This window comes from Acartia tonsa, chromosome 12 (assembly GCF_053477335.1).
Source record: "Acartia tonsa isolate MP-2025a chromosome 12, ASM5347733v1, whole genome shotgun sequence".
Lineage (NCBI taxonomy): Eukaryota > Metazoa > Arthropoda > Copepoda > Calanoida > Acartiidae > Acartia > Acartia tonsa.
Genome location: NC_137271.1, coordinates 2,192,560 through 3,120,059, shown reverse-complemented (window position 1 = coordinate 3,120,059; position 927,500 = coordinate 2,192,560). Strand labels below are relative to the sequence as shown.

General features: G+C 32.8%; 31 protein-coding genes and 4 long non-coding RNA genes across 49 annotated transcripts in view; 21 read left to right on the top strand and 14 right to left on the bottom strand.

The window, feature by feature from the left end:
- Positions 1-6,119: 6,119 nt before the first annotated feature.
- On the top strand, positions 6,120-15,316 carry LOC145334458 (uncharacterized). Its single transcript, XM_080179922.1, has 9 exons — positions 6,120-6,182; positions 6,651-6,739; positions 7,554-7,646; positions 8,331-8,411; positions 8,811-8,863; positions 9,265-9,303; positions 14,153-14,191; positions 14,754-14,823; positions 15,203-15,316. Exons 2-9 carry the CDS (start codon positions 6,671-6,673, stop codon positions 15,314-15,316), a joined length of 558 nt encoding a protein of 185 aa, XP_080036048.1. The 5' UTR covers positions 6,120-6,182; positions 6,651-6,670.
- Positions 15,317-17,004: 1,688 nt separating this feature from the next.
- Positions 17,005-51,953, top strand: LOC145333162 (A disintegrin and metalloproteinase with thrombospondin motifs adt-1-like). The gene is made up of 28 exons (XM_080178313.1): positions 17,005-17,091; positions 17,498-17,568; positions 17,742-17,803; positions 18,305-18,398; positions 19,276-19,341; positions 19,592-19,661; positions 21,299-21,361; positions 21,683-21,763; positions 22,157-22,204; positions 23,438-23,512; positions 24,091-24,161; positions 24,906-24,983; positions 41,649-41,722; positions 42,443-42,481; positions 42,913-42,993; positions 43,835-43,896; positions 45,266-45,332; positions 45,609-45,666; positions 45,980-46,033; positions 46,544-46,572; positions 47,163-47,228; positions 47,900-47,955; positions 48,325-48,391; positions 48,951-48,971; positions 49,522-49,559; positions 50,170-50,216; positions 50,478-50,543; positions 51,398-51,953. Exons 3-28 carry the CDS (start codon positions 17,796-17,798, stop codon positions 51,455-51,457), a joined length of 1,539 nt encoding a protein of 512 aa, XP_080034439.1. The 5' UTR covers positions 17,005-17,091; positions 17,498-17,568; positions 17,742-17,795; the 3' UTR covers positions 51,458-51,953.
- On the bottom strand, positions 26,144-32,739 carry LOC145334115 (myosin-4-like). Its single transcript, XM_080179404.1, has 4 exons — positions 30,006-32,739; positions 27,830-29,803; positions 27,644-27,732; positions 26,144-27,429 (listed from the first exon to the last, which is right to left on the bottom strand). Exons 1-4 carry the CDS (start codon positions 32,691-32,693, stop codon positions 26,424-26,426), a joined length of 5,757 nt encoding a protein of 1,918 aa, XP_080035530.1. The 5' UTR covers positions 32,694-32,739; the 3' UTR covers positions 26,144-26,423.
- Positions 51,954-55,784: 3,831 nt separating the features above from the next.
- Positions 55,785-166,915, bottom strand: LOC145334088 (cdc42-interacting protein 4-like). Of its 3 annotated transcripts, XM_080179371.1 has the most exons (22): positions 166,876-166,915; positions 108,544-108,639; positions 107,218-107,280; positions 106,361-106,402; positions 103,276-103,342; positions 96,423-96,483; positions 91,804-91,897; positions 89,116-89,129; positions 88,599-88,660; positions 87,979-88,091; positions 87,388-87,445; positions 86,649-86,754; positions 85,928-85,995; positions 85,284-85,359; positions 78,659-78,757; positions 77,973-78,083; positions 77,365-77,458; positions 71,668-71,750; positions 70,986-71,091; positions 61,244-61,293; positions 59,015-59,123; positions 55,785-58,480 (listed from the first exon to the last, which is right to left on the bottom strand). In XM_080179371.1, the coding sequence occupies exons 3-22, from the start codon at positions 107,278-107,280 to the stop codon at positions 58,334-58,336; spliced, it is 1,623 nt and encodes a 540-aa protein (XP_080035497.1). In that variant the 5' UTR covers positions 108,544-108,639; positions 166,876-166,915; the 3' UTR covers positions 55,785-58,333. The 3 variants fall into 3 exon arrangements, with proteins under 3 accessions (XP_080035497.1, XP_080035495.1, XP_080035496.1); XM_080179369.1 differs by lacking the exon at positions 88,599-88,660 and having other exon boundaries at positions 89,054-89,129; XM_080179370.1 differs by lacking the exons at positions 88,599-88,660; positions 166,876-166,915 and adding an exon at positions 138,617-138,669 and having other exon boundaries at positions 89,054-89,129.
- On the top strand, positions 80,226-421,311 carry LOC145334086 (isocitrate dehydrogenase [NADP]-like). Its single transcript, XM_080179368.1, has 22 exons — positions 80,226-80,245; positions 405,825-405,938; positions 406,213-406,286; positions 407,202-407,295; positions 407,954-408,045; positions 408,429-408,522; positions 409,728-409,775; positions 410,181-410,286; positions 410,968-411,101; positions 411,250-411,336; positions 411,693-411,848; positions 412,146-412,268; positions 412,683-412,808; positions 413,548-413,614; positions 414,677-414,806; positions 415,418-415,477; positions 415,944-416,096; positions 417,638-417,724; positions 418,152-418,269; positions 419,176-419,280; positions 419,648-419,816; positions 420,372-421,311. Exons 2-22 carry the CDS (start codon positions 405,834-405,836, stop codon positions 420,455-420,457), a joined length of 2,214 nt encoding a protein of 737 aa, XP_080035494.1. The 5' UTR covers positions 80,226-80,245; positions 405,825-405,833; the 3' UTR covers positions 420,458-421,311.
- ctrip (E3 ubiquitin-protein ligase ctrip) lies at positions 281,159-321,533 on the bottom strand. Of its 8 annotated transcripts, none has more exons than XR_013884715.1 (53): positions 321,454-321,533; positions 321,023-321,084; positions 320,604-320,655; positions 320,141-320,291; positions 319,358-319,496; positions 314,738-314,894; positions 314,158-314,269; positions 313,277-313,408; positions 312,740-312,858; positions 312,109-312,210; positions 311,497-311,661; positions 311,045-311,129; positions 310,258-310,395; positions 309,941-310,022; positions 309,466-309,552; positions 308,697-308,940; positions 308,282-308,383; positions 308,012-308,094; positions 307,596-307,697; positions 306,576-306,968; positions 305,860-306,033; positions 305,145-305,204; positions 304,754-304,832; positions 303,613-303,630; positions 303,078-303,164; positions 302,517-302,609; positions 301,552-301,656; positions 300,925-300,992; positions 300,473-300,578; positions 299,872-299,958; positions 299,177-299,309; positions 297,291-297,381; positions 296,787-296,865; positions 295,445-295,548; positions 295,083-295,164; positions 294,574-294,705; positions 293,998-294,086; positions 293,245-293,439; positions 291,783-291,884; positions 291,301-291,365; positions 290,913-291,043; positions 290,530-290,590; positions 289,748-289,818; positions 288,931-289,020; positions 288,098-288,172; positions 287,472-287,619; positions 286,432-286,602; positions 285,039-285,172; positions 284,226-284,290; positions 283,468-283,614; positions 282,744-283,199; positions 281,828-281,892; positions 281,159-281,467 (listed from the first exon to the last, which is right to left on the bottom strand). XR_013884715.1 is itself a non-coding variant. In XM_080179407.1 (52 exons), the coding sequence occupies exons 4-52, from the start codon at positions 320,283-320,285 to the stop codon at positions 283,133-283,135; spliced, it is 5,496 nt and encodes a 1,831-aa protein (XP_080035533.1). In that variant the 5' UTR covers positions 320,286-320,291; positions 320,604-320,655; positions 321,023-321,084; positions 321,454-321,533; the 3' UTR covers positions 282,705-283,132. The 8 variants fall into 8 exon arrangements, 5 of the variants coding, with proteins under 5 accessions (XP_080035533.1, XP_080035535.1, XP_080035536.1 ...); XR_013884716.1 differs by having other exon boundaries at positions 282,762-283,199; XR_013884714.1 differs by having other exon boundaries at positions 281,828-283,199.
- LOC145334121 (uncharacterized) lies at positions 321,578-329,610 on the bottom strand. Of its 2 annotated transcripts, none has more exons than XM_080179417.1 (9): positions 329,493-329,610; positions 328,959-329,039; positions 328,365-328,460; positions 327,761-327,827; positions 325,229-325,334; positions 324,627-324,757; positions 323,977-324,049; positions 323,358-323,434; positions 321,578-322,485 (listed from the first exon to the last, which is right to left on the bottom strand). In XM_080179417.1, the coding sequence occupies exons 1-9, from the start codon at positions 329,547-329,549 to the stop codon at positions 322,271-322,273; spliced, it is 903 nt and encodes a 300-aa protein (XP_080035543.1). In that variant the 5' UTR covers positions 329,550-329,610; the 3' UTR covers positions 321,578-322,270. The 2 variants fall into 2 exon arrangements, with proteins under 2 accessions (XP_080035543.1, XP_080035542.1); XM_080179416.1 differs by having other exon boundaries at positions 328,365-328,463; positions 328,962-329,039.
- LOC145334120 (transmembrane protein 87A) lies at positions 329,576-347,985 on the bottom strand. Of its 4 annotated transcripts, XR_013884718.1 has the most exons (18): positions 347,106-347,985; positions 346,559-346,647; positions 346,056-346,134; positions 341,728-341,809; positions 341,210-341,368; positions 340,665-340,755; positions 339,010-339,155; positions 338,287-338,393; positions 337,297-337,431; positions 336,686-336,787; positions 335,246-335,310; positions 334,746-334,881; positions 334,146-334,227; positions 332,668-332,789; positions 332,175-332,234; positions 331,411-331,588; positions 331,005-331,093; positions 329,576-330,146 (listed from the first exon to the last, which is right to left on the bottom strand). XR_013884718.1 is itself a non-coding variant. In XM_080179414.1 (17 exons), exons 1-16 carry the CDS (start codon positions 347,236-347,238, stop codon positions 331,482-331,484), a joined length of 1,695 nt encoding a protein of 564 aa, XP_080035540.1. In that variant the 5' UTR covers positions 347,239-347,985; the 3' UTR covers positions 329,576-331,093; positions 331,434-331,481. The 4 variants fall into 4 exon arrangements, 2 of the variants coding, with proteins under 2 accessions (XP_080035540.1, XP_080035541.1); XR_013884717.1 differs by having other exon boundaries at positions 329,576-331,093; XM_080179414.1 differs by having other exon boundaries at positions 329,576-331,093; positions 331,434-331,588.
- LOC145333587 (uncharacterized) lies at positions 349,602-356,635 on the top strand. Its single transcript, XM_080178751.1, has 8 exons — positions 349,602-349,742; positions 350,406-350,469; positions 352,342-352,475; positions 352,949-353,012; positions 353,755-353,843; positions 355,122-355,187; positions 356,049-356,155; positions 356,524-356,635. The coding sequence occupies exons 1-8, from the start codon at positions 349,678-349,680 to the stop codon at positions 356,565-356,567; spliced, it is 633 nt and encodes a 210-aa protein (XP_080034877.1). The 5' UTR covers positions 349,602-349,677; the 3' UTR covers positions 356,568-356,635.
- LOC145333586 (uncharacterized) lies at positions 357,712-362,376 on the top strand. The gene is made up of 6 exons (XM_080178750.1): positions 357,712-357,775; positions 358,281-358,369; positions 359,241-359,367; positions 359,808-359,873; positions 360,836-360,988; positions 361,516-362,376. Exons 2-6 carry the CDS (start codon positions 358,302-358,304, stop codon positions 361,564-361,566), a joined length of 465 nt encoding a protein of 154 aa, XP_080034876.1. The 5' UTR covers positions 357,712-357,775; positions 358,281-358,301; the 3' UTR covers positions 361,567-362,376.
- LOC145334089 (uncharacterized) lies at positions 364,434-380,087 on the top strand. Its single transcript, XM_080179372.1, has 13 exons — positions 364,434-365,312; positions 371,254-371,324; positions 371,773-372,061; positions 372,511-372,772; positions 373,490-373,583; positions 374,096-374,147; positions 374,460-374,532; positions 375,115-375,205; positions 375,887-375,979; positions 377,186-377,258; positions 377,660-377,784; positions 378,441-378,507; positions 378,872-380,087. The coding sequence occupies exons 2-13, from the start codon at positions 371,255-371,257 to the stop codon at positions 378,945-378,947; spliced, it is 1,365 nt and encodes a 454-aa protein (XP_080035498.1). The 5' UTR covers positions 364,434-365,312; position 371,254; the 3' UTR covers positions 378,948-380,087.
- Positions 380,328-381,730, bottom strand: LOC145333747 (uncharacterized). Its single transcript, XR_013884592.1, has 4 exons — positions 381,609-381,730; positions 381,195-381,357; positions 380,776-380,996; positions 380,328-380,489 (listed from the first exon to the last, which is right to left on the bottom strand). It is a non-coding gene; the product is annotated as an uncharacterized LOC145333747 (long non-coding RNA).
- On the top strand, positions 384,615-396,056 carry LOC145334457 (NEDD4-binding protein 2-like 1). The gene is made up of 9 exons (XM_080179921.1): positions 384,615-384,694; positions 385,425-385,525; positions 385,994-386,099; positions 386,620-386,716; positions 387,477-387,542; positions 394,309-394,381; positions 394,731-394,835; positions 395,619-395,713; positions 395,951-396,056. The coding sequence occupies exons 2-9, from the start codon at positions 385,454-385,456 to the stop codon at positions 396,054-396,056; spliced, it is 720 nt and encodes a 239-aa protein (XP_080036047.1). The 5' UTR covers positions 384,615-384,694; positions 385,425-385,453.
- Positions 396,534-404,412, top strand: LOC145334090 (uncharacterized). The gene is made up of 13 exons (XM_080179374.1): positions 396,534-396,706; positions 397,066-397,187; positions 397,544-397,759; positions 398,321-398,461; positions 398,709-398,774; positions 399,152-399,297; positions 399,818-399,963; positions 400,387-400,470; positions 400,760-400,806; positions 401,324-401,401; positions 401,899-401,992; positions 402,448-402,552; positions 403,146-404,412. Exons 3-13 carry the CDS (start codon positions 397,715-397,717, stop codon positions 403,274-403,276), a joined length of 1,083 nt encoding a protein of 360 aa, XP_080035500.1. The 5' UTR covers positions 396,534-396,706; positions 397,066-397,187; positions 397,544-397,714; the 3' UTR covers positions 403,277-404,412.
- A 2,213-nt stretch (positions 421,312-423,524) lies between the features above and the next one.
- On the top strand, positions 423,525-429,382 carry LOC145334084 (uncharacterized). The gene is made up of 3 exons (XM_080179366.1): positions 423,525-423,888; positions 426,059-426,121; positions 427,002-429,382. Exons 1-3 carry the CDS (start codon positions 423,770-423,772, stop codon positions 428,407-428,409), a joined length of 1,590 nt encoding a protein of 529 aa, XP_080035492.1. The 5' UTR covers positions 423,525-423,769; the 3' UTR covers positions 428,410-429,382.
- A 769-nt stretch (positions 429,383-430,151) lies between these two features.
- On the top strand, positions 430,152-450,266 carry LOC145334085 (uncharacterized). Its single transcript, XM_080179367.1, has 10 exons — positions 430,152-430,218; positions 434,050-434,133; positions 435,147-435,264; positions 435,752-435,853; positions 436,805-436,897; positions 437,686-437,739; positions 438,451-438,520; positions 449,052-449,169; positions 449,435-449,510; positions 450,121-450,266. The coding sequence occupies exons 1-10, from the start codon at positions 430,191-430,193 to the stop codon at positions 450,164-450,166; spliced, it is 789 nt and encodes a 262-aa protein (XP_080035493.1). The 5' UTR covers positions 430,152-430,190; the 3' UTR covers positions 450,167-450,266.
- On the bottom strand, positions 439,394-444,745 carry LOC145334367 (carbonic anhydrase 1-like). Its single transcript, XM_080179821.1, has 13 exons — positions 444,667-444,745; positions 444,304-444,414; positions 443,197-443,335; positions 442,047-442,263; positions 441,852-441,905; positions 441,398-441,441; positions 441,120-441,275; positions 440,818-440,901; positions 440,649-440,716; positions 440,349-440,414; positions 440,173-440,229; positions 439,944-440,012; positions 439,394-439,443 (listed from the first exon to the last, which is right to left on the bottom strand). Exons 1-13 carry the CDS (start codon positions 444,743-444,745, stop codon positions 439,394-439,396), a joined length of 1,194 nt encoding a protein of 397 aa, XP_080035947.1.
- Positions 450,267-453,329: 3,063 nt separating the features above from the next.
- LOC145334456 (uncharacterized) lies at positions 453,330-520,677 on the top strand. Its single transcript, XM_080179920.1, has 10 exons — positions 453,330-453,406; positions 516,133-516,192; positions 516,509-516,589; positions 517,196-517,266; positions 517,592-517,637; positions 518,295-518,338; positions 518,680-518,716; positions 519,419-519,534; positions 519,843-519,877; positions 520,542-520,677. The coding sequence occupies exons 1-10, from the start codon at positions 453,340-453,342 to the stop codon at positions 520,675-520,677; spliced, it is 693 nt and encodes a 230-aa protein (XP_080036046.1). The 5' UTR covers positions 453,330-453,339.
- Positions 481,595-484,340, bottom strand: LOC145334366 (uncharacterized). The gene is made up of 5 exons (XM_080179820.1): positions 483,696-484,340; positions 483,430-483,569; positions 483,084-483,312; positions 482,314-482,865; positions 481,595-482,217 (listed from the first exon to the last, which is right to left on the bottom strand). Exons 1-5 carry the CDS (start codon positions 483,994-483,996, stop codon positions 481,595-481,597), a joined length of 1,845 nt encoding a protein of 614 aa, XP_080035946.1. The 5' UTR covers positions 483,997-484,340.
- A 2,577-nt stretch (positions 520,678-523,254) lies between the features above and the next one.
- On the top strand, positions 523,255-526,142 carry LOC145334620 (nose resistant to fluoxetine protein 6-like). Of its 2 annotated transcripts, none has more exons than XM_080180149.1 (6): positions 523,255-523,335; positions 523,929-524,010; positions 524,331-524,385; positions 525,060-525,127; positions 525,512-525,558; positions 526,010-526,142. In XM_080180149.1, exons 1-6 carry the CDS (start codon positions 523,293-523,295, stop codon positions 526,120-526,122), a joined length of 408 nt encoding a protein of 135 aa, XP_080036275.1. In that variant the 5' UTR covers positions 523,255-523,292; the 3' UTR covers positions 526,123-526,142. The 2 variants fall into 2 exon arrangements, with proteins under 2 accessions (XP_080036275.1, XP_080036276.1); XM_080180150.1 differs by lacking the exon at positions 523,255-523,335 and adding an exon at positions 523,414-523,451.
- Positions 526,143-527,234: 1,092 nt separating this feature from the next.
- LOC145333042 (uncharacterized) lies at positions 527,235-533,429 on the top strand. Its single transcript, XR_013884424.1, has 3 exons — positions 527,235-527,351; positions 528,128-528,228; positions 533,109-533,429. It is a non-coding gene; the product is annotated as an uncharacterized LOC145333042 (long non-coding RNA).
- Positions 533,430-534,702: 1,273 nt separating this feature from the next.
- On the bottom strand, positions 534,703-535,830 carry LOC145333715 (uncharacterized). Its single transcript, XR_013884585.1, has 2 exons — positions 535,250-535,830; positions 534,703-534,876 (listed from the first exon to the last, which is right to left on the bottom strand). It is a non-coding gene; the product is annotated as an uncharacterized LOC145333715 (long non-coding RNA).
- A 10,202-nt stretch (positions 535,831-546,032) lies between these two features.
- LOC145334455 (uncharacterized) lies at positions 546,033-547,478 on the bottom strand. Its single transcript, XR_013884828.1, has 4 exons — positions 547,302-547,478; positions 546,601-546,685; positions 546,401-546,429; positions 546,033-546,069 (listed from the first exon to the last, which is right to left on the bottom strand). It is a non-coding gene; the product is annotated as an uncharacterized LOC145334455 (long non-coding RNA).
- A 1,749-nt stretch (positions 547,479-549,227) lies between these two features.
- Positions 549,228-553,968, top strand: LOC145334040 (O-acyltransferase like protein-like). The gene is made up of 5 exons (XM_080179318.1): positions 549,228-549,703; positions 550,600-550,703; positions 551,292-551,419; positions 551,808-551,916; positions 553,334-553,968. Exons 1-5 carry the CDS (start codon positions 549,631-549,633, stop codon positions 553,403-553,405), a joined length of 486 nt encoding a protein of 161 aa, XP_080035444.1. The 5' UTR covers positions 549,228-549,630; the 3' UTR covers positions 553,406-553,968.
- Positions 553,969-556,878: 2,910 nt separating this feature from the next.
- LOC145334226 (cytochrome P450 2J6-like) lies at positions 556,879-571,682 on the bottom strand. Its single transcript, XM_080179602.1, has 19 exons — positions 571,543-571,682; positions 570,889-570,957; positions 570,370-570,430; positions 569,430-569,500; positions 568,763-568,802; positions 568,467-568,575; positions 566,500-566,616; positions 565,821-565,854; positions 565,328-565,423; positions 563,970-564,042; positions 563,034-563,094; positions 562,469-562,535; positions 561,930-562,048; positions 559,854-559,958; positions 559,597-559,678; positions 558,878-559,001; positions 558,359-558,424; positions 557,696-557,774; positions 556,879-557,366 (listed from the first exon to the last, which is right to left on the bottom strand). Exons 1-19 carry the CDS (start codon positions 571,589-571,591, stop codon positions 557,280-557,282), a joined length of 1,509 nt encoding a protein of 502 aa, XP_080035728.1. The 5' UTR covers positions 571,592-571,682; the 3' UTR covers positions 556,879-557,279.
- Positions 571,683-585,485: 13,803 nt separating this feature from the next.
- LOC145334454 (uncharacterized) lies at positions 585,486-592,869 on the bottom strand. Its single transcript, XM_080179918.1, has 22 exons — positions 592,864-592,869; positions 592,429-592,495; positions 591,929-592,093; positions 591,153-591,860; positions 590,996-591,022; positions 590,776-590,895; positions 590,600-590,704; positions 590,462-590,523; positions 590,314-590,395; positions 590,155-590,181; positions 589,939-590,058; positions 589,759-589,863; positions 588,930-588,971; positions 588,714-588,839; positions 588,235-588,333; positions 587,418-587,482; positions 587,256-587,331; positions 586,755-586,860; positions 586,523-586,566; positions 586,349-586,417; positions 586,147-586,209; positions 585,486-585,666 (listed from the first exon to the last, which is right to left on the bottom strand). Exons 1-22 carry the CDS (start codon positions 592,867-592,869, stop codon positions 585,644-585,646), a joined length of 2,307 nt encoding a protein of 768 aa, XP_080036044.1. The 3' UTR covers positions 585,486-585,643.
- A 31,514-nt stretch (positions 592,870-624,383) lies between these two features.
- LOC145334225 (C-signal-like) lies at positions 624,384-644,608 on the top strand. The gene is made up of 7 exons (XM_080179600.1): positions 624,384-624,562; positions 626,787-626,870; positions 636,699-636,807; positions 637,480-637,604; positions 638,318-638,438; positions 639,031-639,120; positions 643,281-644,608. Exons 1-7 carry the CDS (start codon positions 624,422-624,424, stop codon positions 643,361-643,363), a joined length of 753 nt encoding a protein of 250 aa, XP_080035726.1. The 5' UTR covers positions 624,384-624,421; the 3' UTR covers positions 643,364-644,608.
- Positions 644,609-652,050: 7,442 nt separating this feature from the next.
- On the top strand, positions 652,051-658,920 carry LOC145334453 (uncharacterized). Its single transcript, XM_080179917.1, has 12 exons — positions 652,051-652,065; positions 653,143-653,259; positions 653,334-653,593; positions 653,668-653,888; positions 653,954-654,338; positions 654,506-654,576; positions 656,208-656,294; positions 656,631-656,729; positions 657,257-657,355; positions 657,944-658,042; positions 658,326-658,424; positions 658,775-658,920. The coding sequence occupies exons 1-12, from the start codon at positions 652,051-652,053 to the stop codon at positions 658,861-658,863; spliced, it is 1,641 nt and encodes a 546-aa protein (XP_080036043.1). The 3' UTR covers positions 658,864-658,920.
- Positions 658,921-665,899: 6,979 nt separating this feature from the next.
- Positions 665,900-669,949, top strand: LOC145334224 (uncharacterized). The gene is made up of 3 exons (XM_080179599.1): positions 665,900-666,040; positions 666,950-667,036; positions 668,982-669,949. The coding sequence occupies exons 1-3, from the start codon at positions 665,937-665,939 to the stop codon at positions 669,100-669,102; spliced, it is 312 nt and encodes a 103-aa protein (XP_080035725.1). The 5' UTR covers positions 665,900-665,936; the 3' UTR covers positions 669,103-669,949.
- Positions 669,950-773,826: 103,877 nt separating this feature from the next.
- On the top strand, positions 773,827-787,471 carry LOC145334452 (uncharacterized). The gene is made up of 13 exons (XM_080179916.1): positions 773,827-774,131; positions 774,485-774,550; positions 774,934-775,011; positions 775,657-775,737; positions 777,208-777,295; positions 778,043-778,120; positions 781,744-781,830; positions 782,360-782,494; positions 783,397-783,611; positions 784,386-785,024; positions 785,864-785,900; positions 786,487-786,552; positions 787,416-787,471. Exons 1-10 carry the CDS (start codon positions 774,063-774,065, stop codon positions 784,533-784,535), a joined length of 1,047 nt encoding a protein of 348 aa, XP_080036042.1. The 5' UTR covers positions 773,827-774,062; the 3' UTR covers positions 784,536-785,024; positions 785,864-785,900; positions 786,487-786,552; positions 787,416-787,471.
- Positions 787,472-793,626: 6,155 nt separating this feature from the next.
- Positions 793,627-814,184, top strand: LOC145333802 (uncharacterized). Its single transcript, XM_080179040.1, has 12 exons — positions 793,627-793,705; positions 794,175-794,296; positions 794,799-794,846; positions 795,483-795,572; positions 798,442-798,520; positions 804,122-804,167; positions 805,700-805,749; positions 806,363-806,393; positions 807,293-807,356; positions 811,244-811,330; positions 812,037-812,076; positions 812,830-814,184. The coding sequence occupies exons 1-12, from the start codon at positions 793,689-793,691 to the stop codon at positions 813,026-813,028; spliced, it is 873 nt and encodes a 290-aa protein (XP_080035166.1). The 5' UTR covers positions 793,627-793,688; the 3' UTR covers positions 813,029-814,184.
- A 9,607-nt stretch (positions 814,185-823,791) lies between these two features.
- On the bottom strand, positions 823,792-879,595 carry LOC145334223 (F-actin-monooxygenase mical1-like). Its single transcript, XM_080179598.1, has 25 exons — positions 879,525-879,595; positions 872,808-872,879; positions 872,300-872,349; positions 871,551-871,599; positions 870,986-871,059; positions 870,069-870,134; positions 869,556-869,602; positions 869,117-869,154; positions 868,671-868,740; positions 868,176-868,266; positions 867,636-867,696; positions 867,044-867,101; positions 864,295-864,340; positions 863,476-863,571; positions 862,869-862,950; positions 861,925-862,019; positions 860,844-860,895; positions 859,438-859,510; positions 829,737-829,813; positions 829,054-829,123; positions 828,597-828,711; positions 828,204-828,278; positions 826,081-826,180; positions 825,195-825,272; positions 823,792-824,362 (listed from the first exon to the last, which is right to left on the bottom strand). The coding sequence occupies exons 1-25, from the start codon at positions 879,564-879,566 to the stop codon at positions 824,282-824,284; spliced, it is 1,758 nt and encodes a 585-aa protein (XP_080035724.1). The 5' UTR covers positions 879,567-879,595; the 3' UTR covers positions 823,792-824,281.
- On the bottom strand, positions 845,555-847,155 carry LOC145334241 (uncharacterized). Its single transcript, XM_080179618.1, has 2 exons — positions 846,495-847,155; positions 845,555-846,230 (listed from the first exon to the last, which is right to left on the bottom strand). Exons 1-2 carry the CDS (start codon positions 846,615-846,617, stop codon positions 845,934-845,936), a joined length of 420 nt encoding a protein of 139 aa, XP_080035744.1. The 5' UTR covers positions 846,618-847,155; the 3' UTR covers positions 845,555-845,933.
- Positions 879,596-898,230: 18,635 nt separating the features above from the next.
- On the top strand, positions 898,231-919,031 carry LOC145334451 (uncharacterized). The gene is made up of 8 exons (XM_080179915.1): positions 898,231-898,320; positions 901,034-901,091; positions 901,752-902,651; positions 904,619-904,713; positions 905,483-905,494; positions 908,893-908,943; positions 909,278-909,327; positions 918,875-919,031. Exons 1-8 carry the CDS (start codon positions 898,237-898,239, stop codon positions 919,029-919,031), a joined length of 1,407 nt encoding a protein of 468 aa, XP_080036041.1. The 5' UTR covers positions 898,231-898,236.
- Positions 919,032-926,518: 7,487 nt separating this feature from the next.
- LOC145334450 (uncharacterized) overlaps positions 926,519-927,500 on the top strand; it is a 4,876-nt gene continuing 3,894 nt past the window's right edge. The window contains exons 1-2 of the mRNA XM_080179914.1: positions 926,519-926,631; positions 927,292-927,340. Of these exons, the coding sequence (XP_080036040.1) occupies positions 926,544-926,631; positions 927,292-927,340 (137 nt within the window). The 5' untranslated portion in view covers positions 926,519-926,543. The remainder of the gene's footprint in view (positions 926,632-927,291; positions 927,341-927,500) is intronic.

Here is a 927,500-nt window from a genome sequence, read left to right as displayed (position 1 = left end):
ATAAACTTACTCCTTATGTAGATTATAATTAGTTGTGGACACTCAACTTAATGAACTAACCAATCAAAATTCAATAAAAAGTTGTTAAGCTATCGAATAAGAAGACGTTATTAAAAAACTTTGGGGACTAGTGTCCCCTCCCCCCCCTGATGTAGAATACTTCTGTATATAAGCTAATTACGTTCTTTAGATGAAGTAAATGTTTCAACTCTCCTTCCCCCTAAAATAAAACAAGTACATAATAGCAATTTTGTCCATAAGTAGCGAGGCAAAACAACGTAATAACATTTTTAAACTGAATTTAATCTTAACCTCATGACAGTAACTTCTATAATACAAAGTAGAACGATGTCTGGCTGTCTGTTTTCTGTTGGTTTAGCGAAGGTTCTCGCTAACCGCTGAACCGATCGGGTTCTCCTTTACAGGGTAGCTTCTCATAGGTCACGGAAAGGTTTATAACTATTTTCTTGGGACACCTACAACCCACCCCCCCAAAAAAATGAAAAATAACTCTTCCCCCCCTCAAAAAAAACTGTTTTTAAACTAAAATTAAAATAATGGGGTCGACTAACCCCCCCCCCCGCAAAAAAGGAAGAAATTTTATTTTAAATCTAGAATACAAAACATTAGTTTGATCAAACATCTTGGGGAGTATATTTTTGCGTTTGCCCATCTAAAAATATCAGTTCTGGCGTTTAAGAGATCTTAGCAGACATTCAGACAGGTAGAAAGACAGACAAATAGACAGAAAGACAGAAAGTATAATAATTTCTTAACTAATGGTCATCTGTGTAGCTTTTATAGGACACTTTTCTCTCTCTCTCTCTCTCTCTCTCTCTCTCTCTCTCTCTCTCTCTCTCTCTCTCTCTCTCTCTCTCTCTCTCTCTCTCTCTCTCTCTCTCTCTCTCTCTCTCTCTCTCTCTCTCTCTCTCTCTCTCTCTCTCTCTCTCTCTCTCTCTCTCTCTCTCTCTCTCTCTCTCTTTCTTTACTTTAGCAAATTTCATGGTATACAACCCTCCGGGCTAATCCGGGGACATTGCACTGTAAATAACTCTTGTACCCAAAGTTTTATAATCGAGTATCTTGTTTGCTGACTCTCAAACTTTGGGTACTATTAAAGAATTTTGATTGGTTAGGTCCAAACTTTTCAACCCAAAACTTTAATCTTCCAAAGGGTTTATATGTTTATTATCATTTTATCTTTTATTGTCATATTCCCTAAGATATAGATAACATTTTAAGCTTCCACTATATTTCTTGGTATATCCTATAATAAAAAGAAAAAAAGGTCTTTTTATTACAGCGAGGGATCCCATAACTGCTGAATCAATATGGTTCTTCTTTACAATATAGGTTTAGGGAAGGTTCTCAAATATTTATGGAGATGTCAATCTTCCAAGAAAAATCACCCTAAGAAGAAATTAATTGTTTCCTATGCTTATAGGGGCCTAGTCGCTATCACTATATATACATTACAAGCGGCTACGCCCCTAGAGGCCTCTAGTGGCACTTTAAATGTTTTTGTTTGTTAAAGTCTCTACGATAATTCTTTATGCTACGGATACCTCTTTATGTTACGTTGAAGTCTCCCAGATATTAATTTTTTTTCAATTTTTTGTCATTTCTCTTTGGAGGGTGTTGGTACCCTCCCCCAAAATAGTTATAAATCTTCCCAGGACCTATGAGAATCAACCCTGTTAAGGAGAACCCAATCGGTTCAGCGGTTAGCGAGATCCTTCGGTACAGACACACAGATACACAGACACACAGACAAACAAACATCCTGTTACTTTAGTATAAGGATACATAGCAGTCCCTAAAAAGTTGTTTTATGAGTCTGTAGCATTTATTTAGAAATTTAATCTAAATTAATTTCGTTAAATTAATTAATTAAGAAGAAGAACTAAAAGTTTTTATACATACATTTCCACATAATAAAGAATAAAAATGATTAAAAATTAAAACTAAAATTTTAGAAAAAATAACTGAGCTTTTTTTTTGCAGACCATATTTTTTATACAATCTTTAATTCTAAACAATAAAAAAGACAAACCTAAATTTGGGTATAGTACCTTTCGTGGCAACGCACCTTAAGGGGCGATTCTTCATATTTTTCACAGTAGCTTTTATCCTAATTGTAGCCACTGCGGGGCCAATTGCCTATAACCTAACCTAACCTAAAATAACCCATAAAAAGCAATTTTAAAAATACGACGAATCGCCCCTTAAAAAGCGTTGACACGAAAGGGACTATTTCCCTAAATTTAACTAAACAACTTTTCATCATTGGAAATAAGTTAGACTTGTATGACAGGGGAAAATGTTTTCAATTTAGCGTGCAAACATAGAACTAATTTATTTGTCAGTTCGTTCATCCAATAGGAGGGGAGGGAATTGGTTAAAGGTGGTGAAAGGGGGGAGTTTTAGCCCGCTGCCTGTTCCACTTGATTAGAGAACATAAAAATCTGGTGTAAGATCCAAGTGATAATTTATCCATTCCTGTCAATTAATAATTGTCTAACCTCAATCCTTTTCAACTTTTTTTATGATTTTTTTATCAGAGCAAAAATGATTTCGTATGACAGCCCGCATGGGTTAGGGTGTTTCAAAATATCATATAAAATTTGGATAAAAAGTAACAAAAACACTAAAAAAATGATGAATATCAATTGATTAAAAAACATTTAGTAAAGTTATAATTATAAAAAATTAATTTTAACAAATAAATATGCAATAGTATGAAGTACTGTATAAGAATATTTCAAAGAGTAATTAGATATTTTAATTAAATTATGTACAAAAAATCTTCCAAAATTTTTTTTTTTAAATCCATTAAAATTGATTTTATTTTAAACTTAAGTTTTAAATTGGCTCCTGAAGAGAGTAAACATGCTTAAAAAATGTCTGAATAAATATGTAAAATTCATATTTTGTTTGTGAGTTAACCTTTTATAATAAATATTTAAACCTTTTTAAAAGCAATGCCATTTTCTATAAAAAAAAAGAGTTTAATAAATTTAGTAATATGCAATTATGTTAAGACTTAAAATTGATATTCTGCTTGTTAAGTTCTGATAAGTGTTTATGTTCGTTTTTATGGATGTTGTCATTCTTTTTGGATTCTTATTAAAAAGCATATAAGTAATTTTAACAACATTACAATAAAAAATAAACAACTGTCTATCACAAATACCAGCCAAGAAAATCACATTTTCACTATAGTGTTACAGACTGACCTATAAATCAAGACAGACAAGTGAATTATAGCAACAAATAACACAGATTAGTTGTATAACTTTACTATAAAAATACTCTATTTTATAATTAATCTATGGCTATGGTATGTACAATAGATTTAAAACATTTGTTGGACTGTCCAAAATCCGTCCATTGGTAAAAAGAAATGTTTAGCAGACGTTCATACTGTTTTAGTAATTCCATCAATGCGAGCGCCGGAATTCCTTTACATTTTGTATTACTTACTATTTTCCTGACTATTATTCAAATGGCATAGATGAAAAAAAATAAGTTATATTTCATACTATAATGTGTAAACGCTTTAACCAATAATATGGCCTGCTTGTTCATTTAATGTATTCTCATTGAAATGATTGAATAGTATATACTTAATCAGTATATCTTAATTTTGCTGATTTTTTTTTCAAAACTTTAGCTCTAAAAATCTCTGGTGTTATTGGAGGTAAAATTTATTTTTTTATATATGCTTGTGTGGAAATGTACAGAGAACACGGATATATGCTATTTTTGATGATACATTGAGAAATAAGGGCTGTAAACCCTAAAAGATACTTTTTCGTGGGTCATACTGTACCTATTATTGATCTAGAGTACTATATTTATTGTCTGTACCAGCATAACTTGACATAAAGGGCGGACACGCAGTGACCAATAATATGGCCAGCTCGAACAATTAATGTGTTCGCACTGATCAATATACTAAGTAGGTATCTAGATGTACTATATCTATTGCCGATACCAGCATAACTTGAGATAAAGAGTAGACTGTATACGCTGTAACCAATAATATGGCCTGCTTGTTCACTAAATGTATTCCCATTGATCAATTTATTGAGAAACTATCTAGATATACTACATCTATTGTCTATACCAGCATAACTTGACATAAAGGGCGGACATCAAACCCCAGGATTTAGTTTTAATCTCATACTTTTTACGTTCATGTCTTTTTATATTATCATAAAAAATATTTATTTATCGATAGATTGGAGTATTGAAACATTAATATTGTATATATTTATACAAAAAAATGCAATTTAAAAATGATTTCATGTTTATGTGTTATATCATTCTTACACTCAAAAATAAGTCTGTAACATCTGATTTATTGTCCTATGAATCACCATTAAAAAATCACCATTAGCTTAATTACTAACCAAAAGTAAAAAACAATTTATATGTATTAATACAAATTTCGACTTCTATATTAATTATGAACAATTTATAATTTCTATGAGCTTTCCGTTCAAGCAATTATAAATTGGAGATGCTTCAAAATATATAAAATTCAAAAAAAAATTAAATTTCAGAGGCAGAATGATTCTGTTTCTTTTGCTCCTAGGGCCATTGCCTTTTTTGGTTTCTGCAGAGGTGTAAAATAAATATTTTTAAAAAGCAAAGCTTATCTATAAATAGGGTGGGTCCTTGTCTACGTCCGTAACGGTTAGCTCTTTTCGTTAATTTAGAAATATTACTAACGATTAAGGACAACATGGTACAATAAAGTATCATTTTTTAATGATTTTGCAACATATTTAATTACATTTTTGTTTCGACTTATATATTTTTATTCTACTTATTCAGTTTTGACAAGTCTTAATTTTCGTTTGTCCTACCGTTTGCTTTAACAAATGTTTTAAAGCAAAGCTTATCTATAATTAAAGCCGTGTCCGTCCGTAACGTTAATTAATCTAATTTAAAGACTTTGATATAGAATGAAATAGCTTAAAACAATCCACGTACATTTTAAAAGCTTCCATAAATTGGAGAATTCATTGAATCATTCGGGTCAGAATCGAATTTTTTTTTGAGGGGGATGTACAAATTTTTATTGCGTGATTTCTCTTGGGAGGATAGTGGTACTCTCCCCCACAATATTTATAAACCTTCCCAGGACCTGTAATAAGAACACAGTAAAGATATATCACGCAAAAACCTTATAAAAATCGTTATAGCAAAAAACATCACAGAAAACAATTCTAAAATTTAATTCATTTTTAGGAGAGCATCAAAGAAGAAGTGGATATAAGTTATGAAACTTCAGGGAAATATTAACATTATTACACCTTTTTAAATTCATATCATTCTACTCTTAACCAAGATATTTAATTTTGCACCTGACATAGCAGCAGTAGCTAAACTTTATATAAAACCCAACAATATATGGAAATTGTCAGTCTGTAGCAATGGATATATTGACAGGAGAAAATTGTCGTCAATTTAGCTTGCTAATATTGGCCTTATTTATTGGCTTGTTCTCATCCAGTAGGAGGGAAAGGGGAATTCCTTATTTTATCCAGGTGCTAAATTTCAATTTATCAGACTACATGAAAATCTGGTGTAACATCCAAGTAACAATATATCGAGTATTTCCGTCTAAAAAAGTTAATTTTAATACAGCTTGACTTTAGAACGACATTTGATATTCTCGTCTTTTCTAAAATCCTAGTATCGACTAAAATTATCTGATGTTGTAACAGATTTTCATGTACTCTGATAAAGTGACACTCACAGTTGTCTAAAATAACGATACCCCCTATACATCCCCTTACCCCTCCCCTCCTAAAGGATGAACGAACTGACCAATAAATCCATACCTAAATTGACAACAAATTTTCCCCTTAATATATCCAAGTACATTATCCTTACAAAGAAAATAATCTTTGTTTTAGTGGACGTACGGTCTTTCTGATAACGATTATTGAGTTACCTAATCATACAAAGTTTGAAATCGATATGACAATTCTAACAAGACTAAAATAACAAAAAAAGCTAACCGTAACATACGGACGGACGTACAGACCCTAATTATAGAAAAGCTTTACTTTTAAAAATTTCATAATGTTGATTTTTACCAGATGGTATTCGTCTTGATGTATCTATCAACGGTCAATCCCCACCACAACAACCTTCTCAAGTGGAGGGTAAGTTTATAAGTAGCGCAAATACTCTATAAGTATGTAATGTACGTACGTTAATCTGTCTTTACAAGGTTTCGTGTTTTTTTATTTAGTCTTTCTATTTACAATTTTTTTCTAATTTTAACATAGCTAGACAAAGTGTCTCAAAAATGAGCCTTGTGACGTCATAAAATTAAGGGATTATCCATCTCTTTTTTAAGGGTTTTCTTTCCCACTTCTTCTCTCATCTCCATCATTTTTATGACGTTACGTGGCTGATTTTTGAGACACTTTGTCCAGCTACAAACTAACAATTTAATGGTTTTTTAAAATAACAGTTTACTTTTCTTTTTTCTAAAGGCTTTTGCTCCCTATGGGCAAAATTTAAATCTACTAAAGAGATAATTCTGTGTATTGTAATTAGGAGTGAATATCAATATAAAGTTTGTTGTCTTACTCCTGAATATCCTGAAAATTTTTATTTGCTTTTAGAAGAACAGCTTCATTTCTCCATGACAGAGCCAGAACTATTCCATTACTTTGGAGTTACGGATCCGAATCATGTACAACATCAATATGAGGTAGATAGATAGATAGATAGATAGATAGATAGATAGATAGATAGATAGATAGATAGATAGATAGATAGATAGATAGATAGATAGATAGATAGATAGATAGATAGATAGATAGATAGATAGATAGATAGATAGATAGATAGATAGATAGATAGATAGATAGATAGATAGATAGATAGATAGATAGATAGATAGATAGATAGATAGATAGATAGATAGATAGATAGATAGATAGATAGATAGATAGATAGATAGATAGATAGATAGATAGATAAATAGATAGATATATAGATAGATAGATAGATAGATAGATAGATAGATAGATAGATAGATAGATAGATAGATAGATAGATAGATGGTTGAGATTCAGTTAGAACCAACCCTTAAAACCCAACAACAACTTTAATTCAACTATTTAGACCCAACCATTAGAACTCGAAAATACCTTCAATCCAATTATGGAAAACTAATCCTTTGATTGTAAAGAATTTGTGTAAAAGTCTCTACCTTCAATAATCTTCACCTTCAAAATTCTACAAAACTATCTGGTTATATTTGGCAATTAAAAAATGACGAGTTACAATATAACATCAAGTGGAGTATCCTTTCTATGCAGCCACCCTTTGATCCTGGTTCTAATAAATGTCAACTGTGAAAAATGTTGAAAAATCTCCTAAAATTTTAGGAAAAAATGATCTAATTATGTTATAAAAATCAGCGTTTTTTGAAGATTGCGAAAGCAAGAAACTTTAAGTTAAAGATAAATAAAATTGAAGTAATAAAATAAATAGATAGTTAGATATTTATTACTTTTTAGATTGCTAACATCTATCCAACAAAAAGAATGTGGAGAGGGAACAAGAGGCACAAACGAACAGGAGAAGAAAATAGAAAAGAAGCTGGTTTTAAGGTAAAAAAAAAGTTTATTTGAGAATAAAAATATTAAGTAATGTTCTTTTTCCATCCGCCATTGTCTGTTTGGATTGGGTTTACCATCAAGTATTTCCGCCAATAAAGTTTTAAAATGCATTAAATTCAAAAGATACTTGTATTTTTCTATATAAAAATTGGATAGGATAGTTTTAGAATAGCTTTATCTTAAACGTTATATCCTATATCTATTGATTCTCGTTGGTTGTGGCAACGAATAATCATACTACAATTTTTAAGTTTTTTATTAGTCTTAATGAGGTTTTTAGCTATTTTCTGGAGACTGTGCATCATGCGAATAGCCTATTCAAACCACAACTCACCCCCCCCCCCCCCCTCTTGTCATATATATTTTTTTTTAAAATCAGGAGGGGGTGGAGGAAGACGTCATATTATAAGAGCTATCAGCTCATCCTATATTAATTCTGCGAGCGGCTACGCCCCGAACTTTTGGGGACTTATTATTCAAAAAGACAACAAAATAACTTAAAATGAAAAATGAAAAAATGTATGGCCTAAAACCATCACAGGAGTAATGTGATGCTGACCTAAAAAAGAAAAATAAATTTGTACAGTAGTTTTTTAGATCTTATGTTTCTGAGAAAAAAATCTAAAAAATCTTTCTACTTTTTTAATAGGATATCAATACCGTTGTTATTTTTAGATGGATGCTTTTGGCAACAGTTATGACCTAAAAGTTAGGAAAAACGAACATCTGATTTCCAAGAATTTAGTTTATACTGAGGTAAAATCATACGTTGTTAGTAGCGAAGCTACTCTATAATTCACTTTGTATGTCTGTCCTCCGGTCAGTCAGTAACGCCATGTAATATTTTCTCCGATGCTATTAAAGATCAAAAGGTGAAATTTTGGGTATAGTCCCTTTCGTGGCAACGCCCCTAAGGGGCGATTCGTCGTATTTTTAAAATGAATTTTAATATGTTATATTAGGTTAGGTTAGGTTGTTTGTTCATTCCATGTTTTTTGTGCTTCGCTACTTATGGATGTAGTCATCCTTGTTTTCAAAAACATCATACGTTCTAACCTGATTTAATGATGCATTTAAACCAAACTTTTTTTTATCAAACTAATTTCTTAGCAAAAATTTCAGTTATTTATAAAATGATATATGATTCTATTTTAGGTTGATGGTCCGAATGTTAAAAATTATCTCATTAACAATGCTAGTAGACTTAGGTAAAGACAAATCTTAATACAAACACTAACTTTTATAACTTTCTACTTAAACATATCAAATTTAAAATCTAAGCTAAGAAAGAACGATATTGTATAGTAGACTTAGATAAAAAATCATTTAAGGTTAATACATTTCGTAACTTTCTATTTAAAGACCTAGTCCAAAAAAGATAATTAAGGTCTTTTGTAGGTTTAGGTCTTTTGTAAATAGGCCTTTTGTCGGATTAGTCTTTTGTAGCAATGCAATTTAAATATACCGAATAATTTAAAAATATAAGTTTGTATGAAAGGAGAAAAACTCTTAAAACTGTTATACAAAAAACCAGCAACATTATACTTTTTTGTGTGAATTAGGAGGTTTAATGATTTTTTATGTTATAAATAATGTTATACTTTTCCAGTATATTAGAAGATGATGGGGATGATTGGTTTGGCTTCAGGTTGATTTTAGTAGCACAGCTACTGTTAAATTAGTATATGTCTGTACTTACAATGGTAACTTTACAAAGTGTCTCAAAAATCAGACATGTCACAAAAATTACGGATTATCCATCTCTTTTTTAGGGTATCTTGAATCTTGAATCTTGAATCTTGAAAAGGCTTTCAGCTTCTTGAAGCTCCGCCTCCCCCTGCTTATTGACAATTCTTCTGGTGTCTCGCCATATTTGTTAGTGAAAGTATTCTACCGCATAAACTGCAAGGTCCGTTTTTGGCCACATATACCCTTGCTTGTCTTCGTTCTTGTTCTATCTCCCTTCCCTCCCTCCTCCTACATGTTTTCTTGTGTCTGGCTAAATTTCCTTTGTTGATATATTTATCACAGAAGTCACATTTTCTTTGGTTTTCTCTGTCTGGTTCAATACCATTGCAGCTTTTTCTATGGTTCCATAGATTAGCCTCTTGTTGAAAGCTCTGGTTGCATTTATCACATTTAAAAAGCACTTTCTGACTAGAAATGTTGTGTAGGCGCTTTATATGTACTGCTAGGCCCGCCTTGCTCAAGCAGATCTTACCACATCCCTCCCATTCACATACAAAGGCCTCCTCCTCTGTCCTTGTGGTATTCCTGGGTATCCTCTCCTCCTGGTTCTTGTTTCCCTGCTGTTTTTCCCAGGTATTCAGATGTTTTACTCGCGCTTTCACCATCCTCTTCCACTCCTTCCTGTCTCTGGTGAGCGCGCCAATCTGTGTGTAGTCCCAACCTGCCTCCTTGACCAATTTCTTGTAAAAAAGGACAGTTTTCCTCTTTTTACCTGGAACCTTGGGGATCTCCTCCAGCTGTTCCATCCAGCCCAAGGTTACTGCCTTGACTAACCTGTCATCCTCCATTCTCATAAGGTGACCCAACCTCTCCAAACACCGTTTCTCAATCTTTAATCTGATGGACTTTATACCTAGCTCTGACCTGACATCCTGCATATTTACCCCAGCCTCTTGCATCTGGATCAGAGGGGGTTTGTTCTTCTTACTCCAGATGTAACGGTACATACGATCAACGCAGCTTTGAAGTTTTTTGATGTCTCTTATCTGCCATGTGCGTACCTGACAGTCAAAGAGCATCGCACTTTCAACACAGGCCTGCGTGATTTGAGCCTGGCATCTCTTTGACAGCTTGGAGCCTTTTAGCTGTCCCTTGACTTTGTACCACGCTGCCCCTGCCTTCTTCTTACGTTGTTTGATGTCGTTATCAGGTCCTAGCCAAGTACCCAACATCCTTATCTTGCCACCATCCTCTGTTCCAAACAACACCTCCTCCTCCTTGTCATCGTTGTTCCTCTCCTCGTACCAACTCATCACCTCCTTCACTGCTGGAACACCAATCTCCATCTCCTTCTTCTGGCCTATAAGAGAGGTATCGTCAAATAATTCTTTGTCGACTCTTCTCGGCTTAGCCTCTGAATTTGGCCTCTCCCACACCTTATCTGATGGTAAATTGTAAACCTGGAACCCACTTGTAGGCTATTCCTACCTCCAGTCCTGCTTCATCTGCCTTTCTCTTTCTGTTTACTGCTGCCACTCTCATTACCACCTGGTGATAGATGTTGAAAAGGACTGGTGATGATGGGTCACCCTCCCGGAGTCCTCTAGCTGGTACCCATGGATCACTCATTCCTTCCCTACTTCTCACCTTGTACTCTGTGCACTCATGTAAGCCTTTGAGTACCCTGAGCGCCTTGACTCCCATCCCATACTTAGTTAGGATTCCCCACAGGGCAGGTTTATTCACCCTGGGGTAAGCCTTCCTTAGGTCAAGTAATCTAGCCACTGGTGTCATGTCCTCATTCTGGTCCTGTCCCTGGGCCTCTAGTCTCCGTTTCAAATCTGTAGCATCCTCCTGTATCCTGATCATTACCTGGGTAGCATCAGCAGTTGACCTACCCTTCCTGAAACCTGACTGGTCATCGTCGAACAGGTCAAGTTTTTCTGCCCAAATCCTAATCCTGTTTGCCATTATCCGTGCCAGGATCCTGCTACCCATTGCAAGCAAAACGACGCCTCTGTAGTTGTCCCGTAGGTTTCTGTCTCCTTTCTTGTGAAGGGGGACCACAATACCGACCTTTAACTCTCCTTCCCATTTATCTGCATCATTGTTGAACATAAATTGGACTAGCTTGATGATTCTCTCTGTCACTTCCTCTCCTCCTTTTAGCAACATGATGAGTCTTACCCCATCTTCTCCAGGAGCCGAATCTCTCATTTTTCTCATCTCTGTCAGGATCTCTTCTCTCTCTGGAGTGCTTTCGAGCATTTCACTCCATTCTCGGGCTTTGTCTGTTCCACTAATGTCAGTAACTTTGTCTACTGCTCTCTCTATCTCATCAGGTGTGTTTTCAAAACGTTGTTCAGAGACTTTCTTGAAATGTTCTCTGAAATCTTCTTTTGTCAGTGTAGTAGAGTCTGTCTGGCCTTTCCATTCTCTCTTACCCAGGTCTTTAAGGACTTGATACATTTTGCCTGAGTCTCCTCTGCCTTCAGCTTCTTGGCACTCTCTTATTTTTTCCTCCCACCATTCTCTCTCCCACCTCCTTGTCTCTCGTTTCATTTCTCTCCTTGCTTCTCTCAATGTTTGTCTGGCATCTTCAACCAGGTCATTATGTCTGGCAACTTCAGCCGCAACATTGTGTCTGGCAACTCCAGCCGCAACATTATGTCTGGCAACTCCAGCCGCAACATTTTGTCTGGCAACTCCAGCCTCGACATTTAGTCCGGCAACTTCAGCCTCGACATTTTGTTCGGCAACTTCAGCCTCGACATCTTGTCTGGCCACTTCAGCCCAATTGTTCTGTCTGGCAACTTCAGCCAGGTTATTCCTTGCGGTTACAGCGCCAGCTATTCTGCTTTTCATGCGTTGTAACTCCTCCTCCTTTCCAATCATCCAAGGGTTTTCAATCCGCTTTTCCGATTCTCCGCAAGTCTCCTTTGCTGCTTTCAGAACAATGTCTACAATTTCTCTGTACTCTGTTGTTTCTGACTGTTCATTTCTCTCCAGCTCCTCTGTCAGCTCATTTATTCTCTGTCTGTACAATCTTGCTGTCTCAGTCTCTTTCAGTTTTTCCCAACGGATTTTGGGTGTCCTTTTTCTTTTCTGTGTGTTCCAATGCCATTTCTTAATCTCTATCACCAACTTAACTGGTTTATGATCCGACAACGTTAACTCTCCAACAGTATTCAGCTTCCTTGCATATCTGTGTCTTTCCTCACGTTTCATGACAAAACCGTCCAACTCATACCAGCGTCCCAACATTCTGTTAAACCATGTGCCACGTTTCCTCTGGTTAAAAAAACTGTTCAAATATGCTAGACCGTTCTCTTCACACCATCTTATCAGTTCTCGTCCTCGTTCATTTGATGTTCTCAAACCAAACTTGCCTTTGACTCCATCTACCATTTCACCTGCTCCTACATGAGCATTGAAATCTCCACCACCAATAAAGATGTTTCTTCTTGCCCATCTCTTATGCTCCGCCACTATGTCTCTCTCTATTTCTATCTCTGCTTCATTATTACCCATGAAAACAGGTAGATACACTGCTGTTAACGACAAACCTCTTGTTATGACTGACACTGTTCTTCTGTTTAATTTCTTCGGCTGTCCATTCTCACACCATCCTTCTAACAGGTCTCCTCTCAGTAACACACCTGCCTTCTCCGAAAACACTATAGCTGTTAGATTGCTTCCTTCACCAAGCCATGCTACACCTTCCCTCTCTGCTCGAACTTCACTCAGCAACACTGCATCCCAATTCTCTTTTCTCGCCTTCTCCACCACCTTCCTTGCCTTCTCCTTGTTCATCGTCCCCAACGACATCCTTTGTACATTCCACGTAGTAATATTGTATTTCACTGTTTTGTCTGTGTTCTTTCTTTTCTCCTGTCTCCTTGCCTTCCTCCTTTCCCTTCTTGCACATTTCCCCTCTTCAGTTTTGTTCCTCCCCGGTCCCGGATTGGGATGAATTGTTTGTAATCTTATTCTTATCACGGTAGTTAAATGTCTTTCACTAAATACACCAATTGAATTGTCGCCCACAGGGGGCCTTCGCCACGAAATTTTTATAGAGAGGGGCGGAGTGGCTGGGTACGCCCCCCTCTGATGCCAAAAAAAGCACCGGCGATATCCTCCCTTGTCGGGTCTCTCTCGCGGCTCGCTTCTCCGGCCTCCTGGATTCTTTGCCGTCGAACTTGTTTCCAATTCCGCCGTTCCCGCTGGTCCTGCGGGGAAGGGATCCATTTGCACTTTTTCCCACTTCTCCTCTCGTCTCCCTCATTTTTATGATGTCACATGGCTGATTTTGAGACACTTTGTAAAGTTACTCCACAATATCAAAGCATTAATACAAAAGAGAAAGTTAGGCAATGACAAGAAAAAACTTTCTTATTTATTTATAAATCAATTATAGTAAAATACCCAAATAAATATACCTACAATTTTCAATTCTATAATAAAAAGAGTTTTAATTAATTTTAGTTAAAACCTCACTGTATTACACCCACCCCCCTCCATGCCCCTCTCTATTTTGGTTTTTGGGTGGCTTTGAAAATCGTAATGGGGTGCGCGTAACCCAAGGCATGAGTGTGCATGGTTCCAAAGGTTATTTAGATATGAAATGGGAATTAAGTTTAAGGAACATACGGATGGGGGTTGTTAACACCCTTCTTAATGTTAAAATTGTTTAGACCTCCCTTCCTTTCTTTAACCCCACGCAGTTAACAACCCCCTGACATAACCCTGTGCACGCTACTGCTTAGGACCATTGGTTGCTTTAAATAATTAGATTATTTTTGTTTTAGTGAATGTGATCATTATATTGGTGCTATTGCTGCTCTTAGGTAAGCACTAAATAAGTCTATTCATTTACTTTATATCTATTTATCTACTATCTATCTATCTATTTATCTAGTGATTGTGGAGATGGTGTGAGAGGATATATCTTTGATAACAAAACCTATGAAGTATCTATCTATCTATCTATTTATCCATCTATCCCTCTATCTATCCATCTATCTATCTATCTACTATCTATCTAGTAATTGTGGAGATGGAGTAAGAGGGTATATCTTTGATAACAACACCTATGAAGTTTCTATCTATCTATCTATTTATCTATTTATCTATCTATCTATCTATTTATCTATCTATCTATCTATTTATCTTCTATCTATCTATTTATCTATCTATCTATCTATCTATCTACATATCTACTATTTATCTATCTATCTACATATTTATCTAGTGATTGTGGAGATGGTGTGAGAGGATATATCTTTGATAACAACACCTATGAGGTTTCTAACTATCTATCTATCTATATATTTATCTTCTATCTATCTATCTATCTATCTATCTATCTATCTATCTACATATCTGCTATCTATCTATCTTTTTATCTAGTGATTGTGGAGATGGAGTGAGAGGATATATCTTTGATAACAACACCTATGAAGTTTTTCCATTAACACCAGTAAGACATATTCTATTATGAAATTACACAAACTGTATAATATCTGTATGTCAGAATTACAGAGAAATTGTGATTTCTAGACTGCTGTGATAGAAGTTCATAAAATACATAATAATAAAAATCTTATTGATCAATGAGCCTCTGGTTTTCAAATTGATTTATTGTGATGTGCTTTATAGGGGTTGTTCTTATATTATGTACACGACAATTGGGTATCCAAATCACCTAATAATCTCCCTTCTTAGACAACCAAGGGAAGTTGCGTGATTGTGTAGCAACTGTGAAATTTCCACCGTCTGTCTATCTATTTGGCTTCATATTCCTAAGCTCAGCTATTTTTAAAATTGTCCTCCTTTTTTTAAAATTATTTCTTTTTTAGAATCTAAAAGATAAACTGAAGACTCAGACTATGGAGAAATCTAAAAGAATGATTCAACTAAACAAAAGGAAATTGTATATTTTAAATCTTGTTATTCCTAAAATTATTAGATAAAATAATGTAACTTTTAAGCGTAACATCTTTTATCTTGAAGGGTAAGTAGGTCGTACTATAGGTTACTTTCTAGAGGCACTTAATGTGGAAAGGATGGGGGGGGGGAAGGGATTCGACCCACAAAAATAAATGTATAAGTATAGATGTATAATCCAGACAACTACTTGCCCCAAGTGTATGAGACCCTTTTTCGTTAACTAGAAAATTGGTTTTTGTTTTTTTAACATTTAGTCGGCAGTGTTCATATTTCCGACGCTAATAGCTGATTTAAAGACACAATACAAAATCGAGACAGAGCAGAGTTACTTAAAGATCAAGCCCCCTCTATTCTTTTACTTTAATGACACAAACACACAACCTGTTAATTTAATACAGGGGTTAAATGATATTACATCCATTTTTAAATAATAAATGTACTTCTTATGAAAACAGTGGAATTCCTCACCTTGTCAAGATAGCAGCTTTCCCTCAAGACCAGGCTTTGTTATAATATTTATTTGTTAAGCACTGTATTAGTTACTAGGGGCTACGCCCCCTAGAGGCCTCTAGGGGTACTTGAGGAGGGGGGAGTTGAATCTCAAAACCTATTTTTTAATTTAGATTTTTTTAAAGTAAAACAAATTTTTTTTGGGGGGGGGGATTTTTTTCTAGGGGCGATTTCTCTTGGGAGGGTGGTGGTACCTTCCCCCAAATAGTTATAAACCTTCCCGGGATCTATGAGAAGCTACCCTGTAAAGGAGAACCCTATCGGTTCAGCGGTTAGCGAGATCTTTTGGTACACAAAGACAGACAGACACATAGACAAACATACATCCTGACCCTGTTACTTTATTGTATGGATTTATCCCATCGCATCATAGACAGATATCCACGGATATTAAAATAAAAAAATATTAAAACCTGTTTGTTTAGCCTTGATTTTTGTTTTAATATTCGTGGAAAATAGTTTTGAAGCCATACTGGAAAATTTTTAAAAATATTTCTAGTATCAAAGTTTAAAATTGCAGTTAAATAATCCATTTTAAGTTTCCTGGAGACCTGGAGAATCAGGACCTGCAGAATCTATTCATGGAACCTAGAATTGTCTTGAAAACTCGAGTTTCATACTTTTTGTTCATTTCAGTATGTATGCTAAAGTCTAAAAAGGTCGACAAATATAATTTATTATACCTGGATGACACAATATGCTTTGCTTGCGTCTTGTGTAATTTAATATTTTTTCTCGTATACATTCGAATCCGGTGGATTGGAACCGGTTCTCATCCATACAAAAAAAAACTATGTATAGCATCGTATTATATCCAGCTTTCTACGAATATAAAAATGTACAATCATAAGATTAAAATCAGTTTTTTTAGCCCTTGCCTTCGGCATCTCGGGGTTAAAAAAAATGATTTTAATCTTATAATTGTACATTTCATATCCGCGGAAAGCTGTTTATAATACAATGCGAAGAATAACTATTCCAGTATTGCTTCGAAACCAATCAATATCCGCAGAATTAGAACCAGTTCTCAGCCATAGTGAACAATTATGTATATTATCGTATTTCAGACAATATTATAATAAAAATAACAAAACTGGTGTTTTAATATTATATTTTTTTATTTTAATATTCGAGGAAAACTGTCATTAATACAATGCGACTAATAACCTGTCTATTTATGTGTTAAAAGTTTATAACAAATATGAAATTGAGGCATTTTCTGATAACTCGGGGGAAAGGCTCAATGTGGGCCATCTACATCATCAGATTAATAAGAGAAATGGTAAAGGTAATCTGTCTATCCATTTATCTATCACTACAACGATTTATCTACCTATCCTGTCTATCCATTAATTTATCAATCCATCTATTTATCTCTCTGCCTTTCTATCTATCCCTTAGTTGTACAATCTATCTGCCTGTCTGTCTATTTATTAATTTATCAATCCATCAATTTATCTCTCTGTCTATCCATCTTTCTTTTAATCTATATACCAATCTACGTAAGGCTAAGGAAACCATAACCAGAGGGACGTCCAAGCTTTTAATTTTGGGGGGGGTAAAATGAGGAGTTCAAAGGTTTGAGGTGGGTAATCCAATGTATTTCTTTAAAACACTGAGGGGTGTATACACCCCTATACCCCCACCCTAACGTCTACTCTAGCCAAGAAAATAAATGTCTTATTATATTATAGGTAGATCAAGTAACAAACTGTTCATAGAAACTGCTTTATTCTTGGATGCAGCCGCTTACAAATCCTACCAGGAAGATTATTAAAGTCCCTCCACAGATTATGACGTCATACGATAGAATAACCAATGAGAGACCAGCATAAATTTTTCCATTGGTCAATTACAGTGTATACTGGCCTCTCATTGGCTATTCTATAGTATGATGTCATAATCTGTGGATGGACTTTAATAATCTTCTCCTACTAGTATTATTTCTCTGTAACCGGATTTTCAAATCCTGATGTTAGAATTAGAGACCTTATGCTAAGGTAAAAAGTACTTTGAAATAATGGATTTATTATTACTTAGATGTTGCACCAGATTTACATGTACTATAATAAAGTGGTTCTTGCAGCTGGCAAAATTCACAATCCCCCCCCCCCTAAAAAATCCACCTCATTTACCCCATTTCAAAACCCTCCTACTTGATTATTGAACTAACCAATAAATGAGGTCCATATTAGCAACCTAAATTAACGACATATTTTCCCCTTTTTGTATAAAACATGTATTGGTATTTTAGACCGACAGACCGACGTTATTATATAATGGATATATTATTGTTATAGGGAATCTTCACATAGGTTTTTCAGCCGTCTATCTTGAATAGCTACCAAGAAATTCATGTTTACCCCGTACCGTTGTTTACAGAAATACGGACAGACAAACGAAATAACAAATAACAAGATGGAGTGACATTTGGGATTATAGAGTTGCTTTGCTATTGATTTTTAGTATGTCACAAATTTGATTACATCTATTTTTTTCAGTTATATGAACTCAATTCAAGCCATCTACCATTTTCCCTCCCTGGGTAAACAGGTTGACTTTTCACTCGTCAAAATGGAAATTCAAAAAACTCAGGTATAGATAGATAGATGTGTACTTTAAGCTATTTAGTACATTATGAGAAGAAAATGGGTAGGATAAAAATCCAAGGATCTAAAGGGAGGAGACAATGGCTGTTAAATTGATTTACATGTCCAATTTTATGAACAAAATTCTGTGGAATAAGATTACAATTAGTGATTGAAACATTTTGACACTCAAATAAATAAATAAACTTATCAAAATGCAATAAAAGTCCCCAAAGTTGTTAGCAAACGAATAAGAAACGTTATTTTAAAACTTTGGAGGCTAGTGTAATAAAAATTCCGATGTCCCCTCCCAATCAATGTTGAAAATATGTTTAATGGGTTAGATACTAATCATATTATACATATCCTTATATAAAAGTAACAGGAGAATGTTTGTCTGTCTGTCAGTTTGTTTGTCCTAAAGGATCTCGCTGACCGCTGGAACGATATAGTTACAATGAAGATTCTCATTTGTCCAAGGAAGGTTTATAACTATTTTGGAGAGGGGTACCTATCCCCTCCTCCCATATCCCCCCACCCAAATCTAAAGTACCCCATGAGGCGGAACTTGGACAAAGTAGCCTCGGACAAAGTAGCATCGGACAAAGTAGCATTGTACAAAGTAGCATCGAACAAAGTAGCCTACCTAAGGAAAATAGGAAAATTTCTACACAGAAAGAGAGACATAAAGACAGGCAAAAATATACACAGAATGACAGACAGACAGAAAGACAGACATACAGTAAGGCGGACAGAAATTGTAAAAAAAAATGAAAAAGTTGTAAAATATTCGAAATTATGATTATAAACAATTAGTCATCTGTACACTTTTAAAATGAAGGGAAGTTAATGTACATTAAACATAAAAATGGTTTATTTTGTAGCCATCTGGATTACCAACCTATGACGGAGAAAGGGGACAGCTTCTCACTTCTTTCTGTAATTATCAGGTATTAAAAGTATTATGTAAAAGTATATTTACGCGGATAGTAAAATGAAAACTTTTAGAATTAATTCCAATTTTGTTGGCTCCTAGGGACTGAAGATACTGACCAACAAAATAAGAATTAAGTTAGTGATTTTATTAATATTCGTACACAATTGTGTTATATAGATCTACAATACACGATAGAACCATTTGTAATCAAACGGATTTAAATCAGTTTCGAAGCCATACTGGAATAACTATTATATTTTCAGGGAAGCTTAAACCCATCTGGAGATGAGAATCCATTACATTGGGATATTGGCCTTTACATTTCTGGGCTAGGTAATAAATTTATGAGTAAATATGTATAATCTAGACAACTATCTGGCCCAAGGGGTGAAGACCCTTTAGGCCTTCTAACAAATTGATTTCTTTTCTTTTGTAGGGACTTTGCTGTATATAAATTCCTTACCTATTAGCTTATTTCAATGACCCAATACAAAATCAGGACTGGGTCCACGCCTTCTGAGCAGAGTTACACATTAAGAGATATAAGTTTTCCGGAATTGTAATGTAGGGAGTAGATTTGAAATCTGCATCAAATTTTAAGGATTTTTTATAAAATTCGTTTTTTGTATAATTCTTTATCTAAAAGCGGAAATACAAATTAAGTTAATTAATTTTGGCATCTGTGATTGGTGGATTTAAAAAATCTGCGCTCTGATTGGATGTCGTACATCATTCAACCAATTAGAGCGCAGGTAGTTTAAAATCCACCTATCCTATTGGTCAAAATTAATTAACTTAAAATGTATTTTCGCTTTTAGATAAAGAATTTTACAAAAAAAGAATTTTATAGAAAATCCTTAAAATTTGATGCAGATTTCAAATCTACTCCCTACATTAAAATTCCGGAAAACTTATATCTCTTATTACACATGCTCATACCCCCTCAATACTTTTACCTTAATGGCTAAATACTTTTCAATCTTGGTCATCTAAGTAAAGTTTTGATGATAATTATACAAAAGTAACCAAATGTCTTTCTGTCTGACCTGTCTGCAACAAGGGATCTCGCCCACTGCTGGACTGATATGGTTTCTTTTTAGGGAAGGTTTATTTCATAATGGTGGGAGGACAACTCCACCCTCCTGAAAAATCGTTTCTTGAAAAAATTACCAGCCCATTTTTTAGTGGGTCGATTTGCACCACCCCTCCCCTTGCTCATTAATATTTACACAGTTAATGAATATATATTACATATCAAGCGAAGCACCACAGGGAGTAAGGGAGGGGACAATGGGCAATTAATTCAATATAAGAGTTATCAAAGAAAGGCCATGAAATCCAGATTAATCCAATAAATTTGGAGGAAATTATAAAGGGATTGGTAATTAAATAATAGATTTCCATAGCGTCATGTAAAGTTAAAACACAACTTGTTTTTGATGAAATATATTGAGGTTTTATGGTGTGATTTTTATATTACAAGATTATTGGACCCGGCCAGCTGCTAGCTGGCTGGGCAAGAATATGACTGCCCCTTTTTATTCTGTTTATTTCCCTTGCCCCACCTCCCTTTTCCCTTCTCCCGTCTTCTACATTCAAAACTAACACAACTAGTAAGTATTTCTCTTGCCCCTACTTCCCTTCTCCCTGTCTGCTACATTCAAAACAAACACAACGAGTAGCGGCATTTCATGCGCTAGTACCCAAACTCAGTCAGAAACTGCTAAATTCTTGCACATTTCCTTTAAGCCAGTACCCAAAGTCTGAGACTCTTAAAAATTGAATATTCGATCCATTGTCCCCTCCCTTACTCCCTGGAAGCACCAAATCGCGTAATTTAGGAAGAAATCTTCACACAAAAAACAGAAGCCTATTTCATAAGACATCATATCAAATAAACTTTGAACATAGGAATTGTATTTCCCTCTTCTTTTTCATCTCTAACTTATTACATTGAGGTTTTTATTTAGATTTTTGGGCGTATGAAGGATCTCAAAGAAGTTATCTAACTATGGGACTTGCTACTGTAACAGGTTAAAACAAAATTTAATAAATTTTGAAGAAGAAAAATATGTAAGCTCTTTAAGGTGTTTATAAAAAATTACGCCATACAATACAAATGACCAATGATAGGGTAATATTCATTTTCATTGAAAAATGGTATGCAAGTATGAGGTCATATTTTACAGCATAAGTTCGAAAAAGAAACACAATTTTATAATATGCATCTGAAAAGCAAAGAATATTAATTTTCCACCAGCTACCTTCAATATTTAAAACTAAATTGATACTGATATTAATTTTTTAGATTTTCTTTATTATCTTATCAGATATATTTTATTTTTTAAATTAAGGTATCTGTACCAATAGTTATGGATGTGTTATTGGAGAATTTGGTGTTAAAAGTCAGCAGGGAAAACCTTATCCTTCTACAGGTTGTTTCTTTTTGCTAATGCCTACTCCCCTAGAGGCCTCTAGGGTCACTGGAGGTAGGAGAGGAGTCTACTCCCCCCCCCCCCTTTTATTCTTAGTTTTATAAAGAAAAAGTAAAAAATTAAGGGGGTCTTTTTTCTAGGAAGGATTTCTTCACAAAAATAATTTTTTAAAACTCTCTGGATCTATATAAATCTTCACTGTAAACGAAAACCACATCGGTTCAGAGGTTAAGAAGAAACTTTACTACAGACATCCAAGATGTTTCATAAAAAAATTACCTAAAGAATGAATAAGTGGGGGAAATTAAATTAAACTTGTAAGATAAACGGATAAAAAAGCCAGCTTAGTTGAAGCGAAGGTTTATTTTGTATTCAAAATTTTTATCTTTTTAGGTTTTACTTCAGTATATGTAATGGCGCATGAGATTGGACATAACTTAGGTAATTATAATTCTAAATAAGTTTTTAAACAGCTATCTAATAAACAGTACCCCACCCGAAGGCTTGTTAGGTTAGAAAAAAAAACATGGAAAACCGTTTACACAGGATGTACTGGGACCTTATGGTGAGTTTAGAAAATGCTTTCTCTAAATTGAGTCAGTACCTTCCAATTGTAGAAAATTTTAGAATTACTTTTGGTACCTAACCTCCTTTATTGTCTTATTTTTCTTTCGTGTTCATCATGCAAATTCGCTCACATTACAGTTGAATTGACAGATATTGGAGCTTTCTAAAAAGGTCTCTATCATTTTTCTAGCTCTAATACTTTTTGAGATATCTTATGTATATTTCTTATATAAATCTCTCTAATAAATCAATTGACCAAATTGGACAGTTAAGGTGCCTAAAACTATCTACATTCAATGGACAAACCAAATAAGTACTTTTAAGTCTACTAGCGGCTTCGCCCCTAGCCCTTAGGGGCTTTGCCACAAGAGGTATAATTACATCTTTTATTACCTGAGAAGCCCCCACTCCACCACTATTTTAAATAATTTTTTTTTTTAAATGGGGGGATTTTTTGTTTTTGGAGGGGTCAGGGGTGTCCTACCCCCCCCCCCCCCCCAAGAAAATAGCCAAAAACCACCACAGGACCAGTAGGTAGGTTACCGAGATCTTAAGAGACAGACGGACAGACAGACGGGTAGACATCATTCTACTTTGTATTATAGATATAAATAAGTGTGCCGTGTGATAAATGTAGGATAAAATAAGGAGGTTTCGTGGCTTTCAAATTAAAAAAAGTAGAAATTTTCTCCCTGAATTAGTATTTTTGATTATTAAAAAAACTATAACATTTATAAAAGAAAGCTATGGTCGTAAATTTAGGCATGCTATTTTTGTCTTATCGTTTTCAACATTGTCTGATGAATGATGATTCATGTAATAGTTAGGTATAATAAAAGAAGTGTAGCAAATCTAAGATAGAATCCAGAAAGTCACGAATGTCAATTTAAACATGCTAATATTTTAACCATTTGATATTATTATTCTTTTCTCAGGGAATTTGAAATATTGATTTCTAGAATGATTAGACACAATGTTATAAGCATCACTGTAATAAAATCTTGTTACAGATTTGATCAATAGCAATCACACTCTATATTTGCTAACGTTCGTTTGTAACGTCTGACCCCCTGATTTGTTAATCTTTGATTTTCTTGATTTTTCTAGGTATGAGTCATGATTCGAGTGGAAATAATTGTGATTCTAATGGATATATAATGTCTCCATCAAGGGGTACTAAAGGTAATTTTTTTATTTTGTATTGATTTTTGAATTTTTTACAAGTTATTTTACTTTCACACAATTGGCCAGTTGAACATTAATAAGCCGCCTCCCAATTTTTAACTAAGGGAGGAGTATAGTTTTTCACAATGCCTAACCCTGCGGGGCTACCAAATAAAGTGAATTTTGAAATTGCATACAATAATAGGTTGATTTTTTATCGCCCCACACTCTCCCACTAAAAAAAAGTTTAGAATTCACCCCTCGCATTTTATTTTTACCACCCTCGGATCATCTGTTTGGTCATGATGTGATTTAGAGAAAACTGCATAATTAATTAAGGAAATAAATATTTTTCATAAGCTTCTAAGTGTCTAAGATCAGATTTTACTATTTTTACTATTGCTAAGCTAAATTACTATGGGCCAAGATTAAAGTGACACTTCCAGCTGGCAAAAATAACCCCCTTTACTCCATTCTCAGTCTTCCTACTGGATGAACAAACTGAACAAATTGAGGTCCATATTAGCAACCCAAATTGGCGACAAACTTTCCCCTGTCAATATATCCACGTATACTATATCCATTGATATATTAAGGTGAAACAGAATGGTCGTCTTGTTCAAACCAACATGTCAATAATTTAGCTCTACAATGTCTTCAAGACCAGGTACAATATTTTCAGGGAGTGGATGATGGAAGATTAATTATTTTATTTAACATAATCCTATTATATAAAGTGTTCAATATTACATGTGAGGGAAAGGATATAAACAAGATTCATTGGGTTAAAAACTTTTGGTACTAGTATACTTTTAATAAATATTAACTGCTTGGTTTAAACTAACCATTTTAAACGAAAACTTAATCTACCAAAGGATTATATTTGTTTATTCTCAATTGGGTTGCACATCTAATTATCGTCCATTGTCCTATCCCTTAAGAATATTGCTTAAGCAAAGTATTTTATGATTTATGTAAAATATATTGCAACACCTTGACATAAACAACATATTTTGTAAACAACTTTTTAATAAAACTAAAAAGCAAAGCTTTTCAATAATTAGGTCCAGAATCTAACAACGTAATAAATTTGCGGATTCATGCGCTTTGCCTTAAAGAAAACCTGCAGAAAATGTTAGAAATTTATTTTAGGGGGTTAAAAACTTTCACATCTCTAGGGTTACCAAAATTTTCAAATTTCTAAAATGCCATTTTGAAAGCTTTAATTCTTTTGTTATGCAAGTTGGAGGCTTAAAATAAAGAAAATTAAGTCTACTTGTGGCAGTCTTTCAAAGGTTAAAGCGTTTTTTTTTCTGCAAGCTTCCTTTATTCATTATTTGTTCTCAATAAGTTATAATCATACAGACTTTGATATTTGGATTAAAACATTTTGATTCTTTTTTTGTTATAGCCTGATGGTATGTCTGTTGATAATGATCACAACAAATATTATGATTATCCTGGACAGACTTGGCATGCAGATACACAGGTATATAGTTAGTTAGATAGAATAGATAGATAGATAGATAGATAGATAGATAGATAGATAGATAGATAGATAGATAGATAGATAGATAGATAGATAGATAGATAGATAGATAGATAGATAGATAGATAGAGAGATAGATAGATAGATAGATAGATAGATAGATAGATAGATAGATAGATAAATAAATAGATAGATGTTTTGTCTGTAGATAATGATCACAACAAATATAATGATATTTGAAGACATTTGAATCAAAACTCTGTTAGATGAAATTTAATATTTCAATATTATATTGTTATATATTTATTTTATCAATAAATTATATTTTGCCAATATTTTATTTTCAAATAGTTCAGAATATTGGAGAAAAATACTTTAAAACATCCCTGGAACTAAAAAGCTTCTCTAAAAAGGATCTAACTTAATTCGTTCACCAGTAATAAAAATCTTAAGCTTGAGGCAAAAAAACATACTACTTTATATAATAGGATATACATACGAGCAGCTAATCTTTAATTGCAGCAGAAAGAAAATATTAAATTCTTAAATTTTGTTTGCTTTGTTTTTTATGGATTTGGTCATCCTTGTTTATAATGATTCTTAATGGTAATACACATATTAAAGTTGTTAAATCATTTTAAACTTGCATGCTTTTTTGAATATAATATGTTCTTGATTTTATTAGAGTCTGTACGTCCATTCGTCCGCAGGCATGTAAGAATTGTCCTATCAGTTTAATGATTAATGAAACAATATAAAAAGCATAGTTACTCTATAATTGTTACCAGAAAGTCAGTAGGCCCGTTTAAAACTTTTATATTCTTTTTCAATTTTTTTGTGTGAAATAATTATCTTTTAGCTCATTTTTGGAACATTGATTCTTAGGTCAACAAGGTACAATATTGTAAGCAAAGCATCTTTATATTAAGTTCTAGAAATTTAAATATATCCTTTACAGAATCCTTTGTATTTTAGATGAAGAATATTTACAATTTTGTATATACCTATAAATTAATATCATTAATGTTGACACTCTAATATTAATTGTTCACGCTCGTTTCTTCTATTTTTCGTTTTTAGAGGTTTGCTTTTTTGGATATTGTCATCCTTGTTACTTGATATTAAAACACATACAATAAAAAAGAAAGAAACAGAAATAATTTTTGAATGCAGGGTGATTTATTGAAATAAAAGTAACATCAAACAATAATATCTATAATCAACTATAGGCCAACTAAACAGTTTTTTTTTTATCAAGAAATAAAAGATTTTCATCATTTCAGAATATATGAATGTAAAATTTACAAGATTTCTACCCAGTTAAGGGAAATATGAAAGGAAATGGTGCAAATATTACAGTTTTATACATTCTGTAAGATTAGTTATCTTTTACATCTGGCTCGGTTGTGTCCATGGGAAATTAGTAATCATTGTGGGAAATTAGTAAACATTGCGGATCTGAACCTCAGCAAGTCTGGTGCGCTCATCAGCCTCCTCCAGCTCCTGCTGGGACTTGCGGTACTTGGCAAGGTTGAGGGCAGCAATCTCCTCGGCCTCCTCAATCTGCTTCTTGTAGGTCTTGATCTTCTGCTGCAGCTTGCTGGCAAGCTCAGACATCTGGTCCTGGTTCTTGCGGTCTTCATCATTGGCAAAGGCAAGCTCCTTGATCTTGCGCTCAGCCTTCTGGTGGGCCTTGGCAGATTCAGAAGTACGAGACTGGACAGCTCCAAGCTCAAGCTCAAGAGCACGGACGCGAGACTCAAGCTTGGCCATGGCCTGGCGACCACCACGCATAGCATGCTCATTGGCATCATTCAGGCGAGACTCCATATCGGCAAGCTGGCTGTCAAGGGCCTTCTTGGCATTAGACTGCTGGGTAACATGGTCCTGTTCAGCACGAAGTTCATCAGCAAGACGAGCAGCATCAACCATAGCCTTCTTGGCCTTCTCCTCACTGTTCTTAGCAGAGTGGAGCATATCATCAATCTCAGCCTGCATGGTGTGCACACTGCCTTCAAGACCACGCTTCTCAGCATTGGCTCTGGAGTTGATGGAAGTCATCTCATTGACAGCACCTCTGGACTCAACAAGTTCAGCCTCAGTCTGTCTCTTGCCACGCTCAGCAGAGTCAAGGAGAGCTCTAGCCTCCTCCATCTCACCAGCAAGAGCCTGAGCTCTGCGGTCAGCAAGGTTGGCCTTTTCAGCCATATCCTGGCGGACTCTGGAAGCCTCCTCATAACCACATTCAGCCTCACGCAGCTGTCCCTGGTAGCGCTTGATTGACTTCTGGGCCTCATTGTTGGCCTTGTTGGAATGGTCAAGGGCAATCTCGAGCTCATTGATCTGGCCCTCCAGCTTCTTCTTCAGTCTGAGGGTCTCAGCCTTGCCCTTCTGCTCAGCTTCAAGGGAAGCCTGCATGCTGTCCATGGCTCTAGCATGGTTCTTTCTAAAATTTGAAAAAAAATATTAATATACTTGAAAACAATGTTAATTTAAATTGTCTCTAATTAATAATTTTTGCAAAGAATTATTTCATTGTTGGAATAGTCCATTTAACAAAGCTATTATTCCCCAAAATATAGTATTTCCTTTTACTATAATTTGTTGTATTAATATGTTTATGATACAGCTGTTCTTTTAACAAGAAAAAATTAAACTACCTGGTGTTGTTGAACTCATCCTCCTTCTCAGCCATTCTGCGGTCAATCTCCTGTCTGACTTGTCCAAGCTCAAGCTGGGCTCTGAGGACCTAGGAAACAATTATAAATTAGCATTTATAATCTAATATAATATCTGGAATTTTTTATTAAGTTATATAATTCAAGTTTTCTTAAAAGCAAATTTACCTTATTCTCTTCAGCCTCAAGAGCACCCTCAGCTTCTTCAAGAGCAGCCTGCAGCTCCTCCTTCTCAACCTCCAGGCGTCTGCGCTGTTTGTCAAGCTCATGGATGGAGCGACCACCATCTCCAAGCTGGTCAAGCAGATCCTTGATTTCATCAGCAAGATTCTTGTTTTCACGTCTGACAATATCCAGCTGCTCATTGGCCTCATCCAAACCAGCCTTAAGTCTAAAGCCTTCAGCATTCAAGTTGCGGCATTCAGAGTGGCTAGCCTCAAGTTCACACTGCATATCATCAGCCTTGGCCTTCCATTCACCAACAACCTTCTCAAAGTTCATGCCTCTCTTCTCAGTGATGACAGCAGCAGCATGAGTTCTCTCATACTCCAGGGACATCTCCTCAAGCTCAGCCTGCAGGCGGTGCTTGGACTTCTCAGTGGAAGCAATTTTGGTGTTCAAGGCACTGATCTGCTCTTCAGCCTCAGCAACTCTTGAAGCAATCTTAGCCTTGGTACCCTCAAGCTCATCAATTCTGCCAAGACCCTCAGTTTCAAACTTGGATTTCCACAGCTGGATCTCAGCCTGTGCCTTGGAAAGAGCCTTAAGCACATCATTCTTCTTGTCAGCCTCCTCATCAATCTTCATCTTAAGGTTCTCAGATTCAGTGTGGAGGTTCTTGTACTTGGTCAGCAGAGTAGCACGGTCTCTAGCCTCACCATCAGCAAGTCTCTTGGTGTCTTCAAGCTGGGTGGTCAGAGAAATTTTGTTCTTCTGGAGAGCAGCAATTCCATTCTCAGTCTCTTCAATCTGTCTGCTCAGATCCTGGTTCTCAACACTCAGCTTCTTCTTGGTGGAGTCAGCCTCATTAAGAGCTCTAGCCAGCTCATCAAGCTTCTGGTTGCTCTCAACAATGGTAGCCTGGGTCATCTTGCAGTTCTTCTCCATGTTAGCTCTACCTCTCATGGCCTCTTCCAGACCAGCTCTGACCTCCTGCAGGTCTCTCTCCATACCAGCCTTGTCCTTCTCAGACTTGCCCTTGTTCTTGTTGATGGTATCAATCTGCTCACCAAGATCAGCCATGCTGTTGTTGTGCTTCTGGCGCAGAGCAGCAAGAGTACCCTCATGAGCAATGTTGGCTTCCTCAAGATCAGACTTAAGCTTGACAAGCTCATTCTCACGCTTCTTGTTCAGCTCAATCTGAGTAGCAGTGTTGGAGCCAGCCTCAGCAAGTCTGTTTCCAAGATCCTCCAGTTCTCTGGACAGAGTAGTGCGGTTCTTCTCAGCCTTAGCACGGTTGTTACGCTCAACAATAATCTCCTCATCAAGTTCATCAACACGGCACTGCAGTTCCTTAACCTGCTTAGAGTACTTGTTTCCAAGAGTCTGTTCATCCTCAATCTTGGCACCAAGAGAGGAAAGTTCCTTCTCCTTCCTCTGGACAGCCTGTCCAAGCTCAGAGTTGATTCTCTCAAGGTCAGAGATAGCCTCCTGGGTCAGCTTGAGGTCACCCTCAACCTTGCGCTTCATCTTCTCAACATCTCCCTTGGCCTTCTTCTCACGCTCAAGAGTATCCTCACACTCATCAAGAGCCTGCTCAAGCTTGCCCTTGACCTTGCTCAGATGGTTGCATCTGTCCTCCATGGACTGGATGTCCTCCTCACACTTCTGGCGACCCTCAGCAGTTGCCTTCTTGTCCTTTCCAAGCTTAGCAATAAGCTCCTCCTGGTGGGCAATCTCCTCCCTCAGAGTTCTGATCTGGCTGTCCTTGGTGTTCTTATCATCCTCACACTTCTCAATGATATTTTCCAAGTTCTTCATCTCAGATCTAAGGTTGTTAGCATCAGAAGTAACCTTCTGGCCAGCCTGAGCCAGACCAGCAATAGTCTCATCTTCAGCCTTGATTCTGGCATTGCACTGATCAACCTCCTTCTGCAGGTCATTCTTTTGAGCCTCCAGGCGGTTGGTTTTGTCAATGATGTCCTAAAAAATCAATTTATTAGTTAAATGTAAGATTATAAAGACTTTTAAAAAATCTTTGTTTGATTAGTTACATTCATGAAAAATTTTTTATTAAATTTGAATTTCAAAAAGAAAGTAATCATTTGTAGAATGTAAGAATAAAAAAAATAATTATTATATGTAAATTTTGAACTTTTAATTTATTTATATAAATATCTTTTACCTGGACAGCAGATCCACCAGAGTTAAGAGCAAGGTTGAGCTCATTCTTCTCATTCAAAATCTTGTCATGCTCAGCAACAACAGCATTGCACTCAGCAATAGCTTTGTCAATGTTGGCCTCAGCAATGGCAATCTTGTTTTCATATTCAGCCTTGTACTTGCCAAACTGTGTGCACTTAAGGTTGGGCTTGATAGACAGCCACAGAGACCACCACAACCAGGTCTTACCAATGTAGTAGTTTCTGATAGTTCTCTGGCAGCAGTACAGGGACAGCTTCTGATCTTGCAACTTCTTGAACTGCATTCTGGAGGCCTTACCTCTGGCACCAGACTGCAACCAAGAAAGGACAAAGCCAATTCTGTCCTCACGGACCTCCTCCATGAAACCTAAGATACCAGCTCTGAAGAAGACCTTGGTGTGACCAAGACGGAACTTCTCCTTCTCCAGGGCAATAACATCCATGACAGCACCAGCAGCAGCCTTGTCATTCTTGGCCTTAGCAACAGCCTTGGCAGCAAGGATGTTGTATCTAGCCTTGAACTCAGGGTACAACATCTTGTTGGGGAAGCCCTTTCTGCAGATGGCAATACCAGCAAGCACACCATTACACTGGTACTGGTGCATGATAAGTCCAGGTTCAACACCACCGGGAATCTTGTGGGTGTTGGGGACAACACAACGGATGAAGTGAGGCTCAGTCTTGTACAGAGTGGTCATCAGATCATCAAGCTGGCCCTTGAAGTAGGAAGACACAGTTTTGCCACCTCCCTTCTTCTTTCTACCCTCATCCTTGGGGGGTTCCAGGGGCTGTCCAGGGTGGTCAGCAAAGCACTGGATCATCAGAGCATTGCTACCATTCTTGATCATCTCAACAATGGTGTCATTGAGGGGATCCTTGTTCTTCTCCAGCCATCCAGTCAAGTTATAAGAGACAGTGGCAGCATAATGGATGATGGCAAAATGTGCGTCAGGGTCAGGTCTGGGGTTGGGCTTGGCAAAGTTGGGGTGTTTGCCAAGCAGATTGTCATGAAGCTTGTTCTTGAAGGTCTCATCAGTGGCCTTGGGGAAGAGAGATTCCTCCTCAAAGATGGCAAGGAAGGCCATGGGCTTCTCAAACATGTCAATACATTTCTGCAAATCCATGCCAAAGTCAACATTGGCCCAGTCAAGACCCTCTCTAACATATTCCTCCTGTTCAAGGGTGAACATGTGCTGGTTGAAGAACTGCTGCAGCTTCTCATTGACGTAGTTGATACAGATCTGTTCAAAACCATTGTAGTCAAAGATCTCAAAACCAGCAATATCCAGGACACCAATGTACTGGACCTTCTTCATGGTAGGATCAATAAGTGTCTCATTACACTTCTCAACCACAAGCCTGAAGGTACGCTCATAGATGGCACGAGCAATACCAGCAACAGAGTTGGCAGCATTAGTACAGGTGGAACCCTTCTGCACCCACTCAGTACCGACCTTCAACTTGGGCTTACAGAAATAGGTGATCATCCACTCGCAGTCAATACCAGCAAGAGTGGCAACCTTCAGGGCATTGGCATCATCCTTGATCTCAGCCTGCTCTTCCTTGCCCACGGGGACAAAGTCCTTGGTCATGTTACCCATGTGCATCATGCAAGCAGTGTTCTTGAACACATCATACTTCTGCTCCTGGGAGAAACCAAGAACATCAAAGGCCTCATCAGCAAACTGCATGTCCTCCTTGTCATCAATGGAGGGGACAGTCAGCTTACCCTGGGAGACATACCAGTAGTCAAGGATGTTGTCAGTCAGCAGACACTTTTCCTTGAGGTCAGGGACCTGGTCAGACATAAGATTGTAGAAAGCATGGTAACATCTTTCCAGGGGCTGCTGGTAGGTAAGACGAGACTTCTCCAACAGGTAGACAACCATGTCAGCACCAGACAGCTTACCAGAAGCATTGAAATGGATACGGATGAACTTACCAAATCTGGAGGAGTTGTCATTCCTCACAGTCTTGGCATTACCCCAGGCCTCAAGCACAGGGTTGGTCTGGACAATCTTGTCCTCAAGGGAGGCCTCTCCCTCCTTCCTCTTACCAGAGGAGCAGATGGTGGCAAAGTAAGAGATAACCTTCTTGGTGTTCTCAGTCTTACCAGCACCAGACTCACCAGTAATCAGGATAGACTGGTTCATGCCGGAGGACATCATGCCCTGGTAGGCTCCCTCAGCAATGGCAAAGATATGGGGAGGGCATTCAGTTCTCCTCTTGCCAACATAGATCTCCATGGTCCTCAGGGTGTAGATGGGGAATCTCTTGTAGGGATTGATGGCAATACAGAAGAGACCAGAGTAGGTGTAGATCAACTCATTGACATACCTGATCTGGGAATTCCACAGAACACAGGCATCACCCAGGTAGGTGAGACCAGCCATGTCATCAGAGCAGTCAAACTTGGGAGGGTTGACCTGGGCCAACACATCCTCCTTGAACACCTTCATCTCACCATTAACATTGACGGTGACCTTGGCACCATCCTTGGACTCGATGAGACCCTCCAGGTAACCACCATCAGCCTTGTTGGGCACCCACACAGACTTCTTGGGGTCATAGGCCTTCTGGAGATTCTTCTTCTTAAGTTCAGGGGACACCAGCAGCCATGGGGATGGGTCTGGGTCAGGTCCAGAAGTCTTCTTAATATGACCAGGCATGGTAAGATTAGTTAGTTGCTTGAGAAACTACAGGCTTCTGATTCAATTATGCATTTGACTCAGCTTTTATAGGCGTTGTTCCTTTCTTTTTCCATATTTGTGGAATCCTGTAATATACCCACTGCCCCCCGCCCTATGTAACAATTAGTTATATTTGCATATAGAAACCCTGCTCTATTGTTGCACCACACCTCCTTGTTGTAACAATATATAATATTACATGAGACTTGACCATACCTGGAATATATATTTCAATACTGTAAACAGAGTCAAAACTTTACAACACAATAAAATATTAAATTTTAAAAATCTGTCAAAAAATTCTTTAAACATTATGTTTTAGAAATATTTAGTATTTTTCCTGCCCTTTAAAAAATTATTTTTTACGTTATGCTGTTTTTTTGATAAAATTTGTAAAAACATATTTCTGCTGGTCCTTGCCCACGGGAAAGGAAGTATTTTTGACCCCTACGGGCACGGGATTCTTGAAAGGCTTAATGCCCTAAAAGGGTAAGGGGTAGGTAAAGAGAGCCCGTGGGTGTATTAAGACAATAAAGAGAGATAGAAAGAGAGAAAGAGAGAGAGAGAGAAAGATGGAGAGTGAGAGAGACATAGAAAAAGAAAGAAAGAGAGAGAACAAGAAACAATTAGAGCAAGAACACTAATGTGCATAAAAAGCACAGCTATAACATAATAAATAAAAAGACAGTGAAGTATATGAATGCTATATAATATGATAATGAACAATTTTAAAACTTACTATCTACTAATTAATCCAGCAGATTGGGGATATAAATTCGAAGGGGAAGGAAGAAAACAGCTTAAAACCATCACAGACATAAAGTTAACATTTGAATTAGCCTAAAAACATCTTTGGTCTTATTAAAAGCTTTTATTAATTATAAATCTCAATCATTCAGTTGTAAAAGACAAATAAATGACAAATAAAATATACTTTATAAACTTTATATCGAGACAGACGGACGTACGTACAGTCATTGAATATAGAGTAGTTGTGTTACAGGAAAAGATAGAGAGAAGGAGATAATTGAAATTTTGAGAAAGGAAAAGATACAATAATAGACGTATTAGAACCTGACCAATCAAAAGCTGTCATTTTAAGTTTATTGCCTATAATTTTTATGCAAGTTCGAACTAACAGGTCTTCAAATAACATAAAAACAATTTAAATTGTTACAAAATTGATTATAATTCAGGATATTGTCTAAGGATATTTTTTAGCCTTGAATTTAAAGATGCTTCGCTCATAATATTGTACATAGTTGTTCTAGGAATCAACTATAAGATAAATAGGACAAGTTGTTGTAAAAAAGGTTAAAAAATCAGCATGTTTAAACTAGTTGTAGGGACTTTTTGAAAACTATTAGAGACTTTCTACGTGTTTTAACTATTACAGCAATTATCATGTAAAGTTTGAAATCGATAGGACAATACTGACATGTCTAATTTTACGATAAGAGCTAACTGTTACGATCCTAATTATAGAGAAGATTCGCTAGTAAAAAAAGAGACTCAAAACTCTAATGTTCTGTACATAACACATATAGGCAAATAGGTGTGGAGAAATGGGGCACAAAAAATGGGGAAATGCATCACAGGAAAGAAAGATATAGAATATACGTGGATATATTGACAGGGGAAAAATTGTTGTCACTTTTGCTTGCTAATATGAACCTCATTTGTTGGTCAGTTTGTTTATCCAGTAGGAGAGGGGGGGATTTTGTAAAGGTGGTGGATGGGGGGCATCGTTTTTTACTTAATCAGAGTATATGAAAATCTGGGGCAACATCCAATTCATAATATATCCATTAAAGAAAGTAGGCCTGAAGTAAAGAAAGAGGAGATAGTGAGAAAAGGAGGAAAAGGGGAGCTAAAGGGCGTGTCTCAAGGGTCATGTCCTCATTGCAACAGGGAAGGAGATATAGAAAATAAGGGAGAAAGCAAGGAAAGGAGGAAAGAAGTAAGAGAATAAAGGGTGCGCCTCAAGGGTCATGTCACTTTACTAGTGGGAGAGAGATAGTGGAAGAGAGAGAGAGAGAGAGAGAGAGAGAGAGAGAGAGAGAGAGAGAGAGAGAGAGAGAGAGAGAGAGAGAGAAAGAGAGAAGGAGAGAGAGTACCCAAGGGACATATCTCTTTACAAGAAAGAGAACAAAGACAGAGGGAGAAGAGAGAGAGAAGGATGTAGTAGAGAGAGAGAGAGACAGAAATATAGAGAGAGAGCAAGGTAAAGCAAAAATGAGAGAGCCCAAGGGTCATGTCAATTTACATGTCTTATGGGCACACCCGGACAATACAATGGTGTCCACATAAATCTCTTTAAATTTATCCAATAGCAAACAAAAAATATTTATAATGAAATTTTATGTTAAGTTTTGTAGAAATCTTTTTTCATAATAGAAAGCTTACTGATGGTCTAATATACAGGAATTAAAAGGGATAAGACAATGGCAAATATATTGATGTACATTGTACTTCCCCAGTTATGATTACAATTAGTGGTTAAAATGTTTAGACACTCAACTTAATGAACCAACTAATAAGAATTCAATAAAGTCCCCAAAGTTTATAAGCCAACGATTAAGAAAACGTTGGGAACTAGTGTAATAAACAGTCCATAGTCCCCTCCCTCCTTTCTAAGACAGCTATTTTTTTCATATTTTTGGTTGGAATTTAAGAACTCCAACTTCACAAGAGGGAATAAGCTGAAATACAATAAGATAATTCTTAAAACTTAAAACTTACTCAAATCTGGAAAATCTTGGGTCAAGAGCGCAAGGATTTTAAAAGAACATATGTAGGTATCGCCAGAGTTATTAATATAAAAACATAAAAAAATATTTCTGGTTAATGAAATTATTTAAATTGAAATCTTTACAAAATTTTTTTTTTTTTTTTTTTTTAATTTTAAAACTTAAAAACTCTGTATATTAGTAGGGTTTCGCTTATTTATTATAAGAAATGAAGTCTCTGTTATTCCTCATTTATATAATCTTTTGATTATAAACCAAATACAACAAAATTAGTTAAAAAATCAATTTTCAAAAAAAATAAACTTATTTTGAGCAATTTTACAATTTTTTACAACTTTTTATTACAAAATAGGCTTAAAATATATATATTAGGATGATTAACTATAGTAATAATTTCAGAAATATATTTTTTTTTAATTTTCAAGTAATTTTTATTATGAAATGTTGTGACCTCCTGTATTTTCCCTAATTTTAAAGTTTTAAAAATGAAGCTACTCAAAAATTATTTGTTTTATTTTATGGAAAAATAATGTTTAACTTAATTTGTGTTTTTAGCTACTTTCCAATGCTTTCGTCAATATTACTTCAGTTTTAAATTAAAAATCTCTTTGAAAAAAAGTGTAAAAGTTATGAAAATGATTTTTTAAAAGTACAAACATAGCAAGAACAATCAAATGCATAAGTAGCGCAAATTGAAAAGTATGATAAATTTAACTTAAAAGACATTTTTATCCATAAGAAGAGTAACAAAACTAAAGTGTTAAGCTATTTTTTTCATCTTATTTTTTGAAAAGCCAACACTAAACAAAATATTTTGTTGTTTCCCCCCTAGCCTCTGGGTTAGGGCGGGGATGGTCAGGAATAAAAGCTTAAAAAAACTTACTACTTGATATTATAAAACTATCGCTTCGCCCCTAAAGGCCTCTTTAAATTCTAGTTTTAAAAGAATCTTTCACTTGGGTAGTTAGGTACCCCCCCCAAATGGCTACAAACTTTCCCAGGACATAGGAGACCTATCAATCCAGAGGTTAGCAAGATCCTTCGGTACAGACACTCAGATAGATATCCTGTTACTTTTATATAAGGATACAGACAAATCATATCTTCTATACAAAGAACAACGATGTCTGTATATTTGTCCGTCTGTCTGTCTGAATCTTAAGATCTCGGTAATCGTTGAACCGATCGGGTTCTACTCTTCAGGGAATATACCTACGAGTCCTTTGGTGGTTTTAGGCTATTTTCTTGGGGGATGGGACACCTGTAACCCCCCCAAAAAAATAAAAATAATCCCAAGAGGCTTGGGGCGAAGCCGCTAGTATTTTATAGAGTAGTAAGATGTATTTGTGTGCTTGTGTTTGCATGCTCTAAAAAGCTTCGTAAACAGCTGAATTAAACGTTTTACAATTTACAAGGAAGTTTAGTAATGGCCTAGGAATGGTTTAAGGCTATTTGATGGGGAAAAAATACAACCCTTAAAAAATAAATAAAGGAAGGGGGTAGTCCTTAGGTGATAGGTAAGAAGGTACAAGTATTGTAAAAAGTATGTAAGAAGTTTGTTCATGTATATCTCAAAAGATATCAAAAACGGTTTCGTAAATGTAAAAGTAGCTTCGCTCCAAGAAAAAAGATAACTGTTTCAACGTCTCCATAATTTACGCTTGAAAGACTAATATGCTAATATTCCTAATGCGAAAAATAACAAAATCTTCAGGGATCTAAAGGGATAAGATAATGCTTGAAAATTAAAGTTTATCCCGAATGATACACAAAATTATCCCATCTGTAGATTACAATTGAAATTTAATAAAAGTCTCCGAAGTTGTTAAGCCAACGAATAAGAAAATGTTATTATGAAACTTTTGGAACTAGTGTAATAAACAGCCCATTGTCCCCATCCTCCATGCAAAAAATGGGCGAAAGAAATCGAATATTTGTTAATGTTCTTTTGAAAGGGTGTAAAATTTCACAATTTCTATGCATTTTACACCAGGAAGGAAGGGAACAATGGGCTGTTTATTAAACTAGTCCTTAAAGTTTTATAATAACGTGTTCCTATTTGTTGGCTTGATATCTGATTTTACCTTCATAAATAAAGATGTAAGAAGTAAAACTTTAAAAATGTATCATTTCATAAAAGTTATATAAATATGACAGGATGTTTGTGTGTAGTTTAAGATCTCGCTAACCGCTGAACCGTTAGAGTGAAGCTTCGTATAGGTCTAGGGTTTGCAACTATTTCGGGGAGGGTACCAAATAGAAACTGCCTCTGGAAAAAATAACACAACCAATTTTTTATATATTTTTTTAACTGCAACTAAAAGTAGAGAATCTACTTATCTTATTTTTTAAAAGTCTTCTTGGCAGTTTCCTTCAAAGTGGCTTGTCAAGCACAGAAATCTTTACCTTTTTGGGGGGATAGTTCTTCGTTTGTTTGTTTATTACTTTATTGGGTATTTGGACACCTGGCAGGTAACTGGACAAAGTGTCTCAAAAATCAGCCATGTGACGTAATAAAAATGAAGGGGATGAGAGGAGAAGTGGGAAAGAAAACCCATAAAAAAAGATGGATAATCACTCATGTTTATGACGGCACATGGATGATTTTTGAGACACTATGACCAGTTACAATCCATTTTTTTAAAGGAAATTTTAGGAAAAGTACCGTCCTTATAATTTTTGACTAATTGACAATCCCTTTTTCTGCTAAAGATGCAGAAAAAATAACATCTTAATAAAATGAATAATTAGAATAAACATATATAACCTAAAGATTTTAAATAAATTGGATATTTATGTCAAAAAGCTTTTTCCAATCAGTTTTGCATAGATTATTAAGAAAATTGGCGATTTCCCTCATTTTGGAGCTGGACCATATACAAATTTTGGATCATGGAAAGAAAACGAAGTAACCGGTTTTATCGTATTTTCACGTAGCCTTTCTCGTATTTCTAGCCTCTGCGGGGGGCTCTAATCCTGCGGGCCAATCATTAATATTTATTTAACCTAAAATAACCTATAAAAAGCTAGTGTGAAAATACGACGAAACTTGCTTCTTCGTTTTCTTACTATCCCAATATTTTTACAAAACTTACTTTAGCTTAGGTTAAGTAAAGGTTAGAAAATCCCCACAAAGATAGTACCACGTAGGAATAAAGCCCCCCTTAGGGGCTTGAAATATCTTTTTCTCCCATAATTAATATTAACTGGGGGAGGGAAGGGGGTGTTCAAGAAAAATGTTTGAATAAAAAATTAATCCTGGGTAGGCATAGGTCAACGGATGATAAAATTATTTTTCTCTCCAATATCCTTGAATGTAACTAACTCTGCCTTTAGAAGATTTAAATATGGAGGGAGAAAGGGTTGCAAATTGATTTAAAAGTCTCATCCTTGCCTCAAGGACGCCCAAGCTTTTTCATTACGGGGTTAAAATAAGGGGTTTCGAAGGTTTGAGGAGTGTAATATAATGGAAGCTTTACAAATGTCTCAAAAGATCAGCCGTGTGACGTCATAAAAATGAGGGGTTCTAGGAGCAGTAGAAACGGAAACCCCTAAAAAAGAGATTAATTTTATGGCTGATTTTTTAAAAAACTTTGTAAAGCTTTAATGTTATGTACCTTTTAAAAATTTTGAGGGTGGTAAAATCAGGGTTTTGAATGTTTGAGGGGGTTAAACACCCCTTATATTATGCTTTGCCTTGAAATGGGCCATTAATTCTACTTCGAAGCTTTATTTTAAAGAAAAATTTAGAAAATTTTAAAGATAAAAAAGAATTAGATAGTATTTCTAAATTTGGACCTATTTTTTGTTAAAGTCACTAAGTGTAAACTTGTAAATTGATATTATGTTTAATTTTGGGGCGGAGCTAATCTTGGCAGGCACCGCCCATTATTAGCAAATATATAGCCAACTACCTTTTTAACCCATTTCCTAGGTATATTTATTGTTTTGGGCGGTACTTTACTTCAGGGCTAGGCAGCCGTGCGTCAAACCCATTTGGAAGCTTGAAAAAAGAGGGATTTCCATATTTGGGTCATTTTTAGACTTCAAGCTGATTTTTGAAATTGTAAAAGGTTGATTTCCCTGAGGTTTACACGCGGCTGACTGTCGGAACTGCCCTTTTATGCTTTTAAGGAAGCCACGTATACTATTAGGAAATCTGTAGCCAACTGCCTGGGGGGAGGGGGTGGGGGTACATATAAAAAAACATTCTATGTGAAGATTCCCTTAAATAGATAACTCAATCGGTTTAGCAGCTATAGACCTCTTAAACAACAAACCAAAGTTTTAAAATGAAAAATACTTTGCAGTATTCGTTAAGACCTTATTTTCGAAGCAGCTTATAGGGCCCAATAAAGAATGACGTCTACAATACAAATGACCAATTATAATTCAAATGATAATTACAATTTATACTGGCCTATCATTGGTCATTTGCATTGTATGACGTCATTTTTATTAGTCGATATTAGCTGCTTCCTTATTTTTAATTTCTTTATATTTACTTTTGAATTGTTAAAGCAAAAGTTTAAATTTTAAGGCAACGCCCTTTCTCGCAATTTGATTCTTGTCTGTTTGCTCTAATGAACATTCCTAGCTTAAATTTTAAATAATGAAAAACTGACCGGTCAGCTACAAGGATGTTTCCTTTAACCAAAGCTTAAATTAATCACAATACGATATTAGCTTGTTTTACGATGTACATGTACTGTGATTATAATACTAGAAAGTATTTTTAAAATCCGCCAAACTGGCCGGCCCTGGAAATTAAACAGAAATTCCATACCTGGGTTTTTAGGATTGCGCAGAAAAATGGATTCATATTTTAGCCTTTTTTAAATAATCATTTTTTTTCATAAATAGCCTGTGTCGGCTTTCAATTGGGTCTCTGAATATTAGGCAATAGTGTCTGAAATATAAACACAGCCGAAAAGCAACAAAAGAACAGAAAACAATTTATGAATATACGAAAAAGGTCTCCACCACTTGGGTCAGGTAGTTTTCTGGATTATACATCTATACTTATACAGTTATTATCCTATCCTATTCGTAGAGTAGTAAATTGTCCTTTAATTAGAAAAATTAGCTGTTTTCAGAAACATTTTTTAAAAACTTTTGTAATCACACTTATTCCACATACACAAGCAATACAAAGTCAAATTTAACATATTTCCCTTTTCTTAATTTTAGGACAAGCTTACAATTTTCTTTTGTCCTTAATTTTTATATTTTTCCCAAACAATAGAATTTACACATTTTAAACTTATGACTCATATTTTTTGTTGTTAAAAACGAAGCATTTCATAAGTATAGGCGTTATGTTAGCTAATGCTAATAAAAGACAAGTAGGTGCTTTTATCTGTTTGAAATAACCACCCCCCCCCCCCCATTATTTACGATTATAAAGAAGAATGAAAAGACAAATTTGTGGCCATTCAGGGCTTTTATTACCTTTCTCAACCTTACCTATTAAAAAGTAATTTTTCTTTGTATTACATGATAGGATTATCTACAGCAATACTGTGCAGGAATAACCCAACCACATTATTGGTTAGACAGAGGATACATTGTAGTAGGATAGTGAAAATTTTCTATGTTTTATATAAATCACTTTGTAAGTTGTATGTATTATTATATTATGTACTAGCGGATACCCCCCTAGAGGCCTCTAGGGGAAGTCTACCATTCACTTTCAATTCTATTACTATAAAGTGAAAGAAAATTTTTTTGGTAGAGGGGGAAATTTTTCTAGGGGCGATTTCTCTTGGGATGGTGGACACCAAAATAGTTTTAAAAAACCTTCGTTGGGTATATAAGAAGCTTCTCTGTAAAGGAGACCCATTTCGGTTCAGCGGTTAGCGAGATCCTTCGCTACAGACAAAAAAGCTTACTACTTTATATAATAGGATTTATCTATCTAGTGTCAGACCCTGTTGTTTGATCCTGACGCAAGAATGGACCATGGAGACCATGGAGGAATTATGTTACATCTATCTATTTATATATCTATATATCTATCTATCTATATTTCTATCTATCTATCTATCTATCTATATATCTATCTATCTATTTATCTATCTATCTATCTATCTATACTATCTATCTATCTAGTGTATCTATCTATCTATCTATCTATCTATCTATCTATCTATCTATCTATCTATCTATATATCTATCTATCTAGTGTCAGACCCTGTTGTTTGATCCTGACGCAAGAATGGACCATGATAGAGAGACCATGGAGGAAATATGTTACAGGTTTGTTACGTCTAAACTTTTCCACCAATAATTTTAATCTACACATTTTGTTTATCAAAAATAGTCTATTGTCTTTCCATTGAGATTTCTGAGTTAGATGGATTAAATAAATTTGGTGTATGAGCTGTGGCAATGGATATAGAATACGTGGATATTGTGTCAGTGGAATGTATAGGTTGCTAATATAGTCCTAGGATATTGATCAATGCGTTACTTCATGGTCAGGGGAGGGTATGGGGTAGATTCATAAAAGAGGGGGATATGGAATCGTTATATAAGTCAACTGGAAGAAAGATTTATATCAGGGTATGCGAGAATTTCTCACAATATCCATGTATTATATATCCTTTGCTACATCTCATAGATTTATTAAACTCATCTAACTCAGAGATGGATAAGACATTAGCGAAAAATTTATGTACATTATGATTAACAAAATTAACCCCTGTTTAAATTGGAATTATAGGAGGAAAAGTTTGGAAGCTGATACTTTTTACCTACTAGGTATACAAAGGGATAAGACATTCAACGATTAATTGATGTACATTCCCAATTATGGCAAACAATATTACTCCTTGCAAGTGTAAATTAAAAATAAAATTATTGATAAAAGAATGCTGGACGCTACTTGTTTTTTACCAAAAAACTCAAGATTGAAGGAATTTACATAAACTTTTTTAAACCAACGAATGACAAAACGCTAAATAATTTAATTTTTAGTTTGAGATGTAGAAGTCCAACAAAAATTGGCTATTACAGGTAAAAACAATTTATTCAGTATTTGTGATTTATTGAAATTACTTTTACTTTCTTTTTTCCTCTATCTTTCTATCTAAACCCGCGGCATTAGCGTAGATGATAGCATTTCTGCTTGCTGTCAGTGAGGTTTTGGGTTAAAGTCTTGTCCACACTACGACATACTAGAAGCGCAACTCATTTCGGACTTCCAGACAAAGGTCGTGCAATTGAATGGCTGGTTGTCTGTTGGATATTACTTAACCTAATGTACGTTGGTGTTAGAATATTGCATCTCATTATACGCAGATGATGCTCAGGCTTCTGCAGATGATTACTTTAAAAATGAAGGAAAATCCCACTTTAATCATCTCTCTAAATGAGGGCCTATCTATCTATCTAACTATCCATCTAACTATCTATCTATCTAGATCAGGGCTTATCTATCTATCTAGATCAGGACCTGCTCTGGAAGGAACGGATTGTGGAAATGGAAGGATTTGCTACCAAGGCACATGTCAATACAAAACTATAAGGTTTTTATGCTATAATAATCCTTATAATAAAGTAACAGGATGTTTGTCTGTGTGTTTGTATGTTTTTACCAAAGGATCTCGCTAACCACTGAGCCGATCAGGTTCTCCTTTACAGGGTAGCTTCTTATAGGTCCTGCGAAGATTTATTACTATTTTAGGGAAGGACACCATCCCCCCCACCCAAAAAAAATCCCCCCCTCCAAAAATTTTTTTTTTGCTTTTTAAATCTAAAATAAAAAATTGGGTTATCAAATTTAACTCCCCCCTCCTCAAGTGCCCCAAGAGGACTCTAGGGGCGTAGCCGCTGGTTCTATATAAAGTAGTAAGTTTTTTTGTATGTAGCAAAAGATCTTGAAAATTGGTGGTCCGGTCGAATTGATTGTATTTTTCTGGAAAGATTTATAAATACCTTTTTTGGATCTAATTTCTTATATCCTCCCCTACAGGCTAAGGGCGATGGAATTAGTGCTTAATAGTGTAGCTACTCTTTAACTAGGATATGTCTGTACGTCTGTCTGCATGTTCCTATGTCACTTCGTCACAAGGTTTAAGTGATTTTGCTCACAAGGTTTCGTGATTTTTTAATTTAAAATTCTAGTTTATTTCATATTTCTTATAAGATTCTTAAGATTTCTGCTTTTAAGAATAGAAATGTCAGGCCATGAAATTTTAGACATTAAATGGAAAGTCCTGTAACGATGAAACATAACCTAGGAAGTGATATCTTTATATATTTCTTCTAATTAGAATTATGAAAATATGCTAAAATTACTGTAAATACTGTACTGTTCTTTTAGCATCTAGTTTAAGAACATTAATTCAATAATAATCAATTTTTCAGCACAACCTCCAAGCCACAAGAGGCCACTTGGTCTAGCTGGTCTTTTAGCAAGTGTCAATCAGGTATATTTCTATCTATCTATCTATACATTTAACTGTCTATCTATCCGTCTCTTTGTATATCTATCTGTCTGTCTATCTACACTGTTAAAAATAATTTTTTTTTAGCATCAGATAATACTATATATTCTTTACATTAATGTATAGTATCAATTTGTATGTTCTAGGAAAAAAACCCCATTACGATACAAGGAAGTTTCCAATACTGTATTGAGTATTAGTTATTGTTCTGTGGAGTAACATGTAGTACTAAATAATGTATTTGTCTGTAGAGTATTATCCAATATGCTCTTTGGAATAAAATTCAATACGGTAGAAGTAAGTTTTTAATACTCTCCTTTGCAATTTTTGATACCCTCTATCATAATTTTTGATACCCTGTAGGGTATGAAACTGTTTTACTTTGGATGAAAGATCAGTTTATAATATATGATTATTATATGTACATATACATTTTATTATATCAACAAACATGCCAAGCAGAGCCATAAAACATTAATTTAAATGTAAATTTAGTAAAAAATGACTTTAAAGATGTTTAGGGCTAAACATGATCCTTAAAAATAAAAACTATGGTCAGCCATAATTATAAAAATCAAAACTATAAATCTGAGCATAAATAGTAACTTTTCATCTTTGTCTAAAACGACCAAGCATTGAAATACTTCCATGAGAGGTGTGCACGATTGGTGTCTGTTTCAATTATTCTTTACAGTACAGATTCGTACCCTAGAAGGTATGAATAGTTACTATTTTAATAAACTATTCTCTTGCGTATTGTCTGATACTCTACAGTGTATCAAATATTACTATTTTAATAAACTATTCTACAGCGTATTTTCCAGTACCCTAGAGCGTATCAATCAATACTAAAAAATGTATGGGTTCTGTATAGTAATAATTATTGTGTTATATAGTATTACATAGTGTTATATATTAATTATATAGTTGTAGCGTACTTATGGGTCCAACACTCTCCAGAGTATCAATTGATACTAAATAAAAAAATTATTTTTAACAGTGTATCTTTATATATATAAACATATAATATCTTCCAAGCTACAAGAGGCTACTTGGTCCTTTAGTAAATGTCAATCAGGTATCTTTCTATCTTTCTATCTTTCTAAACATTTATCTGTCTATCTCTCTGTCTGTCCATTAAGCTATATAAGTTGGAAAGAATTTTAATGCATATAATAAATTTGAAATCTGCATCAAATTTTAAAATCATAAAATTAATAAAAGTATTGTTAGTCCGGGTCTTCGGCCCCTTGGTGATAACAAAACTGGTCTTGTTCTTATAATTTATTATGTTAATATCAGCGGAAATATGTCTATAATACTATAATAATGAGTTAAATAACTATTATAGGATGCATCGTAAGAAGCAAAGGTTTTGTGACTAAAACAAGAACTTGTGTAAAGCCTGAACTTTCTAGGTAATTTTTATTGAAATCAAAAAATACAAAAAGTACTTTGATATAATCCTTTGATCTAAAGTAGTAAAGTTTTTTGCCTGAAGCTAAATATCTCAGAAATCTCAAAATGGGAATTGTACTTTTCATTGAAGCCTATTAGATATCCTGAGTTGGTTTTAGGCTATTTTTCTGAATCTTCCCACTCTCCCCCAAAGGCTAGACTAAAAGCAACTTGTAACTCTAAATACATTGAAGTTTTACTAACTAGTTCAGAGATTTTATAAACTTTATTTTAAGTGGATCATGTTCTGGAAGCTCTTTGGAATCTGTCCTATGTGATAACCCTGACTGTCAGGTAGATAGATGGAGAGATAGATAGATAGAAAAGTAAAAAGGTAGATGTATGGATAAGGATACTTAATTAGAAAAATATAAAGATAGATAGATAGACAAAGAGATAGATAGATCTTATGAGAAAAGATAATACATAAATAACAAAGTTTGGATAAATAGACATATACATAAATAAAAAGATAGATTATAATATAACATTGTAGTAGGTATAGTGATATGATATGTTTATGGATCAGGGATCTTAGGGGATAAGACAATGGTCAATAGATAAAATATAGTGGATAGATTGGATGGAAATAATTTTACTTTTTTAGGGGTATGAGGTACCCTTCAACTATGCAAACAGACAATGTGCTAGCTTTCAACAGGTATACATGGTTCAGCATACTTGCAAATATCTTCAGTTAAAACTTTACTTTATAATCTTAATTGGACCAAGACAAAAATGAAAACAATAGAATAGAGCTTGGACATTTTTTGGCCTAGTTTAAGGGTAATGAGATATCTTTTTCTGTCGAAAGAACCTAAGCATTGAATAAAGTTACACCCTTCAGACAACTCATTGACTCACGACTTTTTTCTGTAAGTCATAATTTTGCATGTTTAAGTGTCAAGGCATTATTCTACTTTTATAACTGAATAAGGGATTTATCCTTTAATTTTCATTCCTTTTTTTGGAGAATATTCTCTATAATACGATACTGACATGATTCTTCAGTACAGCTCAGAATATCTTTTAAATGAAATAAAAATAAAATGGCTTTTTAGCGATACTGGAAAAAGATGTTCTACAAATACAATACCTAATACTAAAGGTTTTGTGATTATTTTTCGAAAAAATGTCATCAGCTAAATATCTTATTCTTATTTTCTTCTAGGCAAATGATAGACTGTCTAAACTAATAAGGTACGATTTTTTTCTGTTTATTTTAAGCACAGCTGCTCTTTATCTAAAGTTTAGCACAACCGTCTGGTATATTTATTTGTTGCTGAACTTTTAATTAGATGTGAAATCTGTTGAATATTACCGAAATAAATTAAAATTGCCTTCCTTAAATTCACCTCATGAATTACTTAAAACAAATTTTTTGATATTCTAAACTTAATATGAAGAAACATTTATTCTATGGCCACTATGTCCAAAAATATGACTTACCTCTTCAACTGCCCCAACAATCCAACAACAATTACACCACAGAGACTTTTGGAATAAGCCTAAAGAAGTGGCTTCATTCCTGCAACTTAATAACAAGACTTGATGACAACCTGATAATAAGAGAACGTGGCTACTAATCATAAACTCAAATTTCAACCCGTTGGGATACTTTGACATAAAAGTTTATACGAAATTGCCATATTTTGGTCAGGTTGAGACTTCCAGCTGATTTTAAGTATTGTAATTGATCGTAATTGATTTCCTTGAGACTTAATGCCGGCTGACAAACGGCTGCCGATCCCTCCAGTACAGGAGTCATGATAAATTTTGTTTTTTCCTAGGGCACTTGGAAAGCAACCCAAGTACAATCCTGAAAGAGTGGACCTAGCCTGCATTGTACACTGCAGGTAATACTTTTCCATTGGGGCTTCGAAACTGATTAATATCCGCTGGATTTGAACAGGTTCTCAGCCATACTGAAAAAACCATGTATAGCATCGTATTATAGACAATTTTCCACGAAAATTAAATAAAATCGTAAAATTTTCCCTCTAACCCTTAAGGCTAACAAAACTGATGTAATCTTATAATGATTTATTTTTAATATCCGCAGAAAGATGTCTATAATACGATGCGATAAATAACTACTTAATCATATTTTGTAATATGAATCCTCACACGATATTTGAGCAGTTTATTTTGAAGAAACATAATATCTATACTAGCAGCCGAGCAAATTCAATATTATCTACTGACTGACCAAGTTATATACTTTTTGGTACATGAAATCTTGAACAGCAACCAAAAAAAATCAAGTTCCCCCCTAAATGTAGCCGACAGACGGACAAACGAGCATTTCAAATCATAGAGTAGCTTCGCAACTTATCTAAAACGAAAAAAAAATTTTAAAAAAACTTAGAAAGAGTTTTATATTGAACTCACTCATTTAACAAACAAAAATATAATATAAAATCGGTCGGACTGCTTAATTTTAAGAAGCTTTTTACCCACTTTTATTTTTTACAACTGATTTTCGCTACTTGTGGATGTTGTCATCCTTGTTTTAATTATTGTTTAGAATGACTAAAACTGGAGCCTGGTATGCGCCTGTCCTGGAACTTAATGATCTTCCAGGTAAACTATATCTATCTATCTAGCTAGCTATCAATCAATCAATCAAGCAATCAATTAATCTATCTATCTATCTGTCTAACTAGCTATCAATCAATCAATTAATCTATCTATCTATCTATCTATCTATCCATCTATCTATCTATCTATCTATCTATCTATCTATCTATCTATCTATCTATCTATCTATCTATCTATCTATCTATCTATCTATCTATCTATCTATCTATCTATCTATCTATTTATCTATCTATTTATATATCTATCTATCTATCTATCTATCTATCTATTTATCTATCTATTTATCTATCTATTTATCTATCTATCTATCTATCTATCTATCTATCTATCTATCTATCTATCTATGTCTAGAATATAATGTATATTTCCCTGATGGAACCTGGTGCCATAACAACGGAGATGTCGACTATTACTGCAAGTAAGAGTATATTTTTGTCACTGCATAATTTTTTCAGCATAGCTGACATAAAAAAATTCAGAGCTGGATCTTTAAATCATTTAAATGGTGCGCCAAATCGGGGTGAGCCAACTTTCCACCAATGAGAGCACAGCATTTTAAGAAATGCCGCGCTGTGATTGGCTGAAATTCGGTGCACCCCGATTTGGCGCACCATTGAAATGATTTAAAGATCCAGCTCAGGTTTCCTAGTGTACAGGGAGGGAGGGGATAGAAGAATTGAATTTAGATATATCTAGACTTATGTAAAGCTTCCCTAGAAAAACAGTTAATAGAGTATAGATAAAACAAATCAGCTTAAAATCATCTTGGAATCAATGTGAAGCTTCCCTAAAATGATTAGTAAGATTTCCACTTCTAAATCGAATTTCTATTCTTATTTACAAGATTATAAAAGGTTTCGTGAATAAAATGTAAAAATAAGATTTAAGCAATCTAATATAAATTCTTCAAGTTTAATTTAAATTTTTCATCGAAATAAATGTAAAATTGTCAATTATATTACTGTTTATTTTTTTAGGAACAGAAAATGTATCTCAAGGAATCATAAAATATCATCAAGTTTTATTTTAAAGACATTAAAGCTAGAGAGGGAGGGAAGAGTCCCCAAAGTTATATTATAACGCTTTCTTATTTGTTGGCTTAACAACTTTGGGGACTTTTATTGAATATTGATTTGATAGTTCCTTAAGTTGAGTTTCCAAAAGTTTCAACATCTAATTGTAGTCCACAGAAGGGTAATTTTAAATATTGGGTTTTTACAAAAATTTTAGATCCCTGCATTAGCTAGAGCATAGATAAATTTGCTTAAAACATATTTTTTAAACATGTAAAATTTTAAAATCGAAGCTACCTTTCTTTCTTGCTCTCTCTTCCTCTCTCATTCTGTTATTGCTTTTTTTAAACGAAGCTTTTCCTTATAATTAGGGTCAGTCCGTCCGTAATGGTTAATTAAAAATTTTTGTTTGTCCTACCGATTTAGAGCTTCGCTTTTATGGATGTTGTCATCCTTGTTGTTCATTATTTCTTAGAACAAACAATTTAAAATAGAAACTAAACGGTAAATGATATTTTTGTATTATTAAAACTAGTCATAGAGGAGCTAGAGCAGACTCAGTGCCAGATTTAGGTAAGCAAAATTTTAAAAGTTTATAAATGGATATTAAATCCGTGTGGATATTGTGAAATATTCTCGCATACCCTGTTAAAATATTTCTCCCAGCTGGCTAAAATAACAATACTTACCAACCCCCCTTACAATTAGCAACCTGATTGACGAAAGAAAGACACCAGAAAGAATTTTTAGGGCTCGGCAGCTGCGCTTTAGCCACAATCTTGCCACAAATCTAAACACGTTTAAGTTTAAGTTTAAGTTTAAGTTGATTGAAAATATTTAGGTCAGGTTTAGAATTACAGCTAATTTTTAAAATTGTTTAAGCTTGATAATCTTGAGGCTTTTAGGCGGCTGGTGCGTGGCTGCCGAGCCTTGGAAATTTTAGTTCTGAACCTTAAGAAAACTTATGTTTATAACTAATTTGGGGGAAGTAAACATCAACCTTCCATGAGTATCGTCCCTAAAAAAATTATCCCCCCCCCCAAAAAAAAATTTTATTTTTATTTTTAAACTACATTTGAATGTGGGGGGGGGGATAGACTCACCCCACCCTAAAGGTCTCCTAGAGGTCTCTAGGGGCGTAGCCGCTAGTAATGAATAATGTAACAAAGAAATTCTATTTCAGGAGTATCTAACAATGCACACCCAGAAGGAGAATACAAGATTCCTAAGGTAAAACAATTCTTCTTTAGATTACAATTAGTGGTTGAAACATTTAGACACTCAACTTAATGAACCAACCAATCAAAATTCAATAAACTTCCCCAAAGTTGTTTAGCCAACGAATAAGAAATCGTTAATAAAAACTTTGGGGACTAATGTAACAAATAGACCAATTTCCCCAATGTTTTTGGTAGGTGGAAAAGCAAAGTACCCAAACTATCCTTCATATATAAACTACATTAATGATGATATTTATTATTTCTTTTCTAGGAAGTAGAGAAGTACTTCACTTTGAATGATGATGACCACCCTCTAAGTGATGATAACCAACCAAAGGTAAATTTTCAGCATTTTAGTTTAATTTCTACACATTAGGGTTCTCTATTTTATTTTCAAAATTATTTTATAACATTATTTAAAGAAAGATTGCTACTCTGTAACTTAACATACTTGTACTGTTCTTTTTTAAAGTTTATATCCACGTAGATACTTCATTTATTTCATCCTCTCAGTGATGATAACCAACCAAAGGTAAATTTTCAGCATTTTAGTTCAAATTCTTCACACTAGGGTTCTCTAATCTTTTTGAAAATTAAATTACAATATTATTTTAATAAAGAGAAGTTGCTACTCTGTAACTAAAATATTTGTAATGTTCTTTAGTGAAGTGTATCTCCACGTAGATCTTTATTAATTTCACTAGGTAGCCTTTAACTTCATCTCATACCAATAACGAAATTAATTCGGAAGAAAATCACCAAACCTCTACGTGTTTTTCAGCTGTCGTTGGGGGGCAACACATCGTAAAATTGACGACCTCTCCATTTGCCCCCCAAATATTATTTTAGATTTATTTTGCTTGTTGGTTATACCTTATTCCTGCTTTAACTTAACCAAATACAGGCCTCCAAGACAACTAGTATGAATTATAGTTTTGAAGCAATTTATCTAGGGGGGGTTTTGGTTCCATTCTTCAAAATAGTTAAACTCTTCCCAGGACCTATGACAATCTTTACTGTAAAGGTGAATTATATCAGTTCAGCAGTTACAGAGATCCTTCTACTTTCATATAAGAAAAAGATTTTGTATATATTTCTGTATGACAATCGATGATGAGAAATTTGGTCATCAGATGTTTCATATTATTAACATTTTAGTTTGAAATTTTGTCACCAGATATCTAATATTAGGATAACAACGAAGCAGCAGAAGACGAATGGGATGTTATGGACTATATTCATCTTCCATAGAAAGAAAAAAAAAGGGGGAAAAATAGTTCAAAAGAATGATCAGTAACTGAACAAAGTGTCTCAAAAATCAGCCATGTGACGTCATAAACATAAGTGATTATCAATCTCTTTTTTAGGTGTGTTCTTACCCACTTCTCCTCACATCTCCCTCATTTTTATGACGTCACATGGGTGATTTTTGAGACACTTTGTCCGGTTACAACTCAAAACAGTTACTATTTGTTTTTTTGTAGATTTTTATCAAAAATTATAAACTTCTGTTTCTTTCTGGCTTATACCAACAACGAAATCAATTTGAAAAAAAACCCACGAAATCTATACGTGATTTTTAGATATCGTTGTGGTGCAACACATAGTACAATTGACTACCTTTTTATGTGCCCCCAAATATTATTTTAGATTTATTTCGCTCGTTTGCTATTCCTTATTCTTGGTTTTTTCTTAAATCATCTTTCTTTAAAGTTATAAATTTAAATTCTTTGCTTTCATTGAAATAAAGTTTCAAAAACAGTTGTTTTTAAAATATAAGTGAACAAGGATGACAACTTTCATATCAAAAGGTAAAACAATAAAGTATGAAGAGTTGTAGAGTTTCTAATGAAGAGCAGAATACAATGTAATTTAAAAGTAATTAAAATTGTAAATAAATTTGTTGCAAAATTGCGTAAATACTCACATTTTTAGGATTTGATTATAGAGGTGCAAACTATAATGGTCACCAAAGTTTTAAACACACCGTCTATAAATCGTTGGCTTAAAATTTTTGGGAACATTTTATTAAATCTTGATTTGGGTTTAAAATCTTTCAGTGTTCAAACTTTTCTATCAATAATTTTAATTTACAGATGTGTTAATTTGTTTAATATAATTGGGCTTGTTCTCCAATTTATTGTCCATTGTCTTATTCCTGCTTTTTTATAGAGAATGAGTTTAAATTGAGACATATTTTAGAAACAACAAAATATCTAATAGTAGCGCAACAATAAAAAATATAATGCTTTACAATTAGGCCGTTAGTCCATGTTGAAAACATTGAACACTGTTAGTTTAAACCAACCAATCTTGTCCTACATTCTATCCAAGTGCCAAAAGTTTTAAGCAAACGAATGACTTTCATCACTTTGGGTACCAGTATAATTTAAAGTTTGAAATACCCCTCTCTTCGATATTAATTTATTTAAGAAAAATATGTAGTCTAAAATAGTTTTTTGTTTAATTATCATGTTAGTTTGTTATAGCTGTGTCTCTTTTTCTACAATTGAATTTGAGAATCAACTTCCCCTTCCCCCCTTCCATCAAGTGCAGCCACTAACAAATTATGATAAATATATATTATGTACAAAAGACGTTGAGTTAAGTTTATAGTATTCTTGATATTTCAAAAATGTAATATTCTAGCAATGGATAGAGAATACGTGGATATATTGACAGGGGAAAATCTGTCGTTAAGTTAGGTAGTTTGTTTATCTAGCAGGAGGGGATGGGATAAGATAAAGAGGGTTGATCGTTGTTTTAACCAGCTGCAAGAACCAATTTATTAGAGTACAAAAAACTCTGGTGCAACATCCAGATAATAATATATCCAATATTATATCTCAAGGACACACAAGCACAATTTGGCAAAATCTAGAATACAGGGACCATGGAAAAGAAATCATTCATTCCTCCAATATTTACATGTAATTATATGATTCTGGTGGTTAATACCTATTGGAATAAAAAAAGTATTGAAAATTAATTTAACAATCATTGCCATATCCCTTCCTCCCTGCAAAATATAGCTTAAAACCACGAGATATTTTAGTGCATAGTTTTTGCTGGAATTTTCGCCGAATTTAGGTCCACAAAAAGGGACTATATTATACACTGCTTAATGTTTTTACACTACATAATATTTTGTTTAATTAGCAAAATCTTTATTAAAGAATTCAATATAAAATAATTTTTTTTGTCTGAAGCTTAAGATCTCGTTAACCGCTGAACCGATATGGTTCTTCTTTTATAGTGAATCTTCTTTATGGAGTAAAGTCCTGAGATGGTTTTAGGCAATTTTATTTCATAAATAAGTCTGGGTATGGTTTTAAGCTATTTTTCTGCTTTTCCATTTTCCTTCGAATATAGAGCACATAGATGCTATAAAGATCTCGGAAAGTGCTGATCTGAATGGTTTGTATTTTTCATAAAAGCTTTTATTTATAAAATATATTAGGGTGGTATTAGGCTATATTACTGAACTCCCCTGTCCTTCCATGAAGGCAAGTCAATGTACAATGTACATCCTCAAAATCACCATTTCTGTTAGTTAATCCCAGGTTAAATCCTTCTAATCCAGAGCCCCTAGATGCTAGGGGCCAAGCTGCAAGTGATATGTTTTAATGGATATAGTATACATGGAATTATTGACGTCAATTTGTCGCCAATTTAGATTGCTTATATGAACCTTAATTATTGATCAGTTTGTTCATCTGGTCGGAGGGGAGGGGATGGGGTAAAGGGGCTGGAGGTGGTGGTATCGTTATTTTAGCCAGCTACAAGTATCACTTGACTAGATTACATCAAAATGTTTTTTTTTTGGTTTTGCAGAAACGTCAATTTTTATAATGATTATGTACCGGCCTTAGCATCAAAATTAGTTATATTTATATGGATATAACTATGGATATAGTATACATGGATATATTGACAGGGGAAAGATTGTCATCAATTTTTATAATGACTATGTACCGGCCTTAGCATCAAAATTAGTTATATTTACAAGGATATAACTATGGATATAGTATATATGGATATATTGACAGGAGAAAGATTGTCATCAATTTTTATAATGATTATGTACTGGCCTTAGCATCAAAATTAGTTATATTTACAGGGATATAACTATGGATATAGTATACATGGATATATTGACAGGGGAAAGTTTGTCATCAATTTTTATAATGATTATGTACTGGCCTTAGCATCAAAATTAGTTATATTTACAGGGATATAACTATGGATATAGTATACATGGATATATTGACAGGGGAAAGTTTGTCATCAATTTTTATAATGATTATGTACTGGCCTTAGCATCAAAATTAGTTATATTTACAGGGATATAACTATGGATATAGTATACATGGATATATTGACAGGGGATTGTTTGTTGTCAATTTTCATAATGATTATGTACCGGCATCAAAATTAGTTATATTTTCAGGGATATAACTATGAGATAGAATTTTCAGTATGGCTTCAAAGCCGATTAATATCCGATAAATTAAAATCCGTTCTCAGTAAAACTGAAAAATCATGTTTACTATCAAATCATATGCTATTTTCTACGAATAATAAAATAAAAATCATAAAATTGAATAATACCTGTTTTGTTAGATTAGGCCTTCGATCTCCCGGGGCTAAATCAAAACTGGTTTTAATCTTGTAATTCCGTGAAATTCTGTCTATAATACGATGCGATAATTAACTATTATCTTTATCAACAAAAGTATGTAGTCATAATGTCCTGTCATTAAAATAACATCTGTCGATAACATATAAGTCCTAACCTCCAACTTTCTTGTCAAAATCGATATATTATTATTTGGATGTTGCATCAGATTTTCATGTACTCTGATAAAGTGATACTCGTAGCTGGCTAATATCCACACACTGTACCCAATTCCCTTCCTTTCTACTTGATATGGAACAGACCAATAAAAGAGTTCCAATTGACGACAAGTTCCCCTCTGTCATAAAATTCTCGTTAATTCTACATCATTTGTTTATAAAGATGACATGCCTATATCATTTCAGCCACGATCACTTTTTATTACTGCCATAAAGTCGACATAAACCATTAAAATTGCTTAATTAAAAGTGATAATAATGTGAAGACACTGGTACCCAAAGTTTAATGAACAAACACTCTTATTCGTTTTTTATATTTAATTTGAATTGTTAATTCAAAACCAGAAGTGTCAAAATCTTGCAACCAATAATTCTAGCCAATAGAGACGGTTATTTTGTTAATCATCATTGGAAATGCAAATATGTTTATCGTCCATTACCTTATCCCTTAAGATCACAGGGTTTTGAAATTTAGATTCTGTTAAAAATTATATTCAATAGAAGTCAACCTTTAAAAAAGTAACAAAATGTTTACCTGTCTATGTGTTTGTACCGAACTAAATCGTACCTAACTGTTATAGGAATTATCATGAAAAGTTTAAAATCGATAGGACAACATGTCTAAATTAACGAGGAAAGCTAATCATTAGGGACGAATATGCGGACAAACAGATCGACCCAAATAACAGAAAAGCTTCGCTTTAAAAAAATTAAACATATGAAATAATTAATAAATTTATTCCTTGTATAATGTATACAAAGTTCACAAAAATAATTTTAATTTGAGTAACATTACATTTAATAAACATTAAAGGTTATTTATTGCATCTTATTATAGACAGCTTTCCGCTGATATTAAAATGAAACTTTATAAGATTTAAACCAGTTTTGTTAGCCCTAAGGTGCTTAAGACTCGGTCTTATTAAACTGGTAATAATCTTATGATTCTCATTTAAATATTCATGGAAAATTGTCTGTAATGCAATGATTTGTCAGTATGGCTGAGATCCGGTTCTAATCCAGCGGATATCGATCGGGTTCAAAGCCATACTGGAAAAAGTAATACAATTAAACTTAAAATATAATAGCACTTTACTTTAAATAAAACCTTGAAATTTAAAAAATCAATGACTTTTTTAAAAAGATTGAAATTAACAAAAATTAAGAAAATATAAATAAAATTGTTTATCACATAGAATTTAGGTCAATTGAATTTGAGTATCCGATTGTGTACATAGCACCCTCATCCTATCTCAATATTTACTACAAGCTAAAAAAGCTTGGAACTTTTAAAAAATTGAAAAATTAAAATTATACATTAAACATTCAAAATGTAATTTTTTTAAATTTTGATATTTTTTTGAGTTTGAAACTTTTTTAGCTAGTAGTAAATTTTGAGATAGGATGAGGGTGATATGTACACAATCGGAAACTCAAGTTCAGTTGACCAGAATTTAGGTACTTTACATACACCAGTTTTAGTCAGGGATCTTAAGGGATAAGACATTGGCCGATAAATTAATGTAAAACCCAATAATTATGAAAAATTGCTCCTTCTAGGAATTAGAGTTGCAAGTTTGAAATGATCAATTAGGATTTAAGAAAAGTACCCAAAGTTTGATTAGCCACCGAATAAGGAGGTATTTAAAAACTTTGGGTACTAGTTAAATATATAGTCCAATGTTACCTTTCTCCCTGACTTCTTATATTCTTTCCATTTAAAACTTTGCTTCTAGCTTTCTTTGTCCGTATGTCCATTTGAAGGAACCAAAATAGCAAAATGGCTCCAAATCCGATAAATTTCAAATTGATTAAAACCGTAGCAATACTGAAAAATCATGTATGGCATCGTATTACAGACAATTTTCCACGAATATTAAAAACATAAATCATACGAATAAAAGTTTTGTTAGCCTAGGCCCTCGGCCCCTCGGTGCTAACAAAAATGGTTTTAATCCTATATCATTTTTGAATCCGTGGAAAGCTGTCTATAATACGAAGCAATAAATAACTATTCCAGTATGGCTCTGAATAATTTCCATTAGATTTAAACCGGTTCTGATCTATGCTGAAACATGATTAGTTTCCATGAATAATGGAAAGAGTTTTAATTAATTTTGATATAATTCATCATATATTTAGGAAAAAATCTAAATTTGATTTATCAGGTTAAATATCTATGAGGTAAAAATTTATTTTAAAAATTGCATTTTTTGAAAAATAATACATTTATTTTATGATTATTAATGAGTGTTAAGTATTATTTTTTAGTAAATTAAAAAAGGTAAAATATAAAGGCACTTTTTAAAAGTAATATTGGTCCAGTGGTTTTACTTTACTTAAGGTTAATATAAATATGATAATTATATATGTAGTAAGCTAATTAATATGAGTTTTGGAGTTTAGTTTGAGATAATACATAATACATAAACATTAGTTAGATATACCTATTTGTGTTTGGTAGGTTACTAAACTCTTACCAAAATAGGTATACCTACTTTTTTACATAATTTTTATACATATGGATAACTTTTAAATTTCATTAAAACATAAAATAATAAAACTGACTACAATTATTTAAGCTTTTTAATTAATAATGAGCTTTTAAGGTCATAAATATAAATATCTGTACATAATAAAGATAAACTTAAAATTGCATTTTTTGATAAAGTAATTATTTATGCTTAAATTCATGATTTTTAATGCCAAAAAGGTATTTTTAATAATAACTTCACTATAAAGCTTTTTCATATTAAAATAACATTACGAGTTTATATAACCAATAACATTAATTCAAAACATAATTAACCAATCACAACTAAGCAGTGTTGTTGTACTGCTACAACTGTCGAAATCACTTTCTGACCAATAGGAAGGCTTAATACACTGATGGCTTATCCAATACGAAATGTTACTTTATATGGCCAATGACCAATAGGAAGGCTGCATAACTGGTGGTGGCTAATGTTGTTTAAATTTGGACCAATGAGAAGAGTTGGCTGCAAAATAAACATCTAATGAGGAAGCTTTTCAGATATATTTGGCCACTGAGAAACATTCTCCATTTGTATGGACTAATCAGGGTGTTCCTGTTAGCTTAACCAATAATAATTGTTACTGTATATGGCCGATGACCAATAGGAAGGCTGCATAACTGGTAAACCAATGAGAAGAGTTGGCTGCAAAATAAACATCCAATGAGGAAGCTTCTTTGTGTATATTTGGCCAATGAGAAACATTCTCTATTTGCATGGACCAATCAGGATGCTTTCAATGGAGAAACTCCAAGAATGAAGTAGGGACATAACCTTCCTGGGCCATATCCATTCTGAGAACCTTGGTCCAGCCGTCAACATCCAGTTCTGTCACGTGGAACTCCTCACCGGATCTCATACTTATGTTGCTCTCCTCCTCACCCTAGATAGAACAAAAACTATTGGTTGAAAAGTTTGGACATAGCTACTAAAAATAATAATTTTTAATCCAATGAGCCAAAGAGTGATTATAATACTTTGGGTACCATAACAATTCGAAATTCCTTCACAATCTAATATCAATGGCAGAAATAATATTTTTATAAAAATTTAGCTTGAGGATTTATTTAAAGTTCAATATGCCCTTCTTTAATCGTTAGATAACCTAACTAACATCCAAGTAACCTGAAGATAGCTTTGTTACCCATGGAGGGAGGGGACATTGGGCTGTCAATTACTCTAGTCTCCAAAATTTCATGATAGTGTTTTTTCAATTATTGGCTTAACAACTTTGAGGACCTCAGTGAATTATGATTGGTTGGATCATTAAGTTGAATGTCAAAACGTTACAACCATTAATTGAAATCTGCGGAAGGGATAGTTTTATGTATCATCATTTCATTGGAATGTACATTAATTTATCGGTCATTGTCTTATCCCTTTAGATCCCTGGTTGTTACCATAAGAAAATACTTACCATAAAGTCATAAAGCGCGCGTGCCACGCCAAAATTTTCTGGTGGTGGCGGGAAAGAACTTCCATCGCTGTTGCTGCTCCCACCATCTGAGTGAATGTCGTCGTCCCATCTAAATTATTATTATTGATTAATAAATTATTGAATGTCGTCGTTTTTTTAATTTAAGCGTAAATGCCGCGAAATCTTTTTTGTTGTCACTTATTAATGTTACTGATTGATTGAATGAAGACGACAGAAATTTTATAAAGCCTCAACTCAGATACAATAATTCATTAATGGATGTAAGGTATACGTGGATATTATGTCAGGGGAAAATTTGTCGTCAATTTAAGTTGCTACAATGGTCCTCATTTATTGTTTGTCAGTTCATTTATCCAGTAGGAAGGGAGAGGATTGGGTAAAGGAAAGTATGGAGGGTATCGTTATTTTAGCCAACTGCAAGCATTACTTTATCAGAGTACATGAAAATCTGGTGCAACATCCAATTAATAATGTATCGATTTCAGACACAAAAAAAATCTAAATGATTTTCTTGCAAACAAAAATTATTTAATACTTATATTTGCGATTACTTTTATTTAATGAAATCTTCCAATTTTTAACATTTACAAAACAGCCTGCTGTATTGCATCAAGATCCATGACAGATCTATATAGGAAATAAATGTCTATAAATGAGCTCAAGTTTTCCAAAGGTCAGATGTTAAAAACTCATACTGGTTCAATAATCAATAATAAACTCTCAATGACCAGAATGATAAGACCCATTATTTTACTCTATGAAGAATAAATTAATTTTTTTATTTCATGTTGCTATTCAAATTATATTGAAGTATTAAATTTCTATTCATAAAATAGAAAATTTAAGTTTATAATAAAGTAAATCAAGGAAAACTAAGTTTTAATGTAATATGATACTAGCGACGCGCCCGAATGTGTTCAGATATTAAACTAAAATTTAGCATTTAGCTAAATAGTTTAACCCTTTCAGGACAAAAATTTTAAACAAAAAACATTAGGATCCTAAAATATTTTAAAGAAAGACAGACAAAATTATAAATACGGTTTTGAATAAAAATAATGAAATTAGAATAAATACGGAAGAAAAGGAAAGTGAGAGAGAGGGACATTAAATCTTTAAAAAATGATGAATAAACGAAACTGTAAAAGTCGTAGTAATCTTTATGGGTAACTTGATTTGTAGTACGGTTTGGAGAGAGAGAGAGATTGAGGGATAGGTCAATGGAAGAAATAAGATTAATAGTCGGGGATAGGTCAATGGAAGAAAAAAAGTTAAAAGTCGGGGATAGGTCAATGGATGAAAAAAAGTTAATATTCGGGGATATGTCAATGGAAGAAAAAAAGTTAGTAGTCAGGGATAGGTCAATGGAAGAAAAATTATTAATAGTCGGGGATAGGTCAATGGAAGAAAAAAGTTTAATAGTTGGGGATAGGTCAATAGAAGAAAAAAAAGGTTAATATTCAGGGATAGCTCAATGGAAGAAAAAAAGGTTAATAGTCGGGGATAGGTCAATGGAAGAAAAAAGGTTAATAGTCGGGGATTGGTCAATGGAAGAAAAAAGGTTAATAGTCGGGGATTGTTTAATGGAAGAAAAAAGGTTATTAGTCGGGGATAGCTCAATGGAAGAAAAAAAGGTTAATAGTCGGGGATAGGTCAATGGAAGAAAAAAAGGTTAATAGTTGGGGATAGGTCAATGGAAGAAAAAAAGGTTAATAGTCGGGGATAGGTCAATGGAAGAAAAAAAGGTTAAAAGTCGGGGATAGGTCAATGGAAGAATAGGTTTAATATTCAGAAGTGAGATAACGTAGAATATAGATTTTTAGGTGGTGCCTGCACCACCGATTCACTAGTATTTTATATTTAGTCCCTCCCAACTAAATCAAATTTAATTTTTGATGCTATTAGCAGATTCAGAGACCCAATTCAAAATCGGGAAATGGTCCCCACCCCGTGAGTAGAGTTATATATAGCTCGTGCTCCTATATTCTTATACTTTAATGATAGAAGCTGATAAAAAGCAAAATAAATGATTTTGAAACAGCTAAAAATGAGCAGTCTGTTATTAATTTATCAAACATGTCTTATAGTCAGGGGAATCTACACTGAAAAATTAAACCTTTAATTTGCATAACCTTTTAGTGGTCTAGGACGGACGTATGGACCGACCTTAGTTATGGAGTAGTTTGCGCTAATAAAATAAATTTATACCTGGAACCAACGGGAGCGGCGCCTCTCTTACCACCCAAACTGTCGGTGTCCTAAAACAGAAAAAAAAATAGATAAGTAAACAGTAGAAAAGCAAGGGAGGTAAGGTATCGTATATTACACCTGTCCCCAAAGTTTAAAAACCATTCTTTTTCATTCATTGGCTTAAGATCTTTGGTTTATAAATTAAGGGATAGACAAATATTTAAAATAAATAAATAGATAAATTAAAAGCCACATTGATAGATAGATATCTGTATATATTCATAGGGCTTTAAATAAAGATATATCAACCAGGTATTTTAAGAGATAAATTAATCATATATCACTAAATTATGATAAACAAAATTACCCCTTCAGTAGATTAAAATCATTACTGTAACTGTTTTGAGGCTGCTAATCTGTACAAAACACTCAAGATTTAGGATTATAATATGTTGGGTACCGCTATAATTTACAGTCCAATGTCCCCTCCCTCCCTGATATGAACGCTCACATTATTCAACCATCACACATGATATCCTATTTCCCCCGTTATACTCAGGGAGGGAGGGGAAAAAGTCCCCAAAGTTTTATAATAACGTTTACTTTGGGGACTATTATTGAATTGATAGTTTGGTTAATTAAGTTGAGTGTCCAAAAATTTTAACCACTAGTTGTAATCTACAGAAGAGATAATTTTGTGTATCATTTTTGGAGATGTCCATAAATGTATTGGCCATTGTCTTATCCCTTTAGATTCCTGGTTGTACCATCGGCTACGCAAAAATGAATAATTATGCAAACATCGCTTAATTATCTCTAATGATAATACAGAAAATTAACCTTACTGTAGATTTGGACACTCAACTTAATAAATTAATGATATATTCAATAAAAGTCCCCAGTTGTTAGGCCAACGAATAAGAAAATGTTATATTAAAACTTTGGGGACTAGTGCAATAAACAGCCTAATGCCCCCTCCCTCCCTGAAAGGATACACAACATTTTTTTCTCGAACAACATCTCGCTTATGACAATGGATATATTATTGCTTGGATCTTACACCAGAGATTATTATGTACTCTATTAAAGTAAAACTTGCAGCTGGCAACTTCTTTACCCAACCCATTCCCTCCTACTAGATGAAAGAACTGACCAATAAGTGATATCTATGTTAGCAACCTAAATTGACGACAATTTTTTCCCCCATAATATCCATGTATATTTTATATCAATTCTTGAGATGTGAGCAATTTTGCAACTTACAGGAAAGCGTCAGCGACATAGGGATAAGGCAATGAAATATAAATTTATCTAAACAATCTCGGCTGATTGGCAATGAAAATGAATAAAATATCACTGCTTTTACTGTACAATGCACTACTGTTCTTTCTTCATCAATAATAATTATTTTTTATCCATAACGTAGCGCAGCAATAACAATGTAGATATTTTCTATAAATCCCTTGGTATTTCAAGTATATTGAAATGAATGGAAATTTTCTCTAATGTTTTGCAATGAACGTGTTATTTGTAACTTATAATTTTATATTTTTACCTTGTTTTTATCTAAAATTCATCTTTTTATCAATTTTAATCTTATTATATTTTCAGATTTTTAAATTTTATTTAAAATTTTTTCAACCAAGAGAGGCCGGCGGCGGCGGGTTTCGGCCCAAAGAACTGAAACGATGGTACCGAATCCAAATAAGTAAGTAGTTTTTATTAATTATAATAATGTATTAAAACGTAGAAAGAAAAGTAAGTTTTTATTTAAATTGAGGATTTTTTATTTTTCTCATATTTTGAAATCTGTTTTTGAAGTTTTAAATTCGTACTTAATATTTGCACATAAAATTTTATTGATTAACATGTTTAGGTATGTAATCTGACTGTTTACAGTCAGAATTTATTTTTAAATTTTAATGGTTAATATGAAATTTTACTCTTTATAGTAGAATTCATTATTAGTTTTATTTTTATTTAAAACTATTTAGTGTATGACTTGTTTTATTTTAAGGTTGGTCCAAACTGCTGATAAATTTGGTTCATATTATCCAACAATTACACCTGAACTGTTGAAACAAGGCATAAATTCTATTTTATCTGTTTGTGCCGTAAGTGATGGAAAGTCCTTGTCTGGAAAGTTTAGAGTTGCTCTGGGTTCAAAGACACCTCTAAGAATACCGTTGGATCTTGAACTTGTTTTAGGGTGTAACCCAATACCTGAGGTTCAGTTTTTTAATCCGGTGCAAGCTAATAATCTATTGTTCATGAACAACAGATGGCACACAGAATGGTATTCGTTTCAAGACCTGCTGGCTGCTGGACTTCTTGCTTGTGATAAAGCAAAAACATCCAAAGAATCTTACGCAAAGTTGGTGGATAGGTGTAAATTGAGTCTTATTAAAGAAGAATACCAATGTGCATTTAGAATAGAGGTGGGTTGTCCTTCCGATGGAGATGTGTTGGACTTGAATATCAGATGGCTTCCTTGTTCAGCCCACTATTTGAAGAATCATTCTAGATTAAACAGCGGTGATGTAGCTACAATCAATGGTGGAAGTGTAAATGTTTACTGTCCATTATTTCCAGAATCATTGAGAGATATTATGCATCATTTCCCAGTTCCGCCAACTTTATTTATTGATTCAGATATTACATTAGATGATTATTCTACAGCTGTATTGGATGGATTTCCTGCCATCTTAAGTTTCATTCAAGGTCACGTTGATTTGACTATTGAGAATGCTAGAGAATACATTAAATCTCCAACAGCACACTCTGGCAATGTTAAGAGGTTTAAACCGAAGAGAAAGAATCCACCAACATCAACATCTGAGTTAGCAGCTCAATCTCATTCTACAGGTACATTCACATTGTCAAAATTTGGGACAAAGAAAAATATATGGCAATATATCGCCTGCGTTCCCTATGCACAGAGGAAAAAGATTTCACTGTCTAAATCTGGGTCAACTTGGGATAGTTACATGACTGCATGGCGTACTTTTACTAATTTTTGTATTATAAAACGAAGAAAACCTTACATTCCTGCTGAGCCTGATATCTTAATTGATTATGTATGTTTTTTGGATGAGGATAGAGGTTTACAATATCCAACAGTTAGGTCTTATTTGTCTGCTTTGAAGAAACTTCATCATTTGAATAATGTTTCTGACAAATCTTTTGATTGTCCGAGGTTGAGTGATGTGTTGAAGGGTATATACAATGAGTCAACTTTGATGAAGTCTGTTTCTACTAAGAAATATAGAGCGGTCATGACGTGGACAGTTATGAAGATTCTGGGCATGAAGATTTGGGGATCAGCTGGTATGACCGATTTCAATAAACAAGTTTTTTGGACCATTAGTTTGTTCTGTTTTTTTGGGGCGTTTAGAGGGGGAGAGATGATGTCCTTGGATGCAAATTCATTTGATCCTTTTAGATGTATCACCTGGGCGAAGATCAAGAGACTGAATCAGAATCAACTCTTAATTGATCTTGTAGTTCCAAAATCTTCTGAAGTCCTGAAGGTACTGTAGTTGATATTTTTCGATACCCTGGTGATAAATCAATGTGTCCTATAGAAAACATTGATTTTTTGATCAAGATGGTGTTGAAACTTAGAGGTCTGGATTTGAACAAGCCTGTGTTTCAATTTGATAATGGCAGCATGATGACACCAAAGTTTATGAATGAAAAGTTAAATGAATATTTAAAGCCATTATTTCCAAATGTACAATTTTCTTCACATAGTTTTCGTGCTGGAATACCTAGTCATATGGCTGCAAACCCTGAGTTATTCTCTGTTGAAGATTCCATGATTGGTGGTAGATGGACTTCAAATACTGTTAAGAGATATCAAAGACTTCATGGTGTCGCTCAAAGAAACATATTTTCCAAGTTTAATAATTTTTTGCAGGTGCAAATTTAATTTCTATTTTTATTAAAAGGAATGTAAAAGGTTTTCTTCGCTTTATATATTAATAATATATTGAATTTTATCATTTAAATGTTATTATCTAGACTCTTTATTAGTTTAGAAATTTTATAAGATATATCTAAATTTTTTATTATTTAGAATATTAACTGAAAATAATATTTGTTTAATTTAGAATTTAAAAACAAATATATCTAGACTCTTTATTAGGTTAGAATATTGATTTGCTTTTATGTTGAATAATTTTAGAATGAGGAATTACTTTAAAAATATCTAAATTTTTTATTGATTTAGAATTTTGACATACATATATATATCTAAACTCTTTATAGTTTAGAATATTGACTTGTAATTTAAAAGATAACTCTTAATGTAGGTATATTTATAAGATATCTAATAGGTTTTATATTACTTTTTATAGTAGTGTAAAGTTTTTAAAAAAAGTTTCTTTTTTTATTAAGTAACTTTTAATTTTAGAATTACCACCCAGCTACAGCCTAGTCAATCCAGATCAATTATCTACAGATCAATTTAATAATCTTGTAAATACAGCAGAATTAGAAATAAGTGATCAATTGGGTCATCAAATTACTGGAAACTCAGCTATTTCAAGTGTTCCATCAGTAATCTCGCTACATTTACAGAGCACTAATCCACCATTGCCAACTAAAAGTCAGGAATCTTGTCCACCTCCTCCATCAACACAAACAGTTACTGATAACTATTCTTTTGATGGGTTTTATCAAAGTAGTAATGGAGGTTTAAGTAACAGTAATGGAACAAGTCAATTGAGAAGACAAGGTCGTGTTTATCATACTCTAAATTCACAGGATAGATTAATAATAATGTTATTTTGTTCTGTAAAATTAAATTTTATGGTTTGATTAATGATTTCTATTTTCTTTTAAATATTTAAAAATGAGATAATTTTTATTTTAATTTCTTTAAATAAGTCATACATAAATTAAATAGGTATTAATCAAAAAGAAAGGAGTTTATATTTTATGTAACTAAGTATTTTATTTACATTTTCATAACATTATTATAAATTTTCGACTAGTCTACTGAAAAGGCTCCTGTTTATTTACCTTCCGGTCCAACCTATCAAAGTTATGCTTGTTCAAGCAGCAATCTTCAATCACAATCAAACAATAGTCATTTCTTAAATTTGCCGTCAAACTCTGTTATTCAAAATACTTCAAATTTTGTTAATAACAGAATGAACTATAAAAGATCTGATGTTCTTATGGATACAACAATGTCAGCATCAGAATTCCAAACCATTTTTCCTGATTTAGCTCCAGGTGAAGGTCCAATCCCTGAGTGCTATTTTTACTTAACAATAGGTGAATTAGCTATTGAAAACTGTAAGGCAAAGAGTAAAGTGATTAAGAAACCTTCTACACTAGAAACCAAGTTAAAGGATAATGCTATTAAAATACACACTGTCAAGTCATGGGATAATAATACTATGGATAATCTTAAAGATAAACTTCATCCATTGAGATATGATCGCTGTCCAACTATAAGCTCTGAAGAAATGTTTGTTAAAGCGGCTCATTTTTATGATGACAAAGAGTTACTTCCCATTAATACCTATGATCTATCTAGGCTGGATTTGACAAATAAGATATCAATGAAGGGTTTTGAAGAGCTTCATAAACCGGATTCCACAATTCTCTCTGTAAAAATGTTTTCCCCTGAAAATGTAAAGAAAACAAATGGTGGATTATCAAGTTTAAATGTGGTGCGAGATGAGAGTGGAAATCAAACTGTTTTAACTTCTCTTTACTTAGAAGACATTGAAAATATTAGAAATTTCAAGGCTGCATTTTTTGGTTTATATGTTGCGAAGGACAGAGTTGTTCCTTGGGACAAATCTCTCCAACCTCTGTGGAAATTTTTTCTAGTACATGATTGGTTAAAAGATATTCCTAACTCTTTTGGATACAATACAAATGAAGACCAAGGGAGTTTTTGTACTTCGTTCACTGATAGCGTATTGCAAACAAATGCAATCAGATTTTCTCAGAAACAACCGCATATGTCATTTTCAGAGTTAGATGCTCATTTCTGAAGTTTTTGTACTTTCAATCAAAAATGTTCTTTTGTTCAGCTGGTTCCCGTGGTTAATAAAAATGTTGATGGGAAAATGAAACAGGTCATCAAAGAAACTTGGACACCTTCAGAACCTGGTTCTTCCTACATTGCAGTAAGAACTATTTGTAGTGTGTTCAATTCTGACAAAACTGCAAAAACTCTTTTGATTCTAAGTCTAGAAAGTGCCACGACACAAATGGAGGGAATAAATACCTTCACATTTGTAATGTTAAAATGCCAAATGGTAGACCTTGCGGCCAGGGCCATAAAAACAGCAGTCATCCGAAAAATTTATTTTATTTATTGTTTGTTTATTTTAGCTTATAAATAAGAGTTTAAGTTTTTCTTTCATTATTAGCTATGGTAGTTTTCATTTGTTTATGTAATATCGAGCTTAAAATTAATACATTTATACAGATTTTATTTTTGTATTTTATGATATCTATTTTTGATAGATTTTGAAAACATGTTTATCTTTTTATAGATTAAGCATTTTATTATTCCATTTTAATCTGTTTTTATTTATTTAACTATTTTATAGTTAAAGAGTTTTATGTTTTATTGATTTTAATAGTCGTCTTTTACCCCAGTAATATATATACATATATATATATATTTATAAATCCATAGATTTATTTTATAATATTTATCATTATTTTGAAATTGTCAATAATAATTGTGTTTATTTTCAGAAAAAAATTTGGAATATTAATTTTATTGGGGGGCTGGTTTTAAAATGACAATGTGAATGTTTAAGGAAATGTTGAATTCAGTCATTTGGGTTTACCTGGAAATGCTGATTTTTGGGTTAAATTTCCTTCTAGACCGTTACCTGGCAGATATAGTCCAAATACTCCGATTTGTGCTAATTCTTATGAAAGTGAGTTTTTACAAATTAAAGAAAAATTGTCTTTACCTCAATGTGAATCAGTTTTACAAACTATTAATGATTTAAGATATGGCGTAAATTCACTAGTTGATTTTGACCGTATAGAGCCTCTTTTTGATTCAAATGCACAGAATATGGGTTTACAAAAAGTTGGTTGTCAATTCACTGATCAGTTGGTAACCATGATAAAAAAAGGTTATGTTTCTGGGCCTTTGATCAGCCACCAATAGTGAATCTTAGAATAAATAGTTTGTTTGTTGTTGAACAAACAGACAAATTTAGACCCATCTTAAATTTAAGTGCACCAGAAGGAAAAAGTTTCAATGATGCAATAGTAGACAATTTAATGACAAAAGTAGTGATGTCTAGTCCGTCTTTGGTGGCAAAAAAGTTGTATTCTATTGGAAAAGGGGCTTATTTGTCAAAAATTGATCACCAGAGTGCATATAAACTTGTTCCAACCCATTTTGATCATTTATTCTTGCAAGGTTTTTTTTGGTTAAATAAATATTTTTTTGAAACTTCACAAGTATTTGGTGCAAGATCAGCTGTACCAAATTATGACAGGTTACATAAAGGTTTTTCTGACATTGTTAAAGTTAAAAGTGAAACAATAGAATTGTATTTAGAACGTCAATTAGATGATCAGATTGTCATGACCAAAACATTAGCTGAGAATAAAAAGTTTGTTGAAGTTTATTTGGATTTAGCTGAAAAAATCAAGTTACCATTAGCTCCGTTAGACAAACCAGACAAAGCTTTTTTATACCAACAGGAAGGAGTGATTTTAGGTATTTATTTTAATACTATAAATATGTCATGGTCACTTCCTGAAGAGAAAAGAATCAAGTATAGTAATTATATATCAGATATTCTTACTGGTGGAAAAGTTTCACAAAATGAACTTCAGAAACTTTTGGGTATGATAAATTTTATTGTTCAAATGTGTCCAGTTTTAAAGTTTTTTAGAACTCCTGTAATAGATGATTTAAAAAATTCCTATGAAATGGAACCTCTGTTCTTGGACGCTGATACAATTGATCTTTTACATCAATGGTTGTATATTCTAGAGGAGTTGAAAGATGGTTTCCCTATATCTGATATGAATAAGTGCCCTCCAGCAAAATCCATTGTGTTTGTAACAGATGCCGCAGGTTGTGCTTCTCAAACAAGTAACCATGAATTAGGCATAGGCGCAGTTGGTTATGTTATGCCTCATAGTGAAATGTCTGATTTTTTCTACATTGGACAATGTATGTGGCCAGAGAAGTGTATTTTACAGTTATTCGATGAAGATGGAAAAAAGTTTGGAAACAAGACAACTTTTTTAGAAGCAGTTGGTGTCCTTATTTCAATTTATCATAACTACAAGATGATACATAATAAACATGTCGTATGTATGGTGGATAATGTTGCTGTTGTTTGGGCCTTTATCAATGGCAGATCTCGTCAGGATCCTTTTACCAGTCTCATAGTGTTAGTAATAAATCATATCGCTGGTTCAACACCCTTTAAATTATATGTGGAACATCTTCCAAGAGTGTCAACTTTGCCAGCTTTAATAGCGGATACATTATCAAGAACAGATCCTAAAGGCAAATATCTTATTGACAATATTGGCAAGCCTGTTAAAACTGATTGGCCACCTGCTTTGAAATCATGGTTACTAAATCCTGTTATAGATTGGGATCTACCATCAAAAATTTTAGCTGATTTTGGTGCTTCTCTTTGGGTTTGACTTCTTTTGGATATTTTTCTTACTGTTTTTGGTATTTTTATGTTTTAATGAACCAGTACTTAAGCAATAAATATTAGGTAAATTAGATAAGTAAGGGGTTTGTTAGTTAAATATATTTGTTAAGAAAAAGTAGTATCTTAAATTGTTTAAGTACTGGTTTCTATGAATCTTTTCTTTAAAATAAAATAAAATAAATTCCAAAAGAAGTTCAACAGATTTAGGTCGAGAGCTGTATTCCTTAATGAAATCAAGAGTTAGTAATTCATAAAATAAAGGTGAGAAAATTTCCTATAAATGACATTTTGATTTATAACTCTTTTAATTTTAGGTAAAAGAAAAACTTGGCCTTTCATCTGTATTAATGAGGGAGGGGGAAGGGGGTCTGTTATAATTTCAATATTGAAAAAATGCTTGTTTGAAATGAACACTCACATATATGATATGCATTAAAAAAATACGAGCACTATTTGATATGATGTTTTGTATATGTACAGATAGCTGTAAAAACTAAGCGCTTAAATCATAAATATATTAGAGTTACTCAATTCTCGAGAGACATATTATCTAACTCCGCCAATAGCAGAAGGGTAAAGGAACTATAACACTCGTCATTGGTTGTGGAAAATTGATATTTTCAACTTTCCATTTGTACTTGGATCAAGTCCGTCACATGAAGTAGTTCCTTCATATTGTTGTTTAATATTTATGTTTTATCTGTGCATTAATAATATCTATCTATCTATCTACCTACCAATCTATATATCTATCTGTCTATCTTTCTATATATGTATACCTGTTCAGAAGAATTGCTGGAATTGCTGATAGTCCCATACCCAACACTGCCACTATCTATCTACTGTCTATCTATCTATCTATATCTGTATATCTATCTATCTATCCATCTATACCTGTTCTGAAGAATTGCTGGAATTGCTGATAGTCCTATACCCGACACTATATCTATCTATCTATCTATCTATATCTATCTATATATCTATGTATACCTGTTCAGAAGAATTGCTGGAGTTGCTGATAGTCCCATACCCGACACTATATCTATCTATCTAACTATCTATCTATATCTATCTATCTTTACCTGTTCAGAAGAATTGCTTGAGTTGCTGATAGTCCCATACCCGACACTGCCCCTATCACTTAAACTTGCCGATCGTCGTCCACTCTTCGGGGTATCTGCATTGCTTCTAAATAATGGATATAGGATATACGTGGACATATGTATTGACAGGGAAAAATTTGTCGTCAATTTAGCTTGCTTTTATGGATCTCATTTATTGTTATATTCATCCTGTAGGAGGGAAGGGAATGGGGTAAAGGGGGTATATTTAGGGTATCGTTAATTTGGCCAGCTGCAAGCATCACTTTATCAGAGAACATAAAAATCTAGTGCAACATCCGAGTGATAATATATCGATTTTTCTTGAAAATAACAAATATGACAACTTCCACGAGTAGCAAAGCTCAAAAATAACATGGAATAGACAAACGGAGTTATATAGCAAATGATCAGTTTTCATAACAAAGAAATGAAAGAGAGAATGTAAAAAAAACTTATATATGTCACTAACCCTAAACGAAAAATTAGGTATACGACTTTTTAAGCATGACTTATAGAGAGACGGACAAAACAATGTACAGACTAGATGCGAATATGTCTTAGGAATCTTCACTGAAAATTATTAGCTGTCTACCTAAAATAGCAGCACTAAATATCCCTCAATATTTATATATATAGTGATCAAAAGTAAATAATTGCATACCTGTTTCTCATTGCATCCAGTTTGTTTTCAATTGATATGAGATCTGTCTTCAGTGTGTGCAGTTCACTCTCCATATTTTGTACCTGGATACAGAGATAGATAGATAGATAGATAGATAGATATAAAGATAGATAGATAGATAGTTAGATAGATAGAAAGATAGATAAATAGATAGATATATAGACAGATAGATAGATAGATAGATAGATAGATAGATAGATAGATAGACAGATAGACAGATAGATAGATAGATAGATAGATAGATAGATAGATAGATAGATAGATAGATAGATAGATAGATAGATAGATAGATAGATAGATAGATAGATAGATAGATAGATAGATAGATAGATAGATAGATAGATAGATAGATAGATAGATAGATAGATAGATAGATATATAGATAGATAGATAGATAGATAGATAGATAGATAGATAGATAGATAGATAGATAGATAGATAGATAGATAGATAGATAGATAGATAGATAGATAGATAGATAGATAGATAGATAGATAGATAGATAGATAGATAGATAGATAGATAGATAGATAGATAGATAGATAGATAGATAGATAGATAGATAGATAGATAGATAGATAGATAGATAGATAGATAGATAGATAGATAGATAGATAGATAGATAGATAGATAGATAGATAGATAGATAGATAGATAGATAGATAGATAGATAGATAGATAGATAGATAGATAGATAGATAGATAGATAGATAGATAGATAGATAGATAGATAGATAGATAGATAGATAGATAGATAGATAGATAGATAGATAGATAGATAGATAGATAGATAGATAGATAGATAGATAGATAGATAGATAGATAGATAGATAGATAGATAGATAGATAGATAGATAGATAGATAGAAAGATAGATAGATAGAAAGATAGATAGATAGATAGATAGATAGATAGATAGATAAATAGATATATAGAATGTTAGATAGATTAATTTAGACCCAAGCACAACACAACCCAGCCCTTAATTCAACTATTGAATAAAATATACCAAGGTCTTGATTCTCAAACACCAGAATACACACTGGGATGCTTCATTGACTTAAAAAAGGCATTTGATACTTGCAATGCAATGTCCAAATCCTTTTAAACAAACTAAATTATTATGGTTTTAAAGGTTTATCAAATAAATGGTTCCATTCTTATTTAAATAATCGTTCTCAATATGTAGAAATTAATGGTATCAAATCATCTATTCAAAACATAACCCATGGAGTCCCACAGGGAAGTGTTCTTGGTCCTATACTGTTTTTATTATATATAAATGACTTGCCTAATGCAATTGATATATTTTCCTCACTTTTTGCAGATGACACAATTTTTGCACATAGTGATAGCAATTTAAAAAGATTAGAGGAGAGGGTAAACATTGAACTAGAAAAAGCTAAACTTTGGTTTCAAGCAAATAAACTTTCACTTAATGTTGCCAAAACTAAGTTTATGGTTTTTAGAACCAAACAAATGCAGTGTGTTAAAGATTCATTAGACATAAAAATTGGTGGTGAAAAAATTGAAAGAATCGGGAATGATTGTAATATTAAATCTTTTAAATTTGTAGGTGTTCATTTAGATGAGTTTATAACATGGGAACACCATATAAACTCAGTTATTAACAAAGTATCTAGTGCTAATTTTGTATTAAATCAATTGAAAAAGTTTGTACCCACTAAAATTCGTAAATCTATATATAATTCCCTTGTAAAATCGCACTTGGAATTTTCTATTATATCATGGGGTAATGCTAAATGTGAGGGAATGAATAGATTATTATTAAAACAAAAGCAAGCTGTGAGATATGTCGCTAATGCAAAGTACAATGCTCATGTAGATCCATTACTTGAAACGCTTGAGTTACTTAAACTTGAAGATATTAAGATAGTTAATATAGGTAGCTTTGTAAAAAGTTTCCTTGCAGGACAAATGCCAGACTCATTCAATTATATTTTTGAACCAATGTTATCAAACAGAGTAATGAAATTAAAAGTACCTTTACCTAAACATAAAGCCTTAGAAACTTTTCCCAATGTCTGCTTTGTTAAAACATGGAACAATCTAGACGGGGTGAAATTTGAATATGAGTGTAACGAAATATGTAATATTTTACCAAGTTAGCCGCATGAAGTTCAAGGAAAAAAAAAAATTTTGTAAGGGGGGTCAAAATGGGGGGTCCGCAGTCTCACCACCCCCCGCAGGGGGGCGGCCGGAGGCCGATTTTGAAAAGGAAAATTGCTATGGATTCTTGAATGCCGTCCGGAGGTGAGGCAATTGGAATTTTGAAAATCGGAGCAAAAACGCGCGCGCAGCGCGCGCGCAAAGTTGAAAATTGCGGAAAAAAAGGTCAAAATGTCCATTTTACACAAAATATCCTCTCGTTTTTTGATCGTTAATAACGCGCAGGGTTTTTGATTTACAGAAAAATCTTTTTCAACCATGAAAATCTGGCAAAATGGCATCGCAAAAAATCATGACCCAACATTTTCCCCCAAGTGGCGGAAAAGTTAGAGCACTTCAAAAAATTTTTTACAAGGCCTGGTGTATTGGCCCCTGTGGGCCTCCCAGAGGGGCTACAAAAAATCTGAAGGTACCTACAGAACCACAATGGCCGGCTCTTACTATCATTTAGTGTTGCCGGAGGCAATTGCCAGCCTCCTTCCGGCCTTTAATTGGCGGCAAAGTTAGCGCACCCAAAAAATGGCCATTTTTTGACGTGTTTTTCGCGCGTAGCGCGGCGTGTGTTTGTGGCGCAGCCACGTGTATTCCAACTTTTTTGTAGTCCATCCCAAGCCGGTTCAGCAGATGTGCGGCCGGAGGCGGTCGGCCCAGCCGTTTGGCCGGCAGCGGCCGTCAAAGTTCGCGAAAATCGTCAAAAAACGCTGTTTTTGCGGATTTTCGGCGGGCTGGTGCGGCCAGACCGTGCGGCCGACCGGCTTGGGACACATATCCCTGGATTCTATGGGCCATTGGCCTTCATTGCTATTTTGCACAATTTTTTTCCCCCAATTACCCTGGCCGGGACGGCCGTCCAAAGTGGCCTGGGTCAAAATCGGCAAAAACCCGTCAAAAAACACCGTTTTTGCCGTACTTTTGGCGGCCGACCACGGCCGAACCAGCTGGCCGAAAGGCCTGACCGGGATATCTCTGAAACCGGCTGGCTATGCCGGTTTTGGGGTTGTAAAAAAAATGCTCCCCTCTGATGTGATTTTTTTCGGCAACAGCCCCTTAAAGTGGGGTGGGGTTCTAAGAAATTATAATTTTTTTCTGTAAATTATAACAACTACTATTATTACACCACCCCCTGAAATGTATTTACCCCCCGCAAGAAACAAGTTTGGATGAAATAATTTTTTAAGCCGAAGGCTCCAAAAAAATTATTTCATCCAAACTTGTTTCTTGCAGGGGGGTATTTAGGATCAGAGGTAACTTCAGTTTTAGTACACTCTCTACCTTTCCATCTCTGGTAACAGGTATAATAACTACAGTTATCAAATATATTATCTAACCAATTAGTAATCCACCAACTACAACTCAAAATCAATTGCTAATTATTACCATTATCTGTTTTTTAATTTAATTAAATAACCAAATACTTATTATTACCTAATTATCATTATATAGTCATCACTATCATTTGTAATTTACAATATTAAAATTATCCATCATTTTATCTTACCTGTTACAAATCAATTACTAAATATTATTACATTTTAATTATTATTATAATACCTAACTTTTATAGTTTGATTATAATTATCTTATTTTTTTGCAATACAATAGATATCAATGATACATTTCAATCATAATGCTATAATCAACAATCACATTATATTACCCTTTACAAATCAATCAATTATCTTATAAGTTTCTATAATTAGCAATTATAATATTATTATAGTTATCTATGATATTATTTTGATTATTTTATTATTTAATAATTATATTATTAATATATTTAGCAATTTTATATCATAATTATGATACTATACTATAATTTTCAATTATAATATATAATAAATAATTATAATTATTTTAATATGATATTTTAATAATTTTATATTTTATTGATTACATTAATTATATAATTAGCACTTATAATATTATTATAATTATTCTATAATCTAATTATCATACAATATTATAATAAATATTTATAATGGTATTTCAATTATTCCAATTATTTTATAACTTAATATTCATATAAATAATAATATTTATATTATAAATTATCATATCATTTACAATATTAGGTTACAAAAATAATTATCTTATTACTTTCAATATCATAATTAGCAATTGTTATGTTAATAGTAATGTTTGTAATATAATTATCATACAATAACATAATTTTCATAATAATATTATAATTGTAATTACATTTCATTCAATTAAAGGTAAGTTCTTTTTAAACTATTTTCCTCTGATATACCTGTTATTATATTTAACTTTAATTAGCAATTATAATATTATTAAAATTATTAATAATGTTATTTTAATTATTTTCTATTTTAATATTCATAAAAATAATATTATTAATTTTTTGAATTACCATATCATTTACAATGTTAATATGAGATTACAAAAATAATTATCTTTTCACTTTCAATATTATAAATAGCAATTTTAATATTATTATAATTATTTATAATGTTGTTTCATTTATTTTATGATTATATTAATAATATAATTAGCAATTATAATGTTACATTAATTATTTTATAATATAAATATTATACAATATTATGATTTGCAATCATATTATTATAATAATTATTTAATAATATAAATATCATACAATATTATAATTACCTTATTATATTCAATATTAGAATTAGCAAACATATTATTATAATTGTTTTGTAATATAATTAGTACTCAATAACTTTAATATTATAATAATTATTAAACAATAACATATTTATTAAAATGATATTATATTTATTATTTTAATTATTTGATCAATTACCTTATTATTATTAGATTGAAATAATCATTATCTTATTATATTTAATATTATTATTATGGTATAATAAAATTATTATCTTAATTATAATAATAATTTGTTAATGCTTTCTATACTCATATATTTTTACAATTCGCTGACGCTTGCTTCACGCGGTCCCATACCAAATTTCACCGTGGGGGTCCCAATCGAAAGGGACCGCGTCAGCCTGTTCTAGACACTGCTATAAGGTGTGCTAAAACTAAAAATACCACTAAAAATCTCATTAAAAAGAAATCATTAGATAAGCACAAGAGTTTTAACTGTAATAAGCAAAAATGTTTTGTCTGTAAAAATAATTAAAATCTGCCTAAATTTGTTGTAAAATTTTGAACAACTCTCTAACCCCATTGTATCATAGTGTAAATACCATTGCTAATACCATACTATCTATTTATTTATTTGTTCTGTTTAAACCTATTTATATGTTATATGTATATATCCAATATGACTATCTTATTAAAATTCGATGTAGCTAGAAACCTTATAAAATCTTTTTGAATATGTTTGTCATGAACTGGTATTTTCAGCTTATGCAACGGCCAACCCAGGTTATGAAAGTACCAAACTATGCATAAAAATATGTGAATATGTGTAATAATTTTATTATTATTATTTTGTATGCTTATGTTGAAATACATATCTATCTATCTATCTAATCACCTTAAGCGTAGCAGCCTCCAACTCTCCAGCAATTTTAATTTCTGCCTTCTTGTCTCCAAAAGATGGATTCTGGTGATAGGTCTCCAATACTTTCCTGAATAGATGATATATAATGGACGTAGAATATCGTGAATATTATGACAGGAGAAATATTGTCGTCAATTTATGTTGCAATATTCCCTCGCATTTATAGGTCGTGCCGTTTATCCAGAAGGAGGGAAGGGGATGGTAAAGAAGAGGGGTGGGGGAGTCCGTTGTTTTAGCCCGCTACAGAGTTCATTTTCTTATGGAATATGAAAAGATGATGTAAGCTCCAAGTAATAATAAAATTGAAACATAGATTTTAGAATAAAAAATTCAGGGATAAGACAATGGGCGATAAATTATTGACCACAACCACCCCGTGGACCTTGTGACGACTTTCAATTGGGTCTTTGAAAATAAACCAATTGCGTCAAAAACGGGTGCAAATATCTATAATTTACAGATAGGTCCTCCAAACAAAAAAAGGATGGGTTGTTTGATGGGTGTTAATTTATCTATCTTATGTGGATATAGATAGATAGACTGATTTGTAGATATATATAAAGATAGATAAAGATAGATACCTCAAGCCAACAATCTCTCTTTGTCCTTTGTTGATTTCCTCCTCTTTCACAGAAATTTTCTTTTCCAATTCTCGTTTGCGCGGGTACAGGTGTTCTTGAGGTGCTCCACTCCTAAAATATACATACAATAGATAGATAGATAGATTCTCGTTTGCGCGGGTACAGGTGTTCTTGAGGTGCTCCGCTCCTAAAATATACATTATTATTATTTAAAGTAACAGGGTGTCAATATTTGCATCTGTCTGTCTGTTTGTATGTAGCAAAGTACTTCGTTAATTGCTAAACTAATATTGTTTACCTTTACAGTAAAGTTTCTTATAGGTACAGGAAAGATAAATAACTATTTTGGGGGAGGGTATCTTTCTATTAAAACTTGAATTGAAAGTAAAGGGTATGCATTCAATTCCCCCCCCCCCCTTTCTCTCAAGTGCCACAAGAGGCATCTTGGGGGTAGCCGCTTGTTCTATTATGTAAAGTAGTAAGAATGTTTAGTTTTTTTTTCAATTAAGATCTCGTGAACTGATTGAGTAATCGATTTTAGAAAATGTTCATTGTTTGTTTGATCATGAAGATCCCTAGATTGTTATAGGATATTGTATATCTTAAATTAAGCCTTACCATTGTTTTAAATCATATTTAAATGGTTTTATTAACAAAATTAATGAAAATAAAATTGAAAATCTTACTTTGATTTCTTATTGATGGTTTTGTATTTGTCCCCAGTATCTCCGGGCATCAGCTCTTCAAACTGGATATCTCCGGGAGGCATGTTCCCAGTTTTATACCTGGATAGAAAGATAGTTATTTGGATAGATAGATAGTAAGATGTCATACATTTGCTAATAATGGATTGATAAATAGGTAGCTCTTCAAACTGGATGTCTCCGGGAGGCATGTTGCCGGTTTTATACCTGGATAGAAAGTCAGATAGGTAGATAGTCAGTTCATTAAATAGATATATAGATAGATATAAAGAGTTAGAAATAGAATTAGCTCTTCAAACTGGATGTCTCCGGGAGGCATGTTTCCAGTTTTATACCTGGATAGAAAGTCAGATAGATAGATATTCAGTTTATTAAATAGATATATAGATAGATATAAAGAGTTAGAAATAGAATTAGCTCTTCAAACTAGATGTCTCCGGGAGGCATGTTCCTAGTTTTATACCTGGATAGATAGATAGTTAGTTAGATAGATAGATATAGCATTAGTTCTTTAAACAGGATGTCTCCAGCATATTCCCAGTTTTATACCTGGATAGGTAGATAGTTAGCTAGTTAGATAGGTAGATAGTTAGCTAGTTGAATAGATAGATAGTTAGATATTAAGATATCATACATTTGCTAATAATAAGATAAATAAACAGATAGCTCTTCAAACTGGATGTCTCCGGGAGGCATGTTCCCTGTTTTATACCTGGATAGGTAGATAGTTAGCTAGTTGGATAGATAGATAGTAGGATTTCATACATTTGCTAATAATAAAATAGATAGCTCTTTAAACTGGATGTCTCCGGGAGGCATGTTCCCAGTTTTATACCTGGATAGATAGATAGATAGTTAGTTAGATAGATAGACAGAAGAAAAAGTTATATATAGCATTAGCTCTTCAAACTGGATGTCTCCGGGAGGCATGTTTCCAGTTTTATACCTGGATAGATAGATAGTTAATTAGATAGATAGATAGATAGATATAGCATTAGCTCTTCAAACTGGATGTCTCTGGGAGGCATGTTTCCAGTTTTATACCTGGATAGATAGATAGTTAATTAGATAGATAGATAGATATAGCATTAGCTATTCAAACTGGATGTCTCCGGGAAGCATGTTCCCGGTTTTATACCTGGATAGATAGATAGTTAATTAGATAGATAGATAGATATAGCATTAGCTCTTCAAACTGGATGTCTCTGGGAGGCATGTTTCCAGTTTTATACCTGGATAGATAGATAGATAGATATATATCCAGTTAGATAGATAGATAGAAAAGTTCGATATAAAATTAGCTCTTCAAACTGGATGTCCCCGGGAGGCATGATACCAGTTTTATACCTGGATAGAAACTCAGATAGTTAGTTAGGTATATATATAGCCAGTTAGATAGATAGATAGCTATATATAAAGAGTTAGATATAGAAATAGCTATTCATACTTGATTCTCCCGAAGGCATCTTACCGGTATTATACCTAGATAGATAGAAAGTTAGATAGATAGTTTGAAAGACTTAACTAAAATGACCCAAGCGTATATTGCTTGATTCACTTCTACAAGAGACAAAATGAATTGAAAATGATTGCTAAAATCGAAATATATCTTTATGTCTTAGAATGGTGTATTTTTTTAAAAATAGGTTGAAAAACATTCTAACTTTAAAATAACAAAATAGTTTGAAAGATAAAAGTTCGTAATATAGAAAATTAGTTAGATAGATAGACAGTTAATTATATAGAATTATATAGAAAGAGTTATAAATAGCATCCTTTAACAATTGTTGTCTGTTTTATAGCTGGATAGAAAGCAATAATGTAGATAGATACATTTGTTTGATAAGCAAATCAAAATCAGTAAAAGTACCCAAAGTTTTTGAGCCAACGAATAAGATATCGTGGTTATAAAACTTTGGGTACCAGACCAGTGTAATTTACAGTCCAATGTCCCCTCCCTCCCTATAATATACTATAATACTATAAGCCTGGGAAAGTATTTACCCTTTCGTTGTGGTCTAAATATCTATTTAAAAGTCCCCAAAATCATATTTTTACACAAAACGGTGTTATTTAAAAGACCCAAAAAATTTGGGAGAGAGAGGACATTGTACTGAAAATTGTATAGTCTCTAAAGTTTCATAAGCACGTTCACTAAGAGGTAGGGCTAAAAACTTTGGGTTATTTATTAAATTTTTATTGGATTGTCTAATTGCTAAATGCAAAAATCTACAGAAGGGATAATTTTAGATAAATTTTTGGTTAGATTAAACATGGTTTTAATAGAAGAACAAAAATTGTATTTATTATTTTTGTTGTTGGTATATAAAATAATCATTGTCTATTTTCTCCGGAGAGGGAGGGGACATTGGCTGTTTATTACACAAGTCTCCAAAGTTTGATAATTAAGTTTTCTAATTCGCTGGCTTAAAAAGTATGAGGACTTTTGATTGGTTGGTTCATTAAGTGTCAAAACGTTTCAACCACTAATTGTAATCTACAGAAGGGGAAGCTTTGTGGATGTATATCAATTTATCGGCCATTGTCTTATCCCTTTAGAAATCTGATATTTTCTCCCTAAACCGTGCTACGCACAATTAAACTATTAAAAAAGGGTCAAATATGGCACGAAATCATTTTTAGACCGAGGTGAAGTGTCCAAACAAAATAGGACGAAAACAAGTTTGGTTGGCGATTTCTTGGACGATTTCCCATAAAAAAGTTCTGTTGAATTCTTTTTTGAAGGCTATTTGTTTATAATTTTTATTAACATGTTATGTGAGGGATAAGACAATGAACGATAAATTGATGGACATCCCAAACCCCACATAAATAATAATATTTCTTTAGATTAATCAATACTCAATAAAAAGTCCCCAAAGTTATTATGTCAGTGACTGAGATAACTTTTTATAATATTATGGGAACCAATATAGTTTATAGTCTAATATCCACTTTTTCCTGGTGTTCTAACAAGTTCAAAACTTAGATCATTTTTTTTTACATTGAATTCATACTTTTGGATGTGTTGTTTTTAAAGCGCTATGAAATAACATCACCCCATTTTCTGTCTCCAATAAGGATAATGGTTTATAATCTTAATCCATACAAGGGATAATTTTGTTACTATAATTGGAGATGTTCATCAATTTATCGTCTATTTTACTAATGTATATCTTTAGTTACTTTTCCAGAATGGCATCAAAACAGGTTCTCAGCCGGAAATGAAAAATCATGTATAGTATCATATTACAGACAATCTTTAAATATTAAATTAAAAATCATTATGCTAATACCAGTTTTGTTAGCCTGTACTAAAAAACTGGATTTGAAATAATTTGTATAAAATTGAATTTGAAATATACATACATACATACAATTTTTCTCTTTAATATCAGCGGAAAGCTGTATATAATACGATGCGATAAATAACTATTATATAGACATTAACCCTTTAAATTTAAAATTTCTCCCCCTACCCATAGCTAATATGATATAATAGCTTTTCTCGTATTCATTCGAATCCGGTGGATAGGAACCGGTTCTCATCCATACGAAAAAACTATGTCTAGCATCGTATTATATCCAGCTTTCTACGAATATAAAAGTGTACAATCATAAGATTTAAACCAGTTTTTTTAGCTGGTGCCTCCGGCACCTCAAGGCTAAAAAAACTAGTTTTAATCTTATAATTGTACATTCTATATCCGCGGAAAGCCGTTTATAATACGATGCGAGAAATAACTATTAATTTTAGTGTGCAATAACTTCTGCACATGTATGATATTATAAAAACCGCATACTCTCCATCCGTAACGGATAGCTTTTAACGATAATTTAGGCATGTTAGAATTATCCTGTAGATATCAAACTTTTTATGATGATTCCTAAAACAGTAAGGTACGAGTAAGAACGCTTAGCAACTTTATACCATTATATCATTATATATCATTTATATATCATTATATATCATTTATATCATTACCAGAATGTCTGTGCGTCCAATTTAATGATTTATTTTCTATAATTATTGAATTTCATCATAATAAATTACTTGAATAAAATTTAGCATGCTGATTTCTAGGAAGATTGGGCATAATGTTATAAAGGAAGCAACTCTATAAGGAAGAATTTTGGTATTTTTAAATAATAACAAATACAAAATTCTATGTAATATTTGTTAATGTTCGTTTGTTTGACCATCTTAATTGTGACCTTCACTTTTTGTCATCCTTGTTGTTATTGCGATTATTAAACACAATACGAATGTAATAATATGGGGAAGTGGGGGAATACCTTTTAATTTAGTATAATTTGGTATATTACATGCATAGGGGAAAAAGTATCCTACATGGTAATTATTATTATAGATAGATAGACAGACAGATAGATAGATACCTTTAATTTAGTATAATTTGGTATATTACATGCATAGGGGAAAAAGTATCCTACATGGTAATTATTATTATAGATAGATAGACAGATAGATAGATAGATACCTTTAATTTAGTATAATTTGGTATATTACATTCATAGGGGAAAAAGTATCCTACATGGTAATTATTATTATAGATAGATAGACAGACAGATAGATAGATACCTTTAATTTAGTATAATTTGGTATATTACATGCATAGGGGAAAAACTATCCTACAGGTTAATTATTGAGATAGATAGATAGACAGACAGATAGATAGATACCTTTAATTTAGTATAATTTGGTATATTACATTCATAGTGGAAAAAGTATCCTACATGGTAATTATTATTATAGATAGATAGACAGACAGATAGATAGATACCTTTAATTTAGTATAATTTGGTATATTACATGCATAGGGGAAAAAGTATCCTACATGGTAATTATTATTATAGATAGATAGACAGACAGATAGATAGATACCTTTAATTTAGTATAATTTGGTATATTACATTCATAGGGGAAAAAGTATCCTACATGGTAATTATTATTATAGATAGATAGACAGACAGATAGATAGATACCTTTAATTTAGTATAATTTGGTATATTACATTCATAGTGGAAAAAGTATCCTACATGGTAATTATTATTATAGATAGATAGACAGACAGATAGATAGATACCTTTAATTTAGTATAATTTGGTATATTACATGCATAGGGGAAAAAGTATCCTACATGGTAATTATTATTATAGATAGATAGACAGACAGATAGATAGATACCTTTAATTTAGTATAATTTGGTATATTACATTCATAGGGGAAAAAGTATCCTACATGGTAATTATTATTATAGATAGATAGACAGACAGATAGATAGATACCTTTAATTTAGTATAATTTGGTATATTACATGCATAGGGGAAAAACTATCCTACAGGTTAATTATTGAGATAGATAGATAGACAGACAGATAGATAGATACCTTTAATTTAGTATAATTTGGTATATTACATTCATAGTGGAAAAAGTATCCTACATGGTAATTATTATTATAGATAGATAGACAGACAGATAGATAGATACCTTTAATTTAGTATAATTTGGTATATTACATGCATAGGGGAAAAAGTATCCTACATGGTAATTATTATTATAGATAGATAGACAGACAGATAGATAGATACCTTTAATTTAGTATAATTTGGTATATTACATTCATAGGGGAAAAAGTATCCTACATGGTAATTATTATTATAGATAGATAGACAGACAGATAGATAGATACCTTTAATTTAGTATAATTTGGTATATTACATGCATAGGGGAAAAACTATCCTACAGGTTAATTATTGAGATAGATAGATAGACAGACAGATAGATAGATACCTTTAATTTAATATAATTTGGTATATTACATTCATAGTGGAAAAACTATTCTACATGGTAATTATTATTATAGATAGATAGATAGATAGATGGATAGATACCTTTAATTTAGTATAATTTGGTATATTACATGCATAGGGGAAAAACTATACTACATGGTAATTATTGAGATACATAGATAGATAAATAGATAGACAGATAGACAGATAGATAGATAGATAGAAAGACAGATAGATACATACCTTTAATTTAGTATAATTTGGTATATTACATATGCATAGGGGAAAAACTATACTACATGGTAATTATTATAGATAGATAGATATTAGATAGCCAGATAGATAGATAGATAGATAGTTAGATAGATAGAAGATAGATATATAGATGCATAAATGGATAGATAGATAGATATATAGACGCATAGATGGATAGATAGATAGATACATAAATAAAATATATATATCAAATATAGGTATGAAGATAGACAGATATACCCATGAATTACTTGGGTCTATTTAATGGACAGATAAATATATAGACAGACAGATAGATGGACAGAAAGAAAGAAAGACAGAAAAATTATAGACAAATAAAAAAGATAGATAGATAGATATACCTCTAGATATTCAGATAGATAGATAGATAGATAGATAGATAGGTAGGTAGATAGAAATACATCTGAAAGACTAGCTAAGTATTTTGACTTGGATCTATTTGATTGACTGATAGATAGATAGAAAGACAGATAGACAGATAGATAGATAGATAGATAGATAGATAGAAAGATAGATATACCTCTGAATGACTAGCTGAGTATCTTGACTTGGATCTATTTCATTGACACATCTCTCCATTTCTTCCAAACATTTCACTAGAAAAAAAAACAAATTTATTGACAATACCTTTCCATTTCTATTTCATTTAGAAGTAAGATAATGTATATATTATTACTGGGATGTTACGCCAGATTTTCATGTTCTTTAATAAAGTGAAACTCGCCGCCGGCTAAAATAATTATATCCCCATCCACCTCTTCTAATCCATAACCTCCTATCCTACTGGATGAACAAACTGACCAATAAATGAGTACCAGAAGTCCTAATCTAATGGAGAGGAAATGTTGTTTATTATCATTGGGGACGTATATCAATTCATAGTCTATTGTCTTATCTTTTAAGATCCCTGATAAATTTATAGTTATTTATTGCATCGTATTAAAGATAGCTTACCGGTGAAATGAAAATAAAATATTATAAGATTAAAATCAGGTTTGTTAGACCAGAGGGACCTTAAGCCCGGACTAACAAATCTAGTATTAATTTTATAATTTTTTTTTAATATTAGTGGAAAATTGTCTTTCAATCGATGATTTTTAAGTGTCGCTGAGAACCGGTTCTAATCCAACGGATATTGAACGGATTGGAAGTGCATGTACTTACCTACTATAGGCACAACTTGTTTCTCAGCCTGGATTCCTCGCATAAAAGTTTCTTTCACAAAATTACCCCTAAATAGATAGATAAATAGATAGATTGATGGATAGATAAATTGATTTTGATGTAACATTTTATAGATAGATGGATGGATAGATAAATATATCAATAAATAGATAATTTATATTGGTTCCTCTTGAAGTTTATTCCACAAAATTTCCCCTAAATAGTTGAATGGGTTGATGGATGTAAAATGAATGTATAAATACAAAATTTAGAGATAGATAGATCCAGTGTGTTTTTTTTATGCGAACTTTTTTAAAAGCAATTTTACCGCACTTATAGTTATCAGAATTTAATGATTAATGGCTTATTTTCTTCGTTTTTTTAAGGCAATTTATAAATTAACAAAAAATATTTAAAAAGTAAAATCTAAAATTGAAGATGTCAATTTCAACATCTAAAAATGGTTTTAGCGCATTTTTCTTATGCTCAAATCTTCTACTTTTTGCAAGAATGGCTGCAAAACGCTTCAAAGTTAGACAGATAGATAGATAAACCTGGTAACAGTAAGTGCTTGAAAATTATCAAATACAGTTGGTAAGTACTGATAATGATATTATAGATGGATAGATAGATATATTGTTAAATAGATAGATATATAGATAGATAGATAGATAAATAGCTAGATAGATAGATAGGTAAATAGCTAGATATATAGATATACCTGGTAACAGTTAGTGCTTGTAGATTATCAAATACAGTTGGTAGGTATTGATAATAATATTGCTTCTGGGTTTCATTTGCTTTCATCAACTCATGTGCATAGTCACCTTAAATAATGATAATTATAGAGTTGCTGTGCTCTTAGAAATTTGCAAAAGGATAGCTGCATGAAGTGCATTTCAGAAAAAAAACATTTCAAGCCCAAGTTACAAGTATACCATAAAACATATACCTAAATATAATTTTGTATTACAATAAATAGCATTCAATAAGGCACCACCAAAATAGTCATCATGCTGTTTTTGTGAAAACAGGACAGCCATTTATGTTGCATATATCAAAAATATGATTTTTAAGACTACCTTAAATTGATAGATATCTTTAAAACTACCTGGTAGAAAATTGAAATTCTTTCAAATATATGTCCTATTGATGTAGTTTAAAATATTGAACAGAAAAAAATATGCAGTTCACTAATTTCAAGTTTAAATTAGATTTAGATTTTTTTATCGAATGGATTTATTATTACTTGGATCATACACCATTTTATCATGTACATGAAAAGCTAGTGCAAAATCCAAGTAATAATAAATTGATTGTTGTTTGAGATGTAATAAAGTTAAAGAATAAACACAGAAATTTCTGTTTACATATTTAGTGCGACACATAAATAAGGCTAATAATCTAGGGGCCCAGTGGCTTGCATTAAAAAGAATGATTCCTAGAATAATAATCTTTACCTTTCATTTGTTCACAATAGTTCTTTCTGGAGTCACTTGTTTTGGCCAATTTCTGTATCTGAAATGAGTTTGAAAATAAAAATTTCAATTGGGCAATTTAAAATCAACCAATGGTGTGGGTTATATTAACACAGCCAAGTAGCAGAAAACAATTTGGTAGCAGACGAATCAGGTCATTGAAAAAGAAAGGGAGGAAGTTAACTGTATTATATACATCTATACTTAGATCTGTTGTATGTATATTTATTTGGCAGTCTGTCTTTTGTTCTTTGTTGGTCTGTTTGTTTGTATGATACAGTATGTATGTCTGTTTAACTTTTTTATTTACCAGTGGTGAATCTGTCTATCTTTACGTCTGTCAATCTATCTATCTATCTATCTATTATTATACCTGGTTTCTGGAGACATTATTGCTGGCGTCTGCCTTGTTGTAATCTATCTATACATATGTCTATCTATTTAACCATCAATCTATCTATCTATTAATATACCTGGTTTCTGGAGACATCATTGCTGGCGTCTGCCTTGTTATAATCCATTTGTTTATCTGTCTATCTATGTATTTACCTATCTATCTATCTATTAATATACCTGGTTTCTGGAGACATCATTGCTGGCGTCTGCTTTGTTATAGTCCATTTGTGCCTGCTCCCAGTCGAAAAAACTGCGCTGATACTTCACTTTTACCCTCTCCAAATGTTGATCTAAAATAGAAATAGAAATCTCAAGAGATAAGACAATTGACAAACCGAATTTTTTTGTACAAAATGTAAAGGGTGTTTGCTTCTAGTTCATTGGATCGATTGTTCGAATCTACCCTCAGTTTTAGAAAGATTAGATAACTTGAAATCTTTCTATGCCTTTCTTTAGGTTAGGAGACATTATAATCACGCTTAGGTTAGGTTATGATGTTGAATACTCAATAGTACTCCAATACATAAGTTAATTTTAAATTGATAAATAATAGGATTAGCCAGGAAAGGTATTAGATAGATATATGAATAATTATTGTTTAAAATCACGAAACCTTACCAGTGAAAATGTGAATTGAAAAAGTATTAAATCGTGTTTTGAAAAATCAAGTAGCACACTTAATACTTATTACATGAGCATAAGGACTTATTGAAACTCGCATACATTATCAACCTAAGGGTATCTGTCATATAACAAAGACATATATTTGAATCAAAAAAGAGGTAAGAAGTGCATACCTGATTTCGCTTTCTCTGCATCATATTTCTTCTTCTCTTTTGAACATTCTTTAGCAGCTTTCTATCTATCTATCTATCTATCTATCTATCTATCTATCTATCTATCTATCTATCTATCTATCTATCTATCTATCTATCTTTCTATCTATCTATCATCTATCTATCTATCATCTATCTATCTATCTATCTATCTATCTATCATCTAGCTATCTATCTATCTATCATCTATCATCTATCTATCTATCTATCTATCTATCTATCTCTCTATCTATCTATCATCTATCTATATATATATTTCATCTATCTATATATCTATCTATCTACATATTTATATATCTATCTATCTACATATCTATATATCTATCATCTATCTATATATATATCATCTATCTATATATCTATCTATCATCTACCTATATATCTATCATCTTTCTATAATCTATCTATCTATCTACCTGATTTCGCTTTCTCTGCATCGTATTTCTTCTTCTCTTTTGAACATTCTTTAGCAGCTTTAGTGTAATCTTCACACTAAAATATAAAATACTAAGTCATTAAAGCTAGGGACGTCTAAGCTTTTTTATTCAAGGGGGTAAAATGAGAGTTTTTTTTTAAAGATTTTAGGGGGGGTTATCAATATCTAATGTATTTTTTAAAAAGTTTTGAGTGGGGTACAATGAGGGGTTTGAAAATTTGAGATAAACATCCTCGGACGTATATGTAAACCAATGCAATGCAAGAAGGGAAGGGCCATTGGAAAATAAATCATTCTGGTATCCAAAGCATAATAATGGATCAAAATAATTAGCGATGAAAAAAGATTGACAACATCCATAAGTATTGAAGAAAAAATCACTAAACCTGCTAAAAGCAGTCTGACCGCAATGAGTTATTTAATCAAACAAAATTTCTAAATCCCAAGGTAATAAATGAACGAGCGATAGTTCATGATTTTATACCGTAATTATGCTCCTCCTTGACAAGTTTCAACCTTCTATCTTTTATAGGAGCCAAGAAAATCAAATTTCCCCAAAATAATTGAGACAGTAATTTTAAAATATAGAGTAACTTCGTTACTAAAAAGTCAATTTATGTAATAACTAAATTTCTAAAATATTGCTAAATACTAAAAGTACACACCAAAAATAATAACAATTAAAAAATGTAAATGTTTCATAGTTTAACTAGGCAAATAAAAAATTCAGCAAAAATTAAAAATTGCTGAAGTATTAATGATTTTATGTTAGCTATAAATCAATTTAAAAGTATGTATGTAAGCAGATTTTTATCAATCTCGCATAGGGATATGTTCGTCCGTATGTCCGTCATTTATTACGTTATTGTATTGGGGATGAACATTTAAAACAATCAACTCATTCTTACCCCATTCAGGGATCTAAAGGGATAAGACAAATGCTGATAAATTTGATGTACATTCCATATAATAATACACAAATATATCCATTCTGTAAATTACAATTAGTGGTTTGGACACTAAACTAAATGAACCAAACATTCAAAATTTAATAAAAGTTCCCAAAGTTGTTTAGTCAACAAATAAGAAACCGTTATTATAAAACTTTGGGAACTAGCGTAATAAATAGTCCAATGTCCCCTCCCTGTGTAGTAATTGTATGTAGAAATTAATTTAAAGAGTTGGCACACTTAGATATTTTAATTCGGTAGTTTACCTATAATTAATAAGTAGATCCTAATTCCATACCCCCTTTTAAGAGTATGAAGAGTATCTTGACCAATAAACAGGTTCAAGTCTAATGCCTTACACAGTTCAGGCCTCAGACAAATGTCATGCAATCAAAAGGTTGGCTGTTTAAAGTCTTTTGGTTATAACATAATGGTACACCAACATAATACCTTGTGGTGTACCTGTCCTCTAGAGGTTATCCAGTTTCAGATACACCAAAATAAGACCTTGTGGTGTACCTGTCCTCTAGGGGTTATCCAAGTTCAGGTACACCAAAATAAGACCTTGTGGTGTACCTGTCCTCTAGAGATTATCCAGGTTCAGGTACACCAAAATAATACCTTGTGGTGTACCTGTCCTCTAGAGGTTATCCAGGTTCAGGTACACCAAAATAAGACCTTGTGGTGTACCTGTCCTCTAGAGGTTATCCAGGTTCAGGTACACCAAAATAAGACCTTGTGGTGTACCTGTCCTCTAGAGGTTATCCAGATTCAGATCCACAAAAATAATACCTTGAGGTTCAGATACACCAAAATAGGACCTGGTGGTTTACCTGTCCTCTAGAGGTTATCCAGGTTCAGGTACACCAAAATAAGACCTTGTGGTGTACCTTTTCTCTAGAGGTTATCCAGGTTCAGATACACCAAAATAAGACCTTGTGGTGTACCTGTCCTCTAGAGGTTATCCAGGTTCAGGTACACCAAAATAAGACCTTGTGGTGTACCTGTCCTCTAGAGGTTATCCAGGTTTAGGTATACCAAAATAAGACCTTGTGGTGTATTCAGGTTACTTTTCCAGCACTTTTAAGAGGGGAGGGGGGTTGTTTGATTGTTCCATTGACAAAAAATGCGCCAATTCCGCGTTAATTCTTTATCAAACAGGAAATAGAAATGGCATTAGGAAAGATTAGGATTTAAATGCAATTAATGTTGTTGAATGTAGCGAAGCTGATCTATAACTTAATTTGGACGTATGACAATTAGGACTTAATCTTAGTAACAATGGATCTCCAGGGATAAGACAAAAGACAAGTTTGAATCAATAAAAATTTAATAAAAGTCCCCAAAGTTGTAAACCCAACGAATAAGAAAATTTTAATATAAAACTTTGGGGACTAGTTAAAAACTCCATGGATAATAACAAAATCGTTTTCAAGTTATTTTTATCCCATTTACTTATCCCCCTATCTACCTTCCCTAATATAAAAAGCTGTTTTTGGAGGTCAGACGACCATTAGTATATGCATTTTTTTAATGCTATTATAAAGTAGCGACATTTAATTACCTAGTTATTTGATAATTTGTATCTATCTATCTATTTGTCATGCAATTCAAGGACCCTAACTCAAATTAACGAACCAACCAATCAAAATCTAATAAAACTCCCTAAAGTTGTAAAGGCAACTAGTAAGAAATCGTTATTAAAAAACTTTGGGGACTAGTGTAATAAACAGCCCAATGTATCCTCTATCTATTTTATTTTATTCAAAATTTTGCATACCTTTTTAACTAAAGAATTGTAAATTTCTTTTGCAAAAATATCTGCCAAGTGTTCGTGTTGGTTTGCCTGGTATATTGTTTCTTGAAGGATTAATCTGAAAAAGAATTAGTTATTAGATTTTTAAAAAAATTTAGTGCTTTCCCTTAAAGTGCCTGTCAAGCACTGAACCGCTCCCCTTAAAAAGAAAGGAAAATTTTGGGGGTATTTTTGATTTCACTAGGAAGGGTGGTGGTACCCCTTAAAATAGTTGTAAACCTTCCCTGGACCTATAAGAGGCTTCACTGTGAAGAAGAACCATATTTGTTTAGCAGTTAGCGAATCCTCCGGTACAAACAGACAGACAGACATCCAGTTACTTTTATATAAGCATGCTTTGATTTAGAATGTTTTAATCCTTGACAAAGCTCTTTCTTTGATCATTGATCCTTATCATTTTTTTATAACCAGCCAATATTCATGTCTATCTATCTACATGTAGTTATGTTTATATCTATTTATCTATTTATAATGTATATCTATGTATATCTATCTATCTAGGTATAATACTTGACAAAGCCTTTTCTTTGATCATAGATTCTTATCTTTATTTATAACCATTCAATTTTCATATCTATCTATATATGTCTATATATTTCTATCTATGTATATCTATGTGTTTACCAAAGCATTATTCAATCTATCTATCAATTTATTTATCTATTAATCTATCTATAAATATATCAATCCATCAAAATAACCATCTAAATATTTATCCATCTATCAAACTTTTTCTTATAACTTTTATGCTGTATCTGTCTTAAGTTTTCATCTGTCATTGACTTTATCTAGCGACTGAACCCATAGCATCTAGAGGCTCTGTATTCGCCTGGTATGGGGCAGAAAAATAGCCTAAAACCACCAATAAGAATATGATAAAAATACATCTCTAATGATTTTTATAATGGAGAACTTAATCGGTTCAGTGGTTAAGATCTTAACTAACAAACAAAAAACCTTAATAATTCATACAAAAGGATAAACAACTAAGTCATAAATTTCTATTTATCTATCTATCCTTTATCTTTCTATCAATCTATCTATCTATTATCTATCTATCCATTATCTATCAATCCTTTATCTATCTGTCCATTATCTATCTATCCTTTATCTATCTATCTATTATCTTTCTATCCATTATCTATCTATCCATTATCTATCTATCCTTTATCTATATGTCCACTATCTATCTATCCTTTATCTATCTATCCATCATATATCTATCCTTTATCTATCTATCTATCCTTTATCAATCTATCTATCTATTCATTATCTATCTAGCTATCTATCTTTGTATCAAAGTTTCTAGACGTCAATATGAATGATTTGCTGAATTGCAAAGAAAAATTTGCAAAAGTGTTCCAACAAAATCTCAAAATTTTTTTGCTGTAAATTTATTAATTCATTATGCAATTTTTGTATAAATTTGGCATTGCTTTCATAAGTTTCATATGTCCTTAAAGAATTAACCTGTCTAACTGTCAAGGCATTTTCCATATTGTGCAGTTTTACAAAAAAAAATGCTATTGTTTATTGTACACTTTTGTCTGTTTTGTAGAAACTTAAGTATGCAAAAAATCTTTTTATCCCTTTACTCCTTTCTTTCTCTCTTTAGTATATATTATTAGGGAATTTTCAGGGATCTACAGGGATAAGACAATGGAATAATAAATTTATGTACACGCTCTATAAAATTTATAACTAAATGAATTATCATTATTAGTATTTATTTACTAAAGTTAACTGTTCTTTTTTACTTGAAATAATCATAGCTGATTGTTGCTACGGTACTTACTAACAACAATGTTCTTGTTCTATCAATTTTAAATTATCCCCTTCATGATAAAAGACATTTTTTTGCAGAAAAATATTCACATACTAGCTAAATTTATTGATAGCTAAAAAATTATTGTCAACAAATCACAAATTGTTACTTTATGATAAATAACTAGATCCTATAACGCAAAATATTTGAATTTGACATTTTAAGCCATTTTAGCTTCTGCAAATGGTTAAAATCAGTGATCTAAAGGGATAAGACAATGGCTAATTGATTGATGTATATCCCCAATGATGATGCACAAAATTACACCTTCTATAGATTGTATTTAGTGGTTGAAACGTTTGGACACTCAACAATCAAAATTCATAAAAGATTCTCAAAGTTGTTCAGCAAAAAAAAATGAAAATTGTTAATATAAAACTTTGGGGACTAGTGTAATAAACAGCCCAATGTCCCCTCCCTCCCAGAGTTAAAATAGCTTCAAACCTCAAAACGAAGACAAAAAATAATATTTGCAGCTTTCAACGGTAACCAATATATGTGTATATAAAAAGCTATTCGCGAAATTCAAGATAAAGATCTCAGCCTTGACGGCTGAAGCACATTTTTGCCAATTAAAATCCCTGTCTTTCAGTTTTGCATGTCCGCTGATAGATAGATAGATATGTCCATAGATAGATAGATAGATAGATAGATAGATAGATAGATAGATAGATAGATAGATAGATAGATAGATAGATAGATAGATAGATATGTAGATAGATAGATAGATTGATATGTAGATAGATTGATATGTAGATAGATAGATAGATAGATGGATAGCACTTTTTTGCCAATTAAAATCCCAGTCTTTCTGTTTTGCATGTCCGCTGATAGATAATAGTTATTTCTCGTATCGTATTATAAACGGCTTTCCGCGGATATAGAATGTACAATTATAAGATTAAAACTAGTTTTTTTAGCCCCGAGGTGCCGGAGGCACCGGCTAAAAAAAACTGGTTTTAATCTTATGATTGTACATTTCTATATTCGTAGAAAGCTGGATATAATACGATGCTAGACATAGTTTTTTCGTATGGATGAGAACCGGTTCCTATCCACCGGATTCGAATGAATACGAGAAATTGATTTAACAGCATTTTAGCATAAGGATAAATAGAAAATAAATTAAATTAAATACAATTAGTTTGTACTGCCTGTAAATCTCTTAATTAAAGGAATCTTAATGGATAAGAAAATGGACGATAAATTGATGTAGAAATTATTAATATAAAAGTTAGGACACTTCTGAGCTGGATCTTTAAATCATTTCAATGGTGCGCTAAATCGGGGTGCGCAGAAATTCAGCCAATCACAGCGGTGCATTTTACGAAATTAAATTCTGCGCACCCCGATTTAGCGCACTTACTAAACATTTAAAGTATCCAAAGTATGACAACGAATGAAAGAACGTGTTTATAAAACTTTTAGTATCACTATAATTTATACAGTTAAATATCCCCTTCCGCCTTGCCTTAATCTATCAACTGAAGTGGTAATTTTGTTTATCATCACTGGGGAGGTATATCATTTTTTAAACGTCCATTGTCTTATCCCTTAAGATCCCTGACTAACTGATTTAAATTTAATTTAAGATTCTGTAAATAAGAGTTTAATTGATAATAGTATAAACAAGGACGAAAATAAATAAGATTGGGTTCAAATTTTTCAACCAATAATTTCAATGTACAGGGGGGTGATTTTTAGTTTTCGAAATAATTGAGGGTGTTTAATCGAAATATCAATATATCGTCCATTGTCTTACGCCTTGAGGTACCTGGCTTTACTTATCTTCCATTGGACTATCACTGTATCCCTACTAAATACCAGGGCTCAGCAACCGAGCTTCAACCGCGTGTAAGCCTCAGTGAAATCTTCATACTATAGCTTGAAATTCAGCTGGATGTCTAAACCTGTTCCCAAACATACAATTCATCTTTCAACAATTTTTTTTGCATACATAGCTTATATCTAGGGATTAAGTGCAGCTGCCGAGCCTTGCTAAATACTATAGTAGATAGCAGTAAATAGCTCATAAAAGTAAAATTAGTATTTAAGATACTTATAATGCAAAATGCCGATTTTTGTATTCTTTCAAAACTGATAGATTTTTATAAATAGCAAAATACGAGACCTGTCTACCTAACACCGTGGCATACTGTAGACAGTAAAGAGAGTAGGAGGAATGCCTTTGCCTTTAAATAACTGTAAACATTACTAAAGGGCTCAGAATGATACATTTATTGATGCTCAAATAGATAATTTGTAACAATCAGCCATGTGATGTCAAAAAATGAAAGATTATCCATCTCTTTTTTAGGGTTTTTTTCTTCCCATTTTTCTTCTCATCTTCCTCATTTTTATGACGTAACATGGCTGATTTTTGGGACACTTTGTCCATTTCCACTAATTTTCAATTTTTGCTGGTTTCAAAAAACCTTAAAAATGTAATTTATATGTTTTGCATTGTAGAATAATAAAATAAAACTGGTATGATGAGTTGACCTTAAAATATATCACTTATATATGTACAAGGTTTTGTGTTAATAGGACAGTTTTATCAATTAATTGTATCCAATAATCTAGCAAATAATCAATCTAGCTGTATTTATTTACTCAACTACATATCTATCTATTTATCTATTTATCTATTTATCTATTTATCTATTGATCTATTTATCTATTTATCTATTTATCTATTTATCTATTTATCTATCTATCTATATATCTATATATCTATCTATCTATCTATCTAAGTTACCTGAAAGATCTGTTTTGAGTAGTCTCATCGTCTTTTTTGTCCTTCTCCTTTTTACTCTCCTGATAATTTTATCAAATCACAATCATTTAATTATAAGCATAGTTTTTTTCAGTTTGAAGCTAAATCGAATGGGTTGTACTTTTTTATAAATGATTGGGTGTGGTGTTAGGCTATTTTCTAACATCCCCTGGTCTTTCCTAGAGGCAAGGGGTATGTATAAACAAACCAGTAAATTTTGCTAGTTATAATGTATTAAATAAACAAAAGCTTCATTTTTGATTGTTTAGATTTCCTACTCGTGAAAAAATTGTATTTATTGTGATCCTATAATATGAAATAGTTTTATTATTAACCGATTGAGTTCTCCAAATTTAGGAAAACTTCACGTAGGTCCCAGAGTGGTTTAAGGCTATTATATTTTTTATTTAAGTCTTAGCATGGTTTTATCTACTTTTCTAGCACCTGCGTGATATTTATAAATGTTTTTAGTTATTCTTTTTAAAGGTGGTTTTATGCTATTTATGACAGTGCTTTTTAGCGGCTAGTATTAAGAAATTAGAAAAATATTTGAATCTAAACCTTTTTAATTACATTGTTTCTTTGTCAAAAATTCTGATTAAAAATATTATTTTTATTTGAGGTGACAGGGATGGGATAATGGTTGATAAATTAAACTTTGTTGATTTTTCTTATTTGTAGATTTTATTTAATCGAAATATTTAAGGGTTAATATTGAACAGGGAGGGAGAGGACATTGGGCTGTTTATTACTCTAGTCCCCAAAGTTAATTAATAAAGTTTTCTTATTCATTGGATGAATCACTTTGGGACTGAAATTATATTTTGATTGGTTAGTTCATATAGTTGAGTGTCTAAACATTTCAACCATTAATAGTAATTTACAGAAGGAGAAATTTTGTGCATCATCAGTGGGAATGTACATCGATTATCGGCTATTGTCTTATCCCTTTAGATCCCTTATATTGAATGTTCTTTTCCTTTCTTCCCTGATTTGATTAGATCATAAAGTTAGTTATGTTTGTTTTTAAATTCTTTGAAATTGTTATCATGAATTAGGGATATGTCTATTTAATCTGAATAGCATTAAACCTTCCTAAAAAATATCTAATACCAAAATTTACATACTTTAGCTGTCTGTCTGTTGGAGGATCTATCTAACTGCTGAACCGATATGGTTCACCTTTAAATAAAATAGGTCCAGAAAGTGTACTTAAAGTTATCAAGAATAGTTTTTATATTTTTATAGACAGCTTTCTACGGATATTAAAATAAAAAATGTAAGATTTAATTCCCTTGAAGCACCTAAGGAACAGGCTAACAAAGCTAATATTATTTTATGACTTTTGTTTAAATATTCGTGGAAAATTGTCTGTAACACGATGCTGAAAATACTTTTATCCCTTATCCTTGCTGTAAAACAAAAAGAGTTTGTTTAATGTTTATTCAATCAATATTTTGAAAATATTTTTATTACCAGAATTTATTACTTCATGGACAAATACTTTGTTTTCAGTACAATGTTAGGTAATCAAAATGAATGGTGGTTTACCTTAAATTGTAGAGCATTGAACCCCTCTCTCCCTTGTAATAAATAGAAAATAAAATGGTATTTTTTAGGGAGGGAGGGGACATTGGTATGTTTATTACACTAGTCCCCAAAGTTTTATAAAAACGTTTTCTTATTCATTGGCTTAACAACTTTGAGGACTTGACTTATTGAATTTTGATTAGTTAGTTCGTTAAGTGGAGTGTCTTAACGTTGCAGCCAATAATTGTAATCCAACGGATGGGGTAATTTTGTGTAACATCAATTAGGATGTACATTAATTTATCAGCCATATTGGCTTAAACCCTTTTTATCCTTGGGTAGTTTTTGTGTTTGTTTATATCGACACAGGACAGCCCTTTATTAGCAGCAAAGTGGCGACGACTACAACTACGACTACGACCACGGCAACGGCCACAGTCACAGCTACGGCTACGGCAACGGCAACGGCAACGGCAACGAAAACGACAACGGCTACACATTTAAAGATCCAGCTGTAGTGTTAAGCCCAGCAGAAATTATGCATAAAGAAAAAGCCTTCTAGAAAATTGATTGCCCTTTCCTACAAAAATGTGTACACACTCTAACCAATAATGTGGTCCGATTATTCCTATACTGTGTTGCTATTAAACAAAATAAGTGATTGGAGATCTAGACTATCTACATTTATTCAGGGATCTAAAGGGATAAGACAATGACCGATAAATTGGTTTACATTCTTAATGTTAATACACAAAATTACCCCTTTTGTAGATTACAATTAATGATTGCAAGTTTTGAACACTTAACTAAAAAAACCAACCAAAATTTATTAAAAGTCCTCTAAGTTGGTATGCCACCGGATAAGAAAACGTTATAATAAAACTTTGAGGACTTGTGTGATAAACAGCCTATTGTCCCCTATCTCTCTGAGATTTATTATTGCAGGCTTAGTGAAATTGAAATTATTCTAAGCAACAAGGGCAATCATGACCTATAACAGAAAGGGTAATTTTAGTTTATTATCATTTATTATCATATCCCTTAAAATCCCTGGTATATTATATTGGTACCCAAAGATTTATAAATTGAATCTTTCATTCTTGGATATAAAAAACTTTGGGTACTTTTATTAAATTCTGATTGGTTGGTAGAAATCTTCTGAGTATCCAAACTTTTCCTCCGAGATGGGGAAATTTGTTTACCATCAACAATTAAGTGTATGTGTGTTTCATTATACGGAATTATCTTAGCAATTTATAGAGTAGCTACGCTTTAAAAAAAATGTAAGTAGATGAAAAGAAATAAGTGCATTCAGAATTAACTAGAAGGATAAATGAAAAAAATGTTCTAAAAAAACTGCAAAACAATGAAAATACTTTTTAGCGAATAAGAGATTTCATCCACTAATTTTGTTCTACAGAAGGGCAAATTGTGTGTATTAACATTGGGGATTTACAACAATTTAACAGTCATTGTCTTATCCCTTTAGATCCCTGAAATTAACTAGAAGGATAAATAGAAAAGTGTTTTTATAAAAATGCAGAACGATAAAAATATTTTTTAGCGAATCAGAGGTTTGAAGGAGGTTTAGTTGCTATGACAGAAGCAAATTATTCTCGTCATAACAAAGATCTTAAGATGTGCATGGTAATTAGTTGCGCATATTCTAGGTCAAGTCATTCTCTCTACTCTAGCTATTTATGGCGCGTACCTGACATATCATCAAAAGGAACCATTGTTAACGTCTTTAGTTATGATGTAATGTCGGGCCAAGATTCAAACCTATCACCTTCCAGCCAACGAGCGGATGCGCTAGTCGCGGGTTTTAATACTTGCCCTATAAGTTGCATACAAATATTTAGGCTTCTTCATTAATTTTAAATCAATTACTATCCGCTTGATTAGAACCGGTTCTCAGCCATACTGTATAGCTTCGTATTACAGACACATTTATTTTTCAGGATGGCTTTAAAACGGTTCTAATCCAGCGGTTATCAGTCGGGTTCGAAGCCATACTGGAAAAGTTTTACCTTAGACTGCAAATTACAAAAATGAAATTCCTAAGATTTAAAAAAAAATATCATTTGATTAAAGAGTAATTCAAAAATACTTCTTTCAATAAATTTCAACATTGATTTTGCTTTAGGCGATTTTTGTAGCATATTGAAGTTTTGAATCTACTGCAGTTCACGGTGGACATTTATTTCCTAAAATCTATGAACTTTATAGGAATAGAAGAAATATAAACAATATAGAATAGCCAAGATCTCATGAATCACAGGGAAAGCTTCACTGAAGAAAAAACACGTAAAATGCATTTATGTTCGATGCGAAGTAACAATGCATTAATGAGTAGTGATTCAGTGAGTATAAAGGATTATTTGAAGGCCTGTTTATGTCTGTTAAACTTGTGTGCGAGCATAATCTGTACGTCACCGTTAGTAGTTTTCAAAGTTCAAAGATTTTTGGGGATAAACGTTACCAGGAATATTTCACCGTGAACTGCACTAGATCCGAAGTTTTTATCTATCTATCGCGTTTTCAGATTGTTCATCTTTTTTCATCCTTTTTTTGTAATTCTATCTATACTTTGATTCGTCTATCAATCTAATTTTTGATCTATCATTTGTAAAATATCTATTGGAAAAATTATTTGATCTATCTATTCAACCTTAAAATATAATAAATTATCTTTTTTTTCTTGCTCTAAAGAAAACTTCCCCCTGTTGCATTCAGGGAATGAGAGGACATTGGGCTGTTTATTACACTAGTCCCCAAAGTTTTATATTACGACTTTTTTTTTATTTGTTGGCTTAACAACTTTGGGGACTTTTATTAAATTTTACTAAACTACTTTCAATCTTCTGAAGGGGTACCTTGTGTATAATGATTGGGGATGTATATCAATTTATCGGCCATTGTCTTATCCCTTTAGATCCCTGGTTGCATTACAACTGTTGGAATTTAAATAATTAGCCCGCAGCGTAGTATATGGATAGCTACACCTATTAATAACTTCATATATTTTAGATCAGAGATCTAAAGGGATAAGACAATGGCTGGTAAATTGATGTTCATCCCGAATGATGATACACAAAGTTAATCCTTAGATAGATTACAATTAGTTGTTGAAACGTTTGGACACCCAACTTAATGAACCAATTAATCAAAATACAATAAAAGTCCCTCTAGTTCTTATGCCAACGAATAGAAAAACCTTATTATAAAACTTTGGGAACTAGTGTATGTACCTCCCTGGATTTAATTTATTTTGCAACAACCTATCTCTGTGTCCCTGTTTAAATAACTTCTAGGAATTTATTTCAAGTAAATTTTAAAATTGAGAAATTACATAACTCTAAATATTTTTCAAGTAAATTGTAAATTATTTATTTTTATTTTGTCATTGCATAACATTAAAATTGTTTATAGTGTTATATTAATTAATTTGAATTTAGTGGCTTCTCCCCTAGCTTCTTAGAGCTTTGTCCTTTGAGGGGTCCCCCTAATATTTATTTATGTTTTGTTAAAAAGAAAAAAAATTATTTGTTTAGGGGGGGGAGGGGTTGAGGCACCTTCTTACTAAACAGCCTAAAACCTGTTTTGAACCAAAATAATTTTTCTTAAAATAACTATTTGTATAATGAATCTAATCCATTTTTTTTTCATATTTCTATCTTATTATCTATCCAGAGATCTAAAGGGATAAGACAAACGCCGATAAATTGATATACATCCCCAATAGTGATATACAAAATTACCCCTTCTGTAGATTAAAATTAGTGGTTAAAACGTTTGAACACTCAAACTGTATCAATCAATCAAAATTCACTGAAATCTCCAAAGTTGTTCAGCCAACGAAAAAGTAAACATTATTATAAAATTTAGGGCTAGCAAAATAAACAGCCCATTGTCTCATCTCTCTCTGCAATCTCTCCATTCTAAGACATCAAGTAATTGTTATTTATTTTCTAGGTAGATAGTATCTATCTAACTATCTATCTATCTATCTAACTATCTATCCTTTCCAAGATATCAAATAATTGTAATTTAATTCCTTGGGTAGATAACTACTGACAAGAACTTTAAGTTTCTTACTAAATTCTTTCTATTTCATTATCTATTTATCTATCTATCTATCTGTCTATCTATATGACAATCTATCCATTCTAAGATAACAAATAATTGTGATTTAATTCCTTAGGTAAATAACTACTGACAAGCACTTTCAGTTTTTTACTATATTCTTCCTATTTCATTATCTATCTATCTATCTATCAATCTATCTGACTATCTATCCAACAAAGATATCAAATAATTGTGATTTATATCCTTGGGTAGATAACTGCTGACAAGCACTTTTAGTTTCTTACTATATTCTTTCTATTTCATTATCTATCTATCTATCATCTATCTATTTGACAATCTATCCATTCTAAGATATCAAATAATTGTGATTTAATTCCTTGGGTAGATAACTACTGACAAGCACTTTCAGTTTTTTACTATATTCTTTCTATTTCATTATCTATCTATCTATCTATCTTACTATCTATCTATCTATCTATCTGTCTATCTATCCATAGAATAATTGTGATTTATTTTCTTAGGTAGATATTATCTATCTATCTGACTATCTTTTCATTATAAGACATAAAATAATTGTAATTTCCTTAGGTACATATTATCTATCCAACTTTCTATCTATCTATCTGACTATCCATCCATTCTAAGATATCGAATAATTGTGATTTAATTCCTTGGGTAAATAACTGCTGACAAGCACTTTTAGTTTCTTACTATATTCTTTCTATTTAATTATCTATTTATCTATCTATCAATCTATCTATCTATATGACAATCTATCCATTCTAAGATAACAAATAATTGTGATTTAATTCCTTAGGTAAATAACTACTGACAAGCACTTTTAGTTTCTTACTATATTCTTTCTATTTCATTATCTATTTATCTATCTATCTATCTATCTGACAATCTATCCATTCTAAGATATCAAATAATTGTGATTTATTTCCTTGGGTAGATAACTACTGACAAGCACTTTCAGTTTCTTACTATATTCTTTCTATTTCATTATCTATTTATCTATCTATCTATCTATCTGACAATCTATCCATTCTAAGATATCAAATAATTGTGATTTATTTCCTTGGGTAGATAACTACTGACAAGCACTTTCAGTTTCTTACTATATTCTTTCTATTTCATTATCTATTTATCTATCTATCTATCTATCTGACAATCTATCCATTCTAAGATATCAAATAATTGTGATTTATTTCCTTGGGTAGATAACTACTGACAAGCACTTTCAGTTTCTTACTATATTCTTTCTCGATTTCTCCTCTTTCCTGAAAAAATATTAAAATTTAAACTATTAGTTATTAAGATATCTTAAGCTTCAGACGAAGGACAAGAAGAAAAAATGTAGACATAAAGAACGACGGAAGGACTCAAGGACAACCAAGCTTTTTTTGAGGGGGCTGAAATGAGATGATTCAAATGTTTCTGGGGGGTAATCTGATGTATTTTTTAAAATTTTAAGGGGAATTTCAAAGTTAAAGACTGACAGACAGCGTTCTTCTTTGTAGTATAGGTTTAAGTGGTATAGATTTAAAAGTAAGTTTATTAAAGTGTTCCTAAAATTGTATTTCTAAGTTTTACAATGATAAGATTATTTTAACTACCATTCGTTGATCTGTTTCAGCGAAGCTTTTCTACAATTAGGTTCAATCCATTAAGTTTAAAAGCGAAGCTTTTCTACAACTAAGGTACGTCCATCCGTAAAGACTTTTAACTTCAATTAAGACATGTTAGAACTGTCCTGTCAATTTCAAACTTAATATGATGAATCATGTATGTAATAAGTTGTTACAATCTAGAAAGCGAAGCAACCCTATAATCTATTTGTTTGTAGTTGTCATTATTTGAAACGTTGATTCCTAGGACAATCATTCACCAATAGATTGATCCACTTGCCAATTCAAGGATTTTTCAATGTGCATGGTTAGAAAGTTTTACCAAAAAAAGTATGTGCATCAAAATTTCAAGAATACCTTTTCTAAATATTTCAAAGCCCATAAAATGCAAATTATTCAGAGTTCTCATACATTAATGCAAAAATGAAGTGATAAATTGTTTGCAATAGTTTTTTTTATCGCCTAGTATTATAGATAGCTTTCCACGGATAGTAAAATGAAAAATTATAAGATTTTAACAAGTTTTGTTAGGCCCGAGGGGCCAAAGGCTCGAGCCAACAAAACTAGTTTTAATTTTATGATTGCGATGCTATAAATGATTTTTCAGTATTATAATTCAGCGGATATTAATCGGTTTCGAAGCCATAATGGAAAATAAGTTATAAGCTTTATAAAAATTTCAAATTTTTTTCCAGTATTTCTCCGAAACCGATTAATATCCGCAGGATTAGAACTGGTTCTCAACTATGCTGTAAATCATGTATTGCATCGTATAAAAGACAATTTTCCACGAATATTAAAACAAAAATCATATAAATAATACCAAATTTGTTAGCCCGGGCCTTCGATCCCTTAGTGTTATTAAAACTGGTATAGATGTTACAATTTTCCATTTTAATATCCGCGGATAGCTGTTTATAATATGATACGATAAATCTATTCTCCATCATATTTTGTTAACTCTTTTCTTGACAAGAACTTTTTTTGACCGATGCTATTTATTTCGCATTTTATTTCGACACGATTTTCCTATATATTTCTCACAGGGATCTTAAGGGATAAAACAATTTATGGTAAATTTATTTACATCCTATATCCTTTAAAACTATTGGTTGAAAAGTATGGATACTGCTAGTTTGAACCAACAAATCAAGATTTATTTAAAGTATCCAAAGTTTTTAGCAAATGAATGGGAGAACATGGTTATAAACTTTGGGTACAAGTATAACTTACAGTTCAAGGTCCCCTCCCTCCCTAAAAATTTCGTTAGGCTAAAATAAAGGATATGACAATAGAAGAAAAGTTAACCTGGATACAATGAGATTAATTTAGTATTAAAAAAACTTGAAAAATCATGTATAGCATCATATCAGGAATATGAAAGTAAAATCATAAAATTATATCTAGTTTTGTTAGCTTGGGCCTTAGTCCCTTCGCACACAATTTTTCATTTTAAAATCCGCGGAAAGCTGTCTATAATACAATCCGATATATAATTATATTTAATTGAAACAAGTAGAGTATGCTATTTTACAGGCAGAAAAATAGTTTTTTCTTTAGATTCCTTATTCCTCTTTTATAGATTACACAGTCTTCATGGCAATAAAAGTCCATCTAGAAACTAACTTTTTCTGCATTTATTTCAAAAGCGAAATATTTCTACAATTAGGGCTGGTAAAAAAAAGTCTCTAGATCGTTATTTAAGACCTGTTATTCTTGATGATTCCTGAATCAGTTATATACAATTTAGCTCAACTTAGTAGCAACTCTATAAGCATTATACTAGTAAGTTTGTTTGTCCAATTTCAATAGAAGAAACGTTGCCCTACTACCATAATTTTCTAAATGATGATTCATAAGACGATTAGGCTACAATTTCTTTTAGATCTTATTTTAGTTATTTTGTTAAGGCTCGATTATGTTATTTTTTGAGGTTTTCTTTCATAGATGTTGAAATCCTTGTTTTAAATGCACTTAAACAACTTTTTAGTTGGATATAATAAATATATTAACCCTGTAAATAGGCGTTCTAGGTTCTTTTTTTGTAGATTTTCTCTATTACAGATAGTGCATTAAGCCAGGGATTTAAAGGGATAAGACAATGGCCGATAAATGTTCTAGTTTCCAATGATTATAAACAAAATTACCCCTTCTATAGATTTAGATTACAATTAGTGGTTGAAATTTGACTTCATGAAGCAACCAATAAATATTAAATAACAGGCCTCAAAGTTGTTAAGCCAATGAATGAGAAAAGTTTATTTTAAAACTTTGGGGATTAGTGGTTTAACCAGCCCAATGTCGCTTACTGGCATAGTGCAATTAAAGCAATGGATATATATAAGAATAGATATATTACACTAAAAGGTCAATCTGACAAAAAATCTATTAAATTAATAAGGAATTCTAGTAGACGAAGATTTGTTTACAAAAAAAGAGGATAACGCCAATTTTGATTAATTAGTTCCAAATAAGAAATGTCCAAACCTATCAAAAACAATCTTAAAATGTATTATTACTTGGGATGCATAATAATTTCTGATTATTGTCTCAAAAATGTTTAAAGTTAGGACAAATGCATAGCACAATTAAACATTGATATATTTATTGAAGAACAGACACAAACTCTTATAGAGTAGCTGTGCTACTTAAAACAAAATTAGAAATTACCTTCATAAATTTTCCATAAACTGATTCTAGACATGCTGTGTCCTAAAATGAGAGAAGATTAAGACTTTTGCAGACAACCAATTTAGAGGCGGACAGAACAGAAGGGGGGTGGGGTGTATCCACGCCCTGACAAAATAAAGGGGAGTGGATACACCCCCTAGGTGTCCAACCCCCCCCCACATGCCTCTACAAAAAAAATCACGAAACCTTTCTAATGCATTTTTTTATCAGTATATTTTGTAGCATGACTGGGAGACCAAAGGCCAAAGTAAATTGCAAACAAAAAGCTCATTGGTAGTGAGAATCTTCACAAAAATAAGCCATGTATCTTGAATAGCAGCTGAGTTAATTATATATCCTCCATATCATTAGGACTGATTGACAGAACAAGTGAATTTTAGAGTAGATTCGCTACCAATAAAAGTAAAAAATCTGACTTTAAAAACTGTTATGTTAGGCAAGTCATTAAAAAATATAAGAATAGTTATTTCTCGTATCGTATTATAAACGGCTTTCCGCGGATATAGAATGTACAATTATAAGATTAAAACTAGTTTTTTTAGCCCCGTGGTGCCGAAGGCACCGGCTAAAAAAACTAGTTTTAATCTTATGATTGTACATTTCTATATTCGTAGAAAACTGGATATAATACGATGCTAGACATAGTTTTTTCGTATTCATTAGAACCGGTTCCTATCCACCGGATTCAAATGAATACGAGAAACAAAGTTAGACCTCTTTAAGCGCCAGAATCACAGATCTTTAAAGTTAAATTTACCCCTGATACTTACTGACGGACAAAACAAGTGAATTATAGAGTAGCCTCGCTACTAAAAATATAAAAAAAACTGACTTACCTTTCTGTTAAGCGCCAGGATAGGCTCAAATTGATCCCAAAGCTCCACGCCCCACTGTTGCATCTAGATAGATAGAATATAGATAGAACTGAGATGGTTTTAGGCTATTTTACTTTTATTATAAATACGTCTGGGCATGGTTTTAGACTATTTTTCTTCCCTTACATATACTTTCGAATATAGAGCTCCTAGATGCTAGGGGCGCAGCATCTAGTATTAATACAAAATTTGTTCAGTGTCTTTTGTGCATGACCGACAGACTGACGGACAAATTAAATCATAAACCTAATGCTCACTGATACAGGGAATTTCCACCAAAATGTAATTTTCTCGGCTGTTATTTAAGACAGGCAGCTGAAATTTAGGTAAAGCATACTGAAAAGTATCTAGTATATTTTTTTTTTTGGACCGTTGGTTTGTCGTTAATGCTCCAAAAGTCAAATATCTTTATTGTGTTTTACTTTAGGTTAGGTTATATTGATTACAGGGTATACCAGCAAGAGGCCCCAAAGGGATAGGTCCTCTCGCACGATTACGCATACAAAAAAAAACTACCTATCCCCCTAATTTCTAATCTATTTAAAAAATAAATGTATAAATTTGATTACGGATTTGATGCAATTTAAGTCAAGATAATTTATTTATCAAATAATCAAAGTCAGATCATGTTTTAAATTTTACATTTTAATTAAACGAATAACTTATATTTTTTTCGTCAAATAATTTGTAGGTCTTTTTAAACACAAAACAGGATACAATTAATGGATATAGAATACGTGGACATTATGACAGGGGATATTTTGTCGTCAATTTAGGTTGCTACTATAGTCCTCATTTATTGGTCAGTACGTTCCTCCAGTAAGAAGTGGAAGAGGGGGAGGGGGGGTAAAGGTGGTGGATGACGGGTATCGTTATATTAGCCATGGGTGGAAGAAACATTTTATGAAAGTAGCCGAGAATCTTTCACAATATCCATGTATTCTATATCCATTATACGATTAGGCGTGGTCGGGGGTTGAGAAGGGAGGGCAGTGGAGAAAAAAAAGAGACAAATTTTAAAACACGTCATTTTTAGTCACTTTCAATTTATATGACATTGTCGACATAAAACCTTGACAACTACCTGGCCCAAGTGGTTGAAATCGTTTACGTCTACTAGCAAATTGCTTTCTGTTCTTTTGCAAGTACTTGTCTGTGTTCATATTTCTAACGCTATTAGCTGTTTTCAAAGACCCAATACAAAATCGGTACAGGGACCCCGCCCCGTGGGTAGAGTTACCTATAGCTCATGCCCCCTCAATTCTTTTACTTTAATGTATAACCTACCTTTGAGTTTAATGGTTAACTTTTTTGGTGGAGAAACAAATCGGTTGTTCAATCACATTTGATCCGACAATCTTTTTCTTTCACTCACAAAAATACCTGAAATTTAATTGATTTATTTTAATAACTTTTTGCAAGTGTCGGCAGCTGGCAATTTGCGGCTGCAGCTTATTTATAAGATTTTGGCCAGGGGTATCTATTCAACCAACAACTCAACCAAAAAATTCACGAAACCTTATAAAATATCTGGTGGTATATTTTGTTTTTGTCATGTAACCGAAGAAGTGTGGGAAAGAAAGGGAGGAAAAGGGGAAGGGGGTTGAGGGGTAATTGTTTGTCAGAATATAATTCCCTTGTTCCTGCATTTTGGTTGTCGACAGAGGGAAAGACATGAAAATAATGCATGACAGACAGACCGACGGACCAAGTAAGTTGTATTATATATGCTCCCCTTTGGTAGGGGATATCTTCACTAAAAAAATAGCAGTATCATTCTGTTATATAGAGTAACAAGGTTTTTTCTGTCTGAAGCTAAAAAATGTCAAAAATGCATGGTTCGAATTTATTATACTTTTTCATACATTTTTTATAAATATCTTAAAGTGGTTTTGAGCTATTTTCTGACCTCCGCCATTCCCTAGAGGCTAGGGACGTAGCAACTAGTATTAAATAAAGTAGTAAGCTTTTTTTCTGTAGCGAAGAATCTCGCTAACCGCTAAACCGATATGGTTCTCCTTCGGTTTTATGCTATTTTTCTGCCCTTCCATATCCCTTCGAATAGATGCTAGGGACGCAAATAGTATCTTAAATAGGTAACAAGAAAATCTCATTTCTCCCACAGCGTTACGGACTGACAGATGGACGGACAAAGTAACTTATAGAATAGCTTTGCTACAAGCAGCGGGCAAATTTACGGTTTAAAAAGTACACCGCTCAATTTTGATTATTATGAATGAATTTCTATATTAATTTATAACACCCACTCAATTGTATCGAAATATCCAGGGAGGGAGGGGACATGGGGCTGTTTATTATACTAGTCCCAAAAGTCTAATAATAACGTTTTCTTATTCGTTGGCTTAATAATCTTGAGGACTTAATTAAATTGTGATTGGTTGGTTCATTTAGTTGAGGGTCCAAACGATTAAACCACTAATTATAATCTACAGAAGGTGTAATTTTGTGTATCATCATTGGGGATGTACATTAATATAAGTCTTATCCCTTTAGATCCATTGCAAAATATGCTCATAGATTTTTATTTCATCAGTAATCTGAATTCCTAACCCTAATATTTTAAAAGTAACAGGATGTCTGTCTGTAGCGAAGGATCTCTCTTACCGATTTGGTTCTCTGTTACAGTGGAACTTCTCATAATAGGTTCAGAAAAGGTTTATAACTTTCGGGGGGGGGGGGGGGGAGAGTATCTCCACCCTCCCAAGTTAAATAACCTATAGAAATAAATATATTATTGAATAACTAAAAGAATAAAATTGTAATAAAAAATCTGTAAAACAATTCAATATATCAAATCCTTAAAACTCTCTTAAAATCATTTATCGCTGACTGCTTTGACGCCCTTTTTATAGTTTATAAAGATTTATATAAAAATTTCGTTATGTGCATACATTTCCGCGTATTATTTTATAGACAAACCTTTTAATACTCGCAACAAGGATGAAAACATCCATTAGTAGGGATGGACCAATGGAAAAAGTTATAGTTATAGAGCATTTATTCAGTGTATAAATAATAAACATAAACATCACAAAACCTTTTTATATAAAATATATACTTTGTAGCATGACCGACAGACCTACGGACCAATTTAATTATTTACTGGATGCTCAGTGTTATAGGGAATCTTCACAGAAAAAATTGTCTTTCTTGAATAGCAGCCGAGAAATTAACGTTTTCTACTAAGTGGTTTATTTCAAACGGACAGCCGGACGGATGGACATTACGAATTATAAAGTAGCTTTTTGCTAAAAAAAAGTCATATTATTAGATTAAATAAAAGGGTAGTTTTATAATGAGAAGCTTATTATAGTGCCTAATGAAATATGACGTCATAAAATACAAATGACCAATGATAGGCAAAATATACATTTTACTATTGGTCATTTATTTTGTTTGACGCAATTTTTATTAGAAACTATAAGCTGCGTCATGTGGAAGTAAAAACACACTAAGTTTCGTAGGTGGAATTGAGAAATAGCATAATTTGTTAATTCAAATGGTATTTTCACCAAACAGCTAAAAGCAAACATATCCTATTATATAAAGTAGTAAGAATTTTTGTCTGTAGCGAAGGATTTCGTTAACGACTGTACCGATATGGTTCTCCTTTAAGGTGAAGCTTCTTATAGATCCACGAAAGGATTTAAACTATTTAGGGGAAGGGTATCTCCACCCTCTCAATAAAAATGACCCTCCCATTTTTTTTCTTATTTTCTCCTAAAACTTTAATTGAAAACGGGCGGGGGGGGGGAGTCGCCTTTTCCTACTCTCACCTTAATTAGTTCTATCATATAAAGAAGTATAGTTTTTCTCCCTTTTAAAAAAGTTAATAAACAAATCATAGGGTGGTTTTAGGCTATTTTTCTGCCTACTACTTATTTCTTTGAATACAGACCCGTTTTTGAATCATTTGCTGTTTTTAGATTTTAGAGTCTTTTTTTAACAAAATTAATTCAAAGTTACACAAAGAAAAAGTCAGGGAGGGAGGGGACAATGGGCTGTTTATTGCATTAGTCCCCAAAGTTTTATAATCAAGCTTTCTTATTAGTTGACTTAACACCTTTGGGGACTCTCATTGAATTTTGATTGGTTTATTAAGTTGAGTGTAAAACGTTCTAGCCACTAATTCTAATCTACAGAAGGAATAATTTTGTGTATAAACGTTGGGGATGTACACCAATTTATTGGCCATTGTCTTATCCCTTTAGATCCCTGAAAAGAAGTAATCTTTCTATTTGAAAATCTTACTAACAAAGCCAATTTTCTGTTTTAATGGATTTATCTTTTTTTCAATTTTGATTAGAATCTTTACATTAACAATCTGTTATGCTAATATTTTTATGTGATTTAATTCAGGGAGGGAGGGGCATTGGACTGTAAATTACACTGGTACTCAACGTTTTATAGCCAGCATATTCAAAAACTTTGGGTACTTATATAAAGTTATGATTGGTTAGTTAAAAAAACTAACAATGTGACAAAATTGTTGTTAAATAATTATTTTCTTCATAAGGGATAAATATGTTTATCATTATTGGGGATACAAATTAATTAATTATCCATTGGCTTATCCCTTAAGATCCCTGGATTGAATTTGAAAAAAGGCTTTTTACGGTTCTTTTGATAACTAATTAATATTTAACTACATAAAATTGAATTTAATGAAAAATGGATAGTTGGATAGATAGATGAATAGGTATATAGATAGATGGACAGGTAAATAGATAAATAAATGGATAGATTTGTGATTAGAAAGATACATAGGTACAGGGGCGTCCAAGCTTTTTATTTTGGGGGGGGGTAAAAAATTTTTAGGGGGGGGGGGTAAAATGGCGCGCGAAGCGCGCCGCAAATTTTTTTTACCCCCCCCCAAAAAATTTTTACCCCGGGGGTGATGCTGTGAGTATTGGTGCAAAAAATATGACGTAACAAAAAAAAATAGCCAATGAGAGGCCGTTATTGACCAATGGTAAAATTTATAGTGGACTCTCATTGGCTAATTTTTTTTGTTACGTCATATTTTTTGCACCAATACTCACAGCATCCCCGGGGGTAAAATTTGCCTGGGGGAGAGGGGGGTAATTACCCCCCTTGAAATCTGTTGGCAGGGGTAAATTTAGTTTACCCCCCCCCCAAAAAAAAATTTGCCCCCGGGGTAAAATTTTTGGGGAGGTAATTTAAGTTTTATTAAATATATAGTATTAAAAATGCGCAAAAATTATTTTTATCAAATATTTTTTATTTTGGGGGGGGATTTACCCCCCCAAAATTGTTTAGGGGGAGGTAAATACCCCCTCCTAAATGGTTAGGGGTGCCTACGGCACCCCCAGGGTAGGGGTAAATTTTAAATGGGGGGGGGGGGGTAAAATGAAAAAAAAATTGGGAGTGCCTACGGCACCCCCAAAATCGTTTGGGGGGAGGTAATCGCCCCATTACCCCCCCCCCTTGGACGTCTATGCATAGGTAGATAAAAGATGGTTGGATAGATGGATGGATAGACAGATGGATGGATGGATGGATAAATGGATGGATGGATGGATGGATGGATGGATGGGTGGATAGATAGATAGATAGATAGATAGATAGATAAATAGATAGATAGATAGATAGATAGATAAATAGATAGATAGATAGATAAATAGATAGATGGAAAATGTCATGTAATTCAATGCTATACAAAATTTTTCTGTATGACCGAAAACTGATTCTAATCCAGCGGAGATTTATTGGTTTTAAAGCCATACTTAAAAACCAACTCTAGCCTTATTACTTGCTGTAATAAAGTACAACAAAAAGACTAAAGTACTGGCATATAATTAAAAGCGGGCATTAAAAAACAACAGGCAATAGTTTTTAATTTTATTTAAACAATGTATTAGACTTATTAATCATAGAATAATCAGTATTATTCTATTATCTTTTATATGTATTATTTAAGTTAATAACATATGACTTTGAAACCGATGAATTAGAACTGGTTCTTAGCAATACTGAAAAATCAATTTTTCACGAATATTAAAAAAATCTTAAAATGTGGATAACATAACTGTTTTAGTTCTTATTCTTTAACATTTTAATCTGTCTATAATACGATGTTTAAAACAGATATTATACCGACAATTTGGTTAATTTTAAAATCGTATTTAAATTAAATGAAAAACAAAATTATTATTGATAATTTCTCTAATGAAACCCCATTATTTCTAAAAGCATTCATTTTAAAGATCTACACCACACATCTGTTTTTAGTACTTTCCCGCAAAGTGCCTGTCAAGCATTAAATCCCGTATTTTAAAAATAAATTGAAGTTAAATGATGGGGAGTCTTTTTTTCTTGCAGTGCCCTAACCCTGCGATGCTACCGAGAACCAAAAATAACATAACATAGCCTAATTTAAAGTAATAAACAAACAAACGAAAACTAGTATACCCCCCTCCTTTTTATAATTTTGATTGAAAATAAGATTGTAGAGTGGGGGGGGGGGGATTTTTTGCTCAAATAGACACTTTTGGGGTTATTTCCTTCAAATTCTGATTCATTGCAATAATTTAAAAAGCACTGCAATTCTTAGTTAGTACGTATGTTTGTCCGTTCATACATCTGTATTGAGATGCTGTGAGTATTGGTGCAAAAAATATGACGTAACAAAAAAAAATTGCCAATGAGAGGCCACTATAACTTTTACCATTGGTCAATAACGGCCTCTCATTGGCTAATTTTTTTTGTTACGTCATATTTTTTGCACCAATACTCACAGCATCCTGTATTGATAATGTCTAATCTAGGAAGCATAGCAACACTGCAATCAATCACAGTAGCTTTAAGAGTGCATATAAAAAAATGACGTCATACTGGCCTACCATTGGTCAATTAAAATATATACTGGTCTGTCATTGGTAATTTAGTCTGTGTATTAACATTGTTCATATATTGCATGACGTCATTTTTTATAGGCGCATGGGAACCTCGTAAAAGTGTCTGACTATGAAGTCAGAAAAAAATTATCAATTAACCAATGAGAAGCCAGTATTCACTGTAATTGACTAATGGTAAAATATATAGCGGTCTCTCATTGGTTAATTGTTAATTTTTTCTGACGTCATAGTCAGACACTTTTACGAGGTTCGGCGCATGGGAAGGGATATTGGACTTAAAATTATATTGGTGGCAAAAGTTTTAAAAAACAATTTCAATATAAAGAAGTGGTAATCATAATTATGGATGAACTTGCTAAATTATCGTCCATTATCTTATCCCTTATGATTCCTGCCTTTTCGCTTTTACTATGTTAATTCCTTCCATTCCCCCCCCTAACCCTCCCTCCCCCCTTGTAAAAATCCACCCACGACTTTTCTTCTTTTATAGAACAAACATAAATTATATTTAAGACAGATAGATAGATAGATAAATAGATAGATAGATAAATAGATAGATAGATAGATAGATAGATAGATAGATAGATAGATAGATAGATAGATAGATAGATAGATAGATAGATAGATAGATAGATAGATAGATAGATAGATAGATAGATAGATAGATAGATAGATAGATAGATAGATAGATAGATAGATAGATAGATAGATAGATAAATAGATAGATAGATAGATAGATAGATAGATAGATAGATAGATAGATAGATAGATAGATAGATAGATAGATAGATAGATAGATAGATAGATAGATAGATAGATAGATAGATAGATAGATAGATAGATAGATAGATAGATAGATAGATAGATGGATAGATGGATAGATGGATAGATGGATAGATGGATAGATAGATAGATAGATAGATAGATAGATAGATAGCTAATTAAGAGTAAACTCCTAAAATGTAAATACCATGTAACAAGAATATCCATATCCAAAAATGGCATGATTATAATTAAAGAGACCTTATAATTTTGTGCTTAACAACTTTGTATAACAATTAAATATGCTTGTTAACTGTTTATGTCAGTCTGTCTGTTTGGCAGTACATCTTCATGAATATATTAATGCAGGGATCTTAAGGGATAAGACAATGAATGATAAATTAATGTTCGACCCCCGATTATTGATGAAAACTAGTTCGTGTTTATGTCTCTAAAGTTTTTAAGACTACAAATGAGAGAACATTTTTATAAAACTTTGGGGACCAGTATAATTTACAATTCATTGTCCCCTCCCTCCCAGATTATAATTACTTATTCCAAAAAGATTTTAAAACATCTATCCACAGTGCCTTCGAAGGTGCTTTGACTTTAGTGTCAGAACCTAAATTGGGACATAGTGCATTTCATTTCCCTAGGTTAGGTAACTTCATTTCACTTTTCAATAAAATCTAAAATGCAGCGGTTTTTGAGAAAATTAAATTTGAAAATTTCAAGTTCACTTTTCACCCACTAGGAGTTACCGCATAATCATGACAAGAAAAACAAAGATTATTTATTTAAAATTTTGAACAAGTTTGCTTTCATAAAGTTCTTCATAAAACCACTCCTGAAGTGAGTTAATTAATGGCCATTTTTATCAATTGCTTTGCTAAGGTCACGGAAATTCAGCCTTAAATAAATCATATATAGAGAGGTTTTATGACTGACTTTATAAAAGCAAAGATGTTCAAAATTTTAAATAAATAATCTTTGCTTTTCTTGTCATGATTATGCGGTAACTCCTAGTGGGTGAAAATTGAACTTGAAATTTTTAAATCTAATTTTCTCAAAAACCGCTGCATTTTAGATTTTATTGAAAAGTGAAATGAAGTTACCTAACCTAGGGTAATAAAATGCACTATGTCCCAATTTAGGTTCTGACACTAAAGTCAAAGCACCTTCGAAGGCACTGTGTATCAGATTAAATAAATCTTTTTCAAACTGTCTATTGCACAATGCGATAAATAATATACACGAAATGCGTAATGAATAAAAAAAGATCTATCCGTTTAGAAAATAAAGACGTAAGATCTTAAAACCTGACTCTGCTGAGCCTGGTAGTTTTTTTCTATGCCTAACCCATAACTACGGGTCCCAAACCCCGCGAATCTACCTAGTTCTCAATATTACCTAACTTTACATGACAAACAGTAAGAATACAAACAATTAAAAAACTTACCTTCCATAGGCGTCCAAGGGGGGGGGTAATGGGGCGATTATCCCCCCCAAACGAATTTGGGGGTGCCGTAGGCACCCCCAAAATTTTTTTCATTTTACCCCCCCCATTTAAAATTTACCCCTACCCTGGGGGTGCCGTAGGCACCCCCAACCATTTAGGAGGGGGTATTTACCCCCCCCAAACAATTTTGGGGGGGTAAATACCCCCCCCAAAATAGAAAATCTCTAACAAAAAAAATTTTTGCGCGCTTCGCTTAAATAAAATTTAAATTACCCCCCCCAAAAATTTTACCCCGGGGGTAAATTTTGGGGGGGGTAAACAAATTTTACCCCTGCCAACAGATTTCAGGGGGGGTAATTACCCACCCCAAGCAAATTTTACCCCCGGGGTAAAAATTTTGGGGGGGGTAAAAAAAATTTGCGGCGCGCTTCGCGCGCCATTTTACCCCCCCTTAAAACCGAATTACCCCCCCCTTAAAAAAATTTTACCCCCCCCCAAAATAAAAAGCTTGGACGCCCCTGTTACCTTCCTCCCCTTTATTCAAATTGAAAATAGGGTTCGCTGCTTGACAAGGCTCTTTAAGGAAAATCGCCAAAAGATCTGTTTTTCTTTTTTATTTTGACTTTCTACCTTGTTTAATTATTTAAGATGAGTAATGTCAACAAAGTAGGAATGAACATAATAATTTGTGATATTTGTACAGCATTTATAAGATGTACTTTATAGCAGAGAGAGAGGGGACAATAGGCTGTTTATTACACTAGTCCCCAAAGTCCTATAACAACGTTTTCTTATTCGTTGACACGCCAACTTTGGGGACTTAAGTGATTTTTGATTGGTTGGTTAAGTAAGTGAAGTGTTTGAACTTTTCAACCACAAATTTATAATCTACAGAAGAATTTATCGGCCATTGTCTTATCCCTTTAGATCCCTAACTTTATAGAGATTACTTTTGAAAGCGAAACTTTCCTATAATTAGTATATGTAAGTCCGTCTGTGTGTAACGGTTAGCTCTGTTCGTTGATTTTTGGCCGTCAGAATAGTACTATAGATTTCAAACTTTGAATAATGATTCCGTTAACAATAATGTATGACATGTATTTTTTTTAAAACGACATATCAAAAGATTTTTAATTAGGAAAGATTAACTAATATATCTTTTATTCAATCTTAAACAATAGTATTTAATTTTTAACATAGTATATGCTGTATAAATCTAGGAAAATATTAAGTATATCATTGCACAATGTTGTGCAGCACCTGCTTAAATCAGGGATCTTATGGGATAGGACAATGATGATAAACAAATTTACCCCCTTCATAAATCTAAATTATCTATTTTTTGAGTATACAATAGAGTTAATATGTTTACCCCCTTTTACAAATAAAAATTATCTATTATTTGAGTATACAATATAGTTGATATGTCAATATAGCCTTAAACCATCTATGAACCCAAGTAAAGCTTTCCTCAAAAGTATATATGTATAAAAAAAATTCAGTGATTAATGAAATCTTAACGTAAAAATAAAAACCTTTCAACACTAAAAAATTTACACGGCTAAAATGCTATTTTCATGTTAAAATAAATAAACGTCTACATTGATTAATGAGGAATAACATGTAGTCAGTTACAGGGATCTTAAGGGATAAGACAATGGACAATAACGTTATGTTCTACATCCTTAATAATGATAAACAAAATTTATCCATCTGAAGATAGAATTATTGTTTTGGACTTTGCAATATTAAAACAAAGTGCATAACAAATGAGAGATTGTGTTTTTATAACTTTGGGTACAAGTATAATTTCCAGTCCACTGTCCCCTCCCTCCCTGACTGGGTTCTCATATTACACATACATAATTGGGATGTTCCTTCACTTCCGTATATCATGGCATCCGCAGTGATTCATTATTGCAAAAAATAGCCTCAAACCATACTGAGACTTAAATCTAAAACTAAAATAGCCTATAACCATCCTAGGACCTATTTGAAGGATCACTATAATAGTGAACTCAATCGGTTTAGTAGTAATCAATAGATAAAAACAACCTTACTACTTTATATAATAGGACTAGCGGCTACGCCCCCTAGAGGCCTCTAGGGGCACTTTAGGTGTGAATAGGGTGGGTAGATTCATTTTCTAGGTGCGATTTTTCATGTAAGGGAGGTGGTAACCTCCCCCATAAATAGTTATAAACCTTCAGAGGACCTATATGAAGGAGAAACATATTAGTTTGGCGGTTAATGAGATCTTTCGGTACAAACAAACAAACATCCGATTACTTTTATATACAGATATGTATTTCTAATCAAGGAGAGAGGGGACAATCGGCTGTTTATTCACTAGTCCCCAAAGTTTTATAGTAAGGTTTTCTTATTCGTTGGCTTACGACTTTGAGGACTCTGGTGAATTTTGATTGTGCCGTTTATCAAGTTAAGTGTTTAAACATTTCAACCACTAATTTTGATCTACAGAAGAGGTAATTTTGTCATTTGGGATTTATATCAATTTAACGGCCATTGTCTTATCCCTTTAGATCCCTAATTTCTAATATGAACGGAGGTGAGAGTTCACCCTAAAAAGTAACCTTTATCAAAGGCCAACAGACTTAAAACAAACAAACAGATGGACAATAGATATAGTCTACATAGATACATACTCTCTAAATCAGACATTTGGAAAACTATGGAGGTGAGAGCTCAGCATATAAAGTAACCTTTATCAAAGGCCAACAGACTTAAAACAAACAAACAGATGGACAATAGATATAATATACATAGATACACACTCTCTAAATCAGACAATTGGAAAACTATGGAAGTGAGAGCTCAGCACATAAAGTAACCTTTATCAAAGGCCAACAGACTTAAAACAAGCAAATAGATGGATAATAGATATAATCTACATAGACACATACTCAATAAATCAGCCAATAGGAAAACTGTGGTATTGTAAGTTTCGTGACATCGCCTCTTAAGGGGCCTTTCGACGTATTTTCACAGTATTTTTTTCTTTTCACTAGCCCATGCATGGAGCTCTAACATTTATCTAACCTAACCTAACCTAAAATAACTTATCAAAAGCTACTGTGAAAATACGACAAAACACCCCTTAATAGGCGACGTTACGAAACAAACACTACAGGAATAATCCAGCCAGAAATTGTACAGATTTTTGTACGAAAGGGCAATTTTCTAGGGGTTTGCTGCTTGGAATCCCTTTTTGAGTTTGACAGATTGCCCATCTAGATCTAATATATCTATTAGATGGACAAATAGATGGATATGTTTGTAAATAGATAGATAATGAAATATACACCCATGCAAAGCAGGGATCTAAAGAGATAAGACAATACAATGGCCGATAAATATATTCCAACTCCTATGATGATACACAAAATTACCCCTTTTATAGATTACAATTAGTGGTTGAATTGTTCGGACACTCAGCTTAAGGAACCAATCAAAATGCATTTAAAGTCCCTAAAGTTGTTAGGCCAACGAATAGAAAAACGTCATTCTAAAACTTTGGAGACTAGTGTAATAAACAGCCCAATGTTCCCTTCCTCCCTGCATGAAAAGGCCATCAGGCATATAAACAAACAAAATTTTGTCTTGTTTTTGGGTTGTTTTCTAAATTAGAAAAAACACACTAATTTAGCTAAAATAATATCTTAATATCAACAAGTTTTCTTATTTGTAGGCTTAAAAACTTTGGGTACTTTGAGTGTTACAAAATAAAAGTGTCCAAACTTTTTAACAAATAATATTAATCTACAAAAAGGGTTATTTTGTTTATCAATAATGGGGATGTACATCAATTTATCATCCATTATTATATCCCTCTAGATCCATGTTCCAAAGCCCATAATTTAAACGGAAACAAAACTAATATATTAAATGGAAGTGTATAACAAACATTGTTCCCTTTAAATAAATCAAAATGTACAATAATGAACAGAAATATGAATTCTTGAAAATTAAGTATTTTAATCTGTATTGTAATATTTTTAGGTATTCGAAACCGAGTAATATATGCTGGATTAGAACCGGTTCTCATACTGAAAAATCATGTAAAACACCGTTTTACAGTCAGATTTGTTTGTCCCGATGAGCTTATATTTTTTTATTTTAATATCCACGGAAAGCTGTCTATAACAAGATGCGATAAATAACTATTCTTGCTTTAAAAGTCAATCTCTTTCTATTTTTTGTCTCATTACTGAAATAATGTTTTATCAATGAGAGGGGGTTGGGGGGTTCATTATTTTAGCCAGCTGCAATTATCACCTTATTAGAGACTAGTATTTACATTAAACCTGGTGCAACATCCAAGTAATGATGTATGGATTACAATGCCACGTCTCCTCAAGTAATTTCCTAGATCCTATTATTGTATTAAAACAAATAGATAAATCGTGTTTAATGACTGCTGCCTACTTATTGGAATTATTATTACTTGGATGTTGCACCATATTTTTATGTACTCTGATAAAGTGATACTCCTAACTCCACCCCTTTGACCTCTACTGGATAAACCAATAAATGAATTTCCATATCAGCTAAATTGGAGACAAACTTTCCCTTGTCAATTTATCCTATATTCTTTATCCATTGCCTACTTGCTCAAGAACCAATGATTATTCCATTCCATTTTTCTTTCCCTTCCTGGTTTAAGAAACGATTCAAATAAAAGTAATAAAGCTAAATAATTCTAATATCAAATATTTTCATTTTGAATTGATTTAAAAACTCATTTTGACCATATTTGAGTGAATTGTAATAGTAAGATGATTGTTGTTCTATAATAATTTAACAAACCCTATATGAATTAGAGACAGTTTTATCAGTGATCTAAAGGGATAAGACAATGGCCGATACATTGATGTACATCCCCATTGATGATACACAAAATTATCCCTTCTATAGATTACAATAAATGGTTGAAACATTTGAACATTCAACTTAATAAACCAACCAATCACAAATCACTAAAGTCCCCAAAAGCTGTTGAGCCAAAAAAAAAGAAAACGTTATTATGAGACCATGGGGACTAGTGTAATAAACAGCCCATTGTTCCCTCCCTCCCTGCATTAATATCCATAAGTAGCGCAGCAATAACAAGCTAATCACTTGAAGAAAAAAAAATCAATAAAATCAGTTTTGGCAGGTATTATAAAAAAATCGCTGATTTTTGGACATTATCAGTTTATCCTTCTTTAAAGAAATTTAGAAAGTTAAGTGAAATTTAATGAGTTAATTTTCATTAAAATAAATTAATGTTAGACCTTTGGTTGAGAGGTTAAGGATTTAAACAAATAGGAAGAGTGGAAAATACCAGGCAGGAAGAGGACAACGGGCTGTTTATTACAATAGTCCCCAAAGTTGTATAATAACGTTTTCTCATTCGTTGGCCTAACATCTTTGGGGACTTGTATTGAATTATGATTGGTTTATTAAGTTAAGTGTCCAAACGTTTCAATTTGTAATCCCTAGAAGGGGTAATTTTATATATTATCACTGTGAATGTGCATTAGTTTATCGGCCACTGTCCCTATTGTAGTCCATTTAAGCTTTGAAAATGTGTACTCAAAAATCAAAAAGGGGATGCGACAATTGTCTATAAATTGATTTACATCCCCGATGATAATTTACAAAATTACCCCTTCTGTTGATTACAAAAATGAGTTGAAACAATTGGACATTTAATGCACCAACCAATCAAAATTTTAAAAAAGTCCCTACAGTTGTTGAGCCAACGAATAAAAAAATTTAAAAACCTTGTTATAAAACTTTGGGGACTAATGTAATAAACAGCCAGTGTCCTCTCCCTCTCTAATACTTAAAGTACAAATGCATCACTCTATGATATGAAAAGAAAAGAGGTTGGAATAAAAACATATTATGCATAGCAAAAAGATGAATATTTGTTTAAATAGATAGATTGATTGATAGATAGATAAAAAGATAGATAGAAAGTTAGAAAGATAGATACATAGAAAGATATTAGATAGATAGATACCAGCGACAAAACAGTAAAATTGTTCCTACTGATATGTCAGGTGCACGATATTAATAGTTAGAGTACGGGGGGAATGCCTTACCCCAAAATAGGCGCTACTCATTATCATGCTTAGTTATGACTTCCAGACAAAAAGAAGAGATTTTCTAGAAAGATAGATAGATAAATAGACAGACAGATAGATAAATAGATAGATAGATAAATAGACAGATAGATAGATATATGAATAGCAATAGTTTGTAATGAAAAGAGATCACGTAATTCAAAAAGAGCTAGACGTATACATAGATAAATAGATATATATATAGATAGATATATGAATAGCAATAGTTTGTAATAAAAAGAGATCACGTAAAGCAAAAAAGAAGCTAGATGTATAGATAGATAGATAGAGCAACAAGGAGCTTGATGTATAGATAGATAGATAGTAGATTGATGATATAGCAAAAAGATATTAGAATTCTTGTAAAAAGCCTGGAATGGTAAAAAGCCGTGATTATCCCCCCTTCTTCTAAAATGTACTAGCGTAGCATATTGACGTTTATGCAAAATTGTGAATATGTTGATTTTTTTAATAGCAAGGGTTTATTTCGTTTTAAGCAACAAATTAAACATAAATTAATAATTTACTTATATCATTTCAAATTTGTATATACCATTAAGGACGTCCAAGCTTTTTTGATACGTTTAAAATGAGATGGTTCAAAGGGTTGAGAGGGTTATTCTTAAGTATTTTAAAACCCCCCTTACCCCCCAACCCCTCCTCCTTTTGGAAGTCTATTCTACTAAGTAAGGTTTTAGGCTATTATCGTATTTTAATGACAGTGACAGGGATCCCAAGGGATAAGACAATCAACAATAAATTAATATACATTGCCAATGATTATATACAAAATAACCCTTTCCATTGATTAAAATTATTGTTGTTTTTAATGAAAATCCTTTCTTGTAGTTACTCGCACTCAATTAAATTCAAAAAGATTTGAACACGGCATAGCATGTTGAAATGTTGGGCTTTTTTAGCTGCGTAGCTTCTATATATACCCCCAATAAAGGCCTCTAGGAGCATTTGATGCTCGGAGGGAAAAATTTGGCGGTAGTGTATTTTTTAGGACCATTTTCTTAAGAGAGTAGTGGTACCCTCTCCGTTGGAACTATGGGTAGCTAAACTATAAATGAGAACCATATCGGTTCAGCGGTTAGCGAGATCCTTCGGTACTGACAGACACACACTCATATCCTAATTTAATTTTAAATAAGGATTTATGTTGTTTCCTTTCCTATATCTAGGGTATGTTCGTCAGCTTTATATCATTAAACATATCTTTTATTAAAGCAAAACATTCGCTTCTTTGGACATAAACATCCTTATTTTTTGAGCAATTAAACCATAAAGCAAGCATTTTAATAAGATGTACTAAGACGTATTTCTTTTATGGCCAGAAAAGTATATAAATTCTTACAATCTTATGATTTAAGCTTTCACTGAGATAATATTTCGTTGCGCTTCACGCAATTAATTAGCTATTTGCTGACCGTTTTCTATAAAAATCATCCTTACCTAAAAGATAAAAAAATCAATGTGGGAAGCATAAAAAGTATACTAAAAAACTATTTACTAAAAGAACTGGTATTCAATGATTTTTATTTCAATATTCGTGAAAAGCTGCCTATAATACTATGCGATAAATATCTATTATTATTACATTTCATAAAAAAAATTTCTGTTTCTCAATGCTATACATGTTTTTTCAGTATGGCTTATGATAATCAAACTAGTATAGTTTTCAGTCTAAGGTCATCTCCCTCCCTAAGAATTATTACTTATGGAAATGTTAAAAATTATATATTTAAGTAAATAACAATAGTTTTTAAGCATATAATTATTTGTTAAAGTTATATTGTTAATTTATTCGATGATGATTTTAAAGACATTTTTGTTAAAAATTTACAACATATTAAGGTCTTAACAAATTAAAACTACTTTTGTGATAATACTAAATTTTATTGTTATAGGAATCATAATTTTAACAATAACCTAGTTATTGTTAAAAAAAAAATAAATAAAGGAGTGTGTCTTAGAAAAAGGTTGAGCATTTTACAATGGCCTCTAGAATCCAGAGGCGAAGCCAAGCCTAATATGTAAAGTAGTAAGGTTTTTGTTTGTTCGTTAAGATTTCAGTTACCACTGAATCGATTGGCTTCTCCATTTTAGGGGAAATTTGCATAGTTCCCGGGATGGTTTGATGCTATTTTACTGATCTCCTTCACTAAATAGTAGTGGCGCAGCTGATAGTATTGGACTTTGAATCATAATGGTACCCAAAGTTTATTAAAACACTTTTCTCATTGGTTGGCTTAAAAACTTTGGTTACTACATTTCCAAACTTTCAAAACAATAATTTTTATCTACTGTAGGGGTAATTTTGTGTTTTCATCATTGGAGCTGTAAATCTTTTTCTTTCATAGTCTTATCCCTTAAGATCCCTATCAATAATACATTAAATATTGAAACAATAACAAATTGAATGCTATTAGTTATTATTTGTTATTGTAATTAATAATGATAACTGTAGAATATATGTAATTTATTCACATTATTGCTTTTCCAGTATGGCTTCGAAACCGATTAGTATCCTCAGTTGCATACTGTAAAATCATGTATAGCATAGTATTACAGACAAGTTTCCACAAATATTGAAATAAAAATCATAAAATTAATACAAGTTTAGTTAGTTCGGCCCATAGGCCCCTCGGGGCTAACAAAACTGGATTTTCAATTTCAATTTTATATCTGCGAAAGCTGTCAATAATACGATGCGATAAATAAATATTCCATATTAATATAAATCATCACTCTAAACTTTAACCAAATAGCTTAAGACCAGGCTTGAACCAAAAACTTTCCCCAAAAAAATGAAGAAACGATGGGTTTAGCCGTAAACGGTATCTTATTAGACAAACTAACGCATTGAGAACTTATATAGAAGCTTTGAGTTTTTTTATATATTTCCTTTTTTATTAGAATTCCCAAACAAAACGTAAGGTCATAAAAAAAATTTTTGAGTCATCATATATACAAAGAAATTCTTTATATATATAACGGTAGGGAGGGTAGAATAGTATTATAGACAGCTTTCCGCGGATATTCAAATGAAAAATCATATGAACCATTTTTGTAAGCCTCCAGGGGCCGAAGGCCCGGCTAACAAAACTGGTAGTAATATTATGACTTTTATTTTGATATTCTTGGAAAAAGTCTATAATACGGTGTTATAAAGGAATTTTCGGGTATAGTCCATTTCGTGGCTACGCGTTTCTTTGTATTTTCACAGAAGCTTTTCTTATTTTTCTTATTTCTAGGGGCACTAACCCTGCGGGGCAATCACCTAACCCAATATAACCTAACCTAACCTAAACCTATTTCGAAAATATGACGAATCGCCCCTTAAGTGGCGTTGCCACGAAAGGAACTATACCCAAATTTTCAGTATAGCTGAGAACTGGTTCGAATCCAGCGGATTTTAGTCGGTTTCAAAGCCATACTGGAAAATGTATTTTTTTTCAAGAAAAAATGTAAAGATTAATAGGCCTACAAAAAAGGCCTTCTTGTTGTGTTTAATTAAAGCCATACAATAAAAGCAAGGATCTTAAGGGATAAGACAATGGTGGATGAATTGATGTACACCCCCAATGATGATAAATTCAATAAAACTATTGGTTAAAAAGTGTAGACACAGATAATTAACAACTCAATCAAGATTTTTTTAAAGTCTCACGAAGTTTTTAAAGTCCGTGTCAAAACTTTGGGTACCAGTATAATTTACAGTCCAAGGTCCTTTCCCTCCCTGAAATAAAAGACAATTACTCAAAACTTCGCATGTTGTTTTATTTTTGTTGTTGACAAGGATCTAAAGGGATAAGACAATGGCCGAATAATTTCTGTACAACCCCAAAGATTATACACAAAATTAAACCTTATGTAGATTATAATTAGTGGTTGAAGCTTTAGAACCAACCAATCAAAATTCAATAAAAGTTTTCAAAGTTGTTAAGCAAACGAATAAAAAAAACATTATTATAAAACTTTAGGGATTAGTGTAATAAACAGCCCAATGTCCCCTCCCTCCCTGGATTTTTCGTTGTTGGTCTTTTCATGTAAATCAAAATAAAAGTGTTTTTACGATAAAATGATTCTAATTTAGAGCTATTAGCAAGCCTATAGTCAAGAGTTCGAATCTCTGTTAAAATCACGTCATATCTAAAGACGTTAAGTTAATCCTAAAACCAAACTTAGTTCAAAAGAGGCGCAAATTACTGCCAAGGCTTTCAGACAAAGGTTGTGCAATCAAATAGTTGGATTTTTACAAATGTAGTAAATATGGGTTATAATTTTATGTGTAGTAGATATAGAAGGGTCAGAACATTGGACAATGAATTATACTGGTACCTAAAGTTATTAAATCTTGATTGTTTTTTACAAACTAGCAGTGTTCAAACATATCAACTAAACAATCTTAATCTATCCCTTTATATTTTTAAGGCACCCAAAATGTTAGAACGTAAAAGCACCAAAAATGCTTAGAAAAATAACTTGTTTCTTTTTTTTATTATTTTCAACTTCCGTCCTAGAGTTAGGGAAGGGGCGTTGTTTTCTCATAAATAAAAATAGTTATTTATCGCATCGTATTATAGACAGCTTTCCGCGGATAATAACATTGAAAATTAAAATAAAAGATTAAAACCAGTTTTATTAGTTCCTAGGGGTCAATTGCCCGGGCTAACAAAACTGGTATTTATTTTGTGACTTTTATTTCAATTATCGTGGAAAATTGTCTGTAATACGATGCTGTACAAGATTTATTTAGTATGGCTTATTAGCCAGATATCATGAAATCTGGTGCAACATCCAAGTAATAATAATTAACTTTTTTTTCAGAAAACCTATTCTTAAAAATGCCCAAATAAAAAAAGAAAAAATGTAAAATATAGTTTTGTCACGAAATGCCTGTTAATTTAAACAATTTGCGTTCTTTCTGCCATATTTGCATATGTTGCTTACCAGGCATCTAAAGGGATAGGACAATGGCTGGTAAATCGATGTACATCCCCAATGATGATGCACAAAATTATCCACAATCAATTAATGGTTGAAACGTTTGGACTCAACTAAATGAACCAACCAATAAAAGTTGTTAAGCTTACAAAAAAAAACGTTATAATAAGACTTTAGGGACAAGTGTAATAAACAGCCCAATGTCCCCTCCCTCCCTTCAGTCTTACATACAGGGAAAGGATAAGTTAATGGAAAATAAATTACTTCGAAAAAAAAAATATTTATTGTAAGCTTGATAAACAATTAATACAATAGTCATAATGCAAGGAGAGAGGGGACAATTGGCTGTTTATTACACTAGTCCCCAAAGTTTTATAATAGCGTTTTATTCTTTGTTTACGTAGCAACTTTGGAGATTTTTATTGAATCTTAATTGGTCGGTTCATTTAGTTAAGTGTCCAAAAATTTCAACCAATAATTGTAATCTACAGAATGGGTAATTTTGAGTATCATCATTGGAGTTGTACATTAATTTATCAGCTACTGTCTTATTATTGCTCATAGGGTTAAAAACATGGATCCTAAGAGATAAGACAATGGACGATGAACTGTTATACATCCCCAATAATGATAAACATAATTCTCCCTTCTGTGAGATAAAATAATTGGTTAAAATGATTGAAGTTTACTAGTTTGAAAAGAAATTCAAAAAAGTACCCAACAAAAAAATTGTTATAAAACTTTGGGTACCTTTCTCCCTGGTTCAGGGCCAGACCTATAACTGCTGAAGGGGGTAAAACTAAGATTACTAATTATTTCTTTGTTTAACATGCTAATTAATATTTTAAGCCATTGAACTAAAGGGATTAAGACAATTGTCGATAAATTGATGTACATCTCCAATGATGATACACAAAATTTCCCCTATAAATTAAAACTTAATGAACTTGTTGAACAAACCAATAAAAAATTCCCAAAGTTGTTGATTCAACGAATAAGAAAACGCTGCTTTAAAACTTTGAGGATTAGAGCAATAAACAGCCAAATGCCCTCTACCCCCCCCCCCCCTGCTATTTACTGTTTTACGCAGGAATATATGGATAGACAGACAGACAAAAAGACATCCTGATACTTTCATATGCTATAATGATTTTTGAAAAAAAGTATATAAAATTTGAAAAAACATCAAAAGTTTGGGGTCTTCTTTTAAATTTTAATTGGTTGGTACCAAACTAAAAGTGTACAAACTTTTAGATTCTTCCTGAAACTAATGCAAAGCTTACTTTAAAAGCATACTTGTATGGCCGTTATAAGGATGTAAAGAAACATTGCATGGCCTTTAAATGTTATGGATTTTAATATAAAAACAATTATATAAAATAAAAATTAAATTATTAAACTTACTAAATTTTCAGTGAAGAAATTTCGGACAGTGCATATTATGTTCATAAATCTTACCTAAAAAGTAAAATTAAATTAGATAAGATAGATAAATAGATAAATATATGAGTAGATAGTTAGATAGATAAATACATATGTAGATAGATAGATAAATAGATGTATAAATAGATAGACAGGTAGATCATAGATCAATATATAGATAGATATATAAATAAATGAGTAGATAGATGGATAAATAGATTAGTAGATAAGTAGATAGATAGATAAATAAATAGGTGAAAAGATAGTAATATGAATAGATGAGTAAATAGGTAAGTAAATAGTTGAGTACATAATAGAAAAGTAGATAGATAAATAAATGAGTAGATAGATGGATAAATAGATAGATAAATAAATGAGTAGGTAGATAGGTAGATAGATAGATAAATAGATAAGTAGATAGATAGATAAGTAGATGAATAGATAGATAGATAAATGGTTAGAGAAACAGTAGATAGATAGATAGATGAGCATATAGACAGAGATGAGTAGATAGTTAGATATATTGGTAGATAGATAGATAAATAGAGATGAGTAGATAGATAGATAGAAAAATAGGTAAATAAATAGAGAACATAGATAGATAGATAGATAGATGGATGGATAGATAGATAGATAAATAGACAGATAGATAGTTAATTATCAAGTGTTAGTAACACGATTTAAATCTAATCTGAACATTAATCTTAGAAGTAAAATCGTGTAATGGGGGGAATTAAATATTAAAAGGTTATCCTTAAAAACTACACAAATAAAACTGGATAATTCAACTAAATAATTTTCTTTATTTTAATGTATAATATGTTGATATATTTCATTTTAGCTCTTTGTAGCAATAGTAGCGCAGTTACCCTATAACTAGGGTATTCCATACGTCTGTCCTTCCATTCGTTTGGCAGTATATTTATATTATCCTCATAAGTAGCGCGACTACCCTATAACTAGATTTTTCCATGCGTCTGTCCGTTCATATGGCCGAAAAAATCCTTATAGGTAGCGCAAATACTCTATAGCTAGGTTATCTTGAACGTCCGTCCGTTCAAAGGTGCGTATGTAATCGTTAGTTAAAGCGCAGCTACTCTATAATTAAGTTATTCTGTACGTCCGTACATCCATACATAAATATAGAAGTATGTAATCCTTAAAAGTAGCGCAACTACTCTATTACTAGATTATTCCATACGTCCTCATGTCCTTATCTTAAGCATTCATCTGTCCATTGTTGGAGCTTTTTTGGGGGTTGGAATATTTTTGTTTCTTTGGACAAATTTGTTTTACTTTTAATTCTGTGTTTTTGTAAGAACAGTTAATTAGATTAAATCCAAATCTAATAAACACACATACACAACAGTGAGGGAGGGGACAATGGGCTGTTTATTACACTAGTCCCCAAAGTTCTATAATAACTGTATCTTATTTGTAGTGTTAACAACTTTAGAGACTTTTTTTAATTGGTTGGTTCATTAAGTTAAGTGTCCAAAAGTTTCAACCACTGATTGTAATCTACAGAAGGGGAAATTTTCTGTATTATCATCGGGATGTACGTTAATTTATCGGCCATTTTCTTATCCCTTTAGATCCCTGCATACATAAACACAAACACAAAAACATTAATAGAATGTAATAATTAGAGGGCTAAGAAAATATTTTTCTAGTACTGAGAAAACTTTCAACCATACATTTAAATCTACAGTAATGGTAATTTTGTTGATTATCATTAGGAATGTATGTGTATCGCCCAATGTTTTGTCCCTTAAGATCCCTGATGATCAAAATTTACTATGCCTGTCTGAAAAAAAAACTGATATCGTTCTAAGTAACAGTTTTCTAGTATTTAACAACTCAAATGGAGTAGGGCTGATTTCAATGATTTTAATAGGATGATTTTAACTAGGGAGGGTGGGAACATTGGGCTGTTTATTACACTAGTCCCCAAAGTTTTATAATAACGTTTACTTATTAGATGACTCAACAACTTTGGAGACTTTTATTGAATTTTGACTAGTTTGTTCATTAAGTTGTGTGTCCAAACGCTTCCACCACTTGTTATAATTTACAGAATGAGTAATTGTGTCATTATTGGGGATATAGATCAATTTATCGGCCATTGTCTTATCCCTTTAGATCCCTGGACGTCGGTCTGTTAAATCATACAGTAGGATTAAATCTAATTTAAAGTAGTAGTTCAGGGTAAGGTAAATGGATTTTAAAAACAATATAGGATGTATAACGATACTCCCACCCATCCATTTGCCCATACCCTCCCTTCATATTAGATGAACGAACTAGCCACTATTATATTATATTATATTATATTCATATTAGCAACCTAAATAATATCATAATATCCACGAATATTCTACATCCAATGTCCTATCCCCGATTATTAATCAACAACCCAACCCCTTAAATACACAACACCAAGACAACAACAACAAACGTATCACCACCACCCTTCCTTTAGGCGTTATCAGACAGGGCGGGAGGGGATATTGGACTATTTATTACACTAGTCCCAAAAGTTTATTATAACGTTTCTTATTCGATTGCTTTGCTTTGCAACAACTTTGGGGCTTTCCCTAATTTTAGATTTGCTGGTTTATTTGGAGTGTCCAAACGTTTTAACAACTAATTGTAATCTATAGAAGGGATAATTTTATTTATCAACATTGGGATGAACATTAATTTATCGGCAATTGTCTTCTCCCTTTAGATCCTTAATAACCAGGGATATTAAGGGATAAGACTTTTGGGGAATAGTCCCTTGCGTGGTAACGCCCCTTAAGGAGCGATTCGTCGTATTTTTTAAATGGCTTTTTTATAGGTTATATTCGGTTAGGTGATTGCCCTGCGTGGTTAGGCAATTGGCTCCGCAGGGTTAGTGAATAGGAGAAAAGCTACTGTGAAAAATACGAAGAATCGCCCCTTAATGTGCGTTGCCACGAATGGGACTATACCCGACTTTTAGGCGAAAAATTGATGTACATCCCTAATGATAATAATCAAAATTACCCCTTCTTTAGATCGCTAATATTGGTTGAAAAGTTTGGACACTGGAAAATTGAAACAAAAAATTAAGATTAAAGTAATACTGGTACCCAAAGTTTATAACCCCTTTTTCTTAAATCTATTTGCTTCAAACTTTGGGTACTTATATAAGTTTTGGTATAGTAAATCCTTAATTTGATATCTAAAGAAAGGGTAAATTTGTCTATCATCATTTTTGGGTCGAAAATTTATTTATCATTTATTGTCTTATCCCTTAAGATCCCTGATATTTAATAATGTATACTAACCATTAGACAAGCAAATCAACTAACACTTACTCTTAATCGCACTTAAATCTTAGATTAAATTTACATTATATGGGCTTTCATCAAACTATTGGATGCGCCCCTAGCATCTAGGGGCTTTGTATTTAAAAGGCAGAAAGAGACTTCTAGAAAAATAGCTAGAAAAGACTTGAAAGTAAAAATTTAATAGCCTAAAACCATCAAGGAACCTATGTGAAGTCTACCTAAAGTAAAGTTTACCTTACTATAGCCAATTTTCCACTAATTTTAAAATAAAATATAATTGTTACCAGTTTTGTTGGAAAGTCCCTTCGGCCATCGGGTCTAAAAAATGGTTTAAACTCTTATAATTCTACATTTTAATATCCACGGAAAGCTGACTATAATACGATACGATAAATAATTAGTCTAACATTTTTCTATATCTATATATATTATTTATCAATTTTCTATCTTCTGTATCAATTTTCTATCTCATTTTCTATCTATCCTTGCGTTTTTTCTTGTTATTATATGTCTTATTTAGAACTGGTGGTGGGTATCGAAGCATAAACAACCAATATAAACGCGGGTGTCAAAATATTGCCGAAAATTCGTTCAAATCATATGATATTTCAAATTCTTATGAATAGAAAATGGACGTCGGAGTGGAGCCTTAACCTAACCTAACCTATTTTAAACTATGTTACTATAGTTTTTTTCAATGCCTAACCCCTTCGGGGGGCTCATTTGTATTCATGTTTTAACCTAACCTAACCTGTACAGAAATATTTAATTAACTTAATATTTGAGACACTGCGGCGTTTGTCACTCCTGCGAATGTCCTGAAACCATAAACTAATAATAAATAAAATACGGAAAACCAAAACATATTTTTGACACCCGTTATGTAAATAACGGCTTTGATATTATCCGAAATTAGATTTTTAAAATAAAAATATATAAATTTCTCTATTGAAATAAACAGGTGATCATAATTTTATATCTTTCTATCAATCATCTATATATCTAAAGGGATAAGACAATGGCCGATGAATTGATGTACCAATGATGATACACAAAATTAACCTTTCTGTATATTACAATTAGTGGTTGAGACGTGCTAAACTAAACTAAATGAACCAACCAATCAAAATTCAATAAAAGTCCCTAAGGTAGTTAAGCCAACGAATAAGAAAACGACATCATAAAACTTTTGTTGACTAGTGTAATAAACAGCACAATGTCCCCTCCCTCCCTGAATATATAAATATATATTTTCAGCATTTATAGCTGCACTTATTATCAAGCTTGTGAGACAGATAAATTTATTTGAATTTTGAAAAAAAAATTTCGGATCTACTGCAGTTCACAGTAAAATATTGCTGGTAACAAATATTGCTAAAAATCTATGAATTTTAAAGGCTGCTAGCTGCCAAACTGCTAAACGTAAAGACCATACCCGCACACCATTTTAAGCGGTATAAGAAGGCCTACAAATAATATGGAATAGCCAAGATACAATGATGCACAGGGAAAGCTTCACTGAAGAAAAAACGCGTAAAATAGGCCTTTTTCGTGCATTTCTCTGCACTGCGAGATAATTATGCATTATTGGTTCGTGGCTATTTCAGATTATTTGTAGGCCTTCTTATGCTGCTTAAAATAGTGTGCGGGCATGATCTGCACGTTCAGCTGTATGGCAGCTAGCAGCCTTTTAAATTAATAGATTTTTAGCAATATTCGTTACCAGCAATATTTTACCGTGAACTGCAGTAGATCCAAAATTTCTAATATGATAATACTTTGGCGAAAAAAATATTGAATTATATGTTAATAAAAAAAAAATAAGAAAGCTTTTTAAAATTTTCCATTTCGATGATTTTAATCTTTGAACTTTGTTTTATTTTTAATCAGGAATGTTAAAAGATATTTAATTGTTTTTTTAGTCCTTATATAAAAGTAACAGGGTCTGTGTGTGTTTGTCTGTACAGAAGGATCTCGATAACCGCTGATGGTTCTTCTTTACAGGGAAGATTCTCATAGATCCTCGGAAGATTTCTAATTGTTTGGAGGTTGGTACCCTCCCATAGAAAAATTTCCTCCTCCAAGATTTTACTAAAACCAAAATTTTACTATGGACATACTTATAATTCTTTTTTAACGACAGATCCTTTATTCATAATTCTAATTTGGTTGTGTGTGTGTGTGTGTGTGTGTGTGTGTGTGTGTGTGTGTGTGAGTGCTAGGAATTTCTAAACAGGTGTAAACATATACTAGAATCATGGGACAAGTGTTCTAAAAAATAAATAATTAGGGAGGTTGGGGCCATTGGACTGTAAACTATACTGGTACCCAAACTGTTACAACTACGTTGACTAAAAAAACTTTGGGTACTTTGATTGAATTCTGATACTAGTAGTGTCCAAACTTTTCAACCAATAATTTTAATCTTAAGGGATATATATCATTTTATTGCCCATTGGCTTATTCCTTAAGATCTCTGCAAAAAAGAAGCACATAAACAAATAACTAAAAATAAAATAGCCTTAAACCATTCAAAGGCCAATATGAAGCTGTCCTAAAATGGAGAAATCGATCGGTTCAGCGGTTAACGGACAAACGAACATTAGAATAACTGTTCCTATCCGACTAAAACAGACCACAACACGCTCTAAACAAATATACAAATAAAATAATAACATCATTCTTTGCCAAAAAAAATCTTTTCATTAATTATTTTGACACACAGAAAACTGTCCCGAATTTTTATTAATTTTGAGGAACAAGACTCCAGTTACGTCATATTTTTCTTTCCCGAAAAAGGGAAGGGGGGAAGAAAAAAGAGATGGGAGAAAAGGGGGTTTACCCCATCTCTTTTGAAGAGATTTTCTTCCCCCCTTCCCTTTTTCGGGAAAGAAAAATATGACGTCACTGGAGTCTTGTTCCTCAAAATTAATACAAATTCGGGACAGTTTTCTGTGTGTCATTATTTTATTAAAATTTATAATTTTAGTATGACTATTCGAATATTATTTATTGTAATGTTTTTGTAGCTTTCTAATAATACAAAGCTACGTTTAATTCCAAGGTTGGAGGGAATGCTTAACCTTAAGAAAATAGCTCAAAACCACCCAGGGATCTATGTGAAGCTTCCCTTAAAGAGCGAAATTATTCAGTTCTATAGTTGTTGAGCTTTAAATCAAAAAAAAAACTAATCGGATGGACAGACAGACATGCTATTATAAATATAAATGAATGAAAAATCCTAAACTATGTACGTAATTACTAATTAACAGTAAATTTTTAATTATTAGAGGAGGCGAAGCAACTCTTTATCTAGTACGATTGAATCTGTTTGAAACATATATTAATAAAATGTATAATCCTTATAATGAACCGATCGGATTCTCCTTGTATGTCCCGGAGAGTTATAATTATTTTAGGGGAGGGTTCCACCGCCCTCCCCAGAGAAATCGACAAACATAAATTACATAAAAAAACGCCGGTCTGCGGACATTTTTGTAATTAGCTAAAAACATAAAAGTTGATTTTAAAATAGATTGAAAAGAAACAGTTTTACGTGTCTCTAGAGGCCTCTAGGGGGCGAATCCGCTAATATAAAATATAATAATAAACTAGCCAAGATTTAGTAGAATCCAAATGAGCTATTTGAAGCTTCTCTAAAATGTAAATTTTGAATCAGTTCAACGATTAAAGAGATGCAACAGAAAAACCTTTTTTATTTAAATCATAGAATTTCTTTAATGATATTTAACTGCACTACTTAACAGCTTATTTGTTCTTGTTGCTAATTTAAACTTGCTTATTAATTAGTTTTTGTTTGGTAAATTGTGCGAATTTTTAAATTAAGTGGTTTATAAATTAATAATTTAATAATTAACAATTTTAAGAAATATTTTTTAATTTACGAATTTGAAATATAAGAATATTAATTTATCGCATCGTATTATAGACAGCTTTCCGCGGATACTAAAATGAAAAATCTTAAGATAAAAACTATTAATATTCTTGGAAAATTGTCTGAAATACGATTTCATCAATGATTTTTCAATATTGCCAGTAACTTTCCGAATCCAGCGGATATTAATCGGTTTTAAAAACATACTGGAAAAGATTTTTACTGTTTCGGACGTATGGCCAGACCGATGAACATAAATTTGGAAGCTCGACAAAGTGTCCAAACAAATGAGTCGTGTGACGTCATAAAAGGGAGAGATGATAAGAAGTGGGATAGAAAAACAGATGGATCTATTGACGTCACACGGCTCATTTTTTCGGACACTGTCGAGCTTCAAAAAATTTGGAATTATATAGTAGCTTCGCTACTAAAAACATTAATACGTATGACATTGAAAACCATAAAATTTATCCAATTGTTCTTATATTTATTGCTTGAAAAAGCTTCATTTAAAACAATTCTAATAAATATTTATCAAATTTCCTTCTACTCACGAAGTTAGCGTTTTCAAAATGTAGCAAAAAATATTTTTATAAGTTACCTGTACTTTGAGATGCAGATCATATTTTATAAATTGGAGTTTTTCATTTCAGTCTTAAATGATGAGACAATCCGTATATTAAAGCAAAAGGATCTGTATGTGTCTGTTTGTAATGATCTCCCTAACCTCTAATCCGATATGGTTCTCCTTTACAATTAAGCTTCTTATAGGTCCTGGGATGTTATTTTGGGAGGGTACCACACCCTCTTTACAGTATTTGACCCTAAAATGAAAAAGAAAATATTGTAGAGGACCGCTAAGATAAGTTTATAAAACTTTGGGGTCCAGTAAATTAGCCACTCTTTAACACAAATCTAACATCCAATAATTTTGGGGATGAATTGAATACGTCATACATTAAATCTCTGCAAGTAAAAAATAACCATAATTAGGACAAATTTCATTATTTTTGAAATGATATGCTATAATTGTTATCATCAAAGAAAATCATACAACATTAAAAAGGAACAGACATTTTTTGTCTAAAAATCAACATTTTTGAAGAAATATTTTAAGCCAAAACCTTTTGAACTTTTGTGGTCGACCTTAGAATATTGAATTTGGTTTAGAAAAATTAGAAAATATGTTCATTTTAATCTATTAGAATGGTGGCTAATTTGATTTGCGCCAATGGATTTAAAATATACGTGGATATTATGACAGGGGAAAAATTGACCCGAATCTCATTTATTGGTCAGTTTATTCATCCAGTAGGAAAGAAGGGGAAGGATTAAAGAGGCTGGATGGTGGATATTGTTATTATAGCCAGCTGTGACTTTCACTTTATTAGAGAACATCAACATCTGGTGTAAATCCCTTACAGTTTGCGGATTTCAATTGGTTGAAACGTTTGGGCACCCAACTTACTGAGCCAACCAATCATTAAAAGCCCCCAAAGTAATTTAGTCACCGAATAAGTAAACATTATTGTAAAACTTTGGGGACTACTGTAATAAACAGCCCAATGTCCCCACCCTCTCAGATTCAATATACATATACAAAAATTTATATGCCATCACCAATGTATGCTTGAAATTTGGTCCTGAAAGCATTTTTACAAATTAACCAAAAATTCTTTAATTATACATATATGATGATTGCTTTTAACTTTTAGATACAATTAATACGTTGATTTTTGTATTGGTTATTTTGTTGGTCCAAAAGCTATGAACACCACTTACCGAATAATATGAAACTTTGAAAATTAGATTTTCTTGCAACTTGATTTTACAGCAAATTAGCTGAATTGCAAAAACACTCTTATTGAGTGGCTATGGCTAGGAAGGGAGGTGACTTTGGACTGTAAATTATACTGGTACCCAAAGTATGATAAACACCTTCTCTCAGTGCGTGGCTTAAAATCTTTGGGTACTTTTGAAAAATCTTAATTAGTTTGTTTAAGCTTTTTCACCAATGAGACATTTTCTTTATTATCATTGGGAATGTACATCAATTTATCGGCCATTGTCTTATCCCTTAAGCTTCCTGAAGGCTATGGCACATAATTTAGCCAAAAAAAAATGCGTGGTATACAAAATGCATTGCGATACTTTTTGTTCGACTAGAAATTTTCGGCCATTTCTAAGGACTGAAAAAAAAGGAAATGTCTCAATACAAAAACAGGCTTATAGGGCTAAATTTTTAGTGTGACATTAATGAGCAAAGCTTCTCTAGAAGCTGCACTATGCCTATTGTCTGTCTTTCTGTCAACCCATTGTTCTCTGCAGCTATTGGTGCTGTTTAAGTCTTATTATCTAACTAGATATTATTATTTTAAAGGAACTTTACAATAGGTCCCGGGAATGTTTTAGGCTATTTGATTTTTAAATTTATATGGTTTTAGGCTATTTATCTGCTCTCCCTACCCCTTATACAGAACTCCTAGATGGTAGGGGCTCAACCGCTAATTAAAGTTAAATACCTTTAGCATTGAATTTTGAAGTTTTGAAATTCACTTTTTGAATCTGTCACAAACGTACCTAAAACAACAATTTTTAAATTATTAATTATAAACAAAATAATTATATTTAGTTTAATTAACATGTTCATAGGGTAGTAAAAAAAGCTAACAATAATTTCACTTGTGGATCTAAGACAATGTCCGATAAATTTATATTTATCCCCTATGGTAAAACAAAAAAAATACTCCTTCTGTAGATTACAATTAGCAGTTTGAAACGTTTGGACACTCAACATGATAAACCAACCAACAAAATTCCATAAAAGTCCCGTAAGTTCAACGCTTGGATGCTCTTTAATATATTTATAAATATTTGAATAAATAGCCGATCAAATTGATAGGCGGAAATTTTAGATCAAAAACTAAACCAGCACACACAAAAAAATAAACAAATTTCTAAAGGCCTTAACGTCTAAAGAATGACTTAGACAAATACTTGATAGAGACACTTGGAAATCCTATATCTATCTATGCATATTCTATATTAATATTTATATATTACACATTTCTTACTAGCGGAAAGGCCCCTAGAGACCTCTAGTGGCACTTTAAATGTTTTTTTTTCAAATATATTTATTTCGAATATATCTATGTTGTGTTGATGTATATGTTGCATTGAACTCTCTACGTAAAATAAGTTTAGCGGTGAGCGAGATCCTTCGGTACAAACAAACAAGCAGACAAAAAGAAAAATAGACAAACACACATCCTGTTACTTTATCATAAGGATTTATGATCAAAATCTTGTTTTAAATAGACAAACACGAATTCCTAAATATTCAAAAATCTAAACAAATATATGGGTGTTTTTTATTTAAACATATTTCAGTCAGACAGACGTACAGACATAATACGCTTATGGTAATACTAAAAATACCCTCAATAACTTTTATATCAGCTATAATAAAAAAATACAGTCAGACAGACAGACATAGAAAAATAATAGAGCAGCTTCGCTAAAGAAACCTGACTACCTGTTTTATCAGCTATAATATAACAAGGATGACAACATCCATAAGTAGCGAAGCAAAAAAAATTGTAGATGGGAAAAGGGTATTTATTAAAATCAAGAATAGATTTATTGGTTAAAATAAACACAAAACCTTGTTTTATTTTGTTTGATGACGATGGTCAAAGTAAATTACATAAAAGATGCTCATAATAATGAGAAAAATTATTTTGATACTGATATTCAAAAAAAGTTTGAAAATTGGATAAAAAAAAAAAAAAAATATGGGGAAATATGTAAAACATATAAAATAGCCAAAACCCTGGCCGCCATGGTTGGTTTCTTAAAACGAAAGAAAATTTAATTTAAGAAAATCGGACCATATACACTGAAAATATGGAGAAAGATGTGAAAGATGTAAAAATAGCCTAAAACCTGCTAAAAGGCAGTCTGGTCGTCATGGTTGTTTTCTTTAAAAGACGGGAAATTTCATTTTGATATCAATAACTGAAAACATTTTGAAAATCGGACTATAAACACTGAAGACATGGAGAAAAATGTAAAAAATATAAAAATAGCCTAAAACCTGCTAAAAGGCAGTCTGGCCGTCATGGTTGGTTTCTTTAAAAGACGGGAAATTCAATTTTGATATCTATAATTGAAAAAATTTTGAAAATCGGACCATAAACACTGAAGATATGGAGAAAAAATAGACAAATATAAAAATAGCCTAAAACCTGCTTAAAGGCAGTCTGGCTTTATGGCTGTTTTCTTTAAACGACAGGAAATTTAATTTTGATATCTATAGCTGAAAAAATTTTGAAATTCGGACCATAAATACTGAAGATATGGAGAAAAATGTGAAAAATATAAAAATAGCCTAAAACCTGCTAAAAAGCGGTCCAACCGCCAATGACGTTTTATAGTCAATTGTGCTCCTTAATGATGGGAATGTTGTCAAAAAATTTCAGCATCCTATCTTTTATAGGAGCTGAGTAAATCCCATTTCCCCCATAGCGTTACGGACGGACTGACGGACTGACGGACGGACGGACAAAGTGAATTATAGAGTAGCTTCGCTACTAAAAATACAGTAAGGGTAGATGTACAGACATACACTAATATAATGAGTAGCTTCGCTTATAAATCTAAAAATACCTGTTATATCAGCTACAAAATAAAAATACAGTCAGACAGACGTACAGACATACAATAATAATAGAGTAGCTTCGCTAAAAATAACCACACTACCTTTTATACCAGGTACAATAAAAAAATACAGACATACAATAATTATAGAGTAGCATCGATTCCAAAAATAGACTCACTACCTGTTATATCAGCTATAATATCAAAAGCCCGCTTAAAACTACTTAATACTATATAGCATTGATAGCGGAAGATGGAAACTTTGATAACAATTTTTGGTCAGTTGAATTTGAGTTGCCGATTGTGTACACAGTTTCCTCGGTGTTTCCTCATCCTATCTCAGTATTTACTACAAGCAAAAAAAAAGCTTCAAACTTTAACAAAAAAATTTAAGCCTTTTTAGCTAATTGTATATATTGAGATAGGTTGAGGATTCAGGAAACACCGAGGAAACTGTGTACACAATCGATAACACAAATTCAGCTGACCCAATTTTTGCTTTAACTCAGGGAGGGTGGGGTTACTGGGGGTTAAATTATTCTACACACCTTTCTTCCCCCCAATAATTAAAGGTTACTAATTATATAAATTTAAAATTTGGTGATGATTATTTAATTGTTCATTGACCTATGCCTGTATACTTACATATTCGATATATTATTACTTGGATGTTGCAACAAATTTTCATGTACTCTAATAAAGTGAAACTTGCAGTTGGCTAAAATAATGATACCCCTATGTACTCACATTACCCCCTCCCCTTCTACTGGATGAACGATTTGACAAACAAATAAGGACAATATTAGCAACCTAAGTTGACGATAAATTTTCCCCTGTCAATATATCCACGTATTTTATATCCATTTCTTACATAACAGTATATATGAAATTAAAGCTTTATAAAGAGTTAATATCAACGCTTTCTTATATTACGTCACAATCAAATAATTTTAGATTTTAAATATGAAAGAATTATCATATAAATATGAAACTTTGATGGGTTTTAAATATTTTCCTCAATTTGATGAATATATTAATTATGGGAAATCTACATACCAAAAATCAAACACTTATCTCAAATAATCAGAAAGGACAAACGGTAGTTATCATGAAACTGAAGGGATAAGACAATGGACGATAAATTTATATTCATCCCCATTAATGAAACAAAATTATGTCTTTGGTAGATTAAAATTATTAATTTATACACTATTAATTTGGAACCAATCAAAATTCAATAAAAGTATTCAAAGTTTATAACGATTTAGATAAGGTGGTTTTAAAACTTTGGGTTCCAGAGTAATTTTAAGAGCCCATTGTCCACTCCCTCCCTATGTAGTATTTTGTTAATAAAAAAATAAAAAAAAGGGGTGTTAGGTTAATGGTTAGGAGGGGGGGGGGGTTGGTTACAGACTTAAATAAAGGGAAGGAAAGGGGTTAGTTTTAAAGGTATTTTGAGGGCGGGGTAGGGTTATTATTATGAGGTATTTTTTAATGGGGGGGGGGGGGGGGCGGGGGTGTTCATTCATTTCCCCAAAAGCATCTCTTTATTAAATAATCAGAACCGCATTTTATTACGTAAAATCAAAATGCTTCAATTTCAATAATTAAAAACAAATCTTACTATTTTGCCATTATAATGGATATATATATACGTGGATATATTGACTGAAGAGAATTTGTCGTCAATTCAGGTTCAAAATATGGACCGCTTTTATTGGTCAGTTTGTTCATCCAATAGGATGGAAGGGGGTAGATGGAGGGATAATTTTATCATAGTAAACGAAAATCTGGTGCAACATCCAAGTAATAACATATCGATTGCTATTTAGCGAATATTATACAGTTGTGATAATAAGCGGATGTGAAGACACACCGTTCGTTTGTTTGATTGTTTACTGATTTTAATATTGATATGATGATATATTTATAATCAGGGAGGGAGGGGACATTAGACTGAAAATAACACTCGTTATCATAAGTTTTATAATGTTTTTTTTTATTTGTGGAAAGTAAACGAACTATTTAACTATTTAATTAATCTACAGAAGGAGGGACTTTTGTTCATCATCATTTGGGATGTACAATATCTTATCCCTTAAGACCCATGTGTATTTAATGCCTTTAAAATTTTGGGTAAATTAAAAAAAATACTTATATTTTAAACTAAAGAAAAGATTCTCTTTAAAACAAGGATGACAACATCCATTAAAGCGAAGCTCTGAAACGGTAGAGTTTCAGAACTGAATAATCACAGTATAAATCAATAAAAGTTGAAGATTGTAAGTAAATTTGTTGAAAAACTGCTTAAATACAAGATAAAGGACATGCTTGAATATTGTTTAAGAATATGCTTACATTTTTAGAACTTGATTAAAGAGATGCTTCGCTTATTATATTGTATTTTGTTGTAATAGGAATCAGTATTCCATAAATCAGAACAATCGGATAATTTTATCATATAAAAATTAGTTTTTAAAAGATTAATAATCAACATGTTAAAAATGGACGTAAGGACATTCTAGTATCCATTATAGAGTTGCTACGCTTTTAAATTGTACCTAAATACTACAGGAATCATCATGCAAAGTTTGAAATCGATATGACAATTCCAGCCTGTTTAAATTAACGAAAAGAGCTAACTGTCTGTGACGGACGGACGGACTGATCGACCTTAATTATAGAAAAGCTTCGCTTTTAAAAATATTGTATGACATATAAGGGTTTGGAAATTTATAAAAGAATTTATATAATATTATTGTTTTTTTTAAAGGTGAAAATTTATCTGGGATAGAGATAAAAATTCTATAATATGATAAACAAAATTACCCCTTTTAATAATTAAGATAATTGGTGAAAAAATTTGGACACTGTTGATTTGTGCTAATAAAAGATTATGAAAAGTCCCCAAAGATTAAAATTAGTTTATAAAACTTTGGGGACCCGTATAATTTACAATTGTAATGTCCAATCCTTGAAAAATAGTCATAAATAAATACCTTAGATAACTTTTACAATAAAATTTTTATTATAGGCTTTAGTAAAATACATCTACAATAAAATGTAAAACAATGATTGTCCGTCTGTCTGTCTGAAGCTTAAGTTCTCGGTAACTGCTGAACTGATTAGGGTCTACTCTTCAGAGAATATAGCTATTAGTCCTACGATGGTTTTTAGCTATTTTATAGGTGAATAAGACACCCCCATCCTAAATAAATCTACGGCATGTAAGAATTGTCATATCTGTTCAAAACATTTGTCTGGTAGAATTAAGTTATCAATTTAAAACTTACAATTCTAAAGGTATGTTTGAAAACACGTCAATTTAGGTATTTGTAGCTTTTAAACATTAAAGTAAATCAATAGAGGGCACTATGTTCCTGACAGTGACAAAAAAATCGATTTTTACATTTTGGAAAATACACTTTTAAACAATTGTTGAGTAATATATACAAGCTTTTGAAAATAAAGCCGAAAGAATTAGCTCTTTACTATGAAAAATAAGAATTTGATGTGTAATTACACCAGAGGTTTGGAATTAAGTTCCTTTTCATCATAAACCCCGAACCACTTCATTATGCAATCTACATTTTCCTGGATATTTTGTCTACGGTAGACCATAAGTGTACAGCTTTACAGTACATTGTTTCTATTTGTTAAAGCAACATGTATGATAATTAAGAAAAAGATTCTGTTTAAAGTAAAATGCTTATATTTCAATCAAAATCTATATTTTTGTATTTTTTACCGATCCACTTCATTATGCAAATCAAAAGAAAATCAATGAGAAAACGTTTGTTTTGCCCTTTTCTCCACTTTTAAAAAATAATTCTGATAAAATAACAATTTTTTAAGGGATTTATGCATTAATTATAATGAAAAACAGTTTAAGGTAGATTTTATTGATTTTTCTAAATAAGAAATAATTGAAAAAAAGAAATTCTATCCCTATCACTTTAGAGGACAGCTGCCGACCCCCAGTCTTATGGATGAAGCTAAATACATGTAAAAAATATAAATTTGCCTGAAAAGTATACAAAAATGTTTTTTGATGTGTTAAAAAAATCCATTTTAAAATCTTGATTTTGAGGATGATGGCCTTTAAGATGCTCTTACTGGTTGTGATGGTGAGCTAAATGTTATCAAAGTGCATGCCCTTGAAGAAAACTTATATATTGAACTATGGTCCAATTTTTGTAGTCATAGCAGCCTCCAGCCAAGCAATATTAAAAAAGAAAAAAATTGCAATTTTAATTACTAATATTCATAAAGTAAATAATGTAGTTTTTAGATAATGGTTATATTTCATGTCGAGAGGCTCCACTGGAGGCTGCTATGACTACAAAAAATGGCACATAGGTTAATAGACAAGTTGTTGTAATGGTCATGTACTTTGATAACATTTAGCTCACCATCACCACCAGTAAGAGCATCTTAAAGGCCATCATCCTCAAAATTAAGATTTTAAAATGGATTTTTTTTAACACATCAAAAAACATTTTTGTATACTTTTCAGGGTAATTTTTATCTTTAACATGTATTTAGCTTCATCCATAAGACTGGGGGTCAGCAGCTGTCCTCTAAAGTGATAAGGATAGAATTTCTTTTTTTCAATTATTTCTTATTTAGAAAAATCATTAAAATCTACCTTAAACTGTTTTTCATTATAATTAATGTATAAATCCCTTAAAATATTGCTATTTTATCAGAATCATTTTTTAAACTTGGAGAAAAGTGCAAAACAAACGTTTTCTCATTGATTTTCTTTTGATTTGCATAATGACGTGGATCGGTAAAAAATAAAAAAATATAGATTTTGATTGAAATATAAGCATTTTACTTTAAAAAGAATCTTTTTCTTTTATCATACGTGTTGCTTTAACGAATAGAAACAATGTACTGTAAAGCTGTACACTTATGGTCTACCGTAGACAAAATATCCAGGAAAATGTAGATTGCATAATGAAGTGGTTCGGGGTTTAGTAAACAACTATTTTTTCGGTCAACTAAACTACATTTCAAATCAGTGTGGACCCTTTATTTTTAAAGCTATTTTTGAGTATTATATATTTTTGGAATCAGTATATAATAATTTATACGTTTAGCTTTTAAAAGAAGTCAAATCTCCATTTTTTGTTGTAATTGTAGGTACTTTTCTAGACATACCCGTTTCTTGTAAGATAAACAATTTTCTTGAAATGAAAATTTTACGTTTGGGTCCAGAACTAAAAATGGCAAAGGATGGCAATAAAATCCTCTCGTATGAGCAAATTAGAACTATGTATAATATCATAGAACCTTAGCCTAATCTTCCGAAATCTTGCGAAGTTTGCTTTTTTAAGCTCTTAAGTAACTAGGGTCTACCAAAAAAATAACAATTTTTAATACAAAAGTAATTTATATTTCTTATTATTTCAAACACCTATTCAATTAAACTTAAAGTACATACATGATTTATAATTAAATTAAAGATTATCTATTAATGTCTAAGCTATTATCTGAACTATCATACCTTTTTATTGGGGGGGGGGGGGTTCTGCTCGATATATACTAATCTTGGATCCCATTAAAGCTAGAAGTCTAAAAATTTGTATGTGTTTTCCTTGATCAAGAATAGTTATTTCTCGCATCGTATTATAAACGGCTTTCCGCGGATATAGAAAGTACAGTTATGAGATTGAAACTAGTTTTTTTAGCCCCGAGGTGCCGGAGGCACCGGCTAAAAAAACTGGTTTTAATCTTATGATTGTACATTTCTATATTCGTAGAAAACTGGATATAATACGATGCTAGACATAGTTTTTTCGTATGGATGAGAACCGGTTCCTATCCACCGGATTCGAATGAATACGAGAAAAAATATTCTGATTTTATATTTTTAACATTATATACTCCCTTTACCCTTTTATTGAGCAACATTTCACAAAAGGTTCTTTCATACTTATTAACAAAGAAGAGTAGAATTTATATTGATTAAGATAGAAACTGTTTCATTTAAAGTAAAATGAAAATAAAATTAAAGTCTTACATATCTATGATCTAAAGGGATATTACAATGGCCGATAAATTAATGTATATCCCCAATGCTAATACACAAAATTGCCCCTCCTATAAATTACAATTAGTTGTTGAAATGTTTGGACACTCAACTAATAAACTAACCAATCAAATTAATAAAGTCTAAAAGTTGTTATGCCTACAAATGAGAAAACACTATTATAAAACATTGTGGACTAGAAAAATAAACAGCCCATTGTTCCATCCCTCCCTGCTTAAAAATACACACAGAAAATGAGTAAGAAAATGACTGATCTGTATGTAAACTTTGTATTAAAAATCTCAAAATATAAATTCCAGGGGCGGCGGTCGGCGGGAAAACGGCTGCAGATTTTCATGAAATTTTAGTTGGTCGTGTAATGTTGTTAGAATAGCTTAAGTTAAAAATTTGAAGTCTCTAAGTCAAAAATTGAGGTAACAGGAGCTAATTAAAGATTTCAGGAGACCTGCAGGATCAGGACCTCCAGGATAATACCTGGAACCGGAATTTACTTGAACAACTATATTTCATATTGGGATGTAGTATTATAGGATATTTTAGTATTTGTTAAGATGAAAGTTAAAGTCATAAAAAAATATTTTTGCTCTTTACCTGTATGATCCTGCCAGGTATCCTGGCATCCTGTGCCCGACAGGATGGAGATATTCAACTTTCAGTTATGTGTCGTGCCCATTTTAAACAAGTCACTCAGTTACAGCTCTATATCTTTCACACACAGAAAATGAGATAGAAAATACCAGAAAGGGGGGGGGGGTTGCCCACCCCCCCCCCCTCCCCGACTGTTAAGGGTTACCAAACATTGTTTATTGGGTTGTGCAATATCTTTTGATATAATTCCCGTCAATGTAGCTCAAAAACAAAGGAAGTTGCAGCTTCTGATATGTGCTTATTAGACTATCTTTACACCCCCCCTTGACGCCCCTTGTGTAAAACCCTTATTATAAGTATTTTTCACCATTATTTTAAAAGATATATGTATACTTATTGCTTTTTAAATAAAATTTCATCAAAATGTTCAAATATACACTCTCTATGATTTTTTGTCATTTTTCGGGATTTCTGGAACACAGTGGAGGGGTAAGGGGTTAAATAACTATATGTCTCCACCCAGTAGTACCTTTTCCGACTTTCAATTGGGTCTTTGAATATCAGCCAATAACGTCACAAATATTAACACAGTCAAGTCGCTACAAAAGAGCAAAAAGTAACTTGATAGCAGACGAAAAAAGTCCCCAACACTGAATTCAGGTAGTTGTCTGGATTATACATCTATACTTATAGATTTATTTTTTGAACTTCGCTTTTATGGATGTTGTCATTTTTGTTATAATAGGCTTTACAAGACAATGCACTATAGATTTCTCTATAATGCGTTTTGACCATTTTTTACTTGGCCAATAATACAGGGTTAGGACAAAAGATAATTTTGGCGTTAACCTCTTTGAGTATTTGAAAATCATTACCAGAATGTCCGTACGTCCATTTTAAACATGTTGATTTTTCTACTTTTTTATAACAAATTTTTATGTGATCTAACCCTTAACGGTCCGGGGGGGGGGCGTTGAACGCCCCCCCATCCGGTTTTTTCTTTCTCATTTTCTGTGTGTGAAAGATAAAGAGCCCAAACTGCTTGACTTTTTAAGTATGGGTATGACACATAACTGAGAGTTGGAATTTTTGAATATCTCCATCCTGGCGGGCACAGGATGCCAGCAAACCTGGCAGGGTCATCCAGGTAAAGAGCAAAAATATTTTTTTGACTTAAACAAAGCATTTTATCTCATTAAAATACTAAAATATCCTCTAGTAGTACATTCTCATATGAAATACAGGTGTTAAAGTCAATTTCAAGTTCCAGGTATGACCCTGCAGGTCCTGATCCTCCAGGTCTCCAGAAATCTTTAAAAAGGCTCCTGTGACCGCAATTTTTGACTTAGAGACTTCAAATTTTAAACTTAAGCTTTCCTTACATGTCTACATAACGTATTAAAATTTCATAAAGATCCGCCGCCGTTTTCCCGCCGACCGCCGACTGCGGCAACTGGCAGCTGCCAAGTACAGCTGCGGCCGCTGAAATTTATGTTTTGATATTTCTAATATAAAATTTACATAAAGATAAACATTTTCTGTAAAAAAATTGTTCTTCTAACTTCAAAAATAAGAAAATTACAGCCGTTTGAAATTTTTCAGTAAAAAAGGACCTAAAAACAAAGGTTGTTAAATAAAGGGGTGAAGGAAGCGAAAATTGACTTTGACTTACTTAAGGTCGGAAATTCATTATCAAACAGGGGACTTGCACAAAAATTTTTAGCCCTCTAGCTCTAATAGGAACTGAGATAATAAAGGGGGGCGTTGAACGCTCCCCCCCCCCCGACTGCTTAAGGTGCGGCAAGGGGCCCGACTGTAAGGGGCTTATTATCCGTTTGATCTGATTTTTGGTATATTGATTCCTGGGACAACTAAGTACAATATTATAAGCGAATCAACTCTATAATCAAGTCCTAAAAATGTAAGTATGTCCATAAACATTATCCTGTATCAAGCAGTTTTTCAACAAATTTACTTACAATTTTGCTTCGACATTTATATTCTGATTATTTAGTTCTGACACTATACAAGTGTTAATGTCCGTTTGTCCTTCCGTTTCAGTGCTTCGCTTTTATGGATGTTGTCATCCTTGTTTACTTGAATTTCCACGCAACTATTGAATAATTTAGTCACTGGAAAAGAATGCGCATCTAATACAACTCCTACTTAAAATAATTAGTTATGCGAAATAAAACAGAGAATAATATTAGCAAAAATAATCATAAGGGGTCTTAAGGGATAAGACAATGGACAATCATTGGGTGTACTAAACAATCAAGATTGATAAAAGTATCCTAAGTTTTTGAGCCAACAAATAAGAGAACGTGAAAAAGTGTCAAAAGTTCTATACCAAATGATCTCGCTAACCGCTGAACATATATGGTTCTTCTTTACAATGTAGCTCTTCATAGGTCCTGGTAAGGTTTTCAACCATTTTGGGGAAGGATCCACCACCCCTTAGAGACATCGCCCGAGAAAAAAAAATTATTTAAAATAAAGGGGTGCTCGATTACCCAGCACACCCACCCCTCTCCCTCCTACTTAAGTGCCCTTAGAGGCCTCTAGTGGCATATCTGCTAGTTTATACTTTTGTATATAATTGTCCTTGTTTTAAATGAATTGGTATGGGGGTGGTCAAATAGGACACGCCATGTTATATGCAAATAATAAATTTATTATGCTGTTTAAACATATATACATGCTAATTTATATAATGCAGTAGGAGAAAGAATTACATCACTATATATATTACTAGCAGCTGAGACCCTAGCCTCTAGGGGCTTTTCCACAAGAGGTAATTTTAAAAAATAATTATTTTTGGTGCTGCCATTTTATGTGAAGTAACTGCCTAAAAACAATTTTTTTTGGGGTGGAGGGGGAATTTTTATTTTTTTGGGGGGTGGGGGATGGGGGGTCCCAACCCCTCCCCCCTAAAAAAAATAGCTTAAAATCACCACAGGACAAGTATATTCCCTGAAGAGTAGAGCCCAATCGGTTCAAGGGTTACTGAAATCTTTAGCTTCAGACAGACAGACAGACATCGTTCTACTTTGTATTATAGATACTAGTGTCTACGCCCCTTGCTTAAAGGGGCACTGTATTTGAAGATTCAAAAATACCAAACCCATCCTTAAATCTACAATAAAAATAGCATAAAACCATCTCGGGACATATGTGAAGCTACCCTTAAAAACAGAACTCAATCGGTTCAGTAGCTTTTAAAATCTTAAGCTTCTGACAAAAAACTGTATATAATAGGACTAGTGGATTCGTCCCTAGTATCTATGACCTCTGCATAAGAAGGGTTAGAGCGAACAAAAAATAGTCTTAAACCATCTCAAGACTTAAATATTAAAAAAAGACAGTATAGGAAGCTTACAGAGAATGTAGAACTCAACTCGGTTCAGTGGTTGTCGAAATCCGAAGCTACAGACAAAAAATTGTGCATTTTGTATCAATTATCGTCCATTGTCCTACACCTAAATCTTTGGACTTTCAGAGTAGCAATAAATTGTCAATTTTATGTTTTAACTTTGCCCAAATCAATGGATTTATAGAATACATGGATATATTGACAGGAGAAAATTTGTAGTCAATGTAGGTTGCTAATATGGACCTCATTTATTGGTCAGTTCGTTTATTAGGTAATAGGGGATGGGGTAATGGGATCTTTTTTTTTATACAGCTACTAGTATCACTTTATTAGAGTATATTAAATCTGGTGCAACATCCAAGTAATTATATATTGGATTCCCCCATCTATGTCTAGACCCTTTTATATTGTCCATTTTTATGACAACGTTTTTACAAATCCCCTCATTTTAAAACTTAGCATAGCAAAATATCTAGAAAAAATCCGATCCTAGTATTATTTTTGTCTGTTCATTAAGATCTTGCTAACAATATGATATTTGTTTTTTTTATTTTAAGTTTGAGTCTTGGGATGGTTTTAAGCTTTTTTTCCTACGAAATTTAATTTTACATAGCAATAGATATATTATTACTTGGATGTTGCACTATATTTCCATTTACTCCAATGAAGTGATACTCGTAGATGGCTAAATTAAATATACCCACTTCCACCCCCTTTACCCCATCCCCTACCCTTCTGATGACTTAATGAACGAACTGATCAATAATTGAGGTTCATTTAAGCAACCTCAATCAACGACAAATATACCCTGTCAATATACCCACGTATTCTATATATATCCTTTTCTATTGCTGACTTATTATATAAATGAAAATAATAATAATAAATGTAAGTTTCTTACAAATCACAATGTAGGAATTAGAGTAAAACACTAGAAGGAGAAAGGATTAAATAAATGTATCTCCCCATCGCAACCACCTTGTGCAACCTTTTTATTTGATCATTGAAAATCAACTAATTGTGTTGATTATATTAACACAGCCAAGTATCAGAAGATAATTTAGAAGCAGATGAAAGAGGTCTTTGAAAAAGGAAGGGAGGTAGATATCTGTATATACATCTATACTTTAGATCTGTTATGTAGGACTATTTCTCTATTGTATAAATTTAGCAATATTGTATAAACACTTTGATGGTTGATATTTACGACACTCTAAAGATGGTATTAAGGCGACATATATCCAGTAGTCTGAGAATTTATGCAAGTTCATAAAGTACAAATACAAATACTTCTTTTACTATATAAACTGACTAGCGGCTACGTCCCCATTATTTAGGAGCCTTTGTTTCCAAATAGACATAAGAGTGACTAGTAAAAAAGCATAAAACCAATCAAAGACTTAAATATAAAAATTAAATTGAATTAAACCATCACAGGACCTTATGTTAAGCTTACTTAATAAATAAAAAAGAACCTAATTAATTCTGTAGATATTAAGATCTTAATCTTTAATAGGATATTTGGTTTTGAGAATCACTAGGGATGTTTTGTATATTTTAGAAAATGAAAAATCTGTAAAAACTTGAGCAATTAGTACAGTATATGTACTGTACAAAATCCGACCTAGAATTCGCCTGTCATAAGTATTAATGTAAGGTATGAATAGGTAGGTGGCTTTAAATAGTAGCGAAGCTACTCTATAGTTAGGATCTGTATGACAATACGTCTCTACATAGTTACACAGATACACACACGCAAACATTTAGTTGTTCTAATGTTAATATATTTCGATTTTATATGTTTTAAGAATTATCTATCTACTAGAGGCTACGCTTTAGCCTAAGCGTCTCTATATTGGAAAAGGCAGAAAGGGGCTAGAAAAAAAGCTGTAAACCATGCAAAGTCTTAAATCTAAAAATAGAATGGCCTAAAACCATTACATGAGCTAAGTGAAGCCTACCTAAAAAGAGAACTCAAGACAAAATTAACCTCACTACTTTATATAACACTAGCGGCTTCGCCCCTAGCCTCTAGGGGCTTTGCCCCAAGAGGTTTGATCAACCTAATTTTTCGTATTTTAGATTTAAAAAGAAAAAGTAAAAAAAAAATTTTTTTTTTTTGGGGGGGGTATTTTTCATTTTTGGGGGGGTTGGGGGTGTCCCACCCCCCAAGAAAATAGCTTAAAACCATCACAGGACCAGTAGGTATATTCCCTGAAGAGTAGAGCCCAATCGGTTCAGTGGTTACTGAGATCTTAAGCTTCAGACGGACAGACGGACAGACGGACAGACAGACGGACAGACATCGTTCTACTTTGTATTATAGAAGACAACAGTTTAAAGAATTATCTATCTACTAAGAATCTAAAGCCAATTTATGTGTTCTTAGAATCTATAACAAATCTATTAAAGAAAAGCTTCATAGATAAAATAAATGTAGATAAATAGACAGGTAGAGAATTTTTTTTATAAGCGCTTCTACTCTAAAAGGCTAGGGATCTAAAGGGATAAGACAATGGCCGATAAATTAATGTAAATCATCAATGATGATGCACAAAATTACCCCTATTGTAGACTGCAATCAGAAGTTGAAACGGACAATTGATTTGATGAACCCACCAATCAATAAAAGTCCCCAAAGTTGTTAAGCCAACGAATAAGAAAAATAATATCATAATACTTTGGAGACTACTGTAATAAACAGCCCAATGTCCCCTTTCTCCCTTCTAAAAGGTTGCTTCGAACGACAATCCATATCTTAATCGGTTAAAATTTTTAAAATTTGCATTTCAAAAATAAATTAACTTAGTTATAAACGTTCCATGGACTTATTGGTTCAGTAGTTCTTTTAGCACAGACAAATATCCTGTTTTAATTTAAAGATAATTATAATTTAATCGATTTACAAATAGACATATGGTAATTATAGTGTTCCTCTAGTAGATTTCAAAGCAAGTAACTGTAAAATCAATAGTATATAGTTGATATTTTTTCCGCAAGTCGGCTCTTATACAAAATTAAAAATCAGTTAAATAAGAAAACGTAAACATAAATTTGCAAAAATTATAACATTTCTTTAACATGATTTTATTGTTTTTTTCATTTTCAACGTAATATAATGTTTTCAGTGTTAAAAAAATAAGAACACAATAGTATTTATAAGATAGAATTTTTATATAAATGTGATAAAATTTACTGTCATTAATTTCATTAAAGTATCAACTGGCTGTATCCAAATTCTGACATTTCTGTAGCTTACATGTGAGTTATTAATTATCTCACACAATTATATTTTACTTACTGCAAATTTAAGATCAGGGGGTAGACCGTAGAACAGACATCCTGCTATTTATATATAAGGTTTCTTTCTTGGTCTACCTTAATAGGAAATCACCTTGTTATTGCTGCTCTACTTATGGACATAATTATACTTGTTTTGTTGACTACACATAGAAAATTGTTCAATTGAAATACGCCTTCCAGTATGGCTTCGAAACCGATTAATATCCGCTGGATTAGAACCTCAGAGTTTGTTCTGATGGCCCTCAGGGCTAACAAAACTGGTTTATATCTTATGACTTTTCATTTTAATATCCGCGGAAAACGGTCTATAGTACGATGCTATAAAAAAATGTTCTAGGTCTTATTTTTATTCTATCCTATTCCATGAAAGTTTTAGATAGGTGTTCAAATTTTATTGTACGCGAAACTAATTAAGAATTTATTTGAGTTTTTTAACATTTAAATCATTTTTTTCTCACACTTTAAACAGAAACAAATAACTTAAATATTTCAAAGCGCAAAGGTTTTCTAAAATTAGGATATGTCCAAGTCCATACGCCCGTCTTTAATGAATAAATCTGTTAAAATCGTCCAAAGAAGTTAAAACCTTCTATCAAAATTCAAATAGACACTTTTACAGCATGGCTTCGAAACCGAATAATTTCCGCTCAATTAGAACCGGTTCTCAGAAAAATCATGTATAACATCGTATTACAGACAATTCCTAGAACTGTGAAGCACAATTTTAGGCGTAGCAACTCAATATAATACACATCTTTAGGTATGTACGTCAATCTTTTATTTTAGCAGGGATCTTAAAGGATAAGACAATGGATGATAAATTGGTGTACATCCCTTTCTGTAGATTAAAAGAATTGGTTGAAAAGTTTGGACACTGCTAGTTTAAACCAACCAATAAAGTTTTAACAAAGGTTCCCAAAGTTTTTTAGCAAAAAAAGAAAAAGCTCTTATAGAACTTTGGTTACCAGTGTAATTTACAGTAAAATCCCCCCCCCCCTCTGTACTTTTCTTCCTTGTTAGTTGGTTTAATGAAAACATCATGTAGATAGATAGATAGATGAATGAACATGAACAAAATTAGAGAGACAGATGGACAGACAGACATATAAATGGATAGACAAGACCTTGGTCAATTACTACAAACCTCAAATCATTCCACAAAAATCTGAGGTGGATTCTTAAAAAAAACTTCTTGGCTCACTGCCTCAATAAAATTAGTGAGGCTTGTTCAAAAAAATTTGTGAAAAATCCTCCAAAATCGCATAAAAAAAATCTACAAAAATTAAATAAAATCATAAAAGGGTTATTAATATAAGATTTTGTTTATTTTTTGTAGATTTTAAATGCGATTTTGGAGGATTTTTCACAAAAATTTTTAGCTAGCCTCACTAATTTTAGTGAGGCAGTGAGCAAAAAATTTTTTTAAGAATCCACCTCTGGTTGTCTAATAAAACAACTACAAAAACTTATTGAATATTCATCATATCAATCTAAACAATTGACCCTTTATTTTGCATGATCTTTCTCTAAAAGTCTTAACTGAGTGTAGTTATAAGAACAGCCTGTTTTTTGGAACAAAACATTACAACTTACAAAGTAATAACTATTATTCAACTCCTTTTACAATCAACATAATTACCCCTAATGTGGATTAAAAATATGCTTTAAAAGTTTGAATATTACTAAAGTTTTGTTTTTGAGTATTTTTACTTTAAAACCTTGGTTAGAGTAATGACTTCGTTTTTAAACCATTCAAAGTTTTTTAATTAAGTTTTGATTAAAAATCTTTGATGCAATAAGTAAATACTTTTTAAATGTTTAAAATTCCATAAACCTTTTCAAGAAAGGAACAGAGTTATGCTATATCGGAAGTTTGATATTAAAGATGGTGATTCATAGGACAATAAGCCACAATCAAAGATGGGGGAAATATCGATATGTCTCAGAAAATTTGCATCTATGTAATTATAGGGGGTGGGGGTAAAGGGGTGTTTAAGCAAACTTTAAACCCCCTCAAAAAGGGCGAAGACTTCCCTTCTCAATTTAAATTTCAAAGGGGGTTTTACACCCCCCTTCCGAACGCTACCAAATCTAAATATCTCCAGCTGTTTGATGAAACGAATTTAATAAAGCCCGCAATTTACGCAAAAAAATGCGTACAATATTATTTTAAATTAATAGATAGATAGATTTGTAAATAGTTAGATAGATAGATAAATAAATAGATAGAAAGATTGATAGATAGATAAAGAACAAACAAACAAATATATATACTATAAGACGGATAAAACGACAGAAAAGCAGACAGACAAATAAATAGATAGAATTATATTCATAGTTAGATAGAAAAAGATAGATACAGATAAAGATAGACAAACAGGAAAAAAAGATAAATAGATAGATAGAGAACTAACAGACAGATGGATAGATAGATAGACAGAAAGTTTGATATACAGACAGACAGACAAATAAATAAATAAATAGGAAGTGAACTAACTGACAGATGGCTAAACAGACAAACAAACTGACAGATAAATAAATAGATAGATAGACTAACAAACACATAAATAAATTGATAGATAGATTGACAAAGAACCAAAAAAAACGTACAGTTGCATAAGATTAAGCAGACAGACAGACAGACAAATAGATAGATAGATAGATAGATATTAAAATTTGATCTTCTAATGACAACAATATTAATATGCGTTGTTTTAAATTATTGAGAAGGTGGTACAAAAAAATATAAAAAAAAACAATTTGCGGCATAAGATATCTTTAATGTCGGTTCAAGTGTTCATGTATATACATACTAGCGGCTATGCTTCTAGAGGCCTGTAATTTAAATGTTTTTTTTTTAAATACGAAACCTTGCTATTTTGCGTTGGAGTCTCTATAGGAAAAAAATTCGATTTTTTTGTGGTTTCTCTTGGAAGGGTGGTGGTACCCTCCCCCAAAAAGTATAAACCTTCCCGGGACCTATGAGAATCTACCCTGTTAAGGAGAGCCCGATCGGTTCAGCGGTTTGTGAGATTCTTTTACTTTATTATAATGATACTTCTAGGGAACAATTTGAAGTATATTTTTTAAAACTAAGGCTTCTAGAAAAAAAAGTTTTGAAATAGTAGAAAGAAACTAAATTAATTTGCTAGTGAAAATTTCTTTTAGTTAACTTTATCTGTCATACAGACAGACGGACAGACTAACCATAGATATAGAGTAGCTGCAGTACTAAAATACATTTGAAATGTAGTTTTAAATTGAAATACTTCTTTGCTTTCATCATCTAGTTTTAGAGCTCTTTAACATACCTAAAATTTAAAAAATTTCATTAGAATATTAAATAGTTTAATTATTTTTGTTTTACTAGAAGCTAGAATAATACAAAGGCAGTTAAATTGATATACATCCTGAATGATGAAAAACAAAATTACCATAACCGTCCTTGTTAAAATTTTAGTAGTTTATTTTCTGAATGGATATAGAATATACATGGATATTACGATTGGGAAAAATTGTCACTTTAGGTTGCTAATATGGAACTCATCTATTGATCAGTTCGTTCATTCAGAAGAAGGGGAGAGGAAGGGGTAAAGTGGAAAGATTATTATCGACATTTTAGCCCACTGCGAGTTTCAATTTATTAGAGAACATGAAAATCTGGTGCAACATCCAAGTAATAATTTATCAATTTTGTAAATATTTTTGTAGTTCATTTTTTGTTTTGTTTTGACGCGCATGACAATCAAGGCACGCGCCTTCATTGTCTGTGCACACTTCAGGGATATAGGGATAAGATAATAATCTACAATCCTATCTCCTCCCATTATTCAAGAGAATTGTTGCAAAGATTAATTTATCACTACTGTCCTTTCATTCCCTTGATTTTTTGTTTTAATGATTGAGTAAGCGATCATTGTTTTTTTTTTAAATTATATATGAATAACATTACGATTAAAATTGGGGATTAAAATCAATTTATCGTTCATTGTCTTATCCCTTTAGGTCCCTTGTTATCATTAACATTTTTGATTGGTGCTTTGATATCTAGTCAAAAAGTTTTAAATAATAGCAAAAAAAAGTTAATTGATAGATAAATAGAGAGATAGATTGATAGATTGATAGATAGATTGATAGATTGATAGATTGATAGATTGATAGATTGATAGATTGATAGATTGATAGATTGATAGATTGATAGATTGATAGATTGATAGATTGATAGATTGATAGATTGATAGATTGATAGATTGATAGATTGATAGATTGATAGATTGATAGATTGATAGATTGATAGATTGATAGATTGATAGATTGATAGATTGATAGATTGATAGATTGATAGATTGATAGATTGATAGATTGATAGATTGATAGATTGATAGATTGATAGATTGATAGATTGATAGATTGATAGATTGATAGATTGATAGATTGATAGATTGATAGATTGATAGATTGATAGATTGATAGATTGATAGATTGATAGATTGATAGATTGATAGATTGATAGATTGATAGATTGATAGATTGATAGATTGATAGATTGATAGATTGATAGATTGATAGATTGATAGATTGATAGATTGATAGATTGATAGATTGATAGATTGATAGATTGATAGATTGATAGATTGATAGATTGATAGATTGATAGATTGATAGATTGATAGATAGATAGATAGATTGATAGATAGATTGATAGATAGATTAATAGATAGATTAATAGGTGGATTGGTAGATTGATAGATTGATTGATATATAGATTGATAGATAGATTGATAGATAGATTGATAGATAGATTGAGAGATAGATTGATAGATAGATTGAGAGATAGATTGATAGATAGATTGAGAGATAGATTGAGAGATAGATTGATAGATAGATTGATAGATAGATTGATAGATAGATTGATAGATAGATTGATAGATAGATTGATAGATAGATTGATAGATAGATTGATAGATAGATTGATAGATAGATTGAGAGATAGATTGATAGATAGATTGATAGATAGATTGATAGATAGATAGACAAATAGATTGATAGATAGATAAATAGATAGATAGAGTGACAGATAAATAGATTGATAGACAAATAGATTGATAGACAAATAGATTGATAGATAGATAAATAGATAGATAGATTGACAGATAAATAGATTGATAGATAGATAGATTATTAGATAGATAGATTAATAGATAAATAGATCGATAGATAAATAGATAAATAGATAGATTGACAGATAAATAGATTGATAGATAAATAAATTATTAGATAGATTAATTTAAGAGATAGGTTATATAGCAAAAAAATGTATTTTTCTCAATCATTGTAAAAACACTATTAAATATACAAAATATGATGACATTAATTTTTATGAATATCAAAAACTTCCGTCTTTTTAATCAGATTTGCGAGAAGCGCAGCAACTCTATGTATGTCTGTATGTCCGTCTGTCCGACCGTACGTCAATAAGAGACAATAATAGTTATTTATTGCTCATATTATAGACAGCTTTTCGCGGATATTAAAATGAAAAATTATAAGATTATTATTAGTGTTAACCCCGAGGGATACCAATTGATTTTTATTTTATTTTAATATTCGAGGTAAATTGTCTGTAATACGATGCTAAACATGATTTTTCTGTATGGCGGAGAACCAGTTTTAATCCAGCGGATATTAATCGGTTTCGAGGCCATACTGGAAAGGAAATTACTAAATTGGATTATAAAAAGATTTTTTTGAGAAGATTCTTCTTTTCCATGAGCCTCATATATATATATTAAAGAATTTGTTTTTGTTTCTTTGCTTCACAAGTTATCATCCTTGTTATTTTAAAATCAAATTTTAATAGTGAACATGAAATAATTTAGCGAGGCCTTTTAAAAGAATATTTACACTTTATTTATATCGTAATATGTCTTAATAAAATTATCATTCTTCTTTAGTAACAGATCTTAAAAATCTGAACACTTGAAAAATGCTTTTAATTGAAAATATTAGTAAAATTATCATTCTTTTAGGTGTAAAACAGAATTATATCGTCAGTAAGGTATATTTAAATTACATTCTAGAGTTGGTTTTGGCCTATTTTTCTGCCCCCTCCCTTTAAATTTGATTACAGACCCTTTAGGTAAATGCTAGGGGCGCTTCCGATAGTTGTAAATTTAAAATATCAATATCTTATATTTTTCTTAGTATTTTTTTTCGTGTTTTAATATTTAATATAAAACTCATTTTTCACGATTTTTGGAATGAAGCTACTCTATAATTGATTATCGTCTGTTGGTATATGGTTAAGTTACCTTTTTCATGAATCTTAAGGGATAAGATAATGAACAATAATTTATGTTTCCAATGATTAATAGATTATAAACAAAAACTACCCCATTTGGAGATTAATATTATTGGTTTAAATCAGGATTTAATAAGTACCCAAAGTTTATTGCTCAACAAATGGTAAAACGTGATTCTACAACTTTGGGTACCAGTGTAATTTACAGCCCAATATCCCCTCCCTTCCTCCCTTTTAAAAAACGGATATCAGAATGATTTTTATCCAAAAGCTTCGCCTCTATTTGCAGTTATCGTTCTTGTTCTAACACGTTTGAATCATTAAGACATAGGCGTTTTCACTTTATATGCGTGCTCGCTTTAATTTACGAGTTTAAAATACATTTTTAGGCTTATATATTGTTTTATATTAATGGATATAGAATACGTGGATATATTGACAGAAGAAAATTTGTCAACAGTTTGGCTTGCTAATATGGATCTCATTTATTGTTCACCCATTAGTAGAGGAGGGGATGTGGTAAAAGGGGATTGATAAGGGGGTATCGTTTTTTTCCAGCTGCGAGTATGACTTTGTTAGAGCTCATGAAAATCTGGTGCAACATCCAAGAAATTATGTATCGATTATTATCGTACTAGGAATCAACATTCAAGAATCAAGTAAAGGATAATTGGAGCATGTAAAATTATTGTTGAAAATATCTAAAATGGACATTAGATCATAATGTAACAAAGATTAACTTTAAGAAAAGCATAGACAGAAAAATAAACTAAAAGTTATAAATCACTAGCACAAATTGAGCAAAGAATTCCTATATGCTATACATGATTTATTAGTATGGCTGAGGACCGGTTCTTATCTAGCAGATATTAATCAAGCTATACTTGAAAATTGTATTTATATTTTAGTGAATGTTGTCATCTTTGTATATTAAAAGGTTACTTAATTTATTAATATATTTATTAAGTTAAACATAATAAATGATCAATTATAAATTTTCTCATTATTTAACAAAATTATAACTTTATAATCTTCGGAAATTAAACATTATGATAGTTATGTCCTTGAGTGGCGAAACAATAAATAATACAAAGTAGCTTGATGTTCGTCTGTCTGTCTGTCCGTCCGTCTGAAGCTTAAGATCTCGGTAACTACTAAACCGATTGGATTATACTCTGCAGGGAATATATCTAATGGTCCTGTGGTGGTTTTAAGCTATTTTCTTGGGGGTGGGACAACCCAAACCCTCCCCCCAAAAAAGACAAAAAAAAACTGACCCTATTATTGGTTAAAACGTTTACATAATAAATGTATTAAGTAGAGTATAACCAAGACAACTACCTGGCCCCTGACTTGGGGACCTTTTTCTATCCTAGAAAATTGCTTTCTGCTCTTTTGTAGGGACTTGGCTGTGTTAATATTGACGACACTATTGGCTGATATTCAAAGACCCAATTAAAAGTCTGCACAGGATCCACGGGGTGGGGACCTACAATTACTTAACCTCTTCCCCTTCTATTATTTTACTCTAATGTTTACATATTTTCTTTTACTTTTTTTCTACTGATAATTTCTAAAGGAGGGATAATTTTGTTTCTCATAATCGATTGGTGTAAATCAATTTATTATCCATTGTCTTATCCCTAAAGATCCCTACAATTTGACGTACAGACCTAAAATAATCATAGCGTAGCTTCGCTACTGTAAAGAAGGCATTTTTTCAAGGATTTTATGACACCTTAATTTATTATCAAATGTCAATTCATCCATTAATATTTTATCCATCTATAAGTCTAATTTCTAGATATCCATCTATCTAACCGTCCATCAAATCATATATCTTTTTTTTCTATCAATCTATTCTATTTTCTTCTTGTCGCTATACTTATCTTGTTTTAGGAGGGACCTTAAAGGATAAGACAATGGACGATAAATTAATGTTTATTTTCAACGATGATAGACAAAATTACCCCATTTGTTGATTAAAATTATTGGGTGAACAATTTAAACAAACCAATCAAGATAGATTACAAATTTCTTACTAATTTTAACACAACGAATAAGAGAGTACGTGTTATTATCCATCTCTTTTTTAGAGGTTTTCTTTCCCACTTCTCCTCTCATCTCCGTCATTTTTATGACGTCACATGGCTGATTTTAGAGACACTTTGTCCCCCTAAGCGTGTTAACAAAACTTTTTTCACCAGTAAAATTTCCAGTCCAATGTCCCCTCCCTCCCTGTAATAAAATTCAAGGAAAGGGTGGGCATTGGGCTGTTTATTACAGTTGTCCTCAAAGTTTCATATTAACTTTTTCTTATTTGTTGGCCAAACTACTTTGGGGACCTAATTGAATTTTGATTGGCTGGTTCATTAAGTTGAGTGTCTAAACGTTTTAACCACTAATTGTAATCTACAGAAGGGGAAATTTAGAGTTTTATCATTGGGGATGTACATTGATTTATCGGTCATTGTCTTATCCCTTTAGACCCCTGAATTTATTAACACCTGACCTCTAAAATTATCTTAATGTAATAGACCACCTATCAAAATAATGGAGTCAATTACACAGATAATACAACATAATACCGAATGGGGTTGAAATGTCTATATACACAAAGCTTTAGTAGGGACTCCAAAGGACAGAGAGGGGCTAGAGAAATAGCCAAAAACTATCTAAAAACTAAAACTAAAACTTATAAATAGAATAGCCTAAAACCATCACAGGAGAATCTAATCGGTTCATTAGTTATTGAGATCATAAGCTTCAGACAAAAATAACCTTACTACTATATTCAAAATTCAATGTTTCTAAACTAACGAATGACAAAATGAGTTTATATTTTTGGGCGGGGGGTATATTTTCCAGTTAACTGTCCCCTCCCTTTCTGCTTTTTATTAAAAGTTATGAGAACTCTATTTATTATAATCTATTAATTAAATAGTAGATATTAACCCTTGGACAATACAAGAATAGTTATTTATCACATAGTATTATAGACAGCTTTCCGCGGAGAGAAAAATGCAAGATTAAATTCAGTTTTGTTGGTCTCGAGTGGGCAAAGGCCCAGGCCACCAAAGAAGTAACTTAATGGTTTTTATTTGATCATTCTTGGAGGATTGTCCATAGTACGATACCAAGACCAGTTTAAATCCATCGGATGTCACCCGGTTTCAAAGCTATAACGGAATAGGAAGTTTGAAAGACATGGACATTAAAATAAATGTCTTTTTATTGAAATAAACAAGGGTAATAATGTTCATAAGCAACGCAACATAAATATATATTATTACTTGGATGTTACACCAGATTTTTATGTACTTTAATAAAGTGATACTCGTAGCTGGCTAATATCACGATATTCCCAATCTACACTTTTAAGCCATTCCCTCCCCTCGTAATGGATTAATGAACTGCCCAATAAATTAGGTTCATAATAGCAACCTAAATTGACGACAAAGTTCCCCCTGTCAATATATCCACGTGTTTTAAATCCATTGTAACATATAACATGCTATTTTTTTATATAAGTAAATTTTAAGTTATAAATGAAAATTAATAAGATTATGATATCTTAACACATTCTTAATTGAATAGTCTAACTAATTTAAAACATTCAATAGCAAAAGAGGTTCTAAATTTTCTAGAGTTGCTACTCATTTGAAAATAATTAACATTTTTTTGCCTAATTTTTTTTTGTATACATATAAAATAGAAACCATGGAATGACTCACAGAAAAAGTATATAGCAGCGAAGCTTCGCTGCTCAACTAACGTCTAAAAAAAGTCCACCTTAGGTCCAGACAAACGACGTGATAAAAAATCAATTTTTAACACCCTTTTTCCGCCCATTTTTTACATAAGTGTTTTCTTAGAAAGAAGCATTTTAGTATAGCATCTAGTTCTTTTAAGATTCTTTCGCTCAAACCTATTTCATGAGCACATGGGGTCCTAAACTACAATGCAGTGGTCCATGTGGGGCTCTTCTAACTCTTACTTAACCTAACCTAAATTATGTATTGAAATTGCGCCTGTCCTTTCCTATATAATTTTATTTATACTATACTTTTAATCTCGAACCTTTAGAAGTAACTACAGTTTATTTGCAATAAAAGTACTCACAGTACTCCATCCCTAATTGTTAATGGTTTCAAGAATTTTAAAATTTCAAATGTGTGAATGTAAGTAAGACCTAAAAGGTGTCCTTTGAACATAGCATAAAAAATGTTTTTTTTATAGGAATCAAAAGGGATAAGACAATGGACTATAAATTAATGTAAATCCCCATTAATAATAAAAACAACACCCCTAATATTAAATTATTGGTTAAAAAGTAAAGGAACTACTAGATTTTAAATGACAAATCATAATTCAATAAGAGTACCCAATGCAACAAAGATGATTAAGAGTCAAAAACTTCAGAAGCCAAATAACCCCTTTCCCACCGAATTTTTTTTAGAATATCTGCGGCAACGAAAAAACGTGACTGTGGTATGGAAGGAAGTCCCCATGGGTGCGAGCAAGGAATGTCAAACTTGGCGGTTTCCTAAACCCAATTATTTATCAATATTACACTATAATATGACCCTGTCAGAGCATAAAATCTTACTGTTACATTATAAAGGCCTTAGGACTTAAAACCCAATGCCATATTATTTCAGGGTCAAGTCACTATGGGTCAATTGCAATAAAGTGGTAAAGCTCAGAGAGAGAGGGGACAACGGGGTGTTTATTACACTAGCCCCCAAAGTTTTAAAATAAAGTTTTCTTATTCGTTGGCTTAAGGCCTTCATTGAATTTTGATTGGTTTGTTTATTAGGTTGAGTGTTTAATCGTTTTAACCACTAATTATAATCAAAGGGTTAATTCGAAGGAGAAAATATCTGAGCATCGTCTAACTAATATCAGAATACAAAACCCTTAGTTGCTAGTTTAAAAATATGATGCTTTTTTGTCTGAAGCGTAAGATCTCGGAAATTTCTTGTCAGATTAAATTGTACTTTCTAACTTTGTTAATGTCTTAGAGCGGATTTAGGCTATTTTCCAGACATCCTTCGCCCTCACCCTAGAGGCTAGGGGCGAAGTAACTTACATTTATTCCAATATGGCTTCAAAACCTATTAATATATCAAGAGCCGGTCCTTGATCATACTGAAATATCATCATATTATAGACAATTTTTTGCGAATAATAAAAAAAAAATCAGGGCAAACAAAACTGGTTTTAATCTAATAATTTTTTCATTGTAACAACCGCGGATAGCTGTCTATAATACGATACGATAAATGACTATTAAAGAAAATATTTAGATTATCAAGGGCGATTTTTTTATAGAATTCCTTATATAGATTATTTCTAGTTATCGTTTTGGCATACACTTTTTTAAAGCGGAGCTTTCTTATAATTAAAGTCGGTCCATCCATCCTTAACGGTTAGACAAGTTAGAATTGTACTATCGATTTCAAACTTAAAATTGTGATTCCTGTAGTAGTTAATTAAAATTTAGAAATCGTACCAACTTTATACTCATTAACATAAAGTCCATACGTCCATTTAAAACAATGCTGATTTTTAACCTTATTGACAATGAATTAGTATGATGTAATTATACTATTTATCTCATTTTTGTTGTAATGATTCCTAGGACAACAAGGTACAATGTTGTCATTCTTGTTTGGTAGCGCAGCTACTCTTTGTAAGTACGTCTGTACGTCAATAAAAAAAACGTCTAGATAAGTCATTTCTATATTAACTAGAGAGGGAGTAGGGGTTTTAAATATTATTACCATTTTGATAATATTATGTCATTTTGTTATTATAAGGGGTGTATATAAATTTAAATTACATTGTCTTATCCCATAATAACCCATTTAATAACTATCAATTTATTTAAGAAGAATATTTATAGCTGCTCTACGTATGGATAAAATTATCCTTGGCAGTTTTAGCATGGAGTTTTTTATGTATTGAAATCAGTAGGAAATCAGATTAATTTGTTATCAACGTAGCATAATTGCATTTTTTAGTAGCGTAGCTACTTTATGTACGTTTGGTCCGTACGTCCGTAATGGATAGCTTTAAATGTTATTTGAAGCATGTTAGAAAAGTCCTATAGCTTTCAAACTTTGCATGATGATTCCTATAAGAGTTAGGTACGATTTAGAAAACGCAGCAATAGTTATATGCTGATTTTAAAAAACTTTTTGACATTTTTTTGTATGATTCCTAGGACAATAAGGTACCATATTATATGAAAAACATATCTATAATCAAGTCCTAAAAATGAGGACATGTCCTTAAAGGGTATGCTGAATTTAGGCAATTTTCTTAGGCATCAAAAAAAGGTTTTACTGTCGACAATAAATAAGAATAGTGTATGTCAAGTCAACAGTAGAACTTTTGGGTTTAGCTAGTCGAAGAAACAAAATCAAATTTAAGGATTATAATTAATTTCTGAAGCATCTTTCGAAATATTTTGATAAAATATAAAATCTTTTACCTTGTGTATTGATATTTTCACATATAATTAGTCAATACCTAAAACAAAATTAAATTTATTATTATAATTTTATTTAAATTTTGACATGTTAGATTTGTGATATCCATTTAAAATATTACTTTGACAGTTAGGTATATATCTATGCAGAGAGCGAGGGGATATTGGGTTGTTTATTACACTAGTCCCCAAAGTTTATATGCTGTTTACTTATTCGTTAACTTAAAAACTTTGGAAAATTTTATTGAATTTTAAATGGTTAATTCATGAAGGTAAATGTACAACCGTTTCAACCATTAATTATTTCTGATTAACTAATGATTGAAATATGTATTTCATTTTAAATTTAAGACTGGTATTTTTTATTTGAATTATTTATACATTACAAAAAGGCTAAATCTTGAAAATAGAAAAAAAGTGAAGTAATTTATTTGACAGTGTCTAACAGTTAAAATCTCGCTAACCACTGCACTTCCATTTTAGGGAAGCATTAAATAGGACGGTTTTGGGCTATTTTTCTGCAATGACTTTTTATCTCTCTTCATACAGACGTTTTTTGATAAAATATTTTAGAACATTGAAGAGACATTTTTTCAAAAACTTGTAAAGAAAATTTATCCAAATCATCTTAAATTGCGTGTTCTTTTATAGTACTGGATATAATTTACGTGGATATATTGACAGGAGAAAATTTATCGCCATTTTAGGTTGCTAATATATGGACCTCATTTATTGGTCAGTTCGTTCATTAAGTTGGAGGGGAGGGTAAAGAATAAAAAAAGGTGGTTGTGGGGTATCGTTAATTTAGCCAGCTCTGAGTATTACTTTATTAGAGTACATGAAAACCTGGTGTAACATCTAATTAATTATATATCGATTTATATAGTACAGGGAAAGGTGTAACGAAGATAATTTGTCTCTGGCAAAACTGGACTTGAGCTCCATACTTTATGTCGACTTTTTAGCTTTAATAGATAAGTGATTGTGGCTGACAAAATATCGACATACCATTTTTTTACAATTAGATGACTAAACTTTTCCGCCAATGATGTAATCTACAGGAGGGGTACTTTTATTTATCAGAATTTGGGCTGTACATAAATTTATCGTCCATTGTCGTATCCCTGAAAATTTGAGTGTAACTAAAATAGTAATTTCAATATTTGTTTCAAAAATATTGGGCTAAAATTAAAAATTTTGATAATGGTCTAATTTTAGGTTGGCTTGAAAAGGGGTCAGTTTATCTATCTATCTACTTGTCTATCTATCTATTTACTTGTCTATCTATCTATCTATCTATCTATCTATCTATCTATCTATCTATCTATCTATCTATCTATCTATCTATCTATCTATCTATCTATCTATCTATCTATCTATCTATCTATCTATCTATCTATCTATCTATCTATCTATCTATCTATCTATCTATCTATCTATCTATCTATCTATCTATCTATCTATCTATCTATCTATCTATCTATCTATCTATCTATCTATCTATCTATCTATCTTTCTTTCTATCTATCTATCTATCTAGATGTCCAACTGGTTATTCTATACCCCCCCTAGGAGTTGGCGCAACTAATCAAATTAGGATCAGCTCCAAATGGATTTCCTATTCGAGCCCTAGTTTCCTAAAGTGTACAGCAGATAACCCAATTATTGCAGACCCTATTTTCAGCTACTTAAATATTTGTGAAAACAAAGCGATTTGTACATTATACATTGAAAAATTTTAATGTTTAAAATTTTGATTTGTTTTTTGGAGGTTTGAAGCTTTTTTAGCTAGTAGCAAATTTCGAGATAGGACGCGGACGCTAGGTACACTTTCGGAAACTAAATTGGAGTTCATCCAAATTAGATTTGCAAGTCTGATTATAGAGTTCACATTAGAGGGTTTACTGCGAGCATATTGTCGATATTTAATCCAAAAAAATAGCTTAAAACCATCCCAGGACCTACTTGAAGTTTCCTTAAAAGGAGACCTCAATCAGTTTAGTTTAAATCTTAAGCCTTAGACAACAAATATTACTACTTTATGTAATACTATGTGCTTTGCTCCAAGGCTCGGAAAATAGCTTTAACCCACCACAAGACATTTATAAAGTTTCTTTGAAAAGAACAACTTATTCTGTCCATAATTCTCGGAGATCTATAGCTTCAGACAAAAAAAAGATCTTGATACTTAATATTATAAGAATGTAGTTATAAAAGTAGTAGTTGTTAACTTATTATAAAAGTTATTTAATTATAAGGCAAATTTATTAATAAACCATTTTTTTTTTAAATAAATGTGTTAAGTCAATATAATGGATATAGAATTTATATGGATATATTGACAGGGAAAAATTGTCTTCTTTTTAGCTTGATAATATGGACCTCATTTACTGGTCATGAGGGGATAGGATAAAGGGGGTGAATAGGGGGTATTTTGAGCATCACTTTATCAGATTACATGTAAATCTGATGCAACATCCAAGTAATGATATATCGATTGTCGATTTAGTATAATTTTTAACACTAGTATTTTAAATATGATTATGAAATCTGATGCAACACCCAAGTAATAATAAATCGACTGTCACTATAGTATAATTTATAACACTCTAGTAATTTAAATCTAATGTCTAATAAAAGAAAGAGAGAAAGAAAAATAACTCAATGATTTAGTTTTAAATATAACCAAGTAATTATAAATAGCTAAAAGAATATTTTTTCTCGTATTCATTCGAATCCGGTGGATAGGAACCGGTTCTCATCCATACGAAAAAACTATGTCTAGCATCGTTTTATATCCAGCGTTCTACGAATATAAAAATGTACAATCATAAGATTAAAACCAGTTTTTTAGCCCGTGCCTTCGGCACCTCGGGGCTAAAAAGACTGGTTTTAATCTTATAATTGTACATTCTATATCCGCGGAAAGCTGTTTATAATACGATGCGAGAAATAACTCAATGGCTTAGTTTTTAATATAACCAACAGTTTATTAATAGCTAAAAGAATATTTTTTTTGAGCATGGCTTCCAAACCGATTAATATCCGCTGGATTTGAACCGGTACTCAGACATACTGAAAAATCATCTATAGCGACGTGCTATTTTTTGAGAAATGTAATTAACAATTTCGTATGATAACCAATGAAAACGCTAAATAACCTATAAATAAAAAGCAGTTTTTTTTCTTTTTATAGTAAGTCTGTTTTTTCTTTGTTTCTTTTATAACAGCATGTGATGGGGGATAGATATAAGGGTTATACAAATTATTCGGCTGTTAATAGAATACTGAAACTTTTTGAGAAGATTCTCCTGGCCTATTCTTTTTTTTTGACACTAATAGTTTGTACAACCCAATCAAGTCCCCAAAGTTTATAAAGCAAAGTTTCTGAATAAGAAAACGTGTTTGTAAAACTTTGGGGACCAGCATAATTAACAGCAACTCCCTGATTCTCTCTGACTTTTATCAGGGAGGGATAGGACATTGGACTGTAAATTTCACTGGTACGTCTTATAACCACTTTATCATATTAGATGGCTAAAAACTTCGGAATGGTTGGATGGATCGATCCAAACTAACAGTGTCCAAACATTTTGAACAATAATCTTCATCTACAAAGGGGGTAATTTTGTTTATCATTATTTGAGATTAATCTAAACTTATTATTGTCCATTGTCTTATCCCTTAATAAGTTTATAATCCTGACTTTTTACATAAAGTTCTAAATGACTAATAATTTGATTCACAAAGATGGTATTTTTGTTTATCATCAATGGATATTTATATCAATCTATCGTCCATTGTCTTATCACTTAAGATCCCTGACTTTTTATATAAAATTCTAAATGACTCATAATTTTGATTTACAAAGGGGGTAATTTTGTTTATCATCATTGTAGAATGTAGATTTATATTAACCCATTAGTGCCGAACCGGGCATCAAAACCCGGTTCCGAAAAATGGAAAAAAAACCGGTTTCCGGCTTCATAATTGCATCATTCTCAGAATGAATCCCCCCTCTACTACCCTGACTTTCATTTCCCCCTGGAGCAGGCAGTTTAGCTTACTTCCGTTTGCTGGTATAGCTCAACAAAATTTGAAAATCATGAAAATTCAAAATACCCCTTCTAACTTTTTTGTTTTTATAGTAAAGTCGCTGATTTTTTGTGTGAAATCTAATGTTTATTGACAAGTACATCTATTTGTGAATTCGTTTTATTCAAATTATAATTTTTTATATGATTTTTTTATCGTTTTTTTACGCCCTATTATGACCCGGTTCGGCTTGGCCATAAATACCCGAAAATTTTAAAACCCGGCTCGGTTTCGGTTTTTATTACCCGGTTTTAACTTTTCAACCAATAAAAATAACAGTTTACGTCATTAGTAAGGGTTTGAGCCACCCTAATAACCCTAGTAATCTCTATAGGTGTCACCCAATAGTTTTATGCTCGTTTTCTGATATGTAACACCCAAATTTTATATGTTCTTTTTTTGTAGTGTGTGTCTTTTAAAACTTCGAGCAACGGTTTTTTTTACCCGAAACGGCGGCACCTATAGCCGAAACACTAAATTTGAAATAAATCGCTTCGTATTATACTTGTAGCTCTTTAGATTACATGAAGTTGTGTAGTTTTCAATTACGGATCGTATCAAAGTTCTAAAAAGTGTTCATCTCACTTTTGGCGTTCAAAAATTACATTTTTCGATTTTTGGTCAAAATAACCGGGTTTATACAGGTCAACCGGGTTTTAAAACTGGGGGAAAGCACCAAAAACGGGTGTTAATGCCTGGTTGGTATTTATGGCCAAGCCGAACCGGGTTTTTTTGCAACTTTCCTGTGCACGCCACTAGAGCAAAACAAAAAAATACGAATTCCGTTTTGACCATTATAAAGCTTCCCTGAAACTTACAGCTCGATCGGCCCATAAAAGTGGCGCTCGGCACTAATGGGTTAATTTATCGTCTATTGTCTTATCCCTAAAGATCCCTGACTGTTTAAATAAAGTTTGTATTTAAAATGACTAGCTAACCCGGGATCTAAAGGGATAAAACAATGGCCAATAAATTGATGTACACTCTCAAAAATGATACAAATAATTACCCTTTTTTATAGATTACAATTAGTGGTTGAAACATTTGAACTCTTAACTTAATGAACCAACTAATCAAAATTCAATAAAAAGTCCCCAAAGTTGTTAAGCCAATGAATAAAGAACTCTATAATAAAACTTTGGGGACTAGTTTAATAAACAGTCCAATGTCCCCTCCCTCCCTGACAGCTAACGGATTTGTATTACAACATCAATCAATATAAAAAGAGCCTTTGTGTATTTTTGGTTAAATGAGTCAAATTAATGCAGAAAAAGTTCAAATTCTTTCTTTACTGAACACTAGCGGCTGCACCCCTGCCTTTAAAAAAGTCTCTGTAGTGTTTGGGTTAAGAAAGAGCAGAAAAATTAGCCTAAAACCCCCCAAACATTTAAATCTACAAATAATTAGAACTCAATAGGTACAGCAGTTATTGAAATCTTAAGTTTCAGGCAAAAATTCTTACTTCTTCATATTATAGGACGATATAGGATAATTGAATTAATTCTATATAGTACGCTAGCGGCTGCTACTACTCTTCATGGAGATATATTTTGAGTCCTAAATCAGGGGGTGGGGCCAAATAATCAATTTTAGTTTAAAGGAAAAATAATGTTTAGCATTTACCGAGATCTTACGAAACAGACAGATAATTTGTCACATCAATCTCCCTCCCCCCTCGAAAAATATGTTTTTATTTATGCTATTACTTTGCACTTTAAAAAAAAAATTAATATATTTATTGCAAATAAAAGGATTTATTATTATATTTAGATTTAATATTTAGAACGTGAACTTTTATATGGCTTCGAATACGCATTTTTATCACAAGCACAGCAACTTTATATCTATGTGCAGGGTCTGTTAGTCTGTCAATATATTAATGATGATTTTTAGTTATTTACCGCATCGTATTATAGACAGCTTTCCGCGGTTAGTAAAGTGAAAAATTATAAGATTAAAACTAGCTTTGTTAGCTCTAAGAGGAAAATTTGTCTGTAAAATGATACTCTAAATGATTTCATATGGCTGAGAACTATGTTCTAATCCATTTTTCTGTATAATGCTCTAATATTCTTTTTTTTCCTGCTACTTTAGGCGTTTTATTCATTGTTGAATATTTTAATCTGAGCGCGGCATTTCTTAAAATGCTGTGCTCTCATTGGTGGAATGTTGGCTCACTCCGATTTGGCGCACCATTGAAATGATTTAAAGATCCAGCTCTGTATAAATTCCCCTATATTTATAATATCTTTGCAAAAATACATAAACTAATATTTTTCCTTCAACTTTTCTGCTTGTCAAAAATGATAATCTTGATTAGTAATAATTACAGCATGCTATATTGCATTAAGAGAAAAATATGAAAATGATATTACCAGAAATAAAGCTTAAAACCACCACAAGACTTGAAAACAAAATAGCCTAACCCCATCCCAGGACATATGTGAAGCTTTCTTAAAATGGAGAACTCAATCGGTTCAGTGGTTAGAGATATCTAAACAGTTAAACAATAAGCTATCAAATCAATTTATATTAAAACATATATATTGCGTAAAAATTGTAAACAAAATAATAAATAATAAAAACAGAAATTTCCTTAAGGGGAAAAATCTGTTATTTTTACTATTTATATCAAGGTGTTATTTCAATGTATCATATTATAAAATCAGCTGAATAAACAGAAAGGAAGGGGACAATGGGCTGTTTATTGCACTAGTTCCCAGAGTTTTATAATGACTTTTTCTTATTCAATGGCTTAACGACTTTTGGGACTTTAGAGGATTTTGATTGGTTGGTTCATTAAGTTGAGTGTTTAAACGTTTCGACTACTAATTTTAATCTAGTAATTTGTGTATCGTGATTGGGGATGTACATCAATTTATCGGCCATTGTCTTATCCTTTTTGATCCATCAGGATAACAAAGAAGACAACATCTATAAGTAGCGAAGCACAAAAAAATCCTAAAATGGACAAACGGACAAAGTGAGTTATACAGAAGATATATAACAAAGAAAATAAGAGAAATAATATGCAAAAATTTTAAGAATAAGGTTTATGTCTTTTGAGGCATTACCGTTAAGACAGACGGACAAAACAATGTATAGATTAAAAGCGCATATGTCATACGAATCTTCACCAAAAGTTTTTAATGTCTATTTTCAATAGCAGCCGAGAAATTCACATTAACCCCATATTGATACCGACTGACTGATTGACTAATAGAGTAGCTTTGCTGCTAAAATTATTGTATCTCACAACTTCTCATTCTCCGATGCTTTAAAAACTGACGCAAATTTGCTTGCTATCTTATAATTTGGCTAAATTGCATGATAACTTTTTTATTATATATCTGTTATAAATAATGAAATTTAATTATCTTTATAAAGCTTACAGTTGTTTTACTTACAATCCTACATACTAAAGTAACAGGATGTTTGTTTGTTTGATTTAGAAAACAGAAAAAAAAGTTTCATATTTTTTTGCTATTTGGAGGCTACAAAGAAAAAATACCTCCTTAGTACAAATTAGTGTATTTAGTGCTCTAAAGGGATAACACAATCTCCGATTAATCAATGTACTGTAATACATCATACCCAATAATGATACACAAAAATACCCCTTCTGTAGGTTACAAATAGTAGTTGAACTTAATGCAAAAAAAACAATCAAAATTCAACAAAAGATCCAAAGATGTTGAGCCAACGAATAAGAAGACCTTAAAACAGTTTCCTTTCTCCGAAATCATAGGACGAATCGGTCTACAATCTACAAAAAAGCTTTGTATAAGCCATGACAGGTTTTAAGCTATTTTCTAACTTTAATGTATTTAATTAAAGTTCACAGTAAATAATAAAGACATTATTCTTTTTTTCATTTCAATGTTCCTTCCTTTTAGCCAAGTTTTTTGTTGTTTAAAAAAAACTATTTTACAACATCATGTTATAAAACAGAAAATAAGACGATCATGCTAAACAAAATTATCCCTTTTGAAGATTAGATTATTGGAGGGAGAGCTTGAACACTGTTTGTTTGTACTACCCAATCAAGAATTAATAAAGTACCCAAAGTAGCTATTTTAAAACTTTGGGGACCAGCATAATTTTAAGTCCTATGATCTAATTTCAATACCACTTAAATTTGCTATGACTAACCTACTCAGAATTTGCTGGTTTATATGAAACCATCTCTTATAATTTTTACAATAGTGTTGATTTAAAATTTCATAAAAAATGTAATATACATTATACATTGTTGTTTAGAATTAGATTCTTGAAGATTTTTAAAGATTTGGAGAAACATTGGGCTGTTTATTACACTAGTCCCCAAAGTTATATAAGAACATTTTCTCATTCGTTGGCTTAACAACTTTGGGGGCTTTTATTGAATTTTGATTGGTTGGTTCATTAAGTTTAGTATCCAAAAGTTTCACTAATTGTAATCTACAGAAGGGGTAATTTTGTGAATCATCATTGGGGATGTACATAAATTTTTCGGCTATTGTCTTATGCCTTTAGATCCCTTGTTTGGACGTGCATTCAAGAATCTAGGCCCCTTGTTACACAAATCAACACGAAAAAGTTCAATTACCCTTGGGCCAACAAATAAGTACACATTAACACGGAATAATTAATTGACAATAAACGTATCAGGATGTATGTCTGGAGCGAAGGATCTCGCTAACCACTGAGCCGATATGGTTCTCCTTTAAAGTGAAAATTTTTCCAGTATAGCTTTGAAACCGATTGATATCCACTGGATTAGAACTGGTTCTCAGCCATACTGAAAAATCGTATAAAGCATCGTATTACAGGCAATTTTCCACGAATAGTGAAATAAAAATCATAAATTTCAAGCCAGTTTTGTTCGACCGGACTTTCAGCACCTTGAGTCTAACAAAACTTTAAATACAATGATTTTTTTTAATATCCACGGAAAGCTGTTTATAATACAATAGTTAAGTAACTATTCTGACTATATACATTATACAAAGTATAATACTTATAATGTAAAATCACATTTATTTTCAGATAACCTTTCCCTTAATCCCTGATAGCTGTGCGTACATAATGAAACTACAGCTAGAGGGCAAAAATGACGCAAAAATTTCGTAATTTCCTTTTTTGGTCACACAACACGACAAGAGAGAAAAATATGGCAAAGAACACATGTACGCAATTGTACGCATTTAATTATTTATTAAAATAACAAATAACTAGCGGTTACGCTTCTAGAGGCCTCTAGGGGCACTTAAGATGTGGTGGGGGGGGGGGGGGAGGAGACCCCCAACTACTTTTAATTTTAGTTTTAAAAACAATTTTTTGAGACGATTTCTCTTGGAAGGGTGGAAGTACCATCTCCAAAAAAAACCTTCCCAGAACCTATGATAAGCTATATTGTAAAGGAGAACCATATCAGTTCAGCGGTTAGCAAGATCTTTAGGTACAGACAGACATATAAAGACTCATAAAGTTACTCCATATTAAAGAACAAAGAGGTTTTCTATCAAAGTTCCTTGCGATCATAGAAACCACATTATCCAAAAGTATCAGGATTAGAGCGTGTGTGTGTGTGTGTGTGTGTGAACCGACAAATGGACTTTCTGGTAACGATTAGAGAGTTGTTGCGCTTTCCAAATCCAACCTAACTGTACGAAAAGAGCTAACCGTTACGGACGTAAGGACGTACGGACTGACCCTAATTATAGAAAAGCTTCGCTTTTAAAAAAGGATATAAAAAGCAAATAAAGAACTTTTTTGGTTGTAATTGGGTAAAAAAATATTGGTTTTAGAAATTCTTTCAAATATCATCAGGAATCTAAAGGGATAAGACAATGGACGATAAATTGAAAATACCTTCTGTAGATAAAGCTTTTATCAGAAAAGTTTAAATACTGCTAGTTTGTAGCAACCAATCAAGATTTTGAAAAGTTCCCAAAGTTTAAGTCATCGAAAGAGATATTTAGATAATAAAACTTTATAATGATTAAAATTTCCAGTCCAATGTCCCCTCCCTCCCGGAATATTATGTAATCCGTACTTCGATTTCCATGAATTAAAAGTATTTTTTTTTGTAGTGAAGCTACTCTATAATTCACTTTGAATGTCTGTCGGTCAGTTGGTCTGTAACGCTAGGAGGGAAATTATATTTACCCAGCTGATATTAAAGCTAGACCTCTAACTTTTCTTGTCAATATTACCATTTTTATGGAGCATATTTTATTATATATAATATCCATAGCAATCTGACTGCTTTGAAGCAGCTTTTTAGCCCCTTTAAATAAAGAATAATAAAGAAATACATAAAAACAAAACTAAATCCCTTACATAAACATAAACTACTCAAACTTAAAAACACCTTAAAAATTAAAAATTATACATTAGATCCGCCTTAAAAAAGTAAGGAAAAAAAACAACATTATAAATTTGCGTTGTAATATCTGGGTATAATCATTATAAAGAATCAGTTATATTCATTACTGCAAAATAAATAAATCTTAACTGATTGTCTAATACATAATAATACTATGAATGAGCAGAATAAATAAAAATGCGCCTTTGATGCTCAAATAAAACAGCCAAAGTTTTAAAATGACAAAATACCTAATCACTTAAGACTAAATCACAAAAGAAATAATCCTACAAAAGAACAAAGACAAAAGACTTAATCCTACAAAAGATCTAATCTGACATAGGACCTAGTCAGACATAGGACCTATTCCGACATAGGACCTAATCCGACTTAGGACCTAATCCGACATAGGACCTAATCTGACATAGGACCTAATCCGACTTAGGACCTAATCCGACATAGGACCTAATCCGACATAGGACCTAATCCGGCATAGGACCTAAACCGACATAGGACCTAATCCGGCATAGGACCTAATCCGATTTATGACCAAATCCGACATAGGACCTAATCCGACACAGTACCTAATCCGACATAGAACCTAATCCGACATAGTACCTAATACGACTTAGGACCTAATCCGACATAGGACCTAATCAGACAAGAGACCTAATCCTACAAAAGACCTAATCCGATTTTTAAAAAAAATAAATGACAAAAGACCCAATGGGACAAAATGCCAAATGTGTACAGACAAAAAAGGTAAGTATGTCCTCAATTATAAAACTGTATTTACGCAATTTTACAGCAAGTCTATGTACAATTATGTGTAATCCTTTCAACGAAAATTCTGCCTATTAAGTTTTGTCACTCTACAAGAGTTCATATTTGTTTGTTCTAATTTTTATCCTTGTATTATATTCTAATTGGGCATTTATAAGGCAAAGCTTAATCTAACTTGATCGTATGGACACTTGTTAAACAAATTCTGTTTAACTGCAAGAGAAAGGCACTCCTTATATGCAGATTGCACAGGTATAAATGGATAGGGCCAGTTGCGTGCAGAATGCAATAAAAGTCACCTAAGTAGTCAAGCCATTAAGAAAATATTATTATAAAACTTTGAGGACTAGTGTAATAAACAGCCAAGTGTCCCCTCCCTACATGCAACGTAATATATCCTTTTACTAAAGTAACAGGATGTCTGTCTGTCTGTTTGTCTGTGTGTTTATATGTTTGTATCAAAGTATCTCGCTAACTGCTGAACCGATATTATTCTCCTTTACAGGGTAGCTTCTCATAGGTCCTGGAAAGGTTTTTAACACCACCCTCCCAAGAGAAATCACAAAAAATCGATTTTTAGTATTTTTCATTCGTTCGTTTAAATCTCTGTAAACACTGAAACCACAAAGAAATTCTGGCACTGTCAAGTTTTTTGAATATATAAATTTATTCTGCAGAAGGGTTAATTTTGGTCATAATAATTGGGAATGTACATCAATTTATTGTATATTGACTTATTTCTTTATATTCCTAGTATATAATCATTAGGACTAACGGACTGGCTGAATTTTAAAGTATTTTTACACCTTTTCTTTAATTTACATAACCAAAGAAACCGTTGATTTCTTCATTTGAATCCAAAAATAAACACAATTCGTTGAAATTAATCTTTTTTGGTAAGAAAAAGGGAATGAATAATGGTTACAGAATAAGTGGCTACATTGACAGGGGAAAATAAGTCGTCAATTTAGGCTGCTAATATGGACCTCATTCATTGGATAGTAGATTACATAGATAGATAAAGTAATGGATATAGAATATATGTGGATATTATGACAGGGGAAAAATTGTCTTTAATTTAGGTTGCTAACATGTAACTTATTTATTAGTCATTCCGTTCATCCAGTAGGAAGGGAGGGGTATAGGGAAAAGGAGGTGTAAAGGGTATCGATAATTTAGCCAGTTACAAGTTTCACATTATTAGAGTACATGATATTCTGGTGTAATATCCAACTTATAATAAATCCATTGATGTATAAAATGCTGATTAATAATTGTTATTTGATACTATGAAAGCAGCACATATTAGTATACCTAGGCATTCAATATTTTAGATATTCATCACATAAACAATTTTTCAATAAAATTAATAGTACTTGTAGCAATCTCGCTAACCGCAAAGCCGATATGGTTCTTCTTTAGAGTAAAAATTCGCATATTTCCAAATAAAAAGCTTTTCCAAATAAAAGTATCGACAAAAACACAGATTTTATTATGAAATACAATAGTCATAATAAATTTCTTTAGTCAAAATAAGTTTTTAATTTTTATTGCATTAAGAGGATAACGTCACGTAGCTGGCTTAAATAACAATACCAACCTACCACCACCTTGCCCCGTCCTCTTCCCTCCTACTGGATGAACGAACTGACCAATAAATGATATCCATATTAGCAACCAATTTGACGAAAAATACTACCCTGTCAATATATTCACGTATATTATTCTATATCTATTCTTGAGAAAAATGTCAAATGCATTCATCAAAAAAAGACATTCCTACAATCCAAATTTATTTTAAACAGTTGTAAGTCCATTTTTCTGGGGGGGGGGGGTTCTTTACCCCCATCCTAGTACGTTTATTTCCTTAGGATATAAAAAATGTTGAATTCTTGAATTAAAGTTCCGTTTTTTAAACATCGCTAAAAATCTTTTGTTTATTATTGGTCAGTATGAAAAAAACAATATTAAGAAAAGTGGATGAACTGAAATTAGTTTCCGAATGTGAACACATTTTCCTAGGTGTTTCCCAATCCTATCTTAATATTTGCTAAAAAACCTTCAAACTTTGAAGTTTGAAGGTTTTTTAGCTAGTAGCAAATATTGAGATAGGATTGGGAAACACCTAGGAAAATGTGTTCACATTCGGAAACTAATTTCAGTTCACCGAATAGTGACTATTTTAGTATTTTTAGCTGTATTATTGCCTTAGGGCTATGTTTTTACTTAAAAACTAAAAAACATTTACATTTATTATTAAAAAAAAATCTTCCAAAATATTAGTAAAAATCCTTTGATTTGATTTTGATTCAAACTTTAATTTTTCATTGACATCTGAAGAGAGCAAACATGCTTGAAACAAATTGTAATGTCTGAATAAATATGTAAAATTCATATTTTGTTTGTGAGTTAACCTCTTATACATACACTAACGGCTGCGCCCCTAGCATCTAGGGACTCTGGCTTCAAAGTTGTAAGAAGGGGGTAGAAAAATAGCCTAAAACCGACCCAAGGCTTAAATCTAATAACAAAATAAGCTTTAACCATCCCGAAATCTATGTAAAGCCTTCTTAAAAAAGAAAACTTAATCGGTTCAGTGGTTATTGAAATCTTAAGCTTCAGACTTAACAGCCTTACTACTTTTTTTATTACTAGCGGCTTCGCCCCTAGCCTCTAGGGGCTTTGCCCCAAGAGGTTTGATCAAACCAATTTTTCGTATTTTAGATTTAAAAAAAAAAAAAAAAAATTGGGGGGGGGGAGGGTATTTTCATTTTTTTGGGGTTGGGGGTGTCCCACCCCCCCAAAAAATAGTTATAAACCTTCCCGGGACCTATGAGAAGCTACCCTGTAAAGGAGAACCCGATCGGTTCAGCGGTTAGCGAGATCCTTCGCTACAAACAAACAAACAGACAGACAAACAGACAGACATCGTTCTACTTTGTATTATAGATAGGAAATATCTACCTATAATCTAAACGGCCAAAAGTAAAACGCAAACTTGCTAAAATGAAATATTTGCTTAGCTACAAGATAACCAATGCAAGCTTCTAGCTATTCATTCATCTTGTATTTAATTTTCTCGAATCCGGTGGATAGGAACCGGTTCTCATCCATACGAAAAAACTATGTCTAGCATCGTATTATATCCAGCTTTCTACGAATATAAAAATGTACAATCATAAGATTAAAACCAGTTTTTTTAGCCCGTGCCTACGGCACCTAGGGGCTAAAAAACTGGTTTTAATCTTATAATTGTACATTCTATATCCGCGGAAAGCCGTTTATAATACGATGCGAGAAATAACTATTACATCACTTAAATCAGAATTATACAGGAGAAAATTTTGGACATTTTATATAGCAATAACAGGATGTCTGTCTATCTTCTGTCTTTGTCTGTGCGTGTGTGTGTTTTTTGCATAAGATATCGCTGGATAAATTTTGTTCTTATTTAAATGAAGTCTCTTATAGGTCCACGTACCTAAAGTAAAAAATGATACTATATATTAAACATAAGAAGGGAGGGGGAGAGACATTGGTCAGTTAATTTACTAGCCCCCAAAGTTTAAGAAAACACACTACCAGCATTTATAGAATTAAATACTTTTAGAGCTTTTATCAAATATTGATTGATTGAACTATATGCAGTATTCAAACTCTTCCACCAATAAGTCTAATCTACAGAAGGGGTTATTTAGTTTACCAGAAAATGGTGTTTTTGCATAAATTTATCGCCCATTGTCTTTAAGTATAATTGTATATTAGGATCATTAAATTGGATCCTTACAATATGAAAAAAGAACCTATAGTGATAAAAAAAGGACTTTCGAAAACGGTAACATTGACAAGATGGACAGAATAATTGTTTGATTTATTTATACGGCTTCTCCAATCAGAGCGCAGATAGTTTTCAATCCACCAATCACAGATGTCAAATTTAATTAACTTAAATCGTATTTGCGCCTTTAAATAAAGAATTATATAAAAAACGAATTTTATAAAAAAAACCTTAAAATTTTATGCAGATTTCAAATCTATTATATTAATTAAAATTCCTTCAAACTTATATAGTCTAATGTATATTGCTAATCAATCCAACAAAAATAAAGTCCCCAAAGTTTTTTGCAACCAAAGGGAGGAAGTGTTTAAAGAACTTTGGGGGCCATTACAATTTACAAACCAATGTCCCCTCCATCCCTTTACATAGTCAACATATAAATCAGAATTTTATATACTGTTTATTAGTTTTCAATTCTGATACATTTTTCAGCTACAAGGTAAAAATACTGTAAAAAAAGCAACAAAAGCACATTTGAAAAATTACCGACTCGTAAACTAATTATATTAATGATCTATTTTAAACAAAAAAAAAATTTTCTTCATGTAATGTACTGATTTTATGCATTTTTTTCTTAAAATTGCTAGATTTTTTTAGAATTATTTTATGCTATAGCAATGTTTATTTGCATGGAGGGAGGGGACATTTGGCTATTTATTACACTAGTCCCCAAGTTTTTTAAAAACGTTTTCTTGTTCGTTGGCTTAACAACTTTGGGGACTGAAATGAGTTTTAATTGATTGGTTTTATGTTAAAACGTTTCAACCGCTAATTGTAATCTACAGAAGGGGAAATTTTGTGTATCATTATTGGTGATGTACATCAATTTATCGGTCATTGTCTTATCCCTTTAGATCCCTTGATTATTTCTTTGTAAGAAAAAGATCTATATGGAATTTTATAAAATTCGAGTGTAGTGGTGTTAGAGGGGTTAATTTATTATCATCATTTGGGGATGTACATAAATTTATTGACCATTGTCTTATCCCTTAAGATCCCATTAAGTAAATACAATGCGATAATGTTTAATTTATGTATTTAAATCATCTCATATATGGGTAATCTATTAAACAATTCTCTGAGATTCTTAGGGATAAGACAATGGACGATAAATTAATTAACCCAAAAATTTATGATGACTAAAATCATGGCATTATAATCTATGTATGTATAATAAGGTTTCTTTGTCTGAGGCTTAAGATCTTAGAAATTGCTAAAGCGATTGTTTCTCTGTTTTAGGCAAGATTCATTAGGTCCTGTGAACGTTTTATGCTGTTTTCTTTTCAGATTTAAGATCTTAGAAATTACTGAACCGATTGATTCTCTTCAAATAGGTCCAGTGATGGTTTTAAGCTATTTTTCGAGATCTTAGATGCTAGGTGCATAGCCGCTAGTGGCTAATATACTATTTACTTTACTATTAACAAGGATGAAAACATCCATAAAAGCGAAGCTCTGAAACAAGACAAACGAACATTAATACTTATAGTGTGTCAGAACTGAAAAATCAGAACATAAATGTAAATGTCGAATAAAAATTTTAATTAAATTTGTTAAAAAAACTTCTTAAATACAGGATAATGTTTAAGGCCATACTCACGTTTTTAGGACTTGATTATAGAGATGCTTCGCTTATAACATTGTACTTTGTTGTCCTAGGAATCAGTATTCCAAAAATTAAATCAATCGGATAATTTTATCACATAAAAATTTGTTGTTAAAAAAGTTAAAAAATCAACATGTTTAAAATGGACGTACAGACCCTAATTATAGAAAAGCTTCGCTTTTAACAAGGATATAATTATGTCCATAAGTAGCAAAGCAATTACACAACAAATAATGTTTATATTATGTATTAAAGTCACCACAAATATAGAAGATTAATTTAACAATCCAATAATGTCTAATCCTTAATTATACAACAGTAATAGGATGTCTGTTTGTCTGTCTGTATGTAGCGAATATCTCGCAAACTGATAAACCGATATGGATCTCCTTTAATTCAAAGCTTTAATAGGTCCTGGTAGGGTTTTTAACTATTTGGGATAGAAGCATCTAACATTTATGAGCAAAAGAATACAGGGATCTAAAGGGAAAAAACAATGACCGATAATTAATGTACATCCTAAATGATGATATACAAAATTACCCCTTCTGTAGATTACAAATAGTGGTTGAAACGTTTGGACATTCAACTTAATGAACAAACCAATCAAAATTCAAATAAAGTCCCCTAAGTAATTAGGCTAGCCAATAAGAAAACATTATCATAAAACTTTGGGGACTAGTGTAATAAACAGCCCATTGGCCCCTCCTTCTCTGAAAAGAATACCTAAAGACTTAGGACCTATACAAAGCTTTCCTAAAATGTAGCATTCATCGATTTTTGTTGTTCATTTAAAATGTCTCAAACTACTTCATATTATACTTCGGCTACGACCCTAGAGGCATCTAGGAGCACTAGAGGGGGGGGGTGTCCTAGGATGGTACTCCCCAAAAATAGCTATAAACATTTCCAGGACCTATAAGAAGCTACACTATAAAGGAGAATCATATCTGTTCAGCTATTAGCGAGATCTTTTGGTACAGACAGACAAGATACATAGATAGACATCCTGTTACTTTTATATAAGGATGATATCGACAAAGCGTCGGGTCGAATCGACATAAAAGAAGCATTAAAATTGTATGTCACCAAAATTAATTTTAAAAATACGTGGATATTATGACAGGGGGGAAATTGTGGTCACTTTATGTTGCTTTTTCCACTGTCATTTATTGATCAGTTCAATTATCCAGTTGGAGGTGAGGGGAGATCGTTATTTTAGCCCGCTCCAGGTTTCACTTTATTAGAGTACATGATAATCTGGTGTAAGATTCAAAAAAAATAATAAATCCAAATAACTAACAGTTTAACAATAAAGATATATTGGGGAAAATCTACAAAAATGTCATTTTTTGATAAATACATAATTATGCTATCTATCATTTCTGAAAATTTTGCTATTGTCATTTTTCGTTTTCTATTTCCAACGATAATAACGGAATAAGTGGTGTTTTTAAAAACTAAAAATGTTTAATTGATTTTTTAAAAAGCAAGCGACACATCTAATTTTGCTTCCTTGATAGGTTGGTTCATTAAGTTTAGTCTCCAATTGTTTCAACTACTAATTATAATCTACAGTAGGGGTAATGTATCACCATTAGGGATGTACATCTATTTATCGGCCATTGTCTTATCCCTTTAGATCCCTAATTTTGCTCCTTGTGGCTAAAGTCGTGTTTTCTACATTTCCTTCAAGCTACCAGGAATTAAAAACAATTTCTTTTCTCTTCAAATAGACCACTTTGAATTTAGATCTCTTTTGGGATAAGATAATAGACATTAATACAGACTTTAATCTAAAATGTCTGTCCGTCTGTCCGTCTAAAACGTTTTGGCTGAAATGAAATTTTAATTTAAAGTGAGATTTACTCAGCTGCTTTATGTGATTAGCTTCTAAAATTAATTGAGAAGATTTCCCTGACGTAAAATCAAAATATTTGTATCCATCTATCTTTCTTGATAAAAAAAATGTTATAAACCATCCCAAGACCTATGAGAAACTTCATTGTAAAGGATAACCATATCGATTCAGCGGCTAACGAGATCCTTCGGTACATCGACAGACAAACACACACAGATCCTGTTACTTTAACTTAAAGATATCTCACTGAATAAATTTAAAATTTTAAAGAGGGGGAAATGAGGGGTCAAAATACACTACAATAGAATTTAGATTTATAGGAAGTAATATTTTATAATGAAAAGAAAGAAGAATTATAAACAAGGACATATCAATTCAAAGCATAATTACCCAATAAATATTATCTTTATAATGGAGATTTATTATTACTTTATCAGGGAATATACCTACTGATCCTGGGGTGGTTTTAGGCTACTTTCTTGGGGGGTGGGACACCTCCAACCCCCCCCCCCCACAAAAAAAATAGTATGGGCACCTCCAATTTTTTATTTATTTTTTTAAAATTACCTCTTGGGGCATAGCCCCTAGAGGCTAGGGGCGAAGCCGCTAGTATTTTATAATGGAAAGAAGAATTATAAACAAGGACAAATTAATTCAAAACATAATTACACAAAAATAATATTCTTATAATGGATTTACTATTACTTGGATCTTACACCAGATTATCATGTACTCTTATAAAATGAAACTTGCATCTGGCTAAAATAACGTTAACCCCACCCACTCCCTCTCCCTCTATATACTTTATGCTTATTTTAAAGTTACAGGATCTCTGTGTGTCTGTACGAAGGATCTCGCTAATCATTATATACTTATATGGTTCTCCTTTAAAATAACGATACCCCCACCCACTCCCTCTATATCCATTATCCTTATATTAAAGTTACAGGATCTCTGTGTGTCTGTACAAACCACTGAACCTATAAGGTTTTCCTTTACAATGTATCTTCTCAAAGGTCCTTGGAAGGTTTAAAACTATTCTCTCAAATGTTATCTCATAGGTCGGTCTACAGATGTTAGGGACTTATTAAACATTGAATGGGTTGTACAAACATGTAGTTTCTAACTTTTCAACCAATGATTTTATCTACAATAATTTTTATCAGAAGATCTATCCCTTATGATTATAATTTGTGTCCCTGACAGTATTGGATATATTATTACTTGGATGTTGCACCAGATTTTCGTGTAGTCTGATAAATTGATGCTCGCATCTGGCTTAGATAACGATACCCACATCTACCCCCTTTATTCCATTTCCTCCCCTCCTACTGGATGAACGAACTGACCAATAAATAAGGTCCATGTTAGCAACATAAATTGACGAAAAATTTTCCAATATCAATATATCCACGTAAATTCTATATCCATATACATATACCTTTGATTTAAATTTCATTTTAGCCAGCGTCGAGTAATCTGGTGCAATATCCAAGTAATAATATATCCATTCTGACAGGGGATCATTAAATTCTCATCAAAACGTATCAAAAATTGTTAACAAGTTAGGGAGAGAAATAAAGGGAAATGTAAGATCTCAGGAACGCTGGGAGGGATGGGACAATTGACATGTAATTTATTCTGAGCTGGATCTTTGAATCATTTCAATCGTGCGCCAAATCGGGGTGCGCCGAATTTCAGCCAATCACAGCGCGGCATTTCGTAAAATGCTGTGCTCTCATTGGCTGAAATTCGGTGCACCCCGATTTGGCGCACCATTGAAATGATTTAAAGATCCAGCTCTGGTCCCCAAAGTTTTATAAACATGATTAAGAAGGATGTTCAAACTAGCAGTGTCCAAACTTTTTCACCAATAATTATAATCTACAAAAAGTGTAATAATAATTCCAGTATGACTTCGAAACCGATTAATATCCGCTGGATAATAACCAGAACTCTCTCGATCCATACTGATAAATCATGCATCTTTTTACAGACAATTTTCCACGAATATCAAATTAAAAATCATAAAATTAATACCTAACAGTTTGTTAACTAAACTAGCTTTAATCTTACTTTTTTATTTCAATATCCGCGGAAACTTGTCTATAATATGATTCGATAAATAACTATTAACGGTTCAGAACCTGTTTATGTGCGGTGAAAACGAATTCTACGTTATACAAGAAACATTTTCCTATCTTTTTATCCCTGAAAAAAATCCCGCCAAAAAAATATGATCCGTAGAATTACTGCTGAAAGCGAAAAAAAACTGGTCATTTTTCATTTTATTAAATTTTATTTCCTTATTTTTTGTACTTTTTTGTTTTAGACATTTTACTTAAATACTTTCTTACTTAATTACGGATTACAAATATTTATAAAAAATTTCCAGTATCGCTTCGAAATCGATTAATATTGAATGGATTAGAATTGTTTCTCAGCCACACTGAAAAACAATGTATAGCATCGAATTACAGACAATTTTACTCGAATATAAAAATGAAAACATAAAATTAATATCAATTTTGTCAGCCCGGGCCTTCGGTTGCTCGGTTCTAACAAAACTGGAATTAATCCTAGAATTTTTCACTTTACTTTCCGCGGAAAGCTGTCTATAAAATGATTTGATAATTGACTTAAATCTAAGTAAAACCACTCTTACAGTTTAATGGTTTACTGTTATCTTATCGTTATTTAAAATTAACAGGACAAAAGGCAAGGAGGAAAAGTGCTCAGTAAGGCAAAGACTTAACCCCCCCCTTAATATTGAAGAAAATCAAAAATAAGGGGGGGGTAGTTTTTTCACTGTACAACACGCCAGAAAGTTGAGTGAGGTAAATCAAGAAAATCCAGTATACCAGAGGGGAAACCTTATTACAGGGATATTCATGTTTTGGGGCATAATTTCCTTATTTATTGACTTTGGCCAGTAAAAGGTTTTAATTTTGCGCAAATTAAAACCCTTTTCTTGTTGGAAATATACGTGGATATTATGACAGGGGATAAATTGTCGCCAATTTAGCTTACATAGAACTCAATTACTGGTGAGTTCGTTCAACCAGTAAGAGGGGAGGGGAAATGATTAATTTAGCCTGCTGCGTGTTTCACTTTATTAGAGTACATGAAAATCTGGTGTAAGATCCAAGTAATAATATATCCATTGTAAAAACCCTTTTCTTGTTGCTTAGTATAAGCCAGGTTAAGAACACGCAAGTATTTGGGGTGTGCATTCAACTCCCCCCCAGAAAGAGTATCTTAATTTTTGTGCGAATACTGTTTTAAAAGCTTATATCCTGCACATGATGTCATTCTAATAAAGATTTCCATGAATATTAAAATACAAAATTAGAAGATTAAAAACAGTTTTGTAAAACAGGGTTATAATATTATGATTTTTGTTTAAAAACTGTAAAACTGGTTTTAATATTATGATTTTTGTTTTAAAACTGTAAAACTGGTTTTGATAATATAATTTTTGTTTTAAAATTCGTAGAAAATTGTCTGTAATACAATGCTATCCATGATTTTCAGTATGGCTGATAACAGGTTCTAATCCAGCGGATATTAATCGGTTTCAAAGCCACACATTGGAATTACGTAATTTTTTTATGCTAATATTATTGTTATTCTATTTTAAATATTTGCTGTTTAACAAAAACATAACATTTGGTTTTTCTGTATAAGTGTCAGAATTTAAGCTATTCATGAGTATATATTTTTTAAGTAACTTTTTGAAGCTTTTATACTCTAGAAATACAATAATAACGGAGAATAAAATACGTTTCATTATCCTATCCCTGTAGCAAATCAACCCTAATATCATGGATCCCGATGATGTTGTACAAAATAACCCATTCTATACATTAAAATTATTGGTAGAAAAGTTTGGGCACTGCAAGATTAAACCAAAGTGCAACATTTGCTATAAGTATCTAAAGTTGCCAATTAATAAGAAATCTTGTTTATAAAACTTTGAGTACCAGTAAAATTTACAGTCCAATGTCCCCTCCCTCACTGCCTCCTTATATGCTAAATTAATTCAAATTTATAGCTACCTAAATTGACTTTCCAAATCCCACCCTCCCCACATATTAATCCAGGGAGGGAGGGGATTATTACGCTAGTCCCCAAGGTTAAATAATAACGTTTTCTTATTCGTTGGCTCAATAACTTTGGGGACTTAATAATTTTTTTATTGGTTGGTTAATTTAGTTAATTGTTCAAACCGTGTCAAACACTAATTATAATATAAAGAAGGGGTATTGCTGTGTATTATCATTTGGTAGGTACATCAATTTATCGGCCATTGTCTTATCCCTTTAGATACCTGACACTAATGACACTTTTTGTCACATAAAAAAGCTACCCCGAAAAGTCACCCTTTCGGTGTTCCCCAAAAAATGTAAAATTAGCACCAAAAGAGCAAATATTAATCCTTATATAAAAGTAACATGATCTGTGTGTGTCTGTCTGAACCGAAGGATATCCCTAACGATTGACGGATATGGTTCTCCTTTACAATGTAGCACCAAAAAAAATATTTTAAAGTACAGCTAGGAGGCGCCACTGTATGACTTACTGGACTTTCCTTCGTACGAGGGTGTCGAAATTTATCATATAAAGTGTGGAAGGTCGATTTCCCTCCCCCGATCTCAAGGGTCCCTAGAGGCCTCTAGGGGCGTAGCCACTAATAAAAAATTTTTGTGTACTTTTACCGTAAAATTTCAAAATTTTCGGTAATTTTATTGAGTTATGTGCTTTTAATTATTTGTTTGCTACTTTGCAGAAACATACTTAGATAAAACCAAAAGTCTACCTTAAATGTAAGGCAAAAACAGATTGACTTATAAGAAGCTTTTAAATTAAGATAAATAAACGTAATTGTAAACTTTAATTACATAAACACCAGGGATATAAAGGGATAAGACAATGGCTGATAAATTGATGTACATTCCCAATGATGATACATACAATTAAACTTTTGTAGATGACAAAAGTTGAAACGTTTTGACACTCACCTAAATGAACCAAACAATCAAAATTCAATTAAAGTCTCCAAGGTTAATAAGCAGACAAATAAGAAAACGTTATTATAAGACTTTGAGGACTAGTGTAATAAACAGCCCAATATCCCCTTCCTCCCTGCATAAACACCCAGGGAGAGAGGGGATAATTGGACTGTAAATTATACTGGTACCCAAAGTTTTATGGACATATTCACTTGTTCGTTGGTTTACAAACTTTGGTCATTTTTATTAAATCTTGATTAAATAGTCCCAACGCAGTGTCAAAACGTTTAAACCAATTATTTTACATAGTCTAAAGAAAGAGTAATTTTTAAATATCAATTGAGATGCACATTAATCTATCATCCATTGTCTTGTCCCTTAAGATCCCTGAGGTGGATTCTTTAAAAAAATTTGCCCCACTAATCGCTTATTGGGGCAAAATTGTTTTCGTGAAAAATCCTCCAAAATCACATAAAAAATCTACAAAAATTAAATAAAATCTTATGTTAATAACCCTTAGCTGGATCTTTAAATCATTTCAATGGTGCGCCAAATCGGGGTGAGCCAACTTTCCACCAATGATTTAAAGATCCAGCTCTTCTATGATTTTGTAGATTTTTAATGTGATTTTGGTGGATTTTTCACGAAAACAATTTTGCCCCACTAAGCGATCAGTGGGGCAAGTTTTTTTAAGAATCCACCTCTGATAAATTCAGCATTAGCAACAAGTATTCCAAAAAAATTGCAGTTAAAAAAAAGCAAAGCATAGCATCTAGGGGCTCTATTCGAAGAGGAAAAGAGGGGCTAATAAAACAGTTTAAAACTTTCCCAAGATCAAAATCTCAAACAGCCAAAAATCATCACATGACCTATGTAGAGCTTAGAAAAATAGAAAACTTAATCGGTTCAGAAGATATAGCTATTCAGAAAAGACCTTGCTACTTTATATAAAAGGAAGGATATAATCTACAAAGTCTTGAATAATATAAAGCTATTATGAAGTATTTTCTGTTATGATATAACACCTTAATGAACAAATAAAAATGAGATAAAGAAATGAACATTAATTTACACCTGGTCTAAGTTTATTTCTTACGAGCGGCTACGCCCCTAGAGGCCTCTAAGGTGGAAAGGTGGACCTTTGGGGGGACATTTTTTCTAAGGGCGAATTTTTGTCTGTAGCTTAAAATTTCGATAACTATTTAACCGATTGAGTTCTCCATTTTATGGAAGCTTCTTATAGGTCCCTGGACGGGTTTAGGCTACCTAATTTTATATTTAAGTTTGGTTTTAGGCTATGTAAATACTATACTTACTCCTTCGAATAAAAAGCTCCTAGTAGTTGATATTAACTTATTGAATATTTATTGGTTCGAAAAAAATCACTTGAATTACACTGTGTGCTTTAAGATAGGTTAGGTCCCCCATGGGACTAAAACTATCTTAAACCCTTAATTTAACATATACCTAAAGAATTAGAAGATTTCTCATTCGGTTTTTGAATCCGTTTTAAAGCCTTCCCAAAAAAAACTTTGACATATTTGACTACTTAATTAAACATAAGCTTAAAGATGTATATTTTTAACAATAGCAGGAATGTAGTAATAGGTAATTGAAGACAATTTAGGTTGCTACTATGGACCTCATTTATTAGTCAGCTCGTTCTTCCATTAGGAGGGGAGGGAATGAGGTAAAGGGTTGGAATAGGGATTATCGTTATTTTAGCCCGCTGCGAGTTTCAATTTATTAGAGAACATGAAAATCTGGTGTAAGGTCCTAGTATTATACTATAACATGAAGTAGTTAGGTTTTTTGTTTGTCTGTTAGGATCTCGCACACAACTAAACCGATTGAGTTCTCCAATAAGCTTAGCTTCATACAGATCATGGGATGGTTTTAGGCTAAAAGAGTAAATTTAGAATTATTGTTGGTTTTAGGCTATTTTTCGGCGCCTAGTGGGCAAAGAAACAAATACCGTGGAGGTATGTGGTTCGAATTCTATATTCAATTGTACCTTCCGCCATTATATTTAATGGTTTAATAATATTTAAAAAGTGTCCTGAAACATGCAAATAGGTAAAAGTGCCATCAAATAGTTGGGTGTCTGTAAAGTTATAGATATGTTTCAAATAAATTAATTCGTGTTTTAAATAAATAGAGCAATTCTATCAAGCCTGATTTACCATATCTTTACCCCTGAACAACCACAAAGCATTATGTACATTTTATTCAAATATGCAAAGTCTCAGCCAAAAAGTTTCCCCTTGAAATTCATACGCGAAAAAATCAGGGATCTAAAGGGATAAGACAATGGCTGATAAGTTGATGTGTATCCTCATATATGATGACACACAAAAATTATCCCTTCTGCAGATTAAAAATAGTGGTTGAAACATTTGAACACTCAGTAAAAGTCCCCAAAGATGTTAAGCCAACGAATAAGAAAACGTTATCATAAAACTTTGGGGACTAGTGTAATAAACAGCCCATTGTCCCCTCTATCTCTGAAAAAAAATACTCATGAAAGAAAGAAGTAATTTTTGCATATCTATAATACAAAGTAGAACGATGTCTGTCTGTCCGTCTGTCCGTCTGACCGTCTGTCCGTCTGTCTGTCTGTCCCTTAAGATCTCTGTAACCACTGAACCGATCGGATTCTACTCTTCAGGGTATCTACCTATTGGTCCTGTGGTGGTTTTAAGCTATTTTCTCGGGGGGTGGGACACCCCCAACCCCCCCAAAAACCAAAACCCCCCCCCCCCAATTTTTTTTTTTTTTTTTTTTTTTTTTAAGGAGATTTCCTTGGTCCTTTACGATTTTCGCAATATTTTTTTTTATCACCTCTTGAAGCAAAGCCCCTAGAGGCTAGGGGCGAAGCCGCTAGTCCTATAATATAAAGTAGGAAGGTTTTTTGTCTGAAGCTTAAGATCCCAATAATTACTGAACCGATTGGATTCTCTATTTTAGGATTTAACTACGTCCTGTGATAATTTTAGGATATTTTATTTTCAGACTTAGGTCTTTGGATATTTTAATGCTATTTTCTATCCTCTCTTTGCCTCTAGTTGCAAGGGGTGTAACCGCTAGTACTACATATAGTAGTTGGTTGTTTGTCAACATAAGGGTGTACATAAGGATCTCTTTAAAATGGAGAGCAACTTATCTAAAATAGACATAAAGATAGATAGATAAATTGGTCGCTAGATTAATATAATAGCTTTTCTCGTATTCATTCGTATCCGGTAGATAGGAACCGGTTCTAATCCATACGAAAAAACTATGTCTAGCATCGTATTATATCCAGCTTTCTACGAATATAAAATATACAATCATAAGATTACAACCAGTTTTTTTAGCCCGTGCCTTCGGCACATCGGGGATAAAAAAAACTGGTTGTAATCTTATAATTGTACATTCTATATCCGCGGAAAGCGGTTTATAATACGATGAAAGAAATAACTATTACCAACAACGAAATTAATTCGAGAAAAAAAATCTCGAAACCTATACGTGATTTTTAGCTGTCGTTGGGGGGGGGGGGCAACTGACGACCTTTTATCTGCCCCCCAATTATTATTTTTAAATTATTTCCCTTTTTCATGGAATAGATTTTTAGATAGATAGATATATGGCTGCCATTTATCATTACCATATTTGGTAAACAAAATTTAAGCAAGGAAATTGCTTAAAAATAAACTTTAATGTTTAATAGGTGTTTTTGTAAAATTAGTAAAGAAAAATTATTTTTTTTCTTTTTTTGATAACAATTATCACTTGAAAATGAAGTCGAAGTTTCTTTCAAATTGTTATAGGTCGATATTAAGCTAACTATACCCACTTTTATTTTAACTAGCGGCTACGCCCATAGTAGGCCACTAGGGGCACTTGAGGTAGGCGGAGGGAAGGGGGATGTTGTTTTAAGAAGAAACGTTTTGTCACCATTTTACTTTTTAAAGATTTGTAGAAGCTTTATTAAAAAGTTTTTCTGCAGTTTAGTAAAAGTTCCTCTAAAAATACTAGGTGGTCCTAAAAATGCCTTTTCATCGAGCATAAAACTTGCAGAATCTGTTATTTATCACAGCGCATTATAGACAGCTTTCTGCGGACAGTAAAGCTTAGAACCGGCTCTAATCCAGCAGATATTAATCGGTTTCAAAGTCATACTGGAAAAAACTGTTGACATTTTAAACCATTCAATTTTGTAGGTCTGTACGGAAGCAGTGTTATAAAAATGACGTCATAAAATACAAATGAGTAATGATTACATTAATACATTGTAATTGACCAATGGTAAAATGTATACTGTCCTATCATTGGTCATTTGTATTATGGCGTCATTTGGTTAGGCACTATAAGCTGGACGGCTTTAAGTAGAAACAAAACCCCCAAACAAATTTAGAATATATGTTGAGGGAAAAAATAAGATATTTACACCCCGCCCCCCCCCCCTCCCACAACACACTTATGTTAAAAGATTTTATCCCCCCCCCCCCAAAAAAAAAAACATAAAGATAAAGCTCATTAGACAATTAAATTGGGGGTTTTAGTCCCTAAACTTTACCCCAGAGCGGTTAGCGAAATCTTAAGCTTCATCCTAACATACAGACAGACTTTGTGTTAAGAATAGACAAAAAAATATTCAGTCTGTCAGTCAAAAAAACGAATTTAAAATCCAAAGATTTTTATCTTTAAAAGCATTTAATTTTTAAAATAAAGAGCTTTGTTTCTTTCAACCCAAAAGGTTTCTTAAAAACAACAAGAAAATAAAAGGGGTAATTTAGTTTATCATCATTGAGGATATACATTGTATTATCCCTGTAAAACAATACAATTTATTTTAAAATGATCATTATGAACGTTTTAATTGGTTGAAAAATGCAAGCACCCAAAAAATCTAAAATAATTCATTGTAGCAATATAAAGAATGAATTTAACAAGGGATGTTTCATCAAAATTACACAGGAATAATGAATATAGAATACATGGATATTATGACAGGGGACAATTTGTCAGCAATTTAAGTTGCTAATATGAACCTCATTTATTGGTCAGCTCAATCATCTAGTTAGACGGGAGGGGATGGGGTAAAGGAGGTGGATGGGGTTTATTTTAGCCAGCTTTGACGATAACTTTTTTAGAGTACATGCAAATCTGGTTCAACATCCAAATAATAAAATATCGATTCACAGAAAGAATTAGTTCGTTTAGGTAAAAAACATTTCGATGGATTTAGATAGATATATAGACATAAATATATATATTTAGATAGATAGATAGCTAGTAAGATGGTAACAAAGATAGATAAACTAAACAAACAAGCTAATTCATACGGAAAGCTAGATCGATAGATATTAAGAAAAAGACAGATAGACAGAAAGACATTTATGTTTTTAGAAAGATAGATAGATAGACATAAGATACTTAAAGATAGATACTAGATAGATAGATATATAAATGAACATCCTACTTATTTTCCTACGACTTCAATAAACTCTTTTTGCCATTGATTGCTAGTTTCAAATTTCACTTGCTGTTTTACAAAAACACTGTCCATAAAAAATGAATGTTTCAAGTCGGAAAAATTCCCTAAGGATAAAATATTTCAATGCAGGGTCTATAGTTTTTATTTTGGGGAATATTACAGTAGAGTTTGAGCCTGGGTTACCCTGTTATTGTGTTGTTATACTGGTTTTAATTATGGCTATAATAACCAGACAAGGTCAATATGAGTTGTTGTTTTAGCTCTTGAGCTTACTAATACATAGATAGATAGATAGATAGATAGATAGATAGATAGACAGACAGACAGACAGACAGACAGACAGACAGACAGACAGACAGACAGACAGACAGACAGACAGACAGACAGACAGATAGATAGATAGATAGATAGATAGATAGATAGATAGATAGATAGATAGATAGATAGATAGATAGATAGATAGATAGATAGATAGATAGATAGATAGATAGATAGATAGAAAGATAGATAGATAGATAGATAGATAGACAGACAGACAGACAGACAGACAGACAGACAGAGAGACAGACAGACAGACAGACAGACAGACAGACAGACAGACAGACAGATAGATAGATAGATAGATAGATAGATAGATAGATAGATAGATAGATAGATAGATAGATAGATAGATAGATAGATAGATAGATAGATAGATAGATAGATAGATAGATAGATAGATAGATAGATAGATAGATAGATAGATAGATAGATAGATAGATAGATAGACAGACAGACAGACAGACAGACTGATAGATAGATAGATAGATAGATAGATAGATAGATAGATAGATAGACAGACAGACTGATAGATAGGTCTAATAAATTATTAAAATTATTATCTAAAGGTATTTTGTTTAACAAATTGTTATATAAATATGCAAATTAAAACCTATAAAATTAACACCCTTACATCTAGGACAAGTATTTCCAAAGTAGCGCAGAAAAACATCTAGAATTTACAAAAACCAGCGACTTTGTCCCTATATAATCTAAAGGAGGGAGTAAAATAGCCTAAAACCATCCCTAGACCTACGTAAATCTTCCCTAGTTTGGAGAACTCAATCAGTTTAATGGTTAGCAATATCCTAACATACAAAAAAACATTACTACTTTACATTATACTAGTGGCTACGCCCCTACACTACAATTGGAAAGAGAATAGCCTTAAACCATCCTAAGAAATATATTAGGCTGCTCTCTAACAAGTATAACCAAATCGAAGCAGACATTTCCGAGATATTAAGATTAAGAAGAAAAAAAATCTTACTACTTTGATGATTAAAAAGCTTTCATTGATACATAAAGCTAACCGTTAGGACAGAAATACAGACAGACAGACAGACAATTCCTAAGTATATAACAACTTTGCTCTTTAATTAAAGTAGGCCCATAAACAAACATATACAAAACTTTAAACAATCTATTCATTAGATTAGATTTATAGGTATTTTAAGCACTTTAATGAGACTTAAAGTTGGTTATAAGACCGTGTTATATTAATAGATGTTAAAAAGGGAAAACAGGGGTCACACGGACACCTAAGCTTTTTATTTTGAGGGGGTAAAATGAAGGGTTTAAAAGGTTTGAGGTGGGTAATCTAATGCATTTTCTAAATTATGAGGGGGTTTCAAAGTTTAAGAGGGGTAAACACCCCTTCCTCCACCACCCCACCTTGGACGTCTATTAATTAATTTAAGCACAAATGGCATCTCCCTCCATATTATAAAATTCTAAGGGAGGAAGGGGACATTGGGCTGTTATTACACTAGTCCCCAAAGTTATAAAATGACATTTTCTTATTCGGTGGCCTGACAACATTGAGGTCTTTTATTGAATTATTATTAGTCAGTTCATTAAGTTAAAACCACTAATCTAGAGTAGGGGTAATTTGTATATAAACATTGAAATATGGTCATTAATTTATCGACCATTGTCTTATCCCTTTAGATCCCTGAATAAAATTTTAATAAAAGAAAAACCCTTAAGGAATTTTTATTATGTCCCATTCTTATAAATGGACATCTATTAATTGGTATCCATATAGTTTAGCTTAAAGATAGCTAATAGGATAGCAAATCATGAAAAGGGAGGGAAGGTACATGCGACTGTAAATAATAGTACCCAAAGTTTTATAATATCTTTAAAACTTTGGGGATTTTCATTGAACAATTTGTTGGTATCCGATAACTTTAATCTAAATAATGGGATATTATGTTTATTATAATTGGAGGTGTAAATCAATTTAATCTAAAACCAGAAGGATTCGAACCTAACGTCTATTATTTGCATTATCAGAACTCTCATTAAAATGAAAAGGAAGTATTTTAATCAGGAATTCTGAGGGATAAGACAATGGACAATAAATTGATGTATATACCCAATGATGATAAATACAGTTACCCCCTCTGTAGATAAAAAAAACTATTGGTTGAAATTATTAGACACTCAAAATTTAACCAAAGGTTTAAAGCTAAAACATGGTTATTAAACTTTGGATACAAGCGTACTTAACAGTCCAATGTCCCCTCCCTCCCCGATTTTAATAGGGGCATAGAATAATCTATTTAATAGGGATCAAAATAATGGATCCTATAAATAACACATTGATTAAAAGTAGCATAGGTTCTCTTTAACTTTTTTGTCCAATAATATTAAAATCCAAGTGTAGAGGGGGGGGGAGAGGGGGAGAAGTCGACCCCAAATGTCAATTAAAGTTTCATAAAGAAAAAGTTCTTAAAAAATTAGTTTGAGGCGATTTCTCTTGGGAGGATTGTGGTACCCTTGTCCAAAATAGTTATAAACCTTCCCGGGACCTATGGGGACCTATGGGGATTGTAAAGGAGAACCATAACTGTTTAGCGGTTAACAAAATCCTTAGATACAGACAGAAGCCGTGCTACTTCTATATAAAATCATCCTTGTTTAAATTATATTCATTAACTACATGGACAATGGATCTAGAAAGTACGTGGATATTATGACAGGAAAAAATTTAGCTTGCTAACATGGAACTAGTTTATGTATCAGTTCATAGGAGGGGAGGGGATGGGGATGGGGTAGAGGGAGTTAAAGGGAGGAATCGTTATTTTAGCCTGATAAAAGTTTTAGTTTATCAAAGAACATGAAAATCTGGTGTAAGATCCAAGTGATAATATATCCATTAGATTGATGGACCTTGTTAAAATACTTCTTTAATAAGGTCATAGAAATAACTACAAATTGGTAAATTTGATTTACTCAGCTGCCATTTGATATAAACTTTTTAAAATTCTTCTTGTAAAGATCTATTTCAGCATGGCTTCGAAACCGATTAATATCCGCTGGATTAGAACCTGTTCTCGGCCATACTGAAAATTCATGTATAGCGTCATATATTTTTATTTTAATATCCGTGGAAAGCTGTCTATAATACGATGTGATAAGTAACTATTCTAAACTACTTTATGCTTAAATAATAAAATATAATAATATGGAATTCTCACTCCATTTTATTATTAACCACCCCCCCCCCCCCCCCGAGGTATAAGTTTTAAGCACATGAACAACATACGGACAGACATACATTTTGAATTATAGTTTAGCTTTGCTACTATCTAGGGTTGGGCCGGATACTTTTTTTGTCGGATACCGGATATCTGGCATTAGGTATTAGCATGATATCTGGTGTCCGGATAGTTTCAATATTCGGTATCCGGCCGGATATTGAAAATGGCCGGATATCCGGTCCAACCCTACTACTATCATTGTACACAGTTGTGTTTTTAATTTTTGTCGGAATTTTGATTATTATTAATTTAATTATCTTAATTAAACCCAGGGAGGGAGGGGACATTGGAATGTTTTTTTTACCAGGTTCCAAACTTTTATAATAACGTTTCTTAATCGTTGGCCTAACAAACTTTGATCGAATTTTGATTAGTTAATTTTTGTTAAGTTGAGTGTCCAAACGTTTCAACCACTAATTGTAATCTACAGAAATAGAAATGTTGTGAAAAATCATTGGGGATGTGCGTCAATTTATCGGCCATTGTCTTATCCCTTTAGATCCCTAGTTAAACATGTGGTATCATTTTAATTTATTAAAACATCAAGGATAGTTATTTTCATACGTGGCGCGAAATTAAGGGGGAGTTATGCAGGTGGCCAAAATTAACGGATTCGCCCTCTAGAGGCCTCAAGGGGCACTTGTGGAGGGGGGAGTTCAATCCCAAAACACACTTTTTAAATTTAGATTCAAAAAAGAAAATCGGGGGGGGGGGTGTAATTTTTTCTAGGGGGCGATTTCTCTTGGGAGGGTGGTGGCAAATTACCCCAAAATAGTTATAAACCTTCCCGGGAGAATATGCGTTATGAGAAAATATCCTGTAGAGGAGAACCCGATCGGTTCAGCAGTTAGCGAGATCCTTCGGTACAGACAAACAGTTTATCTTGTTACCTTATTACAAGGACGCGGATGCTAAGTACACATTCGGAAACTAAAATTCAGTACATCTGCTATTCAGAGGGGAATTCTGAAAATAAAAACTTTAGCCTCACTAAAATTTTAGTTAGGCAAAATTATCCCCTCTAAAGTATTAGCGAACATCACTAATTTTAGTGAGGCAAAGTTTTTATAGAATTCACCTGAAAAGTGTTAATAGCCATATCGGCTTACAAATAACTGAGTATAATAAAACGATTGTGTGTTACTAGCTTTTGAATATATACTCAAATATGTATAATGATTATTCATGTAAAATTGTACTTACTTTTTAAAAAATTAATTAAAAAAAGTCTTAATAGCTTTACTTAAAGTAATTTATCTTTATACTAGGAATTTAAATATTTTTTTTTAATCTATATTTTTCTTCTCTTATAATATTTAAAAGAATTACAAAATATAGACACCTAGCGGCACTTTAATTATTAAACATAAATTTAATTAATACAAGCGGTTCTATAAATTAAATCTGGATGTATTGGAGGATCTCGCTAACCGCTGAACCGATATGTTTCTCCTTTACAGGGTATCTTCTCATAGGTTTTGGGAAGGTTTATATCTATTTTGGGGAGAGTACCACCACCCTGCAAGAGAAATCCCCTTTGGAAGAAAATAAATTTTCACAAAATTTTTTTTTTCTTTTTAAGACTAAAATTGAGAGTGGATGGTGGTTAACTCCCCCTCCCTCCCCCTAGCGGCCTCTAGGAGCGTATCCGCTGGTTTGTATTACAGTTTTTTAAAAGCGAAGCTTTTCTATAATTAGGGTCGGTCCGTCCGTCCGTCCGAGATAGAAAGCTTTTATTCGTTAATTTAGGCATATTGGAATTGTCCTATCGATTTCAAACTTTGCATGGTGATTCCTGTAGTAGTTAGGTATGATTTAGAAAGCGTAACAACTCTATTATCATTACCAGAATGTCCGTACGTCCATTTTAAACATGTTGATTTTTCTACTTTTTTTAAAACAAATTTTATGTGATCTAATTATCTATTTTGCATCGACTCTTATACTTATATATTCTGATTATTTAGTTCAGACACTATACAAGTGTTTATGTCCGTTTGTCCTACCGTTTCAGTGCTTCGCTTTTATGGTGTTGTCATCCTTGTTTATATTGATTCCTGGGACAACAAAATACATTATTTAAGCGAAGCAACTCTGTAATCAAGTCTTAAAAATGTAAGTATGTCCATAAACATTATCCTGTATCAAGCAGTTTTTCAACAAATTTACTTACAATTTTGCTTCGACTCTTATACTTTTATATTCTGATTATTCAGTTCAGACTCTATACAAGTGTCAATTTCCGTTTGTCCCACCGTTTCAGTGCTTCGCTTTTATGGATGTTGTTATCCTTGTTTATAGACAAGAAGCATAAAATAAACAAGAAGTAAAAATGTTCTAAAAATTAAAACAATTCTTAGCATGGGAGATAAAAAATTTAACTAAAAGATTAAGGAATAAGACAATGAACAATAAATTAATGTACATTCCCAATGGTTATAAACAAAATAATCCTTTTGTAGTTTACAATTAGTGGTTGAAACGTTCGGACACTCCACTTAATGAACCAACCAATCAAAATTCAATAAAAGTCCCCAAAGTTGGTAAACCAACGAATAAGAAAACGTTATTATATAACTTTGGGGACCAGTATAATTTCCAGTCCAATGTCCCCTCCCTTCCTCCCTGATAGTTTACTGAATGAATCATCGAAGACAAACAATAAAAAATGAGGAAGATTAAGTGACTAAAGGTGTTTCTGCTTTGCAACTAATATTATCCCTATATTTAAAGTAACAGGATGTTAGTTTGTCTCTTTATCTTTCTGTTTTTCTGTACCGAAGGATCTCCCTAACCGCTGAACCGATCGGGTTCTCCTTAACAGGAAGGTTTAACAAAACTGGTATTTATTTCAGGATTTTTATTTTAATATTTATAAAAATTGTGTGTAATACGATGCTATACATGATTTTACAGTATGTCTGAGAACCGGTTCTAATCCAACGGGTATCATTCGGTTTCGAAGCCATACTGGAAATTTTTTCAAGGGTAATTTCCTTTGGGAGGGTATAGACAAATATTTATAAACCAATCAAAGCTTCACGGTAAAGGAGAACCATATCGGTGGAGCAGTTAGCGATATCTTAGTGGATAAGCGGCTTAATCGGCGGACGGACGGACATTCGGCTAACAATAAAATATTTCAATTTTAATTATATTTTTTTTATTTTTAATGATTTGCTGTATTTGTTTAAAATTAAGTTTTACGGAAACACTTCAATTTAAATAATATGAGTCATGAAGTAAAAAATCAAAAATGCATATAAATTTAAAATTTCTTACATTTTAAATGAAACTTTGTAGTGATAAATATTTTTTTATATTTTTTTTAATGCGAAGCGAAGATATCTTACATTTAGGAATGGTCCGTACGTAAGTTCATCTATACATGTTAGAATGTTCCTATCGATTTCAAACTTGGCAAGATTATTCATTTAACAGTAACAGGATGTTTGTTTGTCTGTCTTATTGTCTGTTTATACCAAAGGATCTCGCTAACCGCTGAACCGAAATGGTTCTACTTTACAGGGTAGCTTCTTATAGGTCCTGGGAAGGTTTATAACTATTTGGGGGAGGGTACCACCACCCTCCCGAGAGAAATCGACAAATTAAAACCATTTCATCCTTATCAGCATAAAATAAACATGCATTGTCTGTCGTTTAAAAAAAGGGAATCATAATCTAATCCCTTTAAATTCTAAAGGATTTATATAAAACTAATCAAAAATTTAATTATGCTTCAATAATTTGACAAAAAACAGTCCCTTATTTTTAATTTTAGTTATTAGAGTGAAAATGCAAGGATCTAAAGGGATAAGACAATGGCCGATAAATTGATGTACATTCCCGATGATGATTCACAAATTACCCCGTTGAAACGTTTAGACACTCAACTAAATGAACTAACCAATCAAAGTTCATTAAAAATCCCCTAGTCCTTAAAGAATAAGAAAACGTTGATATAAGACTTTGGGGACTAGTGTAGAAAACAGTCCAATGTTCCCTCCCCCCTGCCATAAATCACTTAACCCTTACAGATCGGGCCCCTATTCCCACCTGAATAGATCGGGGGGGGGGGGTCATATTGACCCCCCCCCTCTATCTCGGCTCCTGTTACAGTTAGAGACATACAATTTTTTTCTGGTGGTTCATGTGTATTTTTAGAGAAAATTACTTTTTCTAGTCATAGCGGTCAGACCGCTCCTTAGCCGCTTTTTATCGGCCAGCCGCTAAATATTAAAACAGCTGTAGAGCGGCCAATTTTGCAGCTAGGATGACCAAATTTTAGGACGAACTTTTATTTTTCATAACAAAAAAAATACTTTTTCAGATCATCGCCGAAAAACGGCAAATAACGGAAACCGCCATTTTCGGCGGTTACGGCGGTAAAACGGCGGTTGGCGGCGCCAAATAATATTTTTATCTGTTTAATGTTGCTCAAGGATTTACCAAAAAAAAATTTAGGCCTCTAGCTGTAATAGAAGCCACGATATTCATGATATATGTCTGTAGTAAAAGCCGGACAAAAATCGGTCATAAAGTCGGTCAGGGAGCGGTCAAACGGTCATAACACCACTTTTCTCAGAAGGTCATTGATATCTAAGTATTCACCAAAAAAATTTTAGGTTTCTACCTTATAAACAAAAGTCATAATGTAGAAATTAAGATTTATTTAGTATTTTTTCTAAATTTGGTTCCACCTAACCGACTTTGACCGGACGCCACGACCGACACAGACCAGATATCCTTATAAGATCAACTCTTGCCGACGTATAATTACTAAACTTAAAAAGTCATGAAGTCACAACTCTCTATCTTACCTACAAAAAAAATGACATTGAAAAAACAGAGGGGGGGGGGTCAATATGACCCCCCCCCCCCCCCCCCCGATCTGTAAGGGTTAAATTAAAATAAGTCTAAAACGTCGAACTCTAATAAGTTTAATCAGATAACTATTACATTATTTAAAATCTCATATATGGATTTATTCTACTTCATTTAATTCTAATAGATTTTAAAATAATTTTTACTGTTAATCCGTATATATATAAAAGTATCAGGGTGTTTGTCTGGCTTTATGTGTGTCTGTGTGAGGCAAATGATCTCGCTAACGGCTAGAACGAGATAGTTGTCCTTTACTGTGAAGCTTCTTATAGGTCCAGCCAGGGGTAGTTTATAACTATTTTGGGAGAAACTTAAATGTAAAGTGAAGGGTGTACTTACCCCTGAAGTGCGCCTAGAGACCAGTGATCTTAAGGGATATGATAATAGACAATAGGTTTGATATACATCTCCAATGATGGTAAAGAAAATCACCCCTGTTGTAGATTAGAATTATTAATTTAAAAATATGACCAATACTAGTTTAGAACCAACAAATTAAATATAATAAAAGTACCCAAAGTTTATTAGCCAACGAATAAGATTAAGTGGTTAAAAAAACTTTTGGTACCAGTGTAATTTACAGTATAATATCCATTCCCCCCCCTCATTTCCGTTTTCCCTGTAGAAAATCTGCATTATTTTTAAGACATAAACTATCTTTAACAAGAATGATTTAAATTTTTGCAAGTATGACTCATTTATTGACATAGTCATTTATTGAAAGCGAAGCTTTCTTACATTTAGGGTCAGTCAGTCCGTAACGGATAAATCTTAACGTTAATTTGTGCATGATAGAATTGTCTAGCAGTCCAATGTCCCCCTTCCTTTCTACAGATATTGTCAAAAAAACTTGATGTCTTTGAAACGATTGTTTTTCTATTCAAGTAATCTAACACAATAAACTTAAATTTTAAAAAGTTACCACTATCCCTTTTCTTAAGTGCCCCTAGAGACCAGTGATCTTAAGGGATAAGACAATGAAAGATAAATTGAGACATGTCCCCAATGATGATAAACAAAATTACTAAAGTGTAGGGTCTACTTGCCACTACCCCTTCCCTAAAGTGCCCCTAGAGACCAGTGATCTTAAGGGATAAGACAATGGACAATAGGTTGATATAAATCCCCAATGATGATAAACAAAATTGCCCCTAGATTAGAATTAATAATTAAAAATATGACCAATGCTAGAACCAACCAATTACAAATAATAAAAGTACCCAAAGTTTTTAAGCAAACAAATAAGTTAAAGTGGTTATAAAAAAAATGGGTACCAGTGTAATTTACAGTCCAATATCCCCTCCTTTCCTAAATATATTGTCAAAAATGTGACGTCTTTGAGAAAATTTACAATCTTTTCAAGTAATCTAGCTAATACAATAAATCTAAGAAAGATAGAAATCTTAATGGTAAAACGTTTAAAATGTGTGAAACATATCATTAGCCATTTGAATGAATAGAAAGATTGATAGATAATTAAATGGATAAATAGATAGACAAATAGGTAAATATAGGTGCGTGCATATAAATTTTGCCAGGGGGTGTTAAAAGCCCCCCCCCCTGATGAGATTTTACACATCCATGAAGAAGTGGGGATGACTTATTGGGCTGTTTATTACACTAGTCCCCAAAGATTTATAATAGCGATTTCTTATTCGTTGGCTTAACAACTTTGGGGACTTTAATGGATTTTGATTGGTTGGTTTATTAAAATAAGTGTTCAAAGTTTCAAACACAAATTGTAATCTACGAAGGGGTAATTTTGTTTATTTACATTGGGGTCGTACAATTACATCCATTTATCAGCCATTGTCTTATCCCTTTAGATTGATGTAATACACGGGGGCAGGTGCACGTCCCTTAATGAATTAAAGTATATAATTATCCTGTCGGCCTCTATTATGCTAGTTTAGTGGAGGGGGGTGGGGCACATAAAGTCGGCCCCTATTGATTCTTTCTTTTTTGACCTCCATACTTTAATGTTAATGTTTTTAAACGAACAAGTAAAATTTTCTCCTTAAGTAGCGCAGCAATATTAAGCGATAAGAAAATGTATTCCAATAAACAGTTACTGAAGGTATAAGACAATGGTTGATTAATTGATGAACGTCCCTAATGATGCCACACAAAATTACCCATTCAATAGATTACAATTGGTGGTTGAAATGTTTGGACACTGAACTTAATGAACCAACCAATCAAAAGTCAATAAAACTCATCAAAGTTACTAAGTCAACGAATAAGAAAGCTTTATGATAAAACTTAGGGGTCTAGCGTAATAACAGCCTAATGTTTCTGGGAAAAAATCACCCAAAAAAATTGTTTTAGCTTTTTTCTTTTGAAAATAAAAATAGAAAATAGTCAGTCGAAATACCCTCCACTAAAATGCCCATAGAGGCCTGTAGAATAGCCGCTGGTATGAAATAAAATCCAGAAGTATATGACGAACGTACATTCATTAAGGTCCTTGTCATTAAGCAGCTGCATTGTGAATAATTAACAATCTTCTGAATAGGCTTTCTTTGAATAACGAAAGTAAAATGCTTAAAGAAACCGATAATACATTAATAGTATACAGCTTTTGTCATGGAGGGAGGGGACATTGGACTGTAACTTATACTTGTGCCCAACGTTTTATGAACACATTCTTCCATTTATTGGCTAAAAACATTGGGATCTTTCATTATATCTTGATTAGTTGGTTTAAACTTACAAAATCAACCAACGTAATATGCACACAAATGAGGATGTACATTAATCTATCATCCAATGTCTTATTCTAAGCCCTGGCTTTTGTAAAGTTTCTAGTAATATTTATATTTGAGGAAAAAGTCATATCTAATGATTAATTAACATTACCTGTCCAAAATCACTATTTTTTCTTTACACTGTTTTTTTTAGATCAAAATGCTTTTAATTTTATGGACGTAACTTTACTTGTTTAAGTAGCAAAGCTATTCTAAATGCGTTGCTTGTTGGTTTGTCTGTATTACACTTGAATGTTACTTACCTAAAAAAAAGAAATTAATATTACTTTTATAATTACTAAATTACTGAGATTAAAACTGAAATTTAACTGCGCTCGCAATTTGCTTTTAAACAAGGATGACATTATCCATAACAATGAAGCTCTGAAAAGGTAGGACAAACGAACATTACCACTTGTAGAGTGTCATAACTTTAAAAAGCAATTTCAAATTCTAAACGAAATTGTACATAAATTTGTTGCTAAACGTTACGGACGGAAGGACGGACCAACTCAATTATAAAAAAGCTTTAAAGACGGAAAGTATCTTACTAAGGAAAACTAGCTTTTAGGTTTACACAAAAGGAAATAATAAATTTTTTAAATATTTATATAAATGAATTAAATTAAGTTTTTTCATTGGTAATTTATTTGTTTATTGTTTTGTTTTTTAATTAATGGGTAAAGAAACATTAAAAATAAATTGACTTTTTTTATCATGAGAAAACTTTAAGTACTTCTTTTTTTAAAACATGTATTTTAGAGAAAGGTTTTTTTAACATTAAATTGATTAGATATAAAATTGCTAGGTATAATTTTTTTAAAAATAAGTTTGACAAAAGTCTCTAAGAGCTATAAAATTAAGAATAATTTCACATACGAACGAATAAAGTAAGTTTAAATTAGATGCTAATTACTGCTTTCCGCAGAAAAGAAAATGAAAAAAATTATAAGAATTAGGCCTGTTTTGTTAGCCCCGAGGTGCCAGAGGCCCAGGCAAACAAAACTGGTATCAATTTATTATTTTATTTTTATATTTGTGGAAAATTATCTGTAATACGATACATGATTTTTCAGTATTGGTGAGAATAGGTTCTAATCCAGCGGATATTAATCGGTTTCGAAGCCATACTGGAAATGTATTTAGACAACTTTTTTCTTGATTTACTTTGTTTAAACTAAGAAACAAAAGATAATTTAAAATATACAGAATAGCTAGTAATTAATTTTAGATCCAAAACTGATTAAAATAAAATACTCTTCCCATAATTTTATTGATTAACTTATAATAATCGATATATTATTACTTAGATGTTGCACCAGATTTTCATGTACTCTAATAAAATAATACTCACAGCTGGCTAAAAAAATGATACCCCTAACTCCCCTTTTACCCCATCCCCTCCCCTCCTACTAGATAAACGAACTGACCTATAAATGAGGTCCATATTAGCAACCTAAATTGACAAAAACTTTTCTCTGTCAATATATCCACGTATATTTTATATCCATTCTTAAAATCACAAAAAAGTGTTAAAATATCAACAAAAATATTTTCACACCATTTAGTATTTTTTAATTTTTAGTAGCGAAGCTACTCTATGATTAGAGTATGTCTGTACATCCGTCCTTTTCAATATACATAAATTTAAATAAAAAAAAGCTTAAACACAACACCTAGGGAGGGAGGGGAAATTGGACTGTTTATTACACTGGTCCCCAAAGTTTTATAATAGCGTTTTTTTATTCCTTGGCTTAATAACTTTGTGGAATTTTATTGAATTTTGATTAGAAGTTTCTTTAAAATGAGTGTCGAAACGTTTCAATCACTAATTGTAATCTACATAACGGGAAATTTTGTGTATCATAATTGGGGAGGGAGATAAATTTGTCGGTCATTGTCTTATCCCTTTAGATCCTTGCAAAACAACACCTTGCTATGTGATTAAATACATTATTTTTCAGACAAAACATGCATTAGAAGGGCAATAAAAAAATGGTACAATTAAGAAAACCAGTAACATCCCCTAAAGTGACAAGTGAACCATGTTTAAACCCCCCTCCCGCTTCTTGAACAGAAAGTATTGTTCTAAATGAACCTCGTAAAAGTGTCGAACTATGACGTAAGAAAAAAATAACAATTAACCAATGAGAAGCCAGTATTCACTGTAATTGACCAATGGTAAAATATATAGCGGTCTCTCATTGGTTAATTGTTAATTTTTTTCTGACGTCATAGTCAGACACTTTTACTGGGTTCGTTCTAAATCAGATAGAGAGGGCACATTGACCTTTGTTCCCAAAGTTCTATGAAAATGCTCATTAGTTGACTTAAAAACGTTGGGTACTTTTTTAAAATCTTGTCAGTCGACAGGATCCTTCCATTTTTTTAGAAAGATTTAGACAATGGCCGATAAATTGATTTACATCCCCAATGATGATATACAAAATTACCTCTGCTTTAGACTTATTCAATAAGTAGCTGAAACATATGGACACTCAACTTAATGAACCAACCTTTCAAAATTCATTAAAAGTCCCTAAAGTTGTTTAGCAAACGAATAAGAAAACATTAATATAAAACTTTGGAGACTAGTGTAATAAACAGCGCAATGTCCCCTCCCTCCCTGCAATGCAATGGTCCAAGGCAAATTCTAAGGATATTGTCTATAAAACAATTAAGAAAACCTTGAATATTGCGATTATAACAAATTATTTTTATCTTTGTTTTCACAAAATTTAAGAAGAAACTCTTTGTTTCCAGCATGGCTTTGAAACCGATTAATATCCGCTGGATTAAAACAGGTTTTTAGCCATACTGAAAAACCATGCCTATCATCGTATTACAGACAAAATAATAATATATGATAAAATAAATACCATAAAACAGTCTTTTAGAATGAACAATGAACATAGAATATACGTGGATATTATGACAGGGAAAAATTATCGTAAATTTAGGTTGCTAAAATGAACATCATTTATTGGTCAGTTTGTTCTTACATTACAGTAGGAGTGGAGGGGATCGGTTAAAGAGGATGTAGGGGGGTCGTTAATTTAGCCAGCTACAAGTTTCATATTATTACAGTACTTGATAATCTGGTGTAAGATCCAGGTAATAATATATCCATTAACATAAGAGTGTCCTTTTAATTAGACAACATTGTTTTATCCACATATTTCTTACATATGTGTTTCTCTTGTAATTAACAAATAGGGATAATTGATCTACAACTCTTTCTCCTCCTCCCCCCTCAATATCTATTAGATAACACTTAAGGGAAGGGGGGGGGGGTTGAATAGACCCTCAACTGTGCATTATAGTTTTAAAAAAAAAAAAAAAAATTTAAGGAAGGAGGGGTTATTTTTTCTAGGGGCGATTTCTCTTTAAAAAGGTGGAGGACACTCCCCTAGAATAGTTATAAACCTTCCTAGCACCCATCTCTAAACTAAATCTTGCTTATTTTGCGGCCAAAAGTCATACAGACAACCAACTCTTTTATTACAAGACCTTTGCCCGATAGTCCTAACTGTGGATGAAAATGAGTTACGCCTGCTTAAGGGACAGAACATTCCTCCTATAAGGAAGAAATCGAATTTTTACCCAGTTGTATTAACTTTAGTTTCTAGATTATTTGAATAAGTATACTTTGGACAAAAATATTACACATTACAGGGATCAAAAGGGATAAGACAATGGCCAATAAATTGATATACATCCCCAATGATTATAAACAAAGGCACACTTCTGTAAATTAGTGGTTAAAACGTTTGGACACTCAACTTAATAAACAAATTGATCAAATTAAATAAAAGTCCCCAAAGTTGTTTAGCAAACTAATATGAAAATAGTAATATAAAACTTTGGGGACTAGCGTAATAAACAGCCCATTTCCCCTTTTTCCCTGGTAGGATTTAATGAATTTAAGTGTGATAAATCTCCTTTATGCCTCCGCAATTTCAGGGACTTAGTGGATAGGACAATTATTAAAGTAAATGAATAGAGGGGGCATGGATTATATGTAAACTCTGTCCACATGACGGGGACCCTATCCCAATTTGGTATTGGCTCTTTGAATTCAGTTCATAACACAGCCGAGTACCTACAAAAGAACAGAAAGCAATTTGCTAGCAGACGAAAAGGGTCTCCAACACTTGAGGAAAGTTATCTGTCTGAATTATATATCTATACTTATACATTTATTGGAAAATTAATCACATTATTTTCAAAAACACAGAATGTTTTACTTTTGAAATTGGTAAAAGTATATTTTTTTCTTGCATTTTCCTATCTATGTAGTATGTACATTATAAGGATCTTAAGGGATAAGACAATGGACGCCAAATTGGTGTACATCCCCAATCATGAATAACAAAATTACCCCTTCTGTAGATTAACATTATTGGTGAAAAAAAGTTTGGACACAATAAAAAAGTATCCAAAGCTTTTAAGCCAACAAATGATAAAGCGTGTTAATAAAACTTTGGGGACCATTTCAATTTTCAGTCCACTGTCCCTTCCCTCCCTGACCCGTTATTAAGAAGGCCTTGTTAGGTGTTTTTACGTTTATGTTCAAAATTAGTGAAGCCAATAAATAGCAAATGTAAGTAATAAATGTATAAGTATAGATGTATTACCAAGATAACTACCTGGATCAAGTGGCGGAGACCTTTTTCGCCTACTATCAAATTACTTTCTATTCTTGTGTAGCGACTTGGCTGTGTTAATATTTGCGACGCTATTGGCTGATATTCAAAGACCTAATTGAAAGTCGGCACAGGGTCCCCACCCCGTGGGTAGAGTAACATACAGATTGTGCCCCCTCTATTTTTTTACTTCAATATGTTAATAGGTAATCATCCAGTATTACTACTTAAAACCTATGGATACCACTATGATACAAAAACCATAGGATAAAAAACAACAGGTTTTATGCTGTTTTATAAGAACACCAGGGCCTGGGAATTTCCATTATTCATAATGTCTTCCTGTTCTTATTTTGGACTTAATTAAAGAAGATTCCCAAGGCATAGACGTCCAAGGGTGGTTGGGGGGTAAAAGAGTGTCTCCCCCCAAAGAACTTTTAAACCCCTCATCATTTTACCCCACTCAAATATTTGAAACCCTCTCAAAATTAAAGCTTGGACGTCCCTAAAAGAGGGATATATAAATGAAAGATAAATTAATACTTTCCACAAATTTTTTAAACTTTTATTTCTTCCTGTTCTTATTTTAGACTTAATTAAAGAAGATTCCCAAGGTATAGACGTCCAAGGGTTTGGGGTAAAAGGGTGTTTCCCCACCGTCTCACCCCCAAGAACTTTTGAAACCCCAAGACGTACAAGGGTGGGGGTACTAAGGTCCTCATTTTACCCCCCTCAAAATTTTGCAAAATACACGAGATTACCCCACTCAAACCTATGAAAACCTTTATTTTACCCCCCTGAAAATAAAAAGCTTGGACGTCCCTGGAAGAAGGGATTTAACAATGGAAGATCAATTAATCTTCTCATAGTATTTTTAAGCTATAATTTCTTCCTGTTCTTATTTTAGACTTAATCAAAGAAGATTCCCAAGGCATAGAAGTTCACAACAGTGGGTTTACAATTGTGTTTACTCTCTGAAAACTTTGAACCCCCTAATATTGCCCCCCTCAAAATAAAAAGCTTGGACGTCCCTGGAAGGAGGGATTTAACAATGACAGATAAATTAATATTTCTCACAAAATTTTTATGATTTCATTTCTTTCTGTTCATATTTTTAATTTAATTGTTTGAACCTCCTTTTTTTATTTTATATTTGTATGCTAAATTATTTAGAAATCGTCAACCGCAACTAAACCCACTTGAAGACTTTGATTTTTTTTAAAAAGAGGTATTGCCTTATTTGGGTCAGGTTTGGATTTCCATCTGATTTTTAAAATTATAAAAGGTTAATTTCCCTGAGGCTTACAAGCAGTTGACGCGCGGTTAAAAGCATATTTTTCATTAGGAAACAATTTATGTAAATGATAATCTTTTTTTTCAATGACAATTGTATCATTGTACATTTTTCTCTCATTTTCTTTGGCTAATGAAGCATTGTATTTGTTTTTGGTGGTTAAAAAATGATTTTAAACACATTTTAGTTGCATGTTTGAATTGATTTTTTATTACTTGGATCTTACACCAGATTATCATGTACTCTAATGAAGTGAAATTTAGAGTGGTCTAAACTAACGATCTTCACCTTACCCCCCCCCCCTTCCTACTGGATGAACGAGCTGACCAATAAATGACAGGGGACGACAATTTTTCCCCTGTCAAAATATCCAGGTATATTCTACATCAATCCATGTAAGTAAATAAAATGTAATTAAAATTGTTCAATGACATGCTGTTATTGTAATCAATGAAGAAAATAATATTTGTTTTCTAAAAAATCTGGCATTTAGTTTTCTACCCAAATTAGTATCCAGTCATACGCTTTACTAATTATTAAAAAGCTTCGCTTTAAAAATAACACAATAAGAAAAATTTTATTTTGTAGTTCCTATGGTCGAATCCCTAAAATATATCATCATATATCATCATGTCTTAGAATAGTCTATTTTTTAATAAAATTAGGTTGAAAAACAATTTAACTTAAAAATAATTGATTTAACATTTAAAAAGCTGAGTGGCAACATTAAGGCTTAATTAATTGTCTTAAAAATGCAGAATCTGTCTAAATAAATTCTTGCGGTACATTTAAACAGTGCAGTAAATGTATAATATACATGGATATTATGACAAGGGGAAACTTTTCGTCAATTTATCTTGCTAATATAGACCTCATTTATTGGTCACTTCTTTCATCCAGTATTAGGGGAGGGGTTGGATGTGAGGTATCGTTTTTTAAACCAGCTGCAAGCATTACTTTATCAGAGTACATGCAAAAGGGGTGCAACATCCAAGTAATAATATATCTATTGGTACATTTAAACATTAATTAATATTAAATTTTGTCTATTTCTTTCTTAAAAACTGTAAATTTTTTTAGTAGCGAACCTACTCTATTCATTATTGTCTGTTAATACGTTTCTCATAAAAAGTAAAATAGTAATTTATCGCATCATATTGTAGATAGCTTTCCGTGGATATTAAAATGAAAAATAACAGAAATAAAAACAGTTTTGTCAGATCCTAGGGGCCGAAATACTCACATAAACACGGTACATACAAACTACTTATAGAATAAAATTACAATCGTGATTTCCTTAAGAAAGAATAAACTTTACTTTTGTCTAAAAAAATGATAATTTAAACAGCCAAAAGTAACTCCATTTATGTATTCATTTGGATGATGTCATCCTTGTTTTTTTTAATGCATTAACTGAATTCATTAATGTAGAAAAAATGTCATTTCAAGTACATTTCTTTTAATGGATAAATGAAATATTAGGATAAGATATTAACAAGGATGACAACATCCATAAGTAGCTAAGCACTAAAAATCATGGAATGGACAAACGGTAAAAGTGAGTTATAGAGCAGATTTTTAGTTCTCAAAAGAAAGAAAAAAAACTCAAAGAAAAAAAAGTTATGTCTTTAGAAATATTACTAAAAGACAGAGGGCCAAAACAATGTATATATGTCATGAGAATCTTCACTAAAAATTCAGCTAGCTCTAAGATAAGAAGGAAGGGCAAACGAACAATAACTCTTGTAGAGTGTCATAGCTTATTAGAACTTAATAAGCAGAACATAAATTTGTGGGTCTTAATAAAATTGAACATAAATTTGTTGCAAATTGCATAAAAACCGGATACTGTATAATAAGAACATACTTTCATTTTTAGGATATAATAATAGAGATGCTTCGCTTATAATATTGGACCTTGTTATCATAGGAATCATCATTACAAAAAATCATAGGATAATCATATCATAGAAAAATTTGTTGTAAAAAATCTGACTATTTTAAATTGGAATTTCTGGTAATGATTATAGATTTGCTACGCTTTCTAAATCCTGTACAGGAATCATCATGCAAAGTTTGAAAACAATAGCACAATTCTAACATGTATAAATCAACGAAAAGAGCTAACCGTTACGGTCGGACCCTAAATATAGAAAAGATTCGTTTTAAAAACTATATCAGTTTCAGTTATAATAATGTCTTTTTTTATTACAAAAATTTCAGGGATCTAAAGGGATAAGACAATGGCCTATAAATTAATAATTTAATTGTAGAATACAATTAGTAGTTGGAACGTTTGGACACTCAACTTGCTGAAACAACCAATCAAAGTCCCCAACGAATAAGAATACGTTGTTACAAAACATTGGGGACTAGTGGAATAAACAGCGCAATGTCCCCTCCCTCCCTGCAAAGTGCATTAGTCATGGTGTTTTAATTTTACTGTACCAGTCAAAATAGACTTTAAAATGTTAATGTCTTTAAGGTCTATTGGACTAAAATGTAGTTGAACAAGGATGACAACATCCATAAAAGCGAAGCTCTGAAATGGAAGGACAAATGGACATTAACACTTGTATAATGTCAGAACTGAATAATCAGAATGCGAATGTATAAGAGTCAAAGCAAAATTGTAAGTAAATTTGTTGAAAAACTGCTTGATACAGGATAATGATTATGGACATACTTACATTTTTAGGACTTAATTATAGAGTTGCTTCGCTTATAATATTGTACTTTGTTGTCCTAGGAATCAGTATACCAAAAATCAGACCAATCGGATAATTAGGTCACATACAAATTTGTTGTTAAAAATGTAAAAAAATCAACATGTTTAAAATGGACGTTCGGACATTCTGGTAATGATTATAGAGTTGCTACGCTTTCTAACTCGTACCTAACTATTACAGGAATCACCATGCAAAATTTGAAATCGATAGGACAATTCTAACATGCCTAAATTAACGAAAAAAGCTATTTAAAAAAGTAAAAAAAATCAACATGTTTAAAATGGACGTACGGACATTTTGGTAATGATTATAGAGTTGCTACGCTTTCTAAATCGTACCTAACTACTAAAGAAATCACCATGCAAAATTTGAAATCGATTGGACAATTCTAACATGTCTAAATTAACGAAAAAAGCTATCCGTTACGGACGGACAGACGGACGGACGGACGGACCGACCGACCCTAATTATAGAAAAGCTTCGCTTTTAATAAACTGTTTTTATTGGCAAAGCTTTTCTATAATTAGAGCCGTCCCTACGTCAGTGAGACATCGCAAAATGGCACAAAAAAATGACGTCATACTATAAAGTTGTCCAATGAGAGGCCAGCATACATTGTAATTGTCCAATGCAATGGTAAAATATATACTCGCCTCTCATTGGTTAAATTATATCGTATGACGTCATTTTAATTTGGTGCCATTTTACGCTGTATCTACGTCAGTCAGTTCGTCCGTCCATCTGTCTGCACTGTTAAGCTTTTTTCGCTTATTTAGGCATGTTATAATTGTCCTATCGATTTCAAACTTTGCATGAAACATGTTCTAAATCATACTTTTCTGAAAGAGTAGAGTACGATTTAGAAAGCATAACAACTCTATATTCGTTACCAGAAAGTCCGTACGCCCATTTAAAAAATGTAGATTTTTTACTTCTTTAACAACATTATTTTGTATGATACAATTATCCTATTCATCTGAGTTTAAGAAATAATGATTCATAGTACAACATGGTACAATATTTAACGAATTATCTCTATAATCAAGTCCTAAAAGTGTAAGCATGTCCTTAAACAGTATTCTGTACTTCAGCATTTTTACAACAAATTTTCATATAATTTTGTTTAGACTTAATATTCTTCTTAATCAAATTTGACACTCTACAAGTTTTAAATGTTCGTTTGTTCTACTGTCTTGCTTTTATGGATGCTGTCATCCTTGTTTTATTAAAAATTGCCTAATATTTACTATCTTAATTTAAAAACTGTTTGTTTTACCTATAAAACTACGTAAATAAATCTATAAATATTTTAATACTGTCAGTTAAAAAAAAGATAACATTTAGGTTTTTTGTGATGACAAAAAAAAAATAGAAATTTAAGTAAACAGAGGGAGTGGAAATTGGACTGGTACCCAAATTTTTATAGATACGACTTAAAAACTTTGGGTACTTTTATTAAATCTTTATTGGTGGGTACAAACCAGTAGTGGACAGACAGACTGATAAAGTAAGTTAAATTGCAGATTTTCAGTGATCATAAAAAAATAAATACAAATAGAAATCAGAAACTTTCAAAACCTTATCGCATCGTATTTTAGACAGCGTTCCGTATATATTAAAATGATTCATTATTGGTATTAATATTAGTTTATAATTGTAGAAAACTGTCTATAATACGATACATGTTTCTTTGAGTATGGCTTAGAACAGGTTCTAATCCAGCGGATATTAATACTTAATAGGTTTCGATGCCATACTGGAATGGAATTTTATTGTTTAAAAAATTCACCGGTTTATATAAAAAATTTCAAGTCATTCTTTTCCTAAAGTAATGAACACACCTAGTTTTCATGGAGGGAGGGGACATTGGGCTGTTTATCACACTAGTCCCCAAAGTTTTGTATTCGCGTTTTCTTGTTCGTTGGCTTAACAACTTTGGGGATTTTTGATTAATTTTGATTGGTTGGTTAATTAAATTGAGTGTCAATATGTCTCAACCATTAATTGTAATCTACAGAAGGGGTAAATTTGTGTATCGTCATTAGGGGTGTACATCAACTTATCGGCCATTGTCTTATCCCTTTAGATCTCTGCCTATTTTTAATTCCGATTCTACTCTATAATTCACTTTGTCTGTCTGTCAGTCAGTCAGTCCGTAATACTAGGGGGATAATTAAATTTTCTTGGCTGCTATAAAATATAGACAGCTGATTTTTTAGTGAAGAATCATATGACATGTGCACATCTATTTTATAAATGTTTTGTCCGTCTGTCTGTCGGTCATGCTTACAAAGATTTAACACTATTCTTATCAGGTTTCGTGATTTTCTTTTTGTTTGCATATTTTCTTTCTTTGTTATGAGAACTGAACATCTGCTCTATAACTCACTTTGTCCGTTTGTCCATTCCATGATTTTTTTGTGCTTCGCTACTTATGGATATTGTCATCCTTGTTATCAAAAGTACCAAGCTTTTTTGTTTGTAGCGAAGGATCTCGCTAACAACTAAACCGATATGGTTCTCCTTTAGAGAGAAGCTTAGTATAAGCCCTGAGATGGTTTTAGTATATTTTATTTTTATAAATAAGTCTGGGTATGGTTTTAAGCTGTTTTCTGCCCTTCAAATATAGAACCCCTAGATGCTAGGGGCGCAGCCGCTAGTATATATAAAGGGATAGCTTCAATTTAGGGATCTTAAGGGATAAGATAATCTTATTACATAAAATAGTAAGGTTTTTTTGTCTGAAGCTTAAGATATAAATAACCTCTGAACTGATTGGGTTCTCTTTTTTAATTAAGCTTAAAGCTTTACATAGGTCCTGTGATGGTTTTGGGCTATTTTATTATCAGATGTAAGTCTTGGGATGGTTTCAGGCTATATTTGTAGCCCTTTATGCCCCTTTAAATACAGACACTTTAGATGCTTATGGCGCATCTGCTAGTAGAAAAAAATGAGGTACATCCCTAATGATAATACAAAATTGTTCAAATGTTTTTAATCCTTTAAAATGGCTTTAAAAATCAATGACAAAAAATTATAACCTACCGGTTTCTTTTTTAAAATTCACAACACCAAAAAAATCACTTAAAATTAACTTTTTTTTGTTTAAGTTATTATAATTTTTGTGTATAATAATGTAAAATTTATAAGCTTTCACTCTGTAACTTTATAATATATATTTATTATATTAAATCACTGTACCATAAAAATAACAAAACATAAAGTAATATGTCCACTTTTAACTTTAGTAAGTTGGCTTTGCAAAGCAAAACATGAAACTGAGTAAATTGAGAGATAGAGAAAGAGGAACGGAGAAAGAAGGAGAGAGAGAAAGAGAGAGAGAGAGAGAGAGAGAGAGAGAGAGAGAGAGAGAGAGAGAGAGAGAGACGGACTTGTACATGAGAGAGGTAGATAGATACTTTACACACCTTAACCCCCCCCCCCCTAATTTCTCCCCTTATGCGTATTTTACCACCCCATTTCAACACCCCCGCCCTCCACCCTAAGGCAGCCGTAGTAGTGTTGAACGAACGAACGTAGTGGTTGCCTTATAGAGAACGTTGCAACAAAAACGCAAATTTAAACATTAGCAAAAATTAGTCTATTTGTTTCACTAGCGGTTGCGCCTCTAGTAACTAGGGTCTTTGTACTCCGAAGGGAGCGAGAGGGGCAAAGACACCACCAAATAAAATATCCTAAAACCAACAATAAACCTATGAGAAGCTTTTTCTATAGTTAGCTAGATCTTAATAGCAAAAAAATTACTAACATATAATTATGAATTTTCAAGTTACATACTTTTGTATATGTGTATTTGTGTATTATGTATGTCCAATAATATCTTGTAAACGACTGGAGAAAATAGGAATTTTTAGTATAAATTTTTACATATTTTCTTTCTGAATATGTTATTTTCACATTTTATATCAAACTTTAACAGTAAATTGTTATACAGTAGGAAACAAAGATCTCTAACACATTATAAAATTGAAAATAATTTTTTTAGCTGCTTTTTTGAAGAATTGTATAAACACTTTCTGCCTTAGTCGCCCACTTCCGAAGATTTTTAGACATCCCCCTTCCCTTTCCTCTCGCTTTTCCATTTTTCTTCCCTTCCCCCATGATCATGCTTATCTCTCACCTGTTATACCCCTTTCCCTTTCATTGTCATAACCCCACTTCCCTTTTTATTCCTCTTCTCTCTCCTGACCACTCCCCCCCCCCCTAGCAGGTGAGGGTATAAATAGTAAGTGAGTCACTATAAAAAGTGGATAGAGAGATAGATAGATAGTGGGATAGAAAATACACATTGAGCTTGCGAAGCGGACAACTCAACGTGTGTAGTAAATACGAATGAAACACTTTTGGACGTCTGAAAAAGGGGAAATAATAGTAAAGGGGACTGGAAATTACACTGGTACCCAAAGTTTTAAGAACGAAATCTCAGCTCATTAGTTGACTTTAACACTTTGGGTACTTTTTACGAAATCTTGAGTTGAAAGGTCAAACTAGCAATGTCCAAACTTTTGACGAAGCCCAATCTGTCCTACTTTTGATTCCTGTGACGTCATAAAAGTAAGGGAGATGAGAGGAGAAGTGGGAAAGAAAGCCCCTAAAATATGACATCACAGGAATCAAAAGTAGGACAGATTTGGCTTCGTCCAAACTCTTCGACTGATAATTAATCTACTACAGGGGTAATTTTGTTCATTATAATTATAAGTGTATATCAATTTATTTATCGTCCATTGTTCTTTCCCTGAAGATGAGAAAAAACAAGGATGACAACATTCATTTGTAGTAAAGCTTGTATTTTAAACTTTATTTTTAAAAGCAAAGCTTTTCTATAATTAGGGTTGGTCAGTCCGTCCGTCCGTTACGGATAGCTGTTTTTGTTAATTTAGGCATGTTAGAATTGCCCTATTGGTTTAAAACTGTGCATAGTGATTCCTGTATTAGTTAGGTACGATTTATAAAGCGTAGCGTTCACAGTCCAATGTCCCCTTTTAGTATTTGGGGAAGGAGGTGACATTGGACTAATTATAACACTAGTCCCCAAAGTTTTATAATAACCTTTTCCTTATGCGTTGACTTAAAAACTTTGGAGATTTTTATTGAAATTGGATTGGTTGAGTCATAGTGTTGAGTGTCCAAACGTTTCAACCTCTAATTATAATCTACAGAAGGGTTAATTTTGTGAATCATCATTGTTGATGTACATCAATTTATTGGCCATTGTCTTATCCCTTTAGATCCCTGAGAATTTATATAAATCTCTCCTGTCAAATTAAAATCTTAAGGCCTATAGTATATCGCAAAATCTCGATGTTAGATAAAATGTCTGTACCTTCTAGCGTTTATACATTATATCAAAAATATTTTTTCATATAAGATCTTTGAACAACAATCCTATTATATAAAGTAGTAAGGTTTTTGTCTGAAGCTTAAGATCTCAATCACTACTGAACCATTTGGGTTCTCTATTTTAGGTTAGGTCCTGTGATAGTTTGAGGCTATTTCAATTTCAGATTTAAGTCTTGGGATGGTTTTAATCTATTTTTCAGGCACCTCTTTGCCCCATCAATCTAGTATCTCATTGTAATTGGGATCTTTAGATATAGGACAATAGACAATAAATTGTTGTACACCCTATGATCCAAAGTTTTAAACACAATAAATGAGAGCGTGCGTTTATAAAAACTTTGGGGCCAGCATAATATACAATTTAAGGTCTCCTCCCTTCTATTTTTCAATTAAAACATTGGTGTTATCCCTTTAGGATTTTTTGATCAATTTTGAAAATTTCCTTTTAAAAGCGATATAACTGTCCGATTGATCTAATTTTTGGAATACTGATTCCATGGACAACAAAGTACAATGTCATAAGCGAAGCATCTATATAATCAGGTCCTAAAAATAAAAGTATGTCCTTAAGCGAAATTATCCTGTACATCCGCAGTTTTTCAACAAATTTACTTACAATTTTATTTTGACTTTTATACATTTATATTCTGATTATTCAGTTCTGACTATCAAAATGTGTTAATGTTCGATTATTTCAGAGCTTCGCTTTTATGGATGAATCCTTGTTCATTAGGAATTACAAAGTTTTCGAGAACGAAAAAAAAATTTCGTAATTCTGAAGTGACACCGCTATAAGGCACGAAAAGGGCTTGATGTATAGTGGTCAAATAGATAAGAGAATTTTTGAGCATGTCAGTTCCTTAAATTATCATTACAGCACATTTTAGATGGTTGTGTTGGCTTAGATACAATTGTGATGATGTGAAAATTAAGATCTCGGAAACTGCACACAGACAAAGAAAGTAGGAAGTGAGAATTGCTATGCGCACTCCCACTCAAAATTCTTCAATTCAATTGACCATACATTTTTCTTATGTTGTTTGCTGGTTTTAAACTGGTTTTACAAGGGTCTGAAGGGATAGGACAATGGATGATAAATTAATGCATTATATTCCTAATGATGATTTTTGAAAATACCCATTATGAACAAAAAATTATTTGTCAAAAAGTTTGGATACTGTTGTTTGGAACCAAACAATCACAGTTCAATAAAAAGTATCTAATGATAAATAATAGTTGGTAACAGCGTAATTTCTGGTTTCTGTACTCCAATAGGTTCCAATTCCGTGGACCCTCTGAAATGTTTTGCTTAGAAAATTTCAGTTAAAGAAAATAAAAGTTAAGGAAATACACTTATAACTTAATAATTGTCTTTGTTTCTATTGAATTATGTTATAAAATAAGTGGCTACGCCTTTTTAGAAGCCTCTAGGGGCAATTGAGGAAAGGGAAGTCAACCCCCCACCGACACTATCAATTTTAGTTTAGAAAGAAAAAGTTATAGAAAATTTAAGGGGTGGGGTTATTTTTTCTAGGGGTAATTTCAATAGGGAGGGTATAAGAAGCTAAATAGTAAAGAAGAACCATATTGGTTAGCGGTTAGCGAGATATTTCGGTAAAGACACACACACACACACCTTCACACACAAAAACACTCTAAGAAAACAAATATAATGACTTTAAAATCGGTTACATAATAATAAGATAATAATAGCCGTTAAACTCACAATTTTCTCACAAATTATTATCAGTTATTGTTGCATTCAATGGATATAGAATACATGGATATATTGACAAGAGAACATTTATTGTCAATTTAGGTTGCTAATATGGACCTCATTTATTGGTCTGTTCGTTCATACAGCAAAGGAGGGGGGGGGGGGTATGAATTGGAAGAATTTTTGTAATAGCCAGCTGCTAGGATCACTTTATCAGAGTACATGAAAATCTGGTGCAACATCCAAGTATTAATATATCCATTATTTGTAGCCTATTTAATAATAATGTGCGTACACTTGTAAGTAGCGAAGCTACTCTATATTTAGGGTCTGCATGTATCTATATACGTATGGATGAAGATTAAGATCTTACTAACCGCTGGACTAATTGGGTCTTGTCTACTGTTCGTCTATACCATGGTTTTAAGCTATGTTCTTGAGCCAAGCCACTATAATAATCTATAAGTATATATGGTCAGGGATCTAATGGGATACGACAATGGCCAATAAATTGATGTACATCCCCAATGATAATAAACAAAATCAACCCTACTGTAGATTAAAACTTTTAAACCAACCAATCACAATTCCCTGAAAGTCCCCAAAGTTCTTAAGGCAACAAATAAGAAACTATAAAACTTTTGGGACTAGTGTAAAAAACAGTTCAATGTCCCCTCCCTCCCTGATATATAGTTCTCTTATAGATGAATATTAGTATGGAAAACAGATCTATAATACAGACACTACCTCCCTTCATTTTTCAAAGTCGCATTTCGTCTGCTTCTAAATTATGTTCTGCTACTTGGCTGTGTAATATAAGCGATACCATTGGTTGATTTTCAATGAACCAATAGAAAGGTTGCACAAGACGGTTGCGATGGGGAGATACAGTTATTTAACCCTTTCTCCCTCTAGTGTTTTGCTTTAATGTATGGAATAATCTTTGATACATAACAGCTAATTATGGACAAATTTCTCCTTGTTCTATGTTCTATTTAATTTTAATGTGCGTACATTTAGCGTAACAGCTAAAGTGAGAATGGTTGCAGAGGAGAAAATTACGGGAAAGAAAATGCCGATTGTCAAATACGCAATCATACGCAATATTTAAATGTTGACGCAAATTTCATGTCTAAATTTTCGCCGTAAAATATTGTTTAAGTTACATATTTTCTCTATAAGATAAAGCGATGCTTGCAAACCGCGAAAACTGAGATCTAAAAATTGCGTCACCCTTCCAAATATTGCGTATGTTCACGTACGACTTTAAGAAACGGCATTTCATAACTCTCCATCAATGTTAGGATGGTTGCATAAAAAATGTAGGATCTCGCGGTCATACGCAATACGTGAGGGGTGACGCAATTTTCAGATCTCAATTTTCGCGTTTTATTAAGGGGGTGTTTATTTCAAAGGGAGAAGGAACAATGGGCTGTTTATTAAACTACTCCCCAAAGTTTTATAATAGAGTTTGCTTATTTGTTGGCTTAACAACTTTGGGGACTTTGTGTGAATTCTGATTTGTTGAATTATTAAATGTTTCAACCATTAATAATAATCTACAGAATGGATAAAGTTATGTATCATCAATAGGGATGTACATAAATTTATCGGCCATAAGCTGTCTCTTCCCTTTGAATCCCTGGTTTATTTTCATATTGTAACCAAGCCGTTGACAAAGTAGGTAAATATTTGCCTTTCAAGCCTATATACTAGTTCTTAAGTATTACTTCAACATCCGTTTAGAAAAAATAGTTAAAATAATATATCAATACAATCATATCAATATCAATATCCAGTAAATAGATTTCTTAATTTTTATTCTTTTTTTTCAAAATTAAAATAGGGGGAATCTCCCCATTACCTGTTTACCTGTGAGTTTAGGACCGAAGCAACTCAAAGAAGGAGTTGACTTTATTACACAAGTCCCCAAAGTTTTATAATAACGTTTTCTTATTTGTTGTCTTAACAACTTTGGGGACTTTTATTAAATTTTGATTCATTGGATCAGTAATTTAGTTTCCAAACATTTCAATTACTTATTGTAATCTACAGAAGAGGCAATTTTGTGTATCTATATTGGGGATATACATCAATTTATCGCACTTTGTCCTTGTCCTATCCCTTTAGATCCCTGGAAGCAACGGGTACTAATAAACAAGCATTTTATATACATACATAGATTATATTTAACATAATTAAAAACCTAAAAGGTTAATGAAATAAAACTAAATGATAAAGGGATATGAAATTGGAATTTTATTGCATCGTATCATAGACAGCTTTCCGCGGATGTTAAAATGAAAATTATGATTATAAAACCAGTTTTGTTAGCCCCGAGGGGTCAAAGGCCTGTGCTAACAAAACTGGTATTCTATTTTAGTTTAGTTTTAATATTTGTGGAAAATTGTCTGTTATATAATGCTTTACATGATTTTTAAGTATGGTTAATAATTGCATCTAATCTACCGGATAATAGTCGGTTTCGACGCAACGTAGTTAAAATAATCGATATATCAATACTGGATGTTACACAAGATTTTTATTTACTATGATTATTGATAAAGGGAGGCTAACAGCTGACTAAAATATCGACAACAACCCCATTACCCTATTACCCCTCCTATTGGATGAAGGAACTGACTAATAAATGAGCTTAAATGACGTCAAATTCTCCTGTCAATATATCCACGTATGTATTTGTATATTCTATATCCATTCTTAAAATATATATTGTAGACCTGTAAGATTAATTTATCTTCCATCTTCCTATCACTGTTATTCTTGGAAAAAGCTGACATTATATGAAACTCATGGATCTTAAGGGATAAGACAATGGACGATAAATTAATGTACATCCCCAATGATGATGAATAAATGATGGAATCGTTTGGGCACCGTTTTAACCAACTTTAATAAAGGTACCCAAAGTTAATAAAGGTTATAAAATTTTGGGGACCAGGATTAATTTCTATCCTATATCCCCTCCCTCCCTGATAAAACTAATTTATATTATTATCAGTTGTAATTTCTTGTATTTGGGTTTTTAATGGTTGTGGGGTCCGTTATTTATATCATTTACATAAAAGCAGTGGCGTGCAGAGGATTGTTACAGAGGGGTGCATGAAGCGCACCCGAAAATTTTAACACCTCCTTTACGATTTTTGACAACTCCATTAAACTAAAATCGAGGGGGGGGGGTGACTTTTTTAGCTTGACACCACCCTTGGCTGTATTAAAGGGGTTAATCAGGGGGTGCTTTGGATAGTTTTATTAAATCTTGATTGGTAGGTACAAACGTACTGTATTACAATTTACTATTTTTATGAAAAAATTGCCTTTGTATTTTTTATACAATGTTAGAACAGTAAAATCTCTTTTTAAAAACGAAGCTTTTCTATAATAAGGGTAAGTGCATCCGTTCGTAACGGTTAGCCCTTTGCGGTAATTTAGACATGTTAGAATAGTCCTATCGATTTCATGATGATTCCTATAAATTAATAAATTTACTTAACATTTTTTTAAATCTTACTTATTATATTCTCCTTTTTCAGTTCTGATACCATGATAATGTTCGTTTGTATTTTCATCCTTGTTTTAATTTAAAATTTGCATGATTTACACAGAATAAAATTTTATAGAAAAACCTTCTTATAATAATAATTTAAAAAAAAATAAACAAAAACTACAGGGAAACAGAAATAAGTCAATGAAAACAAAAACTAATCTAAATGGATAAGACAATGGCTGATAAATTGATGTACATTAATTGTACATGCCCAATGATGATTCAAAAATTACCATTTCTTTAGATTAGTTTGGACACTTCAAACCAATAAAAGTTTAAATAAAAATCCCCAAGGTTTTCGAGCCAACGAATAATAAAACATTCTCATAAAACTTTCGGGACTAGCGTATAACACATCCCAATGACCCCTCCCTCCCTGAAAATAAATGCTCCCTCGAACTATGCAAATGCAGGCCGTATCATTTTCCTGGGGGGATAAGGATAAATTATCTCTAATTTTACTATCCTGGTCTCCTTGTAGAAACATAGAATCAAGTAAATGCATTTGACATGCACAGGGAGGGAGAGAACATTGGACTGTAATTTTTACTGGTACCCAAAGTTTTGAAAACAAAGTCTCTCATTAGTAAGTTTAATTAAAACTTTGGACACTTCTACTTTTGCCAATATTAATTTTAATCGACAGAAAGGGTATTTTTGTTTGTCATAATTTGGTATTACGTCAATTTAGAATTTAACGTTTGTTACTCTTTCAGAATTATAGAGTTGCGTCGCTATCAAATTGCGTAAGTTGCGTAAGTATAAACGTCATACGCATAGAAACTAGTTTATGACTATAAAAATGCGTCATATAATTGGTTTTGTTAAAATATGGAATTTGGAACAACTTTGATTCATAGTAAATCAAGTTTTTGTGAGAAGACAATGGCGGATAAATTGATGTACATCCAAAATGATAATATATTTATTAGTGGTTGAAACGTTTGAACACTCAACTAAATAAACCAACCAATCAAAATTCAATTAAGTCAACAAAGTTGTTAATACACAAAATTACCCCATTTGTAGATTACAATTATTGGTTAAAACGTTTGAACACTGAACTTAATGAACCAACCAATCAAAAGTCACCAAAGTTAGTTAGTCAACGAATAGGAAAACTATGGTGACCAGTGTAATAAATGTCCCCTCCCTTTCTAGTAAGGTATATGTTTGTATCCACTGCTATTTTGTACCAGCCAATCAAGATTTGATAGAAAGTGTTTATAGGTACCCAAAGTTTTTATTACAGTTTGGGTACCAATTAAAAAATGATATATCATCTTGTCCCCAGAAGGTTTACTTTGATGCTGTACGTATTGGTGCAAAAAATGGGGACAATTTTTAAATTGATTTGACGGGGCTGTTTATTTACGTCACAAGTGAGGGGAAAGAAAAGGGAAGGAGGAAAGAAATCCCCTAGAAAAGAGATGGGGGTATGACGTCACACGCCAAAACAATTTGAAATTTGTCCCCATTGTTTGCACCAATACGTACAGCATCGTTTACTTTTGTTCATCATACTAGAGGTATATACATCAATTTATCGCCCATTGTCTTATCTCTAGAAAAAGGAGATAAAAAGCACTTATAGAAATAAACAAAACTGTAATAGAACTAAATTTTAAAAATCCAAAAGCACACCCTACCTAATGGCTTTTTAATCTATTGAAAACTAGTCGAAACAAGGATGACAACATTCACAAAAGCGAAGCTCTAAAATCAGAAGGAAGAAAACGAAAAATAACTCTTGTAGAGTGTCAGAAATTAATAAAAAGAACATTAATTTGTAAGTCTAAACAAAAATTTTACATAATTGCTTAAATGCAGGATACAGTATTAGGACATACTTTCGCTTTTTAGGATTTGAGTATAGATATGCCTCGCTTATAATATTTTTCCTAGAAATCGTAGTTCCAAAAATCAAATGAATAGGATAATTATATCATACAAAAAGGGTTGTCAGAAAGGTTTTTAAATTAACATGATTTAAATGGATGTAAGGACTTTCTGGTAACGATAATTGAGTATGCTACACTTTTTAAATCGTACCTAACTATTACAGTAATCACCATGCAAAGTTTAAAATCGTTAGAGTAATTTAAACATGCCTTATTTAACGAAAAAAGCTAACCGTACGAACGTACAAACGTTCAGACTCTAATTATAGATATGCTTCGCTTTAAAAAAAAATGAAATTAAAAGGGGAGCAACTCTATATAATAGTTGGCCTACATTTACGCATATTATCACATTTTTATAGTGTTTCATAATTGCAAGACGCAAAGACGTTAAAAGTGGTTTCTACTGCTGCTATGTCAGGTGCACGACATAAATAGTTAGAGTAGGGGGTATGCCCCGTCCAAAACAGGCGCAACTCATTATCAAGCTTAGTTAAGACTTCCAGAAAAGGGTTGTGCAACCAAATTGATCATTGAATATTGAAGAAAATGTGGTAAGGGGGGTTGTGCTGCTGTTCTGATGATTTGATAAGGTCGTAATGACGTTTCCACAAAAGACCTTAATTTTAAAATTCATAATCCTTTAAGACCTAAATTACAGAAAATTAGGTCTTTGTAGCAACGCCAAAGTGATACATGTGCTGAATTGAATGCACACGCATGGTCCCTTATACATATACAGGAAGGAAGTGAAAGCTAGATTAGCAAATTTAGTCTTTTTAGGTGTGGGTATAATATAACATGTTAAAAAAATGGAAAATAGTTTTCCAAATGAGTAATCTTGTTGTGGGTTTACCTTAATTTTAGGTTAGGTTATATTTGTTACAGGGTAGCCACGTAAGGTTAGATAACAGACAATGTAATTGCTTCATATTAGAATTTTTAAATTTTAACCATCTATCTGTAAAAACAGCTAGTAATACATTTTTCCAATTGTATTTTTACTAACAAACAGACAGACAAAGTATCTTCGCTATTACAACATCATGATGAAAGAACATATTCTTTACATTTCAAGGATTTTTAATTTGCCTAAACTACTTTTGCTGTGTTAAACCCAAACTCTTTGTTTTTTAGAAAAAAGTAACATATAAGTCACTTTTAGATTACGTTTCAAGTAAAAATATCTGTAATATTTAAATATCGCATCGTATTATAGACATGTTTCCGCGAATATTAAAATGAAAAAATCAGTTTTGTTAGACCCTAGAGGCTTAAGGCCCTGGCAAACAAAACTGGTTTTTATTTTATGATTTTAGTTTTGATATTCGTAGAAATTGTCCATAATTTATGATTTTTCAGTATGGCTGCGAGCCGGTTCTTATCCAGCGGACATTAATCGGTTTGGAAGCCTTACTGTAAAATAAGGGTTAGAAAATGAATCATATGGTTTTTTGTGGTATTTAAAGTCAAGATATACGAAAAGGGGGATTTTAGGACTTAAGCTAAAATTAGTGTTCATACAAAAACGAGGATGACAAGACCCATAATAGCGAAGCTCTAAAATCAGAAGGAAGGACAAACGAACAATTTCCTGAACAAACTAAATAAGAAGAACATTAATTTGTAGATATAAACAAAATTGTACATAAAAATTGTGTAAACACAGAATGCAGTAAAAGGACATACTTTCATACTTAGGATTTGATTATTGAGATGCCTGACTCATAATATAATACCTTGTTGTTCTAGGCATCATTACTCAAAAAATCAGATCAATAGATTATAGATAATGACATCATACAAAATTTGGTGGAAAAAAAGTTTTTAAAAATCAGCATGTTTTAAATGGACGTACTTGCTTCGCTTCCTAAGACCTGGACAAACTAAAATAAAGATCAAAAAAGGATAAAACACATTATACAAAAATAAATTTGTAACATTTTAAAAACACCCATCCTAGCTAGAAAGAAGATAAGTAAAAGGTTGATTAGTGACTTTTAAAGCTCTATAAATTATAATTTAAGTTAAGCTTTACACTGCTGTATGAATTTTTTAAGCTTTTCTAAAATTATGGTAGGTCCGTACGTCCCTAAAGATTATCTCTTTTCGTTGGAATTTATAGATGTTGGAATTGTCCTACCGATTTCAAACTTTGCATGACAATTTAGAAAGCGTAGCAGATCTTTATACGTTACAAGAAAGTCCGTACGTCCATTTAAAACATGCTGACTTTTTACTTTTTTACCAACAATATTTCATGTAATTAAGATTAATATTCTGCTTATTCAGTTCTGACACTCTACAAGTGTTAATGTTCGTTTGTCCAACCATTTCAGAGCGTAGCTCTTGTGGAAGTTGTCATCCTTGTAAAAGTTAAAATTCTCTTAGTTAAAATGAATGAAATTCTTCAGAAGATAACGTTTAGAAACATGAATAAAAAGAGAAATTATTGTTAAAGCAAATATAGGAAAGAAAAAAAACAAGGATAACAACATTCATAAATGCAAAGCTCTGAAACGGTATGATAACCGAACATTAACACTTGTAGAGTGTCAGAATAGAATAAGAAGAATATTAAATTTGTTGCAGGATACTATTTAAGGACATTTTAGGACTTCATTATAGAGATGCTAAGCTTATAACATTGTACCTTGTTGTAATAGGAATCGGTTTTCCAAAAATCAAATAAATAGGATAATTATATCACATAAAAAATTAAAAAGAGTAGACTCGATGTCCTATTTTATAAAGTAGTAAGTGTTTTTGTCTGAAGGTTAAGATCTGAAGAATTACTAAACTGATTGGGTTCTTTATTTTGGGTAAGATTCACATACGCCCCCGTGAGGGTTTTAGGCTATTTCATTTTCAGATTAAACTATTTTGATAGCCCTTTGAAAGCAAAGCCTCTAGATGCTAATGGCGCAGTCGCTAATATTTAAATATAGAAATCGCAATTACTTAAATATAAAAATGTAACAAGGTCCTTAAAACTGTTTTTTTAATCCCACAGAAATTTTAAAAGCCAGGAAGGGGTGAGAAAGTTTTTGAATTATGATTTAATTAAAATTGTACAAGGACAATTTGTTCCATCAAGCATAGGCGTCCAAGGGGGGGGGGGTAATGGGGCGATTACCCCCCCCAAACGATTTTGGGGGTGCCGTAGGCACCCCCAAACTTTTTTTCATTTTACTCCCCCCCATTTAAAATTTACCCCTATCCTGGGGGTGCCGTAGGCACCCCCAACCATTTAAGAGGGGGTATTTACCCCCCCAAATAATTTTGGGGGGGTAAATACCCCCCCAAAATAAAAAATCTCTAATAAAAAAAATTTTTGCGCGCTTCGCGCGCATTTTTAATACTATATATTTAATAAAATTTAAATTACCCCCCCCAAAAATTTTACCCCGGGGGTAAATTTTGGGGGTACCCCCCCCAAGCAAATTTTACCCCCGGGGTAAAAATTTTGGGGGGGGTAAAAAAAATTTGCGGCGCGCTTCGCGCGCCATTTTACCCCCCCCAAAAACGAATTACCCCCCCTAAAATTTTTTTACCCCCCCCAAAATAAAAAGCTTGGACGCCCCTGCCATCAAGGTCGTGTATCAACAAGTTATACTAGAACAAAAGTGGATATTATGACAGGGGGAAAATTGTCGTCAATTTAGTGCTAATATGGATCTCATTTATTGGTAAGTTCGTTCATCCAGTAGCAATGGAGGGGATAGTGTATATGAGAAGGGTGGGGGGTATCGTTTTTTAAGGCAGCTGGGAGTATCATTTTATTAGAGTACACTAGCGGCTACACCCCTAGCATCTAGTGGCTTTGTATTCAAAGATGAGAGAAAAAAAGCCTAAAACCTTCCCAGGACTGAAAATAGAATAACCTAAAACCGTCCCATGACTTAAAATAAAATAGCCTAAAACCATCACAAGACAAATATGAAGCTTACCTGAAATAGAAAGCCCAATCTTTTCAGTAGTAATTAAGATCTTAAACTTCAGAACATAAAGCCTTGGATAGAAATCTGGTACAACATCCAAGTAATTATAAATATTAATTCAAGTAATACTAGTAAAAATGGGCAATTTTCATATCATCTTCATAACAGATCTTCAGAATTATTTTAATAAAATTTTAAAAATGAGTTGACTACAAATCTAATTAATATTATTAAAAAGTAAAGTATTATACAGTAAGAATGAATATTCTGATGATTGGACGGACAGTCACACCATAATTATAGAGTAGCTTCGCTACACAAAGAGAATAAAAAGATAAATAGACAAACAGGAAGGGTTGGTAGCAGGGAGGGAGGGAGGGAGGGAGGGGAAATAGGATTATAAATTATACTAAACCCAAAATGTTTGTTATTATTCAGAGAGAGAGAGGGGACAATTGGCTATTTATAACACTAGTCCCCAAAGTTTTATAATATTGGGTACTTTAGTGAATTTTAAATGGTTGGTTCATTAAGTAGAGTGTTCAAAATTTTTAACCACTAATTTTACTCTGCAAAAGGGGTAATTTTGTGTATCATCATTGGGGATGTATATCAATTTATCAGCCATTGTCTTATCCCTTTAGATCCCTGATTATTGTGTATACAGTTTTTTTATTCGTTGGCTAAAATATTTTTGATTGGTTGGTTCAAACTTATCAGCCAATAAATTCAACCTTCGGATTTATGTTTCTCATATATTTGCACTTCAATTTATCCTATTTTGTCTTATCCCTTAAGATCCCTGAATTTAGTGTTTTTGATCTAAATATATGATATAATTAACTATTAAAAAAAGAGGGAAGTAAAAGTGAAATCTACAATGATGAAAGTTAAACCAATTATATCTTTTTTCGCTTTATTATTAAAAATCTGATATAATTGTTCTTTTGATCTTTCTTTATACTAGTTATAAACCTTCCCAAGGAACCATAAATTGTAAAGGAGAACCATATCGGTTCAGTGTTTAGCAAGATCCCTCGCTACAGACAAAAAAAAGCTTACTTCTTTACATAATAGGATGACATTAATATATTTTGCGTGATAGCGGCGGCACCTTTAGCATCTAGGAACCCTGTATTAGAAAGAGGATTATTTGAGGAGGGGTCAGAAAAATGTACTAAAACCATCCCGGGGATAATTGATAGCTCAATGAATGGGGGTGCTTTGTGAGATCTTAAAGACAAACAGAAAAACCTTACTACTTTATATTATAGGATAGCAGATATCTATAAAAATAAGGTCAGTCACAACCTTTACTTAACCTAACCTAAAATAAGCATTAAAATACGTCGTTTTCAATTTTGGTCCAGATTCAGAATGAGAAAACCCGACATTTAAAGGGCAAAAATAAGAGGCGTCACTATTTTTATTCAGATAAAAATCCCTTCCTACGTAAGAAAGGGTTAATTTCTTTTTGAGAAAATGAGGATCGCTCGAAGATATTTAAACATGAACAAATATAATAATTAATTTTTGACAGGGCTCGGCAGCTGCGCGTCAGCCGCTTGCAAGCCTCAGTGAAATCAACTTTTTCAGTTTTAAAAATCAGACGGAAGTCTAACAGATCAATAGTATAGAGGGTGTCCCATAGAGTAGTGGTTAGCGCACTACGCTGTGGTTGGGAAAATCCGAGTTCAAGTCCCCTCATAGATATTGCACTTGGATGACTAAAGCTGTTGCAATTTGTCAGAATATAATCACGCAACCTTCTCTGAGATGCCCTTAGGTTGTAAGGAGGGAGGTTTGTAGGAAGTTAGGATCCTACCTATCAAGCAACTGTAATCGTGCTTTCCCTCGTTCATGCTCCTCATTCATATGAGAGTGCCATTAATTAGGGTGGCTTAATATGGAGAATCAAGGCTACATACATACATACATCAATAGTATAGATGTATATACAGACAACTACCTCCCTTTATTTATCAAAGACCTCTTTCGTCTGCTTCTAAATCATTTTCTGCTACTTAGCTGTGTTAATATAATCGGCACCATTTGGTTGATTTTCAATGACCCAATAGAAAGGTTGAACAAGACGGTTGCGATGGGGAGATACAGTTATTTAATCCTGTCTCCCTCTAGTGTTTTACTTTAATGGAAGTCTAAACCTGACTCAAATATGACAAACCCGTTTTTCAAAAGCATTTCCAAAGCTTTCAAACGGGTTTTGATTTGAGGCTTAGTCGCGGCTGATGCGTGGCTGCCGAGCCCTTATATCTAACTTGATTGATGGAGAGTTTTTATTGAAATTGAAATAGGTTTTCAAGAAAAAGGTTTAGGCAATTTGAGAGGAAAGTAGACTACGGCCCCCACAATTTTGTTAGAATGGTCTAAAACCATCCTGGAACCAATATACAGCTTCCCTTGGATTCATTGGTTAGCAAATACTTAACGGTAATACTTCTTTATGTAAATGGACGACACAAAAGTGTACATCTCTAATAATGATAAATAAAATGACCCCTTCTAAAAGATCAAATTATTGGTTTCAAAGTTTGCATTCTACTAGTTCAGAAACTAACCAATTAAATTTCAATAAAGGTGACCAAAGTTTTTATAGGTCAACAAATAAGATTACGTGGTTATAAAACTTTGGGTACCAGTGTAATTTACAGTCCAATGTCCCCTCCCTCAATGGCATAAAAATATCTAAATTAAACCGTGAGAAAAGGAAAGTAATCCAAGTTTTTATGCAAGTTAACAATCTTAATTATAACAAGTATGACAACATCCATTATTATTTCTCCCTTACTTTTTATTTTTTAATATTTAACGTTAGCTCTTTTCATTAATTTAAACAGGTTCGAATTGTCCTATCGATTTTAAATTTTGTATGATTATTCCTGTAACAGTTCGGTACAACTTAGAAAGCGCAGCAACCTTATAATCGTTACCAGAATGTCCGTAAGTCCAATTAAAAACATGTTGATTTTTAACTTTTTTAACAAAAATTAAGTATGTAAAAATTATCCGATTCATCTGATTTTTAAATACTGATTTCTATTACAACAAGATACAATGTTATAAGCGAAGCATCTCTATAATCAATTTCTAAAAATGTAAGTTTGTCTTTAAACATTATCCTGTATTTAAATAGTTTTGCAACAAATTTACTTACAATTTTTAATAGACTTATGCATTAATACATATTCCACTTATTAAGTTCTGACAGTGTTAATGTTAGTTTGTCCTACCGTTTTTTGATCTTCGCTCTAATGGATTTTGTCATCCTTATTAACAATATATTTTATAAATTCTATTAAATTAATAATAAAGCTATTTCAGTCTCGTCCATAGAAATATATATTTCTTTTTATATTGCGATCTAGGTGCGTGGGACTGTGTGTATATCTTATAACTTATTTAGAACTAAAACATCGTAATTTTTGGCATTTTTAAACAGTTTGTGCGTCAAATCCTATTAGTTGTAAAATATCTATTTTGAAAATTCATTTTTAGAAAAGACACAGTCAAAAGATTTTCAAATAAGCATTAAATTTGCTGAAATTATAATAATGGCCTTTTTCATTGGCCTTGTTTGTCAAGTTTGAAGTATGACTTACAGACTGGCGGTCAAAGTAAAAGACGTTCTAGATGCACAATTAGATAGGGAATCTTCACACAAAAAAATCAGCCATTTATCTTTAATAGCAGTTGAGAAAATCACATTTCCCTCTCACCGTTACGGACTGACAGACAAAGTGAATTATAGAGTAGCTTCGCTACTAATAACGAGCCCAATAAGAAACATAATTTTCATGGAGGGAGGGGAAATTGGACTGCAAATCTTACTGGTCCCAAAAGTTTTATAAGTACATCCTATCATTGCAAACTTTAGGTAATTTGCTATATCTTGATTGGTTGATTTAAACTCGCATTGTCAAAACATTTCAACTATTAATTTTAATCTATAGAATAGGTGATTTCGTCTATCCTAGCTTAGTTTTAGTAAAAAGAAATATTTTCATTTTACTAACTTAATCATGAATATTAATCCTATATAATAGAATCAATATTTGTCTCTTAAGATCTCACTAACGACAGAATCAGAGTTCTTCATTTCAGGGAAGCTTTATGTAGGTCCTGGGACTGTTTTAAGCTATTCTTATCCTAAAAAGTATTTTCTTTAATCTAATTAGGATACTACTTTTGAAAAAGATCATGTTAGAACACCAAACTATTAATAAATACAACTAAATTTAATTCTACTTTGTCATTCACCTGACAATGCAGCAAAAAATATGTCCGCCTTTTTTTAAATTTCCAAGGGTTAAACAAATTTTGTTATCTTCCATTACTAAAACAAACATTGTCGTTCTAAAATAAATAAATCATGTACCCTCCTAATTATAATAAAGATATTAGAATAGAGTGTATTAACATTGTTGTTCTAAACTAAATAAATCCTGTACCCTCCTAATTATAATAAAGTTATAAGAATAAGGTGTGGAAACATTGTCATTCTAAAAAAAATACTTCGGGGGAGGGCACCACCACCCTCCAAAGAGAAATCGCCCCCTAATAAAAAAAGAAATACCAAAAATATCATATCTTAGATTAAATAAAGCAAAGAAAGCGTTACAAACATACAGACAGATATAAAGATTGAGGAAAGCTAAAGTTTTAAACCTCTAAATCTTTTAGCTTAATTATTACCCTGCTTCTTAGTCTCTATGCTAAAATTTTTACTAAGCCTGAACTATTTTTCTGATCAGCTTTTTTAAAATCGCAGCTTAGCAATAATTAGGGTAGCTTTTCTTGTTAATTTAGGCAGGTTAGAATTGTCCTATCCATTTCAAACTTTGCGTGGTGATTTATGTAATTAGGTAAGATTTAGAAAACGCATCAACTCTATAATCGTCACCAGAATGTCCATAAGTCCATTTTAAACATGTGATATAATTATTCGATTAATCTGATTTTTGGAATACTGATTCCTGGACAACAAAATACAATGTTATAAGAGAAGCATCTCTATAATCTAGTCCTAAAAATGTAAGTATGTCCTTAAACATTATCCTGTATTTAAACAGTTTTTCAAGAATTTCACTTACATAATGAGTGGACTTTTATACATTCATATAGGATAATTCAGTTCTGACACTATACAAGTGTTTCGCTTTTATGGATGTTGTCATTTCTCATACATTATCAAAATTTATGTAAATATAAGGACTAATTTTTTATATGTATAATTATGATTAATTGTTTCTCTAAAAAAACAATGAATAATCTTATACCCTGTCATAATAATGGATATAGGGTATACGCGGATATACTGGCAGGGGAGAATTTGTCGTCATTATAGCTTACCAATATGGATCTAATTTATTGATCAGTTCGTTGGTGGATGGGGGTATTGTTATTTTATCCAGCTGTGAGTACTACTTTATCAGAGTACATGAAAATATGATGCAACATCCAAGTAATAATATATCGATTGTCAAAAAATTGTAATATCATCACTAGTATTTGGTCATAATGATTTAATTACATAATTATTTTTAAGTATAGCTTCGAAGAAACCGATTAATATCCTAGTGATTAGAACCGGTTCTCAGTCTTACTGAAAAAATCATATATAACATCATATTATAGACGAAGGCCCGGGTTATCAAAACTGGAATTGATTTTATGATTTTCATTTTGATTTCTGCGGAAAGCTGTCTATAATACGATGTGATAAATAACTAAAATGGATATTATGTCAGCCATGGCCATAAATGTTAATGAGGTAGTTACCAGGTAGGGAGGGGACATTGGGCTTTTTATAGATCTAGTTCCCAAAGTTTTATAATAACGTTTTCTTATTTATTGTATTAACAACTTTCGGGACTTTTTAAAATTTTTATTGGTTGCTTCAATTAAGTTTACTGTCCAAACGTTTCAACCACTGATTGTAATCTACAGAGGGATATATAAATTTTATATATAAGTCTTGGGTTGGTTTAATGCCATTTTACGGGTCTACTTCTTCTAGAGGCTTGGAGCGCACCGTCAGTTTTAAAACATTTATTGTGAGAAAATCAACTAAATGAACCAATCAATCAGAATTCATTAAAGTCCACAAAGTTGTTAAGCCAACAAATAAGAAAACGTTATTATATAACTTAGCGTATTAGTGCAATAAACAGCCCATTGTCCCCTCCTTCCATGGTTTTAAAGACCATATTCTTTTGAGTTGAGGATTAATAATCCATAAAGAACCCGATTATTTAAGATTTATACAGAACTCCACCCCTTTTTAAAAGCTCCTCCCACTAATTGACAGATATTAGTTGTATAATTATCCACTAGAGGTTGTAGACTTATTTGCAAATTATTTGTATAATATAATAATATATATTAAAACCTAACTAGAAGAGTAATTTGTAGTAAATTTTGCAAAATATTTTTTGTTAAACATGAATTTTTAAAAAATATTATTTTAATAAAATTGGTTTGTGATTATTTTTAAAAATATCCTATAATATATCTAAACTTTCCCATTATGGTTAATTACTTTATAATACAATACAATACAAGCAGTATTGCATTTATGAAGGCATATTTTTGCCCCTTATTCTTGAATTTAACTATATTATTTAGCAGTTATCTGCGGATAGGAAAATCAAGTAAATTATGATTGATTCCTGTTTTGTTGTACAAAAGGGGCTTGAAGATTTCTGGAAAGCATACGATTACTGTGTTTTCAGTATGGTGAAAATCAATTTTAAGCATATCAAATTATTGTTTTTTTCAAGACCAATTAGAATTTTGCTGTCATAAGAAGAAAAAGGCGTGCTGTAGGAACGGGTAGAGGAGTGTCAACGTACCCCTTAAAATTAAAATTGGTAATGCCCGCCCTCCTCTTTTTTCATCTCTTGTATAAGTAGCAATGGATAGATACCAAAATCATATATAATCCTTTTAATGAAGTAACAGAATGTCTGTTTGTACCGAAGGATCTCGCTGAACCGAGCGGGTTCTCCTTAACAGGGTAGCTTCTCATAGATTCCGGGAAGGTTTATCACTATTTGGGGCAGGGTACTATCACCCTCCCAAGAGAAATTTTTAAAAAATATTCTCGCTTTTGCGTAAAGAACACATAGACAAATTATTTCTGAAATTAGAAATAAAAACAAACATCTAAAGTGCCACCAGAGGCCTCTGGGGGCGTAGCCGCTAGTGTAATATAAAGTAGTAAGATTTTTCTTGTCTGAAACTTATGATTTTATTTACTATTAAACTAATTGAGTTCTCCATTCTATGGAAGCTTTACATTGTTCCCGGGATGGTTTTAGGCTATTTCATTTACAAATTAAGTATTGAAATTATGAATTATCTTTTTTTTGCACACATTAGTGTTGTTTTGAATTCTTACTTTCTGAAGGCAGCCTTGCCACTTAACGTTAAGCCATACAAGATGCTTAACCCCTAGCTTCTTACGAAGGTAGGAGTGGTCAAGAAATTATCTGAAAATCACCCTAATACATTTACTAATCTTCCCTGAAAAGTACAACCCGTGTATACGGACCTGTAATTTTCGAAATCTTAAGTTTCAGACAAAAAATCCTTACTCTTTGTATATTACTAGCGGTTTCGCCCCTAGCCTCTGGGGGCTTTGGCTCAAGAGGTAATTTAAAAAAAAAGATTAAGTATTTCTGGTGCTGCCAATTCTGTGAAGTAGTTTCCCCAGAAAACATTTTTTTTTTGGTGGGGGGGATTTTCATTTTTTGGGGGGTTTGGGTAGCTTAAAACCACCACAGGACCAATAGGTATATACCCTGAAGAGTAGAATCCGATCGCCTCAGTGGTTACCAAGATCTTAAGGGACGGACGGACAGGCATCAAGCTACTTTGTATTATAGATAAACTACTATTTTGGAATATGAAATAACTAACAGTTAACCCCTAGAGGCCTCTCATAGCACTTTAAAATGTCTTTAATGAAAATTATATAATTCTATGGGAACTTTTTTAAATGTCTATGAATTTTTCAAAGCTAAAGAGTTTTTTATATTTTCAAACATAAAATTTAAGGGGGTGTGAAAACTCTTCTCGATTTGGTATAAAGAAGATGTTTAAATGTTTTAAATCATAAAGGGTTTGTCAAAATTTTCGTATATGCTTTGCGCACGCTACTGGTTGGAAAGTTTGGACACTGCTAGTATGAACCAACCAATCAATTAAGCTTATATAAATTTTCCTAAATTAGTCAAACCTTCGAATGAGATAATCTTTTTATAAAAATTTATATAACCCCTCCCAACCTTTTTTTTTTAAATACCAGATTATTAAACCTATATCAGTAACTATAAAACTCCACCCCTTATATTAAAGACAAAGGCTCAAATAAATTCTAAACATCATTGAAAACTCCACCCCCTAATTGACAATGTTAGTTTAAAAATATTCGCTAGGAGAAGTCTATAAAAAAAATCATTTCAAAATATATTGTAAAATATGATATGTTCAATTAAATCATACAAACTAATGGTATAAATCAAATTTTCTATTAATTTGATTATTTGAAATATGATATTTAAAATGAATATTTTCAAATCTAAAATTATAATTATAAATTGTATATATATTATTTTTGGACTTGCAAAATAGTATCTGGATTTCACATTCTATAAACCGTACTAGTTTCTGATGGCAAATTTGCCCATTATTAATAGAATTACTCATAATTCACAAATATTTAAATATAGATGTTTATTTAACAGAAATTATTAAAGCCATAAAAGCAAAGTTAAACAAATTAGACAGACAAAAAAAAGTACAAAAATACAGAGTGTCCATAATACGATGCGATAAGTAACTACAGTATTTTGAAATTAGAACAATACCGACGTACTTTCCTTGCTAGACTTAAATATTGAAAAATTAAAAATATTAAAAAATTTCTGTAAAGAATGTGTCCTAACTTTTGTGATTTTTTTAAAAAATAGCTAGTTGGTGCTTTTTGTGAGTAGTAGATGTAAAATGATCCATAGAATTTAGATATAATGACCCAACCAATCAAAATTTAATAAAAGTCTCCGAAGTTGTTAAACCAACGAATAAGAAAACGTTATAAAACTTTTGAGACTAGTGTAATAAACACCCCAATGTCTCCTCTCTCCCCGAATACCCCTCTTAATAAACTCCTTCTCTTTAACATATGGAAATATAGTTAAAGGATTAAAAATTTAATAACCCTTTCAGAAGTCCCCTGCCCCCTTTGTATAGGAATGAGGGTTCATTTAAATCTCCGCCCTCTAATTGACAAATATTAGTTGTATATTTATCCGCTAGGGGATGTATACAATTAGATTTTAATTAAAATTTGACTCTAAATTTAACATTTCAATAACAAAAAGCAAATATCAAAATAATTGATTTAATATTTGTTTAATTTGGATAAAAATCTATAATAATTATCTTTTTTAAATAAAATTATTTACAATCCTAGGTTTCTTATTATGTAATACAAAATTTTGGGAACCATTTTACCGAATTCACTTAGGAAATATCCCCCATTTTATTTAGGCATGCATGCCACTCAACCCTAGCAATATATTTATTACTTGAGTAGGAGAGAGTCAAGTTTAATAACCCAATTTCTTATTTTAGATTTTAAAAGAAAAATATATAAAAATTTTGGGGGGGCAAATTTTTTTTTGGGTAGGGATGCCCCCCCCCCTTATTTTAATTTTAGTTTAAAAAATTTTTTTAAAATCCGGGGGGGGGGGATTTTCAGAAAGTAATTAAAGCAGGGATTAATAAAATAGACATAATATATTGAGAATAGAAAGACACCTAGCAAAAATGAAGATAGTTATTAAGGTAGAAGATAGATAAAGATACATATCAAATACTGACTAACTAAGTAGATAAATAAGGATAGCTAGTAAAGGGAGAGATAGATAAATAGTTAAAAAGCTAGGGACGGACATATAGAAAGTAGATGAATGCATTGCAAGGACAAACATAGATAGATAGATAACAAGGACAGTTAGAAAGTAGATGCACGTTACAAAAAAGGTAGGTAGCAAGAACAGATATAGTTAGTTAAAAACAAATATTTGAAACTTTTTCTTTTATTGATTCAATTTAAAGAGAGGGGGAGGCCTGTTCAAATGCCCCTAGAGGCCTTTAGTGGCGTAGCTGCTAGCATAGACATAAACCTAAGACTAGAGATAGATAGAAAGCTATCTATTAAGAATAAATATACATTAATAGATATATACAAACCAGTGACGAAAAATTTATACATATCTCTAATGATAATAAACAGTTTACCCCTTTGGTAGATTAAAATTAACGGTTGAAAAGTTTGTGCACTACTAGATTGGAAACCAACCAATCAAAATTCAATAAAAGTACCCAAAGTTATTATTCCTATTTTTGAGGCAGCCTTGCCCCGTATCATTAAGACATGAAATAAGAAAAAATAATTTTAGGATAACTTTTTAACCCCTAGCAGCTAGCAGTATGACCACCCTCCCAAGATAAATCGCCTCTAGGAAAAAATGCCCCCCCCCCCCCCCCAGGGGGGTAAAAATTTGAAAATAAAATTTTTTTATATCATAGAGGTAATTTTTTGAACCTAGTAATAGTGTCTAACTTTTTATCTTTGTGACGTAACAAAAATCGAAGGATGAGAGGGGAGGTGGGAAAGGAAACCCATAAAAAAAGAGATGGATTTTTGTTACGTCACAAAGATAAAAAGTTAGACACTATTACTAGGTTTAATTTTTTTATTTGGGGGGGGGGTAAAAATTGAAAATCCAGATTTTTTTTTGGGGGGGGGGGTAATCACCCCTTTGCCCCCCCCTTGGACGTCTTTGCTCCTTCTCCCTCCTGTTCAAAGCCACTATATCTCCAATGATGATAAACAATTTACCCCTTTAGTAGATTGAAATTAACGGTTTAAAATTTTTAAAATTAAATAACAGTATCCAAAGTTTTTGAGTTAATGAATAAAATAATGTGGTTAATAAAACTTTGGGAACCAGTGTAATTTACAGTCCAATGTCCCCTCCCTCCCTGTATATACAACCAGAATAAAACTCCACCCCTTTATCTTGACATTTGCTCCATTTGAAACATCATTTCAACTCCGCCTACTAGATGACAAAAATTAGTTAAATATTTATCCGCTAGGGGTGGTAAATTAATTTTAATAGATTGTATTTTTCGAAGATTCTTAATAAAAATAATATCTATGAACATTTAATTTTAATGATAATTTTTAAGTATCATATTAAAAATAGATGTTTTATATTTATATAATGATATTTACTATTGAAAGCATTCTAGATTAATATAAATTTCTTATAGGTTTTAAAAATAGACTTTCTTTAATTGAACGTTTCCTCCTATAATCAACATTGAAAAAACAACTTTCTGAAGGCAGCATTGCCCCTTTACTTTAAGCCATACATATAGGTGCCTTACCCATAGCACCTTAAGAAGACAGAAGTGGTAAAGAAAAATAACTGAAACCACCCTAATTAATACATTTACTAATCTTTTCAGAAAAGTACAACCCGTGCATATGGAACGGACGTGTAATTTCCGAAATCTGAAGCTTCAGACAAAAAAAATCTTTTATTTTATAGAATAAACTTCTATTTAGGAATATAAAATAACTAACAGTTAACCCCTAGAGGCCTCTAATGGCACTTTCAAATGAAAATGTTTGTGCATTTCTTCGAACTTTTTTATTTGACTTATGATTTGTAAGCTATAAAGTCTTTTTATATGTTCAAACATTAAATTTAAGGGGGTGTGAAAACCCCTCTCGATTTGTTATAAAGATGGTTTTAAAAACTATTAGGGATCTGTCAAAACTTTTGTGTATGCATAGCGCATGCTACTGGTTGGTAAGTTTGGACACTACTAGTTTAAACCAACCAATTAAGCTATAAAAATTCTCCAAAATTATTCAAGCCTTCAAATAAGATAATCTTTTTATAAAACTATTGGATTATGGAAAGAAAACGAAGTTGCCGGTTTCGTCGAATTTTCACAGTAGATTTTCTCCTATTTCTAGCCACTACGGTGGGACTAGACCTGCGGGCATTTTCTAACCCTGCGGGGCAATAATTAACATTTACTTAACCTAACCTAAAACAAGCTTTAAAAAACTACTGTAAAAATACGATGAAATCCGCAACTTTGTTTTCTTTCATGACCCAAACTTTTGATACCAGTGTAATGTCCACACCAATGACCCATCCCTCCTTTTTTTGGAAAATGTACCAGAATAACAAACGGGGTGCTGCCACTTTTACCACTAGCAAAAATAAATATAAATTTAATAGATGTATTTTTGTCAATATGTAGGTGTATAATTAACAGCAAAACTGTGAATATGACAGTGCATTAACTGTATTTTTGCCATACCCCTTGAAAATTCAGGTGTGAATTTGACAGTAAAACTGTGTTTATGACAGTGCAGTAACTGTATTTTTGTCATACCCCCTGAAAATGCAGGTGTGAATTTGATAGTAAAACTGTGTTTATGACATCAAATCTCTGTGTTTATGACAGTATTATCACTGAATTTTTGCTAGTGGTAAATCTGCCATGTACCCTAATAAAACTATATCAGTACCCATAAAACTCCACCCCTTATTTCAGACAAAGGCTCAAATTTGAAACCTCTATGAAAACTCGGCCCCCTAATTGATAATGGTAGTTTAATATACATCCGATAGGGGAAGTCTAAAAGAAAACTAAATTGCAATATTTTGTAAATAATGATATGATCAGTTAAAACATTCAAAAAAATGAATAATATACAATTTTCTATTATTTTATTTATTGAAAATATAATATTCTATTTTGATTTTTTATGACTAGAAACGTTTATAAACATCAATTCTTTACGTATAATTCTTACATGTAATTTAGTATCAATGTTGTATGTGAGCATAACTTCACACCTCTAATATTTGAAGGCAAATTAAAATTTGCCCCTTAATTGGCAGTTTACCAAAATATACATCAGTCTTTCTTGAAGAGCACCCAAGATTCAAGTTATTGCCCCACTATTTTTTACAGACATTCACCCAAAAAATTTTTGAATGGACAAAATTAACTATAAAGCAGATATTTTTGTTTCATGACCAGCGGACAAAGAAAGTTGGTAGATATAATTAAAAGTAAAGCTTTATTATAATTAGGGTCGGTCCGTCCGAGATAGATAGCTTTTTTGGTTAATTTAGGCATGTTAGAATTGTCCTATTGATTTCAAACTTTGAATTGTGATTACTGTAGTAGTTAGGTACGATTTAGAAAGCGTAGCAACTCTATAATCATTACAAGAATGTCCATACGTCCATTTTAAACATGTTGATTTTTCTACTTTTTTAACAACAAATTTGTATGTGATCTAATTATCCGATTGATCTGATTTTTGGTATATTGATTCCTGGAACAACAAAGTACAATATTATTAGCAATGCAACTCTATAATCAAGTCCTAAAAATGTAAGTATGTCCATAAACATATCCTGTATCAAGCAGTTTTTCAACAAATTTACTTACAATTTTGCTTGGACTCTTCTACATTTATATTCTGATTATTCAGTTCTGACACTAAACAAGTGTTCATTTCCGTTTGTCCTACCGTTTTAGTGCTTTGCTTTTATTGATGTTGTCATCCTTGTTTAATATATAAACACATAATACATTTTCAAATATTGCTGTTTATATATCAGGAATGATAACAGCCATAAAAACAAATTTAAACTAATCAGACAGACAAACAAACATTAAAAAACATACAGAGTAACTTTACTTGTAATACTTAAGAAAATATTTTGACATTAAAAATGAAATAATAATTTTGTATAAGGATAAAATTGGGTTGAGAAAGATTGCTAACTAAATATTTTCTTAAAGGATAAAAGGTATTCATTACGCACGGAAGAACCTGCCATAGAGATAGAAAAGCTTTGCTTTAACTTTAACTTTGTATTTCAAAAGGATTAGAAATATATTAACCATTATTTTAGACCCCTCCCCTTTAACAAACCCGATAACAAAGAAAGTATTGTTAGAAAGGATTAAAATTTTATTACCCATTTCAGAAGTCTCCCCCACCCCCCTTTGTATAGGATCAAAAGTTGAATACCCCTTTTGTATAGGAATTAGGGTTAATCCGCCTTCTAATTAACAAATATTAGTTGTGTATTTATCCGCTAGGGGATGTATACAATTAGGTTTTAATTGTATCCTAACTGTAAATTTTAACATCTTTTTTAAAAAAGCAAAAAATAAACTAATTGATTTAACATTTGTTTGATATTGATAAAAAATAAACATATTCTTATGTTTTGAATATAAGCAGTTCCAATCGTAAATTTAAGATTAACAATTTAAAATTTTGTAGTTTATTAATCATGGTTGCACATACTTTCTTTGTTATATGCGGTTCATTTTTGAAGGCAGTAATGCCACTTAAATCTTAAAAGCTACAATAAAGAAAGAAACTCTTTACAGCTAGGGTCTTCCATATTATTAAAACGTAATCAAGGGGGGGGGTCGCGTGGAAAAATATCTACCATAGCAGAATTAGGTAGATATATTAATTATTATTTATTATTTACTAAGTATATTTGCGATTACTTTTATTTAATGAAATCTTCTAATTTTTAACATGTACAAAACGGCCTGCTGTATTGCATCAAGATCCATGACAGATCTATATAGGAAATAAACGTCTATAATCGAGCTCGAATTCTCCAAGTAAAGAATGTTAAAAACTCATAGTGCTCCAATAATCCCTATTAAATTCTCATTGACCAGAACGATAAGACCCATTATTCTACTTTTAGCATCATTAATTCAGTTTTTAAATTCATGTTGCTATTTGAATAACATTGAAGTATTTGATCTCTATTCATAACACAGAAAATTTAAATTTATAATATAGTAAATCTAAGAAAACTTAGTTTTAATATAAATTGATTCGTGCGACACTCCCGTAATGTGGTCTGATATTAAACTAAACATTTTAACCCTTTCAGGACGAAAATTTGAAATGAAAAATATTAGGTTATATTCTTTAAAAAATGTTAAAAAAATGAGGCAAAACGTTATATCGTGTATTGTTACATTAAATATAGATAAAACAAAAAATTACTGAATAAATCAGTTAAACAGATATTATAAAATAAGACGTTAAAGTCGTAATCTTTATGTGCAACTTAATATTTTTTAAAGAAAGAGAGAGAACAAAGGGGATAGAGAAAAGAGAGAGAGAGAGAACGGGAGGATATATATAGAGAGAGAATAGGGGGATAGAGGGAGAGAGAGAGAGAGAGAGAGAGAGAGAGAGAGAGAGAGAGAGAGAGAGAGAGAGAGAGAGAGAGAGAGAGAGAGCGAGAGAGAGAGAGAGAGAGAGAGAGAGAGAGAGAGAGAGAGAAAGAAAGAGAGAGAACGAGAGAGAATTAGGGGATATATATATAGAGAGAGAGAGAACGGGGGGATAGAGAGAGAGAAAAAAAGAGAGAGAACGAGAGAGAATTAGGGGAGAGGACATAACAGTTTCAAAAATTTTATTGTCGAGTTTGAATTCAATAGGACAATTCTAATATGCCTAAATTAACAATCAGAACTATCTGTTAGGGATATTCGGATGGACAGACCAACCCCCACTGTAGAAAAGTTTTGCTTTTAACAAGAAATAGATCATTAACATTATACAATCCCTTTTCAAACTGACCAATAAATGAGGTCCATACTGGCAAGCTATGTTGGGAATATTTACACAATTTTTCAGCCATTGATTAGTAAATAAGAAAATCACATTTTCCCCTAATCCTAGCCAACAGCAGACGAACGGACAGACATTTTGAATTATAAATGAAATTCGCTACTAAATAACAGCGGAAAATGAATTTTGCAAATGTTCCATTATAATCTTGATAAAAAATGTAATCCAAAAAAATATTTTAGCTATAGGTGTACAGAAGTGCATTGCTTTCCAAAAAATTAAACCTTCTATATTAAATAGCAGAAGGGAAAATAAACATTTCTCCTACAGTAATTTTATTTATTTCAGAGCACTTAAGACAGAAAGTAAAACTTGAAGCTCTTGAATTAAAAATATAAAAGGCAAAGCAAATGAAAGCAAAAAGGGTGCACATAAGACAGACATACTGAGTAATGATACTTAGTGGTATTTGAATCTTTACACAAAAAATATCTTCGATAAAAGCTGGGAAAATTATTTAAGAGCATTACCGATAGACCGACAGACAATATTATTCTTAGAGTATACATGCATTGGTCAGCAAACATAAAATAAGCCTTCTGTCTTAACCCAGAATTCTTAATACATCGGATTTTATACCTTAATATTTGCATCAGCCTTCTACCTTTCCAGTACGGATATTTAATATTCTCAAGAACATTACAGACCAGTGAACAACGTGAGCTGTAGGCTAGTAAGATACATATATAGAATGTAAAAGGATAGATAAAGATGATATAGGAAATACACGTTGAAACAAGATAGACAGATAGCTGAAAATAGATAGAGTGCTAGCAATGACATATAACAAAGAGATAGATAAATAGCAAGGACAAAGAGAGATAGCTAGGACAGATATAGATAGATAGATAGCAAGGAAAACATAAATAGACAGCAAGAGCAAAAATATATACATATATAGAAAGGATATATATAGACTGATAGATAGATAGAAATAGATAGAAAGTAAAGAAGAAGATAGATAGATAGTAGGGACAAAAAATAGATAGATAGAAAGTACAGATATAGATAGATAGTTAGCAGGGATAGATATGGACTGATAGCTAGCAAGGACAAAGATAAATAGATAGATAGCATCGTCAAAGGTGAATAGATAGATAGCAAGAACAGATATAATTAGATAGATAGAGAGCAAAGAACAGATATAAATACATAAATAGCAAGAACAAAGATAGATAGATAGATAAAAAGTACAAAGATAGATAGCAAGGACAATAATAGATAGATAACAAGAAAAAAAGAGAGATAGATAGCAAGTATAAAGTTAGATAGATAGATAGATAACAAGGACAGACAAAGATAGATAGATAGATAGCAAGGACAAAGATAGATAGATGGATAGCAAGGACAGACATAGATAGATAGCAAAGACTAATGATAGATTGATGGCAAGAATAGATGTAGACTGATATATAGCAAGGACAAAGATAAATAGATAGATAGCAAGGACAAAGATAGATAGAAAGATAGCAAGGACAAATATAGATAGATGAATAGCAAGGACATACAAGAAGCCAAGAATTTTTCCTGGGGGTAAAGGATAAAGAATAAATTGAAAGAACAACAAATTTGTCAGTGTTCATATAGAACAGTAGAACAAAAAGTTAATACATTTATACAGACTGCTTCATAGCTCCTGTTAGTAGTGAGGAATGCCTTGCCCAAAAACAGGAACAACTGTTTCTAGGGGCGATTTTTCCTTGGAAGGTGGTGGTTCCCTCTCCCAAAAGTAGTTATAAAACTTCCCAGGACCTATGAAAAGCTACATTGTAAAGAAAACCTTATTAGTTCTGGGGTTAGCAAGATCCTTTGGTACAGACAAACATCCTGTTATTTTTTAAAAAGTATGTAGCTAGTTAATTTTAATGCTATTTGCTATGTTTCCTAAAAAAAATTGCGTAATTGGTTGAATACCTAAACTTGTGTTGAGCTTGAAAAGGACTGACTGGTGTATTTTTGTGGTTATGCCGGCATGATTATGGGTTAGACTTAATTTTAGCGCAATTTTTATGAGCAGCAATATTGATTTCGCGGCGTTATCCTCTTAAAAATATTTTTTTCAATTTTGTTTGTCATTTATGTGAGCCTAAATTTGATTCACTACATTTGATTGTGACCAAATAGACACTGAGCTACTATTTATTTGGCGCCATTTGTAAGGTAAGCATAATTTGAGTGTAATCTAAATTGATACTTTTCACAGCTCATAACAATCATGTTTATTTTCTGGTGAACTGAAATTAGTTTCCGAATGTGAACACATTTTCCTAGGTGTTTCCCAATCCTATCTCAATATTTGCTACTAGCTAAAAAACCTTCAAACTTCCAAAAAAAAAATCAAAATTTGAAAAATTAAAACTTTGAATGTATAATGTATAAATCGTTAATACATTCAAATTTTGATTTTTTTTAAAGTTTGAAGGTTTTTTAGCTAGTAGCAAATATTGAGATAGGATTGGGAAACACCTAGGAAAATGTGTTCACATTCGGAAACTAATTTCAGTTCATCTATTTGGTCAGTTGAATTTGAATTGCCGAATGTGTACACAATTTCATCGGTGTTTCCTCATCCTATCTCAATATTTACTACTAGCTAAAAAAGCTATAAACTTCCAAAAAAATCTAAATTTGAAAAATTAAAATTTTGAATGTATGATGTATAAATCGTTTATACATTCAAATTTTGATTTTTTTTTGAAAGTTTAAAGTTTTTTAGCTAGTAGTAAATATTGAGAAAGGATATGGAAACACCGAGGAAACTGTGTACAAATTCAACTGACCTTGGGGAAAGCAACGAAATAAAATACTCTTTAAAATATGGACAAAAGACAGAGATAAATTAATCTATTTAATAAAAAATATATATTTGGGACAACTTTAAAGCAGCTTATGTGCCTAATAAAAATGACGCCATACAATGCAAATGACCAATGATGGGCCAGTATATCTTTTACCATTGTTCAATGGCAATGTATACTGGCCTTTTATTGGTCATTTGTATTGTATGACGTCATTTTTAATTAGGCACTATAAGCTGTTTCACAACTTTTTTCATTTCTACATTGCTTTAATGCTTCAAGATCCATGGCAGATCTATATAGGAAATAATAAACGTCTTTGATTAAACACGAGTTTTTCCATAAAATTGTATTTAAAACTCATACTTTTATAAAAATGGGTTCAACCTCCTGACTGTTTTAATCAGTTCACATTTACAGAAAAAAAAACATACCTGAAATAAATTAATTCATTGATTCAAAGTATTGGTAAAGAAAATTAAGTGTTTACCCTCAAAATACCTGTCGAGCTCTGACACTCATTATTGCAATAAATTGAAAATAAGGAAGTAATTTAATATCCTAGATAACAGTGCATGGTAATGAGTTGCCCTTGTTCTGGGGCAAGGCATTCCCCCTCCTCTGTCTATTAATCTTGTGCATCTTACACAGCAGCAGTAGGGACCATTTTTGATGTCTTTTTGTTATGACGTGGTGCCGGACCGAGATTCGAACCGGCGACAGTAAATGCGCTACATGTTAAGCAAAAATAGTTGTTTTTAAGATTTGCTGAACTGATTTAGTTTTCCATTTCGGGTAAGCTTTACATAGGTCACGGGTTGATTTAACTGTAGGTCTGAGTCTTGAAATAGTTTTAAGCCTTTCCTGTGATCTTCTATACTCATATCTTGATAAAGAGCCCTTTGATTTTAGAGACGAAACGTAAGTCTACCATTTTTTTATTTCTTAAAATAAATACCTAAAAGTTTTTTTTATGATTTTTCGGGTAGTTTCTTTTTTATATTCACAATCCTGTAATATATAGAAGTAAATATTATTATTGTCTGAAGTTTAAGATCTCAAAAATTGCTAGTCTAAATCAGGGGCGTCCAAGCTTTTTTATTTGGGGGGTGGGGGGGGTAAAATGTTTTAAGAAGAGGATGATTTGGTTTTTTTTTTTTTGGGGGGGGGGGGGGGAAATGGCCGCAAATTTTTTTACCTCCCCTTAAAAAAATTTTACCCAGGGAGTAAAATTTGCTTTTGAGGGGGTAAATTCCCCCCCTGAAATCTGTTGGCAGGGGTAAATTTTTTTTGTTTGGGGGGGGGGGGTAATTTAATAATTAAAAAAGGTACCTACTTCATTAAGAAATATTTGGTGGTAAAAATGCGTGCGAAGCGCGCCAAAATTTTTTTTGTACTTTTTTGGGATTACTTATTTTGGGGGGGTATTTCACCCCCCAAAATTGCTTGGGTGGGGTAAGTACCCCTCCTATATGGTAAGGGGTGCCTACGGCACCCCAAATGAAGGGGTAAATTTTAAATAGGGGGGGTAAAATGGAAAAAATTCGTTTGGGGGAGGGGTAATCACCACTTTACTCCCCCCCCCCCTTGGAAGTCCTTGGTCTGAATTAGTTGTGCTTTTAAGATAAGCTTCATGAATATCTGAGGGTGGTTTAGAGCTATTTTCTTTACCTCCCTTGCCACCCCCTAGAGGCTAGGGGCGATGCTAGTAAATATATAAGCCATCATAAATAATTTGCCAATGGTTGAGCTAGCTTCGCTCATACTCATGTTGTCATCCTTATTTAATATATAAATGAAAAAAAACAAATTTCTACAGAAAATTACAGGGATTAGACAATTGGAGAAAAATTTATTAAAATTTTCTCTTCTGTAGGATTATTAGATAAAAAGTTTGAAACTTATAAAACTTTAGGAACTAGTGTAATTAATGTCTGATGACTTTTCCCTCCCAGGAAAAAAATATGTTAAAGCCATTCCTAATAAAAAGTTCATAAAAAACAATTATTTATTCAAAAAAGTTTAATATAAAAATATAAATGTTTTAATATAAAATATTGTATATTTGTTAATAAGATTTTCTCTCAATATCTTGCCCGGAAAAAAGATCAATTATTGTGCTCTATCTTTTCTAAAAGATTCCACAGTTTAATTTCAACATTAGTGGTTGGTTGACAGGTTACAGATTTAAACTAAAATAGTTTATCACTGTAGTTGAAAACAAATATCAAAATAGTTAATAGTTATTTCTCACATCATATTATAAACTGCTTTCCGTGGATATAAAATGTACAATTATAAGATTAAAACTAGTTTTTTAGCCCCAAGGTGCCAAAGGCACGGCTAAAAAAACTGCTTTTGATCTTATGATTGTACATTTTTATATTTGTAGAAAGCTGGATATAATACAATGCTAGACATAGTTTTTTTGTATTGATGAGAACCGGTTCCTACCCACTGGATTTGAATGAATACGAGAAATATAATTATAAGAAAACGAAGTTGTGGATTTCATCGTATTTTTAAAGTAGCTTTTGGAAGGCTATTTAAGGTTAGGTTAGGTTAAGTAAATGTTAATGATTGCCCGCAGGGTTAGAAAATATGGAGAAAAGCTACTGTGAAAATATAATGAAACCCACAACCTTTTTTTCTTTCCATGATTCTAACTTCTTTTAATTTTCAATTTTTTAAATTTTCAGACAATGAAATCTGTAAAAAATTCATTTTTAGTGAAGATGATGACTCAGGAGAAATTACAGATGTTATTCAACAAATTGCCATACATATTTGCTGTTCTTTTCTTTTTCAGGTAATTATTTCATAATTCTACTGAGTTTTTTGTTGATATCTCTCTATGAAAAGGATCTCTGTCTGTTCTAAATGAAGGATCTTGCTATTTGCTGAACCGATATAGTTTTCCTTTACAGTGTAGCTTCTCATAGGTCCTGGGAAGGTTTATATCTATTTTGGTGGAGGGTAACACCATCCTCCCAAGAGATATGGCAAAAAAATACTAAAAAATATTTCTTAAGTCACAATAGATGGCGCCACTGTATTACTTACCAGTTTTCTCTTCCTACAATGGTGCTTAATCTTTTTCTTTTTAATACTACAATCATTTGGATGGGAGGTGACTCTTCCCCTCCCCCACCTAAAGGTTACCTAGAGCCTCTTGGGACCTAGCTGCTAGTTAAAAATAAAATGAAAATAATATCTTAATTTTCCTTAGTTTTGTTTAATTTGTCAATAAAAAGAAAAATGTAAATTACAATAAACTATGTTAGGATACCAGTTTTTCATTGGTCAATTGTTGCATTTGCTGACACAACCAACAGTCTAATATTTCTTGGGCTTACTTTCTTGATTTGGAAATATTACTCGTCGCTACCAACAACACGCATGACAGTGATGACATATCTGTTGAAAGATTTTCTCATCTGTATTGGTCTCACTAAGTTCATTCACTTTGTGAAAACTTGGGCTGTTACAGTTTTTGCATCATCAATCACTACTGCAATAAAGGAAATTAGTTAACCATACACTTTATTATAAGTCACCATATCAGATTACAAAGTAAAGAATTACGGGACTATACATATTTAGGTAATAAAATTAATGCTAATTCTTTTATCTTAAGTTGGATCTATCCCCTAAAATTGGTTAGGATTAAGAAAAAACTGGGTTTATGTTGGTGGGTATTTGAAAATGAGTTGAGCAAAAAAAACTATATCAAATCTTTTATTTATATTAGGGAATAGATAAGCATTTGATCTATTATACCAATATGATTTACAAATTTGTAATGAAGCACTGTACAGTAATGTAATACATTAATCACAAGTGTTGACTCTTTAAACACAGGCTTATCCTACACTGATCTGCTCTCTCCTTGGTGACAACCCTTATCCAATATTTAATCTTAACATCATGACAACCATCAACTTGTTCCAACTATTTTCTAAATTCCAACCAAGTACTTATCTAAGTTTAAATCATGAGAAAGCAAGACGCATATCATTGCTGATTAATTTTGTGATAACATTTACAGAATTATCTATTCTTTTCTATATGCATGGGACATTGTGTGGAAAAGCTGACTTGACAATATTAGAGGACCAGCTTGATGCAAAGTTCGATATACCTGCCATGAGTTTCTTCTTTCTTTCATTTATATCAATAACATTAGCTGTTGTACCTAAACTAGCACATTTGTTATCTAATTTGCTAAGAAAAAAGCCTGTGTCACAACAAACTATAAAAATATCACTAAAGCCCCGAATATTTACAATACGTTTCATGCCAAAGTCTAATATCATGAGCTTGAATGATATTCAAATTGATAACTTAGACAATGTAGATAAGGCTGACTTTCACCAACATGATAATCCGGCTTTCATGGAAACTGATGAATCCTCAAATGTCAGAATAAATTCCTCTTTACAAGTAACAAATGAACTTCCACTTCTTGAATTTCGGAATACACCAGATTCCACAGAAGTATCAAATGATTGTCAAGAAATGCTAGAAATTCATAGTGTCCTAGCACAGCTTGAGAGTCATAGACAACCCATCCATAATCAAAGGTAATCTCTACAGTGCTTTATCAACATTAACTTAACCTTTCTGCTTATAAGAAAATTGTTAGATTAAATATTTAAGGTTTTTATTACAGATTCATTTCTGCAGATAGTAAAAGGGAAAATAATTCCTGTTTTGTTGACACCAAGTTGCAGAAAGCATGGCCAAAAAAACAGAAATTAATTTCTTATTTTTACTTTATTACTTGTGAATAATTTTCAAGTATATGAAACAATACTTGATTTTCCAATATGCCTAAATTACAATTTTAATGCAGAGGAAATTAATCAGATTTGAAAATAAGTTTCACATTATTTCTTGAAATTATAGACTAATGTAGAGTTTAATTATAAAACAGGAAAGATGATGAGCTGATATCAAATTCAAAGTATCAAAGACCTTATATTCTTGAAACTAATAGGTTTTTTTGTGTAATCCTCATAATTATGATCATCCTCCTCATTTTAAGAAATGTTTTTGCAACCTATCGGTGGATCAATTTTAACATCAAAGACTTCATCATAGGTAATGCTGTTGTGTATTGGGTGTATAATTGCAAACAGATTTATACATACAGTGTTAGAAAAATAATCCAGTGGTTTGGACTGAGTTATACATAACCATGTTTTTATGAACATTAAATTTCTTTAACATTCAATGAAAAACAAATTCAAACTAGGCCAATCACTTCAAATAAAAAAAATAAGAAACCGAATAAATCTCCTGAAAATTGGTATTAAAAAACATAATGTCTTCTTTCTTGGATATATGTGTTAAATTTTTTCAGATAACTATTATATTTCTATTATTATTCAAATATTCTTTTTGTCAATTCAGATTATTTTTTAATTAAATCATAGTCGTATAACTCAAAATTTTTTACAATTTAAATGTAAATATACATATCCAACTAAATAGAAACTAGACTTCTAAATTCAGTTTATTTATTTTAATGTTGTCCTTGAATTTAAAAGTTAAATATTATTTAGGCATTTAGGAATTATTTGTTATTTGATTATATGATTACATAATTTCACATATTGCTTTAATAAAAAATAAAAGCTTTACCAGTTAAAAATTAAATAATGCCTCAGCTGCGCATATGCCTCAAAGGGATAGTTGCATGAAGTGCATTTCAGAAAAATGATTTCAGGTATAAGTTACAAATATACCATCAAACATAGATAATTTTGTATTACAATAAATATAAAAAACAAATAGACACAACTAAATAATTGTCTTGTTGTTTTTGTAAAAATAAGCTAGCCATATGAATTGCATATATCACAAGAATACGATTTTCAAGTCTTGATATTTTTAAAACTATGTGGTAGAAAATTGAAATTCTTTCAAGTAGATGCCATATAGATGTAGTTTAAACCATGGACCAGGAAAAAAATGCAGTTCACTAAATTCAAGTTCAAATGCATTTATCACAAGAATACGATTTTCAAGTCTTGATATTTTTAAAACCATGTGGTAGAAAATTGAAATTCTTTCAAATAGATGCCCTATAGATGTAGTTTAAACCATAAACCAGGAAAAAAAATGCAGTTCACTAAATTCAAGTTCAAATGCATTTCATGCAAATACCCCTCTAAACATTCTCATGTGACAAAAATTTTTTTTTGATAAGATTGTCCCTAAAGGAACAGGTTTAGATATCTAGCTGAATCTTTGTTGTTGTAAAGCTTCACTTTATTGTGTCAGATACCCAACTAAGTATACAATTTTGTGCCAATATTAAAGTAAGCCTGCAGCAAATAATTTTCTTTTTTCTTATTGCAGGCTTCCTTTAAATTGAAAAGTTGTTAGCAATCTTCATTAAAATATCCTTAGATCATAAATTTATACACTAAAGAATCGTCATATCGTTTTTAAACTATGAATTTTGATTATTAAAACAATAGTGAAAAACAATTTGGACTTTTCTGGTGATTCCCATGACATTTGTGCATAATGCAATAATCAATAAAACTATTTTATGTCTAATGTCTGTTTGAATAATTTTGAGCTTCACTTTTGTGGATGTAATCATCTCTTACTTTTTAATATTTCTATTCCTAATAGAAATAAAAATAGTCTGAACAATCTATAGTTTAAACAGCAAAAATAATTATTAAATAAATTTGAATGTTAAATTGAATAAAGGTAAAAAATTTTTGCTCATAATAATGATTATTTTGTAAATGATAAAAAAAACAATTATTATTTATAACAATGTTAAATGTCAATTTTTCCTATTATAATACTAAACCTAATTTTAAAATATTAATTTACAATGTAATGCACATAGTTAGTTTATTAATTAATAGTTATTTATCGCATCATATCATAGACAGCTATCCACGGATATCAATACCAGTTTTTTAAGTACTGACCTTCGACCCCCTGGGCTAACAAACTAGTTTTATTTAAAAATTTTGATGTTAATATTTGTGAAAATTATCTGTAATACGATACTATACAGGGTGGGGCAAATAAGACCGGACAAACTTTAAATGGCCATAGCGCCAAAACTACTTGACCAATCTGGACGTTTGACCACACTATAAAAAGCTTAGGTAATGACCTCTTAGCACAAAAAAATCTTTGGACAAAGATGGACGTGTACAACGAGCTGGCCGCACATATGTTCAACAAGGCAGATTCCAAATGGGCCGGTGGTTTAATCTTTATTCTCGACTAGGGCCCACTAAATCTGACCTCAGCCCATCTGTAGGTGAGGTAGAGTTATGAAACTTGCTGGGGATACTGTTAGATACATAAGTAAGACACTAGAAAAGACTAGAGCTCTCTATCTGAAATGGCTTGGCCGTAGTACTCCAGCAAAGTGAAACGGGGCAGATTTTGAGATGTAAAAAACGTCACAAAACCGTGAAAATTCGTGAAAATTTATCAGTTCTTGACTTCAGGGACCCATATTGAACTTTAAAACACATTGTAGTCTATGGATTGCGCTGACAACCCTAGCTGAAACTTCATGCCATTTCCAAATTGGTATAGAACGTCGATCTAGCTCAACTGTGGTCCAAATAAGAGCCTCCGTGTATAAGGATAGCTTGAAAATTGGCCAAATTTTGATCCTTCGGTTACTCACGTTCCTAAGGAAATGTGGCCTCCCAGCAGCCCGATCTAAATTCAATGGACTTTTGGGCCTGTGGCTACTTTGAAGCATGCACCAATAGACGTGCCCATACCACAAAGACCTCCCACACCCCTCCTTAACCAAACTTTAGATTAAAAAAATTTCCCAAACATTCGGTCAATTGGGCGTTCAAATAGGACCTAGTGGTAGTTAGAATCAGTTGAGAACAAAATCCTAGCCGTTCCTTCTTGCCAGATATTGCCATTTTAAGATTTTAAGTAAAATTACACTAAATATCCAAATAAAAACTTAAATCTTCTTTAAATTTTTTAGTATAATTTTAGTGAGACAGCCCCAAAACAGAGTATCTTTGCTCCTGTGGCCAAACTGACTGCCTGGAGTCCCTAACAGAGAGTGCGTTTATGTGTTAACACAAGTAGGGATTCGAACCCATTCCCAAAACTAACCAATGTGGAATAGCTGTGTATTACAGCATGAGGTCAGTATTTTCACCACTGACAAATGAAAGGCAAAGCCAATCCTAACCAGAAATCCGATCATTCACCCACAGGCCCCAGTGGAGCACCTTGGAGGTCTGCACCACATGTTTTCTGGGATGTTGTTCACCTGCACCCAAGGATTGGGCAGGTTGAGACCCAATGGTGCCCTGAGGCTCCCATTAACCCTGCCATTTGGGCCAAGCTCAGAGTGATGTCACACCCCTGGCGTGACCCTGTCCATAAGATGCTCCCCCTGCCAATCACAGATCAGCACAGTTGCCATGGAAGGATAGCTGCAGGTGGTGGGCCGCATACTTTTGATCAAGATGCAAGTTAGCACTACCCTGAACTTTATCCTCCAGGAGATCATGGTAGTGTGCATCTTGTACTATGCCCTGATCCTGGGAGGGTTCTTTCTGAGGGAGTTGGGGACACCATTACTGTTTGACAAACCCAAGCTGATGGTATGGATCAATAGGGAGAGTAGCCATGGTCGCCCCCACTTACATTAAGCAAGTGGTCAAGGAGAGAGATGGTGGTCAAGACCAGGCCTAACTTCCTGACTATGGGGACCCCAGGTAGAACTTTAACAAGGAGCTGAACCTGCTGATCACCAACAACAGCTAGAGGGTATCCAGAGGGGCAAGCATTGCCTGAGCCCAATAATGTAATATACAGCTATTCCACCATGGATAGTTTCAAACAGTAACTGTGTCCCCAACTCCCTTAAAAAGAACCCTCCCAGGTTCAGGGCATAGTTCAAGATGCACACCACCATGATCTCCTGGAGGATCAAGATCAGGGTAGTGCTAACTTGCATCTTGATCGAAGGTATGCGGCCCACCACCTGCAGCTATCCTTCCATGTGCTGTGCTGTGCTGATCTGTAATTGGCAGGAGAGCATCTTGGTCAGCTCTAAAATGACCTCATGAAATTTGATGGGGACAAGAGCTGTGGCTGGCAGTGGCTTCATGAAAGCTGCCCTGACCAGACAGTTGATTGTACGACTAGAGTGCTTCATGCCTTCAGCCGCTGGTTGTGGGAGGGGTCCTTGGCCTTCCCCAGAGTTGGCAGGGCTGGGACCACTTGATTAATGTGAGTGGGGGCGACCGTGGCTACTCTCCCTATGATCCTTACCATCAGCTTGGGTTTGTCAAACAGTAATGGTGTCCCCAACTTCCTCAGAAAGAACCCTCACAGGATCAGGGCATAGTTCAAGATGCACACTACCATGATCTCCTGGAGGATAAAGTTCAGGGTAGTGCTAACTTGCATCTTGATCAAAAGTATGCGGCCCACCACCTGCAGCTATCCTTCCATGGCAGCTGTGCTGATCTGTGATTGGCATGGGAGCATCTCATGGACAGGGCACACGCCAGGTGTGTGACATTACTCTGAGCTTGGCCCAAATGGCAGGGTTAATGGGAGCCTCAGGGCACCATTGGGTCTCAACCTGCCCAATCCATGGGTGCGGGTGAACAACATCCCAGAAAACATGTGGTGCAGACCTCCAAGGTGCTCCACTGGTGCCTGTGGGTGAATGATCGGGTTTTTCATTAGGATAGGCCTTGCCTTACATCTGTCAGTGGTGAAAATACTGACCTCATGCTGTAATACACAGCTATTCCACCTTGGTTAGTTTTGGGAATGGGTTCGAATCCCTGCTTGTGTTAACACATAAACGCACTCTCTGTTAGGGACTCCAGGCAGTCAGTTTGGCCACAGGTGCAAAGATACTCTATTTTGGGGCTGTCTCACTAAAATTATACTAAAAAATATAAAGAAGATTTAAGTTTTTATTTGGATATTTAGTGTAATTTTACTTAAAATCTTAAAATGGCAAGAAGGAACGGCTAGGATTTTGTTCTCAACTGATTCTAACTACCACTAGGTCCTATTTGAACGCCCAATTGTCCGAATGTTTGGGAAATTTTTTTAATCTAAAGTTCGGTTAAGGAGGGGTGTGCTCCCTCATTGCCACTATTAAGGAGAACTACGCCAGCTTGGACAGGTACATTTTGACCTAGATCTGCCGGCGGTTGAGAAGGCGGGTAGAGGCGGTGATTAAGGCTGGCGGCGATTTTATTGAATATTCTAATAGTCATATACCTATTTTGCTTGCCAGGTTTTAAAATTCAATAAAATCTTTAAAATTGACGATTTTATGTTCATTTGTTTAGAAGTTAGAATTTGTCCGGCCTTATTTGTCCCACCCTGTACATGATTTTTCAGGATGGCTTAGAACCGATTCTAATCCAACGGATACCAATCAGTTTCCAAGCAATAGGTTGGAAATTAAATTACTGTTATACAGTATTATTTTTATGTATATTCATAATGAATTTAAATAATATCCTTTTTTATAATTTAGTAATTTTTTTATTAGTAGTGAAGCTACTCTATAATTCCCTTAGTCAGTTCCGTCCGTAACGCTATGGGAAAAATTAGATTTACTCAGCTGCTATTAAAGCTACACCTCTGATTTTCTGAGAGGATTTATATATTTTGGGGAAGGGTACCACCACACCCCAAAAGATTTTACTTTTTCTTTTTGAATCTAAAATAAAAAATATAACCTATCCTAAAATAAACTATCAAAAGCCATTTAGGATATACTTTTCATTAACTATTAGGAGACCAAACAAGGAACATAAAATATATTACACATCAAGGCTCGAGTCACACTATGACTTTTTTTAGGGGGGGGGGCGGGGATTACTCCCTCCCCCCCCCAAAAAAAAAATTACCCCTACCTTGGGGGTGCCGTAGGCACCCCCAACGATTTTGGGAGGGGTATTTACCCCCCCCAAACCATTTTGGAGGGGGTAATTACCCCCCCCAAAATAAATGTTCTTTAAAAAAAATTTTACCGAAAATTTTTTTTTGGGGGGGGGAGGGAGTAATCCCCGCCCCCCCCCCTAAAAAAAGTCATAGTGTGACTCGAGCCTTGAGGTGTAATATATTTTATGTTCCTCGTTTGGTCTCCTAATAGTTAATGAAAAGTATATCCTAAATGGCTTTTGATAGTTTATTTTAGGATAGGTTATATTGGTTTAGGTGATTGCCCCACATGGTTAAGCAATTGGCCCCCCGCAGGGGCTAGAAATAGGAGAGAAGCCAATAGTCCAACCAGTTAAAACAGTTCTTAACCATGATAATAAAAAATTTAATAGTTTGATCATGTTTTATTAGCTTGGACCTTTATAAGGGCTAAAACCATCCCGGGGATCTATGATGTAATTGTAAAGCACTGAAGATTCCATAAAATAGATACCTAACTAAATTAAATATTTCATTAAATAATGAAAAAGAATTTCTATAGGCGATTTCTTTTGGGAGGATGTCAGGGTGTCTCAAAACTAGTTATAAAACTTACCAGGACCTATAAGACGCTTCACTTTAAAGTATAATCATATTAGTTCATTGGTTAGTGAGTTAATTATTGTATTTTTATGTTCTAAAGAATGAGATACTACTATATATTTGAATAGTAGTGGCGCCCTTAGCATCTAAGAACTCGTGTTTTCTAAAGGGTAAAAAGGGAGGAGAAAAATAGCCTAAAACCACTCAAAGGATTGACCTATAATAGTGTGAAACCATCATGGGATCTATGTGAAGCTTTCCTAAAAAGGAGAACTCAGTATCAAAAGTAATGAAATCTGAAGCTATAGTCAAATAAACCTTACTTACTACTTTATGTTATAGGATAGTACTTATTAACTTAATAGATTAGGTAGGTGCTTTTTTTACATAATTAAATTACCCCCCCCAAAAATTTTACCCCCGGGGTAAATTAGTTTGGGAGGGGTAATTACCCCCCCCAACAGATTTGGGGGGAGTATTTACCCCCCCCCCAACAGACTTTAGGGGGGGTAGTTACCCCCCCCAATCAAATTTTACCCCCGGGGTAAAAATTTTGGGGGGGTAAAAAAAAATTTCGGCGCGCTTTGCGCGCCATTTTAACCCCCCCAAACACGAATTACCCCCCCCCAAAAAAAAAGCTTGGACGCCCCTGTCTTAATGGATGTGCTACTAAGCATCTGGAAACATTGGAACAAAAAATCGATTAAATTTTGCACCAGATTTTCATGTACTCTAAATAAAGTGATACTCGCAGCTAGCTGGCTAAAATAGCAATATCTTAACCCCATCAACTCCCCTCCTACTGGATGGACGAATTGACCAATAAATTAGGTCCATATTGGCCACCTAAATTGACAACAAATTATTACAATATAATTTAATCTGTTTTGCACGAACAATCTCGTAATTGGCATTGAATAGTAATCATTTAAATTTTTGCAAATTTGCAGCATTTATGCGACAAAACACCGTTGCCAATATCATAAACGTATGCTTAATATTTGATCAGGAATCTAAAGTGATAAGACAATGGCCGATAAATATATATGCATCCTCAAAGTTGATACACAAAACTACCCCTTTTGTAGAATACAATTAATGGTTGAAACGTTCGGACACTTACTCTGATGAACCAAGTAATCAAAATTCAATGAAAAGCCCCAAGTATTTAAAATCAGCTAATAGCGTCGAGAATATAAGTACAGCCCTACAGAAGATTAGAAAGCAATTTGCTAGCTGACGAAAAGGGTCTCCACCATTTGGGCCAGGTAGTAGTCTTGATTATACATCTATACTTATACATTTATTCCCTGGACTTCTGATTCAGATTCAGTTATTTATCACATCGTATTATAAACAGCTTTCCGCAGATACAAAAATGTAGAACAGGTTATAATCCACCGGTTACTAATCGGTTTCGAAGCCGTACTGAAAAAGCATTGAAAACAATTTTGTTGACGGCATCGCTGTTTTGTAAAAACCCGGAACCGGAATCTTTGATACATTTTTTATGAATTTCAAGATCAATATCAATGTTTAAGAGTATTAAGATATTAAGTATTCTAATCTTAATTTTATTTACTAGTCCCCAAAGTTTTATAATAAAGTTTTCTTAGTTTTTGGCTTAATTACTTTGTGGTCTTTAATTGAATTTTAAATGGTTGGTTCATTAAGTTGAACGTCCAAACGTTTTAACAACTAAATGTAATCTACAGTAGAGATAATTTTGTGTATCATCATTGGGAATGTACATTCATTTATCGGCTATTGTCTTATCCCTAAGATCCCTGGACCCTGGTATAAATAAATTGCCTTATTACTTCTTTTTTAGAAAACTTGTGTAGGGGTCTAATATAAACGTAGTCAACTTTTTATAAGAAATTCTATCATTATTATTATACTATCAGAGCTATCCGTTAAAAATATACCAACATACCCTTTATGCAGTAAAGCTTCGTAAGCTAGTAAGATATTTTCTGGGAGGGAGGGGACATTGGACTGTAAATTATAATGGTACCCGAAGTTTTTTGAGCATACACTCTCATTCCCCAGTTTTAAACTTTGGGTAATTTTATTAAAGCTTGATCGGTTGGTTAAATACTTTTGATCATTTTGTTCATAATCATTCGGAATGTACAATGTACATCAGTTTATCTACCATTATTTTATCCCTGGATTTCAAGCAAGTAAAAAACGGGACCAATTATTAAAATGCAATGAAAATTATCATATTTAAAAATGGCATAAAACATTATTTTGCACATCCTCCATGGAAAGGTGAATGGATGATAATAGTTATTTTTCGCATCGTATTATAAACAGCTATCCGCGGATATAGAATGTACAATAATTATAAGATTAAAACCAGTTTTTTTAGCCCCGAGGTGCCGAAGTGATAAAGTGGTTTTCTCGTATTCATCTGTATCCAGTGGATAGGAACCGGTTCTCATCAATACGAAAAAACTATGTCTAGCATCGTATTATATCCAGTTTTCTACGAATATAGAAATGTACAATCATAAGATTAAAACCAGTTTTTTTAGCCCGTGCCTTCTGCACCTCGGGGCTAAAAAAATTGGTTTAATCTTATAATTGTACTTTCTATATCCGCGGAAAGCTGTTTATAATACGATGCGAGAAATAACTAATAAAACTTTGGGTACTAGGTTAAATTTTAGGCCAATTTCCTTTTTCTTCCTGCTTGTAAAAAAAGTTAATAATAGTTATTTCTCGCATCGTATTATAAACGGCTTTCCGCGGATATAGAATGTACAATTATAAGATTAAAACTAGTTTGGATGAGAACCGGTTCCTATCCACCGGATTCGAATGAATACGAGAAAACATAAATCTGTATTTCCTACAGGGAACAGTAACATGAACATTATTATTATTATCGAATCGTATTATAGACAGCTTTCCGCGGATATAAAAATGAGAAGCTATAAGATTTAAACCAGTTTTGTTAGACCCGATACTAATCGGTTTCGCAGCCATAATGGAAAAACTAATCTTTCTATTTTTAACATACAGAACTTGGTTTTTATACTAACTATGAATATATCTTTCATTAAGCTTTCCCTGTATTTTTCTTTAAATTTTCATTGATTTTTTTCTTTATTTTCCTAATTGAAGATGATTTACATGAAGGAAGGGACTGGACTATAAATTACACTGGTACCCAAAGTTTTATGACCGATTGTTTGGCTCAAATACTTTGGGTACTTTTATTGAATTTTGATTGGATTGTTCTAAACTGTAAGTGTCCAAACTTTTCAACCAACTATTTTAACCTTTATAAGTGGTAATTTTGTTTATCAAAATTGGAAATGTATTTCAATTTATCCTTCATTGTCTTATCCCTTAAGATCCCTGAAAAGAAAACAAAAATAATTTGTATGCAATTGCCAAAACAGAAAAACTCTTGTCTTAGCCATTAAGATATTAAAATGAACATTTTACCAATGGATATATTATCACTTGGATCTAACACATGATTTTTAATGTTTTCTAATAAATTAAAACTTGCAGCGGGTTAAAATAACAATTCCCCACTTCTATCCCCTTTAAATCCATCCCCTCCCCTCCTACTGGATGAATGAACTGACCAATAAACGAGTTCCATGTTAGCAAGCTAAAATGACGATAATATTTCCCCTGTCATAATATCCACGTATTTTCTACATCCATTATTTAACCAGGAAGGGAGTGGACAATGGCTATTGAATTAATCATTTCTCCCCCATCCCCAAAAATCAAATTTTGACATGTATGAATTTAGAGGAAAGTTAATTTAACTCTAACGTTTTCCTATTAGGTGGCTTTAAAACTTTGGGGACTTTTATTCAATATTGATTGGTTGGTTCATTAAGTTGAGCGTCCAAACCTTTCAACCACTAACTGTTCTCTACAGAAGGGGTATTTTTGTGTATCATCATTGGGGATGCACATCATTTGTCGGGACCATTGTCTTATCCCTTTAGATCCCTGGCGTGTGAAGGACATATTACCCAGGGGGTCAGTGAATATGTTAACAGTTTTTTCTTCGGCTCATATTTGTTTTTCATTTGTTTTATCTTTCTATCTTTCTTCTTAATTATGTAAAAAACGAGGATTTTTTGTCTGTTAGGTTCTCACTAACTAATGTACCTATTGAGTTCTCCTTTTTAGGAACGTCTAATATACATAAGGGTCGTTAAGGCTGTCTTATTTTAAAGGCAGTCGGTTTGTCCGTCCGTAATGGTTAGCTCTTTTTGGTAATTTAGACATGTTAGAATTGTCCTATCGATTTCAAACTTTGCATGGTGATTTCCCTAGACGTCCAAGGGGGGGGGGGTAATGGGGTAATTACCCCCCCCCCCCTTACCGTAGTGAAACTAATGTGATCCTTAAACATTCAATACTAAATAATTTTGCGTTTGGGTCAATATAATGGATATAGAATATGTTTGCTAATATAGACCCATTTATTGGTCAGTTCAGGAGGGAATGGGTGGAGGGTACCGTAATTTTAGCCAGCTGTGAGTATCACAATAGTATAGTACATGAAAATCTAGTGAAACATCCAAGTAATAATATATCGATTGTCGATAGGTTATTATTTATAGTAATGAAACCCTTTATTTATTTATCTATAAAATTGTTTGTTGTGTGTTTTGCGTATCTTTACAGTCATTGCGTCATTTTATCATAAAATTGAAAGGTGTGTCTTTAAACTAACAAATTAGCATTAGATATTTGATAGAGATAGATGGGCGATTAGAAAGAAATATGGATTGATAGATAGATAGATGGGTGGATAGACAATAGATGGATGGATGGATAAATGGATGGATAGATGGATGGATAGATGGATGGATGGATAGATGGATGGATAGATGGATGGGTAGATAGATGGATGGATGGATAAATAGATTGATAATTAGATAAATAGGTGGATAAATTTATAGATGGATGGATAGATAGATGGATAGATAGATAGATATATAGATGGATGGATGGATAGATAAATGGATGGATGGATAGATACATATATGGATGGATGGATGGATGGATGGATGGATGGATAGATGGATGGATGGATGGATGGATGGATGGATGGATGGATGGATAAATGGATGGATAGATAGAAATGTAAATTTATAGATGGACGGACAAATAAATGGATGGATGTATAGACGGATAGATTGATGGATAGATAGACAGATAAATGGATGGATAGATGAATGGATAGATGGACAAATAAATGGATAAACTGATGTTCTAATTGATGAATAAATGGATGGATGGAAAGATATGTGAAAAGATAGTTTGATAGATGTTTTTTTTCGGGGTGGGGGGGGTGTCCCACCCCCCAAAAAATAGCTTAAAACCATCACAGGATCTAAAGGTATATTCCCTGAAGAGTAGAGCCCAATTGTTTCAGTGGTAAATGAGATCCTAAGCTTCACAAAGACGGACAGATAGACATCGTTCTACTTTGTATTATAAAATGGTGGATAAATGATTCAGAACTATTGATAATAAAATATTTTTTTTGCATCATTGTGAAAACATCCTAAAATTTGCAATGTTACGCCAACACACAAAATTGACAAAATACAACATAACATAGAATAAATCCGTAGGTAGAGTGGACAATCATTTTCCCTCCAAAAAACACCTTAAACATGTTCTGTCATTAGTTAGCTTATATCGGAATTTAATATTGGATCAGAATATGATTAAACAAAATAATGATGTGAAAACTTTTCCAGTATGGCTTTGAAACCAATTAATATCCGCTGGATTAGAACCGGTTCTCAGCAATACTGTTTCATTTTAATATCCACAGAAAGCTGTCTATAATACGATGCGATAAATAACTATTGCTCCTTTAATTTTAACATACCCTAGAGTAAATTATTTGTAATTAGTCTATGTTTAACTGCTAATGATAGCTCCCCGTTAAAACAATTTAAAGCCAAAAGTAGTTTGTCAAATCTTTGTAACCGAGGATAGAGATAAACTTTTAAGTAAAAGAAATGTATTTTATTTCCCAAGAAAGAAGAACTTTTGATTATTTAGCCAATGCAAGTAAGTCATATTCGTGCCTGTTTAGTGTTTAAGGGTTGAGGCATTTACCCTTGTAAAACGTGAATATTATGACAGGGGAAAAATTGTCCTCAATTTAGGTTACTATTTGCATTTGCCACATCCCCTGTCAGTTATTGGTAAATTAGTTCATATAGTATAGTAGATGAGGGGATGTAGTAAAGGAGGTGGCAGTGGAAAATCGTTATTTTAGCCTGCTGCGTATTTCGCTTTATTAGAAAACATGAAAATCTGGAGTAAGCTCCAAGTAATAATATATCCTTTTATTTCTTATTATTTATCAATGTTTTAAAGTTCTCATTCTGTGCAAAAATTGATCATTTTATGTTAAGGCGTTGGTTACATTTCTCCAGGGAGGGAGGGGACATTGGGCTGTTTATTACTCTAGTTCCCAAAGTCTTACTATAATGTTTTTTTATTCGTTGGCTTTGGAACCTTGGGGACTTTTATTGAGTATTGATTGGTTGGTCCATTTAGTTGAGTGTACAAACGTTTCAACCACATATTGCTATCTACAAAAGAGGTAATTTTGTGTATAATAATTTGGGAAGTATATCAATTTATCAGCCATTGTCTTATTCTTTTATATCCTTGCAATTATCTAAGAATGGTTGTTTTAAACCTATCCTTGTAAAAAAGTAACAGGATGTTTGGGAGTCTTTCTGTGTGTACCTTAGTATCTCGCTAACCGCTGGCAAGATATGGTTCTCCTCAGGGGGGAGGGGGGTTGTAATTACCCTAAGGTAGGGGTAAATTTTACATGGGGGGGGGGTAAAATGAAAGATATTTTTCAAATTCGTTTGGGGGGGGGGGGTTAATCTCCCCTTTACCCCCCCCCCTTTGCGAGAGGGAAGGGGGCTTAGCCGCTTGTTGGACTGTAAGTAAATAGAACTTTTATCAAATCATGATTGGTTGGTTTAAACTAGCAGTGTATGCACATAAATAAAAACAAGGATGACAACATCCATAAAAGCGAAGCTCTGAAACGGTAGGACAAACGAACATTAACACTTGTAGAGTGTACGAACTGAATAATCAAAATCATAAGTAAATTTGTTAAGCAACTGATTAAATACAGGATATTGTTTAAGGACATACTTACATGTTTAGTACTTGATTATAGAGAAGCTTCGCTTATAAAATTGTACTTTGTAGTCCTAGGAATCAGTATTTAAAAAAATAAGATCAATCGGAAAATTATATCATGTAGAAGCTTGTTGTTAAAAAAATTAAAAATTTTAATGTTTAAAATGGGCGAACGAACATTCTGGTAAAATTTATAAATCGTACCTAACTACTACAAGAATCATCATGCAAAGTTTGAAATCGATAGGACAATTCTAACATGCCCAAATTAACGAAAAAAGCTATACGTTCCGGACGGACGGACCGACCCTAATTATAGAAAAGCTTCGCTTTTAAAAATGTTTAAGTATAGGTGTATAATCCAGTCAACTACCAAGCCCAAGTGTTGAGGTCCTTTTTTGTCTGCTAGCAAATTGCTGTCTTCTTTTTTTTCTTAGCGACTTGGCTATGTTTATATGTTTATGACGCTATTGGCTGATATTCAGAGACCCAATTGAAAGTCGACATATAGCTTGTGTCCCCTATATTAATATGGAAACACGCATATCAATACAAATCTAAATTAATATAAAATTTAAACTATAAAGTGTCAGATTTTACCAAATAAGAAAAAGATAAATTATTTAAAAACGAAGCTTTTGTAAATTTGGGGATTGATTGTCTGTAAAGGAAAGACCTCACCTTTTGGGATTGATTTAAATACTTTAATGAGGATTCCTATAACAATAAAGTATTATTATGAAAGCGTATCGATCAATTACCAAAAAAATCAGTTCATCAATTTAAACATTTCAAGGAAATGATTTCCTATTAAATTTACTAGCGGCTTCGCCCCCTAGGGGCCTCTAGTGGCACTTGAGGGGGCTGCCCCCACCCCCCACCAAACAACATTTTTTATTTTATTTTTTTTAAATGAAAATTTTTTTTAAGGGGGGGATAATTTTTTCTATGGTCGATTTCTCTTGGGAGGGTGGTGGTACCCTCCCCCAAAATGGTTACAAACCTTCCCGGGATCTATGAGAAGCTACCCTGTTAAGGAGAACCCAATAGGTTCTGCGGTTAGCGAGATCCTTCAGTACAGACAAACAGACAGACATACATCATGTTACTTTATTATTATAAGGATATACTAGGACCCTAGCATCTAGGGAATCTGTGATGTGCTAAATCCAGGGACTGCTAAAACAATCCCAAGGCTTAAATCTAAATTTAACAAGGATGACAACATAAAAGCAAAGCTCTGAAACGGTAGGACAAACGAACATTAATACTTGTATAGTGTAAGAACTGAATATTCAGAATATAAATGTATAACAGTCCAAGCAAAATTAAAAGTAAATTTGTTTAACAACTGCTTAAATACAGGATATTGTTTCAGGACATATTTACATGTTTAGTACTTGATTATATAGAAGCTTCGCTTATAAAATTGTACTTTGTTGTCCTAGGAATCATTTTTTTAAGAATTCAGATGAATCGGATAATTTTAACATTCAAAAAAGTAAAAAATCAACATAATTAAAATGAACATACGGACATTTTGGTAATGACTATAGAGTTGCTACGCTTTCTAAATAGTAACTAACTACTACAGGAATCACCAGGTAAAGTTTGAAATTGGATAGGATAATTCTAACATGCCGAAATTAACGAAAAGAGCTAACCGTGACGGACTGACCCTAATTATAGAAAGTTTCGCTTTTAAAACTGCTTAAATCCATCCCGGTATTGATGTTTAAAGTTATCCTGTAATGGAGAACTGTCTAGCCTCAGATTGGTGAGACTAAATAACCTTACTCAATCACATAGTTTTTATAGCCAGTTTGACTTCAAATATAGTTCAGAATTGTTAACACACCAACACATAACAGTTTAAATATTAACTGTTTAAAGTAAATATTTTATACAATATATATTTTTAAAGTTTCCTATCCTGTATGTAATAAAATATTGTTTATTTTTCATCATTTTTCATTATTTTTAATAAAACAATTGTACTCATTTTTTGGCATTATATTTTTTATTCTCTAGTTAAATTAAATGACATACACTAAAAAAAAAACAATCTTTATATCACCTAGCGGTAATTTTCAAAACTAATATTTTACTAATTGAAAAGTTTGTTATAATCTAATTTAATCCTCTTCGGACGAGATAATTAAATATTAAATTAATAAATATTTTTAAAATAAAAAATTAAATTAAAACTAATTCTGTTATATGCGTTAAAACTTCTTGCTATTATTTATGTTATAGTTTAAATATTTACGATGAGATGGTTATTTTTTTATAGAAGCACATCTACTATAAATTGATATAAGTTCGCACGCTTGTAATAGAAATTTTGAGAATATTAATTTTCCGGTTATATGGCCTCAAACCTGATTAATTTCCCTGAATTAGAACTGGTATTCAGCCATACTGAAAAATCATGTATAGCATTGTATTACAGACAATTTTCTACGAATAGTAAAATGAAAAAAAATAATATTAATAGCAATTTTGTAAGCCCATGCCTTCGGCCCTTTGGGTCTAACAAAACTGAAATTAATCCTATAAATTATCGTTCTACTGTCCGCGGAAATTTTTCATTTAAATAGCCGCAGATAGCTGTCTATAATGCGATGCTTCGCTTTTTAAAATAGGGAAGAAAAAAATCCAAAAACCTTAAAACCAAAACATAAACAAAGCGTCCCTGAAATATAGTGATGAATTAACAAAGCTTAACAAAAAAGCTTACTACTTTATATAATAACTAGCGGCTTCGCCCCTAGCCTCTAGGGGCTTTGCCCCAAGAGGTGATAAAAAAATTAATATTTATTGTTTTTAGTGAGAGAATGTTGCTATTCTTTCATTCAAAATAAATGCTGGAATAAAAAATAATAAAGGGCAGCCTGCGGCAGCCTATACCAGAGCAAAATAAAAAATAAGGGGGGGATTTTTTTGTTTTTGGGGGGGTTAGGGGTGTCCCACCCCCCCAAGAAAATAACTTAAAACCATCACAGGACCAGTAGGTATATTCCCTGATGAGTAGAGCCCAATCGGTTCAGTGGTTACTGAGATCTTAAGCTTCAGACGGACAGACAGACGGACAGACGGACAGACAGACAGACAGACGGACAGACATCGTTCTACTTTGTATTATAGATTATTATATGTATAAACACATTTAATTTTTTAACTATTTATTGGTGGAATACATATATTTCTCTATAAAAATAGATCATCAGTTCCAATTAAGATGTATAAAATAAGAGTTAAAAAGATATATGTCCATGCATTTTGAATCCTTTTTAAAGACTTTATATAATAGGATATTAGTTTAGAATTGTCTGTAATACGATGATATACATGATTTTTTAGTATGACTTTAATGGATGTTGTCATCCTTGTTTTATGAAATACATTTGCAATTTTAAAAAGAAGAGAATGAGAGCAATTTTAAAATGATTTATTTATACAATTTTGCCAGGAATCTAAAGGGATGAGACAATGGCCGATAAATTGTGTACATTCCTAAAAATGATAAACAAATTACAGGGGTTGAAACATTTGGACACTCAACCGATCATAATTCAATAACAGTCCCCAAAGTTGTTAGGCCAACGAATAAGAAAACGTTATTTTAAAAATTTGGGGACTAGTGTAATAAAAAGCCCATTGTCCCCTTCCACCCTGCAATTTTGCACAAATTTCTGTTACAGAAGTGTTTATACAAAATTGACAATTTATTTGTAAGAACATATACGTGTTCCGAAGTAGCGCAGAAATAGCAGGCTTAAATCAACCATTTTTTAAAAATCAGCTGGAAGTCAAAATCTGACCTAAAAATGGCATCGCTCTTTTCGGTATGATTTTTTTCATATTTAAGTCTTGGTTTTAAGCCATTTTTCTAACTCTTTCTGCTTTTTTTTAAATACAGATCCTCTAGATGCTAGGGACCAATTCGCTAGTTGTATATATTTTGTAAGAGCACTATAGAAAAGATAATTTGTTACATGTTTAAATTCAGGGAGGGAGGGGATATTGGGCTGTTTATTACACTAGTCCCCAAAGTTTAATAATTGGCTATACAACTTTGGAAACTTTTATTGAATGTTGAATGTCAAAATGGTTCAGTTACTAATTAAAATCTACAAAAGGGGTATTTTTGTGTATTACCATTGGAAATGTACATCAGTTTATCTGCTATTGTCTTATCATTGGCTTATAAAAATGTATTTAGCTGGATCTTGATTGGATTGTACAAACGTTTCCACCAAATTTTCTCCCATTTCCACATCCCTTTATCAATGCTGAAATTGTAAATCATGTTATTCGATCTCAGGAATATTGAGATTAAAAATAATATTCTTGTAAATGAATTATGCTTTGGATCTTTATTTGGTGTGTAGATTTTCCTATGTAAATTTTATCTATTAGGTAAATATTTCGCCAATTAAAATCATGTATCGTATTGGGCTATGTAATTTTTGTCATAAATACATTTGTCATAAAAACGCATGTCATAAAAGTACACTTGTCATAAAAACATTTGTCATAAAGGTACGTTTGTCATGAAAAAAATTGTCATAAAGATACAATCGTCATAAGATCCGTTTGTCATAAAAGTACCTTTATGACAAATGTATTTATGACAAATGCATTTGTGACAAATATATTTATGACAAAAATTACTAAGCCGGCAATTGATACAAGATTTGTTTACCCTTATAAATTTCCTTCTGGAGATTTGAGAAATACTTCTTATCAATCCTTTTACATTTAAATAAACAAACAAATGTACTATGGGAAAAATAGAATCTACTTAATAAACGCCATGAAATTTTCTCTTAATGTATCCACAGAAAATAACATCTTCTAAAGAAACTAAAGCAGATCAAAATTAGCATTTTAATGGAAAAATTAAATATTTTGGAAAAAATCTACTAAAACGTTTTGAAAAAATCATCCAATTTGTTTTGCATGAATCATTAGTATCTTTCTGAAGATTGCAAAAATTGAATTAAAAAGGAATTGTTTTTCTGTAGAAAATGACATGTAAGATTATGTAATAAATCACATATTTTCTTATCAACAATTTTACATTAACTAAAATAAACATTTAAACAGATATTTTATTGGGGGAGGGGGGGGGGTGAACTGTGCTCAACTTGGCACTTTAAGGAAAACAGCTGAATCAAAAATCTGTATTTGGACAAAGTGTCTCAAAAATCAGCCATGTGACGTCCTAAAAATGAGGGAGATGAAAAGAGATTTTATGACGTCACATGGCTGACATTTTAGACACTTTTTCCCGCTACATTCTCTTATCAATCCTTTTACATAGTAAAATAAATAAACATTCGAAACAAAATCATCTTGATTTATACATTTGATTATGTCTTTCGGTCTGTAGTTTCTTTAAAATTAAAGATTGTCCGTCCGTAGCAGATAGCTTAGACGGATTGTTAAAGGCGAAGCTTTCTATAATTATGGTATGTCCGTCCGTCTATAACGATTACCTTTTTCCGTTCATTTAGACATTCTAATGACAGTTAGGTACAATTTAGGAAGCATAGAAACTTTACAATCGTTACCAGAAAGTTTGTATGTCCATTTTTAACATGTTGATTTATAATCTTTTTGACAACATTTTTTATGTGATGTGATTATCCTAGTAATTTGATTTTTGAAATATGATTCCTATTATGACAAGGTACAAATTTATACGCGAAGCATCTCTATAATCAAGTCCTAAAATGCAAGTATGTCCTTAAACAAATTTAATGACAATTTTGTTTTGACTAACACATTTATATTCTGCTTATTTTGTTATGACATTTATTCATGTAAATTTCGTTTATCCTACAATCTCAGAGCTTCGCTTTTATTGATGATGTCATCCTAACCTAAGGAATTATCATAAAAAGTTTGAAATCTATAGGACAATTCTAACAAGTCTAAATTAAGAGATAACCCTTACAAATGGACGGACCGACCCTAATTATAGAAAAGCTTTGCTTTTAAAAATGTCCTACATAACATGAACATTGATTAAATGTTTTTTGACAATAGTTTAGAATTAAGATGAATTGCAATTGCAATTCATGTTTACATCAAAATATATGTTTTCTTCAAGGTTATAAAAGGATAAGACAATTGCCGATAAATTGATTTACATGCCCAATGATAATACAATAAATAACCCATTCTGTAGATTACAATTAGTAGTTGAAACGTTTGGGCATTTAATTTTTTAACCAACCAATGAAAACTAAATAAAGTCCCCAAAGTTATTAAGTCAACGAATAAGAAAGCGTTATCACCAATGATGATACACAAAATTACCCTTACAGAAGATTACAATTAGTGGTTGAAACGTTTGGGCATTCATAGAACGGATAGATCTTTTTATAAATTTATACATGTTAGACTTGTCATATTGATTTCAAACTTTGCATAATGATTCTAGGTACTATTTAGGAAGCGTAGCTACACTATAATCGTTACGTTTATTTAAAACATGCTGTTTTTTGTCTTTTGACAATTACTTTTTGTATGATATAGTCATCCTATTTATCTGATTTTTGGAATAATTGAACCTAGCACAACAAGGTTCAATAATATAGGCGAGGCATCTCTATAAACAAATGTAAAAATTAATGTATGTCCATGTCCTTTTTCTGTATTTAAGGACATGCTTACTATTAAATTATAGAGTTGAAACGCTTCCCAAAATAGGAATAACCATTCAAAGTTTGGAATAGATAGGACAATTCTAATATTGTCTTAATTAACTAAAAGAGCTAGCGGACGGACATACCAGCCTTAATCATAGAAAAGCTTTGCTTTTAAAAACCAATTTGATGAAAACATTACCTATAAATTTCTCATTCTAATTATTCTATTCTGTCTGTCTGTCTGTCTGTCTGTTTGTTTGTCTGTCTGTTTGTCTGTTTGTTTGTAGCGAAGGATCTCGCTAACCGCTGAAACGATCGGGGTCTTCTTTACAGGGTAGCTTCTCATAGGTCCCGGGAAGGTTTATAACTATTTTCTTGGGGGGTGGGACACCCCCAATCCCCCCCCCAAAAATATTTTTTCTTTTCTTTTTAAAACTAAAATTTAAATAGTGGGGTCGACAACCCGCCCCCCCCCCCAAATTTTTTTTTTTAATTTTTCTTTTAAATCTAAAATACAAAAAATTGGTTTTATTAAACCTCTTGGGGCAAAGCCCCTAGAGGCTAGGGGCGAAGCCGCTAGTCTATAATACAAAGTAGAACGATGTCTGTCTGTATGTTTGTCTGTTTGTTTGTCTGTTTGTTTGTCTGTTTGTTTGTCTGTTTGTTTGTCTGTTTGTTTGTATGTTTGTTTGTTTGTAGCGAAGGATCTTGCTAACCGCCGAACCGATCGGGTTCTCCTTTACAGGGTAGCTTCTCATAGGTCCTGGGAAGGTTTATAACTATTTCCTTGGGGGGTGGGACACCCCAAACCCCCCCAAAAAATGAAAAATACCCCCCCAGAAAAAAAAAATTTTCTTTTTAAAACAAAAATTGAAATATTGGGGTCGACTACACCACCCCCCCCACCAAAAAAAAAATCTAAAATCCGAAAAATTGGTTTGATCAAACCTCTTGGGGCAAAGCCCCTAGAGGCTAGGGGCGAAGCCGCTAGTTTTTTTTTAAAAAGTAGTAAGATTTTTTTGTCTGTAGCTTAGGTTTGCGATGACTACTGAACCGATTGAGTTATCCATTTTATGGAAGTTTCATATAGGTTGCAAGATGGTTTTTGGCTATTTATTTGCTTTCCCTACCTTTTTTTGCAGAGCTCCTAGATGATCATTGCTCGCTTATGATAAAACAACGTTTTTTCTGCACTTTTATTATCTTTAACTAAAGTATTATGCTTTCGCAATTTTCAGATAAATACTCTGTACACTTATGTATAAATAAAACATATACATTTAATGTTAATCACTAGCTTTATGCTTAAATCACCAAAAAAATACACTTTTTATGATTATAACTAATACACACTTTTGAAGCACTATTCCTTTTTCCTCAAAGAGGTTTATATTACTGAGAGCTTTTCTGTTTACAAAATATAGACATACATACATATATACATTAAATATACATGAATTCTATGAGTCACTTTTTTGCAAAAATTTTCTTATAATAAATGATTTTTCCCTTTTCTTTATATGACCAATGCCAAAAATCATTTAAAATATTTTTCATATATGTTTTTTTTTATATAAAAAGTATTTTAAGGCAAAACCACACCCTTTTGTAATAGGAAGGGAATTCCCTTTATAAGAAAAAGAAAAGGCAATAATGGTGTTTTACAAAATTGTTAAAATTGGGTTTAGCTAAATTAGAAGTTTTAAATAATTTTTCGGCAATTTCATTTCAACAAAAAGTTATCCTAGATTTTTTAAAAATGTTCCATGTTTCATTGTCTTAACAACTTTGAGCCTAGAGACCTCTAGGGGCCCTTGCGGAGTTGAGTAGGGACGATTTCTCTTGGGAGGGTGGTGGTACCCTCCCCCCAAAAAATAGTTATAAACCTTCCAAGTTCCTATGAGAAGCTACCCTGCAAAGGAGAACCATATCGGTTCAGCGTTGAGTGAGATCCTTCGGTACTAACAAACATTCAGACATCCTGTTACTTTATCATATGGATTGTTGTCGAAAAATAAAATTGATATATAAAAAAGTGTTATTTTGTTTAACATAATGGGAGTGTACATAAATTTATCGTCCATTGTCTTGTCCTTTAATATACCTCTAGTAATATTAGCTTTTTTATATATATTAGTAGTTTCAATATTAGAGTAAAACACTAGAGGGGGAAGGGGTTAAATAACTGCATCTCTTCCATCGCAACGCCCTTGTGCCGACTCTCAATTGGGTCTTTGAAAAATCAACCAATGGTGTGGGGAATATAAACACAGCAAAGTAGCAGAAAACAATTTGATAGCAGACGAAAAAGGTCATTTAAAAAGGGAGGGAGGTAGTTATCTGTATATACATCTGTACTATAAATCTGTTGTTTCAATTGAACACCAAAAATGTCCGTCCGTCGGTCTAGTCCGAAGGGAGGGTTTTGTAAAGGGGGGAACTATTACGTATACCACGGTGTTTTCACGTTGCCAAGCAAAATTTTAGTAACAAATAGCAAATTATGTATTTTTGAGATATATATACTAGCCGTCTGCTTAAAAACTTAAATCTACAAAATAAATAGCCTAAAACTTTCCTAGTAGATAAGTAAAGCATTCATAGAATGGAGAGCTCAATCGGTTCAGTAATCATCTTAAGATATAGACAAAAAAAACTACTTTTTATAATAGGATAATTTAATCTATTTACCGTATAGTTAAATCTATCTACATTAACCTCTTATTTAACCAAAATTATTAAAAACACTAAAATTAATTTAAGTCAATTTGACTTAATACTTGCGTTTGATATATTTATTCGTATTATATAAACAATTTTAATTTTTTACTTACATATTAGTTCTAAAAAAATACATTTAATAAAAATTGGTCGATAATTTTTTAGGGGGAGAAAGGATCGTAGACTAATCTAAGTTTTGTGTTAATTTTGGTTAACAAAACGTTATTTGTCGCATCGTATTATAGACAGCTTTCCACGGATATTAAAATGAAAAATTATAAGATTAAAACCAAAGGCACCCAAGGTAACAAAACTGGTGATAATTTTATGATTTTATTTTATAATTCACGGAAAATTGTCTGTTATACGATGCAATACATGATTTTTCAGCATGGTTAGGAACCGATTCGAAGCCATATTGGAAAAGATATAAATATTCCCTTTTTTCGATTTATTTATTTTTGTTTCAAAACGAGAATACCATTTTATCATATACCACACATGGTAAGATGGGGGTAGGTAGGGGGGGGGGGGGGAGAAAGTTAGATTTTGATAAGGATCGATATTTTTCCCCCAAGTAAAGTGTAATAATCCCCCCCACCCACCCTCCTGTTGAATCATGGATCTTAGGGGATAAGACAATGGACGATAATTTTTTCTTTATGATGACAAACAAAATTACCCTGTCTTTAGGTTAAAATAATTGGTGGAAAAGTTAGGACACTGCATTTTTAAACTAATCATTAAGGATTTTATGCATGTACCCAAAGTTTTTAAAGCTAACAAATGAAGGAACGTGTTTATAAAACTTTGTGTACTAGTGTAATTTACAGTCCAATGTCCCCTCCCTCCCTGTGCTTAATAGTATTGCATTGATTGGTTTGAAAGTGAGGGGGAAGGGGCTGAAATTTTCGAAGGAAAACTGGATATAAAACTACGTGAATATTAAGACAGGAGAAATATTGTCGTCAAGTTAGGTTGATAACATGGACATTATTTATTGAACAGATCTATAGTATAGATGTATATACAGACAACTACCTCCCTGCCTTTTTCAAAGACCTCTTTCGTCTGCTTCTAAAATACTTTCTGCTGCTTGGGTGTGTTAATATAAGCGACACCATTGCAATTGGTTGATTTTTAATGACCCAATAGAAAGGTTGCACAAAAGCATTGTGATGGGGAGATACAGTTATTTAACCCTTTCTCCCTCTAGTGTTTTACTCTGATATTTATTGGTCAGTTCGTTCTTAAAGTAGGAGGGAAAGAGTAAAAGGTGTCTAGCTAGCTGCAAGTTTCACTTATTAGAGTATATGATAATCTGGTGTAATATCCAGGTAATAATAAATCCAATAAAGGACAATACAATGTTTCATTTGCATTCTATTGTATATTGCCGGCCGGTATTTTGGGTTGCAATCAATTAGGGGATCTTAATTTTTTGAAGCGAAGCTATACTATAATTCACTTTGTTAGTCCGTCCGAAACGGTATGGGGGAAACGTGGATTTCTCTACTCGTATTTTAGATAGACGGCCCTAATTTTTAGGGCTATTCTACATATTTCCACTAAGTTTCATTGAGATTTGATGATTGATTACTATATTTTCACGTTGTTATATATTTTTTAAAGTTTTCGTGATTTATTTAAAGTTTATTATTTGTGACACTGCTCTGTAGTTCTTTTCTATCCATTACTTTTGCGCTCGCTACTTATGGATGTTGTTGTTATTATCAGTCACTCTATAGGTAATAGAGTACTTCTTTAAGACTGCTTTATTTCAACCTAACTACTCGCACTGTCTATCTCTAATATAAAGTAGAATATCTTTCAGAAGCTTAACTGCTAAACAACTACGTCGTGCTTTTTAGGGACTATAAATATTCGACCTGTCAAGCTTTTTTTCCTCTGAAGGGTGAGACCCAGACCCCCCTTTACTTCTCTTTTTTATGCAAAGCACCTAGAGGCTAGATGCAAAGGAATTTCTAAAAGACGGTTTTATTAAAATAATAACTGGACTATCGTATTAAAAGTAGTACACATTCTTGCCAATAAATAGGTTGTATTGTTCTGAATGTTCATCTTATATTTATTGTCTTCCCCTTTGTTTTCTTCTACAGACGCACTTGAAAAAAAATTATAAAAAAGCTTTGCTAAAAAAAAGTAAAAACAACTATAATACGCTGAAAAATTTATTGAAGAGTAGAATATTAGTTTAGTAAATAGACAAAGATACTAATATCATAATTATTATCATCATATATGTACATAAAAAATACATACATACACACATCCACTTTAGTATTACATATTTTTACCTATCTAATGCCTAGAATACTAAAAAAATCACATTCTCTCAATTCAAAACAAAATAAAAAAAATGCTTTACAAACCGAAAAAAATGATAAACAATAATAAAAACAGAATTCACAGAGATATTCAACAAGTATATTAGTTATTATGTAGGCGCGCCAACATACAAAGAGTACTAATATTACAAAGAAAATAAATATTACAATGAGCTTAAGTTTCATTACAATGAAATTACCATATTAGTTAAAATTATTAGTTTTAACAAGTTTATAATCAACCAATCAAAATTTATTAGTACCCAAAGTTTTTGAGACAACGAATAAGACAAACGTAGCTGTAAAACTTTGGGTACCGTTGTATTTTTCAGTCCAATGTCCACTCCAACCCTACATAAACAGACAAATAAAATCCTATGCTGCATTTTATGATTAGCATCCTCTTCATTATCGTTTTTATACCAGAGAAATATCAAAATAATTGATGCTCATTGTATTATTCTTGTAACTGAACTATACTCTTTGTAATATTTTTATACCTTAATTAGACTCTTTGCATGCTGTGCCAAATACAAAATATTACAATACATACTTGATAACATAACTTTGATTGAAAAAAAATGAATTGAATAATGATAATACGTATATTTGGCATGAAAAAAAAGAACTACTTAGTCTTTCAGACTTTTTGATGTTGATTATAAAAAAAAGGGAAAAGGCTTATTTAATCTATTAGCTAAAATATACAAAAAAATTCACAAAATATCATTTTATACTAGTAGACATAAACCTTAATCTAGAATACCTAAAATTAACCTAATGTTCATTCATTCCGTCAATAAAACAAAGTTCTGAAAATAATCATTAAAATCTCTGAAACAGCTGGGCTTTTCAAGAAATACCATTCAAAGAACCTCATTTTAAAGATAATTTTTCCTAACTATTTATCCCCTAATTGAGAGAGAAAAAATCGTTTATACACATTTTAATAAAAATATTATTATGCTATAGAAAAACATCAAAAAGTAATCAAATAGATAGATATACTTGGACTATCAAGTATCTGAATGTTTTTTCTTAATTTATTTTTTTTGTCTACAAATTTTTATGGTTTTTGTGTTTTGTATTTATTTACAAAGATTATTTCACTATTCTACACAAAATATACTGAAGATTATTACAAAATTAATTGTCAGAAAATAATAAAAAAAAATAATTTTCAAAATTTAGAGATTAGTACGAAAATTCGGGCCTTTGATATGGCTTTTTATGTATTAAACTTTTTAGTACAAAAATTATCCGAGAGAGGTCTCTTTTGTGACCAATTTTTAAGTGTTAAGTGCCCGAGAAATAAGTGAAAGACAAAATTCGACAAGAAAAACAAGAGTATGTAAAAAAAGACAAATTTAAAAGCCAAAAAACTGAAGAAACTTGCTAAAAGATTATCATTATTACTATAGGTATTATAATTACATTATTACACAAAATTTCATTTCTTAAATTTACATAAAAAAGGCCAAAAAGTATCTCACATGTTTATAAAAATTTTCCGATTAATAGTATCAAAAAGGCTAATTCCGAAACACGATATTGATTAAACCTTGATTAAATTTTGTTCAACAAGCCAGCACAAAGATTTTTGGCGGGTAATCAACAGCTGATTTACGCAACAAACTTAGTAATAATCAGCTGTTTCCCGCGCAAATTGAAAATATCAGCTGATTTTGTGTAGTGCACAAAAAAAATTCCACAGATGTTGACAAGTTTCCCGCGTAAATTGAAGATATCAGCTGTTTCGCTACTGTCACGTGACTGCTGTGCTTGTGTGTGTTGAGAACCGGTTTTTAAGAAAGGTGGAAGCAGTACTGACCCTCCATGGCGGCCACGTGCAGCTTCTCTTTCATTATTTCCCTGAAAAAGGAAAAATAATATTTTCAAATCTGAAAAAAAACCTAAGAAGATAACTTATTCGTTGACTTAACAGCATTGGGAACATTTATTTTATTTTAATTGGAAAGTTTATTAAGTTAAGTATCCAAACGTTTCAACCACTAATTGTAATTTACAGAATGTGTAATTTTGTATATTTTTATTGGGGATATAAATTAATTTATCGGCCATTGTCTTATCCCTTTAGATCCCTGAAAAATAATAGATAGCAAGACATCTCTAGTGGTACCTGGATGAATAATCTGGTAGTTTGAGATAGTTTGCGCAAGTCATAACACTGGGTAGATAATCATCTGGATTTACTTCTGGGGTGTCGAATGTCTTCTTCACGATGGTCAGGGGCGGGGACAGTGCCTTGAAGCTTCCCACTGGCAACCTAGGTACATACATAATGGATATAAAATAAGTGGATACTTTATCATCAATTTAGTCGTAAAGGGGTAGTTTCACGAAATGCATTTGAACTTGATTTAGAGAACCGCATATTTTTTCCTGGTTAATTAATTAAACTACATTTATATAGCATATATTTGAAAGAATTTCAATTATCTACCACGTAGTTTTCAAAATATCAAGACTTGAAAATCGTATTTTTAATTTGCATATATCACAAAAAGACAAAACTACGTGGTAGAAAATTAAAATTCTTTCAAATATATGCCATATCAATATAGTTTAACCCATTAACTAGCAAAAAATATGCGGATTACTAAATTAAGTTTAAATGTATATCGTGAAACTACCCCTTTAGGTTGCTTTAGGTTGTTAATTCATCGAGTAGGAGGGGAATAAAAAGGGCTGTTAGTGTTAAATCAATCTAAATCCTTTCTTTTCCTCCAATGTTTAAGTTACTAAAAACAGAGTTTCAAGCCCAAAATTTGAAGTTGAAGAAATTCAGGCATTTTCTTCAAACACCATATTGAAAAAAGAAACTTTAATACAGGAAGACACCCTGTTAGAAACTAAACAAATAAAGCTAAAAATTACCTTGGACACCCTGTAACAAACTGGAGGAATGCTCTTTGTTCATCTTGGTTATACTCGGACAGAATCTGAACACAAAATAATAATTAGGTTGTATTCTTTCTATCTGTATATATATCTATCTGTCTGCTGTCCATTTATATGTATATCTATCTATCTTTGTTCATCTTGGTTATACTCGGACAGAATCTGAACACAAAATAATAAGTTTAAAAATATTAATTAGGTACCTACCTACAAGTAAATAGAAATATAATAGGTATACGACATACGTGGTGCATTATTAGACAAGTGGGCCAGTTTCCTACACTACCTCTCCGATTTTTGTAATACTTTACATTTGGTCCGTTGGTTGATTCAAGGATCCTAGATGGCAGAAAAAAGTTTCAGAGTCCCTGGATGTCTAGATATCTAGCTATCCAGTATCCATGAAGGTAGGTACCAAAAAACCATATAAGACCATGTATATATATGCACTCAGACGTCCAAAGGTGGAGGTAAAGGGTTGTTTACCTCCACTCCTTAAACTTTGAAACCCCTTACTTTACCCCCTTTCAAAATACAAAAAAAAATTGGACGACCCTGTGTATGTATGTGTCTATCCCAGGTATAAGGTATAACCAACAAGTGAAATAAATCTAAAATAATATATGGGCGGCAAATAGAAGTTGTCAATTTTACTATGTGTTGCCCCACCCATCCCCCCCGCCCCCCTACGACAGCTGAAAAACACGTATGTTTCGTGATTTTTTCGAATAAATTTCGTTATTGGTGTAAGCTGTGTATATCTATCAATCTAACAATGAAAAATTTTACCTGGAAAAGATTGATAATAGCTGGAGACTCAAAGTTGTATCCATGGTCAGGCTTGCAAGAGTCCATCAGGGTTCTGAATGCCCAGGGCTGGAACCCGCCACCCTCAGAGCCACAGAAGATCTGGTCAAGCTCGTCTACAAATAAAGAAGGATTAATATATTTAAATGGATGTTGCACCATGTACTCTAATAAAGTAACACTATCAGGTGGCTAAAATAAAGATGCCCCCCTTCCCTCTTACTGGATAAACAAATAGACCAATAAATAAGGTCAATATTAGCAACCTAAATTGACGACAAATTGTACCCTGTTAATATATCAACGTATTGTATATCCATTAGATTAATATTTGATTATTTGCTAGCTAACAGATTTTGAAAATATTTATTTGGTGCTTTCACTAAAGCCAATTTCTTGACAATCATACCCCCTTTCTTCTCCTATTTCTTGGGCCTATTCCTAAAGTTAAACTTTCCCTACAGGGCGCTCCTAATCTTTACTTAACCTAAAACAATACGACAGTTTCCATCTTAAGTGCCTAATCGAGCGCAAAACCCCCACCCTAATTTTAAAAAGATTAACTTTTCCGCTATCATAGACTTTATGTTTGTCAATCTACAGTGTGTTTTTTTTTATGAGAACTTTTTTGAAAGCAATTTTATCCCACTTATAGTTATCAGAATTTAATGATTAATGGCTTATTTTCTTCATTTTTTAATGCAATTAATAGAACACCAAAAAAATATTTCAGTTTTTATTTAAAAAGTACAGTAAAATCTAAAATTCAAAACTTAGGTGTCAACGTCTAAAAATGGTTTTAGCGCATTTTCTTATGCTCAAATATTCAACCTTTTGCAAGAATGGCTGCTAAACACTTCAAAGCTGAGATAAAGAGCTAAAAATGTATACAGATATTATTAGGGACATGTACTAAAACATACTAAAGTTTGAAGGTCATATCTCAACCAGGGAGGGAGCACTGGCCCCCCAAAGTCGACTACAGAAAATCCAATTTTTTTCTTGCAAAGGGTAGAAGATTTAGGCATAAGAAAAATGCGCTAAAACCATTTTTAGATTTTACTGTACTTTTTAAATAAAAACTGAAATATTTTTTTGTTGTTCTATTAATTGCATTAAAAAACGAAGAAAATAAGCCATCAATCATTAAATTCTGATAACTATAAGTGGGGTAAAATTGCTTTCAAAAAAGTTCTCATAAAAAAAACACACTGTATCTATCCATCCTTCAATCTATCTAGCCATCTATTTACCTGGGAAGAACATCTGTAGACTGACAATGGGGGAACACAGAGTTTAACCCCTCCCTCAGTGACTCCATCTGTTTATCTATCTATCTATCCATATATATGAATCTATCTATCTATCTATTTACCTGGGAAGAACATCTGTAGACTGACAATGGGGAACACAGAGTTGAACCCCTCCCTGAGTGACTCCATCTGAGTGCTGACCCCCTCGATGAGCATCCAGTGGCTGACAAGGTTGATGTAGTCAGACAAGTTGTCCAGCGTCACGCTCATGTCCTTCCCACCTTTGCGCAACTCTGAAAGTGGATTGTTCTTGTTAAAAAACGGTCGTGTTTGCTTCAATCTATTTAAGTTACTTTATTAGTTTGAAATTAAGGGACATTAGACTGTAAGTAAATAAACCTATTAACTGAAGTCTTTTTAATGCGATCTAATTTAGCTTAAAAACTTTGGGTACTTTTCACCGAATTTTAATAGGATAATTCTAAATTAGTGTTCAACCGTTTAAACCAATAATTTTTAATCTTCAGAAGTGGTAATCTTGTTCATCATCATTGGATATTTATAGATGTGTATCGTCTATTGTCTTATCCCTTAAAATCTCTGTCTATAGGTGCCAAAATTAAAAAAAATAGAATAGAGGGGGCAGGGGTTAAATAACTGTATGTTACGTGGTGGGGACCATGTGCTAATTTTCAATTGGGCCTTTCAATATTATCCAATAGCGCAGAAATATTAACCCAACCAAGTCGCTACAAAGAGCAGAAAGCAATTTGCTACCAGACGAAAAAGGCCCTTCATCACTTGAACCAGGTAGTTGTCTGGGTTATACATTTATACTTGTACTGTACATGTATTAACGCAACAACATTTCACTGTAAAAAAAAATACCTATATTTGGATAACCAGGGAGGGGAACTCCAAGCAGAGATCCCCTATGGGACATCCGTCTATGGTTAGACAGCTGAAAACCCCCAAAATAGTTATAAAACCTTCACGAGACCTATTAGAAGCTAACCTGTAAAGTAGAAACATATTGGTTCAGTAGTTAACGAGATTCTTAGGTACAAACAAACATCCAGTTACTTTATTATAAAGGATAAGTGCCAAAACACAAAACCAAAATTACAATTGTCTTATCCCTTTAGATCCCTGAACTTATTACCTATATTGGGATAGCCAGGGAGGGTGAAATCCAGGCCGAGATCCTCTATGGGGCAACCATCCATGGTGAGACAGCTGATTCTCTCGTGCCGCTCTATAGCGCTCAGCTTCTCGTTGCTCTCCAGCTTAGCCTTCTTACGCACAATGCCCTGCAAATAGGTAGATACTTAGAAACCTAGTTGAATATAGATAATAAGACAGCTTTCCGCGGATATCAAAATAAAGATTTATAAGAATATAAACATTTTTGTTAACCCCGAGGGCCCGAAGTCTGGGTTAACAAAACTGGTATTAATTTTATGATATTTAATTTTAATATTCGTGAAAAATTGTCCAAAATACGATGCTATACATGATTTTACACTGACAGCCGGCTCTAATACAGCGGATATTTATCGGTTTGGAAGCCATACTGAAAAACATATGAAAGATACTTTGAAGATTATATACCTACCTACTTAAACTAAAAACTATTTTTTAAAAATTCCCCCTCAAAACCTCACGAAGTTTTAAATATAAAGATATATTCAATATTACAGGAGTAATTTTGTTTATTATCATTGTGGATATGCATCAATTTATTGGCCATTGTCTTATCCATTAATATCCCTGAAGTGTTTTCTCTACCTGTAAATGATTGACAGTATTGGCAATTTCTGGATCAATTCCAGAGAGATCTTGAGTGTCCAAAACATGCTCCTCCTAAAAAATAGAAATAAGATTAAAAACTTTGGGTACATTTAGTTTATCATCATTTGGGAGGATGTAGATTTTATCATCCATTGTCTTATCAATTAATATCCGTGATGAAATTGTAATATTTGTGTCTGGAGTGGAATGGATTTAGGATATACATGGATATATTGACAGGAGGAAATTTGTCGTTAATTAAGGTTGATGATATGGACATCATTTATTGGTCAGTACGTTTATCCAGTAGTAAAAGGAGTGGAGTGGGGTATCGTTTTTTTAGCCAATTGCGAGTATCACTTTATCAGAGTACATGAAAATCTGGTGCAACATCCAAGTAAAAATATATCGATTGTTCTTAAATAAATGTTTAAAACAGTGGTGTGCACAGGGCATTAGCGTTCAGAAGTTGGGGGAGAGGTCTTTTTTAAGCCTGCCTTCTCTACGTCTATCTATCTGTCTGTCTGTCTGTTTGTCTGTCTGTCTGTCTGTCTATCTATCTATCTATATACCTGAAGCATCCATTTAAAGAAAGGTTTGGATATAGTAAGTCAATCATCCTATTATCAAGCACAGATTTTGTCCATCTATATGTCTGTCTAACCATCTGTCTATCTAACTATCTATCTATCTATATACCTGAAGCATCCATTTAAAGAAAGGTTTGGATATGGTAAGTCAATCATCCTATTATTAAGCACAGATTTTGTCCATCTATATGTCTGTCTAACCATCTGTCCATCTGTCTATCTAACTATCTATCTATATACCTGAAGCATCCATTTGAAGAAGGGTTGGGAGAATGGTAAGTCAATCATCCTATTATCAAGCACAGCCTTTGCCATAAACTTTCCAAGGAACTGAAAAAAACAAGGATGACAACATCCATAAATATTTGAAAATTTCATTGCTAATTAAAATTCAAAATAAATAAATTAATATGCACTTGGGTAACATTCTATCAAGTTCTTTGGATACTATTATGTAGTGATAGATTTGTACTGTGTTGTATTGTACATATATTAGGGTTAAGGTGTTGTATCAATTCCGTATTAAATTTTTAAAATTCAAAATACAACATCTAATTCATAAACTACCAAATGAAAATTCGTAGCTACCTTCTTTCCAAAAAATAACCCGTTATTTTTGTTTTTTCTATATTGCCCTTTTTTAATGTTTAACTCTAAGCAGATTTAATAATTAAGCTAATGTGATCTAACACCATTTATATTTATTTTTTAGTAGCAGACGAAATCATTATTTTTTCTAGAATTGTATGCTTCTAAAATTTCCGCCAATTGGTGATTGGTTGTTAAAAACAGGCCGATTCTTATTGGTTTAGAGCGATAGCTACTTGGGAGCGTCCGCCAGTTTGATAGGAATTTGTAATAGTTGCAATATCCCTTTAGAATCTAGGCCGGGACCTAATTAATGGCCAGGTTTCCTATCCCTTATCCCTGGTCCAAAATAATCAAAAGAGCTATAAGTTACGGACATACGGACCCTAAATATAAAAAATATTCGCTTTTAAAACCAAAACTAGGTAATTTATAGAACTTAAAACACAAAAAAGCTTAGGTATCATACCTGGAATTTGTTTTTAATCTTTGTCTTGTGGCTAGTCTTTGTGTTTCTGGCCAGGGGCAGAGGGAATAATCCTACAAATAAATAAGGTTAGGTTAGGTTAGATAGGGTACTGGGCAGTCTCGCAGGGTTAGGTATTTTTTAATCTTTGTCTTGTGGCTAGTCTTTGTGTTTCTGGCCAGGGGCAGAGGGAATAATCCTACAAATTAATTAGGTTAGGTTACATTGGGTACAGGGCAGCCCCGCAGGGTTAGGAAGTTTTAATCTTTGTCTTGTGGCTAGTCTTTGTATTTCTGGCCAGGGGCAGAGGGAATAATCCTACAAAAAATAAGGTTAGGTTAGGTTACATTGGGTACTGGGTAGCCCCGCAGGGTTAGGAAGTTTTTATCTTTGTCTTGTGGCTAGTCTTTGAGTTTCTGGCCCGGGGGGAGAGGGAATAATCCTACAATTAAATAAGGTTAGGTAAGATTGGGTACTGGGTAGCCCCGCAGGTTTAGGAAGGAAGAGGATATTAGGCTGTAAATTATACTGGTACCAAAAGTTATGTATATGCGCTTTCTCATTTGATGGCTTAAAAACTTTGGGGACTTTAATTTTATTTTGATTTGTTAGTTGTATACTGCCAGGATCCAAACTTTTTAACCAATAATTTTAATACATAGAAAGGGTAATTTTGCTTATTATGATTGTAAAGTTCTTTCTGTCTTTCTATCTATCTATCTAGCTAAAGATCGATCGATCAATCATTCAATCTATAATCAATCAATCAATCAATCTATGTATACCTGTATCACTATGTACATATTCAACGCAAGGATCCTCAGTTTTATCTTCGTCCATTGCCTCCTAAAATAAACATTTCAGTTTACTTTTCCGCATATCTAAAAATACATTTTCTGCGAGTGAGGGAACATTGTCTGTTTATTACACTAGTCCCCAAAATTTTATAATAAAGTTTTTTATTTGCCGGACTAAAAACTTTGGAGACTTTAATTGAATTTTTATTGGTTGGTTCATAAACTTGAGTGTCCAAATGTTTCAACCTCTAGTTGTAATCTACAGAAGGGGTAGGTAATTTTTTATATTATCATTGGGCTGTATGTTAATTTATCGGTCATTATACCTTTAGATCCCTAAGAGAAGCCGCACTTCAAAAAAGCTAAAATACCTCGCTTCCAATCTTAACCGTGGCTCCCTTCCATAGCTGGAGGTCTGACCGCTGCAGTTCTTTGGAGACCAGGGAGTAAAACTCAAGAGTCGGGCCCAAACCTGTTCCAACTTCACCCTCGTATTGGATTTCTGTAGAATAGAATATTATTTAAGTAAAAGAATAGAGGGGGCATAAGCTATATATAACCACAGAGCGGGGACTTTGTCTTGATTTTGTGTTGAGTCTTTAAAATCAGCTAATAATGTCGAAAATAGAAACAAACAAACTACAAAAGAGCAAAAAGCAATTTGCTAGCATACGAAAAGGGTCTCCACCTCTTGGGGTATGTAGATGTCTGGATTATCATCTATATTAATTAATCTATCTATTTATTTAATCAACTTACCAATTAAAGATCTTGAAGAAGCAAGTTCAGCCATCAACTGTTCCCCTTGTTTCAAGATTGTCTCTCTATAAATAATTTACTTGATGTTTTTTTCAGATTTATTTTTGAAAGCCAAATTTTTATACATATAATAAAACACTAATCATAATACAATAAATAACTGGCGGCTACGTGCACTTAATTTTAAATTTTAAAATTAAAAATTTTGTGGGAGGATCTTTTTTTTAAGGGTAATTTGTGTTAACAGTTTGCTGGAATCCCCCACTAAAATAGTGATAAACCTTCCTATGAACTAAATGAAGCTTAACTTTAAAAGGAGAATTATATCAATTCAGCGGTTAGCGAGATCCTTCGGTACATACAGATACAGACCACAGGTAGAGGGTGAAGTACATTATATTATAAAATCTTACATGACAACGGAAATCTTCACACAAGAAAATTCAGACGTATATCTTAACTAAAAGTAGAGCTTAATTTACCTTGAAATAACCCGTTTCTTTCTATCCAGCTCTGGATTAACTCGTTCCTGTGTATCTGTGACTGCTAGGTCAGGCGCAGCTTCCAGCAGACGTGACAAAGCCCTAAAAAATTAGGTAGAACATTATCTGGACGTTTGTTCGCTTGTCTGTCTTTCTATCATCTACCTATATGTCTGTTTATCTGTCTATTCTATACACCCATCTATCTATCTATCTATAAATTTTTAATATATCTATCTTAGATATATTTGTTTTAATCTGGCTGTATGCAGGGAGGGAGGGGACATTGATCTGTTTATTACACTAGTCCCCAATGTTTTATAATAACGTTTGCTTATTCGTCGGGGATTTAGTGAATTTTTATTAGTTGCTTCAGTTGAGTGTCCAAACGTTTTAATCCCTAATTGTAATCTACAGAAAAGGTAAATTTGTGTTTCATCATTGGGGATGAACATCAATTTATCAGCCATTGTCTTATCCCTTTATGTCCACTTGTCCGTTCTGTCTATCTGATTATCTGTCTGTCTGTCTAATCCATATATTTCCGTCAATATGTTCTTTCTTTATAATGGTACCCAAAGTTTTATAACCACGTTATCCAATTCGTTTGCTCAAAAACTTTTGGTATCTGTCTATCTATCTATCTACATGTCTATTATTCCATCTGTCTGTCTGTCCGTCTATCAATCTAATAAGGGGGGGGGGGGGGTTTGACACATTTGCGTAAACAGTGAGTATAGGCTTTATCTTTGGACTGAGAGGATAGGTTATTAGGGATAAAATCATTCTTATATGATGAATTTTCCCAAGTTTTAAGATTTTTTGGATAGGCCTCCAAGTTAAGGAGCTGCAGGCCTCCATGTCCTCTCTGTACAGGTAAAAATTAAATTTTTTTTTTTTTAAGAGTTAGAAGTCAACCTATGAAACAAAATATGCATATTTTTAAATGTTATTCACATATTTGAAGAAAAAAAATGCATATTTTGTTTCATAAGTTGACTTCAAACTCTTCAAATTTTTTTTTTTTTTATAATTTTTACCTGTACAGAAAATCTTGAAACTTGGGAAAATTCATCATATAGGAATGATTTTATCCCTAATAACCTATCCTCTCAGTCCAAAGATAAAGCCTATACTCACTGTTTACGCAAATGTGTCAAAACCCCCCCCCCCTTTAATCAATCAATGTACCAATCTATATTTTTATATCTGTCTATCAATCTATCTTTATATCAATCTACTTATCTATCTTTGATATTTATGTTTTACTAGCTATCTAGGTATATATCTATCCTGTCCATCTATCTATCTACCAACCTGTCTCTATCGAATGAAGTAACATAGAATAACAATTGTCTTGTCTCGAAGGGGAACAGGAAGGGACAGTTCATTTCTATTTCCTGTCTGTCTATCTATATATCAATTAATCTATTTATACATATCTATCTATCTATCTACCAACCTGTCTCTATCGAATGAAGTAACATAGAATAACAATTGTCTAGTCTCGAAGGGGAAGAGGAAGGGACAGTTCATTCCAATTTCCTTGAGCCACTGAGGTAGGTTGCTGGTCATAATTATGATTGGGTCCTGCAGCTGGCGGTTCATCTTGGCCGTCAGCTTGCTGTTGATAAATTCATTCACTGATAGAATATTCCTAAACAATTCAAACATAAATTATAATATATTACAGGGACTAGGAAATGTGATTCTGCCAAACAATTCAAAGTGAAAATTTCCCCTCAACCCCACACCCCTTATTTCTCCCCTTCTTACCCACTTCCCGTCAGCTAAATCAAAAACAAGTTTTACAAAATCTCTACGCCAACAATATATCTTATTTTTGGCAATTTCTAATGGAATTAATTGGCTGAATCACAGCCCCTGTATACAAATGTACAATTAATGTTTAACTGATGAAATATTAATAATCATCTATATTTAAAACTATATTAGGTAAATAGATATCTATTTCTCAAACTATATTATTTAGTTATCTATATACTAGCGGCTGTGCCCCTAGAGGCCTCTGGGGGCATTTGAGGAGGGGGGAGTTGAATTTATAAGACAATTTTTATTATAGATTTAAAAAGAATTTTTTTTTGGGGGGGAGGGGTGTAGAGGGTATACCAGAATCTGTTCAAAGCCCTCAGATTATCAATCTATATTCTATATATCTATCTATCTATATAATCTATAATCTATCTATCTATACCTTGATCTAGTCCCCGGGTAGAGGGTATACCAGAATCTGTTCAAAGCCCAGAGAATCTTCAATAGGCTCAACACATCTGAACTTGGATCCTAAAATGAAAAAAATATTTAAAATATAGTTCTCACAATATTTTCAAGATAGATGACTTTTTTTCATCTTTGAGAACTTAGGCGAAGATTAATTCAACTTACATTGACGTTTCTCTGAATATATCCTATAGTCTGAAAACATTCCTTATTGCAATGGATATATTATTACTTGGATGTTGCGCTAGATTTTTATGTACTCTAATAAAGTGATAATCACAGCTGGCTAAAATAACAATACCCCCATCCAAACCCTTTGCTTCATCTACTACTGAACGAATAAACTGACCTATAAATAAGGTCCATGTTGGCAGCCTAAATTGACGAAATTTTTTTTCCTGTCAATATATCCATGCATATCCTAAGAAATCTTACTATTTAGGGCTGCCTTATACGTACGAAATGACCTTTTATAACAAAATATGTACATTACTTAACCAATAACGTGGTCAGATTGTGTTATTATTGGTCCAATAAAAGGATTATGTACCTGCTGTAAGAATTCTCTGGGTAGTTTATCATCCAGGAAGTGGATGAGCGGGTTTTGTCTCTCTGGGACAGTTCCATCAGTCCACAGTTCATCTGGTGCCTTTCTCTTCGTCTGTCCTTTCCCTCCTTTACCCTGAGAAAAGAAATGATGCGTTAAAAAATAGTTATATATTGTATCGTGTTATAGAAAGTTTTTCCGCCGACAGTGATATGAAAAATTATAACATTAAGTTTTGCTGACCCAAATAGGGTTAAAGACACGGGACAGTAAAAACTATATTCCTTTATTTCAAAAGGCAAAAAAATTGGGGATCTAAAGTAATAAGATAATGGCCCCTTTTGTAGACTTAAATTAGTGGTTAAAACGTTTAGACTTAATGAACTAACTAATCTATAAACAATCAAAATTCAATAGTCGCCAAAGTTGTTAGGCCAACGAATAAGAAAGTGTTGTCATAGAACTGATGTATTAAGCAACTCAAGACTCAACCCTCCCTGAAAAACAAATACCTTTTTGCTGGCTGAATCAGACTTGTGTTTTCCTGACTGGCTGCCGGAGGATTTACCAGGAGTACTGGAATCTGTTGCTGGCCTAGATATACAGATATTTAGATAGATAGATAGACAGACAGGCAGACTAGCTACCGGAGGATTTACCAGAAGTACTCGAATCTGTTGCTGACCTAGATACATAGATAGACGACAAAGAGAGCTATACTAACATAATATTCAGAGGGGCTTGAAAAATAATCTATAAATTGATTAGTTGGTTTCTATAATGTTTTTAGAAAGTTGATAAGATAACATTGTTAAAAAACTTTGGGTGCCAGTGTAATTTACTGTCCCCATTACCCTCCCTCCCTGGAATTTACCTGTAGTAGATAGTATGAATTCTAGCCCATACCCCTGGGCTACCCAGCATACTACTGGCGCCGCCTCTCGTGTCTGAATCACTGTCGTCTGTTTGTCCAGTATTCTGAAAATAAATTAATGATTTAAAAAAACCATAAGCTTAACATAACTATACTTATATTAAAGTAACAGGATACCTGTCAGTAAGATCTAAATGACCAATATGGTTCTCCTTTACAGTGAAGCTTCTAATAGGTTCAGGAAATGTTTAAAACTATTTTGGGGGAGGGTGCCTCGAAACTCCCCAAAAAATACCCCATCATATTTATTTAAGATGTCCTCACGAGTGTCCAAATAAAGGTTCTTTTTAAATATCTTACTATTATGTTTCCATATTATAAAAATACAATAATTTTTGGTCCATAAATCACTAAATATGACATTTAATTTTATGCAATTAAAAAAATCCAGATTTATGTAAACAAGGATGACAACATCCATAAGTAGCGAAGCATAAACAATTAAATAAGAATTTAGATATTAGTTTACAAAAGCATGTATATTAGGAAAAAATCACGAAACCTTTTCAACATTTGTTTTTAATTTCTTAATATTTATTTATATTTCAGTACTATGACTAACAGACTGACGGTTAAAATAAATTACATACTGGATGCTCAGAACAACGGAAAATTTAATTTTGATATTTTAAACTACAAAAATTTTAAAAAAGGACCATAAACACCAAAGATATGAAGAAAAATGTGAAAAATATAAAAATAGCCAAAAACCTGCAAGAAGGCAGTCTGACCGCCATTGATGTATTCTTGAAGCGAAAGGAAATTTAATTTTGATATCTATAACTGAAAAACTTTGGAAATTGGGCCATAAACACCAAAGGTATGGAGAAAAATGTAAAAAATACAAAAATAGCCTAAAACCTGCTTAAAGGCAGTCTGACCGTCATAGTTGTTTTCTTAAAACGAAAGGAAATTTAATTTTGATTCTATAACTGAAAAAATTTTGGAAATCGGACCATAAACACCAAAGATATGGAGAAAAATGTGAAAAATACAAAAATAGCCTAAAACCTGCTTAAAAATGGTCCTATCGCCATTGATGTTTTTAATTGTGCTCCTTGATAATGGGAATGTTGTAAAAAAATTTCAGCCTTTTATCTTTTATAGGAGCCGAGAAAATCACGTTTCCCCTAAACTAAGACGGACATTTTAAATTATAGAGTAGCTTCGCTACTAATAAAAATGCCCAAAAAGTATTGTTTCTTTCAGTGGGAAAGAGACATTAATATGAAGTAGTTTCGCATAAAAAAAAACTATATTAGAAGAGCCTAAAACTACTTACTGGTCCTCCAAACTGTTGAACAGCCTGGTAAACTGTCATATCACGGGGCAATCTGTTTTCACCGATCAAAAACTCCAACCTAAATCAATAGAAAAATTTTAGGCTATATCTAAATAATTGATAAATAGAGGTTGGGAGAGCGGTATAGAATCGTACTATTCTTGTTAAACCTTGCAAGAGGATTTTAATACAAATAAAATTTTAGTTTATACATTTCTTTCTTCAATATAACAGGCATATTTGTCTGTATTTAAATGTTTTTAATAGAGAGCTTTTCGTGGATATTAAAATGAAAAAATACAAGATCAAAGCAACTTTAGTTTGCCTCTAGGCGAAGACGACCCAGGCTAACAAAACTGGAATTTACTTCATGTTTTTATTTTAACATTCGTGAAAAATTGTCTGTAATAGGATGCTATACATAATTTTTCAGAACAACTGAGATCCAGTTCTAATCCATCGGATCTTAATCGGATTCAAATCCATACTGGAAAGATGTCATACCTTTGTGATGTCTCATTATTTCTTTCTCTGTTTGTATTATTCAATGTATCCTCTGAGCCACCTTCGTCTGACATATCATCATCATCTGAACCTAGAATAAGTAAGAGGATGTGTGTCTGTCTGTATAGTACTAGGATGGGTATCTGTCTGTCTGTATTATTTAATGTATCCTCTGAGCCTCCTTCGTCAGACATATCATCATCATCTGATCCTAGAATAAGTAACAGGATGTGTGTCTATCTGTCTGTATTATTCAATGTATCCTCTGATCCACCTTCGTCTGACATATCATCATCATCTGATCCTAGAATAAGTAACAGGATGTGTGTCTGTCTATTTGTATTATTAAATGTATCCTCTGATCTACCTTCGTCAGACATATCATCATCATCTGAACCTAGAATAAGTAACAGGATGTGTGTCTGTCTATTTGTATTATTAAATGTATCCTCTGATCCACCTTCGTCTGACATACCATCATCATCTGAACCTAGAATAAGTAACAGGATGTGTGTCTGTCTATTTGTATTATTAAATGTATCCTCTGATCTACCTTCGTCAGACATATCATCATCATCTGATCCTAGAATAAGTAACAGGATGTGTGTCTGTCTGTATAGTACTAGGATGTGTGTCTGTCTGTTTGTATTATTCAATGTATTCTCTGAACCTCCTTCGTCTGACATATCATCATCATCTGAACCTAGAATAAGTAACAGGATGTCTGTTTGTCTGTCTGTCTAAAGCTTAAGATCTCGCTGACTGCAGAACCAATATAGTTCTTCTTCACAACAGAGTTGGTAAAAAACCATTTAAAAAAAAGAATAAACCACTTTGGTTTTTTAACAATATCCAAATTATAGTATTCTAATTTAGTATAAAGTTAATTATCAGTATATTTTATATATCTGTATGTCTCTATTTCACTGTGTCTACTGTTGTATGCTATTAGATATAATTACCAAAGTACAAGATTTAAACTATTAAAAGAATTTTATATCAGGTATTTAGGTTTTTGACACTTATTTACCGTATTATTTACATTTAAAAAGATATAACTGGAAAGATAGGCCTTTGTATAAATATTTTTTTAAAAACCATCCCCAACTTTTTTTTTTTTTTTTTTTTTTTAAGCTTGTTTTTTTTGGTTTAAACCATGTGTTTTTTTTAATGCCAACCATGCTTCACAATGACGGTTCTTATTTTAAGTCCAGGGAAGGTTTAGAGCTATTTAGGGTGAAGGTAGCTCATTCCACCCTAGAAAAATCGCCCAAAAGCTTCAGGGTGATTTACCACTATGGACTTAGTATTATATAAAGTAACCCTTTAAATTTACCATTATACTGATGAATACCCTTAATAAAAGTACCCCCAATAAACTATCTATCTATGTATACCTGAATCTTTATCACTAGGTTTACCATAGCCTCTAGTGACCAGATATCTTTCAATGGCCTGTACAAGGGCTAGAGGGTCAATACCCTTCATAAAAGTACCCCCTAATACTCTATCTATCTATCTATATATACCCTTCATAAAAGTACCCCCTAATACTCTACCTATCTATCTATGTATACCTGAATCTTTATCACTAGGTTTACCATAGCCTCTAGTGACCAGATATCTTTCAATGGCCTGTACAAGAGCTAGTTGGTCAATACCCTTCATAAAAGTACCCCCTAATACTCTATCTATCTATATATACCCTTCATAAAAGTACCCCCTAATAGTCAACCTATCTATTTATGTATACCTGAATCTTTATCACTAGGTTTACCATAACCTCGTGTGACCAGATATCTTTCAATGGCCTGTACAAGGGCTAGAGTCCCCATACCCTTCATAAAATACCCCCTAATGCTCTATCTATCTATCTATCTCTATACCTGAATCTTTATCACTGGGTTTACCATAGCCCCTAGTGACCAGATATCTTTCAATGGCCTGTACAAGGGCCAAGGGGTCAATTTTGACGAGGCCCCCCTTCCACGACTTCAGACTGGTGCACTCTGGGTGTCTCTGAAAATAAATTTATTCGTCAGTGTTGGATCTAGCATATAAATAATAATTATGCATTTTTGGGCATTTTGAAAATTAAAACAAAAATGAAAGCATCCTACCTAAATCAAATAAGAATAAAATGACAACAGTACATAAATGACATATTACCCATAAGTTAATGTTTTTATAACACGATAACAAATAATGGACTTGATTTAATAGATGCTGTGCTTATAACATTGTGATTTGTTGTCATAGTAACCATTATTCCAAAAATCAGATGAATAGTATACCTCATGAGGTATATCATGACAAAATTGCTGTAAAAAGTTAAAAATTAACATGTTCAAATTGGACGTACAAACATTTTGGTAACGATTATAGAGCTGCTAAGCTTTATAAATCGTACCTAACTACTACAGGAATCACCATGCCAAGTTTGAAATCGATAGAACAATTATAACATGCCTAAACTAACGACAACAGCTTTCCGCTACAGACGGACTGACTGACCCTAATTATAGAAAAGCGTCGATTTTTAAAATGTCTGAGATTTTATTGCTATGAATATAAATTGTACCTGAAGAGAACACTTGAGATGATGTGTCTTGAAAAATTTGAGTGTAGAACCCGCACTACGTAGGCCTGGGGGTCCAATATCATACATCTAAATAGATAGACGATAATACAAAAAAAAGATGGGAAAAGTTCATCGCATTCCTATTTACTTTTGTGACAGATAGAAGGCAGGTATTTAGACTGCAAAAAGATTAAAAATTCGGTACCTTGAAGGGGAATTTTTCTAATTGATTGAACTAGCAATCATATTTGTGAGTATAATTTTAGAAGATAGTAAGGCAGATAGCTAGAGAGCAAGAAGATAAATACCTTTATTTGAAATTGTTTCAAATGATAGTTTAATGCATTTATTTTAGTAATAGACATTATTTAGGAAGATAGATAGATAATTAGGTACCTTCATGATGGAAATATATGAAGATAGAAAATTGGAAATAATGAACACAAGCTAAGCTTTTTGATAGATAGAAGGAAGATAGCTAGATAGCAAGAAGGTAGAAAATTGGGTTCTTTGATACAGAATTGCTTCGAATAATAAGCTTAAACATAGTGGTAGAAAGAAGGAAGATAGCTAGATAGCAAGAAGATAGAAAATTGTGTACCTTGATGGGGAATTGTTCCAAATGATTGACACAGGCATTCAACTTTGTGATGAGCAGAGAAAATTTGGCCACGAGATCAGGATCCAAGTTCACCTCGGCATCCACGCTGCAAAATAAAAGATAGAAAATTAGATGTCTTGGTAGAAAATGTTAAGTAAGAGATATTAAATTAATACTAAAAAATTAAGATTATATATTGAAAAGGGAGGGCGCGGGTGTGACACTTTTGGAACTAAAACTAAAAGTCAACTTAAAAAATGATTTCCAGCACTTAAATTTGGCATGGTAGTTGCTTTAAAGAGGTATAATGTGGAACTGTGAGGAAACGGCGCCGAAACCGCCGTTCTCGTCGAAAACCACAGTTTCCCGGGAATATTTTTTTTTGCCTTTTCTCGACAATTTACCTATACAATTCAAATCATTTTATATCATTAAAAAATATTTAATTTTACCTTTTTGGAGATCCAACAAAAACATGGAGGAATGTCCTCACACGAGTCATCCTTCCCACATCATGATCCTAGATAGATAGATAGATAACTAGGTATCTAGATAGTTAATAGCTATTTAGACAGATAGACCCTAAATTAAAAAACAAGGAATGTATACCTAACTATTTATATTCTCAGAGAATTGTGTTTAATTAAAGTAAAGATTTTAAAACAGAATAAAAGGATATGTAAATGGAAGATAATTAATTGAAAATAATCCAGACAAGATATATAATTAGCAGGGTTGGCAATCCGCCCAATTTTTGGGGCCGGATTCTGATTTATACAAAAATCCGCCAAAAAAAAAGTTGCTTGCGGATTCTAGCAATATTTTTAAGGATGTCTTTATAAATAAAAAAAATTCTTGCCCCTATAGCGGCCATTTTTGGACCCTTACTTAACTTAACATAACCTAAAATAAGCATTAAAAGCTTTTTTGAAATTAAATACAAAAAAATTCTATGCTACCCATCATTTTACTTGTAGTTAGGAAACAATGAAATCCTTTTTTGGTCGGATTAGAATTGTCAACCCTCATAATTAGACACTATAGTTGGATATCAAGTAGATATAAAATGTGTACCATACCTGACCAGAGGTCTGGGTCGTGTTATGGGAAGGATGAGTGAGAGTTGCATTGTCTGGCCGAGATAAGTAGGTCAACAGGCTAGCTACCAGTCCACTCTGACATACCTAGATATAGATATAACATAGATAGATAGATAGGTAGGTCAACAGGCTAGCTACCAGTCCACTCTGACATACCTAGATATAGATATAATATAGATAGATAGATAGGTAGGTCAACAGGCTAGCTACTAGTCCACTCTGACATACCTAGATATAGATATAATATAGATAGATAGATAGGTCAACAGGCTAGTTACTAGTCCACTCTGACATACCTAGATATAGATATAATATAGATAGATAGATAGGTAGGTCAACAGGCTAGCTACCAGTCCACTCTGACATACCTAGATATAGATATAATATAGATAGATTATTCAACAATCATGCGTTGCTACCAGTCCAAAATATTCCTAGATAATAAGAGGTTAACTCACAAACAAAATATGAATTTTACATATTTATTCAAAAATTACAAATTGTTTGCTCTCTCCAGATGCCAATATAAAACAAACATCAAAAATAATGGATTTCTAAAAATAATTTGGAAGATTTTTTTGTTCATATTATTTCCAAAATAAATAGGTACCTATTAAATATCAAGAGATAGCAGGACTAGAATTTAATAATTACAATATAAATAGATAAGTCAAAAGGCTACCACTATTTAATTCACTTTCTTCTTTTTAGAAGTACATGTAATTTTATGAATCGACTCATTAAAAATTATCATAAAAAGCTGACTATCACTTGAAGTTTAAAACTTTGGTTTTTCCATTAATACACAAAATTACACCTTCTGTAAACCTTTGGACATTCGACTTAATGAACCAACTAATCCAAATTCAAAAATTATTATAAATCTAAAAACTAGTATAATTAACAGCCCATTGTCCCCTTCCTCCCTGAATTGTGGTACTAACCTCAAATGGTGAAATATCATTTTCCACAAGGATGGACTGAATTTCCTTCAAACATCTTTCTCCGTTCTGAGGCTTCTTGGTCAGGTGATCAACCTGAATATTTTTGGTTGGATCAGAATAATTGGTGAAAAATTTAGGACATAAGAATTTTCAATACCTGATTACATTTGGGGACTGTTGATAACAACAAGGGGCCGGTTCTTTATGGCACTTATGACAAAGCAGCAAGGATACAACTTTTAACGTCTTTAGTTCTTGCCAAGATTTGAACCCACCACCTGTCCAACGATGAGCGGATACGATACGTGTGACGCTAAAGGGATCTAACTAAAGGGATAAGACAATGGCCGATAAATTGATGTACATCCCCAATGATGATACACAAATGAAATTGACTCTCTGTAAATTAAAATTAGTGGTTGAAATTTTTGCACACTCAACTAAATAAACTAACAAATCAAAATTTAATTAAAGTCCCCACGGTTTGTAAGCCAACTAATAAGAAAACGTTATTATAAAACTTTGGGGACTGGTGTAATATAATAAAGAAGGATATGGCACCTGTGCTGAAAGTCTGCGTAGTATTGTGAGGGCTGGGTGCCGGGAGCCAAGCGACTCTTTGAAATTTTCTTCCAGTAACTTCTGGGCCTCGTTTCTTACCCATACCTAGAGTTATTTAGATTTTGTTGTCATGATTACATAATAGTTATTTATCGATTAGTACTTATAGACAACTTTCCGCGGCTATTGAAATAAACAATTATTTATAGTAAAACTAGTTTTGTTAACTCCCAATTGGTATTAATTCTATGAATTTTATTTTAATATTAGTGGAAAATTGACTGTAATACGATGCCATACATGCTTTTTCTGTTTGGTTGAGAAGTGAGAATCAGTTCTAATCCAGCGGATATTAATCGGTTTCGAAGCCATATTGAAATAAAACATTCTTAAACTTAGGAATGAGAAACAAACATAGGAATATTTTTGATATAAGTCCAATTTTAAGTTTCAGATAGATAAATAATAGATATTCAGATACAGATAGATAGATAAATAGATACTTAGATAAGGATGGATAGATAGATACATTAACTTCGTTTCTTACCCATACCTAAAGTAATTTAGGATAAACAAATTAAATAGATAGATAAAAAGTAGGGTTAGGCCGGAAATCCGGTTTGGCCTGATATCCGACCATTTTCAATATCCGGCCGGATACCGTATATCCGGTTGATCTATAATGCCGGATATCCGGTCTGATATCTGATAGTTTGCCGGATATCGGGCCATTTTCAACATCCGGCCCAACCCTAATAAAAAGCAGGGGCTGCTTTTCAGCCAATTAATTCCATTTGAAATTGCCGAAAATTAAATATTTTGTTGACGTAGAGTTGGCGTAAAACTTGTTTTTGTTTTGTTTAACTTAAGGAAAGTGGTCAAGGAGGGGTTGAGAAAAAAGGGAAGGGGGTTGTGGGGGAAATTTTTACTTAAAATTGTTTGTCAGAATCACATTCCCTTTTCCCTGGCTAAATAGATAGAACAAGATATTTAATAGAATGATAGGTATATGATGTTGCTATGTCCTGGGAAGGTTAATAACTATTTTGAGGGAGGGTACAACCTCCCTTCTAAGAGAAATCACCCCCAGAAACGAAATATCAAAAACAAATATTAAAGGGCCGCTGGAAAAATGAATAAAAACAGCTGATCTTAACATAGACAAATTATTACACAACTTAGTTATTTCATAAGGAAATATTTTATGTGCCTCTAGAGGCTTTTAGGGGCGTAGCCGCTAGTAGAAAGTTAAATATTTGCATACCTAAACTTTTTCACTAGTTTGAGAGTGTGTAGGCATAGTTATAGACTTAATACAGATAGATAGATATATAGATACATATAAGTAGATAGATAGATAGACATACCTTAACTTTTTCTCTAGTTTGAGAATGTGTAGGCATAGTTATAGACTTACTACAGATAGATAGATATATAGATACATAAAAGTAGATAGATAGATAGACATACCTTAACTTTTTCTCTAGTTTGAGAATGTGTAGGCATAGTTATAGACTTACTACAGATAGATAGATATATAGATACATATAAGTAGATAGATAGATAGATATACCTTAACTTTTTCTCTAGTTTGAGAATGTGTAGGCATAGTTATAGACTTACTACAGATAGATAGATATATAGATACATATAAGTAGATAGATAGATAGATATACCTTAACTTTTTCTCTAGTTTGAGAATGTGTAGGCATAGTTATTGAACTAGTTGGGGTTGTCTCCTGATGACTTGTAGATCTGAAAACAGTAAGTATTCAATTAATGGAGTAATTTTGTCTGTGCGACTGCGTACGTTAGTCTGCCAAAGTACATACCGATAGTACAACGACTGAAATTTTATCATTATTATAATGTTAAAACAAGGATTATAACACCAATTAAAGCGAAGGCCTGGGCTTGCAAAAGTGTTACTAATTTTATGATAATTTATTCTTAAAAAGTTTTCAAAAATTCAATGCGAGACACGATTTTTTAGTACGACTGAGAACCGGTTCCAATCCAGCGGATATTAATCAGTTTAAAAGGCATACTGAAAAAAACAGTTATTACCTTCCCCATTTCACAGGGTTCAGGGAGGAGAACAGAGATGAAGCTGAACTCAAACGGGATCTAAACAAGAAAAAGAATTGAAAATGTCCCTTAAGATCTCGGTAATTACTGAACTGATCGGATTCTACTCTTCAGGGTATATACCTATTGGTCCTGTGGTGGTTTTAAGCTATTTTCTTGGGGGATGGGAAACCCGGCCCCAACCCCCCAAAAACAATTTACGAATATTTGCGATCCATTCGCATTTTCAGCTGAGTAGGTAATAGAAGATGTAATTATACCTCTTGGGGCAAAGCCTCTAGAGGCTAGGGGCGAAGCCGCTAGTATAGAATATAAAGGAGTAAGGTATTTCTGTCCAAGATTTCGATTTCTACTTTCATTTTATAGGCCCTTGGAATGTAAAAGTATTAAGAAACATGTTTTTATTGTTGAAATCCTTGAATAAAAGATTTCTATACCGCCAAAAGCTGAAAGAAATCGAACATTCCCCAACTAACAATGACAATTTCCCTTTCTGTACATTAAAATTATTGGTTGAAACGTTTGAACACTGCTAGTTTGAACAATCAAGATTTAATTAGTCTTCGAAACGTAAGCCAGCGAATGAGAGATTGTGTTTTGTGGCCTGTAAAATATACAATTCAATGCCCTTTTCCTTTTAATTTTGTATTTAATATTAGGATAGGTTAAATAGAAGAGAACTAAGTTTGCTTACCTTCTACCCGCAGGTGTACTTGAACTAGACTTTGACATAGCTCCGCTGCCACCGGCCGCGGACGCGTTGGCCGCGCCAGAACCGCTTCCCGACGCGGACAATAGGATAGGGGTGAGACCGGGTGTGTTCCGCAACTCCTCGCGTGAGAGTCCACCGCTGGATTTTCTAGAAAATCTAGGATTGAAATATTATAGTATCATGGGTTACATTAAATTCAAAGAGTAAACGGGGCATGAGCTATAAGTAACAAAGACCCGATTTTGTGTTGGTTATTTGAAATCAGCTAATAGCGTCGGAAATATAAACACAGAAAGCAATTTGGTAGCAGAAGTAAAGGGTCTCCATCATCACTTGAGCAAGGTGATTGTCTGGATTAAACAAACATCTTTACATTTATTTGGTTTATAATCAGGGATGGCAATCCATGGAATTTTTCGCAAAATTGTCAAAATATTGGCGGATTAATCCGATTAGGATTCGTATTGGTATTGCCTGCCCATTAAAGCTAAACGAAGAGATTTATTATTACTTAGACCTTACACCAGGTTATCATAGTGAATCTTTTACATATCTAAAATGACGATCCCCCAAATATCCCTTTCACCCTATTCCCTCCCCTCCAACTGAATGGACGAACTGACCCATAAGCCAGTATAATTAACAGTCAAATAACCTTCTTTTCCGAGTCAAACATTTGTTAAAATAATCCTCGTTACCTGGATGATTTCCTACTGTTATTTCTCTTTCTCTTCAGCATATCCGACAATCTCATGGGCGTAGAACTTGACTGCTGTACCGTCGAGCCAGCTGCGGGACTCGCATCCGGCGAATCACGGCTGCTGCCCACGGAGTCAGTGAGATCATGGCCGGCCAGATCGATAGCCGCATCAACCGCGGCAGAATCTGTGGATGGACTGGCGGTGTTACCCGCGCTGCGGCGAGTGCGCAGGTGCTCGGGGAATATGTTGGCGAAACTGGAGCCTGGAATGGTCCAAGACCTGCCCGGATGGGGAGGGGGTGGAGTAACACCTCCCGCACCCCCTGGGGTACTACCACTAGTAGAATGGTGGTGCAATGCCGCGTGCTGGCTATGGGCATGACTATGACTGAGGAATAAAAGATACTTTAACATTTTAGATTATGTAGAGAAGAGTTATTTTACTTTTTTTCGTAGATTTAAAAAATACATATTTTTAGTTTATTAGGCATGAAAATTTAAGCTAGTGTAAGAATTAAAAGTGAAATTATAATAACCTTCCCCCTTTTCCAAGGAACTTTTTCGTCTGCTAGCAAATTGTTTTTTTGCTTCTTCATTGCTGTTTTAATATTTACGACACTATTGGTTGATTTTCAAAGACCCAAATGAGAGTCGTCACAAGGCCCTTAGGATGGTGAATACTTTCATTTAACCCCTTCATCCTCTTATGTTTTACTCTAGGTAATATTTTAACATCAACTCTGCTAACCAAAATGTGATTAAATGTCATCTTTAACGTCTTTAGTATGACGCAATATTATAACAGAATGCTCAAACTAAAAAGGATCATGGAAAGAAAACGAAGTAGCGGGTTTCGTCGTAATTATAAGTAGCTTTTCACTTATATATAGGGCAATCATTAACATTTACCAGAGCTCACCTAATTTTAAGTGACCTAAAAGCTACTGTGAAAATACGACGAAACCCGCTACTTCGTTTCCTTTCTATGATCCACTAAAACGTTTAAGTAAATTTCCTGGTGCTCCAAGATAGATTATATTCAGAGGAAAGGTCTGTAGTGCCCAGTAGAGTGTAGTCAGGGTCTGTCAGCTTTTGGATTTGATGCAGTACTCCTTCACGTCTAGATAGATAGATAGTTAGATAGATAGATAGAAAGATAGCTAGATAGATAGTTTTCAGAGGAAAGGTCTGTAGGGCCCAGCAGAGTGTAGTCAGGGTCTGTTAGCTTTTGGATTTGATGCAACACTCCTTCCCGTCTAGATAGATAGAGTGGTAGAAACGTTTGGACACCCAACTTTATTAAAATTTTTTAAAAAGTCCTCAATATGTTTAGCCAACGAATAAGAATACGTTATTATAAGCTTTGTGGACTAGTGTAATAAACAGCCCAATGTTACCTCCCTCCCTGTAAAAATATACAATAAAATTGTTTACCTAAAATGAACACTGAATTCACTGGGTAACTTCTCTAGAAGAACTTTTGATAGCTGCAGAGCTGATACTGTTATCTTTAAATCCTAAAAATAATATTTTTTGAAATACACATTATCTACCTTTCAATCTGTCTGTCTGTCAATGAATAAATCAATCTATCAATAAAAAAGATAAATCAATCTGGCAATCAATCAATCAATAAATAAATCAATAAATAAATAAATCAATAAAATCAATCAATCATTCAATCAATCAAATAATTTAATATACCTGAGAACTCAACATGGCAGCCACTTGACTGCTGACAAAAGTTGGATTGAGGACAGAGGTTAAGAGTTCTCCCTCGGTGTGAACCACCATTCTCAGCATCGCCTATATAAATTAAAATTTTATAAGCGAAGCTACTCTATGAACAGGGTACGTCCGTCCGATAAAATTAGTTTATTGTCAGGAATCTACCTAAAGGGTTAAGACAATGACCGATAAATTGATGTACATTCCCAATGATAATACACAAGTTTACACCTTGTGTAGATTACAATTAGCGGTTGAAACGTTTGGACAATGAACTTAATATACGAACCAGTCAAAACTAAATTAGAGTCCACAAAGTTGTTAAGCCAACGATTTAGAAAACGTTATTATAAAACTTTGGGGACTAGTGTAATGGTGTATAATCACGCACCTGTAGAGCAGCATGTTTAACGCCTGGCCCCGCACTGGCCGAATATATCTCAATCAACACCGGAAACAGGGTAGCCGTCAGATTGGCCGTCAACGTAGTCCTGTCCACAGCTCCCTCCTTAGCCTCTACAGCGGTTTCGTCGTCGCTAGAAGCGGCTGAAGAGGCGGTGGCTGCAGCGGTCAGTTGGGAGGTTAGGACGCGTTTCAGCGGCTTGGCGGTTCCGCAATCCTCTCTGATTTCATGCCTGAAAAATAAATATTTAGATTTTTGTGAAATTATGATTTTATATTGAATACTAGCGTCTTCGCTCATGGTTCTGTTACAATAGGAATAAAAAAAGCATAAAAACCAAAGATATGTATGGAGCTTCTCTGAAATGCATAACTAATTTAAATAAAATCTTACAAATTACTAATGTAGAAAAAATGCAATTTTCATAATTGAGATATCCAAAGAGTTCCTTCACCTTCTAGGCATATAAAATTATTACAATCGATATATTGTTATTTGGATTTTGCAATAGATTTCTATGTACTCTAATAAAGTGAAACTCGCAGCTAGCTAAAATAACTATACCCCCCATCCACTTCCTTTACCCATACCCTACCCTCCTACTGAATGAACGAACTGACAAATAAATGTCGACAAATTTTTCCCTGTCAATATAATAACCACATATTCCACATCCATTATCATTAAAAATATAAAAGTCAAGATGACAGACATAAATTCTTAAAGAATAACTTGGCCGTAACTTATTAAAACTTACATATTAACAAGATTTAGGTTGAGATATCTCGCAGCTGAGTTCAATACAACTTCGGTCTCACCCGCCAGAAAAGCTGCTTCGATTGTTCTGAAATATTATTTATAAATTTTAAATAACAAAGACAATAATATCCACAAGTAACGCAGCTATATGAATATAGATAATTAAAAGGGAGTAAGAAAGGGGACAATTGATCGAATAATCAATATTTTGAGGATCTCAAACCTTGGGGACATACCCAAAGTATTCGTGCGACTGAATTTGTTATGATCCTAGCAGACACAAATCCATAAAAATAAGTGTTTTTTTTTCACTAAAAGGCATAGGTAATAAATGCAACTGCACTACCTACCTACTTAAATTTCTATAAAAAAAGTCGGGGGGGGGGGGAAATCTCCTTCAGTACATACCTACAGTTCTTCTGTGGGAGTTAAAATATTTGAATAGAAAGATGAGAGATAAACAAGACAAAGACCTGCAATCATTGTATCCGTAGGTATGCCAGGCTCCTCTGTCATCCTGCCACTGCCAGACAACCGGATCCAACAGGACTGTACCTGGAAATAAAACAATCATCCTATTATATAAAATTGTGAGCTTTTCTGTCTCGCTATGTTGCTCATTTAGAGTGTAGCTTCTTATAGGTTCAAGGAAGGGTTATAACTTAGCTATAACCTTTATATTATGATCTTATAGTGACAGACAGGCAGGCATATCTTTAAGGTATACTTCTATTTTCTGCGTTTCCTTGAAAATATGTGAAAAGTTGTATATTTGGATAAAAGATTATACCTGGAGGGGCAAGAAGAGCGTCAACAGCAAAGACCCCATCCCCAGGAAGGGGTGGGAGTAGCTCCCCGATCAGGGAAACCATCTCGTACAGTTCTTGGTGGGACCGAGGCACCAACACTAACATATCTCCCTCAAGACCTAGTAAAATATCACAATTAATAAAAAAGGGAAAAGACAATGGAAGACAAATTGATGAACATCCCCAATGATGATAAGCAAAATAACCTACCTACTGTGTAAAAGAAATTATTGGTTGACAAGTTTAGACACTGATAGTTTGTACCAACCAATAAATTCTTTAAAAACGTATATTTTTACAAAAACTATTGGTTGAAAAGAATAGACACTGAAATTTGCACCAACCAATAAAATCTTTTATTTTTTTCTCAAAAACTATCCAAAAATATCTATAAAAAGGATGACAACATCAATATGTAGCCAACCACAAAAATATCATGTATGGACAAACGAACAAACAAGATTCAAAAAGCAGATTTTCAGTGTTTTGGTAGACACAGACGGAAATTTAGGATACTAGAGAAGCTTTGCTATTAAAAATTAATAGTTATTTATCGCAACGTAATGTAGACAGCTTTCCGTGGAATTTTTAAAATGAAATATAAGATTAAAACCGAAGGCCCGGGCTAACAATACTAGTTTTAATTTTAATATTCGTGGAAAACTGTCTGTAATACGATGCTATACATAATTTTCCAGTGTTGCTAAGAACCGGTTCTAATCCTGCGTATAATGATCGGTTTCGAAGCCATACTGGAATAGTACTTACTTTGATTGATTGATTTGCTGCTGGAAGGAGTAGTTTCACTGAGGGCTGGCACCACCAACAGTTTCTTTAAACTGTCTCCCATATTCTAAATGAATATAATTTTCATGGCTAGTAATAAAAGGAACAAACACAAATAAATAGTCACATCTACAGGAGACAAATTTATTGCATTTTACTTAGGGTCTTAATGGATAAGACAATGGACCATTAATTGATGTACAATTGTATATTCCCTAAATTACTCCTTCTGTAGATTAAGATTAAGGAATAAAGTTTGGTCTCTAATGATTTGAACAAACCAATAAAGATTTAATTTTACAATTTGGTAAAAGTTGATTCTGAGGATAGATATTGTTTTACTGTTGGTGGATTTTGTCCTCAAATTTTGGAAGATTTTTTATATTTCATAATTTTTGAAAAAACGTAGGACGTTTGTCAGTCTACCGTATTACCTGTTGTAGTAAATGTAGACTAGTAGTTGGATTATTAGTTGTCAGCACGACCAGAATATGAAGACACGTGGTAAAAGTTGACGCACTAACTGTTGGTTTCTGCAACAGTTCCTGTAGGTTGGCCAACACCTCGGGTTTACCTATCTCGGCCAATCTTTCCTTGTCCTAAAAATAATCATTTTTATGTATTAAACTAGCGGATATGCCCCCTAGAGGCCTCTAAGGGGGCATATAAAGTCCCCCTTTAAATTAAAAGATTTTTTTTTTTTTTTTGGGGGGGGGGGCGGGGGTAATTTTTTCTAGGGTGATTGGTGGTACCCTTCCCCAAAAAGTTTTTAACTACCAGGACCTATAAGAAGCTACAATGTAAAGGAGAATCGAGTCGTTTCAGAGGTTAGCTATCAATGTATCTATAATTCTATAACGTAAATCTGTCTATGTATCTTCCAATTCCATTAATCTGACTATTCATTTATACCTCTTTATAGCTATCAGCGAGTCTGTTCAATGCCTGGAAAGAAAGATCATCACTTTTCTTATAATTTCAAATATATCTATCCATATATATATAAATCTATCTATCTATCTATCTTTCAATCTATGTATTTATACCTGTTTATAGCTATCAGCCAGCCTGCTCAAAGCTTGACAAGCAAGATCAACACTTTTCTTATCATCGTTTCTTAGTCTTGAAGATATGATTGGGATAGCTTCCTAAATTAATATAGTAATGGTTAGTTTAGATTACTCATTTCACCCAGGGATCTTAAGGGATAAGACAATGAACGATAAGTCAATTTATATCCCAAATCATAAAAAATACCTCTTCTGTAGATGATTTTTTTGGTTTAAAAATTTGGACAATGCTAGCTTTGACTCTCCAATAAGATTTCATGAAAGTACCCAAAGTACACGATTTAAAGAGACTTTGGTAACAATATAATTTACAGTTAAATGTCCCTCTTCTTCTCGAATATACCAAAATTTTTCACTTATGACCTATTATCATTTCAATTCAAATCAAACAGTGTTAAATAATACTAAGGGTTTTTTTTATTTCGTATCTTCTTTGTGTTTTTGTGTGTGTGTGTGTGTCTGTATATCTATCTAAGTATCTCACCTGAACTAAGACAAACTCTTCACTCTGAAGACCCTGACAACTGTTGGCTGTAACGGTCAGAGCCTTCACCTGGGCAGAGCTGGAGTCTGTCTGTCTATTTATCTATCTATCTTTGTAGCTCACCTGAACTAAGACAAACTCTTCACTCTGGAGGCCCTGGCAACTGTTGGCTGTAACAGTCAGGGCCTTCACCTGGGCGGAGATGGAGAAGAAATCCAGGTACATCAGGCAAGCTGGTACACCTACATAATAAGATTAATGTTAATAAGAACAGCTAGCTGATAATTTTATTTATAAAAGATACCTAAGTGGTTTATTCGAAGATTTGATAAAAAAATCTCCTTGGTATTTACATTTTAAAAAAACAAGCAAATAGACATATTGTGAACTTTAACCCTGTGGGGCTTATCTAACCCTTACCTAACCTAACCCAAACAAAAAATCATAAACACATTTAATAATTTTTGTGCTACATTTGTAATTTCATTGATATTGACCAAAACTGTAAGTCTAGAAAAAATTATTGCAAAATCAGTAAATGTAATATTAACAAACAAACCTTAAGCATGAAGAATAGACTTGTAGTGCTTCTTAGAAAGCATCTCTAGGGCAGTGAGTGACTTATTACATGTTCAGTAAATGTAATGTTAACAAACAAACCTTTGGCATGAAGAATAGACTTGTAGTGCTTCTTAGAGAGCATCTCTAGGGCAGTGAGTGACTGCTCGGCTACGTCCATGCACTGGATTACTTGAAGCTTCTCCAGGAAGGTGGGGATGGCCTCCACAATTACTAAAATATAATGGATATAGGATATTTGTTGTCAATATATATTGCTAATATGGACCTCATTCATTGGTTTGTTCGATCATAAATTTGCAGGGGAGGAGATGGAGTAAGGAATGCGTATTAGGGGTATCGTTATTTTAGCCAGTTGCGAGCATCACTTTATCAGAGTATATGGAAATCTGGTGCAATTTCCAAGTAATAATATATCGATTACTAAAATATAATGTTAATTAATAATTACGATTTTTAAAACTTTTAAATCTGAATTTATCGAATGTCTGTCATTCTATTAATTTCTATCTATTAATAACAAGGATCTTACTGGTAAGACAATGACCAATAAATTGATTCACGTACATGCTCAAAGAGCTTTAGATTAAAATCATCAATTAAAAAATTTTGACAATTAAGCTTGATTAAACTAATCAAAATTAATTAACGTCCATAAAGTTATTAAACTAACGAATAAGAAAACTTATTAAAAAAAAAATTAAGGACTAATGTAATAAACAGCCCATTGTCTCCTTTCCTCTCTGTGTATGTTCCCGTATGTCTAACAACTAGAACAAGGGGGGAAGCGGTTCTGGCACTTCTGCGTAAACAGTGATTATAGGCTTTGTCTTTGGAGTGAGAGGATAGGTTATTTCACAAAAAAGTTTCCTTTAGGATGTTTTTTTCCTATTTTTAAAAACTTTGGATTTGGCCTCTATAATCACTGTTTACGTAAGTGTCAAAACCGCGGCCTCCCTTACCTGCAGATGAGCGAGGCAACGCGTCCATCATGTAAGTCAAAGCTCTGCAGCTGTTGTTCATCAAATCAAAATTGTGCTCCATTTTCAGTAAAGTAATCAGAGCCGGTACAACCTTAATAATAGAGTTAATTTTCAGTAGAGTAATCAGAGCCGGCGCAACCTAAATAAAAGAGTAAGTAAGATTCATAAACTCTTCAGTTTAAGTGTCAAAAATTTACATATTTGGTTTAATGTATTCTTTAAAAAGATATACATTTTCCAAATGGCCTAATTACGGCATTAGAAAAATGTAAAATTCCCTGAAAATTAAGGAACGAACGGGCCAGCTATTTTATTACAATATCTTGGCAGGCATACAGATAGACTTTCATCCTATTACTTTGGTTCATAGGATAACAAAAAGAAGTTAGGTTTTAGTTTTACTGAAAAAAAAATTTAGGGCTAAAGTACATAGTTTTTTACACTGACAATTCAACCCTTTATTCAAAATATTTGCAAACTTCCAAAGTCATTTTATCATAATTTTTTTTTTGGGGGGAGGTTCTGATAGGAGAAGGGAAGATTACTTTATCTTATATACCTGTCTAATCGGAAAACCCGCCAGAGTATCTTCATTGCCCATGACCAGTAGCTGCGAGATTTCAATGACCGCCTGCAGCTGCCTGCTTTCGTCGCCGGTGGCCTGCAGTCCGGTCAATAGCTGCTGCGCCTTGGACATCGTGCTGGGTGCCATACCCCTAGATAAATACATAAAAATTAAGGTCTTAGTTTTTTGATTTTAAAGATTTTGGGATCAAAGATTTAAAGGGATAGGTCAATGGTCGATAAATTGATTTAGATCCCCAATGATGGTACACAAAATTACCCCTTCTATAGATTATAATTTGTAGTTGAAAGTTGAAACGTTTGGACACTCAACTTTATGAATAAATCAATCAAAATTAAATAAAAGTCTCCAAAGTTGTTAAGCAAACCTATGAAAAACCGTTATTATAAAACTTCGGGGACTAGTGTAATAAACAGCCCAATATTCCCTTCCTCCCTGTTTAAGGGATACACATGATAAGACAAAGAAGGATAAATTCATTATTTTGATAAAACAAAATAAACAAGAATATCTTTTATATAAAAACAGGATGAAAACATCCATAAGCAGCGACGAAAAAATCACATTTCCCCTATACCGTTACGGACTGAGGGACAGACAAAGTGAATTATAGAGTAGCTTCGCTATTAAAATCAATATTAGGTACGTAAGTTTAATCTTAACTCTATGACATTGAGTACACTGTACATAGGAATTTATCTTTAAATTTTTCTCAAGAAAATAAAATAAAGTGTAAAATGCTTTTATTAGGTAATCTTTTTGCATTTCTTCTTCGCAATAAACTATAAAAATATCCTCCACGTATAATAAGGGGAAGATGATTATTTTATCAACTATTGCCCTTTCCCTTCATTCATGAAGTAGAGGTTAACAAACTTAAGTAGGGTAATTTTCATTAATATTTAATTTTATAAATATTTTCCACTTTAGCACAGGGATCTTAAGTGATAAGACAATGGACGATAAAATGATGGAGGAACCCAATGATGATAAACAAAGTTTCCCCTTCTGCAGATTAAAACTATTGATAGAAACGTTGGGATACTCTACTAAATGAACCAACCAATGAAAATTAACAGAATTTTAACCAATGAATAATTAGATTATAAAACTTTGGGTACTAGAGTCTACAGTCAAATATCTCCGCCCTCCCTGACTTTTGAGGGATAATAAATGACCTAATTTCGACCAATAACTTTTAATAACAAAAGTGGTAATTTTGTTTAAAATAATTAGGAATGTAAAACAAATTTCGTCAATTGTCCTATTCCTTGAGATCCATGGATTTAGGCATTACAATAAAAGCAATAATATTTAGGCTCTAACATTTCCACCGATAAAAGTATGTGTGTTTACTTTCAATTTAGTGGATTATTGATATTTGATATTATATCAAAAAAATTTCTATCTTACTTATCTACCTATATACCTATAATTTACTGTTGCGCTATTTATGGAAAAATTATTGTTTAATTATGATTATATAATAATTTTTAATTTGTACTGAAAAAAATGCATTTTATGGAATATTTGACATCTCTCTTAAACAAAGCATTATCAGGCTAAATGTTTATTAAAAACTGCTGATTAATTTTTGCAAAACTATAAAAAAAGGAAAATCTAGTGTGTTACTCCGAACCAACACAAATGGAACAGATAAATAACCCTTCTTGAACAACTAATTAAACAGAATCTGATCAACCCAAAAATATTTCTTCAAAATAATATTTACTACCTATCTCAAAATCATTTAATAATATCCACTTAAACTTCGAGAAAAATTTTAATGGTATATCCTAGTTTAACCAGCTCTATGTAGGCGTGTGTCGTCCATTAAGATCTTGACAACTGCTAGACCATGGAGTCTTAATAATATGATATTCGAGAAAGCTTAGAATTGGTCTGGGGCAGGTTTCAAGCTAGGGTTAACCCCACATTTATAATAATAATTTCCTACTATTTTATTTTTTTACCTTTCAACTTGCCTTGACATTTCACAAATATTTGCTATTCGTTCATTTTTTAAAACTGTTTTGTATGATAACTTATGATCACATGTGCGGAAAAAGCAAACAAACAAACTCTCCAAGAATGTATCTTTCTATCACTCAGTCACTACTTGGGCTAGCAAAATATATCCATCTATCTATCACTCAAAGTGAATATATCAGCTGATTGTTAAAAACTAAACATTACTCTAGCGAAAGAAAACTAAACATACCCAGGGATCAAAGGGATAAGACAATGGCCTATAAATTGTTGCACATACCCAATGATGATACACAAAATTACCCCAACTGTAGATTAAAATTAGTAGTTGATACGTTTGGACACTCAACTTAATGAACCAACCAATCAAAAAATGTATCTATCTATCTATTACTCAAAGTGAATATATCAGCTGATTGTTAAAAACTAAACATTACTCCTAGCGAAAGAAAACTATACATACCCAACCCAGGGATCAAAGGGATAAGACAATGGCCTGTAAATTCATGCACATCCCCATTAATGATAAGACAAAATTACTCCTTCTGTTAGTAATTAGTAATTGAAACGTTTGGACACTCAACTTAATGAACTAAAACCAATAAAAATTATTAATAAGTCTCCAAGTTTTGAAGCCAACGAAAATGTAAACGTTATTAAAATACTTTGGGGACTAGAGTAATTAACAGCCCATTGTCCTCTTCCTTCCTTATACTCACCCAATAGGAATAGAACAATTTATCAAAAACATAATTGACTTGTAAACGAAGATATTTAAATCTATTTAAGAAAAAAATCTTACCCTGCGAAATTAAATATAAAATTCTAATTGTATAAAGTTGATTCAAAACAATACATGTTGTCAAAATATTTAAAATGCTAATTATTTTCATCCCAATTTTACTATCTTTTTTTACATTTATGTCTATGTTACTAAAAATATTTTGCATAGTAACACAAACAACTTTTTATGGGTCAATTTTTAACATGAAACAACACAATATTAACTTTAATCAAAATGCTTCATTTAGTTAGGTATTGGTTATTTTTTATTCGCATTGTATTATGGGCAGTTTTCCGTGGATTGTAAAATGAAAAATTATATGCTCCAGTTTTTTTTGCCTCGAAGCCAAATTGCCTATAATACGATAGGATACATAACTTTCTAGTATAGCTCAGAACCGGTTCTAATCCAGTCGATATTATTCTGTTTCGTCGCTATACTGCATACTCGAAAAGTATTAACCTTGAATTTGAATTCTGTTCAATATGCAATTTTAAACCTTTTATTCTTCAATTTTTTATATTATGTAAAAACGCAAGAACATATGCGTTAAATTGTATAGGTATAAAAGTCAATTTTATAATCCTACCTAACAAATCAGAATTGGCCAATAAACGAAGAGAAATACAGAATTCACGTTATAAATAAATAATGAATGACCGACAGAAAAACAAATGACTTAAAGAGTAGGTAGCTACGCTTCTAAAAAATTTGAAGAATGTAGAAATAAACACTTGAAAACAAGTAAAATATGTGACCAGTAGAATCATGGCCTTAGATAAAGAAAAAACATATTGCAGTTTTTTACTCAAGTAAAAAATTAATAGTTCTTTACACATATTGTACAGTTTTACGATTAATAACAACAAAATTACCATGAATAATGTTTATTTTGACTCACCAAAAGTTTAAATAAAAATTTTCAGTGAAAAGTATATTTGCAAGATTTTTGACAAGTAGTGCGCTAAAATAAAAAGAAAATACGCACTTTAATACATACGTCAATATATTTTCGTGTTGCTACTTATGAATTTGTATTCATTTAGAAAAGTATCATTCTATGTCTGAAACAGCTGCTACCTATGTAATGTGCTTTACAAAAAGGTAGGAAAAATAGGTTTAGAAATGCTTAGATATGATCAAAAGAACGTCCTGTTTATTGGATTTGATATAGAATACGTGGATGTTGGGACAGAGGAATTTTTGTCGTCAATTTAGGTTGCTAATATAGTTCTCAGATATTGGTCAATACGTTCTCCCATGGTCAGGGGAGGGGGTATAACTATAAACAGCCAGTTAGGAGAAACATTTTGTCAGGGTGAACGAATATTTCTCACAATATCCACGTATTCTATATCCATTTTTATTTGTCATCTTGATTTGCCACATCTATTCATGCCATTAAATACAGGGATCTAAAGAGATAAGACAATGGCCGATATATTGATACACATTCCCAATGATATTACACAAAATTACCCTTTCTGTAGATTAGAATTAGTAGTAGAAACGTTTCAACACTCAACTTAATAAACTTACCACCATAAATCACCAAACGAATAAGAAACGTTGTTAAAAAACTTTGGGTGTAATAAAAATCCCATTGTCCCCTCTCTTTCAAAGTCCCCAAAGTTGTTAAGCCAACGAATAAGAAAAAGTTGTTACAAAACTTTGGGGACTTGTGTAATAAACAGCCTATTGTCCCCTCTCTCTCTGAACTGAATATCTATTTATCTATCAACCTAAGTACCTAATATCTATCTATCTAGGTACCTATTATCAATCTATCTATTCCTTATCTATCCAACATATTAACTGACCTGTTAACAATGAGATTATGCATCCTTGGCCCGAGCACCCCGGCCAGGTGGGGGGGAAATCCCCTAGCCTCCAACATATTCTGCAGCCTCGACATATCAGCCTCATCGTCCAGCCCGCCCTCTGAAGTATTAAAGAATCCTGTATTATATTAATACAGGACATTATGTTATTAGTGCTGGAATTTGGAGGATTTTTTTTGTCTCCTTTCTTGAGGAATTATTTACAGGGGTGTATATTCTGCATTGGAAACCCCTCTAAAGGGGGGGGGGGTGAAGAAATAACAGTCTATAAATTATTTTCCCCATCCTGGGGAAAAGGCTCGGGGGGGGGGGGGGGGGCTGGGAATATTTTCTTGTTGGAGAAAAAAATAAATCTTGTGCAGAATATACACCCCTGTGATTTATTTACTTGCAGTTTTTGCTTAAAGGGGTAATTCCACGAATGGCGCATTTAATTTGCTTTGCAATAAGAATAATAACTTCTGCAAAGTAGTTGTTATAGCAGGGAGGAGTTTACTAAAGAAAGTTTTCTTTGGAAAAGTGAGTATTAACTTTTTTATTTAAATGCATTTCATGGAACTATCCATTACACTATTCTATTACACTATAACATTGCAATGGTGAAAAATGACAATTTGAAATTACTTACCAAAAATTCAAGAAAAGCTCAAAAAAGGAATCAATTAGATATTATAAGTAAGCTAAAACATTCTTATTAGTTTAATCAATTAAAAAATACTTTTCAAATCAAAATTAATATACTAAAATTGAAACTTTACTTGCCTAAAGCTGCGGCTAAACTGCCGGACGCTAGCAGAGATCCAGATGGAGCCGCGGCGGCTGAAGTTGGCGGTTGCGGAGCCGCATTTGAGGGAGCGGGAGCCGCGCTGGGCGGCGGGCTATCCTCCCCTTCCTGGTCGCTTGACATTCTTCCCTAGATAGAATTAGTCATAATAGAGACATGAAAAAAATGGGAAAAAGACAAAAAAAATACATAAAAAAGTATCATAATAAGGTAGATACCCAAGTGGTGGAGGGTGTCTATATTTTGGTTAACTGCTCTACTGGAAGAACTATACATGTACTATAATAAGGTAGATACCTGAGTGTTGTCTATATTTTGGTAAGCTCCTTTAATGTACTAACTATACATGTACTATAATAAGGTAGATACCTGAATGGTGTCTATATTTTGGTCAGCTCCTCTACTGTACTAACTATACATGTACTATAATAAGGTAGATACCTGAGTGGTGTCTATATTTTGGTCAGCTCCTCCACTGGACCCACCGCTAGAACTAAAAAACAAAATAAATCTTAAATAACTGTCAAATCAAAAATTAACTAGGTAGATATCTTTTTTAAAAAAGGCAGAAAATTGTCACTTATTCTTATTCTTTAACTTAGTCAAAGTAACGATTTGTTCCAGAGAGAAAAAGAAAATACAAAATTCAGCAAGAAACGGTTTCTTTACAATTCTGCATTTTACCTTATTAAAGCAACTACCATGCCAAAACCGCAAACTCTAACTTTTTTTTGGTGGATTTTCTTTGTGTTTCAGTTTTGGTTACAAGAAGTGTCCAAGTCACCCTCTCACTTACAAATAAATATTAATAATTTTCAAGGTTCTGAACTGGTTTGAACAGAGCGGAAATAAATATTCACCTTTTGCTAGCACAGGACCCCGTGGTTGACGAATTAATTGACTCACGGAGTGTGTCAAAAAACTAAACAACATTCAATTTTATACAATATCATAACTAATACAGTACCTATCAGAATATTAAAGGATCAATATACATGCATTATATAGGGAGCTAAAGGGACAATGGTCATGGAATGATGCACATTCTCATTCATCATGCACAAAATTACCCCTTCTGTAGATTACAATAAGTGGTTGAAAGTCGTTTGGACACTCAACTAAATAAACCAACCAATCAATAATTCAATAAAAGTCCCTAAAGTTAATAAGCCAACGAATAAGAAATCACCGGCAATAAAAAATTCTAAAAACAAAAAAATAGATAGGTATAGGGAGAATACCCCCGCCCCCCTCCTCCCCAAACAGATTTTTATGAATATTATATAAAAACCTAAAAGACAACCGTGAACTCTCTTCTCCTCTCACTGACTCAAGATTCAATTAATCTTGTTTATTACTTGACATTTTGTTCATTTTGGTGTGTTACATAATTTTAGGTTTCAAGCAAACTAAGATTCTGAAATATAATATTTACATATTATTAGTTATTTAATTTATCGCATCGCAGCTTTCCACGGATATTAAAAAAAATATATAAAAGATTAAAAACAGTTTCGTTAGACCCGAGGGTCCGTAGGCCGGGGCTAACAAAGCTTGTATTTTTAATATTTTCTTACTTTAATTTTAATATTCGTTGAAAATTATCTGCAATACTATGCTATACATGTTTTATTTTTAGTATGGCTGAAAACCGGTTCTAATCCAGTGGATATAAATCGATTTTGAAGCAAGATTATTGGTTAGATTTTAAATATTTTAGTACAAAATACGTGAATTTGTTATAGAAAAATATTTTTTTAAGTCCTTAAGCGTATAAGTTTAAAATCAGGTACAAGTCTGTATAAAAATAAGCGTATTTGTTACAATTTGATAAAGTTTATATAAATGGTGGTTAAAAATATTTCTAAAGTCCTATACAGAATGACTAAATAATTTAAAGATGCTTTGGCCCAAAGGCGTGTATCAATTTTACTTGTTTAGTTAGATTCGCGGCATTCGTGCGCAAGAATTTCGAAGATTTTTTCCCCAAACATAGTGCAAAGCGGCATTATTGCGCAAGAATTTCGAAGATTTTTCCCCAAACATAGTGCAACGCGGCATTAATGCGCAAGAGCGTCGCGGATTTTTTTTCTCAGTAATTTAATCAATTATTCTGAATCAGTAGAAGAGGCAGCGCGCATCTCCAATAGCTTGTTGATGCCCTGACTAATGATTGACAGCTTCTCGTAATGGGCCTCCTCCAGCTCGAACCCGGCAATATCTATGTCAGCCGCCACTGGTAGCTGCAGGCTGAACTGAGTGCCGCCAATGTGTATGCCGTCGGTGGGCATAGCGGGCTCCGCATTTTTACCCCTTCCACGACCTGACCATGAAATATTATTAAAAACATAATTTTATAGTTATTTATCGCAACGTATTATAAAAACTCGCTCACCGAAGATAAAACAAACTGGTTTTAATTTTATGATTGTACATTTTTATATTCGTAGAAAACTAGATATAATACGATGCTATACATAATTATCAGTATAGCTGAAAACCAGTTATAATTCAACGGATATTAACTCTGTTAGGAAGCGATACTGGAAAATATTTTCCCCTATGTTTTGTTGACCCTGGACACAATTAACAATTTTTATTTTACTATCAGAGGAAAACTGTCATTAGTACGATGCCACATATAAATTGTGATAAACGAAGAAAACATTATTATTAACAGAACTTATAAAAAAACTCAGCAGGGTTTCGGATCCGGATCTGGATCCGGATCCGGATCCGCAAGGATCCGCATATTTTTGAGTCCAAGGATCCGGATCCGGATCCGCAAAAAAATGCGGATCCGGATCCGGATCCTTAGACTCCTAACAATGCGGAAAAAATGGAAAAATCTACCTAAATTTATATAAAATCTCAGACATTCTCTTGATGAGAGCCAATCTTTAAGGTTTAGGTTCAGACTTGAAAATTAAAAGTATTTTTGACTTCGAATTAAAGAATAAAATTTTTTTGAAAAATTTGGTGATTTTATTTTTATTGTCAAAGATCCGGATCCGGATCCAGTAGGATCCGGATCCGCATCCGGATCCGGATCCGCACTGACCAAATTTTGAGGATCCGGATCCGGATCCGCATAAAATCAATGCGGATCCGAAACCCAGAAAAAAAGTTTTGAAAAAAATAATTTCCTTTCATTTTGATTCACAAAATATGATTTTTTAAATGTTAAAATTTTACCTCCTGGGGCCTTCATAACAGTTCTGACAGGGCTGCCGTTCAAAGATACAGTGATTTCATTCTGTTTAGGATCCCTGCAGGGTTGCAACACATATTTACACAATACGTCTTATGAAATTATTTTCAGAAATATTTTGGTAATGATGAAAAACAAAACTACCCCTTTGAAAATTACAATTAGTGGTTGTAACGTTTAGACACTCAATTTAATGAACATACCAATCAAAATTCAATAAAAGCCCATTACGTTGTTAATCTAACGAATAAGAAAATGTTAATAAAAAACTTTAGGGACTAGTGTAACAGCCCTATGTAACCCTACCTACCTCCATTAACTTTCATACTGATAACCGACTGCGCCCCAAGCATCTAATGGGTTTGTAGTTGCAGGGTAAAGAAAAAGGTAGTAAAATAGCCTTGAACCATCCCAGACTTAAATTTTAAATAGTCTAGAACCATCCCAGTTCCCTTTAAAAAAAGGGTTTAGCGATATCTTAACGGACAAACAAAAAGCACAATCCTACACAGTCTAATTTTGAATCTCTCATCCCCATACATGTAAGAACAACATAGTGATCACAAGTAGAACAACATATTACGTATTGTATAAATATTCCTGGCTGCCATGCGAGGTAGAGGTGTAGACATGTTAAACTTGGTGTAAATCGGTGTCATACCAACTCCCAGAGGTCCTGAATTAAAACATTGAAGAAAAAAAAAATTTTCTGTCCTGCAATAATTCATTTGTCTGTCTGTCAGTAAATATGTATGTGATTCCAGGGAGGGGGGGGGGGACATTAGGCTGTTTATTACACTAGTACCCAAAGTTTAGTTTTTTAACAACGTTTTCATAATCAGTTCAAAAAATTTTGCGACTTAATTGAATTTTGATTGTTTGGTTAATTAAGTTGAGTGTCCAAATATTTTACCTCTCATAGTAGGTAATCATTTAGTATAACCAAATCATAGAGGATGTTCATAAATCTATCGGCTGTTGTCTTATACCTTTATATCCCTGCTGTGATTTCCCTGTTTAAAATGTATTTGTCTATTTCGTTGAAGAAGAGGTTTAATCAAATTATCTAATTGGTCGAATTATCTTTTTTCTTCTTCTTTAATTTGTTATTTCTATTCATGTCCTTTTTATTTCAATGTTTCTTAATCCAGGGAGGAAGGGGACATTGGACTGGAATTTTTACGGGTTTCCAAAGTTTAATGAACAAATTCTCTCATTTGTTGACAAAAACTTTGGGTACTTTATGGTCTAACCTGCTCCTACTGGATTAATGGGGGTACAGGGAACACTGAGAAGGTTGGTGGCCGCTCCTTTCTTCACTGTACTTGTTAGATCCCCGTCAGTACTGCTGTTGGACGCTGTACGTCCTTGTTTACGGCTGGATCTAGAATAGGTCAAGGATAAACAAGGATGACAACATGAATAATAAGATGCGAAGCATAAAAAATAAGGGATGGACAAACAGATTAAGTGAGTTAGAGGTCAGATGTTCAGTGGTCAAAAAAAAAGGTGGGGTTGAGCTTCTACCAAAAACATTCCTTACCCACTATGACTGTAATTCATCCAGGGAGGAATGGGACTTTGGGCTGTTTATTACACTAGTCTCTAAAGTCTTATAATGACATTTTTATTCGTAGGCTTAACAACCTAAGGGGCATTTATTGAATTTAATTGGCTGGTAGAGTTGAGTGTCCAAACGTTCCAACCACTAATTGTTATCTACAGAAGGGGTAATTTTGTGTATCACCGTTTGGGATATATATTAATTTGTCGGCCTTTGTCTTATCACTTTAGATCCCTGATTTCATCCCTATACATGAGAATATTATAGTCATAAGGACAATAAATAACTTACTGTCTAACAGTTGCCGGAGTTTCTCTCTGCATTCTCGCAGCTGGCTTGCGGCTGCTTTTCTTCACAGTTGTCTTTACCTTGCTGCTGCCAAGCACTTGACCATTACCTAAATATAACAAAATTAGTTTTTATGAAAACTGATGTATTATTAAAGAAAAAAAATTGCTTCCCTTTTGTGTACAGACATACAAACCCAATAGAAAAAGTTTCAACGCAATTAAAATAAAAATCATAAAACTGGTTTTAATCTTATAACTTTAAATCTTATAATTAAAGATAATAGCTATCAATTTCAGATGGACAGATCCTAAGGGGGGGGGGGGGTTAATGCAACCCTCTCGTAATCAGTGAGCAAATGGCACTTACAATTCGAATTTTGATCTGAAATTTTGCATGAGTAGCCCTTGGTAGGTCTTTTTTCCCTAAATCGAACAAAAAGTTGAAAAAGTAACGGCTAACGGCTCAGCCGTTTAGCCGTTTTTTTGTGGCTTTTTAGGGCAAATATGGCATAAATTATGTAGGAATCAACTTTTTGAAACATATTTTTGCTTTAAATCTTATTAAATGATACCAAAAAAAAACATTTTTAGATTTCTAGTACCAGCAACTAGTGGCTAGAACCGTTTGAAAACGTTTTGGAGCAGCATAGAGTATTATGTGGAGATAGGTTTCGTGATGATTTCCCTTGAAATTCGAATTCTAAGTGCCATTTGCTCACTGATTACGAGATGGTTGCATTAAAAACCCCCCTTATAGAAAAGCTTCGCTTTAAAAATGGCCAACACGCCTTAATTTTTTTTGTAAAAGGCCTATTTTTATGCTTTTTAAAGTCAGGTGGTTGAAACGTTTGGACACTCAACTTAAAGAAAAAACCAGTCAAAATTCAATACAAGAATCCAAAGTGGTTAAGCTAGTATGAAACTTTGGGGACTATACAGCATGACCCTCAAAAAAGTATTTTTAAGCATCTGCAGCCCTTATTTCTCAATGAATTAAAAAAAAATGCATATGTCCTTGTTCTCCATAGTATTCCACATAAGTAGATATACAAATATTTTTTTTACCTCCATTAACACCGGAGATTTTTAGAGCTAAAGTTTTGAAAAAGTGACTGAGAAAAAGAATTTTTTTTTGTTTCTCTTATTTTTTGGATGGTTATATTATGTTTTTCTGGCAACTGAATAATGAGACACAAAGAAAAACAAGTTAACTAATTATTTCTTTTTTATTCCACCAAAAAATATAAAGGGAGAGGTCATTTTCTAGTAAATCCCGTAAAGGTGTGTGTTATAAGGCCTAAAAATAGTAGTAGAACGATAAGGTGCTCTATATATTTGTATTTCCTATTGAATAGAACAATAGGGAAGAAATTTTTTTTTTTTTTTTTTGATAACCGTACCTGGAATATCTGAAATTTCTATCAAACGCTTTGTTTGGCTCAAACTGACACAAATAAAAAAAATATAATTATAATAAATCAACCTGTAAAGAATGACTTCTTCCTTTGTTTAATGGTATAGATTGTTCTTAACCTTTACCTTGTACCTATAGAAAACATTATTATTATAATTATATTTTTTTTTAATTTTTGTTAGTTTGAGCCAAACAAAGCGTTTGATAGAAATTTCGTATTTTTTTTAGATAATCCAGGTACGGTTATCAAAAAAAAAAAAAAAATTTCCCTATTGTTCTATTCAATAGGGAATACATATATCTAGAGCACCTTATCGTTCTACTACTATTTTTAGGCCTTATAACACACACCTTTACGGGATTTACTAGAAAATGACCTCTCCCTTTTTAATGGCAAAAAATACTACTGAATGAATTGATAATTTGCAAATTTTAGGTTATTTATTAACCCTTATTTGAGAAAAGGATTAATTATGACAGTTGCTCCGCCTACTTTTCTGACATCTCAATAATTTAATAGGGGTTAATTAAGCTTTTTAGACAAAAAAATCATTATGTTTTAATTTTATTTTCTTCATGACTTTTTTGTTATTAAAGTTAGGATTGTGAAACAAAAACAATTTTCCTGCTATATTCATAAAGATTTATTTGCTTTTTTAATCTTAAAAATTTTTGCCTAATAAGTAAGTTTTTCAAAATATCATTAAACTAAAAAGACTCAAAAAATATGTGTAAAAAAATGCTTTTTACTCAAAAACTAAATTTTTTATTTCATTTTTGTATAAAGTTTCTGCTAATAACAAAAGTAAAAGGATTTCTACCTTAATTTTGCTAAAAAAGTCGTTTCATGTTAAAAGTTACTTTTTCCTCAGTCACTTTTTCAAAACTTTAGCTCTAAAAATCTCCGGTGTTAATGGAGGTAAAAAAAATATTTTTATATCTACTTATGTGGAATACTATGGAGAACAAGGACAAATGCATTTTTTTTATAATTCATTGAGAAATAAGGGCTGCAGATGCTTAAAAATACTTTTTTGAGGGTCATGCTGTAGTAACAAACAGCCCAATGTCCCCTCCCTCCATGAAAAGTTGCTAGAAAAGTAATAATGATTATCTTACCTCTAAGGTTTTGGAATTTACCAAAGACACTGTCATCAAAGATATTGGATCCATCTTTCTCGTCAACCTAAAAAGACACATCAATAAATAGAACATTCATTAATAGCGAAGCACAAAAAAATCATGGATTCGAATCTGTTCCAACAGTAAAAGTCGTACAATCAAGAGGTTACGTGTCAATAAATAGAAACGTAACAGAATGACAACATCCATTGGAAGTGAGGCACAAAAATCATTTTGAATTTTAGAAGTTACTGCGTCAAACTAGAGATGTTAAAAAAATGTACTTTCAGCAAAGAGTTAAGTAACAGTATCATGTTCTAGACAACAGACTCACCATAGTAACACAATAAATGTATAATTATAGATATATAACAGAAAACTACCTGGACCCTTTTTCGTCTACGATCAAATAACATTCTGCTCTTTTTTTAGCGACTTTGCTGTGTTAATATTTCCGACGTTATTGTCTGATATTAATAGACCCAATCGAAAGTCGGCACAGAGTCCACGGGGTGGGGACTTGCAGTTATCTAACATCTCCCCCCTGTATTGATTTACTTAAATGATAATACCTTAAGATCCCTGACAAAAACCAACTCACCGGTTCTTCCATTTGTGCTTGTTTCTGAGCCGCCATTAGCTCACCAATTGTGGTGTTCTTGAATTTATCATCCATTTTAGAAAGCTCAACAGCAATTCTAATTTTTCATATGTCAATAATATCAGCTTCATTAATAGATCTATATTATAGATGTATTTACACACAATACAGACAACTACCCTCCTTCCTTTTTCCAAAGACCTCTTTTGTCTGCTTCTAAATCATTTTCTGCTAATTGGCTGTGTTAATATAAGCGACACCATTTGTTGATTTTCAATGACCCAATAGAAAGGTGTCACTAGGTGGTTGCAATGGGGAGAAATAGTTATTTAACCCTTTCTCCCTCTAGTGTTTTACTCTAATGCTTAATTAGTAGCGCAACTACTATAAAATCACGGAATTTATGTTTATATTTCTAGATATTGCTGAAGCTTTTTTCATTGAGTGGATACGTGTACTTAAGAACTGAAATGCAGAGCGGCAATTATTTTACGACCTCAAATTTAATCAATTTAACAAACATTTTTTAATTTACTATCCGCGGAAATCTGTCTATAATACGATTAAAGTCTAATTATGATTATTGTTAACATTCCTGGTATCCACCATCCGGTCAAATTCATTTCCCCTCTCCAGAAATTCCTTCCACATGTTCTCTGCCCGCCTGTTATAATCCTAGAAAGTTGAACATTTACCATAAAATAGATCATTTTTTATTAGATATAGATTATTAGTAGACATTTGACAGGTGAAACTATGTCATCAATTTAGGTTGCTTACATGGACCTCATTTATTGGACAGCTCGTTCATCCAGTAGGAGGGAAGGATGGGGTAAAGTGGGTGGTTTACACATTTTGACAAAAAAAATTTTGCAGCTCTATTTCTGCTGGTTGTAAAATTGGCAGTGTCTCAAAGTAATAGCATCATTATTCAATCTTTCCCATGCAATCAATTTTTTGTGTGTAATATTGAAAATTTGTGTGCCTTAAAAATTGTTTATGAGTACCTAGCTTCTTTCCACCCTCCAGTTTAAACAACATAAATTCATACCCCTTTTTATGATTGTCTAAAGTAACAAACGAACATTATAATATCCTACTAATTAAAACAAAAGACATTATTGTAACCTGTATAAGCAGAGGAATTTCATCGTCAGCTAGAGATTTCTTTTTTTCAGTCACCATTATGATGGAGGAATCTTCACTACAAATCTGAAATAAACACAATAATATTTTAATAACAAAATTCAACACGAATAATAAAAAAGTTACAAATATCACAATATGGGATTTTTTAAGTTTATGAATTAATGGTGGTTTCACTCAAAGAGCATATTCGAGCATAAACCCCCCCATCCCCTATTTTAAAATAAATTAAACCTAAGGGGGAAGAGGGAAAGTTACTTTTTTTGGGGTTTGTTTATTGGCTAACATTAGATATTGGATAGACCCAATGGGGATAGGTACAAGAAGAAAAAAACATTTCAATATATTTCTAAATAAGGGGGGGGGGGGGTCAATGCTCGTTAGGTACTTAAAAGGAAATCACCAAATATTTATATTTTACTTTAAAAAATCTAACATAAGCATTACCTAATTGAGAAAATAATGTTAAAAATATAAAAAAATAGGGAAAAAACAAACTTACACTGAAAACTAAAACGAGTTTTTTTACACACTAAATTTCTGATGCAAAAAATCTACCAACAAAAATTTAATTGAACTTAATAAATATATGACAATCACAGTAAAAATAGAGCATAAGCTTTTGTTTAAAAGCTCCTAAGGAAAAATAACAACAAAACAAGTTTTTTTCTTTCTTAAAATATTTAACTTATAAATATAAAGAAAAAAATACAAAAATAGATGACCTTAGTATTAAATCTAGGTACTTAACTTTTAAGTCTTAAAGGTAACTTTAAACTTAAGATCATAATAATACCTATAACTGTAATATTAATAGATCATTACTGAATATAGGTTTTTCCAGTATGGCTTCGAAACTGGTTAATATCCGCTGGATTAGAACTGGTTCTTAGCCTTACTGAAAAATTATGTATAGCATCGTATTAAAGATAATTTTCCACGAACATTCAAATAAAAATTGAAAGCCAGGCTTTTGGCCCCTCAGAGCTTACAAATCTTAAATTTTCATTTTAATATCCGCGGAAAACTGTTTATAATACGATGCGATAATTAACTATTCTGACATATAATGTACCATTTAAACATCAAAGGGGTCATTTAAGGGCACATAATTTTTTTTAGAAGGAAAAGAAATCATAAAAACATAGAAATACAATGAAAATTGATATTCGAATCCAGGAATCCAAAGGGGATAAGAAAATGACCGATAAATTGATGAACATCCCCAATGTTAATACACATAATTACCCCTTCTGTAGATTACAATTAGTGGTAAAATTGTTTGAAGACCTAATTTAATTAGCCAACCAACCAAAATTCATTACAAGTCCCCAAAGTTGTTAAGGCAACGAATAAGAAAACGTATTGTAAAACTTTGAGAACTGGTGTATTAAACAGACCATTATCCCCACCCTTCCGGTTCAAATCCAAAGTTTAAAAATAAAAACTGAAGTTATGTGATGTTTTTCTTAAGTAAAATGATAAAATTCTTACTATTTCATTGCCATGATACATAATACTAAAGGATTGCATAAAAAATTAAAATTTATTTCTAAAAGGAAGGTTCCATCTATAAAGATCAGCTAAAAATAATTAATTACAAAGGGATAGTTCCTTGAAGTGCATTTAATGAGATATGGTACTTAGATAGAGCAGTGATCCTTCTAATGTCAAAGTAGATCCTTTTAGTTTTAGATAATTATGAAGAAATTAACTTTTTTCCACATGGTTTTAAAGTTCAGAAAAAATGTAGATTTAAAAAAAATATTAAATTGTTGAAATTAGTATTAAAAATTACATAATAGAAATTATATACTTTTATAATTGTACATTGTACAATAAATAGAAAACAACACTATTAAAATCAATATTTCAATCTAAATGCTCTTTAATGAACTACCCCTATTTGTTACAATTATTAACCCTATTCATAGAACGTTCCTTTTCAATCTAAAAAGATCCACACAACATCTACATAAGTTTTGATATTTCAAGTTTTGAGGCTTCTAATTCTTCCTCGCTGTCGAGGGAGGGTAGGGGCGCCATGTCCACCCCAGGGATATTCTCCTCAATCCACTACACAGGGGTAATATTCCATTTCAAAATAACTGCAAAGTGGATTTTTATAATTATTTTTTGGTTTTAACGCATCTTTTTTTCTTGGGATTACTAAGAGATGTTAAGGGAGAAGACAATGGACGAAAATAGTACCCAAAGTTATTGCGCCTACGAATAATAACATGATTGGGTACAGGTGTGATTTACAGTCCAATGTTCCCTTATCTTTAACCTGAACGCTAATGTGACTAAAACTGCCTTGGACTAATACAAAAATTCACTGAAAATTGTTGAACGATTATTCTGCCGTTTACGAGATCTTATTGGACTTGATCCATTCTGTGTCTTTGGTAAATAAAATTATAGCTAGGCTGCGTTCCTAGCATCTAGAAGTTCTGTATTCGAAGGAGTAGGTAAGAAAAGTAGGAAAATAGCCTAAAAACTAACTAAGATATAAAATTTAAATAGCCTTAAAACCTACAATGACCTACTACTTTATATAATAGGATTAAGTTTTTTAAGGCAATCTTTTTAGATTTTTTATGTAGGTACTTTCAATGAGATTTTATTCTAATTTTTGAGTAGGTATTTTAAAATGGAATTCCTTGAGAGGATCTTCTTCTGGGTTTGTTTCTGATGTGGGTGAGTCTGGTCTACTACTTCCTCCTAGGTTAATATTCAATAGTTATTTATCGCCTGGGTTATGAACAGCTTTCCTCGGATATAAAGATAAAAATAATAAGATTAAAACCAGTTTGATTAGCCTCGAGGGGTTGAATGCACGGGCTAACAAAACTTGTATTACTTTAATGATTTTTTAAAATATTATTGGAAAATTATATGTAATACATGATTTTTCAGTATGGCTGAGTACCGATTCTAATCCAGCGGATATAATTTTATCACATTTTGTACATTTCAGTGAATAAAACTTTTCAAATATTTGTGGCTCGTGCCCCCTCTTTCACTTTATTTTTCGATTTATATGTATGTACAGGTATGAGAAACAACAGACTTGCTTTTCAAACGAATCATTTGTAACATTATGTTGACTAAATATGGCAGATGTCCCTATTCTATAATTTTGCTAGCTGCTTACCTCTGCCGCGAAGCTTCATTCCTTCCCATGAGTCATTGTAGAGGATATCCTCATCAGAACTATACCCGTCATCTCCATCTAGCAGCTGCGTGAAAGCATATCTCTGGTTGTTTTGACTTGGCCTAAGATTAGTTATTTTAGACAGCTTTCCGCAGATATTAAAATTTTATTAATATTATAACATTCAGCTCCATCTAGTAGCTGTGTGAAAGCATATCTCTGGTTGTTTTGACTTGGCCTAAGATTAATTATTTATAGGAAGCTTTCCGCAGATAATAAAAGTGTATTGATATTATAACCATCAGCTCCATCTAGTAGCTGCGTGAAAGCATATCTCTGGTTGTTTTGACTTGGCCTAAGATTAGTTATTTATCGCATCGTATTATAGACAGCTTTCCGTGGATATTAAAATGGTATTAAAATTAATATTTTTTAATATTCGCGGGAAATTATTATATGCATTGTTTTTCAGTATGGCTGAAAACCGGTTTTATCCATACGGGAAAGAAAATTAACCCAATTCGAGCAAGATAGTGTCCAAAACTGCGTATTACATCAGGGGAAAAGGTAGGTCAAAAAGTCAACAATTTGCTACGCTCTTTATATTGTTACAAAAATAATCATGCAAAGTATGAAAAACTTCAATCATAATAGTTTTTTTTTAACAGTTTTATATCAGCTTTCTGCGGATATAAAGATATAAAAGTGGGCTTCGTCTTCAAAACTGGTATTAATTCTTTTTTCATTTTATTATTGGTGAAACATTGTCTAAAATACAAAACGATGCATGATTTTTCAGTATAGCTAACCAGTTCTAATCCAGCGGATATAAATCTGTAATTGAAGCCAAAGGTTTGTTACCTCCATAGAATCATAATGACTAGAAGAATAACTTAGAAAAGGAGATGTTACCTCCATAGAATCATAATTACTAGAAGAATAACTGAGAAAAGGAGATGTTACCTCCATAGAATCATAATGACTAGAAGAATAACTAAGAACAGGAGATGTTACCTCCATAGAATCATAATGACTAGAAGAATAACTTAGAAAAGGAGATGTTACCTCCATAGAATCATAATGACTAGAAGAATAACTGAGAAGAGGAGATGTTACCTCCATAGAATCATAATGACTAGAAGAATAACTGAGAACAAGAGACTTTACCTCCATAGAATCATAATGACTAGAAGAATAACTGAAAAAAGGAGACTTTACCTCCATAGAATCATAATGACTAGAAGAATAACTGAGAAAAGGAGATGTTACCTCCATAGAATCATAATGACTAGAAGAATAACTGAAAATATGAGACTTTACCTCCTTAGAATCATAATGACTCGACTAGAAGAATAACTGAGAAAAGGAGATGTTACCTCCATAGAATCATAATGACTAGAAGAATAACTGAGAAAAGGAGACTTTACCTCCATAGAATCATAATGACTAGAAGAATAACTGAGAAAAGGAGATGTTACCTCCATAGAATCATAATGACTAGAAGAATAACTGAGAAAAGGAGATGCCAGAAAGCTTCATCCATCCATAGGTCTTTCCAATCTAAAAAAAAATGAGCAATAGTTATTTCTCGCATTGTATTATAAACAGCTTTCCGCGGATAAAAAATGTACAATTATGAGATTAAAACCAGTTTTTATATAGTAGAAACTGGATATACTAATATGGTGCTGGACATCAATATTCAGAATGGCTGAGAAACGGTTCTAATCTACCGGATAATAATCGGTTTCCAAGCGATTCAGGAAAATATATTAACTAAATCCCTTAATTAAATGGGCATGTTAAAAGAAAACAAAAAACAATAATAGTCTTAACACTTCCACCCTCCATCCCCCCCCCCCCACCTCCTCCAAAATGTTCAACACCTTTTAAACTGCCCTACAAAACTAACACGGAAGGAGGGGACATTGGGTTGTTTATTACGAGTCCACAAAGTCTTTACAGAAACGTTTTCTTACTCGTTGGCTTAAACAACCTTCGGGACTTCAATTGGATTTTGATTGGTTGGTTCAATTTGTGTTCAAAAGTTTCAACCACTAGTTATAATATAAACTAACCTGTCATACATTCAGTAGTCCACTTGTGATTATAAATACTCCACATCATGAAGATGATGCTAGAAATGACTGCAAAGGCCAGCGTGTTGGTAAAGTGTTTGTACACAGATAGCTTCACCAAGTTACGACGCAATCTGAGGTGCAATCATTTTTAAAATGCTGTTTTTGTGCTTTTTCTGAAGAAAAAAAAACATTTGAAAAGAGCAACTAGACTTTCTATTAGATAGATAGGCAGGGAGGAAGGGAACATTTGAACTGTAGATCATATTGGCAACAAATATTTTACAAAAGTTTCTTTTATTCGTTGGCTTAAAGAACTATTGGTACTTACTTCTATAAAATATTAATATGTTTGTTTAAAACAAGCTTTTAAACAAACGATAATCTACAGAAGGGAAAATTTAGTGTAATATAATTGCATATGTATATTTTGTTCTTCATTGTCTTATCCCTTCATATCCCTGCTAGATTAGATAACGCGTATTCTAATAATGATTCCTTAAAGATCTTGTGGTTTGAATGAGAGATGAGAACACCCACCAACATAGAGAAGCATCCAGAACTGAAGGTATCAAATAACTTGGATTTATCTATCAAGAAAATTATTTATAATATTCATTTAGAATCAAGGATGACAACATGAAGTAGCAAAGAACAAAATAATGTGGATAGACATAGTGAGTCACAGAGTAGATGTTCAAAGATACCAAAGAAAATAAATAAGGGGGGAGGGGGGTAAGGGGATTATAGATAATAAGTAAGGTCAATGTAATGAAAATGGATTATATTTACAGGGAGGAAGTGGGAATCAGACTTTAAATACTAGTACCCAAGCCTAAGGTTTTATTATAACTTGATTAGGTTGAAAAGGAACTAATATCGTAATCGTGGGAAAGTTATGTAATAATATATCGTTTATTGTCTATTCCCTCTAGATCCCAGGGTAAATCCTTATACTAAAGTAACAGGATGTTTGTCTGTGTGTCTGTACCGAAGGATCTCGCTAACCCCTAGAATTTTTTTTTACGTTCTCGATTTTAGAATATCAATTTAGAATATCTTAAATATAAAAATAAACATTTAAAGTGCCACTGGAGGCCTCTAGGGGCGTAGCAGAAGATTAAAGTAATATTATAGAAAGGGGGCTATATGTAATTCTGCCCGCTGCACAGGGCGGGGACCCTGTCCCGATTTTGAATTGGGTCTTTGATATCAGCTAATTGCGTCGGAAATATGTACACAGAAATTTGATAGCAGAGAAAAAAAGTCCCCACCACTAGGACCAGGTAGTTGTCTGTTATATACTTCTATATTTATACACTAGCAGCTTCGCCCCTAGCCTCTAGGGGCTTTGCCCAAAGAGGTATAATTACATCTTCTATTACTTAACCAGCAGAACGGATCGCAAATTTTCGCACCTACCCAGCAGGAAAACATTTTCTCGTTTAAATAACGAATTCGAAAAATTCGTAAAAAATAGTCTAATGTGTTCTCAAGAAAATTACTACTGGTGCTGCTCATAGTCTAATGTGTTCTCAAGAAAATTATTTTTTTGGGGGGGGTAAATTTTCATTTTTGGAGGAGTTTGGGGTGTTCCACCCCCCCAAGAAAATAGCTTAAAACCACCACAGGACCGATAGGTATATACCCTGAAGAGTAGAATCCAATCGGTTCAGTGGTTACCGAGATCTTAAGCTTCAGACGGACGGACAGACGGGCGGACAGACATCAAGCTACTTTGTATTATAGATTTATTAATACAAGTTATTTTTCCTGCTAGTGGTACATCAGCAATGAGAGCAATATTGCTGGGATCATATTTAGGAGACAAAATTTTCCACTAAAGATTTTAATCTACAGAAGGGGTAATTTTGAAAAGCGAAATCGGGGTTATACATCAAGTAGTTCCCATGGTATAAGTATACAAGTTATTTTTCCTGCTAATGGCACATCAGCAATGAGAGCAATATTGCTGGGATCATATTTAGGATTTAGATTTCTCGTCACTGACTCTACTGACGCCAATACAAAGTATACTAAACCTAAAACAAACAATAGAATAGTTATTTATCTCATCGTATTAAAGACAGCTTTCCGCGGATAGCAAAATGAAAAATTTTCTAAGCAATACTGGAAAAGTCATTCGACGGAAATAAACAACTCAAAAAGAATATTCAATATTTCATGAAAAACATCAAAATTTCTTACCTACAAAATATAATATGATATCAGGGGTGTATATTCTGCATGGGATCCCCGGCTCAGGGGGGGGGAAAAAAAATAAAAAATAAGTGGTTGGGGGGAAAAAAATGTAAAAATTAAGAAAACTGAAAAAAAAATTTCCATTTCGCCCCCCTCCTTGGTTAAAAAAAATTAAAAAATTTGTGTGAGGAGGGATAAAATAAATAAAATATAGAGTTCTTTAAATATTTTTCTATTTCCCCCCCTACTTTTTAAGAAAAATCTAGGGGGGAAAAAAAATAAAAAATTTTGTAGCAGGGGAAAAAAAATAAATCTTGTGCAGAATATACACCCCTGTATGATATCCTACCTATGAAAACAATATGATTCAGTGTCTGTCCTAACCGTGGCTTGACAATTCCATAGCCCAAACTAACAATCAGGACCAGCATTCGAGCCAAGGTCCTCTTTGCACAGGAGATTATCTCAGCACAGATTATCAAGGCTGAATTTGTTGATAGGTTTTAGTTTATTTGGCTTGGCGGATTTTGTCATTTAATTTTCGAGGATTTTTATGTGTTATTTTAGTTGAAAAGTAAGATCTTAGTAACCCTAAATGATAGTTTAGTACAGGGAGGAAGGAGACATAGGAATGTAATTTTAACTGGTACCCAAAGTTTTATAAACACGTCTTTTTATTCGCTGGATAGTTTAAACTAGCACAAAGCAGTGTCCAAATTTTTCAACCAATGATTTCACCAACAGAAGGAGTAAGTTTAAGAAATGAAATGACTACTAGATTAGGCATTGATCAAAGGGATAAGACAATGGTCGATAAATTGATGTACATCCCTACTGATGCTTCTGTAGATTACAATTATTGGTTGAAACGTTTGGACACTCAACTTAATGAACCAACACTTCAAAATTCAATGAAAGTCCCCAAAGTTGTTCAGCCAACGAATAAGAAAACGTTAATATAAAACGTTGAGGACTAGTTTAATAAACAACCAATGTCTCCTCCCTCTCAGAGATTAGGGGAAAGGGGGCAAAACACTTCACTAAAAAGTAAAGATTATACCAAATAAAATAAATGACCATATTTACAAACAAGTGTTATTTAATATAAGTTGCAATAAATGTGTTAATTTGAAATATTAACAAGTTGTACTTTTTATTAAAAATAAACTAGTAATCATTATTCTTTTTTATCACGACCTTAGTGCCCTCAAAGGGAGGGCTTAGTCTACCCTCCCCGTAGATGAATCTAAAGCAGAAAATTTAAATCTGTTAGGAATTTGGGGGATTAAGTAAGGGTTATCAATTCTTTCTCCAAGTTACAAATGGACTAAAACCGTGCCTTGAGTGGCTCTGTTGCCATTATTGTTAATATTTTCATATTCAACAGTAAAGATAGCTTTCTCAACCATGCCAAGAAAGATGACTCCTCCAATCCAGAATTGTAATCTGAAACCGAATAATAGTTTTATATCGCATTATAAACAGCTTTTCGCGGATATTAAAATGAAAAAATGTAAGATTAAAAAAAGTTTCGAAACCATAAGGGGCCGAAGCCCGCGCTAATAATACTGGTATTAATTGTATGTTTTGAATTTTAATATTCATTGAAAACTGTCTGAAATACGATGCTATAAATGATTTTTCAGTATTGCTGAGAACTGGTTAAAATCCAACGGATGTCAATAGCTTTCAAAGCAATACTGGAAAAAAATCTTTTGGGGGGGGGCGAAATTTTTTTTTTGGGGGGAGGGTGCCCCCCCCTCATTTTTAATTTTAGTTTTAAAAAAAATTTAAATTTTGTTTTTTGGGGGGGGGGGATTTTTCATTTTTTGGGGGGGTTGGGGGTGTCCCACCCCCCAAGAAAATAGTTATAAACCTTCCCAGGACCTATGAGAAGCTACCCTGTTAAGGAGAACCCGATCGGTTCAGTGGTTAGCGAGATCCTTCGGTACAAACACACAGACAGACACACAGACAGATACACAGACAGACAGACAAACATCCTGTTACTTTAGTATAAGGATAGACAATTGAACGGTATTATATATGCAATGCATATTACCTAAGTAAATCTCTCCAATGAACAGCACAGAAAATAAGCCAGAGCAGACCCAGAACAACATACAACCCACACATGAGTCCATAGAATGGGAGCAGCGGCCAGTCAGTCATTGACAAGTAGCCACCAGTTGGGGACTTAAATTCTACCTGAAATGAATAAAAATAAATAGAATTTGAACAAGTACAATGCTTTACAAAGCTCTTTGGTAAGCTAAATATTTTAACATACAGAAAGAGAGAGTGAGGAGAAAGAGAGAGACAGAGAGAGAGAAAAAGAGAGAAAATAAGATAGAGTAAGAGATGGAAAGAGAAAAAGAGAGAGAAAGAGAATGAAAGAGAAAGATATAATAAGAAAAAACAACTTTTTCATATACATATAAAAATAAGCTAAAGGATAGATATATATTCAAAACCTTTCCAGTGTAATCCACCATTTTTTTTGACCAAAAGTTAGAATCCTAATATCACAAAAATCCGTTTTTTTAGCACTTATTTATTTTTACTCTGACTTAAAGACCTAAGGCTGCATTTAAAAAAAATGCATTGCGATGAATAATAGTTCAATGATATTGAATAGCAAGGATGACAACATCCATAAGTTGCGAAAAAAAATCATGGATGGGAATACGGATAAGTCGCATTACTGACGGACCAAAGGACAAAAGAATGCTTATTGGTAGAGGAAATCTTCACAAACAAATTCAGTCCTCTATCTTAAATAGCAGCCGAGAAAATCGCATATCGTTACGGACGGACGGACAAAGTAATTCATAGAGTAGCTTCGCTACTAATAAAAATCTAATTAAACTATTTCCGCTTGTCTGCTAAGTTATAGACAGAATTGCATAACGATTTAACTATTCTTCAAAACTTTGATACAGTAATGACAAATAATGATATTTTAATCTTCCTTTAACTAATTCAGCCTTCAGTAACTTTAATTCTTAATTTAGGAAAAGGAAAAGACTGGAGAATTGTCTTTTCCCTCCCTAGATACATAACAAACTCTCTGGATATCTTTCTATCTTCCTAGGTATCTTGCTAACAGACCAACTATTTATCCATATACCTTGACATCTTACTATCTATCTATTTAAATAACTAATATATCTTTCTGACTAACTTTCTATCCTATCTTTTGACTATCCGAGAATCCTCTATAGTGCTAGATATCTTACAATTTAGCCGAGTATCTATGTATCTACCTAAAATCTTACTGACTAACCGATTATCTATCTAAAAATCTTACTGACTAACTGTCAAATCTGCATATCTTTTTAACTAACCAACTTTCTCTCTACCTACATAGATTTCGAACCACGACGTCATTAGGAATGTCTTTTTGGCTTTTGCATGAATAGACTCTAAGTAACTATCAAAATACATTTTAGCATAACATTAGCAGAGAATAGTGCAGTGTGACTTTATTGTCTTTTAGCATAAAAAAATATAGGTACCTAACTATCCAACTAACTATCTTAATACCTATGTACTAAACTAATAAACTAACTATCTACCTATATATCTTACCATAACATAGCACTGAATGGTGGGACATTGTCGACATCTTTTTGCATACAGTAGCTTTAGGTACCTAAATATCCAACTAGCTATCTTAATATATATCCTTACTATCTACTTAGGTATCTATCTTACCATAACATCAGCACTGAATGGTGGAACATTGTCGACATCTTTTTGGCTCTTAGCAGAAATGTACAATACTAACAGGTACAACCCCTCCCGCCTGAAAAGAACCACAGAATATGTCAAGTTTACAGAGAGGGAGAGGACAATGTGCTGTTTATTCACTAGTCTCCAAAATTTTATAATAACGTTTTCTTATTCGTTGGCTTTACGACTTTGGGGACTTAGTGTATTAGGATTGGTTGATTCATTAAGTTGTAATTGTACATCCCGCCTGGAAAGTACCACATAATATGTAAGATTTCATTATTTGAAACCAGGGATCTAAAGGGATAAGACAACAGCTGATAAATTGATGTACATCCACAATAGTGAAATACAAAATAACCCCTTTTGTAGTTTACAATTGGTGGTTGAAACGTTTGAGTTCTCCATTGCTGGGAAGGTTCACATAAGTCCAGGAATGGTTTAAGGCCAATTAATTTTCATATTTAAACCATGGGATGGTTTCAGGCTAGTTTTCTGCGTTTGATAAAACACCATATTCTGTTAACCTAATGATATACTGCGGCTTCTCCTGGCCTAGAATGGCGGCCACGCTCACAGAATCATCCCGCTTCTTCCGCCGTCGTTTTCCCGCCAAATTTAGCGGCTTTGCCTCGCCAACCGCCACGGGCATTGGGTCCTCGTCTTTGTACGGTGGAATTATTACTGTTCAGATAACAACATTCACTTGATTTTTTTTCTATTTTCTTTTTAGTATTAGCCCCTTGGGACTAGCAAAACTAATTAAAGCGTAAGTCATAACGTCCTGCCAATTAGTAAGACTTTTAAAATGGCTCTAGTCCATAAAATACTTTTTGTAACAATTAACTATTTAGCAGCTAATACTATTCCGTCTTGGTTTACTGTCCTATGTACTATTTTAACAAGTAAATTGAGAATTTTCATCAGGGTCGTCTTAGCTTTTAGTTTTGAGGGGGTAAAGACCCATTTATTCCCCCCCCCCCCAATAAGACGTTTATGATTTTCATAAAACTTTAGGTAAAAAATTTAAGTGAATGTTTTTCCTCTTTCTCCACATTTGAAAGTCTGCACGGCAGATTTTACGAAATGAACTTTATAATTGTCTCCCAGCCCCTCGTAGTTCAATCCTTAAATACAACAAAATATTTCAATTAACAAGGAAGACAACATACATAAGTAGCAAAGCACAAAAATATTAAAGATGTCTAGAAAATAATCAGGAAATCAAAGTAACAAATAATTTTGATACTAAGAGCTACAAATATTTTTAAAATCGAACCATAAACACCAAACATATGGGAAAATATGTGGAAAATATAAAAACAAATAAAAATAAGCCTTAGACGTTTTAAAATTAATTTTTCTCTATAGCTAATGATGGAAATGTTGATAAGAACTTTCATCGTCTATGTTCACAGAGAAAATCACTTTTCCCTATTCACTTTCTTACGGACGGACAGACGAATTATAAAAGAGTAGCTTCGCTACTAAAAACATACTTACCAAATGTTATTTTACTAAATATAATAAGTACCTACCTATATTACGTAGGTTGTGTTTATGATTAAGAGTATTACTAATAAGTTTAATTGATATTTACAAAGTCTACGTAGAGTAAAGCAATTACGCATTTTATTTCTCTTAGTAATAATTCAAATAGGTATTTTATATAAAAGGTTAAAAGTATTTTTGTAAAATTAATATTGCCCAATAAACGAAAAATGTTAATATGAATTCGTGGAAAATTGTCTGTAACACGATGCTATACATAATTTTTTCAGTATGACAAAGAACAAGTTCTAATCCAGCGGATATTACTCGGTTTCGAAGCCATACTGGAATAAATGTTAGGTACTTACCTTTTTATCAAAATACGATGCTATACATGATTTTTCAGTATGACAAAGAACAAGTTTTAATCCAGCGCACATAGGGGCAACAAGGGGCAACAATTCACCACCCCCAAATCAAGTTTTAAACATTCTATGAGTATTATCATACCCAATGTACATCAGATTTTAAAGGAATCATAAAAATACGCTTTTTAAGTAAGTATTCTAATGCATGGAAGTCAAGAAATGCAAAAATTTTCTTACAGAAAAAGGCATACTTTTTGTGTTTCACCAACAATTTTAAAAGTATTATAAAATCTCTTAGAATTAACGTAATTAGACAAAATAACTTCTGATGAGTCATGCATTACATATATTTTGAAAGTATAAAAGAAAAAAACACAAATTGAAGAAATTAGTCCTAAATAATTATAGTTGAAGTCAAGATTTTAGTTTATTTTTGTTTGTTTTTTAATCAACATTTAAGTAGACAGTAAGAGAAAACATGTTTTCGCCGGGTGTCGCCGGCTAAAAAAACGATATTTGATTACCCAAAGACATATTTTAATCGCCAGTACTGGTTTCATTTACCCCCCCGCGCCCCCGTAGGGGTTTTTAGCGCGTTTTCAGAGGCTGGGTGCACGAAAACTTTGTTAGGAAAATCTTTTAAATGCGCTTTTAAAGTCAAAATGAAAGATGTAATACATATAGATAAAAGACGCAAAAACATAGTTATAAGAAATATTTATTTGATTAGACTTTGAATTAAAGTTGATAATGAATATTTTCAAGTTCTATTGCACTAAATGATGGAGACGGGAGGAAGGGGGGGGGGGAGCTAAACCTAAATCTAAACCTTTTTATGTTTGATGTTTTAATGTAACTGAATAATCGTTTCTATAGATTATTACAAATATCAGGGATCTAAAGGGATAAGACAAAGGTCAATAAATTGTTGTACATCCCCAATGACAATACACAAAATTACCCCTTGTGTAGATTAAAGTTAGTAGTTAAAACGTTTGAACACACAACTGTAAAACTTTGGGGACTAGTAATATAAACAGCCCAATGTCCCCTACCTCACTGCGGAAAGGTAGTTAATATGCAAATAACGTGAGGTTCTTATAATCATTCTAAATTAGAATTAGCTAGTAGTCTATCTGTCTGTATATTGGTAATGCTTTGATTTTAAATTATGTAGTTACATGGTATTCATGTTTAACCTCAGCAGTTTTATTTAGAAAGGGAGGGGACTGTTAATTACACTAGTCCCCAAACTTCAAAGTTTTATAATAACGTTTTTATATTCGTTAGCATAAGAACTTCAGGAAATTTAATTGATTTTTTATTGGTTGGTTCATTAAGATGAGTGTCAAAACTTTTCAACCACTAATTGTCATCTACAGACAAATAATTTTGTAATATAATTAATTAAATATGTATTTATTAAATATGTATCAATATTGGGGATGTACATGTTAATCGGTTATTGTTTTGTTCCTTAGATCCCTAGGTGTTAATATATAATACAAAGTAGCTTGATTTCTGTTTGTCTATCCGCCCATCCCTTAAGATCTCGCTAATCACTGAATTGATTGAATTCTACTCTTCAGGGAATATATCTACTGGTCCTGTGGTTGTTTAAAGCCCTTTTTCAAAAATAAAACCCCCAAATTTTTTTTTCATATTTCTATAATTAGGGTCGGTCCGTCCGTACGTCTGGTACAGTTAGCTCTTTTACTTAACTTAAACAGGCTAGAATTGTCCTATCGATCTCAAACTTTTCATGCTGATTTCTACAACAGTTAGGTACAACTTAGAAAGCACAGCAACTCTATAATCGTTACCAGAAAGTCCGTACATCCATTTATAACAAGCTGATTTTTACTTTTTTGACAACAAATAATTGTTTTGAATGTTAAAAATATCCTATTCATCTGATTTTTTGAATACTGATTCTTATTTCAATAAGGTGTAATGTTATAAGCGAAGCATCTCTATAATCAAGTCCTAAAAACGTCAGTATGTCCTCAAACAGTAACATGTATTTAATCAGTTTTAATTACAATTTTGTATAGACATGCATTAATATTCAGTTCTGACACTTCACAAGTGTTAATGTTCGTTTGTCCTTCCATTTCAGAGCTTTGCTTCTTTCATTGATGTTGTCATCCTTGTTTAATTACCTCTTGGGGCAAATCCCCTAGAGGCTAGGGGCGAAGCCGCTAGTATACATATAAACAGTAAACAAGAATCATAATATCATTATAAATATAGATATTAGTTAATAAAAATTTATGTTAATCATGCCCACATTTATAATGGATTTATTAAAAATAAAAATAAAGTGAAACTTGTAGCTTGCTAAAATAAGGATCCCCATCCACCCCCATTTACACCATACCCTCCCCTCCTACTGAAATGAATTCCATGACCCCAAATTTGACACTTTGAACACTAAAATCGGACTACAATTGACATAGTTATACTTTAAAGGACCCAAAAAGCTAGTGATAGGGTAGCTGCGCTACTAAAAAATTCTCATATTGCTCTGATAACCAAAACCTCTAATTAGACATTTTAAACACGAAATTCAAGATAGTTGATGGATAGATAGATGGATAGATAGATGAATAGATAGATGAATAGATATATGGATAGATAGATGGATAAGTAAATGGATAATCAGATGGATAGATGGATAGATAGATAGAGGGATAGATTGATGGATGGATAAATTGATAGTTAATGGATAAAGAGATGAATAGTTGATGGATAGATAGATGGATCGATATATAGATGGATAGACAGATGGATAGATAGATGGATAAATAGATGGATAGATAGATGGATAGATAGATGGATAGATAGATGGATAGATAGATGGATAGATAGATGGATAGATAGATGGATAGATAGATGGATAGATAGATGGATAGATAGATGGATAGATAGATGGATAGATAGATTGATAGATAGATGGATAGATAGATGGATAGATAGATGGATAGATAGATGGATAGATAGATGGATAGATAGATGGATAGATAGATGGATAGATAGATGGATTGATAGATGGATAGATAGATGGATAGATATATGGATAGATAGATGTATAGATTGATGGATAGATAGATAGGGTAAGGGGGGACTATTTTCGGGAGGGGTTAATCTGGTAATTTTCTATCTACCTTCATAAAATGACCTTTATCTCCATGTTCCTTTCAAATGACAGAAAAAAACATAAAAGCAAATTTGTTTGTTGTTAAATTACCTACAAAAAAAGTATAAAATGAAATTTTTGTGAGATGAACTTTAAGGGTACTAAATAATTAAATCCCCTTTTTGGTTGATTTGCCCCAATGTGCAGCGGATATTAATTGGTTACGAAGCCACACTAGAATAAATGTTAGGTACTTACCTTTTTCATCAAAATACGATGCTATACATGATTTTACAGAATAGCTGAAAACCAGTTCTAATCCAGCGTATATTAATCGGTTTCAAAGCCATACTGGAATAAATGTTAGGTACTGACCTTTTGATTCCGGATGTTCAAAATAGCTTTGGTAAGGTCGACTATAAATATTGTATTCTTCCCAACACGGAGATTTTCTGGAGGTAGAAAACTTTTCAAATATTGTAGCTAAATAGTAGATCAATGCAGGGATACTTAACTTAACTCCTAAGTAGCACAGAGACGTCCAATCACCACTGATAAAACAAAACGATAAGTATAATAGTCCTAATTCATTTTTTTGTCCGTTCGTTAAGATTTTGCTAACTAATGAACCGATTGAATTAAGTAGTTAAAGAAAGCTTCATATTGGTCACAGGTTTGTTGTAGGCCATTTTATTTCTAATTTAAGTATGGTTTCAGGCTTTTATTCAGCATTATCCTTTCCAATTTGAATGATCACAAATCTTAGATGCTAGTGGAACAGAACTAAGAAACCAATCAAAAGAATAAAATAGACAAGATGAATAGAAAGTTATTAAGAAATCACGCTATAAAATAAATATTTAAAAGTTTTCTTTCCTTAAAACCCAACCGAACTCAACTTGATAATCTTCATGGCATTTTAAATTTATGCTTATTGTTGTGTTTGCATATACTGTGTTTACCATACCTACAAAATAATGAATTTTATTTCATAAAGTGACACGATGTCTATCCGTCTGTTTTTTGTGTGCCTAGTAAAGATCTCGCTGACCGCTGGACTGATATGGTTCTCCTTTACAGTGAAACTATTCATAGGTCCAGGGAAGGCTTTCTAACTATCTAAAGGAGAGGGTAATTTCAACCTCCTCCCCCCCCATCAACAATTTTTACTTACTTACATTTAAAATTATAATATTGCAGACATGAGACAGCTAACCCATCGACTGGGCGACCTTTGTCTGAGAAGTCCTAACTGCGCATGGTAATAATTGCGTCTGTTTATGGGCCAAGGATTCCCCCTTATCTAAAATTAATTTTCGCACGTTTCAAATAAGACTAGCAGATAAAACATTAACCATCTTTAGTTTTGACGCGGTTGAGTTTTCTGTAGATTAAACTTAAAGGTAGAAAAGTTTAAACACTAACCTATATATTGTTCAGTCATAGTAATATTTTTGTAAACCCATTTCCCCGAGTCAGGGAAAGAGGAAACTAAATTTACGGCACTTAGAAGCGTTAAAGCTATCACTGGCTTATACATTATTGTTCTTTTCAACATTTTGTTTATTTCATTTAAATATATAACAATTAGATTAATAGGTATCTAATTTTATAATTCTTTTTCTGATATCTTCAACATTTTTAGAAAACTTACATATCTGAAATTAAATGAAGTAGGTATATATAAGTGGTAAGAAGAATAGCATAAAACCATCCACAAGGTTAAAATCTGAAAGAAAAATATCCCCAAACCATCCGGAAAATAAGGGGGAAGCTTTCCTTAAAAGGAGAACTCTATCAATTCAGTAGTTATTAAAATCTTAAGCTCCAAACGAAAACATTACTACTTTATATACAAAAAGGAAATACACAAAGAAAAAAATATTCAAATATTCATTAATATTTAAGTTATTACCTAGTAAAAATAAACATTAAAACAACTTTATAAATCTAAAATAACAAAAATAGTCTAAATAAACACATTTTAAAACTGCAAAGGTTGCAACGATTTCACTATTTTAAATTGCGATCAATTATAAAAAAGAAAACAAAGATTTTTGTTAACATATTTTTCAAAATAAATACATTTAACTGTAATATTTCTTGAAAACTATAATTTCTAGCATTTAAACTAAACATATATCACTAAAAAATGTTTAATTTGTGAGAAAAAATGCTTTTCTACGACTTTTTCTGGTTGGGAAGGCTGTTGAAAAATTTTTCCTCTTCTTTGCTTGCAATCTATCTATCAATCTTTTCTTTCAGCTGTTTTCTTTCGATGCTGCTGTGGCAAGGCACACAAACACACACAAGCAAGCACGCCACACATACACACCCACACAAAAAACAGCTGTTTTAGCACTATTTAGGCGCTCTCTACACAATAAACTATTTTGGGAGATTTTTTTTATAAATATTTCAAAGATTTAAAAAAAATAATTGATTTATAATCAAAAATGCGGCAAATTCCACTTCTTTCAAATGAATAATATAAATTAATATTTTGTCCCTAAAAGTGTGATTTGATGCTGCTGTTAGCTGCCGTGGGATCTAGTACAAGACTGTGTTGCCAACAACTAAGTTTATATAAATATTGGTATAATTTTTGTTTCTTTCTTTTTTGATCAAAACTCCATTAATATTCAATAGTAATAATAAGAAGTATTATTAAAACTCTAAAAAATTGTATCTGCCCATTTCGAAAGCTTTACCCCTGCAGGGAGCTTATACTTAACTTAACTAAGCAAAATAAACAAACATTAAAGACATATTTTTCAAAAATATTTAATATTAGAGCATCTACATTTACATAAGAGAAAAAGATGAATTTAATTTTATGAATTGGCACAGCCAATTATTTAAGGTTGGCAAGTTATAACCCAGTTCAAACGTATAACAGCTGATTCAATTTTTAGCTGTCGCAGGTTTTTAAACAAATAGTTTTTTACTTCCTCTCTTTAACAATAATTTTATCAATTATGTTTTTATGAAACCAATCCGTTTGATCATTAAAATCCTATTTTCAGTCAAACAATCTTTGAAATAAAGGGAAAATAAAATAGGAAAAGGGTCTAAAATATTCTTTAATACTGTTTTCATTTGTAAGTTTTTTATGGGCCCTGAATTTTCACTAAATTTTAAAAAGCAGTTAACCAAAATATTTAAGTTTTTCATATATTATATATTTTTTTTGGAGTATATATGAATAATACTAGGACAAAAATACAATTTAAGAAACATTGAATCTCGAAAATGTCTATAAATAGCCCAAAAAGTAAGAAAATATGAGAAGAATCAAAATGAAATTCCCGGGTTCAATGAACTTTGTGTTGTCAATGTATCAGCTGATCACTGTGTTTTCTTTATTTTGTTTACTACGTGCTTCACATGTAAATATTATTTTATTTAAATAAGAATTTTCTTTATAACAAGATGTTTTTTTATTATTCTACCTTATGAAATACTAATGACTGCACCTTTAGCATTCAAAATTTTTTTAAATAAGGGTTATTTGGAAAGTAGCAGAAAAGTCTAAAACCATCTCAGGACCTGTGTCAATCTTACCCAAAAATGTAAACTTAATAGGGGTTCAGTAATGAATGAAATCTTAAGCCACAGACCTTAAAAAAATCTTACTACTTTATATAAAAGTAATAATAGCTGACAATAAAAGAATAAGGCAAGAAATAAAAACTCAGAATTGCCAGAATTAAATAATATTTTTATTTCATCATAAACAGTATATGAACTATACAAAATATTTAAAAAGTTTGGAAATAAAATCTAAAATTAACATTCTCTAGCTCTTACCCCAAACGGCTGCGCCTAAATTATCGATCTATGAGAGGTAGGTACGTCTGTAAAATAGCCTGAAACCTTCCTAACACCTAAATATCTGGGACCTATGTGAAGCTTCCATATTATAGAGAACTTAATTTTTATCTAAAAATTCTAAATTTTTTCAGAAAAAGTTGCTTCTCTGTTGCTATAAATCAAAATGCCTTTGTCTTTTATAAGAAAAGGGGAAGAAGTGGTGAGTGCTCCCGGAATAGTGGAGTTACGGTAAGGTTTATTTTATCGTATTATAGACAGCTTTCCGTGGATATAAAAATAAAAAATGATAAGATTTAGACCATTTTTATTTAGTGCGCCCCAATAAACTGGTTTTAATCTTATTTTTGTTATTTGTGGAAAATTTTCTGTAATACGATGCTATGCATGATTTTTAAGTATGGTTGAGATCTGTTCTAATCCAGCGGATATTAGTCCGTTTCTAAGCTATACTGAAAAGGTTTTATGACTAAAAACTTAACAAGAATGACAACATCTATAAATAGCACACAACGAAAAAAATCATGGAATGGACAAACAAACAAAGTGAGTTACAGAGAAGATGTTCAGTTCTGATAACAATAAAAGAGAGAGAGAGAGACAATGCAAAAACAAGAAAATCACGAAACCTCAAAATGTATAGTTTACCAACTTCTTTATAAGCATGACCGACAGACTGACGGACAAATCAATATATTGATTGGAAGTGATATGTCATAGAAATCTTCACTAAAAATTTTAGTTGTCTATTTTTAATAGCCGCATAGAGAGTCACATTTCTCCCATTGCGTTACAGACTGACTGACTGGCAGACGGAGAGTCAAGGTGAATTATAGAGTAGCTTCGCTAAAGGTTAGAATTATGACAAATTAACTAAATCTTTATTATTTTCAGTTGGAAGGGAGATGATCCCATGTTCCACAGAGATTCAGTGGATATGTTTGAAAAACAAAAAGAAGTAAGTTAATCTTTATTAAAATACTGTAATGTAACAGGATGTCCGTCTGTTAGAATATGTCGCCAAACGCTGTCCTGGTGTGGTTATCCCTTGGACCTTTACACTAAAGCTTTTTATGGGTCGAGGGAGGGTTTATAACTATTTTCTTTCAAGTGCCCATAGAGGCCTCTAGTGGCGTAGCCGCTGGTATCAAATATCGCACATAAAAGAAAAACAAATTCTTCAAAGACCACACATTAAATATCCATTTTTTATTAATTGGCCACAAGTATTAGGTATAAACTTATATAACTTTTCATTTTCTGAAATAATTCTTGATATTCATTATTTTATTTATACTTCAAACAGGTTTTAAAAGTGCGCACAAGATTGACGTAAATTGCAGGGATCTAAAGGGATAAGAGACACTGGCCGATAAATTGATGTACATCTCCAATGATCATACACAAAATTATCCCATCTGTAGATTACAATAATGGTTTAAACGTTTAGACAATCAACGGTATGAACTAACCAATCAAATTTCAAGAAAAGTTTCCATAGTTGTGAAGCCAACAAAAAAGAAAATGTTACGTTATTATAAAACTTTGGGAACTAGTGTAATAAACAGCCCAAGGTCTCCTCCTACCCTGACACCACCCCTAAACCCACCTTAAAGTTTTAAACCACCAATAATCATGTCCAATAATTAAGGATGCAATACGAAAGGGAACACACATTTAAGATCTCAACTTTTACATTTTATGATATTTATCCAACTCCCATTTAAAATTCAGGGAAGGGTTCTACACCAGCCCCCTATAAAATTCAGTCCCTACACACCTTTTAAAACGCGATAATTGTTGAGATCTGAAAATTGTGTCATCCCCTTTTGTAATGCGTATGACCGCGAGATCCTAAATTATGACTGCAACAACAGATCTATAGTATAGAATGATAGATGTATACCTATACAAAAAAAAACTACCTCCCTTCCTTTTTCAAAGACCTCAATGTCTGCTTCTAAATTATTTTCTCCTACTTTGCTGTGTTAATATAATGATTTTCAATGACCCAATAGAAAGGTTGCACAAGACCTTTGCTTGGGGGGGGATAAGGGGGGGGGGGGGAAGTTCTGACACATTTGCGTAAACCTGGTGTATAGGCTTCATCTTTAGACTGAGAGGATAGGTTATTAGGGATAAAATCATTCTTATATGATGAATTTCCCCCAGATTTAAGATTTTTTGGATAGGCCTCCAGGTTCCGGAGCTCCAGGCCTCCAGGTGGTCTCTCTACAGGTAAAAATGAAAAAAAAAATTTTTTTTTAAGAGTTAGATGTCAGCTTATGAGACAAAATATGTATGTTTTTTCTTCAAATATGTGAATAACAATCAAAAAGAAGCATATTTTGTTTTATAAGTTAACCTCTAACTCTTCAAAAAAAAAATCTTATTTTTAATTTTTACCTGTACAGAGACCACCTGGAGGCCTGGAGCTCCGGAACCTGGAGGCCTATCCAAAAAAGCTTAAATCTGGGGGAAATTTATCATATAAGAATGATTTTATCCCTAATAGCCTATCCTCTCAGTCCAAAGATAAAGCTTATACACCAGGTTTACGCAAATGTGTCAGAACTTCCCCCCCCCCCTTATCCCCCCTGAAATCTGTTGGCAGGGGTAAATGTCTTTTACCCCCCAAAATTTAACCCCGGGGTAAAATTTTTGGGAGGGTAATTTAAATTGTATTAAATATTTGTATTAAAAACGCGCGCGTAGCGCGCCAAAAAATCTTTTGTTAGGGATTTTTTATTTTGGGGGGGAAGGGGTAATCTGCACTTTATCCCCCCCTCCCCTTGGACGTCTTCTTTGACTGCAACTATCCTTTTTCTAGGGTCTGGATGAAAGTCACGGAAAGAAGGACAAGAAGACTGGGATTCAATCCTATTTCAGATGCCTCCTGTGTGAATGTGATCTCACGAGTATCATCAACCTGCGCTCTCATTGTGATGGGGGTCCACATCAACTGTAAGTGTATTTACATGGATAGATAGATGGATAGATAGATGAATAGACAGATGTGATGGGGCTCCACATCAACTGTAAGTTGTATTTACAGTATGGTTTCGAAACCGATTAATATCTGCTGGATTAGAACTGGTTCTCAGCCATACTGAAAAATCACATATAGCATCTTATAGCCTGTCGGCCCCTCGGGTCTAGAAAAATTGGTTTTAGTCTTATCGTAGATGAAATGATCAAATAATTTTTACACGTTTGTACATTTGAGTTAAGCGCTTCCATTGAAAATGTGTAGAATAGAATATCCCCCTTTACATTTAAATTCTTAGGGGTGGAGTCCTGTTCCAGCCCCCCAGGCCCTATAGCTTTTATAAACATTTATCAAAAGTTCAGTCGTTTATAATATCTTACTGGACATAATAAATACAAACATACAGAAATCCTACCACTTTATTATATAGTAATTTTTTTTTATTTAGGAAGTCATGTTCTGTAGTGGTAAAATATAAACAAGAATTGAAAAATGATCCTTCACTTAATATGGTAAGCATTACATTCTTACAAAACAGATTGATAAGTAATGACAGGAACAAGTGTCAGGGAAGTAGGGGACAGTATTCCCTAAGTTTTTATTGTGTTAATTTATTCGTTGGCTTAAGAACTTTGTAGACATTTATTAAATTTTGATTGGTTGGTTCATTAAGTTGAGTTTTTAAACGTTTCAACCATTAATTGTAATTTCCAGAATGAGTAATTTTTGTATCAATGCAACGTTGGGGATGTACATTAATTTATCTTCCATTGTCTTATTCCTTAAGATCCCATGGCAAGTGTAATGAATATGATTTAGAAGAACAACTTTTTAAAATGTTTTAATGTTTTAGTTTCTTTTAGTAGGGTTGGGTTCTCCTTCGAATAAAAGATATCATTAAGAGAAAAAAATTGCATCATCTAAAATCCTATCATTGCACGACCTTTGTCTGGAAGTCCTAACAGTGGCTTTTAATTAGTTGTGCCTGTTATTTGGCCAAGTTATTACCCTCATTCTCTTTATAATTGTCCCCTACCAGACATGATATCAGTTGGTGCCATTTTTAGGGTAAGACTCGAACCCGACATCTCCACGTCAGCAAGCAGGCACGCTATCATTTTTTGCAAATGCCTTAGGTTAACTACAACTACTCTATAGCTATTATTATTACAGAAACCTGACCCTGAAAGCGAGGATAATGACCCTTAGTATGATCTTTGTTCTGTCCTGGAATTATGAATATTATTATTATAGAAACCTGACCCTGAAAGTGAGGATAATGACCCTCAGTATGACCTCTATTCTGTCCTGGAGAAACAAAGTAAAGAAATATGCGGACTCAGGTATTAATTACGGATGTAAGGATAAATCAAGGGGGGGGGGGAGTTCAGACACATTTGCGTAAACGGTGAGTATAGGCTTTATCTTTGGACTGAGAGGATAGGTTATTAGGGATAAAATCATTCTTATATGATGAATTTCCCCCAGATTTAAGATTTTTTGGATAGGCCTCCAGGTTCCGGAGCTCCAGGCCTCCAGGTGGTCTCTGTACAGGTAAAAATGAAAAAAAAAATTTTTTTTTTTAAGTTAAAAATCAACTTATAAAACAAAATATGCATATTTTTTCTTCAAATATGTGAATAATATTAAAAAAGATGCATATTTTGTTTTATAAGTTAACCTGTAACTTAAAAAAAAAAAATTTTTTTTTCAATTTTACCTGTACAGAGACCACCTGGAGGCCTGGAGCTCCGGAACCTGGAGGCCTATCCAAAAAATCTTAAATCTGGGGGAAATTAATCATATAAGAATGATTTTATCCCTAATAACCTATCCTTTCAGTCCAAAGATAAAGCCTATACTCACCGTTTACGCAAATGTGTCAGAACTTCCCCCCCCCCTTGTCAATCAATTTGCAATTTTTATTACTAAAAAATACTTTTCAATATCCATATAAGCAAAGGGAAGCTTTGAATATAATATTCAAGAATAGTTATTTCTCGCACCGTATTATAAACGGCTTTACGCGGATATAGAATGTACAATTATAAGATTAAAACTAGTTTTTTTTAGCCGCGAGGTGCCGAAGGCACCAGCTAAAAAAACCTGGTTTTAATCTTATGATTGTACATTTTTATATTCGTAGAAAGCTGGATATAATACGATGCTAGACATAGTTTTTTCGTATGGATGAGAACCTGTTCCTATCCACCGGATTCGAATGAATACGAGAAAAACGTTTATTTAAATAAAATGCCTTCAAATGATTCCAAATTGTATAGTTAGGCGGTAAATTATGAAAAAACGGCGCTCTCGTTGGTCCCGTCGTTGGTAATGAAAGAACCGTCAAGTTGGGGTTATAAAACCAGAGAGAGAGGGGACAATGGGCTGTAAATTACACTAGTCCCCAAAGTAGTATAATAACTTTTTCTTATTCGTTGGCTTAACAACTTTGGGGACTTAAGTGAATTTTACTTGGTTGGTTAATTTAGTTGAATGTTCAAACTTTTCAACCAATCTACAGAAGGGTAATTTTGTGTATCATCATTGGGGATGTACATCAATTTATCAGCAATTGTCTTATCCCTTTAAATCCCTGAGTTATACATATATATTTTAAGGTATATAACAGAATTCATAAAGAACAATGGAAAGCCCTTGTATCACTGCAGGCTGCAAAATTGCAAGTGAGTTTTTCTTCATCTATTCATCTATCTATCTCTTCATCAATCTATCCATCTATCTTTCAATTTATCTACCTATCTATCCATCCAATGATCTAACTATCAAAGGAAAGCCCTTGTATCATTGTAGGCTACAAAATTGCAAGTGAGTTTTCCTTTCAGTCTTTTTCTAATTCCTTTTCCTTTCCTATAATATAAAGTAGTAAGATTTTTTGTCAGATGCTTAAGATCTCGGAATATTGTTGGGCCGAAGGGGTAGTGCTTTTATAAAAGACTTATGATTGTCTTGGGATGGTTTTGGGCTATTTCTGACTGACAGCCTTCCCCTTTCCTTGAGGCTAGGAGCGGGGCAACTAGTTTCTTATAAAATATATCTATTTTGTTTTATCTATCTATCTAATATATACATTTATCATATCATTATTTTTTATCCGTCTATCTATCCGTCTATCTATTCATCTATCTATCTTAACAGCTATATATAATATGTATCAATCCATTTATTTATCCATCTATCTATCTTTACTACTATCAATTTATCTATCTATCTATCCATGCATCTATTTATTCATCTAACTATCTATCCATCTATTCATTTATCGATCTATCCATTCACCTATCCACCTATTTTTCTATTTAAACATCTATTTAAATATATACATCTATCTATCTTATCTATCTATCTAGAAATGAGAAAGGATATGCTGGGTATATGAGCAGACACATATTAATCCATCTATCCATTGAACTATCAATCTATCCATCTATCTATCCATCTATATATCCATCTATCTATCCATCTATCTATCCATCTATCTATCTATCCATCTATCTATCTATCTATCTATCTATCTATCTATCTAGAAATGAGCAAGGGGATGCTGGGTATATGAGCAGACACATATTCTGCCTACAGCACCGAGCAGCTTGGATTCAGGAAGACCAGAATGTGTCTCACTGTGTCAATATAGGTAAACAAGCATTCAGGGAGGGAAGGGTTAATGAGCTTGAGCTTTTTATTGCACTAGTCCCCAAAGTTTTATAATAACCTTTTCTTATTCGTTGGCTTAATAACTTTGGGGACTAGTGTAATAAACAGTGAATCCTGGTAATTTCATTAAGTTAAGTGTCCAAAACGTTTCAGCAACTTATTGCAATTTACAGAATGTTCAATTTTGTGTATCATCATTGGGGATGTACATCAATTTATTGGCCATTGTCTTATCCCTTTACAACATCCTTGATGTTTGTTACTAATCACCTGTCCGACTGTCGGATTTGTTCATGAATATTGTCATCCTTTTTGAATTATTAAACTTGATTTTTTGTTTTGTTTTAGACACTGTTATCAGTTATGTCAACGAACATAAAGAGGTAATTTAGATCATTTTTAAAACTTAAAAGTGAAGCTTTTCTATCATTAGAGTTTGTAAGTTTGTCAGTCAGTCATTTAAGATAGCCAGCTGAAATTTTTAATGAAGATTCCTATGATATATGCACTTGCACATCTCAGCTATACTTTGTTTTGTCCACCTGTCTTGTCGTCCTTGCTTCAAAAAAAAATTATTTTGAAGGTTTGTGCTTATCATTGGAGTTTTTGCATATTCAATCTCTTTTTTTTCTTTGTCATGACAACTGATAGTGCTCTAAAATTCACTTTGTATGGTTGTCCATTCCATGATTTATTTGCGCTTCGCTACTTATGGATGTTGTCATCCTTGTTCATTATTAAGTTAGTTTGAGTTCATAAAAGTTACTTTTTAAAACTAACACAGCTTATATACATAAATCAAGTATGATTTGATAGCTAGGGGAGGTCATGAATTTTGACAAATTCTATAAAAACAAGGATGACAACATCCATAAAAGCGAAGCACTGAAACGGTAGGACAAACGAACATTTACACTTGTAGATTGTCAGAACTGAATTAGCAGAATATTAATTATTAATGCTTCAGTACAAAAAATATTTTAAGAAAATTTGTTGCAAAACTGCATAAATAGATGATACTGTTTAAGGACATACTTACATTTTTGGGACTTTTTTATAGAGATGCTTTGCTTATAACATTGTACCTTGTTGTAATAGGAATCAGTTTTTAGAAAATCAGAAGAATCGGATAATTTTAACATACAAAAATTTGTGGTCAAAAAATTTAAAAATCGACATGTTTAAAATGGACGTACGGACATTCTGGTATTGTTTGTAGAGTTGCTACGCTTTCTAAATTGTACCTAACTACTATAGGAATCATCATGCAAAGTTTGGAATCGATAGGACAATTCTAACCTGTTTAAATTAACGAAAAGAGCTAACTCTCTGTGACGGACGGTCGGACGGACGTACGGACGGACCGACCCTAATTATAGACAAGCTTCGCTTTTAAAAATAGCTGCTTTGTCTTTAGACTCAAGAAACATTTAGGGTATCAAATGAATATTCATTAACTCTAAAAATAGAGAAAAGATATATTAAAATTAGATCTTAGATTTATTTTTAATTATTTTCCTAGGACCTGAGAGACTATGGTAACATCTGCCAAGTTCACGATGAAAGTCTGTATGAAAAAGTTAAAAATAAGGAACTAAGGGTAAGGCTTTATTATATTCTAGCGGCTGCGCTCTCAACATTTAAGATATTTGTATTTTTGGGCTAAGAGTCCTTAAATTTTTTAATATTACCTTTAATATTGTCTTTTAAAATTATTTTCTTAATTTAATGAACTCAATACTTTTACTTTTTCTACGGTTCCAAGACAAACGCAGGAGTGACAAACGTCGGAGTGGACAAACGCTGGATAAAAAATTACGTTAATAATTAAGTATTTTTATACAGGTTAGGTTAAGATATAAATATACAAATAACCACCCCGCATTGGTTAGGTATTTGAAAGACCTAGGTATTTGATGGTTTAAAATAGGTTAGTTAAGGTTAAGTGTCCCCTCCAACGTTTGTCTGTCCCTCCCACTTTTATTAGAAAACAGCTTTCAAACGTTCTGTGGTTGTTCTATGTCTACCAAGAAGGAAGGACATTTTTCTTATTTTCATTTCAAAAAGGCCTCAGATTTCATGAAAACTTATCTTGTTTATTATAGAGTTCCAGAGAGTTGCCTGAAATGAAAGCTAAACCCAAGCTGGAGAATGATTACATTATCCCGAACAAGAAAATGAAATATGACCATAGGTAAAATGTTTTTTTTATATTATCTATTTTTATTTCATTTATAATACCTAATCAAAGTATAACTACATTGAATTAAAGTAAAGGAGAGAAATGTGATTTTTTTAGATTTGATCACTCTGCTATACCATGTTTAACTTCATGCCGCATCTTTGCAGGTGCCCTAACCCTGCGAGGACTAAACCTGTGGTATTTAACTAACCCTGCGGTGCCAACCAGTACCCAATCTAACATAACCTAACTAGGAGTAAAACCCAAATATAAAAATTTTCAATAAAAAAAAATAAAAAGGGAGGGTTGGCCTTGGGCTGTGTGGCACTTAGGGGGGAATCGCTGAAGGATGATGTTTGAAGGAATATTGTGCAGAGAGAGAGGGGACAATGGGCTGTTTATTACACTAGTCTCCATTTTTTTATAATAATATTTTATTATTCATTGTCTTAATAATTTTAGAGAATTTTAATGGGTTTTGATGGGTAAGTGTTTAAACGTTTCTCTTACTAATTTTAATCTACTGAAGGGGTAAATATGTGTACCAACATTGGGGATGAACAGTACATCAAATTATCGGCCATTGTCTTATCTCTTTAGATCCCTGTATATTGTGTCTGATTGACCATTTAGGATTAATAAACGGGGAACTAAAGGGATAAGACAATGGCTGATAAATTGATGTACATTCCCAATGATGATTAGCCCTTTAGATTACAATAAGTTGATGAAACGTTTTACACTGAACCTAATAAACCAACCAATTCAAGTCCCCAATGTTGTTAAGCCAACAAATAAGAAAACGTTATTATAAGACTTTGAGGACTAGTGTAATAAATAGCCCAATTTCCCCTCCCTCCCTTGTTAATAAATGTCTATTTAGTGACATAGCAGCTCCCGATGTGGATATTGTAGAGCCTGAACCAGAAAAAGGGTCGGCACAACCCCAACTGCACAATGTTGAAGTGCAGCCACAGCTTTCTGATGATCAAATCAAAAAACAATTCAAGGTAGGTATTTAACCTTACATTTTATATCAATCGATATCAAATTTTTAGATTTAATCATCTTCCCATCTTCATTTTTTGTGGTGGTTGGGGCGTGTCCCACCCCCCAATAAAATAATTATAAACCTTCCCGGGACCTATAAGAAGCTACCCTGTTAAGGAGAACCCGATCGGTTCAGCAGTTAGCGAGATCCTTCGTTACAAACAAACAGACAGACAAACAGACATCTTTCTACTTTGTATTATGAATATGAAAAATGCATATAACCTTTCTTATCTTTATCTTAAGGACCTGTGAAAAGTTTGTCACTATGCTCTTTTCGTTAATTTATAAATTTATACATGTTAGGATTGTCCTACCGTTTCGAAGCTTCACTTTTAAGAATGTTGTCTTCGTTCTTTAACTTTCAAAGACATGAGTTTTCATGAATATATTTAACTAGAGAAATGTGGCTGAGGTTGTAAAATCCTGTTTGAACACACATTATCCTACTGCCACAGAGTATAAGGTATACTTTTTAAATCGAAGCTTTTCTATGATTAGGGTCGGTCCGTCCTTCCGTCCGTGATGCACGATTAGCTCTTTTCATTAATTTAAAGGGTTAGAATTGTCCTATTGATTTCAAACTTTGCATGATGATGACTACAACAAATAGAAAGTGCAGCTACTCTGTAATCTTTACCAGAAAGTCCATATGTCCATTTAAAACATGCTGATTATTTACTTTTTGACAGCATATTTTTTATGTTAAAATTATGCGATTCATCTGATTTTTGGTATACTGATTCCTATTACAACATGGTACAATATTAAAAGCGAAGCATCTCTCTAATCAAGTCCTTGAAATGCAAGTATGTCCTTAAACATTGTCACTTATTTAAGCAGTTTTGCAACAGATTTACAAACATTTTGTTTAGACTTAAGCATTATTATACTGCTTATTAAGTTCTAACACTCTACAAGTGTTAATTTTCGTTTGTCCTTTCACTTCGCTTTTATGGATGTTGTCATCCTTGTTTTGTCTATTCATATTTTTTATCTAATACTAGCGGGTACGCCCCAAGAGTAGACCCTCAACACTTTCAATTTTATTAATATTAAGAAAAAGTACCCAAACAAACAAAAATCATTTTTGGGAGGGGGTTGGTTAATTTGATTTTAATTTTTTATTAAAATTTGGTTGGTAAAATTAATGTAATTCTTACTAAATTAAGCTATGAGTCCTTTGACAATTCGACACAACTGTATAAGTGAAGCGTGGTCAAGTCTTAAAATGTAAAGAATCCTATTTGTAACCCAAGCATTCTTTAGACAATTCATATTTCGTTTTTTAATCTGTTTTGGAATATTATAAGCGCTATCACTTTATATGTATTTCTGTTTGTTATTTGACTTGCTGTGTATAGCTTCACTTTTAGAGATATTTTCATTTTTGGTCTATCTATCTATATTTTGCCTTACTAATTTCAGGAGGGAAACAAAGTCCTAACAAGAGAAGAATATATGAGACTGGCTGTGAAATTCACAAGATCAATGGTGGCTGAACTTCGGAATGATTATATTCAGACAAATACCTCATTCAGAAACCTTGCATTCACTGCAGATTATGAACAAAGAATCAAGGTAGGGATAAAGGGAGCGGACAATGGGCAATTAATTCAATTTAAGAGTTTTCGTTGAAAAGCCATGAAATCCAGATTTATCCAGAAAAGCTGAAAGAAATTGTAAAGGGTGTGTTTATAAAATTTAGAAAATTATAAAATAAGAAAAAAGTTCCAAGAAAAAAAGCAGAAAATTAGATTACCAGTATATCAGACTGATTTAATCATTCTGTAATTAATTACTAGAAAAATCTTCCTGGAACTCGTCCAACCTATATTCCAAGAATTTAAATGCCACTATAGACAAGAATTAAATTTAGGTTGATAGATTAGGGTTCTTAGATTGTTTATTACACAAATATCACAATAATTTTTTTATCTATGAAATGATATTTTTTGGAGAATTTTTTTTTAAACCAGCCATATCATAACGCGGCATTTGATGCGCTGGTACCCAAACTCAGTCAGAAACTGCTAAATTCAAAGTCTGAGACCCCTAGAAATTGAAAATTCGATCCATTGTCCCCTCCCTTACTCCCTGGAATCAAGGCCTATGTGTTCAAATACTTGGAGAAATTCAACAAGGAACAACAGGCATAAAAACAGATGATTATATACAAATAGCATAATGATAATAAGCAGGGATGTAAAGGGATAAGACAATGGCTGATAAATTAATGCACATCCCCAATGATGATACACAAAATCACAGTTTATAGATTAAAACATTTGGACACACAATTTAATGAACCAACCAATAAAAATCTAATAGAAGTTCCTAAAATTGTTAACTAAAGAATAAGTAAACTTTGGGGACTAGTGTAATAAACAGTCCAATGTCCCCACCCTCCCAGTTTATACTCCTACTTCCCTGTTCTCTTATTTGTAACATTAAAGGGAAGGGACATTAGACTGTAAATTATACTGGTACCCAAAATGTTATAAACACATTCTCTAATTCGTTGCAGGGACATAGGGATGGGACAATGGGTGGGCATTTAATTCAATTTTGAGTTTTAACTCAATATCTTCAAAACTAGATTTATCTAGAAAAATTCCAACAATTTAGAAATTGGAATTTTTATAGATTTGGATAATTAGAAATAAGGGGGGGGGGGGAGTTTGAACACTTAGAGGAAATGAAAATTCAGTATCAAATTTTGCCCTGGTCGTTTGGGCTTGTTTTTACAGTTATCAACCTTATTATTTTCGTAAACCTTCTTATATGATTGGATCTACCTGTAAAACTTTGAAAATTTAATTTGGGACTTTCCTTCTAGGGGCTAGTGGGGCAAAGACCCCCCCAAACACTTAAATTTTAAGTTATGAGCTTATTTTTTTAGGATATCGAGCTGATTTTTTAAATGGAACCTTTTATTACATAATTAAGATGATGTAAAGTTTGATTGTAAGCTCAAAACATATAAATTTTGTATTTGGGAGGGTAGTTTTAGTTGGTACTAGTTATTTCAGTAATGTGAAAATAGTTTCCAATAAAAAAATCAGCTCCATATCTATAAAAATAAGTTCAGTACAGTACAGGTAGATCCAATCATATAAGAGAGTTTACATAAAGAATTAGGTTGATAACTATAAAAACAAGCCCAAACGGCCAGGCCAAAATTTGAATTTTCATTTCCTATAAGTGTACAAATTCCCCCCCCCCCCCCTCTTAGACAATAAAAGAAAAATATCTACCTAACATTCTTTGTGATTGTCACCAAAGCCTTAAAATTAGTTTCTAGTACCCAAAGTCCATGACAGTCAGAAATTTAATCTTTTAAATCTTCATAACTGGTGATTTTGACCATCATAATTGGGATGTGAAATATATTTTAATAGAGATTATCTAGAGCGCTAAATCATCCAAAAGGAAAATAGTTAAGGAACAACCCAGCCATGGCATCGGTTGAAATTGTGTACAGATTTTGTTGGCAAAGGGCATATTTCTTTTATTTCCTGTGTTTAATGAGTCAGCTATAAATAGTCGAATTTCTTCAACTAAAGTTTTCTGGTGTAAATTATATCGTATAAAAACTTATTTCTTAGTGTATTGTGAAGCACATGACAAAACCTATACCTAATAAGTTAGCTATGAATAGTTAAATTCCTTTGGATAAAGTTAGCTTTTTAGTAATTATATCCTTAAAATTTTGATGCCCTATTACTTGAATGCAAAAAATAAAACAAAGGTGTTTGTCTGCTAGAGGATCCCTTTTTAAGATTGACGAATTTTATTTATAAATGCTTTATATATTTGAAAATCTTGTTCTAGCAAGTTTATGTCTCAAATATTTAAAATGATTATTTCAACAAATTATGCCGTAAAAACCGGTTTTACCAATAGCCTTATTTTTAAAGATATAGCTATAATTTTAAGGAAGTGCAAAAAGACATACATTTTTAAAATTAAAATTGCGCGGCTTGTGTTGATAGTAGAAAAATGTTATGTATACTGTTAGAATAGTCATAAGCTCTAGTTTTTAGATATACCTTTTCAAACTTTTTCTCAACTTTTTCAACGTAGCTCCTTAACTAGGTACACATAGCACAAAAATTATAATGGAATAATACACGGCAGCGATGTTGAAAAGAGACTATCCAAGGAAAAACACACAGCTCAATTTGTAGGAATATATTTCGATTAAATCACATCTAATCCTTGTCAACCTGCACAAAATTAACCATATTTCAAATATTTATAGTAAAATCAGATATATATTTAAAAAAAAAAATAGGTTATTTAAAAGTAAAGAAACAACAAAATAATGAAAAAGTGCTCAAAAATACAAAGAAAAAGTTAAATGTATTATAATGAATATGGTTATCCCTTCTATTATTCTTTACTGTACAAAGGTTTGTTTGAAACTGAGCAATTTAACCGCTGGTTTTGGTGTAAAGGGAAGGGGTAGAAGGGATGGGGGTTTAAAAGAATCAAAGTTCAAAAGAATGAAAGTTTTGTACTGTATAACTTTTGTTTTTTAAAAAAATATTGCAATTAGCAAAACAGAAATACGTGAATGTGTTGAAAAGATTTTAATTTTACATGAAAGTGTATGAAAAAATGTCATAAATTAAACAATAAAGTATTAAAAAAATTTTTTAGTAATGATTAACAACAAAGCAACAAATGTAAATTTATATTTAGATAAAAAAACAAGTAAAATTACAATTTTTTATTTAATCCATTTCTTAGTGTGTCAAAAATTATACTTATATTAAAAAAAACTAGAGTTTATTAAGATTCTAATGGTATGAATAACACTTTTCTACTATTAACACAAGCCGCGCAATTTGAATTTTAAAAATGTGGGCATTTTTTGCATAACCTTTAAAGCCATAAATCTTCAAAAAAAGAAAAACTGGTTTTAAGGCATAATTTGTTGTAATATTATTTTTTAAATAGGTATTTGAAACATAAATGTGCCAGAACAGGTTTTTGAAATATATAGGTATAAAGCATTTTATGTAATTGTTTTTTTTCTATGCGTAATTAAGTCTTTTAAAAAGACATTTTTCTTGAAACACCCTGTAGATATATTATGTCTATTTGTATATCAATCCATAAGATCACTGCTTAAAACATCAATTTAATACCAAGAAAATCCACCAATAGTAGCTATGCAATGGCACATCCTCACTGTAGAGTAACTACCTGATCTTGGTTAACCTCCTCGCCGGGTAAGTTAACTCCTCGCCGGTTAAGTATGAATATACATGCCTGAAAATTATTAGTCGATATATCTATTTGTAAAAAAGCAAAACTTTTTGTATTTAAAGCAGTAAAAGCAAAGAAAAGAATTATTTTTGTTTTATTTGGCTTGTTGGCTTAACCTAAATTCCTAATTTTGACCTCAAAGTAATTACATTGAGGATGGCGGAATTGCCACTTTAAAACCAACACTTAAAAAATAGTTAAAGTAGTTCGATTTCTCTTAGCAGTAGCTTTGATGTTTTAAAATGTAAACCTTTATTGATACGGTAGTGTAACAGCCGAAAAACTTAATTTCCCAGCGAAATGTTACGGAGGGGTTGGCGACATTAATGATTAAATCACTTCACCACATACATTGTACTGCATTAAAGTAACTGCTATACATTATTTCTATTTTTATGATTATTTTCCATTTCATTGGTATTGGTTTTAAATGTTGGAAGTTTTGTCATCTTTATTTCATACGCAAATTCATGTGATTTATGTAACACAAAATATCTTTGAAAATTGAATGTTGTATGTTCTTTTGATTAGATTTTGATATTTTTGTATTTTTTACTGACTAAAAATACCCATTTCAGAAAGTAAAAATGACTTGACTCTGCTACTAGAGATGAAAGACAATTGTAAAGTAAGTTATTTTTTAGAAGCAAAGCTATTCAAAAATTCACTTTGTCCGTTCATATGTTAGTCCGTAACGCTATGGGGAAAATGCGATTTTCTAGTTTGTTATTCAAGATATATTGCTGTTTTTTTTTGTTAAGATACCTCTTTGTTTCCTTTCTGCAGCTTGTCACCTGAACATTTGCTCTATGTTTAAAGTTATCCATTTGTGAATCCATAACATTGTTTAGCTTCGCTACTTTCCTAATCCTTATTGATGTTGTCATCCTTGTTTTATTGTGAAACATTAGCTTGACACATGGTAATGATATAATCATTGATCTAGTTTTTTTTTAAACAAAGCTTTTCTATAATTAGGGTAGGTCTGTCAATCTGTATTGGTTAGCTCTTTTTGTTAAATTAGAAATGTTGATATTGTCCTATCGTTTTCAAACTTTGTATGAGAATTCCTGTAGCAGTTAGCAATCGTTACAAGAAAGTTCATAAGTGAGTCCATTTAAATTTGCTGTTTTTTTTTTTAACTTTTTGACAATAAATTTTTGTAAAATATAATTTATTTATCCTATTCATCTGATTTTCGTAATGATGATTCCTAGGGATCAGTAATATTTGACATAAAATCACTTCACATAAATTCATTTCACATAAAACGTTTCACATAAAGTATCATTTGACATAAACTCATTTGACATAAAGGTACATTTGACATAAAAACGTTTTACATAAAATCATTTCACATAAAGGTACATTTGGCATAAAGGTACATTTCACATAAAGGTACACTTGACATAAAGGTACATTTCACATAAAGGTACATTTCACTTAAAGGTACATTTCACATAAAGGTACACTTGAAATAAAGGTACACTTGACATAAAGGTACATTTGACATAAAGGTACATTGCATGGCAACCGGTGAACAGAATCTCAGTTCTGCACCACAAGCCTCGCACGACTGAAGTCCCCATGTCTATAAAGTCATATTTATATGAAAATATTTTTAGAAGATTTTTAAATTTTTTTTGAAGATTTTCAAATTTTTTTGGAAGATTTTAGAAACTTTTATTTATTATTAAAAGAAAGCAAAATTACCTTGGGGAAAATCTTCAAAAAAAAATTTAAAAATCTTCTAAAAATATTTTCATATAAATATGACTGTATAGACATGGGAACTTCAGTCGTGCGAGGCTTGTGGTGCAGAACTGAGATTCTGTTCACCGGTTGTCATGCTCGGGGAAAAAAATGACAACCTCAGGTACACTTTTAAATGTATCTTTATGTGAAACGTTTTATGCCAAGTGTACCTTTATGTCAAATGTACCTTTATGCCAAGTGTACCTTTATGTCAAACGTACCTTTATGTCAAATGTACCTTTATGTCAAATGTACCTTTATATCATATGTACCTTTATGTGAAACGTTTTTATGTGAAGTGTACCTTTATGGCAAATGTACCTTTATGGTAAATGTTTTTATGTCAAATGTACCTTTATGTGAAGTGATTTTATGCCAAATGTTTTATGTGAAATGAATTTATGTCAAATGATATTATGTCAAATATTACTGATCCGATTCCTAGGACAACAAAGTAAAATATTATAAGCGAGGCATCTATGAAAAATGCTAAAAAAGAGAGCATGTCCTTTTATTGTACCCTATATTTACGCAATTTTTCAACAAATTTCTGTACAATTTTCTTTAGACTTACAAATTAATATTCTGCTTGTTAAGATCAGACACTCTACAATAGTTATTTGTTCATCCTTTCTTCTGATTTTAGAGCTTCGCTTCTAAGGATGTTGTTTTCCTTGTTTTTATTTAATTTTATTCAAAGATTTTTACTAAAATAATAGGTCAATGTTCTGAAACAAGGACATAATTGGACATAAATACGTGATAAATAGAATACTTGGATATATTGACAGGTGAAAAGGGATAGTTCTACGAAATGTATTTAAAGGGTTAAGATACTTAGAGTAGTGAACTTTTATATGTCTTAGTAGAATATACTAAGCATTGGATAGATATGATTATATGCTAAAGAATTTTTAACATTGACCAGACCAAACTTTTTTTATTTGACGATATCTAAAAAAGTTAAAGTGATTTGCCACATAAATTACATGAGAATGGTCTATTTTTTTCCCAATATGTATAGCCAAAACACCAATATCAGAGAATCTTTTTCCACATATTTCACAAGAGTTATAAAAAAATTGAACAGGGGTTCCCCTTGGGACAAGTTAATTAAAAAACATAAAAAATGACATCCGGTTCATTGTAGGACAGGTTTTCTATAGATTCTTTTTAAAAAAATAAAGAAAACCGTCCGGTTTACTTACAATATACACATTATCTCCCGCGGAAATACCAACTAACCATACACAGGGAGTAAGGGAGGGGACAATGGGCAATTAATTCAATATAAGAGTTATCAAAGAAAGGGCATGAAATCCAGTTTAATCCAATAAATTGGTAGGAAATTATAAAGGGATTATTAATTGAATGATAGATTTCCATAGCGTCATGTAAAGTAGAATCACAACTTGTTTTTGATGAAATATATTGAGGTTTTTTGGTGTGATTTTTATATTAAAAGATTATTGGACCCGGCCAGCTGCTAGCAAGAATATGCCTGCCCCTTTTTATTCTGTTTATTTCCCTTGCCCCTTGCCCCCCCTCCATTCTCCCTTCTCCCCGTCTGCTACATTCCAAACTAACACAACGAGTTTTTATTTCCCTTCCCCCCACTTCCCTTATCCCTTCTCCCCGTCTGCAATATTCAAAACATACATAATGAGTAGCGGCATTCTATGCGCAAGTCCCCAAACTCAGTCAGAAACTGCTAAATTCTTGCACATTCCCTTTAAGCCAGTCCCCAAAGTCTGAGACTCATAAAAATTGAATATTCGATCCATTGTCCCCTCCCTTACTCCCTGAACCATACAACATATAAAGACCATTCTCATGTAATTTTTGTTGCAAATCACTAACTTTTTTAGATATTGTCAAATAAAAAAAGTTCGGTCAGGTCAATGTTAAAATTCTTTATCACAATCATATCTATCCAATGCCTAATATATTCTACTAAGACATATAAAAAGATCACTACTCTAAGTACTATATTAAATATGTTATTGGTCATTCTTTGTTGTTATGTGTATTTTGTTGTTTAAAAAGTTTAAAGTTCTTTTAACTAGTAGATGCTATCTAAAGTTGTATTTATGACAAAAAAGTTTTTGCCATATATAACATGCAACGAAGTTGAAAATAAAAATGAAAAACTCATTTTTTAAGGAAAATCCCTGGTCAAATCTTTTAATTTTAATCAATAACTTTATATTATGCACTACTACGTTATTTAAAATAGAAAAAACTTACAGTTCACTATTTTTTTTAAATGCACTTCGCGAAACTATCCCTTTGTTGTCAATTTACGTTACTAATATTAACCTTAATTATTGGTCAGTTCGTTCATCTAGTAGGGGTTAAGGGGATGGAGTAAAGGGATTGGGTCGTACCCAATTGCTACAGGAATCTCATAATGGAAAGTTTGAATAAATCTAACATGCCTGAATTAACTACTGGTCCTAATTTGAAATTTAAGTACTGAACATAGGTCTTGTAAAGGTTTTAGGCTATTTTTTTCTACTACCTTCTTGCCCCTTTGAATAAAGAGCTACTAGATGCAAGGGGCGCAGTCGCAAGTGTTATATACAAAACAATTTTGTCTCAAAAAGGCCTTTTATCTTTTTAAAAAATTGTTTGTCATTTCTTCGCCTTTTAAAAAGTCTTACATAACGTGAAATTTTGGTTAAATTGCTTATTTTGCAAGTATACAAACAATCAAACTCCCCCTCCCCCGCTCAATATCATATCCTATTATAGAAAGTTTTTTTTTATAGTTGACAACTAAGATCTCGCTCAAGATTGAATTGTATAAGTTCTTCATTTTAGGGAAGCTTCACATAGGTCCAGGGATGGTTTTAGGCTATTTTTCTTCTATATTTCAAGCTAGCGGTTATGCTCCTAGAGGCCTCTAGTGGTGGGACACACTACTCCACTAATATTTTAGCTTAAAAAGTTTTATTAGGTTCATTTTTTTCAAGGGGCGATGGTGCTAGCTACCCTGTAAAGGAAAACCATATCGGTTCAGCGGTTAGCGAGATCCTTAAGTACACACACAGACAGAGATCCCTTTAATTTATTACAAGGATTGATAGCTAGTTTTTAAGCACCTAAAATTAACCATAAGGAGGGGGGGGGGGTATAGAGAACAGTTGCGAAAATTTGGATTTTGCGAACTTTTTTTTCCTTATCACTTCAAAGTTATCAACCTACTTCTCTACCCGTAGCGTTAGTCAATAAGCAACAGTTCTTTACACATTTTGTGTTTTCTTAATTTTCACATTATGTTAGTAGTTTTTAAAAAGCAAAGATTTTTTTAAGTTTAGATAATATGTCCGTACACAAAAGGGTATTTTGTTAATAATATAAAAGCTTTAGTTATACCCTTTTTATATATAGATTGTAAGTCTATTTACAGTAAACTCTTGTAAGCTTTCAAAGCTAGAATTTTACACATTAACATTATTTTTTATGTCTATTGTTCTTTGTAATAATTTTCATTTAAATTTGGAAGATTTTTCATATGTATGTATGTTTGGAATTTTCCCCATTAAAAAAAAACAAGTTTTATATAATAGTAGTTTGTGCTTATTGCACTTAGTTGACTCTGTACTTTCATTCAGTGTGAATCTATTTAATACAAATTATCATTATTTTATATATGAATTAAGGACAAATAAGTTCATAAGGAGCGCAGCAATAACAAGCTACAAATAGTTTAAATGAAAATAACAGTAAAGTGCAGTTTATCAGTAAAGTTGTAATATTTTAGTAGTCAATAAAGTTATGGTTAATTTTGATTACATATCCTATTTGAGTGATTTCGGACAGAAACTAATTATAGAGTAGCTACGCTTCTAATAAATTTTATAACTTACGCTTTTAAAACACCAACAAACTGTATTAAGTCTCTAAAAGTTATATAATTGTCAAGTTTATAAATTACATTTGTTATGTAATGATATGTCAATTAACATAAAAACATTTATTTGATTTTATGATTTAAAAATTGCTAATTTTAACAAAATAATAAAGATAATAGTGTAATGATAAGTATTATGTAAATAAAAAAGATATTTTTGTTAAGGTGAAGCTACTCTCAATTACGTATTTTTTAGAATATTTAAAATTAACATTTTATATACTTACATTATTATGCACTTTTATTTAACTTATGGATTTTACATGCATTACCAAAGCTACTCTATAATTCATTTCACTTAAAATGTCCGTCCGTAACGATATGAGGGAAATGTGATTTTCTCGTCTGCTATTTCAAATGAATGCTGATTTTTTTTGAAGATTTCCCTGTCCCTGTCAAAAAAAATTATTTTTGGAATGGTTTTGTAATTTTATGACCACTAAACATTTACTCTATAACTCCTTTTGTCCATCTAAATATTACTTTTCTATGCTTCGATACCTATTGATGTTGTCATCCTTGTCCTTTATCTAGCAGATTTATTTTATTTTAAACCCACTTTTACTAGTAGAACCACGGAGGGAGTAGGCATTGGACGGTAAATTATGCTGGTCCCCAAAGTTATGAATACTGTTTCTCAATAAATAATTTATAGAATACTAGCGGTTGCGCCCCTACCATCTAGAGTCTCTATATTCAAAGAAATATGGAAGGGGAGAAAAATAGCCTAAAACCATCTTGACACCTATAAGAAGCTTTCATATAATGGAGGACCATATCGGTTCTGCGGTTAGCGAGATCATTCAATACAGACATAAAAGCTTACTACTTTATTATAGAAAATTAACACTGATTTTTTCTTTTGTAATTTTGTGGATAGAAATGATGCAACTTTTAGTATGTATGACTCCGAGACAAATGGGGAGAAGTTGGCAGAGGGTTCCAACACAGAAATGGAAAATAATTCAGGTGAATATTAATAGATGGCCAATCAGACACAATAATACCCAGAGATCTAAAGGGATAAGACAGTGGCTGATAAATTGATATACACCCGCAATGATGACAATCAAAATTACCCCTTCTGTAGATTACAATTGCTTAGTGGTTGAAACGTGTTTTGAAAAGTGTTTTTGGCAATTTTTACTGATAAGTTCCGTTAGTTTTTTTTATATGTTCGATCATTGATTTGTCTATAATTCTGTCAAAAATGCACACAAAACACACCCTTCTCAACCTAAGATACTGTAAGGGTTTATTAATTAATTTTCCTTGAAATAGATAACTGGGCTTGTAAAGAAACTCTTTCAGTATCTTAGGTCGAAAAAGAGTCTGTTTTGTAAGCATTTTGGACAGAGTTATGGTCAAATAAATGATCGAAAACATATGAAAAACTAACAAACTTTTTTCTATTAAGATAACCCAGAAAACGAAGTCCATGACAGAAACTCCACTTCTAAAGATAATATTACATACAATGATAACTTAAACAGTGATAATAATATTGAAATTAGTGAAAATACTGAAGAAAGAACTACTAATGATACCATAGAAATTATTGATTCTAGTAATGTATCAAATTCTATAGATTATGTTATTAGTGAAACATCAATAGATTCAATAGACTTTGAACCACCAATTACAGATCTGCCATCTACTAGTCAATCTATTTGCCAAATTTCAAAACAAGAAAACAATTCTTTCAGGTCTTAATGTTTATTTAACAAGGGAAAAAGAAATTTAAGATACTTTTAACAAAATTAGATACCTAACTCAACTTTTTAATGAGAATTAATCGCACATCCTTTGTCTGAATGTTCAAACTATGAATAGTATCTAACTAGCTTCTTAGTTGTTATGCAGCTTTTATTTTCAGAACTAATGTTCCCTAAATTAACTGTATCAATACTAGTCTATTACACTAGTCTCCAAAGTTTTATATTAACATTTTTATTCGTTTGCTCAACCACTTTGAGGACTTTTGATTGGTTGGTTTATAAAGTTGAGTGTCCAAACATTTCAACAACTAATTGCAATCTATAGATGGGGTAATTTTGTGTATTATAATTGGGAATGTACTTCAATGTATCGGTCATTGTCTTATCCCTTTAAATACCTTACATTCAACCGGAATAAACATAAATATTTTCAACAGAAAATCCACGAATTCAAATGATGAATCAGCCAGCTGTTCAAATAAATCTTCCAAACAGATTGATGAGGGCAATAAGTCATTGATTGAAGTAGTGAACCTTGATAACTCTGATTCTACAGTAGAACTCTCTGACGATGATGATTCTATTGCTGAAGTCAGCCAAGAGAATGATGATGCTCTTGAAATGGATGATTGTGAAAGTAATCCTGCAGTTCAGCTTAGTTCTGATGCTTTTATATCAGAGATTGCACAAAACGAAGAGGTTAGTATCTATTCACTAGCGGCTACGCCCCTAGAGGCCTTTATTGACACTTTACATGTTTTTATGCCTGTTTGAAAGTGTTAACTTCTTACACCAATTTTTAAAAAGTCAATGCTTTTTCGTTATTTCTATGGCCTTGGGGACTTGTTCTATATAGGTTAGGTACCCAAAAAGATTGTCGGAGTATGTATGTGTATTTTTGTTCTGTACGCCAATAGATACACCAAATTATACTAAAAATAATCTAGAGATACGCTCTTTAAATCAACCAATAAGAATTTAATTCCCTTTTTAAATTTGATGAATTTTTGTGAAATATTTAACATATATTCATATAACACCTATTTTGAGAGATGGGACCTATTAGGAGCTATCTTGTAAAGGAGAACCATATCAAGATCCTTCGCTACACACAGACAAATGAATATCCTGTTACTTTTAGATAACTAATAGCGGATACTCCCCTAGAGGCCTCTAGGAATGTTTTCTTTTAGTATATCTATTCTTAGAATTAAATGTCTATGTTAAAATAAGATATTATTATTCATGCTTCTACATCATTTTTATAACCTCCCGATAAATAGTTAAAAACCTTCCCAGTACCTATGAAAAGCTAACCTGTATAGGAAAACTCCTTTGGTTCAGCGGTTAGATAGATCCTTTAGTACAGACAGACAGACAAGCACATGAATATCCTGTTACTTTTATATAATTCAGGTATGTTGGTCCACAGATTCGTGGAGCGGAAGTGGAATATGGGAGAGAACAGAAAACAGACGCTGGATAGCTGTGCATAAACATATTATACCAGGCACATTTAACTAGAGATAAAATGCGAAGTTTTTGACACCCTTTATTAGTATTTTTAATGTATCAAAATTTTAAAATGGCCATGACTTCTTTGTTATTGAAGCTGGAGGCTTCAAATTTTTGGTATTGGGTCTTCTTGTGGCAGTCTTTCAGCAGTTAGATTGGTGTATTTCTTGCAGGCTTCCATTAAGGTTTTAAATCGTACAAAATGTAAATTTAGGTAATTTTTATACATATTTTTTATGTATACTTGGGGTGCCGGGGGGAGATTGAAATCCCCCCTCCCCCTCCAAAAAAAGATATTTGTGAGTTCTCTTCTAGTTTGAGAGTTTTTATCACCAAATAGTCCCCCTGCTCCCATCCCCTTGTGGAAATTTCATACTTGATTGTTGGTAATAAAATTTACAGATTTGTCGAATAGTTTATCCGCCATGTTCCCCTCCCTCCTTGCTTACAGCAAAACTTTATAGTATTTAGTCACCTGCAACTTTATCTATAGTTATATGTAAACAGGCAGAAAACGGAGTGTATCAGAGTCAAGTTTAATTAGAGATTTGGGCACAGGAAAGAATTTTTCATAACAAATTTTTAAGCGTAGAATAACAGACAACCGACCCTTTAATAGTTAGATATTTATTGCATCGTATTACAGACAGCTTTCCGCGGATATTAAAATGAAAATAAAGTTTAAACCAGTGTTCTTAGCCCCAAGTGGCAGATACCGTTTTATCCATATATAAATTTAAATTTAAGAATTTATTGTTCAGTAGGTATGTTTTAAAACGATTAATATCCACTGGTTCTCAGCCATACTGAAAAACATTTTTTGAATCTGTAAATTAATGTTTATGAAATAATTTTGACATACCTCCACAGGCCAATTTGTGGACAGGTTCGAATCCTCGGATCAATCTGAATCTAGTGAACAGTTTAGAATAGTAACTTCAAGGGTGAGTTTTTTATTTATGTAGTTTAGGTATCTGTCTATCTATCTATCTGTATTTTCTGAACATCCTAGGATAGGTATCTTTCTATTTATCTAAACTTTTATATCTGTAAGTGGATATTATTATTGTATCTATCTATATATTTACGAACTAACAAGTTACACATTTAATTTAAAGCCTATATTATTATTTAAATTGGAAAGTTAAACACAAACTATCTATCCATCCTTCCATTTATCTATCTATTGTTCTAGCTATCTATCTCTATCCATCTATCTATCTATATAGGATAGAATGATAAGACTGAGTACCTGGCTCTAGTACCTGTAGGCCAAAAGTGCCAGGAACCAAGACTATCTATCTATCTGTCTATCTATCTATCTATCTATAATCTATCTGTCTATCTATCTGTCTATCTATCTATCTATCTATATAGGAGAGTATGATACTAACAGCTCTAGTACCTGGAGGCCAAAAGTGCCAGAAACCAAGACTATCTATCTATAGGAGAGTATGATAAGGCTGAGAGCTCTAGTACCTGGAGGCTAAAAGGGCCAGGAACCAAGACTATATCTATCTATATAGGAGAGTATGATAAGACTGAGAGCTCTAGTACCTGGAGGCCAAAAGTGCCAGGAGCCAAGACCCTCAACCTCCAGGCAATTTGATGATCCAGGTAAATAATTTTTCAATATTTCTTTTTCTTTGTTGATAATATGTTTTTCAGTATGGTGTCAAAATCGATTAATATCCGCTAGATTATCAACGGTTTTCAGTCATACAGTAAAATCGTGTATTGTATCGTTTTATACTACTAATAACTAATACAGAGCATCAGTTATTTTGCGAAAAAATTAAGTAGGTACCTAAAATTTTGTATTCCTGAAATATGTAGGTATTTTGTGCTAAATAGATTTACAATAATTACAGCAAGCTTTCTACAAAAAATATCGTTATGCATTTTGTCTCAATGAAAATAACTTTTGGATTAGAGATAGAAAATAAGTAAAGGCAATTAATTCTTCTTTTAATTTGCTATATGAAAGTCTACATTAAGAAAGGGAATTTTAAAGGGGTAGTTGCACTTAGGGCATACAAACTTGAATTTAGTGATCTCTATATTTTTTATTAATACAAGGACATGTATTTGAAAGAATTTCAATTTTCTTAAATGGCTGTCCTGTTTCACAAAAAATACATTATGATGACTATTTTGGTGGTGCCTAATTGATTGCCATTTATTGTAATACAAAATTATATAGGTATGTTAAATGGTATTTTTCTATGCTTGCAATCAAATGTATTGAATGCACTTCGTGCAACTATCCCTTTAATTTATCTGAATTATTGTTTTTAGTGCCTGGCCCGAGTTCGGCACCGCAGAGTCAGGGAGAAACGGGTGACGAGGAAAATCGTAGTTCACCCCCACCTATCATTGATATTATTCAGGGTGAGTATTTAAGAATGTTATTTCCAGTATGGCTTCGAAACCGATTAATATCCGCTGGATTAGAACCGGTTCTCAGCCATACTATAATCGTAGTTCACCCCCACCTATCTATGATATTATTCAGGGTGAGTCATTTAGTAATAAATCTTTCATTGGTATTCAGGGAACTAAGGAGATAAGACAATGGACGATGAAGTGATGTACCATTGTACATACCCAATTTTGATACACAGAATTACCCCTTCTGAAGATCACAATTAGTGATGAATCGTTTGGACACTCAACTTAATGGACCAACCAATCAAAATTCAATAAAGGTCGCCAAAATTATTAAGTCAACGATTGAGAAAATGTTATTATAAATTTTTGGGTAGTGTAATAAACTATGTCCCCTCCCTCCCAGATTTATTTTGTTCCTTATTTGTAATGTCAACATCCCCCCTAAAATTGAAATTGGGAAGTAATTTAGAATTTTACTTCTAGTATGGCTTCGAAATGGATTACCTAATATCCGCTGGATTAGAACTGGTTCTCAGCCATACTAAAAAAACATCGTATTATAGACAATTTCCCACGAATATTAAAATAGAAATCATGAATTTAAAACCAGTTTTGTTATCCTGGGTCTTCGGCACCTCGGGGCTAACAAAATTTTTCATTTAAATATCCGACGAAAGCTGTCTATAATATGGCGATAAATAACTATTTTCATTGATAATTCTCTGTATTTCATTGTATTATCAACACCCCTCAAAAATTAAAATGGGGAAGTCCTGCCTTCCCACAAGAAATATACTTCCCTGGAGGAAAAAACCTGTGCACGCCATTGCTATGTAGTATTATCCCTACGGGGCTTTTCTTGCCTTTACTTAACCTAATCTATTCTTAACTAATAATGCCTTTTTTAAAAATCGAAACTGCTAAGCTGCTTTAACATAAGGGATGGAGGAAGCATTGGGCTGTTTATTGATTTAGTCCCCAAAAGTTTTATAATGATGTTTTTTTATTCGTTAGCCTAATAACTTTGGGGACTTATGTTGAATTTGATTGGTTGGTTTATTAGGTTGAGTGTTTAAACGTTTCAACCACCAATAGTATTTTACAGAATCTAATTTTGTGTATCATCATCAAGAATGTACATCAATTTATTGGCCATTGTCTTATCCCTTTAGATCCCTGCCTTAATACACTAGCTATTATTTTTAGTTGAAGAAGGAGAAAATGTTGTTGAAGCAAGAAACAACCAGAGAATCAGAAATAGACTACTTACACCTGCAAGGAATAATAAACTCAAAGCTTTTTGCAAAACCTTATCTGCTTTATAATTAAACCTAAATATGCAACAACAAAAAAAAGATTTTTCTGACATTTATTCTTTAATTGTTTTCTTGTGTCCGTCCGTTACTAAGGACAAGTTTCGGATTTACTAGACAATAGACACCTGAAACTTGAAATTATTCATGAAGATTCCTTAAACCAAGAAATTGTCTGACTGTTTATTATTTAGTAAATTGTTTAATCAATATAATATTCGTTGTTTTATAAGGGGTTGAAAAATGTGTAGCTTCCATTCAATCTGTATAGTGGTTGGCGTGATCATTACGATAAGACAAACAAGCTACTTATAATAGGACTATAGGTATTAAAATACTGTGAGTTTATTATATAAAAAAATACTAGACGACGGCGAAATCAGCGAAAAAGTCGGCTGGCCAAAAAACGCCAAAGACGGCGTTACAACATGTGGCGAAACTTTGGCCACGCCCAACGGTCACCCCGCCAATCTTCTACCCCACAGAAAAGGAATAGAAATAACTTTTAGATTATTAGACAAAACAACAAAATAATGATTAATAATACCTTGTAGTTCGAAAAATTAAACAATCATTTTTATAAATAACAATAACAAAAATATTCACATTTTTCAAAGTAAAAGTTTTAAAATGTGCCAACAAACAGATTCTATTGCATGCTGACAGACCGTTAAACTGGACGTACGTACATGACATAGTTATTAGAGATGCTTCGCTTATACTAAAAAAACAAAACATGGGAGATTATTTGATATTATCACGGCTCGGAACGGCAGTGGATCATGAGCCACATATTAAAGCCTGTTTGGGTGCTTTACATCAATTGTTTAATAGATAAATTGTTATATTAGAGGTTTTGACATCCAGCTGATTTTTAAAGCGTTAATGACACTGTCCATGCGACTTATATGTTCCTTATCAGGAATAAGGTACAGCCAACAATCGAAATGAATCTAAAATAACATTTGTGGGGCAGATAAATAGGTCGTCAATTCTACCATGTGTTGCAACTCAACAACAGCAGAAAATCACGTATAGGTTTCGTAATTTTTTTCCGAATTAATTTCGTAGTTGGTATAAGCTGGTTTCTTATGGCCTCTTGCTGTTATTATTAAATTAAAAGTTAACTTTAATGGTACTCTACAGGATAACATTGACGCAGAGCGCTGACTCGAGTCCTGGCAGGGATAGTCCCAGTCCTAATTCTTTAGCCAGGAATACAATACAACCTTATTTCATTATTTTAGCTCTATAATCGTTACCAGAAAGTCAGTACGTCCATTAAAAACATGTTGCTTTTTAACCTTTTCAACAACAATTTTTTTGTGATATAAGTATCCTATAATTTACCAGATTTTGGAATATTGATTCCTATTACTAATTAATTAACTTTGGGGACTTTAGTGAATATTAATTGTGCGATCCATTAAGTTTAGTTGAGTGTCCAAACGTTTCAACCACTAATTTTAGTCTATATAAGGAATAATTTTGTGAATCACAATTGGGAATGTACATCAATTTATCGGCCATTGTTTTATCCCTTTAGATTCCTGAAAAATAATGCTGTATTTTGTATCAGAATTTGTTTGTACTGGGAGAAAAGACTTGCATCGCCAGAATATGTCATTCATTCGGATCCAGAGTCGGAACCTTAAAAATGCCAACATTCATTCTGCTTCAGAGTCTGAGCCTTAAATATGCCAGCCTTCATTTCATTTGGATCCAGAGTCGGAACCTGAAAAATAACAACATTCATTCGGATCCAGAGTCGGAACCTTAAAAATAATAACATTGATTCAGATCCAGAGTCAGAACCTTAAAAAAAACATTTTTTCATTCTGACCCAGAGTCGGAACCTTAAAAGTAATAACATTCATTCGGATCCAGAGTCTGAACCTTAAAAATGCCAACCAATCAATCAATTAAAAAAATGATAATTTCTTAGTAATCATACCTAAACTTTAAGTGAAGGAAGAAATTTTGGTGCTTTCCCTCGGAGTGCCTATCGAGCACTGAACCCAGTTGCCTTATTTTTGAAATAAATTAAAATAAGGGGATGATATTTCTTGCCCTAACCCTTGCCCTACTTTTTTAGTTCTCAATATAACCTAACAATAACCAGGTCTAAAGTAATAAACAATCAAACAAACGACTACCCTCATCCCATTTAGTTTATTTCAAAATAAGGTGGACGGGAAGTTGTGTCTCAACAAGGGAGTTTGAGGGAAATGACTATCTTCTTTTCTATTTTTTTTTTCTTGTAAAAAATAACACTAAAAATTAAAATGAAAAGAATTGAGACAGCTACCTATGTCTTAAAATTGTAATTGGTTTTGCTCAAATCTTGTTGGAAATTATTTTTTAAAATCATCTATCATAAAATTAATTCATTCAGAAAAAATTATAAATTTTAAAAATAAAGATGTAAAATGTGTATTATAGTTAACTTAACTTTCACCACAAAACTTTCTTATTGTATAAAGATCTCAAAAAATATTTTTGTAAAAAATTTGACTTTAGCTACTTTTAGAGTTACTTTATTCATAATAGGTACATATACGTCGAAGAGTTGTTTAGTTCACCCCCCTCAAACTTTGAAACCCCCTCTATTTTTCCTTCAAAACTTTTGAAAAGTACATAAGATTACCCTCCTTCCCCTCCATTATAATCCCCTCAAAAAAAGCTTGGACGTTCTGTAAATGTTTTTGTTCTAAAATTTAGATTATGTAAAACTATGTGTTTTTTCTTATTATTTTTGTAAAGAAAATTTATGTTATTTCGTAAATTGTATTTGTTTATATATTCTAGCTTAAAAATGCCGCGGGATCCCGAGTTAGAAAAATTGATGGAAATGTTTCCAAAAATTGAGGTAAATAGCCAGGGAGGGATTGGACATTGGATTGTTTATTAAACTAGACCCCAAAGTTTTGTAATCAAGTTTTCTTATTCGTTAGCTTTCAACTTTAGGGACTTTTATTGAATTTTGATTGGTTGGTTCATTAAGTTGAGTGTCACTGTCCAAACGTTTCACCGTTTGTGGCGGATGGCAAGTACCTTATGCTTCAGCCAATCCAACCCTCAGGTGCCGTCTGTTCCTAGTCTGACAGCGTCTTCATTTCATTTTCAGTCTTAAAGCATATGCATTCATTACTCATAATTCAAATTCTCTCTTAGGTTCTTTTACGGTAAAAAATTACCTAAAATAAAAAAGGAGAATTATTTTTGGTATTGTGAATTAAAGATTTGATTCAAATGAAGTTAAGTTAAAGTTTAGGTAAAATTTTTAAAAGACCAACATTTATTACAACAGTATATTTATATACAATAGACGAAGGCTTTAACAGTAACTATTATTGTAGAAATAAAATAAAGATAAAAGAAGGTTAATAAAATATAAAATGTATATAAGCTTATTAAAAGTCCTATTTTCACTGTAAGAAGTTCGGCAAATGGGCTTAGTTTCAAGGATGAATAAAAACTTACATTGCAGGTATGCTGTTTCTGTTTTCAGGAACACCCGGATTATGACTAGTACTGTTCAATATCCCACATTGGCGTTGTTGTGGTTGGTGAAACTTCCACTTTGATCTTCTTAATTTATTAGTTTTGATATCTGTTGGTTAAGGCTCTTGATTTTGCTTAATTATTATCAATTGTCCTATCTCTGGGCCTGCTACAAAGGCTTTGAACTCCTGATCCGAGTCCTGAACAAAAAGAAACCATTAGTGGGTTCATATAGGTGGCCACAGGACATAGTCAACACTATTATGAGGCGGCTATGGAAGGTCTTATTTATAATTGTGGTGGCCACAGGACTCATTCACATTTCCAATTACATTTAGAACATTGAGGAATCATTGATGGACTCTTATTGGTTCAAATAAATTGTAAGGAAATTATACCTTTGGCAGCTATAGTGTAGGCTTAAGCTCCACAGTAGCTCTCACACTATTTGGATCAGACAGGCTCCACAGATCTGTAGTAGTTAGTTTTCCACTATTTATTCAGCAACTGGATGAACTCTCAGCTGGCAATGGACTTTAAGGTTTGGCCGATCTCATCAACCTAAAAAGGTTGCTGTTAGATGTTGAAGTTACTCAGTTAAGAGCTGAAGAAAGTAAGATTAATGTATGTTGAAATATTTACTTCTTAAAAGACTATAATTTTGTAGATTATTATGCAGGTTTCTTTTTATCACTTTATGCAGAATTCTCATATAACTAAGCCCAATAAAAAGTTGCCATTTATTTTAACTCCTTTAACTAAATATACCTCATAGACGTCCATATAAATAATTAATAAATAAGCTTATATACCTGTTAAAGCCACCTTATTTATGTATGAATTATTAACATTATTACTGGTTAAAATAGTCTGAAAGATAAAACTTTTTTTAAAACTCTGCTAATTGCCTTTCAGACATGGAATTACATTTGAATTTATTTATCTCATTAGTTCCTCTGGCAAGGTGGGAACAGATTATTTGTACAATTAATTCTTATTAGACATAAGAAAACATTTTAATATCTCATCAGTTCCTCTGGCAAGGTGGGAACAGTTTATTTATCATTATTATTAATGCTAGTTTGACATTAGAAAAACATTTGATATAAAATTGTATTTTGTACTTTTTTTGATATTTATACTATTTTTTGCTGTTTATGTAGGTTTGAATTTAGCAAAGCATTTGACGAATTTAATAATAGGAATAAAATCAATAAATTGGAAGTTAAAGACTTGAATAAGGAGAAAGATATAATGATTCAAAACACAAAGGGTGGCATGATGGATTATTGAAGAATGTAGACATCTTGCAAGTTCTGTAGATTCCTTCAACATTCCATGACTTATATTTTGGTTGCTTTGACTTAATGAACATCTCATATCCATCGGTTTACATCAATCTCTATCAACATCCACATATATTCTTCAATTACTTAATGCTGGGCTGGTTGGTCCTCGTCAATTTGATAGCTTTGAAATTTCCACTTGTTCTGTCCAGACAACTGTGGTGCATCTAAAAGAGTTCAGATTAGAATCTTACACCGTTGTAATCTTCATAAAGGGTAATATTGTGCATCATCATTTGGGATGTACATCAATTTATCGGTGATTGTCTTCTCCCTTTAGATCCCTTAGTAATAGTGCGGCTTCTCTACAATTACTTTTTATTATTACATTCAGGGATATCAAGGGATAAGACAATGGACGATAGATTTATGAACATCCCAAATTGTGATACACAATATTATAGACCAAAAGTGTTTTTATAAGGCCTAAAAATTCTCACGTATGTCTGTAAAAATATCTTTAATTTTCATTGAATCTATCTGTTTTTTTTATTAGACTAGCCTAAGATTAATAGATTTTGCTTCTTGAAAGATAAAGTACACTTGAATCATCAGCTGATGCTATTATCCAGAAAATTTTTTTAAATCGGACCCAAAAGATGTGTGGAAATATTTGATAGTTAGCAAAAAGCTACTTATCCTTTCATCTACAGACACGAAAATCCCTTAGAATGATTGGAAATTTAGATTTTAACAAATTGGGGGTAAATATTTTATGCAGAATATACACCTGTGCATTATAGGTAGTAGCTTTGTTACTCAAATTAATCTTGAAATAATTTTTTTTTAATCTTAGAGAGAAGTTATAATGATGATCTTGGAAGAAACACATAGAGATTTTAATTCAGCTGGTAAGAAACATATGTTTGTTTGTAATTTTTTTTATTTAAAAGAGATAAGATGTCTGTCTGTCCGTCTCCAAAGTAAACTGATCGCCATCCCCTGCCAAAATTTTCCTCAATTTAATGTGATCTATATCTTTAATTACCTAGTAATCGTTATTTATTGCATCGTATTATAGACAGCTTTCCTTAGATAATATATATGAATAATTATAATATTAATTCTAGTTTTGTAGGCCCAGCAGGGCCGAAGGCTCGAACCAACAATACTAATTTCAATTTTAGGATTTTCATTGATTGATTGATTAGCCATAGTCTCTTAGGGTTTGGACCTAAGTAGTCATGGAGTAGGCTGAGACACTTTTGTATAGCCCACTAGTGCTATCAAGCTCCACGTTCAAGCACATTATGACTTGACCCGCTATCACATGAGAGCTACTCATTATTACCTCACCCTCGCCGAGTGAGGCAGGTGTCCCAAATTAAGTCACCGTAATGAATGACACTCTCCGCAGAGGAGCTTGGGATAAGGGTAGTACTGATATTATGTACGTGACTATTAAGTATCCAAACTTACTCAATAATACCCTTCTTACACAACCAGGAGAAGTTGCGTGAATGTATTCAACTGAGAAATTCGAGTTGCCACATGGGGATTAGAACTCGAACTCTCATCACCGTAACTCAGTGCGTTACCACTGAGCTACGACGCCCCTTAGAATTTTCATGTATATTATGGCTTGATAGGTCTTAAAATATTTTCAATGAAAAAAATCTGACAATAATCTAGTAATACATTTCCGATAAATAATTGCTGGATTAGAATCGGTTTTCAGCCATACTAAAAAGTCATGTTTAGCATTGTATTACAATTTTCCATGAATATTAAAATAAAAATTATATATTGAGATTAATATCTGCGGAAAGCTGTCAATGATACGATGCGACAAATAACTATTAAATGATTGTTATTTAAAATTGCTTCTTACCTCAAATGCACAAAAAAAATCCCTTTAAAAAGACATTTTTTTGTTTAGCTGATATTTTGTTGTGTATGGTAGCTGAGGAAATTCTGGATCAGGAAGAAACTCTACCTATTAACAATTCAGGGACATTGACAATGATTTTGAAAACAAACTATTTGGTGCTTACACACAAAGAACCTTATTGAGCACTGATAACGCCCCCAACCACATATTTTTTAAATAAAATAAAATAAGGGGCGGGGGGAGAGTAGCTCTTCGTTTATTACTTTGGGTAAGGTAAATTTTGTGGGTGCAGGGTTTTAGGAATGGAAAAAAAGGTCATGTTTATTGTTCAGCATCTTTTGATAACTGCCAATTTTCTTCCCAAGACCTGAATACATACAACAAATCCTATGAACAAAAGTGGCTTTAAACTGATAAAGAATCTTTGTCTACCTTGTACTTTGTCATTGTTACTCCTTTTTGAAAAGTATGCATATAGTTTTAGTGCTTTCTCGTTTTTTGTATGTATGTCCCTTGGGACATCTAATAATGATCTCATAAAAGTTTGTATGTCCGGTTTCCGTCCGCAAAACCTTGCTTTAATTTGGAGTGTCTCAGGAATGTTTATTTGGATTTTGCTAATTTTTTTAAAGTTATTGTCATTGTCTTTGATTAGAATATAGTTATAATGCTGAACCAACGTCTTCTAGTCATATCCAAGCTAATCAAACTCAAAAACAAGGAAACAAGTCAATTATTAAATTTTATAAACAAAAACTATCTGCTAATCGTTATTGGAATAAGGATGACAACGTCCATAAATGCGAAGCAAGAAAATATTTAGTATAATTTCAGACAGGTAAAAGAGGGACATTTTTTAACTTATTTTCCGAAAAGTTGGGTGTAACCTTTTAGACAAAAGCCCTTTTTAAGTCAAACTGTTCTGAATAAGGTTAAGCGGAAAATACGCTAAATGAAATAGACCTTGGACTGTAAATTTCTCAGGTACCCAAAGTTTTAAAACCATGTTATCTTTGTTGTTTTGCTCAAAAAGTTTGGGTAGGTACTTTGATTGAGGTTTGATTCGTTGTTTCATAACTAGCAGTCCACACTTTTCATCTCATAATTTTAGTCTATAGAATTTTATTTTAAATTGGTGCCAATTTCGACCATTTCCTAAAAGAGCTGAACATTGTATACACTATACATCCTACCCGGGAAGGACGGGGATATGTATCTGTTTATTACAAGGGGACTTTTATTGAATTTTGATTGGTTGGATCATTAAGTTGAGTGTCCAAACGTTTCCGTCACTGATTGTACTTTACAGAAGGGGTTATTTTGGTGTATCATCATTGTGGATGTACATCAATTTATCGTCCATTGTCTTGACCCTTTAGATTCCCGCACCCTACCCCAATTATTGAAAAGTTTGGGGGGGAAAAATGCAAATAATTTATATTGTTAACCAGATGAGCAGTATATAAATTTTACCGGTGAAATGGAAAAGCTTAATATACAAGAGATAGAAAAAGATGCTCTCAATTCTGATCAGGGTTCTTCTTGGAATATGGTAAGAATTTTATAATTTATTTTTCGATTTTCATATATTCTTCTTTTTATCTTCTCTGCTACCGTTGAAGATAGATTGCTGATTTATTTGTGAAGGTTTTTCAAAGAGCATTTGATTGATTGATTGATGATACAAAAGTGTCTCGTACTACTCCAGGAGACTTGGAGAAACCATGGATAATCAATCAATTCCAAAGAGCATCCAGTATACAACTTACTTTGTCAGTCAACCCATGGGTCATGCAATAAAAGACACATAAATATTTTTTATGACAGGTTTCGTAATTTTTTATCATTCCTAATATCTTCTTTCCTTTCTAATATATTTTTATAACTACTGAAAATTTCCTTGATTCACTTTGTACGCTTGTTTTTTTGTAGTTTGTTACTTATGGATGTTGTCATCCTTGTTATTTTACTTTTCACATTTTACCTATGTAATGAGAAATATAGTAGTCTAATATGTTAGGTAGCCAAAAAGCCGCCAGTATCTCCCAAAGTGAAGAAACCAATGGTAGTTGAAACTGCAACTTATGAGCTTGATATTAATGTGGTTGAAGATTTGAAGAAAATAGGTATTCTGTTTATTTTTATACTTAATACTAATTGAATAGTAAATTTCAGTCTGTTTATTTCTTGTTGTTTATTTTACAGTAATATTTTTGTTGATATCATATAAAAATAGCCTAAAACCAGCACAGGAACTATGTAAAGCTTTCCTAAATGGAGCGAGATCTTAAGAAACAAATAAACCTTACTACTTTATATAATAGAATAAATCCTTAATATAGGTATATATCTTATCATACTTTTAGTATATTCTAAATATACTAGTGCTTTGCCACTAGCCCTTAGGAAGGACGAAGGAGTTCAGGAAAATATAATAAAACCATCCCTAGACATATAACTAGATTCCTTGAAAAGTACAACCATTTCGGATTAGTATTCTCTGAGATCTTAAGCTTGAGACAAAAACTTTTACTACTTCATATTATAGGATTGAACTTTTCAATTAATTGGAGAACTCAACAGAGAAAAAAACCTACAACTTCATATCATATGTAACAAGAAATCAAATCTATCTATCTATTTTAGGTAATGCCGAAGTCATAACTGAGTTTGAAGCTGGTAGAAATATTCTTATTTTAATGCGGGGCCCACCAGGCTGTGGAAAATCTTTTCTGGCAAATAGGTAGGTTTTACAGTGATCTAAATGGATAAGACAATGGCCGATAAATTGATGCACATGCCCTGCCCAATGATAAAAATACCCCTTCTTAAGGTTAAAATTAGTGGTTTAAACGTTTGGACCATCAACTTAATGAACCAAATATTCTCTAAATCTCCAAAGTTGTTAAGCCAACGAATAAGAAAACTCTATTCTAAAATAAGGGAATCGATATATTGTTACTTGGATGTTGCACTAGATTTTCATGTACTTTAGGTAATAAATTGATAATCATAGCTGGCTAAAATAACGATACTCCCCATCTTCACCCCATCTCCTCTCCTTCTACTGGATGAACGAACTGACCAAATAATGAGATCCATTTCCATATTAGTAGCCTAAATTGATGAGAATTTTTCCCCTGTCAATATATCCACGTATTCTATACGATATCCATTAATAAGGGTCCGCACGTCCGTCCGTCCGTAACGGATAGCTGTTATCGTTAATTTAGGCACGTTAGAATTGTCTTATTGATTTTAAATCTGGTATGATATTGATGAATCCTATAACGCTTCAGCAAGAAAACTTAGAAAAAAAATAGAACTAATACAAATTTTGTTAGCCCAGGCCTTCGGGGCTTGATGCTAGCAAAACTGGTTCTAATCTTATAATTTTTCATTTAAATATCCGCTAAAAGCTGTCTATAATACGATGCGATGAATGACTATTATAAAAACTTAATTATTTTCCTAATTTATGATCGTCTAATAGTTCTATTTAGGTACATTCAAGCTTTCAAGACTGGCAAAGTTTTCAGCACAGATGATTATTTCATGGTTAAAGACAAGTAAGTTATCTATTCATCTATTCTTAATCTATTAGTAATCTATTCATCTACTCTCCATCTATTCACAATCAATTCACCTATTTATGTGTATTTTTTGGCAATTTTTCAGTATGTGGATGATTATTTTATGGTTAAACACAATTGCAGACTGGCCAGAGTGTACGTTTTGTACGTAACGTATCGAATCTGAGTACGTTCTGGACGTTATATTGAGATGTGTATTGTGTACGTTACGTATTTTGTCTTTTTGCACGTTTTACGTTTTTTTTAAGAATAAGAATCAAATATTAGTAGAAAATTAATTTGTATGTTTTGTACGAAAATTTTTACAAAAACAATAACAGGTGTATTATATTAAATAAATTCAATAATATCTTAAATTTTCATAGAACAAAAATATGTAGGTAAATTATGCATATATGTTATTATAACTTATAGTTAAAATTTATGGATTTTACATTATTTTTTTTTCAAATTTTTTTATATTCTTAGGTAAATATTTCGAGATATCAGGTGTTCAGTTTAGAATTAAGAAGTCTCTTCTTGGTATCTTCAGTTTTTAAAGAATAAGAATCAAATATAAGTATAAAAGTATTTGTATTTGTACAAAAAGCATTACAAAAATAGTATATTATCTATAATACAAAGTAGAATGATATCTGTCTGTCTATTTGTCCGTCTGTCTATCAGAAGCTTAAGATCTCAGTAACCACTGAACCTATTGGGCTCTACTCTTCAGTGAATATACCTATTAGTCCTGTGATGGTTTTAAGCTATTTTCTTGGGGGGGGGGGGGGGTTGACACTTAAAGCTTTTTACTTACAACTAGGATTAGCAGCTTCGTCCCTAGCGTCTAGAGTCTTCGTCCCCTCCAAACTCCAAGAAAATAGCCTAAAACCACCACAGGACCAGAAAATATATTCCCTGAAGAGTAGAATCTAATCTTTTCAGTGGTTACCAAGATCTTAAGCTTTAGACAGACAGAAATTGTTTTACTTTGTATTAAAGACAAGTATTTTCTGAGATCTTTAGCATTAGACAAAATAACCCTATATCCTATTATATGTATATCCTATAAATCCTTTTCTTCTGTAGCGAAGAATCTCGCTAACTGCTGAACCGACATGATCTGGGTGAGGTTGTAGGCTATTTTCTTTCGTCCTTCTATATTACTTCAAGAACCTGCATTAAAAATGGTAGAAAAATAGCATAAAACCATCTCGGTAACTGTGTAAAGTTTCCCTGAATTAAGTAATCAATCGGTTCAGTAGTTAGGAAAATCTTAAGCATCAGACAAAAAACTACTTTTTATACCAGGATATACTTAGTACGCAATAACAGGATGTATGTCTGTCTGTTGGTACCGAAGGTTCTCGCTAACAGCTAAACCGATATGGTTCTCCTTTACAGGGTAGCTTTTCATAGGTCCTGGGAGAGGGTACAACCACTCTCCCAAGAGAAATCACTCTTAGAAAAAAATCACCACCGTTCCCCTATTTTCTTTTTAAAACTGAAATCAGAAATAGGAGTGTTCGACTACCCCCCCCCCTCACTAAAAAAAATTATTAGCGAAGCTACTTTATAATCACTTTGTCAGTCCGTTACGCTATCGGGAAACGTGATTTTCTCGGCTCCTGTTTTTGATTAAATAAGTTCACATTCTACATATTTTCATTGAGATTTGCCATTTGGTTTGGTTCGAGATCTATTCCTAGATTTTCAAATTTTCATGGTTTTCTCGACTCCTGTTCAAGATAGACGGCTTAAATTTTCAGTGAATAAATAAAATCACATTCTACACATTTTCAAAAAGTTTCTTTAAGGTTTGTCTATCTGTTGCAGTGCTAGATCGATTCCTAGATGTATAGGTTTTTTGTTATTTTCTCTACTGATATTCTTGATAGAGGGTTGTAATTTTCAGGGATTGTATAAGTTTTCATTCTTAATACTTTCACTAAGTTTCATTGAGATTTGCTTATTGGTTGGGGGGCTGAATTTATTCCTAGATTTTCACGTTTTTATAATTTTTTTAAAAGGTTTTGTAATTTAAATAAGTTAAATGCTTATTTTGTATGACACTACTCTATAGTTTATTTTTTTCCCCCGATTTCCATCCATTACTTTTAAGTTTCGCTACCCATGGATGTTGTCATCCTTGTTTATTACTATTTATTTTTAAATAAAAAATAAAAAAATGGGTTTTTGTATTCAACTCCCCCCTAATCAAGTTCCTCTAGAGGCCTCTAAGGGCCGCGTAGTCGCTGGTCCTTATAATAGGATATACTTTGTATGTAATAACAGTGGCCTTTAGGAGCGTAGACACTAGATCTTTTAAATAAAGTAATAGGATATCTGTCAGTCCGCTTTGGTTCTCCTTTGCAGGTAGTCGCTAGTAGTCTTAAATGTATTGATTATAGGTAGTTAGGATAACATATTCATTATTTTTCTTAGGAATGTACGTTTTTTTTTTTTTTTAAGTACGTAACGTACTTTTTTTGTGTACGTTATATACGTTTTTTATTTTCAAAATTGGCTGGCCAGTCTGCAATTGAGTCTCTATCTAATCTATTCTCCATCTATTTATAATCTATCCATCTATCTATCTGTCAATATTGGCAAGTTTTTCAGAACGGATTATTATTTTATGTTTAAAGACAAGACTATTTATAATCTAATCATCTATCCATCTATCTTATTGGTTGATTATTTTGTACGGATTACTATTTTATGGTCAAAAACAAGTAAGTAATCTATCCATCTATTTGTAATGTATTCATCTATTTTACTATTCTTCATCTATTTCTATTCTTCATCTATTTCTAGTCTATCTATCTATTCTGCATATATTTATAATCTATCCATCTATCTATCTGTAATTAATGGCAGTTTTATAATACCTGAAGATTATTATTTTATTGCTTAAGACAAGTAAACAATCTATCTATCTATTCTCAATCTATTTGTAATTTTTGCATCTATCTATCTATCAATTCTTGTTTTACATAGACATCTTAAAAGATTAAGAATACTCAAAACAATTTGTAATGTCGGAATAAATATGTAAAATTATTATTTTGTTTGTGAGTTAATCTCTTATATTCTTATTTTAGCTATATATACTGTCTATTTATTTATCTCTGTTGGCAAAGATTTTAGTATAGATGATTATTTGGGTATAGTCCCTTTCGTGACAACGCCTCTTAAGGGGCGTTTCGTCTTATGCTAGGTAGGGTTATTGCCCCATAGGGTCAGACAACTGGCCCCCCAGGGTTAGAGCCCCTCGCAGGGGCTAGAAATAGGAGAAACTCCCCAAAAAATTTTTGTCAAATAAAGAAAACTTGTATAATATATAGTTTATTTCTTTGACGCTAGGAGTCTCATTTGTTTACATTTTTAAAATAGTTTATAGTAATACATAGATATTAAACAATTAAGATTAAGTTTTAGATCTAGTTTAATTATGTTATTTTAATTTATGTTTTAAAATAGTGTTTTGAATAAATATATTTTTTATCATAAGTAACTCTAAATAATAATTCATTTTATTACATAATCTACCAATCTGAAGTACTCATTGGTTTTAGTGTTAATACACTTTTATATTTATATAGGTGGTGTTTTACACCATCAATTATTCAGAGAGATAGAATAGAATGGGCTGTTAATAATACTAGTCCCTACAATCCTTAAATAGCGTTTTCTTATTCTTTGGTTATCTATCTATCTATATTCTATTTATCTATCTACCTATCTATCTAGGTATGTGTTTAACCCAGCTGATCTACAAGACGCACATGGATATAGCCAAGCTGTTATCTTTCTATCTATCTATTATCATATCTATCTATCTAGGTATGTGTTTAACCCAGCTGACCTACCAGACGCGCATGGATATAACCAAGCTGTTGTCTATCTATCTATCTATCTATCTTATCTATATGTCTATCTATCTATTTATCTATTTTTTTATATATTGTAATACAATTTTTTTTTAAAATCCTCTAAAACATTTGTAAAAAATCCACGTATTTATTTTTAATGAAAAAAATAGTCTCTTTCTGATGATTGCAGAAGCATGAAACTCTGAGTAAAAGAAAATAAAAATTTAAGATAAAATGTTGTTTTACTTTTAAGTAATGGGCTCCATAGAATACTCTATGTAGAGCACTCTTGTCTACCTTGGTAACCAACATTTGTCCTAGCTCCTGGCTACAGTTGAGCACTCTGTTCACCGAGGTAACTTCTGAACAACAATGAAACGTTTCGATATTCCATATTCATTGAAGAACATACCAATACCTTCAAGACTACAGTACAAAAAGCAGCTAATCAGTAAAGTAGAAAAATTTGTCAACACTCTAAGATGGGCCTGGTATTTTATTTGTTACCCTTCTGATACTGAAAGTAAGGAAACCTATGGATTCAAATCAAACAGAAGTGTCCCACAGTTTGATGAGCTTAAACAGCTACGAGGTTTTGAAGATGATTTGATCAAATTGATTGAAAATATTAAATTTAAACCTGTAACAAGCCAATTTCAACAAAAGCTTCGAGATGATTGTAAAAAAGTAAAAGACAGCAAAGATGTCATAGTGAGTGCAGATAAAACTTCAAACCTGTATGAAATTCCTGTGGCCAAGTACAATCAACTACTTAAAAATAACATTACCAACAATTATAAGAAGTGTGATGCCAACAACATTGATGAAGTTAACATGGAAGCAGCCGAGATAGCAACTGAACTTGGGATTGCTGATAGAATCGAAGTTCTAGCCAAACCTTCCAGCTATGTAACCGTTAAAGATCATAAAAATAGCTTTCCTGGACGTGTAGAATGCAGATTAATCAATCCAGCTAAAACAAAAATTGGTATGATTTCAAAACAAATCTTAGACAATATAAATAAATGCATAAGATCAAGTACTAACTCTAACCAGTGGAGAAGCACAAAAGACACTCTTGATTGGTTCAACAATTTACAGAATAAGAATACCCTCAAATTCTTCCAGTTCGATATTGAAAGTTTTTATCCAAGCATCACGGAAAGCCTTCTTAACAGAGCTATTGTTTTTGGGTCCCAATTTGTTAACATTTCGGATCAAGATAAACAAATAATTTTTCACTCCAGAAAAACATTCCTGTTCTCAGATAATGAACCTTGGGTGAAGAAGACTGGCGACAACTTTGATGTTCCTATGGGTGGATATGACTCAGCCGAAGTGTCAGATTTAGTTGGGCTGTACCTTCTTAACAAGCTAGAAGCAGTGTTCCCTCAAGAAAATGTAGGTTTGTACAGAGATGATGGGTTGGCAGTCTTATCGGTATCTGGGCCACAAATAGACAGAATCAGAAAACAAGTTATCAACACTTTTGGACAAGAAGGCTTAAAAATCACAGTAACTACAAACATTAAAACCACAAATTTTCTAGATGTCAACCTGGATCTGGAATCGGGCAACTTTAAACCATACAGAAAACCGAACGACAAACCTAACTACATTAACATCAAGTCTTGCCATCCACCATCCACCAAGAAAGACCTGCCTACGATGGTTGAAAAACGGTTGTTTGATCTTTCCAGCAATGAAGAGCTTTTCAATTCTGAAAAACATCAGTATGAAGACGCACTCAAGGCATCAGGCTACAATAAAAACCTCAACTATCAAAAAAATAATGGTCAACAAGGAAATCAAAATAGACGGCAAAGGAGCAGAAAAGTTCATTGGTTTTGTCCTCCCTACAATTCAGCATTGGCTACAAACATTGGTAAAGAATTTTTGAAGCTCGTAGATAAACACTTTTCAAACAATAGAGATATGAAAAAATACTTTAATAGAAATACCATAAAGATATCTTACAGCTGTATGGCTAACATGTCCAGTGTGATCTCCAGCCACAACAAAAAGATCCTGGGTCAATCCAAAAACCTGACTGAAGCTGGATGTAATTGCAGGAGGGGAACAGTGTGTCCGCTAGATGGTAAATGTCTTACTGAATCCTTAATCTACAAAGCTACTGTAGAATCAGACCAGACATCATCAACCTATATTGGTCAAGCATCTACAACATTCAAAACGAGATACAATAATCACAAATCTTCATTCAACCTTCTCCATCTTCAAAAAAGTACACGGCTCTCTGGTTTTATTTGGAATTTGAAAGAAGAACAAAAACCTTACAATATTAAATGGGATATTGTTTCTTTGCAACCTACTTTTGATCCTGGATCTAACAAGTGTCAGCTTTGCTTAATGGAGAAAGTTTCAATTCTCAATTCTGACAAAAACTCATCTATCAACAAGCGGCATGAAATTTTCTCTAAATGTATGCATAGAAGAAATCATCTTTTGGCCAGACTGTAGCTGTTTAACATAGTTCTTTTTTATATATTGTAATACAATTTTTTTTTAAAATCCTCTAAAACATTTGTAAAAAATCCACGTATTTATTTTTAATGAAAAAAATAGTCTCTTTCTGATGATTGCAGAAGCATGAAACTCTGAGTAAAAGAAAATAAAAATTTAAGATAAAATGTTGTTTTACTTTTAAGTATTTATCTATTTAGGTATGTGTTTAACCCAGGTGACCTACCAGACGCGCATGTATATAACCAAGCTGTTATCTATCTATCTATCTATCTAGGTATGTGTTTAACCCAGCTGACCTACCAGACGCGCAGGGATATAACCATGCTGTTGTCTATCTATCTATCTATCTATCTTATCTATCTTATCTATATGTCTATCCTATCTATCTATCTATCTAGGTATGTGTTTAACCCAGCTGACCTACCAGACGCGCATGGATATAACCAAGCTGTTGTTAAAAATGCCCTCCAGGTAAAAGTTATTTTGAACTGGTTCTGAAGCATTTTTGAAAGTGTTATCTACAGAGGGGAAATTTTGTTTATAATAATTGGTAAAGCAAGTACCTAAAGGGATGAGACGATGGCCGATAAATTGATTTACATCCCCAATGATGATACACAAAAGTACTTCATCTGTAGCGTAAAATAAATGGCTGAAACGCTTGAACACTCAACTTAATAAACCAACTAATCAAAATTCGTGTGAAGACCCTAAATTTGTTGTGTTAACGTTATTTTAAAACAAAAGACTAGTGTAATAAATATCCCATTGTCCCATATCTCTCTCTGCAAAATATACTAATGATATTATCTTTTTTCAGGCTGGGGAGAGATTGGTTATAGTTGACAATACAAACACTATGTCCTGGGAGATGCGTCCATACCTGGCTATGGGGGCACAATATAGATACAGAATATTTATACAGGTATATAGATAGATAGATAGTGGACAATACAAACACTATGTCTTGGGAGATGCGTCCATACTTGGCAATGGGGGCTCAATATAGATACAGAATATTTATACAGGTAGATAGATAGATAGATAGTTAGATAGATAGATAGATATACAGAATATTTATACAGGTAGATAGATAGATAGATAGATAGATAGATAGATAGATAGATAGATAGATAGATAGATAGATAGATAGATAGATAGATAGATAGATAGATAGATAGATAGATAGATAGATAGATAGATAGATAGATAGATAGATAGATAGATAGATAGATAGACAGACAGACAGACAGACAGACAGACAGACAGACAGACAGACAGACAGACAGACAGACAGACAGACAGACAGACAGACAGACAGACAGACAGACAGACAGACAGACAGACAGACAGACAGACAGACAGACAGACAGACAGACAGACAGACAGACAGACAGACAGACAGACAGACAGACAGACAGACAGACAGACAGACACAGATAATCAAGATTATAATGCTGCTGATTTATTGATAGTTTGGTTACCAGGAATTCCAAGGAATAAGACAATGAATGATAAATTGAAATAACTAATCATTAATATTTATCAAAGTACCCAAAGTTTTTAAATAATGAATGAGATAGGTAACTTTTTCATAAAACTATGGGCATCAGTATAATTTATAATCTAATATCCCTTCCCTCCTTTTTGTCACAGAAAGATGAATAAATAAATGAAATAAAACTAAAGGAAACGTATTAATTTTTAGGAACCTACAAGCGAATGGGCCTTTGATGCCAAAACCCTGGCCAAAAACAACGTCCATAATGTGCCTAAAGACAAGATAGAACTCATGATTGCAAGGTAAAAAGTATTTTGTTGCAGGGATATAAAGAGATAAGACAATGACCAATAAATTGATGTAAATCTCAAATGATGTTAAATAAAATTACCCTTTCTGTAGATTACAATTAGTAGTTGAAACGTTTGGATACTCAACTTTATATCATTCTTTCCACTAATTTTTATATTATACGGGGGAAGATTAATTAATCTTTCATTATCTTATCCCTTTACATCTAAATAGCTTTATAATTTTAGATATGAAAAGAATTTATCATTGGAGATGTTAGCAGAGAGATATAATATTAATCTACCTACTTTTGACCCAGTTGAACTGAAAAAACCTGAAGGAATGTTGAAATAAAAAAAGCAAAAATATAAAACTTATTAATAGTAAATCACAGTATGAATTCCAGAGTATATTCATGTTAGTTTATGGGGAATATTCACAATAAATATTATACGCAAAGCACTTATTTTGATAGAGTAAATGTTTTAATATTTCAAATGCATTCATTATAGCAGCAGAAATCTTATTTAGATGCTTTCCTTAAAATGACTAACAAGCAATGAAATCCCCCCCTTCACAATATTTTTAAAAATAAATTAAAATTATTAACCCCTAACCCAGCGGACCTATACCTGTGATATCTGAAACCTGCGGGGATTTCCAGTACCCAATACAACCTAACCTAACATAAAGTATTAAATAAATAGTATTAAACCTAATTTTCAATTCATTTCAAAATAAAGAGAGGGGTTTCTGTGCTTAACTTTGAGGGAATCATTAATTTGGGTAAAATTGCTGGTTTATATTTCAACAATTCATCAAAAAAGGAATTGGAGATAAAGAAACAAACAACAACACTGATAAAGTAAATGAAAAAGAAATTAAACAGTTAGTTAGTAATAGTGACGATATTAAAGTTAATGAGAATAGTGAAGATATTTTTCAATCTGATGAAGAAAATTTTGATTCTATTGAAGATAGTGGTGATAATGTTGATATTAAAGGAAAGATGCTCTATCTATCTATTCATTAATCCAATGTTAAAGTGGCTGCGGTAAATAAAAAGTAAGGTTTATACGTCACACACTAATATGAAGCGGTTTAACTCATTGAGGGAGGGGATATTGGGCTGTTTATTACACTAGTTCCCCAAGTTTTTTAATAACTTTGGTGACTTTTATTAAATTTTGATTGGTTAGTTCATTAAGTTCAATTTCCAAAGATTTCTACTACTAAATGTAGTCTACAAAAGGTATAATTTTGTGTAACATCATTGGGGATATACATCAATTTATCGGCCATTGTCTTATCCCTTAAGATCCATGACTACCTAATAACATATAGCATCTGTGTAACTATTTAGTACCCGCATGTGATATTGATAATACCGGTAATGCTTCCAATAAGTCTGATATTCTTGCACTTGATTCAAATTTATTACTAAGTCCTCACACAACTAAAAATCTGCAAACTTTCAACGAGCAGGTAGATTCTTACATCAAAGTAACAGGAATTGTGTCGGTCTGTGTTTTTGTACCGAAAGATCTCGCTAACTATAGATTTTTACAGCAAGTGAATGAGAGAATGATTTATATACCTTTGACAACAAATATTATTTACAGTTCAATGACTCGTTCCCTTCTTGCTTAATAAATGTATAAGTATAGAAGTATATTCCAGACAACTATCTGGTTTCAGTTTTGGGGTACCCTAGCTGTGTTAATATTTCCGACGCCATTGTATGATATTCAATGACCTAATTAAAAGTCGGCACAGGGTCCACAGGGTTGGGACATATAGTTATTTAACCCTTCCCCCCTCTATTATTTTACATTACTTAGTGGATAAACGCTCCTGAATACACCCCAGCAGCAACAACCACTGCTCCAAGCTGGCAACAAGCACCACCCCAAACAAATGAGCTAGAACACTATTGGGCTAATAACCAGACAGCTGTAGAACAATCCTGGAACGAGGAATCTCCAAGAACTGAAGATCAAAAGACTGATAAAATGAAAGATCCCAAACCGCAAAGGAAATCGAGAGCACAAAAGAAGGTAAGAATTTTTTAAAGTATAAATCTTATTAATGTCGGATGGATTAGAACTGGTTCTCAGCCATATTGAAAAATCAAGTATACTTTAGGCACCCCCAAATGAATTTGGGGATAATCACCCTTTTAACACCCCCCCCCCCCCCTCTTGGACGTCCCTGTCAGCTTATACTAAAAACGAAATTAATTCGGAATAAAATCCCGAAACCTATACGTGTTTGTCAGCTGTCGTTGGGGGGCAACACATCGTAAAATTGACGACTTCTCCATTTGCCCCCCAATTTTTTTTATAGATTTATTTCGCTTTTTCTTGCGTCCCTGCTCGTGCCCCCTATATTTTTTTTCTTTAATATGTGCAGTGCATCCAAAACAACCAGAAAAATGGTAACTGGACAAAGTGTCTCAAAAATCAGCCATGTGACGTCATAAAAAATGATGGATTATCCATCTCTTTTTTAGGGGTTTTCTTTACCGCTTCTCCTCTCATCTCCCTTATTTTTATGACGTCACATGACTGATTTTTGAGACACTTTAGAGCAGTTACGAAAAATGAATTTTAATTAAGGCTAAAAGAATGGATATAACGAGAGAAGTGTACCAGGACGTGCATCAGAAACAGCAAGAAATGAGACTAGATAAATTTCTTAATGAAATCACTGCAGATTCAGAAAGTCCAGCAAAAACTGTCACTAATAATTCTACAGGAATGGAACACTTTATAATTTTACTAGCGGCTATGCCCCTAGAATACTCTAAAGGCACTTCTGGTAGGGGGAAAGTTAAATTCGACGCTCCCTTTTTTATTTTAGGTTTTAAACACCTTAAAAACGCCCCCCCCCCCAAAAAAAAAAAAAAAAAATATTTTTTTTTATCATTAACATAATTACTTTTTGTTATTCCTTTTCGCAAATAATTTCTAAAATTATTGTAAAGTTTATATTGATGTAACAGGATATAATGATACTAACGATGATACAATTCCATTTGTTCTGGATCCTATGTCAGCTGTTAAGTTACAGGTTAGCTATGGGTCTTAATAATATTTCCAGTATGGCTTTAAAACCGGTTAATAACCGAAGTATTGGAACCGTTATACTGAAAAATAAAGTATAGCATTGTATTAGAGACAATTTTCCACGAATACCAAAATGAATAACAGTTTTGTTAAACCGGGCCCTTGGTTTTAATGCTAAAATTTTTTTTAATATCCGCGGAAAGCTGTATAAAATACGATAATGTGTCCACTAAGATAATATGGATGTATCGCTTTCTTAAACTGTTTAAGCTGAGTAGCTTTCAAAAAACTCTTTTTTTTCTATATGTCCTTTTTTTAGTTTCCCTTAAAGATAGAAGGCTGTTTTTTCTTAAATATTCTGTAATAATAAATCTCTAATAGGAAAGTTTTGGAACACCTCTAGACGAATCTATTCTACAAATGTTAACAACTGAAGAAATCTTATCCAACGTGAAGCTTCCTAAGGAATTGGCCTCCCAACTATTCCAATGTTGGCAGAGCTCTCTCATTGATTATATTTCAAACAGGTGAACATTAATATTTTTTTTCCAGGATGGAATAAATTACTTTTCCTAATTGAAATTGAATTGTGGTACTTGGGGTAATTGAAGGGCGAGGGTGAGTCGATCACGACAATTATTATTGTAGTTTTATAAAGAAAGATTTTTTTTTAATTTTGAGTGGTGATTTTTTCTAGGGCGAATTCTCTTCGGAGGGTTTTGGTACCCTACAACAAAATAGTTATAAACCTTCCTAAGACCTTCTCAAAGCTACACTGTAGTTGATTTAGCGGTTAGCGAGATCCCTTGGTACAAAAGACACAGATTGTTACTTTAATATAACAAGATACATTTTTATACAATAATACTCAGATGAATACAATTCTTTTAACCAGTCTTTCAACAGTTATAAATCCATCTCGGCCATAACTACTGCTGCTTCATATTTCAAAGAAAAAAATCTTCTGTATCAATCGCATCTCTTGTAGAATTGAATCAAGCAATATTAGTTCGGTCGTTTTAGTCTTTAAATTGATTTGTACTTTAGAGAAGAAGAGCTAGACGCAAGGCTTGACATCAAAAGTGAGGAACAGTTTCCCAAAGTTGTTATGGCGCCCAATGCCGCGGAATATTTTGAAAAACTGGAGATGGAGAAGGCCATTGCTGAGAGTCAACGAACAGCTAGTCTTGTAGGTTAGTTCTTAATTTTGGCGCGAAAGCTGTTAATGCGTAAAATACTAGGGAGGGAGAGTACAATGGGAGGGAACAATGAGCTGCTAATTACACTAATCCTACTAAGTTTTATAATAACGTTTTCTTATTCGTTAGCTCAACAACTTTGGTGACTTTTATTGTTTTATTGGTGACTATTGCATGAAGTAGTAAGGATTTTTTGTCTGAAGCCTAAAATCTCAATTACTTCAGAAAGGATTGGGTTCTCTACCTTAGGTTAGCTTTACATAGGGCCTGTGATGCGTTTAGGTTATTTTATTTTCAGATTAAGACTTGAGATGGTTTATAGCTTTTTTATAGGCCCTTTGAATACAGAGCCCTTAGTTACTAGGGGTGTAGCCGTCAGTTATTCATAATTGTTTTTAATGACCTATTTATATCTAGAAAAGAGACGGCCAATACTGGTGGTTAAATCCCGAAGTGCTGACAGAATTTCTTCTAGCTCCCATGAAATAGATGATTCTACAGGAAAATATTTCAACTTAGTTTTTTGTTCACCATAAGTATGGTTTTCTAACCAATTAATATCCGCTGGATCAGAACTGGTTTTCAGCTATACTAAAAAATCATATATAGCATCAAATTACAGACAATTATCCATGAATATTAAAAAATCATAAAATCGGTTAACAAAACTGGTTTTAATTTTTAATTCCAATATCTGCAAAAAAAACTGTATAATTCTATAAAGCTTTGCGATAAATAACTATTCCTTATTTTACTTGAATGGAAATTGAAATATTGTTATGATAAACAGAGGTTTACAGAAAGAAGAGAGATGAATTATATCGACAAGCCATGCAGGAAATTTTGTTAACTTATATAATATACCACAAAATTCTTCTTTTCTAAATTATTTTTAAAATTATTAGACATGTCTTAAACTGGCATTTCCAATGCAGAAATGCTTTTTACACATGGTTTTCATACAGTCCACAATCTGTCTTCTTAGTTGACATTTCCAATCAGTTGTAACCCATAACTGAATTTATAAAAATTTATTTTCTAAACTGGCATTTCCAATGAAGCAATGATTTTTTTGCGTAAAGGACATAGTAAAACTAGCATTTTCAGTGCAGTAATGCCTATTTACACAATGTTTGCATTCAGGCATCATTTAAATATCTGTCTTTTAAATGGAACCTCTAAGGCATTTATGCTTATTTACACATTGTTTGCATACAGGTTATAATTGAAATCTAAATTGGAACCCACAATGCTTATCAACACTTTCTTTGCATAAAAATTTGAATATCTAATGCAGTATAGCATATTTACAGATTGTTTGCATACAGGTCTTAGTTAACTAATATTACCACAGAATGCCAAATCCAGCAGGGTGCGAGGTGCAGCTGCTTACTATGCTGCTGAGGCCAGGGAACAGAACAGGATTTTTAAGGTAAGCATTTTTGGTGCTTACATTCAAATTGCCTACTGAGCACAGACAACCTGCAGGGACTATACCTGTGGTGCTCTTACCTTACTGTCCAGTACCCAATATACCATAACCTAACCTGACCTAAAGTAAAATTAAACAAACGGAAGACTAACCCTTCTCCTTGTTAACATATAACATTAACAACCCTTTCCCTTATTTTTAAGTTGTTTAAAAATATAGGGGGTGAGCCTTATAATCTGAATTTTGCAAGGAAGGTATTACTTTTTGGGGAAGGGGACATAGTTTTACAAACATTATCCCTCATTAAATAAATTAATACTTTCGGGTACTTATTTTTTATTAAGGTTTGATTGGTTGGTACAAACATTAAGTTTCAAAACTTTAAAATCAATTAATTTAATCTACAAAAGGGATAATTTTGTTATCATAATTTGGGGTTTATGTCAGTTTATCTTTGAATGTCTTATACAACTTAAATTATATACTTTTCTATTTAGGAGAAAATGGGAGATAAACAGTTGCAGATGTTTAGAAATGCGAATGATTTTACCAAGAACAGAAATCAAATTGATCTGCATTATTTAAACACAGGTAAAATTACTTTATCCCTAAATATCACCTGGATGTCCATTGGATGCTGGGGGGGGGGGGAAGTAGAAAGTAATATCCCCTTCCAATTTATTTTATCTGAAAACAAAAATCCTCCCTTAAAATAATTCGGAGAGGGTAAATGATACTCCACCCACCCATAGCGTTACAGATAGACATTTAAGTTAGTGAGAAGCATCGCTTATTTGAATTATTCATTTAGGAGAATGGATTTATTAATACTTGGATCTTACACGAGATTATCTCATACTCTAATAAAGTTAAACTTCTAGCTGTCTAAAAAATAGCGATCCTCCCAACCCTCTTTACCCCATCTCCTTTCCTCCTACTGGATGAACAAAGTGACCAGTTAGTGATGTCCACGTTAATAGCAACCTAAATTGACGACAATTTTGCTTCTGTCATAATATCCACGTATATTGTATATCCATTTTTAGGAGCCGCCATAAAACAGCTGCAATCATTTCTACGAGACAGAGAACAGATGCTGACGAATGACTACAATGGATCTAAGAATACTGTCAAAGTGGATGTAATAACAGGTATTAACTAATGCATAATTCTACATTCATTACCTAACTCATCTAATATGAAAGGAAATGTTTTGATTTCTGTCAAAGAGAAAATATAGACCCATAATTGAATTATTATTACTTGGATGTTGCACCAGATTTTAACAAAGTTATACTCACAGCTGGCTAAGTGAAAGATACCCCTAATCCACCCTTTTTACCCAGTCCATCTCTCCTACTGGATCAACGAACTGGCCAATAAAGGAGGTCCTAATAGCAATTTAAATTGACGACAAATTTTCCCCTGTCATAATATCCACGTATATTTTAACCATTAGACCTACTGAAAATAAAATATATTCTCGTATTCATTCGAAACCGATTAATATCCGGTGGATTAGAACCGGTTCTCATCCATACGAAAAAACGATGTCTAGCATCATATTACATCCAGTTTTCTACGAATATAAAAATGTATTATCATAAGATTAAAACCAGTTTTTTTTACCCAGTGCCTTCTGCATTTCGGAGCTAAAAAAACTGGTTTTAATCATATAATTGTACATTTTATTTTCGCGGAAAACTATTTATAATACGATGCGAGAAATAACTATTCTTTACAGGCCGTGGGTTGAACAGTGAAAACGGAAAATCCAAGATCAGACCCGCAGTGATTGGTTGGCTTAATCAGAAAGGATACATGTTTTCTGAACTCAATTCTGGTGCCTTATCCGTATATCTTCCAAGAAAATAGATGCCTACTGGATTTTCAATTCAATAAAGTCCCCAAAGTTGTTAGTTATAAAACTTTTGGGACTAGTGTAATAAACAACCTGATAGCCAATTTATTTTTGTTTTGAATATTACTGCAGTTTTAAAAAAGTGCCTTAATTTTTAAATTACAATACATTTACCTATATACATTATTTTCATATGTTTATTATTGAGATATTTTTATGAAGTATAAAGAAATAACTAATTTTAATTAGATTGACTGACTAAGCTTTGTATAATTAAGACTGGAAAAAATGTAACAATGCTTATTAAAATAAAAAGCTGTGTACCTACTATTTGTATGTTATGATATTTGTAGACATTAATATTTTGAAATGTTGCACTAACATAAAAGTTATATTTATACAAAAGAATTATATTTTGTAGGTAATTTAAATTAAATAAAATTTTTAGTTAGATTTAAAGTGTACAAATCAATTTCTCCCACATTTTTATTTCACATCTAAAAAAAATTTTATATTTTTTTTGTGGGGGGGGATGTTGTGGAACCCTCCCCTAAAATAGCTATAAACCTTCCCAGGACCTTTTAGCCTTCCCTAATAAAAATATAAACCTTTCCATGACCTATGAGAGCTAGACTGTAATGAGAACCATATCGGTTCAGCGGTTAGCGAGATCCTTCGGTACACACAGACATACATCCTGTTACTTTTAAATAATGATGATCTTTTTTCTTTTTGGTATGAATGATAATTATAGAACTGCGATTTATTACAACAGCACAAATGTCTTTTGCTATTTTGAAACACTATGCATGAATTGAATAAACACAGCACATTAGAGCAGGGATCTAAAGGGATAAGACAATGATCGATAAACTAATTTACATCTCTAATAATGATACACCAAATTACCCCTTCTGTAGTTTACAATTAATAGTTAAAACTCCTTGACACTCAACTTAATGAACCAACCATGAATTAAAATTCAAAAAAGTCCCCAAAGCCAACGAACAAGAAAACATTATTATAAAACTGTGGGACTAGTGTAATAAATTGACCATTGTCCCCTCCCTCCCTGATAGCATCATATTACACATTTTTTTTTCATGAATATTAAAATAATTATTATTATTAAAAAACTTTATTATAAAATGTAATAAAAAGCGAAAAGTATGGAATCACATGTTAATAATATAGCAAATAATTGTTAGCCTGGGCCATCTGACCCTCAGGGTTAATAAAACTAGTTATATTCTTACAATTTTTCATTTTTATATCCACGGAAAGCTGTCTAAAATACGATGCGATAAATAACTATACCCATATATTTATATATAAAAAAAGCTGTATGTCAAGTAAATTATATTTTTTTAAATTTTTACAGAAAATGTTACAATACATTGCTCAAATATGAATTGAAGTGTAATATTAAATGTTTTATTTTTATACTATACAAGTAATATAATACCTCATGAGATAGTGCTTTACATATTTGGATAAAAATTATAGCTAGGCATTAATGTTTTTTTTTGTTATATTATTGGATTGATATTTTTATATACATTGATTTAATACATTGTGTAAAAAAGAAAAAAAAAACAAGGGGGGGGGAAGTTCTGACACATTTGCGTAAACCTGGTGTATAGGCTTTATCTTTGGACTGAGAGGATAGGCTATTAGGGATAAAATCATTCTTATATGATAAATTTCCCCCAGATTTAAGCTTTTTTGGATAGGCCTCCAGGTTCTGGAGCTCCAGGCCTCCAGGTGGTCTCTGTACAGGTAAAAATTAAAAATAAGATTTTTTTTTTTTAAGAGTTAGAGGTTAACTTATAAAACAAAATATGCTTCTTTTTGATTGTTATTCACATATTTGAAGAAAAAACATACATATTTTGTCTCATAAGCTGACATCTAACTCTTAAAAAAAAATTTTTTTTTCATTTTTACCTGTAGAGAGACCACCTGGAGGCCTGGAGCTCCGGAACCTGGAGGCCTATCCAAAAAATCTTAAATCTGGGGGAAATTCATCATATAAGAATGATTTTATCACTAATAACCTATCCTCTCAGTCTAAAGATGAAGCCTATACACCAGGTTTACGCAAATGTGTCAGAACTTCCCCCCCCCTTATTTCGTTCATCTCTTGTGATTTTAAGACTATGATTTACAATTAGACAAATCTTTTTCATTTTTAAATATAGAAAACTTACCATTACAAATTTAAGTATTTTCATAACATTACTGAATGTAAAAGATGAATAAAATGATTTTACGGCAAATTCCCTCAAATTGACTTGTCGAGTACTGAACCCCCCCCCCCCCCCCCCCCAATAAATTTCAAAATAAATTGATAATGATTGCTTGTAACTTTTGGGTAAATCAGGTTAGTTTAGGTTCTATTGGGTAAAATGGTTGGGGCATAAGACCCCCCTCCCCCTCCCTTTTTACTGATTTATTTAAAAAACAAAGTTGGGGGGGGGGGAACAGTACTCGAAAGGCAATTTGAGGAAAACCACTTATTCTAAATTTAAGCATATCCTAAAAAACACATATTTTTTTCAGTCCCCTACAATGGCTGCCAAGATAATTTACACTTATACTGACGAGGCGCCTATGCTGGCGACCTACGCGCTGCTGCCAATTATACAGAGATTTTCTAAGCCTATGGGGATTCAGGTTAGGTTAGATTGATAGTAAGATAGATAGACATGGTAGTTAGATAGATTTATGATAGAGATATAGATAGAAAGGTAGTATTTAAAATGAAGTTTTTTTTTGCATTACAAAATGTTTTATGCATTGTACATTCTTTAGGTGCTAATTATATGTAAAATAGATAGATTGATAGATTTACAGAAATATTAGGTAATAACATATATATATAAGATTTTTATCAATAAATATACGAATCAGAATATAGATTCAGATCATTAACTGTTTTTTTTTCTAGATTGAGAGAAGGGACATATCAGTAGCTGGTCGTATCTTGTCTCAATTTCCTGACTATTTGTCTCAAGAACAAAGGTATATAGATAGATGTATAGAAAGACAGATGGACAGACAGACAGACATATATACACAGTTGTCTCAGTAGCTGGTCGTATCTTGTCTCAATTTCCTGACTATTTGTCTCAGGATCAAAGGTATATAGATAGATATATAGAAAGACAGATGGACAGACAAACAGATATACACAGATGTCTCAGTAGCTGGTCGTATCTTGTCTCAATTTCCTGACTATTTGTCTCAGGATCAAAGGTATATAGATAGATATATAGAAAGACAGATGGACAGACAAACAGATATACACAGATGTCTCAGTAGCTGGTCGTATCTTGTCTCAATTTCCTGACTTTTTGTCTCAAGAACAAAGGTATATAGATAGATAGATAGAAAGACAGATGGACAGACAGACAGACATATACATAGATATCTCAGTAGCTGGTCTTATCTTGTCTCAATTTCCTGACTATTTGTCTCAGGAACAAAGGTATATAGATAGATAGATAGAAAGACAGATGGACAGACAGACAGACAGATATACATAGATGTCTCAGTAGCTGGTCGTATCTTGTCTCAATTTCCTGACTATTTTACTCAGGAACAAAGGTTTATAGATAGATAGACAGACAGATAGATGGGTATATAGACAGACATACAAACATACAGACAGACACATTTAGATGTAGCTGGACGTTCAAAGGGGTGGGGGGGGGGGAATAAATCTAATTTAATAAGAACATAAAGCCTTTTTTAAAATGATAGAATTCCTTGCTTTTCAAAATTGTTCAGGAATCACCACTCAAAGTTTGAAATTGGTTGAACAATTCTAACATGGCTGAATTAAATGTAGAAACTCTTTTTTTAAGATGAGAAGATATCAATATATAGGCTGAAACCGTCATGAAGAATATTTAATTAAACAATGCTATAATTTAGGCAATCTGATGATCTTGCATGGCTTGGAGAACTTGCCAAAACCCCGGAGGGGAATATCATCAAGCTTCCTAATATCAGTGCTTCCGTTCCTCAGGTTACTAGATAGATAGATAGATGGATAGATAGACAGATAGATAGACACAAACTTGCATGGCTTGGAGAACTTGCCAAAACCCCGGAGGGGAATATCATCAAGCTTCCTAATATCAGTGCTTCCGTTCCTCAGGTTGCTAGATAGATAGAAAGATGGACAGATAAATAGATAGATAGACAGATAGATAGACAGATAGATAGACAGATAGATAGACAGTTAGACAGACAGATAGACAGACTTGCGAGGCTTGGAGAACTTGCCTGCATTACCAGACAGACAAGAACAATTAATATGAAGTATTGCTACTTTTCCTCCAAATTAATATTTCAGACTCATTTGGAATTTAAAATGTTGTGATATGTGATTTGTTTTCTTTTATTAATTATTGCCAAAGCAAAACAAAAACCAATTCCGGCTGCAAGATAAATAATAGTTATTTATCGCATCTTATTATAGACAGCTTTCTGCGGATATTAAAATCGGAAAATTATAAGATTTAAACCAGTTTTTAAGGTCCGAAGGCCAATTTTAACAAAACTAGTATTAATCTTATGATTTTTCTTATAATATTTGTGGAAAATTGTCTTTAATACGATGCTATGCATGATTATTCAGTATAGCAGAGAACCGGTTCTAATCCAGCGGATATTATTTTTAGTTATTGGAGGCTATTGCTGAGCTGCAAGCTAAGGGGTACAAGGTTCCAAACTACAACCAAACTCCTACCACTCCCGAAGAAGTTGAAATCAAGTAAGTTGGCTAAAAGTATCTCTCTCAATCCCAGGGATCTGTAGGGATAAGACAATGGCCGATTGATGTACAATCTGTTAGTGCTTGAAACGTTTGGACACTTAACTTAATGAACCAACCAATTAATATTCAAGAAAAGTTCCCAAAGTTGGTAGGGCCACCCTTTGAGGACTAGTGTAATTAATAGCCCAATGTCACCTGCCTCCCTGGTTAGTATGATAATTTTCATTCAGTATTTCTCTTGGGAGGGTTTAGGTACAAAATTTAATATTAGCGTGGCTCCCTTAATTAAACTGAATTTATGAGATTTATGATAGGTTGTAACAGTAAATGTATATTACCTAATCCAAAAAAGTAATTTCGCAAATTCTTAACTATTTTAGGAAGCGTTATGGAGCTGTCTTGGGAAGCGCCGTCAATCCTGTTCTCAGGGAAGGCAACTCTGATAGACGTTGTGCCCCACCAGTAAAAGAACAGGTAACATTTAGGGGATAAAGGGATAGATATTTGTGGATATATTGGGTAGCTCAGTCAACCCTGTTCTCAGGGAAGGCAACTCAGACAGACGTTGTGCCCCACCAGTTGAGGAACAGGTAACATTTAGGGGATACGAGGAATTAACTTTTGGGGATATATTGGTTAGCTTTATCTTGTCAATCCTGTTCTCAGGGAAGGCAACTCAGACAGGCGTTGAGCCCCACAAGTTAAGGAACAGGTAAAAATCAGGGGATATGGGGATTTGACTTTTGGGGAAATATTTGGTAGCGCTGTCGACTCTGTTCTCAGGGAAGGCAACTCTGACAGACGTTGTGCATCTCAAGTTAAGGAACAGGTAACATTTAGGGGATAAAGGGATAGATATTTGGGGATATATTGGGTAGCTCAGTCTACCCTGTCCTCAGGGAGGGCAACTCTGATAGACGTTGTGCCCCACCAGTTAAAGAACAGGTAACATTTAGGGGATATGGGGAATTAACTTTTGGGGATATATTGGTTAGCTTTATCTTGTCATCCCTGTTCTCAGGTAGGGCAACTCAGACAGGCGTTGAGCCCCACAAGTTAAGGAACAGGTAACAATCAGGGGATATGGGGATTTGACTTTTGGGGAAATATTTGGTAGCGCTGTCGACCCTGTTCTCAGGGAATGCAACTCAGACAGACATTATGCCCCACCAGTTAAGGAACCCGAACAGGTGACATTTAGAGGATTTGGTTAATTGACATTTTGGGATATTCGTAAGCTTTAGAAATATTTTCAGATGAACAATCAAATACTTTGTTAAAGTCAAATTGCCTATATTTACACAAAATAAAGTTTTAATTAAAACAACCAAGCAGTTCTAATTCAGCGGATATTAATCGGTTTCGAAGTCATACGGGAAAAAATGTATTACATTGGTGGTGTATGAAAGCTTTTTTTAAAATATACTAAAGGGATATATCAAATGTATAATCAAGACATACCTGGTGTGGAAACTATATTCGTCTGCTAACATCTGCTTTCTATTCTTTTTAGGGACCCGACCATGTTAATATTTCGACGCTATAAGCTGAAATTTCAAGGAACCAATACAAAATCAGAAAGGTTCCCCGCTCTGTCTACATTTTCAAATATAGCTCATGCCCCCTCTATTCTTTTACTTCAATAATTTGACTGACAATTGAGCAACTTCTTTGTTTAGGCTAAGAAACAAACCAAGAGAAGCCCTGGAATGAAGCCATGGAGTAAGGTAAACATTATTTATTGAATAAATTCTTGTATAAATTGCAGGGGTGTATATTCTGCATGAGATCCCCTGCTAATGTGGGTAAGAGGAAGAATGAAAGAATAAAGTGTATGGAAAACATCAGCTGATATTAACCCGAAAAATTTTGAAAACCAGAACAAAAACAAAAGATATGGAGAAATATTTGAAAAATCAGCAAAAAGCTACTTGTGCTCTCATATAATTCTACACTAAATCCCTTAGAATGAACGAAAATTTCATTTTTATTAGGGGGGGGGGGGAGTTTTAACTCTGCAGGGCAATCATTTACATTTACCTAACCTAAAATAACCTATCAAAAGCTACTGTGAAAATACAAGAAAACCTGATACTTCGTTTTCTTTCCATGATCCAAATGTTTTTTCCAAGGAAAACAATACCTGTGTTGCCCATATGACCGAGGGAGATTTCTATGGATCTGAACAATCCTATATCATGCAGAATAATGGTGCTGTTCAAATTGTACTAAAAACAGGTAGATTCCTTCTAGTTTTGTCTAAGAAAGGGTAGATTTCTGAACTGAGAAATATTTTTACATGAATAAGTAGACCCATAAACAAATTTTGCTAAAAACAGGTAGATTACTTCTTGCTTTGTAAAAAGTAGTAGATTTCTGAACTGTAAAACATAAAACATAAAAGAAGTTATTGGTTCTACTTGTCTTAATATAGGAGATGGTACTACTAGAGTATTAAAAGAAGAAGTAAAGCTGGAGGCTGGTGAGGTTATTGATGATACTTGTATTAATTTAGGAGATGGTACTACTAGAGTATTAAAAGAAGAAGTAAAGCTTGAATCTAGTGAAGTTATTGATGATACTTGTCTTAACTTAGGAGATGGTACTACTAGAATATTAAAAGAAGAAGTAAAGCTTGAATCTGGTGAAGTTATTGATGCTACTTGTCTTAATTTAGGAGATGGTTCTACTAGAGTATTAAAAGAAGATGTAAAGCTTGAAACTGGTGAAGTTAATGATGCTACTTGTCTTAACTTGGAGATGGTACTACTAGAATATTAAAAGAAGAAGTAAAGCTTGAATCTGGTGAAGTTATTGATGCTACTTATCTTAATTTAGGAGATGGTACTACTAGAGTATTAAAAGAAGAAGTAAAGCTTGAAGCTAGTGAATTTATTGATAATACTTGTCTTAATTTAGGAGATGGTTCTACTAGAGTATTAAAAGAAGAGGTTAAGCTGGAGGCTGGTGAAGTTATTGACGCCACGTGTCTCAGCAAGGCCAAGCTCTGCGAGTTCTTTGAGAAAGAGATCGAGGACTGCAAACAAAGGAATCTTGACAATTCGAATCCGATTGATATCCGCTGGATTAGAACTGGTTATAAAATAGGTACTGAAAATTATTTTTTTAAGAATCAAGTATTGAACTAACTTTATTTTTAAAACATGGAAAAAATTGTCAAGAGAATTTCAACCCAGGAACCTAATGATGAGCTTACACATGAAGGCAACTATGATGAAAGTTTCAGATCCTATCATTTTTGGTCACTGTGTCAAGGTTTACTTTAAGGTGAATATAGATCAATAGATAGATAGATAGATAGATAGAAAAATATATTTTTATTATGATGAGCTATCGCTCGCTTATTTAATACCTTGGTATTTAAATATTAATTTATTCTAAACGGATAGTTGCATGAAGTGCAATTTAAAAAAAATTGCATGCAGAAGTTACAAGAACATCGTCTAACATATAAAATTTTGTATTACACGTCATGCACTTTTCGTGAAAATAAGCCAGCCACATATCATTAAAATATGATTTTCAAATCTTGATATTTTTAAAACTACGTGGTAGAAAATTGAATTTTTAAATTTTGTTATGAGAACTGAACATCTGCTCTATAACTGACTCTGTCTGTTAAGGATGTGTTCAGTAAGCACGCCGCCGCCCTGGCAGAGATGGGAGTGAACCCCAACAACGGGCTGGGTGATGTCTATGATAAACTGAAGAACAGGAGCTGCACCACTAGCAGTGAAATTGTGGCTGATATTGAGGCTACTTACAAGACTCGCCCAGGAATATTATTGCATTGTATTTGGACACTAAGGACTGCTTGGGATCTAAAGGGAAAAGACAATGGCCGATAATAGATGTACATCCCCAATGATGATACACAAAATTACCCCTCTGTAGATTAAAATTAGTGGTTAAAAAGGTTTAAACAATCAACTTAATGAAGCAACCAGTTAAAATCCAAAGTTGTTGAGCCAAGGAATAAGAAAAAGTTATTATAAAACTTTGGGGACTAGTGTATTAAACAGCACATTGTCCCCTCCTTCCCTGGGCAGAAATATAATGTTATGATAATAAAAGGACTGGCCATGGTTGACTCAAGCAAGGGAATCACCAACCTCCACGTGCCCAGTGACGTCATCATTGATGCCTCTATGCCCTGTGTCGTTAGGGATGGAGGTGCCATGTGGAACAAGGATGATAAGGTAAGTTTCTCAGCTGCTATTAAAGATATATTGCTGTATTTTTGTGTGAATATACCTCTAAGCAATCTGCTTTATAACTTAACCTAAGTTTGTCAGACTTATCAAAGCGGTTAAGGATGTGAAATTAGGATGATACGATAATTTTCTCGGCTTTTGTAGAAGATTAATAATAGTCGATTTCTTGTTTTGACAAATCCGCGTCAAACCAGAAATGTTAAAAATCATACCTAATGTTTTTTCAAGTCAAAGAAGCTCTACCTAACCCTTGAAGGTAATAGATTATTTCAGTATGGCTTCAAACCTAATTATTATCCGCTGCAGCTGGTTTAGAACCGGTTCTTAGTAAGTTTTGTTTCAAAATCCGCGGAAAGCTGTCTATAATACGATGCGATAGAAAACAATTATTTATTTTAGTTGGAGGGGGTGAAGTGTATAATTCCAGACCGCAGCTACTCTACAATGTATCAGGCCGTACTTGATGACTGCAGGCAGAACGGTCAGTTTGATTGGACCACTATGGGACACACCAGCAATATAGGAATAATAACAATGTGGAATTTTTTTAGGGGGGGGTATCTTTATGATAAAGTAACTGGATGTTTGTTTGTACCGAAGGATCTCGCCAACCGCTGAACTGATATGTTTCCCCTTTACAGGGTAGCTTCTCATAGGTCATGGGAAGGTTTATAGCTATTTTTTGGGGATGTGTGACCCCTCCCATCCCACCAAAAAAAATAGGGAGTCGAATGGGATCGTAATTTTATTTTTGACACTTAAAACTAGGATGGAAGGAGTCAAATTCCATTTACCAACACCTAAAGTGCCCCTAGATAACTATTTAATTTAGAGGGGTTGGTATTTTTAGAGAGAGTGTGGAAATTGGTCTGTTTATTACACTAGTCCCCAAAGGTTTATAATAACAATTTTGGCTTAACAACTTTGGGACTTTGGTTCATGAAGTTCAGAGTACAAACGTTTCAACCATTAATTGTAATCTACAGAAGGGGTAATTTTGTGCATTAATATTGGTGATATACATCAATTTATTGGCCATTGTCTTATCCATTTTATACATAAAAGATATTTTTAGGAAATAAACCTCTATGGTTGAGCTTGAGTTTTCCTACCATAGTTTGTCTGTTTAAACTCATAATACTCTAATAATCCCGAATAAACTCTTATTGGCCAAAATGATAAGACCCATCATTCTATTTTTTATTGTGGAATGAACTCCCTGAGTTTAATTAAATCGCATTGTTAACATTCCATGACCCCAGGACTTATGGCCAAGAAAGCTGAGGAGTATGGCAGTCATGACAAGACTTTTGAACTAGACACTGCAGGAATTTACATCTTTCAATTTTAAACCTACCATAGTAAAGATCAAAACTCAACTATTATAAAAGCTGGTATTGAAAGCATTAACATATTAACATAATATATATCAGTATATAAATGTAATAATCAAATAAGAGAATTAATTGACATCCTAATACATAGGTTTTGTGAACCTTTAATTTTATATTTGTATAGTTTTTGTGACTTTACATTACATTGATTTGTCCATTTATTGTTATTTTGACTTTCACAAGACCTTTGATATTCAATTTATGTTTTGTTTCTTTATTTTTGAATTTAATAGACAACACTAAGAAATTAGTTGCTCATTCCAAAAAAGAGTTATGCCTATCTGTTCAAAAAATCTACAGATATACCTATTTATAAAAAGCTGATAAGTAGGTACAAAGTGCCTTAATGCATTGTTAGTCATATTGAACTATAATAAGAGGGGGAGAAGTTCTGACACATTTGCGTAAACCTGGTGTATAGGCTTTATCTTTGGACTGAGAGGATAGGTCATTAGGGATAAAATCATTCTTATATGATGAATTTCCCCCAGATTTCAGATTTTTTGGATAGGCCTCCTGGTTCCGGAGCTCCAGGCCTCCAGGTGGTCTCTCTACAGGTAAAAATGAAGAAATTTTTTTTTTTAATTGTTAGATGTCAGCTTATGAGACAAAATATGTATGTTTTTTCTTCAAATATGTGAATAACAATCATAAAGAAGCATATTTTGTTTTATAAGTTAACCTCTAACTCTTCAAAAAAATCTTATTTTGAATTTTTACCTGCAGAGAGACCACCTGGAGGCCTGGAGCTCCGGAACCTGGAGGCCTATCCAAAAAATCTTAAATCTGGGGGAAATTCATCATGTAAGAATGATTTTATCCCTAATAACCTATCCTTTAATTCCAAAGATAAAGCCTATACACCAGGTTTACGCAAATGTGTCAGAACTTCCCCCCCCCCCTCATTTATTGTAACTTTGACTTTTTCAAAGCATTTGGTATATAATATGAAAATCAGTCAAAAATCTGTTTATGAAAAGATGTAAATGTTGGCAGGAACCGTGGAGGTTATCTGCAAGGCCACTGGCAAGGTGATCTTCAGCCATCCTGTGGAGGCTGGAGATATCTGGAGGATGTGCCAGACCAAGGACGCTCCCATCCGTGACTGGGTTGGCCTCGCGGTTGACAGGAATTTAGATGAAATTTATTAGTTGCTCCCATAATATTTAGATGCTATGTTTTACGAAGGGAATAGGACGGAGTTTAAACAAATCTAAAAACGGCTTAAAACTGAAAACTAGAAACAAATTATTTAGCATGAAACCATTCCATAGAAGGAGATCTCATTCGGTCAAAAATTTTCCTTTAGATTTATAAGATTGAATGTAAATGTATTAACGACTTTGTGTTCTTGATATAAACATAGAAAGTAAATTCTAAAGTATTTGTTCAATAAAAGTTCAAAGGCTCTTAAAATTCTGTACCTGAACCATTATTGAACCCAAATTTTTACAAACATGCTTTCTAATTCGCCATCTTAAAACTAAGGGTACTTTTATTAGTTCAAACTAGCAGTGTACTGTCCAAACTTATTAAACCATAATTTTAATCTACAGAATGAAGGGCTAATTTTGTTTATTGTCATTTGGGATGTACTTTGATTTATCGTCCTCTGTCTTATCCCTGGTACTTTCTGAAAACATTCTTTTTTTTTTTAAATTATGTTAATAATATCCATAAGAAGGTATCTAGATTTTTTTATTTAATTTTCCATTAATTTACACCTAAATAATATTGCAGAGCAAGAGCATCTGGATCCCCCGCCATTTTCTGGCTGGATCCTGCCAGGGCTCATGACAGGTATATAGTAATAACTTACCTATGAATAAACAAATAAGAGACCATAAAGGGAAAGGTAGGTTGTGCTGTTCTTCTGTAAAATTGTGAGTAAGCTTCCAATCAAAAGCGATTATTAAGTCTAAGTGTTACTAAATATGCGTTTAATTATACTATGCGTTTTGTTATTAAGAACAGTTAGACCTAATAATCGCTTTTGACTGGAAGCTTACTCACACCTTTACAAAATTTTAGCACAACCTACCTCCCCCTTTCATTATTAAGAAATGTTTTATAAGTTAACATTAATTGAACTTATGATTGAAAGTGAGATGACAATTGACAATACAAAAAAGTAAACAACAATCAGCTGATTGTAAAACTCGGTACTGGTATGCTATTGCTGCGCACAATTATGAAAAGTAAAATTTCGTTTTTTGTGTTTAATTAATATTAAGAATTTTAAACAAATATAATTTTGTTACAACAGGAATATTGTGGACCTGGCCACCAAATATCTGATGGACCATGACACCACTGGGCTGGACATCAAGTTCATGACCCCCACTGAGGCTATGAAGGAGACGTGCAGGAGGGCCAGGGCTGGCCAGGATACCATTTCTGTTACTGGAAATGTTCTAAGGTACATAAAAAGATAGACAGTAAAGGTAGTTTCTTTTAGATGGATAAATGAAAAGTTATTCTTAAGTTATCAATCAGATTTCAATTGTGAATTCTTATTTCTAATACCTGTTTATTGGAAGCTTTATTTGATCTCTTAGTGCTGCTTTTAAGTGTTCTTTGTATTTGAACTAGAAATCTCTACAAATATTTCTACTTTTTGTCCTACTCCCTTAGAGGGTACACCGACAAACGTCCTACCGCGACAAACGTCCTACTACGACAAACGTCCTACGCGACAAACGTCCTAAGCGACAAACGTCCTACTGCGACATCTCTTAAGTAAAACGTCCTAAAAATTTAAAGGTCGAATTTTGTAATGCAAGGATGTATCGGGTTCGAAACCATACCATTTGATAGCCAACACAGACTTTGGGAAAACTGTCGGACAGATTTTTAAAATTTAGCCTATGGTTAAAGTTATTCAAAAAATAAATTTCAGTTAAAGATTATTTTCCTGTGTTTTATCGCCATTTTGAATTTTATATTGATAAGTATTCTTACAATTAGAGGATTTTGTCCTTAAATTTGGAAGATTTTTTTTTATTTCATAATTTTTGAAAATTTTCAGGACGTTTTACTAAAGAGATGTCGCAGTAGGACGTTTGTCGCAGTAGGACGTTTGTCGCTTAGGAGGTTTGTCGTTTAAGATGTTTGTCGCATTAGGACGTTTGTCGCGGTAGGACGTTTGTCGGTGTACCCCTTAGAGCACTCTATCAGCATTTTAGAATATTTTTTAGGGGTGATAAAGGAGAACCATATCAGCAGTTAGCGATATCTTTTGGTACAAACTTACAGAAAGACAGACATCCTATTACTATTTAAGGACTAGCGTCTACGCCTCTAGAGGCCTCTAGCGGAATGTAAAATGTTTTCTTTTTAATCTATGTTAAGATCAGCTGTTTACCAAAAATTTTCAAAAAAGAAAGCTAAGCGGCCTTATTATTGTAGCACGTGATTTTTTATTGATTTCTCCTAGGTAGTAGGAGGGTTGTGGTACCATCCCACAAAGTAGTTCTAAACCTTCTATGGACCTTAAAGAGGATTGATTGATTGATTAGCCATAGTCTCTTAGGGTTTGGACCTAAGTAGTCATGGAGTAGGCTGAGACACTTTTGTATAGCCACTAGGGCTTTCAAGCTCCACGTTCAAGCACATTATGACTTGACCCGCTATCTCATGAGAGCTACTCATTATTACCTCACCCTCGCCGAGTATGGCAGGTGTCCCAAATTAAGTCAACGTAATGAATGACGCTCTCCGCAGAGGAGCTTGGGATAAGGGTAGTACTGATATTATGTACTTGACTATTAAGTATCCAAACTTACTCAATAATCCCCTTCTTACACAACCAGGGGAAGTTGCATGAATGTATTCAACTGAGAAATTCGAGTTGCCACATGGGGACTAGAACTCGAACTCTCATCACCGTAACTCAGTGCGTTACCACTAGATACTCTGATTAAAAACATAGACATCCATTCATAATTCTTAATTGTTTAGAGATTATCTGACTGACCTGTTCCCTATCCTGGAACTTGGAACCTCTGCCAAGATGTTGAGTATTGTCCCACTGTTGGCTGGGGGAAGGTGGGTCAACTTTTCCAGTATGGCTTCAAAACTGATTAATATCCACTGGATTAGAACCGGTTTTAAGCCATACTGAAAAATCATGTATAGTATTGAATTATATTCAGTTTTATAAGAATATAAAAATATACAATTATAATATTAAAACCAGTTTTGTACATTTTTGTATCCGCGGAAAGCTGTTAATGATACAATACGATAAATATCTATTAATCATTTGATAATAAATTAATATATTATTACTTGGATCTTACACCAGATTTTCTTATTTTCTAATAAAGTGAAACTTGTAGCTGGATTTCTCTTTGGATTTCTCGAAATAACCTTTCCTGAACCTATAAGCTTACTGTATAAGAGAAACATATCTTTGTACAATATAGACACACAAACATTCTGTTACTTATATATATTCAAATATTTTGTTTAGACTTTTAGAGACTGGAGCTGGTGGCTCCGCCCCCAAACACGTGGAACAATTCTTGCAGGAAAATCATTTGAGATGGGACTCACTTGGAGAATATCTGGCTACTGCCATTGCCTTCCAGGTACACAAATAGATAGATAGAAAATTTTGATTGAAAAGTATGACTTTCCCGGTTGCTATTAAAGATCGGAATTTTTTTTTGTTAGGTTCCTATTTTTCTTTGTCTGTTGCTCACGCATTCGATAACTACTAAACTGACTGAGTTTTCAATTTTATTAAAGCTTTTTATAGGTCCTGGGATGTTTTTTTGGCAAATTGATTTTTATATTCAAGTCATAAGAATGTTTTAGGCTATTTTTTGCTTTGCCTATCCCTTTATGCAGAGCTCAGTTCATAAATGCTAGGAGCGCAAAAAATATAAGGGGGGGGGGGGGGTTAAATGCAACCATCTCGTAATCAATGTATAAATGGCACTTAGAATTCGAATTTCGATCTGAAAGGTATATTTTCCCGAAATCGAACAAAAAGTTGAAAAAGTAACGGCTAACGGCTCGGCCGATTAGCCGTTTTTTGGCTATTTTTAGGGCAAATCTGTCATAAATTACGTAGGAATCAACTTTTTGAAACATATTTTTGCTTTAAATCATGTGAAATGATACAAAAAAAAACATTTTTAGATTTCTAGTACCAACAACTTCCGGCTAGAACCGTTTAAAAACGTTTTGGAGCAGCAAAGAATATTATGTTCCGCCGCCGTTTCTTCACAGTTCCATATTGTTCTCCACAAAAGCAACTGCTGTGCCGAATTTTAGATTTTTAACTCTTTTATGGGCTGAGATCATGCACTTTTTTTTTGGTTTCCGCCTCCTCCCTTTAGTACAAATTGGATTATGGAATATGGATGTTTTATCCCCCTCAAAATTTAAAAAATATACATTAGATACCCCCACAAAACATTTGAAACTCTTCATTTTACCCCCCTCAGAACAATAAGCTTTGATTCCCTTATTTTTGTATATATTTTTAGGAGCTGGGAACAAAGACTGGCAATGCAAAAGCAAGCCTCTTAGGAGATTGCCTTATGGAGGCCGTGGGAGTTTGGTTGGAGAGCAATAAATCACCTGGCAGAAAGGTAAAGATAGACAGATAGATAATCAAGATAGGTAGATAGATACTTAGTACTTACAGCAAATTAGAGATAGATAGATAGTTATAATAGTAGTAAGATTGGCCTTAAGGGGAATTGTGACAGAGAAAAAATTGTCGTTAATTTAGGTTGCTTTTTCTCCCTGTCATTTGTTGTTCAGTTTGTTCATCCAGTATGAGGGAAGTGGATAGGGTAAAGGAAGTGACTGTTATTTTAGCCCGCTACAAGTTTCACTTTATTAGAGTACATGATAATCTGGTGCAAGATTCAAGTAATATTTAATCAGTTCTATCCACCAAAAATCTGCATTTTTATTTCTAGAACTCTTTTAACCAGATCTGTATGTTTTCAGGTCAAGGAGTTGGACAACCGTGGAGCTCACTACTACCTGTGCCTGTACTGGGCCGAGGCTCTGGCCGCCAAGGATCCAAGCTGGCAGCAGCTGGCGGCCGACCTCAGAGACGCCGAACAAACTGTTGTCAAGGATTTTGTCAACTGCCAAGGCGTGGCTGTTGATATTGGTATGTATTTTTATGCCAGCGTTGCTGATAAGTATCTATTCAACAGTTTTTTTTGTAGGTTTGGAAATAAATAACATAAAAAAAACTTTGACAGTAAATTTTGTCCCAATTATTTGGTTATGACAAATTCAAATTCAATGGTAGCTCAATATTACTCACTAGGTTTTTCACGTCTAGCATATAGAGTTATAGAGTGGGGCGATAGTTGCAAGAAAAATAGACTAAACACATCCCAAGACATTATTAAGCTTCCCTGAAAATTACAACCCTTAAGGGCCGGCAATTTTCAAGATTTTTAGCTTCTGACAAAGAACCTTCTTACTTTAAATTGTAGGCATCCTGGCTCTATTATTGACCCTATTAAAACAAGAATAATTAAATCCACTGACATTCCTTAAAAAATTTTAACCAATACCTAAAGCTGTCTTGAGGCTTAAAGATTAATATTTTATCATTCATTTTTAAAATTACCATATTAGGAGGTTACTACTATTGCTGTCAAAGGGCTTATAGTAAATTAATATTTCATTATTTAATAATTTATTACTATTTCAGGAGGTTACTACAAGCCTGATGATGCTCTTGCTGAGGCTGCTATGCGTCCTTCCGCAACCTTCAACAAAATCATTGATTCTATGTGACTCACAAATAAGAAGGTTAAGCTTTAGACTCAAGTTTAGCCCTTGCAGGGAGGGATAGGACAAGGATTCATAATTTAATACAACTTTAACTTCTCCAATAATTATAAAATTTCGCTCAAAATTATTTAGGGAGCATAAATTTTGCGTCCATTGTCCTATGTTATAAACTGTTATCTTAGAAAACGCCTGCCTTTGAAAACGCATACTACATTTTTTTTAGAAATGCTCTGCTTTTTTTTGCCAGCAATCAATAAATAATAAAAAAAATCAATATTTTCAAAGATAGGCTTTTTTTAAATGAACCTTTATTTGGTCCACACTGTAAAAAAAGTGCCTTGAATTAAGCAATAAAAACCGTCCAGCTTTTTTTACAGTATGGCTTCGAACCCAATTGATATCCGCTGGATTAGAACCGGTTCAAAGCCATACTGAAAAATCATATATAGCATTGTATTACAGACAATTTTCCAAACTGGTTTTAGTCTTACAATTTAATATCCGCGGAAACCTGTCTATAATACGATGCAATAAATAACTATAAAAATATTGAATTTACAAAAACAATCTTAACTTCACTGCGATGTATTTTCATTTTTATCTTTTTGTGAAACTTATTGAATGCTTTAACTGAAATGATAAAATAATGCATTTAAAAATCTTTTAGAAAAATTATTTACCTTTAGAAAGGTATTAAATTGTCTAAAATTGATATCTTTCGAGTCTTAGGGTTTTGATTGTTATGTTTTTGTTTTAAAAATTGTGATCTAATTTTTATTGCATTTATAGTCTTAAACGTTTAAAGTTTTTTATTTTATTTTTTATTAGGTAGTGAATAAATTAAGATAAACTTTTAATGCGATTTTTATTTTCTTTGATTGTAACAGAATTCTTTACACAAAATGTTAATCTTTAAAACGAAATTTTATTTTTCAGATATAAAAACGAAATAAAATGTTTTCCCCTCAAGGCCCCGTTTAGAATGGTTTTACACCCTATAATACAGCCATGAGGAGCCATGAGGGGTAATGGGGAAAACCCGCGATCGTGGCTCAAGCTCGGGCCGACACCGCGTCATAACTAAAGACGTTAAAAATGGATCCTACTGCTGATATGTCAGGTGCGCGGCATAAATAGTAAGAATAGGGGGATACCTTAACTCATAAACAGGCGCAACTCATTACCATGCACAGTTAGAACTTTTAGACATACGTCGTGCAATCAAAGGGTTGGTTGTCTGATGGATGTTACTTAACCTAATATCCTTGGGTGTTAGAGTTGTTCTATTAGAATTATGTGATGATATGATATTAGAGGCTGCGTGATTTTCTTAAAATCTCCAATTAAAATGTAATGATTTTTTAATAAAATTTTATCAAATATATTTCACTAACGGCTACGCCCCTAAAGGCCTCTCTGGGAACTTGAGGGGGGGATAGTCGAATTTGATAACCCAATCTATTAATTTAGATTTTAAAAGAAAAAGTAAAAAAAAATTCCCTCCCCCTATTTTAATTTTAGTTAAAAAAAATTGGAGGGGGATTTATTTTCTAGGGGCGATTTCTCTTGGGAGGGTTAAATAGTTATAAACCTTCCCAGTACCTATGAGAAGCTACCCTGTCAAGGAGAACCCGATTTCTTTAGTTCTTCTAATTTTTTTTTGAATTTTTTTGTTGTCATCTCTAGAGGCTAGGGGCGAAGCCGCTAGTAAAAATAAATAGGAGTAAGACGACATTGTTTGAGGGAGACTCGCGCGGACGGAGGGAATGCCGCGCAACTCCGAGAGGCAACAAAAAGGCGCGATTTAGTTTGTTGACGGTCGGTTGTTTGTTTGCTTTATTTGTGCAACTAGAGGCTACGCCCCTAGAGGCCTCTAGAGACATGTAAAATTGGTTTTGTCAATCTATGTTAAAATGAGCTATCTACCAAAAATATTTTTTTCTCCGCTAGTACCAAAAATCTCCGCACAGGGCGACGTTGTTTATATTTTTGTTTTTATTTTTTTGCGATTTCTCTTGGTAGGGTGGTGGTACCCTCCCTCCAAATAGTTATAAACCATCATGGGACCTATGAAAAGCTACCCTGTTAAGGAGAACCCGATCGGTTTAGCGGTTTGCGAGATCATTTGGTACAAACACACAGAAAACAGACATCCTGTTACTTTATTATAAGGACTAGCGGCTTCGCCCCTACCCTCTAGGGGCTTTGCCCCAAGAGGTGATAAAAAAAAATTATTGCGAAAATCGTAAAGGACCATGGAAATCTCCTTAAAAAAAAAAAAAAAAAAAAAAAATGGGGGGGGATTTTTTGGTTTTTGGGGGGGTTGGGGGTGTCCCACCCCCCGAGAAAATAGCTTAAAACCACCACAGGACCAATAGGTAGATACCCTGAAGAGTAGAATCCGATCGGTTCAGTGGTTACCGAGATCTTAAGGGACAGACAGACATGCAGACGGACAGACGGACAGACAGACATCGTTCTACTTTGTATTATAGATTGTTAATTTTTTAATTAAACATTGAATATGTAATCTATAATACAAAGTAGCTTGATGTCTGTCCGTCTGTCCGTCTGTCTGTCTGTCTGTCCCTTAAGATCTCGGTAACCGCTGAACCGATTGGATTCTACTCTTCAGGGTATATACCTATTGGTCCTGTGGTGGTTTTAAGCTATTTTCTTGGGGGGTGGGACACCCCCAACCCCCCCAAAAACAAAAAAAATCCCCCCCCCATTTTTTTTTTTTTTTTTTTTTTTTTTTTTTTTTTTTTTGTAGAATTCTTTTGTAGAAATATTCTTTTGTAGAAGAATTCTTTTGTAGAAGATTTCTTTAATTCTTCTTATTTTTTTTTAAATTTTTTTTGTTGTCATCTCTTGGGGCAAAGCCCCTAGAGGCTAGGGGCGAAGCCGCTAGTTTTTTTTAAAGAAACAAGTTGAATTTGATTTTAGTATAAAATTTTCTGAAACATTAATAATCTGTAAGTTTTTTAAAGCTCAATGATCCATGAAAATTAATGGGCAAGGAAGAATATAAAATAGGTATATTAACAGATCAATAGTATAGATGTATAATTGTATACAACTACCTCCCTTCCTTTTTTTATAGACCTCTTTCGCCTGCTTCTAAATTATTTTCTGCCACTTGGCTGTGTTAATATAAGCAACACCATTGGTTGATTTTCAATGACCCAATAAAAAGGTTACACAAGGCGGTTGCGAAGCATGGAGAGAAACAGTTATTTAACAGTTTCTCCCTCTAGTGTTTTACTCTTATCTGGAAATCAATCTTAGTTTTAACAATTTTTTTTCAGAATAAAAATGGAGTTAGGAGAAGGAGGTGGAGGATTGTTTATGAAACTTCCCCCGGAAATACTGCTGGAGATTCTCAAATACTTGTACCTCCATGATATTGAAAGACTTCGAAGTGTCTCAAGATGGTAAGTTATTTCTATATTTACCTTTATTTTTAAAGGCGAAGCTTTTTTATAATAAGGGTCGGTCCGTCCGTCCGTACGTAACGGTTAGCTCTTTTCGTTAATTTAGGCATGTTAGAATTGTCGGGTCGTGGTAAGAAAACAAAGTTGCGGGTTTCGTCCCATTTTCACAGTAGCTTTTGAAAGGTTATTTTAGGTAAGGTTAAAGATTGACCCGCATGGTTAGAAAATAGGCCCCATAGGGTTAGAGCCCTCTGCAGGGGCTAGAAATAGGAGAAAAGCTACTAGCTACTGTGAAAATAGGACAAAACACGAACCTATGTTTTCTTTACATATTGTCTTACTAATTTCAAACTTTGCATGATGATTCCTATAAAAGTTAGGTACAATTTAGATTACAATGTTGTAAGCGAAGCAGCTCTGTAATCAAGTCCTAAGAATACAAGTATATCCAATTGAAATTTATCCTGTGTTTAAACAGTTTTCTACAAATTTACTTACAAATTTTCGACTTTTATACATTTATATTCTGATTAGGTATTTAGATATGACACTCTACAAGTGTTAATGTTGGTTTGTCCTACCGTTTCAGAGCTTTGCTGTTGTCATCCTTTTTGTAATTCATTCTTTACGAGTCATACTTTTGATACCTACCCACAAATGTTTTTTTATTGTTTTTGCATAAGGGGGGGGTTTAGTTATGACAATACCTACTTAACTAAGGGGGGAGGGGGGGGTTTAATGCAACCATCTCGTAATCAGTGAGCAAATGGCACTTAGAATTCGAATTTTGATCAGAAATTTTGCATAAGTAATCCTTGGTAGGTCTATTTTACCTAAATCGAACAAAAAGTTGAAAAAGTAACGGCTAACGGCTCAGCCGTTTAGCCGTTTTTTTGGCTCTTTTTAGGGCAAATCTGCCATAAATTATGTAGGAATCAACTTTTTGAAACATATTTTTGCTTTAAATCATGTGAAATGATACAAAAAAAACATTTTTAGATTTCTAGTATCAGCAACTAGCGGCTAGAACCGTTTGAAAACGTTTTGGAGCAGCATAGAGTATTATGTGGAGATAGGTTTCGTGATGATTTCCCTTGAAAATAGTTTTAAAAATGGCTAAACTGCTGAGCCGCCAGCAGTTAGCCATTACTTTTCCAACTTTTTGATCAATTTAGGGAAAATAGACCTACCAAAGATTACTAATGCAAAATTCCAGATAAAAATTCGAATTCTAAGTGCCATTTGCTCACTGATTACAAGATGGTTGCATTAAACCCCCCCCCCCCCCCCTTAGTTAAGTAGGTATTGTCATAACTAAAATGTTTTCTCTGTCTGTGGAAATATTTGATTTTTTTATTTCCCTAGGAGGCCTAAAAATAGGTGTAAAGGGAGGGGGCGGAAGTGACACTTTTTGAACAAAAATTAAAAGTCAAAAAAAATTTGGAACTGTAAAGAAATTGCGGCGGAACCGTCACTTTCGCCGAAAACTTCCATTTCCCGCCAAATTTTTTTAGCCTTCTTCGCCAAATTAGACAATTTTCAATTATCTGATATACCTAAACTTTTTTTTCCCATAAAAATCTCCCTTATATTTACACTTGACACCTACCTATTTAAAAAAATGACATGTTTGGAACATTCAGACTCTACAAAGAAAAAAGTGTCAAGTAAAAATATAAGGTAAATTTTTATGATATAAATTTTTCATCTCAGTTTTGGTTTCAAAAAGTGTCACTTCCGCCCCCTCCCTTATTCAAAGAAAGGGAGGGAGAGGGGGGGATTTATGGAGGTTTGTAAAATTGTTACCTAGTATGTCATTACGAAACGCGATCCATAAATCTCCCCCTTTTATAATGAAATTTAAATTAGGTCTGTCTAAAGTGAGTGTAAAGATTAAAAAATATTACCAAGCTAAATCCCAGTATTGAACCTGTTTTTTGGCAGAGATATCTCTAGACTAGGTTTGGTCTGGATACTTATTGGCCGGATACCGGATATCCGGCTGATTTCTAATTCCGGTATCTGGTCGGATTTCTGGCCAAGGTTTGGTATCCGGCAAATCACAGGATATCCAACATTAGAAACCAGCTGGATATCCTGTATCCGGAAAGTTTCAATATCCAGTATCTGGGGGATATCTGGCCTAACCCTACTCTAGACTTTATTTTAGGTTTGATGACAGGATTTGTTCACTTTTAAGAAGAATTAAGATAACACTTGATGCTAATATTGAGTAAGTTTAAGATGTTTCTTAGTGTTACTCTTTAATCACTTTTCAGTTCATCTTGTCAGTAACTCTATGAGAAAAATGTAATTTTTACGGCTACTTTGTAGGATAGATATCCCGTAGATTATACAATTTATTTTTATTGATACAGGGGTGTATAATGTATATTGTGCACAACTTTCAATTTTTTTCCAAACTTCAAAATATTTTATTTATTTCTCCCTAGTCTCCAAGGATTATTCATGCCAAGTTTCAGATTGAAATTTAGATTCTAGGTGCCATTTGCACTTTGATTACGAGATGGTTGCATTAAACCCCCTCCCACTCCCCTTACATGTGCACTTCTCTATACATTACTTTGTCCGTCTCTCTGTCTGTAACGCTATGGAGGAAATATTTTGTTTCTTGGCTGTTATTGAAATAGACAGCTTAAATTTATAGAGAAGATTCCTACTATAATGGTGCTTCTACTCTATACATTATTTTGTCCGTCTGTCTGTTGGTAATGCTTAAAAAGACAAAAACCATTCTTGTTTGTTTCATTATCTGAATCAACTACAGACAACTTATTTTCCTTATATTTTCACTTGACACTTGTAATTTTTATGAAAAGAAATAAGTTTGTCTTACATGATTAAAAATTGTTTAATTTTGCAAGAATAGACAATAAAAATTTAGGCGTGAGTTGGTAGTTTTCGGCAATAGCGGCAGTTCCGACGCCTTTTCTTCACAGTTCCATATTACATATCTTTTAAATCAATTGCTAATGCCAAAATTCAATGTTGTAACTCTTTTTGTTAGTTGAGTTTCCTTGCCTTTTAGTTTTGGTTTCAAAAAGTGTCACACCCGCCTCCCCAGCCTCCATTTCAAAGTTATTCATTTTTAGGAAGAACTATGAATCTATATCAAGAGCCATGAATAATGTGAACCATCTGAACTTTGTGGATTTGACTATTGGCAGAAATTGCAACAATTTCAAGTTTATAAAGAAGATACTGGATGAGAACAAGAACAACATCTCTGCATTATGCCTTGAATTAGACCCTGATGACGAAGACTATTCAGACTCTGATGATGTTGAGACAAAAGAGAATTTTGTTACAGATCTAGTTCCGTTTTTGCGACACAAAAATACAGTATTCAGATCTCTGGAAAAATTATCAATTCTTTCAAGAAACTTTCTTTTAAAGGATCTATTGAAGAAGCATGAACAATTAAGTTACCTAGATTACAGATGGTTAGGGAGTGATAATGATATTACCTTATCAGATTTACCTGAACTCCATAAATTGGAGACTCTGATTGTTCAAGATTCAAGTATTGATGATTTGGTGCCACTGATTTCTTCATGTTCTAACTCCTTGTCTAAATTGAAACTATATGATATAAATCAAGAAGAAGAAAATCTTCACAGGCAAAATACCCGAACTACCAAAAGCAAATCCCACAAGCAAATACCAGAACTACCAAAACTAGAAACCTATGTATCTTATTTTAATAACTTTGACTGTGATGGAGATACTGATATTATTGAAGAATTTGGATCAACTCTGCTTTCACAGTGTAGGCAATCTTTAACCCGAATAAGCTTTCATGTGACTACTTTTGATATGGAGGACACATATTTTCCAAATGTCAAGTATCTTCAATTTTATCAGGTACCAGGTGAATGTGTGAATGATTTTATTTCTGGCCATGCTTGTCAATTGGAAACACTGATGATAGATGAAATACACAATTTGAATATTGGGAACCCTTTGCCAAAAATAAAAAATGTATGGGTCAACAACTGCAAGAATGTGCCTGATCTCTTAAAATGTGCTTCATCTCTGCAGTGCCTAGTGCTAGGCTATTGTCCTGATTTGAAGGGTTCAATGAAAATGCCAAATCTAACAGATCTTTACCTGATTGACTATGAATATCATGGAAAGTCATTTGTTGAAGAATCCATTTCAAACTTGCTGGTCAACAATGCTGATACCTTGCAATTTTTGGTATTAAGAAAACCTTACACAACCGAAAGCAAGATTAAAAGATTGAAGATTGAAAGAACTTCAGTAGAGCTGAAGAATGTTCACACCTTGATTGTTCTCAAAGACGATCAGTTGGAAATTGACAGGGATTTTTTACAATCATTATGTCCAAATGCTAAGATTATGATCACAGGGAATGAAAAAGGGGATAAAAGAGAACATATAATTGAGACTCTCAATTCAAGACTAAAGTACCTCAAAGCTGACGACGAACTATTTAGAAATGCCTTACATTCTAAGCTCCTTCTGCCAATCCTATAAAGTTACCATACAGTAAAGTGACTCTGAAAAACAATCTAACTTCACTGTGATGTATTTTTAATTTTTATGGAACTTTTTGAATGTTTTGATTTAAATACCTAAGCAATGTATAATAATGCATTTAAACTACTATTAGAAAAATTATTTGCCTTTAGAAAAGTGTTAAATTTTCTAAAAATTACCTATATAGGTAGTTTAAGTCTTTAGGTTTAAAATGTTAATTTTCTTATTATGTTTTTGTGAAAACAAATTGTGATTTCATTTTTATTGCATTTATAGTCTTAAACTTTTCTATACTACAGTTTTTAGTAGCGAAGCTACTCTATAATTCACTTTGTCCGTCAGTCCGTCCGTCCGTAACGCTATTGGGGAAATAGGATGTACTCAGCTCCTACAAGAGATAGAATGCTGAAACTTTTTGTTAACATTCCCATCATTAAGGAGCACAATTAACTATAAAACATCAATAGCGGTCAGACTGCTTTTTAGCAGGATTTAGGCTATTTTTATATTTTTCACATTTTTCTGCATATCTTGGTGGTTATGGTCCGATTTTCAAACTTTTTGGGATATTAGTATCAAAATGATTTTTCCCTTTGTTATGAGCATCTTTTATTTAATTTACTTTGACCGTCCTCATCATACAAAATAAAACAAGGTTTCGTGATAAATTTTCTCAGATAAATATATTCTTGATTTTAAAAAAACACTTTAAATCTACTTGTACACATTCCCATCCACATTTTTTGTGCTTCGCTACTTATGGATGTTGTCATCCTTGTTTTATGTCTGTTTGCTAAAGACATTGACATCATGAGAGCACTAAAGTCTTCCTGTAAAAAGGGGCAATTTGAGATTTTTCAAATTAATATACAAGAATTAGGCTATAAATACAACATATTTATGTAGCTTATTTAAATTATGATATCCTTTTGAGAATTAGTTTAGCAGTTATCGAAATCTTAAGCTCCACGTACTTTTTTTGCTCCTGTTACTAAGAGCTTAAAGTGTAGCTTTCTTTTTAATCAGGAGCAGACAGAATGATTTCTCCAGTATAGCTTGGAAACCGATTAATATCCGCTGGATTAGAACCGGTTCTCAGCCCTCATATCCGCGAAAAGCTATCTATAATACGATGCAAATAAAAACTATTAGTGTTTCAAAACATACAAGTTTCTATTCATATGTGCGTACACTCGGTATTTCCATAATAAATTGATACAAAAAATCTGCAAATTATTTAGGTGAAAAATCTTCGAAATTAGTTTTCTTTTTGCATATTTTAATAGTTAATTTAATGTTATTGAAGCATTTAAGATGTCTAAAAACACAGACGAATGTTTTTGGCGTAATGTCTATATGTCTGTCTGTTTGTCTAGCCATGCAAATGTTTTTTTTGTTACATAAAATTGTTGCAAAAGTTAAAAAGAACTAGTTTGTAATAGATCTTTACATGGGGGAAAAGGACATTGCCGTGAATAATCTACAACCCTTCTGCATCCCCAATATACTAGAGGCAGTTTTACATAATTTGCTTTAGATTATATTTTTATTTAACAAAAGTTTTTAAAAAGATAAATTTTTATTGAAACAGTTATTTATCGCATCGTATTAGACAGCTTTCCGCGGATATTAAAATGAAAAATTAAAAGTTTAAAACTTATAGGTATTAATTTTATGATTTTTGTTGTAATATTCTTGGAATGCTACCTATACATCATTTTTTTTAAAATATTTTTTTTCAGAAAAAATGCTTTGAAAACGCGATTGTTGATTGAAGGATGGGGACTTTCTGCTTGAACACTTTTGGTATGTATCTATTTATAAAAGTAACAGGATCTCTGTCTGTTTGTGTGTCTCTCTGTATCAAAGGATCTCTGTAACTGCTGAATCGAAATGGTTCTCCTTTACAGTGAAGCTTCTTATACACGGTGTTTCAGAAAAAAACTGCGTTTTCCGTTTTTCTGACACAACCAGAAGGAATACAGAAAAAACGATTATATGTCCTTATTCTCTGTAAAAAAAAGTACATCAAATTTATTACAGATGTTTTTCATTATCTCTAAAAATACGGCCTCTATGATAGGTACATAGTTTCCATAAATGCTTTATGCGAAAAATGTTGTGCAAGAAAAAATAAAATAACTCTTCTATTATGTATAAAAAAAAATCGTAGAATTTCAATATTAATTTAGAAAAAGGTATAAGAAAAGTACCTTAATGAGTTTTATCACATTTAATGTGAGAATGTTGATATTATCATATTCAAAATAAATGCTGTAATAAGCTTTAAAATATTTAAACACTAGTCTCTCATTGGACACAAAATGACGTCCAATAAGAAAAAGGAATAAAAATATTGGAAAGAAAATTATTTTATTTCAAAATTAATTCTTGGCATTTTGGAATACAAAATATAGGGGAAAGAAAATTATCTATTTCAAATTTATTTCTGGTCTTGAAATAATATTCATTATTTTATTTTAATTCGAGTGTCAACCAATAAGAAATAGGCATGCTGTTTTAAAAGTTTGGAATAAAAATTATTATTTTTTGTCAATTCCTTTTTTCAGAGTATAAAATGAGAATAAATTTTCCAACATCATTATTGATTTCTAATTTAACATTTCATACAGTGGGTAATATTTATTTCAACATTTTTTGTCATTCAAAATCAAGTGTCACAAAAATAATAATATTTAACATAAAAAAGAAATTTTTAAAATAATTTTGTTTTCTTTATTTGTTGAAGATTTAAGCCCAAGCTTTTTCTGAGGGGGGAGACCCCCCTCAACCCCCCCTCTCCTGAGGGGGGAAACCCCCCTCGACCCCCCCCCTGACGCTCTCTTCTTTAAATCTTTCATTATTTCTGTAATTTATTCTAACTATCTTATAAATTTCAAAACATGAGATAAAAAGGAAATAATTTGCTGTACATTATTAAAAAACTTAAAAATTGTAAAATAAATTCCAACATGATTTTTAATTTTAAATACAAGAATATTTTTTCCTATATGATATGTTAAATTTAAATACAGGAATAATTTTGTACTGTGGAATTGAAGAAATAAATGCTGTACATTAGAGTGGCTTGATTTTCAATGATTTTCTAATTTTAAATGTGCTACATACACTTTCTGTCTGAACATCATATAAGAGACCAAAAAATGAAAAGAAAATATTTTGAATAATGGGGAGGCTCGCTGATGCATGTAAACTTTGAGAAAGACACTTGTGGGGAGAATTTTTTTTTTTTTTTTTGGGGGGGGGGGCAATTATTTTTCTTTCAAAGTATAGCTTTATGCACCTTCCCAATTTTGTCTTGAAGAGTAGAATAAGAATAAAAAATCTGTTTTTAAAACTATTGATCCTAGCAAGAAAAATCCATAAATAAATTTAAAAACCAAGAGATTTTACATTTAATTTAAGATTTTTCATGCTTGGATGAATATTTTTTAAAACCAATTTGATATTCTTATATTAATCAACAAGACAAATTCAAAAAGATGCATAAAGCAATACTTTGAAAGAAAAAAGTTGCACCTCCAGAATAAACTTCTAAAATTTTTAATGCATGGAAACACCTTCCCCCCATTTCCCCTCAAGGACAAAATCAATTTTTTACATTTAGGTTTCTTATATGACGTTTAAACTGTAGATGTTGATTACAAATTCAATGTCCAAAATTGATCCACTCTACTGTACATTGTTATAATTTAATATTTGATGTGGGTATAAACATTAGACATAGATGGTCAATCTGACCCCATTTTTTTCTTAAAAAGAAACCTTTGTTCACTTTTTGTTGTATATGAAATACAGCCCTATAGGCAACATTATTTGCAACTAAATTTTGCAATGATATAATTTTTAGAAAGATAACTTTATTATAAGAAATTAAATCATTTATAACTAACTTATTATATGTTGTGTCATACGCTTCACATTATATGATGGAAGAAATATTTTCTTCAAATATTTCACCCAAGGAAAGCTTTAACCTAACATATTCAACAATTTATAGCTGATACATAATGTAAACAAAATTCCCTTGTGCTGTCTCTAGGTTATCTCTATTGTATAAATGAACGTACAAAAGAGGAGGAGAGAGAGAAGGAAATAGACAGAAAAGTGAGGGAGGGGGGAGGGGGAAGAAATATAGAGAAAAATAGACAGAGATATTTATTGTTCACCCTTAGATGATGTAAATTTTTTGATAGACTTTTTTGAATTTAAGAAAAAGATTGAGAATGAGACAAAACCAAGTATCGTATTTTATTAATATTGCTTATACAAGAAAGGTCATTCAAAATTATTTCACCAATATTAAGGTCAAGTGACAAAAATTTTAATTTCCACCTACTTCGCCCCCAGAGGGGGCAATAGTAGAAGGAAAATTCAAATTTTGATCACATGACCAAAATTGTTGAAATAATTTTAATATCCTTTCTAGCATTCACAATATTACGAAAATATGATAAATAACTATTAAAGGTGAAATGCTTTTCAGCTCCTCACAAAAGCATTTTTAAGAAACTGCAATTTGTCATTTTTTTCACATTTCTTGATTGTGATGCATTTGCAGGAAAAGAATCTTCTTTAATAACGTAGGTTATAGTAAAAAGAGAAAAAACTCCTTTTTATTTGACAAAAAAATCTCTAAAGACAAAAAAGTTATTGAAGTTTGATTTTTTTTTATTAAAGCATTTAATTACAAATCATGGATAAATTATGAGTTTATATCTTAACCTGTCAATCAAATTAAAGGATTATAGGAATATTATAGGATTTACGAACATGAGCAATTTTTAAGGTCATGTTTCTTAAGTATACAAAAAGAAAAACTGAATATTTGTTTTCAGTGAGGGAATTTTAAATGAAATTTTTAGTGTAATTGGTAGAAAATTGTATTGCCCGTATTAAGATGTTGTTTTCAAGTGAATAAATTTTTGAAAACCAACCTTAAGGCACAAAATTCTACCAGAAAAAAGCATCATACGCATCTTTTAAAATATTTATGCTTTAAAATGCGCCGTTATTTTCAGAGATATTAAAAAACACCTGTAACAATTTCAATGCATATTTTTATAGAGAATATTGACATATAATTATTTTTTTTTTACTCCTAATGGTTGTTTCACGAATTTGGAAAACGCAGTTTTTTTTGAAACGCCCTGTATGTCCGAGTAATGTATATAACTATTTTTATTTAGAGGGGTGGGTTAAATTTTTTAACCTGAAATAAAAACACCCACCATTTTAAGTATCCCTAAGAGGCGCTATTCCTTTCAAAAAGTAACAGGATGTTTGTCTATCTGTGCCTGAAATTACGTCCTACCGCTAAAACAATAAGGATCTCATTTAGAATCTTCTTATAGCCGCCGCAAATGTTTATAGTTTTTTAGGGGGATGGTACATCCTTCCTACCATGACAAATCGCCCCTGGACAAAATATTAACCCTTTAAACAAGTAAATTTCAAAGCAATCCAATGAAAACCTTGTGCAGTATATTTCTGTATATATTTCTATCTGTCTGTCTGTATATGTCTGTCTGCTTTTCTGACTGTTTGTCTGTGTGTCTGTCTGTATGTCTGTATATCTCTCTGTCTATCCATCTTTATACTATATTAAAATTTAAGGGTCTGTACATAAAAGTTATCAGCGGTCGCACAGAATAATTTACCATCATCACTCTACCTCAGTCAATCTTAAATCTACTAAAGGTAAAATTATCTTTTGTTGCGGGACAACTGTCATATATTTTTTTAGTTTGAAAAAGGTTGAAAAGGTTAGAGTATCTGGATTATTATCAATAAAGGGAAGAGTAGAGTAGTAAAATCCGTAAAGGTGTGAGTTTTAAGACTTAAAAATAGTAGGTAGTAGAACGATAATATTCTCAAAATATGTGTATTTCTTACCTATTGAAAAGAACTATAGGCAAACTTTTTTTTCAAGTGAACTTAAATTTTTATCGTTCTACTACTGCTTTTTTAAACTCACAACCTTTACAGATTTTTAGCGCAACTTACTCTTCCATTGATACAGAATAGTTTCAAAATTAATATAGAAAGCATAGATGGACAGTCTTACCACTTTATTGGTGTACAATTGACATATAATCAACTATAAACAGTTGACTTTTTTTATATTATTGTCTAAAAATTTCGTCTCTTGAATTGTTTAGTTATAAGATCTTGAAACGCCTTTTTAGATATTAAATCTATTCTTTAAACTAAGTATTTATAGTTATTTATCGCACCGCATTACAGACAGCATTCTGATGATAGTATAATATAAAAAAATTGCAGGGGTGTATATTTTTAAAATCGACCCTGCTCAGGGGGGGGGGGGGGGGAATAAAAATAAGTGGTTGGAGAGAAAAAAAAATGTAAAAATTAAGAAAACTGAAAACATTTTTTCATCCCCCCCCCCCTCCTTGGTGAAAAAAAACTAAAAAAATGTGTGGTAGGAGGGATAAAATAATGAGTTCTTTAAATATTATTTCATTTCCCCCCTACTTGGTGAGAAAAAAACTAGGGGGGGGGGAGAAATAAAAAAATTTGTAGCAATTTTGTGCAGAATATTCACCCCTGAAAAATTGTAATATTAATACTAGTTTTGTTAGCGTCGAGGGGCCTAAGGCCCAGGCTAACAAAAATGGTAATAATATTATGTTTTTAATTTAATATTCGCGGAAAATTGTCTGTAATACGATGCTAATCCAGATTTAATTTAGGTTACCATTCGGAATGTTATAAATGCACAAGAAGAGTTCCCCTCCTTCAAATAAATAAAACTACACAACAAATTAATAAAAATATCATTCTAACAAATTCAAATAATTTTTACTACAGGAATATATTGCAATTTATAATCACTTGCGGTTGTAGCAAATGGAGGAAAAATAGCCTAATGCAAACGGAATTCTTAAATCTATAAAAACTTGCCCACGACCTATATAAAGCTTTATAAAGATTATAGAACTTAATCAAATAAGAACCTCACTTTTAATTTTACTAGCGGATGTGCTCCTAGCAACTAGAAGCTATATTTTTAAAAAGAAATAATGAAAGAATAAAAATAGCTTAAAACCAAACTTTGATATTAAAATGAAGTAGCCTAAAACCACCCAGTAAGCCATAAAAGTTTCTATGAAATGAAGAACTCGATTGGTTCAGGAGTTATCGAAATCTTAAGCTACAGACAACAAAAAAAACTTTAGGTACTTGAATTACTTACAATTTACTATTTTTTGTTGATAAATAACAAAAGAATAGTTAAGTTCTCAAAGAATAATGTCTTTAGAAAAATTAAAATTGAAATATATATTTGATAAACCAGAATACCGCACAGATGTATAAGCTGTAGCCAAGTATTTAATTACAAAGAAGATTTTACCCTCCTGGGAATTCCTGAAAATTCGGATGCTGACCAAATCAAAAGGAATGTTTCTAAATTATTAATGGTTGCTGAAAATTAAATTTCAATATTCAAAAAGTTAGATCACAAGGACAATTTGGATACCTTTTTGAAGCTAATCGACACATTGAATAAAAAAACATACAAGGAGGGGGTTTAAATCTATGACAGTTATTGCAACAAAATTTCTGAAAATGTTTATTTAATTTTAGTTAGGTAAATTTTTTGTTTACCTGTTGTTCCAAGGGATTGTAGAGTGCAAAGATGAAGTTTTTTTTTTACATATTTCCCCATATCTTTGGTGTTTTTTGTACAGTTTTCAAAGTTCTTGTAGTTAATAGTATCAAAACTAAAATTCTCATTGTGAGCATTCAGAATGTAATTTACTTTGACTTTCAGTCTGTCAGTTATACCTACAAAATATAAATAATACCAAAATATATATAAAAAAATACTTCTACAATAGCTATTCTTGTCCATAATATTATCCATAATATTTTTGTGCTTTTCTATATATTTTGTATGTTGTCATTTTTGTTATATTTTCATGAGGTCCCATTCTTCAAATGGTTTACCCTTTCTTACAATTATTCAATGATGATATTTAAACAAGGATGACAACATCCATAAAGGCGAATGATTATAGAAATGTTTCGCTCACTACATTGTACTTTATTGTACTAGTCATAAGTATTTAAAAATCAGATAAATCGGATTATTTAATTTATCACATAAAAATTAGTTGTTAAAAAGTTAAAAATCAACTTGTTTAAAATGGACGTGCGGACAGTCTGGTAACGATTATAGAGTTGTTACGCTTTCTAAATCGAATTACAGGAATAAGTTTAAAATCGATAAGACAATTTAAACATGCCTAAATCCGTTAGTACGGACGGACGCATGGACGTACGGAAGACCCTAATTATAGTAAAGCTTTGCTTTAAAAATAGGTATTAAGAAACATTTATTTATCAGAGCATATTTTCAAAAAGCCAAAGAGGTTCACCCAGACTCGAGTGATCAAAAAGATGACTCCAAATTCATTGAATTAACTAATGCATATGAGAGGTAGGAATTTAAACAGCTTTATTAAATTTTTCAAAAGATTTTAGAAATGCACAGGGAGGAGATCTAGAGGGAAAAGACAATGGACAATAATTTGATATGGTAAACAAAATTACCCTTTCTTGAAACTAAAATTATTGGATGAAAAGTTTTTACACTTCTAGTGAGGATCAAACCAATCAAAATTCAACGGAAGTACACATAGTTTTTTCTTTAAATAACGTCGTTATATCACTTTGGGGACTAGAGTGATTTTCAGTCCAATGTCCCCTCCCTCCCTGGATAATAATCAACGACAAAGTGTAATACAGATTTATCCCCTTATATTTTTTCAGGGCCATTCCTCTTAATTTCCAAAAATTAGATAAATCTTGCTGAGTACCTACATAAAGCTTTCCCGTATAGCCCTCAATTAGTCCAGTGGTTAATGGGATCTTGGCAGACAGACACCAGACGTATAATATATATGAATTCTAGCTTTTAAAAAATAATATATTCAATACCTACAATATATTAAAATCTAATATATATTATTTTTCAGTATGGCTTCGAAACCGATTAATTTCCCATGGATTAGAACAGGTTCTCAGCCATACTGAAAAATCATGTATAGCATCGTATTACAGACAATTTTCCCAATATAATATCATAAAATTAATACAAGTTTTATTAGCCTGGGCCTTCGCCCCCACAGGCCAGGGTTAACGAAATTGGTTTTAATTTTTTAATTTTTCATTTTTATATCTGCGGAAAGCTGTCTATACTACGACGCATTAAATTAACTATTTTAGGTTAATTCATGAGTCAAAATACGGTAGCGATAGCTATAAAAGCACGGATCCCAGGTAGTGTTATAAATAATTTATCATTTATTGGTCAGTTCGTTCCTCCAGTAGGAGGGAAGAAGATGGGGTAAAGCTGATGGGTAGGAGGGGACCGATATTTAAGCTAGTTAGGCTGCGAGTATCACAAAATGAAACTTGTAGCTGGATAAAAAGCAACCCACCCCGATTCACCCCCTTTACCCTATCCCTTCCCCTCCTACTGGACGAACGAACTGCACGACCTTCTTCTCGAACAATTGTAAATATGTTACAATCACGTCTGCTTCTAAAATTGTAAGTATGTCCTTAAACAGTTTATATACAAGCCTGTGTATACCTTTAGATTAAAATTCTGATTATTAAGCTTGTACACTCAGCAAGTGATTATGTTCGTTTGTTCTACATGTGATATCAGAGCTTCGCTTTTATGGATGTTGTCATCCTTGTTTTCTCAATAATAATGAAATATATTTTATGATTACCTAGGTATAGTAAGACACTAGATTGAGAAAGAGTTAAATAACTTGCAAATAATTTCTCAATTGCAATGACATTGTGCCAACTCCATTCAATTGGGTCTTTGAAAATCAACCATTGGTAACGGGAATATTAACACAGCTAAGTAGCAGAAAATAATTTGGTAGCAGATTAAAAATATCCTTGCAAAAAGGATGGAGGTTGTTATCTGTCTATGCATCTATCTATACTATAGTTCTGTTATTTTATTTATAGAAATGACCCTAGATGTAAAGAGTATTGGGACCTGCGAAAACGACCCCCCAAAACAGAAGAACAAACTAGGGTAATTCATATTTTGTATCGAAGCTACTCTATTACTTATTTTGTTCGTCCGTCCGTCCGTAGCATTGAATTTACGCGGATTTTATTTATAAGATAAATGTTTTTATGTGAAGAATCTTTAAATCAATGAGCCTCAAGTAAAGACCTTACTAAGTCTTGTTAGTTTGTCCGTTGTGCTATAAACCTTCCCAGGACCTATGCGAAGCTATACTGTAACGGCCGGAGAACCATTTCGGTTCAGTGGTTAGCAGAATTCTTCGATACAGATAGACTTCCTATTACTTTTATATAGGGATTGTTTTTATTTACAAGAGTTTATAAAATTTGTACATAAATATATTTATGAATATAATAGGTTAACTCACAAACAAAATATCAATTTTACATATTTATTCAGACATTACAAATTGTTTCGTGCATGTTTGCACTCTTCAGATGTCAATGTAAAACTAAAGACTTTAAAAATAAGGATCTTTATGAATATTTTGGAAGATTTTTTAATAAAAATTTATTAATAATAATAATAAGTTAACAATTTGTTGGACATGTAAGTCTTCTTCCCCTCCTTACTCTTCTACAACACTTTGTTCCACCATCAACAACTATCTGTAATTCAAATATGTTTAAATCCAGGGATCTTAAGAGATAAGATAATGGCTTCATGAAGTAATGTACAACCCCAAGGATGATACACAAATTTACCCTTCTGTAAATTGAAATTAGTGTTTGAAACGTTTTAACACTCAACTTAATTAACCAACCAATCAAAATTCACAATGGTCCCCAAAGTTGTTAAACAAACAAATAATAAAACGTTATTATTGAACTTCGGGGACTAGTGTAATAAACAGCCCATTGTCTCCTCTCTCTGGTTTTAATCTCTGTGCAGCATCATAGACATGGCGAATCTCAGAGTAATAGATGCTAAATAATCACAGAAATCTTTAACAAATTATCTTAAATAGAAGCCGAAAAAAAGTATGAATTGGCATTTCAAATATACATGCAAAACAAAATAATTACCTAGGCAAATCCGAAATATTATTATTATCCGAAGTCGCTAATTTGAAAATTCGGATTTTCATATTTACTACTTTCTCAGTGTAGAGTAGATAAGGCACAATTTTAAGACTTGAAATAAATAGAATTAAAAATTACTAACTTTAACAACTGTAGAGACCTCTAGGGGCACTTGAAATTGGAGGGGGGGGGGGGGGGTTGAATTCGACATCACATTTTTCATCAAAAAAGAGAAAGTAAAGAAAGAATTTTTTAGGGGTGTTCATATTTTTTAGGTGGGAATAGACCACCCCCCCCCCCCTAAATTTTTAGATATAAGTCACATTGTAAAAGAGAATCAGATCAGTTCAGTGGATAGCTAGTTCCCTTTGTAAAGACAGACAGACACTTATAGATCCTGTTACTTTTATATAAGGAAATCTTTACCCTGCACTGTGAGGGAGGGCATCCATCTGTTAGAAAGTTACTGGAACCTTAATGGACAATATTTGTATATTTTATTATGTATGTATATAAATATTGAATGTATTTTATTTAGGTAATAATTGAGCAACTTTACAGTTGAAGGAATGTGCCAAATATATTGTTATGTTTTAAAATATAATTCATGGATAAAGAATATAAAATATTCACCTGAAAATGGGGAAGTCAATGAATTACCAGCAATAGCATTACCAAAATTAAGAAATCCTGACATAAAAAAAATTAAATTTTTGGTGTGTCAAAGAGAGAGAAAACTCCCCTTTCAATTAAAATTTACAAATAAAATTCAATGTCCTTGCAAAAAAATATTTAAAAACAAAACTTACCACTACCCAAACTGTTTCCTAATAATGTGAAAAAGTTTGCAGCTGCATTGGAAACAAGAATGATGCCTGAATTAAAAGATATTTGTGTCCTATAAAAGTATTTCTGGCAAGTTTGGAATTAGGTAGTTCATGTTCAAAAGTTTTGTACTTTTACAGGAAAAATTGTATGGAACTCTTTGTCCTTAACAGATGGATAAATTACTTTTCTTTGTATAAAAAAATCTGCTATAATACAAGATCTTAATAGGATAAAAAAAAGATTTTGCTGAAAACTTGTCATATATTTAAAATGTAAAATACCTGTACTTAAAGAAGCTATTCCTACCGCATTTCCAATTATTTCAACAATAGTAGGTGGATTCACAACACTAAATGATAAAAAATACAATTATTTATTATAATTGTAAACAATCATAGTTTAATTACAGGAATAAGGTTCAGCCAACATGCAAAAAAATCTAACTCTTACTTGTAGCTTATAGTTCTACCATTTGAAGGCTGAGTAGGTCTGTTGTTATTTCTTAAGCTCTTACTTAAACCATTATTGGTTTGCCTAAAATAATTACACAATGTACACATCATGTGCTTCTGATGTTCGATGATTTAATCACTCCATGTTAGACAAAATAAATTTTTTACTTATAAAATATATATTCAGAAAAAAATAATTTGAATTCATTTTTGAGACAAATTAAACAGTGGAAAAGAATGTGATTTGCATTGAAAGTGTAAACAAATATGTTTAACTAAATATTCTATTTCAAACCTTACCTTAAAATGTTTAGTTGATTTTCAGAGATTGCCAAAGAATCCTCAAAAATTATCCATTTAGCCCCCTCATAGCATGGTTCTCTTGTCAAAGATCCAGAGTAATGATAGTAATTTTTAAATAGGTTTCCAGTTGGAATTAAAGAATCCAAAAATATCCTATTAAGAAATAGATTATTCACAATTAAAGTTTTGAAATATGTAAAGTAATCATTATCATTTCTTAATTTTAATTTGATTCAATATCAATGAGAAGACATAATGATTGTTTATTTGCTTACCTTGCTTGTTGAGTATAAGATGTGCTGTTTGTCATTGTAGTGAACTAAAAATAGCACAAAAATAATTCTCAGTGACAACCCAAGAATAAGGTATAACCAACAATTGAAATAAATCTAAAGTAATACTTGGGGGGCAGATGTAAAGGTTATCAAGTCTACTATGTGTTGCCCCTAAATGACAGCTGAAAATCACAAATAGGCTTCATGATATTTTTTTCCAATTATTTCATTGTTGGTATAAGCTGGTGACAACCTGAAGCATCTTGGTGCTAATTAGGCATTTTACTGAGTTTTTAAACCAGATTTTTTTGATTAAAATCAGAAGATTTGAAAAAGTCCCAAAAGATTTTGGTAAAATTCCTAATTTTTTTGAAAATTAAAGTTACTTAATCTTTTTGCATTGTGTTGGATTAAAATAGAAACTTTGCTTTTATGAAAAAAATATTGTACTTACCTCCTTTACTTGATCTAAAAATTGATTGAGATTTTGATTATCAGTAGAACTAACCTAAATTTTATTTCATTTTAAGTCATAAAGTAAATTACAAATATTATCAGTAAGGAATTGGCAAACCAAATAGAATAAACTTATTTAAAGATTATATTTTGTAACTGTCTTTAAAATGAAATTTAAGATTGTTTAACTTACTTTAAAAAGGAAAGCCAAGAAAGTCACACAGTCCTTTGTAGAAACACAATCATTCACAATTTCTTGACATTCTACATCAGTAGTACAGTCAAACTGATGTTTTTTATTAAACAAGTAAATATGGAGTTCAGCAGCATATTTGATTCCATTAATAGTATGTTCTGAACCCATGGTGCTTACGCTGCCCCAGTGCCAGTCAAATCCAAAAAACTCATACCTAAGCAAAAAAATAGTACTAAAGGGTTAAAAAAAAATCCCTTCACTTTTTTCAATGTAAACCTTACAGTTTTGGTCAAAAAATGACTCACCTCTTCTGAGAACCACAGCTCAAGTCCTAGCCCTTGTGGAGAATTTTTCCTTGCATGTAGATTAAAAATCAACATATTGTCTTAAATACTAGATATCTTGTAGTTAAACCCCATAATTTTCAGAGTTTTTGATGGGGCATGTAAAGACCTTTCTATAGACACCTTAATTTGGTTTCTAACTCAATCCAATCAATTTAGCATAAAAAAAGACACCCATCAAACATTGAGACATTATGGGTCTCTCTAGTTCTCGAGGTGAGTAGATTCAAAATTCATTATTGTTTTCTCATTGTTGTTTCTTGGACATGAATTGGGGACATTGTTTGTTAGATTTTGACCAAAACTGTTGGGTTTATATTGAAAAGAGTGAAGCGATTGGTTTTTTTAACACCCTTTATCTAGAGTTCTAGATTTTAATTTTCAAAATTATTCCTAAGTATTACTAGGACTTATTTGCATAAATTCTAAATTGGAATGTGTGAATAGAACCACATATCAGCAATACAAACAGACTAAAAATCAGACAAAAGTGACATTTTATGTACACTAGTCACCAGAAGATGAAAGCAGTTTTTTGAACAGGCTATTTGGGATTATTTGTGATTACATATATAGGGTACTGCTAAATGCTGAAAACGAAATCTTTACCATTCCTTCTTGGAACAAAGACTAAATTACATTTTCCTGCATTTTCTCTTAAGAAGGAATGGTCTGGATTTCATATTTTGACATTTGGAACTATATACGTAAGATTCATAAATGAAATAAACACCAGAAGCCTGTTTCAAAAGACTCCTTTCACATTCTTGCGACCAGTGTGAGGTTTACTTTTAATCACTTACGTATCTGAACCCAAACTGCCACCAGTAATTGTTGGTGCTGTAGATGGAATGGCGGCAAATGTGTGATTTATTGTATCAAATATAAACTGCAAATTGTTTTCATTATTTTCTAGTTTTCCAATGACAGGTAAATTGTATCCTGCAAATAATGGTTAATTAGCTTTACATTTCAAGAAATCTTTACTGTTAAGACGTTTTTTTATGTCTTTTGGTTAGTTTTTATTAATTTTGAGGTCATTTTATAGAATGTTGCAATATATTGATACTTTACTTATTTAACCTACAAGTTCCAAAATATAGTTTGTAGATGTTTATTACAGGTTAAAGGTTAAAGGACAGAAATTTTTACATTGCATAATTAAAGGCATGAGTTTTCAAGAAAACTAATATTGGTTTTAAATAGATTTTAATGAAAAATTGGTTTATTTCTTGTGCTTTAATTAGTTTTTCATTGCATGTTCCTTTTTAGGTTAGTTATCATAAAATACCCCCCCCCCCCCCTCCCTCCCAGCGGCCCTAACACCCTAATATTAATGATAATACAGTGTGTTTTTTTTATGAGAACTTTTTTGAAAGCAATTTCACCCCACTTATAGTTATCAGAATTTAATGATTAATGGCTTATTTTCTTCGTTTTTTAATGCAATTAATAGAAGAACAAAAAAATATTTAAGTTTTTATTTAAAAAGTACAGTAAAATCTAAAATTCAAAACTTAGGTGTCAACATCTAAAAATGGTTTTAGCGCATTTTTCTTATGCTCAAATATTCAACCTTTTGCAAGAATAGCTGCTAAACACTTCAAAGTTTAGATATAGAGCTAAAAATGTATACAGATACTATTAGGGACATGTACTAGAACATATCAAAGTTTAAAGGTCCTATCTCAACCAGGGAGGGAGTACTGAATTTTAGATTTTACTGTACTTTTTAAATGAAAACTGAAATATTTTTTTAATGTTCTATTAATTGCATTAAAAAACGAAGAAAATAAGCTATGAATCATTAATTTCTGATAACTATAAGTGGGGTAAAATTGCTTTCAAAAAAGTTCTCATAAAAAAAACACACTGTATAACAACAATAAATCAAGAAAAAAAGATTTTACTTGATATAGTGAAATTACTGAGTTGAGTAGTAACCATTGAGCTTGTTGCTATATTTATTGGAGACTGATTTTTTCCTTCTTCACAAATGGAGTTTTGCTTCGATGAAAATCCTGTAAATAGAATTGTATGTATATATTTGAAGCATTATGTGATATATATATATTTTAACTGAGGTGAATTCTTTTAAAACTTTTGCCTCGCTAAAATTTTATTGAGGCAAAATTATCCCCTCTAAATTTTTAGTGAGCCTCACTGATTTTAGTGGGGCAAGCTGATTTTAGTGAGTCAAATTTTTTAAAAGAATTCACCTCTGTTATGTTTTAATTTGATTCAATAATTAAAAAGTGAAATATTAAAAGTACCTTCAAGATCTGTTCTACCAAAAGGAATAATCTGAACTCCTTGGCACACAGGAATGAATACTAGATAAGGGTGTCCCATGGAGTAGTGGTTAGCGCACTACGCTGTGGTTGGGAAAATCCGAGTTCAAGTCCCATCATAGATATTGCACTTGGATGACAAATGCTGTTGCAATTTGTCAGTATATAATCACGCAACCTTCCCTGTGATGCCCTTGGTTGTAAGGAGGGAGATTTGTAGGAAGTTAGGATCCTACCTATCAAGCAACTGTAATCGTGCTTTCCCTCGTCCATGCTCCTCATTCATATGAGAGTGCCATTAATTAGGGTGGCTTAATATGGAACACCTGCCAAAACTCTAGGCCAGGGTGATGTAATAATTGAGTAGCTTCCACGAGAATTGCGGGTCAGCTTGTAATGTAACATAGAATACACTCAGCTGTGCGCGAAGCTTACCAATCTAGGATTGGTCAAAGGATTCTCACCTCCAATCTCCTCGTGCATCTGAATCATAACTTCAGAGAATCAAGGCTACATACATACATACATGAATACTAGATATTTAAAACATATTGAAGACATGAGAAGTCTTGATTAAGGGGTTGTTAACATAATACCTTCATTACCTAGTAAAATTAGAGTGGGAGGAATTCCTTGGCTTAAAACAGGTGCAAATCATTACCATGTAGTTAAGCCTTTTAGACAAAGTTCTTGCAATACAAGAGTAGGTGGTCTGTAAGTTGTTACTTAATATAATAATCCAGTTTGGACATTAAGGCAGGGATTTGCTACCCTTAGCTATCCTTGGTTGTTTGACCTCATGTTAAAGCTTCATGGACATCAGCCTTGCCCATACTAGATACTTAACTAGATATTATTTGCTAGAATCCTGGTTCAATATTAATCAATGCTAACAACCACAAAAAAATATTAACTCACGAAGTTTTAGATAACTGTTGAGAAGAAATGTATAAATGAGCATGTGTCTCATCTTAGGTGTATCTACAGACTGAATCAAAGTAAATTAATTTCCACTTTTTAAGTTCTTATACTATACATTATTATTAACACATTCGATTTTGAAACTTTTATTCAACTGTTAAAATTATCTGGCGAAACCGCCCAGACTAAAGTAAAACCATTTTGGCCCTATAATAAAAGGAAAAGTAAATAAGCTGACAAGTGTTTAGTATAAAAAGGGAGAATATTAATACAACCTTCACTAACCTTATGGTTTGGTCTGTTAATCTGTTTCAGTATTGTTGTCTTTTTCATTTTTCACACTTGATTTAAATGATCAACATTTTAATCCCTTTATTCCTTTATTTGTCTGAGTAGATTACCATAATGGGTAAAAAATATGCACAAACAAACATTACCCCTTTACATACAGTTTAACATTCCAAAGGAAAGTTTGAGATAACAAATTCTAGACAATTTATGTGGTTTCCGCGTCTGTACTATGTCTGTTTTTTCAATTAAAAAAGATAGTTTTCACGAAATCTTATTTTGTTTATGGCTATTGGTTACAATTTGTATTTACAAAACGTATAAGATTGTTCCTCTTCAACTGTAGCCCAAAGTTGTTGGCTATTTTCAGGGCAAACCCATCATTAATTACAGAACTTTTTGAATGATAATTTTACATTATTTGGTATAAAGATGATACTCTTGGCATTTTATAGCTTCTACCAGCCTTTTTAGTCGGTTCTAGTTGTTAAACAGCTGGTACTAGACATTTTTAACAAGTTTATTTTAAAAGGTATTATTATTGCTAATTTGCCTTTAAAAAAGCCCAAAAACGGCTGAGCCTGAGCCTGTTAGCCTTTACTTTTCCAACTTTTTATTCGATTTAGGTAAAATAGACCTACCAAGGATTACTCATATCAAATTTTATCCTGAAATTCGGATTTTAAATGCCATTTGTGCATTGATTACGAGATGGTTGCATTAATCCCCCCCCCCCCCCTTATTAAAAAATAGCTTTTGTAATCAACATACATTATAAACATGAATAGCATGGAATTAAACACAAATTTGGTTATGGAAAGAACTATGCAGTGTCAATTTTTTAAAAGATTTTCCAAAATTATTGTTAGTCTGTCCGTAACGTTGATTTAGACCTTAAAATTGTCCTATTGATGTTAAACTTTGCATGATGATTCCTGTAAGCGCAGCAACTCTTAAATCATTACCAGAAAGTCCGTTCAAAGTCCATTCAAAACATGCTCTTTTTTTAAACTTTTTGACAATAATAAATATCCCAAGCATCTATGATCTGATTTATAGAATAATGATTCCTAGGACAACAAGGTACAATATTGTAATTAAAGCATCTCTATAATCAAGCGTAAAAAATTAAGTATCCTATATTAAAGCAATTTTGCTACAAATTTATGCACATTTTTGTTAATTTTTGGGAATTAAGTTCTGATTCGCGTTTATATGTGTACTACCTACTGTCTTATTTTTAGAGCTTCGCTGTTATGGATGCTGTCATCCTTGTAATACTTATACAGAACGTACATACCTCTAGATATAATCTTTTCAACTTTCACTTTAACTAATATATTCACGTCAACCGTAAATATGTCAGTAAAAACCTATGCATACAAACTTTTTAGAGCAAGGTACAAGGGATAATTTATTCGAAGGAAAATTAGTTTTGGTCAAACTTTGTGCCAATTTAGACTCTAAATTGTTTTGGTCCCCAAAGTATTATAAAAACGTTTCCTCGTGTGTTGGCTTAAAAACTTTGGGGACTTCTATTGAATCTTGATTAGTTGGTAAAAACTAGCAGTGTCCATACGTTTACACAAATAAAGTTGTTGCACATAATGTTAATATTGTTTATAATGTTTGGGGGTGCACATTATTTTATCTTCCATTGAAAATCCCTGTATCAATGCGGAATGTTAAACTCATAAGGTGTGAAACTTTTTAAGGTAAGCGCAAGATTATCTAGCGTTTTTATCTCATAAGACATTAGTAAAGCATTTTACTTTTTAAGTTTTATTATTGTTAGAATATGATTGTTACTTTTTACACATTTTTAATAGCGAAGCTTTTCTATAATCAGGGTCGGTCCGTACGTCCGTAACGGTTAGTTATTTTTGTTAATTTAGGCCTGTTAGAAATGTCCTATCAATTTCATGGTGATTCCTGTAGTTAGTAGTTAGGTACGATTTAGAAAGCGTAGCAACTCTATAATAGTTTCCAGAATGTCAGTAAGGCCATTTTAAACATGTTGATTTTTAACTCTTTTTACAACAAATTTTTATACATCCGTTTGACCTGATTTTTGGAATACAGATTCCTAGGATAACAATGTACACTTTTATAAGCGAATCATCTCTATAATTAGGTCCTAAGCAGTTTTTCAACATATTTACTTACAATTTTCTTTCGAATTTTATACATTTATATTCTGATTATTCAGTTCTGACACTCTAGTTTAGTATGCTCTTTTGTCCTACCGTTTGAGAGCTTCGCTTTTATGGATGTTGTCATCTTTGTTTATCAATGAATAAAAGAACTACAATTATGTTTATTAGTAACAATGAAAATTAGACTTATTCTTTGAAAAAGGGGGAGGTAGGTTATGCTAAAATTCCGTAAAGATGTGAGTTTTAAGTTAAAAACAGTAGTAGAACGATAAAAAATTATGTTAACGTTTTAAAAAAAATTGTTTTCTTTATTTCTTTTCAATAAGAAATACACATATTTAGTGAATATTATCGTTCTACTACTATTTTTAAGCCTTAAAACACACACTTTTACGGATTTTACCCACAACTTACTATTTCCTTTATATTACTCACATGCGGTGAAATGGGTCATCTCAAAAAACGCATTTTCTCAGATAATACCTATTTCAGAACCTCACTTAAGAAATTGACTAATGTATTTCTCATTATAAAGCCCTGCTAGAAATAATAAAGCGTTAAAAAATATATAATGGCTTTTAAGAGTCATTTTTTTAGTAGCGCTGAATTGAATGAAATTATGTCTTAGGTGGCTCTGCGTTCTTCCATATAAAAATGTCCCGTAAAAAAATTATTAATTTATTACATAAGTAAACTTTAGGAAAGGAGGGGACATTGGGCTGTTTATTACACTAGTCCTCAAAGTTTTATAATGAAGTTTTTTTTTCTTTTGCTTTTGGAACTTTTCTTTAATTTCATTAGTTGGTTCATTATGTTGAGTGTCCAAACGTTTCAACCACTAAATGTAATCTATAGAATGGGAAATTTTGTGTAACATCATTGAGAATGTAATTGTACATTGTCTTATCCCTTTAGACCCAAGGGCATTGGTAAACATACAACGTCTTTTTATATTATTTTAACTTTTATTTTAAAGTTCTGACATTTATGTTTTTATTTTAGAGAGAAAGAGAGTCCTATGAAAAGCGTCAAGTAATGGAAAAGCGATTGCTTCGTCGCCTGATTGTCGGTATCTTGCTTGGGGTATTTTTTGGTACTATTTTTCCCGCTCTTTTTGTAGGTAATTTTTTATGAATTCATAATTAATATGCTGCTAATTTGAACAGGGCGGGAGGGGGGGGGGGGGGGAGTTCTGACACTTTTGCATAAACAGTGACTATAGACTTTGGAGTAAAACAAAAATAGATATCCATGTAATAATATATCCAAGGTTAGGTAGTAGATATGTGTGTTTGTGTATGCTCAAAAGTAGATATCCATGTAATAAAATATCCATTATTATAGGTCAAGGAGATATCCATGTAATAAAATATCCATTATTATAGGTCAAGGAGAGGTGGTTGATATGTGTGTATGTGATAAATGTATGCTCAAAAGGGTCAGAACTAATCCAGCTACTAGGTAAATATATTTCTTGCATCCTATTATCAACAGTTTTCCTCGGATATAAAATGTACAATTATCAGATTAAAACCATCCAACTATCTATTTATCTATTTGTTTACCTTTCAAAAGTTACATATTGTAGACAACGTTCCGCAGATAGCAAATTGAAAAATATATTATTAAGATTTATTCTAGTTTTGTTGGCCCCGAGGGTCTGAAAGCTTAGGCTGACAAAATTGGTGTTTATTTTACCATTTGTTTTAAATTGTCTATAATCCGATACGATACATGATTTTTCAGTATGGCTCGGGAATATTTATAATCTAGCGGATATTAATCGGCTTTATTGTCTGTCTTTATGTCCTTCTATTGAACTTCAGTTATTAGAATATTTTGGTATAGTCCTTTTCATGGCAACGCCTCTTAAGGGGCGTTTTTATTCTTCTTTTTACAATAACTTTCCCCCTATTTCTAGCCCCTGCAGGGGGCTCTAACCCTGCGGGGCAATCACCTAAACAAACCTAAAATAACCTATCAAAAGCTACTGTGAAAATACGACATAATGCCTCTTGAGGCGTTGCCACAAAAGGGACAATACCCGAAAATGTATTTTATTTTATTTTAGATTTATTGTGCAAGATATTGAGAAGAGAAATTCTGGTTCTTCATAGAAAAACTATTAATTTTATTCAAATTATGGAGAAAAAATTTAATAAAACATCCTAGAAAACTTAAACTCCTTATTAAGCATCCTATTATCTTTTTTTAACATAAAAAAATCTAGAAAGTTATTCTTGGAGTTAAATATTTTTGATATTGTACTAAATTATAGTTTAAAGGAAGCTGTAAATGAATTTATAGCTTTATAAGATATCTTCAAAACAACTTTAATTTACAACCCTTTCTTTCTCTTCCTAATATTTACAAATATCTCAATTTTATTCAAGAAAGGGAGGGTTTTAATGTAATCATCTCGTAATCAATGCGCAAATGGCACCTAAAATCCAAGTTCCGTTATGAAACTTGGTATGAGTAATCCTTGGTAGATCTATTTTCCCAAAATTAAACAAAAAGTTTTTAAAAAAGGAACGGCTAACGGCGGTACAGCCATTAGTCCATGTTTTTGTCTATTTTCAGGGCAAATCTGTCACAAGCCCTATCCTACGTAATCAATAAAAACCGGCTAAACGGCTATTAACCGTTTTTTTTGTAACTTTTTGTTCGATTTTATTAAAATAGACCTACCAAGGATTACTAATGCCAAGTTTCATAACGAAATTTGGATTTTAGGTGCCATTTGCGCATGGATTACGTGATCGTTGCATTAAAAAAAACCTTTGTGGAAGATGAATTAAAATTCATTGTCCTATCACTAGAAACCAGTGGAAACGTCTTAAAACAATTAAATATCTTGCCAGTAACTATTAAAATATTTAAAAAAATTGTATAAACTATTGTATGTAAATTCAAATATCTGTTATAAAAACTATATTATCATACATGCTTATGAAAAAAAATAAAATTATAGAATTTTAATATTTTTTTTGCTTGAAGCTATTATTTTTTAAGCGACTCTACTCTATAACTAAATTTGTTCTACATTTATTTTTATTCGCAATGAACTGAATTAAATTTTATTATCCAGTCTTGTCAGCCGTTTAGGGATACATTTATTTTCTCTGCTACTATTTAAGAACGGATGTAGAATATTCGTGATTATTATGACATGGGAAAAATTGTGGCTAAATTAGGTTACTAACATGAAAGTCATTTATTGGTCAGTTCGTTCATCCAGTAGGAGATATGGGGATGGAGTAAAGGGGTTGGATGTTGGGTATTGTCATTTTAGCCCGCTGCCAGTTTCACTTCTATTTTGAATATGAAAATCTGGTGTAAGATCCAAGTATTTATATATTCATTTATTGAAGATATATAGCTGAAATTTTTGTGTCAATTTCCTCTACAGAGGTATAATTTACTTGGTCCGTTGGTTTGTCAGCCATGTACCAAACTATAATTAATAATACAAATGAGAAAGTTGAATATCCTGTATAGTGTATAAATAAATTATCATTACTTGGATATAACACCAGATTTTCATGCACTAATGAAACTGATACTCGCAGCTGTCTAAAATAATAATATCCCCCTCTCCTCCTACTGGATGAACGAACTGACCTATAAATGATGTCCATATTAGCAATCTGAATTGACAACAAATTAATATATCCACGTATTCTATATCCATTCCTGTATACTCAGTGTACAATTACATGTCCATGCGTTTGTTTAATACAGATAAGAAACAAGGATGCCAACATCCATCATTAGCAAAGCACCAAAACTCATAGACAAACAGACAAAGTAAGTCATAGTGTAGATGTTTAGTTTTCATAGCAAAGAAAAAAAGAGAATAAGCAAAAACAAGAAATCAAGAAAACCCATTTTTTAAAGCATGACTGTCAGACAGACGGATAAAATAAAGTAAAGATTAGATGCGCATATGTCTTAAGAATCTTCACTTAAAATTTCAGCTGTTATCTTTAATATCATGCGAGAAAATTACATGTTTCCCATAGCGTTACGGACGGACAGACGAAGTAAATTATAAAGTAGCTTCACTACTAATTATAAAAGTGATCATCTTTATTATTTTATCTTCTGTCTATTTATTATCTATAGTTTTATGTTACTGTATGTTTTTTAAAAATTTAGTAGCTTAATTATTGTGTAGCATGGTGAAACTTAATTTTTTGTTTTTGTAATATTCATCGTATTATAGACAGCTTTATGCGGATATTAAAATTAAAAATTAACATTTTTAAAACCATATTTGTGGAATTTGTCTGTAATAGAATACTATACATGGATGCTGTGAGTATTGGTTTAAAAAATATGACGTAACAAAAAAAATTAGCCAATGAGAGGCTGTTATTGACCAATGGCGGCATGCGTAGTGGACTCTCATTGGCTAATTTTTTTTGTTACGTCATATTTTTTAAACCAATACTCACAGCATCCTATACATGATTTCTCAGTATGGCTAGGAACTGATTCTAATCAGCGGATATTGATTGGTTTCGAAGCCATGCTGGAATAGTTATTTATCGCATCGTATTATAAACGGCTTTCCGCGGATATAGAATCAATGTACAATTATAAGATTAAAACCAGTTTTTTAGCCCCGAGTTGCCGAAGGCACGGGCTTAAAAAAACTGGTTTTAATCTTATGATTGTATTTTTATATTCGTAGAAAGCTGGATATAATATGATGCTAGACATAGTTTTTTCGTATGGATGAGAACCGGTTCCTATCCACCGGATTCGAATGAATACGAGAATAAAATATAACGTTTTAACTAACAAAGCATGTTCAATAAAGCTTTGCAACTTATTCTTTATTTTTTATGTATTCAAGAGATTTCTATGTTAAATATTCTTAGTAGCAAAGCTACTCTATAATTCACGTCAGTCAGTTTATAACGCAGTTGGGAAAATGTAATTTTTTCATCATCTCTTGCAGATAGAAGACAGCTGAAATTTCTAGTTATGATTCCTGTGACATCGAATACTTTATTTTGTCTGTGTTTGTCGGTCCTGATTCATGAATTTCTTGCAGGTTTTGCATATTCCCTCTTTTTTTCTTTTTTTATAAGAACTAACCATTTACTTTATAACTTCCTTTGTCTGTTAGTCCATTCCAGGATGTTTGTTTGCTTTGCTGCTTATGGATGTTGCCATTCATATTTTTTTTATTTGAAGATTTGTTAACATCATTTTGCACACCATATTTTTGCTAAAATTATTGTTTTTTTACCCATATTTATTAGGTTTACTGATTAAAATGAAGTGGAAATGTATATTTATTGTATTATTGATTCATGTGTCCGTTTCAGCTGCCTTTTTCCCAGGTAACATTAAAGTTTAGTGAGCAGCTATATTAGATTTAGAATAAACTGATCTATTGTATATATGTAAAGACCATTTTTCAATGACCTTTTTGACCAAATTACTTTCTGTTACTGTGTTAATATAAGTGACACCATTTTGGTTGATTTTCAATGACCCAATAGAAAGGTTGCACAAGGCGGTTGCAATGTTGAGATTCAGTTATCTAACCCTTCCTCCCTCTAGTGTTTTACTCTAATTTAGAATATGTAGATATTGTGAGAAATTCTCGTAAACCCTGATAAAAGTATTTCTACCAGCTGGCTAATATGACAAAAAAAAGAGTTAAATTTAAAAATTAAAACAAAATTTATCAATGAAACAAAAGATCTGTTCTGAGTATTTTTATTATTTATTTACAATTAATATTTCTTAAGTATCCAATCATGAGTTGCGCCAGTTCAGCTAAACCTAAAAATAGTGTTTATCAGGGAGGGAGGTGACATTAGGCTGATTATTAGACTAGTCCTCAAAGTTTATAATAACGTTTTTTATTCGATGGCTTAACAACTTTGGGAACTTTTACTAAATTTTGATTTGTTGCTTCATTAAGTTGAGTGTTCAAACGTTTCAATCACCAATTTTAATCACTAGAATGAATTATTTCTGTATCATCATTGGGGATGTACATCAATTTATCGGCCACTATCTAATCCCTTTAGGTCCCTGAAAATAACTGTAATGTTTACCAAAAACACTGAGACCAAACCAGAGCCCCATAGAGCTTCCAAAATCCACGAGAAAGCTAAAAAGAATATATCTTATGGAAAAACAATGGGAATTAGATATTTATATCCTGTATCTCTCTCTCTCTCTCTCTCTCTCTCTCTCTCTCTCTCTCTCTCTCTCTCTTTCTCTCTCTCTCTCTCTCTCTCTCTCCCTTTCTCTCTCTCTCTCTCTCTCTTTCTCTCTCTCTCTCTCTCTCTCTCTCTCTCTCTCTCTCTCTCTCTCTCTCTCTCTTTCTCTTTCTCTTTTTTCAAAGGTGAAAACAAAAAAGATGATATCTAGGTTGATTAGGTTTAGTTTATCATACACATCTTTTCACAGATAGTAACATGAAAATTTGAAAAAAAGCATCTTGGGGCAACAAAACTGATGTTTATTTCATTTAATACGATGCAGTACAGTATTTTTCAACATGGCTCTGAACCGGTTGTAATCCAATTGATGTTAATCTGTTTGGATTCGCACGCTTATTAAATTTAACCAACCAAAGAATTTTTTATCCAATCTTAACCAGACAAATGCCATCTAGCTAAAAAAGATGCGTAGATTTCATTTCTGGCAACCAGAAAATCCGCAGAAACCGAATTAACGAGATCCAAAAAAGTTTCATTAAAAAAAACCTTACACCAAAAATAACAAACAATAATTATAACGACGACTTAGTTTCTTTTTCCTGTTTAATTCGAATATTGAAACTAATTTTCAGGCATGCATGTTTGTTGGTATAGTACTTTTTTTAGAAACCAAAATACAGACATATTTAAAACTACGAAATTGTATATTAGTTACTAGAAAGATTATATTTTTTTTCTTGCTTTAAAACAACTTTTTGTACATAAAAACCCGTAATGTCTTCATTATTGACACAAACATGCATGCTATATAGTTTTAAAAAATTTAGTCAAATAAAATACCTGATTAGAATACAAAGCAAGAAATAAAGGTTATCAACTCCCTATGAGCTTTTTATGTTAAATAGAATTATTAATAAGAATAAAAGAGTTTCAAAAAATAGTAAAATAACAAAATGTTAGGTGAATTGTTAATATTAAATCAATCAAAAAATGTTTTACATTCTTATAATTGATTTCAATAAATCATATATATGCTCAAGAAAGGTTGTTTATAATTATGAATTCTACCAGACTAAAATATAAAAGGGGAAATAGTTTATGAAGACGACACAAAATGATTTTAAAAATTACTTATTTTTATCTTTTTTGTAATCTTTAACAATTTTAATGTTTTTATTATGTAAATATATAAAGTATTATTCAAACTTAAAGGATTTAATCTTTTTCTTTGTAATTTATATGTCTAAACAGTGTAAAAATGAAGTTCTTAATTACGAATTTTCAAATCATTAGATTTTAATACAGTTTATTATAGAAATAAAGAATAATTTCAACAAAAAAAAATTGCTACAAAAAGGCTTACTGTATTATTAAACTGACTTAATTGTATAATTGCATTCATTTTGTTTATTTACCTTGAAAAATGAGTGTTTAAGTGCTGCATTGGTTAAAATCAAACCTAAAAGTGCTCTTTATTCAGTGACAGAGTGAAAAAAATATATACCTTGTTTTATAGTTTTTGATCTCTTTTTTTATATATTTTTATCTGATATGTATATCAAAATTTAAAAGTATCTATTTCATTAGATATTCATACTTTGTTAAAACGTCTTGGTTACTTTTTGCACTATATTTGCTCTAAAAAGGATTCTTTATCTGACTTCTACATTTAAAATGAAAGATTTTATCCCAATTATTATGTTGACTGTAGAAAAAAAAAATTATTTTGTTTATATGCAATTTTCTATAATAAAATGTGAGAAATGCCTTTTTTCACATGGAGGGCGAAAAAAGTAACACTGAAAATATTTTTTATGTCTTAAGCATGTCCTAAACTCATAGATAATAAACTTTCATAAAAGATTTATTTCAGAATATGTCATTTAGGGCATAAAATTAATTTTGCAAATTAACATTGCAAATGTTTGCCAATAACTTTTAAAAATGATTTCTGCGGATTTTCTAATTTACATGGGTGTTTTCTACACATTTTCCCCTTTCTAAAAATACCTTCCTCATAAAGATTGGCTTCCGGAAAGTATATACTTTCCAAAAATGATATGTGTTCGGAAGCCAAATTGGTTAAAAAATGGTTTACCTTGAAAAATTGTAATAAACAATTTTGTATTTGTAAACCATTTGGTCTTCGAAAAGAAACCTGAAAGAATTATCTTTGTCACTGCTAGTTTTTCACAATTAGATTTAATTAAATTACCCAAAGTTTAGCGGGACAAAGTGTCTCAAAAATCATCCATGTGACGTCATAAAAATGAGAGATTATCCGCCTCTTTTTATTGGTTTTCTTTCCTACTCCTCTCATCTCCCTCATTGTTATGACGCTACATGGCTGATTTTTGAGACACTTTGTCCCGCTACACCTAAAGTTTTTAATCCTTTATAATTTTATCTGCTTTTGTTGCTCTGCTACTTATGGACATAATTGTCCGTTGTTAATACATGGATAGATAAATGGCAGATAAATGAATAACCTGACTCCTGTTGCTCCCATTGGATTTCTACTGTTTCCATACTTTACCTAAATCAAAACAATTGATTTGAGAATTTGGATTGTAGAGGATAGTTTTTTTTTGGGGGGGGGGAGGGGTAGGTAGGGGGTTTCTAAGAAAGCTTAATATATGTCAAGGCTATTTAAGTCTTGGGATGATCACCCTCTTTCCTTCCCCTTCTGTAGATTACGATTAAAGTTCAAACTATTGGACACTCAAGTTAATGAACCAACCAATCAAAATCCAAAAAAAGTCCCCAAAGTTGTGATGACAAAGAATGAGAAAACGTTATTATAAAACTTTGTTGACTAGTGTAATAAACAGTCCAATGTCCCCTACCCTCCATGACAAATTGTCTTAAACTAGCGGCTTCGCCCATAGAAGCCTCTAGAGACACGATAAACTGTTTCTTTCAATCTAATTTAAAATCAGCTTTTTACCAAATTTATTATTTTCGCCGATAGATGGTGTTAGTTATGTTTTTAGCTAATTTCAAAAAGGCCGCAGGGCAGCGTTTTTTGTTATTTTTGTCGATTTATCTGGGGAGGGGGGTGGTACCCTCCCCAAAAATAGTTATAAACCTTCCCGGGACTTATTAGAAACTTAACTGTTAAGGAGAACCCGATCGATTCTGCACATACTGATACACAGACACACATCCTGTTACTTTATTATAAGAATATAACCCTACCGTTGTAGTAAGAACTGTGCAGGGTCGTTTACATCCTCTCTTGGCATGGAAATCCTCCATCTCTATAATCTTACTCAGATGCACGGTCAGGCGAATGTTGTTCTGCAAATCTTGTTTTATCTAGCATTCAAATATTTCAAAATAATTTTTCAGTTGGTTTCTAACTTTCTATAACAGTTATACTGTTTAGAAAGCGTAGCAACTATATAATCATCCGTAAGTCCATTTGAGGTATGCATTTTAGGACAACAATTTTTGCATGATAGATTTATCTTATTCATCAAATTTTTGGAACAATGATTCTTAGGACAACAAGGTACAATAATTACAGCAAATCGCTTAAGTATGTTCCAAAACAGAATCCTATATTTAAGCAATTTGTATTTTTTGCAACAATTTTGTTTTAAATTAATATTCTGCTTATTAAGTTTTGCCACTATATAACAATTGTTCATGTTCTTTTGTACTACCCCGTTTGATTTCAGAGCTTTGCTTTTTTTGATCATCACAAAATCCTCAAGTTAGAATATTGAGAATCAATATAAAATCTCTTGGATGTTGAACCAGATTTTCATGTACTCAAAAGAGATACTCACAGCTGGCTAAAATAACGATATCCCCCATCAACCCCATTCTTCACGTATTCTTTATACATTTTATAACAAATGTTATTGAAATACTAATTTCCTGTTGAAGGGTAGTTTGGGTTGGGTTTCTCCAATCCATAGTAGGGCACTGATTCTAAGAAATAAATTCACAATTTAAAAAAATATATTCTTGTTTACTTGGGCCGGATATTTTTTGGCTGGATACCGAATATCCGGCAAATTACCAGATATTGAAATAGCATAAAAATGTTCCTCATAAAATTGGCTACTAGCTGCCATGAACAGCTGCCGCCGCCAAAAATCATGTTTATAGATTTCTAATATAAAATTTTCAAATAAATAAACGTTTTTTGAAAAAAAATTTCTTTTAGCTTTAAAACTTTGAAAATTACAGCACTTTGAAATTTAAAAAGTTGGAATTTTTGTAGTATAATATAAAAGATTATATTGCCGGATATCCGGCCAGATAGTTTAAAAATCCAGCCGGATATCCGGACAACCCCTATTCTTCTATTATTCTGTCAAAATGTTTAGAAATATTAAATATCTTAATTTACCTAGCAAAAACTAATTCAGGGATAGGACAAGGAGATTTAAAAAGTATTTGTTAGAGTCAAGAATAGAAATATATTGAAAAAAAATCACGAAATCTTTTGTCAGAAAACCATTTCCACGTATTTTTTTATTTTTAATACTTATATTTTTTAGCATGACTTACAGACAGACGGACAAATTAAATTACACATACTGGATGTCCATAAGTATAGGGAATCTTCACAAAGAAATTCAGCCGTCTATCTTGAATAGATGCTGAGTAATAACATTTTTACTATTGCGTTACTGACGGACAGACAAAGTGAATTATTGAGTAGATTTGATACCAAAATATTTCCAATAACCTTTTTTGAGAGCCAGGTTGGGCTACATTTGAGATTGGTGAATTGGTCTGTTATCTTTGATAGTTGCCCATCTACACATTCCTATAATAACAATTTTATATTCTCTGCAATACTAGTGGCTGCTCCCCTATCATCTAGGAGATATGTATTTGAATCGCATCGTATTATAAACAGCTTTCTGCTGATATAAAAACATTTACATTTTTATATTCATAGAAAACTAGATAATGATATAATACAATGATGTAAATAAAGTTTTCAGTATGGCATAATCCACTGGATACTGAAAAATAGATTTAAAATAAACTTATATATAAATATTAAATAGTTTAAAACCATCCTGGGTCCTCTAAGAAGCTTCCATTAAATGAATAACTCAATTGGTACTGTAGTTATAGAAATATTAAGCTACAGACAAAAAAAAAAATTTTTGTAATAGAATATAGCCATTTCAAAATATCAAGGGTTTATCTCAACTATATGTCTTTAATAAAATATCAACAAGCAATTTCTAAAAATATTTTGAAAATATTCTCGTCGATTGGGTATATGAGTTTAGTTTGAAAAGGTTTTTAAAAAATGTCAGGTAAATTTCACATAGGTCCCAGTATGGTTTTAGGATACTTTATTTTTAAATGTAAGAAAGGGTTCTAGTTATAGAGTATCTGCTCTGCTTAAAAAAAAGGCTTCGAACTCACCAAATATTGTTGGTCTGAATACTCTTTGCAGCCACCCTCATTTGTTGGGTCATACACAGAAACCTTTTAAATCAAGATTAATTTTAGTTTTCCTTAAAGAGCCTTGTCTAGCGCAGAACCCCCCCTCCCCTTTATTTTTGGATAAATGGAAAATAAGTTGTTTGTTTGTTTCTTATTTTTGGGAATGATAGGTTAGGTTGTATTGGTAGTACAAAAGTTATAGGCCCCGCAGGATTAGAGTTCATCCGTAGGGATTAGGCATATGGGATAAAATAACTTCTTATTCAATCTATTTTAAAAACAATGAAACAATTTTGAAGGAAAGCATCATAAATATATGTATATTGCACTAAAACTCAAGGATCTTAAGGAATAAGACAATGGATGATAAATTGATTCAAATCTCTAAAAGGATGATATACAAATGAATCTCTTTAAAGAATAAAATATTTTGCTGAAGTACCAAAGTTTTCAGGACTACAAAAAAGAAAACTAATATATAAAACTTTGGGTACCAGTATAATAAACATTCATATGTCCCCACCCACCCTCCCTGGAAAATGCCAAAACTAAAAAAAAATTACCTTTTTTAGATCAACAAAATAGGTGTTAAGTTTACCCCTTTCAATTAGGATGGCATCGCCCCTAGAATAAGGACAATTCCAAAAGCAATGTTATAGGTTCGAATCTCGGCACAACACCATAATCAAATAAGTATAAACGGGTTCCTACTGCTTCTCTGTCAGATGTGTGACATTAATAGTTAGAGTACGGGGGAATGCATTGGCCTTAAACAGGCGCAACTCATTACAATGCACAGTTAGGACTTCCAGAAAAAGGTCATGCAATAAAAGAGTTGGCTTTCTAAAGGGCATGTTATAATCATGCACATAATTGAGATTCAGAGAAGCTCTTAAATAAAATCTTGTACTACCAGTGATAAGACAATGGCCCATAAATTGATTCATCCCCAATGATGATAGACAGAGTTACCCCTTCTGTAGAATATAATTACTAAATTAGTGGCTGAAACGTTTGGACACTCAATTTAATGAACCAAATAAACAAAATACCCAAAGTTGTTAAGCCAAGAAATAAGCAAACGTTATTATAAAACTTTGGGGACTATTTTAATAAACAGCCCAATGTCCCCTACCTCCCTCAAACTTTACCTCTGGCTATTGATATTGAGGGCAGGCAGGGTTCTTAGGTTGGGATCAGTTAGGTACACTTGGGATCTGTTCTTAAATTCTTGGTGCTCTTGGGATTTATTAACTGTTGCTTGTTCAACTTAATAAATAGATAGATAGATATGTTTGTAATAGAGTTTTAGTAACGATTATTCAGATACTACGCTTTCTAAATTGTACCTAACTCTTACAGGAATTGTAATTCATATTTTGAAATATATAGGAGAATTCTAAATAAATGATAAGAGCTATCTATCACGTACAAACCCTAATTATAGAGAGGCTGTGCTTTTAATAAGAAAGGACAAACAATACTTAGAACAATGAATTCATCAGAAATCTTGTAATGAGAAAGCTCCCAACAATAGCCATACTTCGGATAGAACCTTCATAAAAATTAAATAAATTGTTAAAGACATTAGTGAGAATCACAAACGAAGATAAGTGTCCCTAATGGTATTTTCTTATGTCAGGCTTATGTAAGCTTTTAGTTAAGTATACCTTTGGAGTTTCTTAGTTATTGTTAAGTATTCCTAAATGTAGTAATGTCAAGTAAGACTTAGGAAAGGTTTAAGGTATCTTATAAAGTTTACTAGGGGTTCCTATTTTGTTCTTAGTTACATTAAGCTATGTCAAGAAAAAGCAGGTTTGATGATATACGAGTACCTTTTGGGTTATGTCTTAAAACAGCCAATTGTTTTTCTAACTAAAATTTTTTAAAAATATTCCTATCTTTTTAAAGTTTTTGAGCACGGTTCCTTGTAAATTCCGCCACATACATCCTATCTGTGTTATAAATAATAGCAAGTAACCAAAGATATTTTTGATTTTTCTAATTATAAAGAATGGTTACTTAAAAATATTTTTATAGGGTGATTTTTTTTAATAGAAAATATGGTAAATTAACCTCCCCCAATATATATAAAAAACACAAATCATATTCAAATATTGGAAATGGGCAGGTGTGCTAAACATTTGCAAATTATTTTTTTTCGTTAAAATGAATGAACAACAAAATAGATGTAATTATTTGATTCTACATTTAAAGAGCTATAATTCAAATTTTATTACAATGAGTACACTTTTAGTTATTTATAATGTTTCTTTTTTTCTATTTATGTAGACGAAAAAAACTTTACTCTAATTCAGACTTATCTTTCATATTTTTTAATTTTATTTTTTATTTAATTATTTAATTAGGGTTACATAAAATTACTTAGGTATACTTAACATATAAAAGGTATCTTATCTAGTTAAGTCAGGTAGAAAGCAAGTACAAATTCTCATTCAATCCAGGGAGGGAGGGGTCATTGGGCTTTCTAAAATATTACATTAGTCCCCAAATTTGTATTATAACGTTTTCTTATTCAATAGCTTAATAACTTTTGGGACTTTTTTTCGAAATTTAATTGGTATGTTCATTAATCTTAATATCCAGCCGTTTCAACCACTAATTGTACAGGACAAGGACGTCCAAACTTTTTTATATGGGGGGGGGGGGGGGGTAGATATACCACACTTTTCTGGGATCTTGCCAGATCAAGTATCAACTGTGGGGAATATCAAAGGATGACTCCATGCAAAATTTGAGCCTGATCCGGCCAAAACCGGCCGTGATTTTTATAAAAAACCGGTTTTTCCCGGTTTTTAGGGGGTATCTGTAAATCGATTCAGCTGGAGCAAAACCGGTTGGAGGTACAAAAAATTTTACTTCACATGAAATTTAGCCAATGTAATTGCCTACAAAAATGTACTTCATCATCAACTTGATTGGACAACTCTTTCCCCTCCTAAATGTCCATTAAAATCTCGGAAACGGCAAAAATCGCCAAAAATCACACCTTCGGCGGCGATTAACGGCTAAACGGTCAGCCGGAGGCGAATCAAACATAAGTAAAGAAATGTCCGCCTCAAAAAGTTGTTCAACATCAAAGAGATGCTTGAAGTCTCTAAAACGACTCCTTCCCCTCCTTTAAGGGGAAAAACTGAAAAAACATGATTTTCAAAAGTATGCCCACTTCGTGGGTGTGGGGGGCACTGAACCCGTCACCCCATGGTCCCTAAATATATAGTCTAGGCGGCTCACAATGCTGAATTTTCACTAAGTGAAAGTCTTGTGTCATTATCTCTTATGAGAAAAAAGTTATTAATTTTTTGATGGATTTCTTTGATGAAATGACAGGCCGGTCAATTTTTAGGCCATTTTTTGCGGTTTTTGGCCTGTCACGCCCAAACGGTTTGAGATAATCTCACGGGACCTTTTGCCCAACCTAAGTCTGGTTATTTGTGAGGTCTAAGAAAGAAAAAATTCCGGATTGGATGAAGCACGACGTTGCTACGATCCGTCAAAAATCGCTGGTTGGCTCATTTTGCCCCCTCAAACCCTCACCATGTGCCATTTTTCTGTGTAAAGATTATTATTATAATCTTTTGCGTAAGTCTGATTTTTTTCCCTAGACCTCACAAATAACCAGACTTAGGTTGGGCAAAAGGTCCCGTTAGATTATCTCAAACCGTTTGGGCGTGACAGGCCAAAAACCGCAAAAAATGGCCTAAAAATTGACCGGCCTGTCATTTCATCAAAGAAATCCAACAAAAAATCACAATTTGAAATTTTAATTAATTAATAACTTTTTTCTCATAAGAGATAATGACACAAGACTTTCACTTGGTTAAAATTCAGCATTGTGGGCCGCCTAGACTATATATTTGGTGACCCTGGGGTGACGGGTTCAGTGCCCTCCACACCCACGAAGTGGTCATACTTTTGAAAATCACGTTTTTTCAGTTTTTCCCCTTAAAGGAGGGGAAGGAGTCGTTTTAGAGACTTCAAGCATCTTTTTGATGTTGAACAACTTTTTGATGCGGACATTTCTTTACTTATGTTTGATTCGCCTCCGGCTGACCGTTTAACCGTTATTCGCCGCCGAAGGCGTGATTTTTGTCGATTTTTGCCGTTTCCGAGATTTTAATGGACATTTAGGAGGGGAAAGAGTTGTCCAATCAAGTTGATGATGAAGTACATTTTTGTAGGCAATTGCATTGGCTAAATTTCATGTAAAGTAAAATTTTTTGTATCTTTAACCGGTTTTGCTCCAGCTGAATCGATTTACAGATACCCCCTAAAAACCGGGAAAAACCGGTTTTTTATAAAAATCACGGCCGGTTTTGGCCGGATCAGGCTCAAATTTTGCATGGAGTCATCCTTTGATATTCCCCACAGTTGATACTTGATCTGGCAAGATCCCAGAAAAGTGTGGTATATCTAGGGGGGGGGGGGGGGGAGATCAAAATTCAAAAATTTTGCCTAGGCATCCCAAAATTCAATTTGGGCGGGGTATCAATTTATCTACTATTGTCTTATCCCTTTAGATCCCTGATTTCATCTACATTTGATTGATATATTCATTTGTGTTCCTTCATATGCGCTAAAATCTGTATACTAAAGTAGCAGGATGTTTGTTTGTCTGTGTGTCTGTACCAAAGGATCTCGCTAAACGCTGAACCGATCGGGTTCTCCTTCATATGTAGATTCTCATGGTTTCTGGGAAGGTTTATGACTATTTTGGGAGAGGGTACAACCAACCTCCCAAGAGAAATGACAAAAAATCGAAATATTTAAAATATATGGGAGACTTTATTGTAACATAAAGAGAATTATCGTAAAATAAAGAAGTAATGTAGAGACTTTAACAAATAAAAACATATAAAGTGCCACTAGAGGCCTCTAGGGGCGTAGCCGCTATTTTAGAAATAAAGTAAAAGTGAAGGTAAATACAATGGTCATAAAAAAGAGATATAATCAAGGATGTTTAAAATATCTTGCTAGCTTCTGGAATGAATAGGTTTCTTTTCATGGAAGCTTCTTATATGCCATTAGTTATATTTAAAAAAAGGAAACTTATTCTTGCTTTTAAAAACTTTTAAAGATACTAAAAACTGTTTTCATGCGTAGTTCTTAGTCCAGTTCTACACACACAGACAGACATACACCATATCTAGTGGCTACCCCTCTAAAGATATTAGATTTATATGAATTGCTTCAAAATGTTTTGTACAGGATGATTTTTAAAAGCGAGGCTTTTCTATAATTAGGGTCGGTCCGTCCAAGATAGATAGCTTTTATTCGTTAATTTAGGCATGTTAGAATTGTCCTATTGATTTCAAACTTTGCATGATGATTCCTGTAGTAGTTAGGTACGATTTAGAAAGCATAGCAACTCTATAAGCATCACCAGAATGTCCGTACGTCCATTTTAAACATGTTGATTTTTCTACTTTTTTAACAACAATTTTTTATGTGATCTAATTATCCCTTTGATCTGCTTTTTGGTATATTGATTTCTGGGACAACAAAGAACAATATTATAAGCAAAGCAACTCTATAAAGTCCTTAAAATGTAAGTATGTCCATAAACATTATTCTGTATCAAGCAGTTTTCCAACAAATTTACTTACAATTTTGCTTCGACTCGTATACATTTATATTCTGATTATTCAGTTCTGACACTATACAAGTGTTAATGTTTGTGATTTTTTAAAATTCATTTCGTTATTAGTATAAGCTGGTAATAAATAGCCCATTGTCCCCTCTTTCTCTATTAAAATAAAAGTAAAAAATGTTTTCAGTGTTCTCTTTTCCCTAAATCAACACTTCATAATAGATAGGCGAAGCATTGCCGTAAAAAAATGTAATCAAAAATAAGTCATTTAAAGCTGTCATTCAAGATTTGAAGAAATAAAGGAACACCAATAAAGAAATTATCAAGTAAGAATTATTAAAAGGTATAATCTAGATACATACTCCCAAATTCAGCCAATAGGGGAGGATCAATCTACCATATTTTGGTTAGAAAGTAAACAAAATTTGGTTAGAAAGAGCAATTATCCTTTGATATCATTCGCAAAATGAATCATCTATAAATAGTCTTTCATAGGATAAGCCTTTGCTTTGGTTAATCATATGGTTAAAAAATTTCTTCCCTCGCATGATTTAAAAGGACTCTCCACAGAAAAATCAACTTTAGATTTTTGAAAATCTAACCTGAAATTATTATTCTCTGTTCAATTTTAGGCATTTTTTGTTTTTGTGGCATCGCGATCGAAGCCCTTTGAAATTTTTTACCTCCTTTAAGTGAATCCTCCCGCCATTTAATTTGTGCTGCTTTAGTGATTTTTAGCTTCTATTTTTGCCGCCGTTGCCGCATTCATCGCCCTTCTCCGCCGCTACTCTGCTGTACGTCGCTTTTTAATACATGCTTCCCTCTCCCTTGTTCAGAAATTAAATGGAGGCTGGGGGTGTTGTGTATAGATACGTACGCAATGTATAGCGGAGTAGCGGCGGAGAAGGGCGATGAATGCGGCAACTGCGGCAAAAGATGGTTATATTTGGCGGAGGCGAACACAAAATGGAGGCGGCAGGATTGTCCAGTCAAGGAAGAGGATAAATCGTAGAGCGGCCGGTTGCAATGGAGCAAATGTTCTTTAGCGGCGAACACATATTGAGTGGAGGAAAGTGTAGTATATATTGTTATAGCGGCAGTACAAATAGGCGGCGGACAAAATTTTCAAAGGGCTTCGATCGCGATGCCACAAAAACAAAAAATGCCTAAAATTGAACAGAGAATAATAGAATTCAGGTTAGATTTTCAAAAATCCAAAGTTGATTTTTCTGTGGAGAGTCCTTTTAAAGCATATGACATACCATATATAAGAAGTCATCTTTAAATAGTTAACTTTCTTGGGATAAAGTTACCTCTTTGGATATTCCTTATTAAGTTTCACAACTTATTGGGCCCGATTTACCATCTAGATCTACTATATCTATTGGTTCATTATACTATACTTTTGTACTTTCTTGGTAGAATATTTTTTTAAAGGTTATTATTTAAAACAGCTAACTGTTCTTTTAGCTTAAAAATTAAAAAAAAGTATTATAGCCTTCATTAGTTTTTAAGAAGTCTCACACACACAGACACACATCCTGTATTTGTTATACATGATAGCTACAACCCCTCTAATATTTAAAGATGTTAGATTTTTAAGTTAGGTTAAAAAACGTTTTTTAAAAGCGAAGCTTTTCTATAATTAGGGTCGGTCTGTCCGTAGGTCGGTCCGCACGTTCGTAACAGAGAGTTAGCTCTTTTCGTTAATTTAAACAGGTTAGAATTGTCTTATCGATTCCAAACTTTGCATGATGATTCTTGTAGTAGTTAGGTACAATTTAGAAAGCGTAGCAACTCTATAATCAATACCAGAATGGCGGTACGTCCATTTGAAACATGTCAGTTTTAACTTTTTTGACAACAAATTTTGTATATTAAAATTATCCGATACTTCTGATTTTTTAAAAACTGATTTCTTATGCAACAAGGTAAAATGTTATAAGTAAAGCATCTCTATAAACAAGTCCCAAAAATGTTAGTATGTCCTTAAACAGTATCATCTATTTATGCAGTTTTGCAACAAATTTACTTACAATATTTTTTGTACTGATGTATTAATATTCTGCTAATTAAGTTCTGACAATCTACAAGTGTTAAAGTTCGTTTGTCCTTCCATTTCAGAGCTTCGCTTTTATGGATGTTGTCATCCTTGTTATATAGTGATTTCTTACCATGTTATCAGTGGCGTGCGAAGCACTTTGTCTAGGGGGGGGCATTTTGAAGATTTTGTAAAATTTTGCCCCCCCCTAAAACAAAGTGCCCCGGGGGGGCACTTTGCTTTAGGGGGGGGCATTTTGATTATATATACTAATTTTAAATAAGGGCTTTTTAAGGGGTGGGATTTTTTGATTATGGGCCTTCTAGTCCTTATCCCTTCTTCCCCATCCCTATTTCCCATTTATATCCCCCATCTCTTCCCTCCCCCCCATCTCTTCTCCCCCATCCCTTCTCCCCACCCTGCAATGACCAAATGTAAGGGAGCTAGAAAGCATCAACAAAAAAAGTACAGAAGATAATTTAACCTTCCCCCCCCCCCCCCATTACATAACATTTTTTATGGGTGCAAGGAGATGTTATAAAATCTCAGCAGGAAGGATGAAAAACCCCATTAAAAAAAATTTGGGGGGGGGGATAAAACACTATTTTTGGAAATAATTTACCAAACAAGGATGACAACATCTTTAAGTAGCAAAACACAAAAAAATCATTATTAAGAATACAGACAAGTAGATTTAAAGAGCATCTGTTTAAATAAATTGTATATATTTTAGGTAGAAAAAGTCACAAATCCTTTTTCTTGTATGTTGTGTGATGACAGTCAAAGTAAATTACATACTGGATGCTCCAAACAGCGAAAAATTTTATTTTTTTTAATATTATAATCCACAAAAAAATTTATCGTACCATAAAAACCCAAGATATAAAAACTATGTAAAAAATAAAAAAAATACTTGTCCTTTCATATACAGATATAAAAATCTCTTAGAAATATGGAAAACTTTGGGGTATAGTCTCTTTTGTGGCAACGCCTCTTAAGGGGCATTTCGTTGTATTTTCATAGTAGCTTTTAATAGGTTATTCTAGGTTAAGTTAGGTCAGGTGATTTCCCCGCAGGGTTAGGCAATTGGCCCCACAGGAGCTATAAATAGGGGAAAAGCTACTATGAAAATACGACAAAATGCACCTTAAGAGGCAATGTCACAAAAAGGACTATACCCGAAATTTAAAAGATACAAAAATAGCCAAAAACGTCCTGAAAAGCAGTCCGACATCCATGAATTTTTAATAGTTAATTATACTCCATAATGATGGGAATGTTAACATTAAGTTTTAGCCTTCTATTTTTAATTGCAGTTGAAAAAATCACATTTCCCCCTTAGCATTACGTACTGACAGCCATAGTGAATTATAGAGAAGCTAAAAAGTTATATCAACATATCCTACCCTCTTTAAATGGCACTTTAAATATATTTACTACCCCTTTGAAATAAAATCAATTAAAGACTACAAGAGTGGTTTATTTTATCAAGTTAGGAATATATAGTGTAGTTAGTTTTAAGGGTTTTTAATGAAAATTGCCATAAAAAAAAAACATGTTTTTTTGTAAGGGTAATGGGTATGTACACAAAAAATGATAAACTTATCCTCAAAATCATATGACATCATTATTCATTTAGACAGACATAGTGTTGAGAAAAAGGCTTAGATAAATATCAATGCTGTTTCTTTTTTATATAAAATAACTTTTTGATTAAATATTTGATGTTTACAAATGTTTTTATAGAAATAACAACATAATATACAATGTGATAAAAAGCAGAAACCATTGGAAGGGCGCGAAGCGCAAATATTTTCTTCAAATATGCAGGGTGAGAGGGGTTTTTGGGATATTTATTACACTAGTCTCCAATATTTCATATAAAATTTTCTTATTCGTTGGCTCAACAACTTTGGGGACTTCAATGGAATTTTGATTGGTTGGTTAATTAAGTTTCATCCACTAATTGTAATCTATATAAGGAGTAATTTTGTGTATTATCATTGGGGATGTACAAAATTTCTTTGGTAAAAAGTTTATATTATACAAAATAACCTATTACCTGGTTTAAAAATTTGGTAAGAATTAATGAATAGTAACTGTCTTATTGGCGCGAAGCGCCAAAAAATTTTTTTTTTGAGTATTTTGCAAACTTTTTTTTGGAAACTGGGATAGTTTTGCTTTTTGTAGGGTAGGGGGCAAAAAGGGGCATTTTTGTTGATCAGGGGGGGGCAAAACGGGGCATTTTTCAACATTTAGGGGGGGGCAGGGGGGGCGGTGGCTAGGGGGGGGGCAGGGGGGGGCGTTTTGGTCGATAGGGGGGGGCGATTGCCCCAAATGCCCCCTTCGGTTCGCACGCCACTGCATGTTATAGGCACCATGTGAATATAGGTAAAACACATGACACATAATCAAATATTAGAAATAAGCAAGTGTTGAACCTATGTACTTTTTTGTTAAAATGAATGAACATCTATATAGATGTTAAAATTAAAATCTACAAAGAGTCACATATTATCAAATTTAATATGTTTATTACAAAGAGTAGCTTTTATGTCTATAAGATTTTGCCTTATAATTTTTTTCTATTGTAGTAAAATTAAAAATAATCCACACAAAGTCCACATCAAATTGTCTGCATATGAAAGAATTTTAATTCTTATTATTTTTAATTAATTATTAATTAATTAAGGTAACCTTTATTTTTCATAAGTAAGGCTTGGAGAAGTGGATCAAAAGGGTTGATATATGAGTTAGGGGCATTGAAAAGGGGAAGGGGATTAGACTAGCTTTACATAAAGAGTTAGGTATAGCTAAAGGGTACTTAATTGGAAAGAAAGCAGGTAGAGGAGAGAAGAGAGGGGAAGGGGAGGGAGGTTGATAAGGGTTACTTAGGAAACTTATGTAAGGTTTTTAGTAAAACTTTAAGGTAGGCTTACATTAAAAGTTAGGGACACCTAAATAAATTAAGGTATTCTTAAATGTATGAGAAAGCAGGTAATTTTTCTTTCTTCTCTAACTTGTTTTAAAACACCTTTGGCAACCAATGAATAGATATTTAAGATCTAGATGGTCTATCTGGCATCAAATTCTGTTATACATATAAAGCGGTTCCTATAAGACAAACCCCTTTGTTAATTTTTCAACTTTTTTATTTCATGGGTGGGTGATCTCCAACACCACCTTAAATTTTTTTTAAAATACTTTTATTTTATATTTTTCTTCAATTTCAAATTTATTTTTTTTTGGAAAAGGGGTGACCTTCCACACTCACTAAAAAGATTTTTCTTGTCAAATTTTTTTTCATCAATTTTCAATTTTTTGGGGGTTGGGGCGACCTTGCACAACACCCTACAAATTTTTTTTTTAAATTCTGTTTCTTTCATTTCAAAAAAGGAGTTTTAAAAAAATTTCTGGATACCTGGAGCGGGATGGCCAAGCTTTTTTTGTGGGGGGGGGGAGAAATTTTTTTTAAGGGGGGATAAAATGGCGTGCGAAGCGTGCCGCAAATTTTATTTAACCTCCTTAAAATTTTTACCCTGGGGGTAAAATTTGCTTGGGGGGGTAATTACCCCAACTGAAATCTGTTTGCAGGGGTGAATTTTGTTTACCCCCCCCCCCCAAATTTACTCCTGGGGTAAAATTTTTTGGGGGGTAATTTAAATTTTATTAAATATTTAGTATTAAAAATGTGCGGGAAGCGCGGCAAAAATTTTTTTGTTAGAGATTTTTATTTTGGGGGGGGTATTTATCCCTCCTCAAATTGTTTGGGGGGGTAATCCCCACTTCACCCCCCCCCCCCCTTGGACGTCTATGCTTGGAGGATCAGTACCTTCAGAATCATACATGGAACCTGAAATTGACTTGTATGCCTATATTTCTTACCAGCGGCTACGCCCCTAGAGGCCTCTAGGGGCACTTGAGGAGGGGGAGTCGAATTTGATAACCCAATTTCTTATTTTAGATTTTATAAGAAAAAGTAAAAAAAAATTTTTGTGGGGTAGAAAATTTTTTTTTTTTAGGGGGGGGGGCGTGCCGGGTGCCCCACATCATCATTTTTAATTTTAGTTAAAAAATTAAAAAAAAAAAAAAATTGGGGGGGGGGGGGTATTTTTCATTTTTGGGGGCGTTGGGGGTGTCCCACCCCCCAAGAAAATAGTTATAAACCTTCCCGGGACCTATGAGAAGCTACCTTGTTAAGGAGAACCCAATCGGTTCAGCGGTTAGCAAGATCCTTTGGTACAGACACACAGACAGACACACAAACATCCTGTTACTTTAGTATAAGGATGAGGATGTACTACTACAGGTTTGGGGTTTTATGGGGTTCAGGAACCCCTCCCCCAAATAAAATAAAATGGAGGGGATGAAAAATATATCTCCAAAAAAGTTGTATTTTGTCCCAAGTTTTTTTTTATGTTTTTTTGGTGATCCCCCCCCTTAAGTAAAAAAGGACGTAAAAACAAAGGTTGTTGAATAAAAGTGTGGAGGAAGCAAAAATTGACTCTCACTCACTTAAAGTCGGAAATTCATTATCAAACAGGGGACTTGCACAATTTTTAGCCCTCTAGCTTTAATAGGAGCTGGGATAATGGGGGGGGGGGGCATTGAACTACTGATAAAGGTGCGGCAAGGGGCCCAACTGTTTAGGGTTAAGTCTCACAAATTATGGATCCTGATTGACCATCTAGTTCTATTATATCTATTGGTTAATTATACTGTAGTACGGCTGTACTTCCTTATTATTTTTTTGGTTATTTGTTAAAACAGCAAATCGTTCTTTTAGCTTGAATTAAAAAAAATATTATGGCCTTAATTAGTTTCAAATGAAGTTTCTATTCAATTCCCACGCACACACAGACATACATCCTATATTTGTTATACATAATTGCGGCTACTTCTCAAAAGATGTAAGATTTATAAAGAAAGATTTTAAATTTTTTTTGTACAGAGTGATTTCTTTGCTTAGTATACAGGCACTACATGAAATATAGATAAATCACATGACTCATAATCAAATATTTGAAATGGAAAAAGTGCTGAATCTTTGATCCTTTTTTGTTAAATTGAATTAACAACTATGGCGATGTGAAAATTAAATTCTACAAAGAGTTATATTTAAAACTTATTACAAAGAGTATGCTTTTAGTTCTATATGATTCTATAAGATTTTTTTCTATTGTATTAAAGTTTAATTTAATCCACAAAATTTTTTGTTAAAAAAATATATCAAATTGTTAAGCTAAGAAACAATTTTATTCATTATTTTTTTTAATAAATTAACGACACCCTTAGGTAACCCTAGGTGGAGAATTATATGAAAAGGGAGGATTTATAAGGCTGGGGCATCATAAAGGGAGAGGGGTTTATGATAGGGATTCCTAAATCTTTTACTTAAAAGATAGGAAGAGTTTTTATTAATCAGCTAAAAAATCTCTAAAGTAGTAAAAACAAGATTAAGATTAAGGGAAAAAATGTAGAAAACTTAAAATAGAATATACAGCCTCATTCATGATAATTTTTAACGCCTCTAAGTCTAATGAAACTTTGCTAATGAAAATTTTCTTATATAACCCCAATTGAAAGAACACTAAGGGACGGGGGGAGGAGGGGAATGGTGAGTGTTATAGCGGCTATTCATTGGGGGGGAATCGTTTGAAAAGGGTAGATGTGGGGGGTACCTTATATTGATATGATAGGTTTATGTAAGGTTAAAGTATTCCTATCAAAATCTTTACCTAAGCTTGACATTACTAAATTTAAGGGTAGACTATCTCCCCTAAACTAAAGTAAGGCTAAAGATACCCTTATTTTTAAGGGGTCCCTAATAAACCGTTTGTGATTAGCTTTATTAGGAATAGGATAGATGCATTAGTTATAAGTTATAAGCTTGGAGGGAGGGGCAATGTTCTGTAAAGTTTAATACTGGTACCCAACGTTTTATTTTTTGTGTTTTAAAAATATTGATTGATTGATTCAGTGTTTGATATTCTTAATCTAAATAAGGGATAACTTTGTTAATCTTTGGAGATGTATATAAAGGGAAAAGTAGCTTACACAATAATCCGTTAAATTGTGAGCAAGCTTCCAGTCAAATGTGCACATTAGGTCAAACTATTTTTAAATATGCGTTTAATTATACTATGCGTTTGGTCAACATTAAGAACAGTTAGACTTGATAAGCACATTTTACAGGACGCTTGCTCACATTTTTACGGATTATTGCGTAAGCTACTATTCCCTCCATAGTCCATATCTTATCCCTAAAATCCTTGGATTTTTATTATTGAAACAGATAAATGAATAAATTTGAATTTTTTCTAGAATCGCTTCAAAACCGATAAAAATCCGCTGGATTAGAACCGGTTCTCGGCCAAACTGAAAAATCATGTATTGCATCATATTATAGAAAATTTTACTTTAAAAATTAAAACCAGTTTTGTTAATCCTGTCCTTAGGCTACCCCTAGGGTCTAACAAAACTGGTAAAAATCTTGTAATTTTGAGGGTTTTATTATACCTTTTAGTAAAGTGAGAAATGTTGTAGACAATTTCTGTGCCATGATTTACTGTTATCACTACATCTTCCTCAGGATTGTAGGTCAACACCTGCAGCAAATTATTTTAAAATATTAAATATGGTTTATATAGATACTAGCGGCTACGCCACTAGAGGCATCTAGGGTTACTTGAAGGGGGGGGGGGGGGGAGTTAAATCTGATGGTCTTATTCATTGAGTTTGCTTTTATAGATGGTATTCCTTGTTATTTTAAAGCATATGATATAATACCTGGTTTAGTATATTCCAAAAGGTTTCGTTTTTTACATCTAAAAAGAAAAACTGTCACAGTATCATAAATCTTTAGAAAACTTATTAGTAAAACCTTTCATAAAATTTCATTATTTAGATATTTTTGTTTATGTTATATATGTTCCTCTATAAGTAAAAATAATTTTCACACTCACATGGAATTTTACCAATCATAATGTAGTATGATTATTTTTGTTTGTCTATTAATAACTCGTCAACCACCGAACCAATTTAGTTCCCCATTTTATGGAACCTCGTAAAAGTTGCTGATAGGGTTTATGGCTTTTTTTATTTTAATCTAAACGTCTATTAATCTTTGTATTTAAATGTTACCAAAAGAAGTTATGGCATCCAAAAAATTATCAAAGCTTCTGAATCCAAACTCCTCTCTTAGCTTGGTCTCATTGATCTAAATAATATATTTTCGGATCAAGTTAAGCAGAGTATGCCAAACACAACAAGTAAGGAGAATCATGCCATTATTTTGTCAAATACGGTAGAGAATGCCAATGTCACATCAAGTAAAGCATAGTATGCCAAACACAACAAGTAAGGCAAAGTATGTCAAAATTTCATCAAGTAAATCAGAGTATGCCAATATTTCATGAATTAAAGCAGAGCATGCCAATATTTTATTAAGTAAGACAGAGTATGCCAAAATTTTGTCAAGTAAAGCAGAGTATGCCAAAATTAGGTCAAGTAAAGCAGAGCATGCCAATATTTCATCAAGTAAAGCAGAATATGCCAAACTTAGGTCAGGTAAAGTAGAGTATGCCAAAATTTTGTCAAGTGAGACAAAGTATGCCAATATTTTATCAAGTAAAGCAGAGCATGCCAATATTTCGTCAAGTAAGGCAGAGAATATATATGTTTAATTACTAATTTATAGATTAATGCTTTTCTAATTTACTCTTTTTATAGTTGCTTTGTTGGCGGTTAAAATAATCTACAACTCTTTCTTTCTCCCTCAGGAAATGTTTATAAACTTGCCTGATTTTCCGGACAAATGGTGAGCAAAGGTGGTTGGACTGTGGTCACATCTAGATAGTCTTCTTGATCTTAAACAATTTCAAGTTTTATCATGAATAACATCATGGATTGGACAAACAGATATTATAGAGCTCTAGACCAGATGTTCAGTTATCATAACAAAGAAAAGAGAGAGAAAAAGAATATACAAAAACTCAAAAAAGTACAAAACCTAAAACAAATAACGTTTACATTTTTGAAGCATAACTGACAGACTGGTTGACAAAGCAATGTATACTATAGATTAGAAGCATATAAGTCATAAGAATAAAAAAAATCAGCTATCTATCTTAGATAACAGCATAGTAAATTGCATTTCCACCATTGCACACTGGTCCGAAAACGGAGATTTGGGTCAACAATTCGTTTTTAGCCGTTTTTTGGCCGATTTCGATGCCCAATACGGCAAATTGGGGGTTTTAGGGGTCAGGGAGTCCATTTATGAGAAAAAAAATATATGACCTCGAAGGTCAAAGACCTTTAAAATGACCTTTAAAGTCTGATTTTGCCGTTCTCGTGGTTTTATTGGACATTTAGGGGGGGAAGGAGGTGTCCAATCAAGGCGACACTGAAATACGTTTTTTTCGAAACACAGTATATTAACTTTTTGTTACTCATTCTATGTTAAATCATAAATATATATATATATTATATTATTAAGACATACTTTTAAAAAAGAATTTATTTGATACTTTAAAGTCTTGCAAATTGTAATTTTTAATTAATGAAATATTTACAAAAAATGTGTTTATGTTTAAATAGAAGCAGACGAACAAACACACGAACGCACACACACTAACGCAGACACACGAACACATAGTTTCGACCAATCAGAGGCAAGAGATTTTTCTTAATTGTCCAATGAGAACTCAGTATTTTGTCTTCGACCAATAAGAGACAAGGTCCTTTGTTTCGACCAATCAGAGGCGAGATTGGCTACGCTAGATTGTGTAGGCAAAAGATTGAATTAATATATGTATGTTTTACGACACGTATATTATTTTTTTTTATAATGCACAAAACGAATAAAATCGGATGCCATATATATCGTGAAATATGAAGCCAATTACAATACCATTAAATTCTCTTTAATAAACATGCGCGAAACTCAGAGAATACTCAATAAGAAAATTTTGCCAAACTTACCCTTATCTTAAAAACTGAGAAAAAAAACCACATTTTTGCATTTTGTACCATTTTTTGTGTTATAAATAATTTTTGAACTTATATAGGACTTATTTTAGTTGGACAATTTCCAACATGCGGATATTTGATTTTATCAGATTTAAGCAAGTATAGCCAATTTAACAATGTCAATAATACGTTCTTAGATTTTAGAGTTCTGCAGCTTTGGCCCCAAATTATTTCAAAAACCATATTATCAACATGGGTTGATATTTAAAATATAGGTGGCCCAGGATGTCTTTGAAGGCTGGCAGGTCAACTTTTGTCTAAATTGATGGGTAGGAAAAATTGAATTGTTGACCCCTCCAGACCAGTGTGCATTGCGTTACAGATTCATGGACGGACAGACAATGTGAATTAAAGAGCAGTTTCACTACCAAAGATCTTACAGCTAGACAGTAAAAAAGTAGATTCTCAATTATTAGTAGAATTTTCCAGTAAAATTATTAGTCTATCTTTAATAGGAGCTTAAAAATATTAGGTATTTATTAGGCTCACTAAAAAAGAAACAGATTGTCAAGTGGGTTGTGAGATCTTAAAGGACACGTGCAAATTATCCTTCCTTTGTAACCTTTTACAACTGATATTATATAAGTGAAAGTATCAAATGCCTTTTACTATCTAAAATACATATACAAGTAACAGAATATGTGTCTGTGTGTATTGAAGGATGTTGCTAACCACTAAACCAATATTGTTCTCCTTTACATTGTAGCTTCTCATATGTAGGTCCTATAAAATTGTTTGAACAATTTGGGGGAGGGAACCAACAATTAATTTAAATTTTTTTTTAAACAAAAATTTTAAATGGATGGGGATCGACTCTTCCCTCTTCCCCCCTCCCCCCCTTAAAATGCCGCAAGAGGTTTCTAGGGGCAAAGCCACATAAATAATTTACCTACAATTGGCGGATCAATAAGTTTATCCATAAAAATTCCCAGTTGAAAGAAAAACATGCATAATGAAAAAATTAACACCAAGTTATTAAATATTTTTAGTCCATTCATATTTGAATAACCCTGCGTAACTATTCAATAAAAAAGATATTAATAATAAACAAGGATAACACCATCCATAAAAGCGAAGCTCTGAAATTGAAGGACAAATGAACAAAAACACTTGTAGAGTGTCAGAACTGAATAAGCATATTATTATTGCATGAGTATAAACAAAATTGTAATTAAATTTGTTGCAAATTTGGCTAAATACATAAAACTGTTTAATGACTTACTTACATTTTTAGGACTTGATTATAGAGATGCTTCGCTTATATTTAACATTGAACCTAGTTATAATAAGAATCAGAATTCCAAAAATCAGATGAATCGGATAATTAAACTTTAAAAATTTGATGTCAAAAAGTAAAAAATCAACATATTTAAAATGGACGTACGGACATTTTGGTAATGATTATAGAGTTACTACGCTTACGAAATAGTACCTTACTACTACAGGTATCACTATGCAAAGTTTAAAATCGATAGGATAATTCTAACATGCCTAAATTAACGAAAAGAGCTAACCGTGACGGACTGACGGACCGACCCTTATTATAGAAAATCTTCGCTTTTAAAAAATATTAATATAACACTTAATAGTATTAGAAGTGTAACTAAATGATAATTTTGTATGTCAGTCTGTCGTTAATTTGAACATATGCCAAATGTTTTACTTCCAAGTTTTCTGCCTGTCAAAATAATAGTGTTTCTATGAAGTATGCGAAAGGTAGGAGGTGGGGGCCGTGGGGGCGTCGAAGAAAATAGTCTAAAACCATTCCAATACTTAGATTTTAAAATAAACTATCCTAAAACCATCCGGGAACTATATAAAGCTTACCTAATATGGAAAACTCAATTAGTTCAGTTGTTAACGAGATCTTAACGGACAATTATTGACCTTTCCCGGCGTGTAGATAAATAGTGTTAGTCGACAAAAGTTTTTTTCAGTGCGTCTTTTAAAAAGTTTCGCTTCTCTGAAAAGCAACAACCTTGTAGTTTAAACCATTAACTTAATCATGTTATCGACTGTCTTATAAAATATTAGAGTAACTTTAGAGTCTTTAGAATTTTATTATCCTTGGGGGTTTGACTATTTTAACCCTCCCCAGAAAATTACATTGCAAAAAAGGTATTTTGTCCTTGAAAATATTCCTTTCTTTAATTAAAAAATGTTGAAGAGAGGGGGGTAGGGAAGGAGTGCATTATCCCATAGAGGCTATTTACCGGTTCTAAGCCATACTGAAAAAATAATGTATAGCATTTTTATTATAGACCTTTTTCCACGAAAATTAGATAAAAATCATCAAATTAATTCAAGTTTTATAAGCTAGGATTTTTCATTTTAATATTCGCGGAAAGCTGTTTAATAATACTATGCGATGAATATAATATTAATGAATTTAAAATTTTGCTTTGATTCTAAATATTTTCTGTCTACGGACAATCGTCATTAAGTAGAAAATTGGAAGTAATTAAATTAAATATTCCATGTCTAATTCTATTAAAAAAAAACAAGAACATTTATGTTCAAAAAAACAATGTATGGAAATTTTAGGAAAAGAAATTTGGGGAATAGTCCCTTTCGTTGCTACGCCTCTTAAGGGGCGGTTCATCGTATTTTCAAAATGGCTTTTGATAGGTTATTTTAGGTTAGGTTAGGAGAAATAAGAGAACAGCTAATGTGAAAATACGAAGAAACGCCCCTCAAGGGGCGTTGCCACAAAATTGGTCATTGCGAAGCCGACCAATGAAAAAAAAAAAAAAATTGGGGGTGGTGAATGGGTTAAGTTAAAATATTTAGGGGGGTTGTGAAGGTAGCTTTTAGCGATTACGCATAATGGAAAAATTCTATGAAATGTTATCAATTATTTTTTCTTTAATATTTCATTGTATAATCCATTTTTAATTGTACATATTTTTATTCAGCTATTAAACAATGATGTGTCTACTAGATATTTAAAATATTAACTATTCTAAACCCTAAACGTATCGTATTTCGAGAAAATTTGGAAGGGAATTTAGAGATATGAAAATATTGAAATTGGGGAATATTAATTTACGTGTGCAAGAATTCTATTTCAAAAATAGGATATTTATTCCCCTCTCCGTTCGTTCAAAAATACATCCCTATTTCTATTTTTCTAAATATTCAAATTTCTTAATATTTATTTACGAAGTACTTCGTAAATAAATAGAAGATTTTGAAAAATAATAAATTTTTACGTTTTATATTTCTATTTCGAAATAAATCACGCAATCTTAAATTAAGTATGTTCGTTAAACAATTCCGAAATAAAATTTACTAGATATATTAGACTTTTAGGTTCTTTCTATGAAATTAATGTGATGACATAATTTCCTTACTCCAAAAAGTCTACCTGTTAAGAATACGTCATTTTAGACGTCTTACTTTTTTCATTGCTTTTTTTACAGGGTAAAATAAAAATTCTTCCTAATATTAAAAAAGTATAATTTTGCATTACGTAAAAAAAGTATATAACGATAATGAAATATATTAAAGTTAACTTATAATAGTTTGTAATTGTATTTGTAACAATATATTTATAGATTCCCTGTTATTTGATATCATCCGTTTCCGGTGTATGCTGTTATATCAGGGATAAATATATACACAAAAATTCCCCCAACAAATTTTTATTATTTACCGTGGTCAAAACATATTAAAAAATCTTATTTTAAAAAATGTAAATATAACGAAATAAATTATATTGAAGTTTCTATTTACCCATGTACATTTCTACCTCGTGTCTCCATGAGGTGCACACACACATAGTTCTTCAGTCCTTATTTGAATTTCAGAGTGTATTGACACGTCATACTACGCGTTAGTTAGATACAAAGAAAAGTGAAAAATAATAAAAAATTTAATATACAATGTGAAAACTTCAAATGGAATTATATTAATACAATAAAATAAAGTGATAAATATTATTTGCATAGTTATAAAAAAAAGAAGAAAGAAACAAAGTCAAGTGTCAACACAAGATCATCATCTAATTCTGTACTGTCGTCCGAAAAGGATTATTGTAGTCTATTGTTTTGCGTGAATGTCATAAGAGTACATGCACGTCAAAATAATAGGCTATGTTTTCTATTTCGGAAGGCGGTACACATAATCATTTAGTAGAGTATATTAAGGTAAGGATTTTGTAATAATTTGTAAATATAAAGTGAAAAGTCTGTTCGTTATAACTTAATTATTCTTATTTTGCCTTTTGGTAATTTCAATTTTAAACGCACAGATTTTATACTGTGAATAATTCGGCAAGCTCCATACTTTGTTTTTAATTATGTTTATTTTTTATTTTTTTATATCGTTCCAAAATTACAAAGTATCGGGTGTGTTTTATCGATAAGTCTTAGTCTTACCTAAAAATATTGAATCCCTGTGTTCGAAAAGAATTTCCGTGCATTTTTTTACGTCGTTCAGAACGGCTCGGCTCCACATTAGTTAAAAGTGAGTTTTTACAGTAATAATATGATTTAACGGTCTATTTCCTTAAATTAAACTTAAAAACCATATGTTACCAAATATACACACATCCGCAGCCGTATTTCTAGATTCGGCTCCGCGTTTTTTTGCGTTGAAACTCGTTTTTAAATGTACGCTCATATTAAACCTGATTATCAAGCTGTTTTTAAACAAATTTACTTACAATTTTGCTTTGACTCTTATATATTCGCATTCTGATAATTCAGTTCTGACATTAATGTCCGTATTTTTTTTTACATTTTAACAACAAATTTCTATGTGACCTAATTATCCGATTGGTCTGATTTTTGGTTTACTGATGTTTGAATGTACAATAATATAAGCGAAGCGGCAAGTACGCATTTTTATTTTTTTCCATCACCCTTTAATTGAAATTCAAATTTATTTTTGGATATTTAGTATTTACTTTCATTTGATGTCCAACTTATTTACTCTAGAACCTCAAGCAAGAGACCATCCACGCATAAAGACACAAGACAAGTATGATTTGAGTAATGTTTTTGGCTTCGCTACTTATTGATTATTCATCCTTGTTAAATTAAATAACAATACTGCAAAAAAAATAAATATATCAATAAACAGTTTTTTGGGTTTTATTACAACATTTATTTTATAATGGTAATGATACAGATATTTAAAAAACACAAAATTATTTCATTAAATTATTTGTTTTACTTTTACTTCTACTTTATTTCTTTCCAACATAATTAATATGATAAACATATTTACAAAAATTATTTCACTTTTCCAGTTCCTTGGTTGCTGTCTTCTTGGTAACTTTTACCTGTCTATCCCAAAATGCTTGGGACTTCTTGGGGACTAGCTTGTTCATCTTCAAGAACATGATGGCGTGGATGGTGTCTTTCTCTAGGTTATAGCGCCACGATGAGTAAACTAATTTGAGGTGTGAGAAAATTCTCTCACACCTCGCATTAGAAACAGGTAAGTTGTTGAAGTTGGTCATCAAACTGACAAGTCCAGGTGGATAACATATCTGCTCTGCAACATGTTCATACCTGGCAGTAAGCATCCTGTGGCTTGCGGTCATTGCTCCTTGTTTGTACAGTTTCTGGCGTTCTTCAACATCGAAATCCTTGGACTTAGATTTTTTGACTTTCGCAATTTCCTCCTTTATCTTAGCGACTTCACGTTGGTAACCGTATGTCAAGGCATGCAACTTGGATTCTTCTATATTATTCCAATCCTTCAGCCCAGCTTTCAGGTGTTTCTTCATGACGTCCAGGGGATCCTTCTGTTTGTCACGTTGTTCTTTCTTTTTCTTCTTGGCTGCTGCTTGAGCCTGAATTTCTTTGAACTCTTGTTGTTTGTTCCATAACATCTTTTGGATGGGTGTCATCATGCCTGTAATACATAAATATAATTAATAAAAATGATAATTGAATTATTTAACTAATGTTATTATTATTATCTATTTTAATTAATATTGTATATCTTTACCTGTGGGAGGTGCAGTTTCTGGAGAATCGTACTCGTCAGCTTCGGAATCCTCATTGTCGGCATCCGCATTAGCACTACGCAGGTCGGCCTCTTCATCTGCCTTTTCTTCAGGACTTAGGTTGGCTCTCAGTGAGATTCGGTGTAGCCGTTCACCCAACAACCTACAATTTTTGGGTGCTTGTTGTAAGATTGTTTTTGCTTCATCCTGTGTCACCGTAAAGCTTTGTGTGCCACTCGCAATCATTTCCAAATGACTGCGTGACAGGGGGTGTAGGTAGAGACAGACTTGCCAGCCTGCATTAGTACGGACAATCTTGTTAACTCTCAGGTGAAGGAACTTGAATACACGTCTAGCGAATAAGTTGCCAGGCATACTTGTCCGTAGGGTAAAGAACACCGTATCCAGCATGGTGAACATCTGGACGATTGTGGCCTCATGGGCTTGGGCGGGAATTGTCAGCATGGTATTCACACACTCCAACACTTGCAGGACTTCTCTGAGGGCAAGAACCTGGTCAGGTGTTGGCCACAGATTGTCAAACTTCTTGTTGACTAAAATAAAAATTAAAAATTAATTCTATTGATATATACAGTTCTAATTTTTAATTAAGGGAACGAGAGAAGAAATAATTTATTTAGTTTAAATTTTAATAAACTTCTATTTGTTACCTTTCTCTTTTGTTTAATTAAGGGACAGAGAGAAATTTAAGTTGGTAATTTTGTTAGTTTTAAATTGTTGTTTAAATTATAATTAACTTTTTTGGGTTTACCTTTCTGATCCTGCACGGATTTTTTCACCTTCTGAAGTAGTTGTTTGTTGTCAAACAACTCTAAGAACCGCTTTATCATGTTCATTCTGGAGCTCCATCTCGTCTCCACGTATCTGGTAAGCATACGTTGTCCACTCTCTACCAAAATGCGACGCAGCTTCTTGTTATTCATAATTTTACTGACCAGCTTTGCCAGGTTAATTATGGTTCTGTTGTACCCCTTCCCTTTCTAAAAAATATAATATTTGTTAATTTTCACGTTTTTGTATAATTTATTATTTAACTTTTTAAGTTACTGTATAAGTTATTTAGTTGGTTCTATTAATCATTTAATTAATTTACTTACAACTTTGGCAGCCTGCTTCAACGCCAACTCCACTTGGTGGTTGAGGCAAACGCCTCCCACTATTAGTCCACATTTTTGCTCATCACATATCATTGTTTTCTGGATGTTCTCTTCCATTAGTTTCCCGAAATTTGTGATTGCTGAAAAGAAATAATTTAATAAATTAATATAATTTAGTTAAATGCATTTCGTGAAACTACCCCTGTAAATCATTAAATGTAATTCATTGAATTTTTTGGGAATGAATTTAATTTAACTTTACTTACCCTCTCTTTGTTGTGGATCTTTGATGGCGATGGACCTGTAGAAAATCGCACTTGATATGCCGCCATCGCCTTGTCTTGTTCCTGCCAGGGTTTCTTCACCTCCATCCTGACCCTCACCTTCGGCTTCTACAACACCATCCTCAACCTCATCTAAATCTTCTGCTTGTGCAACTCCTTTGTCAACCTCTTCTATAACCATATCCAACGGGATTTCATCTTCACTATCAGCCTCAGGTGTGTCTTCCTTATCACTATCATCATCATCATCACTGACTTCCTCATCTTCATCCTCATGGTTCATGTAACTTGTATACTCTGTGGGGGTTTTCCCGTGCTCTTCATTGAGTATCTTGACGGACTAAAGAATGAAAAATAAATTAATGATTTACTTTCTAATGGTATTGTTTTAGAATATTAATTCTCGTATTCATTCAAATATTCATCTAAAAAAACTGGTTTTATCTTACAATTGTACATTTTACATCCGCGGAAAGCCATTTAAAATACGATGCGAGAAAAAACTATTAAATAGTTATGATTTTATAATTATAATTTATAATTTTTCATTACCTTTACACAGTTGGCAGCCGAGTCGGATGTGGAGCTGAGAAGTTGATAATGCTCAAGCCCAAACCTTTTCAACAGTTGTTCGAAATATTCGTAGATGCTGCGGCCAGAAGCATCGGGTTTAGGCATCTAAACATAAGTAATTAATCAAATTATCATTTAGGTATTTGTGGTCATTCTAAATTTCTAAGAATTAATTTTAAACTTATACCTGTTCACAGGCGAGCAACAATTCTTTGGGACCTTCTGCATCGGTATAGTTTGCAGTTACTGAAAAATTAGTAATTCTTTTATATTATTCATAATAGTTTACTTTACTTTATTTAATTCAGGTTATGTAGCTGCTGCAGTTGTAATTGCATTAATAAATAATAATAGTTTATTTATTTTATTTAGGTTACCTGCAATGAAGTCGGTGTGGTGAACATTGCCGAAGTCGAAGGAAAGGTGCAAACCTGCGGAAACAAAGATAATATTGATTATAATTATTTGTTATTTAAAATAATTAAATATTAACATTTTTTCCGCAGGTGTGCACCTTTCCTTCGATTTCGGCAATGTACACACCCGCGGAAGTAAAGATAATTTAAATTAAGTATTTGTTATTTCTTTCAGATTTTGAAATTATTTAGTAATGTTTTAGTTTATAAATTATAATACTTAATAGTTAATAGTTATTAATACCTTTATTTTCTAAAATCTTCTTGAAGGATTCCATGTAATACTTGTGCTGCCCCTGCAGCCAGTTATGAAGCTGTTTGCTGGTGGGTGCATCCTGCTTGTTGCCTTTCTCAAGTAAACCGACCTGCTTGGCGATGAGATGGTCAAAGGCATTGGCATCCTTATCCTTAAAGCGAATTTTTTAAAGTTAGTATGTTTTTCAACCTATTTTTAAAAAATACACTATTCTAACTGACATGAAGATATATTTCGATTTTAGCAATCATTTTCAATTCATTTTGTTTAAAAAAATATAGGTATGAGACATTAGATAACAGCAAATATGATCAAAAATATTAAACATACATTTACCTTAAAGCGAAGGAAACTTTCATTATTAACCAGTTTTCCTGTTATGTGGCGCAGCGCTTCTAGGGCAGTGGTGTATATTTTGACTTCATGGATAACTTCAGCATCTGCCTGGGCCTGTTGAAACTTCCTCTGAAAGCTGGCCAGGTTCACTCCCTTCCTATACTCTCGGTAAACATCTCTGTGGTCATTGATCCAGTGATGGCGAAACCTCCTAAACAGGTAAGCAATTAATATTATTTTTTTTAGCAAAGCTACTCTATAATTCACCTTGTCCGTCAGTATATATTTTTAATCAATGTTTATGAATACTTAATACCAGTGTTCTGGAGCCGGAGCCGGGAGCCGGGAGCAGCAACATTTTTGGTGGAGCCGGATCCGGAGCCGTATTTTTTGTTAAAAACGGCTCCGGCTCCGGACTAGGTAAAAATGATTTTTTAAAGTAATATTATAATTTGGCAACGGTCTATTTCCATATAATAAACTGAAAAACTATTGTTACTTAACAAATAGACACACATCCTTCTACTTTTATATAGCTTTAATCAAATAAAAGCAAAATATTTTATATTATTTATCTTATTTTATCAAATTCAATAATGAAAAAAAATTGATATATTAATTTTAAGGTAGGAGCCGGAGCCGGAGCTGGAGCCGGAGCCGGGAGCCGTATTTCCAAATACGGCTCCCCGGAGCCGGAGCCGCATCAAAATTATACGGCTCCGGCACGTTGCGTTAATACATCATGTTATTTTATGTCAACTTAATATTATTACCTAAGAAGGTTAGTTTCTTGCAGTATAAATTTCTCTCTTGCTTTTGGATCTGTGGGGCATTCTTTCACGTGGTATGTGTCATCCCAGGTATTGAAGTGACAGTATTTGCACCCCCGCCCCCACGGGGTCTTATGCTTACCCTTTCCAGGGTAGTTGGGGATCATGTAAGCATGATCTTCAAGCACTTTAACCAAGTAGACATAAACCTGAAGTAATTTTAATTTTATTAAACATTTTATTTAATAATCTCACACCTGTAACTCTTTTTTTAGTTGTGTTCCTTTGTTGACTTTTAGTTTTGGTTTCAAAAAGTGTCACTTTTGCCCCCCCCCCCCCCCTCTACATTTTATTATTATTTTTAGTATTTATGTTTGTACCTTATCACCATTACTATATGTTATCCTCTTCCCATCAAGGCGGTCATAGAGCGAGTGTGTGTCACCTTGTACTGTACCCACGCAGTCTAGGTAATCAATAGAACAGTTAATTTAATATATAGGTAAAGTAAAACAAACTAGTATTCTAGAAATTTATGTATTTACGGTTGAGATTGTATGGTTATTAATTATAAATATAATATAATGTATTTTATTTAAGTACAGACAAATAGACATCCTGTCAATTAAATTTTTAATGTTACTACCTATGTTATTGATATTAATTATACTAATTTAAGCTTACCTTTGATGAACATATGTTCCGAACTGTCACTGTTCATCTTGGGTTTATTCTTGGATCCTGCTTTACGGCCACCTCTCCCTTTTGGCTTTTCTCCAGCTGGGGATGACTGTGCTGAAGAAGGTGTGTCTCCAGCTGGTGTTGTAGGTGTGGCTGCGGCTTTAGGTGTGGCTGTTGTACTTGTAGGTGATGGAGACGGCGGCGGCGTTACGTTGAGTGGGCGCATTGGTGATGTATCTGGTGTTGTTTGTGAAGCTGGTTGTGGGCTTGCTGGTTTTGACCTTAAAATAATTAATTAATTAATTAATATTATTTTTCCCTTGCCCTCTGGACAAAATATAAAAATTATTTGGCTACTTGTTTTTTTTACCTCGATTGGGGAGAAGGTTTGGGGGGTGAAGTTGGTTTTTCAGGTTCTGGGCTTGCAGGTTTTGACCTTAAAAAAATAGCCTATTATTTTAATTATTAATTAATATTATTTTTCCCTTGCCCTCTGGACAAAATATAAAAATTATTTGGCTACTTGTTTTTTTTACCTCGATTGGGGAGAAGGTTTGGGGGGTGAAGTTGGTTTTTCAGGTTCTGGGCTTGCAGGTTTTGACCTTAAAAAAATAGCCTATTATTTTAATTATTAATTAATATTATTTTTCCCTTGCCCTCTGGACAAAATATAAAAATTATTTGGCTACTTGTTTTTTTTACCTCGATTGGGGAGAAGGTTTGGGGGGTGAAGTTGTTTTTTCAGGTTCTGGGCTTGCAGGTTTTGACCTTAAAAAAATAGCCCATTATTTTAATTATTAATTAATATTATTTTTCCCTTGCCCTCTGGACAAAATAAAAAAAAAAAATTATTTGGCTACTTGTTTTTTTTACCTCGATTGGGGAGAAGACTCTTTTCTTCTTTTCTTCACCCTTGGAGGTGAACACAACTTTGTTATTATGCGCTTCCGTTGTGGATCAGCTATTTTTGACGCCACTGGAGTGCAACTGAAATTAAATAAATAAATAAATAAAGCATTTCAATTTTCTCTGGTTCTTTTTAGAACCCACCAAATTTACCAAATTTGGGATTATATTCTAAAAAAAAATGGCCTCTCTTGGTGTGTAGAGCACCGAGAGTTGCTGAACATGGAAGGAATTCGCCCCGGAGGATGGATTACTCAATGCGACCCAACCTAACCTGACCAAAAGTAAGTAAGGATATTTTTTTAACATTTACCTACCCTAAGATAAAAAGTTACTGTAAAAATACAAAGGAACCCACTACTTTTCATAATCCCCTTTATTATAATTTTATTAGGGGTATAAATATAAAATGAAAATATTATTATTACCTAATGGTATTAGGGTATAAATATAAAATGAAAATATTATTATTACCTAATGCTATCAATGGGGGTTATTTTTTTTGTGGGGGTCCCCAACCCCTCCTTTTCCTCCAACATTTCCGACCCTGGAGTGCAACTGAAAATTAAATAAATAAATAACATTTACCTACCCTAAGATAAAAAGTTACTGTAAAAATACAAAGGAACCCACTACTTTTCATAATCCCATTTATTATAATTTTATTAGGGGTATGCATTTGAGCTTAATAGTAAATAAAAAGTAAAAATACGACGAAACCCACTAATTTTATAAGGGGTAGTTTCACGAAATGCATTTGAGCTTAATAAATAAAAAGTTACTGTAAAAATCCCATTTCTATAATTTTTTTAGCATGGGTAGATGCACTTCGTGAAACTACCCCTTTTAGTTTTTTTATAACATTATTAAATATAAAATGAAAATATTATTATTACCTAATGTTATCAATGGGGGTTATTTTTTTTTTGGGGGACCCCAAACCCTCCTTTTCCTCCAACATATCAAGTTCAACCTCATCCAAAAAATCGGATATGCTTGCATCGTCGATCTTACGTTCACGCAAACTACGCGTAACTGAAGAGTCAGGCATAGCTTGGACAACCTCACTGTCAATATTAATAACATCCGAAACATCGGACATGTTGTCATCATCGTCACCTATAACTTTATTAGAGTCAGGCTCAGCCATTCTCTAACGATGTTGTAACTGAACTAAAACTAAAATAAAAAGATTAATATTAATTATGACTTTATGACTTTAAGCCTAAGGTGGTGAAAATGGCCAGGTTACCGCTTACATTGGATGATTGGGGGAAGAAAAGGGTTAACAACTTAACAGTAACTCCACCCATAATTTTATTTTTTGGAATAGTAAGGGATAAAATAAACACACATAAAAGAAAGTGTGGGGGGGGGGGTATAATCCGTATCCAATTACTACGAGGGAAATCATGGGATGTGTTGGAAAATATTTATATGACATGTAAGACTAAGAATTCTCCTAATTTCCCCTTGAGGAGGGGGGAGGATTTGATGCTTAATCTGCAGAAGGGGTAATTTAACACTTAATTTACCCTCCGTAAAAGATTAAAGATTAAAAGATTAAAGATTATTTGAAACCTGCCCCACCCCCCTTTTTCAACACTTCTTATTTGAATATAATTATATGTAATCTTTTTTTCTCCACCCATCATAACGTAATGGTTAGGAGGAGGGGGGGGGGGGAACCAACAAGATTTAATTTGGATTTAATACGATGAAATTTTAGTAAATAAATTAGCCGTTAGAGGCTGAATATTTCAAATTGTTTTTCAATTTATACTTAAGTTTCATCATTCATTGGTAAGAAAAGTTAAAAATTATATTTCAAGTTTTAGAAACCTATTTTTAAGAAAAGTTACATTTGAGATGAATAGAATTAAAAAAGTATTCGGTAATGTAGACAAACAAAATTGCTTCATAGTTACATATTGGAAGTTACATAACATTCAAGGATTTTCATCTTTATTGTCAGCTTGCTGTCACTTTATGAAGGCTTTTTGGCCAATTATAGAATAGATTGATGATAATGATATGATGAATATCTGTATCATTTCATATCTTTTAAAAACAAAGTTTTATACCAACGTTTTCTTTTTGGTTTGCTCAACAATTTAGGGGACTTGGGGAATTTTGGGACTTGGTTGCTTCATTAAGTTGAGTGTAAAAACGTTTCAACTATTAATTGTTATTTACAAAAGGGGTAATTTTGTGCATCATCATTGGGAGTGTACATCAATTTATCGGCCATTATAATATAAGGTTATAATTTATAAAGGTGTCATATATATAAACCTTTCTTAAAAGTTAAAAAAACTCTCTCCCGTCACCCAGCATTAGTGGAAAATTTTTATAAAGGAAAATTTAAATAAATAAAGGGATTATTCTTTGTATTTTTTTTGGGGGGGGGGTTATAATAATGTCATATATATATTATGGAAAATTTTTATAAAGGAAAATTTAAATAAATAAAGGGATTATTCTTTGTATTTTTTTTTTGGGGGGGGGGGGTTATATTCAAAATCTTCAACCCTTTCTTTTCATATAGCAACCCTTCTTAAATAGGGGAGGGGGGGGAGACTAGTGTAAAATAAACAGCCCATTGCCCTTCCCTTTTTTTTTGGGGGGGGGGACTATAAAGGTGTTACTTACATGTAAAACCCTTCCCCCACCCATATATGTTTGATGATATTGACCTCTAGGCTCTAAATGCGGATGCCACTTATTTTAAAGGGTATGTAAAGATAAAATTTTTTCATGCTATTAGACTATTAGTATTAACAAATTAAAAATCTTAACATTTTCTAAATAATAAATATCGAAGATTGATTTTACGGCATTAGGTTGGTTTATAAAGATAATTTACATTTTACATTTTACAAATTTGTAATTTAAAGTTAAATTGTAGGTTGGCGACGAACGAGAGATGGGCCAGCCAACTTCAAGTTACTTGGATACTAAGGGGAGAAGAAACGGCGGCGCAACCGCCGAAAACTGCCGAGAAAAGGCAAAATAAATTTCAGCGGCTTATCTGAAGGTAATGATGAAATTACATTTTTGCATACAACCCCTTTATTTTAATGGCTTTCTCTACCTTTTGAACGCCTTTCTCTTTCTTTTAAATGCGTAATTATTTTTTATATACGCATAAAATAAACTTATAAAGTTAATTATTTTTTAATATTTGATTTTGCAGTGTTTTTATACTTATATTGTGAACGTTTTGAAATTGAATTATATCTGCATTTGCATTATGAAAAATACTAATTATTATTATTTATTACCTTAATAATTTATTTCAGTATAAATATCCGATTCCGAATATGAAATCTAGACCCAGCACGAAACGAAGGAGCCTGCGAATACTTGAACGACGTCAACGACTTGACCCAGGTATAATATATATTGAATTCTATTTATTTTTAGTTATTCCAAGTGTAATATAATGAATAAATAATCCTTATACTAAAGGATCTCGCTAACCGATGAACCGATCGGGTTCTCCTTTTTACCTTTTAATTTACCTTTTTAAAAGCGAAGCTTTTCTATAATTATGGTCGGTCCGTCCGATTTAGAAAGCGTAGCAACTCTATAATCATTACCAGAATGTCCGTACGTCCATTTTAAACATGTTGATTTTTCGTCCGAGATAGTTAGCTTTTATTCGTTAATTTAGGCATGTTAGAATTGTCCTATCGATTTCAAACAAAGTGTTAATGTCCGTTTGTCCTACCGTTTCAGTGCTTCGCTTTTATGGATGTTGTCATCGTTGTTTTAAGTATAGCTACTCTTTAGTTTAATTATATTACTGTAAAGTTTAAACTTTTTTAAAGTTAAACTGTCCGTTTGTAATTTGTATAAACTATAGGACTAAGTTAATAAATTTATTTAGTGTATAAGATTTAATTCATTAAGGTGTGGCTGTTGTAATACTTTAACACTCCTGCGTTTGTCCACTCCGACGTTTGGGACTCCTGCGTTTGTCCACTCCGACGTTTGGGACTTTGAAATAATAAATAAGATTTAATTTATTAAGGTGTGGCAGCTGTTCCTCCTGTTGCTGTTGATGATGGCCATGGACGAGATGATCGGGTTGTTCAACCAAGAGGACAAGGTATTATATATAATCATATTTTTATTATTACCTATTCCAAGTCTTATATATCTTGTACATATTAACCTAACCTAACCTGTACAGAAATACTTAAAATTAATATTTTAATTTAACACTCCTGCGTTTGTCCACTCCGACGTTTGGGACTCCTGCGTTTGTCCAGTCCCCTTACTTTGAAATAATAAATAAGATTTAATTCATTAAGGTGTGGCTGCCACTGTTCCTGTTGAACCCCAGCCTGATGGGCATCGTCGAGGCCATGGACGCCGTAATGTTCCAAGAGGACAAGGTATTATATATAATTGGGACTCCTGCGTTTGTCCAGTAACCTTACTTTGAAATAATAAATTCACCTTTTGGAATGAATTTAATCTGATTGCGTTGAGATATTTTATGATTTTGAAAAATTAACCATTTAAATTAATAGTAAATATCATACAGAATTGCTTACATGATTATTATAAAACAAGGATGAAAACATGCATAAAAGAGAAGCTCCAAAAAAATGCGTCAAAAAATCTAAGCTGGATCTTTAATTAAAATGTATTTTTTTTGGCTCTTTAATTAAAATGTATTTTTTTTGGCTTTTATGGAACTAATTGTAATCTACAGAAGGGAAAATCACTGGGGATGTACATCGATCTATCGACCACCCTCCTGAGAGATTTTAATTTTAATTTTGATTTAATTTATTAAGGTCATGCTCAACAGGTTGTCCAGCAGATGGGGAACAACAACAATGTTGGTGTTGCTCCGGCTCCCCATCAAGCACCACAGCCCCCGCCCCCCCCTCAACAACAGCCGGACCCCCCTCAACAGCCCCCCCCCCAACAACCAGACCCCATTCCAAACCCCCCCCAACAGCCCCCCCCACAGCAAGAACCTCGTCGTGAGCGTGTCGTACCGGCTATTTTCAATTTGACAATAGGTGCGCACGCCACAGTCAATATTAACAATAATCAATTTGAATTCTATTTAAATTAATATTTATAATTTTGTAATATTATTTCATAATAGAATTCAAATTGATTATTGTTAATTTTGTAATATATATTATTATTGATTTTATTGTTAATTAATTTTCGTAAATTTGCAGATTTTTTAAAGGGGTAGTTTCACGAAATGCATTTAAACTTAATTTAGTGAACCGTATATTTTATCCTGGTTAAATGGTTAAACTACATTTATATGGCATATATTTGAAAAAATTTCAATTTTCTACCACATAGTTTTTAAAATGTCAAGACTTGAAAATCGTCTTTTTAAATTGCATATATCACAAAAAAGACAATTTTCAGGTCTTGATATTTTAAAAACTACGTGGTAGAAAATTGAATTCATTTCAAATATATGCCATATAAATGTAGTTTACCCATTTAACCAGGATAAAATATGCGGTTCACTAAATTAAGTTCAAATGCATTTCGTGAAACTACCCCTTTTCTTTAGTTTTAATTTTTTCATTTTCATTTAATTTTTTTTTCAATTTCATTGTTTCATTTTCATTTTTTAGTAGCAAATCTACTTTATATTTCTAAATGTAAATATGTCTGTCTGTCTGTTTTTTTTTCGTTTTTCAATTTCATTGTTTCATTTTCATTTTGTATTTCATTCATTTCATATTCATATTCGTGATATTGTAAAAATAAATGTGATAAGAAACTCGAAATAATACACTTTTTTATTCATTCTTATGGTCGGTCCGTCCGATTTAGAAAGCGTAGCAACTCTATAATCATTACCAGAATGTCCGTACGTCCATTTTAAACATGTTGATTTTTCGTCCGAGATAGTTAGCTTTTATTCGTTAACGATGCAAGAAATAGCTATTGATAATTTTAAATACGTGGAACGCTTACCTAACCTACCTAAGTATATCAAATAACTATATCAAACGTCTCTCTTCCTTGGATACAAACGGCTGCGCCCCTAGCATTTAGAGGCTCTATATTCGAAGGGATATACTATAGCTATTGATAATTTTAAATTTATGTCTTCAAAGTTAAAATAAGTACACAAATAATCACGGCAGAAACATAAGTATTTCGTAAACATATATTAATTAACGACCTAACTAAACTTTAACTATATCAAATAACTATATCAAACGTCTCTCTAGCCTAAAACCATCTAAGGACCTATACGAAGCTGTACTGTAAAGGAGAACCATATCGCATTCGCAAGTCTTAGTAACAGACATTAAGAAATTCAAATTATAGAGCAGCATCACAATTACAAATTAAATTAAATAAAAATAAGAAAATTATTTTTCATAGTTTTATTATTATAGCATATATATGTCAAGTTATTTATGTGGAATCTAACTAAATATTCACAGGAATACGATCTCAACTCAACGCAACATCAATCGATAATGATCACAGACTCATCAGAGTCATCACGGGTAGAGTTCGCACTCGCGCCACCTACGTGTTCCAGAACTTCCAGGATGGCGTCAATATCGTCATCATCGGAAGATGGATTTACATCGCTGGAGATATCGGGATATTCGTCTTCATCTGATGATAGATCTACTGTGCCATCTAAATTAATCGCACGGTCATAGACATCTAACGACTGGATAACGTCGTCACGGTAACCGTTGCATTTGGCTTCAAGTTGCTGCAGAACAAGTTCATTTTCTTCGCGTGTACGCTGAGAAGATGGAAGGGCTTGGTGAAGGAATTGGTATATACCAATTCCTTCACTAAATAGTCTGAGCGCCTCCATATTACGAACACTCTGAAACCCCGACCTGTAAAGCAGGTTACATATATCTTTAAAATATCTGTGTAGCACCTGATAATGGGCGAACCATCCAGGCATCAGGTCGGGGTATAAAGCCGGTTCTGGATCTGTGCAGGTAAGAGTACGGGGGAAGTAAGGAACCAAGTCATCCATCATCACGTTGCGCCTGCGGTCAACTCTGACTCTCTGTCCTTGTTCCGCCATAACGATAGCAAAAGTAAAACAAATGTTCAAATGTTGTCACTTCAAAGGTCTGTAAGCAAATGAAATTTCAAGGAATCATTACCCCCTACAAATTTTTCTTTGTTGTTGGTTTCCAAGAAATTATTAAGATTTATAATATTCTAGATATCTTCAAATATGAAGTGTTGGGAATGGGATGTGTGAAATATTTTTAACAAGGATGACAATATCCATTAAAGCAAAACATTAACATAAATGCATAAGTATAATCAAAATTATAAGTAAGTATTCTGTCTATAAATTATATAAATACTAACATACTGACGTCTATAACCAACACAAATTATAGAAAAGCTTCGCTAATTCCTAGTATTTTGAATTTTCCATATGTTTTGTTTTGTTATTTCTTGGGGGGGGGGGGAACATTAACATAAATGCATAAGTATAATTATAAGTAAGTATTCTGTCTATAAATTATATAAAATAGTAATACTAACTGACGTCTATAACCAACACAAATTATAGAAAAGCTTCGCTAATTCCTATTTTCCATATGTTTTGAATTGTTAACTTATTTCTTGGGGGGGGGGGGGAGGGGTCAATATTTGTATCGTAAGTTGTAACGGTCAACCTTCAAATAGGGGAGGGGTGAGACTACACTAGTATAATAAATTATAATCTTACCCACTCCCCAAGTTAAAAATTAATCGTGACCCCCCCCCCCCTCATATATATAAACATAGTGAAAATGAAATTATAAGAATCCTTGTTACTCTATAATTAAGGTATGTCCATACGTCCCTCCGTCCGAGTCTTTTTACGGAAATACACTATATTGTTATATATAGAAAAAGATTGTTATAAATGTTTTATCACGTATTTTACAATTTTTTTGTCCATTTTCACCGCTCATTATGAATATGGGCGGAGTGGTAATGCGCGCTCCCCCCCCCCCCCCAAAAAAAAGGGGGAAAAACATAAATATTAGGAGGGGATAGGACAGTGGACAATAATAATAATCTATATTCTATCTTTATATATTTAGAGGTGTAATTTGTAAAAATCTCAAAATTTTTAACATTTTCTCCATGTAACCCCCTAAAATTGGGGTTGGTGTTGTATGTAATAAATATTAGGAGGTAATAGGATATCTGTTTAGCTCCCCCCCCCCCCCCAAAAAAAAAGGGGGAAAACATAAATATTAGGAGGGGATAGGACAGTTGACAATAATAATAATCAAAATGCTGAACTGATAAGAAATAAACAATTTTAAGTTTAGGCAAATTTAGGATTATGTAATTGTAAATTCAATTGTTTAAGTTTTAACGTTTTTCTATTAGCTTAATGCTTCAAAAGACAACCATACATTGTTCCAAATGGTCTATTTATTATTCATAATTTTAGAGCTTCGCTACTTATGTATGTTTTATTAGGTAGACATGTAAGAATTCTCCTAATTTCCCCTTTGAGGAGGGGGGGAGGATTTGATGCTTAATCTTTCATGTCCCACGGTCCACGGATAAAAAACAAATATATAATATCGTAACCAACCTGGTAATGGTATGGTAATAATTGGGATGGGGGGGGGGGGGGAGAAACAAGATTAAATTTGGATTTAATACGATGAAATTATAGTAAATAAATTAGCCGTTAGAGGGTAAATATTTCAAATTGTTCTTAAATTTATAATTTCATCATTCATTGGTAAGAAAAGTTAAAAATTATATTTCAAGTTTTAGAAACCTATTTTTAAGAAAAGTTACATTTGAGACGAATTGATTTCACAAAGTATTCGGTAATGTAGAAAACAAACAAAATTGCTTCAAAGTTACATATTGAAAGTTGGAATATAGATATCTTCAGTGATACTATATTCTCTTTATAACACTTTATGAAGGCTTTTTGGCCAATTATATTATAGATTGATGATAATATCTGATAATATCATTTCATATGTTTTAAGTTTTAAAAACATTCTTTCGCAAGGAAGGGAAATTGAAATTTTTTTAAAAAGGGTCAACTAAATAACATGACACGGATATGAAGCAAAATTGTAAGTGAATTAGTTGGAAGACTCTAATTGCAATAAAACCTACTCTTTTTGAATAAAACAAATATACAAAGTTTTTACTTTTTAATTCGTTCGTTCTTTAAGACAGATAGCTATTTCTTTCATAGTTAAACGGCTCCTCGGGGCTAAAAAAACTGGTTTTAATAATCAAACGATTGTACATTTCTGTTCTGTCTATATATCATAGTTATCATTGAAAACCAAAGAATAAAATAATAGGATGTCTGTTAATCTCCACGGATAAAAAACAAATGAAAAAAATTATATTTGATTTGCAATAAAAACTACTCTTTTTCTGTTCTGTCTACTCTATATATGTCATAGTTATCATTGAAAACCAAAAAATAAAATAATAGGATGTCTGTTAATATCTCTCTACCAAGGATCTCAAATTGAAATCTGAATCTATTTATATTCATTTCTTTTTTTCATGGCTTGGGGGAGGGGGGAGGCGAGGGGTTATTAATTTATTTAAGAGAAACAACGAAATTTCATGTCCCACGGTCCACGGATAAAAAAATATATTTGATTTGCAATAAAAACTACTCTTTCTATGTAAAACAATTACAAATATACAAAGTTTTTACTTTTTAATTCGTTCGTTCTTTAAGACAGATAGCTATTTCTTTCATAGTTAAACGGCTCCTCGGGGCTAAAAAATCTGGTTTTAATAATTAAGTTAAAATTAAAACTATAGAAACTATTTTTTGAAGCGAAGCTATTTCTGATTTATTTACATAAAAACTGATTTATTTAAATAAAGCGGAAAGCTGTCTATAATACGATGCGATAAATCTCTATCTTTTCTCTTTTTTACCAGAATCATTTTTAAACTTTTAAATTAAATCTAAAAGCTATCCACCAATATAAAAAGTGTATATAATAAGCAGCCGGTTAGTTTAGGCCGTAAATCCAATAATGCGATATAATTATCCGAAGTTCCTAATCCAAACACAAGTATTGACTGATTTTTTTTTGACATGCAACTCTATAATTAAATTAATTGTTACCAGAATCGTTTTGAAAGTGTTAGTGTCTAATAAAATTAAATCTAAAGACTATCCACCAAAAATGAATATAAAAAGTGTATTATTTTGAGTTTCTATCACATTTATTTTTTACAATATCACGCAAAAGTTATTTTTATAATATTTACAATTCAATTTCAATATAGTTATTTAAGTTTCTATTTACAATACATACAAAACAAATAGTTAAATAATTAGTTAATATTAGATGAATATATGATGGCGATGGTGAACAGGTAATAATAGATGGCGATGGATTATTAATATATATACAGGTAACAGATGGCGATGGTGAACAGGTAACTGATTATGGTATATACAATGATGATGACAAGTTGATTGATGATGGTTAATGATAGTGCTGGTGAATGTGAATATTTATCTGGTTCTGTTGGCCAGGATGCTCAGGAACAGGAATAGGGACTCTTACACCATTAATAATATAATTATAATAATTATTATTATTAATGGTGAAACTATTGTTGACCCTATTCCCCACTCCAGGGGGGCCATCGGCGCCCCTAGGGCCCCTGGGACCTTGAGGACCTTGAGGTCCTTGAGGACCTTGAGGACCAGGAGCAGGACCAGGAGCAGGACCAGGAGCAGGAGCACCAGGAGCAGGAGCACCAGGGGCAGGCTGGTCAACTGGCGGCGGTGGTACTACACCAGCAGGTCCAACTCCAGGAGCATTAAAAACCTGATCACCAATGATGATCAGGTTTTGCCCTATATTTCCCGCCTGCCGTGGTGCACCACGTACATGGGCGCGCTGGACAGGGGCACGCTGGGGCTGGACAGGGGCACGCTGGACACGGGCACGCTGGACACGGGCAGGCTGGACAGCCGGTTCAAGGGCCGCAACCCCCGCACGTACCATACTCCTGGTTACTGAAGGCATTATTAACAGAATCAGATAATAATAATTGATGATAAATATGATGGCGATGGTGAACAGGACGATGGCGATGGTGAACAGGACGATGGCGATGGAATATGATGATAAGAATAAGATGATACTGATAGGGATGACTGTGGAAAACTGTATAAGATGACTGGTGTTGTTGACATGTTGACCTTGGTCTTGAATGCTTCTTATATTTTATTAAACTAAGTTGTATTTGAACGGAACTCAGATATTTATACTAAATCTCCGCCCCCTTTGGCCTTTTCTTCCGGTCATCATACGACGTATTTGCGATGGTTTTAACGTGGTTTTAAGATTTTAAGTACTTTCCGGTCATACACTTAAAGCTTAAATAAGTCTTTACTATATTTTTGATAACTCTTACTCTTAGTAGAAATTATAATTGTACATACATCCTATATCCGTAAAATTGTGTTTAATACTATTTTAATATAATCTTGAAAAAATAATATTTGATTGAAATAGAAATCATTTAAATTTACTATATTTGATAACTCTTACTCTTAGTAGAAATTATAATTGTACATACATCCTATATCCGTAAAATTGTGTTTAATACTATTTTAATATAATCTTGAAAAAAAAATATTTGAAATAGAAATCATTTAAATTTATGAGAAAGAAAAATCTGTAAGAAATCGTTTTTACTTTCCGGTCATACACTGGGATTAATAAGTCTTGTCTTTACTATATTTGATAACTCTTACTCTTAGTAGAAATTATAATTGTACATACATACATCCTATATCCGTAAAATTGTGTTTAAATACTATTTTAATATAATCTTGAAAAAATAATATTTGAAATAGAAATCATTTAAATTTATGAGAAAGAAAAATCTGTAAGAAATCGTTTTTACTTTCCGGTCATACACATATTATAAATGCAGGTGTTAAATTAAAACCTTATAAAAAGAGGGGAGAATTTCATTAGATTGGTTTAGCCTGGTAGTAATGGTTAGTTAGAAGGAGGGGTGGGGGAGGGAGATAAACAACAAGATTTAATTTCTCACGGAAATACATTTTGATTTTTGTCTGTCTATCTTTTATGTTGCTTCAGAAAATAGATATTTATCGCATCGTATTATAGACATATTATAGACATTTTCGTTTTTATTTATGTAAATAAATCAGAAATAGCTTCGCTTCAAAAGTTAGTTTCTATAGTTTTACTTTTAACATATTATAGACATTTTCGTTTTTATTTATGTAAATAAATCAGAAATAGCTTTGCTTCAAAAAATAGGTTCTATAGTACTTTTACTTTTAACATATTATAGACATTTTCCGTGGATTTTAATTTTTAAAATATATCTTTAGTTTTTTTTTCACAAAGCCGTAATTTGTCGATATAAGTCGATTTAATTTTTTTTATTAAAAAAAATAGATATCATTCTAGAAATCTACATACAAAGAAATAAAAACTTGACTTAAGTACTCGTTTTTATGGTAAATAAAAATATCGTCTGTACTTTCCTAGGAGTTTTATGAAGGCTTTTTGACCAATTATACAAAGATATGATGATAGTAACCAAATTTAGATAATCACTTTAATAATTTTAGTTCTTTCTTTTTGTCTGTCTATCTTTTATTAAATACAAATCGTAAAATTCGGAATAACTATATACGGTTTTTTTGGACTTCAGTTGAAAGAAATCGTTTTTAATTTCCGGTCATACGCTTATAATACGATGTGATAATTTGATAAATATCTATTTTTTGAATTAAATTTATCGCCTGGACAGACATACTTACAAAGCTATTGACGTATAGTAATAGCAAGAACAAACAGCTAAATATTCTTATAAAGTGTATTAATTCAATACAAGGTTAACATACAATAATAACATTAATATTAAGACAACTGTTCACTTTTATGTTCGTGTCGTGTTGCAGAGCAATGTCTTGCTCCGAAACCGTTGACACAAGAACTAAAAGCTAATATACAAAATACATACATTGCTCTCAAGTCAGGAAGAAAGGGACTATACATCACATTTCTCCCTGGCTTTAACATGAACATGGATTTCAAAACTGTAATATTTCAGATTGAATATAACAATATGTTTATTACATGTTAATTGACATATATATATTATAAGTAGCATTGAATGCTTATTAAATAGATAATAATTGATCTGGTATGACACCTGCCATATTTTTTATTTTATTTTTTTTTTTATTTTATTTCCAGATCTTTAAACACTTCATATACATTTTTTTTTATTATTTTGGTTCCTTAGAACTCTTTTGTGTTTTTTTTTTTTATATATATTCCTTTTTTCTTTATGTGTTTTTTTTTTTGTTTCTTTTTAATATTTTTTTTTAAAAAAAACATTGATTAATATATAATCACTGAAAATGCATTGATTAACATATAATGCATTGATTAACATACAAAACATTGATTAACATAGTTATTATAAATGCATGATATAAAAAAAAAACACTGATTAACATATAACCATCAGATTTAAAACATGGCATTATAGAGCATTAATATAAAACATTAATTTTGAACCTTTTCGAGACTACTACTGCCTCAACAAATATTTAATACATAAAATAAAATAAAATATGAATTAACACACATAAAACTATAATTATTCATAATCATTGATCATAATATTCATTTTCTTTTGCCAAATTTTTCTTGATAATAGTAGTATCATTCATATCCATCAATCCATCATTATCCATCAATCCATCAATCATCTCACAAATGACATAACCATACCAATGCTACAACACCACAAACGATATAACCATACCAGTTGACCTTAGCTTAGTTATAAACTTAGTTATAAACTGGTTTCCACTTAGCAACTGTGATTTTCTCAAACAACACAACAGCCATTCACCTCCACCACAAGAAGCCTCCAATCTCTTCAAAAAAATTGGAATCGAATCCTTCTAACATCGACTCTAGCTACTTCCCAAAATTCACCCTTTCCTGATTCAAAATACGTTGCTGATCCTGCAGGTTAGCCAACCAAGCATCTAACTCAACCATTCTAGTAGCCAAACCTGCCAAATGTTTGAGGTCTCAGGTCAAAAATCAGAACTGCTGTTCACATTTATCATCCAGGAGATTATATCTATTGCATAGTCAGGCATGACTTAAGCCTAATAATGACAACCACAATAACTGCTATTAACATCTCTGTTAGAATCCAAAAATCGACATGTCATTCAAAATACAGAAACTGCCAATGATTTTCGTTATAACAATGATGCTACTGTTGACACTCCAACCAATGATAACGTTGAAAACAATGAACAGAAACAACAAACACAGAGAAAACTGCCGCCGAACAAAAGCAACCAAAACCTTCGCCATAGATTGATTTGAAATCTGATCCATTTCGTTTTTCAATACTAACTATCGACAAAAACACCAGCTATTGACAAGTAAGATATCCAACCTGGCAGTCAAATCTACAACAGCCACATCATCTTTAAGCCCCGCCTTCTTTAGAACAGCTAAAGTTTCACTAACCAGCATTTTACTTTAACTGCCCACTGTATTAACAACTTACAAATATCCGTTTTATCAGTCATAAATATATTTAAGATACAATGCATGCTATTTTAAAATTCTGCACAACTTCACAATAGCTTCTAGCCCATGGTGAATATCTCTGTATATCATTATCTATCAACTAAATACTTCTCATTTTGACAACTGTAAAAACATCTCTTTGTAGCTACCTGACTCACTGTGCATTTATTTGCATCATCCTGACACACTGTGCACATCTATTCAAAATAAATATCAACATAATTCGTTTAGCTCTTTGTATCTACCTGACTCACTGTGCATTTATTTACGTTATTCTGGCACACTGTGCACATCTGTTCAAAAATGTTACAATATCAACATATTTCGTTTAACTCAATGTTATTTCATTATCCTTGACATACAAATCCTCAATTTTCAAATTAAGCTTCAAAACTACTCTCCGACGTCTTATCCACAACTGTTGCTTAAATGCTTAAATTTAACACCTCCAAGTCTTCAAAACTTTTCAACAGTTATTATAAATCTAGTAATCTATAAATCTAAATTACTTTTCTTCTCCTTGGCAGCAGTTGGACTGTTGATTGAAGTACTTATAACAGGTTGAGAAAGGGTTGCAACAACAGTACCAACAGATTGACTTGCTTCAGTAGGATTATGATTATCACTATCACCAGTACCAACAGATTGACTTGCTTCAGTAGGATTATGATCATCACTATCACCAGTACTATCATTAGTTGCATATGATTTGCCACTACTGGTTGATTTAAGATTCTTCTTGCCAAGATCAGTAATAGTCTTCCCAAATTTAATCTGTAACATCATCAGCTCTCCTTTTACTTTCAATTCTCTTCTTCAGCTCTAGTACATCATGAGGAAACATATTCTGTTGCACAATAGACAGAATATTAGTAAATCCATAAACTCTAGCAGCTCCATACATTCCAAATATGTTGTCAATCCAGCACAGGCTTCCTTTGGAGTTTTGTGCAAGCACTCAGTTGTTAGCTTCAGGTACTTTTCATGATCACTAAATCTCCTTATAGTTGCCAGAGAATACAGGAACCTTGAACTTGATATCTACCTTCCTGGTGATACTCCAAGCTTCTTGACCGCATTATTGAGAGCAGTTTTAGCATCCTGTTTAGCTTCCTGTTTAGCTTCTTGTTTAGCATTCTGAACTTCAACAGACTTCACATCTAATCTATAAACAGATTCTCCAGCAGCAATAGCATGTTTTACAATATTACTACCCAATCACTAAACAATCATAAATAACGCTCCTTTAATAAAATTCAACATTCCGAACAACACCATCAATCTTGATGCTGGAACCCTCTCTTCAATTATACAATCAAGCTTTCTAGCCAACGCTTGAGATATCAGGCAGCCTTTTGCATTTCCGCTGTCAATTAAGGTCAGGATTTCCATGCCACCAATCTTCGTTGGAACGTAGACTTCAGCCGCTCCAACCGCCATCTCAGAATCTTCATGAAACTTATAAAACAGCTATCTAACCAACACCAGCAGTTATGAGGTTGTAACTATCCAATATTCTATCAAATAGCTATCTATCTGTTTACAACAAATAACAGAATAACGGAATAAAACAAATCACTCACCAACAAAATTTCCTTCACCAACAGAAACGTCCAAAATATATCTTAATCCACAATCAACAAAAGTTTTCTCCGGCCAATCTAAAATATTACAAACAATTTTAGATGCCAATTAATAGATAAATCACTTTAAATAAGAATTAATATCGGTATTAATATATATATACCTAATTGTTTACAAGACCAATTTTCGAGTAGCAATATATATAATAGTAATCAAATATTAACAGCATAAAACAAAATTTTAACAACTCACCATCAAATAAATAATGATAACAGTATCTCTCAACCACCACAAATACTCTTCTCGGCCAATCTAAAATAAAATACAATTATTTTAGATGCCATATTTAAATGTTTTCACTGAACAAATAAACTTGCAACACATTCAATAAAAGAAATTGTATTAAGAAATATAACATGAATCAAATATTATCAATCACCAAGCAACTAAATTAATCTTTCTAAATACTATAAATTCAATTCTTTTGTAATTCAATAAAATATTACCTAATAAAACTATTATTATCAGGTTAATAACTGATCTCCTGCACACTACTTTGAGTTTTGAAAGTTGAAATCCAACTAACTATATATCTCCATACCTGAGAGCACCTTCTTGCGCAGCTCTGCTTCTGTGCGCAGCTCAACTTTTGCGCATACAACGCCCAACTCCTGCTCATAATTGCAGCTACCTCTCTGCACCACCCCATCTTGCGCATACCAACTCCGAGAGACAGTGCAAACTTTCCTTGCCAAATTTTTGCCCACCCCCCTTCTCCATGAAGAGAGACAGCTCCACGCAAATATCTAATGCATTATAACAATTTTGCTTCATGAAATTCTAAGCTTCATAAATAATTTTGCTGAATCAACATCACTAAATCGCAATATATACTATTCTATATCGAGTATCCTTTAACAAAAAAATTTAAGTTAAACAAAAACTTAAAAAAAAACTTATTTTGATTCATCCAAAATTTAGCAACACATAATGTTCCAATTTCAAGTTTGAGTGCAATTTGATTGACCACCCTGTGTTATTAATATATTTGTTTTTTCTATAATCAAATTCGGTCCGCCCATCCATATGACCGTTCGTCCTTCCGTCACTCTGTACGTCAATCCTTTTAGCTTTTTTCGTTAATTAATACATGTCAGCATTGTCCTATCGCTTCCAAACTTTACATGATGATTTCTACAGCAGGTAAGTACAATTTAGAAAACGTAGCAACACTATAATCATTTCTATGACGTCCATACTTCCATTTGTAAACATGTTGATTTGACCACAAATTTCTATATGATCTAATTATCCGATTGTTTTGATGTATATTGATTCCTGGGACAACCAAGTACAATACTTATGATTACAATGTCAGGCATCCAATCACCCTTCAGACAACCAACACTCTGAGATGCACAACCTTTTTCGAGAAATTTTAACTGTGCATGGTATTGAATTGCGTCTGTTTTGGCCCAAGGCATTCCCTCACTCTAACTATTTACTTCTAACTATTTACTTCATTTACTTCAAGTATCTGACATAGTAGCAGTGAGAACCATTTTTAACGTCTGTGCATGGTAACGAGTTTCACCGGTTTTGGCCAAAACATTTCCCCCACTTTAACTTTTACGTCACACATCTCACATAGTAGCAGTAGGAACCATTTTTAACTTTGTTAGTTATGACTCAGTGTCAGACCGAGATTCAAACCTATCACCTACCCAACGACAAGTAGATGCCGGTTTACAAGCGAAGCCACTCTATAAGCAAGTTCATAAAATGTAAGTAAAACATCAATCTGTATCAATCAGTTCTTTTTTAACAAATTTACTTACAATTTTACATCGACTCTTATACACTTATTTTCTCAGTTTTGACACTATACAAGTGTTGATGTTCGTTTGTCCTACCATTCAATGCTTCGCTTTTGTTAATGTTGTCTTCCTTGTTTTTTACAAAGATTATTCAGTTCTGACACTATGCAAGTGTTGATGTTCGTTTGTCCTACCATTCAATACTTCGCTTTTATTAATGTTGTCTTCCTTGTTTATTACAAACAAATTTGCTTACAATTTTTGCATTGAATCTTATACGCGTATATTCTGATTATTTAATTTTGACACTACACAAGTGTTGATGTCCATTTGTCCTGCCATTCCATTGCTTCGTTTTTACGGATGCTGTCATCTTTGTTTTTATACATCATATCCTCATTACAATAAATATGAATATTAATATCCTTGGTTTATACATCATATTCGAAAACGTTTCAATTACAATAGAAGTCATATATAAGTCAAACTAAACTTGCAACATTTAACCACCAAGTCTAAACAACACATTTAGTATTAATCTATATTGCATCACCCATCATTGGATATAATGTACAATGGATAATAATATATCCATTGTACACACATCAACAAGTTTTCTCTTCTCTCCATACAAATATTTTCAACAAACATCCATAAATAATATATCCATTGTACACACATCAACAAGTTTTCTCTTCTCTCCATACAAATATTTCCAATAACATTCATTTCCTACAAGTTTTCTCTTCTCTCCATACAAATATTTTCAACAAACATCCAGAAATAATATATCCATTGTACACACATCAACAAGTTTTCTCTTCTCTCCATACAAATATTTCCAATAACATTCATTTCCTACTATACAAATATTTCCGATAATTCATTCATATATATATAATATGTTCATTATACATTTCAATTCTGCATATCATAATTAATCCACATATAATATGTCCATTGTACAATCCAATTCTACACACATATCTCTCTCTCTCTCTCTCTCTCTCTCTCTCTCTCTCTCTCTCTCTCTCTCTATCTCACATCATAATCAAATACTGAATAACAATTTTTGCTTCATTAAAAATTTTTGCTGAATTATGCATTCCAATCTTAAATCGCCATTTAATTGTTTAAAATAAATCTAGCTAAATCCACGAAAATTCCGCTCACCAATCAAATATCACATTCTTCTGATCATGATGACAAGTATGTATCAATCCAAATCAACGTAAATTCAAAACAAAACAAACAAAATTTCTGTTCTATCTATAATAGAAATTTCGTACTATGAATAATATATCACAGATCAAAGATCACATATCTATCTTCACGCAAGTACAATCGTTATTATTCATAGCACATTTTAACCATATTCAAAATATTTTGTTTCCATACATATAAACTTAAGAGTAGCTTTACTCTTATTTATACTAAATCGCAATATAATTGTTTTAAAATTAAATACTTAGAACCATAATAACTGACTCAACTTTTAAAACAATTTACAGCCTTTCATCAAAATTCTAATACCTTTTAAAGTATCTAATTTCAAATTTTTATCCAATTTTCATAAAATCACGATATTAACATTTAATAAAATCAATTTTCTTCCATTAACAATTTTACAAAATTTATCCTATTTTCGTTGAAATTAATCCATCTTCAATTTTTTTATTATTCTTATCTCTGTTAGACACCACAATAGTCTGAAACAAAAATAAATATATCCAAATATCCAATTCCAGTGTAACAAAACAAAAAAAAATAAATGCATATATTTTGATTTTCATAATAACATAACCTCATAAACTCGTATTCAATAGTTAACAAAATGTTATATTTCCAGAATTCAAATAATTACCATAAATCAAATTATTTTCCATCACAAACTTTATAGAGTTGCTTCGTTTCTCTCCTTATTATTTAAACAATGTCAGCGCTTTCCAAATTATATGTTATAAATTCTAACTTTGTGCATGGACACCACAATGGCAGATAATTTAACATTTATCCCACTAATTCAATAATATCAGAGATCTACATTGATTAGCAATGGATACAACAATGGAAAATAAATTGACGTTCATTCCCAAAAAATCGAGTAAGATCAGTAATATACAGGGATATAACAATAGCAGATAAATTTTCGTTCATTCTAGAAAAAGTTGCTCCACAAATAATCTATGATTTGTATGCCAACATAACATCTGCGAGTTTTATTTCCTCAATAAAAATACTTCCAGAAGCACAACTTCTATACATTTTTATAAACCGTCAAATCTATCAGATACAAAACTTATTCAATTATAGATATCTTAATTGCAAAACTACAAAAATCGATCGCCGCCACACCGCCGTCAAATCGCCGTAGGCCGTAGTACATGTATATCCTGTTGATACAATCCAAAACTGTAGAGAAAATCCTTCTTCCCTGCAAATTGTAGAAAGAAATACTCGTTTAATCAATACACGTCTGTCCTGAATAAGCTATAGAAAGAAATACATGTAATCCTTGCTTCCCTGCAAATTGTAGAAAGGAATAAACTGTAGAGAGAATACATTTTTAACAATTTTAACAATACTCAACTGTCTCCCTGTAGAAACAAACTATAAAATGATAGAGAGAATACATTTTTAACAATTTTTAACAATACTCAACTGTCTCCCTGTAGAAACAAACTATAAAAGGATAATTTTTTAACAACACATGTCTATCCTTCTCCCCCTGCTGATACATGTCCAGGGTGGCACCTTTTCCCCTTTCATGGTGTCCTCCACCAACATAGTACATGTCCAGGGCGGCACATATCTTTCCCTGGACATTATGTTGGTGTCCTCCACCCACATGTTGTCCTGCAATGTCCAGGGCGGCACCTTTTCCCCTTTCATGGTGTCCTCCACCAACATAGTACATGTCCAGGGCGGCACATATATTTCCCTGAACATTATGTTGGTGTCCTCCACCCACATGTTGTCCTTCACTAGACAGGATGGTGTCGTGGTGTCCTTCAATGGACAGGATGGTGACATGGTGTTCTTAACCATCACATATCTCTCCTTCACCAGGGGTTCGATCTGGTTCACCATCTCTCCATCCTTCTTTTGGTCCACCATCTCTCCATCCTTCTCCTGGTCCAGGAATTCGACCTGGTCCAGCATCACATGTCTCTCCTCCTCCAGAGGTTCGACCTGGTTCACCATCTCCTTGACTGTTACCTGGTCCTCTCCACCTATACACTCTCCCCCCCCTAACCTGTTTGGCAACACCACCAAACTATCTTGTTCAAGGAAACAAAATTTTCCATTAGCAAGTGGAGATTTGAAATTGTCCATAGAAAGTGTTGGCAACACCACCAAACTTTCTTGTTCAAGGAAACAAAATTTTTCATTAGCAAGTGGAGCTTCGAAATCATCCATACTGTTAGCTAATCCTGTAACCGCAGCACTATTCTGCTGGTCATTCAAACTATTCTGCTGAGCAATCTTTTCCAGAATTCGCTGCTGGCCAGTCATAAACTCATCCACAACTGTCACATTCTCGGTTTTGATATCATTATCAACACTAGGCACCACCACCTTATCAAGACGATCTTCCAAATCGTCCATCCGAGTAGCCAGTCCAGTAACCGCAGTACTATTAGTATTCAACTCCTGAATTTTCGTCTCCAGCGGCGCCATACGCCCACCCAGCTCCGCCGCCACATTATCAATTCTAGTCCCAAGAGCATGAACCTCATTAATCAAATACAAGTCCTTCTCATCCTGAGACAACTTCCTCCACTCATCAATGGTCAAGCCCATTGTTCCAACACAAAAAATACCTGAACAAACTAAAAAGAAAAGAAATAATACAATTAAAAGAAAATCTGAGCTATAGATTCGTACTACACTACTGCGCCAAAATGACGTGTAGTAATAGCAAGAACAAACAGCTAAATATTCTTATAAAGTGTATTAATTCAATACAAGGTTAACATACAATAATAACATTAATATTAAGACAACTGTTCACTTTTATGTTCGTGTCGTGTTGCAGAGCAATGTCTTGCTCCGAAACCGTTGACACAAGAACTAAAAGCTAATATACAAAATACATACATTGCTCTCAAGTCAGGAAGAAAGGGACTATACATCACACTATGTTCATATATATTTAAGATTTTAGATTAGTTTGTTTCCCTTCAGTATTTTTTTTGTTTTGGAGCGAAGCTATTTCATAATTAATTTTTTTTCAATTTTTATAGACATTTTTCCGTGCATTTTAAATTTGTTTCAATTTTCCCATAATTACTAAAATAAAAGAATAATGTCAGTTGTCTATAATATGATAGGATAAATATCTATTCCAATATGGCTTCTAAATTACATATACGGCACAATGCGATAAATATCTATTTCAAACCGTTGGGTCAGTAATTATATAGAAATAAAAACTTGACTTAAAAGTACTCGTTTTTATGGTAAATAAAATTAACATATCTTCGCTTAATCGCTGTACAATATTTTTTTTTTTGGGGGGGGGGGGCGGGGAGGAAAAATTTATGTCACCTGATTAAGGAAGGGAAACTGGAAGGGTCAACTTAACTGAACTCACATGAGAAATATGAGATCTTCATACAGAACAATAATTTTCTATAATTAGGGTCAGTTTGTCCGTCGACTATTTGTCGACTATTCTGAACTATTTAAGTGTTATTATCCGTTTGTTATACAGTTTCAGAAATCGTTTTAATCTTACAGAACAATAGCTTTTTTATAATTAGGGCTGGTCAATCCGTAAGAAAGCGGATAGCTTTTTTCATTTCTGGTAATGTAGGCATTTGCTTCCTGTATCCGTTTGTCATAAAGTTTCAGTACTAGTTTTTATGGATGTTTTAATCCTTGTTAATATTCCCCAATATACAAGGTATATTGATAAAACTAGGGTCAACTTAGTCACGTGAACAAGGACAATATACATTTTAACCCCCCCCCCCCTTTCATATTCATATTTGACTTGCAACTTTGGATGGAAATATAAATAGGATTTAACTTTCACTGAGGGAATTTAGCAATATTTGGCACCAATTTTAATATTTTGAAGCCGTAAATTAGTTTTTGAAACTAACGATATGACTGAAATTATTATCGATTCAGCGTTTTTTTTTTTTTGGGGGGGGGGGGAACATTTATGACCGCATAAAGCTAAGGGTCAACTCATGATACAGGAAATATGAGACCTTAGAGAACAAGGACAAAACGTTACAATTTACAAAACTAACTCCAATCCAAATAAAATAAAAATATTTATTTTCATTTTATTTAAGTCAACATAGTTTATTTATTTATTTAGATTATTTATTTCATTAAAGTAAAAAAAGTTATGATTATTGTTTTGTTAGTATGTTAGGTTAAATAATAAATTAGTACATATTACTTGAGTTAGAATGATTAATACATTATTTAATGGTTATTGGTGGTTTATTTTTTAACTTTTCTTTCACTTTATGATATTAGCAAGTTTGATATATGGTTGAGTTGAAATGTAGAAGACAGTAAGCAGGGTGGAGGGTTGGAGAATGTAGGGTGTTGGAACTTTGGAAGGTGGATTATTATAGAGTAGATACGCTGAAAGCCTGAAACAAAAAATCTTAAGTCTTAACAGCTATGTGAGGGAGAGGGGGGGGGTGGTAATTTATCTATCCTTTACAACCCTCTCACATACTCACACGACAATACAAATACACATAATAAATACTAGGATATGACAATGAAAGAAAAAATTAAAAATCGAGATTTTTGGAATAAAGAAAGGGGAGAATAAATTATTTAAAAGTCTTATCTATTATACAAATTTTATATCTAAGTTTTCATATTTATTGAATTGTTTACAAGTAAAACTGATATGGTTCTGATATCGCAAAAACCAATCAACCAATATTATTTTTTTATAATTCATTCTAAAAAAATAAAAAAAACTCATCAATATTTAATTTTTAAAGTTTTCATATTTATTGAATTGTTTAAAAGTAAAACTGATATGGTTCTGAGTTCTGATATCGCAAAAACCAATCAACCAATATTATTTTTTTTATAATTCATTCTATAAAAATAAAAAACTCATCAATATTTAATTTTTAAAAAAAATTGTATAAAAAGTAAAAAAAAACACTGAGAAAATATTAGGTGTAGAGGTTTCGTGTTCTTTCTAGACAGCCATATTGGCTATTTTTCCAAATTTTGACAGAACGAAAAAATTTATTGGAAAATATCAGTAAATATTAACTTTCAGGATCGTAAAAATTTAGAAAAGATTTTAATATTTATGTTTCATGTCCAAATTCAACCCTTTCCCTAATTATTATAAACGACTTTGGACAGTTCGAAAATAGGGGGAATATTAAAGAAATATTGACCCGTGAGTTTCAAATTTCCATCGTCAAAGATATATTGAATAGATTTCAAGTAGACATATGTCTGCTATTAAATAGTTAATAATATGAAAAATTTGTAGAGGGACAAAGTGACTCAAAAATCAGCCATTTGACGTCATAAAAATGAGGAAGATTAGAGGGGAAGTGGGAAAGCCCCTTATTTTTATGACGTCACATGTCTGATTTTTGAGTCACTTTGTCGAACAACAAAATTTTCAATTTGAAACTGGTTTTAAATGATTTTTAAAAGTTTTGCATAATTTTTTTTTTTTAAATAAAAAAAGATGACAACTTTCATAAAAGGGATAAGACAATGGCCAATAAATTCATGTACATCCCCAATAATGTTTCACAAAATTAACCATTCTGTAGATTACAATTAGTGGTTGAAACGTTTGAATGAACCAACCAATTAAAATTCAATTAAAAGTCCCCATATAATAAATGGATGTACATCCCCAATAATTATTCACAAAAAATACCCCTTCTGTAGATTACAAATAGTGGTTAAAACGTTTACACACTCATCTTAATGAAACAAACAATCAAAAGTCCCCATAAATGTTACACTAAAGAATAGGAAAACCTTTAAAAAACTTTGGGGTCTAGTTTTATATTAAATTTTATTTGAAGTCTAAAAAAATGCTGAATGTAAATCTGTTACAAAATTATAATCAGAATGCCTAATAAATAAGGACTATAGTACATAATTATAAGGATACTTCGTTTATAACATTGTGCCTTGTTTTTTTAGGAATCATAATTTTAAAAATCAGTCAAAAGTCAGCAAGTTCAAAAAGAACTTTCTAGTTATAATTTAATAAGTTGTACCTAACTGTTAGAGTAATCGCTATGCAAAGTTTGAAATTGATACGACAATTATACATGCTTAAATTAATATATTCCACTAACAACTAATTGTAATCTACAGAATGGGTAATTTTGTGTAACATCATTGGTACATATCAAAGTTGTACCTAATTGTTTAAGTAATCAACATGCAAAGTTTAAAATTGATAGGACGCTTCTACCTACATGCTTAAATTAACAACTAGAGCTATCTATTACGGACGGACGGACGTACGGATACTAAATGTAGAAAGTCTATTAATATTTTATTGAATTTGACTGGAAAAAAATAAAGACATTTTTATGAAAAGAAATAAACGCCTTTTATGCAACATAATATTGAATATGAAAAAACAAAAATGTACTATGTCTACATTAGGCAATATTGTAATAAAAAATCTTAATTCTTAAAGTGTGTTTGTCTAGTAGACCTTGGTAACGGATAATGCGTTACTTTATTAAATCAGGAACCATCATGCAAATTTTAAAATCAATAAGACGATTCTAAAATGCCCAAATTACTGATCAAAGAACTCCAATCGGCCACTTTAATTAATCATGTACAACAAAAATGGCAAATGTTTTTTTTAAACACCTATTTTGTGTCCAGAATGTACAATTACTTTTTTAATATTGAAAAATTAAATGCACCACTGAATAGAAAAACCTTTATAAAACGCTTTTATTCATAGTAGACTTGTTGATTCACGTTTTAAGTAGCGAAGTTTCTCTATAATTAACTTAGTATGCCCGTCCGTAATGATAAGTATGATTTTCTCGGCTGTTATTTGAGATGGTTGGTCTTGCTACAAAAGACATTAAAAAAATGTTGCCCCCACCCACTCCGTTCAGAGGTTTGGCATAAATAAACTAACCAATTCCCTCATTATTTTCAATTTTTAAAAAGCTGCTTAATTATTTGTTTCATAAAATATCAAATGTCGTGCTAAGGTCTAACTCTAGATGTATTAAATTAGAATTGAATACTAAACAACGACATAAAAACTAAAGATCCTCAATTAAACCAATATAAACACAGTGTAGGAAAAATGTGACCGAATTATTGCTACGAAAGGGAAATATTTTTTTACTTATTTTAATTAATAAGTCACCAGTAAATAGCTATTTTTTCAATGATAAATCCTTGATTGGGGAAATTTTACCGTCTGAAAATGTAGCTTGTATCTTATGACTAAAAAGTGATATATGACTAAAAAGTGATACATAATGTTTAATATGGACGTACTTGTATTCTAGGTCTTGTCATAGAGAAGCATCGCTTATAACATTATGTCTTATTATTCTAGAAATCAATATTCTAAAAAACGATTATCAAATTTTCTGATATGCTTGACATTTTTTAATGATTAAAACTATCTGTTATAGACATACGGACAGACATAAATATAGAGAAGCATAAAAATTCAAACTCTTTAAGTTCTATTTTACAAGGAGGGAGGGGACAATGGGCTGTTTCTTACACTAGTCCATAAAGTTTTATAATAATGTTTTCTATTAAGTTGGCTAAACAACTTTTATTGAATTATGATTTGTTGGTTCATTAGGATGAGTGTCCAAACGTTTCAATCACTAATTATATTATACAGAAGAAGTAAATTTGTTAATCATTATTGGGTATGTACATCCATTTATTGGCCATTGCATTGTCTTATCCCTTTAGATTCCTGCCTATTTTGTGTTGCCTTTCTTACCGTTCTTTCTTACCGAGTGGACAAACGCAGGAGTGTTAAAATACTTATTTAATTAAGTATTTATATAAAAGTTTGGTTAGGTTAAGATATATATATACAAATAAGCCCCCTGTAGGGGTTAGGCATTAAAAAACCTATAAGATATTTTATAATAGGTTAGTTTAGGTTAAGTTTCGACTCCAACGTTTGAAACTGCTGCGTTTGTCCTAGGACCTTTCTTACCTATTATGGGGGGATCAATAAGTTTGGCAAAAAAAGCTTGCAGCTGAAAAAAGAACATGAACAAAGATATCAATAATACAATGTATTTCAATAGTTTCATTCCTTCCATCACCATTTTCAACCAATAACTGCTTCTTTTTTTAAATACAATAATTTGTTATAAAATTGATTTAATTATGAATTATTATTTGGTTGTAAGAATCTATTAAAGGGAATTTTGATATCGAGCAAAATTTTATTAACAGCAAAGTATTCAAATTTCTAAATATGTATATTGGTAAAAAACTATCGGCTACGCCCCTTGAGACCTCTAGGGGCAATTGGAGAGGGGGAAGGGGGATTTTTCAATCTTCTAATATTAGTTTTTAAAAAGAAAATTTAAAATAAGATTTTGGGGTGGTTTGTGGTACCTTTCCCAAACAAAGTTATAATCTTTCTAGAACCTATAAAAAGCTACATGGTAAAGAAGAACCATATCGATTCTGCAGTTAGTGAAACAGACAGATAAGATCCTGTTACTTTTATATAAGGATGTATAATAATTTATTGTTTTATTTTTATACATAAAAAATATTGTTTGTTTGTTTTGCTGCACTACTTATTGAAATACTTGTCATTGTGAGCCCGGGCCTTTAGCTCTAGTGGACTAACAAAACTGGTTTATTTTTTATTTCAATATCCGCGGAGAGCTGCTTATAATATGATGCGAAAAATAACTATTTTGTATAAACACTTTTGCTATGTCATTGATAATGAAATAATTTTCAATAATATAACATTTTAAATAATTTATTTTACATTATACTTTAAGTAATTCAATTTGCTGCAAAATTACACTGATACCCAAAGTTTTATAACTATTATTATCTAATTATCTATATTCGTTGTTTCAAAAACTTTGGGTTCTTTTGTTGAATTTTTAAAAATTGTTGCCAAAAAGTTAAATTAACATGTTTTAAATGAACGTACGGACATATAGAGTTGCTATGCTTAATAACGCGTAATTAGCTACTACAAGAATCATAGGACATTTCTAACATGCCTAATTTAATTATAAGAGCTATTTGCCATTAACGGACATACGGATAGACGGACCTTAATTACAGAAACGCTTTGTCTTTATATTATCAGTTAAAAACATTGGACTTCGCAACTTTGTATTTCTAAAGAATCAAAAAAATTAAACAAACAATGAGATAACATGTTCACAAAACCATTTTGCAAAAACTTTATTTTTTTTCATTGTTGTAGGAAGTCCTGAAAATGTGACTCGCGATATTGAAAGAATTATCTACTCGGCTGCTACTGGAGGTAATCTATCCTTTTTATCTTTTTTAAATTTATTTATCTTTTTATCTATTTATTTTTTGATTTTTTTATCTATTCAAATTTTGATCTATTTATCTATTATAACTGGAGGTAAACTATCTTTTTTTATTTATGTTGTTATTTATTTATGTTTTTATCTTATAATTTATTTATCTATTTATTGGTTTCTCGTAGGGGGACAAAATCACTCAAAAATTAGCCACGTGACGTCGTAAAAAGGAGGGATTATCCATCTCTTTTTAGGGGGTTTCTTTCCCATTCATCTCCCTCATTTTTATTTATCTATCTATCTATCTAGGACAAGAATATGTTGATTTCAAGACTCTGCTACTAGAAGCTGATATAGATTTACCAGAAATTAGTGAAAAATGCAAGAAAGGTACTTTTTCTTCTTAATGATTATTTAAGTTTTATAGTCAATATTAATTAATTTATCATTTAATAATCCTTTATAAGTTTTGTTAGCCCGGGCCTTTGAAACACCAGTGCTAACAAAAATTATTTTAATCCTTTTTAATATCCGCGGAAAGTTGTCTATAATACGATGATAATTTATAATTTTTTAAAGGCGAAGCTTTTCTATTATTAGGGTCGTTCCGTCCGTCCGTCCGTCCGTAACGGATAGCTTTTTTTGTTAATCTATGCATGTTCAAATTGTTCTATCGATTTCAAACTTTGCATGTTTATTCCTGTAGTAATTTTTTATGTGATCTTATTATCCGATTGATCTGATTTTTGGTATACTTATTCCAGGTACAACAAAGTACACTATTATAAGCGAAGCAACTCAATAATAAAGTCCTAAAAATGTAAGTTAGTCTTGTCCTTTATCAAGCAGTTTTTCAACATATTTACTTACAATTTCGCTTCGACTCCTATACATTTATTCTGATTATTCAGTTCTGACACTATACAAGTGTTAATGACCGTCTGTCCTTCCGTTTCAGTGCTTTGCTTTTATAGATGTTGTCATCCTTGTTTTTAGATATATCCACGTATGTGAAGGCATTGGATGTCCAAAATAATCCGCTGGGAGTTAAACCTTGGGCTCTCAAGGAATTTTACAAAACAGCAAAATTTTATTTTAGGCGCTTTAGCAAATCTTGAGAATCCTATAAAGAGGTTATTTTTCTGTAGCTTAAGATTTTGATAACTTCGGTTTTCAATTTATGGAAGCTTCTCAGGATGGTTTTAGGCTTTTTAATTTTTAGATTTAGTAATTGGGTTTGTTTTAGACTATTTTCCAGCTTTCCTCACCACTTAGAATAGAGTTCATATGGCTCTGCATTTGCAGTCCCCAAGGATTAGGGCTCCTTCGAGGAAAAACAGTATCTAAAATGAAGTTTTATAATTTGTTTTTGTATTAATGTTTTTAAACTAGATGTTTGATGCCACAGGAAAGTCAATTCCTCCCAGTTCTTTACAAGGTTATAATCAAACAATAACAATCTTAAACCCCATTTTCGTTTTAAAGCAAAAACTAGATTTTCCTTAACAAAATTTGAATCACAACTAATTTTGATTCAATACTATTTGATATTAATTGTAAAATAATTAAATCAAAATAAAGGCAAAGTTATTAAAGTAGTTTTCAAGAGGGCTAGAGTTTATTACAAATAGGTAAGACAAACTTTCTTGAGGCGTAGAAAATTGCTAAGAGTATATATAGTTAATCACAATTATCTATATTAAACAAAAAATTGGTGTATTAGTACTTTTCAATTTCAATTATATTTAATATTTACATTAATAATCTAGATTGCTTAATTTGAACAAATTGATTTCAATTTTGCAACCAAAAAAAAGACGTCTCAACAAATTTTTAAAAATAGTATATTGCAATAAGCTGTGGATTTTTTTGCCCTAAGTTTGTACAGCTGTTTTTAGACTTTGGTCATAGTTTTAGTTGCTTAGATAAAAAGTGATCAAATGTCCTGTTGCATAATAAGTAATGGCCCAATCATCAAAAATTACCATAATGACATTGGTTTGGTAGTGTGAACAGAGTTATGTGTATGAAACGCACCAAAAAAAATTTTTGATGCATCCCTTATGTTTGATTTGATTAAAATAAATTTTGAAAGGTGCACTGATTTATCAAATGGGAAATGTTGGCAGCTGTATGGAGGTAATTTTAAAAAATTTAATTTAACTTAAAGTAAAAGCACCTTAAAAAATACACTTTTTAACAGGAACATTATAAAAAAATACCTCATGAAGATGGAATTCTCATCGAATTTTCAATTGCATCATTATGGGATGTGATACTCTAACACCCAAGGATATTAGATTAAGTAACATCCAACAGATAACTGACAGCATTGAGAACTATTTTTAACACCTTTAGTTATGATTCAGTGTAGTGCCAAGATTTGAACCTATTACCTTCTGACAATGAGTATAGGCGCTACATGTTGAACCATGGTCGTGGGTTATGAAAAAAAAATTAAAAATAACTTATTGCTTTAGGTTGACTCTGGAAGTTTTGTTGGAAGATATTTCAAGGAAATCCATACAAACTAAATATTAGGGTTGGGCTGGATATCCAGTTTGGCCGGGTACCAAATATTGAAACTATCCAGATACCAGATATCCGGCTGATTTATAATGCTGGTTATCCGGCCAGTACTGGATATTCGGTATCCAGTATCCAGCCAAAAAAGTATCTGGCCCAACCCTACTAAGTATATTACTTATACCACATATCCAAGTTGAGAGTAGCTGAACTGCTAAATATAACATAATATAAAATGAATTACTTATGGTCCATGTAACATAGCAGTTACAAAAATGTACAAGTTATGTTGTAACAAAAAAACATGTGATAACTTACTTTTATGGTCAAAGAGAGAGAGCTAAATATATACTTTAATTATACTGTCATTATTCTGTCATTAGACTGTCCACATGTGTTTATATTATGGAAGCTATGATCACTTTTTATTGAAGACATATTATGATGTAAATTATGTCAAAAATAGTGTGAGTTTTTTTATGAGCAAAAAACATTTCTTTTTTGAAGCCACAATAGAGTGCCAATTGTTTGGACAGAAACTGTATAAACTAGTAATAAATAAAAGTTTCAAACAATTTGGATTTCTGTTTTTCTAACATAATACAATATAATCAGTTTTATGCCCTGCACATTTCTGAGTAAAATTGTTGTTAAAAGATTCGTGTGTTTGTATGACTACCTTCACTACGCAGGGTGGCTTCTACGACCCAGCATCTGTTGAAGACGGATTTGCTCTGACTAGTGGCACTAAAAGTAGCAACAATTTGATAGAAAGAATATTTCAAATAACTGCCAAACCTAACTTAAGGAAATTCTATTTATTATTCTATAATGTAAGTTTTTGTCTGAAACTAAATATCTCGGAAAATGCCCTGTGCTAGAGACTAGGGGAGATGCAATTAGTCTCCTATTAAATAAATAATGATAAATTTTTTCAGTGATGGAATTGTACAACTATAATCAACTTTTGTGTATTAGAATCAGTGGCGTGCATATGATTTCTCCATTGGGGTGTGTTTCTTAAGGGGATGGATAGAATGGTAAGGCAGCTAATCCTAATTTTAATGCTGGTCGCTTGTCCATGGTAGAAATATAATAAATAGAATTTTAATACAGGGTGAATGATTTGGTGGAATTTATTGGAAAAACAGGGTGATTACTTTAAGATATGAAATTAATTTGTATCATTTTAAGAGTACTAATTTTAAGAATTTTAAGTTATATACCTATTTAATTAACTCATTTGGGCTGGGTTTTCCTTTGATATCAAGATATCATCTAGAGTATCCCAGGGTATCATCAGATTTAATGGTATGGATATTAAAACAACCACTATAGGATATATCCAACCAACCAGCCTTTAATTGCATGACCTTTGTCTTAAAGTCTTAGCTGCATGATTTTCGACTGTTTACAGGATAAGGCATTTCCCGAACTCTCGCTAATAGTGTCACTTGCTAGACATAACAGCAGAATTAAAGAATTTAACGTCTTTTGAAAAACATGATTTTTAAAAGAGTGAATTTAATTAATCTATTGTGAAAGTAACTCGACTGCCTTTGCTGGACTGCAAAAATTACCCCTTTAAATGTGCTTTTTTCTTTTTAGAACTAAAATATATAAAGTTGAGAGTCTAACCTTTCCCCTCATGCACTTAATATTCCCGTTACCATTTGGTTGATTTTCAAATACCCCATTGAGAGTCTACACAAGGTCATTGCAATAGGGAATACAGTAATTAAACCCTTTCTCCCTCTAGTGTTTAATTCTAATGCCGTTAGTCTTTAAAAAAGTTATCACAAATCTCCTGTGAAAGAAACTCAACTGCCTTTATTGGACTGTGTCTACCAGATTCCTGTAGCCTGGATGATATAAATATCTTCTTCTATCTTAATCTTCCCAATTATGATGTTGTCACCACAGGAAAATATCATTTTAAATTACTTAATTGAATAATATTAGCGGCTGCAACCCTAGTATCTAGTGGCTCAATGTTCCAAATGGGGAGAGAAGAAAAGTAGAAGAAATAGCTTTAATCTGTTCTAAAAACCATCCGGGTACCTATTTAGGACTCTTTTGGATCAGTGGTTAACAGCATTACTTTCATCTAAAGTCTGTATTGGAAGGGGAAAATAGGAGGCAGAAAAATAGCCTAAAGCTATGCAATCTAAATGGATTTAATACTAATCTGATATTGCACCAGTTTTCGCTTACTTAAATAAATAGATACTTCCAGCTGGCTATTATAAAGATACCACCATATCCCCTCCTCTGACCATGGAGAACAGCATTGACCAAGAGCTAAAGGTTAAATTTCAAAGGTCAACTTTCAATTTTTTTTTGTGTTGGTTGATTTTTTTTCTGGAAAGGGTCTATGAAAAGCTACCCTGTAAAGGAGAACTATATCGGTTCAGTAGTTAGCAAGATCCTTTGGTACTAATAGGCAGACAGACAGCCTTTATTATAAGGATTAAGGATTGTCCAAAATTTATCAGGAGGTTGTAAGTTCAAATCTAAAACTAAAATAATCAAAGAACTTGTCCTAATTTTTAAGATTAAAAAAAAAAAAAAATAGCTAGTCGTTGCTTATAGTAAGTAGTAGATGTGAAATGATCCATTGAAGATAGATATGATTAATAGATATGCAATCGTTTTTTTTTTGTAGACCTCTTATTTTTGAAGTAATTTAAGTCTTTAAAAAATTAAGTGGTTTTAAGGTACTAAAACGCATCAAAAATAGTAAGATCTTTCATTTGAATTTTTTTGAATTCTGTTGAGTAATTATTAAAAAAAATCTATTTTGTTGAACCCCGTTTAATCAAAACATTGAACTTTGTGAGCTCGTTACGAATGGGTCAAAAAAATCACAAAATTTAGGACACGTTCTTTAACAAAATAATATTATATTCCAACACAAAGGAATTTATGTCAGAGATTATGAAGATAAAAATGTTGTGATTAAATGGCGTTCAGGAATTCATAATATATCAAAATATTTATTTTAGTCAACATATTTAAACACAATGAATGCTGACTTTTGTATAATTAGAGTCTGTCCGTCCGATCAGAATACTTACCTCTTTTCGTTAATTTAGACGTGTTAGAATTGTCCTATTGATTTCAAACTTTACATGATGATTCCTATAACAGTTAAGTACGTCTTAGAAAGCGCAGCAACATTATAATTATTACCAGAAAGTCCGTACGCTAATTTAATATGATGCTACTTAAACTTTCCAACTACAATTATCATGTAATAGATTTATATTATTCATCTAATTTTCGGAATACTGACCAGTATCCTGTATTTAAACAGTTTTGCAAATTTACTCATAATTATGTTCATAATTACATGTTTTTAAAGTTCTGACACTCTACATTTGTTAATGTTCGTTTGTGCTACCGTTTCAAAGTTTCGCTTTTATGGATGTTCAAATAATATTTGTTGTCTTGCTATTTATGGATGTTGCCATCCTTGTTTTATAAAAACCTATCAAGTTGAAAATATATTATCTATAATTTGAGTAGAAGATTATGTAGCAGCGACCATCCTATCTGTGCTCTTTCTGTTGATTGGTATTGGAACTATTATTGATGTTGCTATGAGACATGGCGCTGACCAAGTAATTCCAGGTATTAGCCGTTTTTTACTTATCAAAGTCAAAACTAAAAGAATTTAAAATTTTATCTTTTTTTCGTTGGAAATCATTTTGAGAGTAACTTTTGGAATATATTTAGATAATTTGATTTTCTGTTCTAAACTTTTATCTTATAATGATAGTCTAAATATAGTCTCTTATTCTATATTTTATGTATATTATCTACTGATATTTTAACCTATAGTAGGGAGCCTTACTAAGGGTAATGAGACAATGGACGATAAATTGGTGGACATTCTATATTTTGATAAACATTTTACACCTTCTGTAGTTTGAAACTTTTGGTTAGAAAGTTACAGGACACTGCTAGTATGTACTTCCTAATCAAGATTAGAGCAAGGCCTTCAATTTTTTTTAGTCAATAAATGAGATATTGTGTTTTTAAATTATAGGGACTTAATTTAAAGCCATTGTCCCCTCCCCCTCTGTTTAATAACTTTTTTATTTTCAATAATGCAGTGAGATTGGTGGTTCATTTCCAAGGATTTTCAGTGTACACTGTTGTCAAAAGAGTTTTTCAGACTAGACCAAACAAAGGAATATATTTACTTTTAATATAATCAGTCGATGTGCCCCCAGTATTGTGAGGGGGGGGAGGGGGGGTAGAAATTGACAGAAAAATAAACCAGAACCAAAGGAGAATGAAACCTTAACTGACAAAATCCTTTTCAATATACAGGAAACTTCAGGATTTTCTAAATTGTCAATCCCTTAAAATAGTAGCAAAAAAACCTATTGATTGCAAGAGTATTTTCAAGTGTGCATGGTAATGCAATTTATCCTTTTAGAGGCCAAGGCATTTCAGCTAATCTTATAATTCATTGACTCAAACATGACAATAAAGTTAAAAGTGAAAATGTATATACATAGAGGGACTGAACAGTATCAATGGCATCAGATTTTTCTCAATGGTTTGGGTCATAGTTGGACATTCTTACATGATAGTTACAGGTCAATATTTTCTTAATGGTTTGGGTTATAGTTGGACATTCTTACATGATAGTTACAGGTCAATATTTTCTTAATGGTTTGGGTTATAGTTGGTCATTCTTACATGATTGTAACAGGTCAATATTAGGGTTGGACCGGATACTCTTTTGCCAGGATACTGGATATCCGGCCAAACATCTGGCCAACACCAAATTTCCAGCAAAGTACCGGATAAAAAAAAAGTGCATCTAAAATATATTCCAATCTTTATATTAGGAAAGTTTTGGTCATGGAAAAAAAAAGTTGCAAGTTTTATCGCATTTTGAAAGGTTATTTTAGGTTAGGTTAAGTAAATGCTAATGATTGCCCTGCAGTGTTAGAAAATATGCACTGCAGAGCTAGAGCCCCCCCCCCCCCCCACCCGCAGGAGCTAGAAATAGGAGAAAAGCTACTTTGGCCTTTTTATTATTGATTGAATATCTGTTTTGTAATTTAAGAAAGGTTATAAATATGGATACAAATGTTTTTAGCTTTCTTTACAAATATTCTTTAATTCTGTTTTCCTTAATGCCTTCCATCTTTAAGATGCTGTCATCCATGTTTTTGATTGCCAGGTTTACCTTCTATGAATGCTGCTGCAACACTAGAATGGATGAGCCAGCCAGGCTTCAGAATTATTTTGAATGCCACTCAGAGGTTTATACAAATACTAGACAGCAAAAATTGTATAAATTAAATACTAAAGTTAGGTTATATTTTACATTTTGGTGACTGATAAAAAAAGCATTTATCTATCAAATTTTAAAGTGTTATATGGATTATATTCTTCTGTTCTCATATGATTTTTAATTTGGTTGAGGTATTTTTAAATCAAGCTTTAAACCAGCTAAATCATCAAAATAATGTTCTTTCACAGTTTTTGTGGCTAATTCTGAAAGTTTAAAACAATTAATTTAAATCTCTCAAGCTGAATTCCATAATTATAGAGCTATAATTGTATGAAATTCTTGTTAAAGTGTTGATTCCTTCTTTATGATTGGTGGGATCCTGTTGTCTTATCTAACTCTAAAGGTGAGTACTGACTAAATTTGCACAAAATGATTTTGATACTGCAAAAAAATCTGCACTTCATAGAAACAATCGAAAAATCTATGCATTATCTACCTAATAAATGAATTATCTAAAATTTGTACTTGTACAGAAATAATATTATAATTTTCTCACATATTATCATTTAATACCTATATTAGCGACAACTTTTGTTGCATAAGAACTTCTAATTTTGAACATTTACAAAAGGCTTGCTTTGTTTCATTAAGATCCATGACAGATCTATATAGGAAATAAATGTCTATAATTGAGCTCGAGTTCTCCAAGCAAAGTGTGTTTAAAATAGTGCTCCAATAATCCATACTAGCAGCTATGCCCCTAGAGGCCTCTTTTTTTGGGGGGTGGGGGGTGCCCCCTTCCCCTTATTTTTGATTTTAGTTTAAAAAATTAAATTTTTTTTTTGGGGGGGGTTATTTTTTTTATTTTTTGGGGGGGTTGGTTATAAACCTTCCCAGGACCTATGAGAAGCTACCCTGTTAAGGAGAACCCGATCAGTTCAGCGGTTAGCGAGATCCTTTGGTACGCACAGATAAACAGACACACAAAAAACATCCTGTTACTTTAGTATAAGGATTAAACTCTCATTGACCAGAACGCTAAGACCCATTATTTTACTTTTTGTATTCAAATATTAGGAGGTGACCAAACAGAGAGGAGGTTCCTTTACTTTCTGGATTATGTATTATGTTCATAGATATATCAGGTTATTTTTTTTTCTAAAAATATTTCAAAAATGAATTGAAAATTAGTTTTATTCTCTTCTGTTATTAATTAATTTTGGTTTATAGTCCTTTTCGGGACAACGCCTCTTAAGGGGCGTTTCGTCATATTTTCACAGTTGCTTTTCTCCTATTTCTAGCCCCTGCAGGGGGCTCTAACCCTGCGGAGCAATCACCTAACCTAACCTAGCCTATCAAAGGCTACTATGAAAATACGACGAAATGCATTTCCCTAGAGATCAGAAGAAAAAGGCAAAAAAAAGGGGTTCGGAGACTAAAATAACCTTTTAAAAGTCTCAGAATTTTTAAAAACTTAATTTCACTCTGAATGTCCTTAAAACTTAATATTTAAAAAAATCTATTTCCAGATTGACAGGACCTCTTGCTGGAGTAGTAATGATATATGGATCCTTAGGTTAGCATTTCAAAATGTTTCTTTTTTTCTTTGGGCTATTTCTTTTGGGAGGTTAGTTGTTCCCTCCCCCAAAATAGATATACACCTTCCCAGGACCTCTGAGAAGCTTCCCTGTAGGGGGAAAACCATAACAGATTAGTGGTTAGCGAGATCCTTTGGTACAAACAAACAGACAGACAAACATCCTGTTGCTTTATTATAAGGACCAGCGGCTTCTCCCCTAGCTTCTAGGGGCTTTGCCCCAAGAAGTATAATTACATCTACTATTACCTACCCAGCGGAAAAAAATGCTAAAGAATCACAAATTTTCGTGAATAAATAGCGAATTCGCAAAATCGGTTCAGTTGTTACCGAGATCTTAATGGACGGATGGACAGACAGACAGACATCAAGCTACTGTGTATTATAGATATTCATGTTAGTTTTTAAAAATGTTTTGTATTTTGTTTAGTGAAATTCTTGCCCTACATCCAAGAGAAGTGGGACGTATCTGCCTGTGCTGAAATGGGATGGAGGAACATACTTTACTCAAACAATTATGGCAATGCTAATAGGAACAAATGAACAGATATTATATTAGCAGCTACGCCCCTAGAGGTCTACAGGGGCCATTGAAGTGGAAGAGAGAGTAAGTTGATCCCCCCTCCCGTTTTTTATAGTGACGATTTCTCTTGGGAGAATGGTGGTACCCTCACCAAATTTAAATAAACCTTCACAGGAAGCTACATTGTAAAGGAGAATCATATAGGTTCAGAGGTTACAGAGATCCTATGGTACAGATAGACAGACACAGACCCTGTTAATTTTATATATGTATTAGTCATTCCCCCCCTAGTTTCTTAGGGCTTCACCAAAAGTGAGGCAGTAAGGTAATACAGTTTATTTTGGATTAAACAAATGTGTAGAATCATTAATGTACCAAAGTAATCTGTAAAATAATCCTAATTGTGAAGATTATTTTAAAAATAGTAACAATTACTTCTCTGCAAATTCTATTGTTAGCTTCTTTTAATGTTTGTTGGCCAATTCTAAACCTTTAAGATACAAACTAGTGGGAAAATTGCCTCTAAAGGGTGTATAATTGTGGGAAAGAGAAATTTTTTTCATGGGAAAGTGTCTGAATCCTATAGAAAATATCCTAAAACCACTACTGAACTTTAATCCCCAAAATCACAATCTAATTGGTTCAGCAATTTGCAAGATCTTAAGGCGACATACATCGTGTAGTTGTACTAGTGATTTATTGACAACTAGCAGCTCCATAAACTTCCCAGTACACCTATGTGAAGCTACTTTGTAAACGAGGTCCAGCAGTTTGCCAGATCCTTCTGTACATACACACAGAGATCCTTTTACTTTTACATATGGATACCTATTATTTAAAATCCTTATAATAAAGTAACAGGCTGTTTGTCTGTGTGTTTGTATGTTTGTACCGAAAGGATCTTGCTAACCGCTGAACTGATCGGGTTCTCCTTAACAGGCAAGCTTCTAATAAGTCCCGGGAAGGTTTATAACTATTTTGGGGGAGGGTACAGCCACCCTCCCAAGAGAAATCACAAAAAATCTAAAAAAATTTTACCTAAAGAGACTTGAACGCAACATTGCAAGGTATTGTAGTAGTGCGACTTGTCAAAATATAAGTTAAAAGTAAGATAATTTGCTCATTTGTTTGCCTACTAGCTGTATGGGTCAGACCTGGTATTTGGCTGTTGAAATGCAATGTTTCATCATTACTCCAATCCTCATCTTTGGAATGTACAAGTTTCCCAAAATAGGCTCCATTTTTACAGGTGATAATAGTTATTTCCTACATCATATTAGAAACAGCTTTCTGCAGATATAAAAATGTACAAGTATAAGATTATAAGTTTTTTTGTGCCCGGAAATGCGGAAGGCACAGGCTAAAAAAATTGGTATGAATCTTATGATTGTACATTTTTATAGTCATAGAAAAGTGGATATAATACAATGCTAGACATAATTTTTCAGTATGGCTAAGAACTGGTTCTAATCAACCGAATATTAATCAGTTTCGAAGTGATATGGAAAAAATAATATTGATATTTATTGTATTTAAAACGATAATGTATACATTCCAGTATTAAAAATTAATACTGGAATATATAGTGCCCTTCATTGTAATACATATTCAAGTATTAATTTTCAATACATGAACATACATTTAAATTTAAAATACAATAAATTATGTATTGCATATTTTTAATATTGCACATAAAGGAATGTATATCCTAATTATTATGTCAATAAAGTAATCACAGGCAAAATTTTTTATTTCTACCTTCTTTGTCCATAAATTGTAGAGAAAAATTTCCCATGTCATTGTACATTGCCAGAATACATTAACTATTTTTCTATGGTTTTACAGACAGTTGTCCTTGGATAGAAATATTTTTTATTTTGACCAAAAGAGCAAAAGGCATGGATAAATATTTTAACTATCCTATTATTTTTTATTCTTTGTTTTCTATATTTATAATACAAAGCAATACATGTGTTTTCATCACCGTTCCTTCACTGCTGATGAACATAATCCTGCTTGTTTTAGGAATACTTGTTGTAATTTCTACAGTGCTTAGATTTCTCATCTATGATAAACAATGGGAGCACCCTGAGGAAGTTGATAATTTCCAAGATATCTACATTAAGGTTTTTATACGATTCAATAATGCCAGAGTTCGATTTTTACTAAAATACAAATGTTTTTGGTCAGAGTTGGGTTTTTAAGACAAAAAGTTTATCTGCGCCACAATGCCATCGAAGGTGATTTGACTTTTGTGTCAGAACCTGAATTGGGACATAGTGCATTTCATTACCCTAGGTTAGGTAACTTCATTTCACTTTTCAATAAAATCTAAAATGCAGCCGTTTTTGCAGGAGGTACCATTTTCTGTGAAAATTTTAGAGGAAAATTAAACAGTTTTTAGTTAATTTCTATTTCTATTTTCAACTGAAGAAAAAATCCTTTTGTGTATATACAGAATCATTGTTGTTACTTAATCTTATCAAAAAAAAAATTTAAAAACTAACCCATAATAGCCGATTTTTCATTTTGTTCAATATGGGTAAAATAAAAATATTACCATCTCCAAAGGGTTAAAATAAAAATTTCAAAGCTCTAAAATGTTGTTCATCGAAAATAAATAGCAGTTTATAAGGACTTTTTGCATCCATCTTCTCATTTAACAGGGAAAAAACCAAAAATAGAATCTGTTTTTTCAGTGTTGACATAAAAAAAGCATTTGATAAAAAACTATAAAAAAAAATATTTTTTAAAAGTGCTAAAAAGTATTACAGACTATTCAGTCTTTACCTCTGACATTAAAATAGATGTAAAAAAAGTCAATTTAGTATAGCAGCCAATTAAAATAAATTTTCTTGTGGAAGTTCTCATCAGAGCATTACTGATAAACCAAGGTCTTATTGGATAACATACTAAATGCTCCTTTAAAAATTTTTATTCTATGAGAAAATCATGTTTTCAAACGGACATTTAAAATTAAAGAATAGCTTTAAGTGACTAGCTGTTCCCAGAGTGAGAGATACCAATGTTTATTACACTAGTCCTTAAATTTTTACAATTATGTTTCTTATTCGTTGGTTTAACAACTTTGAGGACTTTTTTAAGTGGTTAGTTTATTAAGTTGACTGTTCAAACATTTCAACCACTAATCTTAAGCTCCAAAGAAGGTAGTTTTGTGTTTCAATATTGGGGATGTACATCAATTTATTGGCCTTTGTCTTATCCCTTTAGATCCATGAATTGTTCTACCCTTTGACTTTAGGGTGATATTGATCTTGAAAATAGTCTAAAACCACACCAAAAAAAGTGCAACCAAGTTGGACCAGCGATTTCCGAGAATTTTAAATACAGACAAAAAACCTTAGTACTGTATGTATATTAGAATGACAAGATTGAATGTTTAATGTCTATTTTATAGGTAAAATTGTCTTTCTAACTCACGCTCTCTTATGCTCCCTCTCTCTCTATCTCTCTCAATCAATCTTCCTCTCTCTCTTTGTTTCTCTGTCTCTTTCTCTCTCTATTCAAGGGTGATAAAAGGGAAATGCAGTTCTTCATAAAATGTAGTTTCATGGGGTTGTATACATCCCCTTCTGCACGCTTATGATCCAAAATATTGCAGACTATATTGTAACATACCCTTTTTCCAAAATGATCATGTTTATGGGTTGCACTTGTTTTTAAGAGAAGGTATTTCCCCTACTTTTACTATAAATACCGCTCATCTGACATAGCAGCAGTAGGTCTTTATTTTGTCTTTAGTTATGAAATTTGTTTAGGCTAAGATTCGTACCTTTCTCTACCATGTGCAGATTTGCTGAATGCTATAGAAATATTACTATTACTTGGATGTTGCACCAGATTTTCGTGTACTCTAATAAAGTAATTCTCACAGCCAGCTAAAGTTACAATACCCCAATCCACAACCTGGATGAACAAACTATAATAAACGAGGTACATATTAGCTAGCTAAATTGGCGAAAAATTTTCCCTTGTTAATATATACATGCATTCTATATACATTGTTAAAGTAAACCAGTTTTAAAAAATATAAAAAAGATAAACGGACATTGGAATTATAGAGTAGCTTCGCTACTAATAATGGATATATTATTCTTTGGATTTTCATGTTATCAAATAAGGCTAAATTAACATTTCCCCCTCTACCACATTTATATCCTCCCCTCTTTCTGGATGAACAAACTGACCAATACATGGGTTTCATGTTAGCAAGCTTAATTGACGACAATTTCCCCCTGTCATTATATCCATGTATATTTTACATCCATTATTAAAATTGTGACTATTTCTAAATTATGTTTATTTGGGATTAAGTCGGACAGAAAAACATTGTTTTTAATCATATTATGTAAAACTAGGAGATGCGCCACTAGCACCTAGAAGCTTTTAATTCAAAGGGATGGGGAAATTCCTAAAATCATTCCGGGACCAGGTTAGTGAAAGGTAAGTAGAATAAAACCTTCCATCACATTTTCTACCGAATCCAACTTTTGAATAACATAGTTTAAATTAAGCAACACTTTTCAAGTTCGAGAGTTATTTATGAAATAATCTACATTTCTAATTATATACTGCCATGCTAGTCATATATATGTCAAGATAAAATTCAGAAACTTTTTGATTCTTTATTTTAATTCTTTAAAGATTAAATAGATTCTACTTTTTAAAAGCTACTCTATAATTTGAAATGTCCATTTGAAAACATGATTTTCTTAAAGAATATGTTTTTTATAGAATCTTTTTACAAAGGAGCATTTAGTATGTTATCTTGGTCCTTGGTTTATCAGTAATGCTTTGGTGAAAATTTTGTAAACAAATTATCTTAATTGTCTGCTATAATAAATAGATTTTTTTTACTTCTAATTAAATGTCAGAGGTAAAGTTGAATAGTCTATTACTTTTTAGCACTTCTTTAAAAAATTATTATCTATATTTTTAATCAAATGCTATTTTTATGTCAACACTGAAAAAACAGATTCTATTTTTGGTTTTTTTTCCTGTTAAATGAGAAGATGGATGCAAAAAGTCCTTATAAACTGCTATTTATTTTCGATGAACAACATTTTAGAGCTTTGAAATTTTTATTTTAACCCTTTGGAAGTGGTAATATTTTTATTTTACCCATACTGAACAAAATGAAAAATCGGCTATTATGGGTTAGTTTTAAAACTTTTTTTTGATAAGATTAAGTAACAACAATGATTCTGTATATACACAAAAGGATTTTTTCTTCAGTTGAAAATAGAAATAGAAATTAACTAAAAACTGTTTAATTTTCCTCTAAAATTTTCACAGAAAATGGTACCTCCTGCAAAAACGGCTGCATTTTAGATTTTATTGAAAAGTGAAATGAAGTTACCTAGCCTAGGGTAATTAAATGCACTATGTCCCAATTCAGGTTCTGACACAAAAGTCAAATCACCTTCGATGGCATTGTGGCGCATCACAGTTAAGCGAGATTCCTAATTGATTGATCTAAATGCAGACGATCTTTTTGTCTTAAAAAAACAACTTAGATAAAACAATGTATGTGGCATTTTGCACATTAACCCATTAGTGCCGAGCGCCACTTTTATGGACCGATCGAGCTGAAAATCTCAGGGAAGCTTTATAATGGTCAAAACGGAATTCCAATTTTTTTGTTTTGCTCTAGTGGCGTGCACAGAAAAGTTGCAATAAAACCCGGTTCGGCGTGAGTAAAAAAACCTTGCGGCATTAATAACCGTTTTTGGCCCTTTTTGGTGCTTTCCCCCGGCATTAAAGCCCGTTTGCGACCTAAATACCCGGTTTTTTGGCGCGAAAAGTTAAAAATGTAATTTCTGAACGCCCAAAGTGAGATGAACACTTTTTAGAACTTTGATACGATCCGTAATTGAAAACTACACAACCTCATGTAATCTATAGAGCTACAAGTAATATACGAAGCGATTTATATCACATTTAAGATTTTGGCTATAGGTGCCGCCGTTTTCGGTTAAAAAAGCCCATTTCGAAGAAGTTTTAAAACTTTTGCTAATATTTGTATTGATAATAATGGGAGGGATATTGATAATGTAATTTTTGAACGTCCAAAGTGAATTATAGAGTAGCAACTATTCTAGTAGTATCAGTAATTGACAAATATATAAAAAAAATATAATTTTTATTGATAAAGGAAAGACTAGAAAAGACTTATCACATATCTTTGGCCTAAAGTATTTAAAAAATATCACAAACAAAAGAATAAAATAATACAGTAATATCAAGATAACAAAAAATGGCCTAAAACCATCAAATTTGCATATCTCCCCCCCCCCCCACCCCTTAAAAATATTTATGTAGTAAAGTCTAAACCAAGATATATCTATCTATCTGTCCATCCATCCTTTTATTTATCTATCCAACAATTGTTGATTATCATTGGGAATCTACATAAATTTATCGGCCATTGTTGTCAATTTTGTACTCCTAAAAATTTAAAATAGTATTGTTTTTTTTAGAGAAAAAAACATATCCCCCCACCCCACCCCTTAAAAATATTTATGTAATAAAGTCTAAACCAAGATATATCCATCCATCCTTTTATTTATCTATCTAACAATTGTTGATTATCATTGGGAATCTACATAAATTTATCGGCCATTGTCTTATCCCTATATATCAGTCTATCTATCTATCTATTGATCCTTTTATTTATCTATTTATCAATGATATTTATCATTGGGAAATAAAGAAATTTTTACATTTGAAGAGAATAATAAATGATAAAAAATATCTAATATATCTAATGGTTGAAAAGTTAAACCAACAAAAACTAAGTTGCTAACTAACAATTAAATCAATATTTGCCATGACATATTTTCTAATTATTCTAGTATTGATTAAAACAAAAATATTTTGAATAATACTTTCAGACCCTACTGTTTACTGTTACGTACTCTATAATTATAAGTTTGAATAAAAAAGGCATCATCCTTGTTTATTGTATAAATTTATTAACTACAAGCCATGGTACAGATTTGGAGCATATGGAGTTGGTCTCATCTATGGATGCATTATTTTTCATACAAGGAAATATATATATGAATTTAGACTTTATAAAATCGAAAACCTGCAACTGTGGCTAAACATGTAGTGTATTCGCTCGTCGTTGGGAAGGTGATAGGTTCGAATCTTGGACTGACACCACGTCATAGCTTTTGACGTTAATAATTGTTTCCACTGCTGCTATGAAAGGTGAACAGCATAAATAGTAAGAGTAGGGGGAATGCCTTTGCCCATAAACAGGCGCAACTCCTTACCATGCACAGTTAGGACTTCTCATTCAATGGTTGTGCAATCAAAGGGTTGGTTGTCTGTTACTTAACCTCATATTTTTGGGTGTTAGAGTATCGCATCCCTTTACAAAGCGGATGATGCTCTGGATTTTCTAGATGATCACTTAAATATTGGTAGTGCGAATGGGGCGTTTGTCCAAAATTATGGTATGGAGACCGCTCTTCTATGAGTACTACTAAAACCTATTTTACTGCAATACACATAGACATTCTCATCGTCGGTTTGTCTATTTAGAATGCTTATCCCTCTATTCCCACAAGTATAATACGAATTTGGTTGAGCTGGTGGAAGCTCAACAAAAGACCCACGCGAAGTATTATATTGCTTTTAATCTAAGAATAAATGGTTGGTTTTGATATTCGATCGGAATTATATAAGTATATTAAGTATTAAGGAAGGAAAATGTTTTTATAAAGTGTATTTACATTACAAGTGAATAAGTTAAATATGAAAATATTTACAGGATAAGTGTTAAAAATCATAAGTAGTGTAGGACAGAAAAGTGCCCTAAGTCCCAAGCATTGAATTGTGCTAAGTGTTAGAATTCTAACATAAGGCCTAAGCTCAATTCATGCTAAGTACCAAGGGTCCTAAATTTAAACTACAATGCATGCCAAACAACTAAGTCATTACCTTTTAAAACCAGAAGAACTTGATGGTAGGAGAGTCAATAAATTACTAACTTATTTTAAGAGGTACATGCTATAACATCAACTTATAATAAGGATCTTAGTGTTTGTCTGTTTAATAAAGTGTCTGTATGTTAACTTGTGACGTAAATCAGGCATGGTTGTAGGCATACATACTTGTACTAAATGGTTACATGATTACTTTAACAATAAACACAATGCTTTTAATAAACATATAATATTAATGAATCACATACAATTTACCATGAATAGGCTAGCGTTACCCATATATGGTGTTATATTGGTAAAGGTAGGCCTAAGAATGCATAAAAGAATACAAATAATGCCTTGGGCCTAGCTAAAGTAATTGTGTCTCGTGCCTGAATGTTACTTGATAATTACAGAGGCACGTCAATCAAATATTTAGATTCTACTCTTATATAGTGTTAACTTTATATCAAACATAGATAGATAATCTGGATGCGAAGCATTTCTGTAAGAGTCTTATATGTACGTTCAAAGAATTTGAAAATTGGGGATCGCATCTCCAATATTGAAGGAGAATCCCGCCCTTACAAGGTAAGGTAAGGTTATAAACTCAAAATCTTTATATTTGAACCATAGATATTGATATAAAATAAAAAAAAACATTTATTTCATTAATTTTCAAAATAACATCAAAATTCTTGATTTATGGAACAGTATAATATTTACAAGGGCTATTGTATTATTTTCATCTTTGCTTTCTAATCGCCATGAAATGAGTCACTATATTTCTATTAGCAACGCACAATTCTTCGCCCTTTTCTAAAATAAAATTCAATGACAAGTTTAAAAATGAAAAACGTTGGAGTGTCTAAAATATTAAATTAATTAAGGTAAGATACAAATAACCCACCCAAAGGAGTTAAGCATTTAAAAAACCTATAAGATACTTTAAAATAGGTTAGATTAAGTGTCCCTTCCGACGTTTGTCACTCCAGCATTGGTCTAAGTTTAGCTGTATAAAATGTCTGTCAGTCTAGTGTCCTTTTTAGGTTTGATTTGTGTTAAAGAAAAACATATTCATAACAAAAAAAGCTTACAACTGCTACAAATTTAGAAAACTTGACATTCAATTTAGTATTTTAGATTAAGTGATTGTTATCAAAGTTGAACTATTTGAGAAAAACTAGCTTACCTTTTGTAACATGTAACAGTATATCTGGAAACTTTAAACTGCTGACTTGCAGCCTAAAACAATATAAACAAGAATTACAACATCCATTAACACGAAGCACTAAAATCAGAAGTAAAAACGCATGGAATTTAATAAGTAGTAATTAATTTGTAAGTCTAAACAAAATTGTACCTACTGGTCCTGTGGTGGTTTTAAGCTATTTTCTTGGGGGGTGGGACTTCAACAACCCCCCTAAAAATGAAAATTACACCCCAAAATTTAATTTTTCATTTTTAAAATTTTTTTTCATTTCTTTTTGTTTGTATATATTTTTATATTTCTTTATATTTTTTATATTTTTAAATTTCTTTTCTTCTTTTAAACTTTTTTTATCAAATTCAAAAATATTTTGAAACCTTCCTTCTCCTGAGCTGGATCTTTAAATCGTTTATAGGTGTGCTGAACCGGGGCAATTCATTTCAGCGCACCATCAGATTATTAATACCAATCTTTAAATCGAAATGGCATGGGGCGAATCGGCGCGGCCAGTGGCGCGGTACCAGCGCGCCAATGGTACTCAGCGAGTACCATTGGTGTGCCAATCTGGGGTGATTTATTTAATAAATAAATATTTTTTTAATTACTTTAATATTTTATTGCAAAACTATTGTGAAAACATTTTTATAGTTATTTTAAAAATAAATTATATATTGTTTTATATAAAATACCGTACTGACACGGCATTTTATATAAAATACTGTACTGACATGGCTTAAGTAATAAAGTTGTACTGGTGCGGATCGATATTTTATTGCGTGTCGACAGCGATCTAGCAACACCATGCCGAAAACCTTTTAAAAATCCATGTTTTATAGCAGTAGCTATAATCAGTGGCGCACCATCAGCGCACCTCCGGTTCACCTTTGAATCGCCCCGATTCAGCGCACCTCTAAAACGATTTAAAGATCCAGCTCTGTAGGGGCGAAGGCCAAAAAAGGCTAATGGCAAATAAATATTAAAAAACATTAAAGAAGAGAAAAACTTTGAGGGTTCTTAAAAATATAAATCAATATAAAAAAATATAAAAAGTTATAAAGAGTTATGTAAACTTATAAAATACAGAAAATATCTAAAAAATGTAAATAAAATTTTTTAAATTTTCCCCTGAACCTTTAGGGAAAAAGCCCCTAGAGGCTAGGGGCGAAACCGCTAGTATTATAGTAGTTGTCAAAAAAGTTAAAAATCAGCATTTTTTAAATGGACATTCAGAATTTCTGATAACAAGAGTTGCTACGCTTCCTAAATCCTACCTATCTGTTATACGAATCATCATACTAAGTTTGAAATGGATAACAAACAAACGGACGGACAAAGTAATTAGTAGTGTAAACATGCCACTTAAAATACTTACTGCTGCACTACTGGCCTGCAAACGACCACCAGCAGAGTAAGAGTAACCATGATAATAACCAGGGTATTGAGGATAATATGTATTTCCAACATTTGCAGGGACAAGCATCAGAATAATACTGAATAATTTTTTTTGATGTTATTATTATTTTTTTTTATCTTCTGCTTATCCTTATGATAATGTAAGATGTAAGAGGACTAGCTATAAAAATAAAAGTTAAGACACATTCTTTAAAGGACGCCTGCAAGAAATAACACGCTTTAACTGCTGAAAGACTGCCACAAGAAGACCCAATACCCCAAATTATAAGCCTTCAGCTTCAATAACAAAAAAGTTCTAGGCATTTCAAAATAGCATTTTATGTACAATGGAATTTTTGAAAGATTTCCAATGCTCATAAAAGAAAAAACAATATTAAATTACGTTGCCTAGACATAAAATTATAACCTTATCTTTGTCAGAAACTTAGATTGCCTGTAACTGATTACATTTTTACAATAAAAACACCACATTTCATAGTCAAAATCTATGAAAAAAATTCGATTTAAATTGCATTTTTAAACGAAAATCATAGCGGAAACAAAGGGGTAAACTAATACAAGCTTAGCTGTGATTGGTTGTTAAGCTGATTCAGCCTTCTGATTGGCTACAGTACATTCAGTACAACGCAAGTAAAACTTAATTTTTTTAATGATTTTGACTATAAAAATGGGTATTTTTATTGTAAAAATATAATTAGTTACTGGAAACCTAAATTTATGACAAAAATAAGATTATAATTTTGTTTCTAGGCCACGTAGTTTAATTTTAAAGTTTTCAACATGAGCATAGCAATTCTTTCAAAATTTCCATTGTACATAAAATGTCATTTTAAAATGCCTAGAACTTTTTTGTTATAGAAGCTGAAGGCTTCAAATTTGGGGTATTTGGTCCACTCGTGGCAGTCTTTCAGCAGTTAAAGCGTGGTATTTCTTGCATGCTTCCTTTAAGTACATAGAAACATAGAGAAAAGTTTTGATTTTCTTGCATTGTCTTAAGGAGACTTACCACAAAATAAAAAAGATATAAAGCTTCATCTTTCCAATTGTAATTCAATTCCAGAAACTGAAAACTCTAAATAAAGCTTACAATTATCCTGATATAAAAGTAACTGGAAGTCTATCTGTTTGTCTGTTTTTTTTTTCTTTTTCTTTTTAAAACATAAAATTGAAATTGACCACAATGGCTTTTTGTATAAGTTAATTTAAGTTTTAAGTTCTAAGTAACAGGATGTCTGTATGTGTGTACCGAAGGTTCTTACTAACCACTGAATCAAAATGGCTCCTATTTCACAGTGTAGATTCATAAAGGTCCAGGGAAGGTTTATAACTAAATTAGGGTACCACCCAAGAGAAATAACCCTTAAAATAAATAAATGACCTTCCCTCAAAATTTTAAAAAGTTTCTTTTTAAAAATAAACATTATAATGGAGGAGGGGGGGGAGGTCCACTTTCTCCATTTACCTCAAGTCAAAGCAAAGTCTTAAATCAAAGCTGTTACTATTTTTACTCACTTTGATTGTTAAAAGTTTAAGATCAACTAAGTCGGCAATATATTAGATAGATACTTTCTACATTTTAAGTCTTACAAAAGCCACATACTTACAATTTCAAACAGATACGTATAAAGGAGTAGTTTCATTGTAATAACTTTTCTTTGTTTATTATGTTTTTTTTTGAGAACCGGAAGTGAAGTCTATCCTTGGATAAACAATAAAGGTAGCAGAATGTCTATCTATCTGTCTGTGTGTATTCAAAAGATCTTGCTAACCGCTGAACTGATATGGTTCTCATTTAAAGAAAGAGAGAGAGAGGTAAGACAATGGGCTGTTTATTACTCTAGTCTTCAAATTTTTATAACTTTAGGGAATTTAGTTAATTTTGATTGGATGGTTCATTAAGTTGAGTGTTCAACAGTTTCAACCATTAAATTTAATCTACAGGAGGGGTAATTTTGTGTGTTCTCGACTCCTCATTGGTAATGTACATCAATTACCAGCTATTGTCTTATCCCTTTAGATACCTGTAATATTAGACTATCATTGATCTGTTTGTAATTTAAGTTAGTCTTAAAAAATTATTATATGAAAAGAAAATCTTTCTTTTTTCTAATTTTTAGCCGTTTTTTACCCCACTTTAAATTTTCAAAATACGCCAAAAAATCATCAAAATATTTGGAGTTAATTTTTGGCCTGGTTAAAAGCAAGATACACATTAGACTGTTTCAAAATCACATCTTTTCAAAGCAATATTCCATGAAAAATCTTTGATATACTCTAACTTCAGCAAGTGACTGGATTCAATAGATTTTTAGAAGCAAATTCAAATATCGTCTGACACGTTTTTGGATAAACATGATTTTCTTAGCTTCAATTTAAGATAGAAGGTTGAAATTTTATATTAACATTTCTATCATATAATGGAGCATATATAATTATTAAACAACTGATTTTAAGCAGCTTTTTAATAATAGTAACAAAAGTATATTTCCAGTCGTTCAAATGGATTTTTGCGTTCACATAAGGGTACTTGAGGTGAGGGAATGATAACCCTTGAACCCCAAGAGAGGTTTTTTTTTACTTGGAGGGTTGATATACCTTCCCCGTAAATAGTTAAAAACCTTCCCTGGACCTATAAGAAGCCTCACTTAAAGGGATAATCATATCAGTTAAGCTGTTAGTGAGATCCTTCACTACAGACAAAAAAAGCTCACTACTTTTTTTAAAGTACATATTTGTATGTATATGCACTGGCTATGTAAAAATATTATATGATATTATATTGAAATGTTGAAACCCTCTAATACACGTTATGCCTAAAGGCAGTCGTACCATCTTACACAACTGACCAATTATTAAACAACACAACTTAACTTGTACCATGAAATTTCCAACCAGGGACGAAGAGGACTTTTTACACTGCTGCCCAAAGTTTCAAGACCAAGTTATCTAATTCCTTGGCTAAAAAAGTTGATGTAGATCTATTAGATTTTAATTTGAAAGTTTAATACCTCACAAACAATAATTTTAAGCTACAGAAAGAGTATTTTTTTATCATCCATTGTTTTTTATCCCTTCACACGTTTCGTCTACTAACGCGTACTGTACGATTTCCTATATTAGGTTAGGTTCGTTCAACTTATTTTAAGTAACGAAGCTACTCTATAATTTGAAATGTCCGTCTGTCCGTAAGAAACATTTTGGGGTATACTTGATTTTCTTGGCTCCTGTTAAAGATAGACAGCTGAAATTTTTGGGTGAAGATTCCTATGACATATGCTCAACTAATCTATGCATTGTTCTGTCCATCTGTCTATTAATTGTGGTGCTAGATCGATTTCTAGATTTTTATGTTTTTGTTTTCTAGTCTCCTTTTCAAGACATACAACTGAAATTTTCAGGGATTAAATAAATTGACATTCTATATATTTTCACTAAGTTTCATCAAGATTTGTTTATTAATTGAGGTGCCAGATCGATTCCTAGATTTTTAAGGTGTCATAATTTTTTCGAACTTTATTCAAGATAGACGGTTGAAATTTTCAAGGAATGAAAAATTTTACGCTCTACATATTTCGAACAAGTTTGATTGAGATATGCTTATTGGTTGGGGTGCTAGATCAATTCTTAGTTTTTCAAGTTTTTGTTATTTTCTCAACTCCTGTTCAAGATAGACGGCTGGAATATTTTTTGGATTAACAAGTCAACATTCTACATATTTTCACCAAGTTTTAAAAAAATTTATATTGGTTGGGGTGCTGGATCAATTATTATATTTTCACATTTTTCTTATTAGCTTAATACTTTGAAATACACTAGCGGCTACGCCCCTAGAGGCCTCTAGTAGCAGTTTAAATGTTTTTTTATATTTAAAATATGTCTATGCTGACGTTTGACGTTTATATTTGCGTTGAACTCTCTTTCTAAAATCGAGAACGTAAAAAATTTATATTTTTTGTGATTTTTCTTGGGAGGGTGAATGTACCCTCCCCCAAAATATTTATAAACCTTCCCAGGACATATGAGAATCTACCCTTTTAAGGAGAACCCAATCGGTTCAGCAGTTAGCGAGATCCTTTGGTACAGACACACAGACAAACATCCTGTTACTTTAGTATAAGGATAAAACATTTTAAAATTTTTTCATGATTTATTTTATTTATTATATACTCTGGAGATCATTTTTCCAGATATCTATCCATGATTTTTGAGCATCGCTACTCATGGATGTTGTCATCCTTGTTTGTTGTTAAGTCCCTTAGGCAGAAAATTTTGTGTTTTAACAAATACATATACCAGCAAAAATGCCGTACTTTTGTTCTTTAATGAAATAAAATAATCTAGGCTTTGTGGGATGCTTTTACTATCTCTACGTGGGACTCTTTACTTCAATTAACCTTACTAAAATATGGCTGATTATTTTCAAATACTTTACTTCTGGCACTTAATCAATAAAAAAAATGCAAAATAAAATTTACCAACTTTCTTACGCTATCCTATTAGTAGAAAGTTGTTTGTCTATGTTTGAAAAGATCTCGTATACAGCAGAGACATCTGCTACACAATTTTCAGGAAAGTGTTGTTATAGTCCATAGAATGCTTTAGGCTATCGGACAAGGGGAAGCCTCACTCCCTCCCAAGTTAAAATAGTCTTCCCCCAAAAATGTAAAAGAAATGTTTGGAAATTATTGTTTGAGAAATCACAAAAAATTGGAATTTTTTTACGTTCTCGGTTTTAGAAAATGGAGTTCAACGCAAACATAAACGTCAAACTAAAATAAATTTAAAAAAAACATTAAAGTGCCACTAGAGGCCTCGAGGGGCGTAGCCGCTAGTTTTAATTAAAGTATGATAAATTCTAAATTACAAAGAATGAGATTAACCCTGAAAAGTTGGAACTTTTTCCGCTACTTAAACGGTCATGGCAGGGTTCCACTTCCCCTATTATCTTAGCTCATGTTAGATCTAGATGGCAAAAATTTAATTTTGCATGTTTCCTGTTTGATAAAGAATTTACAACTATAAGTCAGTCAAAGTCATAATTTGCCTCCATTTACTCGTTTATTTAACAACCTTTGATCTTTATTGATGATATTAAACAACTGTAATACTTTTATTTTTGAAGCTAGAAGAACACTGTTTGATTTAATAGCGGCTGGGGGGTATTTTTTTGTTTTTTGGGGGGTAGGGGTTGTCCCACCCCCAAGGAAATAGGATAAAACCACCACAGGACCAGTAGGTATATTCCCTGAAGAGTGGAATCCAAACGGTACAGTAGTTACCAAGATCTTAAGGTACAGATGGACGGATGGATATACAGATGGACGGACAGACAGACATAATTCTACTTTGTATTATAGATTTGGATATAAACGTTTTTGGTTTTTTAGTTTTTTTTTTCAGACAAAAATTTTAAATCAATCAATCAAAATATCAAAATGATAACATAGTTAAGCTAGATTTCTAATTGATTGATTTAAATTCAATGACTATTTTGTCTGAAAAACCCAAATTGGATAAAACAATGTATGTGGCATTGATCGGATTGAACCAAGAAAAAGTAAGTTGCCAACCAACAATTAAATCAATATTTTCCATATTATCATGTTTTCTAGAAATAAATTTTAAAAAATATCTTCATGATAATCTAAGAACCTACTGTTTACTGGTGTTTTATGCTTATGTCTGATTTTTAAAATATTTTTAAAAAGTATCAAAATTAAAATTTAAAGAATTTAAGTTTTTCATTGGTTAATTATGATTCATCATAGTTTGTATGTTAACTCATGCTTATATCCTTCCTATCTTTAACTTTTTATGAATTATTATAAATTAAATCGAAAGAGCTATTTTTTTTTATAATCATTATGTTTTAATCATATTATTACGAAAAATGCTTTGTAAGCAAAAATTTTACCCAAAAATAAACTTTTTTAATCTATAGTAAAAAATAAACTTTAAAATACCCCAGAAAAGTTATTTGGGATTCATATTTTTTGCTCTATAGGTGTCTTGATATACCTTTAAAAATAGGATAAAAACAGTTTAAGATTGATATAATAGAAAACAATTTATTCAATTAATTTTCAAAATAACATAAAAATTCTTGATTTATTGAACAGTAATGTGTTTACAAAAGCTGTTATATTATTTTCATCATAATAGATTGATTGCTGTCAAATCACCATGAACTGAGTCACTAGATTCTAATTAGCAACGCACTAATCTTCTATAACGATTATAGCACCTAAAATAAAATTAAATGACTAGTTTAGAAATGACAAACTTTGGAGTGTCTAAAATATTAAATTAATTAAGTTAAGATACAAATAAGCCATCTGCAGTAGGTAAGCATTAAAAAAACCTATAACATGCTCTAAAGATAGGTTAGGTTAAAGGAACCCTGCTTGAAATACAATGCTATAACTGCTGAAAGACTGCAATAAGTAGACACAACACAGCAAAGAAGGCGTATCAACTTTTTCACTTTTTATTTAAGATAGCTAGCCGGTTCTTTTAGTAAGTAGTAGATGTAAAATTTTTGATAGAATTCAGATATGCAATCGGTTTTTTTGTAGACCTCTTATTTTTTTAATAATTTAAGTTTTTAAAGAAAATAATTAAGTCGGTTTTAACCCATTAGTGCCGAGCGCCACTTTTATGGGCCGATCGAGCTGTAAGTTTCAGGGAAGCTTTATAATGGTCAAAACGGAATTCGTATTTTTTTGTTTTGCTCTAGTGGCGTGCACAGGAAAGTTGCAAAAAAAACCGGTTCGGCTTGGCCATAAATACCAACCAGGCATTATGACCCGTTTTTGGTGCTTTCCCCCAGTTTTAAAACCCGGTTGACCTGTAAAAACCCGGTTATTTTGACCAAAAATCGAAAAATGTAATTTTTGAACGCCAAAAGTGAGATGAACACTTTTTAGAACTTTGATACGATCCGTAATTGAAAACTACACAACCTCATGTAATCTAAAGAGCTACAAGTATAATACGAAGCGATTTATTTCAAATTTCGTGTTTAGCCGGCGATTTCGGGTAAAAAAACCCGGTTTTGTTGTTGTTGTCAAAAAAGATCTATTAGTGAAACCGGGTAATAAAAATTTCAGACTCCAAATGGAAATGCCGAACCGGGCCTATATAGGGCGTAAAAAAACGATAAAAAACTCTTATAAAAAATAATAATTTAAATAAAACGAATTCACAAATAGATGTACTTGTCAATAAACTTTAGATTTAATGAAAAAAATCAGCGACTTTACTATAAAAACAAAAAAGTTAGATGGGGTATTTTGAATTGTCATGATTTTCAAACTTTGTTGATCTATACCGGCAAACGGAAGTAAGCAAAACTGCCTGCTCCAGGGGGAAATGAAAGCCAGGGTAGTAGAGGGGGGATTCATACTGAGAATGATGCAATTATGAAGCCGGAAACCGTTTTTTTTTACATTTTCTGGAACCGGGTTTTAAAACCCGGTTCGGCACTAATGGGTTAAGGTACTAAAACGCAACAAAATAAAAGAAGAAAATGGCCAGTATGAACAAAAATAGTAAGATCTTTAATTTGACACCTTACTTTTAAAATTCTGTTGAGTAATTATTGAAGAAATCAATTTTTTTAACCTCAGTTTAATCAAAACTTTGAAGTAAAATATAATCTCCCACAGGCATAAAAAATATGGGTTTATATATACCTTTAGAATCAGAAAAATATTACGAATCCATTGCAAGCAAAATTGAAAAAAGTAAAAAAATAAAAATAATAAAAATGGCCTAACATATTATTTTTTTACAGGTAACACTTAATTGTAACTATTAAACTAGCCAATCACAAGTCTCAAAAATTGACTAATCAGGAAGCTTAACCTCAAAACCTCAACCAATAGAATTGACAAAAAAAAAAGGATAATGTTCATAGAATATATACAATAGATACTACAATGAAAATAGTGATACTTACATAACATGTAAAGAACGAAAAATTATGAACAAATATGCTTCAATCTGTTTATAAACTTCAAAACAATGCAGTTAAAAATGCTTTATTGTTTCTAGTGTTTAAAAAATATCTGTTACATTGTATGTATATTTATTTAGGTTTATTTCAAGTTTCAAGTTTTCAAGTTGTTCAACACTTTAAAGTTGAAAATTATGATTCTTAAAATAAACTTTATTTTTTATCATAGTTTTATAAAACTTTTTCAATTTAGCTTACAATGGATTCATAATATTTTTCTGATTCTAAAGTTATATATGAACCCATATTTTTTATGCCTGTGGAAGATTATATTTTACTTCAAAGTTTTGATTAAACCGAGGTTAAAAAAATTGATTTTTTCAATAATTACTCAACATAATTTTAAAAGTAAGGTGTCAAATTAAAGATCTTACTATTTTTGTTCATACTGGCCATTTTCTTCTTTTATTTTGTTGCGTTTTAGTACCTTAAAACCGACTTAATTATTTTTAAAAAAAACTTAAATTACTTAAAAAATAAGAGGTCTACAAAAAAACCGATTGCATATCTGAATTCTATGAAAAATTTTACATCTACTACTTACTAAAAGAACCGGCTAGCTATCTTAAATAAAAAGTGAAAAAGTTGATACACCTTCTTTTAAAAAAAGTTCTAGGCATTTCAAAATTACATTTTATGGAAAATAAAAAAAATTAAAAGTATTCCATTGCTCTTAATAGAAATTACAATATTAAATTACTTCACCTAGACACAAAATTATAACCTTATCTTTGTCAGAAATTTAGGTTGCCAGTAACTGATTACTTTTTGACTTTTCATAGACCATATCTCTGAAAAGATTTGGTTTAATTTGCAATTGTAAGCGTAAAATCATAGCGGAAACAAATTAAAATGCAAGCTCAGCTATGATTGGTTGTTGAGCTGATTGAGAATTCTGATTGGCTGGTACTACAGTACTCTTAGTACAACGTAAGTTAAACCTAACTTTTTAATGATTTTGACGATAATAATGAGTATTTTTATTGTAAAAATTTAATTAGTAACTGGCAACCTAAATGTATGACAAAAATAAGATTATAGTTTCGAGGCTACATAGTTTAATTAAAAAAAAATTTACATGAGCAATGAAAATCTTTAAAAATTTTCATTGTACATAAATGTCATTATAAAATGCCTACAACTTTTTTGTTGTTAAAGCTGGAGGTTTCAAATTTAGGGTATTGGATCTACTTGTGGCAGTCTTTTAGCAGTTAGATTAGCTGTACAAAATGTACAAAATTGTTAGGTTTGATTTTGTTGTCATATTCCTCACCAAACAAACTTACACAATTTATAAATAAATAAATAAAGTTGAGCTGTTTGAGAATAACTAGCTTACCATTTGTAAGTTGTAACTGTTTTTCCTCTGAGGCTGAAAAATACAAAAATAAATAAAGGAGGTGATAGTCCCCCTTCCTCTATATTGATATAATTCATAGATATTATGATAATGGAAAATGAGTTCTGTGTAGTGTTTTACATATTACTTATGTTAGGTTGTAATTCATTTAGGTTGTAATTCATTTATTTCTTCTTGTTTTTGGAGAGCAGGAGTGAAAGTTAAAAAATTGCCCAAAATTTGTTTTTTAGGGCCCAGTAACCCCTGATCCCAATTGGAGGAGTGTTAAGGTGCAAATATCACACTCGTATTGTAGAGAAAAGTTACATGCATTATAAATTAATCTATGTGTATATAAGATTACCTGTAAGCTTTATACTGCTGACTTGCAGCCTAAAAAAATGAATTTAATATAAACAAGAATTACAACATCCATAAAAACGAAGCACTAAAATCAGAAGTAAACACTCATGGAATTTGTAAGTCTAAACAAAATTGTACATTTGTAATCAACGGACGGACAAAGTAAGTTATAAAGTAAACTTTGCCACTTAAAATACTTACTGCTGCGTTGCCGTATGTCAAACAACTACCACCACTACCATAACAACCATAAGGAAAAACAGGGACACACAACATCAGGATAACACTGAATACATTTTTTCTGTTAAAAATTTGTCTGCTTCTTGTCCAAAAATATGAAAATAAAAGCTTATGACAATTGTACAGAGTTTTAATTTCAGTTAGCTACAAGGAAGTTTACTTAATCTTTTTTACTTATCCCTAAATTTTTACTTCCCCCCCCCCAAAAAAAATATGTAAAATGTCAAAAATGTCTTTAAACTAAGGTGCAAAATTATTTTGGGTTGTCCAATGTCTATTTGCCAAAAATAATAGATGATCAAACCCAACAATTATGTATCAAAAAGAGAAAAGAAACAAATTGTAAAACATACATAAACAAATGATAGTCTATTGAAAAAAAGTTACTTTTTTCAAACATATAAAGAAAGTTTTTATATTTCCTTTTCGACTTAGGTGAGATCATGGGTTTTAATACAAAAATATCATTATTTAGTCCATGGCGTTACTAAAGACCAAATGAAAAACAAAATTTTTTAATTATTTAATAACTGAAAGATTTTTTTTGAAAGACTATCAATTGTTTATGTATGTTTAACAATTTATTATGGTATTCAGGGGTTAAAAAAATATTTTCAATAGTCTCCTACAATAAATCTAATCTATAATAATCTTGATCTTACCACAAGATGAAACTGAGGTACAACTTCATGTTGACAAGTCAAGCACAAAAATATCAAAACTGAAAAAGATGAAAGGGTTATTTGCGGATAATTTCCGTTGAACTAAAACCGGTTAAAATCCATTCTAAAAATTGCATCGCATTGTATAGAATTTTGTGGCCACCAAACGGGAATCAATTTCTTAGTTTACTATCCACGGAAAGTGCTGTCTATATCACAATGCTTTAAAATAACTATTACTAAAATTTGAAATGAAAAAATTTAATTTACCGGAAGCAAGAAAACGTGGCTCCACAGATTATGACGTCATACGATAGAATAACCAATGAGAGGCCGGCATAAATTTTACCATTGGTGTATACTGGCCTCTTATTGGCTATTCTATCGTATGACGTCATAATAAGTAGAGCCACTTTTTCTTGCTTCATTTACCGTGATGGTTGAAAGTTAAAGATTAACTAAAGCGGTTGCTCTAGAAATCTTCTTCACTTGAAAGTAAATAAAAAATGTACTAAATGTCAGACAGAGACGTAAATAGCAGGGATGGAGGGGACATTGAACTGTTTACTTTACTTGTCCCCAAAGTTTTATATTAACGTTTTTTTATTCCTTAGCTTAACAACTTTTATCAAATTGTGATTGGTTGAGTGTTTAAACATTATAACTACTAATCGTAAACTACAAAAGGGGCTATTTTGTGTATCATCATTGTGGATATACATCAATTTAATGGCCATTATCTTATCCCTTGAGACCCCTGCATAAATAGGATTAGTTTTATTATAGGTAGGGCGGAAGAGCCTGGGGCATTGGGCTGTAAATTATTATGGTACCCAATGTTTTATAATCTGGCTTTTTCAATAACTGGTTTAAAGGTCAATTGAATTTGAGTTTCCGATTGTGTACATAGCACCCTCATGCTATCTCAATATTTACTAGCTAAAAAAGCCCCAAACTTAAAAAAAAATAAAAATTAAAAAAAAATATTGAATATATAATGTATAAATCGTTTATACATTAAAAATTTTGATTTTTTAATGATTGGTTAAGTTGTCCACTACCTTAATTTAAAAAAGGGGGACGGGTGACTTGTTAATTTCATACCACCTTATTTTATTTTATTTAAGTGTTGGATACGCCCTTGCATAAAATTTTAAAACTCGTTGCTATACAAAATGTTGATGCTGCAGGCAGTTTTACCATCTTATACAACTGACCAATTATTCAACGTCTAAGCTTTTTCAAGGGGAGTAAAATGAGGGGTTCCAAATTTTAGGGGAATAAACCCCTCTTTACCCCGCCCTTGGACGTTTATGTTCACTGGTACCCAAAGTCATAAAACCACGTAATATCATTACTTTGCTTTAAAACTTGGGGTTCATCTTTTAAATCCTAATTAGTACATTTGATACTATAATTGTCTAAACTTAACAACCAATAATATTGAGCTACAGAAGTGGTAGTTTTTTATCCCCGCTTTCCACAAACACGTTTCTTCTGCTGATTGTTACTTGCAATATATTTTAGAGTTTGTTCAACTCATTTTTGTTGTTAGGTGCCTAAGGCAGAAAATTTGGTGTTTTAACTCATTGCAATAAATAGACCAACAAAAATTCCAGTGGCGTGCCAAGCACTATTTTTAAGGGGGGGGGGGGATGGGGGGTTATTTTGAACATATTGGAAAATTTTTTTTGGAGGGGGGGCGTTTTTATCATATATATCAACTTAAAATAAGGGCGTTTTAAGGGGGTGGGGTCATTTCTTTTCCATCCCTATCTCACATCTCTCTTTCCCCCCTCCAAACAATGACCGGAGAGATTTTTTTTTTTTTTTTTTGGGGGGGGGAGTTAAAAACACACATTTTGGAAATGAATTACTGAAAAATCTACCTAATATGTAAAAACTTATATTTGATATTTCTTTATTGCATAAAAATGGCACTTTAAAAATCTGTCTATCCTATTATGTAAAGTAATAACATTATTTTTGTCTGTAGCAAAGGATCTTGCTAACCAATAAACCGATATTGTTCTCCTTTACAGTTGAGCCTCCTAATGGTCCAAGGAAGGTTTATAACTATTTCGGGGAAGAGTATCTCAACCCTCCCAAAAGAAATCTCCCCTAGAAAATGACCCCCTCCAATAAAAAAATTTAAATTCCCTCAAGTTTCCCTAAAGGCCTCTAGGGGCGTAACCACAGGTTATTTATAAAGTCTTGTTCACAAGCATTTCCTAGAGGGGTTGCACAGGGTTTAGGCGTTAGATATTCCTATATATTTATTTTCTAAACTAGAGAGAAGGAGTTTAAAGGACGTATAACAGATGTTCTGATGACCCTGGGATGGATAATTTCTCTTGTCACAATTTTCCTTATCACCTATGGTTATGACCAAACAGCAATAGGTAATTTCATAATAGTTTTTTTATTGTATTGTATTATAGACATCTTTCCGCGGATATTAAAATGAAAAATAATAAGATTGAAAATTTAACAGTTTTATGAGATAGGGGACCTGGCTAATAAAACTGTTATCAATTTATGTTTCTTATTTTCGTATTTGTGGAAAATTGTCTGAAATACAATTCAATACATGATTTTTATACATAATTATAGCTGAGAACCGTTTCTAATCCAACGGATATTAAACCGTTTCGAAGGCATACTGAAAATTGTGTACTTATATTGGGGCAAATCCTATCAAATTTTTTATGATTTGGCCCTTAATTTTTAGGAGTGAAGGTACGCCCATTAATGATTTGTAAATATCACAATCAAAGCTATGAACACATCCATAAGTAGTAAAGCCCAAAAGAAATCATGGATGGACAAACGAACAAAGTGTGTTATAGAGTAGAAGATCAATCATAAAAAAGTATAAGCAATAAATCACGAAACATTTTTTAAAATGAGTATTTACCAACAGACCTATGGACTAGAAATGCAATTTACTAGATTCTTATTGGTATAGGGAATCATACTTCAGCTGTCTATCTTAGATAGCAGCTGTGAAAACGTTATGGACAGACAAAGTGAATTAAAGAAAAGCTTTGTTGGTAAACTTAATTAATAATTAAGGTTTATTCCCTTTCGTGGCAACAACTCTAAATTGGCGTTTCGTCGTATTTTCACAATGGCTTTAGGTTATTAGGTTATTTTAGGTTCGGTTAGATGATTGCCCCTCAGGGTTATAGCCCCCTGCAGGTGCTAGAAATAGGATAAGAGGTACTGTGAAAATACGAAGAATCGCTCCTTAAGAGGCGTTGCCACGAAAGGGACTATACCAAATAATCGTTAATAGACGAAGCCTATCCGGACAGCAAGACTGAATTTATGGCCTACTATGGATTGTTCAGAAACTGTTGGGCCATAGCTTTGGGTTTCATTGTGTTTGCTTCGGCCAAGGTAGTTTATTTCAGGGATATAAAGGGATAAGACAATGGCTGATAAATCGGTACATATTTCCCATGATGATACACAAAATTACCCCTTTTTAGATTAAAATTAGTGTTTAAAAAAGTTTGGACACTTAACTTAAAGAACCAACCTATTGAAGCTCTTTATAGTGTCTATAAAAAAAGAGATTCAAATCTATAATAATTGAACCTAGTAATAGTGTCTAACTTTTTATCTTTGTGACGTAACAAAAATCGAAGGATGAGAGGGGAGGTGGGGAAGGAAACCCCTAAAAAAGAGATGGATTTTTGTTACGTCACAAAGATAAAAAGTTAGACACTATTACTTGGTTCATAATAATTCAATAAAAATGTCCAGTTGATGAGAAAACGAAAAAAAGCTTTAATGTAAAGGAAAGTAATATCGATCCAGCAGTGGTTAGTGAGATTTTAAGCAACACACAAACCGACAAACAAACATCATGTTACTTTATAAAAAAAGTCACTGTTTATAATGACAATCTTACCCTTTAAACCTATTATTAATATAAATCATCGCTACTCATGGACATAATCGTATTTGATCTTATAAATTTAGGGTTATGGAGGACCAATAGGAAGCTTCCTAGCCTGTAGTGCATTTGAGCCCCTCGCCAAGATGACCTACGGGGCCTACCTAGTCCATGGCATTACTATGTACTATTTCTTTGTCAATATTAGTTACAGGTATCCATTTATTTTTTAGTAGCGAAACTACTCTATAATTCACTTTGTCTGTCCGTCAGAAACGTTTTTCTCTGCTCCTATTCAAGATAGACAGCTGAAATGTATATATTAGATTCCCATTATATATGCCCATCTAATATATACATTGTTTCGTCCGTCTGTCTGTTAATTGGGATGCTAGATCAAATCCTAGATTTTTAAGTTTTCATGATTTTCTGAACTCCTTTTCAAGATAGAGAGCTGACATTTTCAGAGATTAATTAATTTTATATTCACATATCTATCTATCTATCTATCTATCTATCTATCTATCTATCTATCTATCTATCTATCTATCTATCTATCTATCTATCTATCTATCTATCTATTTATCTATCTATCTATCTAGGATTGCTATCTCCCACGCCCTGGTTGCCTTTATAGCCATATCAAATGTGTGGATCTCTATGGCCCTGGGATTGTTGGTTATCATTGTGTTTGAAGCTCCCGTAGCCCAGGAAAAGTGTCAATTCTACAAGTGTATGTGAAATGGACAGACAGACGGACGGACAGATTTGACTTTAAAGTAATAAAGAAACAATATTTTTAGAATTAACTTCTAAGTTAATTAATACAATAAGAAATTATTAAACAAATAACTCTTAAAAGGTATTTTAATGAATCACTGCATATGAGGATAAAATAAAAACAAAGAAGACTCTTACATCCATATATTTCAACTAGCGGCTACGACCCTAGAGGCTTTAGGGGCACTTGAGGAGGGGGTAGTTGAATTTGATAACCCAATATTTATATTAGATTTAAAAAGAAAAGTAAAAATTTTTGTGTGGTTCCCTCCCCCAAACATTTCCAGACAGACAAACAGACAGACAAACAGACAGACAAACAGACAGACAAACAGTCAGACAAACAGACAGACAAACATACAGACAAACAGACTGACAAATAGACAGACAAACAGTCAGACAAACAGACAGACAAACAGAAGACAAACAGACAGACAAACAGACAGACAAACAGACAGACAAACAGACAGACAAACAGAGAGACAAACAGACAGACAAACAGACAGACAAACAGACAGACAAACAGACAGACAAACAGACAGACAAACAGACAGACAAACAGACAGACAAACAGACAGACAAACAGACAGACAAACAGACAGACAAACAGACAGACAAACAGACAGACAAACAGACAGACAAACAGACAGACAAACAGACAGACAAACAGACAGACAAACAGACAGACAAACAGACAGACAAACAGACAGACAAACAGACAGACAAACAGACAGACAAACAGACAGACAAACAGACAGACAAACAGACAGACAAACAGACAGACAAACAGACAGACAAACAGACAGACAAACAGACAGACAAACAGACAGACAATCAGACAGACAATCAGACAGACAAACAGACAGACAAACAGACAGACAATCAGACAGACAAACAGACAGACAAACAGACAGACAAACAGACAGACAAACAAACATAAAAACAGACAGACAAACAGACAGACAAACAGACAGACAAACAGACAGACAATCAGACAGACAATCAGACAGACAAACAGACAGACAAACAGACAGACAATCAGACAGACAAACAGACAGACAAACAGACAGACAAACAGACAGACAAACAAACATAAAAACAGACAGATAAACAGCCAGACAAACAGACAGACAAACAGACAGACAAACAGACAGACAAACAGACAGACAAACAGACAGACAGACAAACAGACAGACAAACAAACAGACAGACGAATAGACAGACAAACAGACAGACAAACAGACAGACAGACAAACAGACAGACAAACAGACATACAAACAGACAGATAAACAGACAGACATCCTGTTACTTTATTATAAGGATTATTGACCATTAAACTCTGCTCAGATGGAAAAGCTTGTTTTTGGACACCTTGGACTCAGCAAACTACCAACCGTCATAAAATATAAAACTGAGTAATTTGGCATGCTGTCAAATTGGCTAATTAGATTTTTTGATAATTAATTTTTAAATGTATTCTAATAAAGTTTTTAAATTTTTTTCATTGATGTTTTTTAGTAGCGAAGCGTTGAGGGCGGGATAACCACCCCCAAAACATTTTTTTTGTAGGTTGGATGAAGGAAATATTTTAAATATGGACAAAAAATAAATAAAACTATTATTATAAATCCCAAAATCTTGCTTTAAAAGGTAGGACAAAGACCAAATTGTGTCAAAAATCATTTACGTAACGTCATAAAAATGAGGGATTATCCATCTCTTTTTTAGGGGTTTTCTTTCCCACTTCTCCTCTCATTTCACTCATTTTTATGACGTCACATGGATCATTTTTGTCACAATTTGGTAATTGTCAAAGGTACTTGCCACATGATAATTGCTTTTCATACCTGTAAAAATTTGATAGTTTTTGGTGCAATGTAATCCTTATAATAAAGTAAAAGGATGTTTGTTCGTACCAAAGTATCTCGATATGTTTCTCCTTTACAGGGTAGCTTCTCATGGGTCCCGGGAAAGTTCATAACTATTTTCTATTATCTTATAAATGTTTTAAAGCCATTCTAACGCATTTATGAGCTTTCTTAATAAGAACAATCAAACTGTGACTCTTCATTTGAGGGAGAGGAAAAGGAAGCAGAAAAATAGTCTAAATCCGTACAAAGACTCAACCTTAGAATAGCCTAATACCCTCATGAGATCAATCAGATCTGTCCTACCATATTTCTGTCCAACAACCATTATTCCAGTATGGCTTTGAAACCGATTAATATCCACTGGATATGAACCGGTTCTTAAATAAAATTATGTATAGCATCGTATTACAGACAACTTTCCACGAAAATTAAAATAAAAATCATTAAATTAAAACCAGATTTCATAGGTATAATTTTCATTTTGCTATCTGTGAAAAGCTAACTACGCTGCCTTAAATAACAATTTGTACTTTGCAGCGTAGTCTAGACACCTCCTTGACGGCTGCAGCTGAAAGGATTTTAATGAGCAGCTATGGCTGAATACGAGATGAACAACTAGCTATAGCTGTATCCTAAAAATCGAATTATCAAATCATGTAAAAATTTGTAGAAAGTAAATTATTATGTTAAAAATAGACGTTCGGACTTTCTGGTAATGATAATAGCGTTGTTACTCTTTCTACATTGTACCTAACTGGTACAGAAATCATCATCATCAAGAGCTATCTGTTACGGAATGCCTTGAATGTAGGAAAGCTTCGCTATAGAAACACAAGGATGACAACATCCATAAAAGCGAAGCTCTGAAGTGGAAGGACAAACGAAAATTTAAACTTGTAGAGTATGAGAACTGAATAAACAGAATATAAATGCATAAATCCAAACAAAATTGTAAGTTAATTTGTTGCAAAATTGATAGGACAATTCTAACCTATCCAAATTAACAAAAAGAGCTACCCATTACGGACGGACGTACAGACCGACACTAATTATCGAAAAGCTTTGCTTTTAAAAATAAGTGAAACATGATTTCAATATTTAATTTTACTTTTTGGACTCATTTCTTGGATCTTGCTCTGAAGACGTCTTGCTTCTGATAATGATAATGGATTAATGATAAGCCTTTGCAAACCCTACCAAACAAGAAAGCATAGGTTAAACAGAAAACGGTGTTCAGAATAGGTCCAGGGATATATGAAATCTGACTGTAAAGAATTTTAAATTACTTGTCATGATGAAATATCATTTTATTTCTTGGAGAAAAAGGCTTGTTTTTAAGATTGCTTTATAGGTGACTTATACCCTCTTTAACAAAAGTTTTAAAAAAAAATTTTTTGTTTGACTTAAGTTTCTTTTGGATATGTGGTATATTTAACCCTAAGTATGAATGTATGTTTGAATGTGATTTTATTATAACCTTGTTTGATATATTATTGGTTTATGGGAAATAAATATAATTTTGCAAGATAAAATATGTGTTTAATGATCATTATATAAGGGAGGTTTTGTTGGTTTGTCTGTATTTAAATGGAACAAATTGGCTACAATGTACAATGTACAATTTAGGATATATAAGTTGGAAGGAATTTTAATGTTAGAGGGAGATTTGAAATCTGCATCAAATTTTAAGGATTTTTTATAAAATTTGTTTTTTGCATAATTATTTATCTAAAAGCGAAAATACAATTTAAGTTCATAAATTTTGACCTATAGGATATATGGATTGGAAACTACCTGCTCTGTTGAATTATATGCGACAATTAAGCTTCTCCAATCAGAGCGCAGACAATTTTCAATCCACCAATCACAGATGTCAAAATTAATTAATTTAAATTGTATTTCCGCCTTTAGATAAAGAATTTTACAAAAAACGAATTTTATAAAAATTCCTTAAAATTTGATGCAGATTTCAAATCTCCCTCTAACATTAAAATTCTTTCCAACTATATATCTTAATGTACATATACTTAAAATTAATTATTATGAATGACAACTCAATTATTGATTAAAGCACATCTTTCTATAACTCTTTCTAGCTGGCTGACCAACCATATGTCATGAGAGGTTGTTTGTCTGTTATTGGCGATAAGTGGATGATTTTTTTACTATCAACTCTATTGCTCATATGATCTGTTGTTCTGTAATGCTCTTTTGAACTTTTGATACAAATAGAAAAAAATAGAATAAAAAATAACCCTCAATGCTTCACAACTAAAATGAATCAATGAAAAAAATCTAGAAACTTTATTAGAATACATTTTAAAATATTAAATTAAAAATGTATATTGCCAATTTGACAATATGTCAAATTACTCAGTTTTATATTTTATGACGGTTGGTAGTTTGTTGATTCCAAGGTGATCAAAAACAAGCTTTTTAATCTGGGCAGCATTTAATTGTCAATTATAGAAATACTACTCCCCTAAAATCCTAAAATCAGAAGAGGAATTCTATTGTTGCATTTTTCTAGGGGCAATTTCTCTTAGATGGTGGTGGTATCCTCCCCCCCAATAATTATAAACCTTCACTTGACCCATGAGAAGTTAAATTATAAAGGAGAACCATATCGGTCCAGCCCCTAGTGAGATCCATCGCTACAGACAAAAAAACCTTATGTATTTTATATAATACTAGCGGTTTCGCCCATAGCCTCTAGGGGCTTTGCCCCAAAAGGTTTGATCAACATATTTTTTTTGTATTTTAGATTACACTGTTTATTACACTAGACATCAAAGTTTTATAAAAAAAAGTTTTCATATTCATTGGCTTAACAACTTTGGGGACTTTGATTTGTCAATGCTTAATAAGGTAGGTTGATATTGGAATGAGCGACTCTTTATTTATGGCGAGAATAATATGGCCCAATCTAGAGAAAAAAATAACCTTATGGGCCCAATATAACCTAGAAAATTGTATTTTCAATTAAAAATATGTTTTTATAAGTATCGCAGATAAAAAAAAAATGTTAACATTATATATTCAGAAACAATAATGACATCATCCATGAGAAGCAGAGCAAAGAAAAAATTATAGATAGACAAACTCAGTGATAGAATTCAGTGGTCATAAGAACAGATATAGTGAAAAATAAAAAAAATCACACAACCTTTTTATATAAAATATATATGTCTTTTACAGCATGACCGACAGTCCCACGGATAAAGTGAGTCATATACTGGATGCTCTTTTGCAAGAGGTATCTTCAAATAAAAATCAGTAGTCTATTTTTAATACCAGCTGAGAAAATCGAATTTTCTCTCAGCGCGGCGTAACGGAAGGACGGTGAGACAAAGTGAATTATAAAGTAGACTCACTTCTGAACATACTAAGAATGTACATTATGTAAAATATTTCATAACAATTCATCTTTTAGTAATATGAACTTTGTACGGGTAGGGTCCGTTGGTAAACCCAGCTTCGGGACCTAGATCTGGCAGTGAACCATTCACCTACAAATATAAAATACACAAAAACAGGGAGGGAGGGTTAACATTGGACTGCATATTAAATTGTTTAATGAAGACGTTCTTTCATTAGCTGGCTTAAAAACTTTAGGGATTTTTGGCAAATCTTAATTGGGTTGTACAAACAAAGTATCCAAACTTGTCTCTTTAAATAAAATCGATAAAAGAGGGATTTTATTTATTATAATTGGAGTTGTACATCAATTTATCTTTAATTGTCCTATCTCTTACGGGATAAAGTAAATGGACATTACGGAGAGGCAAAAACTAATAAAGTAGCCTCGATACTAAATACAATTAAAATATATACTTACTGTTTTGAAGCTATAGTTGAGCATAATGTTTGTAAAGAAGAGAAAGCTTTCCATCTTGGCCAGAGACTCTCCAAGACACCTTAAACAGGAATAAGTCAGAAGAATATTCGCAAGAAATTTTAGGATCTCATACAGCAGCTGAGAAAATCATATTTCTCCTTTAGAAATGACAATCATCAACATTTATAATTAAATACTGACAGATTACCAAATAAACTGACAGACAAAATAAGAATAGAGTGGCTTGTTGCTAAATTACAGGTTTCACAGCAGCTACAGCCACCAAAAAACGTTTTAGAAGCTGGAGAATTATCCACCCTCAGCTACAGCTGCATCCTCATCTAACATAACTCATAATCAGCCGCAGCCGTAATATACAGCATTCTGTTTACGGACATACTTGCATTTTTAGGACTTGATTGTATTTATGCTTCGCATAAATTATTGACCCTTTTTGGACGCATGGACTTTCTGATAACTATAGAGTTGCCATGCTTTTAAAATCGTATCTAACTGTTACAGAAATTATTTTCCAAAGTTTGAAATTGATAGGACAATTATTGCAAGCCTATATTAACGCAAAGAGCTAACTGTTACGTATAGACGGAGGTTTAAACCTTAACTATTTATAGAAGAGCTCAAGTTTTGAAAATATTTACTTACTTGCGCCTACCAATTCCAAACGGTAAAATCCTTTCATGCTGCTCATATTTGCCATCCACAATCAACCTGTGGAAGGAAAAATCAATTTTAGTGAATATAAAAGTAAAAGGATGCCCGTAAGTCTGTCTGCCTGTAGCTTCAGATCTCGCTAACTGCTGCTGACCTACATTAATCTCCTTGATATAAAGGTACTTATAAATTCAAGGAGGCTACAACCATCACCCTCACAAGAGAATTCACCTCTGGAAAAAAATAATATTTTGAGGGTGCTTTTACTACACAAAAAAAGCAAATTTTAAACAATTATCAAAATTAAATTACATTACATCCCCAATGATGATAAACAAAATAACCCCTTTTTGTAAGCTAAAATTTTTAGTTAAAAAGTTTGGACACTATCAGTTTGTAATTAACCAATCATAGTGTAATAAAAAGTACCCAAAGTTTGGACATAACACTTTAGGTACCAGTAAAATTAACTATAAGATGTCCCCTCTCTCATGTATAAGGGTAATTTACCTTTCTGGTATATACAATTCAGGATCTTTGAAATACTTGTCATCCATATGAAGTGTATGGGTGCTATACAACACAGCTGTACCCTTCGGAACTGTGTACCCGCCAATCTGTACATCCTTGTATGCTAAATTATAATATAGAAACATTAATATAGTCTTGGTACATCATTCACTGATTTGTTCTAGCATCTAGGGAATGGCGTGGAAAATAGCCTAAAACCTTCCCAAGAGATTTATACAGCTTCAATGAAAAGTACTGCAGATTTCAACTTTTTCAGAGATTTTTAGCTTCAGACAAAAAAAACATAAATAAACCGTAGTATAGTAAAAATCTTAGATTGGTAGGATTTACGCACATGATGTTATGACATTACAAGTTGACCCACAATTTTCGTGGAAGCTATTTTATTCTCATATTTTGACATCAAAGTAGCCTTAAGCTATGGCTATACCTAGTTGTTCCAGGTAAAGCCACTCTAATTAATGGCATACTAATATATAAATAAGAAGCAACGAATAGGGACAGCATGATTACAGTTCCTTAATAAGTAGAATTCCACAGGGAGAATTCCAACTTCCTACAAATCTCCCTCCTTACCACCTTAGGGCATCCAGGAAAGGTTTTGACAAATTGCAACGGCATTTGTCAACTAAATGCAAAGTTTATTGCTTGAATTCAAAATCTAAATTGGAGTTGTTATAGAATTGAAATGATCTTACCAACTCTGGGTGGTCCTAGAGGGGCTACAGGCCAAAGCCTCCAAGCTTCATAAATAGCTGCCTCAGTGTAAGGAAGGTTAACCTATAACATTTATTTCAAAACATATAGATTTTGTATTAAAACTTAGTGTCTATCTCATGTTTATGAAAGATCATATTATAAAGACCAGGATTTTTAACACCCCTTTTTGTCGAAACTGCTTCATAACTTTAAATGTCCGTTTCACCATTTAGGGTTATGAATTTATTAAACCTACCTTGTCATTAAGATCAATGTAAGTTCTTCCATTAGCAACAGAATCAAGTTCAGCATGGATCTTGGCTTGGACATCTGGGTGACGCATCATCAAGGCAATCATATACTAAACATAGATGGAGCACCAATAAGGCAATCAAATACTAACCATAGATTGCGCATCAAGGAAATTATGTATGTATATATATATACTAGAGTTGGCTCGATAAAACTATCTCACTATTGGCTAGTTTTCTATGAGTACATATCTATTTATCTATTTCTCAATAAATCAATTTTCCTCCCCCGCCATTACTATCTAAAAAATGATTTTAAAAAGATTTTTTCAATTATATTTTTTTTCACATTACCATCACCAAAGGGTTAATATGATTAAAATTTTAGTTTTAATATTTGAACACACTAAAGGAAGTGTCGCCATAATTGAATTCTTTTAAAACAGAGTTTTCTTAAATTTACTATATTTAAAATCTAAATTTTCTTTTTTTATGATTAGAAATTAAGTACTTCAATATAATGTAAATAGCAACATGAAACAAAACAAATGAATTTATTTCCAATAAAGTAAAATAATGGGTCTCATCGTTCTGGCCAATGAGAGTTTATTATGGATTATTGGAGCACTATAAGTTTTAAACATTTATTCCTTGGAAAACTTGAGCTCATTTATAGACATTTATTTCCTATATAGACCTGACATGGATCTTGAAGTAATAAAGCAGGCTGTTTTGTAAATGTTAAAAATTAGAAGAATCCATTAAATAAAAGTTATCGCAAATATACTTAGTAAACAATATATATGCAAGATAAAACAAGATTTTTTTTCATGAATAGAGGCATATTTTAAATGAAAAATTTAAAATTTAATTCTAACAAAAATTTGTAAAGGGATAGTTCCACGAAGTGCATTTAAAGAGTTAAGTTGCTTCGAGTAGTGAACTTTTATATGTCTTAGTAGAATACATTAGGCATTGGATAGATATGATTATATGTAAAAGAATTTTTAACTTTGACCTGACAAAACTTTTTTTGTTTGACAATATCTAAAAGTTACAAGTGATTTGCCACATAAATTACATGAGAATGGTCTATTTTTTTCTAATATGTATACCCATAACACCAGTATAAAAGAATTAATTGCCATATAATTCACAAGAGTTATAAAAATATTGAACAGGGATCCCCTTTAGGCAAGGTACTTTAATTAAAAACATAAAAAATAACGTCTGGTTCTTCATAGGTCAGGTTTTTAAAAACACAAAAAATAACGTCCGGTTCTTCATGGGACAGTTTTTTTTAAAACGGACGTTATTTTTTATGTTTTTTAAGTAAGTAAACCAGACTGTTTTCTTTATTTTTTAAAAAAATCTATAGAAAACCTGTCACGTGAAGAACTGGACGTTATTTTTTATGTTTTTAAAGTATCTTTAGAAAACTTGCCACAAGGGGAACCCCTGTTCAATTTTTTTATAGCTCTTGTGAATTATGTGGCAATTCATTCTTTAATACTGGTGTTTTGGGTATACATATTAAGAAAAAAAAACAATTCTCATGTAATTTATGTGGCAAATCACTTTAACCTTTTTAGATATTGTCAAATAAAAAAAGTTTGGTCAGGTCAAAGTTAAAAATTCTTTTACATATGATCATATCTATCCAATGCCTAATATATTCTACTAAGGCATATAAAAGTTCTCTACTCCAAGTACCTTAACTCTTTAAATGCACTTCGTGGAACTATCCCTTTGTATTTCTATAGTCTCCCATACATCCTTCTACTTTGGCAGAAACATATATATATTCAATTCCTGCATAGAACGTCTAAATTTTATTTTGGAACCTTTTAATCAAACAAATATTTTAATCTGATAAAATTGGCCAAGATATGCAAAAATTTCCTATCGACTGACAAACATACATCTTTTGAAGATTACTGCATAGAACGGCAGGAAATACTGTCAGATAGAGAAAATAAACCTATGAAAATTAGCTTTATAATTGACGATAAAGTCTTTAAAAGTTTTGAATTCATGGAAAAAGTATAAAGTAAATACCTTTCAAAACAAAATTCTTATACCTGTTGACTTTTACTGGTAGTTTCAGAGCCACCCAGGAAGAGATCAATACACAGATAGACAAGCTGTTCCTCCGTGTACAGACCAGTGGTATCCTGACCAGCCTGGGCCAGAAACATATCTGCAAATATTCCACAGATCTTAAGGGATAAGACAATGAAGGATAAATTTATAAACATCCCTGATGATGATGAATTGAATTTTGGACGGTGCTGGTTTAGAGCTAAATATTAAATTTCAATAAAAGTATCCTACGTAAGAATACGTGGCTATAAAACTTGAGGTACCAGTGAATTTTACAGTCCAATATCCCCACCCTCCCTCCCTGATTTAAAAATAGTGAATAAACTTATGAGTATAGATGAATGATGGGCCCCCCAGTACCATTTCACATTGTCCTATGGTTTAGCAGACAAAAAAGTAATTCAGTATTAACTAGTGAGTGAGTATTAACTCCAAAATGTATAAAATCGTTCTGACATTGGTTAGCTTAAACTAATTGTGAAAAAAACGTAGGATCGAACAAATAAAAAAGTTTTACCTATAAAACAAGAAGACTCTTTTTCTCGTAATGTCTTTCTTTCTTCAATACTCTCCCGTATGAATTTCTTAAGAATTTAAATATTAAAGTCGCCAATAGATTTATTATCATAGAACGAAAATTACACACAATAACCCAAGCTTATGTATTTTTTTACCTATTTATAGATGACTAAAATAGTAACTGCTATTACGAACCAAAATGTGAACCAATATTGGAATTGATCATCAAGACGATTTATAATATTCCCTAGCCAAACAACCTATTGCTTGGGGTGTTAGCCTGTTGATAAGATAGTAATAAATGAGTATTAAAACTTGGCATTATTATCTAGCATTTTTACAGATCTATGTTGTAGATTGACTCACCACCATGTCACAAGAACTCACACAAAAACACAAGAGAAGCTTACCAGAAGTGAAGGGGGAGTTAAAAGAAAGTAAGTCTTAAGTAATAAGGAAGTTAAGGGCAACATAAAGGGAAAGTAAGGGGAGTTAAATGCAGGTAAAGAAGAGTTAAATGCAAGTAAGTAATGCTTATTACTTCATTTAGAAATAAAACTTACCCGAAAAGCTTCTAAATCTTTATCAAGTTGTGCCATTTTGTTTCTAAATGGAGGTACAAACCTAAATTTAAGAGTCATTTAATTTTTAGGCTAATACAAAACTCTTAAATATTAAAAAATAGTGTTCCTATAGTAGTAGCGAAGCTACTCAGCTGATATTAAAGCTAGACATCTGAATTTTGCTGGATCCACATTCCACATTATAGAGAGGGATAACAACAAAATTAGATGGTAATAGATGAATGGACAATTAGTATTTTATTTTCACATATTTTTGATTTTCTGTGCTCCTATTAAGGATAGATTGTTGATTCTTTTTGGTAAAGAAAAAAACGTTGCAAAAAGCATTTAGCATCCATCTTTTTCTTATTGTCTTTTTATGACCACTGAACATTTGATACATAATTCACTAAGTCTGTTTGTCAATCCAAGATTTTTTGTACTCCGCTACTTAGGGGTGTTGTCCTTCTAGTTTATAAAAAATCTAGTAATATGAACTTTCAATTAAATAAAGGGAAAGGAAGGTTGCGGGTAAAATCCGTAAAGGTTGTGTGTTTCAAGTTAAAAACAGTAGTAGAACGATAAAAATTTATGTTAACTTTAAAAAAAAATTTGTTGTTTATAGTTCTTTTCAACAAGAAATACACATATTTAGTGAATATTATCGTTCTACTACTACTTTTAAGCCTTAAAACATTCACTTTTACTGATTTTACCCGCAACCTTCCTTTCCCTTTAATTAAATTTTTAATCATTATACCAATGTTTGTTGTTTAATTAAAAAATATATTTTTGATCATTTGCCTTACTTTCAATTTAGTTTTAAAAAGGTGGAGGATGTTTTAAAGCTTAACATGAAGATTGAGGAAAAGCACCGGACATTTTTGTCTTTTTCCGACTTTTAAGCTCAGCCACAAGTAAAATAAAAGCTCTTACCTCAGCCAAGGCATAGAACCAAGGGGTTTTCCAATAACATCTTTTCCAATTACCATGAAGGAATTTACGGCATCTAAAATGGTTATAATACGAGACTTGGTTTTATATACTTCTCTAGATTTTTGTCTGTTGGTTGTTTATTTTAAAAGATTTTTAAGACTTCCCAGTTCTTAGGAATTTTTCAGGTTAAAGATTCATTGCTATACTACTTACCCAGCTAGAAACGTCGTAAGGAAACTCGCATCCGATATGTAGTATATTATCGCCAAAATCTTATTTAAGATTTTATAGCAAAAATCGAAAAAAATCGCTAGGGATTAATTCGATTTTGTAGTAAAAATCGCGGCAACCACGATTTTCCTAAGAAATCGTAAACAATAGCATTTATGTGTGTCAACACACACTTACAAACAGACACACAACCAACATATAATCAACATCATTCTGTGAGAAATATAGTTTATAAATTGGCCGCTAGAAGTTCACATTATTTTAAAAAATATATTGCCTTTTTTCTGTTGTCAAACAAAATAAATATAAAACTGATAACTAAAATTGTCATAATGTGTTTATGTTTAATATTACAAATAAAAGTATTTTTAAAAAGTTTTTTTTCTAGATGGCAACATTTTTAAATGTGTGTCTTAATATTCCTTAAATCATTGTCATTCAGAATGATAAACATAAAAATACTCTGTTAAAGTTCATTAAAAACTTTTGAGAGTATACATTAAGTAGAAGGGCACAGAGAATGGTTTCTCTTTACACCATGTCTCTCTCTCTCTTTCTCTGTCTGCATGCACAGTATGAAATGGATTCTTTATGCAACCTCTTACTTACATACAATATTTACAAACAAAACTACATGATGTTAAATATTTTTTAAATGTACTTTTTATTCACGATTTTGGCACGATATCGCTTACAAGCCTTACGATATCGCTTACAATTTTGTGGGTGTATCGCGCAGCTCTAAGTACCTTTTCGACCATTTATCGTAACATATCGTCGATGTGCATTGGACGACTATTTAGCGATATCGATAACTCGTGCTTGATTGCTACACAATATAGTGCGCTATAGCAGCGCGATAGTGACGCTACTTTCTGGCTGGGTATGGATAATCATATAAATGTAAAGAAATAATCAAAATGAGGCCAAATGAGACTTTCAATTGGGTCTTTGGGTAAACATCTATACTATAGATCTGTCGGTTGTACAAAAATTAGTGTAAACGCAAATAGTGTTTACACTTTTCTTTCAAAAATGTTAATCTATAGAAGGGGTAATATTGTTTAGCATTATTGTGGATGTGCATCAATTTATCGCCAATTGTCTTATCCCTTAGGATCACTCACCAATAAGTTTAGCCATGTTAGCATCATGGTAATCAAATTTTCTTCCTGCAATTAGGTTCCAAACTACATTCAGAGCTGCACAGTTGAATATATTTCCTATAAAGTGGAATTTTGAATTAGGTTCCACACTACATTAGAGGTTGAATATATTTCCTATAAAGTGGAATTTTGAATTAGATTCCACACTACATTGGAGGTTGAATATATTTCCTATAAAGTGGAATTTTGAATTAGATTCCACACTACATTGGAGGTTGAATATATTTCCTATAAAGTTGAATTTTGAATTAGATTCCACACTACATCGGAGGTTGAAAATATTTCCTTCTATAAAGTGGTATTTAAAATAGATTAAAAACTATCACAGAGTCGCACAGTTGAATTTTTTCTATAAAAGGGAACCTCAAAATTGAGGGCTACACAGTATTTTAAATTACAAGGGAAATAGCTAACTTGAGTTAATAATGTGAACAAGTGAATAATTAAAAATTACCTAAACTCACGGTTCCATTATTTTTATCTGTTTTCTAAAATAATATTTTATGTGATATAATGAAAATACCTGAAATTACAAAAGATTTGCAAAATAGTTTTAAAAAGGTTAACAAATGTTTTAGTCTATGAAATAAACAAAAATAACTATTTCTATAAAAAAAATAGAAATTTTTCCATTTCTTACATTTATTTCTAGGGGTTGATTACCTTGTTTTGGTGGAGGTTCCCTACCCTAAAACAGTCTTCCCTAGACCTGTAGGAATCTCTACTGTAAAGATGATTCACATCAATACAGTGTTTAACCAAATCTTTGGCTAAACACATACAGACAAACATCCTGATTCCTTTATTTAATACTAGCGACTTCGCCCCTAGCCTCTAGGGGCTTTGCCTCAAGAGGTTTGATCATATCAACCTATTTTCGTGTTATTTAGATTTAAAAAGAAAAATAAATAAAAATTGGGGGGGGGAGATTAATTTTTTTTGGGGGGGTATTTTTCATTTTTTTTTGGGGGGGGGGTTGGGGGTGTCCCACCCCCCAAGAAAATAACTTAAAACCATCACAGGACCAGTAGGTATATTCTCTGAAGAGTAGAGCCCAATCGGTTCAGTGGTTACTGAGATCTTAAACTTCAGACAGACAGACAGACATCGTACTACTTTGTATTATAGATTACCCTGGCAATTTCTTCGACAATGAGGGTAGCTTCATGTAAGATTGCTTCCTCTGAAGCTGACTTTCCATATCCAAGATCTTTCAAAGATTTCAGCGTAAATCTTCGCAATTCTCGCCACTAAAATAGTTATTGCTTTTTGGCAAGGAGACACAACCAGCAATCTTATTTTCATATAAATTGAACATAAGGATCTAGAGTAGTTTTGCCTTACTATGCTAGGTTAGTAATGTCCCCTACTATGCTTACCCTGTAACCCTGCGGAGTTACCTATAACCTAACCTATAAAACAAACATGAAAATACCATCCCCTTATTTTCAAAATATTTCAAAATAAGGGAGGAGGGGTTCCTGTGCTAGGCCAACAAAAACACTATTGGTTTAGCTACTAAGTTAAAAGAGTTTCCAAGGGAAAGACAAACTGACAGAAAAAAAAACAATACTTATAAAGAAGCTTCGCTACTAAAAAAACACATTGCATCATGAACATCAATCAATATCAATATCAAAGCTCAAATTTTCTCTCACTTAGCCTTGTCAACAGTACAGGGTTCAAAATGTTCAAATTACAGGTTATGTAAAAAACAAGGATGACAACATCCATAAAAGCGAAGCACAGAATCGGTAGGACAAACGGACATTAACACTTGTATAGTGTCAGAACTGAATAATCAGAATATAAAAGTATAAGAGTCGAAGCAAAATTGAAAGTAAATTTATCCAAAAACTGCTTGATAATGGATAATATTTATGGACATACTTACATCTTTAGGACTTGATTATAGAGTTGCTTCGCTTAAAATATTGTTTTTTTGTTTTTCCAGGAATCAATTTACCAAAAATCAGATCAAACGGATAATTAGATCACACAAAAATTAGTTGTTAAAAAACTAGAAAAATCAACATGTTTAAAATGGACGTACGGACTTTCTGGTAATGATTATAGAGTTGCTACGCTTTCTAAATTGTACCTAACTACTAGAGGAATCACCATGCAAAGTTTGAAATCGATAGGACAGTTCTAACATGCCTAAATTAACGACGTACGGACGGACGTACGGACCGACCCTAATTGTAGAAAAGCTTCGCTTTTAACAACTTTATCGTTATAAAAGTGAAACAGGCCAGATGAAAAATATAATCTATTGAAGAAATGGGATAGTATTCAATGTCTATTGTTAAATAGGCTTACCTACAGGTTAGGACTTATTAAACAAAATACCCCAAAGCATAGAAAAGCTTCGCTTTTAATAAATTGTTAAATAAATAATATATTTACAACTAAAGCAAAACTTCAAAGGTAAAAGACGCTTTCTAATTAAATATGTTCAAATGTGTTTGTGAATTAAAATTACATTGACATACCTTCATTTTTGGGTCGTATTTGTAAAATTGCTTATGAACTAGGAATAATTGAACATAAAAGATGGTTATGAAAGCGGACAGACGGACTTGCGCATCATGTAGAAGGGCCCTTATACAAATGTTATTGAGGCAAAAAATTAATTTAGAAAGTACAAACAAACTAATGTTTTCTAGTTATGTAAATAGTGTAACATATACAAAAATGTTTTGTATTTAGATTACAGCATAATATGCATAAATTTTATTAGCGAAGCAACTATTCACCAAAAGTGTGTCAAGTATGTCAGTCCGTCTTATTTTTATTTCCTGAAAGCCGTATTTGAACGAAAAACTTTCATTTTGTTCTTCGACAATCCTATCCTATTAAGAGTATTGATTATATTGTAGATCTCGCAAACGGCTGGATAATAAAAGAATATGGATAGGCCTTTCACTTCTTAAAAAAAAACTTCCGCCTGATTGGGTTATACAAACTAGCAGTGTCTGTCTAAACCTTTCCACACATAATTTTAATCTAAATAAATGGGATTTTTGCTTTATAGTTTACATAAATCTATCGTCCATTGTCTTATCCCTTAATATCCCTGAATCTAGCCGCTACGCACCTGTGCTCCCAAGTCATCCTGGGGGAAATTATTTTTGAATAAGAATGAGAAAGATCGACGGTTAGCATTTTTCTTGAATAATACCAAATTTGTTGTTGGTGCTGAAAGTCTAAAAATTTTAATAATGATGAAAAAAACAAAGAAATTTAGCGTTTTCAACATGTTGTCAATATCATCCTTATTTATATAATAACCTCAAAAAATTTAACTTATGTCTGTCTAAAAATTGCACCAATTAACAATAAAATTGAAGTTATAACAATTTCTATAGAGAAGCTGCGCTATAAAATTCAAACCTGTCGTCCAATTCTTGATTATTCATAGCTTTCTTAATTTCTAAAAATACAATAAATCCAGACTGTTTCATACATTTGTGTTTGGTTTGTACGTCTGTCTGTCCGTTAGGGATGGCTTTTATCATGAATGTTTATGCTTGTTGTAATTGTCATATTGATTTAAAGTTTATGTGTAGGTTGCAATCATAAGCGTTTTGGAGGAGGGTGTAGGGGCTTGACATCGCCCTCATTGAATTTATTTCTTTACGACACACAGGCATTTGTCTAGGATAAGCAAAGTATTGCAGGCAGACAGACAATCCCCCTGGAGACCTATGTTTTAGAGTTCTATAGGGCCATACTAATAACAAGAAAGTACTTAACTAGTTTTATATACATCAACCTGTGACAGGCCCCTTGTAGTCAAGGGCTGTACGCATTATTATAAGTAAAAGTAATCCATTATTAGTATATTTTACTAAAAGCACAGGTCATGGGAATCATAACTGAAAATTTCAGCTGTCTATCTTGGAAATTATCTAAGGAAATCATATTTCCCCCTTAGCGTTACGGACTGACTGGTGGACGTAAAGAAAAAGTAAATAATAGAGTGCTACCAACAATATGTAAAACTTATTAACAGACACAATAAAAATTATAGAATAGCTTTTCTACAAAAAAAAGTTACCTTCCATGTCAGTTATAAGAAGCATATTTGTACTTGCCACGGCTAGCCGACACAGTCCACCATACACCTTACTAACAGTTTTATACAAGATTCATTACATTATAAAAGTACGACAGCAGGCATAAAAGCAAAGCTTAACAAATGATCAAATCGAACAAATATAAACATTAAATTTGTTTTTAAAAAGATACTTCATATTATTTTCAACTACATAAGTGAAGAAAATCGTATGTAAATTTTGAACAGAATGGAATTGAATAAGAATAACTTAAAATGTTAAGACAATTCTATCATGACTTTAAAAGCTAACTGTCACTAAATGTATGTGTGGTATTCGCCACCCCGAAGCCCCTAAGTGTATAGTAACTTTGCTTCCAACTCGCGGGCGGTCCAAGAGATCTCCCCTAAGTAGGAGGTGGGGCCATTTGAACCCCCCCCCCCCCTGTATTAAAGTATTTATAGTTTGACAACCCTATTGTGTTTAATCTGATTTATCTTGCTTCTGCCCACCCCTTTCAGGGATGGGGGATAAATATTGCCCATTATGATTGTTTGATGTATATCTTTAACCTCTGATTTTAGTATTAATTATTCCAATCTATGCATTGACCAATTGTTGTATTATAAATTAGAATCTTGTGAGCTCTGAATAAAGCAACATCTCAAATTATATTCTGTTTGTTATTTGGTGATATATAGAGAAGCACAGCTTCTCTATAACTACACTCGTCCACGTCTGTTCACACCGCCGTAATACCCGGACTCGGGCAGCGGCTGATAAACTGCGGCCGCTACCACATATGAACGTGCCAAATCCAAATGGAAAAGCCAACTAAAATGTAATACACTTATCTTCAAAAATTCACATTATTATAAAACTTTTGGGACTAGTGCAATAAACAGCTGAATGTCCCCTCCCTCCCTGTGTAAGAATACTAACCTGAGTGTATGGAAAGCTTTATAGGGAACAGGATCCAATTTTGCCATGGTAGGTATGCTTCCTGATAATGTTTAGTATAATTTAAAAGTGCTGTCTGTCTCAGTGGCGTGCACATAATTTTGTCAGGGATATGCGATAATCACATCCGAAAAGACATTTATTTATACCGTAATATCTTGTTAACTGAAATATCGATATGACTCTCCTTAACAATGAGTCTGTCTGTATATACATTTCTCAATAACTCCTGTATCAAATGGGTTCTTCTATCTATATAACTATCTTTAGCCTAGTTCACAAAAGACATAGGTCGACCTCTGGAAATTTTAGGTCGACCTAAAGAAGCTTTAGTTTGACCGATTTTAAAAAGGCATTTGTTAGTTGTACTTGTTTAGGTTGACCTACAGAATAAATCGGTCGACCTCTAAAGTTTTTTATGAACTGGGCATTTTTGTCTGCCTGTTTATCTATCTATCTATCTATCTATATATTTATCTATTTATTTATTTATCCACCTACCTATAATAGGATGTATATGAGGCCCGGGGGGAGGGTTCTTCCATGCTCGTAACTTCTCAATGTATAATGCTTAATAAAAGAATTACATTTAATCAGTAATCAATATTTTTGAAAGTGTGGAATTCTTTAACTAAGCTGGGTGTGTTATTTAATCGAAGATTTTTGATAGAAAAATGTAAAAATTGAATATTTTTGAAGGAAGAACCTCAAGGTTGAAAATGTTATTGTTGATTCAACTTAAAGCTGACTAAAAAGTAGCTGCGTTTCAAATCCTTCTCTCTGTGTCTGTGTGTACCGAAGGATCTTTTTAACCACTGAACCAATATGGTTCTCCTTTACAGAGTAGCTTCTCATAGGTCCTGGGAAGATATAACTATTTTGAAGGAGGATACCAACACCCTACAAAAAAAAATCAGGCGAAGCCGCTACTTATAAATAAAGTATCAGGATGTGTGTTTCTTTGTGTGTCTGTCTGTCTGTACCAAAGGATCTCCCTAACCTCTGAACTAATCAGGTTCTCCTTAACATGGTTATAACTATACATACAGCTATAGTGTACATTAGAGAAAACCAAATAAAAACAGAAATTACAGACATATGGAAGGACATACTTACAACAATACTTATAGAGTAGCTTTGTTATTAAAAAAATACCTAAAAATAGTAGAAGAGTGAATATTAACAAGAAGATAGATATAATCATAATTTCACTTGATAAAATGTACTTTTATGTTTTATAAAATTATGGAGAATTTTTTTAGGTGTGTTTCACTTTGTAAATAAAATACTCAACTGAATTTCATGAAAATTAAATTTTTCTATGTATTTTTTAGTAAAACGCAAATACAGGTTACAGTGTGGACTTTGAAAATACTAGTGTTTACTTGAGTAGATAATCTATGACATTTTTTATTTCTTTTTGAGAGGCGGGGATTTTCTAAATATGGGTTGACCTCCCTCCCTTTACCCTTCCTATTAGTTAAATAGCCCAAAACCAGTAAAGCCAAATAAAAAAATTCCAGAATGATCCTTTTGCAAAATTTTAATGCCCAACCTTATCAAACATAAACTTACTACTTTATTTTACTTAGTAATAACCTATGAATCCTCCGTCCCTCCAAAAAATGCTCTTATTCATTTTACTAGAACCATTAAATACGTGTTCTCCTTTGCCAAACCCCCTACCCTCGACCAAAAAAGTATTTAATAGCGTCTTTGATTAGAAATGCGAACCTTTGAGTTTTTTTTTTACTCAAATTCCGCATTGGAAGTTAGATAGTGAGAAACATTCATTATTTCACAAGCTTCATGTTTTAAAATACAAAATTTTATATAAACTATAGAAATTTTGTAATGTGGTTATATAACAATACAAGTTGAGAACCAATTTCTTTTTCAATTCTCCATTAACATAATATGATGTCGTAACATATCCCCCACCTGTTCGTACAGTCACCATAATGACGACATGCAATTTTGAAGCAGAATAAACGACATAAAATACAAGTCTGATATGTTATCAACATAAAGGTGGTTTCTCTCAGTGACTAGTCGATTACAGAACCCCCCCCCCCCATCCCTCTTTATTTTGAAATAAATAGGCGACTATCGATCCCAAATATAAAAATTATAAAATGAATAAAAGCTTATAAAAAGACATAAACATAGATTTTATCTTATAAAAAAAGGGCTTATTTGAAATCTAAACGAAGTTGTTTTTTTAAAGTTTCATGTACTATCACTGTACATTTGTGGCTAGGGGCCGGAAGCCAATTTAAAATTAGTACCAGAAAAATAAAGCGGAACTACTCTACAAGTAAAGTACATTGGTCGTTTGGAATTATGATTTAAATAAATATTATATCTACTACTAACGACTGCACTCCTAGCATTGAGTGGAGGAAAACAAGTAAAATTTATTTAAATTCAAAGATAAAGCTTCCCCCTATTGAATATTGACTCTAGGGGCGTGGTGACGCTTTGGGTACAATTCCTCTCCACTTCACCTTGAACAAACTGTGCATTTTAAATTGTAATGTAACGCGTTCAATCGCCTAGGGTATCAACATCCATCAGAAAACCAGCCCTTTTATTGCACGACCTTTTTCTGAGAAGTCCTAGCTGTACATGGTAATGAGTTGCGCCTGTTTTGGGCCAAGTCATTCCCCCTACTCTAACTAATTATGTTAGGGAATGGACAGGGTTGTTACGTGAACATTATGATTGTTATCAAGAATTACTTATACCAATCTATGCATGTCTATCCTATATTTTCGTTCATGCTATTATTTTCATTCTTGACTTTTTAAATTTTAGCCAAAAATTCGACCATGCAATAGCAACAACAACAACAACATATTTTTACGTACCATTTACCCAGTAGTCTTAGAATGAAGGCAAGTATCAAAAGTACGAGGGCAAATGCAGCTTATACCAACAACGAAATTAATTTTAAACTAATCCGTGATTTTTAGCTGTCGTTGTGGGGTAACACATAGTAGAATTGACAACATTTTTACCTGCACCCCCCCCCCCCCCCCCAATTATCATTATAGATTTATTTCACGTGTTGGCTATACCGTATTCCTGGGGCAAACAGATAATATCAAAAGCTGTCCTGTAATAAAAAGTAGTAAGATTTTATGACTAAATTAGTCCAAATTAATTATACTTTCTCAGGAAGCTTTGTAAATTTCCTATGCTAGTTTTAGGCTACTTTCCCCACCTTTCCCGCCCTCCCCAGAAGCCGAAGAAACTATACTTTGTATATTGTAGTAAACAAAACTTAATATTAATTGTAAAACTGGTGAAAAGTTCATAAGTACAAAATATAAACTATACAAAATTGGAACCTAAGTTTATCTGTTATCGTGTATAAGAAAAACAAGATATTTCAAGATTTATCTCCATTGTATTTAATTTTCATTCGGATTTTCCTGCAGAAGGAAGTTTAATTATATTTCTCGTATTCATTCGAATCCGGTGGATAAGAACCTGTTCTCATCCATACAAACAAAACTATGTCTAGCATCGTATTATATCCAGCTTTCCACGAATATAAAAATGTACAATCATAAGATTAAAACCAGTTTTTTTAGCTGGTGCCTTCGGCACCTCGGGTCTAAAAGAACTGGTTTTAATCTTTTAATTGTACATTCTATATCCGGGGAAAGCCGTTTATAATACGATGCGAGAAATAACTATTATTTAGGAAAGGGAGGGGGACATTTGACTGTAATTGTTGTAAAAGCCCTTAAGGGGATAAAAGAAAATTAATTTTTCAGAAAAGAGAAATTAAATTGGATTAACACAGTAAGAGTTTCTAAAATTCTTACTGCTGTTTGTTTCAAAATGAATAGATGCAGATTACTGTAAAATGCTGCAGTTTATTAAAAATTATCCTGCTTTGCAGTTATGTTACTTGCGCATCGTCTGGCAGGCAGCTATGGATTGCTTAAAGCGCGAGTCGCGATGGATTTGAACAATTTTTTGATCCGATTTCAAAATATTTAGTGGTTGAAAATTTATTAGCCTTTGATTTTCTTTAATACAGTTACTCTAATAAAAGCAAGAATTGCATACATTTATATATATTTATTATTTATCTTAAAATAACTATGATCAATATTACATTAGTATGATGTCTGTCAATAAATTAAAAAGAAAAATTAAAATATAACAAACTGCAAAATAAGATAAAGTAAACATCTAAAAATTAATGGACTTGTTTCGTTAGCAAAATAAAATCCTAATACACAAAATTAATAAGCTTTTTTCAGTAGCGAAGAATCTTACTAACCGGTAATTTGGTACTTGCTTACATGTGGTAGACTGGAGCACCGAAAACCCCCCCCCCCCCCGCTTAGTTTTGACAAAAATCAAAAATAAGGGGGGGGTAGTTTTTTAATGGCTGGAAAACGGCAAGGAGGAAAAAAGCAAGGCAAGGCAAAGAATTAACCCCCCCCCCCATGAAAACACTTCTGATATATTCTCCTTAAGACTACCTGTTCAGGGATACATCAATTACTAAAATCAGTCAATAAATGAGGAAATTATGCTCCAAAACATGAATATCCCTGTTATAAGGTTTCCCCTCTGGTATACTGGATTTACTTGATTTACCTCACTCAACTTTCTGGCGTGTTGTACAGTGAAAAAACTACCCCCCCCCTTATTTTTGATTTTCTTCAAAATTAAGGGGGGGGTTAATTCTTTGCCTTGCCTTGCTTTTTTCCTCCTTGCCGTTTTCCAGACATTAAAAAACTACCCCCCCCTTATTTTGGATTTTTGTCAAAACTAAGCGAGGGGGTGGTTTTCGGTGCTCCGGTCTTCACATGTAAGCAAGCACCGGTAATTTTGTTTTTCAAATTATCGTTCATTGTCTTATCCCTTAAGAGAGCTTGTATACTGGATCTTGTTTCTTATGTTGATGGTTTTTATGATTTTAAGTTCATTAGGTATCAAAAGTTTTATAAAACATTTTGTTTTATATTAAAATTATGGGAACTTTAATTGAATTTGATTATTTGATTGGTTTGTTCAAAACAAGTAGTAACCAAAGTTTAAAACCAATAAATTTAATCTACATAAGAGCTAATTTGCTTATCATCAATGGGGATATGTGTAATTTTATCGTACATTGTCTTATCTCTCATACATGAGAGCTTGTTCCTTTTGTTACAGTTTTTAATGGTTTTTATGATTTTCGGTTCATTACACGTAGCCAAAGTTTTATAACCACGTTGGTTCTGAAACTATGGGTACCTTCTACTTTTTAAAAACTTTGATTAGTTTCCTTTAAAGTATACAAACTATTTAACATATAATTTTTATCTACATCAGGGATAATTTTGTTTATAATCATTTGATTGGCCATTGTCATATCTATTGAGATCCCTGGTAAATATGAACTTTTTATTGTAGCTTATAATAATTTTCTCTTTAATAATTATGACAGGTAATTACAGGACATTGGAATATAATTTAAACTGGTCCCCATTATTTCATAAAATAATATCATTCGTCAGCGTTACAAATCTACAATGTCCAACTTTTTCACCAATGATTTTGACTTACAATGGGGGATACACATTAATTACATTGTCTTATCCCTTTACATCCCTGATGTTAAATTCTTGCTTGACTAATTATTTTTAATAATTTATGTCTCTCAGGGATCTTAGGGGGTTAAGACAATGGATGGATATACATTATATATCCCCAATGATTATAAACTAAATTATTGGCTAAAAAGTTTGAACACTTCTAGTTTGGAAACAATGAATCAAAATTCAATAAAAATACTCAAAATAATTCTTAAGCTGAATGCTTTGTGACGATCAGGATACACAATTGCATCCTTGATAATGAGTGGAATGGAATATTTATCAGTTCCCACATCCCTATAAATCATAGCAAAGGGGGGGGGGGGGGTGTTAAAAACTTGATGAAAGGGTATTATCCTCTTAGAATTTTTTTTTCAATATTGAAATTTTGAGTACTCAACCCCCCACCCCCCCCCCCCCCCCCGACAGCGAACTATGAACTCTGGCCGCAGCGCTCGGCTCCCTAGCCTGCCTACCCGCAGCGCTAGGCCCCCTTGCCTGCCTAGCCATAGCGCTCGGCCCCCTTGCCTGCCTAGCCGCAGGGCTCGGCTCTCTAGCCTAAAACCTAACCTAACCTAAAATTGTTGTTCGTCGGTAGTCGGGATGGGGGGGGGGGGGAGGGACGGTACAAAATTGAAAAAAATTGAAAAAAAAATTTCTAAGAGGATAACGCCGATGAAAGACAAGAATAAAAGGAATAACATGACTTTATTGTATGATTAAATAACATACAGCCATCTTGATACCAACCAAAAAAACTAAAAATATTATGATATTAGATAAAAAAAAATACGTTGTATCTTTTAAGATATCTTTTACAGTTAGTTTATTTCCAGACAGTTAGCCAGAAAGAGTTATGTTAAGCTTTGCTAAATAAAATTCGATGGTATCTTATATTAAATACTAGCCTACAGCTCACATTGTTCGCTGGTCTGTAATGCTATTGAGAACATTAAATCTTTGTAGGGAAAATGTAGAAGGCTGATGCAATTATCATAGTATAAATCCGGTCAATTAAGAATTCGTAGAGGGCCTGGTCTTTCAGGGATAAGACAGAAGGCTTTTTTATGTTTGCTGACCTATGCACCTCTACTCTATGAATAAAATTGTCCGTCGATCTATCGTTAATACTCTAAAATATTTTTTTTTCAGCTTTTATCAAAGATAAACTTTTAAATGTTGTGTAAATATTCAAATACCACTAAGCATCATTACTTACTATGTCTGTCTGTTGTGCACCATTTTTGCTTTCATTTGCTTTTCCTTTTATTTTTTTAATTCAAGAGCTTCTATAGTTATGGATGTTGTCATCCTTATTTATCTGCTAAAAGTTTTATTCCTCACCTTCTTCGTTATTCTGTCTATAGTGCTTTGGAATTAATAAAATTAATGTGGGGGAAATGTTATTTTCCCTTCTGCTATTTAACATAAAAGATTGAATTTTTTTGAGACCAATGCACTTCTGCCCGCCTAACCGTCGATCATCAGTACTGCATAAACACAACTTTATTTTCTGATATCAAAGACTGCTAATATTTTGTGTGAAGATTTGTATGACCACTGCACTGATCATTGTTCGTCATTCTGTCGGTTATGCTCCTTTTCCTTCTTTTTGCTTTTGTGTTTTTACTTTTACAATTAGGAACGTTGCTACATGTGGATATTATCATCCTTGTTGATGATTTTTAAACTCAGGGATCTTAGGAGATAATGTACTATATTTATTTTACATCCCCCATGATGATGAATAAAGGTAAGCCTTCTGTTGATTGAAAGTTTGGACACTTCTTGTTAGAAGTGACGAAACACAGATAAAGTTTTTTTAGTCAAAGTGGTTACTAAATTTTGGTTTACAGTGTTATTTACAGTCAAATGTTCCCTCCTTCCCTAAGCAAACGAAATTTTGGAATTGAAACTATCCTTCTTACTCTATAATTCACATGGTCCATCAGTCTCTTGGATCGAGACATAATATTTTAATAGCTAAAATATTTGTTTTTTCATATGTTATCAAAATTAGATGGCTTAAATTTTTAATTAAGATTATAATGACACATTTGCAAAATTCATTTTCATTTAGTAGCGAAGATTATCTATAATTCAAAATGTCCTTCCGTTCGTCTGTTGGCTATGATTAGAGGAAAATATGATTTTCTCATTTGCTATTCAATGGCTGAAAAGTTCTGTAAATATTCCCTACATAGCTTGCCAGTATGGGCCTAAACTATTGTTCAGTTCATTCATCCAGTAAGAGGGAAGGAAATTTGGTAAAAGGGTTGTATAATGTTGTTAATGATCTAAGAGCAAAATTTTTTTACAGTGGGGGTTTGTCTGTCCATCTGTACGTCTCTAACAGATTGTTCTGATTGTTAATTTAGGCATATTAGAATTGTCCTATTGAATTTAAACTCTACAATAAAATTCTTGAAATTGTTATGTCCTGCAATGAAGTCAAAGTAAAAATCTTAATTTTTTACCATTGCTTTACATAGTTGCCCTATCACCATGACGTTAGTATGTAAAATAAAATATCTTGTCTTTTTGGTAAAATCTAAATATTTTCTCTCCCTCTCCCCGTTCTCTCTCTTTCTCTCTCTCTGTGTCTCTCTCTCCCCCCGTTCTCTTTCTCTCCCCCTCTCTCTGTCTCCTTCTCTCTCTGTCTCTCTCTCTCTCTCTCTCTCTCTCTGTCTCTCTCTCTCTCTCTCTCTGTTACACGTAAAGATTTCTACAACTTTAACGTATTAGAGTATCTGTGAACTGATTTATTCAGTAATATGTTTTATATAACAATGTAACAATACACGATTTAACGTTTTGCTTCATTTTTATATAATTTTTTAAAGATTAAAATTCTAATATTTTTCATTTCAAATTTTTGTCCTGAAAGGGTTAAAATGATTAGTTTAATATCTGACCGCCGCCAGTTCAGTTCAGACGCCAAAGGAGTAACAAGTGATTAAATTCTCCCTCCTTATTCTTGTGTTTGAACAATTTGACCGCCCGCTGTACACAGTCACACGCACACTATACATGACTGTATAAATTTTTTTGGCGGGAGTATTGTTGTGCAAGTAAAACAATTATACATATTTCTATTCATTTTATATTTTATTATTATATATTCACTATGTCTAACAACCACGAACTTTTGATAAAAAACCTAACTGATAGACTTAATAATAGAACCAGTGAATTAAAAACTCTTCAAACAGACTTTAATAAGTTAAAAAGTGATTTTTATCATTCTGACCGACAGCGGATAATTTGCGACAATGCTCGTGAGCAGTATTGTCGCAATTGGTCTCTCCGATTTTTTGGCCTCAATGTTGACCAGGGCAATATCGACGATCTCGGCCTTGATGTGGCATGCATGGTGACGGTTTTCAACCGTATTGTGAAGCCTGTGTTGGAGCATGCTGATAAAAAGATCCTTCCCGCTGTTCCAGCATGGTTTGATGTGCTGGAAAATGGTCATTTTGTGGGGAAAGCACAAAAAAGTAAAAATAATCCTTCTGTGTATTTACCTAAACCTATTATCATACGATTTACAAAAAGATGGCAGCGTAACCTGTTCTTGCGGCTGAAAAAGGACTATATGCCTAGCCCAACTGAATTAGAGATGGAAGCAGGTATAGAAAGGTTCTCTGCCACTGCTGACTTGACTACACGCAACTACAAATTTGTGAAACTGCTTGGTGACGATGCTAGGGTTGATAAAGTTTGGACCCTTGATGGCCAGATAAAATTTACTCTAGTCCAGGACCTGCAAAAGAAGAAGTATGTACATACAGTTCCATGTATTTTGGACCCTGTAGATACCATACTTGACACAGCTGTTAAAACTCTGAGAAGTTTCAGGCGCAAGGCATTCCCCTCAGACGATCAGATACCATCATCATATGTGGCAGCAGTAGCGGCCCCCGCCCCTCCATCAGCACAGGGTGTCCGGGAGAAGCCGCAGCACCAGCACCAGAGGCGAACCAACAGCAGTACCAGAGCTGTCCTGCTTGATGGCCCTTCGCCAGCTGTCCTGGAGGCCAGAAGGCAGAGAGATCTTTTGAATGAGGACGTTGATGTAGCTTTTGATAATCAAGAGGTATAATGTAGAATTTCATCATTCTAAGAATATTTTAACTTTACCTTTCTGTGTTTTGATTTCATAATTTTCATATTTACTTTTTATTGTTTGAAATAACTAAATCATTAATTGTTATATATAGGCCGTTTATAATAGGATGCGAGAAATAACTATACTTTAATTAATATACAAACAGACAGACTTCCTACTTTCGTGTATGATGTATTATTTAATTTTAAATGTAAACTAGAAACTATTAACGAAACCACGGATATTGGTATAATGGACTTAATAAATGTTTTTTTCTTCAGCTTTTAAAATATAAATTACACGCAATAGATATTGATTTAAACTTTACTTTCTGTCTAAAGATTGTAGAATAGAATTTATTTTTTTTTAAAAATAAAACCAAATATGCACTTAAACAATACTTCGTCTTTCTATCATTCAGTTTTTTTTTGTAATGTTTTACCTTTTCTTTTTATTGTATATATATCAGGGTAATAGTCGTCCCCTGTCCCTGATTAATTCTTGTACTAAAATATGTTTATTTTCAGGTTTCCCCTCCCGTGCGCAGCTTCTCTCCCCTTATTACAACTATGAACCAGGATAATGTGGATTTTTTAAGTACTGAAAACCTTTCACGTTCATTTAACTTCAACTTTAAAGAAATTTTTAATTCAAGTATTGATGTAGGATTAAATAATAATTTTCATGATTCACCCTACAGGGATATTGATATTCTTTCTAATTACTATAGTCTTGAAGAATTTATTGAAAGCAATCAAAATCAAACCAACCTTTCTCTCTTTAGTTTAAATATACAAAGCTTGGCTTCTAAATTTAATGAATTCTCAGATTTTCATAATTTATTAGTAACTAGTAAATGTAAATTTGACATAATGGCACTTCAAGAAACATTTTCTATAGTTGATCCAAACTTGTTTAGCTTACATGGATATAATTTACAGTATAAAACAAGAACGATACATAAGGGTGGGGGCGTAGCTTTCTATGTCTCTACTGACCTACAATTTCAAGTTCTCGAGGAACTTTCAATATTCCAAGAGAAAACTTTTGAATCTTTATTTATTAAAGTAAATGTTTCTGAAAAAAATAGTTTTATAATAGGAAATATTTATCGTTCACCCTCTACAAATAATGGATCAACTCCTTCAGAGCAATTTAATTCATTTTTAGACATTTTAAGTAACATTTTAGATCAATTATCAACACTTAATCAAAAAGTCTACCTGGTCGGTGACTTTAATTGTGATTTAATTCGATTTAAAGACCATCCTAAAACCTTAGAGTTCATAGATAAATTATTTGCATGTGGATTTATCCAACTTATAAATCATCCAACTAGAATATCACAAAATAGAGCAACACTTATAGATCATTGTTGGACAAACTATATAAGTAATGAATACAAATCAGGAATATTAACAATGTATTTAAGCGATCATTTTCCTATTTTTCATATTTTATCTTCTAAGAAAAAACGCCCATTTCCAAAAACTTTTAAATATAGAGATTACTCTGAAGCTAATATAAATTCCTTTAAATCTTTACTCTCTCAATTAAGCTTTGCTGATGTTATTCAAGAAAATGATGCAAATTTAAGTTATGATTTGTTTCATAACAAATTCTTTGATCTTTTTAACATTGTTTTTGAAGAGAAAGAAAAAAGGTTTAATCGAAATGTACACAAAATTGAACCTTGGATGTCTCTTGGTCTTTTAACTTCAAGATTAAGAAAAGATGAATTGTCTAAAATTTATTCTAAAAGCCGAACCATTGAAGATCATAATATTTACAAAACTTATAAAAATTTATATAACAAACTCTTGAAAAAAATGAAAAAATTATATTATCAGCAAGAAATTCAAAAACACCAAGGTGATTTAAAAAATGTTTGGCAGACTATTAGAGAAGCTGCAGGTATTAAAACTAAAACCTCTAGTTTACCTTCCAATCTAAATATCAATGGTAACATTGTAAAAGATAATAAACTTATAGCAGAAGAGTTTAATAAGCATTTTTCTTCAATAGCTGATAAAATTAAAGAAACTATAACTCCTACAGATAAGCCTCCAGATGATTACATTGAGCCACTAAATTTAAACTTTCAAATACCCCAAATTACCCCTAACCAAGTCATTGAAGCATTTAAGGATTTAAAAGATAAAAAAAGTTGTGATTATATGGATCTTTCATCCCATTTCATTAAAAACATCATAGATTTAATCTCTTCTCCCCTTTGTCATATTTTTAATAGATCTCTAGCGACAGGAATAGTACCCCAAAAATTTAAAATTTCTAAGGTACACCCTGTCTTTAAAAGTGGCTCTCTAGATGAAACAAATAATTATAGGCCTATCTCTTTAATTTCTCTCTTTGGTAAATTACTAGAAAAAATTGTATGTAATCATCTCAGTAGTTTTTTATTGTCTAATAACATAATAGACAAAAACCAATTTGGATTTCAAAAAAACCACTCAACAACCCATCCCATGATTCATTTACTTAATAAAATCACTGAGGCTATTAATAATAAGGAGTTTACCATTGGAATATTTTGTGATTTAACCAAAGCATTTGACATGGTTCCAATAAGATTGTTATTGAATAAATTAAGCAAAATAGGTATTAATGGAAACATTTTAACATGGTTCAAAAACTACTTGACTGAACGTCAACAATTTGTTCAAATAGGCCAAGACAAATCTTCCTTACTCATAGTTGATAGTGGTGTACCACAAGGAAGCATTTTAGGCCCTATATTATTCTTGATCTTCTTTAATGATCTTCCAAGATCAACTTTACTATCTATGTTATTATTCTGTGATGACACAACTATTCTAGCTTCAGGAAAAAATCTTAATGATCTTGTCAATTTTGTAAATATTGAACTTCGAAAAATTTCTCAATGGTTTCGGGCTAATGGAATGTCTTTACATCCAGTTAAAACTAAATTTACTATTTTTCACACCCAAGGACAAAATATACCCTGGGACGATATCAACCTAGTTATAGATGAAAATGATCCTAATTGTTCAAATTACAATGATGCTCTAGTAAAAAAACTTGATTATGTTAATAATTCTAGTGATATTCCTGCCATTAAATTTCTTGGTATTTACTTTGATCCTAATTTAAATTTTAAATATCACATTGAACAATTGAGTCTAAAGCTCTCAAAAGCATTATTTATTCTTAGAAGATCAAAAAATATACTTGATAAAACATCAATGATTTCGTTATATCACTCACTTTTTCATAGCCATCTTGTTTATGGAATTCTCATTTATTCTACTGCTGCCTCTGCCAACTTAAAACCAATTATAACTAAGCAAAAGATGGCTATTAGATGTATCATGAACTCTAAGTATAATGCTCACACTTCTCCATTGTTTAAAAGACTAAATATTTTACCATTTGATTTGCTTGTCAAATATTTTCAATTACAATTTATGTATAATTACAAAATGAATAATTTACCAAGATCTTTTTTGAACACTTGGGAAACTAATGGAGAATTTAATGATAATTATCAATTAAGAAACAATCTTGATTTTAGAATTCCTAGATTTAGAATTGGGCTTTTAAAAAGATTGCCATACTGTAATTTTCCTATAATTTGGAATGATTTTGATTGCCAAATTATCAAAAATTTAGCCAGTAAAATTCAATTTAAAAATAAACTTAAAGCACATCTAATTGAATCTATTAATATTGAATGTTCAAGACTACTCTGCCCTGTATGCCATCTAAACCTTTAAAAATTTAATGTTTTTTTTAATTTTTTCTTCATTTTTAATTTTTTCTTTCAACTGAAAGGTTTTCAGTACTAAACTTTTTTCTTTTTTAAATACACAATTCAAGTGTATAAAGGGGGGAACTACAAAGCTGCACGCGGGAAAACGGGACCTGATATAAATGTACATATGTACATTTTTCTTGCTTCAGAAACCATAGAAGTTGCCTTTTTTTTCAACAGCTAGAGACAACACCGCTCACGCGACATCTTAGCTGCCAATGTAACTGCAGAAGCAACACAAATATGAAATACTATAATTATAAATATACTTATGCTTATTTTCTCGTATATTATTTTATTGTCTTTCTTTATATTGGAAAATAAATCTACTACTACTACTACTACTACTACCGCATTACGGGGAGTGTCGCACGAATCAATTTATTATAAAACTAAGTTTTCTTACGTTTACTATATTATAAACTTAAGTTTTTCTGTTTTATGAATACAAATCAAATACATCAATCTTATTTAAATAGCAACATGAATATAAAATATACATTTATGATGCAAAAAGTAGAATAATGGGTATTTTCGTTCTGGTCAATGAGAATTTAATAGTGATAATTGAAGCACTATGAGTTTTCAGCGATATATGTTTGGGAGATTCGAGCTCATTTATAGACGTTTACTTCCTATATAGATCTGTCATGGATCTTGAAGCAATACAGCAGCCCGTTTTGTACATGATAAAAATTGGAAGATTTCATTAAATAAAAGTTGTCGCAAATATAGGTATTAAATAATATGCATATAACAAAACTGTTTTATTTTTGAGTATAGACCTACGAACTTAAACAATGCAGAGAAGCTTTGTACATGTAATTCCCTCTTTTCTGAAATTAAAAAAAATTTTATCTTGCAAAATTATATATTTTTCACACAAAGTAATCAATATATCAAACAAAATTATAATAAAATCACATTCAAACATACATTCATACTCAAGGTTAAATATACTACATATCCAAAAGAAACATTAGATGAACACAAAATATTTTGAAAACTTTGGTCAAGGAGGGTATTAGGCACCTATGAAGCAATCTCCAAAGCAGACCGATGCTTTTTTCTCCAAGAAATAAAATGATATTTCTTCATGACAAGAAATTTGAATTCCCTTTTCAAAGGATGATCAAGCTTCATATCGTTTTTATGGTGCGCTGAATCGGGGCGATTCAGAGGTGAACCGTAGGTGCGCTGATGGTGAGCCACAGCGCACCTATAAAACATTGATTTTTAAAAGATTTTCGGCGCGATGTTTTTAGATCGCTTGTGCACTCACTAAAATATCGATCCGCGCCAGTACAACTTTATTACTTAAAGCCGTGTCAGTAAGATATTTTATATAAAATGCCGTGTCAGTATGGTATTTTATATAAAACATTAATATATAATTTATTTTAAAAATAACTATAATAATGTTTTCTGGATAGTTTTGCAATAAAATATTAAAGTGATTAAAAAATATCCATTTATTACATATGATTCGCCCGGTTTAAATCACCTATAAACGATTTAAAGATCAAGCTCTGATTAATTTCTGTTAAGGGTAAATGGGTTAAATTAAGCAATACTTTTAGCTTAATAAACAAAACCACACCATATGTAATATTTATATAGGGGTAAAAAATGGGATTACAGGAACAGGAAGATAGCTTCTCTATAGATTATGGTACCAAATGCTATGTATGTCAGGCAAAATATTGTTGATAAAAATTGTACAGGATAATGATCTTCTCTTTTTCATATTTAGCTGCAAATGACTCCAGCACCTTGAAAAAATAGAGAACTATAAATAAACATGGATGACAACTTCAATAAGTGGCAAAGTACAGAAAGCATGGATGGACATTTTGGCACATGGATTCTATACAGCAGATGTTCAGTGAGGAGGAAACAGAAAAAAAATATTTAAATTATTTGAGAGTCACAAAATTAAAACAAAACAGATATAAATGACTTTTGTAGCAGGACTGAGACATAGAGACCTACAGACCAGATAAGTTGTATACTGGATCCCCTTTGGAATGGTGCAGAAAATCAGCAGTCTATCTTAAATATTAGCAGAGAAAATCACATTATCCCCATATTCTTTACTGCTTTACCTTTCCAGAAATACTCCAATCCCCATCTTAACTACAATTTTTATCATTTTACTATAAAATAAGGTAATTATATTTAAAGAGAGTGTCATTTAAGTCTTCATTTAACAATCCAATATTTCATAGTAACAATTATAAATATGATTATACCTTCATAAGAACGACAATTATGATCTGTTATATGAGGACAGGCATACAAATCTTCTTCAGTGCCTATAAAGTATAAGGCAAGCATTATAATATTAAGCTTTCTAAAAAAAGGTTTTATACTATAAATGAATTTTGTATAAGGTTACATTTATGCTATATAAAGTCTATGTAATATGTAATAAAGTCTACATATATTATTTACCTGTACATTGAAAATCATCAAATAAGATATTACTAGCAGTTCCATAAGTGCTCTGTATTGTAGCAGTTCCTAGAAAATCAAAGTTATAATTTAAAATAGTTGTAAATGTTAAGAATATATAATGATTTAGATGTAAAAGTTTTGTACATAGTACATATTGCTCTATATCTTTACCAATGGAATATCCAAGCATTCTGCAGGCAACATTTGCATCAGTACTGACAATTAAATATATATGATATCACCAACAAAAGATTATATATTTTTTAAATTTAATAAAACATTTTCCAGTATGTCTTTGAAACCGAATAATATCTAGTGGATTATAACAAGTTCTCAGATAAACTGAAAATCATGTATAAGATCTATGAAAAAAATTAATTTTAAAAGTAATAATAATAATTACTTGTCCCAAAAATCATCACAAACATGTCTGTACTCTGCTGTTGGTTCATTCCATAGAAGAACATTTCCCTGATTTCGTGTACTTCCACCTTCTAGTTTTATCCAAACTAAAATTATACAATGAGCACATATAAAGACATGCTTAAAGAGATCATGAAGGATTTTTTTAAATTGACATAAAATTAATTTACTATAGCTATTTATAATTATGACTAAAAATTATCTTAATTTGTTGTAAAGTGATGAAAAAATTCAATTTTGAGAATAGGCAATTGTTTTGCAAATCAAATACTAAGTCCAAAATGACTGAGCAAAGTGAAATAATTTGTGTCTGTCTGTATGCTTTGAACCAAATTAAATTATGAAAATTGAAGGTAAACTCTGAAAAGAATAAAATTATTGGTAATGTTTTTGTTAGCTGAAGATGCTAGTTTAAAGGTTTTTAGTTTTATGCAAAATCAATAGATGCATTTTTTTCCACAAACTGCAGCTTATTAAATACCTGGCATCCTACATACAGCTGACAGGATTCCATCACAATACAAATCATTCCAGCTATAGCTTGTTGCTTTCTTCCACTGTAAATTTTTAAAAAAATTGTGAAATATAGAAACTTTTTAAATTTAAAATTCAATGAAATTAAAACTAATTAAAAGAGTCTTACTATGATACAGTGTTCATTATTACCATAATTACTTGGTTCACCTGACGCCCAAGCTGTAAATGTAACTGAAAATAAATCAACTTTAAAGATAAATCAATTATTTGATCCTTTGTACATATTATTTGTACTATTTCTACTGTCCTGAAAATACAAAATCAATTAATAATCAGAAACATTCAATATATATAGTATTAATATCATTTATGGTTTAAGTAACTTTGGGTACTTTTATGAATCTTAATTGTTTAAAAGAAAAGAATCTTTGGGTACTTTGTGTTAAAAGAAAATAAATTAGATTAATGAATCATGTAAAAATGTATCAAAATAAGCATATAAAAATAGAAACATAATTTTCTGGAACCATAATTAAATCCTTTGTTTAGCTGGCTAAGTGCCTAAAGAAACCTACTTAATTTCCTATATACCACGCAATTTTCATACAAAAGGAACCTAAATGTACCTGATGTGTTTCAAGGTAAAGCCCCCAATACACTAGTGGCATCAATCCGCGCTCTATGACCAATGTTAGGCCCTACTTTTGTCTCCGCATATCTTCATTCTCTCAATATATAAACAGAAGTGGCTTGTCAACAGACCGCACAAAACCGTCTCTGATGATACTCTCAAGTGTACACTTACAAAGACGACATTCTTTTTGGGTTGGGATAAGGAATGGAATATGTTGCTCTTGATAAACACAAAGCTTCCTCGAAAGGAGGTTAGGACAAATTTTTAAAACGTTTGCAAGGTATTTAAACCTCCAGTCAAATACCTTAGAACCATCACAGTAAGCATTATTTAACATTGGTAAATTTACCTTCAGATCCATCAAGCCAAACATAGAATCCCTCTCTTTCTAAGTCGTTAGCTCCCATCCAAAATCCAACTTCTTCAGTGTCAACTTTTTTGATTAGATCTAAATATGAATTAATTTCTGTCTGGCTCCTATTGAAGATATATAGGTAAAGTCAACATATAAATTTTTTGGAGCATATTTAACAGTTAAGAGGGGGAGGAGTTAAAATTTTATTTTCTGTGTAATTAAAGACTTTTAAGTTTTACAAAGTAAACACAAAGTATTACACAAAACATAAAGTTGAAATTTTTTAATACCTCCATCCTGATGGGACAGGATGGCAGCAAACCAGGCAAAAAATTTTTCTATTCATAAACCTTAAAAGTCGGACCCCTTTCTACACCATAATCTTAACTAACTTTTGTCTTATTTTATAAATATTTGCGGCAATAATAAAATCATTATTTTATTTTGTTCCTCAATACTCTTTTAGTACTAACCTACTACAAAATTGTTTTCTTCGCTTGTGGTTATTTTGGCAAGACTTGAACCCCTGGCCAAAGAAGCACAAGCTGTTTTAGCTTCCTCCCAATACATATTCCCATTTAGAGTTTTGAAGCAGGAACCTAAGGGGGTAAAAAATATTAAGAACATGTATTTTAATTCAAATCAAAATAGTTTTACTTATGTCTTTATGGAAGCAGGTATAACTATACCTGTTGCAGGATAATAAGACCATCCTTCAAGACATGGATTTTCTAAAACAAATTAAATAAATTTTGATGATTTTTAACCTCAATTATATGTCTTGTGTACACTTTAGTTTGAATTGCAATTGCTGTTTTTCACCAAATAATGGCAATTAGAAATTACAGAAACAGTAGGAGTTGGAGTATGACATTTAAAAAAAACATGAATAAATTTATTGATAAAATGTAAAAACAGAAAGTTACAAAATTAAAGATCTAATTAAGTTCTTGCTTGGGATATCAACTTTAGGCTAGAAATTTATCTTTAAAAATTAGTATCATTAAAAATATGTTTGATAAAAATAACTCAAATTTACTTTTCATATTGCTTTTGTATTTAGAAGTTTGCTATTTTATACATATGATGATATACCTGTAAGCTTACATATTGCAGGACGGCTAAGGTCACAGAATAAATCATTCCATTTACCAACTACCTTCATCTATAAAATAACATTCAAAAATCCTACTTAACTGGGCCCCTTTTTGGTCCTCACTAAGGGAATATGGAAAATATTTTCTAATGAATCCAATTCTTATGCAAACATGGATGCAAAACATGATTTTTAGGAATATTTTTGTTATATGTTTACCTTAAGTAACAATTTAAATATAAATTTTCTATTTACAAAATATCTGAATTCTTATATCTAAAAAGATATTCTTATCTGTACCTCCAAACATTTTTCATTAATGGCGTTAGGTTCTCCTGTATACCAGTTTGTATAAGAATAAAACACTGAACAAAAATTTTAATAAAGAAAGTATTTAAGAAAAATAAGTCAATCAAGATTACCAATGGTATTATCTGTCCATTTCCAGGTAGTAACTACAGAAGAATCTCTTGATCCACCAATCCAAAATCCATGATTTGTTGTTGTGTGAGATTGAACAATATTGTCTAAAATATTCAATTAGCAATAGGATTATAACTTAATTTATAAAAATGAAATTTTATTAAATTTTTTTTTCTTACCATAAACAAAGTTATTTTCCAAACTTGTTCGAATTGAGGCCAATTCACCACCAAAGCTCTCACAATTACTTTTGGAAACACTCCAGCTAGCTTCATTGTCCAATGCTTTGTAGCAAAATCCTAGGCACAGAATAAGCTAACTTATGCAATTATGTTTTTGAAAATCCATAATAATATAAATTTTATCTATTATTTAGTAAATAATTTTATCAGTACCTGTATCTGGATTTCTAATCCAACTACCTGAAAAAAATATTTTTTATTTACTGGTCTTACAAAATAATCTAGAAAATTTATAAATTCCAAAAATTAATGATGTAAAGAAAAATGCTTTGTAATGATTGATAAAAAATTCATAAATTTTGATCCACTTACTTGGACAACTTGGTAGCTTACATATTGAGGGGCGGATAAAGTCACATGGTAAGTTATTCCATCTACCATCCAACCATCTCATCTATGAAACATCAATTATATATAAAAAATATATAAGTTTTTTTCTATAAATAATTCTTATTTATACCTCCATACATTTTTCAGTGTCTATGTTGTTAGGTTCTCCTGAATTCCAGTTGAAATAGGATACTAAAATATAACAAAACACTGAACCAAAATTTATATAGAAGTAGGTTATTTAACAAAAAAAGTCAACCAAGGTTACCAGTAGTATTATCTGTCCACTTCCAGCTTGTACCATCAGATGAAATACTTGATCCTCCAATCCAAAATCCATATATTGTTGTTGTAGTAGATGTAACAATATTGTCTAAAATATTTATTAATGAATAGGAGTGTAAATTAATTCAATAAATGTTTTATTAAATGTTTAAAACTTACCATAAACAAAGTTATTTTCCAAACTTGTACGCATTGAAGCCAACTCACCACCAAAACTCTCACAATTACTTTTGGAAACACTCCAGCTAGCTTCATTGCCTAATACTTTGTAGCAAAATCCTGAGAACATAATTATTTATTTCTGGCAATTATGTTTTTGAAAAATCCAAATCTTTTATGATTTGAATTTTAATCATTATAAAGTGAAGAGTGTTATTACCTGTATCTGGATTTAAAATCCAACCACCTAAAAAATAAAATAATATTTATTTTATTATATATTCCTTTTATAAAATTACCTAGAAATTTGGTAAATTCCACAAATTGATAAACAGAGAATACTTGATTCATACTATGAAAATTAAAAAATCACTTACTTGGACAACTTCGTAGAGGAGTTGTTGTTGTAGATTTAGTAGTTGTAGTGGTTGTAGTTGAAGTAGTGGTAATTGTATAGGTTGTTGTAGTAGTAGTTGTTGTGGTTGTAGTTGTAGTTGTAGTAGTTGTTGTGGTTGTGGTTGTGGTTGTAGTTGTAGTAGTAGTAGTGGTTGTAGTGGTTGTAGTTGTAGTAGTAGTACTAGAAGTTGTTGTTGTAGTAATGGTTGTAGAAGTAGTAGTCGTTGTAGTAGTGGTTGCAGTAGTTGTTGTTGTAGTAGTTGTTTTAGTAGTAGTAGTTGTGGTTGTAGTGGTAGTTGTAGTTGTAGTTGTTGTTGTTGTTGTTGTGGTTGTTGTAGAAGTTTTAGTAATAATTGTTGTAGTAGTAGTTGTTGTGGTTGTGGTTGTAGTTGTTGTAGTAGTTGTAGTTGTGGTGGGGGTTGTGGTTGTTGTAGTTGTTGTAAAAGTACTAGAAGTTGTTGTTGTAGTAGTGGTTGTAGTTGTTGTTGATGTTGTTGATATATTTGTTGTTTGAGTTGTTGTAGGTGGGCAAGTTGTAGGAGGAGGACAAGTTGTAGGAGGTGGACAAGTTGTTGTAGGTGGGCAAGTTGTAGGAGGTGGGCATGTAGTTGTTGGTGGACAGGTTGTTGGAGTCGGACATGTAGATTTGCAGTTGTGTATACCAAAGTTTGTCTTATTGTCTTCCTTTACTACAAAAATATTGAAACTTTTATAATGGAAAAGAACATTATACATTTTCATAATAGAAAATACTTACTTCTAAGCACAGAAAGCTTACAATTCTTTCTTTGTTTACTGTACTCCCACATTAAACATTTCTTCTTATCATCACAAGCCTCAGCACACTCCATAGCTGAATTACATTTTCCTAAATCTCTTTCTCTAATTTTTGGAGAACCCTTGAAAATGGCACATTTTGATCCTAAGAATAAATAATGATGTCATTTGATTATGGTTTGAGATGAATTAGCAATTACTTGAACTTTCCAGTAAAATAAATGAAATTATTGTAGTATAGAGATTGTGATAAATAACTTGTAGCTTTGAGGCTTTAAAATACCACTATTTTTAAATATTTTAAACATCAAAGAATAATGAAAAAATTAAGTGATTTATTCTGTTTTTGTAATCAGAAAGTTCTCTGTAAGTTACATATATGTAGCACTTTTAAAAAACAATGTTCAGTCAGAAACCAATTTGGCCCCTATTGCAATAATTCAGATGCACTATTGTTTATATTTTGATCTAAATATTTACCTCGTGCTTCAGTTACACTAAATGTAATGCCAATAACTGCAAGACACAAGAATAGGGCAGTATTCACCTAAATAATTTATATAATATTAATCTAATGTGAAAATAAAACAAAAAAACTTAAGGCAATTACTGTATTACAACATAAATCTGCTTTTGAAAATAAGAACATCATATCAAAAAGTTAAGACAACATGCAAGATTTACTAGATTAAAAGGCGTTCTTGTAGAAATATTTTTTTTAATTTTGAAAATTTGAGTATCCAGACCCAGACGTTGCGGCTAGGCAGGCAAGGGAGCCAAGCGCTGCATCTAGACAGGCAAGGGTGCCGAGCGCCACGGCCAGAGTTCATAGTTCTGTTGGGTGGGACGGGGGGGGGGGGGGGGGGGGTGGCATTAATAACATAAATAAATATTAACTTATTTGATATGGCTTACCTTCATTTTGAGATGGTAACAGAAACTGATACATTGCAAAATTTTTTGTTCAGTTTTATCATGATAAACAAGTGTTGTGAAAATGATATCAAATTGTACAAAAAAAATATTCATAGAAAGATCACAAAACTCCTCCTTAAAGGAAGCCTGCAAGAAATACCCCGCTTTAACTGCTGAAAGACTGCCACAAGTAGATCAAATACCCGAAATTTGAAGCCTTCAGCTTCTATAACAAAAAAGTTCTAGGCATTTTAAAATGACATTTTATGTACAATGAAAATTTTGAAAGAATTGCAATGCTCATGTTGAAAACTTTGAAATTAAACTACGTGGCCTAGAAACAAAATTATAAGCTTATTTTTGTCATAAATTTAGGTTTCCAGTAACTAATTATATTTTTACAATAAAAATACCCATTTTTATAGTCAAAATCATTAAAAAAAATTTAGTTTTACTTGCGTTGTACCGAATGTACTGTAGCCAATCAGAAGGCTGAATCAGCTTAACAACCAATCACAGCTAAGCTTGTATTAGTTTACCCCTTTGTTTCCGCTATGATTTTCGTTTAAAAATGCAATTTAAATCGAATTTTTTTCTTAGATTTTGACTATGAAATGTGGTGTTTTTATTGTAAAAATGTAATCAGTTACAGGCAATCTAAGTTTCTGACAAAGATAATGTTATAATTTTGTGTCTAGGCGACGTAATTTAATATTGTTTTTTTCTTTTATGAGCGTTGGAAATCTTTCAAAAATTCCATTGTACATAAAATGCTATTTTGAAATGCCTAGAACTTTTTTGTTATTGAAGCTGAAGGCTTTAAATTTGGGGTATTGGGTCTTCTTGTGGCAGTCTTTCAGCAGTTAAAGCGTGTTATTTCTTGCAGGCGTCCTTTAATTAACTCATAGAAAGCTTTACATTATATTTATCCTTTTAACTAGTATGTTAGGTACCTGTCCCTTTGGTACCAGCTTATAGAAAAACTTTAATCCCATCCTTTATTTTAGCTAGAAGTCAAAAAAATAATGGGGTGTTCATATTTTGGTAAATTGAATTGATCCAGTAGGATTCAAGGACAGCTTGCTGCAAAGATTGGCGGCCTAAGGAATAATCAAAGATAATAGTCATAGATCCTATTATATAAAGTTGTAAGCTTTTTTTTGTCTGTAGTGAAGGATCTTGCTAACTGTAAAAATTGAGTAACCAAAAAAGTCGTCTGTAATCAAATCAGTTCAAATGAATATATTTATTTCAGCAAAAATAATAAAACACAATGATATGATCAGAATATTTACACATAGATATATTGTTTAACATACAAATGTAGATTTAAACAAAATACACAAGAAATTTTAAAATTGTTGCCTAGAGGTAAGATCTTTAAAACAGCTATACCGAGTGAACTATCATGTTTCTGGAGGCTTTTTGTTGATAACAAATAGATTAAAACCTTTTTTTAGTTTGAAAAGAGAGGGGAGGGGGGGGGTGGGGGATTTTAAGTCGTGTTTTATAAATCTCTGAGCAATCAAGAGAAAGTGTATACATTGTAACAAGTTTGTTTAAAAAACAAGGATGACAACATTCAAAAGTAGCAAAGCTCAAAAATTATTATGGAAACCGAAAAAAATGAACTATAGAGCAGTGTCATAAAAAAACATTAAACTAAAATTTAGGAATTGTTCCAGCATACCAACCATTACATAAATCTTAATGAAACTTTGTAGAAATATGTAAAAAGGGAATTTGTTTAATCCTTGAAAATTTCAGCCGACCATCTGGAATAGGAGTCGAGAAAATCATGAAACTTTTTTAAAAACTAGGAATAGAACCCCTATCAATAAGCAAATCTCAATGAAACTCTACAGAAATATTCAGTATTTAAACTTATTCAATCCCTGACAATTTCAGCCGTCTATCCAACAAAAAACGTGGACGACCTTGGCATAAAACATTTAATATTTAAATTTGTAGCAATAAATTTTCATTAAACATACTTTTATTTGACAATTCAGAATTGTTTATATGTAATAAAAATGCCGTTTTTGTCTGATAATGAAAATAGGTTTATTATAAAAAAACACTTGTTGTCTACGTGTGTAGGTTATAATAGTACGTACATCTATTTGATAAAGTAATAGGATATCTTTCTGTTCGTTTGTCTGTCCGTCTGTTGCAATATAGTTTTCTTTCATGTATCTATTTTGATTGAGGGTTTCTCTATCCTTCCAAGAAAATCGACCCTAGAAAAAAAGACCTTCCTTCCCCCTATTGTTTTTTACTTGAAATTGTCATGCCCTTCTCTCAAGTGTCACCAAAGGGCTCTAGGAGCGAACCTGCTAGTTTGACGTACTAGCGATGGAGGGTGAGGAAACTCCCTTTTGTCATAGAGAGTTCAGAAACCTTGAAAAACTTTTATAAATAATCAATTATAGAGATGCTTTGCTATAAACAATGCATCATAGAGTTTCTTTTGTTACTAAAATTGTGAGTGTAGTAGAATTAAGCTTACGAATAAGAAAATATTATTTTCAAACTTTGGTTTGTAATAAACAGCCCAGTGTCCCCTCTCTCCTTGGAAAAGAACACTCAATTTTAATAATATTCATCACTGTGGGCTAGAATTGAATCAAGACAAAAGTAAGTGCCGAGCCCTGGGACCTATGTATGGTGAAAATAGACATAAAACCATGATGATTCCAGGTAAAACCAAAATATTTCAGCGGGGGCTTTTTGAGAAAATTAGATTTGAAAATTTCAAGTTCAATTTTCACCCGCTAGGAGTTGCCGCATAATCATGACAAGAAAAGCAAATATTATTTATTTTAAATTTTGAACAACTTTGCTTTTATGAAGTCCTTCTTAAAATTATGATGTATGATTTATTGTAGGCTGAATTTTCGTGACCTTTGCAAAGCAAGTGATAAAAATGGCCATTTATTAACTCCCTTCAGGAGAGGTTTTATGAAGAACTTTATAAAAGCAAAGTTGATCAAAATTTAAAATAAATAATATTTGCTTTTCTTATCATGATTATGCGGCATCTCCTAGGGAGTGAAAATTGAACTTGAAATTTTCAAATCTAATTTTTTTAAAAAAGCCCCCGCTGAAATATTTTGGTTTTACCTGGAATCATCATAGTTTTATGTCTTTTTTCACCATACATAGGTCCCAGGGCTCGGCACTTACTTTTGTCTTGATTCAATTCTAGCCCACAGTGTCCTGATATCTGGATCAAATTTTAAAAATATATATTATGTACCTAGATTAATTTATGACAAAAAGTTGTTTCATAATTTTCATACAAATTATTTATATTTTTTTTCCTGCAGAGGAGACGCTGAACTTATTCTTATTTAATAATTATCTGGCGCATCGTATTATAGACAGCTTTTCGCGGAAATTAAATTTAAAAATATAAGATTAAAACCAGGTTTAATCTAGTCTAAATTCAAAATGTATGGGGTTATCTCAGAAAAGACATGTATGGAGGAATCTAAAAATTAACAGTTATTTACATTTTCATATTCTGTCATAAAAAAAGATTACTATTGATATCCTAATCTTGTAGCCCTGCTGGGGAGCGGAGCTAATCGTAACATGTACCTTATCTGTTAACCATATATTGTAATAATCCTTCAGTATTTATACAATAAACATATCTTTCTATCATTTGCATTATGTTTTTCTTGGTAGCGTAACAACTACAACTTGCTACTTTGAAGTTAAGGTTATTCTTAACTTATTTTGTCCAACCAAACGTTTCATAGCCAGCGTCACTACAAAAGTATTTACTGTATCTTGTATTTATAAATTTTGCTACACATTTAGACTTAAAAATTAATGTCTTGCTCATTCATTTCTGACACTTTACAAGAGTTATTGTTCGTTTGTTCTTTCTTCCTTCTGATTTTGGAGTTTCGCTTTTGTGAATAATGTCATATATTTTAAATAAAAAAAACATTAATTACAAATAAATATTTCTGGATTGTCAAATAAAATAGCATTTTAAATGTTAGATACTATAGTATACATATTAATTAAATTAAAATTAATATTTTTGTCAGTAGGGAGCGCAATACTAAGTTCTACTAAGTGTAAACATAATCAACATTAAATATTAACACTTGGAGATGAATATTATTGTTAGAAAAACTTCTTTATAATTAGCCTTGTCTGTTTAACATCAAATTATTCAATTTGTCAATAAATTTTATGTCCTTTATTAAAGACATTAAAAATTGTTCTTATCTATGTTCCTGCTATATCTGTTGCGCTACACTAATAGTTAGGGTAGGGGGAATGCAATGGCCCATAAACAGGCGCATCTCATTACAATGCCCAGTTAGGACATCTAAACAAAGGTTGTACAATCAAAGAGCTGGTTATCTGATTGATGATACTTAACCTAAAACCCCGGGTGTTTGGACAGATAAGGAAATATTTTGCTCCCCTTAATTTTTCTTAGTTGCTGGACCTCAGTCTCGCCTGTATGAGGTAATTCATAGGTAAGATAAAAGGTTAAAAGCTGCAAGATTGATAAAATTAACCCTTAACGGTTGGGGGGGGGGGGGCATTGAACGCCCCTCCCCCTCTGGTTTTCTATCTCATTTTCTGTGTGTGAAACATAAAGAGCCCAAACTGCGTGACTTTTTAAGTATGTGGGTATGACACATAACTGAGAGTTAGAATATTTTGAATATCTCTATCCTGGCGGGCACAGGATGCCAGCAAACCTGGCAGGGTCATCCAGGTAAAGAGCAAATTTTTTTTTGACTTAAACAAAGCATTTTATCTTACCAAAATACTAAAATATCCTCTAGTAGTACAGCCTCATATGAAATACAGGTGTTCAAGTCAATTTCAGGTTCCAGATATGATCCTGCAGGTCCTGATCCTCCAGGTCTCCAGAAATCTTTAAAAGGCTCCTGTGGCCTCAATTTTTAACTTAGAGACCTCAAATTTTAAACTTAAGCTTTTCTTACATGTCTACATACTGTACTAAAATTTCATAAAGATCCGCCACCGGTTTCTAGCCAACTACCAACCGCCGACTGCGGCGGCTTGCAGCTGCCGAGTACAGATGTGGCCGCTGATATTTATATTTTAATATTTCTAATATAAAATTTACACAAAGATAAACATTTTTTTCAAAAAAATGGTTCTTCTATCTTCAAAAATAAGAAAATTACAGCCGTTTGAAATTTTGAAGTAAAAAAGAACCTAAAAACAAAGGTTGTTATATAAAAGGGTGAAGGAAGCGCAATTGAATTTGACTTAAGTCGGAAATTCATTATCAGACAGGGTACTTGCACAGAAAAAAATTAGCCCTCTAGCTCTAATAGGAACTGAGATAATAGAGGGGGTGTTGAACGCCCCCCCCCCCCAAACTGATTATGGTGTGGCAAGTGGCCCGACTGTTAAGGGTTAAGATTCAAAATCTGTCAGGAAGAGAAATTGTCAATAATGTAGGTAAAAGAAAAAACTTAAAACCTGTTTTTTAACATAATAAAGGAGTTTTTGTTTATAATTATAATTATATCACTAATCAATAAAATGGCAAAGATTGAATATTTTTGGCCATGGTATTGATTAGAAATAAAACATTTCCTCATAATATTGTTCGTCATGAATATAAAATCAAAATTATTGCTATTGTTAATTTTGGATTAGATGGGGGGTTGAAGGCAAAAATAATAGCTTTGACTGTACTCTACTCAAAAAAAAAATTTTTAAACCCAACCTTGGTCTCTATTTAGAGAACAATTAAATATTAATTAATTTTCAATTTAGTTTATTGTCCTAAAGTATAGTTAGGTTCCATTAAAGTTGGTTTAGTGTTCCCAACCTTAAAATTATAACAAAACAAGGATGACAGTATCAATAAAAGGGAAGCTCTTAAACTGAAGGACAAACGAACATGAACACTTGAAAAGTGTTAGAACTGAATAAGCAGAATATTAATGCCTAAGTCTAAACAAAATTTAAAGTAAATTGTTGCAAAACTACTGTTTGAGGACATACTCACATTTTTGACATAGACTTGATTATAGAGATGCTTCGCTTATAACATTGATACAGGAGTCAGAATTCCAAAAATCAGATTAATTGGATTATTATATTATACAAAAATTAGTGTGTTTTAAATAAACGTACTGATTTTCTGGTAATGATTGTAGAGTTGCTACGCTTCATAAATCATACTTAATTGTTATAGGAAGCATCTGCAAAGTTTTTAATCAATAGGACAATTCTAATCTGTTGATATACATGCTTTAAAATATTAAACCTTGTAGGAATAGGAATTATTGTTCCAAAAATAAGATGAATAGTATAATTATTTTTACATAAATTGTAGTCAAATAAAGTTAAAAATAAGCATGTTTTGAACGGACGTATGGGCTTTTATGGTAACGATTATAGAGTAGCTAAATGCTACGATTTCTTGATTATACCTAACTGTTACAGGAATCATTATCAAAAGATTGATATCGATAGGACTATTCTACAATGCCTAAATTAACTTAGTTACTGTGCCTTGTATAAAAGGAATAAACATAATACATCTAGATAAATCTTCTGACCCCATTTTTTGTCAAATCTAAAAAAAAATTTTTGCAGACAAAACCTTTGTTTATTTTTTGTTATATATGACAAAAATTTTTGATGCTTGAATTTTTAGAAAGCTAACTTTGTTCTATGAAATTCAACTATCAATAACTAACTTTTGAAGATGATTAAAGTCCCTCCACAGATTATGACGTCATGCAATAGAATAGCCAATGAGAGGTCAGTATACACTGTAATTGACCATTAGTAAAATTTATGTTGGCCTCTCATTGGCTAATTTATAGTATGACGTCATAATCTGATGAAGGACCCTAATCATCTTCTAACTTTTCGTATGTTTTGTCAAATGCTTCACATTATGTAAGGGAAGAAATTTTTACAAAAAATAATTTACCCCCTGAAAGCTTTATCCTAAGATACACGATGATTCATAGCTGGCTAATAATGCGAAAAAAATGTAATTTGTACCAAAATCTGTAAAATGTTTTAAACAATGACATGTCTAGAATGTACCATCACTGCTAATTTAGTGAGTATGTCTCTGAGTATCTCTATTGGTAAATATTTAGATAGATAGATTGTACATTATTATGTTGATAAATATTGAATAGATGCAATAAGAAGAAGCTGATAGATATAAATGGATAGATATATATGGAGAAGCGGAGGAAAAGATGAATAAATAGATAGATGGATATTAAAAAGATACAAACACGTATTATAAGGACGTAATAGCAGAAAACATTTGTTTTTCCATCATAGAAATGCCTTTTGTCTAGACTTTTAATTACTATTATAGTAATAAACATTTCTGATCTGTCAAATAAAAAAGAATTTTAATCATAATAAAAATATCAAAGGGGTAGTTGCACAAACTACTTTTAAACTAGAATTCTAGAATCTAAAATATTTTCCTGTTCATCATTGGTTTAAACTACATCTATAGACGATATATTTGAAAGAATTTTAATTTTCTACCATGTAGTTTTTAAAAAATATCAAGATTTGAAAATTATATTTTGTGATTTATGCAACTATTATGCCTGTCTTGTGTTCACATAATATTTTAGTGGTGCTTAATTTTGTGCCATTTATTGTAATAGAAAATGCTATATGTTAGGTGGTATTTTTGTAACTTATGTTTCCAATTATTTTTTCTAAAAATATGACTTTTCTCATTACAAATTAGACATATTTGAACATAAAACCAAAACCACCTGGAAAGGGTTAATTTTCTTTGGATTATCTTCATGGCTAACCTATATTTACCATATTCTACAAATACAATTAAAGGTTTACTACTCTAAGTACCCAAACTTATAAAATACACTTCATGCAACTATCCCCTTTTCAAATAAATAGACATTTTTATTACTGATAAACATGTCTTTAATGTCACATAAAATAGAATTTTGAATATTTTGTTAACTAAAATATATCAAAATATTATCTATAGAAATATTTTCTAAATCAGCAGATGGGAGAATAGTGAAGGTATATCCCAGACCTGTCATTGGTTCAAACATTTTTAGATTTGAGTATGGAACGGCATAATTTTTTCATTTTGTACACATTATGAGTATTATTATTGTGGAAAGGTTCTTCCCTTGCATAATGTGAAGCACTTTATAAACCACATAATAAGTTAGTCATAAATAGTTGAATTTGTTAGGATAAAGTTAGCCGTTTGACGAAAAATGGGGCCATGGGGTCAGATTGAATATCTAGATATATTATATCTATTATTAATAGATATGTCAGTATGGAGTGCAATACCAAGTACTACTATGTATAAACTTGCAAACCTGACCTAGATTAATGAACAAGAATACGAAAAACTTCCCCTTATACTTTTTTTCTTTTCATGTTAATAAAAACGGGTGGGAGGTCTGTGCTTGATAAGGCTCTTTGAGGGAAATTGCAATATCTACCAGTTTTTACTTCGAATTTTGTCCCAAAATATTCTTTCAGTATAATCAAATGCATACAAGTAAGTTTAGCCAGTTAGCGAAATAAATCTAAAATAATAACTTGGGGGCTGATTAAAAGTTCGTCTTTACTAGCAAGCGTTTCCCCTAAAAATCAGCTGAAATTACTAATTTTTATCCCGAATTAAGCACATGGTTGGTTATGGCTGGTTTAGCGCTCCTAACTTTAAAATGATAACAAACAAGAACATTACAGGTTCATAACAGCATATGCAATTTAAATTTAAAGATATTGACATAAATAATTAGATCTTGCTTTATTTAACCACTATTGGATGCGCCCATATCATCAAGGGGCTATATATTCGAAGGGAAATGGAAGGAGAGAATAATAGCCTAAAACAATATCCAGACTTATTATTTAGAATTAAAAAACCATCCCAAAGCCTATAAAAAGCTTCAATGTAAAGGAGAACTATGACGGTCTAGCGGTTAGCGAGATCCTTTGCTACTGATAAAAAAAAATTATTTCTTTTTATAATAGGATTAATGTTTAATTTTTTCTTATTTTCTGTATATAAATGTATATTTCCTGTCTAAAGTTTTAATTTTTGTCGACGTTTTCATCAAAATGGACTGGAACAAACTGAATTCTGAAAAGCGAAGCTATTTTATAATTTTTGTCAGTACATTACAGTGTTTTATTTTTTTGTGTTTTGGTTATTATGACTGCTTAAAATTAAAAATAAGAAAAATAAAATTTTACCATATCGTTGCAAAACTAATTCATGTATGAATTCTTAATTCAATATGTTTTTAAAAGCGAAGCTTATATATTATTAGGGTCAGTCCGTATATTCGTCCGTCCATAACGGTTATCTTTTTTCTTTCATTTAGACACTTTAGAATTGTCCTATTGATTTCAAACTTTGCATGGTGATTCCAATAACAGGCACGGGTAACAAAACTGGTAATATTTTTATAATTTGATTAACATTTGTGGAAAATTTTTGTAGTACGATGCTATACTTGAGTTTTCAGTATAGCTTGCAGCCAGTTTTAAACCACCAGTTTCAATCAGTTTTGAAGCCATACTGGAAGAACAACTATCATTTTGCAATTACTTTATGAAGAAAGGTTTTGTGATTCTATATTCATATATTTTCCTTATTTCAATATATTTTCTCTAGCTCTCAGGCCTAAATAAAGTTTTTTTTGTCTATTTTCTTTCTTTTCTTTCTTTCCCTTCTTTTTAACATTTATTTTTTTTTCTGAAAGGAAATTAATCACAAGGACAATGATAATCTAGCCATCTTAAAATTGTCATGTAGTTTTACAATTTGAATTGAATGATGAATCTTGTGACAACTAGGTACAATCTAGAAACCATAATAGATATAAAAACAAACATTTGTAACATAAAAATAATACAACATTGAAATAATTTATTTTTATATGTTTCATTGAAATATACAGTAATATAGAATGTGTAACATTAACTTCTTAGCTTCTCTATACTTTTTAGGGTAGGTCCATTTCTACGTCTGTAACAAAAGCTCTTACTTTGGGAATATTAGAATTGTCCTTTGGTTTTCTTACGTTTCATGGTGCTTTTTCTTACTTTTTGACTACAAATTCTTATATAATATAATTATCCTTTTCATAGGATTTTGTATAATTGATTTTAAGATGATTTTAATTTATATTTGTCAGTGTTCGTTTGCTTTCATGGATGTTGTCATCCTTGTTTAACATTAAAGCATATAAATCACATAAACTTATAACTAATGATGGTAGAAACTGTTCTTTTCATTGATCTATAACCATTTTCCATATTATATAATTTATCATATTATGATAAGACACTTTCTTTGACACAATTTGATAAAAAAGTGTTTCCATGCCTTTTAGGATGTACTCAGGGACAAGGGAATGATATTCTGACAAACAACTCAAAAGGAAAATTTCCCCTACAATCTCCTTTCCCTTTTCCTCCCCTTCTCCATTAAAATAAAAAAACAAAATTACTCTCGAATTCTTTAAAGGTTTCGTGATTTTTTTTTGTAGAATTAATTGTTAGACTGGCTACCCCTGGATGTACCCAATCCACTAACTCTAAAATAATACCCCTCTTACTATATTACATTCGCCTTGATTTTAGTTTAAGGGGTTGTCAAATTTTTCAGGTGAGCTTTGCGCACACCCCTGGTAAAACCCTATGCATGCCACTGCATTTTCCTATCACTTTATCAAGATTATCTAATTGAAAAAATCTGTGTGGAAAATGGTATGTTTAATTGATAAATTACATAATTGAAGAATGGTTCCTTGTTAGAACAGATGACCCTAGAGTAAATATTAGAGGACTGCTCACTGCGTGGGTTAGGTCTTGCAGCAAACTTATCCAAAACTGACGATGCTCTAAAATAAAACATATGTTATGATACCCAGGTTCAAAGTAGTACCCCTATAAAATTCAAATCATAGACCCCCTATATGTACGTAAATATTAGAGGACTGCTCACTGCATGGGTTAGATCTTGCAGCAAACTTATCCAAAACTGACGATGCTCTAAAATAAAACATATGTTATGATACCCAGGTTCAAAGTAGTACCCCTATAAAATTCAAATCATAGACCCCCTATATGTACGTAAATATTAGAGGACTGCTCACTGCATGGGTTAGATCTTGCAGCAAACTTATCCAAAACTGACGATGCTCTAAAATAAAACATCTGTTAGATACCAGGTTTGCAATAGTACAACTATAAAATCCTCATTGTAAACCCACTATATGTATGACAGATGATCCTAGAAGAAATATTAGAGGACTGCTGCTAACTGCGTCTTACAGCAAACTTATCCAAAACTGTCAATGCTCTAAAATAAAACATCTGTTAGATACCAGGTTCAATAGTACACCTATAAAGTTCTAATTGTAGACCAACTATATGAACAACAGATGATCCTAGAAGAAATATTAGAGGACTGCTCACTGCATGGGTTAGGTCTTGGAGCAAACTTATCCAAAACTGACGATGCTCTAAAATCTAATAGATACCCAGTTATGAAATTTGGCAGACCCCAGTTTTATTATGGTACTTTCATACACTGTTTGTCTGCTTGAGTATTTTTTTGTTGCTGGAATTGGACATAAGGAGTAAGAGTAAATTTGCAAAATCTGCAAAACATCTAGACAATCAATACCTCAAATTTGCAATATAGACATTTTTATTATTAAATAAAATTGTAACATCTATAAGAATAATGATTTTAAACTTCTCACCTATTTGTTTTGGGTCCATGGTAAAGTTAAAGTAGTAGAGAGCTATTCCAATAAGTATGGTGTAACAGAAATGAAAAATACCTAAAAATTAAATATGAAATGATTATATTGTAGTTTGTAGAATGCCACTAAATAGTTATCCTAAAAACTACCAGCAGATAATAAAGTCCAATGTAAACAAAATTAAAAACAAGTTTTTTTTGGTTTGTTATTCTTCTTAGTAAGGTTTAAAGTTTGAACTCTACTGTGATACTTATGTGACAACTCTAATCAACCCCTTGTGCAATCTAAAAACAAGCCCCGAATTAATAAAAATATACCAGCTCTAACTGAAATAATATTCTGCTTCCTTTTCTCTTTCCGTTGACCACCTGTAATATAAAATTATGTATTACTTTGATTTTGGATGGCTACTGTGGCCCCTTTTATTAATACATTAAATCCTTTTTTAAGGATAGTTGCATAGTTGTTCCTTAAAAGTCAGAAAAATTTGTAATTATATGTATCTTACACACAATTAAAATAAACTTATATTAAGGGGGTGGGGTTTGTTAAACCCCCCTCCCACGGAATAGAATACCTGCCAGGGCCACATTCTGTTTGGTCTGCCCATGCAAAAACAAAAATATCCTGAAAATGATAATGGTAACATTTTATTTATCTACTGCATTGGCCATGGAAGTACAATGGATAAAACATATGTGGATATTGTGAGAGATTCTCTCATACCATTTAAAAATGTTTTTTTTTTTCAAGCTGGCTAATTTTATGTTATCCCCCTCCCACCTTAAACTTTACTCATCTCATCCCCTGACCATGAAGCAATGCATTGACCAATATCTAAGGACTATATTAGCAACATAAATTGACAACAAAATTCCCCATATTCATGGTATTTTAATTCAAACTAAGACAAAAAAAATTTAAGTGTGTTATTCAGATTTATTGGGAAAAATAAGACTTACTGTAAGTAGCAGTACATTGTGATAACATGGAATATTACAAGATATGCCCTGAAATAATAATTGTTTTAATCCTTCCACTCAGCATTACCTTGTTAATTACCAAGTTGAGACAGGATTCTTATTCAATTTCAGGGAAAAATCTAGAGAAGCCAGAGCATCATATATGTATATGTTAGGGGATGTGATACTCTTATGCTGTTGGGATATTAGGTTAATTAACATGCAGACAGACATGCAACCCATTGTCTGTAAGTCCACTGTAATGAGTTGTGCCTGTTGTTGAGTTAAAGCACTAGAAGTGTCATAAATAGCAGCAGTAGGGACCATTCTCAATGTTTTTTTGTATAGCACTTTTTGGGCCAGAATTTAACCCAACACCTCCCAAAGAGAGAGCAGATACACTAAAATTCAGGCTTTTTCCACAAGTTTTTCACTCAGATTACCAGTGGCTACTGCCGTTTTGTTCACCATTAGTTGTGCCATATTCAATGTTTTATAATAGGAGGGGAAGGATTAACATTACAACACAGATAAAAAAGATTTATCCCTTTAATTGATATTAAGTTGTTTTAATTTTTCTCAGTTTATCAGTTAACAAATAATTTTATGTAGTGATATTCTAAAATAAAGAAAATTAAAAACCACTTACGATATAACTGGATGATAATCATTAGGACCATTAACGTTTCCTGAATACACCTCATTGTTTGACCAAACTCGGTTACAAGCTGAAAATTTTTCAAGGTAAGATTTAATACAAAGTGGACTATGCACAAATGAGAGCAAGTGATGTTTTACACCTTCTGGCAGGGATGTTAAACAGGTTTTGTTGAATATACCACATTTCTATCAAAAACAGTTATAGCAATGAAAAAAAATAACAGTGGTTTTATAGGAAAAAACACTTTTATATTATAAAATTTTATATTTTTATGGTAAACCTTACATCTCTACTGGAAGGTGTATAACATCATCTACAAAGTCATTAAACTACTTAAGTTGCACACCAAATGGAACCTATGTTTTTTTACATACAGATTCTTATCTTATTTGGACTTGAAATAATACTTACCAAATACCTAATGTAAAATTATACTTAATTATAAACAGAACTTTATAAATAACCTAAACTTACCATACACAAGATTAGTAGTTGGAGTTTTAACATCTGTGTCATAAGATACTTTGAATGGAATAACATGAAGTACTTCTACTGAGACAATCAACCTAAATATTAATTGTAATAAATGGAAATTAATACCTGTCATTGGCTTTTCACAGGCTTCATTGGCTTTAAAAAAAGGCTTATTATCAATGATTTAGTATTTTTAGACACCCTTAAAATATACTAGGATTTTGGCTGCCAGGATTAATGGATCAAAAAAAAACTCTCCTAACCAATGCATATTTGTGCCATTTGAAAAGACAGAACAATTTGTAATTCTGAACCTTCCACCCAATTAAAAACTTAAGGGTGGTGATTTTAAAGCATTCCCCCTACCCCTTGAAATACCAATAAAGACCAAACTTAATTTTTAGTAAACTATTATAAACCCCCTCCCCCCTTACCCCCATCTCTGACTCAAAGAGAATACAGAAATATACATTTATGCTTACAAGATTAGATTTTGTGGTTTGTTAATCATCTTTGCATACTGAATATGAAGGGTGCCCCTGAAAAATAATAGATATTTGTGATCTATCAAAAATAGTATTCTAATTTGCACTTGATGAAAATCTAGTAGATTAGTGTCTAACTAAACTATATTACCTTACTAACCAATGTCTAATAAAACTTGTTAATGTATTATACCAATTATCAATTTCAAAATTACGATCATACACTCAAAATGTATATGGCAGTAGAGTATAATATTAGTGACTTATTAAAAAGAACACAACTAATAACCTGGGTTAAATATCCTGGATGAAAATACAGCAAACAAACTAACCTATCAACCAATATCTGGTTAAACTTGTAAAGTAACATAAACAACTATCAAATTTCATATGTGTACAACATACACTCTAAAAGTGTATGACAGTACAATATAGAAATTAGGGACTAGGACTTAGGAACTAAAAAAACACTAGTGTACAATCGTACACATAAAGATGTACAATATGATGTAGTGGACTTACATACATATAACATGTTCAACTAATAACCTGGGTCCAAATAACTGTAAAAAATTACTTTATTAACCAATATCTGGTCAAACTTGTCAATGTGTCATAAACAACCTGGCTCAACTGAAATAAAATCAAGTAACTAACATAAATTTAAAAAATTCTTAAGATTTTAGTTATTGATTGCAAAGATAACAAAGAATATAAATGAATTTCCCTGCTCTTTTTTATTATTTAAATTTAATTTAAATTTATTAATATGTATTTCTATATTCAGAAATTTCAGAGAAAATTCTAATTGCTTAAAAAACTATCTACATTTCCCCACAAAACACTGGCATTCAGTAGGTAACAACCATCCTCTAGATCATTTTGAACACTCATATCTGTCAGGTTTAAACTTCCAAGATTAGAGCCTGAAAAATAACATTTTAAGAATGTCTATGTAAATAAAGTGAAACTTTCAGGACTTGGTTGTAAGAACCAACTGTGCATGGTAATGAGTTGCACCTGATTTGGAACAAGGCATTCCTCCTACTCTGTCTATTAATGTTGAATATCTGAGTGACTTAGCAGCAGTAGGAACCATTAATAACCCCTTAAGTTATAAAGCGGTGTTGATCCCTCATGATATACTAATGCGCTATATGTTACCCCAAGGTCACAAGTTCTTAAGGACTAGAAGGAAATAGAAGCTAGGATTATTAAGTCTATATCTAATACAGGAAGTGCAATTTTGGAAAAAAAATTTAATAAAAAATAATCATTTAAATAAAATTTGACTGTATATATATAATTGTACATAATATTCCTTTAACTCATTTATTATTGTTTTTTTTATATATGTTCACCCAAAAATGATAAATCTAATCTTATCACCTCTTAAAACATAATTTCTCCAAGGGGCAAGAAGACAGCAGTAAACCATTCTATAGAAAATTAATCATAAAGAAATTATCTAAATTTTAAAATTTTTCCCTTGAGTCTATTTGATTGACAAAGGAAGGTGGATACCCTCCCCTAGAGACAAGGGTCTACATACATCCTCCTGGTACACCCCCCTAAATCATCCAAGGGTGGTGTCAAAGAAAATATCACAACCACCTTAAACTTAGAGGAGTATGAAAAAATGTATGCGTTTTGTTTTGCTAAAAATTCCGTCACTTATCTTGAATAGCAACTGACGGACAGACGCTTACTGGTTGATAGACAAAGTAAATTATAGAGTAGCCTGGGTAATAGTCCCTTTCGTGGCAATGCATCTTAAGGGGCGATTTGATGTATTTTTAAAATAGCTTTTTAGAAATTATTTTAGGTTAGGTTAGGTTATATTTTGGATTAGGAAACTGCCCCACAGAGTTAGAGCCCCCCGCAGGGACTAGAAATAAAAGAAAAGCTACTGTGAAAAATACGAAGAATCGCCCCTTGAGGTGCATTGCCACGAAAGGGACTATACCCGTAGCTTCACTGCTAGCAAAGAGGAATATAAATGAGAAAGACAGCAGCACAAGGCTAAAAATATTCAAGTTCCCCATATTTTATAACTATATTTGGCTAGTCATATCCCATTTAACACAACACAACATGTATTCACTAAGGAATAGGAGAGTGGAGCACTCCATAGTTAGGGAGTGGGGACAAAGCTCCTGATTTAAAAATACCTAATTTTAAAAATGTCTATATGACAAAAAACCGAATTAAAATTTTTCCTAATTTGACGCTGAATTACCAGAGAGGACCAGAGGAGACATTGGACTGTCTAGTACAGTTGTCTCCAAAGTTTTATATTACGATTTCTTATTCTTTGGCTCAACAACTTTGGGGACTTTTATTGAATTTTGATTGGTTGGATCATTCCATTTCAAAAACGTTTCCACCACTAATTGTTACCTACAGAAGTGGTAATTTTGTCTTCATTGGGGATGTACATCAATTTATCAGCTATCTATTGTCTTATCCCTTTAGATTATAATTACAGTATCAAAGTCTGAAATTCAGAATGACAGACAAACACTTATAGAGTGGCTTCACTACTAAATATGAAATTAATAAATAGTTTACCTGTAGAATAACTGTATAAAAGCAAATAAGTTGATAGCTGAATGGAAATTTGTTCTTTCTTTGTAAGCTACAAGAACCTGGAATAACAAGGATGACAACATCCATAAAAGCGAAGACAGTATAATAAACAAACACAAACATTGGAGAGTGTCAGAACTGAATAATAGGAATATAAATGTATTAAAGTCGAAATAAAATTGTAAGTAAATTTAAAAAAAAAACTGCTTAAATACAGGATGTTTAAGGACATTCATACATTTTTAGGGTTTCATTATAAAGATGCTTCGCTTTTAGCAGTGTACTTTGTTGTCCTAGGAATCAGTATTCCAAAAATCTGATTATTTTACAATTATATCACATAAAAATTTGTTGTTAAAAGTTGAGAATTAATATGTTTAAAATGAACGTACGGATATTCTGGTAACGATTATAGAGTTGCTACGCTTTCTAAATCATACCTAACTACAACAGGAATAACCATGCAAATTTTAAAATCGATAGTACAATTCTAATATATAAAAAATCAACCAAAAGAGCTTTCTTTTCCTGACGGACGCACGGACCGACCTAAATTATAGAAAAGCTTTGCCTTTAACATTTAAAAATAAATATGTGAGCATCTTAAATAATGTTTTTGTTTACTAAATAAATATTTACATCCCAAGGTATTAAATGATGGAACGAAGAATAATATTCCAATTAAAAAAAAATATATCCTAATCTTTGCTAAATTTATGTTTGATTTAAGTTTGAAGTTTTTTTTCTTTTCTAAAAAAAGTAAATTCGAAAAATATATAGTCAAAATGCCCGTAAAAGAACTCTTTTCACTAAAATTTGCCAAAATAAAGTATAAAAGAAAGAAATAAATAATTTATATTACTGATAAAAATCTTAAACAGATAATCCTCACACCAAATGTTGAAATGAGATGTCTTTTTTGACAATAATGCAAATTTTCATTCTAACAGTCCTTAACCATGTAGTGAAATAAGTTACACACATATCTTTAAGGACGCCGTATTTCCCGTTCCCCCCCCCCCTTATATACTCTGAATATTTATGTAAGCCTAACATATCAAAAGTAGGACTCATTAGTTTACCCGATATACATGATTTTTAGGTATGGTTGAGAACCAAGGACCTATGAGAAGCTACACTGTAAAGAAGGAATATATCAGTTCTGCCGTTTGCAAGATCCTTTGGAACAGACAGACAGATACAGATCCTGTTACTTTTGTGTACTGATTAAATTTATGAAAGTGTATTGACAGGGAAGCTGTTCATGTGTCCTTTGTGTCGTGTACAATTGTGAAAAGTCCTATGCCCATTAATCCTTACTCCGGAGGTGGTGACGACGACATCTCTCAACCACCAGAGAATTGTGGCATTGCTAGCGAGACGCGCATTTGGCTCCGTTGAAACAGAAAGAATAGAATACTTACAATATATCCATTGAAAAGTAGCCCTATGAAACAAATGCAATCATTCATGTACCACCAGTTTGGATCTATAACAGAGAATATGTAAGTATTGCATCGTATTATAGACAGCAATTTACAAATATTAAAATAAAAAAAATAATTTAAACTGGATTTAAACCAGTTTTGTTAGACCCGAGGAATAAAACTTGTTTTAGTTTTATAATTTTTATTTTAATAGTCCTGAAAAATTGTCTGTAATATGATGCTATACATAATTTTTCAGTATGACAGAGAAACGGTTCTAATTCAACGAATATTAATCAATTTCAAAGCAAGTTGAAAAAGTTTTTAATGAAACAAGATAAAAATATTTTTGTATGTATTGTTAAATTTAATTAGCTTTGCAAATTTTTTTTTAATAAGATACTTCCCTAAAAAAAATTTAGCCTTAAATAGAAGCTAATAGGATAAAATTTCCCCTAAAACGTTACAGTCGGACAAATCAACAGACATATATACATTTAAAGTTGTAGAGTGGCTTCGCTACTAAAAGACTCACCCATATAAGTAGAATCATCCTGGAGTACATCAATAAAAGTATCAGAAAAAACATCACTTGAGCTAAATAAGTGTTTTATGTTGTCCATAATACCTTCAATAAACATTTTTTTTTATTTTCTAAAAAACAACAATTATTTTTTAAAATTTACTATTAAGGAAGAAATACACCCAGGGAGGGCAAATTGGGCTGTTTATTACACTAGTCCAAAAGTCTTATGATAACATTTGTTGCTTTAACAACCATGGAGACTTTTATTTTGAATTTTGATTGGTTGAATCATTTAGTTGAGTGTGGAAACGTTTAAAACACTAATTTTAATCTCCAAAAGGGGTAATTTGTGTATCATCATTGTGGATGTACATAAATTTATCGGACATTGTCTTATCCCTTTAGATCCCTTCCCCCCTCAAAAAAAATAAAAATAAAACATTACATTACTGGCACATAAAAAGATAAGGGTTGGCTTATTGGTAGTTAATGTATATTTTTTAAACTTCCCCCTCCCCCTGCTGATTTTTGTCTTTTGCTAAAAAAATCCCTTCTTTTATATATTTAACACTCAGCTAAACTTCAAGGTTGATCATATTATTTAAAAAAGATTCCTTTACAAGCAACATTTTCTGCCTTTATAGTTTTACAAATTTCTTTATTTTTACTTATCTTGTAATATGTAAATTAAATTAATGTGATTTAGACTAAAGAGGGGGATGCTATAATCACCGAAATAATGATAAATAACTAAGAAGTATCAAAGACTTTTTACACTCAGCAAATTTATCATGTATTTAACTAAATATCTTAAATAATAGGATGTCTATACTCTGATAAGGTTTAAAGACTAATGGTCTGAAAATAATTTATAAATATTCTCTATTTTGAATTTAATAAACAAGGATGGCAAAATCCATACAAGCAATGCTCTAAAATCAAATGAAGGACAAACAAATAATAGGTAAGTCTTGTAGGGTTTTAGAATAAGCAGAACATCAATTTGTAAGTCTAAACAAAATTGTACATTATTTTGTTGCAAAATTACGTAATTGCAGGCTACTGTATACGGACATACTTTTATATTTAGGATTAAACTATAGAGATGCTTAGCTTATGATATTGAACCTTGATGTCTTAAGAATCATAATTCTAAAAATTAGATGAATGGGAAAATTATATCATACAAAAAGTTGAAAATTAGCATTTGAAATTGACGTACTGACTTTTTGGTAACAATTATAGAGTTGTTATGGTCCTAAGTGGTACCTTACTGATATAGGAAACATCATGCAAAGTTTGAAATCAATAGGAAAATTCTAACACGTTCAATATTATCTGTTACGCATGGACAGGCAGACATAAGGCGGACCAACTCTAATTATAGAAAAGCTTTGCTTTAAAAAATATAAAAAATATCAAATATCAAATATTTAAAAAAAAATATACATGTAATTAACAATATAGGTACATCAATATTTTTTATGTACACATTTTGAACAACAATTTCTCAGTTTTTTTGATAAAAAAATATGCTTAATTGCTTCCACAGCTTAAAAACAAAATTCTTCAGGTTTTAGGTAGTATATACTTTTAATATAGTCTATGTATCAGGGAGAAAGGGAGGGAACAATGGATCAAATATTTAATATTTTTGAGTCTCAAACCTTAGGTACCAGCTTCGTGAAGGATTTAGACTGAATTTAGGGACTTTGGGTACTGGCGCACTATTGCCGCGGAATTTGTTATTAATCTAGCAGACAAAAGTTAAAAAAAACAATTAACACAATTTCTAACAGACAAGAAATTTATATAGTATAAAATTATTTCTGCTGGTTCTAACAAATATTTTTTCTAGAAATTCTACTGTTATATTTGTGTAATAAACAATCTAAGAACACTTCATGATTTCCTGAATTTTGGTGGAAGTCAATAATATAGGAGAAGGGATGTAGAAGTTGTAAAAGCATTTTTTTAGTGAATAATTACAGAATGTTTACTTCATTGTGATGTACTGATAGACTAATTTATAAGTAGATGCTTTTTTTCTCTTTCTTGTTTAGAGTTTTCTAATTTAGATAATCATAAATACTTTACAATTTTATTCAAAATTTCTGGATAAATCTGGTTTTCATGGCCTTTTAGTGAGCACTCTTAAAGTGAATTAATTGCCCATTGCACCATCCCTTCCTCCCTGAACTTATACAGAGTGAAGCAATAAAATCAGACGGTAGGCAAAACGAATATATATATAACACTTTTTATCTCTTTATTTAATTTATTTCAGTACAAATATAAATAACACGAAAAAAACTATAATATTTTTGGAATTTTTTATAGTATAAAAATATAGTAAAATATTCCACTTAATAAAATAATATGGGATCATGGAAAGAAAACAAAGTCATTCCTAATTAGGACAGAAGTCACTGGAAATTGGTCTAAGGAAGGCTACTTATGTCCTTCATCTAACAAAATCTAACTTAAGGGAGGTGACTTATGTCCTTTGTCTGACAAATTCTTACATTAGGAAGGCTGCTTATGTCCTTCAAGTTGCAAAACTTAGCTTTTATGTCCTTCACATAGCAAAACCTCACAAAATATAGCATTTCTGTCATTCACATAGCAAATTCTTGCAAAACATAGCATTTATGTCCTTCACATAGCAAATTCTTGCAAAACATAGCAAATTCTTGCAAAACATAGCAAATTCTTGCAAAACATAGCAAATTCTTGCAAAACATAGCATTTATGTCCTTCACATAGCAAATTCTTGCAAAACATAGCATTTATGTCCTTCACATAGCAAATTCTTGCAAAACATAGCAAATATTCTTGCAAAACATAGCAAATTCTTGCAAAACATAGCATTTCTGTCCTTCACATAGCAAATTCTTGCAAAACATAGCAAATTCTTGCAAAACATAGCATTTATGTCCTTCACATAGCAAATTCTTGCAAAACATAGCAAATTCTTGCAAAACATAGCATTTTTGTCCTTCACATAGCAAATTCTTGCAAAACATAGCAAATTCTTGGAAAACTTAGCATTTCTGTCCTTCACATAGCATTTTGGTCCTTCACATAGCAAAATCTCACAAAACATAGGTTTTTCTGACCTTTTTCTACCAGGAGATCAGAACTAAATCAGAACACACATAACAAGAGTTTTTACATAATACATTAAGATTATCTATTATGCATTTAACTCTGCATAAATTATGATAATTCATTATTATTACCCCTCCCCCCCCCCCTATTTAAAATTTACCCCTGCATAAATTATGATAATTTATGCTGAGTTAAATGTACTGTTTGAACTTCTATCTAACAGGATATGAGAACTTAATTAGAACACACATAACAAGAGTGTTTACATGGGAGGTTGTGACACAAAAGAGGCCAGCTATGGTGCCATATGTAGGAAAAGTGGCATTGCATTCTAGGGCCTAAAAGGCTGGCCCCTTTTCAGTCCATCATATGACATGGGAAGGAGGTTGAGGAGCATTTTATGCAGTCTAAATTTCCAAGAATGCAATGCCACTTTCCCTACATGGCACCACCTCCCATGTCATAAGATGGACACAAAAGAGGCCAGCTATGACGCCTTTTAGGAAAAGGGGCATAGCATAGTGGAATTTAGGCTGCTTAAAATGCTCCTAAACCTCCTTCCCAAGTCAAATGATGGACTGTAAAGGGGCCAATTGAATAATTGTTAATCTGAATGTACTATGTAAACACTCTTGTTATGTGTGTTCTGATTAAGTTCTCATATCCTGTTAGATAGAAGTTCAAACAGTACAGTTAACTCAGCATAAATTATCATAATTTATGCAGGGGTAAATTTTAAATAGGGGGGGGGGAGGGGTAATAATAATGATTTATCATAATTTATGCAGAGTTAAATGCATAATTGATAATCTTTATGTATTATGTAAAAACTCTTGTTATGTGTGTTCTGATTTAGTTCTGATCTCCTGGTAGAAAAAGGTCAGAAAAACCTATGTTTTGTGAGATTTTGCTATGTGAAGGACCAAAATGCTATGTTAAGGACAGAAATGCTAAGTTTTCCAAGAATTTCCTATGTTTTGCAAGAATTTGCTATGTGAAGGACAGAAATGCTATGTTTTGCAAGAATTTGCTATGTTTTGCAAGAATTTGCTATGTTTTGCAAGAATTTGCTATGTGAAGGCCATAAATGCTATGTTTTGCAAGAATTTGCTATGTGAAGGACATAAATGCTATGTTTTGCAAGAATTTGCTATGTTTTGCAAGAATTTGCTATGTTTTGCAAGAATTTGCTATGTGAAGGACATAAATGCTATGTTTTGCAAGAATTTGCTATGTGAAGGACATAAATGCTATGTTTTGCAAGAATTTGCTATGTTTTGCAAGAATTTGCTATATGAAGGACATAAATGCTATGTTTTGCAAGAATTTGCTATGTGAAGGACAGATAAACTATTTTATGCAAGATTTTGCTATGTGAAGGACCAAAAAGCTAGGTTTTGTGTGGTGAAGGGAGGCTACTTATGTCCTTCATCTTGCAAAATCTTTGTTAAGGGAGACAAGTTATGCCCTTCATCTAACAAATTCTAACATAAGGGAAGCTACTTATGTCCTTCCTAGGAAGGTGACTTCTGTCCTAATTAAGGAATGACTTTGTTTTCTTTCCGTGATCCATAATATGTATAATATTTTGCTTTGGTTTCAAAAGTTTAAAAAGAAATATTTATATTATGGGAAAAAAACAAACATTTTTAGGTTTGAAAGTAAGTAATATTATCTTTATATTTCAAAAGAAAATTCAGACATTCAGAAGCAGTGTTAATATATAATCAATTTTTTTCTAATTTTTTTTGGCAAATTGGGCAACAACATAGAGAAAAAATAAAAGAGAGGAATCGAAGCAACTAGAATTTGAAAATAGGCAGTGGGCCCAGAGGCCTAATCAGCGCTGTTGCCACACTAAACTTTATTGCTATCACACCTCTTTTCAAATGGGAGGATTACAAAATTAATATGTAAAGTTTTAATAGTTAGAATATAATATTTGAATTAAAAAAAAAATTGGTTATTAAATATAAATATATAATGTTTTAATTAAAAATTACATATAATTTTATTTTAAAAAAAATTGTGCATGAAAGATGAATCCTTCCATTTCTAAAAAGGGGGAACTTTTTTCATAATAAATATTCAGCTGATTCTTACCACTCTCGGCTGTTTGCTAAATATCGCTTTTCTTTTTGTTTACATTATTATTTTTGATTCACATACAAAAAGCCCTGTGCGGTTTTTGCTTTTCGTCTGCAAAATTTTCTTTAAAAATTTAGGGATGGGGAAGTAGTATTTTACCATGAAAAGGGGGTGAGTATTCATCCTCTTATCCTTTTTCCTTATGGGCAACAAAAAGTGTTTGAGAATAGCAATTATTAACAGTCCATTTTTGTATATCTTCGTCCTTGCTAGCTTTTAATGCTCTGTATTTGGCTACTAAAATGATTGTTGAAATTTGAAGAAAATCTTTATCATTGAATAATAACATAATGATAATTTTAAAAATTGAAAGAAAATTGTGTGTTAATTTGTTGCAAACTTAATTACTTAAATGATAGGTAAAATTGTTTAAGGACTTTCACTTTTAGAATTTGATTACAAAAATGCTTCGCTTGTTATCCAGATATTGTACCTTTAAAAATTGTTGTCAAACTCAAAAGTAAAACTCAGAATGTTTGAAATGGACGTACATATTTTTTTTGTAACAATTATAGAGTTGATATGCTTTCTAAATCGTACCTAACTGCTACAGGAATCATTATTTCAAGTTTGAAATTCATATTACAATTCTACCATGCCTAAATTATTAAAAAGAGTTATTAGTTACTGATAGGGTTGGTTTGGATGTCTGGCTAACGCCCGATATCCGGCAAATTACCGGATATCCGGCAAGATAAGCCGATATCCGGCATTAAAAATCACCTATATATCCGGTATCAGGATAGTTTCAATATCCGGTATCCGGCCGAATATCCGGCCCAACCGGATATCCAGCCCAACCCTAGTTACTGACGAACTCAATGACTTACGGACAGACCCTAATCATATAAAAGCGAAGCCAATAAAATTTACATTAAGATTTGCGAGATAGAGATTTAAAAGGTTTTATCTTTAATATTTTTAGACATAAAAGCGGATAATAAGCCTCTTTTTCGGTCAGCTGAATTTGAGTTGCCAATTGTGTACACAGTTTCCTCGGTGTTTCGTCATCCTATCTCAATATTTGCTACAATATTTGTTAAAAAAGATTCAAACTTTAATATTTTCAAAATTTGGATTGTATAAACAATTTATACATTCAAATTTTGATTTTTCTTTGAGATGAGGAAAAACCTAGGAAACTGTGTACACAATCGGCAACCCAAATTCAAATGACCTCTTTTTAAACCTTTATACAATAGATATACAAGATCTAGATGGTAAATCTGATAAGGGTTTCTTAGCACACACATTGTTTTCTTAATTTTTTTCTAGGGGCGATTTCTCTGGAGAGGGTGGTGGTACCCTTCCCCAAAATAGTTATAAATCTTTCGGGACCTATGAGAAGCTACCCTGTTGAGGAGAATCCGATTGGTTGAGCGGTTAGCGAGATACTTTGATACAAACACACAGACAAACAGAGAGACATCCGGTTACTTTAGTATAAGGCTACGATTCACTCCATCAATAAAAGTAAGTATTGTATAATCTAGGCAACTACCTGGCCCAAGTGGTGGAAACACTTTTCTTCTGCTAGCAAATTGCTTTCTGTTCTTTTGTAGGGACTCTGCTGTGTTTATATAGATAGATAGATAGATAAATAAATAGATAGATAGATGGATAGATAGATGGATAGATAGATAGATAGATAGATAGATAGATAGATAGATAGATAGATAGATAGATAGATAGATAGATAGATAGATAGATAGATAGATAGATAGATAGATAGATAGATAGATAGATAGATAGATAAATAGATAGATAGATGGATAGATAGATAGATAAATAAATAGATAGATAGATGGATAGATAGATAGATAGATAGATAGATAGGTAGATAGATAGATAGATAGATAGATAGATAGATAGATAGATAGATAGATAGATAGATAGATAGATAGATAGATAGATAGATAGATAGATAGATAGATAGATAGATAGATAGATAGATAGATAGATAGATAGATAGATAGATAGATAGATAGATAGATAGATAGATAGATAGATAGATAGATAGATAGATAGATAGATAGATAGATAGATAGATAGATAGATAGATAGATAGATAGATAGATAGATAGATAGATAGATAGATAGATAGATAGATAGATAGATAGATAGATAGATAGATAGATAGATAGATAGATAGATAGATAGATAGATAGATAGATAGATAGATAGATAGATAGATAGATAGATAGATAGATAGATAGATAGATAGATAGATAGATAGATAGATAGATAGATAGATAAATAGATAGATAGATAGATAGATCATGCCCAATCTATTCTCTTACTTTTAATATTCAAATAATGCGAGTGACGAAATGTTTTTGCTTGGGGATTTCGCAAAGCTCCTCCTAAAGTTTTGACGGGGGGTGTAAATAAAAATCGATAGTTGGCGTGGGGGGGGGGGGTTGCTGTATTACAGACAACAAGAGGGATATATTGTAAACAAGGATGACAACATCCATAAAAGCGAAGCTCTAAAATGGAAGAACTTGTAGAGTGTTAGAACTGGATAAACTAAACATTTATGCATAAGTCAATACAAAATTGTAAGTAAATTTGTTAAATTGATTAAATACATGATACTGTTTAAGGACATGCTGACGTTTTTAACACTTGATTATAAAGATTTTTTGCTTATAACATTGTACCTTGATGTAATAGGAATCAGTATGCAATAAATCAGATGAATAGGATAATTTTAACATACATATTTGTTGTCAAAAAAATAAAAAAATCAGCTTGTTTTAAATGGCTGTACGGACATTCTGGTAACGATTATAGAGTTGCTACGCTTTCTAAATCGTACCTAATTACTACAAAAATCATCGTGCAAAGTTTGAAATCGATAGGACAATTCTAACATGCCTAAATTAACGAAAAAAAGCTATCCGTTACTGACTGACCGACCCTAATTATATAAAAGCCTCGCTTTTAATAAGGTGGATAAAACCCCCTTAAATTAAAGTGGGTTGTGACTTTCAAACCTTGATACTTGATACCTTTGCCGTTTGGAGGGGTGTATCAGGGGGGTGTATTCAGGTTAGGAACCCCCTGCACCCCTCTTCTGGACGCTCCCTGTTTGACAGTTTCTATTGTCCTATCCCTGCACAAGCATATATTGGCATGCACAGCGATTTCCCAAGGGGGTGTAAGTAAAACCATTAGGGGATGAGAAAAGGGGATGCGAAGGCCTTTCCTATTTCAATTTTGAAAGTGATGTTTGCAACCCCCCCCCCCCCCCCCCCCCCCTTCTTCCACTAACTACCACACGCCGGCCCCTTTCGCTAAGAAAGGAATAGACATCGTATTATAGACAGCTTTCCGCTGATATAAAAATGACAAATTATTGCCCTGAGAGGCCGAAGGCACAGGGTCACAAAACAAACAAAAAATAATTATTTTAGGGTGTCAGAACTGAATAAGCAAAATATAAATGTATAAGTTTTAAATCATACCTAACTTTTATGGGAATCATTATGCAAAGTTTGAAATCGATAGGACAATTCTATCATGTCTAAATTAAAGATAAGAGCGAACTATCACCTTACCGTTACGGACGGACCGACCGACCCTTATTATAGATATATAAGTGTACAACACTTACAAATTATTTATGTCGATCCCGAGTGCATTTTAAGTTCATAGCATACGTACTTTTTATACCAGTTCAAAATATACACAGCTAAGGCTACTAAAATGTTTTCTTTTTCACATAATACTGATTTGTTTTCTTTTAAGTACTATACTATACTTTAGCTGTATATAAACTAATGTTATTCTTTAATAATTCTTGTTAGACAGAAATTTCATTTCAGTTCAGTTAAAACGTTTGTGAATTTAAAGAAAATATCTTTTTAAAAAGTATCATCGTATGATATATTGTTGTAAAGTTTTTTTTGTTAGTCCGTTAACCACTGAACCGATTGAGTTCTCCAATTTATGAAATCTTCCCATAGAGTCATGCATGGAAGATTAATTTGTCCCAGGGAGGGAAGGGACATTGGACTGTTTATTATACAAGTCCCCAAAATTTTTAATAATCTTTTCTTGTTCGTTGCTCAACAACTGTTAAGACTATTATCAAAATTTTATAGGTTGGTTCATTAAGTTAAGAATCCAAACGTTTTTACCATTATTTTTATTGTTCAGAAGGGGCAATTTTGGGGATGTACATTGTACATCAGGTTATCGCCCATTAACTTATTCCTTAATTTTTTTTTATCAATTTAAGTCTTTTAGTGATTTAGGCTATTTTTTTGCCCCCTCTCCCTTTGCAATACAATTTTTAAAGAAGATATAATTTTTCTATAATTAGGATCGGTCCGTCCGTAATGGAGTTTTCTATCGATAATTTAGGCATGTTAGAATTTCCTATCGATTTCAAACTTGGCATGGTGATTTCTTTAGTAGTTAGGTATAATTTAGAAAGTGTATCAACTCTATTTTCGATACCTGAATGTCCGTACGTACATTAAAAAAAATTTCATGTGACATAATTATTCGTTTTATCTGATTTTTGAAATACTGATTCCTAGGACAACATAGTACAATTTTATAAGCTAATCTTAAAAAGTTTTTGTTTGTCCTACTATTTCAGAACTGCGACCATATTGATGTTGTCATCCTTGTTAATATTTTAACAAAATCAAAATATAAATACGATGCACGCACATTAAATCCATATCAAATTTGCCAAAAAATCAGTCATTTTCTTACGCCTCATTAGCTAATTCTTTTAGTCTTAAATAGTCTGCTAATATTCCATTTTATTAAAAGCGAAGCTTTTATATAATAGGGTTCGGTCCGTCCATCTGTCCGTTAGTCCGTCACGGTTGGCTCTTTTCGTTAATTTAGGCATGTTAGAATTATCCTATCGATTTCAAACTTTGCATGGTGATTGCTGTAGTAGTTAGGTACTATTTAGAAGGCGTAGCAACTCTATAATTATTACCAAAACGTCCGTATGTCCATTTTAAACATGTTGATGTTTTACTTTTTTGACATCAAATTTTCCGATTCATCTGACTTTTGGAATACTGATTCCTATTACATCAAGGTACAATGTTATAAGCAAAGCATCTATATAATCAAGTCCTAAAGATGTGAATATGTCCTTAAACAGTATTATGTATATTTGCAGTTATTCAGTTCTGACACTCTACAAATGTTTTTTTGTCCTTCAATTTCAGAGCTTCGCTTTTATTGATGTTGTCATCCTTGTTAAATCTTTATTTTACATTATAAATTTACATAATTTTTAATATTACATTTTGAATTTTAAAATTACTTTTAAACGTTTTAAATTTTTAAGGAATATATTTTTCTACTTATCAGCGCATCTACTCTAAAATTATGAAAATTACATACGCTAGCAAAATCAAATTTTAAAGAAATATTTACATCTTTAATACTAATTTAATAACATCTATTCATCGAATCGTATTATAGACAGCTTTCTGCTGATATTAAAATAAAAGTTTTATTTTAATAATCATGGAAAATTGTCAGTACAACGATGCTATGCATGTTTTTTCAGTATGGCCGAGAACATTTTGTAATCCAGCAGATATTAATCGGATTCAAGGCAAGTATCACCAAAATTGACTTTAAAGTACTTTTTTTACATTAAAATAATGTTCAATATTTCCACATTAATAAACCTATAAATCTAAATATTCAATATTTTTAAGATTGAAAAATTCTAATATTTAAATTTGTAAACTGCAATTTTACATTAAAGACAATCACGTTTTAAAATATTTGATACAATATACCTGTACTCTAGCGGCTACGCCCCTAGAGGCCTCTAGTGGCACTTAAAGTGTTTTTTATATTTAAAATATGTCTATGTTGCGTTGACGTGTATGTTGCGTAAAATCGAGAAACGTAATTTTTTTTTGATTTTTTGTGAGTTCTCTTGGAAGGGTGGTGATACCCTCCCCCAAAATAATTATAAACCGTCCCGAACCTATGAGTAGCTACCCAGTTAGGGAAAACCCGATCGATTTAGCGGTTAGCGAGATCTTTCGGTACAAACAAACGGACAAACACACATCCTTTTAATTTATTATAAGAATTACAAGATATATTTTTATAATCTAAGCTTTTTAAAAACGAAGCTTTTCTATAATTAGGGTCGGTCCGTCCATACGTCCGTCCGTCCGTACGTCCGTCCGAGATTGATAGCTTTTATTCGTTAATTTAGGCATGTTAGAATTGTCCAATTGATTTCAAACTTTGCATGATGATTCCTCTAGTAGTTAGGTACGATTTAGAAAGCGTAGCAACTCTATAATCATTTCCAGAATGTCCGTACGTCCATTTCAAACATGTTGATTTTTCTACTTTTTTAACAACAAATTTTTATGTGATCTAAATATCCGTTTGATCTGATTTTTGGTATATTGATTCCTGGGACAACAAAAAACAATATTATAAGCAAAGCAACTCTATTATCAAGTCCTAAGAATGTAAGTATGTCCAAACACATTATCCTGTATCAAGCAGTTTTTCAACAAATTTACTTACAATTTTGCTTCGACTATTATACTTTTATATTCTGATTATTCAGTTCAGACACTATAAAAGTGTTAATGTCTGTTTGTCCTACCGTTTCAGTGCTTCGCTTTATAATAAGGGCATGTGCGTGCGTAACGGTTAGCTCTTTTAGTTAATTTAGACATGTTAAAATTATCCTTTTTGCTGATGATTTATCTATATAATCTATGGATATAAATTAAACAAGGTCCATTTAAAACATACTGATTTTAACTTTTTTGACAACGATTTTTTGGATGATATAATTATCTCCTTCGTCTGATTTTTGGAACAATGATTCCTATGACAATACTTAATGGGAAACATTTCTATTAAGAAATGATAGAACATTTATAAATTTTGTTACAAATACAATTTACAGTCCAATGTCCCCTCCCTACCTGCCTGCATTTGTTGTCACTTTAGTATCAAAGGCTGAATTTTGCATTTATCATGCATTGATAGTAAGATTAATTCTTTATTGTCATATTCCTGTATCCTTAGCCTTTCAAGGTTGTGAAGGAGTGTTTGCCCCTCACAAACATCTCATTTCATCCCCCTAAAAAAAATTGAGGGCATATCGGGCTATTTATTACATAAGACCCCAAAGTTTTATTTACGTTTTCTTATTCGTTGATTGAACAACTTTGGGGACTGTTATTCAATCTTGATTGGTTAGTTCATTAAGTTGAGTGTCAACATGTAATGTTTCAACCACTAATTAGTTGAAAGGGGGTAATTTTGTGTATCATCAATGGGGATGATTTTGGGATCAATTTATCGGCCATAGTCTTATCCAACGATGTTTTGAATTTTAACATTTCAAGATAAATAAAAATGAAGTCCTCCCCCTCAACTGTGTTTATAACTGGCTGCAACCGTGGCATCGGTCTTGAACTTGTCAAGCAATTCCTTGGCTCGGAAAAAGGCCCAAAACATTTGTTTGCCACCTGTAGGAAGGTTTCTGATGAACTCAAGGTGGGCACAGATAGATAGATAGATAGATAGATAGATAGATGGATAGAAAGATAGGTAGGTAGATAGATAGATAGATAGATAGATAGATATATAGATAGATAGATATATAGATAGATAGATAGATAGATAGGTAGATAGATAGATAGATAGATAGATAGATAGATAGATAGATAGATAGATAGATAGATAGATAGATAGATAGATAGATAGATAGATAGATAGATAGATATATATATAGATAGATAGATAGATAGATAGATAGATAGATAGATAGATAGATAGATAGATAGATAGATAGATAGATAGATAGATAGATAGATAGATAGATAGATAGATAGATAGATAGATAGATGTTTTGATAGATAGATACTTGTTTTGATATATAATTAGATAGATAGATAGATAGAAAGATAGATAAATAGATAGATAAATAGATAGATAACTAGATAGATAGGTAGGTAGATAGATAGATAGATAGATAGTTGGTTTGATAGTTAGATAGATAGATATATTATAACTCTTGTAATATAATATTATCTTAAGCTATATTTAAGGAGCTGGAATCTAAGAATAAGAATCTTAATATTATAACTTTTTAAATATAATATTATATTTATATTTAAGGAGCTGGAATCTAAGAATAAGAATCTTAATATTATAACTTTTTAAATATAATATTATATTTATATTTAAGGAGCTGGAATCTAAGAATAAGAATCTTAATATTATAACTTTTTAAATATAATATTATAATTATATTTAAGGAGCTGGAATCTAAGAATACAAATCTTCATATTATAATTCTTGTAATATAATATTATATTTATATTTAAGGAGCTGGAATCTAAGAATACAAATCTTCATATTATAATTCTTGTAATATAATATTATATTTATATTTAAGGAGCTGGAATCTAAGAATAAAAATCATCATATTATAATTCTTGTAATATAATATTATATTTATATTTAAGGAGCTGGAATCTAAGAATAAAAATCTTCATATTATAACTCTTGTAATATAATATTATATTTATATTTAAGGAGCTGGAATCTAAGAATAAAAATCTTCATATTATAATTCTTGTAATATAATATTATAATTATATTTAAGGAGCTGGAATCTAAGAATACAAATCTTCATATTATAATTCTTGTAATATAATATTATATTTATATTTAAGGAGCTGGAATCTAAGAATAAAAATCATCATATTATAATTCTTGTAATATAATATTATATTTATATTTAAGGAGCTGGAATCTAAGAATAAAAATCTTCATATTATAACTCTTGTAATATAATATTATATTTATATTTAAGGAGCTGGAATCTAAGAATAAAAATCTTCATATAATAATTCTTGTAATATAATATTATAATTATATTTAAGGAGCTGGAATCTAAGAATACAAATCTTCATATTATAATTCTTGTAATATAATATTATATTTATATTTAAGGAGCTGGAATCTAAGAATAAAAATCATCATATTATAATTCTTGTAATATAATATTATATTTATATTTAAGGAGCTGGAATCTAAGAATAAAAATCTTCATATTATAATTCTTGTAATATAATATTATATTTATATTTAAGGAGGATTCTAAGAAAAAGAATTATAACTTTTTTAATATAATATTATCTTAATTTATGTTTAAGGAGCTGGAATCTAAGAATAAAAATCTTTATATTATAATTCTTGTAATATAATATTATAATTCTATTTAAGGGGCTGGAATCAAAGAATAAAAATCTTCATATTATAATTCTTGTAATATAATATTATATTTATATTTAAGGAGCTGGAATCTAAGAATAAAAATCTTTATATTATAATTCTTGTAATATAATATTATAATTATATTTAAGGAGCTGGAATCTAAGAATACAAATCTTCATATTATAATTCTTGTAATATAATATTATATTTATATTTAAGGAGCTGGAATCTAAGAATAAAAATCTTCATATTATAATTCTTGTAATATAATATTATATTTATATTTAAGGAGCTGGAATCAAAGAATAAAAATCTTCATATTATAATTCTTGTAATATATTATATTTATATTTAAGGAGCTAGAATCTAAGAATAAAAATCTTCATATTATAACTCTTGTAATATAATATTATATTTATATTTAAGGAGCTAGAATCTAAGAATAAAAATCTTCCTATTATAACTCTTGTAATATAATATTATATTTATATTTAAGGAGTTGGAATCTAAGAATAAAAATCTTCATATTATAATTCTTGAAGTGACAGATTATGATTCTTTCCCAAAAGTTGTAAAACAGGTATTATTGAAAAATTAATATTTTTAAAGAATATATAATAAACAAAGATGTCATCATTTATAATTAGCGAATTGTATTATCAAATTTGATTGAGATCTTATTGACCGCCCAGCTAAGTAGAGATATTATTATACTGGATACCAAAGTTTTATTAACTATCATTAACTTGCTTGTAAAAACTAAAAATCTCTAAAGTTGTTAACAAATGGACGGACTTTATGATTTATAGAGCAGATACTAATTTAACAGAAATGCTCCCAAAAGTTTGCAAAAGTCTTCTTCTTATGACTTACATTTTTTCCATAAAATTTTATTTTTATAACACTAGCAGTATCCAAAATTGTTAATCTGGTAAGCCGAGCGTTCTCGGCCCACGGGGTAACAAGTTCGGATTCAACGAGCCCTAGCCTTTAATTATTCTACCAAACAAACAAGCAGGATTCAATCATACAGAAATTATATATTTAAACTGAATAATATTTACAAGTTATGTTTACTATATATATACAACAGATTATAACAATGGTTAGGTTTGAAGGGGGTGTGGGGCGCTAGGGCTTAGCTCCCGACGGTAGACAGGCTGTGGGGGCAGCGGTGGTAAAAGGGGAGGCAACGCCTCCCGGTTATATAAGCGCGTGAGGAACTCGTGATAGTTGCATGTTTGAGTCCCCTCCCCACATTTAGGCAGGTCAGTTTGACCGCTGGGTGCGGGGTCAACAGCGGTCATGAGATAGATGGTGATATAATAAGATTAGTGCAGGGGGTTTGTTATCATAAGTCACAGCGAAGCAACTCTGTAAACGGCCTGTCCGTCTGGGTGTCGTATTACCACAACCTCCCCTTCAAGGGTTGCGTGGCTCCCGAGCCACCAGGCCTTGAACCTGGGGATACGACAGCCTATGCCGACGCAGGACAGGCTCTTCTTGGGGCACCGCTCGATGGAGGACAGCTCGGGCTACACAGGCTCCCCGGGACACTCGTTGCTCGGTCTGACTGTGGTTGGATATCAGCATTGTCAGCTCCTGGTTGGCCTCTAGGCGTGGGTTGGCTACGGCCAAGCCCCGCCGCTGGAAATTTTGCCTCGTCTGCAGGATTAGCTCGGCCTCAGCTGGTAACTGGACACGGAGGCCTAGGCTGACTCTGGTGGTTCCTAAGGGGGGGATGACGATGGCAGAGGGCGCATAGAACTCCATGGGGGCGCCTGCTTGGTTCAGGTTGCTTGGTCTCCTAGCTCCTACCCGGATGGGGATGGCTGTCATCAACAGGGGGCACATGGCTTCAGCTTCGTCTTCTGGGGCGGCCTCTTCCATCGCAGTGGCTGGTTCTTCTCCTACAGGCTCGCTGCTGGCTGGCAGGTTCTCCATGTCCGCGTCAGGATTCCAGATGGCATCTCTGGGTGGCTCTGGAGCAGGCGGCGGCGGCGGTGGTTCGTTGGGCGGCTCCTTCAGGTTCTCTTCTACTGGGTCACGATCCTGGCCGCTAGGCTGTGGGGCGGCTGCGGCTGGCTGGTGTACTGGGAACTGTCCTGGGTCGCTAGCTGCGGGCGCCGCCGCTCCAACTGGCAGCTCGGTGGCATCCTCGTCGCCGTCCATATCAACTTGGATGTCTGCTGGGATCTGGTGGGCAGTCACATCTCCAGTGTATTTGCGCAGTCGGCCTACATGCGCGGTAACTTCTGAGATCCTGGCGACTGGGGAGGCAGGTTTGATGACATAATGTACTTCTGTAGCTTGCCTCACTACTTTCCAGGGGCCAGTCCATCTCTTGGTAATCTTGGCTGCCTTCCCTGGCACCAGGCGGGGGGCCAGGTACCAGACCAAGTCTCCAACTTCATACTTGGCCGTGCCTTCGTAAGCTGCCGCGCTCCTCCGGATGGCTCCCTCCTCCTTCTGCTGGATGGCATCATACACTGCATAGTAGCGCTGCAGGATAGCTTGGACGTTGGCTGGAACTGACGCATATTCGGTATCTGGCAGCCGTAGTACCATGTCCACTGGAAGTTTGGCCTCTCTCCCAAAGAAGGCCAGGAACGGGGTCACGCCAGTGGATCTGCAGGCCTTGGTGTTGTAGGCGAAGGCGATGGCAGGCAGATGGGGCTCCCAGTTGTTATCGTCTCTGTCTAGGAACAGGCGCATGCCTGTGTTGAGCGTCCTATGAAACCTTTCCACTCGGTTGGACTGAGGGTTGTAGGGTGGTGGATGTGTCAGGCCAATCTCAAGCCTGGAGGCCAGTTCCTGGAATACCTGGCCGGTAAACTCCATTCCATTGTCGGAATGGATCTTCAGGGGGCATCCGAACGTGGCCAGGTGGCGGTGCAACAGGGCTTCAGCCACCGTGAGGGTGCGCTTGTTGGGGATGGCGTAGAGGCTGACAAACCAGCTGAATCCATCTTGGCAGGTGAGGATGTAGCGGTTCCCAGCTGGGGTCTCTGGCAGTGGCCCCACCAGGTCGATGAATAGGACTTGCTGTGGATACCCCTGGCGGGAGGGCACGTGGATCCCCTGCTTCAGCCTCTCCTTGGTAACTTTCTGGACACACTCAGGGCAGGTTTGTACCATCAGACGGACGTCACGGGCCAGGTTGGGCCACCAGAAGTGCATGGCAACGCGGGCGATAGTTGCGTCCATCCCAAAGTGCCCAGCCATGGGGGTCCCATGGGCTAGAAAGAACGCGTCCTGCTGGAGGGCCGAAGGCAGCAGGTATCTTGTCCTCTCTCCTGTCAGAGTCTGGTCAGTGGTGGTGAGGCAGCCATGCTCGTCAAGCCCCAGGGCTGGGAAGCGGCTGGCGTACTGCTGCTCGTCTCGTTCCTTGCCACGCAGCTCAGCCTTGGTTGGGGCTTTGCCATCAGCCACCCATTGGCGGACACGGAGCAGGAGGGGGTCCTGTGTCTGGGCCTCCAATACTCTAGCTGGATCCAGTCGGGCGGCAGGAGGCCGGCTAGCTGCGGACTCCCCTAGCTGGCAAAGGTTGTGGATATACTCAGCCTGCTCTGCTAATTCTTCGGCGCTAGCCGTTGGCATGTTGGCATCTTCCCGGCGGCTGAGGGCGTCGGCGTTGGTATTCTGGGTGCCAGGCCTGTGGCAGACGTTAAAGTCTAAGGCCGCTAGTTCCTCCTGCCAGCGGGCCACCATCCCTGTGGATGTGTTCAGTGATTTCATCTGTAGCAAGGCAGAGGAATCAGTGTTGATCTGGAAGCTGCGGTAGGACAAGATGCCGTGGAATTTTCGGATCCCATACATAATGGCGGCCATCTCTCCCTTCCAGGACGGGTAGCGCGTCTCAGGGTCGGTTGTCTTGCGCCCCACGGCGGCAATCAGCCTCTCCTTGCCATCCTGACATTGACTCAGTATGGCAGAGATGGCGCTGAAATCTGTGGTGAGCTGGAACACCGCTGGCAAATCAAACCTGGGCGGCGCTCGGATGGGGGCCTTGCGGAACTTGTCCTTGAGTTGCAGCAGCTGGGCTTCCATCTCAGGCGTCCAGGTTAGGGCCTTGGCCGTCTTCTGTCGATTCATCTCGTAGGTGAGGTCTGCATACTCTGGGATGAACAGGCGGTAGTATCCAAAGAACCCCAGCAGCGCCAGCAAATCCTTGGGGGTGCTAGGGGCTGGCCAGTCCAAGATACGGTCAATATAGTCCTCTTGCATGGCTATCCCCTCACGGCTGAGGGTGTGGCCCAGATAATCTACCTTGGATCGGAACAGCTTGGTCTTGGATGGCTTGAGGCGGATCCCTCCCCTGCGGTGGGCTTCCAAGACCTCTCGGAGCCTGGCCAGGTGGGCCCAGGTATCCTGGTGGAAGGTCAGGACGTCGTCAAGGTATGACTGGAGGTTGGCTGTGCCTAGGGGGTTTAGGACCCCTGCAATAAACCTGGAATAGACAGACGGTGCCGTAGCCAGGCCAAAGGGCATCCTTTTCCATTGATACAAGCCCTTGGGGGTGGTGAAGGCGGTGCAGGGCCGGCTGTCCTCGGACACACGGATGGTGTAGTATGCGGCCACCGCGTCTAAAGCACTGTAGACACGGTGCCCGCCAGCTCGTTCCACCAACTGCTGGATCCTAGGCAGGGGGTAGCTGTCCAGTTCCAGACACTTGTTGAGGGCTCTGTAGTCGACGGCCCAGCGGGTGCTCCCGTCCTTCTTCTTGATGGGCACCAGGGGGCTGCTCCAGGCGGAGTCTGACGGCTCTATAACTCCCTCCTGTAGCCAGGTGTCCAGTTGTTTCTCCAGTTCAGCCTCTTGCCGCGGGTTCAGATCCCTAAATCTCTGGCGGATCGGCTGGGTCCCTGGCTTGAGGCGCAGCTGCAACTCAACCACATCTGTGCAGCCGGGGGTAGAATTGGAGAAGACGTCCCTGTATTCTGACAACATAGTCCAGACCTCCTTCTTGAGCAAGGGGTCCTTGCGTAGGAACTCATTGTCTTCCATCTCCAGGGCCTCCCACAACTCCTGCATGTCTATAGGCTCAGCAGGTTCTTGGAACGAGTGGAGACGCGGGGGAGGCGTATCAGAGACCTCTAGAATGTCAGGTTTGACCAGCTCCCCTGCCACTGGGAGGCCAGCATCCAGCAAGAGGGGCACCTCCCCTTCATTGACCACCAGTACTCTAAACACAGTGGCAGAGCCAGGCCTGTGGGCATACAGGCCCTCTGGAATAACAAGATCCTCCCCAAACCTCTGTTCTGGGGCAGCTAGTTGGATGGCATCCTTGGTGCGATGGCCTACTAGCTCAACAGGGACCGCCATAACCCCGCGGCCAGGCAGGACCACCTGCTTGGCTGTGCGGAGCTGGGGTGGCTGGCCATCAGTTGGAGTGACAGCGCTTAGCCTATACGTGGCTGGTGCGGGGTCAGCTTTGGCTCCGGGACCCACCGGCCGCGACTTGACGGGCTCGGCCTCTGGAGGGGCTGACGTGTCGGAGCCAGGCGTGGCTCCGAGGGCGTCCGGCCACGATTTGACGGGCTCGGCGCTGGGAGAGGCCAAAGTGCTGGGTCCAGCTTTGGCTCCGTGGGCGTCCGGCCGCGACTTGACGGGCACGGCGCCGGGAGAGGCCGGGGCCTGAGAGTTGAGTGTGGCTCCGGGTACATCAGACCGCGACTTGACGGGTCTGGACTCGGGCTTGGCTGGTGGACTGGCTGGAGGTCCCAGGTAGAGGGGGCCAGGTGGACACGTCTGGCCATTGATAAAGGTGTCGGCGGAGAAGATTGGTTCTGGAGGGCTGGCAATCTCAGGAAACGTTGTTGGCAGGCTCTCCCTCGGCACCTTGGGCACTGGGGGCAACCCCATGGCTAGCAGGTTAGCTCCCTTGTGTGCGTTGAGCTCAGCGTCCACCCAGTGTGTGCCTTTCTCAACCACACGCGGCTGCTCAGGCAGGGGGCCTGGCAGGGGCCCCTCATAACTTAGCTCTCTCTCGGCTGTCTCCCGGTCAATGGGGACGCCACGGAGTGGGATAAACTCCCCACGCACCCACAAGCAAGGTGGTTGCATGTCGAAACAGAGCCTAGTTCCGAACTCCTTGAGAAAATACCCTCCTAGGTTCAGAGGGTGTGAGAGGTTCCGGACCACAGTCACGTGGTATAGATGGAGTATAAGAGTGTGTGAGACTGCCATATATAATTCTTTTAACTTTCCGATTACCTGGAGGGGCTGGCCTTCCTCATTAGCAGTCAGGATCTGGGTGTTGTCCGGAATCAACATGCGTTGCACGCCCATTGCGTGCATGAGGTGCTCAGAAATTACAGCAGACCCTGGTACACGGTTGCCAGAATCAATCATGGCATCAACCTGTACATGCTGGGCAGGGTCAGGGGTAGGAAACCTCACCCTGACATGGCAGGGGAAGTGGAGGTCCTGCCCTTGAGACAAGGGGGCCTCTCGTTCGGCTGGGGTTGGCAGAAACTTTGGTGGTGGCCGAACCGCAGCTATGGTGGTATCGCTTACCATGGTGGCTTAGACTGTAGCTTCGAATCACTAGAGCTTATTAATTATCACTTGGTCAACAATTTTATATTTATTTTTATCACTTGGTTGACATCTATACACACTTATGTGTTGTTATCACTAGGAGCTCTAGGTGTGATTCTGGAAGCACTGGCAGCAGGGAATGTCCGTCCTGCAAGGTTTAGAGGGGTGACGGCGGTAGGGAATGACCCGTCCTACAGCGCCGCTGGTTCGAATCCCGAAAATGGCGGCAGGGAATGGCCCGTCCTGCAGCGCCTCGGGTTCGAATCCTGGGAGGCAGCGGCAGGGAATGTCCCGTCCTGCCGTGCCTGTGGCTCAAAATCTGCTATCCGTCGCAGTGGTAGGGCTTACTTGTGTGCTGAAGCTTTGCAGCCACACATTGCCTTCTTAGGGAGACCAGCACCCAGCTGTCTGTCTCGTAGATTTGGCCTGGGTGTCCTGGGGCTTGTCCCAGCTACACTTGCCAATTTAGACTCAGTTCTGTAGCCGTCTGAGCTAAATTATCCGATTGCCGTGGCTGCGCACCTAGCGCTACTCCTACACGACACGGAAAAAGCGTCTTAACTGGCGCTTTTAGCAGGCTAAATCTGCTTGCCGTAGGCCAGAGGCCCACATATTGCGTTCAAAATGATGGAAATTCGACCTAAAAAGGCCGTCTCACGGGTCAGTTGGCGGCTGATTGTCCCCTTACTTGCCAAAGGGTCCAATCAGAGGTAGAATAGGCTAGTTTCTGTAAGGCTCGATTGAAACACGCTGACACCAAGTTCTGGTAAGCCGAGCGTTCTCGGCCCACGGGGTAACGAGTTCGGATTCAACGAGCCCTAGCCTTTAATTATTCTACCAAACAAACAAGCAGGATTCAATCATACAGAAATTATATATTTAAACTGAATAATATTTACAAGTTATGTTTACTATATATATACAACAGATTATAACAATGGTTAGGTTTGAAGGGGGTGTGGGGCGCTAGGGCTTAGCTCCCGACGGTAGACAGGCTGTGGGGGCAGCGGTGGTAAAAGGGGAGGCAACGCCTCCCGGTTATATAAGCGCGTGAGGAACTCGTGATAGTTGCATGTTTGAGTCCCCTCCCCACATTTAGGCAGGTCAGTTTGACCGCTGGGTGCGGGGTCAACAGCGGTCATGAGATAGATGGTGATATAATAAGATTAGTGCAGGGGGTTTGTTATCATAAGTCACAGCGAAGCAACTCTGTAAACGGCCTGTCCGTCTGGGTGTCGTATTACCACATTAACACATGGACGGACTTTATGATTTAATTTAACAGAAATGCTCCCAAAAGTCTTCTTCATTTGAATTAAATTTTATTTTGCAAAGGAAGACGAAGGGGGAGTGGGAAAGGAAACCCCTAAAAAAGAGATGGATAATCTCTCATTTTTATGACGTCACATGCTGATTTTTTGGGCGACTTTCTCCGTCTTCTGCAAAAGTCATGGATGTATAAATTATGTACACGTTATTTTAAAGGGACAAATCTAGTTATTGAGTAGCTTTCCTACTAAAAAAATATCAAAAATCAATTGAGATTATTTTGTTTTCAATGTTTTCTTATTTAATTGTTTTGTACTTCTTATTTCGCTCGGCAGCCGCGTGAAAACTTTAGTAAAATCGTTGCTTTAAATTTAGGTGATTGTATATTGTATAAACCTGAGGTGGATTCTTAAAAAAAGTTTGCCCCACTAATCGCTTAGTGGGGCAAAATTGTTTTCGTGATAAATCCTTTAAAATCACATAAAAAATCTACAAAAATTAAATAAAATCTTATTTTAATAACCCATCTATGATTTTTTGTTGTTGTAGATTTTTGATGTAATTTTGGAGGATTTTTCACGAAAACAATTTTGCCTCACTAATCGATTAGTACGTGGGGTAATTTTTTTTTAAAGAATCCACCTCTGTTCATAAACAGATAATCCATCTTTTTGGAAGTTTTTTTTTGCACACAATAGGGTTTAAATTTGAGGCTTATGCGCGGATGAGTCGCAGTTGTAACTATAATTATATATACAATTTTTATATCTTAAAATATTTTAAAATTTGAATAGATTTACATGGAAATGTTAAAGATGATGTACATTTTCCCATATTATTAAAGAAAGAATGTTATTTCAATGGTACCTATCCTATCTATAATACAATGTAGAACGAAGTCTGCTTGTCTGTCTGTCCGTTTGAAGCTTAAGATCTCAGTAACCCCTTAACCGATTGGGCTCTACTCTTCAGGGAATATACCTACTGGTCCTGTTGTGGTTTTAGGCTATTTTCTGGAAGAGGGAACACCCCCAACCCCCCAAAAAATGAAAATTTCCCCATCCACCCCTAAAAATTGTTTTTAGGCAGTTACTTCACAAAAAATGGTAGCACCAGAAATATTTCATCTTTATAAAAATTACCTCTTCGGGTAAAGCCCCTAGAGGCTAGGGGCGAAGCTGCTAGTGTAAAATATTGCAATAAAAACTGTCTTATTCGGCTTGTCAAATGATGCAGGGAATAAGGGGTGCATCCAGCTGTTTATTACACTAGTCCCCAAAGTTTTATAATAACATTTTCTTATTTGTAAGCTTAAAATCTTTGGGTAGTTTAAGTTATTTTTGATGATTTGTTCATTAAGTTGAGTGACCAAACGTTTTAACCACTTATTATAATCCTGAGAAGGAATAATTGTTTGTATCATCATTAGAGATGTACATTAGTTAATCGGCCATTGTCTAATCCCAAATGTTGAATAAGATTTGAAGAAGGAAAAAAAGGCGTTTTTTCTATTTATCAATCCCTAAAATTTTTGCAAATTAATTCTTATTTGCAAGCTTGAACCTAGTAAAAGTGTCTGACTCTGATTATGACGCAAAAAAAATTAGCCAATGAGAGGCCACTATAAATTTTACCATTGGTCAATTACAGTGTATACTGGCCTCTCAATGGCTATTTTTTTTACGTCATAATTAGAGTCAGACACTTTTACTGGGTTCTGCAAGCTTTATACAAATATTTTCAAGTATTTTATAATTGATTTCAATAATTGCATATGCTATTGTACAAAATATGCAAAAATAACTAATTTTAAAAAAAGCAAAGCTTTCTATAAATAGGTTCGGAACGTACGTCCGTCCGTCCGCCCTTAATGATTAGCTCTTCTGATTTTTTAAATAATGATTCCTATTACAATTTTATAAGAGAAGCATCTCTCTTAAAAAGATATCCTCTATTTAAGAAGTTTTGCAATAAATATACTTACAATTTAGTTTAGACTTAAACATTTATATTTTGTTCAGTTATGTTCGTTTGTTATATCGTTTCAGAGACTGCTTTTATGGATGTTGTCATCCTTGTTTCTCAGACAATTTTTTGCTATTTTAATAATTTGAACATGGATTACATTATCCTTATAATTTTTCACATAAATATAAGAACAGCAAAACGTTTCATAGAGAATGCTCTTTTTTCAAGAAATCTTCACAAAAAAATTAACAGTTGAGAAAATCACATTTATCCGTCGATTTTTTTCATTCAGCATTTTGTAAGGTAAGACAGAAGGACGGACGAGTTTATTTGTTTTTGAATGTTTTTGATTTGTATTTGATCTAAAGGGATAAGGCAATGGTCGATGAATTTATATAAATCCACAATAATGATACATAAATAAACCCTTCTGTAGATAACAATTAGTTATTGAAACACTCAGCTAAATCAACCAACCAATCAAAATTCTATAATAGCTTCCAAGGTTGTTAAGTCAACGAATAAGAAAACGTTATCATAAGACTTTAGGAACTAGTGTAATAAATAGCCCAATGTCCCCTCCCTCCCTAGTTTTTTGAACAAACCAAACAAACACTTAATTGCTTAGGTTGAAGAAATAGTTGGTGAAGATGGTCTTAATCTTCTGATCAACAATGCCGGTATGATTCCAGCAGATAGGGATCTGAAATCAGTCACACCAGAGGCCATGCGACAGGGAATCAGCTTATAGTGCCTATGAAAACAGTACAAATGACCAATGAAAGGCCAGTATACATTTTAACACTGGTCCATTAATGCCATTAGAGTAAAATACTAGAGGGAGAAAGGTTAAATAACCGTATCTCCCCATCAAAATGTACTTGTGCCGACTATCAATTGGGTCATTTAAAATCAACCTATGGTGTCGAATAATATCACCACAGCCAAGTAGCAGAAAAATTTGTTAGCAGACGAAAAAGGCTATTGAAAAAGGGAGGGAGGTAGTTATCTGTATATACATATATAATATAGATCTGTACATAAATGATGCCATACAATACAAATGACCAATGCTAGGCCAGTATTCATGTTACAATTGGTCAATTAAACATGTACTGTCCTATTTTTATATATGAAAATCATCCAATGGTATCGGGGATATTAACACAGCCAAGTAGCAGAAACATTTGTTAGCAGACGAAAAAGGTCATTAAAAAAAGGGAGGGAGGTAGTTATTTGTCTATACATCTATCCTATAGATCTGTATATAAAAAATGACGTCATACAATACAAATGACCGATGATAGGCCAGTATACATTTTAACATAGGTCAATTAAAATATATACTAGCCTATCATTGGTAAGTTGTATTGTATGACGTAGGTACTATAAGCTGCTTCTGCGACAGGCGTTTGAGATCAATTGTGTTGCTCCGCTGATGTTGAGCCGGGCGCTGCTGCCGCTGTTTGATAAAGCAGCTGCCAAGGCTGGGAATAAGACGGCTAGAAATGCTCACAGAGCTGCAATTGTACAGGTAAGAATTAAGGATTGGATCTTGTGTATGTACAAAAACCGGATCCTTAATTATAAAAGTGTAGTGAGACCATCAATAATATAAAAAAAATATGTATTGTAACCCCTTTTTAAATAAACTTTTTTGTAGTGGGACAAAGTGACTCAAAAATCAGCAACGTGACGTAATAAAAATGAGAGAGATGAGAGGAGAAGTGGGAAAGAAAACCCCTTAAAATAGATGGATAATCCCTCATTTTTATGTCGTCTTATAGCTGATTTTTGTGTCACTTTGTCCCACTACATAAACGTTCATTTAAAAAGGGGTTACAATACATATTTTTTTTGTCATTATTGATGGTAACTATATTCTAAAGTGTCTAAAAAATCAGCCATTTGATATTTTTAAAAGCGAAGCTTTTCTATAATTAGGATTACAATTAGCTATTTTCGTTAATTTAAACAGGTTAAAAATATCTTATTCATCTGGTTTTTTAAAATACTGATAACTAATACAACAAGGTATAGTGTTATAAGCGAAGCATCTCTATAATCAAGTCCTAAAAATGTAAGTATGTCCATAAACAGTATCATCTATTTATGCAGTTTTGCAACAAATTTACTTACTATATTGATTGTACTGATGCATTAATATTCTGCTAATTTAGTTCTTGCAATCTACAAGTGTTAATGCCCTTTTGTCCTTTTATGATTTTATGGATGTTGTTATCCTAGATGTCCACAGCCGTCGCTAGTATTGCAGAAAATGAATTTGGAAGTTATTACCCCTACAGGGCCTCCAAAACTGCCCTAAACCAGTGCATGAAAAGCATGTCCATTGACCTTAAAGACAGAGGTAAATAAATTTATCTATCAATCAATCTATCTAGCTCTATCTATCTATCCATATATCTATATATCTATCTAATAATTTATCTATCTATCTATCTATCTATCTATCTATCTATCTATCTATCTATCTATCTATCTATCTATCTATCTATCTATCTATCTATCTATCTATCTATCTATTTATCTATCTATCTATCTATCTATCTATCTATCTATCTATTTATCTATCTATCTATCTATCTATCTATCTATCTATCTATCTATCTATCTATCTATCTATCTATCTATCTATCTATCTATCTATCTATCTATCTATCTATCTATCTATCTATCTATCTATCTATCTATCTATCTATCTATCTATCTATCTATCTATCTATCTATCTATCTATCTATCTATCTATCTATCTATCTATCTATCTATCTATCTATCTATCTATCTATCTATCTATCTATCTATCTATCTATCTATCTTTGTGTCTATCTATCTATCTATCTATCTATCTATCTATCTTTGTGTCTATCTATCTATATATCTATCTATCTATCTATCTATTTATCTATTTTTGTGTCTATCTATCTATCTATCTATCTAGGTATCCTAACTATGGCTATACACCCCGGATGGGTACAGACAGATATGGGGGGACCTAACGCCAAGATAACAACACAAACTTGTGTCTCAGGTTTATTTAATACCTGTATTTGCGACGACCTTTATTTAATATAGAATCTTCCAATTTTAAACAACTACAAAAACCCCACCTCTCTCGGAGAGAATCAAACCCGCAACATGCTAAGATCACAACACAAATTTGTTTCTCAGGTCCAAATTTTTCCTTGTCAATTGATTCTTTCACTCAAACATATTTCTTGACATCTGAACATCCCCCCCTTTTTTATTTTTGAAAATCAATTTCTAGATTTTAACCTTTATGACTCTTATAGGTTAAGGCATTCCAGGTAAATTTATAATAAAAATAACAGAACAAAAAGTTACGAATATTGGGTATTTTAGTTTCATACCTAATTACAAAGTTTAGTTTTAAGATCAAACAATCAATAACAAAAGTATTTAGAAAAATTATAAGAGTGGAATTTTCAGAATAAAACTCACTTCTATAGATTTTCTGAAAATGTTAAATATTTGTTATTTATTCACTATAACTTCAATACAAATTGTTATATAAATCAATCCAATAACACAATTTTTTGAGATAAAAATGTTTGTTGCTAAGTTCATAATGTTCTATTATAATCATCAGGATCAAAGTGTTAATTGAATGGAAGTAAGGAAGTTTTTTTTAGAAAATGCTATAGTAAACTGTGGATGATATTTGTATGTCCATATATAAAACTAGCGGCTACGCCCCTAGAGGCCTCTAGTGGCATTTAATTTATTTTTATTTTAAATATCTAATTTAAGAAATAATTTGTCTATGGTCAATCAGCTGTTAATTTCATGTCTTTACGCAGCGCCACTACGCTTGCGACACTATGCGGCGGGAATATTACATTTTTTTCAATTTTATTGTGATTTCTCTTCGGGGGTGGTGGTACCCTCCACCATAATAGATATTAACCTTCCCAGGATCTATGTTAACCCGATCGGTTCAGCGGTTAGCAAGATCCTTCAATACAGACACAAAGACAAACATCCTGTTACTTTAGTATAAGGATAATAATACTGGATATTTTATTCAATTGTGCTTTCTAATGCCTGTTTATCAGGAATCTTATGGGATAAGACAATAGACGATAATTTGATATACAACATCTCAAAGATGAAAAATAACATTACGCCTGATTTTTGGTTGAAAAGTTTGGACACTACTAGATTTGAAAAACAAAACAAATTCAATAAAAGTTTCCAAAGTTTTTAAGCTAACTTATGAGTGGTAATAAAACATTGGGTACTAGTCAGGGGCGTCCAAGCTTTTTTACTTGGGGGGTAAAATTTTGAAAATAAAAATTTTGGGGGTGCCCCCAAGCTCATTTTTTTTTTTTGGGGGGGGGGGGGGGATAATCTTTATTTCATAAAAGGCAATTTTTTTATTAGTGTAATTTTTAGTCCCAAGTCTCCTCCCTCACTGCTTTTCCTATAATACTAAAAATGGATTTTAGCTGAGCTGGATCTTTAAATCATATTAGTGGTGAGCCAGATTGGGGTGAGCCAACTTTCCACCAATGAGAGCACAGCATTTTATGAAATGCCGCGCTGTGATTGGCTGAAATTCGGCTCAACCCCGATCTGGCTCACCACTAAAAGATCCAGCTCAGGATGTTTTTCTCAATGGAAGAAAACGAATTAGCAGGTTCCGTCGTATTTTTACAGTAGCTATTCTCGTTTTTCTAGCCCCTGAGGGGGGCTCCAATCATTCGGGGCCTATTTCCTAACACTGCGGGGCTTATATCCAAACCCAAAATTATTAACATTTACCCAACATAACCTAACTTAAAATAACCTATCAAAAGCCAATGTAAAATTATGACGAAACCCGATATTTCTTTTTTTTCCATGATCCGATGATTTTAATGTGTTAAATACTTTTACTTTCACTAGATCATTTTTCAATTTTTAAAGCTTAAATATTTGTAAATTTTTATCTTTACTGATGTAAGATTCCTGAAGATCTGATGATCTCAAATTTTATTTCAAATTGATCCCTCTGATCTCTTTATAATTATTTATGGAATAATACACAGCAACGTTGTTGAAAAGAGACTATCCAAGTAAAAACACACAGCTCAATATAATTATTTAATATGATCTAATTATATCGGAATTTTGGTAGCAAATCTACTCTTCAAATAAAGTAACAGGATGTCTGTCTGTATGTATGTTTGTTTGTACCGAAGGATCTTGCTAAACGCTGAACCGATATAATATGGTTCTACTTTACAAGGTAGCTTCTCTTAAATCGGCACTACAAAAAATTACCCAACCCTGCACAAAGAAAAACTTTTTTTTTCTTTTTAAATCTCAAAAAACATTGTTTTATCGAATCCACGTGCCCCTAGCCTAGGGGTGTAGCCGCTAATTATATAATATAATGACAAATTTTTAGCTTTTAGCGTTGGATAAAAGTAGTCATAACTGGAAATATATTGTTTTTTTCTAATAATATTAAAATGGTTCGCACTGCTGCTCTGTCAGATGCGCGACATAAATATTTAAAGTAGGAGGAATGCCTTGGCCCATAAAAACGCGAACTCGTTACCATGCACTGTTAGTACTTCTCAGATAAAGGTCGTGCAATCAAATGGTTGGTTGTCTGTTGGATATAACTTAACCTAATATCCTTGGGTGTTAAGGTATTGCATCCCATTTGTAAGCGGATTATTTATCGGCCATTGTCTTATCCCTTTAGATCCCTGGTAAATGATCTTTTACTATCTTTGTACATAATTGTCTCTGTGCTTCTCTGTTTCTATGATGCTAAAAGAACTTAATTGGTTAAATAAAACAGTTTTATAAACTATTTTATTATTGCTTGCGTAAGAAACCCAAATTAAGGGGCACAGCAACAATTTATCTACGTCTTTTCTGGGTTTTTCCATATTAAAGTTTTTGTTTTTGTTGCAAAGCTTTTTAAAATTAGATTTACAAGGCTGATATATGAAATAGCTTTTTAAATATTCTTCTGAGCTGGACCATTAAATCATCACAGCGCGGCATTTCATAAAATGCCGTGCTCTCATTGGTGGAAAGTTGGCTCACCCCGATCTGGCTCACCACTAAAATGATTTAAAGATCCAGCTCTGGTCAATGAGTATCTTCTTTTTAGCTTACTCAGTCAGTTCGTCTGTCATGTCACATTGTGGAAGATAGGATGTTATGTTTGTTATCAGAATTTTTTCCCTTTGCTAAATTATAAACTAGAGCTGGATCTTTAAATCATTTTAGTGGTGAGCCAGATCGGAGTGAGCCGAACCGATCTGGCTCACCACTAAAATGGTTTAAAGATCCAGCTTATTATAGATTGTAATATATATTTTAAGAATAACGTTCTTTTAATTCCGCTTCATACCCTTTGCGTTTCTTGTCACATACATAAATTTTAAGGGGGAGGGGGGGACTCTTCACAAATTTAGATACCCTCGTTAAATCAAAATCAAGGAGGGGGGGTTTCATTTTTTGCCCCTCCCCCCCCTTTATGGGTGTTTTAGGGTAAAACCCTCATTAATTTTGCCAGGGGCTGGGAGGGTTAGTCTGTACTGATATTTAGATATTTTAAGAGAATTCACATTCCACACATAGAGAACCATAGGGCTCTGTACTGGTGTTTTGATAATATCATACATATGCGGAATTGAATTCCCAAATAATTTAAGTACAAATATTCAAATATTATTAATTCTTAAGTATTTGTTGACGCTATATAATACCACAATTGATATATTATTACTTGGACGTTGCACCAGATTTTCATGAACTCTAACAAATTGATGCTTACAGCTGGTTAAAATAACGATACCCACCATCCATAAACAGTTAGGACTTTCATTGAAAAAGAGTTTTTTCATATGACACCTTAAATTCTAGACAATTCTAATGTATTTTGACTCAATGTAATTTCTAGATCAATCCTTATAATAAAGTAAAAGGATCTTTGTCAGTGTGTCTGTACCAAAGGATCTTGCTAACGACTGAACTTATATGGTTCTCCTTTATATGGGGTTATAACTTTTTTTGGAGGAGGGTACCACCACCCTCCCAACATATTTTAAACTAATGTAAAAAAATGAATAGATTCAACCTCCTCCGCCCCCCCCCCCCCCCTCCTGGAGGCTTCTATGTTGATCCAATTAAAGATCCTAAATTAACAGGAAATGTTTATTTTAGAAATGTTGAAGACCATCGACCAACTAGATGACAAAGATCATGGCGCATTTTTGAGATATAACAATACACCAATCCCCTGGTAACTCAATCTTATGTAGCTGTGTTTAGTGCCCTAGGAAAATGGAGATAGATGTCACAGCTTTTAGCCTACCTATGCTATTGACGTCATAGTAGAGGGAAAGAAAAAGGGAAGAGGGAAAGAAACCCCCCTAGAAAAGAGATGGTGTATTGGGTATTTCCTGATGTCAATAGAATAGGTAGCAGTGACATCTATCCCCATTTTGCTAGGGCAATATAGACAGCTACATTTTATGGGTAATGTATTGTGTATGCCTATCTTCAACTGTATTGTAAAGTATATGTGTTTAAATTAAAGATAGTTAATTATTATATTGTATTAGAGACAGCTTTCCGCAGACAGTAAATTAAAAAATCATGAGATTAATTCTGTTTTGTTAGACCTAAAGGGCCCAAGGCCTGGGCTAACAAATTTGGTATTAATTTTAAGGTTTTTCATTTCAATAAGGTGAAATTTCAAATTAAATAGGTACACTATAGGCACACACATTAAAATTTTGTGATTTTTTTAAAATTGTAATAAAACTTCAAATTAAGTAAATAAATTTTTTTTGTATGTATTTTAGTAATATTTTGATATTTATTAAAAAGATTATTTTATTTGAATATTTTGAAAGACCAATGAGTGGGTATTTTTAAAAATATACATTATACAGCCAAATAAACAAATTCTTATGAAATCAAGGAGGAAAGGGATAGGAGGATGATTGTAAATTAAATTGCTAACCAAAGTTTTCTAACCCTATTATCTCAAAAACTTTTGGTTTTACATTTTGACAGTTTCGTCCCAAGTTAGTAGTGTCCAAAGATTTAAACCAATATGTTTTAACCGCAGAAGGGTTAATTTTGTTATTTATTAACCATATATTGTCCCTAAAGATCCCTGGGTATAACTCTACACTTGTTTGTTTACAAAAATAAGACCATAAAGAAAAAATTAAAGAGGTACAAAAAAACTAGGAGAATGTAGAATATTTGTTAAGGTACTGTAGTGGCTAGAAAATTTAGGCTATTTGCGCTACTTTGCAATGTATTATTCTTGTTGGTAAATATTTTGAATAATTCATATAATTGATTTCTTAAATACAAACCAAAAGGAATCTGTATGTTTAAGCCAGCTTAACCCACCCTAACAGTGTGATGGGATTATTGGCTAGCATGTACCTGTTGTTTAGATGTTGATCACATATTGTCATATTTTTTTAGTATTTGGTTTACTTTTGTTAAATAAATACATAAGTTATTCAAACCACCTGTGTTCATATACACAATCTTTTCATTGGTTGGTTCAGTAATCCAAATAAATTCAAATTCAAATGTTGTCTTTTATAGTGAAATTGAATAATAATTTTTTAGGTTTTAAAATGTATTTTTCTATGTTTAAAAGTAAAAACAAAAAAATATATTTACAGAAAATTATAAAATCATATGATGTTTCTTTTTATTCAACCTAGAACTTTGATGTCACCAACTAATATCCCTTACTTTGTATTATTCTATAGCTTAGAAGCTCTGTAACATGCAATTATTAAGCAAAGCCTTTCTGCAATTAACCTTGTCCAACCGAACGTTTCAAAAGATCTGATGACCGTCCCGCTACAGTACTAAAGAATTCGCTACATCCATGTCACATCCATAAGTAGCAGAAACAGACAAACGGTCTTTGTTTGGTAGTTACAAAAAAAGAAAATAAAGATAGAGGATATGCTATAAATCATAAAAATCACAAAACCTTTAGAAATAGGAGTTTTGTGTCTTTAAAGCATAACCAACAGACGTACAGACCAATTGAATTCTAATATGAATGCTCAAAATTTCATCTGTCTATTGCAAATAGCAGCCAAGAAAATCACATTACCCCCATACAGTTACAGACTGACAGACAAAGTAGATTAAAGAGAAGTTTTGCTAATAAAATAAAAGAGTGTTTTACCTCTTATTTTCATTACTTATGAATAATATCGATATTTTCCTAATTAAATTTTTACATATTTAGTATTTAATCTCATATTTAAATGTTTATAATATAGATAAATGCTATATAAAAGGTCTCCTTAACAACTTTATAACAAACAAGAGAATTTATATTTCAATTTCCCATTTACATCAAAATAATAATTAAAAAAAAAGATAATTCTTAAATTTCTTCCAATTTCTATTGTTAAAAAAAACTTTGGTTTAAGCTATTTTTTAGAAGATTTTAGAATGTTTTTCAGTAAAATGTTAAAAAAGCACTTTTCACTAATTAATACAACTGGGGATTGCAAGGACGTCCAAGCTTTTTATTTATTTTATTTGGGAGGAAAATTAAAAATTTTATAGTGGGGGAGGGGCTAGTTTTCATTTATTTGGAGGGTGGGAGTAGGGTTGTTTAACCTCCCAATAACAAATTTGGGTTCTCAAGAAATACTTTTATAGAGGGGGGGGGGGGGGGCAATGCAATATTTTTTTGGATAAAAATACAATAAAATATAGCTTGAAATTTAATATCTGTATGATGATAAAAAGAGAGAGTCACTTTACTTTAGAAGTATATTGTTTATGTGGAAAATAAGATTGTACCAAAAAAAATTCCAACTTAGTATGATAATTTTAGTTAGAAGATTGAGACTCACTGAATCATTCTATTGACATTCATTCTCTCCAGATTAAGTCATCCTTACGGCATCTAATTAGAGTGTTAAGAACTGATTCACTTGAATATGTTATAATTTAATTTACAAAAATTGACATTTTGGATTAAATTCTGCATTTTTTATTCTAAGAATGCAATTGTGAATATTGTATAATATCATCAGAAGTATAGTTTATTAGTGATGAAAATCTTAATCTAAATAAACATTTTAACAAAAAGTTGACAGTTTTAATTTTCAAATAACAGAACAAAAATTTATCAGTGATGAAATTCAGGAATTATCCAGGTAAATCCTGGATCACTCCACTCCTAGTTGTCACCATAGTAGTTGTGAGTATGCCCATAATCCCAACCTCCATCCATGTGATTGGTAGTGTCATCCTGAGCATCATTGCACTGGCCTCTTGTAAACTCATTTATCTGTTCTATGCTAACTTACCTGCACCAAAGGCAAAGAAATCTAGTTTTAATGACAAATTTACTCTATAACTATAGGAATGTCTTTTGTATTATTATTTAAATTTTAGTTACTGGTGGTTTCATATTTCCATGTTCTAATAGAGAGTATTTACCAATAAATGTTTTGAGTCAATTCATTAAAGACAATTTTTAACAGGGCTCAGCAGCTGCACGTTTGCCTCTTGTAAGCCTCAGTGATATTGTCATATTATAACTTTAAAAATCAGCTTGATGTCTAAACTTGTTCCTAAAAATACAATCCATATTAAATAATTGTTTTTGTCATACTAGGAAATTTAAATTTTAGGCTTACATATAGCTGAGGCGTGGCTGCTGAGTCCTGATTCTTTGTCTAAGCTTTAAAAACAAATTGAAAAATCAAGGAATTAATTCAAAGGATCTTTAGATTCTGTGTAGAAAACAATTAAGACATAATATATGTTTATATGTATATGCATTATAAGAGACTATCTGTGACCAAAATACATACAAATATTATAGAGTAGATGATCCTATCAAATCTTCCAAACTAGATTATCTTTTCTGACAGGAAACAATATTAGTGCACCTTATGAAGTTTCTAATGATCAATGCAAGTGTGGTCATAGTCCATGCAGTTACTTTTGGTATCCTCTTCAACTTATTTCCTCAAGTCATCCAATGGGGACTAGATAGATTTCCTAACTTAACTTGCAGCATAACTGTGAATGAAATGTATACTGTTCTAATGAGTTATTGTTTCTTGGCCATCTTGGTATTCAAGGCATTGGCTGTCTTCTATCCAGCTTATTATCTGAGCATGAATCATGTCAAAATGTGGAAATGGACCTCTATTACCATTAGTGTTTTGTGGGTTTTTGAATATTTGCTCATTTTATCAAGTTACAAAACTTTGTGTACCAAACACAACAAATATAATATGATAACCTTTCGTAATCTTTCTGTTAACAGCAGTGACACCGATATGAATGAGAAACCACCAACCTTTATTCTTCACTCAGCTGCAATAGTTGTTCTAAGAATGTTTATTTCTCTAGCAGTTTTGTATAAGAAGAGTTCGGTGGTCAAGATTTTTTACAAGATTCATCCTTCTAACAATAGAGTTGCTCCTTCACAGAGGATTGCTGTTATCAAAGAAAGAAACTATGAAATCAATGATCAGAGATCCTCACACAATAATCCTAAAAATACAGATGATTCTAGCAAAGATAAATATAGAATAGATGCAGATATTGATGTGGTTGAGGTTCTATCAGAGCTTAATATTCAAGTTGATCCACTACCAAAACCTATTCTAGTCAAGGAGTTTGACTCTTCTGATTCAGTTGTCTTAGATATTGATCTTGTTCAAGCATTAACAGAGTGTAATACTCATGAGGTATCAAGAGAGAGTGGTGATGAAGCTCCCAAACTAAAAGATCTTTTAAATAAAGACAAATCAGAACATTGTACCTTGAATTTAACAAATAATCATATCATAGAAAGAGATCCAAAAGACTTAAACAATCCAGAAGAAACTGCAGATCCAAATAAAATAAAGATCATTTTTAATACAAATGCTCAGGATGGCTTAAACCACAACCTTACAAAAATATAGCTGAATCTCTTACAAATAATCAAAATTTCAGACAACTCTTATTGAACACTGACATAGCAATATGGATTGGAACCTTAGGATTAGTCCTTGCAATCTTTACAGTATTTATCAACAGTCACAACAAGAGTGTGATCATCATCCATCTCATTATTGGTAAAGTTTTCTTTCTGGCACTGCCGCCATATTGGATTTTGAGATCTGAGGATAAGACAATGTTTGCTCTCAGAAGATTGAAAAGACTTTTTAATTGGCATAGTGACTACTGTTTGTAAAGTAACATTGTATGTAAATTTGTTTTAGAGTATTTGATGTTAACCAAAAATAAATCTATTTTAGTATTTTTAAAATAATTGTTTATATTATATATCAAACATGTAAAAAAAACCGGCAATTATGATAGAAAAAGCCATTACATAACATAAGTATAGAAATTTCGATTCAGACTTCTATATGTTAAGTTATGATTTTGATGCAGTTGTCATCCTTTTTATTACACAAATTCTTGTGTTTAATAAAAGGAAGTTTGATATTCTTATCAACTTAGCTTTAATGATTGAATTTAGTCTAGTATTATAAACTGTTACATAATCATTACAATTATTTATTGCTTTGCTTGGCGATTTCTCTCATATTCCTTAATTTTGTTTTTGTAATAAACTGAAATGAGAAGGGTTTTTGTGTTTTTTTTTATTTAGGTCAGGTTACGTAAGGTCATATGGGTACAGGTACATAGACGTCCAAGGGGGGGGGGGGGGGCGGGTAAAGTGGCAATTGCCCCCCCCCCTCAACGAATTTGGGGGTGCCGTAGGTAATTTTTTTGGGGGTAAATACCCCCCCCCCCTCTAAAAAATAAAAAAAAAATTTGCGCTCTTCGCGCACATTTTTAATACTAAATATTTAATAAAATTTAAATTACCCCCCCCCCACAAAATTTTTTTCCGGGGGTAAATTTTGGTGAGGGGTAAACAAAATTTACCCTTGCCAATAGATTTCAGGGGGGCAAATTACCCCCCCCAAAGCAAATTTTACCCCTCAGGTAAAATTTTTTTGGGGGGGGTAAAAAAATTTGCGGCACGCTTTGCGCGCCATTTTACCCCCCCCAAAAAAACGAATCACCCCCCCTTAAAAAAATTCTCCCCCCCCCCCAAAAAAAAAAGCTTGGACGCCCCTGTACAGGTACCCTACAGGGTTAGGACACCTAATGTAAATGCCCAGCAGTGGTTAAGAATATATATCAAAAAACTCAGGGATCAAAAGGAATAAGATAATATCAATGATTGATTTACAATTCCAATGATGATACATAAAATCAGCCGAACTGTAGATTACAAATAATGGTTAAAACGATGGACACCCCAATTAATAAACCAAACAATCAAAATTCATTTAAGTCTCTGAAGTTGTTAAGCCAATGAATAAGAAAATGTTATTATAAAACTTTGGGGACTAGTGTTATAAATAGTCCAATGTCCTCTTCCTCAAAGGAAAAAATTAACTCCTTCCCTTACTTTCAATTTATTTCCAAAATATGTAATGGAGGGTTCAGTGCTTGCTAAGCAGACAGAAAGCACATTCTTCTGAAAGAGGAAATGGTGGAGGATTGATGTTTCCTTAAATCAACGAATAGCCTTAAACCTGCCATGGTTAATAGTACACTTTTATTAAATTTTTGGATGATCAATTCAGCCGTTTACATGATTTTTATGGATTTACACACAACTGACTTATAGTGTTCTTTAAGGTACTGTTTTTCTTAGAAAAGTAATTATAAAAAAAACCAAGAGCCGATCAATGTCATCAAAAACATAAAAAAAAAATTATAAGCAGGTGGATAGACTGAAGTGATTATAGGTTATTGATCAGAGAAATCTTTAGTTTTTCTATCTTTAATAGCAGCTAACAGCAAACATATCAGAAGCTTTATGATTATAGAACAAAAGAATCATAACAAAATGATATTAACATCTGCCTCTTAAACTGAACTGAAAATTATATTTTATTTAAAAAAAAAATAAAATCAAAATTACTTTTAAATTTATGGTTACCTTAATTTATATAGAAAGTATAGAAAATGGACAATGGCGGAGCAACCGCTGGACCCTCTCTAACAGGGTATGTTATTCATCTCAATGAATAATCCAATCATATTGAGCTTTTATGTAATACTAGTGGCTATGCCCCTAAAGACCTCTAGGGTCACTTGATGGGGAAGCTTGTATTCGATTACCCATTTTTTCATTTTAAAATTAAAAAGAAAATGTGAAATCTATTTTTTGGGGGGTAATTTTTTCTAGGAGCAATTTATCTTGGGGGGTGATGGTTGTACCCTCCCCCAAAACAGTTAAAAACCCTGTAAAGGGGGACTAGCAAGATAATTTCAGACAGAGAGACACACAGAGATCCTTTTACTTTATGATTATTGACTATTGGCTGCACCCTTAGCATCTAGAGTCTCATCCTCCAAAGAGGCAAGAAGCGTTTAACATAAAAGCCTTAATCCATCTCAAGGTTAAATATGAAAATAAATAGTCTAAAATTATATCAGTACCTATGAGAAACTCAAGGAGAATTCAATCAAATCAGTAGTTATTGAAATCTTAAGTAACTTGTTCAATTTTATTACACAATACAGCGTATGATATAATTTTGGATACCAATGCAAAAATTTGATAACATGCTTTTTCTGTGGAACTAAAAGTTTCTTAAAAGATGTTGAAAAAAATTCAACTTACTAATATCATCAGAATAAAGAAATTCAATTATATTTTTAGCCCTGAAACTTCATTGATTACAAAAGTCCGTGACTACTTTACCAAAAAGAGGAAAGGCACATCCAGGAATTTTAATCGGGCAAGCAGAGTTTTAGAGATAGTAGCTGAAGCTACTGGTATTTCTCCCATCAAGGCCTTTAGCTTGGCATTCAAAGAAGCTGCTGCTTACCTCACAAAGAAAGAAAGAAAGGTAAGGAAATATAGAAAAGAAAGTGTCCTAACTTTTGTGATTTCTTTTTAACCCAAAGTTCAAAGTTTTGATTCATCGGGATTAAAAAAAAATAGATTTTTTACAATAATTACTCAACAGAATATAAAAAGTAAGGTGTCAAATTAAAGATCTTACTATTTTTGTTTATTTTCTTCTTTTTTTGTAGCATTTTAGTACCTTAAAACCAACTTAATTAAAAAAAACTTAAATTACTTAAAAAATAAGAGGTCTACAAAAAAACGATTAAATATCTAATATCTATAGATCATTTTATATCTACTACTTACTGAAAGCACCGACTAGCTAGGACACATTCTTTAAAAAAAACTACATTTCTTTCAATGATCTAGAGACTTCAGTAAGATAAATCCCCATAATAATGTTACAGGATGTTTGTATGTCTGTCTGCCTGTACCAAAGGATCTTGCTAACTGCTAAACTAGTATGTTTTCCTTTACAGGATAGCTTCTCATAAGTACTGGGAATGTTTTTAATTATTTTGGAGGAGGGTACCATCACAATCCCAAGAGAAATCGCCTATAAAAAAATTGGGTTATCAAATTCATCTCCCCCCTTTAAGTGCTCCTGGAGACCTCTAGGGGCGTAGCCACTAGTTAATTTTAATGTACAAATTGAATTATATTTTTAGGAATTAAAAAAGAAAGTTAAACACCGCTTCAAAGAATATTTTAAAAATAACAAGAAAACTTCAGATTTCCAGGAAAGTACATTAATAAAGTTTTATGATCTTTATCAAAAAGTTTTAAACATTATTTATAGTTATATGGGTTCTTTCCTAAACAGAAAGGTAATAAGTAATATCTGTTGTAAAGTTAATTATCTTATACTATAAAGAAGTGAGCTTTTTTTTGTCTTTTTGATAAGATTTTGCCAAACACTGAACAGATACTGTTCTACATCTCAGGGAATTTTCATGTAGGTTTTTATCTGTTTGTTTTTTAATTGATCAGATGATTGGTGTGCTGCCAATAGTATACTTTATCGTAGTAAGGTGTGAAATGGTTAGACTGAAGGTTTCTCAATTTTAAGGGAAGATCGGTATTAGTTTAGTCCAGGTTTTAGACTATTTGGAGTAGATTGTGTCATCCCCCTTAGAGATTTGAACTAATATAAAATAACTAGCCTACAGCTCACGTTGTTCGCTGGTCTGTAATGCTCTTAAGAATATTAAATATCCGTACTGGAAAGGTAGAAGGCTAATGCAATTATTAAGATATGACAAGCGGCCTCAGGCCGCCTTAGGGTCCGAGTTATTAGGAAAAGATTACTTCAAGTTCAACTACTTACGTTAGAATTTCTGTCCGGCTGATTTTAGTTATTTATTTTATCATAAAAGCCTTTGGTACTATGAACGTATTAACATTCTGCCTTAGCGTTTTTTTTTTTTTTTTTAAAACCTCTCTCTAACTTGCTTTTTCTTCCATTTTCTTTTGATTTCTTAATTTAATCTTCAAATACGTATTTATAATAAAGCCATTTTCATTCTTTCAAAAATGCAATTTAAATTACGGAATTTATTTTCCAATATATATTTTTTTATAACCGTCAGGAAAGGGTTAAAATGTTTTTAATTTTTGTTTCAAAATTTGGACACATTAGGGAGGGGCACTAGAATCAACTCATTTTAAAACTAAGTTTTCTTAAATTTACTATATTATGAATTTAAATTTTCTTTTTTAAGAATAGTGATAAAATACTTCAATATTATGTAAATAGCAAGATGAAATAAAAAAAAAATAATTTATTCTTAATAAAGTAAAATATTGGGTTTTATTGTTCTGGGCAATGAGAGTTTATTATGGATTATTGGAGCACTATGAGTTTTAAACATTTATTCCTTGGAAAACTTGAGCTCGTTTATAGACATTTATTTCCTATATAGATCTGACATGGATCTTGAAGCAATAAAGCAGGCTGTTTTGTAAATGTTTAAAATTGGAAAAATCTATTAAATAAAAGTAATCGCAAATATACTTAGTAAATAACCACTTATTAGAGAAAAAGATTTTATTTAGCAATATTCAAATATCAATCTCTCTAACTGGGTTTCTTGGCTAATTCTTAAAATTAATGAAACACATACTAAACAGGAACTTATAGCTGAAGAGGAGGAGAATGAGATTCTCAATAAACTTGGTTTAACTCGGGAAGATATTAGTACAAAATCTGAATTTCTTGATTTAAAGAAAGAATTGGATGATTTGCAGGTACTTTGTACTTCCCATATGCATTAAAACTTAGTTTGAAGACTAGATTTAATGTTACCAAATGTCCTTTATAGGAAAAAGTTGATAGATTGTTGGACATGGTTTCAGATATGAAATTTATCAGCGGCTGCAGAAGAATTCAAGAAAAGTTTAGAGCTATGGCTCTGAGGGCTGAAAAGAATTTATCTGAATGGGTCAATGAGTTCTATAAAAATAAGGATAATTTTAGTGAGGCTTTGTTTGACTTCAGCAAAAAGAATGTTTGTGATTACTTAAACTATGTCTATGAGATGAAATGTTCTGAAAACATGCAGCCTATGTTTGAAGCTTTCAGGTCCTAATGCTAAGAATAATCTGTAAATTTAATTGTAAATTTTATTATCCATCTAATAACCAATTTTTTTTCAGGTTCCTATTGCATTCTAGAACTTTGTATATGCTTATTTTGACAACTTACTATGCAAACATCACTGAACTTGTGTTCCATGAAAATCCAAATCTAGTTCCAGAAGAACAGATCTTAACAGAGATAGAACAATGTGAATCAGATATTGAAGAAATTGAAAAAGCGGCAGACAGTGTTGTTGGTGGATGTTTCATGGCAATCATCAATTCTAAGGCTAACTTGGGTAGGTAGATTCATTTCGTTATCATAACTATTTACTTCAATATGGCACAATTATTTCAAATTCAGGTTATGTTCCCCGATTCCAAGACATATCGGACAGGAACTATGTTGGTAACTTCAGTCAAAAAGACCTAGCTATTGCTCCCATGGATATAAATACTGAATATGAAATATTTGCAAGTGAAGGCTTTGAAGCTTTATACTCACAAAAATCAACTTTCATCAAATGCAAATCTACTACTAATAATTATGAAAGAATAGTTTCTGTTAAAGAAGGAGTTGTTGACCATGGAGGCTTTAGAACAAAGTTTAAAAATGGTTCTGAATGCCTGGGAAATGTAACAGCTATTAAGGCCATAATTTTGTACATGGATATTAAGAATAGAATTTACATCTTTGACAATGGTAATGTGATGCAGTGGAATAATAATTTACAATGGGAAGAGAACAAGTGAGTATTTAAATAAAGCTTATTGTTTCTAGATAATATTAGCTTTATTATTCTCTAGGTCCTCCTCCACATTTATGTTATTTTTCATTGCTATATTTTAAAAATAGTCTAAAACCTGCACTGTTCTTATTCTCTTATCTACTATTTAAATTTATTTTCTTATAAAGGGAAGAAAAGAAGTTTTATACATCTGAATGGTTCAAAGAAACTCCTGAATATTATATAATAAATCCAAAAGGTAAAACACAGACAAACTAATTTAGAACATCTTTTCTCGTATTCATTCGAATCCGGAGGATAGGAACCGGTTCTCATCCATACAAAAAAACTATGTCTAGCATCGTATTATATCCAGTTTTCTACGAATATAGAAATGTACAATCATAAGATTAAAACTAGTTTTTTTAGCTGGTGCCTTCGGCACCACGGGGCTAAAAAAACTAGTTTTAATCTTATAATTGTACATTAGACTGGCCCAAAAAAACATGAATTTTTAAATCTTTACCATATCAATTTGCGGTTACCTTGAAGTTGTTACTGGCTCAAATGTAGACCTTTTAGTGAAAACTAGACTTCTCTACAATGAAAATTGATCTCGAAATTTCAATCTTAAGCTTTTTATCAAAAACTTCATATTTTCATGATTTTAAAAAGAAATAATTAAAGAACTGCCAACCTAAAATAATGTAACAAGAGTTCAAATATGAAGCAATTATAAAAAGTAGTCAGAACCGCCATTCCTGCCGAATAATTCCGAAAAAACGTCTAAAAACATTGTTTTATTTAAATTGATAATTTGTGTAAGAAATTGAACTAAAACAGTAGCTATTAGTCTTATTAGAAGAAAAATGATGAAAAACTCTAAAAAATATACATTTTAAAGACATAAAATAGGAAAAAAGTGTTTTTAATAAATTTCATGGCTCAACAGACATTGTCGCCAATAAAGAGACAATTTACTAAAATAAAAAATTAAATGAAGGTAAAAAAATATGTAATATACTAATTCTCATATTCAACTTTAAAAAAAAGCATACTGATAAAAAAATAAATATTGCAAAAAATAATTTGATTGATTTTTATTAAACCAGGAATAAAGAGTAAGGCGTATCTTTAATTATTTTTCTTCAATGATTTTGCAGTATGAATTAGCTTTCCCAAATTATTGTAACTGTACAAAAATAAATTTTTATACTTTATTTCTTCATATGTTTATTCCTGGTGATATTAATATTTTATTTCAATGTTTGTAAACAAACAGACAGAAAATTTAATGTTTTGCTTTATATCTGGTGTAAGGCATTCATAATTTGGGGAGAAGAAGGTGAAAATAAATATGCATATGACGAGATAGCGATAGATTTTTTCTTAAAATCAATTATAGGGCTAAAATCTACAAACAATACATAACCTATTTTTACATTCCGCACATTGAAAAGCGATTTAGACCTTCATTTGGGCCACACTATTGTACATTCTATATCCGCGGAAAGCCGTTTATAATACTATACGAGAAATAACTATTCCTGTATTGCTTAATAACAGATTATTATCCGGTAGATTAGAACTGGTTCTCAGCCATAATGAAAAATCATGTTTAGCATTGTATTATGTCCAGTTTTCTATAAATATAAAAATGTACAAGCATAAGATTAAAACTAATTTTTTTAGCCCATTACTTTGGCATCTTGGAGTAAAAAACTCGTTTTAATCTTATAATTGTACATTTTATAACCGCGGAAAGCTGTTTATTATATGATGCCAGTAAAAACTATGATAACACAAGTAGAGTAGCTTTGCTTTTTATCACAATTATTAAATAATAAATCTCTCAATATCTACAACTTACATCTAAATATCTATGTTTAGAAAAAGTACCTGAGAGAAGGCCTACAATGCATAAGAAATTTGGGATTTATCCTGGAGCCAATGTGAAAATCAACTATATATTAACAAGTTTTTATTTTCTTTTTTTAAAATTCAATAAACTAAAATTACTTACTATATATGTAGACTAGCAGCCATTCCCCTTGAGGCCTCTAGGGGATCAGAAGAGGTGGATGCTACGCCCATTATCAATTTTAGATGGGTAATTTAATTCTATGGGTAATTTCTCTTTGAAGGGTGGTGGTACCCTCTCCCAAAATAGTTATAAACCTTCCCTTGACCTATTAGCAGTTGCAAGATCCTTTGGTACAGACAAACAGACATCCTGTTACTTTTTAATAAGGATAATATAAGATTGTATAATTATACAATAGTATCTAATCATTACACTGACACTCTTTAAAGGTTTTACTCCACTTATGAGGGCTATCCAGTCTGGAAAATTAGATGATGTCAAATATTTGCTGAGATATGGAGCCAATGTGAATGATAAAGATAAATATGGTACAGAAATAAAAAAATGTATATAAATCTTGATATGTTCTAGTCCTGAATCTTTTTGATGCAGTCTTTTTTAAGTTTTAAAATTGCATCTTGAAAATATTTTTTTTTATGAAGAGTGATTCTCAACAACAAAAGATTATAATATTGGTTATATGTCTTTTAATGAACAGAAAAAAGTGTTCTATCATACCTAAAACCATTCCCGGGCATAATTAAAGCTTCTCTGAAAAGTACAACCTATTCTAAAAACGATTTCAAAGATCATTAGCTTCAGATAAAACTTTACTACTTTATGTTATAGGATAGGTTGATTTGTTGTATAGGGACAAAATGGATATCATTACTTGGATCTTATACCAGATTTTTATGTTCTTTTATAAAGTTAACTCTGTAGCGGGATAAAATTATGATCTCCTCTATCCCCCTCCTACTGGATAAACCGCTCGACCAATAAATGCAAAGGGATTTTGCAACCTAAATTGACAACAATGTTTCTCCTATTATAATATCAACGCATATTCTATTAGGGACAACTCCATTGATGTATGCTGCTGGGAATGGCCATGAAGAGATTGTGAAAACCCTGACAGAACATGGAGCAAATGTAAATTACAAGAATAATATTGGTGATCCTCTTTTCTTAAATTTTAATTTTACACATAATCAAATATTGTTTAAACTTTACAAATCTAACAATCGATCGAAGTTGATGACTGACATTCCTGATATTACATATATACTTCAGTAATTTTAATACTCTTCCCTACCTTTTCATAAAAGAACTACTGATGTAAATATGTAAGGTACTGAAGTAATTACATTATAGGTTAACCACTCTTATAACATGTATAGTTAGGATATCTAAACAAAGGTCATTCAATCAAAGGATTAGTTGTCTGGTGAATGTTATGTAATAATATCCAAGTGAATTGCATCACATTACAAGCAGATGATCTCTAGCTGCTCTAATTAAATTACATGAAATTGAAAGAGAATCCCACTCTTTAGGTAATGCCACTTATTTTGAATAATACTGTCAATTATTTTGCAAATTATCTATAAAATTGTGTGTTGGCATTCAGTCAAATGCACTCATTAAGTCAAACTATTTCTAATATTGACCAAATGTATACATATGAAATGGTTTAAATTAAGAACAGTTTGACTCTAAGAGCATTTGACTAAACACTAAAGTAATGACCCTCTTTGTATAGGGGACAATGCATTAATGTGGGCTACCAAGAGAGGACATGCAGAAATTGTTAAATATTTATTAGTACATGGTGCAAGTGTGAATGATAAGAATGATAATGGTAAGTAATTTTCTATAACAATTTACTATTAAGGTTTTTTTTTACAAAGGATCTTGCTAACCACTGAACCGATATGGATCTCCTTTGCTATGTAGCTTTGTATAGGTCTTGGAAGGTCTATAACTATTTTGGAGGAGGGTACCAATAATCCTCACAAGAGAAATTGCCCCAGGAAACAAATGATTCCCTCTATTTTTTTTCTTTTACTTTAAAAAAATACAATTAAAACAGGGATAGGGGTCGAATTAAATTTTTTTTAAGGTTTTAAGCTATTTTTTTATAGGATTTACTGGATTGATGCTTGCAGCTAGAGGTGGATATTCTGAGATTGTGCAATACCTCATTGAATATGGTGCAAACTTGAATGACAAGAATTGTGATGGTATGTTTATTATATTAATAGAAGGGGGGAGGGAGGGGGTTACCCCCACAAACTTAAAAAGAACCTCAATTGACCCCCCCCGTAAATAAAAAAAGAAACTTTAGTCGTCCCCCCTTAAACCTTAAAAATTCCTTATTATATCCTTCTCAAGATTTAAAAAATAAATAAGATTAACCCCCTTAAACATTTGAAATCCCTCAATTTAACCCCCTTAAATAAAAAACTTGGACGTCCTTAATCATATTTATTTATTTTTTCTATATTTGACAAAATATAATTAAAATAAAATTAAATATCTTTTAATTAAAATGTAACTTATTTTCTTAAAACTGTAATACTAATATTTTTAGGATATTCAGCAGTGAATTTGGCGTACAGAGAAGGTTACAATGAGGTTGCTCAACTCATAAGAGCCAACAATGTTAAACAAAATATGTAATTTTAAAAGCTATTGATCCATCTCAATCCAAGACTATTTTAGCAAACTAACATCTTTGTACAGACTAAATATATAAATATGTATAAGTATTTCACTAATACATGATAAATAACGTATATCAAAAATTTATATTCTTCTGTAGAAATAACAGGATGCCTGTTTGTCTGTATCTAAGGAATTTGCAAAACGCTGAACCAATACATGGTTTTTCTCTACAATTCAGCCTAGGTCCTGGGAAGGTTTATAACTATTTTTTGGGAGGGTCTGAATTTCAAGATGGATGTAACTTTTTTACTTAACACCCCCCCCCTAGCTGCATTAGTGGGCTGTGTATCAGGTGTGTAGACCCATGTTGAAAGGGGGTATAGAAAGGTTTAGGGTTGTGAATATGGAGGGGAGTAATCCACCCACCTTTATTTTGTCATGGGGGATGATACATCCCCCTCAGCATACTTCTATGTAAGGGCGATCCAAATTAATTCAAGTTAAAAGAAAAAGATTAACCCAAATCGATTAAGATAGCCCTTGAGAGAATCATCCTTGTTTTTATGAGGTAAAATAAAACAAAAAACAAGGATGACAACATCCATAAAAGCGAAGCTCTGAAACAGTAGGACAAACGGACATTAACACTTGTATAGTGTCAGAATTGAACAAGCAGAATGTAAATGTATTAGAGTCGAAGCAAAATTGTGAGTAAATTTTTTGAAAAATTGCTTAGACCAGTTCACAAAAGACAAAGGTCTACCTATAGAAGCTTTAGGTTGACTGAATTTATAAAGGCATTTGTTATTTGTACTTGTTTAGGTTGACCTACAGAATAAATCGGTCGACCTTTAAACGTTATTTATGAACTGGGCATTAGATACAGGATAATGTATGGAGATACTTACATTTTTAGTAATTGATTATAGATAATTAGATCACATAAAATTTTGTTGTAAAAAAAGGAAAAAATCAACATGTTTAAAATGGACGTATGGACATGATTACAGAGTTGCTACGATTTCTAAATATTATACCAAACTACTACAGGAATCACCATGCAAAGTTTGAAATCGACAAGACAAAAAAGCTTCGCTCTTAAAAATAAATAGTATGAAAAACAAGGAACAAAATATCTATAAAAACGAAGCTAAAAAACAGACAACTAACTATACATTTACATGTATAAAATTATTATGCATGCAATATTCAACAGTGTCTAACTCCTGACCGAAATGCTTTTCATATCTATTACATTTTATTACTGACAGTTTTCCGCGGATATTAAGAAATATAGTACCCAAATTTAAATAATTACAATTTTACCAAAACTTGTACTAAACTTGGAAAGATTTGGTGTTTTTTAAATGTTAAATAAATACTCGTTCCCTCTTTGATTTTATTGCCCCTCGTTAGTAGTTGAATATTTTTAATAAAATTTATTATCCTAAAATCTATTCGAAGTTGGGAGATTTGTAATAAAGGGTTAGAAATTGAAAAAAGGGGAATATCTAGAGTAATAAAATCTTGGACAGTTTTTTTTAATATTTTTACTTGGCCAAAATATAAAAGATTCTTTCCAAATTCACACCTCCCTAAATATTAATATTTTAATGGTAATTGATACCTTCACATTATTTTCTATTAAAATTCTACCCAGGGTATGGTGATACAATTATCCTGTTAATCTTATTTTTGTATGATGATTCCTATTAAAACAAGGTATAATGTTTTAAGCTAAACATATATAATTAAGCCCTAAAATGTAAGTATGTCATTAAAGTAATTTTTTTAAACACATTAATCGGTCAAGGAAGGGAGAGGGCGTCCACCCCCCCCCCCCCATAGTGAATTTAAAAAAAAAATAAAATTAAATAAGGAGTTGATTTTTCGATTCACCCTCCTCCCATCAAGTGCCCCTAGAAGTCTCAAATGGTGTAGCTGCTTTTAGGTATATACTTAACAATTATCTAGATTTTATAAATGATAAAAAAATGGTTTATCATTATTGTTTTTTTTTGTCTAAAATTTAAATATCTATTCTATACCAATATTTAGGATGGCGTGAATTAGTGGATGCTTTGGTTTTGTCAGACCCTTACGGACCGAAGGACTGGGCTAACAAAATTTGTATTTATCTTAGAATTTTTCATTTAATATTCGTAGAAAATTGTCTATAATACTGTAGGATACATGATTTTTCAGTATGACTGAAAACTGGTTTTAATCCAGAGGATATTAACTGATTTTGAAGCCATTCAGGGTAGTTATTTCTCGCATTGCATTATAAACAGCTTTCCACAGATAGTAAATGAACAATTTAAACAATTTTTTAGCCCCAAGATGCCGTATGAATACAAGAAATTTGATTCTATAGTGGATTGGATGTGTAACAAGGATGACAACATCCATAAGTAGCAAAGCATAAAAAATAACGGATAAGAATACAGACAAAGGATTTAAAGGGCATTTGATAAAATTAAGATTATTGAATAAATATCACAAAACCTTTTTATATATTTTCTCTATATTTAAAAAAAATTTTATTATAAATGATGACTGACAGAGTGATGGTCAAAGTAAATTACACACTGAATGTTTAGAACAACAGGAAATTCCATTTTTATACTTTTATCCACAAAAACTTTGAAAATCGGACCAAAAACACCAAAGATAAGGGAAAATATACAAAAAAAAAACAATAAAAGCTACCTGTCCTTTCATCTTTGGAAACAAAAATACCTCAGAACAACAGGAAATTAAATTTTGATACTGTCATTAAAAAATATTTAAAATCGATTAAAAGACACCCAAGATATGGAGAAATATGTGAAAAATATAAAATAGCAAAAAAAATTGCCTAAAAGCAGTATGACAACCTTGGACGTTGTATACTTAATCATGCTCCATATTAATGAAAATCTTGACAAAAAGATTCAGCCATCTATGTTTTATCTGAGCTAAGATAATCACGTTTCTACAAAAAACATTGAAAAATATAAAAATAACTAAAAACCTGCCTTAAAACTGACTTGGATGTTTTATACTTAATTATGCTCCATATTAATGGGAATGTTGACAAGAAGTTTCAGCCTTCTATCTTTTATAGCAGCGGAGAAAATCACGTTTCTCCCACTGTGTCTCAGACAGACGGACGGACGGACATTTCGAATTATAGAGTAGCTTTACTACTAATAATGATATTACAATGCAATGGATAAAAAAATCAACAATTTTTCTGAATATTTTTTAATAAATTTTTACCCTTCCTCTTTTTAAAAAAATCATGTAAAGTGTGTTTTGTTTTCAGCTCTACTTAACAACTAAGTTTTAAAAGCGAAGCTTTTCTAAAATTAAGGTCGGTCCGTACGTCCGTCAATTCGTAATCAATAGCTTTTTTCGTCAATTTAGGCATGTTAGAATTGTCCTATCGATTTCAATCTTTGAATGGGGTATTCCTATCCAGTTTTTTGTGTAGAAATGAATATTTTTTACCCGAGGGAATAAATGATGGACCGATAGGTCATCATAAATTTGTAATGACGACCTTTTTATCAACTCTCTAAAAATCATTTGAAATATATTTCTCTTGTCGGCTATACCTTACTTCTGATTTATGTTTAGTTACTTGTAAATAGAAAACTTTTTTTGACCTGACATCCCTTATCATTAGTTGAGTAATTCTGTATTAGTGAGTTTAAGATTAGTCTCAAAAGTAAAATATAATGAAAGCACTACACCTCTATTTAAGGAACATAATATACTTCCAATAATGCAACAAATAGAATATTCATCTCTTATGACTATGCATGACTACTTAAATGAAACTCTTTCTCTTTCTTTTTATCCAACCTGGATTAGAAATAATCACCTAAATGGTAATTACAATCTTAGAAATGGCAATGATATTCATATAAGGCCTCATAGATATGAATATCTTAAAAAACATCCAATTTTCAACTTTTGCATTCTTTGGAATAATCTAAGTGATGAACTTAAATCTATTGAAGATAGAAACCTTTTTGCTAAATCTATCAAGTCTAAACTAATTAATACCTTGCAATAGCTAATTTTATCAAATAATCTAAATCTCCAGCTCTGTAAATTTTGTAATTTTTTTTTATGTTATTTTTATTTTGGCGATACTACCTAGGTTCTATAAGTTTAAAGGGATCCAGGATACCTTTGTTTAATATATTTTGGGCAAAGTAGACAGATCCTTAGTGATCTATTCATGGTTACCCGGGCAGAACTGATTAGGATTTAGGTTGTTTTATTGTTATAGTAATTTGAATTGTGTTTTATATTTTGTTTTTTATTTTATGACTATGTTTAATTTTTATGCCCAAATAAATATGTTTATGTTTATGTTTAGTAGTGATATTGTGATAATTATCTTCATAAATCAATATCTAAATTCAAATAGATTATTTAATTTTTTAGCAGCAAAAACACATGTATAAGTTAAAATTCTGTTTAAATTCTTGTGAAAAAATACGGTACAAAAATTTTAATTAAATTTTTTTATTAAAATAATCTTATTAAAGTAGATAATGGAAAAAATCATTTTATTCTATTTCTTAGTCTGTAGTGAAGGAATTTGCTATGGTTTTCCTTTACAATGTAGCTGATCATAGTTCTTGGAGGGTTAATTAATATTTTTGTGTGTGTTTTTGTGTGTGTGTGGGGGGGGGGGGGGCTGGGAGAAACCACCTTCCCAATTGAAATCGCCCCTAAACAAATTTTAAAAATCTTTCTTTGTAAAACTCATTTGCCACTAGAGGCCTCTAGGGGCGTAGCCGCTAGTGATTTATAAAACAGTGAAAGATAAGAACAACTGCGGAGTATTACAAGATAAAGAAACAAGGAGGATTTCATCAAGTAGTAAGAAATAGTGAGAGAGGGAACAATTGTCTCCATTGTTTTAAAATAACGTTTTTGTATTCGCTGTCTTAACAACTTTGGGGACTTTTATTAAGTTGAGTGTCCAATCGTTTCAACCACTGAATCTAATATACAGAAGGGGCAATTTTGTGTATCATCATTGGGGATGTACAATAATTTATCGGCCATTGTCTTATCCCTTGAGATCCACGAGTAAAAAAGCCTTATAGCGGGCTAGTCTAACTGGCCTTAACATAAACTCTGCTTAGATAATTCATGGTTATTAAATGCAATACTATTTTATAGTTCCATTCTTTCCCCTTAATATATAAAGTGAAGGAATCAACTGTAATCCTGTTTAACCCATCCTAAATCTGCAAATATTTAAATCAGTATTATTTGTCTGTTTATAAATAAACTTGTGTGGGGATTGAAGCGAAGCTTTTTTACAGTTAAAAATGAGTAATGTCCGTCCGCCGTGTCCGCCCTTCAAGCTCCAAACTATAGAGTAGGTGCACAAATAAATTAATACATATTTCAAGATGTGATATTAACCTTATCTTTCATTGTTTACTTTATACAAGCTGGCAGGAAATACTAGCTCTAACTTTTAAATATTAGTTTACTCATTTTACTGCCAGGATTTTATGTTCAGACACATTAGTTAAACTTAATTTTGACTGTGAAAAGCGGTGTTTTTATTTTAAAATTGTAATCAGTTACTTAAATTCTACATTTGTGTCCCAAATAGGATTAACATTTTCCTCCTAGTGGTGAAATTAAACATTGGCGTGCGCAGGGTTTGACGCCCAAAGTGCACAAATTTTACACACTTCTCTTAAATTTAAGGGGTGTGTTACTTTTTTACCTTGACAATCCTTTTGCTGGTATTAGGGGGATATTTCAGGGGGTTGTAATAGACCCTAGTTAAGAGGTTTGAATACACACCACATATGCACATTCCTGTATATGTATTAAGATATATAAGTTGGAAAGTTTTTTAATGTTAGAGGTAAATTTGAAATCTGCATCAAAATTTAAGGATTTTTAAAAAAAATTGTTTTTTGAATAATTTTTTCTCTAAAAGCGCAAATACAATTTAAGTTAATTAATTTTGTCATCTGTTATGGTGGATTGAAAACTATCTGTGCTCTGATTGAAAAAGTTTAAGTGTCGTACATCATTCAACAAATTAGAGTGCAGGTAGTTTTCAATCCACCTATCACTGATGTCACAATTAATTAACCTAAATTGTATTTGCGCTTTTGAATAAAGAATTTTACAAAACAACGAATTTTATTAAAAATTCTTTAGAATTTTATTCAGATTTCAAATCTACCTCTAACATTAAAATTCTTTCCAACTTGTATATCTTAAAATGCATACATATATAATAGTATTTCCTGAACTAAAATACATTTTAAAATGTGGATTTATGGCCTTTTATAGTGAGCAGGAGACACCAGGTACTAGAAACTTTTGGTGTCAAGTATACTTGACAACAGCCAATTTGAGTTTAAAATTTGGCTTTATTATTGACTTTAATTCAATGTTACATAGTTTATACCTGGATTTTGGATGGCTAATGTAGTCATAAGGATTGATGGATACAAATTCTCCTGACTTTCGTCAATCGCAGCTAGAGTATTGGGTCAGGCCAGCTCTTCAAATTATACAACAATGCAAAATAGTAATTTTAATAATTTTCCCATGGTTGACTTGACCAATTAGTTCTGTCCTTTTTATGTGAAACTTATAAACTTATTGTTTTGAAGGCCTTCATTCGTTAATATCTTAGTCTTGTAAAAAAAATGATTGAACTTGTATAAAATGTCTTATTATAAATCAATGTTTTTAATCTTGTTAAACAAGATCATATATGTGTTATAATAGTTATTTCTCGCATGGTATTATAAACGGCTTTCCGCGGATATAGAATGTACAATTAAAAGATTAAAACTTGTTTTTTTAGCCCCGAGGTGCCGGAGGCACCGTCTAAAAAAACTGGTTTTAATCTTTTGATTGTACATTTTTATATTCGTAGAAAGCTGGATATAATACGATGCTAGACATAGTTTTTTCGTATGGATGAGAACCGGTTCCTATCCACCGGATTCGAATGAATACGAGAAAAGATATTTTGAAGATTTTCTTATTATTCAGATCCAAAATAACAACACATTTTTTTAAAAAACGCCATTAACATGGCCGAGGCCAACGATGAGAGTATGGTATCAGTGGAGGACAGCGGGAATCTGGGAGTAGATGTTGCCACCTTGGTTCTAACTTGTGGGTGTCTTATTATAAGGTAAGAGTGTTCCTTTGTTATTATTTTACTTATAAGCTACTTTCGGATATTTTCATCCTTGTTTACTTGATATAAGGGGGGGGGGGGGTTTAATGCAACCATCTCGCAATCAGTGAGCAAATGACACTTAGAATTCGAATTTCGATCTGAACTTTTGCATGAGTAATCCTTGGTAGGTCTATTTTCCCTAAATTGAACGAAAAGTTGGAAAAGTAACGGCTAGCGGCTCAGCCGTTCAGCCATTTTTTGCTTATTTTTAGTGTAAATCCATCATCAATTACGTAGGAATCGACTTTTAAAACATATTTTTGGTTTAATTCATGTTAAATGATAGCAATAACCAATTTTAAAACTTCTAGTACCAACAGCTACCGTCTAGAACCGTTTGATAGCGTTTTGGAGTAGAAAAGTGTATTATGTTGAGAGAGGTTTCGTGACTAATTTGCAGTATAAATATCAAAAAAATAACAAAATAGCTGAGCCGCCAGTCGTTAGCCGTTACTTTTCCAACTTTTTGTTCGATTTAGGGAAAATAGACCTACCAAGGATTACTCATGCAAAATTATAGATGGAAATTCGAATTCTAAGTGCCATTTGCTCACTGATTACGAGATGGTTGCATTAAACCCCCCCCCCCTTATAATGTTATCCCCTTCTTTTAATAGTACTTACTTAAGAATAATAAGCGTATTAGCCTGTAGTATCTTACAAGAAATATTCTAAAAAATTGTCTTAAGAAGTATTCTAAAACTTTTTCTTGGGATAGAGGATTTTGTATATAATAAGAAAATTAAAGAAAATTTTTCGAGAAAGAAAACGTATTTGTGATGGTTTAATAAAAATTACTTTAAAATTTTCACACAAAGAAACCAAAAAAACTATATATAAAGGCCCCCTTTTTTTGTTTAGTCTCCCAGTTGTTCTCGGCTACTTTAGAGAATGGGTCCTGTTTTTTTATCGCACTCTTTGCGAATATCTTCGCAGTATGTCAAATATGTAAGTTTCTTTTTTTTTGGTCAGCCATAGAAGCAGGTTTTCAATTTAGTTTTCTTTATTTTATAGATTTTAATAATAATTCGAACAATTTTTTTATTTGTGATTTTAAAAATTTAACATTCCTAAACTTAAACTTTTATTATATAATTTTTCATATTATATGTTTAAAAAAATCTTTTGCATCTATGTTTGTCCATGAAAAAAAATATTTTATTTATGTAGGCTGGTTTATTTTTATTTTACCTGAGTTTGTATAAAACTTCATTATACTTGAATGATCCATGGCTTCAAGTGTTCTTGATAACAAGGTTATGATTATAACTAAATGTAATCTGCCCCTTATATAATATAGTTTTGTTTATTTTCTCATTGGCTATCTATTTAGGTTTTTTTTATAATTAGTACACTAAGTGCAGAGTTTGTGAGGATAAGACAATAACGATACCCACTATAGATGCAACAAACAAAAAACGGTAAAAAAAAAAGACTTTATTACCACAGGGCGTTAAAAATTGATAGGAAATATCTGTAGAGCGCAATCGCGAGGAATATATATAATAAACAATCCCTTAGGATATTGTAACCTGAATGTTGGATTTAAGAAAAAACCAGCCTGCATCCTGTTGAATAAAGTTAATAGAAGTCTTAATTCAAAAATGTAATTTTGTTTATATGACAGGGGCGTGAAAGTATTAAATAGAAATGTCATATCCATTAATAATAAAAGTAATTTTGAGATGTCTATTAACCCTTAACGGTCAAGGGGAGGGGGGGGCGTTAAACGCCCCCCCTTCCGATTTTTTCTATCTCATTTTATGTGTGTGAAAGACAAAGAGCACAAACTGTGTGATTTTTTAAGTATGGGTATGACACATAACTGAGAGTTGGAATTTTTTGAATATCTCCATCCTGGCGGGCACAGGATGCCAGCAATCCTGGCAGGGTCATCCAGGTAAAGAGCAAAAATATTTTTTTGACTAAAACAAAGCATTTTATCATACCAAAATACTAAAATATCCTCTAGTAGTACATCCTTATATGAAATACAGGTGTTCAAGTCACTTTCAGGTTCCAGGTATAATCCTGCAGGTCCTGATTCTCCAGGTCTCCAGAAATCTTTAAAAGGCTCCTGGGGCCGCAATTTTTGACTTAGAGACTTCAAATTTTAAACTTGAGCTTTTCTTACATGTCTACATAACGTATTAAAATTTCATAAAGATCCGCCGCCGTTTTCCCGAAACTGCCGACTGCGGCGGCTGGCAGCTGCCAAGTACAGCTGCGGCCGCTGAAATTTATATTTTGATATTTCTAATGTAAAATTTAGGTAAAGATAAACATTTTCTGGAAAAAAATTGTTCTTTTAGCTTTAAAAATAAGAAAATTACAGCCGTTTGAAATTTTTAAGTAAAAAAAGACCTAAAAACAAAGGTTGTTAAATAAAAGGGTGAAGGAAGCGAAAATTGACTTAGACTTATAAAAGGTCGGAAATTCATTATCAAACAGGGGAATTTAGCCCTTTAGCTCTAATAGGAACTGAGATAATAGGGGGGGGGGGGCGTTGAACGTCCCCTTTCCCCGACCAATTAAGGTGCAGCAAGGGGCCCGACTGTAATGGGTTAAAGTAAATAATATGAAGCTGTGATGCAAAAAGGACTAAATCATAATTTTTTTAAAAAATATGTTATATTACTCCCCTTGAGCGAATAGAATACCTCATTTTACCACATGCAAAGTAAAAAGCTTGGGCGTACTTGTGTTAACATTAGTTTACAATTTGCTTTTTGTTCTTTTGCCAGCATCCGGCTGGATTTACATTTTTTAAAATTCAGCTGATCTCAAAGACCCAACCCAAAGTAGGTAGAAGCCCTTTGAAAAGGGGTGATTGTTACATATACTACTTATTGCTCTATATATCATGAATTATATATATATTAATTGTATTTAGTTGGGCTGAGAAGAATATGGCTGATCATCCAGAAACTTCTGTCTGCAAATGTGGCCTTGAATTTGGAGTCTTTTCATTATCAAAAACAGATTCACAAACTTCTTTGTTAAATAAGGAATAATTCATCAACTTCCATGGCCCTGCTGGAAAGTACAATTTAATCAAAGTGAAAGAAAAGGCTGAAGAGATTAAAAAAAATGTTTCCAATTACTATTTAGATCCAGACTGCAAAGTTATTGCTATTCCCTACTATCCTGTGATCCCAGAGAAACCAACTGTGGTTGGTAAGGAGGGTAGAGAAACACAAGATGCCCAACTTTTGGACAATCTTTATGAACAACTGCTACACCATGGGCTTGTTCAGGCAGCAAGAAATTCAAAGATAGAATGTTTAATTATAAACAATTTTCAGGGAGGCGACTGTGTCCAACAGTTAATTAAGAAAGGAAAAGATACTAGACAAGATAAATTTGCTGAATTTAATAAATATGAGAAACAAGTTATGGAGATCTTTGGTATTGAAAAAATTACAGATGAGGAACTTGATTCTTGCATTGATGAACATTTTAAATGGAAGCAAAAAGAAATTGTAGATTTTAAGAACGAGTTATTTAAACAGGAATGATTATATTTCATAATAACTCTATGAATACATCAAGAAATCAATGTTTAGCTTTAAATAGTATCTATGTCAACAATTTCTCACTTAAAATATATCTTTGAGTATGAACACACATAGACTCTTCAACAGACACACATACTTTTAATTTTACATCAGAATTTTCTTCATAATATTGATGTATTATTGTAGGCATTATTAGGGCTATGTAAATAATTCCTTGTGCTGAAAAAGGATATTTTTTCTTCACTGTAATCACCATGATGGTTACATATAAATTTTATTTCCAGTGTAATTACATTAAAAAAGTCACTTAATTATAGCTTTGAATCAGTGGCGTGCGAACCGAAGGGGGCATTTGGGGCAATCGCCCCCCCCTAGCGACCAAGGGGCCAATTGCCTAACCCTGCAGGGAAATCACCTGACCTAACTTAACCTAGAATAACCTACTTAAAGCTACTATGAAAATACGACAAAATGCCCCTTAACCCTTAACAGTCGGGCCCCTTGCCGCACCTTAATCAGTCGGGGGGGGGGGGGGGGGGCGTTCAACGCCCCCCCTCATTATCTCAGTTCCTATTAGAGCTAGAGGGCTAATATTTTTTGTGCAAGTCCCCTGTGTTATGGTGAATTTCCGACCTTAAGTAAGTCAAGGTCAATTTCCGCTTCCTTCACCCTTTTATTTAACAACCTTTGTTTTTAGGTCCTTTTTTACTTAAAAATTTCAAACGGCTGTAATTTTTTTATTTTTAAAGCTAGAAGAAAATTTTTTTTGCAGAAAATGTTTATTTTATTTAAATTTTATATTTGAAATATCAAAACATAAGTTTCAGCGGCCGCAGCTGTACTTGGCAGCTGCCAGCCGCCGCAGTTGGCGGTCGGCGGGAAAACGGCGGCGGATCTTTATGAAATTGTAATACATTATGTAGAAATGTAAGAAAAGCTTAAGTTTAAAATTTGAAGTCTTTAAGTCAAAAATTGCGGCCACAGGAGCATTTTAAAGATTTCTGGAGACCTGGAGGATCAGGACCTGCAGGATCATACCTGGAACCTGAAATTGACTTGAACACCTGTATTTAATATGAGGATGTACTACTAGAGGATATTTTAGTATTTTGGTAAGATAAAATGCTTTGTTTAAATCAAAAACAAATTTTTGTTCTTTATCTGGATGACCCTGCCAGGTTTGCTGGCATCCTGTGCCCGCCAGGATGGAGATATTCAAAAAATTCCAACTCTCAGTTATGTGTCATACCCATACTTAAAAAAGTCAAGCAGTTTGGGCTCTTTATCTTTCACACACAGAAAATGAGATAGAAAAAACCGGATGGGGGGGCGTTCAACCCCTCTCCCCCCCCCCCCCCCCGACCGTTAAGGGTTAAGAGGTGTTGCCACAATAGAGACTATACCCCAAAGTTTTCCATATTTATAAGAAATTTTTATATCTGTAGATGAAAGGACAAGTAATTTTTTTTATTTTTTACATAGTTCTTTATATCTTTGTTTTTTATGGTACGATAAATTTTGTTGTGGATCATAATATTAAAAAAAATAAAATTTCTCGCTGTTTCGAGCATCTAGTATTTAATTTACTTTGACTGTCATCACACAACATACAGGAAAAAAGATTTGTGACTTTTTCTACTTAAAATTTATATTTATTTCAACAGATGCTCTTTAAATCTACTTGTTTGTACTATTCTTATTAATGATTTTTAGTGCTACTTAAAGATGTTGTCATACAATAAAGAAATATTTAAAATCAGTTTTACATAGTAGGTTAATTTTTGGTAAATTATTTCCAAAATGAGTGTTTTTATCTTCCCCCCCCCCAAATTTTTTTTAATGGGGTTATTCATCCTTCCTGCTGAGATTTTATAACATCCCCTTCCACCCATAAAAAATGTTTTGTGGTGGGGGGGGGGGAGGTTAAATTATCTTCTGTTCTTTTTTTTCGAAAATGCTTTCTAGCTCCCTTCCCTTCGGTCATTGCAGGGTGGGGAGAAGTGATGGGGGCGAAGAGATGGGGGGGGGGGGAAGGGATGTGGGATATAAATGGGAAATAGGGTTGGGGGAAGGGATGGGATGGGAAAGAAGGGATAAGAATTAGAAGGCCCATAATCATATATATTCCCACCCCTTAAAACGCCTTTATTTAAAATTAGTATATATATTCAAAATGCCCGGGGCACTTTGCTTTAGGGGGGGGCAAAATTTTACAAAATCTTCAAAATGCCCCCCCCCCTAGACAAAGTGCTTCGCACGCCACTGCTTTGAATTCTTTTTACACACAGAAAATATGTTATAGAAAAATATTTCTGAAACTAGTCTATTGTTTAATCTTATTTTAACATCTTGTAATCTAGACAAATCTAAGACATGAAAATGTTCTTCAAATTAACTGAAATATACAATAAATTTTTTAACCATATATAATTAGCCATTTTTATTTAACAAATAGGCAGGGTAACATTTGATTAAATTAATTTTTGTTCATTAAAGGGTCTTGTTTGCACTCTAGCCATAATTATTTTTTGCATTCCATCAAAATGAGTTTTGTTACCATTTCCTTTAATTTGTTTCATAAATTCGCCTAAAAAATTTTTGTCAAATTTTTGAAATATTCACATGACAATTGGCAGGTGTTTAAGAATCAGATAGGAAATAAAAACAAGAAAAAATCAAGGCTAAATCAGCAAAACATTACACCAGTTAATCAGAAAAGAAATAAAAACAAGAAAAAAAGGCCAGATCAGCAAAACATTGCACCAGCTAATCAAAATACAGTTTTAGAAACCCCAAATGTAGATCAAAGTTCTGATCAAAGCCCCAACCAGTTTGATGATAATATTGAAGATACTTTTTTATACAATATCTCTGATGATAAATTGAAAAGCTATTATAGGTATCAACATTACATTTTTACACTGCAAGAAATGAAAACTGAATGGGATACACTGATTATATATCCTGAGTGTCGTGCTATAATAAATATAGAAGTCAAACTTGGCCCTAAAGATGAAGGTAATAAGATTCAGCTCCTCAAAGATGCTTCTATTCAAACTAAAAAACATTTGGATTTTATGCAAAAGGTATTTGGCAATGTGCTTTCCAAAGATTGGGTTTTTGTAAAAGCTGCATGTGTGCCATATTTGAAAATTGAAAAGAAAAATAATCAGCCATGTGCCAACTGTAGACAATACATACTAAGTGAATCTGATATTTCAGACATTACTCCTTGGTGTCATAAATTAATTAAAGAGAAACTTGCAACATCTAGAGTAGACTATCAGGAAGAGTATGGAAATCTTGTAGCTGAACTGATATATAGCATATCAATTAAAGAGTCAAGTATCCTGAACAAGGCAATGTTAGATCCTTTGGATTTATCCAGGGAGACTGAAATAGCTTTAACTGGCGAAATAAGAGGAATATCAGGTGAAATTAATGCCCCTAAATACATGCTCAGCAAAGAACAGTTAAATGCTAAACATTCCAATGGGTCATTCCTTATACTGGGAGGTGATTACGGAACAGGTAAAACATATGTTCTGAAGGAAAGGTTAAAGACATGTGCAGAAATGAAACAAAATAGCAATATTTTGTATATTGATCTAACAGGGCTAACCAAGTTGCAGATTTTTACAAAGAATATATCTATGAAACAAAGTAGCAGTGTTTTGTATATTGATCCACCAGGCTTAATTTACAAAGAAGGGTTTCATATGAAACAAAGTAGCAGTGTTTTGTATATTGATCAACCAGGCGTAACCAAGTTGCAGATTTTTACAAAGAATATATCTATCATGGAAGAGATTGCCAAATCAGAGTTTGAGTCTTATGATAATGTTAAAGTGGTTACAGTTTCTGATTTATTGCCAGATGCAACAAATGAACAAAATTTAGAAGAACATATTAGCAACAAAATTTACTCTTATCTGGTATCCAACCCATATGATCATTTATTTATTGATGAAATGATGTTCACTGGAGATTTTATATTTCCTGATACAATAGAGACAATTTGCTTGACACTTAAAGTTGATGATGAGAATGATATCAATGCAAAAAAGTTAGAAGAATTAAAACTGAAGCATAAACTACAATACATTCACCTTAATGTAAATATGAGAAATTCTTCCCAGGTAATTTCACTATCTCAATCATTTGATGGTAGATCTATTAACCAAAATCTTTTTAATGGTTATTCTCATCATAATATCATAGGATCTCACACTTTCTACTATATTGACTATATACACTATAGTGACTATATTGAACCTGGTAAATTAGCTGTTGGTGCTGTAAACAAGTATTTCGCTCAAACACCACAGGAAAGTGTTGTTGTGATGAATAGCAGCAAGAAAGACATGGAAAATATATTTATGACACTTAAGAAATGCTTTTCAACAACACACACAGTAATTTATTCTGAAGAATCAAGCGATTTTGTAACTTATTTGCAAAAACCTGAAGGAATATTTGTGACTAGTATTCTGAATTTTCAAGGCGCCCAAGCAAGAAATGTAATACTCATAATTGATGAAACCCATACTAGTATAATAAGAAATTGTATTCTAAGAACCATGGCATTTGCCTTTGTTATAGTAAAAGATACTGTCAAAATCAATTCTGATGACAATCTAAAAGTTTCAACAACAGAAGATGAAAATCTTCATAAATACATTGATCAATATTGATATACATGAATATATTGATACTGATGATATTTGATGATGATGATTAGAAACAACCTAGCCAAAATTGACATCTATTGATATCCCAGAATTATCCTAAACTTCTCACGCAGTCATCATACAGAACCCAGAATTTTTTTCTGAATTTATGGAGAGGCTAAATATTGTTAGTGATGATCCAACCACACCATTACTATCGAAATCAAAATTCTCAGAATCACCATAATGTTTTAACACCTTGCAGAGATATCAGGAAAACTACAATTTATTCCCAATCCTCTTTTGCAAAATCAAGAGGAATACATACCTAAACATACTGTACAATCTGTATCAACTTCTGTAATTACCCCTGAATTTTCTCAAACTGCTTTCAAACTGACCCCAGCACTTACAGAAATATTTTCTTTGAGGATAAACTAAGTATTATCATGGATGAAAATAATATACCACCACCATTAACATAATATCAAACATCAGATTTCTTTTCTCTGCTTGGATCAAATCCATAAATTGAAATTGTTGCTTCAAAGTCATTATCAATATTTTCAAAGTTTACTGAATCATCTTAGCACTAAGAACAAACAATATCCAACATTTTAAACTCTTGCATTTAGGTTGTAGACAAATAAAAAAAAGGTAAAAATAAAAAAAATCTGAATTTAATGAGATAAAAAGCAAACTTTTATATTATTATGATTGATTATTTTTGTTTTAATTCTATTGTAAATATCCATATTTTCTTTTTAAAACAGAAATCAAATAATAAATATTATGTATAAATTTAAATATCTTTTTTTACAAAAAAAAAGAAATAAATCAGATTTTTGAATTATATTATAAATTTTGAATGAAAATTTTTATGATTTGCTTGTTTTGTATCAAATATATTTTTTAATAAATTATATGTTTTGATGAATATTTTATCATAAATTAACGTTATTCAGTGCTACTCTATAATCAGAAAATGTTCACAAATCCATCACACTCTTAAAATTATAAAGTAAAAAATAATTATTACCATTGGTGAAAAGTAAAAATAAAATTGCCAAAAATCTTCTTATGCTATATTGAAATGAGTATTTGCACAATTTTAAAGATTGTATTAAAAGTCGTCTTTTGTACTAAAATTGAGATTTTCTATCAACTTTTAAAAGATTAAACAGTTATTATTATTTAGTATTGCAAGGTACTTTACGTAGTTTGCTTGATTGTTAAAATTCTCCCTTTTTTGTACGTTTTGTTGATAAATATTTAAAAAACAAGGATGACAACATCCATAAAAGCGAAGCACTGAAACGGTAGGACAAACGGACATTAACACTTGTATAGTATCTGAACTGAAAAATCGGAACATAAATGTATAAATGTCGAATCAAAAATGTAAGTAAATTTGTTGAAAAACTGCTTAAAAACAGGATAATGTTTATGGACATACTTACATTTTGGACTTGATTATAGAGTTGCTTTGCTTATAATATTGTTCTTTGTTGTCCCAGGAATCAATATACCAAAAATCAGATCAAACGGATAAATAGAACACTTGAAAATTTGTTGTTAAAAAAGTAAAAAAATTAACATGTTTAAAATGGACGTACGGACATTTTGGTAATGATTATAGAGTTGCTACGCTTTCTAAATCGTACCCAACTACTAGAGGAATCATCATGCAAAGTTTGAAATCGATAGGACAATTCTAACATGCCTAAATTAACGAATAAAAGCTATCTATCTCGGACGGACGGACGTACGGACCGACCCTAATTATAGAAAAGCTTCGCTTTTAAAAAGGTTTGTAAACCTTGAGAAAACTATAGTACAAAATCGTCCACAAAATTCAACTGTCGTCGATGTAAAATCTATCTACAATTTTCAGAAATTTTCAATTATGGGATGTTTAAGGTTGTAACAAGGTCGATCAAGTCCAAAAGTAGAAATTTTAGACCTTTTTCTGTCTTTCCTTCCTTCTTTCCGATTTTTTGCTTTTTAAAATTTCCATAAAGTTTTTTCTTGTATGAAGCTAGATTGTCAATAACTACTGAAATTATTGAGTTTTACTTTTTCATGAAGCTTAATAAATGTACGTCCCTTTGTGGTTTTAGGCTATTTTGATTTTAAATTAAAGTCTTAGGATGGAGTTATGATTAGAAAAAAGAGCACCTACTTGGTAGGGGCGCAGCCGATAGTGGATTAAATATTATGTTACGACAGGGATGACAACATCCATAAAACGAAGCTCTGAAACAGTATGACAGACGAACATTAACTCTTGTGGAGTGTCAGAGCTGAATATACAAAATATAACTATATAAGTTTTGACAAAATTATATGTAAATTTGTTGCAAAAGTTCTTAAATTCAGAATACTTTTTAAGGACATACTTACATTTTTCAGGCTTGATTATAGCGTTGCTTCTTTTATAATATTGTACCTTATTGTAAAAAGAATCAGTGCTATAAAAGTTAGATCAATCGGATGATTATATCACATAAAATTTTAAAAAGTCAAAAATCATCATGTTTAAAATGGACGTAAGGACATTCTGGTAAGGATTATAGAGTTGCTACGCTTTCTAAATCGTACCTAACTACTACTTGAATCTTAATGCAAAGTTTGAAATTGATAAGACAATTTTAACAGGCCTAAATTAACGAAAAAATTGTTACAAACGGACGTTTGGACGTACGGACGGACCGACCATAATTATAGAAAAGCTTCGCTTAAAAAAAATTTCATATGATATAAATAACAAGGATGACATTGACAGCCATATCTATAGCGAAGCACAAAATATGTCGGACAAACGGACATAGTTTAATATAAAGCAGAAGCTCAGTGATAATAAAAGGAAAAAACATTTAAAGCATCTTAACCGACAGACAGACGAGTAAAATAAGGGATAATCCTACTTTAGGAGTGGAGATACCCGGTATCATGTAAATTAAACCCCCCCCTGGGGGTATCTTCAATTTTGACACCCGGTATGTGTCAAAATGGATACCCCCCCGGTATGCATCATTTTTGACACCCGGTATATGTCAAAATGGACACCCCACAGTATATTGACCCCCCCCCCCCCCATATGTGTCAGTTTTGATACCCGGTATGTATCAAAACAGACACCCCCCTTCATGTATGGAGGGGTGTGTCCGTTTTGACATTTACTGGGTGTCAAAATCCACACATACAGGGGGGGGTCAATATGGGGGGGATGTCCGTTGTGACACTTACCGGGTGTCAAAACTGACACATACAGGGGGGGGGGAGTCAATATAGAAGGGGGTCAAAATGGACCCTATCGATATTTACCCTTTGATTGGGAGGTGTCCTTGGAGGTCCTTCGTCGCGCGAATTTCCTCTAGACTAATAATTATCTTTAACCCCAAATCTATTTCAAAGAGGGGAAAGGGTTAGTTAGGAGTGGTTAATACCTTGTTAAGAACTAGATAGAAGTAGCAGGAGGCTCTGATCACATATAAAAGATGATTAAAATGATAAAAGTATAGGATAAAATAGTTTGGCCTTTGTTTATATATGTTTGTTATATGTTTTTAATGCCTGTATGGTCATATTGTTATTTGGCAAGTCTAAGTTTCCTTAAAACTTGGAGACATCTATGTGTGAATTTTTAAACTAAACAGATATTTTAACTTTTTCTTGATTTTACTCCCAATAGATGTAAGTCCCTAGATAGAGAATTAATACAGACCAATAGGTGAATAAAAAAACGTAATTTTTAACATTTTTTTTAATATACTTTTAAAGTAATGTAATGGCTATAGAATAACGGCCTTTTTTGCCGTTTTCAACGTTGTTTTAACGTTAAAATCGTCAAATTTAACGCTATTTTTAAGCTAATTTAATAGGTACAGATAAAAACCAGTTTTGAGAGAGTTTATAATGCTGTTTTCTTATCGTTTTTAGTGCCTTTTTTACGAAAGCGATAACTTTTTTCGTATTGCTTTGATATTAATAAAATTTTTTGTGTGTACTAGGAACTACTTAAACTAACTATGTTTAAAATTTCATTGATTTACGATGAAAAACTACCGATTTAGGGCCATTCAAAGGGGGATCGTGATTTGAGGAGATATTTTTAGTGTCGTTTAGTACCTACGGACAAACATTGCATAATTAAAGGATTTTAAAGTTAAAAATCGAACACAAAGCATAAAATAGCGGCGATTCTCATTTGTTTGAGGAATCTACACAAAAATTTTCAGACTCCTATCTTTATTTTAAGTGTTTTTTTTTTGCAAAAAAAAGTTAATGTTAATTTTGTTGAAATTTAATTGATATGAAATTTAAATGTAAATAACCTACGGACAAACATTGCATAATAAAGGGTTTTAAAGTTAAAAATCGAGCACAAAGCATAAAAGAGCGGCGATTCTAATTTGTTTAAGGAATCTACACAAAAATTTTCAGACTCCTATCTTTATTTTAAGTGGTTTTATTTTGCAAGAAAAGTTAACGTTAAAAATGGCTTCGCAACCGATAAATATCCGCTAGATTAGAATCGGTTCTCAGCCATATTACAGACAATTTTCTCTTAATTAATAAACCTGTAATGAATAAGGCTAATTATATTAAGAGGACTAATTGGTACCCAAACTTTTATAACCATTAGTAATCATTGGACTGTAAGTTACATTTGATACCCAAAGTTTTATAACCATTAGTAAACATTTGACTTTAAATTACATTGGGTACCCAAAGTATTATAACAATTTGTAAACATTGGACTGTATATTACACTTGGTACCCAAAGTTTTATAACCATTAGTAAACATTTCACTGTAAACTACACCTGGTACCCAAAGTTTTATAACTGATATCTTTACACCTAGTCTCATACAGGACTTACTCTAAATACTGGATTTTAAAGAAATATATAAAAGTTTCCTATAAAAAAAAAGTAATAAGCCCTTTTCACTCCACAGGGGGAGCATTGGTTTCTGTAACAATTTGGCTTTTTATGGACATGGGATAGGGCTGTCAGCCCTAAGCCCTATGATTGCGGTGTAAAGCGTCCATTTGCCCACCAGACAACTAACCCTTTGATTGCACGACCTTTGTCTGAGAAGTCCTAACTGTGCATGGTAGTGAGTTGCGCCTGTTTTGGGCCAAGGCATTCCTCCTACTCTAACTATTTATGTTGTGCACCTGACATAGCAGCAGTAGGAACCATTTTTAACGTCTTTAGTTTTGACGCGGTGTCAGACCGAGATTCGAACCTATCACCTTCCCAACGACTAGCGAATGCGCTGCGTGTTGAGCCACGGTCGCGGGTTTCATAAAGTTTCCTATAAAAAAGTTAAAAGAATTGTATTTAAACTTGTAAAAAAAGAAAGCCATTTCTATTCAATAATTTGTTTTATTTAGATATTATTTTGATACAAAATTGTTTTTTTTTTCTTTGTTAAATATATAATATAAAAAATTCTTTTATTGATTGATTGCTATTCTTTTATTGATTGATAGTTTATTTTGACCTAAAATATCTACAAAGACGACATTTTTCACACAACCTCTTCAAATCACACAAATCGGATGATAATACTTTTTGGACGGAACAGGGGTATGGGGGTTTAACTGTTTTTAACCTATTTTTGAATGGATGGTCAAAAATATACTAGGACACCTATAGAATCAGACTGCAGAGCCCAAATTTGAATTAAGTCCCCAATAAACTTTTTTTGGGGGATTTAAAGGTTAATTTTTAATGTTGCTCTGGTCATTTTGACTAGAGCAAAAGGTCTTTTTTACTCGGGGTAATATTGTGGCTTTTAGAACAATTTATATAATTTACTTTATATTGATACAATAAAAAAAAACATTACTCTGTTCAATTGAAATATTTTTTTTTCTAAAACAATTAATTTCATTGAAAAATCTAACATATACAATAAAACATATAATTCTGAAGTCTGAACCAATAACAAGTCTTCTTCCATTTCAAGTCTTTACATTTCAAAAAAGAGTGTTTTCACAAAGTGACTTATTTCCAATGTAGTTAAATAATTTTTATTTTATTAAAATGAAAAGAATAAAAACCATACACATAAAAGATACATACTTTTAAAAGATATTTAAAAAAATAAGTTTGAATAATCTTATATTATATCATATTTGTATATGTGACAAAAATAAATTTGTTATATTGCATAAACATTTGTTGTCATCTTACAGCATCTTACACAATTTTAACCCATTACAGCCAATTTTTATGTGTTTTAAATAAGTGATAGAAAACAAACATGATAATGTTAATTCATTGATATGTTGTAAAGAATTAACTTTTTAATGAATTAATTTAGATAAAATCAAAAGGCCTAATTTTACTCTATACCAGAATACAATATTTAGGAAACAAAACACTCTAAAAGCTATGAATTTTAACCAAATAAAAAAAGAACTTTTGCTCTGATCAAAAAGGACCACAGCAACAGTAAAAATTAATTTTTAAATCCCCCCAAAAAAGTTTATTGGGGACTTAATTCAAATTTAGGCTCTGCAGTTTGATTCTACTGGTGTCATAGTATATTTTTTATACAGTATGACCCTCAAAAAAGTATTTTTTAGCATCTGCAGCCCTTATTTCTCAATGAATCATTCAAAAATGTATATGTCCTTGTTCTCTAAAGATTTCCACATAAGTAAATATACAAATTTTAATTTTACCTCCATTAACATTTTTAGAGCCAAAGTTTTGAAAAAGTGACTGATAAAAAGAATTTTTTTTGTTTCTCATAATTATTGGATGGTTATATTATGTTTTTCTGGCAACTGAATAATGATACACAAAGAAAAACAAGTTAACTAATTATTTCTTTTTTATTACTCCAAAAAATATCAATTTTTTATGGCAAAAAATACTACTAAATGAATTGATTATTTGCAAATTTTAGGTTATTTATTTACCCTTATTTATGAAAAGGATTAATTATGACAGTTGCTCCGACATCTCAATCATTTAATAGAGGGTTGATTAAGCTTTTAATACTAAAAATTCATTATGTTGAAATTTTATTTTCTTTATAACTTTTTTGTTATTAAAGTTAGGATTATGAAACAAAAACAATTTTCCTGCTTTATTCATAAAGATTTGCTTGGTTTTTTAATTTAAAACAATTTTGCCTATTAAGTAAGTTTTTCAAAACACCATTAAACTAGAAAGACTCAAAAAATATGTGTAAAAAAATGCTTTTTCTCAAAAACTAATTTTTTTATTTCGTTTTTTGTATAAAGTTTCTGCTAGTAACAAAAATAAAAGAATTTCTACCTTAATTTTGCTAAAAAAGTTGTTTCATGTTAAAAGTTACTTTTTCCTCAGTCAATTTTTCAAAACTTTAGCTCTAAAAATCTCCGGTGTTAATGGAGGTAAAAAAAATATAGAACAAGGACATATACATTTTATGATAATTCATTGAGAAATAAGCGCTGTAGATGCTAAAAAATACTTTTTCGAGGGTCATACTGTATATGTTTTAAAAATAGGTTAAAAACAGTTTAACCCTTACAGATCGGGCCCCAATTCCCACCTTAATAGATCGGGGGGGGGGGGTCATATTGACCCCCCCCTCTATCTCGGCTTCTGTTACAGATAAAGACGTAAAATTTTTTTCTGGTGGTTCATGTGTATTTTTAGAGAAAATTACTTTTTCTAGTCATAGCGGTCAGGCCGCTCCTTAGCCACTTTTTAGCGGCCAGCCGCTAAATTTTAAAACAGCTGTAGAGCGGCCAATTTTTCAACTAGGATGATCAAATTTTAGGACGAACTTTTATTTTTCATAACAAAAAAATTACTTTTTCTGATTATCGCCGAAAAACGGCAAATAACGGAAACCGTTATTTTCGGCGGTTACGGCGGTAAAACGGCGGTTGGCGGCGCCAATTAATATTTTTATCTGTTTATTGTTGCTCAAGAATTTACCAAAAAAAATTATAGGTTTCTAGCTGTAATAGAAGCCACGATATTCATGATATATGTCTGTAGTAAAAGCCGGACAAAAATCGGCCATAAAGTCGGTCAGGGTGCGGTCAAACGGTCATAACACCACTTTTCACATACGGTCATTGATATCTTAGTATTCACCAAAAAAAATTTAGGTTTCAAAAATCATAATGTAGAGATTAAGATTTATTTAGAATTTTTTTAAAATTTTGGTGCTACCCAACCGACTTTGACCGGACACCACGACCGACACAGACCAGATATCCTAATAAAATCAACTCTTGCCGACGCATAATTACTAAACATAAAAAGTCATGAAGTCACAGCTCTCCATCTTACCTACAAAAAAAATGACATTGAAAAAACTAGAGGGGGGGGTCAATATGACCCCCCCCCCGATCTGTAAGGGTTAAAGGAACCATGCAAGAAATATAACACTTTAACTGCTGAAAGACTGCCACAAGTAGACCCAATACCCAAAATTTGAAGCATCCAGCTTCAAAAACAAAAAAGTTATAGACATTTCAAAATCTTATTTGTAGTACAATTGACAATTTTGAAAGTTTTTCATTGCTAATAATATAATTTTCATTATTAAAATAGGTTGCCTAAAAAGAAAATTATAAGCTTATTTTTGGCAGAAACTTAGGATGCCAGTAACTTATAACATTTTTACAAAAAAAGCACTATTCTTTATAGTCAAAACCATTAAAAAAAATTCAGTTTAATTTGCGTTGTATTGAGAGTACTGTAGCGTTAGAATACCAGCCTCTAGGATTTCCAGCCAATCAGAAGCCTGAGTGCGCGCAAAGTCCGCTGAACAACCAATAACAGCTGAGCATCTGTATTTCTTACAAAATTTAATATTGAAATTTTCTTTTAGTACAATGAAAATCTTTCAAAATTTTCATTGTACTAAAAGAATCATTTTAAAATGTCTGTAACTTTTTTGTTATTGAAGCTGGAGGCTTCAAACTTTGGGTATTGGATCTACTCATGGCAGGCTTTAAGCAGTGAAAGCAGGGTATTTCTTGCAGGGTTCCTTTAAGAACATATCCATCCTTCTTATTATTGAAACTTCAATTCATTAATTTAAATTTTGAGGGGGGACTCAACCAACAACCTCCCCCCACATACTACTCTGGGTTAAAAGAAGCGTTAATTTTTGACCCCCTATCTTTAAATTTGCACCCAGTATGCTTGAGTTTAGACCCCCTATGTATTGTTTATTACCTTTTGCATGTTTTATCCTTTCAAAAGAAAAAAAAACATTTGAAATTAGTCCATAAACAAAAAAGTTAGGTTTTTAGGGAGGTTGGGGGTCCCTCCCCACCCTCACAACTATTAATTTTGACCCCTACTTTGAATTTGCACCCGGTATGCCTGAGTTTAGACCCCCTATGTATTGTTTATTACCTTTTGCTTGTTTTATCCTTTCAAAAGGAAAAAAAAAATTTTGAAATTAGTCCATAAACAAAAAAGTTAGGTTTTTAGGGTGGTTGGGGGTCCCTACCCCCCCTTACAACTATCAATTTTGACCCCCTATCTTTAAATTTGCACCCGGTATGCTTGAGTTTAGACCCCCTATGTATTGTTTATTACCTTTTGCTTGTTTTATCCTTTCGAAAGGAAAAAAAAAACATTTGAAATTAGTCCATAAACAAAAAAGTTAGGTTTTTAGGGAGGTTGGTGGTCCCTCCCCACCCTCACAACTATTAATTTTGACCCCCTATCTTTGATTTTGCACCTGGTATGCCTGAGTTTAGACCCCCTATGTATTGTTTTATTACCTTTTGCTTGTTTTATCCTTTCAAAAGGAAAAAAACATTTGAAATTAGTCCATAAACAAAAAAGTTAGGTTTTTAGGATGGTTGGGGGTCCCTACCCCCCATTACAACTATTAATTTTGACCCCCTATCTTTAAATTTGCACCCAGTATGCTTGAGTTTAGACCCCCTATGTATTGTTTATTACCTTTTGCTTGTTTTATCCTTTCAAAAGGAAAAAAAACTTTTGAAATTAGTCCATAAACAAAAAAGTTAGGTTTTTAGGGTGGTTGGGGGTCCCTACCCCCCATTACAACTATTAATTTTGACCCCCTATCTTTGAATTTGCACCCGGTATGCCTGAGTTTAGACCCCCCATGTATTGTTTTATTACCTTTTGCTTGTTTTATCCTTTCAAAAGGAAAAAAACATTTGAAATTAGTCCATAAACAAAAAAGTTAGGTTTTTAGGATGGTTGGGGGTCCCTACCCCCCATTACAACTATTAATTTTGACCCCCTATCTTTAAATTTGCACCCGGTATGCTTGAGTTTAGACCCCCTATGTATTGTTTATTACCTTTTGCTTGTTTTATCCTTTCAAAAGGAAAAAAAACTTTTGAAATTAGTCCATAAACAAAAAAGTTAGGTTTTTAGGGTGGTTGGGGGTCCCTACCCCCCATTACAACTATTAATTTTGACCCCCTATCTTTTAATTTGCACCCAGTATGCTTGAGTTTAGACCCCCTATGTATTGTTTATTACCTTTTGCTTGTTTTATCCTTTCAAAAGGAAAAAAAACTTTTGAAATTAGTCCATAAACAAAAAAGTTAGGTTTTTAGGGTGGTTGGGGGTCCCTACCCCCCATTACAACTATTAATTTTGACCCCCTATCTTTAAATTTGCACCCGGTATGCTTGAGTTTAGACCCCCTATGTATTGTTTATTACCTTTTGCTTGTTTATTATTATTGAAACTTCAATTCATTAATTTAAATTTTGAGGGGGGACTCAACCAACAACCTCCCCCCACATACTACTCTGGGGTAAAAGAAGCGTTAATTTTTGACCCCCTATCTTTAAATTTGCACCCAGTATGCTTGAGTTTAGACCCCCTATGTATTGTTTATTACCTTTTGCATGTTTTATCCTTTCAAAAGAAAAAAAACATTTGAAATTAGTCCATAAACAAAAAAGTTAGGTTTTTAGGGAGGTTGGGGGTCCCTCCCCACCCTCACAACTATTAATTTTGACCCCCTATCTTTGAATTTGCACCTGGTATGCCTGAGTTTAGACCCCCTATGTATTGTTTATTACCTTTTGCTTGTTTTATCCTTTCAAAAGGAAAAAAATTTTTTTGAAATTAGTCCATAAACAAAAAAGTTAGGTTTTTAGGGTGGTTGGGGGTCCCTACCCCCCATTACAACTATTAATTTTGACCCCCTATCTTTAAATTTGCACCCGGTATGCTTGAGTTTAGACCCCCTATGTATTGTTTTTTACCTTTTGCTTGTTTTATCCTTTCAAAAGGAAAAAAAACTTTTGAAATTAGTCCATAAACAAAAAAGTTAGGTTTTTTTGGTGGTAGGGGGTCTCTACCCCCCATTACAACTATTAATTTTGACCCCCTATCTTTAAATTTGCACCCGGTATGCTTGAGTTTAGACCCCCTATGTATTGTTTATTACCTTTTGCTTGGTTTATCCTTTCAAAAGGAAAAATACATTTAAAATTAGTCCATAAACAAAAAAATTAGGTTTTTAGGGAGGTTGGGGGTCCCTCCCCCCCCTCACAACTATTAATTTTGACCCCCTATCTTTGAACTTGCACCCAGTATGCCTGAGTTTAGACCCCCTATGTATTCTTTATTACCTTTTGCTTGTTTTATCCTTTCAAAAGGAAAAAAAAATTTTGAAATTAGTCCATAAACAAAAAAAGTTAGGTTTTTAGGGAGGTTGGGGGTCCCTTCCCCCCCCCCCCCCCCCCCCGACCTCACAACTATTCATTTGACCCCCTATCTTTAAATTTGTACCCGGTATGCTTGAGTTTAGACCCCTCTATGTATTGTTCATTATCCATTTGCCTGTCTTATCCTTTCAAAAGCAAAGAAAATGGGGTGACCAAATTAATACATACCGGGTGTCAAAATTGATACATACGGGGTGTCCAAATTGTTGCATACCGGGGGGGGGGGGGGGGTATATGTTTGACCCTTTATCTTTTTACCCCCTTACCCCCTATCTTTAATTTTGTACCCTGTATGCTTTATTTTGGACCCACTATGTATTGTTCCTTACCCATTTGTCTATTTTAAGCCAAAAATATTGGGGTGACCAAATTGATACATACGGGGTCCAAATTGATGCATACCGGGTGTCAAAATATATGCATACCAGGGGGGGGGGGTATTTGTTTGACCATCTATCTTAATTTTGTTGGTGTCCAAATTGATGCATACCGGGTGTCCAAATTGATGCATACGGGGTGTCAAAATTGTTGCATACCGGGGGGGGGGGGGGTATATGTTTGACCCTTTATCTTTTTACCCCCTATCTTTAATTTTGTACCCTGTATGCTTTATTTTTGACCCACTATGTATTGTTCATTACCCATTTGTCTGTTTTAAGCAAAAAAAAATTGGGGTGACCAAATTAATATATACCGGGTCAAAATTGATGCATACCGGGTGTCAAAATAGATGCATACCGGGGGGGGGGGGGGGGTATTTGTTTGACCATCTATCTTAATTTTGTTGGTGTCCAAATTGATGCATACCGGGTGTCCAAATTGATGCATACGGGGTGTCAAAATTGTTGCATACCGGGGGGGGGGGGGGGTATATGTTTGACCCTTTATCTTTTTACCCCCTATCTTTAATTTTGTACCCTGTATGCTTTATTTTTGACCCACTATGTATTGTTCATTACCCATTTGTCTGTTTTAAGCAAAAAAAATTGGGGTGACCAAATTAATATGTACCGGGTCAAAATTGATGCATACCGGGTGTCAAAATAGATGCATACCCCCGGGGGGGGGTTTAATTTTCATGATACCGGGTATCTCCACTCCTAAACTAGGATGCTGCCGTAAAATAAATTGAATGAAGGATGCTTATTAGTTCAAGGAATCTTCACAGAAAAATTCAGATGTCTATATTAAATAGCAGCTGAGAAATTCTGAGATCCTATATGACGTTATGGACGCATTGACGCACGGATGGACAGACATAGTGCATTATAGATTCGCTACTTTATTCGCTAAAAATTGCAAAACTACGAAAACACCACCAAAGTTGCGAAATCTGTGCAGGTCCATTTTTATTTTGCAAACTCAACAGCATATGCCCAAAAAAACATACACACACACACTTACACACACACACACACATACACACACACACACACACACATACACACACTCACATACCTAAACACACACATTCACATACACACACACACACACACACACATACATTATATTTGCACATTATAAATATTATGTTTATACAAAGCAGGATAAAATTATAATAGCCATATTTCTATTAAATTATTAGAATAGTGTTAAATGGAGGAAAGTAACCTATTCAGGGAAGGAAGGGTTAATAAAATGTAATTTATACTTGTTACAAAAAAATTATAAACACGCTGTCTAATTCGTTGGCTTAAAAACTTCAGAAACTATCATAAAAATTGATTGGTTAGTTCAAACTAGTAATATACTTTTTTTTAATTAATAATTTTGATTTATTGAAGGGGTATTTTGATTATCATCAATGGGGAAGTACAATGTCTTATCTTTATAAGACATTAATTTAATGATAGGGTAAATGAACCATTAAACATTGCTAAAATTGTACAAAGCAGCAGTAGGTGCCATTTTTAACGTCTCTAGCATGAAGATAAAGAAAGCAGCTTATAGTGCCTATAAAAAATGACGTCATCCAATACAAATGACCTTTAATAGGCAGTATACATTTTAATTGACCAATAGTAGGCCAGTATGATGTCATTTTTCATAGGCACTAAAGGATTCAATACAAATGACCAATAATTGGTCAGTATAAAAGTATACTTGCCTGTCATTTGTATTGTGTGACGTCATTTTATTATAGGCATTTTTTGTAGCTTTGTAACAACTCTTTTTTTCTAAAACCCATTATCTATTGTATCGTAACACAGGGTTGGTTAATGGTGGTTAATTTAATCTACATCTCTTTTCTCCCCCAATTATTACTACCTTGTAAAGGTAGTTATTATCTATGTGATAAGTTTGGGAATGATTAATTTATAATTCATTGACCTATCCCTGAATGGTGGAAAAACTGACCTTGTGTAGGTTTCTATTTGAGTGCAGGGATCTAAAGGGATAAGACAATGGCCGATAAATTATATACATCCCCAATGACGATATACAAAATTATCCCTCCTGTAGATTACAATTAGTAGTTGAAACGTTTGGACACTCAACTTAATAGACCAACCAATTAAAGTCGTTAAGCCAACGAAATGTAAAACGTTATTATAAAACTTTAGGGACTAGTGTAATAAAAATCCCCATATACCCTCCCTCCCTGAATTGAGAGTGTATGTTCGCTGGGAGGGATAAGACACTGGACTGTAAATTACACTGGTACCCAAAGTTTTACAATGTTATAAAAGGAGCATCTCTATAATCCAGTCCTAAAAATGTAAGTATGTCCTTAAACAGTATTTAAGCAGTTTTGCAACAAATTTACTTCTGAGCTTTGCTTTTATGGATGTTATCATCCTTGTTAAAAGCGAAGCTTTTCTATAATTAGGGTCGGTCCGTCCGTACGTCCGTCCGTCTGATATAGATAGCTTTTATTTGTTAATTTAGGCATGCTAGAATTGTCCTATCGATTTCAAACTTTGCATGATGATTCCTGTAGTAGGGTCGGTCCGTCCGTACGTCCGTCCGTCGTCACAGAGAGATAGCTCTTTTCGTTAATTTAGGCATGTTAGAATTGTCCTATCGATTTCAAACGTTGCATGGTGATTTCTATAGTAGTTAGGTAAGATTTAGAAATCGTAGCAACTCTATAATCATTACCAGAATGTCCGTACGTTCATTTTAAACATGTTGATTTTTCTACTTTTTTAACAACAAATTTCTATGTGATCTAATTATCCGTTTGATCTGATTTTTTGTATATTGATTCCCGGGACAACAAAGAACAATATTATAAGCGAAGCAACTCTATTATCCAGTCCTAAAAATGTAAGTATGTCCATAAATATTATCCTATATTTAAGCAGTATTTCAACAAATTTACTTAAATTTTGCTTCGACTTTTATACTTTTATATTCTGATTATTCAGTTCAGACACTATACAAGTGTTAATGTCCGTTTGTCCTTCTGTTTCAGTGCTTCGCTTTTATGGATGTTGTCATCCTTGTTTCGGTACATTTCAAAATATTCCTTTATTCTTTAGGATTATTTTGGATGGCTCCTATGACCGATAGGATTGGTGAATTAAAATCAAAGGCGGGAATTGTTATTTTAGCCAGCTGCGTGCTCCACTTTATTAGAGAACATGAAAATCTGGTGTAAGATTCAAATAATAATATATACATTGAGAACATTAAGAACATTTAAAATATTCCTTGATTTATCAGAATTTAACAGGATTGATGAATAAACAAAAATGACAACATCTATAAGTAGCGAAGCTTAAAAATTACGAATGTAAATCGGAAAAAATTACTTTAGAGCAGTGTCATACAATGAACATTAATCTTGATAAAATAGGGAAATCATCAAACCTTTTTAATCACGCAACCTTTTCAAACACGAAAGCTTAAAAATCTAGGAATCAATCGAGCACCGCAATTAATAGACAAATTTTAATGAAACTTGATGGAAATATGTAGAACATAAGCATATTCAATCCCTGATAATTTCAGCCGTCGATCCTGAATAGGAATAGAAAAAATCACGAAAACCTAAAAATCTAGGAATCGATCTAGCACCCCAAATAACTGACAGACAGACAAAACAATGTATATATTAGATGGGCATATGTCATAGGAATCTTCACTAATTTTTTTTATCTATCTTTAATACTAACCGAGAAAATCACGTTTCCCCTACTTCGTGACTGACAGACGGACAGACGGTCATTGTGATTTATAGAGTAGATTCGCTACTAAAAAATCAAGAAAAGTTGTATATTTGTGCCATTTGAAAGGTCTTTCACAGAATTTAAATGAGAGACAAAAACTCTTAGGTGTTTGAAGGGGGGGGGGGGAGGGGCGGGGTTGCTACGCTTTCTAAATCTTACCTACTTATTATAGGAATCATAATGCAAAGTTTGAAGTTGATAGGAAAATTCTACAAGCTTTATGGTTGCTTGACGCTGTTTTGAATGAATACTTTGGTGAAATGGTTCCCTGCCATTTTATGACGTCATGCCAAATATTTTCAATCACGAAATTAGAAATACAAATTTCATATACATACAGCATTATATAGATAGTATCTTTAAAAAAAAAATTAAACAGGTTATCTCATTTGTTGGCTTAAAATGTTTAATTGAAACTAGAAGTGTTCAAACTTTTTAACCAATAATTCAAACCTTAGAATAAATACATTACAATGTTTTAGAACCAATTTATTGTCAATTGTCTTATCCATTAGGATCCCTAAATAAGTTATTTTGGTACCCAAAGTTTTATAAACACGTTTTCTCATTCGTTAGCATAAAAATTTGATTGATTGGTACTAACTAGCACTTTTTTTAACAAACTAGCGGCTACGCCCCCTAGAAGCATCTAGGGGCTCTTAAGGTAGGAGGGGGAAAAGTCGACATCATCCCATTTTAAATTTGAGTTTCAAAAGAGTAAAAAAATATTTTTGGGGGTGGGATGGGGGTGAAGACACCCTCCCCAAAAATAGTTTAAAACCTTCCCAGGAAAAATAAGAAGCTTCACAGTAAAGGAGAACAATATCGGTTCAGCGGTTATCGAGATCCGTCGGGACACACCAAAACGCTTAGTACTTTTTTATAATAGGATAGCTTTAATCTATAGAGGGTGAATTTTTGTTTGTTATAATTTGGGATATATAAAAAATCATCATCCATTGTCTTATCCATTAAAATCCTTGGTTTATTCCTCAAAATGTTAAGATTCAACCACTTTTTGGTTTCCTAAAGGCGTTGCTAAAAAAAAAACATTATTATTATTCTTAATGATATGTAGAACAAGGATGACAATATCCATAAGTAGCGAAGCACAAATTTATCATTGAATTTGCAAGCAGACAAAGTAAGTTATAAAGCAAATGTACATGTTATCAAAGAGAAAAAAAGAGAGATGATATGAAATAACTCCCAGAAAACGTTTGTATCTTTTCCAGCATGACCGACATACAGACAGACAAAACAATGCATAGAATAGATGTGCACATGTCATAGGAATCTTCACTAAAAATTTCAGCTGCTTATCTTTATTAGAAGCTTAAAAAATCACATTTCCCCAATAGCGTTACGGAATGACTGACGGACGGACAGACATTGTGAATTATAGAGTAGCTTTGCTACTATTAATATAGTTCACGAGTAAATAATCTACCCTCCCTTACCCTTCAAATTTCTGAAAACTTTTTAAAAGCGAAGCTTTTCTATAATTAAGGTCGGTCCGTACGTCCGTCACACACAGATATCACTTTCCGTTAATTTAGGCATGTTGAAATTGTACTATCGATTTTAAACTTTGCAAGGTGATTCCTTTAGGAGTTAGGTACGATTTAAAAAGAGTAGCAACTCTATAATCATTACAAGAATGTCCGTACGTCCATTTTAAGCATGTTTTTTTTTTACTTTTTTAACAACAATTTTTTATGTGATCTAATCATTCAATTGATCTGATTTTTGATATGTTGATTCCTGGAACAACAAAGTATAATGTTATAAGCGAAGCAACTCTATAACCAAGTCCTAAAAATGTAAGTATGTCCATAAACATTATCCTGTATCTAGCAGTTTTTCAACAAATTTACTCACAATTTTGCTTCGACTCATATACATTTATGTTTATTCTGATTATTCAGTTCTGACACTATATATGTAAGTGTTAATGTCCTTTTGTCCTACCGTTTCAGTGCTTCGCTTTTATGGATGTTGTCATCCTTGTTTTTTCAATAAGCATGAAAATACCACATATCCTGGGTATTAGGTGATCTAACACCTAACATACAACTAACCATTTGATAACACGCCGTTTGTTTTTAAGTACTTAATCTACGTGACTTTTCCCTGTCCATGGTCAAAGGCAGTTTTCCTAGTCATTGGCGTGTGTAGGATTTTGCCAATGTCTGCGGATAGTGAAATAAAAAAAAGATACCATACATGATTTTTCAATATAGCTTAGAACCAGCAGCAGAATTCCATCAGAAATAAACATGATTCGAAGCCATGACGTATATTTGGCAAATTAAATATTTTTTGGAGGTTGGTTTCAATGGTCCACTTTCATTTAAAGGATTTGCCCCCCCCCCCCCCCCCCTAATGATGACTTTAACAATATAAGGCATGCCAACGTTTTGGAAACAACTGAGAAATGTATACTGAGTGAAAGAAATTGTAATGCAAATTTGACTATTTATAAATAAGACAGGTTTACCTATGTTAAAAGTGAAGCTTTTCTATAATTAGGGTCAGTCCATACGTCCGTCTGTACGTAACGGATAGCTTTTTTCGTTCATTTAATGTTAGAATTGCCCTATCGATTTCAAACGTTGCATAATGATTCATGTAGTAGTTAGGTTCGATTTAGAAAGCGTAGCAACTCTATAATCGTTATGTTTATTTTAAACATTTTGATTTTTTAAAACTTTTTAACAACAATTTTTTATGTGATATAATCATCCGATAGATTTGATTTTTGGAGTACAGATTCCTATTGTAATAAGGTACAATATTATAATCAAGTCCTTAAAATGTCAGTATGTCCATAAACAGATTTTTTTATTTTAGTAGTTTTGCTACAAATTTACGTATAATTTTGTCAAAACTTATAGATTTATATTTTGTATATTCAGTTCGACACTCTACAAGAGTTAATCTCCGTCTATCATACCGTTTCAGAGCTTCGCTTTTATGGATGTTGTCATCCTTGATAAATTAGGAAGAAGGTGTAAAGATAGGCTTAAAATTTAAGGAGAACCATATCGGGTTAGTAAGATACTTTAGCAAATTTAAAAGACAAAAATCCTTTCACTTTGAATTATAAAATATTTTTAAATAGTATTTATGAATCTAAATTGAATTCATATAATTAAATTAAAACAATTCTTTAAAAATAAATCTGTCCAGACATTTATGTGTATTTACTTAAAATGTAAGTGGCAAAAGGAAATACAAAATACATTGATAAAAATAAGAATGATTATGTTCGAAGGTTGTGAAACATTTAACAGCTGCTATCTAAACTTTAGATTAAACTTTAGAATCACTGGTAACGATTATAGAGCTATCCTATTTCATACCTAACTGCTATAGGAATCAACACACAAAGTTAAAAAATTATTGGACAATTCAAACAATTTTTAAATTTGATAGAAGAGCTAACCGTTGCAGACGAATGGACGTACGGATTGGCCGACCCTAATTATAGAAAAGCTTCGCTTTCAAAAACAAACAATTCTTTCCCTTAAAGTAACTATACAAACATTGACCCTCCCACGTTATTCATGAAATAAATAAAAAATGGTGTTCCGAATCCTGCGGGGCCTTTACATGCTATGCCCTAACCTTGTGGGGCTTTTCTGTACTCAACATAACCTAACCTAAACTGACTTAAAATAATAAACCAACAATTAAAAAACTTACCCAAACCCCACTTATTTTCAAAATATTTCACAAATAAAATAGAGAGGGGCTTCTATGCTCCACAAGGCGCTTTGAGGGAAAACGTTAAAACAAACAATTAAGTTGTAACTGTTGTATAAAAAAAAAACACTTCATACTTTTGGACATTTTTAAGAGCTTGGAAATATTTTGAAAATAAAGAATCAAAGAATGAATAATTTTGTATTATCCTTATAATAAAGTAACAGGAAGTGTGTGTGTGTTTGTCTGTGTGTTTGTACCGAAGGATCTCGCTAACCGCTGATCCTATCGGGTTCTACTTTATAGGCTAGCTTTTTGGAGGAGGGTACCACCACCCTTTCAAGAGAAATCACAAAAAATCGATTTTTTAACTTAGAGACTTGAACATAGAAAAAAACATATAAAGTGCCACTAGAGGCCTCTAGGGGCGTAGCCGCTAGTTGATCATATAATTACACAAATGTATCATGAAAATTCTGTAGATTAATATTATTGGTTGAAAAGTTTGTACAACCCAATCAATTGTCCATTTTTTTTGTTTATCATCATTGGGGATAAACATCATATTATCGTCCATTGTCTTATCCCTTAAGATCCCTGGGTTATCCTATATTTGTGACCTAGACGAGGTCAAATAATAAATATCTATCGCTTCGTATTATAGACAGCTTTCTGCGGATAGTAAAATGAAAAATTAGAAAATTAAAACAAGTTTTGGTAGCGCCGAAGGGTCAAAGGCTCGGGCTAACAAAACTGGTATTAATATTATTATTTTGATTTTGATAATCGTGGAAAATTGTATGTAATACGTTGCTTTGCATGATTTTTCAGTGTGGCTCTAAACTGGTACTAATCAGCGGATATTAATCGGTTTTGAAGCCATACTGTGCTTGATCTTTAAATCGTTTTTATGCCGCGCTGAATCGGGGCGATTCAGAGGTGAACTGTAGGCGCGCACCTGATTTTTAAAAGATTTTCGGCGCGGTGTTGTTAAATCGCTTGCGCACTCACTAAAATATCGATCCGCGCCAGTACAACTTTATTACTTAAGCAGTGCCAGTAAGGTATTTTATATAAAATACCGTGTCAGTATGGTATTTTATATAAAACATTAATATATAATTTATTTTAAAAATAACTATAAAAATGTTTTCACGATAGTTTTGCAATAAAATATTAAAGTAATTAAAAAAAATATCCATTTATTACATATGCAATGGGTCTTTCGTTGGGGCTCAGTGCATGATTCACCCCGATTTAAACCGGCAATGCCACTCGGTGAGTGCCATTGCCGCGCCGGGCCCGCGCCACTGCCCGATTCAAATCGCCCATGCAAATTCGATTTAAAGATTGATATTAATAATTTGATGGTGCGCCAAATGAATCGCCCCGGTTTAAATCACCTATAAACGATTTAAAGATCGAGCTCTGGAAAGAAATTTACTTCAGTATAGTGGCCGATTTAAACGCCTTGTCCCTAGAGCTATTTTAGAGATATTTTAGACTTTTAGTGGGCTATAATTTCCGTAAAATTAGTAGTGAAGCTACTCTAAAAATTCACTTTAACCGTTCTCTGTAGAGAAAACTTGATTTTCGCGGATGCTGTTTTAGCTAGACAGCTGTTTTTTTTGTGTGTGAATTTATGAATGTTTTTAATTCTTCAGTGAAGCTTTCCCTGTGCATCATTGGATCTTGGCTATTCCAGATTATTTATAGGCCTTCTTATGCCGCTTAAAAAGGTGTGCGGGCATGACATGTACGTTTAGCCGTTTCGGAAGTTTTTTTTAGATAATCTAAAGGGATAAGACAATGGCTGATAAATTGATGTAAATCCCCACTGATGAAATACACAATTACCCATTCTGTGTTATATTTGAACACTTAACTTTATGAACCAACCAAAGAAAATTCAACGTTGTTAAGCTAATGAATAAGAAAACTTTATCATAAAACTTTGGGGACTAGTGTAATAAACAGCCCAATGTCCCCTCCCACCCTGGAAGATTTTAGGTGCAAAGCTACAAAAAGAAAAAGGGATTGGTCATTGGCAATTAAAAAAAATATTATCACCCAAACTGTTCTAAATAAAACAAATATTGCTTCTTATTTACCAACAGTTTTACAAGGTACACCAAAGTCAGCTATAAACAGCGGGTGCACAGGGTTTGGCTCTAAGGGTTTAAACTTTGAGGGGTTGGGATAAAGGGGAAGATAGGCCTTCAAAATTATAATATTATAGGAGTGTTGATACCCCCTAACTCTCCCCTATTTGAATTGCATATGCGTGCAGGAAGGGTGGGGGGTGTTAAAACTCCCATTATGATAAAAAAGGGAAATACTTTACCTGCACCCCCCGTTATATTTCACCACAACCTTAATGAATCACTGGGCACGCCACTAAATTGGGGTGAAGATATTTTTATCATCAATTGTCACACCCCTGTATCCCTAATAATAAATAGGGCCTGCTATTTAAAAGTGGGCCGCGCGTTTCTGTTGTTTGGCGGAGTTTTACAAATCAAGCAAATCTTTGAAATTAGCAAATAAATATGGCTTAATATTAATGGATATATTATTGCTTGTTCGTTTGTCTTTCTTTCTGATTTTAGATCTTGGATTTTATGTATTTTGTCATCCTTGGTTTATTATAATTATCATTAGTCTAAAACCATGTGAAGCTTCCCTATAATGGAGAACTCAATCGGTTCAGTGGTTAGAAGTCAAAACCTACTAGTTTATAATTAGAAGGTTATTGATAATAATAGTTATGTACTGTATAATAAACTAGCTGCTACGCCCCTAGAGGCCTCTAGGGGAACTTAAAATGTTTTCTTTTCAATCTATGTTAAGATAAGCTGTTTACTAAAAAATATCTGTGGTAATACGACAGCCAGACGGACGGGCAGTTTACAGAATTGCTACGCTGTGACTTATCATAACAAACCCTCTGCACTAATCTTATTATATCACCATTTATCTCATGACCGATGTTGACCCCGCTATCCAGCGGTCAAACTGGCCTGCCTAAATGTGGGGAGGGGCTCAAACACGCAGCTATCACGCGCCCCTCACGCGATTATACAACCGGGAGGCGATGCCTCCCCTTTTACCACAGCTGCCCCCACAGCCTGCCTACCGCCGGGAGCTAAGCCCTTGCGTCCCACACCCCCTTCAAACCTAACCATTGTTATAATCTGTTGTATATATATAGTAAACATTCATTGTAAATATTATTCAGTTAAATATATAATTTCTGTATGACTAAATCCTGCTAGTTTGTTTTGGTAGAATAATTCAAGGCTAAGGCTCGTTGGACTCGAACTCGCAACCCTGTGAGCTGAAACGTTCGGCTTACCACATATCCACTAGGCGGCGATTTAAATTTTTGTTTTTGTTTTGACGATTTCTCTTGGTAGAGGGGTGTAACCCTACCACTTAATAGCTATAAACCTTCCCAGAACCTATGAAAAACTGCACTGTATAGGAGAACAATTTCTCAATGGAAACCTTCCCGGGACCTATGAGAAGCTACCCAGTTAAGGAGAACTCTATGGGTTCAGCGGTTAGCGAGATCCTTTGGTACAGACAGACAGACACACAAAGATCCTTTTACTTTGTTATAAAAATAGAGGAGCTATGATGTTTAAAATTATCTTTTTAAGAATAAATGTCTTTCTAGCTAAATGTAAATTTTGGTTGTTTCTGGGGAACACAAATATATTGAAAGTGAAAATGGGCCTGTTTTTAAAATCTATCTATCTAGGTGTTTCAACACTTAACTATATCATCTATCTATCTATCTATCTATCTATCTATCTATCTATCTATCTATCTATCTATCTATCTATCTATCTATCTATCTATCTATCTATCTATCTATCTATCTATATATCTATCTATCTATCTATCTATCTATCTATCTATCTATCTATCTATCTATCTATTTATCTACCTACCTACCTATTTACTTATCTATCTATGTATATATCTATATATCTATCTATCTATCTATCTATCTATCTATCTATCTATCTATCTATCTATCTATCTATCTATCTATCTATCTATCTATCTATCTATCTATCTATCTATCTATCTATCTATCTATCTATCTATCTATCTATCTATCTATCTATCTTTCTATTTATCTATCTATCTTTCTATCTACCTACCTACCTACCTACCTACTTATCTATCTATGTATATATCTATCTATCTATCCATCTATCTATCTATCTAGCCAATTATCTATCTAACTATCTATCTATCTATCTATATATCTATCTATCTATCTATCTATCTATCCATATATCTATCTATCTAGCCAATTATCTATTTAACTATCTATCTATCTATCTATATATCTATCTATCTGTCTGTCTACAAGTCATATTCTACAATATATAGTAAATACAACCAAAAAAACTGTTCTCATAGAATAGTGAAAAAACGCAAAATAGCAAAAAATGACTAGCGATATTTTCAGTATAAAGCAGAATGTTTGTCTTAACTTTAAGATTTTACAAACCATTGGACCAAATGTGTATTTGATTTAAGGAACTATATCTAAAAAAACGTGTTTTTCTTTCTTCACTACTGACGCTTATTAGTTATATATCGAATCGTATTATAGACAGCTTTCTGCGGATATTAAATAAAAAATTACTAGATTAAACGCAAAAGGCCCAGGATAAAAAAACTAGAATTTTTTTTGTTTTATTTTAATAATCTGTAATACGATGCTATACATGATTTTTAAGTATGGCTGAGAACTGGTTCTAATCCAGCGGATATTAATTTGTTTCAAAGCCATACTGGAAACTTTCAAATTTTTTGGCTGTTTTTGAAAAACACCCAACATCCTTCCTTCCTCCTAACCCTGTTTAGTGACAAGGATTCAGGGATAGGACAATGGAGAATTAATTAATTTCCCCCCAAATTCTAATATGCATAATTATGCCTCTTGTTATTGGTTTTTTTTGGGGGGAGAAAGTTTTGTAGATTATTTTTACCCACATTGTCCTTTGTCTCCCTTGTTTATAAGTTGTTGTTCCGACCTATTCCTTCAAATTAGGAGCAATTTTTCAGGGCACAATATTTTTCCAGTATGGCCTCGAAACCGATCAATATCCGTTGGATTAGAACTGGTTTTCAGCCATGCTAGAAAATCATAAATAGCATCGTATTACAGATAATTTACCACGAATATTAAAATAAAACTCATAAAATTAATACTAGCTTTGTTCGCCAGGACCTTCGGGCCCTTTAGGGTAAATTAATCTCAGAATTTTTCATTTTGATATCTGCGGAAAGCTGTCTTTAACAAGAAGCGAGATAAATAACTAATATCAAATTTTATTTTAAGTTTCATAATCTTTAAATAATATAATTAATTTTCTCAAAACTGAAGCGAGATAAATAACTTATATCAAATTTTATTTAAAGTTTCATAATCTTTTAAGTAATAAGTAATTTTTCTCAAAACTTTTATTATTTATATAACAAATAAAAATAGACTTAAACCTGCCAAAAAGCAGTATGCAAGATCTTGTAGAGCCAGTCAAACAGAAATAAATATATATTAGTTTTTGAAAAATATAAGTTTAATATATATATAAATTTTATAATGTAAAATTATTAACAGTACCCAAAGTTTTAAAGCCAATTAATGAGAGTAAACTTTGGGAACCTTTATTATTTAGAGTCCACTATGCTCCCCCTCCCTGCAAAGAAACACACACACTCACACACACACACACACACACACACACACACAAACACACACACACACTAAAAACCGGCGTCAACAACTATCGCTCAAATTTGAAGAGTTGACGCACAACAAAGCGTAAAGCCATGGGCCTAGAAATGCGTACGTGCGTTGGTGCGTCAGTACGTTCGTTTGTGCGTCAGTGCACGTATGTTCGTTGGTTTATATTAGCGTTGGGTGCTTTAGTTCTTTAAGATAGTTTATACTGTGAAAAGGGTTTAAAGAAAATTTTTGAATTAATATTAAAGTGATATATATGTTATTATAGTGATTAAATAATGGTAATTTTATCTCAATAAATGTAAGTATATTTATAAAATATATTAATTGGAAAAAAAAATACTAAAGGATAATTTTTTATATTTCAATATTAGTGGAAAATTGTCTGTAATTCTTTTAAAGTTTTTGTTCATCCATATCTGACTTTTAAATCAACAAGTTTTTTTAAAGCGCAGCTACACTTTTCATATTTTTATGGCAGTTAGTCCTTCTTAGAGTCATCTAAAGGGATAAGACAATAGCTGATAAATTAATGTACATCCCCAGTGATGATAGCAAAAATTTCCCCTTGTGTAGATAAAACTTAATTAACCAATTAAAATTCACTAAAGTCCCCAAAGTTGTTGGGGCAATGAATAAGAAAAAGTTGATTTAAAATTTGTGGACTAGTGTAAAAAATAGCCCATTTTGGAAAAAGCTAACAGTTACTGACGACCGGACAGACTGACCCTAATTATAGAAAAGCTTAGCTTTTAAAAGATAAGGAAAAACTACTTATCAAGTCAATATCTCAGCGAAAAGCGTTAAATAATTAAAATTTGGTTTGGAGCCATACTGAAAAGTCATGTATCTTATTGTATAACTGACAATTTTCTACAAATAATAAAATAAAAATCCTAATATCAATTAAAGTTTTTTAGCCTGGGCCTTCAGCCCCTCTGGTATCAATTTTATACTAAACTTAAATAATGATAGGTATAAATTTTGAATCTAAGAATATAAAGAAAAGATGGGACAATTGATGGTAAATTTTACAGGTACCTAAAGTTTTATAAACACACACGCTCTTGTTTGTCAATAAAATAACTTTAGAAAGTGGTCGTTGCTGACATAATATCGATCAAGAAAATAAAAACTTTTAAAAATATCATATTTTACACACTGTTTACAAAAAAATCGCAAAATAGCCTAAAACCTACCAAGCATTGGTGTTTGTTTGTGTAATTTATTTGTTGGAGGGGGGGGGGGGGGTTGAAGAGTTTATCAGTAGCCCAAGAATGTACACACAAGATTTAAAAGTACAAGGGCAAATAACCCCTCAAATACATTCAAATCAATATTTGGTTTTAATAAATGTCTTTTTTTGTTTGTAAAAAAGAAGAAAAATAAATATGCACAAAGTCATCTGTTTATAACACAAAGACGTGCAAAGGATTTTTTTGCACACCTCCTTTAAATTTTACCACCCCTCTTAATTTTGCCCTCTTCTGCACGCCACTGGTTTCTAGCTGCATTAGCCAGGGATCTAAAGGGATAAGACAATGGCCAATAATTTGATGTACATCCCCAATGATAATACTTCAAATCACCGTTTACGTAGCGTAAAATTTGTTGTTTAATAGTTTGAACATTCAACTTAATAAACCAACCAATCCAAATTCAATAAAAGTCCCCAAAGTTGTTAAGCTAACAAACAAGCAAACGTTATTATAAAACATTGGGGACTAGTGTAATAAACAGCCCATTGTCCCCTCCCTCCATGTGTATGTATATGTTACAATCTATAATACAAAGTAGCTTGATGTCTGTCCGTCTGTCTGTCCGTCTGAAGCTTAAGATCTCAGTAACCGCTGAACCGATTGGGCTCTACTCTTCAGGGATTATACCTATTGGTCCTGTGATAGTTTTAAGCCATTTTCTTGGGGGGTGGGATACCCCCAACCCCCCAAAAAACTAAAAAAACCACCCCCCCATTTTTTTTTTACATTTTTTTGTAAAATCTCAGTAACTGCTGAACAAATTGGGCTCTACTCTTCTGGGAATATACCTACTGGTCCTTTGGTGGTTTTAGGCTATTTTCTAGGAGGGTGGGACACCCCAACCCCCCTAAAAATAAAAAAAAACATTTGCAAATTTTTTATTTTTTATTTATTTTTGTAAACAAAAACCAGTAATTGGGTTTAATTTTTACGAATTGAAATTTTTGTGCATACGGCGCACAACCTGGGTTTAATTTTACCAAAGTTTAATTTTGAAAATAAAACTATAAATTTATTCTGGAGGGTTGACTTTCCATTACCTCATGGGGCGAAGCCCCTAGAGGCTAGGGGCGAAGCCACTAGTGTTCATATATGTCATTAGATATATTATATTACTATTTATGGAGTCCCTAAAGTTGTTAAGCCAACCAATAAGCAAACTTTATTGTAAAACTTTGGGGACTAGTGTAATAAACAGCCCAATGTCCCCTCCCTCCCTGTGTGTATGTATGTATATGGTACAATGTTCATATATGTCATTGGATATATTATATTACTATTTATGGAGTCACCAAAGTTGATAAGCCAACCAATAAGCAAACGTAATTATAAAACATTGGGGACTAGTGTAATAAACAGCCCATTGTCCCCTCCCTCCATGTGTATGTATGTATATGGTACAATGTTCATATATGTCATTGGATATATTATATTACTATTTATGGAGTCCCCAAAGTTGATAAGCCAACGAATAAGAAAACTTTGGTTACTAGCGTAATAAACAGCCCATTGTCTCCTCCCTCCCTGTGTAAGTATATTTTACAATGTTCATATATGTCATTAGATATATATTATATTACTATTTATGGAGTGTAGACAGAGATCTACATCTACATCTCATAGGGACAAAGGAATGGGTTAATGCAAGATTATTTATTCTCCATGTCAAGGACGTCCAAGCTTTTTTATTTTTGGGGGGGTTTCAAAGGTTTGATTGGATTAATATAATGCATTTTTTTTAATTTGGGGGTGGGGGGTAAATTGAGGGTTTTCAATTTTCCGGGGGATTACCCCCTTCCTTAGATGTCTATGCTATAATGGTACCCAAAGTACATGATATCTCATTAGAAGGTTTAAAACTTTGGGGACTATAATCATGTCTTTATTGTGTTTAACAGAACTCTAATGTTCAAATTTTCTCACCAATGATATAAATTTACAGAAGGGATAGTTTTGTTTATCATAAGTGGGGTGGTATATCTATATAATCCATTGTCTTATCCCTTAAGATCCCTAATCATAATTTTCGTGGGGCTATTTTGGTTATTGCTGAATATTCGAAAAAATAGATATTTAAAGCAGTAAGATTTTTTGTCTGAAGCTTAAGATCTCAATAACCAATGAACTGATTTGGTTCTATATATTAGGTAAACTATTTGGTCCCATGATGGTTTTATGCTATTTCATTTTTTTGGATGGTTTTAAGCTATTTTTTCTAGCCCCTTCAAATACTGATCCCCTAGATGATAGAGGCGCAGCTGCTAGTGCTTTTGTAGAGTAGCTTTGCTCCAATAAAATATATATGCTGTAAAAGTCAATTTCTTGCTGATTTTAGATGTCCTATCTGATATGTGTATTGAGATATATAACTTTTCCGGAATTTTAAAGTTAGGGGAAGATTTGAAACCTGCATCAAATTTTGAGGATTTTTTATAAAATTCGTTTTTTCTATAATTCTTTATCTAAAAGCAGAAATGCAATTTAAGTTAATTAATTTTGGCATCTGTGATTGGTGGATTTAAAAAATCTGCGCTCTGATTGGATGGCTTACATCCTTCAACCAATTAGAGCGCAGGTAGTTTAAAATCCACCTATCCTATTGGTCAAAATTAATTAACTTAAAATGCAGTTCTGCTTTTAGATAAAGAATTATACAAAAAACGAATTTTATAAAAAATCCTTAAAATTTGATGCAGATTTCAAATCTCCCCCTAACATTAAAATTCCGGAAAACTTATATATCTTAATGTGTATATTGTATCCTTACTAGCGGCTGAGCCCCAAACATCCAGGGGCTCTATATTCGACAGCCTAAAACCATACCCTAAAACCATGTCCTTGATCTCTCAAATATGATCACTCAGTGTCTAGGTCGAAACAATTCCTGTATGTCCATATTTTTGGACATACGGAAGTGTTTCGACATGATCCCTAGGAATTTGTTGTTTGAAAAGTTAAGGAATGCAGGGATAAGGGGATTACCATTACAATGGTTCCGTTCTTATTATAGCAATAGACGTCAAAAGGTGTTTTTTAAGGGGTTGTTTTCATCTACGTTGGAAGAGATTATCATAGGCGTATTACAGGGGTCAGTTCTTGGCCCAATATTGTTTTTGATCTTCATAAATGACCTTGCAAATTGCAGCCCAGAAGTCTTTATTAATCTTTTTGCTGATGATGCCCTAACCTTCATGGAAAGGAACTCATTAGCGGAATTGATTGAACTCGCAAAAGTAACCATCCCCAAGCTGACCGCCTGGTATAACGCAAATGAACTCTTAATCCATCCCCTCAAGACCAAAGTTATGGTCTTTACTTCCCCCAGAGAAAATCTTACCCCTGAAGAAATTCAATTAAAAACGGAATTTAATGTCTTCATAGACATGAACAACGTAGGTGAAAGCATCCCTGAAAAGATCACAAAGTTAAACCTTGTAGATGATAATAATGAGGGTTTTGTAAAGCACTTAGGAATTAGCTTGGATACAAAATTAAAGTTTTCTTATCACCTTAAAAAAGTACATGCAAAAATTTCAAAGATTATTTACTCTATGCGTGTCATGCGCCATTTGCTTGATAAGAAACACTTAAAGATTTTATATACAAGCTATATTAAATCTAGTGTGGAATACTGCTGCCTTCTGTTCACAGCCTGTCCAGCCTATCTTTTAGATCCCATTTTGAAGATACAGAAGGCGGCAGTAAGAATAATAGAAAACTTACCTAGCAGAGCACACACAGCAGAATATTTTAAAAGTAATGGGATATTGCCCATTAATCTATTAATAAAATTTAACGTCTGTAAATTTATGTATAGGTACCTACATGGCTTACAGCCAGAAATTTTTAATAATACCTGGGAAATCTCCCGTGATCGCCACAGGTATAATACAAGAAATGTAAACAACTTTGCATATGCAAATGGAGTAAATAGAACTTTTTTACTAAATTCACCCCTTCATTCTTTTCCCACAATTTTCAACAGTCTCCCAAATAATATAAAGCAAATAGTAAATGAAAAAGAATTCAATAGAAAATGTTTTACTCACTTTCTTAACCAAATAGATTTTACATAGGTACCTATAACAAACAAACTTAAAAATGGTAAGTGTTCTATCAATATTTTTATTTATCCATGTCCTATACTCAAAAATCCAAAAATAGGATCTGTAAGATCCGAACTCTCACCCGGGTAGGTAAGGAGGGGGGGGAGGGGGGTATATAGTGCTTTCTACAAAACTACACCAAATTCTTGCATTCTAACATTCTAACTTCAAATTTAACTATGTTTTTCATACTCATTATATTCATCATACATCATTAATTTTCACCAAAATCTCTTTTTTCCCATCACTCATAATTTCACCAATCTCATTGTCATCCATTTATAGTTTTTTGTTGAGGCCGTGAAGTCTTATATTCGAACGCACGGACACATCCTATTATAGAGCAGTGTTGACGTTATTAAGTTGTTAAGTCATTGAGTATTAAGCTTAGGTGTGAAGTTGGGACACAGCAATACAGGTTACTGACAACTGCAACAACAGTAGGGTTGTTGACATAAAAATTAATCCATTAAATTGGAGAGAATATTTATTTCAACAATCATTACAAACAAATCTAACTCGATCACTTTATTTATTTATTTTATATGTTGCTGCAGTTACAGGTTAATAAGCGTTGGAGCTGGGTGGCTCTAGCAGACTCATCTAAATATGTAAACGATTGGTTGATACATACTATTTCACGTGTACATTCATTCACTACAAAATTAGGCATCAATATCATAGGGTTCAACCAAAATTAAATCCATCACTCAGTCTCATAGTCTTTAGTCTGTTGCCCACTCTCCTCTTCTCACACTCCTCTCTCCATTCACAACCAGCCATACCGTCGGTCAGTTCCTCCCCAAATCAGATCACTCAGTCATTCAGTCCTCATTAGCGTCAACAATCTCCGGCAGGTAAGGTGACCGACGCCGCCCACTAAGAGTCTGAGCGCATCTTTCCGCGCACTCCATGAGCCGTTCCTCGATGATAGGAACGGCGGCTTGCGTGCGCCGCAAAGAGCGCAACCCGGACAGGCAGCCTGTCAAGCTACGGGGTTGTCTGACAAAGATAAATAAGCGCAGCTCATTAATCTCGTCATAAATCCTAAGCATTTCGAGGTAAACAACATCCTCAATTGAAACCTCCCAGAGGTAGAACTCTGCCAACAAGGAAGCGTTTGTTAAACGCTCAGATAAGTTATTCCAGGGACTGACTGCCGCGGTCAGAACTCGGGTGCGCAGCCACTCGGACACCAAACCTGCCATCCCTCTCTTTCTCCAACTCTTTTTACCTCTTTTTACCTCTCTCTCCTTAGGTCTCAACGTCTTAACGTCTTAACGTCTTAACGTCTCATAAATCTTTACAAAAAGAACCTTCACTTGAAGAACAATGCTAGTAAACTGATGTGTTTCTAAAAATGATTTTTAGCCTTCTTAAATTGAATCTAGCAAAAACAATTCCTTAATATCAAACTTAACAAGATTTTTAACTTCAAAGCTGCAAAGCCACTCTACAACTAGCTTAGCCAATATTGAATACACGATCAACTTAGGATACCTAAGTACATCGCCACCTGTAACGTCTGACAAAAATCCAAATAAAATCAGTTCTTTTCTAAAAATCTTAAATTTTTATATTTTGTTTAGTTTTTACTTGGTTTTATTTAAGTTTTTACTTAACATACTAGGTACATATGCGCGCCTACCGCGCATATGTATTCCTTGTTATTGCAATGTTCAATGTTAAATGTTTAAATGTGGCTAAAATCCATCAAGCCCTCCAGTTTTTACCCAACAAAAAACTCAAATATGTAAATTTATTCTTATTTAATAATCGCCATCAGGGATGTAGGAATATGGTGACGGGTTGGGAAATAAATTACAGGTATCAAAGAAGTGTGGGATTGGAATCCCACAGGATTTTAAATTACTCATTTCTTATAATCTTTTAATCCGGGAACGTTAGGTCGGTGGGAGTCGCGGTCTATAACGGGAAAAAAAACATGGCTAACTTCCATGGCACCGGTAACATAATTGTATTGGTCTTATTTTTGGAAACCCCGTATGGATTCTAGTGGAATGATTGTTAGATGGTATATTCAGCATACCGTAGTATAGTAGTCTTATATATGTGTTTATATATGTCAATATGTAACTAAAATAATTTGTTACAACTATTTCTAAAAGCTATGAAACGATTTGGTAAGCGCCGCGAAGAACTGCGGTTCAACAACCCCGGCCGGGGTTAAGCCATCCACTCGCTTCACAGCTTGCTCAGTGTTCAATTATATAATAGAATTGTATTGTAAAATGTAAAACGTAGGTGAACGGGGAAGGAGAAGTTCACTACAACCCTGAGCTAGGTACATAAATAGTAAATGTACTACAGGATCTTAAAATTGCTAATAAATTACAATTTAATGAATTATTATTCACTGTATAATGTAATAATTTATTTATTATCTTGCCTGCAATCTCTTTCAGGAAAGAAATCTAGTATCTTAATTAACATGCAATCTTTTTCAGGAAGAAACCTATAGTTAAAAATTGTAAAACTTTATTAGTAACTCGCCCTAATTATATGCACCTTAGAGGAAATAAAATCTTATCTTATCTATCTAAACCATACCCTGACTTTTTTTTATTAAAATAAAATAGCTTAAAACCATACCGGGACCTATAAAAATCTACACTGTAAACGAGAAACATATCGGTTCAGCGGTTGTTAAGGACCAATCAGGCCTTAATATTGGTTAAGACACGTACACCTTCTGGTACGAAAGGACATATTTATAAGAAAATAAATATTAGGATGAAGCTATTTTTCAGAAATTTATATCATATAAAAATTTCATCACATGTATTATTCGTATGAATGCTACTAAATATAAACAAATATAAATTCCTTTTAATATATGATTATAAGTTTGTCCTTTAACAGTAACGTTTAATTAACTAAACAATTTTTCAACAAATTTACTTTACATTTTGATTAGTCTTATACTTAAGTTTTGACACTCTACAAGTGTTGATGTTCGTTTATCCTACTGTCTGATTTGTTTATTAAAATTTTTGTTTGGACGTGCAACAACTTTGATTTGCACACTTTGTGTTTGATACAGAAATTCAGGTTTCACCTTCAACTTTGCCAGTGTGTGTGTGTGTGTGTGTGTGTGTGTCTGTGGGTGTATGTGTGTGTGTGTGTGTGTGTGTGTGTGTCTGTGGGTGTATGTGTGTGTGTGTGTGTATGTGTGTGTATGTGTTTGCGTGTGTTATTGTGTATTTGTGGTTGTGTGTGTATGTATGTGTGTGTGTTTGTTGACTTATACTGTTGTAATCGATATAATATTACTTGGATGTTGCGCCAGATTTTGATGTACTCTAATAAAGTGATATACTACCAGTTCGCTAAGTAACGATACCCCACCCCCATCCCTTCCTTCTTAATGAACAAACTGACCAATATATGAGGTCATATTAGCAACCTAAATTGACAACAAATGTTCCCCTGTCAATATATCCACGTATTATATATCCATTGTTGACTTATATTGTTGTTTTAATATGATCAGAAACTAAGGGAGGGCGTCCTTGAAAATTAAATTTATTTGTGATTTGTGTCATAGCAAAAGATGTTAAAAATGCTGTTTTTTTTGAGAATTATAAGGGCGATGTCTTGGCTATGAACAATTAGACCCCTTAGACAAATCTAATAATTTTTTTCCAGTATGGCTTCTAAACCGATTAGTATCCACTGGATTAGAACCAGTTCTGAAACATACTTAAAAATTATGTAACATATCGTATTATAGACAGTTTTCTCCGAATGATGAAATGAAAATCATAAAAGTTTCGTCAGCCATTGCCTGCGGCCCCTCGGGGCCGACAAAACTGGAATTGATCTTATATTTTACTATACGCGGAAAGCTGTCTATAATACGATGATATGATAGGACAATTATACTAATCTAAAATAACTATTGTTGACTTATTAATGAAAAATATAAAAATATGAAAAAATGATCCATTTCTTCTCTGGTTATATTTTCCCTACAGGCGGTGTGGGAAACAAAATCTTGGTAGAATCCCATACATTTAATTATGGACCATAATTCCCCCTTCTTTTTCTGTTATTTTTATCTACTCTCAGTCCAAGTAGAGATAAGACAATGGACATAAACACCACTAAGATCTTGTTTAATGTTTACACCCCCTGACACGAGTAATACTTCACTCCTTTTGTATTTATACACCCCTCTAAAGCCTAAACCCTGCTCTGTTTTGAATGAGAATGGGAATTAAATATCACCTTTTAGCAGCTTTGAAGCTAGGAAGCTGACCAAACTTATTTGGTTGATTTTAACATTTCAAAACATAAAGAAACTAATCTTGAAATAAAAACAGACATTGCTGTAGTACTTATGTACTTGATTAAGATAAAATCATAAAGGGGAGGGGGGGGGGGGAAGGTGTACACTTGCATTTACTGGGAAAGTGCCAAAATCTGCTTTTGATTTCATTTGGTTAAAACGCATCATTTAAACCATTATGTTGTTAAGGAGTATTATCTTTCTATCTATCTATCTATCTATCTATCTATCTATCTATCTATCTATCTATCTATCTATCTATCTATCTATCTATCTATATATATATATATATCTATCTATCTATCTATCTATCTATCTACAGCATGACCCTCGAAAAAGTATTTTTAAGCATCTGCAGCCCATATTTCTCAATGAATTATCAAAAAATGTATATGTCCTTGTTCTCTGTAGATTTCCACATAAGTAGATATAAAAATATTTTTTTTTACATCAATTAACAGCTGAAATTTTTAGAGCCAAAGTTTTGAAAAAGTGGCTGAGGAAAAAGTAACTTTTCAAGAAAAATGTTTTTTTAAAGTGAAATGACGTGTTTTCCTCATAATTTCAATACTTTTTATAAAACTTATATACAGATGTTTCCAAGAAATTTATTTCATGCTGAAAGCATTTTTTTCACTTGCTCTAAAAGGCATTTTTAGATTAGTGTAAATTGCAAAAACACCCTTACAGAAAGAAATCCTATAAAGTTTACATAAACAGAAATCAAACACTTTTTATTTTATCAAAATAAGTTAAAAAACCAAAAAGTTACAGCTACAAACTTTTATTAAACATTTAACAATTTAAATGGTTTTTATGTGTCTTAGATTAATTTGATGAGTGGGCGTGAATTTATTGGTAAAGGTGGCGCTAATCCTTCCGATAATGAGCATAAATTGGGGAGGGGTTTATTTAAGGTCATATTAATAAGTGGGAGATATTATGAGATTTGAGGGAAAATGGTTATAAGAAAAATGTATTCAGTAAAATTTGAAAAGTAGTTTTTTATATGTAAAAGTAACGTTTTTTAATGCAATAAAAAATGTATCAATTGTAAACTTGCTCTTCTTTCTTATTTGTTTTTTAACTGGTTGATAAAAAGTAACATACTAATAAAAGACTAAGAAATATTTAGCAATATCCAGTTTCTCAAGCACTTTTTCCAAACTTTGGCCTTAAAAATCTCGGCTGTTAATTGATGTAAAAAAAATATTTTGATATCCTTTGATGTAGAAAATTATAGAGAACAAGTACATATGAATCTTTTAATATTTTATTGAGAAATATAGGCTGCAGATGCTTAAAAATACTTTTTCGAGGGTCATGCTGTATCTATCTATCTATCTATCTATCTATCTACAGCATGACCCTCGAAAAAGTATTTTTAAGCATCTGCAGCCCATATTTCTCAATGAATTATCAAAAAATGTATATGTCCTTGTTCTCTGTAGATTTCCACATAAGTAGATATAAAAATATTTTTTTTTACATCAATTAACAGCTGAAATTTTTAGAGCCAAAGTTTTGAAAAAGTGGCTGAGGAAAAAGTAACTTTTCAAGAAAAATGTTTTTTTAAAGTGAAATGACGTGTTTTCCTCATAATTTCAATACTTTTTATAAAACTTATATACAGATGTTTCCAAGAAATTTATTTCATCTATCTATCTATCTATCTATCTATAATCTATCTATCTATCTATCTATCTATCTATCTATCTATCTATCTATCTATCTATCTATCTATCTATCTATCTATCTATCTATCTATCTATCTATCTATCTATCTATCTATCTATCTATATATCTATCTATCTATCTATCTATCTATCTATCTATCTATCTATCTATCTATCTATCTATCTATCTATCTATCTATCTATCTATCTATCTATCTATCTATCTATCTATCTATCTATCTATCTATCTATCTATCTATCTATCTATCTATCTATCTATCTATCTATCTATCTATCTATCTATCTATCTATCTATCTATCTATCTATCTATCTATCTATCTATCTATCTATCTATCTATCTATCTATCTATCTATCTATCTATCTATCTATCTATCTATCTATCTATCTATCTATCTATCTATCTATCTATCTATCTATCTATAATCTATCTATCTATCTATCTATCTATCTATCTATCTATCTATCTATCTATCTATCTATCTATCTATCTATCTATCTATCTATCTATAATCTATCTATCTATCTATCTATCTATCTATCTATAATCTATCTATCTATATATCTATCTATCTATCTATCTATCTATCTATCTATCTATCTATCTATCTATCTATCTATCTATCTCTCTATCTATAATCTATCTATCTATCTATCTATCTATCTATCTATCTATCTATCTATCTATCTATCTATCTATCTATCTATCTATCTATCTATCTATCTATCTATCTATCTATCTATCTATCTATAATCTATCTATCTATCTATCTATCTATAATCTATCTATCTATATATCTATCTATCTATCTATCTATCTATCTATCTATCTATCTATCTATCTATCTATCTATCTATCTATCTATCTATCTATCTATCTATCTATCTATCTATCTATCTATCTATCTATCTATCTATCTATCTATCTATCTATCTATATTAAGAGATATAAGTTTTCCGGAATTTTAATGTAGGGAGTAGATTTGAAATCTGCATCAAATTTTAAGGATTTTTTATGAAATTCTTTTTTTGTAAAATTCTTTATCTAAAAGCGAAAATACATTTTAAGTTAATTAGTTTTGACCAATAGGATAGGTGGATTTAAAACTACCTGCGCTCTAATTAGTTGAATGATGTACGACATCCAATCAGAGCGCAGATTTTTTAAATCCACAAATCACAGATGCCAAAATTAATTAACTTAATTTGTATTTCCGCTTTTAGATAAAGAATTATACAAAAAACGAATTTTATAAAAAATCCTTAAAATTTGATGCAGATTTCAAATCTACTCCCTACATTACAATTCCGGAAAACTTATATCTCTTAATCTATCTATCTATCTATCTATCTATCTATCTATCTATCTATCTATCTATGAATCATTTGAACATTTAAATTTGAACATTAATTTAATACTCTTATTAAACATCCTAGCGGCTGCACCCTTTGTTTAAAATGGCTTTGTAAAATTGTATTCGTTAAGAGTTAATGAGCGAAAATAGCCTAAAACCTTCCCAAGACTTCCCAGTAAAATTTTTTACAGCCAATAAATGTTAACATAAAACTTTGGGTACCAGTTTAAATTACAGTCCAATGACTCCTACCTCTATGAATTTTGTCAGTCTCGTTTTCATATTTTTACAATAAAGGTACTAAGAAAGAGAGGGAATGTCTGATTGAGCCAATAGGAGAATCGCATCGGTACATACATTTAATTTCATTGGTTGAAATTTTGTACACATCTTGTTACGAATGCATGTTTTTTTTCATTTCATACATAGATAAAAGTCAGCTGTAAACAGTATATTTTCTTAGTAGAAAGCTTTGCGGAATCAGAGTTGCCCAAAAATTTCGTTTAAATTTGAATGATTCGAAACGAGGTGGATTCTTTAAAAAAAGTTAGGCTGGCTACTCGCTGGTGAGGCAAAATTATTTTTGTGAAAAATCCTCCAAAATCAAATAAAAAAATTTACAAAAATTAAATAAAATCTTAAAAGGGTTATTTACATATGATTTTGTTTAATTTTTGTAGATTTTTAATGTGCTATTGGATGATATTTCACAAAAATAATTTTGCCTCACTATCGAGTAGCGAGTCTATAATTTTTTAAGAATCCACATCAGCTTGAGTCAAAAGTTAACAATACTTTTGTCTGCTAGGAATGTTCCTTCTTAGATTTGACGAAAAAAAGGGTTCAGAATATGCTTCTATTCTTATATTTCTATTATTTTTACAAGCAGATGATGTTTTTAAGAAGGGTAACAAAGAAAATTATTTATATTGATTTAACTCAACAAAACAAAAAAATATAAATTAAAAAAGTAGTTCAATATTTTTCTAAAATTTTAGGCTTCAGACCAAAAATTTACTAACTTATATAGTACTAGCGGCAACGCCCCTAGAGGCCTCTATTGGCACTTTAAATGTTAGCTTTTTTCTATGTTGCGTTCAAGTCTCTATTTTTTTTATTTTTTGTGATTTCCCTAGCCTTAAGTACTTCTGGTGTTGCGACCATTAATTTTAAATTAAATGCCTAAAAAAATGGGGGAGGGGGTATTTTTTTGTTTTTTGGGGGTTGTGGTGGTACCCTCCCCCAAAATAGTTACAAACCTTCCCGGGACCTGTGAGAAGCTACCCTGTCATGGAGTCAGAACCCGATTGGTTTAGCGGTTAGCGAGTTCCTTCGGTAAAAAAAAACAGACAGACATCCTGTTACTTTATTATATATAAGGATAAGGATAGAAATTTTTATTTTTTAAGAGTATGTGGTTGAGAAAATAAAATGTGTATAGCTCCATAACGCGTGAGAAATCGTCTACATTTTTACACAAAATTTTTAAAGTGAAGCTTTTACATACGTATGTCCGTCCGTAAGAATTGCCATATCGATTTCAGACTTGGCAATATGATTTCTATATCAATTAGGTACGAATTTTAACTCATAAATCATAAATATGTGACCTCTTGTAGTCTTTAGTAGACATCTAAAGGATAAGACAATGGCCGAGGAATTAATATACATCTCCAAAGATGACACACAAAATCACCACTTCTGTAGATTAAAATTAGTGGCACTGAAACATTTGTACACTCAACTTAATTCATTAGAGTCCCAAAAGTTGTTAAGCCAACGAATAAGAAAACCTTTATAAACCTTTATGAACTAGTGTAATAAACAGTCCATTGTTCCCTCTCTCTCTCTGGAATATTTAGCTTTGCGTGTTATGAATATTGTCATCCTTGTTTTCTAAAAGTGAAGAAAAATCAAACAACTTGATGTTGCTTCCGTATTCCTTTAAAAACAGCAAAATAAATTGTGCATGTTTTTAGCACGATACATAATTTATGTAGGCTCAGTAATTTTTGTCATAAAATTACTTGTCATAAATACACTTGTCATATATATATTTGGCATAAATACATTTGTAATAAAAGTACACTTGTCATAAAAGGTACAGTTGTCATAAATACATTTGCCATAAAAGCATTTGTCATAAAGGTACATTTGTCATAAAGGTACGTTTATGACAAACATACCTTTATGACAAATGTACATTTTTGACAAATGTATTTATGACAAGTGTACTTTTATGACATACGTTTTATGACAAATGTATTTATGAAAAGTGTATTTATGACATACATTTTATGACACATGTATTTATGACAAGTGTATTTATGACAAAAATTACTGTAATATGTATCCTGTACATTGGTCGAAAAGTTTGAACGCTGCTGGCTTACAAAAAAAAATCAAGATTGGATAAAACCAAAAATAAGTAAATCCCTTTTATGCTAATGTTATTTTTTTGTTATTTTGTGGGAAGCCGTCTTTTAAGCATGTAGTAAAATCCACGATTTTTGTTGTCATCAATAGTATTAAAACTAGAGTTGGCTCGATATAACTATCTCGCTATTGGCTAGGTTTATTCAATGTTTTATTTACTTTTTTTGGTTTTACAATATAAAATACGCTCTATATTACTATAAAATCCTTTTGTGGCATTCTTTTTCTAAAAAGCCACCTCATATTGGCATGGTTTAATAACCAATTTAAAATTTATTTAATAACATTTACAAACTGAAATTTTAATTCATACACTTTATTTCGACCTCTTTAGATTTTTTTGAAAAAGACGACAATGAATATGTTTTTGAAAACATGTTGTGTTCATCGCAACATGTTGTAACATAAACAGGGGTGGGTTTTTATATAAATAATGCTGCGTTTTATTTTTTTATTTTTCCTTTGTCATGAAATCTATGTTTTTATATGTACTTTTCTCTCTCTCTCTCTCTTTAGCATGTAAACTAAGACTGTAAAACAATAATCTTTGTCCAATGCTGATGTACCTCTTTTGGTTAAAGCGTCAGGTTTCAGATGTCAAGTTTCAAGGTGAGTGGTTTGAGACTGACCACTGAAACAATATTTTTTTCTATCTTATAGACTTAGGCATGTTAACAAAGGCTGTAAAACAACAACCTTTGTCTCATGTTGATTTAGCTCTTTTGGTTAAGGCGTCAGGTTTCAGATGCCAAGTTTCAGAGTGAGTGGTTCAAGACTGACCACTGAACCAATATTTTTTTTCAATCTTATATACTTTAGCATGCAATAGCTTTTTGATATTTAAGTGGTATAATGTAAATGTTTAAAAATAATTTTACTTATACCAAATATTGATTATTAATAAAAAATAGGTTAAAAAACACTAATTTTTGTCTCATGCTGATTTAGCTCTTTTGGTTAAGGCGTTAGGTTTCAGATGTCAAGTTTCAAGGTGGGTGGTTCAAGACTGACCACTGAAACAATATTTTTTTCAATCTCATATACTTTGGTATGTAAACTAAGGCTGTAAAACACCATTTATTGTCTCATGCTGATTTAGCTCTTTTGGTTAAGGCGTCTGGTTTGGAATGTCAAGTTTCAAGGTGGGTGGTTCAGGACTGACCACTGAAACAATACTTTTTTTCAATCATTTATACTTTGGCATTTAAACTAAGACTATAAAACATTAGTTGTGGTTTAATGCTGATTTGGCTCTTTTGGTTAAGGCGTCAGGTTTCAGATGTCAAGTTTCAAGGTGAGTGGTTCGAGACTGACCACTGAAACAATTTTTTTTCAATTTTATATACTTAGGCTGTAAAACATTAACCTTTGTCTCATCTTGATTTAGCTCTTTTGGTTAAGGCGTCAGGTTTCAGATGTCAAGTTTCAAGGTGGGTGGTTCAAGACTGACCAATGAAACAATATTTTTTCAATCTTACATACTTTGGCATGAAAACTAAGGCTGTAAAACCATGTCTGATGTCTAATGCTTATTTAGCTCTTTTGGTTAGGGCGTCTGGTTTCAGATGTCAAGTTTCAAGGTGGGTGGTTCAAGACTGATCACTGAAACATTATTTTTTTTAATCTTATATACTTTGGCATGTAAAATAAGGCTGTAAAACAATGATCATTGTCCCATGCTAAATTAGCTCTTTTGGTTAAGGCGTCTGGTTTGGAATGTCAAGTTTCAAGGTAGGTGGTTCAAGACTGACCACTGAAACAATATTTTTTTTCAATTTTATATACTTAGGCATGTTAACTAAGGCTGTAAAACAACAACCTTTGTCTCATGTTGATTTAGCTCTTTTGGTTAAGACGTCAGGTTTTAGATGCCAAGTTTCAAGGTGGGTGGATCAAGACTGACCAATGAAAAAATATTTTTTTTTATCTTACATACTTTGGCATAAAAACTAAGGCTGTAAAACCATGTGTGATGTCTTATGTTTATTTAGCTCTTTTGGTTAAGGCCTCTGGTTTCAGATGTCAAGTTTCAAGGTGGGTGGTTCAAGACTGACCACTGAAACATTATTTTTTTCAATCTTATATACTTTGGCATGTAAAATAAGGCTGTAAAACAATGATCATTGTCTCATGCTAAATTAGCTCTTTTGGTTAAGGCGTCTGGTTTGGAATGTCAAGTTTCAAGGTGGGTGGTTCAAGACTGACCACTGAAACAATACTTTTTTTCAATCTTTTATACTTTGGCATTTAAAATAAGACTGCAAAACAATAGTTGTGGTTTCAAGCTAATTTGGCTCTTTTGGTTAAGGCGTCAGGTTTCAGATGTCAAGTTTCAAGGTGAGTGGTTCAAGACTGACAACTAAAACAATATTTTTTTCAATTTTATATACTTAGGCATTTTAACATAGGCTGTAAAACAACAACCTTTGTCTTATATTGATTTAGCTCTTTTGGTTAAGGCGTCAGGTTTCAGATGTCAAGTTTCAAGGTGGGTGGTTCAAGACTGACCAATGAAACAATATTTTTTTTTCATCTTACATACTTTGGCATGAAAACTAAGGCTGTAAAACCATGTCTGATGTCTTATGCTTATTAAGCTCTTTTGGTTAAGGCGTCTGGTTTCAGATGTCAAGTTTCAAGGTGGGTGGTTCAAGACTGACCACTGAAACATTATTTTTTTAATCTTATATACTTTGGCATGTAAAATAAGGCTGTAAAACAATGATCATTGTCTCATGCTAAATTAGCTCTTTTGGTTAAGGCGTCTGGTTTGGAATGTCAAGTTTCAAGGTAGGTGGTTCAAGACTGACCACTGAAACAATATTTTTTTCAAATTTATATACTTAGGCATGTTAACTAAAGCTGTAAAACAACAACCTTTGTCTCATGTTGATTTAGCTCTTTTGGTAAAGGCGTCAGGTTTCAGATGCAAAGTTTCAAGGTGGGTGGTTCAAGACTGACCAGTGAAACAATACTTTTTTTTCATCTTACATACTTTAGCATAAAAACTAAGGCTGTAAAACCATGTTTAATGTCTTATGCTTATTTAGCTCTTTTGGTTAAGGCCTCTGGTTTCAGATGTCAAGTTTCAAGGTGGGTGGTTCAAGACTGACCACTGAAACATTATTTTTTTAAAATCTTATATACTTTGGCATGTAAAATAATGCTGTAAAACAATGATCATTGTCCCATGCTAAATTAGCTCTTTTGGTTAAGGCGTCTGGTTTGGAATGTCATGTTTCAAGGTGGGTGGTTCAAGACTGACCACTGAAACAATATTTTTTTTCAATCTTATATACTTTGACATGTAAGCTTAGGCTGTATAACAGTAACTGTTACCTTATGCTGTTTTAGCTCTTTTGGTTAAGGCATCAGGTTTGGGATGTCAAGTTTCAAGGTGGGTGGTTCCTGACCAACCACTGAAACAATACTTTTTCAATCTTATATACTTAAGCATTTAAACTAAGACTGTAAAACAATGGTTGTGGTCTCATGCTGATTTGGCTCTTTTGGTTAAGGCGTCAGGTTTCAGATGTCAAGTTTCAAGGTGAGTGGTTTGAGACTGACCACTGAAACAATATTTTTTTCAATTTAATATACTTAGGCATGTTAACAAAGGCTGTAAAACAATAATTATAGTGTCATGCTGAATTAGCTCTTTTGGTTAAGGCATCAGGTTTCAGATGTCAAGTTTCAAGGTGGGTGGTTCAAGACTGACCACTGAAACAATGTTTGTTTCATTCTTATATACTTTGGCAAGCAATAGCTTTTTGATATAATGTAAATGTTTAAAAATATATTTTACTTATACCATATATATATTTTATTATCTCAGAGAGTGAAAATGATATTTAGTGTTTGGATATATTGGAACCTTATCTCTACCCCTGAGCTACAATGACAGACATGAAAGTGTGTAAAATTTTAACATATAATATAAGAATAAATTTTTTGTCTACTTTGTCTTTTTTCATCACTGATAATTGGTCTCCTTCATAGCTCATTTATAGAATGTTGGTTACCTTATCCGTATGTTGCGGGTTCGAGGCTCTCCGAGAGGGGCTGGGTTTTTGTAGTTGTTAAAAATTGGAAGAATTTATAAAACAAAAGTTGTCGCAAATATAGGTATTAAACTAGAGTTGGCTCAATATAATTATATCGCTATTGGCTAGTTTTCTATAAGTACATATCTATTCATCTATTTCTCAATAAATCAATTTTCCTCCCCCGCCATTACTATCTAAAAGAAAGAAGTAAATATTTATTAATTTAAATGATTTTAAAAAGATTTTTTCAATTATATTTTTTTCACATTACCATCACCAAAGGGTTAATATGATTAAAATTTTAGTTTTAATATTTTAACACAAAGGAAGTGTCGCCACAATCGAATTCTTTTAAAATAGAGTTTTCTTAGATTTACTCTATTATGAACGTAAATTTTTTATTTATGAAATAAGGATTAAATACTTCAATGTAATTCAAATATCTACATAAAGTGAAAAACTTAATTCATCCCATTAACAAATAGGATAAAGGTCTTATCGCTTTGGTCAATGAGAGTTTAATGAGGATTATTGGAGCACTATGAGTTTTAAACACTTTACCATTGGAAGACTCGAGCTCATTTATAGATGTTTATTTCCTATATAGATCTGTCATGGATCTTGATGCAATAAAGCAGGCTGTTTTGTAAATGTTAAAAATTGGATGATTTCATTAAATAAAAGTAATCGCAAATATACTTAGTAAATAATACAAAAATCAAGAATGCCATCCAAAAAGCAAAGCTAAAAAATCAGACGGAAGAACATACGAAAATTAACAATTGTAGAACGTGTAAGAACTATAAATAAATTAATAATTGAACAAGGATGACAACATCCATATGTAGATTAGCAGAAAATTATCTAAAGATCAAAACAAAGTAACAACAAATATACTTGTCCTTTCATCTATAGTTACTTAAATCAAAGTGAAATTAAATCCTTGTAATAATGTAACAGGATGTGTGTTTGTCTCTATCTCGAAAGATCTCGCCAACCGCTGAACCGAAATGATTCTCCTTTACAGGGTATCTTCTCTTAGGTCCCGGGAAGGTTTATAACTATTTTTGGGGAGGGTACCACCACCCTCCCAAGAGAAATCACAAAAAAATCAATTTTTTTTGTCTAGATACTTCAACGCAACATTAAGAGTTATCGTAGAGACTTAAACCAAAAAAAAACATTTAAAGGGCCACTAGAGGCCTCTAGGGGCGTAGCCGCTATTTTAATATATATAAAATATAATCATCTGTCTAAGGATTCTTGCTTGAATTTTTAAAATTCCATAAACATCGTTTGGGTATGGAAAAACGATTATAGTATATTGCTACATTTTAAAAATCGTACCTAACTGTTACAGGAATCATCAAACTTAAAAACTATTCTAACATGCATAAACTAACAATATAGTACGACTTAAGGAAACAATTTTATTTATATAAACGTTTCGCTCTTATTAAATACAATTGTTTTGGTAGCCCTATATAAAATGAGGGAGGGGACAATGATTTTTAAATTAATATTCCATCCTGTAGTAGTTTAACTTTACCCTAATCTAATAATAATAATTTAATAAAAGATTAGGTTAATTTTATTAGAACGTTATATATTTGTTGGAGATATTTGTAATATTCGTCAACAAAGGGTTACTTTACATAATTGTCTGGCCTCATATTTTCTAAAGAGATAATCTAAACTTAGTTTAATAATTTACCGCTACACTGTTAAAAATAATTTTTTTATTTAGTATCAATTGATACTCTGGAGAGTATTGGACCCGTAAGTACCCTACAACTATATAATTAATATATAACACTATGTAATACTATATAACACAATAATTATTACTATACAGAACCCATACATTTTTTTTAGTATCGATTGATACGCTCTAGGGTACTATAGAATACGCTGTAGAAAAGTTTATAAAAATAGTAATATTTTATACGTTGTAGGGTATCGGAAAATACGCTGTAGAAATGTTTCTTGATTTAGTACTATTTCATATGCTGTAGCGTATCAGACAATACGCAAGAGAATGGTTTATTAAAAAATACGCAAGAGAATGGTTTATTAAAATAGTAACTATTCATTTGTTCTAGGGTACGAATCTGTACTGTAAAGAATAATTGAAACAGGCACCATTCGTGCACACCTCTCATGGAAGTGTTTCAATGCTTGGTCGTTTTAGACAAAGATGAAATGTTACTATTTATGCTCAGATTTATAGTTTTGCTTTTTGTAATTATGACTGACCATAGTTTTTATTTTTAAGGATAATGTTTAGTCCTAAACATCTTTAAATTAATTTTTTTACTAAATTTACATTTAAATTAATGTTTTATGGCTCTGCATGGTATGTTTGTTGATATAACAAAATGTATATGTACATATAATAATCATATATTATAAACTGATCTTTCATACAAAGTAAAACAGTTTCATTCCCTACAAAGTATCAAAAATTATGATAGAGGGTAACAACAATTGCGAAGGAGGGCAATGAAAAATTACTTGTACCGTATTGAATTATATTCCCAAGAGCGCATTAGACAATACTATACAGACAAATACATTATTTAGTACTACGTGTTACTTCACAGAACATTACCTAATACTTAAATACAGCATTGAAAACTTCCTTGTATCGTAATGAGGTTTTTTTCCTACTACGTACAGATTGATACTATACATTAATGTGAAGAATATAGAGTATCATCTGATGCTAAAAAAAAAAATTATTTTTAACAGTGTAGACATCTCCCTTGACATTTTATAAAATAAGTAAAAATTAATATTTTATCAATAAATTAAACACAATAATTTTTTTTAAAAACAAAATTTATAAAACAAAATTGTCAATCAATTGTTTTAGTAAAAAAGTTGTTATCTAACACAAAGCTTTATAAAATAAAATTTAACCAATTTATATACAAAAATTGTAAAATGAACTATAATAGGACAACAGTCAATAGATTTTACAAAGTTTTTTTTCTATATTTTGAAGCTTTACAGGCTAATTTGGGTAAAGGCATACAAACTTCCCCTCCCTCTCTGGTGAAATGTGATCATGGTGTCAAGCGATGAGTGCTTCTTCAATTAAAATTCTAGAAACCTATTCATGCAAGGGAAGGAGGGGATATTTATTGGAAAATTATGTTGGTACCTTATAACACTAGATTATCATGTACTCTAATAAAGTGGAACTTGTAGATGGCTAAAATAAAGATCCATCCCCTCAGCCTGGAAGAAAGAACTGACCAATAATGACATTCATGTTGGCAACCTGAATCCCGAAAATTTTATATACTATATCCATACGTAGCCCTATATTCTTGTATAATGTTATTGCCGCGCTAATCTCGCTAATTTAATCCTTGCATTATATATAAAAACTGGCAGCTAAGCCCCTGGGGTCCGATCATTTTTTTTCTAGGGACAATTTCTCCTGGAAGGATGGTGGTTCCCTTCCCCCAAAAAAGTTAAAAACCTTCCCTGAACGTATGAGAAGCAACATTGTAATGGAGAACCATATAGCGGGACAGACACTTAGACATCCTGTTACTTTTATATAAGAACTAGCAGCTAAGTGCCCCTAGAAGCCTCTAGGAGCACTTAAGGTAGGAGGGGGAAAAGTCGACCTCATCCCATTTTAAATTTGAGTATCAAAAAGTAAAAAAAAAAAATTTTGTGGGGGAGGGGGGTTAAGACACCCTCCCCAAAAATTGTTTAAAACCTTCCCAGAACCTATGAGAAGCAACATTGTAAAGGAGAACTATATCTGTTTAGCAGTTGGCGAGATCCTTTCGGACAGGTAAACACACAGACATCCTGTTACTTTTGTATAAGAATTGCATAGTTTGATCTAATTAAACATTTAATTAGGTAACAACTTATGCTTATGCTTATAACTGTTTTTTTTTAGTAGCGAAGCTACTCTATAATTTACTCTGTCTATCCGTCCGTCGGTCTATATGTATCGCCATTTTCTCGACCGCTATTTAAAATAGACAGCTTCAATTTTTAATGATTAAAAATTATAGGATCAATTTCTGTTTTATTGGCCCGAGGCAAGATTTTATTTTGATTCTCGTGGCAACTTTTCTGTAAAATGCAATGCGTAACATCGGATTAAAAGCCATCCTGGTTATTGTGGAGTTAATTACAGGGAGGGAGGGGACATTGGGCTCCATTTATCACACTAGTCCCCAAAGTTTTATGGTAACGTTTTCATTTTCGTTGGCTATACAACTTTGGAAACTTTTATTTATTTGATGGGTTGGTTTATTAAAACGTTTCAATCACATAATGTAATTATAGAGAGGTAATTTTGTGTATTTTCATTGGGGATGTACATCAATTTATCGGCCATTGTCTTATCCCTTCAGATTCCTGAGTTAATTAGGTTTACTAATTAATGAATAGTGTCATATGCAAACAATGATCTTCCTGCTTAACAGGGGTTAGACAATGGACGATAAATTTGCATTCATCCCCAATAAAAATTCAAAAATACACCTTTCAAACTAAAAATATTGGTTTGAACACCGATCAAATTCAATAAAAATTTATAGGCCAACAAATAACATAATCCTTATAATTATGTAAAATGATATTTGTCTGTCTGTGTGTCTGTACCGAAGGATCTCGCTAACCGCTGAACCGATCGGGTTCTCCTTAACAGGATAGCTTCTCATAGTCCCGGGAAGATTTATAACTATTTTGGGGGAGGGTACCACCACCCTCTCAAGAGAAATATAAAAAATCGAAATTTTTAAATTATTTTTGGAGACTGACAAAACATGTATAATATTGTTTGAAATAAAAAAAAACATTTAAATAGCCACTAGAGGCGTAGTCGCTAGTAATATTATCAAGATGTAACGTAAAGCCCCCCCCCCTCCCCCCATGTAAGAAAATCATAACTATTCAAAAGTCTTGGCGTTTCTGTTTTATTATGCGCTCCCAAGCGGAACTAAACTCCAAGTTAATTTTTGGTAATTTCCCTTAAAGTAACTTTGAAGCACTAACCCCCCCCCCCCCTCAATGTTCTTTATTTTTTTTATATAAATTGTAATTAAGGGGGAGGGCGTTTTTTTCCTATTATTTTCCCTAGGGGCCTATACCTGTGGTTCCAGTATTCTTATTTTCAATTAATTTTCATACAAGGCGTCTTGAGGGACACTGCCTATTTTAGTAGCGCAGCTTCTCTATAAGTATTCATATACGTCTGAACGTCTGTCCATTCAAACGTTTATTATAAAGGTTAGCCAATGGAATAGTTATTTATGGCATCGTATTATAGACAACTACCCGCGGATATTCAAGTTAAATAGATATCAAAACCAGTTTTGGTGTCAATGAAGGGCCGAAGGCCCTGTGTCTAATCAAACTGGTATTTAAATAAATGGTTTAATGGATGGATAAATATATTAATAAATTAATTATAAATTGATGGATAAATGGATAAATTGATGAAGAAATGTATGAATAAATTGATTGATAAATTATGTAGATGGATAAATAGATTGATAAATAGATTAATAAGTGAATGGATAGATAGATGGATAAATAGATGAATAAATATATTAATAAATAAATTGATAAATTATGTAGATTAATAAATAGATTATTAAATAGATAGACACATACATTTGAAAGTTAGGGTGAATAAAATTTAACCTAAAAGTTTAAGAGAAACCTTTAGGGCGGGTACAGTTTAGGAAACATATGTTTCATAAATAGGGGTTAGTTGAGGGCAATGGATATAGAATACACGTGGATATTATGACAGGGGGAAAATAGTCAAAGTCATCAAATTTAGATTGCTAACATGGACATCACATTGTAGTCATTTTTTTTCATCAAGTAGAAGGGATGGGGTAAAAAAGGTGGACGTTGGGATCGTTATTTTTGCCATCTACAAGTTTCACTTTATTAGAGTACAAAATAATCTGGTGTAAGATCCAAGTAATAATAAATCTATTGTTAGGGGTACATGGTTTATACTAGGAGGGGTGTAAACATAATATAAAAAGGATGACAACATCAATAAAAGCGAAGCTCTGAAACGGTTGGACAAACGAACATTAACAATTGTTTAGTGTCAGAACTGAATTATCGTAATATAAATGTTATAAGGTATAAGAGTCGAAGCAAAATTGTAAGTAAATTTGTTGAAAGACTGATTGATACAGAATAATGTTTATGGACATACTTAAAATTCTTAAGACTTGATTATAGAGATGCTTCGCTTATAATATTGTACTTTGTTGTCCCAGGAATCAGTAAAGCAAAAATGAGATCAATCGGATAATTAGATCACATAAATGTTTTGTTAAAAAAGAAAAAATCAACATGTTTAAAATGGACGCACGGACATTCTGGTAATGCTTATAGAGTTGCTACGCTTTCTAAATCGTACCTAACTACTACAGGAATCACCATGCAAAGTTTTAAATCGATAGGACAATTCTGACATGCCTAAATTAACGAAAAAAGCTATCCGTCTCGGACGGACCGACCCTAATTATAGAAAACTTTCTCTTTTAATAAGGGTGAGAGCGGGGGCATACACCCCTATCCTAACCCTTAACCTAAATTTGTTTGTTGTTATAATTTCATCTACATATATGTCGTTAATAGTTATTTATCGCATCGTATTAAAGACAATTTTCCGCTCATATTAAAATAAAGAAATTAAAACCACAGATATTCGGCCCTTCGGGCTAACAAAACTAATTAAAGTTCAATTAAAACCGACGCATAAGAAAACGTTAATATAATACTTTGAGGACTAGTGTAATAAACAGCACAATGTTTATGTTAAATGCAGAATTTTGGGATTAATTTAATTATTAGATTAGATTTTTGATTTAGATAAATAATTACATAATAGAAAATTAATTGAAAGTATAATTATTTTAATTTGATTTAAACCTCTTTTAAGAATATTTTTAAAAGCGAAGCTTTACTATAATTGGGGCCTGTACGTTTTTCTGTTAATTTTGGCATGTCCGAATTGTCCTTTATATTTTAAACTTTAGATTATGATTCCTGTTACCATAAAGTCCGTACGTCTATTTAATACATGCTATATTTTTACCTTTTTGACATCATTTTTTTATTATTATTTAATTATAATTTGTATAATTACAATATTTTTAACAATGATTCCTAAGACAATGAGGTACAATATTTACACAATTTTGCAACAAATTTATAGACAATATTGTATATATATTTTAATTAATATTCTGCTTATTAAGTTTTGACACCCTACAAGTGTTGATGTATGTTTGTTCTACCGTTTTATTTTTCTTGTAAATTTTTCTTTTTAATTTCGCTTTAATTGATGTTGTCATCCTTGCTTTAGTAAAATTTCGAAGGAAATGAAATGAATTAATCTAATAATAATAGCTAGATGGATTGAAAACAAGGATGACAACATTCATAAAAGGGAATTAAATTTATTATTATTAATGGACGAAGTAGTTTTAGCTACATTTATTTGTTTAAAAAATGACTTTACAAATCAGGGATCTTAAGGGATAAGACAATGGACGATATTTTGATGATGTACATTGTACACCCCCAATAATTCTTAATAAAATTACCCTTCCTGTAGAGCAAAATTGTTGGTAAAAAAGTTTGGATTCTTTAACAAATATAGTCCCCAAAGTTTTAAAGACAAAAAGGAGGTACAGTGATTATAAACTTTGGGGACCAGTATGATTTACAGTCCAATGGCACATGATACAATTTTTAAAAATTTCTAAAATATTTTTTTGCATTATGTTCTCTCCTTCAAGTACAAAAAACCAGGTGGCGCAACCGTTACTTTAAAAAGTTTCGACCTAATTATGATGACAGAAGAGACCCTAATATTAGAAAAGCTTCGCTTCTTTTGATAAAAGGATATGAAGACAGCAATAGTAAAACCTATTTTTACCAAAAGAAAACTCCATACATTTTTTTATATAAAAAAAATATTTATTGCATCGTATTAGAGACAGTTTTCCGTGGATATTAAAATGAAAATTTAACAAAAATTGGTTTCAATATTATGATTTTTATTTTAATATTCTTGGAAAAATGTTTCCAACACGATGCTATATATGGTTTTTCAGTATGGCTGAGAACTTTCCGATCTAACGTATATTAAATGGTTTTAAAGCCTTATTGGAATATTAATTTCAAACGTAGTTTTACTAAAAGAAAACTTATATATTTTTTATTTTTAAAAATCTTGGGGGAGGGGGGGTTAGAGTATCAGATGGCCCTTGCTAACAAAACTTTTATGAACTTTATGATTTTCATTTTATTATTCGCGGAAAACTGTTTGTAATACAATGCTATACATGATTTTTCAATATGGCTGAGAACCGGTTATAATCCAGTGGATATTTAACGGTTTCGAAGCCATACTGGAAATATATAATTCTCCTCACCTAGATTTAATATGATTTAAAAGCTATTATTACCAAAAAGAAAACTTCATATATAAATGTGACATGACGAAAAGCGTTGGTTTCTTGCAACAAAATAATATTTTAAATGAGCGCGAAGCGCCAAAAAATATTTTCAAACTTTCCTCATAAATATTTCTTGACACAACCCAATCTTTCCCGATTTTGTATAATTTTTACGTGTTCCGTAAAAATTATACAAAATCGGGAAAGATTGGGATGTGTCTATTTCTTTCTATAAAAACAGCAATTAAACAATTTTAATTATAAGTAGCGTAGCAATACAGGGAGGGAGGGGACATTGGGCTGTTTATCAAAGTTGGTCCCCAAAGTCTTATCATAATTTTGTCTTATGCGTTTGCTAACAACCTTTGGAACTTTTTTGAATTTTGATTTGTTGGTTATTTAGTTAAGTGTTCAAACTTTTCAATTACTAATTGTAATCTATTGAAGGGATTATTTTGTGTACCATTATTGAGGATTCACATTAATTTATCGTCCATGGTCTTATCCCATAAGATCGCTAGTAGCAATAGCATGTAATTAATATTTGATGATTAAAATAGGAATTAACGGGATAAAAGACAACGGCCGATAAATTGATGTACGTCCCCAATTATGATACACTTATTTACCCCTTCTGTTGAGTAAATATTTTTTTAAAAAAAATTTTCTTCTTTGTATTGCTATTTAATTTATGCTAACCTAAACCCACTAAGGGCACGACCTATCTATCAATCAATCAACCCAATCAAAGTTAAATTGAACCCAATTTTCACAATATAATATAATTTTCATCAAGTATTCGTGATCTTAAAATACTTAAAGAGTGCCCATTAAGTATTTTAAAAGCGAATCTTTTCTATAATTAGGGTCAGTCCGCCCGCCTGTACGTCACAGATAGTTAGCTATTTTCATTAATTTAAACAGGTTAGAATTGTCCATTCGATTCTAAACTTTGCATGATGATTCCTATAAAAAAAATAGGAAGGTATTAGAAAGCATAGCAACTCTATAATCGTAACCAGAAAGTCTGTACGTCCATTTAAAACAAGCTGATTTTTTAACATTTTGGCAACATTGTTTGTTTGATATGATTATCCTATTCATCTGATATTTAGAATAATGATTCTCAGGACAACAAGTCAACCCTAAAATCAAATCCTAAAAATGGAAGTCCCATTACTGTATCTTACATTTGCAAAATTTTCCAACAAATTTATGTACAATTTCGTTTAGACTTATTCCTATTTAACAAGGACAATTATGTCTATAAGTAGCAAAGCAATCAAAACTTTATAAAAACTACACAAATTATAAAAAAAAAGTAAGGATTAACAACCAGGAATGAATGGGACAATGTGTTTATCACACTCTAGTCCCCAAAGTTTTGTAATAACGTTTTCTTATTCGTTGGCCTATAAACTTTAGGGACATTCAATGAATTTTGATTGGTTGGTTCATGAGGTTAAGTGTCCTAACGTTTCAACTACTAATTGCAATATTGGGTAATTTGTGTATCATCATTGGGGATGTACATCAATTTACCGACCATTAACAAAAATCCGTATTTTTGAATAGATATACATGGATATATAAATTTGTCGTTAATTTAGGCTGCTTTAATATGGACCTTATTTATTGGTCAGTTTGTTGATTCAGTAGGATGTGGGGGGGGGGGCGGGGAATGTGTAAAGAGGGTCGATAAGGGTATCGTTATTTTAGCCAGCTGAGAGAATCACTATATTAGAGTACATGAAAATCTGGTACAACATCCAAGCAATAATAATAAATCTATTCCCTATCAATCTATTCCCAAATTTCATATACAGGATTCTTAATATTGAAATACTTAAATTTTAACACTTAATTACTGAGATGCTTCGCTTATTATATCTAATGGTCCTAGGAATCTGTATTACAAAAACAATGTGAATAGGATGATTATTACATCTGATTATATCATGTAAAATAATGGACAAGCCAACTTCAAAAAAAATTGAATGACCATAATAGCATATAGAATAGTTTTTGAAGCCATAAATCATCTGGTTTAAATCGGAATTGATTTTATTGCAAATCCGTTAATAAACAAGATTTTGTTGAATTTCTGAAGTGATTCGGACTTTTTGACGTACAGACAGCATCTAAGTACAGAGTAGCTGCGCTACTAAAAATATAACATATGTATTACAAATGTTTAATAATTTTCTTTCACGCAATTGTGTTCAGATTCAAGTTCGATGTTGGTATGTTAGGAGAAGACATCTTGTTATGACACGGGTTGCTTCCACTTTTACAACCAGCAGGGTTTTACTAGATGTTATTTTCATAGTCAAACTCTGTGAGAAAGTATGAAGTATCTACCAAAAACATCTAAATATGGCATTTTTAGATGTAATGCAAAAGACAAACTACCAATTATGCTGACATTTTTACAAACAGAGAAAAATTTCTTCTCAAAAGCTTATAAACTCTACTTTGAGGTATGTTATGAGAAGCCATCTTGTTACTGACATTTTACAACCAACTAAATCATGGAAAGAAAACAAATTAGCAGGTTTCTTCGTATTTTCAAACCAGCTTTTGATAGGTTGTTTTAGGTTTGGTAAATTTTAATGATTGTCCCGCAGAGTTAGACAATTGACCCACAATTCTAAAAATAGGAGAATAGCTACTATGAAAATGCAATTAAAACCCGATACCTCATTTTTTTCCATGATCCCTTAATTTTTTACATGCTGCCAAAAATGCAGCCATATAAAAAGAATTTAACAAGAAACATTTAATAGTGGCATTTTTATTTACATTTAATAGATATACTAAAAATGCTGCAACCAGCAAAATTATACCTATTTTTTTTGGTCAAAACTTTTACACCCTGTCAAAAATGCAGCCATAAGGTATATGCTAATAAAGTTTCATTTCTAAATACATTAAATTAGTATGCAAAAACACACAACCCATAATGCTGACATGTTTATGACATGTTTGCAACTAGAAGATATACAATTGGATGTTTTTTGGTCAAAAATTCAGCCATATCTTAATTTCAATTATATTATTTAAAAGTTTTAGATTAGGTTTGTGTAGATGTAAATTATATTGGTTCCTAAGTATTATAAACATGTGTCCTTATTTGTTGGCTTTAAAACTTCATGCTTAAATGTTCAGTGGTTTTTTTAAACTGTTAGTTTTCAAACTTTTCAACCAATGAAACTAATCATAGGACTATTTAGTAGTAACATACAGAAAGGCAGGGGATTATGGCTGTTTTTTTAACTAATCCCCAAAGTTTTGTTATACAAGTTTCTTATTCGTTAGCTTAGCTTAACATCTTATTGAATTTTGATTGGTTAGTTTATTAAGTTGTGTGTCCAAAAGTTTCCAAAAAAAAGTTTTGTGTACAATCAGTGGTAATGTACATCAATTTATTGCCCATTGTATTATCTCTTTAGATTCCTGAGTAACATAACTGTCCTAACCCGCAACCATGGCTCAACATTTAGTGCATCCACTCGTTGTCAGGAAGGTGATAGGTTTGAATCTTGTTCCGTCACCGCGTCATAACTAAAGACGTTAAAAATGGTTCCCAATGCTACTATGTCAGATGCATGACATAAATAGTTAGAGTGGAGGGAATGCCTTGGCCCAAAACAGGCGCAACTCGTTACCATGCACAGTTGGGACTTCTCATACAAAGGTTGTGCATCTCAGAGAGTTGGTTGTCTGATGGGTGAATAATAAGTATTGTATGTATGTTCCAAGGTGCGTGGAAAAGGTCTAGTACCCGAAGCGACACCTTGCCCCCTAGAGTCTTAACTTAGCATAACTGTCCTAAATTAGCTGATTAAGTTTGTTTTAATTGGTGTTTCTTTACTTCCGTTCATGTGTCCAATTTAAAAACTAACAAACGCATATTATTGGAACACATGGATCTAAGGGATAAGACAATTGCCCCAATGTATGTCCCCAATGATGATACACAAAATTACTCCTTCTATAGATCAATATTAGTGGTTGAAACGATTGGACACTTAACTTTATAAACCAACCAATCAAAATAAAATAAAAGGCCCCAAAGTTGTTAAAACAACGAATAAGAAAACTTTAATATAAAACTTTGGAGATTAGTGTAATAAACAGCCTAATGGCCCGTAGATTGACTTTCTGCAATTGTTTTAAAGTTTTAAACACAGTGCAGATTTGATATTATGTGGCAGTTAATGCACACCTGCTGTGTTTTAACTTCCTTAAATTTAAATTTTGCATGTTTATAAGTGATTTATTACTTTCTTTGCTTTTTAAAAGCGAGGCTTTTCCATCATTAAGTTAGGTCCGTCTGTACGTACGTCAAGAACGGATTGTTTTTTTTCCCGTTAATTTAGATGTTTTAGAATTGTAATATCGATTTAAAACTTTGCATGATGATTCCTTTAACAGTTAGATACAATTTAGGAAGCGTAGCAACTCTATAAAATCTCAATACTTATGAAGCGTTAGCTGTTTAATAAGACTTTGATTATAATTAATTTAATCTGCAGATGGGATAATTTTGTTTATATTAATCATAGGAAATGTATACACATCACTTTTTCGTCCATTGTCCTATTCCTCTATTAAGATCTCTGATAATTTCAAATAATATTATTATCAGAGAAAGAGAGAGGGGACATTGGTCTTTTTATTACACTAGTCCCCAAAGTTTTACAATAACGTTTTCTTATTCGTTGACTTGCCAACTTCGGGGACTTTGACTGAAATTTGGTTTATTAAGTTGAGTGTTTAAACGTTTCACCCCCTACTTAATCTACAAAAGAAATAATTTTGCATATTAACATTGTGTTATTCGTTGGCTTAACAACTTTTGGTACTACATTGAATTTTGATTGGATGGTTCATTAAGTGTTTAAACGTTTCAACCCCTTATTTTAATCTACAGAAGAAGTAATTTTGTGTATTAACATTGGGGAAGTACATAAATTTATTGGCCATTGTCTTATCCCTTTATATCCCTGGTTACTATGCTATGTAATTAATTAGAATTTAGCGTTTGGTAATAAAACTTTTAGTTAACAGTTAAATAATTCAGGGATCTAAAGGGATAAGACAATGGCCGATAAATTGATGTATCTCCCTAATGATAATACACAAACTACTCCTTCTGTAGATTAAAATAAGTTGTTGAAACGTTTAAACACTTAATGAACCACCCAATCAAAATTAAATGTCTAGTACCAAAAGTTGTTGAGCCAACGAATAAGAAGACAACGGTATTACAAAACTTTGGGGACCAGTGTAATATACAGATCAATGTCCCCTCTCTCCTTGTAGATTATTACTTAAAATTTATCAGGGGAAAAAACATATTTCTTACTAGTGAGAGTGTGAAGGGGGGGTGTCATGACACACCCTCTTTCCCCTTAAAATTGATTATATGAAGGGCAGCCTTCCCCTTTTTTCCATCCCCTGAGCACGCCACTGTGTATAAAAAATGCGCGTATTCGTGTTTGAGATTTCTTAAAATCGAGAATGGGAATTTTTTTCTTGTTCATGCAGTATTTTCAATAAAAGTTTTTAGTAGCGAAGCTGCTTTAGAATTCACGTTCTCTGTACGTCAGTCAGTCCATAGGCGGGAAATGTGATTTTCACGGCTGCTATTAAAGTTAAACAGCTGATATTTTTAGATTCTATTATATATGCTCATCTAGTCAATACATTGCTTTGTCCTTCTGATTATCGTCAGGGACGTCAAAGAGGGGGGGGGGGAATTATCCCCCAAATGATTTTGGTTTTTACCCTTCTCAAAATAACAAAAGTTTGGACGTCCTTGCTTCTAGGATACAAAAATTACTTATTCCCCCCCTTGAGGGTAAACTTGAGGGTGCCATTTTACCTCACCCCCCAAAATAAAAAAAGACATAAATATTATTTTTTTTATTTAGTGATTTCTTTGAGTTTTTACATTTTCTCTCTATAAATTCTTGTCTGCTTGTTCAGTTCATGATGCTTTGCTACTTATGGATGTTGTCATCCTCGTTATTCTTTCTTTAAGAACACTGATAATATTTATATGATAGCGATATTCAGAGTTTCATATTCTACATCTTATTTTATTTTATTTATTTGGGGGGGGGGGAGGGGGGATATGGTAGGATATATTTTTTTATTTAACCGTATCAATAATTTTTTGTTCAAAATTATAGATCACTACCCAGCCAGAAAGTAGCGTCACTATCGCGCTACTATAGAGCACGATATCGTGTAGCAATCGAGCACGAGTTCTTACGATATCGCTAAATAGTCGTCCAATGCACATCGACAATATGTTACGATAAATGGTCGAAAAGGTACTTAGAGCTGCGCGATACACCCACGAAGTCGTAAGTGATATCGTAAGGCTCGTATTCGATATCGTGCCAAAATTGTGAATAAAAAATACATTTAAAAAATATTTAACATCATGTAGTTTTCTTTGTAAATATTGTATGTAAGTAAGAGGTTGCCTAAAGAATCCATTTCATACTGTGCATGGAGAGAGAGAAAGAGAGAGTGAGAGACAGAGAGAGACATGGTGTAAAGAGAAACCATTCTCTGTGCCCTTCTACTTATTGTGTACTCTCAAAAGATTTCATTGAACTATGAAAGAGTATTTTTATGATTATCATACTGAATGGCAATGATTTAAGGAATATTAAGACACACATTTAAAAATGTTGCTATTTAGAAAAAAAACTTTTTAAAAATACTTTTATTTGTAATATTAAACATAAACACATTATGACAATTTTAGTTATCAGTTTTATATTTATTTTGTTTGACAACCTATTTTTTTTATTTATTATATTATAAAATAAATTTTTTTTTTTTTGGGGGGGGGGCACCCCTCCCATTTCCGATTTTGTATTTAAGTTTTTTAAAAAAGTATCTTTATTTGGGAGGGGGAATTTTTTTTATGGACGATTTCTCTAGGGAGGTAGGTGGTATCTACACCAAAATAGTTAAAAACCTTCCTAGAACCTATAAAAAGCTTTCCTGTTAAGGAGAACCAGATCGGTTCAGCGTTTAGCGAGATCCTTTGGTACAAACAAACAGACAGATAGATAAATATACATCGTTCTTCTACTTTGAATTATAAATAAAACTGTATTTTTAAAACTTCGGCCATTAAGGGTTAAAACGCAAGCGGTAGTACTAAATACAAAAGTAAACATTAGTTTAAAAAATTTTGCTAAGTGTCTACTATTATTTCAAAAAACCATTAGGAATTTCAAAATTTAACAAAAAAAATACAAGTATTTACTTTTTTATTTAGATTTTATTTATACATTTATTTTGTTTATATTTTACCAAAATAAAAAAAAATTTAGGTAAACGCTTTATTATTTAAAAAATCATTTAGATATTATTATTTTAAGTAACTGACAGGGTATTATTAGTTTAATGTTTTGTTTAAATTTAGTATATATTATTTGGAGATCGCTATGATCACTTTATATGAATTTATATGTATTCATACTAATTCTTATGAGTAGATTCGGGGCCAACAAAATTGGAACACATAGCATACAGATCAGAGGATGGGGCGGGTAAAGGGGTTATAACCCTACTTAAAATTAAAAAAAACTTTAATGCACCCTTTTCAAATCTTTAATATCCCTCATCTTCCCCTATCAAGATTAAAAGCTTGGACGTCCATGATTACACTACACCATAAAAACAAATACTGACAATAATATCTAATATTCAGGGAGGGAGTAGACATTGGACTCTAAAATATACTGGTACCCAAAGTATTATAACGTTCTCGAAGACTATGGGTTAGTTTTTAGTGGATTTTGATTGGTTGGTTCCAATTTTGTGGTGTCTGAACTTTTCTACTTATAATTTTAATACACAGAAAGGTTAATTTTGTTTATCATCATTGGAAATGGTTATCATTTATCGCCCATTGTCTTATCCCTTACAATTCTGAATTATATATTCCCGCAATTGTCTAAACATAATATTAATGATGCAATGAAAATGTTTGCAGCTTAAGATATCGACAACGCTGAAGAGCTGAACTAACCAAACAGTCAGACAAACGAACAGTATACAATATAGAGTAACGATTTACCCATTGATCAGAACCGGTTTTATTAAACCCAACGGAAAGGCTATGTGATAAGTTAGAAAATGCTTAATCAAAATTTAGTTTAGAACTAACCGCTAGGTGTATCGAATTTTTACATGTAACCATGTTAAATTCTCTTAAATAACAATAATTATGTAAAAAATAACTTTAAAATATTTTGATTTGTAATTTAATGATAAAATTATTGAAAATTTTAAATAAATGTTATGATTATTCTATGGTTAGAGTCTGAGCTAATAAAAAGATTTATAATAATTAGAATTCTAATGATTAGAACATTGATATCATTCAACTCCCTATCCTATCGATGGACAATTTATTTAAATCAATGTGATCTTTTTACTTAGTAAACTAGGGATTTAAAGTAGTTTAAAATGATTGATAACTCGATACATCTCTATTAAATATACACTTAATTGCCCTATCTGTAGATTAAAACTATCGATTGAAACGTTTGGACACTCAACTGAATAAACCAACCAATTAAAGTTCCAAAGCTGTTGGGCAAACGAATAAGTAAACGTTATTTAAAAACTTTGGGGGGCAAGTTCCCAGTTGAGGAGTGAGATTCTACCCCATCTGAAAAAATAAACCCCCCCCCCCCGCCATCTATCAAATTAAACCCCCCCCCCCCGGCATCATGAAATTTTTACCCCATCTTATTATTTTGTCCCCATCATATTAATTTATCCCCATCTTCATATTTTGTACCTCTCCAAGAGAAACAAAATAATGTCAGAGAAGGGATAAATTATTGAACAGGGGACAAAAATGAAGGATGGGGTCTAAAAAGGAACATGGGGCCAGGATTGGAAGGTGGGGTCTGATTTGACAGATGGGGGAATGATTGGCAGAAGGGGAAATAAAATCTGGGTAGGGGGGAGGGGAGAGTCTGGAGGGGTTTGCGAGTGAGCCTCGCGCGAAAGAATTTATATTAGGGTAGCATAAGCTACCATACTCCACTGTAGTGAAGCTATGCCTTTCACTCTTCTATATTTTCCTATATTTTGAATAAAATTTGAAAATGCCTCTATTTATTTTTTTTATTTCTTTTTTAAGACTTTTTTTATACTAAATCACCAACATATTCTAATACTTTACTTTACCTAATATTTTAAGATAAAAATTTGGCTCCATTGAAGAAAAAATACAATAGTTTGTTTGAAATAGGAACATCTAGTGGCAGATTATTGAACTACATAATATACATTTTTCTGGATGTCAACAAACATGATGATTGGTTGAAAAACACAGATGGGGTAGCAAACAATGCTATGATATTAAAATTGAAGCAAGGGGTTTAAACTCACACATGGTGGTCAAAAAATTAATATGGGGTCATTTTTTAATGATGGGGGTAGTTTCAAGTGCTTATATCTGGAGAACCGTAAGAGATAGAGGCCTAGTTGCTTGACTGTGGTAACTCAGATTTACATAAGGAAGCCATTTATGCACATGGGGGACCAAAATATGATATGGGGTATTTTTTTCATGATGGGGGTAGTTTCAAGTGCTTATATCTGGAGAACCGTAAGAGATAGAGGCCTAGTTGCTTGACTGTGGTAACTCAGATTTACATAAGGAAGCCATTTATGCACATGGGGGACCAAAATATGATATGGGGTATTTTTTTCATGATGGGGGTAGTTTCAAGTGCTTATATCTGGAGAACCGTAAGAGATAGAGGCCTAGTTGCTTGACTGTGGTAACTCAGATTTACATAAGGAAGCCATTTATGCACATGGGGGACCAAAATATGATATGGGGTATTTTTTTCATGATGGGGGTAGTTTCAAGTGCTTATATCTGGAGAACCGTAAGAGATAGAGGCCTAGTTGCTTGACTGTGGTAACTCAGATTTACATAAGGAAGCCATTTATGCACATGGGGGACCAAAATATGATATGGGGTATTTTTTTCATGATGGGGGAAGTTTCAAGTGCTTATATCTGGAGAACCGTAAGAGATAGAGGCCTAGTTGCTTGACTGTGGTAACTCAGATTTACATAAGGAAGCCATTTATGAACATGGGGGACCAAAATATGATATGGGGTATTTTTTTCATGATGGGGGTAATTTCAAGTGCTTATATCTGGAGAACCGTAAGAGATAGAGTCCTAGTTGCTTGACTGTGGTAACTCAGATTTACATAAGGAAGCCATTTATGTACATGGGGGACCAAAATTTGATATGGGGTATTTTTTCATGATGGGTGTAGTTTCAAGTGCTTATATCTGGAGAACGGTAAGAGATAGAGGCCTAGTTGCTTGACTGTGGTAACTCAGATTTACATAAGGAAGCCATTAATGAACATAGGGTACTAAAATTTGTTGGGGGTTTCTTTTTTCATGATGGTGGGTAAAAATTGAAAATAGGGGCCATTTGTTATGGTGGAGAGGGAATTAGGTTAAGTTAGGTAAGGTAATATTGAGGAGCCCTGCAAGGTTAGGGCCCCCCGGGAGCCCTAACCTTGCAGGGCTCCTCAATATTACCTAACCTGTGCAGGAGACCCTAACTCTGCAAGGCTACTCAATATTTCCTAATCCCTTCATGAACATAGGGTACCAAAATTTGATGGGGTTGTTTTTTTTCATGATGGTGGGTAAAAATTGAATATAGGGGCCATTTGTTATGGTGGAGAGGGAATTAGGTTAAGTTAGGTTAGGTAATATTGAGGAGCCCTGCAAGGTTAGGCCCCCCCGGGGGCCCTAACCTTGCAGGGCTTCTCAATATTACCTAACCTGTGCAGGAGACCCTAACTCTGCAGGGCTACTCAATCTTAAACTAACCTAACTTAACCTAACCTAACCTAACCAATTTTAAACTAACATGAACCAACTAAACCTAATCTAACCCATTTTAATCTAACCTAACCCATCTTAACCTAACCTAATAAAATTAACCTAACCTAACCCATTTTAACCTAACCTAACCCATCTTAACCTAACCTAACCCATATTAACCTAACCTAACCCATTTTAACCTAACCTAACCTAACTTTACCTAACCTAACCTAATTTCAACCCCCAACCCCATCATAAAAAATTGGCCCCTATATTCAATTTTTGCCCACCATCATAGAAAAATGACCCCCATATTAATTTATGTACCCCCATGTGCATAAATGGCTTCCTTACTTTAATCTGAGTTACCACAGTCAAGCAACTAGGCCTCTATCTCTTACGGTTCTCCAGATATAAGCACTTGTAAGTACCCCTATCATGAAAAAAATACCCCATATCAAATTTTGGTCACCCATGTGCATAAATGGCTTCCTTATGTAAATCTGAGTTACCACAGTCAAGCAACTAGGCCTCTATCTCTTACGGTTCTCCAGATATAAGCACTTGAAACTACCCCCATCATGAAAAAAATACCCCATATCATATTTTGGTCCCCCATGTGCATAAATGGCTTCCTTATGTAAATCTGAGTTACCACAGTCAAGCAACTAGGCCTCTATCTCTTACAGTTCTCCAGATATAAGCACTTGAAACTACCCCCATCATGAAAAAAATACCCCATATCATATTTTGGTCCCCCATGTGCATAAATGGCTTCCTTATGTAAATCTGAGTTACCACAGTCAAGCAACTAGGCCTCTATCTCTTACGGTTCTCTAGATATAAGCACTTGAAACTACCCCCATCATGAAAAAAATACCCCATATCATATTTTGGTCCCCCATGTGCATAAATGGCTTCCTTATGTAAATCTGAGTTACCACAGTCAAGCAACTAGGCCTCTATCTCTTACGGTTCTCTAGATATAAGCACTTGAAACTACCCCCATCATGAAAAAAATACCCCATATCATGTTTTGGTCCCCCATGTGCACAAATGGCTTCCTTATGTAAATCTGAGTTACCACAGTCAAGCAACTAGGCCTCTATCTCTTATGGTTCTCAAGATATAAGCACTTGAAACTACCCCCATCATGAAAAAAATACCCCATATCATGTTTTGGTCCCCCATGTGCATAAATGGCTTCCTTGTGTAAATCTGAGTTACCACAGTCAAGCAACTAGGCCTCTATCTCTTACGGTTCTCAAGATATAAGCACTTGAAACTACCCCCATCATGAAAAAAATACCCCATATCATATTTTGGTCCCCCATGTGCATAAATGGCATCCTTATTTAAATCTGAGTTACCACAGTCAAGCAACTAGGCCTCTATCTCTTACGGTTCTCAAGATATAAGCACTTGAAACTACCCCCATCATGAAAAAAATACCCCATATCATATTTTGGTCCCCCATGTGCATAAATGGCTTCCTTATTTAAATCTGAGTTACCACAGTCAAGCAACTAGGCCTCTATCTCTTACGGTTCACCAGATATAAGCACTCAAACCTACCCCATCATGAAAAAAATACCCCATATCAAATTTTGACACCCCATCATGAAAAAAATACCCCATCTCAAATTTTGACACCCCATGTGCATAAATGGCTTTCTTATGTAAATCTGAGTTACCACAGTCAAGCAACTAGGCCTCTATCTCTTACGGTTCTCCAGATATAAGCACTTGAAGCTACCCCATCATGAAAAAATGACCCCATATTAATTTTTGGACCTCCATGTGTGATTTTTGTTCCCCATATTTTAAAACTTACCCCATATGTAATATTTTACCCCTATAACTCATAGTTTATTACCACCAAGCTTTGTTTTATACATTGAAAATTACAGGGACCAAAATTTAAGATGGGGTACAAATCACATGATGCCGGGGGGGGGGGGTTTATTTTGACAGATGGCGGGGGGGGGGGGTTTATTTTTTCACATGGGGTAGAATCTCACTCCTCAACTGGGATGGTGCCACTTTGGGGACTAGTGTAATCAACGCAGATTTAACCACTATCCTATAATTTGAACTAGTAAGCTTTTTTTGTCTGTAGCGAACGATCTCGCTGAACCGATATGGTTCTCCTTTACAGTAAAGCTTTTATATGTCCAAGGAAGGTTTATAACTATTTTTGGGGAAGGTATCTCAACCCTACCAAGAAAAATATTCCCGCTCCCCCCCCCCCTTATTTTTTTTACTTTTTCGTTTTAAAACTTAAACAAGAGGGGGGAGGGACTTACTCCCCTTCCATCTAAAGTGCTCCTACAGGCTCCTATGTTTCTTTTTTTGTCTGAAGCTAAAGATCCTATAAACTGCAGGAGTTAAGTAATTTTCTTTTCAGGGAAGCTTCATAAATGTCTTTGAGCTGTTTGAGGCTATTTTCCTCACCTCCCTTCTCCTACCCTAGAGGCTAGGATCGAAGCAAATAGTAAACTTTAGAGTGCCCTAACTGAAACGAATGAACGTAATAATAAATAAGGATGACAACATCCATAAAAGCGAAGCTCTGAAGCGGTTTGAAAGACGAACATTAACTTTTGTAGAGTGTCAGAACTGAATATACTAAATATAAATATATATAGAAGTTTCAACAAAATAATACGTAAATTTGTTACAAAACTTCTTAAATACAGAATTCTGTTTAAGGACATACTGACATTTTTAAGACTTGATTATAGTTATGCTTAATAGGAATCAATAATCCAAATATCAGATCAATCCGATGATTTCTTCACATAAAAATTTTTTGTTAACCCTTACAGATCGGGCCCCAATTCCCACCTTAATAGATCGGGGGGGGGGGGGGCTCCTAGAGCCCCCCCTTCTATCTCGGCTCCTGGTACAGATAAAGACGTAAATTTTTTTTCTGGTGGTTCATGTGTATTTTTAGAGAAAATTACTTTTTCTAGTCATAGCAGTCAGACCGCTCCTTAGCCGCTTTTTAGCGGCCAGCCGCAAAATTTAAAACAGCTGTAGAGCGGCCAATTTTGCAGCTAGGATGACCAAATTTTAGGACGAACTTTTATTTTTCATAACAAAAAAATTACTTTTTCTGATCATCGCCGAAAAACGGCAAATAATGGAAACCGCCATTTTCGGCGGTTACGACGGTAAATTGGCGGTTGGCGGCGCAAATTAATATATTTTTCTGTTTTTTATTGCTCAAGGATTTACCAAAAATATTATAGGTCTCTAGCTGTAATAGAAGCCACGATATTCATGATATATGTCTGTAGTAAAAGCCAGACAAAAATCGGTCATAAAGTCGGTCAGGGAGCGATCAAACGGTAATAACACCACTTTTCTCAGAAGGTCATTGATATCTAAGTATTCACAAAAAAAATTAGGTTTCTACCTTATACACAAAAGTCATAATGTAGAAATTAAGATTTATTTAGAATTTTTTCTAATTTTGTTTTTGCTACCCAACCGACTTTGACCGGACACCACGACCGACACAGACCAGATATCCTAATAAAATCAACTCTTGCTAAACTAAACTTAAAAAGTCATGAATTACAGCTCTCCATCTTACCTACAAAAAAAATGAGATTGAAAAAACTAGAGGGGGAGGGCTCTGGGAGCCCCCCCCCCCCGATCTGTAAGGGTTAAAAAAGTAAAAGATCAACATGCTCTAAACATGGACGTACGGACATTCTGGTAACGATTATAGAGTTGCTACGCTTTCTAAATCGTACCTGATTACTACAGGAGTTAGTAATTAACGAAAAATGTATCCGTTACAAACGGACGGACTGACCGACCCTAAATATAGAAAAGCTTCGCTTTTAAAAAGTAACAATGACAGTCTAATAAAACCAAATAACAAATTTTAAGTCTGTAACTCAATTTTAACAACTATATATAACTGGTTCTTTAGCGACCTAAATGCATAGAATAACATAAGACTTTTTGCATTAGTAAGCCTGGTTTTTAGCTGTCAAACTATAGTGATATACAAAAGAGGTTTGCCCAGAAACATACGGGGAGGGAGGGGACATTGGGCTGCTTATTACACTAGTCCCAACAGTTTTATAACAACGTTTTCCTAACAACTTTGGGGACTTTGAAGTGGGGAAGTTGAGTGTTCAAACGTTTCAACCACTAGTTATAATCTACATAATATGGGTAATTTTGTGTAACATCATTGGGTATCAATTTATCGGCCATTGTCTTATCCCTTAAGATCCCTGAGATGAGTTGACAGGGAAATGACAGATTTTTGGTCCATTGTCATAATTTCAAATTTAACACTTCTATTGTTAATTTTTTGGGGGTTTTTGGTCGATTTTATGTCTGCTAATATATGTTTTTCAAGGATAAAAATATCCAAAAACAAGAAGCTAAGCTTTTCTATAATCAGGGTCTGTCTGTCAGTAAGTCCGTAAAGGTTTTCGTTAATTTAGACATGTTAAAATTTTCCTATCGACTTCAAACTTTGCATGATGATGTCTGTATTAATTAGGTACAATTTAGTAAGCGTAGCAACTCTTATAATCGCTACCAGAATGTCTGTACGTCTATTTTAAACATTTTGATTCCTATGACACCAAAATACAATGTTGTAAGAGCTTCGCTTTTATGGATGTTGTCATCCTTGTTTTTTTGTTTTTTTGGGGGGGGGGAGATTTGGTGTCTGCTAATACTTGTTATTCAAGGATAAATATATCCAAAAACAAGAAAGCATCCATAAAAACGAAACTTTAAAGTCAGAAGGAAGAACTAACGAACAATAATTCTTGTAGAGTGTCAGAAACTTTTTTTTAAAGTTTAAACAAAATTGTACATAAATTTGTAGCAACATTTTGAAAATACAGGATACCATAAAACATACTTAGGATTTTATTATAGAGATGCTTCGCTTAAGTTATTATACCTTGTTGTCTTAGGAAACATTATTCCAAAAATCATATGAATACGATCAAAATATATTACAAAAATTTAAATATCAGCATGTTTAAAATGGATGTACAGACTTTCTGGATACATTTATAGAGTTGCTACGCTTCCTGAATCGTTACAGGAATCAACAAGCAAAGTTTGAATTTGATAGGACAATTCTAAAATGTATATATTAACGAAAGGCTAATTTTAAAAGCTTAGCTTTTCTATATTTAGGGTCGGTCTGTCAGTACGTCCGTAAAGGTTTTTGTTAATTTAGACATGTTAGAATTGTACTATCAATTTCAAACTTTGCATGATAAATCCTGTGGCAGTTAGTTACAATTTATAAATTTAGCAACTCTATAATCGTTACCAGAAAGTCCTTAAGTCCATTTTAAACATGCTATAGAACATAAAAACAGTCATTGTTTGTTTGATTTTAGAGCTTTTTTTAAATTGATATTGTGTCATCCTTGTTAAAAGCGAAGCTTTTCTATAATTAGGGTCGGTCCGTCTGTACGTCCATTGTAAACATGTTGATTTTTTAACTTTTTAACAACAATTTTTTACGGGATATAATCATCCGATTGATCTGATTTTTGGAGTACTGATTCCTATTACAATAAGATACAATATTATAAGCGAAGCATCTCTATAATCAAGTCCTAAAAATGTCAGTATGTCCTTAAACATAATTCTGTATTTAAGATGTTTCGCAACAAATTTACGTATAATTTTGTCAAAATATATGTATTTATATTTTGTATATTTAGTTCAGACACTCTACAAGAGTTAATGTTCGTCTGTCATACCGTTTCAGAGCTTCGCTTTTATGGATGTTGTCATCCTTGTTAAAATAGGGATTATTTCATATCCTCTCCATTGTGCTTTCCCTGTAGCTTTTATTAAATTTGTTCGGAGATTAATTTATCTGCCATTAACGGATCCCTGTAACAATGGAAAATATTATTTGAGATCAAAGGGCTAGTAAACAATTGGTATCATAAAAAAGTATAAAATATAAAAAAAAAGATTTTGCAGACGAAATATTAGGGTTTTTTTTTTATGGTTTTGGCATTAAATTGTGCCTTAACAATTAATGGATATAGTATTTACGTGGATATATTGACAGGGGGAAATTCTTTTGTATATTTTGATTGCTATGAAGGACCTCATATATTGGTCAGTTAGTTCATCTAGTTGGAGCGGAGAGGATGGGATGAAGGGGGGATATATTTTTTTTTGCCAGCTGTGAGTTCACTTTATTAGTACATCACAATCTGGTGCAACATTCAAGTAATTTGTATATCAATTTTAACAGTTATTATAGGATTTAAAACAATGGGCAATAATTTTTTTTCTTTCCCTCTAGTTATTAAGTGTGAAATTCTGCCTTTAGAAGCTGGAAATTAGGGAATTATGAGAATGGAGAGAGGTGACATTGGACTGTTTATTATATAGTCCCCAAAGTTTTATAATGACATTTTTGTTGAATTTTGATAAATTGTGTTCAAATAATTGTAATCTACATAAGGGGTAATTTTGTGTATCATCATTGGAGATTCACACAAATTTATCGGCCATTGCCTTATCCCTTTAGATCCATGGTTCCTTGTTCTGCTATCAACATAACAAATTGATGAGAATTTTGCGCTTGTTTTTTTTTGCAGAAAAAATTTTGCATAAGAAAATATACAACAAATTTTATGCCTAGTCCATTAGATGTTAGAATTGCTATTTATCGCACCGTGATATAAACAGCTTTCCGCGGATAAAAAGATATACAATTATAAAATTAAAACCAGTTTAGCCTCAGGAGGCTTTTATGGACTAAAAAACTGGTTTTAAAAAGATTTATCAATCCATTGAAAAAAGGTTTTGTTTGACATTTATATTTGTTTTTTTGGATCATGGAAAAAAACGAAATAGCGGGATTCGTCATTTATTTCACACTAGCTTTTGTTAGGTTAGGTTAAAGTGTTAGGAAATAGGCCCCGAAAATTGGAGAAAATTTAATGTGAAAATATGACAAAACCCGCTACTTTGTTTTCTTTCTATGATCCTTTTTTTCATAATGTTTCTAATACATCCTTCTAATGCTAACACCCTAACCCCACTCGATTTTGGCTTTAGGGGGGGGGGGGGGTGTAAAACATTTTTGGGGACCCTTTATACGCCACTGGATCTATGCATATTGAAGAACTAGCCTAAAATATGAAAATGCAACAACAATGGATATAGTATATATGTGAATATTATGACAGGGGGAAATTGTCGTCAATTTAGGTTGCTAACTTGGGCATCACTTATTATTAGTCAGTTCGTTCATCCAGTAGGAAGGGGGGTGGTTTTAAGGGGGTGGATGTGGGAATCATTATTTTAGCCAGCTACACATTTCACTTTATTAGAGTATATGATTATCTGGTGTACGGTTTATGTATTAATAAATCCATTGCAACAATATTTTCATAAATAAACAAAAAAACATGGTCAGTTGAATTTGAGTTTCCGATTGTGTACATAGTTTCCTTTTTATATCTCAATTTACAACTAGCTAAAAAAGCTTCAAACTTCAAACAAAATTTAAAATTTATTATGTATAAATCGTATAAACATTATATCGCTTTTCCCTTTGACCGGAGTAACTGAAAATAGGTTTTGCAATATTTGGGTCATCTGCTGTACAGCTTCGGAAATTAGGAAAGAAATGGGCAATCAATTTTTAGTTGATCAAAAACAACCATATACAATATACATAACTAGGATAATAATTGCAATAAGTAGCGCAGCAATATCAAAATTTTAACTTGTACAACAAAATAATCAAGATTTATTATTAATAGTTATTCATCGCATCGTATTATAGACAGCTTTCAACGGACATAATAATGGAAATTTTGAGTTTAAAACCAGTTTGGTTAGCCATTAATTTTATCATTTTATTTTAATATTAGTGAACAATTTTCTGTGATTTAATGCTATACTTTATTTTTAAGAACCGGTTTTAATCCGGCGAAAATAAGATTGGCTCAGCTGCTATTCAAGATACCTATAAACATCTATTATATAATTTACTTCGTCCGTAATTCTGTCTGTGACGATTTGACGGTCATTTGATTTCTGAAGAAAATGACTCGGCTGGTATCTTAGATTGACATCTGAAGTTTTTGTGTGAAGATTCTTCAAATCAATAAGCAACTACTTCATAACTCCAGAGAGAGGGGGGACAATGGGCTGTTTATTACACTAGTCCCCAAAGTTTTTATAAAGCAACTTTGTGGACTTTAGTGAATATTGATTGGTTGATTCATTAAGTTGAGTGTTCAAACGCTTTAACAACTAATTAACCAATAAAAGGGGTAATTATGTGTGTCTTCGTTGGGAATGTACATTGTCTTATATCTTTAGATCCCTGTCATAACTCACATTTTTCAGAATTCTGTACAGAAAAAATCTAATTTATGTTGTTTTATAAAATTGACGTACAGACTTCTACTACATTGTATATAGCCTCGCTTCTAAATATTTATGAAGTAGGAAAACAACATTTGTTGAAAGGGACTGAATTCACAAAATATTTAGCAACCACAAACAATCAGGAATCTAAAGGGATAAGACAATGGCCGATAAATTGATGTACATCCCTAATGATGATACACAAAATGTCCCCACCCTGTGATCTAGTGCTAATTTTCAATTGGGTCTTTGAATATCAGCCACTATCGTCTGGAATATTAACACAGCCAAGTCGCTACACAAAAAAAGAATGCAATTTGTTAGCAGACGAAAATGGTCCACCTTCAATGGATCCAGGTAGCTAGTTGTCTGGGTTATAAATATATATATCTTAAAATGTTCATAATTTTTTGAAGAAAAAAGTGTTATCTAATCATTTTTTTTTTTTCAGGTATGTTGAGTAGATACTTTAAAGACATTTTTATCATGAAAAGTTTGAAATTTATAGGACAATTCTAACATGGCCACATATAATAGATAGTAGACGAACAGACGGAAATATCGACCCTTTATGTAGGAAAGCTTCGCTTTATAAAAAAATGATTAGTACAACCCCAACTTTTTATTTGGCAAAACCCAGCTTTGGAAGAATTTTTGTATTTGTAGTTAATAACCTTAGCTAAAATCATTTTCGCAGTATATTTTCACCCAAGATTATGTGTTATGGTAGTTAAAATTAAGTATTAAAATGCTGCTATAAAATCAATATATACAAGGATTGCACTGAAAATTTCATTATAAGAGGTTTTTCTTGTATGTCGGAAAAATGTTATGGAAACTACGCATTTAGGTTATTGATGGTTTAAGGCTGTTTTTCTTTTGATTCGCTTTTTCTTTCCGATGTTGTCTACCCTTATTTACTCTTTCTATATTTTCGGTCAGTTGAATTTGAGTTGCCGATTGTGCACACCGTTTCCTCGGTATTTCCTCATCCTATCTCAATAGTTAAAAAAATCAAACTTCCCAAAAAATTTTAATTTGAATGTATAAACGATGTGTACACCGAGGAAACTGTGTACACAATCGGCAACTCAAATTCAGCTGACCGTATTTTCACATAGCGCCCATGTATATAACCTTTTAAGATTTTGGGATTTGGGGGATACAATCAAAATCTACAACCTTTTCTTCCCCCCAAATAATTACTAAATATCAAAGGTAGCATTGCCAGAGAGAGAGAGAGGACAATGGGCTGTTAATTATACTAGTCTCCCAAGTTTTCTTATTCGTTGGCTTTACAACTTTTGGGACTTTCGTAAATTTTGATTGGTTGATTTATTAAGTTGTGTGTTTAAGTATTTCAACCACTAAATTAATAAACTACAGATGGGGTAATTTTGTGTATCATTATTAATTAGGGATGGAAATCAATTTATCAGGCATTGTCTTATCCCTTTAGATACCTGTTGCATTGCACAGCTGAATATTGGGGGAAAATTATTTTATTGTCCATTATCATATTCCCGAATCCCAGGTTTTGACTATGTTCCTCAAATATTATAAAGGACTAAAGGTCAACTTCCCTAAAAACACATTGAAAGGTCAACTAAACAAGGATGACAACATCTATAAAAGCGAAGCAATAGTACGGACATTAACACTTGTATAGTGTCAAAACTCATTAATCGGACTATAAATGTATAAGAGTCGAAGCAAAATTGTAAGTAAATTTGTAGAAAAACTGCTTGTTACAGGATAATGTTCATGGACGTACTTACATTTATAAGACTTGGTTATAGAGTTGCTTCGCTTATAATATTGTACTTTGTTGTCCAAGGAATCAATATGCTAAAAATCAGATCAATCGGATGATTAGATCACATAAAAATTTGTTCTTAAAAAAGTAGAAAAATCAACATATTTAAAATGGACGAACGGACATTCTGGTAATGATTATAGAGTTGCTACGCTTTCTAAATCGTACCAAATTAAAGCTATCCGCCATGGACGTACAGACGGACCGACCCTAATTATAGAAAAGCTTCGCTTTAAAAAAAATAGATATAGGATATACGTGGATTCATTTACAGGGGAAATTTGTTGTTAATCTAGGTTGCTAATATGGACCCCATTTTTTGGTTAGTTCGTTCATGCAGTTGGAGGGGAGGGAAAGGCAAATGAGTGGTATCGTTAATTTAGCCAGCTGCAAGCAATAAAGATTCATTAAAGTCCCCAAAGTTATAAAGCCAACGATTAGGAAAATGCATTAAAAAACTTTGGGGACTAGCGTAATAAGCAGCCCAATGTCCTCTCCCTCCCTTTTGGGTTTAACCTTAATTATGCGCATAATCATTTTGTTGATTTATAGTAGAAAAGTAACACTTTCGCATCGTATTATAGACAGCTTTCTGCGGATATTGAAATAAAAAAATAGCCCAGAGTAGCCAAAGGCCCGGGCTAACAAAACTGGTATTAAACTTATGATTTGTATTTTATTATTCGTGGAAAATTGTCTGTAATACTATGCTATTCATGATTATTTAGGATTGCAGAGAACCGGTTCTAATCCAGCGGATATTATTCGGTTTGGATGCCATATCAGAAATTAATTTAAATCCGCCCTTTATTTTTTCCTTTTACGGTTCAGAGTTGGAATAGTTAGGCTATCAAGGATTAAGGTACTCAAAGTTTTTAAGCCAGAAATAACTTTGGGTACCTTTATCATCCGTAGTCTAATGCCCCCCCCCCCCTCTCAGAGAGAATTTTAAATTCCTTATTGTTTGTATTAATCAGTTTCTTCGCTCAAAATTATCGCATAGTATTATAAACAACTTTCCGCGGCTAGTAAAACGATAAATTATAGATTTTTACTGGTTTTGTTGGCCCTGAGGGGCCAAAGGCTTAGGCTAACAAAACTGGTATTAATTTTATGATTTTTAAAAATGTTTTTTAGAGAATTGTCTATAATACGATGCTATACATGATTTCAGTAAGGCTGAGAACTGGATATAATCCAGCGGATTTTAATCGGTTTGAAAGCCATACTGGAAAAAGATTATCCAATTTTCAAAGAAACCACACATACACACACACAGATATACACATACACACATACACACACACACACTGAATTAAAACAAGGATGTCATTTACAATATTTATAAATAGCGCAGTTACCAAGGAATCATAAGGGATAAGACAATGGATGATTAATTGATGCACAGCCCTATACATTGATAATATAAATATATATTGATAAACAAAATTACCCTTATTTTAATTGAGATTATTGTTGAAATTGCAGGTATGTTCAAAGTTCGCAAATTTAGGTCAAATCAAGACCTAATCAACACTTTGATTGAATGATCTTTGTCTAGCAACCCTTGCATTTAGTATAGATTCGAATAGCCTAAAATAATCCCGGGACCAAAGTAAAGCTTCACAACAATGGAGAACACAATCGGTTCAGTAGTTAGCTTAGGCTACAGACATAAAACCTTACTACTTTTTATAATAACAAGGATGACAACATCTACAAAAGCAAAGCTCTGAAATGGAAGGACAAACGAACATTAACAGTTGTAGAGTGTCAGAACTGAAAAATCAGAATAAATGTATAAGTCTATATTAAATGTAAGTTAATTTGTTGCAAAACTGTTTAAAATCAGCATGATTTAAATGGACGTACGGACATTCTGGTAACGATTATAGAGTTGCTACGCTTCCTTACTCGTACTTAATTATTTCATGAATCATCGTGCATACTTTGAAATCAATAGGACAATTCTAACATGTCTAAATTACCTAAAAAAGCTAACGGACGGACCTACCGTAATTATATAAAAGCTTTGCTTTCAAAAAAAGACCTTCGCATAATCTATGTTTAGAAATCACTGCATAAAAGCGCAACCCATAGATATACATAAACAGTGTTGACACACTCTAGCTAAATTAGAGTTTTTTTATTGTTTCATATGTTATTATTATGTATCACGCCAACCGCTCAACCGATTCTTTAGGGGCGTACCGCTAGTTTTATATCCTATAATATAAAGTAAGACGGTTTTTTTGCTAAGGCGTAAGATTTCGATAATTACAGAACTAATTGAGTTCTACTTTTTAGGGAAGCTTCACCTAGGTCCTGGCATGGTTTTAGGCTACTTTATTTTTAGATATAAGCCTTTTGGTGGTTTTAGGCAATTTTTTTGAAGACAGAGTCCCTAGATTCTTGGGGCGCAGCCACTAGAATAATATATCAAGATCCTAATTAATTTCTTTTTTTTCTCATTGAATAAACACTCAACCAAACATTCATTTTAGACCACTCCTATAGTCTTGCTATAAAAGTAGCGTGACTATACCATTGAAGCATAAGTGATTCCAGTATGGTACTGTTATTTCTGGGGTTTTAAATCAATAGAACCATTCTATATATATTCATTTTGGCCTAGAATGAATGGGCGAGGATAGGATTATTTATAATTCACATGTGTGTGTGTGTGTGTGTGTGTGCATGTGTGTGTGTGTGCATGTGTGTCTGTGTAGGAGAGGTGTTTTCTCATCCGTGCAAATAAATGTAAACGTATAGATATATAATCAAGATAACTACCCTGATCTAGTTTTGGGAACCTTTTTCGTCTGCTAGCAAATTACTTTCTGTTTTTTTCTAGCGACTTGGTTGTGTTCATATTTCCAATGCTATATTTAAAGGCCCAATAGAAAGCCAACGGTGTGGGACATACAATTATTTAATCCCTTCCCTCTCTATTGTGTTACTATATTTTCGTGTATTCTTTGTTTGTCATGCGAGTAGCGAAACATCTAATTACAATAAACAAAAATACCCTTTCTGTAGATTACAATTATAAAAAAGTGGAATTTTTAAAATTGATAGTTTGTATAACCCAATTAGGATTATGCAAAAGTTCCCAAAGTTTTACGCCACCAAAGTTGGAAAAAGGACTTTGGTTACCAGTATGATTCATATTTAGTTTTAGTAATAATATATTGCAAAATGTTTTGCTGTATTACATGGGACACTTATTATAGATGCACTCATAGCAGGGATCTAAATGGATAAGACAATGGCTGCTTAATTGATGTACATCCCCAATAATGATACACAAAATTACTCCGTCTGTAGATTACTTATTCTGGGTTGAAACGTTTAGACACTAAATGAATCAACCTATCAAAATTTAATTAAAGTCGCCAACTTGTTAAGCCATGAATAAGAAAACGTTATTATAAAACATTGAAGACTAGTGTAATTAACAGCCCAATGTCCCCTCCCTCCCTGCATTCATAGCCTTTTAGCTTAAATGTATACACCACCGATAAACAGATATATAAATCAGAGAGAGAGGGGACAATGGACTGTTTATTACACTAGTCCCCAAGTTTTATAATAACGTTTTTTTATTCGTTTGCTAATTATTTTTGGGGACTTTAATGAATTTCGATTGATTCATTCATTAAGCTGAGTGTTCAAACGTTTCAACCACTAGTTTTAATCGACAGAAGGGGTAATTTTGTGTATTATCATTAGGGATATACGTAAATCAATTTATCAGTAATTGTTTTATTCCTTTGATCCTTGTATATAAATACATATCCTTATATAAGTAACAGAATGTCTCTTAGTCTATAGCTGAAGATATCGCTAACGGCTGGATCGATAGATGAATAGTTAGATGGATGGATGGATAAATAGTTAGAAAAATAGATGGATGAATGGATGGATGTATAGTTAGATAGATAGATAGCTGAATAAATAATAGATAGATAAATAAAAAATGTTCCAATTTGTTTTAACAGATTTCTTTTCCTAATAAAGAATTTTAATTAATATAATTAACAGACTATTATTTTCAGTATGGATTCGAAATCGAATAATATCCGCTTTATTAGAACCGTTTCTCAGCCATACTGAAAAATCATTTATAGAATGGCATTACAGACAATTTTCCACGAACATTAAAATTTAAAAAGGAAATATATTTATATGTAACCTTATAAAATTAAAATAGCTGTTTATGAGATCCTGCAGTACAAGGACAGAAAACTACAATTAAAGGCTGTTGCTCTGATATTGTTATCAATAAGGAAAACTTATTATTACTGAATGTAGAGTCATCTGGAAGGGGATGGGGGATTTTATTCAAGAAACCCTGCGAAAAATAGCTAAAAACCTTCCCTGGTCTTACAATGAAAATAATATCATTATTGAATTTCTCATAAATAAAACTTCCATAAAGGCGATGCATTGGAATGGTACGACAAACGAACATTAACGAACTGAATAAGCAGAATAAAAATATATAAAAGTCGAAACAAAATTATAAGTGAATTTGTTGAAAAACTGCTTATATGCAGGATACTGTTTGAGGATATACTTACATTTTTTTGGACTTTATTATAAAGATACTTTGCTTATAATATAATTATAGAAAAGCTTTGCTTTTTAAAAGTGGAAAAAGTTTTCTCGTATTCATTCGAAACCGGTGGATTAGAAACGGTTATAATCAATACGAAAAAATTATGTCTAGCATCGTATTATATCCAGTTTTCTACGGATATAAAAATGTACAATACAAACAAGCCCGTGCCTTCGGCATCTCGGGGCTAAAAAAACTGGTTTTAATCTGGTTAATTGAACATTTATATCCGCGGAAAGCTGTTTATAATACGATGCGAGAAATAACTATTAAAATTTATGTAGACTCTATTGTCCTTTCCCCTCACCCCCCCCCCCCATCCTTTAAAGAATGGGTATTTATAAACTAACCTAAAATTAAAGGCCTAATTTCTTTAATATGACTTTAAGCTTCCTGTCTCCTCCCCCCCTTGCCACCCCCCCCCCCTCTCCACGTGTGTCTTAATTTTTAAAAGCGAAGCTTTTCTATAATTAGGGTCGGTCCGTCCGTACGTCCGTACGTCCGTCCGTCCGTCCGTACGTCCGTACGTCCGTACGTCCGTACGTCCGTAACGGATAGCTTTTTCTGTTAATTTAGGCATGTTAGAATTGTCCTATCGATTTCAAATTTTGCATGGTGATTCCTTTAGTAGTTAGGTACGATTTAGAAAGCGTAGCAACTCTATAATCATTACCAAAATGTCCGTACGTCCATTTTAAACATGTTGATTTTTTTACTTTTTTAACAACAAATTTTTATGTGATCAAATCATCGGATTGATCTGATTTTTGGTATATTGATTCCTGGGACAACAAAGTATAATGTAATAAGCGAAGCAACTCTATAATCAAGCCCTAAAAATGTAAGTCTGTCCATAAAAATTATCCTGTATCAAGCAGTTTTACAACAAATTTACTTACAATTTTGCTTTGACTCTTATAAATTTATATTATGATAATTAAGTTCTAACACTATACAAGTGTTAATGTCCGTTTGTCCTACCGTTTCAGTGCTTCGCTTTTATGGATGTTGTCATCCTTGTTATTATAGGGCACAGTAGAAAAAAATGGATTCACAAATAAAAACAAAACAAAATAAAATTGGGGTAATTTTTTTCTAGGCTTGATTTCTCTAGAAACCTTCCCAGGACCTATGAGAAGTTACACTGCAAAGGAGAATCATATCGGGATAGCGGTTAGCGAGATCCTCTAGTACACACAGACAGATAGACATCCTATCACTTTTATAAAAGGTGCTTTTATCAAAGTGTCTATTATGCACTGAAAATTATAAAATAAGGGAGGATGTATTTTTTTCCTATGTTTATAACCATGCGGGGCCATCCAATTCCCAATATAACCTTGCCTAACCGGGCCTAATAAGTAATAACCTAACAATAGAATAACTATACCCCTCCTTATTTTTTATTTTATTTCAAAATAAAAAGTGGGGCATTCAATGCTGAACTGATTAAGGATTCCTGTAAGAATAGGGTATAATTTTGAAAACTCAAGAATTCTATAATCATTACCAGAATTATATCTACATTTATTATAGCAAAAATCAAAATTTTTAATACTTTTATTTAAAAATCTACAAAAATTTCATTGTACACTTTCTTAGGGGCTACCAATTAACTCCCCTCCCCCCCCCCCCCAAACTTCACATATACCATAATTCTAGAAACATAGACAGATTTTCAATTATTTTAATCTATAAATCTGGTGAATTTAGTCTTCAAAACATTTTGATTACAAAAAAACCGTTTTCATACGTTCGTTTGTCCGTTAGCAACACATAACAGCAATTTAAATCATTGCATATAAATACATTGGACTGTTTATTACACTAGTCCCCAAAGTCAAATAAAATTCTCTAATTTATTAGCTCTAGCTTAACTTTAGGGACTTGAATTTTGATTAGTTGGTTCATTTAGTTGAGTATCCAAAAGAATAAGCCACTAATTGTAATCTACAGAAGGGATAATTTAGTGTATCATCATTGGGGATGTACATAGATTTATCGGCCATTGTCTTATCCCTTTGATCTATGGAATATTAGTCTATGTTTCTTAACCTAAAAGACGTGAAAATTGGCCTTGAAAAAAAAGACGTTCTTCCAATGCGTCTACTTTCTTTTGTAGCTGCAGCTACGCTACGTTCGTCTAAAAACTGATAACCACTGAACCTATTAGGTTTTCCAATATAGGGAAGCTTTACGTACATTGGTATTAGGATAGTTTTATGCTATTTTATTTTTGAATATAGGTCATATTGTGGTTTTAGGCTATTTAATAGGTTTTATATTTTTTCGTTTGGACACTCATCTAAAAACCATGAACTCATAATCACCAAGCATATCCAGGGATCTAAAGGGATAAGACAATGGCTGATAAATTGATGTATATCTCCAATGTTATTACACTATGATACCTCTATTTTTTAGATTACAATTAGTGGTTAAAACGTTTTGACACTTATCTTATCAAATTTATTTATCAAAATTCGTTAAAAGTCCCCAAAGTTCTTAAGCCAACAATCAAGAAAACGTTATTATAAAACTTTGGGGACTAGTGTAATAAACAGCCCATTGTCTCCCCTTTCTCTCTAAAGCATACCAGGATAGGTTAGTTAACAATAAACTAACCTACATCCATTTCTCCCCCCCCCCAAATTATTAAAGTTAAGTTAAAATAAATTGATCAACCATTGTCTTATCCCTGTATGTAACTGCATAATCACTAATAAAAATCTTTTACTTTTCAAACCATAAATTACGTTCACTGAATTTGAGTTGCTGATTGTGTACACTGTACATAGTTTCCTCATGCTATCTCAATATTTACTACTAGCTAAAAATGCTTCAAACTTCCAAAATAAAAATTTGAAGTTTGAAACTTTTTTAGCTATCAGTAAATATTGAGATAGGATGAGGAAACTATGTACACAATCGGCAACTCAAATTCAGCTGACCATAAATTAACATCGGTTTAAAAAAATAATATTTGATTTATTCATTCGTTGTGTGATTGCAATAGCTTGTTGACTAAAGAAATATAATCATAAAAAATCTTTGAATTAATTTTCCAGCATAGTTTCGAACCCGAAAAATATCTGATGGATAATTGGACTAGATCTTGGCCATAATTAGAAATCATGTATTTCTAAGCAATCAGAAGACAATCAATCGGCAATTCAAATTCAGCTGACCATAAATTAACATCGGTTTAAAAAAATAATATTTGATTTATTCATTCGTTGTGTGATTGCAATAGCTTGTTGAATAAAGAAATATAATCATAAAAAATCTTTGAATTAATTTTCCAGCATAGTTTCGAACCCGATTAATATCTGATGGATAATTGGACTAGATCTTGGCCATAATTAGAAATCATGTATTTCTAAGCAATCAGAAGACACTTTACTTTTACAAAATTATCCTTTATATTACAACTGTTGATTTGGGCTTCACTAGCCTAAGAGGCATCAAATATTTCATCGAGAGCAGCGAAAGAACATCGAGACATCAGTATTGTTTGAAATTGCAATTTTTTTATATTAAAAAATTTTAATTTTTTTATAAAAGAGTTTAAACAAAACATTATTTTTTTACTAAAAAAACTAGTTTGAAATAAAAAAAAATAAAACTATATTTTTGAGAAAAAGTACTTTTATTTTTTTTTATTTTAATAATGTTTTGAACAACGTAGAAAAAATTCAACGTAGAGACGACTAGCGGTAAAATATTAAACTACATTTAGATTAATCTCTCAAGAAAATATTATGCCTGACATTTAAGTAAATTAACCCTTTGTTGACGAATATTGAAAAATTCATTTTCTAATTTACAAAAATATAATTGATCTTATAATTTTCAAAATCTACAATCCGCGGAAAGCTGTCTATAGAATGCGATAAATTACTATTATCGTAAAGAAATCAATAATTAATATAAGATTTATATAAAGCATGTTTTTTCTTTACAAAAATCTACATCATAACAATTTTTGTAAAGAAAATTTCTACATAAAAGCTAAAAAATATTAAGGATATTAAAAATGGACACACGGACATTCAGACAAAGAATACAGAGTTGTTCCGCTGTTATACCTAATTTTCATAGTAATTACTTACAAGATTTAAGATTGATCGGACGAATATCCATTACAGAGACTGACAGACCAACGGACCGACATCGAATGTAGAAATGCTTCGATTTTAAAAAGACTTCCTTCCGTCTAAATATTTAGGTAGGCGTTAATTATTCCAGGAAGGAAGGGGGGGACAATGGGCTGTGCATTACATCAGTCCCCAAAGTTTTATATTATTTTTTTGCCTAAAAACTTTGGGCGTCTTTTTAAATTTTGTTTGGTTGGATCATTAAGTTGAGTTTCCAAAATTTGTAATCTAAAGAAGGGGTAATTTTGTGCATCAGCATTGGGGATCTACATAAGGTTATTGGCCATTGTCTTATCCCTTTAGATCCCTGAAATATTTAGGTTGTTTGAAGGGGTTAATTATTCACAGGGGTATGGGGATAGGACAATGGCCGATAAATTAATGTACATTCCCAATGATGATACACAAAATTTACAGCCCATTTTTTCAGTATGATACACTGACGACGGTCCTAGGACATTAACGCAGAAGTGACAAACGTCGGAGTGGATACTAACCTAACCTTTTTTAAACCATCTAATAAGTTTTTGAATGCCTTACCCATGCGGGGGGCTCATATCTTAACTTTATATGACCGATGAGTGAGAAGCTACGCTGTTAAGAAAAACCCGATCGGTTCAGCGGTTAGCGAGATCCTTCGTTACAGAAAGACATCCTGTTACTTTATTATAATGATAATTTAAGTTTGAGTAATGGGGTCTAAAACCAAAATTATTATATTATTCAATTTACAAAAGTAATTTAAGGGAAGAAGTTTGTTAGCGTTAAATTATTAGGCATTATGATATAAAAGTATCAGGATGTCTATTTGTCTGTCTGTACCGAAGGATTTTGCTATTCGTTGAAGCAATCGGGTTCTCCTTAACATGGTAGCTTCTCATAGGTTCCTGGAAGGTTTATAACTATAGGTTCTTCTTTGCATATTGAAGCTTCATATATGTCTATGAAAAGTTTACAACTATTTTTGGGGGAGGGTAACTAATCTTTCACTTTAAAATATAGGGTCTATCCATCCGACTTACCAACTCCCCATTCCCTCAAAGAGATACATTCTTATTGCATTATTGAAATGACAGTTGGACGAACATTTGCTGAACAAAGAGTGGCTTCGCTCCTTACCAAATGATTAATGATAAGATCTTAATATTTTTAGGTTTGTTCTACTGTGGTTTCTCACTTCCTTGTTTAATTTTTGGTTAATTAAAAACAGGGAGGGGGGAGGGGACATTCGGTTTTTATTATTACACTAGTCCCCAAAGTTTTAAAATAACATTGGTTTTAAAACTTTGGGTACTTGTATTTTGATTTTTATATCAATTTATCGGCCATTGTCTTATCCCTTTAGATCCATGATTAAAACTGTTCTATTCAGTGCCGTGCCTTAAGCTCATTGTAGTAGTGGCGTGCGATAGAGGGGTTGTTAGCACCCCCACTTAATAGACACCCCCTTTAAAATTGAAATTGGAAAGGTCTGACTCCCAGTTTATTTGTGTACGCCACTAGCTCAATGCACTAGTAACCAATTAGGAAGGGGACACTAGATGTTTATTACACTAGTCCCAAAGTTTTATAATAACGTTTTCTTATTTGTTGGCTTAACAACTTTATTAAATTTTGATTGGTTTGTTCAGTGTCCCATTGTTTCAATGTTTCAACCACTAACTCTTACCTATAGAAGGGGTAATTTAGTGTATCATCATTGGAGATGTGCAACAATAAATTTGGCTATGTCTTATCCCTTTAGATCCCTGACTTGTAATGCCATTCTTTTTCGTGAGAGAGAGAGAGAGAGAGAGAGAGAGAGAGAGAGAGAGAGAGAGAGAGAGAGAGAGAGAGAGAGAGAGAGATAGAGAGAATATATCTCTGAAAAATAATTCTAAATGAGTCGTGCTTATAAAATTCCCAATAAATTATTTAATTAAGAACTAATTTATAGATTAATAAAAAACCAAATAGTTCCTTATATCGTGCAATAATTAAGGATGAGTTCAGTTTTAACAGGGAGGGAGGGGACATTGAACTGTAAATTATACTGGTACCTTAAAATTTAACAACATTTATTCTTTGGGGACTATAAACATAATTTGATTGTTTCATGTATGTTGTACAAACCGTCATATGGGTATTATTTATAAGGGTAATATTCATTTTGAGGTAGGGTATCTTCACCCTTCCAAGAGAGGTCACTCATAGAAAAATACAAAAGCAAGGAGGGTTATCAAAAGCACAACCTTGATAATCTTTAGGCGGGGCGGAAGGGGACATTAGACTGTTAATTACATTAGTACCCAATGTTTTTAATCATGTTTTCTTATTTATAACTTTACAACTTTGGGGACTTCTATTAAATTTTGATTGGTTGGTCCAAAAAGTTGAGTGTCAAAAAGTTTCAACCAATGGTGTTTATCCACAGAAAGGGAAAGTTTATTTTCCATCAATGGGTATATAAACATCAATCTATTGTCCATTGTCTTATCACTTAAGATCCCTGCTTTGAGGTAGTTTGTTAACGTGATAGATTTTAAAAGATTGGGTATCAAATTATATTTTTCATAATTACAGCTTTTACCAGGGACAATAGGGATAAGACAATGGAGGATAAATTATTTAAAACAAGCCCAAAAACTTCCAATAGAAGCATTGTTCTTAATAGATAAAGAGAGACACACAGACAGAGAGAGAGAGAGAGAGAAAGAGAGAGAGAGAGAGGGAGAAAGAGAGAGAAAGAGAGAGAGAGAGAGAGAGAGAGAGAGAGGAGAGAGAGAAAGTAAGAGAGTGGGAGAGAAAGACATTTTGTTTTTGAGAGTTGCTTCGCTTTCTAAAAGTCATATACAACAGAGAGAGAGAGAGAGAGAGAGAGAGAGAGAGAGAGAGAGAGAGAGAGAGAGAGAGAGAGAGAAAGAGAGAGAGAGATAGATAGAGAGAGAGAGAGAGTGAGAGAGAGAGAGAGAGAAATAAAGACAAAAAGAAAGTGAGAGATAGAAATATATATTTGAAAGAACGGACTGTTTTTTACAATTTTTCTTGGCTCAAAAACTTTGGGGACTTTTATTGCATTTTGGATGGTTTGGTCAATAAGTTTCCATATGTTCCAACCACTAAATTCTAAATTACAGAAGGGGTAATTTCATGTATTGTCATTGATTTGGGATGTACACCAATTTATCAGCCATTGTCTTATCCCTTTAGATCCCTGATCTGATATGATAATTACTGATATTTAACCATAAAATATGGGACGTTTTCGTGAATAAAGCTGGTTAAGCTGAAAAAATAACAAGAATGGTTTAGTAAAAAAGTTGCACGGCATTAAATTTCAAAAGTACGGTATAGTTCAGAATTGAAAAAAAGGATCATTCCAGTATGGCTTCGAAACCGATTAATATCCGCTGTATTAGAACCAGTTCTTAGCCATACTGAAAAATTATGTATACCATCGTATTAAAGACAATTTTCTACGAATATTAAGATAATATGTTAGCTTTGGCCTTTGGCACCTATGTGCTAACAAAACTGGTTTTAGTCTTATAAATTTCATTTTAATATCCGCGGAAAGCTGTCTCTAATACGATGCGATAAATAACTATTCTCAAAGAGTGTCTATCAGGAACTGAAACCTACCCCATTATTTTTTTTAATTAAAGGGGGTCACAAAACGCTGCATGGTTACCCGTAAACCAATATAACCTAACCTAATTTGACCTAAAGTAATAAACAAACATAAACTATCCCCGTCTTCCATATTTTTAAATTACTGTGTTTTTCTACAATTATCTTACCCCTACTGCATAAGTTAAAAAAAAAAAAACATGTAAAACTTTGCACATTCAGACACAAATAGTTAATGAGAAGCTACGCTACATAAATCTAAAATCTTTAGGAAGCTCAATATTTTTTCTCTATCAAATTAATGGTTCACAATACTTAGACTTATATCTATCTATCTATCTATCTAATTATCTATTTATCTATCTATCTATCTATCTATCTATCTATCTATCTATCTATCTATCTATCTATCTATCTATCTATCTATCTATCTATCTATCTATAAAATCAATGATATCCTGGCTTGTATGTAATGTCTTGTTAATTAGTTTGCTGTATACTCAACTCATGAAATGCGATTCCCAAAATTTGCTGCACAAAATGCCTATTTTATGCCTATTAAATCATGATAAATCTTAGTTTCACTTAAATGTCAGAATAAATTCTTCATATAAACTTTTTTATTGCGTTTAGTCTGTAGCGCCCTTAAAAACCCTGTGCATACAACTGCTAATAAACACCTTTTAAAACATCGATTACACATTTAATTACACAGGGGGTAATCATTAACATTTACCTAACCTGAAATAATCAAAAGCTACTGTGAAAATACGACGAAACCCACTACTTCGTTTTCTTTCAATGATCCAATTATTACTATTTCTACGCAAATAATAGACAAAACTGTCGTTGTTAGAAATAAGTAAAAGACTAGAGGGAGAAAGGGTTAAATAAATATATCTCCTCAACACAACCACTTTGTGCAACCCTTCTGTTGTGTCATTGAAAATCAACCAATGGTGTCGCTTATATCAACACAGCCAAGTAGCAGAAAACAATTTAGAAGCATACGAAAGAGGTCTTTGAAAAAGGATGGGAGTTAGTTATCTGTATATACAACTATACTATAATTCTGTTGTCGTTAGCGATATTAGCGCAAGCCAAAATTAAATAGCGCCAAATTTGAGTTGCACCTCTCGTGCAAAAGTGAGGAAACACTTAGTAGCCTATCATATAAACTAGTCTCCGTTAGGCAGGGAGGGGACAATGGCAGTTTACTATAGTACAAATTCCTTTCTATTTTAAAAGCGAAGCTTTTTTATAATAAGTCAGTCCGTACGTAACAGATAGCTCTTTTCAGTAATTCAGGCATCTTAAAATTGTCCTATCGATTTCAAAAAGGAGTTAGAATGCGAAGCTACTCTATAATCGTTACCAGAAATCCGTACGTTCATTCGCCCCTGACTTATGAGGGAAAAGTATATATTTATAGGACTAATGAATGACCTAATTTCAGACATATCGGTCTAAATAATTTTCATTTTTGTTACAATACGGAATTATGCTAAACTTGTCAACTGTCAGTTAAACAAATATTTAAATTTATTTTTTTATAAATTGACCAAACATTTTTTTTTTATATTTTGATAAAAGAAAAGAAAGTTAAAAATTTCAAATAATATGTTTTCAATAAAAATCGTATAAGATTGATATATAATATATTTTAACGAGTAAAACTGTTTTTAACTATTTTAAAAAGATAGTCCTAGCGGAATGTTTTGAACTAAATAGTTTAGTTTACACAATTAGACTACGATACAATAAATTGGGGCTCGGGTAATTATTTTTAATGAGCGATCGACTTATAGAAAGGGGCTCGGCAATTTTTTTATTTACCGACCGACTCATAGAAGATATTAACCATTTTAGGTAAGTTTTACATAAGTCACATATTGATTTATCGGTCTATTTTTTGATATTCGAAGGACGTAATTGAGAGGCATAAAAATAGTATAAAACCACTTTAGAGCCGTAAAGCTTCCCTAAAATAGAGGAACTAAAATCAGTAGTAAATACGGACAAAGTTAAATATTTTCTTTACAAACCCCATTTTACGGGGGGGGGGGTGGGTTTGAAATATTTATTTTACACCCCTCCCCCCCTCTGCTGTATTATGGGGGTGTAGCCTCTATCAAAGGGGTTGTAGGGGTGTATTCCTTTCAGAATCCTGTGCATGCCACTTATTTAAAAACCTTCCAAAATCCGTAAGTTAACCCTTACAGATCGGGGGGGGGGGGTCATATTGACCCCCCCCTCTAGTTTTTTCAATGGCATTTTTTTTGTAGGTAAGATAGAGAGTTGTGACTTCGTGACTTTTTAAGTTTAGTAATTATACGTCGGCAAGAGTTGATTTTATTAGGATATCTGGTCTGTGTCGGTCGTGGTGTCCGGTCAAAGTCGGTTGGGTAGCACCAAAATTTAAAAAAAATTCTAAATAAATCTTAATTTCTACATTATGACTTTTGTGTATAAGGTAGAAACCTAAAATTTTTTTTGGTGAATACTTAGATATCAATGACCTTATGAGAAAAGTGGTGTTATGACCGTTTGACCGCTCCCTGACCGACTTTATGACCGATTTTTGTCCGGCTTTTACTACAGACATATATCATGAATATCGTGGCTTTTATTACAGCTAGAGACCTAAAATTTTTTTTGGTAAATCCTTGAGCAACAATAAACAGATAAAAATATTAATTGGCGCCGCCAACCGCCGTTTTACCGCCGTAACCGCCGAAAATGGCGGTTTCCGTTATTTGCCGTTTTTCGGCGATGATCAGAAAAAGAAATTTTTTTGTTATGAAAAATAAAAGTTCGTCCTAAAATTTGGTCATCCTAGCTGCAAAATTGGCCGCTCTACAGCTGTTTTAAAATTTAGCGGCTGGCCGCTAAAAAGCGGCTAAGGAGCGGCCTGACCGCTATGACTAGAAAAAGTAATTTTCTCTAAAAATACACATGAACCACCAGAAAAAAATTTTACGTCTTTATCTGTAACAGAAGCCGAGATAGAGGGGGGGGTCAATATGACCCCCCCCCCGATCTATTAAGGTGGGAATAGGGGCCCGATCTGTAAGGGTTAAGTCTATTTACTGAAACGTAAGGTCATACCGTACTCATAGACTAGCCCCGCTCCTCTAATAATCCAAAAAAATGTATACTCCCTCTTTTTCACAGTATTCCACTTTATATCCACCCACTACAGACAGAGAGACGTCATTTTAAAGATTTTAGTTTTAAAATAATCCGCTAGGCGTCAATAAAGTTTAAATTAAACAAAAATAACCCTTTGAATAATACAAATACTTTAACCAAACATGAGTTTCAATTATGATTATTTGTATATAAAATATAAATGTAACAAAAAGTACAGTAATTTAAAAACCTTTTAAAAAAGACTGCTTAACTTTAATTTGTTTTAAATATATATGTTACAAAGTCTGTTTTTGTCAACCTATAGGAATGTAATAATGTCTCAACATATTCTAATTTTTGAAGTGGAATATTCCACCCTAAGCATGGTAGAGCTTCTGTCTTATGTTATAAGTTTTTGATCAGCAGTCCGATTTAAGAACAAAGAGAAAGTCACACATTCTGTTACTTTCAGTGCAGATGTAAATACTTGGTCGTAATATATGCAGTTAGCGAGATCATTTCTCACAGACAAATAAACAGACATCATGTTACTTTAATATAAGTACTAGCGTCTTCGCTAAAGTTAAGGAGGGAGGAGTTAAAACCTATTTTTTTAAATTTAGATTTTAAAAAAAGATGAAAAAATATTCTTTTTTTTAAAATTGGGGGGGTGAAGTTTTCTAGCGGCGATTTCTCTTGGGAGGGTGGTGGTGCTCTCCTCCAAATGAAACAGCCAGCCTATTACTTTTATATATGCTAGCGGCTTCGCCCCTAGCCTATAGAGCTTTGCCCTAGTAATTAAAAAAAATGTAGTACATGTGGTGCAGCACCAAATAGTTGGTACCCTAGTCGTTTAGTCCGTAATCATGTTTTTATAATATGAATTTACATTGAAAAGTGCATGTAGAATATTTCACTAGTAATCAGACTTTTAGTATTTTAAAGTAAAAATCTCAAAATTGGTTAACTTTATAAGAAAATACTTAAAGAGAAAATTTTTTATAACCCTAAAGAAAATGAAAGTATATATCAAACTTTGAAAATTATGTCTATTTGTTGAAATAAAAAGAAGCTTTTTTCTTCCTTATACTTATAATTTGATTATCTGAATCTTTTAAACACAAACAGTTTTGGGGTATACAAATAAAGACTTAAAAGGGAAGATATTCTTAAATGATAAGGTCCCCTCACACCCAAGTATTATTTCAATTAGATAGTACAATCTTTATGATGGTCTCATAAAACAACCAAACTTACTTACAGTTCTTATCTTGACAAAAGAAATAACAGGATTTTTTTCTTTTTTGGTTAAAAAATTAAGAAAAATTATTTAAGTATTTTTTAATATATTGAAATTATTAGCTATAGATACTTAGATTTTTTTGGTAATTTTGTAAAAACCTCAAATGTGACCCATGTAGCAAGTTATTAATAATATTCAGCTGTCCAAATGAAAAGTGTGGGTTTAAATCATAAACTTGTATTTTATAGATATAAATAATCAATGAAAAAGAATATAATCTAAAGCAAACATTAACATTCACATTAAATAGATTATGTTTTGATAAACTAATTCAGAATTAAAAAGAATAAAAATAATCATATAATATAAGTCGCACTGCACTTTAGTGTTAATTTTAATTACAGAATAAAAGTTGTTTAAACATAAATGTTTAATCTGTTTCATGTTTATCAAAAGTTATTATTCATTAAGAAGTATTGCTTTTCCATTCCCATTCTTCAGTAGTAAACCTATACTTTTTCAAGAGAGAATAATTATACACATAACCCTTTTATTTGAGATTATGGGCGAGGGTAGATGGGGTAGGGGAAAGAAAAAGGGAATGCGAACGGTCACCTCTAGAGACAGACAGTTTGTTTTTTGGGGTTTTCTTTAAAAAAGGGGAAGACCGATAATAAGAAAAAGTCTTACAATGTAACAAAAAATAAGTTTGAGTATTTTTAGTGTTAAAAGTTAAGATTTTTAAATACATGCAATTGGTAATCTAAAATAAACTTTTGATTTTAAGATTATAAAAAATAAGTTTATGATTCATTTAAAATGTGTTGCACTTATTTAGCTAGGATTGGAAACTTTAGCTGTTTTCTTTAAACATTATGAAAAATCGCGGACCCCTGTAGATGAGTCAGTTTGCCATTAACCTTACACATAGCAGGACAGAAGCCAGAAATTTTGAAAGACATTTAACACAAAGAAATTCAAAATGATAACTTCATGAAAGCTTCTAAAAATGCAAATGTGTAGAAATTATAAGTTGTTATCTAAGTTTAGAATTAGTTACTTAGATATATAATTTATTTTTTTTACAATTTTGCTTTTCAACAATTTGGAGGATACTTTTGAATTTTGATACAGTTTGAAAATGCAAATAAACCAACTATCTATAGGCTTTTCCTTTTTTTGTACACTTTATACAGTTATGAAAAAAGTAAAAACTTACATTCATCATGGTTTATAATATCCTGAATTTTTTTTGTTTTTAAGAGTTTAATTACTATTTCTTTTTGAAAGATAAATTTGATTTTTGTCTACCAATTATTACAGTTTTTATGGGTTATAGAAATCTTTTCCAAAGCAAAAGAAATATATAAATATCTGACCAAAAAATATATTATAATTTATGTTTTTTATTGTTTTTTGTTGTTGTTGTTATGAATGAAAGAGTCAGTTAATTTGAAAGGATTATTAGTTGAAGGGGAGGGATTAGATTTAAGATATGGGGGTGGTTCAATCATATAAAGGGATGGGGGTAAGGGTGGATAAAAATGAGGGGGGAAGGCAAAGGGTGGGAAAATGGGGGCGGGAAAGGCGGGCCAAAGAGGGAAAAAAGGGTGGATAAAGGGGGGGGAAGGCTGGATAAAGAGGGAATAAAGGGTGGATAAAGTAGGGGGGGGGGGGTAGAAACTAAAGAAAGGGATGAATGGCAATGTCCAGAAAGAGGAGTGGGTAATTAGGGGAAAGGGATTATTTAAAGGGTTATTTCATAAAAGGGAAAGAATTATTTAAAGAAAGGGTGGAGGGGATTTTAAAATGGATTAACTGTAAGGTCAAGGATCAGATATAGTCAGAAATATGTCATTTGATATCTAGTTGTTTATCTGAAAAAAAAATTATATTCCTATTAATATTTTCATATTCCCCTTAAATATTTTCTTTACCACTCTGAAAAAAGCGTCTTACATTACAAATAAATTCTATTACAATTTAAGCACAGTAATTGTCTGAAACTTTATGACTATTATCAACTTTGAACATTACTCTAATAGTATTCTACTAATTTTGTGATTTCAAAAGACTAGGGTATCATCTACATCATGAAAAAAAAATTTATGGAGATTTTTTTTTATTTGGGGGAGGGAAGTCGGGGGTGTCCAATTCATAGGCGTCCAAGGAGGGGGGGTAATGGGGCAATTACCCCCCCCCAAACGAATTTGGGGGTGCCTACGGCACCCCCAAATTTTTTTTCATTTTACCCCCCCCATTTAAAAGTTACCCCTACCCTGGGGGTGCCGTAGGCACCCCCAACCATTTAGGAGGGGGTATTTACCCCCCCCAAACAATTTTGGGTGGGTAAATACCCCCCCCAAAATAGAAAATCTCTAACAAAAAAAATTTTTGCGTGCTTCGCGCGCATTTTTAATACTAAATTTTTGATAAAATTTAACTTACCCCCCCCAAAAATTTTACCCCAGGGGTAAATTTGGGAGGGGGGTAAACAAATTTTACCCCTGCCAACAGATTTCAGGGGGGGGTAATTACCCCCCCCAAGCAAATTTTACCCCTGGGGTAAAAATTTTGGGGGGGGGGGAAAAAAAATTTGCGGCGCGCTTCGCGCGCCATTTTACCCCCCCCCGAAACCGAATTACCCCCCCTTAAAAAAATTTTACCCCCCCCAAAATAAAAAGCTTGGACGCCCCTGGTCCAACCCCCCAATAAAAAAGCCTAAAAACACCACAGGACCAGTAGGTATATTCCCTGAGGAGAAGAATCCAATCAGTTCAGTGTTTACCGAGATCTTAAGGGACGGACCGACAGACAGACACAGACATCATTCTACTTTTTATTATAGATAGGTTATACGTACTTTGAGTGTTAGAGGGTATGAAGTTTATTTTATTTTGTCAAATTCATTATTTTGAATTGACTTTATCTTAGTCAGGGCTCGGCAGCCGCTTATGCAATAAGTTGCGACAGAAAGCCGGGTTAATCAGGTGATCCCTGTAATATTTAGGTATAATTTTAAAGCAAAGTAATTCTATAACTTTATTAGATAGTTTGTACGTCTATTAATGGTTTAGGTGAAGTATTAACCTTCCCTAATATAGCTATAAACATTCCCGAAATTATAATAAGCTTCATTTAAAGGAAAACCTTATCTGTTCAGAGGTTAGCGAGATCCTTCGGTACAGACAAACAAACACACACATATCCTGTTACTTTTATATAAGAATTTAAATTTGAAAAGATGACAATCTTCTAATACCTATTTTAAAGCAGGGAGGGAGGGGACATTCGACAGTAAAAACTACGATTACCCAAAGTTTATATAAAAACATTTTGTAGTTTAAGAACTTGCTAACCAGTGGACCGTTAAGTTTCTCCTTTTTATAGAGACAACACGTCTCTCATAAAGATTCCATTCATCTTACAATGTCCTATACCTAAATCCCTGTCAAAAATCCTAAACTGTCTAAAATGACAATCGAAATATTATTACTTGGATGTTGCACTAATGTTGTCTAATAAAGTGATACTACCAGCTGGCTAATCCACGATCCACCCCCATCCAGCGCCTCATACCCTTCCCCCCTATTAAATAAACGTACTGACCAATAAATGAGATCTATATTAGCAACATAAATTTAAACAATATATCCACGTATTCTATATTCATTAAAATGACTCTGTCCTTTTATAAAAAGGTAAATATTATGTTAACTTGTGTTATATTTGACAAATCATGCCCATATTAATCTTAAAGACGTGCATTAATTGACACCACCCCCCCCCCAAAAAAAAAAAAAACTACCCCACATTGTAATCTGAATCTTTAGATAGCTATACAGATAGATAGATAGATAGATAGATAGATAGATAGATAGATAGATAGATAGATAGATAGATAGATAGATAGATAGATAGATAGATAGATAGATAGATAGATAGATAGATAGATAGATAGATAGATAGATAGATAGATAGATAGATAGATAGATAGATAGATAGATAGATAAATAAATAGATAGATAGATAGATAGATAGATAGATAGATAGATAGATAGATAGATAGATAGATAGATAGATAGATAGATGAACACTTATAGAGTAGCTTCGTTTCTAAAAAAAACTAATGTCATCAAACTGTCAAGAATTGTCCATATAAGGGTTTCAAAGACGGGTCTAAGAACCAGTATTTAGCGCATAAACACATTAGGATTACAGTTAGGGATGATGTCATATCTTATTATTATAGAGATATGTAATATTCAAAATTAAGAACTATATAGGTATTATGTTTAACAAGGCGTTTTTATGAAATATCCAAAAGTTTTGACTTTAATATTAACAGGATGTTTGTCTGTATGTTAGTATGTACTGAAGCGATATGGTTCTCCTTAACAGTATAGCTCCTTATAGGTCCTGGGAAGGTTTATAGCTATTTTGGGGGAGGATAAAACCACCCTACCAAGAGGAATCGCCCCCAGAAAAAAAAAAAAATACTTTTTAAAAACTAAAGTTTGAAGTCGAGAGGGATTGGGTTGACTTCCTTCATCCCCCTTTCAAGGGCCACTAGAGGCCTCTAGGAGCGTAGCCTAACATATAATTTTAAATCCATTGTCCATTCCCAATCAAAACTTGAATCTTTCTGCAAGGTTTTAAAACAATAGGTCGATTCCAATCCATATTGTTTAGAGCTTTTTAATAGGACGTGCTTTTTAATGTAGTAAAATTAGCTTGAAATTAGCTAGATTTAAAAAACACTCCAAGATTATATCAACTCTGCAAATCCAGTAATATTTTTCTTCCTTGAAAGCGTCAGAAAGTTGAACATATATTTCTTCTCTTAAAAGTTGAAAACATTTTTTATTGCATCGTATTATAGACAGTTTTTCACGGATATTAAACTGATTTTGAAAAAGATAACCCCCCAAAAAAATTTTATAAACTTTTTCTAATAATACTAAAGTTGAAATTGTAGGCCTACTCCCCCCCCTCCCCCCCATCTTTTCCAAGTGTTACTTTCGGTCTCTAGGGGCTTAGCCTAGAAAGAGTAACTTGCATCCCCCAACTTGAAAATTTAAGTATGTAAATGTACGTAATAAGATATATAACCAGGGAGGAAGGAGACTTCGGCAGGGGTCTAAATGGATAAGACAATGGCAAATTGTTATATATATTTTCAATTTTGATACACAAAAACACCCCTTCTGTAAATTACAATTAATGGTTGAAACGTTTGGATATTTAACTTAATGAAAAAAATTCAATGAAAGTCCCCAAAGTTGTTAAGACAACGAGTAAGAAAACGTTATTATAAAACTTTGAGGATTCCTGTAATAAACTACCTAATGTCGCCTCGCTCCCTGAGACACATTCGTTGGCTGAAAAACTTGGTAGTTTCAAAAGTATCCACTTTTTTAATCTACAGAAGAAATATTTTGTACTAGCGGCTACACCCCTGGCCTCTAGGGGCACTTGAGGAGAGTGAAATCGAATTTGATAACCCAATTTCTTATTGTAGATTTTAAACGAAAAAGTAAATAACTAATTTTTGGAAAGGGTCATTTTTTTCTAGGGGCGATTTATCTTGGGATGGTGGTGGTGGTACCCTCCCCCAAAATAGTTATAAACCTTCCCGAGACCTATGAGAAGCTACCCTGTCAAGGAGAACCCGATCGGTTCAGCGGTTAGCGAGATCCTTTGGTACAAACAGACAAACATCCTTTTACTTTAATAAGGATTTTCATGACATGGAGTTGTGTATGTGTATTAATTTATCGTCCATTGTCTTATCCCTTAAGATCCCTGTTCATAAAACAAATATTGCGGTCAAGTTGTTAAATCATCAATTCTTATGTTTATTTTTGCAGGGAGGGAGGGTACAATGGCAATAAAATTAGATTTACAATCCTTTCTCCACCATGTATCAGATACCTTCAAAAGTATATTTAATACAAGGGAGAGGGAGGGGACATTGGGCTGTTAATTACACTAGTCCCTTAAGTCTTATAATAAAGTTTTCTTATTCGTTGGCTTAACAAACTTTTATTACACTTTAATTGGTTGGATCATTTAGTTAAGTGTTTCAAACGTTTCAACCACTAATTGTAAACTACAGGAGGAGTAATTTTGTGCATCATTACCGGATATGTACATCAATTTCGGCCATTTTTAACACAGATAATTTGGATTAATTATTTACACTTTTTCTCCCATCCCTGATAATTTTATATTAAAATGGATATAGTATACAATATATGGATATTTTGGTTGTCGTCAATTTAGACTGCTAATATAGTCCTTAAATATTGGTCATCCATGGTCAGAGGAGGGGCAAAGTCATAAGGAAAGAGAGTGGGTATTGTTATTAGGGTTATGCCGGATATCCGGATATGTTCAATATACGGCCGGATACCGGGTATTAAAAGTATCCGGATTCCCATATTTCTAATGCCGGATATCCGATAATTTGCCGGATATTGGGCCATTTTTTAATATCATCCGGCCCAAACCTGATTGTTATATTAGCCAGCTGGGAGAAACATTTTATCAGGGTATGCAAGAATTTATTACAATATCCACATATTCAATATATCCATTGATATAAAATACAAATGGTCAGCTGAATTTGAGTTGCCGATTGTGTACATAGTTTCCTCATCATCTCAATATTTACTACTAGCTGAAAAAGCTTCAAACTTCCAAAAAGATCTAAGTTTGAAAAATTAAAATTTTGAATGTATAATGTATAAATCGGTTATTTATTCAATTTTTTTTTTAAGTTTGAAGCTTTTTTAAGCTAGTAGTAAATATTGAGATAGGATGAGGAAACACCCAGGAAACTGTGTACACGTTCGGAAACTCAAATTCAACTGACCATACAAATTGTACACAAGGAAAAACATTTTATTAATTTTAATACCATTTGTTATTTTTTTATTAGTTATTAAATCAAAGCAGTCAATTAATCATGTTTTTTTGCTTATTTTAATCAGGAAATTATTTATATAATAAAGTAACAGGATGTCTGTCTGTTTGTCTGTCTGTCTGTTTGTCTGTTTTTCTGTTTGTTTGTCTGTCTGTCCTTCCCTTAAACTGTTTTTAAACTATTTTTAAAAGGTATATTAAAAATATACTTTGACATCTGTAGAATCATACTGCAAAGCCAAAAATGAGAACAATTGCCCACATCAATTTTTATTAGGATTTTAAAGTTTATTTTTTACTATGGATTAAATAATTTTTACTGAATCGTGATGTTTCTTCCCTTTGTAGGTAAAATACTCAGCTTTTAGAGTGTCTTGCTTCGTAAATATTGTATGCTAGTATACAGTAAAGTTAGGTCTTTTGATTTTATCTATCAATACTAATTAAAAATTAATTCTTTACAATATATCAATGAATTAACATAAAAATGTTTCATGTCTATTATACATTAAAACACATAAAAATTGGCTGTAAAGGGTTAAATAAATTAAGATGACAACAAATGTTTATGCAATACAACAAATTTATTTTTGTCACATATACAAATATGATATAAAATAAGATTATTCAAACATATTTTTAAAAATATTTTTAAAAAGTATGTATCTTTTATGAGTAGGGTTTTCATTCTTTTCATTTTTATCAAATAAAATTATTTAACTACGTTTGAAATAAGTCACTTTGTGAAAACACTCTTTCGGAAATTCTAATTTCTAATTGGTTTAAATTCAGCATTATGTTTTTTATTGTATTATGTCAGATTTTTCAATGAAATTAATTGTTTAAGAAAAAAAAATTATTTCCATTGAACAGAGTAATGTTTTTTTTATTGTATCAGTATAAAGTGAATTATATAAAATTGTTCACTAAGTTACAATATTACACGAAGTAAAAAAAGACCTTTTGATCTGGTAAAAATGACCAGAGCAACAGTAAAAATTAATTTTTAAATCCCCAAAAAAAAGTTTATTGGGGACTTAATTCAAATTTGGGCTCTGCAGTCTGATTCTATAGGTGTCCTAGTATATTTTTGACCCCCCATTCAAAAATAGTTTAAAAACAGTTTAAGATCTCGGTAAACACTGAACCGATCGAATAATATTCTTTAGGGAATATACCTACTGGTCCTGTGTTGGTTTTAGGCTATTTTCTTGGGGTGTTGGACACCCCCAACCCCTTCAAAAAATAAAAGATCTCCCCCCATTTAAAAAAAAATGTGGTGGTATTTTTTAAATTTCCTCTTTGGGCTAAGTGTCTTGAATAGTAGCCAAACCAATAGTTTTAATAATAATGGACAGACAGACAGACGGACGGTGTAGATATCTGTGAAGAATCTTCAAAAGTAAATTTAATATTAAATAAATATTTAAAAAAACAGCGACAGTGACTTAACACTTTGCGCATCCACTCGTTGTCGGGAAGGTGATACTAAAGACGTTAAAAGTGGTTCTTACTGCTGCTATGTCAGATGCGGAACATAAACAGTTAGAGTAAGAGGAATGCCTTGACCCATAAACAGGCGCAACTCATTACCATGCACCGTTAGGACTCTCAGATAAAGGTCGTGAAATCAAAGCGTGGTTTAAAATATAGTTAATAAAAATGTATTTTTTTTCAGATACAAAATGTTTGAAATGACTGTTCTAAAAAGATTTGCTAAATAAGAATCCACTTATAATAATCATTTTTATTTCTTTGGGCATTTATTATTTTTTTTATAGTGACAATAAAGTTAAAAAGCATGGGTCAAAAAATTTTAAGCTTGTTTTAAAAAGTGAAAAAAACATACAAAATTATTATTAGACATGTAAAAGTGAAACTTTAAATTGTTTGGACACGAAAAAAAAACAGAAATAAAATGTCAAGACTCACTCCTTTGGTTTTGTTGCTACTTGTTGTAGCACAATCTCAACATGTTCAATCTCAGGTAGTATTATAGACAGCTTTCCGCGGTTATTATGGCCCGAGAACCGGTTCTAGTCCAGCGGATATTAATCGGTTTCGAAGCCATACTCAAAAAACCATTCTGTCTGCTCTTAATTATAGGAAAGCTGCACAAAAAAACATAAAAAAATACTTATCACTATATAAAAGTAACAGGATCTTTGTCTGTCTGTCTGTACCAAAAGATCTCGCTAGCCGCTAAACCGATATGGTTCTCTTTAATAATATTTAGGGAAGGTCTGACAAAACGAGATTTAACTAAAATGCTACCATTGATGTACAGACTTTCCTAGTTTATAAATAAGCTGCGCTTCTGACATTATTATTATATTCTAGGGTCCGTTTTCTGCACTAAGTATACTTGAGTCTTTCTTCAGTTCTCCTCCAATAAGAAATAGACAGGTATTATCAATCAATCTATGTACAAATATATCTATCTAGCTATCCATTAAGTATTATCTAGTATTTCTATAGTTCTCCACCAATCAGAAATAGACAGGTATTATCAATAAATCTATCTTTAAATATATTTATTTATCTATCTCTCATTAAGTATTTCAAAGTATTTCTGTAGTTCTCCACCAATAAGAAATAGACAGGTATTATCAATCAATCTATATACAAACATATTTTCTATCTATCTATTATTAAGAATTTTAAAGTATTTCTATAGTTCTCTACCAATAAGAAATAGACAGATATTATCAATCATTCTATCTATTTATATGTTTATCTATCTATCCATCCATCCATCTATCTAATTATCTATCTAACTATCTATGCAGAGAGTACGGGTGCCCCCAGCTAGATTCCAAGTGCCCCCACCACCCCAACAACAGCAACAACCACAGGAATGTTCATACGTCACTACAGACCAACACACCTAATTGTAGAGTAGCGTTTTATTAAAATGAATTTATTATTACTTGGAGTTTACACTAGATTATCATTTACTCTAATATAGTGAAAATTGTAGCTGGCTAAAATAGTGCCTCCCCACTCCCTTTACCCCATCCCCTCCTATCCTACTGGATGAACGTAGTGACCAATAAATTATGTCCATGTTAGCAACCTAAATTGACGTCAATTTTTCCAATGTCATAATATCCACGTATATTCTATATCCATTTATATTAAGAGCTCACCCCCACCCCCAAAGGAAAGGGGGTGCATCCCATTATTTTTTTCGCCTGAGGGTAATTATTAAATTCTAAATACCCCTCTAGACAAGGACATCCAAGCTTTTGTTTTAGAGGGGGGGGGGTAAAATGAGAGGATTCAACGGTTTGAGGGCTGTAATCTAATGTAATTTTAAATATTACTAGGGGGGTAAAAGTTTTTAAAGGTTGGAGGGGGGGGGGGGCCCGGGGGGGGGGGGGGTAAACACCACTTTACTCCCACATTTTGACGTCTATGGCAATAAATCTTTTTTGGTAAGGATGGTTGAGGGGTTGGGGGAGAAATGATTCACACTTTAGCATATAAGATTTTATGAATGATAAAATCAGAATGTTGTAAATATCCACCAAAAGAAGATTCAACTACGGCCGCCTGTTTTTCAGAATAGTAATGCTTTCAGAGAATCACAGGTATCTATCTATCTAATATTCTTTATATATCTATCTATCTATTATTATTTCTATCTATCTATTAATATTATAAATTAATTAATCAATTATTTATTTTCATTATTTATCTGATTAACCTATTTAATATCTATCTATCCAACTATCTATTTATATATCTATCTATCTGTCTATTAATTTGTCTATCTATCTATTAAATCTTTCTGCCAACCTGTCCAAATTTTATCTACCTATCTATTGATCTGTATGTAATTGTATATCTATTAAACTTTTTTTTCTGCTAATTTGTTAGATTTTTGCTAGGTTTCGTGAGTAATAAAAATAAGAATTTATTTTTATTTATGTAACTAGTGAATATAGGCTCTGTGTTAAGAAATTGAAAAAGAGCATAAAACCATTTCAAGGCTTAAATCTAATAGTTGGAATAGCCTAAAACCATCTCTGGACCTATGTAAAGCTTCCTTGAACCAAAGAACTTAATAAGTTTAGTAGTTATCGAAATATTAAGTTTTAGACAAAGAAACCTTATTACTTTATATTATAAAATAATAAATTAAAATTAATATAATAATAACCCATATTTTGACTGAGATTTATTTAACACCAAGAAAATGACCTTGATAAAAAGACAGTTCATTTATGCATTTGTTCATTTTTAAATATCATTTGTTTTGTTTACTTTTTCCATCAGAACTAAAGATAGTGGACTTTCATTCAGTTATTTTTAAACATTTAAATTATCAATTTTTTCAATTTGAAGACATTCTTTGAATTTCAATGATTTTCATTTTTAAGAAAGGTTCAATTTTAGATTAAGCCCTCTTGATAGTTTTAGGCTATTTTTCATACGTCCTGAATACAGAGCCCCTAAATGCCAGGGGCGCATCCGCAAGAAAACACAAAACTGAATAGATTGACTTTAATATATAAGAATAAATGATCCTTTAGCTGATTGTTATGACTTGTATAATTCTTCAGGGAGGAAGGGGACATTGGACTGTAAATTCCACTGGTCCCTAAAGTTTTAAATAATATTTTCTTATTATTTGGCTCAAAAACTTTGAGTTCTTAAAAAATCAATGAATTTTAATCTATCAAAGGGGTAGTTTTGTTTATCATAATTATCAAATTATTGTCCATTGTCTTATCTCTTAAGATCCCTGAAATTTCATGTTTTCTTTACGTGTGTTTGTAGAAAATGAAATCAATCAAACTTTTATTTATCATCATGAATACAAAAATACTGTTAAATCATTTTTTTTACTTTCTTTTCAGTATGGCATCCAAACTGTTTAATATCCGCTGGATTCGAACCGGTTATATAACCATACTGAAAAGTATGTATAGCATCGTTTTAAAGACAATTTTCCATGAATGTTAAAATAAAAATCATTAATAAATACCAGATTTGTTAGCCCGGGGGGCCTTCGGCCAATTGCAGCCATCTATCTGTCTATCTATCTATCTATTTAGCCAGTGCCACTGTTGTTGGACTCAAGCCTGCAACCACAAGTTCAACAACAACAACTTCCTTCTTTTCCTCAACAGCAACAGCCAAGAGGTATCCGCCCTTTCTTAGATCTTATTTAGTTTGTTTTTTTTCTGTTGAGGTGGAGTACAAAATCTCAAAAAGGGGTAAAAAATATTTTACCCATGTGAAATTTATTCCATGGACATGAAATTTAGGGTCCCTTTCGTGGCAACGCATTTTAAGGGGTGTTTAGTCGTATTTTCACAGTAGCTTTTGATAGTTTATTAGGTTAGGTTAAGTTGGGTTAGGTGATTGCCCCTCAAGGTTAGAGACCCCCCCCCCCAAGATGCATAAAATAGGGGAAAATCTACTGTGAAAATACGACGAAACGCCCCTTTAGAGGCCTTGCCACGAAAGGGACTATTCCCAAAATTTACATATCAGGGGCAATCAAATGTCTTGTTTTTTTTTGGGGGGGGGGGAAACATTTTTTGTGGAATTTTTAGGCATAAGAATTAGGGGAAATATAAATTTTTTGTCCTTTGACCAATCCCTGTCTATTTATAATGGCATGAGAAATTCTTAGAAAGAAAAAAGACAATAATTAGGAAGGAGAGGTAAATTATACTGGTACCCAAAGTTTTATAAACATGATATCTAATTCGTTGGCTTAATAACTTTGTAGACTTGATTGGAATGTACAAACTTTTCCACCGATGATTTTAATCTACAGAATATATAATTTTATTCTTCATTATGTTGGTTAATCTAGCAATCTATCAACTATTGTCGTAGGCCCCTTAAGATCCCTGACATTAACACAGAAATTAATTGTAGGTATTCAGCAAGAACAACAGTTTACATTCCCAGGACAACAGCAGAGAAATAATAACATATACAGCCCTTCAAACCCAGGTAAATTATCCTTATACAAAAGTAACAGGATGTCTGTTTGTACCGAAGGATCTCGCTAACCGCTGAACCGATCGGGTTCTCCTTAACATGGGGTAGCTTCTCATAGGTCCCAGGAAAAATTTTCCATTCCCCCCAAATTTGTTTTTTACTTTTTCTTTTAAAATCTAAAATAAGAAATTGGTTTATCAAATTCGACTTCCCCCCTCCTCAAGTGCCCCTAGAGGCCTCTAGGGGCGTAGCCGCTAGTAGACAAATATACTAATGAATAGACAGAAAAATATTTAGATAGTTTAATAGAAAGATAGATAGATAGTTGGAAAGATAGATAATTAGAAAGACAGAAAGATAGATAGAAAGATGAATAGAAAGATTTATAGAAAGGTGGATAGAAAAATAGATAGAAAGATAGATGGAAGGATAGATAGAAAGATAGCTAGAAAGATAGATAGAAAGAAAGATAGATAGAAAGCTAGATAGAAAGATGTCACTGCTTTTGGCCAACCTATTTTCTTGACGTCAGGAAATAACCCCATCTCTTTTATTAACGTAGAATTAAACGCATTCTGCAGATAGTAAATTAAAAAAAATATTAGATAATTCGAGTTTTGTAAGTTGTAATATTCGGCAACAAAGGGTTACTTTACATAAGTGTCTTGTGTAAAATTTTAATCTAAATTTAGTTTTATAAATTACCGCTATACGTCTCTTAAAATATATACTACGTAAATTAAAATATTATTTTAAAATTAAGGAAATCCAAATTTATAAAATACATTAGAATTGTTTTCAAAAATACAATAATTGCCCTTTTTTTTGTAAAAAAAAGTTTTTTTTTAGGATAAAACTTTATCATACAAAATAAAAAGTAAATTAAATAGAATTTCCTCTACTCTGTGAACATCAGTCCGGTCTAATATATGTGCTGAGATGTTTATTTTGAGCCTATTAGGCGATAGTTTAAAAACGAAAGATACTATTTGTCAATAACATGGTGTGTTGAATTGATTAACATTTTATTTCATTCGTTTGGATCCTTTGAGTATTTAGATCTTGATAGGTTGGCTCAATTATCTAATTGTTAAACCAATATGGTATTAATGTTAAAATACTTTAATTATTATTCTTTAAAAAAAAGACAAAGTTTGTGCAATCAAATGGTTGGTTGTCTGCAAAACTTTGGACCTACGTTTTTAACTATCTTGTAAAATAAGAAAGCCTATTCGAAAATTTAGAAAAATTACCAATGGACAACGACTTTTATTCTATTTTTTGGGGGGATATGTTTTATTAAATTATATTACATTAGAAAAAGAATTTTTGGATCATGAAAAGAAAACGACAGTAGCTTTTCTCCTATTTATAGTCAATGCGGGGGACTCTAACCCTGCGGGGCAATCAGTAACATTTTCCTTACCAAACCTAACCTAAAATAACCTATAAAAAGCTACTGTGAAAACCCGCTACTTCGTTTTCTTTCCATGATCCGAATTTTCCTCATCTAGGGGCCCTTTACTAGAAGGGTGAAAAATAGCCTAAAACCATTTCATGATTAATATTGATGTAAATGTAACTCAATGAATCAATTATCTAAATGGATATAAAATACAGGGGAAAAATTTGTCATCAATTTAGGTGTCTAATATGGACCTATTTTATTAATCAGTTCGTTCATCCAGTAGGAGAGGATCGAGGGGGTAGATGTTTTTTTGTTATTTTAGTCAGCTGCAAGCAAAACTTTATTAAAGTATATGAAAATCTGGTGCATCATCCAAGTAATTGTATATCTATTAAATCTTATTCTGAAATGTTGATTTTTAAGGTCGTCTTTTTCCCGTGCCTTCAACACCTTCCCCTTCTCAGCAAGCTTTGCCAACAACTACCACTTTTAGGTATCTATCTATCTATCTAAATGTCTGTTTGTCTGTCTGTTTTTCTTTCTATTTGTCTGTCTGTTTGTCTGTTATTATGTCTGTTTATATATCTATTTGTCTGTAAGTTTGTTTTTCTATCTGTTTTATCCTTTTGTCTGTCTGTCTAGTTGTCTGTCTACTTGTCTGTCTGTTTGTCTGTCTGTTTATCAGTCTGTTTGTCTATCTATCAAGTCTCTTTTTTTGTCTGTTTGGCTATCTGTCTGTCTGCTTTTCAATATATCTTTTTTTTGATTTGTATGACTTTCTGTCTCTCTGTCTGTTTATCTATCTTTCTTTCATCTATCTTTTATTCCGACTATTTTCATATATTTTAAATTCTATTTATCTAGATATATCTATTAAATTATTTACTTTATTTAATACTAGCGGCTTCGCCCCTAGCCTCTAGGGGCTTTGCCCCAAGAGGTTTGATCAAACCAATTTTTCGTAATTTAGATTTTAAAAAATAAATCTAAAAAAAAAAATTTCTCTTGGGGGGGGGTAAATTTTTTTTTATGGGGGGGGGGGGGGTAGTCGTCCCCACTATTTTAATTTTAGTTTTAAAAAGATTTTTTTTTTGGGGGGGGTATTTTAAATTTTTTGGGGGGTTGGGGGTGTCCCACCCCCCAAGAAAATAGTTATAAACCATCCCGGGACCTAAGAGAAGCTACCCTGTAAAGGAGAACCCAATCGGTTCAGTGGTTAGCGAGATCCTACGCTACAAACAATCAAACAGACAAACAGACAGACATCGTTCTACTTTGTATTATAGATTATTCTATCTATCTACTTATCTACCTATCTATCTATCTGACTGTTTATTTGTTTCTCTATGTTTGTCAATATATTTATGTGTCTGTTTTTACAATTGCCTACATACTCTTCTACTTTAGACTACCTATATCTTTTTTATCTATTTTATTAAAAATTTAGTCCTCTAAATGGTTACAGGACAAACGCTGGAGTGACAAACGTCGGAGTAAAAAAAATGAACTAGTGACAAACGTTGTAGTAGATAAACCCAAGATTGAACAAAATATTAAGTTAATTAAGTATTTCTATACAGGTTAGGTTAAGTGTCCACTCCGACGTTTGTCACTCCTGCATTTTGACCTAGGACCAATTAGATGCTTATTTATACTATTTTTTTTATTTACAGATCTAGTCCATTACTACAACTGAACCCAAGGGCCAATTTATCTTCTCTAGAAGATTTTTACCCAACCAGATTCTATCAAAATTTTGGTAAGAATAATCTGATGATTTTATGTGTAGAATATCAGTATGGCTTCAAAACTGATTAATATCCGTAGGATATGAACTGCTTCTCGGTCAGCCATACTGAAAATGCATATATTAGCATTAATGAGCATTAAAAATCTTATGATTAAAACCAGTGTTGCTGGTATTATTCTTATTCTTAGTCACATTAATATCCGCATTAAGCTGTCTATAATACGATGCGATAAATAACTATTTTAGAAATTAGTGCAACCCCCTAAGGAATTATATTTAAGGAGTTTTGATGAGGGGTGTATGCTTCTAAAATAAAAGATATAAGGGGGTTGGGGTTAAACATGTTAATCAAGGGGACAGGCACGTCCAAGCTTTTTTTTTGAGAGGTTTAAAAGATTTAAAACCCTTTGACGTCTATGCAATATATACAGATGGATAATTAGATATTGCTTAAATGACAAATGCATTTATTTGTAGAATACCTGGAGAATCAACCTACTCCAGAGGGTATAACTATTACAGATGACACAGCAAAGTTTAATGAAATTATTTCTCGTCTGCAAGGTTTTAGGTCTTTGAAAGAGCTGGTAGTTGTCTGTTTATACATCTATACTATTAATCTATTGTAGAATACCTAGAGATTCAACCTACTCCAGAGGGTATAACTATTACAGATGACACAGCAAAGTTTAATGAAATTATTTCTCGTCTGCAAGGTTTTAGGTCTTTGAAAGAGCTGGTAGTTGTCTGTTTATACATCTATACTATTAATCTATTGTAGAATACCTAGAGAATCAACCTACTCCAGAGGGTATAACTATTACAGATGACAGAACCTAGTAATAGTGTCTGACTGATTATGACGTAAGAAAAAAAATTAGCCAATGAGAGGCCACTATAAATTTTACCATTGGTCAATAATGACCTCTCATTGGCTAATTTTTTTCTTACGTCATAATCAGTCAGACACTATTACTGGGTTCCAGATGACACAGCAAAGTTTAATGAAATTATTTCTCATCTGCAAGGTTTTAGGTCTTTGAAAAAGCTGGTAATTGTCTGTTAATACATCTATACTATTAATCTATTGTAGAATACCTAGAGAATCAACCTACTCCAGAGGGTATTACTACTACAGATGATTTTGCAGCTACTACTCAAAATACATTTGACACAACTTTTGTTGATGAGGAATATGTTACAATATCTTCTTCTGTTAGTGATGTAGGTGAGCATTTGATCAACATTGACTGCTTCGTATTAAAGATGTTGAAATTGTATCTTTGGATCCTCGTAATAGAAGAGGGAATGCTTTAGCCAATACAAAGTCAGGTCTTTCAGTAATCGCTGTGTAATCAAAGGGTTAGTTGTCTTGTGTAGTAAGTATGAATAATGTCTTAGGATCTATTTTAAATCAATCTAAGTTGTTTCAATCATCTATTGGGTTGTCTTCAGATAAAAAATTTTCAATAAAAGTGTTTAAATATGGTAAAATATATTTTAATCAGAAAAGCCACACTATCTCAATTAGTTTATATATTTTAGATGAAACAGATTTAACAACACCGGAACCTTTATCTATAGGAAAAATTATATTTGATCGTAAAATATATTTTTTGTATCTTATTGACTGGCTTTACTGAACTTGTAATTGTCTATTGTCTTTGGGTTCTAAATCTCTATGTAAACCACGTCATAAGTAGGAAGAATGCCTTAGCCAAAAAAGGCATAACTCATAATTATGAATTCTTATTCTTTTTCGACAAAGGTCGTGAAATCAAATAGTTGATCGTCTGTAATAGTTAGGATGATAGTTTTTTTACCTTTTTTTCTAGCTCTACATTGCTATGAATCATCCTTTATGGATTAGAATCGGTTCTCAGCCATACCGAAAAATCATGTATATCATTGTATTACAGACAATTTTCCACGAATATTAAAATAAACATCATAAAATTAATACTAGTTTTGTTATCCCGGGCCATCAGCCTCCCCCCCCCCCTCCCTAACAAAACTGGTTTTAACTTTTGTTTTTTTTTCACTTTAATATCCGCGGAATCATGTCTATAATACAATGCGATAAATGACTATTCATAAAAAAGATCAATTTAAATTTGTCTAAAATGGCAGTTTATCCATCTGAAGTTGAAATTGATGAAACAACAACTCACCAACCAAGACTTACTACCGACCAACCAACAGATCAAACAGCTGATCAGTCACATGACCAAACAGCTGATCAGTCACGTGGCCAAACAGCTGATTTATCACATGTCCATACAGTTGATGATTTTGATGAAGAAAAGATTGATCAAGTTTCCCACTTTGAATTGGTAGAAATTGAGGTATGTAGCTCTACAGTTTTCTTTGTATTACACTTTACTGTTCTTATGCAACACTAAAATTCACTTTGTCGGTCCGTCCGTAAGTCTGTAATGCTATGGAGGAAATGTGATTTTTTCGGCTGCCATTTAAGATACATACTATGATTTTTTTGTGAAGATACCCCTTTCTAAATAGTATCCAGTCCACAACTTACTTTGTCAGTCAGTCCTTCGGTCATGTAACAAAAGAGATGTAGATTTTTTAAGGTTGCGTGATTTTTTTTACGTTTTTCTCTTCTATTTGTTATGGCCATTGAAAATATAGCTCATATTTCATTTTGTCCGTTTTTCAATCCATAATTATTAATGCTTTATTACTTTGGGATGTTGTTCATAGTTGTCCAAGGGTGGAGTAAAAGGGCGTTTCCCCACCACCCAAAAAAAAAAAAAAACTTTGAACCCCCCTCAATTTACCCCCCCCCCCCCCTTTTAAATGTTTAAAATACACTATATAACCCCCCTCTAACTTTTAAAAACCCTTATTTTACCCAGGTAAAAGGTATAACCAACAAGTGAAATAAATCTTAAATAATATTTGATGGGAAAATGGAGAATCGTCAATTTTACTTTATGTTGCCCCCCAACGACAGCTAAAAACCACGTATAGGTTTCATGATTTTTTTTCGAATTAATTTTGTTATTGGTATAAGCTGTATTTTACCCCACCCCCCCCCCCCAAAAATAAAAAAAAAGCTTGGACGTCTCTGATAAGTTGTCATCCATGTCTTATTTCAGAACACCACTCCAGTTATCAATGAAACATATGCCAACGACACCAATAACTCAGAAGTTATCATTATCAATAGTGACAACGAAGAGTTAATAAATAACCAAGATTTATCACCCAATCTACTAGGAATGGATATATGTAAAACTAGCGGCTAAGCCCCTAGAGGCGCTTTAAATGTTTTTTTTTTGTTTTTGTTTTAAATAATACGAAATCTATCTATGTTGCTTTCTAGTCTTTTTTGTGATTTCTCTTGGGAGGGTGGTGGTACCATCCCCCAAATTAGTTATAAACCTTCCCGGGACCTATGAGAAGCTACCCTGTTAAGGAGAGCCCGATCGGTTCAGCGGTTAGCGAGATCCTTCGGTACACACACACAGACAAACAGACATCCTGTTACTTTATTATACAACTTAAGTTGACGACAATTTTTCCCCTGTCATAATATCCACGTATATTCTATACCCATCCTAACCAGGTATTGAAACTGTGAACACAGCACCCGCCAAAATTGCAACTAACACAGAGAATCCGCCAATTGTGTTGAGCTTTCCCAAGCAGCCAGCATCGCCGTTTGCGTATGAGAATCCGAATGCCGTTATTCCGGACAATTCACGGCTGCCGCTGTCACTTAACAGATTTCCAAGGTATTAAATATGGACGTACGGACTATGCTTCTTTTAATCGCACCCAACTGTTTGAAATTTATAGGATTTATATCTGTATACTTATAAAGAAAAAGTAAAAAAAATGAATTTTTTAGGGGTTTGAAATTTTGTATTAAATTGGGGAGGGGGTATTTTTTACAAGGGTTGCTTTCTCTTGGTAGGGTGGTGGAGTTCTCCCCCAAAATATTCTAAACTTAACCAGGACCTATGAGTTACATTGTAAAGGAGAACCATATTGGTTCAGCGGTTAGCGGGATTCACAGATCCTGTTACGTTTGTATAAAGGTAAATAAAAAGCATTCTTATATGGTATTATTTTAATATTTGTATTTCGTTCACAAAGGGTTAAATTTAATTTTGTATTTTAGTGTTACAATTTGCCGCCAGGTGTACATGTTATTTCTAATAAACTGTTATTATAGTTTAAATTGTAATTATTATCCTGTTAAGAAATGTTTAATTTTGTTTTTTAATTTTTTTAAATTTATAATTATATACATATAATTATAAGTTCTCAGATTTTAAAAAAAATAATATGTTTGTTAAAAAAGGAGCATATATATAAAACTCATGACAATCTCAACTTCAGTTAAAGTTAAATCTTTGATAAACTGCTTAGTCCAATAATTGGCTAGGATGTAATTCATACATCATATGATGCAGTTTAAATACATTTTCCATTTTATTATCCGCAGTAACAATAAAACATTAAATAATGTAACTGATGATGATTATCTATTGACTTTGGAAATTCTGTAGATAATGTTTTCTTTTAAATTTTTGTTTTAAGGTTAATGAAATGAATCTTATTTTTCTAGTTATCTGGATGAACTGATCGGAATAAACAAATTTAAGGTAATTTTTTATATAGAAAAGACTCGCTGAATAAAAACGAAGGTGATATTGATGTCACTAAAATTACTTTTTTGTTAAAAATTGTAGCACATACACTATATTCAAGTACATACCCAATGATGACACATAAAATTTTACCCTTTTGTAGATTAATGAACCAACCAATCAAAATACAATTTAAGTCCCCATAGTTGTTAAACCACCAAAAAAGAAAATTTTATTATAACTTTTGGGACTAGTGTAATAAACAGCCCAATGTCCTCTCCCTCCCTTCATAACTTATTCTAACTACTAATTAAATGCAATTTTCTCCGTCTGTTTTATTTGGTGACAAAAAAGAAATTGTTTACTAGGAAAAAAAATGTTAATAGTTCTTAATATCGTATCGTATTATAGACAGCTTTCCGCGGATAGTAAAAGAAAAATTATAAATTCTTGTTTTGTTATCTTTGAAACTGGTTTTAATTATATGATTCTTATTTAAGTATTCGTAGAAAATATCTGTAGTACGATGCAATAAATGATTTTTTTGAACAGCTGAGAAACGGTTCTAATCCAGCGGTTATTAAAAATCCTCTTATTTCAGTCCGTGCCTACAGCTCCTACGAATCCCTCCTATCTTCCAGAAATATTACCATTACCTCTGAGCCAGGTAAGGAATAAGCCCAATGATGATAAACAAAATTACCCCTCTGTAGACTAAAATTAGTGGTTGAAACGTTTGGACGTTAAATTATTACCAATCCCTTTAAGTCAGGTAGAAGGCTTTATATTTGCAGGAATCTAAAGGGTTAAGACAATGGCAAATTAATTTATAAACTTCCCCAATGATGATACACAAAATTACCCTTTTGTATATTACAATTAGTGGTTGAAACGTTTGAACACTTAAATTATTGAACCAACCAATCAAAACGTAATATAAGTTACATTTCAACGGTTAGCGATATCCTGCTGTACAAACATACAGACAAACACATGGACATCCTGTTACTTTTTTCAAGGACATAAAGTAGAACGATGTCTGTCTGTCCTTCTATCTGTCCGTCTGTCTGTCCGTCTATCTGTCCTTCTATCTGTCCTTCTGTCTGTACTTCTATCTGTCCGTCTGTCTGTCCTTCTATCTGTCCGTCTGTCTATCCGTCTATCTGTCCTTCTATATGTCCTTCTATCTGTCCTTCTATCTGTCCTTCTATCTGTCCTTCTGTTTGTCCTTCTATCTGTCCGTCTGTCTGTCCCTCTATCTGTCCGTCTGTCTGTCCTTCTATATGTCCTTCTATCTGTCCTTCTATCTGTCCGTCTGTCTGTTCTTCTATCTGTCCGTCTGTCTGTCCGTCTATCGGTCCGTCTATCTGTCCGTATATCTGTCTTCCCCCCACAATTTTTTTACTTTTTCTTTTAAATCTAAAATACAAAAAAATTGGGTTGTCAAAAATCAACATCCCCCCTCTCAAGTGTCCCTAGAGGCCTCTAGGGGCTTTACCGCTGGTCTAATTAGCTAAATATTATGTTTAGGAAATCTATAGAGTCAACTATAATCTACCCGATGTCATTACAGAACCAACAAATAACATAAAAAGCAAAGGTAAACAGTTAGCCCGGATAATTTTTTGGCCGGATACCGGATATCCGGCTGATTTCCTTTTTCGGATATCTGGCCAACGCCGGATATCCAGATATCCGGCAGGACACCCGAATATCCGGCATTATAAATCAGCCGGATATCCGGTATTCGGATAGTTTCAATATCCGGTATCCGGATAGTTACAATATCCAATATCCGGCCAGACATTGAAAATAGCCGAATATCCAGCCCAACCCTAGTAAAAAGATATTTCATTAAGAACAAGGATGACAAAATTCATAAAAACGAAGCTCCTACATGGACAAAGGACAAACGAACATTAACACTTGTAGAGCATCAGAACAGAATAAGCAGAATATTAATACAGAAGTCTTAACAAAATTATAAGTAAATTTGTTGCAAAACAACGTAAATACATGCTACTGATTAAGGACATACTTATATTTTGTAGACTTGATTTTTGTTGTATCAGTATAACAAAAATCAGATGAATCGGATAATTTTAACATACATAGTCAAAAAGTACAAAATTGGCATTTTTAAAAAGGACGTAGAGACTTTCTGGTAACAAGTATAGATTTGCTGCATATTCTAAGTAATACCTTTCTGTTATTGGAATCTTCATACAAAGTTTGAAATCAATAGGACAATTCTAACCTGTTTAAATTGACGAAAAAGAGCTAACCGTTACGGAAGTACGGACGGACCGACCCTAAGTATAGAAGAGCTTCACTTTAAATTTATTTTGAATAAAATCTTTTTCTCGTATTCATTTGAATCCGGTGGATAGGAACCGGTTCTCATTCATACGAAAAAAAACTATGTCAAGCATTGTATTATATCAAGCTTTCTACGAATATAAAATTCTGGTTTTAATCTTATAAGTGTACATTCTATATCCGCGGAAAGCTGTTTATAATACGATGCGACAAATACCTTATAATCATTGTGTTAACCCGCGACTGTGGCGTAACACGTGTAGCGTTATCGAGAAGATGATAGGTTCTAACACCGCGTCATAATCAAAGACGTAAAAAGTGGCTCCTACTGGTGCTATATGTAAATGAGAGTAGGTGGAATGCCTTGGCCCAAATCAGGCACAACTCATTACCATGCATAGTTTAAGACTTCAAGGCAAAGGTCGTGCAATCAAAGTGTTGGTTGTTTAAATACCGTGTGATTATATAAACATGCACAGTAATTAAGCAAGATTTGGTCCAGAAATGCACCAAAACAAGATAAGGCAAGAAAAATAGCTTAAAACCATCCTAAAAACCTAAATCTTAATATAAAATAGACTAAAACCATGACAGGACCTATGTGAAGATTATACCTGAAATAAAGAACCAAATCGGTTCAGTGGTTATTGAGATCTTAAGCTTCAGACAAAAAAAACCTTACTACTTCAAATAATAGGATTATCATATGTTAAAAGAGTGACTACTTTAAAAAAAAAAAAAGGTTTAAAAAATCAATATACAAAGTTTGAAATCGTTATTAAATGCTGTAAAAATTCACCCCATTTGGTCAAGGGGTTCAAAATAAATCCCTTCAACCCCTCCATCCCTCTTGAAACCGTCGTCGTCATTTTCGTGGAGAATTAGGGAAGGGGAGATTAAAATTTATCATTAAATATAGTTATATTTTTTACCGTTAGGTGACTCAATTACAAATTTACTTTTAAAAATAACAATATTCAAAGAACAAAATAAAACATGCGTATTATTATTTATTTATTTTATTGTAAAAAATCAAATTTAAAAGAAGAAAAAACTATATTTATCCAAAAATTAATGGAGACAGTTAAAGTTACCTTTTTCCTTATAATTGATTTGTTATTATACAACCTTTAATTGTGCGAACCCGCTAACTATCTATCTATCTACAATAGAACAGTTCTCAGGCTTGCCCTTAATAAGGCGCAAAATGAAAAGGGATTGTAATCCGCTAAAATCATATTGAGTGGTTCAAATGAATCACTATGTATTATACAAAGTAGAATTATGACTGTTTGTTTGTTGGTACCGAAGGATCTCGCTGATCGGGTTCTCCTTTACAGGGTAGCTTCTCATAGATACCGAGAATGTTTATAACCACCCCCCCCAAAAAAAAAATCTTTTAAAATTCAAATAGTGGGTTCGACTACCACCCCCCCCCCAAAAAAAAATCCGCCCAACAAAATAAATTTTAAAAAAATTTCTTTTAAATATAAAATACAAAAATTAGGTTAATCAAACCTCTTGAAGCAAAGCCCCTAGAGGCGAAGCCACTAATTTACTAAAGGGAATACTCTTCGTTAAATAAATCTGAGGGAGGGGGGGGGGGGGGGTAAACTACATTAGTAACAAGTATTACAACATCCATTAAAGCTCTGCAAATTAAATGGCAAAACAAACGATTTTGTAGATTTTTCTAAATCCAATTTTAATTGATGAAAAAAGTTGTAAAATTGTGCAAATAATTTTTTTTCATAAACGTTTAAAATAGACTGTCTGGTAACGAATATAGAGTAACTAAATTTTTAAAATTGTACCATATCGTCTTAAAAATCATTTAATACTTATATTTGCGATTACTTTTATTTAATGAAATCTTCCGATTTTTAACATTTACAAAACAGCCTGCTGTATTGCATCAAGATCCATGACAGATCTATATAGGAAATAAATGTCTATAAATGAGCTCAAGTTTTCCAAAGGTCAGATGTTAACTCACACTGGTTCAATAATCAATAATAAACTCTCAATGACCAGAATGATCAGACCCATTATTTTACTCTATGAAGAATAAATTAAATTTTTTATTTCATGTTGCTATTTAAATTACTAGCGGCTTCGCCCCTAGCCTCTAGGGACTTCGCCCTATGAATTAATGGGAAGTCAATCCTCCTAAATAGAAATATTCAAAAAAATTATTCTTTGTTTAATTACTCTGTGGTAAAATTAAACCCAGGTTGTGCGTTTTATGCACAAAAATTTTAATTTGTACAAATTAAACCCAGGTTGTTTGCCGTATACACAAAAATTTCAATTCGTAAAAATTAAACCTAGGTTGTTCGCATACACAAAAATTAAAATTTAAAAAAAAATATTTAAATTTTTTTTTGGGGGGGAGGGATTTGTGGGGGCTTCGCCCCATGTTGCAGTGGGGTTCCCCCACCCCAATAACTGGTTTTTGTTAACAAAAATTTTAAAAAATTAAAAATTTTGGAAGTAGGGATTTTTTTATTTTTGGGGGGGTTGGGGTGTCCCACCCCCCAAGAAAATAGCTTAAAACCACCAGAAGACCAGTAGGTATATTCCCAGAAGGGTTGAGCCCAATTTGATCAACAGTTACTGAGATTTTACAAAAAATGTAAAAAAAAAAATCTTTGGGGGATGGTTTTTTTTTTTTTTTGGGGGGGGGGGTTGGGGGTGTCCCACCCCCCAAGAAAATAGCCTAAAACCACCACAGGACCAGTAGGTATATTCCCTGAAGAGTAGAATCCGATCGGTTCAGTGGTTACCGAGATCTTAAGGGACGGACGGACAGACAGACGGACAGACGGACAGACGGTCAGACGGTCAGACGGACAGACGGACAGACATCAAGCTACTTTGTATTATAGATATTGAAGTATTAAATTTCTATTCATAAAATAGAAAATTTAAGTTTATAATATAGTAAATCAAGGAAAACTAAGTTTTAATGTAATATGATACTAGCGACGCGCCCGAATGTGTTCAGATATTAAACTAAAATTTAACATTTAGCTAAATAGTTTAACCCTTTCAGGACGATAATTTTAAACAAAAAACATTAGGAACCTAAAATATTTCAAAGAAAGAAAGACAAAATTATAAATACAGTTTTAAATAAAAATAATGAAATTAAAATAAAGACGGAAGAAAAGGGAAGTGAGAGAGAGGGACATTAAATCTTTAAAAAATGATGAATAAACTATAAAAGTCGTAGTAATCTTTATGATTAACTTGATTTGTAGTACGGTTCGGAGAGAGGGAGAGAGATTGAGGGATAGGTCAATGGAAGAAATAAGATTAATAGTCGGGGATAGGTCAATGGAAGAAATAAGATTAATAGTCGGGGATAGGTCAATGGAAGAAATAAGATTAATAGTTGGGGATAGGTCAATGGAAGAAATAAGATTAATAGTCGGGGATAGGTCAATGGAAGAAATAAGATTAATAGTCGGGGATAGGTCAATGGAAGAAATAAGATTAATAGTCGGGGATAGGTCAATGGAAGAAAAAAAGTTAATAGTCAGGGATAGGTCAATGGAAGAAAAAAAGTTAATATTCGGGGATAGGTCAATGGAAGAAAAATGATTAATTGTCGGGGATAGGTCAATGGAAGAAAAAAAGTTAATATTCGGGGATAGGTCAATGGAAGAAAAATGATTAATTGTCGGGGATAGGTCAATGGAAGAAAAAAAGTTAATAGTCGGGGATAGGTCAATGGAAGAATAGGGTTAATATTCAGAAGTGAGATAACGTAGAATATAATTTTTTAGGTGGTGCCTGCACTACCGATTCACTAGTAATGTTAAATATGAAATAGATAAAATGCTTCAATTAACAATCTAAGCAACAGATCCTGCGATAAAAATGCTAATAGTTATTTATTGCATCGTATTATAAAATTAAAAAGCTTTCCGCGGATATAAAAATCAAAGATATTGGATTTAAACCAGTTTTGTTAGCCCTGAAAGGATGAATGACTGAGATAACAATACTAGAATTAATTATATATCTCTTTACTTTAATATTCGTGGAAAATTGTCTGTTATACGATGCTATATATGATTTTTCAGTATGGCTGAGAACCGGTTCTAATCCTGCGGATATTAATCGGTTTTCACAGCCATTCTGAAATAGCTATAAATGTTATCATTATAGACAGGTTTCCGCGAATATTAAAATTAAAAATAATATGAGAAAAACCAGTTATGTTGACCCCGTCATGAGAACCGGTTCGATTCCAGCGGGTTTTAATCGGTTTCAAAGCCATACTGGAAAGAGTGTTAATTTTCTATTTGTTTTAGATGTTGGACCAAATTAGAAAAAATAAAACAAAAAACAGTTTTGTTAGCCCCACCGTGTAAGGAACCGGTTCTAATCCTGCGGATTTTTATTTTAGATGATGGACCAAATTACGCCTCGAGTAACGTGATATCCCTAGGCGATGAGGACCAGTACAAAGCTTATGATTATCCGCCAGGCAAACGAATATAGCAATTCTGAGATAGTTAGAGTAAAACACTAGAGGGAGAAAGGGCCAAGTAACTGTATCTCCCCATTCCTTTGTCCCTGTGCCGACTCTCAATTGGGTCATTAAACATCAACATATAGTGTGGTGTGTATTAACACAGCCAAGTAGCAGAAAACAATTTGCTAGCAGACGAGAAAGGTTATTAAAAAGGGAGGGAGGTAGTTTTCTGCTTATACATCTATACTATAGATATGTTCTGAAATATACAAAACCAAGGATGACAACATCCATAAGTTAGAAAACACATAAAATTATGTAATGGACAAACAATTGAGTTATACTAGAACAGATGCTTACTTCTCATAAAAACGAAAAAGAGAGAAAATATGCAAAAAAAAACTCAACAAAAAAATACATTTAAAAAATAACGTTTCCTTTTTCTAATGCATGAAAGACAGACAGACGGAAAAAAACAATGTAAAAATTAGATGCGCATATGTCATGGGAATCTTCACTAAAATTTAAGTAAGATAGACGGCGTTACGGACTGACTGCCGGACATACAAAGTGAATTTTAGAGTAGCTTCGCTACTAATAAGGGAGGAGGGGACGTTGGACTTGTAATTGTCTCCATTTTTCACTAAATGTCTACCAACTCAGAGAGGGAGGGCGGTTTATTACACTAGTCCCCAAAATTTCATAATTACTTTTAATTGGTTGGTTCATTTAGTTGAGTGTTTAAAAAAAGTTTCAATCACTAATTGTAATCTACAAACAGGGTTATTTTATGTAACATCAATGTGAATTTACTTAAATTTATCAGACATTGGCCTATCCCTCTAGATCTCTGCTACTAACTCTCTTCCATTAACTAATCCCTGTATTCTTAGTTTTAAAAAATCCAGAATTCTTATTCGTATTGCTGCTTAGGATCTCTAACTCAAGAATTTAAAATTGTTCCGCGTGGTCACAGGAATCTTAATACTAAGGATAACATGCTCAAATATTTTAGGTAAGGTATCTATCTCTCTGTCTATCTATCTATCTGTCTATCTATCTATCTTTCTATCTATCTATCTATCTATCTATCTATCTATCTATCTATCTATCTATCTATCTATCTATCTATCTATCTATCTATCTATCTATCTATCTATCTATCTATCTATCTATCTATCTATCTATCTATCTATCTATCTATCTATCTATCTATCTATCTATCTATCTATCTATCTATCTATCTATCTATCTATCTATCTATCTATCTATCTATCTATCTATCTATCTATCTATCTATCTATCTATCTATCTATCTATCTATCTATCTATCTATCTATCTATCTATCTATCTATCTATCTATCTATCTACCTATCTATCTATCTATCTATCTACCTATCTATCTATCTATCTATCTATCTATCTATCTATCTATCTATCCATCCGTCTATCTATCTATCTATATATCTATCTATCTATCTAGATTGAAAACAGATGAGAACATGGGCGGGCAAAGGTACCATGCTGGCAGGAAGCTGGAGCCTGAAAACCTGGATCCAGCTGCTGGAGGACTGCTGGAGTCAGGCGAAGATAATGCTGTGTCAGGTAGAAGGGTGTCAAGGAAGGATGGATTGTATTGAGTCGTAGGAAAGGGGGAGCAAGGGTTGTAGATTACTTTAAATGTCAATGATTTTTAGGATTATAAGTTTACATTAATCATGAATTGAGATTTTTATCGTTTTTTTATTATATTTTACAGTTCATTTAAAACATGCTTTTTAACCTTTTAACAACAATTCTTTAAGTGATAATTATCCTTTTAATCTGATTTTTTGGATTATATTGATTCCTATTATAATAAGGTAGAATAATACAAGCGAAGCATTACTATAATAAATCCTAAAAATGAAAGTATATCCTTTTACTTTATTCTATATTTACGCAGTTTTGCAACAAACTTGTTTACAATTTTGTTTAGACTTTGAAATTAATGTTCTGCTTATTATGGTCTGGCACTCTACAAGAGTTAATGTTTGTTTATCCCGCCGTTTTATATTCAAACTACGCTACATATTGATGTTGTCATCCTTGTTTAATTTATTTCTAGAAAGCGAAGAACATCCAACTTTTAAACGAGAATTGGACAATATAGGAGGTATGTTTTCAAAAATATAAAGTAGTACCTAAAGTTTTTTTTCTGTAGCTTAAGATCTCAAAAACTAATGAACTGATTGGGTTCTCTATTCTATGTAGGCTTCTCAACGATTCTGTGATGGTTTTAGGCTATTTTGTTTTCAGATTTATGACTAAGGATTGTATTAAGCTATTTTTATCCCCTCTAATACAGAGCCGCTAGACGATAGGAACATAGCGACTTGGAAGAAGATTAAAGTCCCTCCACAGATTATGACATGATACGATAGAATAACCAATGAGAGGCCAGCATAAATTTTACCATATTGGTTAATTACAGTGTATACTGGCCTCTCATTGGCTATTATATCGTATGACGTCATATTCTGTGGAGGGACTTTAATCACTTTTAGTGACTTGTAAATATAGAAAGTATAGATGACCAATCCATTTCTTTAACCAATGGGGACATAGTGCAGGAACAGTCCGAACATATCATTGGTATATCTATATATCCCACTGGGGTAAATACCCCCTCCTAAATGGTTAGGGGTAAATTTTAAATGGGGGGGGGATAATCACCCCTTTGTCCCCCCCCCTTGGATGTCCTTTATACTGTATTTGTATCTATCTATCAATTATAAATCTATCTATCTAGGACTTGATAATGAAGTATCTGTAGAATATGATGCCCTGAAACACCATCTACACCACGAGCATGAAGACAATAGTCATCTAGAATGTGGAGGTATGTACGTTAAGAGCGCAGCTACCCTATAATTAGGTGTTAATCAGTTAATATGTTTGTCTGTATGTTTGTTTGGCCAACTAAAATATTTATGCGTTCGAGGAAATTGCAATAAAGAACTTAACTACCATCCATCTACCTATCCATCTATCTATCCATCTATCTATCCACTAGACTATAAAAGTTTTAAAGATTTTTAATCAATATAATAGATTTGAAATCTGCATAAAATTTTAAGGATTTTTTATAAAATTAGTTTTTTATATAATTCTTTATTTAAAGGCGCAAATACAAATTAAGTTAAATAATTTTGAGATATGTGATTGGTGGATTGAAAACTATCTGCGCTCTGATTGAAGAAGCTTAAGTGACGTACATCATTCAACCAATTAGAGCGTAGGTAGTTTCCAATCCAGCTATCCTATTGGTCAAAATTTATTAACTTAAATCGTATTTGCGCCTTTAAATAAAGAATTATATAAAAAACGAATTTTATAAAAAATCCTTAAAATTTTATGCAGATTTCAAATCTATTATATTGATTAAAAATCTTTAAAACTTTTATAGTCTACTATCCACCTATCTTTCCAAATATATATATCCATCTATCTATCAACCTATCTATCATTCTATCTATCCATCTACAATGTATTTCAGAAAAAATTGCGTTTTCCAGTTTTGGGAATCAACCAGAAGGAGCATGGAAAAAATAATTATAGGTCCATATTCTCTGTAAAAATGTACATAACATTTACTTAAGCCAAGGTGTTTTTCGATATCTCTAAAAATGTGGCTGTACTGATAGGTACATGTAGGTTAAAAATGCCTGATCCTAAATCTGTGACAACAATTAAATTCTATTAACTAATTTTTTTTTGCTACATATAGGTTGAAAAGTACAATATTAAATTAATCAAAGGTTAAATCAATGTCCCCATTTGAGATTTTTTACATATTTTCTTTTTTTGGCTACATGCAAAGTGCTTTTTAGGTTCTTCAGAATTTAGTTTTTTCTATTTCTCTATTGCAAAGGCATTTTTCATTCAAAAACCTCTTTTAATTCCATGCGCATTGATAAATAAAACAAGTCACTTTTTAATTCATTTAAAGCAAGCTATCTTATTTTGAAAATGTCGTTAAATCTGTCAAAACAAAAGGGATTAAGAGATTAAAAGGGGAGGGGTAGGAGGAACGGTTATGATATCATAATTAAATGATCATAATTGAATCGTAACTAAAGCAAAAATAAAATTGGTTATTTATTCTTTAAAAAAGCATTATTGAATTAGATTTTAAATGTAATTATTAGAATATTTGGTTGAGCATGCTATTATGTCGGTTTTAAGTAAAAAGAAGAATTTAATTGGACGTTATAGCCCTAAATTCTGCAAGAATAAAGCAACACACATACATTTTGAATTATTGAAGCTTTAAAAAGTGCTATTTTTTAAAGAGATATTGATCCATATTTTTAAAGAGAATAAGAATATATAAGTATTTTTTTCATACTCCTACTAGTTGTTTCCCAAAACCAGAAAACGCAGTTTTATTTGAAACACCCTGTATATATCTGTTTGGGGCAAATGATCTAGGATTTTGTAAAATGGCTACATATTATCCGGAATCTGTCTATCTATCTATCTATATATCCAATATCCATCTATCTATTCATCTATCCATCTATCTATCTATCTTTTTAGGAGCGAATGATCTAGGATTTTGTAAGATGGCTACAGATTATCCAGAACCTGTCTATCTATCTATCTATCCATCCATCTATCTATCTATCAATTTATCTATATATCCATCTATCTATCCAAACATCTATCCATCTATCTATCTATCTTTTTAGGAGCGAATGATCTAGGATTTTGTAAGATGGCTACAGATTATCCAGAACCTGTCTATCTATCTATCTATCCATCCATCTATCTATCTATCAATTTATCTATATATCCATCTATCTATCCAAACATCTATCCATCTATCTATCCATCTATCTATCTATCTATCTATCTATCTATCTATCTATCTATCTATCCATCTATCTATCCATCTATCTATCCATCTATCCATCTATCTATCCATCTATCCATCTATCTATCCATCTATCTATCCATCTATCTATCCATCTATCTATCCATCTATCTAACCATCTATATATCCATCTATCTATCCATCTATCTATCCATCTATCTATCCATCCATCTATCTATCTATTTAGGAGCGAATGACCTAGGATTTTGTAAAATGGCTACAGATTATTCTAAATTTGTCTATCTATCCATCTATCTATCCATCTATCTATCCATCTATCTAACCATCTATATATCCATCTATCTATCCATCTATCTATCCATCTATCTATCCATCCATCTATCTATCTATTTAGGAGCGAATGACCTAGGATTTTGTAAAATGGCTACAGATTATTCTAAATTTGTCTATCTATCCATCTATCTATCTATCTATCCATCTATCCATCTATCTATCCATCTATCTATCCATCTATCTAACCATCTATATATCTATTTATCTATACTTTTATCAATCCATACATATCTATCTATCTATCCACTATCTATCCATCTATCTATCCATCTATCTATTAATCTATCTATCCATCTATCTATCCATCTATCTATCCATCTATTTATCCATCTATCTATCCATCTATCTATCCATCTATCTATCCATCTATATATCCATCTATCTATCCATCTATCTATCTATTTAGGAGCGAATGACCTAGGATTTTGTAAGATGGCTACAGATTATCCTGAATCCGTCTATCTATCTATACTTTTATCAATCCACATATCTATCTATTTATCCATCTATCCATCCATCCATCTATCTATCTATTTAGGAGCGAATGACCTAGGATTTTGTAAGATGGCAACTGATTACCCAGAACCCTCAGTTAATAACACAATGTACAACTGCAAGTAAGTCTATCAAAGCTTCACAGATCTTAACGGGTAAAGACAACGGCCGATGTGCTACATCCACAATGATAATACAAAAAAAAAACATCTGTAGATTATAATTAGTGGTTGAAACTTTTGGACACTCAACTTCCCCCCTCCTTCCATCCTTGTAAAACAATGGACAATAATCTGATTGTAATAAAATATCCGGATCATGGAAAGAAAACAAAGTCATTCCTAAATTAGGACAGAAGTCACCTTCCTAGGAAGGACATAAGTAGCCTTCCTTAAGTGAGAATTTGTTAGATGAAGGGCATAACATGCCTCCCTTAACAAAGATTTTGCAAGATTGAGGACATAAGTAGCCTCCCTTCACCTCACAAAACCTAGCTTTTTGATCCTTCACATAGCAAAATCTTGCATAAAATTGGTTTTTGGTCCATCACATAGCTAATTCTTGCAAAACATAGCAAATTCTTGCAAAACATAGCAAATTCTTACAAAACATAGCAAATTCTTGCAAAACATAGCAAATTCTTACAAAACATAGCAAATTCTTGCAAAACATAGCAAATTCTTGCAAAACATAGCAAATTCTTGGAAAACTTAGCTTTTCTGTCCTTCACATAGCTAATTCTTGCAAAACATAGCAAATTCTTACAAAACATAGCAAATTCTTGCAAAACATAGCAAATTCTTACAAAACATAGCAAATTCTTAGAAAACTTAGCTTTTCTGTCCTTCACATAGCTAATTCTTGCAAAACATAGCAAATTCTTGCAAAACATAGCAAATTCTTACAAAACATAGCAAATTCTTAGAAAACATGGCAAAACATAGCAAATTCTTGCAAAACATAGCAAATTCTTGCAAAACATAGCAAATTCTTGCAAAACATAGCAAATTCTTGCAAAACATAACAAATTCTTGCAAAACATAGCAAATTCTTGCAAAACATAGCAAATTCTTGCAAAACATAGCAAATTCTTGCAAAACATAGCAAATTCTTGGAAAACTTAGCTTTTCTGTCCTTCACATAGCTAATTCTTGCAAAACATAGCAAATTCTTACAAAACATAGCAAATTCTTGCAAAACATAGCAAATTCTTGCAAAACATAGCAAATTCTTGCAAATCATAGCAAATTCTTGCAAAACATAGCAAATTCTTACAAAACATAGCAAATTCTTGCAAAACATAGCAAATTCTTGCAAAACATAGCAAATTCTTAGAAAACTTAGCTTTTCTGTCCTTCACATAGCTAATTCTTGCAAAACATAGCAAATTCTTACAAAAAATAGCAAATTCTTGCAAAACATTGCAAATTCTTACAAAACATAGCAAATTCTTGCAAAACATAGCAAATTCTTACAAAACATAGCAAATTCTTGCAAAACATAGCAAATTCTTGCAAAACATGGCAAATTCTTAGAAAACTTAGCTTTTCTGTCCTTCACATAGCTAATTCTTGAAAAACATAGCAAATTCTTACAAAACATAGCAAATTCTTGCAAAACATTGCAAATTCTTACAAAACATAGCAAATTCTTGCAAAACATAGCAAATTCTTGCAAAACATAGCAAATTCTTACAAAACATAGCAAATTCTTAGAAAACTTAGCTTTTCTGTCCTTCACATAGCTAATTCTTGCAAAACATAGCAAATTCTTACAAAAAATAGCAAATTCTTGCAAAACATAGCAAATTCATACAAGGAGGGTCCCACACTCAAAAACAAATTTTCAGCGCGATCCGACCACCGGTTCTTGAGATATGGTGACCTGGTGTCCTTGGTACCGATAATAAGATTTGGGAAATGGTTCAAATCCTTAGTAAATTTGGCTAAGTCCAAAAATTTTTTGACACTTAGAATATTTTCGACCTGGTGTCCTCTCAGTAGGTACGCTTGGTGTCACCTGGGTATTTTTTCTTCAAAAATTTGACTAAGTGTCAAAATTTACTAAGGATTCGAACCATTTCCCAAATCTTACAGTCGGTACCAAGGACACCAGGTCACCATATCTCAAGAACCGGTGGTCGGATCGCGCTGAAAATTTGTTTTTGAGTTTGGGACCCCTATTGCAAGAATTTGCTACGTTTTGTAAGAATTTGTTATGTTTTGTAAGAATTTGCTATGTTTTGCAAGAATTTGCTATGTTTTGTAAGAATTTGCTATGTTTTGTAAGAATTTGCAATGTTTTGCTAGAATTTGCTATGTTTTGTAAGAATTTGCTATGTTTTGCAAGAATAAGCTATGTGAAGGACAGAAAAGCTAAGTTTTCCAAGAATTTGCTATGTTTTGTAAGAATTTGCTATGTTCTGCAAGAATTTGCTATTTTTTGTAAGAATTTGCTATGTTTTGCAAGAATTAGCTATGTGAAGGACAGAAAAGCTAAGTTTTCCAAGAATTTGCTATGCTTTGTAAGAATTTGCTATGTTTTGCAAGAATTTGCTATGTTTTGCAAGAATTAGCTATGTGAAGGACAGAAAAGCTAAGCAATTTGCTATGTTTAGTAAGAATTTGCTATGTTTTGCAAGAATTTGCTATGTTTTGCAAGAATTTGCTATGTTTTGCAAGAATTTGCTATGTTTTGCAAGAATTTGTTATATTTTGCAAGAATTTGCTATGTTTTGCAAGAATTTGCTATGTTTTGCAAGAATTTGCTATGTTTTGCCATGTTTTGCAAGAATTTGCTATGTTTTGCAAGAATTTGCTATGTTTTGTAAGAATTTGCAATGTTTTGCAAGAATTTGCTATGTTTTGTAAGAATTTGCTATGTTTTGTAAGAATTTGCCATGTTTTGCAAGAATTAGCTATTTGAAGGACAGAAAAGCTAAGTTTTCCAATAATTTGCTATGTTTTGTAAGAATTTGCTATGTTTTGCAAGAATTTGCTATGTTTTGTAAGATTTTGCAATGTTTTGCAAGAATTTGCTATGTTTTGTAAGAATTTGCTATGTTTTGTAAGAATTTGCCATGTTTTGCAAGAATTAGCTATTTGAAGGACAGAAAAGCTAAGTTTTCCAATAATTTGCTATGTTTTGTAAGAATTTGCTATGTTTTGCAAGAATTTGCTATGTTTTGTAAGATTTTGCTATGTTTTGCAAGAATTTGCTATGTTTTGCAAGAATTTGCTATGTTTTGCAAGAATTTGCTATGTTTTGCAAGAATTTGCTATGTTTTGCAAGAATTTGCTATGTTTTGCAAGAATTTGCTATGTTTTGCAAGAATTTGCTATGTTTTGCAAGAATTTGCTATGTTTTGCAAGAATTTGCTATGTTTTGCAAGAATTTGCTATGTTTTGCAAGAATTTGCTATGTTTTGTAAGAATTTGCAATGTTTTGCAAGAATTTGCTATGTTTTGTAAGAATTTGCTATGTTTTGTAAGAATTTGCCATGTTTTGCAAGAATTAGCTATTTGTAGTATAGACGTAGGACAGATCTTCCTTAATTATAGAGTAGAAATGCTGATCTTACCATAGACAAACCAATTCTTTAACTGTAATCACTTTATTTAATACTTATAAGCAAGTTATTATCATGTATTTAATCAAATAGATAGCAATGAATAATTATATGTTATCCCTATAGATTATAACCTATATAATCTAAACCCCAAGTACTAAGATTAATAGACTATAACCTATATAGTCTATACCCCAAGTAATGAGATTAATTAGCCTTATCCGAACGCTACTGACGAGGATTTACCTACAAGCCAGCAGCAATAAAACCCCTCAGCAAACACTTAGTTCAAGCCGAGGAAAGAGACCTTGCCAGTAGCAAGATCAAACCAAAACTGAAGTTAAGCCCCTTAGTATTTTAGCAAGTTAGATTAGAAGGACAGAAAAGCTAAGTTTTCCAATAATTTGCTATGTTTTGTAAGAATTTGCTATGTTTTGCAAGAATTTGCTATGTTTTGTAAGATTTTGCTATGTTTTGCAAGAATTTGCTATGTTTTGTAAGAATTTGCAATGTTTTGCAAGAATTTGCTATGTTTTGTAAAAATTTGCTATGTTTTGCAAGAATTAGCTATGTAAAGGACAGAAAAGCTAAGTTTTCCAAGAATTTGCTATGTTTTGTAAGAATTTGCAATGTTTTGCAAGAATTTGCTATGTTTTGTAAGAATTTGCTATGTTTTGCAAGAATTAGCTATGTGAAGGACAGAAAAGCTAAGTTTTCCATGAATTTGCTATGTTTTGCAAGAATTTGCTATGTTTTGTAAGAATTTGCCATGTTTTGCAAGAATTAGCTATTTGAAGGACAGAAAAGCTAAGTTTTCCAAGAATTTGCTATGTTTTGTAAGAATTTGCTATGTTTTGCAAGAATTTGCTATGTTTTGTAAGATTTTGCTATGTTTTGCAAGAATTTGCTATGTTTTGTAAGAATTTGCAATGTTTTGCAAGAATTTGCTATGTTTTGTAAGAATTTGCTATGTTTTGCAAGAATTAGCTATGTAAAGGACAGAAAAGCTAAGTTTTCCAAGAATTTGCTATGTTTTGTAAGAATTTGCTATGTTTTGCAAGAATTAGCTATGTGAAGGACAGAAAAGCTAAGTTTTCCAAGAATTTGCTATGTTTTGCAAGAATTTGCTATGTTTTGCAAGAATTTGCTATGTTTTGTAAGAATTTGCTATGTTTTGCAAGAATTTGCAATGTTTTGCAAGAATTTGCTATGTTTTGTAAGAATTTGCTATGTTTTGCAAGAATTAGCTATGTGAAGGACAGAAAAGCTAAGTTTTCCAAGAATTTGCTATGTTTTGTAAGAATTTGCTATGTTTTGCAAGAATTTGCTATGTTTTGTAAGAATTTGCTATGTTTTGCAAGAATTTGCTATGTTTTGTAAGAATTTGCAATGTTTTGCAAGAATTTGCTATGTTTTGTAAGAATTTGCTATGTTTTGCAAGAATTAGCTATGTGAAGGACAGAAAAGCTAAGTTTTCCAAGAATTTGCTATGTTTTGCAAGAATTTGCTATGTTTTGCAAGAATTTGCTATGTTTTGCAAGAATTTGCTATGTTTTGTAAGAATTTGCAATGTTTTGCAAGAATTTGCTATGTTTTGTAAGAATTTGCTATGTTTTGCAAGAATTAGCTATGTGAAGGACAGAAAAGCTAAGTTTTCCAAGAATTTGCTATGTTTTGCAAGATGAAGGACATAAGCAGCCTTCCTATTGTAAGAATTTGTCAGACAAAGGACATAAGTCACCTCCCATAAGTTAGATTTTGTTAGATGAAGGACATAAGTAGCGTTCCTTAGATCAATTTCCAGTGACTTCTGTCCTAATTAGGAATGACTTTGTTTTCTTTCCATGATCCAAATATCCTATTAAGGAGAACTCAAATAGTTTAGTATTAACGGGCAGACAAAAAAACCTAATGACTTATTTTAAGATAAAATTTTAATATGAAAAACTTTTTAGAATACATCTTTAATTTAAAATATCAGTCTGTCCATCCGTCCGTCCTTCTGTCAGTCTATAAAAAAATAAATTCGAGAGAAAAATTATCGGCTTCTGTTTAAGATAGATATTCATTCTACAAAAGATCGACCATTGCATTTTTAATGTTATAAGGTTTCGTGATTTTTTACTTTATATTATTATTATTTTATTTACTTTAGACAGATATTTGAAGCTTATAAAGCAACCATCCCAGAAGATATAGAGGTAATAATATTGTATGTGTATGTGTGTGTTTTGGTGTATTTGTGTGTGTTTGTGTGTGTCTGTGTGTTAGTGGGTGGGAACCATTAAGGCTATAGTCTTAAGTTTATTTAAACAGCATAAAATATTTATAACAGAAGAATTTTGTATCGACCCCCCTCTTGGAAAAAATAAGGGGGGTGTAGATACACCCCCCTTAGGTGTCGTGTAACTTCCTTGATGATAATACACCATTTTAATAAAGCCAAGGGGGGTGTCAGGTTAGAGGCCACACTTAAGGAGGGTGTTTTTTTTTTATTTTTCAGTGAATGAGTGGACACGAAGGGGGCTGATACTAAAAATACTCCATTCTTTTTGTCTGTGATACATACCACGCGATCAAGGGGTGTGTCAAAATTTTTGGGTGCAATTCGCGCACCCTCATGGCAAAATTCTCTGTACGTCTCTAATAATTAATTATTTAATATTTTTGCTTCATTAAAATCAATTAATTATAAATCAAATGTGTAAAAACTAATTACTTTAATTACTAATTAAATTTTATTTTTGAACAGGATATGTCAAAACCAATACAAAATAAAATCAACTTTTTATTTATTTGATTTTAAAGTATTTTTTCCCTTTTAAATTTCTACCTGTATAGTTATATCTGTAATTTTTTAAAGCGAAGTATTTCTATAATTATTATCTGTATGTCCGTTTACCACAGTAAGCACTTTTTGTTAAATTAGGAATGTTAGAATTGTCTTATGGATTGAAAACTTTTGATGATTATTCCTGTAAAAGTTAGGTACAATTTAGAAAGAGTAGCAAATCCAATTATCTATCTATCTCTGAATCTATTTATGTATCAATCTATCTATCTCTTCTTACATCTATTTATCTTACTATCTATCTATTTTCTATATACATATATATCTATGTAGGTCCTATCAGATCCAACAAAAATCTATGTATCTATCCATTCCAGACGTTCCAGGGTTAAATGATGTTTTTTACTCCCCTTGTATTGTAAACCCGACCGTGGCTCAACACGTAGCGCATCCGCTCGTCGTCGGGAAAATGATAGGTTCGAATCTCGGGCCGACACCGCGTTATAACTAAAGACATTAAAAATGGTTCCTACTGCTGCTATGTCAGATGCGCGACATAAATAGTTATAGTAGGGGGAATGCCTTGGCCCAAAACAGGCGCAACTCGTTACCATGCACAGTTAGGACTTCTCAGACAAAGGTCGTGCATCACAGAGAGTTGGTTGTCTGTTGGATGTTACTTAACCTAATATCCTTGGGTGTTTGGACAGAGAAGGGTGCGTAACAGTCATCCTTAGTTCTCCTGGATTGCTGGATCAGGACCTAGACAGTACACCAAGTCGAAAAGGTCCTGGACTGTAACCCGCCCGTACGAGGTAACCTAGGTAAAACCCTTATTTTACCCCTCTCAAAATAAAATGCTTTGACGTCTCTGTATCTATCTATCTTTTTTTAAAATTTCTTCATCAATCTGTCTATCTATCTATTCATCAATCTATTTAGGATCTATCTGAACCTACAGAAATCCAACAAGACTACAACCAACCAGGAAACCTTATCTTTGAATATTTACAAGGGTCTATGCTCCTAGAGGCATCTAGGGACCCTCAAATTTCGATTTTAGTTTAAAATAAAAAGTTTTAAAATTGTGTTTTTTTTTGGGACGATTTTCTTAGTAGGGGTAAGTAACCTCTCCAAAATAATTATTAAACTTCCAATGAGAAGTTTAACTATAAAGGATAGACATATCGGTTCAACAGTTTGCGAGATCTTATACTATTACAGACAGCACAGCTCAAGTCCCCTCCTTGGCATAAAAATTATTACTCTACTCTTATTTTAAATTTATATCAAAATAAATGGATTGAGGGGTTGTAGTGCTCGACAGGCACTTTAAAGGAAAAGCACGATAAGCAGAATCATATTATACAAGTAACAAGATCTGTTTGTGTCTGTACCAAAAGATCTTGCCAACCACTGAACCGATATGGATCTCATTACAATTTAACTTCTCATGGAACCAAGGAAGGTTTACAACTATTTTGAGGAGGGTAACAGCACTCTCCAAAAAGAACTACCAAAAAATATTTTTGCCTCTAGAGGCCTTTAGGGTCATTTCCGCTAGTAACAGATATAAGATAAGTTTTTTTTTCTTTGTACAGGAAAAGCATGGAGCTGGCGAGGTTATTCTAAACAGGTAAAATTATTGGCCATCTCAAAAAACGCCTATCTAAGAAATATGTACATTGTTGTTTTCCGAGATAGACGTTTTTTGAATACAGCCAAAAGAATTACCAGTCAAACCGAAATCTAAGACTTTTGGTGCTTTCCCACAAATCGACTATTAAAGCACAGAAACTCCAACCCCTTTTTGTTTTGAATTGAAAATGAAGAGGGTGGGGATTGAGCTCTTTATGCAGTTTGAGGGAAAGCATCCAAAAGCTTTTTCTATAACTTTAATCTTAATTCTGTTGATTTTTTATTATTTATTTTTTTATTTAGAGGGGGAGGGGGATTGAATCTTTAAATTAGTCTATTTAAGAAAAAATTTCCAGTATGGCTTCGAAGCTGCTTAATATCCGCAGGATTGGAACCAGTTAAAACCTATACTGAAATATCATTTATAACATCGTATTACAAAACATAGTCCACGGATAATAAAATGAAATTTATAGGCTTAATTCCAGTTTTTAGCGGGAGTCATGGCCCCTTCGGGCTAATAAAACTGTAATCAATCTTAATTTTTCAAATTTTACTATCCGCAAAATGTATTATACGATGCGATAAATAGCTATACCTGAAAAATTTACCAAAATTAAGTAAAAATTTTGCTCCAAGAAATGCATTAATATGATATAAATAAACAATTTCTCATGTAAAAAGATTTGAAATAGTTGCAAAATTAAAGTAAATACATTTATAGTTTCAATACCTAATCCAAATTGATATTTTAAAAAATTTCCTTATAATAGTATTTTGAAAATGAAAATCTTTTACAGTCAGAGTTAGTCCTTACGTCCTTAACGGATAGCTCTAATACTTAACTTAGACATGTAAGAATTGTCCAATCAATTGTAAACATTAATTTTATTTTAGATGACCCAGTTGTGTGATTCTGAAGTGTATTATATACGTCCTGGCTACGCTAAAGACACTTCTGGTAAGTTTGTCCTTGTTAGAAGCGAAGCTGCTTCATTTCTAAACTAACCAAGAGTGGCTACGCCCCTAGCATCTAGAGGCTTTGTATTTGAAGATTGAAATCATCCCAAGACTTAAATAGCCCAAAGCCCCTCCAAATCTTTCCCAAATTGGAAAACTAAATTGTTTCACTAGTCATAGAAATCTTAAGCCTCAGATAAAGAAAAATCTTAATGCTTTATATCATCAGACTATATACAATTCAATGTATATTTTATGGAGGGAGGGGACATTGGACTGTAAATTATAATGATCCCAAAGTTTTATAAGACACGTTCTCTCATTTGTTGGCAAAAAAACTTTGTAAATTTTTATTAGGTTTTAAGTAGGTTACAAAAACTAACATTTTTTAAACTTTTCAACCAACACTTTTAGGGAATAGTCCCTTTCGTGACAACGCCCCTTAAGGGGCGATTTATCGAATTTTTAAAATAGCTTTTGATAGGTTATTTTAGGTTATATTGGGTTAGGTGATTGCGCCTCAGGGTTAGACAATTGGCCCCGCATGGTTAGAGCCCATTGCAGTGGTGAGAAAAAGGAAAAAAACATTGCCACGAAAGGGACAATACCCCATGCAGTTTAAATCTAAATTTGTTTTTCATTATTAGGAATGTATATAAATTTTTGGAATACTGTTATTACACGTTCTCTCATTTGTTAGCTTTAGATTAAACAAGGATGACAACATCAATAAGTAGCAAATCTCAAAAATACATGGAGAATGTATTTATTGGAGAAAAAATTATGAAATCTTTTATATAAATTTTGTATTTTAATTATTTATATTCTGTATGATAACTGACAGACTGACGGTCAAAATAAATTACAAAATGGATTCTCAGAACAACAGAAAATTTAGTTTTGATAATCTTAAAAATATAAAAATAGCCAAAAACCTGCTTAAAAGCAGACTGACCGCCATTGATGTTAGATAGTTAATTATGCTCCATTAAAATGGGAATGTTGACAAGAAGTTTCAGCCTTATATCTTAAATAGAAGCCAAGAAAATCATGTTTCCCTTACTTTGTGTCTTACGGACGGACAGTCGGACATTTAGAATTATAGAGTAGCTACTAAAAAAGTTCTAGAAAATGCTTTGCATGCTAAAAAAAAGTAATTCATGAATATATTTGAATTAATATAATATGATAAATCTAATCCAACCTAGCATTTACAACATAAGAACATAATTATGTACATAGGTAGCGAAGCACAAAAAAATCATTAATGGACAAACGGACAAAGTGAATTATAGACAATGTTCAGTTGTCAAAACAAGAATCGAGGAAAAATAAAGATACATTTAGGTCTAAAATATACTAGTCCCCAAAGTTTTACAATAACGTTTTCTTATTCGTTGGTCCAACAACTTTGGGGCATTTTTATTTTTATTTTTGATTGGTCGGTTCATTTAGTTGTGTTCAAACACTTTAACCACTAATTATAAAATGGGGTAATTTTGTGTATCATTTTTAAGGAGGCGTTGCTACAAAAGACTAACACCTACATCATTTTATCGGCCATTATCTTATCCCTTTAGATCTTTGACAAAACATACATGAAACAAATATTCATTAACCCAATATTTCATATTTTTAAAAAAAATTCGTCAATAGCAAAGATATTAATTCCAACCTACTGACGTATTGACATACGGACAGACCTTAATTTTACAGCAGCTACGCTACTTAATATATGATAAATCGGATAACCATATAGCTTAAAGAATCATAGGAGATTTATAGAGGACAAATTATAGAATATTGAAAAAATATTTGGGGGATTTTTTTGTAGCCAGAGCTGGATCTTTAAATCATTACAATGGTGCGCCAAATCGGGGTGAGCCAACTTTCCACCAATGCAATGAGAACACAGCATTTTACGAAATGCCGCGCTGTGATTGGCTGAAATTCGGCGCACCCCGATTTGGCGCACCACTGAAATTATTTAAAGATCCAGCTCTGGTAATTTTTTGAATAATGGAGTAATGGTTGTATGTTTGTCTGTCATTATGATGCTTAATATCTTTAAAACGGTCCTACAAATTCAATTGTTTTAATAGCGAAGTTTCTCTATAATTAATGTAAATAAGTTTTAGGGAAATAAAAATGACGTCATACAATACAAATGACAATAATAGGCCAGTATACAGTATCGGACAGCACTATACGCTGTTTTAGTTTTAGGTCATGTACATAATTCTATATATAAAAGTAATAGAATTTCTGTAAGTCTTCTGTACCGAAGGATCTAGCTAACTAATAAACCAATATGATTCTTATTTTACAGTGTAGCTTCTCGTATGTCCTGGGAAGGTTTTGAACTATTTGGGGGAGGTTACCACCACCCATCTAAAAGATATTGGACCTAGGGCGAAGGCTTTAGTATATAATAAACTAGCGGCTTCGCCCCTAGCCTCTAGGGGCTTTGCCCCAAGAAGTTTAATCAAACCAATTTTTCGTATTTTAGATTTTAAAAAAAATAAAAAATTTTTTTTTTTTTTTTGGGGGGGGTATTTTTCATTTTTTTGGTGTCCTACCCCCCCCCCAAGAAAATAGTCGATCCCACTATTTTAATTTTAGTTTTAAAAAGAAAATTTTTTTTTTTTTTTGGGGGGGGTATTTTTCATTTTTTGGGGGGGTTGGGGGTGTCCTACCCCCCCCCCAAGAAAATAGCTTAAAACCATCACAGGACCAGTAGGTATAATCCCTGAAAAGTAGTGCCCAATCGGTTGAGCGGTTACTGAGATCTTAAGCTTCAGACGGACAGACAGACGGACAGACGGACAGACAGACATCGTTCTACTTTGTATCATAGATAACAAGATGTCCTTCTGTCTCTATGTATACATGCATGTCCGCTAAGATTTGTTTACGGCTGGACTGGTCTTAAAATACTTTTCAAAGAAGTTTTATATTGTGCTAAAGAAGGTTTTAAGATACAACTATACAGTAGGTTTAAAAACAGATCTATATATAGTATAGATGTATATACATATAACTATCTGTCCCCCTTTTTCAAGGACTTTTTTCGTCTGCTAGCAATTTGTTTTCTGCTACTTGGCTGTATTATTGTTCCCAACACAAATATTGATTTTCAAAGACCCAATTTATAGTAGGCACAAGGTCCTTGGGATGAGATAATACAGTGATTTAAACTCTCCCCCCTCTAGTGTTTTACTCTAATTGGTTTAAAAACCAACCAATACCCCCCCCCCCCCCCCCCTTTGCACGCCCTTGGCTTACAGAATAAGGAAGGATTTCTTTAGAAAAAGAAATTATCCTTATTTTGCGTGCAATATAAGAATAAAAATACCAATATTAATATTATTACGTTTTTACCAATAATAATATTCCATTGAATTAATCGTATATTAAATAGCATAAATATATTAGGGACGGAGGGGACAATGGGCTGTTTATTACACTAAGTTTTAAAATAATGTTTTCTTATTCGATGGGTTGACAACTTTGGAAACTTGTAATGAATTTTCATTTTTAGTTTATTAAGTTGAGTGTCTAAACATTTCAACCGCGAATTGTAATCTACAGAATGGGCAATTTTGAATATTTAAATCCACGTATTCTAAATTCATTTTCTAATTTAAATTACATGGGGTGGAGGGGCGTATTCAACACCCCTCCAGCAAACTTTAAAATTTAATTTGTATATATTTCAGTTTCCTATAGTCCACATAGAATGAATAACAAAAGATTATTTGTAAAACATCATGTTTCATGCATTAAAGCAATTTTTAGTTACAATTATCTTTTAATATTAACAATAATATAAGCATTCATAGATTTTTTCAATAAAATTTAGAGGATTTTTTAAAATATTAATTTCAGGTTCCTGGTTTTTGATACCCCAGCTGGAAAACTTAATCCAGCGGGTTCCCGTGGAAATCTGCCATAAACCTAACTCACCGTGTCCAGGTATGTATAATAGACAGCTTTCCGCGGATATTAGAATAAAAAAAATCAGATTAAAGCAAGATTTGTTGGCCGAGGGGCTTCAGGCCCGGGCTAATAAAACTGGTATTTATTTCATGAGTTTTAAAAATATTCTTGGAAAATTGTCAGTAATATGATGATATACATGATTCTTTAGCATTGCTGAGAACCGGTTCTAATCCAGCGGATATTAATCGGTTTCGAAGCCTTTTTAAAAACAAATTACCCTTTCTTTATTAATAGTTGTGAGCTATGAGTGAGCATTACTAGTTTAGAACCAATCAATCAAAATTCAATAAAAGATTCGACCCCTGCATACAGATACAACTTTACAAGGACAAAAATAAAGCTGATTTTTCAAACATAGGAGTCGTTAGACAAAATTTCAGACATTTATCTAGTGTAGCAGCTGAGAAAATCATATTTCGAACATTAACACTTAACTCTATATAAAATGGATATAGTACATACTTGGATGTTATGACAGGTCAAAAATTGTCCTCAATTTAGGTTCCGAACATGTAACTCATTTATTGGTCAGTTCGTTCATCTAGTAGGAGGAAGAGGATGGGGTAAAGGAGGGTGGATGTGTCGTATTGTTTTTTTAGCCCGCTGCGACTTTCACTTGTTTAGAGAACATGAAAATTTGGTGCAACAACCAAGTAATAATAAATCCATTTCTTTTTAGGATTGGCAGATTGTGGTAAAAAGAGTATTTGTATACAGAGGTAATATTTAGTTATTTCTCGCATCGTATTATAAACAACTTTCTAAAACATGTACAATTATAAGATTAAAACCAGTTTTTTTATAGCCCTGGGATGGCGTAGGCACGGGCTTCAAAAACTGGTTTTAATCTTATGATTATACATTTTTATGTTTATGTAATGTAATACGATGCTAGACATAAATTTTCAGTATGGCTGAGAACCGGTTCTAATCCATCGGATATTATTAGGTTTAAAAGCTATACGGGAAATATTTTTAAAGCTATTCTTTAATATAAATTGTCTGTTTGTTCATAGACGTCCCAGGGTGGGGGTAAAGAGGTGTTTATCCCCATCAAATTTTGATCCTCATTTTACCTCGCTCAAAAAGAACCTAGTAGTTCTGTATTAAGAGGGTAATAGGAGGGGGGGGGGGGGGTCTGAAAAAAGCCAAATCCATCCTAAAAATAAAGTCAATGTGACCTATGAGAATCTTCCATAAAATTGCGAACTCAATCTTAAAGAACAGAAAAATCTTGATTTTTTTTATAACTAGCGATTACACCCCTAGCCTCTAGAGGAAGAGAGAGGCCAAATTTATAGCTCAAAACATCCAAAGACTTAAATCTTAAAATATAATAGCCTAAACTATAGTGATAGCTTACCTAAAAAAGATAACTCCAACGGTTCAGTAGTTAATGAGATAATAATCTTCGGACAAAAACCTTACTATTGCATATAATAGGATAAATTTTATGATCTTTTTATCTTCAGGTATAGTTTCTACAACTTATTATCACTGGAACCACCGCCACGCTCCCCCCAAAACTCTATCCCCCCCATAGACAACGAGCACACTGCCCCCCACACCCTGGATGGGGGTGTGCACAGAGATATTGTCCACACAATGAAGTGCCCCACCCTCAGAGCTTTCAGGTTCCCCTCGGGTTGCGTGTGTAACCTTCAAATTTAAGAAGGTGCCTTCCCTCAAAGTGATTAGTAAGCAAAGAAACCCTCCATCCAAACCTTGTTAAAGAAATAAACTGAAAATAAAGGAAGGTGTGGGGGCCTAGATCCTGTGGGGTTACCCTATACCCAATATAACACCCCTCACTTAATTTCCATGTAAGGGGGTGGGGGGTTAAACATACCGCCTATAATAAGACTGTGAGCTGCTTTGTATATATTGGGGTGAAGAAAAAGTATAATGTATGAAATATTATTTGTTAAACCAGCTGTCTAGATGTAACAAGGGATAGCGGAAAGTGTTATGTGTGACGTCATGAAAATATGTCTATTTTCTAGGGTTGGGCCGGATATCCGGCCATTTTCAATATCCGGCCGGATACCGGATATTGAAACTATCCGGCCGGATATCCGGCTCTATAATTTTTTATACTTTACACCAAAAATCTCTGCTTTTTAAAATCTTAAATGGCTATAATTTTCTTATTATTGAAGCTAAAAGAACATTTTTTCTGAATAAGTTTAACTTTATGTAAATTTATATAAGATTTCTGAAGAAATTTTTTTTTTACTACTTTAATATCTGGTAATTTGGCCAGTTATCTGGCCGGATATCCGGTAATTTGGCCGGATAACCGGATATTTGCCGGATATCCGGCGTTGGCCGGATATCCGGCCGGTTACCGGATATCCGGCATTTGAAATCAGCCGGATATCCGGTATCCGGCCAAAAAAGTATCCGGCCCAACCCTACTATTTTCCATCTCTTTTTCAATGGTTTCCTTTCCCACTTCTTCTCTCATCCCTTCTTTATAGGCGTATTTTTATGACGTCACACATGACACTTTCCGATGTTCATAACAAGAACAATTGTCATCCTAAGTAGCACAGCAAAAGCAATTTCTTTTAAAGTTTTAAATTTTTGACAATGCCTAAAGTGTTCTAACCCTGTGGGGCTATTTAATACTCAATATAACCTAACCTAACCTGTTTCAAACTATGGGTCAATTAATAAAACGGTCGTCTATCTTGAATAGTAGCTGATTAAATATAATATTGAAACAGCGCCAGTATACAATTTACCATTGGTCAATTACAATGTATACCGGCCTATCATTGGTCATTTGTATTGTATGAAGTAATTTTTTATTGAACACTATATGCTGTCACACAATCATATTAACAAATTATAGAGTAGTTGGTCTACTAAAATATATTCGAGTAATCGATATATAATTACTTGGATGTTGCACCAAATTTCCATGTACTCTAATAAAATGTTACTCCTAGCTGTTAAAAAAACAAACTGACCAATAAATTACGCCTGTATGAGCAACATATATTAACGACAAATTTATTTTGTCAATAAAACAACGAATTATATATCCATTATTTGATTAAATGATTGTTGAATTTTTAGTCTTTCTTTAGCGGCTATAACATATCGTAAAATTTTTTTAAAAATATTAAAATGGGGTGTTTAAATAATCCTAATACAACGAGTTTTTAAAGATCAAACCTCCAATTTGAGGATTTTTATGTCTGAAACTGATATAAGCCTCTAGAGACCATGTAGTGACACTTTAGGAGGGGGGGGGGGTCGGCCCGGGGGGGGGGTACACCCATCCCACTTTCAAATTTAGGTATGAAAAGAAGTAAAACAAATATTTAAGGGGTGGTAATTTTTTTAGGGGTAATTTCTCTTGGAAGGGTGGTGAAACTCTCTTCCAAAATAGTTATAAACCTTCCCATAATCTATAAGAAGTTACTCTGTAAAGGAGAACCATATCGGGAGATCCTTCAGTACACACATAGAAACAGACAGACATACAGAGATCCTGTCACTTTTATATTAGGATTATTTTTAACATCCCTATTTAGAAATGGAAAAAAGGGTCTAATTAATTCATAAATTTTAGTTTATATTTAACTCTGTGATATATATTCTAGTCTTTTTTCTCACATTTAAAAAGAATTTTAATCTTAAAAATTTATTATATGAAGAAGACAAGGGGTCGGCAGCCGCGCGTCAGCTGCCTGTAAGCATCAGGCAGATCAACCTTTTATGCTTTTTTTTTAAAAATCTTACGTCATTTAAAGAGTTTAAAATTGAGGCTTAATCGCGGCTGACGCGCCGCTGCCGAGCCCTAGAAGAAAAATTAGTGAAAAATAGCAGTATAAGAACAAATGAAGTGTTATATTTGATTGTCAAAAAAGTTTTACTTCATAAAAAATAATGCTTAAATCATATTTTTTTTACTTTTCAATAACTAATTTTTTATGTGCTATAATTCACTTTATTCTAGTCAGAGTTGTTTTTGTCGATTTTTATATGTTTTAAAATGTAAAAGCTTATCCTTATTTATGTTTTAATAGATATTTATCGCATCGTATTATGGGCAGCTTTCTCTGAATATTATCATGAAAAGATTAAAACTATGATTGTAATATTCGTGGAAAATTGTCTGTAATACGATGATATACATGATTTTTCTGCATGGCTTTAAACCAGTTCTAATCAAGCGGATATTAATCGGTTTCAAGGCCATATTGGAAAATATTATATTTGTTAACTAAGTTCAGATTAAATGAAAATAGATTTTACTTAAAAAAACTTAATTCTAAGTTTTTGGCCATTTTTCTTCATTTTTGTACTAAAAATATTTTAAAATAGTTTAGTTATTATAAACCAAAGCGTATATATTATTTTATTAAACATTAAGGGATGTGACGATTGATGGTGAATTAATCTTTTCAAATCTTTTCTGTGTTAAAATACGTCTTTGGTAGCTTGGGAAGTTAAAAAGAAGATTAATTTATCTTATATTGTCCTCTCACTCATTAAAAGTTTATGCTGTTTTAGTTATAACTGTTTATTTGTACTGATTTTGTTCTTTTTTAAAAGCGAAGCTTTTCTATAATTAGGATCGGTCCGTACATCCGTCCGTCCGAGACGGATTGCTTTTTTCGTTAATTTATCAAGCATGTTAGAATTGTCCTATCGATTTCAAACTTTGCATGCTGATTCCTATAACAATTAGGTTCGACTTAGAGAGCGAAGCAACTCTGTAATCGTTACCAGAAAGTCCGTAGGTCTATTTAAAACAAGCTGATTTTTTACTTTTTTGACAACAAATTTTTGTATGTAAAAATTATCTTATTCATTTGATTTTTGAGTACTGATTACTATTATATTAAGCGAGGCATATCTATAATCAAGTCCTAAACACGTCAGTATGTATCATGTATTTAATCAGTTTTGCAACAAATTTACTTATAATTTTGTATAGACTTATGATGCATTAATAATTAGTTCTGACACTCTACAAGTGTTAATGTTCGTTTGTCCTTGCATTGCAGAGTTTCGCTTTTACGGATGTTGTCATCATTGTTTTCTTAGAGATTAATTAACTTGTTAGCAATAATAAATATTTTTAGTAAAACACTCCTGTTCTTATTCTGAGATCTTAAGGGATAAGACAATGGCCGAGAAATTGTAAATGTAAAACCTTAATTATGATACACTAAATTACTTCTTCTGTAGATTACAATTAGTACAATTAGACATTCGACTTACTGAAACACCAAATGAAAATGCAATTAAAGTCCCCAAAATTGTTAAGCCAACGAATAAGAAAACGTTATTATAATACTTTGGGGACTGTTTTAATAAAGTGCCAAATGTCTTCTCCCTCCCTGGTTATTTTTAGTTAAATGTAAATACTAAATTTGTAAGGTTTTTAAATTAATTTATTTGGATCTACCTAACTAACCACTGAACCGATTCGTTAATAGATTCAAACCCGTTTTATGAAATCAATTAGCGGTTGTAGTTTCAGATTTCGCTACTTTGGATTATTTATTCTTGTTAAAAAATATTTATACTAATTTTTAATAGAATATATGTTAAGTATTAAAAATTGGCAAAAAGCCAGCAGATCAAATGTAGTTCATGTTAAATAAGTGTGTTACTTTCACCCTATTACAGCTTTTAAATTGTTTTCCTTTTATGTATTACTAGCGGCTACGCCCCTAGAGGCGTCTAGGTATTATTGATGAGTGTGTGTATGGGGGGGGGGGGAGGAATTGTAAATCTGCCCCTTTTTTGTCTCTAAAGAAGAAATATTTTTTTTGTGGGATGGGTCATTTTTTTTGGGAGGCGATTTCATTTGGGCGGGTGGTAGTACCCTCCCCAAGAATAGTTATAAACCTTCCCAGGATATATGAGAAGCTACATGGTACCCATATTGGTTCAGTGGTTAGCAAGATCCATTGGTACAGAAAGACAAACAGACACACAGATCCTGTTACTTATATATTCGATAGGATTTCAAATAATAGCGGAGTTAAAAAAAAAGCTATACTTAATACTTATGGAGAAAATTATCCTTGTAAAAATTTTCTTGAATTAATAAAATCATAAATTTAACTCACAGACTGTGAATCAATATTTCATATTAATTTCTTTACTTACACCAGGGATAAAGGTATAGGTGAAGAATAGTTATTTATCCCATCGTATTATAGACAGCTTTCCGCAGATATTAAAATGAATAATAAGATAAAAGACAGTTTTGTTAACAAAACTAGAATTGATTATATGATTTCCAATTGTTTATAGAGCTATATCTTATTAATGAAATTTATATAACAGTTATTTTCAAAAGTTTATAACAGATTATATAAGAGTACCCAAAGTGTCAAAGCCAACAAATAAAAGAATGTGTTAGTCAAAATTGGGGACCAGTATTATTTACAATCCAATGTCCCATCCCTCCCTGATATAAATGCTTTAAAAAGATGTGCTGAATTTTAATTTCCTAATATGTACGCAGTTTTCGCGGTGTTTCCTCATTATTTACTACTAGCTAAAAAAGCTTTAAACTTTCCAAAAGAAATTTTGAAAATTGATTATTGAGATAGGATGAGGAAACACTGCGGAAACTGTGTACACATTTGGAAATTAAAATTCAGCACATCTTTAAAAAGATTAGGTTGACTGACCTAAACGAATATAAAGAATTATGCATAGCATCGAATTATAGACAATTTTCCATGAATATTAAGATAAAAATCATAAAAGCAATACCAGTTTTGTATTATATTACAGGTTTTAATACTATTTATTTCATTTTTATGTCTGCGAAAAGCTGTCTATAATACGATGCGATAAATAACTATTATGTGTTATTTAATTTTATTATTACCTATCCTTCTCAACTAATATTAAAATATTGATAAAAAATGTTTCAAGTCTAGCAAATGAAAAAGTGTAGACAGATTAAAAAGAAATAATTTGTTTGGGGGTGGGTAATTTTTTTTTTGGTACAGAAAAACTGACAGACACACAGATCCTGTTACTTTTATTTTCAATAGGATTTCAAATAATAGCGGAGTTAAGAAAAAATTTATGGACAAAATTATCCTTGTTTAAAAAGTCTTTGATTAATAAAATCATAAATTTAACTCACAGACTGTGAATCAATATTTCAAATTAATTTCTGTACTTACACCAGGGATAAAGTATATGATTAAAACCAGTTTTGTTAGCCCCGTGGTGTCTTATGATTTCCAATTGTTTACAGACATATCTTATTAATGAAATTAATATAACAGTTTTCAAAAGTTTATAACAGATTATATAAGAGTACTAAAAATATCTAGTCCAACGAATGAAAGACTGTGTTAATAAAAATTGGGGACCTGCATTTTTTACAACCCAAGGTCCCATCCCTCCCTGATATAAATGCTTAAAAAAGATGTGCTGAATTTTAATTTCCTAATGTGTACGCAGTTTCCGCGGTGTTTCCTCATCCTATCTCAATATTTACTACTAGCTAAAAAAGCTTCAAACTTTCAAAAAAAGATAGAAAATTTATTATTGAGATAGGATGAGGAAACACCGCGGAAACTGCGTACACATTTGGAAATTAAAATTCAGCACATCTTTAAAAAGATTAGGTTGACTGACCTAAACGAATATAAAGAATTATGCATAGCATCAAATTATAGACAATTTTCCACGAATATTAAGATAATAATTATAAAAGTAATACCAGTTTTGTTAGCCCCACGGGACACGGGACTCACAAAACTGGTTTTAATCCTATTATTTTTTTATTTTAATATCCACGAAAAGTTGTCTATAATTCTGTTATTTGATTTTAAGATTACCTATCCTACTCAACTAATATTAAAATATTGATAAAAAATGTTTCAAGTCTAGCAAATGAAAAAGTGTAGACAGATTAAAAAGAAATCTGACACTCAGACGTTCCGGTATTAAAAAGCATAAATATTCTATACTATTCCTTGTCGGTATGTTTTTGAATTTAGAAACGGTGAAGAGCATAGTCAATCCTTATACTAAAGTAACAGGATGTTTGTTTGTCTGTGTGTTTGTACTGAAGGATCTCACTAACCGCTGAACCTATCGGGTTCTCCTTTACAGGGTAGATTCTCATAGGTCCTGGGAAGGTTTATAACTATTTTGGGGGAGGATACCACCACCCCCCCAAGAGAAATCACCACTAAAAAAAATACCCCTTCCCAAAAAAGAGAAAATAATAAACTCATCTGTGTTAATTTAACCTTCAACTTTTGGAGAGAAAAGAACTAAAAAACAGAGGTTATAAATTAAAAGGGTTAAAGAAGCAAAATTTGACTTTATCAAACAGGGGACATGCACAAAAATCCAATCAAGATTTAATAGTTTTTAAAGTTTTTAAGCAAACGAATGAGAGAACTATTCTTATGAACTTTGGGATACATTCAGACATGCAACATTTTCTGTTATAAGCCCACTTTTACTTTATGGGAAAGTTCTCCGGAATTTTGTCGGAATCTTACTATTGTTCTAAATGACTTGATTACTTAAATTTTGGGAATTAGGATATTCATTCATAAGAATTTAATATTTATTCAATTTTGATAAGAAAAAATGTGTCCATTAGAAGTGTAGCAATAAGAATCTAAAATCAGTGATAACAAGGTATAGGGCAATGGCAGGTATATAAGCAAATGTCCCCTCCCTCCCTAGTTTATATAAATAAGAATCATCTTTTTGCAAATATTTAAAATCAATCAAGAAACAAATACGATTTTTATTTCAGTATAGCTTTGAAACCGATTAATATCAGCAAGTTTAGAAATGTGCCATACTGAAAAATCATGTATAGCATAGTATTACAAAAATTAAATACTCATCGTATAACAGTATGCTGTTATTTAAATCAACAAAAAATACATTAATTAGAAGTAATCAAAATATTTTTTTAAATTAGTTATATTCTTGCCCTGTGACAAAGAAAGTTTAAACCGCCTAAAACCTGATATTTCGACCTGAATGGATTTAATTTATAATTAACTAGTAGGAAATTCGATGGCAAACCCCAAACAGACCGAGAATGTACACATGATTGAAAGCTAACTGACTAATTTTTATCTAATTAAATACTGCTTATAGTTCATAAATTAATTATATTTCAAAGATCTCTATTTTCTAACTTAAATTGTACATAAATCTTTTTTAAAATATTTGATAAACCTTTATCAAATAAATAAATGATACTGCACAAAGTCGGACATATATGATATTGTATGAAAAACACTTTAATATGTTATTGTTTAAAATTAAGAACGATAATTTAAGACAGCGTTTAAATAACATATTATCATTGGGGATGTACATAAATTTATCGGCCATTGTCTTATCCCTTTAGATCCCTGAGAATACCTCTGACGGGCAAGACAAAACATATAGAGAAGCGTTGCATCAATTATTTTCGCAGATTTTTTTCTAGATAGTACAAATTTGCAAGGTCTAATTTTTCTAGCAATTTTTACCAGGGATCTTAAGGGATAAGACAATGGATGATAAATTGATGCATACCCATAATTATAATAAACAAAATAACCCTTACTTTCTGTAGATTAAATAAAATCATTGGTGGAAATGTTTGAACACTACTTGTTTCTACCAATCAATCAAAATTAAACAAAAGCCCCAAATGTTTCTAGGGAAATGAAAACTTTGGGTACCAGTATGATTAATAGTCCAATGTCCCCTCCCTTCCTGAATAATTTCCAGACTTTTAATAGCTTTCCTAGTTGTAAAAAGAAAAATTGGGATAGTTAAAAGGTCTAAAAATGTATGATAATATTTAAAGCACAGGTGAGCTATAATTTAGGTTAAGTCGGTATGTTCGTCCGTTTGTCTTACTTTGATTAAGAATCCAGTTTCTATAAGAAATAAGAAGGAAAAAGGGAGAAAGATAAATACAACATTAGGGGTTGTAGGTTATGTTAAGGGAGAGAGGTTAAAATTATCTATTACTATTACGCTAGTTTGGAAGAAAATTGTACTTGTTAATAAAGTGTGTTTTTACTTTATTGGATAATAAAACTCTGGGATGTATTTTACACTGCAATGACCCCTTCCTCCCATGGGACGAGAATTTTGAAAAACAATTCGAAGTGAAAATTTCCCTACAACCCAAATCATTAAAAAAATTATTTCATCCTGCGGCTTCCCCCCTTCTATCCACTTACCTTTATTTACAGCATAAAACAAGTTTTACACACACATTTCGCAACAAAAATATCCAAATTTTACTCTATTATAAATAGAATTAATTTGCTGAATCCCTTCTCCCTGTTAATATCTAGACATAATTGTACTTTTTTCTTAGCATGTAAATTTATACCTATATCCCGTATGTTGACCTAAAAGTCAACGATAATACCGTGCAATGTGTCAGGGATCTAAAGGGATAAAGCATTCGTAGATAAATTGATGTACATCCCCAATGATAATACAATTATTGCTTACAATTATTGGTTGAAACATTTGGACACTCAACTTAATGAACCAAACAATCAAAATTTAATAAAAGTCGCCAAAGTTGTTAAATCAACATTACTTTAAAACTTTTGGGACTTGTATGATAAACAGCCCAATGTCCCCTCCCTCCCTGTGTTGCTTAAACTCACTTGTACAATTATTTTAGGCCTAAAATAATTTACAATTCGGAGAAAGTCTATTAAAGTCAGGGAGGAAGGGAGGGGACATTAGACTGTAATTTATGCTGGTACCCAAAGTTTTATAAACACGATCTCTCATTCGTTGGGTTTCATTAAATAAATGTACGTACAAAGTCAAAACTACATACAATTTTGATAAAAAAAAGGGGTAGTTTTGCTTATGATAATTAGGGATGCATATCAATTTATCGTCCATTGTCTTTCCCTTAAGATCTAATGTAATATAATGCTAGTAGGGGAAGATAGTTTAAGAAAAATATTATGCTTAAAGTTCTCTGAAATTTTAAGAGTTTATGTTGATAATATGCCTTTAATAAAATATCTATATTGTACCATTTATCCTATTATATAAAGTAGTAAGCTTTTTTTGTCTGTAGCGAAGGATCTCGCTAACCGCTGAACCAAAATGGTTCTCCTTTACAGTGAAGCTTCTTATAGTTCCAGGGAAGATTTTTAAGTATTTTATGGGAGGGTATCTCCACCCTCCAATAAAATTACCCATCCTCCCCAAACAAAAATTTATCTTTTCGTTATCTTTTAAAACTCAAATAAAAGGGGGGGGGGTTCTATTCCCCTCTTGCCTTAAGTACCCCTAGAGGCTTCTAGGGGCGTAGCCGCTAGTTCACAATATTGCGTCGACTATGTGGCTTTTTGAAAATAGTCGAGCTGACATAATATCCACATATCAATAAATATGGCTCATTTCGTTTTGTTAATTCTTACAAACTTACAAAACTAAATTTTCTGTAATAGAGCTTTCCTACCCACCGTGAGACGCACATTCTTAACCTATATATATATATATAGTAACTGTACAGCTAAAATATTTCTAACTCTTAAAATTATCTTTCCTCTAAAAGAAAGTATTTGTAACAATGGATATAAAATATACGTGGATATTATGACAGGGGAAAAATTGTCGTCAATTTAGGTTGCTCACGTGAACATCATTTATTAAGCAGTGGAGGGGGGGGGGACATTATTTTAGCAAGCTAAAAGTTTTACTTTACTAGAGTACATGATGATCAGCTGGTGTAAGATCCAAGTATTAATAAATCCATTTATGTAACATTGTGGGTTAATTTAGAACAGTTTGACTTTGAAATAGCGCTTGATGTTAATCACCGAAACTATACATATAGGCTTAAATCCAAAACGGGGGGGGGGGGGGGTATTGGGCTGTTTATTACACTTGTCCCCAAAGTTTTATAATAATGTTTTCTTATTCGTTGCCTGAACAACTTTTGGGCTTTTGGATAAAATCATGATTCGTAGGTTCATTAAGTTGAATGCAAAACATTTCAACCACTAATTGTAATCTACAAAAGAATTAATTTTGTGTATCAACATTGGGAATGTACATGAATTTATAAGCAATTGTCTTATCCCTTTCGTAAATTGTCTTATCTTTTAATATCTTGATAAAAATACAGACCTTACTGTTATAGAATTTTTAGATCGAGGAAAAAAAACAAAGTAGTGGGCTTCGTCGTATTATCACAGTAGCTTTTGATTGGTTATTTTAGGTTAGGTGAATGTTAAAGATTGCCCCTCATGGTTCGGAAATTGGTCCCCAGGGTTAGAGCCACCGAAGGGACTAAATATAGGGGAACAGCTACTGTAAAAATACGACGAAACCCGCTACTACGTTTTCTTTTAATGATCTGAATTTTCTAATTTAAAAAAAATTATATATTTTTAGTGAAGTTTATTTTAGAATAGTCAATAATACATATAACAAAAAATTTACATATTTAATTCATAATAATAATTATTAAATAAAAATTATAGGCAATTTATTTAAACAATATTGCTTTTAGGAAAAAATTACAATTATCTTTTTGATTATGAGAGTGATTTTATTGGTAATAATGGATATATATCATAATTTTAACATACAAATATAATAAATAGATATAGCATTATTAACAATTGTTCTTTATATCAATATTAAGTAATAGTATTATAGACAGCTTTCTGTGAATATTAAAATGAAAATTACAAGATTAAAATCTGTTTTTGTCAGAGGCTAATAAAACAGGTATTAATTTTCATTTTAATATTTGTGGAAAATTATCTGTACTTCAATGCTATGCATGATTTCACAGTAATGCTAATAACCGATTCTAATCCACCTGATATTAATCGGTTTCGAAGCCATACTGAAAAATGTTAATAAAACATCCAGTAAAATAATGGATAATAATCGTTCATTTTTCTAAGCTTTTGGAAATACGGGAGGACCAGCTTCAATTGTTGGGGAGAGGGGGGCGCTACCAGCCACAACCACCTCCTTGGGCTGAAAAAAAGAAAATATTTATCATAAAAAGTAGTAAGTTTTGTAGTCCTAACTTATGATTTCGATAATTGCTGAACTGTTAGTAAGTCTTGGGATTGTTTTGAGCTACTTTATTTTTTGCTTTAAGTCTCTGGATGGTTTTGGGCTATTTACAGTCCTTCTCTACTCCTTTGAATACAGAGTAACTTTATTCTCAAAAATCTCAAAAATCCCCCATGTGACGTCATAAACATGAGAGAGATGGGAGGAGAAGTGGGAAAGAAAACCCCTAGAAAGAGTTGGATAAACCTTCATTTTTATGATGCCACATGGCTGATTTTTAAGACACTTTGTGAAGTTACAATACAGAGCAATGTCTGTTTGTCTGTCCGTCTAAAGCTGACCGCTTGAATAAGCTCATCTTCTCAGGTAATGTATGTAAACAACACCCCATCCCCATTTGAAAAAAAATTACCATCCATTACTTTAAAAAAATCAAAATCATGTTTGTTTTAAAGCTAAGATGAAATATTGGGGACTCAGCAGTTAGCGAGATCTTTGGCTACAAACAAACAATGGACTACTCCTTTTCAAAATCATATGTAAGGATTACAAATGATGAGCTTAGATGTATAACGCAGAAAACTACTTGGCACCAAGTGGTGGAGACCTTTTCCGTCTGCTAGCAAATTGTTTTCTTCTCTTTTGTCTCTTGGCTGTGTTAATATTTCCGACGCTATTGTTTATTATTTAAAGACTTAACTGAACGTCGTTACAGGGTCGTGGCTAAGGTTACATAAAGCTAGTGCCCCTTTTATTCTTTTACTTTTAAGGATTAATCAAATAGAAATACCTTCTTTGATTTCTTGAAAGTAGATCTGAACTTTTTGAGGATACTTTTGTGCTGCGCGTTGTCGAAAAATCTCTTCTCCTAAAAAAATATCATTAATAGTATCAATATATTGTTTTTTTTTTTAATAAAAATAGATATATCTTGAATCTATATATATAATTAGAAAGTTGTAAGATTGAAAAAGGGATAATTAACTAAATTGAAAGACAGACAGACAGAATTTTTATTTAGGTTGTAAGATAGCAAGAAAGGCATCCAAAGAAGCTTATAAATAGATAGATGGATAGATAGATAATTCGATAGGTAATTAGATAGAAAATAGGTAACTTGAATCTTTCCTTTAAAGAACCGACTCTCATATAATGTTGTAACATAGCAAAAATTATAGTTATACAGTTATACAGGCTAATAGATAGATAGATAGATAGATAGATGATAGATAGAAAAGACAGGCAATTGTTTTTCATTTCGGTTGTAAGATAGCAAGAAAGGCATCAAAAGAAGCTTATAAATAGATAGATGGGTAGATAGATAATTAGAAATAAAATTGATAGATGAATAGAAAGAAAAGATAATTAGACATAAAATAGATACCTTGAATCTCTAAGTTAGGAACTGAATTTCGTCAGTTCAGATAGATAGATAATTATTTATAAAATAAATACCTTTAATCTCTCAGATAGTAACTGAATTTCATCTAATGTTGTAATATAGCAAAAACGATTGTAGATAGTTATAACAATAGATAGCTAGACAAAAAATAGATACATTAAATCTCTCAGTAAGGAACTGAAGTTCATCTGAAGTTGTAATATAGCAAAACGACTGTTAGATATATAGTTAGATATAGATAGAAAGATAGATAATTAGATAGATAAATGAGTACCTTAAATCTCTCTGTGAGGAACTGGATTTCGTCAGGATTATCAGAATCATAATACTTGAGAATCTTGTCTTTGTCATACTTGGTCGGAATAGTCACATATCTAGAGTATAACAAGAATGTCAACATCCATAAAAATGAAAGGACAAACGAACATTAACACTTGTAGAGTGTCAGAATTTAATATGGAAAATAATAATTCAAAGCCTCAAAAAAATTGTTAGTAAATTTGAAACAAAACTGCTTAAATACATGATACTGTTTAAGGCCATGCTGACATTTCTAGGACTTGATTATAGAGATGCTTCACTTACAACATTGTACCTTGTTGTGAAAGGAATCAGTATTTCAAAATACAGATGAATAAGATAATTCTAACATTAAAAAATTTAAAAATCAGCTTGTTATAAATGTTCTGGTAACGATTATATAGTTTCTACGCTTTCTAACTCGTACCCAGGGATAAGGGATGGGAAACGTAGGAAAATATTATTTCAGGCCTATTTCAAGCCTAGGCCTATTTCTAGCCTAATAAACCAGTTTTGGGATAGCGCAGTGGTTCGTATAAAATGCTAATGAAAAAGCTGTGTGTGTGTGTGTAGATAAAGTATAGAATCAAATTCAGGTAGCTAGTTTAAAGTAAAAAACATAACTTTTTATAAACCTATATATTAATGGCTTTTGTTAAAATGAAGTTTTTTCTCTCCCAAAATTTTTTATCTTTTACTTTGGTAATTTGAACTGTCAGAAAGCTATCGTTGGGTTTCCCTCAGACAGATTTTAGTTTGTATTATTTGCATTTTTATTAATGAGTAAAAATTTTATTTGAAAATTTCATTGCTAATTAAAATTCAAAATAAATAAATAAATATGCATTGGGTAACATTCTATCAAGTTCTTTGGATACTATACTGGATATAATGTAATGATATATCTGTACTGTGTTGTATTGTACAAAAATTAGGGTGAAGGTGTTGTATTACTCCGTACTAAATTTTTAAAATTCAAAATCCAACATCTAATTTATAAACTACCAAATGAAAATTCGTAGCTACCTTCTTTCCAAAAAAATAATCCCGTTATTTTTGTTTTTTCTATGTGGCCCTTTTTTAATGTTTAACTCTAAGCAGATTTAATAATTAAACTAATGTGATCTAACACCATTTATATTTATTTTTTCGTAGCAGACGAAATCATTATTTTTTCTAGAATTGTCTGCTTGTAAAATTTCCGCCATCTGTGATTTGGGCTTGTTTTGTATCAACCAATCACCAATTGGCTCCGCCAATTGGTGATTGGTTGATACAAAACAAGCCCAAATCACAGAACACTATTGGTTTAGAGCGGTAGCCAATATGAGCCGTCCGCCAGTAAGGTCATTAAATTAGGCAAATGGTAAAAGTTGCATGATCCCTTTCAAAACCAGGCCGAGACCTAATTTATGGCCAGGTTTCCTATCCCTTATCCCTGCTCGTACCTAACTGTTAAAACAATCAGCATACAAAGTTTTAAATCGTTAGTACAATTCTAACCTGTTTAAATTAACGACTTTTCGTTACCGTTTTAGACGGACGGACGTACGGTCCGACCCTTATAATAAAAAAAACTTTGCTTTTAAAAAGATGGATCTAGTGCAGTTCACGGTGAAATGTTCCTGGTAACGATTATTTCCCAAAATTTATGAATACTTCTTTCTTCTGTAAAGCCTTTTCTGTGCATCATTGGATCTTGGCTATTCCAGATTATTTATAGGCCTTCTTAGGCTTTAAACTGTGTATGGGCATGACAATAGAGTAAAACACTGAAGGAAGAAAGGGGTATCAGTATTTTTCTAACTTTGTGTATTCCTTATTGAAAAAAAACTACAGACAATTTTTTTTAAGTTAACATAAATTTTATCGTTTTACTAATTTTATCGTTTATCTTTTTAGTTCGCTCAACTACTTGGGGTACTAGTATTATATTTCGATTGGCTGGTTTATGAAATTTAGTGATAAAATGTTTCAACCACTAATTCTATTTAGAAGGAGTAAATTTGTGCATCATCATTGGGGATGTTCATCAATTTATCGGCCATTGTCTTATCCCGTTAGATCCCTGATACTTAAATTAATAAATTAATCAACCTGGATTTAGGATCAATGGTGAAATCTTTGTACTTCTTTACAAGGTTGCCATCTGTTGTCTGATTTAAAATTGATCTGAAAATATAAGAGGAATGTTATGTTATTTATATACCTGCAAAAAAGTATTTTCTATATAAATAGTATTCTAATTATACTTATACTTTAGCAATATATTCCAATTTCTGCACGGTTATGATGCAAAAAAAAGTTCTATTTAATAGCGAAGCATTTATATAGTTAGGTTTAGTCCGTCCGTCCGTAACGTAAGTAATATTGGAGTAAGCTCTTCCAAATAATGTTGAATGCATTGTTACTCTATATTGTTTTTGTTCGTTTGTCTTTCTTCCTGATTATTTAAGTTCCGCTTTTCTGAATGTTGTCATTCAATCATACCTAGTCATTTCTCTTTCGGCCAAAATTTTGATTGGATTTTTCTTGCCCAAAAACCAATCTCTAATCATCCAGCCAGCATCTAGGGCTGACAGAAAACCACGGGCGCAGCCGGTACCTAGATAGATAATAAGTTAGAAAATATCTAGCTAGCCAGCATCTAGGACAGAGAGAAAACCATGGGCGCAGCCGGTACCTAGACAGATTATAAGATAGAAAATATCAAGCTAGCCAGCCTATATGGCGGATAGAAATAACAGCCACGATTGGTTGGTTCACTTAGTTAAGTGTCCAAACATTTCAACCCCTAATTGTAATCTAAAGACGGAATAATTTTGTGTATCATCATTGGGAATACACATCAATATATCGGCCATTGTCTTATCTCTGTAGATCCCTGAGTAATAATTATATTTTAACTACAGACTTATGTTGATAAAATAACAGCACAAAAGATTACCTTCCGGCCAGAAAGGCTCCAGCAGGCTGTCTCCAACAATGGTAGCCAACAGGGGCTGTCCTTTCCTTACCTGAAAATTGATATACAATAACTTGGATGTCGCACCAGATTTTCCTTTACTCTTATAAAGAGATACACGCAGCTGGCTAAAATAACGATACCCGCAGCCACACCTTTAACCAATCCCCTCCCCACCTACTGAATGAAGGAACTGATCAATCAATGGGGAAATTGGGTAATAAATCACTAATAACCATAGTTTATTAACCCAGTTATTAAATTGGTTGGATCAAAAACTTTTTGTGCCTTAATTGAATTTGGATTAGATGGTTCTTAACTTGTAGTGTTCAAACATTTTCAACTAACAATTTTCCTAGTTACGAGATGTAATCATTGGGGATGTAAATCAACTTATCCTCCATTGTCTTATCCCTAAATCTCCCTGAATAAAACTTACTGTGACTCTGGCAGCGACCCTAGCAGCATACTATCTATCTAACTAACTATCTATCTATCTATCTATCTATCTATCTATCTATCTATCTATCTATCTATCTATCTATCTATCTATCTATCTATCTATCTATCTATCTATCTATCTATATATCTATCTATCTATCTATCTATCCATATATCTATCTATCTATCTATCCATCCACATATCTATATATCTGACTACTTACGGTGACTCTGGCAGCTACCCTAGCAGCATACAGGTTGGTGAAATCAAAGATACAACAATCTGGAGACCCCTTGTCACCTAGTTAGAAAAAATATTTGTATTTATAGCATATTTATATATATATAAATATGTAAAAATGTATTAAAAGAAAAAATGAAAATCAATTAAAACATGATAAAATTCAAAAAGCATCATATAAATAAAAAATATATGGTAAAAACTCAAAGTAAAAAAAGTTAAAAAGCTTCATTTTCCATACTTGAAAATCATGTCTAGCTGTCTATCCATCCTTTAAATAACGTCTGTTATATTTTTGCAGACATCTTCCAAAGATAATTGTGCTTTACACACCTTAGATATTTGTCTGTCCATCTATAATAGAATGTCTGTCTATAAGTCTATCTATCTGTCTGTCTGTCTATCTATCTGCTAAAGCCTGATTATATATTTATGAAGACATCTACGAAAGATTTTGTGCATCATACACCTTAGATGTTTGTCTGTCTGTCTGTATGTCTATCTATCTGTCTGTATGTCTATCTATCTGTCTGTAAGTCTATCTATCTGTCTGTATGTCTATATATATGTTACAGCCTGTTTATATATTTATGAAGACATCTACCAAAGATTTTGTGCTTCACACACCTTAGATGTTTGTCTGTCTGTATGTCTATCTAGTCTGTCTGTATGTCTATCTATCTGTCTGTATGTCTATCTATCTGTTACAGCCTGATTATATATATTATGAAGACATCTACCAAAGATTTTGTGCTTTACACACCTTAGATGTTTGTCTGTCTGTTCATCTATAATAAAATGTCTGTCTGTAAGTCTATCTATTTGTCTGTATGTCTATCTATCTGTTACAGCCTGATTACGTATAATGAAGACATCTACCAAAGATTTTGTGCATCACACACCTTACAACATTTACCTTTAGCTCCTTAAACAAACATATAAAAACATCATCTACAAGGTGTTTTTTTTTTTTAAATCAAAGTTTTCATTTTGGTTGATTGAAAAGCTATAAGTAAAATGAAAATAACATATAAAAAAAGAGATTTAACAAAGCCAAAAATAGTTATTTATCGCATCGTATTATAGACATCTTTCCGCGGATATCTAAATAAAAAAATATCAGATTTAAACCAGTTTTGTTAGCCCAGATTTCCCGGTATTAAATATATTATGATTTTCATTTTAATATTCGTGGAAAATTGTCTCTAATACAATGCTATACATGATTTTTCCGTATGGCTGAGAAACAATTCTAATACAGCGGATATTGATCGGTTTCAAACAGGGTGGGGAAAAACCCAGGGTTTTTTAAAAAAGCCCAACCCAACCCGTAAAAACCCTTAAAACCCTGGGTTTTTATGGGTTTTTTAGGGTTTTATTGGGTTTTTTCATTTAGGAGTCAAATACATTTAATATATTGATGAAATATTAATGTTTATGTTGTTGTAGGTAAAAGGTAAGCAAGATTTCACAATAAACAAGATAGATAATAAAGAAAGCTGGCATTCCGATCAATTATAAACCCTTATTAGCAATGGTGCACAAAATGATAGAGTTTAACTTAAAGTCAAGAAAATAAAACATTATGATAACCCGTTTTACCCCATCCCTTATCCTCTACCCCACTTTTGCTTTCATTACAAAATTCTTCCATCCTAACTTAACAACGCTACTCAATATATAGCTCACCAAATTTACACATAAGGTGACGTTAACATGGGAAATACATATAATTAATTATGAAAATAATATATCCAAGTGCGTCTGTCGATAAAAAGAGAAAGACGCAATAAATCATTTAGCTCTTTATTTTTAATTTTTTAAGTTTAAAAATATTGTACTCGGCTATTCCTTGGCCGATTTAGGCTTTTAATCATATCCTGGCCGAGACAAATTTAGACCGTTGACTAATCAAAAATCGGTTCAGTTAGAGGGATACCCAACGTCTCAATTTATTGCTACCAAAAGTCTTATAACTACGTTGCAATTATATAAAAACCCGTAAATTGAGTTTAATCAAAGGAGTATACTACACATTTCAATCACGCCCCCATCCCGTGATACAGTGTGGCATTAATTTGTCATCGACCGCACAAAATATTCTATTAAGGGGGAGGGGAGGTTAAAAGCTTCAAAACATGGAACCTACTCCTCTATTCTTAAGCTGTCAACACCCCCCCCCCCACCCTCCCAGAAATTATTAAGGTCTTTTCCTTTTTACAAACACTTCACGGTTGGACCCTCAGATGTAAAAACTTTATTTTAGTGTTTGGCCAAAATGACTTAGCAATTGTATCTGTAAGTACGTCTAATAACACCCTTTGCTATTTTTAAAATCCTAGAAAAATTTTTTTGCAAGAAAATTGCACAAATTCGCCACCTTTTTTAGAACCACTACATAACTCGAGTTTTAAAACTTTTTATATAAAATCCTTTTTACAAAAAATATCAATAATTACTTAAAATTAAACCTGAAAGAAAAAAAATCTCATTACACGTGTTAATTTGCATGTTTTAGGTCTTTTTTTGAGGAAAGTATAACTTCCACATTTTTGACAATAATTATATTCTTTTAACATTTCAAAGTAAAATATAATAAAACTTAAACGATTTTTCTTGAATTATCAGTTGAAAATTTCATCAAACATGCAATTTAAGTGATGAAAATTTAATAAAATCATTTTTGAATGTTTAGAATTACCAATTTTCTACATTTAAAACAAAATGTTAACAAAATTTAAAAACATTTTAACATATAACTTCAAAAATCAAAAACATTTTATAAAAAGATGTTTCAAAAAATAAATCATTAAAAGGTATTAAAATGCATTTGAAATTACTTAAAATTAAAACGAGAACATCTTTTTACACTGTATTCTGTGTAATAGAGTTTAAATGACATGATTAGTGAATGAAATATTTCCTAAACTCATTAAGCCTTTTTGTGACTATATTAAAAATAATTTATTTTGTTTTATATTGTTTTTTTATTCAAATATTTGACAAAATTTTCCCTACGTCAATAAAATAAAGTCAGTTTTTTACTGTTTCCAGGTTTTTCTTTATAATTATAACAATTAAATATAATATAAATCTTCATTATCTTTTATTTGAATTATCATACACATTAAAATGTAAAGTATAAGCTAGAATAGCACTTTTTTCAACAAATATTTTAATGACATTATATCAAAATAATTCCTCTTAAATATCACACAACATATGATTGAGAAGTATAGCCATTTCTTGGAGGTATAAAATTTACAAAAATACCATTAATTCTGTTTTTATCAAAAGTTAAAAAAAATGAACAATTCTAAAACAATTGTTGGCTGTCTAGATATTGAGTACACTAAGACTACGACTCTGATCTATTGAAATAACGTTGCAAAAAGAGGGGTTCTAAAAGTAATCTACCTAATTTTTTTTTAAAGAACCAACTAGTACTGTCAGTATCTTTTTTCTTGTAATCTAGCAGACAATCAAATCATAACACAATTTTCATGATAAAATATTCAGGTTTCTACTGTGGTATTCGGCAACCGTGAGCCATGCCTATGGCACCCCTGACCGGGGTTCGGTGGAGGGTCAATGGCCCTCCCCCGAGTCCTGGGGACGGGGTCTGACGACCCCCTCCCTATGCTTAAAATTAATGATTGAATCTGCCAAGTTTATTATGGTTAACTGTATTGTTAATTCCCCCCCACCCTTTCCAGGGATGGGGGATCATTATTGCCCAAACTGACTATTGTGTATGTATTATAATGCTTTTATGTTATGATTATTTATTCCTATCTGTGTAGTTATTGTTTGTTGTATATAGCTTTAGTACCCTTTAGACCTGCAATAAAGTGACAACTGAAATAGATGTTGATTATTATTTGGTGAATGCTAGAGAAGCGTAGCTTCTCTATAGTCAGGTGTCCACGTCTGTCACACTGCCGTAATCTAATTGAACTCCGGTGTCTGCCCTTTATCCTCGGCGGATTGGAGATGCGATCCTCAATTTTCAAATTCTTTGAACGTACATATGAGACTTTTACAGAAATGCTTCGCATCCACAACTATCTATCTATGCTTGATATAAAATCAACACTATATAGATCATATTATGAACCTTTGATTGACACGTGCCCTGCAATTAACTAGTAGCACTCAGGGGCAAGACACAATTACTTTAGCTAGGCCCAAGGCATTATTTGTATCAATTTATGCATTCATAGGCCTGTCTCTACCTATATGACACCATATATGGGTAACGAAAGCCTATTCATGGTAATCTGTATGTGATTTGCTAATAGTATATGTTTATTAAAGATATTATGTTTATAGTTAATGTAATCGTATAAACAACTAGTACATATATGTATGCCTACAACTATGCCTGATTTACGTCACATATTAACACACAGATATTTAATTGCACAGACAAACACTAAAATCCTGGTCCAGAGCTAATGTTATAGCATGTACCTCTTGAATTTATTCAGTTATTTACTAACTCTCCTACCATCAACTTCTCTTTCTGGCTTTAAAAGGTAATGACTTAGTTGTTTGGCATGCATTGTAGTTTAAATTTAGGCCCCTTAGTACTTAGCATGAATTGAGCTCAGGCCTTATGTTAGAACTCTAACACTTAGCACAATTCACTGCTTGGGACTTAGGGCACATTTCTGTCCTACTCTACTTATAATTTTAACACTTATCCTGTAAATATTTCCATACTTAACTTATGCACTTGTGATATAAATACACTTTATAAAAACATTTTCCTTCCTTAATACTTAATATACTTATATGATTCTGATCGAATATCAAAACCAACCATTTATTCTTAGGTTAAAGCAACATAATACTTCGCGTGGGTCTTTTGTTGAGCGTCCACCAGCTCAACCAAATTCGTATTATACTTGTGGGAATAGAGGGTTAAGCATTCTAAATAAGCGAACCGACGATGAGAATGTCTATGTGTATTGCATTAAAATTAGGTTTTAGTAGTACTCATAGAAGAGCGGTCTCCATACCTAAATATGGACAAACGCCCCATTCGCACACACAATGGTGCAACTTACCGGTTGTATCTTAAAAAAATTTTACTTCATAAATTTTTTCTTTTTTTCCTTACCGTACCCGAACCGCCTAAGGCAGGTATTTTTACCAAAATCGAATAATTGTAGCGATGGCAAAATCGGATTTACCAAAACCTGTGATACTATTTGAGAGCAAGGTTAGGACTATGAGGCGTTTGAAGAGATAGGGACTGAAAGGCACGACACAAATGCAATTGAGAGCCTCGTGTACGAGCAGTTGCACTAGCTGACACTCTAGAGGCCCTAGAGAATGCTAGCATATTTGTGGCCATTGGTCGCCGCCCTATAAGGACACTCGCACTGGTTGACACTCTAGAGGCCCTAGAGAATACCAGCACACCGGCACCTCCATGTACGCCTCTCTTTAGTAAAACACTTGGGTTGGAATAATCTATGATTGAGCTATGTGCAAAATTTTGATTTCTGGACTTAGTCAGAATTTTGAAATTTAGGAGTTGTGCTAGGTGGCGGAGTATATATATAAATCTTCGGACTTAGTATGATTTTTACTTATTCGGGAATTCTCTAAGTGTTGAAATACTTGAATCTTTGATATTTAAACCAGAACTTATTAAGAATCAAGCATGGAGTAACTTTTCATTTTTAAGCTATCAAAATACTATTTGTAAAGGACCATTTTGAACTGCCTTATTAAATGAAAACTTAGGAGCAAATCCTATAGAACACGGGAAACGCTGTTAGTTGGGATACATATTGTCTTTGGAGCCATGTTTCTGAAACAATATGCCGAAAGCAGTTAGTACTCTTGAGTCGTAGTAAAGGGCCAAAAGATTATTACAAACTTGAAGCATTTATACTCAAGTTAAACTGTACTAATACTTTGGTGCCGTTAGAACTGATTTTCTGAGATTTGCACTTACTTATACATGCCTAGGACTTATATTCTTAATGCAATTCTGATTTATACGCGGATGTATCAAAATAACCATAGCCTCCAAAGATTTTGAGTTAAACAAAATATTTCAAAGTCTCAAAGATATTCTCAACATCGATCGGTTGGAATGATATAAGTGTAGACAAATTGCTGTATGCAATCAGAGAAATAACTCCAGAGACTTCCTGAGACTCTGAGCAAAATACTCCACTTTTGGACTTAGCACCGTTTCTATTTCTTTTGTTACAGAGAGAATCTCGAATTTCTGGACTTATAGTAATTTTTATGAAATTGGGAACTTGGTTGGAAATTTACCAAAAATTCGAACTTGTAATAATTACGATTTTTCCAACTAGATTAACAAATTTCATTTTCCACACTTAAAAGAAAATTTTGTCTTAGAGTATTTTTGTCTTAGCCAAAATATTCCAATCATGGACTTAGAGAGATTCTATTTCTTTTGGTGAAGGATAATTCTAACACTCTAATACTTTATAATTTTAAAATCCTTAACTTAGCGGGATTTGCATTTAGTCAAAATATTCCAACAAGTGGACTTAGAGTGATTCTATTTCTTTTGACTTATAGGCAATCTCTAAAGTAGCGTTGTGAATGAACTGTTAGGAAATTTTATCTCGGACAAAATATTCCACGTTTGGACTTAGAGTAATTCTATTTCTTTTGTCTCAAGAAAATTCCACTATTTTTGTACTTAGCATGATTTCATTGAAAGATTTTGGACTTAGTCAAAATTCACTAATTTTGTACTTAGTATAATTTCAATAAGAAAATTTTTTTTGACTTAGTCAAAATTTGCTAACTTTTTGTACTTAAGATAATTTTTGATTTTTTTTTCCTAAGCCAAAATTTATTGATTTTGTACTTAGAATAATTTCATTAGAAACTTTTTGGACTTAGTCAAAATTTTCCAACTTTGGACTTAGAGTGATTCTATTTTATTTTGACTTAGAAAGTTTTTAATTCAATCTTAACTTAGAAAATTTTCTTTTGTTTGTATGTTCCTTACAAACATAAACATAAATACAATAAACAGTTCACTCAACAATAAGTAGGACATGAAAACTAAATTTTTACTTGCTTTGCTAATGCTAAAATTTCTATTTCATGTGCCGCCAGAATTCAACAGACAACTTGAGAAGAGTTATAAACCATCAATCATTAGTGATAGTGAATATTAGTGATTTAAAAGTATAGTCAACAACCTAAGCCCTATATGTAATTTAAAAGCACACTTATAAGAGACAAAGTTCTAGTAACCAAACGCAGCAAAAGGTTGCAGCAGCCTATCTTGGGAGTCTTGGGACGTCTCTAAAAGAAGTAGCAAGTAATATTGGAAGTACTCTACTGTCTTTATACACATCCGGATTAAAACAAAGAAAGAATATTTTCTTTTTATACCATTGAGAAAATTTAATTTTACTTAGGATTATTAGTATAAAATCTATAACCAAGTAAGATAAAGTGTGTACATATAGTTCATAGTCTTTATAATCTAAAATTGTTACCTTTTTTTAGAAAAAAGTGCACTAATTCAGCTAATTTGATTTTCAATAATATTTGACCAAGCAATAACACCAACCTTGTAGTCTACTTTAAAGAGTTTGATTGACAACTTCCAGCGTATAGATTGATCACCTTGCGTAGGATATCACACTTCAGTAAGACACATAGAATATTGTGTTCTCACTAATTAAGTAGAGCACATCCGGTCTATAATAACCTTGAAAACAAACTGATTATATTCATATATATAGGATAATCTAAATTGAGTCTCAATAATATAGTTATAAGGATTGAAATCACAAGTGAAGCCCCGTAATAATTCGCGAATAATACTTAGTAGGATTGGTAGGCATACCCTAATACAACTATAAGTATTGGGTGCGAGATCTTTGATATTCAGGCAAAAACAGTTGCAATACTATTAGAATATAGACGATCCTTTGGGAGTGAACCTTAGTAAGTTATATTCATAAAGCCTTACAGGAATAAGCAGATTGTAAGCTACATATCCTTAGAGTGAAGTAAGAATTCAACAAGGATTATAAATTGCTGTTTTTCTCAACAATAACATTTGCTAGGAAAAGTCGACGCCTAAGCAAATAACAGTTAATTTGTGATAGTATATTAGCATACCCAAATTAACTTCGCTGCAAACTCTAACATTCTATCTAACTTTATAGCTAATTTGTATAGCTAACTAACCCACATTAGCTTTGTAAGCAAATATAGAATAAATCTAAGTAAAAGTGTTTCTACAGTTGAGCTTAATTAAGGATAAGAGTGCATTAGCGCACACTCCAGAATAAGATTCCAAGCTCACACGCAAGCATTCACGACGTAGAAACAACTGTAGGTGAAGTAGACAATACATACTCATCTATATTTAACAATTTTAAAAGAAAAATTTGTTATTGTAAACAATTCCTGATTGTTTTAACGTTAAGCGCATTAGTCGGTTTCTTCTTGTACCTCTGCTATTTAAATCCTAAAATAGTACAACATCTCATAAGCTTCTTTAAAGAACTCATAGAAAGTTTAAAAGCTTTAAGCTAGCTGTAATGCCATTATTTAATAAAAGTAAGAAAGATGACAACGGTGAAAAGGCGAACACTCCACGTCGAGGACGCTCGACGACGCCTGGAAGAAGAACTCCGTCAGCTGATGCAGCTTCTGCAGGAGATGATACACGAAGAGAGGAACCAATGCCCAACCAGGAGGAACCAGAACAGAATGGTGAGAGAACCAAGACGCCAGAACCAGACAGGGAATCTGTAAGATCCATACCCATGCGAGAGGACTCACCAGACGCACTGATCAGAGATCGATATGTTAGAGCAACACTAGCAGATCCTCTGGGAAATTTCCTGTTCCCACAATTCCTGGATACAATAAGACTTTGTAACCCCAACCTACGTGTGGACTCAGAAATGATGAGGAACTTCTGTACCAACTACACACAGAGTATGAGGGAATACAAAGAGGAACAAAGACGTGAAGTTGAGTTAGAAGCCCAGCGTATTGTACAAGTGGAGAATGACAAACGCACTCAACGACACTTCAGTAACTTCACCAACCAAACTGGAATTAAACCACCAAGCAGCTATGCAAGTAAGAGCACCCTAAGCAACGATCAAAAGCTTAAGTTAGCCAATGGAACCTTCCCTCTCAAGCATTGCTTCAAAGGAGATGGTAAACCACCCTACATTACTGATTACCTATCAGAGATGAACACTGCTCAGGAGTTATGTAACCTCTCAAGATCAGAATTTGAAACCTTTATGCTTAGAACCACAACTGGCGAAGCATATACTACTATCCAGCAGAGTTTCAATCTTGGACTATCTATTGAAAGTGTCTACAATAGCTTACTGCTACAGTATGATATACTCATCAGCCCACAGGAAGCTCAAGCTAAGCTGATAGCCTTTAAGGGAACCAAAGCCATGTCATTCCCTAAGCTTGTCAGTACAATTCAGAATCTTGCCAGCAGAGCCGCTGTTCATTATACAGACAAGAAGGAAAGACAGAATGTATTCAACATAACTGCAGTGGAGGCACTCAAACGTAGCTTACCAACAAATAGCCGCAATATAGCATCTGAAAACCATCACAATCTCACACATGATCTTGGAAGATCCCCTACATATCATGAGTTGACCGCTTCCATGTATCCTAGAACTGAAGACCTAGATCTGGACCTACAGCAGAATGGTGTATCAGCCAGTTACAATGGAGACTTATCGCTTCATAAAAAGACGAACAACACCAACTACTCACATGACAGGGATACAAGAATGAACAGAGACAAACAACCTGCTAAAGTTGCCGCTACATCAAGCTATTATAAAAGGCCAACAGTTAGAGAAGTTACTGCTAAACCAGCCTATCCTAAAACCTACAACAGAGAAAACAGGGATAATAGAGATAGACAACCACAAAAGAACACCAAACAAGATTATCATATCTCCTATGGTACATCCAATAAGCGCTACTGCGGTGCATGTGGTCAAAATTCCCACAAAATATCCGATGGATGCAGACTACTGTGCGATGACCAAGGACGACAATATCAAACAGCACTAACATCCGGATACTGCCCAAGCTGTCACAAGAAGTATGGCAAAGACCTATACCACGCGCAACACCTATGCCCTGGACGACCAGCAATGATGGAACTGTACCATAGTGGTAAAGTAAGACCTGGTGGTGTGTTTAGACAGGCATATGAAGAATGGGTTGAGGCTAAAGCCAATGGACAATCCAAGGAGCGTGGCAGAACAGGTAGGGTTAACGCTATCACCGTTCGAATGGATCCAAACGACCCCAAGATTTTAGCGGTAGATAGTTCTGCAGCTATCATGGATGAAAATAGGAAAATGTACCTGAACTGTTCCGGCTGTATGTCAAATGGAAACTACGATGTATACATGACAGCTTTGTTTGACTCAGCAGCAGACAGAAATATCATGTCAACCAGCTATTTTGGTATGTTATTTGGAGTACAACAAAATGAGGTTAAGAACCATCTGGAAAAGAGTGACATGGTTCTTGTCAGCTATTCTGGACACAAAATCCCAGTAGCTGGAGAGATAACTCTCATGATTCGTCTCACACAATTCTCAGGCATCTATAGACCAGTACCATTTATGATCGTACCTGAGGAACACAAGAATGTCACAACTATGATCATTGGAATGAACGGCATTAGAGATCTCCAATTAGGGTTGACTTTCGTTGCGGATAATCACCCGCCAGCACCATATCTATACTCTATGTTCCATCCTGGGAGAGTACTAGATAGCCTGTTCTGTTCTGATTATGAGTTACAACTCTGCACAGGGACAATAGACAAAATTGAGCCTAATGAAACTCAGACTATAGAAATGAACATCAACCATTTCTTCAACTTAGCGCCTGGAACAAAAGTCATTCTCAGCGATGACCACATTGCTAATGATAGAAATGGAGGAATCAAAATTCAACCTGGCCAAACGCAACTGACTGTCAACAACCGAGGACAACTTAGTGGAAGAGCAATGATAACAAATGTCACTGAACATGCAATCACTAACACTGTTATCACCGGATACTTGGAACCAAGCAACCAATTTGTAGTCAAGGAGATCACCACAGACTTTGATTTTACGCAATCATTCCTACACAATGTATCTGTGACAACTGAGCTAGATGAGATTGTACAAGCCCTGGAGCGACACGCAGAAAAAGATACGGCTCCAGCCATCAATCAGATCTCACTAGACACCAGAAACCATTCAGTTCAACTCTTATAGCTACCAAAATACAGCGCCATCAATCTGGTAGAACGATCTTTTCCTTTAGCTGATGGATATATACCGAATCCTACAGCTATAAACAATGACACTCCAGTACCAGGAGTAGCCTTATCTGACTACCGTTCTAATATTGATGAAATTCTAACTACACCAGATCCTGAAAAGAATAAACTCTTTGAGAATAGTGATGACGTTATTGAACTTGGCTTAAAACATATAGCTGAATCTGATAACCTCATGGACTATGTAACAGAACCTACTGGCTACAGTGTGCCTAAGGATCAATTTGTTAAACCAGAGGATCTTGTGGTGCTGTCAGACTATCCACCAGAGAGGAGAAGACAATTTGGCAGATTTCTTAACAAGGGCATATAAGGCTACTTTACCAAGCATTAAAAAGGTAGCCCTACCTAAATTTGTTAAATCTGGGTTTGAAGATAACTTACCCCAATATAAAGTTTGGACTATTGAAGAATGGACACAGTTCATTATGGATAACCCCGACTATTTGGGTTATGATGAACAACCCCCACAGCCAAAGCAACAAAAACCCAAAATCACCATAAATTCACTTGCCGCAGAACATAGAGTTATAGGCAAAGTACTAAGACCTTTGGAAATCCTAACAGAAAGGATTAGCATAGAAAATATAATTGCAAACCAAAAAGAGGAATACTCTGATATTTACACACGTTGTCTAACCTCTAAATCAAACACCTACACTTATAAAAGACAGAACTACGAACTTAAAGACACGATTCTGTTTACAAAAATAAAAGGAGATTTAAAGGTTTATCTCCCAACCAAACTATTACCAGTATTAGTATGCTATACTCATCTTTTGTTAGTACATAGTGGAGAAATTAAAATGCTTTTGAATATGCAAAATTTCTTCCACCCTAACCTTAAGAAATATGTTAGAAATTACACTAGATCTTGTTTAAATTGTCAACTTCAAAATTCATCTACAAAACTAGAACAAGTAGGAACTTATAGTACAATTTCAAGACCTTTTGAATGTGTAAGTATTGACTATATACAATCCTTGCCCCCATATCGTAGTTATAATCATATCCTCACTATAGTCTGCCAACTAACAGGAATGATTCTTGCATATCCCATGAAATCACTCACATCCCGTGAATTTATAAACAAATTCATGTTTTATTTCTATCCTAATTTCTCCCCCAGACAAATATTGTGCGACAATGCAAAATCATTTTTAGATAAGCAAAATTTAATATTCTTTGCTTCTATTGGCATCCGAGTTTTGTATTCTACTGCGTACTTTTCACCCTCTAAAGGATTGGTGGAAGCTAGCAACAAAGTAATAAAATGGCCAATCATTAAAATTTTGGCGCAAGACTCAAAAACCTCATGGGTATATCTACTACCGTTAATAGTCCGACAATATAATTGCACTAAAATACCAAAAACTGGATTTTCACCCATGGAATTATTATTCGGGACACGTAGCTCCCTGTCTAAATTGTTCTTTGGAGCAATAAAACCGGATGAATATCACCCTGAAATAGCACGCACAGAAGCTTATGTGCAAGACCTCTCAGACGGTATACAAGAAAACTTGGACATTTCAGCAAAAGCTATTGAAAAGGGAAGGGAGGCAAGACTAAAGTATATTAACAAAACCCGCATACACAAACAATTTGATATAGGAGATCTTGTCTTGGTTAGAAATAACACTATTACACCTGGTGTTAACCCCAATCTTAGACCTATCTATCATATTTCACCCTATAGAGTATTAGATGTAAGCCCTAACAGTTGCACGCTTGAAAGAATTTCTGACAAGAAGACTGAAATATTTAAATACTCTTTCAACGAAATCAAAAAGTTCAAGCCAATTGACGAACATTTTGACACCCTCCCAGAGGAAATAAGGGATATTATCACAAAGCCTTATAATAAACTCACAAATCAAGAGATAGCCACATTAGTTAAAAATGACACACTTCCGCTTATATTTCCGGTTAATTCAAAAGATCCACAACCAGGAATACGCGCACACTCACCCTTAGAAACACGAAAAGAAGCGTCACAAAATAAAAAACCATTAGATTCTGATTCGGACATAGAGGACTCAAGTGACGACGAGGACATGACACTCGATTCCGTATTTATTACCGGAGGTCGACGACTTAGGAAAATAAATGATAGACATGTCAGATTTCGGAATGGCACAAGTTCACAACCATAATTTACATTTCCATTTACCCTGTAAACTTGTGAACAATATGATAATATGTTATTCTAATCTGATAACTAAGTTATCATATTCATGTAAATTTTCCCACTCAAGGTTATATATTCAGTGGTAAAATATACATCTCTTCTCTTCAACGGGGAGACCAACTATATGCAATATACGTCGACTAAAGAGTCGATCCCTTCAAAAACACTTACATAAAACAAATTTTTGCATATAGAGAGTTTTGAATCTGTATAGGCAAACAGAGTCAAACAATTGATACAGATTGTACATAAATGCGAATATTACAAATGTTAAATACGCACCCTAAAATATACACAAAAACTATTTAAAACATTTAATACAAATTGTACAAAGTGTACAAACATAGCAGTACTAATAGGCAACCTATATATATACGCCTTGAATTATGATGAGTTGATTAGTTATTAGAAACTATAACCACTCTACATACAAAAAAATATGTCAAAAACTTTAATTATAACTTTGGACAGGAAACGCCCACTCAGAATTTTAGTAGTAGTAAACAATAACGATAACTTAAATTTTACCCTGAAATTGAGTCAGTTTACTATAACATATCCACAAGTGAGGAAATCACCAACCTTGTGAAGTACTACAGTTATCACATAACACGTAAGTCTTAACAGAATATTTTACAAAAGTTATAAAATGCAAACTAGATTCCGAAAGCCTATGCCTAGATCACAACGGGTTCTACATGAGACCTTCGCAAACCTAGTAGAATATTGTTATAACTTGCTTACGATGATTAAAGAAATGTTAGCGTTTAAAATTAGTTGTGGAATCAGCCAACCTAGTCGTATTATACGATACTTGCACTGTCGTATACTTAGAAACACTTATAGAGACGCATACAACCGTTTGGTTATACGGTATAGACAGCAAGAGTATAGAAACCGACAGACTATAACAGACGAATTACGGGCAGTAGCACGCCAAATAGAGAATCTGAGAGACACAGTCCTTCTTATTTCTGGACATTGTACTCTCCCCACTATCCACGAAGAGTAAACTAGATTACAACTGATTCTTATAATCTGAGTTCTAAACAAAGACGTACGGACGTATCCTAACGATATAAAAGTTTTGCATATGATAAAACCTCTTGTACATATGTGTATTGATGTAAAATACTTATATTCTCATATATCTCTATGTAATTATTGAAAACTATAGGAAATTAATCGCATAAATCATAGTAGAGATATCAAAAAGAACATAACAAGAAAGTTTGTTATTTATACAAGTTATCATAAACCAAGTGAATGTAAGCTAAACTAAGCACCTTGCAAAAATAAACTTTAATTATGTATCTAACTAAATTAAGGAACAGACAATAATACTTATAGAGTAGCTACGTAAACGGGAGTTGTACACAACAAATACTAAATCAGTAAATAACAGTGTATACGCTACTTAAAATTGCTATATTTATTTAAACAAAAAGTAAATAATCTTTAGAAAGGTATAAAAAATTTTGACAAAATATTTTTCTTTGGTGAAAACTTAAAATTAAATCAATTTTGAAAACAGAACATAAACTTTTATTTTTTTTACAGTATTTGAAAAACATTATGATAGTAAGAAGTTTTCTGACAATTTAACATCTTAGTTAATATAATTTGGACATAAGCTGTATAATGGCACATAATAAAACTTCGAGATTGCTAAACGTTGAGTTTATACATAAATGTTGAATTTATACATATAAAAGGCACACAGCTTAATAACAAGCTAACGGAAGCCTAACACTTAACTCTACTTGTTGGAAATAAGACTTAGTTTTAAAATCTAAAGGGACATAAGAACATTTTACCTTGAGACTTCAAACTTTGTGACTATTGTATTGAAATTTAAAAGGGAAACGCTATTTATTCTAAGCCTTACTAATTAAATAAAACTTCCTTAATGAGATCATCCAACCAATGATATTACTTTAATTACTTGAGTTACAAACAGTCTTTACATGAGTTTTCTTAAAAATACTTGAATAAGCGTATGTAAATAATTTTGTCTAAGGTCAGTCTTTCAGTCTACTTAGATATTAGTTACAAAAAAAATATATATACTATTTACAAGTCCTCTCTATATCACAGCACAATTAAAATTCACGATTAATGCACAGGGATGGATATAAATGAAATTTAGAGAAAAGGTACTGAGTTGCGAGTTCGATTAAATATTTATATATACATGACCCTTACAAGCTAACAAGAATGAATAAACTGTGACATAAGGCTGTAATTACAGTTGTTAATATACTATTGAGAAAGAAAAAGGATTAGTTCGCTTACGAAGAAAGTAATTAAGAATTGAATGAAGTTTTAAATTATGGGCATAAAGAAAATACAACCTTATAATCATTTCCTTACATACTAAATATCCTTACAGACTAAACATATATATACATAATATAATGGCAGAAGTGTAAATTAATGTTTGGTTTTGTACAGTATAAAAAAGTCATAATGTCTAATAACAAAAGTCTTTACTTCATAGTGATTACTATTTTGACTAGTTACATAAGAATAGAAAATCTGTAAATTTAGTCACATGTTGTCTAAAACTGGTCATTGTCTTAAAATTTGTATGTCATAGTTTCAACCAAGCTAACAGCGCCACTTCACGGCGTGCGTTTAGGGAACATGGGACCCCGACGTCGAGGGACTCCCTCGACGCCGGAATCCTCTGTCCTGTTGTTATCTGAGGAGTGCGTAGCTGAGTTGAAGCTACTCTCCGCTGATGTTATCTCTTCCAAGATAGCAGGCGTTGGAGTACGCATGGAGCGGCGCAAACGTTCTAAACTGAGGACCCGCAGTGGAGTGGGGTACTCGATCTCATCAGTCACCGCATTAAATCTAATCGGCGGAAGATCGGGGTCCTCGATATCGTCAACCAGTGGGACTAAACTGGCCGCATCCTAAAATTAAGAAAAGGGACATTATTAGACAACCATGTTAATAAATGTTCACAAGAAAATTTATCAACGTTAATCCATATATGTTTATGAGTCAATTTTACTAATACTTTATCTAGAATCTTGCTATTAACTATTAGGAAGAAATTACACCATAGTTAAAGTAAAAGTTATTGTCTAAAAGCATAGCTATCTGAGCTAAACAGCCTAGTCTAAGTTACGTAATTTTTGCAACGAAGAAATATTATAAGAGCTTATCAAACTTACCACAGACAAATCAGCTGCAGAAGGAGATTCAATGCGACTTAAGCACATAATAGAGCTCAAGGAAGAGCTGTCGCTGGATACCTCAGCTGTCCTCTCAGAGCTGACTCGATTACACCTCCCCATATTGGTGTAAAACTGTGCCAGGGGGATGGAGTTGGTCGCCTAAAATATAATAAATCTTATTAGATTAATCGCAATACCAACAATGAGTCTAGGAAAATCAGGAAATGAGAATGCCTAAAATCCTGTGAAGCTATATGATTAGGTAGCAATTCAACCCACTTTATACTAGAATTAAAATCTTAGATCGGTTCAAAAATGCTTATGCAACCATACATTTTAAGATTAATATTCTACCAATAAAAGAATTTTAGTTGCAAATACCTCTAGATACGTGTACAAATATACAGCCTCTTTCTGAAAATTAATAGAAAACTAAAGCATGGATACTTACATGTAAACGCTCTGCTTGATCAACAATCAACGGACGGAAGCCAGGACTTCCCGTCGAGGTTTCCAAGCCCACAGGCACATTTCTTCCAGTAATCCGATCCTCAGTGGCAGACAAACAGTGTACGGCAAACAGGCCAATTCTGGACCTTACTTCTGCTGGAGTCGATGGACTAGCAGAGGGAGCCTAAAACAAAAGGAAAACATTAAAGTCTTGATCTAACATTTAAAACCCCAATGAGAAACGTACGGCACGAGCAAACTCTTAACCTTCCCAGAGGAGAAATAATAATTGGTTGCTACTTAAGATTTTAGTAAATGTTAACTGGTATCTCAACTTAATTGCGGTAACCGAGCGGATCTCTCTGGCGACATAAAACGACGACAAACGGTGAGCGATATATATGGAAGAGCCGAAAGTCAACGTTGAGGAAGTGAGAATAGGACAGAACAACCATACACCAACATGATGCTTTATTAGACAAAACGGGTGGCTAGAAAAAAAATTATACAAAACAAAAAAAAAAGAAATATACAACAGAAGAAAACTCACCTGTGTATCCGACAGAATATCATCAATCTCAGAGGACGCGGCTTCATACATGGTGTCCGACGGCTCCGCAGTTGGCGACATAGCCCCAGCTCTAGTCCTGTTGGTCCTGTTACTGCAGTGGAGAAGCTCAATGGTCCTGACGCCTATGTTTCGGAGGCGCGTACATACATCTCTTATCCAGCGAGCCAGCGACCTGTCTGAGGTGTTGTCAATACGTGTAAGAGTCTCAAGCCCTACAGCGCCGAAGAAGACCACTATAAGAGCACATGAAAACAAGCCAAACCCCAACAACATGTTAATTAAGCCATCCATGTTGAAGGTGTCCAGACTCGTCTTCTGGTCTCTCCCCAACTCGGCAGACCCAGAATCACCTCCGGCAACATCGTCACCAATGTCACCACAGGAGTTCTGCATCACCGAATTGAGGAGAGACCAGATGATTTGTATCGTTCTACTAAGCATCAGTGAGAGATGCTCGTTGCCGAACATCTCCCCTTGATCCCTTTCGGACTCTACAGTACTTGTGCCCCCATAGTCATCGACATCAGCAAGGCTTGGCATCCCAGACTGGTCGCTGTACACTGAACTCGAGTCGTCTAAGGAGTTTTCAAGAAACGAGGAATTGGCAAGAGTGGCCGCAGCCGCCCTCATTGATTCCTCGAATCTTTCCTTAATATTCTGATGCGCGTCCAGGCTGTCAGGCACATACATTATGAGCGAATGTAAATTTAAAATAGAGGACTAGTGATTCTGAAAGGCAATATAGTAAAGTTGATTTTATGAAAAAGACTGTACTGTACACACGAATACTTTTTTTGTATTTTAAGCAGCTATGGTTGAACCTCCTAACCATTAAAACTTTGATTTATCATCTAAAAGTAAAATTCTTTAAATTAAAGAATATGTAATTAATTTTACATGATTCAATGCTTGAAAATAGCTATCGTTAAGCTATGCAAACATTAAAAACTTTATTTTATTAGATTCAATTAAGTAAAAAAAATATGTAATTAATCTTACATGATTCAACACTTAAAAATAGCTATCGTTAAGCTATTTAAACATTAAAACTTTGTTTTATTAGACTCAATTAAGTTAAAGAATATGTAATTAACTTTACATGATTCAACGCTTAAAAATAGCTATCGCTGAGCTATCAAAAACATATTCATTATGATGCATCAAGCAATACAAACTTATGTACTAGCTAAATCTGAATATCTTCAATGATGTTTAAAAAAATTCTTTCGATAAAGCTAGCTAAATATAATTTTTGTAAGCGACCATTTTTTTTATAATATGGTTGAGTTACTCGTAACGTAAATAATCTATCAATTAACGTCATTATAATTGAATTAAGTAAAAAGAAAATCTTATTTTAAAACCTATAGTAAAATTGTTTTAGAAGATTTGAATCGGGACTCAAATAAGTTTTGATTATACAAAGGGAACGCTGTAATCAAAAGTTAAAACGAGTAGAGTGATGGAATATATCTGTGTCATTATAAGTTTTGTTTACGATGAACGAATTTAACTTTTGCAGACGGAAAACGTAAACAAAACAAGGTACGTCAATTTGCCTGCTGACTCAGATATGTCCTATCAAAACTACAAATATTATATAGAATAAAATTGTCATATATTGAAGATGTACCCATATTGCTTCTAACCCACTTTCGTTTAAAAACACAGTGATAAAGGCCTTATCGACGAAGAAAAATAAGATTCTTGAGTCTTAAATAATGGCTAACGAATGCAATAATGAGCACATCAACAATCTATAACATAAAAACATTCATATAAACCAAACGGGTTACTATATTTTATCACTTTTATATAAATTCGCTTGGAATTTAGCGGTAAAATTAAACACTCGAACGCAAGCTCCGCTCGCAAAGACAATTATTATATAAATGAGCATAATTACTGGGCCGCCAGCTTTTTATAACCTCGCTCAAATCCAACCCCTATCACTTTTGACCGCCCAAACATAAACAAAGGGTTGACAACTTATTGTTATGTAAAATTTAATTACGGACGTCGAACGATATATTTTATAGATATTAAGTTTAAAAGGTACACTTGATAGCGACGTAATGTAAGATATTAGTCTTTAAAATGATTAAAATTTATTCATGTTAAAAATAACATAAATACAGCTAATACCAACAATGGTATAAACCATATGCACATATACAAAATATACAAACAAAGGGTTACCAACTATTGTTAGTAAAATCTTATATTTTTACATACATACGAGTAATGTAACCAAAGAAAATAATACGATATGTAAATACTAATTGTACTTATACATTTTTATATAAAATATTGTTTATATTCAGGAAACAGTTATATTTAACAGAAATAGAGATAACTAACCAATCCATTATAGGTCTATCTGTAACGAAAGAATTTCTAGAATATCCCAGGGATAAAAGGATTAATAAAAGATTATTAAAATTTCTTTTGTTTAGATTACCATAGCCAGGATACCCCAAGGAACCGGTTGGAGCACGCGCACTAACTCTTTTTAGGATCTACCATGGACCAGCCTGGAGATAACCTAGATGACCATGGAGTATTGGAGCCCTACCACCACCCTACCTTGGACGGATTGCGGTTGTGTTCCTGTCAACACCTTGACACAATAGACGAGAACAACAACATCATCACCACACCTGAGTACGATGGATTCTCAGAGAACCTGTCCATCACCATCAGGAATTTCTTGTTAAATTCAGCCCTGAATACCAGAGAAGATAGTAGAGTGGAGACCGATAGTGACACCAGCTCCAGCAGCACACTATCCCTCTCTACCGATGACCTCAACCAACTCTACTATGACCTGGAAAATCACTCAATCACCTTGGACGAGAATGGAAACGAGGTAGCACAAGTGGACGCCCTTGGCTACATATCTACCTCACCCCCAACCTCAACCTACACTTCGAACGAGAGCACTTCACCACCTAGTTCATCATCAGAAGAAGCTGAACTATCCAGAACAACCAATGAAAAAACATTTATTGATGTGACAATGTTAGATAAAACTAAACCCCTCAAGAAAAGAATGTATTCTATTTGGGAGGTTTATCATCTTGTATACCCAGCTATGAAAATACGCAAATCATACTTTCTTAATGGAAAGCGTATTTAACTTAGCTTGGAATACATTTATAGTTTATTATATATGCCTATATACTGGGACTACTAAACTTTTTCTTTTTCTCTTTTTTCTTTTTTAACAACTTACCCCCATTGGAGATGCGATCCTCAATTTTCAAATTCTTTGAACGTACATATGAGACTTTTACAGAAATGCTTCGCATCCACAACTATCTATCTATGCTTGATATAAAATCAACACTATATAGATCATATTATGAACCTTTGATTGACACGTGCCCTGCAATTAACTAGTAGCACTCAGGGGCAAGACACAATTACTTTAGCTAGGCCCAAGGCATTATTTGTATCAATTTATGCATTCATAGGCCTGTCTCTACCTATATGACACCATATATGGGTAACGAAAGCCTATTCATGGTAATCTGTATGTGATTTGCTAATAGTATATGTTTATTAAAGATATTATGTTTATAGTTAATGTAATCGTATAAACAACTAGTACATATATGTATGCCTACAACTATGCCTGATTTACGTCACATATTAACACACAGATATTTAATTGCACAGACAAACACTAAAATCCTGGTCCAGAGCTAATGTTATAGCATGTACCTCTTGAATTTATTCAGTTATTTACTAACTCTCCTACCATCAACTTCTCTTTCTGGCTTTAAAAGGTAATGACTTAGTTGTTTGGCATGCATTGTAGTTTAAATTTAGGCCCCTTAGTACTTAGCATGAATTGAGCTCAGGCCTTATGTTAGAACTCTAACACTTAGCACAATTCACTGCTTGGGACTTAGGGCACATTTCTGTCCTACTCTACTTATAATTTTAACACTTATCCTGTAAATATTTCCATACTTAACTTATGCACTTGTGATATAAATACACTTTATAAAAACATTTTCCTTCCTTAATACTTAATATACTTATATGATTCTGATCGAATATCAAAACCAACCATTTATTCTTAGGTTAAAGCAACATAATACTTCGCGTGGGTCTTTTGTTGAGCGTCCACCAGCTCAACCAAATTCGTATTATACTTGTGGGAATAGAGGGTTAAGCATTCTAAATAAGCGAACCGACGATGAGAATGTCTATGTGTATTGCATTAAAATTAGGTTTTAGTAGTACTCATAGAAGAGCGGTCTCCATACCTAAATATGGACAAACGCCCCATTCGCACACACAGGATACCACAACTTTTGGTGACAGCTGTGTGAGATTACGGCGAACCACAAGTGTAGAGCAGACGCGCAGCTGAGGCTAAGGTACTCCCAGCAGTGAAACTGGCAAAACTGACACAAGCAACCTGAATTACCCACCCTGGACAGCAAGGTCTAACTCTGCATCCGGCAGTTGTGGAAGTGACACAGCAAAACTTGACGAAGAACCGCGAGAAGCGCCGACATCTAACGGAGAATTGAGCGCTCAAAGGGCTGAAACAGGCCTGCGGACCAGCTGAAACAAGCCAAATAAGTGTAAACGGCTGAAAATAGGCCAATTTTACTGCAAGAGATAGCAGGATCCAAACCAGTGGCGCTAGCAGGACGGGACATTCCCTGCCGCCATCAGCCGGATTTGGATCAGCGGCGCTAGCAGGACGGGACATTCCCTGCCGCCGATAGGCTGAAACACGCCACATAGCTGCGAGCTGCGAGCCAACATACGAGTGTAGTGCACCAAAACAGAGAAAACTACGTCAACTCCAAGTATCCTGAGAGGCTACAACGCAGCCACCCATCTAGAAAAACAGATATTATATCACATTGCAGGGATTACCACCCTGGTGTGATGGCTAAACAATAGATTTATGAGCAAAGATTGGCAAACAATTTGTTGTGTTGTGATAAAACTAAAAATAGAACAGGCTTGGATTTATTGTGTATTGTGATAACAACTAAAAATAGAACAGGGTTGGTAAACAAATCTGTTATGTAATTGTGATAAGGACAAAAATAGAAGCTAGATGTAATATAACAAGGACCCTGATACACAATCTAATCCCCTCAAGCCTACAGCACAACAACAATACACCCCTTATTCCAGAGGAAAGGGAGGAGCCCACTCTCCACTGAAGGAAATACAATCAAGGTGATAATAGATAAGCCTAGGATTAAGGAGAAAAGGCATCATTACTTCACCACACAGTTACCTCAAACCCACAGCACTCCCCCCTTCCTCACAGGGGGAACGGACGGATTCACCCCCGTCCCCTCACGCGCTTCTCCCCTCCTACCCACACCAGACTAAGTCCGTCCACGGTGTGGAGCTAGTGACCGGGAACACAGAGCGCCATTCACGGGTAACGCAACGGAGTGCGGAAATATCATAAAATTCAACGGACAAAGCGGACCAATGAGAGAGCGAGTTGAGGGATAAGTGCGCGTTTTACCTGTGTGCGCGGATTTGACGGTGCATAAGCGCGTTGCAAGGGCAGGCGATTTCACGCACACACACACACACCGGAGCGGAGCTACTCCATAGCATCTAACAGAGGTATTTTTAGAAAATAAGAAATCACAAGCTCCCTCCTCCTATCTATAGTGTGATAACGGAAAACCAAATCAGTTCCTGACAGCAGTTCAGACCCTCAACATCTATCTACCCCTACCAGCCTACTCTACCACCGCAGAATCCAACTAGTGATAAGCACAGCTAAGTTATATCTTTGTAACTAAACTACCAACCTAGTGATAAAAACAGTGTTGGCGGTTAGGCTAGAAAGCCTCAAGTGACAAACCATTTATTCTATTACTTTATAACTTTGCGTCCCGCTGTTGAACCGTTGACCCGATGGAACAGCCGCAAGCGCCAGGAGGCGACCAAGCCCCAGGATGGCTCCAGGATGACCCTCAGCCGGCTCCAGCCGAGTACCGCAAGCTGATGCTGAGTAACCTGCCGGAGTTTAGAGGACCGCCCAAGCAATCCTGGAGTTCACATATCCGCAGACTCGAGATGTCATGGGCGGCTTACCGCGTGCCACCCCATGACTCCCTCAACCGCCGCAACGCCCTTTTACTGTCACTGGTAGGGCAAGCGGCGGAAATGGCGTCCCATCTGTTTGGCGAGGCAGGCCAAGCCTTGACCTACGAACAGGTCAAGGCCGAGTGTGAAATGCTATTTCGTCCTGCTTTTGAATCCCAAACGCTTAAACAAGCGTTTAGGGATTACAAGCAACACTCGACAGAACCTATACAAGCATACATCTCAACTAAGTGTGCCTTGTATAGGGACGCCTACAGCCATGAGGATCTCGAGTTGTTGGTGGACGAATTAAATCGTGGCATTCGTAACGCTAATGTGAAACGCGTCATGATGGGACATGAGATCACGAGTGTACCTGAGTACACTCGTAGAGCCATGTTCACCGTCACCATGATTACCAAGCAGCTGAAGGAGGGTGTGTGCCTAGTGGACTCTACCGACGGGCTGACTGGATCTGCCTGCATCCAGTTGCCCCAATATGATGAGTCGGAGCCTATGGAGATTGGCTCCTTGGCTCCGGGTCTCCACCAGATGGGGAGGGTCGCTCCAGATGACAAGGTTCCAGGTCGCTGCTTCCGCTGCCAGGGGAGAGGCCACCGAGCTCGAGACTGTCCGACGCCTATGGAAGTTAGCCTAGAGGAGAGACGCACCCAGCCACGCCGTGACCGTTCTGCCAAGTGCGAGCGTTGCCACTATGACGGTCACACGGCGGCCGATTGCAGAGCTGACTGGGCCCAGGTAGCCAGCCGCAGGCGCACTCACCGGAGTTGGTGCAACCCTACAACATCGCCGAGCCAGAAGTCCTGAGGCCCCAGCCTTTTAGCCTCAACATGATGGAGCCTGCTCGGCCGAGCCTACCCAACAAGAGTGGAGGTGCGCTACCCAGCGTCACTGAGACGATGTACGGGGAGGCCCTGGCGGCCGCTGAACGAGAGAGGCAGGAGGCGCTAGCCAGCGCATCAACATCGATGTATGGGGCGCCACCCGGCGCCGCCACCTGTGATGACTGGGGGGTGCTATCCAGCGCCTCCCACCTGGTGCCTGGGGCGACAACCGTCGCCGCCACCGAGATACCTGGATCCTGGAACGAGCCAGCCTCCAACCTGGTGCCTGGGGCGACAACCGTCGCCGCCACCGAGAGACCTGGATCCTGGAACGAGCCAGCAGTCCCAGAGGAAGGGGTGACACCCGTCACCCCCAGCCAGCCAGCGCCACCAGCCTGCAGGGAGAGCCCAACTACATGCCAGCCAGAGCCCCCTGCCAGCCGAAGGAACCCAGCTGCCCAGCAACCCCAGTCGAGCCAGGATAAGTTAAATTTGATAAATGTGTTGTATCCAAGCCATTGTAAAACCCCAGCCTTGCCTGTGCCCCCTGCACCAGAGGCTGGGGAGATTGAAATTTGGGAAAATAAGGACTTGCCTGTGCCACATGCACCTGAGTTCCTAGGGCAGGGGAGGGACGTGAGTAAGGGCGAGCCTGTGCCACACGCACTTCAGCCCCATGCCACTGGGCATGCCTTGGACAAGGGAGGGGACCACTTGAGGCTAGGGGAGCCGACACCCAGGCAAGTGCCAGTTGCTTGCCAGTCTGTCATTGGGGAGGGTATCGGGGTGCCCCGGCCACACAAAGATAACGCTCAATGGAAACTTGTATCTAGCCAGGAGCAGCCCAGCCGTGTCCAGCCCCAAGAAGCAGCCGTGGTCCGAGCCGAAGATCCCCAGCCGCGTGTGCGAGGTAGATGGCTGCCTGGAAGCTTCTCTCACTGGTGGATGGTCCTGTGGGGCCTCCTGCTGGCAGCCGTGTGGCCTACAACCAGCTACGTCCTGGTGGGATGGGACTGCGCCAACCCCACCCACGTCACAGCCTACAATAAAGAAAAGATGTGCAACACGGAACCTCTACACCAGGAGGTGCCCCTGGGCCATGAAGTACACGTCCTGCAGTCAAGTCAAGGTGAAGGAAACAACAGGATACAGTTGCCAGCTCACTGTGTCCCAGTGGACATTCAGGTGTGGGGTATGGGGTCACCTCAAGGTGACCTCGGTCCCCACCCTCATGAGGCCAACCAAGATAGATCCAGAAACGTGCCGAGACCTGGCCAGGAACCGAGTCTACACGCTGCCAGGCAAGACCCAGCCACTGACGTTCCAGCTGAACCATCCCCTGTTCTTCACCCTCGACATGGTGGGCGCCCTCGTCAACAGCCCCGAGGGGGTGGGTTGTGAAGGGGAGGACATCCACTTCGAGGGCCAGCTGTACCGCAATGAATTAGTGCTCCAGGAGCGACGGCTGCTGGTTAAGGAAGAGACCTACGTAGTAGAGGATGGACGGGTGGAGTCCCAATCTGACCACCTGACCTTGGAGTGTCCCCATTCAGAGCTGTCTTGCATCACTGGGGAAGCAACCTACGTGTGGGATCACCTGGGGAGAGATTGCCCCTTGAGGCTGATCCGCAGCCTCCAGCCCAGCCTAGTGATGGATGCGTTCCTGGTTGACCATCAGGCCCAGTTTTTCATCAACATGACCAACCCCACCTCAATAGTGAACTGCGACTTTGAGGCCCATGCCACCAACCACCCAGCATTGTTCGTGGCAGCTGACCCAGCCGCGGCAGCGCTACCCAGAGTATCGGCCAGGGATGTTGATGTCCCCCTGCAGGCCCAGATACATGCAGGTTATATTGGATTTACTCTGGAGACCCGCATGAAAAGCACAGCAGCAGAAGAAGTAGCGGCCAACTGCTGGAAGCTCCAGCAACTAGACCCGGCCCACCCGGTGCGTGTCCAGGGGAGCACGTTCTCGGTGCTGAGGGTAGATGTCCTGCTCCAGCTCACCTGCCAACGCAACAAATATGTTGTCCATGAACACAAGGAGTGTTGGGACAAAGTGCCAGTAGAGCCCACAGGGTTTGTAGACGCCGTGACACGAGTGTATAGCGGCCACGCCACCAAGATTCCCTGCTCCTCCACATACCCCCTGACTGTGCACGCGGAGGAAGGCTGGATAGAGTTAACCCCCGCTCCTAAGAAGAGGCCACCCCCGCTGGATACGCCTAAGCAGCTGTTGACAGAACCCCTGGATGACTTCAGTTCAGGGGGCTTGTATTCGCAGGCTGAGTTGAATGACTGGCAGCAACTGCTGGCGTTCCCAGCATATAAAAGCGCCATGCTGACCGGCCTGTCCTATGGCTCATGCGTTCAGCAAGGCAGCTGTTCGGCCACAGGTGACCATGGGATAGTGTCCTACAACATCGACCGACTGGCGGAGGAAGGAGAGGCCGCCCTGGATGTCTGGGCTGGGTTCAGACAAGCTATTCACGAGTGGGGAGATGGCGCAGCCATACTGTGTCTGCTGTTGTTAATCCTCAAACTGTTGGGGGATCTGACCATCATTTCTCTGGCAGCAGCACAAGGAGGTGTCCGGGCAGCCCTGAATGCGATGTCACAAGTGTTCCTGTACCATCCAACTTTGTACAGGAAGGCCTTGGCCAGAGCCCGGCTCACCCATGCCAAGTCCCGGGACTTTTCAGTAGACTGGGATGCCATTCCCATCGGCCGGGAAGCAGCCGAGGAAATGGTGTCCATGCAATCAGCCGATAGCGGGCATGACCGCCCAGGCAGGCCAGGACCGCCCTCTGGAAGACCCCGCGGCCCCTCGGGTGGTCAGGCTGCCGCCCAGACGGTCAACTTGGCAGCCAGTGCCCCAGCCGCTGCCAACAACAACCAGCATGCCCCACTGCTGACTGTCCCAGCAACAACTGTGCCACCCGCCAACCTGACACCTGCCGGCGCTGAACAACGTGTCCAACCGAAGCCAGCCTCTGCCTTCTATCCCACGTTGGGAGCCCATCAACCCTGAGAAACACTCACCACTAGGATTCCATTGAATCATTATCGTTTGTATATATCTTAGCCCTAAGGAGCGGACTGAAGGCCTCAACCACTGTCGGAAGTCTGGTAGGGAAACCCTCTCCCAGCCTTCCGAGGGGAGAGTTGTGGTATTCGGCAACCGTGAGCCATGCCTATGGCACCCCTGACCGGGGTTCGGTGGAGGGTCAATGGCCCTCCCCCGAGTCCTGGGGACGGGGTCTGACGACCCCCTCCCTATGCTTAAAATTAATGATTGAATCTGCCAAGTTTATTATGGTTAACTGTATTGTTAATTCCCCCCACCCTTTCCAGGGATGGGGGATCATTATTGCCCAAACTGACTATTGTGTATGTATTATAATGCTTTTATGTTATGATTATTTATTCCTATCTGTGTAGTTATTGTTTGTTGTATATAGCTTTAGTACCCTTTAGACCTGCAATAAAGTGACAACTGAAATAGATGTTGATTATTATTTGGTGAATGCTAGAGAAGCGTAGCTTCTCTATAGTCAGGTGTCCACGTCTGTCACACTGCCGTAATCTAATTGAACTCCGGTGTCTGCCCTTTATCCTCGGCGGATACCACACTACTTCACATTTTAAAAAATATACTGATGAATAAAATGTTCAAAATTTTACTTTGTACTAATTGAAAAAATATGTTGTAATTCTTATTTTAAAGTTACATTTTTATCCCTGACAAAATCATAGACGACTTTTAAAGGCATCTAAACTTTTTGAAGAAAAACTTAAAAACGTTAATTAAGTATGAAAACTATTTTCTTCGATTTTTCTGAAGTTATTATCGCATTCTATGGGGTTTTTATTATCATTTACTTATATCGAAAGTGCCAAACATTGTACCCTAACTTATTCATTTAATAAAAAACCAACCGTGACTTAATAAATCCCTCTGAACGCCACTGTAACTATTTCCTTTCATAAATGGTAATGTTTTAGTTTAATAAATCAATTATGATTATGTAATTTACACAATTTATATATCATCAATTTAGTAGCAAAGCGTTTCTGAAATTAAGCTTTGAGAGAAAGTAATTTCATAAACATTTGAACAATAAGTAGAGCATCATTTATATAATAACTTCATATTTTTAAAAGCGAAGCTTTTCTATAATTAGGGTCGGTCCGTCCGTCCGTACGTCCGAGATAGATAGCTTTTATTCGTTAATTTAGGCATGTTAGAATTGTCCTATCGATTTCAAACTTTGCATGATGATTCCTGTAGTAGTTGGGCACGATTTAGAAAGCGTAGCAACTCTATAATCATTACCAGAATGTCCGTACGTCCATAAACATTATCCTGCTTCAAGCAGTTTTTCAACAAATTTACTTACAATTTTGCTTCGACTCTAATACTTTTAAATTCTGATTATTCAGTTCAGATACCTTACAAGTGTTAATGTCCGTTTGTCCTACCGTTTCAGTGCTTCGCTTTTATTGATGTTGTCATCCTTGTTTTATTTTTTTTTAGGTAAAATTTGCTTTAAAATGTTATTAAATCCTAGTCTTTGAGTAAATAAAGGTTTAATTTGTAAATTTTAACGTGAAATTTCAATGTTTTTTCAAAAACCCAAAAAACCTTGGGTTTTTTTTCAATGGGTTTTTAAAAAAACCCTGGGTGGGTTTTTTTGGGTGGGTTTTTTGTATGCCCACCCTGGTTTCAAATCCATACTGGAAAAACAATCATTAATTTTGTGATGGCAACTGTTAGAAAAAACACCCTGTATATAATCAAAATTAAAAAAACACAAGAAATAAAAAAAGAATAAATGAAAAAGGGCATGCTTATGTTTCAAAGCAAAAATTGAGAGAAAAAAACATGCATAAGTAACAAAAAGGTAAAAGGGTAGTTAAAAAAATCATCCAAAAAACGACTTTTTTTGTAATAAATATTTTTTAAAATTATTTTTATTCTTACCCCTTGGAATGATAGCCCATTCAGTGTGGGGCAGTTTCTGAGATTTATGTTCTGTAGCATAGAGTGCAGCTTTCTAAAACATAATCAAGTGGGATGTCTGTAAATTATACTGGTACCCAAAGTTTTATAAACAATCTCTTTTCTTGATTGGCTCAAAACTTTGATTAAATCTATATAGTTCAAACTTTGCCCCCAATAATTTTGTTCATCTATCATTGATTGTTATGAAGGATCTCGCTAACCGCTGAACATATATGGGTCTCCTTTACAGTAAAGCTTCACATAGGTCCAGGGAAGGTTTATAACTAGTTTTGGAAGGATACCTACACCCCCTACACCAAAAAAAAATAATTTTACTTTTTTTTAAAACTGAAGTTGAGAGTGTAGAATTACTCCTCCCCAACACTTACCATAAGTGTTCTTAGAGGCCTCTAGGGGCGTAGCCGCTAGTTATACATATCATATATCATTCTGATCCATAATGATAAATACTAAATACTATGACATGTAAGTAAAAAAAATACAGATATTATTTCATGTAAGCTAATCCCAAGAAATGATTTCATCTCTGAGTAATTGATGTCATAGAGGGAGGGGACATTGGACTATTTATTACACTAGTCCCCAAAGTCTTATAATAACGTTTTCTTATTCGTTTGCTTAACAACTTTGGGGTCTTTTATTGAATTTTGATTGGTTGGTTCATTTAGTGGAAAGTCTAAACGGTTTTATCACTAATTGTAATTATAGATAGAGTCATTTTGTGACGAAGCCCAATCTGTTCCACTTTTGAGCAAGACGATTCCTATATGACGTCATATAAAGGGAAAAGAAAAAGGGAAGGGGGGGGGGAAGAAAATCTCTTCAAAAGAGATGGGAGAAAAGGGAATCGTCTTGCTCAAAAGTTGGTCAGATTGGGCTTCGTCCATTTTGTGTATTATCATTGGGGATGTACATCAATGTATCGGCCATTGTCTTATCCCTTTAAATCCCTGAATTAATGTACTTAATGTAAATAAAAATGAATGAAGAGTAATAGCTATTTATCGCTTCGTTTTATAAACAGCTTTCCGCGGATATAAAAATGTACAACTCTAAGTTTTGTTAGCCCCGAGATGCCGTGGGGATACATTGATACCCATTTTTTATTTTAGATTTTTTAATAAGTAAATTTTGTGGGGGGGGCGATTACTCTTTGGAGGATGGTGGTACCCTCCCCCAAAATAGTTATAAACCTTCCTAGTACCTATGAGAACCTACCCTGTAAAGGAGAATCATATCGTTTCAGCGGTTAGCAAGATCCTTCTTACAAACAGACAGGCAGACAAACATACTATTACTTTATTATAGGAATTAAACTTGTTAGAATTATCCTATTACTTTAAAACTATAAATAATTTGGTCACCTTTGCATATTCCATTAACTTTTCCTTGTCCACATTGGAAGGATTAAGAATTCTAAATATAAATAATAATTATCAGGAATGAAGGGAACAAAGTCCCCAAAATTTTGTATTAACATTTGCTTATTCGTTTGCTTAACAACTTTGGGGACTTTTATTGAAATTTTATTTGATGGTTTATTAAGTTGAGTGTCCAAATGTTTCAACAACTAACTGTAAACTACAGAAGGGGAAATTTTGTATATCATCTTTAGAGACACACATCAATTTGTCTTAGCCCTTTAGATTCCTAGGATCTACTTCAGTTCACGGTAAAATATGGCTGGTAAGCAATATTTCCAAAAATCTATGATTTTAAAAGGCTGCCAGCTGCCAAACGGCTGAACGTGCAGATCATGCCCACACACTGTTTTAAGCGGCATAAGAAGGCCTACAAATAATCAGGAATAGCCATAAATCATAATGCATCTCGCAGTGCAGAGATCCGATTCCTGAATAATTATACTTTACACCTATTTATTATTTTATGTGAGCCTGTAAGCCTAAGGGAAATCAACCTTTTACAACTTTAAAAATAATGCTGGAAGTTTAAACATGAGCCAAATATGCCAATCCCCCTTTAAAATTTTTTTTTTAATCCTCCAAATGGGTTTAAATTTGAGAATTTGTCAAGGCTGACGCGCAGCTACTAACTACTTTCTATCTAAATGTCTATCCACACGTATAGATATATAAACCAGGCCTGTGAAGTTGGACAATTTCCCTCTATTTCTCTATCTGATTGATTGATAATACCTGCCCCTAGTATCTTCAGTATCAGCTATCAGCTAAATCTTCCTTTAGAACTCCTTGTTCCAATAGAGATTCTATCTATCAATCTATGTTTCTATCTATCTATCTATCTAACTATCTATCTATCTATCAATCAATCTGATTGATTGATAATACCTGCCCCTAGTATCTTCAGTATCAGCTAGATCTTCCTTCAGAACTCCTTGTTCTAATAGAGATTTTATCTATCTATTAATCTATCTATATATATCCATCTATTTATTTATATATTCATCTGATTGATTGATAATACCTGCCCCTAGTATCTTCAGTATCAGCTAAATCTTCCTTCAGAACTCCTTGTTCTAGTAGAGATTCCTTCTTTGCTGTCATTACAAAATAATGAACCTAAAATATTTAAATTAAGAGTATTTTTAGGTTTATCTACTTCTATATATCATTCTATGTTTCTACTAATCTATCTACTTATCTGTCTTTTAATTTATATTTTTATCCATCTATCTATCTATAAATCAATCTATTTCATTAATTAATTCATCCATCCTTTCATCCTTCTGTTCATCCATCCATCCATCTACCTGTCTGTCTGTCCATCTATCTATCTTTCTATCTATCTATCTGATCTTTATAGTAAACAATATTCTCAAGATCAACTCCAGTCTCTATATACATTTCTTTAAAGAAATCTGTCTGTACGTCTGTCTGTATGTCCGTCTGTCCATCTATCTGTCTGTCTATCTGTCTGTCTATCTGTCTGTCTGTCCATCTATCTGTCTATCTATCTATGTACCTGATCTTTATAGTATACAATATTCTCAAGATCAACTCCAGTTTCTGTATACATTTCTTTGTACAAACAAGTGTGTCTGTCTATCTGTCTGTCTGTAAGTATGTTTGTCTATCTATCTATCTATCTATCTACCTGATCTTTATAGTATACAATATTCTCAAGATCAACTCCAGTCTCTGTATACATTTCTTTAAAGAAACATGTCTGTCTGTCTATCCATCTGTCTATCTGTCTGTACGTCTGTCTGTATGTCCGTCTGTCCATCTATCTGTCTGTCTGTATGTCCATCTGTCTGTATGTCTATCTATCTACCTGATCTTTATAGTATACAATATTCTATAGATCAACTCCAGTCTCTGTATACATTTCTTTGTCAGTCTGTATGTCTGTCTGTATGTCCGTCTGTCCATCTATCTGTCTGTTTGTCTGTCTATCTATGTATCTACCTGATCTTTATAGTATACAATATTCTCAAGATCAACTCCAGTTTCTGTATACATTTCTTTAAAGAAGTCTTGATCATACTGCCTAAATATAAACAAGTCTTTTGATTGATGTTTTCCCCATATAAAAAAAGGGGATTGGTTATATTTTTTCTCCCTAAAAAACCTGGATAACCCATAGAGGACAGGAAATTTCCTACAGACATCCAACTCTTTTACACAACTTGTGTTTGAATAGTAATGAGTTGCAAATGGTTTTGGGCCAAGGCACTCCCAATACTCTATTATTTGATAACGTGCAACCAACATATCAGAAGTTTGATCCATTTTAAATTTTAACGTCTTTTGTTATGACGATGGGTTGAACCGAGATCCGAACCTTTCACCTACTAGACAAAAAGCGGTTGCGCTACGTGTTTTGCTACAGTCGCAGGTCTCACATAAATTATCCCCTATTAACGCGAGAAAGTCTGAAATGTCATGTGTGACGTCATAAAAATTAATCTCTTTTTGGGGGGTTTCCTTTCAAACTTCTCCTCTCATCCTTCCTTATTAGACGTATTTTTATGACGTCACAGGTGACATTTTAGGCTTTCTCATTAAAGCTTACCTGCTAAGACCACCAATTTCCTCAACTGCCGCCTCCTCAGAGGTCCAGTGGTTCACAAAGTTGGCCGTGATGGCGATAGCCAGCCTAGCGTCCAAGCTGAAAAGATGAAAGGATAGGTCAATGAAAGAAAAATTGATGATTTCCCTTAAAGTGCTTATCAATCACCGCCTATTATTAATTCAAACCATTATGCAGGGAGGGAGGGGAAAATGAACTATAAATCACCTTGCTACCCAAAGTTTTATAATCGTACGACATCTTATTAAATTCTAATTAGTATTGTCTAAAAATTTCAACCAATAATTTCAATCTACAGAAAGGGGGAATTTTATTTATTATCAGTGGAAATGTCTTATCCCTTAAGATCTCTGCAACTATGTCAGTGATGATATTTTAACATATCATAGCCTGCTACTCTATAAATAAGGCATGATTATCTGTACATACTTGTCTTTTGTTGTATCTATAGTCAATTACCCTTAAAGAGCGTGATTCTCTTTCGATTTTAAATGATCATCTAGAGAATCCAAAGCATTATCCGTGTGTAATGGGATGCTATATACCCAAAGAAATTAGGTTAAGTAACATCCAACAGACAACCAACCCTCTGGAAGTCATAACTGGGCATGTTAATCAGTTGATCCTGTTTATGGGCCAGGGCATTTTCCATACTCTCACGATTAAAATCAAGTGCCAGACATAGCACCATTTTTAACGTCTTCAGTATGAAACAGTGTGAACCAGATTCAAACCCAATACCTCCCCTACAGCAAGCAGGCAGGCTATCATATGTTCTTATGGCCCCAGGTTGTGTTATACCTGTATCTGCTGAAACCATCCAAGACACAGTTCTTGCCACTGGCACCTATAATAATGGATATAAGATATACATGAATATATTGACAAGGAAAAATGTGTCGTCAATTTAGTTTACTAATATGTACATTTTTTAATATATGTTCTTCTAGTAGGAGTAAAGGGGATGGGGTAAAGGCGGTGGTTATTTTAGCCAGCTGTGAGCATTTCTTTATCAGAGTACATGAAAATTTGATGCAACATCCATGTAATAATATAGTAAACAGTAAACCATATTTCAACCCCCTTATTTTGCAGTAACTTCTTATCGGTCTATCCATCCATACAACTTACCACCATAATCATTTATCTATTTATGTATATTAATCTATCCATCTATCCCTCTACTGAACCACCTATCCACTCATCTATCCCTCTATTTAATATCCATCTACAAAATCTATGCATTCATCTACATATATATTTAATAATCTTTCCATACATCTACTCATCTATTTCTATAGTATTTATTTGATAATCTATCCATGCATCTATCCCTCTATTCAATAATCTATCCATCCATCTATCCCCCTATTTAATAATCTATCTATCCAACTATCCCTTTATTTAGTAATCTATCCATCCATCTATCCCCCTATCTAATAATCTATCTATCCAACTATCCCTTTATTTAGTAATCTATCCATCCATCTATCCCCCTATTTAATAATCTATCCATCCATCTATCCCCCTATTCAATAATCTATCCATCCATCTATCCCCCTATTTAATAATCTATCCATCCATCTATCCCCCTATTCAATAATCTATCCATCCATCTATCCCTCTACTTAATAATCTATCTAACAATTTATCACTATATTTAAAAGGACTCTCCACAGAAAAATCAACTTTAGATTTTTGAAAATCTAACCTGAAATTATTATTCTCTGTCCAATTTTAGGCATTTTTTGTTTTTGTGGCATCGCGATCGAAGCCCTTTGAAATTTTTTACCTCCTTTAAGTGAATCCTCCCGCCATTTAATTTGTGCTGCTTTAGTGATTTTTAGCTTCTATTTTTGCCGGCGTTGCCGCATTCATCGCCCTTCTCCGCCGCTACTCCGCTGTACGTCGCTTTTTAATACATGCTCCCCTCTCCCTTGTTCAGAAATTAAATGGAGGCTGGGGGTGTTGTGTATAGCTACGTACGCAATGTATAGCGGAGTAGCGGCGGAGAAGGGCGATGAATGCGGCAACTGCGGCAAAAGATGGTTATATTTGGCGGAGGCGAACACAAAATGGAGGCGGCAGGATTGTCCAGTCAAGGAAGAGGATAAATCGTAGAGCGGCCGGTTGCAATGGAGCAAATATTCTTTAGCAAACATATATTGAGTGGAGGAAAGTGTAGTATATATTGTTATAGTGGCAGTACAAATAGGCGGCGGACAAAATTTTCAAAGGGCTTCGATCGCGATGCCACAAAAACAAAAAATGCCCAAAATTGAACAGAGAATAATAGTTTCAGGTTAGATTTTCAAAAATCCAAAGTTGATTTTTCTGTGGAGAGTCCTTTTAACCCATTAGTGCCGAACCGGGCACTAAAACCCGGTTCCGAAAAATGGAAAAAAAACCAGTTTCCGGCTTCATAATTGCATCATTCTCAGAATGAATCCCTCCTCTACTACCCTGACTTTCATTTCCCCCTGGAGCAGGCAGTTTAGCTTACTTCCGTTTGCTGGTATAGCTCAACAAAATTTGAAAATCATGAAATTCAAAATACCCCTTCTAACTTTTTTGTTTTTATAGTAAAGTTGCTGATTTGTTTTGTGAAATCTAATGTTTATTGACAAGTACATCTATTTGTGAATTCGTTTTATTCAAATTATAATTTTTTATATGATTTTTTTTATCGTTTTTTTACGCCCTATTATGACCCGGTTCGGCTTGGCCATAAATACCCGAAAATTTTAAAACCCGGCTCGGTTTCGGTTTTTATTACCCGGTTTTAACTTTTCAACCAATAAAATAACAGTTTACGTCATTAGTAAGGGTTTGAGCCACCCTAATAACCCTAGTAATCTCTATAGGTGTCACCCAATAGTTTTATGCTCGTTTTCTGATATGTAACACCCAAATTTTATATGTTCTTTTTTTGTAGTGTGTGTCTTTTAAAACTTTGAGCAACGGGTTTTTTTACCCGAAAACGGCGGCACCTATAGGCGAAACACTAAATTTGAAATAAATCGCTTCGTATTATACTTGTAGCTCTTTAGATTACATGAGGTTGTGTAGTTTTCAATTACGGATCGTATCAAAGTTCTAAAAAGTGTTCATCTCACTTTTGGCGTTCAAAAATTACATTTTTCGATTTTTGGTCAAAATAACCGGGTTTATACAGGTCAACCGGGTTTTAAAACTGGGGGAAAGCACCAAAAACGGGTGTTAATGCCTGGTTGGTATTTATGGCCAAGCCGAACCGGGTTTTTTTGCAACTTTCCTGTGCACGCCACTAGAGCAAAACAAAAAAATACGAATTCCGTTTTGACCATTATGAAGCTTCCCTGAAACTTACAGCTCGATCGGCCCATAAAAGTGGCGCTCGGCACTAATGGGTTAATAATCTATCCATCTATCTATTTCTTTATTTATTAATTTATCCACTATCTATCCCTCTATTTAAAAATCTATCCATCCATTTATCCCTCTATTTAATCATCTATCCATCCATATATCCCTCTTTTCAATAATATATTCATCTATTCATGTGACTTACCAATAACTACATCAAAAATGAAAGAATCAGCTAGCTCATGTCCATCAGAGAACTTGGCCTTCAAAATTAAATACAAGTTGATAAAACAAATTTTTGTCTGTCCGTTCGACTGCACTAAAAGTTTGTCTTTAAATATTACTGCTTTAAAGGGGGGTAAAAAAAACAATCGCTTCACTTTTTTAAAATTTAAACCTTACAGTTTTGGTCAAAAACTAAGTAAAATAGTATAATTCATACTCAGCAATGACAATAAGAAAACAACATTTTGAATGGGATATGTAAAACTTTTTATCCAGGTTTCTAACACAAGCCTAGCTAATATGGCATGAAAATAAAAACACCTGGCAAACATCGAGAACTAAAATTAGACAGAGCCGTTTGTTGGGTCTGACATACATTAACTTACAGAGTTGCTTATCTACTACTAATACCTTCCAATCTGTATAGATTATCAAGTACTGGCTATAAATTGATATCCTACTTCCATTGCCTTTACCCCATTCGTTGAATTGACCAATAAATGAAGTCAATAATGGCAACCTATTTTGAAGACAAATTTTCCCATGTCAATATATCTATGTATTCCGTTTACCTTCCAGCCTGAAATTAAAGATCCTTCTTCGGTCAGAACAGGTTCAGCGATTCCATCAAATCTAAAATAAAATGATTAACAATTTTTTTCAGGGACCTTCAGGGATAAGACAATGGACGAACAATTGGTGAACATCCACAATGATATTACCCCTTCTACAGATTAAAAATATTGGTTGTAAACTTTGGGAACTTTTAGATTGAACCACCCAAATTTAAGAAAGTAAGCTTTAATTTACAACAAAAGTGCCAACCATTTCTAATTTTCTTTTTAAAAAAACTCATTTATTCCTCCATCTATTCATCTATCAATCTATATAAACATATTTGCATCTGTTTATCTATCCATATATAAATACATCAATTTATTAAAATATCTATCCATTAGTTTGTCTATAAATATATTAATCCATCCATCTATCCACATATGCATCCATCTCTCAATTCATCTATCTATCTGTTAATCCATCTTTATCTATCCTAAACTCTGTTGTGTCTATCTATTTATCTAATTATCTATCTATCTATCTATTTATCTTACTTGCAAGGAGCATAAACAGATATGCCCAACAAAAGAGATATTTTTGTCATTAGCAGTTGTAGAGATCTTATGTTGATATGATTGATTGATCCTGTAAACATTTTTTTTTATTATTAATAGAAACAAACATGGAAATTTTGATCAATGAAGTAAGCTTTTTAAGTCATAAGAATGGAAAGTTCGATAAAAGATGCTCAGATTGATAGACAGAGAGAAAGAATTTCTTAATATTGAAATTTGCTGTTTCAGAAAGATTATACAGTATGATCATGTATTACTGAATAAAAGTAAATGCTCAAAAATCTGCCAAAATGTTGTTCAAAATCCGCAAATTTAGTTTTGTAATACATTATCATACTGGAGTGGTCCATTGTTTGTTGATTTTAAATTGCCGACGATTAAAAAAAACATGGATGACAAGTAGCAAAGCACTGATTAGCTGACGGACGTAAAAAATTATAGAATAGCTTTGCTTCTAATATTCAACTTGCTTACCAGTAGCAAATTTTCCATAAAACTTCTTAGCTCCGAGGGATTTTAGATCATCTATTAGAAACTTCCAAAGCTTAGAAAAAAGGTTTTCATTACAGAAGCATTTTTAAAAACGAACCTTTTCTACAATTTGGGTCGGTCCGTCCGTACGTCCGTCCGGAACGGTCAGCTCTATTTCTTAATTTAAATATGTTATCATTGTCCTATCGATTTCAAACTATATAGTTCTTTAAAAACATGCTATTTTTTAATTTAGACAACAAATTTTGTATGATATAATTATTCTATACATCTGATTTTTGATAAATTGGTTCCTATTACAACAAGGTACAATCTTATAAGCCAACCATCTCTTAATTGAAATATTACAAATGTAAGTATGTCCTTAAACAGTATACTTTATATAAAGTTTTGCAACAAATATTTATTAGAAAAAATGATTTATTTACCTTTAAAACATTGTTTCTTGTAAATTTTGGTCTTCTTTCTAAATAAATAATGTTCTTTATTTAAAAATAAATAGTAATTTCTAGAAAGTTTTTTCATCTCAAGGGTTTAACTATGATTTTATTAGCAAAAAATGTTATGAAATTAGACTAAAAATTATTTCAACCCACTAATATGTATATTTACCAAAAGGGGTGGTAGATGGTAATAATGTTAACAGTTTAATTCATGTACTTTTGTACTTTGAACTCTTTGAACACTTTTAATGATATTTCAAAAAATTGCTTAACATTTCAAAGCTTTTTTCACGTAAAACAATAGTAAAACTTTTTTTTGTATTAGTTGAATTAGTTATCGAAACAGAAACCTAGTATATTCCCCCCAAAAAATACTCAAAGTCATTGCTTGAAGGTCAAAATAAAATTATATATTCAAATTTACCTACAACTACAACTCTAGCACCAAGAAGTTGAACTTCAATTGCTGCCCTAAAGTATTAAAAAGGTTTTTAAATTTAACAGATTTTAAGATTGAGGAACTATTGACTGATATAGAAAAATGATGAGAAACAAGAGTGTTACATCCATATAAGCGATTTTTAAAAAAATCAGACAAACATAGGTAAATTGAAAAAAAATAATTAAAACGCACTAAATATTCAAAATATATTTTAAAAACCGTGAAAGTTTATTCAAATTTCTTGAATATATTTAAGATGTCTAATAAGGACATACTTACATTATAACAATTGATTATAGAGATGCTTTGCTTTTAACATAGAGTCTTACAACCCTAGGAATCGTTATTGTAAAAATAAGAAGAATAGGATAATTATATGATACATAAATGAAAATAAACTTTGTAACATGACAATCAGACGATTCTTTCATGTCAAATTTTACCCTTTTAACAAAACAAAATCATAATATTTATATAGTAAAAATATACTCGAACCTTAGACCTACAGGACCAGCCCCAACGCACAGAACTCTATTTCTATCAATTTGCCCGATTGTATTTCTAAACATATGTAAAGAGCGTCATTTTTATTCTTGCAATTAAAATTGAGTCAAAAATGATCCATGTGACGTCATAAAAATGAGGGATTTTTCATCTAATTTAGGGGTTTTCTCTTCTATTTCTCCTCTCATCTCCCTTCTTTTTATGACGTCACATGGATCATGTTTGACACAATTTGGTCTTTGTCAAAATTGAGTGCAAGCGTCCAGTCAAATGCGTTTATTATGTCAAACTGTACTTTATTGTAAATATACGCATAGTATAATCAAATGCATAACTAAGAGCAGTTTGACCTAATAAGCGCATTTGACTGGATGCTTGCCACCAATTTTACGGAATATTAGGAAATAAATGACGCACTTTATTATTTGATGATAAATTTTAAAGGATTAAAAGCACAGTAATATAAAACAGCCCAAAAACAAATTATTAAGGTCTTATTCTCTTCCAAAAAAAGAACCTACAATAAATGTGCATCATCACCCCCCCCCCCCCCCCCCAAAAAAAAGCTCTAAAGCTGTAAAGTAATGAATTTAGAATAAATAATTTCTAAATAAAAGTCTTTAGATGGTTCTCAGCTATTTTTTATAGACAGACATACAGACAGTGATCTAATTTTAATATGTTTTCAAGTATTGCTTCGAAACTGATTAAAATCCAATGGATTTGGTCCGGTTCTCAACCATACTGAAAAATCTTGTAAAGCATTGTATAACTGACAATTTTCCACGAATATTAAAAAAATTGTTAAACAGGGCCTTCAGCCACTCGGGGCTAACAATCCTATAAGTTTTAATCTAATAATTTTTCATTTGAATATCCGCGGAAAGCTGTCTTTGATACTGTCTTACCTCTCATATAGGCTTTGTCCCGCTTTCTTTTCTAGGATTTTAAATATCTCCTTGTATTTATATGGTAGAGCTTCCTAAGAATAATAAACAAGAATGACATTAACATAACGAATTGTAGCGTAGATTCCTACTAAATATCGTTTATTATGAAAGTTAGATTTTTAACAGCATTTTTACCCCCCCCCCCCCTCCTTTTTTGAAAAGATGCGATGCATCTCTACAATTCATTTAACAAAAAAAATAACTAATTCAAATTTTTAAAAGCAGACTTTTGTATGTATGATTTACTGATTTGTATCTTTTTTCCTTTACAGGACGATTGAGAATGAAAACCTTAGTTTTGACTTATATATTTGGCCTGTACAAAGAAGTTAGTTTGCTTTTAAACCTTAATTCAAACTTAAATAGTAATGAAACTGCTATTATGATCACGATAAGTTATCAGGGATAAGACAATAAACAAAATCAACCCCTTCTGTAGCTTTAGATAATAGCTAGAAAAGTCTGAACTTTTTGATCTAATCTAAAATAAAATCATAGAGTAGCTTCGCTACTAAAAAAATACCTTATATGCAGCTTTCAGATAGGGAAAGAATTCTGTAAATCTACCTCCCCTGAACAGAAACAAATATTTTATTAATAAAAATATAAATATATATATAAATAAAATGAAAAAAAAGGAGGGGTAATGATTTTTATAAGTCAAACCGCTGCAGGGTGACGTAACCTGTCTAAACCTGCGGTGACCTTACTCTTACTTCAGGGCTGCCCTGTTACCAATATATGTTCTTACTTAACTTGCACTAAAATGATTAAAAAACCGCCCACCATTATTTCAATCTATTTCATTAATGGGGTATGGATTAACATTACATCTACTTTTGACCAATCCCTTTACTACTGAAAAGAATCAAATTTGGACAAATAAATGAACTTTCCCTTATAGCCAAAATTTTTTTTTAAATATCTTATCTTAAACAATAGACTTTAAACCTTCAATGAAAAGCACAGCCCCCCCCCCCCCACCCCCCAAAGAATTGTAGACAGACAAACATCTAATTACTTTGTGTATTTAATATCAGAGGAAAAGGGTAAACTGAGCTGTTTATTACACTAGTCCTATAATAACATTTTCTTATTCGTTGGCTTAATAACTTTGGGAACTTTAGTAAATTTTGATTGGTTTGTTAATTAAGTTGAGTGTTCAAACGTTTCAATCACTAATTTTAATCTACAAAGAGGGTAATTCTTTTGTATCATTATTGGGGATGTACATCAATTTATCAGCCTTTGTCTTTAGATTCAATATTGTACCTGGGTAGTTTGGCCTCCTCACACACTGTGTTAAATGAACTTAAAGCTTCCTGACAAAAAAAATATTTGAAATATAAAAAAAATGTATCATGTATAGAAAACGAAGTAGGGAGTTTCGTCGTATTTTCACAGTAGCTTTTGGTTCAGTTAGGTTAGGAAAATGTTAACGATTGCCCCGCAGGGTTAAAGCCTCCCTGAGTAAAAATACGACGAAAACCGCTACTTCGTTCTCTTTCCATGATCAAAAAAGATAATATGTTTATAATAGATTTCTACTCGTTTGTCCCTCTGTCTGTCTCTCTGTCCATAACGCTTTGACATGTTTGATTTACTTGACTGCTATTGAAAATTTAAATTGATCGAGTATTCAGCTAATTAATAAAACATTTTTTATCCATATATTTGGCTGTTTTTAAAAAGAATATTTTATTTTTCCAGTTTTTAAGTTCTATTAATAGACATTATTGTCCTTTTAACATTTTAATAATTATTTTATTCAAATGATAACCTCGAGAGTTTCACAATCATAGAACTTCTTGAAAGCTTCTAGTCCAGCTTCTGAAGCTTTGTCCCATTGCACCTAGATAGATAGATAGATAGTTAGATATAGAGATGGATAGATAGATAGATAAATAGATAGATTGTAGAACTCTTCTAGTCCAGCTTCTGAAGCTTTGTCCCATTGCACCTAGATAGATAGAAAGATAGAAAATGGATAGATAGATATAACTTTCCGCTAATATTAAAATGAAAAAAAAATACAAAACTGGTAATAATGTTATAATTTTTATTCTACTATTCGTGGAAAATTGTCTATACTCGTTTTCAGTATGCTGAGAACCAGTTCTAATCCAGCGGATATTAATTGGTTTTGAAGCCATACCAGAAAATATAATATAATTTCTATTCCTCGGCGTAGGAATGATTAATTCCAGCTTATACTAACAACAAAAATAATTCGAAAAAAATCACGAAACCTATACGTAATCTCAGATGTCGTTTGGAGTCAACACATAGTGGAATTGACGACCTCTACATACAACCCCCCCCCCCCCCCCCTTAAATATTATTTTATATTTATTTTGCTTGTTGGTTATACCTAATTCTTGGATTCATTGAAAAAAGTTTGTGGGGCAAATAAAATGTAATATATTGATAATTTGATGACGTCGGAATTATTTTAAACATTTTTAGTAGCAAAGAGACTCTGCAAGTACTTCAGTCTAGATGAACAGGAAGCTAAAGGGATAAGACAATGGTCGATAAGTTAATGTACATTCCCAAAGATTGATACAAAAAAACCCGTCTGTAGATTTAAATTAGTGGTTGAAACGTTTGAACACTCAACTTGATAACGCAAACAATCAAAATCACCCCTTCTGTAGATTAAAATTAGTGGTTAAAACGTTTGAACACTCCACGCAACCAATCAAAATTCTAGTCCCAAAAGTTGTTATTCCAACGAATAAGAAAACTTTGGGGAATAGTGTAATAAACAGCCCATTGTCCAGTCTGCAATATTTTGTATTATACAATCTATCATACAAGTAACATCCAACAGACAACCAACAATTTTATTGCACATTTGTTTTGAATTCCTAACTGTGCATGGTAATGAGTTACTTCTGTTTCTTGCCGAGGCATTCTCCACACTCTCATTATTAGTGTAATGTTTTTAACGTTTTTAGTTTGACGTGATGTGGTCAAGACTCGAACCCGACACCTTTACGACACATATATGTTTTGTAACAGTTTACAGCAATAAATATTGGAAAGATAAATAAAAATGAAATTCCTTTTTTTATCTGTTAGCCGTATTGACCTATATGCCATTATTTTTAAAAAGCTTCGCTTCTTCTATGTAGACTTAATTTTTATATCAACATGTACACGTCATTAAATTACTTTACATTTCAAATGCAGTAATTTTATAATTTATTGAACTAATGTTTTTACCGTTAATTTATAATCGTAAAGTGTAAAGCTATTTTATTTAAATGTTTGAAATTTTGTGACGACAGTTTTAATAAGATGAAAAAGTTTTAAAAAATTCCTAAATAATCACTGAACTGATTATCTCTTTTATAAATGTTCTCATAAGTCTCGGGACAGTTTAAGGCTATTTTATTTGACCATTTATATGGTAAGGCCATTTTTCTGTCCCCTCTTTCAACCTTCGAATAAAGATCCCCCTAGATGCTTTGGGTGTAACCACTAACAAATGGACCTAAGAACGTGCAAAAGGGGGTTGTATCTACCCCCCTAAGAGTCAAACCCCCAACACACCCTTTGACAGAGATCTATACCCCCTTCCCCTCATATGCACCTCCCTGATGTAGCTAAGGGGGGTGTCAAGGAAAAAGTCACGCCCCTTAAAATCTAAGGGAAATCTAAAGAAGGTTTTTCAGTTTCGCCCTTTGAAAAATCCACCACCCGCCAATGGATCTAAAGAATCTGGTTCAAACTCTAATTATCAATTAATTAATAGTTCAATTCGTGTAAAATTGTAAAAATAAATGTTTGAAAATCAAAAACAGACATGTGAACCGGATTAAATTTTTTTTTTAAATAAGTAATTTTATGAAATAAAGTGAAAAAATAACATTAAACAGTTATACAGGAAAACAGCTGTAGATTAGCTTTGTGTAAAAATGCAGGGAAGGGAGGGGACAATGTGCTGTTTATTACATGCACTGGTCCCCAAAGTTGTATAACAACGTTTTCTTATTCGTTGGCTCAACAACTTTGAGGGCTATTATTGAATTTTGATTTGTTAGTTTATTAAGTTGAATTTCCAAACGTTTTAACCACTAATTATGATCTACAGAAGGGGTAATTTTGTATAACATCATTGGGGATGTTAAAATGTGTCTTAAATTATATTAGCCAATAAGTTTAAGTAAAAAAAGCATAATAGTTATTTATCGCATCGTATTATATACAGCAATCCGCGGATATTAAAAAGAAAAATTTAAAGATGAAAACCAGTTTTGCTAGCCCCGAGGGGGCGAATGACCGTGCTAACAAAACTGGTTAGTCTTCTAGTTTTTATTTTAATATTCGTAGAAAATTTTCTGTAAAACAATACATGATTTGTCAGTATGGCTGAGAACAGGTTCCAATCCAACGGATACTAATCGGTTCGAAGCCATACTGGAAAATTTGTTATAATAATATTATTATGGACAGTTTTTTTTATAGGTTTATCAATAAATAATCAATTATGACGTAATATTTTAAACATTATTTAAGAAATTAATAAAAGAATATTTAATGTAATTTTATAAAAAAAAGGATAGCCATTATGTTCATTACTATTAATAAATTATGAATATAAAGAAGGGAGCGACAGCCGTCATTTCTTATAACTTTTTGCATGCTTTTTGTTATAAAGCTTTCATTTGGCAAATGAATTTTTATGTGCAAAAACAGCTGAATTCATCTTTGGCTGGAAAACTTTTTGAAAAAGTTTAATTATATTGTTTAAAACTAAGGGAAATGATTATTTGCATTTTTGTACCAAAAATTTCACAATTTTGGCAACTTTAACTAAATTTTAATTGGCTGGTTCAAACTATCATTGTCCAAACCAATAATTTTAATGAACAAAAAGGGATAATTGTATTTACTTCAATTTATTATTAATTGTCTTATCCCTTAATAGATTTTAATATTTTTGTGTCACTTAGACTTCAACAAAGTATTTAACGTATATTAAAATATACATATAGAGCAGGGAGGGAGGGGACATTGGGACTCTTGTCCCCAAAATCTTGATATATTGGTTTATTAAGTTAAGTGCCCAATTTGTGTATCATCATTGGGGATGTACATAAATGTATCACCAATTGTCTTATCCCTTAACCCTTACAGATCGGGGGGGGGGGGGGGAATCATATTGACCCCCCCCCCTCTAGTTTTTCAATGTCATTTTTTTGTAGGTAAGATAGAGAGTTGTGACTTCATGACTTTTTAAGTTTAGTAATTATACGTCGGCAAGAGTTGATTTTATTAGGATATCTGGTTTGTGTCGGTCGTGGTTTCCGGTCAAAGTCAGTTGGGTAGCACCAAAATTTTAAAAAAATTCTAAATAAATCTTAATTTCTACATTATGACTTTTGTGTATAAGGTAGAAACCTAAATTTTTTTGGTGAATACTGAGAAAAGTGGTGTTATGACCGTTTGACCGCACCCTGACCGACTTTATGACCGATTTTTGTCCGGCTTTTACTACAGATATAAATCATGAATATCGTGGCTTCTATTACAGCTAGAGACCTATAAATTTTTTTGGTAAATCCTTGAGCAATAATAAACAGATAAAAATATTAATTGGCGCCGCAAACCGCCGTTTTACCGCCGTAACCGCCGAAAATGGCGGTTTCCGTTATTTGCCGTTTTTTGGCGATGATCAGAAAAAGTATTTTTTTTGTTATGTAAAATAAAAGTTCGTCCTAAAATTTGGTCATCCTAGCTGCAAAATTGGCTGCTCTACAGCTGTTTTAAAATTTAGCGGCTGGCCGCTAAAAAGCGGCTAAGGGTTAAGGTTAATTAAAATTATTGATTTTTATATTTTTGTGCTACTTAGAGTTCAACAAAGTATTTAATGTGCATTTAAGGCGTTGCTACAAAATATCTAATCCGACAAGAGTTAAGATAATTGGTCTTTTAGGTTAAGATAATTGGTCTTTTTTAAGTACATATCTGGCCTTTTCTCTTATTATGTCGGATTAATACTTTTGTCATTCAGGCCTTTTGTAGGATTAGGACTTCTGTTTTTAGGTCTTTTGTAAAATTTGATCTTTTTATTTTAGGATTTTTGTTGAAACGCCAGTATTTAGAGAATACATTGAGAGGCAATGGCTCGTTTTAAAAACAACAAATCATCTTGTTCGGCTTTAAAAGAATCAAAACTTTTATAATTAAAATCTATGTAAATCAGAGTGAGAAGTTGCAAAGGTGGAAGGGTGGTTTAAAAGGGTGTTTACCACCTCAAAATAAAAAATACATTCGATTACCCTTTCAAACCTTTGAAATTACTCATTTTACCCCCCCCCCCCCCAAAATGAAAAGCCTTGAAGGCCCTGAAAGGGGGACAAAGTTGGAAAGGTCTCTGCGCTCAACAATGCACTTTGAGGGAAAACATATTAATTCTAAATGAAGGTAATAAAATATTAGCCTTGTATCTAAACGGAGAAGACAATAGTCTATAAATTGATGTACATCCCCAATGTTGATACACAAATTTAAACTTCTGTAGATTAAAATTAATGGTTAAAACATTTGGACACTCAAATTAATGAATTAACAAATAAAAGTCCAAAAAGTCGTTAAGCCAAAGTATAAAAAAAAATGTTACTATAAAACTTAAATAAACAGCCCAGAGTCCCCTCCCTCCCTGAATAATAGCACAAAATACGTAAGTAAATGATCTATTTATATATTAGCTGAACTTTAAGTACGCTTTTAATAGAACTTTTCTTCAAACATTTAATATTTTTGTAGAATAATGGAGTAAATGATTAAGTATTGGACAATTTGACAAATTGGGTTTTGTAAGAATTTAGGGGGAAATATTTTTATATCTATATTACAAAATAGAACGATGTCTCTCTGTCTCTCTATCTGTCTGTTTGTACCGAAGAATCTCGTTAACCGCTGAACCGATCGGGTTCTCCCTGACAGGGTAGCTTCTCATAGGTCCTGGGAAGATTTATAGAAAAATATCCCCCCCACAATTTTTTTTAACTAAAATTTATAATGGGGGTGATACCCCACCCCCCCCAAAAAATTTTTTTTACTTTTTCTTTTAAAATCTAAAATAATAAATTAGGTTATCTTCTCAGTCGTTGCCTTTTTGGACTTTTTGTCGATTTTTTAAAATAATGATTGTAATCTAACGAAGGGGTAGTTTTGTATATCGTAACAGGGAGTGTATATCAATTTTATCGTCCATTGTCTTATCCCTCAAGATCCCTGAGATTTTCATTGAAAATTTTGAATATTGAAATTGAGTACACACAAGATTATGTTGGTTTTATACACAGGGATCAAAAGGGATAAGACAATAGTCGATAAAATATGTATATATCCAATTATGATATACAAAATTACCACTTCCGCAGATTTAATTTATTTATTTAAAGTTTAGACACTGTAAGTGAAAACCAACCAATAAAAATTTAGATGAAGTCCCTAAAGTTTTATGCAAGCAAATGAAAAAACCTGTTTAAAATTCGGGTGCCAGTATAATTTATAAACCAACGTCCCCTCCCTCCTTGATTTTATTTCTTATTTTTAAATTCGTTCATTTTTTTGTTATGAATGAATATTTTGAGATAAAAAATTAATGTACTTTTCGAGTAACCAGACAAAGTGTCTCAAAAATCAGCCATGTGACGTCAAGAAAAAGAAGGAGGCGAGGGAAAAAGTGGGAAAGAAAACCCCTAAAAAAAAGAGATGGATAATTCCTCATTTTTATGACGTCGCATGGCTAATTTTTGAGACACTTTGTCCGGTTACCTTTTGGATATAATAAAAATGGATATATTATTACTTGGATGTTCCACCAGATTTTCATGTGATAAAGTGATACTCAGAGAAGGCTAAAATAACGATACCCCCCCATACCCTCCCCTTCTTTTGCATTCATGAACTAATCAATAAATGAGGTCCAGTTTAGCTACCTAAATTGACGACAAATTTATCCCCTGTCAATATATCCACGTATATTCTATATCCATTATTATAAAAAAACAGAATTCTTATAAATTTTTGTTTAAAAATAAACATATCTATAATATATAATACAACGTAGAACGATGTTTGTTTGTCTGCTTTTTTGTAGCGAAGGATCTCGCTGACCGCTGAACCGATCAGGTTCTCCTTTACAGGGTAGCTTCTCATAGGTTCCGGGAAGGTTTATAAGTATTTTCTTTGGGGGTGGGTGGGACACCCCCAACCCCTCAAAAAAATGAAAAATACCCCCCCCCCAAAAAAAAAAATTCTCTTTCAAAATAAAATTAAAATAGGTCAACTCCCCCCCCCAACCAAAAAAAAAATTCCCTCCCCCCAAAATATTTTTTTAAAAATCTAAAATACGAAGCCGCTCTTATCTTAAATAGAAGCTGCGAAATTACATTTCTTCCCCAGCGTTACGGACTGACTGATGGACAGTCAAAGTGCATTATAAAGCAGCTTCGCTGATAAAAAATTATGTTCTTACCATTTTCGACTCCTGTCGGCGAAAATTAAACACCGGCCCCATTTTGTCTGAAATTATTTAGTATAGAATTGCTACGCTTATACATTGACAAACGTACAATCTGAAAATTTGTAGATTTTGTTTTCATCGTTTGAAGATTTTTTTCTTAATTTAAAAATTAAATTCTAATAAAAAAATTGAATGTAAAGAAATGATTATCATATTAAATCTTGTAAAATATATTATAAAATCTTTAATTTGCAAACAAGGATGATAATATCCATAAGTATGCGAAGCTCTAAAATTATGGATGGACATCTGGAAAAATGAACTATAGAGCAGTGTTAAAATAATAAACATTAAACTTGATAAAATAAATCACGAAATCTTTCAATTCATAATAACATGAACATCTAGGAATTACCCAACCATTAAGTAAATCTTAATAAAAAATCTTTGGGTAATATGTAGAATATAAGCTTATTTAAACTCTGAAAATTTTAGCCTTTTATCTTGAAAAGGAGTCAAGAAAATCACAAAAAAAAACAGTTTCAATAATCACAATGAGAAGTTCAAAATTCATGGGACAATTCTAACATGCCCAAATAAACGATCAGATCTATCCATTATAGAGATACGAATTTTCTGCTTTCAAATTTAAGTTAAGGTATTAAGTTGAGTATATTCACTTAAAATTATCTAAATATAGGATATTAAGTAATCTAGCAAATGATTTATTTTCAATATGTAATAAGGGGATTGGGCAATGGACGATAAATTGAATTATATCCCCAATTATGATAATCCCTCAGTACATTGAAATAATTGATTGAAAATTTTGACACTGCAAGATGTGATCTAAAACTTTGGGTACCATCAAAATTTACAGCCCAGTGTCAACTCCCTAAAGATCAAAAACACACAACACACTTAAAAATAAGAATAAAATAATTACTGTATAACTGTGTACTGTTCTTAAGTATCTTAAGTATAGCTGTGCTGTTTAAGATAAAAGCGAAGCTTTTCTATAATTCGATCTGTAAGTCCGTCTGTAACGGTTAGCTATTTTCGTTAATTTTAACATGATACAATTGTCCTATCGATTTCGAACTTTGCATTGATTTCTTTAAAAGTTAGGTACGATTTAGGAAGCGTAGCAACTAAATAATCGTTACCAGAAAGTTTGTACGCCCATTTAAAACATGCTAATTTTTTACTTTTTTTAGGATACAACTATCATATTCATCTGATTTTTTGGATAATGATTTTTTATAACAATAATTTAATCAGACATCTCTTATAATAAAATCCTAAAAAAAATTATATCATTTTGATGTATCCTGTATTTATGCAATTTGGAAAAAAATTATGTACAATTTTGTTTAGACTTACAAATTAATGTTAAGCTTTTTAAGTTCTGGCACTCTATTGTTCGTTTGTCCTTCCTTCTGATTGTATGGGTTCGCTTTAATGGATGTTGTTATACTTATTCTTGTACGTCAGCTAAGGCCTTAATTGAGGATTAAAAAACAATATTTCAAAATTTAAATTAGTTTATAGATAAATAGGACAATAAGGGAGTGGATATTGAAATGTAAATTATACTATTATCCAATGTTTTATAAATAAGATTTTATATTCGTTGGCTTTAAAACTTATTAATATTTTTAAACTTTTCTATCGCTAATTCCAATCTACATAAGAGGTAACTTTGTTTATTATGAATTGGGGTTTAATATAAATTTTTGTATATTGTCTTTTCCCTTAAGATCCCTGAGGAAAATTTATTTACATACAGGGATATGGCAACCAAACATTATTTTAAAGACTTTAAAATTAGAGTAAAACACTAGATGGAGAAAGGGTTAAATAACTGTATCTCCACATCGCAACCACCTTGTGCAACCTTTCTATTGGGTCATTGAAAATTGACCAATGGTGTTGCTTATAATAACACAGCCAAGAAGCAGAAAATGATTTAGAAGCAGACAAAAAAGGTCGTTGAAATAGGAAGGGAGGTAGTTGTCTACATATATGTACATCTATACTATAGATCTGTTATTTCAAATACTTTTATAAAAACTATAATTTGTCCATTGTAAAATAAGAGAAAAAAATCTGTTTATACTTAGGATGGTTATTAGAATATACGCAAAAAAAGCCAGAAACCTTATATGTTACTTTTAATTATATTTGTTAAAAAGAATACTTATCCTTAATTTTGTTCTAATTAAGTTATATTCCCTTAAATTATATACTTAAAATTCCTAAACTAAGAAAATAGGCAAATTCTCATATTTGAATGCACAGCTTTCACGCATTTCATGTTATAGGAATCACCATACATAGTTTGAAATCTATAGGACAATTCTAACATGTCTAAAATTATGGACGGACGGCTTACCCTAATTATAGCAAAAGCTTAAAAGTGTGATCAAAACAACTTTGTTTTAAGAACTTTAAGCTTTTACAATGTTAGTTTTAAAAATTGTTATGTTAAGGTGAGTAAGAAAGAATTCATTGTTAACAGTCCTAATAGACAATTTTGCCAAAAGGAAAAGCAAAGAAAGGCAGAGATAGGTCAACTAAAGAATAATAATCTTGCTTCCATAATTTCATGTTATAGGAATCACCATGCATAGTTTGAAATCTATAGGACAATTCTAACATGTCTAAAATTATGGACGGACGGACGGGCTTACCCTAATTATAGCAAGAGCTTAAAAGTGTGATCAAAACAGCTCTGTTTTAAGAACTTTAAGATTTTACAATGTTAGTTTTAAAAAAATGTTATGTTAAGGTGAGTAAGAAAGAATTCATTGTTAACAGTCCTAGTAGACAATTTTGCCAAAAGGAAAAGCAAAGAAAGGCAGTGATAGGGCAACTGAACAAAAATTATTTTGTCTCCAAATTTCTCTAGTTAATAATCATAATTATTGAGACAAAACATATTATACACAATTTTTTTAAATTTATAATAATAGATAAAAGAATAGATCTATAGTATAGATGTAAATACAGACAACTACCTCTCTTCCTTTTTCAAAGACCCCTTTCGTCTGCTTCTAAATTATTTTCTGCTACTTGGCTATGTTAATACTAGAGTTGGCTCGATATAATTATCTCCCTATTGGCTAGTTTTCTATATGCATATCTATTTCTCAATAAATCTATTTTCCTCAACTGGCATTACTATCTAAAAGAAAATAAATATTTAATAATCTAAATGATTTTAAAAAGATTTTTTAAATTATATTTTTTCTTTACATTACCATCACCAAAGGGTTAATGATGATGATTACAATTTTAGTTTAATATTTGAACACACAAAGTGTCGCCACAATCGAATTCTTTTAAAACAGAGTTTTCTTACATTTATTATTTTATAAATTTAAATTTTCTTTTTTATGATTAGAAATTAAATACATTGATATAAGGTAAATAGCAACATGAAATTAAAAAAAGGAATTTATTTTTAATAAAGTAAAATAATGGGTCTTATCGTTCTGGGCAATGAGAGTTTATTATGGATTATTGGAGCACTATGAGTTTTTAACAAATATTCCTTGGAAAACTTGAGCTCGTTTATAGACATTTATTTCCTATATAGATCCGACATGGATCTTGAAGCAATTAAGCAGGCCGTTTTGTACATGTTAAAAATTGGAAGATTTCATTAAATAAAAGTTATCGCAAATATACTTAGTAAAATATTTGAACACACAAAGTGTCGCCACAATCGAATTCTTTTAAAACAGAGTTTTCTTACATTTATTATTTTATAAATTTAAATTTTCTTTTTTATGATTAGAAATTAAATACATTGATATAAGGTAAATAGCAACATGAAATTAAAAAAAGGAATTTATTTTTAATAAAGTAAAATAATGGGTCTTATCGTTCTGGGCAATGAGAGTTTATTATGGATTATTGGAGCACTATGAGTTTTTAACAAATATTCCTTGGAAAACTTGAGCTCGTTTATAGACATTTATTTCCTATATAGATCCGACATGGATCTTGAAGCAATTAAGCAGGCCGTTTTGTACATGTTAAAAATTGGAAGATTTCATTAAATAAAAGTTATCGCAAATATACTTAGTAAATAAGCGACGCCATTAGTTGATTTTCAATTACCCAATGGAAAGGTTTCACAAGGTGGTTGCGATGGGGAGATACAGTTATTTAACCCTTTCTCCATCTAGCGTTTTATTCTAATGACAAAAGTAACAGGAAGTCTATCTGTTTGTCTGTAAGGAAGAACATCACCCCTTTTTCTCACTTATAAATGTTAAAAACACACATATAGTAAATTATTTGATATAAATAATCGAGTACAGACTGACTGACGGACAGATTAACGGACAGACAGTAAACAGCGGGAGAAATATACAAACAGACAGATGGAAAGACACTATGACAGACAGATGGACAAACTGAAAGACAGACAGACAGACTAACGGACAGACAAACTTAAAAGTTTACCACAAAAGATAAACTATTGGTCAATAAATAGTGTCCATAGGTAGCGCAGTAATAACAATAACAATAAATGTATAAGTGTATTTATTTATTTTAGACAACTGATTGCTCTAAGTGGCAGAAACCCTTTTCGTCTGATAGCAAATTGCTTTTTGTTCTTTTGTAGGGACTCAGCTGTGTTAATATTTCCGACGCTATTAGCTGATTTCAAAGCCCCAATACAAGATCGGGACAGGATCATATTCTTTTACTTTAAAGGGAACTATCCACGAACAAGAGCAAGTGATTCTAAGCACCTTCCAGCATTGATCCATAGTATTTTTTTAGTGAATATACTAGGTTTATGTTTCATATTTGGTTTATCGACTAAAAGGTTGGTTTCACCATGGTTTTATATGAAAAAAATTTGAAATGTAAAGCATTTTCTAAAGCAATATCATCGAATGCTTTGTTGAGTTTAAAGGACAAAATAAAATAACACGGTAGAAAAGCATCAAATGCAGTAAATTGCAAAATTACATTAATTAAACTGTTTACAATATTACAAGTTACCAACCATTTTCTAAATATACATTTTTAATCACAATAATATACTTTTGTGTCAAAGCTTTTAAACAACAGTTTGAACTCATCAAAACATTTGATGATATTGCACCAAACAATGCTTAACATTTCAAAGTTTTTTTTTTAAAAACCATAGTGAAACCTAACTTTTTAGTCCATAAAGCAAATATTAAACATAAACCTAGTATATTCACTAAAATAATACTATGGATCAATGCTGGAAGGTGCTTAGAATCACTTGCTCTTGTTCGTGGATAGTCCCCTTTAAGCTTTCAACATATTAGAAGCAACAAAGACCAAAAAAAAATAATTTCTTTCGCGTTCTTTTATAATATCTTTTGACATTTATTGTAAATAATTTTTTTTTTATAAATATAGCAATTTTTTCTAAGGTGATAGTGTGCTTTTAAATAACTTAAATATTACATCTCATATTTTATATTCATTTTCACTATGTCTGATATAATTTTAACGATTTTATAACTTTTCACTTTAAAATAAGTATTACTCTAATATCACTTTTAGTTCACTTAAGAAACTAAGACATAAGGAATCTTTGTAATCTAGGCTAATAAGAATTAGAGGGGGCAAGCAGGGGGGCCACATTCTTGGGCGGTCAACCTAACCAAATCTTTCCTATTTAAGGGGAGTGGGTAAAAATGGAGAGGTATAAGATATAAGAGTACAAAGTCTATGTAAAAGGGAAAGTTGCGTGCAGTATGGGAGAAATTTCTAAGGAAGCAATTTATATTTAAAATAGGACTGGGTTATACATAACAAGTGGTCTGAGAATGTACGCCAAATTAAAAAGTACAAAAAAAGGATCTCGCTAACCGCTGAGCCGATCGGGTTCTCCTTAACAGGGTAGCTTCTCATAGGTCCTAGGAGGGTACTACAACCCTCTCAAGAAAATCGCCCCTAGAAAAAAATTACAACTCCCCTCCAAAAAAAATATTTTTGTAAAAAACTAAAATAAAAATGTTTTTTTGGAGAGGGGGTCACCCCCCTTCCCCATAATACATATTGTTTTTACTTTTTAGAAAATCTAAATTTAAAAAATGGGTATTGGAATTCAACTCCCCTCTCAAGTGCCCCTTTTAGGGGCGTAGCCGATAGTGTAGATACATAATATCAAATAAATATGTTAAACAAAATTCTAGTAAAACTTTTATGTAGAAGATTTGAATTGTATAAAATCAGACTCTAAATTTGCCGTCATCGAGTAGCATTCTACGGTGTTCCATAGCATCCGCAAAATTTTCATAACTGCAATTTTCTTAAATAGAAATTGACTTCCGGGAGGGAGGGGACATTGGAATTACACTAGACCCCAAAGTTTTATAATAACGATATCTTATTTGTAGGTTTAACAACTATGATAACTTTTATTGCATTTTGATTAGTTTGTTCATTAAGTTGAGCCCAAGCTTTTCAACCACTAATTGTAGTCTACATAACAGGTAATTTTGTATAGCATCATTGGGGATGAAAATCAATTTATCGGCCATTGTCTTATCCCTTGGTTGACATTATTCCAAAAGTAACGGGATATGTGCCTGTCTGTATCTATAGATCCCGATAACCACTGAACCGATCCAGGATAACCTTTACAGACAAGCTTCTTACAGATCTCAAGAAGGTTTTAAACTATTTTGGAGGGAGGAGGGGGGAGGTGGAGTTTCTCCAACCTGCTTTAAAATGCTCCTAGAGGTCTCCACAGATTAGCAGTTAGTCTTTAATATATATTAACAAGGCTGACAAAATCCATAAGTAGCGAAGCACAAAAATCCTTGATGAAAATAAAAAATGGAAATATTTTGAGGAAAAATCACGAAACCTTTCCCACATTTTTTATGTTTGTATTTTGTATTATGACTGACAGACATACATACAAGTAAATTACGTCCTGGATGTTCATTAGTTAGGGAATCTTCACAAAAAATGACTGACTGGCGGACGGACAGACAATATGAATTATAGGGTATCTTTTCTATTAAATATTTGCCCTGCTGTTTATTTTTAGAATATAAAAAAAACATGAACTTATGCGGAATTGATATTTTACCGTGTTATTTAGGGGAAAAAGAGCACTTTCACTAATAAAGTCAAGGAAGGATCAGGGGACATTGAGCTGATTATTACACTAGTCTCCAAAGTTTTAGAATAGTATTTTCTTCTCCGTTGGCTTATCAACTTTGGGGTCTTTTGTTTGGTTGGTTCAGTAAGTCTGATTGTCTTAACGTTTCAACCACTATATTATAATCTACAGAAAGGCAAATTTTGTGTATCATAATTGAGGTTGTATGTCAGTTTATCTGCTATAGGCTTATCCCTTTATATTCCTTCAGTTAAAGTAAATAAAAGAGAACGAGAAAGGCATAAATAGAGAGAGAGAGAGAGAGAGAGTGAGAGAGAGAGAGAGAGAGAGAGAGAGAGAGAGAGAGTGAGAGAGAGAGAGAGTGAGAGTGAGAGAGAGAGAGAGCGAGAGAGAGAGAGAGAGAGAGAGAGAGAGAGAGAGAGAGAGAGAGAGAGAGAAATGTATAGATAGATAGAGAGAAATATATAAATAGAGAGAGGGAGGAAACATAGGTAAGAAAAAGAGAGAGAGAGAGTAGAGTCAATTTAAAGAATGGATATAGGATATAGGATATACCTGGATATACTGACAGGGCAAAATCTATCGTCAGTTTAGCTTGTTAATATGGACTTCATATATTGGTCAGTGCGTTAATCCAGTTGGAGGAGAGAGGATAGGGTAAAGAAGTTGGATTTGGGGTATCGTTATTTTAGCCAGCTGCGAGCAGCACTATATCAGAGCACATTAAAATCTGGTGCAACATCCAAATAATTATATATCGATTATTTTGAGACATGCTTATTCGCGCATATATGCATATATGTGTGCGTGGGTGGGGGTGTGTGGGCGTGTGTGTATATAAATGTGTGTGCATATTTATCTATCTATTTCTTACACATGTATTTATTTTAAAACAATAGTATTTAACTAGCTCCCCCCCCCCACACACCCCCAAGGTGCATTTTTGTTTATTATCATCTTATTAAATAGAATTAGCATCCAGACCATAAGCTACCATGTAATGGAAAACCATATCAGTTTAGCGGTTAGCGAGATCCTTCGTTACAAACATACAGACAGACAAACACACATCCTTTTACTTTATTACAAGGATTGTATCAATGCTACCAATATAAAATGTGTGCATTAGATTACCAATATAACTTTTATGACACTTTTATATCTCTCTCATTATCGTCACCAAAGGGTTAAACGTTCAAACAAAATTTAGTTTTTTTTTACGCCGCTAGGTATTTTTTTTTTTTTCAAATATTTTTTTTTTATGTTTAAACCCTTTTTTTACCCAAATTATAATAATGATCTACAAATTAAATTTACATTAGTTTTTTATTACTTTTAGTATTATAAACTTTGCCAAAGTTCTAAAACCTTGCATTTTTTTAGCAGGTTTAAAGATATCTATATTTACAACCATTAGCACCAGGGGCGAAAACATTCAATACATTCCACTCTTGTTTTATTTGAGAATCAATTGATTCAATTAACCAATCTAAAGACATGTAAAAGAGATGTTTATATTTCTTTTTCTTCGAAATAGATGATCTTCATGAATGATGATATAGGTGACTTTGAATTGGTTAAAATTATAAAATATATGCCTATTACAAAAGTACGTTACTAGCCCATTATGACGTTATTAACGTATTGCCGAGTTCCTAAGCTAACCTCGGGATGAATAATAATAATATCTAAATAGTTTAACTTCGATTATTGAACTTTTCAAAAATAAGGATGACAACATCTGCAAAAGCGAAGCTTTAAAATCAGAACGAACAATAATTCTTGTAAAGTGTCAGAAATTAATAAGCAAAATGTTAATTTACCTAAATGTTATAGGAATTTTCATAGAAAGTATGAAATCGATAGGACAATTCTAACATTTAAAATTAGCAAAAAAAACTGGCCGTTACGGACGGACCGACCCTTATTATAGAAAAACTTCGCTTTTATCAATTTGTTGTAACTATAATGCCAAACCTTATAAGTTAGGGTCCAACTTTTTCCCTAAATATTTAAAATAAAATTTAGTTTTAATCTTACTCGCTAGGAGTATTTTACATCTTTATTAAATTACACTATGCAATTAAACTTTACTTATTATTTCTCAAAATTTCTTTATATGTAATAAAAATTAAAATGACTTTTCTAAAATTAGTTTTAGCTTTCATAATCATAATTAAAATGTTTTTCACATTTTAGAAATATATTTTTATACCTCTAGTGCCATAATAAATGTAAGTGTAAAAATCTAATTTATTAAATTTCAGTTTTAAATTCCATTAGGAGAAATTGTTCTTCATATAGGATAGGGCCTGTACATACGTCCATTTACTCATTGTGATACTTTAGTTAAGTTCGAATTCTTGATAGAGGTATAATCACCCCAAAACAATCTTCAGTCTATAGGAGAATTATATCAGTTAAGGGGTCAGCTAGAGTAGAAACACAGACAAACATCCTGCCTCTTCAATATATAGGGATAAAATAGGTAATAGAAACTTATCCAGTTCAGCTTCAAAACCGATTAATATCCGCTGGATTAGAACCTGTTCTCAGCCATACTGAAAAATTATGTATAGCTTCGTATTACAGAAATTTTCAGTCCCTTCAGGGCTAAAAAAACTGGTTTTAATCTCATAATTTTGATTTTAATATCCGCAGAAAGCTGTATAAAATATCAAATAAATAGTTATGTTAGTTTTATTGTCTTTATATTTTTTAAATTTTTATCATTTTGCTAAATCTTAAATCTTAATAGATTTTGTCAGAATATTGTTTATGTGCTGTTTATTACACTAGTCCCCAAAGTTTTATCATAACGTTTCTTATTTATTGGCTTAATAACTTTGGGGACTTTTATATAATTTTAATTAGTTGGTTCGTCAAGTTGAGTGTTCAAACGTTTAAACCACCAATTATAATCTACAGAAGGGGTAATTTTGTGTAATATCATGTATATTAACATCGGCCATTGTCTTATCCCTTTATATCCCTGCCCAAATGCACTCTAGCGCAACGGTAAATAGATAGTTGAAATATTTGGTGAGATTTCCTTTCCGCAAACAAAGTAGTAATGCTTTTAATGTGTGCAGCTTAAGGTTAGGGTTGGGCCGGATACTTTTTGGCCGGATATCTGGCCAACATTTAATATCCAGCAAATTACCAGATATCCGGCCGGATATCCGGCATTAAAAACCAGCCGGATATTGAAAATGGCCGGATATCCGGCCCAACTCTACATCAATATCGGTAACTACTAACTGAATGAGTTTTATAGGGAAGCCTTAAATAGAATCCTTTATGACTTTATAGTCTTGGGATGGTTTCAGGCTATTTTTTCGCCCCCTCCCTATCCCTTCCAAGGGGCCCCTAGATGTTGGGGGCTCAGCCCCTAGTATTTGCATAATGTGTATTCTATAAGACATAATCCAAGATGTCTGTCTGTGTGTACTTAAGGATCTCGCTAACCGCTGTACCTATATGGTTCTCCTTTACAGGGTAGCTTCTCATAAGGCCTGTGAAAGTTTATATCTATTTTTGGTGAAGGTCCCCCCTTTAAAAAAAAACTTGAAACCTTAAAATTTATTCTTACTATTTATTTTTTCAACTAAAATAAAAAAAAATGTGGAGGAGGGGGGAGGGCGACTTTTTAAGTGCCACTTGAGGCCTCTAGAGGCACAGCCGCTAGTATTATATAAAACCCTACGTCTGTAACTTCTAGCCTGTAAAATTATATTTTATTTTGCCCTTTATGCGGCATTGATGTTCAACCGAAATTTTTGTCCTAGCCTACAATAATATCTTAAAATAAAATCATAGTCAGCTTGAAAATAGATTAGATTAGATTAGATTTATTATTCTTGGGTGTACATACATAGAAAAAAAAACAACAAAATAATAAATGAATTAAATGAATATTATATACATTTATATATACAGTCAAATTTTATTGATATGATTAATTTATAAAAAAATTTTCTTCCCAAATGGCAGTTTCCTAAAAACTAGGAAGTATGCAGTAATGTGTATTCACACATTGTTTTCATACAGGCCATATAAATAAGACAAAAAAAAATAGAAAAAAAGATAATAAGCAATAAATAAAATCATATTGGAGAGGAAAGAATGATAATAGGAAGGATTGATTAGGACATACAAGTCTCACACCATTATTGCAATAATAGAAATTAAAAAAAAATTTAACAAATAGATTTTGATTGATTTATCAGATTTCAAACAATATTGAAAAGAAATATAATTTTATCTACATTCTTGACATAATGGGTTGTTACACACTAAAGTTAAGCTTGATAACAAAGATTCTTTTAGATTTTTTATAAATTTTTTTCTTGATTGATTGTGGGTTAATAAATCATTATTACAATGGTTATTCCATAATTCTTGGAAATGATACTTAGGAAATCTTTCAATAGATTTAAACTTCGGTTTTTTAACATCAAACATATTAGAGTTTCTAAGATTTCTGGTATGTAATTGATTACGGCGAAGCCATGTACCTTGAAAGGAACTTGGTAGCTTACTGTTTATAAAATCATACATAAATAATAATTTCAAATAATTAGCTGATTCATGTAAAGGAAGGACATTCATTTTTTTAAATAAAGGCATTGTGTGTGAGATGTGTTTCTTACTAAAAACAATTCTTATTGCCTTTTTTTGCAATTTAATTAATGGGTCCATAGTAGATTTTAGACCACAACTCCAGGCAGGTAAACAGTAAAGTAAATGACTATTTATAAGTGAGTGAAAAAGCATTTTTTTGCTATCTAAATTCAGTATATGTTTAGCTCTATTTATAAGAAATAAGGAACTAGAAATCTTTTTACGTAAATGTTCTACATGATATTTAAAATTCAAAGAAGGATCTATAAATACACCTAGGAATTTAATTGCAGGAATATTGCTACTTGAATTGACATAATTTAAGATTTTTATTTTCTCAGGATCAAACTCATTTTCATTGTTAAAGTTTAGCTTAATATTAAGAGCATTCCAATCAATAGTATTTTCATTTTTATTAAATATCATGATTTTAGTTTTATCAGGATTTAAGCTCATTTGATTACTCCTAAACCAATCAGATATCTTTTTAAGTTCATTGTTTAATTTCAGTTTTATCTCTGTAAAGTTTTTACCAGAAATTAAAAAATTACTGTCATCAGCAAATAATAGGGTAAATAAATCAGTACAGTTTTTAAGATCATTTATGTAGATTAAAAATAGAATTGGTCCTAAAATAGAGCCCTGTGGGACACCTCTATCTATGTTCAGCTTTGTTGAGTCAGTGTTGTTTACATGTACAAATTGCTGTCTATTACTTAAATAATTTTTAAACCATTCAAGTTCAACGCCATTAATGCCAATTTTTGACAACTTTTTAATTAAAATAGAGTGTGGAATTGTATCAAAACATTTTGCAAGATCACAGAAGACTCCAATTACAGTTTTATTATCATTTTTTGCTTCAGCTATATAATTTAAGAGGTGTATCACGGGGTGTATTGTAGACTTTTTTGATTGAAATCCATACTGATGTTCAAAAATGATATTATTTCTAATCAAATAGCATGACAGTTGTTGATAAATGACTTTTTCTAAAACTTTTGAGAAAATAGCTAATAAACTTATCGGCCTATAGTTTGATGGATCAGCTTTTTCATTAGAATTATTCCCTTTTAACTTAAAAATAGGTATAACTTTTGCGATTTTAAATTCAGAAGGTATTTTTCCAGTTAAAATAGTTTGGTTAATGACATGAGAGAGAGGAAGGGCAATAACAGAAATTATTTTCTTCAAAAAAGAATTTGACAGGCCAAAAATATCCATACTTTGTTTATTTCCCATTTTTTTAACAATATCTATAACTATATTTGGGTTTATTGTATGCATTTTAAAACTGGAATTATAATTAGGTATATAGCTACACGGATCAATGTTAGAAGGATTTATTTTAGATGATATCTTGCTTGCTACAGAAGTGAAGTGTTCATTCAATTTCTCAGAAATTTCTGCATTATCTAAATATATAGCATCATTAAACTTCAATTCATTGATACATGTTGCTTTATCTTTTGTTTTTCGGATTGCATCTCTAATAATATCCCAAGTTTTCCTCAAGTCAGATTTACATTTTTTTAGCTCATTGCAATAATACAATTTTCTAGCTGTTTTTATTGCACGATTATAGACATTTCTATATCTATTATACATCCTAATATTATCAGCAGTTGGTTCATTAATACTTAACGTGGACAATTCAAATTTTTTATCTCTACATCTCATTAAACCATCAGTCATAAATTTTTCAATTTTATGTATGTTCTTATTAATTCTAATCCTTTGTAAAGGAAAAGAAAGTTCATAAAATTCATTAAAAAGCTCATAGAATTTATTAAAACAATTTTGGGGTTCTAAACTGTTAGTTACATTTTCCCAATTAACATTTCTTAATAGATTGATAAACCCAGTAATTTTTTCTTCATTAATATTTCTTGTAAAAAAATAAGATTCTTTACTTGCTTTATATGAATAAGGTGTTATTGTGAAAATTGGGAAATGATCAGATATATCATTTAATAAAATTCCTGAATGAAAACTATTATCTTTTGCGTTAGTAAAAATTTGGTCAATACATGTTGCTGATGTCCTAGAAATTCTTGTTGGTCTTGTTATCAAAGATAAAAAACCATTTGCAATGCAATTTTCAAGGAAATCATTTGTTTTTTCATGACAGTGATACTTTAAGATGTCAAAATTAGAATCTGTGAAAATGTAAGAGGCACATTTAAAAGACATTAATTTACTTTGTAGGTTAGAAAAATTATCAATAAAAAAATCCATTTGTTGAGATTCAGTAAATCCCATTATAGAAGTATTAGGCCGGTAGACATTACTCAAAACAAATTTTTCTTTGTTATATTCAAGTTGAATTGTGAGTGACTCAAATAAGCCTTCTTCAAATGTTGACAATTCATTCAATATTTTGAATTTTAGATTTTTATGAATATAATAAGCTATCCCGCCGCCCCCTTTATTCTTTCTACATTTATAGATAAAGATATAATCATCTATTTTAAATATATCTTGGTCATAAATAGTCCAGACTTCTTGCAAAGATATTACATCTATTGTAACTTTATTTTCTTTTAAATAATCTATATATTCTTTAAGCTGAATAAATTTACTATTAAGACTCTGAATGTTCCAAGAAAGAAATTTTAATGTTTGAAATTGCTTACATTTTTCAATAAATTGTTTGTTATTAAAATATGAACATGCCAAATCAATTTCATAATACGGATTTTCATAATTATTACCATTTAATGTAGAATCTTTATATCTAGATAAGAAATCATATTCAATATTATTTAAAATCTGACAAATACTACCCACCCTATCGAAAATCATTAGATAAATATAGTGTGAGACAAATACATAAAGGGTATGATGAAGAAACGAAGTTGGGGGAAAATAGGGAGAAGTTTTTAATGAATGAAAAATAAGGAAATTGGGTGTAGATTAACATGTAAACAAAACTCAGCCTACAAGGGTATTATATTAATTTTACATGAAGCAATTTTTAGTTGCGAAGCTACTCTATAATTTAAATATTATAAAATATAATGTAAGAGGATAAAACTTAGAAAAAAAATCAAAGTATTACATATAATAGAATCATAATGTTTAACATTTAACAATATTTCTCAATTATTTGATTAGGTGTGATTTCAAACATTTTCACTTTGAATACTTTATCACTCTTTTTAGTAATAAATTTGACAATTTTGCCATCTAGATGCCAAACTTTTTCAAATTTCTCAGATTGAATCAATTTTTGCATGACAGCATAACGGCGTTTGGTAAATAAATGTATTTTAACATTTTATTTAAAGTTTTCTAATATCGATCTGTCTTTGGTAGGATTATAAATTTATATTAAATCTTAAATGGGTTTTAAAAATTGGTAATATTGTCATTATCCATAAATTATTAATTTTAACATCCATAAAAGCGAAGCTCTGCAATCAAAAAAGGGCCAAACGAACATTAACACTTAACATAAAGTGTAAGAACAGAATAATCAGAATATAAATGTATAAAAGTCGAAACAAAATTGTAAGTATTTTTTTTTAAAACGTTTCAAATCAGTGGCGTGCGAAATGAAGGGGGCATTTGGGACGATCGCCCCCCCCCCTAGAGCCCAAAACTCCCCCCCCCAAAAAAAAAAAAATGTTGGAAAATGCCCCAAAATGCCACCCCCTGGTGAACAAAAATGCCCCATTTTGCCCCTCTTACCTTTAAAAAGCAAAATTCTCCTAGCGTTTCCACAAGAACAAGAATTATCAAAATAAAATTCTGGCGCTTCGCGCCAATTAGGTAGTCACTGTTCAATTAATCTACTAAATTTTAGAATTATCACTAATACATTTTTTAACTTATGTATAAAAAGACAGGGATCTAAAGGGATAAGACAATGGCCGAAAAAATTGGTGTACATCCCAAATGATGATACACAAAATTTCCCTTTTATTAGATTAGCAGATTAGAATTAGTGGTTGAAACGTTTGAACACTCAACTTAATGAATCAATCAACCAAAATCCACTAAATTTTAGAATTATTACTAATTACATTTTTAACTTATGTAGGAAAAGACAGGGATCTAAAGGGATAAGACAATGGCCAATAAATTGGTGTACATCCCCAATGATGATACACAAAATTTCTCCTTTTGTAAAATAAAATTAGTGGTTGAAACATTTGAACACTTAACTTAAAGAATCAATAAACTAAAACCCCAAACATGATAAGCCAACAAATATATTTTTATTATAAAACTTTGGGGACTACTGTAATAAACAGTCCAATGTCCTCCCCCCCCCCCCCCCCGAAAAAGTTGTGATCTGTTTATGCTTAACATAGCAAAGCAGGTAATGGAAATCAATTTATTTTTGTTGGTGAAGCTACTTTATAATTTACTTTGTCTGGCCGTCCGTCAGTCAGTCTGTAACACTATGGGAGAAACGTTCTTGGCTCCTATTTAAGAATGACAGCTAAAATTTTCAGAGATTTAATAAGTTAACATTTTACATATTTTAATCAAATTTCATTGAGATTTGCATTTTGGTTGGGGTGCTAGATCAATTCCTAGATTTTCAAAAATTTTTATTCATATTCTACATATTTTCACAAAGCTTCATTAGGGTTTGTTTATTTATTGCGGTGCTAGATCGATTTATAGATTTTCAGGTTTTTGTGATTTTCTCTTCTCATATTTAAGATTGACGGCTGTAATTTTCAGGGATTGTATAAATTTGCCCAATTCCCCCCTAAAGCAAAGTGGCCCCTGGGGGCACTTTGATTTAGGGGGGGCAAAATTTAGCAAAATGTTTTTTACTGTTTCAAATACAGGATGATGTTCAAGGACATACTTGTATTTTTATTACTTTATTTAGAGATGCTTCACTTATAATTTTGTTTATTTTTTAATTGAATTTTGCTGGCTAAATTTTTGATAATTTGGCAATCAAAATCATTCCAAATTAGAGGAAAATTACAGTATGGCAATCTTTTCAAATCTAGGAATTCTAAAATCAAGATTATTTCTTAATTGATAATTATCGACATTAAATTCTTCATTAGTTTCCCAAGTGTTCAAAAAAGATCTCTCTCTCTATCGCTCTTACTTGTGCTTTCTCTCTCACCCTCTCGCACTTTTTCTCTCAATCCATATTTACCCCCCTATCACTCTATCTTTATTACTCCAAATGACCAAATGGTAATTTTGCCACTTTTTCTCTCATAAACACACACACACACACACACCTCTCTCTCTCTCTCTCTCTCTCTCTCTCTCTCTCTCTCTCTCTCTCTCTCTCTCTCTCTCTCTTCTTCTTCTATTACTCCAAAATAAAAGCCATAAAATATTTGTATTTTTTCCAGTCGGAAGTAACATTCCTAAACTTGAAGGTTCCAAAAGTTTTTCTACAATTAAAATTTGTACGTACGTCCGTCTGTCCGAACGTTTGTAAAAGATTATTCATTTAGGCATGTTAGTCGTATTGTCCTTTCGATTTAAAAGATGAGTTCTATAACAGTTAGGTACAATTTTAAAAGCTTAATAACTGTATTATCAATACCTGTAAGTCTGTATGTTCTTTTTAAATATGATCATTTTTTTAATTTTTAAAAACAATGATTTATAGGTATATGATAATCTTTCTATTCATTCGATTTTTTTATAATAGAGATTTCTAAGAGTATTTGGTATAATGATTTAAGCGATATAATCAAGTCTTACAATGTAAGTTTGTCCGTATTATGTATTTTAAAATTTCACTTTAAACCCGTCAGAAAGCTTGATTTCCCTGAGGATTACAGACGGCTGCCAACAATTTTGGAACAGATTTACCCATTGATCTTAGGAGATAATTGATAACCAATTTTGGGTATCAGTGTATCGCGCGTTAATTAAGGGGGATGTATCACCACCACCACCCCCCTCGCACTAAAAATACACCCCTCTTGTTTTCTGTAATATACCCCCCTCAATTTTGGTTCAAAGGGGCTTCAAACGTTTTTAGAGGGTTGTCAAAATTTTTGGGTACGCTTCGAGCAACCCCATGGTAAACACCTCTGCTCGCTACTGCGTACTTCTCTAAAATAAATTAATTCAACCCCTTTTAAACCATGACAAAAAATTAAAATTTTCGAAATTTTAAAGTCAAAATGAGTTGCTGAATCACTCTGCCTTTTTTTAAAAGTACAACGAGAATTTTAAAACTTTAAAAGAACTTTAACAATTAATTCAAATAAAGTTAATATATTTTGAATTGGCAAAATAAATTGAAAGTTTTATTACGTAATTGATCAAATACAATTTTTATTAGTAGCAAAGCTGTTTTAGAATGTCGAATGTCCGTCTGTCTGTCAGACATACACTCTAAATTTGTCTATTAATTAAATAATATTTTCATTCATTGTGATGTTATTTAGCAATATACTTTATTACTAGCGGTTACGCCCCCTATATGCCTCTAGTGGCATTGTGGAAAAGAGTAGGGGACCATCAAAATTTTCCCCCAAAAAATTAAGTCACTTCTTTCTAGGGGCGATTTTTCTTGTGAAGTGGTGTACCCAACCCTAAAATAGTTTTAAACCTTCCCTGGAACTAGGAGAAGCTACATTGTAAAAGAGAACCATATCAGTTCAATAAGTGGCAAGATTCTTTGGTACCCTATCTATCTATCTTTTAGTTCATATATTTCCATATCTATCTATCTTTTAGTCTATCTAGTACGCTATCTATCTATCTTTTAGTCCTTCTAGTACGCTATCAGTATCTATCTTTTAGTCTATCTAGTACGCTATCCATCTATCTGTTAGTCCTTCTAGTACGCTATCTATCTATCTTTTAGTCCTTCTAGTACGCTATCTATCTATCTTTTAGTCTATCTAGTACCCTATCTATCTATCTTTTAGGCCATCTAGTACCCTACTAATCAATCTATCTTTTAGGCCATCTAGTACCCTACTAATCAATCTATCTATCTATTTCAGAGCTATACATATGATTTTAAGCAATGAATGTTTGGGTATTATGTCCTTGCTGTATGGAATTCAGTTTCCGTGTGGTAGCTCCACCCCACAAGAGGTATGTATAGAGTAGCTTTGCTCATTAAGAAAACAAGGATGACAACATCCATATAAGCAATGAATGTTCGGAATTCAGTTTCCGTGTGGTAGCTCCAAACCACAAGAGGTATGTATAGAGTAGCTTTGCTCATAAATAAAACAAGGATGACAACATCCATATAAGCAATGAATGTTCGGAATTCAGTTTCCGTGTGGTAGCTCCAAACCACAAGAGGTATGTATAGAGTAGCTTTGCTCATAAATAAAACAAGGATGACAACATCCATAGAAGCAATGAATGCTTATGTCCTTACAATATGGAATTCAGTTTCCGTGTGGTAGCTCCACCCCACAAGAGGTATGTATACAGTAGCTTTGCTCATAAATAAAACAAGGATGACAACATCCATAGAAGCAATAAATGTTTGGGCATTAGTTCTTTGCTGTACAGGATTCAGTTTCCGTGTGGTAGCTCCACCCCACAAGAGATATGTATAGAGTTCCTTTTAGAGAGAGAGGGGACAATGGGCCGTTTACTAAACTAGTCCCCAAAGTTTTAGTATAACGTGTTCTTATTCGTTGGCTTAACAACTTTTGGAACTTTTAGTTAATTTTGATTGGTTGGTTAATTAAGTTGAGTGTTCAAACTTTCAACTACTAATCCAAATCTACAGAAAGGGTAATTTGTGTATCATCAATGGGGATGTACATCAATTTATCGGCCATTATCTCATCCCATTGAGGTGTTCTAAGAAAAACAAGGATGACAACATTTATAAAAGCAAAGCTCTAAAATCAGAAGGAAGGGCAAATTAACAATAGCACTTGTAGAGTGTCAGAACTTAATAAGCAGAACATAATTTTTTTCTCATGATTTTTGGGTATAGCTGGGAACCGATTCTAATCCAGCGAATATTAATCGGTTTCAAAGCCATACTGAAAAAAGTATCCTACAAAAAATTTTATTTATCGTAAATTTAATTGAATTTAAGCTTTGTTAATAGATAATGACGTTTATATTCAAAAGAAGTAAAAAAAAATTTTAATAAACAATGGCGACTAGTCCAAAAATAGCGAAGGTATACGTATACCATGAAAATCAGTCAAATATTGAAAAAGTTAAGATGTAAAGGGATAAGACAATAGCCGTATCATAATTCACAAAATTATCCCTTCTGTAGATTACAATTAGAGGTTGAAACTTTTGGACACTCAACTTCATGAACCAATAAATAAAAATTTAATAAAGGTCCCCAATGTAAGAAAACGTTATTATAAAACTTTGGGAACTATGTAAACAGCCCAATGTCCCCTCCCCCCTTGACAGAAAAAAGACAAAGAAAAATAAAAATACGTGAATGTTAGGTATCGGGACAAAGTGTCTCAAAAATCATCCATGTGACGTCATAATAATGAGGGAGCTGAGAGGAGAAGATATAGATAATCACTCATTTTTATGACGTCACATTGGTAATTTTTGAGATAATTTGTCCCGCTACGAATGTTAGATCATCTTGCTTATTAAAGTTTTTATTTTAAATTCAACAAAACAAATAAACAAAGGATGTATTGTATTTTTCTATAGACAATATAATTGGCAGTGTATTCACCCAGGGAAGGAGGGGACATTGCAGGACTGTAAATTATACTGGTAACCAAAGTTGTTTTTCCTTTGATGACTATTAAACTTTGGGAACTTTTTATTAATCTTGATTGTTTGTTTTCACCCAATAATCTTAATCGACAGAGGGGTATTTTTGTTTATCATCATTGTGCATCAACTTATTGTTCATTATTCTATCCCTTAAATATATATATCTAATTCAGACAACTACCTGGTTGCAGTGGTGGGGACCTATTTCGTCTGCTAGCAAAAAGCTTTCTGCCTTTTTGTAGCAACTTGGCTGTGTTAATAATTACGACCCAATTGAAAATCGTCACAGGCCTCCAATCTCTGATCAAACAGTAATTTAAATCCTGCCCCTCTATTATTTTACTTAAATAATTGGATACACAAAAAAAAACAATAGAATAAGATAATTGTATATTCTTTTGATTTAGGATAGATATATATAAAATATAAACAAATGCGATTTTAAAGTCAAACCAACATTAATAACGTAAAAAAATTTTCTAGATTGATATTTCAAAGAAGAAATAAATTTTTTATTACAATTAGACTATTAAAAGTTTTTGTATTTAATTTTCAATGTTTTGGTTAAAGGTTAAATTGGGGGCAAATTATATATGTCTATTATAGGGTTATTTACTTTATAAGATCAACTAGCGGCTTTACCCCTAGCCATTAGGGGCTTTGCCCAAGAGGTAATTTTTAAAAAAATATGTACCTCTGGTGCACCAGCACCAGCTGCAACCACCACATTTTAAATTAACTGCCTAAAAAAATTGAGGGGGATTTTTTTTGTATTTTTTTTTTGGGGGGGGGGGTGTTTTCAAATAATTTAATTCTCGTTTTGAGTGTTCCTTTCTTGTATGGACCTAACAATGTTATAATTCCAGAAACTTGAAAATTTTAATTTACCATCTATTTTGAAAGACCCTATTCAAAACCAGGACAGGGTCTGTGCCTTCTAGGAAAGTTACATATAGCCCTTATATATATTGATAAAAGATAAAGCTATACAGTGGTTAAAGTAATCAACCCATAATCACTTAGGTTGATAAAAGATACAGCTATTCAGTGGTTAAATTAATCAACCCAAAATATTTAGGTTGTTAAAAGATACAGCTATGCAGTGGGCAAAGTGATCAACCCTTATAATCTCCTCGGTAAGATAATCAGTAGAGCAGCTTCTCCATAAGTAAAGCATGAAGGTTTGTCTGTACAGTTAAGGTTTTTAAAATCCAAATAAACTTAATAACTTCCATTCACAACTGATTTGTATTTGATTTGAAGAACAAAATTCATTCTAGCCCCTATGGGAGGCTCTATCCCTGCAATGGCATACCTAATGTACTCGTCAAATCTTTACTTAACCTAATGATATTCAATTAGCATCAAAAGTATGTGTAGTCCATATGCAATATGAGGGAAATGCCATTAAATAAAAAATGTAAGACCTCCACCTGCTATCCATTCTTTCGCTCTCTTTTTTTTCTTCTCTCTTCTTTTTCTTTTCGTTCTCTTATCTTTCTCTTTTCTTTATCGTTTCTTTCTCTTTTTTTTCTCTTCCTTTCTTGTTTTCTCTCTATTTCTTTCTCTTTTCTCTCTTTTCTTTCTCTTTTCTTTCTCTTTTCTTTCTCTTTTCTTTCTCTTTTCTTTCTCTTTTCTTTCTCTTTTCTTTCTCTTTTCTTTCTCTTTTCTTTCTCTTTTCTTTCTCTTTTCTTTCTCTTTTCTTTCTCTTTTCTCTCTCTTTTCTCTCTCTCTTTCTGTCTTTTAAAGTAAATCCTTATTTTTTTTCCATTTTTCTATACATTTCTATGACATAGGTCCACTAAAGAAGCGTTCCAAGGAAGAAAATGGATTCCCCATGCCTGATGATCACGTGATACCTGAGCAAACAACAGCTGATGATGATTACCATATTGAAGACGACTTTCAAGAAACAGCTTATAACTATGACGACACTGATTTGGATGAACAGGAACCGGAAATGTCAGCTGATAAAAAGTCGTATGCCTATGAAATGGCGTCAAATCCTTGGGAGGAAAAGCTGTTTGAGGATAGATTTGGCTCTGGCAGTGGGATTGATAAGCGGTTTACTTCATTTCGGATGCCTCGAGAGTTTATTCAAAGCCTGAAAGATGATGGTTTATTAGCAGCGGATAAAAGATTTACCTCCTTTCGAATGCCACCACAAGAATTTCTCAACAACCTGAAAATGAGTGGTCTTATGTCACCTGTCAAGCGGTTCACATCATTTAGAATGAAACCAGATGAGTTTCTAAAAAACCTTAAAGCAAGTGGCCTTATGAAACAACAGCAGAAACGATTTTCATCCTTCCGCATGCAGCCGGAAGAATTGCTGAAACAGCTTCGTGAAGGTGGGTTGATCAAGCCAGGCCAAAAAAGATTTTCATCCTTTCGCATGCAACCCGAAGAAATGCTGAAGAGCCTTAAAGCAGCTGGACTAATGAGGGCAAAGCCTGCCAAAAGATTCACCTCATTCAGAATGCCCCCACAACAGTTTCTGGATAATTTGAAGGCCAATGGCCTTATGGCTGCTGACAAGCGCTTCACATCATTCCGTATGACACCGCGTGACCTGGTAGAACAGCTGAAGAGCAAGGGACTGCTGAACTCTAATGGCAATAGTAAGGGTAGGCAGGCTGGTAGTAGAACAGCTGCTTATGCCAAGAGGTTTACCTCATTCCGGTTCAGGCCTGAATGTAAGTATACATTTTATCATATTGGAAGGTGACAAAGTGTCTTAAAAATCAGCCATGTGATGTCATAAAAATGAGGGAGATGAGTGGAGAAGTGGGAAAGAAAACCTCTAAAAAAGAAATGGATAATCACTCATTTTTAAGACGTCACATGGCTGATTTTTGAGATACTTTGTCCCCTTCTATAATATCTCTTAGTACTATCTTACTTTTAAGCTTCTGAAAAGTAATAGGTTGGTTTAAGCTATTTTCTTTTGGTGCTTTTTTACTAGGTGAGCCTTATTTTCAATATATTTCAAAATAAGGAAACTGTGAGGGGACAATTGAAAAAAATCCAATTACTTACATATGTGTATATAGAATATTTGGTTAAAGTAACTATGCAATTAATGAATTCTTTACAATTTTTATGGAAAATCCTCTTTAATTTAAAATTCCCCAAAAACCTATATATTTTTAATTGGTTTTAGATAAAATTTAAGACTATTTTATACTAAAGCATCAAGGAAAAGAAATTTTGCAAGTCCTTATAACTTTAAAGTCAAGATATTCTGCATGGGACTGTGAATTTTACTAGTAACCAAAGTTTTATAAAAACAAATTCTCTTATTGAAAACTTTAAGCACTTTAATTATATCTTGTTTGGTTAATTGAAATTTGCAGTGTCCAAAACTTTCAACAAATAACTTATTATTTAAATAAAGATAATATTATGCAAAGGGGTGGTTGAAAGTGGTCCAATTGTATTCAAAAGATTTTGGTATAAATTCTTTATAATTCTAAATTATCTATGCTTATTAATCATGCATTCAACATTCATAAAAACTTAAATATGGAAATGTATTCAAAAAGTTATTTCAATAAAACAGCTTTTTCACTAAATTTACTACTATGTTACCTGCGACCGTGGCTCAACTAAAAACGTTGAAAATGGTTCCTACTGCTGCTATGTCAGGTGCGCGATGTAAATAGTTAGGGTATGGGGAATACCTTGGCCCATAAACAGGCACAACTCATTACCATGCACAGACATGACTTTTCAGACAAAGGTTGTGCAATCAAAGGGTTGTTTGTCTGTTGGATATTACTAATCTAATATACTTTTTATTTTTATCTATTTTTGTCACAATTAGTGAATATGTTTCATTTAATCATTTGATAATAGTTACATTAGCTATTGTGTCCTACATAAAATCAATAATATGTAAAAAAAAACAAGGATGACAACATCCATAAAAGCGAAGCTCTGAAACGATATGACAGACGATATAACTTTTGTTGAGTGTCAGAACTGAATATACAAAATATGAAAATAAAAGGTTTGACAAAATTACACGTAAATTTGTTGCAAAACTTGTTAAATACAGAATTCTGTTTAAGGACATACTGACATTTTTAATACTTGATTATAGAGATGCTTCGCTCATAATATTGTATCTTATTGTAATAGGAATCAGTAATCAAAAAATCAGATCGATCGGATGATTTTATCACATAAAAAATTGTTATTAAAAAAGTACAAAAATCAACATGTTTAAAATGGACGTACTGACATTCTGGTAACGAATATAGAGTTACTACGATTTCTAAGTCGTACCTAGCTACTACAGGAATCACCATGCAAAGTTTGAAATCGATAGGACAATTTTAACATGCCTAAATTAACCAATAAAAGCTAACTATCTCGGATGGACGTACGGACGGACGTACGGACCATCCCTAATTATAGAAAAGCTTCGCTTTTAAAAATTAGGTATTTTAAAAGCAAAGCGTTTTCTATAATTAGGGTAGGTCCGTCAGTCCGTAACGATAGCTCTAATGGTTAATTTAAGCATGTTAGAATTGTCCCATCGATTTCATTCTTATGTCTGTAATAATTTGCCATGATTTAGAAAGAGTAGCAACCCTATATTCACAACCAGAATGTCTGTACGTTCATTAAAACATATTGATTATGAACATTATTTTAGTTATGACCAAAGGAGAAGAATTGAAAAAGCCGAACAACAATGGAAAAATCGGTACTCATGCTCATGAGATGGAGGAAGAAAAAGGACTTTTGATGGTAGGTCACTTGTCTTCGTGTCTTTAATAGACAGATAGATAGGTAGATAGATAGATAGATAGATAGATAGATAGATAGATAGATAGATAGATAGATAGATAGATAGATAGATAGATAGATAGATAGATAGATAGATTTGCCTTTCATAAATAAGTCCCAAACGGACCTAAAACATAATGGAACAATTTAAGAAATAAATATAAAATATGTGGGGTGTTCGTAGTTTTTGTATGTTTTTTTTATTACTTTTATCGGATTAGTTCTTATGTTCTTAAGGGGTTTTGTACTTAGACCTTTTGTCGAATCAGGTCTTTTGTAGCAACGCCTTTAAGATATCTGTAAGATCTCCTTTTATTGAAAAACATAATAAACAAAAACAATAGTTAAAACCATTAGAAAATCGAAGCAAAAATATAACTTAAAATAAGAAAATTGCTTATAATATATTTGGACATATTAACGGATAAAGTAGATGTAAAATCAATCTTAACAAAAAAGAGAATTCTTATGAAGCAGCAGATTAAGTAACCTTAACTAATAAAAGATAAATTAATTTGGATCATGGAAAGAAAACAAAGTAGCGAGTTTCGTCGTATTTTCGCAGGGGCTAGAAATAGGAGAAAAGCTACTGTGAAAATATGACGAAACTCCCCACTTCTTTTTCTTTTCATGATCCATTAAATCATTAAAGTTAATCTTTAAAAAGCATTAAAACGTACAAAGTGTACTAAAAAATTGTATTAATATTTTTTTTTCTTTTTTCATGCAGAAAAGGCCGAAGGTAGGTAATTAACTTTTAAAAGGTGAATTATAGAGTAGCTTCATTATTGAAAATAGCAAAGCTACTCTATAATTTGAAATGATTGTTCGTCCGACTGTCTGTTAGAATTAACATTAGGGAAACAGGATTTTCTCACTCTCTATTCAGGATAGAAACCTAAAATTTTTGGTTAAGATTTCTTGTACCAATGAGCATCAAGTACGCTACTAAAGGTAAATAAAGGTTTTGTGATTTTCTATATATTTATCTCTTTAATCTTTAGTAATCTTTTATTCATTACTTATTTAAGTTATCATTATAATATAAACAGTATATCAAATAAGATTTATATCATTTATCTTTATAATATAATAGGACTAGCCTACAGCTCACGTTGTTCGCTGGTCTGTAATCCTATTCATATATTGCTATACTTACTATGTCTGTCTGTTGTGCACCATTTTTGCTTTCATTTGCTTTGCCTTTTATTTTTTTAATTCAAGAGCTTCTGTAGTTATGGATGTTGTTATCCTTATTTATCTGTTAAAAGTTTTATTCCTCACCTTCTTCGCTATTCTGTCTATAGTGCTTTGAAATTAATAAAATTACTGTAGGGGAAATGTTTATTTTCCCTTCTGCTATTTAAAATAGAAGATTGAATTTTTTTGAGTCCAATGCACTTCTGCCCGCCTAACAGTCGATCAATCAGTACTGCATAAACACAACTTTATTTTCTGATATCAAAGACTGTTAACATTTTGTGTGAAGATTTGTATGACCACTGTTCTGATCATTGTTTGTCATTCTGTCGGTTATGCCCCTTTTCCTTCTTTTTGCTTTTGTGTTTTTACATTTACAATTAGGAACGTTGCTACATGTGGATATTATCATCATTGTTGATGATTTTTAAACTCAGGGATCTTAGGAGATAATGTACTATATTTATTTTACATCCCCCATGATGATAAATAAAGGTAAGCCTTCTGTTGATTAAAAAGTTTGGACGAAACACAGATCAAGTTTTTTAGTCAAAGTGGTTACTAAACTTTGGTTTACAGTGTAATTTACAGTCAAATGTTCCCTCCTTCCCTGAGCAAAAGAAATTCTGGAATTGAAACTATCCTTCTTACTCTATAATTCACATGGTCCATTAGTCTTTTGGATCGAGACATCATATTTTAATAGCTAAAATATTTGTTTTCTCAGCTGCTATAAAAATTAGATGGTTTAAATTTTTAATCAAGATTATATTGACACATTTGCAAAATTCATTTTCATTTAGTAGCGAAGATTATCTATAATTCAAAATGTCTTTCCGTTCGTCTGTTGGCTATGATTAGAGGAAAATGTGATTTTCTCATTTGCTATTCAATGGCTGAAAAGTTGTGTAAATATTCCCTACATAGCTTGCCAGTATGGGCCTCAGTTATTGTTTAGTTCATTCATCCAGTAAGAGGGAAGGAAAAATATCTAATGTCCTAGTCCTCTCACATACACCCTTCCTCACTCCCCCATTTTCACATTGGAATGAAATATAATCCTTTTAGTTAATTTCTGTTGTTGTTTCATATTCCTATTTTATTTTCTTTAAACTTGTATATCATCTATTGCAAAGGCTATCCAATATTACCTCTCACGAGATTGTTTAGTCCTTTGACACTGTACATAATTATTATTTGATCTGTCCTTCATATTTTATTCATATTCAATTTTTTTGTTTGTATATGAATATTTAATACCTGTATTATAACACTGTTATTATTTTTACTTGTTATGTGTGTCATAAAATAAATATCTAATCTAATCTAATATCTAATCTAAAATGGGGTAAAAGGGTTGTATAATGTTGTTAATGATCTATTTCTTGTTAAAAGCAAAACTTTAAATAAATATTTAAATACCAAGGAATTAAATGATCGATCGATATAACCCCCCCCCCCCTCTCTCTCTCTCTCTCCTTCTTTCTCTCTCACTCTCCCTGTTCTCTCTCTCTCTCTCGCTCTGTCTCTCTCTCTCCCCCCGATCCCTTTCTCTCCCTCCCCCTCTCTCCCTCGCTATCTCTCTTTCTCTCGCTTCTCTCTCTCTCTCTCCCTCTCTTCATACTCAACAAAATATTAAGTTAGAATAGTTAACGTCTTAGAATATCTGTTAACTGATCTATTCAGTAATATGTTTAATATTTAAACCCAATGTATAAATACACGATTTAACGTTTTGCTTCATTTTTATATATTTTTTACAGATTAAAATCCAAACATTTTTCATTTCAAATTTTTGTCCTGAAAGGGTTAAAATGATTAGTTTAATATCTGACCGCATTACGGGGAGTGTCGCATGAATCAATTTATTGTAAAACTAAGTTTTCTTACGTTTACTATATTATAAACTTAATTTTTCTGTTTTATAAATACAAATCAAATACTTCAATGTTATTTAAATAGCAACATTAATATAAAAAATGCATTTATGAAGCAAAAAGTAGAATAATGGGTATTATCGTTCTGGGCAATGAGATTTTAATAGTGATCATTGAAGCACTATGAGTTTTGAACCTTTTATTCTTGGGAGATTCGAGCTCGTTTATAGACGTTTACTTCCTATATAGATCTGTCATGGATCTTGATGCAATACAGCAACCCGTTTTGTACCAATGTACATGTTAAAAATTGGAAGATTTCATTAAATAAAAGTTGTCGCAAATATAGGTATTAAATAACTTTCATGTATTTGGAAGCAATTGAGTAAATTTATAATATTAATCATTTTCTTAAGTAGTAAATAATCCTATTTGTGGGAAAGTGGAGAGGGGTAAATTTGATGGATCCTTCTAACAATTTGGCTACGACAACAGCCTGTAATGAGTTGGGCTATGAAGGACATTTTGAATATTGAATTCAAGGGAAAAGTGAATAATAGTCTGACAAACAATTCTAAAGGGAAATTTCCCCACAACCCCCTTTTCCTTTTCCTCGCCTTCTTACCCACCCCTCTTCAGTTACATCAAAAAACAAGATATACCCCCACCTTACTTCCAAAGCTTTCGTGATTTTTTGTAGAATTGATTGTTAGAATAGCTAGGCCTGATTGAATACCATCCTCTCAACCCTTAAAGGATTGTAGCGTGTTTGCTTTCTGTCAAGTAGGTATTGTGTTCAAGTCTCTGCCACTACTCCGTCATACTAGTGAGAGTAGGAAAAATATTTTAACCCATAAACAACTCATTAATATTATAGGTTTTTCTTGACAATGATCCAATAATATAAAGTTGTTGAACTTTGGATTCAAATTTATTTTAAGGGGCTAGGTGTCAAATGTTTGTTTATAAATCGTATTGCATAATTTAGTATTATTTTTTTGACACAGTAATACATACATTATTGTGTTAAATACAATAAATGATATTAAAAATATTTATCTAGAGCTCTGAAATAGAAGAAACTGGAAATGAGAATGAATATTCAAATGCCAAGGTAAATATAAAAATTGTCTAGTGTAAAAATTATCTGATTAATATGAAACAATATAGGTATTAATATACTAATGGAAAATTTATAACCTTTCAATGTTATTTTTAGTTTTTGATATGAAAAGGGCAGCTACTCTATAATTGTTTCCTTATTCGTTGGCTAAACTTTGATGGTTTGTTTATTAAGTTAAGTGTCAAAATGTTTTAACCACTCTTTGTAATCTACAGAAGAGCTAATTTTGTGTATCATCATTGGGGATGTACATCAATTTATCGGCCATTGTCTTATCCCTTTAGATCCCTTAATAAAATAATTAATTGTTTGTTATATACTTTAGTCTCGAGTTAAAGCCAGGCTTGCCAGATATATCCAGGATAAATCCTCCAGGTAAGGTTTATGTTTTTAATAGAAAAATATACAGATGGATAGAAAGATAGATAGAAAGATAGACTGAAAGAAAGATAGATAGAAAGATAGATGGAAAGATAGATGGAAAGATATATAAAAAGAAAGATAGATAGAAAGATAGACAGAAAGATAGATAGAAAGATAGACTGAAAGATAAATAGATAAAAAGATAGATAGAAAGATAGATAGATAGATAGATAGATAGATGGATAGATAGACTGAAAGAAAGATAGATATAAAGATAGATGGAAAGATAGATGGAAAGATATATAAAAAGAAAGATAGATAGAAAGATAGACAGAAAGATAGATAGAAAGATAGACTGAAAGATAAATAGATAAAAAGATAGATAGAGAGATAGATAGATAGACAGAAAGATACAAAGAAAGATACACAGAAGGATATATAGACAGAAAGATAGATAGATAGAAAGATAGATACCAGATTTTCATTTACTCTAATAAATGTTACTCCCCTATAATATCAAAGTCCCCTTCCATCCCTCCACCCTCTTCCCTTCTATTGGATGAAGGAAATGATCAATAAATGAGGTCCAAATTCTCCACCTAAATTGACGATGAATTTTCCCCTGTCAATATATCCACGTATTATATATCCATGATTTAGGTAAAATAAGCACTTTCACACAAAATACCTTGTTGAGCACTGGTGACACCCCCCTTCAGGGACGTCCAAGATTTTTATGTTTTTTTTTACAAAGTCTGAGGGGAATTCACATCCATTTACCCGAAGGCACAGGCTAAAAAAGCTGGTTTTAATCTTATGATTGTACATTTTTATATTCGTAGAAAGCTGGATATAATACGATGCTAGACATAGTTTTTTCGTATGGATGAGAACCGTTTCTTTTCCACCGGATTCGAATGAATATGAGAAATATATTTTAAATGTGAGAGAGGGTCATTTTATTACTTTAGTAATTTTGGGTACTTAGTAACCCCACAGGGCTAAGGCACCTAAGGTATTGGCCCCAAAGGGTTAGACATAAGATCCCCCTTATTTTCAATTCATTTTTTTAAAAAGAGGGGGGGGATATAATACTTAAAGGCACTTTGTTTGAAAGGACCAGTGTATAGTATATAAATCATTTTAATTACTTACAGTCTTTTTAATTAAGAAAACAAGGACGACAACATCTATTAAAACAAAGCATTAAAGAATAAGGAAAAATTATCATTAATAATTGGATGTATTTATTATAGAAAATACATTACTTTATTTATACCTAATTTTTACAGGAACTATTTTCTAGTGTTTAAAATTTATAGTACTATTCTAACGTGTATAAAAGATAGACTAAAAGATTGAACGATTGACCCTAAATGTATAAGAAACGCTTTTTATTTAAAAAAAGATTATACTTACAATAGGCTGTTTAGTCTCCAAAGTCCTATAATATTTAGGGACTAAATAATTTAACAACTTTGTGGACTTTAGTAAATTTTGATTTGTTGGTTCATTAAGTTGAGTATTCAAATGTTTCAACTACTAATTTTAATCTACAAAAGGGGTAACTTTGAGTATCATCATTAGAGATGTACATTAATTTATCGACAATTGTCTTATCCCTTTAGATCCCTGTATATCAACACATAATAAATCTCCCCCCCCCCCCTAGGGCTTGGTTATATTGTGCACCACCTAAATTTTGCAAAAAAAAAATGAAAATTACTTTTTATTAATAAAAATAATGCTTATGTAACAAAAATACAATACACAAAAAGAAAATAAATCTGTTTTCTTTTTTAAGTCTCAATTTACAGTTTCTTTAATTAGTTTATACCAATGCAATTCATCAAAAACTATCTAAACTTTTAGAAGCGAAGCTATTATATCATTAACTTTGGCTGTCCGTCCGTCAGTAAGTCCGTAACGCTATGGGGAAAATGAACTTTTAGTAGTGAAGCTACTATATTATTCACTTTTTCCAATAAGTCTATATTACAATAAATGCTCATGTAATCTCCTTGTCCGAATTCTAATTCATGATGTTTTTGTCTTCGCTACTTATGAATGTTGTCATACTTGTTTTATATTTGTTTTTATAAACTTTAAACATTGTACAACACATTCATGAAAGTTTAGGATCCTAAGGGATAAGACAATGAAGAATAAATTGATGTACACCCAAGATTATAATAAAACAAAATTACCCTTCTTTAGATTAGAATTATTGGTGGAAAAGTTTGGACACTTTTAGTTGATACTACTCCAAAGTTTTTAAGACAACCAATTAATATAAATTTGGGGACTACTATTATTTACTGTCCAATGTCCCCTCCCACCCTGATTAAAGTATAATAAAATAAAAATCAGGGGGTGGTTAGTTAGAATAGCACAGAATATGTGGTATTCGGCAACCGTGAGCCATGTCTATGGCACCCCTGATCTGGGGTTCGGTGGAGGGTCAATGGCCCTCCCCCGAGTCCTGGGGAAGGGGTCTAGTGACCCCCTCCCTACGCTTAGAATTAATGATTTGAATCTGTCATGTTTATTATGGCTAACTGTATTCTTAATTCTCCCCCACCCTTTCCAGGGATGGGGGAATCATTATTGCCCAAACTGACCATTGTACATATATTATTTATGCTTTTATGTTATGATTATTTATTCCTATCCATGTAATTATTGTTTGTTGTATATAACTCCAGTATATCTTAAGCCTTCAATAAAGTGACAACTAAAAGTAGATGTTGATCATTATCTAGTGAAAGCTAGAGAAGCGTAGCTTCTCTATAGTAAGGTGTCCACGTCTGTCACACTGCCGTAATCTAATTGAACTCCGGTGTCTGCCATTGATCCTCGGCGGATACCACAACTTTGGTGACAGCTGTGTGAGATTACGGCGAACCACAAGTGTAGAGCAGACGCGCATCTGAGGCTAAGGTACTCCCAGCAGTGAATCTGGCAAAACTGACGCAAGCAACCTGAATTACCCACCCTGGACAGCAAAGTTTAACTCTGCATCCGGCAGTTGTGGAAGCAAAACAGCGAAATCTGACGAATAACCGCGAGCAGCGCTGATATCTAACGGAGAATTGAGCGCCAAAAGGGCTGAAACAGGCCTGCGGACCGGCTGAAACAAGCCAAATACGTGTAGACGGCTGAAAATAGGCCAACTTTACTGCAAGAAATAGCAGGATCCGAACCAGTGGCGCTAGCAGGACGGGACATTCCCTGCCGCCGATAGGCTGAAACATGCCACATAGCTGCAAGCTGCGAGCTAACATACGGGTGTAGTGCACCAGAACAGAGAAAAACTACGTCAACCCCGAGTATCCTGAGAAGCTACAACGCAGCCACCCATCTAGAAGACAGATATTATATCACATTTGCAGGGATTACCACCCCAATGTGATGACCAAACAATAGATTTATGAGCAAAGCTTGGCAAACAAATTGTTGTGTTGTGATAAATCTAAGAATAGAACAGGCTTGGATTACTGTTTATTGTGATAACAGCTAAAAATAGAACAGAGTTGGTCAACAAATCTGTTATGTAATTGTGATAAGGACAGCAATAAAAGTTAGATGTAATATAATCAAAACAATTTCAAGCCCACAGCACAATAACAAATACACCCTTTATTCCAAGGGAAGGGGAGGGGGCCCCTTTCCATTTGAAGACAAATACAATCAGGGTTATATAACAGATAAGCCTGAGATTAAGAAGCAGAGGCCCCATTACACCAACACACAGTTACCCCCTCCCTCACAGTGGGAACGGACGGAGTTACCCCCGTCCCCTCACGCGCTTCCCCCTTCCTACCCACACTAGGCCAAGTCCGTCTGTAGTGTGGAGCTAGCGATCGGATATACAGAGCGCCATTCACGGGTAGCGCAACAAAGTGCGGAAAACCTCATAAATCCAACGGACGAAACGGACCAATGAGGGAGCGAGCTGAGGGGTGAGAGCGCGTTTTCCCCGTGTGCGCGGACTTGACGGCGCGAACGCGCGTTACAAGGACAGAAGATTCCACGTACACACACACACACACACACACACACACCTTCACACCAGAGCAGAGCTACTCCATAGCATCTAACAGGGGTATTTTTAGCAAATAAAGAATTGCAAGTTTCTTTCCTCCTAGCTCTAGTGTGATAAGGGAAAACCCAATCAGTTCCTGACAGCAGTTCAGACCCTCAACATCTATCTACCTCAACATCTATCTACCTCAACATCTAACCATTGATAAGTACAGCTAAGCTATACCTTTGCAACTAAAACTCCCAACCTAGTGATACAAACAGTGTTGGCTGTTAGGCTAGGAAGCCTCAAGTGACAACCCATTCATTGTATTCCTGTATAACTTTGTGCCCGCCGTTTCACCGTTGACCCAATGGACCAGCATCAAGTCCCAGGAGGTGACCAAGCCCCAGGATGGCTCCAGGATGACCCTCAGCCGGCACCAGCCGAGTACCGCAAGCTGATGTTGAGCAATCTGCCGGAGTATAGAGGGCCGCCCAAGCAGTCCTGGTCGGCACATATCCGCCGACTGGAAATGTCATGGGCGGCTTACCGCGTGCCACCTCATGATTCCCTCAACCGCCGCAACGCCCTACTACTGTCATTGGTAGGGCAAGCGGCGGAAATGGCGTCCCATCTGTTTGGCGAGGCAGGCCAAGCCTTGACCTACGAGCAGGTCAAGACCGAGTGTGAATTGTTATTTCGTCCTGCTTTTGAGTCCCAAACGCTTAAACAAGCGTTTAGGGACTACAAGCAACACTCGACAGAACCTATACAGGCGTACATATCAACAAAGTGCGCCTTGTATAGGGACGCCTACAATCATGAGGATCTTGAATTGTTGGTGGACGAATTAAACCGTGGAATTCGTAACGCCAATGTAAAACGCCTCATGATGAACCATGAAATTGCGAGTGTACCTGAGTACACTCGCAAGGCCATGTTCACCGTGACCATGGTTACTAAGCAACTGAAGGAGGGTGTGTGCTTAGTGGACTCGACCGACGGGCTGACTGGATCTGCCTGCATCCAGTTGCCCCAATATGACGAGTCGGAGCCAATGGAGATTGGCTCCTTGGCTCCGGGTCTCCACCAGATGGGGAAGGTCGCTCCAGATGACAAGGTTCCAGGCCGCTGCTACCGCTGCCAGGGGAGAGGCCACCGAGCTCGAGACTGTCCAACGCCTATGGAAGTTAGCCTAGAGGAGAGGCGCACCCAGCCACGCCGTGACCGTTCTGCCAAGTGTGAGCGTTGCCACTATGACGGCCACACGGCGGCCGAGTGTAGAGCTGACTGGGCCCAGGTAGCCAGCCGCAGGCGCACCGCCGACAAAGGTGCCCCTCCAGGGAAGCCCAGCAGAGTGGCCCATATGGAAGGGAGCGCGCCCCCAGCACCACCACCGCAAGCAGCCGCCTCCAGAGCTGCGGACCGAGCCGATGGGATGCCGCAGTTCGGGACTGTCCCAGCTAGGATCAACGTACTGGGCGGCGCGGCTGAGCCCAACCGGGTTGGCCTAGGCTTCAGTCTGAACCATCTGGGGCCAGAGCTGATACAGCCCAACAACATAGCCGAGCCAGAGGTGCTGAGGCCCCAGCCTTTCAGTCTCAATATGATGGAACCTGCCCGACCGAGCCTACCCAGCAAGAGTGGAGGGGCGCTGCCCAGCGTCCCTGAGACGGTGTATGGGGAGGCCCTGGCAGCCGCTGAACGAGAGAGGCAGGAGGTGCTAGCCAGCACCTCTGCATCGATGTATGGGACGCCACCCGGCGTCGCCACCTGGGATGATGGGGGGGTGCTATCCAGCGCCTCCCACCGTGTGCTTGGGGCGACAACCGTCGCCGCCACCGAGATACCTGGATCCTGGAACGAGCCAGCCTCCAACCTGATGTCTGGGGCGACCCCCGTCGCCGCCACCGAGAGACCTGAGTCCTGGAACGAGCCAGCGGTCCCAGAGGAAGGGGTGACACCCGTCACCCCCAGCCAGCCAGCGCCACCAGCCTGCAGTGAGAGCCCAGCTACATGCCAGCCAGCGCCACCAGCCTGCAGGGAGAGTCCAGCTACATGCCATCCAGAGCCCTCTACCAGCCAAGGGAACCCAGCGGCACACCATCAGGATAAGTTGAATTTGTTAAATGTATTGAATCCAAAACCTTGTAAACACCCAGCCTTGCCTGTGCCCCCTGCACTTGAGGCTGGGGAGATTGAAAATTGGGAAAATAAGGGCTTGCCTGTGCCACATGCACCTGAGTTCCTAGGGCAGGGGAGGGCATTGAGTAAGGGCGAGCCTGTGCCACATGCACTTCAGCCCCATGCCACTGGGCATGCCTTGGACCAGGGAAGGGAGCATTTAGGGCTAGGGGAGCCGACACCCAGGCAAGCGCCAGTCGCTTGCCAGTCTGTCATTGGGGAGGGTATCGGGGTGCCTCGGCCGCATACAGATAACGCTCAATGGAAATTTGTGTCTAGCCAGGAGCAGCCCAGCCGTGTCCAGCCCCAAGAAGCAGCCGTGACCAGAACCGGAGATCCCCAGCCGCGTGCCCGAGGAAGATGGTTACCTGGAAGCCTCTCCCATTGGTGGATGGTCCTGTGGGGCCTCCTTCTGGCAGCCGTGTGGCCTACAACCAGCTACGTCCTGGTGGGGTGGGACTGTGCCAACCCCACCCATGTCACGTCTTACAACAAAGAAAAGATGTGTGACACGGAGCCCCTACACCAGGAGGTGCCCCTGGGCCACGACATCCACGTCCTGCAGCAAGTCAAGGTGAGGGAAACCACTGGGTTCAGCTGTCAGCTCACCGTGTCCCAGTGGACATTCAGGTGTGGGGTATGGGGTCACCTCAAGGTGACCTCGGTCCCCACCCTCATGAGGCCAACCAAGATAGACCCAGAAGCGTGCCGAGACCTGGCCAGGAACCGAGTATACACGTTGCCAGGCAAGACCCAGCCACTGACGTTCCAGCTGAACCACCCCCTGTTCTTCACCGTTGATGTAGTGGGCGCCCTCGTCAACAGCCCCGAGGGGGTGGGTTGCGAGGGGGAGGACGTCCACTTTGAGGGCCAGCTCTACCGCAATGAATTAGTGCTCCAGGAGCGGCGGCTGCTGGTCAAGGAGGAGACCTATGTGGTGGAGGATGGACGGGTGGAGTCCCAGTCTGACCACCTGACCCTCGACTGTCCCCATTCTGAGCTGTCCTGTATCACTGGGGAAGCAACCTACGTGTGGGACCACCTGGGAAGAGATTGCCCCTTGAGGCTGATCCGCAGCCTCCAGCCCAGCCTGGTGAGGGATGCATATCTGGTTGACCATCAGGCCCAGTTTTTCATCAACATGACCAGCCCCACCTCAATTGTGAACTGCGACTTCGAGGCCCATGCCACCAACCATCCAGCGCTGTTTGTGGCAGCTGACCCAGCCGCGGCTGCGCTGCCCCGAGTGTCGGCCAGGGATGTTGACGTTCCCCTCCAAGCACAGATCCATGCAGGTTATATTGGATTCACCCTGGAAACACGCATGAGGAGCACTGCAGCAGAAGAAGTAGCGGCCAACTGCTGGAAGCTCCAGCAACTAGATCCGGCCCACCCGGTGCGTGTCCAGGGGAGCACGTTCTCGGTACTGAGGGGAGACATCCTGCTGCAGCTGACCTGCCAAAGGCACAAGTATGTTGTCCGCGAACACAAGGAGTGTTGGGACAAAGTGCCAGTGGAGCCCACAGGTTTTGTAGACGCCGTGACGCGGGTATACAGTGAGCACGCCACCAAGATTCCCTGTTCCTCCACCTACCCCCTGACTGTGCACGCAGAGGAAGGCTGGATAGAGTTGACCCCTGCTCCCAAGAAGAGGCCACCCCCGCTGGATACGCCCAAGCAGCTGTTGACAGACCCCTTAGATGACTTCAGTTCAGGTGGTCTGTATTCACAGGCTGAGTTGAACGACTGGCAACAGCTGCTGGCGTTCCCAGCATACAAGAGCGCCATGCTGACCGGCCTATCCTATGGCTCCTGCGTTCAGCAAGGCAGCTGTTCGGCCACAGGAGACCATGGGATAGTGTCCTACAACATTGACCGACTGGCGGAGGAAGGAGAGGCAGCCCTGGATGTCTGGGCAGGATTTAGACAAGCCATCCACGAGTGGGGAGATGGCGCCGCCATCTTGTGCTTGCTGCTGCTGATCCTCAAACTGCTGGGGGACCTCACCATCATTTCTCTGGCAGCAGCACAAGGAGGAGTCCGGGCAGCCCTGAATGCGATATCACAAGTGTTCCTGTACCACCCAGCTTTGTATAAGAAGGCGATGGCTAGAGCCAGGCTCAACCATGCCAAGTCCCGGGACTTTTCAGTGGACTGGGATGCCATCCCCATCGGCAGGGAAGCAGCCGAGGAAATGGTGTCTATGAAATCCACTGACAGCGGGCATGACCGCCCAGGTAGACCAGGACCGCCCTCTGGCAGACCCCGCGGCCCCTCAGGAGGACAGGCCGCTGCTCAGACACTCAACCTGGCAGCCAGTGCCCCAGCCGCTGCCAACAACAACCCGCAGGTCCCACTGCTGACCGTTCCAGCAACCAATGTGCCACCACCAAACCTGATACCTGCCGGCGCCGACCAACGTATCCAACCCAAGGCAGCCTCTGCCTTCTACCCCACGTTGGGAGCCCATCAACCCTAAGAAGATACTCACCACTAGGATTCCATTGAATCATTATCGTTTGTATATATTTTTAGCCCTAAGGAGCGGGCCGAAGGCCTCAACCACTGTCGGAAGTCTGGTAGGGAAATCATCTCCCAGCCTTCCGAGGGGAGAGTTGTGGTATTCGGCAACCGTGAGCCATGTCTATGGCACCCCTGATCTGGGGTTCGGTGGAGGGTCAATGGCCCTCCCCCGAGTCCTGGGGAAGGGGTCTAGTGACCCCCTCCCTACGCTTAGAATTAATGATTTGAATCTGTCATGTTTATTATGGCTAACTGTATTCTTAATTCTCCCCCACCCTTTCCAGGGATGGGGGAATCATTATTGCCCAAACTGACCATTGTACATATATTATTTATGCTTTTATGTTATGATTATTTATTCCTATCCATGTAATTATTGTTTGTTGTATATAACTCCAGTATATCTTAAGCCTTCAATAAAGTGACAACTAAAAGTAGATGTTGATCATTATCTAGTGAAAGCTAGAGAAGCGTAGCTTCTCTATAGTAAGGTGTCCACGTCTGTCACACTGCCGTAATCTAATTGAACTCCGGTGTCTGCCATTGATCCTCGGCGGATACCACAAATACATCTGTCAGGCCCCAAAAGTTTGTGTTGTGGTAAACTCCCCCAAAATGGTTCAAAAACTTCCCTGAACTTTCAGGGCTACCCTTTAGCCAATACAACCTAACCTTACCTGACCTAACATAATAAGCACACTAACAAAAAATTACCACTACCCCCCCTCTCCCAATCTTTGTCAGTGTTTACTTAGTATTAGTGCATAATCATATTTCTTTTTTGATCCATAAAATCTTTTATCCAGTAAATGATATATTTTTCAGAACTGGAAATACTAAAGGAGTTGATATCAGATATAACCATGAGGAGGAGATATTTGGAGATAACACTTTTGAGGAGCCAAGACTCATGGCCTCCACTGGGGGCAACAGGGAACAACAATATACTAGGAACTTATTTAGAAAATTAATCAGAGGCTAAATGAAGTCCTTTATAATATATCTAAAAAGTATTTATATTTTTGTATGAAAGTTTGAAAAAAAATAATCGAATTAATTTTGGGTATTTGTAAGTTTCAGGAGATTTCTTTAGGACAGGTTAGGTTATATTGGGTACTTGGTAGCTCCGCAGGGTTAAGTCACAGCTGATAAGCCCATAAGGGTTAAGCCTTTGTTGGTTAGGGGAAAAATACCAATACAGCACCTATAGGATTAAAATAAACCACAAGATATTTTCTAACAATGTCTTGCATGCAGAAATGAACCCCAACATACTCCTGTATTTCCCCCAACAATGAGCAGAATTTCACTAACCAGAATGATGGTTGCTCCTGAAGATAACTCTGAAAACTTACCTACCAATGATGCTGCTGGTGATTTATTTGCGGATGATGTTAGCGATGAAATTAGAGGTACTGGTGGATCCTTTGGACCAATGTCCAGACTCTTCCCACTGCAGAAAACACCAGTAACTGAAAAGACCCCAGAGGAAGAAGAGAGAAAGGTAGATGATAGTTATTCACAATTTTTATGGTTAATGTAATAGTCTTGCTTGTTTCACTTCACTAAGAGGAGTATAGTAATGTTAATAAAATTGCTTGTTCCACTTCACTTAGAGGTGTATAGTAACATTAATAATTTGCTTGTTTCACTTCACTTAGAGGAGTATAGTAACATTAATAAATTTGCTTGTTTCACTTCACTAAGAGGAGTTTAGTGGCATTAATAAATTTGCTTGTTTCACTTCACTAAGAGGAGTATAGTAACATTAATAAATTTGCTTGTTTCACTTCACTAAGAGGAGTATAGTAACATTAATAAAATAGCTTGTTTTACTTTTCTAAGATGTGTAAAGTAACATTAATAAAATTGTATGTTAAAAATGGATTATTACATTTGTTTGGGACCTTCTTGTCATATATTCATGCATATTAAGGCCCCAATCAGATGATTAATTCCACTAGTAAATGAGTGTAATTTCATGCATTTATTTAATAAATTTTTTATAGAATAGATTACCGTAAATAATTTTACACATTTAAAGAAAAAGACCACACTTTAATGTCAATTAAAATATAATTGTTAAATGAATTTACCCTCACCTACCTTTCACAAGTTGCAAAAAAAACAATTTAAAACATAGTTAAAAAATATTTTGATTAAGAAAAGAATCTGTGTTTTTTAATAAAAAGTAATGTAAATGAGAGATTATGTAATAAGGTGTATTTTTATACCTAGAAAATATTTCTTTTTGCTGAGCATTTGAAAAATTACTTCAAAATCTTAAACATAATTATATAACACATCTTAAACATTTTAAATATGTTAATACTATCTTTATAAATATAATTCAAAAGTTCAGAAATCTAATAGTACCAAAGCAAAGAAATTTAAATATATGATAATATGCTTTGTTTGGATATTAGTTAACATGTTTTGTTATATTTGTTATCATAAATTACACTTTTATAAAAAAATAACCTTTCTAACAGTTACTTAAATAATATTCCTTAAAATAGGAAGTATTCATGCTAAATTAGGAAATCTTCGTTTTATGGGTTAGTAGGTGCCCTGTAGGGTTAATAATGCATGGTTAGGCATAACTGAAAAAAAACTTTTATTTAGGTTTTTAGTTTACAGGTTAAGACATTTTTTTGGGATTAGGGGGGGTGTAACAATTATTGCTACAGATGGTGTTAAAGAAGGGAATGATAATTCAACAAAGTTGGGGTATGTAGGTAACTTTGCTCTAACCTAAAAAAAAAGCTATACCCCCATTTTCCAAATATATATCAAAATGAGGTGGGTGTTGGGTTTCTGTGCTCGACTATACACTTCAAGGGAAACCCCATTTTTCCTATTGATTTAAAAATAAAATTAATACTATAATTGTAGGACCATGTATCTGTGTATTATCAGTACTACCCAGGAATAAAACTAATACTATAATTGTAGGACCATGTATCTGTGTATCATCATTACTACCCAGGAATATAATTGATACTATAATTGTAGGACCATGTATCTGTGTATCATCATTACTACCCAGGAATAAAATTAATAATATAATTGTAGGACCATGTATCTGTGTATCATCATTACTACCCAGGAATATAATTAATACTATAATTGTAGGACCATGTATCTGTGTATCATCATTACTACCCAGGAATAAAATTAATACTATAATTGTAGGACCATGTATCTGTGTATCATCATTACTACCCAGGAATAAAATTAATACTATAATTGTAGGACCATGTATCTGTGTATCATCATTACTACCCAGGAATAAAATTAATACTATAATTGTAGGACCATGTATCTGTGTATCATCATTACTACCCAGGAATATAATTAATACTATAATTGTAGGACCATGTATCTGTGTATCATCATTACTACCCAGGAATAAAATTAATACTATAATTGTAGGACCATGTATCTGTGTATCATCATTACTACCCAGGAATAAAATTAATACTATAATTGTAGGACCATGTATCTGTGTATCATCATTACTACCCAGGAATACAATTAATACTATAATTGTAGGACCATGTATCTGTGTATCATCATTACTACCTAGAAATAAAATTAATACTATAATTGTAGGACCATGTATCTGTGTATCATCATTACTACCCAGGAATAATATTAATACTAGAATTGTAGGACCATGTATCAGTGTATCATCATTACTACCCAGGAATAAAATTAATACTATAATTGTAGGACCATGTATCTGTGTATCATCATTACTACCCAGGAATTCCAGCTTATTATCAAAATACTTTGTTTGGATAAATTCTAAGGAATACTTGTATGAAGTGCATTCAACCTGTTGAGGTACTTGGATTTGTGAATTTTTAAATATTTTTGTAGAATATGATAATTATGGGTCAGTAATAATGTTCTAACAATGTTTTTGTTACATCTAAAAATGTCTATCTTTTCATTGTTAAGGTTACCATTTCAGCTAAACATTTGTAAGCATAAATCACAAGAATACCATTTTACATCAGTATTTCATAAAAAAGGGCATTGAAAGCAATTCCCCTTTCCATGATAAGTATCTTTCAAACTTTTTGTAATTTGTCTTTATAGAAAAAAACTTTTTGACAATCACAAAATCGTTTTATCCTTTGTACATATAATTTTATGGCTTTTAAATCACATAAATTAAAAACAACATTGTATAAAATTAAATAAAATTTGTGTAAATACATATTTTAATCATTTATTAATAATTATAAAACATTTTTAAAAATAAAATTTTAAAAGTTAAAATAACTTTTTATAATTATGCAGTGGTAGCTATTCTAACAATCAATTCTACAAAAAATCACAAAACCTTTTAAAGTAAAGTGGAAGTATATTTTGTTTTTTTTCATCTAATTGAAGAGGGTGGGTAAGAAGGGGAAGAAAAGGGGAAGGGGGTTGTATTGTTTGTCAGAATCACATTCCCTTTTTCCTTATAATTATGTAATTAATGTATTTCTATTTTATTAATATTTTAACATTTTGAAATATATTAAAATGCCTAAAAAGAGGAGAGAACCAAATTAGTGCAAATATTATGTTTAGGCATTTTAATATATATCTAAAAGCAAAGATACAAATAATGTTTAGATTCGATAGCTGCACTAAAAAGTCTTTTAATTATAGTGGTACCTAAAGTTTTATAACTTTGAGTACTTTAATTGAATCTTTATTGTTTGGCTAAAACTTAAAGAGTCCAAATGTGTCAACCAATAATTTTTAACCTTTAAAAAGGAATTTATGTTGGGGAAATATATCAATTTATCATCCATTGTTTTTTCCCTTAAGATCCCAAAAACTTACAAAGAATAACTAATTTTGCAAAAAAAAATGGCTTATAATGCAGTTATTTTTCATAAAACATTTGCTACTTTTGGTCGCAAATTATTCTTGTTTAATTACTATAGCACATATATTAACTTTGCTGTTGTGTATCTACATATCATATTATTATTATTATTAGTCTATGAAGGCAGGCTGGCCTATCTATCTATCTATATTATTATTAATCTATGTTGTACCTATATCTAATCTATAATTTTGTACTAATTAATCGATGAGATAATTGTTTATTTATTATTATTCTTGCTAATTAATAATAAAAACTGCTGCAAAAACGGTTTTTTTCTTATTTTTTTTTATAAAGATATAATATTCTATAAGACATATTTGTTTGTATGTTGAAGGTTTAGTTTACTGTGGCATAGTTGCTCTATAATAAGTGAATATAAATATACCTTCTGCTAATGACTACTCCCTTAGAGGCCTCTAGAAGCAAATAAGGACAGGAAGGAGTGGGCATTCCTTCTTAAATTTTAGTTTAAAATAAAAATAAAAGAATTTTATTATTATTTCTAGAGCAAGGTATGAAGAAGATTTACAATAAAGGAGAACCATATCGATTCAGTTGTTATATGCAATTTTGTATAAGGATTGACATACATTTATATGTAAAAATCTCTGTAAAAATACGCCCGTAGAGACATCTGAATGCTGACACAAACGGTGCTGAAAATACTTAAAATGCTAAGTTAATCGATATATAATTACTTGGATGTTGCACCAGATTTTTTTATGTATTCTATTGAAGTGATACTTTCAGCTGGCTAAAATAACTATCTACATCACAATAAAAACATTACTCTATATTTTATACAATAGGATGAGACATTTGTTCAAAATAGTAACAACTGTGAATGCGCCAAGCTATGCGCTAGTCATAAATAATGAAGTCACAGGCCCAACATAGTAGCAGAGAGAAGACGAAGAAAGTCCCTCAATGACGTAATAAAAATTAGGGATGAGGAGATGAGGAGTGGGAAAGAAAAGCCCCAGGATAATCCCTCGTTTTTCCGAAGTAACATGCTGATTTTTGAGCAGAGATATATGTATAATGTATATAGGGTTCTTCTTTACAATGTAGCTTCTCATAGGTTTGGAAAGCTTATAATTTATTATGTTTTGGGGAGATCACCACCATCCTCTCAAGAGAAATCAACCCTATAGAATAAATGACCGCATAAAATTTTTTTCTCACTTTTTCCTTTAACAAGGATGACAACATTCATAAAAATGGACGTACAGACATTCTGGCAATGATTATAGAGTTGTTACGCTTTCTAAATCGTACCTAACTACCAAAGGAATCACCATGCAAAGTTTGATATCGATAGGACAATTCTAACATGCCTAAGATAACGAAAAAATATATCCGTTTCGGACGGACCGACCTTAATTATAGAAAAGCTTCGCTTTAAAAAAGGGGAAGGGTGCGACTTCAACCCCCCCCCCTTACCTCTAGTACCCCTTAACCTATAGGGGCGTCGCCTCTATAATATAGAGCATATGTCACATAAACAAGTGATTTTGACCATTTTCAATGCTTTTACAAGTGTTATAATTTTATAGTTGCATTAAATAGTATGTAGATGAATACTAATCATACATTGTGTTGATTTTAATGCAAAACTACTCTATTATTCAATATTCACTGGTGCCTACGCCATATCCTCAAGGTAAAGGTGGTGGAAGTCAGCATAATAGCCTAAAACCACCCCTGACTGCCTAATAATTTTATATTGTCATTTTTATAGACAAACATATTAAGAATCTTACTATGATTTTTATAAGCCTAGAAATTTAGTGATCTTAAAATATAAAATTGTATAATATAGAACTCTAACAAGTTTATTCTATTAATGATTAATTAAATTATAGTGATGCCAATATGATATTCTTATATAAAAGTAACTGGTTATTTGTCTGTGTGTACCATAATATCTCGTTAACAACTGGACCAAAATGGTTCTCCTTTACAATGAAGCTTTAAAAGGTCCAAAGATGGTTTATAGCTCATTTTTGAGAGGGGCCCCTCCAACCTAAAAATACCTCCACTGCAAGTAAATACAAATAGAATTTGAAAAGCTAACATAACTTTTATGCATCTATTTTCTAGTAGAAATAAAGTATACATCTGTATTTTTTTATTATTTCGGACTATTCAATATTTTAGTTTTAAAATTAGTCAATCCCCTTAGTTTATTTAATTTTGAACAAATTACACAAGTAATAAAAAATATTAAAAGTTATTTAATTTAAGTTATGTTAGTTATTTTATTAAACAAGAACAAATTTTTATCATTTGTGTATTGACAAAGGGTTAGGAAACCTATTCCTGTATGTGAATTATTAGCGGTTACGCCCTTAGAGGCCTCTAGGGGCACTTTAGGAGGGGGGAGTTAAATTCAATAACCCAATTTTTTGTGGGGGTGTTTAATTTTTTTTCTAGGGGTTAATTATATTTTTAGGGTGGTGGTATTCTCCCCCCCAAATAGTTATAAACCATCCCAGGACCTATGAGAAGCTACCCTGTAAATGAGAACCTGATCGGTTTAGCGGTCAATCACACAGACAAAAAGACATCCTGTTACTTTATTATAAGGATTACTTTTCTTTTTTATATTGTAATGGATAAAATATCGTTTTATATAAGATACAAATAATAATATGTAGCTGCGGCTGCAGCTTTAACATAACGACGAAGCTGAGTGTGGCTGAGTGATTGGATAAAGTTTGGTAGCTGCAGCTGAGTCCTAGTTGGTGCAGCTTAGTAAGCCAGTTGGCTGTCGGTAAGGCTTCTATAAGCCGCGAAGCTGAATTCTGTTTGGGTTGCAGCTGGGCCTTACTCTTTTCCTATTCATATAAAAGATGGACGGAAGTAGAGACGTACTGACGTGCGAGCATACAAACATTGTAGAGTAGTTTCGTTCAGAGAGAGAAGGGACAATGAGCTGTTTATTATACTATCTATAATACAAAGTAGAATGATATCTGTCCTTTCGTCTGTCACGTAAGATCTCGGTAACCACTGAACCGATCGGATTCTATTTTTCAGGGTATATACCTATTGGTCCTGTGATAGTTTTAAGCTATTTTCTTGGGGATTGGGACACTCCCAACCCCCCAAAAAATGAAAATTTCCACCCCCCCCTCTCAAATTTTTTTTAGGCAGTTACTTCAAAATAAATGGCAGCACCAGAAATTCTTAATTTTTATTTTTTTTAAATTACCTCTTGGGGCAAAGTCGCTTGTACTACTTATAAAGTCTTATAATAGTTATTTCTCGCATCGTATTATATATAAACGGCTTTCCGCGGATATAGAATGGATGCGAACCGGTTCCTATCCACTGGATTCGAATGAATACGAGAATAATGTTTTCTTATTTGTTGGCTCAACAACTTTGGGGACATTTAGTCAATTTTGATTGGTTGGTTTATTAAGATGAGTGTTCACAAGTTTCAACCACTAATTGTAATCTACAGAAGGAATAATTTTGTGTATATTCCTTGGGGATGTACATCAATTAATCATCCGTTGTCGTATCCCTTTATATCGTTGCTTATTAACAAATTTAACCTTGTTTTAAGAAAGTGATGTTAAATGACATAAAATGCCACCATATGTGACAAGATTTATCAAATATTGCTTATCGACAAGTATATTGATTTTCATATATTGGATGCTCACAGCTTTTGAGGGTAAGTATACATTTATCAAGGCTCGGCAGGCGCGCTTAACCCGCGTGATAGCTTTAGTGAAACAGTGATATAATAATAAGATTCAGATGTATGTCATTGTCTAAACCTGTTCATAAACAGACAATTCATCTTTTCAGATTTTTTTTGCATACCAGTGGGTTTAAATTGAGGCTAGAGCGTTGCTGAGGCGCATCTGCCAAGTCTGATATTTATAAAAGCATAGCAACTCTGCAAATACCTGATTGTCTGTTTGTAATTTGTATAAGAGTTGAGGTATTGGTTTATTAAAATCTACCAGCTACACCCCTAGAGGCCTCTAGGGTCAACTAACCACTCCCCCCCCCCCACACACACACAGAAGCAGAAACAGATCCTGTTACTTTATCATGAGGATCCTCTTCTTAGTTCTAAAGTACTTTATGAACAGGAAACCTCCATTTTTTTAAAATAAATTGAAAATGATAGTCATTCGTGTATTAGTGTGGTTTGCCTTACTTTTTGGTAAGGTTAAAAACTAGCACACCCCCTCTCCCCCCCCCCCCCCCCTCTTATTCTTTATTTATTTTATATAAATTGTTAGGGGGGTTCTGTGTGCGCCAACTATTGCATGTGAAATGACCATATTTGTTTCTGTTAATCAAAATATATATATTGATTTAGATGACGGGAATGTAAGATATTATTTTCACAAGACCTGCAAGTGTTATAGGTAAGTATCTTATTTGCGGTTATGCCCCTAGAGGCTTATGGGAGTACTTGATGGATGTCGGGTTGAATTCGACAAAAAAAAAATTGGGGGGGGGGGGGGTGGCGGAGTCAATTTTTAGTTTTAGTTTATCAGTTCCAGGAGTTTAGTGTGTCTGTCTGAA

Coding starts and splice junctions, on each gene's coding strand:
- LOC145334090 (XM_080179374.1), top strand. CDS start 397,715: ATGAAAGATCCCAAACCGCAAAGGAAATCGAGAGCACAAAAGAAG. Junction 399,298..399,817: donor ATTGATTATATTTCAAACAG/GTGAACATTAAT, acceptor TTTGTACTTTAG/AGAAGAAGAGCTAGACGCAA. Junction 399,964..400,386: donor ACGAACAGCTAGTCTTGTAG/GTTAGTTCTTAA, acceptor ATTTATATCTAG/AAAAGAGACGGCCAATACTG.
- LOC145334456 (XM_080179920.1), top strand. CDS start 453,340: ATGAAGTGGAAATGTATATTTATTGTATTATTGATTCATGTGTCCGTT. Junction 453,407..516,132: donor TTCAGCTGCCTTTTTCCCAG/GTAACATTAAAG, acceptor TCATTGTTGTAG/GAAGTCCTGAAAATGTGACT. Junction 518,339..518,679: donor ATGTTGGCAGCTGTATGGAG/GTAATTTTAAAA, acceptor TTATTGCTTTAG/GTTGACTCTGGAAGTTTTGT.
- LOC145334241 (XM_080179618.1), bottom strand. CDS start 846,617: ATGGGGAGGTGTAATCGAGTCAGCTCTGAGAGGACAGCTGAGGTATCC. Junction 846,231..846,494: donor CTGCAGCTGATTTGTCTGTG/GTAAGTTTGATA, acceptor TCTTAATTTTAG/GATGCGGCCAGTTTAGTCCC.
- LOC145334451 (XM_080179915.1), top strand. CDS start 898,237: ATGATTTTAAGCAATGAATGTTTGGGTATTATGTCCTTGCTGTATGGA. Junction 901,092..901,751: donor CAACCCTTATAATCTCCTCG/GTAAGATAATCA, acceptor TCTATGACATAG/GTCCACTAAAGAAGCGTTCC. Junction 902,652..904,618: donor ATTCCGGTTCAGGCCTGAAT/GTAAGTATACAT, acceptor ACATTATTTTAG/TTATGACCAAAGGAGAAGAA.
- LOC145334453 (XM_080179917.1), top strand. Junction 653,889..653,953: donor CAATTCTAAGGCTAACTTGG/GTAGGTAGATTC, acceptor TTTCAAATTCAG/GTTATGTTCCCCGATTCCAA. Junction 658,425..658,774: donor GAATGACAAGAATTGTGATG/GTATGTTTATTA, acceptor TAATATTTTTAG/GATATTCAGCAGTGAATTTG.
- LOC145334084 (XM_080179366.1), top strand. CDS start 423,770: ATGGAGTTAGGAGAAGGAGGTGGAGGATTGTTTATGAAACTTCCCCCG. Junction 423,889..426,058: donor CTTCGAAGTGTCTCAAGATG/GTAAGTTATTTC, acceptor ACTTTATTTTAG/GTTTGATGACAGGATTTGTT. Junction 426,122..427,001: donor ACACTTGATGCTAATATTGA/GTAAGTTTAAGA, acceptor ATTCATTTTTAG/GAAGAACTATGAATCTATAT.
- LOC145334452 (XM_080179916.1), top strand. CDS start 774,063: ATGTCAAGACTCACTCCTTTGGTTTTGTTGCTACTTGTTGTAGCACAA. Junction 775,738..777,207: donor ATGCTTTCAGAGAATCACAG/GTATCTATCTAT, acceptor CTATCTATTTAG/CCAGTGCCACTGTTGTTGGA. Junction 783,612..784,385: donor TTGAATTGGTAGAAATTGAG/GTATGTAGCTCT, acceptor GTCTTATTTCAG/AACACCACTCCAGTTATCAA.
- LOC145334224 (XM_080179599.1), top strand. CDS start 665,937: ATGGCCGAGGCCAACGATGAGAGTATGGTATCAGTGGAGGACAGCGGG. Junction 666,041..666,949: donor TGTGGGTGTCTTATTATAAG/GTAAGAGTGTTC, acceptor TTTTTTGTTTAG/TCTCCCAGTTGTTCTCGGCT. Junction 667,037..668,981: donor CTTCGCAGTATGTCAAATAT/GTAAGTTTCTTT, acceptor AATTGTATTTAG/TTGGGCTGAGAAGAATATGG.
- LOC145334120 (XM_080179414.1), bottom strand. CDS start 347,238: ATGTTGAAAAGAACAATAATGTATAAGCCAGTGATAGCTTTAACGCTT. Junction 346,135..346,558: donor TTGAGTTCGGTTGGGTTTTA/AGGAAAGAAAAC, acceptor TTTTCTACCTCC/AGAAAATCTCCGTGTTGGGA. Junction 341,810..346,055: donor TGAACATCCGGAATCAAAAG/GTCAGTACCTAA, acceptor GTTGTATTTAAG/GATTGAACTACGAGGGGCTG.
- ctrip (XM_080179408.1), bottom strand. CDS start 320,285: ATGTCAAGCGACCAGGAAGGGGAGGATAGCCCGCCGCCCAGCGCGGCT. Junction 295,549..296,786: donor TTCAACAGTTTGGAGGACCA/GTAAGTAGTTTT, acceptor ATTTATTTTCAG/AATACTGGACAAACAGACGA. Junction 294,706..295,082: donor CTGATTCAGCCAGCAAAAAG/GTATTTGTTTTT, acceptor TTCTTTTCTCAG/GGTAAAGGAGGGAAAGGACA.
- LOC145334121 (XM_080179417.1), bottom strand. CDS start 329,549: ATGGTGACTGAAAAAAAGAAATCTCTAGCTGACGATGAAATTCCTCTG. Junction 325,335..327,760: donor TAAATTCCAAAACCTTAGAG/GTAAGATAATCA, acceptor TGTTATATTTAG/GTAATGGTCAAGTGCTTGGC. Junction 324,050..324,626: donor CATTAATCCAGTAGGAGCAG/GTTAGACCATAA, acceptor GTTTTAATTCAG/GACCTCTGGGAGTTGGTATG.
- LOC145334223 (XM_080179598.1), bottom strand. CDS start 879,566: ATGGGGCCGGTGTTTAATTTTCGCCGACAGGAGTCGAAAATG. Junction 870,135..870,985: donor GGACAAAGCCTATATGAGAG/GTAAGACAGTAT, acceptor ACATATGTTTAG/AAATACAATCGGGCAAATTG. Junction 868,741..869,116: donor CAAGAAACAATGTTTTAAAG/GTAAATAAATCA, acceptor CTTTTTTCTAAG/CTTTGGAAGTTTCTAATAGA.
- LOC145334457 (XM_080179921.1), top strand. CDS start 385,454: ATGGAAAAGCTTAATATACAAGAGATAGAAAAAGATGCTCTCAATTCT. Junction 387,543..394,308: donor TATTTCATGGTTAAAGACAA/GTAAGTTATCTA, acceptor CTATCTATCTAG/GTATGTGTTTAACCCAGCTG. Junction 395,714..395,950: donor ATAGAACTCATGATTGCAAG/GTAAAAAGTATT, acceptor TTATAATTTTAG/ATATGAAAAGAATTTATCAT.
- LOC145334088 (XM_080179369.1), bottom strand. CDS start 107,280: ATGCAACAGTGGGGCGTGGAGCTTTGGGATCAATTTGAGCCTATCCTG. Junction 89,130..91,803: donor ACAATTCTTTAGTTAAAAAG/GTATGCAAAATT, acceptor TTTATATTTTAG/TGTGAAGATTACACTAAAGC. Junction 78,758..85,283: donor ACTCAGCTAGTCATTCAGAG/GTATATCTATCT, acceptor CTTTCTATCCAG/GTATAAAACTGGGAACATGC.
- LOC145334225 (XM_080179600.1), top strand. CDS start 624,422: ATGAAGTCCTCCCCCTCAACTGTGTTTATAACTGGCTGCAACCGTGGC. Junction 638,439..639,030: donor CATTGACCTTAAAGACAGAG/GTAAATAAATTT, acceptor CTATCTATCTAG/GTATCCTAACTATGGCTATA. Junction 639,121..643,280: donor AACACAAACTTGTGTCTCAG/GTTTATTTAATA, acceptor TGTTTATTTTAG/AAATGTTGAAGACCATCGAC.
- LOC145334226 (XM_080179602.1), bottom strand. CDS start 571,591: ATGATTATATCTATCTTCTTGTTAATATTCACTCTTCTACTATTTTTA. Junction 559,679..559,853: donor ACATTGATCTTAATGACAAG/GTAGGTTTAATA, acceptor TAAATGTTATAG/GTTAACCTTCCTTACACTGA. Junction 557,367..557,695: donor TCAACTATAGCTTCAAAACA/GTAAGTATATAT, acceptor TTATATTTGTAG/GTGAATGGTTCACTGCCAGA.
- LOC145334085 (XM_080179367.1), top strand. CDS start 430,191: ATGGGGACTTTCTGCTTGAACACTTTTG. Junction 434,134..435,146: donor CAATCTTAAATCTACTAAAG/GTAAAATTATCT, acceptor GATTTAATTTAG/GTTACCATTCGGAATGTTAT. Junction 438,521..449,051: donor AAACAGAAGAACAAACTAGG/GTAATTCATATT, acceptor TTTTTATTTTAG/AGAGAAAGAGAGTCCTATGA.
- LOC145333586 (XM_080178750.1), top strand. CDS start 358,302: ATGAAAGCTAAACCCAAGCTGGAGAATGATTACATTATCCCGAACAAG. Junction 358,370..359,240: donor AAAATGAAATATGACCATAG/GTAAAATGTTTT, acceptor ATGTCTATTTAG/TGACATAGCAGCTCCCGATG. Junction 359,368..359,807: donor AAATCAAAAAACAATTCAAG/GTAGGTATTTAA, acceptor ATATTTAACTAG/AGAAATGTGGCTGAGGTTGT.
- LOC145334458 (XM_080179922.1), top strand. CDS start 6,671: ATGACAGAGCCAGAACTATTCCATTACTTTGGAGTTACGGATCCGAAT. Junction 6,740..7,553: donor ATGTACAACATCAATATGAG/GTAGATAGATAG, acceptor ATTACTTTTTAG/ATTGCTAACATCTATCCAAC. Junction 8,864..9,264: donor AACAATGCTAGTAGACTTAG/GTAAAGACAAAT, acceptor ATACTTTTCCAG/TATATTAGAAGATGATGGGG.
- LOC145333802 (XM_080179040.1), top strand. Junction 794,297..794,798: donor CGAAGATAATGCTGTGTCAG/GTAGAAGGGTGT, acceptor ATTTATTTCTAG/AAAGCGAAGAACATCCAACT. Junction 812,077..812,829: donor AAGAGTATTTGTATACAGAG/GTAATATTTAGT, acceptor TTTTATCTTCAG/GTATAGTTTCTACAACTTAT.
- LOC145333162 (XM_080178313.1), top strand. Junction 45,333..45,608: donor GTAAAGCCTGAACTTTCTAG/GTAATTTTTATT, acceptor CTTTATTTTAAG/TGGATCATGTTCTGGAAGCT. Junction 49,560..50,169: donor AGACTCAGTGCCAGATTTAG/GTAAGCAAAATT, acceptor ATTCTATTTCAG/GAGTATCTAACAATGCACAC.
- LOC145334040 (XM_080179318.1), top strand. CDS start 549,631: ATGACCCTGGGATGGATAATTTCTCTTGTCACAATTTTCCTTATCACC. Junction 549,704..550,599: donor TTATGACCAAACAGCAATAG/GTAATTTCATAA, acceptor AATCGTTAATAG/ACGAAGCCTATCCGGACAGC. Junction 551,420..551,807: donor TTTGTCAATATTAGTTACAG/GTATCCATTTAT, acceptor CTATCTATCTAG/GATTGCTATCTCCCACGCCC.
- LOC145334086 (XM_080179368.1), top strand. CDS start 405,834: ATGGCTGCCAAGATAATTTACACTTATACTGACGAGGCGCCTATGCTG. Junction 409,776..410,180: donor GAATGAAGCCATGGAGTAAG/GTAAACATTATT, acceptor GTTTTTTCCAAG/GAAAACAATACCTGTGTTGC. Junction 415,478..415,943: donor CCTGCCAGGGCTCATGACAG/GTATATAGTAAT, acceptor TTGTTACAACAG/GAATATTGTGGACCTGGCCA.
- LOC145333587 (XM_080178751.1), top strand. CDS start 349,678: ATGCCTTTGTCTTTTATAAGAAAAGGGGAAGAAGTGGTGAGTGCTCCC. Junction 355,188..356,048: donor TGCAGGCTGCAAAATTGCAA/GTGAGTTTTTCT, acceptor CTATCTATCTAG/AAATGAGCAAGGGGATGCTG. Junction 356,156..356,523: donor GTCTCACTGTGTCAATATAG/GTAAACAAGCAT, acceptor GTTTTGTTTTAG/ACACTGTTATCAGTTATGTC.
- LOC145334115 (XM_080179404.1), bottom strand. CDS start 32,693: ATGCCTGGTCATATTAAGAAGACTTCTGGACCTGACCCAGACCCATCC. Junction 29,804..30,005: donor CTGGTGGATCTGCTGTCCAG/GTAAAAGATATT, acceptor TTGATTTTTTAG/GACATCATTGACAAAACCAA. Junction 27,430..27,643: donor GATGAGTTCAACAACACCAG/GTAGTTTAATTT, acceptor TTCAAATTTTAG/AAAGAACCATGCTAGAGCCA.
- LOC145334620 (XM_080180149.1), top strand. CDS start 523,293: ATGGTTTGGGTCATAGTTGGACATTCTTACATGATAGTTACAG. Junction 524,011..524,330: donor ATTTTGAATGCCACTCAGAG/GTTTATACAAAT, acceptor TTCTTGTTAAAG/TGTTGATTCCTTCTTTATGA. Junction 525,559..526,009: donor AATGATATATGGATCCTTAG/GTTAGCATTTCA, acceptor TATTTTGTTTAG/TGAAATTCTTGCCCTACATC.
- LOC145334089 (XM_080179372.1), top strand. CDS start 371,255: ATGTATGACTCCGAGACAAATGGGGAGAAGTTGGCAGAGGGTTCCAAC. Junction 371,325..371,772: donor AGAAATGGAAAATAATTCAG/GTGAATATTAAT, acceptor TTTTCTATTAAG/ATAACCCAGAAAACGAAGTC. Junction 375,206..375,886: donor CAGGCAATTTGATGATCCAG/GTAAATAATTTT, acceptor TATTGTTTTTAG/TGCCTGGCCCGAGTTCGGCA.
- LOC145334367 (XM_080179821.1), bottom strand. CDS start 444,745: ATGGGACACCCTTATCTAGTATTCATTCCTGTGTGCCAAGGAGTTCAG. Junction 441,906..442,046: donor TCTTGGCTTTCCTTTTTAAA/GTAAGTTAAACA, acceptor AATAAAATTTAG/GTTAGTTCTACTGATAATCA. Junction 440,415..440,648: donor AATAGCTTCTTTAAGTACAG/GTATTTTACATT, acceptor CTTTTAATTCAG/GCATCATTCTTGTTTCCAAT.
- LOC145334454 (XM_080179918.1), bottom strand. Junction 590,524..590,599: donor GTGGACAGATAATACTACTG/GTAACCTTGGTT, acceptor GTTATATTTTAG/TATCCTATTTCAACTGGAAT. Junction 587,332..587,417: donor ATAATGAACACTGTATCATA/GTAAGACTCTTT, acceptor AAAAATTTACAG/TGGAAGAAAGCAACAAGCTA.
- LOC145334366 (XM_080179820.1), bottom strand. CDS start 483,996: ATGAACCATGAGGATGAAGATGAGGAAGTCAGTGATGATGATGATGAT. Junction 483,570..483,695: donor AGATCCACAACAAAGAGAGG/GTAAGTAAAGTT, acceptor ATTTCTTTTCAG/CAATCACAAATTTCGGGAAA. Junction 482,218..482,313: donor AGAAACTGCACCTCCCACAG/GTAAAGATATAC, acceptor TATGTATTACAG/GCATGATGACACCCATCCAA.